Genomic DNA, 1,153,433 nt, shown 5'->3' with positions numbered 1-1,153,433 from the left:
ATCAGAGAATAGGCTGTGAAAGAGAAAAAAGGAAGCAAACACGTTTTAATATTATTTCCCGATTGGCTAATCTATTAGGCGAATGTCAAGACATTGAGGAGTTTGCTAATAGGCAAGACAATACTCCTACGCAGGCATCTGGCATACTCTAGCTGCTGGAAGTACCACTTATTTGTTTGTTTATTTATATTCAAGTAAGTGTAATTTGAATTTCCTCTCCCAATCCCACTAACTCTCCAAGGTTGAGGGAAAGGAAGCTCATGGTGCCCCACTCTTATCTCTTGTTCCCCCTACAGCTTTGGGTCATGGTCTAGTTTATGCTTACTGCCTCAAGCACTTGTGGCTTCTTTCCGTCCCTCACCCAATGAGAGGAGGAAGTTGGATAATAAATATCTCTTGACTTCATCCCTGATGGGACAACTCTGAGGTGAGTGCCATTCAGTTCCTCAGAGTCCCCAGTGACATTGAGCCCCAGTTGCCCACAGCAGTAACATCCCCCACAAGTATAGTTTTATTGCTCTACCCCACAAATCCTCACTAGGTTTCCTGGGATCACCTACCAAATAAAATACTTCTCTGAAAGTCTACTCTTTGGAGAATGCACATGGGGATATTCAATATCACTTAATTGTCTTTTTCCTTTTCTATTCACAGCTCACAGGCTATATAAAAACAGATCAGATTTGGCTAGTGGGACATACTTTGCTGACTTTGAGGCTAGACTTTTAAAAGCAAACTCCTGTTTAGATTTTATTGTGTTGTTGAATTCCTTTTTGATCGGTATTGTTTAAATAAAAATCTCATTAATGTTAGGAATGTGTTGGATTTATCAAGTTCTGATGTATTATCTGATGTATTATCAACAAATAAATCCCTCTGAGGCAGGGATAAGATCCCTTTGCATTTTCCCTGTAGCACCTGTGTGGTAATATACACAAATTAATTTTTGACAGCATCAAAAGCAAAAAGCTTGTTAATTGATATTTACTGTGCTATGTGCTGTGCTGTGAAACTCGCTGAGTAATTTCCTTATTTGAAGAAGAAATGACAAAACCCACAGTAATAAGTTGCCATGACAATTAAATGACATTGTATCTGTGACAGTGCTTTGTTAATTATAATTGTAAAATGTCAGGTGGTATTGTGATCATGGTTTTTAGGTATGAGATAGGGTGGTGGATCTGGAGAGAAGAGAAATTTGGAAACTGGAGAATTAATAGGTTCTATTCTTTAACCTCCCACTGCGTGGCTTTGTGACCTTGGTCTTGACAATTTCTCCATGTGTATAATGGTGATAATGTTCTTGACTTGCCTGTAACATGGGGATTAAATAAGAGAGATAGTTAAATGCTATAAACATGTAAAATTTAACATTCAGGGTCTGTGCTTGAAGGGTATATGTGTTAGTGTCCGTGAAGTCAGGCAGAAATCTCAGATGGCCTCTAATGTTCCCACCCTCTTGCATATGAACCATGGATGAGCTTTTCCTCTTGAATGTGGGCAGGACTGTGAATATGATAAATTTTACTCTCTTAATTACATTTTATTACAAAGTTGAAAGAATGTCACAGATATAATTAAGGTAAGAAACCAATTGACTTTGAGTTAATCAAAAATGGAGATTATCCTGGGTAGGCCTGACCTAATCGAGTGAACCTTGAAAGAGACTGGGCCCTTTCTGAAAGAAGTGGGACAAAACAGAGATTCTGCTGTTGGCCTTTAAAGTAAGCTGCCACGCTGTGAAGAGGACCTATAGATAGGGCCATGTGGCAAGGAACTAGAGGCAGCTTTGAGGAGCTAAGAACTAATGCTGACCAACAGACAACAAGGAAGTAGGGGACCTCAGTCCCACAGCTGCCAGGAACTGAATTCTACAAACCACTAACGCTCAGATTTGTAAGAGATCCTGAGCCATACATGAAAATGCAGCCCCGCTGAGACTTGACTTTAGCCTGGTGAGACTCTGAGCAGAGAATCCAGCCACTCTGCCCAGACTTCCGATCTACAGAACTGTGAGATAATGAATGGGTTTGCAATAAGTTTATGGTGATTTGTTTTGCAGCAATGGGAGACTAAAATAATGTGAACTTACTGTCTAAATGGGGTGATGAAAGAAAGCATAGAGAAGTCAGAATAAAAGATAAAAGAGAGTTTAGAACTAATTGTTACCTGGTTTGGTGTTGGTCATAAATATATATCTGATAAGGAATCAGTATTTTAAATATATAAAGAATTCCTATAATTCAACAATAAAGACAAATAACCCCATTTAAAAATGGGCAAAGTCTCTGAATAATCATTTCTTCAAAAAAGCTATACAAGTTGTCAATCAGCACATGAAAGATGCTTAATACCATTAATATTAAGGAAATGCAAATCAAAACCACAATCAGATACCACGATACACATACAAGAATTGCTATGATAAAAAAGACAGATGATAACAAGAATTGATAAAGATGTGGAGAAATCAGAACCCTCATATTCTGCTAGTGGGAATGTGAAATAATGCATTCACTTTGGGAAACAGTCTGGAAGTTCCTCAGAGGTTAAACGTAGAGTTATCATATGAACAGTAATCCCACTACTAGATATATACTCAAAGGAAATGAAAACACGTTCATACAAAAAACTTGTACAGGAATGTTCACAGTAACATCATTTATAATAGCCCCAACTTGGAAACAACTCAAATCTCCTTCAACTGATAAGTGGATAAATAAAATGTGCTATCTTTCTTTAAAGCTTGGTATGTTGAAAAATATTGAATTTTGCCTCTCTGAAGATATCTAATTAAAATTATTAAACATTTTATTGAAATGAACTCTATTAATCGATCATGAATAATACATTGACAGTACTTTTTTTTTTCAAAAATTTAAAATCATGTCTTCATACACTGTGCAAAACAATGAAGTGACAGGATTTAAATAAATATTCCTGAGGGATTCTATAGAATATGTACTACTGTGAAGTATAATTCTCAGTCAAAATGTAATAAACACAGACATAGACCATCTTTTAAAATGCCATTCATCAAACACTTAAGGTATTCCCAGGACTGTATGCTCTTTGCATTCAAAATGTCATTTAATTCTCACTGCAGCCTTCAGAGGAAGGTGGCAGTATGCCCATTCTACAGATGGGAGACTCAAAGTCAGTAAGGTTAAGTAGCATGCTTAATGTCCACAGCTAATAAATATTAAGAGTTGGGATTTAAACCCTGGTCAATGTGATGTCATACTAATCTCTATAAGTAGAAAATTATGTCTATCTTAGCTGAATGCAGTTTTAACCCATTTCATCTTCGCATTACACTGTTAACTTTGCTGCAAAATTCTTCAGGACTATTTATGTTCAATTTATCTTTCAGTTTCTTATGTCCAATTTATCTTTCAGTTTCCTATTGAGAGAGGAGAGGAGGAATCTGAAAAAATACAAAGGGCCTGTAGAAATGACCAACTCAACCAGTTAAAACTGCTCTCTCCATCATTCTGCCTAGTGCTCTCCAGCTAACATGTTTCCCATAGCTACCTCCCCCACCTCAAGGACTCTCCAACTCACATCTGTTGATTCATAGCTTGCTATCCAACTAATGTTCTTATACCTGTAGCTGTGTGGGAATAATAAGACTGTGTACAACTGCTTGTTATGTTACAGTTAGAGCTCAGTCTTTGGATAGGAGTCTGCAGAGAAGGTGCCGGCATCAATAAGTGCTACTTTCTGCTTATAGCCTCAGTGTCCTATCTTTCCTGTAACAGTATTTATAATTCCAAGGTCACGGGTTCTTCAAGGCAAAATGACCAGTAAATAGATAAGACCAGTGGTCTGGAAATTCCTCCCCATCTTGCAGCCCGCTACCTGACGCTCCCCTTCTCCCTCCTGAGTCATGAAGCACACATAAAACCTCAAAGGAATCACGTGCCCCTTGCATGGACACTGCAAGGGCATACAAGCTGTAAGAAATCTAACCAAGGGGAGATCATACTTTGGGTCTGTTGAATGCCCCACACTCTCTGCCAGCAAATAAATTCTCCTTCCTCTAACAATGTTGTCTGAGTGTCCAAATTCCTCTGTCAGGTGTCGCTTCCTGCAACATCATAGCTACCTCTGTTTCTAAGTGGACCTTTTTATCCTTTTCCCTGGGTGTGTCATTTTCTATCCCCTGTCAGAGTCTTGTCTTAGTTGTCCTTGTATTTATTTACATCAGTTTCTGTTGCTAACTTGGAGAGTTGGCATGAAAAAGCTGGAAGGGACAAATGAGAACATGTTCTGCATCAACCTCTGCTACTCCTCACTCGGCCGTCTTTTCTGTCCTTTCTTTCTATGGGAGGTATGGAGTAGCCTCTCCATAGAGAAAACCCTGCTGATTTAATTTTGTACTCAAAACTCTTCCAGATGATATGCCTCTTAGCTGGTTCCCACTTAGCAACAGGCTTTGTTATTTTGCTATAATTTCTCTTGATCTTCTGCAGGGAATATATATTTTTGCATACTAAGTTACAATATAACTTCTTCCTAATTTGCTTTATACCATAAGCATACATATACTTTCCTATATATTTTTAAAAACATGATTTTGAGATATAATTAATTTTGAGGTACACACATGCAAAAAGCATACAGATCTTAAGTGTTCAATGTTTGTTTACCTATTTAAGCATCTATGTAATGACCACTCAGCTCATTATTGACCAGCAGTTCTCAAATCTTTGGTTGCAAGGTCCCTTTACACTCTTAAATTTTTAAGACATGCAAAGTTTTTGCTAATGTGAATTATATTTGTCCATATTATTATGTTAGAAGTTGAAAGAGAAATTTAAACATATTTATCAATAAATATAACAATAATAAACCCATTGATGTTAACTTTTAATGTATTATTAAAATAGCATATTTTTATTAAAAAACTTATTTTCTAAAAATTATGTTGCATTCTTTCAAATCTCTTTAATGTCTGGCTTCATAGAAACCATCTGATCTTTTTCTTCATTCAGTCTGCTGTGATATATCATTTTAATTGATGTATATGAAGAAACCCTGACTTCCCAAAGAGATGGACTTGAGGCAAGAGACCTTTGAAGACCCTCTGAAAGTCTCTTGAGGCTATGTTGGTTCGCAAAAGGATCCCTGATACACACTTCAAGAATCAGTTCTACAGACATTCTCATTATACCAGAAGATTCCCACAGAGGGAACTATCATTCTGTTACCTTTCTCCAAGATTAGCATTGCTTTTTCTTAATCTTCATGTACATGGAATGATAAGGTAAACATTTTTGTGCATTCCATTGTGCAGATATACCATATTTTATTGATCCACTGTATTGGTGTACATTTGAATTGTTTCAAGATTTTCACTATTATGAACAGAGAACATATTTTTTGGTGAACACCTTCACTCATTTTTCTTGGAGTGGAACTGTTGATAACTGAGCAGGCAGATGTTTAGCTTAACAGAACTTTCTACTTGTTGAATTTTATTTCAGCATATATTACTTAGCATACATTTAAAATTTCCCCTATTAATATCTAATACATGCCTCAATATTTTCTCTTTATAAAATGTTGCTTTAAAAATCAATGTAACTTCTCAATACTATTTTTTTTTATTACTAGACTACTAAATAAAAAACAAACAACTCATTTCCTTTATTTTACGTGATTAGAAAAAGTGATGTGGTAAAGTAATTCCCCACTTCTCTGTCTTCCATTTTTCTGGCAACTTTAGTCTAGGACCCGCAACTCAATCAAAAATATCCCCAAAGAACTAGTGAATATTAGCAGCCAAAGCTGTCACATGATGCAATTTCACTGAATGAGGATCTCAAAGGAAAAAGGTTTAAAAACAAACTTACAAAAAGGAAAAAAAAGGTGGGGGAACTAAAAGAAGAAAGAAGCGTATGTATGTCAAATGATGAAGTTGAAAACATTAGTGGTCCAAGTTAGACGAAGTAAACAACAGACCATCAGAATGTTGCAAAAGAAAAGAGACCTAGACACAGTGAGATACAAGAGACCCAACACGGTGGCTTAGTAGGCTGGGATCATGCAATGAAAGAGGAAACTATGACCCACTCTCATCAGTGATTCCAGGAGGTTTTTTTTTTAAGTGTAGTCTCTGGAGTTCTGAGATGACACTTTAATCATCTTCATATTCTCAAGGCTTGATTGTATCGGTTAGCTATTGGTACATAAAAAACCATCCTAAAAGTTAGTGACTCAAAATAACATCCATTTACTATTTCTCATGAGTTTATAGATTGGCTGAGTGGTTCTACTGGTCTGGAAAAGGTTGTGTGGTCCTAGATGCAAGATAATGCATTAGTTTGTCAGCTAGTAGGATGGCTGAAATGATTCAACTCTTTAAAAAATTTAGGCCATTAATGCAACCCATCTATCATACTGGCATGGCCTAAAACTATAATTAGAGATAATTTTTTAAAATAGTGAATTACTAGTAAAACACTACTTGAAAGTGTAGAAGATAATAGTGGGCTTTCAATAAATACCCAATTAATGAATAAATAAAGTTAGTTCAATGCTGAGGATATGTCCAACATAAGAATTTGTGAGGCAGTCAAGGTATGTAATAATTCATAATATTATAGTGGTGCAGCCTTTAGAGTTTAATATACTGTGTTATGAGCACTACAATCTGACACAAATACCAAGTCTTTACTAAGGAAAAGCAAAAGCAAACGATAGAGTAAAAAGCTATGGGTAAAATTTGAGAAAATTAAAGATATACATTGTTTGAAAAGGGTAAACAATAAGCATTTTGATGAACCACTATAACATTTCCTCATCCAAATTATATGATATCAAAGTTCAGAAATGACCAAGGGTAAAATTCTTCTCCCTCACCCCCATTATGTTTTTGGTATATTCTGATTTACTTAAAGATATTGAGTTATAGTGTGAGTGATTGGGCATACAATATTTGAGAGGTCTCAAAAATTTTCAGGATGAAGCAGCTTAGGGACTGTCCCTTGCCCCAAATTTCCAAGAGAGTAACGTAAGGAGAGAAAAGGAAGAGGCATTGTATCATTTATCAAGATAAGATCAGCCACCTATTTTTTCTTCTTATGCAAAAGAAATGATGCTACTATTTTTAACCACCCCCCTGCTCCTTCCCTTAATATTTTTTCATTATTCTAACCTATGAAGCAGAACACTTTTCATGAAATATTATTAAAGACGATGGCTCATAAAAATTCATCCCAGAGGCACTACCCAGAATTTATTATGACACTAAAGACACAATTATTAAAGTTTGCACTTGGGATTCTGTTAAATGCCAAGCACCAAGGAACAGTTGTAGGAAAGTGTGCTCTTCTGTTAGATTTAGAGAAGTGATGATGAAGGAGAAGCTATAGAGAACTTGGAATGAGGCCTCCGTAAGACAACCCCAATACTAAAATAATTCAGGATATTCCCTCATCATTCTCCATAATCATATTTAATGGTGATGGGCCCTCACTGAGTGCCTGTTGGCCATTGTGATAGTCATACTGTTTTGAAAGGATGCTAACAATAAATATAAAGGAAAATTGTTGTTCTTGAAATTGAGATGACAAATCAACAATAAAGCTTGCTTTAGCCTTTCTTTCAGGTTTTCAAAGACACTGCCTGCCCAAGAGGCCACACAGTCACTTACAAATCATTCTGCTGCACAGAAAATAATTTAAATAGTCATTTGATAGTTATTGACTACCTGTCCTTTGCAAATCAAATGAACACACCCTGAAAAGAAATTAGTCTGGGGTGGTGGAAAAGTCATATGCTTAAATAGCTTTTAAAGTATAAATGGATAAATTCAGAAGGGTAGATAATTTCTGGTTTGGGGGAACAAAGGATCTTTTGGAGGCGGCATTTTTGGAGGTTTCTTTTAAGGATTCAAAGACTATCATTATGTGATGTGCCTAGAAAAGATATGTGCTATGTGTGTGTGAACAGAGAATAGTGATACATTCAGACTGGCTAGGTGAGTGGGCAGGTTGAGGCCAAAACTGAATGCCGATATCTGTAATTTCAATGTTATTCTTTAGGTAGCAGATAGCAATTCAGCATTTACAAGCAGAATGGCAATATAATCAGAACTGTCATTTGAGGAGATAAATCTATGTGTAGAAGGAATTTTAGGAGCAAAGAAATTCAATAGGAAGTTACTTGAAAGTCTGGGTTTAGAGGAATGATAGAAGTTTTAAGAGAGGAGAGGGGAGATTCCAAGACACGGTGGAATTCATAAGTTTTATCAACAGATGAAGTATGGTAGTAAATGAGATGAAGGAGATACAAGATGTCCCCAAGGTTTAGCACCCATTATGAATTGTCGAAATAAGCAGAGGACAGATGGAGGAAGGATCTCTCTTTTTGATTAATTACGTACAATGTGTATGTGGGCCATTAGCTGAACTCTGAAAATCTAAAAGGAAGAATCGATGCTTAGGTGAATTAGAGTCAAGGGTAAAATTACAAATTTGAGAATTATATACAGAGAAGCAGAAATTGATGTCATGTGATTGAAACAGCTAAGGTGAAATGCATATAGAGAAGATTTTTTGAGTAGATGGTAATAGATTTCTTTCCCTTTTTTGAATGGGTTTCCAGGGAGCTCATTGCTAAATTTTAGACCCAGCTGCAGAATTGCCTCTTAGTTTAGGTTTTCTATTATGTTTGTCTTGTGCTCTATGTTCTATCTTTGCAACTTGTCCTCCCCCTGAGGCTTAGGGTTTGATTAGTTTGTATATTTTTGAAATACTATTTCATGGATTTGAAGATGCACATATTTTTTCATATTTTAACATCTCTGAAATTGAGATGTGTCTTATAATCACTAGATGGTGTATTATATTTTAGTTGACAGCATCTTTTCATTCTTTGTGATATATAAGATAATGGTGCATCTTATCATTAATAGGGTCTTAGATGTGATGAAATATGCTACTTCCCGATGGGTTCCCTTACTTGGCAATCTGGTTTCTTTTCCATGAAGCTTTTATTGCCCCCAAAGGAAAAGAACAATCTATTTAGGCAAGGAGTACAGCCCTGTACAGGTATTCCAATCAGTCATAAATGGACAGCTGAATAAATAGTCTTTCTGGGCCGATTACAGGGACAAAGGTGAGAATCGAGACTCAAATACTCTGACTCCCAAACGGAAACAAAAAATCCTGGGAGGAGGAGTAAGGTGTAGTAGAAACCCATATAGGCTTGAGATTCAGTATAAAGCTTCGTGCTTCTTGGGAGCATAGCTCTAGAAAATTGCAAACCTCCTAGAAAAATCCTCATGGAACAACATGGCACTAGTAGCTGACAAATGAACCTCCAGTTTCCACAAAGCTCACAAAGATCCAGAAGTTCCTGTACACCTTAGAAGAATGCTGGAATAAACTGAGCCCAAGGTTGAGCAGAAACCTTAAGGCATTGGGGCGGGGGGCAGAGTGTGTGTGTGGGGGGGCAATGGAAGCGCCTATTTTGCAGGGCTGCAATATATGGCATTTAGGACCATCCAACAGTGGGAAGACCAGAAGATCCTTCCCTCTGCTGGGAGGACACAGGAGCTTCCCCTCACACCCTAATACCACCTGGAGAAAGAAGCAGAAAGACCTCCTAAATGGGGAGGGAACTCTAACAGGGGATTTGACTTCGAAATAATTGAATATGCCTCTAAAATAAAGTGTTTTTAGGTTGGAAGAGCCTGAGTTACTTTAATTGGCAAGACTTTTTTCCTTCATAATAAATTAGAATGCGGGATTTGAGTATAATATGAACTTGTAATAGAAAATAAACATAATTTTGTTTATTTATTTATTTTTGTTCAATTTATTCCTACTACAATGGAATCTTTTAGGGGGTAAATTGTCTAAATTTAAAAGTAATCTGGGGTAAAGAAAAAATTGGCTCTGGACGTACTACTTGAAAATAGAAGTATTTATGGTAGTGCAGGATGAAAAGCTAGAGAACAAATAATCAGAAAAATGGGAAAATTAGGAGTAGCCAGCTCTCAGAAGCAGGGGAAAGAGGCAAGTGATGAATTTAGCCAGGTGCTACACAGAATGGTGAGCTCACCTGAGCGCCGGGAAGAAGACACTGAATTTGACGAGAAGCTATTAGGAATCTTTTAACATGGGCAATCCAAATGTGGTGCTAGTTTAACAGCCATAATTTTTCATGGGATACTAGTGTTGGAAGATATGTAGTTTAACTCTATTGTCTTACAGATAAGGATATATGGAACCAGAGAAATTTCATGGAAGCCAATTCAAATTGTAAATATGAGAAAAAGAAAAACAACTACTTTACATTTGGGAGTCCACCAGAATCAGCCTGTTTTGTGTCATTTGGGGGGAAAATGTATTGGGGGGTACAAATAAGCCCCTCTTTGAAAGTAATGAAGTAATGATCTCTATAATTTATTTAAAAAAAAAAAAAGGCTAAAAGTGTCCTTGGGAGCAAATACTCTGACAGATGTTAACATGTTTTAACTTTTTATTAGAGAAGTTGGAAGTTTCATTATTGGTGGTAACATAATTTTCTCTGCTTTGTTCAGAGGAACACACAGAATCAATTTATACAAGCATATACAATAATTCAGTTGGTGTTTTGTGTCCTAAAATCAGTAATCTGATTAGTTCTAGACTACCAGCTTTCCATGCGTTCCTCTCAGTTTTGGCGGCCTGGCTCAATTCCCAGTGGAATACTTTTTCATGCACTGTCTGTAACACCACTACAGCAGGCTTAAAGACCATGCAGAGTAACACTGTAGCAAATTGTTTTGATATTTAACAGACATAAAAAGGTTATTTCTGATATGAAATTCTGAAAATCTGCATAAATATTTTTGTGTAAAATTAAATTAGTTATGTATTTTTTTGAAACTAGAAGTTGAAGTATCAAGAATGCCCACATATTCATATACACATATATATAGACTTTTTGTTATGCTAAAAGTCTTTATAGTCAAATTATATTCTGTGCCATACATTTATTTAACCGGTATTGATTTGGCATTAGGTTAACTGTATCTGTACGGATTAGTCTTAATTGGTGCTTGTGTATCATGCAAACATAGTTCTAGTATTCCTGTTTACTAATCTTGTTGTGTGGCAATATTTAGGTGATTTTGCTCTATAACAGTGTGAATTAGGAGTATAAATACTTTATACATGGTCACATTTACAAACGTTTGCCAATAACCACTTCACAATCTTGAAGGTCTAATAGTGAATTATATCTGGAATCGGCTGAAGCAATTCCTAGAAAGCAATGTCAGATGTAAACTTTCTGAAATGTGCCTAACAGAGGTCTCCTTTGAGCACTGATGAGTTTTGGCACAAGTACACTGTTCTATTTCTCTATTGTTCTAATAATTTCCACAGCTTTTACAGGAAATTAGCTTCTCATGGCATGGTAGAGACATGGCACTTACTGATGAGGTAACTTAGATGTAGAAAAATTTTGCAAAATTATCTGTCTGGCCGATCATCACTTCTGCTGATGAATTTGTCGATAGAGTTTTTTTTTTTTTTTCTAGTGCATGCACTTGCTATTAAATTGCTAATGCACTATTTTTTGCTGTAGCTCAAACATGTCCTAATGCATCACGAAGCGGAGTTGTTAACACCAAGCTCATTTACTTGTGATGGTATTTTATAGCAAACATGTTTAAGTTGCATCATCAATGGTTAAACTCTGCCTTACTGGAATGGTAATTTTTGTGGATTTGTAGCTACTTTTGGTTGGCCAAGGAAATTCCAATATTCAAAATGTGAAACAAAAGTATGTAAATCTGTGGTTTCGGGTAATATCTTGTCTATACATAAAGGAAACATAAAAGACAATGACTTTCTTCCATGGACTTTGTGTTCAGGAGTTTTGGAGTGAGCTTTTGATGCTATGTGGTTTTGCTGCTTCAGTTTGTGTTTTGGAGTTTCATACTACTGTTGCTGGTCTGCGGTCCATCTCGGCTTCCAATTTCACCATCTGCTGCATCTCCTTCGCCTGTAACATCAGAAACATGGCCTTACATGCTGAAATCCTCTCCTGAAGGCATGTAGCATCCCTAGCCTCCCTTCTCCTGTGTAAATCTGATGCTGTCCTTGCTACTCAATGAATGGTCCATGGTCCAGCAGCATCAGCATTGCCTGAAACCTTGTGAGAAAGGCAGAATCTTAGACTCCACCCCAGACCTACTGAGTCAGATTCCACATTTTAATAAGATCCCCAGGAGATTTTTGTGCACATTGAAGTTGGAGGACTGGTCTACAGAGTGCCAGTAAAACTGCTGAACAGAGGCTGAGCCAGTCACTTGATATTTAGACCATTCCATGTTAAAATGTTCGCTCGAATTTGTTTCTACAGATTGATACATTGCCTTGATTGTGTGTAGATTATTTGATCACTTTTAGAATAAGTGCTGCTTATGCATAATTTATTCACCAAATAACCTGTAAGTTAATTAAAAGTAATTCCTTTGGAACCTAACTGATGAAGACTTTTAGGTGGGAGGATATCACATTGGTTTGGCGGGAGTACCTTGCAAACAGAATGTTCCAGAAATATGTAGGGTTCCTAGAATTCTATTGTCCGAAAATTATTCTTAGGGTGCTCATTTATCTGGGGTAATTAATTTTTACCAGCTACCCCAGGAAGTAAGCCATAGTAAACTCAATCTCATGAATTAAGACTGTTTCTAAGACAACCAGCTGGTATGGGAGGTGGAAAGGAGTCAGATGAGGGCAGGTTCTGGTGACAAATAATTGCTTGGCAATATAGGGAAAAATAATTGTTCATTTCAACTTTTATTTTCCATTTGGATGCTTTTGCCCAACCTAACACATGTATCCTTTGGTGGAAAAATAAAGCACTCCTCTCTTCTTTTAGTGACAAATCACTTTGAAATAAAGGACTTTTAAGAATGGAAACATGGCTAAAGATACAGCTCAGAGGACTCTGAAGTGCTTAATGTTACTATTCATGTCTACTTAGATATTCCAACTAAACAGAAGTCAGTAGGAGGATTTGGTCAATGCTATAGATCATACTCTGAACATATAAATTTCCCAAAGTCCTGTTAGAAAATGAATTTAATCCATGGATCACATGGTGATTTTCTTATTCTTATTATTTTTATGTTGTGGCTTAAAATTTTTTTTTTGATGAGGATGAATATAGTAATACCAAAGAATTATATTTTTCTGCTTACATTTAGGATGAATGGTTCCCTCTACCTAGATTTTTTATGCATGAATTATAATAATACTCTAATAGAGAAATGAAGAAATGAAGAAAAATATACAAACATGAAACTATGACACAAACAGTATTCATAAAGGATGACAGTGAAACATTATCAGCACTGGAAATTAAATATTTTTTATGTTCAGTAGATAGTAATAAAGGATTCCCTAGGCTTCTTCTCTTTTGCATTTAAAGACAATATCAAACACAGTTTAGAAGGAAGCATCATAAGACATTAAAAATTATTCCAAGAGCAAAGTTCTCATATGAGCAGGGTGACCATTTATTTCCATTTTCCAGGGACATTTCTAGTTTATGCTTGTAGCCCTGGCTATTCCAAACAGCACCCCCTTTCATTCTCAAAACTATCTTGGTTCAGACAATAAATTATATGGTCACTTTACTTATGAGGGGTGATTAAGGTCCTTGGTAGACCGATCTAACAGAAAGCATGACAGGAGTCACTGTATAATGACACTGTATAATGTTTCTGCACACAGACCATAACTCTCTGTCATTAAAAACCATCAGTGAAATTTCAATGGGGTGCTTTAAAAATTAATACCAGTCATATTAGTATTTGTGAAAGATCTGACTCTGTGACCCAGTCTTAGCTGTGATTGGTTCAAATGGCAATGATATATCACTGTTCTTGATGCCTGGGTATATCTTCATTAGCATAAATTGAGTTTCCCAGGTCTGCAATTGAAAATGCTGGTAAAATTCCATCAGAAGTAATTCTCTAAAGACTCTGGGCATTTCAGTTTGAACATTACATTAGAAATCCAAGCATGAAATAATCAAGCTTTCAAATTCAAACCCCTGAGATATCAGTTATGATCAGATATAAATCATAAACGGAGACTACCCCGAGAATACTGACATAGTTGAGAAGGAAAGCAACGTCTTGCTTATCAGAGTTTCAGTCCTACCTTGAGTTTGGGACACTGCATGACAGGATTTCAAAAGCTGTTTGTACAAAAATAGTAATGTCAAAATTGAGTCATACATACAAAACAAAGAAAATAAAAATACTGAAGTGAATTTGAGAAATGAATGCAAAACCATATACAGAAAAGCAAAAAGCTAAGAGTAAAACATGTATACAACCATTGGTGACAAACTTCCCCCAAGCTGATCTCAAAAGAAAAAAGAAGAAAACAACCGATGCCTATTAGCCCACATTGTGCCTCCCTTCTGAGGCAGTGAGTGGAGAATCCTCCTTTTAGCAAGATTCCTTACCTCTCTAACTAAATGACTGGATTGATGACAAAAATCAATTCTTAAAACTTGGGTGTGATAGTAATGGAGCTGTTAATGTTTGAAATGGTACATGTTCAAGATGGATGAGATACTGTGTGGTTGATAGGTCTATGGGAAAACTTAAACAGACCTATAGAGTTTTAAATAAATAATTGGCTGACCAAGTAGGCAAGGCCATTAGGTGGCTTAAAAAGGACACATGAGTTAGAATCGTGAATCAGGACTAAAATATATTAAAACTTGAGCTGTTTTTTGCCAGTGCCCTCAACACTGGTCTAGCTAATTAAGTAGACCCACTCACTGCTTTGTTTTGGAGGGCCTGGGAGAATTTAGAGGAGCAGGGTCACAGGAAAGCAGTAAGAAAACTTAAAGGAAGATATTGGAGAATGTTAAATTTAATTTACCATTGGCTTAGAAACAGAAAGGTCTTGGAATTTAACAATGGTTTGGGAGATTATTATAAAAGTTTGGGATTGTCTGGAGACAGGAAATTGTTCTGCCACTGAAATGTTTAAACCATTAGGGAGCTCTCCTACATGGTCCCAGAACTTGTTTATTATGAGGGAAAAAATGGAGTTACTGGTGTATCTTTTGCACTATGCCTATGACAGTGTTGTAATACACTGAGTAACTGTGAATTGCGAGAAAAAAAAATCCTAGAAAGATCTGAGATTGAATTTGTTATGGAATAGATCACATTTGTAAAGCAAAGCTCAACATAGAAATTCAAGTCCAAATTCCGCACCTGCCAGAAGTGTCAAGGTACCTTGAATTTCTTTACATTGAATTTAATTAAATATTCATCAAACCTAGAATCTTCTCATATTCTGTGCTTTCCTAAGTTTCTGTGACTCAAAGTATCAGTTGTGGGTGGTAAACAGTATTTATGACACTCTGCAAGGCATTATATGTATTTTTGGAACAAAAAGCCACTATCTTCCCAATATGATCCAATCAATACAGCTACTATTAATTTAATATTTTAATATAAGAATTCTGGTGTGGTTTGAATTATCCATATATTAGAATAAAAGCACAAAGTGATTTTTAAATTATCTGCTTTGGCTCTGAAACCAAAAACACTAGGTAACTATATTCTCTAGCTCTGAAAAACATCACTATTGTAGTGATGAGTAATTTTTAGCACATTTACATTCTTTAGTCAAACTTGTTGCTAAGCAACACAATAATTTCTAAGTAGTTTCTTAATTTAGTTAACTGAAACATAACTGTGCCTTACCTTCATCGTGCCTTCTTCTAAGGTATCCTTATCCCCACCCAGCCTTGAATCACTAAAGTGGATTCTAATGTTTTGGAAATGGTGCTTTTACCCTTATTCATATTCCCAATTTTTCCCCAAGGAACATTTTCCGAAGAGTGCTTCAAGAGCCAAAACATAAGCTAGGTAATTTGTACCAGAACGTGATGTATCTGTGAGTTGGTCAAATGACTTGAACCCACAAGACAATAAACATTTATTGTCCCTCTTGGGGATCTGTGGACTATTCATGAATAGAAGTACTTAGCTGAGAAGGAAATGTGAAACGTAACTTAGAAGTATGTTGATGAATAAAACTCCTGCCTACTGAAAAGTAAAGAATCTGATACCAGAAGGTGGATTTGTTACCCAATGGCAACACAAAAAAAGATTTTATGTTGTTTTTTCTTTCTCAAAGGTACTTTTTAGCATAATTCCTACTTAAGTGTTCTTCAATGGGAGCCATTTACTCTGAAAAAATGTACAGGAAAGAACAATGTAGTGCAAGGATATATTTCATCCAAATATTTCTAGATGGAAGTAAATTATCCAGAAATAATAACTTCCAAACCAGCTATACTTAAAGAGTGAAATTTGAACTGAGACAGACTGAAATTTAAACTTCTACTGAGGGCCGTTTTGCCACATATACTAGAGGTATTTCCGTCAAATAGAAATGAGACTGCAGAAGACTAATAGGCTATAGCCCATTTGGGGTGGAGCCCATTTATACTATGCTTGAAGTAAACATACATTTATCTTGGTGTTGGCATATGCCCAATGGCCTAACTAAACTGTTGGATTTTAGATTTTTATTTGTGTGTACTTCTCAATTTAGTGTTTTGCTTCGCTGGAAAAAAGCACCAAGAGTATGGTTTGCAGAGTTATGGTGGCTCATACCTTTAGGTCCTACTTGTAAGCCCTAATAAGGTTTTATAACTTCATTTTTAGGTTGAAGTTGAAAATACGTGGTTTCTCTCATTTGCTTTTAAACATAATATTACTTGCCTCTAGGTGGCAAATCGTAAAATTCTAAGTGAAAACAGAGAAATAATTTGTAAACTGTTTTTTCCTCCTCTCAGTAACATCAGTCTTAGAATCCCCATCATCTACTCAAATGATGACTTTTGATTCTTTTTTTCCCCACAGCCACATTCCTCTCCCACTTCTAAAGAGAATACCTTCTTCTCTTGTTGGATGAGATGGTGAAAATACAGCAATAGGCACTAAATTTTTCTAGCTACCTTTTCATGCCACTACTCAGGACACTGGCTTTAGCAGATGAATCATTGCAGGCTGTGTGGTATTTGCCTCTCAAAGGCTGGCTGGCTGCCTATGTCTTTTTATAATTTTTAGGTAAAATACCTGTTCATTCTGTTTCTCTAGGAATTCTAGGTGTTCAAGCTGGACTTTTTTCAATTGATCCATTTCTTTGGACTGTTTCATTGCAAGCTGCAAATAAAAAAAAATGATAAACTTTTGGTTGTAATCTTAAAACTTAAGGTTGAACAATGACAGGTAAGTTTATAATTTAAATTAGGAAGGTAATAATTCAAAAAGAGGGGAAAAAAGTCTAAAACTGGGACAGTTTAGACCCATAATTCTTACTGGGAAGATCTTTCCTGTTAAAATCTTAGAAAATAATAGATTACTTATGCATTTTCTATATTAAATAGTACCAAATAATTACTTTAAAGATTTTAGGGAGCAATTACTTTAGCTTTTACAGAGCAAAGATACTAGAATGTTTAATGTACAGAAAAATCAAACTAAGCAAATTAGACAAAAGCATATCTAAGCATGTTATTATTTACAGTTTTTTAAGGAAGAGTACAAAGAACATTATAAAGTACTTACTCTCTTTCTTTCTTCCAGAAACTTCTTAGTGTTGCTGCTGTTTAACTCCCTAACTCGCCTGAAAGCAATAGGCACAAATAGAGTTGGTATGACATCAAATGGAATTAACATAATGTTCAATAAGAGCTATATTCCATTTATTTATCTTGATGGGATCATCACTTTTCCAAATTTTTATTGTGGAATTTTGAAACATGAAATGAACAGAGAAAAATATTTTTAAAAATCTGTGTCCTCATCACTCAGATTAGTCAATATTAATATTTTGCCATGTTTGTCTCACATTTTTAAAGGAGATAAAGTGTTACGTATATCATTAAAGCCCACTTTGTATTCTTCCTAATTCCATTTCACTCCTCTCCTTCTCCAGACATAATCGTTATTCTGACAAGCTCCCAGGTGATGCTGTTGCTGCTAGTGTACATTGTTTTGTGTGTTTTCTAAATTTACCTATATGGTAACATATTCTGGATTTCTTTCTATAACTTATGATGTAGCCATCTGTTTCAAACTCTTCCATTATTTTCATCTGCTGTATGGATGTTTTCTATTTATGACTAGATTACAATATTTCCATTTTGACATTAATAAAAGTAGGTCATTTCCCAACAATGCTACAATGATCTGGTGCATAGGGTCCTGTGATGCTTGGCATCTGTTGACTAAATAAATGAACATCCAGGCAAATATTTCTCTAGGGTAGATACCTAGACTTGCAGGTGGTAGGGAATGAACAACTTCATCTTTACTCTGAAGCATATGTCCCAGTTTGTACTCCTATCCATAGTGTCTGGGTGCTACCTGTCTCCATACCTTTGCCCACCATTGGTACCATCAGATGTTTACTTTTTTGTTAGTTGGTTGGTTTTGTAAAATGGCATCATGCTGCTGCTTTAACCTGCATTTCTCTGATTACTGGTGAGGTGGAGTGTGTTGCATGACTGAATAGACTTAAAACTTATTGAATTTCTATAGTATACATATTAATTTCTATAAGTTATAGGTCTGTTCCAGTTTTCTCATTTTTTGGTCACTTTTAATATTTGTTTTTCTAGGCAATTGTCCATTCCATCTCGGTTTTCAAACTCATTGGTAGTATTGTTCATAGCAGTCTTGGTTTTTGAAAACATTGGTTGCATCTACAGTTACTTCCCTTTATTCTAACATTACTAATTTGTGCTTTCTCTTTTTTCTTCTTTGTGAGTCTTTATCAGTCTTATTATTTTTTTTTCAAATAATAAGCTTTTGTTTTTTGCTGATACTATTTATTGCCTTTTGTTTTCTATTTCAATACTTTATGCTTTTTTTATTATTATTTCTTCCCATCTGAGATCTTTGGGTTCACGCTGTTTTTCTAATCTTATACCCTCTTTGAGTGTTTAGCTCATTAATTTTCATTTAAAAAATATATACATCTAGGCTATAATTTTCACTCTAAATATCACTTTAGCTACCTTATTTTTTGTGTGTGTTGAGAACATTTAAGATCTACTTTCTTAGTAACTTTCAGGTACATAATATTGTATTAACTATAGCCCGATGCTGTATATTAGATCCTCAGAAATTATTTAACTTATAACTAAAAGTGTTTACCCTTTAACCAATATCTTTCCCACTTACCCCAGCCCTCAGCCTCTGGCAACCACCATTCTACTCTGTTTCTATGAGTTTGAAATTTTTTAAATTATAAGTGAGATCATAGGATATTTGTCTATCTCTGCCTGACTTATTCCACTTAGCATCATGTCCTCAAGGTCCATCCATGTTGTTATAAATGGCAGGATTTCCATATTTTTATGGCTAAATTATATATGTGTGTGTGTGTGTGTGTGTGTGTGTGTGTGTGTGTGTATGTTTATCATTATTTCCTTCAGATATATACCCAGAAGTGGGGTTGCTGGATCATATGGTGGAGGAACCTCCATATTGTTTTCCACTGTGGATGGCTGTATAATTGGCATGCCTACCAACAGTGTACTAGGGTTCTTTTTTCTCCACATCCTTACCAATACTTGTTTATTGATTTTTTTTGATAATAGCCATTTTAACAGATGTAAGGTGATGTCTTATTGTGGTTTTGATTTGAATTTCCTGGATGATTGATTAGTGATGTTGTGCATCTTTTCATGTACCTGTTGGCTATTTTTATATCTTCTTTGGGAAAATGTTTATTCAGATCCTCTGTCCATTTTTTAATTGGATTATTTGTTTTCCTTTTTTGCTACTGAGTTGTATGAGTGCCTTATATATTTTAGATATTAACTTCTTATCTGATATATGGTTTACAAATATTTCCTCCTATTCCATTTTGCTGATTGTTTCTTTTCTTGTAACTTTAGCTATATTCTACACATTGATAAATAGTGCTTCCATTATTATTTAGTTATAAATATTGTGTAATTTCTGTTGATATGTCTTCTTTGACCCAAGAATAGAATTGTTTTTCAGTTTCTATGTTCTTTTTTTAGTTCTCTAATTATAAGATTTTATTTCTCAGTAGTTTACACACTCAGTGATTACACACACATATTGACAATATAAAATGATAACCAGTTGGAATAGGGAAATTGTTTTTCAAAAAACCAGCCATTTGCACATGTTTTAAAATCATCTAGATATAGTTATAATAAAGAAGTATATTAAGTCAAAATTAGAAAATTAAACAAACAGCTTTGCTTATTAGGTTGACAATAACTCAGAATTTATGACAATTTGAGAGCTGGGATTCAAGTGCTATTAATTCTTTTTCTTTGGAAACATGACTATAGGCACACAACCATATTGAGGGTTCGGGTCCAGCTCACTGCAATAAAGCAAGTAACGCAATAAAGCGAGTCATAAGCTTTTTGTTGCTGGAGGGTCTTGGCTTCAATTTGTAAAAAAAAAAAAAAAAAAAAGGCAAAGTCTGTAAAGTGCAATAAAACAAAGCATGCTACATTGATGTTCTAACACAAAAGTACAAAAGCCAGACACCCTTGGCTCATAGACTGATCTGTGATGCAGTTTACATGCCAGAGCTTGGATCAGACTGAACAGGGCTTCTGGATGAGCCCACATCCTTCCCTCAGCCTCTGCCCTGGCCCCATTCTGCTTCCCCTACTCCCCTTCTCTGAAGATACCTTCCACATGTACTCAAATTCCTGTCTTGTTCTCTAGTTAAAAAAAAAAAAAAAAAAAAAAACCTAAGACAAGGACAAACCAGAGAAATGGTGGGAGCTTTTGAGATAATGCCTGTTGTCAAGGACAGTACAAGACAAATCAAGAGAAGATAATGGTCCTCCTACACATTGCTATTCAGAACTGGCCTACCCAGAAGGAGCTTACAGCTGAGCAGGTGAGATGCTTGTAGAATGACCTACTGGAATGTGGGAAGGATATTTTGCCATATATTAAACAATTCTGTTTGTAAATGAGCCATATATATTGAATGCCAATTTATTTTACTAGTGGTAGTGGTATTAAACAATCAGAAGACAGTTGTTCTATTAGTAATAAATCTTCATAGCTGTTATAATAGCAGCATTCTTAGCCGAAACTCACAAAGGTTTTAACATTTCAAATGTAAGTATATGTGTGTATATACACATAAATGTTAAGTCTGTATCTGCAAATTGATGTTATATTCCCTCTGAGAGCATTTTCAGACTTACCTTTCTCGTTCTGCTTTATTCTTGATAGATTTATCTTGGCTGATGGCTTTGCTATTTTCCATAGAAATCTTAGCTTGGTGTGCTCTCATTTCCTTGCTTTCCCTATTTATTAAAAATAAACAAACAGGGAAGGAGATGGGAGTGAGTGTTTAATGGGTACAGAGGTTCAATTAGAGAAGATGAAAAAGTTCTTGAGATGGATAGCAGTGATAGTTGTGCAAGAGTGTGAATGTATTTAATGCTACACACTTAAAGTGTTTAAAATGGTAAGTTTTATGTTATGCGTATTTAACTATAATAGAAAAATAAAACAAAAACCAAAAAAATTTCACATGTGCCCATAAGACTATTAACTTTTTTTTTTCATTATTGAGCTCCCTGAGTTGTTTTGTATCCTGTGAAAAGAATGGAAGAAGCCCTAGTTCATGAGGATGCTTCTCCCTGAGGCCAAGGGGTCACCTAGTGGTAAAGTAACAGTGATGGACCAGAAAGAGGAGACATTATGTTTGTCCATAAAATGCATAAATTTTCTAGCTTCATCCCACATTTTGGGGGTTATATGGCCTGGAAAAGAGAGAGAGAGAGAGAGAGAGAGAGAGACAGAGAGAGAGAGAGAGAGAGGATATTCCAACCCTTACAAGTAACCTTCTTGTTTTCTGACAGTTCATGGGAATGAAGGAAACTAAAATGGTTTTAAATAAGCACGAGAAGTAGGAAAAAGGGATGTTTACAGGTGACTGATCACTGTGTGTGTGAATGCATATGTGCACATGACAAAGACTCATATTTTTAGATTATTTATGTGTACATTAAAGGCATATGATTTAGAATACTAAAATGAATATTACTAGCAAAGGATTATTTTTTGGAACCTATGGTGATCTCCTTGAGGCACTGCCTAAAAACAAGTCATCAAGGAGTCAGGTTACCTAAGAAGTGTTTACACATCAGAAAGCATAGAAAACAACCTAAGAGTCCACTGAAGGATGACTGGATAAAGAAGATGTCACACACACACACACACACACACACACACACACACACACACCACACACAGGAACACTACTCAGCCATAAAAAAGATGAAATATTGCCATTTGCAACAATATGGATAAATCTTGAGTATTATGCTAAGTGAAATGTCAGGTGAAAAAGGACAACTGTATGATTTCACTCACACGTGGAATATAAAACAAAAGGTAACAAACTAACATAACAAACAAAAACAAACATAAATACAGACAACAGAATGGTGGTTACTAGAAGGGAAGGGGGTGTGTGGGGAGGGCAAATTGGGTAAAGGTGGTCAAATACATGGCACTGAAGGGAACTAGATTTCGGATGGAGAGCACACAATAGAGTACACAGATGTCGAATGATAATCTATATGCTATTAACCAATGTTAACCTAAATTAATTTAAAAAAAGAGACAGACAATGCTGTAACAGAATTCTTCAGTTTTGAGACTTTAGGGTCACAGAGGCAGGAATATGTATATAAACTTCTGGGCCCAAAAAAATGGCTCCCAATTTTTTCTATAATTTGTTACTAAATTGACCATTTCTTCATTCATTCAACAAACACATCAATAATCAAATGCTGTTGACAAGTGTTAAAAAGGCAAGATTTTTTAACCTAGAACAATAGCTGTTAAGGTGAAAAGAAACACAACCACAGGGTACTGGAGAAAAAGCGTAAACACTGCTATTATTATGAAAAATGTCCATCATAGATTTATTTTTTAAGGTAATTAGTAAGTAGGTTATGGTCTCTTCAAATGATTTCCTAAGTAATGAAACTATAAGTTTACTGTGTTTTTTTCTTTTAGACAATGCCTAATGTTGTGGGCTATTTTTATCTTTATTCAACTACTAAAAAAGAATACAAAATAGTGCCTTATTCTGTGAAGCATCTTTAAATAAGGGTAGTCACTTAAAATCAGATATTGCAGCAATGGTAAAAAGTAGAGTCATGAACAAATCTTTCTGTGTACTTAATCAAGAGCATTTCTAAGGGACAAAAGAAAAGACAATATTTTTAAAAATTATTTTTATTTTTCAATTACAGTTGACATTCAATATTATGTTATATTAGTTTCAGGTGTACAGCATGGTAGTTAGACATTTATATAATTTACAAAATGATCCCCCTAATTAGTCTAGTACTCACCTGAAACTATACATAGTTATTACAATATTATTGGCTATATTCCCTAAGCTTTACTTCAAATACCCATAACTATTTTCTATTTTCGCCCAGCCTCTCAACACTGCTTCCCGCTCCCCCGAATCTGGCAGTCAGTTTGTTCTCTCCATCTATGATTGTTTCTGTTTTGTTCATCTATTTTGTTCTCTAGATTCCACATATAGGTCAGATCACATGATATCTGTATTTCTTTGCTGGACTTATTTCACTTAGCATAATACCATCCATATTGTTGCAAATAGCAAGATTTCATTCTTTTTTATGGCTAAGTAATATTGCATTGTACCTATGTATCGTCTCTTTTTTAACCAATTGTCATTTGATGGGCACTTAGGTTGCTTCCTTATCTTGTAAATAATGCAGCAATGAATATAGGGGTACATATATCTGTTTGAGTTAGTGTTTTGGATTTCTTTGGATAAACACCCAGAAGTGGAATTGCTAGGTCATAAAGAAGTTTTATTTTTAAGTTTTTGAGGAAACTTCAAACTGTATTCCATAGTGGCTACACTAATTTGCAATCCCCCAACAGCATATGAGAGTTCCCTTTCCTCCACATCTTCACCAACACTTGTTTGTTGATTTATTGATGATGGCTATTCTGACAGGCGTGAGGCGATATCTCATTGTGGTTTTAATTTGCATTTCTATAATGATTAGTGACCTTCAGTACCTTTTCATCTGTCTGTTGGCCATCTGTATGTTCTCTTTGGAGAAAGGCCTACTCAGGTCCTTTGCCCATTTTTTAATTGGATTGTTTGATTTTTTGGTGTTGAGTTGTATAAGTTCTTTTTAAATTTTGGATATTAACCCCTGATCAGATGCATCACTGGTAAATATCTTCTCCCATTTGGTATGCCTGATAAGACTCTTTTTCTTAACTAAGTTAATTAACATCCCTAAATCTTGACCTTATCTATAAATTATGACCAATCTGGTACCACCTATTTCTTAGGGCAGTTATGAGAGTCAAAGGAGCTACTATTTCCTTTGACTACTGCATGTCAGCTGTGTACCTAAAAATGTTTTAAAACAGAAAGGTGTTCCTCAAATGGAAGGTGTTGAAATTTATCTCTGGGCACTCTGTTCTCTTCCATTGAGTCGTGTGTGTGTGTGTGTGTATGTTTTTTCCAGTACCTTGCCATTTTGATTACTACAGCCTTGTAGTATAGTTAGATATCAGGTAGCATGATACTATAAACTTTGTTCTTTCTCAAGATTGCTGTAGGTATTTAAAGTCTTTTGTGGTTCCATATAAATTTTAGGATTATTTGTTTTAGTTCTGTGAAAATGTCATTGGTATTTTGATAGGGCTTGCACTAAATCTATAGATTGCTTTGGGTAGTATGGACATTTTAACATTGTTAATTCTTCCTATCCATGAGCATGGTACATATTTCCATTTATTTATATCTTCTTTGATTTCATTTTTCAATGTCTTATAATTTTCTGAGTATACTGCTTTTACCACCTTGGTTAATTTATTTCTGAGTATTTTAGTTTTTTTGATGTGATTGTAAATTGGATTATTTTCCTAATTTCTCTAATAGTTCATTATTGACGTTTAAAAATGTAACCAATTTCTGAACATTTATTTAGTGTTCCGCTACTTTACTGAATTCATTTATCAGTTTTTTGGTGGAATCTTTAGGGCTCTCTCTATATAGTATCTTGTCATTTGTCAATAATGACAGTTTTACTTCTTTTGCAATTTAGATACCTTTTATTTATTTTTCTTGTTTGACTTCTGTCACTAGGACTTCCAAAACTATTTTGAAAAGATGTGGTGAAAGTGTACATCCGTGTTTTGTTCCTGATCTTAAGGAAAACACGTTTAGTTTTTCACCACTGAGTATGTTAGCCATGAGTTTGTCATATCTGACCTTTATTGTGTTGAGGTATGTTCCTTCTATTCTCACTTTGCTGAAAGTTTTTATAATAAGTGGATGCTGGATTTTGTCAAATGTTTTTTTTCTGCATCTGTTGATATGATCATATGATGTTTATCCTTAATTTTGTTTATGTGGTGTATCATGGTAATTGATTTGTGGACATTAAACCAACCTTGTATTCCAGAAATAAATCTCACTTGATTGTGGTATATGACTTCTTAAATGTACTACTGAATTTGGTATGCTAATATTCTGTTGAGGATTTTTTCATCTATGTTCATCATGGATACTGGCCCATAATTTTCTTTTTTTGTAATGTCGTCTGGTTTTAGAATCAGGGCAATAATGATCTTGTAAAATGAGCTCAAGGGCCTTCCACCCTCTTCAGTTTTCTGGAATAGTTTGAGGAGGATAGGTGTTAATTCTTATTTGAATGTTAGGTAAAATTTACCTGTGAAGCTATCTGGTCCAGGACTTTTGTTTATTGGGAGTTTTTTGATTACTGATTCAATTTCATTAGTAGTAATCAATCTGTTCAGATTTTCGATTTTACTTGAGTCAATCTTGGAAGATTGCATGTTTCTATTCATTTCTTCCAGATTATTCAATTTTTGGCATACAATTGTTCATAGTATTTTCTAATAACCCTTCGTATTCCTGTAGTGTCAGTTGTCATTTTTCTTTCATTTCTGATTTTTATATTTTGGGGTTCTGTCTCTTTTTTCTTGATGATTTATCAATTTTGTTTACTTTACAAAGAATCAGCTCTTGATTTCATTGATCTTTTGTATTTTTTTTGAGACTTTATTTCGGCTCTGATCTTTTTCTATTTCCTTTTGGTGTGAGGTTAGATTGTTTATTTGAGATTTCTCTTATTTCTTGAGGTAGGGCTCTATTGCTAAGAAGTTCCCTTTTAAGACTGCTTTCACAGTGTCCCATAAATTTTGGGTCATTGTGATTTCATTTTCATGGTGTCAAGATATCTTTTGATTTTTTCCTTGATCTCATTGTTAACCTATTCACTGTATAATTGCATGTTATTTAGCCTCCATGTGTTTGTGTGTGTGTGTATGTGTGTGTGTTTTTCTTGTAATTAATTTATGGTTCCATATCATTGTGGTCAGAGAAGAGTCCTGATATGATTTCGATCTTCTTAAATTTATTGAGACTTGTTTTGTGGCCTAACATATCTTCTGTCTTGGAAAATATTCTATGTGAACTTGAAAAGAATGTATATTCTTCTGCTTTTGAGTGAAATACTCTAAAAGTTAAATTACATTCATCTAGTCTAAGGTGTCATTTAAGGCTTCTGTTTCCTTGTTGATTTTTTCTCTGGAAGATGTATCCATTGATGCCCATGGGGTGTTAAAGTTCTCTACTATGACAGTGTTACTGCCATTCTCTTCCTTTGTGTTTGTCAATATTTGATTTATATATTTAGGTGCTCCTATATTGGGTGCCTATATGTTTATAAGGAGTATATCCTCTTGTTAGACTGATCCCTTTATCATTATGAAATGTCTATCTCTGTCTCTTATTATAGGCTTTGCTTTAAAGTCTATTTTGTCTTAAATAAGTACTGCTACATCAGCTCTTTTTTTCCATTTCCATTTGCATTAAATATCTTTTTCCATCCCTTTACTTTCAGTCTTCATGTGTCTTTCAGTCTGAAGTGGGTCTCTTATGGGCAGCATATGTATGAGTCTTATTTTCTTCTCCATTCAGCTACCCTAAGTCTTTTGATTAGAGCATTTACTCTATTTACATTTAAAGTGGTTATTGATAGGTACATAGTTATTACCATTTTATTATTCATATTTATGCTACTCCCCACCCCTTTCTTATTAAAGAAGTCCTTTTAACATTTCTTGTAATACTGGTTTGGTGGTGATGAACGCCTTTGGCTTTTTCTTGTCTGGAAGCTCTTTATCTGTTCTTCGATTTTAAATAATAGACTTGCTGGTAGAGCAGTCTTGGTTGTAGGTCCTTACTTTTCATCACTTTGAATATTTTGTGCCAGTCCCTTCCAGCCTGCAAAGCTGTGTTGAGAAATCAGCTGGAAGTCTTATGAGAGCTCCCTTGTAGGTAACTAACTGTTTTTCCCTTGCTGCTTATAAGATTTTCTCTTTGTCTTTAACCTTTGACATTTTAATTATGATGTGTCTTGGTGTGAGCCTCTTTGGGTTTATCTGGTTTGGGACTCTGTGCTTCCTGAGGTTGTATGTCTATTTACTTCACCAGTTTAGGGAAGTCTTCAGTCATTATTTCTTCAAATAGGTTTTCGGTTCCTTGATCTTTCTCTTCTCTTTCTGGTACCCCTATGATGCAAACGTTGGTATGCCTGATGTTGTCTTAGAGGTCTCTTAAATGATCCTTATTTTTTTGATTCTTTTTTTTTTATTGCTGTTCTGATTGGGTGTTTTCTGTTACCTTTTCTTTTAAATTGCTGATTCGATCCTCTGCTTCAGTTAATCTATTGTTGATTCCTGCTACTGCATTCTTCATTTCAGTTACTGCTGACTAGTTTTGTTTTATATTTTCTATCTCCATTTTTATGTATCCTGTCTCTTCATCAAAGTTCTCACTAACATCACTGAGCACCCCTATAACCAAAGTTTTGAACTCTGCATCTAGTAGATTACTTGTCTCCATTTTGTTTAGTTCTTTTTCTGGAACTTTGTTCTGTTCTTTCATTTGGGACATGTTTGTTTGTCTCCTCATTTTGGTTGCCTCCCTGTATCTGTTTCGGGTAGGGCTGCTATTTCTCTCAGTCTTAAGTAGAGTAGCCTTATGTAGTAGGTGTCCTGTGGGGCCCAGTGGTGCAGTCTCTCTGGTCACCTGAGCTGGGTGCTTCAGGTATGTCCCCTGTATGGGTTGTATGTGTCCTCCTGTTGTAGTTGAGCCCTGGTTGCTGTTTAAATGTCAGTGGTGGGATTGACTCTCAGGTTGGCTGGCTGGAAGGATTGGCCCTGACAATAATATAAGAGCTGTTATGTGGGAGCTGATCCCATGAAGCAGGATTTAACCAGTGGGCTCTGGTGCCTGCTGAGACCATCCTTTGGATGTGCTGCTTGTGGTGCTAATAGGGTGGTGTGCTCTGTTATGGTAGACCTGTTATGCTGGCCTCTGGGTTTGTTGATTCTTGGGCCTCTTGGAAGGGGCTGCCTTGCAGGCCAAGTTCAGCTGCTGCCTGTGACCGGCCTGGGCCTACCTGGTAGGAGCTACAAAGTGATCTTAGGTTGGTTGCTGCCTGTGATAGATCTGAAGACAAGTCAGAGAGACTACACTGTTAACTGAGGTTGGCTGCCACCAGTACCAGACCTGGGGCAGCTCAGCAAAATGTCCAGGGTACCCTAAGGCCTGCTGCCACCTGCTAGCTGTCCATAAGGCTCAGCTGCTGAAAGAGCCTGCAGTGCTGCATGAGTTAGGTGAAGTGGGGTTTCAAGGAGTTGCCATAGTGACGTGAATGGTTATCACCAGGTTAATGCAGAGTCAAATATGGCACCAGAGCTGAACCTAGGGCCACTTAGTAAAATACCCAGAGTACACTGAGGCCAGCCACCAACTACCTAGATCCTGTGGACCCCTGAGAGTTGTCCACAAAAAGACTGTTGCATGGGCTGGGGCTGGTTATCTGCCACTGAATGTGCCTCCTGCAGTGCACAGCCTGGGGCTGGCTGACCATGGTCAAAAATGCCTCCTATGGTTCATGACTTAGGTAGGGCTGGGTCCCAGGGAGTCATCAGGGTGGATAGAGGAGATTTCACTATGCCAATGCAGATTCAGATTTGACCACATGTGGGGAGGACTCAACATATGAAAGATGGCAGTTGTCCACAGGATGCATGGGAGGAGGGCTCAACATAAGGACAATGGGGGCTGTCCCTCTAGCCCGTGTCCTGAAGCCACACAACTCAGTCTCTGTGTGTGTGTTTCTGGTGCCTTCCAAGTTGTCCTCCTTTGGCTGGAGCCCTGGGTGAGTGCCTGGGAGTGGAGGAGTCTGTGCACGGGCCCTTGAAGAGGATGCGTGGGTTTCCATCAGTCTTCCATCTCACTAGGATGGACAGAATCCCCAGTTTTTTTCACAGCCAGATGTTGCGGGGACTCCTTTTCCCAGTACCAGTGCTCCAGGCCGGAGAGCCTGGTATGGAGCTGAAACTCCTCACTCCTCCAGTCAGACCTCTGTGGCCAAGACAGCCCTCCCGATTTTTAACTGTCACATGTGGGGGTGGGAAAAGTTAGTGTCTCTGCCCCTCCTACCAGCTACCATATGGTTTTTTAAGTATCCTTAGCTATAGAGCTTCTGTTGAGCTAGTCTTCAGATGATTCTCCAGGTTGACCGCTCTATAATTGAATTGTAATATTAATGTGGTCATGAGAGGAGGCAAGCACAGTGTTTACCTACCCTACCATCTCGACTGGACCAAGCTAAAAAGGACAAATTCTAGTCCCATTAAACAAAATAGAATACAGTTGACCCTTGGACAACATGGGGGTTAAGGGTACTGACCCCCTGAATAGTTGAAAATCTGTGTATACCTTTTGACTCCCCCAAAACTTAACTATCAATAGCCTACTGTTGACCTGAAGTCTTGCTTATAACATAAACAGTTGATTAACACATATTTTGCATGCTATATGTATTACATACTGTATTCTTCCAATAAAGTAGGCTAGACAAAAGAAAATGTTATTAAGAAAATCATAGAGAAGAGAAAATGCATTTACAGTATTATACGTATTTACTGGAAAAACCCCCACATATAAGTGGACACATGTAGCTCAAACCTATGTTACTTAAGGGTCGGCTGAACTTTAAAATGGATGGGTATAGAACATTAACCTACAGGAAATGTAACATGATATACCTTATTTAGTTGTCTCCAGTGAGAATTGGAAACTATGGCAAAAATACTTCATGCTCTTATGGCTGTATCTATCACTCCAAAATAAGATTGGAAATTTGGGGATGTAACCAGTTAATTTGTGTGGTTAGCATTTTAAAAGTTTTTGTTTGATTTATTTGTATAATGCTTCTATTTTCTACTCTTTTGTGTGTGTATCAATAGACTCTAACTGTGGCATATAGAAGCAAGTAAGCTGCAACAAAGCTGTAATAAAAAGATGTAATCGACAGAAATGCTCTTCTGCCCGGAGAAAAGTCCAGCTCATTATTTCCAGTATTTTAAACGCAATATTCAATTTGATGATGTGGGGAGAGACCAAAATAAACTGATCCTTCTTTGCTGTTTATTGATCAGGCTTGTTTTTCTAAAACTCACAGAAGTCTCAATAATGCAAAGTAGGATCTCTGCTTTTATCCATGGAGTGATCAGACCAGTCACTCTAGGAGCTTCACTGGTTGGTTTTTATCTCCTTCTGTGTCTTCTTTTCCTAAGAGACTCCAGATCATTTCTCAAGGGCTAGTTGTAGCCCTACCATTCTGTGAAACCTCCATGACCATGCCGTAAGTGGCAGAGCTCCTTTGGCATGGTTAACCTTTTTCCTGACACTTTTCCATATATATCATAGGCTACTTGTAATATGACCTAGTTTATTATGTGAGTGTTCATATCTTGACAATACTTGTAAGTTCTTTGATGGCAGAGGCCATTTCTTATAGTTCACCTTGCTCACTTCAATTATATGATACTGTATACATAAAAGCTCAATGTTATATAAGTTGATGTCACTTACTATCTTGGCTCACACACATGTGCAAAATTAGTGTTTCTAAAAAATTAGTATTTCATTTTGGAGATGGCTCTCCTACCTGTCGTGGGACAATTTCAGCTGCTGGGTTTGCTGCTCGTGGGCACTGATCAGGAGCTTTTTCAGCAGCTCGCACTGCTGGCTGAGGTGCAGGTCCCGGATTTCTTGCTCCTCAGCACTGTGAGTGTTGATCATTTCTGACCACTCCTTGGTGTGTTGTGCCACGATCTCTTTGACCTACATAGGAAAAAGGGAATAATGCCGCCTGTAATTCTCATATTTTAGGTATGAACTGAAACATAATATTATTCATGTGTTTTAGACCCTCCCACCAATTTACTTGGTGAATCAGTGGATATTTAGGACTTGCAAAAAAATATTTGCTAATCAATAGGATTGGGGAGTCATGGTTTATTAAAATAAATCAATCACTTTGGCTGTAAATCACTTTGGCTCCAAGAGCTGTTATTTCACTGCCTAACTTGTCCACACTATAGTTGGAGACTTGGGCTTCTTTACCGATTTCATCCGAATTCTCTTCATCACTTCATGCTTTTCCAGATTCATTTCCGCTATGCCACAAGTATGAATAGAGAAGTGGGTTCTCTCATTCCTGGATCAACCCTAATAAGCACTGGGGTAAAATGTCTTCCCTTCCCTGTATCCATGCTCTTTGGAATTTGGTTCTGCAGCTCTTCTCCTTAAGAGCTATCATCTATTTCTCTACCTCCTTGAATTTGGTTGATTTAGTGATTTGCTTTAGCTATGAGACAGTAGCAAATGTGATGCAAGCAGAGGCTTGGAAAGTGTTTGTTCTTTTGCTATATCTGGAACCCTGAGGCTACCCTGTGTCCAAGCCTGGACTAGCCTGCTGGAGGATGAGAGGTCATGTAGAAAAAAGCAACCAGCAGCCAGCTAAACAGCAGATATCTGAGGCTACTGAGTGAGGCTATCAATCCCAGCTCACTGTAGACACCTCAGTGAGTCTAGCCAAAATCAATAGAGGAAACACCCAGTTGAATACAACTCAAATTCCTGACCCACTGAATTATGAGCTAATAAATAGTAATCATCTTAAGCCACTACATTTTGTCATGGCTTATTATGCAGCATATGCTAACTGATACAGTGCCCAGGTTTCAACTTTCCTATTTATGCAAAGCATCTAAAAATCATAGCATATTGCACAGGCGTTAATTCTTAAACATTCTAGTTAAGAAGAGAGAAAAAGAAAAGGGGAACAACTTAAAGACACATGGCTTACTGCTTCTATAGACTTCAAGGCAGAATGGACACAAAATACTGAATGCCAAGGAAAACTTCAGCTTGACTTGGGTGGCTGGTCCATATATTCAGCAGAGTCACTGGACTGGATGACAGAACTACATGTAGACATATGGAGGCTGGCTAGTTTGACAAAGAGCTATAGTTGGGAGGTTTCTTAAAGAGTTTTTTTTTTTTTTTTTTAAAAAACTATTAATGCTGAAAGAATTATTTATGTTCTTGATTGGAAATAAGCATCCGCTTCTCCAAATGCCCACAAACTTAATTGAGGTCTCCCAAACTCATATATTCTTGTGTCTTTGGGGAAATACAAGTAATTAGGCTCTTCTCCTAGAATATCAACTCTTGACTTTTTCTTATCGCAAACTTCTGCAGCAAAGTTAGGATGGAGTATCAAAGAGTTATTTAACCCCTTAGTTGGGTGGTTTTCTGTCATGTTTAGTGTGACTTCTATAGGGAAGCACATTCTGTATTTTATACAGTGTTTCTTTTTAGTGTATTCATTTATTGTGTCCTTGATGTCTCTGAGGCAGACAACACATTATTAGCATATTTCTACATTACTGTTATCATAATTCTATAGACAAAGAAAAAATGTTCCATGAAATGGCTCTTCTCACAGCTAGTGAGTCTGGGGCCTGGAGCCCTCTGCTTCTCAGACTAACTCCAGGCTAATATTATTTCCGATTTATACTACGTACCAGTTTGAAAAAATACAAGGTATCTTCTGCAAAGCTGCTGTAAAAATAGTCATTTTTCTTACCTTAGATTTGTGATCTGATGTCAGTGTCTGAATTTTAATTTCTGTTTCTTTTTTCATCTCAAGACAATTACTTCCCCTGAAAATGAAAAATCGCAAAAACGTGCCAGATATTAGATATCTTCCCATTCCCGTGGGCCTTTGCTACAAAGCTTTCTGATAAAAAACAATTTGTTCATCAGACATAGGATGTCGTGGCTCATTGGACAACATCAGTTTTCCTAGTAATAGATGCATACCTCACAAAATTCTGTATCGTAATTACTCAATTCAACTACTACACAAAGATCTAACAATTATTTCATTGTTAAGGGTCTGTTGTCAGAGTTTCCATTTTGGTTTCTGCTTTTCTTCAAGCTATTTTTCATTTATTCAATAAAATATTATTTGGGATAAAATCTGGAAATTAGGTCCTCAGTCTTGAAGTGAATTTTTAATTCTTCCATTTTGGTTGTAACGCCAGATTTTTGTCTTTGACACATGCCAGTAAGGGAGAAAATAACATTTCTTGGCATCGAAGGGTAATTTGTGCTTCTTATTCTATTGTGAGTAGGACGTATATACTAGGAAATTGCCCAGAAACTATTACTGCTTATTTCAGTGATTATTTTTCCTTTTAGAATATCCATATCATTGCTGAAACCAGAACAAATTCTGAATTTCTATATTTAACACATATGCTGATTTTTATGGACTAAGTCAGAATGCTTCATTGTATTATTTATTGAGTTTCTCTGAAAGCAGCATTATTCTAAAAAATGCTAGGTTTCTCATCAAATCTATTAGTTATCAATGGCTGGCAATGAGTATGTTTCCCCTCTTGTCTGTTATTCAATGAGCTTGCAGCATTATAGAAACATTCCCCTGGCTTAATTCTAGACAAAATCTTTCACAGTAAATGCAATGATAGGTTTTATTCAACAGTCTTATTTGTTGGCATAAGCTAAGAATTCTTAAAATATTAAAAATCAAGATTGCATTGTTTTTCTCAAGTGCTTCAATCTCATTTATTTTCTGGTTATACAAAATGATTCCTATAATTTTGAATTTTCCCAACTTTAGCTTGCCTTTCCATCTCCCCCCATTCACCTTGAAGATATCTGAGTGGAAAATACATAAGAGACAGTTATTCTGCCATTAACAAACAGCTGTAGAACTTGAATAAAACTCCTCTTTTCTACTTCAGTTGAATGAGTTTCTTATTTTCCAGGATAACTTTTAATGAGAAAAACAGAGTTCTTCCTTGGCCTAAGATCTTCCAGGCAGCTGAACTGTGGGAAAAGACAAAACATAAAAAGGCAAAAAGCCCCCGGAAGGAAATAAACAGTATTACCCCTTTTTCTTCATTGCCTTCTCTAGAGTTTTCTCATGAGTCGACTTCTCCTTGTCATATTGTGCCACAATTTTGTCAACTTGTGTGCAATGTAACTTCTGCATGGTACTGTGCTCCTGAACAAGAAGAATTTGCAGTTATGAGCTGCACACTTAACGTGGCTGATAAACTACACCCTATGTGAGGCTGGCATAATTTTCACCAGCTATCCCAGAGTGTTGGTTTAGAAATCAAAGAGTGACTGTCTGAGAACTGGAAGGACTTCCAAGCTCCCACCCAACATAAGAGTCTCTTGTTTCTCCCAAGACGAAAGTCTTTGCCCTCAGCCTAATGAACACACCCACCTCAAATGACAGCCCTGCCCACCACTGGGCAGCATGAAATTACCAAAGTCCTTTCTTCTACACAAATAAAACTCCAGAAAATTTCCACCCATTTATCTTTGTTCTGTCCGAGACACTTAGTCTACTGTTCCTTCCACATACTGGTCCTCAAATACCCAAGTTCAGCTGCCACATTTTCTTTTTCATTTTTTTTTATAAAAATGATTAATTATTAAGGGATAGTTGACATACAATATTATATTAATTTCAGATATAAAACAGTTATTTAACATTTATAGATATTATGATGTGATCACCACCATAAGTCTAGTAACCATCTTTTACCATACAAAGTTATTACGATATTACTGAGTATTTTGGCTGCCATATTTCTCCTCTTTTACGTGCTAAACATAACTATTCATCATGTGACATGGCTTCTAAACACCTGGAACATTTTGGAGGATCTTGAATGTCATCATTACACAATGAGAATTGCCAATGTGGTTGTCACTATTGGCTGATTTCAAATCCCTGTCACTTGATATTTTCACTGGCTTCCTTATCTAGATGCATTCATGAGGATGACAGAGTGTTCATGAGCTCTGGTCTTCAGATTTATAGAGATCTCAACTATTTCCCATCTGCGTCAATCACTGAAATCGGGGCTGCAATGCTTTGAAAGTAAGTATTTCTCCTATAAAAATTCATTCCTCCTGGCAATTTGTTCACCGCCAGTGACTTATCTGAAATCAGATTTCCTTAGGTGCTCAGCTCCCTAAACATCAAGTAAGTCAGTATAATCACTAATATTCATCTCTAAATGAAACTTGATGATATATCCTAGTCTTACTCTTGAGAAACTTAGAGAAATGAAATAGTCCTTAAGACTGGAATGGACAGATGTTCAGGTTATATAACCACTCTCACAGTCATATTTTTTTGCTTTTTTTTTTTTTTAAAGCAAATTACTTTTTAAAAAATAAATAATTTTTAATGACTTTAATAAATTAAAAAATTAATTTCCTTTCTAAGGTAGGGTCGACTTTAAGCAGACTTAATTCATGAATGTCTTTAAAAGATTTCCTAAAATATCAAAAAGGAAGGGATTTTTAACTTTACCAAGACTTCCTTAATTTCCCAGCACTGTTAGTAAATTAACACAAGACTTGATCTACAATTTACTTATACTTATATTCTTCAGAAATTCTTTGGTGCACAAGGTCCCAGCATTCTTGTTCAGTAGATAAATGCCTTTGGGAGTCATAGAGAGAATGGTGCTCGGTGGGAAGGTTCTCAGAACAGGAACTGACAGTGGAAACAGTCAGGGTGGGTGTTCAAAGGAGGTGTTATCTTGCTGTGGATATGGGGTCAGGGAATTATATGTGTCTTGCTTAATTTGTGACTGGAACACCTTGTACATCTAGCCATGTGTATACTGTTCTGTTATAAACACATTTCAGTCAGAGTATCTGCACTCTGGCCTTGGGTTAAATGCATGGGTTTTTCGGTCTCAAATTTTGAGACAAGTCACTTACCTCTCAGTCTGTTCTATAACTGGAATAGTGATACCTACTTTGCAGGGTTGTTATGATTAAAAGTATGTATAAAATGAATTATATTACAAATGCCTGTTATACCTTATTTAAAATAGTGACATACAAACTTATTTACATTATTCAATATCCATGATAATATTCAGAGAGAGATCTGGGATAAGGGACAGCAACCAGAATAATTAAATCAATAAATTTTTCCTCCAAGCTTAATCTACTGCCCCAGGGACTAGATGGACATGACATATCCTTATTTGGATTTTAAGACTCTTGCATTGTCATGGATAAAAAAGCCTTGCTAAATGCCCCACTACTAGTCTACCTTTCAAGATTTAAAAGTCATCTTGCCTGCCTAGCACATCTATTAATTTTCCTGGGCAAAAAAATAAGGGACACTATTTAAGTCTAGATTAAAACATTAGAGGTGCGACATTCCTATGTCTCTTGCAAATAACATTGAGAAGAGGGTAAAGATTGTTTCTTTCAATATTATAGTACATCAGGAAATAGAGAGACTTTGAGGCTTGGAAGTAACCTGACACAGACTATGTCTTAAGGAAATATTCTGGTGAACCAATTTAACCATTTAGATATGAAGAATGAGCTGTTTGTAACATAGAGGTACTCGTGATGGACTCAAGTCTATAAGATAGGCTCTACAAGGGCAGGACAACTCTTCTTTCTTTGGGGCACAAAGTTTGGTAGAAACATATGTCCAATAAATATTTGTTTTATGAGTAAAAAACTAGCATGGTAAAGTAGTAAGAAGCCTTGGATTCCGGTCACAGCTCAGCCAATAATTAGCCAAATGGCCTTGTAAAACATTATATATATATTTCCAGGCCTCAATATTTTTTTTTTTACTAGAAAACTGGACAAGATTTATTTGCCCAACCTAATTTATGGTTTGGTTATGACCTGTAAAGTGATCTAATATATGTAGAAATAATTTGAAAGATTAGAAGCATATTGAATTAAAATGATTACAGTTTATACAATTAACAAGAAAGTTGGTGTTGGAAAACTATCTCTGTGTTTCATTCTGTGCTCAAAACTCTATCCCTGTGTGGTAGGCAATGATTACTGAAGTGTTCTGGAATAATCTGGTTCTCAGACCCCCTTTCTCCTTTAACAAAGGATTGAATTACTGATCATCATGTGACAAGGGTCAAGCCTCATGTGTAAAACAAAAGAGCCAGAAAGTGATCTTTAAGCCCATTTTAACTTAAAAAAAAAAAAAAAAGTCTATCACTGATTTCATTCTTTTGGCCCTTAACTAAGTCATGAGACACTGTACAAGAGATTTACATTTTTCACTCATTTAGGTCAAGAGCACTAAAATTAAAAATGTTAAGAGTCAATCATTTTTTTAGATTTACAGTTTTATTATAGTAACAAATAGTTGTTTAAAGATCAATCTCAATTGAGCCATTTTGGGGGAATAAATTTTTAACTTTGAATAAAATTTGTATATATATATTTTTTTATAGAAGTTAAGCGTAAATTCAACTTCCTTTGGGAAAACTGCTGCAAATTGTTCTTGTGACTGATGTGATTATCAGTGTGAATTATCACGCCACAGATAATGATGAAAAATCTGAGTAACTCAGGTTTGCTCAGAGGTAACTCCGAGATTACCACTAACCTGCCTCTGTGGGTGGCAGCCTTGTAGGTCTGTTATCAAGGTCTCACCATGAATTAGAACTGATGAGTTTAACAGCAGTCTTGGTGTTATCAGCTGAACTGCTTGCATGGAAAAGAGCAAATTTTCCATTAGCAGCTTTACTGGAGTGCCAAATTTTAGTCAGTTTCTCAGTCATTTCCTCGTTTCCTGTGGCTTCTCTAATAGCGATGTTGCAAACTGGTGGCCCAAGGGATGTATAGCCAGTCTACAGATGTAGTTATTGTTGGTAGTTATTTTTTTGTTTGTTTATTTTTACCTACATGGTGTTTCAAGAAAAGATTGAATTACTGGCCAGTACTAAAAGATTAGAAAATTCATAACAGATGTCATCTTCCAAGAATGACGCTGGCTCACAGACTCTCGAAGCACTAATGGTGGTGACTGGGTCTGGCTTGGCTTTTGGACAGGAACGAGTGCTTCCTGTTTTCTACTTCATCTCTCTTCACTTACTTCTTGCTTAGTCCTTACAGGCATCTGAGTTATAGTTCTTCTTCTAACATGCTGCTCAGGGTATTTATCCAATTTTGGGTTTAAAATTTTTTTGCTCTAAGGATCTGACCACATCGGACAATTGAAAAGCATGCCTACTTTTAATGAAAGTAACCCAGTACTGGATTCCAATGAATGATGTGCTACAGTGAGCTCACTGTTACTTAGTTCTGCTTTATCTGTGTCTCATCTAATGAATACTTGACAGTCATTTCCCTAGTTTCCATTTCAAATTGAACGAGTGGTTCTAGCAAGTGGGAGACAATTAGAGGTCTGACTGCCAACTGCCTTCACAGGGTCAAAAGCAACTGACTATTGCATTTTCTAAAAATGGAATGTTAGCTAGAATCTTAATCTCATTTGAGGCTCAAAGAGTCATTACGCCATCTTTTCTCCTCACTATCCTAATAGCAGATCACACAGCTATCTCTATGGCTTCCTTTTGCAAATGGCAGATCCTCATATTCACACCACTATTCCCTCTCTATCCTGGAGCTAATTTTCAGGTTTGGAAATAAGTTCTCTTTTGGACCATACATTTATTTCTTAACCAATGGGATTTAATTGTTGGATTCTCTGCTTCTCTTTTGGTCTGAAAAGTGGCATTATTTACTAAGGCTGATATGTAAGAGCTGAGAGTAATCTACAACAGTGGCCCCCAACCTTTTCGGCACCAGGGACCAGTGCTCCTATGAGGACCTAATGCTTGATGATCTGAGGTGGAGCTGAGGTGGAGCTGAAGCAGTAATGCTAGCGCTGGTAGGGGCTGCAAATACAGATGAAGCTTTGCTTGCTTACCAGCCACTCACGTCACTCACTTTCTGCTGTGTGGCCTGGTTCCTCACAGGCCATGGGCCAGTATTGGTCCATGGCCCAAGAGTTGAGGACCCTTGCCCTATAGTCACTGAATATCTACTAAGTATTGGTGTCTGCTTTTAGCTACCAAGTGCCAAGGTTGAGCCATGGATACTGTAGTTGCGAGGGTTCAACTCAGGCCAACTTCCCTCTCTGGTAGGTTACTTTATAACTCAAGGTTTTAGGATGGCAATTTTTAGTTCCATCTTAGGTGGCTTTAAAACTGTGGTGAAGAGTTTGTAGATACTGTTTCATAGAAAAGCTGGGGGAATTTATTTCCGTAATTGCTTGACAACAAGGCAAAACCTGTTTTTGAAAGAGGCCTGATCTGTATCTTGCAGGCAATTAGTAGGGTTTCCACTAAGGGGCTGAGGGACAGTAAAGAGTGATAAATAATACTTCTCTAAAGAATCAGTTCTTAGTGTGCATAGGAGTGAAACTTATTTAAAATGTTTTCCTAGACCTCTCCTTGGAGATTATATAATTAGGTCTCTGATGGGCATAAGAATATGCATTTTTATGAAGCCTCAAGTTCTTATTTCAAGGATCACATGTTGAAAAGCCAGTCCCAAAAGAAGTCAAGATATTTGTGCCCTAATAGATCTGTGATTGCTTTTAAAAACCTTTTACTAAAACTATCAAAAAGATGGATGGAAAGAAAAACCTAATGTGGGAAAACTCACAGGCAAACAAGTATAGTGTTTAAGAGCTTGAGTTCTGAAGTCAGAGAGAATTTGGATTCAAACCCCAGTTCCAACATTTAAAAACTAGGTGATTTGGTCAAGCTGTGTTTCTTTAAAATGTAAATTATCTCATCCTGTAAATGGCTGGTAGACTGTTTGCAAAAAGGGCCACAATTATTCCCTACTCTGTACCCACCCCGCTTTGTAAAGTGACTTTGTGGCTCCTCCTGTCAAGAGGTTGAGTCCTTGTCCCTTGAATTTGGCTCAGCCTTATGACCTACCTGCTTTGGTCAAGAAAATGAGGTGGAGGTCTTGGTGTCCCATTTCTGAGCCAAGACCTCAAGAAACCTCATATGCCTCCTTGGTCTCTTGGGACCCCTGCCATGTGAACAAGACTGGACTAGCCTGCTGGAAGATTAGTGACCACATAAAACAACGAGGAAGTGGCTCAGCAGAGGCCTTCCTAAGTCAGCCAGCTCCTGCACTCCACATCTGCCCACCACAGTGATAGCAGATACATTAGTGAACCCAGATGACACCAGAAGAATCATCCAGCTGAACCCAGCCCAAACTGCTGATCCACAAAATTGTGAGCATTTTAAATAAATGGTTGTTGTTTTAAGTTGATACATTTGGGGACAGTTTGTTTCCCAGTAAAAACTAACTGATACAAGTTAATACAATTATAGCATTCCTTTACACATAATTGTTACAAGAATACTTAAAAAGTGCTTAAGTAAACCTCAATACAGATTAGCTAGCTTCACCATTTCAAAAGTATTGAGGGACAGAAAAACTAGCATCAGGATAAACAAAATCAAATGGAGAGCAGCACTAACTATGTCCACTGTTAATAGCTTTGCCAAATCCTTCCACTTCCCTCACCAGTTTGTCTTTTTTCAGTTTTAAAGACAAGTTTGTTAGCCGAGTAGGCCTCAGAATACATTAGGCAAGTAAATGTTCATATATATCCTTCATCTTACAAGTTGGTTCAGATAAAACAGTAGAAAATACCACAGAAATACTATAGACTAAAAAATTACAGGAAGGTCTAATTATTGGATAATAATTATTTGCAAAGCCCTCGGACAGTTAAAATAGATGAAAAACACTTTTGTTATAACCAGCATTAACTAGTCATATTATTCCGGGCAAAGGGACTCACCTCTCCGAATTTCACTTTATTCATGTCTAAAATTCGAATAGAATTAATTAAGTTTCAAGGATAATGTAAGGATTTGAGAATATATGTAAAATGTGTAACACAAAAGTGACATTAAATAGATGTTAGCCTTGTTGGTAGTAATTTTATATAAAAAGATTACAGAATTCAGAGTCCATAAATTATGCTGCCAAAGCAAGCTGAATAAAAGTGGGCTCCCTGTGTGTTTAATGTGGGGGAAGGAATTCCTTCAGAAATTTATAATCACACATTGTAACCTGAACTTCTGCAGTACAGGAGGATATAAAAAACAAGTCATGAAATGTATCCGCCTATTTCAGAAATGCTTCTGAAAAGCAAGTCAAAGTCTGCATATTTTACTATGGCAATTTAGCTGTTGCTTGACCTAAGGAATTTTGAAGCCTTCCTCCAAAAAAAATGCACACTCGACTGTTAATAAGTCTACACAAATTTAGGTAGGACTTAGGGAGACTTAAAATCTTCTTTTAGGTTTTGCTTCTATTATAATGTGGGGCTCCCAGAAACTCAAGGTTGTATTCTGCAAAGAAAAGCATCTTGGATTCTTTCAGGCATCTGGGACTTGCTGATCATTAAATAAAATGAGTATTTCATTGACGGCATGATGAAAATGGTAGGAATGAAGTACAATGCTGTCTGAGGTAGGAAGATCTACTAAAGCCACCTCTAAATTGTCTTACAGAAAAAAACTTTTCGTCTGCTATAAACTGAATGTTTGTGTCTGCCCAAATTTTTATGTTGAAGCCCTAATCCTTAACGTGATGGAATTTGGAGATGGAGGGTGATTAGGTCATAAGGGTGGAGCCCTCATGAATGGGATTAGGTTCTCTGCAAACCAGGAAGGGGGCTCTCGGCAGACACTCAATCAGATTCATGCTGCATCTTGATCTTGGACTTCTAGTCTCCAGAACTATGTGAAATTAATGTCTGTTGTTTAAGCCACCGGTCTATGGCAATTTGTTAAAGCAGCTGAAGCCACTTTTCTGACTAAGCAGATATTTCTGTTAACTGACCTGCATCAGTTTGACTCAGAGGTTTAGACAAGGGACTCAGCAGACAATTCTGTTCAGTATTAAGGAGGTCAAGTTCTAAAGAATTGAGGAGCATCTTTCCTTAATAGCTAAGTAACTAATATATTGACATTGTCCAAACTAAATGGAGATTTTCATAACAGTCCATGTATTGCCACTGCATTTTATGCAACAAGGGGAACTTGTTTACTTTTTGAAGCATCTAATATTCTGCACAGAATAATGGAGTTCTAGATTCAGATGATCTGGATTCAAATACCAGCTCTGCTGCTCTCTAACTCTGGCCATTAGTTCAATTGTTCCTTAATCCTTAATTTCCTTACATGGAAATGAATAGAATTTACCTTATAGGGTAGAGAGTATTAAATGAGATAATAAATATAAAGTGCTGAGCAGAGCATCTAGAAAGTACTGAGCATGCAAAAGTTCTAGCTCTCATCATTGTTATTATCAGGCACAGTATATTTCTTGGTCATGCCTCAAGGAAATATTAAATGAAGATGAGGCTGAGAACTTTTAAGTGTCCAAGTAGTCCAAAGGCCATTGAAATGTTTGCCTCAATGACAGACATCCAATTTAAATGGGTGGAAAAAATGCGTTGAATGAAACCCTTGCTATGTGGGTACCAACTCCATTTCTGATAATTGAAGTCATTTAGGTTGCATTCTCTCTTATTTCCTTTTCTCTCTTTTTCTTTTTCCTTTCTATATTCTAGGCTGTCGCCAATGACCAAAAAAATTGAAATCATTACTATAAGTAGCTCGGTTTCCAATAGTCCCATACTTATAAAAATCTGTGGTAAGTTTCCCCTATAGGCAATGAAAAGAATTCCACTGAATGCAATTATTCATGAAATTTAAGAGCAAAGAATCTTTCATGTGACCTCAGTATCAGAAAATCCATTAAGTCCTTAGTTCAATAATACAAGGAATATTACAAGGCCAAGATTAGGCCAAATTTCTCAAAGGAACGCACACTGATAAAGAAATGATAGAATTCCAGGCCATGCTCTTTGTATCTTAATCTCTGGAGTGATTCAGAGGTACACCACTCAAGTCCAGCTCTGCTTTGTTTTGAGGCTTGGGTTAGAATATAAAGAAGTGGGAACACAAGATTAGTTTAAAAGAACTCAGAGGTTCTTTTAAGAAATTAAGTTTCTCTGCCCTTAGTGGAAGGGGAGAGTATTCCGTTTTCTGCCTTCCTCTGTGAGCAGAGACAGAGAGCGGGACAGTGTCTGAGTGCCATGAAGTTTCTCAACCACCTTAGAATTCCTGGGGCCACCTTTTGCTGCTCTCTTCAATTTGCAACTAGCTCTTATAATTTCTCCCAAACACTGTCAAAAGACCTCTTCCTATGAGTAAAAAAACAAACAAACCAAAAAAACCCCAAAAAACAAACAAAAAAACCCCCCACTATTTCGGAAAGAGGCCATGGAGCAGAGTTTATATAATGGGGGAAAGGTGTAGGGGCCCTGGGTGAGAGGTTTAGAGCTTGGCAGAATCTCCTTCCATGCACTGTGTGGCACACTATTTGCCTGTTGCCCAGACAATTTCGGTACCTAGAGGCTAAGATTGTGAGCTTGTCTTCGCTGCTATGGCTATGGGCCCACTTGTTTAGAAAAAGTCATATTATTAAACAATTTTTAAAGGAGTGATGCTTTGTTATGCTTCTGAAATAACTATTAGACGTGCAGATTACAAACCAGTGACAACCAATCCCAAAGGGATGCTGAGTTTCAATTTTATATCTAACCAGTTAAAATGCAGGTACCACTGTCCAGTCAGCTGGTAGCAGTTTCTAAGTGTTTTTGGCTATGAAAAATTCATCAGGCCATAACACAAAATAGTGGCTTTAGGTTTTCATCAGAGAGCTAAAAGGAAAAAAAAAAAAACGAACAGGCAAACAAAACCACTCAAATTATGCACATACACACACAAAAGCACTATACCTTTGCATGCTTCTTCTTTAAAGAATTTAGCTCCTTCTGTTGTTTCTTTAAATGCTTCAAGTAAGCCTGTAGAAGAAATGAAGAGGATCCAAAATATGTTTTTTTTTTGTAGTCACAATCATTACACTTTGTGAAAAATGAAAATATATTGGTTTCGCCAATATGCATAATAAAAGAGTGCCTGGAAAATGACCAAGCAATCTTACCTTCATTTGCTTTAAATCTTCTATCCTCACTTGAGGGATAAGTTCAATACCTTTAACAAATGAATAGATACTGTGTATATTAAAAGTTAAAAAGAACATCTGAAAATAGAAAATTAAGTTTTGAAATCTCATCTCAAAACACTGAAGCAAGCGTTACACGTACTGTTATGATATAAACATCTTAATTTCTTATCACAGAACAGTTAACTGGACACTTAACTAAAACGCTTATTTTCATTGGTTGTATTTCCTACAAGCAGAGCCTGAGACAGGGATTCATGTGCACATAATTTATCGATGGAAGGCTCTTAGGAGAAACCCCTACATAGGCAAGAGAAGGATAAGATAGAAGCAGCGGCTAGGGTGTATTTCCAGCTGAAATGCAACCTCAGTCTGATCCTACGAGTAACTTCTTTAGCATAATAAACGCCCTCCAGAATTGTTCTATCTGAGGTAAGGACACTGGGATTTTGCAACTCCATATTAGTCAGCTGAGGCCTTTAGAGGTTTTACAAAACCTTTCAGGCACTTGCAGGCAGGAGAACTCGGATAGCTGGAGAGCAATTCTCTGTAGAAGGGGGTGCAGCTGTGATATGCAATCAGCCAAGACTCCTAGCAGCTGGAGGATGGGTACGGTCCCTATAAAAGAAATTCAAGTGCAACAGCATCTATTACAGTCACTTTTATCTTTGCTTCACAAGGCATATCATATCTGCCAATTAACTGCCAACTCTATTCCCAACTTCATCATCATCATCAAAGAACAAAACCTTTTTTTTTCATCTTCTTTCTTTTACCAAATTTTAGCATGTAACTAAAATGCTATTGAGCACAGCAATGCCTTTAATATACAGGAAATAATGAAATAATGAGATGCTGTCTCAAGGACCTGGAGTAATATACTATGTCATCCTACTATCTGAGTAGTGGTAGGCCAGGTGTTGTCATGGCAACCATAGTTGTATAAGGATCCCAAAACATTCTGTTTGGCTACCGATTTTTATATTATACAAACAAAATGAATGTGTACTCTGTACTATAATTGATTTTCATTAGAATTCCAAAGGCTAGGTGCGAGATATTCAGGAAAGATAGGCATCAAGTTCTAGGTTCTTGAGCACCTGAAATGTGGCTAATGCAACTGAGAACCTGAAGTTTTCATTCTTAAGTTTAAATAGCCACATGTGGCTAGTGGCTACTAGATTAGATAGTGCAGGTCTCCAGGCTTTCCCAAATTTTGACTAATTGAAGTTTTACTATATAACGTTTTTGTTCTTATCAACAAAACTCATTGAAAATAACTTCTTTTTTCTCAAAGCATAATCTAAGAACAACTAAGTTGAGTTTTCTTAATTTCTTATTCTTAAAATTAAAGAGGAAAATCAAGCAGCACTGGTGTAATTATTGCTGTTTGGTGCATGTCTAAGGAAAAACCATTTAGAACTCCAGGACTCCTCACTTTCATAGATGTTTGCAACAAATGCTGCCAGGCTTCCCCCGTACACCTTGTCCTCTTCACATCGGCTCACCCTAGTTGACTTCCAATCGCCAGAACCTGTACTTCCTTACCTGAGGACTTTGTCTTTCAAAACATGCATTGCGCCACCCTTTGGCCCATCTAGAATCATAAGGGAATTTATCTCTCCCATGGAATTCTCAACAAAAGGCTGACTGAAGTTGGGGTAAACATCCCCCATCTCCTGCAACCCTCCAGACAGATGGCTTTGGGGTGTGTGCCCGATACCAGTCTCCAGGGTTTCCTCAGGGCCATGGAGCTCCAGGTGCTTCAGCATTAACAGGCTTGAAAACACGGATTATTTGGTATCTTCTCTTCTTGTAGCACTTTCCCACCTGTGCCCACTCTACCCCCCTCCCCTCGCCCCCGACCCTAATAAACTGCTTGTACTTGAAACTTTGTCTCTGGGTCTGCTTCAGGGTGACCCAAATTAACACATCTCTCTAGAGAGAAAATGAAAGCTTGCCTTCTCAAATGACATCTCTTCCCATAAAAGCCACTGGAGTAGAATTTATTTCCTAACTTGCCCCCTTGCCCGGCCCCCTGATTCATAGAGAAGAGTGGAAAGAATACCTATAAACCTCCCTCTTGCAATTTTACGCCATTCTACTAGAAGCTACCAGGCAAAAGAACAGGCCCTTCACTTAGACCAGGTTCTGCTGAGCCTGCTACCTCCACAAGATTGTACATTCACCTGCTCCATGAATTTCAGCATCTGGCTCATAGATTTCTTATGCAGGCATTCCCAGTCCTCCAGCACAGTGATTAAATACTCATGAGAAGAATCCATTTCACTACTTTCCTTTTCATTTCTATGATCCCTTCCAGTCTAGAAATCTCCACTCTACCTCATTTCCCAACACCTGTGAACAGTATATTAACGTCGCTTGAAACTATCCCTCCTCCAAGACTTGTTGCTCAGAGGTGCCTCTTCCTGACCACAATTTCCACACCATCAACTTGACTTATTCCTTCACATCCCCCACACATGCCTCTTATGCTCATCTTGTTCCTTGTTCCTTTAACCTTTTCTAGAATATATCTCCCCTCTTGTATCATCTCCATATGAATATTAACCTGGATATTATGATTGATGTGGTAGATTGACTGAAAAAAGGTCCAAATCCTTTACCCTTCCCAGTTTCCATACCCATTGCCAATTAACTTTGGAGTTCCTCTCATCAAGATGTGGAGTCTTTTTCCCCAACTCTTAAACCTGGGTTTGGACATGTGACTTGTTTTCTTGAAAGAAATGCAGTAGAAAGGACTTCGTGCCATTTCTAAGCCTAGGTCTCAACAGGCCCTGCATACTTCCATTCTCCATCTTAGAACCTTGCCATTGCCACATAAACAAGCTCAGGCTAGCCTAATGAAAGATGACAGGCCACATGAGAGAGCCCATTTGTCCAACCAATGTCACCTTGGATCAACCTAAAGTCTATTGAACCCAAATATGTCAGTGAGTACAGCCAAGATCCGCAGTGTTGCCTTTTTAACTCACTGGTACCAACCCAGCCATGACCAGAAAAAACCACCCAGATAACCTCCTGAGCAATAATAAATTCTTAGTTTTTTTAAGTCACTGAGTTTTGGAGTTGCTTGTTACACAGCAATAGCCAACTGATACTATCCCTTATCTCTTAGACTCTCCAATCTCTTTGGTCCCACACCATATACATTATGATAACTTCAGGCCTGGATTTCCCTAAGCACTTCTTTATCAAAATCTATTGCTTATACTCTGAGCACTGCTGAACAAGTAACGAGATCAAGCTACATGGACTTAATTCATACTACCAATCCTCACTTGCCTATGCACTCTGTGGCAGACCTTCTCATTTCCTGTGGATTGTTCTATTTCAGTCAGGGACTATTCCAAAGTTTTTCCATATTCTTATTCTTCAGTTCTGCCTCCATCTTCTTTAGTAGAAGGCCACCTATCTAACCTTTTAGATCTGTGTTACACTGTAAAAATGGCCAAGAATTTTTTCCCCTCTCATGAGGAGGTGGAGTCGGTTTGTCTACCCCCGTGAATATGAATTAACAGTGTGACTTTCTTTGGTCAACAGGACACTAGCAGAAGCTAGAAAACGACTGCTCTTGACACTCTAGAGATTGTTTAGGCTTCTGGATGATGTGACACAACTTACCAACTGACAGACATGAGAGTAAGGACATCCCATATCTAACTTCTCGTTCAATCCACCAGCCAACTACAGATGCATGAGCAAGGCACTGAGATAGCCAAACCAGCTCAGACCAACCAACTCAATGAAACATGACCTCAATAAATGGCAGTTATTTTAAGCCACTAAAACTTGAAGTCATATGTTATGCAACATATTTTAACTGATACACCTTCTGTCAGAGTTCTTCCCTTCCACCCTGAAATTTCTCTCATCCTTCTTATTGGCCCAGACAGAATATCTCTCTTGCCTCCTTATGCAGCAGGATTGCTCCCTTTCTCTTACTTCAGCTCTTCCTCAGAGCCTTGTTTCCATATAACCCCTCTTGCATTTTCCTTCTCTTTCATTGGTTCCAACCAACATGCTACTGTCCTCCATAACAACCATTTTACGTCTTAAATCATCACATTTTTCTTACCTGGTTTCCACCTTCACCATCAAAGCATACCTAATTTAACATTAATTTTGTAGCATTAACTTTTCTTGACTATCTATAATACCTTCCCCAAACTCATTCTTCCTATAACACAGATCCCTTGTTTTTTTCCATTCATTCTACCTTTCCAAGCATTCTCATGTTCATTCATTCCCCTGCACCCCCAACACATCCCGGTCTTTCCTTCCTCATCTTGACATTCCATGTTTCTGCCAAGATGCAGCATCAACAACTTGAATTCAATGATATCTAGGACTGGAATCACCTTACCAAAAACAGATCTGCCTCTTGACTTTTCTCCTTCTCCCTATGGCACCATCCATCTGTGACCTGTCCTTAAAGTCTCTGAATTACCACTGAGCCTTATCCTCCCTAAGGCCTAATAAGTTACCAAATTATTTCTATTTTTTCTTCCTTCCTTCTTTCCCCCTAACTGCTTCCAGCTTAATCCAGGCCCTCCTTGCCACTAGTATTGGTATTTTTGTTAATAGTCATTTACTTCCTAAGAAAAGAGACTGTTAGATATTTACTAGGCATGGCTCCTGGGACACATTGATGAAGGAGATATGGTCTTGCGTGCACTAACCCCTTTCTCTGGTTATTATCACATTACATAAATATAATATAAATATGTGATAAGTGTTATAATAGCAGCATGAACACCATAATTCTTAACTGGCCCTTAGCATCTATCTCCCCCTTTCAATCAGTTCTTCTGCCAAGACTATATTAGTCTTCTTAAAATATTCCTTTGATTGTCACTCCCCATTGCTTTTCCAGGGTGGTCCTAGAACCCTTTCCAGACTGGAAAAATTGAACCATTCATCACTACTGATTGGCTTTTCCCTGATCCATTTTCCTACATGTAGGTTGCTTCCTATATTGCTTCTGCCTAGGCTGCCTTCTCTTGCTTCCTCTGCCTTCTCTTCCTGTTTATGTCAGACCTATGTTTCGAGGTCCAGCTCAGGTGGGGTCTCATTCACAAGTCTTCTATGAGATCCTTGCTGGAAGGGATTCCCTCTTTCCTCCTTCTGAGAGTTCAGCCTTCACTGACCACTGCCTGGGCTGGGTGTTGTGTGGGGTCCTATTCTATCTCGCTCTTCTGACCATGTGAGGTCCCTGAAGCTGTGAAGGCATTATTCATACAACTTAGTACTGTCACTTAGAGAAGGCTCTCAAGTCTCCTGAATAAAAGGCCAAAGTGAAACAGCACATACACCCTCTTTCGCATGGTGTCTATTGAGGAGATGAGTGGAAGCAAGAGCTGTTTGGCTCCTTTAAATGCAGCCTTGTTTGGAACCAGGGATGAGGCACTTCCAAATGCAGACATGTCCCCTTCTAGTACTGGGATCACCTTGTCCTCTGTAAGCTGGTCACACTATACTGTCTTCCAAGCCACTTAACTTACTATAATTATAAATGTCTTTTACTAGTGGGTGTGATACAAGACCTTTAACTAAAAAAAACTTTCCATTTTCCACCATCTTTCTCTCTCTGAGTGGCTAATGGCAATAATGACCAGTGCTGGGATGAAATGCCCAAAACCTGTATCATTACCTTGTTCCATGTTCTTTCCAGGGAACAACAGAAAAACAGCTGCAGGCTAAGTACAATTTGGGCTACTTTTGTGCAATCTCATTTTCTAATTTGTTTCACAAAGCCCAATGCATACTTAGTTTCCTGCTAAATTACTAGGTTGCTTTGGTTTGGGAAATCGTGTAGTTTCTTACCTTAAACTGCAGCACTGTGGGTACTTAAACGTACAAACAATTTGATTGCTTTACATCATGGGCAGTGAATTCACATATAAATGGAAAATATCTATCTATCTATCTATCTATCTATCTATCATCTATCTATCTACATCTATATATCTATATATATCTACACACACACACACACACACACACACACACACACACACTCTGAGTAAAACATCAATAGGAAAAAGAGAAATTCTAATTAAAATAAGAAGAGTGAGCTTAGTAAATGATTCATGGTCAAGAAGGATACTTAAAGTATTTAATTACCAGTATGGGATAGGCACCATCCAATCAGAGTAGATCTCTGGCCACAAAGAATGGAAGTCAACTTTAAATAAAAAGTCGGTACAGTTGTTCCCCTACATACCAGCTGAATGTTAGCACATGGGAAACATAATTCTTTGTGATGACACCTCTTATGCTCTTTTCTTTCATCCACAGGTAACTGGTCTTCAAACGCCCATCTGCTAATTTTACAAATAAATAATCATGGATGCTAAATATCTACCGGTGGGGGGAAATTGTCAATAAGGAAATCTAGAAATGTCTGAACAATCATGATTCTGTTGGTTCTTGAGCCCATTGCCTGTCCAGATAAGTGTCTATGGTAGTAGGTAAGAAAGTGGGGAGGAGTTAGTGAAGTTCCCGGTGTGGAAGTTCTTTCCAAAAAGGACACTGAATTTAAATATTTTCTAAATTATGGCTATTGTACCCAGTATAACTAAGATGCAGGGGCTCTACTAGAAAAAAACATCAATCCTGACTCCCTGTGAAACAGGGAAATTAAGCAGTTTGTCCAAGCCATAAGAAAACACGGATCTTCAGTTTTATGTGGCAATGAAAATTGCAAATTAACAATTCTAAATATATTCATAAAAGACTCTTTACAAAGATTCTAAAATTGCCATAATAGATAAAGAACCCAAAGAACTGTCCTTTACCTTTTTTGGCTTCCATGCCAGACCCCAGGGCGGCTGTGGTGGTTGGTCTGAGCTCTGAGCTGCTCTGTGGGGTCACATTTGCTTTGGCAGTGTTGGCCTTTCCTTTCTTGTCATTCTTAGAAGTGTCACTGGGCACATCGGCTATGTCACTCTGGAACAGAAATGTTAACATTAACCCAAATGAATGCCATCTTGAGTTCGACTCTCTTGCACCTTCTCTATTTTAATAAATCAAGTCTGTATCACTCAACTTCTCCCCTTCGACTCTCTTAACAGATCTTTTCCTGGCAGAAGGACACATTATAAGGTTTCCTCAGGCTTGAGGCAAAGGATGACGCCAAGAAAAGAAGATCCAATTCCTTTACAAGAGGAGTGTACCTTCTCTTTCTAGCTACTGGACAGATTGCTGCTTCCAGTTCAAACTGAGAAGTATGGAAAAGGGAGCTTTAAAAACAAAGAAATGAACAACACGAGTGTGCACTGGAATGGGAAGCTGGACGCAAGACTAGTAAAAATAAAACAATAAAAATAAATGTCAATTTCATTAGTTTATTGAATTGGGTCGGCTGGCGTTTCAGTATATCACAAAAGCTTTCTTTACTTTAAACATTCCTAAAAGCATCATGGATGTTTTTCGTTTTGTTTCTAATGAGGCAAAGGTCCCCAGAATTAAGCCACAGTAATGTACTGGGTTTTTCAGATGGTGGTCACATTGTATTAAGTATGGTACATTCTCATTGACCCTTGCAACTATTTTGTTGAATTAATAAGTTCAATTTCAAAACACTTTATTGAACTTGTTATATTAATTTATTTCTTTGTTTGCTCTAGGAATCACTATTTAACAACTAGACTTCCCTTACTTGGTTGTCTTTAATTGACTACTGCTACTTACGGTTTCAATGCCCATAGCTCTCATTTGGTCTGCCCTCTTTTCTGTAATTGAAAGAAACTTCTTTGGATCTGATAAAGCATCCACAATATCTGGGGAGGAAAAATTCTTTGTTTTATTGAAAACATCCAAGAAAATTCAGCTAATATACTATTCAGAACCCTGGAGCACCATTCTACTATATAAGTTCCTTCTCGTAGGACATAAGACAAGTTCGGAAAGCACTTCTAGTTGCAGAAAACATGAAATAAGTAGGCAAGGATCAAAGGCCAGATGGTTTCTCTTATTTTCTCTTTGATTTTTCCCCAAATAAAGAAGACACTGTGGCAGAGCAAGCCAAGTAAATTGCCTTGGGTTCCTGACTGTTTACTTGTGTGACCTTAAGTATGTTGATTAATATCTCCAGCCTCAGTTTCGTCATCCGAAGATTAGAACTGCTAGCACCCACCCTGCAGGGGTACTTAAAGAATTCAACAAAATGATGAATGTCAAAAGTACCTGAAGCATATTGGATGCCATCAGCACTGAGTCTGATTTTTAGATACAGAAGGCTGATGCATATTTAAAGCCAATTTTGCCCCATGGTAGATAAACTATTTCTCCAGTGTTTTCTCAGCTATAATTTACACTGAAAAATAGTAAAATTCCATCTTTTATATAACATCATTTGAAGAGTTCCAAGTACTTTCAAACAGGATTTCATATAATTTTGCATAATTTACCAATACTATAGAAGAAATCATTGTTCTTATTACCTTAAAACAGTATATAGTTTACAAATTTTAAAAACTGTGTTTATCAGTTTCTGCCTAGCAGAATCACATTCATAATTATATTCAGAAGATAATTTTTTTCAGTCTAAAATTTTTTGCTTTTATAACAGAAAATAATACATGTACATGAAAAACATTCAAATATAAAAAATGAAAAGTAACTACTGTTATCCATTTCTTATATTCTTATATTTTTCGAAACTCTAAGTAGTTTTCTCCACCTATTTTTTTATTGTTTAATTTTACATACTTTGGAAACACTTTCACATCAGCAACATGGATCTACTACATTATTTTTAAGGGATGATTATTTATTCCATTTTCTGAGTGGCTATGATATCTTTAACCAGTTCCTTATTGATAGACTTTCCTATTACTTCTAGTTCTTGCTCTAGAACTCCTTGGTATTTTACACGGTGTTGTAGTGAACATCTATGACTATCTTACAGCAGACCTTTGCATATATCCATAAGATAAATTCCTAGAAGTTAGAACGATGGGTCAAGACATTTGTCCTTTTGGGAATTATTAACAAATTGTCTTTCACAGAAGCAATAGCAATTTATTCTCCTACCAGTGGTCTATAAAAAGGTTTGATTCTAGTTATCACTCAAGTCCCTCAGAATTCTTTGCCTCATAATGGGGAATGTGGACAAATTAGCCCTTAAATCATGCTTAGGAAAAACCATAGAGAATTATTTTTCAGAATAGTCTAAGAATGTACTTACATAATTTAACTCCTTATTATGAAAATTTGTAAACATGCACAAAAGTAAACAAGTTTCTATATACTGATGACGAAGACCCAACAATGATAAAGTCTGTCAACATTTCCTTTATCTATGTTCCTCTTTTTCTCTCTCTCTTCTCTCTGCTGAAATATTCGAAGGCAAATTCTAGACATCGTATTTCATTCTTAATTATTTCTCTGGGCATTTCTAAAAAAGAAGGGCATTTTCTTTCAGAACCAACTGTACCAGTACTATAGCCAACAAAATTGGCAGTAATTCCTTACTATGATAAATAATACATGTTGGTATTTCTCTTTTTACAATTAGCTTGTTTGAATCAAGAAACAAAATCTGTACTATATCTCTAAAACTATTTTAAAATAGTTCCTTCTACTATTTATTTTTTTATAATGCATAGACTTGTTGAAGAGACAGATCAGGAGTCCTGTAAAATGTACCACGTTCTGATTCTCCATGTTTCTTGTTGAATCATTTAATTTTAAGGCTTGACTTTCTCTTTTTGTAAGAATACAGCATAGGAGGTGCTGTGACTTCATACGGGTCACATGGAAGCAGACAAAGCCTGATGGTCCCACTTGGTATGGTGCTACACTCACTAGGTGGGCTCAAGACTTTTAGACTTTTTTTTTTTTGGTCTGTCTTCTAAATCCCTCCTCCTTTCACTTGTCCACACTGTTATGGGACGAAATGAAACTTAAACTGTGGATACTAAACTCTCTCGCCCTTCCCTGGAGACCTATCCGAAAGCCTCCAACTGTCGGCCCACATTCCCACATTGTACCCACTCTGCCTCTGCTTCCAACTGGTACATTTATTTCAGTGAGTGACCCGCAGGGTTGGCTTGTTAGGAAACAAATACTTATTTATCTTTAATGATATACAATCATTTTGGGGACCTGAAGAGAATATATGACATTTCCTTCCAGTAGGGAAAATTAGATAATTTTTTAATCGCTTAAACCCAAATATAAAATCAATAAAGCAAGACATTAAAGAATGAAATGATCCTTGTACTGTATGCTTGAAACTAATCAAATAAATTTAAAAAAATAATGAAATGATCCATAATCATTCCATCCTAACTAAGCTATCATTCTTGTATATTCTTATGTAATTTTTTCTATATGAATACATATTTTTCATGTTTACTTAAAATTATATCACCTGCTTTTAAAATTTATTAGTAGGTTATATTAGGTTATATCTATATAGTTCTGAAAATTATTTTTAGTTAGTGGCTAATGTTCCACTGAGTCTTGTACCTAACTATTCTCTACTGCTAGATAGGTAGATGGCCTTTCAATTTTTCTATAAAAAATGAATTTGCAAGACATATCTTAGTGCTAAAAATGATTTCTTCATTACTTTCTTTTATCAGAAAATTAGCAGTTCAATTACATAATATAGCAAACTATATGCTTAAAGAGCATTCCGAACAAAATTTGTTCCTGATAAGCTTTAAAGTAGTTTTGGAAGAATGATTAATGGAAAAAATCAATATGAAGAAAAAGTAGAATTAAGAGGTTGCAGTGGGTTGAATAGTGCCCTCCAAAACTTATGTCTCTCTGGAAACTCAGGATGTGACCTTATTTATAAACAGGGTCTTTGCCTATGTAATTAATTAAGGACTAAGATGAGACCACATTGGCTTTGGGTAGGCCCTAAATCCAATGACGAGTATCCTTATAAGAGGAGAAGAATACAGAGACAAAGGGAAGAAAGGCCAGGTGATGATGGAACAGATTGGAGGGACATAGCTACAAGCCAAGAACACCAAGGATTGCTGGGAGCCCCCAGATGCTAGAAAGAGGCAAGGAAGGCTTCTTCCCAAAAGCCTCCAGAGGGAGCATGGCCCTGCGGACTCCTTGATTTCAAACTTTTAGCTTCTAGAATTGTCAGTCAGAGACTAAATTTCTGTGTTTTTACATTTCCGATGGTGATTGTGAAATAAAAATTTTGCACATTTTTCATATAAAGTCATGTGCTTGAACACAAAGCAGCCTTTCTTATTGTTAAGGAGGAGGATCCATCAGTCTCTGGAGACTTCCCAAGGTCTTGCCTTGGTTCAATCCTGGGGGAACTTCATTTGAATCCCAAGGGTATTCTTTCTGTTTACTTGGTCTCAATTGTGAGGGTTCATCCTACACAATTCCAACCTGGACTATATGTTCTATATATGATATCATATAATTATAAAATAATATGTAAACTAGGTCACATATTGTTTTGTATTGCATGGACAAGCTGACTGAGATGTTCTAGTCAGCAATCTGCTGTAGGATTCCATAGACGTAGCCTAAATTATACATCAAAATAAGATGTTACAGATTTATCCATTAGTTGGATAAATACCATTACTTCAGTCTATCTTCAATTACCAACTCCCAATTCTAGAATTCTAGAGTATGTCCCCAGTTCCTGAAATTCTGCCTCATATTTGAATTTAAATGAGATGTCGTATTTATAGTTACTTAATTTTTAAAGAAAATACAACAATAGAATTCAATAATAATGCAGTATAATAATGATCCTGATCAAATGGCAACAAAAATATACAAGTATAAATAAGTCTTGTTCAAATTAAATTACATGGTACAAAAAAGATTATGAAAAGACTAAATGCATTGGACAAGGTTTAGGTTAGCAGGTTATCAGATAAAGGTGCTTATTCCTGGCAATTTTGAATAATAAGTTAGATACTTCATTTTTAGGTATAGGACATATAATTTTGCCATGTGACAGCAGGTGCTCATTCTGCAGCTGGAGCCAGATCAATGGAGAGGGCAAACACTGCATACCTGGGACAAGTCCACCAAAATTATTTGGCCAAGGGAAAAAAGGCTCAGGTTAGGGAACGGAGGCCTGTCCTCATATCTTTTAGATAACTTTTCTATTGTAACCCAGTATTTCCTTTGTCCAGAGGCATATGCACATTATTTTTAAATATATATTTTGTATACACATGCACGAATCAGTTTCCATATTTGATATGCAACTATGGAAACTATTTTTTAATAACCACATGTAAAATAACGTACAGCCAGAGAATGAGAGGCTATATCTCAAATATCTCATTCCTTTATATACTTAGTACAACTCTCTTTGAAAATGTTATTTATTTTTTCCTTGCCTCAGTCCATGAAAAAAGGTTTCATAAAGCAGTTAAATAAATCTGGCATATTCTTGGCCAAAGTTCTGCATATTCAAGTAAATATGGCACCTTCCTTTGGTGCCAATCTGACATTTATCAGGGCTTTTCCCCTGATACTGGGGGGCCACTGTGGCCGGCTATATCCCATGTTGATCAGCATTCCACAAGACAAACTGCTGTGGCAGGAATGAATTTTAAATGCTGATAACACTGACTAGTGTGTGAATAAGTCTGTCCAGGGAACAGCCACACTGAACATCTAACAAGCCTCTGACTCTACAGAACCCACGAAGTGAGCTAAAATTTTCTAGATACTTGGAGGCCATGGCACAAGTTCTGGAACAAGCTTGCTTTTGCTTTTTCTCATTTGCTTCTTCCTTCTGGACTTAATGGAAGTTTTGCTTATTTGTATTTTTAAAAATACTACCTGTTTTGGGGGTTAATGCCATTTCCGAAAGGCTCTCCTAGTAAAGACTTTCCATGTATATTCTGCTTCCCACTTCCTCTCTCCTACCCATCCTTCCTCACTTCCATATGGATTTGAAAGCATTAACTCCCAAGAACTGAAAAGAAGTAAAGATTCCTTAGTATAGACTTCTAAGTACACAGAGGTTTTTCAGGAGAGCTCTATTTTTTGTTTGCTCTTTTGTTTAGCCATTTCTTTTCGAAGCATTTTTTAGGGTGTGTCAATGGTGAGCACCAACAATGGTACTTAGGACCTCCTTATCCACCACCAAGTGCTCATTCCTGGCCCAGTTTCCCTCCTATTCCCCACTTTACTGTTTTCTATCTCATCAAGAGAAAAAGGTAGCAGAAAATACATGTTCTTTTACTGGCTGTACAGCAATGCTAATAAAGATCAACAAATCCCACAACTATGAATTTGGATGAGCTCTTTTAGCTTCTACTAAATGATTACGCATTCCCCAAACGGCATTTCCTAGAATGCTAGAAGATACAGTTAAGTGCTCAGGGGAAAAAGGATCCTATGGTAAAACAGGAATGAGAAATGTTCGCGTGGCCCCCTCCCCTCAGGTTCCACAGTACATCTCGAGGAGCTATGCAACAAGGAGCTTGTTTAAATTCACTTAGTCTAGCAATTTCTGATGTATTTCACCACAATCCATTCCAACCCCTTCTCTGGAGTTTTTTTCCTTGGCATGCTTACTAATATTTTCTGTAGTTCATAAGAGGCCATACAAATGGATATCACTGCTATGCGAATTGGTTTTTCATCACATATTGGATAGGGTAAGGTGTTTTGGCATCCATGAAGGCAAGGCCAATACAGAACAACTTTAAATTGTATCAGGAAATCCTGAGCTCGTACCCCAGCAATAGCATCTTAATTATGGAGTTTCTTTCTCTGGAACTGTCTAATGTGAGAAATAGCCAACTAGCCTTGCAAAGGAGTCGGAGAGCAATCCTGTGAACATGCTGGGCAGAGTGAAGAAGAAACACCCCCCACCCCCTGCTGCGATGTATGTTTAATCATAAGGGCGGTGGAAAGAAGAACTGGGCAAGTAAACAAGGGGCCACTTCAGCTTTGCCTACATAAAATAGCTTAGTTGCAGAAGAGCAGACAAAATTTATAGTTATAAAAGCAGGTATGGCTCAAGGAAGAAAGTGCTCAGGAATCACAACTCAAGAGAGACTTTTAAATATAATGCTGATGCTCCATATAATCTGGAAGCATAGCCTCAATTCTCTTATTTGTTCTTCTTTCTTCCAGGCAGTAATAATAAAAGAATTGCAAACAAGAAAACCCATTAAAAGCAACAGTAGATGGTCAAGAAAAGAAACACTGGTACTCATTTAATGGTCATCAGCTTGGAACTGTTTTCCTCACCAGCAGCTCGGGTTAATAGTGATAAAGCCTCTGTAATGGGCAGTGACACTGTCAGCAGCACTCGCACCAACGAATACAGCAGTAAAGACAGCTCCAGTACTCTGAGTCTCACTGGGTTTGACACAGGAAAAGGGACCTTAGCACCCAACCTAGTACTTACATTTTGTGTTTGAGTGTGGGAGTACAAAGGAGGACTGTTGTATTCTATGTTCAGTAGAAAAATAATATTGAAAAAATTAAACTGAAGCTTCTTGATTTCATCTCTCGTCATCCCTCTCCTAAATGTTATCATTTTCTTTCATGTTGAACTTAGTTTCTCATAATTAAAAAGAGCTCGCCTCTGTTCTTCAGCCCAGAGCTATTTTACATCTTGGCCACTTAGGAACAAAACTACAGTAGTTCCCCACTTATCTGTGAGGATACATTCCAAGACCACCAGTGGATGCCTGAAACCTCAGATAGTACCGAACCCTTTATATACTGTTTTTTTTCCCTATACATATCTACGATAAAGTTTAATTTATAAATTAGGCACAGTAATATATTAATAATAAATAATAATAAAAGAATTGTAGCCATACTGTAATAAAAGGTATGTGAATTTGGTCTCTCTCTAAATCTTATTGTACTGGACTCACCTTTTCACTCAAAGGAAGCACTTTATGGCTTCTCTTCGGCATATCTGAATTGCCAGCATTGCTAATCTTGTGGTTTGGGGCCATTATTAAGTAAAACAAGGTTTACTTGAACATCTGAATTGCCAGCATTGCTAATCTTGTGGTTTGGGGCCATTATTAAGTAAAACAAGGTTTACTTGAACACAAGTGCTGTGCTACCACCACAGTCAACCTGGTAACTGAGAGGGCTACTAAGTAACTAATGGGCAGAGAGTGTCTACAGTATGGAGATGCTGGACAAAGGGGTGATTTACATCCCATGAGGGAAGGAGTAAGACGGCTCAAGATTTCATCCTGCTACTCAGACTAGCACATGGTTTAAAATTTATGAATTGTTTACTTCTGGAATTTTCCATTTAACATTTTCAGACCTTGGTTGATTGTGGGTAACTGAAACAGTATGAAGAGTTCAGAAGCTCTGGTAGCCATCTTGGCTCTTATTTCTTTCTGTGTCTTGGGAGTTATTATAGTAATGAGAAGGAGAAGCAGTTGCACTAATTCCTGCTCCTGTCTTTTGACGGGGAAAGGGAGAAAAACGGATCTGGCAGTAGTGGAAGAGGATCAGGGTGGACAACATTGACTTTAGACCTATCTCATGTTATGTGACTACTGGGGTGGCTAGGAGTTCAAAGCTCTAACGAGCACCATATGGCAGAAGGTAGAAATAATTACAGGCAATTGGAAAAGTGCTACGTTGTCTCATCAATAGGGACTCATCTTCATATGGTGATCTCAGAAGAACCCCAATATTGGCATAGAACCCCAATAAATAAGTGAATGTAAATGTCCTGTAAATGTCCAGGCCCTACCTAAGGAAATGTCTCAACTTGGATAAACCTTTTAGGCATATTTTTCTTGTTTTTATAAAATGAAACTACCTGACTTTACTAAGATTTAAAATACATTTAAAAATCACATAGAACAAGGACTTGTTGGTGTTTACAGAAATTATGGTAATAACATTACTAAAGCATTAGAATCTGAAAATGCTTAGTAGGCACCAAATCAAGAGTTGTTTCTTAGGAAAATGAATTGCTATGACAAAATAATTTTTGCAGCAAACTAATGGGTAAAGTTAGGAAGAGGAAACTATGACCAATGGATTTTCTTCAGCTTGTTAAAAATAAATAAATAAAAAATGATGGAGGACTTGCTATGGTTGGACACCATTCTAGGGGTCATCTGATCTTTACTTATAAGGTGGGCACACCGCTGTTATCTCCAGCGTCTGAGGGCAGTAAAATGTAAAATGTTTTGCAAACTCATACAAGGCCTGACAGCTAGTAACTTGGGGGCTCTAGTCAGCACTCTTATGTACATTATATTCATAGAACTTTATCTAGATGTTGAAATGTATTTGAGACCACTTTGGAAATTATGAGAGAGAGATCTATGAGTAAATTAAAACTGGATTTAAATAATTACTTTAGAAAAAGAGGAACAACCCAATCAAAGAAATAAAAAAGGGTACCAGAGAGTCTTTTTCTGGCAAAGGAAGACAAGCGACCAAAAAGCACATAAAATATGCTCAATCTGACTCATAATTGTAAATATGCAAAATGAAATGATGAGATTTCGCTTCTACTACCTTTACTTGAAAAATTTAAGAATCTTTTAGAATCCAGAATTAGCCAGGGTGAGTGAGAAGAGGCTGTCTCATATAATGTGTGGAAATAATATTGATCCAACTTAAAGGGCCAGATAAAGAGATAGTGATATATACCTATATACTGGAACATTATATAACCTTTACAAAAAATTTAAAAACCTCGTGTGCATTGACATGAAATGTTCTCCATACTATATTATGTAAAGAAAGCAAAGCATAGAACAGAGTGTATTATAGATCTCATTTGGTTAAATTAAAACTATATATATACTCATACACATATTTACATAAACTTCATACTTATATACTTATGTTTTATAACCTGTTGTTTTAAGACATTCATGTATCTTTTATTTTAAAATATTATTAAGAATTATCTAGGTAGCAGGATAATAGGTTGCTTTCTTTCTTTTTATTCTTTTCTAAATTCAAAATATATATTTTAAAAATTCTTCTATGTGCTGCCTCCATATTATCTTACTGTTGTAGAAAAATGGGGCAAAATAATTTTTTTGAATTTACAGAAAGTAAAGTTATATAGGCTTACTTAAATTTAAATAATCCAGAAGTAATAAGTACAGTCCTGCCATGGAAGGTTGTCCAATGCAGTTGGCTAACTCCACTAAATGCTTACTCTGACTCTCAAAGAATAACTATCATTAAAGCTGGGTGAGTACTTATAGAAATTTTCTATGTACATTATGAACATGGTTAAGGGTCTCTGAAAATAATGAGATCGTTTTGAAATTCACTTTTTGGCAATATATCACTGTCCTCTTTCTATGTTTAAATGCTGAGATCCGAGTCATTATTTTTAATGGATGCATAGTATTCTACAGAATGGCTATAACTAACATATTTACCTAGACCTTATTGGTGGACTTAGGTTGTATCTAATCTTTCTTATACAAATTATGCTGCATGACATTACAGCACGGGTTTTTAAAAATTCGCTTTTAACAAAATGATTAAAAATATACATAATTCCTAAGTTAAGCATTATGGTGAACTATGAGAGTTGGGACCTAATTAGCTTGGTCAAGAATAAGAGGTCTTACTTTTATAACTGGATCCGAATTTGCAGAGTATTGTGGACCAACCTATTTGCCTAAAAACTGAGAAGATGTGATTTACCAAATTACTCAATGCTCTGGAAATGTACATATTTTCCTTATGGTGCCAAAATTATTCAATAGGAACAGCACACTTCTCTTGCTGAGTAACAATGGTTTCTGAGGATGCATCCTCAGGCAGGAACCAGACCTTTTCAGTTTCATCACTACATATTCTCTATTTCAGCTTCCTCGGAATGCATAAATAAGCCCATGACTTCCTCACCCAGGGGTTAGCATGGGCTGCTTCCCTGTCTGGGGAGAAATCTGGTCTAGATTTTTGCTGTGATGTGTTATTTATCTTTCAAGGCCCAAATACCTACTGAAGTCCCCCTCATCCCCACTCTGGTTAATCACTCCTTAGTTCAATGTTCCAGACACCATGTGGCTTACTACTGTTTGGTCACTTATATAATAGGCTACACTTATTTAGGTATATGTATGTACATACTTATGTATATGTATACACGTATAAGGCTGGGAAATTCTTGAGGGTAAACGTACATGACTTTTTCAACTTGACATCTTTTACCCAGGCCATTCGTAAAGCAAGTGCTATTAACAATCATTGAATATACCTTTTCTTCTGAGAAAAATATTTTAAGTAAATACATTGACAAAATACCATATTTACTAATTAACCTAGTAAATGTTAACAAAACTTATATCTCACATGCTTATAATGTTTTATTTGGCAATCTAAATCTAAAGCTTTAAATATGTACACACTCCTTAATACAACAAATCCACTTTAAAAATTTCATCTCAGGAAACAATCATGAATATTTTCCAAGCTTTACATTTAGGGTTCTTAGATGTACAAAAAATAAAAATAAAAAAGAAAGAAAAAAGAAAAGAAAAAAAAGGAAAAAGAAGACAATGACTTCAACGTTTATTAATAAATTATGTATACATAAAATGGAATCCCATGTAACCAATAATAATATTTCATGACATGGGAAAATATTCTCCATTAAGTTAAAAAAAAAAGATTATCTCCCCGAAGTAATAAGTCCAAATGATCCTGTAAGATCCAATTTAATTAAAAATAAAATAGCGGAGAAAAATGAGATTGGAAGGGACCAACGTAGTAATGAAGTTCTCCATGGGCAATGAATTTATGGGTGACCATTCTTTTATTCTTCATGTTGTCAAAAACTCTCTACAATACATATTTTAGCTACTTTGCCTTTTACAGAATAAAACCTGGTAAACATATTTGTGGTATGAATAACTGAATCCATACTATCTTTCTTTAGCCAAATAAAAATATGATGTTATGTATCAATAACTTTCCTTTTTTCCCCTACAAAATGCTAGAATGTAATGGTGCAGTTTCATTTTGAAATTTTCCTATAGTCAACAAAGAAAATCAGTGCTCTTGGGAAGGGGAACTCAATAGACTTCCTGTCATGCTGATTCAGATCTGAATGTGGAAGTTCACTTAAGCAGATAAAATATAAACACAGTGAACAAATCAAGATGCTGTAAAGATCGGAACTTTGGAAAAGAAAGTTCTCATACTCTCATTTTGTTATCTTCAGGTAAGACCCTTAAGCTGCATAATGTCTGCCTTCAGTTTCTTCACATATAAAAGTGATGACCAGAAAATTCTGAAATGACGGTCTTTGAATGTCAAATCTAGGGTGAAAACATTAACTGCTGAATCGCATCAATGGTAACAGTACAGAGATTTCAAATGCTTCTAATAAAAGTGGCTACAACAATACGGTAGGAAAAAATACTTGCAGGACTATTTTTAAAGAGGTTAATTAGGATCAATACTTATATAATTATTGATGCTGACAATAAGTTACATTACAAATACAGATATTTTTTTCAGCACAGAACTACACGTGTCCACATTCATGCAGAACAACTTCATGTCTCTGGGCTCTATATAAAGTGCTTGACACACAGAAGCTCAAATTATTTTTTTTCTCCTTTTCTATTCAAATGGCTCATGTCCCTGGATTGAATTATAGTTTCATTTGAAAAGTAACTCATGCAGAGGCAAAACTTTTAAGTCTTCCACCATATTCATTTATACAACTATTTATAAGATGTATTAGGTATTACACACTGCCTGCTTTCTAAGCTCAAGTGTGTGGAACATGATTTAATTCATCTACTGATGCCTTGTGAGTATCACATGCTCCTACATACACACTGCAGGCCTCTTGTCTCTTTTCTGATCTACTTACTCTGCCCACAGCACCCCCTCCCAGCCTTTTTTATGACTCTTACATTTACTACTGTAGCTTCTAAAAGGCTTTATTATTATTATTATTTTTTAATAAAAAGAAGAAGGAGGAAGGAAGGAGTCTTTACTTTGAATTTTGTGACTGAAAAAATCCTCATGGCTTTTCGAACTTGCAATTAGGGTTGTTAAAGTTGAGGATTAGTTGCAGAAAATCTTCCCTCCAGAGCAGCATGTATTATTAAAAAGAAATAACAAAATAACCCCCAATTCCCAAAACCAAACTGATGCGCTCCAGTATAGAGATCACATGTATCTTAGCCACATGCACATGTATGCACACATTTTTAAGCCTTGCGACAGCATAAACTGTAATGATGAGCACTTCACACGAATCCTATGAGGAAGGTAGTATCGGATGAGGAAATGAGGGGTTTGAGAGGTTATGGCACTGTCCCAAGGTCACTTGGCCAGCAGTAGAGAGTCAGGATTTGAACTACTGGTTAATTTGATGCAACCTGTTTCCTTATGGTCTCAGAATACCTTTGTATGGTCTCAGAGGATCTTTGTTTTCTGCCTTAGTTGGGAGTAATAAAAAGTTAATATGTTCAAATTTAAGCGAAATCCTATGACTTGATCCAGCTTTTGATTCTTCCCATTGATTACCTTTGTAAAACCAAAGGTGGCTTTCTATGGACTGATGACTGGAATTTTTTTGTGAAATTGAACTCTCTTGGGTATTTGAAAGAAAATCCAGGTATGTGGATAGTTGAGTTAAATTTAAACCTTTTAGTGATACCAGCTGATATCTATGGTTCCACATTATTATGTCTTTTCCTCCTTTTGAATGATAGTATAAATACATCCTTCACAAACATATTTGTTAACAATTGATCAAGAACATAAAACTATAGTATTTTAAAATAAGAAAGAACCTTAAAGAGAATATATCCTTGACTTCCATTTCTTACCATGAAGTCTGAGATTGTTATTTATCCTTGATTTCTTTGAGGCTACAAGGGTTGGAAGCTCTGTCAGGAATAGACTTTCATTTTAACCATTAGTGAAATATTTCATAATCCTATAATTCAGGACCATATATATCTACAGCTATACACACAGATGTGTATGTGTGTATGTATGTGTGTGTATGTTTATATGTGTATGTATGTGTGTATATCTATATATCTATATCTATATCATCTATATCTATATCTATATCTATATCTATATCTATCCATATCTATATCTATATTCTGTTCCCAAATGTTTAACTTACCTCCAAATCCATCAGGCACATATGTTTTAAGAACAATATTGCAGAAAATTGTTGGCAACGATAATGGCTTATTTCCCTCGTTTCGAAGGGAAATGTGTCGATAGCCTGCCTGAAGGCCATCCAGTGGAAGAATCCTCTGGCCAATCAGCTTGTTGTTGTCATCATACACTGCTATTCTCAAGACTGCCAGGTCAGGGAGGATTACCTGCAAACAAACAATGGTCCTTTTCATTGAATTTTGGAATGCAGCTCCCAAGAACCACAACTCAAAAATCTGGATTATACCCACACTGGTCTTACAAGCTCTGTTATGGTGAAAATAGGCCCATGATCAATACTGTACATTCCTAAAGTATACTATATAAGCTACAGTGCCCAAGCCATGGAGAATGCAATTGAATAGGTTTCCTGGAAATCATCTCACTGTAAATATTAGATGGGATGGATATGAACAATTGCTAGTCCAATCCTTGTCTTATTTCCCAAACCTCCCCCACGATGGATAAGCAAAGGAGACCTGAGAAATAAAGTCATCTTCATTAATCTCAGAGACAGTCAGTAATAGTTGGGTCTGGCAACTGGGGCTCTTGACTTGTGATCTGTCTACTACCTGGTGGTAGTACCAGCTTCTGACATCTAGTTCTGCCTGTTTTTAAGAATGTAGAGAGCATCTTTGAAGAAATGTTTTATGTATAAAAGATAATTTACATATAAATTTGGATTCTCTCTTTTCATTACACTCCTCAATTTTTAACATATTTTGGGATATTAGAGTAAGACGGAATAGCTACAAACATAACATATACCCGTAACACCTATTCCCAGACTGAAGACATAGACATAATACCTGAGCTCAGATAGGAGAATCCCTATTCAGATATAAAATAGCAACAGGACAAGAGTAAACCCATTGTTCTTCATCAGGCATGCCTTTACTTTAGTTAACAGCAACCCAGGACATCTTGGCTGACTGGAATACTAAGTGTCTAAAACTAGTTTATGGATTGTTTGCTTATTTATGCCTAGATGTTATAATCTAATTCCAATTTTCAAGATGAAAAGGAGTAAAGCTAAAATTCAGCTAATTTCAGTCACTCTCTTGTTCCTCATGTGGTGAATGGGGTTTATTACCATGTGAGATTATTACAAAGAACAAAAACAATAACCAAAAGAAAGGAAATCAAATTAAAGTGCTAGATATCAATGACAGGAGATTTAATTTCTGAAGAACAGTGAAGGATCCAGAAATGGCATTTGTTTCTGAGGCTGGGATTGTTACATATAAAAACCAAGTCTGATATTTCATCACTCATAAAAACAAACAACTTCTGCAGATAACTTTCTGAATTCTTAGAAATGTGTGTAAGGATCATTCATTACGACAAAGAACACTGAACGAACTGAAACCAGATCTAGTTATAACAAATTAGAAAAACTAGGAAAGAAAAAAAAAATTGCAGCTGTGTGTGTCATTTATACCACACTCTGACAGCAGCAGAGCAGGTAACAATGGAGGGTGTGCATGATAAAGGTACTCACATCACAGGGTGAACCAAAACTTCAAAATGATCTCTTTCATCATTCCTACATTGATCTCCCCTAAACTGGTTTCTGTAAACCAGTTTGTCTGTTCTGAGGTGGATAATCCCTATTTGGTTAAGACAAGAGGCCAATTATCTATGTTGAAAGATGAAGAAATGGAGTAGAAATACCTGGAAAACTTGTCCCCAAAGAAGCAAGAAACCATTTTGGTCAGGTTAAAGGAAAAGCGAGAGAGAAAAACAGACATTCTTGGAGATAGCACTGCCAACGAAGGGATTTTTCAGTGCAGCTCCAACTGACAAAAGGGAAACAATGCGAAAAATGATTACAAGATTAAAAACTGAATCATTAGAGAGAATGACTGTGATTGCTCTTAGGATCAAGTCATAATATTGGAGAAAAAAGTCTGAAATACCAAAACAAACAAAAAAGCAAAAACAGCACATGAAGCACAGAACTTGCAGGTAGCAACAGGTTATCATACTTTCTGGAGGCACAGGACAATACCAAGTGACCCATATGAAGATACTGATTGGCCTTAATTATGTGTGCAACATCCTACCTGCCCCCTTGGCTAAAGGAACAGCGTAAGTTACCAGCTGCTGTTAGGGCAGGGAAGAACTCTCCAGTGTATTCTAAGCAGGCTGCAAACCTGGAGCTTGGCACTGCCACATAAGAAGTGGGCTCTTCCAAGGAGGAGAGGAGAGCAAAGAGAAAGACAGGGACACACAAAACAACAATCATATGACAGCTACAGAATGGAAGAAAAAAATCAAGACATTTTGAGTTGAATAACTGTCCCTGATACCATGTAGTGTCTATGGATTAAGACATGGCTCCCAACTTGGCAGAATGAGTCCGACATATTGAAAATGTCCTACCTTCCGAAATACAAATGATTCTTCATTGTAAACTGGATTGAGCCCATTGTTCATCACCATGCGAGTTCGAAATTCCTTACGTATAGTGTCGGTGGGCAACCCATACATATCCACTTCTACATATGTGCCAATTTTCTTATCTGATAAGAACTGACCTGATATGACCTGTAGCAAGACAGAAATAGAACAAGAGAAGTAAAATCTGTGTAATCATAAGTAGCAAAGAATAATCAGGTAGTAAATTCTCTGTTCATCTTTAGAAATTTTAATTACCTATGGAAATAGAGTTGTCAATCCTTATTAAATTAAAACATTGTTGAGTAACTACTATATGCAAAAATCTATCTAAGCAGAGTTTCTAACTTTGAAAAATGTCTAGAAAGAAGGGGCATGTATACAAATCACATTATACAAAGAAATAGTGCCCAAGCATCTTTATTTCACCTAAGTGCCCACATCTATGAAATGAAGTAATGGGTTCAAATATGCCTTGAGGTCAGTTCAAAGCTCTGAAGTTGTGCCATACTATACTTTAATTGAATTCTTTTAAAAGTCTTGAAGAGACAGATATATGGAAAGAAAAACAATATGAAATTTGCCTGTTATTCGTTATGGATATGGGCACTAGTCAACTATGACAGTGTTATGTATTTGTAAAGACCAGAATTAAATTCTATTTATCCTAAAGCTATGGAGAGGCTATTTTAAATTTATTTTCCAAATGGCAATAGCCATTTGTAAGTTTTTTAATATGATCTAATAGCTAATGATTTGAAACAGTTTTTTGAGGTATAATTGATATACAATAAACTACATATTTAAGACATATAATAAAATCAGTTTTGACATATGAGCACATGTGTGAAACTACTACCACAATTAGGACAACAACAACAAATGTTTGCATCCCAAAGTTTCTTGGCGCCCTTTTGTAATCCCTCACCCCCATTGCTGTCCAGAGGAAACCCGCTAATTTACTTTTTGTCACTATACATTAGTTTGCATTTTATAAAATTTTGTATAAATGATATAGTGGGTTTGTTTCATTAATAAACTTTATTTTTTTTTTTACAGTAGTTTTAGGTTCACAGTAAAACTGAGTAGAAAGTACAGAGTTTGCATAAAACTGTCATACAACCTCTCGCACTACGGTTTATGTCACCAGAGTGGTACATTTGTTGCAATCAATAAGTCTACACTGACACAATATTATCACCTAAAGTCCACAGTTTACATTAGACTTCACTCTTGGTGTTGTAAGTTCTATGGATTTGGACAAATGTAAAATGACACGTATTTACCATTACAGTAACGTACAGAGTAGTTTCACTACCCTAAGATCCTCTGTGCTCTGCCTATTCATCCTTCTCCCCTGAGAACCACTGATCTTTTCACTGTCTCTACTTTTGCCTTTTTCAAGGTGTCATATAGCTGGAATCACACTGTATGTAGCCTTTGCAGATTGGCTTCTTCCATTTAGTGATGTGCATTTGTTTCCTGCATGTGTTTTCATGACTTGATAGCTTATTTCCTTTTAGCACTGAATAACAGTCCCTTGTCGGGATGTACCACAGTTTATCTATTCACCTACTAAAGGACATCGTGGTTGCTTCCAAAGTTTGGCAATTACGGATAAAGCTGCTGCAAACATCTCTGGGTAGGTTTTTGTGTAGATATAAGTTTTCAGTGCATTTGAGTTTTACAAAAAGCCACCAAACTGTCTTCCAGAGTGACTGTACCATTTTGCATTCCCACTAGCAGCAAATGAGAGTTCCTGCTGCTCCACATCCTTTTTCGACCCGGTGTCTTTCACTGAAAGTACCTAACAATTTTATTAGTGAAAAAAATGTATCTCTTAAGAAAAAAGTGGGGAATTTTAAGTCAAAGTTGAGAGCAACATATGGATCTTGCACGTTGACAGTTAACATTTTATTTGTGATTTTTTAGGACTTTTCCAGGATCATCTGTATACATATTCATATTATTCTGTGAAGAGCAGGGGCCTTACCTGCACTGAGCAAGTGGCTGCAATAACACCGTCAACAGGAGTTTCAGAGAAGGGATCAAATGTTCGATCAGGCCGCCTCATGAAATCCGGTTTGAGAAGGTACCTGGTAGGACAAAAGCATAAAAGTTCACTTTATTTGTTGCTTTTACAAAGACTTAAACACTAACACTCCAGGACATTAAATACTTCCTATTCCCCATCTCTAACTTAGGAGCTAGGCTTTTAGGCAGAAGGTCTTAAGGACTGAAAGAATATCCCTGCCCTATTAATAATCTTAAAGAGGAGCAGGGAAGAAATGTTCTCTAGATTCCAGAATCAGTAACATCTAAGACTTCCTGATCTTCTCTTGAGCGTGTTTACGCCATGGACCTCTTGAGATACTTGCTCTTATATGCACAAAGTAAAATGTAAAAAATAACAATGAAAAATCAATTATATGAGCTATAGTTATCAAAATATGGAAAATATGTGATATTCTACTTCTTTCTGTTTTAATTAATGTATTACATTATGAGATCTAATAGAATGTTTGACGACTACCATAACCTTAAAGTACTGATATGCATAAAAATATTTTGAAGGCTCTATAATAGTAATGAGATATAAAAATATCTGATTTATATTAGTGTCAGAGTCACAGGTATCACTAATACTACTATGGCTTGTTGTCAGTGTTAAAAATCAAAGGAAATGTGAAATTTCAGTTAGAGGTAGGTAAATATAAACACGTAATTATTTCTCTACTTTTAGTCAGAGTAATTAGGCAAGAAAATGAAATAAAAGATATCAAGACTGGAAAGAAGTAAAACTTCCTTTTCACAGATGACAAGATCTTGTATATAGAATCTACTGAAGGAAATTACCTAAGGAATGTACTAAAAACTATCAAAACTAGTAAATGAGTTCAGCAAGGTTGCAGGACACAAAATCAATATATATGAATCAATTGTATTTATATATACCAGCAGTAAACAATCTAAAAGTAAAATTTAAAAAATTCCATTTACGATGGAATTTGTAAAGATCCCCAAAGGGATAAAATACTTAAGAATACACAACAAAATAAGTACATATACTTTGAAAACTATAAAACCTTGTTGAAAGAAATTAAAGAAGGTCTAAGTAAATGGAAAGACATCTTGTGTTTATCAAACAGAAGACTTACTATTATTAAGATGGCACTATTTCCCAAATTGATATACAGATCATTAAATCCTTATCAAAATCCCAGCTGGCTTCTTTGTAGAAATTGACAAACTGATCCTAAAATTCATAGTCAACTCAAAGACCAAGAATAGCCAAAGAATCTTGAACAAAAAAACAAAGTTGGACGTCCCATACTTCTCAATTTCAAAACTTCTTACAAAGCAACAGTATGATAGGCAGTGTGGAACTGGCAAAGGGATACACATGTAAATCAATGAGATGGAGTTGGGAGTCCAGAAATAAATTCATGTATCTACAATCAATTGACTTTTGACAAGGATGCCAAGACTATTCGATGGTGGAAAGTAGAGTCTTTTAAATAAATAATACTAGGACAACTGGATAGCATAATGAAAAATAAAATTGGACTTTTCCCCTCACATCATATATAAGAATTAACTCAAACTGAATCAAAGGCCTAAATGTAAGAGCCAAAGCTATAAAACTTTCACAAGGAAATATAGGGATAAATCTTCATGACTTTTGATTTGGCAATGGATTCTTAGCCATAATGCCAAAAGTACCAGAAACAAGAGAAAGAAAAATAAACTTGACTCCATCAGAAAAAGTTTCCACTTTAAAAAACACACTATCAAGACAGTTAAAGACAAGCCACAGAATGAATGTGAGAAAATATTTGTAAATCATGTATGTGATAAGAAGCATGTATCTAAAATATAGAAAGGACAAATAACCCACTTAAAAAATGGTTCAATGACCTGAAGAGACATTCTACAAATAAGATATACTACATGGCCAACAAATACATAGAAAGATGCTTAATATTATTAGTCATCAGAGAAATACAAAAGAAAACCACAATTCGAAACTAATAATAAGAGTAAAAATAAAAACCACGATGAAATGCCACTGAACACATATTAGGATGGCTATAAAAAAAGTCAGGTAATAATCAGGTAATAGTGTTGATAAAGATGTGGAGAAATTGGAACCCTCATATACTGCTGGTGAGAATTTAAAATGATGCAGCCACTTTGGAAAGAAGTCCAACATTTCTTTAACATTTAAACAGAGAGTAATCACATGAACCAGCAATTCCACTCTTAGTATATACCCAAGAAAAATGAAAACTTGTGTGTGAATGTTATGGCAGCATTATTCAGCATTATTCAAAAAATGGTAACAATCCAAAAGTCCATCAACAAATGGATATACAAAGTGCGGTATATCTGCAAAATGGAAAATTATTTAATAACTAAAAGAAACGAAGTACTGATACTGAGAAAACATTATGTTAACTGAAAGGAGCCAGTTGCAAAAGACCACATATTATATGAATGCATTTATATGAAATGTGTGGAACAGGCCAATATATAGAGATAGGGAGTAGATTAGTGGATGCTTAAGTTTGGGGGAGAAGGAAGGGAATATTGGGACATGATAGCTAAAAGGTATGAGTTTCCTTTTTGAGGTGATGAAAATGTTTTGACACTGACCCCAACTATACAGTGTCTGCCATTTATGTCCACTGGATCTCGTCACATAGTCATATCTCAGCCAGATTCCACAACTTTTCTGAAACTTGAGTCAAAAACTTCATATCTCTAAAAAATATCTTTTTTATACACTCGTGTTCATTCTTACTGAGCTGTCACAACAAACCCGGTGTGGTAGGTGTTACTGTCTTCATTTTATCAACCAGAAAATCGAGGTTCACAGCCTAATGCACCTGCCCAGGCCCATGAGGACAGCACGCAGAGGAGCTGGGGCTCAAACCCGGGCTTCAGACTTGAGTCTATGACATTTACCCCAATATCACAACTGCCCGTGGGGTCCCACTGCCTCAGCCTACCACTGAGGGTCCATCCACCAATTTACATGCACAATCTGCTGTTATGAACACTCTGCTTTCAATAATGAAATAGCTTTAAAAAACCTCCAAAGCGTGTATTTGGTTCTTATTTTGAACTACATAATTTTTAATTCATTCCCCCCTCCCAGTTTTATTGAACTACAATTGACATATAATGTTGTATTAAAGTGTACACTTTTTATTTCTTTCAAAATATACAGCAGAGAAAAATGTTGTGTATGCTCCAGCTATGTGTGTGACAGGTGACTTGGGTATTAGGGCTATCACCTGTGTGTGTGACAGAGGACCATGTGGCAGGCAAGGAGAAGAAGGAGTGTGCACTTTGAACTCACGAGTGATGAAAAACTTTATCTCAACTGGCTGTTTTTAGTAATGAAAACTAGATATCCAACAACGAGTCCAAGAACTTCTTGACAAGAGCATGATGGGATGGAATGGTGCTTCACTGGACTAATTTAGAGATCTTCGGGTAGTTATTGGGGGCTATTTACCTGCAGTGCTACATGGGGAAAAAATGGACACACGATTTTTCCATCTCTATAGAATTTTACCTTTATATTTTCATTTAACCTTTCAGCATTTCAGTGGGATTAACAATTCCTATTTCACTGCTTGGTTCACAAATTTCAGAGTGCTATTTAAGTAAACTAGAACAACATTCATAGCAGTGTTTTTTGATAACTGCTATTTATAAGATATGCACAAGAGTTAAGAGAGAACAAAACTTCTTAGATGAATTAAATTCAAGTTGCAACTCGTTTCATTATATATTAAATCAACTTCATTCCTCTATTTGTCCTAGGTAAAGTACACATATATAATGTTCAGGTAACACCAAAATGAACAGGGATCATTATCTATCCTAGCTATAAAATCCTCCACTATTGAATTTAAAGTGAGAACATTAAACTCTAGAGGGTGAATCATAAACTGCTTAACTTGTAGTTAAATTTTTAGAAAATCTGTTAAAACTTGGGTAGATGAAGACTGTATATGTGCAAATATAATCTGTCCAAGAATTTCCTTTGTTTTATCCCATCCCTCTAACCCTGCTTAAATTCAGCAGTCCTAATTAAAAACGACATGGTGTCATTATAGCTGTAGTATGGAGTGCTGGAACACGGTGACAACAGTTTAAATCACATTACTCACCCGCATGATCCATTATACTCAAATTTTCCCTGATTCAATTGCATCGCTAAATCTGTCAAGAGACAAAAATAATTTAGCATCTCGTCTCACTGGACAAAGAAGATCCTGAAGGGGTGATTTCAAACAATGGAAATCAGATACTAATCCTAGGCTTAGGTCCTTTTTAATATCACAAGGTACTTCTGGGTCTGTTTAAGGCACATGACTCTGTCTTCTATGTTGAAATGACCTTGTGTTTAAACATAAAATGTATTTTCCTAAAGATCACGTTAGCATTGCTCTAAAATCTGGATTCAATATATGAGTCATCTGGTTATTCAATTAGTGTTTAGAGTACAGATGTCCAACCTGATATAGTTGAAGAGGATGTACCTTACAACACCAGATTAAGTGTGAATATAAAACTCCATTAAAAAGAAATAAAAGTAAACTAGGTAATAAGCATTATGTAAAAATCAGTGACTTAAAGAGAATTCTTCTAGTGGGGTCTACATTGGCAGGGTATGGCTTATGATTTTTCTCTTGAAGCAGACACAATCTTTACTTTTTTTTTTTATCAGTAAAAGAAATGGGTCAGCTGGTAGACATTTTTCTTCCTTAAAATGTTGTGGTTAAACCTAACATTTCAGAATAAAACATAAACTGACCTACTGAATAAACCTCCTTTGGGATCCTTTAATCCATATAATGGACTAACAACTGAAAATACAACTTGACCCCTTTTGAAGTAAGTAAAATCATCAGTGCCTTTTTATTTTATTTTGTCTCTGCTAGAATATGCTAGTTTCATAAAGCAAGAACTGATGGGGACACTATATATAAATTTCACTCCAACTTCTGGTCACTGAAGAGGCTCTATCAAGGGGTGGGAAATACAGTCAGTGCAAATTCGTGCAAAAAGGATGAAAGTTAAAAAACCTTTTGATCAGTCCAGGGAATTAGGGAACAAGATGGAGGGGTTCTCAAAGCATGGCAGATGGACTAGAAAAGGAAAATGCTCCCAAACTGGAAAACATGGAAGGTACCTTCATATAGCAAAGAACTGAATAAAAAAGCATTGTTTTGTTTTGTCTTATCAGTTTTAAGGACCATGCTGTGAAGTTAACCAAGAAAATGAACACGTTTTATGGCATGTGTCTCATCTGTTTTGTTTTAAGTAAACATCTAGAACCCATTATTTTTCTATCTCTAATCTCAAAATTGTGATCCTAGACTCTTAAGCAAACCTCAAAAACTTATTAAAATTTGTTTAAGAAATTTACAAAAATCTACTCCTCTCTTTCTAGGGAGGTGATCATATAATAGAAACTTGCTTTTGAGTATACTTTGGAAGACCAAGTTATAGATTAGTATCTCTAAGAATATATAACTCCCTACACACCATTTTAGCAGAGTCTACCCCATAATATTCTGCACGTCTATGGGGAGGTGCCACTGTGTCATTGATATCTGCCAAATATTCGCAGTGGGGAGGGTACTTTCCAAAGGAAAAATGAGTCATAGTTACTGTACAGTGACAGCCACATTCTTCTCATTTAATTCTGTTTCTGGAAACAAAGATAAGTTTGATCTAAAAGGAAGAAAAACTAGAAATATTTTGAAACAGAGGAAAATGTTTAGCAGAGTAGTCATGGCATTTACAAAAGAAAATTTAATCTAAGTAAAAAGATACTGTCTTTTATTTATTGCTCTATTTTGAGTTTTAATTTCTCACCATTACATAACTCCAACAACACATTGTTTTGCCATATGTCTGCTTCCTTTAAAAAATGCCCATAGCCAACTGATGGCAATTGTCGGCACCATCCTGTCAAAGCGTTCTCATGGAATTCGAGGTCACTGGACATCAGCTCCTACCTGGGGTTTGATAGTTCAGTGAAACCATCTGGCAGCCAGCGTTCCAGAAAATCTGAGGCATGTAATTACTGGAATCGACTCGGCCTCCCTTGGGGTAAATGCGACTCATTTGCCGTTTGTTATAACTGTGTAACTTATTAAGGATAATGAAAAAACAGTATTTCGGTAGCAATGCATAAACAACAAAGAGCTCAAACAACAAAGATCTAGACCAACAATGATAAACATGTAGACAGCAGAGAGCAAATTTCACATTTATAAATGATACTTCAGAGAAAAACCATAGTTCGCTGTGTGGATTATGAAAACAATCCACTTTTGGGGAGATTTTCACAGCTGTTATGGTCTTTCACACATGTTATTTTATTAGCTCTATAACTACAATTATGCATTAGCCATTCATCTATTTTAGAGCCTCCTGCCAAGCCAATAGTGCACCAGCCACTCATTCCACTTACTCCGAAAGGATACTTCACAAATTCAATCGCGTGTGTCTTCAAGTAGCCTAGACCGACTGACTCATTAAAAGAAGACATGTTATAATGAATATTGCGTTCTGTAGAGAAAAGCAAATATGCACTCAGAAATCCTGCCATTGAGCCCTCACAGAAAGACAAGCAATAAATATAATTTACACCCCGAATCGTGAGGCTTTGCAAGCAGATGTTCTATTATCGTATCAGTAGTTCCCACTTTCATTAACGTCCTGTGGATAGAGACAGCTGACTTAAAAAAAAGTGTGATGAATTAAGTTTGGAGTCATTAAGCAAATTATGTGTACACAATTGCCACACATTGCCGCCCTTGAAATATGTATGTTTTATGATAATGATAATAATGATGACGATGATAATGATGATGATGATGATGGTTTCTTTAGACCAGAAATCATTAGAAAAGTTATAAAATACTTTCTACATTTTTGGAGACCAGCTTTTAATGAAAAGAGGTCTTCTGAAATATATTTAACGCAGGAGGCTACCCTCTTCGTGTGTGTTAACAAATCCAGTCTGTCAGAGCCACCCTGTGGATGATATAGGGAATGACATCACAAATGCCACCCTATGCCAAGGACATGGTCTGCGAAACAAAAATAAGGTGAGTTGAAACAGTCCCCATGCTCAGAAAATGGCAACAAGTTGGATCACAGCTTATCAGCACAATAACAGAAAAGCAGACAAAAAAGGCAATAGCATTTAACCTTTGGTGTTACCTTCAGCCACATGGAAACCTTGAAACTTTACAGGCTGTGCATAGTTGATCATTGTGGACAAATACGGATGGATATTAGTGGTAGCACCTACATATTTATAAGATGCCATCCACGCCTGCTCATCTTCTACAGTAATCAGGCCCTACAAGCACAACAAAGGGAATATGGATGTTGATGATTTCAGCAGGACTCACAGACACATGCTATGGACTTCCTCACTAAAGATAATTCACATACACACAAAATGAAAGTTAAAGACCTTACTCTTCTTCGATTATGCTAAAGAATAATTTTAAAAGTTAATTCTATTGCAGTTCAAAATAATCTAAAAGGAGATAATAAAATGTTAAGCTTATCTTATATTTCTAGGACAGTTTTTAGATTTTCAAATGACTTTAAAATATTCAAGAAACTATACTGAGATTCACAACAATACTATGAAGTATATGTAACAGGTATTATCCTTATTTTCACAAATGGAAGCATAAAGTAAAAAATGGTTACTCTCCAATTTTATTATCCATCAGAATCACCTGGAGGGCTAACTAAAACACGTTATTGGGCCTCACCCTCAGAGGTTCTGAAAAAATGAATCTGGAGTGAGGCTCAAGGATTTGCATTTCTTACTAGCCTCGAATGATAATGATGTAGCTGATCTGGGGACCACAGTTTGCTTAACACTGCTAGAATTTAAACCATACACATAAACAGTTTATGGTATTTAAAAAAACAATGTTATTCTTAAAATCATCTGATAAACCTACTGTTATAGGACACTAATAATTGTCCTACCAGAATTGAAATTGCATTATTTTGCATACAGAGAAAAACAAATCATTTTAGTTGATTTCTTAGTAAATCAGAACAAAACCAACAAAATCGACAACAAAAATAATGCCTTTAAAAGTGAGCAACATTTTGTTGAGAACTCTGAAAAGCTAAATTTCCTGCATTGTTTGTTATACGTGGACAAAGTGCTTAGTTGCATGAATCAATTCATCAGTTTAACAAATGGTCAGACCATTTGTTTGCCTTATTTGATGACACTAAATCACCAAAATGATTTCACCAGTAAAAGCCTGAGATAAATAACAAATATCATAATTTATTGGGGTATTTTAAAATCATTTCTTCAGATGTCCTGATCTGCCAAATAAGGGCAGAGTCATGTCTGATTCTTTTCTTGTGTGCTTAATGATGAGTAACACCAGTACCATGTGTTGAGCACCAGGCTGAATTCCTGTATGCACAACTTCATTATTGTCAGTAATCAAGTATAGTAATGATTAGAGTCCTACCCACTAACCACATGAGAAGACTGAGGCCTTAAGGATTAAACTAACTCAGTCACAGCTACTCAGCTAATAAACAGCAGTGACCAAAGGTCAACCTGTCCTTTGTTGACCCCGATACCTTATGAAATTCTAGTAGAAGAGAATTTTCTCAAATATCTTGAGAGGGGTTTGAGATTGGACTTATTCATAATTATTCCAAACTTAATATTTAGACAGTAAGAAAATAGGGTCTTATTCTAAATAATATAGGAACCCATAGTTATCAAGATAGTATTTTCTGAAACTTTAAAGTGTGGGAATCAAATTACAAGGCAAATTTCTGCCTGTGACTGCCATCAGTCCTACTATTGCAACAAACCATGTATAATTACTAAATAAGACCACTTTGATATCATGAGGAACTTTGAAGGGGATAAAAGGAACTAAAAATGGAACTTTACTTTCCTTACAAAGAAGTCAATATCTTAAAATGTCAAATAAACTCCTAGAATGTGTACAATGTAAAATTAACTAACGATCCCTCAGAATGTCACGGTAGTCAGAAACAAGATTGCCTATTTCTCTACTGTATGCATTCGCTGACCTATTAGGTCATTCATATTTTCAAATTCAGCATGCTGATGATTATGCACTCCCATTCTAGGAATGAAATCTCTAATCACAGCTAAGAAAATGCCTAACTGCATTTTCTAACTTATTTTAAGGAAAATCATCTTATTTATCTACCCTACTTTTGTGATTTTTATCGGGATTTTTTAATCATTTCATTACTGTGATTAATTCCTTCTTTTGAACATTCTTAAAATTAGAAGCATCAAGCATGTAAATATTATGCCCATTAACAGCAAGCCTGACATTCCATGGGGTGTGGGCAAGATACAATAACAACGCTTAGTATAAGATGTTCAGTATTACAAGACCACATACAGTGTTGTCTCATAATGAAAACCAAATGGAAAAGGAATCGTTTTTTACCTTTTTGTTGTTTTCATGTTCGAGGTCATCAGAAGCCTAAATTAGAGAAAGAAAATAATTTGTTTACTTCTCTAAAGGGCAAAATTCCAAATTTACCAGCCATATATACACATATATTTAAATATAAACTTGTTATTCTATTTGTTTGTTAGAATGGGCATTTATTGATGACATAAAGCCAGGAACAAACGCAAGTACTGAAAAGCTCTGACAGCCTAAGTGTCTCACATACCAGAAAAGCTAATTTTAACACTATCTCCCTCCTTCATTGGCAGCTTTCACATATTCAGCTCTTTCCTAATAGAGATTTAATCAGTGATTTGGGGGCTTGGGAAATAATACTGATTTAATCAGTGGCTTAGGGGCTTGGGAAATAATCCATGTGGCTACCTCCCCTAATATGTAAAAAGCAGCAAGCATGAATGGTCACTGCAGCAATTCAAAACTCATATTAGTGGCACTGAATATTAGTGGCATCTAATAGTCTGAAAGTAGTCATAATTCCCTGTATCAGAAAAGGTAGGGTGTGGGTATAATAGCAGTGTTCCTTTGGCTTTGCTCATTGAACACATACTCTCTCATTTTCCTACCAAATGTATCATCTACCTGTATCTCCATCCACTGTCTTCAATAATTATCTTTGCTCCCATCAAAGACCATGTTCGCATCACCACAATCCCTTCCACTCTTACCTTCTCAAGGAATGAATGCACAGGCAGTTATCCGCTCTCTCTTACCAGATTAATCAACTTCTCCCTCCCTGCTGCACCACTTCCAGCGGTATGCAAACACACTCCAGATTAATTCATCCTATAAACAACACTCCCTTAACTCCTCAGGTTCCTTTTAGCCGCCAGTCCATTTCTTGTTCTCCTTTACAGCAAAACTGCTCAAAAACATAGTCTCTACTCATTCACATCTGTTTGGTCCAGTGGCCCCCACCACTCCACTGAAACTTCTCTTTTCAAGTCTTTTTACTGAATCACGCAATAGAACCATTAAAAATCAACCACTTTTCCAGGTGCGAGGGGTGGAGTAAGTGGGAAGATGTTGGTCAAAGGATGTAAACTTTCAGTTATAAGAATAAGTTCTGAGGATCTAAGATACAGCCTGGTGATTATAGTTATCAGAACTGTATTGTGTACATCAAAGGTGCTATAAGAGTAGGTCTTAAATGTTCTTGCCCCCCTCCCCACATACACAAAAGGTAATTATGTGATGGATATGTTAACTAACCTTATCACAGTAATCATTTTGCAATATATATGTATATCAAATCATCACATTGTAACACCTTAAACTTAAACAATATTATGTGTTTATTATATCTCAATAAAGCCGGGTTAAAAAACCCACCACTATGTCTTTCTCTTAACACTGTTCTCTTGGCTCCTTCGGTCTCACTGATTTCCCTCCTACTTCTCTGGCCATACCTTGCTCTTTTTTTTCTGTCCCTGCCTCATGAGTCTACCTTTAATTAGGGCTTGAGCTGGGCCTCCTTTTCTTCATTTTTCCATGAATCATCTCATTTATTGCCATGGTTTCAAATATTATCTTCTGAACTCCCAATTTGTCTCTTTAGCCCAAGTCTCTTCAAGTTTTAGATACTAGAAGATACTATTAGCGATGATGATGGTAATGACAATGATGAAGATGATAATATGGCAGCAACCAATACTTTTATAGGAGTTGCCATGTGCCAGACACCATTCTAAGCTCTTTACATATATTAAACCAATTCACTCTTCATAATGGACCAATTATCATCTTTGTCTTGCAGATGAAGAAACTAAGGCATTGAAAAGTTAAGTAGATTCCTCAGGGTTAGACGGTTAGAAATAAACCCAAAGTCAGAAGTCAATGTTATAAACACTTAGGTGGCACCTCCCCCTGAGTATCTCATGGGCCTCAAGCAGCCTGTCCCATTTGAAACTCTTAAGTTCTTTCTCTTCAGGTCTTCCCCATTATCTACCTGGGTCCTCACACACAAACCTTAAAGAGTCATCTTGCTTCCTCTCTGTCCTTCACTTCCCCACATTTCAATCCATCGGCAAGCTGAATCATTTTTGCTCCCTCAATAGATCTTGAAGCCAGTCAGCCCTCTGTCCCTACTGTCCCTCAGGAGTCTGGCCCAGGGCAAGAGTCTAGCCTATCCACTCTTCCTGCAGCCATTCTTGCTCCCTTCTAAACTAGTCTCTGCATAGTAACCATAGTGATTTTTAAGAACTCCTATGAGGCTACATTGCCCCCTTCTTTAAACATTTCCAATGGTTTCACGTTTCGCTTAAATTAACATTAGAGTTTCTCATAGTGGACTCGCCAATCCTGAATCATCTAGTTCCCATCCGCCTGTCCAATCTCATCCTGTTTCACTCTACCCCTCACTCAGTCTACTCTGGTCACACTGTCTTTGTTGTGACTGCTGTGGTCCCTCTAAGGCAAAGTTGTTTCTCTATTTCTGTGCATGGCTGCTTCCTCTTTACTCATTGGGTTCTGGTTTTCTTATTCCTCCCACCTCGTTATTCTCCACTTTAACACTCATTTTTAGTTTCATAATAGCATTTATAACAGGTTGTTAATTATATAATTGACTGTGTACTGGTTTGTTTTGTTTCCCACTCCCTTCCCATAAACTCCCAGTGGACTATAAGAACAAAAACCAAGTGTGTTTTGACCCTTCTGGGTTATGGCCTGACTATGCCTGGAACACAGTAACTACTTTTCTTGACTGACTGACTGAATGGATGGAAATATTTTCATGCTTCTACATTAGGAGGGAGATGAATGATCAAATTAGTAAGATTGGTTTTCTAATGAGGACTTGCCTGGAATGATTGGAGGTCATTTTACTGATAATTTTAATAGGCTAACCTTTGCCACTGGGAAGCTACTGTCTCCCTATTCACCTACAATAATGCAATAAATGATAATATTTAAAAGAAAACGGCCAAATAGGTAGAGTCACATAGAGCATGATGAATGAGTAATTTAAATTTCCTTCCTAACTTAGTATTGTGTGTGTCTCGAATTCAAACATTAACCTGGTCACCCAATTTAGAAAGGGGATTATAGGCTACTTGATTCTCTTGTGATGATTTCTAAAATTTTATATCTAATGGATGCTGTCTCTTGAGATTCATGAAATAAGGGGGGCACCAAGACTCTGACCTTCTTGACACTATTTGCAACAGCTTCCTTGTGACCCAAGTCATCCACAGAAAGTTCATTTCCAAATTTGTATTCAGGGTGAGCTTCCTCCTCTTGCTCAGCTGCATGAAAGACAAAAGGAAAATCCATGAATCTAGATTACTACTAAGCAGTCAGACCTTTTCCATAATCTTGGGTGAACATATGTACTTTTAAAGGAAAAGACAAGTAGAAGAAAATGGGAACATTGAAATACGCAAACTTTATTTTTTTCACTAAACTCTTCCGTACTCAACGTCAAGGAGCATATCCTGTTATTTATTATTTCTCTTGCATTTAACATGATGTTTGACATACTTGATACTTAATATACATTTCTTAAGTGAATGATTATTTCCATCCCATTATATTAACCCTAAAAATTAAAGCCTGAAACACCTCAGGAATATCTGTGACTCATAAGAGGATATTCTGATTTTCCATGGGATCTAGAGAAATCAAGAAGAAGATACAAGAAAAGGAAAATAAATACATTTGATAATTTTGAACAAGGAGACTAAAATATTCATTTGGATGTTATGGACATACTGACTGGCCTGGAGTGGTTTGATATAAAAAAGAAAGAGCTTGGAAGGATTATATTGCTCTTGTAAACCATCTGTCAAACTTGACTGAGGTGTAAAAGTCTGTGAAGTCATTTTATGGGCTTATACTAGGAGAAAAGCTGGAAGTGAGTGCTAAATAAAGTGGCTGCACAGGAGCATGGCCCAGGCTATGAAAAGAGGCACAGAAGCACTCAGTCCATATGTCCAAGAAAGTGATAAGACCTTTGGTATTCACCCAAGTCTGTTGGTGGAAAAAGGGTCACCCACTGGAGAATGAGCTACATGCTGATGTGAGATCAAGAACTCCCAGGAAAAGATAGTCTAAAAACCAGCCAGAATCAGGAGAAACCCACGAGCCTCAGGACAAGGCCTACACAAATCCACACTGTCACAACACAGGGCACGAAGGAGCCTTATTGCTAAAAAGGTGAAATAATTTCTGAGTATGGACTCGCAAGGGAAGTGAGCAGCCCCATAAAAATTATAATATATTTTTTAAAAGTGCATTTAAAATGTGCAATAAAGAATGCAAGAACAGGATTAAATGAAAACTATTTCACTGATTCTAATATGCATTCCCCCCTCTGCCTCATATTTTACTGTATGTGACATTGCAATGCACCCTTCAATCTATGGTATTAAATTAATTAGAAGCACTTTCCTTTACTGGTTATGGTAAAATAGTGGTCTCTTTCAACTGATGGTATGTTGGATTCAGAATATGAGGTATTGCTATTTGCAAGGAACTATTCCAGGAATGAGATGAAGGTGAGGCAAGAGAGACAGACGCCCTCCTCCTCTGGGACTGATATTCTGATGAGGGGATATCCTGGAGACAGATGATTAACACACACAACAACAACAACAACAACAACAACAACAACAACAACAACGTAGCTCATATAGGCCTTAGGCAGGAAAAAAAGAATTTGAATAGTTGGAATAGATCTTAAAATAATCTATTCCAGTGTGTCCACTTTATAAATGAGAAAACGAATTCCGAGATATGATTTGACTCGGATTCCGAGATATGATTTGACTTAATGAGGGTCACAGAGTAAGAGATGGACCCAGATTTCTCCAGATTCTTAGCACAAAGCTCTTAACATGACACTGGGCTTCCATAAGTTGCAGTCTATAATAAAGATTTTGATACTTCCCACCATCACTATTAAATCTCCATTTCAAATATCTGTAGTCTAACCTGCCCAGCCTCAAGTAAACTACTTGAAGTCAAGGGGTATGTCCCATACAAGAGTTAGAGACTTAATAACTACATTAAATGTATTGTATAAATGAACGTTTTTATCTCTTGTGTGTGCAAGAAGGCAGACACACTCACAACCAGATACAATTCTGGTATTCCCCATTGCTTGTCCCAGGAGCCATGTGTCCTTCTGAATCTGAACCCAGCTAAAGAAGGGGCATATGTCTTCACTCAGTGAGAGCCTTTTCTATTTTCTAGAGCCTCTGGGCAGGCCTGCCCTCATGAATTATGCTTGGTTTCCCCTTGCCTGCTGTGTCAAAGTATTTAAATTAGAGACTCTGGTCATCCATATACAGTAGGATCATGTTGTGATGCCAGGGTAATTACAGCCAACTGACGGACCAGAACTAAAGCTAAGTATTACTGAGGGAACTCAAGACTGTATCAACTATATAAGTCATATCGCGGAAACCTCTATGGCCTTAAAAAGAAATTCCAAGTGGATGATTCTGTCCTCTTGGTTACTTTCCTACATGTCTATTATCTCACATAATTATTTCTGTTAAAAATTAATCAAAATCTAGTGTATTTTAGAATAATATGGGAACCATACAGTTTTTGTCTGTAGGAATAATTAACTTATACATAAAATTTGAGAAAGTACCCTTAAGGATCATAATTGGAATCATACTGACCCTCATTTTATATTAATGTGTATTTTCAGAAAATTTCACATCTTTGACTTTTATCAGTTATATTCTTTCTCCTTTAAAACATTTTTTTTTAGCAACCATTTTGCATATTTGTGCTTTCTTCATATTCCTGTATATTAGAAGGGCAGTATTGTAAAGTATAAAAGGAGTCAAGGCAATTCTAGGATTGAATCTTACCAGCTGTGGGATTTTGTGTGAAATACATGTTATCTCACTAAGCTTCAGTTTTCTCATCTAAAAAATGAGTGTAATAATATCTATTTTATCAGGCTTTATAAAGGTCAGATGAGGCAGTGATATACATTGTTTAATCCACAGTTGATACAACAATGATAGTTATTTTTTTGTTGTTAATTTATTCCATTATTCTGCAGTTGGTTTTATTGGATTATAATATCCAGTAATGCTTTCATGTTTTGGATTACCATCTGTGAAATGTAAGTTAAGGAACTGTGTTTTTACCTATTATTCATCTTTTCAAATTTTAGAAGTATTTTACTTAACTTTTGAAACATCTTCCTTTCAATATTTTATTCTTAAATCTTGTTTAGGTTTATTAATCTCAAAAAAAAAAGTGAAATAATATAATCAGCGTCGTGGCAGACTGTATTTTCCAAAGACAGCTGCGAAAACATCTGCCCTCCCATTTGCTCTTCTGCAATGTGATCTTGTGTCTCACCCCCCTCCTCGAATTTGGGTGGGCCCTAAGTCTGGTTTGATGAATAACATAGAAAGGAAGTGATGATGTCCCACTTCCAGGCATAGCTCTTTAATAGCTTAGCAGCTTCTGCTTCTTGAGACACTGTTCTTGAGATGCTCCATCTTGGCAACCATGCTGTGAGAAGCCCAGACCACGTAGAGAGGCCACATAAGGGTGCTCTGGTCAGTAGGCCCAGCTGAGCTCCTAGCAGATAACTGTCAGCCACGTGAGTGACCCATCTTAGATGACTGGCCTAACTGAACCTTGAGATGACTCCAGCCCCAGATGTCATTTGTCAGCAACTGTATGAGAAACCTAAGGGAGAACCAGCAGTCTGAGCCCAGATGATCCACAGAACTATGAGAGAAAATAATAGCGTTGTTTTAAGCCTTTAAATTTTGGGGTGATTTGTTACATAGTAATAGATAACCATAACAGGCATTGATTGAACAATATCAGATGTCTTTGGCCTCCTAGACCATCCTGCCATCTAAAACCTATGAAAGTAAGTTGTTATGGTTTTTCTCTGAGAGTAGAGTTGAACACATGGTTTGCACATGCAACATAAACCATTATTATGAAGTCTGTTCCCTAGTTAGAAGTCTTTATTAAGGGGTTGTGAATATCATTAGTTAATTCTCACAGCATCTAGGCTTTTAGCTATAATATCGAAGTTTCCTAAAATCTACTTTTGTATTCAGATGTTTATATAACAAATGAAGAGGGTTTCTACAAATATTTCTAAATTATTTAGCCCAAAGCCACTATATAAACCCAAGGCACTGTCTAACCAATAGAAACACAAACCAAGTCCAAATCATTTTGTTAATCAATTGTCATAATACATAATGAACAAATAACTATCTAAAAACCTTCCAAACCTCTCATAAGACCCATTTAAAACCAAACAGGGTTGTGGCTAGATGGCCAACATAAAATAGAAGCTAACAGCAAATATTCAAATACTTTAAGCAAGGCTGCCTTTGTTAAAATTATCTACCTATATAGATAGTTCTAGTGAGCTGGTTATTTAAATGAATTTGAACTTGAAATTTTAATACTGTCTTTGGGTTTCTAGTTAATTTTGTGCGTGCATACAAATCAACCATTTACCTGAGGGTGTCTACTCACGTTCCTTTCCTTTTAACTTGCCTTACTACTCTTGTTATTAACAACACTAAAGTTCGTGTTCTTGTTTGCACAAAGGGATTGCAAAATAGTCTTTTTATTCCAACTCCTGCTTTCTATGGTAAGTGCTTTAAGGAGCCTCTGGCTGTGAATTTCTGCTGAACAGCTGAATGCACAACAGGAACGGAGATGACTAAGCCACTAAAATCTAGAATCCAGGTAAAATGGAAATAATACCATTTGGGAACATACCCAAAATGCCAAAAGATTAAGTTTGGCACATGAATACACATCTATTAAGAACTAAAACATCACGTTATTTAAAAGGGTTCACAGAGACAATTCTTGTTATTCTTATTTTAAAAGTATTTTCGTGACATGTAAATTAGAAAAAAAGAGTGACTCACCATTTTCTACTTCTTCTTCATTATCATCCTCTAAAATGTTAACCGGGGCAGCGGATTCTCCAGCTTCCATCATGCTTTTCAAAGCTTCAAGTTGTTCTGTTATTCAAAACAAACAAGGAGAAGGAGACAGATGTTAGATCACTTATAAAACCTGGTCTTTAAGATTGACACTGAGAAGGAAATGAAAAGGGAGAGAAAATGTATCGTCTAGGCTCCTACTCGCTATGTTCCTACAGTGTCCTGATAACAAAGGCTCATAATTTGAAGAACAATTAAGGTGAAGTGACAGAAAAGAAACCTGCATATCGGAGATGGACAAAACTTAAAGAAAAAATATTTGAAATGTAATGTGTAAACTTGGGTCATTATCCTAATACATAAAAAACACTTATAAGTCAGTAAGATAAAGACAAATGAAATAATTTTAATAATGGAACAAAGAGGCAAATCATAAATAATAATATATATAGAAACTAACTATCAAAGACACACAAATAAAAAATTAAAGTATCATTTTTGTTCTATTATAGGGCAATATGTAAATGATGACCAACAGCCAGCATTAAGAATAGTGCTGGGAAACAGGCTGTCTCATATATTATGGTGAGTGTAGATTGGTACAACTTTTCTGAAAGACGGCATAACAAGATCCACTACAATGTCAAATGTATATATGCCAATCAACTCTAATTGTACCAACGTATTCCAAGGAGAAGTCTGCACAAATATACATAATTAACATTCAGGCACGTTTATCACTGCTGTTTTCATAGCGATAGAAATCCATTACCTTGGGACTGGTCAAATTATACTGTACTCTACAGAATAAATTCTGTATAGTGTACAATTCATGCATTAGAATTAAAGCTAGGATGTAGATTTATATCCTACTGGACATACTTGATCGATTTAAAAATAATAAAAAATTAGTACATTTAATGTGACTCTAGTTTTGTCAAAAATGTATGTATATGTCTAAACATGTGTCTATAGTACCTATATCTATGTGTAAAATATATAATTTAGTGCTATTTTATTTTTTATACTTTTTGTTGTTTTCATTGCCCCATGGTATAGTTGTTTTTATAATAAAATCTATAATTAATATAATATTTTAAATTTAGAATGTTTAAGGAAAAAAACACAATGCAATCATACCAATATATCATACTACTAATTTATTGAAGACATTTTCTGTAAGAAAGTATTTTCATAAAAAATATAGGTAAATATAGGGGAAAACGTCTATATAACATAATTTATCTCTCAACCTCTCTCTCTATGCACACATATACACACATCCACACTCTCACATTTATCTAGAATCCCTAGATATGTACATATCACACGGGAAAACTGCAAAGGGAAACTTTTAAAGACGAGTTTAGAGTGTATGAAATGATAGAATGCTAGTTCCTTCCTTATATCTTAATAAATTTTGAAATGCCTCCTCCATATCTTATTTTTCCTTGGGATCCCTTCAGATTGTTTTATATGAATGTGCTTTTCCTACTGCAGAAATGAACTGATGGAAATGTGGAAACTTTGCTCTGGAAAGTATATGTAACATCGCCACTACACCCTTTCCCCCGCAAATCAGTGGTTCTAAAATATATTTCATTCCAGGTAACAGAATTGTCCAAATACACAGTGTATGTATGCTTTCATCGCAGATGTGTGTATTTGACTTACTTTGTTCAACTTCAGGTTTCAGCCGTTTATTTTTTATAAGTATTTTTCTTTTGAGGTCATTGGGGGATGGCAAGGGCCTGCCTGGTTCAAGCTAGAGAGAAACAGAAAAGACTGAATTAATGACACGTTGTGCTTCTCCATTCTGAGTCTCAGCCCAGAATGAGCAGGAAGCCTGACTTATATAGCCACATCCACTAGATGGCAGTCAGCACAGTTTTATGTTTTCATTCTCCAAACCAAATTAGCCCACCTCATGTAACTTTGCCTTAGACTACTGCGGCAAACTTGACATCCACACAGTCCCCAATGTATGCAGAGTTGCTCCACCTTCCCCAGGGGAGCTGGGTCTGATCTGGGGTGATGTTGGGGGAGGGGGTCTTGTTCAACCTCAGGCTTTGCCCCTTTTAAGTATCTGGTAAAGTACAAAAAATCATTGTGACAGCTGGGGTCAGAATTGGCTTTCCTGACCTCAAGTCAAGAATCTCCCCTGATCTTCCCAAGTATTGGGCTGTTCAATAGGCTGATCTAACCTCAACACTTGGGACTGTGGTTTTGTGGGTTCAATAAGGGAATTAAGAAGGGAGTGGTCCTAATTACTGAAATCTGACCTCTACTGTGGTTTCATTTGTTTAGATTCATGTCCTTTCTTTTATTACCCCGGAGCCATAGAACTGTGCCATATCTAGTCATCCATTCCCATCCCCTCATTCATCCATCTATACATCCTCACTCACCAATCCACTCACTTACCCAACCACCCTACCAGGCATCCATTCATTTTCAGAGCTAAGTTTTATACTTCTTATTACATGCAAGGCACTGTGCATTCCTAGGTGTGTGTTGCCTTAAATAAAACCTTTTGCCAAAATTTTCCTTCTTTTGGGAAGCCTGCTGTAACTGGTCCATTTCCCAGCGACTTCTCTTGAGTCTGGATATCTCCAATAAATATTGGACACATCATAGGTCAACTACTCTTTTAGTTCTGCTTTTACATTATGTCCTGTGTCCACGCCCACCACCACGGCCCCCCAAGACTGAAAGTTCTTTAGTTCGGGAAGCAGCTCTTACTCTCATTTATATTACCTATACTTCCCACAATATCTTTCACATATGTGCACATCACTTCACAAAATATTGAGTGGTCATTTAGCAAAAGCAAGCACCTTAGCCCAATCAAATAAATAGAGGGCCTAGGTTAAAAAAATAATAAAATAATAAAAATAAATAAAAAATCAGGGAGGTTTCTTAGTTTGGGTTTCCTTCGAATCAGTCTCTGAGAAAGGATAAATGCACAAGTAGTTTATTTGGGAGGCTGCCCCAGGAAACTCCAAGAAGAGTAGGAGAGTAATAAAAAGAAGACAGGCAGCCAATCAAGGGTGTGTTATTAGGCAGACTATCACTGTGGGCAAGTGGAAAGCGATCCTGCTGGAGAACCCTGGGGGTCGGTGGCAAATACGTGCTCAGAATTATCCGTCTGGAGGAGTGAGGAAGCATGGGCTGGGGGTGTTCATTCTCTGGCACTCTGGCCTGTCATTCTCATGTGGGCTGAGCAGGCTCCAGCAACCAGAGCTCTCCCCAGAGGAAAAATTGCAGGTGTTGGTAGTCAGCTGAAAGGCAGGCCTCTACACAGGAAACAGGAAGTGCTACACAGACATGGACAGGGTGCCTGCAGCTATGGCTTCAGTAAACTGAAGAGAATCAGGGATGGGTGCAAAGGGTGCACGTTTTTTCAGCTCCCATAGATCACTTCTGAAAAAACCTCATTTTCTACTACGTGACATTCACAGGTAATACAAAGCACTTTCTTTCATGTCAGTCATTGTAATGTTCTACTGCCAACTCATTCTACCATGTCTGGGTCATGATCAGCTGCTTATCAACAGTGCGGCAAAATATTTTACTACTGTGCAGTGTTCTAGTACTTTAATTCCATTAGCTTTCCTGCTAATCATAACATCTGTGACAATGGATCTTAATCACTTGGGGTTATGGATCTTTCTTTAAATGTGATAAACTCTCTGGAATCTTTTCATACAAAAAAGATTGTATGCAATTAGAATGAATTCTGAAGACCCCACGAAGTCTAACTATGGGCCAAGGGTTAAGAATTCTTTGCTCGTTGAAGGAATCAGCAGGTGTAAAAACGAAGCTCAAAAAATGTACATATAACATTGCCCAAATATTTATTATGGAGTTGGGAACTTGAACTTCAGGCTCCTGTGACTTCAATCTGTGATCTTCCCATAACAATAGGCTCCCATGGATGCTAAACCATGGATGCTCATCTGATTAACCTTGCAAACTTTTAAAAAACACCATGCTCAGGCTTGATTTTGGATAACTTAAATCAGAATCTCTAAGTGCATACCTGGCAAAGGTATTTTAACATTTCCCCCAGGTGGTTCTAATATGTAACTGAAGTTGAGAATGACTGCTGAGTCTAAAATCTTGGCCAGGGGACACTTTATAAAATTTCAAGAGACAGATCTCAGAAACTATAAAGACCCCAATACCTTCCAAATTAGACTGAACCAGATGTTTATTTTTTGTCTCTCTCTACACATTCCTCTGAAGCATGATGAAAGCTTTCCATATCGACAAATTTAAATAAACATGAAGATCTTTAGCATTAGTCCTCTAGGACTACTTGACCCCTTAGAAATGAATTTCAAAAATATCCATTCATGTTAGAAATATGGTTAGCTAAAAATACGTACTGGATGTGATTCAAGTGCTTGTTTCAACAGGAGATCCCCAAATAGATCTTCGCAATATTTGGACATCTTGTACTGTTGGTATTTGCTGGAGAGAAAAAACTGGCATTTGTAAATTCAAACATCCATTAACCATCTAAGAATAAGAAACACTCATTCCTATACAATTTAAAACTCTTTACAAAGTACACGATTGTTCTCTTGATGTTAATGTAAGATATACTGTTATAAACCACAAACTTAAACCATTGTCTTTTAAAAAATAAGTAGATTCTGCCCCAAATTAAGATCTGGTAAACAGAATAAAAAAAGTCTTTCAAGTTCATAAAGTCTGATTTCAAATATACTACCAAATCTTCCAACTTAACGGAGCTTTGAGCAAGTGTCCTGTTGGTTAGAGGAGGCACCTCTGAAACACACTAAGATGACTAGGGGATTTATTTATTTATTTATTTTGGAGGTAGGGGGCAGTAGTGGATAAGGGTTCTTCCTTTCTCCCTCCCTTTCTTCGTTTCTTCCTTATCTTTATTTTTTTTTGCATAAGACTATGTGTTGCCTAAGACAAAACACATCATTTCATTATTTAAAAAGATAAAGAGCAGGAGTGAGGAATAGGGATTAGGAAATAATCCTTAGAGACTTGGAGTAGAATGCATCATTATACCTGCAGTGATTTTCAAAGGAGAGAATTACTGGATATTCAGATGTGACAAATGCTGTTTCCTTGATGGCTTGAATAACATCCTTTAAAGATAAAAGAGTGTTAATTAGAGAGAAAAGAAAAAATATACTTAAGGCACCTGAAACCAATCAGAGACTATTAATTTGAGCTTTTCAGAAAGTCAATTCTGGCATTCAGACTTGGAGAACCCTTTTATCTTGATACCTCTACAAGTTGAACCCCCTGTGGATAGACCCAGGTGCAGTTAATGGTTAATGATAATTTTTTTTCAAAGCTATCTTTTACTTCTCCAAACCTATGGACCTATTAACTGACAAGGCAGTTCCCCTACATGGCAGGTTAGCTCCTTGCTCAATAATTTGCCAGGCAGGTTCAGAGTTCACCTTTTTTTGTTGAGCAGGGGGCTTTTGGCACAGCAATTTTCACAGCAGGCCGCTCTTCTACTCCTCCTGCTTGAGGAGAAACGTGTTGGGAAGAACCTAAGGGCTGCTGGAAGCTTCATCGACTTTTCTCTGTATCTGGGAATCAATCAGTCTCGGCCTACATTTCATGAATCTGATAAAGACTCCTGTGACATGTACAATATCCCTTGTTTCCTATTTAGTCTGGTGAGGGTGGGAGACACCAGGGAGGGGATTTTCCTTGGTCGAGCAAAACAGGGAAGCAGTAAAACAGGGGAGTGAGCTGGATGACCCTCTCTGAATTGAGAGCTTGCTCACCTGAATGACCAAGTCACTGAGAGCTTTTGAATGAGCTGAACACGTCCTCTCCATCATGATGTCTCTTAAGAGACAGCTGGCCCAGCTCTCTGCTGAGCTTTAGAAAGCGTGGCTTCAGACCAATGCTTCTATAACCAGGGCATTATATTTGGTAAAAATCCCCAACTTACTGGTTTATAGTTAATCACAGGGAAAGTCCCATCATTCATTTAATCAGTAAAATATAATAGTTATGTAGGGAAATCTATTTTAAATGATAATGTCCTAGGTTAGATAATCTGGGAGTATTTTATTGAACATCTTTAAGGCCAAGGTGGTCCTTTAGTTATTCCTGCTTAAAGATACTTCCCAGGTAAGAATGCCCATGACCTAGATTGTCTACTTGAGCTGACCATGGGTTCTCCTTTGCTCATCTCCAAGCTGAGGGGAAGAGCTTTATTTTCAGCTAAGCTTCCTTATTAGGCTCATTAATTCTCTAAAAAGGACATCAACCCTCCCTGTCAGTCTGTATGGCTGTGCAAATCCATTTCCCACTCAAATATGCTCTTAGTACTTCTCAGGGAACATAATCTTGAATCCATTGCAGCTCAGAACTCACCAACAGCTTGGCTAAGAGAAATGATATGCACAGAGAATTATGGGTATAGAACAAAGGTATCTATGTTTAAAAACATCTCTGGTGACTTTCCAAGGTCGAGCACCACTGCTCCACATGTTGTAATAACTATTCCAAGTTACACCAAACTGACAGAGACCATGTACCTGACATGTTGGCCAACCACAGATTTTCATTTTTGATCCGTCTTTTGGTAGGATATCAGTGGAGCATATTGAGGAACGTTCTAAGAAAGGAACATTCAGATTGTGCATAGAGATCACCAAAAGGCCATCACTGAGATGCTTATTTGTGAAACTGTAGATTCCCTTTTATGAGGATCCCAGAGGAAAAACACTTCTCTCTGGTGTCAGTACTAAGAACAACTGTCCTTCTCTAGACCAACTGCTCTGTCTGCATTTATGAATTCTATGAATCATCATGTTTCTCTCCTTGTCCTGAATTCTACAAAGTTTGAAGCCCAATTTATGGTAATGCCTTGACATTTTACAGAACTACTTGACAAGCATTTATAAAAGCTAATCTCATTATCTTATTTTCTTACTCTTTTAGGCACTTTTTATCATCTATTTTATTTTCTGTATTCTATTTATCTTTTCATGCCACTTTGAAATCCTTCAGGAATTATGCAAAATAAGCAAGCAGAAAAAAATAGATAAGAAAATGAAGGATTTTTTAAAAGTAAGTAGAGCCAGGGAGATCGCATTATATAGCATTGTCAGCATTTGAAAGCAGGAAAAGTAGCATGAAGAAGATATTAAGTACAGAAAATATTTTTCCTTGACTTTCTCCTCAAAACGGGAAGACAGGAATATGAAGGTAAAATGCTTGAGAAAATGAATAATGTGTATTCTTCACATTATCTATTTCCACAAGAATTTGAAAGGGCTATGGCTATATAATTTTAAAACTTACTTTAAAAAGGATATCTGTACACATTGCTTTTCCATGAGTTATTATCGGTTCTTGGTCTTCACCTTTTCCATCCCAACAGTCAAGTTCGACACATCTAGGAAATAGCGAAATTATAATATTGGACCCTTACATTAAATAAAGTGTGTACAAATTAAGCCACCAAAATAAGTTTTCCAATAGAAGTAGAAAACAGAATAAATTAACACGATTATTTCATGGATTATGCAGGCAAAAATCACATTATTCTCTTTATCAGTTTGGTGTCATCAAAAAGAGACTGTCAGAAATTAAAAGAGATTTCGGAGATATAACAGTCAGTGTGATTCTGTATGAAATTCTAATTTTAACAAAGCTACAATCAAGGACAATTTGGGGATAACGGGAAATCTGAACATGGGCTAGGTTTTAGATGATGTTAAAATTAAAAAAATATTTTTAAAATTTTGTTAGGTAGGATGATGTTACTATGTTCTCACTGTCTCAGTGATTTGTACTCAAGTATTCGGGGACAGAAGTAGTGAAATACTTTCTTTTAAAGTATTTCCATACTCAAAAAAAAAAAAAAGGCAGGTTAAAAAATAAAGTATTGGATATTGATAATTAAGAAAAAATCGTAATGTAACTACATGTCTTATTTTTTACTTTCAGCATTTTTTCATATTTTAAACTTCAAATGTTTGCCCGTTTCTGTAAAAGGAAAACAATTTTCAATAATCTTTCTTTTCAGAGAATGAAAATTTAGAACTTTTAACATTAAGTAAGGCTAAGTTTGCAAGTGCCTATGACTAATAGGAAACTTAGCATGACTTCTTAAAATATATATGTGTGTATATATATATTTTGCAAGTTTTGGAGAATACTTCAAATTTACAGTCCAAAATATCTTTTGACCACAGGAGGGCTCTAGACCTTTCTGGAACAGATATTGTCCTTCGTTTCTCAGGGTTAAATGGCCATCATACTACATTTAGGAGGAGGACCAATGTCCTTTTCATTTTGAATATTACTTCCTTTTTGGCAGAGAAAAGTTAAAGGGCATCATATACAAAAAAATAACAGTCATCTTGTGTTTCTGACCTGCACCCGGCCAGGAGAACCTGTCTGTACATTTCCACCGAAGACTTCCCACCAAATTGTCGGCCAGTGAGATAGGTATTGTGGGAAGAGCTGATGAAGTAGTGAGCCAGAGGATGGTCCATTTCTTGGTAAAGTTCTAAACGATCTAGAAAGACGGGGGCATTTTCATCTGACATCAGATATCTGCAAAATCCATCACTTGATATGACGCCTAGGGGAAAAAAAGAATATCTTTGTAGAGTTGTGGCTCTGAAGACACTCATCTTATGTTTTATTCATGAAAGCTGAATCAGCTTAAATAGGAGGAGTAAAAACTTCATCATAGTCTCTTTTCTAAGAACCTTAATTTTTCAGAACTTGAACAAAACAACATAGTTGTACGTGATAAGTAACTTAATGCATTCTACAAAGAGGTCCATAGTGGTGGAACACACAGTTCACTAAGTATAGGACAGCACCAGGAACTGCGGTGACCAGGGGTTAAGGGGATCTCGGTCTAGTTCTGCCTCTGCCACTCACTCCTTCTGCTCCAGGGTCTCAGCTTCCTTTTCTGTCAAATGGGCAGAAACAATGGCAACACGTGCTTCCCTAGACTATTACGAATGACAAATGAGAATATAGACAAGGGGTGCTCTTAAAAATCTGGAATACATACAACTGTAAGGCATTATTGTTCTTCTGGGTTTGGAGATGAATTAGTGACCTCTCTGGATTTAAACAACTTAATTTTCCTATTTTATCTAAAAGGCAAGGGGTATGGGACTGATGAGAAGAGTCTGCAATGGTCATTGAAATGTGGCCCCAAGAGCCACTGTTTATTTCAGCCACACCTTTCTGACACAGGGATGGGGCCCATGATTAACTGCAGGAGAGGCGATCAATATTTCTGCATCTTCTCCTATCCTATCAATCACTGACAGCTTCAGCTTTTTGGTTTTTTTAATCATTTGTAAATTATGAACTGATTTCAAGCTTGTGGAAAAATATAGATGATAGCATAACAAATAAACCATAGACCTACACCACAGCTTTGTCAGATCTTAGTATTTTACCTTATTTGTTCTACATTTTTAAAGGAATACATAATGACAGATGCCTTTGCAGCACCCTGTGTACCCTGCACTCAGTTGCATTCAATTCCATCTTTCTACTCCATTGTAGACAACCACTATCCTAGTTTTTGTACTTAACATTCCTCAAATGGTTTTGTAACATTGCTACATATGCATTTATCCCAATATAGGTAGTTTGACTATTTTAAACTTTATATAGACGAGATTCCACTATTTGCATTCACAACTTGCTATTTTTACCCTATATTTTCTTGGGACTTACCCAGTTAATATAAGTACCTCTTGTTCATTTATTTTTCACTGAATAATGTATAGTAGTATGTACAGCAGTAGTATGTAGTGTGTAGAATATATAGTAGTCTATGTATAAATATACCACAAGTTATTATCCATTATTATGTTGATGGATATTTAGATTATTTCTAATTATAATTAAAAGTACTGTGATAAAAATTAGTGTCTCTATCTCCTTAGGCACATACATTCATTCTAAGAGCAAGTACTTTTTGAGACACTGGGATAGATGCAGTGATAGAAAAAACAGACAAGTCTCATAGTCACGGAACTCATATTACGAGCAAGAGAACAAAGAAATTAACGAATAAATGTTTAATATAATGCCATAAAAGTGCTAGAAGGAAATAGAAAGCAGGAAATGAAAGTGATAAGAATGACCAAGATGCTGTGTTAGACACGTGGCCAAAAAAAGCTGTTCTGAGGTCACATTCATGCTTGGGGAGCAAGCCGCATGCACACCTTGGGGAACCCCATTGCAGGGAGAAGGATCAGCAAGTGCAATGACCCTGATGCAGAAGTGTGCGATGGAGGGGAAAGTAGCTGGAAATGAGTTCGGAGAAGCGGGCCAAGGCTATATCAGTTGGACATTAGTCTTCCTAAGCATTTTGGATTTTATTCTAAGTGTTCTGGGAAGCCTTTGGAGAGTTTTGAAGAGTACAATAATATGATTAGATCTGGTTTTGAAAGGTTTACTCTGGCCACTGTGTGGAGCATAAATTGCAGGGCATTGAGTAGAAAGGAGAAGACTAGCTAGAAGTCAACTGGTATTGTCCAGGGAGAAATGACGTAGGCTCAGGTAGTCTGGTGAAGGTGAAGATAATGAGAAATGATTTATTCAGGATTTATTTTTAGGATAAATCTTGCTGGTTTTGCTGATGGATTAGAGGTGATGTGAAAGAACAAAGGATGATGCCAAGCATTTTGGCTTGAAAAGCTGGGTGAATAATGGTACTGATTTCTAGGCTAGGAAAGGAACAGGTCTGTGGGCAAGGAGAAGCAAAACATGGTGTACATATACATTTGAAATGCCATTTCAACAACCAAATGCAGAGTTCTACTACAGGTCCATAGCTTAAGTTGGAGGTTAGGAGTGAAGAGTTAGTGAGAAAGTCGTGTGTAAAGAAGAAACTTAAAGCCACCAGTCTGGATGAGCTCACCTAAGGAGTGAGTGTAAATGGAGCAGAGATCTGAGGATTGAGCTTGGCCACTCGGATATCCATAGTTGGGAATTATATGAGAAATTCTGTAGGGTACACACCTGGAAGTGGAAAGGATGCGCTGGAGGAGAGGTACATTTTCCACTGTACTATTGCCAAAATAGTCACCAAGGTAGTAGTTTAGACCAATTTATGCCCCCACCAGAAGTTTAAAGGTGGGCCATTTGTACCACATTCTCACTCAAACTTGATAATGACAGAATTTAAAATTTCCATCATCAGTGAAATAGTGAAGCTGTGCTTTTTAGAGGTGTCAGCGGTCACTTCACAGTCATTAGGATTTGGAAGGAGTTTAGAAATAATCGATATAACTCTATCATAACATCTATGGCACTGCCATGGACCTGCCAAGTCATGTCTTTCTTCTTTAACAGATCACAAATGCCCTACTCAGTTTTGAATCCTAGTATCCAGCACAGTGCTTGGCACCCAGTCAGCCCTCTACAAACTTTAAGGAATAAAGGTAGAGAGAGAAATACTAGTTGAATGACTGCATGAACCCTCACCATCTTAGAAGCAGGGAAACTGAGGCCCAGGAATATAGTTTCCTGCTCACGGTCACGCGGTGACAGGGTAGCAGCAAGAATCAAATCAAATAGTGCAAAGCGCTATATTTTCTATTGAGCCACTCCTCCCTTCACTTTAATCCCATGCAAAGTGGAATTATAAATTATGATACTCACAATACTGATATAGAGGTAAGTAAGGAAGCAGTCTGTTAAAAATAGGTATTTGAGGTCCTATCAGAAGGTACAAATGTAAGACTACAACCAAGGGAAAACTCTATTGGACTTGTAAAAAATATCAGGGATGACGCGGTATGGTGGGCCAGGCATGTGTATAAACAGGTTCTATGTGGGTCCAAAGAACGTGTAAACCTTTCCAGCACATTCACTGAGATACAAAATAAATGAAGAAACTCCAGCCATGAGATTCATAGGGACGTAGGACAGACTGAACTTGAATCTAGATCTTCTTTCTCTCTCCACTGAAACATAAGGCCAGAGGACTGAGCTCAGGTGGTTCCTGGCACCCTCAGTCCAGTTATATTGGCATCTTCCTTCCCTTCATTTGCAGGTGTTTCCCGCTGCTATTGGACAGATTTTAAATGTTCTCTCCATGCTTTTCCTTTGTCAAATATTGGAATGAATAACACATTGCTTCCAAAGTTTCATTGAAAGGGGCAAAGGTTCGAAAACCCCAACAATTTGCTAAATTTATTCCCAAGTATTTAATTTCATATCAGTTGCATTTATCTTCCATACCAGAGGTCAAAGGAAGGGTGAGAAGGCTCAAATAATGTACTAAATTTACTGGGCTTGGCAAACTAAAGGAAGAAAAAGAAGGTGTAAATTTTTATAGGAAATTAAGTTCTTTTCAAAGATTGTAAACTTTGGCAAAGATTATATTTGGCATTTTTACATTTTAAATATTATGTAATACTAAAGATCTATGATAAGAAAGTTCAAGGGGGAAATACCATTATGTGTTTAATAAAACAATAAATTCGATATTTTATTTCGAGCAGCACATACATATTTAGTGTAAGGTAAAATTTATGCCAACTTAGAGCGAGGAAAAAAAAGTCAGTTCCATGGCATTTAAAGATACTTTTAACTAAAACCAGAAGGCTTTAAAAGTTGCATACATTCTTGCTTTTTTTTTTTAATAAAGAAAAATTCTCTTTTTTTTCACTTTAATTACCTTTTTTCTTTAAGTCTTCATCAGGCTCATACATCTCAATGATCTGCATTGCCCTTTTAGCATCATAAAATGGGAATAAAATTTCATTCAGGCGAGGATCTCGTTGATGCTATGATGGGAAAATAACTCCATTTAGGTTGACATTTCTTGCCTTTATGGCATTACTCAATCTCTAAAACAAGATATATCTATAATATCATGTTTATAGTACACAGATAGGATTTCACTGTCTTCCTGTCTTTCTCCCTAAAATAAAACTACAAAAAACTCCAAATATGGAAGAACTTGGCTGGTTCCTCTCACTGAGCTAGAAAAGGAGAATACAGAATATACTTTTTTTCCCCTTCGAAAATTGAAGGATATGTAACAGTGTGCATGTCAACTGTATTGTCTTCTAGTTCCCATACCACAGGTAAGATATCTGGCATGTCTATAAAAAGTGAGGTCAAAAATATTTTTAAAAAGGAAAAACAAAAGCAAAAATGAAAAACCCCCCAAAGAATTCAAATAGATAATATATTAAATGCCAAAACAAAAACAATAATAACAATGAAATCCCCTAAGACAGGCAAACATCATTTCATTTCCATTATTTAGATATTCTACATCAATAAAAGATTTCTTGGGCACTCTACAAACTTCACTTTTTGGAGTTAATATTGATCAAAATGAACCAATGGTAATAACGAGGAAAGTTAATCAGCATAAGGATATTTACAAACTATAAACAGTATGGAAATCTGCCTTTTTCTCTAGGAAATTGAACTCAGTTTGCCCTGAGGAAATTCTCTGGGCAGAGAATGCATGAAAGATTAAGGTGCTTAGGGGGGTGGCAACGTCATGCTTTTCCAACCAGCACCAAATGCTCATGGCACTACACGAGGTACCAGGGGCTGCTCTTGCAGTTCTGTCACCCTAACTTCACATCGATGATGAAATAAGTTTAAATTACCAACGACTCAGCTAAATTTGTGTATGTACGTGTGTGTGTGTGTGTGTGTGTGTGTGTGTGTGTGTCCATCTGTCTGTATATATCTTCGGGCAGTGGGTCCATTAAATTTTCTTAGTGTTCACTGTGGCTTAGAGGACCGAACACTGTGACCCTGGTCTTCCATTAAATAAATAGAGCAAACTTCAATGAAATAATGGCAGATAAGCAGATGTGAGCAAAACTGGTCAATAGGTAGGATCTTGGCAACAAACTCTTTACCCAAATATATGCACAGACTTTGGAAAAACACTATTGAAAATGTATTTAAGAAACAGTTGTTAAAAGTTCATATGGATTTCCCTTCCCCATTTATTGTGAAATGATGATTTGAAAAGTGGTTTACATAGAATGAATGCCTTTGGCCAACAGAACATTTGATGTAATTTCCTAAAGCACTTGTGGCCTAGCCTGTTCTGGTCCTCCCACCTCCCCACCAAGTTGAGTGTTAACTCAAAAGGAATCAATATCTTTTTGTCAATTTATCCCAATGAAGCATGCTTCTGTTGTCATCTAAAATTACGGTTCACAACAGCTCACATCCATGCATGTGCTAGAGCAGAAGCTGTTATAATAATAACAGGCCTTGAGACCACAAAAAACAAAAGTTATGGGGTATGCAGAGAAACTGTGAAGTAGGCCATGGAATGCCGGCAAGTGAAGGCATGCTACGCCCTGCTTGTAAAATGGATGCCATCATGCAACTCTAGGACTCGCTATTCGAGGAAATGACAAGCACCACCCGTCTGGTGAGAATGCATTGTTTTAAAAACAAACGAACAAATGAACACAAAACTCTAGGTACATTCCTTCTCCCGTCTGTCTCTAAATACCATGGAAGAAGATGTATGTGGGATAGAAGGTCCGTTTAAGACCTCAATGCAGTGTGTTCATGGTTGGCCACTCTATTTCTCTCCCTTATTAAAATTAAGTCTTTTCATTTAAAGATATACTACTCATTGGTAAGTATTCTGTACTCATGGAGATGATGGGGCAAATCCATATGAATTACAAAGTGAGAGGAAGATAAGAGCCAGCTAAAGGAGAGAGAAGAGATAAAGTCAGGGAAAGGAGGAGAGGGAATCTCAACATTCTTATGTGCTTTTAATATATAAATATGTGTGTACTCTAGTCCACTCCCACAGTGGATGCCAGTGACAGCATCGCCCTCTCCTGGGAGCTTGTTAGAAATGCAGCTTCTCAGGCCCCACCCCAGTCCTTCCAAATCTGATTTTCTGGGCTGGAACCCATGAATCTGTGTTTTAGCAAACCTTCCAGATGATTCTGACATGCTCTGATTTAAGAAGCACTACTCTAACATTTGAAAGGTAGGCCTTTTAACACATTTGCATATCATTAAAAAAAAGCACCTAAGTCCTGCAAGGGTAGAAGAATGCTAAATGGTTAAGATGTCCTCCCAATTAACACCTATCAAAATTTAGTCCCAAGGCATGATATTCACTAGAACATCCTGCCTCGCAGAAGCAATAGCTAAGAAAACCAAGTCCTAAAGTGGATGTATCATAATCCCCTATTCTACATTCATAGCAAATAAATATTAAGAACAGACAATAGGTAATTGCATTTGTTTTTGCATCTGTTGTACCAGATTACATAACCTTTTGCTTTCCCTAAAATTTTCACATTTCAAAACAAAAGGAAATACTGTGCAATCTGGATAATCCAAAGGCAAGGGAGCAAATGGTAAGATTTCCATTAGTCATAAAACTATCATTTTTAAATGAAAAAGCAAAAGAGGAGAAAGATTGTTTCCAGGCAATCTCTGAGTAATAAAATTGCAGAAGTGTTCCACATGGACATAAGCACAGTGGGGCAAATGTCTTGTATCTCTGAGGGACTACAGGTTTTCAGCTGGGAAGAAATTCACCCAGGACAGTCATCCCATGATGTCTAGAGCTTTGTAAAATGAGATTCTAAACAGCTTCCAAAAATAGGTCACAGAACACGCCCAAGTGAATGAGGAGTTAATGGACATGGCTCTATCACTATGTCCTTGCTCTTACTGAGAAAAGGCACCAACTGGTTTCAAGCCAAGCAGCATTTGAGAAACATAGATGTTGACATAAATAATATTTAAAAGAGATATAAAGAAAATAAAGAGATAATTGGCAAGGGTAGGGTTACTTGTGAGACTAAATACCTCCTTCTCTCTCTTTGCCTATGCATTAAAGAATAAAGATACTGTAAACAGAAAGAGATCTTGGGGCCTTATCTTCTTTTGACTGGAAAACAAGTAATAAATAAATAAATTTTAAAAATCAGGTTTAGCCCTAATGTGATGATACCATATGTGTACTGCAGGGGGAAGATTACCAGCAACAAGAAAATCAAGCTAATTCCTTATTATTATGGGTATCTAAGATCTTTCCCTTTTCTTATTTTGATCTTTCTCTCCTGTTCTCCATGCATCTCTCAATTTTGCAGAACCCCAGATGTTATAACCTTTGTAAGAAGTCAGAGGACAAAAGTAAAACTAAAATCAATTCAGCTTCTCATTGAGAACAGGAAAAGAAAAGTGAAACCAACTGATGCCCAGAGATTTTAATTAGTCCTGCCACAGACAGAGAACTGAGTGGAGAGCCGCATCTAAGCATGGGGCAGCTCAGAGTGCCTCCACCAGCTCTCCTAGGCTCCAGTTTGCCATTTTCATAATACAAAGCAAGTTTTCCTCAGACTACTGGATAGGAACTAGACACATAGTTGTGGTAAAATTTTAGATTGGCTAGTGAGTTTCCATGACTAAATTCATTATGCTGCTCTCACATACTTTCCATCTGCACCAATTATTCCAAGGAGGAACCCAGGTAATTCACTGGGACAGTACTTCACTTCATAAAATTTACTGAATCACCTGGGAATCGTTAAATGTAGACTCCAAATCAACAAGTCTGGGTGGGACTCAAGATCCTGTATTTCTAATAAGCTCCCGGAGGATGCCCATGTTGCTGGTCCCACACTTTGGGGAGCAAGGAGATACTGAGAAGCAGAGAGGAACAGGTCTAAAGCTACTGTGAAAAGCTAGTAAGTGTTGATGTCACGGATAGGGAGGAGGTGATACAAACCCCTAAAAGGTGATTACGGCAGTAAATTGCCAATTGCCCTTCCACTTCTCCTTCCAGTTTCCTGGAGTTATACATTACTATATTGAATAGAAAAGTTTATATAAAGAGTAAAGGGATTTACAAGTTGGAAGGTGGTGGGAGGCTACATAGCTTTCATAATATAAATGGCATTTTTCCCCTGTTACCTAGTCTAATTGGTTAATTCTGGTGTGAACTTATCTACTGATTTCGCTCTCTTGATCATTTCTCTGGTCACCTTGCTAAACTCTCTTACTTACTCAAAGAATTTTTCACTTGATATTTTTTAATTTGCAGGGTATACGATCATTGCCTGCCAATAATGAGTAGGGCTTTGTCCTTTCACATTCACGAGACTTATTTTTCCTTGTCTTGTTGCATGACCCAGAGCTTCTAATACAATGTTAAAATCTGGCTTGTTGAGACTATGTGGCCAAGGCATTTTGAAAATGTTTAGGTCTGAGCTTTTGGATTCATAAAGCCTTACATTCCAATGCCTGCTCCTTTCTTGAGTGAACTCTGTCTCTTGTCATTATGAGTTTTGAAGGCGCTCTGTCTAAAGGGTGCCTTTGAATTTGGAGATTGATAGGGCTCAGAAGAGAGGGTGCAAGGAGCTGGCAGAACATTGCTTAAGTTCAACAAAACTTTTTCAGGGAGACATTCAGATTTCTGTCTATTTCTTATGGTTGAGTTCACTAGGATAGAAAAGGAAGAGATCCAGAGCTGACACTTTGATTAAAAACAAAAGCTGTTCACTTTCCTGGACTGTCTTATAGTCTCTATGACCTAAAGACATCACTATAAAATCACACTGATTCTATCAGTCCTGCCCCCAAATCAAAAGTGCTTCCCTACTATTAATGAGAAGCCAAACTGGAGGAAGCATATACAACAAATGAGTGCTACTGGCCACTGTAATAGTGATTGATAAAAGCTTACCAAATGTGAAATATTTTAAGAAAGAATTCGGATGGCAGAGCAAGAAAGTATGGGTGATCGTATCTTTTAAAAGGTAAATATTATGTCTTAGATTTATAAGAATGACAAGAGTGATTACTGGGTAAGCCTACAAATACAATCCATAAAAGGCATGAAATAAGAGCCCATGAACACAGCACCTATCCTCAGACTCCAGAACTGTTTATTTGTGCAGTGAAATGCATATTAAGCTCTCTGTACTGTTTAATAGATGGCCAGGTGTCAGCCTCACCCCAGAGCACACAAGAGGTCTTTTTTTTTAGGAAGTGGCAAATTGATGATGTAGATTTTTCTCCTCTCCACTAAAGTGTCTTCCCTCTTTGGTAGAAAGCAAGATTCCTACCCATCTCACCAAAATTTAAGATGATCCAATGATCTAAAGGGCATGAAGAAGCTGAAGGAAAAAGCACAATAATTTCTTTTAAAGAAGAGGAGGGAGAAGGGGTTAAGGAAACAACAGAAGTCAATTTAACTTCTGAGCAATGGTAGCATAAGAATGTGGATAATATCTGGGTAAAGATTATGAACGTATTATTCACATGACCAAAAACTAGTGGAACAGAAGAACTTAAAATGTTTTCAAGTAAAATAAATATTGTATCATACTGAAAGGCTTATTTAAAAGCAGTGGCATCTGCGCTGGTATGTGGAGTATCTTCCCTTTCCTGCATCAGTGCTTTTCAGCTCAGGTCACCACAGCTCCTACAGTGCGACCCTAGCAATTCGAAGTAACTGAGTCCTGGTGGGAAAAGAAAAGACAAGCCCTTTGGCAAAAATGTGATCTATCTCTACAAACTGGCAAATCACAGTCAGCCTGCTGTCTTTTCTTGAGGCAACGGCTCATGTCTGCATGGTACTGCCTTTTCTAACATTTTCCCTTTATATGGCATAATGGTTCATTTGAAGTGTTTTGAAACAAAAATATATTGTCTATTCCTCACTTAAACTCTTATTATTATTAATGTGTTGGAAAAAAAGTGAATTTTCCTTTCTGGGTTTAGCAAGAACTTCAGTGGGTTTCACTGGAGAGAAAACACCTTTTATTTTCTGCGTGTAAAGAAAAAAGCTCATTTTAGTTGGAATAAAAGTTGCAACCTTTACTTGTTCTAAAATATTTTTTTTTACTGTGTTTAAGAAAAATATTCAACCAGTTTTGGTTGTTAAGTGAATCATGTTCTAAAATTAGTTCTGAGGATGTTATAAAAATAAAAAGTAAAAATTTAATCTGCAATCCAATTGGCCTAATATGTACTATATTTTCACCCTGGAACACCAGTGTTGTGCTTGTTGTAATAATGTTCTATTTGAACCTGCATATTTTTCTTACATGCAATCCATTAAAAGGCAAAAATAAAGCTTTCCAGTCCATGCAAAGGTATGAGAAAAAGTTAGCAATGGAGAATCCAACTATAGTGTGGTAAGTTCAATCCATTCTCTTTCTGTTTAATGAGATCAATAGAAAAAAAAAATAAGTACCTTAAATATCATCTTGTGAAAATATAGACACATATAATTAAATGAATATATTATAAAATTCACACGCACACACAGAACCAGAGCTACACATCACAGCAAGAAACCAACAAAAAAGCAGTGTGCGAAGCCAACGTGTAGGAAGTGCATGAACACACAAGGGTAGCAGCTGATTTTTGCACCTGGTAAAGCCATAATGGAAAGATCAGCAGGTCAGAAGCGAAGCGAATGAGGGCATATGTTGCGGGCATGCAATGAGGACACTGGAGAGGCAAGCCACAGCACACAGACTTTATGGAGTTAATGTATGAAAAAGCTTACTTCATTTAGAAAGCTCACTAATTGGTCTACCGTTAAATAATCAGTTTTGTCTCCATTGCTGAAAAGAAATTTATTAGAAAAAGTAAGTTTTTGTATATGATGCTACAGTAGGTACGATTTACATGTTGACATTTGTTGATAATTCTAAACTTATTTTCTAACCCTGAAGTAGTGGTGCATTCTTAAAATGGCCAGAGACTGTTTGTAAGGGAAAACAAAAAACAATAAACAAAAAAACAAAAAACCCACAACGAAGGAAAGAAAGCACTCCCACTAGCTTACAGAAAATGTCTGCAATTCCTCGTTAGCATTATCGAAAGACATTATTTAAAAAACAACATGTAAGTCATCCATTTGAGATAACTGGAATGAATGAACTTTTCAACAACATAATAACATTCCAAATCGAATCTAGTTAGTTCACATAATGGGTTAATACCTAAAGGAGCAGGTTAAAATTGTAGGTAGTTAGTAAAGCCAATGCAAGGGGGAAAAAAAAAAGTTCCAGGTGCTGCCACTAACTTATGTAAAAGCTTCTCAAAAAATCAGAGCGAACTTTTACACAGATAAACTAAGGGGTGAAAATGTGACCCTGACTAGATATTCCTAAATACTATCAACATACTATAATAAAACATTATGACAAAAAGTTTTAAAACTCTAAAAGGACAAGGATAACATTGATAGGACACTTTCCCATAAATAAAACTTACATTTTTTTAAAAAGATCCTCTATATCTGTCCGAGGACAAATTTTTTGTGTCAGTTCATAGAACTTTTCATAAGTAAATGCTGCAGGCTCAATTTCATCATTCTGTAAAGAATAAAAGTGTGTCATAAATCATGGAACATAATTTCTCCTTGGAGGGGAAGAATCCATAGGATCATGAAGCAAAGAGATGACCATTTGGGGTCCAAGGGCCTCCGTCTGGGATTCTTGCTGACAGAAACCAGAAGGCCAGCCTCCGGCCTCGGCCAGACCACCCATACAAGGCATGTGTAAATGAGTGTTTCTAGTTACCACACAGCCTTGGTTTGTGTGTTCAAATTTCAGCTACAGCTGGGCCTGCTCTAGGAAACATCCCATAGAACAGATATTAAGAAACACTTCCTTCTTCTCTCCTTGAGAGAGAAAAGCAAGTGCCTGCTTAAAGAATACCGAATAAATTAAGCCCAAAGTTTACTTATGCTTATTTTGTGAATTTTCACAAGAACACATGAAGGGGCTCAGGACAACCCTATAAGACTTTACTTTTCATATAAAAATTTATATTTGAAATAGGATTTGTCAGAGCAGCAACAGACTTAAATCATTCTTGGAGTCAATAAATTAATTTCAGTTATTTTAAATCTGAAGGGCCGTAAGCACAAATGGTTTGTGTAGGAGGAAGTGCTCCATAAAATACTGCAAAGCCATCTTGAAGAACTGAATTTATTAGTCAATTATTCATGCTGACATTGTGCTTGGTCAAGGCAATGTTGATAGGCTCCTCTAAAATAAGCTTTCCATAAACTGTGTAAGAGTCATTTCCTTTTCTTAATAAAGTTGACAAAAACATTTTGAAGTTCACTATATGAATTTGAAAACACTGAGGTTAAAATGTCCAGAAAACAAAAGGAAGGAAGGGAGGAAGGAAAGGAGGAAAGAAAGAAACTGAAGAGAAAAGTGACTATATGTGACAATCTAATTCTGAAACTAATTAGATCTATTTAATATTAACAATCTGGCTTTTTACATATGTGAATAAATAAACAAAATAGTTTTAGAAACACATTAGTAAATCAATGAATACCTTTCCACTGGGAAGACCTAACTCCTTGAGTGCTTGAAAGATCACCTTTTCTGTTTTCCCCGATGCAAAGGTTCTAGTAATACTAGAACAGAAAAGAAAGGAAAAAATTAAACTTATTGTTAATTCTGTTTTCTCTGATGAAAAGGTCCACGTAATACTAAGGATGGTGGGGTAGGGGGAGAAAGAAAAGGAGGATAAAATTACTTCTCATTTCTAGGTGTTTTTCACTTCCCAAACTAGCTCCTGCAATGTCCCTGTGGTCACCAGCTGGTTGTGCTGGTGAGGCAACATGATTCCAAGGAAGGCCATCCCCCTGGGTGCTTGTGAATACAAGAGGCACTGGGGGATACATACTGTAGGACAAAAACAATGATAAATTCTGACCCTACCAAATCACTTTCTTGGGAAAAAGGAATGTGGCAGATGGAACAGTAGCTCTGGAAAAAGTTCTCATGTTGACGATTTCTAGGCTTGGGGAAAAGAAGGAGGACCCCTTAGAACTAACTCAGCCCCTGCCTGTGAACGCTCTTACCCTGGTTTCACACTTACTACAGCTGACATGTTTCGTTTATGTGTTTGTTTTTTGAGCTAAGCACCCTGGAGTTACTCTGAAATGTCAGTTGCCTCAAAGACTGGGTTGTTTATTATGAAAGTGATAGGTGCGGGGATGAGGGGAGGCAGGGGAACTATTATCAAGTGTTTCAACGGAATTTTGGCACTCCCCTAAGACATGGTATTTTTGAATAATGGCACCACCTTTTAATTAGTATGGTGTACATTAAGAATAGTAAATGAATACCACCTCAATAAGCATATCTTCTAATGATGATAAAAGTAAGAAAAAGAGACTCCCTATGATCAGTATATTGGTGACCCTCAAAATGAACGCCGTGAGGAAAGGACTGGGTGTCCTGGAATCCACACTTGGCCTTCAACCATCCCTGAGGCATCAAAAGGAGCCTTCGTTCACTCTGATTGGTAATTTGTCACCATAACAACTTAAACTCTAAATCAGAAGTTAAGCCGCCACTTGAAGATAAAGCTTTCTTTCTCCTCTGTGAAGTTTGGCTTTAGAAAGCCTTCCCTGTGAGCATAAGAGAATCTGTAACAGCGCCTCCCCCGGCCCAGCCTCGTCATGCACTTCACCATTCACGTTAAGTGAAAGGCAAACTCCAAATGTAAGCACTGACTGTCAGTTAACCTTCATGGGTAGGAGAAAGTACCACTTCACCTGCAGAGTACAACTTCCCAAAATAGACTGGGAACAACTGACTTTAAGTAAATAAATCCTTACGTATTCATTCAAAGTTTTACTGTTTCATACTCGGCCCAAGAATACTTCAAGAGATACATTTTTAAGAATGCTTGAGACAGTTGTATTCAAATACATGGCAGCCTAGGAATTCTCTTTAAAAATCTAGAGACATATTAGAGTATACATGTTTGGCATTAGTAAAAATGGTTTCTAGTGTAGAGGGTGCTATTTCCACAATTTCCCACTTCTCTGGAGTTCATGGAATTATACATTAAATTGGGTCGAGAAAGCAATTTACCTGACCTTTATAATATAAGGAGAAAGAAGCTATTCAGTGTGTATTTTATTAAAGTGTGTTTTAATAGGGGAGCTATAGGCCCCCAGCAGGATTTGGAATGTCTGCTTCCTGTACTCAGGAGGAAACACTTTGCATAGCAAATCAGGGGTATCTCAACTAACTTGAGCTTCTCTTAGGTTTGAACAAGCATGGCAAAGGAGAGGAAAACTTACTTATGTGGTCATGAAGGTAGCAGGTATAGGGCCTGAGCCTTTCTGGTAAAACAGAACCTGGGTGTTGGGTACGGGGTAGGACAGGGAGGAAGGGAAGAATGTATAAGCATAGAATTTCTGGCTAGAATTTGGTGAAGTGACAAGAAATAGGAAGTAGAACATCTCATGGGAATAGGGAAGTCCAAGCATTTGTGGGGAATAGAGAACTTGAGAGAGAAAATAGGGCATCTAGTGCCAGCACAGAGGGAAATCCATGTAGAAATATACTTGGGGAGGGCAAAGTCTGATCCTAATGATATGGCTGCACAAAAGACAATAAAGGCAAGAAGTGGCGCAACGGCCAGAGGGGTTTATTCTCATGCCCATTTTTCATGAGAGGACTTGGGCTGAGCAACCTCGCCACAGATTTGCCCACCTCATTCTATAAAGGAGACCAAACCCAGGACGGAAAATGAGAGCAAGGAAGTCAAACAGACCATTCCCCTGGTGTGGTGTCTTTATCGCCTTTGCTTCAGGCAGTTTTGGAATCATTCTTGAGCCTTAAAATGGATTTGATCAAGGGTGAGGAGTATGTATCAGAGGCCCAGCAGAATGTCATGTCACTAGGGTCCTGAGAGAAACACCCTTATCACAGGCTGAGGGCATTTTAGACACCATCATGGGGCATTTCATGGAAACACAGACTGTTTATAAAGGACTATGAGTTAGTCAACTCTATATAAAGCCTCATGCCCACAGAGTATAGCTTAGTACTTTATAGCTATGAGATGCACAATGAGTTTTTATTGCATCAAAATAAACCACCTTCCCAAAGGAAATGCCATAGAAGCAAATACCTGTAAGTGGTACCCAGTACTATTAGAGTCCTGGTTACATTTCACGTTCTAGGGTACTTACAGGTGATTTAGCCAGCAAAAATCCTAGAAACTAAGGGAGTCTCATTCTTTGCTCCCCTCAAAGGGTTTACAACCTATCCAATGGTTTTAACACCACTGTCTGAAACAGTTAGAGAGGACTCATGAAGTGAAGCCTCAGCAGAACCAGACCCTCCTTGCAGGCAGCTGAGCCTTCATAACATGGGTGGATAACACAGGAGTGGGCTGCCATGACCATCCCTGAGGTCTCAGCCTTCTTTAACACAACTGACTGCTCCAGACTTCTTCAAGCCATAGCCCCTATTGTCTGGCTACCATTTCCCAACTTGCTAGCCATTGGTTCCAGCTCCAGGTTACAAGGAATTGGAGACGGCAAAAGAAAAGAGTGACATCCAAAGCTTTGGACTAAGAGGGAAGATAAATTGCATGTGAGTTTGTAAGTTTGAGAGAGAAGGCAGAGTGCATAAAATTACATGCATAGAAAGAAAAGAGAAGAGGGAGATAAAGGAAAAGACTTTCTTCATTCATCATTCCTGACACTTCCTGGATATTAAATTTTAGTTAATGTTAAAGAGCAGGAGCCACACTCCCAAGCGATGTAGTGACTATGAAGCCAGATCCCCTTGAGTGTTATGCACAGTATACTAATAGTTTCCGTTTATTAAAAACCCCGGAATGATAGCGATGAAATGATATTTTAAAAGTGTTTACTCTTCATATCCATTAAAACATTCAGAACAATTTCCACCTAGCCCTTGGCAGCTCATCCACCAGATTTAGCTGCCTTTTTTCTGGCATGGTATCAATTCTCCATCAACTCTAACAAACTGCCCCTGAATCACAGATGTCTTGTATCAAACACCTGTTAATACTGGCAGGCACCAATGAGTTCCTGTCCAAGAGAGCTATGGAAGACAACAAAATATCTAGGCTATTTCTACTTTAAAAAAAGGGGGAATAATTTTGTATGTGAACATGCTAGATAAAGATCGTTAGAATCAGAAAAGGCTTCTAACATCCTTTAACAACGGCTTGATTAAGGACAATACATACACATGAAACCAGAACTGCTAGTTACAAGTGCTCTGATTATAATTTATGTGTTTTCTACTTTGTCAATTTCCTGAATCCTGGAAGAAAAAGCAGGAGAGTATGGTATGTAAAAACAGACCCAACTTATATTTCTGTTTACATTGCTATCTGTGTTCTCTAAGTTTGGATTTATTACTTCAATACTAAATTTAAATTAAAAAGTACTATATATCTGGCTATAGCCATAGGATGCTGGGGATATTAAAATAACTGTCTTACTATTGCTCAAGAAAGCAAAGGATTTTCAATAAAATAAGGATCAGTGTAGTCTTTGCCAACAAACATCAGTCAAGGATCCTAATAAGGCTATTTTTAAACTGTAAAGCAGGCAACAAATCAACTTCCTAGTCAGTTATTAAATAAAAAGCAGAGAATCCTACATATAGATTTGTAAAGACCACAAAAAACACATGAGGTCTATAATCCTGTAAGCCCTCAATAAAAGGTTAAATAAAAGAAATACTGCCTAAGGTCTTTTTTATGATTTGTACGCTTTTTCTCATTGATATTTTACTTGTTTCATATGAATCCTTTAGTTCATGATTGTTTTAATACATGAAATCCTAATAAATGATGATTTCTAGGGCAATTCTCTTAAATGTGAAAAGAATAGCGTCGAGTGAATACTAAGATGCTCTCATAGGCATGCAGAACGGAAGCTTCAGAGCAGAACGAAGTGGCTGGCCAGAAAGGGAGGCCTGGAAGAGTCAGAGCCGGCGAGCACGATCAGCAAGCAGCTGCTCAAGTATGTCTACTCAAAAGCTATGCAGGTGACTACACTGTACTTCGCGATTTTGTTATTGTTTGTTGGCTGTCTTCTCTGCCACAGTGGTATCCAGAGAAGAAGTCAACATGAATCTAAGTCTGAAGATTCTTAGAAGAGTGAGTTGGCTCTTGAGGAACCTGTGTTTGATTATGGTTGTGGGCTTAGGTTCATGAATCCAAATGCACTCCAAATGCCTTATGTGGACAGCAGATGCTCTGGGGGCAGTCCAGCTTCTGCCATTTCCATCAAGTGCTTATACAAACACCAACCAAAATGATACCAGAGAGTTTCTGGTAAAGAATACCCATCACTACCATTGTAAGAACTTCCAGCTGTATCCACAAACTATTAACAAACATTAACACCTAAAAAGGAATGGAGACGCAGAAAGGAGGGAAGCTTGCAGACCCCTCAGAGGGTAAATACACCAGCTAAGTATTAAAGGCACATGTGGAGGATGTATCTGGCTCATGTTCTTTCCCTCTTGATTCCACCAAAGTCTTACTGCCTTTTTTTTCCCTTGTCATTGCTACCTTTGGCAGGGTGAGGAACTGACAGCCAGGAAGAGTGCATACTATTATAGAGAGTCCACCTTTTTTTTCCCTTGTCATTGCTACCTTTGGCAGGGTGAGGAACTGACAGCCAGGAAGAGTGCATACTATTATAGAGAGTCCACCTAGAGAGCAAATGGCCAGAAGTCAAAGAAGGAGCCCAGCGCCCTGGGCACCAGAGAGAGGCAAAGCCTAGAATGAGATGCATTGCCCAGGGGCATCGCACTTCCTAGGACACAGTCCACACAATTCCACTATAGGAGCACAATATAAACTTTAATTTTAGCCAAAGGTTGCTTAAGGCAAGTAGGTAAATGACATTTAAACCTTAAAAAAAACCATTTATTTGAAGATTTTTAAAAAATAATGCTACATTTTCAGGTGCTCTTTAAGTTATCAAAGTAGAGTCGACGCTGCCACTGATTCTGAGGAAAAATGTAGCTTCACATCTGTAAATGATTTTTACAAACTAAATATGGCACTCAACGAAGTGATTCAAGCTAAGCTTCCAGAAATTTTTTAGTTAAAGCAGTTAATGAGTACTTGCAGAGGGCTCTCTCTTTGCTCTGGTATCATGAGGGTTGGTTGACACAGGGTGTGGACTTACCTCCTAACTGGAATTTTACCATTTGTGTTGGTCATAAATGCCAATTTCATCCAGCTAGAAAACAATAGTAACAACATTATTTTAATCTTTCTTAGGATAAACAGCTTGCATCCAGATAAGAAATTTAAAAGATCTTTTATTCGAACAAAGAATATTTATTTTGAAAACCAGAAACAATTATATACTGTGAGATGAATTTACAGTTGCCAGATTTAGCAAATAAAAATATAGGACTTTCAGTTAAAATTGAATTTCAAATAAAGAACAAATAGATTTTTTACTATAAGTATTTCCAAATATGCATAAGACAGACTTATACAGAAAAGTTATTTGTTACTTATCTGAAATTCAAATTTAACTGAGAATCCCATATTCTTTCTGGCAACCCCAGGTGATGAGAAAATTGCGTGCTTGCACGGAGCAAAACAAATCGTCAGGACTTACTTGGTGATTGTTGCTCTTTAATAATCTACTAAGGTGGTAAAAAATGCAACTGGCAGTGATGCTAGCCAACCCTTTCGTGAGGACCCATGGGGACCCCCCAACTCCCAGCTCCCCATGCAGTGACACATAGATCAAATGGGCACCTTCTTTAATTTCCAATGCTAAGGGATGTTCACCAACTCAAACCGATGGTCAGCAACTCCTCGTTTTATCCAGGCTTTCAGGGCACATGGAGACCCAAGACACTGGTGCTGGGACCGTTCTTAGCTAATGACTCCCCTTCTCGCTGTTTCTAACAAAAAGATTCTAATGATCTGCAGAACATGAAGACTGGGTAAAGTTTATATCTTAGGTCAGGCTTCCTAGGAGCACAAGTGACTATTAAGGGGATGTTTTCAGACTATTAAGGAGTGAAGGAAGCATACAGGACAGCAAAAACAGTTAAGCAAAGTCATGGGCTCAGCTAGAGCTTTAGACTGATGCCACGGGAAGCTCTGGAGCATGATCTACACCAGATTTGGTGGCAAGAAGGCGGGCCTACATTGTTTCAGCCTACATTGGCCATAGGCTTCCCTCAGAAGGAGGGAGGAGTGTGATCTCGCAGAAACAGTGACTCCCCTTCAGTAGAAAGCAATTCTCTGGGGAAGGGGGCAGGTGAGAGCCCTGGTCAGCTAACCCTCACAGCATCTGGTGGGTGGGTGAATACCAGCTCCACACAGGGGTCTGGGAAGGATAGGAATGGGAGCAGATCAGATCTGCTGTCCAGATATGGATATGAGGGTTACTTAGCTGTCAGCGGGCATTCCAAACATCTTTGAACTCTGGGGACTCTTATCAGGGCCCAAAGTCCTAACATCAAAATACCTGCTGGGTTGCTTTTTAGATTTTTTTCTCTCTACAGCAACTGTAGAGGGAAAGGAGAAGTAGAGTGGCCCAGATGGGAGTCATAGCCTAGAGCCATTACTCTTGAAGGACCTGCTAAAGGAACAGAAAGTATGGAGTGGAAGTGCCCAAAGGACTGACCTCCCTTCCCATTGCCTGGCAGTCCAAGGAATCACACCTTTGGTGCTGGGCCTGATTGAGAGATGTGGGGTCATGACTGCAAGTGCTCGGTGTGGTTCACTTCCGCACCTCACCCCTGCCTGCCAGTGGCCCCGCGATGGTAGGCAGCCCTACTTTTCCATGGACCACTGCTTTTCGAACAGGCTAATTTTGGATTTGGCTACAATTTCTACTTGAGTAGCTTTCATGTCACCTTGAAAGAATAACTACCACATAATACCCCTCTGGATTTGGGATATAGTGAGCCAAGATAAGCCTTTCTGAATTTCAAAAGTACCTTTGGGTCCCCCTGATTGTGTGCTAAGCACTCCTTGGGGTCAGTGCTCCCTCAGAAACCCTAACAGTGGGTGCTGTTGCAAGTGTGTCTTTTGTTCACATTCTGCATTTCTCAGTCTCACCCAACAGAGGCTCCAGCTACAACAGTACTCAACTACGGCCCCAGGCGCACAGAGCAGAATCAGCGGACTCAGTGTGGGGACACAGAAACCAGTGCCCACAACCCAGAGGACACTGGAGGCAGAGCCTGAGGTTCCAGCATCTTCCTGCCATCAACCTTTCTTTTCATATAGTTTTTGGTTTGTGAATTTATCACACCTGCCCTGTCAGGTGACATAAGAGTATAGGTATATATCAGTCAATGTCTTCTTCAAGGTCAGGAACATGGAGGGGAAGGTGAGCAAGATGTTGCCTGGCCATATACTAAGAATCATCTAACAATCTGACCATTTGCTTGCTAACAGCCAAGAACAATGGGTGATGTAAACAAAACTCACTGTTTCTTGAGGCATGTCATTGGACTGACGTTGTTGGCCCTGAAGTTGTGTATGATTGATCTCAGGCCATCTACCCATTGCTGAAAGAGAAAGAAAAAGTATTCTCGGTGAGTAAATCTGCTGGAGCTAAACATAGTTTTTATTAGATAGCTTGTGTCCATTTTTGTAATAATAACATAAACTCTTCTTTTATCCCCTTCCTGCCACACAGCCATCTTCATTTTGCATGCTCATATTTTATTCTTTAATAAACAGCTTTCATTCTTTCCATGAAGATAAATGTGGTATCCATAGTGTCATTAGACTCTGGGCTGTCACAAAGGAATGCTGCCACTGATTGACTTGTTAAGCCTTCTATTTGCAGCTTATTTAAATATAGGCCCCTTTTCAGTCACTGGCAATCTTAATAATTTCTAAGCGACATTATACAAGATAACATAGCTATTCTGACTTTAGACAATGAATGCCTTCGGGTTTCAACAATTTTATTGTGTGATTCTATTTCAATTTCAGAGCTTGTTACATATCTTACCTGTCTGTGTGTTATAGCCTTAAAAAGCCTTATAAAGTAAAACACGCACTGATTGCCAAGGTACCCCAAAGAAACAGTGATGTGCTTACATAATTTCCATCTAAGGACTTGGACCTCAGTTTTAGTTCATAACATCACCACATGAATTTACAAGGGAAAGTGAAGGAAGATTGTACGTGGCAGTAAAGGAATTTGGGTCTCTAAACGGCATTTTACTAGAAAAGGCTGGCCTGTGAATTAAGGCCAACTCTGTCCTTGGGTCCAATAACTGTGCCAATGAATGCCAAAACGGGTTGCTAAAATAAAGAATCCCACTCTTGGCAAAATGTTTTGTACCAAATTAACGTTGAAGATTGAAACAGAACTGGAGCTGCCACACAAGCCAGTACCTTGCTTTCTTAGGTTTATAGTCTGACTGCTGAAGCTCTATGCTGGGAAAGGAAAAGATTTTAGAATAGATAGTCACAGAGATGTACATCCTACCTTCACTCTCCAGTATGGTAGCCACTAGCCACATATGGTTATTTAAATTTGAACCAAATAAAAACAAAATCCAGTGCTTCCATTACACTAGTCCCATTTCAAGTGTTCAAAAACCAACACAAAGCTAGTGCCCACCATATTGGGCTATGTAACAAAAGAACATTTTCATCATCGCAGAAGATTCCGTTGGACAGCACTGCAAATTACTGCTGGGTTTAACGTGGTCAAATGATTTGGGCCCTACAAGGGCCAAAGGTGATGATGGAGTTCTAGAAAAGTGTGTGTAGTTTTAATTTTAATTGTGGCAAAACATATATAACATAAAGCTTATCGATTCAACCATTTTTAAGTGAACAATTCAGTGGCATTACATGATATACACATAGTTGTGCAACCATTAGCATCATCCATCTCCGGGACTCTTTTCATCTTGCAAAACTGAAACTCTATCCCACTGTAGCTATTCAATAACGACTCTCTGTTTTCTTCTCCTCCTAGACCCTGGCAACTGTTCTATTTCCATCCTTATGAATTTGCCTATTCTAGCTAGGTACCTCATGTAAGTAAAATCATATAGTGTCTGTCTTTTTGTGATTGGCTTATTTTGCTTAGCATAAAGTCTCTGAGGTTCATCCATGTAGCATGTGTCAGAACTTCCTTCTTTTAAAGGCTGAATAACATTCCATTGTCCATAAATATCTCATTGGTTTATCCACTTATCTGTTGATAGGCACTTGGGTTCCTTCCACCTGTCAGCCATTGCAAATAATGTTGCTGTGAACATGAGTATACAAATACGTTCCTGCTTCCAATTCTTTTGGACATATACCCAGAAGTGGACTTGCTGGATCACATAGCAATTCTGTTTTTAAGTTTTTGAGGAATCACCATACTGTTTTCCATGGTGGCCATAGTATTTTTTCAATCTCACAACAGTGCACAAGGGTTCCCATTTTTCCGCATCCCTTCCAACACTTATTGTTGTTGTTGTTGTTGTTATTTTTGATAGTAGTTACCCTAATGAAAGTAAACCTATCAGAGTTTTCACTTTTTTCTTTACTCTCCAATCATACCTATGAGCTTTCCGAGGAAGGACTTGGGAGCTATAAAAGGTAAATTCCCTTTCACAACTAGAAAAGGTCATTTTCTGAAGCCTAGCACTGAAAGCTTCAGCAAGCATAATAGTGAGGTCAGGATTCTGAGGGAGGAGGAAGAAATGAAATAGTAGCATTAAAGAAATGCCTCAATTATTTTCATCCTCAGACTTTACTTCCTCTGTCAGGCTAAATACAGGACTCTAACTCCCTGGGGACTATCAAATATCCTGTTACTGGTCTAACAAACCATAAGCCCACACAGTTTCCCAAGAGGAGACAGAAAAAGCACAAGAAATTGGTTTGGCATTAACTGGGAAGCATTTTCTCGACCTGAAGTCTTGGTACTTGTTCCAAAACACAAAACAAAGTCCATGGTTTTCTAGGACGGAAAAGTGGACAATTTTTGAGACTGTTCACTGGCTTTTTCTGATCGTTCTAATTTAGTTGTTTCTAAAAACAGATTATAGAGATGCTGGCTTTGAAGAGGCTTCAACTTCTATCCACTTTTGAAAATACAGTGCTGGTGAAAAATCTTGTTTATTGTGATGGAAAGGTCCCTGAGAATGACCTTTGAGGTCATCACTCCAGTGAGAGAACCTATGTTTTATATAGTAGGAAATGCCACGGGGACTCTCACAAGTCCTAATGCCCCCTGGGAGGGAGATTGCTACTTCATTCTGTTTGTGATGTTGAAAGTGAGGTTACGGGCCTTGCCCAAGGTCACAGAGCTGTGGGCTCAGGGCCGAAAGGCGGTAAGTCTGTCCTTCACATTGGGGATATTTTCACTCAATAGCTGTTCACATGTCTCCCTCCATGATGTGGAAAAGTCCTATTGGACATTTCTTTCTCTCTATGATTTTTCAGGTAATGTACACCTAGCATAATAAGGCCGAAAGATTATAGGAAGTATGTTAATCATTTAGCGTTTTCGCTTTGTTTTGTTTTTAACACAAAATAAATGAAATACCAGCAGGTGTCAGCAGAGCCTGAAAGTTTATTTGGAAAGTTGTGCAAGGAGTGAACTAGATGCATATCAACTTTGAATGTTTCAAGATTAACAGAGGAAAAGAAAATTGACTTAGATATGTTTTTCTGGATGGCTGAAAATAAGCACATATGTGAATTGTCTACATAATGCCCCAAAAGGTACATCTTCAAGCCTTGGGCTGCTTGATCCTAGGATTATTCCCTGACACGTGCAGAGCACATACATTGGCCCGATGATGGCACATTCATAATACTATTCCTACTCACTGGGTGTCTTCCCATGGTCCTTCCCACCCTGAGTGGGTACATGTAACCTGGATGTAGAGGAACCAGCCCACAGGAGCGATTCGGGTCAGATGTCCAAATTAGCAGTTTCTGCACTTCCCTAGTAGGTTGTAATTATTACTGTTCTCTGGTTTTTTAATCCTTTCCAATCTTGTCTAAATTAACTTAAGGCTTATTTCAGCCCTTGCTAGGAGAGGGAAACAAGGTGCTTCAAGGAACTCTTGAGAGCTTGTGCTGGGACCTGTGGGGGTAAAGGAGGGAGGAACAGGAGATGTGGCTGTCTCCTTTGTCCGCAGAAAACTAAGACTGTCACAGAGAAAATTAATCTCTTTCCCAATTAAAAAAAAATGTACAGAGACACAGGTATAACAAAACTAAACCAAAAAAAAAAAAAAAAAAAAGGATATGCATTTACACAGAGCAGATATCTTACTTAAAAATCATTTGTTAGTTTTTTTAAGGTTATGAAAGTAATATTTAGATCTCTTTGTAGAAAAATGTGAATCAAAAAAGCATAAAGCAAAATGTAAACATCACCCCAAATACCATTACAACAAGTTCTCACTTAAGGTCGTGGATAGATTCTGTGACTTTAAGTGAAATGATGCATAATAAAACTTTTACCATAGGCTTATTGATATAAACAAGAGCTAAGTTCCTTTGGCATCTCATCAACTTTAAAACAAAACACAGTGAACAAAATGTCCTGTTATTCAAGGTCTTGCTGTACTGATATTAAGAAATAACCACTGACAACATTTTGTAATTTGTCCTTCTAGCCTTTTTCTATGCATACGGATTTGTCATTTTGAATAACTATTATTATCATTGTTATACTGTCAGCACTACTTCAGACAGAGTTGTTGTTGTTCCTTCAACTCAGTCTTATCTCTAGATTTTGTTCCCAAAGCATTCATTCTTTTTAGTCTTTAAACACATTTTGTCAAAGCAAACAATAACAGAGACCTTGTGACACTCTCCAAGTTTTCTATGTAATTTTCTCCAAAGAAAAGACTCAGTAGTATCCTCCCTAATCTTTTGGTATCTGGCTTTCTGTTTTCTAAGAGGCGGCTACTGGTGGAGGCATCTTAACTAAGTCTGCTCAACGTTAACTAGAGACTTGCTGCTTAAGGGACCAGCAGTATCAGAATCGTCTGGGAATTATTACAATTCAAATTATCAGGCTCCACCTATTAAATCTGTCTCTAGGGCTGGGAAACAGAAATCTGTGTTTAAATGAACGTTCCAAGTTATTCTTTAGCAAACTTGCTTTTAAGAAGCTCTCTTCTAAATCCATGCTACTCAAAGGGGTGGGGAGTATTCCTGGACCAACAGCATCAACATGACCTGGGAGCTGGATAGAAATACAGAATCTCAGGTCTAAACCTAGACCCACTGGATCAAAATGCACATTTAATAACATCTCCAGATGACTCCTGCGCACATTCCGTTTGAGAAGCATGGTCTAGGAGTGGGGTCTCTCCCAACTTGGAGCATCTCCTTCCATTTTCCACCTAGGAAGGTCTAGGTTTGGTTTCCTAAGGGAGGTGAAGGTTTCCTCCAGTGCCTTCAGCTGGAACAGATCTTCTAAGGCCAATGGAAAGAGCGCAGCTCTTGATTTGCTCTTTGTTTTTGTCATATCTCTCCCCGCCTGGGCTGCACAAATCTGCATTCACTAAAATGGAAATTCTGACTTGCATATTTAGGAGACTGAAGTTCAATTGCTTGTTACATGGAAACGAAAGGAGGCAAGATACTGCAAGTTGTGATTTTCACCTTCCCCACGTCTGAGCTGTGAAAATTATCAATGGATGGGGAAATATGTAGAACATGGAACTTTTGTGTACCTATAATTCATAAAGTTTGATCTATGCAAGACCCTTTTTTGTTTGTTTGGTTAAGTAAGTGGGGATGAGGAAAAGTCAGGGCATATTTCAACTGGTTATTCAAAGGGTGCTTAATTGTTCTAACAATTAATTCGTTTTCATCTGTTCAAACTTAAGCCAGGAATTTCTATAATTTGAAATATAGCTTTTGATCCCTTTGTACTGTGAGTTCTGGTAACACTGAAGGGCATTCAAGAAGAAAAATAAGATTTAACTCCATGCACTTGAGGCAAACCATGAAACTTTTCATGGAAGATTTCTATAGTGTCTGATATTGCAGTAAGACAAGATTCTTTATAAAGTGCTTAGAATGTAAAATTGCAACATTTCACAAATCTTCAGATGAGTAATAGTGGAGTAACAACATCTTTACTGTGAACTAGAAACTTAGTTTTAAGAAGACATTTGAGCTTTTGCACTACAGTTTGAGCGTTTGCCACTACATTCAGCAGTGGCTTAGATTCTAAAGTAAAGACACTATTAGTAGAACCCAAAAGGTTTTCTCTTATGGGTCTATATAAGCAAAGTGAATGGAATCATTTCAGTGCAGTTAAGATAAGGCATTAGTTGGCATTAAATTGTCAATATTTAAATTTGATGGCAGGCCAAGGGGAAGACATTTCCAGCTGTCACACTGTTAGAAGAAAACTATGTGGATAGCGCTCAGACACTAGATTAGCAGTTCCCAGAACCTGCCGAACATTAGAATCCCCTATGGGGTTTGTGTGACATTTCAGAAGCCTGGACTCCACCCCTGGAGATTCCCTATAACAATCTGAATTTGGTTGGGCCATCAAGCTACTTCGTAGACACTGCAGATAATTCTAATGTGAATCTACAACTGAACTATAACACATACACTAAATTTGCTTTATCCCAGTATTTTTCAAACTTTACTGTGCATTGGGAGCATTTGGGGATTTAGTTAAAGCACAGATTCAGATAAAGTAGGTCTAGTTTCTGTGTTGAAGATTCTGCATTTTTTTCCTGACTTAAAAAATTTAAGTGGATTCCCAGTCAAGATGGCAGAATAGGTAAATGACTTCTCTTGAGATCATATCTAAATTACAACTAAACTACAAAACCATCACTGAAAATTGTCTAAAGTCTAGTTGAACAGAAGTCCTACAACTGAGGACATGCAGAGGGGGCTACCTTGAGACTGGTAGGAGGGGTAGAGACAGAGAACGAGCTAGTCTCACACATGACCTGGCAGTTGAAAATCAAGAGGGATATCTTGGCTGTGAAGGTTCCCCTGAGAAGCAGGGAAGTGGGGTTGGGAGAGTCCCAACCTGACCCAGGCTCCAGGCGAAGGTTCCAGTGCCAGCAAAAAGTACCCACAAAATTTGGATGTGAAAATCCGTGGAGATTGTGGTGAGTGAGACAGAGGACTGTAGGAGTCCCAGGTGTTCCTCTTAAGTGGCCAGTGCATGAAGTATCCACTTGAGGACTCACTTTGAGCTTCACTGCTGGGGCAGCAGCTCCAAAGGCACCAGGGATACACAGGGAGGAACTGAATTGTCTGGCTTTAGGATAGGCCTGGAGGGACAGCTTTCTCCCAGACACAGGCGCTGACAGAGGGCGTTGTTCCTTTGTTGAGCCTCCACACTCCCAGCATGCAGACATAGGCAGCTTCCATATCTGAGCCTTCATTAACCTGGCTAACATCATTCGCCCTGCTTTGGTGATTCCTTGGGACCCTGTCCCAATCAACTTGTGGGTCCACACACAGGACAAGCCTTTTCCATACAGATGGTCTGTTTTGGCTCATGCTATGGACTTGTCTAAATTCTCTCAAAGGTTCGCAAACCCCAAACAAGCAGCACCTGGCCTCAGTGTGCCCCAGACCTCTTGCTGAGCAGCCCCAAGCCTGGCTCTAGCAGCAGTTGGCCTTGGTTCATGGACTGGCCTCTCCAAGCCCAGCATGTGTCTCATGACAGATGGCCTGGGCAGGGCACAAGCTGCAGTTACAACTTGGCCTGAGACAGCGCTCCTCCCAGAAGGCCCTGGGGTGGCATGCCAGGTGGCCAGCTTTGGACTGAACCAGAGTACAACCCAGGGCCACATCACAAGATACAAGAGCCCCACTAAAGCAAATCCTGCTCTGTAGGGTCAGTCCCTGCACAACAGCTCCTCCACTGTAGTCATGACCAGTCCTTATAAATAATCAACCGAGGGTCAACCTCTCCCATTGATCTGTAAACAGCAATCAAGGCCAAACCTTGACAGGAGGGCACACACAACACACACCAGGGACATACACTGGCTCGGATGACCAGAGAGACTGCACTACCGGGTCCCATAGAACACCTACTGCATAAAGTCCCTCTACTAAGACTGAGAGACATAGCAGCCCTACCTAAAAGAAACAAACACAGGGAAGCAGCCAAAATGAGGAAACAAAGAAACATATCCCAAATAAAAGAAGAGAACAAAGCTCCAGAAAAAGAACTAAACAAAATGGAGACAAGCAATCTACCAGATGCAGAGTTCAAAACACTGGTTATAAGGATGCTCAATGAACTTAGGAAGAGAGTAGATGGATTCAGTGAGAACTTTAACAAAGAGATAGAAAACATAAACATGGAGATTAAAAACATCGAAAAGAACCAATCAGAAATAAAGAATACAATAACAGAAATGAAGAATATTTCAGGAGACATCAACAGTAGATTAGATTAAGTAGAGGATCAAATCAGTGATTGAAAGGATAAGGTAGCAGAAAGCGCCCAATGAGAAGAGCATCCAAAAAAATGAGGATAGTTTAAGGGGCCTCTGGGATAATATCAAGCATACTAACATTTGCATCTTTGAGGTACCAGAACGAGAAGAGAGGGAGCAAGGAATTGAAAACCTGTTTGAAGAAATAATCATGGAAAACTTTCCCAGTCTGGCCAAGGAAATAGACACACAAGCCCAGAAGGTGCAGAGAGTCCTAAACAAGATGAACCCAAAGAGGCCCGCACCAAGACACATCATAATTAAAATACCAAAAGTTAAAGACAAAGAGGGAATCTTAAAAGCAGCAAGAGGAAATCATAATTGAAGAGGGTATGAAGGTTGCCACTCGAGAGCAGACTTGTCTGGTTTTGTTTTTAATCAATGTTATTGAGGTATATAATTTATATATAATAAATTGCCTATGGGCTTTTGAATCAAACTTTTCAAATGATAACTAACCACCCTTAGGATAAGTCCTATCAACTGACACTCTTCGATTTTTGAATTTTCATTCCCCTGTTTTAGATTAAAATTCATACACACACATCTCACTGTATGTGCTAAAGTATTTTAAAGAAAATTGCAAGCATTGTGAAAAGCAACGCAGGGAGCCATAGGAAAGTTGACTGAATAGATGTTTCATAGCCACAGGACATGCAGGAGCTGGGGATGTTGCAGGATCTCAGGATGCAGCAGGAGACGACCCTATGGAAGCTTGTTAGAAGTAACAGCTTCCCATGGTCCTGAGAGAGGTAAGCACAAAATCCAGACGGTCCTGGTCTGGGAGGCCTGGTCTTCTTGGGAAAACACTTATTAGATAATCTAGTATAGTAACAAGGAAAAGGTCCATTTCCCAGAACTAGGGCACATGATCAGAACACCACTTGGGCCACCAAACGTCCAGTGATCAGGCCTCAGCACCAAGACTAGAGCCAATGAAGCAGCAAGAGTAACTGGAGGCTGAGTGCCAGCATTCCTGAAGTCTTGGTCTCCAAGGCATTTGGCCTTGGTCTGAGGCAGAGCCCACAGATTATAAAACCTCTGGGTAGAAGCAGGAGAGTGGAGAAGCTGGTGATTTAGGTAGGACTTGACCAAGAAACAGTGATATTTTGCCTTCGAATGTACTTATCTAGAGCGCTAAATCCATTCTGAAATTAAATAGGAGTAGATCTACCAATGTTTGTATATCACAGACCAATTTCTACAACATGTTAAGAAGAAAACATAAAACAACTTTTCTCTTTCATTTCAAATACCATCTGTCACAGGAGAGGACACTGGCTTTACAAAGGAGAGAGAGAAGAGCAGATAGAATATACTGAGTGTCAGTCTTACAAGATCTCGATAGCAGGTGTTGGAAACTCCCTCATGCCACAACAGAAGGCAAACAGGCAGACAACGACAGCAGTGATGGTAAGAACAAATCGGGCAAGGAAACCTGAAAGTCACCATAACTGCTCCTCCAAGAGAGAAGCATGCAAAGTAATGAGATAGTAAAAAATTTAACAAAGGAGCTAAGCTTGCAATCCTAGACAAATTCAGTCAATAAACCCAGGATGAAAGGTAAAATTAATGAGCCTTTGATAATGACCAATACCATACTATTGAAACTGGTAGCCAACAGCAATGGGGGTTTTGGGGGAGGAAAAAAAGGAAAATCTGTAGAGAAACAACCCAATGGTAATTTTGAATGCCCTTGGAAAGTCAGTAATTCTCATAAAATTTTCAAATCCAAAGGAGGACTGAGAGGAGAATAAAGAGAGAGCAACTAGGGACTTTTTTTTTCTTGATATTGCCTGAATGTGTTCCAGAAAATACAAATTTTTCATCTCCTGTTCTCCATCCACAAAGTTGAAGAAGGTTAAAGAAGGAATGTATTAAACATCATCTGCTTCTTAAATCACCTTCAGAGCACAGCAAATGAATATTTGGGCAGGAAATAAGCGGCCATATATGAGTATGTGGGGCTGTGTTTCAAATATAGATGTGGATGGGCCTGGATAATATGCTTTCCCGGTACAAATTAGTTTAGTCACTCACAGACGGTCAAAACAGTCTGTCAGTTTGGCTGGTTATCTTGACAACACTGGGTAAGTAGCTAGGTCAAAAAGGACCTCTAAATAGTCACAAGAAAAGAGAGGACACTGTGCTGTTCTGGTCGTCGCTCAGAAGCTGGAGTGTCAAATTTCCGTACTAGATGGGATTCTAGTCATTACAATTTTTAAGAGAAAATCCTCACAATGCCTAAGCCTGATTCTGTAGATACCCTGTAACGATGTCCTATTGGACCTATAGAAACTCGTCTCAAATGACCATATCTCATTGCTGATATCTACTCCAATAAGCATACTATTGAAGGGAATCAGGATATGGTACCCCGAAATATGCCACTTTCTCATAGGAATTATTTTGAGCTAAAGCCACCTGAATCCCTGAAATCCCTTATCTGCCTAAAAGTAGAACCTCCTCAAAGAACTCAGTTGTCATAAATCCCCACCTCAGGAGCAATTCTAATCTTTTGTTCTGGAAGATGAAAAGTTGGCATAACATCCAGACAGAAATCATCACAAAACTATCACATCTCCTCTCACTTCCCCTAACGGCCCATTAATCTTTCTTAAAATCATTTGCTCTCCTGTAAGTGATCTTTCGTCCCCTTCTCTTTCCCCTGTTAAGATGCTATGTAAACTCTCAAATCTCACTGTTCCTTTCGATACCATTCACTTCCTTCTGTGATGCCCCATGTATGCAATATAAAAAAATTAATAAATTAAATACAATATTAATAAATGTCTACACATTTTCTCCTGTTAACTTGTCCATTGTCAGTTTACTTTGCAAACCCAGCCAAAAAAAATTATATATACATATATACATTCAGAACATATTCAACCTACGTTTACTTGTGCTGATTTTGGAGAAATAATATTAGACGTTCTTTAGTGCCTCAGAGTTCACAGGGTACTTCCATTCCTACAAACCCCAGAAATCATTCAAGAAGAAAATGAGGTATTTGGTGGGCAAGGGATGAGTGAACGGCTGGTGAGTTAAAAGGTGGTTATGAAGTTGTTTCTTTGGCCGATGCTTGTACTTATAATCCCTGAGGTCACAGCCCTCCTACATGTACCAGCTGACAACACTGACAAGTTAAATTATGCCAAAAGGAACACTATTTCAACATGCAAACAAATGCTACCTGCTGAGGCTCTGTGATAAATATAACCAACTCTTGCCCAGGCAGCATCAACCTATTTATTAGCTCAGGCACATCAAATCTGCATGTAATCCTATAAACTAAATAGAACAGGTACTAAAAAGAATCTAAATTAGTGTGTCTGTTTCATTACCTAACATTCTATCCTTTACAGATAGAATGTACTTTCCTGTGCCAAAAAGAGGGAGGGAAGGGAAAGAAGAAATGTGGCAGCAGGAAAACAGAGACAATAATAAGAATATGTATGAGAAAAATGAATAAATGAACACTTGGATTTCACTGCTTTGATATTGCTGGAAAAATACTGGGCTAAATAACATTACTGGATGACTTTTTCCTGTAAAATAGTCAATCTGAAAGATTTTCATCTGTACCCTTTCAATAGGCCAAAATGAATAAGTAAATAAAAGTTCGAGAAATAGTTGACTAACCAACCCACTTCTTGCTGAGATTGATATGAGAACAGTAACATTTCTGAGAGAGTGCTACCTTAAGCAAATCCAACTAAGTAAGGCTTTCTCATGTTTACTTGACCAGGGAACCTCCCATAAATGTGGACTTTTGAGGAATCCATTCTGTGAACCACCAACTTGAGAGGTGCTGTCCTTCCAAAGTACTACATCTCCCAAAGATAAGAGGATGAAACATTTACCTTAAGAAGTACAGTAAAGCCATACAATGCTACGGGTGGAAGTGGCTGTTCCCCAGCTTGAGAGCTGCAGCATAGGGTGGTGGGAGAATGCAGGATCTGGAGTGGACCTACTTCCTGGGTTCAAAATACCAGCTCAGCCACTTACTGGCTGTGACCTTGGGCTAGTTACTCAGTCCTCTATGAAATGAGAATAATAATCATACCAATTCCATAGAATTGTTGTGAGAATTAAATGACATGATACATGTCAAACATTTTGAACACTGTCCGGTACTCAATATACACTAAAAAACATTTCATTTCTGTTGTTCTTATTATTATAATCATTAGGGGTCTGTAAAGGGCCAGGTAATAAGTATTTCAGGCTTTGGGGGCCACATATGGTTCTGTTGTACAGTTTTATGTTTTGTTTTGTTTTAACAACGCTTTAAAAACAAAAGCCATTCTTTGCTCGTTGGCCTTAAAAAATCAGGTTGAGGGCTGGGTTTGGTCCAGGGGCTACACTTTGCCAGCCTCTGATTATGTTTATTGAATTCTTTGCTCCAGATTATAGTGCTTGGAGGCTACAGAGCCTCAATTCAGGTGAGGTGTCCTATCCATGTCCATTTGCAGCCCCTTTTAAGATTATACCCCTAAAATTAGAAAACATACAAACATGTGTAGGCCCACGTTACACATACATTGTGTTCACAATGCTGGTTTTTGCAAGCAGTAAAAACTGGAGCTTTGTGGTAAATGGAGAAGCAATTTAAAGCTAGTGACATTTTTCTCTCCCAGAGGCCAAGAGGTGAAATCCAAACTTCATATTATGCTTCTGGTACAATTAGAGTAATTCATTTTGCATTCCCTTGGTGGAGTCATTTGATAACACTTGTAATTAGGGCAAACTGAGTTGCTGTGGGCTGGGCCTAGAGCATAGAGTCTCTTCTTGGAAAACCTGTCAAGTTCATGAAACACAACAGTGAGAGAGGCCCCAGCAATGAAAATACGTCCCGGGTGAAGACCATGGCATTCTGAACAGAAGCGCCCAGAAGGCGGGATGGTTTCTAAAGAAGCACGAACCTGTAACACTAAGAAAACTGACCTCAGAGGTTGTGGGGGATTTACAATTACACTGAGCTCCAGAAAAGATTTAAGGACCAAAAAATGTACATGGAAATAAATTTTTAAATGTTAAAATACAACATATTAAACTATAAACAGCATGAATCCAATTGTGTATAAAAGAAAACTGTGTGTGAATTAAAAAGATATTAGGGTAATTGGGAGGTTGGGGGAAGGGCTAGAGGGGAGTCTAATGGGCACAACTGCTTAATGGGCATGTGGTTTCCTTTGGGGGTGCAATGGTTAAAACTAGATAGATGTGGTGGTTGCACAACACTGAGATACAAAATGGCACTGAATTGTTCACTTTAAAATAGTTCATTTTATGTTATATGAATTTCACTTCAATTAAACAAAGACAGAAATGGGGGAATGCTCTCTAGGAGGGGTTTATTTTTTTGTTTACTCTTCTGTACTTTCTACTAAAATGTAGTGGACAAATGAGCTCTGCCATGAGAAATACTCCTTTTGCATTCAGAATACACCAGGAAACAAAAACAGGCGATCCATGCAAATGTTAAAAATGACTTTGCCGGGATGCTCAGTGTTGCTGCAGACCTGGGTGTTAAGTCACAGGCTCCTTTCTCACTCTGTTCCTCCCACTACTGCAAGGAAAGAAACCTCACTGAGGCCACTGACAAAACTCCATGAAAACAACAGCCAAACTTTTCTGGCTCCAGTGTCTAGGATCCTAAACATGCATTTTGACAAGGACTTTTACTTTCAAGTAAGTCTAGTGCTAAGAAAAATGACAGTAAAAATCCACATTTGATTACTTAGGAAAGGAGAGGTTTTCAAAAGAAAACAAACAAAGGTGGCTGTTGTCAGAAAGTCAGGGGGCTAGTGATGCCGAACACAGGGACATGAAGGTCAGGGTTGGCCCCAGAGACAAGCCCAAGGGGCCCCCAAGTACATGTGACTGTCTTTGTACTATACGATCCACAGGAGGTCCTGTGACATACACAATTAATTCCTCGGGGAACATATTTTAAACAAATTCATTGTCCTTCCCCCACGACCCCAAAGTAACCAGGCCCTCAATTTCTGATAACTGTATCATCATACTCCCAGTTAATCAGACTTAAAATCTGGTCTCTATCTGAGCTTCTCCTCTAACATCAACCCAGGAACAAATCCTCCTGATTCCACATTGCAATGTTTCTCAGACATTCCTCCTTGGGTAACTGGTTGAAGCCAAGAACAACTGTTTTTCTTGTATTCATTCTATCTCAGTACCTATCAAACTTTAATGTGCTAAAGAAGTACCTAGGGATCCTGTTCAAGTGCAGATTCCCCCCCACCCACTGGATTTATTGAAATATAATAGACAATTAGTTGTTCGTATTTACACTGTACAATTTAATGATTTTTTTTTCAATTATAGTTGGCAAACAATAATATACCAGTTTCAGTTGTACAGCCTGGTGATCAGAGATCCACATAACTTGCAAAGTGATCACCCCACTAAATCTAGAACCCTTCCCCCTTACATATTTATTACATTCTTGACCACCTTCCTCATGCTATACTCTACATCTCCATGTCTATTCTGTAACTATTCATTTGTACCTCTTAATCCTTTTGTCTTTTTTTAAAAAAGCAGGTCTAGAGTAGCACCTGAGATCCTGCCTTTCTAACAAGCTCCCAGGTGATGCTGCTGGTCCAGACAATACTTTGAGAAGCCGTGCTCTCAGCCATGTTACTACCATTGGTTAATCTTAGAATGTAAAGATCATGGTGCATTCCTCCTACACTGCAAGTAACCTTCTGTTACTTCTCTAGAATCTTTGGGACAGATTCCACAAATATCACAGCTTTGCACTCAAAGCAAGTCACTGTCTTAACCTAAATGGCCAATTTCCCAATAAAAAGTGTTCACGCCAGTCTTCGCACTGGACCCGACAGTACAAGTCCAACATTCCTCTGCTTCTGAATCTCTGCTCGTGTCCTAACTCCCATTTGCACAGCCGTCACTCTTCTGGTGACCTGTGCACTATGGATATCGCCATAACGTGACGAGCAGGCCCTCTCTCTTCTGGGTGCAATGTCCTGCTTCTGTCATGGACATACTTCTCTCTCCTTCCCTCTCCAAACACAGAGCCTCCTACCCTAGTAGTTTGACGACAACTGGCCTCAGGGATGGTGATGTGATTCACATTAAGCTAATCTAGGGACTTCTATGGTATACAAGTATTTTATCAAAGCAATTTACCTGTACTCTCCTTGACATCTAGTACACTTTTCTGCCCCCCCCACCGCTCCCCGAGAAAGATTCCTTAAGTCTTACAGGACAAAGTAACATCAAGAGTTGCTTGGTACAACTCCCTTTTTTTTTTTTTTTTTTTTTTTTTACAAAGGAGGATATAAAAGGCTAAGTAGTAGAATGACTTGTCTGAGTTTAGAATTCATTGAACAATAATTCTTGGACGAATAGCTGAAGAAAGGAAGGAAAAAAAGACAAAATGGGAATCTTCATTTAAAATGTCATTGAGGTAAACGTATTAATATTAGCATTCGTCTTGGCGTAAGTGCATTCATGCTGTATGCGGACTGATGTCTAGAGCTAAGGTTCTAAATGATTCAAAGACGTGTTTGTCATTTGACACACAGCACTTTAAAAAATGAATATATTCGTCAACATTTTAACATTAGGAAATTTCATGTGAAAAATCCAGAGGTCCGGTATCTCATGAAAAAAAAAAAACACCACCAACAGCAATGTAGCAACTGTAGGCCCATGTTCTGACAGTTGTTAAATTGTCTGGAAGTAAGAGGATGCTGCCCCACAACACCCCCGCCGGGTGGTTATGTACATGGGTACGTGCGCTCCAGTTCACTAAAGTCTACATGATTCCCTATCTGTCTTCACCTGGCACTTTTTCATTATTCACATCGTCTCTGTGCCTCCTGTAGGTATCTGAGGTTGCAACTTCTGGTCTAAAGAAATTACAACTTTTAGTGATAAAGAGATAAAAACATAATTTCAGAATTCAGAAAGTGCTACCATGGATGAGACCCTGAAGTACTGGATTTGGGGGCAGATGTCTTGCAAGAGCAAGATGAGAACCAAGGAGCAAGAATGAAACGTGGTTGTGGGAGGCCCAAAGAGACGGTTTTCACGCTACAGATTCACAGCCCTTCCAAGGCAGAGAGTTTGATGGTGCTATATTCAACCTGGCCATAAAACAAATGAATCCTATTATCTTATTTGGCAAGAAAACACCTAGGTGGGCTAAGGCATTTAAAGCTTACAAATACACACCACTCATCTGCTCTGATCACAGCTCTGTCCTTAAGAAACAAGTCCTCACTGACTTGTTTCCCATGAATTCAGAATGCTTTAAGGAAAAACAAAACAAAAAACATGCCAACTTTCGGACTTGGAATCATGAAAAAAAAAAAAAAATCACACACACACACACTATGCCAGACTTGAGCCTCAAAAAACTGTGAGGCAATGTGGTGAAAAACTGGAATCAATTACTATACTGGGGCTTGGGTGATAGATAGGAAACTCAGATTTATAGTTTAGCTACTTTAGCATTCAGCAGGCATTGGCTCAGGAGTCTGGGCAGCAGACAGGGAAGTTAATGTAAGTTTTTGGTGGGTTCTGCCAGAGAAGCAGGATATAAGTGCTTGCTATTGAGCCTTTCCACGGGGCAGTGGTTCTCAAGCTTGAGTGTGCATCAGCATCACCTGCAGGGCTAGTTTAAACCCAGGTTACTGATTAAGTAGGGCTTGGGCAGGACCTCAGAATCTGCGTCTCTAATTTGGTCCCCGGGTACCACTAGAGCGACTGGTCTGGAAACCATGCTTTGGGAACTACTGGCATATATAATACGATTAAAACTACATTTCAGGAAATAGCATTTTAAGAGGGGGTACTTTGAAACAAACATTTCTATGGTCACGGGAACTCTTCTTGATTGTGCTTTTTTGTGTTCTCACTTAGCGAATTCTAATCAGTGGAATAGATAGCTCTAGAGAATTACCTGTATGCTGTAGTCAGTCAATTTGGTAAAAACTTGTTTGGGCTCAAAATCATTGTGATTTTTGGACTAAATCATTTGAATGTTAAGTCAATGGGAGTCAAACTTCACCTAGCATCAGAATCACCTGGGTGAATAAACTGCTAGTTAAAATAATTACTGGGTTCCAGCCCCAGAATTTAAGATTCATTCAAAAGTATCAGTAGAGAGAATTTGCATTTTTAAGAACTTCCTGGAGAGGCCTCTGATCTGATCCCCTACAGTAGCTCCAAGCTCTAGGATGGGTAGAGAAAGGAGTTAAGAGGAGGGATCTCTGTAGGGTGTTAGCAAAGCCAGTAGGAGGATCTGAGGAAATGGGGAACATACTTTTTTTCTCCAACAAAACAAAGAATAAACCCTTTCCCCAAGAGCTGTTGCAGTAAGCCTTCCACTTAACATAATTCAAGTTCAGCAAAAAAGTTGATTTTGACATTCAACCCAATTTACTAAAATAAGATTTTATAACCTGTAATAAACTATCTGACTTTATCTTTCTTGTACACAAAAAGAACACATACCATTTTGTAATTTAATTTCTATAGTAGTTATTCATGCACTTATGTCATGACTTGGTTAAAATCTAATTATGGAGATCACCAAATATTTACAACCCGCATAAAGTATAATGAGTAGTCTGAAAATCATCTAAACTCAATCTAAATCTTTGCATTTTGAACCTCATAATAGCAGCTTATTTTTGTAATCAAAGGGAAATTCAACTTGGTATAAAATAACAGACTTATTTGTGGATATTTTAAATGAGGGTTGCATTTCAAGCTTATGTACAGTGACTCTGTGATTCCAGTTTGATGTGCAGCACCAGCTGTAACTTAATGAAAGACATGTGAACTCTCTTTAGCTCGCCAGAGACCAAAATCCTTACAAGCTAGTTGCATTCTGAGAACAAATACATGAAAGAAACTGAATTGCTTTTCTAACTAAAGAAAGTTGTTATTGTGTTCAGTATTATTTATGTAGTTTATGGTAACAGTGGGCAAAGAGAGGAGCATGATTCAGAAAAAGAAAGCTTTATTACAGCTTAGAAAAAAATTGGAAAAGACCTTCACTTGGCTGCTTTTACTCACAGGTGTTTTAAGCCACATGACATGTGAGGCTCATCAATGATCCACAGGTACACTGTGTTTGAGGAAAAAAATGCCGGCAACTTGTTAGCTATTTCTTTTAATAGAGAGTTTTTAAGGAGAGGAAATGAAAGCTAAATTTTCTAACGGAAGTAGCAGGAATGATTTAGGTAAGCAGAAAATAATGATCTAAATTGGAAACAGGCCAAGACACCAGGGTTAAAACCTCTAGCCTTGTCATGGACGCTTAGCAACAGTCCCATTACATCCTGTAAAGTGACTCTAAAAATAACACCATGGAATCCCAGACCTTTTCTACTATCACTGAACCACATTTTCCAGTCTTCAAGTCCAAAGATCACTTTCCTTGGGGTTAAATCGTAACAAGCAACGTGTACAGCATTAACAGTTATACATATTTACCACCTCGGTTAGAATTTATTGATTCGGTCAACATGAAGATCTCAATAAAACTGGATTTATTGAGTACTCATTAAATGTCGAGTACTGACTGTTCTGGATGTTGGAGATGCCACAGTGAAAAGGACATTGCCTTCATGTAGAATGAGGAAGACAACGAATGAATACATGGGATGTAAACAGTGATCGGTGCCATGAAGAAAAATAAAGCAGGATAAGGAGTTAGGAAGCGCTGAGGGGGGTGGGACAGGGAGTTCGCACGAAGGTGATATCCCAGCAGAGACCTGAGAAGTGCGAGGGAGAAAGCACTGCATGTAACTGGGGAAAGAGTCGGTTCCAGGCAAAAGGGACAGCACACGGAAGTCCCTGAGGCTGAACAGAAATACAAGGAGGAAAGAGAAAGATGAAGACAGAAAGTGGAAGGGAAGGGAGGGTTGCTTCTTGCAGGGCCTTGTAAGACTCGGAGGGTTTTGAGCAGCTGAATGATATGATCTGAATTACAATTTAACAACACCCCTCCAGCTGCTATATTGAGACTACATTAAAAGGTGCAAGACCAAAGACAGAGAAACCAGTTAAGGGAGAGATGATATTGGCCTGGATCACACTGTAGTAATGGTGGTGGTGAGAAGCAGCTAGATTCTAGATATGAGTGTTTGATAATGGACCACGCAACTTGAAATTAGTGAGTAAAGGGTGAAAAGCTTGGATTTGCACTTAAGTTTGCAGTACCATTAGGCATATAGATTGTAGGGGAGAAAGATCTACAGACTTGAGCTCAAATCTTCCAAAAGCATACAGTGGCAAAGCAAGCTTATTATTCTTTAAGCAACAATGGCAGCTGAAGAAAATACAAGATGAGCTACAAAGATGTCTTTTATACTGGTGTCATCTTTTATTGAAAAAAAAAAGCACAATCATATTTTCACAGTCATATGTACTGGAAAATATTTTGTATTTATTTGAAACCTCAACCCTAAGAAACTCAGATTTCATGTAAAATTTTTATCGACTCTTAAAATACCCACTTGAAATAAGGAAAAAAAGTCACAGGACTGCTTTGAGAAGCGGAAGCACGAAGAAGGCGAACTGGCCTGCTTAAAGTAAGGAAAGGTTCCTCCATGTGAAAGCTGGTTCTCCCGGGGAGTACACGGAGTTGAAAGCTGGCCCAATTTGTCTGGATTACATGTTAGACTAAGTGAATTTTTCAGAATGGTCAGATGGTAAGTGTCATAAGAGCTAGGAATTGAGAACAGACTGAAGAATCTCATAGGATAAATACCCCCAAGCAAGTTCTATACTAAAGATTCTCTTAACTTTTTTATATTACCTGTTGGACCAAGGCTTGTCCCATGTTCATAAAACAAGCAAAACACCCTCACATCCAGGGGGCGCTGACCTCACAGTTAATAAGCTATTTTCCAATATTGTCCCCTCTTGCTCTCACCCTGCATGGTTACCCTGAGTTACTTAGCTTTGTTTCTAAACCAGTTTATGTTCGTTGTAATAAAAAAACTACATGAATCAACGAAATATGCTTGTGGAAAGAAAGAGGTGGTTATTTCTCTAGCCGAATATTTTAGAAAGATTTCTTTAAAAGCAAGTTGCTAACACTTTTTTTTTTTTTTCCTTGAATTCTGCGTGAACAAGACAACTAAAGGATTAGGGAAAGATGTCATACAATTGTAGGATTACCTACTCCCACTGCTCCCTGAGTGTCTTTGAAGTCTCAGTTCCACTTTAATGAAACCAAACTGGGTATCTGAGAGAGTGTGTTTTATGGGTGGGGTACAGACAAAGAATATGTTGACCCCAATCAACAGACCCATACTTAATGAGAACACTTTGGCCTTAACATTAAAAGATTGACCAAGAATTGAATCACAATTACATGCTTCAAATCAAGTTGTTTAAGGTACGTATATGTTATTTTAAAAAATGACGACTTGCTTTAATTGACTTTTCTGATAAACCGACCAGGAATACAGCTGGCTCAGAGGGCCATATTCTATGGTGTCATGATTCTAGGCTCGCAGGCTGTACTCACGTTACAGTGGTACCACAAGCTGTGTCACCAACACCATTTCAGGTACACTGGGAGATCTCTACGTTTCTCACTTGACCTGATTTAATTTATGAATTCGCCAACACTTTGACCTGAAGTAATCATATTTGCGTGTTTGTATAAATCCTCTCATTTTGACAGCTTGTGTGTTTCATTACAGATAATAACACATATAGAGGAATGGGAACAAAATGGCAGTGGTGGGAAAAATGTTGTCAATGTTGGAAGTGGTCAGTATTTTGATCTAGATTAATACGGTGCTTTAAGGTTTACATTCAGGAAGTAGGCAAGATTATCCACATACATGTATACTTAGTAAAAAATTTTTTTAAATATCTTCTCCAAGTGTTGATCAACCAACAACAGGACAGGCTCTAATAATATGGAATATCTAATTTGGACAGTGAGATTTATATTTATATATTACATTATTAATGAAATATAAAATTCTAAGTAACAGTTCCCAGAAGCTGAAACATTTCATTTCTTTAATAAGAGGAAGAAGTTTAAATATTGAGTTTGAACTGAAAATCCAGTAAGGCATTAGTTTATAGTCCTTACTCATTTGGCTAGCTAATCTTAAGTTTCAGTGACAATGATAGTAGAAAAAAACTTATCTTCATGTATATATCCCTTGGCTCAAACACATATACACTCATCAGTAGAGGTTTCAGAACCTGGTTCTTAAACTAAATGGACCAAGACTGACAGCAGTCAAACCATGGAAGGCAAAATAGTTATGTGATTTACTGAACTGGGCCATCTTCCTGGGACTGTACTTGCTCAGGGCACAAGTGGGGTGGGTAGCATTACATGGGAAATCAGAAGTCCTGAGTTTCAGGTTGGACTCTGGCCAAGCCTGCTTGTAGTCTTTCTTAGATGAGTTCTTTTAACTCCTTGGCTTCATCTCACCGGAAATTGAGGTGGTAGAAAGCCCTTCCTAATTTCCATTTCCAGCTCTAAAATTCTGTGACCTTGGGATCATAAGAGCTAATGCACATCAAGGTCTTCAATGAGAAAGGCTGTACATGAAGCACTTTCCATGTAATAACTCATATAACCCTCATGGTGATCCTAAGAGCAGATATTCTGGTATAATTCCCACTTTACAGACCAAGAAAATGAGGCACAGAGAAGCAAGTCGTGTGTCTAAGTCACAGAGCTGAGCAGTGGAAGAGTAAGGATTTCAGCCCAGGCAACCTGGTCCCAAAGCTCAGATTCTTAAGCTCATACCTCATCATTCTGTTTCTTGTAATATGACAAATTGACAAAAACCAGGAATCAAGTGTACAGGAGTGTCATTTTTCAAAATTTCAGGTGGCTTAATATCTGCATGTGATTAATAAGCCTTTTTCTTCATGGGTGGTCAGCATGGACTTCTAGGTCTGAATGTCGCAATTGCAAGTTGCAACTAAAAAGACTTCTACAGTACACATGCAGGCTTGAACTACGAGAAGCAGGAACAATGCTCCTTTAGATCAGTAAGTTCAAGAAACCATTCAAACTAGGTGTTGATTTGAGCAAGATAATAAAAGATCTTGAAGGTACTGCAAAATCTATTTTCCCAAAGCTAGGTGACCAGGAACAATACCACAAAACCAGCAAAACCAACAAAGGAAAGAAGCAAAGGCTCTCAGGTAACATGGAGCATCTATTCAAAGGGTTGGTGCTTCTCAGACTTCACTGCACATATGAGTTGCCTTGTTAAAAATGAAGGTTCTGGTCTGGGTGGGCCTGTGACTTTAATGTGTAAGGAGCTCCAAGGTGAAGGCTCTGCTGCTGGAATATGAACCACACTTTAAGTGAGCGTAGAACAATAGTCTTTATCATCTTGGCATCTAGAGAACTCAAATCTGCCACCAGTTAGCTCTGGGTCCAGGGTTAAGTCTTCTAACCTCAGTTTCCTCCACTGGACATTCCCTTCTAGCTCTAAAATTCAATATATCCAATGATAGCTTTTGTCTTTCAACCCTGAAATGAGTTTCTACTTGTAATACTAATAAGCAGAATAAAAATGAAATGCCTCCCATATCCCCTTAACCCAGATCTCTGTAATGGAGAGCAAAGGCTCAGGCCTCTTCACACATATTACAGAAAGATAATAGGAGCTCTGTTCAGAGGTAAAACTACCCTGAAAACAAATGACTTGCAGAAAAATGATTTAAATTTGAGACTTTCTTCTTTTTTGACCAAAATATCTTTGAGACTTGCTTGCCAAGGTAACAGTATACTGTGTATGGTATTAAAAGATGGATTGTACCCAATACTTTAATAACTTATTAGGTACATGAGTATCTCAACCATCTAGACCTGTACTGTCCAACATGGTAGACATTAGCTATATGTAGTTATGAGCACTTAAAATGTAGCTAGTCTGAACTGAAAACACACATCTGATTTTGAAGACGGCATGAACAGAAGGATGTAAAACATGTCACTAATAATTTTATATCAATTTCATGTTAAAACAACAGTTTGAACATAATGGGTTAAATGCAGTATTTTATTGAAATGAACTTCATAGTTCCTTTTTATTTTTTAAATGTAGCTGCCAGATAAATTTAAGTTGTATCTGTTGCCTGTATTTCTGCTAGGCAATGACGATTAGTCCCTTGCTACTTAAACTGTGGTTGTCAGGCCAGCAGCATCCACAACAACAGGGAGCTTGTTGGAAAGAGAGAATTTTGTCCCCACCTTAGATCTATTGAATGAGAATACGCATTTTAACAAAATCCCAGGTGACTTCTGTGCACATTCAAGTTGGAGACGTGCTGGGCTAGTTTTTCCTGCCACACATCGCAGGTTGTTGGTGTACGTGAGTGACATGCTAAAAGGGTATTGTGCTTTGCTGAATTTTCTATACCAACATTCCACCACGGCAATGGAAATATTTTTTTGAAAAATTTTAAATAATTGTACAATTAAAATATATATCAAAATTATATTATACATAAAAAATTGTGGGTACCACATAAACATGTATGATGGGAAAGGAAGGGAGACTGTTTCACTGAGGCTACCTTAGTTACTTCTGGATTCTCAGCCACCATATAAGTGAAACCGATGTTCACCAGATCTGCGCCACTGCAGACACAAACTATCCGCCCTTCCAGATCATTTTCGGATTTTCCAACAGCTTCAAGAGCAGCCAGGATTTTGGGATCCTATATGTAAATAGGAAAAAATATGTTAGGTCACAGAGCATGGAGAAAACATGGTAAAAAGAAATCACATTTGACAAAAAACAAATATACGTGCACACATAAGGAAAGTGTTTTGTTTTCTTTCTATCTAAAAGACCAGATATCTAGCGTTATTCTAAAACTTGTCAAGGTAAAATATATAACACAACACATTGCTTGAAATCATTTGGTCAGAATGGTAGTATAATGTTACCGACTTAGAAAACCAGATGGGAGGGTCTTTCTTTATGAAGGACCTGGAATATGGCAATGGGATGGAAAGGCTCTGTCCACAAAGAATGAAGGGGCCTCTCACCAGAGGACAGTCACTGAGGTGCCATAACAATAAGCATGGCATTGCCACAGTCAAAACCATGGTTACTCAAAAATGAGATTAAGTCCTTCAAATATCCTGGACACAAAGAGTGAGTGTGTTCATCTCTAGAAGACATGGCATCATCATGTGGAATGAAGACCATAAGAGTCTATCCTAATTAGCAAATAAAAAAGTGTCTTTGTCTTCAGAAAGAACTCAGGAGGAAATGCCAACATAGTTATACAGAAATTTTAACTAACACGAAAGAGGATAGCTTTTTTTTAAAAAAGTTTGGAACGTAATCTTGTTTTGAATATCTAAAAATTTGCAGAGCTGTTACCGAAAAGGGAATAAACATTGTGCTAGATTATTCTAGAAAAAAATCTTTTAAATTCCTAGCACCACTCTGCAAACAACTTCTTATTCAAACAAATCAATCACTATGAAGAAGGCTGATTTATGCACTTTGTCATTTTTTTTCGCTCAGAGACAAATCGAGCCTTCAAGGTGAACCAATGTCTGCATGCACAGGTGCACAAATATGGAATTACCTAAGTCATTTAAATTTCCATCCGCCACAAACCAGAAGGGATTCACTGTTTGTGAAAAAAGGGTGGGGGTACTTGCAATTAATGTCTGAGTTAAGGGAACTGATTCTTTGATGCTGGTATCATGTAATTGTCTTTACTTTCAAAGGTTAATAACATTTATAATATGACTAAACATAATGCAAATCACCCAACAGTTATAGATGAGAAGATTTCTAAACCATGTCTGTTCTTAATTCCCAGCTGATGACTGAGGGGCAGTAACAGGTTAAATAGTATTCAGGAGACTATTTCCAATCTAAGTAAAGCTTTGTTTAGAAGAACAGAAAATACCAATCATAGGTACCTTTGGTGTGGCTCCCAACCGAACACTGTTGATGAGGGAGCATTCTAGCACTTGTCCTTCCTGAAAAGAGAGGATATAATACAGCAGTGAGCCAAATTCTGCCAGACCTATGGCAAGACAAGGTACTTAGCAAATGTTTGTGATGATGAAGGCAATGCTGACTAGGGTAAGGTAGAAGAGGGAGTGTAAAACAACAATAATAATTTGTACCAATCAGAAAGAGTCAAGACTCAAAACATTTCATTTCAAATATGTGTGTGCATGTGTGTATATATATATATATATATACATATATATACACATACATATATATGTGTATATATGAATGCAACTCTGAATAATTATTTACAAATGCTGTTACTTTTTTACATATAATGTTAATAATGTATGCATATCATTAAATATATTAGGTGTACATGAAATATCAAGTGGTAATAATGCTAACTTATATATAACTCCAATTCTACTTAAATTTAGCTCAAAGCTTCGGTAAATGTGGACATTGTGCCATGCATTGAGTTAAGTCCTGTGATATAACCAGATGAACATACTCTTACTGCACCTTTGAGATTTCAGCTTGAACAGCTCTTCTGGGAAACCTTTCTAATTCCCAAGATTAAATTGGACCTTCCTATTTTCAGTTCTTGTAACAACCTGACCTTTACTTTCACAGTACTCAATGACTTGTACCTTTTTTAATGCCTGACTTTTCTCCTAGACCAAAATCTATGAAGGCTAAAACAACGTCCTTGATCACCACTGTATTCCCAATACCTGGCACTGAAAGCACATTTCTAAAAATCTTGAATGAATGGATAAGTACAGAGTCCATGCCCTCAAGGGGTACTCGGTCTACTCATTGAGAAATTAAAAGGCTTAATGCAGATAGCAGAAAAGAACAACCTGCTGTTCCTGTGCCATACCTTGCCTTCACTTTTCCAGGTCAGAAAGAAGCCAAATTCATCCACTTTGAAGAGGCAATTGGGTTCAAACACAAAGGATTCCTGTTAAAAAGAAATGTATTCATCAGCATGACTTACGCCATTTTGAATCTCATAAAAATGTAAATACCTTTCAGCCTCTAAACAAGGGAATATGAGAAATCACCTTTTTGTGTCCTGAATCTAATGACCACATTTCTTATTATATTATAGAATGTTTCATTTTGAAAACTTTTGCATTCATATTTGTATTGAAAGACTGATCAATTTTATGCAGCATCTTCCTCCAGAATACCTTTTAGGAACAAAACACACTGATGTCCTAAAGGTCACAGAGAAGAAAGTTTCTCTAAGACTCTGGAAAAAGAGCTCCGGGGAGGAAGAAGGAGTCCCAGGTTCCTGCCCACTGGTTTTTCGCCACACAAGAAGACTCACTGCCCAGATCCAACATAATGTCAATAACTGGGAGATAATTTTTTTGAAGTCGTTGATTTTTTTTTTCATCTACCCAGTTCAGCGTTTAGATATTTGCTCAGAATACTGCTGAGATTTTTGATTTTATATCTGACCTCATTTGGTGTCTACAGGACTGAAGCAACACTTTGAGTTACTCAAAGTACAGTCCTTGTACCAGCAGCATCAACATCACCTGGGAGCTTTACTGAATTGCAGAATCTAGGGCTCCAGTCCAGATGCACTGAGTTTTTTTGGGTTAGGGGCCAGAAATCTGTGTTCCAACAAGTCCTCCAGGTGATTCTGATGCATGCTACAATTTGAGAACCACTGCTGTGGACTTTGGCACTGGAAACTCTGGTGAATACTGCAGAATCAAAACTTGAACCAAGAAGGAATGTTAGCCAAATGCGAGGGTCCCAGAGCAGCTATGTTGTACATGCCAAAGAATTCCTGGTCTTTAGAAAAAAGCACCATTGTGCTTAAGAACACCGGGAAAATTCTATGCCAGTAAGAGAAAAATGGTATGCAGGAAATGAACCCAGATGCTCTCTGCTTTCTGTCTGCGTTACACCAAGACTTGGCACCCATGTGTCAACAAATCCACACGTTCCTCTCACGATCTAAATAACTTATAGTCCTAGGTAATTAAAACACCAGCAATAAAGAACCTGTCTGGCAAGCATGGATCCAAGCAGTGACTTCAAACAAATGAAAAGTACTTCTAAGATTAACATTTTACAGGCAGTTCAGACTTGTCACTTCACCTATTAAAATGTACTTTTCTAAAATCTAGGGAAGCAACAACATTCATCAAGGTAAATCCAATGTCAAAATACTGGGCCACCATAAAGTGACAGAATTTAGAGTCCCAGACGTAATGAGCAAAGCCAGCCTTCCCATTTGTTTGGGTACTTTTCTGACAGATAAGGAATAATCATACGTATTTCAACTCTACCAGGTGTGTGTTAAGCACTGCAGTCATAGCAATGAACAAAATAAAGGAGAGGGTTTGGTATGCTCTTGGTCTTTGGAATCAAAACCCAGTTCTGCCATTTATTTATGATTTACATCCTCAGAAAGATCCTAAATCTCAGAATCCTTGTCTAAAAAATGGAAGTATTTATACCTGCCTTTCAGGCCTATTGCGGGAATTCAATGAAATGGTATATGAGAAATATTTAGCACACAGCTGGGATTCAGCAAGGAGTAGCTACTGTCAATAATGCATAGTTCAATTTTCTACTTGTGGTAGTGAATTACTAACAATATGAAATTGCTAATATGTGATATTTTTTGGCCCACAAAATGGTACTTCCGGATGGTTCAATTTCTTAGAAAAGGCTTGACTTGGAAGTTGAGCCTTTAGATGGGTTCAGATAATGAGTAGAAGTTGTCCAAGTGAAGCAAGATGCCAGACAGAGGAAGCAGCATTTGTAGAGACATGTATTCTTGTCCTGACACTGGATACTTCTGAGGAGTTGGTGTGGTTAGAACATCTCGAGGGAGTGGCGGGAGATGACACTGGGGACATAACCATGGCTAGATCAAAAGGGTGTTGTACGCCACGCAAAAGATATCAATTTTGACCCAAAAAACCATAGGGAGTCTTACATTGTAACTGATTGAGAAATGAGGACTATCAACTAAACTGTGGGAATTAATATATTTTAGAATGCTTCCCAAGCAATATCTTAATGGTAACAAAGAATTCTGGTGCACTATGTTCAAAAGTATATCCTAACATGGTATTTAAAAGAGCAGACCCACACAAAGCAGCTATCATCATTATTACTTATGTGGACCCTACTTAATTCCAAATAAGGATTTGAGATGATTCATGAAATATACATGATACATAAGAATGGTTTTCCAACTATTTTGAGGTGGAACTTTCAGTTCCTTGGCCTCCTTAACTGCAATAATGATTTTTTTCTTCGTTCATCTCTCAGTTACTCAGAGCTTATCATCACCACTTTAAAATTTCGATTCCTAACATGTCATTCTTGGACCCTTTCAACTGATCTCTCTAGCCCCTAGTTCTACAGTCCTCGTTCTCCTATATTTGACTTCTTTTCCACTTCTTATTCATTAACCCTGCCAATCTCTCACTCACCCATCAGATCTCTCTTTTTACATCCATCTTTGTCTAGTTTATTTTCATGGTCTAATATTATAATCACTTTCTCACAGACACCCTCAATGTCCATGTCTAATTTTCTGTTTCCTTGGTCAAAAAAAAAAAAAAAAGTTCATCCTACCCATATTTTACCACTTAACTTGATGAAGAAAATCACAAAACTGGATTGTCTCACTTTAGCTTAAATTAAGATTACAAGCTCCAAATGGATAGTCAACAATGACTTTCCAACATTTAATTCTTTCTTAAAAGGTTCTCTATTCTCTGAAAGGACAATTTCATTGCTTCTTCTCAAACTCCTTTACTCTCAGACAATTACTGCGCTTTACTGAGTAAAGGGAACCCATCAGATGAGACCCTCTCTTCATCCCTCCTAATGGAGCTTGCTTTCTGCCATCAATGTTAATGCCCCCTCTTCTGCTCCAGATTCAATCCTCTTCAGGACAGGATCCTCTTTTGCCTACAGGAGGACTTCAGTCCTTTGTTCATCACCATCCAAGGCGCTTTTTTTTTTTTTTTTTTTTTGGTCTATTAGATCATTCCTATCAGACCACAAATACATGCTAGTTGTTCCCACTTCCTCCTTTATTATCTCAGGTCTCTAATCGCTGTTAGAGCATAATATCTTGAGAAGCCTGTCTATATTTGCTATCTCCACTGCCTCTCTTTCATACCATCTATGACCAATTCCATCTGCGTTCCCATTCCTATCACCTTCTAAAACTTCTCTGGCCAAGTTCACCATGACTCTCATGCAGCCAAATGCAGTGTGCACTTTTTTTTTAAATTTATTTGTTCTCTAAGTTGTTGACTTTTCTTGAAACTCTCCAATCTTGACCTCCTAGTTGTGTTCCATTCCTTTAATCTCTTTCCCTTCTATATCCAACTTCTACATGTTCCCTGGGACTTGTTTCTGGGAGTTCTCATTACTCTGTTCCTATATCTCATTTAACCCGATGGCTATTTTTTTGGTGACACCCAAATTTATAATAGAGCTCACTCCTCTTCGAGTTCCAAATTCAGATATCTAACTTTCTACTTAACATCTCCACTAGGATGTTTCAAAATAAACATATCTGTAACTGAATTCTTTATTCCTTACCCTCTCTCTCTAAGCCTCTCTATCACAAGACTTTCTTAGCTCAATAAATATCACTAGTATCTACCCATTTATTGAAACTAAGAGTCATCCTTGACTTTGCTTCATCCTTCTATTACATTCCCATTACAAGTCTACATCCATAGCATTTTTCAAATATATGCATTTTACTTCATCTTCATCACCACTACCTTGGTGCAAACCATCATCATCTCTCCCCTGGACTGAACTTCTCACTTCTACTCTTTCTTTCTATAGCAGCCAGATTGATTTGTTAAACTTTTAATCAGTTCATTAAAACCATTCAATGAATTCCCATAATATTTAGGATAAAATCCCAACTCCTTGTCATGGCCTAAAAGTCCTATATAATCTGGGTCATAGAGACTTTAACTTGGGCTGTTTTCTGTTCTTTGTTCATTACAACCATCAGAATGCTTCTCCTTGAACTTCTCCAGATCTTTCTAGTCTCGATGCCTTTGTACTTGTAATTAACTCCTGTCCAGAAGTCCCTTCCTACTGCCATTAACATTAGTTGGATCCTCTCCATCCTACAGAGCTCACCTTAATTATCCCTCTTTAAGGGGGCTTTCCTTGACCTGTCCATTAGGTCTCTCATTTTATTCTCTATTACAGTATCCTGATTATTTCCTTGTTTGCATTGAATATAGTCTGCAATTATTTCATTGTTTTATTGATTTATTGCCTGGCTCTCACACCAGAGTATAACCTCCTTTAGGACACAATCCTTGGAATTTTCTTATTTACATCTGTACTAAGCACCCAAAGCACATCAAAGGCACACTAAAACTAAATCCGTGCACTAAGAGGTGACGTGAACAATATATTTTTTTCAAATGAAATCTTTTACAGCAAGCTAATATATAAAATATAAACAAGAAGTTACTCAAGTAGAGGGGGTTGCACCAGGCCCAGAACCCATCAGGGTCAGTCCCTGGAGGGCTGCCAAGGACAGATGTACAAATACGAGAGCAACATGCTGAGGCTGTATGCCTGGAGGAAAAGGCACCCATTTCTAATTCATAAAGCTCATCTTAGAGGTTGAGTGTGACTCTGAGGCATCCCCTGGGAATCCCTCTTGGACCAGGAGTATAGTCTGAATATTACTGCAAAGAAATCATTTTTGAAATAGGTAAGAACTCTGGGCAAGGAGAAGAAAGACAAGGCAAAATAGCAAAATAAGGACAGAGTAAAAGACAGCTTTCAGAAATGCTTGTCAGAAGGCCCTACACAGTGAACAACTGATGTCAGTTTGGCTCCAGGCTTTCTAGCATCAAAAGCAAAAAAGAAAACAATATCGTTTACCAAGTGCCCATACAGTTCATAGATAAAAACATATCGGCTGTTAGGAGGGAACTGCCAGAACAGAAATTCTCTAGTGGGACCTATTAGAAGCTCTGACCAATTCTATATATAAGGTTTCCAACAAAGTCTCCAACAAGCTTGTCAACTGTGACTGGAAGATTCTTGCGCCAAATTTATTTAAACTACCCATGAAAATCAGAAAGCAAATCTGAGGGGTATGTGGCAATCAGCTGAAAGGAACTGAAACACAACCTGCTTAGGTTTCTCTCCAACCCCCATCAGCAAACAGAAGGACCTGACTCTCTGGTGAGTAAAGGCACACAATCTCTATTTTTTCTTTTTTTTTTTTTTTACCTAACAGCAGTTTTAAATATCACATGGATAACTACTGACTAGAACTTGGGCTGTGGTCCCATGACCAGACTGAAGCAATAATATCTTAATACACTTTGTCTGGAAAATTTTCTTCCTGACTTGGCATGTCAGGGGAGAGCATAAAAGAGAGTTGAGCTCTTTATGCTTTGTAAATATGTTTCTTTTCCAGTTAACAAATAGTTTCTCTGGTAAAGAAACAAACTATAACAGAACTTCTTCCGGGGGGGCTCAGAAATTTCAATTCTTAGATGATTCAGTTAAAATTCATCACAGTCACACTTTAGAGCTCAAGAACCAGTTAACTCATCCAGCCCAAATGAACTCTTTTCTTAGGCCAGTGGGACATAGGTGAAGAAAGGGACAGAAACTCCTTTGGGAAACTACCAAAAAGTTCCTGGAATTACTATAGCTAAAAGCTACTTTGTGCCTCAAGGATCCCTGTTCCGAGGGGCTTGGGACAGTCTGGGCTTCCGGAGACACTTTGCTCACTTCATCGAGAATAGAGAGTATATTAAAAGCTGTGTGTCTCAACATTATTTTTACTGTATCTTCTTCACATACCACATGCTACTTCAACATTATTCAATATCATAATGCATCTTTCAAAGATTCAAGTTACTTTCAAAATGACATTAAGAATATTTTACCTTTATTTCAATTTTGAAAGTTATTTGGTTAAATAAAAATTTAATCCTATTTCTTCATATAAAAATGGCAGAGAATTCTGCAAACAAAATATACTGATTGAAGAGGAAGAAAGTATTTGGGAGAGATTTCTAGATAATAGGCAACTGATTTTATTTTAATTTTGATTTGTGATTATTTCAGATCTTTACTCTCCCACCATTACCCACATTGTGAATGACTATATCTTTTTTCCACATCGGCAAATAGGGAATAGTCAAGCATATCAGCTAGGCACAGGGGTTTGGACTAGCTATGACATGCATTAACTCCACTTTATTTAAATGTTATCTGTTCATCGTTCTTTTGTGCTTGTGATTGGATGGGTAAATTAGAATAGAGAGAAGAGTGAAATGAGTGAGAACTTGCACAGTTCACTAGACTCCTGTTTCCTTGTAGTTTACAGTTCCTGGGTTCAAACGCCGGTCTCCTCACTAGGAGAATCTTGCAGTGGTGCTACTTAACCTCACCAAGCTTCATTTTTCCCACAAGTAAAGTGAGAAAACTGATATCATTTTCATGGGGGTATCAAAATTGAGAAAGCCTAAGTATCTGGAACAAAGTAAATACTAAGAAATGGTAGTAGTTGTGACAAAACAGCTACCGTTTAACTAACAGCTATTGTGCAAGGCATTTCACAAATACTATTTCAATTAAATTTCATGGCAACTCTGCAAAATTTTAGACTAGATCACCACTGTCCAATAGATTTTCCCTGACGATGTAACTATTCCAGATAGGCAAAACCCAACATGGAAGCCATGAGAGCCACATGGGACTGATGAAGCATTTGGAATGTGGCTAGTGTACTGATTGGATGGGCTGAATTTTTAATTTTCACTCATTTTTATTTTAATATTTACATGTGGTTAGTCATTACCATTTTGGACAACGGAGTTTTAGAGATAAGAAAAAGAATGTCTGCAGGAGAGTAAATTCTTTAAAGCCATAGTCGGTAAGTAATAGACCTGAGATTCAAACTAATTTTTCTGATTATATCTGTTCTACTCTGTCAACCTTGACCAAACAGGCTGCACTTCATCTACCACCAAGGGATTTTTGGATTGTCGATAAATGAACACTGCCTTGGTAGGCTCCATCTTGTTAGGCTCACCCTTTTCGTTTCCTGGTTTGATAAGAATGAACAGAAAGAGAAAAGAACTTTGTCACTGTTGGAAAGAGACAAGTGGTGTAAGTTTGAGAAAGGCCCATAAGGGTCTTACCAAATATTAATAACATTATAAACCACTACCACCAAAACATATGAGCCTGGGTGTGGCCTTCAGGCTGAGGATGCAGGTGGAGTCTGGAGTAGAGTTAACCAAGAGCCTGTGCTTTCCCTCAGAGCCTGGATGCTCAGAGCCCAAGTGATGCCTTGGGGCTTTTTGTTTCAGTTCTTTATTCCAGAGGAATTGGCTAATCTCTGTATCTAGTAGATTCTTTTGGATTCTGCACATAAACTTTCCTCTCAGAATCACAACTTCTTTTTTTTAAGTTAAAACTGAAGCCCTTGGTGATGACATTCTGCCATCAGAATGATTTATGGACTGCTAGAACAGATGGTCACAGGTCCTTAAGTTGTTTTTACCCTAATGGATATGGGTTCCCCTTGGAAGGATCCAGAACATTCATTCCGCTTGTTAATCTCCCTTCTATTTACAGACCCCATGAGATGACTGACACTGAGCTTCTCAGCTCACATTCCATACAGGAGCAGGAGGGCACCTGGCGATGGCTGTTCCATCACGGACCCTTGTAACGTGCTATTACTTTCTGAAGAAATCCATCAGACAATGGAAGAGCACTGGTGACTTTTGCATTCTTTTTTTTTTTTGGCCTTTGATTCTTTTGACAGATGCACATATTGGATTAAGCTGTTTAATTTTTTTTTTTTTTTTTGACATTGGCTGAAAGAATTTTTATTACTTTTATGTACGGAAAACTTGACAGTGTACTCAGCCCAGTTTGGTGGCCAGTTCTTTTGCCTTTGCATTTTCCAGTTTGGCAATGCGTGCCACTATTTTGGGCCCAGGACTTTACCTCCTCAGTGATGGTGAATCTCATCATATCTGTCATTGTAACTGGTCCAGATAGCTTCTACCATAAGCTGTTTAAATTTAATGTAGACCTTTCTTCCTACATTTAATGCTAAATTAGAATCCAAGAGGGATTCTAGTTCTAATCTCCTGATGAGCAACTCAAAAAGTCTGTGGCACCTAGTAACGGAGAGTACTGCTTCTGTACCACTGGGCCAGCTTGTTACTAGCAAACATGGACAGTACTTACTAAGTGCCAGGCAGTGCTCCAACCACTTTGTACACATTAATTTATTAACCTCCCAATATTCTTTTGCAGGAGGTACTGTAATTATTCCCACTTTACAGAGGAGGCAGCTGAGGAAAGGAAATTAAGTGTCTTACCCAGTAGCCTATAGCTGGGGGGGGGGGGTGAAGCTGGGATTGTTGGCTACAACGAAGCACATACTGTATCTGCTGTGAGGCCTGTGAGTGAGATAGTGACACTGTGCGGGAAGTGGGCCCAGGAACTGCACAGCAGTCACATCTGTTCTCCTTGTCACTGAATGCCAATAACCATCATGAGGGTAAGAAGGATTTGAGAAATGTTCCTGTTCTAATTGCCTCATTTCTTGAGGATTCCCTTAACTGTATTTATTTATTATTGGGTTGTCATGGAGAAGTGTTTTTCACTACTTCATACGTCGTGTCAGAATTTTTTCTCAGCTCCCAGTGCCAAGAAAAACTGGTTTTCCTGATCTGTGGCCTTCCATGCAAACTAATGCACAATGCAAATCCTAAGACTGTTTCTTTTCCCTGCATTGCTTTGACCTTCAAAATCACAAGAAGCAAATCTATGGCTCCTTTCAACTTAATGGGACATTTTTGCTGCCCATAAAGTGCTGCCTGTTAATTTTGCCTCTAATTTGATGTACTTTCCAAGGTTCTTTTCTCCTTTCAGCCTAAGTCCTTGTTCCATTCATTTTATCTAGTGCTACATATTTGTGCATTACAGTTTCCTTTGGGCTGTGGAAGAAACGCATGGAAATAAGTCCAAAAATCATTTTATGAACACCAGAAACTACTGGTCATTTTATATGGGTTTTAGGGTCAGACAGATCTGATCCAGATGTGGCCGGACACTTACGGGCTGATTGGAGCTCCGGTTCTTCATCCCCGAAAGCAGGAACGATGACAGCAACAATAATACTATCACACAGTCTGCCTCTGGGCTTAGAATGCCTGATGCACGATCTGAACCCAGGAAATTATTATCGATTATTAATATAATGATACACTCGTAGTGATTATTACAAACGTTGCTAGTATTGATTATGACTAATCATCCAAGAAACGAGTGCGGTAAAGACCACCATCCCTACCCTACAGATGAGAAAACGGATCCTAAGTGAGGGAGCAAGCTGCCCAAGATGACACAGACAATACGTGGCAGAGTGACACTGACATTGTAGCAGGGAGAATATTTCTGTTACACGGATCCTTACAACAAGCAGCAGTACCACTGTGTGCTTATTTCCTCATATCCAAAACGCAAATCTGGAAGCCTAAGCAGGAGGGAGACCCAGAGTTTACAAATTACTGTTGAGCTCAACTTGCCGAATATTTGGTTTTTGCACAGGCTGTGTGTGTCTTTCTCTGCCTGAGCCAGCCTCAGTCTACACATCTGGCACAGAGGACGAGGCATTAGAACATAATTTGAGCTTCTTCCCCCTGCACAGGTATGTTGGCAAGTAGTGATGTGAGGAGACAAACCCTGCCCTGAACCTCCCTGACACAGCAGATCACACTCTTAGGCGGTGAGAGGGCAGTCAAGTGAGTCACTGGGCTGTTTTACAAGTGCCAGACCCGCCGTCTGTCTCTGGTTCTAACTACCATAGAAACAAAAATGAAAATGTCTTCCCCTCAATCACCAGCCGGGATCATTTAAATTGCTCATTTCAGCAATGACTGTGAGATACAGTGAACGCTTATTGTGGTATCAAGTGGAAGGTTTTAATCCACTCATTTCATTTTATTCTTACTTCAGAAATAAAGAGTATCATCAGCTTTCCAAGTGGCCTGGCTTGGAGTCGATGAGGGCTAAGGAAAAGCAATAAGAAGAAGGCACAACAGCCTTCCTGAGTATTCATTCCATATATTTTTTAAAAAGACTGAAATTTGGCCTGACGGTGCTTATTATTAACAAGGTCTCTCACTGATGTATCCTTGGCTCTGTGAGAATGTGGTCAGCTCAGCTGGGATCTGAACATGGGGGAGGGAGTAGGTACTCAGACGAGCGCCTGAAAGAGACAAATGCTGTGTTTCTCACTGCTTACTTCATGGTCATCAATAGTTATGAACTCATACCTTCTCTTTTACTTCCAGATGAAGATCTTAAATCTTTGGGACTTAATTTTTAAGGTCTGCCAGTTTGAGATGCGAACCTCTTTGTGTGTGTCTCTCTCTGTCCCTCTCTCTCCCGGCAGTGCCTCTGTTGAGGGCATTCTGCGGCCACACCTGGATGCTCGGATTCTGAGAGGCTCTTCTGTTGCAGCGGGACACTGACAGGCTCTCTGATTCTCGCCACAGAACACTTGAAGAAATTACTCCAAAGATATTAAGTAGCTAAACTACCTCTCTCTTAGCTTGCAGGAGAAAGAACAAAATCAATAGAGCATGCCTTTAGGAGTAACTTGAAGTAAATTTCTTGGACAGGAAAATTCATGTTAGTGAAAAAAACAGTTGCCTTAGCAACTAAAACAAGGAAAAACTAAAGAGAAGACTGGCTTTCTCAGAGCCAGGGAGGAAAATAAATGTTTTTGTAATGAATATTTAAAATAAATATTAAAAATATATATGTCGCTTCCTTCCTCTTCCCCTCCAATCACCCCCCCAAAGATTTTCTCCTTGAGTAAACTTTAGTTAGGGTCCTCTGAATGTTCTTCCCTACTGGGCCTTAACTTTTGGACTTCTGTGTCTATCTTTGCAATACCTAATGTTAGCCAGAATCCTCCATCCTCAATACGGATCACCCTGGATATCTGGTTGGGTTCTTCTACCCCCGCCATCTCCCAGGTGATGTCAGATCACCCTGGTCTGCCTTTAGCAAGAATACTGTTAGGCTGGTTTAGCCAAAAGCTCCCCTCACCCCTGATGTTTCCTCTTAGTAATTTTCCATCCACTGACCCCCATCTGCTCCTTGGCCATGAATCCCCCTTTCCTTGTTTTCAGAGTTGAGTTCTACCTCTCTCTCCTTCTGCAAAACCCTACTATAGCAATCTCCTGAATTCAGTCCATCTTATCATTCCTTAACAAGTGTCAAGAATAAACTTTTTTTTTTTAACATCCCTCCCTTCCACCAAAATTCTGAGAACAACAGGAGATAAGCTTTGCTGATGTTTAAAACACAATTACAAGCTGGTAAATCCATCTTTTCAGTAAAGAACTTCTAATAAAAACACAATTAGTTCCAGAATAATAAATTATTCTGAGCAAATGATTAGATATATGGTGATATAGAAGACATATAACTAAAAAGGCAGGTCAAGGAAATAATATTTTAAACTACTGTTGTATGTAGATGACAGACCATGTATTAATGGAGTTAAGGAAAAAACTCTCAAATGACTTCCGTGGGATTCCCCGTTGAATATACGCATTCCCCACTTGAATAATTCAGCTTAAAAGAATGCTTTTCTTTTAACTAGCGGTGTGATATGTCATTGCTTTCCCACTTTTGTCTTCTGAAACAGGTTACATTTAGATCTCAGATACACAGTTCCCATTGGCTCATAAGGCCAATTCTGGCTCTGTCTCTTTTTATTATGTCTAACAAAAGTGCAGAAGTGACAGAAACATGCACATGAGGACCACGCTACCACCCAGAGAATTTGGCAGTGAGTGTAGAGTTGGCTTCAGAAAACTGCAGTCCCAAAGACAGCATGGGACCATCCTCCATGGGAAGGGGGTGGAGTGGTAGGGAGAGTGGTCGTAGAGGGCTGATGCAGCAGTTGGGTCATCTAGGAACAGAGATGGAGATAAGACTTGGAAATGTAAGAGATTCATTAGGGGAAATGCCTGTGAAAGACAAAGGGGAGAGGAAGCAGGAACAGGCAGGGAGAGCCTTCAAACTGTCAGGACTAACATCTATGAAATGAGAGGAGAGTGGAAGGAGAATAGGGTAGGAAGGGTCTCAGACTGCAGCACAGCCCTGAGAACATTTCTGCCAGGCAAACGGGTGCCCCAAAGCATGGACTGCCCACCAGAGGAGTCTCATCTGGGGCAGGGAAGGGCCAGTCCCAGTATCTCTGCCATGTCACTCACTGGCTGAGAAGATGTGGCAGCTAGAGGCTCTCCACTGACCACCCTCTAGTGACAGGTTTCTCTTGAAAGGTTTAGGTGCCACACCTCCATGGGGGCCATAGATGGTATCTCTTGCTAATCCTTCTCCAGATTCCCAAAAAGGACCTCCAGTTCCAGTTCCTTGGCACCTTAAAAATTCCTTAAAAATTAAGAACCATTTAAATAACAATGTATCTGAGTCCCAAATATAAAACTAAGGACTTGCTGGATCATTTTAGGAGCTCATTAAATACCTGTTGAGTGATGAATGAATTCCTTGCTAGAGATATAGCAGTAAATAAAAGCAAAATATCTACTTTCATGGCTTATATTCGGGGTGCTGGGGGATTTTGACAATGAACAGAAAACAAATAATATATCAGGAACTGAAATGTAAAGATACAAATCTAAAAGGGTAAAGGCAATGTGCGTGTGGATACGCGTACACACATTTTTTTTTTAAGATGATCATGAAGGCCACTTGGGTGAAGTGACTTTGAGAAGAATTGTAATGAAGCGAGGAAGAGAATGGATAGTATATGGGGAAAGGAGTCCAGAGAGAGAAATGCAAGGGCCAAGGCCCTCAGGTTGGAGCAAGCCTAATATTTTCAGGGAACATCAATGGGAAAGTGAACTGAAATGTTATGAAGGGGACTTGTAAGGGGAACGCGATGGACTTGGCAATCATTTGAAATGAGGTAGGGAGCCACGGAAGGTTTAAACCAGAAGAGGGGTATACTCAGACATACATTACAAAAACAATCCACCTTACTTATTCCTTATAATGGCCCTGCCAGGTAGGTATGATCACTCCCATTTTTTAGACAAGGAAGCTATGGCTTAGTGCTTAGTGGACTTAAGACTGGCTTATGATCCTATCTCTTGAGTAGCAAAGCCAAAACTGAAACAATTTTTGCTTAACTCAAACCTATGCCCTTAACCAACTATGTATATTTGAAACTCTTCCAGAAAGAGCTCTCTGGAAAAGATTTTACCCTAAATACCACTTAGTACAAAAACTCTTTCTTTATTTATAAACAATATCTAGGCAACTTGGCTTTGGTGAGCAAATACTAGGCTCCTTTTTGCATTTCACCAAAGTGAATTGGATTACCTGCCCTTGGGTACTTGGAAGAAGAAAATTCACAGCAGAAGAGTGGAGGTACCAGCAAGGCTCCTCAGGGTAGTCTTTGGTAGAAAGAGTATGTCATCCTAGATACCTGGGAAGCTTTACTGGCTCAGCCTATACACTTCATTCAATGTTTGGGACAAGGCACCATTTCAGGGTAATTTCTTACTTTTATGACTTTAAGAGCAAGTAGTTTAAAAACTGTGTGTTTCTTATGAACTTATCAGAATTATAATTAAGTGTTAAAAAGACAGGATTCTCTGTTGAGGATATTTTATGTCTATTTCCATTGACTGAAAGAAAATATTATGCTCCTTTCATATTGTACATTTTGCTTAGTTTTTGTTTTTCTCAAAAAAAAAAAAAGAGGATAAAAACATTTCTTGGTTAATACTTTCCTATCCTTAAAGGATTTTCATTGATTATAAAGTAGAGATTACTAGTGTCCTTAGGGACACTTATAGGGCATTATTTGCTCTTACGGGAAAATAGATAAAAAAATAAATAAATTCTTTCCATCCTCATTTCCCTAAGATAATCAAATTAAGAACTCCTGGATGTAACAGAATAATAATTATGGTCTAAAATAGATAAAGCAAGTAGGTGACTTAAAAGAGCTCAATGGATCTTAGGTTCTAGCTTCCATTACTTTAGAAAAACATTTTTTTAATTATATATATATTTTACATCATACATGTTATCCAAAAATTGTTTCTTTGTGTAGAGGAGTAAAAAGTTTTCCTTGACCTTCTTAGGATCCCTGGCTGGGTCTGAAAATTGAACTGACAAACAGATTATCAAAAGAAAAACATACAAATTTATTTAAAATAAGTTTGCTTGACATGAGAACCTTCATAAGGAAATGAAGACCCAAAGTTTAGTGAGACTAAACTATTTTCATGCAAAGATTAATGAAGAATGCAGTCCTGGAGGAATACGATAGGTCAAGGAGTCTGAGGTAAGTGCAGTCAACTGGGGAAAGCTTAGCGAGGACAGTCTGTTTGGCTTCTTCTCGGGGCACCATCCTGAGTCATAACACACATGTCTGTGATTCACGTATGTTCTCTTGATCAATACGTCAGTTCTGGAGACTGGCTCCATCAACTACTACACTTTAGATAGTAGGCAGTGTCTCAATTTAAGCTCCTCTTTCCTCATCTATAGAATGTGGAAAAGGATCTCATTTCATCCTCACAACCACCTGGGGGGTTTAAACGGATAATTGCTGTCAAGTTCTTAGTACTGTGCTTGGTACGTTAAGAGTCAGTACTTTAAAGAGCTCAATAAAATCTATGTTCAACTGCTCTGGAAAAAGAAAAGTCTTTTTTATTGAACAGTTTTTTTTTTTCTTTTTTTCCTCCCGTTATCTGCATTGCCTGTTTGGGAAAGATTACCTGTAAAGAACTTTAAATGGATTTTTGTTTTTTCCTTTCTCAGGAGGTCTAGGCATAGGACCTTGCCCTATGCCTAGTAGTTCTCGGACTTGAGCTGTATTGTCAGGATCACCAGAGGGCTATTAAAATACAGACTGCTGGGCTCCATGTCCAGAGTCTGGTTCAGTGGGTCTGGCGTGGGGCCTGATAAAGTGCTTCTAATGCTGCTGGTTGGGAACCACGTTTTGAGACCATTGAAGGCTAGTCAGTATGAAATCTTTCTGCTTGTTTGTGATGAGCTATGTCAACTCATGCAAGGCGTATAAGCATTTTAAGCCTCGGTTTTGCAATCTGTAAAATGAGGCTAAAATAAAATAATGTTTGTGTAGCAGTTACACAGTACCAACATTTATATAGCACCTGGTAAGTGCTCATAGTGGCAGATATTTCTATAGAAAGCACTAAAAATGACCCAAACAGTAACAACAAAAATATTTCCTATTTTTAGGAAGAGGGAATTCACTCACATGGAGTTTTAAAAAAAGTAATTTTATTGCTCAAGAATGGACTGAAAAATTATTCACTTTAAAATATGCTATATATTACATTTGTATATTGCATACAATATGCTGTATATTGGATTAAATGAGCAATAAAATTACTTCATTCGTTGACACCTGAATGAAGTCTATCAATTCAATGGCTAGACCACATATATTAGCAGAGTGCAATCCCAAAGAGAACACACAAAGAGAATGAAGCCAAGACGTCCTTTGGGCTCTTTCTCCATCAGCCTGGAAATCCACAAGGCTGTATTCTGCCCAGGCCAGCATGCTCCTGCAAACTGTGACTACGGTTTGAAGGAGCTAATAATGAGCATTTTCCTATTTACACTTCAGTTGAAAAGAAGTAATAAAGAACCAGCACTGTCATTTTAGCCACTGAATTTTAACTAAATGCAGTAATGCCCTTTAGCTAGTTCTTATATTTAATTTTATTGACTCATTATTTACACACTTTCTTTTCGTTTCATGTTATATTGTTTTGTTTCCATAAGCTCCTTTGAAATCAAACGTCACCTTAGATTTTCTTCTCTAGTACCCTAGTGGATGCATCTCACGTCTTCCCGTGAATAAGCAGTCCTTTCTGTACCCTGGAATAGCACCGATCTCAAGTATTAGAGTTTTCCATGAGACTGACTCAGACACTATTTCATGGGTGAAATGCTTCTATTACTCCAAGGAATAAAGTTATCTTCAACCCTTGTGAAAAAATAAAGAAAAGCAAACTCAAAGAAACTTCACAGAAAGGGGGAAAAACATAAAAATGAGAAGAATAAGCAAAAACAAACAAAAGTGGAGCATCTTAGAAAAGAAAGACAAGAGTAGTTGGTTATGTAGCAAAAACTGATAAAATTTTAAGAGACAAGGAAAAGAAATGGAGGATGACAAACTTAAAAATATAATAATACATTCATAAGAGAAAATGAACTAAAATTACCTCAAACTGAAAGTACCATCATCTTCATCAAAACTAATTTGTTATTCATTTCTGTGTAACATTATTTGTCTTCTAAGCTAGGTGTGTAGGTGTGTGCAAACTACAGCCCATGGATCAAATCCAATTGGCCCCTGCTTTTGAAAATAAAATTTTATTGGAACACAGCCCATTCATTCATTTACAGATTATCTGTGTTCTATGTCTGCTTTTGTGCTACAAAGACAAAGTTGAGTAGTTGAGAACAAGTATTTAATATCTGGTCTTTTAAAGAAAAGCACATTGATCCCTCTTCTAAGCCTTTTTAACATGAGATGATCAACGACATAAAGAATAACTAAGATAACTGTGGTTGACAGCAAAGAAGGCCACAGTCCTTTATTCCTTCTTGTATCTATGTACTTGCAATGTGACTTGGCAGCTCCTCCCATTAATAAGTGGAGTATGTCCCCACTCTAAGTCTAGGCTGGCCTTACGATTTGGTTTGGCCTAGAGAATGTGGCAGAAACTTAGCTATGCCCAAAAGAGAACAAGTGCCTCCTGCTGGCAAGAGGATGACAGATCAGCCGGGGTGGAGATAAGATGGTCCTGCTAAGGCCATCCAAAATCAGCCCCCGGTTGGCCCAGCAAACATTTGAGTGTGCCCAGCTGAGCCCAGTCCAGAAGGCTAACCACAGAATCCTGGACTACATAAATGGTTGGTATCTTAAATCACTGAAAGAGATCAGATTACATCACCCAAAATATGTCACTTTGGCATATAAATTATTTTGAGCTGAAGGCAATTGAGAATCAACAAATGCAGGAAGATGCCTTCCCAGAGCTTCCCTTAACGGGTTAAAAGCAGAAACTTCTGAGAAGTGAGGATTTCCATAAATCCCCTATCCACGAAGCAGACATAAAGTCAGCGCCAAGATGAGTCTGCATGAACCTTACCAAAATAACCCTTATCTTCCATTAGTTTTCCCATATATTGACTTTCTCCTAATTTACTACCCCTAGAAATCCAAATCCTGTTTTCTTTTGCCTAGTCACTTCTCTGCACTTTATTGCCCTTTGTTAAAATGGTATATCAGCTTTTGAGTCTTTAGGTTTTCACTTCTTTTCTGTGAAGCTCCTAAGTGTGTAAAAATGTTAGTATCAACAAAATTCGTTTGCCTTTTCTCCTGTTAACCTGGCTTTTGCCAGTTTAATTCCCAAGCCCCAGCCATTGACCATAAGAGTGCAGAGAAAAAGTTTTCTCTCCCTACACCATTAAGCTTTGCTGTGGTTTGTTACACAGCAAAAATCAATAAAATCATTGACCAACATTTGATCCTTTTAAACCTCTGTCTCTTCACATTTCTAAATCATGCTCTTTCCTCCCTTTCAGAACTCATCACTTCACTCAAGACTTGATGTCACATCTCCTAGTAGGACTTCAAACCAGGCTCCCTCTTGCCCTCTGTGCCTCCTTGTAACTTAATTTTCCAGTCAGTTAAAATTGAGGTCTGGAAATACCTCCTTAGGGAAACTGTTTCTGATTGTTCCAGTACTTTTAGATTTCTCCATTCTCCAAATCCTTGGCTAACTGTCTGCACAACTTAGCACTCTGCTACATATCTCATTTAACACACGTTTTCATTGCTTGAATCAAGGCACAGCATCTTTTCATCATGGGCAGTGGCTCATTTTTCCTCCATCTCACGCAACTCAGAGGCTGATGATGATGGAGGGTAGGTCAGTAAACTCTGAGATTTGAAATTACTCTTCTAACCTTATCCACAAGTAAAGGAGCAAATGAGAACTAGGGATCTATGAAGCAAAAATCCGGATTATCCTGCACTTCTGTTAATCAACCTCTCACCCTGAATTAAGGCAGAGAATGAAAGGTAGGTGGTGTTAAAAGCCAGTTACTGACAGACACTTTATGAGTCTGATTATTAGTGCTAAGAGTTGACTGATAACAGCTCTTTAATGTTTTCAACAGCGTTCATTAAGGTATTAGCTGAACATTTTACAGAACAGACATGGTCTCAACTGTAGTACAGTCTTCGCTCTGAACAGGTATCTACACACACTGAGCACTTTGTTCATTCCTACTAGGAGCCTTTGGCATAGAAATACCATTTCAAGTGAGAGGGATTGCTCTCTCTGACAGGTGAAAGGACTTTCTCAAGGTCATAACTTGGAAATGTCAGGGTTAAGGCTCAAACCAGAGTCTTTTGTCTTCAAGTCAACTTACTTTCCGGAACTTTCCAAATCACAAAGACCTTTCTTTAAATGCCTCAGGCGTGGATGACAATGAGCTCTAAGCTTTAAGGATTTAAGAGCCTAGATAACATTATCAGCACTGTTGTTTTATAGGCTGGTCTAGAGGGAAGGAACAGGCCTGAGTGTTTTCCCAAAATCCTGGCTGATGCTAGTTTGCAGCTTTGGGTTTCAGTGTTCAAACCAACTGATTAAGTGCCCAAGGACTTGGTCACAGCCTTATTATTGTGTGAAGAAGTTGCATGGCTGTGATGACAAAGGTAACTGAAGGCAGGTGGGTGTAGAATCATACAATCTTTAGGTGAAAAATATACTCTTCAGACTCACCTATCTTAACATCTCTTTTCTAGCACAGAGATGTTAAGAAAATTGCCTATAGAGATATAGCCAATAAGAAGGAACATGACTCAGGCTCACCTTCCTTAAATTCCTGGTGTCTCCAAACACACTCCCCCATCCCCCTACAAACCATTCTTCACACAGCTACCGAAGTAACTGTCTCCAAATGTAAATCAGATCATGTCAGTCCCTGTTGAAAATGGCTTCCCATAACACTGAGAAAGAAAAATCTAAACTCCTCGCCCTGGTTCTACACCACTGAGTCTCATACCTGAATGTGCACTGGAATCCTTTGAAGGGCTTATTAAAACATGTATTGCTGGGCCCATTCCCAGAATTTACGATTCATCTCTGAGATGGCCCAAGAATTTCCATTTCAAATAAGGTTCCAATTGACGCTAATGATGCTGGTTTGGGGACCATACTTTGAGAACTGCTGCTCTACATGACGAGGTGTCTGCCTCCTTCTCAGACTTTTCTTCTCGTCATGCGTCCACACACACCAGGCCCACTCCCATCACGATGCTGACAGTGGCCCTGAGAGCGGAGGTCTGAGAATGGAGGAAAACGTATCCCTTGGTTCATCCTTTTGGATAGTTTAGCATGTTTTTCGCTTCCCTTTTTCCTCAATTATTTTTGACTAAAACTTATGTGATTTTTATTATGTGTAAAATGTTTCTTAGGTACTACAAAAGATATGATATGATAAATACTGTCCATTTCAGGAAGAGACACAACATAAGTGCATCCATCAATGCACTTCTTCTCCTGAGTTCTTTTTGTCTACATAAGAGTCTGCCCAGCTTCTTATACCAGAAATCCTACCTCATTTTACATTCCTTTATTCTCTCTCACCTTCTACATCCACCAGGTTAGAAAATTCTCTAACTCATTTTCTTTTTTAAAAAAATGTATTACAATTATTTATGCCTACTGTACCTGGTCTTCCTAGGTGGTCTCCCATCCAAGTACTCACCAGGCTCAACCCTGCTTAGCTTCCAAGATCAGGTATCAGGCTTGTTCAGGGTGGCCTGGCCATAGACCATGGACTGTGGCTCCACTGGGGAGTGGACCCAGGACCTTCTGGGTATCAAGCAGATGTGCTAACCGCTGCACTATGGAACCATATCCTCTAATTCATTTTCATACTCAACCTCTCACTCTTATTCCCCATGTGTCTGACTGTCTGTCTACTGGATCCTTCAATCCCAGCTTTCCCCTCCCCAGCTATGCACACAATGAGGAAAGTGTAGGGGGCAGAGTGGCAGGGCGTCTGGGGCCACATTCAAACTAAGACCGAATTTGGTATATAATAAAATGATATCAATAAGTTTTTTGTGTTGTTTTAAATGTCCAGTTCAAAGTGGGACTGGAGGTTGAAGAAAGCAGGACTTATTGCAAAGCACCCAAGAACTGACTAGTATTCACCAGGCACATGGAGTAATAGAATAAATATTCGAAATCAAACTCTGTTTAACTCATTTCCCTACTTTTTTTTCCAACTTCCCTAACTCTAAATTTTAAATTATATTATTTTTGGTTTTGTAATTGGCAGCTTTTACACTTTATATAATAGACACAGCCTCTATTTTATGTACCATAAACTATCAATATTACCTCCTACTGAGAATATTAACCCTCTGGTCTGTCTTCTATGGCTCTAACACTCTGTACTTTCCAACATCCATCTTCACCCTTACTTTATATAAAGTCAATAGCTTTTTCATTCTCTTATCAATAATAAATATTTTGCCTACCCTAAGAGGAAAAGTAATTTTCACTGTAAATACAAATAATGTGCTATAATTCTTTGAGCCCAATATTCTGACCCTGTAGGCACAATTCACTTTAAAGCATCCAAAACTTGGGAACAAGATAAAAAGATGGCTACATACCCTTTCCACATTATACAAGAGCACTATCTAGAGACCTACCCAAGAATGACTTATTTCTACAGATGAATGTATCTTTGTTTGACTTACTATTGTTTAGGGCCAAGATTCTTTGAAGTTAACGAGATAAGTTATAGCTGGTTTTTGTTCTATAGTGATGCATATGATTTGTGTCTGGTAGAAAAGACAATCACAGGGGTTAGTTTTATTGCCCTACAGAGCAACAACCAGTCTTGTATCTAATTGACAAAGCTTGTTTTAGCAACCCTTTCCTGACTATATTAAAACTCCCTTCCCCCAATGCTCTTAGAACTAACTTTATCATTCTGTTGTTGTCCTCACTGAGGAATTACAGTCAAAATACTTTCTATGAGGGTTGTGTTTTTAGTTTTTGGGGCATTATATTTGTGAACTCCGCTTCACTGATGAGCCGCCCCGGGTGTGTAGGCTGCTTGGGCTTTTTGGTGCTTCATTGTGTGGCCCACAATTTGATTTCAGAATCGCCTTGGAAAGAGGCCATATTAGGCCTGTGCCACTTGGTCCGAATTTAGGTTAGTCTTGATCCTGCACTTTAATATTTCTCTGGGTTTGATAACTGCCATCATTATTTGTTTTTCTGGTGGCAGTTGTAAGCACCAACTGGTTCCACTTATGTGTATGTAGGGAAGGGTGTTGACAGAGGCCGGTAGGAGGGACTAAAGACCAAGACTTTATCAGAAAAAGGCACTCCATTTGGGCAGCTTGCCTCAGATGTAATAAAGTCCCATGGATAAGAAAAAGGGGTGGCCCATGCTGGGATTTGTGACGTGGGGAGGCCAGTGGTGGCTGCAATGAGCATCCTCTATAAAACATTTAAATCTCTACTCCAGCTGCCACTAAAAAGAAATGACTTGATGAAATTGTAGATTCCGACTAAGTGAACTGGAAACTGTTTCTTTTTGTTGGTAGAGAGGATGATATTTTAAAGTCTGGTTGTAATGTATTTTGAGCTGATTGTCTAGAACTGCACTGTCCAATACGTGAGCCACCAGCTATATGTAGCTCTGTAAGTTTTAATTAAAATTATTTAAATTAAGAATTCAGTTCCTCTGTCCCATGAGCCACATTCCAAGTGCTGAACATCTACATGTGGTAATGAACAGCACACATACAGAGACCACATGCATCACTGCAAAGTTCTGTCAGTGACTGCTTTTCTTTAGAAGGATAGCAGCATTCTTCTCAAGGATAAAGTTCCTTTTAAATATTGTCCATTATAAGGACATACATTGCCTTCAAGGTTATGTAAAAAGGGAAGGAAGGTCTCGGGATAGTCTGGATGGGAGAGTTTGCGTGAAAAGGGAGCTAAACTGCTCAGAATGAGAGGGGATAAGAATTTTCCACTTTTCTCTTTTGGCTTGAGTAGAAGAATTTTGTTTTTGTTTTTGTTTTTAATTTGGAGAACAGACGCATGGAAAAGAAGAAAAGGGTAAATTGGAAAAGGACTCTCAGGGAAAGATTTAAAAAATAAAAAACAGTAATATACACATTGGTGGAAGCGCAGGGAAAGGAGAAGAAAACGGGAGACACCCCTTGGCCAGGCTGACTAATGTAATCCGCTCAGCGCGATCCCTAACGTTTAATCTGAAAGTGTGTCCTGTTGTGTGCTGCAGTCCTCCTCTGCTACCACCAATCTTTAGTAAAAGTCTATTTCACACACCGTCTTTGTTCCTGGGGTTTGATGATACAAATAATCACCAAGAGAGTGTAAGCACCCAGGAATTTCAGGAAAGACCGGGAAGGGCCCTGAGTAGCCTGGGGATGGGATCTTCAGCCCTTTAATGTGGATATGAAAGGAAAGTCAGGAGATGAGCTGAGTTTGAGACATTTGTGTTGCGCATGCTTTAAAAAGCACTGCTCTTTCTCGAATATGCAACAGAAAATCTCTATTTTAAAGATTTAATAACAAGCATTGCTTAGAAACAAAATATATTTTGCTTTTAAGTAACAAAGTTAGATGAAAACAGATTTAGCAGTGACATCGAAATACAATCAGAGGCTAAAAGGCAAGATGTTACATTATGCAGTTTCTGGAATTTTGGGCTACCTCAAAAGAAATCTCTCAGTAATGAAGGAATAATAAAATAATGCTTAAATGCAGTGGTGCTGATTACATTTATTGACAAGATAATATATATTTTTAAAAACAGTGGCTAGTAAACACTTGTTTTTCTGACCTAGCGAGTGCTTACCTACTGCTTAAAATACTTCCCCATCTTCCTTAAACCAATCCATGTAACATAATTTAATGTTTACCTGATTGTGATAGTTGTCATACAGTGCTGAAAGCATTTACGCTCCTTTATAAATGGTCCCTTTGCTATGACGCTTTTGGGATGTTCCAGCTGTATTTTCTCTAATTCCCGTTCCTCCCACTTGCTATCAGCTGTCATTTCTCACTAGTCATGCACAAATTGTAGAAACAAATCTTTTCAGCTTATATTTTGTTGCCTTGAATATTTTAATGGCTACGGCTCCAAAGAGCTGAATCTTTTTTTTTCTTTTCTTTTCTTTTTACACCTAGAGCACCTGGTCTTCCTGGGTGGTCTCCCATCCAAGCATTAATGAGGCTTGACCCTGCTTAGCTTCTGAGATCAGACGAGACCGGGCACATTCAGGGTGGCATGGCCATAGGCAAAAGAGCTAAATCTTACAGGACTGGGAAATAACACGAAAAACTGGCTACAGACCAGCTTGACATACATTTGGCTTTCTGATTTGATACACTGTTATGAAGATAATAAAGTTCAATTTTGGGGAGGAGGGCTTAAAACTCTAGTAAAATGACACTTAAGAAAGTTGAAAACTTAGCTAGACTGTATTTAATATTTGTTCAAGATTTCTGTTCTCCTAGTATATTACCTCATATTTAGAGGAACCGGGAAGAAAAGCAAATGCCTTTTAGAAACACAGGTAATTAGTATTTTCTATGTGTGAATTGTGATGATTAATAACCAAATAAGATCACTGTGAGAAATAAAAATGATTCAATGATGATAGACTTCTAGTTCGACAAATCACATTTCACCAGCTCATAATGGTGAGCAATGACCATCATCTTAGTGACACTGGTACCCAACCTAGACCTGTCTTACCTGAGAGAAAGACTTGGAAATACATCTAAGCCAGTCCTTGACCTTCTTTGCCAAGTTGCGTAAAATGGATAAAAGCAGTCGACTGCAATAAACTTACTTTGTTTTAGGCTTGAACTATACAAAATTATTGGTATTGATCATTTTTAATTTTAAAGAAGAAAATGTCATTAGGATAACCTTATATCGTGAATCTGCTGAAGTCAGATCCCAAGAATTATCAAGACTTCTCATCATTTTGAATTAAGAATTATCAAGTCCTCTCATCATTTTGATGGCCAAGAAAATAAACAAACAACAACAAAACCAGACTGAGTTAGAACAGACTGTATCTAAAGTCCCTTTCCATGCTAGACAACTACAGTAACTTTGGTAGCAGTAGGCATTCTGCTAGTCCCTGAAGAGAGAAAGATAAGTAAAATATCGACCTCAAGAAACTCAGAGTACAATGAGAGACAAAAACATTAAATAAAATGTGAATATGTGCAGTGTAATATGTGCAATGGTAGGTTAATAGTGACACAAAGGAGTTATCAATACTTATTGAATGATTCAAGGAAGATATCAAAGAGGTAGAGATTTCTCATTTGGGTTCTGAAGGATGAGTAAGAGTTCACAAGTCAAATAGGAGGAACAAACGTATGCCAGGAAGAAAGAGCAGCATGCACAAAGCGTGTAATAGAATAGTTGATTGGGGGAATTTTAAATGGATTTTTATGGCTAAAGCAAAGAATGTGTGTAGGGAACTGGTGGGAAATGAGGTTGCAGAAATAGACCTGAGTCAGAATACGGAAGGCCAGGTATTTAATTCTGGCCAGTTTCTTTTATCTTACAATGTGGGGTCATTTTAAATAGAGGAAGAACAGGTTCTGATTTATATTTTCAAAAGATTACTCTATGATCACAACTGTGGAAGAGGAAAAAAAGAAAAACAAATAGAAAAAATTGTTTTAAAAAAACCTGCCAAAAAATTAACCATGGTTGGCTCCAGGGCAGACTCTTATTTTCTGTTTCTTTTTATACAGAATGCAATGAGCTGTCATTTCTGGGAAGCAGTAAAGTTTCTGTCATATAATTAGCTGTCACTTCAATACTTTAATTCAATACAAAGAATAGTGACCACATTGGGGCCCATTCTTCGCCCTTCTCAATTTTGTTTACTTACAAAGGAACTGGGTATAAATCTAGAGAGTATTATGATACCCATTTTGGAAAAAAAACAGTGAACAAATACTGAGTCGATTCAACCCACAGACCTTATGAAAAGGCTGAACCTGTGGGAGGACTACCACAACTAGCCACCACATATATTCAATTAATTTTGAAAGGAACCAACTAACTCTAAATGAAGTCTTAACAAGTTTTACATTTTCCTTTTCCTTAGAGTCAACATAGTTTCATCACACACTCCTCTTTAATTCACCTCAAATCCAAGTAAAATCTAAGAAAAACAAGGTATTTATAATGCTATCGAGGCTTCAACCCACCTACTTAAACCTTCTGAACAGATTGGTGGCCTTGGTCCCTGCTCTATAGAAAGTCTGGAGCCAAGGATACAAACAATAAATGGCAGAAGGAGCATGTAAAACTTAGGTCAAAATGTTCTGTATAAATGAAACGAGCAAATGACTAGCACAAAGTCCAATCACTATTACATTTATAACAAACAGAAAGCTTTACGTAGAAAGCCTGCCAAAAGCACTTTATTAAGCAAAAACTGTTACTACATGAAACCCATCTGTAAAACGAAGATAATAATAGCAACAACCTTATAAAGTTGCTCTGAAGAATTAAACAACACCTATAAAATGCTGCAGAAGGTTGTCTGGCACACAGAGAACACTCAATAATTTATAGTATCATTATCATTATATTTGGCACATGGCAAGTGCTCAATAAATTACAATATCATTATCATTATTATACCTCATAACTTGCCTCTTTCCAACTATTCCAGCTTATAAATCTCAAAGATGTTCTTACTTCTGTCAAAGACTATTTATTCAATACTGTTATTAAAATAAAATAATTATAAGAATGTTTTGAGAGAAAAGATTAATAACACTTCTTTACCTCTTCGTATCTGTCAAAAATTGCTCCTTCTTGCAAAAAGGAAGGAACTTCCTTTTGCCAGTTAAATTCATAAGGTTTGGCCATGATTATATTCAAGACCTAAAAATGAAAAAGAATATTTCATTAGCATACAAAATTTTTTTAAAAAGTAAACATCAAAAGTTAATCACTTTATGTGTTTGCAAAAGCTTTTCTTCATACACATAGAGCAATCCATAAATTGTCTTTCTTCTTCTTCCCTTCATCTGACCTCAATTTCACTTCTCCTTGTCTTTGAACCTGGAGAAACAATATCATTGAGAAATACCAGAAGTGATCATTTGAGAAGCTTCCCCTCCCTTTTCAAGTCATATCAAATAACAATAATATGTATATATATTTATCTGATGGCATCAAATAAAAGAAAGAAACCACACATATAAAGAGAGGCTGGCCGCAAAGAGCGAATGATTCTACGAGCCTACACTAGAAGGCTGAAGGTGAATGCATGGGAGGATTCGACAGGGGGATGGGCTGCAGAATCAAGTAGCTGGAATTTTGTACTGACTTAGGTTCTCTCTTTTGTCCTTTCTCATCCTCCCCTCACTTGGACAACTCAGGAAACAACAGAACGTCTGCTTTGTAGCAAAGACTGAGAGTATGATATTGAAAGAGAGCCCAGGAGTTGTTCATGGTGGCTACCTGCACCTAGGAATAACTGCGTATTCCTTTTATTCACCTTTCTTAGCATCAAGAAAGTTGATGCTTTCAACTTTTGCAACTACATAGAATAGTTGCAAGCAGGGCATTTTACATGAAAAGGTGAGCAACCAACCAAGAATCAGCCAATACTTAAGCAATGCCAAGAACATAGAAGATACACACCAAACACAATAAGTAGAAGAATTTAGACCCAAGGAAACAGAGTTAACAGGACAAACAGAATTTGACTTTGGCTTAAGTATGGCTGGTATCTTCAGAGGGAGGAAAGAATGCATTCTGTTTCCAAAGCATAATTAACTACAGTTTGTGAAGTTAATTTAAAAATATACTGTTGAAATAAAGCTTTTAATATAGTTATAAAACATTTTTAATTAAAAAAATTTAATGCAAATAATTTTAAAGAATTATAAAGAATATAAAAATATGAATTATAAAGAGAACTCAGATAAAGTTGAAATGGAATTCTTACAGAATGCAACATAAAAAGAATAAGAAAGCATAACTGAAAAATTTAGGGATGGAAAAGGATACCCAAGGTTTAACACTCATTGATCTGTATCTGTATCTGTATCTGTATCTGTATCTGTATCTGTATCTGTATCTGTATCTGTATCTGTATCTGTATCTCTATCTCTATCTCTATCTCTATCTCTATCTCTATCGCTAGCTGTATCTCTAGCTGTATCTCTAGCTGTATCTGTATCTCTATCTGTATCTGTATCTCTATCTCTATACCTATACCTACATCTGCATCTACATCTATATCAATCTTTTTTTTTCTTTCCTCCCTCTTTGTACCCCAGCTACCCCATACATATATAACAATCTTAAAATCTAACCATGATTAGGCCATAGAGAGCATCTTAGCATTTTCCAAACGTTAGAAATGACAATGGCCATGCTCACTGACCACGACTTGACCAACTTATAAGTTAATGACAGAAAGTGAATAAAATCTATACACATTAAAATAAACATAAACACATACTTCTAAATAATTCTTGAGTTAAGTCGAATAGTCAAAGCAGCAATTAAAATTCTTAGAAACAAAAGATGGGAGCATTATACATCAAAAACTAGATTTGTAACATGTAGCCGAAAAATAATAAAACAATGATCAGTAAAAGTTTTCTGACAATTCATATATCACATAAAAATCTGGCAAGTGTTGGGGAGAGAGAAATTAGGGAGGGGGAGAAGGAGGATGAGGAAGAAGCATAAACTCATAACGTCAAATGAAAAGTGGGTGTAATTACAAACAGGAAAAGTGAAAACTATAATAATATATAAACTTAACCAAATTTGGAAACCTAAATAAAGTGGATGTTTTTAAAGTTAAAAAAAAAAATTGGCTCAAAAATGAGAATACTTAAACAGACCAGTGACCTATGAAGCTATTGATAAAATAACAAAAGATTAGGCCCATATCATTTTACAAGTGAGTTCTACCAAATCTTCAAGGAAAAGCTAAATCCTGTGTACCTACGTTTTTTCAGGACATAAAAAGAAAATAAAGCTACTACCCAACTCATTTCACAAATCTCATTATCGGATCCTGACAACCACACACCAAAGCAGTTAATAAGAAACAAACCAACTAATACTACAGTTCCTTCTTACTTCCAGAGGAAAAACAATTCTAGGTAAAATACCAACAAATCTATTCCACAGTTATTAAAAAGTATAATTCCAGATGCTTCAACACAGAAAACAATGTGATTCACTACCCACAGAGATCAAGGAGAAAAGTCTCATACATACATATCTTGGCACACTTTAAAAGAGGAGGTAAATCTGAATGAGAAAGGCCTGTAACACAATCTACTAAGTAAAAACAGGAAGCCACAGAATGATATAAAATATGAACAGTGTGATACCATTTCCTCAAATACACAGCTACAGAATATGAACAGTGTAATATCATTTATGTAAATACACATACACACACACACACAAGACAACCTATATCTTTCTCTAGGTATATATATGCATATACAGATGAATTATTTAAAAGTTTGTAAAAAAAAAAAAAACTTCCTAATTTATGATCCTGTTTACTTTTGCGGAGAAAATAAGGACTGGGGTTGAAAATTCTGGTGTCTGTAGTATTATCTCTGTGCTGGACATTTTTATTATAGGAATATATTTTCCATTTAAATGTACTTGTATAAATAAAAGCAAATGCAGATTTTAAAAGGGGGAAAAAAGTTGAAGTCATACAGATAGGCAGATGTATTATTCTTTAGTCCCAAACAACTTAAAGCATATGATGAATATATTAGGTCACATTTCAAAGTATTTTTCTCATACAGCCACTGTTGCTGTTTGAAGAACTACTCCATTATTCATTACTGATCAGCCTCAAAACCGGTGAAAGCATGAAGGGCATTTTAACCAGGCCAGCTGAGGTGGAAAGCAGTCCTCCGTTAATCAGCACCAAGGCTTCCCAAGTAAAGCCAAGAAGAGCCAGGAGAGTGGGAAAAGGGGGACATGCTTTTCCCCAGTCCATCCATGTGTAGCTTGGTCCGTGTCTTTGTATTTCTCATAATGACTGTAACTGGTCTCTTTTCCTATCTCTGTCTCTCTGTTCCTCTCAGTTTGTCTTTCTCTCTGTCTTTCCATGACCATTTCTCAGTGTCTATCTGAGAAACACACACACACACACACACACACCCTTCACTCAAGGCAGCTTAGAAGCAGTCATGAGCATTTAGGCCTTGTATACCATGAAACAGATCTACAGATAAAAACAGACCCACAGACCCCATCCAGCTGTCAGGGATGTGCTGTTCAGTGACTGTAAACAGAATAACCAACTACAGGGACCGAAGTGTTAACGTCAAAGACAGATCAAAAACAATATGTTGGTCATGTCAGCTGACCAGACTGTGGAAAAGAGTAGGCGAAACATCTCTCTTTTGCAGACGTTTATGTGTTCTCACTCCTGCCAACTATCCCTTTAAATATTTCCTTTAGGTTTTATTTTAAAGGGAATAGCAAGCAACAAGAGGCTTCTGATACAAAAATTTCATATCAAAAATGAAAATAAAAAGAAAGCTTATATCAACTTGCATCATCTTTTATTGGTTTAACTCTGGTTCTCCCAGGATCGTTTTGGTGAAAGAACACACAACATAAGTCCTCAGTGCATAATGTTACTCAGATTTCACTACTATCCTTACTACTAAAATATTCATCTCTACCTTGGGTACTAATTTCATCATAATTGTCTCATTAGGTGAAGGACTTTGGTGGGGGGCCAATGGAAAAAGGAGGGTAATTTTGACTTTATCTCTAAAAAGATCTGCAGTGGAGGTAGGAGCTCATTTCATTGCTTCCTTTTTCAGAGTTTTTGGGGTTCTGAACAAGGTAAGAGGCATTTTTACAAAACGATATTGGAGTACACTGAATTTTTCCAATTTTAAACTGGGCAGCTGTTCCTTGCACTGTCTCTGAAATACTTCCCAGGGCCGGGCGTGACGGGCAGCAGCTGCATTATTTTCTATAGATGGTACAACTATGACCTTCAGACTAGAAAATGTTGGTCCAGCCAATCATGTTTAGCAGCAGTTTGATCCAGGTAATTGATTTTAAAATGAGAACAAATGAAGGTACATGTTGCAGTCCAACTGACTCCAGAGAAAGTTAAAGGGAAAGCTACTTTTTAAAATAGGCATGGAGGGGAAATTGGCCACTCGATAATTATATCTTTTTTGCAATCATCTCGAAGCACATCCACAGCAAACTGATAAAAAAAACTACTTTCATAGTCTGGCTTGCCTCCTAAGGCTTCACCTACAAGACACCTCAAGGTTTAATTGCCTCCATCATCTCCTCAAAGAACCCCACCTCATCATATAGTGCCCACAAGAAAGGGCCCTCCTTCCTGAGGAACATGAGAAGGGAAGGAGAATTTACACAAAGAATGAACATATAACCCGGCACATTTCCAGAGTAAACACCTTGGACAGCTACCACAAGAAGGCCAGTGCACTTTTAAATCGTCTTATTGTTTTTAAATTCTTATGTAACTAGAATGGATTAGCTATTGCACTGACTGCAGAGGAAGCACTCCCTGGACTGCAGAGCTTGGCAGGGAGAGGACAAAAGAGGAGGAGAGTCCTAGAAGGCTTTGTTTAACAGCAAGTGGCAAAAAACTTTTTCTTAAGATGACAGGAAACTGAAGGAGTAAGTAGGAGGATGACAAAGGAGATAAGGTAAGCTGCTAGGGAATAAATGAGTAGGACATGCACATCATCCATAAAGAAGGCCTGCCTGCCTTCCTGCCTGCCATCCATCCATCCATCCATCCATCCATCCATCCATCCATCCATCCATCCAACTGGCACGAACCAAGGAAGAACAGTTCTTTGTTTGACGGCCTACTATGTCCTGCATTTTAAGTCTGCTATTTTGTCTTTCTGACTAGACCTACGGGGTGGTCTTCAAGACTTACCAGACCATCTATCCCAGATATGTTGGTTCAATTATGGAGTCAATTCTGCATCCCTAGGCTAGTTGGGTCAAATGTTGGCAAAGAATTTTTTTGTTTCTGGATGTACTACGTCTCATGTTCTGGTAGAGAACAGACCAAGGGAAGTATATGAAATAAGGTTTATTTTGGGTCCTGGGTAAGAAAGGCTGAATAATGGCCCCCAAGAGATACCCACATCTTAATCTCTGAAATCTCTGAGTGTTTGTTATGCATGGCAAAATAAAAGATTTTGGAGATGTGATTAAGTTGAGGTTCTTGAGGTGGGAAGATTATCTTGGATCATCTGAGTGGGCCTTAAATACAATCACAAATGTCCTAATAAAAGAGAGGCAGAGGGACATTTGACACAGATAGGAGAAGAAGAGAATGTGACCACTGAAAAGGAAGAGATTGAAGTGGTGCGACCACAAGTCATGATGGCCATCAGGAGCTGGTAGAGGCAAAGAATGTGTTCTCCCCTCCAGTCTGGAGGAAGCTTGGCCCTGCCAACATCTTGATTTCACAGTGGTCTGAAATTTTTTAGTCTCTAAAACTGAGAGAGGATAGATTTCTGTTGTTTTGGGGCACTACTTTTTGTTAAGTTTTTACAGTAGCCCAAGGAAATGAACACATTGGGCCTACCGAAGTTGGACATCTTCAAAGGCCTAGTGAAGTCACCATATCAATCTGAAAAGGAGCAGGCACAGCTCTGCCTTGAAAGGATGAGCATTCAACATATGTTTGTTCAACTGAATCAAAGAAAGAAAGACAGAGTAGAATGTCATCTAGAAATGAATTCAGAAAACTCCTGTCCTATCTCAACTCCTCTCTGCAGAGTAAAGATATACAACGTATCTTGCCCCAAGTTCCAAATGTTTTAACAATTTTGCCCACCAGCAATAAATACAAACTTTAAATAAACACTGCAGCTTCCCCCAAGCCAACTAAGACATTCTCCACTTTGTTTCTATTTGTAAACAAATGAGTTTGTTTTAAAAAGCATTTGTTTCCACTTAATAACACATAGCTTTCAAGTAAACAAAAATGCACCATGGCTCAGTTCTGAATTTTCTTAAGTGTAACTTTTATCTTTTACCTTCAAATTCATGACCAAAAAGTTCCATAAGGAATTAATCCCTTCCCTACCCAACCATAAAAATCAAATTAAACCAAGTAACCCATGGTCTTAAATGACCCCATGATGAGAACAAGCGAGGTTGCTTTTCAGAATACACGGGGTTGGGACAAAATTTCCACTTATGAAAAAGTCAATTAGTTGACTCTATCAAGCAGATTTCAATGTCTTGCTCTTTATCTTTAAATAAGATATCCTTATATTCTAAAAACAGATGGACAGCTATATCGGATCATTCAGAGTTTTTAAATTAATAGCTTTATATCAAGTAAGAATCTAATTTGACACTGATATAGTGCATCATTAATGGCAATTTTCCCCATTTGCTAAAAATATTTCCATTTTCATCAAGTCATTAAATAGCCTTTTCAAAAAACATATAAAAGGTGCACAATTAAGAAAATGATCATAGGCAATGCTGTGGAAGGTTGGGGGTAAGGGCATTCTTATATAATTTGATGAAACATAATTTTGTAATACATTTATGTAGCTTTGAAATGTCTATACTCTTTGATCTAATTATTTTCCTAGTAGGATTTATCCTAAGTAAATGCATACAAAATCTATGTAGCACAAAGATACTCACTGTTGTGCTATTTATGGGAGAAAAATGTTGTCATTATATGACTATCATTAAGCAATTGGTTAAATATATTTTAGTATTTAAATATCCTATGCCCATTAAAAATCATGCTTTTGATGAATAGTTATTTGCTAAACAAGAGCAAATTTAGAAGAGTTATAAAAAATATTCCAAACTCTTATCAAGCAAATATAAACGTTCTCCACATATTAAGCAAGAAGCCGATTACAAAATTGCATGCAAGTACGATACAAATTTTAATTGTTACATACATATTTCTTAAACACACACTCACACACACACACTCAACAGGAAAATAAGATTAGCAAAATATGTAGCAAAATATAAGCAGTAGTTACATCTCTGTGACAGAATTTTAGGTGATTTTTATTTTCTTTAACACTTTCTGTATTTTAAAATATTCATAGTGATAATTTTTATATTCAGAAAAAAATGTGCTCTGAAATAAAGAGATGGCACTAAAAATTTTGTTTTTCCTGATATAAATCAATTTTTAAATATGTATGTTATCCAGCAGAATTCCGAGAAAAAGCAAACAACAGGGAGAAACTAATAAAGCTGTAAAACGTTTTCCTTTTTAAGATTTAAAATCTTAACTCTACACTGAGAACCTTCACACATACCAGTTATGACTGATACTTAAGGTGTTACTTAATAATACTGACTAAAACTTTAGTGTTAACCCTGAAACCTCTACTATACTTACACTTGGAAATAAAACATATTCTGGCAACCATCTGATTTTTACCTCTATTTCCTCCATCTCAACAGTCATCATAATTAAGAGGCAAATGTAACTTTTAAAAAATTTAATAATTATAAAATAGATGAATGAGAATATTAAAATAAATGGCCTTTATAAATTTATTCGGTGATACTTATGACCATATAGGTAGGATTCATGATATCAGAATTTTACAAAACATATCTAAAAAGACTGTTGATTATGCGGGATATTTAGGATCAGCTTAATTTGACGAGAACGAATAACTGCTAACATATAATTCATTCTTAATGACCAATTTTCAAAGATATTAGAATCTGATGAATATATAGTTTCCCAAGAAAAGAAATGATTTGTTTCAAAAGATCGTTTGGATGTTGGTTGTTTGTCTGCAGCAACTGCTTTGGAGATGACATTTGAGTTCACATGCCAGTTCTCCAGGGTCCTCTTGAACATGTTAGGTGGCTAGAATTATATTAACAGTAGTTGTCTATGACTGGGGTTCTCTGACCTGATAATGCCTTAATACTCACCTCTTCCTTCACTGTTAAGGTTTAAGGAGCAATATTGGTGGACTCCGTGACAGAGGTTGAGGGCAGCACGGGCCTATCTCCGTATGATGTTTCCTCAAGTATCATATTCCTAAATGTGTAATAAGTCCCTGACTTAATAGTATTTTGATCTTTCAGAAATAGAAGATGCATTTGCATATTAATGACTTTCAAGTAGTGAATTAAAGACATGACAACTAAAAAGAAATTGTTTGATCAGTTGCAAGATAAATCAAACTTTAGACAATGAAAATATATAGTGTGTGTGGTAGGAGCCTTGGGAAAGGATATATAATTTAACTGGGTTTTTCTCTGATTTGATGTAACAACAAACCTTAGTAAGTTTTTTTTACATATTATAAAAAATTTGCAAAATAAAAAAATCTTATTTCTTTTATACCTCTGAAATAAAATACCCCTGTTTTTATTGACTAAGGGGATACACCAAATAGCAGAAGGTATTTTATTACTGCTGAGTATTTACTACATAGTTAACCTCAACAGCCCTAAGAAATTCAATAGTTCAGAGAAATAAGACAATGAAGCAAATCTGGAATACTCGTAAACAAAGAAGTGGATTTTTCTCCCTTTCTCAAAAGTAGAGGAATTTGTCACTGTTTTCAAGACCACAGCTAACAGAAGATATGGCGAAGGGTATAGTTTACCATGCACAGAAACGACTTCTCCCTTAGTAGTAGGTGTTAGTTAGCCCTACACAACAACTTCGGGGAGAGTTCACTACCCACAATAAGGGTTCAGATATGGTCTGGCAAACTAGAAAACCAAATGGCAACATGACAGATTAAGCACAGTTTTAGATGTAAGTCATAAACAGATTATGCCAATAACTGTCTCTCTTGCGTCTTGTTTCATGATGTTCTTAATTATGCAGTTAAGATAGAAGCCTGGGGCTTTGTCCTTGGAGAGCTCAGGGGTTCCAGGGTGGGGACTATGAGATGAGAGCTTGGGTTGATCTCTCCTTTAGCCTGACTTTCTTCTTAACTGGAACACCCTTTGAGGTACCGATTGTAAAATCTGGATAGCCAAGGTGGGAACTCAAGTCGGCAGTCCAAGGGAAAGACAGAGAAGATTTAGGCCGCATGGGCTTGCCTTACCCCAGTGGTTGTCAAAGTGTGGGATCCAGACAGCAAACATAATCTGGGAACTTATTAGAAATGCAAAGTCTCAGGCCCCAACCAGACCTTTGAATCAGAAAATCTGAGGTGGGGCTTAGAAATTCATGTAGTATGTAGCTGGGTAGGTGATTTTGTGTCAGCTAAAGTAGTTTGAAAACTGCCTTGGATGGAGTCTTCATTGAAAAGAAAAAGGCAAAAAAAAAAAAAAAGAGAGAGAAAAGGTCTTTCGATCTTCATTTATGTCCCAAGACAGCTCACCAGAGAAAGAGGCCTACTAGGCATCTGAGACTAAATAAAGCTCAGTTAAATAATACAGATAATCCATTTGTCTAGCATTAGCACTTCTCCCATGGAAAATGGAGGATATGGAGATTCTGGGTCCTGGTACTTGCTTTCCAACCAAGAGGAAGAGTAGAGATACTGAGGACCTAAAGTAAATGGGTAATTTCCTCAACCATTTCCTGCAAGCCTCGCCCTGAGGGGTTAAGTCTGAAAAAACCATTTAGGGGTTACAGGTGACTTGAAGAAAGCAAACAAAGAATAACATAACCAAACAGTCAGCACAACATCTATTTAATCAACAATGTAGACACTGCAGTCACTTAACAAAAAACTTTTAGCACCTCTTTTTGAACCAAACTTTAATGGTCCCTGATAACTATAAGCTATGAATGCTAATATTTCTCCTAAGAATTCAGAAAGAAAAGATTGAATAAATATTTGACCAGCAAATTCAGTCTTTAAGGAGCTGCAATGTACAAAAGAGCCATAATTTACAAAAGATCTTTCTAAAACATGCAGGTTGTAGAAGAAGCGTGCCCTAGAATTCACTCAAAAGCAGCTTCATCTCAAAAGATGCTCAAAAAGCATGACTTTTCCATTTACATTCATCTCTCTAGATTCATCGGACTTGACTTGTTGCCCCAAATACACTGATTCTTTTATAATTCTCTTTCCTTCTCATTCCTGAACCTTTTTTTTCTCCTAAACTAGGTTCGTTCAGATTGTGCTGTGGGTGTCAGCAAGAGAAACCGAGTTAGGTACCACTCCTGTATCTTCCTCTTTGTAGGATTCACAATGCTATATCCTGTTTATCTGTTTCTTCACTATAGGAAGAACTCTGGAAAGGCCAGTTTTGTTAATTATTATAGTGTCCACCATACAGTGGGCACTCACTAAACACTAAATGAATGATAGGATGAATGAATAAATACCTTATACTGTGGAGGAGCTCCAACCTAGCCTGAAAACAAGCAAGGCACAAGACAATAAACTCTTCTCTTACCCAAATGTACCATTATTTTTGTGTACCTGCTCTCCTCTCCAGGATCTTGAAATGCTGTTCCCTATCTCTTGTTCTCAACTTATGCCCTGCTGTCCCCTGGCGCCTGGCTCGAACCCAGCCTGTAAAACAAGTTTCTTCACTTGATGCTGCAGCCTGGTTGTGCCTGTGAGTAACTCCTTGGTTGTACATCCTAACTCCAGCTCTGATGTGCAATTCCCTTAGCTCAGACCGCTGATTCTCCATGACAACTGCTGAGATTGGCACCTGGACCCCAGAAGGTGGGGCCACACCTTGAACATATCATTATGGGTGGTTTTCTTATCCATAGAGACCACCTGGGTTGCCCATAAGGTCCTTCTCTCTCTTAGGCCCAGCCTTCTATATACCCTGCCCTGCCTTTGCCCTTGGACTGGCTCTCTCATAATTACTGGGCAAAACATCACCAACGCGAATCACATATGTCAGAAGAGAATGCCTTCTTTAGAGGCCCAATTTTGCCTTAATTATCTGAATATTTCAAAGGAAAGATTTTATTTTATCTTTGCTTGAATAATCTGAGTGTTGCCTTAGGCATGTGCATGGGATAAATCTGAGGATTCCAAGATGTGACTTTACAAACACAGGGAAACTGCTTTGGACTAGAAGCAGGCAGAAATTCAAGGGCTTGAAGAATTTTTTATTCTAAAAACTACTTTCTTATTAAAATAAACATGGGCACAGACAATGGGCTCTTAAATTTAATCAAGATTCCTGATATTTAAACATTCTCCGAGTGATTTTATAAACAGGTCTTTGCTATTATTATACAGGAGTCATAAGATGAGGATAAAGTGTAAGATCATGGATATTGGAACTGAGTCCAGACTATAAAAGGAGAAAATAAAAATATTTTTCCTCATGTTTTGATCTAAGAAGTAACCAAAGTTAACAGCTTTTATACGTTCATACACACAGGGGTATCATGTGAACTGAAAAAAACCTGTGGTCAAAGAGATGTAACTTAAGTAAACTTCAAATCTCACACAAATTCCATTATCTCTTTACTTATATCTTCAAAATTTCTCTACCTCCATTCTTCAAAATCTTAAACTAAGGACAGAGATGGAACTAATAAAATAGAGATAGTGAGAAAAAAATCACATGGAATTTAAGGTTTTAGGAGGTTGATTTTATTTTTTTCTGCTCATTCAAATTCTTTCCAAACTCTCCAAACCTTTCTTTCTCATTGTTATTTTTAATTTATGCAAAAATTTACAATTAAAAGGAAAATAAAGCGAAGTCCTTAACCTCAGATCATTTATGGAAGAAGTGCTATCTTTCCAGGTTTGCTTTTTTCTCCAGATGTGGCATCATATAATTAACCACTATTTCCAAGGAGGCAGAAACATCCTGTGTGCATTGGTTCAGGTAAGTGTGAGTGCACATAAAAACTAGGTGTACATATTAGAATATATTGTCTTTGGCTTTATCTGATAGACCAGCAAGAGACTAAATATTTCATCTCTTTTACCATCATTCTCGTAAGAAATAGCAGGACCAATGTTCACACAATTCGAAATAGGTCTTCCAATGTGATATTAGGAAAAGTGAATTACGGTGATCCAAATTTTATGGTTTCTATAAGTAATTTGGCCACATCTTAAAAAATGGGTCTGATTTTAATTATATATTACATCTTTTCCGCAATTAATGTTAAATTAATATGACCTATACAGCCTGCTGGAATGGAAACAGCAGGGCAATCGGAGATGGATGACCTGAATTCCAGTCCCAGCTCTGTCCCAACTACTAGTGTGACCTTCAGGAAGCCCGTTTAAGCTCTTGGAGCCTTAATTTCCTTGTCTTTAAACATTGGAGGTTGAAACAGTCATTTTTCTGATTCCTTCTAGCTCCGATTAGTTTGATTAAACATTATTTCAGCTCCAAATAAACACAGATGTTATTTAAGAACCGTATATGTCCTTCCTGAAATATATTTTATTTCCTAAAATGAAAGCCACATTCAGTTGGCTTCAAATAAGATTAAAAACAATGCATTACCATTGTGTATTGAAGAGCAACTGACAGGGTAATGACACGGTGACATTTCTAGAACAGCTCTTTAGCATCAAAGCAGACTTTCAAGATGCCAAATGCTTGCCCAATTCTTGTAAGGTCAACAGCCTCCAAATAATTGTTCCTTTCACACAATGTGTGCTTTTACTGGATTATTTTAAAGTCATGTTTGCTTCTATTGCTTTTATAGACACTGAAAAACATCCCTCACTCTAACAAGGCCCAGAGGCAATGGGAAGGATATCGGAGGTCAGAGAAGTCGGATGTGAAGTGATTCCCAAGAGTTCCAGTTGTATTTTATTTTAGTAAATGTCTCCAAATTCTAATTTAAGCCAGATCGGCAGGCTGGGAAAAAAAAAAAGAGAGATTAAAATGGAGCTTCTTTAACTCTGAACCTTTGTTAGACAAGCCCTTGGATCCCTCAAGTGTCAGCACTAAGAAGCCAAGTTACTGAAAATTACTTCAGTCCTTGTGTCTGCAATCAATTAACTTATTTCTTAAGGGGTAAAGTTTGACCTAGAATATTCTAAAATGCTACAAGATTACAGGCAAATTTTAAAGACACCAGAGAGAAGTCAACATCCTGACCTGGAGACTAGGAAGATGACATTCTCATTAGGTAAGAGAAGCTGGACTTCTGCAGTAATGAGAAATAAAAGTGGCTTCTCTCACCACTCAGCAATAAATGCAGATGCTGGGGGCTATTTACTATTGACCTACCAAGCTTCACACAGCTCTGACAATAAGGGCACCCAGAATCTATGCAATGACCTACAATTCAACAAGATTTCACAAATTCTAAGTTAGAAATCACAACTCAACTGCAAAATGTGGAAAGCAGACACTCCCTCACATTATGAGAGAGGCAGAACTTAAACCATATGTGTTTAAACTCTCACTGTCCAACCTTCATTCTCATGATGAAAGTTCCTCATATTCAGTAAAACATTTTGACGATAAGGCCTCTGACCAAAATGAGAGAAAGTTGTCTTTTCCTGGGAGCGTATTTAAGCTGCTTTCCTAAGAGGTAATTAAACCAAAAATAGGACTGCCTCCATAAAAGAGATGTCTATATTGCTTTCGCTATCCAATTTCCCACTTCAAACTCATCTGAGGACAGAGATCCTTTGCTACCTCAGCTTTGAAATCAGAAAATATTTCATATTATGCAAAAGATGAATTAAAGGCTTATTTATTTTTAAATGCTCCTATAAAATAATTTTCATGTTAAAAAGATGACTGTGTCTTTAATTCTTAGCTTTGTTTTTAGAATATTCTAAATGTGATACAATTTTATCAAAACATTGGGATGTAGCCACTTGGTCCGTGACATGAGTTGGCCTACCACGCTATTTTGGAATATTTGTGGTAGGCGTTTTAACAAAACTAATGTGGTGCCTATATTTAACTCTGAGGAATCACAAGTGTGAGTAAGCCATTTTATATATATATATATAAATTTTTATCTGCTCTAATTGAAACCAATCCCCAAGGTAAAATGGGAAAGAAAACAGGATTTGCTTCTGATTATTACATGAATGATGAGTTAAATTGTGTTTTGTGAACAAAACATCTAATGAAGTTTTAAAGAGAGGAAGGCTTGTAATTAAGATATATTTTGGCCATCTATATCACACCCCCCCATAGCCAATTTTCTTTCATAAAAACAAGTTTTGCCCAATATCACTATTTCCTAACTCTCAACTCATTGTAAATGTCTCAAAATATGGACTCTACCTCAAATATTCTGTCCCAAATGTCTTTTTGAGTAGCTGGACCTTCTGGACTTTAAGCTCTATGTCCTTCTCTTATTTTTGATCTTTCTTACCTCTCTAGGATTTAATTCCTACCTTTACCCTATAATTTTCTGATCCTCTTTCCACATGTGTCTGGTGCCCCGCTTTCGTCTTCCATCGTTTATGCTCTCAGTGTTCTTTCTCCTGTGGCAATCCCGTGGTATTGCCATTCTTCTCTCCTCTCCAGATCTCCACTCCTTATCTAAACTGGTGCTTCTTCTAGATCATTGGGTCAAATGATCAAAATCCAAGTAAAAGTGATCAACATGAAGATCGTCATGGAGGTTAAAAAGAGAAAAAACTACAGGACAAAAAAATTGGATTTTTTTTTGTACGAAAACCATCTGAACTTTTGGTGAACTCCAACCATAATGAGCTAATGGTAAAGAGGTAGTTGTTTAAACTTTAACCAACCTAACAAACTTAAACACCTTAATGAAGTCTTGGGGAGGACATGTATCAAAGGATATAACCACCTCAGCAAACTCTTTCAGATCTCACCATTGCTTTAGAGTATTTTGTACACTACTGTGCCATGATTTTAAGAAGCATATCAACAAAATAGAGAGCTGGTGAAGGAAGTCACATTATTTAAGCAACAATTAATAAAAGAAGTTTTCAGGGATTTCAAAGTTACTCTGAGTTCTTCCTGTAACTGATCAGGAAGAGGACAAGAACTGGTGAACTGGGCAGAGTTCCATAGCCCTATTGGTGGACCTGTGACAGAACCATATCCCTGAACTGTCTGTCTAACACCCATGCCATCCTCATTCTGTCTGACCCTTGGCATGTATTGAAAATGACTCACATGGGAGAGGGAGTGATATAGACATTGTGTTCATTCAGAGGAAAAACTATGTACCAAAGATTAGTGGTCTTGGGACTGTAGCTTTTAAATTGACATCAGGAAAGTAATAATTTATTTTACAATGAAAATTGTAGACTTTCAGATTTCAGAGGAATGTTTCCACTCACTTAAGGATTTAGACGTTCCTCTGGTCTTGAAGATTATAAAGAGATTGTTGCTCTGGGTGAGATGATATATTAAATGCCCCTCTAATGTCTTTTCAGAAATTAAATCTGGGTTAGTCCATCTCTAGGAGAGAATCTAACAGTCTCTTTCCAAATTCCTCTGACCCAAAGAGATCTAAACACTCTCGAATTCAAGTATGCAGTGAAATGGTTTTTGATGTTTATTCTGTATAAGACTATTGATTAAAATCAAAGTAGTAAACAGATGCAGAGCGACTGATTGCTTGGGGGAATGGCTGCCCATTTCGCATTGGCAAATAGTCTAGAGCTAATAAAAAACACAACTTTACTCCTTAAACAGAGTTCATCTTGTCTTTGATTTGTGTACTTGAAAGAAACTCTTGAAAGAGGCAAGCCATCAAGGAGACCACAAAAGGCAGTTTAGAAAACAATGATTTACACTGAAGACACTTAAGACCTTCTTCTGCCCTAAATTAGAACCGACAAAATATTATGAAGTCAAAGCTACCGCTTCAGAGTTTGGTCATTTTTGGTCATCTGTATGCTAGTCTCTGTGAAACCAACATTTTCATTTGGGGAAGCTGTAGTTTGCGAAACATTCTTCACTTTAATTTTATAAACTGGATAGGGTATCCTTACTCAACACCTGTCATGAACCACTGTACACTGCTTTGCTGCTTAACAGCTGCTACATGCCACCCCCAAATGGTATTTTTATCTTAAATACCTGAAGCTTATGGGCGAAATTTTCCATCTGAAGTTCTTTTAACAGCATGGAGACTATGAGAATTATCAAGACAACAGGTACCTCAGCAGCAGTTAAATGAAATTGGTATAAAGGGAAAACATTTCTTTGAAAATTCTGTTTGTTCTCTCTTTTAAATTATGAAAATTACTGTTGTTTGGCTTAAGGGAAAGAAAAACATCAGTGATCTGAAGAAATAAGATGTATGGATAAACCATGAAATGCAGATAAATCACACATTCTCTCGTTCAAGAAATTTCTCATCTCTTCTGCAGTTTATATCACAAAGTAATTTTATTAAGGTTTTATGGAAAGGTCACTATTGCATTTCTGTAATATTAAAATCTATCTTAGCATGCAGAAATCCCCCATGAGCCTGAAATATTAGTTCAAGACTAAGTTTATTAAGATTTTGGTGAGACTCAATATTAACTTTCTCCAAACATTACAACCGTTTTCAAATCAGATAAGCAGTGGTATATAAAACTGTGGCTCATAAAAATACAATCAGGAAAATAGCATCATTGCATATTAGGTCTTAGAGATTAACTTTAAATGAACTCTAACATTGTGAGGCAGCTTATCAAAACAGTTCATTCAGTCTTGGGACTTTCATTTCACAAAGGAATCAGACAGAAACATAAGGTCTGTGTAGCATGTATGAAAATAAATTGACATTTTTAAGATAAATTCTAATTCAAGTGCCAGTAATAACTTTAGTTGTCTTCACAATCCCTTCTGTCTTCTAATTCCTTCTTCTATGAGTTGAGTGATGATTAAACAGAAAAATGTCTGGTAGGTCTGTACCTGAGATGGCTGAGTCGGCTATCTTAAGTTTTATAATTCACATATTCCAGGAAAAGTATAAAGTTTATCAATATAATCAGACAGTAGAAACCTGTTATTTGGAATGTGTGAAATTACTGTCACTTTTTTTTTTTAAAAAATAAAATCTTCACTGATAACAAACACGTTGCTCCTTGGTGAATGAAAAGCACTACCTGAAGTTTACAGAGCACCCACAATCTCACCAGATCATTCTTTGACTCATAAACTAGAAATCTGGCAAGTGACTGAAGATGTAGCTTGGCCCACAGTCCTGTGTCCAGCAAGGTGCTGTGGAAGCCTTCCTGGTGTTATGGCCACACAGATCCCAGGGGATGTAAAGTCTATACTTAAATGCTTATGTCTTGTAAAAATTCCCTATACTAGACCTTAGGCTCCCTCTCCCTTATTTAGTTCTCTGCAGATTTTAATAATTAATTGGGATCCTCTCTCTATGAAGTTATGACACATGATGACCTCCTGGGCATGGTTTTAAAGACTTCGACTCCCATTGCATTTTGTGGTTGTGTCTTGACCTAGAGGTTGTACCTCGAGATACAGTCCTAGTTCTTTGCAAAGTGGTATATTATATTACAAAGCTTAAGTGATTGGCTGCAGAACTGGAATTTCCTCTTGGCCTCATGGAATAAAATGCTGGTTCTCAACTATTCTTAGGCAATGAACCCAAAGACTCTTAAGCCTCAGAAATGAATGCGAAGAATGCAAAACTGGAAGCCAAGGAGTCTTCCCTAATTCTATCTCCCAAACTTAAATCAGTCTCTTTTACCATAGCCACGACAATCTCCTCATATGTTAAAAAAGGACTCACCTTGTCAGCAAAACTTCTACAAAATGTAAAGATCTATAGATGAAGACATATGCCTAATGTGTTTATAGGTTAATTATCTTTTTAGCTCACTTGATTATTGATAAGCCCAACTGTAGGCATCTACGTCCAAGAAATATATAGTATATGGAAAACAACAAAACAACAATAAAACAAAACACTAAACTCCAGGCTAATTTCAAATACCCATCAATACACACACCTGCACAGGACATCTCATGATTACATAAGACACATGGACACAGACTAGTGGACGAAAGTGGGAAGAATTAATTTCAATTACTATGAAACCAGAGAGTCCCACGAATTACATTTCAGAGTTTCCTCATCTGAGAATGGACGTGCCTATAATCTATTAGAAGGAGGCTTTCAAGGCGGAAGAGATGGCTGAAGAGCATACTAACCTCAACTAACCTCTAGATGTCCTATGAATCCTATATTTGGAGGACTACATTATGCAAAAGAGGGTAAGGATCAGGCTTTATTTACTGAGGGCCACAGCAAGTAATTCAATTTTTCCTTTGACTGAACAATGCATGCAACAGCCCAATATTAGTCACATGAAACTAATAACTAAGCCATAACCAAATTATCTTTGAAAAAAACCGAATGTGCTCATAACAAGGCTGGCTTGGCTTCATTTAAATAATGCCATTATGGATTGACTATAACTACATTTTTAAAACTCTAAAAATTTCTATACTGTTTGTATTTATTCAAATATGTTACTTTTGTAATACATTAAAAAAAATCATTTTTATCACAGTAATACAGAAAGCTCTTTGCTCTTGATAGTTTCTTCATAGAAAATAAGTTTGTGAAAAAGGAAGTATCTTCATGCAAGTTGCTTTTTCATCCAGAAGTCAATGCTCACCCCTCTGCATCACCCCATATACAGCCACATTACATCGAGGCCATTTTAAGTTAAACAGCTGCTTATTTATTTTTATTTGTAACATACACTTAGGTGGATTTTACCAAAACCACTTAAGCAGAACTATCTAGACACGGTCTAAAACCCATCGTTTTGAGAAACTAAATTATAATAAAAAAAATACGGGACTCATTTTTTTAAAGGATTATATCTAGTAAACCACCAGCAAAAGCTATATAATCTATTTTTTGATTTATTTATCCATTTCTGATAGAAGATATTTCTGCACAGGTCCAAAATCAGTGTATATATTTTCATAAATATTAATGATTTGCTAACTCAGAGTCATTCTTGGAAGTAGATTTTTCACAGGAAGGAACAAGATGAGAAACCTGTTTAAAGTTGGAGTGGAAGAAGAAAGATCGCAGGACAGAGACACACATTTTTCCTCTCTCCCATTTATCTCCCCAAACCCACATAATTCTCAGTGCCTTTGATTTTTTACCCTTTACTTACATGACTCCCCATGTCCCTCAGTCAGTCTACACAACGCACTCTCTCTAAGGCCCTACATTCTCTAGACCTGTACCCCACTCCTCCCATCTCTTCCTTTTCCACGCTCCCTAGACTCCAACCACATGGACTTCCTTCCTGGTCCTCACAGATGCCATTCATCACTCTGCCTCAGAGGCTTTGCATATGCCGTTCCCCGATTTTGGACTGCTCTTCCCTAAATATCTGCATGACTCTGCACCTGCAGATCGCTGTTCACATGTCACCAAATTGAGAGGCTCCTTATTGTCACTCATTACAAAACAGATATCGCCACCATCAATAGGGTCTTTCACCTCACCTGCTCTATTTTTTCTATTCAAAACACAACAATATCTGATATCTAACATTTTATATATTTTGTTTATATTTATTTTCTATATCCCTCCACCAGAATAGCAGCTTTATGTATTTGTTTTCTGCTGTGGCTCTGTCACATAAAACAGGTGTGACACAAAGTTGGTGCTCAATATATCCTTGCGTAGAATGAATGAATGTCTCCTTTTCGCTTTTCTTCAATGAAGGAATTAACAGAGGAATCCATACATGACAGTGGTCTGATGTGTTGGTGACTTGGAGACAGAAAACGATTAAACATTAATATTTACAATATAAAGGGAACAAACTAGGATAAACATAGCCTCCTCTTTCCTCTCCAATGGATTCGCTATTAGTTATTTCACTGTGTTCCTGCTAGTTTAGATACTATACAGAATTCAATAATGAATAAAGCACAAGCTCCACACTAAAAAAAACCCTCAAATCCAGCAGAGTAGAAGACATAGGTAGAAAATTCGACACAAGCATTTTAATATTTTATAGAAATCTAGAGATAGAAGAGATGACTCTTATCCAGGGGAGACCAGGGCAGAAAGCTTTCTAGAGAGAACTTTGGAGCCGGGCCTTAAAGGATAAAGACTCTTATTAGGTGAAATGAGTAAAGGGGACCTCAGGATTAGGAAATGTGACGTGTAATGTCTGAGAGTTGGAAGACTATATGTGATCAGCAGGCAGCAGTCAAGTCACCATTTTGCTTAAGAAAATGTAAACCACTTCATATAAGCCTCCTTCCTATCCATTAAAAGACCGGCCTCCAATCACTGAAAGGATATTCATGGCATCTTTGAATAAGACTAACTCTCAAGTGAGGTATAACTGTCATTTGAGACAAATGTAACACCAAAGCTCACAGAAGGCTTTACTTTTTATCTTCTTTTGTGTCTATCCTTGGTGGGGGGCCATGTGACTAATTCCAGCCAATGGGCTCTGACGGACCTTCTGGGTTTAAATATATACCTATCCTTCTCTAGTCACCTTAGCCCATTTGCAAAAATGGCCACAAAGTCTTCCCCTCCCTTTATCATGCACCTTTGCAATGTGACTCTGCAGCTGCTCCATCAAGTTGTAGAAACTATGTCTCCATATGGATCTTGGATCTGGGTTTGGGCTTATGACTTGTTTTGATGCAAATTAGATGCTTGAAAAGCAGGTAAACATTGGGGCTTTATTTCTTGTTTCTCTTTGGAACCCTGAGACTACCATGTTAAACTGGCTGAGAAAGCCTCCTAGAAGATGAGAGGTCACATGGAGAGAAGCTTCTTTCAACCCAGCCCTCCTGGCTGAAGCCCCAAATATGTGAGTAAGGCCATCCTACTTCCCAGTCTTAATCTAGCCAGCCCAGGCTAGTAAAGCTGCCTAACTAGCACCACAGAATTGTGAGAAATAAGACAGAATTGTTTTTTAAATTCACAGAAATTTGGGGTAGTTCATTTCAGAGACTGACTGATACGTCTGCTAAAAATAAGAATAAAAGAAATAAGAGTTCTCTACATGGCTCCATGAGTAAGTGCACATTCTGATTATGGTATGTAAATGATGGAAAATGATGCTATTAAAGAGAATTAAGGAGATCCAAGGAAGAGTAAAGGGAGTCTAGAAAAAAAAAAAAAAAAAGAGCAATTAGAAACTAGCAAAGCAATCCAGGGTGAATATGGAAGTATAATAAAATTAAAGTCCGCTACCTGTTGACTATTTATAGCTAAGCCTTAAAACTATAATATCACTTTTCTGGATGATACTAATTATTATAAACACAAATCTGTCCATTGGACTGTGAGCAACCTGACATAGAAAGATCTGTTTCTTTCAATTTTCCCCACCTGCATTTCCAAACCCTGTGCCTAGCAGAATGACTGGTATTTTAATATGTGATTAGAGAAATGTTGATGGAGTGAATAACAAGATGAGGAAAGAAATAACTTGATTATTATGCCATGTTATACATAACAAATATAACAAAGTTGTGTTTCTACACTTTATTCCATATCCCTTTTGCTGTTGGGCTTTGCTTTCTCCCAAACTGTTCTTATTTATGACTCCTATTCTGTTCAGAGTAATAAGTAAGACAAAGATTATGTGATAAATAAGAATCGCAAAGGCTCGGGGTGAGGGCATCTGGATTTTATAATAGCATTTTGTAGCAAAACTGTACAATAGCTATTTTAGAACACTTAGGTGAATTTTTCACTTCTGGATGTTTTACTTTCTATTTAATTTAGATAGCTGACATTGTTTGCAAATTTATGTCAAGATAAAGTCATGTAACATTATATAAAATGTTAGACTATGTTTAATGCTTCAATATCTTTTTTTTTTTTTCAGTTAAACTAAATAAGAAGGAACATCAGCCATCTAACAACCATAGACAGGAAGCTAAAATTTAACTAATTCCCTACACTTTTGGAGCAAATTTGGGTAATGAAATATTATGTGATAAACATAAAACATTTTAGAATTCAATTGTGTTTATGTATTTATATAGCTTCACAGTTAAGTTGAATTACTTTGAGAGTGGTCCAGAGAGTTCTCATTCCATCATTTTACACTAATATATCAAATTATTACAAATGTGCTAATATGCCTAGCCTACAGACCTGGCACACAGCAAGAAAAATTCTATCCCAAAATGTTATTTTACATGCATAATGTCACTTGCATAATAATTTACAGATTCTTAATAGTCACATTTTTTAGTGTTTAACTTTATTTCCAATACTGTATTCTAAAATGTTTTCTCACCTTTAATCTGTATAAATACTCTGTGTCACAGGTGCTCTTATTGTGTCTGTTTTGCAGATAGGAAAACAAAGTCCTCGAGCAATTAAATTATTTGTTCAAAGTCACAAAACTATTATATGATGAAGCCAACATCTGAATGATGATGGCCTCATCTCAGTTCACTTAACTTTTAAGAAATGCTGCTTTCTCTCAAAATATTAATAGAATGGCGCTTTTAAAAAGTGAACTTCCTAAGAAAGTTTGAAGCATGACTGAATATGAAAAATTAATTCCAGAGAAACTTTCAAAACAGCATTATGTAAAATGTGGTATGCCTCTTTTTCTTTTCTTTTTTTCTTTTTCATGTCTCATGGAACAGATGTTCCTTTGCCCTGAGCTAACAATCTCCTTCCTGTCTCCTTCCTTCTGAACCATAACACGAGGAGGCCTCCACGTGCTGTTATTAAGGATACACATTCAGCATACAAAACCACATTTCTGATATATCACTGTCTGCTAGGATTTATGGTGGATTTAATAGCTGAATTTACTGAAGCTTGCTCAGCGAGGAACTGTGTCTCTCCCCAATTCAATTAGCTCCTCTTAGAGTGAAATATCATGAAGAAAAGATGAAGCTGAAGATTAAAAGAGCCAGTGAAGAACAGACTAGGCTCACAGTACACATGGAATAAGTCACATATACAGGTATTTGGGAACATTAAAAATCTGAGCAAGGCAGGCATAAATTTTCTTGCCATTTTTCTTCCTAAAGAGAATGCTTTTCCAACTGCTAACTCCAACTACTGGGGGATGAGAAAGCTGCTGAAATTAAGACAGAGACTCCCGCCTCCCCTGTCCTTCCCACCTTCCCTGCCCTTCCATGTTTCAGGTCAGGGGAATGGAACGTACTTGCCCTTTGACAGGTCTTCCTGCCTCTTCTTCCCAACCTGGAAATCCAATGTGAAGCCAATGTTTTGGTCTTTTACTAACAATCCAAATTCCCCAGGGAAATGGGAGGAGTAACCAAATAGCTTTGAGCCTGAAAGTCAACGAATCTCTCTCCTGGGGACCAGAAGGCCAGTGACACACTCAGACCAAACTTCTCAGGGGACATGACCTAAATAGCCAATTAATCTTTACCTCCAGAAAATCCACAGCTTCCTCCTCTAGTTAGAGGGCTAATTTTTGTGTACATGAGTCTCTTGGTTCCTTCTGGCTCCTAGCAACCAAACAAGTCCCCATTTCAGCTTATTACAAGTGTCTTGGCTTTACCATCTGTGAAATACAAAAGGAGCTAGCTGGCCAGCAGCCAGTCTATTTGTGGTGGAAAACATGGAACACCCTACACCTCCAACAATAGGGTGGGGTAAAGTCAACTGTGACGAAGCCACAGGATGGAAAGTAGAAGGCCATTAAATGTTGTGGTTTCAAAGAGTTTTTCATAACATGGGCAAATGCTGATAGTATTATTTTAAATGAAAAGGCAGAATGTAAAACACAGTTTCAGCTATTCCAAAAGATGTACAGAAATAAAATGCAAAAGATTTGAAGGAAAATGTTCAAATGTTAGCCAGTAGTTTCTTTAGGTGAAGGTTTCTTGCTGAGATTTTTCTTTTTATAATTTCAAGTACTTTCTAAAGGTTTAAATGATTATTTCTCACTTGGATTTTAAAAATATACTCTCATCTTCATAAGAGATTATCAAAATGATGACAAGTTCCTGAGAAAGTTGTTTAGGAAGTCAATCGTGTATACTTCTGAAGTATCTTTCATATCTCAAAGCTCAGTTGAATTTTTTGCTAGTCACTCTTCTTGTATTTTCTTACCTATTCTGCCTAAAATGAACCCCCCACTCCACCTAGTTCCCCATCTTACAATCCTGTCTACCTTTTGAAGTCTGGCTCAAATGTCATTTTCCCCTTAAAGTTTTTTCTAAGTCTCTCTTCCCTTGAATCCCACAGCATTTTATAATACCTGTCAAAGACAATTGACCCTTTCCATCCAGCACTATAATTATTTCAAGATCATGTCCAATCCTGAAAGAAGTTTTAGATGCCTGGGAATCTGAATTCATCTTTGTATACCCTGCACAATACCTTACACGTAGGAAGCATTTAATAAATACATAGAGATAAAAGAATACAGATGAAACAGAGGTAAAAAAAAATTAGTAAGTGAATTATTTAATTTTAGATTTAATTTTTTAATATGTCCTTTGAGATTTTCCCAGTGTCTAGCCAGATGTCATACCCCATATTCTGGTGCCCACAGTTTCATAAAGTTATTAGCTATTAAGCTTAATTGAGGCTGTCCAGCATACAACAAATGCATGTTAATTATGTAACCACCAAGGATGAAAATACAATAAAACTTTAAAAAATGTACTAGATGAAGAACTCCATGAGGGCAGGACTTGTGAATGTTTCTCATTTTTATGTCCTCCTGGCACATAAGTTCTCAATACCCATTTATTAAGCAAATGAAAAGAAACAAACGCGTGGGACAGGCATTGCAAATGTGAGGTGACTCACTATAGTCATGGCATGTGTGGACGATGCTCATTTTACATGTTGGCTATCATCTGAAACCCACAATGATTACTATATTAGATGACATGGGAACCCCAGCTCTCATTCTGCTAGTTGTGAGGTCCTATGCAGCTCCCTCGAGCTGTGTGCTGGAGGTAATGACATCTACCCGGTAAGACGTTGGTAGGGTGATATTAGATAACTGCAGACAGATGGCTGAGCACAGCACCCAGCAATGAGTAAAGCATGTCAAGAAAGGCAGCTATAATTGTTATGTGAGAGCCTCTTGGAAAAACTATGGATGGATTAGTAACAAACATCTTTGCTCAAATTTCTCCTAAACTACAATTTTGGAACTTTATAAATAAACATATTTTCTGTGCTTCTCTTAAGTAAAACTATTTGACAACTTAGAATACAGTTTCTGGATGTCCTGTTAAACAATGTTACCCTCATGCATGATACTGTTTTTATAAATTAAATCTTGCCTGGAAATCTTGCCAATGGAACATAAATACCGACACTTTTTCAATTTGACTATAATGAAATACGCAAGTATGAGAATGGCAAACACCTTTCTTGATTTACAGAGCATTTATGTTTATGGGACAAGGTCACTGTCATGTACTAAAGTCTTATAGTTTGCAAGCCACCCCTCCCACCCACCTTGAGTTAACAGAGTTGGGACTGGGAGGTTCTGTACAACTGGATGTCTGCTTGTTCTGATGTAAGCAAAATTTCTGTCCTCAGTGTCCAAATCTCCAAGAAAGCGGGTGGAAATATTTGCTCTGAGTGGCTCATGAGATTTAATTGAATAAAAATAGCATAAAGTTATCTTCTAAGGTAACAAGCATGTTGTGGTGGCCGCATGCAGCCATATATTAGAACAGCTGTACAGTTCTCGATATGTTTACTTTAAGGAAAAATACATACATGGAGTAAAACCATAACGAGAACAAACTTTTTGGAAAACGATTTTATTTTATTGTTTCAAAAAGAAGTGCCTGGCCCAAGTGTCCCTTGAGCTGTGGAGTTGAGGCTCCATTCCTTCTAGATAGGAAGGCTGTCCCCAGTCACACGTCATGGCACTTGAGGGCCCTTTGCCAATTACTCCCTTTCCCTCCTGCTATGCAGTGAATGGTACTCTAAAGCATATGATTATCGTGAGACCCACAAGGGAACTGTTCTTACTACAAGGAAGACCCTCCCTGACACTCAGCAACCATGAAGCATCTAACCAGCAGTCACTCTGTTGTAACTGTAGTGCTCAGTTAACAGCTGATACGCTAATAATTGGCCCACTGTGGGAAATTTGGAATCGAAGGTCAGATAGTGGCTTGAAAGTGTGCGTCTATAATCTGTTTTTGCCTTAACTATAACTGCAGCAGGAAAACTGCATGGGCCGAGATGTCAGTACTCTTGTGCTCTCAGGAAAAGAAACAAAGCTGCTCTTTTTAGAAAATCAAATTATTGTCTACAGATCGAAATAGCAAAGTTCTCTTCTGTTTTGCTCAGGCCTGTTTGACTTATCTATGGAAACAGTGCATGCTTTTTAAAAATTGGGCTGATTCAATATTATGTTGCTAAAACTAGTCCTTTTGAGGTTAAACATGTTTACTCTGCATAAAGGGTAAAATTTCACTCAGTTATATCCTGTGACTAACACAGAGTGAATCCATTTCTCCTCAAGCATGGGAGAAATATGACGGTGACACACTGGACTGGGCTGAGAAGCTGGCTGACAGGCGCCCAGTCCAGGGCTTTTCAGGCTTCACCTTGTATCCAGATCACCTGGGAAGACTGTTAAAATGACCGGGCCTATCCAGCAGATATGGGGTGGTGCCTGAAACTGAACATTTCTAACAAGCTCCCTGGTGATCTCAGTGTCCAAATCTCCAAAAGAGCAAGATGGAAATATTAGCTCTGAGTGGCTTGTGAGATTTAATTGAATAAAAACAGCATAAAGTTACCTTCTAGGGCAACTGCTCCATGGACAGTAGCACAGAATTAATTGGGATCTGAGTCTTAATTTTTAGATTGCTTCTTATTGAAGGTCTAGTCTGTGGCAGTGAGTGAGAGGCAGGAATAATGTGGTATAATGGGAGGACAGAACAGGGTGTAGAAATGAAACAGAGCCAAGCTAGAGTTTCAGCTCTACCATTTATAGCCACATGTCCTTGGGCAACTCCCTGGGTCTTAATTCTTTACTTTGTAAAATGAGACAAATAATCCTTCTTTCATAAAGCATGGGAGAATAAAATACATAAACATGTACACAGAGACTTGATTCTAATAGAGACTCATGACCTATTGGTTCCTGACAGATCAGCATAAGCCATGCATTCCTGCTCTTCCAGGGGCCCATATCTGGCTACATTTACCCGTCTCCCATGCAGTTAGGCAGAGCTGTATGATAGTCCTGGCCTATGAAATGTGAGTGGCAGTGATGTGTTTCATATCTAGGCAGACTCATAAAACCCTCCCACACAGAATCATTCCTTTATGCAACTTGCCCCTTCTATGTAGACATCGTCCCCAGGGAGAACTTGGAAGCTACGTGTTAAAGACAACAGAGCTCTCATCAGCTCAGATCCCTGAATAATGGAAAACCCATGGCAGCCTCACCAACCACTATACCTGTCCAATATTGTTAGATGAGCAAAAAACAAACTTGTACCATATTTGAGCAATTATATATTTGTGGCCTTCTTTATTATAGCAGCGATTCTACCTACAAAATATTGTTCCCATCTTTTTCTGTTCCTCCTTCCTCTTCCTTACCTTCCTACTGTGCTCTCCCCCTGAAATAGCCCCACATATACCCTAAATTAGTGTCTTGGTTAAAAATATAAACTTGGAAATGAGAGATACAAGGTCCAAGTTCATCTCCATCCTTTCCTTGTTTAGCCCTGGACAAGTATGCCTAGATTAATTTCCCGACCTCACTTTCCTCCATGTGGAAGAAATAATCATGTCATGTATATGATGTACCATCCGAATGGAACATTCTTATACCCACTCTTCTTATTCCTCACTCGACTAATTCCTGCCCATCATCCATGATTTAACATTGATGTCCCTGATTCCAGGAAGGCTTTTCTAACCACAGTGCGGGATAAGGGGTCATTTGAGATCCCCTGCTTCTCTCACCTGACCAGTAGCCTCCAGTACATGCGAGTATGGGCTCCCCGGTCAGCCTGCCTGGATTTGAATCCCAGCTACACCTTTTATAGCTGTGTGACCTTCAGCAAGTTACTTAACCTCTCTGTGCCTCAGTTTCCTTATTTTTAAAATGGAGATAATCATGGTGCCTACCTTCAATAGAATTGTTTCGAGGATTAAATGAGTTAATATAGAAATGGCTTAGAGAGAGAGTCTGACATGTAATTATTGCTCAATAAATCTTAGGCGGGAGTAATAATAAAAGCTGCAGTAGAATCAGTTCTGTGCTCCACCTATAGGTCTCCCATCTTTGGCTGCATGCTTTTGCAAAAACCAGTGTATCATTATCTCACCTGCATGGTACTTGACCTGTGCCACACATTCAATACCCTGGTCTTTAATAAATATATCTAAGAATTTAATAAAAGTATCTGAGAATTCTAATCAATCAAAGATTTGCTTCTTCCTGAGGAGTTTTTAGCCTCCTCTAAATTACATGGGTAGATTGTAACTTTGAAGTCTTTTCCACACAAAAAATACATAGATATAGATGTAGATATAAATATAAAGATATGTAGATATAGATATATGGACAGATTAAAGTACCTGTTGAATATCAGAAACTGCTAGGACCCCAGGGACACAAAATTAAATGAGAAAATCATTTTCGTAACCAGAAGCTCATAGGTAAGTCAAATTAACTTCTACCAGTGAACAAGCCGTGAAGGCCTTTTTATTAGACTACAAAGCAAGGTGATTTTGCCTGATATCAGCCAAGACCATGTTTTTATTTTAAGGGTATGCTCACTGTAAAACGGGTCACACCTCCTCACCCTCTGGAGTGGAACACTCTCAAAAACAGTTTGACTCACGACCCCAAGGGCAGAGCTGCTGCAGCTTATTTGCTTTGCACAGAAGAACCGAGCAAGTTTATGACCTGCCACAATGAAATGTACTTAAGAAAGTGCTAAGACAGTGTTGTCCAGGCTTACGTTTTATTTGGGGGGAAGTGGCTGGGGGGGGGGGGGGCTTGACTCTCTAAGTTGGAGACACTGCAGCCCTTTGTAAGCACTTCACAGGTGACAACCATGACAGCATGTAAATCACCAGTAATGCTGCATCTTGCATTTCTCAGAGCAAATCAACATCCTCATTAGCAGAGATTTTTTTTTAATGTCTCCTAAAGTTCCTATAATGTTTAAGTATAAGACCCCGCTCTGATTTAGTTTCATAAAATGATTTTCAAATGATAGAGCAGAACCTCGTTACAACAAAATTCTGTTATTAAGGTTTTTATATATCAGGTCAAAACATGTCCCTCTAAAATTCAATAAGCACTCACTCTAAAAGCCCCAACTAACGTAGGTAGCCTGAACATTAAATGTGACTTCTGATTCCAGGCACAGGTGCTGTAAAGAATTCCACTCTATTTGCATCTGAGCAACCCTTCTTGAAAGAAACAGCATTTCTAATTAGTCATCTCACTGGTCCACAAACATTTTATGCAGGATGTATTATTTCCTTATACCTCACATTGTTCAGAAATGATTGACAGAGGTAACTAATCTTTATAAGCTGGTATCATCTTCATTATATATGCACATAATTATACATACACAAAATAGCACTGACAGAGTCAATGTCTCCTAAATGACATCAAGCTTAAATGCAAATGAAAAGCTAAAACTTAGTCGTTAAAAGCACTGACTTTGTTACTAGGCAGGCCTGGGTTCATGTTCTTGATGAGCTAAGTGAACCTTGGGAAAAATATCTCCTTTCAACCTCAGCTTTCTTATCTGTTAAATGTTGTTAATATACTATCTACCTGATAATGTTGTCAGACACTGAATGTAATGCACAAGATGTCTAGGGTAGAACAAGAGGAAGAAAATTTCTTGGTTTCTTCACCCCTGACTGTTTAACTGAGCCTAAGAAAGTACAGTGATATTAGGGTTCTGCTTTTCAAGTACGATATAAAATGGACAACCAAGAAACTTGAGAAAATGAATACAGAAAAGAGATGGGAAGCAAGTATTCAAACTTAATGAATCCAAAGCTGATTAATTACATCCTACCCCGTAAGCCCTTTAGAAACGTAAAACTGGATGATGTAACCTTTTCTTCTTTCCTTACTTGTTGGCTAGTTGAGCTTTCTCCAACTACAACTGATAAACCTATTTTTATGATGAATCATCAAAATATGCTGAAATCTGTCTAGAAGAAAGGCTGTCTGTGAATAGACCCAAATATGATTCTCCTTCTCGAAATAAAAATTCAGGTGGCCTTCACTGGCCTTTTAGTGCTAATCTGACACCAATCAACAATTCATTTTAAAAGCATTTCATCTTTTTGAAAACTCACTGAGGTGAGATGAATAGGCACTTGCTACACTCTAAGCACTTGGTCTAGATATTAGAATGGAAAAAGTTCCATTTCTTGAGATTTGTTTAATTGTCCTGCTCCCATTCAGGAATCATAATTAGACTATATAACCTGACTAATCGTCAAGAAAGAACACCTATTTTAAAGTCACCCAGGAAAGGGAAGACATTTACCTTCTTCGTTTCCTTATTATAATTAAGAGGCAAAGTGGGACTCATAATATCCACACTATTTAAACAAACATATGGAGATTTTGCAAAAAAGGAAATATGTGATACTCTCAAAATGAAAGTCATGAATGATATATGCATACAATGGAATAATACTTATCAATAAAAAGAAATAGATTACCTATACAAACAAAAACATAGATAAAACTCAAGTGTGTTGTGCTCACGTCAGATTCAGTACACACTGTATGATTCCATTTCTACGCCATTCTGGATAAAGCAAAAGTATTAATGATGGAGAACAGATCAGTGGTTGCCAGGGTTAAGGATAAAGAAATGGCTTGACTACAAGCAGGCAACAGAAATACATTTTTTAAAGGGATGGAAGGAATGGTTCTGTATCCTAATGAAGTCAGTGCTTACATGACTTAATGTATTTGTCAAAACTCATATAGCTTAAACCAAAAACATGAATTTTACTGTCTGTAATTTAAACATAAATTTTAAAAAAGAAAACACACAATTCATTGTTTACCGAGGCCTAATCTTAACACTATTTTAAAGTGTAGACAGGTGATTTCTGTTGAACTAAAAGAGACTTCATTAATAAAATCTCAAGAGAACCTATTTTTCCCCAGCTCTACTGAGGTATAACTGACAAATAAAAAGTGTATGTATTTAAGGTGCACAATATATTTTGATATATGTATACCTTTTGAAATGCTTGCCACAAACACAATAGAGCTAAATAACATATCACCTCACAGTTACGTGTGTGTGTGTGTGTGTGTGCGCGCGTGTGTGTGTGGTGAGAATACTTAAGATCTACTCTTAGCAAATTTTAAGTATGCAACACAGTACCAATAACTGCCCCTGGCAACCAGCATTCTACTCTCTGTTTCTATGAGTTCAATCTTTTTAGATTCCATATATAAGTGAGATCATGCAGTATGTGTCTTTGTATGTCTGGCTTATTTCACTTAGCATAATATCTTCTAGGTTCATCCATGCTGTTGCAGATAACAGGGTTTCCTCTTTTTTTAAAGGCTGTATAATATTCTATTGTGTGTGTGTGTGAGTATAAAACACATTTTCTTTATTCATTCATCTGTCGATGGACAATTAGGACGTTTCTGTACCTTGACTATTGTGAATAATGCTGCAATGAACACAGAAGTGCAGATATCGCTTTGAGATACTGATTTCCTTTCCTTTGGATGTGTACCCAGAAGTGGGATTGCTGAACCACATGGTCCTCCTATTTTTAATTTTTTTTTGAGAAACAAGAGAACCCTTTTAAAACTATAGTTTATACTGTGGATTGTCTCTCTATTCCATTCCACCCTTCTTCGGTTAGGGAGGCCAGAGAAATAAATGCTAAATTTCCAAGACTTCTTTGTAGCTGGATTCCAATGGAACTGGAACTGATTACAAGCACTTAAATATGTGAAGGGCAGTGGTCATCTTCCTGCTGCTGCTGCTCCTGGCAAGTGAGGTTTAAAAGACAAAGGCTTTAGAGGGTATTTTGGCAGTAATAGCAACAGTGGCAGGCCCTGGAACTCACTATTCTTTATTCTCTAACCTTTAAGGCCATTTCATAAGCACTCAATCCCCTGTGTTAAATCGTTTCAGGTTGAAACACCTAGAGGTATTTCTTTCTTTTGCCTCGATCTCTGTTGATATCAAAACCAGTTTATTTATACAATGGCCCCATGTCATAGTGCCCAAAGACGGGCTTATTTGGAAGTTTCAGAAAAGTTCCATTTAAATCCAGCAATCCAAGGTCAAAGTGAGCTACCTTCAGTTTTCTAGATTTTTCAGTGCCGTTCAGTCCTTGCTTACAGTGTTGGAATGATGACATATGTTAGCTTAAGAAATTATCTCTTATAGGTGACAGCTCTAGGCTGATATCACATGGTATTAAACGTAACCAAAGACAGACTCTATTTCTTAGGTATCTCAAACAAAATCTCAGAATTGAGCTTTATAATCCTGGTTGGTCGGATTCAGGTATTCTGTCCATTTGACCCCTAGCAATAGGAGGTCATGGCCCAGGTCATTCCCATCACTAACAAATGAAGATACAACATAAAACCTTTTACCTACTGGCAACTGTTAGCATGTTCTTCATAGACTTTTCTGTTGTTCATTACCTGTGGATTTTAAATGTATCACTCCTTCTCTGTTAATAATTAGCCACATTAGTTACACCTAAAATAAGTGCTGCAGACTTGTTTTAAAAAATTCCCATGAGGCTTGGCAAACATAGCCTGAAGTAGAATTAGGAATAAATTTAATGTTTGGATGCCTGGGGACTGAGCTACCTACATTGTTATACCTCTAGGGAAGATACTTGAGCAAATTCAATATGCGTAACCACCTTGCTTAAATGCTAAAACAAGCACAGCATTTTGGACAAGGTATGTAATGACCAGGTTCAAAGGAAATGCATTAATGAAGTAAAGGGTCATGAATGTGTGGTTGAAAATGCCTTGCACAAAAGGTGCACAGTATATTTTTATGAAGGGAATGAATAAGAGGTACATGTATTTTGGGCTCTATAGGAGTAAAACAGGTTTGTCTGAGATAATTAGATGGTTTGTCTCTGAAGCAAGGGTTGCTCATGGCAATGGATTTTGGTCATCATTGCCCCTTAATATCATTCACCCTTCAGATAAAAATGGCCTGATGTTCATCTTGAAATCTTCCCCTCTCCTGCTCTCAGTTCCTGAGGTTCCAGTGACACTAATTGCAGAAGTGAAGCTTGTAAGCTGGGCTATGCTCTCCCACAACTAGGGATGGAATGCTCTTGCTTCGGGAATGGACAGAATACCGAATCTGATCAATGGGGATTAACAAACTCAATTCTGAGACTTTATTTGAGACTCCTGGGAAGTAGAGTTCTTCTTTCTCCTGCTAGGTTTGATACCACAGGTAATCAGCCTAGAGCTAGCAATGACTAATATGCAAAGCCAGGGAGCTATCCAAACATAGTCGAAGGAACATTAGAGAGACAGAAAGAAACCATGTACAATCAAACTGATAGAGACCCAGGAACAAGCTATGCCTGAAGACCTTTTCAGCTGTGTAATCCAAAAAGTTACCCTTTTCTTGCTTAAAACTCACAAAGTCAACATATAAATTTTATTTGTTCATTTATTTATGTAAAGAGCCTTAACTGAATGAAACATTACCCTTCAGCTTCAAGTGTATATTTATGTGTATATTTTCATATTTCCAGAGCAAAGGTTCTTCAGCTTTCATGAAGTTCTCAAATGAGTTGTAATCCCCCAAAGGTCAAGAACTGCTCTTCTAGAGAAAAGAAATACTTCAAAAATTGACAACAACAACAAAAAAAATTAAAATTACACTTTTTGGCATTCTTATTTTTTCAAATAATAAAAAACCTGACCGATTTCTACTTCTAACTAGAAAAAAGGAAATACGGAATAATAATGGAAGATCGAAGTTTTAAGATTTTTGTTACTCTAGGTATTCTTATTTTTAGAGACACCACCCCAAATCATTTCAAACATACTGAGTGGCACCCAAAGCAAATGCAGTTTATATGTAAGTACATCAGACAGAATTCCTGAAAGTAGAGTGTCTGAAATTTATCTTTTTAGACTTCAAAGTCCAAAACACTAATGGCATGAATTTCTGAATTGCTGCCAAAGATATTCTACCTATTGAACTTCTTGAGAGTGTCTATATTCTAAACAAGCAATCTAGTAATTTCTTCCTAATCAAAAGTTGTCTCTTTAGCTCCAAAAGAACTTAAGCTTTATTTAAAAATTTTACCTAAAGACTTACAAACTTTCTGAGCTGGACCTAAAAACAGAGGTAGGACAGTGATTTGATATATAAGTGACATTTATTGACATCAAGATGGCTATCTAATTAAGAGTGAACTTGCTGATACTTCTGTTTCAGCAATAATTTTAACATCTTCATTGCTTTTCTCTTTCTCTTTTTCATCCCACCAATCACTATGACAATACAGAACAGGGCACATGGCTTCCACATCAGACACAGGCCTATCTCTCCACCCTCGTCCTGGACCTTAATTTCCAGTAGAAATACCCTGAAAAACAGAGCAGTGAGGGCAGGGGAAGCCTCTCACCTGAAACTCAGCCAAAACCATTTACCTGCCAAAGGGAAACTGCCGGGCACCTGTGGAAAAAGCCATCTCAACAATCCTAATCTGTGGCTAGTTCCTAACTCACTCCTCCATCTAATCAGCATTTCTCAAATGTTAAAGTCCTATAATTATTGGGGGGGGGGGGATCACGTGAACTGCCAGCATCTGATTCAATAGGTCTGCTGTAGAGCCTGAGATTCTGAGTTTCTAAGCTCCAAGGTGATGTACATGCTGCAGGCCCATGAACCACACTTTCAATAGCAGGTGCTAGGTATTATCCTTGGTGGAAAAGAAAACACAGCGATGCTGAATGTTCCCTGTCCTATATCTTCTAAGTGATCAGTGGTAGTGAGCAATTCAGGAGAGCCCATCGATTCTTTATTTGATAATTATTATCAGATCCCTATCCACAGGGTATCAATAACACCCATATCTGTGCTGGGACCTTTCCCCTGGTCAGAGCTGATTGGACCAAGAATAGACATGTGCTCAACACTGAGCCAATCAGTTTCTTCTTCTCTTGAGAGTTTGGGATTGGATTTCAGAGCTGCCAGTCATGAGTTCCTTGAATTAGGGGACGCAAACATCTAGGGCAGTCATTATACCTCATGTGCAAAGAGAAATAGGGACTGAGAAAAACAGCACCGGAGGAGCAGGGATAAGCACCTGAAAATCAGGCTGCCTGGATTCTTGAAAGCTTCTAGTTTATATTTTCCAATCTTTCCTTAATTACTCTGAGATTCTTGGAAACAGCCCTGTATCCTTTCGATAAATTATTTTTCTTGAGAGAGAGCCTACACATTCTAATGCCAAGGGAATGTAGTTTTACTTTTGATCAGAGAATATATAACATGTCAGTCAAGAAGTTCTAGGAAACATTCAGGCTCTGTCCCAGCGGTCAGGATCTTAAAGAATAAATACTTCATGCTCATATCCGATAATGGTGGGCAGCTTCCTGGGGTTACCTGTGAATAATCCTATGACCGTCTGCAGGTCACTAAACAGGGGCTATCATTTTCTCATGGAATGTCAGACAGGGTCAACTCTTCAAAGTCCTCTAATAATTAAGACTCTGTTTACTTCAGTCTGCTTCCTTCCATCCCATCTCCCTCAACCTTGCTATCCTTACATTCCAAGTAAAAAGAAATCCTGCCTAGTTGTCCATCTTTCATAACTTATGCAGGTGACTTCCATCTTACCCCATGGGAGACAAGTGGCTGGACCACAGATGGCATCTAGGAGGTGGGAGCTATAATTTTTATAAATTCCTTTCTCCCCTCAATCGCTCCCCTAAATAACAGTATAATCCTCCCAATTTTGCCTTATCACAGTCTTTCTTATTATGATCTTTGCAAATGTCTCTGATCTTCCACTTTTTGAAAAATTTAGTGGTTCTCCTCAAATGGCACCAGATCCTGGATTCTTATCTACCATAAAGACCATTACTTCCCCCACCCACCCCACCCCATTCATTCACTTAACTGTAGAAGATATTCCACACACCTGGCTTTCCCTAGCCACCACCACATTCCATCTTTCATGAACTATATCAGACTTGGCCCAGGTGGAATTCACCTAGATAATGTTCGTTTACACCAAATGAGTCATTAAAGATAAATAACCTGGCAAAGATGAACCTGTAACCTTCTGCCTCCCTGAGACAAAGACAGAATTTAGATTTTGTTTGTGTCCTAAGACTTAAGATTATAGTTCTATGCCACTTTGCATTAATGAAGTTTATGTTTTTTCACCTATGGGTGGGTAAAAAAGTGCACAAAAAGAAAAACCAGTTTGTTTTCACTAAAGATGTGTCCTTTACATGTCTTCCCCAACTATAGGAAATACTTCCATTCACCCAATATTAAGAGCTTAGAAAATCGCTATTGAAAATGACAAGGTAAACATTTTGTTATCTTTTTACTTATGGTATCGATTTTACACTCAAACTGAAGCAGAGGAATAAATATGTTCAATCCCAATCGCAATAAAATACAGCATATTCATTTGCAATTTAAACTCTTAGAATATTTTTAACTCATGCTCTTCAACTCCTAAGTTCTTTGGGGAAAAATACATATACATACTGTATGTCCAAAGTTTTAACACACAGTTTATGAATATGTCTGAAAATACTAGAAATAAATACAATAAAATGTTATTAGTGGTTATGTCTGGATGATAGAATAACAGTAAATATTTCATTTCTTTGTAATTTTATGAATTTTAAATCTTTTCAATATACATGAACATTTATAATTAGAGAAAAAGTAAACATTATATATATAGTCTACATTCCGCAATTGTATTCTCAATTACTATGTATGGATGTGAAAGTTAGACAGTGAAGAAGGCTGATGGGAAAAAAACTGATTCACTTAAAATACAAGGTTGAAGAACAGTTCTACAGATACCCTGGTCCACCAGAAAGATGAACAAATGGGTCCTAGAGCAAATTAAGCCCGAAACATCTCTGAAGGAAAAAAAAAAAATGATAAGACTTCATCTCTCCAACTCTGTGACATCATGAGAGGGCAAGGTTCTTTGGAAAAGACAATCATGCTGGGAAAAATAGAAAGCAGCAAGTAGAGAGAAAGACCAAATATGAGATGGATTAATTGCATAAAAGAATCCAAAGGCATGAGTCTACAGGAACTGAGCAGGGCTGCTGAGGACAGAACATGTGGGCATCACTCATTCATAGGGTAACCAGGTGTCAAAGCAGACTCAAAGGCCCGCATTCACACATTCAGCAAATTAAAAATTTTCATGCATCTCCTTTGTTTTGACTGTCCTGCTGGAAGTACAGTTCACTACATTAATTTGATTTGCTCACATGTTTCTTAAATTATGTGTTAGAAATAAAGCACACTAGACTGAGACTGCTGAATTCTTTCAGAGTGCCTTAGACTGAGAGGATGACGTAAAAGATTTGTAGGTTTGGTTTGGAAGTGATAACGCTTGCCTCTTGGACTAATATATGTGAGGTGGGGGGATAGGGAAAATGATGACTTTAATACTTTTTGTGTAATGTGTTCTTTTTTTTGAAGTTCTAAACAGATTGCTTCCTACCTACTAAGACAATGTGTTCTTTTCTAAGAAAGCTCTGCCTATTAGAACATATTTAAATACTTGTTTCTTCAATTATTTTAATTTGAAAAATACAGAAAATGATCAAAGCTAATTAAATAATACTTTCATAATCATCTTTTTCAGAAAATTTATAAAGCGAAAATATAAAGTCCTCTCCTTCCTCCCTTCCAATTAGACTTCTGAGAGACAATGTTACCAGTTATTGTATATGCCTATGTTCATGTGTATGTATATGTACATCATGTTTATGTGTATGGAAGCATATACATGTATGTGTACATGTACACGATTATAAAATAGGTATATAAAGGTGTATATAAAAATTTTTTTTAAAAAATCAAAATGACAAGTTTTACATTGTTGTCACAGTTTGCATTTTTCAGAATACATAAAACACATATCTCAAAGGGAGCCATTGAATTGAATGGCATACACCTTTTTAAATGTAATATTGCCAAAAAAAAAAAAACCCTACAAGAAGATATCCTTCACTTAAAACCTTCTTTAAAAAGAGCATGATTGTTTTTATTATTATGAAAGTAATAAAAATTAAAATTAAAACAGTCCAGGAGCCTGGGGCGGAAGGTAAAAATGCCTTTGAAGTATATGGTGGGTTGTTTTTTCCCTTAAACTGGGTGGCGATTAAGTGTTTATCATCTTGTTATTCTTTGTGCTTTTCATATGTCTTACAAATACCCTTTGAAACTGCTCAATAGTTAATAAAAATAATTTTCTAAAAGATAAAAAAGTTATAAAACAGAAAGCTTTCCTTTCCCCCTTCCCGCTTAACTTGATCATTTCTGATTTCGGTTCCTCTAGTGTACCTCCATATCCCTAGAACGAAGATTATTAGAAACAGTGAGCCACATATGTAATTTAAATTTTCCTAGTAGTCATGTTAAAAACAATAAAAAGAAAATGATAAAATTAATTTTAGCAATATAATTTAACCAAATATAACCAAAGTATTATCAGTGAGCAATATAAAAATTATTAAGATAGTCTATACTTTTTTATACCAAGTCTTTGAAATCTGGTTGGTATATAGTCTCATAGTGCACCTCAGTTTGAATGAGCCACATTTCAACTGCTAAACAACCACGTGTCCAGTGGCTACTGAATTGCAAAATGAACCTCTACATAATATACTAAACCCCCATTTCTTGATTTATCATCTTAAAAATTATCATTTGGCTTCATAGTAGATAATTCTCTCCATTTTTCCTTCTTTCAATTTCTGCTAGTATTATTTCAATATTTTGTTTTTCAAATGACCTTTAACCTTGTATTTGAACCTCTCTTTCTTAATTCACCAAACTGAGACAGTCTTATCTTCCCTCGTCTGTACAATGAGAAATTAAGTTCCCTCTAGTTCCCTTCCCTTCTCCTCCCCTTCCCGTCTCCTGAACTTTCTCCAGAAAAATATTACCCTTACATCGTCAAAGTTTGACCATTTATACCTTGTTCCGTACTATAACTTTTTTATATACTGATTTTGTAAACTGGAAAATGAGTAACATTCACGATTTTAAAATTACATATTATTTTCTGCAAGAAGTAGTGCATATGAATGCAGAGAAAGCCATAGGACACTGTCACTAAACCTGCGCTGTTCAAAGAACTGTAACGAGGAAAGCTAAGAAGAGGGGCCCTTCTTAAACAGTGTAATTTCACCTGCTCATTGAAAAGATTCAGTTTTATCACACATTCTGGTGCAGAAATTTCATATACTTTTAAGATTCCACAGTTCTTCATCTTTTCTTTCAGTCACTATACTTTTTTTTAAAAGTCATCTATTATACTATAATTTCCAAGAATTCTTTCTTGCTCTTCAACTATTTCTCTTCCACATTAGTCTGTTGTTCTTAACTATCCTGATGATAAAATTTATAATTGTTTTACAGGTTTATCTCTTTGCCGATTTATTTCTGTTTCTTCTGGTTCAGTTGTAGGTTTATTCACATTGATCATTCTCTTTTTAGCTGTTTGTTTTTCCCCTAATATCTGTTGATTCTAGGTTGTTCGATCATGTTAATGTGTGATCCAGAAGCCAAAGAGGAATCAGATCCAAATACTTATCTATTTGTCTTCTCCATTTCTACTCACCAAAACGTGGACTATTTAATTCCTGGTCACTCTGGAATAGATTTGGGTGATCCTTAATCCTGGTGCCTCAAAGAACCATGAACCATTTGGATTTAAAACTGGGTTTTCCTGTTGTAGTTTCAAGAGTATGACAGATGATGATCTAATGAACGTTATTTCGGGGTCAGGTTTTATGTGACATAGAAAGGGTAGTAGTCATAACTTAGTCATAATGACTACATGGAAACAGATACTGGAATTAATTCAGTATTACAGAACTTTGTTGAAGCAAAACTCATTTCACTTACATTTAAGTCTAAACAAATCAATGAATGAATGTATTTGTTTTCATGCTATTCCATTTTAAGATATCCTACCAAAGCAAAAAGATATTTAAAACTGTGTGGGCACCTTCATCCTTTCTGATTATCATGGTCTGTGCTAAAGAACAAGTAAACGACCTGTTTCTGGAAAGAGAATAAATACCACCTTAGAGGGGAGGACAAGAATCGCAAGATACATGGTAAAACTAAAATGGTCTCAGTGTGCCTAATTAAAAGCTTTTCTTTCAAGTTTGTTTCAGAACCACGTTTTTAAAAAAATTACCAGGTAACTATTCTCTCTTAAAGTACTCTCAGTTCACCACTGCCTCACCATGAACTCTTGTTCTAATGTACAATCATTCCCCATTAGAACAAAGACTTGCTCACAAAGCTATGAGTGCAAGTTGCTTTTCATTTGTTTCAACTTCACTCTTTCCTCAAACCTTGCTAACCCACATATTAAGAATCACAGCTGAACAAAGTCCTCCTAAACTAAAATCCTCAGGAAAATATATTTCTGAAGAAGTCAATTCTCAAGTGACTATAGATGCATATTATACAACATTTACATAAAAATTTGAAAAACGTTATTTAATTTTCCAACTCAGACAGAAAACACTGCTAACACTGGGGATACTTAAAAAGATATGCTGCCCAGGGGAGGAGACTGTATAATGTTAAATATCTGTAATAAAATGTAACAGCCACCGAAACAGGACCAGATGCCTCAGCAGATGGTGTAACTTGCCCACCCAACATCCTTTCTCCTGATTTCAGTGGGTGATGAAAATGAACTACAACTAAAATATACTTGCTAAAAATACTTGATTCTTGAGGCTTCCTTATAATTAGAGGTAGACTTGTGACTCTATTTAGTCCAATGAGAAATATGTTGAGATTTGGGGGGTAAGTTTCTGCTTTTCTAATATAGGTACAATCACACCCTGTTCCTTCTTTTCTTTTCTCCTGGGACTATGCATGTGATACCTGGAGATGCCATGCTTATCTTGTAGCAGTGAGCTTCAGGATAAAGGTTTACCAACTAAGGAAGGAGGAGAATAAATATAAAGAGGCTAAATCCTTCAGGAAGCAATTTAGCTCTTGAGCCAGCCCTGGACTACCTATCTCTAAAGTTCTCATTATGTGGGACAAATATGAACCTATGTATTTAAATACTTTCTGGTTCACAGAACTCATTCCTGACCAATGTATTAGTAATACCTGAACTTTAGTTGCCCCTCCTGTCATCCGTATACAATGACTTTAATGCTTGACAAAAATGGAAATGAATTTCTCCTCTATAAAACTTCTTTTAAATCATAGCTACAGGCACATAATCCCTTAAGGAAATCCCTTGAGGGCCGACATGTTTCAAATTCAGAAAAGTACTATGGTATACATATTATACATTATGCAATAGTCTCGACAGATCAAGGCATCACTCTTTCAGTTCAGGGTTGACACTCCATGGCTAATGGGCCAAGTCTAGTCTGCCACCTATTTTTGTAAATAAAATTTTATTGAAACACAGCCATACTTTCATTTACATATTGTCTCAGGCTGCTTTCCTGGTAGCTATAATGAGAGAGTTCAGTAGTTGCCACAAAGACAGCATTCTCCACAAAATCTAAAATATTTACTATCTGGCCCTGTATAGAAAAAGTTTTCTGATTCCTAGCAAATATACCAGTATTTATTCAGTGACACCTATGGCTAGTTACTCTTAAGTGGGACAAATAAAGACTATTTTTAATCTTTTGGTTCAGGCATAATTTTGCCACTAAATTCATGCCAAACTTAAGGAAAAACTAAGTTTTCAAAGCTTTTATGCTTTCAGAATTTTGGAAAAACAAACTGAAGATCTGTAGTAGAGAGGAGAGAGGAGCAGTTTATCAGGTTGATCTAACAAATCATGAATGGTTCAACTCACTGGCTAATCCTTTAATGTCTGAAAGCAAAGAGACTTTGGGTATATATTGCTCTTCTCTGCGTTTGTTTTCAAATTTGTCTAATGGGGCCGAAATATTACCAACTGTGCCTAGGGCCACAGATGATGGTGGGAGTATTTGTGAAAGTGCTATAAACATGACAAGGTACAACACACCCATGCATTATGCATATTACTGGGCAAATTAGATATACTTCATTATGTGTGCAGGTATAAATATGTATTTTAATAGATATTGTGTGCATTTAATTATTTGACTGAATAGAGCGTTTTATTGCAGAAATGCCAAAATTTCTCTGGCCCTCCAAAATGTTAGGTGGTTCCTAATGATGTTTCCTAATTCAAATAATAGGAAGTTAATATTATACTTCTAATATTTTGATGTTCTACATATAATTTGAGTCATATGAGCCATATTTCTCAGGGAGCTTTTCTTAATAGCCACTGGACCAAATTTAACAATAATCCAAATATTTCATGGAGATTTTACTATTTTGATTTTCACTGCAACGTAAGTATTAGAGAGAATTACGCAAATGCAATAGATTTTCAGAAAGACTTTTAATACTTTTATAATCCCATATTACAACTTTTAAGTTTTCTAATTTAAGGCTTTTTAAAATCATAGAATCTATATAGTTAAAATATTGACAATTTTCAAATGTAGTATGAAAGATTGATTTTGTTGGCTCCTTTCTATATTTGTCCAAGTGCTCAGTCTTCACACACTTATTTATACAATTCAGACTAAAAATATTTACACTGATTTCCAGGAACTGAAAGGGTTCTCTTAAAATTCAGTTCTCTTTGAATAGACTAATTTACAATTGTTTTACTTATCACACACGCTGTCTAAATGTTGCACAACCTTAACTTTAGAGAAGTCTTTTTATTGGATTTGACAGCAATTACACTCATCGAGGAAATGTATCCTGTACAGAAGCTCCTCTACCAAGAATTGGTTTAGATTTTAAAAGGCCATTAAGTCTCTTTGTTCTCAACCCCTAGGGACAACAAATGGCATGTCTTAGAGCTGAGCAAACTGAATACGTGTGTTTTAACCTGCCTTTGTTTGCACTATAAGGGCCTCTCAGGAGAAGTTTCCCAGTAGAGAAAACCTATTTCATCAAGTACGTCCTGCTATAGGTCTCTCCTTAAAAGAGAAACTCGGTAGGTCTAATTTGCCACATAGGCATGTAAATGCATACGCCTATGTTCTAGGGTATGGGCATATTTTGGGTCTTCAGGAATCAAAGAAAGGCACATGGGCAGCTTAAAAAGTACACAGATATGGTCATAAAATCAGTTTGAGCCCATTAATTTAGAGCTGCTTTAAATGAGCAGAGTTCATGGCCACCTCATTTGAGCTTATCATCGGGAAAGAGGCAAAACATAATGAGCAAAACAAAGGCAGAATTATGAGCATCTGAAAGAAATTAAGTCTGGAAACATGTAAGATGGCATCTGGGAAGTGTAAAAACTAAGACAAGGCCACTGTCTATGAAACATTGATGCAGAGTCATGAATAACAAGACAACGAAGAAGCGAGATGCCTTTTCACTGGGGCTAGAACAAGGATGAGGAGCTAAAAGAAACCGGAAGTCTTTGATGGCTTTCTGGAGTGGGTTTGAATATGTACACAATTTGGGCTAAAAATATTTATACTTTAATAATGATTTCCAAAACTGATAGGATTCTCTGAAGATTTAGTTCTCTTAGAATAAATAGTTGTTTTATTTATCCCACTGCCTAAATGCTGCCCAGCCTCAATTTATCAGCACAGACTAGAAGCCCTAATCTGTTGGCTACCTAGGAGAATAAGGAAGACAAGCAGTAGTGAAACTGTTGACAGGGAAACAAAGAGAGTTAGTTTGTGATTAAATGAAGAAAGGAGACTAAGAAAGTGTGAGCTAAGCAAGTATAGCAGATTCCAGCCATATCCCTCTCCCTGCTTGAAATATCCACAGAACAGAGAAAAGCAAGTATAGAAATCACTGTTGGTTATTTACTCAAGAACATCTACTACAATACTATTTGGGATGCAATGCATCTGATTTGAGAAAATGAATCAAGAGTAGTCTAGACCCGTGGTTCTCAAACTTGGCTGCATATTAGAATAACCTGGAAAGCCTCACTTAAATATTGATGCCTGGACCCCACCACAGAAAGTCTGATTCCAAGGTTCCAGGGTGGGGTGTAAGCATCTGTATTTTCCAAAGTTCCCACCGTTATTCCAAAATACAGCCAAAGCTGAAAACAGCTTAGATGAGTTTTGTTCCAACTTTAATGTGTATTAAATTAACATACAGATTTTTGATTGACTAGATCTAGAATGGTTCCCTAGATTCAGCAGTTCCAACAAACCCTCAGACAATTCTGTTACTGGTCCCCAGACCATACTTTGAGCAATGAGGGCCTATTCCTGCACCGCCTGACACAACAGCTACCAGCTGAATGCGGCTGTTTAGCACTTGAAATGTGACTGGTGTGACTGAGGAACCAAATTTTTTATTTAATTTAAATTTAAAATCTAAAACTTGATTTGATTATTGCAAAGCAGTTAATTATACATGGAGGAATGTGGGTATGTGAATACTTTTTCAGTTGAGACTTTTATGAGATCAAAATACAATCTTTATATCTGTGTATTTGACATATTGGTATATCTGATGAAGTATATTTGATGAAAATTTAGCATCTGAATTGAAATGTGGTAAAAGCATAAACTATAGACTTGGTTTTAAAAACAGTATGAAATAAAGAATATAAAGAATCTCACTGGCAATTTTTGTGTATTGGTTGCATGTTGAAATGATAATAGTCAAGATATATTAGGCAAAATAAAATATATTAAAATTAATTTTACCTGTTATCTTTTAAAAAAATGTAGCTAACTAGAAAATTTTAAATTATATATGTGGTTAGTATTATATTTCTTTTCAATAGCACTGGTCAAGACCGAAGGCAATTGAGGCTTTCCAGCTACATGTTGTCAGTGATTGGTCTAACAAGTGGGTATGTGACCCAGATCTAGCTGATGAGAATTAAGAGGAAGCTATACGAAACCTTCCAAGAAAGAAATTATCACTTAACAAACAGAGAAAGTAACTAAAAAAAAAAGTCCTTTGCTCCTGCCTCCTTTACCCATCTCTCCTTTTAGCTGCATTTAAAAGCAACTAGGAGAGGACGAAATGCATAGAGCTTTGCACTGCAAATCAAAATAGGACTCTCTTCCTCTGAATTTCTTGTTAGATAAAATAATAAATGTCCTGTGGTTTAAATTAGAGCTTCTTAAATGTTATGGTGCAGATGAATTACCTGGGAATCTTCTTAAAATGCAGGTTCCTTTTCTGCAAATCAAGGGTGAGACCTGAAATTTCTAACAAGCTCCTAGATGATATCTATGTAGCTGATACAAGGATCACACTTTCATTAGCAAGGGCTCAAACCCAAATTACTTAGATACTCTAGTACTTGCTGCTAAAAGCATTCTTAGTGGACACAAGAGGCAAAGTCAACAACAATTCCATTTGCATACTAGCTGGCAGAATAACTATTACTGAATAAATAGGGACACCTTTCCCAAAAGATAATCACTATTATGGCATCAAGAAAGCAGAATGCAAGGGTTCTGTGGTCATATAAGTTTGGAAGATGCTGGGGTAAAAGAAGGTAAGACACATTTCTCTACTATTTGCATGCACAGTCACTACTCTGGGAAGGACATGCTTTAATTTTGTTAATTCCACACTTGATCACAAAATCTTTTCTTTTCACAGAAAATATCTGTGGTGTTACTATGCCATGGAAAAAATTTTGTGAAATGCTCAACTATTTAGATCATGAGTTAATAGAAAAAAATCCAAGGCCTACAAGCCTTGATGCCTAAGGAAATGTAGTTTGTGTGGTACAAATGTATAAAAAGCATGGAATTTGAAGCAAAGTAATCTACATTCCAATTAATCACTATGTAGCACACATTGCACACCAGCTGTGCGATGATGGACAAGCCCCTTACACTCTGTGAGCTGAGCTTCTTACCTAAGAGACAGGAAAATAATGCCTACCTACATCACAGAGTTATGGTAATGTGTGCTCACGTGTTTCAAAATGACACTTCTTGGATGTGAAACAGAATTAAAGTTAAAACTTTATCTATCTATCTATCTATCTATCTATCTATCTATCTATCTATCTACAAATAAATCATGGAGTAGTATGACTCACATGCAATCTAAAGATAATGCCTGGGAGAAAATCTCAGCTTCCTAAACATTGTGGGGAAATCATTCACTCTCCTTTGCTCATAAGTGCACTTACTAGAAAAGCTGTACGTGTCTAGCAGTGCTTTAAAGCCAAAGAGTTCTCAGACTTTTAGGATGGCTTGTGAGTATCATTTCGCAAGTGCAGGCTAGCTACTCTGTGGGTCTCTTTGCAGGGCATCCATCCTACAGGTGGCCACCACTTTCCAGAGTTTGCAGGTTCAGATATGAGAGGTTAGGATGCCCAGAGTTCATAAGGCTTCAAGGTAGTGATTATGTTTAAAAAGCCAAGACTGAAGCCTTTTTAAATGCCAAAATATTAATTTATAGAGAGAAAAATCATAATTCTTATGTGGATTATATCCTTTGACCAGTAAAATTATTTGCTGCTTAGAAACAATGATGCACATGTAGATTCTATTCCCTTTTGGGTAGTACTGATGGTCATCTGTCCATTCTTGTCTGCTTCTTTCTCTATACTTCTGTAGTTGACCTCCTCCCCACTTTTAACTGATATATCTTTGGGTAAAGCTTTATATGGAGTCATTAATTTGCTCAAGAACTATTTATGTGGTTCTTTCAATGTCGCTATATATTAAGAACACAAATATGATGTAGACCTGGTTCTGTCTTGTTTATAGGTTAAAAGACAAAGTAGAAATAAAGTACGTACTTGAAAAATAGTACATTGAGACAATGTGTCATAAAAACCTTATAAAAAGTATATGGATCATTTCTGGTTTAGGAAATGGGGTAGGCAGAATAAGCACTGCCTATAGATGCCCCTTTCTAATGCCCAGGCTCTAAATACATTTTATTAGGAGGCAAAGGAGGATTAAGGTTGAAGATGGCATTAAGGTTGCTAAAATGGCATTAAGATTGATTTTAACATAAAGAGATTAACCTGGATTATCTAGGTGGACCCAATGTAATCACAAAGGTCATTAAAAGGGGAAGAAGGAGGCAAAAGAGTGAGAAACAGAGATGACATGTGAGAAAGACGCCACAGGACTCTGGTGGCATTGAAGATGGGAGGGGGCCACAAGCCTAGGGATGGATACAAGCGACCTCTAGAAGCTGCAAAGGCAAGGAAACAGAGTCTCCCCTAGAGTCTTCAGAAAGGAACACAGCCTTGCCAACACTCTGGTTTTAGCCCAGTGAGACCCATTTCTGACGTCTAACTCCCAGAACTGTAAGATAATAACATGTTTATGTTGTCGTAAGCCGCTAACCTTGTGGTAATTTTCTATAGAGGCAATAAAAACCTAACATAGGGGATCAGAGAAAACTTTGTGAAGGAATCAGCATAGAAGTTGGGCCTTAAGGAATTTGAAGACATAGTTGTGATTCTCAATAAATTAAAAATAAATATGTAGTTCTCAAAGTGTTAACGGAATCACTAGATCACATTTAAATTTTCCATCCAATGAAACGAAACACAAAAACAAATAACACAGACTCTTTATACAGTTTTTACTAAGTTAATCTAACATAAAAGGTCCTTTTATACTCTTAATGATATGTATAAGAGATGCCAAAATTAATCATTATAAAACTATGTACTGCTCTGAAAGCTTCAAGTGATTAGCACATTTTATTCCTAATCTTACAAACTATCCCCTTATCCCACCCATATCAAAAAACTGCTCAAGTTTACATGGTGTATTGAAAGATTTCCAAATTTGGTGTTAGTTTCAACCAAACCAGAAAGCCTCCAAGTCAAGAGGATATAGATGGCTTTGAAGATTAAAAAATGCAAACGTCAATCATATAAAGAACTCCCAGTTACCAAATAAATATAGTTCTACAGGAGTTTTAATGATGGAGAAAGTAGTGCTGTCCTCGAGCAGCTCTAAGCCTCGCAAAAAAAAAGATCTCTACAGCACACAGACAGCTCTACCACAAGGGCATTAAGTGTTGGATTAGAAAACTGACATTTGCAACTAACTGAATATCAGTGAAAGTTGTTAGCCAGAAGTGACTTGAAATAAGGTTTTCTTTAGGAAACTCATCTGGTAGTTTGTACAGTGGGCTGAAGGGAGGTTGAGATCATCAAGGAGATGATTATAATAAGAGATACCGTGGGCCTGATGAAGTAAATTGCCAGGAGAGCAACTGAATGGTGAGTCAGGGAATAAAGCTATGATAGCTCACGTACATGGCTCTGTTCGTAAAAACAGTAGCAGGAAATGTTTAACTAGACTAATTCAATATAATTACCATGGGATTATTTTTGTATTGTATTATGTGTATATTGTAGTGTGCAATTATTTAAAATAGTGTTTTCAACAGCTTTGCAATAACATGGAAAAACGTTTTGTCATCTTAAGTGAAAAAGCACTACGTAAAATTAAATAAGTTATAAATATATGTGGATTATTGACAAAGTGGCTTAAATTCTCTCTCCCTGCATCCACACCTGTATTAGTTTCCTGTGTCTGCCATGACAGATTACCACAAATTGGGTAACTCAAAACGAGAGAAATTTATTCTCACAGTTCTGAAGGTCAGAAGTCCCAAAGCAAGGTGCTGGCACAGCCGCAGTTCCTACAGAGCTCTAGGGGAGACTCCATGTCTTGCCAATTATCGCTTCTGTTGGTTAAGGGATTCCTTGGCTTAAGGCCACATCGGTCCAATCTCTTCCTCTGTTTGCATATCATCTTCTCTTCTGTGGGCCTCAAACTCCTGTAGCCTCTCTCTTATAAGGATGCCTGTGATTGCATTTAGAGCCCATTTGGATGATAATCCAGGATTATCTGTTTCTCTCAAAATCCTTAACTTAATCATATTTTTTTGCTACATAAGGTAACATTCACAAGGATTTGACATGAATTTCTGGGGAAATTTTTCAGCCAATCACAATGCCCTTAGTTTTGTGATTTTATGGCTCCTCCCATCAATAGGTAGAGTCCATTGCCTCACCCCTAAATCTAAACAGACCTTGGGATTTGCTTTGGCCAATAGAATGCAGCAGAAGTGATCCTGTTCCAATTTCTAGCCTAGGTTTCAAGAGACCTTGCCCACTTCCAGTATCTTGTCTGTCTCTAATTGTCAATAACAGGAAATGTTTAGTTAGACTAACAATATAAATTATGTGTTATCTCGCACAAAATCTGAACAGGCCTGGGCCAAGCCTTCTGGACAATGATAGGCATATGGTCCTTGACCAGTTAGCCACCAGCCAATGCATCAGCTGATAACAGACATACGCACAAGCCCAGCTGAGATCAATCAAACCAATCAACTTAGAACTGCCCAGTACCAGCCCCCCAACCAGATTCAAAATGAATAATAAGTACTTAATCTATTAATCCACTGACATAGGCAACCTCTACCACTTAATGTTAGAATTTGAGCACTGCAAGAATGAGTCCATGTTATTTTGCAAATTCAAAAGTAAACATTTAAAGAACAAATTTTAACTTTTCAGCAAAACAACAACAAACTCTAACTCTTCCTAAACACTCCTTATTTTACTGACCAAGTGAATATAGAAGAGTCTCGAATATACTGGCAAAACTATTTTTCTAACAGGGCCATGAGATTTATCATCTGATGTTTCAATCATGTGTTGACTGATAGTATGCCATGTATGTGGTCAGTATTACCTATTTTTTTTCTTCAGGAGTTAATAAAAGAAGATCACCTGAGTTTTACTTCCAAAGTTAAGCTTCTAAAAGTAACTAATCTCAACTTGATCCATAATTCTGATATAAGCTAGTCATCAAATTAAAATTTTTCCATGACTAAATCTTTGTCTTTATTAGCAGAACTAAATTGATTTAGAGTTCAAGTTTCTCAAAAATATTTTGGAAATGTCATGTTCTCTGTGATATTATATGTCATTCTTTTACAACTTTTTAATTGAATTTAATTTGCAGTGGGAAATGAAAGCTAATTCTCTTGGGGTGTTTCTGGAAGATTGGGAAAGTTCATCTGAATAAAGAAAGAGAAATGATTCAGGACTAAGATCCAGTGAGACTGCAGAATACCATACCTGAGAGCTTACACTGACACTTGACATCACTGCTCACAAGGGACAATGCCTCTCCTGTACCTGACAATGAACTAACCTTTCAACACCAGCTTTTGGCTAAAACAATCTCTGAATGCCCAGGATACAGAGAGATTCAAGTCTTTAGTAATGTAAAATAATATTTAAAGAAGGCTAACTATGTTCCAGGCACAGTTCTTATTTTTGCATAAGTAAGCTCAATTAAGCTTCATGACCACCCATGAGATGTTAATTAATAATTAATAGTAATTCCCACTTTACAGAGAGAGCTGAAGCACAAAGTAACTAGCCTAAGGTCACATACCTAGGAAGTGGCATTCCTGGGATTTTAGCCCAAGTAACTTGGTTCGAAAGCATCCTCTTAACTATTGCCTCTACTTCATATCCAAGTTCTGGAAAATGATCCTTCCAGGTAAGCTCGTTTAAAAAACAGAAATTAAAGATTACAAAAATTTTAAAAAGGATGTAAAATTGCAAATTCAAATAATCTTGGAGAAGTCATAAAAGGGTCTTGAGAATTCATTAATCTGTTCCAGCTCCCTGCTGGCAAATGCCTCTCTAAACTGCTCCTTCACAAACACAGTTTGGAGGACTGGCTGCATTACAAGCACAGGAAATCTCCTAATGTATCTGTCAACCACTGAGAATCACAAAATCACTTGGAACCCCTGCTGAAGTCATTTATTGACAAGAAATCTTGCCTCTTCCTAAGAGAAATTTCTTCTGGGTTAATTTGAGCACCCATGAAGAACAGCTCAACGTCATTCCCTTTAAATAAAATCCTTCGAACTCTTAATCCCACCACTGTCTTCTCTGGGTTCACCAAGTCAATTTCTTTAACTTTTCTTTCTAGAATTTCTATCCTGCTAATGATCTTGACTGTTCTTCTTTGAACCCTCTAAGAATTTTTCTATGCCTCTTTTTAGGATTTCCAGATAAAATACAGGACATTCACTTAAATATGATTTTCATATTGACAACAAAGTTTTAGTATGTTTCATGTATAAGTATGTCCTATGTAATATTTGGACATACCTATTACTAAAAAAGACTCGTTGATGATCTGAAATTCAAATAACTGGATATCCTGTATTTTTATGTGCTAAATATTGCTACTCTATCTCTTTTAAATATGACAAAACCACACTCAATTCTCTAATTCAGCCATTTTATTCTTGATCATGAACCAGAATCACCTGGAGGATTGTTAAAACAGAATCCTGGGTCCCACCTCCAGAGGTAGGTCTGGGGTGGGGCTTAAGAATCTGCATTTCTAATTGGTTGCCAGGTGATGCTGAAGCTGCTGGTCTGGGACTATGCTTGGAGAACCAGTACTCTAATTTTCTGATTTAGGTAGACTGTGGAGAAGGAGCACCTCTATGTCTGTAAAAACCCCAGCTAACCTGCATAAACCACAAGCAGAGCATGAGAGTCTCATCTATGCCCATTGAAACATCAAATCTCCTTACCTCAATCCTACCTGGAAATCAGAAAATGCCCAATGCCCAACTTAAGAAGGTCCATCCACAGTTCATATTAAATTAGAATCCCCAAGATGGAAAGAACCTCTTTAAGGCTCAAATGAATTATCCTGAGGGAAGCTTGTTAAGGCATCCATGAGCCAGTCTTCTTTTTCGTTTGTCCCTAGGAGAATTTCGACCTTTCTCCAAGGAGGAGCCTAAAGGGGATTCCATCCCAACTCCCCTTCTTAAAAGCTAATCTCCTCATAATAACTATTTCTATTTTACTCTCTGCCCTTTCTCTAACCTATGAACCCTGGTGAATCTCCCAGACCCACGAGTTTGACCAAATAACTTCCCAGTCCAACGGGCACAATATTTGGTACAAGAGCCTGTGGCAGATTACTTTGATGCCTCCAATTAATAGCCTCTCTGTATCTTTCCCCAAAGTCCTGTAACTTTGAAGTCTCTTCCAATTCTGACTCTGTGGTTGCCCTGGCATGTGTTTTGGCCAACCAAATGAAGCAAAATGACATGTGTCAGTTCTAAGTCTAGACTTCAGAAGCCTTGCATGCTTCTGTTCCTTCTCTTGAAACCTTGCTCAACTGACATGAACAAACACGGGCTAATCTGACAGAGCATGAGGGACCAAATGGAACAGAGCTGAAACACCAAACAAGATCATCCGAGATTGGCTGGCCCCCAACGGATCCATTAGCATGACAAATGCATGAGTAAGCCCAAATGAGCCTAGCAAAAATGCCCAGCTGACCTATAAATTTGTGACCAAAAATAAATGTTTATGGTTATAAGCTGGGGTTCCAGGGCAATAATTCTGCAGCATTTTTGGATAACTGATAAAGTTTCTGACATTCTGATAAAGCCTCTGCTCAATTCTCTGATCCTAATAACTTTGTCATGGCCTTTCCCTACCTGGCTCCTCCTGAGATCTGCTCTTGAGGGGAGGAGCCATCCTCACTTTGGCCCCTCCAGGTTATGCCCTTGGTGCGAAGCCTTCTCACTTCCACTGGAACTCTGGGCATAGTTCTTGAATGCATCTGCTGCTGATTCATCCCACAACTATCCTGAATTGGATGATCATATCAGTGTTGGTTGACACTGATCACAGTTCTTGTATTTTCTACTCTTTAATCTTGTTTTTCATTCTGCTGTTGGCTCATTGGTGTCTCTTAAAGGGTATGTGTGTAAGTGCCATTCCTGTTTTGTCCTGAGATGAATAAAAGAATGACTGACAGACTGATTCACCAATTCCTACCTCTCTCATAAGAAGAAATGCAAAGGAGGAGTGTCCATGGATAAGATAAATAGGGGCCAGGGGAGAGAGACAACAGTATCCTCCTGATCCATAAAATCATTACTAGTACCCAAGAAATCGGAGAAGCCTTCCTTACTCATGTGAGCAGTTCCTTTGCAGTTAATAAAATTAATCCCACTGGAAATTTTTTCCTACTTGTTTTTTATTTACTTCCTATTTTGCTTATGTTTCAAAGAAAACTAAGCCCAACTATTTCTTCCACAGGTATTATCTTTCATTCTATAACCTTAAGAAAAGAAGGAATAAGGAGGAAGGAATGCAACTTATTCAGTGAGCTAGATTAAGAGTTTTGTGACTCAAATAATTCAATTCTTTGCTACCATGCGGAAGTACAGTAACAAAGTTCTGATGTTACCTCAGCCCATCAAAGCAGACAACAAAAGTAAAACCTAAGTGGCTAGGGATGTCGGACTGGACTCATGTGTTTGTCTCCCCTCCCTTTCTTTCTTTTCTCCTCCACAGATTTCCCTGAGCCCCACATGAAGGAATTAAAAAGAGAACTGACCAGTCATTGAAGAGGATAGAAGAGTCAAGAGCAAAAAGATTAGGATGTAGAGACTAAACAGGAGGTAAAACTGTGCTGTGATTAGAGCAGGGGAAGTTGCAGTCCAGAACATGGGGCGAGGGGGTCGCACGTGGCTGAGGCAGAGGACAGGAGGGAGAATCAAGCTTTGACAAGGCACAGAAGATTTTTAAATGGTTACATAAAATGCAAATGTTAAAAGACTAAGGATATAAAGTCATTTACAATGAACTGAGTTACAGAGAGAATGGAAGGGGAAAGAGGGAAATAGTGTGGTGAAGAAAAACACGAGACATATTTAACAATCACTACTATGCATCTATTAAAAATCCAGCTTGTAATGAATATAAAATTACATGGGAAAACTATCATGACATAAAATGTAAAAAAAAAACTGAGGAAATGCGCTAATATTTGACGATGTAAAAGTAAGAGGACTGTTCAGAGAAGAGAGAGTAAAGGAAAGAAAGTTCTAGGGATAAAACACTACCACCCTACACGGAGGGGGAGGCAAGAGAGACTGTCAGATGTTGAATAAGAAACAGAGGTTCAAGAATGCTACGTAAACTAACATAGGCCACTACAGAAGAACTATCCATAGTAATGTAATTATCAGAAAACAAAGGCTGTCATTTATATAAGTTCAATTCATATTCATTAAATAAGTCAAGAACTAACGTCCAAAACTGATCAACCGAGTACTGGAAGATGACATATTTAGGTTATAACCTAAGCAGGATAAGATTTTAAAACACAAATGGTTACAGTGATTACCTCCAAAGAATTAGATGCATGAATGTGCAGAAATTGACCCATTTCAGTATGTCTTTCTTCACTATTTCTTTTTTCACATATGCAAACATTACTGTTAATAAAAATATAACTACAACGTTACACTTTCCCTACTGAATCATTATTAAACATAGATGACCCAGTTGGCAATCCAGAGGCACAGGAGGGCATTTTTTTTTAAAAGATAAATCGTAATGTCCCTCAAACATAATCTGATTATCTTTGAACACCGCCATGTACAGCATGGAAAACTGCACTAAAAGCCTCAGTAATGAGGTACTGCCATCGATTTCCACTTTTCTTTTATGCCTTGGACAAGCAAGGAGGCAGCAACCACCCAGAAACATGGTGTTACCCAGCCACAGCATCATCTGTAGAAAGGACTCAAATGATAAGAACAGACCTGGAAATCAAAGGTGGAGATGTTTCCCAGCGCTCCCGCTCTGTGCTGAAAGACAACTACACCTACATCTGGATGAGGTGGCCCTCTTAGGGCGTCGGTCCACCCCTTCCTCCACAGCATATGTGCGGCAACCCACATCTATACACCCGGCAGTCCCTCAGGCTCTTAGCATAGGACCACTCTGTTAGAAACCAACTTTGCAGGCCATGAACTGACTGCTTGTAGTGAAGTGACAGAAGAAGGCTTAGAACGTTAAAATGATATATGCTGGTGCTACATCTACAGACTTCAAATCCTTCTTGCAACATCCCCGCCCCCACCCTCCTAGAGTCACCATTCTAATCTAGCCATTCTCACACTCTCACCTGGACCAGGCCAGAAGCCTCTTTACTGCTGTGAAAGCTCAGTTCCATTGTTAAACCTTTGGCCCCTGCTTCAAGCCCCCAACCAATCTAATTGGCTCAACCCACAGGCTTCTAAATGACTATACACAGAACACTGCTCCTTTCATGCTATTCTGTTTCTTTCCCAATGAAAAATTTTCTTTGCCTCATCACTGTCCACAGTAGTGTGTCCCCAAGAGTGTCCCAAGCAATACTAATGCCTCCATTAGTTATTATAAAAATATGAAAGGAAAAAAAAAAAAGGAAGAAAGGATTCCATGGAAAAACAATTTGAAAAACACTGCATACTATAACTCCCACTGGGAGATTCACAATCTACACGAGCATGTTTTGGGTTCTGGGAACCCTGTGGTAAAGAAAAGTGTCTAGCTTTGTCTAATACACTTTGTCTATTTCACTTCTGCATAAAATGTAAGTTAACACCACTTAAAATTCCTCATTTGTTGAGCAAACTTTATCCTCATTACTGGTCTGTATTCTCAGGAGCTGTGGTCGCCTATCTAGTGTGAGGCTTCTCAAACAGGAGCATGTATAAGGACCATCAGGATGGCTTGTGAAAACTCAGGCTACTGAGCCTCTTCCCAGAGATTCTGAGGCAGTAAACCAGGTGGGGCCAGAGACTCAGCATCTCTAACAAGCTCCAGGTGATGCTGCTGGCCTCTCAACAGGACCACAAGTAACAGGCTCCCCAAGAAAAAAATCCAAAGTCCTTAGCACAATATTCAGGGTCTTATTTTAATCAGACCCTCTTCTCCCTCCATTTATCCCATAACTTCCCTCTGGTTTTCTTAGGCTGCAGCCCAAAGAACTATCTCTTTTTTCCTATGTCCTCATTATCCTTTCCGGCCTCCCTTATCTCCTTCCGCCAAACCCTCTGTCTTCAAGATAACATGCTTGGCTGGCTTGTCTTTACCTTCTTTACACACTTTAGAACTTTCTATCCTGATCAGTAATTTTTTATTTACATTGCTTAACTTTAACCGTAGTCTAGAGGCTATAGGAAGGCAGGCATATTCTGTGTCTGAGTTATTTTTGTAAGACACTATCTGGAAGAATGTTTTATAAATAGTAAGGGTTCAATAAGCATTTGATGAGTAAATAAATGCATAGCTAGCAATAGCAGCTGGTGTGAATTAGGGGAGATCCTTATTAACTCTAAATTGCAAGGCAGATATGCAAACCCGTTCTGGTTAGTGCACTCTGCTAGATTAAATTCAATACAGTATCACTGAGGGCTTAGAAATTAGACAGCCTTGACTGATATCACAGGTTGTGTAATATATAATGTGAGTAGCTGTATATGGTGGCCCACGTTAGGAATATGAGAAAATGATCTTTAACCATACAATGCTAAGTCTGTGAGATATGTGTGCATGTGCACGCATGCGTGTACATGTGTGTGTACAGACAACAGGCCATTTAAACAAACACATATACGTCCTGACCTGGGAAGTGGTTATATGGGTGTATAAACAGATAAAAAAAATCCTAAACTGTGATTTATGCATTTTCCAGTACGTAAGTTATACACCAGTAGATAAAACACAGTGGACAAATGTGAGAAAAAATGAAGTATATAATACAGAAAGACTATCATTCACTCTGTCTTAAGACCTTAAGACCTATGGGAAAGTGACCCATTATTCCACAATCTGTATTTTTGTGACATAGCAAATGTATCATTAAAGAATTATTTAGGGGAGTTAGTAGCATTAAAAATTATCACATAGCTATCATGATGACATACAAGGGTGACTCGTAACAAGAGCAATCTGTATGTTCTTGGGTAAGTAACACATATTTCAGTTGTTCTTTTCTATGAAAGAAAAGATCTTCTTCTTTTGTTTCTGCCAGACCAAGTTTTATCCAAAATCATATAACCTAAGCCACCTTTGGAGGAAAAAGCATTCAGCCGTTGATGTCATCTGACATTGTTAGTTTCCATAGAAACTCTTGTAGAATGCTCCCGCTTGTCTGGACTAAGTGCCTCTCCCATTAATTCAAAATGAGTCCAGGAAAACCCTGCCTCGGTGTCTGATGTCACCCAGCCCTGCTCTGTTGCAAAAGGACAGAAGAGCACTTAAGTCAGCATCTGTTACCTTTATCAGAAGAGCTGTCTCCATTATGCACTCACAAATGAAAGATTAAACACTGCCTTGTCCAATTAGCTTGGGCTGTACCCTGCACGGATGGCTGTTGTAGAAAAGGTTCCTGAGATTCATATTTGAAAAAAATAAACCAAAACCAAGAGGAGAGGACTGGACACAAGAAAAGGGACCGTGGGTCCTATCAATTCATATTATTACATAATTTCCAGCAGCCTTGAGGGTAATGTCGTTCTTTATGCTGGAAGAGTCTTCTTCTTTACTTTGGGAGGAGAATAAGAGAAAAATTTCAGGCCTTAGAAGAAAGCACAGACGTATAGGTCATTTAAATGTTCTTCATTTTCTCTAGCACACCTGCTCACCATAACCCGGTTCTACTATGCAAACATCGAGACATCAAGAGATAAAATTAACTTATGGAGAAAGAAGTCAAGAGAGAGGTTACCTATAAGCAAGGGACAGTGACTGCAAGGGGTCATAAAGAGGGCTCCTGTGGTGTCGGGTATAACCTGTTCTTTTTCAGGTTACCTGGATGCATTCACTTCATTAAAATCCAATGAGCTATATATACTCTTATGATTTGTGCACTTTAACTGTATGTTAGTTATCCTCTAATAAAGAGATTTTATAAACAAATAACAGACAAACCAAGGCATCCAGGCAATGGAGATATCTGGCCTGGAATAGATAAAGATGATTACAGCCTGCTAAGTTTCCTGCTGAACTAAACTGGAAAGGTAAGTTAATAACAATGTCCAGACCACTAGTGAAAGAGGCCAAAAACAGTGATTGTGGGGTCTAAATTACATTAATTCTTCTTCACTAAAGTGTGTCCATGTGTTGAGCTTGAGCCTTTCTTACCCACTAAGTGACATAAACCAACTGGTGTTTGTAGGAGGCATTTATAGGGTTATTTGCCTCTACATCTAGAAACTTTGCCAGCCGAAGCTGATTGGTCCTGTGTAAACCCCAGGCTCAACGTTAGGCCATTCACTGTCTTTTCAGGGATTTTTGAAAAGAGAATTGGGAAAGTGGTCTTTCTTTCTGGGTGCCTGAGGCTACAAAATGTATAGTTTTCTGGCTGCTTGAAGTCATGTTCCTTCTAATGATAGAAGAAGTCGTATACAGAAATAGGGATAGTAATTGCAGTAAAGGGGTCTTAGCCATTATCATATAATTTTCTGTAAAATATGGATCAATACATTTTAATATGTATGGCTTAAGCAAACATGAGGTCAAGGCTCTTGACTTTTGAACCTCAAATGGTATCTTCTTCATCCACCCGGCTGCAGTCACCCATGCCCATAGACATTTGCTTGACCTTGAAATCACAAGCAAATGTACTCCTTTTAAAAATCACATGCAAGCATCCCTTACCTGCCCAATCATTTGTTACTGCTCTACTATTATAACTCCAAGTTCAATAATTTCCAATTTCATTGACCCTAAAATCCATTGACTCTATCACTCTTGCATTATCCATCATGATCCTTAGGCCTCTTTTCCCTTCTTACCCATCCTAAATTCCATTCATTGTCCATCGTTCCTTACAAACACTCTTTACACCCTTGTTTCACTTTCTCTCCACCATATTCACTGTGCCAATTCTCCAACAGGGTTACGCCTAATTCTCTTTCTACTAACCAACTGTGGTCATGGCATTGGACTAGGCTGGAGAAAAACTCACGGCTAAACTGATCAGTCTTTATGTTAAACTCATGACCACAAATCTCTAATGAACACTCAAAGACTGTCCAAAAATCCTTCTTCAGTATGTTTATTCTTCTACTCTCTAAAATGATTATTTCATATGGTCTCTTCAAACCTGTAGTCTCCTTTCCCCAAGCACTTTTTCAATGATATTTTCTCTAACCCAACTTCTGAAAAGTGTTGACATAAATAGACTTCAGTTCCTCACCTCTCTCTCTCTGATCACAACAATTAGAATTTTCCCCTCTTGTCAAGGTCCTCAGTGACCTCTCTATTGTGAAATTTGATGGTCATCTTTCTGTCCCCATCATCCATCTTAGCAGTTTTGACTCAGCTAACCACTCTTGCCTTCTTGAAACACTGTCTTCTCTTGGTGACAGCAATTCCACATCCTCCTTGTTCTTCTGGATCTCACCAGCCACTTGTCCTCAATCATGACCTATTTTGCTGTGTTTGACCTCTACATGTTGGAGTGACCCAAGGCTCTTCTCTGTGCATTTTCTCTTCCTAGGTGATCTCCTATGGTCCCACATCTTTATATGCCATCTATATTGCCTTTATTCACTTTCCCTAGCTCTCATATATCCAACTGCTCCAGATTCATATATCCAACTTCTTACTTGACATTTACACTTAAATTCTTACTAAGCATATGAAACTTTAAAGTTTAAAGTAGAACACTTGATTTTTTTTAAATCCATGTTTTTCCCTTGGTCTTTCCTATATCAGTAAATTTCTCACCCACTGTTAAATCTGGCACCCTAGGAATCATCTTTAGTACCTCTTTTTACCTCGCTATCCACATCCAAATTATCAGCTGCTGACATGGCTTCTAAAATAGTTCCCAAATCTGCCTACTTCTCTCCATCACCACCTCTGACACTAATCCACCATAGTCTTTTTTTTTCCTGGGTTGATCCAATAACATCTTGACTGGCTTATCTACTTCCAATCTTGTTTCCATCTTCATACCCTCAATTCACTCTCCCTTGCAAAAGTGATTTTCTAAAATATAAATCAGATCATGTCTATCGGTGACTTTCCATTTCTTAAAAAATAGAAGTATCAAAAATAAAAATCTCCTCACTAAGATCTAAAAGAGATAACACCATCTGGCTGCTGCCCACCTCTCTGACTTTATGTAATATTCGCTCTCCACTGGTCGCTGTTATTTGAATACATCAAGTTCATCTTTACCTTTGAACTTTTGCATTTCCTGCTCCATCTTCGAAGTTCTGCAATTAGTTCTTCATATAGCTGGCTTTTTTTTTTTTTTGATCATTTGGTTCTCAGCTCAAATGTCACTTTTACAGTAAGCCCTTCCTAACTATAAATCCAAATGAATCACCTACCTCACTTATCAGTCTCTATCATATGATTTCATTTTATTTCCTATTCTAATACTTATCATTACATGAAATTATCTTGTCCTTTGATTTGTTTACTTCTTTATTATCTATCTTCTTCTACTAGGAAATATTCTTCTATAAGATCAGGGATATGTCTTATTCACTGCTTTCTTCCAAGTGTTAAGAAATATGCCTGGCACACATTAGACACTCAATAAATATTTGCTTAATGAATGAATACATCAGATATAAAGTACAAAAAAATGACCATTTAGAAAACACTAATGAAGAGAGTTCTATAAAGTTTTTTGGGTTAGCATCATTACCATTTAATATTTAAAGCTTAAAAAGATGAAATCTGAAACTAATTTCTGAATTAACAAAATAAAAGAGATACATTTTAGTCACTCCAAGCAGACTATAATTTGACTAAGAAGCAAACCAAAATCTGCTTCCCTTTTAGCATCACCAGCCTTTGACAATATAAATCACTGCCTCTAGCACTCTGGGGCAGAAACGCCATCTGGGAATTAACAAACCTTTTGATGTTAAAAGAAAAAAAGCTGCTCTTGCAAAGTTACATCCAGTATTGAGTCCAAATTAACATATGACAAACATATTCTTCTTTCGCTTTATCTTTTAAAAGAGAGTGAACAGATCAAACAGGATTTTAGCAGCAGATTCTGCCTGACTAGATTAGACGCTTCCAAATAAATGTGAGACTGTTTTACTCTTGTTCATATTTACTTTTGTCCCTTCCAGAACTTATATAGCATACATAAAATATAAACTACTTATTTTACTGTTGTTGTTTTCTTTTAATTCATTTCTTCTGTGTAATATTCCATGGTATTGTTATATCAATATTTACCCATTTTACTTTTTTTCAGGCTAATTCTTTAGTTTATCATCCTGGAAGATATTAATAGTGTCAAAAATTTTTTTCTTTAAAATAATTTTTTTTCAATTCAGTTAGCATACAATATTATATTAGTTTCAGGTGTACAACATAACAGTTAGACATTTATATAACCTATGAAGTGATCACCCCAATAAATCTAGTATGCACTTGACTTCATACACAGTTATTACAATATTGACTATATTCCTTATGCTATACTTTATATCCCCATAACTATTTTTGTGCTGCCAATTTGTACTTCTTAATCCCGTCCTCTTTTTCATACACCCTCCCATCCCCTCTCCCATCTGGCAACCATCAAAATGTTCTCTGTATCTGAGTTTGTTTCTGGTTTGTTTCTTATATTCCTTAGATTCTACATATAAGTGAAATCATATGGCATTTGTCTTTGTCTGACTTAGCTCAACTCAGCACAATATCCTCTAGTCCATTCATGCTGTTGCAGATGGTAAGATTTCATTCATTTTTATGACTGAGTAATACTCCATTGTCTGTATGTACCACCTCTTCCTTATCCATTTATCCACTGATGAACACTCAGGTTGCCTCCATGTTAGGCTATTACAAATAATGTTGCAATAAACATATGGATTCACATGTCCCTTTGAAGTAGTATTTTAGGTTTCCTTGGATAAATATACAGAAGTGAAATTACTGGGTCCTCATCTCTTGTTACAGCCTTTGTTTTAAAGTCTATTTTTATCCTAGCTTTTTGTTTGTTGTTTCCATTTTTGTGAAATATCTTTTCCATCCCTTTACTTCCAGTCTGTGTGTGTCTTTCAATCTCTTGTAGACAGCATATGTAAGGGTTTTCTTGTCTTCTTATCCATTCGGCAACCTTAACTTTTGATTAGAGCATTTAATCCAATTATGTTTTAAGTAATTATAGATAGACATGTAGTTACTGGCATTTTGTTATTCAGATTTTTTAATCTATTTCCCCATTCCCCTTCTCCTTCTTCTTAAAGAAGTCCCTCTAACATTTCTTATAATACTGGTTTGGTGGTGATGAATTGTGAGTTTTTCTTGTCTGGGAGGCTCTTTATCTGTCCTTTGATTCTAAATGATAACTTTACTGAGTAGAGTAATCCATCACTTTGAATATTTCATGCCAATCCCTTCCATCCTGCAAAGTTTCTGTTGAGAAATCATATGACAGTTTTATGCAAGCTCCCTTGTAGTTGACTGTGCATTTCTGTTGCTGCTTTTAAGATTCTCTCTTTCTCTTTAACCTTTGGCATTTTAATTATGATGTGTTTTGGTGTGGGCTCCTTTCAGTTCATCTGGTTTGGGTCTCTGCCCTTCAGGGTCAAGTATGTCTATCCCTTTGCCAGGTTATGAAAGTCTTCAGTCATTATTCCTTCAAACAAGTTTTTAATTCCTTGCTCTCGCGCCTCATTTTGGTACTCTAATGATGCGAATGTTGGTATGCTTGATGTTGTCCCACAGTCCCCTTAAACTATCCTCCTTTTTTTGGCTTCCTTTCCCATGCTGCTGTTCTGATTGAGTGTTTTTCGCTACCTTATCCTTTAAATCGCTGATCTGATCCTCTACTTCATCTTATCTGTTGATTCCAATTTCTTCTTCATTTCAGGTATTGTATTCTTAATTTCTAACTTGTTATTTTCATGTTTTCTATCTCTGTTTCTATGTTTTCTATCTCTCTGTTAAAGTTCTCACTGAGTTCATCTATTCTTCCCCTAAGTTCACTGAGCATCCTTATAACCAGTGTTTTGAACTCTGCATCTGGTAGATTGCTTGTCTTCATTTTGTTTAGTTCTTTTTCTGGAACTTTGTTCTGTTCTTCCACTTGGAACATGGTTTTTGTCTCCCCATTTTGGCTGCCTCCCTATGTTTGTTTCGACGTATTAGGTAGAGCTGCTATGTCTCTTGGTCTTAGTACAGTGGCCTTAGTAGGTGTACTGTGGGGCCCGGTGTCACGGTCTTGTCTAGTCACCTGAACTAGGTGCTCCAAGTGTGTCCCTTGTATGGGTTGTGTGTGCCTTCCTGTTGTAGTTGAGCCTTGTGCTGTTTGTATGTCAGTGGAAGGGACTGACCTTCAGGCTGATTGGTTGCGAGGACAGGCCAAAGACTACAGCAGAGTTGTTGTGCAGGGGCTGACCCTATAAGGCAGGATTCACCTTAGCAGGGCTCTGGTGCCTGCTCAGTCTGCCTTTTGGGTATGTTACCATTGAATGTGGCTCTATGGGGTACTCTGGCTCAGTCCTGTCCTAAGCCATCCAATGGTCTTGCTGACCCTGGGGCCTCTGGGAGGGGCCCTATCATAGGCCAAGTTTAGCTGCAGCCTTTGCCCTGCCTAGGGTCACCTGGCATGAGCCACTAAGCAATGCACAGATGGCTGTCACCCACACTGGGCTTGGAGGTGCCTTGAGAGGCTAAACTGTGAACTGAGGCCTGCTGCCACTAGGGCTGGGCTTGGGGTTGCTCGGCAAGAGATACAGGGCATGCTGAGGCCAGATGCTGCATGTTTGGGTTTTGTGAACCTTTGAGAAATCTTAGCATGAGCCAACACAGACTGTCTGTATGGAAAAACCACTGGAAGAAGCCTGGGTTAATCCAAAAGTTGGATGGGCAGTGTCTCAGGTAATCACTAGGGCAGGGAGAATGGTGTTAGCCAGATTGATGAAGACTCAAATATGGCAAACACCTGCATCTGTTGGATGCGGGGAGAGCCAGCAAAAATTAGTGGCTTCAGATAACACTTCTGTCCAAGAGAACACTGCCCTCTAGTCCTTACACTAAAGCCAAACAATCCAGCTCCTCTTGAAAAATCCCTGGCCCCTTTTGAACAGAACTCAGAGCAAGTTAGTTTGCAAGTAGGTAAGTCCAAGCACAAGACCTTTAAGAGGAGTGCCAGGGATTTCCACAGCCCTCCATCTCACTCAGCCACAAACTCCACCAGTCTTCACAGACAGATTTTGTGGGGACTTCTTTTCATAGCACTGGATCCCCAGGCTGAAAAGCCTGGTGTAGGCCTGGGACCTCTCGCTAACCCAGGAGGATCTCTGCAGCCGAGATAGCCCGATTTTTAACTGTTTCATGTGGCTATAGGTCCTGCCCATTCTGTGTCTCTTCCCCTTCTACCAGTATTGAGGTGGCTTCTTCTGTATGTCCTTAGTAGCAGGACTTTTGTTTAGTTAGACTTCCGGCGATTCTCAACAATGGCTGTTATGTAGTTTAGTTATAATTTTGATATGGTCATGAGAGGAGGCAAGCACAGCATTTTCCTACTTCGCCACCTTGATGGGAAGCCAATATATACCCACTTTTAAGACATTTGTTTTCATCAAAGAATAAGATTTGGTTGACGTGAATATATGACCATGTACCATAAACCTGATCTTTACTCCTTTGCATTGCATCATGCATTGAAAACATCCTATAAACTTTACCCAGCAATAGCTAGCACAGTTCAACTATGTAAGTGAAGTTTCTACACAAAGAACTTCAAAATTTGGATTTTAGTTAAAAAGATGTTGGCTTAAGTCACATGAACCAGGTCTGAATATGATGAGGCTCTAAATGGTTTACTTGCTTGTTCTTGCCCATTGTTCCTAAGAAGGGACAATTTAGAGACAAATAAGCCTAGTCTAACTTCTAAAAAACTTTAATCTTTTCAAACCTATGTCTCCTTTTGATGATCATAAAAGTTTTACATTGCTCTCATGTAATGTCTGTTTTATGAGAAACATGGGAAATTCCCCCACAAATTGCCAGATTTATTGAGGTATATGTTATATATAAAATGCACCCATGTAACTAGCACCACAATCAAGATCAACACAAAAGTTCCTTCAGGTCCTCTTTTTCCCTAAAGACTCTCCATCCTCCACATACCAGCTACAAGCAACTACTGATCTGCTTTCTGTCACTACAGGCTACATTTCCCTGTTCTAGAATATCCTATAAACGAAATAACACAGCATGTACCCTTTCACGTATCCCTTCTTTCACTCAGAATGTTCGCAAGGTCCACCCAAGTTGTGGTTTGTACCAGTAACTTGCTTCTTTTCTACTGCTAAGCAGTACTCTATTGCTTACATAGATCGTCGTGTGTTTATCTATCACCTGTTGGTAGATATTTGGTTGCTTCCAATATTTCTATGAAGACCAAATCTACTATGAACGTTCTTTTACAAGTCTTTGTATGGACAAAAGTTTTCATTCTCTTAGAAGACCTAGGTCTGAAATTGCTGGGGTCATATGGCAAATGTGCCTTTAACTTTATAAGAATCTGCCGAACAGGTCTTCTAGGGAAATGTACTAAAAATAGGATTATTTTTGCTTTTCAAATATAAGAACTTTATATAGAAAATTTCACAATCTATACACCAGGTTCCTTTCTCTGCCCCTAAAGATACTAACATGTTCTTCTCCTGCATGGAAATTCAATGCACTGAAGCCATCCCATGGTGAGGCTAGGGAGCAGTTGCTATCACAGAATCTTTTTTTTATATGAAATATTGAACTAATTAGAGTGAGGGTTCTCTTACTTAAAGTCCCACACAGATATCAAGGATTAATTTGTCTGGTAAGAAGGTAACTCTTTTAAGAGGGTGTATATGAAGCATATTCTCCCATATGAAGGGTTACAGGTGAATTTCCTGAGCATCCTCCCTACATAAAGACCCCCGAGATCCCATTCTGTTACCACTTTCAAAAGGCTTGTCTCCATGAGATAATAGCTGGAGGTTTCTATCAAGATACCTTATTTTCAAAGGCTATATTCAAAGTAAGGAAGGAAACTGAGCTATCACTCAGTGCTCTTCCAACTAGGATTTTGCCCAATGATCTGACTAGACCAAGCCATGCTGGAAAGTAAGACATAAACAGTTGAAATAAATGTTCTGATTAAACTATTCATTCCCATTTAGGAATAATGACCCATCACTCATAAATAAGTATACTCGTAATTCCTTTCCAGATTGTTATTTTCTGATTCATGAGTATAGGCAAAGTCTATTATGAATATAAAATATAATAGGACATACAATTCTATTGTCAAATAATCCTTGTTTCAAAGCCAGAATCTGAAATGGTCTATTTTCCCACTTCTTGAATCTGGGCTGGCCTGTGACTTGCCCTACTAAATAGTGTATAAGAAAATATGGTATAATTCTTATACACCCCGCTTTGTTACTGTCATGTGAACAAGGCCAAACTAGCCTGCTGTAAGTCAAGAGACACCTGGAGGAGAAACGAGCCCTCCCAGCTGAAACCATCCTAGATGAGCCAGCCCTAAGTATACCCAGCAGTTGACCAGAGACACAGAAATGAGCCCAATGGAGATGAATAGGACTTCCCAGCCAAGGCCTTCCCAAATTGCCAAACCCTACACTGTAGGTTAAATAAATGACTGCTGTTTTAAGCCAGTACATTTTTGGGATAGTCAATTATACTGCAAAAGCTAACTGATTCAGCTAGAGAAATAGTTTCTTTCCTATTACAGATATATGAATTCCTCTCCTACAACTTTTCCTATTGCTTGTGGCTCTGACCTTTGATCCATTTTTTGGCCTTGCTTCCTACTTTATCTATGCTCTCTTTTACCTCTCTGCTGCCTGTTATTAGCTGAATTGTGTCTCCCTCAAAATTTACATATTGAAGTCTTACCCCCCACCCCCATACCTCAAAATGTGATTATATATGAAGATAGGGCCTTTAAAGAGGTAATTAAATTAGAATGAGGCTTTTAGAGTGGGCCCAAACCTAACTGGTATTCTTATAAGAAGAGAAAATTTGGACACACAGACAGACACAGGGATGTGTGTGCACAAAAAGACCATGTGAGAAGGTAGTGAGAAAGTGTACATCTGCAAGCCAAGAAGAAAAGCCTTTGGAAAACCATGAGATCATGGATATGTCTTGTTCACTGACTTCTTCTAAGTACTTAGAACAATGCCTGGTACATAGTAGGCCCTAACCATCTGACACCTTGATCTTGGACTTCTAGCCTCCAGAACTGTGAGAAAATAAATTTCTGTTGTGTAAGCCACAGTCTGTGATATTTTGTTGTGGCAACTGTAGCTGACTAATAAACTGCTTGTGTAATAAACTGTATTAAAGATACCAAATAAAGTAAAAAATTAAGCTCAATACTTTTGGGAAAAAATACAAAATAAAACAAGAAGGTAAAACTTCCACCTCTAATACCATCCCAAGAGGGAATACTGTTAACAACTGATATGTCTTCTTGCAGTGTGTGCTTTAGTTCCTGGCCTTCACGACATGCTAACCTCCCTGGAAGGCAATGAGCACATGTAGGGGACGAGTACCCTTTTGCTGATTGTACAGCTTCTTTTGTTTGTAGAATTTCTGAATCTGTTTTAGTGGCTGAAAATGGCATATGGTTACCCTCATAACTGATTTTAAAGCATACATTCAAATAGAGGAGTTCCTTCTTGTACCTGCTTAATGGGCTTTTACTCTTGCTAGTCCTTTTACTCCCACAGGGGAACAAAGTGTCCGAGTGGGTGCATTAGACAGCAGGTCGTAGTGTACACTTCCCCTGCAAATCCTGGCAAAAAGCTACTCTATGGAGCAAACTTTGAGAATCATTCTTTAGTATATTTAATAAAAAAAAAAAAAAAACAATGGCTATCATTAATTTATGAGCACCTGTTTGTATCAGGACCTCTCTAAGAGCATGAGCTCTGTGTTGTTGGCGGTTTGTTTGTTTCATCACATGAGAACTATATCCTCACCACAAGGCTCTGAGCTTCCGCCAAACCCTGAAGACCAAGGTAATCTGACCACAGTCAGAGATGAGTTCTGGCTGGTCCCTGACTCAGGCCTGCTAACATCTGCTGCCCCTCGAGGATCTGCTTCTCTGAGTTCTCTCAGGCAACGGTACCCTACCAGGTGCTCTGCCCAGGGTAGCCTGTACCTCCTGAAGCTCTAGTCCAGCCTTTTCAGTGTACGAAGGTCTCCAGAGCCCCAGTCTATGTGTCCTCCTCAAAACATCTCCCGATCCACTTAGGAATGTAAGGAAAGCCCCTGTCTCACCTGCACAACAAGAAGCCTCTCTCAGAAGGCTGTACAGGCCCAGAAGTCAGCTCCTATACCCCTGGAGGTGGCCCTCGGTCTTCCGACCTAACCAAGTTCTTCCTACCTTGTTTAATCTGTCTAATCCAAGTAGTTCTCCCTGTACTGTTACATTGGCTTTTCGCTCATTGCTGAAGTGTTTAATACAAATACACACATACACACATAAACACACATATGTAGCTGCTTCTAACTCTTCTAATGGTTGTCAGGAGGGAAACACATGTGTTTTTTTCTCACTGTCCTAGTATCTAGAGGTTAAAGCAGTTTTCTCCTCCATCCTCCCGCCCCAGGAGCAATCTTTTAGTTTCTATTAGATGAGGACTTTAAGGGTCATCTGGAAATGCTTAAAGAGCTAAGGATTCACAGACAAGAGTTATTTCCAAAAGGAATATCCCACATTGTCCCCACCACTTTCAGAGAAATGGACCAGAGGTCAAACACAATGGAAACAAACGTGAGTCATCTCAGCAGCTGATCCTGGCAACATCACCGCCTTCCTCCTCGCCCTGTCTCACCACATTCTGGCTTCAGCCTGATTTTGATGCTTATGCCACAGCATTCCTTTACGTAAGAGAGGGTTTTAAAGACTTTGTTTATATAATTGAAGACAATAGCTAATACAATTGGACACATGCAAAAACCAGAGAATGATATCTAGTTATCACAGTAAAAAAGGTTGTACATTTGCTCTTTTCTGAATGGCTCCTTTAGAATTCAAACAAGCAGCTTTCACCCAACAGCCTGTGCACTGGTTTTGCTTTAAATACCGTCAATGCAGTTCCTCAAGGTTCCTAGGGAGCAGCCTTAACGAAGAAAAGCCTTTGGATTCTGTAAGATTCCCCCAAGCAACTATATGACTATTCACTGGTTTGCTGCTGTCTCCTGAGGTGCTGGACAAAAAGAAAATAAAAGCAAAAGGAGGAGCTCTGAATTGCCAAAATAATATTAGAAAAGAAGAACTAAGTTGAAAGACCCATACTTCGCGGTTTTAAAACTTACTACAGAGACACAGTAATCCACACATTGTGGTACTGGCACAAGGACAGACATATAGACCATGGAATAGTATTGAGAGTCAAGAAATAAACTCATACACCATGGCCAAGTGATTGACGAGAATGCCAGGTTCATTTAATGGGCAAAGAACAGTTTCTTTAATAAATGGTGCTGGGACAACTGATTATCCACATGCAAAAGAATGAAGTCAGACTCCTACTTCCCACCATATTCGAAAATTAACTCAAAATGGATCAGAGACATATATATAAGCCCTTAAAACCACAAAAATCTTAGAAGAAAACACACGAGTAAATTTTCATAACCTTGGATTTGGCAATGGATTCTTAAAGATGACAATGAAAGCAAAAACAACAATAACAACAAAATAGGTAAATTCAACTTCATCAAAATTAAACACTTGTGCATCAAAAGACATTATCAAGAAAGTGAAAAGACAACCTACAGAATGGGGGAAAGTATAAGTCATATGTCTGTTAAGGATCAAGTGTCCAGAATATATAAAGAACTTTTACAATTTAACAACAAAAACTCAATCACTTCATTTAAAAATTGGTAAAGGACTTGAACAGACATTTCAGTAAAGAAGGTACACCAATGGCCAATGGCCACATGAAAAGATGCACAACATCATTAGTCACCAGAGAACACAAATCAGAACCACATGTGGTGCTATTTCACGCCCATCAGGATGGTTATAATAAAAAGGAAAAACACATTGGCAAGGATGTGGAGAAACTGGAACTCCTGTACATTGCTCGTGGGAATGAAAAATAGTGCAACTACTGCGGTGCAAAAACAGTTTTGCAATTCCTCAAAAAAAAAAAAAAAAAACCAACTATGAAATTACTATATGGCCCAGCAACTCCATTCCTAGGTATAAACCCGAAACAACTGAAAGGACTCAAATACGTGTATACACATGTTCACAGCAGCACTATTCATGATAGCCAAAAGATGGAAATAGCCTAAATGTCTACTGATAGATGAATGGACATAGAAACTGCGATATATACATACAATGGACATTACTCAGCTATAAAAAGAAATGAAGTATCGAAACATTCTCTAACATGGATGAATCTTAAAAACATTATGCCTAATAAAAGAGGCCAGACAGACACTAAAGGTCACATATCATATGATTCCATCTACATGAAACATAGCTAAATCCATAGAGAAAGCAGACAGTTAGTTATCAGTGTTTGGGGAAAGGGAAGTGGGGAGCAATTGCTTTGTGAGTATGGGGTTTTCTTTGGGGCTGGTGAAAATATTTTGGAACTAGATAGAGCTGGTGGTTATAAAGATTGTGAATGTATGATATGATACTGGATTATTCATTTTAAAGTGGTCAATTTTTGTTATGTAAATTTCAATTCCTTTTTTTTTTTTTTCTTTTAAGCAGAAGGAAGAAGAAAAGACATGTCAAGCAAAGCAGCTGGGTTTTTAAGTAAGACTAGAGCCCCTGGCAATGGCAGAAAAGGGCATGGTGCTGGCAAATGTGGGTGAAGGGGAGAAGCAGATATAGTGTGAACACATATAAGAAGGTGGTTTGATAAAGGGATGGTCTTCCTCACAAAAGAGTAACATCTATGTGCAGTGTAGAATCCTCAGATGCATCGCTTTGTCAAGTCCTACAGGGCAGGACACCATTAGGTAGGAGAAGGTCCTTCAAGTAAGGACAGCGTGGTACCTGGAGCCCCTCAAAGCCAGTTCTTTGCAGATCCCTGATTGCTTTACTTTTATATAGAAGAAAGAGGAAAGTTAACTAGAAATTAGTTCTGAGCCTCATAAACATCCACGGGAAAGGAAAATGGAGAACCTACTGTGAGTATTTACAAGACAGGTCCTATATACGCACCATCTCCTTATAAATATTTCTAAAACCCAATGAACTGGGTGATCCTATACTCATTTTCCAGATGGGAAAACCAAGGCCTCAGGCTTCAGAGCTCACAGGGTTCCTACCACATCATAATACACTGAGCCAAGAGAGAAATCATGAAAGTCACTAGGAGCATCATTCAGTTTTCCAGTAAACTTCTAATTGCTTGAGAGAAGTGGGTTTGACTTCTATTTTTCTATTAGCTCAACAAGGGCTCTTTACCATATCTCCAAAGGGAAATATCCAAAATCTAGACCGTTTTATTTTTATTCAAGGAATATAAAATCACTACTGTTGCATCAGTTTCTTGCTGCTTATTTTTTTATGAGTATTGCCTTCTCCCAGCTACCTGCATGTCCTCCAGCCATATGGGAAGGGTCAGTGGATCATGTCAGCACTTTAACCAACAGAGCCACTAGAGTCCTCCCTCAAACTTCTCTCTTCCTGCTTTTGTGACACTTGATTCCCTACACAGACCACAAAATATGGCTAGGAATGAAGCAGCTGGTATAGGAGGTGGTTATGGCCCAAGGTCATTGGCTGGTTCCTCTCCTGGGAAAGATAATTTTAGTTCTCAGGCCTCAGCAAGCTGCCCTTCCTCATCTGAGGACAGCAAAGACAAGATGCCTGCTCCTCTTTTCAGTCCAGAAAAATAGGTAAGGGCTTTTCAAAGGCAACAATTTCCACTAGCTTTCAAAATTTTGATAAATAAAAAAATAAAATAAACAGAGAACTAAATTGAATTTATTCATGTTTTTCCTCCCTCTTACAAAACAAACCAAGCAAAGCAAACATTTCCATTGCTGGGTGAAAAAAAATCCATATTTCAGATCTGGAAAAGATTCAGGATGCCCAATTCAATCAACATGAAAGAGTATGAAACATGTGAGGAGACAAGAAATTCTTTCTTTGGAATAAGAAGTTCTTGCTGTCACGATCACAAGGGCATGGGAAATGACACACAAAAGCAATTTTAACATCATAATGACTTCAACAGCATACTCACAAGCTACATGTGAAAAGCACAAATAAACTAAGAAATATAAGGGCAATAACTAAAATGTTCTATATTGGACTGTCAGACCTTTTCTAGTTTCCTCAAATCTTTTGGGAAGCAAGTGGGGACAAATAACATCACTAATACAGACTTTTAAAAGTGTGTGTTTTGAACTGAAAAAGGACACAAGCCTTAAACATCTGTTAGAGTAGAAAACATATTTTCTTCTCAAATGTATCGAACTACAATTTTATAGTTATGCTTTTCTTCTCTAACATTTTATTTTAAAAATTAAGTTGAAAGAGTTTTTTTATAGTGAACAACCATATTACCACAACCCAGCTTTCTTGAATAGCTAGTCCTTTATCCATTCCTTTATCCGTTCACAGTAAATAAGTTGCAGAATTCAATACACTTCACTTCTAAACTGTTATGCCTGCATTTGAATCGTTTCCACTTGAAGTTTGTGATTTTGAAAGACGAAGAAGGGAAAGAAAAGTGAAAGCTCACTATGCACCTAGTTTCAATGTCCAAGTTGAAGTAAAGACAAGACTCTGGCAAAGGATGCAATCTTCCTAAAAAAAGCTGGAAGAAAAGGATTTGGTAAAATACTGACTTAGAAACTGTTAAGAAAGTTATCTTTCAAAAACCATGACATTAGCTCCACACCCTTCCTCCCTCCTTCTAATCACCTTGGGAAAAGAAGTCAAGTTGGCCTTGGAGACCAAAAAGGGAAAAAACAAAAAACAAAAACAGAAAGCCACCCTAGAAATAGAAAGATTGCGAGAAAAAAATCCACAGTTGGCTACGGTGGAGAATTCATTCTTTTGAAGGGGACTCCTTATGTGTCAAAGGCATCCGCTTTTGGTAAGAGGAGTAAAGAGTTAGAAAATTCTTCCTTTCCTTTGCTTTTGCTCTTTTCTCTCTCATCTCTCAATTCCTCCACAAACCAAAAAAGAGAGAAGAACATTTGAGGCTGGGGTGTGCCTACCACCTGAGAACGCCTCTGATATTAAAGACTAAGTGAAGATAAAAAACGGATGGAAGGTCAGGGCTAGCCATTCACTGCCTAAGTAGAAGACTTGAGATTTTTTACGGGCTGCCCAGTCTAGCTTACCAGGTAAGGTAAGAAGAGAGAGTCATTGTACCCAAATATGTCCAGGAAAAAATGGTATGTTCATGTTAAAGCATTCTCAGAGCACAGATAAAGTGAGTGAGATGTGTATAGCAGTGGCATTGGAAATGGTGTCTGTGGAGGGTACTTCCAACTTTTTCTTCATACAATGTTACTTTAACACTCCCACCACAGAGAAGTGGGCTTTTAAGTCTCCTCCCTTTGAAACTGGGCAAGCTTGTAACTCACCTGTAACCACATAATGTGACAGAAACAATGCAGCATGACTTCCAAGCACAAGTATAAAGTGATGCTGCTTCTACCTTGTCAGCTGGAATAATCATGGCAGAGCCATATAAGCAATCCAGCTGCCCCGAGGCTGCCATGCTCTGGGGAAGCCCATAGCTGCCCACGAAGAGAGACCACAGGCGGAAACCCTGAGACAATGTTAAGAGAGAGAAACATGTGCCAGCCACCAGCTGCATGCTCTTTCACTCTCAGATGTCATCTGAATGCAACTGCCTGAGAGACTGCAAGCCAAGACTGCACAAGAAAGCCCTTCCCAAACCCCTGACTACTGTTGCTTCAAGTCACTACCTTTGGTAGTGATTTCTTACACAATAATAACTACAACAGACCCCAACATATAACTGGATCATGATGACACTTCATATACTACAAAAAATCCAAGTCTTTGAACCTGGAAACAATCTAGCCACAAACTACCTTTTTTACTGTGTATTTCACACTCCAGCCTCATCTCCCCCAAATTATATACACGCATGCATATATTTTTTTTCTGCTGCCTGAGATGACCTCCTTTCCTCTTTGAAATCATTCTACATTCTACTCTTCATTCAAAACACACTTTCTTCCAAAAAGTGACCCTAGAGTTCTGCACTTCTAAAGGTTATAAGTGAGATCTTAGCTGCCAAACAATAATTTTAATCATAATTCATGCCCACAGGGTATTAAATTCAAAATACAAGCAGTAATGGCTCACCAAGGACAGATCAGCTCACTTTCTTTGGACAATCATGCCACTGTGCCGCCTCATTTCTTTACTGAACAGAGTCATCAAGCTGGAAAATGCAGGAACACTGACGAAACATCTTATCTCAAAGGAAGTAAGCCTCTGACCTGAGTTTTTCTATAACGTTCTGAAGCTAAACTGTCCAACAGAGTGCCACGAGCCAAATGGGGCTTCTGAGCACTTGAAATCTGGTTATTCTGAATTGAGATTTGATGTAAATATAAAATATACACCAGATGAAAAATGTAAAAAAAGTAAAATCTCATTAATAATGTTGAATGTTGAAATGATAATAATTAGGTATGCTAGGCTAAGTATATTATTAAAATTAATTTCAACTGTGATCTTGGACTTCGCAGCCATCAGCTCAGGCTGCTATAAAGACCTATTTCTTTTTACTTTTTAATGAGGCTACAAGAAAATTTTAAATTATACATGCTGTTCACCTGATATCTCTACGGGACCGCACTTTTATGCCATACCGAATTGAAAGTGCCCAAAGAAATATCATATATTTTCCTTAAAAGCTTCTGAAAAGAAAATATTTTCAAAGGCAAAAGGGAAATATTTTTAAAAATAAAATTTAAAAGACTAGTTAAAAGAGATGAAAAAATAATAAAGTTAATGTGTATGCTTTAAAATGTTTCTAGCAAGAATAATTGCCAATCATACAATCGAAGAATATCCTTGCCTCTTTTTCAGGGAACTGAAATCATTACCCATGACGACATTCAAGGAAAGCTTTGAAATTTCAGATTTTATTTCTTTAACTATAATATATGTAGAAATGCTACTCACTGAAAATTATCTAGGTGTCTCTCAAACTGCAATCACTGTAGGACTTAGATATTTGAAGCAGTAGCTCATTATCTTCTCAAGGGAAGAAAATGAATTTATACAGCTTCTGAAAGTGCTTAACTTGCACCAGGAAATGGTCTAAGGAATGAAAATGTGCCTGAAGTGAGAGAAACTATGACTAGTTAAAGCAGACACACCAGGGTCCTATCCACATACCATTGGGTCCCTTTTAAAAGTCCTGTGTGCCTATCTCTCAGCTCTTGAGTAATCTGCTTCTAAAAGATGGTATCTGCTAATTTCTTAAGAGAAACACTTTTCACCAGAGAAACACTGAAGATGCTTCACCTACAGATGCAAAGAAAGAGTCAAGCTCCCAAGTTTACAGTCCCTCTCCCACTAGGTCTCAGACAATGACTATGCAGCAATGGGAGAGACCACTCCCTTGCCTTGAGCAGAAGGAACAGACTCTTCGGAGCAGTTATACTCTAGCTTCCCCCAGGGCATCATGCTAAGTCAGGACTTAGCTCAAATCATCCCCCTCCTTGGTTTCTTCCTTTTCCTTTCCTGCCCAACTCACTAGGAAGCCTCAAAGAAACACTCATGTCGAAATCCTCATCTCAGGTCTGCTTTCTTCTCATGCATGAATGAGCTATAAGAAAACATGAAGCCAGATTGTTGTAGTTATTGTACCATGGATAAGACCTTCTAGATAGAACACATCACTGTTTAAAAAAACTGCACTATCCACAGGTTAGTAAGAAGTATCTTTGTTCCTAAAGATTATCACAGTAGTCCTAGAATGTAGGTCTTAGATCTAGAAAACCGATGCTGATGCTGGCACAACATATATATCTCCAGGTGTGCAAATCAGAATATGTATCTCCAGGTGTGCAAGACACCAAAGTAGAGGTGAAGAGAAAGAGGAGTCAATACTAAGGTTTGTTGAGCTTTGTACCTGACACTAACATTATAGGCTGTGTACATAATATTTAATAAAAACAGTTTAAAATCATTCAGAAAAAAAGAAAGTACTCCAAATATTAGGTAAATTTTTCAAAAGAGTAATACATCTTCCAAACTGAAATACTACAGGAGATAGGGTATCAAGGGTTGTTTTCTTTCTTTTTCACGAAACTTGCAGACAGCATTTGGTTTGACCAGAGTAATAAGTTCCTCTTTACCAAGAGTCATTTCGAAGCTGGAAATATTAGGAGTGAGAGTACTTCATCCCAACACAGTCATTTTATTCTTTATATAAATATTTTCTATTTTAGGAGTTTATCACCTAACACTGATAAAAGCTAAGTTCAATATGACATAAATAACCAAGGTCTAAAATATACCTTACATCATCATAGAAATTAAAAAATATTCTGAATTTCTATTATAGATGTAATAGTCCTAAAAAATTTTTTAGAACAAATGTGTAGTTCACTGTTGGAATCACGAGAAAATAAAGATGTTCAAGAAACAACCAGAAAAGTTCAGGTTCCTGGGTCTAGATGTTTCCAATTTTGACTATGGGGAGATATTGTAAAAGAATCAGATTAGATGAGGAGCAGAAATTTTAAATCATTTCTTCAATTAAAAAAAATAAATTAAATGATAAATAAATAAAACAAAAAACTTAAGAAAGATAAACCTAAAATGAGAAAAAAATTAATTTAATTTTTAAAAGCCTCAAAATATAAGATATCCAACAACTGAATGTTGCCACAGTAGAATGTTTTTACTTTTAGGAGAGGATGGAGAGAAACATAGAAGAATTCTGTTTGAGAGGAGGAGAAGTCTAACACAAAGATGACAATCAACAACCTGGTGACATGCGGGACACCAGGTCCAAACAGGTCCCATTAGCTGTACGGATAGAAAAGAAGCCCAGACAGCTGTCCCAGGACCTGATGCCATACAGAGTTTTTATAAAATCAAATGAACAGCATTCGTACCACTTAATATAGAAAAATATCTTTATGGAACTTAAAATAGTCAACAAACAACTTCTGAGCTCTGGGTGTGTGTGTGTGTGTGTGTGTGTGTGTGTGTGTGTGTGTGTGTGTGTGTATACTCTTGAATCTCAAGTGTTTATTTTCACTAAGCACACAATTCTTAATGGGAATCATGTATAATAGAGCTGATGAAAAATGACCTATTTTTAAGGATAATACAAAGTATAACGCAAAATGGGTAGTCCAGAAAAACATAATTAAAAAGACTAAAAAGTAGATATCGCATCTACACTGATTTAAAGTCTCTAGAGAATTATTCAGCTCCCCTCCCCACAACTCTAGTTTGCCGGCTAAAACATGGTTTATGAATCATCCTTGGGGAGCAGGAAAATATAGTGTATTCGACTAAAAATAGGTAGGAACATTCGATAATAAATCTACTTTCTTGACATTCTCGTGTCATCATTAAATACTGATCGCTAAGAGAAGTGTGATGCCTTCCTACCCTCACGGAAAGGCCAGAAGAAAATCAGCCCCAGGCCCTGTCAGAAAATAATGGAGTGTCTGACATGACATGTATATAGCGAAGAAAATAACACTGATTTTAAATGCCTGGGACTGGAGTTCACCTGTCAGAATGAAGAGTGAAGTTGCTGGTTATCTTTTTCATGTGATCACTATAAAATGACTGCTTGTCCCTTGAAGTAAGAAAAGATACATAATCCAAATTTTGCACTTACAATAGAAATTAGATAATAGCAATTTGATTAAAGGGTTCAACAAGAAAAATCTCTCGTATTTACTAGGATTCCAGCTTTGGCATAAAGCATTGGCAAATTCTAGTTTACAAATAAAAAGAACTGGCTATAAAAAGCTATTTCTTGTTCCAATTTTAGCATTTCTTAAAAAGTTTGTAAAATGGAACTTTAGAGGGGCACTGGAATAATTTATTGACATCATTCCATAGATAGTTCCCACAACATGGAGCATTGATTCTAGCTGGCAATGGGCACAGTTGAGATTTTTCAACTGGGAATCTTTTTCAACAAATTCTGCATAGGACTGAAAACAAGTCATACATTTCTCCTCAGAAAGAACTTCAGAGAACAGTAACAAATAATATCTGATGCTTACTTACTAAATTCAGGCAATACTACCATAGACGGCAAGCAGAAAATCTAGTGAAAGGTGACGCATCCAAGGTGGGTGGGATGGATAAATTCAAATCTAGAAAAGTGCCACGGGATGAATTCTCCACTGAAGTAAGGAAAACATCTGTGAATCAGTTTTGATAGGCATTTCATCAGTGTGAAGGGAGGAATTCATTTTACAGAATGAAAGTTCTAGAAACCCACAACTAGCAAGTCTTTACCATAGTGTGCAGAATACTCACCAGGCAGCTCTGGACCAAGTGCAAGTGATGTTCACGTAGTCAAGCTCACAGCACTGTCCTCTGTGAAGCAAGCAGACACAGACCAGGGGTAAATCAATGTAAAGGACTTTTAGAATTCTCACAGAAACACTCCTTTGGATGTCAAAATCAGAATCTGTCATACTTTTTAAAAATGTATGAACAAGACACATAATAAATTAGTTTCTAAATGGACAACAAAGACATACAGCATCAAATCAGAAATATTATTGCCTACAGGGTTTATAAACCCTCTCTACTAAGCTGCTGATCAACAATACAAGCTTTTAACCTATCAAAATAATTAAGTAGTAATTGAACAACAAGGCTATCTAAAATCTTCTAGAAGAAAATAGAATGGTCTTTTCTGAATAATAATAAAATGTTCTTTGATGAACTGTAATATTACAAAATAGTTTACCCTTTCAAAGAAGAGCAGAGATGAACATAAAAGATGTACAAGGTAACTGCATCTATGGACAAAAGAGTCATTTTTAATGTACATTTTTGCATTGTCTTTGTTAACAAGTTGTTTATATAGATTCTGGATTTGACACTGGATTTTCAGTTTGGTTGAAATACAGATATCAAGATCTTTCCAAAATGGGATGGAGGAGAGAGTTTCAGGGGGTATCAGAAGTATACAGAAGTAAGAGGAAGCCCAATTGCATTTGGGAAGAAAATAGATTGCAAAAAAAACTGGCAATTGAGACATGAGAAAATTATAATTTTGTGAAGGTCATTATGTATAGAGATGTCTAGAATAAGGTCCCAAACAGAATGGTACTTCCACACAGTGCAAGACGATGCCATTAAAAAGAAAGAAAGAACCTGGATTGATATGCACAGATATGAAAAAAAATCTCAGGTCACAGCATCAATTTTTAAAAACTCAAGTAATGTAGTTTTTAAAAACTCAAGTAATGTAGTTTTTAAAAACTCAAGTAATGTAGGCCACATAGTAATGTACATTATGACATTATTATGTTAAAACAAACCTCACTAAGGAACTGGTATTGAAGGGAGTTTAAAAAGGCCTTTGAATTTTAAGCTAACATTTACCATTATGCAATATTTTACCACAAAACCTATTCTTTTTATAATTGAAAATGAAAAAAAGAATCCAATTTATCCCAAACTGTGTGTGTGTGTTTATATCATTCCATTTTAAATATATAGAATTAAAAAGTATCATGTAAACTTACTTTACTGATTCAGTGAATATTTACTAAGACCCAAGCTCTAATTATGGATCACATCATATTTAATCCACATAAAAACCCTAAAATGTATGTACTATGATTTTTCCCATTTTAGAAAAGATTAAACAGAAGTTTGGTGATTTTTCAAGAATCACACAGAGCTGGCATTCAAATCCAGGAACCCTGAGCCATGTTTAGCCTCTGTGGTACAGCCTCCTCCACAGCATTTACCATATTTTCAATATTATATTTATATTTGTAATGAATTATTATTATGAAACTGCAGATTCCATGAAGACAAGGATTATCTGTGTATTAAAGACCATTATGTATATCCCAACACCTATCATAGTGCCTAGCAGATAGTAGGTTTAATAAACCTTTTGTTGAAGAGCTGGGAAGTTAAACTCTCCACTGTTTTATGCCTCTTGGGACTGTGAAACAAGCTGCTTTCCAACAAGGCTCACTGATTAATGACCCTGCCCTACCATGTTCCTCATTTTGAGAAACCACTTGTTGCCCAAGACTTTCTATAACTGAAGACTGATAGACCAGACACATGTCTTCTCTTTTCTTCCCTAGTGCCTACCCAGCATGAAACTGATGTGTTGTTCCATAAAGCTTTCTAATTGTTCATGGCTACAATATTGCAAAATTTGGGAAAGCCAATGGTGAAATACTTAACTATAGAGAAGTGAAGCAGTATAAACAGATTGTCACGAACTGTTCAGCTACAGGCATACGGTAGGCAAACTGTTGTAACTGACTTGGCGTTGTAGTCGTATGTGAGTCTAACAACGTTTTCGTTCTTTCATAACTCTACATGTTGAGGGGTATAAACAGGGTCTTTGGTAAAGATGAGACTGGATGAGTATGGGTGTCTGTGTCTGTGTATTCGATCTCTGTGAATCTCTCTGTGTGTTAACGTGTACCTGGGTGTGCATTTGGTCTTTCAAAAGAGGAAAGATATGTTTCTATGGCATAAAAGGAAACCTAAAAAAATATATAAAATCCCCAAATTCTAAACTCTATCAGTGCTGGTATAAATAAAAGTTGTTTTTCTTTGAACAAGGGTGCCAAGACTATTCAGTGGGGAAAGATAATCTATGCAATAAATAGTTGGACCAACTGGATATCTACATGCAAAGAAATAAAGGCAGATTTCTATCTCAGAATGATCACAGGTCTAAATAAAAGAGCTAAAACTATAAATTCTTAGAAGTATAACAAAAAAGTATAGTTGACTCTTGAGGAACAAAGGGGCATCAATCACCTACACAGTCAAAAATCTGCATATAACTAAAGTCAGCCCTCCACATCTGCAGATTCCCAACTTTGAACAGAAAACACAGTTGACTCTTTACCAATGTGGGTTTGAACTGCACAGGTCCTAAATCCATGTTGTTCAAGGATTATCTATAAATCTTTGTGACCTTAGGTTAGGCAATCATTTCACAGATATGACACCAAAAGCACAAACAATAAAGAAAAATAGATAAACTGGACTTCATCAAATTAACATTTTTGTGCTTCCAAGGTCACCATTAAGAAAGTGAAAATCAACCTACAATTTCTTTGCAAATCATATATTTGATAATAGATTTGTACCCAGACTATGTTAAGAACTGTTACAAACAACAATAAGACAACCCAATTTAAAAATGGGTAAATGACCTGATAGATATTTCTCAAAAAAAGATATGAAGAGATGCCCAACCATCAAAGAAATGCAAGTCAAAACCACATGAGGTACCTCACACCCACCAGGATAACTATAATCAGAAGAAAGATTATAATAAGTGTTAATGAGAATTTGGAGATATCAAAACCCTCATACATCACTTGGGGGAATATGAAATGGTACAGCCACTTTGGAAAGCAGTCTGGCAATTACTCAAATGGTTAAACACAGAATTCCCATATACCCCAGTAATTCTGTTCCTAGGTATGTACCCAAGATAATGAAAACACCTGCCTGTAAAATAAAACAAAAAACAAAAAACCATTATATGTACTTTTTTCATAGCAGCATTATTCATAATAATACAAAAAGTGAAAATAATCCCAATGTCCATCAATTGACAAATGGATAAACATAATGTGGTATATCCCTGAGAGAATATTATTCATTAATAAAAATAATGCAACATGTATACATGTGACAACACAGATGAACTTAAAAAAAAAATCATACTAAAGAAAAGAAGCCAGTCACAACAGACCACATATATATGATCCCATGTATATGACATGTCCAGAATAGGCAAATCCAAAAGGATAGAGAGATTAGTGGCTATGTAAGACTGGAGGATGAGGGAAGACAGGCAGTGGACTACTCATGAGAATGGGATTTCATGTTGGGATGATGAAAATGTTCTGAGATTAGACTGTGGTAGTGGTTACACAACTCTCTGAATAAACTAAAAACCATTAAGTCATGCGTGTTAAGTGGGTGAATTTTATGCTTTGTAAATCATACTTCGTTTTTTCAAAGGTTGCATTTCAGTGAGTTTCCCAGTGAATATTAGTTGGCTTCTTTTGAAAATGATTAAACACTTATTCACACTATTCAAGAAAAAAGCGATTGGTGAATATTTACATTTTTCAAGACTTACAGCTGTAGTTCTTCATGGTTCCTTGTGATGGGAAATACATGCAATTGCATTTTACCCTTACCAAAAAAGACATGCATGAAACTGCCTCCAAACCATAAGAAAGTATCAACATCTTACTGCAAACCACCAAGGACAGATGCCACAGCAATGGGCAGCTTTAGTCAAGAGTGAGGTTTTAATTTCTCAATGGAGAAGAAAAGTCTACAAATATTTGAGGGTGCATTGCCAGCCTTGTTTTTGTGAATCTATATATTGAATACGAAAGGGGTAGCATTTAATGCCCTCCCCAAAATATTCTACATTGAGATTTTGTTTTCAAATAAAGAATAATGGGCAAGACTGAACCCAAACAAAGGTCATTTCACTCATATCTACTACTGAACATGGAAATTACTGTTTTGCAAACAAACAAAATATTAGAGAACAGTTATGTCTGTGAGTTTGTACAATGTAATGAACCTCCTAAAATCTCTGTGGCTTAAATCAGTAACCATTTATTTTGGTTCACATGGTGGTCTCAAGTTTGCAAAAATGGCAGGAACACAGGCCACAATGTACAAGCACTTTTCAAACCTCTGCTGTGTCACATCTGCGAACATGATATTGGGCAAAGCAAGTCACGTGGTCAAGCCAAGATTCAAGGGATGGAGAAACAGTCCCAGCTCTTGATGAGACACTGTACACTGCAAACGTGTGGTTGCAGGGAGGGGAGACGGTGTGGCCACTTTCACAATCTAGCATAGCATCGTTTCCTGCAATGGAACACACTTCCACTGACAGCTCACGGAGAGATATTTTACAGTTTATTACAGTTTATTAATAGTGCCACAGCTTACATGTAAAATACAAGTATTTTACAATGGTACACGGAGAGATAATATATACTACATGTACATTAACACTTAACTTCTATTTATCAAAAATGGTATCATTTTTCTATTGAAGTTATATCATAGTAATTTATAGTGATTTATCATGGTAATGCTATCATATTACCACAGTTATTTACCAATTGTAATTTCTTTTTAAATAAATATATTTAAGTGGAAAGGATGAGTGACAGTTCAGGGAAAAGCCAAATCCAAAAACATGACTTAGGAAGAACCCAAGTTTAAAATCCAGTGGACTATGACAATGCTTCTCAAACTTTAACATGCATACAAATCACCAAGGTATCTGGTTGAAATGCAGGTTTGGTTTGAGACACATCTTAGGTAGATCCTCTCCGAGGACTCTGCATTTCTAACAAGCTCCCAAGTGATGCTGATGGAGTTGGTTCCAAGCACACTCGGAGAGGTAAGCACACGGGTGAAAGTCAAAGGCCTGGCAATCAGATACGGCTGATGGCAATCATTTACCAGCTGTGTGGTCTCAAGCAACTGGCTTCGCCTCTCTGAAACCATCTCCTCACCTCTAAAATACAGGTGATGTTAGAACCCAGCTTAGATGCTGAGAGAGGGTGAAATGAGATAAGAGATGCCAGGCATTCGGGATAGTGCCTGTCATACAGAAGGGCTCAAATTCTGCTTTGTTCCTTCATAGTTAATGACTTCCAAAACAGTCCTCCAATGGAACTGTAGGTTAAAAAGGGTACATGGCTGTGCCAAAAGTATATTGTCTTGGCCCAGATGGTACCATGTCAAAACATTAAATATAGTTGGATCTCAGAAACACATTCCACCAATGCAATCATATTTGACATTTTCACATATGGTATGAATATGTTTATGTCTCCTCAATGTCACTCGGCAAATATTTGAGCATCCACTGTGTACTAAACACTGTTCTCAGCTCTGAGGACATGACACTGAACAAAGCAAACAAAGTTTTGTGCCCTCCCCAAGCTCCCATCCTCCAATTCTCTCAGTCCCCCGAACTGCTCACATATACTCACGCCAGTGAAGAAGAGGCTGCTGTGGGCCTCATCTGGCCACATACATGTTTACATGTCCCTATAGAGATCTTTTAAAGTTTGAGCTGACATTAACATTTTAAAAATGGGAGATTTCACATAAATCTCTGCAACCCCAACTTATCTTGGAAACCTGAAAGGTTTAGCAACACAAACCCAGAGTACCACAGATAAGCCAGCCACAGCTTAGAGGCAGACGTCCCTTCAGAAAAGACCTGGGTTCTCAAGTTCCCCACAACCTCTACCCACCCCCAACCCCCGATCACTTCCACTGGGATAACCCCCTCACCTATGTTTTCTTGCTCCTCCTTCCCAACCACTGAGTTAGTGAGCCCGAAATGAGATGCAGTCACCAACACTTAGAAGCATAGAAAGAAGCAGATTTTACCTTCCTAGTCTATGTATTGTTCCTTTACAATCGCACAATAAATATCCAGCAAGACAGTAATTCAACCATTCATTTTCCCCTTCCTAAGCCTAATTTGAGAAATTGCTCTAAATCTACCCAATAAAGTTATAGTTCCTGTATCTGTCACTTCTTGTGGCTAATCGGCTCTAAAATGTACAACTGGGAGCATTTTATAGAAACTTACTACGAGTCATTTCATGCTTTTTTCTCCCCTCTAAATAATGATGATGGCTTTGCAATTACCCACCTACATTCTTTTGCCTGGTTTCCCTCACATATTGGTTTTCCATGGCTGAATAAAAAACTGACAGAAACTTTCTGACTTAAAATAACACACATCTATTAGCTCAGACAAGTCCACGTTCTCTGTCCAGCATCTTACAAGGCTAAAATCAAGATGTCTGCTAGGCTTCCTTCCTTTCTGGAGGCTCTGAGGAATTACCTGCTTCCAGGCTCAGGCAGGTTATTGGCCAATTTCACTTCCTTCTGTTCACAGGGCTAAGGACCTGTTTCCTTGCTGGCTGGCAGCTGGAGGCCACTCTTAGGTTCTAGATGCCATTCATACTCCTTGTTGCATGCCCCCCCCACAATCATCAAAGCCAATGATGGAGAATCTCCCTTGCATGAAATCCTTCTCTCTCTGAATCTCTTTCTTTGGTCCCTTTTTAGGGGCTTAGCTGATTAGGGCAGGCCCACCGAAGATAAGTTCTCATTCTTAAAGTCAACTGTGCCACGCAACACATCCTAATCATAAGAGTGACATTCTATCATACCCACAGTCTTGGGATTATACCAGGTGTGTACAACAGGGGGCAGGATTCTGGGAGCCATCTCAGAGTTCTGCCCACAACACCTAGTAGTTGCTAGCGTGTATTTGTCATATACATGCATTTTTCTTCCCAGGCTAGGAGCTGGGGCCATGTCACAAGAAAAGCTAACTGTCCAATAGAGAAGATATATGGAAGTTAAAACAAGAATTATTTGTAACAATTTGTAACAATTCTCCCATCCATTATCAATGTTCTTAATTATCTAACTCTAAGAATGCATGTACTCTATCAAATTCCAAATCTATACAAGATGTTTCTCTCCTTTAACTTAAACTGACCCTTAGAAAACTGAATGTCTAGAAAATTGACATTTAGGAGAAAGAGGAAGAGATGAAAAACAAACACTTACCTACTACCTAGAAGGACCCCCAAAAAAGGGTTTTTAAAGACAAGTGTCCAAATAGCACCATGGACTGAAATTTTTTAATTTCATTACATTTTCTATAAGGTGTTAATCAATTTACATGCTTTTTCACTCAATTGTCTTGATTATTTGGAAGTTACATAGAGGCACTATATGCAAAATTACATTAATATTTAAAGAAAAAGGGTAAAGATAATTAAAGGCATGCTTAACACATCCACAAGCACAAGGTGTATCAGTTAATATATGTTTAACAGGAAAAAAATGATAATGTTTAAGAACTCTCCCATCAAACAAATGTTTGGTTAGAGAGCAAAAGAGTCTAACAGGTTTGGAAGAAGCAAAGTAAATAGTAACAATAATAACGATTACTGATTAATGAGAAATTACTATGTCCAGGTACTACTCTCAGTGTTTTATGTATATTAACCCGTTAAATCTCACCAAACTCTACAGGTAAAAATCTTTTACAGATAAGGATGCTGAGGCACAGAGTGGTTATATCACTTATCCAGAGCCACGTGGCAAGTAAGCAAAGGAGCATGCCTTCAAACCTGGATGATCTGGCCCCAGGACCCCTCCTCTAAGGAACTGCATCTGCCTGTACACCCATCTGTGTTTCCGTGCTATGAAATGGGGGCACTTTCTCCACCTATTATACAGCAGCACAAGGTGGTAGCCAAATGCATATGCATTACACTCAAACAGACCTGACTCATGTCCAAAGCCAAGGGGATGAGTGGGGGCTGCAGCCCTGCCAGAAGGTATGTTTCTATAATTTGCATAAAGATACCCTGTGTATCAGCAGCAGCCTTGTCCAAGGAAGCCTATAAAGTCTTAAAAAAATAAATCCAGGCATTCTTCTAACCTCTATGTCTTTACTTAAAAGGAGAGAAAAGAAAAAGGTAATTCTTTCTTTCCTTTTTTTACAACAGCCAAACCCATTATCCTACATTTTGAAATTGAGAGATTATGAAAGGATGGGAACGAAGCAAATGCTAATACTAGAAGCAAACAAGAAAAAACACAGATTCCCTTTCTTATTATAGAGAAGACGGTGAGCCTTTCTCCACATAATAAGAAAGGACAAATCTGTAGTTCAATAACCTCAAACCTTTTCCATCAACTACACCCAATCAAAGTGGGGGCAGTAAGACACCAGGTGCCACCAGCCACCAGCAGCATTGACCCCAAGAAACCCGTGCTTAGCAGTTGTAGTAATGGATCCCTGGAGATTGAGCTGGGGTGGGGAGCACAATGTTACATCTTGGTGTTTGCATTAAAGGTGCATTTGCTTTCAATGACTCATTTCCACAACTAGGATTGGATGAGCCCACGTGTCAGGTGGCATTTACTCAGTGATTTTTCCTGGTACTTGCAAGGCATGACCAAGGGCTGTCACCATGCCAGGGCCCTCTCCATGAGGAGGTAGAGACTAGGACTGTTACTCTGATCTGTCCTCTTTGTGCTCTTCCTTGGTTCCATCTCGCCTCCAGTGTTTCGGTGGTCGCATCACAGAAATTACAGAAATGTGAATTTATTTTATCAGAGAAACCTCCCTTTAAACTAATCTTTTGTGGTGTTGCTTGTTTTGGGTCTTGACTGTCACATATTTTCATTTGTTCGAATTTCTCACGCTGCATACTCTGACTTAAAATTGCCACGTTCTGCAGCCAGAACACTCAAATACGTTTGAGATCAGACATAACCCTCAAGTTCCTCGGCTGCCTGTGGGCATCAGGGATCCCTGAGAACATTCAAGCAGGGTCTTAGTTTCAGAAACCTGGATACTTGCCAACCCAGGTAATTATTCTCTGCCTACCTAATTTCCCCAGGCAATTTTAATTGAAAATGGTATTATCCTGTACCTCAGTTCTAATCTGCTTTGAAGTGTCCCTGTGTCCTGCTTCTTCACTCCATTGTAAGCTACCTGAGCTAGTTTCTTTTAGAAGCTTAAGTTGAAAAAAAAAAAAAAGTTTCTGACTCTCCCAAGGGAGAAAATATCAGATAAATATGAGCCATTTAATTAGTGTCAAACCAGGGTACCGAATACCTTTGGCGGAGGTTGCAAGACACCCCCTCCTTGCTGCCTAACCTTATGAAAAGTTTCTTTTTGTAGAAAGAAACACAAAGGTTTTCATTCTGAAAAACTGACCAAAAAAGTGGGGGAGGGGAATTAGAGGAATACTGAGATGATTTTACCCTCCTGAAATAATTTTAAAGGCTACTGTTTCCTTGTTCATTTCCAAATAACCTGCTTTAAAGTTAAAACAAAATGCGCCATCTTATATAAGAATGCTTGAAAATAAATCAAATGCAACAGAAATCTGTTTGTTAATTGCTTCTAACAAACATGCACTTAAAACAGTGCTGTCCAAAAGAATTATAATAAAAGTCATGAATGTGCGTTACATATGGAATTTTAAACTTTCTAGTAGCATCACTAAAAAAGTAAAAAGAAATAATGGAATAAAAAGGAAAGAACTACTGATAACAAAACAATTTAGACGGATCTTAAGGGAATGTTGCTGAGTGAAAAGAGCTAATATAAAAAAGTTACACACTATATGATTCCATTAATGTGATTCTTAAAATGACAAAAGTATACAGATGGAGAACAAATTAAGGATTCCTAGGATTTAGGGAGGAGAGGAGGGAGGGAAGTGCTGTAGCTGTAGAAGCATGGAAGCGTAGTACAGGGGATACTTGTGATAGAATTCTGTATTTTGATTGTGGTCATAAGAATCTACACAGGTGATTACACTGCACAGAACTAAACACACATACACACATACACACACGAGTGCATGTAAAGCTGGTAAAATCTGAATAAAGTCAGTGGATGTATCAATATCATTTTCATAGTTGTGACATTATACCACAGTTTTGCAAAACGGTACCAGTAGAGAAATCTGGATAAAGTGATCTCTATTATATTTTATAACTGCACGTGAATCTAGAATAATCTTAAAAGTCAAAAAAAATTAATTTTAACATTATATTTAACCTAGTAACACAGGGTTTTTCATATAATCAATGTAGATATAATCAATATAAAATTTTATATCATATTTTATATAATTGTACATATTTTTTCATCCTAAATCTTTGGAATCCAGTGTCTGATTTACACTTACAGCATATTTCAATTTAAACTAGCCACCATTTCAAGTGTTCAAGGGCAATGTGTAGCTGTGGCTCCCAGCACTATGGAACAAAAAATACTTTAAACTAAGACTAATATCCATTTCCCAAACCCCTCTAGTAGCACATTCTCTCTAATATGAAATATCACTCACTGCTTTCTGTAAGTCTCTTACAGAGCACATTCATGATGAAACCCTTAGAGCTTAGACAGTCATTGGAAAATATGATCTGGCTGGGAAAGGAAATTTCATCAGTGGTACCAACCAGAATCGGTTTTGGACCACAGTTACATGAATCACTAATCCCTATTAAGGAGACTACTAGTACCTTCTAAGAAATATTCCTAAGAGGAATTTCAAGAATTATACCATAAAGACTGGATTCAAGGATTAAGATTTTTAACAATTTTGAACCTTTGTAATTTTATTTTCTCTCTCTGGCTTTTCTATTTCCTGGTGGCAGTAAGCAGCAGAATTATTAAAATAAGGCTTATTTGGGGGGCTTGGTCTTCAGAGCCATCGAACTGTAAGACTCAATTTTCTTCTACAGGTAGTCATGGAGGAGAAAGAAACAAGTGATAAATGTATAATGACAGCTTTGGAAAATACATAAAATGAGGCCAAATCTCTTAGGACTCTGAAAAGTAAAGCACGGAGCAGACCTGGTTCTCAGACCAGGTCTGACAAGAAGCCAAGGGCTCAATCTCAAAAGACCAGCACAATCTCCATCCCCCACAGGAAGTGGGAATGAGATGAGAAAACTCTATTCCCAAACAGAGCCTCAGGGAGTATAAAGAGAGAGGGTTTGGGAATGAAAGACACCTGTCTCTGAGAACACAGTCAATTAACCTCTCTTGGACCTAGTTTCCTTGTTTGTAAAGCAGCAAAATTATCTACCTCACTGTTTTGAAGTTAAATAGAATAATGTACAAAAAGCTCCTATCACATTCCTGCAATCCAGAGTGGGTATTCAATTACAGTGCTCTCCCACTCCTTTATTTCTTTATTTGAATAACTATATATAGAGGGAAAATGATCCATGCAAATTAAACTCAGAATAGTAACATCAGAAACTCAAGAGTTATTGCTCTAGAATAATACCAGAGAGAAAAATGTTTCGATTTAACCTGTTGTGATTCACTTCTAATCTGATGGTAAGCTGCTTTCATGATCACTATAGGTTTATAGTACTTTTGGGACAGCTGTATAAAGGCAGATACACCCAAGATGAAGGACCCAAAGTAGTCTAGAGAATGGAAACAGGTTTGGTCTCACTAGAGGCTCATGGCTTCAGGAACATTTACATATTTGCATTCTCCACGAAAATAAAATATATTATCCATTTAGCAAGTGAGAATAGAAAACAAACTAGGGTACAGATTACAAGAACTAATCAATGCCCAAAGTTCTCTTGCTATGAATTATATAATGGTACTTTAACTGGTACTTATGTTCGTTAGATGTTTTTGGCCATAAACAACTGGTCAACCATCTGTTCGATGAGCAAGAAGCACCTGTTCTATATCATGACTGGCTCACTGGGGCCCAATACAGTGGGATACAGTAATAACTTGTTTTTTATTGTTGGAACTTTGCTCTGCAAACTCTTCAAGGCCCAGAACACAGCTGCTGATGCCAGGTCCCTGAGACGGGTACCATTGAATAGAAGGTGTCCAAAGGTACCGCCTGAAGTAAGTTGCATGAGCACAGCCTGCTCTGATTCTGTTTATTGTTCATCTCCATTTTGTTTTATGAAGAAACTAAAACAGCCAATTTATTTACAATTCTAACATAAAGGATAAGTTCCCAGTCTTTGTCAGCACTACCACCACCTGTGCTAGGCTCGTCAGCTGAAAGGGTGCCTCTGAGGATACGAAAGAGCTTCCAGAAGGATATGGGAAGGTTTTCTGTCGACGTCTATCATGCTACAAGTACTACCTGGAGGAGGATGAAATCTCTCTAGGAAACCACAGAGACTTAAGTAAAATGTAATGAGAAACTAAGACTCAGATATGCTCACCTACCTATGACATTCAGGCTTCATCAATGCCTGAACTCAGAGGCACAACTTATTTTAATAACCAATTAAATAACGAATCAATAAAAAATAACTAATTTAAGAAAATTAATTCCCTGTTTTATTATTTTTTTTATTCACAGTTAAATTCACTCTCTTGATGTACAGTTCTGTGAGTTTTGACAAATGCGTACAGTCATGTAACCACCACATGATTAAGTTATAAAACAGTTCCATTACCTCTAAAGCCTTCTCATACTGCTCCTTTGTAGTCAGCCCTTCCTTCCAATCCTGAAACCACTGATCTGTTTTCTGTTCCTGTAGCATTGCCCTAAGTATATGTATCATATGTTACGGAGCCTTTTGAATCTGACTCTGGCTCCTTTTACTTAGCATAATGAATTTTGTTCTCTATCTATATTGTTGTACTCATTAGTAGTACCTTCTTTTTAATTGCTGATTAGTATTTCATTGTATAAATGTACCACAGCTTGTTTTTTCATTTCCCAGTTGAAAGACATCTGGGTTGTTCTGGTTTTTGATTACAGACATTAGTGTATGGATTTTGGTGTGAACATAAGTTGTCATTTCACTTAGGTAAATACCCAGGAGTGGGATTGCTTGGTCACATTAATTTTATGTTTAACACTACAAGAAACTGTCGAACTCTCTTCTAAAGTAGCTGCACCATTCTGCGATCCCACCAGCAATGAATGAGAATCCCAGATGCTCTGCATCTTTACCCACTGGAACTATTAGGTTTTTCTTTTTGGTTTTTTTTTTTTTAATTATTATTTAAGCCATTCATTTTAATGGGTATATGGTGCTGTCTTATTGTGATTTTTAAATTATGAATCTTTAAGATTTATCAGATTTCAGAGTAACACATATTTCTCCTTTTACATATATAGCATTATCTTCCTTTTGGAGATATTTCAACAAATCCAGACAGTTAAGTAAATTCACACAGTTTCAACATGTAGAAGATTGTCTGGTTCTAGAATAAATGTTCCTTCTATAAGTTTGCATGTATATATCTAATACCTACACATCATAATAATACATAAATAATAACAGTCCTATTTAATAGGAAATAACTAGAATACATCATAATTTTTATTAGTGTAAAAATCACAAATCACTGATAATTTAAACATGTACATATACAGTTGCATATATAGTACATACATCTATTTCATTATAAAAGGCAGTTTGTCAAGTTCATTGCTAGTTTAAATTTGATCACAAAGGGAGGAGCATGTAATATTTTATAATAATTATACTCAAACTTATACCAGCTACATTACATAATTACATAAATTAATGATCTGATTACAAATGTTGGCTGCTTCAAGGAAAATCTCCATTTTCAAACAATTTATTGACTCTGCTCTGTTACTGTTACTACTTTAAGAAAACTAAATACATGGTTTAAAATGTTTTACCATGTCTAATTTTTTACCACTCTGTTCTAATATTTACCTATATTTTGCTGTAAAGGATAATTTTATGATTCTTTATCTATTCCCATAGATGGAACAGGAAATTAAATGTCTTCCATGAAAAATAATTTTTTTACTCATTCAAGAAATATTGCATTTTTAGCAAGCTGGAGGGGAGTGGTTTCTATTTTAGATAGGGGCCTCAGGAGGGGTCTCTTTAATGAAGTGATATATGAACAAAGACCTGAGGGAAGTGAAGGAGTAAGCCTTGTGAAGATCTGGAAGAAGAGGATTCCAGGAAAAGAAAACAGCAGGTGCAAAGGCCCTGAGGGAAGCACGTTTTACAAGGTCGAAAAGGTCAATATGGCTGGAGCACAGCAAAGTGAGCAAAGTGAGCAAAGTGAAAAGAAGGGAGCCAGATCATGCAAAGACATTGGCTGAATCTAATTCTCAGGTATATAGGAAGCAATTAGAGAATTTTAAGTAGCAGTTACATAGTCTGACTTCCGTTTTAAAAGAATACTTCACTATTTGGAGAACCAACTGTAGCAGGACAAGGAGTGAAGCAGAGAAACCAATTAACAGGCTACTACAAGAGTCCAGACAAGTGATAACAGTGGCTTGAGTGATGCTGATAACAGCTGCCATGGGAGAAAGTGGTTGGATTCAGTACATACTCAGAATGCAGAGGCAACGGGATTGTCTGATGGACTGCACGCAAAATGTAAGGAAAAGAAATGATGCCAAAGTTGAAAACGAGCATCATAAAGGATAAAGAAATAAAATCACTTAGTCTGGAAAACAATGAATAGCTTCATTTTGACAAGGATCTTTAAGAAACTGAAACACAGTAACTGCACTGACTTAGCTGGCATCTAATTTTGAGAGTCAAGAGTGAAGATAGGAAACTGAGATTGCAATAACTAACTTTGGAAACAGCTGCTGCCATCAGTCACTGAGCGAACGTCACTATGAATTCTGAATAAAGACCAAAAGCAGAATACCGTTCTTTGTCTTCTGCCCTTAATGACTTACATGTAATATATTCCATATCAGTTACTGTAGCTGTTTGACAGGAATTATCCAGATGAATGGGTTGACAGAAGATAAACAAGATGATTGAAATGTAAACAGATGAAGATTAATGCAGTAGACAGCATGAATCAACATGCAAGAAGAGATAAGAATCAAAATAGCAAATTATAATTTTGGAAGTTTCATAAATTATGTCAATTGTCTGAAATAATAAAAATCTGGATGACCTGGGGTTTAGAATACAAATTTTTTTTTCATTTCTCTCGATGCTGTTAAGATGAAAACCAATTGTTTATTATAAAGATAATCTAATGTTTCAAGATTGATGATAATAATTTTTTAAAAATTCAAGATAGTTTTAAAGGACTAGAGAGATCAAAATTGTAAATGGCCCTGAAAAACTTTCCCCAAGATTTCAGTGTCCCTATCATGATATCCATGGGTGAGAGAAGTAGTCAATGTCATGCTAAAGTGTCTCCCAGGACTCCTTCAAAGATGGGGACATTGAAAAAGTCAATTTGGAACCAAGTACTCATCATATTGTCCTTTAGGTTTATTCTCATTATCTAATAAACTGTTTCTACAACTTATAGTATTTAAAAATGCTTATCGAATGAATGAATGAATGAAACTTTCTACCACTGTTACCCCAGGAAAACCTTAGGATGGGGATTAATACATCGGGCAGAGTAGGAAGGTAAACACATCTCTAGTTTTATAGCATTCTTTTCCCAAGGCAGGCCCCATGTACTTCCCTAGTTATAATTCTGGGGGTTTGTAAAGGTGACTTGATATTATAATCCTAAAACCCATAGAATTTAAAAAAAAAAAAAAAAGAGAGAGAGTAGAAACTATTTTGGAATTTCTTAAAAAAGTTAAAGTACTTCAACATTTAGTAAAGGTTATTAATAGAGCCCCACTGGAAACATATGTTCCTACTCTCTCCCTCCATATCACATAAGAGTATAGTGCAACCATACCTAAGCACCCTTGAAATCCTAAAGTCCTCCTGTGAAATTACAGCCCGCATGATATCCTTCTCAATTTCGAGGATTCACCAAAGGTTGAAACAGGATTTAAAAAAAGCCCTCTACTATTTCTATTGATGGCTTTCAAAAAAAGAGAAATAAAATGCTAAATCAAAATTCGGGAACACAGTGATATGATGCTGAAAGAATTCATCGGCCCTTCTTCAATTCCAATTTATGGACACGCCATTGTCTCTATTTGTCATGATTTGAGTGCAGTGTTAATCATTCCCATCTCTGGAGCTGAGATAATCTAAAGACAAATGAGTGACCAAAAATATCCCATTAATATGACTACTCAGCCACATCACAGTATTCATTCTAAGTTGAAAACCATAACTCTATTTAATAGCACAAAGCCCTACATTTATTTGCATCTTATGAGCAGTCATTCAGGAGACTGAAGCAGCTGGCTAAATCATCTTGCCCTTATTTAATTTATCAGTCTCCTCTCACATTAGTTCTGCTGCAGAAATAAGACCGCAGTTCCCTTTTAATAACTAACTCCCTGGCAACTTAGAACCAGAAAGAATAAATTTACACTTTGTCGATTCCCTGTACTTCATGAAGAAAGAGAACGAGTAAAGGTGATGCCATTTAACTGATGCAAATCTATTTTCTCTGCCTTCCATTTTTACAGCAAGATAAATGTTGACTAAAAGTGCACTATGTGATTTTGTCCTTTGCTTCAGTATTCTTCTATTGTGTTTGTTTCTAGAGAGAAAGAATGTGTTTTAGAGACAGACCACCTTAAATAAAACACTGTCTTTAGGTAACAGTTGGTTGCCAAATGCTGACTTAGAACAATGTTAAAAAAAATCAGAATAAAAATGATGTAAAACCTTTGACTATACCTGAAGAGACCTAATGCAGCAGTCCCCAATCTTTTTTGGACCAAGGACCAGTGCTCTTATGAGAATCTAATGCCTGATGATCTGAGGTGGAGCTGAGGTGGTGATGCTAGCGCTGGGGAGCGGCTGCAAATACAGATGAAGCTCTACTTGCTCACCTGCCACTCACCTCCTGCTGTGCACCCCAGTTCCTAATGGACCAGTACCAGTCTTCGGCCCGGACGCTGGGGATCCCTGGCCTAACAGGTTTGCTATGAGAATACAGTTAACTTGGAAGATCAGGGTTCCTGTTGTCGAGAAAGGACAACAGAACTCACTCAGGTCAGAAAGCTCCTCTAAGCAAATATAAGTTTTATTTTGTTTCAGTTTTAGGACAGATGATTCAAACCTCTCCAGGAAATTCCTATGCGGCCCCATTGCAGTCTAGATGAGCGTTGCCTAACAGCAGTAAAATGTGAGCCCTATGCGTAATTTAAAATTTTCTAGTTGCCACATTAGAAAAGTGAAAAACAGGTCAAATTAATTTTAATAATATGTATTCTTTAACACAATGTATCATTTTGACAAATATTCCATATACAAAAATTATTGAGATATTTTACTTTTTTTATAGAAAGTTTTTGAAATCCAGTGTATATTTTACACTTGCAAGGACATCTCAACTTGGACAACAGCAACGGGCAGCAAGTAGCCCCCATAGCAGACACCACAGGTCCTCAGGCAGGTCCTGGAGAGAATCTGCGGATCCGGTACTCAGTGAGTTGTTAGTTGACAATAACAAGCTCTCTGTTACAAAGTCATCAGAAAAAAGATAATTTCTTCTAATTTTATTTTCTTCCAATTATATGAGAGGCTGATATAGTCCTTGGCCTGAAAGCAGCTAGGAATTTTGTAAGTTCTTATAATCATCAGAACTTAAATCTCCTCTAGTTATAACATTCCAGGGTATTTCACCCATTACCTCAATGTGCCAAAAGCTCTGTAAATAAATATTCTGTTTTATTTGTGGAAAATAATAATTTACTGATTGTTCTCTTATTCTGAGTGTCTTGCTTTCTTGCCATCTTGTATTCCCTACCACCTCTGTTCTTTGTTGTTATACGCAATTGATGGAATTCAAGTTTAAATTCAATTCAGAACTCCAGCTCTCATCTTGAAAACTAATCATGACTATTTCTTAAGATAATCTTTCTAAAATAACTCCTCCACTTCTTGAAAACCTACATACCAAATATCTTTTAGATACTCCATGAACATCATCCACCAAAGTAGGCATTATAACCCTCATTAAAGTGATACTGGAAGTTAATAACTTGCTGAAGGTCACAGGAGTAGCTCTGTCTAGCCCTCATCTCTATGGCTTTCTATAATCCTTCTTTGCCTTCATTTAATAACAGTCTATCTCTTTTTATTCATAAATTGCCCACCCCAATGCAAGCATCTTTGCATAGGCTGAATTCTGAACACCAATTTCTAATGTATTCCTCTGGGAACAGAAACTAGCAAGAAAATAAGAACCATCTGTCACTGTTGAGCTTGCAAGAAGCAGAGAAAAACTTTTTTCCATCTAGAGTCCAAGATAAAGAAATTTACTGAGTACCACCCACATTACATAATCCTCCTACCTAGGTGTCCAGTTACATGCCCAACAGTCATTTTCATTGCAAATTAGAGGTCACCCTTGATAATAAGGCCTTCCTCTTCCATTCTTGGGGCGTACTAGTCCCAAAAGTCATTAGTGGAAACTTGTTTCAATTGCTTTTGATTCTGTCTGCACACAGATTTCTCTGTAGGGACCGCTGCTATTCCAAGTTCCTGCTCCCCTTGCCTAGACTGTTGCTAAGGAGAAGAGAGTTCTCTTGTCGTAATTGCTACCTGAAATTCTTCTGTAATCTCTACCAGCCCTTCTCTTAACATGAAGGGTCCTTTATTGTTCAAAAGTATAACCTCTTCTTTTTGTACCCTTGAAAAGGCTCAGCAGCTTCCATTAGTGCCTTCTACTTCAACTGCAAATTCTGTTATTTCAGGAGCCTCCAACCTTTGATGAACTCTTCTTAAATAACTGTGGGTCTGGGCACAGAAGGTGCAGTTCAGACGTTCTCAAACCAGAATGGAAAAACCAAAAACTTCCTTCTTCACCACAACTCTTCATTTTATCTGATTCTTGGAAGAGAGTCAGTCAGTATGAAATGGTTTTCTGCATCAAAAAATTTTCAGGATAACTTACCTCTAAAATCCCCTTTTTCTGAAGCAGCCGACCCCTTCCCCAGGTACAGATTTCCCCACAGTCAAGCAAGATGGGTCCTGGCTCCTTAAGGCGTGCCCATGGATCAGCAGCAACAGCACTATCGGGAAGCTTGTTAGAAATGCAGAGTCTACATTTTAACATGATCCCAGGTAACTGGGATCTACATGATAGTGTGAGAAGCCTGGTTCAAGACACGGCTGAAAGCAATCTGACTTGTGCGTTCATAAATAAACAGGCAGTCGATACCAACTGCAATGGTTCTTATAGTTCTCATTACTCTAAGAAATTGTTGGGGATTCTTTATAAGCTTGTTTTCTCAAACCTAAAACTGGACTAAAAATAAAACAGTTTCCAGAGAAAAGTCAACTTTCTTAATGTGGTCCTAGATTGTGCCATCCCTTCACTTATCGAAGTTCAAGTTTATACTCTGCAACCTGGAACACACACAGAGACGCTAACTACTGAAAGATTTTTGTAAATGAGCTTGAGGATAATGCATGAAATAATTGCCAAGCAAGCAAGCAAACGTGTTCTCATAATTAACAAGCTCTACGAATTTTCCTTTTATGAATGCTGCAAATTCTATTAGGATGACTTATGAGAGAGCCAATTTAATCATATAACTGCATCAATTTGAATTGAAGAAAATGAGAAAATATGTTGACTTTAAAGTTATATGAAGCTATGTTTTACAGAAAAATGTGGCTAATATTTCCAGAGTTCACTCATCAGCATTTTTGTGGTGGAGGTATAGGTGTAAAATGTAAACACTTTAATAATGATGCCTATATGTTGATTAGACAAATTAAGTCATTTTGGAGTCATTTTGTCTAAAGCATTTTATCAAAAACACTTTTCACCTTCTTCCAACAAATAAGTGAGAATCATTTTTTTAATGTGAAAATTTATATTTTACATAAAGCCAGTTATGTCTCCCACTTAAAATCATTTTTTGAAAACACGAATATACCAAGTTAACAATGAATATACATAAAAAGAGTAATGTATGGTTTCCATTACTTTTTTAAAAAGAGCAATTTATGCTTAAGGACACTATTTCCCCACATTAAAGATAATGATTTTGCTTTTGAAATTTTAATATTCTGATTACTGAAGGTCTATTACTGAGAAAACCGAGAATATAGATGAAAAGATGCCACAGTGTTCAAAAAGAGATTGTCAATCACACCAGCATCAAACGACCAAAGTTGCAAGTTTTCACCAATAAAACAAAATTCCCAGAGATCGCAGTATATCTTCATCATTCATCTATTAGATATTCTATATGATTTAAAAATTCTATTTTTCTTGATGGATGCCTCTCATTCTTGAAAGAAAACAAGACACATTCCCCATTCCTTTTTGTTAAAAAAAAAAAAAAAAAAAGGGACAAAGCCCAAATCCCAAATATATTCTGGTTCTATTTTCTCTTTGGCCTCTCAGTGAGTTTCTTGTTGAAAGCCATTGCCTCGGTTTCCAGTAGATGCCATTTTAGCACACTGGGCAAACAACGGGACGGAAGTTGCCTGTTGCTATAGCTGCTGTAAGCAAGTCAACTGACCCCCAGGTCTTCCTTTCTCTCTCCACAAAGAGAGGAAACAGAATGACAATTCCCCAGGGTCTTTCAGATCTACCAAGCTTGTTCAGTGAACCACAGCAAGATGGGTGACCAAAATATAAAGTCCATAGGGGCAGGGATGAAACCTGTAGAATCCCCAGAGCCTGGCATGGCCACTGAAGCCGCCTCTGTTTACAGAACCTCCAGGACCTCCTCTGGTGGCATCTAACGTAACTCTGCTCCACAGCGGCCCATTCGCTCCTTTGCAACCTAAGCAGGAGGACTGCTCTGCCTCCCTCTCAGCCCAAGTGCTCAAGGTGGGGGGTGGGGAGCGGGGTGAGGGTGGTGGAGTGCAAAAGCCATGGCAGTGACTCTGTCCCTGTGGATGCTGCTCCTACATCGGACTTTCATAACTTGCAGTCTCTACAGTCTGTGATGCAGTGAGCCAACTGAGCAACCCTCCCTTGAGAAGAGGATGAGGAATTTGGTTGAATGAATCCTTTTGCTACAAATGAAAAACAACGAAAAAGCTTAGCTGCAATACACTGAAGGATAAAAGTAAGAAAAGCAGCTGAACTGAAAATGCTGCTGTGAAACCGGGAATGCCCATCAGGCGCTCCCACTCGCAGACCATGCAGTACCTGTGTACCAGGCCTGGCGAGCAGGAAGAGCCCGTGGGCCAGAGAAAACACTGAAAAGGCAGCAGTGCTGGAAAAGGGCACAGCAGACAGAGGTGCGAGGCTGCAGCGATGGGAGGAGCTAAGGCTAAATGGTGCTATGAAGGGAGAAGGGGAGGCAAAGACCCACTGCCATGAAAAGGAGCAGAGAAGCCCTCAGAGCCAAGAAAAATCGAAAGCTGTGGACTTAGGAACATGGACCAAGTCTGGACGAGGCTGCTGGGCTGGGTGTATATACTGTTGTCCAAGCAACAGCTCGTCCTCCTTTCAGGAAACTCCAGACCACTTCAGCTATGAATTCCAGTCAATCGGAATCACCCGCCTGCTTCTACTCTCTGCTCTCCACAGTCCGTTCTCTACCCAGAAGGCAGGACTATTCTTTTTAAAACATAAATGTGGTCATGTCACTCCTCTGCTCTGCTCCAATAGTTCTGTGGTGTACTCTGAATTCAACCCAAAGTACTGACCCCAGGCCCTGGGAACTCTGCTTACCTTATTCCCTGTGTCTCTACTCTTCGATTATTCCGCTCCATCCAGTCTAGCCTCCAGGCTCTTCTGCAAACCCCACCATGGGCTCCTGTCTAGGGTTCTTGCACTTGCTGTTCCCGCTACCTTGTTATCCAGGTAACACTCTTATTTCATTCAGCTTTCTGCTCAAATGTCACTTCAGAAGGCCCTTCTCTACCTACCTGTCCAAATGACAGCCTCAACTTCTGTCACTCTTCATCCCCTTGCCCTTAAGCACTCACTCATCTCATACTCCTCCAGGGCTTCCCCTGCAAGTGCCTGTGATCCTTTGCCTAAAAGCCTTCCCTGACCCAAGTGCTGTGTTTATCTTTGCATAGAGGGGCAAGCCACAAATGTCCCCGGGGCAGCCCTCAACCAAAGCCAGATGGGAGTCTGTGGGTAAATAACTGACCTCTGCGTCCTTCTTTGGGACACTTCTAAGGTCTGTTCTGCAGTCTTCCAGATGTCCCAAGCGGAACTGGGCCCTGCTGGCCCTCAGTGGCAACCTCCGTCTTTCATTTCTTTGTCTCGCTTTCCTGTCGCTATTTCCTGGGATCAGCTCCCCCAAAATCGCTCACTCTTATAACTTTGCCATGGGATCTGCTTCAGAGGGAACTCAAATTAAGATACCACCCATCCCTCCTCCTAATATAGTGCCCAAAACACAGTAGGTGCTCAATAAATATTTGCTGAATAAATGAATGAACTGACACAGTTGACTAACCTTGGCAAAGCTGCTGATTAGCAAGTATTTTGTTAAACATACAGATGACTAACCTTTTTTTTTTCGGCTAGAACATGAGACTTTGAAAAGGGCCTGGAACTGATCTACATAGCTTCCTTTTGAGTTACTTATGAGAACTATTCCTCTGCTGATATCCCAGAATGGGTCCTCTACCTAGAAATATATTCCTTCTCTTAAGGCAATGGACATGTGTTCCAATTTTCAAACCTTAACCTGTAGCATGTAAAGAATGAGCATCAGAGTACTATTAAAAGTTGCTTACAAATGCTGTCCAGGTGCAAATCCTTGCACCTCTTTAGCTTCCCCTGGAGGCTCTGAAATCACGAACTGGGGCCAGCTCTCAGGATTAAGACCAGCTGCATAACTTGCAGGATCCATAGCCAAAGGTAAACATGGGGCTCCTTATTATTAAGAATTTCAAGAGGGTGACAGCAGGACATTAAACCAACACAGAGCCCTTCTGAGTTCAGGCCCCTGGATACCTGCACAGGGCACATACCCGTAAAGTTGATGCTGCCAACAACCCATCAAGGACAAACTATCAGAGTCTTCCTAACACTGCTCCCTTGGCATTGATTATTCTCAGAGAAATGAGAAACAGCAGTGTTCAGTTTTATTTTAGGTTAAGCCACCACAAGACTATACGACTCATTAATAGCAAAGAGGCCAGTGGGCAGCTCTTCAGAGCAGTTCGTCTCACATCACCTTCAGACTTCCCAAACACCCCCAGAATCAATCATGGCCCACAGCTCCCCACTGCCTACGCAACGGTTCAAACTGCTGACAACTCCAGGGTTGCAATTACCCTGTTGAGTCCCACAGTTTAAACATACAATTATATAACGGAGAGAGAGAGCGCAACACAAAGTGAGAGCGAGCGAGAGAGAGCGAGCGAGAACCTGCTTTTAGATGACAGGGATACAAAAGGTCTTAGGATCTATTTCAAGAAAATCCATTCAGGGTTCTGCTGGGAGCATAGCTAAAAGGTCAGAAAGGTTTGGCCAAAAAAATGAAGGGTGAACATAATGGCACACCTCAGCTGCAGGGACATGTATATTTGAGGAAACACACAGTTTGAGGTGATGCCAGGACACAGTCACGACCGTAGCAGATCTGTTGAAATACACCTAAGATGGAAAAATGGTTTAACAACACTGTTCTCATGAGACACTTCATATGTTTTAGTGGGAGAAGCAGTCTGTTCATGTGTATGGTAGACCCCCAAGAGGGGACCCACAATGTTTCCAAACAGTGACTGGCCAGGCAAACGGTATGGCTAGTTGGGGCTCAACAGGACACACTTTGAGAAACGGTGACTTAGAACACACTTAAAATCCAATTAACCACAAACCCTATTTCCTGATAAGCCAGATAATTTGTTTTACTATATAGAATCCTAAGGTTTCTGTTTCTTTTAAACCTGCTATAAAATGAAAAAGTAATGACCGTTTTTGTTTAAAATATTAGCAGAATTTCATTTCATGAAAAATTACCCTACAGAATTAACCTCTGTGGGGTATGTGACACTGTACCGTGGGGCCGTCTAGAACCATACAGTATCACTTTAATGTGTAACAAGGGGCAGAGTATTAGTCGTCAGGCATTTCTCGATTAAAATCCTGTTTCTGTTCTGTATGGGTTGTGTGCCTTTGGGCGTTCATGAACTTCCATGTGCTTCAGAGTTTTCTTTATGGTTAAAGGAGAGAATGCCCACCTCTCAGGGGTACTGTGAGTGAGAAATCAGATAATGGTCAATGTTCTCAAATACAAAATGTTCAAACCAAACTCTAGCTGTCCTGCCAGAAACCTGGTCTTGCCTGAAAACTCTGCTCAGGACCACACCTTTGTAAACTTGATTTTAAGACTGTCACAAATTCTGATGGCCCATTATTCAAAATACCCCAAATCTGATCACTCCTCCGCAACCCCAGCCCACTCCAGCCTGGTTCCAGGCGCTCTCCCCTCCCTCCTGGATTTCTGCCCATTTTCTCCCAGGTTTCTCTGCTCCCTCCTGTGTCCCTCTTCAATTTATTCTCAGTCTAGCAGCCAGAGGAGTCTTATCAAAATGAAAAACCACCTTGAATAACAAAATCCTTCCTTTAATCTAAGAGCAGTGTTTCTCAACTGGGTATGACTCTGCATCTCAGAGGACATTTGACAATGTCCGAAGACATTTCCAGTTGTCACAGCTTGCAAGGGGGAGGGGTGGGGGGGTGAGTATGCTATTGGCATCTAGCGGGTGGAATCCAGAAATGCTATTTTACATCCTACAATACGCAAGACAGTCCCCTATAAGGAAGAATTATCCAGTCCAAAATGTCAGCAGTGCCAAGGTGAAGAAACCCTCATTTAAAGGACTGGTGTGGTCTGAACCCTTCTACCTCTGAGCATATCCAATCCCCTTTCCCCACTCTCTCCATACTGAAGAATGGTGTCCTAGCCATTCCTTGCGCACGATGACCCATTCCCACACAGTCACTGTTCTCTCTGCTTGGAATGTGCTTCTTGCAGGTATCCATGGGGATCATTACTTCACCGCCTCCAGGCCTCTGCCAACCTCCTTATTTTAAGCTGCAATTCTCCTCACTCAAGCCTGGTATTCTCCATCCTTTTTTTCTACATAGCACTTATCACCATGTGACACTCATGTTATTTTACTTGCTTTTATTTTTTCTACCTCCTGGAATGTAAACTCCCTGAAGGTGGAGACTTTTGTCTTATTTATGTATCTGGTGCTTATGAGGCACACAATAAATATTTGCTGGAATGAATGAATGAATATATGAATATTACCTTGTAGATATGCCCGAATTGTAGTTTGAGGGTGAAAAGTATGTATTTAGATTGACTGCTAAGATCACATTTATAACTTGTTCTGTATCAAAATAGAGGGTGCTGTAAGAATAATTCCTAAGTGGATTCCATAATACTATTATGACAAATCCATGGAAAGTAGTGAAGAGAGCCGAGACCCCAACCCTTAAAGTGTCACAATTCCTGCATGAGACGGGGTAAACTACTGGATGATGCTGACCGATGGTAACTTTAGTTTTCCAAACTAAAATTCAGTGTGTGTCATTGGAAAAACACAACTATATTTGTGGAAGATAAAGGGACAAAATATTTAAAAATCATGACAGTTCTAGAAATTCCAGACTAAACAATTTTATTTTTAATTTCCAGAGTCCCTCTGATCAGTAACAAGCCATGGTTTTATGAAATACTTACTGAGCCCACACCTAACAATGTATTACACACTGGGTCAGAGAGGACAATAAAAAATACACGTCCTTACATTTAGAGGGTTTACAGTCTGGTGTGGGTGTTAAGATATTTGTGTTGTTGAACCAAACTGAAGCACACTGTGACAACAGAAGGCAGATTGGTTTCAAGGTTAAAAGAGGAACACAGAAAATGAAATTGGGGTCGTCAGCAGGTAAGGGAACAGGAAGGTTTGGAGCAGGAGGTGGCCCTGGTGTTTCTTGGAGAGCAAGCACAGGGAGCTGTGCTTTACAAGGGGCTAGTCTTCCCATTTGGCTAGAACAAAGGTCACCTGCAAGGAAGTGGCAGAAAGCAAGTACAGGAGTCACTGAGGCCACAGCACAGAGGGCTGAGTGCCTGGGACATGCTGACACACAAAGCTCAGAGGCAGAAGTGATGGTTTTATTTCTTTGGGTTTCCCTGTACTTTCCCAGGAGACAGTGTGGCTGGAAGGAACAGAACTGATTTAGATAAGCATGATGTGAAGAAAGCATAAGATAACTAAGTAATTCTAGCTAGATGTAGAAGGAACCTGGCCAAGAGAGAAGACAGCAGGTCTGAAGGAGGCGGGGAGGGGCAGAAGCATCCCATGGGAAGCAGGAGAGGGGCAGCTGCTAAACTGCCTGAGTTTTCCCACACCCAGAAGGGTCACAAATGGTGAGGCAGGAAGGCAAGAAAAGTGAGTTTACTGGACACCATGACCACAGGGACTATTCAAGCTGCTTCATAAAATTACAACACCCAGTATTTGCTTTATTGGGGTTATTTTATCTGGTTTATCAGTTGCTTTCAGAGAAGTGAAATCAAAGATACAAGATTATTCTCCACAGATGTCAGAGTGGCTCTTTCATGAAAAGAGCCTCGCCCCACTCGAAATCCTTTAAAAATCAGATGGAAGTGTCTAGACCGTGTTGGCAGAGGCTAATCTGTCACTAACAGAACAATTAGAATGGGTTACAGCAAATACTTTTTTTTTTTTCAAATTTCTCTTCTGACTGATCTCATTAATGGACATGTAAAATGTGAAATCAGAAAGTATTGCCACATGAAATAGGTTTAAGATTTTCAAACAGAGTTACCTGTGGTCAAGGGACAGTAAGGGTTCACCCATGCCCTTACATGAGCATTCATTTATTGGACAGATATATACTGAGCTCTGACCCTGTGTCAGGCACTATTCGAGGTACTTGGGACACATTAGTAAACAAAACAAAGTCCATCATGACATGTACATTCTAGAGAGGGAAGAGAGAGTAAACACTAAACTCAATAAATAGTTAAAATTATAAAATAAGCCGAAAGCAAGGAAGTGCAATGGATAAAGAAAAAACTAGAGAACAGGTAAGGGTTGATAAGAAGGGAAGGTTTATAGTTAAGCGAAGACTTGAAGGAGGTGAAGGAACTAGCCACGTAGGTAAGTGGGGTAAGTAGGAGCTTCGCTGAGAGAAAACAGCCTAACAAAGACCCTCAGATTAGAGCATGCCTGTGTGTTCAAGAAACGGCCAAGAGGCCAGTCAGTGTAGCTGACAGAGTGAGCTAGAGATGAGGTAATGGAGGTCATAAGAGGTCATATCACACAGGCCTAGGAGGCCACTGTCGAGACTCTGGCTTATACTGGGAGTAAAATGAGGACCCACTAGAGGATTCTGGGCAGGGAGGGACAGTATCTGACTTATACGTAACAGGTCACTAGGGCTGCTGAGTGAGAACAGACTACAGAAGGTCCGAGCCTGGAATGGAACTCCAGGTGAAAGAGAACGTGGCTAAGACCAGGCTGGCAGCGATGGAAGAGGTGAAAAGAAGGTGGGTACATTCTGAGGGCAGAGCAGGCAGAATTTACCAAACACTATGTGTGGGCTGAAAGAAAGGAAGGACTCAAGGATGATTCGAAAAACAAGAATGGATGACAAGCCCTTACTAAATATCAGTATAAATACCCAAAAAAGTCTCTAGAAAAGGTTATTATTCAGTCAAACACTAGGTTTCAATTTAGTACCTGCTATTTAATAGAGGATCCCATTCCAGGAAGTTTATCCACAAAGCAGGAATGTACTCATGGTCAGGAGGTTTCACATCTGCGTGGCTCTGTTCCAACAGAAAAACCAGAGTGGTGTGCAGTAGGGCAAACATCACATAAATTAACACATGTGACTGTCAAGATACTGGGTTTTTTTCCTCCTAATAAAACAGGGCCTAGAGGTATGTGTTACATGTATATAGCGATACATAAAAGTATTTTACAGCTCATAAATCAGTCCACAGTAGCAATGTTTTATTTCTTCACAAGTCAACAAGTTGTATAAAAATGTTGTTTCATTATCATAAAAATCAGGGAGGCTTTTTGAGGCAGGATGCTGGATTACAGCCCTTAAATGGTTTCTTTTGATACTAATTTCTATTTCCAAACACAACAGAAAACCCATGGTAATGTTATCGATCTGAATCATTTTTAGAATTAAAGAAACTATGGATGGTTTCCCAAATACAGCCCATTCAATGACATCATGACACGGTATGCACCACCCCAGGAAAGGTTCACCTAGAACTTTAAAGGAAATGCTTTTTAAGGTGAAGAACATTCTCAAAAAAAAAAAAAGGAGGAAGAAAGAAAAAACAAAACAAAACAAAAAAACCATCACCACCACCACCACCAACAAAAACACTTTGAGCTCATTTTGAGCCAAATAAAGCAACCTACTCCAATGAAAAAGAAAAAAATCAAACTGAAATAAAATAAAGGGTGTTGATCCCTTTTTAATTGCCAAACACCAGTGTGATCCTCTTTGACCAAGGATTGCCTTCAAAAGCATTGCAGAAGAGTCACTGCATGGAATAGGATGACTTCTGCCTTTGATTTCATTCCTTCTTTGAAAGTTCCCGTATTCTAGTACATTCCAATTGCTTTCAATTTTTAAAATTAATTTTCCCTCTTTTAAAGGAAACCTAGGAAAACAAAATCTGTACGTGCAAAATGACAGAGCAGGGAGAGCAGCTGATATTGAAGCAGATTCCTCACTTTATTAATATATTTACGACAGAGTAATAGCTTTGCAGATTAATTTACTTGTATCTAGATAGAAAGACCAAGGATGTATATATATTAGAATGAACCATATGAAATTATTAACATTCAATCATTTGACTAACAAAAACATCAGTTTCCTGTGGTTCAACTAAAGACTTACCAGTAATATATTAGGATGTCCAATATGAAATTAAGACAATGTTTCTCAATAATACACATGAATAAGAAAGTCAGATTCCATTTTCTCTAATTCAATTCATATACAACTTTAAATATCTGTTTATGATAGTTCCAAAAACCATAAAAAGCACTTAAAACATTACTCATCACTCTCTAATTGTAATGAGAAACAGGAGAACTTAAAAACAATGATGAATTAGATTGCACCCATGTTCTTATCTAAGTATTCCTAGCTTGCTGGTCCCTTGAGATACTGCTCCAAAACTTAATTTTAAGTATCTAGCAGATCTTTCTTCTTTCTTACCCATGGTCACAGGCAAGAATTTCTCCTCCTCTGGGGTATTACTGCATTTTCCCAATGCCACATGTTCTACCTTGTTTCAGAGTTGCCTTCCCATCTGGTTTTGGAAGAAACCCCCAGCACAGCACCAACTGAAGAAGGGAAGGAGAAACGTGGACAAGGAGAGCACTTGCCGCCACTGTCTTCTCAAGATGAGCTCCGTGATTCAATCCAGAATCACCCTGTTACACTCAGGGACATCTGAGCCAGGACAGAAACAACAGCACAGCATATTTTCATGGGATGGGTGAGCCCGCAGCTTCTCTTGGCTCTTAGGTTGGAAAGTAGAGCACTCTCAGGAGACCATTCGTGTTGTGACAATATCCTCGGGGGCAGGAGAGGTTGCAAACCATGTTCTCGCTGCAGTTTAACAGACACACACACAGTTTCTTCCTGGTTTTACTGTGGAGCAGAGCAGTTTGACTCCCTGGTCCCTAAAGAAGGATGTGTTGTGTCCTGAATTCCCCATCGAGTGAAAGCTTCAAGTCCCATAAATATGTTCTTCCTTGTAAATAGGGTTTAAAATAAGCAATTATATGTGACTCGATTTGAGTGGGTTTTTTCTCCTGCTGTCTCTTTGGACTTGGTTTTGTTTCTTATTTATCTATTTATTTTTAATTTAATGAGGTCACACTGATTAATAAGATTAAATTTCAGGTGTACATTGTAATTTGATATCTGCACACTCCATTGGGTGCTCACAACCAAAAGTCTAATTCCCTTTGGTCACCATATATTTGACCCCCTTGACCCAGTTTGCCCTCCCCCCACACCCCTTCCACTCTGGTAACCATAGTTCTGTTGTCCACATCTATGAGTTGGTTTTGTTTTTTAAGTTCATTTGTTACTTTTTTGTTTTATATTTTTTACTTTTTCTTCATGCGTACCTCTAAACTGTTCCCCTTGTTGACACCTTGGAGGACAGACAGAGAGCTGAGCTGAGCAAGGCGAAAGAGCTGAGCAAGGAGAGCTCCGGAGGTCAGCCTTACTGCCCACCAGTAGAGCGGCCTGGGTTTTAGTGCCAGGTGATCAGCTGGTTTGATTTGAGGACTGAAAATCCCATGTCCCAGGAGCCTCTCTGTCCCTGACAAACTAGGTCAGTTGGTCACAGACTATGACAGGCCAACCCCATGCCTCTCAATCTCTACCTCTGCCAGAAGTTTCCTGTCACTCATTATTACAGCCAAGCCAGTAAACCGCCCAAGTACACACTCCATAAATACCACAGATGCATCTTCTGTAATAACCCATAGGGTGAAGAGACACAGTCTTGGGTGAGGCTCATCTATGATTGGGCAAATTCCCATTAGCCTTCACTTTTAGACAGAAAAGGAAACACAAGCCTTCCTTAGGTATTTTGGTCAGACCCAGCCAACTAAGGAGTTCCTTTAACTGTGAAAGTCCAGGTGACTTGTCCTTTAATGAGGTGCAATGAAGCAAGGGCTGGCAGCCAGCTCCCAGCACTGACTCCAAAGATGAATGCCTTTTAAAGACAAAGAAAAATCAACTCTTCCACAGGGAGTATGTATTGCTGTAAAACTACTCCAGCTAATGATCAATTCATCTATAGAAAATCTATTTTTTGAACATTTACCCTGGGCCAGCCTATGGGTGAGATGCTATGGAAAAGGAACAACAAACCAAGACCCGCCTACCACTGCTCTCATACCTGGTTTTAGAATCAGGTACTTACTCTGCTCTTTCCTTCCTCAAAATGATTTCAGGAAGTGAGTATGAGATCTGAAAGTAATCCAGTCCTACTAATACTGATCTTAATCTCTATTCTTTAGGAAAAAAGTAAAATTGATGGATGGGCACCCTTTTGGGATACTATCTTCATGTTATACTAAAAAGCTCCATAAAACAATTACGTTCAGTCAAATTCTGTTGTCCTAATGAGACTTTTATGGACTGACTGAATGTTTGCGTCCCTCAAAATTCCTATGTTGAAGCCCCAGGTATAGTATCTGAAAGTGGGACTTCTAGGAGGCAACTACAGGTTAAATTAGGCCATGAGAATGGGACCCTCATGATGGGATTAATGTCCTTCTGAAGAGGACATCAAAAGATTTCTGTCCCTCTCCACGTGCACATACCAAGGAAAGGCCCTGTGAGGACACAGAGAAGATGGCCTTCTGCAAACCAGGACAATAAATCTGCTGGCATCCCGGTCTTGGACATCCCAGCCTCCAGAACTAGGAGATATAAATGTCTGTTGTTTAAGCCACCCAGTCCATGTTATTCTGTTAGAGTAATCTGAAATAACTAAAACAGAGGCCTGGAAGGTATAGGGTAGAAAACTTATAACCAAATAGTTCTCATGGAAACACCTGATTTTTGGGCATCATCAAGACGTACTCTAAGAAATTCCGTGAATGGTGATGGATATAGCAAGAGAAAACAACGCTCATCTCCCTTAGTCTCCTGTGACAGATGTCCCATGACACTGGCAGTCTGTTTACGGAAATTAAATGGATCAATGACAGTGTTCCTTGAAAAGACTAACATCATGAACACAATGTCAGTACAGGAGAACCGCACACAGGGTAAAACAGCAAAGACATGTTGGTGCTCAGTAAAGGCAACCATATGGGCCTCTCTAGTGGCCACGTCTTGATCAGTTACTCAAAATTTGGTCAAGGTCATAATTTCCAAAGAACTTCCCCCAGCAACACAATCAGGCCCTGCAGCCTAACTGCCTCATTCACACTGGACTTACCATCTCCACAACTCTCACCCGAGCATTTGACAAGCCCTGTCTGAATAATTTCAAGAGCATTTGTTCAATTATTGCTCAAGTGCTTAAATAATTTTGTGTAGTTTTCCAGGGTACAAGAGCAACAGCTGATCCAGATAGAATCACATTACAACCTCCCTCTCAATGAGATAACTCTGAGGAAACCTACAGTCTTTTTTTTTTTCCTATAGAACTTCCACTTAGAGACCTTAAAAGGGTAAGAATGGATATGAGCGTGATCTTCAGCCAGAGAATCAGTTAAGAACACTGACTTGCTCCATATAGCCCTCATGACACCACTGACCACATGTTTCCCTGGCATTAGCAAGAAGTGCCTATCTTTGTGCTAAAGGCAGCAGTCATATTAGAAAGTATACTCACTCCTGAGAAGAAAGGGATTTTCAGCTGAAGCGCTACTCATGTTAAGTCAAGTTCAGGCATGAGGTAGCCCAAAGCACTGACTTCAGCCTGCTTTCCTCCCTATAGCAATCCTACAGAATCACATCTAACAAATCCCTCAGCTTGTAGAATTCAAGCAGTAGCACCAAGTTTATAATAGAAAACTTCTCCATCTAGAGTTTGATTCTACTTGTCAGATTTACATCTCTGAACAACGAATGCTAGTGCTCATGAGAAGGATACTTTCGACAATACCATAGACTATTACATATAATAATTCACAATGATGCCAACACAGAGGTTTTTATGATGATAAACATTTAGCCCACAGGATTGCTAGAAAACCCCATGCTTCTGTTCAGAACCTTCAAATTCATTTACCCTGATGTAAAATGAGGGATTTCAGCACAGAAATACCAGCTCACATGTTGAGTTATATCTAATGTCTAGGAACATTACTTTCCTATGCAAGGCACTAGAAGCACAGTCCACACTCATGTTTTATACTAAATGCTACATTGCTATGTTCACCAATCATTCTTGCATGTGCTTCTTATTTTCCTCGTCCTCACAAGAGAAGAGGCCGTATGGGGTGATGACGTGTTTCATTTATTTTGTTTTATCTAAGGCAAATAATTCCAGAACTTTAAAACTAAAGGGAACCTGAAATCATCTTCCAACCCCTAAGGAAGAGGACCCTGAAGTGTAGAGAATTGCAAACAAGCAAGCTTCAAATAAAACACTCCTTCATATCTATTTTATCTCATTCACTAAAGCAAGCACTCACTTAAAGAGATTAAAATGCCCATGACTCTAGACTGAAAAGTGTGGGCACATCTAATTCAAGATCAAGTAAAGAAAAACTCACCTCCTCTCTTAGTGAAAAACCTGGGCAAATCTGCTGTATTAGTTTTCTATTGCTTCTATAGGAAAAACCATGAACCTACTCGCTCAAAACAACACAAATTCATTATGTCAAACATTGTAAAGGTCAGAGGTGCAGCATGGGTCTTACCAGGATAACATCAAGGTGTCCACAGGGCTTTCTGGAGGGTCTAGGGGAAAATCTGTTCCTTAGTCATTCCCAGTTTTTAGAGGCCACTCACATTCCTTGGCTCATTTGTTTCTGATATATGTGCTATTACAGTAGATGAAATAAGGGAGTTTTGATCTCGGTATTTATCTGTTGGGGGTGTATTGTTCCACTTAGAAAGATGCATATACCATTGACTCTTCACACTTAACTCTGTCATGTACTGACCCTCGCTTCTCTACACTCTCTGCTACATCCAAGCTCGAGGCCTCCCCAGAATTCTTCACCCCTTTTCCTTCTTCTAGTAACAGCCTCAAAATTTTTCCAGTTCTTCATCCTGTCATTTTGAGGCCATACATTTTTCAGAGGACTCTCTCCAGCTCCAGTTCTAAGGATGAGTCTGGATTGGCCTAAAACAGTCATGGTTATCTTTGTGCCTTTGCCAGTCATTTTCGACATGAGAAGAACACAAGGTCCTAATGACAGCATAAAGCCACTTAATTAACCAACACGGGAGTCACTTCACCTTGAGCTTTCTTTTTAGGTCACCTAAGTCAAACTGAGTTGAGGGTTTCTATCACTTGCTGCTAAAAACATCCTAGATGGTACATCGGTCATTAAAATGACTGCAAAATTCTACACACTGTTATTATACTTGCTCCCAGTCTCCCATCACCTCCAACCTCCACGTTACACTTGACCCATCTTCTACTTGGAAGCAGAATACCTTTTCGAAGCCTCCAATCTTATCAGGTATTCCTCTATTCAAAATGCTTCAAGGAGATCCCATTACCCTTAATTGTAATTCTCAAAAATCTATTCTTAGATCCCTCTAGAAGAATCTAGAAAAACCAAGTCAATTTTAACTTGATATTTTAATTTTTTTCATCAAACATTAAAAATAGTTGTTAATGATGTTAATTTCTGGCATGTTGTAATGCTAACATTTTAAGTAAAATAGCTGTTATTCACTAGTAAATATATCTACGAGAATCTAAACACCATAGTTACTTGATACCCATAATTATCCATTTAAAAATAAATACCCTCTTCTATAACATTTATGTCTTATCATGCCCTACTTGTATTTACATTTTACTTCCCCTGCAAAATTTTATCCTAATGAGTATATGTTTATTATTCAAAGTATTTTATTGACCTAACTTACATCCCTACACACACCAAAAATACCCATGTAATTTGGAATTTTAAGTTTTAATTTACTTTAAATTTAGCCCCAAGGGTGAAATAATTTCTTCAGAGTTATACAACAATATTTACTAGTAAATGTTGAGAAAAAACACATAAATGTAATAAAATTTTGGTCAATAATTATTAAATGTAAGAAGTAAAACTTTGAAATATCTCTCTTGATAAGATAGATATGGCTTTAAAAAAAATTAACCCATGCATCTATGGATGACTATTTCTCAATACTAAAATAATAAAAGTTTAACATCAACTTTATTCCAATTTTTCATATTTCTATGCATAAGTGTTGATAAATCCTTTTGGCTTAAACAAGTAGATGAATGTAAGACTTTAGCTGTAGTCACATGGCTCAAATCTCTGAACTTTTTTTGAGTTTTAGGCTATCAAAGACAGTGATTCATCATCAAAATTATTTTTAATTACCTACCTATCAACTGATGATTCAAATACATCTTCAGTTTTTGTTTGTTTGTTTGTTTTTACAAGCAAAGTATCCTGTCGTTTAGCACTTAGAATGTTTTCACATCACAGGACAATGTACCAAGTTAAGATTCTGGAAAGATGAGAGGAATGCCTTCCCTCTATGAGAAAGGGGGAAGCTGATGCATTCTCAGGCTGATCAATTTTATGAAATAATACATATACTTAAGTTGAAAGGATGGAAAGTTATTCCTTGAAGAGTCTCTGGGCCCTTGCATGTACCCCACTGGAATATCTTCATTTATGCCCATGGTATACCTAAAGCCATGTTAAAAATGGCTGACCTGTAGGATAAAATCAGAATTTCTTGCACAGAGCATAATGCCTTTCATAATTTGATGCAGGCTCGGGTCCCATTTCCCATCCTTCTCCCTCTCTACCTCACCTCCTACACTAGCTTGAGAAAACAGTATTACATGTACTGGTTCTAAGTTTGCTTTCAAGAGGAAAATGTGTCAGAAAGAGTTCCTTCTTTTACTACACTTTGACCCCTGGCCTGCTGCTATTTTAGACACAAGAGATGAGTCACTGAAATTTATATCGACACCTTGCCCGTGGTTCAGTCCAGTCCTAGGGACTTTGCTTGCTGTATGACAAATTTACAGCAGTAGTTTAACTAGACATAATGAAACATATCCACATTTCTGTGTGTGTGTGTGTGTGTGTGTATGTATGTGTGTGTACACAACACTTACATATGTATGTAATGTTATCAGATATCAACAAAAATTAAGTTTCTCTCTGTCTGACATTACAACATATAAAATAGCCCAGTGGAAATTCAGACATTGCTAGTATGAATGCAAAATAGGCCAACCATCTTGGAAATCATTTGGCAATTTCATAGGCCTATGACCTAGCCATCCCATCTTTAGATATTTACTCAAGATTAACGAAAACATGTCTATACAGAGACTTGTACAGACATGTTCACAGCAACTTTAATAACCTAAAACTGGAAAAAATACATGTCTATCAACAGGTGAATAAACTATGATGTATCCACAAAATTGATCAATATTCAGAAATTTAAAAAAGCTACTTAGACACATAACAACACAGAGGAACCTCAAAAACATTGTGCTGAAACAAAAAATGCTAGACAAAAATAATACATGATTCTTTTATAAGAAATCCTAGAAAATACTAACTGAATCTATAGAGACAGAAAGCAGGCTAGTGGTTGCCTGGGGTCAAAGAGTCATGAGGGATGGATTATAAGGGGGCTCAAACTAGCTTTTGGGGGTAACAGAAATCACGGCTGTGGTAATGGTGACACTGGTACACACTTGTTCTGACACTCACTGAGATGCAAAATGGGCACCATGATACACGTTATTGTATGTAAATTATAGTTTAATAAAGTTAATATATTTTAAGTGACCCAATGGACACTTCACCAGATTCAGAGACAATGTTAGGGATGATCTGATTTGCCATGGATACAGGCTTTTGTGGTAGATATGAAATTTACTTTGAATGACTCTGCAGAGACAGACAGAAGGAAAGAATAGAATTTTTTCTTTCATATGGAGTAAGTTAGTGACTCGTTTTAAAGACTTCAGTGAGTTTAAACATTGGTACTTATGAAAACTACCAATATTTTATGGACGAGAAGTGAGCCTATGTATGATGGAATAAGTTGGTGAGTTCCAGGAATGAGATCTGTGTTTAGTTTGGTACAACACGAGCTTTAAGCCCTGTGGGTAGGCTCTTCAACTAAGAACTATTTCTTCCTGATGCCAATCTACAGATGACTATTTCTGTGATAAAACAAGGTGACTTCAGACAGTTTATTGGAACTGAAAATATTCACAGAACAGTTTACTAGAAGCAACATTCCTGGAGACTGTGGTTACTGAATGCATAAACTGATCTATAAATGAGGCCAACAAGAGTTAACCCCTCTCCCCAGCCCTAGTATGATAATACAATGTACCAATGGTTCTTAAACTTGATCGTGCATCAGAATCTCCTGGAGAGCTTGTTAGAACATAGATTTCTGGGCTGTACCCCAAAAGCTCCTGATCCATTAAGTCTGTAGTGGGGCCTAGTAATCTGCATTTCAAGTGAGTTCCCAAGTGATACTGATTTGCTAGTCTGGGGACCACACTTTAAGAACCACTGATGTATATCCTACTCTTCTGGAACAATGTCCTTAAATAGTTCTGGAACGGCCTCATTCATGAGTTAAGTAAAACAAAGTCTAATTAATTTATTTCACTAGCTACACTATCAGCACTAATAACACTAAGGTCCAAAATTTTTTTCATGAGTCTTGGAAAAGATGGACAAACTGTTCCTGCTTCAGATATTCTGTGTGTGGATGAGGTTTTCTCAATTCTTAGGTTACTAAGTAGCTTCTGTGTATCTAACATTAATTTTGTCACTCCTTTATCAGTAAAAGTGAATGGTATGCTATGTTCTGCTGATAAATGAATGTCACAAGTTCAAAATTTACATAATTTTCTATTGTCAGATGAAAAAAAGATGAAGATAAGTAAATTGTGAGCGAAGGACTAGAGGGTGAAAAGAAGAAATTACACGAAAAAGTAGAAACAAAGAAGAAAAACACAAATCATAATAGCATCGGAAATTCCCCCGGGGAAAAGAACTATGGTTTGACAGATTCATGGTCATGGGACCAAGGAGGGAAGAAATGAGTTGATGAGTAGAAATTTTATTTATAGATAAAAGAAAACCACAACGTAAAAAAGTATTGAAATATAAAAGAATGTCAGGGGAAAACAAATAAGAAGACAAGCAAAGCCAAGAGAGAAGGATGGTTTATTTTTTAAATTACTGAAGTAACATTCAGAAAACAAGATAGACCTATATATATTGATTCATGAAGAGAAGGGGAGAAAAGGATCAATTTTTAAAATATTTCCATCCTTGCTATACACCTGAAACTAATATTATATGTCAACTGTAATTGAAAAATAAATTTAAAAAATTTTTAAATATTCCTACCTTATTTGTTGGATAAATATCCAACTCCAGGTTATTAGATGTCTAGTACAATTGTTCAACACTTCAAAGGTCACAGCCTGAAGGGGTGAGATGTATCACTGGGGAAAGGGGGTAGATTTTGGGTATGGTAGGCAGAATAATACCTCTCCCCCACCCCCAAAGTCCACAGCTGAATCTCTGGAACCTGTGAATATGTTACCTTTCATGGCAAAAAGGACTTTGGAGACATGATTAAATTAAGCATCTTGAGATGGAGAGATGGGTGGGTCCAACATAATCATAAGTGTTTTTATAAAATGGAAGAGGGAGGCAACAGAATCAAAGGAGATATGACAAAGGAAAGAGAGATCAGAGTGATGCAATCATAAGCTACAGAATGTGGGCAGCATCCAGAAGCTGGACAAGGCAAGGAACAGATTCTCCCTTACAGTTCCCAGAAAAGACGCAGCTGTGCAGGTTAGGTTTCTGACTTCCAGAACTGTAAGATAATAAATATGTGTTGTTTTAAGCCACTAAGTTTATGGCAATTTGTTACAACAGCATCAGGAAACTAATACAGCGATGTTGCAGATGCTGGGTTGAACTGGGGAGTACGTGCCTCCGCTAGCCAAGAGAACGTGAGTCCGGGTTTTGCTGGGTCTCCTAATTTGTTAGGAGATACAGAAAATCTGTTTGCATAAAGTTAGCAACTTGTAGCACTGTGCAGAGACTACAAAACTAGCTGTTGCTCTTTATTTTTTTTAATTGGATAGGTCCAATCATGTGACATGGCTACAGACAAAGGATGGATAAACCAACAGAACAGAGTTTCTGGCATAGTGCTCCACTCTGGACTACAGACCACACGAAAGCTTGCAGAGGCAGAGAGTGAATCTGTTATCGGAACTCTTATTTCTGGTCCAAATGCACTGAAAACAACCTGTGGTCCATTTTCTGCTCCCAAATCATTCAGAAGCTGAACTTCAGCGTTAGACTTTTCTTATATTCTAGATTCTCAGTGGAGCCAAGATGCTTTATAGTAATTCTGGAAAATAAAATTATGTTAGAAAAACAATCTGTTCTTTGCAGATGAAAGAACTATTAAAGTGCTCAATGTTAAGGCTATTACTGAAACATGGCCAGATAGATGGTAGTAATATTTAAAAATGAAGGGAAAAAGAAACATAAAACTCTAAATTATTTTGCCTTAAGTAATCCTTCTGTTAATTCTAGCCTTAGGGTAAGTTGATACAAGAGGGGAAAATTAAGTCAATCACATTTGCGGAGACAAGCGGCCTCTCTTAATATTCAATCAGTCACCCCATATTACTTATCGCGTGAAGGCTCTCCAAAGCACTAAACAAAAAAGGTAGGAAATGCAAAAGAAGTGAAAAATGGGGTTCGCACACAGAGTAACTTACCCCATTTCCTGTGTGCCCCGAGAATACCGGCAGGCAGTGCTTGCCGCTATATTGTTTACCCAGAGGAAACTCCAGGATTACAGTTCTAACCTTACCAACAAAGTTTGCTGTGAACTATCTCATCTCTATTATTATTTTCACATCACTCTAACATATCGATAGTCTTTGGAAACAAATGACATCATTCTTTTTGTAGCATTCTGTTTTTAGGAGTTTGATTGCTGAAAATGTCAAATCCTAGAAATTGTAGCGTTCCAATGTGTGATGTTAAATGAATGCTGGCAGTGAATTGCACTTTTTTTTTTTCCTAAACAGAAAAAGGGTTAAAACATCACTGGGAAGACTAAGCTAATATACAAAATAATTAGAGAGTAATTAAGTCTTTTTCTGCACTAAAGAATGAAGCCAAAATGTTTACAAGTCAATGCAATATGTATTCAAGAAAAGGAGAAATGGGCAGAGATTTGACTTACAACTGTGAGGAAAGCTTCAGGATGCTTGGGTTTTAGGCTGAACCCTTCAAAGATAGGCCGGGTGTACATAGAAAAAGGGTTAGATATTCCACTCGACAGAAATTAGCTTGATGACTTCTCTCCTGTCCTAGAATATTATAATTTTAATTGAAGCTGAAAATATAATAAACCTGCATAAACAGTGGCCCTTTGTTATAAAGTGAACTTTTAACAAATGCAAGGGTACTCTGTAAGATGAGAGAAGAAAATTGATATTTCTCTCTATTCCACCGGGGGTTAAAATATAAGAGGAAGAAAGAGTTACCATTTCTCATAATTCTGTTACAGAATTGTACAACTACAGTTTTATGCCTCTGGTGCCTCCGATTACATCAGAAGATGTAATAATATGTAGAGGTCTCATACTATTACAACCCAGTAGAAAGCTGCTTATTTATAGCCTGAATTTATTTTTCTTAAAACATGTTTCTCTGAGCTATTTTATCAAAACTGACTTCAGCAAGTGTTTGCCAAAACTACTCTGTCCTTTCATCTCAGAGAAAAGCAACTATAAATTAAGTAGCTTGGAAAACAAGAAAAGAGTAAATATGCTCATAGGATTTTTTTTTCTAGCCTAAAGGTAGTTAACTATATATTAGCCCTAACAAGATACACCCAGTCTCTGGTTTGACATTTTGAATAGGTTAACTATTGGGTATTTGTTCGGTTTGGTTCTAAGGATCACACACTGTGCTTTTTAAAAAGCGGCTGGGGTACTTCCTTGCATTCCTTTATAAGCAAGAAAATTAATTTTTTATGAAATGATGTACCTTTAAAAACCACTATAAAATTTCCAGTGGTATTCTGGAGAAAGACTGTAAAAGAAGGTTCTGAGCACCTGCTACATAATATCTCTAACTCTGAGTTACATTATATGTTTTTCTCACTGCAAATAGCTGAATAAACCCATTCCTTATAATTCAGTATTCACTAGAAAAGCAAACTACATCTATATGTAAATAACAGTTGAAGGAGCTGTGTGGGTTTTTAGATGAGTCTCACGTTCCTGGAAAGTATGTTAAAGCAACTAGTAAAAACGAGCAAATTTAAAAATGGGAGTTTTATGGCACTTTCAAAGAACTCAATATGAGCACCTGGTAGTCCCTGATCAACTTTATGAGCTCCATTCGTTTGACTGTACCCTTTCTGCTACGCTATTTCCTTGCTAGGTATCTAAAAACTGTCTCTTTGTGACCAAAGGCATAGTCCTACATTTTCACTTCCTAGCTACAGGTCATTCTGACAGCCTGGAGTTTCAAGCAAGCTGCCGACTGGACCGTGGAGGTTTTACGCAGCTTTGCATGTCTGTATCAGGGCAGATCCAAATCAATCTGGTCCTTGGTGAGGGACTCGAGAGTGAAGGTGACACAGACTGCTGCACACAGACATGGAATGTCAGGAATTAAGATTATCACAGGAACAGAGCTTTCTGTTCCTAAAGAAGCAGTATGAACTCTCGATTTCAGGCTAAATTGTGAGCTGAATGCATAAAATCTTCATGGGAAACACCTAGCCTGAAATAGAGATTTTTTTTTTTCTTCTCTCTATGTCCACAGAAACCAGGTGTGTCAGCCCAAAAAAACTTCTTAGAACATAAATTCTCCTTTTATATGATCTTACCATTTTGTAAAATGTTCCAAGAATCAATCAAGTCATTGTCAAATAAAAAGACCAGATAATCTGAGTTACTGTTGTAAAAACTTTAATTTTGTTAGAAATAAGGACGCCATAAGTCAGCCGAAACTAAATAATTAGCTTGTTGGAAAGCATTGTACAATATACGGCTCTAACTGTGAAAGTAACTTGCATGAAGTAAAATTGATCAAAGTGTAGTTTGAAGAAATTAGCTCAACACAGGTCACTTATTTGGGGTCAGCAAGTACACTTTGGAGGAGACACAAAAGAACATAAGCTGGGAAGGGCTGTGAGGGGACTTTCTCAGGTGATGTTCTTTATCTTGCTGGGGACTGATTTACACAGGTGCATCCACTTGTCAAAGCTCAACTTATGTGTACAATTAAGGATGTGAGCATCTCATTGTAAATAAATATATGAAAAAACATCAACTAATACTGAACCCTGCTTAATAACAATATGCATATGTTGAAATAGGCAAACTGATGTATGTGGTTTATTTTAAAATACATCAAAAATAAGGTGGTGAGAAATAAGCAAAGGGATAGGTGGACAGAGAGGTCTGTGATGAAATTAAATGTTAATGGTAGAATATAGGTGGTGAATCTACAGTTGTTCAAGGTAAAACTTTCAAATCCCCATATGTGTCAAATTTTCATTAAGAAGGTTGGAGAAGAAAGTATAATGGGAAAGAAATTACTAAGAGTCCAGCATATCACATCGCTGTCCTACTACCCACTTTCTTCCCTTCAAGAGTTCACACGTTATCTAGGACCCCGGCAGAACAGTTACCTTGAAAAATCAAAGCACAGATCTAACAAGCTGAGACATGAAAGTTTTTTTTTGTTTTGTTTTGTTTTTAATCAACTGCCCGAAACTGGTTGATTACGTTGGAAAACTGTGTTGAGAGAGAAAGAAGTAGCTTCCCACAGACAAAGTTTCTATACTTAAATTCACGGTGAGCTTAAGTGGGGCACCTGCAAGCCAGGCTGGGCAGAAGATGCTTTTAGAACGCTCAGGTACAAGACACAAATCAAATCCAAGACACATAAAAAAAAAAGGCTCCTGATGGTTAGGAAGCGATGGTAGAGGGCTATAGTGGATGAGGCCTCACTGATTGTGGCAAAGCAGAGACTTGCAGAGAGAGACTTGTACCGAGAGGCAAGGCGCAGGGCTGCCAATGATGATGAGTCTCAGAAACGGACAGCTATGGAAACTCAGGGGTTACAATACCACACGTTCCTTCCACAGAAAACAGCAGGTTACACATCACCTGTTACATCGTCTGTGAAGGGTCAATGTCTACAGCCAGTCAGTTCACCTCAATCACATTCTCAGTCAATTGCTTCGCAAACTGATTGCTTGGTATTGACTAGATGATGTCCATTAAGTTAAAAGTAGTTGTCTGAGTAGGTATTTATGGTCCAGCAGCATTGGCAGCACCTGGGAGCTTGCTAAAAATGCAGAATCTCAGGCCTCATCCCACCCCTGCTGTGTTAGAATTTGCTTTTTAACAAGTGATTTATATACACGTGAAAATGTGAGAAGAAGTGAACTGACCTTACAAGTCTGCAGACCAACCCTGAATTGCTTGTCTTCTCAATAGCAGCTTTAATCTCAGACACAGAGGACAGGCAAAGAGGTGAGCAACATTAAGCCTTGGACACCTTGTCTCCTATAAGCTTCTTCCCCTGACAACTGCTTTCTCTTTCCAAAGCTTCAGGCCCAGCCACCTGTGTGACAGACCTGCCTCTAGCCCTGAAGCTCTGGAGAGTCTATCAAAATAAAACACGGTTGAACCTGTTCTGAGCATTTTGGAAAGTTTCATATTTTCCAATGGGTCTAAAAATATTCCGCATACCTTTCGAGAATGAATCACTGCGCATGTAATTGCTCTTTAATGTAAAAACCATATAAAATGTTTTCTCCAACAGGTAACTGTCAAAAGAGTTCTCGAGCCACTGTCCGCCTTTCGAGCGCTGTGAAAGTTCTTCACACTCCATTAAAAATAGCCACAGAACGTTGCATTTTATTCATGTATCCATCTGTCTAAAATAAGTTTATTTTAAATGTTTGTTTACTTCAATCACTATAACAGACTGTTTTATGCTCAAATAGCTGTGACTAGTCATAACTCACACAAAAGTAAAAGATTTACCTTTTCTTTCACAATTACATGTCTTCAAAGATACTAAGATATTCCTAACTGACAAAAAGAAAACAAACATGAAATATTTTTCTACAGCCATCTGAAGCCAATTATTTTGTACTGCCTGCAAGTTTCATAATTCAACATCACGTCTTTGTCTATGAATGTGTAATTACATAAAAAATGATTTTTAAAAATATCATCAAATATACTGACTTTCTAAATTATTAATTTCTACTCTCTTATTTTAGGAAGCAATTTTACATAATTTCTGATTAACTTCCCAAGGCAGGAATTAACATTTCTAAGACAATAAGTACAAAGTATATTTTCATTCTCACTATTTAGGAAATTAATAAAGTTGAACCCCAAAAGTGGCAACCAAAACATAAATATTAAAATATGTCCCATACTTGTATTACTAATTATGGAAAACAAAAAAAAATCAGTTTTTTTGTAATAATTCATGCATGATGGTTTAACACTCTCTGTGTTGAATTACATCATATTTAGGTATTCATAGAAAGTATTTTCTAGAGACTGGTTAATCTTTTTGAATAGACTTTTATTTAAAGTAGTTTTAGATTCACGGCAAAATTGGGTGGATTTTAAGCATATGTCAAATTAAAATCCTGATACACAGGCACACGTACACGTACAAACACACACACAGTCCCCCTGATTTATCTAACCATCCATGAGTGATAGCATGACAATAAAAAAAATTAAGTATTTCCCAAAATGTGCCAGAAATGTAAAATGTTCTGCAAAACAAAGTTCCAGGGTGAAGTTCTAGTATGGTCAAGCTATACTAATGCTGACAGAATCCTATATTGCAGGATTTCTCTCGGCTTTTAAAATGCTCATATTCATCATCGAACTAATAAAAGAAATATTTTATGCATTGTTTCCCAAACTTATTTAACTACAAGACCCTTTATTTGATTTCTCATATTCCCCCGGTCCCCACATATTTGGTTAACTTTTAAAATAAGGAAATGCTAAATGAAACACAAAAAAATACCAATAAATACCTTATTGAAAAATCTATTTGAGTTATAGTTAGGTTTAGAAAAATTTTAGAAACAGGCATTAAAATAAATCTAATTAAAGCCAGAATTAACACAAAACGATAGTGTTTAAAACACTTTGTTGGCTTAATTTTGTCTCGGGTTTCTCATTTAAAAATCTAAAGAAAAAAATCAATACCAAATAAAACAATTTTCAAGAAAAGTTTGAGTGGTCTACGAAATTTAAAGACAGACAAATATTTTCTTTTTTACTGGTGCCCCTTCAGGGACTATGAAAATAAAGTTGTGATAGCCCTGTTAGGAGCTATTAAAAAACAAAAACTAAACTAACCTACGCCCCTTGTAAATCTTTAATTCCACGTGTAAAGCCATTTTTTAGTATGTTCTCTTACCTGAAAAGAAGTAAGTAGGATTTTAAACTTCATCCACTGAGAAACAGACTCTTGAGAGCATGCCTGATGCAGGCTGAGCACTCCAGGGGCAATCACAGTTCTTGGATTAAGCTCACTCTTTCCATAAGGGGAGGAGTGGGGAGACTCAGGATGAACAAACCCACAAAGGCAGGCGACTGTAAGGAGACTGGTCCTTTAGCGCCGAGTCCCACCCCTCAGCTACAAAGTGTCCACAATCAGTGTCCACAGCCACAACTCAATATCCAAATTAGCGGAGACAGAGTCTTTCCAACCATTCTAAGCAAAACCCCAAATATAAGCAAATGCTTTCACAGACATCTTGCCAAAGAGTGAATAAGAGGCACTGTGTATCACAAGAAATGACACTTGATCACAGACGAGTTTATTAACAGGAAGTGTAGAATTTGAAGCCTTCACCTGAACTTGTCCTTAAAACAAATCTTTGTTTTTTTTTTTTTTTTCTATAGTGAAGGTCACAAAAATTTCAAGATAAAAACCTAAACGAAAACAGAACCGATTACCCACAATTCAGAAAATGTAACACAGTAACTTTAAGCTGGTGAGAATCTTTGTCTCAACTTCCCCATCTGGCTGCCACCATTTGCTTATTTTCCTCCTTTCAGGGTTCAAAGAAACAGAATTTTTTAAACTTTTAAGTTACTAGTAGTGTTCATATAAAGAAAAATAAATAAATAAATAAGAACTAACATCTAAAATGAGATCTGGAGATTATCTCCCTTGCACTCATAGCAAAAGGTGGATGGAGACTTTTGTCATATCAATCTATCTCAAGAGGATTTTAATTCCACATCAAATTAAAATCCTAATACACAGACATGCATGCACGCACACACACACAAGTCCCCTGATTTATCTAACCATCCACGAGCGATAGCATGACAATAAACAAATTCAGCACTTCCCAAAATGTGCCAGAGAATGTGAAATGATCTGCAAAATGAAGTTCCAGGATGAAGTTTTAGAATGGTCAAGTTACACTAATGTTGACAGAATCCTATACTGCAGGATTTCTCTGTGTTTAAAATGCTCATATTCATCATTGACCTATTAAAAGAAATATTCTATGCACTGTTTCCCAAACATATTTAACAACCCTTTATTTGACCAGCATCCAGAGGAAACTGTATTTCATGACACAGATCTAGGAAACGCTAACGATTGTAGATTCCACTTGCCAACTTTTAATCAACAAACCTGACATCATGATGAGTTTTCAAAGCGCTTAGAAAAGCCGTTAAATTATTAGGCATCCCATCTATCCCAACATGCACTGACAGTTCTGAAATTACGGCGTGACCAATTTCTAGATTATTCAGTATTATAAAGCTAAATCTGTTTTCCAAATACAAGCATGTGAAATGGAAGCATATATACAGGTATTTAATGACTATACTGTACTCCTCACATTATGCTAAAAAATATAAGGGACAGCATGATGTCTACCTTCAAGAAGCTGAACATTTTATTTTGAACCTCTACAGTTGCTAATAGTTGGCATGTGGCTGTACTGTGGTCACCTATTTGTCCTCAAAAGTTGAATGTCAGACCTCAAAGATTACTGTTCAGCCAATACATCCCACAGAGTGGGCACCTCAGCCAAAATACTGATGCCAAGCCGAAAGTAACAATTAAAAATGCCAAACAATACTAAGTGCACCCATATATGCACATTTCAACCACTTGCACAGGAAGAAACCGTCATGTGCCTCCAGCAAGCCTTGTGTAAAAGCTCACTGACCTCAAAGGCTTCCATTGCCTCAAGTCCTAGAGTCCTGCAACCCCCACACATCCTCAGCAATCCCTGGACAGTCTACTGCTCTCATTTATATGAAGAAGTGGGTTTTTAGGATAGAACCAAGATACGCTGGCAGTTCCCAGCTGTCCCACCGAGAAAATGAAGTCTACATTGAACCCTTATCTACCCCGGCTACCCAAAAGCAAACTACTCCACACAAGTTGTTTTTCCAAATCATGTCCTTTTAAAGATGGAAACCTCTCTGAAATGAGGTATATTCCTTTAATCCTTCTAATATGAAGATAATTAATGTAATTTTAAAATCATATCTTTAGTTGATAAATGATAATTATTCAGTAGAATCTAAAATACCTTATTGAAGAGATAACTATAGTATGTTGAGAAAAATATTTTACTTAAAAAATGATTCAGGAGACATGGGAGAGTATGATGTTGAGCAAGCAAATTAATCTCCATGAGCTTTATTTTCTTCATCTGTAAAACTGTAATAATATCTCTTATGAAATAATGGTAATGTCACAAGGCTGCATGAGACCTAAAAGAGAAAAATACAAACTCCAAAGCTCTGGGCAATGTGAGATACATAATACTAGAGTATCTTGAGGAGATGGTCTTTCAGCCACTACGCACTGAGGGCCTGCCATATGACAAAAACTGGGGAGCTCAACAGAGTCACTGTTTACTGTGAAGAACACGCATCTGTATTTCGTTATCAGAAATGGATGTAGGTTGGGATGTCTCAAAAATTGTGAAAGTAACACAGGTTCATTTCAAAAATTCAGACCACTGAACACATTAAAATTAAGAGTAAAAACTCCACTTTTCATATTAATTACGACTACTGCTGAGGTTTAGTTTACATTTGCCTGTAATCACTTTGTTTTAGATGGCTTATATTTAAAAGACTGCTTCCTTCCAATAAATGAGTTTATCCCATTTACATTACGGTTTAATAACTAGGGGTTCATCTTAATTCTAGTATTTCATTTTGTTAGCCTTCCTAATTTGAGATTTTCTTTTGTTCTGATTTTTTTTTGCAACATAATTTATTTAAATATAAAATGGAAGCCAAACAATTATGGCATAAAGAATGTAATGAAAATGTTATAAACCTCACCACATATATATGGTAAATCCGTGAGGATGGATGTATTAACTACGCTCACTGTATTAATCATTTTCCAATAGATCTGTATTCAAATTATCATGTATACCTTAATCTTACACAATATGTTAATTATATCTTAATGCCAGAAAAGAATATGGGTACAGCAACTACAAAAAAGGAAATGTAATAAATCTTGATAATATGAAAATAATATGCGATAAAACCAAGAGATTAGAGTAGATGGAAGTATGAATGTGTTGTTTTTAAATTTTTATGAGTCTACAGATACTATCTAGAGTTAATAAATCCATAAACATAGGATTCTGTTATATTAGTCACACTTGTAATTTATTACCACAAGAAAGTTAAAAAAACACACACACAATATAAATCTAAATTATAAAAGAGCTCTACTTCTTGGGAGACCCATCTGTGCCTTCCACTTCTCTGTTTCAAGCAAGGGCTTCCTGCCTTGGCCTCACAGAGCCTTCGCCTGATAGGGCTCCAAGAGAAACAAGTTTGATTTTCATTGAATTTGCTCCAAATATCACCAAATTTGGCAGACATCCTTCAGTGTCTGGGCTTCAGCCATTTCCTACTTTTAGTGAAGATTTTTCTCCCACTTTTAGTAATTTGTTTCCTTTCCAGTTTCAGAAAAGAGAACAGACACTTTTACTCAACTACATTTAACGGAAACCCTCGCCTCTCAACTTGCTCTAAGATTATTATTTTCTACATTCTTTAGTTTTTCTGTCTCTCCACTGCCTCTTCCCTTTCCCTTAGTGCTAATAATGGTGCTACAGCCAACGTGCATTGCCTACAGAAGTCAACTGTGTACATCTCTTCCAATCCCCAGTCATGACAGGAATACTTAAACCACAGAAACTGACAATACAAACCAAGTTTCTTCCCCTCGTCCCCCTACGCCTTCTCAGAGCCAGTTATTAAACATTTACCAGCATACCACTGGAAAAACGAGTTTTTTCAAATTGTGTGTAAAGGATCTGAAAATTTTTACCAAGAATGAGAAAAGGCAGATCGAAAATATTTGGGGGGTGGGGGGAGGTGGGATTCCAGACAGTTCCAAAATGCAAAACTTGAATTTGCAATGCGTAGAGTACTATCCTAAATCCTCCTGAATGAAGTAATGTGTAGCTATACCCTGCTGTTCTTCATATGCAAATACTATATACCGTTTTATATCAGGGACCAGAGCATCATAGATTTTGGTACCTACAGGGTTCCTGGAACCAAGGCGCTATAAATATCAAGGGACAACTGTATTTTGTTTTTTTTTTTTAATTAGTTGATACAGATAGCTTTATGTATTTGACAATGCCAGATAAGCAACCTCAACAAGATACACCAGTGTTACTGTAATTAAATACAGCAGCTCCTCCAATAATGTTTCCTTATATTATAATGTTTCCTTATATCATCGTTTCCTTATAACATTGGTAAAACTGGTTTTGCTATGCATCATTTTGCTTAAAGTTGCAGAACCAATTGACAATGTTAAGTGAAGGTTTTACTGCACTATAAGACCAGTGAACACAAATGAAGGTTGTGTTTCCAAAGTAAATGCCATCCTTTTTAATTCCCTTTAATATACTGATATAGTATTCCCCTTCCCATAGCTCTAAATAGTATATTAAATCTATTATTTGATTCTTAATACCTACAAATTTAAGAAAGTTTCAGTATATTTATTTACAATGACATAATAAACTAGGAAACTTTTAGGTTCAGGCCGATCTACCTAATTCCCTTCTCCTTCCTCTCCCCCATATCCTAAAACACATAGCAATCACATTTTTTGCTTCCTTTGCTCCAAAAAGTCTATGGATGAAAGACCAAAACAATTATTTAATAGTGCCCTTGATCCTTCTAACCTTGCTAAGGATCGATTTTAAAGCCAACAACTCAGTATAGTCAGGGAAAAGTCAAGTGATTGTTACAGAGAGCAAAGGACAAATTAGCAGAGGACATTATTTTAAATCACAAGGACATTCTAACAAACACCACCAACTCAGTCTGTACGGATCATTCACCTAGTGAATCATCTAGTGAAACAAAAAGATTTCACACACAAAAAGAGAACATTCTGAAGAAATAAACAACAAAAATTAAATATCATATGAGCTGTACTCACCGATGTTCCTCTCTTTATGCTACCGCTCTCAACATATTATTGTATCCTTATCAGTATTAATGCATTCTATCAATATTATCAGTAAGATTGAATCACATTTTATTATAATTATCAGTACAAAGTGAAAAAAAGTAGTTATCTTTAAAATTAGAAAAGAATCCATAGAATAAAAATGCTTCCTAAGTTCTTTTGTCTAAATATTTATTCTACTCCAAAGGAAAAAAAAAATACCCCATATGATATTATTCAAGAGAGATAACTTCATTTTGTTCTCACCATTTAAAGTCAGTAAAATAAAATTCATTTCACAGAATACCGTTTGTGAATGGGCAATGCTCCATCTATAACTTAGGGGTCCTCGACCCCCAGGCTGCAGACTGGTAGCGGGGCTGCCCTTTAGGAAGGCAGCCACACAGCAGGAGGTGAGAGGCAGTCAAGTGAGTGAGCAAAGCTTCATCTGTATTTGCAGCCGCTCCCCAGTGCTAGCATCACTGCCTCAACTTCACCTCAGAACATCAGGCATTTGATGCTCATATGAGCACCAGTCCCTGGTGCCAAAAAGGTTAGGAACTGCTGCTATAAGTCACTTTCCTATCATCATCAGTCCGACATTGGTAATCGGCATCTACTGATTTGTAAGATAAGCTGGAGAGCATGAGATGATAGTTAAGAGCACAGGCTGCAATCGGACACACCGAATTGAATCAGGGCTTTTTGGTTTTGAACAAGTTATCTAGTCTCCCTAAAGTTCAGTTTTCTCATTTCTAAAATAAGAACAAGAATACCATATTACAGGGTTACTGAGCATTTTTAAATAAGAAAATCTACATAAAACACTTAACATCATCTGGTACATAGTAGGCACTCAATAAACTAGGATAATAACTTATTGTCACTGTAGTATTGCTGCTTTTGCACAATATGCCAACCATGCAGATAGCTCCCTTAGAATCATAGGAGTTAAGACCAAAGCTTCTCAAACTTTGATATGCATGCAAATCACCAAAGGATTTTGTTACAAATGCCGACTGTGATTCAGAAGGTTTGCTGTGGGGCCTGAGCCTCTAGCTCTGATAAGCTCCCACGTGATGCCAATGCTGGGACCACACTTTGAGGAGCAAGGATATGGACCACTTAGATGTTCCCCGCCATCAACACCTACACACACACACACACACACACACACACACGCATAGATAGCTAAAATTCACAACACCGAGTTCACACTCCAACAGTGCTATAAAAATAGATCGCTTCCTTTAAAAATGGTGAAAGCTATGAAGGACTCAGGATAATCGCTAAATATAGAATACAATTATAAGAAAGGCAAGGAACTGCTTAACCTGGGGAAAGAACTTGGGTTTTTGAATCAGATGGGCCTGGGTTCAAACTCTCACCCCATTACATGTACTAGTTATTAATGTGGCTTTGAGTTAATTACAGATATCCTTACGAACTTCAGTTTCCTTATTTGTAAGACAGGGGTAATTGTACCTATCTAAAAATATAAGATATCTCAAATAACAGCTGTCGCAAAAATAATATTTATACTACATGGCCTGACACAGTAGGTGCTAAGAACATGTCGAATGCCTTTCTGTTCCAGACTATACTGTTTTATTACTTGCTAATGTAACTCAGGCTTTCTTTCAGCTTTCACTCTATGTGGGCCTGTCTCCTCTCTAACAAACTATCTGAAAATCTGCCACTACGAAGTCTTTTCCATGCTATTTCAAGCTGCCAGCATTAGTAATTTCCCAAGAGAAAGAACCTTATTTCCTAGTATGTTCTACTAATCCTCAAGACCTAAAGTCTGAAAGAAAACTATCTGTTTTCCACATGGCTTCTCTCTATTTTAAATCCTTGCAGACACAAAAAAAGGAAAGGAACAGAAGTCATTGCCATCTTTTTCTCTGTCTCTAAAAGAACGTGAAACTACCTTTTTCGATCAGGGAAACTGCTATTGTGGGAAACCAGCCACTAATTCCAAGATAACTCTCTATATTCTTTTTTAGTTCCAAAAACTGAAATTGAATTTATTTATTTCTTAAGGAAGTTATAAAGCACATGCATGCGTGGGCACGTGTGTGTGAACACACACTCTTCTGTTGTGGTTTCCTGTCACCAAGTGAAAACGACAAGCCAAGAACATCAATTGCCCAACTTAACTTTGTTGCCTGATTCGACAAGCAATTTACTCAGTACCTGCCAAGTGTATACTGGGGAATAAACAGACGTGGTCCATGCCCTTGAGGATCTAATGATCCCAATGACCTTCACTAATCTTATTCCCAAAATCAGGACACACTTCCAGAGCTAGTTCTGGTTTCCAAAACTTAGTCCAGGGCAGAGTAGGTCAACTCCAGGCTTCATCTGAGTAAGTCACAGCCCAGCTGTTACAGACCAGCCCTGAGAACAATTTACTAATCAAATGAAATGCATCATGGCTCTACCAGATGAAACCTGCAAATAAAAGTAATCCCTATTATGTCACCAAACAGTGGCCAGTCCAGCCTACCATATCGTCCTAGAACGGCATGGTGGGCCCTTGGAGACAGAGATCCCACAGCAGCTTTAGTGTGGACAGATGTTCACATGCCCTTCCGCAAACCGCCTACCTCTTCTCCATAACCATGAGCAATTAAATAGGCCCCAAATCTCCTGGAAGCTTTCTGAAGTTCACTGGCACACTTAACAGCAAACAGTTGTGATATTTCACCAGCCACATAAGCCACATTTATTATCCTGCTGCCTATTTGCAGCTACAATACTTAATGTTAATATTTAATATTTCACTATAACATTAGAAAATAGAAATAGGAATGCTGAGCAAGTTGAAGCTAGTTTCATTCACCATCTTTTGTCAAGTGACCTCTCTCCATTACGAGGCTCACTAGGCAAAGAAAAGGCATTGCAAATAATCATCCTGATTAAGAATTCATATCATGTAAAAATGTAATTAGAATATGTGGAAATTATGTGATCAGATAATCAGTAAAACCTTCAGATGCAGATTAATTTATTGCTCACATTGATGAGTCTCAATCATGTCCATGAATTGCTTTTACAGAGGCTGTGAATTAAAAGGAAGATCCCTCTTCATTAAGTGAAGATACAGTAGGTCTCATTATTTCTGTTAAAGCGGGAGATGAAAAGACACCTTTTATTTTCTCACCGTAATCAAAATATAATAATCCTATACTAAGCATGGAGAGCACATATATAAAGAGAATGTCATCTTGGTAACAAGGGAAGGGACATTATTCCCAGTGATCTCCAACAGGTATATGAAAGAGGCCTAAAGATCTTTCATGTTTCAAACCAGTAGGTACATGTCAAGGATGAAACAGGTGCAATTTAAGACCATTTTCTAAGTAGTGGGGTTTAAAATTCAAGGGTAACCATATCTTCTTCTACAGATAATAACTTGTGGGTAAAAATTACCCACAGCGCTTTCCATAAAGCAATCTGGAAGGGAATTATTCTAGGGTCGAGATGAATAATCTAGGGTTAATGACTCAGACAATAGCTTTACTTGGATTGGCCAAACTAATATAGGCCTGAATTCATTTCACCATTCCTCTGCTTCCCTTTCCCTAAGATAATTCCGAAAAAAGTACATCTTTATATTTTAGGCAAGTGATTCCCAGAGTGTAGGAGCTACTGTCACTGGGAAACTGCAAGATAATTTTAGGTGGTATATAGATTGAGCCTGGAATAATAACTCAGAATGCCCCAGTAGGAACCAATCAATCTCTCTCTCTCTCTCTCTCTCTCTCTCTCTCTCTCTCTCTCTCTCTCTCTCATATGTCCTCTCATGTCTGTCCTTCCCTCCCTCCCTCCCTCCCTTTCTCCTCACCTCTCCACCCCCTGCAACCTACTCATCTCTCTCAAGAAAGAGAAGGGTTTGGAGCAGGCATTGCCATCTACTCAGGATTGAATGACACTATTTGGTTTTCATTTTTTAACTTTTATTGGCTATCTCTACTATTTGTGGCACATGATAATTTTCCATTTAAGATGGTGATTTAAATACATTTATTTGTGGGAAAAAAGTGGAAAACAATAAATAATAGTAGAAGTGGAAAAAAGCATAAGGTGCTATCTGAATGACTGATACCTGGGAAACACTGTAGTGCAGCACTTAAAACAATCTGTGTTTGCATACTAGCTTCAAACTAACCTGTTGTGTGAGCTTAGGCAAGTTACTTAAGATCTCTGTGCCTCAATTTCCCTACTTGTAAAATAGCAGTAATGATAGTATCTACTTCAAAGGGTTACTCTGAGGATAAAGGGGTTATTACAGGTAAAGCACTGAAATGGTACCTGGCATATGGCAAGAATTCCATATAAATTATTACTAGTAAAATTAGTAGTATTCTGTATCTAGGTAAATGATATATTCAAACTTGATCCTCTAGCCTGTGAATTACAAGATAAGATGAAGAGACTTCTTATGGGCTCTTATACAGGTTTAAAACAAACAAACAAACAAAAATTCCTTGTTATTCTTTAAATGAAAAATGCAGCCAATTGATTTTTTTAAACCCATCTGATCCTCTGGAGGCCAGAAAATCAAGTGCCCTGTCTTGAATTCCATTATAGCTTCCTTTCCTCTCACTTATAGATTCTAATATTTCAATTACTAAATACTCAAAGTGAGGCCACCATTCTTACCTATAAGAAAAAATGTATTTACAACTGAGCATGTGGTTGCTCCAACATTTTAACATTCTACCTGATTCATGAAGCATCCCAAGTATTGCTGTGTTCTTAATACTGCTTCAGTAAAAGAATTTTTGTTTAAATGACACGCAATAACTTCTTAAAAATCTGCTTGAATATTGCTATGGTCTAAATGTTTGTGTCCCATTATTCACAAAATCCTAACCCCCAAACATGTTACTAGCAGGTGAGTTTTGGGGGTGGTGGTTAGGTCATGAGGGTAGAGCCCTCATGAATAGGATTAGTGCTCATATAAAAGGGCCCTTCCACCACATGAGGTCACAAGGAGATGTCTGCCACCTGGAAGAGGGCCCTCACCTGATCATGCTGGCGCCCGGATCTCAGACTTCCAGGCTCCAGAACTGTGAGAAATAAATGTGTATTGTTTAAAAGTCACCCAGTCTATAGTATTTTGTCATAGCAGTCCCAACAGATTAAGACAAATATAAGAGCAAATGGCATCACTTATTTATATTTTTCTTCATATAATTATCTCTGCCCTTGGCTTCCAGGGGAATTCCTCCCTTTGTTCATGTAGTTTAGTGTGACTCCCTCGGGTGAATCATAAAACGTAGTGGGAAAGTCACTCCCTATTAACATCATGTGCTTCTTCACCCCATTCCAGTTTAATGGGCATTTTAGACTAAAATGGGGAAGGAAAGAAAACACTGCTCAGTGATACTAGATTAGAGATGCACACGGTTCAGTCCAGCTCTGAGTTACCTCTGTAACTAACACAGCTTCCTGCACAATCAGCTTGATTTGTCCCATCTAATCCCACAAATTATCATCTCCACTAGAACCCAGCTAGACTTAAAAAAAAAAAAAAAAAAAAAAAAACAAGGAAAAGAAAAAGAAAAAAAGACTCTGTAACTAATATGAAGGAAAACGGCTAACAATGAAATTAATGCTGATTGCAAATGTAACCTTCGAGATGCACAGAGCCCAGTAACCCCTCAAAGAACAGATAATGCAATCTGACTGCTTTTGAAAATGTCAAATGTACCTGCAAGAAATAGCTATGTAAATTGCCAGGGCAAGCTCTATACTAAGAGTCCAAAGTTAATTTTAAAAATCTAAGTCATTAATCCCATCCCTCTCAATTCTGTTAAAATCAGACCTTTACTTCAATCACTTTTTAAACAACCAAGTGTTCACACCTGCAGAAACAGTTCTTCAGCCTGACTCTGTGACAGGACCACGGCTCCAGGTTCCTGAGTACACACACCTCAGGTCTGTGTAACTTGGGCATGCTACTTAAAATTTTTATGCCTCATTTGCATCATCTTAGAATGAGATTATAATAGCATCTAACTTCTAGGTTTGTTGAGAACTCTACCCGACACATGGTTAGTGCCACATCATGCCATTGTTAGGTATTATGAGGAAGCGTCATGCATGACCTTGGTATGACTTCTCTAATACACTGAGATAGGTATCACCATATGAGCACTTCATGGATGAGTAGATTGCACTTTTCAGATGTTGTAACATGCCGACATTACAGAGCATATCGGGCAAGACATAGCATCAGATCTGCCCCTTGGCACTACCTGAAACAAATCAAAGATTAAAAACAAAAGCACCCATGTCAAATGACTGAAGGGGCACTGAAGACTTATAAAGGTCTTCTTAACAACTCTCATAATTTTTAAAGTGTTATTAGTCTGACATTCCACAGTACATATGAATAGAACAATTTAACAGACTAAAATATAAGGACGAGAACAATAAACAGTCTCTATGTTTGCTATTGGCTGGCTCAAACCACTCTCTACTTATTTGTGACTTCTTGTCCATATTGTTTTTATTAGTCTTACATGTTTAGGAGGCACTTGACAAAAGCAAGAAAGAGCAAGTGAGCACGACTGAGTTATAGTCTTTTAGAGGTAACATTTATGTCACACGTCTTATTCCCTGGTAGTTTAGCTATAGAGCATACAGGAAATGGAGCACTATTGCTGTCCTAAAGAACAGCAAGTGACCTTGCAAAGCCCACCTACTCAAGGTCTTACCCACAAGTAGTAACCGAGCTTTAGGGATTCCAACATACCGAGGTGGCTAAAGACAACTGATTTAATTTACATCAACATAGCTATGAACATGTTTGATGCACAGGAATTTTGACTGGGCATGTTAGATGGAAAGAGAGAGGGAGTTAAAATACAGAAAGGACTGGGCGTCAACACAAATTAACCTTTTCCTTCTTGGGACACTGTATTAGACTGACCGCAAAAATAGCTCCAATCTCTACTTCTTCAGCTTTCTACATCCTTTGCAATATGACTGCAGCTCTTTTCAACAAAAGATTGAGTTTACGTCCCCAACTTACTCTGGGCTGATTTTGTAATTCTGCGATTTTGCTTTGACAGAGAAATTAAGCTGCATAAATTCTGAGTCTTGGCTTCAAGGGATTTCATGTATTTCTGCACATTCTCTTGGACCATGTGATTACCATGAGAAGCCTGGACTAGGCTGCTGGATGATGAAGAGACCATGTGGAGAAAATCCCAGGGCCCCAGATGATGTCATCCTAGACCAGTCAGCCCCCAGTTACACAGAAGCAAGTGAGCATGTTCAGCCAAGTTCAGCAGAGACACTTCCTCCCAATCTACAGCTGACCACAGATGTGCTCAGCATGACCCCAGCCAGGGCCACAAGAGCCACCCAGCCAAACCTGTTAACTTGTGAACAATAATAAAAGCTTATTGTTTTAAGGTATTGAACTTTGAGGTGGTTTTTATGCAGCAATAGATAGCTGACACACTTTTTCAATTCCTATGCTGAGGATGCGAGGCTTCTCGGACTAATGAGCTCCTTCAGGTAAACACCAAACTTAGGTTCCTTAAAATACTTTCTTGAGGTGTTAATAGGCTTTACAAGGGCAGGGGGTGGGGGGAGAAGGTGATCAAATAAATGTGGGAAATGTTCTAGTTGCTAGACACTATTATCTGGCACAGTACATGGCACATGGTAGTTGATCAATAATTACTGAATGATGTGAAGAAAGTGTGCCATCACTTCTCCCAGTAAAGGTGATAAGACTGAGGCACATTCAGGAGCTCTGTATGTTCTGATGCACATAAACCCACTGACGATTCTGAGGATTATTAGGAGAACACACCAAAAAAAGTCACCTTTTAATGTTAACTCCAACATGTCTAAATTTTAGCCAAGGCATTAGTTTACAATCTTAAACATAGCAAACCTGCTAATTATCATTCAATATCTATTTTCTTCTTATTCATCAGTAAGACAGCCTCAAGTGTGCTTACCTAAAGAATATACTGCTAGGCTCTCTTGCAGCTGGGTATGACCATGTGACCCAGTACTGACCAATGAAATATAAATGGAAGTGTATGGAATTTTCAGAAAGTCTGCAGAAATAGAGGAAGCTGCCTCAACTAAGAGGGCTCCTTTCTTCTAACTCCTTTCTGCTACATGTCTGGACTGTGGGCATGATGGCAGAAACTTAAGTGGCCTCTAAGTGACCTTGAAAATGGAAGCTACATGATTAAGACAGTGGGACAGAATGACAGAAATCTGGGCTCCTGACCATACTGTGAAATCATGGCATGCCTAGCCTTGAATTTCTTTTCCATGAACTTCTATCTTAAGTCACTGTTATTTTTTTTACATTTTTCTGTAATAAACTGTCAAAACTAATCCTGATAACATCAAATAAATAGGGCTTTTCAGAACACACTCTTATGAATCCTTTACCTTATATTCTAGACTTCTCATTAGTACCATAAATCCAATTTTGAAAAAAAAAAATCTACAGAAAAGAAAGTATTACCTTTATTTAGATATATAGAAACAGTGACCTAATTTGCTATTCTCCACACACTTATAAACACCCACCTTGCTTGCGGGGCTTTACTTGATTATAATAATCATTTCCTGATGAAGAACAGAAAGGCGACTATTAGAAAGTGAAACTGCCAAGTGAAGTGCACGTGTGTACTTACGCTCTGCCCCCGCTTCCGCAGCATTCAGGGGAAGAAAACATACCTGGCTTCCCATTTGGACTTTTCCTTGTGGCTCCTCTTTAAACATCCAATTATAAAGAAATTTATTTGTTTAGACTTCTTCCTTGGGGAAATCCAGAAATTAAATTGCTTTGCCAACAAGGCCAGGAAAACAAATCATTTGTGTTGCGGCTGAGCCATAAGGCTCAAATCATAAACACAAGCAGAGCCTGCACAGCTTTGTTCTCACAAAGCCATTCGGGAGAAGATTTTCATGGCAGCAGCTGAAATGTTTCTACCAAAACAACACCTACACTTTGCTAGAGTTATTTTCAGAGGAGAAGGTTTCCCCTACTGCTGTTTAAATCACTAAAATGTGTAGTCAAAAGCAAAAGCTCGCTTAAGCCTGAGGCTGCAGCCCGGCATGAGAACACGGCAGTCACTTCTTGGCTGGAGGACCTCGGGCGGCTCACATAACCTCACTGACCTCAGGTCTTCACCATAAGTTGGAACCTCAGCCCCTCAGAGGTATCCCGAGAACTATCAATAAAATTCATGCTAAGCACCATAGCTATAGAATAAGTATTCAAAACAACGAAAGCTGTATTACTTCTTATCAAATCTGATGCTAAATATTGCAAATAGCTTGGTGAATGATATAAGAATTTATGGGTGAGCCATTTGTAAAGATTAATAGTACGAATGTACTTAATAGTCCATATGTCGAAGCCAGAGAACCTCATTTTACATCAGATCACTTACGTGGCTTCTTCTCCACTCTGTAGGACAGGGTCATGGACAGGAAGTCAGTAAAAACTCTCTAAATAGCTAAAACCAGACATCATAAAGTCTATTTACTGGAACGTCTATATCGAATTCATTAATAATGATAACTTTGTTGTGCATTCACCAGGTACCAGGCACCAAGCGATCCACTTCTCATGGGTTAATTATTTATATTTCACAATTATACACCCGGAGGTGCGTCGTGGACTCTGTGATGCAATAATGAACAGATGCCACTTTGGAGCAGAAGAACTTATTCCCCTGCTCTTGCAAGTGCTGCAGGCAGATTGCAGAAAGCTGCCCGACTCAAGAGCAAGAACCCTTTCCCTAGTCAACATCAGAGAATAAGGGCCCAATCTGTTACCTGTGGGATTACTAAAGCTCCTGTCAAGACTGCATCAAAAAAAAAAAAAAAAAAAGTCTGTATCACAGCTCAACTCCTTCTGCCTAATCCCAAATCTTTCCTTCCCCTTCAACAGGTGTTGATCTTAAGAAACAGCATAGGTTTTGTAATTACATTCATTTATTTTCAGATGAAAAAGGCTCAGAGAAGTTAAGAAACCTGCCCAGAGTCACACAGCCAATAAGCGGTATGATTGGCATTAGGACCCAAGCATTCTGACGCCAGAGCCCAGGGCCCTAAATCACTCTGCACTACTGCTCAGTCAAGTTTGCATTTTTATATCCAATAAAATACACTGGGTAACCTGGCTGTTGTCCTCACACTAGACTGTAAGAAGCAAATAAAAAGGAGAGAAAAGAGCTGCAAGAGAAGGCAACCTCAGTCAACTGTTACTAGACACTCAGAAAACAGAAGCTACTCTAGATCTTTCAACCAAAGGACCGGTTAGAGTGATGGAATGTCTGAGAGGTCACAGAGGGAACAGGGAAGCAGCCCAGGGACTGGCGATCCTGAAAAGCTGCTAGCTTGCATAGCAGGAGGGTTAATGGAAGGGAGTGATGTTATCAGAGAACAAAGACTTGGGCCAACTAGATAATATTAGAACAACAACACTGCTATAAAGAAAGGAGAAACCAGATGAGAGCAGAAGCAATGAAAGAAACACAGCTCTTCCTAGAGATACCGAAAAAAGCAGAGTGAGGCAGGGAGAGGTAGCTTTCTGTCTCTCCCAGGCGCCAAAGGGCAAAGGAGCCTGGGAAAGGTAGTTACCTGTATTGCAGAACAGATCTAAGAACAAGTCTGTGTTTGAGCAGCCCAAAAATACAGCTGACCAACTGACAATGAGGAAGTATAAACACTCGAAAAATAAAATACAAGAATTAATAAAGCATATCTGTGAAGACTTAGTTTAATGGCAAGTGGTCCTATACACTCTAGGAGTCCCTAAGCAAACAAAACAACAGTAATAATGCCTTTCACTTAGATAGCTCTTTACAGGCACAGTACTATGTTACCACACAGTTCAATTGCTAATATCTAAAGGGATGAGGCTGAGAAGTTTCAGTTATTCTGTTTAGTAAATCAGGGAATATATGTTATATTCTAAAAGTATTGCCATCATAAAAAATAGTGAATTTATTTGATAGAGTTTAGTAGAATTCTATGATCAAAATTTTACTTATATAGAAAAAACTATTGCCCACTCCTGTCAACTAAATAAGGTGTCAATGTAGCTTCGATTCTGGAAGACTAGATCTGCCTTCACAATTTTATCTGTTGTTTGACAAAGTAGGTGCTAGAACACAAATTCTTGCTTCCTTCTCAGAAGTCCTCTGCTGACTTCACTGATGTGGCAGAAATTCTTGGGAGTAGGAGGGGGACAGAAGAGAGAAAAACTGAAAACAAAACTGTATTACCAAGAATCTCCTGTCAGTTCTGGTTTTGGCAGCACAGATATTAAAACTGGAACGATACAGAGATTAGCCTGGCCACTGTGCAAGGATGACATACAAACTCAAAGCATTCCATATTTTGCTTTACTTTTCTAATGTTTACAGGTAGGATAACGAAGGCTCTGATAAGCAAAATGACTTATCAACTGAGGCCACTTCTCGCTTCAAACCCCATCCCCAACTTTTCCTCCAAGGAGAAAAAAAAAAAAAAAAACGTTCTCCAGTCACAGTATTCAGCAACCAACTCAATGTTTAATTATCTACTTTACCCTTCCAAAGACATTTAATACATATTTTTTAAGTTATACTATAGTTCCTTCAGAAGGAATGTAATTGTTCACATATAAAGATTATGAATACATTTCAGTTCCTTCAATGCTGCCCACCCCGACAAAGCTTTAACGTAATAAAAACCCAAATGGCTTGAGATAGGATCTGGATTCAAGGCTCAGCTTTGCTTCTAGCTAGCTGTGTAGATTTAGGCTGGACAATTAACCTCTCTGGGCCTCTGTTTCCTCACTTCCAACATGATGCAACTAGAACTAGCTGATGCCCACAGTCCTTTCAGTCCTGAAATGATTCCACAGAAAGATAATAAAAGTCCTGCATAGAATCAGATGAACTTTTTCTCACTTTGACATGGCCCAGACATCTATATTTGAGAGATTCCTTATCAGAATTAAAAGTACAGTCTGTGGCTGTGGCATAAAGTTTGACCTCATTCTTTGCTCTCAGTTGACTGTGATCTCACCCAGCAATTCTCAAGCTGGCTTCTAAGTTATTCTCATTAAAAAGAGAGCCCTGCTCTCTTTCCCTATATCTATATCCTCTGCCATGTAACCTCGTAGTGCCCTCCCACTCTGGAATGAGACTCTGTGACTTTCTTTGGTAAACAAGATGTTAGCAAACATGATACAAGCAAACGCTTGAAGATGGCTTGAAGCTGCACTGTTGGGCTTGCTCTCATTCTTGCTCCTTTGTCATGGCCAGGAGTACATGCTAGGTCCAGCATGCTTGGGGATGAGAGACACACATAACTGAGACAAGTCACCTAGTCCTCATAGCTAAAGCCGTTCTAAATCAGCCAACAGCCAGCTGAGCCCCCAGACATGAAAACAAATCCAGCTAAGATTAGAAGAATCTGCCTGCCCAACTCACAGCTGACCATAGACACCTGAGTGAGATAAGCTAAAATGAGCTAAGCCCCAATCAGGATGAGCTGAAGCCCCCAAACTTGTAAGCTAAATGTGTTTTTGTATTATTGTATTCCAATAATAGTTGTTTGTTATGCAGTATTACTGTGGCACTAGATAACTGATACACATTTATTGGAATAGTTGCCCTCAGCCTGATTATAATGACTATTTCCAGGAAAAAGGTTCCTCAGTGTTGAAACAAGTTTAGGATACGCTGCATGCCTTAAATTTCTCTTAGAAGTTCATAACACGTATTAGTACTTCTACAGCTCTAAGAAGTCCCACAGTAAAGAAATCTACTTATCTTTGTCTAATTCATGTTGCTCCCAGTCTATTTTACCACAGAACCCCAAGCATAATTCACTAACAAATTGTCCTCCAGGCTTAGGTCCCAAGTCTGGGTCGAGTATCTAACTTCTTGCTAGTTAGCTATGCATCTCATTGTCTCTTCCAAGACAGTTACTGAGCCCTTCAAAAACAAACAAAATAAACAAAAACCTTAAATGTATTTTGAAATCATGACAGCTTATTATTTTTTATAACCAAAGTCTAATTAGAAATGAAGGGGAATGTTCCACAAACATCTGATACCTAGACATTGCCTTAGTCTAATTTCAACTTTCTCAGCTACTAAAACCCTAACAAAAACCTAACACCATTTCCTCCTTAATATTCTTCGGAGGCTCACACAATGCCATCTTCTTGTCATGGTTCATAAGCCTTGGATAATCAAGGCCCTGAGTCCTTATCCATTTCCTCAGTTACCACTCTTCCTCCCCTCTGTCTTCCTCCTCCTAGTCTGCTCCCACCCATCAAATGGGCCATGAGCTGGCGCTCTGAGACACTACAGTGTCTGGTTCTATTTCACGTGACCTTTATTTATGTAGCTTTAAGATAATATAATTACATTAATACAGTCTCACATTCATTTGACTCGATGTTAAAATTCTTCAAGAATTGTAGCTTCGAAGCTGGCTGGGTGGAGAGAACCCTAAACTCTGTTTACAGAGTGGCCACAGGGTGGCGCCGTCTTAGCTGCTAAAGGGAAATACCTATCTTGACTTATGGAAGTTCTGAATTTGCAAGGACTTCAGAAACACAACTCTCACATAAAATGTGACCTCTAGAACATGGGATTTCTTGTGCTAAGAACTCCCACTCATCCCTTAACCACAGAGAAGCCCCCAACATACAGAGGTCATCCAGCTAACTTCAATCAATCTGTCATGTGTCAGTTGAGATAGTACTTCTTCCTGTAAACTTTACCTGAAATTCCCAAGAACAGGTTGTGAGACCCTCTCGTGACAAGAATAGGTTGTGAGGTCCTCCACTGTAAATGTGTGTTATTTAGTCTCCTTCATGGGGTAGGGATCCTAGCTTGCTCCATCTTAGATTCAGTGCCTGGTTCACAGCAGATGGTCAATAAATATCAGATGGTTTCTTGTGTGGGTGGGTGGGTTGATGGGTGGAGGGGAAAATGAACAAGCAGGTTGGGCCACTGAATACAGCATGACTGATTTTTGCGGTATATTCTCTCCTTATCCTCTCCCCGCCCAACCTCATGAAAAGACGGTTATAAATATTAGGCAATAGCGGAAGAAAAAACACAAGAAAAAAAAGGACGCTGATCTTCATAACAGCTGGATAAGAGTGATCATTATGAGTTTAGAATTAATGCGGTGAGGGCACTACATTAATTTTTGAGGTAAGGGCACTTTTCAAAAATATAAGACAATGAGGAAAAAAAGTGGGACACAGCAGAGTATCCTTCTTTTACTAATCACAGAAAACGTGCTAGCGATACATTTTTTTTTTTAAGATAAACATTTTAACCAATTTTTGAAAGTGAAGGCCTCACTCCAAGAACTGTGCTATGCAGTGAATGTGACCTCTTCAATGTAGCAAAAATGTAGGAAAGGCTTTCTTTAGAGCTCATGGGGTCAGATTTTCTGCTTCCCAACACAAAACTCACTGGAGAAATATTTTTGTTTCTCATTCATTTTCACCCTGGACACCAAGTTCACTGTCTCCGTTACCCCATGAATTGTCTTCTTTATTGGGGATAGAAATGAATGCAAACACAGATAAGACATTTTAAAACCAAAAAAAGCCTTGTCACCAATGTTTCTTCTCGCATTACTTTTGACCCCAGGCCAAACACCCAATATACCTCTTGCACTTTTAGTTAGGACAAGGAAAATAGTTCTGCCACTGATTTAAACATCCTGCCAACTGACACCGTGCCATAGCCTTAGGGAATGTCACATGGATGATCTTTTGGCTGCATATGTGTACTGCCTTGTTCTCTAGGCTTTAATTTACTTGAACTTTCTTTTGACCCCTTAGACACTATATTTGAAAACAAGGCTGTCCCATAATTTTACAAGCTAGAAAAATCTGTAATGATTTTCTATGGATTGTTTTTACCCTAAAGTTAAGTAAGGACATAATCTGCCACTGATGTTTTCAGGCTCCCTTGTACTATATTTCTCTGTCTCAATTCCCTTAAGCCCCACCTAAACATATAAGTAAGAACCTGGCCATCCAGTCGTGTCATCCACAAACCACATCAATGGCAGTAGAAGCAGAGAATACCAGAGTTGTTCTCCCAAATCTCAACCTGAAAGAAGGGGTAACAGTCCCTATTCCTGGAGAAGGTCTGCCCTTTGGGAGCTTGTTAAACTTCCAAGAATTCATTTTGGCCTTCTACAACCTATTTTTCTGCATGCATTCTTTCAAAAGACATCTGCATCCCCTGGGAAGAGATGAAAGTGATACCAAATAAAACAAAAAGCAAACTTCAGAGGGACTTCTCAAGTAAATGCTCCCAAATAAAGAGTAATTTCTTCCCTTTGTTCTTCCCTTTCTCTCGTTAAGCACCCTGCAAAGTTAAATCTCTTAAGGTTACTGATTCTCTTTATTTATAAAAAGCACCCACCAAGTAACCAAATCAAGATCCCTTTTGCAGAAGGGAGCCCGGGGCAGCGTTTCCCAGAGACCAGGAACCACTGCCACCAGGACTCCCACAGGGCACCCTGTGTCTCTTGCCAATGCAGTTCCTTAATTGGCCATGAATAGTTACAGTCAGCTCCAGCAATTTCTGCCCCCTGTACAGCATAATCTCCTAAAACATCAGCTGAGAGTCGAGGGGCCAAATTTTTAAATAGCATCCAATTAATAATCGTAGTAATAATGAAAGAATTACCAAACTGCTATGTGAATTCTGAAACCCAAAGTGGAAGCTCAGCTAAATGAAGCAAAACTATTCTTCCCCCTGTCACTTTATAAACGTTCCATTTAGTAATGGAAATTTCTGGGACTTGATAATGAAGAATGTGAGCATGTAGTATTTCAGGTTGTATTCACTTATTCGGCATACATTAAGCACCATCTCTGGACATAAAGATGAAAATTACTGACAGCTGATCTCAAGGAAGCCACAATTCCACTCAAAAAAGAAACTTCCCATGGAATTTGTTCATGATCATTCACTCAAGAATGATCACTGAGTATCTGTCATTATTCTAAGTGCCACAGTGAACAATACAGACAGAAATCCCTACTTCCATGGAACTTCCATTCTGGAGGGATATCCTGACAATGCAAAGGTGAATAAATGGTCTGTATACTAGAGGATACTAAAGGCAATAAAGGGAAAAGGCTGAAGTAGGGAAGGGGGCCAGGAGTACAAGTCAGGCGGGTGGCAACGTTAAATAACTAGGAGTGTAAAGGAAGTCCCCAGTTGGCAAAGATTCGAAGGAGTTGAGGGAACACGTCCTACACATAATGGGAGGGAGAGCTTTCCAGGCCAAGGGAGAACATGCAAAGGCCCTGAGGGAGGCGTGCCTAGCGTGTGCGAGGAGCGGCAGCTGGCAAAGGGGCTAGCGTGGAGTGAACAAGGGAGAGTAGGAACAGATGGAGTCAAAATAAAGAGGAAGGGATGATGCCAGGCCCTGAAGGCCCCGTGAGGGCTTCGGCTTATGCTTGGAACGAGGTGGGAAGCCACTGCAGATCAGGGGCAGACCGACATGACCTGACATTTTAAAAGGATCACTAGGGCGACTGTGTTGAGGGCAGACTGTAGGTGGGCTGAGACAGATGCAGGGAGACCAGCTAGAAGGCTGTTGCAGAATCCAGTCTGGTGACTGGACCAGAAGGCAGTGATGCAGAGAATATAAACCAGTTCCATTTGGGATCTGCTTTGAGTATAGAACAAACAGAATTTACTGATGAACTGTTTGTATTTAAAGTAGAGGTCTGGGGTTTTTTTTTCCTACTTAAAATGCCCAGTAAAACTCCAAATTTTTGTTAATTTTGTTAATTGTGGGTCTATTTAATCCAACAGGTTCTGATGATGCGCTAATTTACATCCCCAGCCTTTTTCTTCCAACTGACCCCGAGTTACCTGCCATTGCTTCTAAGATATTTCATTCCTCTGGCCCACTCAACCTGAGCATGACCATCCATCCCCAACCTTGGTAGTGGTGACTATGGAACTAATTTTCCATTCGCCCACGTTCAATATCCCTGTTTCTTATTCCTCCCTCTTCCCCACTATAAATCCAGATGTAAAATCCACCAGTTCTTCCTCTGAACCCCGGTTTGTACACTTCCCTCCCTCTCGGTTTCAGTCACCACCCCCCTGGCGCCAGCCACTACAGCCTCCCAGGCAGTCTCACTGGCTCCAAACTGTCCTTCATCAAAACCACCTTGCCAACTGCCATAAAAATAATGTTCTGAAAGCTCAGGTTTTATGATGTGTCCTCCCCTGCTTTCGAGGATTCAGTCCTTACACTCTGGCCTCCAAGGGTCTCACCTAATGAAATGGCTTGTCACAGCTCTTCACTCTCTAAACTCTCATCCCCACCCCACGGGCATTCACTGCCTCTGGAGTATGAAAGAGCATTCTTGCTTTTCATTCTCTCACTTTTACTGTCACACATGGGGCTTTCCCAGCCTATACTACCCTTTCTCTTTCCCTTCTGTGCAACCTCTCCTAAGTCTACTCATCCGCAGAGACTCAGTGCAAATTCTGGCCCCTCTATAGAAACACTTCTGACTCCTCCAGCCCCTACTGAGATCCTACTATGGCCCTTTTTATCTGACCCTTTCATTAGGACCTCATGTCGCAGGCGCATGCCATATTTTCTGGGTAGGTATAAACTTCAAGGTCATATACCAACTTGCATTCATTTTTATACCCCTCATTGATATATGTATAGAGAGAGTATTCGAAATGCATTTATTGAATTAAGTTATTTCAGGGAGATAAATTAACTAAAACATATTGCTCTCCATCTTAGTCTTAATCTCTGAAAGTGGGGAACTGAAAAATGCTAGAATTCAAAGGACAAAGAACCTCTGAGTAAAACAGTCTCAGTCATTTCTTACTCTATCTTACTGTTTCTCTTCTACAGTTTTGATTCTTCCACTAACTTTGTTTTTAGATAGTGTGCCACAGAACTGAACAGAAAGTTATGGCTGGGGTTATCTTATGAAGATTATGCTGACAAGCACATCATAACCTAAATTGTAATCTAACTGATCTTTGACTTACAGTCTAACAAGATACTGGCTTCGTGGGAGAGTAAACAGGAATGGAATGAGCAGTTCTAGCCCAATAGTTACAAAGTTTGGCTATCAGTAAGACCTCTGGTTAGGGAACTGGGGCCACATCTCAGAAATTACTGCATACTCTCCACCAGTTATGTTCTTAATGATAAGATTTCACTGATTTACAAATCACCATTGTGGGGAGGCTCCCTGGGAAATTATGTCCTCATAGTCCCTAAAATAGGCTACTTTTAAATTCCTTCATAAAGATAAAGATTCCTTCTCCTTAATCCTTATTCTCTCAGGGCAACTACCTCCAATTTTTAATTTATACAAAAACAGTTATTTGCCAGTACCTAACATGCACAGTTATCGCCACCCTGAAGAATACTGACACATTCCTTGGCCTTCTAGGGACTACACTGGGAGGCAGATAACGGTCGAGGAGCCACACGGGTATAAAACTACAAACTATGATTAGTACAATGAAGGAAAGGAAGATGGAACAGGGGATGAGACTTAATTCAAAGGGTCCTATGCTCCCCTGAGGAAGTGATACTTGAGCTAAGATCTGAAGAGTAAGTCATAAGTTAAGTGACAGGTGGTGAGAGAGAAGACAGCCTTCTTGTCACAGGGACATGGAAGGCCAGGACACGGGTAGGAGGAATAGTGATACGATGCAATAACTTAAAAAAAAAAAAAAAAAAAAAAGCAAAGCTGGAGAATGAAAGAGATAAATGGCTAAGAAGTTAGACGGCATGAGGTAGGTCAAGCAGAGCTTTGTAGAAAGTGGAAAGAAATCTCTAGCCTCAGAGAAATGGGCAGGCTCAGAGAGTCCCTACACATAATCTTCAGTATACTGATGTTCTCTACTCACCTGCCCTTGCCTACTCTAACCACAGTTGCTCTGAGATAAGCCCCTCCAAGAAAATCTTCAGTGGCACAAGACTGGGCTCTCTCAACAACAGATGATTGGACAGCAAATAACTAATGGTAGTGACTCTTAGGAGCATTTGAACTTCAAAGCATTAAACGATCCAATTAGGAATGAACGATGAACTAAAAAGTTTCCATCAATAGTGGGGCTGAGGGACATGCTGAGCCACATGCAAAAAAAAAAAAAAAAAAAAAAAAAATGACCGTCCCTGTGACTGCTTTGATAAATAGAATGCCTCGGGAGCCTGGGAGTCGGCATCCGGGATCTCTGAGTGCTGGCCTTGAGGGCACTGGCAATTTCCACCTTTCCACATTTATAATGCTCCCTCTTTTGAACATAGTCCCCATGCTGTGGGAAACCCAAGCCACAAGGAGAAGGGCTAAGGGAAGATATATAAGGTGTTTCAGTTGACATCCCAGATGAACCCCCAACCTATAGCCAGCATCGATTGCCCACCATGGGAATCATCTTGAGAATTCCAGTTCTAGCAAATAGGTGATTGTGAAATTTGGATGCTAACATAATCATTAGTAACTGAAAAGACAACCTACTATATTTCTAAGCGTTCCATCATATCTCCACATTTTAGGTAAAGTAATACAAGTTAATTCTGTAGTGACAAATTTTGTGTAGGTACACACACAAATCTGAGCAAAAATACATATTAATGTAAGATACCAATGGGTCTGTCTCTCTACTTTGAGATGCTTATGAATTAAAAACATACATTACTCCATGAGGTCTAGCAATATGTTAAATGTCCAAAGATTCTTAACGCCATGGTATTTATTTTGTTTTGTCTTATTTCGAGTGATGAATATTAATGACTGGATCACTATTCTATTCCTTGGCCCCAAGTCCAGGCATTCGTCCAAAGGCCACCTGGTGTTTTGGCCAAATAATCTCACTGATTCTCCAACACACCAGGAAATCCCACACCTTCTTTCATATCGTTCCCTCATTCCCTCTCCGGTAAGCTCACTAGCATCCTTCAAGACCCAATTCAGTGTCACTTGCCCTATGAAGCATTATCTGATACTCAAGAACCTCTCTACCTTTTCTTGACAGACTTAACTACACCTTCATTTAGATACACACAATACTCTGTTTATACCTGTAACACTTAAAATATTTATAATTATTTGTTTGAACTTCTATTTTCCCAATGACATTGTGATTTCCTTGAACGCAGTGACAAAAAATTATCCATTATCGACTCCATGGTGTTTAGCAAAGTGCCTGAGTCACAAGAGACCCTCTGTAAATACGTACAGAATGAGTTCTTTCTGTTACTATAGTGCCTTATTCTAAGCAGCCCTAAATGTCTTTCACATCAGCTTTTTAAAAACTCTCAAAATATGGATTATAACCCATTAGAGGGATGAGAAATATAAGGAATTAAGAAGAAAAGATTTACTTATCTAAAATTAGAATACATGAGAGAAATCTCTGAAATTTCTAGATGGACAGATCTATTTTGCCCTTGTGTTTCTCTGAATTACATATTATCCATCTTATAGAATCAAATACATTATAATTGACTGCATACATGATCATGAGGCAGAACTTCTCATTTTTAATCCACTATTCAAACAGAGCTACTCATAGACAAAAAACGATTCCCAATTACAACTGAAGGCACCCCTCCAAAAAGATCTTTTTTTATAAGTACCCCATCTTTTGTTAATGCATCCTACATGCTGAGTGTCCTTAAGGCTCAAGTACAATTTACACTTCATTATCTTATATTTTCAAATGTCTCTAGCTGTTTCATTTCATCCCATTCTGTCTAGAAAGCAAACTCTTCAAAGATGGTGTCTCGGTCAGGGTCCCAGCAGGAAACAGATGGAGCACACTCACATGGCGCCACTGGGAGAGTTTAATGAGGAATTATTTACCAAGTATAGGCAGGATTTAAGGAAGATAAACTGGAAATGTGAAGTGCCCTCAGCCTGAAGAGGCAAGAGGACAGAGTTGGAACCCAGAAAAAGGAGCTGTAGCTATAGGTGAGGGGCTCCCAACAGATTCTGCCACTTCCAGAAAGGTAACAGGGACAATCATCAGCCTAGTGGCAAGAAGAATGCTGGGGTATAAACAGGCTGCCCTCATGGTCGTCCTCCCTCGTCTCCCAATGCCTGAATGCCCAGCCTGCGGGATGAGAGCAGGCTGGATAAAGTGGGGCATAGATCTGGAGGGGCACATGGAATATCCAACACTGTTGGCACTGCATTTGGTACTTGTTTCTCAGACCCCATCCTTGCCATACCATAGCAGTAGACCCACAGATGAAAGAATAAGAGAGAGCCAAGACTGGGGTTTGCTGGAATCGCACTGTTGAGGAGGGCTCCACTTACACCCATTCCTATTTCCTTGTGAGCATGCAGGAGTTGTCCCTCCACGTTCCCTGTGCACTCGGTGCCCACGCACACGGAAGAGAACTGACTCTGGGAACCGAGACTCTTGACTGTGGGCTTTTCAGCACCAAGCACCTAGCAGTAAGGCCTCCAAGAAGCTCGCAAATAGTGACACAGAGTCAGTAAATAAATAGCCCAGCTCCTCATCCTGCCAGTGGACTTCTCTGAAGCATGTTCTTTGTAGTTTCCAAAAGACAGTGCTCCAGCAGAGCCTCAGTGGTCCAAGGTGAGATCTGCTTGTCAGCACACTCCGTACTGGCTGCCATTCCTTCCTTATCTTACTTCCCCACTCCCCAGCTGGTGCTTCCTGGGACCAGCTCCCAAGGTAGCTACTTGCACTCCAGTCCTTGTCTCCAGCCAGCTTTGGGAGAAGTCAGCCTAAGACAATGCATGAGTAACAACCCACACCTCTGAAAACAGACTCACCATAAAGAGCGTGCGTGTGTTCACAGCTGTGTAGTGCAAACCTTGTCTACAGTTTTTACTCTGCACCAAAGTACACATGTACTGAACTTGAAGTTAAAAAATTTTACTTATAGTCTCCAACTTGGCTATAGTCTAACTTCAGCAAATAACAACCTCCGCAGGTTTCAATTTCCTCATGCATCAAATGAACTTAGATAACAGGACCTCCTAGTTTCTCATTCAGCTTTAAAGTTTGCTAAAATTTTTCGGTAGTAAAAGGGACATAAATAGTGCGGACCAATACTTAGAGAGACACAAAACTCCATTTTGGGGGGTATTTTTTAAAACTTAGGTAATTCAGAAAAGCAAAAAGTACTTTTCTATCACCATATAAAAAATAACTTTTGGAAATTAAGAACTTAACCTATCAATCAAATGGCTACTAGATATTATTTTAAATCAAATTTCCTAGATTTGACAGCATACATTTAATCAATTATTTTAAAACTTATAAATCTTATATAAACATCTATTGACTACTTTCTTAGTCTATTATAGGATATACCTACAAAAAATCAAGACTGGGAATTTATCATAAGACACAGAGATCTGGTTTGTAGTTCTGGTTCTGCCAGAACTACGATCTGGGAAAATCATTTCACTTCCTCATTCCCCACACCCAGCAGCACCTCCAAGAGTGGTGGGCCTAGGGCATTCCATAAACAATGATCAACTGTTGAAAGAATGGCCCTGAGCCTCAGTTTCATTGAATGGAAAAAAGTGAGTGAGAGGGTTATACTATCTCTATTATCTTGACAATCTCTTCCTACTGTAACATTTATGCTCTTGAAAATATAATCACCTAACATTCTACAGCTCAGCGTGATTACATTCCTCTCCTGAAAGCTATGGCCTCTGCCAAGAGCAGCCACTCTATGGCAGTGCTTACCTACTCAGTGAAAGAAGCCACTGGATGCCAAACTCCCATAAACTAATTCAAAAAAAAAGAAAATTCAGTGCTAGACATGCAGTGTCATGGAATGAATGAGGCCCATGTTTCTAGCTCTCATATAAACAATAATGGCAAAAATCATACCAATCACCAGTCATAAGCAAGACTTTTGACAGGTGATCAAGACCTCACCTCAATAATATCTGGAAACATAAGCAAACAAAAAGCCTCTGGAAAGTGGATGGGAGGAAGGAGATGATATCATGGAAGGGGGAAGATTATTAAAAGCACATCCATAACAAATGCACCATTTGTACTAAAAACCTGGAAGTAACAAGGAGGAAGAGCTATTTGGGACCATGAGGCTCTTCCTACTTTGTCTCTTATGCACAAAGAATTCAGAGTCTGTGCGTACTGGAAACAGAAAAGGCAAGATGAGAACCAAGAGGAAAGTTCTAATTTTGTATCTTTGTGGGCATACTATCTAAAAAATGGTTTCCTCCCAATTTCCTCCAACATGAGAACGGTCAGCTGCTTCTCTATGATATTTCATCTGAGCTTCAGGGCCAGGAGACGGGAAGAAAGAAAAAAGTGAGGTTACACAATGTCATTTAATAAAAAGTGAAATATTAAATTATCTTATAGCAAGTATAAATTTGAACAAAATTACAAATACTGTTATGTTATTTATACTAAATTTATAAAATTTTTAAGAAATATTCAATTGCCAAGAAGGAAAATATTAAATTACTTTGGACATGTTAACATGAATAGATATAATCTACCTAATTATCTACATCAGTGGTTCTCAAAGTTGGGTGCATAATAGAATTACCAGAGAAACTTTTAGAAATTCCAAAGTCCAGGACATACCAAAAACCAATCACTTCAACATTGCTGGGGATTGGACAACCAACGACAGTATTTTTTGAAGCTGCCAAAATGATGCTGATATGCACACAAGTTTGAGAACTGGTCTACATTATTCTAACTTAATTTTAATGTGGCTTGAAGCAAAAGATAGTGCCTTGAGCCAGTCCTTCACTTCGAAACCCTCCCTGCCCTGGTCCTTACGGGTGGATATCTGGAGCACAGAGCTTTTCGCCCCACTGCTTGCCTGCCTGAGGCTGCCTGTCTACTCTGTCAAGCCCTGGAATTGGATACTAGTGTTATGGGGCTTAAGAGGCAAAGAAGCCTGTAGAAGAACCACCAGGAATTACAGTGACATCAAAACACTGTACATAAAATGATGTACAGGGAGAAATGGTTTCCACAGTGCCTTTGCAGGAATGAGTCACCCACTGGCAAAGAAAACTGGCTGAGTGTGGGCAATGCATAGCTCTCAACATATGCAGCTTCAGCCCCTTTTTCACTGATCTTCTTCAAACTTTCATTTGTTTGTTCAAATATTTACTAGTCATGTGGTTTAGTCCTAGCTTACCTTAAAGTCACAACTCGTAGGGAAAACAGATCTTAGAAGTAACTGCAATTCAGTGCAATTGGAAAACAGAAGTAGGCACAGGCATGGTGATAAAATACACAAGGAACTACTATCTCTCGGGAAAGGATATTCCAGACTGCAGCAACAGCATAAGCAAAAAGCCATAAGGCTAGAAGATATGCAATAGAAGGCTGCTTGGTACTGCATATAGAAAATGCATGAGTGGTGTGAGGTCAGAGGTCATAGGTCAGGAAGGACAGCAATAGCTAAGCATTTGGGCCTTACCCTAGAGCCACGTTTCTCAATAGTGGCACTAATGACATTTTGGGCTAAATAATTCCTTATTATAGGGGTCTGTTTGTGCATTGTAGGATGTTCAGCAGCATCCTTGGCCTCTACTCATTAAATAACAGCAGCATACCGTATCTCCACAACAGTCAACGATGACTCCAGACATTGCCAGATATCCCCCAGGAGCAAAATCATCCCTCGAACAGAACCGCTGCCCTACAGGCAGTGCGTAGCTACTGCAGAGGCAGAAACTATGTCAGAAGTTTGCCTTTTAGAAAAAGCAATCAAATAGCAGTGTAGAGAATGAAAATGTCAGAACATCACAAACTATAAATGTAATACAAGAACCTATATATCTTTGTTCATGCTTTAAACACTTTTAATAAAATATCAGAGAGTCCAGTCTATACTCTCAATTAATACACTGGGCTTTCAAAGAAGAATCAAGTAAAGTGTTTTGTTAACTGTCTTTACAATATGAAAACTTTCCAGCATTGGCCTCTAGGTGATGGGATTCTGGGTGACTGCTCCTGATACTTTTCAGTATCTTCCACAACCTGAACGAATAAGAGATCAATTACTTTTCAAGGTACCTTCCTTCATCTATCTTTTGTGAAAATAATAATGCTGAATGCATGATACCAGGTTGCAAAGCGGAAGCAATGCTCTCACAATCTCTCTCTCTCTCTCTCTCTCTCTCTCTCTCTCTCTCTCTCTCTCTCTCACACACACACACACACACACACACACACACACACACCCTGCCCTTGCTAATTCTGCTTTTAACGGCATTACAGCATTATGAAACGCAGTTTTCTATGAACCAAAACATGCACGAGGTACCTCTGCAGAATGTGTCCTTTTGCACAGAGCGTTTAAAGTAGGTGTGGTTTCAGATATAGTGTAACTAACCACTACAAAACTTAGTTACTTAAACAATCACTTATTACTTCTCACAATTCACTGGGTTGGCTGAGGTTAACTGGGCAGTTCTATTTCACATGGTGTCACTGAGGTCACTCAACCGGTTGCTTTCAGCTGGGCACTTGATTGGGGCTGGAACATTCAAAATGGTTTCTTATCCTTCAGGGTCTCTCTACACGGCTGATCATTTAATAGTCTCAGCTTTTATATAGCACCAAGGTGGGTTTCCAAGGAGGAGCATCCCAAGAGAATAAGCCCGATTGTGCAAGTGCTTATTGAGCCTCTGCTTGCACTGTGCTTGTTAATATCCCATTGACCAAAACAAGTTTCATGGCCACGTCTAGAGCCAATGAAGGAGGAGAACATGGAAGGGCATGAGAGATGGCAGGCAGAGTTCACTGGCACCATCAAGGAAACAACCTGCAGTTGGACTAAGCATCAAGAGATCTGTGAAAGGCCAATGACTACAGATATGAAACAATCCATACCAAATTAAAACTGAAGCTACCACCTTCATGCCTTCCTTGGGCCAGCTCTTCATACAGAAATATAAATAATTCAATCTTATCATTTTGTAAGGAAAAAGACATTTCAGAGAAAAAATCTAATTTTTCCCTATAAGGATAGAGATATCAATAAGGAAAGGGCCTCTTACTGGATACTCACTGGATTATAACTAATTCAAATCTGTCAATTCCCTTCTTCCCAATTTTCTTCTTAGAGGAATGAAACTCCTTTAAAGAACTAAGTACACTCTTAACAAATTGTGCTTTTAGTTTTCATGCACTTAAGTCTAAGAAAAATCACACATCAATTGTCTTCCGTAAAAATTATAACTTGCTTTACTTAAACTAGAAGTTCACATAGAGATTGTTTTAATGCACACTATATTATTATTTTTGTACATGTGAATTATGAAAATGCTTTGTCCACAGAGGAAAGGTATCTCCATTATGACAACCTTCTAGTGGAGCAGTAGACACAATCCCAAAGCAACAGGGAATGTGAAAATACTGGGAATGCATCTGAATGGGTTTGTCTTACATGTGGGTACACTGCTTTCCAACCAACCTACTTCCAGACATGACCAATGAGGATGTCCTAGTTGCAGTCTCATAGATGAAAGATGCCCAAGGTGAACTAAGCCTGGAATGAGCCCCTAAATGAATCTGACATATTTTCTGAAAAGACAGTGAGTCTGAAGGATTAATGTAGTCCACTCAATATTGAGAGATCAGAAGACAACTAATAAAAAAAATTGTTTTAATATGAAATATTTGTAGGCCATTTCAAAGAGTTCTAATCAACTCTTTTCTTTTTCTTTTCTTTCTTTTTTTTTTTTCTTTTTTTGTGGAACTGGTACGAGAACAGCATCTAGAGTTATGTCAGGCTCAGTAAACAGTTGTCAAATGAATAAAATATAACCTAATGGAACAGAGGAAAATGGCCTTGGAGATTCAGGCCTGTGGTTTTCTGTATGTTCTTGGTAAGACTGGAGGAGGACAAAAGATACAGGGAAGACAGGAATCTAACTACTTGCTTTAAACCTGGGCTTTCACAAGAAAAAAAGTTACTTCTATTTTTTTTTAAATCTATTGCTACCGATCTCTCCCAACATCCTTGTTTTAGGAATAAGAAAACAGAGACCCAGAGTAGCAAAACAAATAAACCAAGGTTTAGTATAGTAAAATATGCTGTTGATCCTCATTTTTTGTGGATTCCCATATTTGCAAATTCACCTACATGTCAACGTTTGGAACTGCAAAATCGATAAGGTGGCAGTTCGGAAGTCTGGCAAACAGGTGGCACAGAGAGTCAAAAAACTTGAGCCACTGATGCACACGCTCCCAGCTGAGGATGAACAAGGTTCTGCTCTGCCTTCGCAGTTCAGCTCTTACACTGTAAACAAGTATCCGTTTAAGTCTATTTAGTGCCATGTGTTTCACAATTTCCTGCTTTCTGTTGGCGATTTCACTGTTTAAAACGGCCCCCCATGCACAGGGCTGTCTAGTGCGCCCAAGTACAGGAAGACTGTGATGTGCCTTACGGAAAAAACATGTGTGTCAGGTAAGCTTCTTTCAGGCATGAGTTGTAGTGCTACTGGCATGAATTCAATGTTAATGATACATTAACATCTTATTAAATAAGATGCTTTTTTAAAAAACAGAAACATATATAAAATAAAGCTATATATTGATCAATTGATGAAAATGTGACCACAGGCTCACGTAAACCTAACCCTGTAGGAGTAGTGGCTCAGTATTCACTAATTCATTGTTCATGGAGACCGTATGGTGGTCCCCAATCTTTTTGGTACCAGAGATCAGTGCTCCCATGAGAATTAATGCCTGATGATCTGAGGTGGAGCTGAGGAGGTGATGCTAGCACTGGGGAGTGGCTGCAAATACAGATGAAGCTTCACTTGCTAACCTGCCACTCACTTCCTGCTGTGCAGCCCAGTTCCTAAAAGGCCACAGACAGGTACCAGTCCACAGCCTGGGGGTTGGGGACACCTGTCATAGAACGCAAATACTGTGAATAATGAGATCAATAAACAATTTAGACTCTTGAGTTTGTTTTGAGGGCTTTGAAAAATGGCCAATAGCATTCTTGGACCAGACACCTGTAACCTTACATAAAAGTGCCTCGCATACCCACAGAATATCTTAGTTTTTTTCAAAGCCAATGACATGAGCGTTGCCAGTTATATAGGGATTCTAATACTTTTCATTTATTTGGAAATCTTTTAGTATTGTTACTAAATTTGATAGCCAAAGAATCAGTAAAGGAAACATACTAGAAGTCATCTCGTCCACAAATATAATCAGAGGATCCGCAAACTTGGATGGGAAAAATAATTACATGATTATTTTCACTAACCGCTAACTGAAGTGTGGCTTGTCCTCCAATTATAAATATAAATCCCAAACCACCATAGTATTAATAGCACCTGTGACTTGGTTTTTAATGGAAATTCCAGTTTCATATTGTGTTAGAATTATTGCAGATATTGTATAATATCATTTGTCTGTATTTCAATATAATAATATCCTTTATAGTCCTGTGCATTTCATTTTATGCATTTAAAAAGTTATTTAGGGAAAGGGTCCATAGAGGCTTCAGCAGGTTACCAAAAGGGTCCATAAGAACCCCCAAGCCACTTCTCTCATCCCACTGATAAAGAAACACAACCTACAGAAGGAAAATAGCTTTTGAGGTCCCGCTAGTTAGAAGCAAACCCAGGCCTGAAGCTTCACGATAAAGCTGTACATGGAGGGGAATCACCATGGTGAAGAGCCAGTGTCTCTGGTGCACCTAGGTACCGCTCAGGTATGCTGGCACAGAACAGAGGTGCAGAACCGCATTTGCCTCCTTCACCCACGTCACCCAGCAAGCATCCTATGGCTGGCTGTATACCAATGTAGGGCTCTATATGCTACATAGAGCTGCTTAATTATATAAATCATAAGCATAAAAACAGGGGCACTTCATTCCCCAAAGCTCAATGGATAACTGAGCTCTGAGATTAAATAATGTCAATATAAAGGAAGAGAGAAGCTTGTATCCTGAGGAAAAATGGTGAGGGTTTTACAATGTATGCATGAATCCCTAGCAGCCTCCATAAGATTCAGATCTCATGCCTTGGCGAATCAAGGTTGCCTCACTGCATGTGGAGAGGAATCACCACGGCGAAGAGCCAGTGTCTCTGGTGGGCCTAGGTACCGCTCAGGTATGCTGGCACAGAACAGAAGTGCAGAACTGCATTTGCCTCCATCACTCACATCACGCCCAGCAAGTATCCTATGCACAACAAATTAACTGCTGCATACCAAGCATGCTGAGTTCTTTCCTGCCTTCTAACACAGTTCCCTCTGCTTATAATGGCCCTCCACCCCTACCCTGGCAAATCCCTTCTCATCCGTTAATACCAAGTTACATGTCATCTTCCTCTTTTTTTTTTTACCAGGTAATTATGCTTATCTCAATAGCAAACTATGAGCTTTGTGAAGATGGGCAGAGGAAAGTAACCGAATAGAGGAAAGGAGGTTGAGCATCTAAATGTACAGATAAGTAATGATAATAAGATTAATGTTTACTGAGCATTTAATATGTACCATGAACTAGTCTAAGCAATTTACCTATATTATCTCATTTGATCTTCCAAACAGCTGGTAGATACAATTAGGATCCTAATTTCACAGAGGAGGAAATTGAGGCATAGCAAGGTCAAATAAGTTGCCTGAAGTCACACAGATAGGAAGTGGTAAAGGTGGGATCTAAATGCAGGCACTGCGATCAGTGGCTATGTATGCCTTTGACCACCCACTGCACTGGGGGGAGCCGATTTCATCCTTCATTCAACAGGTAGGAAGTTACAGGTCACAGAGTTTAGGTAATATCTCGTTCGTGCAGACTTGAGGTAAGATTAGAGTTCAGAGGTGAACAGCCAAGAAACTGCCAGACTCTAGGTTTAGTTTAGATTTTAGTTTGGAAGGAAGGAGAGAAGGGAAAAGGGAGGGAGAGTCATTGATGGATCAGTTAGTTGACTGGTTGTGAAATCAAATGATTGGTCGACGAATAGATTAATAGAGCTGATCATTCTCAGTATCTCCAGCACAAAGCAGATCTGGTTCACAGTAGAAAATCGGTTATTACTCCTTGAAAAAAATATCAAGACATGCTATTAACGCCACCCCTGAGTGTCCTCTGATTTACTGTAATTTCACACAATCTGTTAGGTTGCAGCAAGGAAGCCCATAATTGAAGGATTGGCAAGAGGTCTGGGGAGGGTACACTGTCTTCCAGGAAGACAACCCTCAGAGATTCCTTTCAAACATAGAGCTGACTTTATTTTCCCAGTCTAAACAAGCCCTGGTATATTTTGTATATGATGATCTGTGTTAATACAGAGAAGCAAGGACTAAGTTCACTTTGCTTGGGCTTTATGTTAATTTCTTGCTGACCTGATTCACTTCGATTTATCTTTCTAAGCAAAAGATGATTTCTTTCCAAATAGCTGCCACTGTGCAAAGTCAACAAAGGAGATTTCCAACTTCCAACGTGAGATCAGATAAGTTCGCTCCTGACCGAGGGAACTAAACTACCATGTGCAAACGTCATTCATGGGTGTCATGGGAAAACATTTCAAACACAGAAAACATCTGCTGTGATACTTTTTCCACAACTGTAAGGGGGAAATTTTTGCAGTGATACTACCCTCTATTCTCTGTATCTGAAACTGCTTTCTACTTTGAACATCATTCATCTGCTATAAACCGGCTAGACGACACAACAATTAAAGTAATTTATCTTTCATACTCACGAAAGGAAGATATAAACAGACTTTCTGCAGCAGGCACGCATCTTCCTCCCACCAAATCTGCTGCATTGTCATACAGATGGTTAGCCTTGCTGGTCTGTGGGGATGCTAGCAAGCTGCTGTCTTCACAAATGCGCACGTCTTCTGTTTGTAATCGTGAGTCTAGGACTCACTCTCAGTGGTTTTACGGTAGCTGCCTTCAAAAGGGTTGGCATATCAGTCCTGAACCTAGGTACGAAATTAACAACTCCCAAAGATCAATGAAAGTTCACACCTCCCTAGAAGCCAGACTCCCAAAGACACTGCAGTCAAGCTCTGAATGACGCCCTGGCTGCACTTTCATTTTGAGCAGCAGCTCTGGTACAAGCAGCTTAATCATTTTCCAAGCTTGTTGCTAAATACATAATTTTATATTAAAAATATAATACCCAGAGAATGTCAAAAGGAGCCAGAAACAACAAACTAGACAAAACCAAGAAGAACCCTCAGACGCTGAACATGGTAAAAGCAAGAAACAGACACCTACATGTAGAAAACGACTATACATATACAAAACCTACTTGCTCATAAAATTGTGTTTTCTTTTCTTTGGGACCTAGCGCCATGTATAGTTATAAATTAGAAGAATATGTTATTGAGATAGTAAAGTGGTTAAAAGAGAGCTTTGAAAATATACTTTATGTTTAAAATGATACAATAATGAAGTTCAAATGCTGATGTGAACAGGTTCAATTTTTTTCTTGAACATCTGGCTGGTTGGAGTGGGAAGGCAGCTGTGCACACTAAGAACCCACCTCAAATACCCAAATCGCACTTTTGCTGTCCAACGACAGAATCTAAGTGTAAACAGGTATTCACAGAGTGCCTTCTTAATGCTCTTTAGTTTGGGTTCCCTCTGAGGCATACCCTAATGAGACAAGGAAGAAAGTCAATGCAGGGTATAATATCAAGCAAGTTTCACAGTCCATACATGGGCAGAGAATGTGGCCAGAAAAAGCCCTCATTCTGATAAGGAGATACAGATGCAAGTAACTGAAAGTGAGCAAAAAAAAAAAAAAAAGGCAAAAGCCAAAGCAGAGACTTGAAGAGATACTTGCACATCTATGCTCACAGCAGCATTATTCACAATAGTCAAAATGTGGAAGCCAGCCAATGTCACTCGATGGATGAATGGATAGTAATACATACACAGAATGAAATATTATTCAGCCTTAAAAAGGAAGCACATTCTGGCACATGCTACAACATGAATGAACCTTGAGGGCATTAAGCTAAGTGAAATAAGCCAGTCACAACAGGACAAATATCACAAAATTCCATATATGGAACTTAAAAGTAGTCAATTTCATAGAGACAGAAAATAAAATTGTGGTTGCCAGGGGACTAAGGGGAAGGAGGAATGAAAAGTTACTGTTTAATGGGTTTAGAGTTTCAGTTTTAAAACGCAAAAGTTTTGGAGATGAATGATGGAGATGGCTGCACAACGATGTGAATATACTTAACGCCAGTGAACCACATATTAAAAATGGGTAACTGGTAAATTTTATGTGTATTTTACCACAAATATTTTAAAAAGGTAAGTGCCACTGGCAGGGCACCGAAAGGGTTTACTGCAATAACCACCCCCAAAGACCCACCTAAACACCTTCAGAGATCAAATGAAGCAAGATGTACCCAAGGACAACCATCAAAAGAGATATGGAGAAAGGGATTAGTCTAGTTAAAAAATGAATTTATTCACTTCTTTCTAATTATAAGACAAACATATGATCATGAATGAAAACTGAGAATGATACATCGAAGTGAAAAAAAGAAAATCTAAGTCACCTATTATTGCAGGGGTGGCTCTCTCTAGGGTGAGCAGTGTGGAGAACAAAGTGCAGAAAGAACGCATCTGGAAATCGTACAGCTCCCAACGTCAGCTGCCAGCAGGCTTGTGTTGTTGGCAGAGCTGGTCCAATGGCCCCTATTGAGCACACTCTCCCCACACGTAAACAGCAGACTTTGCACTAATGTCTCTGGACACCTTGGTACTCAAGGTATCGTCAATGAACCAAAAGCATCCGCATTCCCTGAGAGCTTTTTAAAAATGCAGAGTCTCGGGCCCCACATGATTTGCTGAAGCAGAATCTGCATCTTAACCCAAATGTTACCACAGTACTCCTATGATTTCTGAAAAGGGTTAGAGCTGCTTCCAAATGAGGTAATCTAGTATCTGGCACTGAGTGGATGCTATGTTAAGTGTGTGCCAATTATGTTAGTATTAGTATTACATATAATGTCACCAGGGGAAAAACCAGCGGAAGGTGACAGCAAATTAGAAATTTTTCTTCCAGAATAATTTTATTTTATTTTGTTGGAATAGAAAAGTCTATCCTAAGGCAAGCTAAAAACAATAAAATGGTTTTTCTCCCAAGACTGAATGCTGCTTTTGTAATACAGTTCGATATTCTTAGACTTTTTTTCAGACCTTAAAAAACAAGCAAATGAAATGACATGTTGAAACTTGCACTGACCCTCTCGCGTTTCCAAGACTGCTTGCTGGTTTGTTGTGCTTAATGTCTTTTTCCTTCTTTTATACCAACTTGTAAGCAACAAACAGGACTCTGTTAGCTTGTGCAATGATGCAATTACAAGTGCATTAGCTCTCTCACACACAAAAAGAATCTGATTTCAGAAACAAAAAAAAAGGAAACAGCACAAAAAATAATATGCTATTACGGTACAGAGTTTTTAAATTTTAGGAACACTACCTACTTTTGCTTGGATTTGAAACTTTTAAAATATGGAGGGAAGAGGGAAGGAGTGTGGGGAAAGGAAATAAATTGAGCTCTGAATTAGCCATAAAACATTTTTAATCAGCACATATCAAAAGCCTTAATACATGATTATTCTTTGATCCAGTAATTCTGCTTCTAGGATCTTACCCTAAAGATGTATAAAAAGGCCCATCTTCACAGCCTTGCTTATAAATAGCAATTTTTTAAAGAAAAAATGTTTTTATGATATCGAACTAGTTCAATAAATCTCATTCATTCATACAAAAGCAGAGTATGCCAATTAGAATGTTTTTTAGAAATATTTAAAGACAGAAAATCGTCATGCTATACATAGTTTTTTAACCTAAAAATGCAAGTTACAGAGGAGTGTGGGCAGTATAACCCCTTACTATGTATACTTTTAAACACACACACACACACACACACACACACACACACACACACACACACTCCAGACCTTCTCTGACCTCTCTCCTGTTCTTAATTTTCTTCACAGTACTCACTATCGTCAGTCATATTAGTGACTCGTTGTTGACTGCCTCTGTGCCCCCACTAGAACAAAGTAAACTTCAGGAAAAGGGGGATTGTTCTGTTCACCTCTGTGTCCCCAATGCCTTACACTGTCCCTGGAAAATAGTAGATAAGCAACAAATATGACCTAAGAAATAAATGAAGGACTGAATACAAGCATGTGTACTTATGTATATAGAAACGGACACAAGAAACTGGAAGGTATTCCCAAAACTATCAATAGTGGTTATGGCTAGATGGTGAAAATATACATGCTTTTATTTTCTTCTTTATGTTGCTCTATAGTTTCTTAATTTTATACCATGAACTTCTTCTTAAAAGAATGAAAGATATAACCCCTTTTCATATACACATGTGGACATATGTGTGTGTATTTTCGCACTTATATTTAGTTATCTGCTAAGAATATCCTTTATTTCCCCAATTGCCAGGTTATACAATGGGAAAAAATGAAACACTATTTGACTCTCTACTTCAGGTGAATAAAATGAAATATGGGACAAGTGTTTAAAAAAACTAACACAATCCATTTTTGCTTCTTACCACACATACTTTTATTAAGTCACATACTTAGCAAATAAAGTCAGGCAGAATAATCCTCAATAAACTGTTCCTTATTTCATGAAAAATAAGTTTTTTTAGTTTATGAAACAGATGTTGTATTTTTCAATTATGGTGGAAAATGACAATTTCATAAGTATCAGAATAGGTGTCTTATTGTTTTACTTCTATTATAACTAAAACTAGCAATTGCTCTAGAAGGCAGTAAAACTGGATCACAGTGTTCTCATTGGTCTGAAAGCAGAATGGGCATCAAGAGACACACCTGGTGACTGGATCAAATCAAGAGCTTCAGAGCCATTCAAGCAGCATCCCTTGAAATAAATTAATGGGGCCAGCTTTAACATTATAAAGCATCTATTCAGGAAGGCTTAAAATGTAACATTTATTAGGTAATCGTCAATGTTTCTATTTTATATTCCTATAAGTAATATAAACCTTCATTAGTAATAAATTTTTAAAAATCCAATTCAGGTATACAAGAAATTGTCAACTACAAAGATATCTGTCAACTAATACGGCAAAACAAAGTCCACATAAAAAGATGATACATGCAAACATAGGTTTCCATGAGAAGCAAAATGTTATATTAATGCTATACTTCAAAAACAGGCTCTTGAATACTTCTTCCTGGGGAAGAGCTAAGGAATTTTGAGAAATGGTCATAACACCAAAACCCGCTTTCATTTTTCAAAACTTGAGACCCCACATTAGCCCACTCTCTGCCTCTTTTCTCTTACCTTTGCTTGCTTCTTAAATATTTCCTTTTACTATCAAGTGTCAAATGACTGTTCTATACAAGACGAGTTTTGTTTGATTTAATCCCGCTGTGATATTTAACTCTGAACAAAGTATGATTTAATTTTATAAATAATTTCTTCTTCTTTATTCTAGACAAGAGGTTGGCAAACTACAGCCTATAGGACAAATCCAGTCTGCCATCCATCTGCGTTCATAGAGCACATGAGCTAAATTGGCTTTTACATATCTAAATGGTTGAAAATATTAAAAGAATATATTTCATGACACATGATAATTATATAAAATTCAAATTTTGGTGTTAATGAATACAGTTTTGTTGGGACACAGCCATGACCATTCATTTAGACACTGTCTATGGCTATTCTGTGCTACAATACTAAATAGTTCCAACAGAGAGTATTGAGCCCACAAAGTCAAAAATACCTTCTGACCTGTGGCAGAAAAAGTGTGCCGACTCCTGCTCCAGTCTATACGATAGCAACACATAACGCAGATTGTAGATTCCTCTGTTATACTGCTTTATGTATATACTATCTGAAAGAAACAGGGTAATTTAGGAAAATCTATATATCATCTGTGTATCATTATCTCTCTACCTTTCCTACCTACCTATCTTTGTAAAAACTTGGATGAAAGTTCCAAAAAAAACACAGTATCCACCCCTTATTCACAGGGGATACGTTCCAAGACCTCCCAGTGAATGCCTGAAACCATGGACAGTAACAAACACTATTTATACTATTTTTTTTCCTATTTACCTACATATATTTGATAAAGTTTAATTTACAAATTAGGCATAGTAATATATTAACAATGGCAATAATAAAACAAGAATTATAACAATATACTGTAATAAAAGTTGTGTGAATGTGTTCTTTCTCACTCTCAAAACGTCTTATTGTACTATACTCATGTTCTCACTTAAAGGAAGCACTTTACCATTTCTCTTTGGCATACCCAAATTGCCAGCATCAATGCTCTTGTACTTTGGAGCCATTGCTAAGTAAAATAAGGGTGACTTGAGCACAAGCACTGTGATACCTCAACGGTCTATCTGATAACCAAGATGGCTACTAAGTGAGTCATGGGCAGGGAGGGTATCCAGCGTGGAGTCACTGGACAAAGCTATGGGTTATATCCCAAGTGGGATGGAGCAGGACAGCGTGAGATTTCATCACACTACTCAAAATGGTGCACAAGTTAAAACTTATGAATTGTTTATTTCTGGAATTTTCCATTTAATATTTTTGTTCTTTGACTGACTGCTGGTAACTGAAACCGTGAAGGCCGACATTGCAGAAAGTGACATCGCGAGTAAGAGGGAACACTGTACTCACCAAACAGCTAATGATGGCTACCTCCAGGGCAGAATGTGAGACTGAAGAGAGAGGGCGGGATTGAATAAAATCTTTACTTCTTATTCACCTATATTGTTTTATTCTAGCAAGCAGGTATTACTTTTGTGTTTAAAAAAGAAATAAAAGAAATAAACAAAATTGAAGAGGAACTCTTCACAAACCAAATATTGATCTTTCAGAAGAAGATAAAATTAAACATATGAATTTCAAAAAAAGATTGGATTTCAAAAGTTTCTTAACAATGTGCTCATGTAGAATCGATACATTCAAAGCAAAGAGCATCTTTAACCGTAAAAAAATATTAAATGTTACCCAGTTAGGTTATATAAATAAAAAAGCTATAAAGTGTTTTTTAAAGTACACTGATTCTGAAAAGGCAAACATTATTTAGAAACTAATAATAAACAGGTAATGCATAATATGCATTGAGACTATAGCTTCATTGAGTCACCTCTAAAGCCCCAAAACATTTAAATATCTCCAATTCCTTCCTACTTTTCACTCCAAAGTAGCGGATGAAACTAATACATTGCATACGTAAGTAAGAAATACTGATCCATAACTTTGGGTTTAAAAAAATTTTTTCCCCAAAAATATCTTGTAAGGAACATAAAATATATGAAGTCATATGCTTGAGTGCACATTTTTACTGTTCTTATTTTTAAATGGACACTAAAATGTTCCAGAGACCAGACAGTACATCCAGACAGGGACATGATACAGTAGAGTCTCATCGAACCACCACATTTATAATTCAAATTCCTGCACATTTATAAATGCTGGCTTTTAAACACAAGCCCAATGGTCCCTTTAACTACATTGAGATGCACAGTAACTGACAGCTGATTGTAACAAGCAGTCTCAAGAGTGAAGTATTATAGCTAACGGTCTCTAAATACTTTATTTAGTCTCCAATCTTGGGCCAACATGAAGGTGAACAAAATTATGCCTTTCCTTAAATGCTTTTGATTTTTAAATGCCTTCATGATATAACATTACTGAATATTAATCTCCCCTTTTCTAATGTCTGAAATACTATGTGTTTAAATCAAGTGTACACATCTTATTTCTCTACGTTTTCTTATGAAATGCACTATAAGATGACGATTTCTAAGTATCCACATTTTGAAGAGTAGAAATTATCTGAAAGCAATGGAGGAAAAAGCACCTATCTAATGATGGAATACTCCCGATATGTTATAATCTTTCATGATTTAAAGGTATACAACTATTAAAATCCACGTTTGAAACAAAATTATGTAGTAAGCAATCATAATCCAATGTTAAGGGAAAAAAGCAGGGTAAAAATTGTATGCTGAAAACAAATTGTATGCCCGATATGGTCCTAATTTTACTAAAATTACAATACATGTTACATGTATATTTATAACATTAAATTATAGTAATTCTATTTTTGTGGATGGTAGATCTTCATTTTTGTTTTCTTGACTTTTCAATCATCTATAACAAGTACCATTTTTATAATTAGAATAAAAATTTTTAATAACGTTCCTTTGTTTCTATTCCCGTTGGTATATATCAAAAAATTACCACAAAAAATTAAACTAAGCAATCATCTACAATTGGAAAAACCAAAGAATGTACTTAATGTTTAATTTTACCTCCAAGTGCAAACATTTGCAAAAAAAAATTTAAATAAAGAATATATTTACTACATAAAAGTCATGAAAAAAACAAAGTGGATAGAAATGCTGTGGGAAATTAATTAAAATTTGAAACTGTAATATTTCACAACTATTATTAAGTTTTAGACCTAACAAACATAAATCCTGTGTCAAGAATAAACCCTAACATAAATAACTGGAAAAATTTGAAATAATTAACATAATTATAAACATGGCTATTCTAAGACTGATTGATGTCCTTTACCCACATTTGTCAGAGCTACCTACGCTGGACAAATTTCATTCAAAACTCTGCATTAAAGTGCTGTTTCCACTGAAGAGGCATCTTCACCTTTCACAGGGACACAAAACAATCTCCCCAAACAATCTCAGAATATTCTAGTAGCACACTTTATAATAATGTGTTCAATTACTGGCCTGCTTATCCTATGAAATTACACACAAGCACTTCCTAACACTTCACCAAATATAAGCTGGTTCAGGCCTTGGGAACGAGCTTCATGAGCGACACTACTGAAGCTAAAGGGAAGAGATACAGCAGCTCAGAGGAAGCTGTTCACGGAAATAATGAAAAACTAGGGCAAAAAACAGAGGGCAGGTGGAGCAACACGTAAGAGGATCCCAGAGCCCTGTGGAGAAGCCGGAGGCCAGGAGAGAAGACTGATCATTGCAGGTGGTGGTTACTAAGCAAAAACAAAAACAAAAACAAAAACAAAAACAAAAACAAAAGAACAAAAAAAACAGCAGAGGGCAGTTAAGAAAAAGAAGGAAGGGGGGAAAACAAAGAGCTGGAAAGTTAAAGAAGTATTTGTCCACTCATTGAGAGAATGTCAAGTGCTTGCTGGACACTGGACAGGAGAGTGGGGGTGGGCGTGGGGAGGCGGGGAGGATTAAAAAAAAAGTGGCTAATGCTACACTGCCTCTCGAAATTGAGGGGCTGGATCTGTAATGATGGGTAAATGAATCCCCACCAAGGAAATATCATTCAGAGCTTCCAGAGAGGCCTAAAGAGCTAGGGGATGACAAGAAAGGCGAGATTATCCTCAGGTGAGGGTCAGGCCAAAGGAGGCGGCATTGGAGCTGAGAGCAGTGACAGTTTCACTCAGGTGAGGCACAGGGCTACTTAGGTGGAGCGTACAGGTGTGAGGGGAATATGCACAGTAACAGAGAAGCTCATTCTGATCAGGGACCATGTGGTTTGGGGAAGGCCGCTAAGGAGAGGAAGAAGGTAGAGGCATGACAGCCTGCAGGAGCCTGACTGCCCAGTTAAGGAATTTTGACTTTATTCCCGGGGCACTGGGGATCTATGGAAGATGTCGGCAGAGGACTGTGAGATAAGACTGTGCCAGGAGAAAATGGGTGAGTGCAGGTGGTTTTGGGAATGAGAAGACAGGAGAATGCAGAGAAAAGAGTTAAGGCAAAGGAAATTCTGCAGGTAAGAATACTGACCTTTAAAAATAGAGCCAAGAGGCTGGAGGTAAGAGGGTTTGGAACTGGAACAGGGGGCAACTAGCAATTACTGGCTATGTGGAGGTAGAGATAGGGAGATGGCAGGAGGCTGACAGAGGGGCAGAGGAGGGAGAGGTTTTCAAAAGGAGCATGCCAAAGGAGTTCATGTGAAAGGGATTTAGAGAAGGTATTCACGGAGGGCCCTGAATCCCTCCTAAATCTTCTTTTTTTAATCTGCGGTGACTGCTCTATGGATCGATAACGGAGCCTGCACACAGTAGGCACTCAGGAAAGCACTGCGCTCTCGCTCACTCCCTTTCCTAATCCACATCAGCCTTCGCATAAGGACAGCATGGAGGGCATCCTTCTTAGGGCAGCACCCACAGCTCTGCTGCTGGGGCAGGATAATTAGCACAGATGCCAGCGGCAGACAGCCTTCCAAAGCAGATTGCTGAGGGAAAGGGGAGCCGCCAGGTCATGTGTCTGACCGGCTGGCATCAACCCACTCTCAACAGTGTCTGCGAACACACCCTGAGCTTCTTAGAGGTACATCATCTGATCTCCCTAATAGGCTGTCATGTGCTGAAAGATTAAGAAAAGAATTCTTACATTGCCTAAGGCAGCAGCGTGCTTTGTGTTTTAAAAATTGGTTCAGTGGCAGAGAAATGTCCGGAAACATTACAGTAAGAGCTATAAAACTTACTACGCTGAGTAAACACTAGCAGATGGATGCCAACAAATCTTTAATTATCTTCGACTCATTATGCAGACATTAACCTTGACAAATTAATAAAGGTGAGCTAATAAACTTGTGGGCTTACATAATTTAAATAGCTTCAAATCACAGAGAATATATATAGAAAGACGTTGATAAAAGCATTTAAGCGGGCTCCTTTTCATCCTTCTTTAATACTACATGGTTAAATAGCTATTAAGTGGCTGGGTTTGGTTTTTTTTTCCTTTCTCTTTTTACTCTGTAAGGGAGACTAGGATAGGTTCCAAGCTATTAAACTATTTGTGATGTACAAGTCATCATCATAATTGGGGGCACACTTTCTTGTGACCTTTTCAAAACTTTCATTTCCCAAATGTGACAGATATGAAGTGCTTTTATAGCACCAATAATGATTTTTTCCTATGGGAACTTGCCAATTATAAGTTGAAAACGAAGGAAAGACCATACTGGATATACATTTAGAATCTCGCTGCACCCCAAATATAACTGAAATACTTAAGAATCATGCTTAGAAGATAGTTCAGGTGAGTTAAGAATCTAACCTAGAGAAATACACACATTAAAATAGTTTTAGGGTAAATTTTTACTCCCCTTAGCACATTACCATAAAATGTGTTCAGTGAAAAGTGACTCGGTGGTCCACAACTGCATCTACAACTAGTAGTATAAATCTAAGGTTTTAAATTGTTAAAGTTTATATTAGGGAAAATGAATGCATAATACACACAGGCGTTTTAAAACACACAAAACCTACAACAGAGCTAGGCATCAAAATCTCATCAACTCACCAGACAAGAGACATCTTGAGGCCTCTTGTCTTATTTTTCTCATGTTCTCAGTGGCCAGTATGTGCTTAGCACATGAAGGCTTAATAAAGGTGACATTTAACTGAAGCCATTCAGACACCACAACAGTGTTGGGGTAAAGGATATGTGTTACTTCCTCACTCTTTAATAATAAATCACCCTTTTGATTTTGCTTGATTGAATCGAACTTGATTTTACTCTTCATTTGACTCAGGTTTTCATGGCTTATATACACAAAAGTTAAGTTCACTCATTTGCTCACCTGTTCATCCATTCAGTGAATATTTATTGATTTCCTCTTGTGTGTCAGGCATTGTTCTAGCTGTCCACTACCCCACATGGTAAACGCCAGCCACACGTGGCTAGTGGGCATGTGACATGTGGCTAGTCCAAAATGACTGTGTAAATTACCCACCAGATTTTCCACATTTAATCCGAAAAAAAATGTAAAATATCTCACCAATAATTTTATATTGATTACATGTAAAAATAACATTTTAGATATATTGGGTTAAAAAAGCATTATTAATATTAATTTAATTTTTCCTTTCTGTTTTTTTAATATACTAATAAAAAATTTGGTGTATGGTGATAACAAAGTCGATTTTTGAGGACCTGACTTTCTAATGGAGAAGCCCATAGTAAAACTAGAAATAAATAATAAGCACTACTACGGAATTTCAGGTAGTGAACATTATGTGAAGAAAATAAAGTAGAATAAGAGAAAAGAGAGTGACCGAAAAGTAATATTTTAGGTAGGGTGGCCATGGAATTCTTCTGGGGGGCGGGGGAGGAGGGGAATATTTGAGAAGGAAACAGTTTTAAGAAGAGGTAGCCACAAAGATCTGCGGGGGGGGGGGGGAGGGGGGCGTTCCAGGCAGAGGAACTACAAGGGCGAAGGCCCAGAGGTGGGAATGAGGTAGCAAGTCTGAACAATGGCAAGGTCACTGGGGCTGGGGCACAGAGGGAACCACAGGATATGAGATTAGAAGGCAGAAAAGGGCCACAGAAATCCTGGTGAGACTTTTAGGCTCTCTGAACCTATAAATTCCACGTAAATTAATGTCAAAATTCCTTTGGGATTTTTCATGGAACTTAATAAACTATTTCTTTAAATTCATTTGATAAATGGAAGAGTCAAGGAGAGCCAAGGTTTGACCTACCAAATACCAAAAGTTACTATGAACCTCTGGTCAGAGCTGAGACTAGGGTGAGTCAAGTGAGGCTCCTAGAGCCTATTAGGGAAAAGTGCAGCTAGAAATTCCGTGTCCTGGGTACCTGCCTGCCTCAACCCAGTCTCAGCACTGTGATAGATGAAGCAAAACTGATGGTGTAGAACTGAGCAGCCTAAATTGTGTGTGTGTATACACACGTATCTCAGACACATACACATATGTATAAAGGACACATACATGAGACAAGAGTATAAAAAATATAAGTAGAAGAGAAAAATAGTACCCTAAAGAGTTACTTCTGGAGAGTGAGAGAAACGGAGTGGAAAAAGGGGAACCGGGTACTAATATACTCCTAGTTTCTAACCTTCTTTAATAAAAGATATGAAGTCATACATAAACACATACACACAAGTGGAGTACAACATCAGAAAAGCTGTTCGAAGTTAAGAATAATACAAAATTGTATATATATATATATTCACATTTTTATATATATTAAAAATTATAAATGTGTGGTCCCTATGGGGGATTGGAAATGCACAAAAACAGTATTGGTTATTATGTTCCAAACTCCTGTTCCAGCTTTTATAAAAGTGATATTTAATATTCAGTAAAGAAAACATAAATCATAAAAAATACTGAATTCAGAGCCTAAAATTATACTTAAAATAAAAATATGTAATTCGGGATAAACTTTATCAATACTTAACAGCAGGCATGTTGTCTGCAAGCACTCACTAGAATTAATGACTCAAACCTGTCCCTTTAATTCAAATAACAAAATAAATTCATGTTAATTACACTAAATTTACATGTCAATTACACTATAAGCAGTTTTTAAAGTTTTCTATTCATAGAACACCACAGTTGGAGACATTCTTTGGGGAGAGTTGTATATGTATTACACCTGGAAATACTCTATTTCTTAAACAAATTCATTCATATTTCAATCTCTAGGAGAACCATTAGCACTGTTGCAGTTTCGATTTATTACTTGAGGATTTTAAAAAATGGATAAAATAAGATTTACTGAAATTTGAAATAGTCTATAGACTCACTCTCAGCAAAGGAACTAGTAGAATAAAATTCGCTACTTAAAATACGGAAGCGAATAGAGAGGAAAATGCAAAAGAAGTCCTTTACCTTTGTTCAAGCAAAATAAGGATACTATCTGTAGAATTAATACTTCTGCATGTATAGAGTAAGGGTAGGGGGAATATTGTGGTCAGTTATTGTGAAAGGTTCACAGTCATGGGGTATATTCATGGCTAAACATTAGAAATTAAAGACTGGGTGCTAGAGTTTACTTTCTTAAGGCAAAGGAACTACGCACAGGCTCTCAAAAGTGAGGTTGGTCAAGGCCATCAGAAGGAAGTGTCCTTTTACAGCAGCATGCTTAGATAGGAAGAAATGTCATTACTCAGGCATCTCAGGAAGCTATGTTAATTCTCCCTGAGTGCCACAACAACAGTTCCAGAAAGATGCCTTTAATTGGAGAAGCAGGCAGTTAAACCAACTGGGAGGATTCCAGGTTGACATCAGCCATAGACCCTGCTCAAGATGTGAACTAGACTAGGTCACCCAGAGCTGTGAAAAATCTCAGTGGGCCACTACTCTAAGCTGCTGCTCCCCTTGATGTACAAACAGGACTTGATATTCTTCCCCACCCCCACCTCTGTTAATCCCACATTAGAGTTATCACTCATTTTCTTGCCGAATAGAAGGGAAAGGGAGGTCTGAGAGTCTGGAACAAGCTTCAGTTTCAGTATTTAAACACCGGCTCATGATGCAGTGAGCTCAGGTGAACCTTCGTTACTATCCCTGATATATTCAATAGTCATACCTCTAAGCCTCTACCTGTGCTTCCTTTTTATTTTCTAACTTCTTCAAATGCTACGCAAATTAAATTAGTCACTGCCTCGCTCGAAAATCAACGATTCAGTTATCCTTCTGTCTCTTCTCTGTTTCTAGCATCTACACTACCCAATGGAACATCTTATTTACTAAGTACAGTCCTATGTCAAGCCCAAATTATCTTTTTAGAAATATGTGTCTCCAATAGGAAGAGTAAGTCCCTCCAGACTGGACATCACATTTTGAGCAAAAGTCACACTGGGCTTGATTCAGGTTCTCTCCTTTCTATCCTGCTTCGTGCTACACAATGCTAGGTACATACACCTGGTTCCATTTGTTTGGCACTTTATTAACGGGGACTAGCATTCCACATTAATGCAATATTGTTACTGTCCCAGGGACATTGAATCGAACATTCTGGATCAAAGAGAAGTTTAATTATATTTGGTATATTAGATTATTTAGCCATGTAGCAACTTGAGTTATTAGGAAACGAACAATATTTAGTATTTTAATAATTTCGGTTATTAGAAAACTAATAATCTACAAAGGTAATTAAAGTATCTCTAGTAAAATGAGATTTTTCCCTCAGTACACCAATCCCCTATTTCCTAACCAAAATAAAGATGTTTATTTGGATGTCCCACCTATAACATATCCAAAAAAATAAAGTTATACGCTTTACATGGAAGACAACAAGCAACCTTAATATGGAGACTACATATCCCGCCTGAGCTCTGCATAATCAGAATGTGAAGTTCCCTTTCCCAATTGCCAGTGAGGTCCCCAAAGAATGTTCTCTTGGGGGACTGCCAGTGTTTTGTGTTGCTATCTGAGGAAGCATTCTGGGAGGTGCTCATGAGCTAAAGCAGAAGAGGATTCCGACTGAAACGCTTCAGGCACCTTAACTTTTATTAAAATTTAAACTATGTAAGCACAGGCCTAAGAAAAAGGAAAACCTGATTACCAAACTTTTTTTTTTCCTTTCATGCCTCTATTATTTTTTCTTCCAAGTATAAGCTGTCAGATGGTAGCTTACATGCTCACATAAATGATGCTCAAGGCACACAGGACCCCCACATCCTGCCCCCCTCCTCCCAGACACTCCCCATTGCATTTCAAACTTTAAAATGTCTCATTTTAGCTGGCATGAGGTTTTTCAGTAGTCATTTCCTCCAGTAAGGCCTGTCTTGGTGGAAAGAGTAAAAGCCTTATATTTATCACATTGAGAAGCTAAATTAAAAAAAAAAAAAAGGAAATTGTTATAATTATAGTGAGAGTTCTTGCATGCAAATTCAGTTTTCTTTGGAGGAAATTTGCATACTTCTCTATAAGGAATCCCCATGCCAAAAGTACACATCATGTTTTTCAGCTTAAGACTTTAAAAGTGATGCACTGGCCCAAAAATTGCACAGGAAAACAGTTTATGAATGTGCTCCAGGTCTTGTCTAGATATGTTATTTATTAAAAAATAAAAAGACTTTACAATGTAATTTATAACATTTATACTGGAGGAACTGAGGGTTATTAGTCAGGCCGAGACACCCAACGGTCAGGCATTTGTTTCAACAGGTGTCCAAAATGTATCTAAACCCTGGTTCAGAAAAAATAAATACAGTTTAAAATACAAATTTCTCCTCAGATTCTTAACACTTTCAACTGGACAATAAAAATGGTCATAGTTGTTGTTAAATGCTATGATGCAAGGATATTTCTGTGGTAAAGGAAATAAAGAATGAGTGAAGGGAACATCCAAAATGAAGACCCATTTTTAATTTGATCTAAATTCAAGGCAAATATGTGTCTGCCCTTAATTGAAGAAAAATATTTTAGATAATCAGCCAAAAAGGAAAGGTGCTAGCATTACTTTCCATTAGTGGGCTTTAAGAAACATTAAATACATACTTATACTTCATAGGGGAAAAAATACTTTGGGAAGGCAATAAACTCTTCTAGATCAAAGCAATCATTTCTGTATGGAAGAAAATCCAATCTATAAGAGTTACTTGAAGCAGGCCATTCTTCTCAAAGAGGCTAGTTTTACAATACTATAAATAAAACATTCTTTAATGAACTGCCCACCAACAGGAGAAAATTAGCCATTTGCATTAAAATCAACCTATTTTTGTAAGGCCTTTCCAAAGCAAACAAGTTAGCAGTGCCTTTGGGGACTCAATCCACAAGCTTCTGCAGCAGTTGTCCAAACAAAAGGTTTGTGGGTAGAAGGCAGAAACAAAACGTGCATAAACATTTCATACCTCAGAACCATTCAAGATGATCACCAAGGTTGAAGTGATCTGTCACTTTATATACGGAACCTTTTGAAAAATGGAACATTTTGAAAAATAACAAAGAAGACAAGCAATTTTGGGGAAAATATTTTTAAAAGTGCAAGATGTTCACAAGGTAAGTGGAAAAAGCAGTTTACAAAAGCATGAGATCTCAATTTCACAAAACAAACAAAAACAAAATGTATCTGTATTGCCATATGCAGGACACTCCTATGCAAGGTTAGAAGGTGCGCTGCCAAAGCAGGTCCGTGATTAATACATCCAGGGTTGTGCTGACACTGCCTCCAGGTAGAGGGGAGTCCTGAGGACATCCAGCCCCCAGGTGGGCATCTGTAGCAAAACTGAATCTAACAGTATTCAGACTGGCATTTACCAAACATATGGAAAGCATTTTTTTTTTTATTAGAACACCTATTAACATTCTCACCAGCTCCCCTTAGAAACAATTTGTTAAATACAAAATGACCGATTACTTAAGGAATAAAGGTAGATCTAGAGAGAATAACACTTAAATACCAACAGCAGTGACCTGTGTATCGTGGAATTTCAGATTATAATAATTTTCCAAATTGTCTACAACGCACACATATTACCTTCATCATTTGAAAAAAAAAAAAGGCAATGTTCTAGGACGACGAGAGTGCCACACTGATTCATTTTCTTTAAATAATTTATCGATGAAAAGTACATTTGGTACTTCAAATGGCAATATACTAATGTGGAGAACAGTATAAAGATCTGGCCATCTGTAGATTGCCACGTGTAGACCAGCTATAAAAAAGATGTGGTCAGCTTAAATACCAGTCTCAGATTTCTGGTGTCCTAGGAAAATAAAGGCAGCAAGGAGTCCGGTCCTGGCAAAAGATGAAGAACCTCTGCCTTTCTAATTTCCTGTTTATTCTTTCAGATGCCAAACATTACTTGCAGCCTTTTCAAGAAATTTTAAATGTGTAGAGATAGTCTAAACACTCTTCAGTCTATTTATTTTCCTCCTGCAAAAGACAATGTAAATAGAGGAGAAATCATAGCTTGAGAGACATTTCTATGTGTCTGAGACAATAATGCCTATATCAATGGAAAGATGTTTAAATCCTATGTTTTATAGATTCAAATTTTACTGAAATAAATGCTAATCAGTGTAATATTCTTTTCAATCAAAAATATATTTTGCACATCTTCAAATGTAAATTTTACTGCAAAATTTCTTTAAAATACAATTCCAAACAAAATAGTTGAAATAGGTGAAAGACTATATGTTAGCCTTGACAGTGCATTCATTTTCTATGCTGGGTTTCAAAATGTTCTACAAATTAACACACCACAAGAAAATAGCTGAATGCTGCTGAGTAAAATATCCATTTATTAATAACAGTAAAGCTTCTAAGCTTCTCTATTGAAATTTGTCCATAAACTTGAATAACAGATGCACAGAGTAAAAAATCTGGAAGACGTGAACCTGCCCCTCCATACCCATCACTCTCAATACTGCCACTTAAACTGCTTCAATGGCCCACTGAAGGTCACACTGCTCGTAGAGAACATAAAGCCAGAGGACAGATTCCAGAAGACTAAGATTCTGGAGCCATAACTGAAAACTCCCTGAGTTACTTAAGACAATGACTGCATCTCAGCCCTGGCAAGAACCAAGAGATAATATTAATGTGAGAATGAACCTATTCCATCTGTGCCTGGCACACAAATCTTTCCCTTCACTGTATTAGGATTGCACCTTAACTTGTTCTGCCTGTTTTCCAACTTTGGCTGACACCAGAAAAAAAACCCTCCTGTTATTTTATCTAAACCCAGCTTTCATAATTTGATAAGCGTTAGAATATGTGTATTGTGTGTACTGTGGGGTGGGGTCAAAATGATTATTAAATCAAGAAGCAGTCATTTCAGCCCACTAAAAATAATAATTTTATCTCCAATACTTATGCATCCAGGCCCCACACAAATTCCCTACAAGTGAAAATGGTGAGATTTTCCTTTCCAAATAGGAAAACAAGGAAAATTACATTTTAAAGTTTTATTTTAATATTTTCATCAATGTTTTCTAGAGAAAGTAACAAAAATGTGATAGGTTTTAATTTTTTTAAATCAAATCAACACTGAGAGAAGAAACAAGAAACTCTGGCACGACCACTCTTTTTTTTAGTAGCCCTATTTTCCAAACATTTATTGTATTAGGCACCAGACACACGAATTGACACCTTTGCCCTGAAGGGGATCTCAGTATATTGGGGATCACTGTATATTGTTTTTAGTGTCAGGAAAGCTATTCATCGACCAAGAACATACACATTTTTCAAGTCTATTCAGGCTAAAACTATTGTTTCAAGCTACTAACATGTTCCCAGAATCATAGAATTATAGTTTCCATTCCTTTCTATATTCTCTTTCTCCCTTTCTCTCTCTCTCTCTCTCTCTCTCTCTCTCTCTCTCTCTCTCTCTCTCTCTCTCTCTCCCCCCTCTCCGCCCCCACCTCCCTTCCTCCTCCCCTCCTCTGCCCTCCCCTCCTCCACTTCACTTTCTCAGTGGGCTTTTCCCCACAGATGTTCCTGCCAAAGTGTCTGGGCAGCTGCACTTGTATCAACCGGCTTTATAATTAATTTAAACTATCTGACAGGACACGGAAAAACCGTCTTTCAGTAATTTTAGTTTCTTTTTTGGCTGCTACCTCCAATTTTAATGTTAGGGTATATCTTTGACATTCCAGACAAAGAAATAAAAAGAAACTGTTCCTTTTAAATCTTAAAATAACAATAATTAGTATCATCATCATCACCATCAACCCCACCACCACCATCATCACCATCATCATCATCATCATCACCATCATCATCATCATCATCATTATCATCTCCATGCTTTGCAATTCATATGTCAATCAGGAATTCAAGCTGGTGCACACCGTTGGTCAGACTTTGGTCTCAGCACCCTGTTAGGTCAAGCCTCAGTCTCTTCCTTGATGGCCCTCTGATTACTCTTCTCTCCTTGTAACACCTGTCAGTTGGTTTCCAAGACACCCGATGCCCTTGGTTTTCCTCCTATTTCATTAGCATTTGCTTATCCCTGATCTCTAATATTGATTCTTTCTAATCTCTCTGCCCTTTAAGGGTGAGAGTCCTTGGGCTCAGTCCTTAGACCTCTTAGCTTTCCATATGTATTCACTTCCTTGGTGGCCTCGCCAAGACTCATAACTCCCACATTTACACATCTTCAGCCCAGACCGCTCCCTGAATTCCAGACCCTCTCCAACAGTTTGCTGGACATCTTAAAATTTGAATGTCTCAATTATTTGTAATGACTATGCACTATCTGACAGTCTGACTCTACAGTGACTAGTTAGCCATCAGTGTACTGAGGATATTTGGGTTCTATCTTTTTGTGTATCGCAAAAAGTGCTAAAATAATCTTACACGACTCTCTGATTCTAGCCTTACAATAAATTCCTAGAAGAGACTAAACATTTAAAATCTTAAAAATACTACCGATATTCCCTTCAAAAAATCTAATCCAAAATGTGCTCCCATTAGCGCAGTAAAGCAGCACTACTCCCCAAGTGGTCCCAGAGTGGTGACAGACTACAGACTGTCACTGGTCCATAGCAAGGTAGGCTCGGACACTGAGAGTAAACACTTAACTCTGAAGGAAATCTGATGGAGCAATTTTGTATCTGATGAACATTTTATAGAAATGTTTGAGATTTTATTTTGTATATTTTTAATTTTTCTGGCCATTTATTTTTACTGTATCTTACAAATATATCAGTCAAAAACAGACTTGGAAAAAATGGTCCTTCACCACAGTTCAAGAAAAACTACATTATAGTACTCACTTCTTCACACCATCACCAATTGCAGAGATTTGTTTTTGTTTTATTTTCATCATTTTGGTTACTGAGATATACCATTGTTGGTTTAATCTGCACTTTTAGATTGTTTTCAGGTTTGCATACCCTTCCAATGTTTGCTGGTCCCATGTTCATTATTTTATGAATTATCTGTTTATATTTTTTCTCCACGATTCTGTGAAGATATTCATTTTGTTAATAAAATTATAAGAAATAACTGTTAAAGCTGTTTGCACATTAGGGATATCAGACCCTTGCTGATCATATGCAAATATTTTCCCAGAATATCATCTTTCTAACAAATTTGATAGTATTCCACTACACTAAAATAATAAAGATTTAAAATGTTGTATATAGTTTCATTTCTTTAATTCTTTCCTTTATAGTTTCTATTTAGAGGTGCCTTTCTCACCACAAGATTGTAAAAATATCCATCTATACATTTCACTCATACATTTATAACTTACCTTATTACATTTATAATTTTTCTCCGCTAGAATTATTTTTGCATGAGCTGTTTATTTTTCCAGATGACTAGGCAGGTGTCCCAACTCCTTTTACTGAATAATTCATCGTTTTCCTTCCCATCTAAAATGCCAACTTTATCATATACTAAATTACCATATATATTTATCTAAAAATAGAATCTCTATATTTTATTATTGATGTATTCTTCTATGAATACCACTACTCAGTCATCACTGACTTATACTTTAATATCTGAGATAGACAAGCACCCAGGATAGATATTTCTTATAATTCTGGAAGGGCTTACAGGTTCATTCTTCCAGATAAACCTCAGAACAATTTTGGCAGTTCCCTAGTTTTGATAGGAACTGTACTATGTTTGTACTTTAACTGAGAAAAACTGATATTTTTGTATTATTGTACTAAATCTTACTTTCTACAAAGAAATTATCTCTCTGCACTTAATTGTAATTTATGTCCCATGACTGAATTTTGTAGCTTTCCTCATTTAGTTCCTACACATGTCTATGTTAAGTCATTCCCAACTTTTGCTCAGTTGTACATTATTTTAATAATATTTAATAATATTTTAATAATATTTTTCTAACATTCACATTGGTAGTTAAGTCATCAATCTAGTTTTACTTATTTATTTTACAGCCATGCGGCAACATCAATCAATAATAATAGTGCTTCTGATAGGTTTTCAGGTGAGTGCATACTCTCTACTCATTCATTTAAAAAGAAAAAAAAGCAAGCACTCAGTACATGTATCTCAAGATATTAATGCAGTTGAAGATCAACACTATATAAAAATATGGACCCCCTCCCTCCAAGGGACATAAAATCTACTAGAGTATATAAAACACATGCATATAGTATTATGTAAGACAGAAATTGGAAGGTCTTTAAAAGAGATACAATTAAGATTTACTGTAAGAGACCATGGGAGGGCATATTATAAAAGATAGCGAGCTGAAGGAAATCTTCATGAGAAGGTAGCACTTATTTTGAGCCCAGAATGTTAGAATATGAAAAGTTCACAGGCACAATATTCTAGGAAGAGGGGGGGAAAAAACAACACGTGACCAAAGGCGAAAGGAGAAAAAGCCCAAAGTTTGGCTGGAGCATGGGGAATGCCGAAGATGGATCAGAGTAAACTGATAAATAAATCATTCTGAAGCCAGATTAATTTGTTTCTTGTTTGGTAGAAAATGGGGAGCTACAGGAGGAACAGAGCTATGCTTAGAAAGATAAATCTGGGGACAGGATAAAAACAGAGCAATTTGCAGGTGAGAACTGAGGGAAAGAATATGATAGTTTTAAAACATGGACCCAAAATTCTTTGAACCCTTCCCACTGAGAGGTGGGGTCTACTATGTTCCCTCCCTTGGGACCTGAACTTTGTGACTGCCTGACTGATATACTTAAGTAGAAGTGACATTGGGCCAATTCCCAGGCTCAGACTTTAAGAAACTAGAAACTTTCATATCCTATCTCTTGGGACACTTGCTCTTGCAACTCAGCCACCATGCTATGAGGAAGCCCTATCAGTCTGTGGAGAGCACACCTGGAGATAAACTGAGGTTCCTAGCCCTTAGCTTCCAACTTGCCGGGCATGTGAGTGAATCGTCTCAGAAGTGAACCCTCTGGCACTCACTCAAACTAACCCAGCTGATGCCACACGAGCAAAGACAAGCCCTCTCTGCTGAACCCTGCCCTAACTGCAAGACCGCGATTCAAGATCGCTGTGGTTTTGAGCACTTAGTGTTGGAGTGGTTTTTGCACAGCAATAGTAACTAGGACGGAAACCAATTTAGAGATTTTCACAATAGGTCAGAACAATAGGGTCAAGACACAATATGAAAAGTAGCTATGAGAATTGGGGAAAAGGATTAGATGCCAGACACATTCTGAAGACACAATCAATAGAAAGATTGCAGCCTAAAATTTAAATTAAAATTTAGTCCCTCTGAATAAGAATTAACTAGGTAGGAAAAGTTATTTACTAGTATTTTAGAATTGCACATTGTGGTAGATCAGAATATCTTAAAGCTACGTTATTCCCTCTCCTTATCCATCCCCTTTGTCCCCACCGAAAAAATGCACTTTCCTGCCACATTGATACGGAGGTTGGCCATGTGACTTGCTTTATCAATGGTATGTGAACTGAAATGATGGTGGGTCAGCTCCACGTAAAGGCCTTAGGACAGAGGTCCCCAACCTTTTTGGCTCCAGGGACTGGTGCTCCTATGAGAATCTAATGCCTGATGATCCTGATGATCTGAGGTGGAGCTGAGGCGGTGATGCTAGCGCTGGGGAGTGGCTGCAAATACAGATAAAGCTTCATTGGTTCGCCCGCAACCTACCTTCTCCTGTGTGACCTAGTTCCTAACAGGCCATGGACCAGTATTGGTCCACGACCCGGGGGTTGGGGACCCTGCTCTATATAATGACACAGAGTACATGCCAATGTGTTAAAATAAAAAAGTACAATGGAAGAGTAAACTTTTAGAAGAGTGGAGACAATAGCGATGAGTTTTTGGGTTTCCTGCAAGAACAAGTCCTAGACTTAAATATTATCGCCTTTAAAATTTAGACGGAAGTGGCAGCCATGTGGCTTCTTTGTGCAAACTTTTTACTTTGTTCATGATAATCTTGCTGAATAGTGCCTATAAATGGTAGAGAATACAGCAGAAGAGATTAAGTCATCTGTCACAGGTTACACAGTGTTAACACTAAAACTGTCTTATATTTTGCTCAAGCTGCTACATAGTGCTTATAAATGCTCTGGTATTATTAAGTTAAAAAAATGGAAGCATATTCAGTCAACAGAAATGAACCATTAATGTAAATAGTTATTTGTGTTTATTGAGTACTTTTCCCCCAAAGGACTCAAAACATTTCAAACATATTAGCATATAGGAAACCCACAAGTACTCAGATATTAACTTTCCATTTTAGAAAAGGAAAGTCTTATTAAGACACAGTAAACTACAAAGCAGAAACATTAAATCTCTGATACCTCATCTTTGGCAAGCAATCATTTACATATCATGCTAAATGCAAAAGGGATGACTTCTCAAACCACTACATTTGAGACTTTTGAATGTGCATCACATATCCTCTTCCTGTTTTAATAGAAGATGATTTCACAGCATCCTTTCCACCTTCATTGTCTGCCCATGACAATCTTGCTGAATAGTGAAACCCTTAAGCCTGGAAAATGTTTTCTAAAAAAACTAACAAAGATGATCTATACATTTATGAAGCAAAAATTAGTCACTGAACTTGGAAACTCAGACACCATAATCTTCATGGTTAAAATGTCTAAATCTACATTTTACAAAACTGGCAAATTATTTCTCCAAAATGATGCATTAAGCTCTTTTCTAACTCTTAGGTCTCTCCGTAAGTAATAGGAAGCAGTAGAGGGAAATACATGCCCTAGAATCTCCAACAGCCTCATCATAACTATGTATAACCCAAGCTACTCTTTGGTGGAGAGGAAAGTTCCAGACAATGAGCAACTGAAAAAAGAAAAATGTCGGCTAATAACTGATAAAAAAAAAAAAAGTATGAGATTTATATGGCTGAATGAGGGTGCATGAGGGTAATGTCAGCTTCTATAACAAATAGATCAAAAAAGTATATAAAGGCTCAACACAAGAGAAGTTTATTTCACACTTGCTCGCGCTCTCTCTCACACTCACATAGTTTATGCTCCTTCTTCCATTGTACAGAGATACTACTGGGAAAGACTGCAATAATGACCATCAAAGATTTCTACTCAGGAACACATAGGTGTTTCTCGTTTAGACCCAGGGTTTTCAATCCTGTCTTCCCATAATCCACTATGCTTCCTGGTCACGTACACCAAACCAGAGGAAGAAAAAAGTACAAGCATGGGGTTTAGAAGGCTTGTCCCAGATTTGACACAGATGGTCACACAGATGCTGTGTGCACCAAAGTAGGGAAGCAGCACACAGGAAGAACAGACAATGTGCTTAAACATAACATAAAACAATATGCCACAGTAACTTGTTCTGGAAAACAAATAAGGCAGGCCGATCGACCTAGCCAATTGGAATCACAAATGTAATTGTTCACAAGCAAAAGTGTTGATTAGAATCTGAGCAGAAGGAGAATTATAAACACCAATCTCTAAAAAAAAAAAAAAAAAAAAAAAGTCATTCCATTACTAAAGCAAAGTGGGATGTCTGTAATTCTAATATATGTATTCTTTCATTAAAGTATAATGAAAGAAGTTCTTTCCATAAAACGATATCAGTATACCTTACTTGTGTTATGACTAACTTAATGAAACACGGATGTCTAGTTCTCCTGCTGTTCTTTAATGAGCCTGCTATTATTACTCCATGCAGAGGAAGATGTCAGTTAGAACAGCTGAAGTTAGTCTGGGCTCCTTTCCTTCGTACTTTTCTTTTGGAGAGCAGACTCTGTTAAACCTACCACTGAACTTGCTAGCCCTGGTCACCACAGCTGGCTCTGTATATGGCCATGAATGCTGCTGCTTGTCCAGAGATGGGTGGAATTCTAAACCACCTTCCCCCTCTCTAAGTCATCACTCAAGAGGCACAGTCCCATGTTTGGCAGATCTTTAGTCCTACACTCCTGCTAGCTGGCAAAGTCAGGACAAACAAAGAAGTAAGATTTTCTGTTGGAAAATTAAAAGCAACAGGGCACTTCCGCCCACCTCGTGTTGCAATGACGGATTCCCCCATATTCAAGAAAAGGATTCAGATGCTGGGCAACCCAAATGGTGACAAATGTCTACTACAGACATGATAAAATGTTAACAACTCAAACTGGCATGCAGACCCCTGTCACTTGCCATGGGATATGGACAGCATGAGAGGGAAGAGAACTGGAAGAACATTATGGAAAAACAATTTTCTTTTCCACATATGCACCAGGGATTCAATCTATAAAATCCCACACGATTCCACAAGGCAACCCAGGCTCTGTCTTCTCCATTCAATGCCAGCAACTCAGAGACAAAGCTAATAAAAGCAGTATGGAATAATCCTAGCAATGGCAGTCATTCCCAGCACTGTCAAAAAGAACTTTCTGTGATAGTGGAAATGTTCTCTGTACTGTCCAATATGTAGCCTCTAGCCACATGTAGCCACTGAGCAATTGAATTGTTCCTAGTGCAAATGATGAACTTAGTTTTTTTTATTTTCTTAATTTAAATTTAGATTTAAATAACCATGCATGGCTACTGGCTATCATATTAGACAGTACAGGTCTAGCATTTCTGATCGCCTTTAACCACCCCAATGCATAAGATAGTGGAATGTTTAAAGTCTTTTTAAAAAAGGTTCCTCCATTGCCCCCAGTAACCCAATATACTGTCAAAAATAAAAATATATATGTGTGTATATTTATGTGTGTATGTACACACACACACACACACACACCCCCTTTAACTGTTTAAGAACATTCTGGCTCTGTTTTGATTGGATAACGAGTTCAATCCTAACCTGACTCACTATGTTCTAGAATAACAATTCTCAACTTTTCTGATTATGAGGACCCATTTTCAATGTCAAAACAAATTATTAACCATTTACAATAGTTGTGTTTTAACTCCTGTTAAGAAACTTACAGCAAAAAAGCTCCTCTTAATTCAGTAACACTTCATATTCATGTATATTTCTTCATAACAGCAGCAGCTATATAGAGTTATCAAATAGTCACATACGTAATAAACATAGATGTTATTTATTTAATATGTGAGCAATCCTTCATATTCTCATGGAAAATAGTACCTCTTACAATATCCCACAACCTCCTGGGCTCTGGGACCCATGCAGGTTCGAAGCCCTCTTCTAAAGACCATGTCCCTAAATGTCCAGCAGATATGTGATGGCATTTGCAGAGCAGTGGGTCTTTGTTCACAAGAGGGGCTTCGGATTGGTGTTATACACAAATGAGAACAACCAACTTTTCTAATGTTTTGAATTCAAATTTTTTCAATGTATGTCTGGTACCAGATGTATAAGATAAATTATTTATGCTGCAGTTAAGCCCACTTACTACTCTAACTTCATAAAAGATCAAGCTCTAACAATCTGGATTTCCTATAAGTCAACATTTATATTACATTCATCAACTCTCTTTCTATCACCATTTTATCCAAAAGTATCCTCACTCTCTGCCTGTGATTAACTCTTGTTTCTCTGTGTCATCTTGGAATCCAAAATCTGAGGAAATAATCTAAGGGAAAAAAATATAGCAACATTTACTTTAAAATTTTGCGGTCATATACTGTAAGTAATCTGCATACAGAGGATTTTGAAGTCTATTTCTAAAGCAAATTAACTGCAATCTCTCTGTCTCTATTTTCAAACACATTCTCGTAGTATTTATGTTCGAATGCTGAGTTTATAGTGGTGTTTCCATTTATCTTAAGTAAGCCAAATATTTCATCTCAGCTTCGACCCCTCTATTTCCAATTCAGAGATTAGAAAGCATGTTTGTTTTTCACACTAGTGATCTAGTAAATGTCATAATTCTCTCTTTTTACTCTCTAGAGGTCAGTGATGTTTTATAGGTAACATAAAGGTAACTAATTTTGGGAACTCTGTCAGAGGGGAGAACTGGGCCATTCTCAGGCTAGAGATAGCCATGAGCTGGACAAGGTCATTGAAAGCTGGAGATAAATAGTCATTTCTTGTGAAACTCACAGAAGAAAGATGCCATCGCCATCACAAATTTGTGATTAAAAAATGGAGAAGGCATGTTTCTACACCATAACTTCTCTGCCCAGAAATAGCCTAAGAGCTAAAATCTAACAATCTGAGAGGAGACCAAAGAGAAATACTGAAGTCAGGTTTAATCATTGTGATCTTGGAACATGATACAATCTCTGAGGAGATCCTGTGATTTGAGGTGACAGCCTCATCAGACCCACCACAGCACTCATATCTAGAGCTTTCCTCATTTCTGCAGGCCCTTCTTTAGACATGCCCCTATCATCAGAATCAAAGTCCCCAGGCACACCATTCAGAACAGGAGAGCCAACAGATGTTGGTCCATATTACAGAGTCTGCATAGATTACAAAAAGTGCCAAAACCCAAGAATGCTCATAATCTTGTTATAGCTAATAAAGTATCAAGCAAATCACAATTAACATTCTGAAAAAGAAGTTTCACAAAAAAAAAAAAAAAAAAAAAAAAAAGCTATGACAACTTTACTGGCCACAGTCAATTTTATACTTCCAAACTCTCAAGACTTCCTAAAATGATGTCCCCACTGAAAAGAAAGAGAACCATATTTCATCAAGATAAGCAGAAATTAATCTATTTCGATATAAAAGTATCTACTTAGAGACATTCACTTATTATACATTATATGCATTGACTGCTGTAGACATCAACTACACACTTAAAATAGTCATTCTTTACAAAGCCTGGCAAATTTAATATTGAATTGAAAAAGCTGAATCTGAGGTTTTAATTCAATTCATAATGGCAGGCATTAGCAGTGTAAAAATTGCTTCTGGGTTAAATAGTCTACGTTGTAATTTACTCAAGATAACAAAATTTTTTAAAAGTCACAAATTATTTTTGAAAAGCACATACGCCTACCTTTTTCAGAAAGATCACATTTCAGGATTCCATATCATAGAGAAACCATCTTTTCCTATGCGAGGGGCGGGGGGAGGAGGGGGAAGAAAGGCCATCCACGAGTAATAGAAAGTAGCAAAGGTGAACTTTAAAGACCTGCTACGATTTCCTGATGTGATGGTTTCATTTACAATATTAAATAATCAGAACCTTCAAGTCAGACTTAAATTATTTCTTTATTTCTATCTAAATGAAATATTTTAAAGATTTTGATTCCAATGATTTGATTTCTAAGAAGCAAATGGATAAAATCAAATGGAAATGGATAAAAATGGGAATCTTTCAAAATTAGAATTAAAATATTCACTTCACATCTATCCCAATGACCTATATTCAAACATTTTAATACCATGACTTAAACATATGAATGAAGAAATAATTGTACACAACTCCACCTTAGCTTCTACTTTCCCAATAGAAAAAGGAGGTGAAGAGGTTGTTAACAGCCTGTGCAGGCAACAGAAGGTAACAGAATTATAAGCTGCTGTCTCCTTCTGTTGATTTTTTTAAATTATCCAAGCTAACACGTCACATTATTTATAGGCTCTATTTGTCTTAGCTAACACTTTTGAATCAAGAAAAATATATAAAGTAAATCAAAATAGGATCCCTCTGCTATTATTTTACCTTTATGATTTTCAACAGTTGACACAGAAACTTGCTAGTCATAAATAAATACTAAATATGACTTTTCTATTCAAAATTACTTGCTGGCATAGATTAAATTATTCTAGTGCTTTAAATTTATAAACAAATAAGTTAAATAAGAAGCCCAAAGAAGCCCAAATAAGGAAGTAAGTGGTTTAGTTTTACACAGCCAATGGAATAACGTCCACAAGAATGTAATCCCTGACTCTGACTCTGATGAGCTAGGTTCCATGTATAATTTCACTTCAAATGGAAATGATGATGTGTAGATTCAGAAACAATGACCAGGATTTCTGACCCAAAAGAGTTCCAAGGATTTGAAATAACTGCCAATGCAAAAATTCAAGAATCGCTAGAAGAATCCCTCACATGCACGCATGTCAAAAGGGGACTCCTAGATTAGCTGGTGCTTACGTCAGTAACCACTTTCTTATCAGACAATAAAAACCCTCTTTAAACTTTAAGAAAAAAGTTCTCCCAGCATCTTCCTGAAATGGGTGTGAATCCTGCACCCACATCCATACCTGCATACAGCTATGGTTGAGTATGACCCTTCTGAGCTGCATTAGCTCCAGAACCTCTTTCCTTCAAAGCAATACCAACTCCCCACACGGACTCCCCAAAGCAAGCCAGTAGCTGAAGTCCAGCTTTTCTTCACTTCATATGTCAGCCAGCATTACTTTGGCTCTCACTGCCAAGACAGTATAATTAGGGTAGGTAACAGCTGCCCATTCTATCTTCTGAAATTACAGTTGCAGGTAAACTCTGCTAACAGAAGAAAGGCATGACAGATTGATGATTGATCAAAGCAAGGGTCAGCATTCACACAATAAGCCAAATCATAATCCAGGGCATAGTAACAAAGGGGATAGAACTCCTTGAAGACTTTCAATTCACAACTGGCTTTTCCGAAAGAATATACCTAGGATTTGTTTCAAGATGATACAGTTGGAATTGCTGATGGGGAAGGGTAACAAATGAAACAGTGGCCATGAGCTCATTGTAGTTTAATAATGGGTACATGAAGGTTTAGTGATGAATACATCAAGGTTCAATGCACTTTTATGTTCTATTTAAAACTTTCCAAAAAGTTACAAGATGGTCATCTAATGAAAATTATGTGTGAAAATATGAGAAAGAGAAATGCATAGATCATAAATATCACAACCTCCCTGTTTCCAAATACACTTCGCCAAAGGAAAAAATGAGAGAAACAACCAAAAAATTTTAAAATTAAATACCACAGTAGGAAAAATTAACAGCTTGTACTTACAGTTTTATAAATGAACAGCCTGTACTTACAGTTTTATAAATGAAGTAATAATGGCCTTAAAGCTTTCTTTCACTATTTCAAAAGCCAAATAAAAAATATGTATTTAATTGCAGTAATGCTTCTTTTTTCATTATTATTATTTCAAGTATCTCTGCTTTGAATTACGTGATATCAACATTGAAACACAGGCTGTCAGAAATTGTTGGTAGTACCTTGGATTAATATAAGTAAGGAAATGAATGACCTATAATTAACATCAATATGATCTATTATTTCATGGGGAAAAAAATCTTTCTAAACAATAGATCTGAGAGGGGACCATTAAAAAAAAAAAAAGATTCTTTATAAATGCAAACTTAGGGACTACAGATAAAAACCATCAGATCTACAACCCACTTAGGCTACCTGAGTGATCTGCTATTGCATTACAGCCAAATAAATGGGCACTTTATAATCATATCACTAATTTGGCTAGAATGTGAAAGAGACTAGAAGGGGTCACATGAGGCAAGAGCTCAGCTTTCACAATAAGCAGAGAAAGTCACACACTAAGTAAAATCATCCTCCACAGCCTCAGAATTTGACTGACTGACCCTGCTAGACATCGTTAATGGAAATCTGACCCTGGACATAAATTTAAAAGCAGGATTTATGTCATGGTTTGGGGAAAGGCCCTGTGTAAATCTGTGCCAAGCCCATTTCAAAATGAACCAGGGGCAAAAACGTACTTAGGTTTCCTCTAAACAGAATACACACAAGACCCAACACAGAATCCTAACATGAAATTTGTTTAAAAAAATTTTTTTAAAGTAGCTCATGATTTTCTATTGTCTTTTTCAAGTTTTTCTGGCCTAAAACAACATTTCCTTTTTAATAACGAAACAATGCCAAATTCTGAAAAGGAAATTTGCCTGACTTAATGGATAAGCACATAAAAGCTGGAGAAAAGACTATTATGGGAAAACCAGAGCAACACTGCCTTACGAGACAGACTTTCAAATTTATTGACGTGATCAAGGGTCAGAGCAGGGAGCGTGTGGGTAATAATTATGAACAAGATGCATGATGGAGGTCAGCTAAACAAAATTCACTTGTTTTCAATTTGAAAATCACAGTTCCAGCTTTACTACATGAGCTAAAAGGAGCGTCTATTAATTTACATTCATTCTCATCCATGAATTTTTATTCATGCAGTCATAATCTGAGGTCTAGTTTTATTAAATTGAAAATGGTATATTATAAGGTATTATGCATTTAATAAATATTTGTCAAACGTACAAATGAAGTGACAACTACTACTCATCAAATCATAAAATCGAAACCTAAGGCTACTAGAAATGACGAAAATAAAATCCTCAGATATGGCAGCCTGAGTGGCAACATGCCAGGTTAAAATGGTTTGTTCCCCAAACTCCCTTGCAGCTAGGGGTAGCCACAGAACGCAGTTTTGACCAATGAGATGCAAGATAGGGGTCTCTGAGACAGTTTACTCTCATCATATGACCATCTCATCTTCCTTTTCTCTTTCCTAGGAAAAGCTGCTTGGAAGTGCAGAGCCTTCACATAACCATGAGAACAAAAGCCAGAAAACAGAGTGAAACACAGGAAGCACCTGGTTCTTTGGTGCCATCCCTGAGATGTGGCATCTACTCTTAAGATTCCTAAGCTTTATTTCATGTTAGGTATGACAAACTTCTTTGAGTTTAAGCTGCTGCTTTCTATAATCCACTAACCACCAAACACCAGATATAATTTATTCTTCCCCTTGTATTCTCGGAAGCTGTTGCTATGTCCACTAACTGTGATTTTCCACGTAACTGTCCAATAACATGACCTCATCAACAGTTTCCACCAGTCAGGAGGATGCCTCACATAAGAGGCCAACCAGCTTAAGGAGGACCAGTCATTGTGAAAACCATCAGAAACAACAGGCCACATCATTCTACCACATCCCTTCTATGGACCACTTCACTCTCGTGTTAGGAATATAAAAGAAAATAATGACAAAAAAGAGAGCAAAGCTATCCCAGTGATTAAGAAATAGAGAATCTTCTAAGTGACGATAGTCTTCTAAAAATCTTTACATCTCAAGAAAGAAAAGGAAATATTTAGAGGTATAGCCAAATTAAACATCAGATATAAAATACATCTAGCAAAAGAAAAGGCTAATGCCACTAAGGGCTGTCCCGGTTCAGATGTCACTACTCTGTGCTTCCACACAGCCTCAGCAATCCACCTTCTGTAGAACCTAAAATTCTACAGTCGTTTCTCTTTTACAAGTTGATCTCTCTTACTGAAACGAACTTCTAGAGCTGAGGAAAGCTGGCATGTAACAGATAATGGCAAATGCTGAATGAATGAATGAATGAATGAGCAAAACAACATACAGATAACTTTTCCAAGAAATTTTACGAAAAGTACACAATCCTCAAAAAAATCTACAAGCATCATTTCTAGAAAAAATCATGAGTTGTATGAACTGTTCAACCGATCCAACGGGACACATTTAATTGCCAAATGTCTGCAGAGAAAAAAGCAAAGACCTACACTTATAAAGTAGCTATTCTAAGTGGACTGACATATCAGGCACTTTATATCCAGCATTTCATTAATCTTTACAACCCCCAGTTAGTCACTAGTGTCCCCCCTTTCAGATGAGGACAAGTTCAGAGGGTGCTAAGGACCTCACCTAGGATCACAGATCTGGAGAAAGGCAAACACAACATTCAAATCCAAAATGTCAGCTCTTGCTTTTCTGCTATACCGTGCTGTTGAGTAAAGACCACTTTGGTCTTTACTCAAATATTGTTTATAAATTGTTCACATACATAAGCTGAGGTAACATTCACTAGAACCTTCACTTTATCACCCCAAATTCATCTGCAGAGTAAGGGTCCAATGTAACATCAAACTCAATTACTATTTGCCCAGAGTAAGGGTCCAATGTAACGTCAAACTCAATTACTATTTGCCCAAAACCAGATGTGTTTTGGCATGACACAGATAGTGACCTTCTCTAGCTCATCTTACAGCGGTAAGATATTACAAAGGTTCTACATGTCTACAGCATGTAAAGAAAAAAAAGCCACCATGTACTTGTATGACTTGGAAATGGTATAAAACCTATGAGTTTATGGCGTCAGTTTCTCTCAGAAATCAATAGCTCCCTCCCTACGGACAGTATGTAAGAGCTCTATAGCTTTCATGTCACATTTACAGACTGTGTGGCACCAAGACCTTGGAAACTTTGGCCGGTGTGTGAGTTTACAAATAAAACCTACTGCTTCCATGCATAAAAGAAACAGATGTCTTAAAGCAGTTTAAAATAGAGTCATCTGAACCAAATAGGAGAAAATATCACTGTAGAAAGAAAATGAAAATGGATGCATTTTGCAATAGATTCCTAACACTTTTCATTGAATAAATAATACCTCTTTGAAGTTGATGAAAACTTTAGTGAAAATATTTATCCAGTAAACATCTTAATGAAATAAACTGTTATGACTCCAAAGAAACCCGATTTAACAACTTCATAAATTCTCATAGAGAAGAAATACTTACCACCCCCGAAACATTTGGTAATTATTTGTATACACTATGTGCACAGTCTATGATGTACATGCATAGATGAATGCTACCTTCAGTGGATTAACCAAAAAATAAGCTTTTTTGCCCTAACAGGCTAACCTTTCCAGCAATTTTAAACAATTCTGAGGATTTTACAGGTCATCATTTCTATCAGGACAGCAATCTAATACTCATTTTTTAAAAACCTAAAAATGTATTTGAAGCCAAACTTATTTGGGGAGAATTACGTGATCAAGTATTTTTCCCTTTTTTCCTCTTTTTATTAGTTATATAAAATTTTCCATACACAATCTTTTTTGGGGGGCGGGGAGATCACGATTTAGTGTAAGGACATTGAGTCTTTTTCAATATAATGGCTAAATTAACTTTAAGATAATTTTTTCTAGCTAACCCATCTCAATACTTTCCCATGATATAGAAAAAGAAAACAGTATTCGCAATTAGATAAACCATAGCATTCATAGCTCTTCTTCTATGATTATTTTTCAATGTGTTCAATCTTCACAAAGATTTTAAGAGACAGGACGAAGAAACAGGACGAAGATACTTTTACAAAGACCATATCTGGTGATATCTGAAATAGAACTTCGTTTAAAATCTATGGCTCAAAACTGCAAGCTTTCAAGCAAATTAGGACTACCCCATGAACACTTATCTTGCTTAAAGCATACCCCTTAAAATAGGCCAAAAACATTTATATTCTTCCATGCATTTGACCCCACAATCAGATAGACACTGCCCCATTTACAAAATGGAATATCGAGGTCCACATTAAATCAACTGCTATATGCAGTTCCAGGGCTAGAACTAAAAACAGACTTTAGGATTAAAATACTTCTTTTCTTATACAATAACTTACTTTATTCTCTTTCTGTATCTTAAAGTAATTCTTAACAACTGACTAAGGCTCAAAAAATTACACAAAAATCTATTCTACAAATAAAGCTTGAGAAGTTATATTTAGCAGACTTCTGATTACATTGGACATGATCTTGGTATAGGTTCCTACATATAAAGTCTAGCCATGAAAGGGAATTCTTCTGAATCTTTAACAGAAAAATAAGTGAGGTGATTAAATATAGATCAAAGGAAGTTCTGCCATGAAAAGACCAATTTGTTATAACTCGTAGGAAAATGTAACAATAAACAAAAAGCAATCTGGTGTTTCTCATTCTGACCTGCAAGGTTTATCTATTTATGATTAAATTAAGAATACTTTAGCTGCCTTCTTCATGTTTTTCAGCTATTCTCCAATATTTTTAGCATGATCGTGTATTATTTTATGTTTTAAATCTTAGACACTACTGAGATGTAACCTCCTTTTTATTCACATAAATCACTATTGTGTAAGAAATGAGACATGTTAATATATTTTGACAATATACTGATAATTACCTCTAGTCGAAATTAAATTTGTAACTTTAAAATGTCTTCTTATTATACTATCAACTATACATTCTAGTACAAAACCATATTAAATGTTTTGGGGTTATTTTCTACTTCAAAATAAACTAGGCAATGAACTGATAAATAATTTTATATTCATTTGTATCTGCTCCAAAACTGGGAAAATTATCTCTTTCTTGTTCCAATTCATTCTCCTTTATCTGTGCTACTTATTCTTTGCCAACTCAAAATATATATGATATGAGTTGACTCCATCACTTTCTCTGACAGCTATATTGAACTATAAATATGTGAATTTATATCTATAAATATATAAACATATACATTACATAAACACTCATATAAACATATACTTACATATAAACATATACATATATGCATATAATACATACACACAATATACATGCATACATATACATATAACATATACAATGTATTTTAAAAATATGTGTGTGTGTATGTAATCTGTACTGTTTAGAGATTTCTACTGGAATTATCTGCCAATCCAATTTCAGATTTTATCTACCTTGGCTAACATGACCAACTAGTGTGACTGAGCTAACAGTAGTTCTGAATTATATATTTTTTTCCATTTAAGCGAACAACTGTTTAACCAAATTAAGTAAAGAATGTTGCACATTAAAAACCTCACTGGTCACCCTTACTTTCCCCAAAAACCAATATCCTGTTATCACCATGAGTTGATTCATTAAACATTTATTTTGTACTTAGTATTTCTCATTACTGTGGAGAGAAATTATAGAATGTGGTAGTTCACAAGTTATAAATGTTGCTGAAAGTATAACATTTATCTGTGCATCTTGCTATTGAGCCAATAATTTCAAAATTCTTTTAAATATAAGTAGAAGGGGAAGCCTCTAATTGTTTCAAATTTTCAGCTAAAGACAGTAGACAGTGAGTTTTCACATGACCTTAGAACTTGCTACACAACGTCAATCAGTCCAGAGGTCACCCCCGCCGCCATCTATGTATAAAAAGAACTTGCATTGTAGAAGACACTTCTTCAAAGAGAATTCTCAGGAGAAAAGAGCGGTTCCCTTTCCTGCCCTCTCTATTAGCTTGAAACGACTGCCTAAAACAACCCCATATACCTTGGGGCTCTCTGTAATGAGGGAGGTTGATATTCTATTCCCTGGCTGGATGCTTGTCTCCTGCAGAATCTCACAGCCTGCTCCACAGGGCGTGTGTGAGGTTGAAGCCCTTGAGCCTAGAGGATGCAGCCTGCAAAAGCACAACAAGGCAACAGATCCTCAGCAAAAGTGGAAATGGGCAATACTTGAGTTTATTGGTGTTAACATGTGAGTTTTCCTATGGATTAAGAGGATACCATGGAACATAGTAGTGTGAGTGATCCTGAGAAGTTTCTACTCAAATGGGCTGCCTGGACAGGGGCTCAGGGACACTCCAGTGATATACCATTGGAGGACAGGAACTGAAGGTCATGAGTGAATCACCCAAGAGTTGCACTGCACACATCCAATAATGGCATGATGTCAATGGGCTAGCTGAAGAATCCACCAGGGTGTGTATGAAAACAGCTGGCCATGAAAACAAACACACCAGCTAATTATAACAGCCTTGGTACCTTTTTTATCACCCTGCCAGTTCTGGAGGAGCCAGAAACACTGGGTAGAAGGAGAAGCAGAAAGGAGAGTTAAACTAGAAATGACCTTTCTCCTTATTGATGATCACCACTAAACCAAGGGGTCAGGCCTGAGGAGGGAAAAGCGGAGAAGCTATAAACAGGACAGGAGAATAGAAGTTTTGATTAACATTGTGCTAGTTTTCCAAATATTTGAAAATTACGCTGTTCCAAAACATTAAAATGACTCAAAAACAATGAGATCTTCAAAAATATCATGCAAAGTGGAAGTGAGAAAAGAATTGAAGGAATTTCTATTTGTATCTTATTAAGTGTAAACAAACTAGTTACACCAATAAGTATCTACACTATAAGAGATTATTTTTCACAAAGTTAAATCAGAAAGAAAATTGAGAAGATATAGAAAATCAAAATGAGAATTTAATATCTCTTAAAACTTTAACTCCAAAAGAGTGTGAGAATAGATATAATAACAATGATAACTTTAAAAGCAGGAATAAACTATATACCCTCCGCAAAGAGGAACGCTTTAAATAGAAACACAAATAGGTTGAAAGAAAGTAAAAAGTTATATTATGCATGCAAACAGTAAGCAAAAGACAGCTGAACTGACTATATTAACATAAGACAAAAAGACCTCAACATAAGGAGTATTACTACAAACAAAAAAGAATACTTCATGATGATAAAAGGGTAAATCTGAAAGAATTCTACAAGCCTAAGCTCTTCGCTTAAGATTTAAAATTTTTTTAAAGACATAATAAGCAAAATGAGACAGATGACTTGCTCAAGGACACTTAGTCAACTAGGAAAATGGCCAGCTACAAGTCACTTCTCCCAATTCCCTTTTCAGAGCCTTTTTTTTTTTGTATAACCAGTGCCCCTAATATGAGCTCATTCAACATGAGAGCAACAAGCGACTTGGTCAAAAACATCAGCTTCCCTAATGAAAGTAGCTGGTGGGATGCCTGACTTTTACTAGGCACCTGAAAAATGTTGGTTTGGTTTCCTTCCCAATACACTGATGCTATTCTTGAGAGAACTTTAGAAAGGTATTCTCTGTGTGGGATTCTCAGCCATAAAATATATGCTTTCAATCTAGGTAAAAGAGTTTCAAATGATCTTTTCTTTTTTTTTCTTTTTTTTTTTTTTTTTGCCATGTTGGTTCGGCCAAATTCTTTGTAAGGTCATATGGTCTTGGTAAATAAAGCAGACAGGATAAATTTTTCAATAATTTAATTCATATCACCTCTTACACTCCAAAGTGAGTCATGCGATGGACACATTTTATAACATCCCTCAAAAAAAAAAAAGTTTAAATATATCATTTTGTTCAAAGGAAGAAACAGACATTCCTCCAGATGTTGTGATTATAATAATCAGAGTCACAGCCTCAGGACAACCTTCAGTTTGGTTAAGGATTCTTCGGAAAATTAACTCTTTCTTGTGGGTAAGTTTGTGCTGTATAAGGACAATCTTGATATAAAATATTCAAGTAATTGGACAATTTTCTGGATTACTTTTTTTATGTTACTGAGGATGCTATAGTGATAGGCATTTATAATCACACTGGGCTTTATGATTTTAGAGTCTAGTCAATTCTCCTAAATGTCAAGGGTAGAGTCAAGGCCAATATATTTTCAACCCAGGAAAGTGGGTGTCAGACAAGGAGATAGATACCCACTGTCCACCTCATAACCACATGAAATTTAAGAGTAAGAGTAATTTTAATTTATTCAATAAACAAGTATAAAGTGCCTGTTATGTGCTAAATATTGTGATAGGTGAATGAAAAAAACAAAATAACCTAAGCCTAATTAAGATTGGATGTGTGTGTGGGTGTGTGTGTGTGTGTGTAGGGGCAAGACACTGAAAGTTAAACAAGTAAACAAAGCATAATGTCATGCTCTAGAAACATCATTCATAAATAAAGAAAATAGAACTAATAAATCATTTATATTACTTTGGTCTAATATTTCATTTCATTTGTTTTGGTTTCTATATCAGTAGGACTGCTTTCGGCTGCATGTAAAAGAACAAACCTTATTCTATTACCTTGCCGGAGCTTCCATAACAAAGTACCATAGACTGGGTGGCTTAAACAACAGAAATGTATTTTCTCGGTTCTGGAAGCTGGAAGTCTGAGATCAAGGCGCCAGCTGAGTTGTATTCTGGAAACTCTCCTTGGCATGAAGACAGCCACCTTCTCATGTCTGATGGCCCTTCCTCTGTAGGCATGCATCCCTGTTTTCTCTCCTGTGTTCTAATATCCTCTTCTTAAAAGAACACCAGTCAGATTGGATTATGTCCCGCCCTAACAGCTTCATTTTAAATTGATTTATCTCTTTAAAGGCCTTATCCTCAAATCCAGTCACATCTGAGGCACTAGGGGTTAGGGTTTTAACATGAATTCTGGAGGGACACGATTCAGTCCATAATACTCATCAGAGTGACTTGATCAAAGAGTCCCTTATTGTTCTCAGTCAACAACGCTGATGAAACCATTCAAGTACATCACCAAGATACTGAGCAACCTCTACTTCCTGTTCTGCCATCCGCAGTGTGTGGCTCTCATGGTCATCAGCGCAAGATGGCAGCTCCAAGTCTAAGCATAGTGTCCAAAGAAAGGAAGAAAATGGGAAGAAAAAGCCTACACAAAGATGTCTGCCTACATGTAACTGGCCAGAACTGTGTCACATGAGCACACCTGGCTGCAGGGCAGGCCAAGTAAATTTTTAAGAGGACACATTGTTACCTTGATCCAAAATCACATCAGAAAGGAAGAGGGGGAACTGTGTCCCATGCACTTTGCTGACCACAGATTAAGCCATACAGATTCATAATAGAGAAGTGGATTCCTCCCAGTTCTCAGTCTTGAAATAAAACTGCTGGTCTGCCATGTTTATAAATTCAAGATGAGAAAATAAAAATTAACATGCAACAGAATGGTTCAGGAGATCTTGTTTCAAGCAGAGCCACTTTCAGGATAGGTATTAAAACCCAGATCATCTTCACTGTTAAATGTCCTCTTTTCTCTCTGGTAGCTGCACAAGAAATCTACATGTTACTTATGACAGATGGGAGAGGAACTTCAACCAGTTACTTTGAAATTCTTTCAAACAGAATGAAAAATGGACAGAATGAGGCCAGACTTAAGACTCTCAGAGGACCTCATAGTCCAAAAATGCTCTAAATAAAAGGAAATATTCACTATCATTTCCAGAGTGTTACTGTGAAATATTTTCTCAGCAGCTACAATAACTAATAAACCTTCTAAATGTCTCCATTCAAATTTGAATAATCTAATAATTAACATACTTAGCCATCACTTTTTCAGCACAAAGTTAAAAGAAATTTGCTGTGTTAAAAGATGCCAATTGTGAAGAAGAAACCTTTTAAATACAACTGACACCCCAAGCTTGGGAAGGGCAGCATAGTTAATGACTGTCAAACCCACTGTTTTCATAAGAATTAAACTGACACCATTAAAAAAATGCTCCATCCTAACTTAGGAACTAAAAGATGCTCTCTTAAAAACAATATTCAGCAGAATATATGCCTTCGATTAATTGTTATCTTGCTTTCTTTTTTGGCACTGATACATTCACAGGTCATTTGGAAAATAAAATGCTACAAGGAAATAAATACAAAGCATTTTATATTAACCAGAGTCCCACTTAATAAAATAATCTGATTAAATAAATGCTTTCTTTCCCCCTAAAGTTCCAGCCAAGTTTGAAATAAGGAAACATCTCTAATTCAGAGTTCTAACACACTGTAAGGAAAATAAGCATAGCTTGATTAAAACTGAACACATAAATAGAAAAAACAGTGTGATACTATGCCCACCAGGAATAAATGGTAAACTAATCTTCAGGAAAATGTCTCCTCTGGTTCTACTATACTAATGAATTACAATATCAGAATTTCTGTTAGCAGAAATAATAAATTTAGAGTTTTCAAATTAACGATTATCTTTCCAAGTAGATCATTGTGCTATTTTCCAGTGACCAGTGTAAATAATCATGGAATACTTTTTCCCTCTATAATAACTTTGCAGATGGCTTCAATTTATTAAACATGGCACCTCTCTTGCTTATTCATCAGATTGCTTTCCTAATTTGCCCAGTCTGCAGAACTGCAATGATGGCATTTTGTTATTCGTTCATTTAAGACACATTGATTTAGTCTCTAATATGCACCAGATTCTTCCCTTCCCCCAAGAGAGTCATACTGTGGCTAAAATTTGCATACCATTCTATACGAGGGCTAACATGGGACACCCAACCTGGAGCTGAAGTCAAGGAAGGCTCTGTAGAGAATATGACAACTGTGCAAGGTCTGTAAAGGCCTACAGAATTCACTCAGTTGAAAAAGGGGGTTGAGTACAAAGTTACCAAAGGCATTGTAGCCACAGACTTTACGTTCTTGAAATTTTAATATAGCTTTGTATAGGAGATGCAAATAAAGGTGTTAAAACTTCATTGTAGAGGTCTAGCCATGGATGGCTTGAATCTGGCAAATTAAGGAAATTGAATTAAGTCTTGAGAGCAATATAAAGTTGTTGAAGCATTTTAGAGGTAACACTATAAGATTTGTTTTGTGCAAATTACTTAAGTTGAGTATGAAGAATGAAAGGGCAAAGACATAAACTTATAAAATAGTTGTTTATTTGTCTACCTCCTCTGCAAACCCCTGAGGCAAGGGTTGCACTCAATCACTTTAACAATACCTACACCTGATACTCACTTAATAGCCTACAAAATACATGAATGACAGAATGAATGAGAAAGAGAGCACAACGGGGAAACTGATTGAAAGGTATTGGATCAAAGCATAAAACACTGAGGACATACACTTCGGCAGTGGCAAGAGGAATGGAGAGAAGTAGAGGAAAATGAAAGATATTGATGGGTAGACTCAACAGATGGTGACTCGTTTCATGAAAATTTAGAACCCAGGATGAGACAGAGGTTTGGAGTAAAGTTGAGGACTTCTGTTTTGGACACATTGATGTGAATGAACCCATAGGACTTCAACATTAAGATCTCCAGCAGACAGGATATAACTGGAGCTTAGACAAGAAGTCAGGGATTTGAGAGTCATTGGTGAATCTGTAAAAATGGTAGTAGCAAATGAGTTATCTCATACAGAAAGAGTCTGTAGAGTGAGAAGAGTTAAGAAAAACGTAGAGACGTCCAAAGAATACCATTTTAATGACTGGGTGGTGGACAAGATGTTTATGAAGCTCTGCCTTTAATGCATGAAAATAGTGTAGAATGGACAAGCAATCCCTCACAATCAGGGTCTTCAGTACTCTGTATGGATAATAGCAAAAACGAGCACAAATATCAGGTTGGACTTCCCCAGTCATCAACTCAGGGAATCTGCACAGCAGTAGTTGCTGATAGCTGGCTAGTATCTTGGATTCTTATACCATAAAAGTTGAGGGTAAGAAGAGATGAACTCTGATATTCCTTGCAGCAGTATGATTTTATGATTCTAATCAAGTTTCATTGCTTGTTCATTCAGGACAAGTACACAAACCAAACAGAGCAGTCTTCACCTTTTCAAACAAGGCCAAGAAAATGAGAGAATAAATGAGCATGAAATCTCAAAGTCTTACTGCCATGCTGAACAAATGGGAAAATACAGCTTGTTCATTCCTACTCAGTGATGCTAATGATTCAGTTAAATTGACTTCTTTGAAGGAAAATTACTGTTAATAACCTTAATTTCTTCCTAGACTTTTCCCCCAGGTACCTGACATTTTAGATAAAATATTTTCATAAAATATTAAAAGCAAAGGAATTACATCTTAGGTATCAAATGCCATGTTGACAGACTTTATGAATCCTTTCTGTCTCTTCTCTCTAGAGCCTACACTTTTGGTTCTTCGATAAATACATAAAGTCTCCCATTCTATGTATTTCCCAAGAAATACAACCAATTCCCAATGAACTAGGTTACTGTAAGACCCACCACAAATCTGACTGATATCAGCCATGTGGGATTATAGAATATTCCCCCCAACTTCTATTTAAATTTAATCATCATAGCTGCAGTTTGCTCTTCTTTGTCCACAATATCAGTCTGTAGGCTTTCCACCCTGCCCTGTCCTCGCACCCATGCACATCTCTGCTTTAGAACAGCAGGTGGGCAGAATCTGCCATTTGCCTCCTCATACCCATTTTCCATCCTTCTTCTCCACTCCTGCCTCCTCTCACTTGCCCTCTGGCTTCTGTCTGGGTTCAACTAATGGAAAGCATCTCCCAAAGTTTAAGGGGCAAGAGGAGAGTGAGGTAGATCTATTTATTCCCCTGCTGTCTTCCAGCAGGGACATTTCAGATTGACTGTGTCACTCTACTCTACAAAAGGGCACAACTCTTGTTTGATAGCCCTTCTTGCCTCCCCATCGTTGCTACATCTTTCTTGAGCGCTCATCCTGGTTGTGCTCCCTACACATGCTTACACCTTCTAAAGGATCCCTTCATTAAGCCCTCCTCAAAAGACTCAATTTACACATGCCATCTAATCCCCAGCAGGGCCTTGAATGATGGAGGGTTAGAGGGACCAGGTGGAGCCCTCCACTGTGGCTTTCAGACATTATCAAAGGAAATTGTTTGTAAACTGCAGAACACTATATAATATCCCCATGAGCAAAACCTAGTATAGGCTTTCTTGAATATGCAAGGTTTCAATGCCAAGAAAATATGACTGAATCCTACCATATTTCTATAATTTGCAGTGTGCTGTAAAAATAAATATGCAGAAGGCACACAATCAAAATCTGAATGTCACTGCCAACCAAACCAGAATTTTTCTTAAAAATGGGTGTCTGGAGAAACAGATGAAAGAAGCAAATCCATCTCTGAAAACAGAAACAATATTTCATTTTCCTGCTATTTATCCATGTCAAGATTTACTAGGGGTACTTTCAAGTCCTTCAGGCATGTTGTGAAATTCTAAAAACTAACTAATAATTCATTGCATGTTATTGAAAACAATTATAGTTATTGAAGTTGTCACTTCTGGAAATAGTTGAAAATCAGTGACCTAGATTTTCTGTATTTTTCCCTGTATCTCTTTTAATGAAAACACAATGTAGTTTATAATTTATATAGCCCTTCGTCTGTATATCATTTCTAAATATTGTGGAACTTAACTTCAGGTATCTATTAAATAATAAAACTCAGTAAGATAGCATTACCTATGAATCTTCTAATCCTCTAAGTAGAAGGAAAATGAGATGCCTAAATAATTAAGCATTTGAAACTCTAAAGCTATAAATACACCTGGACAGGATTTTTAGCAATGAAATTAACATCATTTTCTCAGGTCAATATCAAACTCTCTTGGCTGTGCAGACAAAGCCTCACTTCTCTGCCACATCCCTGATGAGGGGTCTACAGTTTCACAGCTAACCAAATCGATCAGAATACATATTTTCAACTCTGATTCTATAAGGTCTCTCTCTCTACTAAAGAGTTTTTAATAGCCTCTTAACTGGAAAATTCATTTTATTTTATGTTCAAGGAATTTTAAGGACATAAACTATTTCTAAAGTCATTTCCTGGTGTACTGTATATAACTGAAATCTGGCTGAATTAGTAAAACAATGTAATAATGTGGGACATGCTTCAATTAAAGGATACGCTCATAATGTGAGGTTCCACGAGACAGAAATTCCTTGGGGAACTTTCTTAAAGGCAGTTTGGCAGTGCTCTCTCAAAATGTAAGATGTGCACATCCTTTTGACCAAACAGTTTTATTTCTAGGAATTTAGTTACAAGAAGTTCTCATGCATGTGCACAAAGAATCTTTAATATTTCAGTTTGCAACACTGAAGAGGAGAGTGGTTGAATAAAAGATGGTACATCCATACTTTCAAAGTTTATGCAATGTTAGAAAGAAGAAAATAACTAGTATATTGACATGAAAAGGTCTCTATAACATACATTTATGTGCATAAAAGAAAGTCCCAAAAAATGTATACAGTATGATCCAGTTTATGTAATAAGAAAAAGACAGTATATATACTTGTAAATGCATAGAAAAAGAAAAGGAGAGAGGCACCCTAAGCCGTTGCCAATGGTTATATCTGGGTATGGGTGTAGGTGGGAAAGAGTATTTTACATTTTGCTTCTGTATTTCTGCATTATCATTTCAACTGGAACATAGAAATGTATCACCTACATCATTTTAAAAACCAATGAAAACTAAAAATTAATAGAAATTCCAGAGGCAGCTTTGATGATTTTTCCAATGATCGTGCATCAGCAGATGTAAGAGAAACCTATCCAAGCCCCATCTGGATAGGAATTTCACTTTTACTTGATCCAAAAGGACCTCTTGTTTAAGAGCCAAAAGGAAAAATGCAGGCTGTTAAGTAATCGCACATTGAAACACTAACCTGCAGAAACAGATTTGCATTCTATATGTCCAAGACAAATACAGCAACTGCCAAATAGCAGTGAGGACGTTCTGTGGCTGGTTAGAGCTCAAATCAGTGACTTAGGCAAGAGAACCTCCATGTCCCCATTAAAAAAGTCACCCATTTCTCCACACTTAGATGTTCTTAGTTTAAAAGAACACCACGAAACAGCAGCAAAAACCACGGTCTGCCTCGCTCAACTATGTAAATTTGCTAACATCTTAGAAAAATGAGAGAGAGGAAAAACAGGCAGAAATTTAGAATCTGAAATTTACACGCACTAGAAATAAATGGCCATAACAACCTTCGTAAAAAGAAAATAACAGGGGAAAAAAACCACATGAATAAAGAAGACACCATGATTACTTAAAGATGAAACTGACATTTTCTCTTACACAGTGTTTCCAAGCACTCACAGTTGACAAAAGGCTCAAAATGGGAGCTCATGGGCAGAATTTGTTTCATAACTGTGTTTTGTTTAGCCATTCCATGGACTAATGCGTTTATTTTTATTTTAATTTCTAAACATTTTTAAATAAGATCTCACACTTAAAATGCATCTAGATTTCATGCTTCTCTCAAAAATGCAGGGGTGCTGGCAACCCTGAGCCCCACATCTACCTGGCAGAAATCTGTCAGATCTGCTCCTATGGAAGGGCAGAGGTGAGCCCCTGATGGACACGGCCCCCACCACTCGCTAAGGTTTCTGACACCTGGGCGGCCACATGTGTTGCTTACGTGGCCCTCTGCGAATCAAAGTGTGCCACCCCAATTGAAATCATGAGGAATCTCACCAGATAAAAAAGGATGGCCCTCCAGAGAACAATTTATTTCTTAGGCTCCCCCAGAGTAGCACTTGGTAACCCCCTCTCATACTTCTGGCCCAAGCAACTGCAGAAACAAAAGCACCTAGAATTAGATGCAGATACACAGGCTTTATCCTCAACTTCCTATTTCAATTCCATTTCACAGCAGAAATTGCCAGAAGCTTTTCAGTCATCAGCCCAGTCACTTAAAATAATGGTCACAAAACTTTTTATTGTTACAAACCTTTCAGCAGCATGTACTTTTGTGGCAGGTTATACAGTATAGTGGCTATAAACTGGAGTTCTGGTATCAATCTACCTGGGTTTGAACCCCATCTCTAATTTTAACTTTCTAAAGTGAGTAACTTGACCTTTCTCAACCTTGGTTTCTCCAAATGTAAAATGGAGATACTATTAGTAACCATCGAAAAAAGCTGTTGGGAGGATTAAATGACAAAGCGCATTTTAAGTGTTCAGTAGATGTCTGCTGTTTTGTTACTGTTGCTATTACTACCTAAAGAAGAGAAAGTGAGTGAGCCCACTTAAGCTCCATGGGAAAACAAGAGCCACCACGCCCCCCTCTAAATATCATCCCCAAATTATTCTAGTGGATGCCTCTCTCCTCCCAAATCTAAATGGCTTAATATTATGGCCTTTTTAAAAAGCCTGGCTGGGAGACACAGATGCTGTGGGAATAGCATCTGGCTCACTGAGTTATATTTCAAAACCCCACAGTCACAGAATTTTGAGGCAGTTGGGGCTGAATTAACGTTACGCTCCTCTATCCAGCTGCAGTTGCAGGGTTAGGCAAGCCCAGAGGAAGATCTGGCACTTCTCTGTGACCCTAAAAGATGACTGGAACTTTCTGTACTTGCCTGGGAGGGGGTTAGGGTGAAGGGTAGAGCAAGTATCCCTTATTAAAAGTTTTGTAGGAATTAACTCAGACCGCTTTGCATGGATACGTCAATGGCATTTGTCCCTATGTTGGAAGAGAATGAGAGCATGAGCAGTGATACTAGTAGCATTAACAGGAGGAGGACTAACAACAGTTGTAGCAACAGCAGTAGTAACAATACCCAGCACCATTCACAGCACAGTGCCAGGCACATCTGCCCTACTGGGTTATTCTCATTTTACAGATGGGACAACTGAGGCTCAGAGTAGATACCCAGGGTCACACCGGGGAATACATGACACAGTCAGGATCCGAGCTAGGGTCTGGCCTGATTCCAATACCTGAAGGTCTCAGCAACCTAACACTGCTGAAAGCAATCCCATAGTTCAATTCCCCACTTACTCACCCAATCTGCCTCCTGGAGGAAGTGTTTCTGCAGCAGTTGTCCTTTACTTCAAGTGGGTTATGAACCCCCTTTCAATCTAGTGAATGCTATAGATCCTTCTCAGCCTAATTTTTTGGAAGGTAGTTATGCTCACCACTATACCACCAACACTACCTCAGCCTAATTTTTTAAATGCATAAAATCAAGCACAAAAGAAGCCAATTATGTCAGAATATAAAAAAAAAAAAAAATTTTAACTGAACACACACAATAGCATATGTGCTTCTTTTTCACACCATCAAATGCCAACATCAGCAGTAACTCTAAACCTACCCTAATTGCCATTTGAAAGTGAAAATAAAAACGTAATTCGCGTGCAAGCTACATTCACCAGCCCCCCCAAATTCCATCCTTAGGCCATCACAGGGTGGACCTGAGGTAAAGAACTCCAGTTCTGAGGGAGAAAGGGAGATGTCAAGTGTACATCTACTGCTCTGTGATCTCTTCTCTCTGGATGAGCTACTTATAATTAATTACTTCGAGTCCCTTTCTTCCTCCTGTTCTAAGGAAATGGCAACTTCATTCATGTCTGGGAGCCAAAAACGTCCTTTAATTGTTCAGAAGTAAAAGAACGCTTTAAGAAAGGCAATGTATCTTAAGGCGATGGTTTGCCTGGCCCAAGGTGGCCCAGAAGCTAGAGGTGGAATTTCCCAGCTCTGGGCACACCAAAGGATCATGGGAGAAGAGCTCTGAAGGAGACTCTGATCAAGAGGATAAGATAACACTATCTTGAAGTCACATGGTGTGCAACCTTCTTTTTGAAGGTCTTACAGGTAGTAGGCAAGAGAGGTGTTCAGAAAAAAAACCTTCTTCTGATTTATGTCCCTTTCAACTATTTTGATTCCATAAAGAAAAGGAAAGAAAAAGTAGATAGGAGTTCATGCAGAGAGAGAGAGAAAAAAAAAAAAACTCTGCTGGTCATTCATCTTCTTTAACATAAGGATCTCCTAGTCCCAGATTTGGAAGGTAGGGCATCACTACTTTCATCTCCTCTATGAACCTGGGTTCCACCTTCGGCATGTGAAAAGCATTCAAAGGCATGAGCTTCCAGACAGCCTTTTAGTAAGTGGGATTTGGGGGTGGCTGTTGCAAATAAGTAAAATGGGCCTTGAGAAGAAAAGTGACTCTGGTGATTTTTTGAAAGCAGGCTTAATTCCCATAAAAACAATACAAACTTCTCACTCATCTACTCAGTAATGCATTATCACCCAGCTTTACTTCCACTGAGGGTGAAGTAAACCATTTTTATATTTGGTTAGCTAAAGAATCACAGTCTCTGAACGTACAAAACCTCAATAGCATTCTAAGGCATAACTAGATAAATAATATTACACCTTGAGGAAATATTTCTAGTTTAGAAGGGGAGGCTTTATCGAAAGAAAAACTATTAAAGAGAAAAACAAATAGGAATGGAAGAAAGACTTACACAAGGTGATTATATATCTTGAATATTACAGAGAAATAGAAAAATGTGAATTGGCAGCACTGAGAATTCAGCAGTGGCCTCACAAACACAGTTAACATTTGCACACCAACAGCAAAACCGCAGGAAGTCCTTGCTGCCGCCCATCAGCAATGAAAAGCTATACTTCTTTCTCAATAGGTGGGCAAGTCTTTTCGACAGACACTAATAAGGCCTACAAGTTCATATTATGAGGTGAAAAGCAACTATTTTAGAAACTTCAGTCTGGACACGAAATACCAACTGTGATCATTAAAGCGGCTCCATTAGTCCTTGACCTCATTCTGCATATCAAATGCAGAAGTTCTTGGTTTTATAGGACTCACTGTAATAGAGAGTTTATTAAAAACCTGGGTCATCGGTGAAAATAAACATGCCATTTCATCCTTTACCAGTGGCCACAAATGACAATAATTTAGTCACAATCTGCTAAATAATTTTAAGTTTCAAAGACTACTTTTGCTTTCCAAAAAATGTTTGAGTTCACTATTAAGGGCATTTGTGAGGAACACGAGAAATACATAATCTTTCTTTCCCATGACAATATTACCTAATTGTTGCAATCCAAAATGATAAAATTTATTCCCAAGATTTTAAAATTTAAAAAATCAAATAAATTCCACATCTAACCACTAATGTTTTTGTTGTTGTTGTTGTTGTTGTTGTTGTTGTTTTAACGATCCAGAAAAAAGTTCAATTCTGATATTTGAGTTTGCAGGCTATATCTGAAAGTTTGGGGATAAAAATACAGACACAAAATCAAAAAACTAACTTCACTTATAATCACATCCTTTCACAAGGTAGAATACCAATTCGCTCAGTTAAAATAAAATTTAAAAAAAAAAAACAGCATTGAAGCTCAATTTCACCTTGATTTTAACCTAAAGGGAGGGTGGGACAGAGATATTAGGTAAGCACTCAGTCATCATTTCAATTCTTAATAAATCAAACCTCCAAACAGTAGTGGCCTAGGAAAATACCACAATCAACTGGATTGCCAAATATAACTGTTCCATGTCCCAAAATCAGCAGTATATATTAATCTAAAGATGGTAAGATATGCTCTTCAGAAAGACAAAATATCAGTGCTAACAGCACTGGCTAGGTGTCTGCTGGGGATGAAATATTCCAAAGAGGTGATACAGATTTTTAAAAACCCATTTCTCCAAAAGCTTTTTGGTAAGCTTCAATATTTTTCAATATCTCATAACTCAAAAACACACCACCTCAAGATTCCAAGGCATATGAGTAATTTAACATCACTCACATTTTCAGGCACACAAATATAAAACTTAGAAGAGAGAGCATGTTTTAGAGCATAGCTCTTCTGCGTGGGTGCGCATTTATAAAATAAAGGTAACGTCTCGACAGATATAAATGTGTACCAAGTGAAATGTGTAACGAGTGATCAAATAGAGTCTTAGAAATTCTGTTTTGACAGTTACTTGTAGAATAGCATTTTCAGCAGTGATTAACTCAGAGCTGGGTAATGATATCATCAAAGTTAAATCAAAAACTACATTCAGATGGTTGAGCAATAATAGAGCTGGAGGGGAGCGCAATCTGTAATATAATACCAGGTACCTTTAGATATGTTACGCTACATGCAAAGGGTTACTAATTCTGACAGCAAAAGTCTCATGTACATGAAAATGACAAAAAATGTTATTCCATTTAAAAAGTGAATTTTTATGAAAACAGGTGTTTTCCCAAGATGTCAATCATTTATTAAGCTTCTACAGTTCAAAAGGAAAATGTCATAATATATTAAAACACCAGCTGAAAAAATATGTAAGACTGTCATATGAAAAACAAAGCATTCTAGATTACGTAACAGGGATAATGGGAGATTAAACCACAAGCTCCTGCCCAGCTAGATTTTTGTTCTTCTGCATGATTCTGTAACTTTAAGACACTTAAGTTTGAAGAGTACATAATATTAGGTTCTCAGTTCAACCACATATTTTGGAAACTAACTGTCTTGAAAAAATTAAAAAGATAAAGTTAAAATTTTACACACATAATTTTTCTTTTCTTAAGAACACAGTTGCTCAGACATTTAACCTCCTCGTAGACTACTCAGGTAAAGTCACCAGTTGCTTTTCTTGGTCCTATTTACTTTATGGATCTGATTTTTCTTTAAAGGAGAAAAAATTCTAATTTAGATATTATACAACTGTCTATTTGAGTGACATTGCCAACCACAATTATTATACAGCTACCACCACATACTCAAAATTTACAGACCACCATGAATCACATTTATGGTGGAAAATGGCGACCTTCCACGTTTCGGCCAAAACTAAATTTCAAACACCTGCGTTAGAACAATATTTAGAATTCCTAAAAGGGTTTTTAAGAAAACCGAGAGGGTCATCTCTCAAATACACACATATTTATGAAACTATAATGAACATTTGCATTTTTCTCTAAAAACTCTAGTTTTATGACTCTAAAGTGCTTAGACACACTTGGAAATTGGCGAATTCTGTATTTCCATAGTTCTATATAGTATTGCCTACAAAGCCTACAGAAATACTCTACTATATAGACAGGGTCTGATTAGTTAAGGAAAAGGCAACTTCAAAATTCTGAAAATAAGACCATTAGTCTCCAACACTAGAATGATTCTAAGAGGCCCGAAAACTGCCCCCTATCAGTATTGTTTTCAGTGGAAACGGTCAATCATTTATTATTTCCCAGAAGAGGTAATAAGATCCTCTACACGTATACACAATTACATGCGTTGCACAGTGCCAACTATTTCCAACCAAAATAATCATATACACGTCGGGCCGAGCTATTTCTAGCCAGAAGCGGTAACGTCTGGACAGTCTGAGGAAACCCAGTAGGCGATGATTACAGCGGAAGGGGGTGTCAGCGGGGACACCGACCTCCGCACGCACAGGGCGCCCGGCACCCCGCACCTGCACGGGCTCCCCGGCTGGGCATCCGGGTGCGCGCGCGCGCGCGCGTCCCGGACGCATCCGCCGGGAGCAAACAAACCTAGCGGGCCCGAGCGGGAGGGAGCATCCTCGGGTGGGACCCGAAATGCCTTCTCCTACCTGTCACTTTGCCTGGAGCTGCTCCCGGGGATGCAGCCACGACCGCCGCCTGGAGCCCCCGGAGGTGCGCGCGCGTGAGTGCGCGCGTATGTGTGTATGTGAGATCTTGTTGGCGGTGCAGCTCACTTACTGCTCCCGGCGCCACCGCCCCCCTCCCCCCATAAGAGCCGGCCGCCAAGCCCCCTCCCGAGGCGCCCGGCCCCGCCCTCTCGCCTGCCCCCGCCCACCACCCCCTTCTACCCCCGCCTCCCCGCCTTCCCGGCGCACGGTCCTTACCTCTGTGGAGAGCGGGGGTCTCCGAGGGCTTCTCCGAGAAGCCGAGGGCAGCGGCGGCTCGCTCCGCCTGCCTGCCCGCCCGCCGGGCTTGGCGTGTCCCCGGCTACTGACCCCGCCGCCGCTCAGTGGCCCGCCGCTCCCCACTCCCCAGACCCTGAGTCTCCCTCCTCGTTCTCGCCTCCCGGCTTCAGAGCCGGAGCTGTCGCCTCGCAGCCTCAACCTGCCCAGGCTACGGAGCATGCCCAGTGCGGCGCGCCCAAGCTGGGCTGGGGGTGGGCAGGGGCCGGACGGCCGCCTGGCTGCCGCGAGCCGGTGGGGCAGGGAGGGGGCGCCGGGCGGGCGGGGGGTGCAGCCTAGCGGCCCGGGCTGACAACGCGGGGCGGGTGGAGGGCAGCGGTGGGAAAAGGTGGGTGGGGCGTCTGGGGATGCCGCCCCGCTGCGCGCTCCTCTGGGGTCTCTCCTGATGACCTCGGGGACCCAGCTCCGCAGCACGTGCCCCAGACCTGGGATCGGGTGCGCACAGGGTTGGCCGGGCGCGTAACCTTGGGGGTGGTCGGAGTAGCGACATCTCCTTTGGAGACCCGCAGCCCCCGTGGGTCACAGTGTGGGTGGGAATAAAGAGTAGAGGGGTGTCAGGACTGGCGAAAACTGGTGCTTCAAAATAGCTGGCGAGGATGGGAAGGGAATGTTTATTTGTTTATTTTGTTTGACAAACACATAACGCGCTTACTTCAGAACAGTTCTAAACGTTTTTTATTCACGTAATCCTTAAAAGTCTTCTAAAACGAGTACTACTGTTAATCTTTTTTTTTTTTCTTTTCCTCCTCTCGAGGCTTAAACTGAGCCTCGGAGAGAATAAGTGGTTCCAAAAAGTCTTCCCTCAAGTGCAACCTCAGAGACGCAGAGCCCCCAGACTTTGGTCCCTGGGATGCTGAGGCGCTCCTCCAGCCAGTTCCCGGTTTGCCCCTGCCCTCCAGCGGCCCCCAGGTGCCTTTGAGCCACCGTCATGTTCAGACCCTACTGGTGTTCAGCCTAGATAACCCTTTGTTTGGACCCTCCCAATGTGCCCCGCTGGGGGACTCCCTGGAGGGATCCTTCCTCCCCGCGGCACTCCGCCTCCTCCTGCCGGCTGGCGGCCACCAAAACCCGGAGACGTGGCACCTGCGCACTGGGGACTGGGGCCATGCTCGCAGCTGAACTGGGCATGCTCAGCCGCCTGAGCCGGTCGGGCTGGCCAGGAGGAAAGACAGTCTGCCGGCTCTTGGAGTGTGGGGAATGGAGGGGGAGTGTGTGCGCAACCAATAGCCCAGGCTCCGAGGGGGCAAAGGCAATGTTAGATGTAGAAGACTCATTCTCCTGGCACATCTTGGCCTTTTCCAGACAAGACTAAGAAGGGAGTGATCAAAAGTTTACCAACTGGGCGGGCATCTTTCAACTGGAGGAAGCTGAGGGCCGGCTGACAACTCGGCAGCTGAACTGCTAAGCTGCAATTTTATCTGAGCCCAAAACAAGCTCCTAAGCGGCTAAGGCTGTCTGCCTGTAAGGAAGCCAAGAAAAATAGCCTAGACCAAGTTCCCCTGCCATACTGAAAAGGAAAGAAACATCACGGGAAAATGCTGGGTGGCCACTCACACTGTTCTGGGGTCCAAGATGTGATGATGTTGAGCAATGTCAGGGTGTGCCAGCAGCTCTTCTCAAACTATAATGTGCACTCAGATCTTTAGCTTTAAAGTGCAAATTTTGATTCAGCAGATCTGGGGTGGGACCTGAGATTCTGCATTTCTAAGCTCCCATGATGTTGCTGGGCTTCAGATCAGACTTTGAGTAGCAAGAGCTAAGGGTAATATTTTAGGTCTGTTCTCTAATATTCTGTGGTTTAGAAAGGCTGAGCAATTTGCCCCATCTTACTGCCAATAATTAATGTAGCTAGTTTCAAACCCAGTTCTCCAGGACTGCCTGGGTATGTTCCTGTATCCCTCTACCCACCCGCCCCCACACCAAACTTACAGACAGATGAGCTAGAAGCTGGCATCTCTGTGTATTGACTATTTTAACCAGTAAAATTTAATTGAGTATATAGAACACCCAAACATATCAGTCGTCTTCTGCTGTGTAAAAACCACACCAAAACTTTGTGGCCTAAGATAACAATTATTCATTAGTTCACGATTCTGTGAATCAGCAATTTGGAATGGAATCAGCAGAGCAGTTCTGCCTTTTTTCTGCTGGGTCCACTCATGCAGTTGCAGACATGTGGAGCTTGGAGCCTCATCCAGATGACTAGGATGACAGGACGTTCTCTACATACTCAGGTGGTTGTTTTACATGGTGAGGGCAAAACCCAATTTAAAATAGCATTTCATACCTTTTTTGCTAAGATTGTATTGACCCAAGTAAGCCACATAACTGTGTCCAGATTCAAAGCATGGAAAAATAATAAACTTCACTTTTTAATTAGAGGAGATGCAAAATAGAAAGGTGGTTCTTGATCCCCCCCCCCCCATCTACCACATATACCAACTTCCATAAAACTAGGTCGCCTGCCCTAGAACTCAAAGTTCTGAAGACTAAACTTATCTTTAATTTTATGTATGGGTAAACCAAATCATAACACTCTTTTGCTGGTATTGTTAGGCCTTCAATCTAATATGAGTTTATTAGGGAATCTCAACTCAATGGGATATAAGCATTAAATAGTTAATTTTTTCCCAAAATACTAAATTCAATTAGATTCTGATAAAGTTCTGTTTCCCTTCCTTTAATGACATCTTAGACAGTCATTCAGTCAACAAATATTTTTGAGACGTTTTATATGCCAGGCACTATTTGTCGCCCAGGACACTGAGGTAAACAAAAGAGGCAAATCATTTCTCTTATGAAGCTTAGATACTATCAGAGGAGACAATGAATAGCATATGAAAGGTATATGACATTGATTAGTGTTAACAACTGTGGCGAAATGGAAAAGCAGAAGCTTTCCTGAGGTGCAATATTTGAGTGGATTCCTGAATAAAGACAGAGAAGCAAATACGTGGGAAGCAGTGTTTTCAGCAGAGGAAACCAAGAGCTGCAACAAGAATGTACTTGATGTGTTTGTTCAAGGAACAGAATAGAGGTCAGAGTGGCAGAGCAAGGCACATACTGGGTGGAATTGGGATCACAGAGGCGGCAGTGTGACAGACCATGTAAGACCACCCTAAAGAATTCTGAGTTTTAGCGTAAGCATAATATGAATCCATTGGAAAATGATTAGCTGAGCAGGGTGGGGACATGATCTGACTGATGATTCTGAGAGCTAGCATTGAGAATGCCTGTAGGATATACAGATGGCCAACAGACATATGAAAAGATGCTCAACATCACTAATCATCAGAGAAATGCAAATTAAAACCACAATGAGATAGCACCTCACACCTGTCTGAATAGCTATCATCAATAAATCAACAAACAACATGTGTTGGTGAGGATGTGGAGAAAAGGGAACCCTCATACACTGTTGGAGGGATTGTAAATTGGTGCAGCCACTGTGGAAAATAGTAGGGAAGTTCCTCAAAAAAAATGAAAATAGACTTCTATATAACCAAGCAATCCCACTTCTGGATATTTATACAAAGAAATTCAAAAAGATATATTCACCCCTATGCTCATTTTCAGTATTATTTACGATAGCCAAGATATGAGAGCAACCTAAGTGTCCATCAATAGATGGATAAATAAAGAAGGGGCGGTGTATATATACAATGGAATACTACTCAGCCATAAAAAAAAAGAATGAAATCTTACCATTTGCGACAACATAGATGGAGCTATAGAATACTATGCTAAGTGAAATAAGTCAGAGAAAGATAAATACCATATAATTTTTCTTACATGTGGAATCTAAAATACAAAATAAACTAACAAACACAGCAAAAAAAAAACTCATAGATCCAGAGAACAAATTGATGGTTACCAGTTGGGAGGGGGATTGAGAAGATGGGTGAAAGGCGAAAGGGATTAAGAAGTACACATTGGCAATTATAAAAATAGTCACAGGTATCTAAAGTACTGCATAGGGAATATAGTCAATAATACTGTAAGAACTATATATGGTGCCAGATGGGTACTGGACTTATCAGGGTGATCACTTTATAAATTATATAAATGTCGAATTACTATTTTGTACACTTGAAACTAATATAATCTTATATGTCAACTGTAACTGAAAAATAAATTTTAAAATAGAATGCCTAGAAGGGAAAGACTACAAAAATGGGGCTTATTAAAAAGACACAGCAGTCTTTCTACTTCACCATATTTTATAATTTTCAGTATTAAAACTCAGATTATGTTAAATTGTCAACTTCAAGCTCAATTTAAATTCAATCTTCTCCTCATCCCCATTGCAGACTCCAGCTGGATCCCTTTTCCCTGGAAGTGAAAGGCTGGTGGCACAGGATCTGGCCCTTAAACACTTTCTCTCCTGTCCCCTGCCCTTCATGTCCTTGTTCTTCCAGCATGTTGGGCAGAAAGAAGGAAGAAGGAAAAGGACAAATGTCTCTATCCTTAACTTGTGACCGTCATCGTCATCGCTCAGTTCATTATATCTGCACCTCTGGATGAGAGGCTGGTGACACAGCGGCAGGTGTCCCAATGCCTTTGTCGGGTTCTTCTGGACCTCACCACTCCCACCCCCACCCCCAGCTCTGCTCCTTTATTCCAAGTCCACGGTTCTCTATGTAGTGGTCCCGCCCAGAGCATCTTACTGTTGGGGGTCACATGACAGGCAGGCCACCGTTTTGTGTGGCACACCCACAAAAAGTTAAGCTCAGCAGTGTTGTACAATGTCCCATTAAAGCAAAGAGAACATTGCCCATCCCAGACAGGCTAAAGGATTGGTGGGGAAGGAAGTAGGCCAATGGAATTCTTTCTGTCATGAGGAGGATCCCGAGACCCAGTGATGGAGGCTTTCCTTAGACTGCGGACCCCTGATCCCGCTGCGACCTGCCCCCGCCCCCCACCTCCCACCGCCCCAATACCACCACCAACCCTCGTGCTCAGCCACAGGCTCTAGTTATTAATTCCAGGGCAACATCTTGTTATTCAAGTTAACATTCACCATTCACCACAGGAAGGGCTGAAGCAAACTGTCAATGCAACCAGTTCCTTATTTAATTTTTATGTCTTAATTCTTATTGTTGCCTTATAGGAAAGGAGGATAGCAAAAATGAGGACCTTTAGTTTAATAGTCACAACCGTATTGGCAAAAGATCACATTGTATTCTTTTTAGAGAAAGGGCAGTATATCTCTTGTCCTGATTTAAAGTGATACATTAATCACAGCTTCCACCTAGCTCTTTACATGCTGTCTTTTTTAAATGAAAAGATCGTCACTGGCTCATTTGTCCAGTTTGCCTTAATTACAGACATATATCTTTGAAAAGGACCAGCCTGACATGGGCTGTCTCAGCCCCAGGGTATCTCCTCCCTAACCTTGTGTCTTACTCCACTGTGCGCTGAGAAACTAAAACAACTTGTTGGAGACACAGAACTGAAGAAAATGACAACAAAGAAGATTGCCCAAGGTTTGAGTTTATGTAGAACATACTGGCGATAAAAAACAAAAAAAAACAAAAAAACAAAAAAAAACCAACATTAAACTTCTGTTAAATCAATTGTTGGAGTGTAAAATGAGAATAAAAAGAAAAGTAAAACAGAGAAAAGAGATTAATTCTGTTCCAAACGACTTGATTTAGGAATAGAATTTTCTATGTGTGAACCAGGCTTGGGGTATGATTAGACTGCAGAGATTCAACTATGCCGTATAATGATGATAATTGAGGTATAACATATATACCATAAAAGATGGAAATCTTAAGTGAAGAATTTTCACTTAAGTAAACATCTGTGTGACCACCACCCGGATCAAAATATAAAACATTTCCAGCACCCCAAATAATTTCCTTATCTTCCTTCTCAGTCAATACCCACCCTTGCTTCACCGCACACACCACCACCACCACCATAGGTAATCACTATTCTAACACCACAGAATTGCTTTCCTGTTTTTGAACTTTCTATAAATGGAATCATGCAGATGGTTTTTTTTTTTTTTTTTTTTTGCATCTGGCTTCTTTTGCTGTACATTATCTCTCTCAGATTCAGCAATGTTGCAGCTTTTATCATTAGTTTATTCCTTTTTATTATTGTGTAGTATATTATTATATGAATATATCAAATTATATTTATCCAATCAATTGTAATCATACAATTTTGCATAGGATAGGGTGAAATAGTGCACTTGAAGTTCCTTGAAAGCCAGTCCTATGTGCCCATACCACTTCTTGATATATTCCCTATTACCAGATCAATATATTGTTTTAAGTACTCAAGTCAATACTTGTATTACTGTGAGAAATAAAGGTTTTTCTGTGTCATGGTAAAGTGAATTGCTAAATGTCTTATGTAAAAAGCACAACTAAAATTATGACATTTCTGGATAAAAAAATAAAAACTTTTTCGTCAATAAGTCAAAGGACAATTAAGTTATGTTTTCTGATGCGGAAACATTTGTAATCATTTCCTTGGAGTGTGAGGAATAAGTGCTGTTAGATTTAAATGAGAAAGCCTCAAACCTGGATGTCAGCGTGTAACTTACCGGCTATGATTTACAAATGAGTGCACTGTTCCCACTTACTTGATGTTTACGACAAGATTACACAAAATGAAATGAAAGCATATGGAAACTATACACACTACTTAATGAGGCTGCTAAAGTGCTGGCCTGATTGCATGGTTTTATGTTTCTCTCCATTCTTTAAATGTGAACAAATCAGTTTTGTAAATACAAAGATTCGTTCCTACCATCTCTGTTATGCTGTAACAAGATTAGAAAAGTACATTAGCTTATAGTATAAATATCAATTGCACATTCAACAAGACTCAATGTTCTTTTCTATCCTTCACTGACTCCATGTGGTTGGAATCACAACGAATGTACAATTCAGTTAAATTTATTGTTCCTCTATGTCTTAGGAAGCTCAAATTCTTCACCCACACACAAAATTACTTTCTTTGACCTTCCTTTTTCGGTCATTTTTGCCATTGTGATTCATGCTGGTCAAGATAAAAATAATGGATTTTTACAATTGTCCCCTGAGAAGTGACTTATGGGACTGATTATGTGATCCAATCATTCAACTAATTGATGAAAATTTTAAGTTACAGAGAGGCTGTGTGACTTCCTCAGGTTATCTGCCCAGCTGATGACCCCAGCTGGAACCCCAACCTCCATTTCAAAAGCTGTAGGCATATTAGTTTAACAAAATCCAGTTACAGAACAAAGAAGACAAACTAAATTTTGACAGAGCTCTGTAAGGCCTAGGATTCACGTGTTGATCAAAAACTTTTTTATCCTGGTATTTTATAGGTATTTCCTCAAATACATTTCCTTTTCTAGACTTTATAAAATGAGCTGACAAGTGTGCTAGTACTTAATCAGTGTGAAAACTGAGTTTCTGACACCCATGTAAGCTTCAGATACTAGAGAGAGTCCTATCTAGGTCTTAGACAGGGCTACCACCTGTGGTAGGACACACTGTCCAGTGCACAGGGACACCCAGCCAATTCAGCAAGTGGCAGCTGAGATGTGTCCCTTGCTAAGCCTTCTGCCTGGCACTGGACTGTATCTGTCCCAAAGAAAGGGGAACTTCTGATTTGCACAGTCATAGCATAGGCTTGACTCTGTGGAACAGATGTAGCCACCAGACTTTCCTCACAAATATAACACTCTGTTAATCATAGCAGATTTTCAGACAAATAATTAATAGTAAAAGATCTGTGTGATGTTTATACTTCTCCCTCTTCAAAACATAATGTCAATACAACCAGAAATGAGTGCGTCTGTCTTGGCTGGTTCACACAAGGCTTCATTCTACCTCGACTTCATGGCAACAGCAGAGGTGCTAGAGAGAGCAAGTGCCAATGCCCAAGTTCATTTCATACCTCTGCCTGTGTAGTCTCTGCTACATCTCATTGCCTAGCCATGTTAGGTTCAGGGCAGGTGACCTGCCCACGGTGAGAAGGTGTGCCAAGGCAGCAGCGAATAATGAGGCCATCATTGCCTTCTACTATACGTTATCTGACTTCACATTCCTTGAGGGCAAGGATCATTTTTTATTTAACTTCTAAATCCCAGGGCTCAACATGGTGCCTGGAATGTAGTGAGGTAGGAATAAATGTTTGCTGAACAAAAAATGAATGGCCCTACAATCCAAAGAGTGGCTGAAACCAGAGCCAGTGAGTCATTTTTTGACTTCTTCCACAGCCTCACATTACACCTCAAGCAGTCCTAAAGTAGTATTGATTGACTCTGTTTTATAAATAACTCTTAAATCATTCTCCTTTCCATTCAAGACTCAACTTCTTTAAACCCTCCCAGAGGAATTAAACCTCTTATGCTTCCCCCAAAGCACCTGGTACATTTCTATTTTATAGCACTTGCCTCATTGTTTCAGAATTATCTGTTTTTCTGTTTCACTTTAAAGGCGTGTGAAACTCTAGAGGGCAAAATCAGGATTCTAACTCATTTTTTCTTTCAAAAGGAATAACAGTATATACACTCACATGTAATACACACACAAGATACAAAATTCAAAAGGTGAAAAAAGGTATACAGTGAAAAGTAAGGACTTCCTCCCATCCCCAAGCATCAAGTACGAAGAAGTAATCATTATACTCCTGTGCCTTATTTGTCTTTACCATATCAGCTTACATACATATATGGTTTCTTCTTCTTAAACACTATTCTGCTTTTTAAATTGAATCTATTTTGGAAAGGATATTTATATATCCTGTAGATCAGCCTCAGTCTTTTTAACAGCTTATATCATTTTGTTGTACGGATGTGCCATAATTTATTATATCTGTAAGATTAATTACTACACCTTAATATAAGCAATAATGAAGATATATTTCTACTTCTTTCCCACTTCCCTTCCTCACCAAAAATTTAATTGCCAACATTGTTTTTCTTAGTATTTATATTTATAGTTTTAAATATATCTTCACATCTATCACTTGCTTCATTTGGTTTACAGTAATATCTTTGACATCTGGCTGTAAGGGTTATCAGTATACTTATATTTCTTTCCACCTTTTCTCCTCCTTCCTTTCTGAATGTTACTTATTCCTATGTTTTCAGGGTTTGATTAACATTTGATTTCGTTTTAGTCTTACAATTAAATGAATGCACTCATAGTCCATTTGCTCTATTTTCTCTGTTCCTGCATTGGTTTGCTGACATTTGGCCTCTAACAATTTCTTTTTAAAACGATTATGGGATCCACATTCTCTAGTGATTTCATCCCAAGATGTCTGTTCGCCGTATGTTCCAATGATCATTTGACTTCATATAAAATTTTGTGTTTATCTTTTCTTTCCTTGAGGACTTTGTAAGCCTTGCTTCTAGAATCTAATGTTTCTGTAAAGAAGTCTAAGGCCAGTATGATGTTTCCCTCATGAAAGGGGATTAATTTTTATACCTAGAGTCCCAAAGGCTTCTTTATCTTTGAAGTAAAATAATTTTACTAGAACATATTTGCATCAATGGTAATATTTAATGGTGAGAGATAGCATGCCTTTTCAAGTTTTGGATTCAAGATTATATCTGGAACATTTTCTTGGATTACATCTTTAAATATTTTGTGTTCTATTATTTCAGTTCTCTGTTTTAAAGATGAGTTACATATTCATTAGATCACCATGTTTGGTCTTCTATATGTCATTTTCTTTCTACTTCTTAACTGTTTTCTTTTTTATATTTTATTTTGCTCACTTTTCTTAATCCCATCTTCCATGTCTGTTACTCTGTTATTCAGCAAGACCTTTTTTTCTTTGTGCTTCTTATTGTGCCCTTCATTTTGAGATTTCATTTTTCTCTTCCATTCTTTTTTTTTTACCTATGTTAACTTATCTCCTTGTTATGTCTCATGATATCTTCTTTGAGGTCTCTGTGAAATAAGTTTGCATTTCCCTCTTTTCAGCCCATAAAAAGGCATCATCAGGGCTACGCCTGAGGCAAGATCTCTCCATTCTGCTGCTCTGGGAGACTATTTCCTACAAATATGCTCTGTATGTGTGAATCCATCAGCCCTGATTCTCTGGTAATAGATGCAGCCCAGGGAAACTCTCACCATCAGCTGATAATCATCCTTTTCATTATTGTTCAAAACAAAAACACGTGGAAATTATATCTCAATTAAAGAAATACACCTCCCCCTAAGGGTGGGCCATCTGCCTAGGAGAACTGTACCCCGTCTTAGATTTACTGCTATGTGTTTTCTTCTCTCAGCATTTTCCTATATCGCTCTTCGATCTTTAATGAACATGGCAGCTTTTAGTTACATATTGGTTAAGGGTTATGGCATTGCATTTCTTTTCCTCATTTTCTTTTGTTTTAGGGGGATTTGTAAGTGGAAAGGGATACAGTATATTCTTTGCTAGGAAATTTAAAATAGGAAAAGAATAGCAATACTTTTAACCCTCTAACTCATTTTTGGTTTCCAAGGTCTAGTATAGTATGCACTTAATAAATATTTGCTAAAAGAAAAAGAAGAAAGGGAAGATCATTAGTTTTCTATTGTTACTGTAATAAATTACTTATAAACTCTGGTTTAAAACAACATAAATGTATTATCTTATAGTTCTGTAGATAGGAGTCCGAAATGAGTCTCTCTGGGCTAACGTCAAGGAATCAGCAGCCCTGCATTCCCCTCTGGAGGCTCTAGAGGAGAATTCATTCTCTTGCTTACTCCACCTTCTTAGAGTCCAACTACATTCCTGCGTTCATGGCCCCTTTCTCCATCTTCAAAGCCAGCAACAAAGGATCAAGCACTTTTCACAGAACGGCAGGCACTCTGACTTCCTTTTCTTCCTCTCCTTTTCACTTCTAAGAAAATTTGTGATTATATTCAGCCCATTCAGATCATCTAGCTCATCTCCCATACCTTAAAATCCTTAATCTAATCATAACTGCAAAGTCCTTTTGCCATGTAAGGAAACATATTCATAGGTTCTGGGGATTAAGAAGTAGATATCTTGGTAGAGTAAGGGACATTGTTCTGTCTACCACAGAAAGAGAAAGGAGGGAAGGGAAAAATAAGTACTTATGCAAATTTAATTCTATACTGCAATACCGAGATTATATTTGGCATTGATAAGAGCTTCGAATTTTTACAGTGCTCAGCACTTAGCCTATCTGTGAGATAAATAAAAATCACATGCCTCATATAAACAGATGAATATCTTAATTAATCCTGTTTTTAGGAAGAATAAAATATATGATTTAAAACATATAATTTGAAAACTCTTAAAAAAACATTTTCTAAATTTACTGGTTGCCAATGCAGGAAATAATATAAGATGTCAAATATAAAAATAAAATTAAGTATACATATAAAGTAGTGTATATATGGTTTAAATATAAATATGAAATAAAAAATTTAAATATATTGGATTGAAAGCCAGATAAAAACAATAAACCTTGAGAAAAATGAGGAATTATTTCAAATTTATAATGATGAAAAGAAGTGTTTTTACACTTGGCTTTTGAAATCTGAATTTTTCATGGGAAATAAAATGAAATATGGGAAACATTTGATACAGAGAGACTATAAAAAACATTAAGTTAATGCAGGTGACATTCAGAAATTATGCAAATGAAAACATCTAGAATCTAGTTGTAAAATGTATTTAAAGTGATAAACTACTGCGTATAACTTGGATTAACTTTCTGACACCCTAAAGAAATAAATTTGTTATTTTAAAAAAGAGAATGAAGAATAGTTCTGGGAATCGCCATGTAGATTGCTGAAAATGCCAAGGCAAATCATTTCTTTGAAATTGATTACAGCATGTGGAAAACGTTTTTAATTTTTGTTTATTATTTAAAATCTCAATCACTTCTGTGCTGTTTCTTAAGATGACCCTAATTCTCCCAGCCCCAAAAAGCAGATTTAGAAGCTTGGGATAGATAGCATCTATTGCTCACTATTCCTTACATTTTTAAAACCACGCTGTTTTTTTTCCCATGAAGCATGACCCTAGTTTCATCTGCTTAATGGCCTGAATAGCTTTGGGCACATTTTTCTTTCGCCTACTTTAATGTCATTTCCATGAAGGCAAAACAACACGTTTTTAGCAAGCCAGAACTAACTGATTATGGGCATTAAGGCTGGGTTGAGTCAGACTTTGGGCTAAATTTAGAAAAAATAGGAATAAATAGAAGCAGAAATGAGTTAAGCAGAATTAAATGTAGGTAGAGATAAGGAACTCACTAGTATAATAGTGGAGTTTTCCAGGTGTAGTCGTGGTGAATTTAAGTAATAATCACTGAAGCTTCTCCATACTATTTTTAGTATCAGGAAAAATATTAGTTCTTTATTAGATACTCATACTGATGTTGAACAATGTGGGGACTGTACAAAGTATGTCTCAATAAGATTTTATCCTCAAGAGAAAATTTTTCTTACATATAACATTGCTTGCCTTATTTCTCTGCCTGTAATCTACTGCAGAAGATCACAGTGTCTTTTTCTCCGGTTACACAAGTTTGCCTCCAACACGCCACATTGTAAGTTCCATAGGGACCTCAGGCAGGGCAGCCTCCTAGAATTCTTGGCCAACAGAGTGTTTACCTCAACCCCATTCTGTTGACTGTCTTTCTAAGGACTGCCCTCTCTTCTCCCGCCTGCCCTTTCACATTCTTTCTTTTTAGTTTCACGTAGCCAAAGGCTGGGTGGTTCTAGAGATAGGTTCACCAGGGCCTCTTTCTAGCTGGGTGAACTGTACTTCAGTTTGCTAATCTGTAAAAGGGGGATAATGAAATTACCTTACTGATCAGGTTGGTTTAAAAATTAAATGAGATAAAGTACTGTACTAGTCATGGTTTTCCAGAGGAACGGATCCAGTAGGATGAAGATATATATGTATGTATATGTATATATGTGTACACACACATATACACACACACATACATACATACATACATACATACATACACACACTTATAAAAAGAGGTTTATCATATAGAATTGACTAATACGATTATAGAGACTAAGAGGTCCCAAGACCGCAGTAAGCGAGCTGGTGAGCCGGGAGAACCAACGTGCTGTTCTAGTCTGAGTTTAAAGGCCTGAGAACCAGGAGAGCTGATGGCATAAGTTCAAGTACAAAATCTAACATCCTTGAGATCCAAGCCGATGTTTCATTCTGAGTCCAATGTCTCAGCTTATGTAACCAGGCAGTTCTCTCTTACTCTACATTTCAGTTCTATTCAGGTCAGCAATCGACTAGCTGAGGCCCACCCATATTAGGGAGGGCAATCTGCTTTACTCAGTCTACTGATTCAAAGGTTAAGCTCATCCAGAAACATCCTCACAGACATACCCAGAATAATATTTGAACAAATGTCTGGGTATCACATGGCCCATCACAAGTACCTAGTTAGCTCATTACCCTGACACCTAGACAGACAGGAGGGAAAAAAAAGTCATTAGCATCTTCAGTTGTTGAATAGTAAGGATTGTGCCTTTTTCCTTCCTACCTGTGAAAGAAAGGAGAGGTATTCTTGTCCTGAATCAAGCCAAGGAAAGGAAGATACTCTGGGAAAGCCATTCCTAAAGATTTATGTTTGCCCAAGGGAGGGAAAGACTGGCATTTTTCTGGATGTCTGGTTGGGCAATAGCTGGGCCACAAAACTTTAGGCTCATTTTGTGCTATTGCAGCTAAATGGGGCTTGGGGTGGGGGGAGGTCTTTGGAGAGCTTGAGATATAGCCCTAGAGTCTGGGACACTGAATAACCATTACATGTAATGCCTGCTTCTCACTGTGAGATGGATATCAATGATGAGAATTAGGGTGGAGATAGGAAAGTCAGCTAAGAAGACACTGTGGTGTAGCACACTAGTAAGAAAATGGAAACAATCTCTACCATATCTCAGTTCTCTAAGACTCTTAGAGTCCACATAGAAGGGCCTCAGCAATACCCATGATTCTGCATGAAGAAGCACGAAGGATAAAAAGGAAGCAAACCAAATGGTCACGCCAGGCATTGCAATGCCCAACTGAGTGAAATGGCTAAGGACAAAGGGAGACTTGGCTTCTGCAATCCAAGGGGTTCTTAGTGGGGCAGAGGCAGAAGGATGCTAAATATTACCCCAAGAAACAATGCACCATCATCCTAGTGGCGATCACCTGAGTGGGCCGTCAGCAGCATACCTGCCTGGGGAACATCCCACCACCAATAGACAGCCAGATACATTTCTCCTGTTTCCTCATCTTCCTTATAAAATGAAGGATCTGTAACCTAGAAGGAGAGGAAGGAAACATTCCCCCAAAGAAATAAATTAGTTTTCTTCTACTTCAGGATGCTAGTGTGAGAGGAGAAATAAAAGAAGTGACCATGCTGCTTCTCTTACTCAAGCCTCCCAGTGAGGAGCTAAAACCATACTCTTTAAACCAGGTTTAAATTAGATCCAATTTAAAATGGAGCTTTAAATTGGACTAGTCTGAATTCTTTTCAAATAATGTAGTAAAATAAGATATCACTAGTGACAACTAATATCGAGTTCTCTCCTGGGTACACACACACACATACATACACACACACACACAGAGACACCTGCATTTCTCATCCCTCTAGGAGTTATGTAGAATTGTGTTTTAATTCTGGCCAATTGAGTGTGAGCAAAAGTGACAAGTGTCATTTCTAGTCTGAGAAAGTGAAAGTCCTTGGAGATGCCCGGTATTTTCTTTCTCTGCAGGGGCCTCCTGAAAGATGCATATTAAACAGTCATAAGATATAAGTGGATCTCTGAGTCCTCTCTTAGAAGAGAGATAGCTGTAGGGCTGCTGGGCCGGCAGCAGATATTCCATGAGGAAGAAACAAACTTTCAGTGGGGTAACAGGGATTCCTGGTTAATTTGATAATTTACCCTATTCTGACTAATGTAGAAATTGATATTGGAAGTGGGGTGCTACCATAACAAAAATCTAACATATTTGGTAGAGGCTCACCTGTCAAGTGGTGGACAATAAGGTAACATGTATCAGAGTCTGAAAAGATAGGAAATGTAGGCAGGAACAAAATGTTTTTTAAATGGTTGTCAGAGATAGCTTGGGGATATATTAAATTTCTATTACTGCTATAACAAAGTGCTTCAAATTTAGGCTAAAACGACATAAATTTATTATATCAAAATGCTGTTGGTCAAAAGTCCTATGCAAATCTCACGAGGCTATAATCAAGCTGACGGCAGGTGCCATATCTTTCCAGAGGCTCCAGGAGAGAATCTATTTCCTCGCTCAGTTGGGCTGTTGGCAGAATCCAGTTCCTTGCAGTTAGAGGACTGCGGTTTACATTTTCTTGCTGGCTATGAATGAACAGTTAGTTGTTCCTAGTATCTAGAGGTCCCCATTTTCCTTGACTCTTGGTCCCCTTCTTCCACCACCAAAGGCAACAAAGGCAGGTATAGTCCTCATGTTGAATCTTTCTGTCTCCCTCTTTCACTTTTAAGAACCCACGTGATTAGATTGGGGCACCTAGATAACATAGGATAATTTCTCTTTAAGGTCCAGGATTAACAACCTTATTCTATCTGCAACCTTGATTTCTCTGTGCCATATAAAATAACATATTGACAGGTTTCTGTGATTAGGATATGGATTTATTTCAGAGTCATTAGTCTTCCATGTGAACTTAGCAAGCTTGAGCTCCAGGGGTAGAGACTGGAAGATAGAACCTTAGGTGTTGATTGCTATCGGCTGAATTTGGCAAAGCCACTGCAAAAAAAGAGATGAGCTCAGAAAATATTTGCCAACTTGCAAGCAGAAATGAGAGAAAACAGAGGGATCCAAAATTTAGAACCATAATTGTTTGCAAAAGTCCTGTGCTTCCAGAAGTCCTCCAAGAAAGAGATGGGATCTAAGAAGAAGGAGGAGGAGGAGGAGGAGGAGGAGGTGGAGGAGGAGGAGGAGGAGGAGGAGGAGGAGGAGGAGGAGGAGGAGGAGAAGAAGAAGAAGAAGAAGAAGAAGAAGAAGAAGAAGAAGAAGAAGAAGAAGAAGAAGAAGAAGAAGAAGAAGAAGAAAATAAAAAGGTTTTAGGCAACAAAATACCAGATATACTAAACTTCCAATTGATTAAATAACCTTAAGACAAAAAGAAGACTAAGGGTATGGCACCCAATGAAACTTTTCAGTTGGATAAAATGACTCAAAGCAAAGATAAAAGTAGTGGGTTGCCTTCCTACTGAAACCCTATGCCTTCAATAGAGGCCTTATGAAGTTGAAGAGGAGGTATGACACTGACTTAGTTAATTGAAATAGGCTTAGGAATCATAACCAAGAAAGACCTTTTCTGTGGTCATTGGTCACATGGAACTGATTGCAGACAAATAGATCATAAGCCTGCTAGGTTTCCAAGAGAAATGTATTGCCAGGAAAACACGTCTTTATTTCATATATAAAGCAATCTTTGAGCTCCTAAGAAGAGTCTTTTCCCAAACCAATCTCAAGCATGGTTGAAAGGATGATGGACTAGGAAGAAGCTCCAGAGGTCTGAGCCCACAGTCACAGATCCCACGGACAGGATGCTGACCAAAGAACAAAGAACATTTTCCATCCAAGGCAGGGTTGGGTCCAGGGTAAGGGAAGGGAGGAATTTGCTTCAGGCATCAAATTTAGAGGGCTGCCAAAAAATTCAGTAATCAGGATGACTAATATTTTAATAAAATATTTAACAAAATAAAAAGGAACATAAAGGAACCCATGATGAATAAAATATCAAGAATTTTAATTAAGACAGAATTCACTTGTGTGAGACAAGTGAAGCACTCACTCTCAGAATTGTGGGAGCCATATGTTGAGATGATAGAGCCACATTATGGAAGTGAATAGATTCCTGAGTCACCACTTGGACATCTGCTGTCCTGTAGAGCCACCCGAACCTCAACATAATGCATGAGCAAAAGATACACCTTAGATCTGCTAAGCTACTGAGATTTTAAAGTTAGTTCATCACCTGAGCCTAACGAAGCCTATACCAACTAATCAGAAAGTGGCCAGTAAGTTTTAGAATATTTGCAGGATGCCATTAGTAGTAGGCGGAGCAAATCAGCCCAGAACATTTGAAAGTGCAAGTGGGATAAATGGAAATCATTTCATGTTTGTCTTCCTCTTATTTGAGACTATTCGGTCACATGTGCACATTCTTAAGAGACTTGGAGGAAAAGCTTAATAAAAATGAAATGTGTACTCGTTTAGTGTTTTAAGAAATATTAGGAGCTGGAGAAATTAAGTAGAATCTAGAAGAGGCCCTTACCTTGTGAACCCACAAATATAGTAAAATTTCTTTGTGAATAAATCGGACAAGATATTGCCAAACATCAGCCTTTTAATTATTATAAAAGGAAATATCTCTCTTAAAGAATATTAGTTTGAGTAAGGTCATGAAAAGTGTGGCCCAGAATATAATTTCGTGTTGAGCTCATTGAGAAGCAAGCAGAGAACAAATGATTTTCCCAGTTTCTTAACGCTTTTTTATTTTATGGGTAATTATCACTTGGGATTCAATAATTATTAAACTCAGTGTGACATTAACCCCTATTTTCATCACTGAATTTCAATCCATAGGCGTAACTTACTTTATTCAGTGATATAGTTCTTGTTGTATAAAATGCGAATTTTTTACTGTCAGATCATATTTATTTTTTATAACTCTTTCTTTTTCTCTTATTCATCTTCAAGTGGTAGCATCTTTTAAGCTTATAAATTTCTCTGGCCCCTGGTTAATCTTCTAAGAAGTTAAGAATCTAAGTAAAGGTTTGAATATGGTAGGATAGTTCATCTTTAAACATTATGTAGCTGAATCACTGAACAGTTCTGATTTATATTATTATCATTATTATTATTTAGTTTTCATTTATGTATATCCATGAACCTTTTAAGAACCTCCTAGTACTTAGATGACAAGGAATAGAAAAACTGGAGATAGTAACTAAATATCTGGGCAGCTACCCATGCAACTATTCAAAGCAGTCCCTTTTTTAAAAAAGTTATGTCTGAATTCAAAAGGGAAAAAGCTTTAATAAAGGACTGGTTTCTCATTAAAATATTTTTTCCAACAATTTGTATCCTCCAAAGGTCTACAACATAGAAGTTCTCAGGAAAAAAAAGTTACAGTCTCAAAAAATGGACAGGAATAGACAATTTATAGAGGAAATAAGGGGAAAATGTTTGGCCCCATTTGTGGTAATTAAGTAAATATAAAAATTTAAAACAAGATAATATCTTCCACTCATTAAATTGGCATAGATATTCTTAAATGACCATAATTAATACGCATAAAACGGACAATCTCTAACCTGGCCGATGGGAATATAAATGTACCGGAAATATATTTGCAATATTTATATCTTCTATCACTGTAAGTTCACTTATAGTAGGCTCCTTAAATATATAATTAGCTGTGAGGACAATGACTTATATGCTAAAATACTCATTTCAATGAATAATGAGTTTGAAAAATAAAAAGCTGAGATGAACATAAGTGCCCAACAGTGGAAATGTGACTTCATGCATTTAGAGTAACACGACTTTTTTGAAAAGGTTGAGCTTTTGATCTCTCTAGTCTGAATTCACTTCCCAGGTGTAAAACTCAGATAAAACACTTATAAATACCAATGTCTCATGTGGAAAATCAGAATAATAATACCTAAGAATCATGGATATTTTATGGCGAAGGCCTTCTTATGAAATTCTCTTCATTTGTGGCTTTCTTTTATCAGATGTATTACACCACACACACACACACACACACACACACGTACATAAAATTTATTTATTTATTTATACTCTCTCTTTTTTTGAAATTTGTTTTTAATCATAATCCACATAAAACACTATATTAGTTTCAAATGTACACATAATGATTCAACATTTATATACCTTATGAAGTCATCACTGCAATGTCCAATAAACAAGAATGATTATATTGCAGGTACCGAGACATAAATGCGTTTATGAAACTCAGTGCATGTCAATGGAGTTTCTTTATTTGTTTTAAGCTATAGTAAACATAATCACCTCTTGGTTTTTCCATTTTTCAGTCAATTCTTTAAGAATTTTATTGCTAAATTATTCATAATCAATTAGCTTAAAATATCTCACTAAGTTCTTATTTGTCATATTGTCTTACTTGAACAATTCTACAAATTCAGTTCCCCAATTAATATAGAATTTTCATGTTGGCTTAGTTAATAGAACAGATACAATGGGAAAGGTTTTTAAATGATAGGAATATTTAGTGTGTAGCATATTTGGAGGCTTTCATTCGTATAATTGACATGGAGTGTATTATGTTTTTCTTTTTCTATGTAGTATATCTCCACCAAATAGATAAGATATCCTTAGACATAAAAGAATATCATGATAATTCACTTCTTGATTTTACTTTTCTTATGAGTCTATCAGATTAAAATTTTACTTTTATAAATTTTACAAAGGTTTAAATAATATTTTGTAAAGTTCTTATAAAGTTTACTTTAATTTTTCAAAGTAAATAAAAATAAGAAAAACCTCCATATTAAAATTAGGGAGTAAAGATTCATCTCTAGAGAACTTTCAAATTAATTTGGTTCAAGTATGTGAAGTGGGGCAACGTGTATGTATCAGGGGAGCATTTCTTAATTTTATTTATTTTTGGTTAATTTTGTTACCATTTTTATTTTTTTATTTTTCTAGTTCACCCAAATAATTCTCCAGTCATAGGTAGAACACAAGTCTTATAGGTATGTATGAGTAAAATGAGTGAGAAAGGTCTACGTCTCATACTTTTATGAGTTTGAGAGCTAAGAATCAGTCATTTGAGGCTGATCTACTCCCTGCACCAGCAAAACTGAGTTTCTAAAAACGCACACATAGGACTAGCCTCTAAATGGAATGACCAAATAAGACACTGCATTATCACAGGAGAGTGGTCAGTCTCCCTACAGAAGAGTGGTCAGTCTCCTACTCTCTTGAGTTACTTTAGCTACAGCCAATACAATAGCCAGTTTTGTGATCCATTTATATCCATTATTTTGTATGCTCAGTGTCTTCCATATGCTGAATGATTTTCCTCATAAGAATACATTCATATTTACCTTCAGTCCTTTTGATTTCAAAATACTTTATTTTATATTATTCCATCACAGAAATAATCCAGGGAGAGTTAAATCTCTTGCAAAACAAAGCAAAACAAAAAACTTACTCATCAAAGATTTTAAAAACACCTGGAACCATTACCCATGCTAAATGCCCCAGACGAAACTGTGAACTAAAATTACCCTCTGTGTCCTTAACTGTCTTCACAACCATCTTTCTGACCCTCTTACATCTGTATCTGGTATTCATGCTTTCTCTACTTTTCCTCTAACCCCATCAAAGATTGCTTTAAGGGGGGAAAAACTCAATAACCTCATTCATGTTAAGATGTAAATTAGTAATTCCCTGCAAGGCTTTATATTTTAATGTGAACCATACATCCACGTTATCAAAATATAACTTCGGAGATCAGAAAGTTAAACAGAGAAGGTCACTCAAGGAGGCCATAGACATTCTTGAGAGTACATATGTGTCAGATCCTGAGCAATGAAGTACAACAAGGTCCGTGTGGAAACAGCCAGAAGCTGAACACTAGGCAGCACATAATGGATGCTCCTGAGTTATCCAGTGCAAAGTGGAAAGTGAAACATGGCATGAGAAAGTTAAATGGCAGGTGGAAGTCAGCGATCCAACTCCTTTAGGGGTCAGTGTAGGAGAGGTCCAGCAAGACAAAGGCAACGGGGGTCCTCGCAGACAGGAGGGGCATCTGGCAATCGGCAATATGCAGACCCACTGGCAAGAAGACAGCACCACTTTGTTCCACTGGCTCAGTATTTCTTTGGTTATTCAGAGTCTTTTCGCAGTTTTATACAAATTTTAGAATTGTTTGTTCTATTTCTGAGAAAAATTCCATTGGAATTTTGATAGGCATAACATTGAATCTATAGATGGCTTTTGGTAGTAGACATTTTAACAATATTTTTAATTTTTCTGACTGGTGAACACAGGATATCTTCTCATTTGTTGGTGTCTTCTTCAATTACTTTCATTAAGGTTTTATAGTTTTCATAATAAAGACTTTTCACTTCCTTGGTTAAATTTATTTATAAGTATTATTATTTTGATGCTTTTATAAATGGGATGGCTTATTTCTTTTTCAGATGTTTTGTTGTTAGTGTATAGAAATGCAACTGATTCTATGTATTGGTTTTATATCCTGTAATTTTACTGAATTTGTTGATAAGTTACAACAGTTTTTTGATTGAGTCTTTGGGCTTTTCCATATTAAAATTGTTATCATCTGCAAATAATGACAATTTTACTTCCTCCTTTCCAATTTGAATGCCTTTTATTTGTTTACCTAGCTAGGATTTCCAGTACTATATTGAATAAAAGTGATGAGATTAGACACCTTTGTCTTGTTCCCGATCTTAGAGGGAAAGTTTTTGACCTTTCACCTTAAAGTAAGATGTTAGCTGTGGGTTTTTCCTATATGGCCTTCAATATGTTAAGTTGTGTTCCTTCTATACCTAATTTATATGAGTTTTTATTGTAAATCGATGTTGACTTTTATCAAATGCTTTTTCTGCATCTATTGAAATTATCATACAATTTTTATCTTCACGAGCTTGCATGTCCAAATCTCTTCCCAAAGTTTGGGAGTTTTGCAGCTATTATTTTTTTCTAAAAGTTGACAATATGTTACATTAGGAAAGAAGTGAAGCATTTCACCAAGGCTGTACAAGTCAGGCCTCAATTCAAACTTGCTGGAGAGAAGAGGGAGCTCACTGGCTCAGGTCACTGGAAAGGATAAGTCTGGACCATGACTGATGCAGAACTCAAAACAAAGTAGTTAAGGCTCACTTAGTGCTTTGGCACAAATTCTCTGTGTGTTGGGCTTTTACTTGCTCTGAGAATGGGGTGAAAGGGAGCAGTGTTGGAAAGACAACTTCAGGCTTTTCTTAGTTCATGACCTTAGAATTAAGATAGGACTTCTTACACTTATTTTATGTAAACCCCAGGGAAGAACTATGATTGATTCTTCGGTCACATGTCATTAATGTGGACCGATTATTGTGAATGGGGTACTTGACACAGACTGCTTTGGATTGACAAATATCTTTTTCCTTTACTTCCTGGCACATGGCCAAACCTCCTTTCTCAGCCTCCCTTGCAGTTTGACATGGCCACGTGACTGTGTTCTGGATAAAGACATATGGAAGGAAGTGATTCGTATCTTCTAGTTCTTGTCTATGAACATTTCCCACATCCAATCATTCACATACTCTCTCTTCCCCTGTGTACTGGACATGATGCAGGGGAGCAGGCTCTGAGGCCAGCGGGATAATAAAGGCACAAGATGGAAGGAGGCTAGGTCCCTGAATGACTATGTGAAAGGCTGCCTGCTATCCAAAAACATCCATTTTGGCTCTTGTGTAAACAAGAAATAAGTTTATTTGTGGAATGTGGCAGTTTGTGTGTTACGATAGCCAGTGTTTCTTGCCCTAACTAATACAGAGTACTGTGAGGACAACTGCCTTTGTGCTCAGTAGTGAATAGGTGAGCAGACAACCATGGCCTTTACTGCTAGTGTCAATTAGTTACTGGCTCTGATTGGATTCTAACTGATTGTGCTTGAGTCACATATTAATTGCTAATGTCACAGGGATAAATCATCAGATTTAGCTGGGCCTGAGTCATGTACTTTCTCTTATAACCAAAGGCATGAAATTTCATGATTGGTAGTACACTTGGGACCATACAGAATGGGAAATAAATGGATCCCAAAAGGAATATGAGCACTCTGCAATGATATCTTCTAAAGTGAAGTTACAAATGCCAACTGCATGCATATTGACCACAGAAGAAAAGGGTTATCTTCAAAGAGTCTATAATTCTTAACTAAAATTTTTGGTCAGAAAAATCATGATGACTTTCTCAATATCTGAAAATAATTGCTTTAACAAATAGGTTGATTGCTCCTCTTTCAATGTATATAGCATGTACCTCCTATTCCAATCATATACGTTTCAAACTGTCATAATATGGAAGGCCTATTCCTGTAGCTGTAGAGCAATAGTTCTTAGCTTTCTGTGCATCAGGCTCACCTGGAGAGCTTTCAAAAACACAGATTCCTGGGCACCACACTCAAAGTTTTTGATTTGGTAAGTATGGGCAGAGAATTTGTATTTCTAACAGCTTCTAGGTGATGCTGATGCTGCTCATCTGAGGACCAAATTATGAGACCCACAGCTCTAGGGAAAGTGAATGGAAATGTCATAATAGCATATTTGTTTTTTGGCAGCTGCAAATGGATTTTAGCAAAGTATTAGAAGATCATAATTGGCTGAGACAAGAAATGTCTGGTTTCAAAGCAATATCAAAGGAAATGGAAAGAATCCCTGTTATAAGGTTGGCCCCTCACATAGTAATAGATAAAACTGAAAAGGCTTTGATGAAGAAAGTTCTAGGACGACTTCATAATTGAACAAAGTGATCCAACCAATGACAAAGATCAGATAAATAGCATTACTTTCCTCCCACCAGAGCCTATTGTTTCACATGGCCTCAAAGTAGCTGCTCTTAATAAAGAGAAAGACGTGGAGCTAGGACACAAACTAACAAAAAACAGAGTAGAGATCTATGTTTAGGATTAGAACTATGTAATGACGTGAGCGTACTAAATTTTTGAAAGAATTCCATTGCCAAAGAAACTATGAGCCAGGACTGAAAAAGTTTGGATTGTTTGAACTTTAAAACAAACTTCGGTTTGTCCCGTTCACTAGAATGTCAGATAACATGAAAAGAGGAACATTTTTTTTTGCCTGTATTCTTAAACCACTGTACCCAGTGCTTTGCACAAGGCTTCACACAGAATATAAGCTTAATAAATATGTTTTGGGGAAAATTAAGCAAAACAATATAACCCTTGGAAACCTGGAAGTTCCACCAGCTATAATCAGTCTATGAAAGCTATGTATCCCCAAGGAAGGTATATTCTCTGGGCACCTCGGATATGGCCATGGAGGCTTATGGAATAGAAAAAGACTCATCAAGGGCAGATCTGGGGACATGGGGAACGTGGACAAGGAGGTTGCTCCTAGAAAGCAGAATCAGGGTGTATCAAGGAGCTCCACCCACCCTCAGCGTACTCATGGCAGGAGGGTTTATAATGAATGCCTGCTTAGTAGAATCTCATAATTGCTATGTGTGTGTCTGCAGTATTTCCTTCTTTGAATAGGAGGTTTCTTCAGTCTCCGCAGGATTATTATGTCATGTGTGTTGTGGGAGTTTACAGATAATTTGTCTTCTTAAATAATGGGTCATTGGACTATGAGAAGTGGTCCTGGAAATGAGCTGCATGTAGTGATTAGACGGAGCTTTGACTTGCCTCTCTTAGGGAGGGAATATGTCCTTGAATGGGAAGAAAAACAAAGTAAATATTTGAGAACCCAAGAAACGACTATGTGTATATATTGTCCATTTCCTCTTTCTTTCTGAGCTCACAGATGGCCTACATTTCCTAGGTTCCTTTCAAGTTAGGTGTGGCCATATGACTGAAATATAGCTGTCTTAGCTCGGGCTGCTATAACAAAACATCATAGACTGTGTGGCTTATAAACAACAGACATATATTTCTCACAGTTCTGGAGGCTGGAAGTCCAAGAACAATGTCCCAGCATGGTAAGATTCTAATGAGGACTCATTTCCAGGTTACAGACTGCTGACTTCTTTTGTGGCCTCGCATAGTGAAAAGAAGCAAACTAGCTCTCTGGCCTCTTCTGATAAGTGCACCAATCCCATTTGTGAGGGCCCCACCTTCGTGACCCAATTATCTCCCCAAAGCCCCACCTTGAAATATCATTATATTGGTGACACAAACATTCAGTTCACAAAGGTTTTCAGGCCTGGCCCATAAAGATTTCCCATGTGGGATTCTCCATGTTTTTTCTTTGTGCACTATCTGGAAGTTATGTTCAGGGCCACCCTCAAAGCCACCTGTTGGAAATGGCAGAGCCTCTATTAGCATGAGCTCCTCAATGTCTGTATGAATCACCCACCACCTACTGACCATGGATACCTGCATGTGAAAGAGAGATACATTTCTGTAATGTTAAGCCACAGAAATGTAAGATTTATTTCTTATAGCATCTAGCATTGTTGTATTTACACCCTTATTATTTTCCTTCAAAATTTAAAACTTTTGCCATTGTAAAAGCTATCCATCTCTGCCTGGAATAAACAAACATTTAACATTCAAGCTAACAAAATCTACCAGTTACTTCAAGGTCAAGTTCAATTTTTACCTCTTGCCCAAATCTTTTCCTAGTAACTAAGAAAACATAGACTTCTTTCTTTTTACTGTCTTTTATTAGTTTCCTGTGGCTGATGTAACAAATAACCACAAAATCAATGGCCAAAATTTATTCTATCACAGTTCTCAGAGTTCTGGAGGCCAGAAGTCTTAAATAAATGTCACTGGGCTAAAATTAAGGTGTTGGCAGGGCCACTGCCCCTCTCTAAGGGAGAATCCATTTTTTGCCTCTTCCACCTTCTGGTGGCTGCTGCCATTCCTTGGTTTGTGCCGACATCACTCTGATCTTCAAGGCCAGCGCCCTCAAATCTCTCTCAGCTCTGTCTTCTTCTCTGTATTGGGGTACTCTCCCTCCGTCTTCCTCTAATAAAGAGTCTCATGATTACATTGAGGACCTACCTTGATAGTCCAGAATAATCTCTCAATCTCAGAATGCTTAACTTTATCAAAACTGTAAAATATTTTTTACCCATTACACATATTTCTCATAAAATGCAAGTTTGAAGCTAACTTCCTTTAATTCAGAATTTCGTTATATATCACTTTGTATTGATCCCTAAATTGTTTTATATATCCCTATTATAGATGACGCTGATCTTTCAATCATTTATTCATTCAACAATTATTTATTGAACATCTTGCCTATGCCAAACACTATGTTAACATAACAAAGGATTGTAAAGGTAAACGGTTCATCTTATCATTTTAAGAGAGTTTGTAAATTAGTAAGAGATACACATAACTATGTAGACTATGGTAACATGGGGTGGTACCAACAGGGGGTGAGTGAAAGACATAATATGCAACGGGACACGTGAGAAAGACACCTAACACAGAGACACCTACCCGGAGATCTGAAAAAATCACTCTCATAAAGGAGGCAGTGAGTGAAGACAGGACGTGCAAAGGGTGAACAGAATGTGCAAAGGCTCCTGATCCAACCGAAACACAAGGTGAAAGAGCTGGAAGGTCACGTGTAATGAGCTGGAGAGGCAACAGAGGTCCTTATCAACCATTACAAGAATTTGGACTTTATCTAAAAAACAAAGTGCGGGGATGTGGGTCCCGGGCCTGGCTGGTCCCAGGTCTGGCTGTGATCCAGGCTTGGGGCTAGGAATAGGACCCAGATGTAGAATGTTACATTAGTGTAGTAAGTAGGGCGCATGTGCCTAAAATATGTAAACATACTTCAGCTTATCGTGTCATGCATGTGTGGCTGAATGCCACTATTGTATTCTGATATGTGTGGAGCCATTTGGTCCCCTGGAAAGCAGAAGGGGAGCACAAGAAGGGGAGCAGAAGTGCATGCAATACCGCACTTCCCCCAAGAGAACTGCACTAGAAGCAACAGAAATGCGCTCCCCACAATAAAGTTGGTGCCTGCCGTTTCATTCTCACGTTGGTCTTTTGTGCATTCTTCCCACTGGGCATTTCACCATCAAACTTTCCCTTCTCCATCAGCTTGGCGCTAACAGGGGAGTATCTGTGGGATTTTTATGTGAAGATTAAACAATCAGATTAGGGCTTAAAAGACATCGCTGTGACGCGGTTTAAAGGATGGAATGAAGTTAAACCATTGTGGTCTCAGCAAGAGCAATGAGTGGCTGCCAGCAATAACCCAGGAAAGAAATGATGGTGAGGGAGCTTGTGTAAAATGAGATTCAATAACTATTTATCCTCCCCTTCCAGCTTTTCCTGTCTAGACATTCCCTGCCATGTTCAGTGTACTGCTAAGCATAGCATAAGTACTCAACCCATCCTTGTGAAATGGATTATTGTAACTTCAAAATTTGCTAAATTCCAGGATGAATTTAGTTTATTTAACAGGAATTTCATATAGATGCATTAATTCAGTGTATGGATTAACTCAGGATACTATTCAAAGTATACTATTTGCTATAACAAAAAAAAACCACAAACCCTCAAATCTCAGTGTTTTAACCCCACAGAGGTTTATTTCTTAAGGAGAGGACCACCATTCCCTAGGGTCTTGAAGTCCTGGATCCTTTGCATTTGGCTGGTAGATGAGGGAAGCAAGATGATATGGACAATATTGACTTGTTGTTTACTACATTAGCCCAGAAGTGACTTACATCACTGTTCACATATCATTGGTGGGAACTAGCCACATGGCTCCACCTAATTGCAAGGGGACTGAGGAGTGTAGTATGCCAAAGAAGAGGAGAACATGGATATTGGTGAACCCAAGCTGTCTTGACACTCATTAATATCTGAGATGACACTCATTAATATCTATGTTATAGTATAATATTTTATCAAATATTTAATTTTACATGTAATATTTAGTTGAATTTTTAATATTTAATTAACTCATATATTTCTTTTATTTTGAATGTTTCATATTGAACTAGTTGCAATAAAGAGTAGGGAGAAATCCATGTTTTCTGCATATTAATGATTTACATCTCTATAGTTACAGAAGTCACTATAACTACATATAAAAATAATTCTGAATCAAACATTTCTCCTTGCTTGGCATTATCTTCTACTCTCAACCAAGTGATGGATAACATTTAATAATATCGTGTAAATATATACAAAGAATTGCCAAGAGAAATTAAAAATCTCGTAAAAGATGCTAGATTTTATGATATCAATAAATGTGACATTGATGAACTTTTTGAACCACCTACACTCTCCAAATCTAATAAATGAGAAGTTCACAGAATTAAGAAGTGAGGAAGAGAAATGAGAAAAGGATTTTGATTAAATATGTGCTTTCAAGGTGAGGAATTTGAATATCAAATCTTTAGAGGAGCTATTGGGAAAACTGATGAAGCCTTCAATTAAAAAAAAAAAATTAGCCTTTTTGACAACCAACCACAGTAGGGAACAGCTGACCACAGTGGAGAATAAGCAACCACAAGTGTGGAACGACCACCCACAAGTGCTCAAGAAAGGAAGGAGAAGATGATCCCCTGTTAATACACGTGCAGAGATAGTGTTCAGGTATGGAAGACAGCCAAACACATGGAGATGCCTCTGCAAACAGGCATCCTCGGAGCCCCTGAAACATCTATCATCTATTCAAGAAAGTGCAAGAAAGTAACAAGATCAACATATTTGTCTGTTACCAGCAGCTGATGAAGACAGTGAATCAAAATAAAAGACAAAATCAGCTAGAGCAGAACTAAGAGACCCAGGAGAACTCCACCAATACAAATAGTGCACTGTGTATAAAGGGGCCCGGAGACCCACAACTACCTGCAGAATTTCCGGTGGAGCCTGTAGAGAATTGGTCAACCATGTAGAGACCAACCAGTTACACTAATGTTACATCAACAGTGTACATAGATTGCAATGATTAAAATTAAGTCAACAAGATTTGAAGAGAAAAAAAGTTAGCTTTTTTTATGATCATGCTACAAAAGTCAAACGCGACCTCAAGAATGTTGTACCACGCATAATTCTTTGTAACTACATATACACAAAAGTCAGAATTTGATTTATTCACTGGTCTAACACCCAGTACAAAATTACTGTTTTAACTTAAGTTTAAGAAAATATGAAATAAATTTATTTTAATGATATCTCCCCCCCTTTCATTTCTCAAGCTTACTTTAATATCAAGCCCTTTCTTCCCTGTGAAAATGTGGTCACTGTTTTAAAATGGAATTAAAATTTTCAGTACCAAATCTGTTCTAATAGCAAGATTCTCCTGCTGTAGAAAAGCACTGTGTGTGGACTGAATTATCAAGAGATAAAATATCAGCACTATCCAGCAGAACTTCCTGTGATGATGGAAATGTTCTACACCTGGTCTTTCCAACATGGAAGCCACTAGCCCCATGAGACTACTGATGCATGCTGGCTCATTTACTGAGGAGTTGAGGGTGACTTACAGCTAATCTTGGGTTAACTTATCCAACAAATAAATAAGTATACAAATCAATACATAAATGTCCTTGAATGGTATTATGTACTGCAATGGAAGCAACAGAACAGGTTCAGGTGCAGCAGGAATGGAGGCTGATTGGGGGAGAGCAAGGGGCCAGGGCTAGAAGCCAAGGTAGAGATCAAGGCCAATGAGCAAAACAACAGGCCTGTATGTTAACATCTTCCATACAGTGGTTGTTAAGATGAAATGTCGAAATATATATACTGTAAAGTGCTACACAAACTTTAGGTGAGTTTTAATCATTTGCCGTTAACTTAGAGTATGATGTTAAAAGATCCCTCCACCTGAATTTCTTTAGACTCTTACTTTTATCATTCAGTTTGAAATATTTTGTAATATCCACTGTGATTCTTCTTTGACCTATGGGTTATTTATAAGTCTGTTATTTAATTTCCAAATATTTAAAGTTTATCTAGATAGCTTATGTTATTAATCTAATCGCATGATGGCCAGAGAATATATTCTGCAGGGTTTCAATCACTTGAAATTTATAGAATTTTTTTTTAATGTCAGCATTTGGTCTATCTCCGTGAACCTTTTGCTTGCACTTGAAAAGAATGTGCATTTTGCAGTTATTGGGTAAGATGATTATAACTATCAATTAAAACAGTGTAATTGATATAGACTGTTTTGTTTTAGAAAAAATTAAGTGTCCAAACATTTGTGGAATAGAATTTAAGATATATGATAAATTTGTATACAAGACGATTTTATTCCTAAGTACTCATGAACAGTTTTACCGTGAGGACATTCTCAAACTTGGAAAGCTCTCTCACGAGCTCAACACTGCTCACTGCATTTCCCCTTTAAACAGATTTGTTGAGTAGATGAGAATGACTGACAGTTATCGATGCTAGTTTTATACAACTCACTAGGAAGTGTTTATTATCAGAACTTCTGAAGCTTCAGAACACTTTAAGCCTCAGTTTTTCAAGTATTTCCCTGAAGGACTTTCCAATGCTAAAATTACTCATGAGTCTGGAAATGGTTACATTTTGCTCTTCTTTATCATTGAACACAGTCAACTGAATTAGCTAATTCCTCCAAAAGAATGAGAAGCTCAATAGTCTGAGTAGTCCATCTTCAATTCAGCAATGAGCTATTGCTTCCATGTAAACCCAATGTTCAAGGTTCAGTATAAACAGAAATATCAGGAAATGTTTATTTTAAATCAGTTGAATTTTAATGTGATTGGTTCATTTTATTATGATTTTTAGCTGCAATTGACAGAGAAGAACTCTGGCTGATTTGAGCCATAAAAACATATAGGAGTAGTAGTAGGTAGCTCACATAAAGGGAGGAAGAATAGAGAATTGGGACTTGAAAATGGACAAGAAACAACGTGAGTCCAAGTCTGAAAACTGTTCCCTGAAATGGCAGCTGCAGTGGCCTGAGGGAGTGTCTTTGCAGCTCCCCAATGAAAAGTCCTGGGTAGGAACATCTGATTAACCAAGCCTGGTCACACCTCCAACACTCAGCTGCCACATAAGGGAGGGGAAAATATCCATCTGGCTCTTTTCAGCTTCTGCAAAGAAGTTATGCCCTACATTTTACTAAGTGTCATACAGTAGGAAATACCTCCCAAATAGGAAAAGGATTCAGACAACAACAGGAAAAGAGAGCAGTGCCCACTGAATAATCTTTTCTGTCTTTATAATTGAATATATTTACACCATAAGACAAAGAGAGGACTTTTTGTTGTACTTATTTGTTTCATATTTGGATTTGTCAAAAGAAGTAGACAGCACTTCATTTTCATATTTGTTTGTAGATTTGCCTGGAGAATCAGAAGAATTGGGTTTAATACTGGATTTGTTATGAACTAACTATGTGATATTGGTCATCACTATCTCCTGGCACCTCAGTCTGCTCACGTGTAAATGGGAAAAGTGGAGTAGATGAACCCTAAATTATCTATCAAGAGTTAAAATCTCTATCAGCATCATCCAATAGAAATTTCTGTGATGATGGAAACACTCTATACCTGGTCTGTCCAACCCCATGAGACTATAAAGTACTTGAAATGTGGCTGGCATGATTGAAAAACTGAATCTTCAATTCTACTTAATTTTAACTAATTTAAATTTAAATAGCAACGTATGACTTGTGACTACCATATTAGACTGTTTAACTCTAAATTATAGACCCCATAAAAGGAAGGTTACATCTGTCTGATGATTTACTTACTCTTAGGGCCCAGCACAGTGATTGGCCCAGTGTTTGGAAGATTGCAAGATTTCTTTAAATATTTATTGGACCACTAATATGTCAGGTTCTGGGCATCAATACATAAACCCAATGGAAATGAATCACTGTTTTCATGGTTCTTACATTCTACTAGGAAAATACACAGTGAAGATAAGAATACAATTTTTAATATGTTGGGCGATGATAAAAATTAAGGGAAAAAACTAAGTCGTGAGTAGGATAGGAAGTGTGAAGCTGGGGCAGAAGGTTTGTTATTTAACTATGGGGATCAGGCAGTAAGAAGGTGACATTTGAGTAGAGACTTGCTGGGGCAGGGAAGTTAGCCATGCAGCTATCTGGGAGAGAATATTCTAAGCAAATGCCTTAAGGTGAGATCATGCCTGGAATGCTCCAGAAACTGCAAGAAGCCAGCTTGGCTTTCTGTTGGAAGGGAACAAGTGGAGAGACATAAATTAGGAGGTTAAAATAGCATTGTGGAGGCGGGGAGGTGTTTCCTGTAAAACCTGTTGTTTTTCTTTAAAGAGTGATGGGAATTATTGGGGTGGGGGGGATTGAACAGAGGACTGTGACATGATCTGATTTGCTTTTCAAAGGATCATTCTGGCTTCCCAGTTAAGAGTGTTGTGAGCCAAGGGCAGATGTAGAAGGACCATGTAGGGAGATAATCCAACAATTTAGGTAAGAAATAGTGGTGACTTGGACCACAATAACAGTGAAGGGGCTGTGAATGAACAAATTCTGATTTTAGAGGTAAAACCAACAGCATTAGTTAATGGATTGGCCATGGACTGTAAGAAGAGACAAGGCAAAAATGACTGAAATTATTTTGGCTTGGCCACTGAAATAATGGAGTGGCTGTTTATTGAGCTGGGCAGGACCGTGGATGGGGCAGGTTAGAGAGCCAACCAGGAGTTCTATTTGGCATCTGTAAAATCCAAACCTAGAATGAAAAGCAAATGTGCTTTCTCTTCCAGCTCCAGTGATGTAGGAGTCTGTCATTACAACAGAAGGTACTGACTACCCACCTTAGGGGACCCAGAGAAGCGTGATGATCTGGAGCATGGTCCAATGTTCTGTCAATATGTGGAGATCCTCCCCAGCCACATGCCTCCTCCCTGAGCCCTCAGCTGTCCTTGACTGCCCATTTCCCAAAGGGCAAAGCATCCAGTTGTGCTGGCTACTGTTTATTCAGCCTGAAGGAAGCTGTCTAGACAATGCCTTTCACTCCTTGCTAATAGAGTTTTGCTTTTTTTTTTTTTTTACTTAATTTTAAGGTGTTGAATAGATTGATTACATTACGTTTGTTCCCCAAGGTACTTACGTTCCCAGACTAAACAGCAGCACACAATTTTAGCACAAAAGAGACTTGCAAAATGTATATATCCTGAAGACAAAACATTGCCTATTGTTAGGGCATTTGAAAATAAATTTGCCTTTATTTCATATACATTCATTTAAAACTAGAAAGATATGATATAAAAAATTAATGTAATTGGCTTTGAAATAAATAGACACTTGGGTTGAAAAAATAAATCATAGAGTTTCTTTTTTCCCCTTTAGCTCTAGAAAAGATTTTCTAGGTTTTGAAATTTTTCATTTATGAAAATCTGAGAGTCTGGCATTTGCTAGTTTTGGGGGTGGTACCAAGAAAACAAAATGTTTGTCATCTGATAGGACAGAAGTTCTCTCTGATGTTCTAGGACTGCACAAACTTGTAGAATGTGAAGCCAGCAGAAGGTAACCAGATAGGAAACCCCCAAAGAATGGCAGCAGGCCTGGCAACTTTTCTCGGGGGAAGCAGTTGCAGAACAGAGACTGCATTGTTAGACCAAGGAGGTACCCAAGATAGCTTCCTATTTCCCTACCATGGAGTTCTTGGCTGGTGTTTCAGATTTGCTTCTGGGTCCTAAATGTACCCATGTTCCTTCTGTCAACAACAAGGACTCAGACTCCCCTTAGTTTCTCTCACATACCCTCTCTGGATCTCTGGTTGCTTTTAACTTCATTGTCCCTCTCAAATGCCTTGTAGGGAGAGAGGGTTTGCTTATCCAGCCATTGGGGAGGATTCTCCATTGAAGCAATCTGTGGCTACCGGCATATCTGTTCTCTCTCACAGTGAACACTATTGATGCCTGGCTCATATCCCTCTTAATGTTCTGAACACTCATTCCTGTGGTGACAGGTGCTGATAAGGGCTCATAGCTGCACGCTTTTCTGGAGAATTGCCCTCTGCCACTAGAGTCACCTTACCTCGGAAATACTAGAAAAGTTAACTGCCCCACCCTTAAGCGGTCAATGACTAATCGAGGAGCACAAAAGCTTGGTCCCTTTGTCCCAAGGTCAGACAACACTGCAGTGAATTTTATGCTCAAGCACTCTAGCTGATCAGATTAAGGCTACTGTTCTTGGCTCCTTCCTTTCTCTATCCTACAGGTGTCTTTGGAGAGCACTCCCTTGAAATATTACGCGCATAAGCAGCCCTTGGCTCAGACTCTGCTCCTAGGGAGCCAAAGACAATGGATGGTCTCCTGATCCCAGAGTGAGGAGCCTATGCCATGCCTTGGGGTGTGGGTGAAGACCTTGCTCTTTTTGTTTTAGCAAGCAAATTCCTTTGATGTATACAAAAGCCACAGAGTGAGCTGCCAGAACACTGGCAACTGTCGTCCCTCAACAGAGGTTTGCTGGTGTTTGGCATTCACCTGATTGCCATGGACTTGCTTTGAAGCTGAATCTGTGGACAAATGCCTTTTGACTATGACAGCACAAAAGTGCAAAATACACTGCAGAATAAGGCACCAACACACACAATCACAAGGATTTCACAAAAGACAACTTTATGCAAATTTTTTAACCTTTTGAATGCCACTGGCTCCTTTCATGACATCTTATTCTTTAACCAAGTCAAAAGCTGGTCTGGGTAAAGGTCTCCTTGGAAATCACCCTAATGCCTTACTTCTCAGAATGTGGTCCACACACAAGCAGCAGCAGCATCATATGGGGGCTTGTTAGAGATGCAGAATCTTGGACCTCACCTCATATCCCTGAATCAGCATCTGCATTTTAAACAAGACTCTCCAGGAGATTCTTACACACAGAAAAGTTTGAGAACACTTGCTCAAAGATATCCTATTGCTGAGTTTTGCAGAGTTGATAACTGTGCGAAAACTTGAAGGGGACAGTCTGAATCCACAAAAACTATAGCTCAAGATGGAATAATTACTCACTTATATAGAGGTCATTTATCCTCTAACTTGAACCACTGAGAAAAGAACCTAGAACTGGGGTATACAAAGATCTCTGAGAAGCCAAAATAGATGTCACAGAGTTCCTAAACGCAAATTCACTTGCCTTACAGGAAATTTCAGACCCTTTCTTAGTTGACAATTCATTTTAGCTGTATGTTCTAGTTATTTGAGTTTCAAGTTCTCTGGAAATTTGAAAGAGCAATTAAAAAGGGGAAAGTGATTTCCTGGAGCAGTGGTTCTCAAACTGTAATCCTGGGACCAGTAGCATCAGCATGCCCTGGGAACTTATTAGAAATGCAAAGCTCCTGTCTAGCCCTGACCTGCTGGATCAGAAATTCCAGGGGTAGTATCTAGCCTTCTGTAGTTCAACAAGCCCTCCAGATGATTCTGATGCACACTCAAAACTTGCTTTCACTGTCCTGGTGGAAGCAAAGAGTGAAAATGATGCACACACACACGCACACACAAAGAGACAGGAGAAAATAAACAAACATAGGTACTTAATAGGCAGAGAGAGGTCTTAGACTTATTTAGGTTTGATTAAAAGATTGAGGAGGGGTAGATATCAGTAAGGGAGACCAGCATTGGTGAAGCACAGAGTCATGAAACAGTTACATAACTGGGGCATAGATTTTAAAGCATAGTGAGAAGGTGCTAGAAAAATAGTGAGGGGATCATTATAGGCTATATAGGAAGTTTGGCTTTTTTACTTTAAAATAATGTGGAGCCTTTGAATCTCTAGGTAGTAGAGTAAAATAGTTAAAAAAGGAAAAAAGCTTTCTAGTTTAAATGGAGAGAATTCTATTATCTAAAGATTTAATTTATCCAATGATGCTGAATAAATGAGGCACTATTATATTCAGTTGAATCAAGAGTAATGCTCTGTGGATAACTCTGAAGTCCTAGACACAAATTTCTACTGTAATAGGATCTATTAGGACTGGTTATTGGGTATTTGGGACTTTCTATTGAGACAGAAATCTTTTCGGAAAATGAAAATGGTCATATTAACATTTCAGGGTACTTTTCAGTCTTACATAAAGGTATCTCTCTTCAAAAAAACCCTCTTCACTTTTGTTCTAATGATATTTCCACAATGTGCAATTTGGTTTCCCACTTTCCCTTCACACTTTTTTGCTTTTATTATTACTATGATTATTATTTTGCTTTTATTATTATTCATAATAATAAATACTAAATAATAAAATGAAACCACAATGTTAATATTTGTACACACTGCACTGGAATTCAGCCTATGTGATACACTCACAGGTATTGATTTTCTTTCACTTTCTTAAATTTTTCTCGTTTATTTTTAATGAGTTGTGTAGACTGACATATAGTTGGACACCATGTTGCCCTTTGTAGTAAGGAGCTTGGCATAAATAGGAAAACCAGATGTCCAAATGTCCTTTAGAATGGAGAAATTGAGAAATACAATGTATACAATGTATCCATTAACATATGTAAACATATGTAATTCTGTGAGCATAGTCAGTAGCTGCACTGCTTGGTACTTTATGTTTATATTATCAAGAAGTTAAAAAGAAAAACTAGGTGACGTCTTAGTGGTTTTAAGAAGTTAAGGTGTCAAAAGGAATAACGTTATTTTAAGATAGCCTTGTTAATTCGAGATAGACTGCTACCAGGTTAAATGAACATCTACACTGCCATGGGTGGGAGAGGCTGCACTTATACACCTATTGGGGTTTTTGTCTAGTATCTTGATGTTGCTGACCTAATAGAGAGTTTCCAGCTCTAATGACTAGCACAGTGTCAAATGTGTTTTGGTTCTCACTGGTACAGGTCTTTTTGCAACAGAAAAGAAAGGCATGGGTTGCATTTGATGGCCTTTGTGAAAACTTCAAAAAGTATTCTTTAAAAATTCACAAAACGTTCTCTGCAGTATTACTAGAAGTGTGGTCTTTTGCTTATTGCAAACTAGGACACTCGCTTATATAACTGAAACAAATGAGAGACATATTACTGGAATTTTTTGTTTAGTGGTCATATATAACCATTTAGGAATAAGCAAAATTGTACTTTTTAAATGAGGTGACATAGAGATATAATGGATGTTTCTTTCATAATATAAAAAATAAAATTTTATGAGTTATATTGGAGCAGAATATCTTTGTTGGGACACACACACACACACACACACACACACACACTAGATTTTCACGTTATAGGTTGACATGGTGTTAAAATGGTGTTAAAATTCCCATAGATCCTCACTCGCATGTGTTTATGTCTGTGAATAATTAACTCTCAGGCATAAACACATACACACATGCCCAGATCTATTTCATATCTTATAATGCTATATTTTAAAAACAAGGAAGAAAAAAGGAATAGTCATTTTATAATCTTTATTATTTCTATACCCCTCCAAAATGAGAAGATAATAGTTGTTAACTTTATTGAATTCAATTTAAAGTAATAGGCATGTAAATTCAAAATGTTTTTAAAATTTTAACTATTTTTTTCATACTGAAAGAGAAGTGCCAGATTCTCTTTTTCTAGACTCTTGTACTCCTCCCAAACCTACAACCCCTCAACTTCTCTTCTATGAGTCAAAGTCTTGCCTTTCCAAGATCTCTGATTAGAGGTCACTTTTTTCAAGAAATCTTCCCCAATTTCCTTCCATCAGAAAGTCTAAATGAGGAGCCTCTCCTCTGTGCTACCGTGATGTTCCCCATTCTAGCCCTCTGTTTTTAATCCTCAGCTTATCTATTATCCCTGGAAGACTGAGCCCTTTAAGAGTTGTAAGGAAGTCTTATTTACTATGGTGTCCTCTAGACCAGACACAGTTATTAAAGAAGGAGTTTATTGTCAAATGAGTGAATTCTTCCTATATTATTAGGCAGTCTATTTGGATTTTTATATTTGTCATTATTTTCAAAAATTAAAAAAGAATCTACTGAATAATGTCTTGAATGCAGAAGTTTATAATATTTGATTCATTTGTTTCACAGATTTACAATTAAAGTTTTGTTAAGACGCCTATAGTGGATAAGAGAAAAGTTCTGTAACCAGAATGCTGGCGTTCAAACCACAACTCTGTGAGAGCTTGGAAAACTTAAACACCTTGTGTCTTATTGCCTCATCAGTAGGGGGTTGGTCTATGGATTTAATTAATTTATATGTGTGCAGTAATTAGAACAGTCCTTGGGACATATTAAGTGATGTGTTAAGTGGATGTTGTTATGTTTGCTATTATTACTTGTAAAATAGCTCAGTGACTAATAAGACAATTGTATATTTTGACAAACCAGTTCTCTAAATATATACATTTTTTTTTACCCTTTTTATTCTGTATCAGTTGGGATGTAAAGATATAGACTCTGAAATAAATTTTATGATTGTATTTACAGTTCCTAACTTCCGAAGACATTTAAAATAATTTTTTTTTTCTGCAACTGTAAAATCTAAATCTTCCCTTGCAATTAAATTCCCTTTGGACTGAAAAGAATCTCACACTTTGACACAATTTACAGTTCAAACTTGACACAGCTTCCACTGTCATTTTCTTTAGCTGGAGAACTGTTGGCTCTGAAGAAAGAGAAAATTCCACATGTCAGATTCTTAAATGAATATATGCCTCCTCCAAGTCCAGTATTGTGAGAATGCGGCCTGTAATTATTACGCTGGATCAAGCATGAACAGAATATTTTGAACGTAAGTTGTGTCTACTCAATGCATGCTGTCTCTGTGTAAGATATTTTCCTCCACTCTCTTTGGCTTGATGTTCATATAAGGAGATCTGAGATGATTCAAACGTCAAAAATATCCATTTAAAAAATTTCACTATGTATTCTATCCTTAAAAATCTGGAGACCACAACGGCTTTCTCTTTAAATTTTTATTCACTTTTCATATATTACCCATTGACAAGCACACAAAAAAATGTCTCCTCATACAGGAGAACATAAAAACCACTCTTTTATATCCTGTCATAGATGAAATATGAAATATATCCATGTGTACAGTCCATGAAATGATTGCAGGAACAGCCACTTTCTAAAGCATTCATTCTGAGTATCAACATTTATCCAATTGCTTTGGAGAAGACATTGTTTCAATTTGATACACTAAGAAATATGAAAGAGGAAGCAAAATGTTGTTTTTTTTTTTTTTTCCTTCAAAGTCACAGAAAGAATTATGTGGAGAGAAAGGGAGGGGAAAGAAGTCCCCAGGGCTTCCCTTTGTTAAGCCACTTCCTTTGTTCATCTACTTTGTCAGTTTTTAATAGGAGTATTGTTTCTGTCTGTACAAGTGGAACAAAACATCAGCCAAAAAAATAAAAAGCAAACCTTGAACACTGAAAAATATCACTTAAAAATTAATCCCATTTAGAGATATGAAGCTATAACCTTATGAATCTGTGTACAGCTCTAGGGTCAAAACATTGAATGAACAGTCGAGGATTGTACCATTAACATTGCTGCGCTCCTCCCTGCTGCCATGACTATATAAGAAAATTTATGAACAGCACAAAACAGAGGGCTACTTAGAGTCTTAAGTATCACTTGAATAGACAAGGCTTTATAATCTACTTCTACAGGGAGGAATTCTAAAAATTAACGTTCTATGGCTCTGCTTTCGCTAACTTAAATGAAAGAATTTTATAGTGAGTATCCATTTTGTTCCAGAAAAATGAACATTTTAATGTAATCCTCAAGATTTTATGAAGTACAGGAAGAAAATTCACAGCCAGGAGAATGTGACTATGAGAGTGCTGGCTTGGGCAGCAACAATAATATCTAATAAAAAGCATAATAAAAACATGCCATGGAATATTAATTATTACCTTAGGAAAATTTAAGCATCTGCAGACCATTTTATCAAGCATGTATTTTATTTGTGGGCTCTTTTCTCCATGACAATCTCCCTGACTTAGTTCAATGCCTCCTTCATGAACGTAGTTCGTGGCCATTTGGCCCAGTAGTTTGCATTCACTTGGTTATAGATTCCCAGTATAATAATAGCTAACATTTATTATAAACTTCTTTCCAAGTAGTGGACCAAGTTTATGGGAATTATTCAATTATATGCTTATTATTAAAATTTCTTTCAGAATTCCAGTTTTAGGAGAAAACTATTACAGAAGACAAGAAGCTTGCATAAAGTTCCTCACTTAGGAAATAACAGAATAAGTTTTGAAACCAAGTGGACTGTCTCCAAAACCCATAACCTTTAACCACTTGGCTACGTTACTTCACATTCATTACTCTAAATCAATTAACATAGTTATTAAATCAATCTAGTTTCTTTACAACAATTGGGGATTACTCCTAAAGGTAGCTAATCCTAATATCATTTGCCTTATTCAGTACCTAATAAATGCTATGTTCTGAGATGGTGGTATGTGGTTTAAGGGTTATACTTTAAAATTGCCATTCACTGACCTCCTAGTAAGCCAGTGGCTGACATGATTGTCTATAAATTTTTTCTATATCAAACTAACTCAACCTTAGTGTCATAAAACAACAATCATTTATTATCATTATGTCTTTTGGTTCTGAAGGTTGACTGGGTTCAGCAGGGAGGTTCTTGTTTGCAGCTTCTTGTGCAGATGCAGATGCAACCTGAAGTGACTGGGCAATCAGGCTGAGGACATGGCTCGGAGTCATCTTCATAACTTCCTCATTCACATTTCTGGTGCCTGGGCTATAAAGAATTGAACTGCTGTGGGCTGTATTTGGAGAGTCTCTATCTCTCTCTATCTCAGTGGGGTCCCTCCAGTATGGCAGCTTGAAGTAGCCAGACCTGTTAGATGCCACTCAAGGCTTCAAAGGTATGTGACCTGAAAGAGACTTACAGTCATGCAGGATCACTTCTATTATGTGCTATTCATTAAAAAGCAGTCACTGGGGTCAGCTCATCTTTGATAGAGGGGGATTAGTCTCCATCTCGTGACAGAAAGAGTGACAAAGAATTTGCAGACATGTTTTAAAGCCTCCACAGTCATAATCATAAACACTTAGCATTATTACCTTATTTAATGATCAAATTATCAGTGCAAAGTGGATATTATCTTCATAGTACAATGGAAGAATCAGATACTCAGGTAGGAAGTGACAGAACACAGATTCAAACTCTCACTCCCCTGAATCCACAACACAATTCTATTCTCTCATCCACTGCATTCTAGTACCTTAGTTCAAAAGGTATGAGGTTTCTAGCAGAATTAAAGCAGAGCATGTAGGGACAAAAGGCATGATCATTTCAGGAGAACAGAGTAATTCAATAGTGCCAATTATTCATTTACTCAACAAATATGTATTAAATGCCTACTGTGTGCCGGATACTAGGGATACGAGAATATACAAGTAGGATCCAAGCAGAATAAGGATATAAACTTCTGGTTACATGTATCACCGTTAGGGTATTTCCCACAGTCCCTCTTCTCATGGATATTGGTGTCTAGAGGAATTGGCATTTAGCAAACAACCAAGACATAATAATAGTTTACAAATTGTGATAAGTACTCAGAAGGAATTAAAGGGTATGATGAAATTTATTATGGATATTTCCCTTTCCAGGTGATTCTCTGGAATTAACAATCATGTTACCTTCACATGGAAATAATATAGCTCAGGCCACCCTCCCCGCCCCCCCCCAAAAAAATTCTCTATTGTACTAGCAGTAGTAATAGTTCCAAGAATTGTGCCCATTAGAATGCTTCCTGGAATTCATACATACACAGATGAAAAAGAAGTTTTCTTTCTGCTAGGGTTACCATGCTAGGAGAATATGTATATGGGGCAGTAGGTAGCCATATTGAGAGAGCGTACCCGAACAAAGGTAAAGTGATCCTGGCACATGGAAAGGGAGAGAAACCTTGTGCTATGACGGAGAAGAGAGCAGAGGACAGGAGAGGGAAATAAAGAGAGGACTGATAACACCCACTGAGCTTAGTTTGAGTTATGAGCTGCCATTGTATTCTCTAGAGCACTCTGCAATTCTTCTCATGGGCTTGTGCTCCCACCACCTGTTATCCTTTCTGCAAAACCCTCTCAAGCACGCATGAGATTGAGACCATTTATCTGTTTCCCCTGATATAGCATCTGGGATAAACTTGGTGCTCAATGAGTACTTATCCAATGAATAAATGAATGAAGAAAGAAAAAAAGAAAAATGTCCACGTGGAGGAAATTTGCTTTCTTCTATCTAACTACAAGGAAAGAATGTCTCGTTAAGCTGAGAAGTCAAAATATGTTAGTGTTTTCATATTTAAAAAAAATTAATATGAAGGTTCCTCAAAAAATTCAAAATAAAACTGTCACATTGACCCATCAATCTTACTTTTAGTCCATAGTCAAAGGAAATGAAAACAGGATATCAAAGAGCTATTTGAACTCTCAAGTTCATTGCAGCATTATACACAATAGCCAAGACATAGAAACAATCTAAGTGTCCATAAATATATGAATGAATAAAAATGTGGTATGTATAACCATGGAATATTATTCAACAATGAGAAAGAAGAAAATCCTGCCATTTGTGACAACATGGATAAACCTTAAGGACATTATGCTAAGTGAAATAAACCAGACGAAGAAAGACAAATACTGCATGGTATTATTTATTTGTGGAATCCAACCCCCCCCCTCAAATCAAACTTATAGAAACAGACAGTAGAAGAGTGGTTCCAAGGTTTGATGTATAAGGAGAAGTTGGTAAAAGGATATAAACTTTCATCTATAAAATAAATAAGTTCTGAAGATCTAATGTAAAACATGGTAACAATAGTTGATAACATTGCATTGTGTAATTGAAATTTGGATAACAAATGAATTAACAGAATAAATCAAAAGCAAACTTATAGATACAGATAATAGAATGATGTTTACCAGAGGGGAAGGAGGTGAGGGGAGGGCAAAATGGGTAAAAGGGGTCATATATAAGGCAACAGATAGAAACTAAACTTTTGGTGGTGAGTACATAATAGAGTATATAGATGTTGAATTACAATGTTGTACACCAGAAATTCATATGATGTTATTAACCAATGTTATTTCAATAAAAATAAATTGATTAATTTTTTAAAAAATTACTAAGAGAATAGAACTTAAATATTCTCACTCCACTGCCCCCCAAAAATAAATATGTGAGGTAATGGGTGGGTTAATTAACTAGATGGGGGACTCCTTTTACAATGTACATGTATATCAAATCACCAAGCATTTTATTCTACAATTTGTCGGTTATACCTCAATAAAACTGAAAAGAAATATCAATTAAAAAACCATTAGTACTGATTCAAATACTACATTATCAACAGTCATCAATTAATAGAATAAAACATATAGTCATAGAAGAAGCTATAATTTCTCTTCTACATGGACAAGAATACAACTTAGATAATAAAACCAAACATCCCAAGCCCTTAAAATACATGAGTTTCAGAATGAACTTAATTTAAGGAAACTCAATACTGAAAGGTAGAGTAAAAAAGTGATGAGAGTATTAAGAGGTAGTTAAAATATTCATAATTCCTAACTTTTGACAATTATGGGCTTCAAACCTGTAAAAATAATAAAACTTCCTTCAGAATCAAATACCAACTGGAGTCAGTATAATCAGTGAAGAATCAGGAAGCTAGGGCCTCAGGATCAAAACATAACCAGATTGGATGTGTCTTCATGAAACCTCAGAGGTATAATTTAAAAATTACTGGGTTAATTTGCTTTTCTATAGCAAATGGTCCCTGAAAATGATGGTGCAATTTATCACCCAGGCATGAGAATGAAAAGTTCCTGGTGGGTAGCCAGGCCTTGTCTGGTCTCATAAATTCTGGCATTGTGAGATTTCCTTCTTCCCTGGCAAGTCTACAGACACAGTAGATTTCCATGTTATCACCTTTCATTTCCAGTTCTGGCAATCCAAGCTTTTTTTTATTAAAAGGAAATCAAAACACACATAAAAGCCAATAAACATTCTGTAATAGAAACGCGTAAAGAATCCAGACATAGAGGATGTTAGCTTCTGTCGTAAAATATATATATTGCTACCCGATATATTCTAAAGTCTTCTTTTCCACTCAAATCAGAAGATTACTGCCCTCATGATCCTACTCATCCAAACTCCTCCTAAAATCGCCTTCATTCATCCATACTAAAGGATGAAGGATACTGAATAACTAAAGGCATTTCTCTTCAAAAGGGCGTTGCTTAGAGCAAAGCTTCAAGATAGGGCAATGAGTTCTGATGGTGAAATCTCCAGCACCAGTAAAGAGATGGTGCATTTTGATTCCCAGTGGGTTTTTCCAGATACCTCTCTGGCCTTGAGGAAGAATAGGTTTTGCAAATAGGTCCAGATAAGAGTCTCACTAGATATTCATAAAATATTTATCTCTCTTCATTGATTCACTCATCCTTTCATATAATTATTTTTTATTTATTCAGTTAACACTGGGGATTCATTCTTGATTCAATCTTTTCCTGGTCGAATAAATGTGTAATTACTTAATCACTGTATGCCTCAGTTTTCTCTTCTGTAAAGTGGGGATAGTAATTGTGTTTACCTCGCAGGGTTATAGTGAGGGTGAATTAAGTTAATACACATAAAGCTCTCAGACTTGTGCCTGATATCTGGTTATGAATTCATACTAATTATTAACTACAGGCATAGTTCTTTTTTTGTGCTTCATTTTATTGGGCTTCGCAGATGTCGAGTTTTTTATAAATTGGCAGCAAGACACTCCACCAGCAGAAAGATTACGACTTGCTTTATTGTGGTGGTCTGGAACTGAACTTGCAATCTCACCGAGGTGCCTGTACTATGTGGCAATGACTCTGCTAAGCACTAGGCATAAAACAAAAGAAAAAACGTTACTGTTCTCAAATATATTCTAGTCTAGTCAGGAAAGAGTTGCCCTGACAATGACAAAAAGTGCTCTTTAATATGTTAAGGTTAAGATTGGAAGCAAAGAAATCATCAAGGCATTGATTGCAAGTCAGAGAGAAATGCTGCAGGTCTGAATTAAGGCAATGGATAAGAAAGTGAGGGTTTAGTGAAGTAGAGAAGAAGGTGAATGTATAAGCCTTTCAAGAAGTAGAATAATGAGATTAGGAAATCAATTGGATGTAGAAAGTGAAAGAGACAAAGGCCTGGAGGGTGGCCTTATACTACTGCCTTGGGCAACTGAGTAGATGCTGATTGTTCCCCAAGGATGCAAATAAAAAAAGGAAGACAGGAGAGGATTCAATTGTGGACACTTAGTGTCTGAGGTAGAGATGTTACTAAGGAATTGGATATATGGATCTGGAAAGGTTAAGGTTAAAGACTGAGATCTGGGAATTGACTGATAGGCAGGAAAGGAATACATTGAACCAGGTGAAGTGATCTAAGGACATATCCCTCCTTTACTAGGCAGACTGCTGTGTCATTTTAATTAATAGTCATACCGACCCTGTAAGTTAAAGGTATTAGTTAAAACATGGCTTCAGCCATGTAGAACTGAGACCTAAAAATAATAACAATAATAACTGGCTTAAAGGAAACACATATTTATTTTTCTCTCATGTAAGATTCTGAGCTGGAGTAGAGGCTCTGCTGTAGGTATGGTGCTCTGTAATATAAGGAATCCGGGCTCTTCCTCTTTTATTGTTTTTACACCCCTAGACTCACTGCCATTTCTATACCTGGCCAACAGAAAGGGGAGAAGGACAGAACACATCCATTCCCTTAAAACAATGACCAAAGTTGAAAATACCTCTTCCATTTACTGCCCATGTTAAGAGTTTAATCTTTGCCATGGAAGGCTAGTCTTCATTCTGAGTGGTCTTTGTAGTGCTATCTGTAAGAGGAATGTCACAAGCAACATGTCTTTTCATCAGTAGGAAACATTATGCAATTATGCAGGATGTACTATACAGCTATAAAATGAATGAGGAATAGTTCTATAAACGCCTATGGCAGAATCTTTGGGATGAGTAGGAAAAAGCACAATAGAGAAGAGTATGCTACCATTTATCTAAGAAAGGAAAGGCATATACATTTGCTGTTATGAAAATATTAAAAAATGACTGTGTAGTTTTACAACGTAGTATCCGGTAGAGGGAGGAAAGGAATAGGGTAGAAGAGATCAGGATAGAAGCTGATTTGTCTGAATACATTGTGTGCCAATTTCGAATGTTGTAAATACTTTACGTAATTACAAAAAAAATTACAATTAAAAAAACCAATTCCTAAAAATCAAAAGCAAAATAAAACAAATAAATAAATCTGATGATAATTTCATCCTTAGTGGGTTGTACTTCATGGGGAAAAAATTATAATAAAAAATTATTTTCTGTAATCATATATTGATGGTGGTATTGATATTGTTATGCTGAGTCTGTTTAAAGACAGTGGAATAAAGCAATGAATAATTTTGCTGGATATCTTTGAGAAACAGAATTTTCAGATAGAAAGAAAGGGCATAAGAATGTAAATATTGATTAAGACCAAAAAGTCTGTAGTCCTGAATTTGAATTAGAAGTTTCTTTATGAATTTATGATGTATTTTCTCTTAAAAACTAGACACGTGCACACACACATGCACACAAATGTGTTTTGGATCTCTTCACTGAAAAGGTCTAGATTCAAGCTCAGTAACATAAGCAATCACCCCTTATGCCAGAGTGTTATCTCAAAATGCCATCTCTCCAGCAAAGGCACCAAGAATATGGCTGGTTCTGGGTCAAGGGCAGGAAATGTCTATGATGTGCCTGGAACAAGGAAGCTATCAAAGCTGCTTAGGGAATGCAAAAGGTCATAGGAATGAACTTTGAGTGAGTCATTGATCAAAAATGGGAAATTCAGACCATTAATACAGCTAGTAACTATAATGGATTGAAACTCATCAGTTATTTCAAAATCCAGAACCAAATAACAGAATAAAACATCTCTTTGGTCACCTTTGAAAGTTTGAGAATAAATTATTGTTTTGAAAACAAGTTAATATGAACTATATTTCAGGTCACTGAACAGTTGATTAAAGGAAGTTTCTCTTTTTAGATGTATTCTTGCTAACATTTTCTAGTTAACAAAGAAGAAATAATAGAATACTGCCCTTTTGCAATTTCAAAAAATCATATACATATTCATCTAGGCAATGAGCATCAATACCTGCTAAACATAAAAAAAAAACTTCCTAATTGAAGTACACACTACCACTGTGAATGACTCTTTGCAAATACTCTAATCTATTTTTATTTAGCCTTTAGATCTAACTACCAATTCATAGGAAATACAGCAAACAAAGGAAAATGTTAAACAACATCTGGGTGATACAAATCACCAAAATCAAGACTATGGGAAACCAAACAGGACAGAATACCTGGTTTATTCAACTTATATTTCAGGGACAAAAAATTTCAATGAGTAGATTATGTCAGCCAAATACAATATATAAATCTTGTCTGGATCTTGATTTAAACAAAGAAAATTAGAAAGCACTGAGGGAAAGTCAAACACCGGTGGAATATTGGAAGATGTGAACTATTATTTCTTTTTAAGTGTGATGCATTAGAGAAAAGTTTTTTTCTTTTAGACATATATAATGACATATTTATGAATAAAATCACATAATGGATGAGGTTTCTGGGATCAGCTTCAAAATTATATGGTGGAATCAGGATGAGGAATTCAGATGAAACCAGATTTGTCATGAGTTGATAATTGCCAAAACTATGATAGGTACATAGGGGTCGTTATACTAACTCCTATTTTTCAGCGTATGTTTTAATTTTTTCAATATTAAAAAATGTAATCAATTTATGTGGAGGATAGAATAGATGTTGACAAGAAACAAGCAATTTTTACCGCAGCATATATAATGATATATATCAATTTTATAGATGAAGAAAATGTGCGTCTTAGGAAAGAGGAATAGGCGGGATCCTAAGTTGGCAGACTTAGGAAAAGAGGATAAAAGGTGTCAGAGAAGGAGATGAGGGGCCAGTAGGAGGTCAGGAGAGCATGGCACCATAGACTCTGTTAGAGGGAGTCTGGAAAGGAAGGATCTCTGTGCTCATAAAAATTCACTGATTTTTTTTTTTAAAAGAAAATTCATTAATCAAGCATTTATTAAGAACCTGCTGTTAAAGCTCACTGACTAAAGCCCCTCAGGAACACACCTCAGTCGAACAAGGTGAGATTTATTTAGCTTGCTGTATCAAAGAGAATATACCTGAGGAGCTGTGGGGTGTCTCAGAGAGAGGAACACGAAAGGGGATTCTTATGGAATTCAGGTTCATGTTGGGTGATTCTAAGGCAGATGTAAGGAAACAGGATCCAGTTCTGGGTGGATGTTGTCCAAGCTGGGGTATTGGAATAATTTTTCTTTAGGAGGAGGGCAGGTTAAAGAAAAGCTAGTCAGAAGGGGTCCATGGTTAATCATTTGTTGTGGGTGCCAAGTGGCCTTCCCTCTGTCCTGTTTATATGCTGTGAGCATGGTTTACGTTCAGTGAGGAACATCGTGGCCTAGTTGTCAGGAGGGCAATTTTTCACTTAGCACTTCTATGTCGAGCTTTATACTGGGCTTACAAACCTGGGTAGCAAGGCTCTAGCCCCTGAGGGTATCAAAGTCTGCTTGTAGATTCAAGGCCAATCAGATGGGATGTAGGGAGAATGTCTTAGCATCTCACACGTTGAGCAAACTTTATTTTTAATTTCGCTCTTTAAAGAAGAGCACACATATGCATCTAAAATGATAAGGGAGAAATAACAGAGACAAAAAAGTTTCCCAAATGGTGTGAGCAAGCATAAATCTCACAGCTGTAAAGTGGTTTGAAAATAACATAATCAATTACCTAGAAAAGTCCCATGTAGAGAGAATAGATAATCCATTAAATAAAAAATTAAAAGGAGTCTCATTAACAGTTACAGCAATCTTCTAGATTGTTTTTAGAAACTATTAAAAGAAATCCAAGGCGCATTTCTTTAAATCTCTTCACACCATTAACTTTACATAAGGAGCAACAGCACCAAGAAATAAATGATACAACAGGCACCGAGTGCATGATTATTCAAGAAAATCACCACTTAAATGCAAAAACCTTAGACGCTTTTGCATTTCTGTTTCACTATTGGCCACATCAAACAATTCTAGCTGAAAGAATGAAGAAGAAAGTAATTAACTTCCCTTGATATTGTAGGTAAGTAGGTACAGCTGCTGGATGGTTTTATCTTTAATAAGTAGAAACATTTTTCAAATCACTTTTTGTTCTACTTCTTGGTATTTGGAATACTGATTTTGTAATGGAATTTTCGTGCATGGATATGAAACTGATTCTAGAAGCCCCAAGTTCAGAAAAGAGAACCCTTTTTTTCCACTTGTTGCTTCAGTGTGAAAAGCCTGCAGGAGACTCTGCTGCAAGTGGAGGTGGGGCAGCGGGTGGAAGAAGCAAGGTTCTTTCTGAAGAGAAAGAAATTGCTCAGGAGTCCCTGACATGTGAGCCCCGGAGGCAGAGGCAGGAGAGAAAAGTGGAGAAACAGGAGGAGAAATAAAAAGGAGAGATACTGGATGTAAAAGGGCAGGACTGAAATGGACGGAAGAGCAAAAAGCCAGAGAGACAGAGACAGGAAAAATGAACTAACATTGATGGAGTACCTTTATGTGCCAGCCATTGCTATGCACTTCCGACCTGCCGACCCTTTCATTCTCTCAAAACCCCCTAATAATTCAGAGGAAATAGAGACAAAGACTAATTAACTTGCTCATTTAGTACATGGCTAAGGCTTTTGGAGTCAGTCTAGAGCCTGTATTGTGTAAGGGATGGGAGTCATATTTAATTACTTCTCATTAACCACCCAGAATTGCAAACTCATATGCCTAAAAGGAAACTTAATAGGTAACATGAAGGTGTGATTTGGGCTTGAGGTTTGGAACTATGGCCAAATGGAGAATGTTTGCCCCAACTAAAGGCATTCCATTAAAAAAAAAAAATTAAATATGGTGTCAGCTTTGCAAAAGCTTCCTGAGTGCCTGCTAGCAGAACTTTGGTTTAAATACCTGTGGCTAATGCTGCTAATCCTCTGTCTACTTCCTGTCACTCATACTGTGCAATACTCTCCCTCCTGAATGATCTTCCCAGCCCTATTTTCCTCTTTATCCGCTTCTCCTGCTTCTTATCCCCAAAGGTTCATTCTCAATTAAGAAAATTCCTTTATTTCTTTTAATCCATCAAAATGCCCGGGTCAGATAAAATTTTGCTTTATTTTTTTAGCTTTACCAACACACACAGTAGATTTAAATTTATTGCCAAGAAAGACCAATTCATTTAGCATCTGAGTGATGGAAGAAATCTTAGGAATGTTCAAATCTACTACAGTGTTTTTACCTTGAAAAAGAATTAAGAACCAGAGGTGACGTGGTTTCCCCAAGTTTATATGTTTCCCAAGGTCACTCGGCTTTTTACTGTCATAGCCAAATGTTAAAGCTAAGTGTCCTTATTCTTTTCTGCAGAACAGTTTCTTCTATCCTTTAGTCAGGTAACTAAAACAGAGTCCCTGCTTATTTATTCATAACAATTAGGAAATGGAATTCAGGTAGCAAATATATAGGGGGAAGGGACAATATGTCATGTTATATAGAGCTTCGCAGTTTAAAATCATCTCATTTGACTTATCATGACAAGCTTAAGAGATGGGAAGAAAAGATATTATTTCTCCTTTATAGATGAATGAACTGAGACTAAGAAGAGTGTAAGTTATTTTCCTAAAATTATATCCTAGAAAGTTAAGAAATCCAGTCTCTGATCCTTAATTCAATGCCCTTTCCACCATGCTACTCTGTTTCTCTTTTCATAAAGAAATCAGTACTAATGGAAGTTAATGATATTTCATTTGTTTCTTTTACTTCTAATTTGCTATTTTCTAATTTGTTTCAAGAGCATAAAATCTACTCAGTTTATTTAGTGCAGTGTTCACTATCTCTGTCATGGATCCCTGACACCAGGTTAGCTTGCTAGAGGAAGAGAGACAACATGGAAAAGAGCCTGTTTGTATCAGCTGAGGCCATCCTAGACCAGCCTTCAGCCAGCAACCCCCAGATATGTGAGAGAGCCCAGCCATGATCATCAGAGCTGCCTCTTTGGCCTATGACTGCCTACAGAAGCATGAGTGAGCCCAGCCAAGGCTACAAGTATGTATACACAGCTGACCTGAAGACATGTGAGTGATAGTAAGTGCTTATCACTTTAAGATACCGAATTTTGGAATGAGTTGTTATGCAACAGTAGCTAACTGATACATCCTTATTTTAGGGATTAGAGCTACAGTTTTGACATAGACAAACCACCATAGTTTCCACCAACTTCCGAATTGGTTATAAAAGTTAATGCACTTGGAATCTGGCTTGCAAACAAAACTCTAAACTGTTTTATTTATTTTTTTTTAAGTTTCAGGACTACTTGCTTGCCTGACTAACAGATGGTATACTTCCGTGTAAAGTGATAATACGGAGAAATGTTGGCTGCTAGGCCAAGGTGTGTCCATTGACTAAATATCATGAAACATAAAACTTACCTGAATAGCAATAGGTTGTTTTTTTTAAATTTATTTTTGTTTGTTTCTTTGTTTGTTTTTAAAAACACCTAGTAATTTCACAAAAACAACTCTTAATTTCTTACTGGATCATGTGTTTCAAATCTCTTTGTAAGAAATTAAAAAGTTCTGAAGGAATGGGCCAAGAACATAGAGCAGCAAATCTGTTGTTTTCCTAAAACATGCATTCACTATGGGCCCAAAATTGCCCTTAAAGGGGAGAAAATTGGTTCTTGGGGGATGTGAAAAAAATCTTAGATGTCACAATGGCTTGTGGCCCTCCAAAGAGCTGTGGAAAATAAACAGATATACAGTATTTCTGTGGCCTTAGAATTTCATGGGAGGAAGGGAGGTGAGATTAGTGTAAAAAGTCTAAAAATTCTCCTTAGAATAGGCAATAATAAAAAAAACATTGGTAAATACTATTCTAAGCAGAGGTCAGTAACAGATTGTTATGGCCAATAATTTTTTTATCGTATCCTCTCACATTGTTTATTTTTCTCTTAATTTATATCTTTTAATGTTTTTGGTTTTTATTTTCCATTTCACTCAAAATAAAATTCATCTCTTCTCATTTCTGGAGTAACTTCCAGAGTAGAATCATTACTCATATTTTCACCATTGTCCATTATTTACTTTTTCTAAGGTGCCACTAGCAAACTCTCAGGAAAAATATATTCCATCTGCCACATCCTGTTACCATGGACTCCCCAAAGATACAAGTCTCTTACACCTGGCTAGTTTAGCAGCAGGTGTTAGAGAAAATAGCTGATTGGTGTACCTAGACAAGGAAGTAAGAGGGCATTTTCATACTGTGGTCGACTGGAGAGGCAAGGATTCCTACTAGAGTAAAACTCTGGCCTCTCTCCATCATCCTCTTATCCATTCCTCCTCTGGAGCAAATTAAAGACTCAATTAAAGGACGAGTTCAGAAGAAGCTGAGTATGCTCGGCTCAAGTCCAGCCCTGTTTTATCTGCCTGAAAGCAAAGAACATTCATTCTCATCTCTTCCGTAATGTAAGTTTTTCAGGATAATGCCCATATGGAGAAAGCTGGTGTTTCCCCAAGTACCCGTAACTCATATGTAAGTTCAAGTCAAAGAAGCCATATTGGATAGCAGATAGAATATACTTTCTTGAACTAACTTTTTCCAGTCATAATAGTTATATTTTAATATCTATCTGACTGATACCTGCATCTATCAGTGAGTTCCAAAGTTGGGTAGGTAAAAAGATGAGTTAGACATTTTAAATTACCACATGAATTTTCTTTAGAAGAAGTTTTCCTAAAGTTGAGATAACTTGCTCAGGTCTAACCTCTATACACAGTCCTTCAGTTCAACCATAGAATGGCTGAATTCCATGATTTCTACCACCTCTATGGCTGACCTACATCCCATAAAAAGTTAAATATGTGAATCCATGGACTTTATCAGAATTGCCACAAATGAGTCTGTCATGACAATCATCCAGCTAAATACCTTTATAGTGTTCATGATTTGAGAGTCAAGGACTCTTAAAGACAGAATTATTATCAATATTATCTTCTTTTATCTGAAAAACAATTTCTTCACATATTTGTTCAATGAATGTGCCTGTAGCACACATAACAAGCACTCTGCACTTGCTTGCTACTCAGTACTCCTGTAGCAAGGGATGCCCATAAGACACATTTCTAAATTATGAGACATAAACAGGCTTCTGCTGGGCAATTTCTGGAAAGACATTTTCTTTCATGGAAAAAAGTATAAACCAGGCTGGTATTTCCCTTTCCTTTTTTCCTGACTTAGTTGTAGACATGATACCTGGAAGCACAGCAGCCATCTTGCACCCATGAAGACAATAATAATAACGATAAAGACAAAATGTATTCAATCATGAACTAAACATTTTGAAGCAGGAAGAAAGAGCCTGAACTCTTACTGGCAGTTGAAATGATAGGACTCAAAACCACCAAGTGACTACCTCCAGATTCTTTTTAACACTGAGGGGGCTGGGAATAAATCTTTATTTATTAAGGCTCTGTTAGTCATGTCTTTGTCACTTGCAGTCAAATGCTTTAACACTAAATGTGCAACAATGAATAAGACATATTTCCTACTCTAAAGCTGCTTATAGAATCACCTCGATATAGGCGAAAAGCATTATGGTAGAAATAGTAAACAGATCACTAATTTAGTCTAGGGTGGGCTTTGTGGAATAGTTGAATCCAAGATAAAACATGAAAATGAGAAGAGTTAGTTAAGATTAAGGGGGCTAGAGGCCCAGCTGGAAACAATAGCAAAAGGACAATAGAGTTAGATGGAGGGAGGGGAGTAATCCAAATAAGGATGGAGAGATAACTAAGGACAAATGTGAGTCAAATTAAACCTACCTGTACACACACACACACACACACACACACACACACACACACTTAAAAAGTTGTCCTGCTTATTCTATACCAAGTGGCAGAAGAGTATTGGAACGATCATCTGGTGTACACAAGGGATTATGTTCAATTATTATTTGTTTCCTACTGGTCTTTTTGTTAAGAAATGCATCTCCTTACTCATACTAAAAATTTTTTTGTATGATGATTCAATATACAAATCTCATAAACTTTTCTCAAAACCCTGCTGGAATAATCCAGAAACCACGTCTGTGTTACATCTTCTTTCAAGGACTCTATCTCTTTATGCTTTCATGGTACAGTTCTCCTACTACCTCTAATGATGACTGACTCTAGAGAGTTGTGAAAGGTACTAGTAACTAGACATTCTTGCCTGAAAGGAGAAAAGGAAGAAGCTCAGAGTGGCGTGGTGCGCTATGACAAGCAACCCTGAAAGAAGGAAGTCTGGAACTATCTCCACAGCTTGATAATTTTTTAAGGAGTCACCACATCATTGACTACAAGCATTATCTTCTACCTGCCCATGATTGCTTAACCAACCTCCTCATAACTTAGTGACTTAAAATAATCACTATTTATTAAGCTCATAATGTGGAAGGTCAGTTCCTGGTTCAGGTTTGGCTTATCTTGGGCTTGCTCATGCATTTATGTTCAGCAATTGGTTTGGAACTGGCTGTGTTTTTGAAGAACATGGTTGTTACGCTACCGCACTTAGGTGTCTGTGCTGTGTGAGTCTGGGGCTGGGTCCTTGAATCCCCTACGAAAAATTTATGTGGAAGTCTCACACTCGGAGAAGAAAGAGCAGACAAAAAGTAGCAAAGAGAAGCAATTTTATTAAGTAAAGTAAGCGGAGTATACTTGGGAGAAAGTCTAAGCTGGCGGTTCGGCAGTTCGGCAGTTCGATAATAAATCGAGGGCGCTGAGAAATTGGGAGTCTGGGGTTTTTATGGGTCACAGGATTTCTTGGTTCTCCTGTCTCTCCTACCTCAAACGGCGCAATTCCCTGCTCCTCGCTCTGAACCGCCTACTTCTGGCCTGGGCATGCGCAGTGTGTGCCCGTAGGTGGGACGTTATACACCTGTGCTGTGGGGACTTTGAAGGTTAAGTAAATGCTCAGTTAACAAATTTGTTCGGTGCCAGTCAAGTGCCCCCAGAGTGAAGTCATGTAATGATAATCTGCAGTTAACTAACCACGGGGATGTGCGGGGAAGCAAGCGAGGAATGCAGGGGTAGTGCAGTAGGTGAGGTGAGGCGCCACCAGGTACATTGTCCTTTTAGTTTGGATATCTGTTTAACTAAGATATCTGTTGTGTGCACTCTTCTGCTGAGCCGGTCTCGGGACCTCATTAACCCTTCCTTCATTGTCCCTCTCCCACTGGTTCATATCTACCTATCTACCTACCCTGTCAGTTACAGCTGGGCCAATGTGGCCTCTCTCCACATGGTGTCTCAAGTTCCAAAAGCAACAGATGAGTACACTCTAATGTGTAAGCACTTTCCAAGTCAAATTTGCTACCTGTCCCAAGGTCATATTCAAGAGAATGTCATTCCTCCCCTTAATGGGAGACATGACAAAGCCACACTGCAAAGGATATGGATACCCGGAGGGGCATAATTTGTGACCATTTTTGGCGGTCGGCTCACCACAGCTGCACTTAAAATCCACTGGGGATGATGTAGCACACCACCCTAATTACATTTGAGTTTCTGGGGTGGAACTCAGTATTGTTTATTTTTTATTTATTTTTCATTTTTACCCTTTGCCAATGGTCCAAGGCTCTATCTCCAGCTCTGAGATGCCAAGTTATAAGAAGAGAAACTCCCTGAGAAACTTACTTTAAAGTTTGTAAACTTTTCAATAATTCAGGACTTTTTGATATGCAACCACTATTTTGGTCCAGGTTACTCAGCTGGTCAGGTCAGTTAAAATAGTCGAAATTGATTGTTTTTTGTAGATCAGGTTTCTTCAAACTCTAGTGTGCATCGCAATCACCTGGAGGGCTTGCTAAAACTCACTGCTGAACCCCACCCCAAGAGAATTGGAATGAATGGTTTGGGGTAGGGCTAAGACTGATGCTGCAGCTTCTGATTGGAAATGACACTTTGAGAAACCATACATGTAGACACTGCCTCAATTAAATGTATTCTATAACCGGCTTAGTTTCATTGCCCTGTAGAAGGGTTGTGGTTATCGCTGTGAGTTGAAGTGACTTTTGCAGTAATTCTCAAAAATTTTACTCTAGGGCGTTTAGACACAGCCAGAAAGCAAGAAGGGTTCTCTACTGGGAAAAGAGACTGTTCCAATACCCTGAGATTTTTAAAGTACCTGTACAGGACACCCACTTGGCTAACAATCCAGTTCTCTGTCTTCCCTCTCACTTCCTTTGTGATCAGAAAAGATAAGGATTTGGAGTAGCTGCAGAAAAGAAGCCTGAAATCTTTAATACCTGACAATGAAAGTCTGAGAGTTGATAGTGAATTCATTCATCCTGTTAACAATTATCAATCCAAACCCACAAAAGGTCTCAGAGGAGTCCCAGGGGAGTCTATGAACTTGACCCTCTATCAACAGGGAACTAGTAATAATGGAGAAATACTACTTACACTTTCCTAGATAAGAGCGAATGCTTTTTAAGTACAGTATTTGCAGTTCATGCCTTGATCATAAGACACAAAACACTCTGGTTTGTCCTGATAATTCGATGGAAAATGAAGGCACTCTTATCGGTGGTGGCCAGAAAATTATTTATATTCTTTAATATAATCACATTCCTTATAAAATACACATGCCAACTGAGTATTCCCACCTAATTCTAGATACTAGGAATTCAACAGTTTGTTAGATACACAGCCTGCTCTATATGGAAATCTTCCAAGAGGGGAAGAATGGTTTTACGTAACATGTGAGCCATTGCTCGAAATTCTGTTTTTCTGCTTCTAGGATATTAACTAGCTTTGCCTGAGCTCGACACCTCAACTCTAATCCCAGTCCGACTAACACTTAGCCTGGGCCACTAAGGTGGTATGGAACTACCCTTTCTGCCCCTCCACCCTACAATCATATTTTCTCCTTGGGGTTCCTGCTTTTCCTTTTTCCACATGCCTCTGAATCTCCTGTGTTTGTTTCTCTCTGTGGTCAGTTGGGATACACTTTCTCCTTAACTTCTTTTGTGTGACTAAGGCCCTATTACAGAAATGTCTGGGCATCAAATTCGTATGGTTATTTCAGTTTTACCTTATAGCTCTTTTCTTTCATGTGCATATAGGAATGCCCCAGGGACACCAGTTAAATTACACACTCATGCAATAGCAATAGTTATTGTTATTAGAGAACACAATGAATTCTTACTAGTCACCATGCTTTGTGTTGAATTAATGTATGAGTTAGTGATTATTATTCTCATTTTACAGACGAGGAAACTGAGGCACAGAAAGACTTGGAGTTTTTCCAAATTTCCAGTTTACATAACCACTAACCCTAGGCCCACTCCTTTTTCTATTCAGGACCTGTTGAGTATAGGCTATGATCTCAGACTCTCCCTCAATAAGTAACTCTTTCCTGTCAAGATTCACTGTGGATGTCATGGTGGAGTAGTAGTGTGGTTTTAGAAAGTTGCCAACAAGCTCAGTTAGAGGAGGAAATAGTTCTTTAAAGCCAAAATAAATGGAAACCTAAGGAGATGATGACACAAGACGGGAGAACTCCACAGCATACTCCTAACATAAGATGCAGATTTCTGAAATCTCAGAGTCTACACAAGTCAAATAATCAGCTACTGCCCTGATCTCAGGGAGGGTTCCCCTGGGGTCAGAAGTCTACTTTGCTCTTCCACTGGGCATTTTTATATGTTTCTACATTTCTCCTTTGGCCACCCCACTACCTTTTCTGGAAACTCTTTACCAGGTGCAGTAACTGAGACAAAATAACTTTAGCTTATTCCCAAGTATTTAAGGTTAGAGAGAAAGAATGAAAGATTAAGTTCCCAGGTACAGTATCCCTCAGCAAGACCAGGCTTAGCCTAATTTATTTTATTTTTCCATTTCTGCGGCCCTGTCCCCCTGTTCTGCCATTCATCTTTGCATACCGTCTCCCTTTTCCCCTCTTAGTAAGATTCTCAGGTTGTATTTATATGTGTCTTAGCTTCAGTTTCAGTTTAGACAGAATCTAAATTATTTTCTTCATGGTCGCACTGGTTCGCATATATATTAGGAGTGTGGTTAGATGCCAGAATGATAATGAGGGTAGAGCAGAGGGTGAGGGAAATTAGATTGCTTACTCCTACTTTCTGTCATATATAAATATTAGGTCTGAAACCAACAGAAATCCCACTGTGAAATTTTCTTTAAAAAATGTCAGCCCAATAAAATACAGGTCTCCCAGGAATTCAGCCAAAAATTTAATAATATTAACACTATTTATTCCACACACTGGGTAAGTGGCTTTGTGTGGAATGGCCACTTGTAGAAGGAATAAATAAATTCACTGTGGGTGAATAAATGAACAAATATGAGCCACATTAACATGTTATCTCAAGCTGGTCAAATTGGAGATATTTTGAATTTCATAGAAGCCACCTGCATAGAATAAAACATTGAGACTGAGACAATATTTCAAATGGGATTTCTAGTTCAAAATTTTGTGAATTTGTCAAAAAAGAAAGAAAGAAATTCAATAATTTACAAGATCTGACTTTAACACCCTCGTCTTTCTAGGATTTCAAATTCTGTATTTCTTCTATTTGTCCAAAGCAAACTCAGATGTGACCAGTTTACATATTTGATTTTAAAATTTGGCAAATTTTAAAATGCATTCATCTAATAACATTTGTGTATACCTGGAGATTTAGCTCATTTACAGTTATTGCCATTACTTATATATTTGAACTCATTTATTACATTTCACTTTGGCCTTTTAGCCTTTTTAACTGACTACTTTTGAAACTTTTTCTTTTTGTTCTCCTTATTTTGTTTTGAAGTAATTTTCACTTAATTCTCACTTTTTCTTAATTTTCTCTTTACTACAAAAATTAATAGTTTTTTAATATTACTATTTAATCTAGTCATGTTATTCATTTCAGAACGAATATCAATATACTTGCCTACCTCTTGAACAACATAATGCAGTGATTTTAAGATACTTTAAATCTAATCAACCACCCAAGTTATGTGTTTTGTTGTCTAAGATTTAGGGTCTATCTTGAATTTTGTAGTTTTTTATTGTTTACGCAGAATATTTGTTTGGCTTTTGCATATTATTCTATTTCTTTGCTCACGATTTCTTCTTACATCTCAAATCTATTCTCTAGAATCAAGTTTTCTTCTTAAAACACATTCTTTAGAAGATCTTTAGAGAAGACTTGTTATGAGTAAACTTGCTTGCTTTTGTATATGTCTCTGTCTCATGAAATATAGCATGAGCGCATATAATTAATATATGTAGTTTAAAGTATAATACTAAAAGTAACCGCCACCTACTTTAAGCTTTCTCAGTTTCTGTTTGTCTGAAAATGTCTATATTTTAGCCTTGTTCTTTAAAGATATTTTTACTGAGTATGGAATTATAAGTTGACTAGTATCTTTTCTTTGATGGTATCATCATACCTGTTTATCTCTTCCATTATTTTTTGGAAGAAATTGGGTGTCATTCCACATTTTAATCCTTTGTAGGTAATATGTTTATTCTTTCTGGTTCCTTTTAAGATCTTTTCTTTTGTACCTACTAAAATATGTCTAGGTGCTAGAATTTTATTATATTTCGTGAAATTCGATCAATTTTAGAAAATGATAGCCATTATTTCTCAAATATTGCCTCTCCCACATTCATTTGTTTTTTTCCTTCTGAAATTAAGTAGACATGTAAAGACAGAAAGCATGTTGAGACTTATTCTACCATTTACATTTCCTAACCTCTCTTTCATAATTTCCATATTTTGCTCTGTGAATTGCATTTTAGATAATTTTTTCATATCTATCCAATTCTTCAGCTGTGTCTAATTTTCTTTTTAATCCACCTATTTGATTTCTGATTATTTTTCAAATCTGCCTGATAAACATTAATAGTCTCTTGTTCTTTGTCATTATCTCAGTATCCTTTTGAATTTTTAAACAAAGTTAAATAAAATTATTTCCCATTCCATATCTGTTACTGCAAACATGTGGTATTTTGTAGGTCTTGTTCTGGTAACCTCTCATCCTGCTTTGCCCTTTGTCCATCTATTTAAACTGAAGATCTAGGATTCTGCCCCCACCCGCTAAGTTAAAGACCTCTTCACCCACAATGGAAACCTACCTGGTTAACCTTACCAGTTGTAGGGCAAGAAGCCAGAGCAGAGAGAGAATGTGGAAGATCTCCTCAGATAGACCTTGTCTAATGTCCCTGACATGTAGAGACAGAATGTATGGTGCCTGTCATGAATAAGCTTAAGTAAGTTTAAGTAAACAGCAGACAAGAGCACCAGCTGCGCCTGATTTTAACCAGGTGATTAAAGAGAGAAAATATAGATAAAGTTTTTGGAACACAGTAACTTGACCCACTAAACAAATGAACCTAATGAAGGCCACTATATGCCCAACTAGATTAATCAATATTGCTTCTTTGAGGAGAAGTAAATGAGGAGTGGGAGGGTGGGGAAAGTGAAGTATTGGCAGAAGTCGCCTTCTGGATGTGGCCTGTAGAGGACACTTTTTGGTTTTCCACATTATAATCTCTTGGTTCACTTCTGATTTCAGCTGCAGAGGTTGTGGATAGTTTTGTGTAAGTTTCGCCACCTTGCTGACAACACTGCATGTGAAGCAAGTTGTATATCCAGCTCTCTGCCTTGGAGCCTTGGCTGAAGCTTCAGAAAGCTGTTCCACCTACCAGCAAGATGGGAACAGCCAACCCAGAGGGAAGTACAACTGGCTGTGGGAGCTACAGCTGGCTGTGGATTTGGCCGTTTCTTTGGGAAACTCCCTGTGGCTCTGTCTTTGGGTCTTTTCTGCTAAGCTGATGATATTCTCTAAAGACTGTCTCCTACTTTCCTTCCATTTGGTAGTTGAAGTGAGGAGAAGGCAAAATTCTCTATATTGAATATGAGTTTTTAATTGGGGAATTAGCCACAATGATTACAAAAATCAACAGTATTCTCAAAATCCGTCCATGGCTAAAATGAGAACTTACTAAACATTTCCTGGTGGCAGTTAGTGTTAGTCTTTGTGTTTCTGTGTATAACACCAAGACGCAGCCCCCAATTTTGGGCGGCTTAGCTTATCCACTGGAAAAATACAACACATTTATTATGACCATGGTGGAGGGAAGAATAGTTAAAATTAAACCTAGATATATTTGAAAATATCTTAGTAACATTTCTCCAACATCAAAAGTAATTATCAACTATGCTGATATTTTAAAAACATTTATTTTGAAAAAAGTCACATGTTCAGGGAATAGTTTAATGAACTTGCATATACCCTTCACACACACACATATGTATACATATATATACCTGTGTATACGTATTCACATATGCACATACACATACATTTCATAAACTGTTGGAGAATAAATTGCTGACATGCCCACCTTTTTTCCTAAATACTTCTGCACTTATTTACCCAGAGAAGTATATTCTCTTATGTAACCACAGTACAATAATCAAATCAGGAAATTTAACATTGATACAATATTCTTATCCAATATAGAATACATATTCAAAATTTTCCAGTTGTCTCTTCCAAATGTCTTTAACAGCAATATTTTCCCCTACCCAAGATCTATTATAGAATCAGGCATTTTATTTAATTGTAATATCTTTTTAGTCTCCTTTCATCTGGAAAGATCAACATATTTCATCTCTCATGATATTGATATTTTTGAAGAATAGAGGGAAATTTTTTATACAATCTTCTGATATGTTTTTAAAAAGCTTTTAAAATAGTTGATCTGAGAATGGATAGTACTTCAAATTTCTGGACATGGTCAGAGTTTAAATTGTCAGTTCGTGATTTGAATTTTGCAAAACTCCCTCATCCCTTTCCCTTCAAAGTACTCTCTACTATATGTGTATCTAAACAGTTCAATTAGGAGAAAATAAATTAACTTTGGGCTTTGAGGCACTCCCTGATATAATTGGGGTCAATCCTGTGATGCCACAAAGATGTGGTTAGGAGTCGATAGTCTAATGTGAAGCACAGACTACACGGATTTTAACACTTTTGGCAGATGGATTATCTCAATAACCTATCCTAAGAAGCCACACATTGGAAATAAAACTTAAGGTAATATATAAAATTAAAATTGTATCAAGAAAGTGATTATTTTAATACTAAAATAAAAAAAAATCTGCTTGCAGACTTAGAGAATTGGTGATTCTATACAGTTCGCACGAACAATGATATATGGTAACCTACTTTTTATATGATTTCCCTTTAGAACTAAAATCCCAGTTATGATGAAGAAAAAGGATATCACTTATTTAAAAAGTTCCAATATCCGAAGCACAGAAGGTAAGCTACATTTATATATAGCAGTCCAGCTCCCTGAGCTTTGCCATCGGGTATGTTCCAGTTGAACCAAAGCTCCATTGTAATGCCATTGAAGAACAATCTACAGAAGGATTTTCCCTTAAGGATTTTGATTCTCAGAACAAAATGAAAGACAAACGTGAAACCAAAATGGTTAAGGGAGACGAAGAGCTGCCAGTGGTGCTTAATCTCTGGACTCCTACAGGTTAATAAATCGAGAAGCAGGAATTGCTGCAGCTGGGGGGAACAGGTAAGCTATATTTATTCTATGAGCTTTCAAGTGTGGAATTTTCTTATTTGTTCTGTGTTTTGTGAAGTCTAGTATAATGTGATCAGAAAGAATCAGCATCCTGTCCTGTCTTTGAGTAATAAACTCCGAAGTAGTTTTTTAGACGTAGGTGATATTTGAACATTTTAAATATTTCTACCCTACTTCTGAGTCTATTGTACTCTCTTAATTATAATAATTGCGCTATGATTGTGTCTAATTTCAGGACATTTCTGATTTATTTTAAAATTATATTGATTACTCAAAGCTCTGCATTGAGTGCCACAGAACTTGTTCCAATTGCTGGTACTGTCAGCAACTGAATTATCAAAGTGTCTGCCAGATTTAGAGAAATAGAAACTCTCTCAAAAATATGCACAGTATTTCAGATCAAAGGGAAGGAGACTGCTGCTCATAGCCCTTTCTCTGGGAACATTATTATTGATTTTGAACTGGAGCCATAGGAAGATGCCGTATGGATGTTCGTAGAATGTATAATTTAACATGAGCTAGCATCATAAAAATGAAATTACAAAATTTTATTTAGCTTTGGATGTTCTCATTCAAATTTTTTACCTTTTTTTTTTTTTTTTTTTTTGCTATTGACTTGGTTGTCTAATAGGAAGATAACATTGGTGTTTTTGTAGTTTTGATTTAAATAAAAATAGTGAAATCATTCATGACAAGTTAACATTTTCTATGTGTGACACTTACATGTGGAGACAGTACACTCAAGTAAGTGGTCACATAAATGAATAATTCATTTGATTATTTCATTCATGTCCTCCCTTTTATAATTGTAAAGTAATTGTAGAAACTAAAATATGACTTTTTATCTAGAGGATTTAGCACCTTTGAGTGAACTAAAAATATAAGTTATCTATAAAATATTTTTAGTTTGTTTGAATGGAAAGATAAAGACAAGGGAGAAATTGAAATTGCCTTTTTTTCTTGAAAGATTGGGAGATGAAACTCTGAAACATTGAAGAGTGTCAGATACATTGCAAAGACAACATCAATAACAGAAACTCCACAGCCTCCCTTTATTTCCCATTACATGTTCTTCTTGTTTTATTTTTGGAGCCACTTTTCTTCCTGTTTTAGCAGCAGCATATAACTCAGAATAAGCTTTGCCATGAGGTTTGAAGCTGAAGCTTTAGGAAAGAGTTCATGCACTAAAACCCAAAAGACTGCTATCCTGGAAAGGATGTGTGATCCCTGAATTAAGAGTAGGAAGAAGAGTTGGGGGATGGGGAAACATTTAAAAGATGTTTGCAAACCTTTTTAGTTTGAAACCCATTTTGTTAGTTAAAATGCTTTCTTTCTTGCTAATTCTCTTTCTCTTTTCTCATTAACTTCTCCTCTCTTCCCCATGGGCTATATGATACTATACTGAAACCAATTAGTGAGAATACACACACATTCCCCGGTAAAAGACATAGGTCTCTTGGGTACCGCATGGAGACTGTTGTGGCTGGAACACAGTGTGGAATGCTAATGAAAAATACAATTAATGATTCCACCTCAAGACCCTTTATCCTATAGGCCTGGAACTACAGTCCACTGGCCAAATCATGACTTTGCCTTTTCTTCTAAGTAAAAGTTTATTGGAACACGGCCACATTCATTTGCTTATGTATTGTGTGTGGCTGCTTTCAGGGTATAAGGGCAGAGTTGAGTAGTGATGACAGAGGCCATATGGCCTACAAAGCCTAAAATATTTATTATCTGGCTCACTATGGAAAACATTTGTTGACCTCTGCTAAAAGCCCAAACATTATTTCTCAATGGGTGGTCCCAGACAAGCAGATTCAGCATCACCTACAACTCATTAGACTGCAAATTTTCTAGCCCCATCCCAGACTTAAGGAATAAAAGTATCTGGGAGTGGGGTCCACAATCTGTATTTTAGCAAATGCTTTGGGTAATTCAGATGTATACTCAAGTATGAGTTCCCTTGGGCCAGAGTATCTCAACTGGAATTTGCTAATGGGTTGCAGGTGTACCAGAAATGCAGTCATATAGGTCGTGGCTGGCATTCTATAGGATCGTAATCTGGGGCAAGACATAATTTGAATTGTATTTTAGAAGTTCATTTGGTCAGACTTGTGATGATTTTCATACAGAATGAATTTCCTGTCAATCTCAGAGACAATTGTATAATAACAAAAATGAACATTTTGATAGCACTATTTATAGTTTACAAAGCAGTTCAGGGTGATGTCAAAAGCCATTTCCAGCTTAGAAATATTACTTTAGGATGCACAATACCTGGATAGAGAACATGTGTCTATGTGTGTGTGTTTGTGTGTATTTAGTACTTTTTCTTCAAGAAAAATGAATATCTGTAAAGTGGAGTCATTAGAAGAATATAAAAATTTATTTTTTAAAATAGCCATTATGCAACACTTTTGTACCACACTTTAAGCAAACATGTATGAAAATATATAGATAAATTAGCCCAGGGGCCCAAGATATTCAACAAGTCACTTAACTTGAAATAGAAACCTCCTGCTTACAACTAAATAAGTTTCCACCTACAACAATCCATTGCAAAATCATGTTTTCAGAAGATTTCTGATGCTTTCAGGAAGGCATGCCTGCAGGCTGGCCTGTTCATAATTAGCAAGTGCATGCTTGGATATAAACTAGTAAGTAATAAAAAGTGGCCCATGGTCCATCATAAAGACAGTGAATGTTGACTCCTTAGTGGCATGTAGAATAGGGCCAAAACAACATTGGCCTTGGGAATTGGGCCCATAGCTTACTGATGCTGGATCTTCAGATTCCTTTCTTAAAATCTCTGTCCTTGAACTAACTTAGGCCTGTTCCAGGATACCCAGAACTATCTCAGGAGAAGTCAGATCAGTAGGATCCAGGTCCCTATGGATAAATGGCTGTCTAAGGATTTGTGCGGCACTCAAAGTCTTGCCCAATGGATTGCTATTGGTTCAGTTTGGCCTGGGACCATATTTGGGCGGGCATGCTGTGCTAACCCTGTCCTCATCCACCAAATATACATATCCACATCAATGTAGAAGCCCTTAGGCATTTGGACTCCCAAAGTCTATGGGGATGTGAGATACTTTTGTAGGCCCACCACAGGATAAAATATGATCAGGCCTACTTTAAACAATTGCATGATTGGGCCACAATAACAAATGGAGTTTAAACTCCACCCTCAGAGCTCTTTCCACTCCTATGAGGGGCTCTGTGTGCATGCACCTCCTCCCCAGCTGGCATGCCACCTGGACATAGGGATACACTACCAGAGAGTTCTGCTCTACGGATGACAGATGCAGGAAAAGGCCTACGCAGCCCCTGTGCAGATATTTATGGGGTTCTGGGTATACAGGGTGTGATCTATAAGAGAAGATGTGGGCTCTGGGTGGGCTTGGCCTCTTGGCTCAGACTTCTTGCTCTATGGGAAGCAGAACAATTGGAAGAGGCCTAGAGGAGGGTTTCTGAGGCATAGGTCCCAGGACAGGGGCCTAAGATGACCAAGTCTAAGAGTGGCTTTAGGCAAGATTTCTTGATCTTCTTACATTGCCATTTGGGGCCAGATAATCCTGTGCATTGTAGGATGTGTGGCAATATACCCGACCTCTATCTACCAGACAGATACCAGTAGCACCCCAGTTGTAACAACCAACAGTGTCTGGCAGGCTTGGATAAATGTCCCGTGGAATGCAGAATCACCCCTCAATGAGAAATGTTGTTCTACACTGAATTGGTCACATCCTGTGTGGGTCTCCATTGATTGACTCAGAACTGGATCCTCCTTCACTGGGCTTTGGAAATAGGAATGAAATGCAAACTGAAGCAGTTCCTTTATATTATAAACCGCATCATCATTGTGTGAAATGGTAGTTCTAGCCTCGTGAGAGTTTGTTCACAATCACAATGAAAGGTAGAGTCAGAAATCTGTTCTCAAATTTTATCAACCTGATATTAGGGCCAAATTCATCACGTAGGTGGCCACTCTTTCAGAACTAAATATCCAAGAAAAATTGTCATCTTTGGACTGATTTTATCAGATGTATACAATGAAATCTGACTTTAATTCCATTTACTCAGAAGAAAATTTATTTTTATAAATCTAAAGTTGCAAACAGAATGCATATGTTTAGGATAGAACTGTTCCCCAACAAAATATATCAAGAATAATGGCCATTATGTTCAATTACAATTTCAACATGTGGCTAACTTTCAAGGACTAGAGTCCACTTGAAATTATGTTTCTATCATTCCCCCAAATAAAATAATATAAAAATAATTGACAAGGCACTTGCTTATTCCAAACCAAATTTATATTATTAAATTTTGCTGTCTTGTTTTTATTTTTCTCATGTGAACGTGCATATTAAAGAAGAAATTTTGTTTCAATTAGAAAGGAAAATATAAGAAATTACATTGGAGAGTAGTTAACAAATTACAGCCTGTGGGCCAAATCTAGTCAGCTCTCTGCTTTGTAAATAAAGTTTTATTGGAACACGGTATGCTTATGTATTTAGATAGTTTCTCTGGCTGCTTTCATACTACAGTAGCTAACTTGACTAGCTGCAGTTAATGGAAACTCTATGGCCTGCAAAGCTGAAAAATATTTATCTACATTTTACATGAAATACATTTTGATTCCTAATATAGGAGATAAAGGGAAATGGGGCGTCACTTTAGAGGGCTTTCAAATATTTAAATGCATGCTTCCATTACTTCAAGTCTCAGTTTTTTGTTTTGTTTTTTTGTTTTTTGTTTTTTGTTTTTTGTTTTTTTTTTTTTCTGACTGTACACTGTAGCCTTCATTTCATGTTGATGAGGGTTTTGTAGTTATTTTTGAATAATTTTCGGACATGTCATCACGTGAATGATCTGATTTTTGTTTCGGCTACTTAGGCACCAACCAATTGGTTGAGTTGGAGGATGTATTTCTCAATGGATAAACTCTAGATGGTTGTCACAGGGGAATCTTGGTTAAGTTTATCATTGCATTCTGATAAAATCATGTTAAATCCAATGATGTAACAAGAATTTATCAAGCATTGAAATAGACTTTGGAATGAGCAAGTCTCTTTCATTTTTTAAAAAGGTCTCTTGATATTGGTACCTTGATAATATTTTCTAGTTAGTGCCAAGAAATATTTTTAAATGAGTCTTTGGTGTGCTCATGTGAAAGGAGGGCAGGCCCTTATTTTGAAGCCATTTGTCACTAGATGATTGTCCTGTCATTTTATGGCATTTTTATATTCTGATTTTTCCCTTGTGATTCAGAGAAATTCAATGATAGACTTTCATTATGATGTCTCTGTGAGCTTGTGTTTGTCTCAAGGCATCTATAATACTTGGCGAATACTGTGTTTGAGAGAATTGAAGAAATGTAGAAAATACCTAAGAATTTAAAAAAATCTTAGGGTTCCGATCTGCTTGATAACATATATTAGCTAACACATATTATAGTAATGTGGCTTTAGTGTACTTAATATCATATGTAACACAATTAGTATTATAATATATAGCCTAAATTAATATATATGTGTGTAGGGGTGAATAAACTCTGTGTCTTTGTGGGTCTGTGAAGCTGTCGTTATGTCACACAGCCTGTGAAAAGCAATAATCTACAAACAAAATTGATGGCAAGATCTTAAAGCAGGAAACCGCTTGTCAAGATCAGATGTTTGTTGGTGTAACCGAACTTGTTTATACTGACTTTGCTATCTTTGTGCAACTTAGAAAATGCTGATTGTGTAAAACGATGTCATTTTTATTGCTTTTCTAAGACAGAAGCTTCCTCAGACATAGCTTCTTCACCTTGTGTGCATATCCCCTCCCTACCCCCAGCCTAGGAGCTGCCTGTATAGAAGAATTATGTCTTGATTATCTTTTTACTTCCCAGAGGAGTGCCAGTGACAAAGGAATATTTAGCGAATGAAAGAAATAAGAGAAATTTTACTTTTAGGTAGCTTATAAGAAAGAATGCATGAGGAAACAATGGATACTGTTCCATGCCAATTTAACTGACCCAGTTTCTTATACTAAAATGTAGCAGAGGTCATGGAATTTTGTAGCTGGAGAGGAAACTTAGGCCATACAGTCCAGTCATCTCATCTCAGTTGATTGTTGAGAAGCATGAGGCTCAGAGAGGAAAGGAGAAATAAACAGTTATATGGCACCAACTGTATGCTGGATGAGTGTTTTATAAATATCTAATCTTCGCAGTAACCACTTGCATAGTCATTATTCACTATGAAAAATAAAAGCATACTGTGAGAAATCATGGCATGACAGGCTTCAAGAGAAGCTCAAGTCCACAGAACCTGAGCAGAGCTGCTTCTACTGAGCTTCAAAGCCATGCTAATGTCCTTGCACCCTGCCCATAATTACTAGAATTAATATAAAAAATTACCATAATTACTAGAAACTTGCATTGCCTTATATTAACTTAAAACCACATAATATTTAACTAACCATTTACAAGAAATATAGAGATGAATGTTACAAGATATCACAAGGAAACCATCTGCCTTATCCATAATTGGGGAAATCCTATATGACAAATGACTGTTTCTTCAACAAATAAATGGTATTAAAAACATTTTTTTTTAAATGGGCAGGGGACTATTATATGATAAGGAACTTAAGAGAGATAATAACCAAATGCGACCTATGGGACTTTGCTTGGATCCTGATTTTTGAACCAGTTACAAAAAGAAAAAAAAAATTGAGAATATGGGAGGAATTGAGCATGAACTGGTATTAAATGATAATTAAAATTATTGTGAATTGTTTTTGGTGTGAAACTATTGTTTTGGTTATGTGTAAAATACGCTTATGTGTTAGAGACCTATATTTAAGTAATTATGGGCAAAAAGATACAATGTCTGAAATTTACTTTAAAAGGCTCCAAATAAATTCACATATTATTTGCGCAATTAAAAGGTATATTTTTAGTAAAAGCTGTAATACTCAGAGCCATTAACTTGATCTGTCTTTAAGGTCAGATATCAGTTCCATTCTGAAGTCTGAGGCAAGATTAAAATTCCTCTCATATGTCAGCTATAACTCTGTGTTGAAAGTCAAAAATGTGTGCGGACTGAAAAGCTCAGGTGTAACTGAAACACTTCATCCCCTGGATGGCCCACGTTCCCTGCAAACCTTCCAAGGTCACCTGACCTGTTTCCCTCAGAGGCATCTCTTCAAATCAGTACAAGGTCATCTCTATCCTACAGTTCTCAGGGTTAGAGGCGCTAAAGTGAGCAAAACCCAAAGGGCAAAATGACAGCCATGTTTTAGGATTTTTAAAAGGCCTGGGTAAGTCGGGGTTCAGCTGCTTGAGAACTCCCAAAAACCCCAGGGTATTCTCCTCTCATCTCAAGGTGGATAACAAGAAGTGTGCGGCCTACGCCATCATCTGCTTCCTGCACAACCAGCTTGGCACAGTGGGCTCTTGTCCAGTGCCCAGGACCTAAGGTGTCCACGGTTTGAGGGGACTAGAATCTTCTCTGTCAGGATGAAGAAAGGGAATCCCCAATTCCTATACAACCTTTTGATGCTATAAAGGCTTCCCTATCTTTAGTGTGTATACAAAACACCCTATAGGTTTTGTTAAAGTGCAGATTCTAATTCAGCAGGTCTGGGGTGGGCCTGAGATTCTGCATTTCTAATAAGCACCCAGAGGAGGCACTACTGCTGGTCCATGTGCCACACTTTGAGTAGTGGCTGCACGGTCATTTTTAGAAGTGGGATACAATTTTCTCATGTTTGTCTCTTTCTAGGATCAACTCTTTACGATAAGACATTTGTGTAAACTAGTCTGTTAGTCCTAAGAGTGTTGAGAGTGAGTCTAATAAAGATTTAATGTTAAATATGTGGTGATTATTCAAACCAAGTAAATTTTGAACCTTCAGAAAGAATGCAAGGAAGAGATGACTAAAGGTTGGAGACAAACATCTACCGTGCTCTTGGCTTTTTTCCATATATTTTTCTCATTTGAGCCTTAAAAAAGCCATCTGAGGAGAGCATTATTGCCCCCATTTTATGATAATAAAGAACTGAACTGCAAGCTTACAACCATCCAAAGCAAAATGTTGGAAGTCCTGCAGGAAAAATGACCTAGTTTCTTAAAAAAATAAATGGCATGAAAAAAAGGAGGAGGGGCAGGAGCTGTCATAGAAGAAAAGAAACTTGAAAGACATGTCAAAAAAATGCAGTACCAGTATCTTGTTGGGGACCTGATTTCACACACACACAAAAAGCCCAAACCATAAATACACATTTTTCAGACATTTGGTAAAATAGATCATGATGGGTGTTAATTATTAAGGAATTGTTGCTAATTTTGTTAGGTGTGGTAATGTTATTGCAATTATGAGAGATTGTGAAATATGGTGAAATTATAACGTGTCAGGAATTGTTTTAAAATACTCCACTAAAAACAAATTAAAAAGTGGGGGTAGGGGAGAAATAAAAGAAACAATAATTTATCAACAATGATAAATATCATTTTTTAAAACTTTATTATGAAACAATTTAGATTGGTGGAAAAGTTGTGCTGTTTTTAGCACAGAGGTCCTGGATATAATTGCCTACCTTCCCCTAATGAAAACATCTGAATCTATGGTATTATGATCAAAACTAGAAAATTAACAATGATATATAACACTATTAACTGACCTGAATATTTTATTCTAACTTGCTTTTGGGTGTGATGTAAAATTTCTGTAGTAGAAATAAAATTTAAAAACAAAACAAAACAAATTTATACAAACAGAGACCAAAGGGATGGTTACCAGAGGGGAGGGATGAGGGGATGAGTAAAAACGTGAAGGGAAATTTAGTCAATTATACTGTGATAAGTTTGCATGGTGACAGAGGAGTACTAGAATTAGTGGGCTGATCACATTGTATAGTATAAAAATGTCAAATCACTATATTATACCCTGAAACTACCATAACTAATATAATATTGCATACCAAGTATACCTAAATTTAAAAAAACAGTAAGGCATGATAAGGTTATGTAACTTGTTTAAACTAATTCAGTTACTAAATGAGTAGATCTAGAATTAGAACTTATATTAGTTTGAGTAAAAAAATCTGTGACTTTTACATTACAAAAAGTATGACACAAACTAAATGATATTTAATTGTTAAGGTTGTATTCATGGGTGAGTCCTGCAGAGAGTTTTTTTACTGCTGTGAACATAATTAATCAAGTCCCAATTTATGGATATAGTAGGTCAAGGTTGAATTGTCTTGCAGGATGACTTAGTATGCATAAGAAACTAAGACCCACACAAGTTAGTTAAAATAAATATTGAATACATGATGAGAGGTGGGTCATGGAATTCAAAGTCAGAAAAATAGCAGGCTTCTCATGAGAAAAAAAAATTGGGAAAAATAAATATAGACATTCACTTCTCTCTATAAATGTTAGTTTCTCTCTGGAAACACATGAAACAGATAATTTTCTGTTCCGTTCTTTGTGTCTTCTTCATTGTCCTGAATGTCTAATTAATCATTCTTCATTGCATATGGCCATAAAGTAGTAAATGTCTGTCTCATCTTGAGTCTCCTCAACCTTAGAGGGATTATTACCAAGTGATTCTTAACTTCTAGGCTTCTTTATTCAAAACTCTGTCATATAATTTCCCCCATCTTGTGGGCTAGACCATGTCAGTCCAATGAACTATGACCACTAAGGGTTGGGAACATATGATACTCGTAGTAACAGAAACCTACTCCTTCATCTAAGGCTATAGGCTATTAGGTGGGATGAGGGGAGGGCAGGATTAGGCTAAGCTAAGTAGAAGTAGGCTGAGTTATACCTCAGTTCCATAGCATTGACCATTGATAAGTTTTGTCTATTTTTTCTTATTCTGAACTCCTAGGAAAGGTTACAATTGCTGATCTCTGGTTTTTACTGTTGCAGAGGGAAAAAAAATAACCCATTAATAGTAGATTATGTGAGTTAATTGAAAGACCCACGATAGGCATGGTACTAAGTTCTTAGGGTAGGTGAGCACTGTCGTTGCCCTTTGGAAGATCAGAGGCTAGTAGAAAAGACATATGTATAAATTAAAAATGACAATAACGTGATTAATACTGCTATGAAAGTATATACAAGGTTTGTAGGTATAATATAGAGGAAATGATTAGCTATGTCTGGAGAGGGTAAGATAAGAAAATCTTCAGAAGGGAACTTCTGAGCTGGAATTTGAAGGCCAGGTTTGGAGGTGAAACACTTCTAAGATGACTCTCCCTGAAAGGCTGGCCCTCAGTTCACTGACTTGAATCTGTAAGGAGAGCCCAGAGATAACTTCCCTCTATTGGAGCAGAGCGATCAATTATTCAGGTCTCCCCTGTTTCCTGCTGTCTTAGCTGTTAAGGATTAAGTTGTGGGCATTTATATGTGTTCTGCCTTCCTGATTGCTGAGGTATTTGAAATTCACCCCCACTATTACCAGATTAGCCTTTTTCCTGGACTTTTTAAAAGTACAAAATCAGCTACAAGACACTCTTGGAAGGTGTTGTCCAGTTTAGGGCCACTGTGAACGGGTTTTCTGAGCAGGTTCCCCATTTGCAGCGGAGAGACAGGCCACGTGAGTCGAAGAAGACCCACTGATGATTTGATCTCTCTCTTGTTTACATTGTGAAGTTTAAACATGTAGAGTGGAAAGAGCTCTTTCATAATTAGGTGGTTTTATCAGCTATCCTGGTTGCAGAAAAGCATACACAAAAAGAAGAGAGCTGGGTATGGAAAAGGGAAATAAGTGTTGAATTCTAAGAACCAGCGGAGTAGGTGGTGTGAACCTGTCATTGTGTCTCAAAGCAACCATTTTAACCAACAAGTTGTTGAATTTCAGGGTGGAGGGTAAATATAGTTACTTAGCAAGAATGTTGGGTGTACACACACATCTACTGTCCTTATTGTCAATTTGTGTGTAACTAGAAGTCACAGTGTTTAGAGTAACAATACAGGTAAACCGCAGCTGGATTATAGAACAATGTAAAGCCACACCTTTTTTCGTTCTACAGTATGTACAAGTAATGCCAGAAAATTGCTAAACAAATTAAGTCAGAATTTAAAATGGGCATGTCTGTTTACTGTCCTAGGTTCCACTGGCCATCTGGAACATACAATAAAAGGAAATCCATTAGAAGGAAATTTCTAAAACACTCAAACATTGTAACTTGGCTTTGGAAAGCTTAAAAGAAGAGGATAGCAGAACCAGTTCCTACTTGGACTGGAATTTGTTTATTCTATTTGATATCAGAGCCAAAGGCCCCAGTGGTTTTAACTGGCTCTAAGTATTTCTTTGTTTCTGTACATTTGGGCTGGGCCAGTTTCTGCAAATAAGCTTCTGCAGATAGCATAAGATTTTCCTCTCCAGTTTTAAGGACCTTCAAAATATCTGGGAAATCATTTCTGAGATCATGTTGCTCCAAAAAGCTGTCTCTGTTTCATGGGAAGAAAAAACATTATTTAATTTATAACCATTTACAGAGTACCTGCTGTGTGAAGGTACTATTATTGTTGTGTTGTAGAGTGGGTCAGAGGTGTGAGTTGTAAGCATGAGGAGAAATAAAGAGGAAATGAGTAACCTTTATTCTCATAAATGCCTGTGCTTCACTGAGGAGACAAATATATGCCCAAGTCATGCAGAGGACTTCTCCCATGGAAAGGGAGAGAGAAGAGCAAGGTGGGAAACCCAGCAGTTTAACAGAATTACAAGAAGGAACATTAGCATCAGGAATGGTGCATTTTCACACTTCATCTCAGGTCATGGTTGAGCACAGAGAATCTTCCCCAGTCTGAGTGTGCCTCATGTCAGGTGGAGGGTCCAGTCATATATTTCAACCCTTCAGTATGATCAGAAATGGGAGAGCTTTATGACTTTGGATATTGGACCACCCCTTGCTTGTGATGATGAAAGAATGGCCAAGGCATCTGTGCTAGGAAATGGTAGAGCTGGGATTAAAAATCCAGATCTGATTGACTTCAAGTCCCCATAGCTCAGGTCCTCACACAGACGCAAGGAAGCTACCCTTTGACTCAGATTTTTCATTGGCAAAATAAGAGACTTGGAATCTTTAAACTTTTTTTTTTTTAAGCAGTGGAATACATCTTTCAAATAAAATAATACTCAAGCCCAAGAAAGAAAATATCAAAGTAAAACTGCTCTCGTTGAGGTCTGGATGGGAGCCTAAGCCCTGACCCCTTTTACTCTGGAAGAGTCCATTTGTGTTCTATTGCATTATTTAGCAAATACTCCCTCTCCACTACTTGTTCCATGGAGAGTATACTTTACCACCCTATGGATATTGGAGTCGCCTATGTGTCTTGCTTTTGCCAATGGTTCAGAAGTAGACACGACATTCTTCACATTCAAAATGAGCTACCATAATCAAGCTGGCTTGGCATCTTGCACCCTCGGCCTCTGTTGTGAAAAAGTATGCTCCAGGAAGTCAGTGTTCCTTTAGCCTGGAAGGAAAGACAGATGGAGTACGTGTATTTTATGTTCAGTCTGGGTGAGAACCTCCACAGCAAAACCACAGACCCATGAATGAGAAATAAAGGTTTGTTTTTGAAGGCCACTGAGATTTGGGGGATGCTTGTTACACAGCCTAATCATAGCAAAAGCTGACTAATGTGAGATCCCAAAACATAGTCTCAGAATTTGTGTGTCTCAAAACATAGGTCCAATAGGTGGAGAAAAGTAAGACTCTAAAACACTAAACAACAAAAGATAATCACAACACCCCACATTTATTCTATTGATAGTGCCCATTCCAGGTAATTGAGTAGGTTTTTCTGCTTAGATGCCTAGTGTTGCTCTGTTTCCCAGCCTAGTTCTTCAAAGTTTAGTGCAATTTCTAAGCTTTCTTATATCACAAAAAATGAATTATTCTTTTAATGAGTCATAAAGTTACACTTGTTGCTTTTAACCAAAGATCCCTGACACATATGTAACCATTGTTTTGGTCACTGCTGTATCTGTGTCTCTTTCTATATCAGTATTATACATAAAGAAGAATAAGTTGAGAGACAAGAAAGGGTGGTCATATTAACTCATCTAATGGTCAGTTTCACTTCCGCAAAGCTTGAGAAGCTACTACTGGATATGATTGGTGCTCTGCATGTATCTCTATTACCAGAACTTGCACCCTTTCCCAGCTCCTGTGACAGTTCACTGGCGATGGTTCACAGCTGTCTCTTCTCTGGGCCTGATAGGAACAGCCTCACCCCTCCCAGCCCACCCGCTACCTCCAGCAGCCTCTAACGGTGACTGATAGGGAGACAGGAAGCCAGCCCCTTGCCTCTGTGATACTGTTCTGCTCCTAAGCTCCTGTGGGATCAGGCTGAAACTGAACTCCAGCTGATTCCATTTGCTTGCTCAGCTCTCTCCTCTCCTCTGTATCATGACCCTCATAACCCTTCTCTTGAAAACACCTCCTCAGTAAAATCATAGCTTCCTGGATCTATGTTTGAGGCTCTGATTATGGGGAAACAAAACCAAGACACTTTCCTTTCCAAACCTCAACCCCTCCTTTTTTTTCCCCATTAATCCTACTGCTTCTCTGGCCACAGTAATCTTTATAGTGAGTAAGTATTCATTTTATAGTGAAAATTTCAGGGCGAAATAGGGAGGGGGACCCTATAAATCATGCAAATTAATGGATGCCCACTTCATCTTACTGTTTTTTGTTTTTTTTTTAATTTTCAGTTACAGTTGACATACCATATCATATTAGTCTCGGGTGTACACCAAAGTAATTATCTCCTTCATCATTCTGATGGCAGCATTTAAGTGACTGTCACCAAGGAAAAGTGGCTTTTAGAAGAGTACGTACAGAGCTGAAGAAGAGTGGCCATGTTTGCTCTTTTAATGGGCAGTTTCACTTCAGCAAAGCTTGAAATGGTTCAACCCTCAGTGGCTTTCACACTTTGAGGCTGAGGGGCTCGATGCAAGGGGCCGTAATTATTGTGCCTCCGCTGGCTTTAATTTTCTCAAGTATGTTCTACAAGTCAGTCTCTCACTGGCATCTAGCAGACCAGAAAGACATCCCCTACATCTTCGCTGCTATTTCTCAGAAACATTTATTGAGCATCTACCAGGTGTATCGCTGTGCTCAGTACCAAGAGTGTAGACATGAACCCAACCCAGCCTTGCTCTGTGAAAATTGTGGTCTATCGGGTAAAGATATTTTCATTTAACAGTTACAGAATTATTTTTAAAATTACAATGAAATAATGGCTTATGATGAGAAGGACCAGAGACTGTATCATGGGGGCTTTATACTCCTATATGGATCACAATTTACCTGGGTCCATAGCACCCTCACCTCACCTGGAACTCTTACTGTGATAGTCCATACAAACTTTCCAAACCATGGACCCAAAGAAATGAGTACATATAAGTATAGCCTTTTCTAGTTAACATTTTAAAATTGAATGCCATACTTAAAATTTTTATCAATGCATGTCGTTTCAAGTGGCAGTGACTTTGGATCTGCTTTCTGCTTCTGGGTATTTCCTATTCTTTTCATCCTGTGAGCTCTTACACAATCCTTGAGGACATAGTTTGAATAGTACCCACTCTGAGAACCACCTCCAACTTGGCTAGCTGGACACACCACACTTTGTAACATGTAGCCTGGAGATTTTCTTCTTTTTGTGTCTCACCCTGCGAATATACTATGAGCTTCTTCAGGGCAAAGATCAGCCTAGAAAGTAGAATCTCAAATAATAATGAGAATAGAGATTTATTGAGCTCTTACTACAGATCACATATTATTCCAAGAATGTTACACTAATGCATTTAACCTTCTCATTATCCCTATTTTGCAAATGAGGAATGAAACACAGGGAGGTTAAGTAATTTGCCTGAGGTCACACAGGTGTGAGATGGCTAATGCAGGTTTCAAACCAGGCAGAGTGCCTAGTGTGGCTTCCAGGTTCAGCTGTGAATCTTATCAGGGCGCCCTCATCTAGCATCCACAGACCCCCAAGTCCATCGACTGAATTCAGAGGGATCCTTATACAGGAATGAAAAAACATTCCACGTTTTAGTAATTTTTAACTGAACTGTAGCACTTCCTTCAATGCGTAGATAGGCAGCAAACCATAGTAGCATTTGCAGAATCTGTGGCTTTGTCTTTGAGTAGATATGACAGATATTTTCTTATTACATGAAAGTTGTGGCTGCTTTTCAAAATATCATTTATATTCTTGACTATTCAGTAATTATAGTAGTTATTACACCCACCACTATATGTTATTGTTTAAACCATTAATAAAATACAAATCATAATAGTTTAAAAAATATTTTAACTGTCTCAATAAATTGTTTTCTTCTGTAATCTTATGTTTTTTATGCATTTAAAATGTCATTCTGAATGAAGTTTCGATTCATTCATTAAATGAAAATATAGTCACAGAGGACCACATATTGTATGATTTTATTTACAGGAAACAATCAGATTAAGCAAATCCGTAGAGACAGAAAGCAAATTAGTGGTTGCCAGGGTCTGGGAGAGGGGAGAATGAGAGTAACCGCTAATGGATATAGGGTTTCTTTCTGGGGTGATAAAAATGTTCTAAAATTAGATTCTGGTGATGATTGCATGACTCTAAATGTACTAAACACTATTGAATTGTATGTTTAAAGTGCATGAACTTTATGATATGGAAATTACAACTCAATAAAACTATTAAAACAACAACGTTATTCTGAGAAGGGGTTCACGGGCTTCCCCGACTGTTAGTGGGGGCCAAAGGCACAAACACACAATTTAGAATCCCTACGTCTAGCTGTGCTTGATAAGTACACGAAGAGGTTCTGATTTAAATTAGAAAAAGAAAAAGAAACTGTTAACTATTGAGAAACTGAATTTATATCATGAAATATACCAATATGATAGAACTGACAGAGTAGAATGTGAATATCAGAGAAAATTCCCTGGGTCACTTTAAGAGACTAGAGTAACAAACAAAATAAAACAAGGGGCTTAGAGTCCACTTGACCCATTGCTCCTTATTCTGGGGTCTCAAATTTCCTTCTTCATTTTTAATTAAGTTTGCTGCCCCTCAGGAAACTGCAGGGGTAGGAAACAGCAACTTCCTTTCTTTCTCAGCCTACCCCCACCCCACAAAGATGCCTCTCTGTACGTACTCTTCTGCCTCTTCGTGGAATTATCACCTTTGCAGGCAAAGAGTTTGCTTTTGTGGCTTCTCAGTTAGGATAGTCAGTGGTGAGCCCTGTATGGAAAATAGTTTTCTTGGTGACTTTGCTTCAGGCAGCTCCCTCTGGAAAGTCCTCCCTGCCCTCCTCCTCACCCCTTAAAGCCCAGAAGGAGCCTTGCCTCCTTCAGGAAGTCCTCTAAGACTTCTCTGATGACCAAGTCCAGCCTGCCTCTCTTCTCCCAACTCCTCTCTGAGTTCATCGGTGCTCCATGGTTCTGCATCGTAGCAGATGCTGTTGGTGCCCCACCTAAGGTCTGCTGCAGCTTTGGAGGATACCTGCTATACGTGAGGATCGCCTCCAATCTTGGGCACCTGCCACAGTGCCAGCCTGAATGGTTTGCTTGTCTGGAGAAGAGTGCTCAGCATGGCTATGCTCAGCTTGGATGAGCCAGGGATTTATCGATCCCAGGAGCAGTCTGCAACAAATGAAGGGCAGGAGTTAGCGGATAAATATCCTGTTTTCCTCACACTTCAAGGCAATTATTCTGCAGTGTGTTCCCAGAAGGATTGAACCCTATGTGTTCAAAGGGTAACCTGCTCATTAATCCATTCTTTATCACCTTTCCTCTTTCCCTGTCTCACTTTACCACCCCTCACTTGTGTTTGTTGAAATCATCTCCCGAATAAACTACTTGCACCCAGGCTTTTATCTCAGGGTTTGGTTAAAGGAGATCCCAGCTTAGGTGACCATGCATGAGATATGGTTATAAAGGAACATGTATGATAGATAGCAGAGGGATCTGCTGAGTAACAAACCCCACGGCCAAGCAGATTCATTGGGATGCAGGCTCCTTGTTACACTTATTTCTCTAACTCTGCCATTGCTCAAATATTGTTGGAGCTCTTCTTTGTGAACCGCCTTCAGTGCCCACAGAATATCGGATTCAGATCTCCAGAAATGTTCACATCTGCCCATTAAGCAAATTGTTCTAGACTGACAAAAGTTAATTCAGTCCAAGTCTAAAAAAGCAAGGTTGATTCAGGTAGGTGACAGAACTCTCCTCCTATAGATTAAAAATAGCTCCGAGGGAGGAATTCCAGTTGTGTTATCCAATTCACAATAGCCATAAGGTGGAAACAACCCAAAAGTCCCTCAAGTGATGAATGGATAAACATGCAATGGAATATTATTCAGCCTTAAAAAATAGGACTGATACATGCTACAACACAGATGAACTTAGAAAACATTATGTCAAGTGAAAGAGGTCAGACACAAAAGGTCACATATTGTATGATTCTACTTATATGAAACATCCAAATGAAAAACAATACTTAGAGAAATAAAGCAGGTTGGTGGTTGCCAGGGGGTGGGCGGAGGTGAGAATGGAGTAACATTAATGAATATGAGATTTCCTCTTGGGATAATGAAAATGTCTTGGAATGAGATGGTTGTATAATACTGTGAATGTACTAAATCCCACTGAAATATAAACTTTAAAATGGTTGCTGGTTATTTTCTTTTACATAGATTTTAGTTCAATTGAAAAACAAAAGGATGTGCTCAAGTATGAATTACTCAGACGGTACAGTCCTTTTCTTTTTTTCCTGCAGGCAGAGTTGACACTCTAGTTAGCAGTGCAGACCAGCCGTGGTGCTGGGGAGAAGGTCCAGGGCAGGCCCTGAACGCCAGGGCTCCTATGGGCTGTTGAGGTCATGAAGGGGCATAGATGGGGTTCAGCACAGGGGTTGTTTACTGCTCAATGGAAAGTATTTCAAGATCTTGACAACAAGGCAGTCTTCCCGAGGTATATTGGCTGAGCATCTATTCTGCCCACAGACAGACTGTCGGGAGGCTGGCCTCTGTGTAAGCCCGTCCAAGAGCAATTCCACCTCTCAGCCCCATGGTCCAACACGAGGGCATGGCTCCGGCCTGGCAGCGCCTGGGGAGGGGCAGGGCTAGCTCCAGTGGTCTTACTACTTTCTCACCTGACAACCATCAGGGAGGGCCTGATGCCATAAGGACAGACATTCTGGAGCAGGATGTTTATCTCCTTTTTATCCTCATCCCCTCCTTAACAGGCTGGGAAAATTCATATTTTGAAACCTAATGGAAGCACAGGTGGGAGGCTGGGCTGTATAGCCTTGCTATTCAAAGTGCAGTCTGGGACCATCAACTTGGAGTCACCCAGGAGCTTGTCCGAAATGTGGGAACCTTGAACCATTCCAGCCCTGCTGAATCAGGACCCCTGGGTGATTTCTATGCGCATTATAATTTCAGAAGCTCAGCTTTGAAAAACAATCCCTTAGGACCATTTACTATTTTGTCTCAAAAATATAGGCTTATGTCTCCCTCCCTGGCAATTCTCTTATGGCCATGATTGGGAAAGAATGGGTCTTAGGTCTCTTTGGATACTGTCCAGGGTTTTTCTAAACAGAACCAAAAACAGCACATAGAAAACCTACAATTTCTTTAAAGTCTCTTGTTTCATCTTAGAAATTCATGTGAATTTTGCACTGTATTCCATGGTATATCGATGTTGACCTTAACATGAAATTGTTTGCTTTTTGCTTCTAAAATATTCAAATGAAACTAAGGCTTCAGGAACCTACGGCATACTTTTATTCCCCATGGCTTTGCATCTCCCAGCATCTTATACGTGCTGCTGACTAAAAAGCAGATGTAAAATGAGTCAGGAAGCTAGTGATTCAACAGGGACACCACTGGCCATCTCAGGCTCCAATTATTAAGATAAATAAAATAATGCAGAAATACAATTAGAAGAGAAGGCCTTTCTCTGAATTCTTAACTCTGGGTACTGGCCACAGAATAGAAACACAAATTTATGAGCAGTCTTCAACTAAGGCAGAAGGGATTTAGAATAATAATTCTATAAAATATTTCTGGACTCAGTGTTTTTCTTAGGTTGGGTTCTGTAAAATAGAGCTTGAGACAAGAATGGGTGTGTGTGATTTACTGAGGGGCCTCTGAAGACGAGGAGCGAAGGAAGCAGGATGGGACTAGCAGCCGAGCGAAAATGTATGTGTCCTTAGGAAAAGTTTAGGCTTGGCCTGATTCACAAGGAGCTCTGGAGCGTGGATCATACCAGAGTTGTCTTACCTTGAGGCAAGAGTGCTGGCATTTTGTACCCCACCGTCAGATAGTCACTAAAGAGAGGCTGCTTCCAGAGGGAATGGTGCACCTGAGTAATGTGATTCCTATTCACCCCTGGGCAATTCTCTGTTAGCAGAAAACCCTTCTAGCAGCCCGGTAAGGAGATCTGGTGGGCTACAACAGTGCCCGCTATAGCTTTCACCATAGTATCTAATGTTGGCGTTCCCATAATGCCGTTCTTTCATTTAGAGATTGTTTCCTGTTTGATTTAATCCCTTCAGTATCAACTGATGTTGTTTTCTTTTCTAAACTTGCTGACGTGACCACTGTGGACAACCACTGGTTTCTGTTCTTGAAAACAAAATTCCCAAACGATCCTGGTGATTTTCACTCAATGCCTTGCTCATTTGTCATCTCATTCAGGTGAAGTTCCTGAGGTGGTTCCCTTCCTTCCCACTTTTAATTTCCATGAGGTCCTGCCCTGGCCATATCCATCAGTCCAGGGGAGTTTTTTCCTGAACACAGAGTCCCAAGGAAATAACAAAAGGGCAGCCCCGGCCTTATCGTTCTAGCTGATTATTTAAACAGCTGCCAGAGAAGTGCAGCTGCCTTGGCAAGAGTCCACAGTAGGAAGGGAGTGAACCACCTAGTGAGCACAGTCGCTGCAGTTACTGGGCAGGGAGGCACCTTGAGTGTTGAGTGGCCTTTAGACTCGGAGATTACAATGGTCTTGCAATCACTTTGAGTGATTGAATGTTGGGGAAGGTGTCCTACTTTCAGACTGTACAAAATCTGGAAATGGTTTAATTAGTGCATACATTAATCAGGGTTCTTAATTCAAAATTAGCTGGGGGCAGGCACACTGTTTTATTTTTTAACCCTTTTTACTTCTTTCCCATCCCATTTTCCTCTCTGCACCCATTCCGCTCTCCCCCAGCTGAGAATGCAGACACCATAACTGGTTGTCCATTTTCAGTGAGTGGAACCTGAAATAGTCTAAGCAGATCTCAGGAGTTCAGACAAAATTTCTGAGAATTTACAATAAAACTTACTCCCAGTGCAACGACTGCAATGATTTTATTTTTATTTTGTGTTCTAAGTACTCACTCTAAGTGATAAATAGTATATATATTAAGTATGTAGTTGTTCTTTCTGGAAAGAGCAGCTTTGTTTGTTTGTTTGTTTGTTTGTTTGTTTGTTTATATAGTGGGTTCCCGATTCTTTGCTGTATTGATTGCTAACACTTGACCAGTGAGTTCTTTTTTTTTCATAGAGTTTCTCATGAAATCACTGCTTCGGAATATATTTTGGTAAGCTTTGGATTTAGTATTAGTCTGGGTTTTCCATAGAAGCAGAAATAATAGGAGATGATAGGTAGACGAAAGAAAGAAAGAAAGAAAGAAAGAAAGAAAGAAAGAAAGAAAGAAAGGAAGGAAGGAAGGAAGGAAGGAAGGAAGGAAGGAAGGAAGGAAGGAAGGAAGGAAGGAAGGAAGGAAGGAAGGAAGATGATAGTTAGATACCATGTGGAATAGGCTCATACAATAGTATTAGCTGAGAAGTCCAAAATTTGCAGTTGGCAAGCTGTAGACCTAGGAAAGCTGATAGAATAATTCCACTCTGAGTCCTAGAGCCTAAGAACCAGGAAAGTCAATGGTTTCAATGTGATTCCAAGTCTGAAGGCAGTATATGATTTTTTCAGCCTGAAGACAATAAGGCTAAGAGTGAAATAAATCAGATAGAGAAAGACTAATGCCATATAATCTCACTTATATGTGGAATCTAAAAAACAAACAAAAAAAGTGAACAAACAAAACAGGAACAGACTCACAGATATAGAGAACAAACATGGTTGTTAGATGGGAGGGGGTGTGGGAGCTGGGTGAAAGAAGTGAAGGGATTAAGGGGAGAGAATTCTTTCACTCAGTCTTTTATTCTTTTCGGGTCCACCTACCTTGGCCTTTGCTCAGTCTACCAATTCAAATGTTAATCTCATCCAGAAACACCCTCAGAGACAAAAACAGAACCAAATATCTGGGCATATGTGGCCCAGTCAAATGACACATAAAATTAACCATCAGAGATCTATTCCAACTCACTAAGGTTCTAACACCCCAGATTAGATCCCAATCAGCTCTATTTTCTATGAGCATGATAATATACTTCTTGGGGCCACAGTTTGTTCATTTGTGAAATGAAAGTTTGGATAAAATAATCTATGGGATTCTGACTATGAGGTTTAATATTCTTTCATAAAATTCATGAAAATGCACTCATAATCATATTTGATCTTTCTTTGAAATACAAGAATTTGATCTTGCTTTATATCTAGAATTGTGTATATTTATAAGAAAAGGGGTTTGGAATTGTGATGGTGCCAGAGATAGTAAAATAACTAATTTTAATCCAAGCAGAAAACTGTATTCCCAAACTTCTCTTAAAAACTAAGGGTGGCTAAAGAATATAAGTGTAAACTGTTCGGTGGGACTTCTGGGAAAACTATTTTGGAGGATACAAACAGCTAGAACAGACCCTACTTTTCTTTTCTCCCTTCCTCCTGCTCCTTGCCTGGAACAGAGATGTGATATTTGGAGCTCCAGCAGTCATTCTGTACCATGAAGACTTGAGACTGGAAACAATACACTAAGAATGGCAGAGTAGAAAAATAGAAAGAATCCAGGTTTCATCTGACAGAATAGCACCTTCGTACTTGCCTTGAACATTTATCTCTAGACTTCTTTTATATGTTGGAGAAATGAACTTCTACCTTGTTTAAGTCACTGTTATTTTCAGTCTTTAATAGGAGTTGAATTCAATTCTGAACTGATACCAGAGAGAGTCTAGCTTCTGATTTGCTCAAAACAGTATTTCTCAAGCTTTAGCAGGCATCAGAAGGGTTGTTTCAACACGGATTACTGGGTTTCTGATTGAGTAAGCCATGGTGAGGTCAGATAATTTGCACTTCTAACTAGTTTCCAGTGATACTGATGCTACCAGTCCGGGGACCACACTTTGAGAACCACTGTCTCAGGACATCTCCAATTCATTTGGGCAGAGGGAAAGAAACCTTTGTGTCTTGACAAAGCGGTGTCACAACCTAGATTACAGGGGTCAGCACAATGCTGCCTTACCAAATACCTTTAGATTTTACTTCCAAACTCGTGATGAATGGTATCCTGAGATGTTTCATTTAAATGCACAGGAAATATGGGTCCTGAGTTCTTTCTCTAAGTGCTGAGAAGCTAGAGGTGACAAGCTACTCAGCTCTAAGAACGTGGGCAAAGAAACAGTTCTCTAGAAGGCTGTGTGCTTTGCCGTTTTCAATGTGGGGTGTTGCTATTTTTGTCATCTCCCCAAAAATCTCTGTCAGTGTTTAGAACATTCACAGATGCTCTCTTTATTGACATCGAGATCCGGAGGGACATGTTTTTTTCCTAAAGGGAGCTGAAGAAGACAGACAACCAAGTCAATTTAACCCAGTGTTTTGGAAAGTTACCTCAGGATGTGTCCAGTCTGAGGAAATGTCACTTCCCAAGTCCCCTCCGGGCAGCCCTTTGTTTTCCGAAAAGAACAGTGTCTGAGAGGGTTTTCTTCACCAGTCACCAGTGGGAAACTCAGTAACCTGTGCACAGGAGCTGCAGAAATCTGTCAGCACGACTGGTGGGCTGTGGCTGGTGCAGCTCAGCGCAGCCTGTTTCCCTGGGAGTCGCCACAGCACTTTTCAAGGGGATTGTGGCAGCAAAGTCCTGGCTTTCAAGACTGTGGTTTTGTGTTCAGGGTTTAGGGAGAGAGAGAAGTGTCAGTACAGGCAAATTCAAGTCTGAGAATCCTCAGTTCCTCCAGCCCACATGCCCCTTTGCCACCTCTTCAGACCTGTTCCAAGAGCACAGCTTCCTCAGCCCCTGGTAGAACACATCAGCCCCGGTCTGAGCTCTGTGTACTTACCTATTTGCTTCCACTTTTTTTTTTCTTCTCTCTCTCTGGCCACTCGGCATAGACTAGGTGCTGGATAAAAGTTTGTGGACCAAATGGGTGGCAAATGTGCAATGATTCAAAATATGAATCAGCTAAGACAGCCTGGGGAAAGCAACTGGTGGCACCTTTATTTATTTCTTGTCTTTTTTCCATTCCGCCTTTTTCCTCCTTCCTTCATGGGAAACCATGGGAGCTTCAAGTCAGTATTTTATTGAGACATACTTTACATAGAGCGAAAAGGACGAATCTTAACTGTACTGTTTGATAGTGGTCTAAACATTTCCCAGATAAAGAGAAGAACATTTCTATCACCCAGAAGATCCCTTCATGCCCCTTATAGTCACTTGTCCCCGCCTCATAGTCCCAGAGGGAAAATCACTGTTCTGATCTTTATCGCCATAGATGAGATTTCTCAGCTTTTGAACTTCATATAAATATCTGGCTTCTTTCACTCAGCACTGTGTTTTCCAGATTCAGATGGCACCTTACTTAATTTTCTTAAAAATCAAGTTACTTGACCTTGAGCCTCTGTAACATTGGGCTGCCAAACATTTATTGGAATCAGTGTTAGGGTCCTCATGCCCAGCCTCAACTATAAAGTCATAGCAAATCCGGAATAGGGAGGAGGGGAGGTCTCAGGCACAGAAACACTTGGCGAGGTCCCTCCCTTTCTCATGCCACTTTGATTGGCCCATTGAGCTTGCATAGCACTTGAAAAATGAGACCACTGGGCTCCCTGCAATTCCTAGATGAGGGACCTCTCTCTGATGAGGCCCAGAGCCACAGTACCTAGAGAATGCCTCCTAGGTGCCCTTCCAGCACCTCCAGGGTTCCACCCCTCCTCAAGGCTTCACCTTGGATCTTCATAACCGGGGGCCTTAGACCACCACCAGCTGGCCATTCTGGAGGAATCTCCATCATCCTCCCCTCCTTCCCATTCCCCCAACTCAAGGAATCTGCCTCTGTGTCCCTTCTCCTTCCTTTAACAAAAGTCAAGAATGAGATTGCTTTCTTCCAGCAACTTCTTTGTAGCCTGGTCTGGGCCTGAGACAAAGGAACACAAAGTCCATCTCTGAAGGGAACTCCTGGAAGTAGTATTCCAGGATTCTATCTCCCTTGCCCTTTGACTGTTCAGCAACATCTTCAATCTGCAATAAATCATTCACTTTGGTGAATAATTAAAGTCACTCCTTTGCAAGCTATTTTAACTTTTGTTTCTTCTATTTCTAAAATAACTCCTCTGTACCTTCTTCTCTCTGCTCGATCTTCCTACCCAATTCCCTCTCCACACCCAAACACACATACATCTTTATTCCCCTCAGCTGATAACTTACTCCAGATTCCTGTGAGAAAAGGGAAGCAATCGAATTACAACTTCGACAACTTACCATCCACAAATCTGCAAGGTCCTGGCACCTAATCTCTCAGCCTCCCCTCCTGCTACTGAGGAAATTCAGCACCTAAATTCTGTGTCCTCTTCCCTTTCTTAAGGACTTGACTCTTGAAATTACCCTCTCTCTCGTATCACCGATTTCTCCCTCTTTATTGGATAATTCCCTTAAGCACACACAGATTCTCTAGTTTATTTTAGCTTAACAAACAAGTGTCTTGGAACCAATATATTAGTTTCCTAGACCCACTGTAACAAAGTACCACAACTGGGTAGCTTAAAACAACAGAAATTTATTCTTCCGCACCTATGGAGCTTAGAAGTCTGAAATCAAAGTGTTGGCAAGTTCATGCTCCCACCAAGGACTCTAGGAGAGGATCCCTTTTTGCCTCTTCCAACTTCTGTTCGTTGACTTGTGGCAGCATATCTCCAATCTCTGTCTCTGTTTTCATGTGACCTTCTTCCCTTGTGTGTCTGTCTCTGTCTTATCCTCTCTTCTGATGAGGATACCATCATACTGGATTAGAGGCTTATTAAATGTGCAAAAGCATATGTCTAAAAAACAATGTACATGCTTTAATTAAAAAATACTTCATTGCTAAAAAATGCTAACCATCATCTGAGCCTGTTGGAAAAATGGTGCCAATAGACTTGCTTGATGCAGGGCTGTTTGTATGGAAAAGCCATTAGAAGCAGGTTGGGTGGGCCAGCAAGTTCAGTGGGGCAGGGTCTCAGGGAATCACCAGAGCAGGGCAAAGGGTGTTAGGGTGATGGAGAATCAAATATGGTGCCGCCTGCATCTGCAACTTGGGAAGGGTGAGGGTTCAACAAAGGAACAACGGCTTCTGCCGGCACTTCCGTCTGGGAGAAAGCTCCCCCTCCAGCCCTCACCCTGAAGCCAGACAGTTCAGTTCCTCCCTGGCACCTTTCAAGCTGCTGCCCCAATTCTGGAGCTCAGAGCAAGTAAGTCCGGTGAAATCCCATTTGTTTATTTTTGTTTTTGTCGCTTTTGCTTTTGGCGTCAAATTCAAAAAGGTTTAGGTTGATAATCCAAGGATTAGTACTGCGAATTTAAATAAAGTCACCCTGTCACTGAAGCCACATCTTAGCAACACCTTGGTTTTCCTTCACAGAAAGTTGTCCATAAATACATTACCCACCACTTGACCCTGGAGAATTAGTTCTTCATTTAGCATTTTGAACAGTTATTTTCAGTAGCTTCCCAGATTCATCCTGAATAATCAAAAACCACCATTATCTTAGGGTCATGATGAACTCACACAGAATAAAACAATTTAGAAAAATGTTCCTCTCTGAAGTTGAACTCTATAGTTAATACAGTTTCTCCCTGCTTTTTGAAGGTTCAGGTTAGGTCCCTTTGATTTTATAAAAGACCTACATTAGTACCTGTTTTCTCTAACAACAACAAAAATCTGAAGAGGATTTTTTCAAAAATAGCGTTCAGTATTCGTTTGGCAGCGAGCTGCTTATAGAAGCAGCGTGTGACATGAACAGTGAGAGTGGCCCTTGCCAAGGTCCTTCCACAGGAACCACACTCAGCATCTCAGCATCAAACTGCCATAGCTTTGAGCTGTGTCTGTGAGCATCTGTGCTCCATCTCCATTTATTCTGTGAATCATTAGCAAGATGTGCCCTAAGGTAATTGCTTCTTAGCTTGATGCCATTTTGGCTTATGAAAGGTTTCGTGGGAATGCTTACTTGCAGATAGTGAGGGAAACCTCTACTATAAAGATCAGGTGGTCAATCTAGCTGGTGTGCTTATCGATAATATTACTTTTTCTTGCTTTTTACTTATTTACACTTTCTTATGATAAGGGTTAATTGTGGTTAAAAGAAATGAGAATGTTCGAACAAATTAAGAAAATATTTTAAAAGAAGGATATTATGATATAATTTAATTATTAAAACTGTATGAAAAACAAATATATAGTCATAGTCATTGAAACAACAGGTTTTTGCACTATTATCGTTGTTTGAATTTTCTTCTCTTTGAAGCTTTAAAAGAGTTATATTAATAGAAGATTTCAAAAACATATTTATTATAAATGAGAAGACCATCCCTTCACATCATTTATGATGTCTACAGAAATGAGTTAAAGAGCACCTCCTTAAGAACAAGAAGTCTCTTGGTTCCAAATGAGGATCAGTCATTTTAGAGGCTTTCAATGTGTAAAAGATGTTTTAAATGGATGGGGTAGTCAGGGAGGCCAACATGTGCCATACTGTTTTAATTGGTGCTATTGTAGCAATAGTTATGTCTGCCTTGGTGATTCATTTGGGATTGAGGTTGGGTGCCTTCTCAGAGTGAAGTAAATTGACCTATGTCCAGGGCTTAAAGAATAATTTTTCCCAAGAGCCACAGTAAGATGCAGGTAGATTTCCAGGTAGAAGCTGAGAAGAATTTGCCTTAGGAGACACATCAGGAGGCTTGGTGTTTTCCAGACAGAATGAATCTCCACTTACTTCCTCTAATAGATAAGGCAAAAAACAATCAGCTTGTAGAAAATCAATACTAAAAGTAGATGAATGGAGGCATCCAAACACCCAGACACAGCCCTAGCCAAAACAGTAAACTACAGTAAACTGCATCAACAGAATGAAAAGGCAACCTACAGAATGGGAGAAAATATTTGCAAATCTTATATCTGATAAGGGGTTAATAACTAAAATATATTAACAAACTCATACAACTCAATAGCAAAAATACAATCTAATTAAGAGATGGGCTGAGGATCTAAATAAACATTTTTCTAAAGAAGACATACAAATGGCCAATAGATACATGAAAAGATGCTCAACATCACTAATTATCAGGAAATATAAATTAAAACCACAATGAGAGATCACTTCATATCTGTTAGAATGACTATTATCAAAAAGAGAAGAGATAACAAGTGCTAGCAAAGATGCAGAGAAAAAGGAATCCTCACGCACTGTTGGTGGGAATGTGAATTGGTGCAGCCACCATGGAAAACAGTATGGATATTCCTAAAATAATTAAAAATAGAACTACCAAAGGATTCAGCAATTGTACTTCTGTACATTTATCTGAAGAAAACAAAAACACTAATTCGAAAGGATATATGCGCCCCCATATCTATTGCAGCATTGTTTACAAAAGCCAAGATATAGAGACAACCTAAGACCTAAGTGACCATTGACAGATGAATGGACAAAGAAAATGTGGGGTGTGTGTGTGTGTGTGTGTGTGTGTGTGTGTGTGTAATAATGGAATATTATTCAGCTATAAAAAAGAATGGATTCTTACCACTTGTGTCAACATGGATGGACCTTTAAGGCATTATGTTAAATAAGATAAGTCAGATAAAAACAAATACCATATAATCTCACTTGTGTGTGGAATCTTAAAACAACAACAACAGCAAAACAACTAAGCTCATAGATACAGAAAACACATTGGTGGTTGCCAGAGGTGGGGGCTGGGGGAGTTGTCAAAAAGTGCAAACTTCCAGTTACAAAATAAATAAATCATGGGGACATGACGTACAGCATGGAAATTATAGTTAATAGTACTGTATTGTATATTCAAAAGTTGCTAAGAAAGCAAATCTTATAATTTCTCACCATAACAACAAAAAATTCTTTAACTATGTGTGGTGATTATTTTGTAATGTATACAAATATCAAATCATTACATTGTATACCTGAAATTAATATAATGTTATATGTCAATTATACCTCAATAATTTTTTTAATTACTGGTTTTTTTGCTTCATTGTTCACTTCTGAAAAGAGCCATACACAAGGCAGAAAATATTGATAGACTTTGTCCCAGTAGAAGCTTCATCTTTATTTCATCTCTCTAAAGTCATAAGTCATTACCAGCAACAATTCATGTGACTGAATCTTCAATAGAAAACTTGGTCTAATAGCTATGCTGTTCTATGAGACATTTTTTTCAAGTGACATAAAGTAATAAAAAGTTATCACAGAAAATCATTCTGCTCGGTTAATCTTACCTCTTCTAAACTCAGAACAATCTTTATGACAACTTGTTTCTAAACCATGTCAGTAGCCATTAGAAGTGGTCTCAGAGATTTGGAGTTAGCAAAATGTTTTTTTGCAAATGACCTGATGATAAATATTTTTGGTTTTCTAGACCATCTGGTTTCTGTCTCAACTATTCACATCTACCTCTGAAGCCCCAAAACAGCTGTAGATAATATGTAAAGGAGTAGGTAATGTTTTTCTCCAATACAACATTATTTATAAAAACTGGAGCGGCCAATAGGTCTAAGCTATAGTTGCAAATCCTTCTTTCATAATTCTCAAAGCAAATGACCACTTTGGTGGGTTCCTTGCAAAGAGAGAGAATATCAAATCTGGAAAAGATAAAGGTAAAAAAAATGTTGGGGGGCAGGGGGGAAGAAATGAAGCTCCAGAATCAAAACAAATAAACAACAAAACAAACAAAAAATACCACCAAAAGTTATATTGGTTTTACTAGAAAAAGAGTGGTTTTGCAAACTTATTTTTTAAGCCAAAGAGATATACTTTTCTCTCAAATGAACATTTGTAGAAAATATCAGTGTATAAAATAGATTAAATAGAAGTTACTGTGTTTGAAAAAAGGAATGTGACTGTTTATCTTCTCTTTTGCCCTCTCAGCAACCTCCTTATGTATTTCTAGAAAGTTCTCATATCTCTTGAATAGAATTTAAAATACATTGCTCTAGTATAATAGAAAACTCATCTTCCCCCAAATTGGGCTTCAAGATTTAGCAAAGAAAAGTACAGGATGTCCATAGAGAAATTTGCATTTCAGATCCACAACACACATTTTTTCACTACAAGCATGTCATATACAGTATTTGGAACATACATATACTAAAAACTTACTCATTGATCTGAATTTCAAATGTAACTAGGGATCTTGTGTTAAACTGGCACCCCAACCTCTGCTTCTTTACTTAACTTCTCTGTGCTTCAATTTCCTTATCTGTAAAACGGGAGAAATGATAGTACCTACATAATAGGATTTTTTTTTTAAAGAACTTAATATTTGTAAAGCACATAGACAAGACACCACGAAGATTTGCAAAAAGTCATGTGAGACACAACAAGGAAGTGGCAATCTACAGACCAAGGAAAGAGGCCTCAAAAGAAATCACACCTGCTGACACCTCGATCTTGGCTGCTCAGCCTCCAGAACTGTGAAAAAATACATTTCTGTTGTTTAAGCCACCAAATCTATGGGACTTTGTTATGGAAACCCTAGCAAACTAATAGAGTCATCAAGCACATGACTTTAAAAATATATTTCCATTGGCCATTTCAGAAATTGAGATGTTTTAAAAATGTGAGTTAAAATAATGACATTTTAATAAATTGATCTGATAATTCCTTTTTTTAAAATACTCTGAAATATTTCTTATTTTTATACTCTTTAAAGTCTTGCTTTCTTTGACATTTGTAACTCATTTGAAGTTTTTTTTTGGAGCTGTCCTGTATTATAAATTGTTCCAATAGACAAAAGTAAAGTGTCTTGAGAAAGTGAGGTTTTGGCCAAAAGCAATACAATTCTTATCCACAAATTAGTAACATGAGTTTGCATCTCAAAATCCTGTTACTTCAAATTTTCTTTTCTTCTTCTTTTTCCTCTTTTTTTCCCACTGGATTTAATAAACTAGATAAAGAGTAGGTGTTTACTTTTAGTTTTTTGTGGTATTCATTCTTTCATCTAAGCCAGGCAGTTAAATATAAAACTCATCAATATGCAGTGTAAAGTGCCCATGACAGTATCTTGGAACTGACTCTCAATCTTGTTGAATATATTCTTGTGCTTTATTTCCCATCAAGTTAACTTACTAGTAAATCCTTTTTATTGGTGTGCAAACTCTTTGAGGTCTAAATAATCTCCTATGTCCTGCAAAAATATAGATTCACTTTCTTCTCTTAAAAGACACTCATAATATCCAGGATTTGCTTCAAAGTAATGAGGGACTGAGGGGGAATGAAATAAGATTAGTGGTGAGATGACTGTTGTAACTGCATGATAGGCACATTGCAGATTATTGTGACACTGTTTGCTTTGGATATGTTTAAAATTTTCCATATTGCAGTAGATTCTGGAATCTTCACTCTGTTTAAGTAATAGATTTACACACACACGCCCTTTGCTGTTGGTGCAGTGCCTCCCACTCTGCTAGGCATAGTATACATCCCCTCCCCTCAGATGTTGGACTCAGCCAAGGACATTCTTTGGCCAACAGAATGTGAGTAGAGTTGACATGGGATGTCCAAGCAGGGCCATTAAATGTGCTTGCATGGTTTGCCTTGTCCTCCTAAATTCACACCCTCTGCTGTGAGAAGAGTGAGCCCTGTGTAGCTGTCATTCCTGCAATCATGACTCCTGGAAAGAATGTAGAGCAGACCAGAACTTGACTCACAACTTGGGGTCCTGCCCAGCCCCACTCGGCTCAGCCAAAAATGGTCAAGCCACAGCCAACCAGCAGACCTATGATAGTAAAATAAACTTTTGTTGTTTTAAGCCAATGAAGTTTTAGAATTGTTTGTTATACAGCATATTATCAGAGACCTAACTAATATACATAAATATTTTTATGAAGAAAAATTCTGTTAAAAATCTATTCAATGTTAAGAATTGTATGCTATCTTAGTTGGTATAATTAAATTTGATCTGTTATTTAGCTGGTTTCCTATGTAAAGTTTATCAATATTACTATGTAACATAGGAGCTCCAGGCCAGGAACTTATACCTGGGCCTTGGATATTCTGGAAAACAACAACAACAACAACAACAACAACAAAACACCAGGAGGGCCAGCAGAGTGAGACATGACCATTTATATTACTCACAATACAAGGAGGCCTCAGTATTTGGTTGGTTGGAGTTGTAGGAAAAGGCAGCGGGCCAAGAGCAGGCATTGTTTTGTATGCAAGCAGAGGGGAGGGGGATTACCTCATCCTGGGGAATGAGGGTCTTCCCCCGCAGATGAGAGGCAGACGTGCTGCCTAGCTAGTGCTGGGGAGGACTGAATTACTGTGTCCTCAAGTGGAGCAGAGAGATAATGTCCATGGGAACGGCCAAAGGGAGAGTTGGTGCCCATGGGAGCAATGGGAAGTGTCCACAGCCCTGGGAATGCTTTGTTCATTGTCTTTCTTGGGGCTGCTGATCCACCAGTCCTCTTTGTCTCCCATGTGGTGGAGGGGCTATGTTTGAATTTATCCCACACTACATAACAAATTTTATGGCTAGTTACTGATTCTACCACTGACCCCTTGGGTCCTGCCCTAGCCATCGTAATTGAAAGGAGTAATTTAGAACTTTTTTTGTTGTTGCTTTAAAGACCAGAGATACACCCAAGCTCTGTGTAAGGGCAGACAGAATTCAGAGATCTCACCAGAATCCTAGGGCAGGAATCCTAGGGCTTAGGTGATCCTTAGGAAAACAAGAATCGAAATTGGAACCAAGCTGCTGAGGCTCTCAGAGAAAGCTCTCGAACAGAGAAAAAAAAAAAAATAGGTGTTTTAGGTGGGGAGCTGATGGAATAATCAGAAACTGCTCCCACCATAGCTGCAGATGACTCAGTGGTGGGCAGAGGGGCCAAGTGGTTGGGTATACAGCAGCTGTGATATTATTTGATTAGACCCAGAATGGATGTAGCTAAGGAAAACACTCTTGTACTCAGCATTTCAAATGAATTAACATTTAGGCTTTGTATTCTACCACCTGTAAAGTATATCTAAATTGTCCAGGGAAAGGAAAAAAGAACCGAAAGGTCAAAAACCAAAATAACAGCATCCTATCTCTCTTGCCCTCCTCCCCCTCCTAAGCATCCCTCTGCCTTGAAGAAGCAAAGAACCAAAAGGCACATCTCTGCAGGGGGAGGCATGGCTGGGCACCTCTTCCACGCCCAGCCTGCCTCTTCTTCAATAGTGGGAACAACTTCATACTACTTTACAATTAGGTATCTGGATTTTTTTTATATTGTTCTCCCTCAATTTCAAGGAGGGAGAATGACATTTGTGAAGCTGACCTAACTTTTCCTTGAAACAAAGAGCACTCTGGATATGTTACTATTCTCCAAAGCAACAAATCCTTCCAACTGAAAAATACAGTGTAGCCAGAAAAATAAAGTAAAGGGCACAGAGCTGTCTAGATTATTTTGCGAAGGCATGGCAAAAAGGTAGTTTTTATTGCATTTCTTCTACATGTCATGCACTTGGGAAGGATGTAGTAAAAATATTACAAGATGTTTAGTCAATGAAACGGATGCTACTGGGCACCCATCATAATGTTCCTGAGCCTATCTATCTATTGTGGAACATGGGCTGAGTTCTCTCACTGCTCACTGCCTTAGTCTCACAGGTTACAAATCCAAATTCCCAAGAATTGCGTCTCATTGGTCCACTCCATGTTATTAGATGGGGCCATGTGGGCTCTGAAATGCCAATCATTGGGTTACTTTGGATCAGGATGAGTGCCATAAGCTGTGGTCTGCAGGGATAGGGCACTGAGGGAGCTCTTTGAAACTATCAGCAGGGATGTTTCCTGGGAATTTGCACACCACAAGACATATGGAGGAAACTGATTTCCACATGCTCTGCACAGGAATTTTCCAAGAAACTTTCCAATCATAATGTTTACGCAAGCCAGTCAACGAAGTCTGTCTGCAAGGTGGCATGGTCAGCAGAAGGTACAAGTATTAGTCTCCCCAGTGAGACTGCAAACCCGAACGCCTGCTGCCAACTGGTTGTAAGGAAAGCTGCATTCTAAGAGCTTCTGTCAGAGTGCATGGACATCGCCCCAGTGAGGTGTTCTTAAGATCCATTCATTATTTTGGAGTCTAGATTCTGTTTTCAATTTAAAATAATTTACTAAATTATGCAGAATGCGCCCTGGACAAAAGCGTGAAGTTTTTTTGAGGCACTTGGATGGATTCCACTTCTAAATCCTACCCTGGAGGCCCCTCACTGCTCAACCTGTCCTGTTGGGAAAGAAATGACTCTGCAAATAAGCTCACCCTCCACATGTGACTTTTTCTGGGATACCCAAGTCAAATTTCTAAAAGACATTTCCCTCGAAGTAAAGATGGCAGGGCCTCAATTTCCTAATCTGCACAGTGGTTACCAAGAAAAATCCTACCTAGATCAAAAAGCAGTTTTGAGAATTAAGTTAAAGAATGAGAAAACAAACAGAAAAGTCCACAGTGCTATAAAAATATGAGCTCTTATGGGATTTTCTCCCCAGAGGAGTCATTTTGGGAAGGCAAGATTTTTACCCCAAAGTAATAGTGGAAAGAGGGTAGCCCCAACAATTCTTCAGATTGTGCCGTATACCTGAATTTGCCTGTTCCACCTTTACTTGTGGCTGAGTCTGTTCTCCTCATGGCTTAAAAACCCACTAGGATGCTGGTTATCTTAAGTGGAGGCACGTCAACAACGACACAACCATGCCTTGGCCTGCTCTACAACAAAACATGCATATTGACTTCGTTAGAGTCTGGCAAACATTTTTTAAACACACATTCTATGCCAGACATGAATCAGAGCTATCTGGGCTTGAAAGTCAGGAATGGCTCTCAACAATCCTTTTTTTTTTTTTTCCCCTGGTTCAATGTAGGCTCCTACCAAGTCTGTTGGAATAAAGATGAGTCAGATAATGTCTCATCAGACTGTAGGCGAAAGAAGAAGAAATGAAGCAGAATGCAAGCACGGGCCAAAGTGTAGAGGGTGTCCCTCTTCTCTGACACCAGCTGGCACCCCCAGCTACTGACCCCTTAGTGGTGCTCAAAGCATGTAGGGAAGTGCCCACCCAGCTCTTTGTAGGCTCTCTTCTTATATAAGTTTGGGGGCAAATTTAGGTTAGTGCCTCTGACAACTAGAGAAATAAGAATTTCTTTTTTTCTGAGGTTTTGTTAAACCTTTTATAGCCATTGCTTGAACATTCCACAAAAGTTCATCCTCTTAGTAGATGCCCTATTTACAGTGACAGTTATAGCTGAAATGAAAGAAAATTTTTTTTATACTCTTACTTTCAATATTGACGCCTAAGCCACCATGAATTAGAACTAACCTGCCCCAACAAATCTGATTAATAAGAATAGATCAGATGTGCTCTTTGTTATGTGTAGCTATCCTTGGCAAGGATGACCTATGATGGTAGGGAGTTGGGAAAGCCTAAGCCAATTCAGTCTAAGCTGATTCCTGCCTCTCCTTTGCGTCATCAGTTTGAATTCTTTCCCCACTGGACCTCTCACAGCAGACGCTAATAAGTAGTCATATTGGACAGATCTTTCTTTTTACTGTCTTTCATTGTCTCTGCCTATTCTCTTGTCCCATGGCAAAACAGGGCATGCAGAGGAGAGAAGCTGCAGCAAGGGACTTGTATAATTCAGAGACTTCGAGAAGAGCTGATGGAGTTACGTGACTCTATCCTAATTATTTCCCCCTCGGGCTCTAATTACATGTTAGAAACTTTCGGGCTCTCTACAAATTTATCATCTTCAAATTCCCATGGATTATAAAAACCAAAGGGCCTGATCCCGAAGCTTAACATCGTTTCCAGTGCCAGCAGAAGGCTTAAAGGATTAGATCACGAGGAGCCCAGAGAGAATCGTTTCTGTCTTAAGTGAGTAAATAATGGCCTCAAATTTGGCTGGGGATCTTGCTGGAAAATCTCCCCTTTCTCATTATTATCAAAGAACTCACAGCCTTATTATTTCTTACAGTGACACTGTGACCCTTTGGACACAAGGCAAAGGCTCTGAGTGATCAAAATTATTGCTTCACACAAGTATAGCCACTTTACATTAACCTTTTGCAGGGTCCTAAATTTCTTACCCTCTTTTGATGTGTTCACAGTGAATTCGGGAAAAGATGGGTTACCTCCCCTCAATATGTTTTTAATTTGAGGGTCATAGGCATTTTTCATGAAATGGCACAAATTCAAAGCAAAGTTTCAGTTGGATGATGTTAGCTTCTGTTCGTTAAATGCTTATCCAGGGCCAGGCATTGTGTTAGTGCACTCTGGTCAGGGACCCAATGAAAGGCACATGGTATATGCAAAAGGTGTGGATGAAGGGTGTTTAGTGAAGGGACTATTTTGGGAAACCAACAAGGAAGTTGCCTGGCCAGCAGCAGCCTTACCACTGGTTGGGCTGAAGGAAGTGGGGTTTTAGGGCTAGTTAAGAGTTCCAGGGGCGGGCCACCAGACAGGAGAACTTGTCAACTGCTTTGGCCTTCCATGCATTGGCCTTCCATTCTTCTAGATGTGCTTCCTGTTGGTCAAATTCAATCAGAAGCCAGGAGGGAAGGGCTTCCTGGGGCACAAAGATGGGCTAGGCTGATCTCATATTCACTTTATTGTTATCATCATTGTTTTACAGAGAAAACGGAAAGGTTAAATAACCAACCTAGGGTTACCCAAGCAGGGAGTGATTGAACTGGGGTTTGAACCCAGAGACTCTCTTTTTAGAAACTGATCTCTTAGTCACCACACTATCCTGCCATTAGGGTATTCTGAGCATAAAACATTTAAAGAATCCCAGAGTCCCTCTAGATTGTGCTGTTCTGCTTTCATTCTTAGAGGTTATACATTTATCTGCAAGACTAACAGTCCTTCCAATTTATGTCTATTTTATTCAGTACTGTATTTCCTAACACAGAGTACATAGTACTCGGTCAGCATTTTTAAAAATGAACAAATGATTGAATTTATGGAGAACGCCCCATGGGCTGGGTTCTGGGCCGGATGCTACCTTTCTTTAGGATGACTTTCAGTAGCCCGGTTCTATAGATTTGCTTCCAGCAATCATCTTTTCTTCAAGTAGAAGGTCCTCTTCACTACTCTTCCAGCCTGAATTGTAGGAGTTTGGAATTTCAGGACATGCCCGTGAGGTGGTAGAATAAAGGGATTCAAGGGGCACTGAGATTTCTCCTCCCGGTCTCTGTTCATCTCTTCTGCTAACCTTAGGCTACTTCTGCCTCTCAGGGATGGGCCGAGCAGCAACCCTTCCTGTTCCCTCTAGAGAAGAGAGCACATGTGCCTTAGATTTCTATGTTCAGTTTGTTGGTATCTTTGTTTTCTGCCTTGTCCTTTATTTCCGTTTCTCGCCCTCAAACCTGCAGCTGAAAATAGATACTCTCTGGCTTAGGATAGGCCATATCTGGTCTTTATTTCTCCCACTTTTCCAAACTGGGAAAACCCAGCTTATTGAGCACCTGGCCTTCATTAACCGAGACTCACAGATGTTGGTTGTATGGTGGAAGGAAGCCAGCCAGATGTGCATGGGGAGTTTCCAGGCTGACTTACCTGCTGTAAAAGAGAACACTTGAAAACACAAACACTGAATCACTCATTTCCATTGGCATCCTATATTGGAAAAAGAAGAAATCAATAATGAGGTTCTTCCCTTCACCTTGAAATATAAGGAAATATGGCAATTTTTGACACATCTGGATTGTTGATGATTTTCTAAGTAGTCTCAGGAAGGCGAGTACCTTGCCCTTTGTTTTGGAGAAACACTTCAATTTCCAATGTGTATAGTAGAACTGAAAAGTGAGAGAGAGAAAGAGAGAGAGACAGACAGGGAGAGAGAGTGAGGGTGAGTGTGAGCAAGCGTGGGTGGTGTGTGTGTGTGTGTGTGTGTGTGTGTGTGTGTGTGTGTGTTGAGGGGGCAAGTCTTAAATTGTCATTTGGTCCATTTCCCTGTCTCTGGGCCACTCCACATCATCCAAGATTTTTTTTTTTTTAAGAATAAAGTGATTTAAAGGTTTTTTTTGCAACTAGCACGATGAACTGATTTTTTAGAGCCCTTGTCTAAGTAACTTAATTTTTAAAAAATCTAATCATTTTAACTGTAAAAATAATTTTAATATAACTTTTACTTATGGAATTTTCTCATATACACAAAGTCAAATAAATAGTACAATGAACTCCTATATGCTTATTACCCAGATTCGACAATTACCAAGATTTGCCGAACTTGCTGTATTTGTTTTTTTTTTGACCTCTTGGGTTTTTTAAGAAAGTTTTATTGTAGAATTATTCTGAAGCAAATCTCAAATGTGCAATTTCATGCCTACGTACTGCATTTCATGCAGTACAGCGCTGTAAAACTATGACCATTGACTTCCAAAACAATAATGCCAATTAATGGTAATTTAAAAAAAAATAAGAAAAACTATTACATTGTTGAATAACAATTATACACCAGGAACTTTACATATTGCTTCAGGTAGGCCATGCTTGTGATAAAAGTCTAAAGTCCATTAAGACTAGTTTCAAAAGTGGGATTTGTGCATAAATATCTCCCTGAACCAAGGGCAAAAGATAGCCAGGAAAGTTCTTAACATTAGGGGCTTCCACAAGCTGCCGTGTATTTCTTTGACAAATTTTTAGCAAGAGAAAATCTGTCTCCTTCACTGCTGTTTTATCATGAATTCCTGCACATAGCCTACCCCTCCACAGCTATCAGAGGGGTTCAGACATCTGAGGGTATGCATTCAGGAGTTGTTATGTCAATATGGATCTGAAGTTCAATTTTCAATAAGATGTTGCTACAACGTCATCCCCAAGACTAGTTGGACTTGATTGATGCTCAAGTTCCAAAGTTCTGGTTGTATGGGATTGGAGTCTCCCAGCTTTCTGTGTCGTTGTTTTTTCCCTAGTCTCATCCCTTTAATGCTGGAGAATTCCAGATAAAGGGGTCTGCAGCAAATGTTTATCATAAACGGTGAAATACAAGGGACTCTTTATCTCCCCTGTTTCTGTGGCTTTATCCATAAGGTGGTGTGGATGCCTGAGGGATGCAGCTTGGAGATGCAGGTGGAGATGGCTCCATCGGCAGGACTTATGACCTTAGACCTGTACCCATGACCAGAGAACCAGTTTAATGCAGAACAGGTTCATGAAGTTTCCATTCCAACAGGAAAGGACTATTTTTATTTTCTCTGCATAAATATCTTGCTATGTGCTCATTCTACTCAGTTTGCAAATCAATTTCTTCTACTCTTTCTAGTGGTCCAAACAGATGGTTCTAATCCAAGTGCCCTAAATAGACTAGAATTTCTATGTTCTGTTTCAAAAATTTCAAGAGAAAGGATCCAGTTGGCCCAGAACAGACTTTGCATCAAATGTCTATGCTTTGTCCAATCGATTGCGGCCAAAGAAGAAGAGATGAAATGGGCTGTACAGGTTACCCCTGGAGTTGGGGAATCAGTTCTCAGAGAAAGGAGTTTTAAATGAGCAAGCACGCCCAAAAGGTGTCTATTATATCTAATTTAATCACTGCAGCATTCTACAGGAAAGATACATTTATTCTCATTTTACAGAAATGTTAGTTGAAGCTTAGAGAATTATTTTGCCTAAGATGTCATGTCTATTGGATGACTCCAAAGCTATTTCTAAACCTCAGTATATATTATTTTCATTGTAACATTCATTTATTTCTTCGAAAAATGTTTCCTCAATTCCAGACACCTGAGCCGTTTCTTTTTTTATAAGCTTTATTTTATTAAAAAATAGAGAGTGACTATTTCTATGCTTCAATGTAGGGACCACAAAAATTACTTTATTAGATTTCAATGAAAAGCTTAGGAATATGCTCCCATGGAAGGGTCCCTAAGGATGAGAGAAGCCAGATTGTCTATATCAAGGGGTCAGAAAACTTTTTCTGGAAAGGAGTAAGTACATAGTTAAGATTTCAGACATTGTGGGCAGTATGGGCTTTCTTATCACTATTCAGCTCTGTTGTTTTAGCAAGAAATCCCTAAAGCAAGAAAGCTGCATATTACATAGACAATATGTCAGTGAGTAAGCATGGATGTGCTCCAATAAAGCTTTTATATGGACGTTGAAACTTGAATTTCATATAATCTTGATGTCAATAGAAAGTTCTTTTGATTTTCAATAGTTTAAAAATATAAAAACCATTCTTAGCTCATAAACCATACAAAAACAGATTGCAGGCCACATTTGGTCAGTGGGCTGTAGTATACTGACCCCTGATTTACATTATTCTCAATGCAATATTAATTTACTCATTCAATAAACACTGAGAAGACACTAGCTATATATTAGGCATTGTGGAGGGCATTGTGTGTATGTTAGAAACATATTCAGACCTTGCTTTCATGGAACTGACCATTAGTGTGGGAAGACAATAATAATCAAATAATCACACCAAAATCTTAAAAATTACAATAGTCATAAAGGCCATTAAAGAAAAGATAAAGAAACATTGAGTACGTATTACTCATTCTGGGAAAGGGGTTAGTGAATGCGCCTACATATTGAGATAAACTTTCTGGTCTCTTGCATGAGCTCCACAGCTGAAATTTATACTGCTGATTGCCACCCATTGCGTGGTGCCCCTTCGCCCTGGAGTGAGTGTCTAGTGTAGTTGTAAGCAGCCAGCTATACCCATCTTTGCAGCTACGTGGATTTTCATTGGGCTGAACCATCTTGTATTTGTTCCTGCTGTATTTTATCTCAGTTCTAACAAACTGTCTTTTTAATTTGTCCAGGTTCATAGTGAATTCTAGTCTGGTCCCTTGAGCCCTTAGCAACTCCATCTAGTTTCATTTTGCATCCCATTTTAATCCTTATTAATCTTTTGTTCCTTCAGCCAGGCAATTGATAAGATATTCTACATTCAGGATAAAATTTCCTTCCCTCCTGGGTGCATGGTTCTGCTGCAATTTTAAGAACCTAAAGATTGTTTATCCTATTTTCTTTGCTCAGAAGAGCAGCAAATACTTCATTCAGTTGGCACCAGTACAAGGCCAGCTTAAACAAATGGATCAGAATATCCCAGGATACAATGTAAGATGTAAGATATAGTCATCTTCAAAACATCCAGGTACTTGGAGCAGAATATGTTTCAGAAGTAACTGAAATGCATTTAACCTTGGAACTCTTAGAGTCACAGTTGTAAATATTGGATTTGATAGTCAGAAAACGTAAGCTCAACTTTTAGCCTTGCAACTTAACAGTCCTTTGTGGTCCCTTGTGGGTTTCAGTTTCTTCAAATGGACACAGGTAAATAACAATGCTTCTGCTACAGAATTGTTAGTTCAAGATCTACAGAAATCTCTTTTCATTATATGGGAGCATCTTATGGCTTCTTTGATAATAAACCCAGTGGAAGAATTCAATTAGTTGATTTGCACTTCCATGACTACGTGCCACATTCTGGGTGAAGATCCCAGAGAACATCAGTAAAGGGAGGGCAATCAATTAAATTTTCTTTGGTTATTTCACTGGTCACACATGAGGCAGTTTTAAAAAATGGTTGAAAATTCTTTGATATTCCTCTGGACTAGAGGTGTGATCCCCTTCTTTTGAATTTCCGTGTGCTTGTGCCTCTCTTGTAACCAATGGAACACAGCAGAAGCAATGCTGCCTCAGTTCTGAGGCAACATCAGTTCCGCTGGACTCTCGGGAGACTCACTGTGGGAAAGCCAGAAGTTAGGCACCGTGTAAGAAAAGCAGTTACCCTGAGAATACCATGCCGGGGACGTAGATGTCAGAGCTCCAGTTATCAGCTCCAGCTGAGCCCCTCTGACAGCCTGCATCACCTGCTAGCTGTATTGAATAAACGATCTTGGATGTCCAACCCAGTCGAGCCGTCAGATGACTGCACCCCAGCCAACTTCTAATTGCAACTTCATGAGAGACCGGAAAAGATAATTGCCCAGCTGGGCCATTTCCAAATTCCTAACAGACAAAACCAACATAAAAAAAATTGAGACTTTGATGTTTAGAGGGTAATTTATGTTGCAATATTGCCAGCAGTAATAAGTAGAACCTATAGCAATGATAGCAAGTGACTGTTACCATAATCATACCAGAGTGGCTGGTAGGCTTGTTAGTGATGCTTGTGAAACAACGCGGATTCAGAATGCTAGATTTACACACATTGATTGTGACTTAATTGTGTCACTAGAACAGAATCAAATGAGAAGCATAATGGAAGTGATGGGTAGAGGTTCAAGACTTGATTGCCTCCCATTCCCATTGGGGTGTGGGAGAGAAGTGCAGCACTGACTCTTTTGAGCATAAATATCCATGACTGCTTAACACTGTCAGGCAAGGTCTGGTTTTACTTCCGTAAATTATCTATGAAACGCAGTCCACATCTGAATCTTAGCCACCACTTTAAAATGTGTACATTCGCTTAAAATCAAAAACCGAATGAAGTGAGAAAGAAAGGAGTCCAATTATAAACACATCTGTCCCAGCCCCAATTTTGTAAAACTGTTTTAACCCAGCTAACTTTAATTGGCAACATATGACAAAATCCAAGATGGAATTTTTTCAAAAGTATCTGAGGAATAAGGTAATGGTTCATTCATTACCTGGGGTCTCTAAACACTGAGGAATCTCTGCAGGGGTCTTCAAGTATTTTTGTTTGATTTCTGAGTAAACATTTTATTGAATTATAACATATAATGTAGAAAAGTGCACTAAACATGTCTTGATGAACTTCTTACAAGCAGGAAGTACCTGGGGAATGAGAGCCTAGGTCTGAAGACAGGACATTACCAGCTCTACAGGAGCCTCCTTGCACCACCTTCAAAGGGAACCACCATTCCATCTTTTAACACAATAGATTGATTTGACCTGTTTTTAAACATGTATAAGGAAAATCATACATTGTTTTGCTCTCATTTCTTTTACTTTAATATTTTGCTTGTGAAATTCCCACGTGTGACCAGATATAGTTGAGGTTTATTCATTCTGATTGCACTATAGTATTCCACTGTGCAGATATACCGTAATTTATGTATCCGTTCTTCTATTGATGCTCTCGATTTATTTATAATATTTCATTTAGCTTAATGAAGAATTTTAAGTTGTAAGTTGTAGTTGGAATCAGTCCACGGAAGAGCTTGAGCATCTAATGTGGTAGCTTTTCTGGAATACGGGCTCACTATGATCTAATTGTTCATCGCCCACTATGAAGCCACTTTGAATGGCAACCACCGTCTCTGATGAATTTTTTAATGGCCAAAAAAATGCAGAGTTGCCTCTATTTCTACCATTTTTAATGATACTGGGTGAGTTATTTGAAGGTTTTTGGGCCTCAGTATTCATTGGAATACAGTTCTAAAAATGTCTGCAGTTCCTGTGGAAGATAAGTTTATGATAAGAAAACCATTAGGCTAAGGAAATTATTGAGCCCATGGAGTTTAACAGGAACACCAAATCAAATTTTTGAATTACAGTTTGCAGTTTGTAGGCTTGTGAAAGATATGTTCATGTTAGCTTCAGAAGCCATGCCATTAGGCAACTCTCTTTATGTGAAAATATCATGACATTAGGCTCATATTAAAAAATATAATATGTAATTCACACCTGTTTGAAAAAAAGCCAGTTTATTAACACTTCTAACAGCAATGATAACTGCAACAAACAAAGGAGATCTTTTGGTATTAACAAGCATCTGGGGTGTGTTTGGGGTGGGAACAGGCTGTGAGATCTGGCCACAACTTAGACCTCCATCTGACTAGCTGACCTTTGTATGAAACTTAGAGACTTTGCGTTAAACCCAAGAATTCTCTCCATATGATTCTTTGCTTACACCCCTTAACACACACCTTTATGCAGTGCTATTTTAGGGAGGATTATCCCAGTGCCCTCAAATTAATCCAGCATCAACTCTGCATGTTGCCACATTCATTTGTTTAAGAGTTAGTTTTAAAAAAAATTTATTCAACTTTTTGAGGTGACATTGGTTAATAAGATTATATACGTTTTGAGGGTACGATTCTATAATATAGAAAGCAACAAATGAACAAACAAAACAAACAGAAAACTCATTGATAGAGGAGTTAGTTTCTCAAAACCTAGATATTGTTTCTTGCTTGGGTCATTTTGTGATTCATGAGGGTGATTTTATATTAATTGAGGTACTATTATTGCTGTAATAGATAAGCCCCCAAATATCATTTATTTATTGCTCACATAACAGTCTAATGTTGGCATTCTTGGTCAGAGGTTGAGCCTTCCAGGCAACATTCAGGAGCTCAGTTTTCTTCCGTTTTATGTTTCTGCCTCCCTGGAGCCTCAGTGTCCTTTGTATTTTGTTGGCAAATGAGGAGAAAACAGAGAAATTAGAGAAGACGCTTCTGTCTGTAAAGGACGAACATCACTTCCACTCGATGGGTCGGAACTAATCACATGGCCTGCCTAGATGCAAGAGGTTCCGGGAAATGTTGGTTTTTGCTGAGTAGCTGCTTTTCAATTAAGTGCCACATCACAGTAGGGAACACGCATTTGGGTGGAGAGCTAGCATCTCTTCTACAGAAAGCATTGGGTATTATACTTTGCCTTATTTTATAAGAAACGATTATAATAGTAGTTAACACTTGTTGGGTTTCAAGTAAAGAAAGAGCCTAAGGCTTCAAAATAGGTATGCAAAAATATATAATTTTATTTCCTGTACCTTGAAACAATTTGCATTTTGTTCTATCCCTCAGAAGGATCATTTAACTGGGGGATCTCTAAGGTATTTCCTTCCCAAAATTTATGTCAGATTCTAGAATGAATTATCAAGATGTTGGAGATCATGGCAGGAATCTTGTCATCGATTCATTTGTCGATATAGGTCCTCATGTGATGTCCACTATAGCAAAAGTCGTACCCTTTATTTCTCGAGATTTTTATTCTCAGGACATGGAAATTTTACCATGTCTTCCCACAAAAAGAATCTCTAGAAAAGAAGTACTGAGGTAGTAGGGTTTTGCTCCCCTTTGCTCTGAGGTCCCAGATCCCTCTCAAGTACCACTCTACTAATTCTAACCCCAAATGGAGGCCTTTAGCTAGAAACCTTAAGAGAAATTTTCCTTTTGTGTTTCTTTCCAAGATGTTTTGTCTAAACCCAAATCCTTCCTTTATTTCCAGAAGTTTAGACTATTTCTCAAACATACAAGATATACAGTATCACCTTTGCAGTACTATATATCCAGACCTTTGTACTTTTGATCAGTTATGGATTCCTAGCACTTAAAATAGTACTTAGGACATAGTTATTACTCAATAAATATTTGTGGAATGAATTACTTTCAAGACAGAGGTTATAATCTTAATTTCATAAAAGTGAATACTGTAATCTAGAAAGGCTGAGAAACCTGAAAAAGTTTTCACAACTAATAAATGAGAGAGCCAGAATTTTAATCTAGGCAGTCAGTCAATATTCATATTTATTAAAAAGTAAATATGATATATATTCTGCTTTCTCCTAATTCATTTATAGTACATTAGAGAGAGCCCTGGACTTGGAATATGAAAGTTCCATGACTTACTAAATTTATGACTTTTGGCGAACCACTTAATCTCACAATGTCTGTTTCCTTATCTGCAGAGTAGAAATAATGATACACCTCTCAGACGATTGGAAGGTTTAGAGGGTGATGAATTGAGCACCAAGGGAGGTAATTATGTCAGCTATCTGTGGTTGCAACAATCCGCAACAAATGTAACAGATAACCACATGACCACAGAGGCATACAACAATAAATTGCTCACTCATTTGAGTTCAGCTGGGGTTCAGCTGGCAGCTCTGCTGATCTTGACTGGACTCATTTATGTATCTAGGGTCAGGCTGACTGTCAGCTGATCTAGGTGGGCCTTGGCCGGGATGCTTGGCAATTCAGCTCTGTTCCACTTATGTCTCATCCATTAACCTGAAAATGTTGTGGTGATAATAGATGCACAAGAGAGCAATGGAAACACATAAATTCTTTGAAGCCGAGGCTGGAGTAGCACACCATCACTTCCTCTGCATTCTGTTAACTGAAGCAAGTCACGTGGCCTAGCCCATTTAAGGACTGGGGGAATTAACTTTGTCTCTTTAGTAGAAGAACTTGCAAAGCCACATGGCTCATGGATATAGAAAGGGAAAATAATTGGGTCATTTCCACACTCAGTCTTCCACACTAATCAATAAATTTTAGTTCAATCTGATACACATTTGGGCATATTAAAACGTGAAATCCACTTAACAATCCTTCTGGAATTAATTTTATCGATATATTCTAGCCTCTTTCTCTTCTGTCCACAGGGTGAATGTCTAGCTATGCTCTAGAAAGGGGAAAGGTGAATGGACATCTCTCAGTGGAAAACGCTTGTTTTCTAACTGGAGACAATCCTTTACTACCCAAATGTCCAAAACAAATAGATTCTCAGTATCTATCTCACCCTCCATTTTCCCCCAATGAAAGTCACTCTCTTGTCTCTAAATAAGGTTTAAGCATTTCAATATTTAGAGGGACAGGGAAAATTCTATCAGCATAGTGATCTAGGCCAGCTGCCCAGCTCTTCTTGTACTATACGAGGGGCAGTCTCAGGTGTAGTGGGGCCTGCCCTGTGTGTTCTAATGGACTGGATTCACTTCCTGATCTTTCTCTATTATGCTGGCTCTGAAGATAAAGACAGGGTTGGATGATCGCCGAAGTTATGGTATGATGGGGGAAATAGTGAGGCTCTTCTGCTCTGGACTTTTGTTTGTTCTCTCCCAGAATATCTGAAATAAAACATATCACTCATTACAAGGCTAATTTTGTTCTGAAATCCCCATTCGATCTGTCTGTAGTATTTGTAATCCTTCTAGCAATATCACTATGACTTTTTTTTTCTAGTGAATAAATTGCTCTGGCTTTATTTCCTAGAAGAGTATTTGCTTCTACCAGTTCTGGGCTTCATTATGAAGTTTTTCTTACACAAACTTGCTTTTCCTAATAGCCTTTAGGTGGTGAGTGAATGGTCTTGGTTTATAGCATACTCCCCAACCCTCTTTTCATACAGCAGGGCTTCAATTGGTACATCTCCCTGTTTAAAAGTTAACCATATCTTTTTTCTTTACATACTCTACCATTAATTTATAAAAATGTGTCTTTATGTGCATACTTTGTTGATTTAATATATGAGAACTTTTCCATTAAGTTTATGACTAAAACGTTATTTTAAGTCCCAACAAAACATCCCATTGCACATATGAACAGAAATTCATTTGACCAAGCCTTTTCTTTTTTTTTTGAGAACCTACACGTTTTTTGGTTTGTCATGATTATAAACAAAGAAGGAAATGCTGGGTGTCATATTTCCACAACAGGTTCTTACAAATGAGCTATCGTTAATGGCGTTAGACATTTCAACCATGCAGGTGGCAGAGTTGGAAAGCTATTATAACAGACACCTGGTTATTATCCCAGAGCAGAGCTGTGACTCGTCCTAACCACCCTAGGCTCTAATCCTCTACACGGGAGAATCTAGAATCCACATCCACGTGAGGAGAAGGGTAGGAGCTCTCAGCCTACTTCTATTCAGAATTTTCAAAATTTATACCTCATTTGACTCCTATAACAGTGTTGTGAAAAAGGGGAGAAGGTGATGTTATCACCATCTTTGAGGAGGGGTTCCTGAAAATATAAGTGCTTAGTCCAAGTCACACTTCTACAAAGTGGTGGGGTCTGTCCTCGAGCTCAGGCTTTCTGACTCCCAGGCTGGTATTTTCCACTGCAGTATGCTACAGGAACTTATTTGCAATTCAATCATAGTAATAGGTAACTTTTATTGGCATTTTATTATATGCTAGACTGTGTTCTCAGTGTTTTATATGTTAACTCAGTCTTCAAAATAACTATATGCAGGGGATGTTATCATCATCATCATCATCATCATCATCTTCATCATCATCATTAGTATTTTTGTTATCCCCATTTTACTGAGGTGGCAACTGAAAGAGAATAATTTTCCGAGGTCAGTCACATGACTGGTAGTAAAAGAGTTGTAATTTGAACTAAATTAAGAACCCACGCTCTTAACCCCTATGATACATGGGTAAATATTTACTGATATATATAACTTAAGGTAAACACAAAGTCAACCCAAAACCTCACCCGTTGAAATTATTGCCATGTTAAGTCCCAGGAAATTCATCTTCTTCATTTTCTTTTCTTTTTTTTTCATAATTCTCCTGTGAACACACACCCACATGCACACACTTGGCATATTACTCAATCTATCTCCAGATTATAACTCAAAAAATGTTCTTGGCTTCAAAACAAAGTAATCCCTTTTGATAATGCTTCTCTCCCTTATAAATCCTTTCTGTGCTAAATCTTCAGTCTTACTGTCTTCAAACATAAATGATAAATTAATTGCTCATCTGGATCTTATTTCTACTTCTTAAAGATAACATTTATTACTTTCACTTGATTGTAAGAGTAGTACACATTTATCAAAAAAGAAAAAGGGAAAACAGAAAAGAATGAGAAGACACCCATCATCTCTCTGCTACCCAGAGATAAACATTGTTAATATTTTTTTCTATCTTCTTCTACACATCTCTATTCTCCATACAATTAGATCACATCATAGCATTATGCTGTACTAGCTTTTTTCACTTAATGTATTATGAACATGTTCATGTTTTATTAACTATAATGTGACTTCTAACAACTATGTAATATCCTATTGTATTAATTAAAATAGTAACTTAAAACACTTAGATGAGCATCCTCTTATATACATACTTGTCTCATTCTTGATTATATCTTTAGGAATGATCCCTACATGTAGCATTGCTGGGTTTCAAGTTTTTAGGCTGTCATAACAGTTGTCAAACTCTTCTCTGGAAAACATACCATGAGGATTTAAAGGGAATGCCTGAACACTTTTTTTGAGCCTGCCTCTGAAAGGACCACTGCTGCTTTGTACTTTCCTGATCTACATCTGGTTGTTCTAAGCCATGAGGATGACATATGCAGTTTCTGTGGGACTCCACAAGACCCCACAGACAGATAGATTTATCTTTTTCCTCCGAGGTTGTCATTGGCCCCATTTAACAATGAGGAAAGGAGTCCTACCTATTAAGAAATGATTGCTTTCTTACAGGCTCAGGGAGTCAAAACTTCTTTTCTTCCAGCAACCTGGCACAGTGCTCTGGAAGAGGTCAGATAAGGCTCTCTGATTCTATCAGTGCCATACAGCCAGCCTTTGATTTTCCTGAGGATGCATATCTCCCAATTCAGCTTTTCAAGTTCAGAAATACCTATGTAATTAGTTCTTCTTAGAACCTGTATCATAAAAGCTCAGCTAAAATGAAAGCTGGTAGTAAAAATTTCAAGGTACATGAAATTCCAATCTTAAATTGTGTCTACTGAAATTTTCTTTATGCTAGATGCTAAACGCTAAAACATAATGTCTGCCTTTAAGGAGGTCACAGTCTGGAAGAGGAGCCAGATACCTAGACCAATACAGAAAGTAATTGGGAAATATGCAATAAGCAGAATGTTATACAGGATTTTCTCCTCTGTTTTTGAGTGATGGCCAGTAGGAGGTAACTAATACACAGAAACTAAAGTGCTACCAGACATCTTAGGGGGAACAAGACCAGTTTGCTCCTCCAACTATCTCATTGCTCCCCTACTGCCAGCCTATATGAAAAGAGTTAGTGGAATTTGTTGGAGACTTGGGATTGAGTTTTCAGGTAGAAAGTTACTCCCTTCTATAGGATATGGGAGAAGGGGACACTCTCCCTTTCTCCCAGTCAAGTGAGAAGGACTCACAAGACCGGTTACCTAGAAGTATAAAAGTGGAAAATTCTCCAGTAAGCTAGTCCCAAGCACAAGACAGGGAGTGATATCTTCAGGCGTCAGCTCCCAAGAGAAAAAAACATTGCCTCCGGGGGTGCAGATAACAAAACTGTCTATCAGGCTCCGTTTGCTACAAGATTTAGGAGCCCCCAGAAACAATATATCTTTGTATTAGACCCTGATACAACTCCTGCTTTTGTAATCTGCTTGCTTGCTTGATCAAGGCCAACCAGGCAGCTTTATAAGCTGTCTCCTCTGGAGGCTCGGGGCTGCCTCTCTACTGGGGAGAGTTAGTCGCTGGCCAGCTAATAAAGGCTCATAATTAATCTCAATTGGCTCCGTGGGTCTTAGATTTGAATGCACCACAACAGAAGAAAGAAGGATTCACTTTTTGTGCTGGCCTGCTCTGTGCACTTACTCTGCTCGCTAGACCTTTGAGCAGGTTAGAGTAATTGGTGTGAGAGGGAAGGGGGAGCAGAGCAGCATCACCTCCACTTGGGCACAGGGAAGGTTCTTGGGTTTCTGTGTGGATCAGTTGCACAATGAGAGTTTGATGCGAAGCTGGCTTTCTGTTACCACAATCACTAGGGAGGTGGAGAGGTAGCAGCAGCGGAAGGTTGTGAAGTGTACTCTGGGGGAGCTGAAGATGAAGAGATGGAGCAGTGTCTGATGAGGTCCCCTTGGAGCAGAGCGTGCCTTTCCTCCAGGGTGCTGTGCCTTTGGAAACACCTTCACAGGTGCCCCTTCAGGAGGTCAGCATTTGGACCCTGGACATGTTAGGCCCATTTCCCTGTTGTCTGGGCCGTTGACTGTATTCTCAGTCATTCTGAATGACTGAGCAAGAATGACTCATTTGAGCTACATAATTCTAGGACCCGGCCGATGCTGTGGTTGGAGACATGGTCCACTCTACAAATATCCAAATAATAGTAATTTGTTTCCTGGGAAGCGTTTTGCCTGAAGAGCCAGAACTGGTGTCAGGTCATAAATCAGATATCCTTTGCCTCAGGACCAAGGTCTTGCCCAATAGTAGCAATTAGCTCATCTACAAACATCGACTTTTGCTACTTTTAAGGAGCTTCCACCCTTCTAATTGTGCTACTTTACAATTTGTTTCATTTTGCAACCCACCTCAGGCCACTTTGTAAGTGTTGAGGCAAATCTTAGTTGTGTGTGTGTGTCCCAATGTAAGATGTAAGGAGTAACATACTGACCGCGGCCCTTAAATTCTAGACCAAAGGGAATCTGCTGTCCAAATAAACAAATGACAACAGCTGGAAGTAGAAATGTAAACATGACTCTAATCAGTGGATTTGCTAAGCGAGCATAGTTCCTGCTTTTAAGAAATTAGTCACGGTTTACTCTTACATACATGTTTATGTTCTAAGGTCTCACTAGTTAGAAAAAGCCCTAATTTGTGGTGTTTGTTTTTGGCTTTAACCAGAAAATATCACCACCGGAAGCTGGTCAGAGTATCTTAGTAAAAATTTATTTCTATGTTTTTTTTTTTTTTAAATAATCAAACTTAATATATTTGAAAGTACAAGAGCAAGAAAATATTTTCCAAATATCTTATAGGGCCTGGTTTGTTTATTGACTCACTGGGCACCTGTGAGGGGCTGGATGCAGAGTACACAAGAAATTCTGGGTATTGCTGGGTTTTGCCCTCACATAGGCTTTGTTCTTGTTGTCGTCATTGTTATCGTTATTTAATTTCTGGCTTCTTCATCAACCATAACAACTTTGTCTCAATAATTCAGTATCGAATTACTACAAGATGTAGCAGCCTAAAATAGCCACTTAACTTTTGCTTACCATTTTGTGGGGCAGAAATGTGCAAAGGGCTCTCTTGGGCTCTCATGTGGTTGAAGTCAAACATGCGCTGGGCTAGAGTCCTCTGACGTCTTGACTGCAGTGGATGTCCACAGTGGCTCATTTGGCTGACAGTGCTGGCTGTCAGCCAGGAGCTCATCTGGGCTGCTGATGGGAGCACCTTCACATGGGCTTTCCAGCATGGTGATCTCAGGGGAGTTGTGTTTCTGACATGATAATTGGCTTCCCCAGAATAAGGACCCCGAGAGAAGCAACAGAAGCTGCGTGAGCATTATCTGTGAACTTATTCTTTTCTTCCTGCTTTGGAAGCAATGCTACTTCTGCTGTATTCTATTAAATACAAGGAAGTCACCAAAATTGGTTCAGATTCATGTGGAGGGGACATCGAATGCACCTTTGATGGGAAGAATCCTAAAGAGTTGGAGGTCATATTTTAAAACCACTCCAATTGTTATCTGGAAGAGAAGTTTTTTAGATGGTGTCTGCTCTCCCAAAATTTGTATGACCACTCGGGCACCCAAGTGCAGGTAAGGCCACACTTAAACATGAGTGAGATTTAAATCTACACCAAAAAAAACCCTTCTCCACTCTCCTTCTGCCAACAGTTTCTATAAAGCTAACTGAGGAATGGTTTCTCCACACATGCCATTTAATTTCTGGCTTCTTCATAGCTATTTTAGGACAAAAACCTAGGCTGCCCCAACCAGTACTGGCACTAATACCTGTAGCAATTAAAAAGGAGGAAATTTTGTTTTGTTGGAACAAGAGCTTTCTTGTTTGGTTTTGCCAAATTTCCAATACATCACCCCAAATGAGCACAGTTACTCTTTGTCCCAGTGCAGAATTAAGAGTAGAGAACTTAAGGTTATATTAAGAACAGCAGGTGTCACATACATGCGATATAAAAACCACCCCTGAGATACAGTCACTGAGCCATTAATCTCTTTCTATCTTTAACCTTTCTGAGTTTCTTTTTCAATTAAATTGATTGGGGTAACAATTGTTAATAACATTATATAAATTTCAAGTGTACATTATAATTTGATATTTGTATACTCAAATTGTGCTCACCACCCAAAGCCTAGTGTCCTTCTCTCACAATATATTTGACCTCCTTTACTCTCTTTATCCTCATATATATACATATATATGCATACACAGACAAACATATGTATGTATGAGTTTAGAACATTTATGACTGTGCTAAAATACAGGGAGGCAGAGAACTCTTCCAAAACAACAGAAAGAGCAAAAGTACAGAAAATGATATTGGTTAACATTTACTGACTTCCTAGAATGTACCAGAAACCATGCTGTGCCCTTCACGCAGCTTTCTCATTTAGTCCTCACCACAGTTCTGTGAGGAACGTGCTGTCTCTATGTTGAAGGTGAGACATGGAGGGTGTAGCAAATCCTGAGTAATTGAATCAGAATTCTCCTTTCTGCAGAGCGTTTTTCCTGAGTGCTTACTCGAGTATTGTCATGCTCCACAGGATGCCAGGGGCATGTGCCTTAATCCTCGATTGAAGACAAGGGAGCTAAAGATGGGGACCAAGTGGTTCCTAAAGTTAGAGACTGAGCTGAGATTTAGCAGCATATTATGTTAGTCCTAATATCTCATTCTCTCTCCACACACCGTACCAGAAGCACTACCTCACCAAGAAGGTGAACAAATATCACTGGCAACACTACACTACCATCAAACAAGTAAAAACAGGCCACTCCCAAGAGATCTCAAATGTGAGGCATTCATTACTTTGGAGAATTCAAAATGGCCCTGGTCTCTGAAGCTCAAGGACCAATTAAAATGGATTTAATCATCCTGGGCTGGGCTCGCTTCAACCTAGTTTGTTAATTTAAGAGGCTCAAAGATCTTAACATTGTAAATTCACATTTACTTACTTTTGCTTTCTCTCTGTGTACAATGAAGTCAGAGGCTAAGTGGCTGAAGAATGGAGTGACTCCCTGTGGTGTCAAACACATCTTGTAGTCCTTATAAGCAGTTTCCCAGAATGCAATGCTTAACCAGAGGTTGATAAACTACAGGAGCCATGTTCACTTTTTCAGGCGCAATCTATGGTTGTTCCCTTCAAAAAGGCGGAGTTGAATAGTTGCAGTGGAGATCCTATGGCCCACAAAACTGAAAATATTTGCTTTTTTTAGAGAAAGTTTCCTGATCCCTGCTTCAAACTTTCAAATGCCAGTCATCAAAGTTAGGGCAACAGCCACCCCTCTCTTCCTCCAAGGCCCCACGCCCTCCGCCCTCCCTCCGTCCGCCCATGCTAACTGTTGTAACTAGAGGAATTCACACCTTCCTTCTTCAAGTCATCTCAGTACCCAGACTATGCTGGAGGGAATCTGAGGGTGAAGTAGAAGCTGTCTTTGCTGATCTGTTGCAGGGGAAAGGAGATGGTACAGGGTGAATGAATTCTTTGTCACATATTAGCCCCAAGTACCCTAGCAGTAGCAACTCTGATTGTGGCCTACCTCTCAGCAGGGGGCAACTTAGTGCAGGAAGCTCTCAGCCAAGCTGACCTGAAGCTACTTGGGACCCAGGACTGGGGAGATGGGCAAGGATGTGATGCTTACTACCTCTAGTCCAGGATGGATGAACGGTGATGTAGGAACAAAGGTGGGGGTGGGTAGTGTGCGAGTTTCTCCTGTGAAGTTTGGCCCCATTCTTGCTGGCAAAACCATTGAAATTTTGGGTGAAGAATTTGGTCATGTCACCTAAAACCCCACTGCTCAGCTTTTGGGTGAAGTCCGATGTTTCTCAGGCCAATGGCCTTGAACCATTAAATCTGCCCCAGCCCTAAGGATTATAGCTCCCTTCACACTGATACCGGACCGGTTTGTTTTGGGGATCTCAATCATTGCCTCCCCTTTATCTCCTGCCAAGGACATATAGGAATTCTTCTCCATCTCCCAACCCCCCTTTAAAGCTATTCAAAACACAGAACTTTTTAAAAAATCCCCCCTTTTTTTGTGAAAATGATCCCGATAAGGTGTCAACAAACTTCTATTTACATAATTAAAAAAATCATTATGTGTGATTTTTTGCTGATAAAGGAAGATCTGCTTTATGGTGCATTAAAAAATTTTTTTTTCAATTACAGTTGACACATAGTATTATATTGGTTTCAGGTGTACTACATAGGGATTAGACATTTATATACCTTTTGAAATGATCACCCAAAATAGCCTAGTACCCAATTGGCATATGGTGCATTTTTGGGGTCTATACTCAGAGTATCTAGAAACACTTGTACTGGAAAGGAAAAACAACTGAATTGTTATGTCTAATAACTTAAGTTTCTGGTGAAGGCTGTTGCAGCCGCAGAATCAGAAGGTTGCTGAGTAAGCAAGGAAACCAAACAATAGTCAAACTCCAGGATCTGCTATCTTCACCCTTGTTTCATCAGCCCTAGCATAGTGGTTGACATAATAAGTGTTCAATAAAAATTTGTCACGTAAATATATGATCAAGACAATTAGAATTAATGGTCCAAGTGTGAAAGAGCTTGATGTCTGTGTCTCACTCCAGGGAAGTTCCCGTTTGTGGGATGGGCTAAAACCTCCTTGCCTACCACCACATTGATCCCCTGGTGCTAAGGTGAGCACTGCTAAGTTTTGTTTTTATCTGGTTATTCGCCCCCCTGCCCCACCCTTGTGTCTCCAGGGCTGTTACTTTTGTTCTGCATTTCACATCCTTCTTTTTGACATGTTAATAATTTTAATCAAGTCCTTATGCCCTTAAATTAGTCTCTTTATCTCAGGTGTAAGAAGAAATTTCCTCTTCAGAGCTTTGTCTGCTCAGAAGTGCACAGCATAAAATAGAACTCGGGTAGAACCGCTAAGATCTCAAGGGACTTAACGAAATTATACACAAACCCCTGAATTTTTGTGACCACTTCTTTAAAGATTGAATCCGGATTTAGATTCTTAAAGAGGTCAATGACCACAAACCAGTCAAGCTGATAGGATTCTGTTTTTTTTTTTTCTCTATAATATCCAACCCACTGGGTATATTGTGCTGTTTCCTACATATGATTCCTTAAGAATCAGCTGAAATAAGAAACATAGAATTATATGGAACTTTAAAAGTGATTTGTTAGGCATTAATCAAGCACCTACTCTGTGCCCTTCACAGTGCTGTTGATGAAAGAAAAGAATGTCCAGCCTAAGAAAAATTCTTATAAGAGCTTATCTGAATCAAAGTGATGACAATTGCTGGAAAACAAAATTTCAACAGATTAAGAAAATGCTCCAGCTTATTTTATACATTAGAATCAAAGGAGGAGACATAAGGAGGGTTACATGAAATTCATTGGTGGTAGATTAAGGGGGCGGGAGAAAGCAAATAGAAGAAATCTCTGGGATTGGATGAAAAGTAAAACAGAGAGACACTTCTTTTACATTGGTAGGTACAAGATAGTAAAAATTTACAGCACATATTGATGGTACGTGGGCAACAACATAACGATATGATCTCTTATTCCGGTGTAGGTGGTTATGCCTTTGAGTGGTCTAGAAAAAAATATTATTCTGACATTTCAAAGGTATGTTATCTTAGACGTACAAAGACAACAGACGATTTCAAAGGTAAACACTGACCTTTGTCAAGGAAGCTACAGATCGAGGACGTGTCTAACATCCACTACCCACTTTTAGTTAGGAATTTTTGCATTCAGACCATCCTGTGTGGTTATGGTCTGTCTCCGAGTTTGTAAGGCCTGCCATGCTGGCCTCCCTGAGCTTGTCAGGTTTAGTATGTGGCCCCTCTTTTTGTCTACAGTTTAAGAATTTTAATCAGGTTGGGCTGCTATAACAATGTATCATAAACTAGGTGGCTTATAAACAACAGGAATTTATTCCTCACAGTTCTGGAGGCTGGAAGTCTGAGATCAGGAAGCCAGCATGGCTGGTTCCAATCAGGACACATTTTTTGGGCTGCAGACTGCCTACTTCTCATTATATATTAATACGGCTGAAAAAGAGCAAGCTAGCTCTCTGGCCTCTTCTCATAACAGCACTAATGTCATTCACGAGGGCTCCACCCTCATGACTCAATCATCTCCCAAAGGGCTCACCTCCTAACACCATTACATTGGAAATTAGATTTTAATATGTGGATTTTTAGGGGACACAAACATTCAGACCGTAACAACTAGGCAGCGAGGTATGAAGGTTAAAATCTACAAGGAGTTTGCACTCAAGTAGGGAAAAAAGCCAAGTAAATGAATAGATGCTGCCCAGCATATAATTAGAGAGATGTGCATATTGGGTGCAAAAAGGAGAATCTATATTATACTAAATGGTTAAGGAAAGCTTTTTGAGAAGAATAAGCCCTGGGAAAATTTTTTTACAGTTATAAAACATTATTTAGTTTGAGAAATGAGGATCAGGGATGGGAGCTATTTTGGAAGAGAAAATAATATATATTGTGAAATAATACAACATTCTCAATGGGACAGTGGGAGGTAAAGTCATAGAGGTAATTTGAACCTCACTTGCAAAGCTAAGAGTTTAAGCAGACAAAGATATAATAAGACACGTGCTTCAGAAAGCTCATTCTACAAGCACTATTAGATGAATTTTTGGGGGGTGTAGTGGGGCTGAGGTCTTGACCAATGGTGATGTGAGGATAAATGGGAAGGAGGAGGATGGGGACAAATATGATGCTTGGAGATTTTGATGGAAAAGAGAGAATGGATGTGGAAATTAATCTTGTGTGGGCGAAGAAAGTTTTGAGTCCATAGTGAGTCCCAGTTTCTGTGTGGAATAGTTTAGGTAATAAATAAAAATTTCATTTATTTAGATAAATTTGGAAAACTTTTTGAGATTAATTATAAACACATTTAAAGAGGTTGATGAGTCAGTAGATATCCAGATGGACAGATATTTAGTAGACATTTGCACATAGGTCTGGAACCCAGGGGACAAGGCGGATCTAGAAACAGAGTTGGGAATCCTTAACACATGTGATCGTTCAGTTTGTATAAAAGGCCCGATGAAAATTATTGCGTGAGAATAAGAATGAATCAAGTAGAGAGTTCTGAGGGGTGCTGAAATTTAGAAATTGAGGGAAACATGAAAATTCTAGAAAAATAATTTGTGAGGATAGTGAAAAATATCTGAGGGTGGGGGTGGGGGTGGAGCAGGGAACCAAGAAGCCAATGGAAAAAGAGAGTAGTCAGCCATGCCAAACCTTGCAGCAAGGTCAAGAAAGCCAAGGTCAGAAACATCATGGGTTAGGTAACTAATCCACTGGTAGTGTGGATTGTACAGTATTTTTTTTTTTTTTTTTTGGTCTGGTGGGACCAGAAACCATTTGCTTTGTTTTCTGTGGTCTGGCAGGAGCAGAAGCCAGACTGAAGAACATTGGGGCATAAATGGGAGATGAGAAAGCAAAGAGAGCTAAGAAGCAGGGAAGCACAGAACAAGGACTAGTGGATGAAGTTGTGGGATAGAAGTAATCAGTTTTGTTGAAAAAGCTGGAAAGGATTTAAAGGCACTGACTCACGGAGAGAAGTTCATAGGAAAAATAATGGGCAGTGGAATTAACTCTGAGGCAAAAGTTCTAAGGAGAGAGGAAGGACTGGCCCAAAGAAGGAGTGTAAGAATTCACCTTGGCCTTGAAAACATTAAGTTGAGTGAAAGAATCCAGACCCAAATGACCATATATTATGTTGTATGATTCTATTTATACAAAATATTTGGAATAGGCAAATCATAGAGACGAAAATAGATTAGTGGTTATTCGAACTGGTGGGAGGGGACAATGGTAGGTGATATTAATGGCACTGAGTGGTTGCTATATATATATTTTTTGAATTAGTGGTGATGGTTGCACAACTTTGCAAATATACAAAAATCACCAAATTGTATGGTATATGAATTACATCTCAATTTAAAAAAACTTAAAAACTCACACTGATGTTCATAGCAGCATTATTCACAGTGGCCAGGACATGGAAGCAACCAAAGTGTCCTATGATAGATGATTGGCTAAAGAAGCCATGGTACATATATACAATGGAATATTACTCAGCCATAAGAAGAGATGAAATACTGCCATTTGCAACAACATGGATGGACCTTGAAACAATCATACTAAGTGAAATAAGTCAGACAGAAAAGGTTCAAAATCACATGATATCACATATGTAGGATATAAATATAAACCTAAAAGCAACAAATGAACAGGACAAACAGAGACTCATGGACATGGACAATGGACTAGTGTTTACCAGAAGGGATGGAGGAGGGGGGGGAAGGGGAAAATCAAAAAATAAAATATTAAAAAAATATACGTTTATGTAGTATGAAAAAAAAACTGGCAATTAAAAAATAAAATTAAATTTAAAAAAAAACCTTAAAAAGAAAAAAGGAGAGACATTTTAATCTCTGAGGCAGGAACACCAGGAGGAATATGAATGACATGTTACCACTTGGCAGGAGTGGTACCAGCTACACAGTTTAGGGGGACCAGTGCAAAACGAAAATGCAGGGCCCCTTGTTCACAAAATATTAAGAATATCAAGACAATGAAAACAGAGCTTTAAACCAAGCATGGAGCCCTCCGTGACTGCACAGGTTGCACCACCTGTACCGGAGGCAGATCCCACCAGATGGATTTTCTCACGGAAATAGGAAGTGAGAAGAGGTACTAGAGTAGCTAAAATGAGAGAAGGGTGGATATTTGGAATTGTCCTTAAGGAGAATTGAAGAGAGAACTGGCTATGAACTTGAAAGAGAGTTACTGGATAGGGATGAAAGCCCAGAATTGGTCAGAGATCATGAATTTGTAGTAATATGATTGTGATTTTTCACTATTTGATTTCAAAGTACTAGTTATAGGGCTAAAAACAACTAGAATGATAGAAATGAGGTATTTTTTTTTTAAGGCAAATGTTATTGACAATCAAAAGGGCAACCAAATAAAAGTTCATGATTAGACTAATTGGAATTACTAGATCGTTGAGAATGAGTTAGGGAAATTACCATGCATAGAAGGTGCCCATATTATGCCTAAAAGTAGAATGGCCTATGAGTCAAAGTCTAAATGAAGGACAAGTATAAAAAAATGAAGAGAAAGAAAAGAAAGTTGAAAGACTGTGGACTGAGATGGGGTTATTAAAATTTAGGATTTTAGGTGTGGGGTTCTGGATTTTGATAAATCTAGGATCCAATTCTGTTGAGTTAAGGCTGCTTGAAATTGTTACAGACTTGACTCACAGAGAAGCAGGCCTCAAAACATTGTAATATTCAAATCTAATCAGGGCAAGTTATTCTCCTACATGGAAAGAACATCCTCAACCACATACAGCAAATTGGGTGTTGATAGATGTTGCTACATATGGTGTGACAGATGGGGAAACTCAGCAAACATGTTTTTCCCTTGTGACAGAAGTGTTTTCTCTTGATGGCTTTGCTCCTTTATGGGGATAGCTGTGCTTCTCACAGTTCTCACCTCCTCCCCCCTCTATTACAGAGAAAGGATGTGCCAGGCATAGCACTCAGAGGGAATCAAGGAACCTGGCTAGCATACAACTGTCCAAGGAACCACAAAACCATTTCTACTCTAATTTCTTCAAACAAAATTTTCACAAACTATGTACACACCATGGAGTCAATACAGAAGATCTGTGTCCCTTTCCAGTCACAAATCTCCCACAGGGTAATGACTACCCTGATTTCTAACAATGAAAATTAGTTTCTCCTGTTTCATATTTTATACATAAAATGGTGCACTATATACACTTCTGCATTTGTCTTCTTTTGTTCAACCTATTGTTTGGGAGGTCTATCTTTGTTGTTACATTAACTCAAATTCATTCATCCTCATTGCTGTATAAAATAGTTCATTGTATGAATACATTGCGACTTATTTATCCATCTTACTGTTGATGAACATTTGAGTTGTTCCTAGTTTAAGGCTATTATGAATAATGTTTTCTTATAATGTATTTTGTCTAACATATATTTACATTTCTATTGTGTCTATATTTAGAGTTGGAATTATTGGTTTCTAGGGTATGTGTATATATATATATATTCAGTTTTACTCTATGCTTCCAAAAGTTTCCAAAATGGCTGTATTCATTTTCATTCTCACTAGCAGTGTTCGAGACTCTCAATTGCTCCCCACTTTGTCAACATTTAATATTGTTTGTCTTTTTAAAATTTAGTCATTTTTTAGGTGGTGTAGTATCACATTGTATTCTTTTCTATTTGAATTTAACATGCATTTATTAAATAACCTTTTGTGAGCTTATACTGTGCTGGATTCTGAAGAATATTCCTAAGTATTTGTCAGGACTCTATGCTTGCAAGTGAGAGAAACTAAACTGGTATAAGTGACAAAAGAGAGATTCATCATCCCTGTAACTAAGCTGTGAGAAGGATGCTGAAGCCAGGACTTTGAGACCTGACCACTGTCAAGACACTCTTGGTCTTTCAGCTCTGCTTTTCTTTGCACTTTAATTTCATTCTTTACTTGGTGCATGGGCAATAGCAAGACTGGACTTAGTCTAGGAACAAGGAAGAAGAAAATGAGCTCTTTATCATCAGTTCCAATGATAAAACCCTGGAGAAGTATTCTTACTAAAATAGCTGTGTTGTGTGCCCATCTCTCAACTAGTTTTGGAGGTCATTAGCAAGGGAATTGGGAAGGAAGATGGCAGATAAATTACTGTGATTCATACTACCCAGCTGAACCCAGACCAAACTGCTGATTTGCAGAATTGTCTACTCAGCAAAAGATTGTTGCTTTAAGCCACTTAAGTTAAATTAAATTAAATTAAATAGATGATTTTTTATAGAAATCTGGAAAAATTGCTTGAAAAAAATCATACGATATGAAAATACTGGGCCTGCATTTCTGCTTGGCAGCATCTGGGACTTGAGTGGATCTACCTCCCTTAGATAAGAGCTGCAAAATCCAATTTGCTGTAATTCTCAGAACTCCCTATTGTCTTATACCTGGCCTAATTTACTCATTTGCCTGACCTGACTGGTCTCTATCAGGATATTAGTCTGCAACTCTAGATTAAGTAGTAGGAATATTTTGAGGGAACTTGAGGGTGATAGAATGACATGATAAATGAAGTTAAAAAAAATTTGGTGGTAGTGTTTAGGATTGGGAATATGTAGTCAAGAGGCTAAGAGACTGAAGGTTGCTAGAGAAATTTAAGTACCAGGGAATTTAGACGACATTGAAAATATAAAGTATCAGAAGACCTTGCTAACAGAATAGGTAGTCATGATGACAATGGAGAAATTAGTAACATAAGTTATGAAGGTAGAATAAGGTATTTGGTTTATAAGCAAAGTCCAACCATTCTCTTAGGAAATAAAAGCTATTACAGTATAGCCTAAAATTCATAACATCCACTTCTACTGATGAATTAAGTATTTAGAACAGAAAATTTCATTGATCACTCAGGATCACAGGGTCTTCTGTCTCAGTCAACATAGGATGTCAAGTATTTTATTTGTCGCTGTGTAATAAATAATTAGTATCTGAAAATGACCATAAGCATTTTCTTATTATCTTTCATGTTTCTGAGGGTTGACTTGGTTCAACTTGGCAGGACTCATAGGGCTGCTGTCAGACTGTGGCTGGGGCTAGAGTCATCTGAAGGTTTGCTTGGGCATATGTCTGGTGGTTTATGCTGGTTGTTGACCTGGAGCTCACCTGACGTCAGCTGGAACACCTACATGTGGTCTCCTCATGTGACATGAACTTCTAGCAGTATGGCAGCTAGGTTCTAAGAGCAGATATCCCAAGAGACAAAGGCAGAAGTAAATGCCATTTTTATAAACCAGCCTTGGAAGTCTCATAGTGTCACTTCCTCCACACTCTGTTGGTCAAGGCAGTCACAAAATATCTGTCCACATTCAAGGGGATAGGACATAGTTCTGCCACTTGATGGGAGTAATGTTATGGTCACACCATAAGAAGAGCATATAAAATGGGATTTGGTGGCTATCTTTGGAAAATATAATCTGCCATACATCCATAGTAGAAACAATTAAAAAGTCAATATAATTTTTATTTCTTCTTATTTTTGTGTTTCTAAGAATCAATAAGATCATTAATCTGAGTGAAAATTTCTTATCAACATAATTTACATTACAAGATTTGTGATTCTAAACTCAAATGGCTTTTTATCTCAGTAATAAAAAGGCAAACTTAGAATCATAAAATTACTGTAGTATATCAGGCACACTCCTTTAATTTCAGACAAAAATGGGTTAAACACTTTCCAAGGGGATTTTTATTTTTTAGTCATTTTTTTTCCAGAATATATCCATACAAGGAGACTCTACTGTAAAATTTCTTGGTTGTGTGTTCCAGGTTCTTCAAAAAATTCAAGACCTTTAAAAATTTTTACATAGTATCAGTATTAGTATTTTCTTTGTCATAAGATCTCATGGTATTGCTGAAACTTAAGTCTGAATGTAAAATATGCAAACAAATTCTATCACCCCTCATGGACTGAAAAATATGCTTCAAACCAAAATATAGTTTTTCATTCCCTTAAATGTTTCTCTTTCCATTCCAGAAATATCTTAATACTAAATATTCCAAGATCTACTATCTTCAGGACCACAGCAATAATCTAGGCCAATGCTCGTTTAGTGGGAGAATCTTATGTCTAAAGAGAATTTATATTAAAAAAAAATCATCAGACTTAAAATGTGTAAAAATGAACCAGAAAAAGATGCCCATTTTTGTGTCATCTACCCTCTGGATATTAATTTCAACCTGTGTGGGTTTGCCAAGCCACTCAGCTGCCACCCCTTCCTACTCTCCACTCCCTCTGTGTTACCATCAAATTGAGGACTCCACAGAACCTGGTTTGAAAATCACTGGTTGCTTAGAATTCTGAGCAGATTAGCTAGTAGAATTAAGAGGCAGCATTTGAAGTGCTCTCAGCATATTATTACCATTACTGTCATTATCATTATTGTCATCATCTTTAGAAAACATTAAAAAACTAAATGTTCATATGTGCTCTGTTGAAGGTCAAGTATAGAGTTAGCTAAATCATTACTTCCTGCTAAGAAAGACAGGTCAGGCTGACAAGGCATAGAAAACAAAGCACATGTTGAAATAATTTCACACATTCATGGAGTCAATATTTTTTGACCCATTCTATCCAAAGTACTTACTTTTCCCCAGTCAACAGCTCTGAGAGGAGGGGATGGGTTTGAGAATGGCTGGCTTCCCATGTATTTCAAATCCAAGGAGAAAGAGACATCATACTTGGAGGTATTAATAGGAAGTTCTTTGTTAGAAGTTGAACTTCCTTTTCTTAGGTATTGGCTACCACTCCGGGCCTAGTTGATCAGTCCATCACAGGGACCTATAAACTTTTGTTCAGCCATGGTTTTCTAGTCCAAAATCTTGTTAGAATTCAGATTCTGATTCAGTACGTCTGGGGTAGAGACAACAACCTACATTTCTAACAAAATTCCAGATGATGTCCACAGACCAGATTTGGGGATAAACAGTCTAGAGAAACATTGTTATTAGATTTGAACGCATGAATTTACGTCTACCTGGATGAGAAAGGGGATGCTTGAGAACTTCTGACTCATTAACTGGAAGTAATGACAAGTTCTACTTCCCAGTGCTTAGTGGTGGCTAGATAAGGTTATTCATTTGCTATGGATGCTGGTAAAGAATGAAAAGATATTCTTTAATACACCTATGTGTATTATATGCATATATAAAACATATATATGTAATGTACATAATAAATAATATATAGTGTGCACAAAGCACACACACACATACAAATGCACACACACACAAAACATTTTTCATACAGCAAGAATATACTATTTATACTTTCCTGCTATAACGTGGAACAAATTTTACATTGACCTTTGAAAAGAAAGATTATGTCAAGTAACTGCATACGTTAGTTCATTCATTCATTTAATCAATAAGTATTTATCAGCTGTCCATTGTATCTCAGGTACTAGAAGAGAAACAAGAAAATGTCCCTACCCTGGGGAGGGGAATGGTGATTCAGAGTCTAGTATAAAGAGGTAGATTTCTAAGTAATGTGGCAATTTTTGTAACAGGTATCTTTATCCTATATTGAAGGAAGTGATGACTCACTATCAAGCTTGAGAAGACATTTCTGTTTATAAACTCATTACTGAAACTTTCAATAGTGCAGGTGAAAAATGAGAAAAAATTCTTGTCCTGGCAAGCTATAACATTAGCAAATGGCTGTTTTCTTGTTAGAAGAGACTAACAGTGAAAAGTCAGAATTTTTATGATGTTAAATAGCTTAAGTGAATGAAATGCAACCACCAATAACCTACCAGATAGAATCTCTTGTGAAACCAATTTTGTTGTTTTTAAATGGGGTACTTCTTTCTCTTTTCTTGAGGCCCTCTACTCAATATGTGAGTTTGGTCTGTGGTCATTAGCTAAGATTTTTCTCTTCTGGATGGGCAATGGTTTCTATGAAAAGTCTTGAAAGCAATTACAGATTTTATCCACATAAGAGCATTTTTTCCTCTAAGGAGCTTTTGATAGGTTTCGATCTCCCCTAATATTCTCAGACCAATAACCAGAAAGTTTATCAAATTCCCTAGAACTGTGGTCCCACCTATTAGAACCCTTCTTTGTGAGAGTAATAAAAAAATGCACCTCCTCCATGCAGTTGAGTTATGAAGACAACATCCCTTCTGCTGAGCTGCAGCTCCGTGTCATGACTCAGGACTTAATTTTACCCTCCATTACCCTCTCGGCGAGGCCACAAACTTCATAAGCCCATGCAGCAATCCTGAATCTCCTCAATTCAGAAGACCTCCCCTTGGATTGGACACCAAATTGATAAAAGATTTCTATACTCCAGATAGCTTCATGAATGCTCTCAGGGGACCAGACATTTCAGGTACAGTTTAGCTAGTCAGTAAAAGTAGGCAGAGACAAACTGAAGTTCAATTAAGTTTATAACAGCCACTAACATAGCAAACCTATACGCAGGACTGAGGGGTAAAGATCATGTCTCAGAGAGCAGGTACCTGGTTCCTTGAAATTTGTCACTTTTTCCTGAGAGAGGATGATTTCGGGTGGTTCAACTCATCCTCCATCATCTTTTTAACTCTTATCTTGTACTCAGGGTACACATGGGAAAAAATCTCCAACACTAGATGCCTTGCCTATAGGAAATATACCATTTCCCAAAAGCCACTTCAGTGGACTAACTGGCATAGATGAGCCAGGAAGCATTAATATTTTTCTATGGAACAGGACATAAATGAGAAAGTAAATTTGAAAAATGGACTATCTTGGTGATCTGAGTCCTTTCCAATCTTGACTGTCTTTCAGAATTAGCACAGACTGTTCTCCAGATTTCATTTTTGTAGTATCATTTAATCCTGACAATGACACTGGAAAGTAGGAATTTTTGTCGCTATTTGATAGTTGAGGAAATGGTTTATAAAAACAAAGTAACTGTCCAAGTTCAAACAGCTAGTTAAACAATGGGACTGAGATTTGAACCAAGGTCTTTAAGCCTCAGTTCTGTTTTCTTAATCACACAGTGTGGCTTTGAATATAATGCTTGACCAGGAGAGCTGTAGACTCGGTATAAGAGCTGAGGCGTAGAAATTGACCCAAACAAATGTCGCTTGAAAATAAATTTTACCGATGTGTATCCACTGCCTCTCCAACCCCAGGGCATCCTTTGTTTGTCTGCTTAGGTTCCAAGCCTTTTTGTGTGTGTGATTTTTGTAGAAACAGATGGGAAGAATTGGAAAAAAAAACAAAAAACAATTTGCTTAAACAGTTTCTGTGATACGCAGGACTTCAAGGAGCTAGACAGGGAGGACAAGCGTGTGACAATATGCAATAAAATTTACCTCTACCTTTGATACCCCTTCGAGTCTTCTTGGAAGATTTAAATTAATTTACATTTTTATTTTTCTAGATGAAAGACTTGTTTTGGAATATGATCGTGTACCAAGATTGCCCATGAGGGGGCCCAATTGTCTCTGCATTCGATAGCAAATAAGGAATCAGAGAGCCTGGAGATGTCTATCCTATCTGTCAATCTACTGACTGCTATTTACTTTATAAGATTTTCATACACCTAGGTTCCTAGATCTGCTGCAAACATTAGGTTGTGTGTGTGTGTGTGTGTGTGTGTGTGTGTGCGCGCGCGCGCGCGTATGTGTGTATGCATGCTTTCACTTAATCCTGTATTGGCAACAGGCCACTTTGTTCCATGATTTCCTCAGAAAAGAATATTTTCAAGGAGTTTGTGCCTTATTCTCTGGTCCCCTGTGGTTCAAACTTGAGAAATAACCCACCGTGACAATGGTTGACTTTTCTCCTTACAAGGTATCAGACAGCAGAGTAAAAAGCAATATCCATTCCAAAGAACCCCCTTGAAGCACCACCTACTGCAGATTTCTTATATTAAGTCGGCATCTGTTAATGTGTCTGAGAAGTTCGCCTGCACAGGTTACAAATGCAGAACTGGCCCCAGAATCATGTTCTGTGCAGAACAGCCTGTGTGGGAGCAGGGACTCAAGACAAGAAGAAAGAGAGGCAGGGCACAAATGGGATGGAAAACCTTACGGTAACTGTTCTCCAGTCATTACTTGAACATCTTAAATGAAACGTTTCGAATGCCTTCACCAAAGGCATTAGCTGTGTATGGAGCAAAGGCTTATTTTTAATGTTTGACGTAGTCTAAGGAATGCTTTGTTCCTAATTTAGAGCGCTTGTCCTGAGAGGTTCCAAGTCTTCAGCATCTGCTGCCACCTACCACGTGCTTTTCAGCAGGCCAAAGTCCACGTGTGGTGAAGTCCCAGAGCCCTGCAGCTCCACGGGGAGCCAGTAAGGCCTGGGAGAGAGGTTGTTTGGAGGATTATTTTAAAAGGAAACCAGCTTTTAAAAAAGACGTCTTAAATATGAGAGTTAGGACTCTATTTCAGTAAGTATTCACTTCTCTCCCCTTTCTATAGTGGGTAGAGAGTACTTCCTGGCTTTTTTGATTTTGAGGTTGGCCATGTCACTTGCTTTGCCCAATAAAATATTTTCATATATGAGGAGGACAAAAGCCTTGACTGAACTTATGCAGTTCAGCTTGGCTCTTCCGCTCTGGTGATCTGCACTGAAAGGAGCTTCTGCTAGGTCACTGCTGCTCCTAGAAGAGCAAACCTGAATTCAATCCACAGTCCAGCTGACCCACAGCCTAAAGCGGAGACATCCAGCTGAGCCCAGCCTATTGTGACAGTAATGCTTGTCGTTACAAGGTGTTTGGATATTTGTTACATAGCATTGCTGTAGTAGCTGAGTAATACATGGAGTTAATGATTTGCAAGTTTTTTCTGTATGTGGGTGGACATTTACATAAACTGACCTGATGGGGTAAAAAACTCCTTTTACTCAAGGTATTGAAAGGGAGTTTAATTCAGCTTCAATCTGGAATTCTGAGACAAGAGAAAAGAGTGATTTGTGACACGATGTACCCTCTAACAAAGATGACAGCAGCCCCCAAAGTGAGCCTGTGCACAGCCATAATTAACAGACACCTAAGAGTGGCAGTAGGGTATTTAAGTTAATTTTGGCCCATAAGCCTGAAGAGTTCATTGAAATCCTCTGGCCCAAGAGACTACCTTAAAGTTTGTCTAATGGTTTTGAATTTAAGTGGAAAATTTAACTTAGATTTTTTAGATTTTGAACTTCCCTTGAAAAAAATCAGAATGTTGGGAAATATTGAGCTTGCATTTCTTTTTGATAGTAAATGGGAACCGATGTTTGCTCTCTCTGGACTGAGTGTGTGCTTTCCGGTTCCTGAAATCCCTGCCATGATCTATTACTCATTTTCAACTACCTATAGTTTTGTTACCTGCCTTGTTCTTTTAGGCACTGAGATTTGTAACATCTACTGGCTCACAACCCTCTATGCATTTTAATTCTACGAAGGTAAAGTAAGGCCCAAGTCCTTAACTCAAAGTAGATGATCACTAAGATGACCATATGTTAGTTTTGCCTTGGACAGTCCTCATTGATGCTTATTGTCCTGAGGTGATCTATTAATTTTCATGAAAAACAATAGAGTCCTGTATGGCAACCGATATTAGCTTTCAGCTGGCACCTCAGGAGCACTCACACGGCCTCTCCATATGGTCCAGACTTGCTCACAGAGTGGTGGCCTCTGTTAGTTAGACATCTTATATGATGGCTCAGGGTATCCCAGGACACAGGGCAGAAGCTGTGTTACCTTGTCTGACCTGACCTTGGAAGTCATACAGCATCTCATTCTATTGGTCACAATGCTGGCCACATTCAGGGCAGGGGACAACGATGCTACCTAGTGCTGAATGACTGGGTAGTTAGGAGCAAAGAGAAGACTAGAGCCAAGTCTGCTTATTCCACCTAGTGTTTACTGTCCCATACCAAGAAGCCCCATTTGACTCCATTCTCTATCCCAGTTTTTACCTCTCTAATCTGATAATATAAAGCGTGAGCACCTATGTATTCTAAGACAGCTAACTCATGAATGGTCTTCAGGAGGTCTTACAAAATCTTGAATTTATGGACAAAATCTGTGTGTGTGTGTGTGTGTGTGTGTGTGTGTGTGTGTGTGTGAGTCAGAGATCTCTGTTGCATATATAGTTTAATAATTTCTTAAGGGCATTAGATAACTCACAGCATCCTTGAAAGGATCTGAAAATCAGGCTTGGCAGCTACACAGCAAGGGAACAACTTCAAAGTCATACTGAAGACTGCTCCAGGGAACATCCTGCTGCCTCTACTCTTGGACAGAGTCATTGTACCTTATCCAGCTGCCATGGAGCACAGCGTTCCAGAACCCCCATCCACTACCGTTCCCGAAATCTCAGTGTCTTTGCCTCCATCCTCACCAAAATGGATCTGTCCAGTGCCTGCTTCCCAATGTCTCGTTCATTTTTACCTGAATGGTTGATCCTAGGCCCTGTGTCTGTACTACATTTTCAACTTTGAGGAGTAAATTTCTAGCGTCTACTCTGGCATACACAGATTAATAAGGTGGAAAAATCCTCAAGAATAATAACAGTGTTTATAAGATGCCAAGAAGGCAAAAACCACAAAATAGTCCACTATGTGAATGTGCATACATATATGTACTTTTCTAAATCATGGGTTCCTAGCTTTCATCAGATCTTCAAAGAGGTCCTTAATTCCCACATATTAAGAATTACTATCATATGGACTTCTTTTGTGTAAACGCAAAGCTATGTATCTGAGTCCATTTGTATATATGAATCCATTACACGTTACAGAACTGAGAACTGTGAAGTCCAATGATCTCGTCTCTCTACTCCAGTAGTATAATGTACTAGTAAAAACCAGGCAGATTTGGAATAGTAAATTCGTTTCATTGCTTAACCTGTTCTGTGTCTCAATTTGGGATGATGGTAAAGTATAAAAGTTCATTAAAGCCTGGATTAACAAAGACACTTACTTTGACAATTACTTTGAAAATAAGATGGCAAAATCAAAAGAAAACAAAAATTACATAAATATTTAATAAAAATTTTTCTAAAAATAGACTTTCAGGGGTAGCTTAGAGTAAGAACACATTTACCTCGATTTTCTATAATTTCCAATGCTTAATGTATAAGCAAATTCCCAGTAGACTTGATAAATACTCAACTATTTTTAAAAAATCAAATTTTCTCACTGTTTAGGGATGATAGAAATGAAGACTAAACAGTATTTGGGAGGAGTCCACACAATTAGAACTTAAAGGACTCTCAAACTTGACGCACAGGGAGGATAATTCTGCGCAAGATCAGCAAGCTCATAGCAGAGACTGAAATGGAACTGAGAAATTCTTATTCCCAACTTGCTACCCCTCCTTTACAATACTCTCAGGGAGGCTTGTAACAAAGATTTTGTACCAGTCAGTTACTGATGTGTAACAAACCATCCCAAAATTGAGTGGCTCAAAACAAAAAACACGAATGCTTACAAGTTTGCAGACTGGTTGGTTCTGTTGCTTTGGGCCAAGACTCCTGCCTCAATTAAGCTTACTCACGCACTCATGGTCAGCTGCTGGTTGGCTAGGTGGCTTAGTTAATCTTGGTTTGGCCCTATTACATATCTGGTGCTTCAGCTGAGAAAATGAGGTCAACTCTGTTTCATGAGGTCTCTCATCCTCCAGCAGGCTAACACTGGCCTGTTCTCATTGTGAGGGTTTTAAAAAATAGAGATCTAGTTTAGGAATTGGAAAAATGGAGTTATCTCACTCTATTATCCAAAGCCCTTCATAAAGCAAGCCCAGATTCAAGGGTGGAGAATAGAAATCATCTTTGATGGCAGGATCTACAAAGTCACATTACAAAAATATAGAAAGGTTGTGAATTAGTGTCATTTTAAAATCAACCTACCACAGGTTAATTAGTTATCAATCTCTGTTGATTTTTACCCATTTGTTTGGCTCAGTGCTACAATAAGCACTGGGGATACAATCAAGAATACAAATAAATACAGTATTTATTTTTTAGTAAAGATGTCATGTAACCAAAACATCTGTTCCTTTGGCAAATTGGTGACTCAGGATCAGGTTTTATAGTACTGTCTTGAAGCCATTAGTCCTTTAATTTGATACTATATCTATAAAAATCATATAAGAAATTCAGGAGTAATTTCATGTGCATAAATTAAAATTGGCTTTGATGAGAATAATTGACTTCTCAGAGGTCCGGCCAACAGGGAACTGTCAGGCTAGATGAATTTTTACACATCTCAGAGAAAAATTAGAGCTCTTAATGCTAAATTTAGCTTACAAGGATATCATACGTACATTTGACAACTTGAAGGTCTTTAGATTATAGGGAGAGGTTTTGCCATCTCAATCTGACATTTCCCTTTCTAATTGCTATTTCAGCTGAGATATGTGAGTGTTACCAAACAACAAATGAGCTACTCAATTTTTAAATTTTCATTGTCTACTTTTTCAGTTTATTGACAGTAATATGTTCATGTTGTCAGATGCCAGACCTGGTCTAGGGAGCATGAAGGTGTTCTTCAGGAAAATAGTTTTAAAATTTCAAAGTATACTCAATAGAAAGTGTGTAATTTTCCTGCAAAGAACAAGTAAAATACTAGATAAAATAGAAACCAAAATATTTTCTAAAAAGTAATGAAGAGATAATAATAATTATCAGGCCAAAATCTAAGGTAAAGCTAGACTCCAGAGAAGTAAGCAGAACACTGAAGCTGATTTTATCCTGAGAATATCTATCTATGCAAGCAAATTTGAACTTTAATTCTGATGGCCTCACTGGATGATATAGATAAATTAAAGTCTAAGAGTTCATTCAAATTAGAGAATCTAACAGTAAACATTTCCCCTATTAGGTTGGTGTCCCAAAGGGTTCAACATTAAAAAAGGAAAACAAGAAGTAATTCTAACACTATATGTATTATAGAGCAAAAATGAAGTTTCTTTTATTCTTAGCTAGAGGAAAAATAGTTCTGAGAAGTGGTTTCTTTCTACAAACTAGCCTCATAAGAATTTTTATCCTTAAAATGGATCATTATATACATTAATTGTTCAAAAACATTTTTAAAAAGCACTAAAAGTATTTGGGTTGGAATCTCCCCTAGGCAGCATGTAGAAGCAAACACCTGTTCTTTTTGTTAGAAGGCATCTCCATTCCAGGTCTCAGGGAATGCCCATAAATAATTTTTCAAGGAAAATAAGTATTATACAGTAAAAAATAATTAAGCACAACAGAAAATAAGGCAACATAAGCAAGAACCAGAGAAACTGTGAAACTTACAAATATAAAAAACTTATTACACATAAGGGGAAAAAGACAAGTAAAAATAGTCTTCAGAGAACAGACACTATGAATAGTTACCTAGCAGTTTTAAAAGAGTACTAAATAAAACATCTAGAAATAATATATTAAAAGAGCAATAACTGAAATAACAAGCAAACAACTCAAAAGACTGGCTTAACAGCAGATTAGACTCAGCTGTAGAGCAGATCAATGAATTGGAAGAGAAGTCAGAAGAATTTTGAACTATGCTTGTTAGTTGAAAATGGTAGATTTCTCAGAGGTCATTACAAAATCAATGTGCTGAATGGAACAAGAATGAACTTGGGAAGAGCAGGGAGGATATGGGAGGAAATGGAGAGCTGAAATAGCTAATTTTTGCCTCATAGTTATCCAATTTTTCTATGGGTAACGTGAGGTTTAGGCAAGTAGTAAACAATATAAAAAGCATAGAGGATCATTTTATATCATCAGAATTAGGATCCAGCACTGACAAAATGGAATAATCCAATATATTGAACTATAGAGCATCATGGGCCATTGGAATTGAAAAGGCAGAGCATAGAATCAAGCACATTCAGGTGAAAATTTAGGTATGTCCAGGTCTTAAAAGCAGAGAAGGGCAAATTTTGGGACGAAATGAGACATTAATACCAAGTTTTCAAGCAATGAGAACAGAGTGGATGGTCAACATGGGACTCTCTGGGTTGGATACACCCCTAGGCACCATGTAGAAAGAAACACCAATTCTTTTTGTTAGAAGGCATTACTATCTCAGGTCTCAGAGAATGCTCCAAGGGAGCTCTTTCCTTACCACGGTTGGCCAGTCTAACAACCTTTTATCTTGCGCATTATAAAAGTGTGTGGTCATCTTAAAGGACATTTTTGGATAAACTCAGCCTTTTTGGGTACAAAGAATTATCTTCATGAATTCAGAAGCCTTTGGAAAAATGTACATTATTTTTATATAACTCAATTTAGTTTATTTTTTCGAGGATCCCATCCTCTAAAAATTCTCAGGTAACTCTTTTAGTTGCAGCTATATCCAAGAGGGCTTGTGCCTTGTCAAGATATTGCAGAAGGGGTGCTCACTTCATCTTTAATTTAGCTTTCTATGCAGGACCCCACTGAGTCATCTATTGTCCTGCATGGTTTCTGTATTGCTGGTCTATTTAAATTCATTGGTTCTCTCTGCTTTCTCTGATCTATCTTTGGGGATCCTGGAATTTTTTTGTCATTTCCATGCCACTCTAGGATTAGAAATTTCTTGAAGCTGTCTAAGTACAATTTGATAAGGTTGACCATGCTTCCTTCAGAGTTTTATTTCATTGGTGCTTTGCCTAAGAAGACAAAATTCCTCTCTCAGCAACCCCCTAAGACCTATACTCTTAATACATTCTTTATATCTCTTTATTTCATTAAGCTCAGACAAAAGTTACTTTGTTCATGATTTCTCCCAAACATTTGTCCATAACTGGGATTGTCTTCATTTTGCTAGTGTACGGGCTTTTGAAAGATAAAGCCCAGGAGAAGAAGCTCACACATTTCTGGTTTTTCACATTGCTGCTCCCCTCTACTGAGACATGGAACACAGAAAGACTTAGCTTTTGAATAAAGAGAAAATCGGATGGGAAAAATTTGGGGCAGGGGTATACCACATTATTTTATATTTTAAAAATTATCTAGCTGCTTGTGTTTAGAAGCAGTACTGCCCTAGATCCAGCCAAGGAGTCCCTGCTTTGGGCTCCATGCTTTTGAAGGCCCCACTCTGGCCTTTTTCTGGCTGTGCATCACTCATAAAAGGAATTTGCTCAGCCTAAGGCATCTGACAACCTATATATCACAAACTCTTTTTAGGCCATGCTGGACATTCCAGAATTCCCTGCCCCAATCCCCCTAAACCCAAGTCTAGGGCCAGCACATGTCTCTTTTCTGAGTTCACCCTCCTGAGAGTAGATAAAGTTAGAATTATGTTCACTTATAAGTCTGAGAGGCGGACGAAAGGAAGTTTGAAGTTTGAAGCTTAATAAGTAAAGGTCGTTATAATTCCTACTTCATAGGTAGCTTTATAGAAACCTATTTGCCTGACTTTCCCATACATATGTTATATACAGATGGAATGGGGCCTATCTTGATGTGTTTTGGTTTAGAATGTAGCCCTTAGCCTGCTCCAGCGGTCACCTGAGTTCTTCTTCCTGCCACCTAAAAAGTCCTTTGCCTCTCTGAGGATGCTTTCAGGACACAGGAGCATGTTTGGTCAATGGATGGGACAGTCTGGAAGAGCTAAAGAGGTAATGACACAGATGAGACCCTCAACCAATGAAAGATTGGCACTGGTGAATAAATATCCCAGATTTATCAGCCTTAGTGGATCAACTGTAAGGGGTGCTCCACAAATCTTTTTGAGGAAGCACAGGGCAGTGAGTTCAGCTGCTCATAGTACTAACCTGCTCAAAATAACTTTCCTTGGCTTTTTTCATATCCTTGTCTTAGTTAAAGAAAATAGAATAGAGAAAAAAAAATAGAATACATCAATTGAGTATTGAGAGAGATTTGGGGGCAGATATTTTATCTGCAATAATCAAATGCAGGGAGAGAAATCAACAGGGAAAGTATTTTAAGGAGACTTTGTAGTGTTTTGTGAATCAAATCCTACTTGGCATTATTAATAGAAATTTCAGTACAAATTTATTTCGCAAATAAACTACTTGGACTCATAAACCCTCTCTCAGTGTAATATAAACCATATCCTAGTTCAAAAAGTTAGGGTTGTCCTTCCATCTAGGCAAGTAGGAAGTGACTTAAGAAAGCAATTCTTGGAGGATAAAAAGTGCTAAATGTCATTTGATGCTGAAGACTCTGTTTCAGTTTGGTTGTTGTGTATGCATGCATGTGTGTATCATTAACACTGTCTCGATAAAAGACAGTGTTGGGGAAGAGACATGCAATATGATTTATTTTGAAGGACTGGCCTTAAAGGTATTCTAATCTGGGCATGATTATGACCAAGAGACCTGAGTTTTTAACCTTACTGAGCCTGGGGCAGAACCAGTAGTTCTGGAACGTAGTAGATGTATATTAAATATGTGTTCACCGAATTCATTATTTAAAAATATTGACACTGGAGTATTTATAACCTCTCCCAGTATAAGAATAATTATATTTTTTGCCCACTTAGCTTGTGAGCCTTTAGGGGCCTGAATTAAGCAACACTAGAGCATTCAGGAAGGGATAGAATGATTTACATTGGAAAGGTTAAAGGATTACTCAAAAGGTTAACAATGATGAAAGAAAATAGAATAAATCCAGAGATGAAGGTGAGGGGGCGAGAAGGCAAGAGTCTGCACAGGCTGGGAGATTTGGGGGGCAGCTCCTAGACCTGTGATAATCCCATACACATAGAAAGAAATGTGAAAAGCAGTTTTAAAAGACTTTGCAGTACATTTTGAATCAAATCCTATTTCAGCACATTTTCTAGAGATTTCAGTACAAATGATCTCTCCTTTTCACCTATTTTCTAGGTCTTGGACTGGTGTTACTTTGAGTAAAGATTGGAGTTTCTATTAATTTAAATAAATGAATGTACAATCTCAGGTTCTTATGAAGTAGGTATTTCTTTGAAATAAAAAGAGAAATTATGTATTTCATTGATTCTAAAATAAATTCTTACTATTAACTTTTCTGAAATTAAGATGTAACTTTATGTTTGATGAGTCATAGTTTAATTGAAAAGATTTTTTCTTTGTTATTAATACATTTCTTATCGATTCATTAAACTTATAAGTTTGATAACATGTTATGTTATTCTAGCTTTTAAAGGATATGTGGCAAATATTTCCATGGCAATATTTAAACTTTCACTTGTCCTTAATAAATTTCCTTTCATGGGAATTCATTGGATCTCAGTGTGTTCAAGCCACACTTATGAGACTTATTTTGTACCCTATTTTTAGGAGGAAGAGAGAAATCTGGGAAAATAAACAAATATTTGACATTTAGTAAAAAAAAAAAAAAAAGCAAATGACTTTTTGGATTAATATAGAAAATAGCCAGCACCATTTTCCAAACAACCTCCAGCTATTCAGTGGCCTGTGAAGAATGATAATTGAGAGAGCCTTCCTAAGACTGAGCTGTGGGGTAGACAGGCACAAAAGTGACTGGAGGACAAAAGTCAAAAAAGGGGACCTAAATTTTAAAATAAATATCCACCCAATTAAAAAATGAGCAAAAGATTTGAGTAGACATTTCTTCAAAGAAGATATATATGTGGTCAATATACACAACATCATTAGTCAGTAGAGAAATGCAAGTGAAAACCACAGTGATATACTATTCCACATCCACTAGGATGGTTATAATCAAAAAGATGAAAACAAGTGTGGGCAAGGTTGTGGATAAATTGGAAACTTCATATGTTGCTGGGAATGGTGCAGCCACTTTGAAAAATGGTTTAGCAGTTCCTTAGAAAGTTAAACATAGAGTTATCATATGACACAGCAATTCCACCCCTAGGTATGTACCCAAGAGAACTGAAAGCATATTTCTATGCAACAATTTGTACATGAGTGTTTATTGAAGCATTATTCATAATAGTCAAAAAGTGGAAACAACCCACATGTCCATCATGTGATGAATGAATAAATAAAATGTGTATACGATGGCATATTATTTAACCATTATAAGGAATAAAGTACTGACATATGCTACAGCATGGAGAAACTTTGAAAATTTTAAGTTAAGTGGAAGAAGTCAGATGCAAAAGGTCACATGTTGTATAAATCTAATCATATAAATTGCCCAGAATAGGCAAACTCACAGAAACAGAAAATAGATTAATGGTGTCCAGTGGTTGAAGAGAGGATGTAGGGAAAAGAGAAATGGGAAGCAATGGTTAATGAGGATGGGGTTTGTTTCTGGAGGAATGAAAATGTTCTGTAATTAGAGAGTGGTGATTGATGACCAACTCTTGAATGTACTAAATGCGTACTTTAAAAAGGTTGAACTTTATGGTATGTGAATTGTAGTTCAATAAAATTGATATTAAAAAACATATGCAGAATGCTCAAAGAAACAGCTGGACTGTGCGTGGATGCCAGGGGCAAGCATGACTGCTGAGTCCTCTTTTGTGGGCAAAAAGAATACCCCTGGGATTCCCTTAAATTTCTTCACCTATGTTCCAGAACCTAATATTTGGTGATTGGCCTATTTTTATTCCTCACTAGCTGTTTTGTGTTTTGGGGTTGTGCCGTAAGGGCAAAGCAAAGGATGTGGATCCTGTATGATCCAGCCTTACTATTAATTTTTATAAACTCATGGTGTTCTAAACAATACTGAACCTTTGAGTTATTATTTGGATAGCAATTGTTTATTTTTATCTCCTTCAGGACTAATAGTTAGGTGAGCAAATAATAGCATTAATAGCTAGATGAACAGACAAATTCGTTCACTATAAAGGCAATATTTATTGAGTGATTACATTATGGTGGATTTGGGAATTCAATGGTGAATGAGACATGACATCTGGTATTAAAAGTGTCAGTGAGGAATGTATCTAAGAGGACTTTACATTAGAGTTGGCAGTTACTCTATATGTGGAATAAAGTACAAGGTATTTGGTGCAATGATTGCATTAGTGGCAACCATTAGACTACAGTTGTGTCTATATCCTTTTTTCTATAATATTGCATTGTCCTTTAATTCTTTATCAAGGTTGGTCTCATGACTTACTTTCACCAATAGACTGTTGTGGAAGTAATGGTGTGCCAATTCTGAGTTTTGATTTCACGAGGCCTTGAACACTTTTGCTTGTTCTCCGGATCCTGTCTCTGACATGTGAAAACCCATGCTAGCCTGCTGGAGGGTGAGAAATCATATAGAGCAGAGCCAAGTCAGTCCAGCTATTCCAGCCAAGGCCCCAGACATTTGAAAGAGTCCAACCACGATCAGCCACCTGCCAACTCATAGCTGACTGTAGATGTATAAATGAGTGCAGTTGAGATTAGCTCAACAGAGCCATCTGCCTATCTGTAAACTCTCAAGCAACAGAAAATGGTTGTTTATGACATTAAGTGTTGGTGGTGTTTGTTATGCGGCAATAGGTAACTGACAAGATGCAACGGTGGTGTTTGTTATGCGGCAATAGGTAACTGATAAGATGCAATGGGAATACAGGCGAGGAGGAGCTTGGGTGAGTCTAAGGCTTCCTAGAAGAAGTGACATTTATGCTATAGATATGAATAAGAGCTAACTAGGAAAAAAAAGAATCTGAGTGTGTGTGTATGTTTTGGGGAGGGATTCAAGGAAAAGAGAAACAAAAAGGAAGGGTCTAAGTAGTTTAAAGAATACTATTTAAAAGCCTAGGAGGCAAGATTACTCATACGGCTGGAGTATGATGTGAGAGAAGAGGACTAACGCATACAGCTATAGAGTTATGCAGGAACAAATCATGCAAAATAGCAAACATTAAGGGATTTAGATAGTATCCTGAAGACAGTTGAGGTCAATTAAAGACTTTTAATCCCAGTTTTGTTTATGTATGGTCAGTCTAGCTATGGTGTGGGGACCTGGTTACATGGTTTAAAACTGGAGGTACAGAAACCATTTAGAAGAACCTTGGTAGGTAGAAGGGATGGTGGCCTGAACTTGGGCACTAGCAAATAGGAAGTAAACAGACCTGAGGGCTCTCACAGTGTCAGAAGTGGCCCAACTTGGTGATTTCTTGGAAAAGGGTTGAGGGAGAGGGATCTATCAAGGATGATGCCAGTGTGTTGGCTTAAGCAACTGAATGATATTGTTTTATTGTTATTTTTGTTATTGATCTAGAAAACAAAGTAAATTGTTTGAGTGTAACTACAAATTCAGTTTGTTGCACACTGTATATGGCAGACAGTGTTTTCCAAAGATGGTCATGCCTATATATTTATTCCATCCCTCATATTTTCAGTGTGACCCACACTCTTCCCAAGGTGTGGTGGTGACTATGTTTGTTTCCTCTCCTTGAATCTGGAAAGGGGCTTGTGACAGCACCGATGAATGGGGTCCAGCATAAGTGATAGTGTGCAACTTAGAGGCTTAGTCATAAAAATTCTGAGACAGCTCCTACCTGGCTTTCTCTCAGAAGGCTCGCCCTTGGAATCTAGCCATGGTATTGTGAGAAAGCTCCAGCCATGTGCAGAAGACACATGTGGGTGTTCCAGCCAGAGACTAGCTGTCTCTCAGCTGACATGTCATCAACTATCAGATATGTGGGTAAACTAGTCTTCAGAAGATTCCTGTCTCCAGACTTCTAATCTTCCAGCTGAGGCCCCAGACATTGTGGAGTAGAGAACATGTCAGCTCTGTTTTGCCCTGTCTGAATTCTTGACTCACAAAGACGATGAGAGATAAGAGAGACTTCTTATTGCTTTAAGCCACCAGGTTTTGCAGTAATGTGTGATGTAGCAAAATATAGCCAATGCGCTACATTTGATGTGCCTACGGGACATTCTCATAACTCGCACATATATTTCTTTTTTTTCAATCAATGTTACAGGTTCTTTTTTATCTGTTTTATGAGAAAACATAAAGTACTCTGTCAGTTCTTGTCACTTCCACTATTTGTCATAAAATCTTTGACTGTTTTGCCTTCCTTAGCTTTAGTCAAGGAAGGAAGGAAGGGAGGAAGGGAGAAAGGAAGGGAGGATCTATATGGAAGTCATAGGCAAATGCAGTACTACTCTAGGAGAGAGGTGGTGGAATGACAAAATAATGACAACGGTGCCCACTGGCACAAGCATTGCAGCATCTCAAATTCCTGCACAGGCACGGATGTGCAGGAATATAATGTGGACATGTCATGTGATGTAGGGATGTGAAGACTGGCATTATGCTTGCTCCTGCCATCTTACCCATCAAAAGAAGGTTGGCCCTGACACCAAGAAATAACAGCTGGGTTGTGTTAAGAAATTTTTATTGTTTCCTTTGGATTTGTGATGAAAGCACATAAAATTACAAGTGGAAGAAACATCATGCCACAAAATTGCATAGAATTATTACAAAAATGTGAATTATGCATTTTAAATAATTTGAGATAGAAGAACCAAAATATGTACATTTTAAGAGTTTCAAATACTTTGTCCTATTTTTTTCTTCTGAAAAGGCAAAAGTCACAATGTCCAATCCATCACAAACAATATTTATACAGTGCACAAGCACAACATTAAATTCAAAGTAATGCAAGCAATGGCCCTTTCTTTCAGAATTATTTAATGGCTGCTTATCTATTACAGGAGTATTAGTTAATGTATGGTGATACTGAAATGTTAAAATGAAATGTTAAAAACCAAAAACATATGGCATTTCATTAGAACTTTGAAAACCGGTTTACACGGCCAAAACCACGCTATTCTCAGTAGTGTAAAGGTATCAGAGGGGTACAGTCTAATTTAATACACAGCTCTACTCTCTATTATAGGAAAAATCACGGTACAGACTTTCACACATTCAACAAAGAACAAGGCAAATACATAAAGGCACAAAACTGCACATCATATAGACCCCTTTTCTTTATCTTAGTCTATTTCAAGTAGTATTAATATTATTAAATGATATTATCGCTGTAGTAGTTTCAATGATGCAAGATGGACAGTGTTACACACTACCCCACAACTGCAAAAAGTGTCATTGTACAGATATAAAAATATGATTACAGTAAATGGCCAAATACAAACGTATTGTAAAATGACTAGAGTTACTAAGATAATGAAATCCAACTACCAAAACAGTTTTGTGTAAGTCAAGATTATTCAATCTTAGTCTATTTCTGGACTAAAATGTGATATTCTGCAATCATCATCATTGTGTTTGGTTATGAATGCTATCATTAGTTCATTCTTCTGCAATTTTAGACTGTCTGTAATTTTGTTTATAAAAATGCAGCATTCGATTTTGACCATTCTTGCTTCCTTATGATTAATGCCTTTCTTTCAAAGTGCAAAAGTAGAATGATTTACAAAAGATTTCTCTTTCATTTGAAGTTAAGTTTTATTAAGTGTCTAATTCACACTCCAAATGCTTTAGGTCAAAATACTATCATCATCTCCAAAGAGGATGGAATTTTTCTTCCTGTCTCACTGGGTGTTTTTTTTTTTTTTTTTTTTAATTAAACATTCTTTCCTAATGATTGCACTAAGCCTTCATTTTGACTAGGACTTAATTGTGATCCTTAGTTATTGCTTAAAGTTAAATAAAATAATTTCCATAAAAATATTAAATTCTGGAAACATAGTTTTCAGGACACAACTTGTTTTTGCATTTAAAATGTTTCGCTAAGCTACAATCAGACAGGTTTCTTTTAAAGTAAAATAAACTGGGAGCATCTTGCTTTAGGGTTTCAACTTCAACGTTCTTTGTGTTACTCTCTAGACTATATCTTCCTATACATAATTATCTCTTATTTAAGACCTTTCAGTAATGTTTTTGATCAGTTTTCACATGATATAATTTGTTTTTCTTATGCCATCTAACATAGGAACTTAACAAAAATACACAGTTCAGTGAATTAAATGTACATAGTAAATATATAATGAAAGATTTTTTGGTTAGAATAAAATTATTGAAATCTCTCAGACTTTAAATTATGGAAGATACTAATAAATTTCCATATTTTTGTTCTATATATTTTTATATATTCTGATTAAAACAAGCTTAAAATCCAGTTATTGATCCTGCAAAATATATATCAAATTCATATTCTAAGATCTAAATCTACCTCTACTTGCATCAATGACTTCATCAATTGTTTCTTAGAATATCAATATAATTTATCCACAAAATCTAGATGTTTGACCATTTTCTTCTACATCCATTTATCCCTGAATTTGGTTTTAAGTCTTGTGGAAGAGTTTTGGGTCATTGTCAATTAAGAAACACACATCTACACTTGAATGAATATGTGTGTGTGTGTGTGTGTGTGTGTAGTGTATGTGTCTGTATTTATATGGTGAGTGTGTACATATATACATGAAGATAATATATATCATTTATATGTGGGTCTATGTATTTTCTAGATAAATATTCAATCTTTATCTTTATATTAAAATAAATGAACCATAAAAAATGTCAGACAGAAAAATAACTACTGGAACCTGTTTACTCTGATTGAATCTCTGCTCAACATATATCAGCTCAACTATTTTTATCCAACTGAACAGACTCTTTGTAGTTATTTACTTACTTCAGGCCAACAATTAATGAATACTCAGACTTTGAGTACAAATAATCAGCTCATATAGCCCACTGTCTGGAAGTGTGTGGCCAGCTTTCTCATGCAGCCAAATGTACAAGCCATATTGCTAAGTCTGAGAAGGGCAAGAATCAGATCACGTGATTTTTTTTTTTTTCAAGAAAGAAAACCAGCTTATTTGAATCACTATGGTATCTGACAAAACCATGTTGGGAACAAATACACTGATGCCTCTATGATAAATAAATTAGCAGACTGCAAGCCACCAGTGCTTGCAAAGCAAAGGATGACACAATCTAAAATGCACGTTAACTTGAAGATATGGTAGTTGAGGGGCAGGTAGGAAAAAAAATGTTCAAAGTTGGCTGTTCAATAATGTTAAGTAGTGATATGTATTTCTCAAACTATTTCTATTACTTTAAAATACTTTACACCAGAGCTTCAAATAAAAACATGAGCTTGATTTTCTTCAAAGAAGACATAGTTCTTCGTTTAATGGTCCATGGAGCCTGGAAGTTGCCTGCTTTGAATTTACTACCAGAAAGAAAACAAAAATCCCACATACATGCACTCTCTACTAGTAGACCTGCAATAGTTTCCACATCACACATGGAGCCTAAGCATGAGGAAGTTGTCCCTCTGGAACTCTCCTTTTGGTATGGATTGTAGGCTAAGGGATGCTTCTCAGGAAGATGCTCTGGGCAGTGATCTTTGTAATAAGAGAGAATCCAATGGAGCTTGAGAGGCCATGAGTATTCTGAAGGCCTGACAGGAACAATCACAGAGGAGTATCAAATTCTCTTCCTGGATGGTCTCCTTCCAGCTCCTCACTGGAGGGAGGCTTGTGGTTCAGTTTTCCAGGGTCTGAGGTTAAGGAAGAAGGGGCAGAACTGTGATTGCTGTCCTCACTGATCTTCCCTTTCATGGCTTCCTGCACGAACTCCAAAATCTCCAGAGGCAGTCTTTTGAACTTATCTTGGTACTCTTGCTCTAGTTCCACCTGCAGCTAGAAGACATCAAGAGAGGAGGAGGATTTAATGCCATTTAGGTTTCTATGACCACCCATGTAGGAACTTCTTGAAAGATATGAACAAAGATGAGGGAGGAATAATTTAATTTTAATATCAACCACTGATTACCTATAGAGAAGATGTAAAACAGAGTTTAGTTGGTCACATCATTTGTCCATAGCTGAAAGTCAAGTTCAGGTTATGTGTGACAGAATAGGGCTAAAGACCTGCAATGATATAAATAAATACAGATATAATACGCAGGGAGAATATGAGAGAGAGAGAGAGAGAGAGAGAGAGAGAGAGAGAGAGAGAGAGAGAGAGAGAATCCAATGGGTCTTTTGAAAAAGTTATAGAAGTAACGTGATTTGAAGTTCTTAAACGTAGGGGTTAGAAGCTACTGATAGCTGGGAGTGCCTACGTCAGTCCTGAATTGAAGTGGGGAGAACGAAGAAGCTGACAGGAGTGGACCAAGGATCAAGGTGGGGCTTCATGAAGTGTGACTTCACACAGGGGCTGGAAAACCAAATTTCTAAAGAGGAGCTGAACGCATTTTCACAAACCAAACATACTCATATAACCAACCTTAACTTCTATTTTAACTTCTTTTATCACCTCTTAATTTTGTTTTATTCTAATTTTTATTCATTTAGTAAACTGTTTTAGCTAAGCTGTAAACTTTAAATTTATTTATTTAATGTTCTGGAGAATTCTTGGACATTTTTCTTCAAATGCAGACTTGCATGGTGGCCCTACTCCTGAAGCAAGTAAAAGCTGGAGTCCTCAGAGAAGTGGGCTGAGGGTTGGGGCCGCTGGAGGGTGCTGCCTCCTGGAAGCTTTGCAGTGCTGATCTCAATCAAAACCCAGAATTTTAAATAAAATTCTCTTTGCTTATTGGATGCTAAACAAGAAGCATAATCTTAGAAATGGTGTGTGGGACTAAGTACTTTTTTTCTTCTTAGGAGCATTGAGGCAGCTTTTCTTCAGATAAGTCCTTAAAACCTTTAAATAATTTCTTTTTATGCTTCTCAAACTTTATCTTCTAGGATCTTAATTTTTGATTCTGATTCAAGAAATCTGGGTGGGGCCCAAGATCTTGCATTTCTCAGGGCTCACAGGTGATGCCAAAGCTGCTGGTCCACTTTGGACACTCTGATTATCTTCCTGTCCTGGCTGTACTCTGAGCTCCCAATTCTACTTTTTGTCTTGATCCTGGCTTATTTTCTTCCTCTGGAGATTCAATGAAGTTTCTAGTGCTTGCCCTGATCCCTAGACCATCTGGGGTGAAGACAATGCTCAAGGCATCTGCCCCTTGGAGTCTTGACCACATCCCCTCACCCCATTCTAGAAAGTGCCTGCAGCCTGAGAAATCCCCTAGTTCAATTCCTTTGTGCTTTTACTTCTATTCCAGAGAAATTTTGCCAAAGCTTGGTTATTTAATATAGATCCATAATCCCTTATCTGCAATTCTAAAATCCCTAAGTTCTGAAATATAGAAGTTTTTTGTAAATTTTTGGCAAACTCATTGGCATTAACTAATATAAGGTTATTTATAATCCTTATTTATTCTACTTCATATCCATAATATCCATGCATAGTACTGTAGACATTAATTTATATAATTATGAAGGTATTATAATTGTAATACCATGGAATATTGTGCCTATGGGTATATATATCATGTTACCTTTCTAAAATCAGAAAAATTAAAAATTCTGAAAAACAACGGGACCCCGGAGTCTCAGATAATGGATTGTGGATCTATTTGAATGATTTTTCTTTTTAATACATCGAAAGTTTCTGATAAAAATAGCTTGGTTGGCATAAGTATTAAAACTCATCTACTCTCTCAAAATATTAAATGCGGGGTATTAATGAATATGTTGTACTGGCACATGAACACTACTAAGCCAAGAAGGAAACACACAATGAGGGGTATCCATGGGGCCCTGCTGGAGCAAAGGCAACTTTATACACAGCCTTACCCTCATCGTGGGGGCCAGGCGAACCCTTAGAGAATCAAACACAGCAAGACAATGGCCAATTCTTTTCCAGGTGTCTCAACAATTTAGAAGGAGGTAGGGCTTTTACATGGTCACTCTTTGCACCAGTGAACTCTCAGACTGGTGTTTGATAGTTTGCAGTAACTATTATCTGGACCTCACCATCAATTTGCCTCAATTTTAATTCAGCAACACATGCAGTTAAAATGTTTTGTTTCTAAAGAATGTAGGGAAAGGGAGAAAAGCAAAGGGCCCTGGGTTTAGGGAATATCAGATTGCAGTTTTCACTTAGGTTAGACTGGGGCACCTTCAGCTATAGATATATTATACCTGACCTAGAAGTTAATTTCTCTTGGGTCATTGCTGGACAAGATCCCATGGTGCTTGATAATGCTATTTCCTTTTATATATAAATATTATACATATAATATATATATTATATATATATATATTTCTCACTACATATATATAGTGAGAAAATGCCAAATACGTTAACATTTTCTAATAATTTTTAATAATCTAATTTTAATCATTACAATTCTGTACCCAGTTATGATGTGTGTTTTTCCCCAACACAACCGAATGATCCTCTGCATCTCCAGCTGGGTATCATATAACTGAACTCCATTCTGACACTATCTACCTGGAGATAGCATCAGATCCCACACGTTAAAGGTTCAGTCCTATAAGACAGCCCTCTAACCCCCACACCCACTTCAAATGCCAATCGAAAGTCCAGATTGTCACCTGTGTTTTTGACCGACTGGCTATAGTCTGGATGTTCTAAGACCACCTCCCCAACCTGCCCCCCCCCTTTCCCCATGCACACATTGGGCTTGATTAACTTGCTAGAATGGTTTACAGGACTCAGAGAAACACTTCACTTACTAGATCACTGATTTATCATAAAAGGATATAAACCAGGAACGGCCAGATGGAAGAGATGCATAGGACAAGGTATAGGGAAAGGGCATGGAGCTGCCAAGCTCTATTGGGTTTTTAAGGAGGCTCCATTGTGTATCATGATCAATATAATTAACTGGTCATTGAACTCAATCTCCAGCCTCTCACCACTCCCTGGAGGGCCAAGGGCAGAGAATGAAAGTTTCAATCCTCCAATCACATGATTGGTTCCCATAGCAACCAGCCACCATTTTTAGGTGCTTTCCAAAAGTCACTTTATTAATATAAGAAAAGACACTCTGTCTCAGCACTTAGGAAATTCCAAGAGTTTTAGAAACTCTGTGCCTGGAACTTGGACTAAGACCAAATTATTACTTATTATAAATCACAATAACAATATAATAATAAGAATTAATAAAAATTATTAATCACAATAATGACAATAACAATCATTTAATTTTAATAATTATTTTAAATAATTTTAAATAATTGATCCAGTTATGGCTAAATTATAATTTTAGTGGACTCTTCCTTTTATCATACATATTATATATTCTAAACTATTTTAATAAATTAAAATATTTTATTAACTAAATTAATATATATTAAATGTCATATTTCGCTCTTTTAAAAAAGTCATTCATTATTAATGAATTAATTACAAATTGCATGTATTATTAAATTTAAAATCAGAGTTTTCTTTTTATTTATTTTTCCTTCTTATAAATGGAATACTTGCTCATTGTAAGAAAACATGAAAAGTATACAGAGTAAAGTCTGGCTCTGTCCCCAAAAAGCCCATCTATCAGGATTTTATGCCTATTCCAGCCCAAGGGTTGTAAATGTAGGGGGAAAAGGCAAGTCATGAAAATAAGAGAAGCAGATTGTGTATAAGGAAGTAGGAGTGGTGGGGAGGGCATACTCTCTCTGAAGGGGGGTGGGGTGCCTGAAACTCAGCAGTAGCTGATGCCTGACAGATTTTTGTTTTTCAAGAAAAGTGAGGAATCCAAAGTTTCATGTAAGATCTCCTGATTTTTTAAATTGTTAGCAATCAATTCATTCCACACTCATGGGTCCTATTAGGCTTGAAGAGGGCATTTAACTTCTCTCCTAGCAGATTTAAATCTGGCTTAGATCTGAGGACTCAAGAGATCGGGTCTAGCTGTGGAATTTCAATTTGGATCCCTCTTAACTTTCCTTCTCCACAATCCTAAACTTCAGATGGTCCTCCACTGGACACCAGAGCCTGCTCTTGATCATCTCTTTGCTGAGGTTTTGGGCCATCTCATTTAACTGCCACATTCTGGTCCATGTATGCAAATTTGTGTTGAGTGTCTATTCTGTGTGGCTCAAGTTCCATAAGCATGGTAGCTAGACTGCACAAATGACAGCAATTCTTTACCCTTCTTGTAGTCATGGGCTTTACAATTCCTCCAATCAAAGAGTGGAGTGTATTTTTCATCTCCCTGAACCTGGAGAGGCCTTGTGATTTACTTTGTGCAGTAGAATGTGCCAGGGTGATAGATACAGTTGTGAGCCTAGACCCCAGAAGGCTATGTATGCTTCTGCTATTTCTGTTGGAAGCTTACTCAGGCATCATGTAAAGAAGTTCAGGCTAGCCTACTGGAGGAGATACCTGACCCAGTTATATGTCCTCTGTTACCTCAACTATCAGACACGAAAGTGGGGCTGTTACAAGCCAACCAGCCAACTGACCCATGAGCTAAACACAGGCTAGCACAAGGCTACTAAGATCTGCTGAGCCTGGTCCAGACAAGAAGAAATGATTGGTCCAGTTCATAGTCTCATGAGCTTAGTTAAATGCCCATTGTTTTATGCCACTGAGTTCTGTGGTTGTTCTTAAGCAGCATATTGTGGCAGTAACTGACTAATATAGTGGAAGGATTCAAAGGTTTGCCATATATGGTCCGACCTCACAGAGGACTCATAATTTAATTCAGCTGGCCCCATCGTTTCATTGCTGTGGTCTCAAAACGCATTCTTGAGGGAAAATCACATAGGACAAATAGATCTATACGAGAAATTCAATTTTGTAGGCTATTACTTGGAGTTTTTTTAAATCAGCACACACGAACTTGCTTAATCTTAAATTTATAAGATATATTTTTAGAAAATGGACCAAAAAAGGGAAGAACATGGTCGAATTTAATCTCTAATTTTTAAAGCAGATTGTTATATTTATAGTCAGATATTAATAAGTAAAAGCATTGCCAGAGTTTGTTTTATTATAGGCAGAGTTCTCCAATTTGCCTAGGAAGACTCAATTTCTAAATTTCTTAGTTAACTTGATTTTCAAAAGATGTTGCCTACTCATTGTTTCTGTGAATTCTGTTGGATAAGAAGGGAAAGACAATACACTCAAGTTCAAGTGTGTTCAGCTGTGACTGCCTATATATTGTCAAAGATTTTTGCAGTTGGCATGCTATTCTGCTCCTGACATTTTTTCAGCTGTCTTAGAAATAAAGCAGGGATTTGATTTAGTTAAGCAAGGTTTTTAGATGTAAATAAAAGTGAAGGCGAAGAAAGCAAAGTTAATCATGAAAGTTAGTTTACGAACAGGAAAAAAAAACATGTTAGGATAACGTAAGTGGCATATATGTAAAAATAAGGCAGTTTACTGAGTTCGTAAAGAGATATAATCAAAGTCAATTTTCTAAGGAAACAAATTTCTTAGCTAATAATAAGCTACAGTGGGATAACAAAGACAGAACTGCTAAAACTTAAAAAAAAAATGCTATAGAGAATGCACAGATATTTAGGAAGATTTTTCATGATTTGACCTCAGGTCCAACTCGACTCGTTTTGTCCGATGAAGTATATTAAAGACCTTAAAATAAAATAAAAATCAATAAAAATCTTAGGAGAAAATGAAATGAATAATTATATAATCCTGGGGTATAGAGACCTTCTTAAACTAGACAGAAAAACATAATTTACAAAGGAAAATTTTATTTGGTATACTTACCTAAATGAATATAATCTCTTTTGGTGAAAAAATGGGCTAAACCCAAACAATTCATAGGAGAAGAAACACAAATATCCAATATATATATGAGAAGACACTTAGTCTCTTTAATGACCAGGGACATGCAATAGCACAACATCTTTCTAAGGGACATTATATTGGTAAGAAATATATGTATAGTTTTTTAAAAAGATCAATAATGAGAAACTAACATTTTAAAGCATTAGGCAGTAATCTGATAATGTCTATAGGAAGGAAAACACACATGTTCAAAAACAAAACAAAACAACAGTAATAACAACAAAATCTCTGAAAACAACTTTAATTTTAACCTTATGCCAGATGTGCATCATTATCTGTCATTATATTTTTTTGGTGAATCATTTGAAAATAAATTTTAGACATCATGACACTTAACCACATAGATTTTGTACCATATATCACCTAAAAAAAATTTCCTATATCATGTCAATACCTTAATGATTTTAAGAAAATTAATAATAATTTTGTAATATTATCTCACACTCATCCATGTTCAAATTTCCCCACTATTACCCCCCTAAATTTTTCTAGCTTATCTTTTTTGACTGCAATTCAAAGTTCATGTGTTATATTTGGTTGTTGTGCCTTTCTCACGTTTTCCACTTGAATTATTTATTGCTTTTCGTTCTTTTGTGATTTGGGTTTTTTGAAGAATCCTGTTCAGTTTTCTTATAGAATGCCCACATTCTGAATTTGTCTGATGATTTCTTCAGGGAGTCATTTAAACTGGTCCTGGAAACCCCCTGCATTTCTTATGAACTAGAAATTAAACCTGTAGGCTTGATTAGATGGAGCTTAAACATTTGTTGGGGCAAGAATCCTTAATAGGTATTCTTTTATATCTCATATTGCAACACATCAGTGGGTGCATAGTGTCAGATGTCACATTATCAGTGAGTCTAAGTTTGATCGCTTGGCTAAAAGTGGTAAAAACCAGACTCAATTTGGTCAAAACTTTTTGCTTTTACATTTGGCCATTATTCTGTGGGGGTGAAACTCTGGATTCATGTAAATTTCCCTTAGCACCCTTTCATGAAATTGATGATTCTTGTCCATCTCATCGGGAGTAAATGGTAATTTGCTAATTCTTGCTTAATTTAGCTGGTACCCTGTAAGGAAGAGCTTTTCCTTGTCCTGTGGAGGTGAACTAGAGTTCCTCTTCAAAAGGCAGGGTAAGCATTTAATTCTTTTCCTTTAACTACAAATTTTCTGAGTAAGGAGTAGGGGCAATGATTATTTCAAAAGATGGCAAAATAGTTTTCTTTTTCTTTTCTCTTTCTGAAAGTAACTATGGACAACACATTTTAATGTTTATTTATTCCTTTAAACAAAAAATCAGTTACAGCCATTACTCTGAGGTCAAATTATCCTACGTTTGGTCGGCGGAGGCCCTTTCAAGACAGGCTTTTGGGTCCTTTTGACATGCTTCCATTACATTTGGAGCACTTGCTTCTCTAGGTATAACAAGATAACCTCCTGTACTTACCCTGCCTCAGATCTGGAATCAGCCACTTTTCCAAAGAGCCTTTAGTGGTGGAGGTGCTCATAAATTAAGCTCTGGGTGATAACAGTGCTCACTGCTACCAGACTGTCATGCATTTAGGTCATAGTAGTACATATTGATATTTCAAATTTAAATGTCACAGTATAGATTTTTTTTCTTAACTTATTTGATTTTGTATTTGTGAATCTTTTTATTTTGTAATTAATTTAGTATAGTTTGCTTTATGAAAACATCAACATATTTACTTATTTGCTTTACAAGGCAATACGCAGAAATAGTTTCAAAATTATCCATAAAATAACCATGTGAAGCTTAAGAGTTTTTTGAGTTTTTTTTTTCCCACAGAATATATCCCACTAAGGATGCACAATGATATTTATTTGCTAAAATTCACTTTAAATAATTATATTCTTGGTATAGTTGTGTTACCTTTGATATACACATAGGGTCATTTATTTCGGTTTGTTTCTCATTAAACATTTTGTATTATTTCACTTTTCTTTTTTTCTCTGGGTGAATCTTGTATTTTTTAAAATTCAATTCCTCAGTCTTTTAAAAATATATCTGGCCTTTGGGAAACAGAGATGAAAATATGTTACTATAATTATCTTGCTTGAAATATTTTGAAGTTTACTACTAAAGATTAGGGAAAATAATAAAACAAGCAAAATAAAAATAAAGGCTTCAATAAAATTTAGAATTTCTTTAAAATAAAATATAAGGCTTTCACTTAAAGAAATGTAATGCAACCGTGAAATGTAAACCAAAAAATGGCTATGAAAACAGAAACAAATGATTATTTTGCCATGATAAATTAATAGAGTCTACATGCAGTTGTATATGTACTGTGATGATAACTATGAGAATATTTTCTGAGAAAACAATTACTATGACAGAAAATACTAAAATATAAACTGTGTTGGGATAATGAGTATTTCTATTTTTTTATATTTTTCATTTTGATGGTAATGTGAATACTGATAATATAATTATTGGTAATGTAATTATTTTACTTTTAGTATGAAAATAGTATTCTAAAATAAAAATAAAATCTAATATATTTAAAAACATACAAAACAGAAAAATGCAAAATACTGAATGTGGATAGAGTGACCAGGAAAATTCTATGAGGAATTACTACAGATACTATGGTATTTTAACCTTGACATCATCAATTAACTAAGAGGTTATTAAAAACAATGGGAAAAGCATTAAAACGTACATATATAGAAAGGGCAGCTTAGAAATCTTTAAAGCCTCATCTTATTTTTAGAATAATCTCATGAAATTTATTTCAACCAAGAACAGAAATAACAGGATCATATAAAAATTACAGAGTGAGGTCAGTCAGGTTACCAGAGGATTGTTGGAAAATAGCATGTGGGAAAATGGGACTGCATTATATATCCTAACTATTCAAGATTTTGTTTGCTTTCTTCTAAATTTCCTTAGAATAAATTGCAATGGGAGTTTGAGTCACAATGGCCAAGTGGGAAATTCCTTCCTCTATTCCAAACACAGGGAAAGGCTGAATAAGACAGAACATATACATTTATTTAAATTTATAACTGAGTTTTAACATGAGAAAAGGAAATCCCTATGCCACAGGAATAAAAAAAAAAGAAAGCAAAGCGCAAAGGCCCATGGGTGGCAGAGTGGATTCTCCATCTGGGGAGCTGGGTTTTAATGTTCTAAGGTGAGAGGAGAATGGTCTAAGAATTTTGGGTGTTGCGAGTGCCGAAACTGAAGTCCCTGCATAGAGTTAGGTGTATTCACGCTTGAAATAGGGACTAGAAAATCTCAATCTATAATCTTGGGGACAAGGCGAGGAAGCTAGTGATTCATGGGGTCCATTGGAGGAAAAATGTCAGCGACAAGGAATTAGAAACCCAAACCAGCACCATGAATGAGTGCAGTTTCTAAATTCACATTACTCCCCGTGCCTGGGTATACAGTGCCAATAAATCAAAGCGAACACTGTTCAAAAATTGATAAAACCCATGGAGTCCCAGCAGTGGCACAGCAAATTCAGACTGTTTGGATTTTTTACAACCCAAGGCATGAGTGGCCCTTATAGATAAACAATTCCCAAGGAACATGAACTCAAAGTTCAAATTACAAACCACTCAAGTAAAATGCAGCATTTGTTCAACCTTGTAATTCAAGGTTGCCATTGGCAACTGAAATATAAAGAAAATGAATAAAATGGTGATCGATGTATTTCTAGGGCAAATAAAAAGTACTCGAGACCTAAACAGAAATAATTTGGATAGTTCCTGCCAATGTAGAAGAATACAGTTAATTTACAATAGACAAAAATTCCTGATGTTTTCAATCAAGTGCTGGGGTATGGTGCATGGCTTTATTTTTGGCAGATTTTTCCTAAATAAATATATTTGCTTGAAAATGATATTAATTTTTACTTTTTGAACAAATTTCAACTAGACTGATGTAAAGGGCTAGGAAGGCAACAAAAAATTAAACTGTTGCCACAGATTTACACAACTGGAGAATTCACTGAGAGATAGATAAGAGTCTCTCTCCACCCTGGGTGCTTGCATTTTACCAAATGTGACCTTGGGTGGCTTTTTTAACCCCCTTGAAATTGGAATTATTTCATATATAAAATGGGGATAATAATGCCAGTTTCTCTAGGTCGTTAAAAGGTTTAAATGAGATCATGCTTATTAAGTAATTAGCATATTGTGATTGTTTATTAATTTTGTATACCTTTATTCCTAAAGAGAGGAAACGAAAAGAACTTCCAGCTGAAAACATCTGGAACCGTATCTACTAAGTGGGCTTTGTTCTTTCCAATTATATCATTTGGGTCATTATTTGTTAAATGCAACACAATTACGGTACTTGTTAGATCTCTCTTTTTGGGCTATATGCTGGGTCGTTGTTGATTTTGAAGAATTTATCAACAAATATTATCTTGAACACCCTGATTGGTGCAAGGCCCTGTGTTTGGTGCTGTGGAAAATAGAAATCTTAGAATCTTTCTAGGTTAACAAGCAATGTGCTTTTTAAATTTTATTTCATGTCAAAACCCATAAGCATTTTTGACAGAGCCCTTATGTGTAAAATCCTCTATACATCCATTTACTCCATGAAACTACCAGAGGTAGAAATTTGCTCTTAATGCAGCAAAGAACATAGTCAGATTCCTGTGACTTTTTTCCTAGCTATATTCCCATTCCTTCTCTGCTGTCCTTTCCCCAATACATCTCTCTTGAAATGCTGCAATTTCCCAACTTAACCCATAATTTATACCTACTCTGATTCTTAAAATGTATTTCAAAACTCCTTTTATAATCATCTTACAGGCATTTAGAGATTACTGTAGAAAATTTTGAAAGGGACATTAGCAATTAGATTGTCAACCCCTTGAAGAGTTAGTATTAGAAAGAGACTTCAGAAATGATATAGTCAAACCTTTTCCTTTTACTTAGTATAAACCTGTGGCCAAAAGAAGTGACTTCTCAAGGAATAGCCTATTAATAACAAACCTAGGATCAGAACCTAGTTGATTTTCCTCTTCAGTAGATTTACTGAATTAATGGCCCTAATAATTCACCTCTCTCTGTATCCACAGCCATTGCCTTATGACTTTAAGTTCCTCTTGCTGAAAAAATAGTCTATTTCTGTTTTTCTTGAGTAAGAGGTAGTCATGTGAATTACTCTGACCAATAGGATGTTAGTAGACACGGCCCAAGCAGAGGCTTTCAAAAGCACTTATGCATTTTAGCTTTCACTTCTGTTGTTCTGCCATGGTTTTGGGAACATGCTTGGACTAGTCTGGTAGAGGATGAGGCACAGGAACAGAGATGAGCCACCCCAGTCATCCTAGTCACACAGCCCAAATCATCCAAGATCAACCAGCAGCTGGCTGGCACCCAGAAATGTAAGCAAGTCCAGCTGAGATCATTCACCTGACCTGTAACTAATCATAGATGTGTGAACAAGCCCGGCTAAGATGAGCTACACACAGCCCAGGTGGGCCGAACTCTGCACACTGGTGAACTAAATAAATATTTATTATTATATGCCAGTCAAGTTTTATGTTTGTTATGCAGTGTTACTGTAGCACTTCCCCTCTGATTCCTATACTTTCTCTCACAAATGTGTATGAAATTCTGTGGCCTTGACATGGAATAAATTGTTCACCATGTCCCAGGAGCCAGAGTCTTGCTGCCTTATATACATAACTATTCAGTATCTGAAAGCAAATTATACTACAGTGTAAGGCAATAATTATCCCACCTGGTAAGCTACTTTGTCCTAGCTAATGTGTATGTTCCAGGCCTTATATTTTTGTCTCAGTACTTAAGTCCTTTCCCCTTACAGGTGTCTGCTATTAAGACCTAGGAGTTTTCTATTTTTAGTTAGGTGTTTTCCGTAGAAAGCTTCAACTGGGGCCTGTCACAGCTGGGAATAAAAATGACTGTGAATGAGGAAAAACAACTTTTATTTTACCAAAATGATTAATCATAGTCCAGAGACACCTTGTCAAACTGCAAGTTATTATTGTGCTTGAAATATCAAAAGATGGTCTTGATCATCGAAAACCTGCGCTTTGGGCTAAGGAAGCTAAGAGACTCATTTTATAACCTTGAGTAAATACACATCCAGCACATTATTAAACATCATTCTTTAAATAAGGAAATGAACACCTCCCATTCAAGTGGTTTAGTGGAGAATCAAGATCTGACCGCCAAATTCTTATTTTCTAATCGAGGTCTACACAGCCACCATTCTAGACCAATCCCCCACTCTATAAAAACTGTGAAGATCTCAGTAATGCAATATTATTCTACATGTTGAGAGAAGAATAACAAATAACCCTGGTGTATTTTTCTTGCATGTCTAGGATTTCAAAGTTGCCTCAGAAAGTAACTGGGAAGTATCTTTTGCTTAAAAGTGATACTGGGAGGGGTTCTATGGCACAAGGTCTTACTGACATGCTGTCCTCCTTAATAATGGAGTACAGGCTCGTGGAAAACAAGGGCTCTTACCCACTTGCAATTAGCCTGGTCTATTTCTAAGCCTCCATAGGGCCTTTTCTATTTGTGTCTGTCATGCTTGGAAGACACTGGCTTTTCACTAGCTCCTCTATAATTCTTCAGTTTAGGATCTGTTTATTTGGTCAGCTGGCTGTTTTCCTGTTTGCCATTAGGTCCCTTCTAATTTAATCAGATTATTTCTGTAAAGAGTCAGATACTACAAGAAAGGATAAGCAAATGGAAAACCAGAATAAGGAAAAAAAATCCTAGCTTAAGAGAAAAAAAAATGTCTTGGGCTAGAATCCATCTAGTAAATATTGGTAGTAAATTGCAGGGAAATATAAAGCCATAAAAATAATGATGATAATATAATGATGGTAATAATTACAATTTACTGAGTGCTTACTATAGCGGGCACTGTTCTTAGAACTTTTCATATATTAAACAATTTAAGACATGTACATTAATTTCAGAATCTCTAAATTCAAATATCTATGAGGCCCAAGACACAACATAAATCTGTGAATTAGATTTGGTATAAGGAAGTAGAGAAATACCAAGAAATGTAGCCAACTGGAATTGTATTTTATGTTTACAACACTCAAATTAAAAAATGTTAACATGTACCAAGAGTCAAATAAAAGGCTCAATTTAGTCTGCAAGTCAATAGTTTGTGGTTCCTGATTTAGCTGCATTATAAGGAGCAAGGGCATGACAGCAAAAAGTGATTTATGTCTCCTGGAGAGAGGCAAAGAAAGACAACACCAGAAGAACCCCATTCTCTCAGCCACATAAACCCAAAGGAATCAATAAAAAGCCTCAAGTCAATTGAACTAAAAGGTTGTTCAAAGGCTAATTATTTTTAGATAGTGTATTTCTTTTCAATCAAATGGAATGCCACCAGCAGAGAAGAATTGAACTTACATTATGAATTCAATTCCTATACAGAGTCACATTAGAAAGTAATGTCTATAGTGCAGATGGTGCCTGCAACCTCCTCGGAGAAGTCCCAGTGAAACATTCTCCTTGGGAAGTCTCAGGCTGGGATCATTTAGGACTTGTCAGAAGTGGTCTCTGAAGACATTCTCATGGAGATCCCATCCTTGCGCAGGCCTGCATATCAGAGTATTCTCATCTGCACACACTTTTGTCTTAACTTCTTTTAAGACATACTAAGCATTAGTAATTACCCAACTTAAGCTCTAGCAAAATTGCACTTTCTTGACTTAGAGCCTGTGCATTGTATTTGAAAAACAAGAGACAGGCTGTGTCCAATGTCCTGTGATGAACTCAGCCATGCCCCTAGAGAACGTCCTTCTCCTGATCACCTAAAATTAGTTTTGGTTTTTCTTTTTCTTTTTATAAATGTATATTTTGAGGGTGGTTAGCTGTTCTACGATTTTATCATGATAATTGATTTTGATGTTTAGGGTGAGAGGATATCCTAATTATAGAGTCACTCTTTCTAAATATGATGTTTAGTCTTCTGCTTAAATTGCTGTGGTTTCAGGTTGGCCATTTACAACTTGATCTGAGAGGCAAACAGACATGCATTCTATTGGCCTTATGGGGTTTTGAGAAATCTGATTGCCATGCCTGAATTCTCTACTGGAGGTGAAGTTGGAAATTATGATGTAGTTTCTTGGAGAGAGTACACTGAAACAAGGCCAGGTAGACAGGTAAATGAATGAGTGAGACCAGGGAGTAATGGTGGTAATTGCAGAGGGTGTTCCCCATAACAAAGAGCAGCCACTCAGTCTTGCCAACTAGATTGCTGCCACGTTTGTGCCCAAGGTTGCCACACCTTCTGATTTTTCAGAAGCTAGGAATCTGTATCTTCATGTTAAATCTTCTGGTTTGCCAGTGTTGGCACCTACATTAGAAATTTAAAGCACACTGTGCAGGTCAATTTGCTACTGCTGGAATATCTTAGTAATGTATTCTTTGGACTGGTCTTTGGACTTGATAAACACTTAGAAGTCTGCTGAGGCCTCCCTACTTAGGGATTGGACTCCATTTTCTTTGCCACATGGATGGCGACATTACCATATTGTGATGGTGTCCTGAACCTTTGATGAGGTACTCATCATTGGGAAGGAGAAGACACTTTAATGGGAGATAAGCTTTTGACCCTATTCTAGGCAGCTCCCCTGGAAGGTGCTTGCTAAATAATTCAGAATGTCTCCCTAATTTTTCCATTTTTTCATTAATCAAATTGTGGTGTCGTGATTGTGCTAAACCCAAAGGATTTGGAATGGGAAATCTGATAAACCTCATTGCAAGGTGCTTTTATAGAAATGTTTCTTTTTAAGTCTTCTAGGCCAGATAATTCTGTTGATTGATAGTCCCCCCTCCTTTTTTTCAAGAGGTCTGCAGAGATCATTTGGAACAACACAAAGTGGTTACTCTACTGACTTTACCTTTGGGGGTCTAATATGAATGGCAGTTAATTTAGAGTAATTCTAGGTAAAGCAGATTTGAATTCCATTATCCTGGTCTATAATGCAGAAAATGATTAGTTATCCCCCAAATTTATATTCACCCTTTCATGATGTCTGCTGTGCCTCGATGGCAGCTTCCTAGACAAAGACAATGTTTACAAGCCCTCCTCATTATCTTTGCATCCCAGGGTGGCCATTTGACCAGTTCTTGCCAATGAAATGCAAGGCAGTACTTTTCGGAGGCATATGAGGCACCTCAACTGTTTCTTTCTCTTTTTCATCAAGGCCCTAGAATAAGATAGATCCACATTATGAAAAGAACCCGAATTACCATATAGAAGCATGCTGTCCGCCAATCAGAAACAACCACTTTGGACTGTTATATAAAAGAGAAATGGAATTCTATTATACGAAGCCAATGACATTTTGGTGCTTCTTGTTACAGCAATTTGTGTTATACTAATCAACACATTCTCACATATATAATCTGTGTTGCAGGATTTACATTAAATGATGAATATACATGTAGATATCATGAGTGTCTCTCTTATTGATGATTCATCTTTATTAGTCAATTTTTATACCATAAAGATGGCCTCTTGAAGTTGCTTGTGACTTATTTGGTTAGATTTGAAGCAGAATTACAAAATAATCTTAACGATAAATCTTGAGTGCTTTGTAGCTACTTTATAGCCATAAGAAAAAAGAGCTAGTGTTATGAAACCCTGGGGCATTTTTAGTTTCCATCAATCTTTATCTATTTCTCTCCTACAAAGAAAATGCAAAAATAAAAAGAAATTCCTTTTCTTCAATTGTTATAACTGGATAAAGTATATATAGAACCAAGAATATATGGCCATAATAAAGTTATTCTTATAAAGACAGGAATGGGTAACTTTAATTAAGCACTATTGTAAATCAATTTTAAGATATTATTCCTTTTTCTTTTGCTTGAATAACAAGGCAGAGCTAGTCAGCGAAATCTTGCTTTCTGTTTCTACCTGCCCATTAGGCTGCCATCTCCCGGCATACATAACCTTGGGGTTGCTTCCAAAAACTTGTGTGATTTCTTCAAATCAGCCAATCTAAGGGATTAAAAGTCCTTCTGATGCATCATAGGCATCCTTACTTACACAGGGAAAAAGGCCTTTAAGGAGATCTACTAGTGACAGAAAAGTTAACTAGGTTCTACCAAGCCTGTTCTGGTTCTCAGTTGGCTTTGCTAGCCAGAGAGTTATCTTAACCCCAAATCCCGTAATACATCCCGGTACTTACAATACTGAACTGGACAGCAAATGCCACTGGTTCGTGGCTCATTCTCTACATTTACTCACTTTTTTTGCCTTTACTTCCTCAAACATTCATTAATTTATTCATTCATTTATCCAAAATTAATCACGTGCCTAGGTACCTGGCACTGTGACTAATACTAGGCATAGAGACATGAATGAGACACAGCCTTGGTTTGAAGGAGTCCCCAGACCAGTGGGAGAATGTGAAATATAAAACAAAGTGACATGCTGAAATAAATACTGTGATAAAGTTATAAGCAACATACAATAGTAGCACAAAGGAGGGAGTCATCACCTTTTCTTGGTATCAAAGAATAGGAATTACCTAAGATGAAAGCACTGAATCTCATTAAACTCCAGTCCCTTTGCACACTTGTCCAGGTGACTTCCATTTAACTATACCAAGGGCTCATCCATGTCATTTCTTTTACTCTCTGTAGCACATCCAATTATATTCCAAAATAGCTAGAAGGGGAAAAATGTAGAAATTCTGAATTGTTTTTTTAAACAAGACTATTTTGTCTAATTGTATGCTAAGTGGAATAAAACACTGTAAACGTTGAAGATATCTCAATACAGCAGAGATCAGTGACCTGGCAATAACAGAAAACATTATTACATGCATAATTTTCATAATGCTATATAAAATCCCACTCAGAACACCTACTAATCCATTTCCTATCTATGAGTCCTTACCATTAATGATCACCTTTTAACACATGTCAATATATTGAAAAATATGACAGATTTTTCAACTGTTGATAGATTTCAACCTCAAGTTGTCTGACTTTTCAGAGGTGAAAAAACCTTCCTCTGCTTAGCACTTTCCATTATAATTAGACTGCAGATGTATTTCAAGGCCTCTTAACATTTTCTGTATCTGAAGAACATAACATTTTTTGGTAATAATGGTAAAACACAGAAATGATTAGGGCAGGAGCAAGCAGAGTGTGTGCATTTCTTATTAGAAATGCAAGTTTACAGGCCTACACCGAACTTACTGAATCAGAAACTCTGGGGGTGGGGGCTCAGTCACCTGTGTTAGTAAACCCCCTAGGCTAATTCTGATGAATCCAGAACCACTGATTTAGAATTTAAGCTTGGCAGGTGATTCCCATATACATGGATTTTTGAGGACCAGTCATATATTTAGTGATTAAGAGGCTTGCCAGGAAAGTAGTGTCAGATGGAAAATATTTTATAAACCTAAAAACACTTGACTGTTGTCAAGGTACATATATCAGATACTACGTAGTGGGTTCAATGCCATGGAAATTTGAATTACTGAGACTGTAGCATTCTAATCTTGGGGAACTTCTCATTCAGTTCTGAAGCTAACTATAGAAGTGATTGTCACTGCCCAACCTAGAACACTCTGGACTAAACTTTTCAATGCACGCCACCCTAATTTCCAACTGCCTGCTTTCTCTAGTGGAGGGCACAGCTGGCTGGAAGTGCTGCCTAGTGGTTGACATACATATACCCTGGCTCCCTTACTCTTGGGATAGAATAACTCTAAGATGCATATTCTACCAAGTCTTCCAGAGTTCCCTAGTAGGACTGAGCGCAAATATGCCTTGTGTTGGGTGCCTTCCCTTTCCTGCTTCACTTCTCTACTCACTACCAGATTCCTGAGATCACGTCTCAGAAACACTACTTATACTCAGATTCTTGTCTCAGGGTCTGCTTCTGGGAGAACCCAAAATAAGACATTAACTTACTTTAAGTTTATCAGCTGGCACATATTAGGTGTAAAAATTACAGGTGTTTTCTTATAGTTTTTGGATTGATGTACCCTAGTGTCTAATGCATCATATCATTTTACTTGCTTATAAACTACTTGAGCTGAAGAACTATCATAAATCACCTAATGCTAATATTTAGATTGAAAAATATCCATTCATTCCTTTCAGAATCTAACTGGCTTGAAGAGGCCATTGAATTAAATTCAAGCAGCAAACCAAGTAAATTTGAATTTGGATATCTTTTGGTCCCTACTATACAGATCTTAACCTCAGTGGTCATGTATAATGTAACAGAAGTCAAAACAGCTTTGAAATTATTTCCATGGAGAAGAGAAATTGATGTAAAGGCGAAAAGATAGACTGTGGCTGAAATGTGCCCAGCATAATGATGATGCACATTTTTTCTCCGCTTCATCCAGCAGCATGTGAAATGGAGGGATAAATTCAAATGCCAATTGGTTCTGGTGCTTTTGTTACATAACATTTCAAGTGAAAAAAAAAACTGTCAAGAAAAATTATGCTAAACATTGAGATGAATAAATAATGTATGATATAGTGAGCATATTCAAAAGCAGTCTATCCCATCAAAAGAAGACCAAATGTATTCCACAAGAAGAAATGTGTTACTGCATTGGTTTTAACAGCAGAAATATAATGATATCTTTAAGAAACGGCTTTTGCATTAAAATAATAATTGAATAACAGTACTGGAGATGTAATGTATGTTTACAGAAAAAGACTTCTGCTTTAAAATAAATATCTAATATACCTAACCATCAAAATGTATAATTTCAATGTTTTCCTAATAAATCAAAAGTTAATTGACATTTTCCCTCATTAGCCTGCCTTTTGACAAAATGATCTGTCTCAAAGAAGATGACCCATTTCACTAATTAATGAATTATTCTGTGTTTACATCTCAAACAAACAAAGTAAGTGCAGTTCCTGTGCCTTGATCACGTCACTGATATAAATACACAAATTAAACTTGTTTACTTTGTACAATTATGTTTGTACTTCTTACTTAGGAGCCAAATGCAATCAGTATTTTCAAGTAGAAATGCCACGAATCAAGAAAATATAGTCTTTTGGATTAAAATATAATCAGAAAGAAAACTGGTAATTTGGCTCTCTTTCCCTTTCACTCATCCATAAATTTCTATTTACCTTTCTCTACTCCCTTTAAATATTTATTTTTATGTCTAATATTTATTTAATAAATCAGTAACCAGCTTCTTTGGAAAATATATAACAGAATATATCTTTTGTTCACAATATATATAATTGTGAATTCGTCCAGTCAAACATGAACACTGTGATGAAATGGTCTCTTTAAAAAAATTTATTTCCACTGTGAGGTCAAAATAATGAGCTGAGAGTCAAGTAATTTATTGGAATTAGTTTCAAATTAAACTTGAAAACTGATTAATGGTTTTCCTATCAGTATGTGAGCTCTTCCTGTGAGTTCTCTTAAGACCTCAGGAAAATCATATTCAAGAAACAAATGAGAACACACCGATAATCTACTAATTTCTCAAAGAGAATAAGCCTTAAAATGCTTTTAGTGATGTACCCAGCTTGAATCCCAGAGGAGGTGTATGATTACTTCAATTAATCGTGGAATTGACTAATGAATATTTATTGATCACCCACTAATAATGTAAATGATTGACTCTGCAGTAGTCGGCTTCAGGAATCCTGAATAGTATATAGCAGTTGTCTCTTAAGGGTTGGAAACAAACTATAATTGGTGAGCCAAGGCAAAATTACATAATAAAATGAACTATTCATACAAGTTGAATTGCCAAATCAGTAAGTGTTATTGATTTGGGAACTCTGAATCACCGTGGGGAGACTAGCCTTTGAGTTAATCCATGAAACCAAAGCCTTCAATTATCACACATGAAAATAAACTAATTGCCAGTGTCTTAAGCACAATGATTTTCTTCTAGTAGGCCCACAGTAACTATTGTGTAATAGTTGTCAAATAACAATGTTTATTAGTATGAATATTTATTGAGCATTTATTATATTCTAGGTACTAGGTTAAGTGACAGGCATGGATTATCTGCACGGATTATCTCTTTGAATCTTCCTTCACATTATTCTATGAGGTAAATACTAATATCATTTAGTGGCTAAGTAACACAACTAGTCATACAGCTAATAAGTAATGAAGTCAGAATTCATAGTTATTCGTATGCCACAGTTTCCAATTATGTATAATAACCTCCTCTCCTATCAAGCATGAGCAAGAAGCCCACATATTTGTGTTTCCTCAATGACTCACTAGAATAGAAAGCTGGTAGAAACTTTTATAGAGAATAAAAGAAGAACAAAGGCAAAACTGATACATATTATGGTAGAGTGGAGAGTAGAATATTATGTTCCTTTTTTCTTTCCTCTCCTATTCTCACTGTTAGCCAAGTCTTACCACAGTTAAGTAGACACTTATTCAGTTAAATAACCCATAACCTTCAAAAATATTTTACTTGATTTCAATTTAGAGTTTACACTGGAAAAAAAATCAATAAATCTGACTAACAGAATTAGGAACGGCTTCTTCTAAAAATGTCTAGAGAGATAAAAACAAAACAAAACAAACTAGCGTCCTTTAATTAACAGGAGACTGAAGCTAAAAAAACAAAAACAAAAACAAAAACAAAAACCCATGCAAAAGTTTTTCAAAAGATAGCTAAAATGCCATCTCTAGAAGGAAATATTCTCCAACTCTACTGTGCGGACTAAAATCATTTTATAAAGCCTTGTTACACAAAGTGTGGTCCTAGGACCAATAGTAACACCTCAGGCTCATCCCAGACTCACTGAATCAGAATTTTCTTTTTAAACAAGATGTTCAGGTAATTCATATGCACATTGACACTTGAGAAGCATGGGTTTAAAGATATTTGTTAAGATTTTCTTAATGCGGGTATAAAGGGTTAAGTTGAAAAAGTTTAGGTTATGCTATTTTGAAATATTTTCTGTTGGCAGCTGTTATTTATAAAAAAGTTCCAGATTTGGTGCTTCTTTAAGATAAATTAAAGTTATTAAGCCAATCGAGAATGAGCTTACTTTTCCTAAATGCTGGCCTTAGAAGTAGATGAACCAATTAGGAATAGGGAGAGGTGCCTTACCAGATACAGGTTGTGTTATGGGGTTATAGTAATAGAGAGAATGGTGCAGACACAAGTAAAAACAAGTTAATCAATGGAATGGACTAGGTAGCCCAGAAAGTGACCCATGCATGTATGGAACTTCGATATATGAACATGGTGGCATGACAAATCAGTAGAAATGAAGAGGAATTCTTTAATAGATAAAGCTTTAAAAGATGGTTATCTATATAAACAAATAAGAAATTAGATCATTAACACACAGCATGCATAAAGATAAATTCCAGATAGGTTAAAAATTCAAAAGCCAAAACCCAAACTTTGAAATTTTTAGAATATAAATAAATATATTTCAGACCTCGGAGTAGATAGATTGCTTGTAAAAGCCCCGAAAACTCACAATAAACAATAAAACAAAAATTAAATACTTAAATTTAAGAATATGTTAAATAAATGACACCTTCAATAAAGTGAGAATGAAGTTATGAAGTGGGCAAAGATGTTCACCTGACAAAAGTACTTAAGGTAAAAGTCAGATAAAGGATTGCTATAAAGCAATAAGACAAGAAAAATCACCCAATTTAAAAATAAGCAAAAGGTACAAAAAGGCATTTTACTTAAGAAACATACATGGGCAAAACCAAAGTAACAGCAAACAAACAAAATGAAAAGATGATCATTCTTGCCATTGACCAGGGAAAAGTTAATAAAGGCCACAATGTTATATAATTTTATATCGATCTTAATGGAGAATACTGGGAAGTCTGACTTGAATACCAACTGTTGGCAAGTATCCGGATCAACAGGGTCTTTCATACACTGCTGAGGGAAATGCTAAGTGATAGAGTTCCTTTGGAAGACAATTCAGCATTGTCTTTTAAAACTAAAGATTCATATTCCCCATGATATAGCATTTCTGCACTTTGGAATACAGCCAAGAAAAACTCTTGATAGAGTTTGCATACTAGGGGATATATGCAAAAAATGTTTATAGTAGATCTGCTTATAATAACAATCAACTGAAAATTCCTAAAATGTCCTTCAACAGGAGAGCAGATAAATAAACTCCAAGATATTCAGAGAATACATGTTAGAAGTCGAAACAAACAAGAGCTACATCCAATCATATAATTGTATATAGATGATATAATTAGTTTTATTAAAATTTTTGTATTATTTGACATAGAGAAAAGTACATATCAGTGTAGTAGATTGATTTAAACAAAAACCACACTTCTTCACTCCTCACTTGTTACTTTTCTTTTTTTTTTTTGCCAGCGAGATATGGCAAAAGTGACATTGCCCCAGTTCCGAGTGTATTTCTCGGAAGGTCTTCTGTGGTTCCACTCTTGCTCTTTGAACCATGCCACCAGCCTGTGAACCAGACTGGACTTGCCCATTGGCAGATAAGAGGTTATATGGAGAGATCCTGTTATTTTAGCTGAGGCCATCTTAGACCAGCTTAAAGCCAGCTGAACCCCATATGTGAAAGAGGGTCCAGCCAAGATCAGCAGAGTTGCCTCCCTGACTCTCAGCTGACACATGAGTAAGACCAGTCAAGACAAGAAGAATGTCCCAGGAACCTGTGACTAATATTGAATGCTTATTGTTTTAGGCCACTGAGTTTTGGGTGGTATTTGTTATGCAACAATAGCTGATATAATAAATGTGTCATACTCATTTAATTGTCACACAAATCAGGAACGAGAATATTACCAGCACTACAGAAGCCCCCCTCTTACCACTTCCCAGTCACCGGGCACACCGTTTCCCACCCAAAGTAGCTATCCTTTTTAACTTCATACAAATGTAATAACATTATATATACTTTTTTTAGTGTCTGGCTCCTTTCAAGCAGTATTTGTGAAAATAGTATTTAATTGTGTGAATATGTTATACTCTGTTCATTGATGTAACACTTGATGGACATTATGCTAGTTCCAGTTTGGGGCTATTATAAACACTGCGACTATGGATATTCGAGTCTGTGTCTTTCAGTGAATATATGCATACATTTCTGTTGGGTTTAGCAATGTACTTCAAGTGAAAAACATAGGTCCCAAAAGATCATACACAGTATAATACTTTGTTTTGATACTTTTGCATATATTATCATATATCAGTATGAATCTTTTAATTTCACATGATGGTATTTTAAGAAATTAAAAATAGCTAAAACCAAAAAATAAAATATGTCATACAAATAAATATGTATATGATATAGATATACATGTGCACACATATATATATGCATATGTATGCATATATGTATATGTATATTTGTATAATGCATATGTATATCTATACCTATGTAAATATAAAAGTACAAGAATTATACATACAAGATTCAGATTCATGGCTACCTTGGAGGATAGAGGGTGGGGTGAGAGAAGCAGGGGTACCAGAGTGGGGAGAAACTAGTGTTTTAGTTTTTGTGTTGTGTAATTATTTCATGGATATTTATTATATTATAAATAGGTCAATATGGGAAGGGTGTGCCATAAGCCAAGGATTATTATTTATTCAGTTCTATAATTGTCGTCTATTAAATATGTAGAATGACCTAAATAAAGTAGTTGGTTAGAACTAAAGGGTCTTAAAAAGTCATCAATCCATGTGGCAATTTTATATTTGAAAAGACTGAAGACCACAGGGTTTAAGTGACTTGGCCAAAGTTATTCAGATATATCATGATATGAATCCAGTCTGAAAAGGTGCATTTTAAAGGCAGTTATTTTTCACTATGCTTTATACTTGGTATGAATTCTGTTTCCTTACAAATGCCCAGTGCTGATATGGAAGCCATTATAGTCTAGCTTCTCAAAATAAGATTTTTCTGCTTTCCCCCCTCTGAAGAGTATTCTTTTCTTCAGATAAATGTTTTGAACGTTCCTATTAAACCTGCCAGAATGCAGAATGAGGAAATTAGAAAGGTGAGTTGTTTTGTTTTATCCTATTTTGCCAGTAATGCCATTAATTGCAGCACATTTCTTATATTTCTTAGAAGTTGGAGGGAATCCTGGGTTGGGAAGGCTGGCAACTTGAGATAAGTTCTGTTGCAGCTGGGTGAACTTGACCTTTATAGATTTCCCTCTGGACTTGATTTTACATCAAGAGGGGGACTTGGCCACAAAATTACAATGGAAATACTATTATTGTTTTCCCATTTTTTATTGTTCACCCAAGAGCACAATTCAAAATATACTCTGGCCTTCATTTCTCTTATGAGACAATACCCTAGAATTTCTGAGGGTGTTTGTGTGGCAGGTGTGTGTGTGTGTGTGTGTGTGTGTGAGTGTGTGTGTGTGTGTGTGAAGGTGGTTATCGGACCACCGCCACCCCTCATTTCTGAAATGTCTGAATCTTTCTCCTATCTAGTCCCGTGCTTACGATTTCCGGGTCAGTTCTACATTTTGGTCACATTCCCTTAGTAATGAGATGTGTTTTGCTATTTCCACGAAAGACAGAAATTCTAAATTCATTGTGCACACATCATTTAAAATTTCTCCTCTCCCTGTTATGTTATTTAAACTTTTCCTACATATCAATTAGTTTGAAATAATAAGTCTTTAGGCTATCCATTAATTGCTGCACTGTAGACATGATCTGTATTTAAAATTACGCCAGGAAAATTAAGCTGCAGCACAAAGGAGTCTTGGCTAACAGTGAAGGCTTCCTAGCCCTTCAGAGAAGCGTAAGGAGATAATGGGGACAAGGAATACACAGGAGGCCCCTTCCCAAGTTTGTCATTTACCAGTCTGAGATGTGAAAACAGACTGCTTCAGTTGTAGGCTCTTCCTTGCTTTTCAGTTTTCATTTTGAATTCTTACTGTATTTGGTCATGCCGAGGCAGAAGAAAACGGTTGTCAGCCAAATGTCCTTTTCTAGTAGAAATTTATTATAAATAGTCTAAAGGCAACTCAGCTTCATAATGAATTTCCCTACTTCTCCTCCCTCTGCAAAAACAACACATCTAAATCTGTAATCTTGGTTAACTTTGTGGGAGGTGAAAGGGGACGGAAGGAGGGAGAGGGGGAGAGAGAGGAGAGGTGTTGCAGCTGCCAGCCTTACCCGCTAGTGCCTTGATTTTTGTAAACACCCACGGCTTTATTCAAAGAAATATTACTTGCAAAGAAGAAGAGGTAGCAGGACTCCCCGTTGCTTGCTGAGATCCCCTGGGGCTTAAGGGGGGTGTTGCGTTTGTAAGCTTTCCTTCATCCTTAATCAGAGCTCTAGGCTGTCCCGAAAAATGCCCTCTGGTTCTGTCTGACCCCTTCCCACCCTGCTGAGTAGTAATTTCAGCAACCGAGGACTGTGGAAATGATTTTTTAAAACTAAAAAAGAGAAGGGAAAGACTAAAAAAAAGTGAGAGAAAGTGACTTATGGGTGACATCTTTCATGCCCTCTCTACCCAAGGAAGTTTAAGTTTATGGATGTTTATTTTGCCTTCGTGTGCTCTTCCCCTTTTCTCCCTGGCTTCTTGTTTCTGCCTCAACATGATTAATCATTTTGACTTCAGGTCTGGCGAAGCCAAGTATTGTGGAGTCGTTCTTGCCACCTAGTGGTGAAACAGTGCATTAACGTACTAGAAATGCTTTAGGAAAGGTAAAAAGGAGAATTTTCTTTGTAGAATAATAACGCTTTAGCCAGAACCCACACAATCATATAAAATATTTTAGATTGTTGAAAGAGCAAAAAGTATCACATCATGGGTGTCATCGTTTAAGAGATTCACACAGAAGCGAGAGAATCTTTCTAGGGAAGCTTTTTCTTTTCCTTGCTTGTTAATCTGTAAGTATTTACAATTTTCTCTGCAGTACAGTAGTTCCCCCTTATCTGCAGTTACACTTTATGTGGTTCCAGTTACTTTCAGTCAACCGTGGTCCAAAAATATTAGATAGAAAATAGCAGAAATAAGTAATTTTCAGTTTTAAATTGGATGCCCTTCTGAGTAGAATGATGAAATCTCACACGGTCCCACTCTATCCCTCCAGAGGCCATGAATCATCCTTTGTCCAGCCTTTTCACACTGTGCACAGTCCTGTTAGTTACTTAGTAGCCTTCTCAGTTATCAGATCGGTTACGAGAGAGAGAGAGAAAGAGAGGGGGAAAGGGTGAGAGAGAGAGAGAGAGAGAGAGAGAGAGAGAGAGACTACATTCATATAACTTTTATTACAGTATATTGTTATAATTGTTCTATATTATTATGAGTTATTCTTGTTTATCTCTTACTGTGACTAATTTAAAATTAAGCTTTATCATGGATATGAATGCATAGGAAAAAAAAACAGTATGTACTGGGTTTGGTACTATCTTCAGTTTCAAGGCATCCACTGGGGGGCTTGGAATTTATCCCCTGCAGATAAGGGGGGCCACAGTATAGGTGTTCATAGTAGTACTTCTTATCATAGTTAAAAGCTGGAAACAACCTAAGTGCTCATCGATAGTGGAATTGATAAATTATAATGTATTCAAATAATGTGTAACATTGAAATAACTGAACTACGGCTATATACAAGAAATAAATGAAGCTAGGTGCAGAAGACTGCAGACTGTGTGATTCCATTAAAGTAAAATTTCAATACTTCTAGAAAAACTAATGTCTATATTGACTGAAGTTGGAATGGTGGTTACTTCAGGATAGAGGTGGTACTGATGGGAATGGAGCATGAGAGAAGATTCTGGGGTGTTGATAATATTTTGTGTTTTGATGTAGGTGGTAATCGCATAAAAAAAATTTTTGTCAGGCTCTGCCCTTACAACTTGGGCATTTAATTTTTTCTCTCAGGTTTTCATCTATGGACTAATAACCTACTTTATTCCTTATGTGCCCATCATTCCTGTGATGAATGCTTTTTTCTGGATAAGCCACTTTTCAGAAACTTCGATATGTGTGTATGTTTCCATATCTTCTTTAAACTCATGAAGATTAGTTAATTAAACTCAAAATATTAATTAATAACTTGGTAGGAGTTATTAGGGGTATTTCAACCACCAGCTGTGTGAATCTTACCTGACTCCCTGGCCCTAGTCTCCCCTCTAGTCATAGTGACAAACAGAGCTTATTTCCAGGACACTTGGGGCCAGCCAGGGGCTGTGTATGTGATTGTGTTGTTGTACTAAGCGTCCACTGCCTGGAGTATCTAGCACTGGGGAGGAAAGATTACTGATTTGCAGTGTAAGAAAACGATAACCGCCTACGGAGGGGAAAGAATGGAGGAAATCAGAGAGCAAACAATGCCTTTGGAGGTTCCTGGCCACTTCTGAAAAGTTTCAATGTTAGGATATAAAGATGACCCTTCTCACACTTAACCAACCAACCACAGGAAAAGGAAGTGCCCCTTTACTCACAGTTTGCTCTTCGTCTGGAACTGACCCTCTGCTAACATGATTTCTGAGAACATGGGAAAGGCGAGGAGAGCGGATTTCCTAGAACCACCAGCCCATCCTGAGAACACTTTGAACACTAGGATGCGTCCAGCTGGGTCCTGCATGTCTGAGGATCTCCTCCACTACTTGGGCATGGCCCCCGATGTCAGTTCCAGAGCAAGGGAAATGAGGTAATTGAATAAAGTGGGCAGGGCAGCTGCTCTCACTTCTTGGGGGAGAACCCAAGGCTGGCATTAGACTCTCACTTGGTCTAAGTGGGGTTTCCTTAGCTCTGTCCTGCAGGATGGCTTCGTCAATGATGAAGAGGGGCACTCTGTAATGGGCGACTTTCTCAAGTTCTTCAATTAGGATTTAGAAAAGCAATCTTTCTTTTGGGAAACCTAACAAGAATATATTCATCATTGTCAGTAGCCACAATTTAGAAATGACACTTAGTTATCCCATATGTGGCTGACATGACAGAATAGTTAGGAGGAGGGGAAGAAGCACAAAAATAAAGAATAAAGGAAATGGAGAGAGACGCATAGGGGCTTCTGACACATAGCAGCAGCTGTGATGACCACGGCAGACATCACTAATCAATCACTGCAGCCTTTCTGAGCTAGCCTAGACAGTCACGGGATCCTTACCAAAGAAAGTCCCAAACAGCTACCACTGTATGTTGGAATTGCCATGCAAAAAGCAAAGCATGCCATCAGGATAAGGCTCTTGGGGACTGAAGGTTGGGCAGGCACTCAGGGTTATTTTATAACCCTGTATAGATCCCCAAGCAATGGCTATCTCCTAGGCTAGTGTGGCCTGTTGATGCAAGGTTTATATAAACAAATATACATATCATAAATTACAAGGGACCCTGAACAGCAGGAAATTAGCAGTTATTAAATGAAAATATCTATAGGAGGGTAAAGTTATGATGGTGCTATGTGGCTGTAAGGCAACAGCAAGTGATGGTGATTGTGGTTAACGGGGGCTCATATACCCATTTAAAAGGGGAACCCACTCCTCAGATCCAGCTAGTTGCTACCAGGGGGGAACCTTGACCTAATGCACCCAGGTTTTCTAATAATTCTGAAAAAGCCAGGAGACATTATTAAATGAGAAATCTGATTTTTAGAAATTGTAAACCAGTTCAAAAAGAAAGTAAAAGAATAGTAAAGAAAAGCACTATAGCAATGTATGAGTCAACTAAATAGTGTCTGCTGGTTATTTTGGCCTGGTTGCCACTTTGCCATTTCTGGCTTCTGGATTTTGCTTGGAATAGGATTGTCAGAGACAGATTCCTGGAGTAAACTGGGGGATTTTTATTCCTATTTCTTCAGATATTTAGGATGAGAATCACTAAACCACTGCCTTGGGAAGTTAAACCTTTTATCTTTTCCTAACCAAGTAAAGGGAGTCTGGTCTGGTTTCTCTGGAACGTTTGCCTCTGGAAGTTTCTGTGTATCCACCAAGCACTATAGGTACAACCTCAGCCCCTTAAACCGAGAGCACGTTTCCTGGCTGTGTAAGCCCGAGTAGGAAATATGCATGTGGTTATTTCTGAGCATCTTGTTTTGCCCTGAGACTTAGGGTCTGGGCTGGCTGTGACAACATTAGCATTCAGTGTCATTTCCTTTGAACTCAAGGAAAATAAACTAGGCTGGAAGTCACATAGCTCTCAACTGAAATCTGCAGCATATTAACACACTATGTGTTTTAAAGAGGCGGTGTAGGGTAGTGGTTTAAATAATATAAGTTCTAGGGCCAGGTTCCTTGATTCATATCTCAACTCTGCCAGTGAAGAGTTACATGAATTTGGCCAGTGGCTAGTTTCTGTGTATCAGTTTCCTTACATGGCATGAGGATGATGGAGTCTGCTTCATAGACACTATGGGAAATTATAGGAGACGGCTCAGAGCTTGGGTATCTAGAGAGGATTCAATCAAATAAGCTCTCATTTTCTCAAGATCCTGAAGCTAGGACAGAATTTGCTTTCTGGGGGAAATACCCACATAGACTCAGTGCCCACTTGAATGCTTGTCTTCTTTTTTATTTCTAAAATAAAATATTTTTTATTCTTATTTTATTTTTATTGTCATATATGACAGTCTAGCAGAAAGAACTCGCTGAAGCAGAGAGCGCAGCCAGCCTAAATCTCTCCCTAATTTCCTCAAAGCTTGCAGCCATTCTCTCCTGGGATAAGCTGTTTGGAGACTCAAAAATGTTTGGCTTCCAAGCCCCCAAACATGATCCACCTCCAAAAGCATGACATATTTCTGGTTTGATATTCAAGTGTGGCTTCTAGGATCGGAGTAGCATTGAGAACTGTTAGGGAGAAAGAGAAGAAGGAAGTGATTCTTCTTTGCCTCTAATTCTCTGTGGACCATCTGCCCCGGAATCATATGGGGAGCCTGTGTGAATAAGACTCTCAGGTCCCTCTCGGACCTCCTATGAGATCATCTTCAGATCTGGGACCTGTTCCTTGGGCCCACATAGCCCCTTTAGGCTCTCCCTCACACACACACTCCTCTCAGGGCAAGCTCTTCTGGGGACATGGCTTCCCCAATCCTGGGGTACTCAGGTTGGGTGTCATAAGAAATATATAGGGTCTTTGTTTCCGGTTCTTGGCAAGGATCTAAAACTCTTGAAATTTTTGAAGTGATAGTTGTGTTTTTCATTATCCGTAATAAGTCCCTTTCATCATATCTAATGAGGTGACTTACGGGAAGGCCCATGTGGATGGAGCTGATCTCCAGAAAGGTCAAGTGATTTCAGTCCCCTCCACCAATCTCCAGAGAAGGGAGGGTATAGTTGGAGACTGAGTTATAAACACTCTTGAATAACATTCAGAGAACTTCCGAGTTGGAGAATACAACCACTGGCTGGGAGGGTGGCACACTCCAGCCTCAGGGACAGAAGCCCCTGCACTCAGGACCCTTCTGGATCTTGCTCTATGTACCTTCATCCCCTATTTATTTTTATCCTCTAAGTTCTCAATCTTGGCTGCACATTAGAATTACCTGAGAGCTTTTAAAATGCCCAGGCCTCACCCCAAATCAATGACATCAGGATCTTTGGAAGTGGGACCCAGGAATCAGTATTTTGCAAAGTTGCCCAGGTGATTTAAATAGTTAGCCAAGGTTGAGAGCCCTGGCCTAATGAGATTAGGCAGGCAGATGAACAGGTATAACGTTAGTGGGTAAGGAGTCAGTGCGATGGAGGTAGGGCTTATGGTAGAGGGTAAATCATGGTCTTCCTAAAGTGCCAGCCTCTACCCGCCCCCCCCTAGGGTGACTGTTGCCATGCATAGAAAAAGACCCACTCTGGCTAGCAATTCCATTTTCCAAGGAAAGCATCAGATGCTTATATGAAATTTCTCACTTTGTCAATGTTTGTAGCTAATTCCTTACTGTGTAGAGCAATACTATACAAACCAGGTGAACTTGCTACTGCCATGATTTGGTGTTTGGGCTGCTGCCTTGGGCTTCTGAGTTAGAATCTTCCTATTCAGTGTGGTCCATGAACCAGCAGTGTCAGAATCACCTGGGAGCTTGTTATAAAGATGGATTTGTTATCAATCCACCCAGACCTGCTGAATTCGAGCCTGCATTTTAATAGGATCCCCACATGATTTGCATGCACATTAACGTTTGAATATCACTGATTAGCAAGGTGTACCAGTATGGTGCTAGCAAAACCCAAACTGTAGGTGTGATTCCTTTATGTGCACCAGTATTGCTGTTTCATGATGATGGAGATATATACCCCCTGATGTGCGTCTTCAATAATCAGCCCCTCCCTATGGGAGACTTGGCATCACAGTGTACCTACCTCTCTGTTATGTCTCCACTATTAAAACCAATATGCGGGGTTTGTCGGTCATTTTCTCCAATCTTTTTGAAAGGTGAAATAGAAGAGAAGCTCTTTTTTATTTTTTTAAAATTAATATTTAATTGTCCTTCTATCCCTATAAGGTCCATTGAGGCTCTTTGAGAGACTTATTTTAAATATCATGTCCCCTGTGCTCGACATATTCACAGATTTGCTTTCTCTTAGCATCCTTTCCTCCCTCAGCACTGCTGTTATCCTGATTATACTCTTATTATAATTTAACTTAACTGATGAAAAGCAGGCTTTCAAAAAGCCCAGCATAATGGAAAGAGAATTGGCTTGTCTGGAAGTTTAGCAAATTACCGTTTCAAAGTAAATTTCTTTTTAGCTGGGCAACAAATGCAATTAAGTTCATTAAACAAAAATCAGTCTTGCAGGGGGTTTTATCAATTTTATTAATCATTTTAGACTGATAAACCAAACTTTAAGCCATCTGGATTTTCTATATTATTGTCTATTTTCTCTTTTATAATTTCTGTTGTCACTTCAGTATTTGCTTTCTCCTGTTTTCTTCGAATTTAGTATTTTGTCTCCTTTCTAATTTCTTAAGATGGATGTTTAGAGCACTGACTTTCACCCTTTCTTTTCTAATATGTGCATTTAAATCTATGTATTTCCCTCTAAGAACTGTATAAGCTTCATTCTGTATTTTTTAGTATGTTGTATTTTCTATTATTCAGTTCAAAATATGTTCTTATTTTAATTTTGGATTTTTGGATGTGTTAGTTATTTTTCAAATATTTGGCAATTTTCTAGTTGTCTTTCTGATATTGATTTCTTGCCTAAATCCACCATGGGCAAAGGATAAACTTAGCATGATTTAAATAATTTGAGGTTTTGAGCTTTGCTTTATGACCTAGCACATAGTCTATGTTGGTAAATTTTCAATGTGTGCTTAAAAAAATATGTATTGATGGATTTAATGCATTAAATGTGTGAGTAAGATCATGTCGTTAGTAACAGTGAGGGGTATGTTAAACTTTCTGTCTATGATCGTGGATTTGTCTGCATGTGTCTATGATTTTAGTGTGGTTGTTTTAATATCAGATGAAGTAGCTTTAAGTCAGCCCTGTCTAACAGAACTTTTTAAGATAATGTTCTTTGTGCTATCTGGTGAAGCAGCTACTACCCATGAGGCTACTGAGCACTTGAAATGTAACTAGTGCAAGTTTGAAACAGAATTTTAAAATTTAACCGTCTTTAATTAATTTAAATTTAAATAGGCACACATGACTAGTGGCTACTGTGTTAGATAACATTATTTTATGGCAAGAAAAATTAAAGGATGATATTTCATATTGATAAAAGGATCAATTTAATAGTGAAACAACAATGCTAAATATGTATACAAACAATTATTGTACCTTCAAACTATACAAAGCAAAAATTGACAGATCTAATATGCTTAGATATGTTCAAAGAGATAATGCTTACAATATGGGCACCTCCATTATCTTTCCTGCCTCCAAAATATCAGAACTCTCTAGTCATCAAAAGAACTCAGGATATGTTTTCTTGGGAAGAGAAGAACAAACTAGTATCCTAAACTATTAGCCTCCAAGGAGGCATGTACATGTTCAGAGGATAGCTAGACAAACGATCCATTGGAATATGGGAAGCAAGCACTAGAACTTCCACTTACAAGACTTCCAAAGCTAACTTCCATTAGCTTTACCTATATCTATCCTAAAGTGTGACACTGGTGCCGCATTAGTTTTTGTAAGATGGTCTGACTGCCACATGGTGCTAAAAGCCTTCTGAGGAAAGAGGAGGGTCCTACATCTTTGAGGGTTTGACAGTAGTGCTTATACAGTCACTTTCAGCTTCATGCAACATGTTCAGTCAGTTGCATATGGCCAGGTTAAGTGGATCTACAGTCTAGCTACCTATTTTAACTAAACAAATCCTTGCCAAATGGACGAAAGCCCTGCAAAGAAAGGGAGATGAACCAGTATGCAATTCGTAAACAAAAAGAAACTAGAGGAGTTGACATTTCCCCCTTTCCTACATTATGAGGTAAAAAAAAAAAAAAAAAATCAGGTATCACCAGAGAATCAGTTAAAAATAATATTATTAAGAAGATTCTTTGAAATATGGATTTACTTCCTCTACAGCCAGTAACGAACCTTGCCTTAAGCGTATAGCATGTTAATGAGTGCAGAGCCAGCATAATTAGCAGTGTACTTAAAAATTAAGCACAGGTAATGAGGTCAAACCATTATAATTAGTGGAAAGGACTGAATAAAAGGGATATAATGATGCAATAACCACAACAGGATGCACGTCTTCAATTTCAGTCTTCAAATCTATGTCAGGAATATTTCTTCCCCAGCAGTGACAGTCATTAAAACCAAGTATTAAAGAAAAAAAAAAAAACTTTGAAGGGCCAACACTTTGAGTTTCTGAATCAAAGTGTTAAACCAAGAGTTTTAAAAATAATGAAGTCTGTTCAAACACATGTGCTTTCACTTTGAGAAACAATAGATGTTTTGAATCGTTAATAAATAAAATAAAACACTATTTTCATCTTTATCTAATCCTTTTTAATTATTATTGCTTCATTAAATTTTAAAGTAAATTAATATATTAGTCTACTAATACAATGAATGAATGAATGGATGAATGAATGAATGAATGAGTATGCCTAAGGGGTGAGTGACTACTCAGTCTTTAGGGGCATGAAATTAACAAGTCTGGATAACACCACCCTAAACTATTGGCATAATATTTAATATTGTTCCAGCATGAGAGAAAAAGCTATTGGGTTGCCAATGTCAAATTTTCACAAAATTTCCACAGCCTAGGATCTTAACTTTGAAATATAGTCTTACAGAGGTTTTGTATATTTATAGTGTAGAAGTTTTTCAAAATTTCTGTCTAGATAATGCTATGAGGTCATGAATTTTTCACAACTTGGCAAAACACAAAAGGGTAAAATATTCTCCAAGTTCAAATATGCATAGGTTCATCTCAGTAAATTTTGTATGCTTTGTGCTATTTTTCAAACTCAATGTGCAAGTTAACATCAACTAAAGAATATACATTCAGAATTTGAAATGTCTTTTCTTTCATATTTTTGCTTGTTGTTATACTGAAATCATTTCACTGTCAAGTCCATAAATTAAACCTGTTAGGTACTAAATCCACATAATCTCTTTAGTTCAATATGAAATAATATAGAACATTTCAGTAGAAGATTTTGCACTGCCACAAAGCACTTGACGCGATCCAAAATCATACTTCTGAATAAATTGTAAGGCTAGACCGGCAAATGGTCAAACCAGTAGTCATTAGTAAGAAATGATCACAAATAAATAGCTCTGATGATTTATTTGACAAAAAAATTAACAAAAACAAAAACAAAATTGATCCAAATATTAAAAATGCATATTGAACACATCACCATTCACTTTCCATGTAAGCATTTTTACGGATTGTTTTCCTATCCCTGTGCCTGAGTAAGCTGGCCCTGACCATTCTCTCCAGGCTTTCATTATATGGTAAAACGTGGCATTTGCAATGACCAAATTCCATTCTATTTTCCATTGATGGCATCATTTCCTTGTTTTATCCCAATTTTATTACAGTTTGCAACAGTGGCCATGCAAGCCAAGATGCTTTCAAAACGACAAGCATAGGGTATTAATTTTAAGTAGGATAGAGGTTAGACAATGCTAATGTCTTATTTACATTCACTCCATTTTTATTATAAAACAGAGACCACATCAAGTAACTAGCTCTTTGCAAAATCTAAAGAATCAAATTAAAGCTTCTCCAAAAGCATTCAACATCTTTATAAAATGACTCCAAGATGTTACCACAAGTATGAATCACACATTCAAAGACATGAGCTCAGAGTCAGTGGAGAACTTGAATTTGGAAGTGCACAGCCTGGTAACCCCATGTGCATAAATACAACCATCAAAAATCGTGGCCTGAATGGTTTATTTTCTTTATTGGCATTTACCCTGGGATTATAATTTTAATATCAATTAGCACAAGCATAAGAGCAGGGATTATAAATCAGGAATTGCATGTACATGCTTATCAATGCACTTGCTACAGAGCCTCTGCCAGCAAAAGGATTTGTCTTAAGGAAGGATAGAAGTAGGAAGGCAGAAAAAACTCAGGACTCAACTGAACATGGGATTCAGAGAACTGTTGATCTCAATTATCATGATTGTGCTGATTTCCTTTAAATAAAGATTTGATTTGGAAGGAAAAAGGCAAACACATTACCCTTGTGATTCTCGCAAAGGAAAAAGACTGGTCTGTATTTATAAGTCATGATAAAGGGGTCTGCTTGTTAAAATACAGCCATAGCTAAAGGTAATTAAGGTACCATGACAAGGCACGTTGTTTTAGAAACGACTCTATAGTGTGACTTAATAGTCATTACTCACACATTTTAAGGAAACTGCCTTGTAAGGTAACACTGGGCTACTTCTGCATGTAGGCTGCAATCAGAAAATGCTGATGAAAAGTGTTTTATTAAAATTGTTGTGAGATGCTATGCCTGCACATAAAATAAAAGCTAATTTCAAATTTAAAAAGAGGGGCAAGTTATTCAGTACCATAGGTGGCTCGGGTCACATTCTTGAGATTCAGTCTGAAAAGGTTTCTCTCAAATTAAAAAAGAAAATACAATAGAGGATTTCGTATTGAATTTGCTCTTACAGCTTTTGTGAATTTATGGCTTCCAAAAAAAATTAAAAAATAAAAAAGAAAGAAAGAATAAAAGCATACTGGCCAAAGTTTTTAGATAGTTATGAAGTCTGAGAACTATAAAAGAGTGAGTCCATGTTTTTTTGCTTAAGATAATTTGCTCAAGCCAGCCCCTTTGCAGACTTTCCACCTTCCCTTAGGCTTCTTATAATGTCCTTTCTCACTCAACTTACAGTGTTCTTTCCCCTATGAAGCTCCCACAGACCAATCAATCACTTTTTTTTTTTTTGAGCTCTTGTCTAACTAGGGTCAATTCCACACAGCCTAGCACTTATCTCATCTCATCTCATCTCATCATTTCACTTAGTTCTATCACCCTAATGAGATTAAAAGTGAACTAAAAGCAGGGACCATGTCCTTTCATCTTCAGAAGTTCACACTATTTTCGAATTGGCTGATTGAGGTGCAGAGCTGTGCTTGGGTTCATACGGGAGGAGACCCATTAATGCTACTATAAAGTCGGTGAGATCTTAACAGGCCCTTACAGCAGCACTCCAAATGCTGGTGAATTCCCAATGATTCTACGGTGTGAATAGAACACGAGGGAAAATATGTGAAAAAACAACACACAGATTGGCCCCGGATACTTCGGAGTCCACAGCTCAAGCACTATTGTTTAGAAGAGCTAAAAAAAAGTCTAATAAATGAAAAGAAAGTAGGCTTTATAGTCTGCCATAGTCATATTTGATGCCTACTTCTATTTCCTGTGTGTTATGAGACTAGTTGCTTAATTGTTTGGAGCTCAATATTTCTTCATTTATAAGGGAGTGTCACGTATGCGTGTGTGTGTGCACACATGTGTGTGTGTGTGCATGTGTGTGTGTTGGTAATATCTCTTTCTCAGGTTTATTGGGACATGACACATGACACATAATATTACACCTAGATATCATTGAATCCGCCGGATCATCCAATCAGTTGAAGAATAGAGCAAAAGGCTTGACCCTCCTCCAAGTAAGAGAGAAGTCTCCTCCCTAATAGTTTTTAATTGAAGCATCTTCTTGGTTCAACAGCAGGTTTCAGCTTTTGGGCTAGAACTGAGACATCTACTCTGCAGATTTTTGACTTGCTGGCCTCCATAATCACATGAACCAATTCCTTATAATAAATCTTTTTAGGTTCCTATCAGCTCTGTTTTTCTAGAGACCCTCCCTTTTAATATTACCTTCTCAGTAAATTGCCTTCCATGACCATTCTCTTAAGAATAAATTCTACTTCCTACCACTCACTCTTCCTTCAATTTTCTCTGTAGTTTTTGTTTCCACCCAAATGCTATATATTTTATTACTTTATTTTACTTATTGTTTGCCTATGAAAACTTCACGTATGCATAGGTTTTTGTCCATTTTCTTACCCACTGTATCCCCAACACTCAGAACAATACTTGACACATAGTAGATGCTCAAAAAATATTTGTCAAATGAATGAACTTGAGAAGAAAGCAGTTCACTGGTTTAAGAGTTGTGTGTGGTCAAATTTTTACTTTGAGTTCTGTAGATTTCACATATAAAATCTACAAGAAATGTGGTTGTAATGGTTTATTCTATTGTTATAGAGAATATTCAAGAAGGATGTGCAGGAGCATGGAGGGAAAAAAGATTTTTCCTCACCCAGAAAAGCATTAGGGAAGGTACCAAGAAACATAGGGAATATAACCCATTGTCACTGTACGAGTTTCTTGTGGCCATTGTAACAAATTACCATAAATTTGGTGGCTTAATGCAACAGAAATGTATTCTCTCTCAGTTCTGGAGGCCAGAAGTCTGAAATCAAGGTGCTGGCAGGACCACATTCCCTTCAAAGGCTCTTAGGAAGAATTGGTTCCTTCTTCTTCCAGGTTTTGGTGGCTGTCAGCATTCTTTGACTTGGGCCCGCACCACTATAATCTCTGTCTTTGGGGTCACATTGCCTCCTTCTCTTCTGTTTGCATCATATCTCTCATTGCCCTACACTAATAAGGATATATGCCATGCCATAGGACTGAGGGCCCACTTGGAAAATCCAGGATGATCTCATCGCAAACGCCTTAATTTTAATTACCATTTCCAAAGGCCCTTTTTCTAAATAAGGTAATATTCATAGATTCATGGAATTAGAATGTGGACATGTCTTTTTGGGGACCACAATTAAACCTACTACTGTTCTGATAAAGTTTGTTATGATTCCAAATGAAAATTCTTGATTGTGTTGCCCAGCTGCCAACATGGAGTGATTTCTGAGAAATGTGGGCCTTTGTCATCAAATAACTAAACCCTTTTGGGTTTCCTTAAAGACTCAGATTAATCTATGTGGTAAAGTTTTAAATAATTACTTATTATAGTAAAGATCAGGAAGCCATGCACTGAAAGCAAGATCAAACGTTTTCTTTAAACAAGGGAGTCAGTCATCTGTGGGTCAGACTTTCAATTCTAATTCTTTCCTCTTGTTTCTCATATCTTATGATAGGGATTCTTATGATCTGGATCAAGACCTATCATGAGCTTTAATTCATGGAGAAGGAATATACTGCACTTTGCACTCAAGATTATAAAATGTCAGTGGTCATCAAGATCATCTTTTAAGCAATGACACCACAAAAGGACATGCAAAGAGATCTAAGTTCAAAATTTCTGGCTGTTTTTTCTGGTACTAGTCTTTATATTGCATGACTGCATTTTCACCTTCTCTGGACATTAAGGAGACCTGAAACTTTTAAATTAAATTTAATTTGTTTAAAGTATTATTATAAATGTTTTTCAGGACCCAATGTTCCACAATTTATTTAAGTATCCTGTATAACTCTCCATTTCCCTGAGTAAGTACAAACAACTGTTCAATTTAAAATTTAAGATCACCAAATTTTATTATTGCCAGTAATAGTTTCTTTTTCACTATTAGAAATGGAACCACTTACATCTCCATCCTTACCATCCCTAGGTCAATAAAATTATTAAAAGATCAAATACAAATGACAATAATACCTACTAGCTGAATTCTTAAGTCTGAATCGACTTTTAATACCCCTTGAAAATTAAATTTTAACTGAAAAAATGGGGAAGTATTTGTGAAATTTATTTTTAAAAATTTATTTATCAAAAAAATAAAATGCCATTTAAACTTTTTTACTTGAGAGTTTAACTTTCAAGAAAAAGAGGTACATAATAATAAAAGAACTGGTGGGATTTATTCAACATCCTGATATCTAAGGAATGTCCTTAGCGAGGTCATTAGCAGCAGATCTCACTTTTTAATAATGACACGACCATATTGATGACTCTAAGGCACTAAAAGCAAAGGCCAAATATTCAGTTAGAAACAAAATCAGGGAGATTTTAAATAAGTATTGAGAGAAAGAAAGGTCACTGTTTAACTTATGGTTATCATCCTAATGAAAACCTGATGCGACTGTCCATCATGTGGCAGACAGTTGTATGGGACAGTAAGAAGGGGTTCCCTCACTTCCTGTCCAGGTTGCTTCAAACATGAACAGATGTAAAAATACTCTGAAAGCAAAGGAGGCTTCCACCTGTGAAGAACAGCATTGTTGCTACCGGTAACTTCAGTGTTATCCATGTGAAACCTGGGCTAGAATATGTGCCCTGACTAGATATACCCATGTCAGCCTTTGGATAGATTTGGTTACAATTAATACATGGAAACTCACATTCAGTAGGTTCTCATGGGACTCTTAAAAGACAACCATAAAGTTTCATTTAGAAAGGGTACTTGATCTGATACATTAAGGAAAGGGAAGGTAATGGATTAGTGGTTCTAATATATATATTTTTTATTTTACTTAATTATTGGTTGGTGAATATTCTTATTCTACCAAACTTGCACTGGGTGATACCTATGTGTGCTTTCTTTTCAAGGATATAAATGCAGAATATCACCATTTTGGGGGTTATAGGAATAGCCTTCTAATTGGTCTAATTCCCCTTTCCAATTCACTTTCCACATCACAGAAAAATTCTACTAAAACAGAAATTGAACATATCTTCAATGGCTGCTATTGTCCTCTGGATAGAGCTCCAAGCTCTTACTGTTCCTTGCAATGATCTGACTGTTCTGGCCCCATTTTATTCCTCAGTCTCATGTCCATCTATCGTAATGAACTTCTTTCATTTCCTCCTATGGTCCAATTGCATCTGGGCAGCCACACTTGCTGTCCCCTTGGGCTGAACATCCCACAACTCCTAGAGTTCTCACCCCTACTCACACATTTGTCACTGAGTTTGACCTCACATATTCTGAAAATGATGCATGGTGAAGCTAAGACCCTGTTTTATTATTAATGGGCCATTTCTTGGTCTAGTAGTTATAAATCAAAGACCACTGGTAGTATAAATGTTTTAAAAAAGACTTAGGATTATATATGTAGACAACTTGAAGCAAGACAGGTTGGCTTCATTATTTTTTTCTGACAAAACCATCCATCTGGTAGTAGATACTTTATGTGGCAAAAAAAAAAAAAAAAAAAAAAATGTGGTGTGTCCAAAACTTCTGCTGTGTGCTCCAGGGATCTCGATAATAATTTCAAAACTCTTTCAGGAATGCAAATTTTTACTCTGTTTGTTTTTTTTGTTTTTTGTTTTTGTTTTTAGTTTGAAACTAAATGGTTTATATATTCCTAAACAGTTTGTTCTGCTCTCCCGGTATTTATTATTAAATTGACAAATAAATCACATATGTGTCAGTGAGAAATCTAAATGTCAAAATGGCTGATTTTTAACACTCTTTTACTATGGAAGTATCATTCCAATAAGTTCTTCCAGGCATACATCAAAATGGCATGATATACTGATCTGATTAGATTTCCTCAAATTCACCCACGGAACTCTCTGAGAACATCTGTTTGCCTGAGAGTGGAAGGAAAGACAGTATAAAGTAGGTGTAGATGGGAAGGATAAGCACTCATGTTCTTTATAGTGCACCAGGGCATTAACCCAAATTACTTCCTAGCATCCAATGAGTAGAAGTGACACAGGGAGGTCAGTGGACCCACACCACTAGGTGGGGACTTGCATTTGTGCCTGAACATGAGCCATGACCCTAGAAAGAACTGGATCGTGGTTCTTTTGGTCACAGACTTTTCCTGATGATTTATTCCTTTGAAGTCAATTAGGTTTAAGGCTAGTGATGAGGAATTATAGGCATAATTAAAGAGGAAATGTATTTTATGATTATTTTCTTTTCCTCAAATGCGATCTTGTCCATCAACATTGCCAAATGGGTTGGCTGGGTTCCTTAAGGTGCTTCTTCATGGCACTGGTTGATTCATAGATACAGAAGATGCAATCCTAGTCCTGCAGAAATTCTCAATAGCTTAGTCACATTTCTGATGGGGGATGACTTAATGTTATTCTTACATGTATTTAAGCCTTGCCCAATAAAAGATGACATATTCTTATTAGTGAGCCCATTCTCAAGAGATGGGGAGAGATGATAATAATGAGAGCAGACTGATGCTGAGTCGGTTCAGGTATCATTGTAAAATAATTTTCCATTGTCTCAGCCATTTGCCAGAGAGAAGGTTAAGAAGATAATTGTCATTGCTGTCAACAGGGAAAATGAGTTTCTTGTTTCCTGTTGTCAAACACTGAGAACTTTATTTGCCTTTTGACAATAGGGAGGACAAGGGATTATAGAGACAAGTGAGCTTTAGATAGCATCTTTAAAAATTACAAAAAGACACTGAGAAAGCTGAGAGTTTAATGAAGACCTCTAGATTCACATGGAAGGCTACCTCCGATGTTTCTGGAGCATTCTCCCAAGTCTACCATCAAATCATAAAATGCGGGGTATCCTACACCAATCAGGGGATAAGTTCTGGAGACACATTGTCTTCCTCTGACTTCCTTTTCAAAACTACCCAGGACAGTCTCTATTAAAGTAATCTGTGACACTGCTACCTTCCCTTTTTTAGCTCAAAGGTTGGCAAATTTTTCTGTAAAGAGCAAGAGAGTAAATATTTTAGACTCTTCAGGCTACAGGGTTTTATCACAGCTATTCAATTTGACTGTTGCTGTGATACAACAGTCACAAGTAATATATAAAAGAATGATCGTGGCTGTTTTCAATAAAACTTTATTTAGGACACTCAAATTTGGATTTCAAATTATTTTCATGTGCCTTAAAATATTATTCTTTTTTTGATTATTTTTCAATCATTTCAAAATATAAAATCATCCTCAGCTCACGGGCTATGCAAAAATGAAAGCAGCCTGGATTTGATCTCTGTTCTAGCTCAGAGCTATTCAACAGACGTTTCTGTGATGGTGGAAGAGTTGTGTATGGGCAACATTCTCTACTGCAGATGCCAGTTACATGGGACTATTGATATGTGGCTAGTGTGACAAAATAAATTAATTTTTAATTGTATTTAATTTTAATTAGTTTAAACTTGAGTTGCCAATTGTGGCTACTGGTGACCACATTGGATATAATCTTTCATATTAACTTAAAAAAACATTCTTATCTCTCGCCTACATAAAACAAACAAAAATAATCCTTCCACTTGACTCTTAAATTTTATAGTTAGTGCTCCTTCTTGAGAGATTACAGTTGATGTCTTGGTTTTAATTACATAATGAACATGGGCAAACACAGATAGTACATGCAAATACCCAAGGTGCATTTGTGCATAAACACACACAGGAACACATTGCAACTTGTTACTAGAATGTTTTCACTACCAAATTCAGTGAACAATATCATGGGGAAAACCCCACACCTATCAATAAGGATCTTTCCCTCTTATTCAATGTCTACTATGAAACCACGATACTGGCAATGGAAATTATTGCATAAATGAACTTAAACTATTCTGTTAGTTTCCTTAAGTATCTGTTACAAAATTCTCTACTTCCTTTAGGCATAGCTTCCAACAATGAACTTGCAAAGCTGACCCAAGGATATCATCTTCTGAAGCATGCAAAATGATCATTTTTAAGTAAATGACAGTACATGAACCTCAGGTCATCTCCGATCAAATCTCAGCGGGTCTATGGGCAGCACTTCACGCTGAGCTCACATATCAAGGTCAGAGTAACTGGCCAGTAAAGGACAAAAGCATAAAATCATTAATGCTTACATGGTTTTGGCAATAAGCATCATTTAGCACACATATAAACTTCTATTCATTCAAAATTAACCCAATTATAAAATATCTTTAATCTTGATTAAGCTCATTTATGGTGAAACTTCTATAACACTGGCAGAGGAGACCTAGCGTTAACTAAGGAAATTCTAGAATGAGAAATGGTTATTACTGTACATCTTTGGTAAAACAGAACAAAAAATAATAGGGGAGACATGTAGATTAATAATGGGGGGGGGGAGGAAAAGACTTGCCCCTATAATCTTATCACTGTTCTCAAAATAATTCCAGGCCAAGGAGCTACTTGAAAGCTCTTCGAGGCTCCATATGATGCCTTTTCCTTCTTTTGCTATATTCTGTCCCTTGGGAATTTCATTCATGCTCATGAATTCCATATATATATATATATATATATATATATATATATATATATGAAATCATACACGCAGACATATGATTCACAAACTTTTATCTTCAACTAAGACTTCTCTCAATTCCGAATTGGGAGATCATACCATCTACATGACTTCTCTACTTAGATGCTTCAAAGACACCATGCCATGTCTGACACTAACCTCATGGCTCCCTCCCTTCATTCCCAGTTTGGCTGTCTTCTGCAATTCTGTAGGCCAATGATATGTGCTACATCTGCCCAGTAGTACCAACTACAAAGCCAGGTAAGTCTTTGACTCTTCCCTTTCCCTCCACCCTACAGCCAACTCAGCACCATGTCCTACTTCTTATATCCTTCTATGTCTCTCTGTCTCCATTGCTGCAAACTAGGTCCACACCATCAATGTCTCTGGCCTGCACTAATATTATAGCCCGAACTAAATTTTTGCATCCTGATTGTCCTTTCCATTCTCCAATTATTCTCCACTTCGATAAATAGAAAAAAATTTAAAAACCTATATCTAGTCATATAACTACTTCCACCCAGGGTTAAGTCTTGTTAGGATAAAAATTAAAATTGCTAATGTGGCAATGAAGGCTGTATAGGTTTCACTCCTGTCTACATTTCTGGACTCATTTTATATCTCTTCCTTTGTCTCTGTGCCCTATCCATGACACCCTTCCAGTTCCTAAGACCACAGGGCCTTTGCATGTACTAATTTCTCTCTCTAGAAAAGTTTTCATGAATCCTTACACTCCTGCTCACTCCACTGGACCCTACATCATTTACTGAATTAATTCCTACTCAGATTCAGCTCTTAGTTCAAAAATTACTTGCTCCAAGAAGTCCTGCCTGATCTTTCCTCTTCTATATCTACTCCATGTAGACCAGTCAGGGTTTTTCTGTAATAAGTTCTTTTGAGAACCATGTTCCTTTTTTTTTTTTCAGAAAAAGTGTCTCAGTTGGTATTAACACATTATTTATGTGACCATCTGTTTATTGCTTACCTGTCTCACTTCTCTGTAAGCACCACTAGAGCAAGGACCACGTTGACTTTTACAAACCAGGATTTCCCCAGAGCCTGGCGTGGTGCTGACACACTGAATAGGTTCTCTAACTGTTTGAACAGACAAGGAAATACAACAACAAGGATCTAGAGATAGTGTGAGTGCGTGGAGGCACCTGCAGATGAGAAAATATATACTGCCAACTTTCCTTACCAACCCAAGCTACTCCTATGACATTTTTCCTCTACAGCTAGTTTTGACTTATAGGCTCTGTAACCCAACATCATCTAATATGCAGGCTGTTATGGGGTGTGTGTTGTGTGTGGTTTACTGACTTACTCCTTTCTGCCTCCAAATTACCATTCTATTCTTATTATCTCATTTTCCTCACTAATTTTCTATTGATTTTCATCATTCCATTCTGCATGCATTAGTTTAATCTGTGTTTCATCTTCTTAGGAACAAAGCTACCTTTAAATAAATAATATTTATATTTATAATTATAATTATTAATTATAATCTTTATTGAACCACTAGAGCTCTACAGTCAAAGTTGAGAACCATTGTTGGTGGCTATGTGACAATCTAGTAGCCAGTTGAATACACAAGCCTCATTGTCTGAGTATTATTGTTAATTTTTGCCCTGGAGACTACTTGTAGTTTTTATGACATACTCTTCCTCATTCACTCCCTGTAATCCCTGAATTTCCATGAATTTCTGGTCATGTAATAAAGTTAAATAAATAAAAGATAAATAAAATAGAGATAGGGCCAATTCAAACTCTAGCATCCAATGAAAATAGTAGATAGTGAAATCGTATAGTCAGTATTAAACCTGTGCTGTGATGTCTTTGGATTTACCTTGAAAACACTCTTCTGGGAGAGATCCTGGGGTCTGTTTCCCAAGGTCCCCTCACAGAGATATATTTGCATCCGTTTGACATTGATTCATGTAGCCAGATGGCAAAGACAAAGCTGAATCACAACACAGTGGAGTGACCTACTTAACAGGCCCAACAATCTGCAGTTTAATACTGAATAAAAGTATTGAGTCTTTGGGTTAAAAAAAAATGCAGTTTTATTTCCCACTTATTTTACATGCAGCATCAACAGTCTGAATTCTGGATGAATCAGTTCCAACAAGCAAGGATTAAGTTGCTAAACTGATTCCCCAAGGCCAGGAGATAAGACATGTCGTGTGTGTCATTGCCAACCCAGTGGGTGCTGACAAAAGCCATTGAGAACCAGGAGTGCATATTTAGGCACATAAGGAACAAAATGTCACCGGTAAACAATTATGATGGCCTTACAACGTGGTCAGAAGTATCCCAGCGTATTTAGAATGAAGAAGATCCTCAAAGTCCTTATATATTATCTAAGAGAGAAAGTAGAAACTAAATGCATCCCTGTGTAAGAAGCATCCCTGCCCTGAGCCTGTTTGTTCTCTGTTAGAAACAGGGTATCAATCGAAAAGATGTGAACCGACACAGAGCATCTTATAGAAACAAAGATGCAATTAGAGCATGAGCTTCCATATCAAGACATAATTGGTTCAAAACGTCCTTAAACATGTCAAGTCAAATATTTATATTTCAGTATGATATAAAACTTGGTGAAGTATATATTAATTGATAAGGAAGCTAATAAAATACTATATCGGGAGATATTATAAAGACGTCTCTGTTCTCCTCAGTTCACTTCTTAATTTTATTGTAACAGATCAAAGGTGGAAGTATTATTTCATCAATCAGTCTTAGAAGTCAGAAGGGTTTTCCTAATTGGGAGTGATGGGGGAGAGGTAAGGCCATTGTTTCAGAAACAGATCCAGTGACCCACATTTTGCTGTCTTTTAATTTGCTTTCTAATGGAAATTCCAACTTTGGTGCAATGATTGGCATTGTGTCCTAAAGACCTTCTTACCTCTAATATTCACATCCTTTAACCCCCATGCAGTCTTGAGGCGTCACTATAGAATTAGTGAAAAGAAATGCTCAGAATCTCACCACTAGCTTTTTGGCAAACTGTCCTCCAAATTGCTTGGGTCTTGAGTTTAGTCTGACCTTTTTAGGCCCCTGCTCCTAACAACTGCGGGCCAGCCTATTCTCAGTATAAGGTTCCTGGCTACCTTCCTATTCACTCTGAACTTCTGGCATCTAGCGAAATGCCTAACACAGAAAGATACTCAATAAATATTTGTTGAATGAATGAACGGAGTGGCTCTTTGAACTTCACTGTTTCCCAAATTTTAAAAATATGTCTGTCTGTCTATCATCTGTCTATCTATCTATCTATCTATCTATCTATCTATCTATCTATCTATCTATCTATCTAATCTACCTATCTGTCCATCCATCCATCCATCCATCCATCCATCCATCTATCTATCATCTATCTAGGCTAACTTTTATTGTCCAAATATTTAGGGAAAATATATTAATTTATCCCATAAATTTTAATTGAATGTCTACATGTCATGTGCTTGGGGAAATACTAAACAAGGCATGTGGTCCCTGTGCAGAGGTGAGATAGGCAATAAACAAATAACCACATGAATAGGATGCTTTCAGAGTGAAAACCACAAATAAATCAAAGAAAAGTGATAGAGCCTATTCTGTAGTCAGAAGGTCTCAATGTGGAGAGAGAGAAGATTTGAACAGAGAACTAAAGAAAAAAGAGCCAGTCACAGGGACATCTGGAGGAACAGTGGTATAGCAGCAGAAAGAGCAACAGCATAATCCTTCTTGGAGACACAGAGAGCTGATGAAGCTGAAGCATGGTGCACGAGGTGAAGAGTGGCAGGAGGGAGAGGATGCAAGGGCCATGCAGAAGCTTGCTGAGAAGGTAGGCCTTTGCTCTACATCTTCTGATAAGCCAGGAGAGAGTTTAAGCAAGTTTAAGCTAGTGGTTTGATCAGAAAGAGCTTAATTTGCACTATCTATCTATAATTATGATAAATCATTTCAACATAACAAAAAATGTTAAAGATGCTAACATATGAAAATATCCCTTCTGTCAAAATTATAATCAGCACACCAATATATTATGACTACTCTCTTTTTTTCTTTTATAAAAAAACACCTGTTTCTTAAATATCGAGTTGATATAAAAAATATGAAATCTTCATAAGATATAAAGAACACTGAAACAAACACCCATTGACCCGTTTATAAAACACCAGGCTTCAAGTTCTCATTGTATCTTTTCTTGATCCCATATCCTCCCTGATTCTTCAAAGGAAATGGCAGTCTTGATTTTTTTGGTTTATCATAATCCCACTTAAAAAAATAAGAGTTTACTATGCTTGTAACCCTAAACAATATGTTGATCCACTTCGAAGGCTTTTACACTTATAGGCTTGAAATCGGATTATATTTGAATCTATATTCAAAAGGATTGAATAAAAGAATAAAATATGTATTTTCTTGCCACTTGTAAAATTTGCTGAAATTTACCCATGTTGTTGTATGTAGCTGTAAATCATAGTTATTTAGTTGCTGTGCAATATTCTTTTGTAAGTACATATTAAAATGCTTTCATTTACTCTTCAAATATAGTTATTTCCTTTTTTTTTTTTTTGCTAGTATAAAGAATATTGCTATGAACATTCTTCAGACACATATGCAAGATACACATTTGCAAGAATTTCTCTAGCGAGTTTCTACCCTGGCAAGCAATTTCTGGTTCTAGGGAACCCACATCTTTAAATTTGCTGGATAATATCAATTTGTTTCCCAGAGTGTTTGTAATATTTACACTCCCACCAGTAGTTTATAATTGTCCAAGATGCAACTTATTCTTCTCAATCACTTAATATCATCAGACTTAAAAATCTGCCAGTCTGATGATGTACAGTAATATAACATTATGGTTTAAATTTATATTTCTTTATTGCTAATCAAGTTTAGCCTATTTATATGTTATTGACTATTTGCATTACTCCACATAAGAAGCATCTATTTAAGTTATTACACATTTTCCTATTGTCCATCTTTTTCTTAATCTGCAGAAATTTTATACATTTTATAAATACTAATTTTTGCTAAGTTATATGTGTAGCAGTTATTTGTCTTTTCACTTTCTTTAAAGTGTCTCTTGATAAACAGAATATCTTTTAATTTATAACAATTATCCACATTTCCTTTTATGTTTTGTTCTTTTTATGTTGATAAAGAGATGCTTCCCTTTCCCAAATTCACAAAGATACTTTACATTATCTTCTAAAGATTTATAGCTTTATATTTCACATTTAAGTCTTGAGACCACTTGGACTTGATTGTTGTGTATGATGTGAGGTTGGGATCCAATCTCTTCTTGTTCCATATTAATAACTAATAGTCCTGGCAGCAAAAAATCTGAGAAAAGTCATTGATTTCCAGTGACAACTTTATTATGAATCAAGTTTTCACATCTGTATGCATTTGTTTATGGACCATCTATTCATGCCAATGTCCAATTTGCCAATATTCCACCAATATCTTAGCTACTATATTTTCATAGTAATTATTGGTATGTGATATGGTTACTCTTTGTTATACTTCAGGAATGTCTCAGTAATTTCTGGGCATGTGCTTCTCCACATAAATTGTGGAATCAGTTTGTCAAATTATACATACAAATGTTGAAGGTTTGGGGGCATTGCAATTAATCTATAGATCAATTTGGAAGAACTCAATTTTATGATGTTGGCTCTTCTAATTCATTAGCATATTATAATAGACTTTCATTAATTCTTTTCAATAAAATGTTATATAGTTTTCCATAATCTTCAATATATGTCACTAAAGTATTGGGTATAGTATATCTGCTATTGTATTGTAAATTTTAAAGTTATGCTAGCTTCCTATTGCTTATTTATAGAAATGCAACTGATATTTGCATACTGATTTCATATTTAGCAAATTCATAAAATTCTTATTAATTAAAATAACTTAATTGAAAAACACAGAGATTACATTTTGAGAACAATTTTATCACACAGATGTCTAGTCTTGGAAATATAGATTCATATCATTTGAAAATTATATTTTTCTTCACTTGATATCTAAATATTACAACTTTTTAACTTTTTCTTAGCTAAGAGGGAATAATAGTAGACATGTTTGTCTAATGGAAATGTTTTAATTATGAGGTTTTCCTTAGATGTATACACACACAAATAGCAGCCTTCTTTGTTTTTGCCTTTATAATCCATTTGGTATGTGTATAGCTAAAGCAGGTTTCTTTTGTTGTTATTTGCATAGTATATTTTTTCTATTTCTTTCTAAACCCTTATGTTTCAGATATATTAAATGACATATTGGTTAATTTTTAAAAAGCTCACAATCTGATATTCATAAGTAGAACATTTTGAAATGTTTCAATTATTATATTAGTAGATTCATTTTTTCATCTTATTTTGTGTTTTTTCTTTTTTTTTCTTGATTTCTTTTGGATTGCTCTTTCCAGTCTCATATTTTTTCCACTGAAACATATGCAGTTATACGCTCTTTTTATTCTTTTAGTGGCACTAAACATTTCAATATTTTTCCGTCTAGGGTTAATCGATATCTTTACCCTCTTGCTGGACTTAAATACTTAATTACTCTGGACATTTAGCTTTCTCTCTTCTTTTTTCTGCAAACCAGTCCTATTTACCTTCTTCCTTCTAATTATATACTGATTTTCTATGCACAGTTATCTGTTTTTTTGTATTCCTTGACTCTTTCTTCTCTAGTATTTTATGAGAAACCATTTAAATATCACCTCTAGCAATCTGTTCTGCAGAAATATACAAGACTCCTTAAGGATATTTATACATAGTTTATATGAGTTTTATATTTTATGGTTTCCATTATTTTATATTATACAGAATTATATGTATATTGCTGCTACAGAGGAAAACTGTTGACTTTGAAAATTTGAATTATATCCAGTGTCTAATGAAATTCTTTTTAATTATATATGTTTTCAATTGTCTTATAATCAGCTGATTTTTAAAAAACATTCACATAGTTATAGGTCTTATTTCTTTCCTTACGTTGTACTGTAATTCACTAAGATGGAATATGGTTGAGAGAAGAACGTGGTTGGGAGTGCGACTGGGAGAACAAAGTATGAAGGCCGGAGACTGCATTTCTGCCCTGGTTCTACCACCACCTATACAGGGATCTCTCTGGGCCTCTTTTCACATTTGCTAAGTGAAAGAAGGTGTCAACCTGGCTTATTTTAAAACTGTTTGCATTCCTTATTGTCTATGTAATTTTCTAAAATTCTCAATCTTCATTTGCCTGGGTTAGTAATAGCTTTATCCCACCTTAGATGATTTAAATTTAATTTGCCCATGGCCCATCAACACATTTTTGTGTGAACAATGAAAATAGAAAAGCATAGCACTACAGTCTGAACACAAGATGTTGTCAGAAGTCCAGTGGAAAAATCCTCTGTTAAGGAAGGATAAATCTGGGGGAAATGCCATTTCTGGACACTGGAGGTCATGAAAGCAAAGCCTTCTGGGTTATATAACCAACATTTCAATTAGTACGCTTCCTTCTCCCCTTTATTTGTCTATAAATTAATAGCAGCTGAAAACAAAGGAACACAGAGGGAAGAAGACTGGAACAAACAATGCAATAGAGCAGAGATTACATTTACCTGACATCTGCACAACAGAGAAGGGAGGCGTGTGACCTGAAATCAAAGAGGACTGAAGTTTTAAAATAATGGACAATACCTAGATACCTGGTGTGGAGATAGCTATGCAGAAAGACACAGGGATGTGTGCTTGCTTGGGAATTTGTTTGCTGGTATCATGGTAGAAGGATGTGCTTAATAATATTTACATGCGTTTTGCAAAAAATTAATGGATTAACATACTTACGAGATAGGTAATACACATGGTGCAAAATTCAAAGAGGCTATTCAGGGGCACTCATCTCCTCCCAATACTGAGTTATAATACAATTTTACTGACAATACACTATTAAGTACCAACACAGGCTTTCAAAAATAAGTTTACATATATATATATATAAATAAGTTTATATATATATATTTAATGCAAATGTGCATCATAAATGGATGAATGGATGGACAGAGGATGGAGTGCTACTTTTAAATACACTGCCCTCCAGTTTTAAGAGAAAAGATGTTAAAAATAAACAAACCCTATTTCCCATTCTATTCTCTAATAAATGAGTATATAATTCCAAGATTAGAAATCTAGTTGATAAAATGGTTCTCAAATTGCAATCTCTATGTTTCCAACTAAATTAGCTTTAACCTTTAGATGGAATAGTTGCAAAGGCCAGAATCACAGTCAAAACGACAGAGAGCAAGGCACCGACGGCTACCCTAGGTGACTTTAGTTGTTATCTTGGGCCCTTATAAAATCTTACATAATAGCTCCCCCCACTTTTATTTTGCCTGTAAGGCTGTAAAATGAAGGAATTATAAAAATGTAAATGATCATGATAAAACTAACCAACATGCCAAGCAATATATTTCGGTACAAAGTTTAAAGGGAAGTAAAAAAATTTTTTCAAAGCCCCTGGCTGAGCCCCAGTTCTGCTGGTGACATCAGGGCAGAGAGAAGACTCACAGGTCACAGGAGAACCTCTCTTGCCTCTGTACCTTCACAGTGGCATCTGTTCGCCGGTGAATACATCTATAGGCTAAATCCATTAAAATATCACCAGAAAAGTGGTTGTAAAGAGCCAGTCTAATTAATTTGTCTATTAGGAATATTATATTTTAGAGCTGGTCTTAATAGAAGAATATCCTGAGCCTTTACATATAAAACTGATAGTTAAAAAAAAAAAAAAACACCTCTAAATTTCTGGTTATAGCTCAGCAGAATTAAGAATAATTTTTAGCCATAAAACAGCAATGTTTTTCTTCTAAAAAAATGTGAGTTTAAAGGCTTTGACTAAAAATCTTGCTAAAGCTTTTGACAAGAGTTCAGTTTGGTAGAGAAAAATTATTAGAGAAAACAGGAGGAGGCTGGCTCCACCTAGACGAGTGTGCCTTTTGTTCTGTGTGACCCAACCTTCATGAAACTGTTTGTTATTCGCCTCATTACAAACATCTCTCTGTCACAGCAGGTGTTGGGTCAGGAGAGGACGCGGTGTCCAGGAAACCCGCAATCAGGTTAGAAAACTCCCAGGAGACCCATTCCCTTTCAATTGACTCTGAGTGGCTGGCACTGCCAACCTCACCTCTGAGCTGCCTGCCCATTAAATGGTTTTCATTTAAGTCACAGCAGAAACACTTCTCCAAACTACTCTCCCCGGAGGTGTGGGAGCTGCACTTTCAATGACAGAAAGAAAAGATGTCCTAGCCTTTCTAACCATTAAAGGAAATAGAGTTGCTTCAAAATTCCACTTCCTAAGGGATTGGTTTTAAGAGTTTCTTGGGTAAAGTTCAGTCTTTCAAAGACGTCCTTCCCATTTTCAGCTTCCCAAAATGGTGGCTGAGTCTATTACAGAACTCAGTATGTCTTCAAAGTGGGAAGAGAGAAGGTGGCAGGCTCCGATCCACAAGGCTTCCCTCTGTATCCTCACAGGTCTCTGTTTCGAGTCTGCTCTTCTAGATTTCTCTATGGACTAATGGCTACTGGTCGTTTGGGGTGATCGATTGGCAGACATTGCTTAAGTCCATGGTCTGGTCTACTTTACCCAAGAGAGACTCTTTGTCTTGTTCTTAGCACCAGCCCTCCTCAAAACCACTATTTCCCATCTTTGAGGCACACAGGAACTTTCCTGTTCCTTCTAAGACATGAGCCCTGTTTTTCAGATTTTGGCCCGAAAAGTAGAAGTCAGAGAGTTACATACAAATTTTGCCTCATGCTCTATTCTCTTTCCCCTTCTTCCCGCAATCCCTGGAGTTGGAAGGGTTTAGGCTTTCCTCTTCCTCTGTCACAATCTGAACTCTGTTATTGTCGAGTGGATACTAAGACTCTAGCCCCTCATGTGGAAAACAAAGCTAAAAGAATTTGGAGAAATTCTTTCCTCTATTGAAATTTGTTTTGTTTTTTATTTTTTAAGATTTCTGTCTTGCTAGTGAGGATCTTCTTTCTCTGGAGTTGTGACTCGACATAGGGGTGGTAGGGGTAGGCAGGAGGATACTTGGGAAAAGAAAATATTTCAGTTTATTATCTGCAAAATAGTTTCACTGCTGCACAAGGCAGAGTGAATTCTAATTACAGGATGGTAAATGCAGAAGCCACTTGATCTATTGAAGCTTTAGTGTAGCAGCCATGCAGGTTTTGCGTGTTTCTGGATCAGCTCTAAAAAATCACAATGTAAATTATGTGAGCATTATTATTAATGCACTAAATAGCAAGAGAAATCAACCTATCATTTAAACAGTGTCTCGGGAAATCCTTTATTGTTCTTGATAGTTTATTTGGCACACTCACTAAGATATTTTTCTTCCACTGAATATTGATTCATCGCACACAAAAAAACACAACTCTGCCAACTGTTAATAGGTGAAATCTCTTTTTTCCTATTCTTTTATGGAAATCGTTTTTATATAGTAATCTCATGATGAACTAGACTGGACCATAAATTAGAAGTACTCACTAATCTCTTCTCAAATGGATTTCCCCTTATTCTCCAAACCCCGTATTACTATTCCGGATTTCTGCTTCCCTTCAAGTCTGGACTTCCAGAAGGGCATTATTCCTTGACACCTGTTTATCCACTCTTATCTGACTCCCACTCCCACTCTTCCACTGACCCCTCATTATTACTAAAGGTACCAATGACCTCCTGGTTACTAAAGTCAAAGGACACCTTCCTGTACCACTCAGTCACTGTCGACCCTGCAGGTCACTCTCTTCATACTGATGCTTTTTTCCCCCTCTCTTGGCTTCTCTGGCATTCTTGGTTTTCCTATGACCTCATAGGTCATCTTTATTCTGTCTCTTTCAGGCTTTTTCTCCTCTACCAGACCTCTTAAAACTAAGAGTTATCTAGAACTAAGTCCTGACATCCCTTTTCTTTCCCTTTATATGCCACACATTTTGTCGATGATGCTTAAATTCAATCTATATTTATGATTCTCAATTTTCCTTTTTTTTTTTGCATGTAAGCTACACCCAGGGAAAGGGTAAAGGCTTCAAATCACTTAATGTTTTTCTATGGGAAATTTCTTCTATAATCACTCTCATAATAGCCTCATGCAATGTAATAATGATAAAACAAATAAATGAACAGGATTTTAGTTAGAAAGCAAGATATACCGTAGTGTCAATTGGAAGTGAAAGAACTTGGCAAGAAACTGAGTACTGTCCCTTATTTGCTATGCAACCGTAGACAAGTCACGTCAACTTCTTGGGCTTCGAATTTTAAAGGCCATGGTTATGGCTTAATTGTAGTTTTAATAAAAGGTTAAATGTGAATTTTGCCAAATGGTGTTTCATTTTGAATGTCTGAGCACCTCCTTACTTGTTTGGAAGTGGTATATAAGGGTCACATTAAAGAGAAAAATTTCCTACAAAAAATAAAACTTAATTCTGAAAACTATTTACCCCAGCAGCTTTCCATTTTATTTCATTTATTGTCACTTAAAACTTTAGTAGAGAAAAAAGTGGCCTTGTTAAAATAAATGAGGCAAGTGTTAGCTTGGTATTAGCTATGGGTAGTATCAACAGTGGGAGAGAGATTATGTTACAACTGAGAAAATTTTCAGGTAGAAATTGCTGAGTGGGTTAAAAAAAATGTTGTCAATGGTAGATTTCTGTTTTAGAGGATTTTTCTGTTGCCCCCAAAATATTTTATATGCAGGGCATGAGAGTTTACAGGTCAGCAAGGCAGCACTGCACCTTTCTGGTAGGGGAAACATAGGAAAAAAGGTTTTAAAAAGGTAATAAATTATATTTCAGCAGAAAGTTTTGTTTCAACTCTGGTAAGCTGCCAGAGAAACTGCATGAATCCTGGGAAAACCCTATGCCATAACACAGTAAGGTTCGTGCCAGCGGTGTGCTGGAAAATATTTAAAAGTCACTCCCCTGGGGCGGGGGAACCTCATTTATAGTGTTTGCTGATTTTCATAGTGTAAATATTCCCACTATGGCCAATTTCAAGCTACCAAGTGATGATTTGGATGAAGAGTTAAGGAAGCGGTACACAGCAGCACTGCATTATAGTGATCATGCAGACAATAGTTGTAAAGTACCTCAAGAGCCCCGATAATAGTAAAATGTCTAAAATAATCAGGTGGTGGTGAGTTCTGGGTATTTTGTTAATCTTTGTTTTTAATATAATTTCTTTAATTGCCAAGTTAATGTAACTTACTGTTAAATGTGGCTGTTTAACAACTGGCTCACAGAATCCCAGAAAAATTAAAAAATAAGTTCCTGTGAGCTAGTATGACCAGCCCCAACTCCTCATTGGTTTGTGCTCAAAAAATAAAGAAAAATTAATATTAAAATGTGCTTAAGCAATATTTAACTACAGTTGAGTTTTGAGATGTGGACACTTTGCTTTAGTGTTTTTAAAACTTGTTAATTTCTAGACCTCTATGTTATCTATCAACAGATAAATTAAAAGCAGCGATTAAAATTATCAGATGCTAGATCAATAAATGATAGTTTTCTGTAAATTTTTGCAAACTGAGTGTGTGATAGATATCTCCTTCTCTCAGAAAAAAAAAATAGAAAAAGATACTTGCTTATTGAATAACATTTTATGAACTGAACTGTGTCCTCTCAAAAGTCATATGTTGAGGCCCCAACATATGTGACTGCATTTAGAGATGGGGCTTTGAAGGAAGTAATTAAGGTTAAATGAGGTCATACAGGTGGGGCCCATATCTGACTGAACTGGTGTCCTTATAAGGAGAGGAAGATACACCAGAGCTCGCTCTCTCTGGGGAGAAATAAAAGTCAAAGGCTATGTGAGAACTCAGCAAGAAAGCACCCTCTGCAAGCCAAGGAGAGAGGCCTCACAGAAACCAATACTACTGGCACCTTGATCTTGGACTTCAGCCTGCAGAATTGTGAGAAAATAATTTTTTGTTATTTAGGCTACCCTGTCTGAGGTATTTTGTTACAGCAGCCAAGGCAGACTAATACATGTAAATAATGTAATTACATGCAATTCCACAGTAGTAACATGACACTTAGACCTCATGCTTTTTCACGGTGTCATGAGAAATCCCTTCCTGTCTGCTCCTCTGCTTGATAAACTTCTGCTTAATCATATAGGTCAAGGATTACCACCTCTGGGAAGCTCTCCTTGGTTTTTCCAAGTATGTGTTGGCTCTTCTTCCCCTGTAAACAGCTCTATTACAATGCTGATCATAGTATTTTGTCCCAACACAAATCCTTTGTAGAAAAGTAGAATACACATGAGAAATTAAGATTCAGCATGCTATCTACCTGTGCTGCCTATATGTTTGCCACTAGCTACATCTGGCTGTTTACACTTAAGTTTAAATAAAATAAAATAAAATAAAAAATTCAATTCCTCAGTTGCATTAGCCACATTTCAAATACTAAATAACCACTTATATAGGTGGCTGCTGCATTGGATTCTCAGACATGAAACCTTTCCATCACTGCAGGACGTTTTATTAAACAGAGCTGCACTAGACTATAAGCAATTCAAGGTGGAGGGGAGAGAGCACATCTTTTTAAGCAGTTATGTTTTCTAAGCATCTAGCCTAGCGCCTGCTATACAGTAGGAATTTAATAAATATTAGTTGAATTAATAAAAGAAAAAAATTAACACTATTTACTTATTTGTAGTTACTTAAAGCATTCATGATTCCTGAAAAGTACAGAAATAAACACACATGTAAATTTATTCTTATTATTGGCAAGTAAAAAACTAAAAGTGAGCAATTTTCATTTTCCCTGGGATGAGAACACCAACATTCATCATTAAGATATAATTATAGACTTCATCTCTCAGGTGTTAATATAGCAATCTATAGTTGTTAATTCAGAAGCACAATATCGATTCTAATTTATTTTTCTAGGTCATCTCTGCTCTATTGTTCTATTAGTGACCCTATGGACTCATTAAATCTTTCAGCATGATATTTATGCAACCCTATTTAATGAGTCCTTCAACATCTTGAATTCTCTGGATCTCATACCTATTATTTTTGTGGCAAATTTCTGAGTTTAATTAATCTTTTTCTTCATGGACTCAAAGGAGATCACAAAAAGGTCATCCAACTCTGCTTGCAGACAGCCTCTTTGTCACCACATTTAAAGATATTCAAAGAGACACACTTTAGTCATCTATAGTCATCCCTCAGTATTCCCTGGGGATTGGTTCCAGAACCCTTTCCCCTCAAGATACCAAAATCTGTGTGGTGATGCTCAAGTGCCTTATATAAAATGGTGTAGTATTGGCATATAAGCTATGCACATCCTGCCACATACTTTAAATCATCTCTAGATTACCTATTATACCTACTACATTGTAAATGCTATATAAATAGTTGCTATACTATATTGTTTAGCAAATAATGACAAGAAAAAAAGTTGTACATCTTCAATGCAGACACAACCATGATAGGCCTAAGTATATAGGCACGTCAGCAATACTGTTGACTTTTAACACTATTTTTATCTTCACTTGTTTGAATCTGTGGAAGCCAAATGCACAGATACAGAGGGCCAATTATATTTACATATTCTTACTCTCAGAAACTTTTCTTTGTTTCTTGCTGAAATCTTTCATAATTTAGCCTAAAGCTGTTCCCTTCACTCTAATTCTATAGCTAAAGGAGAACAGGATCATCTGTCATATGCTCTGGAGAAACCCTTTCCTGTGCTATGACTGAGATTTCACACAATGTAGAAGGAGATGTTTCTCACTCGATATGTTCTTTTAGATTGCCTAGTAACCTCAGGGGTAAATACTAGGTAAATATTATTTAAATGAATAAATAAAAACCATGAAAATGATTTCTTATCAAATAAAAATAGACCGTGATGCAAAGCCCAATGTGTACCCTAAGTCCTTTCTCGTCTAATTCAGTCCACAACTTTTCAAGCGGGAGAGGTGGGCTTTAGTTAACAAGGATGCTGTTCTAGGGCCAGCAAAAGAGAAGGATTTAAGAAGAGAGAGTAGAGAGAGGAGTTGGAGGGAAGACCTCAAGGGAAGGAAACCCATTTAGTCTTTTGTTTGAACGTGGAGGCTGGAGGGCACTACTACCAAATGAAACAGTGGTATATGGTACGAGTTTTTATCCCTTCTAAACAGTTATAGATCCGCATCCTTCAACAGAGAGGCTAGTAGTCTCTCCATTTTACAGAATAGTATACTGAGGCACAGAAGGAGCATCCTTAGTGCTCGCCTATCCTTGAAATGCGAGATAGTAATATCGCACCCTGACACCAACATTATAAAATCATGGCTTCAGATGTTTGCTGAGAAAGCTGAAGGACACAATACACGGGATCCCTAAGGTTTAGTACTTCTTGTCTGACCTTAGTAAAGTTCATTATCCTTTTTGAACCTTAATTCCCTCAAGTGCACATGGTGAGAATAAGAAGATAATACATGTAATGTGCTTTGAAGGTGCTTGGCAACATATAATAAATAAGTGCTCAACAAATGCTAGTTGTTATTGCTTTTATTATTTGTCAGTGAAAAAAAAAACTTTAATTTCCTTCTATGGCCTTGAATTGCTCTTTATTGTTTTAAAGTGCGTAGAAACTGTGTTTGTTGCTATTTTGTGCTCCCTATTGAAATTGACATAGCCTAGAATAAAGTAGACACTTAATAAATATTTGGCATAAATTTCTAATTTTCCAATACTATACTATCAGTATTTTTAAAAATCGTCATTCTCTTTTACGTAAAAGTTCATGCATACACAAGTGTACAAATATCCTTTTTTGTTTGTTTTAAATTTTGCTCTAAATGACTTGCATTTATTAAAAAATAGATGTTAACAAGGTTAAAAGTATGACTAACATGTTCAGCTTCACTTATCAATCTCTAACTGATAATAAGGAATATATTTATCATCAATGAGGTTTGCATTCACAAAGTTAAAAGAGTGAAATTTCAAATATTTACATGATGAGTATTCTTGGAATCAGTCCTATAGTATAAAAATCATTCTTTTCTGGCAAATATGTGATGGCCTTTTATTCATTAATTTTGTTTTTAACTGCAGTCTATCAATGGAGATGTTGAAGGTGAGGAAGAAATATTTGAGGAAACATTAAACTTGGTACAAAATGTACTTTTTGTATTGCTATGAAAAAAGAATTTTTATTCTTTTTAAAATACAAAATACTGTTTTTTTTTTTCTGTTTTTGCAATGAGGCCTATTTTTCCTTGGAACGTGTAAAATCGGTTTATTTTTATGTTGCCTTTTATATGTGGGAAGCTAAAAGTACCCAAGTAACTATATGATTAAAGATTTTTTTAATGTACAGGTATTGTGGGAATATCTGTCTCTTTTGAAAATAAAAATTTTGCTTAGCAGGAAGCTCGGTTTATATTCCAAAAGTTGTAAAGCAGCCATCACAAGCCCAGTAGAACAAAGGATAAAAATGTAACATTTACATCCCAATTGCATTTGTTTTGAAAAACAAAACCCAAGTTATGTTTTCTGAGCTCCAATGTCATTTAATTCCTCTGAGAGAATTTAATATTCTACCTATGACCGTAAACTTTTCACAATAACTCTCAAAAGTACCAGGACAGTAACAAGTATAACAACAAAACAATCCAATGATGCTTATAATTGGTGATTTAAGAGATAGCTTAAACATTTATAGCCAAATAAAGAAGACATTTTCAAGGTCTCCCTGATGTCTTTCTGGAGAAATCAATATTACTTGCCCTTCCTCTTCCCCAACTTCCCAGTTGAGCTATATTACAAGGTTACTACAGAAACAAGATCGTCACTTTGGGAGGACATGAACAGAATTCATAGCCAAGGTGTCGCTTTGCTCACAAATGACATTTTCTACCTCTCTCTTCCTAACATTGCAGTCAGAAGTAGAAAATAAAAATGATGATATCAAAGGCTCATGATTAAACCAAAAATAAACATATAACAAAACACCATGAAAGCAGCTAAACTCTACTCTTTCAGCTAGGAAGTAGGAATGTACTAGGTCCCTGCTTGTTAAATGTGGTCCATGAAAACGTGGCAGCAAAACTGAAGAAGAAGAAGAAGAAGAAGAAGAAGAAGAAGAAGAAGAAGAAGAAGAAGAAGAAGAAGAAGAAGAAGAAGAAGAAGAAGAAGAAGAAGAAGAAGAAGAAGAAGAAGAAGAAGAAGAAGAAGAAGAGAAGGAGGAGGAGGAGGAGGAGGAGGAGGAGGAGGAGGAGGAGGAGGAGGAGGAGGAGGAGGAGGAGGAGGAGGAGGAGGAAAGGAAGGAAGGAAAGAAGGAAGGAAGGAAGGAAGGAAGGAAGGAAGGAAGGAAGGAAGGAAGGAAGGAAGGAAGAAATGCAGATCTTCAGTTCCATGCAGACCTCCTGAATCAGAATCTGCATTTTCATAGGCTCTCCAGGTAATTCATATACTCATTAAAGTTGAAAAGGCATTGAGCTTGAACATTATTGTGTGTGGCAACTGATGTAGATGAAGAGGAAAAACTTACACCTCATTCTCAGTAAAGATGTTTTCATTAATTCTTCAACGTGTTTCTAAGCTGCACTTCTTCACAGATCAACAAGTGTTTGAAGACAAAAAACATTGTAAGCCTCACTGTAGAACTCTATTCTCAATATATCAGAATAGAAATGTGCTTTCTTTATAATCACTATAATGCCTCTTTTCTCCCTGAAATGCACATCCATTAGAATGGCACAGGTTAATTTTCTTATTAGCAAAAGGAAAACAATAGATTTCATGATGTGCCTCCTCTAGTAAGTTAAAGTTACCTCTACTTTTCAAGCTTCATTTTGCTCCAACCAGCAGCCATTAGCCCAAGCATCCCTATTAGTGAGGTATTTTTAAGACCTCTTGCTTGCAGAGAATCAGGGAATCTTGAGATAAGCCCTTAATTCAAAATACCATGTGGGAATAAAATGACTTTTGTTAGATTTTTAAAAGGAGAAGTATGGTAAATTGAGCGGAGTGGGTCAAGAAGACTCTCTGAAAGTTAATTTAATCCCACTGGATTTTAAGATAAGATTGCGGACAATCAGTGCTGTGAGAAGTAGTAACTTAAAAAAATGTTTCAAAAGAAGAAATAATAGTGTGAGTGTAACAAAGATCAAGGTAAAAAAGGAAGCCAACTTTTCAAATGGAGAAATAAAAAGAAGAAAAGGGAAGAAGACAATGTGAAAGAATGGAATTTGTGTCAAGAAGAAAGAGAACAATGATGAAGAAATAAGTACCAGAGGAAGGAAAATAAAGATGAGGAGTATATTGTGGATGTGGCTGGGAACTAGAGCAGGAAAAAGATGGGGATGTAGAGAAAGAGTGAAGAAAAAAGGAGCAAGTCCATGATGCTTGTAAACTGGATGGCCACATGCCACCATTCTCTCAAAAGCGACCCCTCCCATCCAGTCCTACCTGGCCGGAAGGACGGTGGTCACCACTTGAGAGCTTGAGGGTTGGGGGGAGTAAAGTTGGGGGAAACAGAGGGATCCTCATGGCAAGTTTCCGACAAGAATGAGGAGGAACCGTCCCCCTGTGTGGAAAAAAAGGGAGGCTGTCATTTTTGTGGCATTGAAATTGATTTCTAGGTCACCTGTTGTTTCAAATTATTTGCCTGGGGGCTTTCTTGGAGTGCCTTCTAGAATGAAGATTTAAAATCTCCAACTCTATTTATTCCAATACTTCCTACCACAAATGCAATGAAATTAGCAATTGAATTCTTGGTTCTTCCCTATCCTCTGTAGGAACAGTTGTTAAACATGTTTGGAACTATTTCTTCTGAGAAATTCTCCACAAAATCCTACTACTGTCAAGAAACCTGAGAAAAGATTGTATTGAATTAGTGACAGCATTGAACAATGCAGCCCAATGAGTCTGGACTTAATGGCTGCTTGTACTTTTCCCTCTCAAAGAGAAAGAACTATTTTTTTAATCCATAGAGTTAATTTTGTTAGCCCTCTACATAAGTGACTCATTCAAGAACTATGTATTGAGCTCCTACTATGTGTCAGGCATTGTTATTGGGCACTTAGAACTCATAAGCATCACTGAGCCAAAGAGTCAAAGCCCATGCCTTCATGGCGTGTACATTCTAATGGGAGGAACCAACATTGAATGACACACTTAAGAAAGAAGTAAATGACCTAACAAGATAAGTTAATAAATACTACAAAAAAAAGAAAGTAGAGCAGAGTACAAGGGAGAAGAGATGCCAAAGATGGGAGAGTGGTGCAGGGGGTTCGCAAATTTAAATAACATGGTCATGGAAAGTCTCTTTGAGAAGACAGATTTGAGCAAAGACTTGAAAGACAGGAGGGAGTTGCCCAAGCAGACCATTGGGAGATAAGCATTCTGGACAGAAGAAACAGTCCTTGCAATAGCCCATGATGGAAGGGTCCTGGCTTGTGGGAACCCTGCAAGGAGCCCAGGATGGCCAGAGCAGAGGGTAGGTCAACAAGGAAACAAAGAGGGTATGCACCAAAGTGGGGTCAGATCATGTTGGACCTTGAAAACTTTTATTCTGAGAGAGATGGGATTCATGAAAGGGTCCTGATCGGTCCTTGTTTATGTTCTAAAAGGATGACTCTGGCTGCTGTGTTGAAACAAATTGTGTCAGTACACATGAAAATGGGAAAACCAGTTAGGAGGTGATTTAGAAATCCAGGTAAGAGATGGTAGTGGCTTTGGCTAGGGTAGTTGTACTGCAATTAGCACCTTAACAATTATAAATACGGCTTTATAATATTTTACAAGTCCTAGGGGTTTTTTGGTTCCACCTAAAACAAAGAACCAGTAATAAATTTAAGAATTGCACAGCTCATTGTGTATTTCCCCAAACCTAAGAACTACTTTTTAAATATATATATAATATGTAAGATTCAAAAAAAAAAAAAAGGAAATATAGAAAAACCAAAGCTAGAACACAATATACTTCCTATTACTTAAATGTCACCGAAATATATCAGAGATGTCAGCTACCCTTTTACACACAAATTTCCATATGCTAGCATAATTAGATAGGAAAAATACATTTTAATGCCAAAATGATTAAACACATTAAGCTTTCCTCCAATTGTGTAAAGTCATTTGTGTGTGATGGTCATAGAGGGTATGTAGTGAAGAATCCATCCAAACTAACAAAAATATCATGAATTTTTCTATCACAGATCATTCATTAGCAAAAGTTAAAACCACCTCAATTGATAAGACTCTTTGAAATACCAAAATATTATTTGAGCCTTTGTTTCAGCTGCAAAGACTGCTTTGTTAAAATTGAAGACTATTCTCAGCAAATGGTTATATTAATGCAGAAGACTTGTGTTAATTGATTTTTGTTGACAGAAAATATCTAAGCAAGACTCCAAGTAGATCTGTTAAGTTAATTTGGCCTTAGACATAATACATAGAAAATAGAGAATGTGACTCTTGCGCTTAGAAACAGCTTTTTCCTATTTTGAACTGAAAATTTCTTCAGCATTATTTTTCAGCCTAGTGGTTCTGCATTTGCTTTTTGCAATAGCCTAGTGTCTGGTGTCCACATGCTGCTTCATCAAATATGTCAAAGCATATAAAAAAATTCTTTTTGGGTATTCTACAGGTAAGTGTTTGAGTCTGGTCATCATTCCCCTTAAAATGTTGAAGGCCATAGTAAGCTCAGGAAGTGGTTTTCTGAGATCAATTAAATTTTACATTCTCTGCTTTAAAAAATGTTTAGGGTATGTGTGTTTGACTATTTCATTATCCTAGTCAAAGCAAGACTTTAAAAACCAACTAGAAATATATTAGGAATAAAACATCTATTTAGTATTGGCAAAATTATATAAATGACGCACAATGATAGGCACACAGAATAGAAATATAAGTAAAACCAAAACATTTTGTGGGTCAGCCATGGTTGTGTGGACATTTTTGTTATGATGGGTGGGCAGATGAAAGTCAATGGGATTAAAGTCCATCTCATTCTTTTCCTGATGTTAACCTCAGCTCTTGCTGGGAAGATTGAACCCCACCAACACATACACATGGTACTCTAGCAGGTGGTGAGTATTCTCTTTGGATCCCTACCCCTGTCACCCAATACACCTATCACCATACTCTTACATTTTCTCATCCTTAGGAAACAAAGTAAGGACAAAAAAGGGGAAAAGGGGAAGAATCAATAGCATCCCTGGAAATCTCAGTTTCACTTTTGTTTAAATCTCAAACTCACCTGTCTTACAAAGGCCAGTAGATAATAGAAATCCACAAATCAGCCTGGGGAATATTATGTAGGCCTAAGGGGAAGCCACTTCTCAATTCTAAAGATTTGTTTCCATTTTGACTCACTGTAATCATATAATCTAATTTTAAAGATAAATCAAATGTTTCTTTAAATAAGAACACTTCCAATTTTTCAATAATAGTATGATGGTTTGGAATGTGCCAGCTTGGCTAGACTGAACTACATTTCCCAGAATTCTCTTTCTGTATCTTTCTAGTTAGGATGATTAACAAGGGAGATTCTTTCAAGAATTGGAGGGTTGATGAGGGAGGAGACAGCAATTGTGTAACACACCTCATTATTGCTGATTTGCTGACTTGTCTTGATGACATGAAGCAGCAACTGGGCCTGCAATCATTTTCCCTTCTCCATGAATATTTAGTTGTTCTAACTCATAGGCCAAGAGAGCGCATGTGTATATGTGTGTATGTTCAGCTCTGTTACAAAGAAGCTCAGCTTCTGCAATTTATTTAAACCTCTCATGATCATCCCTTCTAGACTGTCCATCGGCCAGGATCAGCATTAGATGGGGGAACAGCCTTGTGGCGACTGCATATCCAGGCCCCACAATTGAATGAGCCAATGCCCTGATATACAAATGTGTGCTCTCTCTCTCTTTCTCTCTCTCTCTCTCTGTCCCTCTCTCTGTCTCATTCTCTCTCTCTGTCTCTCTGTCTCTCTGTACTCTGTCTCTGTGTGTGTGTGTCTCTCTCTCTCTCTCTGGTTCTGCTTCTCTAGTTGAACTCATCTGATACTAATTTAAACATTTTAGAAACATTATGTGAGAATTTTCTATTTCTGGTAATGGCTGGTTAGGTTATTTGAACCATCTTGCCCTCTGAAAACAAATTTAAAAGCTAGATTTGATATTCAAACTATCTTCTTTAAAAAAAACTTATGAATCACAAAAATTTAAAGAATGATCAGTTCCAGGCTGCAGGGACATTGAACCCACACAGGTAATAAGCAGGGAAGCCACTTTTGTCCTGAGAAGCTTTTGCTAATACTTGAAATTTTGAATTCATTTTTTTGACAACCTCATAGGATAAGGCCAAAACTTAAAGCCCATGGCTTACCCAGAATGAGGAATCTCATAGGAAAGCTCTTCTATAATAACCTAGGCATAGAAATTATAGATTTGAAAATAAAAAGAACTTCTGGAAATAAAATGCAAAAGCAAAAATGAAAAATTCAGTACATAAGTTCAATTGCAATATAAACCAAAAATTAGCATATTAGAAAAAGGACCAGAAAGAAATTGTCCAAAAAGTAGCACAGAGAGACAAAAAGATGGAAAATACAGAAAAGAATTAAGACACAGAGAAGATGGGGTAAGATCATTTTATATGTAAATAATGCGGTGAAAGGAAATTATTGGAAAATGTGATGGAAGCCATTTTACTGACATGATAGCTCACAGTTTTTTCAGAACTGATGAAAGTTATACATGTAGTCCCCTCAAACACATATTTAAGCACATTGTAGAAAAACAACATAAAGTATAAGAAAAAACTCCTAACTGCATGCAAAGGAGGAAAAATACAAGTTATCATCAAAAGGATTATCCTAGATTAACAGTTAACTTTTCAACAAGAAATCAGAGGACAGTGAAATATCTTCAATAATAAAAAAGAACTGCAAACCTAAAATTCTATATCCAGTAAAAGTATCATTACAAAATGAAGGTCAAATAAAGACATTTTCAGCCAAAAAGGAAAACAAAAACCCTAAAGAGTTTACCACCAGGACTGTATAAACGGAACTTCTAAAGGATGTAGAAGACAGTGACCCCAAATAAACAGTCTAAGACACAAGAAAGAATGTGCAGCAAATAAGCTTGTAAATATGTATAAATCTAAATGAACACTGACCATATGACACAGAAGTCTACAGAATGAAAATAAATTTCAACAATAAGTTGAGAGGAGAAAAGTTAAAACTCTTCTAATTTTCTAGTATTGCCTCGAAGGAGACTAAGCATATCTAAGTTTTGCCTTCAAGAAAATAATAAGGAACAACATATTTTTTAAAAAGGCATTTTTTTTTTAATTGAAAAAATGAAAAGGAAATTTCTTACACAAAGAAAAAAACAAACCACTGGATGGGTCGACTGGGACTTGACAATGAGCAAAATGTAGTCAATAGGTAACCAGTCTACATTCTGTGGTCTGGCTTCTATGAGAAGTTCCAATGGGTATTGGCTGGGAGAATCCACATTTTCCCATAAGGTAGCAAAGAATTAGAGATGGCAAAAGAATCATGTAAGAAAGAAGATTTTACTTTGAATGCCCAAGTTAGTCTCTTTCTCCTGGAACTCTGGGAAGGCAGGACTAAAATAGCAGCTTTATGGTTCTGTCTCAGGGCCCAGTGGTCTGTCTGACAAGACTAACTTCACCCAGAGAGATGACTCACTCACGCTGTTACAAAGATGTCAGAGGGGAAATGAGGAAAATCAGGCTATATCTCTCTGGTTGAGGGGGGAAAAAAAAAAAGAGCCACCATGATGAAATGTTCTTTGGCTACAAATTAAAATGCCCTAAAGCTTCCTGGAATTCTCTCTTGCTGATGAGCTAAATTAAAACAGAAAACCTCCATTCTAAGAAGCATCAAAGACAAATTAAGTGTCAGAGAAAAAGTAAATTACACATTTATCGACTGTTTTATGAGGTTACTGAGATGGTTTATTAAAAAGTCCCCTCAAAAGATGATTCTTCTTGTAGTGAGAGCCTGTAGCTGCAAAGTGATCAATATGCATTGGCATATTCACAGCAGATTCAGGGCAACTCCTAATTAATGATGTTTGAACATGTTAAAATAAATCCCTTTGAAATGTTCAGGAAAAAGGCAGAATGCGCTGTTTATAATGAATCAATTCAGAGTCTAGCACCACTATAAAAGGTATGGTTTCTCTGCACTGGCAGTTGGGTTCTTGAATTGTTTCTCACACCTTTTGTACAAACCCTTTGGCAAACCCAGGTATGGAAATCCCAAGGAAACCAATTATGACACTGAAATGAAAGACTGTATCCATCTTAAGAATTCTGCAGCTATGGATTTCACAGAAAGACACACCTTGAACAAAGCTGAAAACAGCATAAACTCAGCGACTGAGTCTAATATTTCACTGCTAAGAAATATGCCGCTGAATATTTCTCCAGAATATGGAACTCTACTGAAAAGGAGCTGAGTATTCTCTTTTAAGAGAATTTGTAACTTAATAAATTTTAGTGGGACTTATGGACAGGAATGCACAATGTAATTTTATATCAAATCGAAGGCCAAAATATTTATTTATTGTATGAATTGCCTCTAGGGATCATCTACTTCCATTTTCCCCACCACCCTTAACAATTACATAAAAAAGGGATAGACTCATTGAATCTCTTTTTTAATGGGGGAAAAAAAATGGACTTCACATGTGAAAAAGTCCATTGGTGCATGTCACAAAGTGGGACATTCTAAAATAAACTTTCACATTGTGGCTGGCCAAATTTGTTGCCCTACCGAATATGTACCAGCGGGACAGAAGTTTTTGGTTAACATAAAAATAAAATGGATTTTTAACCTGGTTTTGATTGAGACACATTGTCCTATGACTGTTCAGTTTCAGGGTGGTAAAAATGTTGGAAACTTGCATTGATCCTTCCAAATCATAAACTCATGGTTGAATAAAAGGTTAAAAAATTACACTTTGAATTAATTTTCATATACATCTTGCTCTAAATCTAGCCAAAACTCTTTGACACAATAGAACTGTTGTTTTTCAGTGATTGGCTTTTAAAATTTCGCTTGTTAAAATTTTTTTATACTTGTTTTTTCACTTTTAAAGGAGTGGTTTGGCTACCAAAGGCTTGGAAAATTATAGAGTGTGGCTGGGGTTCAGAACAACTCAAAATAGTAGGAGAAAATAGGAGTATAAAAAGAGCTTCTTCCCTGTTTAGAAGAAGGTTAGGAACAATTATTATATTAGTTAGAATAAGTGATAAGAATGAAGAGGAAGTAAGTGATTATATTTGACAATATGATGAAAGAAACTGACAAATTGGAAATAATAGGATGCCATGTAGTGTATATTTTTGCTGTAAGCGAAAGAGCCATTATTTGTTTCCAGTTAGAAAACTACTTACCTCACCTGTAAAATACTTGAAGAAGGAACTCTATCCTCCTTGGTAACCCCTGGCAAAATTCAGCATGCTTTCCTCTTCATAAGAAGGTTGCAACTGTCTTTAACATTACCTACTATAGTGTCAACTCAATTTCCTTGCCCAACATTTAGTAATGAAAGAGTTCATAAATTTCTAGGTGTCATGAAATCACTCTGCTTTCTCATTTTTCTGAATGAATAGACTGACTCAATTAACCTCTTTTATAGATACTGTTGGTCAGTTTCATTTCCTCGAGTTGCTCTTCTTTATATTATGTTTCTACTTTTGTCGATTTCCCTTATATCTATGTCAGGGTTCAAAGGGCATTCCAATATTGAATGTGATGAGGGATTATTTCAAAGCTAGTGCTAATCTATTTCTAGTCCATATTCAACTATTACAGGACTGTGGATGAGTGCTATGCTGGTCTTTCATTTGCTTACATTTGCCTACATTTGCTATCCTGTGCTTCGATCTTTCTCCACATGACCTACTTACTGTTTTACTCCACTATCTATTATTGTCCCTCCTTATCATGGTTATTTCTCTTTATTAGTCATTGTGTTCTACAATATTAATAGTCATAATATCTTATTTTATTATTAAAGTTATAGTTCCAAAGTACAATATTTTAAGCCCTGAAGAACACTTCTCAATAAATGCTTTAGTTTGACATGGACCCAAAAATCTTCAAGGACAACCTTCAAATCCAGACACAGTAATATGGTCAGAAGAACAATCTCATGGATAAAAAAGCAAAAGAGAAATTATAGTGGTTGCTATTTACAGTAAAAAAAAAATGAAGGCAATGGAACTACTAAAAATTTATAGAAAAACTTCAGATCTCTTTCCAAGAAGCCAAAAAATATGGAAAATTGCTATAAATACGTAGTAGCATACATTGTTTATTACCTACCCAGTTACTATCTCTGTTTCTTTGATAAAAAAAAAAAAGTTTAGTTTAGGTACCTGGTGACCATGATGAATTGAAAAGAAGCTGGACTCCCTTTACCTTTTTGAGTGAGTCTTAATTACTCTAAGTCAATCATGAAAATTACATTCTCAAGAACATTATTACTTTAGGAATGGGCATATGACAGAATTCTAGCCAATGAGGGGAAGCCTACTGGGGATATTTAGGAAGGTGTTCTTCAATCCTATAAGGAATAACAAGATAAAGACATTTCTTTTTTTGCCTTTGAATAGCTTTATGTAGGATTGTGACTCATGGAGCTATGGAAGCCATCTTGCAGCTACCGGTTTACCACCTGGGGATGAAAGGTAACAAACTGAGATGGCATGGTGGGGATTCTAAAAATACCTGGATTATTGATGAAGTTGTTGAGTCACCAAATTAACCATTCCTTAAGCTGCAATATCTCTGAACTTCCAGTAATGTGGCTTACCAAATTTTATTATTGTTTAAGCCACTTTTAATTGGGCTTTCTAAATAGTTGCTGCTGAATGCATCCTGACTGATAAATTGTCTAATAGTTATTAGTTCTTACAGTGTCTGATTATATCCAATGAAGCAGTTTAAAAAATGTTTCAATACATACAAAAGTTGATTTTAATCATGATGATGACCTGGAGCACTAACATAAAATCTTTATAGGGTTATTTATGCTGTCAGTTATGTAATTTAAACACATTAGTGATTGCATTTTATCAATGAGTAAAGTTGTTAATACTTTTGGACCAAAAGCAAAAACAAAGCAAGATAAAACTGTGGGAATAACAATATTTCCCAAGAGAGGTTTATAGAAATACAAAATCTTGCTAATGCTTAAGCTAAGTATATTATGTCAGTGTTCAGAGTAATGATATATTTCAATTAGACAGCATGAATTGAAATTGTAAGCATTTGAATATATCGCCTGGGACTGATTATTAAGGTGTTTCTTAAATTTCTGTCAAACTTGAAACTTCTGCTTCAAACATTAGACTGTTTTTAAACGATCAATCCAAATGGAAAGTACAGCAAATTCTAAAAATATATTAAAATTTATTACATTTTACTAATTCATAATAAACCTGAGAGGGTGACTAAGAATATTTCAATTATAAATGTATATGAAAAACATAAAAGTTAGCATATCTAAGTAATTACTAACTCTTGGATTTTCATCACTGCTTAAGAATCTATATTACCAAGCCTAAAACTAGAGGAATCACAAATAAATAAATAAATAAATAAATAAATAAATAAATAAATAAATAAATAAATAATAAATAAATATCCTAGCTAATAAACATGAAAGAAGAGCAGAAATAACCACAAAAATGTATTTAGAATCAACCTATAAGAAATTAATCAATAAATGGACTATAATAAAACAAAACTAACACTGTTGAGCTTTGTGGGTTTCAAAAGTACTTTTATGCAATAACAGTACCTTTAAAGTAGATTTTAAAGTGCAGATTATAGGACAGGCAAGTAAAGAGCACATTTTTCACAAACAGAAAAATAGTCCTTGATAAATTAAAATGAATAGAATGTTTTAAAACTGAGATGCTATTTGCCAACTTAAAAGTGTTTGATTTACAGATATTCAGTTCATTTAAATTTAATATTCATGAAACACTGATTTTGTCTAAAAAAATAAGCACAAGTAATTTTAAAGTGGAGCCCCAATAAACTATTATTATAGGAGAAAAAAAACATTTTTTTCCCTGATTTATGAGAATATTTTGTTTGATAAAAACCAGAGTCATATTGATACAGGACATCCTCTGCCGGACAAAGACTGCCATTACAATATTACATCAGATATTTAAAGCTGAAGAGGCTTAGCTAATTCCTCTAATTCTACCTATCTTGTCAAGGGAGAGGGGCCGGGATGCTTTAAAAATACTTATGTCTGAACTACACCCCAGACCAATTAAAACCAAATCTCTAGGCTGATTTCTGTGTATATGCAGTTTTTAAACCTCACCAGTTTGCGACAAAGGCTTACTGAGTATTGCTAATAAAGGTTTTTCACTATCATTGAGAAAGATACATGAGTTTCACATGTGAGAACTGATCTGTGATTGTATGCAAGTTACATGAAATAGGGAGGAGTTATTCAAATGAATGAAAAGAAAAGAAAATTATTGCATATTATTATTCAGTTTAGTTTACCTTGGGCTTTTCGTCCAGGATCTGCTGACGTATCTCCTTGTGTTTCTCTACGAGTTTTTCTTGCCTTTTACTTTGTGCCTCTTCTAACTACAAGAAAGTTACAAAAAAAGTTATCTTCATCCAAACATTCAAGTGAATGTTTTCAGAAAAAAATTGAAAGCTGTTCAAATCTATGGCATACATTTAATTATTTCATACCCTAGTCAAAAACTGCCCTTATAGGTGTAGGAGACTGTTGGTAAGGATTGGAGCTAGCTGATGGGTACACAGGAGTGAGGGTGGGGTGATCAATGGATTATACTATTCTTATTTTTGTGTTAATATTTGAAAATTTCCATATAACAATTAAATTTTTTAAAAAATAAAAAACAAAATGGCCTTTGGAGATTGTCATCTTTCTGTACCATTGATGACAACTAACAGTTCTTTTGGGGAATCGCCCATTAACGTCGTATTTCTGGGCTTCTGACTTTGGAAGTGATTCGGACATGCACTCTTAGTGTTTTTGCCTTCCTTTACATTGGAAGTGGGCAAGGATAGGCGAAGGATTCAGGAAGGAGGAAGGACATTGTCCGCGCACGGGATACACCGACAAAACTCCCTCCCGCCATCCCGCACTACATCCCTCCTTCCTTCCTTCCTTCCTTCCTTCCTTCCTTCCTTCTTCTTTTTTTAATTCGAAGATCTAATTGGCTTTATTTAGTGATTTATGAACCAGGCAGCATCCCACGTAGCAACTAGAAGGGCACTCCCTCATGACGTCTATCTCTAAATGAACCTTTTTATACACAGGTTTGCAATTAAACTTGCAGGAACATTGATTATGGAGTGCCTGCTCTGTGAAGCAGCTCTTCTCAGTGCTGGTAATACATAGGCACAAGAAGGAATGGCATTTCCCTCTAGAGGCACACGGTGCTTGTCAAAGGTCCCCACAGGCTTTGTAAAGGGAAAAGGGTGTAACCGCATTAAAAAGAAATAACAGATAAGAAGAGATAAAATACTGCCATTTGCAACAACATGGATGGATCTTGAGATAATCCTGCTAAGCAAAATAACCCAGACAGAAAAAGTTGAAAACCACATGATATCACTTATATGTAAGATAGAAATCTAAAAGCAACAAACAGAGCTAACGAACAGAGACTCATGGACATGAACAGTAAACCAGTGGTTACCAGAGGGAAGTGGGGAGAGGGCAGGTAGATGGGATGAAAAGGGTCAAAAATGTGGTGATAGAAAGAAATCTAACTATGGGGGGTGAACACTCAATGCAATATATATATGACTTACTGTTGAATTGTACACTTGAAACTTATTGGGTTTCATTAACCAAAGTCATCATAATAAATAAAATTCAATCAATTAAAAAAAAAAAAGAAAGAAACAAGCCCCAAATGGAGTCACTTTTGTTAAGCCCCACCAAACCTAATTGCAGTTTCAGCCTCTCCCAAGAATGGAGTTTTAAACCAATCAGTCTGGAATTTCCACCTTCATCACTAGCAGGTAATCCACCTGATAAAACCCACTGCCTTCCCCTAAGGGAAGGTAACCTTGCCTGTAATAATTACCTCTTTAACTTCCTTGTCCCACCTGTCTGCCTATAAACCTTCCACTTTGTACAGCTCTTCAGAGCAACTTTCTATTTACTAGATAGGATGCTGCCTAGTTCATGAATTGCTGAATAAAGCCAACTGGCCTTTAAATTTACTCTTAATTTTTGTTCTTTAACAACCACGTACCCTCTTGATGTACTGCACCACCTCCTGGATGTACGATCGGATCATCTCCGTCTTTTCCCTAAAAGCAAATGACAAATCAACAGGTATCAACAAATATAAGCATCTCAGAATTCCAAACAAAAGTTTACAGAACTCTCAACATTCTTATTACTGCTGCAAGGAAGGTACAATACACCAGCTCTGGACAAAGGTCAGGTTCCACCCAAAAGCAAACTGTTTTCATTAAATGCTAAAAAGGCCGCCTGACATTAGAACTGAGTATTTCGCTTTGTCCTAAGGGATATTCTTTACTCTGTCTTTATATAAAAGGTCCTTTTTTGAGTTCCACATTGAAAACCTTACAAAGGCGATCTTTTGAAAGGTTAATGATAGGAGAACTTTCACAGATGGGGCTTTATGGTTAAGAAAGATGCAGAATAAAATTAATCCTCAGGTAAAGGTAGGGGGTGAAGGGGTTCTTTCTCCTTACTCTTCCATCTGGCTTTTGTCTTTGGATTTAGCTTCTGTTATCTTCTCCTGCCTCTTCTTATCCATCTTCTTCTTTAATTCCTTCTTCTCTCTGAAGTCAAAATGGAAGCAAAAGGGAAAAAAAGGCAAATCAAAAGTGTGTAGTTGTGTTTAATACATTTATATACACAAGTCCATTGTAATGAGAATGGAGGCTTACTTCTCACAGATTTCTTTAAGCTTCTTTAACTGATTGTTCTGACATTCTTCAGCAACATCCGTCAGTTTTTGAATAAGCTGGAGAGAAAAAATGCCAGTGTGCTGTTTTATATTATCATAAACAAATCACCCCTCCCTTTGCTCCCCTAAACAACAGCATCTATAGTTAGAAAATCTGTCACTGATGTTTAACAATAGTTAGAATTGCCAGACATCTAACATAGGCAATGTGGACATAATTTGAAACCATCATTTTATCTAGGTTTTAATACAAAATTCTTATCTCTTTTTAATTAAACAGGATTCTTTAGATTATTGAGCTGGTTACTGCAACTTGGCTCAGTGCAAAGACAAACATTGTGGACCCAGATTCTGATCCCTACTTTATGACTTATTCAAAGTACAATTTCGGTCAAGGGGCCCACATTTTTGAACCTACATTTTCTTGGTTGTAAATGAGATTACCAATTCCTTTATCTTTTGGAGGTACTGCGAAGCTTAAAATAAAATGAGTATAATACAAATGTGAGTTATAATCAACTGTAAATTATAATTCTTGGTTTCTAGTTATATCATCCATTGTTTAATTGCTTCATGGATGATAGGACTTACCCATCTCAGAAATCGATGTTTGTGTCCTCCTTGTGTGATTGACTTCTAAAAGACATCAGAAATTCTCTTCTGTGCTAGCACTGAACTTTTAGTGGATCACTATGAAAGTAATTATTTTATTTGCTTGCACCTATTTTCTTATCAAACCAAGCTTCAAGAGGGCAACAACGGTATGTTCATATCTTTGGCCCTTCGCGTAATTCCTAGCATTCATTAGGTGATTAATAAATGCTTGTCAATCATGCGAGGGTTATTTTACCCTCTAATCCCTCCTCTTTCTTTATCCCATGTGTAACCTTCTGCCATTACTCAGGCAGCAGTAGCAACTGGACTTGACCCTTCTTACTTGAACCAAACGGACGGTGCGGATGTCTTATGAAAGGCTGCACTGCTATTCCCCAGAGATGGAGACTCAGATATAGCAGTGTGAATTGGTCAGTTTTATGTAAGCTGTAGCTACAACACTGACAAGGCAATATAATTGTAATGTCCGTAAACTTTTATCGATAATTCTTACATGCCAAACACAATTTGAAGAGTTTTAAATGTATTAGTTTATTCAATTCTAAGAGTTGCCTTATCAGGTTGGTGCTATTACCTTCATTTTCCTTATGAAGATGCTGACACATGGGGCTCAAGTCCTTGGCTTAGGGCCACAGTGGTAGTAAGGGACAGGGCTGAGTACAAACCCAGACAAATCAACCTTATGGCCTTCACCACTTTCTCATGTTGCCTTTTCATTATGATTTTAGAAACTGTTTGATAAAAAAAAAACCTTCTTATCTAAGAGAATAAAAGAAGTGGAGGCATAAATTTTCTCACAGGATTACCATAAAGAGTCCACATTAATTTAATATGAACATGAAATCTGATGCATTCATCTGTGAAGTGGATTAAATCTGAACAAATATTAACTGGGGCTTGGGCCAGAAGAAAACCTATTTGATCACTCAAAAGAGATTGCCTGGTCGTGACCATCGCAATTAAAGAAATCATGAAATATTACAGTGCTGTAGTGCCATTTATCAAGCTGTCTAGATGTTAAATTTGGTGTGCGAAGCCTCTGGAAATTTCCTGCAATGCCTCTATTCAGTACCTTTCTTTCCCTAGAGACCTTTATTTCCCTCCATTCACCCCAATGCATTACAGAGAGTTATCCAGGGATCTCCAACCTTGGCAGCAACATTAGAATACTTATGGGCAACTTCTTAAAAACACAGATTCCAGGGCTCATTCCTAGGCCTGTGAACTCCAAATGTCTAGGGGCAGAGCCTGGGAATCAGTATTTTCAAAATCTTGGATGATTTGGATACTTTGAGGGGATCTATACAGACCATTGTTAAATCTTCCAGCAACATTTTTGAATTCAATGGTATCCATATTTCCGTTCCCATGTTATCATCTCTATTATTCATCTGACTCCAGGGATTTTCTTATTTTCTTGATTATGTCAGAACCTGGTCATATTTACTGCTTTTCTTATACCTCTTGCCCTTGTCCCCAGCAATATCCAGTCAACGAAGCCACTGAGCCTGAGATCTCACAGCCCTCTACCCACCCATTTTTATTTTGATTTGGTTTCAGTCCCCACACAACTGCCAGTAGCACACTTCCTCAAGGTTCCACAGGAGTTCCCTGCCTCCTGCATCCCCTGGCCTTCCTCTTTGCCCCTCCCTCAGACCATCTGCACTTGCTCTTTACTCTTCTAAGAACTAGTTCTCGTTTCCCTTGCTCCTAGAACACACATCTTTGTCTAAACTGTTCAATTTAACCACAATCCAACACATATTTATTAAGCACTTACTAAATACCAGGCACCATCATAGAAACTTTGAGCCGATGACTTGGCTTTCTAGATCTTGCCATTCAAAGTGTGGCCCACGGATCAGCAGCATTAGCATTGCCAGGGATCACATTAGAAATGCAAATTCTCAGTTCCTTCCTCAGATCAATTTGAAGTCAAAATCTACAGTTTAAGAAGATGCCCAGGAGATACTTGTGCATGTTATAGCTTGAGAAGCATTGTCTAGACTATTGGCAAAAATGAAGACAATTTAGAAGAAACCTTCCATTATGGACTGAGTGTCTGTGTCCCTCCCCACCCCACCCCAAATTAATATATTGCAATCCTAACTCCCAATGTAATGGTGTTAGGAGGTAGAGTTTTGCAGAGGTGATTAGTTCATGAAGATGGAGCCCTCATGAATGGGATTGGTGCCCTCATAAAAGAGACCCCAGAGAGCTCCCTAGCCCCTTTAACCATATGAAGACACAATAAGAAGACAGTCATCTATGAACCAGGAAGTGAGCTCTCACCAGACATTGAATTTGCAGGTGCCTTAATCTTGGACTTTCAGCCTTCAGAATTGTGAGAAATAATTTTGTTTAAGTCACTCAATCTATGGTAATTTGTTATAGCAGCCCAAACTGACTAAAACATCCTCTCAAATTCCCTCTTTTCTGCCTCAAAAGACCTTTGGAACTTTATCTGCATTCTCTCCATTACTCCAAACTCAGCTTTCTCACTTGTGACCCAGGGATAATGTTCCTGGGGTACATTGTGAAAGCTGAAAGGGAAATCACATGTGCAAGTATTAACAGACCTCATCATAGGTTCTTAGAGAAAGGTTCTCGTCTTTGTTTTCCATCCTGTATTCTCCTACCTGTGGCAGGACCTAATCCACCATTTCGTTTTCTCCTCTCAAACTTTCTACTGCACTGGACACATTCCTTTTGCATAAAAACGCATTGCTCTTTTCCTTATCCTCCCAGAACACTGAACTTTTGCTCTATCCTTGACCTTCCTTTCATTTCCATTCCCCAAACTGCAAGGCTCCATCTTCACATTCTTCAACCCCACCATCTCACTTTTACTCCAACCTCTGGGATTCACCTGATTTTGCTTCAAGATGACAAAAACTTTTTCACTACTAAGCTTATTGGTCATTTCTCAAGGACTTAACTTTTATTCCAGAAATTTAAACATTTTCTTAGTCAAAGCACCTTTAGGATCTCAGTAATTTTTTCATGGCACTCTTAGGCTAAAAAATAATAAAATAAAATAAATAAATAAATAAATAAATAAATAAATAAATAAATAAAATAAAAGTTTCATTTCTTTATTAATAATTAGATCCAAACAACTTAAGAGTAGTACTTTGCAGAGTGCCCAAAAGATGTTGCTCCCTTTCCTTTAAAAAATGTAAAATATTCCACAATTCCCTTGTGAATTCAATATGGTGCCCCAGGGTGCTTTTGCACACAGTTTGGGAATCATGATGTTATCCTCCTGACAGCATTTCAGATTTCAAACACTCTCCTACAAAACTCTCTTTCCTTAATTTAGAGTATCTCCAGCAATCACCACAGTCACTCCTTCTCTATCTCTTTTAGGGATTTCAATTTATTTCAGCATCATCAACTGCCTTTGACCAACTCTACCTGAGGATACTCACAACCATCTCAACATTTCCACAAACAGGTCTAGGGTCATCTTTCACCATAGATAAGTCACTACATTTTCCCACTAAATATCATCATTTTGTTCCCTCTTGGGTACTTTCCCCATCTAATGAGTCATGGAGATTTTTAAATTTTTTCTGTCATTGCATATCCCATGGCTTTGTGTTAACAGTATTCTGGTGCAGATTTTCATTAACTTTTGAATGGACTTGGCAAGCATTCCCTTCCTGCCCTCAGTCTCTCCTTAGCTCTTCTACTCCATTGCCAATATTCTTCCCTTTTATGTGTAGCAAATTCTTAACTGACTCTCTATCAGCAATATGTTATGCTCCAGGTCTAAATTTCCTTTCTCAATTAGCATCCAACATATCCAATAAACCAGTCAGCATTTTACTCTCAGAATTGTCCAGGCACACACCTGCTTCTATACTTTTCTCATGTTATTCTTCTACCTTGATGATATTTCCATTTGAATGGGAGACAGCACTGATATAGAACATTCCCATAATTGCAGAGAGTTCCATTGGACTGTGCTGCTGTAACTGCTTTTGATAAGAGAGTGGAGACCAGCTAAGATCTTCCGTTGTCCATGTCCCTCTCCTTTCTAAACCCGCCTTTGGTGGTTCTCCCCTTGGACAGCCCAGATAACTCCAGGCCTTAGCATCTTAACTGGCTTTTTCTATAAGATAGCACTTATAGACATTTACCTTTGTATGTACATACTTTATTATTCCCCTCCTCAAATTATGCCACTACTACAGTCTCCTAATCATAATCACTTTTGGAACCCCAGGTTTTACTTAAAATTGACACAAAAATATTGTGAATAAAATCTTTTAAGTTTTGAAACTGCATTGCCCATACCTTGGTGATAGCTATGGAGCATCATGCCCAAGTTGTGGACTGTCTTATCTGAAATACTTTCAAAACTGCATAACTTTGGGACTTAAGAAGCTAAGTTTTATTACCTCAGGAATAAATGTCTTATCGTTAAATCCAAGTGTACTTTTCTAAAATGTAGCTTTTGCATGCAACTAATAAAAAATGTTTCTTTAGAATCCCAAAGCATATGTTTTTTAAAAAGGACAGTGTCTCAGTATTTAATAGGACACATATGTAAATGTTCTTCCACTGCGTTCAGTTCCCCTTGGTCTCTCTTACTCTCTTGTATAACAGACCTCTGCCTATAACATTCTGCCCTTTCCAGATATTTTCAAAAGACCATCACTTTCACTGTGATTTTGCCCTTACAACATTTACTGTTTTCATTTAAACGTCCTTGACTTAAGGTCCAAAAAAGAGAATGATTAATATCATATCTTTGTTAATAATATGTCAGTATTATCAGGCTCACGTCAAACTGACAATGAGGTTATATATATAAATCAATACTTTATCTATCTCTTTCCTACCCTTAAAAGAGAGAGTACAGTGTTCACTTATGGTTTTTCTCTACCCAACACTACTTCTCCAGGAAAAGCTTCTGCTTTCTGAGAACTGGCTCTGTGCCCAATGTGGTTCCCATGGGAACTGCTCTATTCTTTATGCCATCCCTTGGCCAAGATAACTGGTCCAGGGAGGCACTGATCCAAGTTGGACCAGTCGTGCCCTGACTTTGGCCACAGGTGACTGGTCTAAGATCGCAAGTTTGGCCAGTCATGTGACCCTAACATGGATTTCCCCAAGATTTTTCCAATTTGCCGCTGGATAAAGAAATATGACTTAGAACAGGTCGGTGCCTATATTTTTTTTGACAAGGCTAAGACTATATGCTGCTTTGGAAATGAATAATTCTAATGGAGAGAGAGAGAGAGAGAGAGAGAGAGAGAGAGAGAGAGAGAGAGAGAGAGAGAGAGAGAGACTGAGTGATTTCTGGTGCCCATCTCTCTGTTTTCCCTTCCTCCAGTTTGGAAAGTTATTTCTTTCTTAGGTGATCCACCCTATATATTTTTGTAGCATATACTCTTATTGTCTAAGTTAGTCCAACATGAGTTTCTGTCACTTGAAACCAAGAGAATTCTGACCAAAGAAATAAAATTAAAAATTTCACTGCCTTGTACCCAAATAACGTGGAGGAACCTCTGCTTTTTGTGCTCAGGGTATCTATTGCATGAAATGTAAAAATATGACCCAGGAGAGGAATTTTCCACACAATAATTAAAATGCTTTTTAATTATTTTAGGGTACACTCACTTTTGGTGTATTTATTAATAGACAGGCTCTACTCAGAGACCCCATCCATAATGTACGTATTAACCACAAAATTCACTAAAGAAAAAAAAGAAGAAAATATTAGTTTAAAATTCCTAGTAAATAAACCAAGAGGATATGTGGTAAACTGAAATGCAGTAAACAATATTTAATTTTAACTTTTAGTATGATTTTTTTTTTCTGGTCCAAAGGAATAGACACATTTCAATAGTTTTGCTTATTTGTTTATCATTCATAGTTAAATGTTCCAAACCTTTTAAGGAGTGAAAAAGGAAAGTCTCAGGGGGATATAATTTCATGCTTGTTCTCAAATTTGTGCTGAATTTCCTTGGTTTAGTCATTTGAGGGTGAAATAATGGTTTCCATGGAAGAGAATAATTCCTAGACTGTAGCTCAAAAGGGATAAAAATTATATGGACAGAAATTGGCATCTTTGGAGTCTCTTCTAAGAAAGATAATTTTAGAAAATCGGCAAAAAGTCAAGTATGGAATAGTCTCACTTCAGAAAACTCATCTTCCTTCCCCTTCCACTAATATCTAGAGAGGGTATCTCCTTCTGTTCTGCTAGTCCAAGCACCCGCTCTGAGTTTTCACTGTAAAATTATTTGTTTTTCTTCTACAAAGAATTAAGTTGTGATGCTTCTAAACTAAGTAATGATCTGTGGACTACGCACATTACGGACAGTTTATAAACAAGGTAGATGTTTATACTGGGATGTATCCTTGTCATTCAAATTGAGAAATATTCATTCATTCATCAACCAATATTTACTGAGTACCTATGCAGTACTACATACTATGCTAGTGTGGATGGTCCAACTGTGAGCTGACCAACAAGCCTTGTCCACATGGAGCTGACATTCTCCACTAGCTCTCTGTTCTTCTTCTTAGACCAAAGGGGCAACTAGCTTGATCATAAAATTAATTTTTAAATTTCTATAGCTAAACAAAATTTATAGCTTCTTATTTGAATATAAATGTTTAGGATCCTTGGAATTTTTTTATGCTGGGCAAAGAAATAAATAAAAGTAGAAATCTGACCAAAACTCCTAGTTGATGTCAATAAATTGGACCAATGAATGCATAACATTTACAATTTTCACTTTTAAATTATACCAAAGTAAATGTCAGCTCTTTAGCTTTCTGGGAATGTAAACAGATCAATGTAACATACTCCCTTGAATGATATTTTGGGGATACTTTTATGAAGCTATCAACTGGAAATATTTTCAAACTCTAAAAAAATCAAGAAATTTGTTAAAGGGAGCTTTTGTTGTTCTATCTAGTTTATCAATCTAGGTGATGACTGGGCTTTGCCATCTCAATTCTCTGGGGATTGTTTCCTCACTAGTAAAATATAATATCTAAATTACCTCTAATGTTCTTTTGGTAAATTATAAAATTATATTATTCCATGGTGTAAGAGTTTTTGGTATTCAATAATGGTTTAAAATACCCTGAAAATAATTTTAAAAGTATGAGTTTATGGCCATGAAATATTCATTTTAATGATAAATGTAATTTTTATGATAAAAGAAGTTTCACTTAAAATGATTCATATATAGCTTTAAGTAAAAATTTATAATAGACCAAAGAATTATCCCTTTGTAATTATAAATGAAGGTGCTTGCAAGAGTTATTGAAAAGCTGATGTTTTATCACAAATGATGCAAGAATGAGTTTCATAATTAAAATAATTAAAATAAAAGCAAATGAGAAAATGTTTGCATTTGACCAAGTCAAATTATATTATTAAATCAGTTGAAGAAAAAACTCAAACCACTAAATTTTAGGATAGGGCTTCATAATTCTAAAAGATGTCAAGGTCATTTAACTTAGAATAAATAAAATAAATAAATATTATTCATCACTCAGGTGTGAGAAAGTAGCAATCATATTCAAACTGGAGTTGTTCAAATAATTTGCAAAGAAGACCTGACTAAAAGAGACATGATTTGTCCTGTGGTTTGTAAATAAAATAGCAATAAATCAAGGGGCTTAATATTTCAACAGATCATTTGGAAACTAGACACAGAAGAGCTGCTCATGAAGATGAATATAACATGTCAGCCACTTTTTTTCTTAAGTAAAATATATCACCATGTCAGCATCCCTCAGTTGCCAGATGGAATGCAATGAGTCCTGTAATTCCAGAGGGCACAAACTAAATTATCAGAATTGTGGATTCTATTTTGGAATTTTCCTTTCAGCAGAATCTCTTCTGTTCCTTAAGCTTTTTAAATTGACACAAGTCAGAACTATTATTTTCTTTGCCTTTGGGGAGGGTTCTATTTATTGACTTTTCAACCCCAGTCTTACCTAAATAGCCAATATTAGCACATAAGAATATATTAAGACTTAAACTGTGCACACACGCAAAAGAAAAACCAAAGCGAAAAGTATATTGCTTTAAACAGAAATCCCTAATTATTATTTTAAAAGGTTTGAGAGTTGGACCATCTCTGTATTCCATAATTTAAGTGAAACTAGCAATATAGCCAGAGGAAAACTTAACAAGCATTCTTGTACATGCTTTTTATTTTAGAAATGAGAATGCAGACACTTAAGAGGTGAACTATTTTAGCTACATACCTGAAAATAGAAGTCATGTCTCTTCACCCTAAATCCTGTGCAAATTGTTCTTTGGTAAAGGATGATGGCTATGTTCTAGGCAGTATGCTAAGTTTCCATTAATTGTTTTACTGAATCTCACATCCAAACTATGAGGGCTGTGTGTAGATTCTCACTGTTCTCTGTGCAATATGACTTGTAACTCCTCTAAGCAAGAAATAGAGTCTATTTCCCTATCTCTGGAATCTGGGCAAGTTTTCTTTGGTTTGGCAAAAAAGGAGGAAGACACAAGACCTCTTAAGAGAATTTGCTCACTTCTACTTCCTCTCAATTGGATACCTTTCCAACTTCTTCATGAACAAGTCCAGGCTAGCCTACTGGATGATGAGAGATGTGTATCAGTCATCTATATTGACCCAGGTGACAATTGGCCGACCTCTAGAAATAGCACCCCTAGGTGACTGGCAGCTGAACCAAAGACATATAAATGAGCCCAGCTAAGAATCATCCAGGCAAATCAAGCTCCAAATGCTATACCTAGAACCACGAGCTAAATAAATAGTCCTTGTTTTTAATTCAGTAAGTCTTAGGGTGTGTGTTATATAACAAAGCTAACTGATGAAGATGGGCATAAAGTAGGCTTAACTTCAAGAACTGTGCTTTTAACCACTCTAAGCCCCTGAAGGCAGGGACCACATTTGGGCTTGGTCCACATGGAGTCCTTCCACCAGTATGAGGACAACAGTAGACCTTCGATAACTTCTGGTGAGTGAACGAATATATAAGCATACTTTATACTCTCTAACTTGCCCAACGTCCTAAAATAATAAATGAAAAGATACAGTATGATTTACATGGGTCCAAAGAACAGGAGTCAGTTCAACAGAAGAATAGGCAATAGATGTGAAAAGGCAGTGTGTGGAAAAAAGGAATACAATGGCCAATACATATATGGAAATATGCTCATAATTAAAGCAATAGAATTGAAGATCAATATCATTTCTAAACACACACACACACACACACACACAGACACACACACACAGAACAACATCAACTCTACTAGGGCTATCTAATGATGATCAGGAAAACTGACAAATAAGAACGCATTTTGACAATTTTTTATTCCTTATTTCACCACTAAATTCTTTTATTTATTTGTTATTTCTTGTTTGCTTGTTTGGTAGAGAATGTAAAGTTTTTGGGAAAGCTAAATCATTTATTTCTGCAGAAAAATGACCCTATGGTAAAGTGAGAATATTGGAGGAAGACAGAGAACTCTACCACAGCTATAGTAGAGATATTTCCTGACACTGCAATTGCTCCTGGCACACATACTTCAGCTGGGCAACCATAGAAGGAAGAAAATTCAAGGTTGGCTCCCAGACAGGCAGCAATAGAAAATAGTGGTGATAGAAATCATCAAAAAGAAGGTGAAGAGCTCCCTCAGGCTGCAGCAGGATGTCAAAAATTGCAATACATATTTATATGTGAACTCAAAAATTCCTAGGCAATTGTACAAAAAAGGTTCAGAGTAAAAACAATGTTTGTGTACACTATCTAATTATCCTTTCTTACAATTCAATGAAGTAAGGATTATCCTTATCTTTATTGGACAAATGAGAAAACTAAAGTTCAGAATGGTCAGGTTGCTACTCAGTGGGGGAGCACTAGGCAGAAATGATGATGTTTCACACAAGACCCACACTCACATCTTGTTAGGCTATCCATTCACAGCTAATCAGTATTCTCTCAGAATTTCACTATGAAACACTGGGATTGGCAAGGAATTGGGGAATGCAAGTGGATAGGTACCAATGTTGGTTCGGGGCCCACGAATTATTACTGGTGGGACAGGCAGGCAGAAGTATAAGAAGAATATGAGCCATTAAAGTCAAGGTGAAGGAAGGGAGAAATGAAAAAGATTAGAACACGTGAGAGACTTAAAATATGAGAAAGAGGGGAAGAGGTAGGAAGTAAAGCAAAGAAAAACAAAACAAGCCTCTGCAAAGGATAAAGAGTACAACAACTGTGAGAGAAAATGAGAAAAATCTTTTATTGAAGCCACTAAGAAGGAGGAAGAAGACAAAATGGAGGAGGGCCAAGCACAGCTGTGACTGAAGAGGGACCCCACAGACAGTGACACAAAATCTTCTCTCACTAGGTGGAGTGAGAGTGTTTAGCCTTGATTGTGATGCTGGGCTGATTATTGTGAGTGATCAAGAACACTCAGAGGGCCCCCCTAAGAATTTTCTTCACTTACCAAAGTCACTTGAACATTCAAACCAAACCCTAATGGTATAGGCAAAACTCAGGGTCAACCTGTGGTGGCTGATGAAAACAGATAAACAAGTTAGAGCCAATTCTCCAATCTTGTAGGTCTCCCCTGGGACCGGGGTCCTTAACTTGGGTCCACAGACTCTCACAATATCTATGGAGAGATTTCAGGAGTGCAGGAACTAGAATGGGGTAGGGGAACTTACACTTTCATTTTCACTCAACTCTATCTGAAAGTACCCATTTTCTTCTATTGTGAATATAGGTGGGAAATCACAGGAGTGATTTCCATAGCACCTGGTTCCTTTGTCATCAATAGATACCCACCTAAATTAATGATCGAGCTGTCAATAGTGGAGAGCACAATGTATTGCCAATTTCAACTAAAATGAATTTTAGGCTTATCCAAAAATACATTTTGAGCAAAGATAATGATCCATAGGCTTTAAAACTATGCTTCTTCAACTTGAATGTGGACCAAGTCACCCAGGACTCCTATTAAAATGCAAATAGTGATTTAGCATGTCTGGGTGGGGCCTGAGACTCTGCACGTCTAACAAGCTTCTAGGTGATTGGGGAACCACACTTGGAGTAACCATGCTACAGAGCTATTTAGATGCAAAGCTTTAAGGATAAAGATCCTTTTGGACAGGTATAAAAAATTCTTTGAAGCTGTAGAGTCTATGTCACTTGGTATGCATTTTTATACCTCCCATGATAATATAAACAATTCCTTCAAAAATATTCTCTTGGTGTTTATCAGTTTACGGAATTTAGGCAATTTGTTCTTACGACTGTGTTTTCATATCAATTTATTGATATCTTTATAATTGCATTTATCACATGGTAATATAACTGTTTATAATACATGCTCCCTAAATGTGTGGTGATAATGTCTTCTTCATCTTTATCTCCAGTGTCAATCAGAATGTTTTGAAAATAATAATTTTTTAATGAACATTTAACAGGGAGTTTATAGATGCCATGGTTTCTCTCTAGATCCTTGGACTGTGGGTGCTGGCATTTGAAATGTATGATCCTTAACCAAAACACATTTGTATTTAATTCCCAAAGCAATTTTGGGAGCTGAAATAATTTCTGTTTAATTTTCCTCATCACCCAAATACTCCTTTTTACCTGGGGCCTACTTGATTTTTAATTACACTTCCATTTGTCTAATTTAGCCTAAAAGGCCTACTCATAATTCAGAACCACACCCAAAGATAGAGCTGACACTTCTGCATGCCTTTCAGTCAAAAGAATTCCTGGCAGAACAATTTCTGGTTATTACAAATAGAGTTGATATAAAGTCTGGTACATAAATTAGTTAAAGGCGTGTAGTATGAATTGTAGATGCCCCCAAATAACCATAAAATAAACTTTGTTTGATTCTAAATGCAAGGTGTTTGGGCCTTAGCCTTCTTAACGAAGGCCCATAGATGCGTATTCAAAGGAGCTGAGGCTTTATTGGAAACCCGAATCCACAGTTTAAAAGCCATTGACCTGTACACTTTAACTGAGTGAATATGTGAAATAAAGCTGTTAAGGGAAAAAAAGAGAAGCACAGTATTCCGGTCATCATAATGAAGGAGTTGGCTGTGTGCTCTCAGTAGATGTAAGGTCATTATGATAACTTTGGCTTGAAATCTGAATTAGTAGAGGTAGCTGCTTAATGGTTATAAAGTAGGGGTTCTAGAGTCAGAGGACCAAGTTCAAATCCCAAACTCACTGCTTTCTAGTTGTGGAACTTTGGGAAAGTCACTAAATTTCTTGGTAAGATTTTTAATTTGCCGAATGGGCTGACAATAGTACCAAACTCCAGTGGATATATAAAGAGGGCTAAATTGGACAATTCTTGTAAATGGCTTAGCGCAGTGTATGGCCCAATGGTGATTGTTCAATAGATGATGCCATTTAAATTTTATATGATGACTATTTTCTGGAGTACTAAGGATGGGGTATTGGAGAATGTCAGATTTTCCAATATCCAAGACAAAGCAGTGGTTGTAACTGGGTCCCAAGTTCTTATATCACATTAAAATTCCCTTTCATTTTCTTGGGTCTGTCAAGATAATCCCTTCCTGATACCAAACCTGCTTAGATTTTATTTCAGTAGTTCACAAGCCAGGTGGCCCATCAAAATTATGTGGAGCTTGTTAAAGATAAATCCTTGAGTCTCAATTTAGGTATGGGGCAGTGAATCTTGAAATGTGGTCCTGGTATCAGCATCACCAGCCTTACAAGAGGCCTGTTGAATTGGAAATTCAGGGTAGGACCCAACAATCTGTTTTAACAAACCCTTTCGGTGATCCTGATGCATACTCAAGTTGACAATATTAATCAAGAGGAATCTGATATTTGATAAGCTCCTGATGTGATTTTGGCCTTCTCATTTGCATATTGTCACCGGGGAATCAGTACTAGAACAAGGCATTACAGTGAATCGCCTAATACACACTCATGGCTAGCATATCAACCAATTTCCAACCTGCAAGCAAAAACAGCCTCAGAATTCTCTTACATGGACAGGTCTTCAGCAAAAAAATTGGACACATCATACAAACACTTCTCAGAACCCATTTCCTCTGGAGACACTACTTTAATTTCTATTAAGTTTACTTATTTGTTCTGTTTTTTGGCACAAGCTGGTTCTCAAGGACATTTATTGATTGTTTCATTTAATTTATCTGTCACCAAATATGCATCACATCTTTCCTAGGTGCTTAGGCATGGACAACAATAGAAAGAACATCGCAATTCATGAGAATACATTTTGGAGGACAAAACTGATCATTAACAGATGATGGCATTTCCTTTCATAGGGAGCCTCAGTAATTGGGTAGATAGCAGTCCATGTTGGCCCTTTAGATACTGACTTTCCTAAATAAAGGAGAGTGGACTGTATAAATTTTTTAGTTCTTGAAAAGCCCAATGATACAAAAAAAAAATTATTTGCAGCATGTTCTTAATTTTTTTAAAGGTAAGTGTTTTCCAATTTCTTGTGAGTTTTCAAAGCCCTCAAAAAACTATTATAACTTGAAAATAAAAACTATAAAACATAACCTCATTAAGGAACAGAGAAGAGCTTGGTAAAGATGCTAAAATAGTGAGGCTTATAAAATATTAATGCAGTGAACACTAAGCAATTTCCAATTTTAAGAAATGATGATTTTGTAGCTTTTAAAAGCCCAAGTAGTGTTTTGATCGTATTTGTGCTTGTAAGGTAAGCACATTTTAAACCATATGCCAAAATATGGATCTAAAAATGTGTCTTACCTCTCTCTATAAACTAGCATCAAAATAAGATTATTGGGTGTGGAAGCAAAAGGAATGTGCTGGCCAGACCTGTGGCTGTCTCCCTTTAAGTTATCCAAGGGAATTAAATGTTTTCTATAGAAAAAAGGGTTCCAGCCATACAAACCTATATTACATACCAGTTTAATATGTTCTCGCTTCTGGTACTTTTCACTATAATACTGTTCTTGTCGAAGATTCAGCAGCTGTTGCTGTTGCTTGTCCTTTAAGTCTATTAACTTTTGAGTCATTTCGGCATCCAGGGCGGCAAGATCTTGCTCAATCGTCGATGAACCGTGGTCAGGGCTGCTGGGTTCCGATCTGCAGAAGCACATTGCTTGACTTAAAAAACATGCAGGTCATAGCAAGATGGGGGGAAGGTGGTTCACTAGAATTCCTCTTAGAGAGGCCTCTGTGTTAGAAAATAAATATTTTGCTAAGCCACTTGAAGCACAGGCTGATACTCTGAAGATAATCCTAACAGTAGAGGGTCCCCAAACACAGAAAATGGAAGAAATCTGTGTTATTCCAGAAGAAGGTAGAGGCAGAAAAGAAAGCCAGGAGCCCTGGGGCTCTGGCAGTGCTGCTGGAGAAACTGATCATCCCCGAAGGGAGAACTGTGCCAATTAAAGATTTTTAAGTCTTTTATCTTTTTATGTACTGCAGGTGGCATGTATAATATAATTCCTAGCTACATTTCTCCTCTGACAGCTTCAGCAGACTCTGCATTGACTGGAATCTGTCGGGGGAGTTGAAGAGGTGCTGTGTTTTGCATCTGGATGATGCGGATTGAAAACAGGATGTGCAGACAACACGTGCTGGCAACCCTCCCAGCCAACATGTTCTATTTAACAGATATTTAGAAGTTTAGGACTAATGTTGAAATAAATCAAAGCAATTCTCACTAATTTCTTATTGTGTTTAAAACATATGGTGTGATTCCTTCCAGTTTTGTATTCTTCGTGTAGGGCACAATAGATAAAAAGACAGTATTGGGAATGGGATACAAAAGCAGGTATGCTCTTTTCATTTACATGAAAACCTCTGAGGAAAAACAAAAACAAACACTAAACCACCTAAGATATCCAGCACATCAGATTATGTTTCTATGTTTTTAACTTGTAGTCAAGTAGGACAGGTAGAAGACGTTTCTTAGAATCAGGTGGCACAAATTCCTGATGCTTTCTATTTGAATTAGGCTAGCATCAATGGTGCCACGTGGAGAGGCAGTTGGTTAAAGCTAGTGTCAGGATCCTACTTTGTCAAATAAGGGATGCAGAATTCCCTCACATGTTTGTATTTGCATTTTTATGTGCAATGCTGTGAAATGAGAATGAACACGTTACCAGGTGCACAGATCCTGACACACGAGAATCACATGGCAACATGGAGGTGGCCCTCTATCTTGGTATGAATACAAGTTTTTTAAATTACCATCAGAATTGAGTGGCATCACTGAGATGACCTCTGCTGAGGTGTGAACATGAAATACATTTATCATCTTTTGTAGCAGGAAGTCAGTATAGTCAGAATGATGAATCACAACGACCACAGCAAAGACAACTCATTGTTGACCACTCAGCATGGGCCAGGCACTCTTTGGCTTTCACAAGAACCCAGTGGTGGGTATGACCATCTCTAGCTGACATCTGAAAAAACTGAGTGTCAATGAAACAATGCCTAAAGACACAGTATAGGGGGGCAGCAGTGCAGCTCACCAAGGGCAGACATATAAGAAAGGGCAAAGTCTATGCTCCTAAGTGCAACGCACAATCACTGTACGCCAGTCTCTGGACAGAAACTATCCTCAAATGATCTGCTCTTCTTATTGTGTGGAAAGCTCAGCTGAGATGATGGATATTTGAATAAAAAACTAATTTGATGAACATGATGTTCATTTATAACTCTGAGGTATTTTCAGAATTTTAAGGTGATCAAAGGGCATGGGATCTCAGTGGTTTTGCCTTGTGAAGAAAAGTTTCTCCTGATGCGTCTTTTGACTAGATGCTTAGAGATTTTTTTTGTTTGATTTTTAAGGGGCAGTATAAAAAAATAACCAAGGGAACAATGTTTCTGTATCTTCTGTATAAACAGAGTTGAAAACATCCCCTGTTGCCTAATGTTGCCTGTTTAAGAGCCATGAGATGAATTCTTTCATAATTTAATACTGGGAAAATGTTTGTCTCTCTTGGAAAAGCAAGCCAGTTTCCTTTAATCAGATAAGGAGAATTGTCTAATCCACATTTCCTCTTCTCAGAAGCTAAGAGCTAAATTCAGTGTTCAAGGACAGAAATTACATTAAATGTTTGGTGCTGTCCAGTAGAAATATAACAACATGAGCCCAAGTATTTGATTTTTTTTCTACACATGTGATTAAAAATTTTTCGTAGTTACCTTAAAAAGTAAAAAGAAATGAGTGAAATTAACTTAATAATATATTTTATATAACCTAATATACCCCAAATGTCATTCAACATTCAAGTAAAATAAAATAAAATCAATGTAAGTCCATATAAAAATACGAGCTATTATTTATTCTTCTCTTTTTTTAGTGAAGTCTCCAAAATCTGGTATGTATTTTGTACTTAGAGCACAATTTAATTTCTATGAACCATTTTCCAAGGGCGTGGTAGCCACATGTGGCTAGTGACTATCACATTGGACAGCAGGTCTGAATAGCTGGTAGCCACTTAGTCTGTGTGTATGTATATGTGTGTTGTTTTTATTTTGTTATTTTCACAAGATTTTTACACACATCTTCTATGATATTCAATATTCTGCTAGAAGTTTGCATGATATTACTTCTAAGTAAATAAATTTGTGAATAAACAAATGACTACATACATATCACTAAAATACAAATTTAGAAGCGTTAGGCCAAGCTTTACTGGAACTGTGTGTGTACTTGTGGGTAAATGTTAATGCCTTTAACTTTCAGCTTCTTCCCTGAAGAAGTGACAAAATTACACCTAGGTAGCTTCTAAAGCTGCTCCAGTTCTGAGAAATGATGATTTAGTTGATTTTTAAAATTCAAGTGCTGGCTTTTGATTGCGCTTTTAAGTTAAGCACATGTTAAATCATGTGTCACAATATAAATATAAAAAAATATACCTTACCTCTTTCTATAACCTGGCATCGAGATAAAATTATTCAGTTAAAAAATGAAAGGAAGGATATAGTACAGCCTGTCTGACTCTTAGCTCACTAACAGTTGCCTTACAGGCTCACATAGTTTTCTGCATTACCATATCAGCTACTTGCAGGTGATAATTGTGGGTCATGTTAATTGCTGTATCCTCCGGGGCATACAGTAGGCACTCGATAAATACTTGTGTAATGAATGTGTGGGAGATACTTCTTCCCAGCAAGTCTGGGTACATGAGACTCCGGGGAACCCCTAGGTTCAAATGCAAGGTTTATCTGTAGAGGGCTTTGTGGGTTTTAGATGGGGCAGCAAAAGATATTTGAGACTTCTCTTTTCTGTAAGACAAGTTGCCTTCTTCAACTAGGTTCTAGGTACATGGAAAAATTTCATGCCCACTAATTTGGCAGCTGTAATATGAGAAGTCAGAGAACTGGTATTGGGCTCTTAGGCTAGAACTCCAGGGTAGGACTTCCTGAATATCTTTTCTAAGAATTTGGTCAAATAAAGAAATTCAGTCCACAGGCAAAACTGAGCAAAAGTAACACAAGAACTACAGAAAATGGAGGGAGTTGGGTGGCTTTCCTTCTTTCAGTGGTATAGATCCAAACTAAGGTACAAAACATTAAAAATCCATGTTAAAGACTCTCTTCCTTCATGTCATAAAACCAACATTACTCATTCAACTTACTTTTTCTTACTATCCTTTTTGGCTGTCTTTTCTAAAGCCGTTCTCCTTCTCAAGTAGTCATTCTGAATTTCATTATATTTTGTAGTGTGTTCTTTGATAAGGTCAGTGGTTTTCTTGTGGTGTCTCTTAACCAGGTCTTTCATTTCTTTGTAGTGCTTCTTTTGAAGTTTCACAAACGATTTCTGTTGCTTTAGCTCTTCAATAGTCTGTGCTTCTACTTCTGCAACAAAAGAGTGTAAGAGCTGACAGACATGGCAGAACCGAAAGTACGGATACAAAGAGGAGCAGCAACCTGCTTGTAGAGCAATATTTGTCTGATCCTAGCCAGCTGGAGCTTAAGAGCAGAGCTTTGACGTCAAACACATCTGGATTCCAGTGTGGCTCCATCACTTGCTAACTTTGTAACTGTGTTACCAAATTTCTCAAAGACCTTTTTTTTTTTTTCACTCATAACGTTTTAAGAAAGTTTGGGCTCCCTACAGAGCCCAAAAGAGGGATTCAGGTGCATGTGATTTACTGGGAAGGGGCTTAAGAGGAGGGGAGTGAGGGCATCAGAAGGGAAGGGAAAGTATCCAAACAAGGATGTGGTCTTGACTGGAGTTTGGCTTCTGCCGGATTCCACAGGGAGCTCTGGAGTGTAAACTGTACCACAGAGTTGGCCTCACACCCTGAGTCAAGAGGGTCAGCACTTGCGTATTTGGCCGAGTCAGTGGGGAGAGGCACGGTGTACTGGGGAGGGAGTTTCCTTTTGGCTGAGGGTAATTTTCAGGAGCAGGGGAAGCTATGAGCTGTTAGCAGCCAACATTCACCACAGAGATGGGTGCACAAGACAATAAAGGGGATCTGAGTAGGGCACTAACAGCATCCACCTTGAGGATCGCAATACTTCCCTACTTTTTAGGATTGTTATGATGAAATAAAAGAATTTCTGCAAAGTACTTAACATAGTTATAGGCAGTGTGCCTATAGATGCTTAACAAATGGTTGCACAGGTTCTACAACACCGTCTCTAAGGGGCACTATTCACAATATAGACATCATAGGTTTGTATACTTATACTTATGTTTTCCAGCATAAAGCAGTCAAGTGAAGGAAAGTCCCTTAATGTGATTTTCCCAAAGACGGTGTCTTACTACCTATTTTATCCAATGCTGAGAAAACATTTATTGGGACATAACTTGAGCTTAAAACATGCTGTATTTTATTGACATATTTCATCAATTCTAGAAAATGCATTTTTAAAATATGTTAACATTTCTGAAATTAAGATGCATCTCGTAGTCAATGGAGTATAATAGCATATCAGTGTTTTTCTTTCTTAGCCATCCATGCATAGAGAGGTGCCTTAATATTGATAGTGTCTTAACTGCAATAAATTATCATCTATTTGGACCTAGATTAAGACATTGTTCGCATGTTTCCATACTTTGATTGGAACTTTCTGCTTCTGGGAACAAAAATATGTTATCATAAATATTTAGAACTGTTGAGAGATTCAGAATTAATGGATGCCATGAATAACAACAGACTTGAATAGAAAATGAGATCTATCATGGATAAATGTTGAAATCAGAATAATAATTTATGTTCCTAAATGCTGAGATCTTTAAGCAATTGAAATATGCTTCCCCTTTTTATAATGTGTCTATTCTCCTGACATTCAATTTCTTTTGATAAACAGGCCAGGGAGAAAATCAGGTACATTTATTTAATGGTTTCCCTCAGGCCCAAAATGGACTCATATGGTTGCATAATAACTTATTATATTAATAATTTATAATCCTAAGGAATCGCTGCATTTTTTTTGGTGACAGATTCAATCCCACTTCTTTAGAAATGGTGTGCAGCTCATCAGCTATGGCAGGTTTAGCAACAGGGTTCAAGATGTTCAACTGATGATTTAAAAACATTCCAGAGAGAATACAATTTTTTAAAAAGTCTGTTGATGAAAGGCTATTCCTTTAATATGCACTTAAGCTAAAGGCAATGTCCATTTATATAAAGAAAAAATCTCATTCATAAGCCATCCAGAGATAATCACTGCTAATATATTGGTACCGACCAACTGCGTTTTGTCTATGCATTAATTTATTTTTAAATAACACTGGGAATCATGCTCTATTTAAATTTCTGTCTCTTGTTTTATGTGTCAACATTATATTGTTCCCTATGAAACTAAATCTTTAAGAACATGTGTTTAAAATATATTCTTCAAGTAATTTTATGCATATTTTATGTATTATTTTTATGAAATATAAATGCATGCATAAAAGTACATACATCATAAATATAAAGCCCTGTGAATTTTCACAAAGCAAGCATGCTTGAATAACATCACTCAGAACAAAGACCCTCTTTTTGCTTCCTTCCCCATGCCAAGTATAATTCAAATCTGCGTTTCAAATAGCATGAATTATTTTTGTCTGTTTTTGAATTTATGTGGATGCAGTCATAAACAATGTGCTGTTTTATTTCTTGCCTCTTCCACATTATGCGTGTGAATTTTACCCATGTTGTATATGATTGTGGTTTATCTCCAGAGTCTCATTTCAGTCTTGACTATACCACAGTTTATCAATCCACCCTACTGTCTATAGACATTGAGTTGTTTACAGTCTGGGGCTCTTACCAACAGTGCTGTTTTGGTGAACATGTGTGTACATTTCTGTTGTGAAAGGGTCAAGTATTATTGTAAATATTTTTCAGATTCTGCTACACGTTGCTAATTATATTAAAGAAAGCTCTTACCAATTTTAGTCCCACTAACTAACCAAATATGAAATATATTATGGAACTAACCAAATACGAAATATGTCCAAACTGTATTACAGTTCTCAAACACTGTATTCTATAGTCACAAATGAATCATATTATGCATTTCTAAACTCCGGTTTATTGTCGTCACTTTGGGAATACTTGCATTCCTGCTCACTGTGTTATGTTTCCAGTATGAAACTATTCTTGGATTCTAAAATAGATATCTTATAAAATTATATTATTTTTACACCAATTGGATCCTATCTGCCAAGTATAGTTATTTCTCTGTGACCATATTGTGTAATGTGGCCTCAACTAGGGCTGTATATTTGTAGATATTTTAGAGAAGAAATATTAATGATGCTATTTTTCAGAGATAAATGGAGATCTCCTTTCCTCCAAATACTTAACACTCTATAATATTCAGCCACCAAATTCCATGGGGAAGGGGTGGAATTTACCTGTTAAAACGCTCTGAATAAGATCTTCTGTCTTGGCAGGCGCCTTTACAGAACCTAAAATAAAAACATAAAATAAATAGCTTGTTTTAACTTTTAAATTTTGTTCTTCCTATAAAATAACAATGTTTGGCCCTTGAGTCTAAATCTTTTTATGAAGAAATTACAAGTTTTGGGAGAAAATTATCATAAAAACTCATAAGAAACGTCTTCATTTTTTTTTTCACTTTGAGTTAAACATAATCAAATGTGACTATATGCTCCATTTATAGAGAGAGGACATTCTTCCACTTTGAATCAAAACTGTCAGCAGATTCAGTTTAGGCAATGCTAGTGCCACCTTTTGGCAAAATCAGAAATGGCAAGTGGTCATTTAAAAATCAATTGCTTAACAGTTGCCACTAATAATTGTTGTAGGCAAGATCCATTGGTGGATGCCAAAATCACTGGGCAAAACTTTAAGAGGCAACAGGATATTTGCATAGTCTAAAGGCATCTTCTCCAAGATACACATTAAGTATAAAGGAGAAAATCATAACCTTCAGTGGAGAAACCTGGCCATTACCACCTTAACCAAGTGATCCAGAATCACCAAAGACGAGACATACCAATATCAGGTACCCCTCATATGTGATGTTCTAGCAAAAAATGTGTAACTTCAATCTAATCATGAGAAAATGTCAATCTAACCCAAATCAAGAGTCATTCTACAAAATAACTAACTGGTACTCCAAAAGTGTCCAGGTCATGAAAGATAAGACAGATAAGACTGTCATTGATTAAGAGAAAATAAGGAGACAACAATTAAATACAGTGTGTGATACTGAGTTGGAACCTGAAACGATAAAGGACATTAGTGGAAAGCAGGTGAAGTTCAAACAAGGCCTGCATTCAGTTCGAGGTATTGTGTTAGTGTTAATTTCCTGGTCTGACAATTGCACCATGATTCTGAGAGATGTTAACACTAGGAAAGAGGAAACCATTTTTGCAATGTATTTGTGTCATTTGAAGTATGGGTCTGTAATTCAAATTATTTCAAAACATTAAGTTAAGAAAACCAAATGCTAAAAGTCTAAATTCTCTTTTCCTCTCAAAAGCACGAGACTACATTTACTTACATATTTAAATGACTGATTTATATTCCAGAAGCCCTCAAAATGTTCATATTTGGTATATAAGACTCTTCGTGTAAAAATATCTCTTCTTGTTTATGATCAAGTCATCTTATGATTACTGATCTCAACAACCTTCTTAAAAGCCTAGGCCCCAGTCACATCTAACACAGATTTAATATGATTTGTTCTTTCCAAAGTCTCTTTATCCTTCATGAAAAATAAACCCTCCCCTCCTAAATAAAATATCTGGATTTCATCATTACTATGCACTGGCATGACAAGAAAGGGAGGAGACATGAAGTCACACTTTCATGGAAGGAAATTCTTTCCCCTTTCACTTTTTAAACCAATTCGACAAAAAGTTATTAAGTACATGTTATTCCTCAGCCCTTCGCAAAGGAAACATCCAACTGAAGCCTAACCCGGGAACTCTACCATCCACAGGGGACTTGCATACGAAAGATAACTGCCTAAAGTAGTCTTAGATTAACTGTCAAAGTTAGCTGCATAGAAATCAAAGGGTTTTCCTGAGAAGTGAGGCATGAGTGTTGCTTTAGTAAGAGCATAGAAGCTAAAAGCAAGACTCTTAGGATCAAAGAGAACTGTGTCCTTCCTAACTTCACTCTTCACTAGCTATGTGGCCTTCAAGAAATACTCTGTCATCGCAAAACTGCAGTCAATTCATCTTCACGATGGAGACAATATTAGAATCTAGCCTCATAGTCAGATTCTATTATACGAGTTAAATGAGATAATCAATATGAAGGGTCCAGCACATGGTAGACACTCAAGGTATTGAAAAGTAAATTGGAGAAAGACAGAAAGGAATTCTTGCAGAGACATAACTGAGTGAGGCAGAACTAAGAATGTGCTTCTAAAGCGTAGCTGTTTAAAAGACCTTCGAAGAACTCTTCACACACCCTGCCAGCAGATGGGTCATAATCCATCCCTAAATAAAGACATGGGAAACCTGGGTGATACTTTGTTGTGGCTTCGTAATTCATCAGCAGAGCCAGATGAGCATTGATGTATCTTTCTTGGCATCCATTCATTCGTTCATTCACTCATTCATTCATGACACATTTCTGCAGTCCTCCTAAGTCCACACACCTTTGCTCATGTGATGCTTTAGCTAAATGAATCATGCTATCTCCTTCAGCAGCATGAATGAACCAGAGGCTCTTAGTCATGTTGTACAGCTGTCTCTCTAGTGTTTACCTGGAGCAGGTTGGCTGTGGAGAGCCTGAGAAGGTGGTTTGGGTGCCAGGGATGTAGTGTGATTCACTCCATTTTCTGCTGGAGTTGTCCTGGCCTCACTCGGAGCCTCTGATGGTGTCTCTCCAGGATCAGCCTAAAATCATAAACAGACCTTTATTTTCCACATTTCTTACTGCTCTCTCATTAACTTCCTAAACTGATAAGGCTACATTTGATAGCATTTTCACAATTCATTTGGAGTCTGAAACATCAAATTTGAAACTGTCTAGAAAACATGGTAAAAGCAGCATGGTGTTCAACCATGACTGCAGTAAGTTAATTGTACAAAAGGCCCCAATTTGCATGCCTTCCAAGGAAGTAGAACCTCCCACATTGACTTTGGACCTGACCATGTGATTGGCTTTGGTCAAATGAGAACATAGCAAACTTGAAGCAAGCAGAGAATTGAAAAGGCACTTGCGAATTTTCCCTCTCTTTCTCAGACTCCTGCTAAAGCAATAGAGGCTGAGAGACCATGTGGTGGAGAGCTGAATCATCGAGGCAAGGATGTCCCAGATCAAGCAGCCCCAGCTGACCACGTGCACAGCAGGACTGCCTGGCTGACCAAATGAATCATGAAAAATAATAGTCGGTGGTGTAAGCCACTAAATTTTGGAGTTGTCTCTTATGCAGCAGTAGCTAATTGATATGGTGGTTACTAGCACAGATTCTGGAGCCAGACTTGCTTGGGTTTGCATTCTGGCCACTATAGTTCAGTTTCCTCCTCTTTATAGATGACTGTATGTATGTACTGGGGATTATAACATCTATATTGTAAAGTTGTTTAGAGCAGGGTTCCCTAGCTCCCAGGCCACGGACTAGTATAGTCCATGGCCTGTTAGGAACTGGGCCGCACAGCAGAAGGTGAGTAGCAGGCCAGCCGCTCCCCAGCACTAGCATCACAGCCTCAGCTCCACCTCAGATTCTCATTGGAGCCCCGGTCCCTGGTGCCAAAAAGGTTGGGGATTGCTGGTTTAGAGGATCAAAGAAGTTAACATTCATAAAGCTCTTAGAATAGTTCCAGGCACAGGTTAAATATGTGTGCTAAATAATTAAATAAAAGCATTGAAGCTTGTACAACACTACCAGTGAATAATAATAATAAATGCATTGAAACGTGTGAAATCTCTACTCTATCCTTTCCAGCGACTAGTCCACTGTGCCCTGTGCAGAGTGAATGTTTAATAAACATTTGTTGAATTAATGTTGATCTTTATAACATGATAGCCACAGTAATTACATGCCATTTCAGCGATACTTTTCAATGCTCTAAATGCTCTGCAATCTTTTTCTTAAAATTGCCTTCCAGGTCCATGGCAGATTTTATTGACACGGAGGCTACACTGATGTTCTACTTTGTAGTACATTAAAAAATGTATATTAGGAAATAGCCAGAAGTCATCTGAAGTCCAACGTCGTGACATTTTGTCATGTAATTACAGATAGCAGATTGTCATACGATAACATTTTTATACAAAATAAGATGAGAGGGAAAATAATGACACTGATTGTCACAAGTAGCTTTCAGTTTGTCCCCCAAAGCATCTTTAAAACATGAGCTCCAAAACCGCTTTGTGTGATGGCAGAACTGAGTTTAATTCCACAAATAATCCCCGCTTATCTGCCATGGCTGCTCAGTGCTGGAGGCAGGAGGTGGAAGCTGTGAGCCCTGCGACCAGCGGCCAGTGGCGGGAAGTCAAGTGGGGGAGGCAGGAACCGGCACCGGTAACCTTGGTGTCCGTAGGAGTCACTATGTAGAACCCTGTTTTTTGAAAAATGGCCACTTTCAATGGGTAAGTTCTTGTGTAGTCATTATTTAGTTACAACCATCAAGAAAATCCTCCCTAGAATCACTATGTCAAGGGGAGAAATTGTATATATATATTTTTTTGTTAAGCAAGAAATTGCCTCCTGCAGGCTTAGGGTCCAAATGGAGTGTATGGAAATGTTTTTTTCTTTGGCTCACTCGCTGTGGCCAAATTTTTAAATCCAGAAGATTTTACATTAAGAAAAATGTATTTCTTGCTTCTCTTGGCAAATCAGATTGGGCAACACAGCATCCATTCCCACTTTGGGCCAGAACGGAGTGGCTTCTGCCCCTTTATGACTGCTTCTCTATACTCATTTAGGTTTGTGGGAGACATTTAAGAAGACTAAAATATCATATACGTTTGGCCACAAACTTCATAAAGGAAGAGCATTTATACTGCACAGGAGGGACTGAAGCAAAGGCAATGCTGGAAAGAGCACTAGGTCATTAGAGATGGCGCCTACCGGGGCTGGTCCTCTGACTTAAGCACAGGACAGCTTCCCAGTCTCCCCTGGGAGTTTTGCCTGTAGGGGTCAAATACAGCTGCCTTGGAAACAGGGAAGAAATGTGCCCTTGTTCTGTGGGCGACTGATCTTCCCAATTTATATCCAGGTTGGTTTCTGGAACCATGTGGGTAATGAACCAGATTCTTTCCAAAGTGACAACTGGCTTAAATCAGCCCTTTGGAGGATAAGAGGAAAATAAAACTTTGATGGAGGAAAGAATGGAGGTGATGGAAAGCCAGCTTCCATAAAGGTAATCACATGGCTTCTTTTCGGCAACTGAAATTAGTGTCTTGAGGGATTAGTTGCTGGAGGTGTGCAAAACGAACCCAGCCAGCTTATTTTTGCCTTGTATTAGTCCCGCAGACATTCCATGTAGCTTGCATGCATTTGGGAAACCAAGCTCCATCATCGACTTGAGTCAAAATGAAGGAAAAATAAATCTCTGCTTATCGAAAATATGTAAGACAAAGCTCCTACATGCCAGACACTGACATAATGTATAAATTCAAATATATATATTTTTAAATCAGATAAATGTTGAGTAAACATACAGGCAAACACATTTAGTTAAACATGAGGAAGAAGAGATCATCAAGGTTTGGTGCTGCATTTTTGAGGTAAGTTTTGAAGAAATGCTGAATCCAGGGGTCATATCCGAAGATGCCCCCAGGGAGGGTGGGCTGCATTGCCCAATCCAAGGGGGTAACATTCAAACCATACATCAATAGGCAGTTCACAAAGATAATAGAAATGATAAAAGAAGGCTACATTTAATGCACACATGAGGCTGTCCATGCCCAAAACTAGAGGGCCAGGTCCAGTAAAGGGGGCAGCTGCCACTCTAAGTGTCCAGAATTAGAGGAAAGCTGGAAAACAAGTTTTTATGAACGTTCCCAATTTTTAATCACTGAGAGGCCAAACAAAGCGCAGCTTCCATCCCTTTGGCGCAGAAGCTGCCCATCTGTACACTCTGCTCAGAGGAGCAGAATTTGCCTGGGATTCTGGGATTGTGTCTGGCTAGCAAAGCACCCACAGCATCGCCGAAGGGAAAGGGGTGTGCTGGAAACTCAGCTGGTCTGCAGCCCACTGCTCCCACCTCCTCACCTCAGTGGCTGAACAAAGGTGGAGGGGGCGGGGGTAAGGAGGACACTGAATGCTGGGACTGAGGAATTTGGGGTTCCTTTGTGTACACTTTGACACTTGTCAGGGTCTTCTTATGATCTTGTGGAAACAAATTTTCTTTATTAGTTAAGCGAGAGTCTATAATGGCAAATACATTAGATTGGCGGTTAAAATATTTTACTAACTAAAGGCAGTAGGTACAAATTTTAACTGACATGTCCCTAATGGAGATTGATAATCAAAGTGGCTGTAGATCACCGGTGTGCTTGACATTGTGACATGCTCCGGCTTTATAGCCACAGTTCAGGGCAGTCAGCACTCTTACCTCCATTCAAAAGCAGATGACTTGGACGCATTGTTAAAGACTTTTTATTTAAAGCCCTGTCACTTGCTAGACGTCACAGGAAGCAGGACCAGTGTTTAAAAATGCGGTATGATCTAAAGCCTGAATTCTTCTGCTGCACTATTTCACTCTGTATTCTATAACAGCAGCTTAAGGAGCCACATAGCAACTTAATTTGTTGCTGAGATACAGAGATGTATAAACATAAACATCATTCTCAAAGAGCTTACTCTGTTGCACTAAAAAGGTATTCACATATAAAAAGTTAACCCACTTAAATAAGATAGTTAAACATAAGAGCTGCAAAACAGAAAAGCACCTATAGTAGTACAATACTCTAATTAAAATTTTGATATCATCCATGAAAGATTGAATAAATCCCACTCTATGAATATAAGAGCTGAAAAGCAAAAACAAATTTCTTCTCCCACTCAAAAGTCAATGCGTTGGAAGTCAATGCTTGTGACTTTATTCTAAATGCTCTTTTATAAGAGTTTGAATAAAATAAGAATGAAATCGTTTCATGTCAAACTAAAAACTATGATAGAAATCAAAGAACTAGAAATGTAAGTTTTGCAATCTAGTGGAGAGGCTCTTATAATCCAATTAAATAAATTTCAAGGAAATAAATTCCAGAAGCTAGTATTTTATTGCAGTAGATTTTGCTTAGCTGATAGAGACAAATGTGCAGAATTAACTACAGCAGAAGTAGGTCCCTGCCCTCTTCTGGCCAAATGAAAGTATTACAACATTTTCTTTTAAAACGTGGAATAGCGGACTTTTTAAAGCCAAAATTTTATTAATATTAATATCCTTCCTATTTCAAAAATAAACACATTTAATTAAAAAAATGAAGGAATGAGTAAATAAATAAACAAACAGAAGCGCCTTTAAAATATATTACAAGTGGTTCAGTAAAGGAATAACTGGGAAGGCCACTTTAACAAGTTTTACAGAAAGAGGAGATTGCATTTGGCATGCTAATTAAAAAGATTTCCATCCTGGGCACTGAAAATATAGATCAAGTGATCAAGCAATAGAGAACTAGAATTTGGGGGATTTAGTTAAGTGGTTAATATGATAAGTAAATGGTTTTCCCTATACCAGACGTGTGACTGAGCTATTGGAAGTGTTGGGTCATGCTGTTCTTGCCTGAGTCATCTAAAAGGTGCAGACACTTCCATGTGGTGGTTAAGGTGGCAGCATCTTGGTTGGAACACTAGCTGGCTTAGAGGCAAGGTCATCAGGTTTTCCAGAATATTCTGGGCGAGACTCATTCATCATGCAGAAATCCAGTCCTCTTGGGACAAATGGGGGCAGTGAGTGTGGCTTTCTCAGAGTAGTCTTTCCCTCAAGAGCACCTATAATTATACCTTAAATTCTACTAGCTGAATGAAATAAGATAATGTATCTGTCCCATATTTCTAAGAAATTCAGATCACTTCTAAAACCTGTATGCTGGTGTATGTATTTTGAAGTGTTTAGAGATGAAATATACTAGTATTTGCAATCTACCTTGAAATGCATCAAAAAGTAAGATGGAGGTCTATGGCCATGCCACCCTGAACAAGCCTGATCCCATCTGATCTCGGAAGCTAAGCAGGGTCGGGACTGGTTAGTACTTGGGTGGGAGACCACCTAGGAAGACCAGGTGGTCTATTTTCTATGCCTGCTAGCATAGAAAATAAAAATAAAAAATAAGGGATTATAAGCTGACAATGTCCTTGTGATCCATGAGGTCAACCAAAGGTTGCCTCACCTAAAAAAAAAAAAAAGTAAGATGGAATAATGAATGGACAGAGGGAAGGATAGATGTATATACATGCAAAAAAGCAAACACACTGACATTTTAACTGTGTATCCAGGAGACTGATATTTAGATGTTCAATGTAGAATTCTTTCAATGTTTGTATATGTTTGAACACTTTCATAATAAAATATGGCAAAACTCCTCTATTTTGAAGTCTATCAGGATGAGTTCGAAGCAAAAGACAGTTGTAAAGACATGAATAAATTCATCTGTTGACTTCAGTTTTTAAAGTTTCTTGATTAACATTTACCAAGTAAAATGATTTTGGCTTTTATTGCAATTAATACCCAGCATGTTCTCCCAGCAGTAACTGAAACATGGATCTTACTGATGCTCCATAGCATGGCCATGTCAAGAACTCATCAGCATTCACAGGGTCTCTTTATTGAAACATTAATGACAGCTGTATGCTAACATGGATGGATATGTCCGTCTCTTTCTCCAGACTGTAGGATCCATGAGAATATCTAATTTTTTTCATAATTACATATACATAGAGCCTAGCATGGTGACTGACACAGAATCATGTTTAAAAAATGTATTGAATAAATGAATGAATAAATCCACATTTTATTTTCTGCTCATGTATAATCAACAGATGTATAGTTAATGACAAAAGTCCTGTAACTAAAGATTCACTAAATGTTATGCCAAAATGAGGAAATTTTTTTTTGAATGAATGAAAAGAATAAAGATGCTGCTGTTTTTGTTGTCTGTAGCTAGAGAATCTGCATTTGACTCATAATTGCAGCAGTTTATTTAGGGAGAGATTACCATTCCTACCAACTTTATTAGAAATATTTTGATACAGTATCCAAAGAAGTCAGCAGAAATGAACTTTTTGTAGTTATACAGAAAACATGGATTCCTCTTTTAAAGAGAATGTAGACCAACTGCCCTTTACATTCATTTTTTGAGAACATATATTTCAAATTAATTAAGACAAATCATGTGGCAGAGACCATTGCCAGTGACTCATAGAGCAGATTCTGGACAATTCCCAGAGAAGAGAGTTTCTCCTGGAGCCCTTCCTGGGTTTTTGTGATTCAGCTGACATTTTAGAGAGGGTAGAATTAGTGGCTTTCATCAAGGGAGAGCCACATACTTGTGAAAAACAGACGCAGTTCTCCAAAGCAACGTGTGGTTCTCGACGTGTGGTCCCTGGACAAACAGCATTAGCGTTACTATAAACTTGTTAGAAATGCAACTCTTGGGTCCACTCCAGACCTACTAAATCGGGAACTCTGAGGGTGGGACCCAGCAATTTGTGTTTCAAGAAGTCATCCAGGTGATTCTGAGACATGCTAAAGTCTGAGAGCCTTGCTACTCAAAATATGGTCCATAGGCTAGAAGCAGCAGCAATAGCACCTGGAAGCTTTTTAGAAATGTAGAATTTTGTGCCCTGTTCCAGACCTGCTAAATCTGAATCTGCAGTGTAACAAGATCCCCAGGTTAGTCGTATGCACATTGAAATTGGAGAAGTTCTGTCTTTGAGAGTCATATTTGTAAAATCCCTATGGTATTGGGCACGGCATGGATGACAGCATTGAAGTTTCTAGATTTATTACTGTTTTAGGCAGATGAAACTGAAGCCCCTCTTTAGAATCCCTTGACATATAAAAAATTGTTATGGCAGAAACTTGTAAAAGTGGGGGAATTGAACCAATCATTAAGTAGTTTCAACTCGAGTGAATGTAGAATCTTCTCTTGATATCCCATTTTAAAAGACCTGAATTTCTCCATGTATTGGCTATTGATATTAGGCAAGTCATTCTACCATTACAAGTAATCATTTCCTTTTTTAAAAATGGGAACTACAGGTTTGTCCTAATTTGGGTCTAGTTTTTTCCAGGGCATTCAGTAAAAGTGGCTTGCAAACTCCAAATCCATATAGAAATGAAAAGGACAGTGTTGTTATATAAAAGCCATCTCCTAAAAGGCAAATTTTCTCTTCTTTATTGGCTACTTCAAACTTTGAGGACTGTGAGAAATTATTGTGTCTATAAATTGGTACTTTGTTAAATTATTATTTGAGGAGAAAGATTTTCATTTAAAGAGATTCCAAAGTGGCCAGTAAACCATCTTTGATTATATCCCCAAGTCCTTGAACCACAGATGAAGTATCAAGCTCTGTCTTGGAAAAAATTAAATGACATCCAAAGCCTCATAGAGTTAAGAACCTTATGAGAGTACCACCTTGGATTTTTGCTGTTGGGGTATTTTACTGGTGAAATTCATACCAGACCATAGCACTTTTTCTTTTCAAATAATCAAATCCCACTGAAACTGTCCATTATGCCATACACTGAATTAGGAAGCAAACTATTTTAGATAAATTTCACTTCACTTACAGGAACACACGAGTCTGACAACTGACAACTTAAAGAGCAAGCCTCTTGGAATAAATAAAATTTTAGTATTATTAAACAACCCTTCCTTTTCAACATCGAAATGATGTAAAGACCACTACCACACCTGCACTTGTGTAATACACATGCCGATGACAGAGGAAACCCTTGAGAACAGAAATTTTGGCCTTAAGAGCTAAGCAAAGTTTGGAGCATTGGTTATAGGCATATCTCATTTTATCGTGTTTTGCTTTATTGTGTTTCATAGGCTTTGTGTTTTGTTTTGTTTTGATTTTACAAACTGAAGGCAAGTCCTCCATCAATAAAAAGATTATGACCTGCGGTAGGCTGGAACCGAACTTGAAATATCTCCAAGGTCTGCCTGTGCTCTGTCTTAGATTATAACTTTCCCCAAGGATGGAAATAAATGCTTGGTGAATGAATGTAACCTTTGTATCTTGGAAGTTTTGATTTGGACGATAGGAATTTTGGCCAACAGCCAGTGTACAGAATAATTAAATAGAACCCACATATATAAACCTAACTTATTTTAGAAAGAGTTCCGATAATATCCAGTGATTTAAAGGGGGGAAATCTTGACATTTGATTCAACAAAAAGTTCAGTTCAAAGGATGTTATTATTTAAGGTAAAGGTCTTATATGCTGTGCTCAGTCATCCAGGTAACCTGCTGTAGAAGACAGAAAGGTGAATGAAGGGCTTGTTAAGAGCTTGTTACTAGAGAATTAGTTTTGTTACTGAGGTGTATGTGTGATGTGGTGTAGTGTAAACCCGTGCTACTCAATGTGTCCTCACCGAACAGCATTATCCCATAGCCCAGGGCTTGTTATAGAGTTTCTGAGCCTCAGGCCCTACCCCAGACCCACTGAGTCAGAATCAGTATTTTATTAAAAATGGGAATAATAATAATAATGAAGACATATGGATTTTTAAGACTTAAATATGTTAATACATTAAAAGGCTTAGAGCAGTGCCAGGTACATAGTAAGTACTCAGTAAATATTTGTTAATTGCATTTATTTTTTCTCCACTCCTTGGTGTGCTAAAACAAGTCATGTTCAAACACTGCATTTAGAAAATGTTATCAAATAATTTTGGAATCAATACATTGGCTAGTAACTTCTTTCCCTTTACAGGCATATTTTGAAAATAGAAAATAAAAAGTGTTACTGATGTCTCATTAGGCATCTCTATGGCCATATTTAAGTATTAGGGCTATAAAACATCTTTTCAAAATTAAGAATTTTTGTTAATGCATAGATATGTGTATATGTGTGTACACACACACACACACACACACACACACACACACACTAGAAGACATGCCAGAAGGACATACACCAAAATTTTTAATAGTATCTGCAAGATCACCGAGAGGCTTTTGTATTTCTTTTTATTGTTTTAAAAAAATTTTATGACCTTTTATTTAGAGAAATAGCTATATATATTATAAAGCCTTTGTTATTACTCATATTAAGCAACTTTCTACACTTCACTAACCCACCACCCTAGTTGACCCCTTTAAAAGAGAAAAAATAAATCCAGAAACTCAACTCTCTATGATTCCTTAACTTCTAATAGATATATGCACATATATATGTAATACGCATATATAATATATATTACATATATCTTTTCACATGGTCTGAAATGGATGTCTATTGTTAAAGGCATGAGGGAGTTTTCAACTTTCCAACTTATTTGGATTGCAAATTACTCTATAAAGATAACTTATTAGACTATTACAAAGCAGGGAATATTTTGCCGTCCAATGAAGTCTTTAATTTTCAAATAGAAATGACCTTTATAACTACCAAGTTAAAAGGATTCTACTAAAAAAGTCTTTGTTGCTAAAATAGTGTCTCCAGTGCCTGCCATGTCCTAGATAGAATTTTCTTCTGAGAAAACCACAGCTACTTATTTTCAGTGGCCTCATTCAAATAAACTTATGTTACTGCAAGACAAGATAAAGGGCACACTGGTGTTCAAAGGTGTGAAATGATTTTTCTTCCTAGAGTTAGGAAAGGGCAAATACTTTTTTCCTTGTTTCAAAAATGAGGTCATTTAAGGGTTTAGACATTTCAAAGGAAAAAAATGTATTTTCTCTGTTAGAGCATATGGAATCTAAGTGAGTCAATGGCTTTAAATTATTTCTAAAACTGAAAATGTCCAAATTTTCTCTAAGTTTAACCAATGTTATATGTTTATTGAAAATCCTTTCTGGTCCTCATTTTTAGAGGAGAAAGAAAAACAAAGTTGGCTTAAAATTCTACATCTGCACTTTTCATTTCTATTAATGTTGTATTCTTCCCAAATAGCTTTTTGAATGTGATGTCTGATGCAAAGATAAGGCTTTGAAAGAATGGCAAAGTCAAGAATTCTGCAGTCTCAAAGGCCCTAGGTCTTCCATTCCTCAGAATGACATTTTTTGCAATCATGAGAGAAATGATCTCACTGAGGCACCATCAGCAAAATTTCCCATTATGAGACTTTTTATCTCAATTGTTGCACTATGGAAGCCAAAATTGCTGGTGTCTTGAAAAGCTCTCTTCAAGTGAGTGCTTACTTTGGAGGACTTGGCCAATGAATGGGTAGAAGTTGGTGATATAAAAAGTATTGTTTCTAAATAGTGACAATACCTGTTTTTTTTTTAAATATATCCTTTGAACTTCCATTTCTTAGAAAATAAAATACATCCCGTTGATTAAAGAGAATCCTATTTTCTCTTTAAAGAAATCAGAAAGATGCTATTAATAGTAATTTATTTATATCAACATAAATTATATTAACTCTGAGTTATATTTTATTAAATATGGTAGTAAGCTAAAGCAGATAGAAGGAAGAGAAAAGTTTCAGAGCTTTTGGTGGATTTCTAAGGAGTCTTCGATTTCATACTCGTGTCTATATGAGCAAAATGGGAAATTCATTGAAATCTCTAGTTTTACTTAATCTTCTCAAAAGCTATTAGAAGAAAAAAGTTCTATTATCACTGAAGAAACACCAGAATTAAAGGTGTGTCTATTGTCAAACATTTAAAATCTAGTTCCCAAACAGAAAAATCAGAAAGGGCACTTGTTTTTGCATTTAATAATACCACAGCTATTTCACATGTCAGGTTCCCTATAAACAGAGTTGGACACAGGGATTCTTAAGTACATAATTTATTGAGAAAATGCTCTTAAGAGAAAACCATAGGGAAGTGAGGAAGGCAGGGTCAGACAGGGGAAGAAGCTAAGCTGAAATGTGCTTTCTGCTGCATCTCATCCTCCTGATCCCATCCAGGGGATCGAGGGGGACTTGGGAGAGCGAATTGCAGCACAGAAGTTGCCCACCCAGAACAAGGGACCTGGGCTGTTCGCCCCCTAATTTTTCAGTCACTGGGCATGGGTCACCCCCTTCCAGGAATACCTGCCAGGCATCTCCAGGCGAAGTGGCTCCTATCACCCCAGAATGTCCTCTAGAGAGGTCTGGAGCTGCAAGCCCTTAGCAGCCCACTCCTGCAGCAGGCCTGCAGAGGAGAGCTGGCCAGGGCATCAACAGCATCTGCTTGGAGCATGTAAAGATACCTCCTTCTGTGGGCCCTGTGCAAGCACCGCTTAGACTAATCCCTCGAAATTCAAGTGTTTTTTGTTTGTTTGTTTTATTGTTTCTTTTTTCCCTCTGTAAATGCCAAGATATTAGAGGCACAAAGAACTCTAGAAATATATTTATGTCTACCATTAGGTATAATTTTCTGGCAGTGTAAAAATGTCTTATAACCTCATTTAATGCATACCACCAAAAAGCGTTATTTATAAAACTTTCCAGTCTCACTTGAAATTTCATCATAGAGGAGGATGTATCTATTGTTCCTACAGAATATGTTGCCTGTAGTGTAAACAAGAACCTGAAAAATTTTACTCTTAGGTTAAATATTTTCCTTTCCTTTCATTTCATTTTCTCTCTTCCTCTTATTTTTTCTCATGTTCTATTAATTCAACATCTAAGATAAAAAATTTCTAAAATTCTGTATAAAAAACAAGGTAATCATAGATTTGTTCAAAAATGTATTTACATGATACTCACTGGAGATCTGTTTAAAATGTGAAGCATTCCAAATATCCAATAATAGGGGATTAGAAATAAATTATGGTACAGCTATATGACAGAAGTCATTAAAAGTCATGTCGGAGAAGAATATTATTAACATGGAAAATATTTGCATTAAGTGAAAATAAAAAAGGTAAAAATACAGATTGTGAATTCTATTCCATTTTACAAAAAAAAAAGTAATAATTGTACATAATAAGACTGGCTATATATGCTTCCCATCTTTATAGTATTCTATCTGTGTGGCTTGGATGTTTGAATTACAGGTAATATCTTTGGGGTTTTCTTTTTTCATTTGTATTTTTTAAATTTTCTATGATAAATCTAGGTTTCTTTTTGAATAAGAAAAAAGGCTATTTACTAAATAATATCAACTTAAATGGACTTGCTATTAGTTATAGTTATCCAAATAATTTTCAAGATTTCACATTTTTTCTCTAAATTTATCCTCAGAATATTCAAATGATATATAGAATAGCTAATTTTTATCACTATTTTTTAATATTAGTGTCACTTCCAATAATAATTAGATTATATTTCACTTTTTTGAAAACCAAAGGATCACCAGTCTACAGAGGATTAATATTTTTAAACTTCACTTCTAATATTTCTAGATACTTCCTTAATGATTCTTTACATTATGACATGTAATTTAGAATAATATGGCAACTATTTTGGGAATATATATTTTAATACATAAATATCCAATGTAATAATAATAGTAAACACTTTATGGCCCATATGGGTATCGTGTTAAGTACTTTATGTATTGTAAGAAATCACAAAACACTTTAAAAATTCTGCACTTTAAATTTAAGACAAAGGAAAATACTAAATGAGTTGATGATCATCTTCTTTTCTAAGTTCCTTAATCACCCTTAATCAATATGAAATCATCTAGAAACTTTCATCTGAAACAGCAAGATATGTGCTGTTTAATGTGGTCACAAAATAAGACACTGCTATTGGCCCCAGAATGCTACAAGAGAATGAAACATGAAAAAATTCAATCAACCATCTAGATGTTTTGCAAGATGGTGCCAAACTCCACCAAAATGTTTTTTCAATGTGCTATTTTATTCTCCTGAGGTGTGATGTTACATAGGCACAGCCAGCAACTAAGTGTGGTAATCATGCTTAATGCCATGCATAAGATTAGAATACCCTCTTACCTCTTTCTTTACTTCTTCTTCATCTTCCAGTGTCAAAGCAGCCAGTTGCTTAGCTCTCTGCTCCATCAGATTTACATATCGAATTGGATTTGACAAAGCTTCGATCACATCTAAATAAGGAAGAGACATTTTAGATCAAAGATCCTAGTGGTATTGATCATCCATCCTCCATCCATCCATTCTTCATCCATCTACTCGACCATCCATTCAACAATTTATCACTTTTCTTCTATTTTTCTATCTATTAATCTAACTTTCCATTCATCCATCCAACATTTTGGAAATGGACAATAGCCAGGACCCTTTGCTAAAACCTCAGTAAGAGAGAAACTGAAGGAGGTCAGCTCTGAGCTTCTTTAGTTTCTTTTTGAGGGTTCCATCCATTTTTCAGCAATGGCCCACACACTTGTTCTACTTGGCCCAAAAGGTGTTTCATAATGGAGACATCTGACATAAAAAACCTGCTTTCCAGACTGTTGAAACAACCCCAAAATTTGGCAATCCAGGTCTCATTAGCACATGCACTATCTAGTTGATGTGGGTGATGGCTGTCGTCTTTGGATGGGCATGTACTCCAATTTGCCATAGTCTTCACCACTCCCTAGTATAGTACATCCAGGCCACTTAACACTATAAACATTTAAATTTACGGTTTCTGGTTGACATCATCATAAGTTAATTCCTCTAAACTTACAGTCTACACATGAAAAGAATCAGAGTTCTAAAACTAGCTCAAGGCAAATTAATTGCACAGACCTAGATAGACTGCTATAGTAACAGGTAGCATGGGTTAGAAAGTGTTGGGCCTATGAAAATAATACTATCTACCAGTGGATAAATATGCTCAATACTTTATTGAGACTTGAACTAAATTAAGTTAAAACTTATTCATAAAGGTTTGAGTAATTTACCTTCTAAACATATATACAAAATAGAGGTGATTCTGAGGCCAGAATTTCTGCCTCTCTTTTCAGAAAAATATGGATGACCTCAGATGGAAATATCCCATTGAATTAGGTTGTTTACCTGCATATGTATCTGGGACATAGTCTTTCACCTCTATGTAGACAAAGACAGCTGGTAGCGTCAGAGGCTGGTTCCTCTCATTCCTCAGACAGATGTAGTGATAGCCTAGAGGGTGACAACAATACTGAGTATCACATATTTTCTTCACAATGTTAGCTATAACACAGGAACATCTATGTGATAGAAGTGTTTTATTTTAGGTGACTTTGGATGACAAACGAGTCACTTCTTTCTCATTTTAACCACATGGTTTTGAGTGATATTATTTTTCTCATCAGACAGGAAAATAATGTTCATTTTGATTTTTTTTCTTTCTAACCATGTTTTTCTCCATTAAAGAGAATTCAAAAACCATATGTCACAGATTGAATTATTAGTCCAAATTCGTCCTCTACACATGATTTCTTGACTTGGGGTTTAGCCACATGCTCTGCTTCGGACAAAGGAATGTTAGTGATGTGGTGCACTCAGAGCCTTAAAATGCACTTGGAAAGTCAGACTTCCTTTTATGCATTCCAGTGGGCTGCCATGAGAAGCCTGTACCATGGGTACCACTGCCCTGTCAGCCTAGGCCCCTGAATGAGCACATGTGGAACAGTCCTAAACCAGCCCACGGCATGAAGCACAGTCACACAGCTGAGCCCAGCCAAACCCTGCCAACCCACAGACCTGTAAACATGAAGATAAACACTTGTTATAAGCCACTGAGTTTTCATATAATTCTTTAATAATCATGTTAAAAAGGGATGATTTTCTTTATAACTATGATTAAAATTTTCTCATCACACTATCCATACCTGGCCGAATTGCTGGTACTGGCAAGATCCGGTGACCAATAAATTTACCTCCTTCTTCATAAACTGCTATCCTCAGACAGGCCAGAGAAGGAAGAACCACCTACAGGGACATTAAAGATACATGTGGTTACAAGAAAAAATTATGTCAGAAAAGAATTAGAAAGGTGTGATTCAAATAGAGCCCCACTTTTCTAAATCCAAGTAGAAAATTTTACTTAGTTAAATGATAAAAAGTTAAGTTGCCATCTGTAATTTAGATTTTCAAAAGGAGAAGTCACCAGACATACAGCTTCCTGTATGTTTTATCTTTTTATCCTAATGAAGAATTTGTTCAATACATAGATCATTTGCTTTTGACATGAACATTCTCAATGTGAAAATGACAAATGTTCTATGTTTAAATAAAAAGAGTTAGTGAGCACTTACTACTGTATTTTAAAAGCAAATTACATGTATACTTTTGAAGCGAAAGCCAAAAATAGACCAACCTTTTTGAAAACAATGGGTTCTTCTTCCCAGACAGGATTTACAGCATTTCCTTGTGATGTCTTGGTCTTAAACGCTTTCCTCCTTGTGTCCACAGGCAAACCAAACATATCTACTTCCACATAAGTCCCAACTTTCTTATCAGAAAGAAACTGACCTGAAATAATCTAGAAAGTAATAAAACACAAACTCTTGATAAATGAATAACAATCATATAAGAAAATGCATTAGGGATGTACAAATGCTGATGGTGAATGTTGAGCCATAATCAAAATGAAATCGATGCAAAGTACAAATATAATGTTTCTTTCAGGTAAAGAATTAATAGAAAAATATTAAAAATTTTGGAGTTAAAAGGTGGCAATTAATAAGACACAGTTTTATGGAAGGAAATAAATGAACAACTACCAAAAGTTTGATGAGATTATGCCTTTTGCATTTAGGAGATATCTATTAATGTTAAAGATTATTTTTTAGTCAACTAAATATAAAGGTTTTTGCAATACTTAAAAATGTTACAAGAGTAAAAGCTCATTAGAAGAACAAAGTTGGAAGTATCATGCTACCTGATACCAAACTATACTACAAGGCTATAGTAATCAAAACAGCATGGTACTACTATAAGAACAGACACGTAGATTAATAGAACAGAATAAAGAACCTAGAAATATGGTCGATTAATCTATGACAAAGGAGTCAAGATTATACATAGGGTAAAGACAGTCTTTTCAATAAATGGTGTTAGGAAAACTGGACAAATATATACAAAAAATGAAATTAGACCACTTTCTTATATCATATACAATAATAAACTCAAAATGAATTAAACACTTAAATGTAGTACTTGAAACCATAAAATCCCTAGAAGAAAACATAGGCAGTAAACTCTTTGATACTGCTTTTAGTAAATTTTTTTTTGTATATATCTCCTTGAACAAAGGAAACAAAGAAAAAATAAACAAATAGGGTTACGTCAAACTAAAAAGTTTTTTACACAGCAGAGAAAACCACCAACAAAATAAAAGACATCCTACTGAATGGGAGAAGATATTTGCCAATGAGATCATCAAATAAGGGGTTAAATCCAAACTTTATAAAGAACTCATGCAACTTACTGCCAAAAAACAAACAAACAAACAAACAAACAAAAAAACCGAACAATCCAATTAAAAAATGGGAGAGGACCTGAATAGATATTCCTCCAAAGAGGACGTACAGATAGCCAACAAACATATAAAAAGATGCCAAACTCATTTCTCCTGAATGTTCTCTTTAGCCCGAATGCATGGGATCTGCAAGCAACAATCTCTCTGTTTAATTTGAAGTTCTACATGAGAACAACTTGTTTGAAACTTCCAAGTTATGTGAGTCACACTGGGAATTCAGATGTACCAAAGATTTTGTGTGCTTATGATGTTTGATCAAAGCAGAAGTCCTTAACTAAATTGAATGATAAGGACCATTAGGTTCTTATCAGTACAAGAGGATGGTGGAATGTCATTTGAGCTCGCAAGTCCATTCTGGTACTATAAAGACTACATCAGAGGATCGAAACAAAGGCACCACTGGATGGATATGAGCCACATCTTGGTTCTAGCTGTAATATAAAAGGCAGATCTCTACTGCATCACACCATTTAGGGGAAAATGACAATTCTAAACCAGTGTCTCCATTCTGGACTCTAGTAACAGTTTAAATTTTTCTGGGACTCAATTGTTTCCCCTCAACGTACTTTCCTATATCTATGTCATTGCTGTATAAGCACTTACACTATCACAGTAGACTTTTCAAGAAAGAATAAATAAGTAAGCCAACATGTGTGAAACAAGATGAATCAGCAAACAAAGACAAAATGTTATTAGTTTGACCAACTATAACAACATGGACAAGGATCCTAAATATAACACTTTATTTGTGTGTGATGCCTAAGAGTTTATCTTAATCAAATGACAGAAATTAAACATCCTTTGCTGAAAACAATTTCCTAAAATAAATATAATCTTGAAGCTCTAATTCTGCCAATTCCACTCTTTAGATATATGGTGTGAAGTAATTTCAAAAGATAGAATTGTGAAACACTCCATTGAAATTTAATTTTTAATCTTTAGTATAAAGTGACATAAATTTTAAAGTAAAAATGGGCTCAATAAACCTAGGATAAATATAAATTAGTGAAACTGTTACAGAGTATTTTTTAATATAGTTTTTTTATGTGCTTTAGTTTTTTATATGCTTTTGGTTTAGGGTCAATTGGAAAATTTCATTTATGTCCAATAAAAAATGTTTTTGGTTCTAAAGATATCTAGTTAACCAGAAAAGAAATAAAACTTTAAAAATGTAAAAATTTAGCTACAACAACTAAGGACTTATAGAATCAAGTAATAAGCTCTTTATAAAAATATCCATTCATGGTATTAAAAATATTTTCCCACAGCCAAAAAAATTATATTTGCTATAACATCAATTTAAAAGACTGAAGAAATCAACTAAAATTAAATTTTGGGGGTTAGATGAATTTTTAATAAAATTATTCTTTTATTTAATATTATTACTATATGTTTTAAATCTCTAAATGCTCTGATAGATTTTCAAATCCGTGCTATGGTAACTTGAGAGCTTTTCTTCAATATTTAATAAATTTATTTATTGATAGAATATTTTTCTCAAATTTTGCTCAGTGTGGATATTTTTCTAGAACTAATGAGAAGGAAAAAAAAAAAGACCAGGAGATTTCTCCAATATAGGTCACTAATTTTCATGGTAAATTTCACTCTGAGATAAAAGATTGGCCATGGTAAATTTCACCATGTCGTTTTACTGATTTGGGTCCAATTTTTATTCTATTAGACAGTGGGGCTTAGTCTTTTTACCTCATGGATGTGGTTTCTGAAAATTTCTAACTCAGATTCAGCCCTTAAAGAAAAAAAAATGTATGAAGTGGAGATTTTTCTAGCAACTACCTTTTTAGTGACTACTGCTTTACATAAAATAAGTAATGTCTAAGGCTTTTATAGGTGACAATTTTATAGTAGGGATGTACGTACCTTAACAGATAAAGTGTTGGCCACTATCCCATCTACAATGCCTTCGGTGAATGGATCAAAATGCTTGTCAGGTCTCCTCATGAACTCTGGCTTTAATCTGTAGCCACTCTTCCCATTGTATTCATACATCCCCATGTTTATCTGCATAGCCAGGTCTGCATATCAGAAACACAACCCTTAATGTGACTATTTAAATTTGGAGCAAGTAGGTAGATTGTATTACAGTCCAATTTGTTCCCCCTTTAAAAAGAAATATTTATTCACTGTAGAAACTTAGGAAACATGGATAAGAAAGAAAAAAGTTGAGCTGTAATCTATAAATCCAGAGATAAACTATTGCCAACAGTTTGGTGTACATTCTGTTTTTCTACTCTAAATATATTTTGAGCATGCAGTATGTTCATTTCATTCAATGTCTGCTTCAATTTTAAGAGCTGTATAAAATTTTTTTGAATAGGTACATTTGAGTAAACGGATTAACACAGGCTCCTCTTTGGACACACTTATAAGTCTCTTCTAAATTTTCACCATTACATACAATGTTTTGATAAGCATGGTTGTGGTAATATCATCAATGATCTTCCTAGGAGTGAAATTTCTGGGTCAAAAGATATGCATGTTAAAAAATCTTTTAAATAAATCTTGCTAAAATGCCCTTTAGAAAGTTTAAATCACTTTAAACCTTTTACTCATGTTTTTGAGGATGGACTTCCCCACACCTCACCAACAGTGGATGCTGTAATTTTCCTTTTATTACAGAAAAAAGTTTCCTTCCTAAAAACTGCATTCCTTTGATTGCTTAACACCAATATCTAATTACATATTGACTCATTTCTAATGAATGAAGATTACTGGTCAAAGTTTTCCTAAGACTCAGTGTATGAAATGAATGTCCACACTAATTGCAATTTCTAGCTTTAAAAAAAAAACATTTTAAAGTAATCAAGAATTTGAGAAGCTGTCATTTATTACAGGTTATCTGAGTCGCAGCTCATTTCTATTGAAGTGAACAATAAAGAGGTGATGGTAGATGTATTTAAAGTTCCATAAAATAAATAACTTTTAGAGCAGAGAAAATAAGTGAAATGTTATTTCTTGTGCTATTAAGCTATTATAATTAGAAAAGCACAGAAAAAAGAAAAAGAAAATGATGGATTTATCATACTGAAAAAATTAAAAAGCCAAAAAATTTTGTTGGCAAATCATATGTTTTAAAAAATAATACAGAAGTAGACTTTATCCCGGGAACACAAGGATAATTATATTAGGAGATCTATGAATATAATTTATCACATTTTCTTACAAAGGAATCATCATCTCAATAGAAGTCAAAGAGACATTTAATAACATTTAACATACATTTCAAATACAGGTTAGATACTTCTTTAATATGTGAATATCTGTCTCAAAGTCACAGCCAGTGATATCACAAGGGTGAAATTTGTATTTGTGTCAACTTGAAGAGAAAGGTGCCCATTCTTAGTATTATTTTATGTCATCCTAGAACACAGTCAGTCCAAAGTCTTAAGAAAATGGAAAAAGTAGATGCGATTAAATTATGATTGTGTATCTGAAAAAACTAATAGAATCTACTGGCAAATACACTATGTTATAAGATGGTCATTTATAAAAAAATTTATTTATAATATATATATACAAATATCAATATCTAGAAACAATGTTAAAAACATAATGTTAAAAAGAGGATCTCATCTAAAGAAAGTAGATTTCTAATAAAGATGAGTAATTTTTCTGAGGGACAATATAACAATTTTTAAAGTGAAGAGAAAAATATTCTGTGATAAAAAAATCTAAAAATGTAAAGATATCAGTTTTCTTCAGATGGAGTTATAAAATTAATGTGATTTAATCAAAATCTCATTTATTTTTCCCATGCGAGAGAAGGAAGCAAGATAATAATTTAACTAAATTCATCTGGAACAGGAATCTTACTGGCAATGGCAAGAAAATAACGAAAACTTAATAGCTTTGAAGAAGAATTTCCACTTTCAATACAATAATAAGTAATATTATATTAAACATTACAATAATAACAGTGTTACTAGTTCCAGGAATGAAGACAAATTTATTGATGGAGAAGAATATAAATTTAAAAAATGGACCCAAGTGAACAATATAAATGTGTATTAAGTTGTAATTCCAGGTCAGTGTAAAAAAAAGGATTGAGACTATATATCAAAATTAAATTTGAATAAGTGAAAATTTAAAATTATAAATTACAAAAAAATCCATGAGAGAAAGAGAAATAAAAATGAATCTGGTTTAGGGTGGGGAGTCTTCAATCATAAAAGTAAGCCAAGACTCCATATACAAAACATTAATCTGATCTTATCTGTTTCACTAAATAAGACAACATGACTTTTATATAAAAAGTGCTGTTAAAGATGAATAGGAAAACTGACAATAGTCATGAATAGGCTAGTCATAAAAGCCAAAATATAAAAATCAAAACGCATTCATAAAAGCCGAAATATAAAAAGCAAAACACATTTATAAAAGCAGAAACATAAAAATAAAAAAACATTTAAAACATTCATCTTCAATAATAATCAAAGAAATGAAATAAAAACATGTGAGATAATATTTTGCCCGAAATCGTACTATTATTGTGTATTGATAATACTTAAGATGTCAAACGAGTGGGAACCCCTCACATAATACATTGTCGATGGAGAAATCTACTGCAACATTTTTGATGGACAAATCGGCATTTTCCACAAAGTTTCTCAGAACATTTACATCTTTTAACAGAGTCACTCTAAGGAACTTTTCCAAAATAACATTAGGAAATAGACTTGACAATTTATATTCAAGTCTGTTCTCAGAGCATTATAGTAAAAAAATTCCCTAATGTTCAGTGATAGGAAATGGGTTTTAGTAACTTGTGAAATGTGCTTAATATACAGATACATAAGTTTCATATGAAGTTTCATATCTGTATATTAAAATAAAAAAGCATGTATGTATACACATAGCTTAAAAATATATTTACAGATTACAAAGCCAAAAGTTAACAGTGTTGAATTTCTGAATGATAGCATTCCTAGCAGTTTTATTCTTTCTTGATACTTTTTTGAACTTCCAAATTTTCTAAAAAAAAAAGTTACTTTAAAAAGTAAAACAATTTTTTTTTTGAAAATAATGCAAAACCAGTAGAAATAAAGACTTGTTTACAAGTATTGAAGACAATTTCTCAATTTTCAAAATTCACTTTTTCTTACATGGATGATTCTTTCATTGAAATTTGCTTATATTTGTTTCAGTCAAGTCTGGCAACTTCTTCTCCTTGGGAATGGTTTGTGCACACTTGAAAGGGTGACTTCATAACAGAATGGAAATGAGCATGAGCTCTGCTACTTACCCATCGTTTGGAAGTTAAGAGCAACCATTTGACAACCCGCATTCCAGAAGAGCTGAGGCATATAATTAGATGAATCCACACGTGTTCCTTTTGGATATATCCTGCTAAGCTGCATTTTGTTATATCTGGACCATCATGTTAAGTAGTGAATACAATTATAAAAATAATTAGCCAATAATATTAACTAAGAGGCCACCTTCCATCTTTCTCCATTTGGCGAGATGAACTAAATATCGATGATCTCATTGGGCTAGTGGGTGAAATATGTAAAAAGCTTGCCGAGCAAACAGAATAAATGTGCTTTTATAATATAAACGTAGCATCACCTTTGAAGAGCCTTGTGGTTGAAAACTAATAAGGTAGCAATAATGGCCGAGTCAAAGTCAACCTGATTTTGGGGAGATTACTAAGAACAGGGTTAGGGACTAAGGACACACATGGGAGCTCAAGAGTGTCAAGTCATGTGAGAAGGATACTGTGTTAGGCAGAAACAGATAATATGAACTGTATGGTTATTTTTCAAATGCTCTCTGCATATAATTATCTTTGGGAATGATAACAAGGTGAATATAGCTCAGAAGATTTTGACCTCATTTTGTATTTTGGTTCCTACTGTCATCAGTTTTCCATCCTGAGAAACTTTTAGTTATTGAACAACAACTATATCTTTTAAACAGGAATGACTGTTCCTATCACCCAGTTGGGCAGAGGTTAGTTAGGGTTCTAAGCCTGGGCTGGGGCATCAGGGCAACTAAAATTGAACCTTAACTCTTGAACTTGCCAGCTGTATAGTCTAGGGAAAATTACTTCACTTTTCTATGCCTCAGTTTCTATATTCTGTATTTCTATAAAATAGATTGAACATTTTCTACATCATAGGACTTTTGTAAGTATTAAATTAAACGTATAACAAAAGCAGTATCACATAGGCAGTTAATGAATACTAATGATTATGATTTTTATATTGTGACTGTGTTTATGGAGTTTACATTTGTTCTCTCTCCTATTAATGAATTTTAAAACAGACTTTTTACTCTAGAACTTGTTTCATGAAATTGAGCTTTTTGGGACATTTAGTATTAATTTTATCAAAAATATTTAAAGACCTGTTTCATTTTATTTTGGTTCATGGATAATAATAAAAAGATTTTGTTGTCAGAAGTATTAACAAAACCTTTATTAGTAATATATACTTATATTCTCATATCAGTGTCCCAACTATTTTTTGATCAAACATCTATTACATGTCCAAGATGTAAGATGTCATCAGGTCACACACGCACACACACACACACACACACCCCTTATACATATCTTATACAAGTACAAAGTACACACATACACACTTTACATATGTTATCCCTAATCTGAACAGCTAGCCATAAAGTTGTATCATTATTTTGTTTTACAGGTGAGAAAATTCAGAAGGGTTGAGCAAATTGTCAAAGCACAGAGAGCTTGATGGTGTGAAAATGATCTTGAAATCTTTTACTCCAAGTCCAGTTCTCTTTTCATAGGCTAAGTAGGCTACCCTACTCGGAGTTGCATATGAAACCTGTAACTATTTATCATGCTCAGGTGATCAGCTTAAGCCATTTCATGCATTCTTCTTCTGCTTATTTAAAATGAAAATTAAATAGCACTTGACTTCAGTTGTGCTAATTCAGTCGACATTCGTCAAATCAAGGATACTCTACAAATTCCACTGGAGACTTCGTCAGTTGCTCGAGTCCTTTGGTTTCCACAAAAGAAGACATTTCAAAACTTCTATTTCTTTCTAAGTTAATAACAACAAAAAAAAAGTGAGAAACAAATTCAATGTTATAAATTATAACATTTAAGAAGTAGGCAAATATTCAGTGAATTTAGGGTGCTTAATTTTCAGTGTAACCTTCATATTTCTTTTTTATTTTCAGTAAACTATTTACCTACAACAAAAATTGAGTCTTGTTAGTTGTTTCTTCTAATATATACTACCTGGGCCAGATATGCTTATGGTTGTACAAGTGAGGGACATGGTGGCATTAGCATGAAGAAATTAATTAATTAGGCCCTTCAGACATCTTTTGTTCTAATTCCAGATTGACTTCCTGGAGCTATTGCTGGGGATTAACAAAAGAGGCCTTGGGTATATTTCCTAGAGGCTGACAACCTCTTTTATACCCACATTGTCACCCGCCTCAGTTGGTATGTACCCTTTGGTTCAAACAACTAATGTGACACTAGAATTATTGTATTTCAGAGCAGAAAAAGCCTTGGAAATTTCCCAGTCTGATGGCCTCATTTTCAGGTTATATAACAGGGTCAGAGAGGTGAATGTCCTAGATGCCTTAATATTCTTGAACACAGAGCAACATCCTGAAAGTGAAATCTAAGCTTCCAATTAAAGTGAGAGAAACAACAAAGTTTTCTTAGTTTGGACAGATTAAGAGTCAAACAGCTCCTCTGTCCTCTTCCGAACAAAAAAATCAAACTGTTATATACAGTATTAAGACAGGTGTCATCCAGAAAGGTTAGATAGCACTCAGTTATTAAAACTGAGTTCCCTTTAGGCCTTTTTCCCTCTTTGATGCCTATGTCCCAATTAAAGCCTCACACTTCTTCCTAATCATTCCCAGACTACTTTCCCTATTTCTTTACATTCCCAAATTTAATAATCTGTAAGGTAAACTCTTACTTCTCTTATTTTTGCCTATCAAAAATCTTTCATATGACTATTTTAGTCATGACTGCTAATTAAAACTAAGTCAATTTAATAGGTGCTTTTAAAAAATATGTGCAATACCATTTTTTAAAAAAGTGATAAAGTAATATCAAACACAAGGATAAAAGCTTGTTTGTAAATCTTTGGCTCACACCCTTGTTACCAGGTTCTGAAGGACTCAAATGCATCAGCTCCTCTAGAAGTTTTTGACTCATGAATTAAGAAAGCTCATTTTACCGTCAATGAAATTTGCAGTAATATAAAAAGGACATTCCAAATTCAACAACCTGTGCTAAGCAGCATCAATAATTGTTAATCTTATGTTGAAATCTTTATATATAAACTGTACTGGAAATTAAATTCTTTATTGTAGAGATCTAGATACCATATGCCACTAAGTTAGGACTCTGGGTAAAATTATACATATGTGTTATGTAGAAGCTTAGACTATGATATATCTGTAAAACTATCCTTTATAAGAGGCTGCTGTGTTGAAGCAAAAATTTAGTTTTTAAGAGAACAGGCTTAGAAGCAGCTAAAAAGTCCCAAGGATTCTCTTAACCTGACAGCATCTTACATTTTATGTAATTTCATAAAAGGGCTCTTTTCTCTAGGTGAGGAAAGATATATGTATTTCTTGTGTCTAATATGGATGTGTAATTGGATAAAAGGAAAACACAAAGTGATACAAAACAAATGATTATTCTCCTAAATATATAAAACAGGCTGGACAAATGAAATGTGGGCGAATTGGTTGATCTGGTTCTATTTCTAGTTATCAGGGCTGACCACTCTCTGGCTGTTTCCTTTCTGGGGGCTGGGTAGATAGTTTATTTCAACAGCATCCCTTATATAGTGGGTGGAGTCCACTGTGCTGCTGAAAAGAAAAATAAATGTGAAACTCTCAATCAGCTATACTCTGATCTAATGTCTTTCTGGTAACCATGTATGGCCCCTAGTCCTAGTAAGTATTTTTGAGAAACATTAAGGAATATTTTCTCATGTAGCTATTAAAATAGGTATGATATGATATGATATGATATATAATATATATACCAGATAGGCAACTCATGCATATGTTAAAGACTTCACAAGCACATAATAGTTTTATGAAGGGTAACATTTTCTCATCTAATTACCATTTGTTTAAAATATACTTTTATATATTACGTTAGAGGTTTTTCTCCAGGAAAACTTACTTTTTGAAGTTTCAAATGACTCAAACTTGACTGGCTGAATATAGTTCACCAGGTTAGACATCTCTTCTGTGGCCATAGCCTCGCTCCCAGCAGTCCCCTGGAAGCATGGATAAAAATAACATTTCCAGAATCAATGTTATATTACTGAGGGTTATTTTCCCAGGGAGTGATCATGTGACCCGTGAGAGCAGAAAATCATCCCTCCTCTTCTGAAGATGATTATCACCAATAGAAAATTCATTACGGGAGGAAGAAAAAGCAAAACCTCACTTTACCCAAGTGTGAGGCTGGATGAGAGAGGTCTGGGGGCAATCCCCAAGTTCTCTGGGATCAGCCGCATCAGCCTCCCCTGGAAGATCCTTAGAAATGAAGCAAATTAGAATCTGCATTTTACTACAGTCATTCAAATGCACAGAAAAGTTTGAAAAGCACTGGCTACAAAAACAACTTGTCTGCCATAGAAGAGACCACAAAGAATGTCTCAAGTTAATAAATGAAGAACTCACTGTACAATAAGAAAATTAGCACGTGGGTAACCACTAAAAGGACTAAATTTATTATTTTTTTTTTTTAAAAAAAGGTTGCCTTGTAGAAATGGTTTGGGGTGGGCAAACAAGTATTCTTTTTCTTTAATATAAACATCCCTTCTTCCCTCCCTTCATGGTTCTCATGTGCCTATTAGGCAAGCAGTAAAGTATAATGTAGGGGTAAATAGCTCAGGTCCTAGAGCCTGATTGCCTAATATGAAGTCCCAAGCATACTACTTAGAAGCTGTGCAATCTTGGGCGAGTTACTTAACTGCTCTGTGCCTTAATGTATTCATCTGTAAAATTAGGATAAAATCAGTTCCTTTAGTATATAGGGTTTTTGTAATTATTGAATGAATTACTTTATGTGAAAAAGCTCAGAGCACTGCTTGGCACATAGTAAAACCTCATGTTACTTTAATTATTATTAGCTATTACATATTATTTTGAAAGAGTTTTTCATAAAGAAAACAAACATTGAAATATTGTTATAGACAGACTTCTATAGATTAATATATTTTCTCCTACTTTTAAATGAGAGAAAATGTGGAAACAAGGTTTCTTTTGAAAGCTCCTGTAACAATATTAAGTTAAACATCAACTGGGAAGTATTCATTAGGAAATGAACCATCCATTTAGTCAGACACTTTTTAAATTATAAAAAATCACTGATAAAAATTTATACACAATTATTCTCAGGCAGAAACTCTTTACCAGGCATTGTAACAATTTTCCTCTCAGTAAGTTGGAATTTAGTAGGAAACATAGTTAAAAATTTAGATTGCACTACAAAAAAATATTTATGAGGAAGAATATCAAGTAAGAACAGTCTATTATTTGTTATTTACCCTTGCTTACTAAATTGTGAAGATACAAGTACTGAGACAGATACTTTCCAACATATTTGAAAACAGATTCAGTTTAAATTTTTTGAGCAGGACTGCTGCTAAAACAAAGTTCTAAAATTTCAATTGCTCTGATTTACTTCTAGATTCTGTGCAATAACATTTTTGAGCCCATGAAGTTACATGGGATGCTTGAGCTTATGTCAATAGGTATCTTTAGCGGTTCCAAAATTGTCATATTTCTGAACATTTCTCCAAACCTCACATCTTCTCTGACCTTGGACCATTTGACGATCGATTTATTTGTCTTAAAAACTGAAGCAGGCAGTTGTATGTCGCGAATTTTGAATTTACCGTCGAGGTACCCCATTTGATGAAAGGTAATCTCGACATCATTGTTCATTCTAGAGAACTTTTCTCAATGCTCTGCTTATTCCTTTAGCGACCTAAGTCTGCATCATTATGTTTACAGGATAGTGAAAAAGTTTTAAGGTGAACTGCGACTTGCCACCACTAGAGGGAAGAAGGTGATCACGGACTGTATCCAGAGGACTGGCAAATTAGCAGAATGCCTCTCTGGCTAGAGGTCAAGCCCTAGACACCTACCTCATCCATTGAAGACTTTTTACAGTCATCATCATCATCGTCATCGTCACTCTCTGTATCAGCTTCCCCTGTCAAATTTTAATAAAAAATCATGAAGTGAACATTTACAGGTTTGAGGCACACATAACATACGCATTACCAAAAATTTCCTTGGAAATTGGCCTTTTATGGTTTGTTTTAAAATTATTCTTTTGGGTATTTAAATTTTATAAATTATAGAGAATTATGCTGACGATTTGAAATGGCCTTTTTTTCCTAAATTTTATTCATGAATACCATTTGAAATTTCCAAATTCCATAAAAAATGCTTAACATCTTATATCTTTATTTTAAAAATATGGCATCATATACAGTTAGTTTTCTATGGTACATGTACCCTTTCTTGATGTATACATTCTCTTTCAGGATCTGTATCACCCTAAAAAAGATAAACTATCACTTTCCCATCTTTCCCTCTTTTTCTCTTCCCTGATTCTTCACTATGATGCTTGGCTAGCACACAGTGATCTTGCGATTACTCTTCCAAGGCCATAGAGGACCTCACAGAAGTCAAGAAAGAGGATGAGCTGGTGCAGGAATGGTGGGGGTATGGTAATACACTTGACTATACAAAAACAGTAAGGTACCAATTATATCCTATTATTTGCCTGCAGGCTTATTTGATGAATATAGTCTTGTCTAAACACTATACATAGAGTATCCTGAAAATTGGTAAAATTCTATTTAAAAGCATAGGACAAAATGAGTGAATTCTTAAAAGCATTCTGCATTATGAAAATCTAGCTTACTCAGACATAATTCAGCTTCACATTTAGCCTACAACAGTTGTTTCAAAGGGTTGTTTTTCCCTCTGAAGGTTTGGTGGATGATTCTGGTAGATTAAATATTTTCACTAGTATGAAGCATTCAATTCTTCTACATCTCTGGGCCTTAATGAGACCTAGTAATAACAGGTATCTAAAAAGATTTTCAATTAAAAAAGGCATAGTTCTACATTGTTTGATTTGAGTACTTCTGAGTTCACACAGTGCAATAGCATGATAAGCCCAGTAGATGGCAACATTGGCTCAACAATGAGGCAATTTGCATTGACAAGTACCTCTCGCAGTCTTCTGAAAGTTAGCTAGCTGTTCTACTCAATCTATATAAATGACACAGTGCCCACGGCACTTGTTTTCCAAGAAGCTTATAAATGTATGCATTTTGCTGATGAAGTTGAATTGATTACTAAATGAGAGCCATGAGCAAAGTATTCATGAAGTATCTTTAAAGGGAAAAGATAACTGGGACTAACAAGGCTTATTATTTATGGCTTGTTCAATTAAAAAGGCACATGCAGCCACTTTATGATGCTGATATTGTTTTAGTTAATAAGGTGAGTCCATTATATTTTATATAGAAAAGATGTCTTATTATATTAGAAATACATTTTTTAAGAGGTTGACACAAAATTTGATATTTTTCTTTTTTTAAAAAAATTATTTATCATTATTTATGTTTACAACACCTGGTCCTCCTAGGTAGTCTCCTATCCAAGTACTAACTAGGCCTGACTCTGCTTAGCTTTCGAGATCAGACATTGGGCTTGTTCAGGGCGGCATGGCCGTAGACCATGGACCATGGCTCCACTGGGAGGTGAACCCAAGACCTTCTGCATGTAGAGCAGATGTGCTAACCGTTACACTATGGAACCACACCCCAAAATTTGTTATAATCATATTTATTGCCCCAAGTTCTTGTGACTATTTTTCATCTTTTAATTCGAGAGGAGTTTCTTTTTGTCAAGTAATAAAAAAAAAAGTTATTTTGCAGAGTCTTCTGCACAATGCTTCATGGGGCACAATAATAAACCAGTCATTTTAAATAATCGGGTCGTTCTTTGGTTCATGTGAGAAAAAAAGAATTTGTCTTCCTTCACTCTATGAGCAGGGACCTTATCGTTGCCTTATAAATCTTTGGAGGGATGTTGGAGGAAGTTTGTTGAACCATAAAAAAAAAATCTTACTTCAAAAAAAGTCTTTATGACAAGTATGCTGGCAAAGGGCTGAATCCTGTAGAGTCACCTACCTGACAAGGGCCATGAGAAGTAAGTTAGCTTTGAAATAAGAACCATTTCATGTTTTTCAAGTTCCTTGAGTTCCCAGTACTGAGAACAACTACAAACCAAATGGTAAATTAGCAGTGCTCTTTATTCAGGGGCCTACCTACATATTAAAATGTCCAAAATTTTCCATTGAAATAAATAAAGATTGTGCAACAGAATATGGGGCTATCTTAGGAAATTTACCGATTACTAACAGATTGCTGCTCTTTCTCTGTATGAAGCAACAATGTTCACCGCTTCTAAAAACTATTATTTGTATCATGGATCCAGTTAATAAGGGAGAGAGCTGGTAGTAGGAATGGCAGATGGTAAAATAAGCTCCCACAGGCAAAGGAAGACATAGTTTATTTGCTAGAATTCAAGGGGTAGAATTGAGCTAGGAAGTAGGTGGCCTATTAATGATATTCATTCCAAAACTTCAAAAAGAACATTCTTACTGAGAACAAAAGTTATTTTTGAAAAAAAAAAGTAAGAATTGTATAATAATGTTTGAAATATACATTCAAGAACTACCAAAAAAAACTTTCAAAGAATTATATAATATCTGTTGATAAGGATTTTAATCTTAACAATAAAAGGAATAGACAATCAAGATAGAAAAATCGAAGAAAAAATAAATTAGCATCTTAGCCAACCTTTTTTCCTGATTGTCATAGAGTTTATATTTTAATTTTGAGGATTACTTTAAAATCTTTTCATTGCTGTATGATGCATATATGAAGTATAGATTCCATACATGTACAGTGCAATAAATTTTCGCCAGCTACACAGGTTTAGTAACTAGCACCCAGATCAAGAAGCAAAATATAACCAGTCTCCAGAAGCCCCCTTAGATTCCCCTTAGTCACTTCTTCACCAAGGGTCGCCATGTCCTGATTTTTAACAGCATAAGTTAGTTCTCTCTGTTTTTGTACTTGATATAAATGGAATCACACAGTAGATACTTTTTCCATATCTGACTTCTTTTTGCTCAACATTATGTTTCTGAGATTCGTCCATATTGTTGTGTGCAGTTGTAGACTTTGTTGCTGCATTCTATTCCATGGTGTGAATGAATGTACCATGATTTATTTCTCTGTTGATGGGCATTTGGTTGGTTTCCAGTTTGTGGCTGTTCTGAATAGTACAGCTTTAAGCAATTCTTGTGCATTTCCCTTGAACATCTATGTACATGTTTATTGGGCATATACTTAGAAATAAATGGAATTCCCTCAGGCATGAGAGGTGCATATGTTCAGCTTTTGTAGATACTGCCAAGCAGTTTTCCATAGTGATTGTTCCAATGTTAGTTAACTTTTCATTGAAGAATTTCCTACATTCAAACTTAAAGTTTCTTCCACTGTCCACCTTCCAACCAGGAGATCTTTGCAGTGTACTTTCCAGATTACTGAAATTCTGACTGAACTTGAAAAATAGACTAAATTACAAATAAGTCAAAGGAAATGGGTGACCACTTAGAATTCTTTTATTATCAACAAAAAATTATTATTTCAAATTAAATCTAAATGGAAAATTAATGATGTTAAGCATCACTGAGTAGCTTTGATGGATATTCAAGTAACTTTACCATTTCACATTTTAAAAGGGTCCTTTAAAATATGGATAAAAGAATTGCCCAGAACTTTTCAGCATCACCAATGAGAACAAACTGGGTGAGCATCTTGTGTCCAGTCCTATAATTAACATCAAGGGATCATTGCCCTTGAGAAGCTTAAAATCGTGAGGTCATTCCAAAGATTATTTGGTTTATGTGGTAGCCAGAATCATAGCCTCCCCAAAATGTCCATGTCCTGTGAGTTTGTCCTATGTCCTGTGACTATATGTCCTGTGAATACACAGCAAGAAGGGCCTTGTAGATGACATTAAGTTAAAGACCCTGAGACGGGGGTGGGGGTGGGGTGGGGGGGGGTGGGTATCCTGGATTATCCGGTTGGGTCCAGTGTAAAGATACAATTTATTAAAGGCAGAGGACCTTTCCTGGCTGTGCTTAGCAGGAAATGAGGGCCAGCGAGATGTGACATTGCTGACTTTGAAGATGAAAGAATGGGGCCATTAGCGAAAAAACAAGGGTGGCCTCTAGAAGTTGGCCAAGGCAAGGAATAGGGTTTCCTAGTGTCTCCAGAAAGGACCGCAGCCAGTGGCCCCCTGGAGTTCAGCCCAGTGAAACTGCATGGGCTGAAGCTGGGGATAAGACATTTGTGTAGTTTTATGCCACTGAGTTTCTAGCAGCAAAAGAAAACCAATGCAGTTTAAAGTTGTGCCCACACAAGAATGTGAAATGTCCTTATGAGCCAATTTCAGAGCAGCAATTCTCAAATCCACACATAATACAGGAACAAGAGCCTGCCAGCTCCTTACCGGCCCCAGGGGACGAGGGCTCAAACACACTGGAGGAGTCGCTGTAAGTGTTGGAGGCTTGTTCTGAGAGCTTCTTTTTGTTACTTCCTTCTGATGATTTGTGAGATTTCTTCTTATTTTTCACCAAAATTTTGTACATTAAATCCATAGGGCTTGGAAGAGGAACTCCAGAGTCCAGCTAACGGGGGAGGGGGAGGGAAGAAAGCAGATTCTTTAAGGACATTCCCACTTCCTTTCAGATTCTCTCTCCAAACCCTGAGGGCAGCTTTGCATACCAAGGGCTTCTAGGTCATTCTCTATCACTGGTACACTAAGTGTGTCCTGCAACGGGGCTGGCCCATAGCCCTTTCTCTCTTTTTTTTTTTTCACATAAAAGGAATATTTTGACTACTGTACTCATTTTCTCACAAAGAAATCCACATGAATAAGATCACAGAAATGCACTAGTATATTTGGTGTGCGAACATGAAGTTTCATGAGTTTTCCAATGGACTATATAAATCCAATCATCTCAATTTAGGACAGATAAGGGGGCCCTGGGCTGGATTTTCAAAGGAGGGAAGCCAAGTAAAGTGGTGTCTGCTAGGAAGTGTTGGGAAAGACAAGCAAGAGCTTCCAGGAAAGTCTGTAGAACGCAATTTAAAAACAGTGCCCCCCTGGCACTAGTAGTTCAGTTGCAATCTCCCTGGCATCAGCAGAAGCGGACCGTGTGGCTTCAGATTTCCTTGCAGCCCTGAGATTCAAGCTACCCTCATTTGCAAGCCCACTTCTAGTATTTCAAGTTTGCACATCTAGTGGGAAAATCAATTTCCTCTGAGGGGGTTATGAGATATTGTATCGGAAAGCACATACGCAAGCCCCAAGCTGGTTTATTTTTTAGAAAGTATAGTGAACTCCCGTAAGTTGTTCCTGTATTCTTTGCTTTCAATGAGTCTGGGGACCGGCATGAAATTATGTAAGATGTGAGGAGTCTGGGAGAAGGGGTCAGAGAGAGAAGAGGCTACTTTAGGATATTTCTGCTGCTTTCTCTCCCCAAACAGGGATGTTTCCATGCTAACAGGATGCCTGAGTTCTATACCAAGAGGCGCATGCAAGGAAGTGAACAGTGGCCAGCAGGGACAGGCCAGATGTCATCGTGCCACTGGCAGTGTCCCATTTAGCTGACCCATTTCTCTCAGAGGGGTGCGATGAGGTGATCGGAGCCCTGTCCTCTCGGACTGTCTCTGTGGGCTGATTGTGATTATGGGAATGCTGCAGTCCTGACTGGGTCGCGTCTAGCAGCGAGGGAGGGAGAAGATTGTGGGCAGAGGAAGACAGTGGAGGCGTGTCTCCCACCCTCGGCAGGGCAAACTGCCGGCATCCTCCTCCTCCTCAAAGGGCTCATTATTAACTGTATCATCTTATCAAGAAAAACAAATGTGGAAAGGATGTAAGGAAGCCTCCTCCTCACTCCAATAATAAATAATATGTGTGCTCCTTCAGGAGCAAACAGCAAGGCTACTTACTGGGTATTTTTCCAATGGCTCCATGAGAAGAGCATCCCCAAAGATCAGTCGACAATACTCTGCCATCTTGGCTTGCTGCTTAGGGCTGAGGGAAAACGAGAAAGAAAGGAAAAAGAGCAAGGAAGATTATTCATGAGGTCGGACAGGAAGGATTACTTTGCATTATTCAGTACAGAAAGAGGGAATGCCCTCATCCTACCCTTCAGAATTCGTTTGTATCATTCTAAATTCCTTGTTTACTACCCTGCCTAATGTGAATGACTACCACGGACAGGTGGATGGCAGAGGCTGTTCCCAAGGCTGACCGGCATAGACACAGATGGAGGGGATGACAGGTCATTTGCCTGTCACTGGATTCCTGAATGTCCCAGAGTTAGAGACTCAGTCCCTTTTGTTTAATTTTCTGATTCTAAGTCAAATGCAAGACACTTGGGGGCAGAACTTGTTCATGACCTCATGTGAATTCTTGGGTGAAATTTGTCCAAACAGCAGAGTGAACTGGGCTGCAAAGGAGCGTTTAAAAGGAGGTGAGGAAGGAAAGAAAGGATGTGGGCAGAGAGGAAGGGAGGGAGTGAAGGGGAGATGAGGGGGTGGATAGAGAAGGGGGTTGTGGAGAGAGAGAGAGAGAAAGAGAGAACGTATCTCAAAATGTAGAAGACAAAGGGCAGACAGGCAGAACCGTGTCCACTTAGGGGTGGGTCCTGGAGGAAAAACAAAAGCAGCCGGCACCTTGCAGGGAAGTGTCTGCAGCTCTTATTGCCTGACAGGGAGGCAGAAGCGGTGCAGCCTGACTGCGCGCCAGCAGGAACCTGGTGTGATGGCAAAAGGCTGCAGCTGCAGCGTCTGCTGCGCTGAGCTCCAGGCTCTCAACTGCTCTCGATCTGTCAGATGAAGAGGATAATAACTGTTCTTGGAAAGGGTCGGAGGATGCTGAGAAGAAGTGAAGGAATGAATGAAAACACCTTTGAAACTTTAAAAGATCGGGCAAACGTAAGATGACTCGTGTCGGCAGGCAGCACCGCCAGCCACACTAGACCCCTCGAGTGTCTGCTAACATAGACACACGGCTGATACGAGGACACATCGCATTCTTCCAATGCTCCCGCTTCCCTTGACCTTTCACAAAGCAATAAAAAAATTTTTTTTCTCGTTCTGTAGAATGTTAAATATCATTATAAAGGTGTTTAATTCCATTGGGTTTTATGGACTGTGATTTTGATCTACGGGCTGCCAAACTCGCCTTCCAATAGCTGTCCCCATGTGCCACAATGTCAGCGCAGCCTAGCAGACCTGGGACTGTCGTGAGAATGAGTGAGTGAAAAGCCTGTCTTCAACAAGTCCAAGCAATTATAAAATGTTATTGTTCTCACTCGCTCTTCCATGACTGTTAAACCTGGATCGTGGACTGTTTTTTTTTCTGGAAGAGGGTTTGCTTTGGGGGTTCAAATCATACTGCAATGGTCTACAGGGAAAAGTACTCTTTATACATCCCTGAAAAAAAACAAGGCATCTATTTTGAGGGTCGATTGAGTTTTCTGGGTTTCAAATATGAGTCCGAGGTCACTGCTTTCCTGGAACAGCAGGGAGAGGCAAAGGAGAGATAAACAGAACTCGCAAGTCCCTTTGTAACAACCTCCCCAGTTCTCAACTTGCCCTTCTAGACCCATATGAGATTTTAGTACATGGCTTATGCAGCCCTAAAATATACTGCAGCATTCCCCAGCAGTATCAGGGAGGCAAAACCTGCCAGTCAGAGAAGTGATCCTGAAAACACTGGGGATGCAAGTTATTAGAAGCTGAAGAGCAAGCAGAGATGTGTTTTTTTGGCATTCTCTGTTCAGACATCTTTGCTCAAAGGATAAGTGGCCTAGAGGCTCAACCAGCCACCTGGCTCTGTGGCTGTAGCTGAAACGAGCCTCCTGTGCTGGGCCCAGATGTTGCAGTTGCGTACAGAAAACTGTCCAAACCCTCCGTTTCACATTCACAGAGTAATGCTGTTAAATGTCACAGAACTTTGCTATTCCAAGTGTGGTCCCCGGATCAGCAGCATCAACAGCACCAGGAGCTGGTTAGAAATGCAGATGCGAGGCCTCAGATGCAGATTCTGAATCAGAATCTCTGGGGAAGTGGGGCCAGAGGTCTGTTTTAACAAACCCTCTAGATGGTTCTGATGCATGCTCAAGTTTGAAAACTGCTGTGATGGATTAAAGTAAGTCAACAGGTGCTGAAGTAGATGACATTTTTCTTGAGCGTTGGAACGTGGGACCCCCAATCTCCTTTTATCAGAGACCTAGAGTGAAAAGAAAGGTTTTGTCCTAACGCCCTGCTTTCCGAATTACTCAGGGAACAATAGATATTCTCACCAGTAGAGGGAGATGGTCCAGGTGTCCCTAAGCAGGTGATAGGCAGAGTCCTCTGTCCTCTGTCAGGCAGTTCCCAAATCAGGCTTGAGAAGGAATTTGCTGGAGGAGAATCTAATTCAATTTCACTTAAGAATCACCTACAGCTGCTAAAGCTACAGGTGGATTAGTTCGCAGTCTCCTGATTCAGAGTTGGAAGTGGAGCCCTGGACTCTGCATTTGTAACAAGCTGGCAGGTAATTCTTATGCAAGTGGTTAGCAGACTGCAGTGTTTAGAGCAGCACTCTAATACTTCATTCAAAACACCAGTCTTAAGAAAATGACAATTGGGAGGCAGAGTCTGGGGTGGGGCCTGACACTCTGCATTTCTAACAAGCATCTCAGTGATGCTAGTCTCTAGATCAACCGAATTTTGTACAGCAAGGATCTATGTCTGACCTAGATTTTTAAAAAACCTGCTTCAAAATCCACTGAGATGGAGAGAACAAGAGGTAACTGTCCAAGAAAAAAGTACAATGCAGTATTTGGTAGTCAGACAGTTCATGTTCTCCACAAACACACATGTCCACCTGACAAGAAACTGAATCAGAGAAGAGAGCAAACTGAATAGAAAAGGTCAGTGGGAAACAAACCAACTGCGATTGTGGATCAGAACTGCAGAAATAAAAGGCATTAAAATTGCAATTAGAGAGCAAAAAAGAAAGGAAGGAAGGAAGGAAAGAAGGAAGGAAGGAAGGAAGGAAGGGAAGGAGGAGAGGAGGACATGGAGCTTTAAATGCGGAAGGAATTACCTTAGTTCACCCCGGCACGTGGAATGACCTACTACTCCCGAAGAAAGAAAAGAGAAGAAGAACTAAAGCAACCGAAAGAAAATGAAATAAATCTTGAGGCCTTTAGGGCATCAACAGGAAAATATTCACAAATACATTTTGAGCTTCAGGCCACAGCAGATACATCTGGACATATTAAAATACCTGCAATGTTTTGGTGAAGTGTAGGCACCTGGCAAAGTGGTCAGTTCTCTGACCAAGGAATGTGCCCCATTTCATGGAATAAGTCCTCCAAGCTTAAGAAAGCAACCTCCTTCTCTATAGATAAAGAATGTACAATTCATGGAGACTGAGAACTTTGTCCAAAATCTCACATTGTCTGTGGCTGAACCATGGCTAAAGGTTACTTCGTTAGATTTCAGTGTAGAATTTATGAGAATGCTAGTTCACAAATTAGATGGAACATCAGAGTTAACTAGGGCTTTTCAAAGTCTTATTTCTAGCAATTTGCATTCAGGAGTGGGGGCAGGTCTCAGGAATCTGCATTTTATGGGATTCTGACATGGCAGGGAGAGAAGGATAAGTTGCCAGCAGCTAGTGGCAGATTCTCATTTGTTGTCCACAAATAGGTGATTTCAAATAGAGAAATACCAGAAAACTCAGTAGATTGCTTTTTTTCCAGTGTGAGTTTGCTTTGGAGGTGTGGCTCAAATGAGCTGGGGCCAGAATTTTGAGACCAGCATTTTGCATCTGCAGTACACAGGAGAATAAAATGGTTCACTAGAAATGGTAAATAGATTTCAGATGTTTTTGATAGGCGTGTTCCTTAGTCACTGTGTTGAGAAGAATTCTGAGGTTATATCTAGGTTTAGTGGGAAAGAGTGTGCTGCAGCTGATGTATGATGCGTGCCACCAGGTTTAGCAATGAGGCGAGGTGGCCCACGTGTCGAGCAAAGGGTTTTCCAGCAAAGGGAAAGCTTATCGGTTTTCTCTGGGTATGTGACAGTCCTCCCAAAAAAGAATTGTGGCTGAGCGATTTTGATACATGGAGCTCAAGGACAACAGAAATGTGAAGCAACTTCTTCCCACAACAGAATTATCTTTGTATTTTATTGCCATGAGATTATCTCAATAGTTTGAGAGAATAAATATCATGGCATCCTGGGAAGGTTGTTTTCCTGTTTTCTTTTGTCGTGTATGAATTATTAATAAACTTTTAATAGCTAAATTTCTCATTTTTAAACGAGAAAGAGTAATATTATGGCGTTATCTGTGTGTATGGGTGTATGTGTGTGTATGCAATGTAAGGCTTCATTTTCATGCCCAGTTTCGGCTCTCTGTAGGACTGGTGTTGAAGACTGCACAAAATGTCCTGTGGTTAAGGGCACAACCACATAAATGTGAACATTTGCAGGCAGTTGCCTGCTGGATGCTCTGTTTGTCTTCATTCAATGTTTTAAAGGCTAGTGAGCATGACTTTTGAAGCCAGTGTAGGGGGATTTGAATCCCAGCTCTGTCACATTTTAACTGCACAGCCTTGGGCAAGTTATTTACCCTCTCTGAGATTCAGTCTCATTATCTGCAAAATAGGGATAATCATAATATTTACTCTTAAGAGCACCTGGGTTTGTTGTGAGGGTTACATGAGTTTATGCTTGGAATACTGCTTGGGACATAATAAATACTAGCTGTTGTCATGCTTATGTCATGCTTGGTTATTGATACTTCTCTGGCTACCTTGTAGGAGAGCTCAATGTAGCAGGTGTAATAATCAAGGACGGATTTGTAAATTTTGTAAATAGCCTTTCATTTTGTCTAATTTATATAGAAACATTTCTTGAAGAAAATGAATGCGTTAGATTTGGAGATATTTCTACAAATAAAAGAAATAATGCATCGACAAGTCTGGGAATTATATATAGTACCTGTAAGAAAGATACTAAATCATTGTTAGAGCTCAAATACAACTGGAAGGGCAGAGATGAAACAATGCTCCAGGAAAGTCACCTGCAAATCAGAGTTGTCACAGCAAATTAGGTACTAAATACATTGACTAAAGAGGTGTTCCCTTTAGTTAGAAGAGAAATAGCAATGAAACAATAAATTCTTTTCTCTTCCATTGACCCTCGGAAATGTGAGAAAGACTATGTGCCAAATGATGACATCATTCATTGAATGTCTATTTCCTAATGAAACAGAATTGTGAGCCAGTAAATGTAATATGAATTTACTGAGAACAAACTAGAAATAGTGACAGTTATAAAACTGGTTACTTCAAAACAAGGTCTCTCTCCACAGATGCATTAACAAATGATCACACTTAACTACTTATAAATTCCTAAAGCTGAAATTTGGTCATGACTAAACTGCTTTTTAAAGATTTAGTAACAGGAATTATTAAATTATGAGAATTAGTGAATTGAAGCATGTGTTGCAAATTAGTTGGACAAAGGAAATTAGTAACCTTGGAAAGACTTTCAATAATAAGGAGGAAAAACGGGACTTGATTAGAACAGGTTCTGTTGGTTTATAGTTGAGGAAACCAGCTTAGGTCATTGCAATGAAAAAGAGGACTATTGCACAAATGCTAGTTTAAGCAATGGAGGTCAATACTACATAGTCTTTAGACATTCATGCCATGGATGAAAATTTTAGTTTCTTGAATTTTAATTCAATATAGATTAAAAATTTTCATTTTTAATTTCTTTAAATTGAATAACTACATGATAAACCAATATCCACATATTTGATATAAACGTGTCTTACTCTGGTCCTTTGTCATGAAATATAAAAAGTTCAGTCAAAATTACCTTTTCTTTGTGTAGTTCAGCAATAAGTGCAGGCTATTTTGAAATAGGAAAATATTTGCCAATACTAACGAACAGGGGAAACCAACGAGAAGAGAATGGAAGGAACATTTTGTGGTGTGAGTTCTTTCTAAGTGCAAAGTGGCAGAAGAGAATTTACAGCTGTCCCTTTACAGGCTCCAATGTGCACAAAACTAGTCATTTTAGTATGGCAGAACTGACCATAAATTTGCATGCAACAGAAGGAGCTGACGAAGGAGCATTAGAGAAGTGGCCCATGACAACAGAGACGTGTGCTATGTAAAATAAGTGTTTCGCCGCACCATAAAAAGAGGAGTCCTTAATTGAAAAATCCTACTACAGCATGAAAATAGATTTTACAAGTCCGGTGGATTACTTTAATGTAAATGAGATTTAAACGAATGAATTCCATCGTATTCAGATGAAAACATGCCACCTAATATACAACATCATTGAAAAACACCATTAACAATGTCATATAATTTTACGTTGGATGAACAATTATTAAACATGCTCTACTTGGGAAAAGGACTCCCTGTTGAATGTCTTATATACTTACGAATCCACGTGATTCTCAAATGAAAGAAGAATCGGAAACGGTGAAGTCTTGAACGCACACTCAGCGATTGCTTCTATCACCTCCTAAAAATGAGAACACATGCAATTTCAATATGCCAGAATTCTCAAGTGTATATTTTTTCTTTGAGGTTACACCCATTATGTGGCTATCTTTCTCATTCATAAAATTGTCTCAAATGGTCTGAAATGGCTGGAAGGGATCATGAAAGCTGCTGGACTATAAATTTTCTGACTCTTAGCAAGGTACTGAAAAGAAAAATGAATTTTGGTGGAGGGGGAGATGCAACTGTGAAGGAAAATAGTTCTTCTATTTGCTAATTATATCTACTTTTTAAAATAATGAAATAAATCTAATTATATCATTAAAATGTTGGACAACAAGAGAAGGCAAACATTTTTGCTCATAAACTCATGCTTTGAACCAAACCACTGTTGGCATTTGGTTATATTACTCCTAGCTTGTTTTTTATGTATTTGTGTAAGTTTTAACTATAGTAAGTACTCTTTGTATTTTTAAACATTTTTATGAGGCTTAATTCACCCATTTAAAGTGTACAATTACATGACTTTTAGTATATTCATAGAGTTGTGCAAAAATCATCCCAACCTAAGTTAAGACATTTTCATGACCCCCAAAAGAAATCATGTACCCATTAGCAGTCACTCCCCGTTCCCCCACTCCCACCCCACACACCTAGGCAACCACTAATCTACTTCTGTCTCCATAGATACATCTATTCCAAACATTTCATGTAAAAGAAACTTATGAATGATATGTGGCCCTTTATGTCTGACATCTTTCATGTAGCATGCTTCCATTCATCAATGCTGTAACATGTATCTGTACTTCATTCCCCAATCTGTATTTTTAAAAAGTGTATGTCATAAGCTTTAATATCTGTATAAAATTCTAGGGAGTAGCAGTATCATAATTGATTTAACCATTACCCAATTGTGAGACATATTTTAAAAGTTATCATTCAAGTAATTGTAGAAAGCACTTCTTCATTTTTTCCTAATATTTGAATTATTCTGGGAATCAATTCTCAGAAGAGGAATTATTGAATTAAAGAATATGAATACTTTTGAAGTCTCCTGTGTGTCTTCAAATTCTTATCTTTGATTGCCTAGAATAATGTATGAAGAACCAGATTTCAGTGCTATTCACCAGTTTTGGGCATTATTTTTTCAAAATGTTTTTCTTATTGAACTGGTATTAAAGTACAATCTCATTATTTTTAATTATATCACTGTCAATACTACTGTGGTTTCACATATTCAAACATTTGTTTTTAGTTGAATTTATTCTTTTCGTATTCTCTTTTCAAGTAGGAATGTCCACTCTCATTCCTTATGTTTGAGCCTTTTCCTCTGTCTTCTCTACCTTTTTTAAACAACGCATAGCTTTCCTTATATCCAACTCAGAAAGCTATTTCTTTGTTCCCAGAGTATAAATAAGGCTTTCTAATTCTGTGCTACATTTGCAAGAAAGATTTGCCTGCATGGAGCAAAAGAACCGCTCTCATCATTTTTTAGAAATGAATTCACAGATTGCCTTTCATACATCATCGGTTTAACTTTTATGATAGTTGATGCCATCAAAAAATGAGTGCACTATAAATAGCAAGCTACACCAGGTTTTAAATTCCTTATTTGATTTTTTTTGAGCACAGGCTTTGGATTCAAACAGACTTGTGTTTCAGTCCTACTTCTTAGCCTTCCAAGCTGTGTGACCTTGGAAAAAATCACTTAATGCCTCTGTGCATTGCTTACTGACCTGTAAAGTGAGGGTGATAAACTTCATTCCACAAGTCTATAGTGAGAATACACCGAGAGAAGTCAAGAACCCAGCTTATGATGGGCATATATTCTCAAATCAACTACAATTTCTTACCTTACTGGTGACTCTCTCCTCACTTACCCTAAAACTTCCCTCTTAGACTCTTACTAATACAAGCAAGAGCTACCATTAAATGAGCATTTATTGTGTTCCAAATGCATATCTTATTTCAGGCTCTAGGCATTACAGAAGAAAAATAATATCGACCATTTCACAGATTATAAAATGGAGGCTCAGAGATATTAACTAATTTGCTAAAGATCACAGAGAGGAGCATCCAGTAAACCCCATGAAAGTTTGTCTGACTCTAGAGTTTATGCTCTGAACCTTTGCAGTAACTTCCATGCAGCGAATGAGCTTAATCACATAAGATCAGAGCCCTTGAATAATTGAGAATAGATATCATAAAGGAAGTGAGTGATAAGTGGACAAAAAGGAAGAGGGAGTAGATTTTGTTTATTTAATAAATTGGCTCTATTGTGTCAGCTAAAGGCAAAACACATTAGAGCAATTCTGGACTTCTCTGTCTCTTACATCTTTTGATTCATCAGCAATCCTGCCCAAAATATATCCAGAATATAACCACGTCTCAGCACCCATACCTCTGTCATCCTAATTAAAAATCTTTGCAATAACTATTGAGGTAGATTTTATCATTATTTTCACATTTCACTACCTCTTTCTCTGAGATTTGTCAATATTAGGCATGCTCATTTGTTGGTTTTACCCAGTGAAATATGTGTGAAAACGGCATGTTCTGCTGCTGCACAGTCTTCAAGAGCCATTATGTGGTTCTGCCATTTCTCTTTCCTCTCTTCCACACACCCAGCGATATCACAGATTGGAACTATTCTCTCCATATGGACTGCAGACAATATCAGTCAGAGCAACAGCTAATGTCAAACCTAAGCGAGAAATAAACCTGTGTGGTTCTAAATCACTGAGATTCTGGAGTTTTTTGTTAGTGCAGCAAAACCTAGCAAAGGCTGACTGATCGAGCCTTTTAACTGCTTTCCTGGATCTTATGTTTGCCTCATATATCATATACCACAGCCAGAGTGATTGCTCCTAAACATGAATCAGATGATTTCACTTCTTTGGAGTAAAAGTTTTTCATTGGCCTTCCATTTCGCAGAGTGAAATACAAATATTCTATCAGATCTGGCACCTGCTATCATCTCCTTTTCCTGTTCACTATTGCTTATCCTGATACAGTTTACCAGCCTTCTCTTGCTTTTCCTTGAATACACTAATTTCATCTCTTTGCTCATCTTTTTCATGTCTATGTTTATCTTTGTTGCTTTAGTCAGGAATACTTTTATCTGAAAGCAAAGCTTACTTCCATAATATGGGGTCTGTGTCTCTGCTCAAACGTCATGTAATCAAAGTCCTTCTCCCACCTTACTGCTGAAAATGGCCTACCTACTTCTCCTACTTCTCCCTTTTCCTGCCCGTAGTGTTGTGCACTTCTGGTCTTATGCACTTAAGACTTATGCTTGCAGTGGAGACTCCAAGCTCATATGCCATATCCTTCTCAGTTCCCACTGGGTCCCTAATTTGCCACACAGTTTGGGCTTCTGGTCTCTTCTTAGAGGTAAAGTAGATGCTAGGGGTTCTGTGTGGAGGGCACCCACAGTCTCTACCACATTAGCCTTACAAATGACTTAATTCAACGCCTGCTCTCACCCTGACTTAATAATGCCTTGCATAAATAATATCGCAACCATTATATTTATAGAGAAGCTGAATTATGACTTCCCAAATTTCAATTATAATATCAGTAGCTAAAATTTATAGAGTACTCACTGCATGCCACGTACTGTTATAAGCAATGTCTGTATATTAAGTAGCATCCTTAAATGCTGGCAACGATCTAGGGGGTTGCTCCATTTTGCTCATAAGAAAGGGGCTCTGACTGGTAAGGGTGCTTCTCCAAGGTTTGCAGCCAGTGAATGAGAGAGCTGGTATTAGAACCCTGGCGTCAGCTCCAGAGCTGCTTTCTTACCCTCTACAGTCTCTTTTCTCTCTTTTCCTCTCATCCTCTCTCACCCCCCTCTCTCCATCTCTACCATAAATTTAGCCACCAGCTTAGGAGAAACCTATTTGAATCTTTAAAACCAAAGAAAACGGTTACCGAATTTCATCTAATAATTTCAGTGGGGAGCACCTGGAAACTCCAGAAGTTCCATTGTAGGACTTTAAAAAAAATACCTTTAGGAGATTTTGCATAGCACCCACAATCCTTCAGGATGAGAAAAATAGTTACAAGTTTTAAGTTTCGTTTTTTCATATTTTGTTCTTTCATTAGTGGACACTGGAATGTGAAAGTACCTTACTGTGCAATTACTCCTTATTAAGCCAAAATCATTTTTCAGAGACTGCTAACACTGGATTCAATAATCTATAAACCATATGGCTCAATTACTAACCTCCAGTGGGAAAAACTGCCCTTGAAATCCTTTATCCTTGACAGACAACAGCAGGGTGTATTTGATATTCATTTTCTGTGAGCATTTATGGAGCAGTTAAACTGCATCCTAAATTATTATTTCTCTCAGAGAATGAAGGTTTATTTTCAGAAATGCTCCATTTAACCACATACTCAAATTTAATATATTTTCACCATATATGTTATCACATTATGCAGCTTTCCATCTTGAACAACTGCTGGTTACAAGGGAGCTACAGGAAGGGAGAAAAAGGAGCCGTTTGGGGATGGGGTGGGCGGGTGGGTATCCACTGTTCAGAGGAAGGAGACCAAGTGGGAGCAGAGATAATGAAGACCGACTGGTGAATTACTATGTCATGGCCACAGAACTGCTAAAGCTTTGAGGCAAATAAAGAGAAGAGCAGCTATATGGGATTAGTAATAAATAAACCCAGAGTGCAAAATAAAAAGCCCTCCAGAAAGAGAGTGAATTAAGCATGTCCTCTTTCTCAGAACATAACCTTTTATTTTGGTCCATACAATAAATAGGAGGTAAATGCCAATAGGAACTTTAGCTTTTGGGGATATATCACACAGAAGCTTTCCAGATTGTATAGACTGAGAGCAGATAAACTATGTGACATAAAAATGACAAACTTTTGCAATTAGTTTACTTTGCTGCTGCAGTACATGCTGTGGAAATAGAATATGGTCTAAATACACCTTGAAGGTCAGGTACAAATATATGGATAGTTAGGAGAATCTTTTCACTGTGCTCCAATATATTATACATGGAATTTCACACATGAAAATAAAGACAAAATTCTTTTATCTGATAAACAGAAACAAGAAAAACTAAAAATGAAAGCTATGCTGTAATTTGTGTATTTGCTCTGGAATGAGAAAATTCATTTAAAAATAAAAAAGACATCTATTGAGCACAAACTATATTCCAGATTCTTTTCAAAGTGCTTGAGAAAGATCAGAGAACAAAATAAAGATCCCTGTATTTTGGAGCTTACATGCTAGTAGAAGTAGCCAGACAATAAAAAACAAACAAACAAACAAACATAATAATTAAGTAAGTTAAGCAGAATAGTAGAAAGTGATAAGTGCTAGTTGAGAAACAGAAAAAGTAAAGAGATTAGGGACTGTATCAGGAGCGTGGGAGTGGGTGTGGTGGCTGGTCATAGTATTAAATAGAGTGGTCCCAGTAAGCCTCATTGAGAAGAAAGTAAGTAAGAGGCAAACCATGCAGATACCTGGGGGAAGAGCATTCCAGGCAGCCTTAACCTGCGACAAGGCTGTGAGCGGGGGTGCCTGCCTACCATTGTCAAGGAACAGCAAGGAGGCCAGCAGGGTTGTAGCTGAGTGAGTGAGAGGAAAAATGATAATTGGGGGAAACTTGTCCCCCCTTTCTCTTCTTATCCTTTCTTACAAAGTCACTGTACACAGTGGTTTCCGGAAAAGCAGACCACATGATGATAATCATGCAGAGCAGGGCTGGGCCTAGGCAATTGAGGTATCTTAATGTGAAATTTAGAGACACCATTATCAGGTGTCAACTCCGTATTTACATGGCACTGAGAATAAGTGCCTCCCTAAATTTTTCAAGCAAGGTGCCTTCCTCGCTTCACCCTAGACCTAATCCTGATGTAGAGAATTCTTGCTCTGTTTATTTGTCCACAAAATAGGTTGGCATTTCTACTCCCCACCCTAATCATTGTCTGCCACCTCCACCATTGCCCACATCTCTGCAAGAATGATCTATCTTGCAAAATGCACATTAGCAAGAAGCATGCCTGGACAAACTGACCAACAGGATAGATGGCTTTCCTGCCCATATCCCCAACTCTGGCAGAGAGAGAGAAGAAGCAATATTCTGGGCTAGATCTAGTCTCTTAGTCTCTAAATTTGTCAGCAAGTATGAAGATGTGGAGCCCAGGAATAGATAATCAATCAGTTTGTGGCTCTGGGATCACAAATGTGATCGAAGAACCACTTGTACTGTTGAGTGCATAGAGAGAGTCACTCTAAGCTAACTTGATGACCAAAGCCAAAAAGCCAATGCTTCACATAAAATAAAATAAATGTGCCTTAGAATATGCTTGGCATTTATACACATCCCCCTCTCCACCCTTCCTCCCATAAATCCCTGCAAAGGAACTCAAAGAGCCTTTAGGATTATAAATTTTTAAGAAAATATTATTGCCCCTCACATGAATTGAGGGGATAGTTGACAGGGGGGTGGGTGGACCCTCCTGGCAGTGGGTCAGAGTACAAGGCCATTAGTCCCTTAGCTCAGTAATGGCTCTATCAGGATGTGCTGTCTCCTACTTCACTAGTGGTATAATAATTAACTGCTTACTCTATGTCAATCATCTCAATCTATTAGCAGATAGATGAACCTGAATTGCACTCACCTCCTACCAGGGTTATTTGTCCTCGACTTTTTCTTAAACAGCCCAACCAGTTTAGGCTTGGTACCTTAGGTATCTAACAAAGGACAATGGCAGGAGCTGGGAGGGTGACAGATTATGGAAATGAAATAAAAACCCATCGATTTTCCATTAAAGAAAATCAAAAGACCTTAAGAGTGCTCAATTTCTAGAGCAGATACAAAGATTCTGATCAGAATTAAGGTCAACCCCATATTAAACTTTGTTGTAAAATTTAATGAAGGGTGCTATTTTTCTCTAATTATTGTATTGTAGCTTAAATTTAAGAAATCATGATAAGTCAAATTCCCTAGACACAACAATACTAAACATGTTTTAAGGTGTTAATGATATTACTTCTGAACATGTTTTCATTGCTGTCAAGCACGGTACCTTTGAACAAGAAATCCACTTACCTCAACTAAAACCTGGATGTCCCTTAAAAATCTTTCTTTTTCACTGTTCCCTCAAGTAATAGCTGTTTATTTTATCATATTGCAAGTGCCCCAGGGCAAAAATGCTGGAGATGGGGAATTATTTGCTATCAATGCTACTTCTGAAATAGTACTTTTCATACTTCTTATTTTCAAAAATAAACAAACAAATATCCAGTCCTTATGAAGCAGCCAAACCCAATTTAACCAATTCCTCACATCTGTCATCTACTGAGCTCTCCTTATTCAGCAAAGACTTTGTTTGCCAAGTGGCTCATTGTTGGCTTCTTCATTCAAAGTTTCGTTACCGCTCTTGGTGATGTCAGCATCTATATTAAGAGGCCAAATATTCTGGCCTCTTAGCACTCAATGGCCCTGTCCCTCTCTACCTTAGCTATCCAAATACTTAGGCTCTGTTTCTTTGGTTGCTTAGGGCACGAGTTAGTGACCCACAGCCAGTTTTCCCCAGAGACCCAGGTAATTCAGGTAATGGGGCTCATACCATGGGACTTGTGCTCTAGAGGTTGCCTTCTGGTCCTTCTATGCTAATTCTCTTCAAAAGAGGTGAGAAACATTAGTCAGCCAAAAAAGCATGTCCCCTAAAGCCCACATATCCCCTTTCTAGAGTACTTTGTAGGGTACCTAGGACTTTAGATTATCCCACTCAAATGCCCCCATGCTCCTGAAGATGGCTCCTTGCAGGGGGTACACGCAGAACTTGGTTATTTGGGGTTGGATATCCATATACATAAATGTGAGGCCCTTTAGGGTATATGATGGAGCCACGGATGGAAAGAGAAGGGATATGACCAAACACCCTCATTCCTGGCTAATAAGAGTGCTTAATGCTTTTATATAAATTACAGCTTTAGTCCTGCTTTTCAGATAGGACTTACTAAGATACCCAATCATAAGATTATTCCTGTTTCCTGACAGCATCTAATCTATAGAAAAATCTTACTTCCTTGAGCCTCCTCTACCATCACCTAATACAGCTCAAATCTCATACGTTCTCTCTAACACACTTTTACTGAGAGACCACAGCTCCCCATGACATGTGTATTCTTTCTTTTCATAAGCCAATAAACCCAACTTTAACTACAGGTGTTTTCCTAGGAGTCTGTGATCTGTAGGTATCAATGTGCCAAATGCTGGCTTAGATTAGTCAATATTCCATTCCATATTTTACTATATAATATTCCATTCTATGAATAGTAATCATTAATATCATTATTATCATCATAAAAACAAACAAGCTAGGGATCCATGCAATATTATAGATGAATCTCCCAAACGTTGTGGACTCAAAAAGCAAGACACAAAATAATGCATACTACAGTATGAATCCATTTATATTAAGTTAAAAGAGGGTGGAACTACATTGTTTAGGGCTATACATAAACTAATACAGCTCTAAAGAAAAGCAAAGGGGTGATCAATGTAATGGTTGGGAAGGTGGTCATCTCTGGGGGTACAGGGATCATTCTGATAGGCATGGGTGCACAGAGTGTTTTTGGGGTGCCAGTAAGTTCCTAAATGGTTAGTTACATGGGTGTACATTTTATATCCATTAGTTAAACTGTGCAGATAAGTTGTATATATTCTTTGTTATGTGTGTTATAATTCTGAATGACTAAGACTGCTAAACAGACAAATAAATCGATATTTCTTTTCATAAGAAAATTTCTTTAGATTTGGTTAGCATGAATCCGTTCACCTGATGCCAATTGTCCAGGGATAAACTGCTAACTTTTAACCTAAATTTTAACTGTGTCATTTCTCTTTGGAATGGCAAAGATGATCAATGGCTTATGGACTTAATTATAACCACTGTGACTTTCTACCTTAGGAGGTGTTACCCTACAGAGTCCAGTCTCCCCAGTTGCCTCTCTTAGCCAATTCATTTACTCTACCTTGAAGGATATTTCGGTGGTCATGGTGAAGCCGTGGGTAATGACTGGCTCCTCCTCTGCGGTCCGTCCTTTCCAGCAGTCCAGCTCCACACAGCGACAACCAGACAGGAGGACTTGTCGATACATCTCCACAGAAGAGTTTCCAGCCAGCTGGCCAGCTGTAAAACACCAACAAAAAGGACCCCAGAATCCCATGAAGCCAGAAAGACACTGGTGGCTTCCTAGAAAAGTTTTTCAACAAAAGCAAACAAAGGGTTTAAGAGTCCGAATAGTTGTTTTCAGCCTTCCTTCTACCTCAACATACCAGGAGGTAGTGGGACAATCACAAATGTAATTGTGACTCCTTAGCAGTGGTTTGGTAGAAGAGCGAACATCAGAAAGAAAGCATTGTAACAATAACAGTAATTCATATTTAGTAACTGCTTACCATGTGCCAATTATAGTTCTTTGAACCTTACTTGTTTTACTACATGTAACCTTCACTAAACTCTCTCTGGTATAACTACTTAAAAAGATACTTATTTTCAGATAGTGAAAATGACATAGATTATTTCATTCACCCAAGTTTCCAAAGCTAGTAAGTGGAGGATCGAGGATTATAACTTCAAAACTCAGTCTTTTAATTCTGACTAACTTTCTATCCGGGAGGACCGTCGACAGGTTATTTTATTATACAAGTCAATCCCTCTGTCATATTTGTCCAAGGCACAAATGCTTAGAAAAGATAAACATTTTCTTTTCAAAAGTGTTCTTTTATAGGAATAAATTTTAAATTTGACAAAAGAAGTGAAAAACTGATAATCTAATAATTATAAAACATTGTGAAAAATTAAAGACGACCTAAATAGGTGAAAAAAATCCCATGTTCATGGAGTGTAAGACTTAATATTTTTAAGATAGTACTACTCCCTAAATTGATGTAAAATTCAATTCCAAGGATTCTAATAACATAATTTTGTGATCAAATGTCTAGACCATTCTGCAATTTGATCTCTGGCCCTGCTCAAATGATTAAGCTGTTTTGCAGTTTGAACTCTGATGACATGGTGACTGCATTCCCTTTATTGTCCATTTCACCACAAAACTTTTTTAACCAATTTATTTTGCAGACTCCAGGGGAAACTGAGGTCTTGGCCCATGCCTTGTGACCATCCCCACCATGTCTCGTGACATCCCCTGCTGACCATGGCTTATGACCCCAACCTTGGCCATAGCTTGTGACTCTACCCACTGACTGTGAGTCAGCAGAAACTGGAGATGACTCGTAGCCCTGACCAATCTTTATCCAGCTTGTATACATAGTGTGACTCTTTGTCCCAACCAATCCCCTTCCAGATGGGCTCTCTGTGGTACTCAGCTCTACCCTCCCCTCTTTGGAATGTACTTTTGGTCTATGCTGAATGCCACGAATCCCTGATTTGCAAAGCATGTACGAATAAAACTCTCTTTTGCCTCCCAGAAGGGTCTTCTGGAATTTCTATTAACAATTCTTATCAAAATACTGGCTGGCTTTTTTTGCACAAATTGACAAGTTGATCCTAAAGTTAATATGAAAATGTAAAAAACCCAGAATAGCCAAAATGGTCTTGAAAAATAAGAACGAAGTTGGAGGACTCACATTTAATTATGAAGCTACAGTAATCAAGACAGTATGGTACCGCCATAATGATAGAAATATGGATGACTAAAATAGAATTGAGAGTCTAGAAATAAACCTCTATGTTCATGGTCAATTGATTTACAACAAGGGTGCCAAGATATGATATTGTAGAAAGAACCATCTTTTCAACAAATGGTGCTGGGACAACTGAATTGCCACATGTAAAATAATGAAGCTGGATCCCCGTCTTACATCATGTATGAAAAACTTAACTCAGACAGCTGAAGTTTCTAAATGTAAGTTAAAAAAATTAAACTATAAAACTTAAAAATATAGATACAGTTTTTTTTTTTTTTAACTATAAAACTCTTAGAGGGAAACATAGGTATGAATATTTGTGACCTGGATTAGGCAACGGTTTTGTAGAAATGACACCAAAAGCACAAGCAATAAAGGAAAAAAATAGATAAACTTCATCAAAATTAAAAACCTTTGTGAACAGAACTAAAATACTCTAGTGAAGTGATGAGAATTGTAATAATCAAGGCACCTGAGAAGTCTGAGGGCAGAAATGAAAGCTAAACTATTTCTGTTTCACTTAAGAAGTGAATGGAAGGCACTAATTTCTTGATCAATTATTTTATGATTAATAATAAATAACTTCCAAGACAAGCCCACCATCAACACACAAATGGAAGTCTTTGCTTTTCCACATTATAGATTTTCTCTGATTTATACTCCATAAGCCTCCATCGTTGTTGTTGTTGTTGTTGTTGTTTTAAATAGTCAGTTAAAAGGTGACATATTGATGAAAACTGTCAAAATGACTGAAATGGACAAGATCTGCCTGGTGGAAACACACACAGGACAAAGAAAACGGGATTAAGTTTACTGGCTTAATTTTACTGTTTTATGCATGACACAATACCCACTATCGGCATAATAAAAGGATCTCATTCTTGAGTTCTATAGAGCCCTAGTAAATGCACTGAAAGGGTGATTAATGATAATCATTTTTCTCTACTTGAAAAATAGGGCATTTTAACACACAAATGTGTTTGCCAAGGAAGAAATGCTGACCAAATAATCTAGCAAGTTCTTGATGCTAGATAATCAATTTGCCATTTATAACTGCCTCAAAGTTTGTTGTAATAAAGGTCTTTTTTTACATAAAGCGAAAGGGGCCATGGGAGTGAAGAGGAAAAGATAGTTATTTACATGTTATTTGTAAATTTAACGGAGGGCTACTTTAGCTAAGGGAAGTGAAGAATTCAAGTAGTTCCCAGTTTAACTCATTAAAAAATGATAGCTCCTTAGAAAATTACACTGCTGTTAAAGAATTGAGTAGATCTTGTATACATACTACCTAGGAAATTGCTTAAGTGTATTTCCGACTATATCCAATACCATTACATAATGTGCAATTTTTGAGTTTATTTCAATAATACTTTGTTGCCTGTTAACTAACTTTAGTAGGGAAGTTTCCATGGATTTATGAGCTAGACAAGGTTTAATGATAGATTGAAGTAGATAAATTCTTAACCCACATTAGTGCTCTATCATGAAAGATTCAAAGAGTTTCTAGAAACATTTATTTGAATGTGCTCACAATGTTTTTTAATGATTCAAAGAACTAATAGAAGAAATTTAGTGTATTTTTAAAATGTTGACTAGTTTACATTTTGAAAAACACAGTAAGGCGTGGGGTTGGGTTTGTGAAATGTGAAGGGATCTGAAAAAAAACCTAAAGAATGGGAGGGTAGAGGGATGTTTGTGAGTGAGTGAGTGAGTGAGTGAGTGTGTGTGTGTGTTGTTTTTATTGTCCAACACCTAAACCCAACAGAGTTCTTCCAAAGTAAACTTGCTGCTCATTCTTATAATGAATAATCTTTACTAGAAATGGAAGTCTCCCAATGAAAGCATATTTTGAGAAAACTCACATATTTCTATAATTGTCCTATTCCTTGGAACACAGTAATATCCCTGTGTGTTTTTCTTCGTTTACGGAAGTTTTTTTTTTTTTTTTGAAATATGTGTATTAATATTTTTCATTATTCTCTCTTCTGCCTAAAGCCTCAAAACTATTATATTTTTCTTTCTTAAAGTTCTAACTCATTATTATATCCCATCCCCTCATTATATTTCCATTTTATTAGATCCAATAAACAATGGCTAGGGGTTGGGATCAACAATATCTCATGAGTCATTCGTCCCATGTTATTTCTGAAACTAGTATTTGGCATCATTTCTGCCTGGCTGTGAACACCCCCTAGAATACATTCCAAGCCTGTGATGGAACTTGGGAGCTGAAGTTCCATTTTAGATTAATTCGTAATACTGCCCCAAGTCATGGATCTGCAACTTGTCACTTGACTGCATTCATTTTGGGCAGCTGGATACATCACCTGAGCTTTGTCTCAGGTTACCCAAGGCATCCATGGATGGAAGACAGCAGAAAATTGAAAATAACAATCCCTCTATAAACACATGCTCCTGCAGAATTTCTCATATTGCAAGGGTAATGACTATATTTATATTTAACATTATTTATTGTTTTCTCTTCAACCTCCAATGTAAGAAGATTCCAGAATGTGATACATTTGTTAATTCAGTGACCTTCTTAAATAAATATTGTCTCCTTCAATAAGTTGAAATGGGGACTATTTCTCCTTGCTTTCAATGCTATATGACCTTCATTTAGGTCACAGTCCCACAGCTACACTTGAGAAAATGGTCCAAAATACAGAGGCTATGTTGTTCACCTTGACTGTTTCTAGGGGCATCAGTTTGATATGATCTCTCTCTTCCATGGTGTCTGCCTGCATCCTCAACGAGACCATGAAACTCTCCTGAATATAGATCCGAAACCAATTGCCATGAAATGGCTTAGGTAAGAAAGTAGGAAAACAACTTTAAGCATATGCTTTACTAATTATAGGAACCTCACCATCAGGGACTGTGCATATTCCCAAACACTTTCTCTGTAGGAGACAAAATACTGGGGGATACAAAACTGTCATGAGATATATTCCTTACCTTCATCATCTAGGTAGGGAGGCAAGTGTAAATAAAGGAGAAGGTTCTTACGTGCCAGGGTAAACTCGCCTCAATGTTATACTTCTGATTGCCTTTTCTTTCTGTTCTTCCTCTTTCTTCTTGCTAACAGAACATTCTATTTAGGTTCTGACATGCTTCAAATTATCCTCCTCAGCACTGGGGTAAATCTTTATTCTTCTCAGCGAGTCAGAGTAGTTCTGTGACCCATGTAAGTGGTTAATGTTGGCATTGCTGTGTGGTTTAACTCTGGTCTATATCTAACAGGGCATAAAAGAAAGTCTACTGGGTACAGCTGAGGAGACCTCACTCTTACAAAGGGTTACAAGACAGGGACTTTCCCTGTGCCATCTGTGGATCTTATTTCATAGAGAGGCAATGCTTAGGGTATACAGTCATCTTGAAATCATTAGGGAGCAAAAAGATGGAAAGCATCTGGGTCTCCAGTGACATCAAAAAATTCCCGATTTAATCAACCCCAAGTACCTTGCTTCTGGAGTTCTTGTGAGAAATAATAAGTTCCTTAATCTTTAAACCATTAAGTAATGGTATGCTATCATGTACAGCCCCCAATATTCTGACTGTTTTAATATATCTTCATGTGAGAGATGAAGATATATTAGGTTTAAAAGAATTAAGCATGTAATCTACTTAGGGACAAATTTAAACATGGTCTGTTTATTTGTTAAGCACATCTTCTTTCCATTCTTCTTGCAATTTTCTTAGGTTCGTGTGTGCTTTAAATCAAGAATAAATTATAAAGGTTGCCTAAGCTAACAGCTAAACGAGTAGGGCAGATGTAAAAGAAAGGAGTAACACTCAGACTGGGTTGACAGTAGATGCCTGACAAGAGTAAAAATATGCCTTGAATCATTTACAGAAGTCTGCAGCCAAGAGCATATATATGAGGAGAGGAGTTGAATAACTATTTGATACATCTGATCAGATAATGTGATGCATAAGAGGAATAACTAAAACTTAAAGTTTTTTTTTTCATTTTAAGCTGAATTAGGATGTTAATTACTTAGTTATACTACTTTGCCTTGCTTGTGTATACAGAGCCATTATCTCTCAGTTTGGAATATGGGAAGATTTGCGAAGAACTGAAAAACTAAAGGTTGAAATGACTGCATACTGTTGTAACCCGAGAGAATTTTGTTTTGAATCAAGAGGGTAGGTTTCTCAAGGAATATAAAAAATTAAAACATAATCACTGTCAATTATAATTGAAAAATAAAAAAAATATTAAGAAAGAAAAAAGCAAACAAAAACAAAAACATAATCACTACTTGATGTACTGCCAAGACTATCCAAATCCTAGAATATGACCATCATAATTAAATATCAACTAATTGTGCACAAGAATTTCTCTAAAGCAAAAGAACAATAATGAGTAGAGAAGTAGACATATAATAATAATAATGCAGTGTTAAATTGATTGGTTTTCATACTGTATATTTAATTTTTAGAGTTCCTTAGTTCCTTTAAATGCTCAAAACATTCCAAATATCAAAATATTCCTTACTTGAATTTAGACTGGCATTTCTCAGGAATATCAGTTCCTAAAATGGCACCAAGAAAATAAATAGGGTGATGATGAGGGGAAGAAGTTGGTCATAACCTTAAAGGGTGTGAGTCTACTGGTCTTTATTCCTGTATTAAACACATAGTAGTACAGTAGGCACCAATCTTTGTTTATGCCTAGCATTTTTTGAACTCCTTTGAAAAAGAAAACTTCCCTTTTTCCACCAAACATCCTTTATACAAAATAATATTTCTACAGAAAAGGTTCCCACTTGTTCTGGAAATGGCCGTAAAGTATAAAATAGAACTCATTTTCTAGGTATTGATTTTAACATTTAACTGGATTCTATTGGGTTATACATACATTGGTTATATTTTTATTTTATAATTTTCTTAATTGGCCTTCAGAAGTTTGAATTTCTATATCATTGATGTTTTAATTTACCCAAAGTCTCTGAGAAATAAGAGTTTTACATTAGATTTATCTATAATTAAAAGAAGGATACTAATATTATATGAACCAAAGCCAAATTTTACCTGTAAGTCAAAAGAGGATTTCAAGCAAAACCTCAACAGCTGTAATAGTATTTTATTATTATTATTTTTTGGCAGGGGAGGAGAGTGCTAATTATATGGAATTCTCAATTCTACTGCAGAAAAAGAAAAGACTTTGGTGCTAGGACAAGGTAATATTGTTAGAATGTGGATTTATATAATGTAAACTTTGGTATAATGATAAATAGAAAGTGAGCAAAATAAATTTTAAAAACCCTAAAGATCAGAACATTATTTAATATAAGTAACATTTTAAAAATTAAATATTGGAAAATATCTGAAATCTAATACTACTAGAAATTAAATAATTGGAGAGAGAATTAGCTGACTAGGTCAGAAATCATGTACATGAATCAGATGGTGGCGATATGAGACCATTGTACAGAAATTTGGAGATAGCTCTTTGAGCTTTTTCCTCATCAAATAAAGAGTGGATCCTTCTCTTTCCTAGTACTGAATGCTACACCTTTTGAAAAATATTGGCCATTCATTTTCTAACACCCTAAACCAAACTGACAAATGAAGCCAAATTCTCTACATTTGTACTTACCAAATTATTCATAGGGAGGGCAAATGACTGATTCTGGAAGAAATTAATTGTACTGAAAATCCTTAGTGAAATGCAGTTAAAAAAGAACCTCAGAGAAAAATTTGGATAGTATTCTGTAGTTCATCTATATTAATATTAAACAATTTTCTTAGAACTATTACTGTGTTGAGGAAAGCAAATGAGTAATTATGTATAATTTGTTAGGTATCAGGATGGATAAAGAAAGCACAGCTATAGAATCAAGAATTTAAATTGGAAAATAAGAGAGGCAATACTTTTGCGAACTTTTGCCTTAACAAGAAAAAAATTACCTTTTATTGTTTTGACTATGGAAAAGGTCTAGAAACAATGTTCCATAGGGCTGCATCCAAATTGCTGTTACTCATACAATTTCTTTCCCACTAAAAGAAATCAGGGCTCACTGGGGAAAAGTCTGATTCCATGCGTTTTGCAGAAAGAAACAAGATGAGCCTGGAAGATTTTTATGAGCCAGATAGCAAAGATATTTTCAAAGATCAATGGGTTATGTCAAAAGGACATAGAAGCCAGGCTAAAAAACATTGCTACCAACTTAAAGCAGAGAAAATTTGACCATCCTAAGAAATATAGTGGCTGAATAAACAAACACAAAATCTGAAAACTATAAGTCCATAATGATACACAGAAAGAGAAAAATTAAAATATTCTAAAATAAGATGAGAATAATAGAATATATATGTCAGGCAGTTTTGTCATTCAGTTGTGTCAGTATTACTGAATTATTTATTATATGACAAATAACAGAAAAATGATTAAATCAATTTGAAGCATTTTAGAACTTAAAAGGATTATTGTTGAAATTACCACATATAGTGACTTCCAGGTAGATGAAGTGGACATATATTTAAGTGTTTTTAAGAGTCTTGTGGTCGTAAGTATATAATAAATGCAAGATTTTATCATGTGCCAAGGTCTTTGAAGTTACAGTTCTTAGGATCCTATCAAGTCAAAGATTTAGACTCCTAACTTGAAGTTTGATAGACCTCCTTAACCTTGAATGAGAAAAAAGATTACATCTTTAATTTTAACCTCCATGTGAAATTTGACATTCTCTTCGGTTATGAATGTAGGTCACAAATCACAGCTGTATTAGCTGCAGTTGTGACTCTCACAAGTAGAAATCACAGATATTATATTCCAATTGTCGCATATATCACAACAGATTATGCATACTAATTTTAATTATGTTAAATAAATTAAAATATTTTATCACAAATTTGTTTTTTAATATTTGATAAAAAATTGGAATATAATTTATTTCCTCTTTAATCCTATGTACTTTATTTTATACATTTAACACTATTAGAAAAGTTCATAGGCTTCACCAGACTGATGAATAGGTCATTGTTACCAAATAAAATTAAGAACACCTAAGGAGGAAAAAAAAAATCCTTTATAAAGGCTCATTAATTTGAGTGGGAGTTGCAAAAGTTTTGAAGTAGGCCTAGCAAACTGAATCCAAGGAAATGAGCTAAGTGGACATTCTCTTCTTTAAGTTAGTAGTTTTAAAACAGGGCTAAAAATATTTTGGCATTCTTCCCATTCAGAGCTTTGGTATATGTGCCTCCCTTTTAATGTAGGTAGGCTTGTGACTGTTATGACAAATAATGAAAGAAGTGACCCTTAAGGACTTCAGAGACTTAAGTGTCAAAAGGCAATTAATTAATCTTCCTCCTTGTTCTTTGGGACACTTGTTCTTGAAGCCGTTAGCTGCCATGTAAGGAGTATACCTATACTGGGGATGCCAAGCTGTGAGGAAACCCAAGCCACATGGTGAGACTTTTAGGCAATTAGGTCAGCAGTCTTAAGTGAGCCTAGCTGTTGTATAGTCCTAGCCCAAGTACCAGACATGTGGTAGAGAAATCTCCAGATGATTCCAGCACCCAAGTTGTTTGTGTTACCCTGAGCCTTCCCCTACCCAGCTGAGGCCCAAGACATGAGGGAGCAGAGACAAGCTATCCCCTTGGTGCCCTGTCTGAATTTCAGACAAACAGACTATAGATCAAAATAAAATGGTGGCCGTTTTATGTCACTGAGTTTTGGAGTGATTTGCTAATGCAGTAAGAGATGAATAGAACACGGTTTAGGATGAGCCAAACACTAATCTAGTTAGTTTTATGGCATGAATCTCTCTTAGTAGATAATGTCAATTGAAACAAAATAGACCATGAGCAGCCCAAAAGCCAATCCAATTTTTCTGAAGAACATGCAAGTTGCAGTTCAAATGACTGTAGATCTCAAACTATAAGACTGCCTAGATGGTCTCAGATCATATGGAATCATCCTGAGATAGCCCATTCTAGCCGTCTGTGTCCAAGAGTCGTTTCCATTCTAAGCTATTTTTTGTGGACTGTGTGATACCAGACTGATACCGGACTTGACGTTAGCGCAGCATGCATTTGATCTAGGATGAGTAGGCCTCTTTAAGGAATTCAGAAGGAAGAACTGCTTAGTGGCCTGTTGGCTGAACCCTGTGAGAGTCTCTTGGACATGCCCATGAATATTCAGTGTCTGGATCTCTTTTGTCATTATTTAGATAGCTTTGCTATTCAACCCTGCAACACAAATCGTACATCGCTGGACAATGAGCAATGAGCATATCAAAACTTTCCCCCTAAGGCATGGTGAGCACTAACAGATACTGAATGAGAACTCAGACTTTGGTTGTGCTATGGATCTTACAGTCTGTCTATCTTATATTCATTTGGATGATGGACTGTGTGACTAAAGAGAGCAACATGAGTTATTTAAAATCTTATTTTTTCCTTTTTATTACATATATTTTCTACAAATTCTTCTCAAGCCTAGTGATTCAAGATTTGCCATACAGAAAGTACCCTAGAAGTGTACTTTGATTATAAAAACATTTTCAGCTTATTAAAATATGTATTTATAAAAAACTAATTCTAAACTATGCTGAGATAATATATATGCATATATGTATGCATATATTTGTTTTTATATTTTTTGATTTGATAATCTACTAAAAACCATGGCAATACTCAATTTAGGATCAAATTAGGAAACATAGTTTTGTTCTTTCCTCCTTTATGATATGTGCAACTGAGTATAAAATTACATAAAATCATTTACAGGTTAATATGTTTATATCTAAAGCCCTGTTCTACCTGGAGCAAATTAGCAATTTGCTTTGTGTAGAAGTTATTAAGGCATTCAGAATTTTTCTGTAGATAAAAGAAGTCCAAAGAACTAAGTAAGATTGTAAATGTCTTGAAGTCCACTGAAGAATGAGTTTGGTTACACAACACTTCCCTGGGCCTGAATATACCAGACATGGATACATTTTAAAAGACTTGAAAAATTAGAGATATGTGTAAAGAAATGATATTGTTGCACAGATAAGGACATGACTGTTTACAGGTGGAGCCTCTGATCATGAGCCCCAGTTCTCAGAGGCATTTCACAAGAAACAAACAAACAAAAATATGCTTTTACTTATGAGTAATAGAAAGTAGAGGTTGGTGAAATTTGGTGAGACTGGCTAAAGTAACTGTCAAAGAACTATTAATTCATACCTGTGAGGTAGGTGTTGTGTGAGGAATTAATGAAATAGTGAGAAAGGGGTTGAGACATATCTTCATTCAAATCCAGTTTCTCAGGTGAAACAACTCCATTTTCTTCTCCACTCAGATAGCGCATAAATCCATCCACTGATATCTGTCCTGGAGGAAATGAAGAGTTATGAAGAGTGTGAATGTATTCTTTTTATGGGTTGTTGATAGCACTTTTTTTTTTTAACTCTGAAAGCTCTGATAACATCCAAGGTAGAAGACGGTAGCCACAATTGTATTTTTAATATGGATAAATAGTAGTCTACGATCATTCAGTTTCACTACAGTTATCTCCAAATACCAGAGATAAAAGTATAGTTGTATGAGCCTCACTGACTTTCAGAGGTTTCTAAATACCTAAACACCAATCTCCTGTTTTTAAATATAAGAATGGTTATCAACTTCATTGATGAACACCAAAAGTTATTAGTGCTTATCTCTGGGTAGTAGAATAAGGGGTGATTTTTCCAAATTTTCTATTACAAAATGGTTTCAACAACAACAAAAAAGTTAAGATGGCTCTCTCTTATGTATTCTATAAAAATTACTATGATAAAGGTAAAGAATTATTTCAATATTTAGCATTAGTCATCTCAGAAAGGTTATCACAAAAGAAAATTGCTAAGTAGAATCTGAGTAAAATGAATTATGAATCATATTTTCTTCCATTTGAAGTAATGTCATTCTAAATAAAAAGTATAAAGATCGTTTTTATCAGCATTCTATTTTTTATTTCTTTATGTTGCATATATCCTTTTATGTTACTTGTATAATCGAAAAAGTTATTTATAAGTGGTTTTCTTATTTAAAATGAAGTGAAAAGTGTTTTCAAAGAATGATCTTTTTTCCTGAAACAGAAAATAAAGATGACCACAAATGAGTCTATCCTAGGAACAAAAAATCGAATGCTGATTAAAAAGATCTTTATATTTCTTATTTAGAATGACCTTACATCAAATGGAAGAAAATATGATTCATACTCTATTTATTTTACTCAGATTCTACTTAGCAATTTTTCTTCTGTGGTAACCTTTCTGAGGTGACTAATGCTAAATATTAAGATAATTTTTAATCTTTATCATAGTAATTTTTATAGAATACATAGAGAGCCATCTTAATTATTTTTTTGTTGAACCAGTTTTATATTAGTATAAAAGTAGTATATGTTCACTGAAGAAAAATTAGGAAATGAAATAAGCAAGAGGAAATATAAAACTTTTTCTAAACGTGCTTAACTCTTCTCTCACAGGTAACTACTATTAAAATCTTTGGTATGTGTGCTTCCAGAGGAGAAATATGTGAAAATGCATTTATAATTACTTTATAAGAATGTAATAATAGATATATTTAGTAACCTCCTTTGTTTTTATTAATGAAAATACATTATTAACTCTCTCTTTGTACAAACTCAATTATTTTTGTAAGATGAATTCCTGGAAATTGAAATGCTGGTTAAAAGACTATGTATATTTTTAAGGCTTTTAGTACACATGACCAATTTGCTTTCTGTTAAATTTCTAGCAATTTACTCTTTCTCCAATCATTTTCCTTCTCTTTACCCCTACACCAAACTCATAGGTAAAAACATGATTTTTAATAATTCTAATTTTTACAAATTTGAGCATTATTTTATTTTTGAATGGTAAGAGGCATATCATCTGTAAGTAGGAAAGCTAGTATTGATTATTTCCCACAGTGTAAATCTTTTTACATTCATTAAATTTCTCAAAATGTCTGAGTACTTTTCCTAATTCTGTAAATATTATAGCTAAGTAAACTTTAATATTTTCCAGGAATAAATAAACAAAAAGAAAGAATTTGGGTTATTGACTCTTGATGAGAAGAGGTGAGTTATATAAAAAGAAAAATCTTCCTAAACAAACTTTTAAATAGGAACAATTATTTATACTATGAACATCTTACAAATCAACTCTAATACATACATTGATACTTGTAATAATGGCAAAAGGAAAAAGTGCTAAGAAGGTCTCTTGAATTAGAAATAAGAAATATGACAAAAAGGGTCTTCATCTTGGTATGTTTGTGTGATCAATTTTTAATAGATGCCTAGTTTATACCTCCAAATAACCATCGCCTAACAAAGTGATCATTCCAATCATGCTGCCATTAATGAGATCACTTTGATTACTGCCTTTGAAGCCTTCTTCAAAAAATTCATTTATGGCAGAATGCATATATCCTTTCAGACTGGTTCTAATTTTTGAAAGTAAATCAAAATCAGCACCACTTAGGGTCAAAGCTATTTCAGCAGATGGCTTTTAAAAATATTTTGGAGTATAAAATTCATTTAGAGGTAAATTTAAAAAATACATAATTTCTTCACAGTCTTCTTTTTTTCCTATGACAAGTCAATTTGTTAGCTTCTTCTCAAACGAGTGTCCATTCCTCCCCCATTTCCTCCTAACTTCCTTCTCCCCTCTCATTACCTTCTGTTCAACAAAGATTTGTTGGACATCTGCTATGTGATAGAAAAACACAACACAGTAAAGCAAAGCCTCTGCCTTCAGAGCCAGTAATTTAATAGAAAATAAGACAATTCACACCTTGAAAACCAGGTGCAAGCTTCTCTAAAGCAGGGTATACATTTATGTCTTTGTCATCCCTGGAATCTGCCACAATGCTTTGTGTGCAGTAGGTGTTAAATCAGCACCTCTTTTTGATAATTAGTTACTCAAAATAGAAAATAAATTGTTTTAAACCTGAAAGATCACCAAGGATAGCATAATTTTGTTAGATATATACATATATTTTTCTTATTAGGTCAAATCATATGAAATTGCTAATACTTAGTATTTTTAACCTATGCAAATGACAACTTCATACAAATCAATCTTTTAACTACAGCTATTCTTCAGAGAACCAGCAGTAAATACAAATTTCTTTAAGGGCCAGCAAAAGAAAATAATGTGACTATTGGAATAATGTGTGCATCATGGAACTGTGGCGTGTGGAAAACTCATGAATGCAAATGATAGCAATAAAATGTTGTGTGACCAAAGGTATCATTTTTATAGTGCCAGATTTGACCCTGAGACAACAGCTTGTGTCTGTTATCTTGAAAAAATAAATATCCTTTGGTTTGATCAGCAACTTTTAAAAGCAATGAAGCAAATATGCCAATATGGCAGAGATGACAAATTAATTTTAAATTTAGTATCAATTCCCATTTATTGCCTCTAGTGCCTTCTAGGTCCTTGTGTTAAAAAAGGTTCTGAACCCTGCTTGTGATTAATTTTGATGTCTGTCATGGGTATAGGACAGAAAAGTGGGGGGTATACAAGAAATATATTTGTTATTCTCAAATAAGCATATTATAATTAAAGTCAAGTTGTAAATCACAACGTGCCAAAGTTTTATTTAACTCATCAATGAGGAAACTAGAAAGATGACAAAGTCATTTCAAAGGAGGTTATGAGAGACTATGTATACATATATGTGTGTAGCAGCAAACAAATAAAAAAACCCAAATTTTAGAAAAATATTGCAAAATTGAGTACAAAGCTGATTAATGTCTTGTAAGTCAATAAAATGTAATCTTTGGGTTATCTTCCCTACCTTTATTATTTCACAAGAATCAAAAATTTTAACATAGATAATTTTTAGCATAGATTCAAATCAGTAAAAAATAAGAGTTCAGAATCAGTGTTTATGAGGATTATTTACAATTAATTATACTAAATAATTTAAAAATCCCCAGTGACAAATTTACCTAACCCAGAATAAAAACAATGAATGAGTTTAGAGTACAGTTCAGAATATGATTGCAGACAATAGGTAAGCAGGCACCGAGAACAACTTTCAACCCTCAAAGCTTTGCTTTCACTAACTAAAGGAACAAATGAGCAAAATTTTGATGGATCAAATGACTAAGCAGAGATGTACCAAAGTCAAGAAAAGCCTGTGAAAATGTAAGGGTAAGAAGTAGCCAGTTTATAATGTCTAAGGTGTCACTTAAAGAGTCTGGAGTCCATTTGCAAAAATGCAGATGTTTTTGGCATAATGGACTAACCCTCCAAATAGATCTGACTAGTAAAGGCTTTGGGACAGAAAGCAGAACATTACAGAATTTTTCTTTGTTGGATATAACCTACAGCTGGAATATTTGCTGCTGCTTATATTAAATGCCTCAGTCCTTTTCCATCAACCTTGCACTGTTTTTTCGAAACTGCTTACATTTTTTTTTTCTGGTCCAGTGAGGAGCATAGAAGAATGAAAACATTAAGAATTAAGATATAAAAGCATTGCTTTTCTAAACAAATTAGTAACAGCAGAAAAAGTCCAGCTTCTATTACTTCCAGCAGTAACTGATCAAAGGCAAATTCCTCAATCATAGGATGAATAAACTATATGGGCTCTTAAGTTTCCTCTAGCTCTAAATTTCTATGAATTCAAGTGTTTTTATATATTAGGGATGATTACTAGCTAAAACAAAATGCCCCATATTAAAATGAGATTATGAAACAACAAACCACAATTTAAAGCAATGCTACAATTTTCAGGAAAAAAAAAAATCAACAAGAAAAGAGTTCAGAAGGATATGGCCAGCTGACAAAAGCTAAGAATAGAGCCCATTACATATTTTCTTAATAAAATATTGGTATGTTTATAACTGAATATGTAGCTCATACAATGGCACCTAAAGATCTTTATAAGGATATATATTGTTTGAACCAGTTAGAGACAAAGTAAGAAAAATATAAATCCCTCAAGGATAGAAAACAAACACAAACAAACAAACAAAAACAAAAAACAAAAACAAAAACAACCCTGCTCCGTGAAGCTTTTCCATTCAAAAGAAGTTCTGGTGTTCAAAAACAAAAACAAAAACAAAAACAAAAACAAAAAAAAATGAGTGATGCAAAAGTGAAAATATCTGACTTTAATGGGGAGAAATAATCTCCAAAGAGACACAAAATGATGGTCCCTGATGACCATTTATATGTCTCCTCATACTTAGCAATATTTTTGCTGCAAAGAAACTCTCAAATGTCACATGGCTTTGCACAAATGGCATGGGCAGCAACTGTACCCCTGCCTCCTTCTGCTTATCTCCATCCCCTAGGGTAGATAATGACTGAAGCTCCACTGGTGGCCTCCTGAACATGTCAGGAAGACAGAAATTTGAAATTCTGCTGTGGCAAAAATGATAGTTCCAAGAATGCTTTAAAACCATGCATTTCCACTGACACTTGAATGGATATCTTTCAAGCTTACAAGTACATTCAAAAAGGCCTTTGAATAATTTACGAGCTATTCTGATGCCTTCTCTAAACCTGAGGTCTCACAAAAAAAAGTCAAGAATGAGGAACATTCTTGATAGAACAGAAGAATGGTCTAAAGAGCTTTGTGGACTAGGTCTCCCATTTTTTCAGGTTCTGAATGCTTTATCTAATGATGTCTAGAAATTAACTTTCAAACAGGAGGACTTTCTGACTTAATCATTCTGTTCTAGGCATCTGAGAAAACATGTTTCAGCTCAAGTATCTCTAGGAAGAACAAGATATCTTGAACTTGCGGGGAAGCTAGGGCACTCCTTTTTTTAGTTATTAATTAACATATTTTTAGTAAGGGCCCAACTCTACATGCTAGTGATTGAGAATAACAAATGATGTGTTCATCAGAGCCTGACCATATACCACATACCACAGAAAATTCCTTCTTGATGCCTGTTGGTGTGCAGTTCAGGTCTCTATTTATTTAGTAGAGTGTCTAACACACATGTAGCTAAATAGCCTGAAGTCAGAGCAACATGCCCAGACAGCAGACAAACATACTAACTTCATGTTGGCCACATAGGAGCCTTATGGCTTCCTAAAAATTTAAATTTCAGGAATCCTTGGAGATAATAAATTCATTTTGGTCCAGTTCTGCTCCAGTTTCTTTCCCCTTTCTGCTGCCCAAGTCTGGCAGGAGATAGAGGAAAATCAGTCAATTTAATTGTTGTTGAAATGAATTTAGATGGCGGGAGTGGTAAAAATCTGAGTGTGGCCAGTGGGTAGAGTGGCCAAGGTGCAGTTAAGATGCCTGCATATGATTTGCTCTTGATGTACAGATACTACTATAGGAGATGACTGGGAAAAAAATAGCATGGTCCATAAGATAGAGTTGTTTTCTAAATTTAGACTTATTTTTATAGCTGCTAGCCAGAATTGCTTCTACTAGGTTGGTTGCTTGAAACAAGCTCCCTCATTTCCCCTTGGGCAGAAGCAAATGCTTCCAAATCTATTAGTTAATGCTTTGGATATTTACTTCTATATCTCAAAATAAATGCTTGTATTACTATTTTTTGACTTCTCACCATGGGAGATAAGGCTATTGCTCTTTCTTTTCTTTATCCCATATACACAGTCTTCCTATCATTTTGAAATAGTTAAATTATAATTTAGTCAGATCAGTAATCAGTACTTACACTATCATGAAGGTGTATTTTATTCAGGGCTGAGTCATATAGTAGACCAATGATTATTTTTCTTTTCATACACAATTTTTATTTTTCCCCGTAGTTAGCATTTGTCTTATTTTGTCATTTGCTTAACTTTTTTGCACATATCTCTAATCCGATTTCCAGATGATCTCCACCAGTTATCTAAACCTTTACACAATATGTTCAAACACAATACGTGTTTTCTGAGTTTCATTTTCTTAAAGGTCTTCCCTGGAGCCTTATGATCTGCTCCATTCTAGATTGGTTAATTTTCATTTGTTTTACTTCTTCATTAAATTTCCTCTCTCTCTTTTTTTGTATATCATGTCTTTCTCTTTCATGGTTAGCTTTTTTTATTTTAATGGAAGTATATTTGCCAGTAGCTTCTTGAGAAGAGGTTCATGAGTATTAAATTTTTTGACGCTTGAATGTCTAAAATTGGCTTCATAATATTTGCATACTCAATTGATAGTTTAGCTGGGTATCATATTCTAAGTGTGGTTGTAAAGAGTTTTAAAGACTTATTAATTTGTCATCCTAAAAACGTGGCCTGTTTTTTTCTTTTTACTTTTTGAAAATTTCTAGCATCTTATTTAGTCCAAATTTCTTGAAATTTCAAATTATGTACTTTGGCATAGGTTTATCTTTATCTCCTATGCTGGGTACTTTTTGAGCCTGTTCAGTCTAAAAGATATCATTCTATTTGGGAAAATTTCCATGAATTATATCTATGATAATTTCCTCTGTTCTCTCTTTCTGGCATATTATTTGGCTAAATTTTAAATTTTTAACATTTTATCTCTGATTTTTATTTTATTTCTTTACTCTCTGAGAGATTTCTTCAATTTTATTTTCAATATGCCTTTAGACTTTTGTTTCTGCTACCTTCTTTTTAATTTCTAAAAGCCACTTTTTTTCCTCTGGCATTTATTTAAAAATACACATTATGTTCTTATTTCTAAGGATGTTAATGATATATGTATATTTAAAAATTTTTTCTTACTGTATAGTCATTGTTTCCCCCCTGATTACTTTTCTCCTGCTTATTTATAATTTTTCAAAAAGTTTTCCTCACACGTCTAGTAATTTTTAATTGTCTGCTCTTATTTCATATTGGTGGATTAAAAAGCTGATTGACTTTTCAATGTATCTTGAAAAGTAAGAGAGTTAATAAGGCATTGTTATAGAGGGATCAATCTTTGTCTCTTTGGAGTAACCCCTAATGTCAGTACTTTTAGGTGTTTCTTCTTGGGTTGATCAGAGTCTTGAGAGAAAATTTAATTACTTGGTGGGAAAGCAATGATCTGGATGCCATCATTCTAAAGCCAAATGAGGGAAGAAGGCTGGAGGTCTTATTACTCAGTATGCTTATGATTACTTTATTTCTTTGCTTTTAAAATGGCAGCAGTGCCTTCCCATGGGCCTGTGTCATTCTCAGACCCTCTGTTTTCTTATCTGTAGGAAGTAAATTCTTAGTTTTCTCCCAGGTGGGAGTTTTGACTATTCCTTAAACAGCTGTTAACCAATCCTGCTAATTTCAGGCCTTATTTCCAAACCCACTTTGGTAAGACCCTAGCATTATCAATTTCTAAGACTTCTAAGGTTCTTATAGAATAACTAAGATTGGATCCTAGCTTTTCACATGAATGATCCATGATCAATTTTCTCAGATCTATTTAGCTGTAAACATAGCTAGCTGCCCAAACCATGTAATTGCCTCTTATGATATTATCTTCGTTCTTGACAGATTATACCTTTAAAAAATATCTCTTTCAATAAAATTTTTGTGTAGTTTCAAGAAAGAGTTTAATTAGATGAATATATTCAGTTCACCATATTTGTCCTGAAGTTCCATGATTTTTCCACTCTACCATAATGCAGAATTTTTGTTGATTATGTTTTAAGTCAGGTTTTACATGTGTTACACATGTTAGTATCTTTAGGTAAAATTAAATCATAAGGAAGGCACTAAAGGTTTTCCATCATGGACCTGCTCTGTCTGGTTAGAGACTTACAATAGGGTTCCTTGGTTTTCTTTTTTCTATTTCTTTTTAATAAAAAGTATGCAGTGACTAACATCTCACTTCAGATGGCACTATATGGATAATTTGTCCATATAATTTTCTTTGCTAAATCTTTTCCCAGATAGAATGTAGTTAGAGTCACAGAGGTATCTTGAGCTCTTAGGTACTTAAAAGGTGGGAAGTTGCTTGAGCCTCTTGGCTTCTCTTGCCAACCCCACAGGCTGCTTGGGTAGAACAGGTATGGTAATTTTTGTAAGGATCTGTTAACACCCTGAGTTTTTAAAGGAGTCATGATTGATTCAAGCCAACCTCTAATTTTATGAGTGCTGGTGAATGCCCTTCATGGTGGTCATGGGATGTGTCCCTCATGACCTCATTCTGTCAGCAAATATATGTCCAGATTTGCAATTCTATTTCCCAACTCTCTTATGTAAAGTTACAATTTGAATTCGAAGCACTGCTGGAGAAATTAAACAATCAAATCTAAAAAAAAATTATAGAGACTTCTGGAACTAAATTCTAAGACAGCTGAAATAAATTGCATATTGTATTCGTATTGTAGTAGTTGGCAGTATTTAACAAATGAGGTATTTCCAGTATTTCCTCCCTTATTATTCTGAAATTCCTCTACTCTTCTCCACTTCAGGCAGCAACATAGACATTCAAAATTTGCCTCTGGGAAAAAAAGGGATGGCAGAGAAGGGAGAACTAAAGGCTATATCTTCTGCTTATTTCTGAAGCCACTTTTCTACCAAGGTTTCCTTGTCCTCAAGTCTAGGGCAAGTCCCAGACAAGTTTGGTGCCCTGAAGAGAGAAGCCTGTGGCTCCTTTCCCTGGAGATGCTCCTAAAAGCTGCAAGACCTGGTGTTCCCTAGTGTCTATAAACGGGAGCAGAATTGTCTAAATAAATAAAGTGCAGGAGCTGGGTCTAAATAAATTAAACTACTTGAGACTTAGAAAGTTCCTTCTTGATTCGCCCATGACTAGCAAGCATGCAGCTGAACCCCTGGTCCTGAAAAGGATGAGCAGTGGCCAAGATCAGAAGGAATAAGGCAATATTGGGGCTATTAGCTTAGAAAGGTAACCAAATATAAGATTCCTCCTCTGATGTCCAGGCACTCGGTAAGGCTCCTAGCACTTAGATACCATCTTGGGTTATTTAAATATAGAAAATAAGGGGGGGGGGAGGGTAAATTACATTTCAAGTACACTGACAGTTTCCTCAAATGCCACCATAACATGAAGCCTTCTCTGACCACCTGATACAAATAGCAACCCTTCCTGTGCCGACACTCTTTTTATATACTACTCAGTATTTCTCCATGACATTTACCACCATCTGTCATTCTACATATTTACTGGTTTGTTAGTCTGGGTCTCCTCCTATAAGACTATAAGTTTCATAAGGATAGAATGTTTTATTCTTGTTTTCCCTTGAATCACATCCTGAGACCAGGATGTGGGTATTAATTTATTTAAAAGGTATTCTCTTGAAAACACTGGTGGGGAGTGGAGAAGGCAGTAAATAATGGCACATTATCAAGCAAATCACCACTGTAGGCAACTGAAATTTTATATCTTTGGGGAACCATTAGGAAATGGATCAGAACAGGTGCTTACAGCTAAGGGAAGAGGAAGCTGGAGTATTTATACACCAAGTCCCATCAGTCATTGGTTGATTAATTGTTTCAGGGGCATTAATTCCCCAGTACTTCTGGCCACTACACTCTTGAGAAGAGGGGGCTCCATGAGTCAAAGAAATCATCCAGCAAAGAGATTCACATATTCAGTGGGAAGTCCAGCCAGCAGACGGGGCTTTTGTATTGCTGATTCATAGAACCCTAACGCATAAGTGCACAATAAATATTAGCTGAAAGAATGACATTGGGTTCCACAAATATTAACATTTATGTATTAATACATATTATGAGTGGTTTTGTGTATCATCTTGGCAAGTAAATCCTTCAAACCAATTTGTATCTTAGAGAACTAAAAATGTAATTCTGAGTTCAACTGTAAATGACACTGCAAAGGAAGAATTAAGACAAAAATATTAAAGAAATGCAATGATAATTTATAGAATGGATCCATGGGGCTTGGTCTGGCTTTGGCTGATGGTCCCTGACAGTCAAAATGTGCACTTAAGAATTATAGGGAGGGTGTGGAGAGCTGAGTCCCAAACAAGAATCCTGGAGAGATTGCAAGTTTTATCTTTACTCCTTCCCTCTGCCTAGCCCCTGGCAGAAGTGCTAATCAAACAGCATTAAATGTATAAAGCCATCAAAATAGACTAGAAAAAGGAGACTAAGATAATTCAGGATAGCAGAAATCAATCCTTAAACAATAGAAGAATTGATTGTACATCATTACATTGCACAGGGCAAGGGAACTGCCCTGTCAATATACTCTCCTCTTAACATCTTTGATCGGCTCCGGTAGAATTACACAAGTAAAAAGTTTATTTGAAATAAATCTATAGGCCCTCACCTTCTACTCACAAAAGTGACTTTCGATAAGGTCACACAAGCCGATGCTTCTTATTGCCTTGAACCTTGTGAACCTGGTGGCGAGTCTTCCGGACCACACATTCTCATAATACTTTACACGAGCTCAGTGATCCAGGGGAGGGAAAGAGTACACCAGGGCATGATCGAACGCTAATCTCTAAATAGAATCTCTAAATAGAATTTATGGCACATTACTAAGGTGCCTTGAAATCATGTTCTTTCCTGCTCAGTATGTGTTTGTCTTACCAGGATGGTTACCTTGGAAATCACCCTATTGTGGCATCAAAGCAACAATGTGGGACTGCTCCTGATATAGTCCTAAAAGCAGGTGTGAGGCGGCAGCAGCAAAATGCTGAAGAAAAAAAGTAATGCTCTGGAGGGTCAAGGAAAAAAAATGTGGCTGGCTGTGTTTACAAACATGGGAGTTTTTCTGCTTTTTGGGGGGAATGAATTCTGACATTAAAGGAAATATGTTGTATCAGTATGAGCAGATAGGAAATGAAGAGAGCCAGTCTTTGAAGAGCTTCATGAATTTAATATATTTCCAGTGTATTATTTAACAAATCTTTATATATTGCTTGCTACATGCAAATATTAACTCATTTCATCCTCATAATAACTATGAAGTGAGTACTGCTTTCATATCTATTGTATAGATGAAAAACCAAAGGCAATTAGCTTGCCCAGCTTGTAAGTAGATAAATTGGGATTTGAACCTAGATAGTTAAGCTTTGTGTTCCATGCCATTTACCACTATGCTATGCTGCCATAGAAGACACTGCATATAATCTAGTACAGGATAAGGTAAATAATAACAACAATAACAACAACAACAATAATAATAAATTATAATAATAGGAGGAGGAGGAGCTACCATTATTCACGCGCTGACTATGTGCCAGGCACAGAAATCCTATGAGAGAGGTACTTTTAAACTCCTATTTTTACTTGAACAAATTTAGACTTAGAGAGGTAAGCCACTTGTCTGAGGTTACAGGGGTACTTAGTGTGAGAGCTGGATCTGGAGCCCATTCCAGGGCAATGGGAAGAGAGATAGCGGTGAGTACAATTGATGATGTTTATCCACATAATTTTCCCAGCACTGGCCTAGATAAGGGACATGGATGATGGAAAGGAGAGGGTCTTGCCACTGTGGCAGTCAATCAGGGCATCCTGGATTAGTTCTAAAAATAGTACTGAATGTGACTAAGGAAGAGCTTTTTTTCCCATGATTTACTTATCTCACTAAAACGTGCTACTTTAATCTTTCCGTTAAAAGAAGCTGGGCTGAGCAGGACAAATGACCCATCTGGCAGAGGCGTGAGGATTAGCTCTTTGATTTGGATTTGTCTATCACGGTTTAAAATTATTTTTCAGACTGGATTTACATTCTAGTCTTTGCAAGTATTTTAAAAGCATTCTCTAGCATTTTTTTTTCCCTCTAACTTCTGAGTCTAACTTTTAGGAAGAAAGATAAAATGCCACAGAAAACTTGTTATGTCAACGTGAAGACAAAAGAAATGCTAAATAGATGATGTAACATTGTTTTTTAGGTTTTGCAAAAAATATGCAGGTTAGCTTAAAGGAATAAAAATAGTCCAACATGAGCAACTAACATCTTCCAAAGCCCAGAAACACAAAGAATTCTCTCCAAATTTTGCCTTGGAAGACAGATGGCCTATAAATCCACAGAGAGTCATCACACAGTTCAGATGGGCAAACTGGACAATGTGTCTGCCAACTTGCATGGCCACCAGATTCATTATGTTGAGCCAAATGCCAATTAGGAAGGGTCTGGCACTCAAATTTTTGGATGTCACTGAGATTAGGTGGTTGAGAATCCATTCATCGTCATTCAATCCCTATTCTTAATGTAATAATAGCAGACATGTTAGAATGCTACTGGTCCAGTAGCTTACTTAATACCTCCTTAAGCCACTTCTATGCACAGCACTGAGAAGCTGAGAAGCCCATGTTTATTCCAGGTGCCGTGACTGTGAGTTCCGCTAGATCAGCTCAGTAAAGTAAGTGCAGATGTCTTTAATATCCCATGGCTCACCAAAATCTATTTGCTTGCTTTCAGAAATAGACTATCAGAGATTTCTTTTTCAATTATCTTTGTTTGGGCACAAGCTTTCCTATTACATTTGCCAACTAACTGTGCTTTTGTAGAGTATATGAACTTTGCTGGTTTCTTGATCTATTTTATCAATTTCTTTTCCAGTCCTGGAGTCAGTATGTTCTATGCCCGTTCTAGTATTTTATCTGAGGTTGAAAAGTGTCATTCATTCTTATTCCATCTTGAAAAACTGTTCTATTACCATAACTATTTTCAAATACAAGTCCAAGATACTGTGTGATAATGTCCACTAAGTGGCTATGCACTCTTCTCAATAGTCTTTGCAGATTAACCCCATTAATCAGCTGTCATGGCTTTCTGTGTCCCTGCAGTTCCCCCTGTATTAACTTGAACTTGTTAAGGTGATTTCGTGTGAAAGTTCTTAACACCTAACTTTGATTTAGCACTTTCCCTTTTTCAAAATATTCTCACATCTGCAATTTATTTCTCCTCACTGTTCTGTTTGGTAGGTAAGACAAAGTTTTATTACTTAACATGACAGATAAACAAACTTTGACCCAGTGAGATTAAACAGTCTTTTTAAGTTGACATGGCTACATAAAAACAGAATCCAGATTAGAACCCTACTCTCTTAAACAGGGGCCTGGAGTCTTTCCACTAGACTCGTGTAAGGACTAATTTATCATTTAGGGTTAGAGGTTCTCAGAGGGTAGGCAAGAAGTTCATTTCATTTTCCTGGCATACTGCCACATTACTCTACCAGAGGAGAACTTTCACAATGGTTTGTGACCATAGCACAAAGGAAGAAAAAATGTTCTAGATCCTTAGCCAGAATGTCAAGTTGCTTGGTCAAGCTGGACATTGGATTTTTAAGGTCAAGGACCATAACTTTTAGTTTGTTTACATCTGTTCAGGTATCTGGCATAAAAGTAGGCCCAGAATATGTGCTCATTAATGCTTTCTAATGAACTACTTAGCACATGTTATCTCTTAGTGCCTTCAGTGCATTGATTCTAACCTGTCCCTCATCCAGACCTCTACTCTGCAGCATACCTGAAGTTCAGCTTGAATGTCACTTTCCTCTTCAAAAGCTTTCATGACATTCTTCCTCATGGAGGATGTTCTGCTACACTGACAGCTCCATGAGAAGAATGGCATCTTTATACTCTCTAGTTCAAGGGTGGACATAGACAGTAAGGCTCAAAAAATGTGTATTGACTAAATGAATGAACGAATGAATGAATGAACGAAGATTAGCATCAAGGTATTTCTTGGCCTTTTCGCCTTACTTCTCCTTATTTTCTTCCTAAACAAACTGATAAAGTTACTTGACCATTTAAAGACTCAGTTTCCTCATTGTAATATGAGGATAATAATATTAATTCAAAGATTTGTTCTGAGGCTTATACAGGATAATTAGCAGGTGAAGAGCCTGAAGCAATTCCTGACAGTACTTAGAAACTCAGTAAATAAAAGATCTCCTTTTTTCCATGCTTCCCTGGCACATAAGGAACACTCTTTACACACTTGCTGAATGAACAAATGGAGGTGTATCGCATTCTATCTTGTATTATAGTTAGTGATGTATATCATCACCTGTCTGAATTATAGTTTCCTTGAGAATGAAGATTTTATCTTGATTTTTGTTTCACTTTTTTGTAGTTCTTTAGGTGGGTAATACATGTTTGTTGATAAATAATATCCATGCAACTGCATCTGGTTTGAGTTAGAATAAAGAGTCCAATGCACATCAGGTATTTTGGAGGATGTCTCCTTCGACATGCTGGTGATTCTTGTTATAGCTGCAGAGCTGGACTAAAAAATTTTTTTCTATACTATTGTGATCATAGTAAATGTTGTTTTGTTGGTAATGACTTTGTAGCAAATGGTATTGGTGCCCCAGGAGATAGGGTTGGGCTGGACTTCCATCTTCATGTCTTTGTCTAATGGCTTACTTTCTGTAGAGTAAGCTGAAAGTGGCTGAGAATGAACACTTCCTAAAAGCACCTGTAAACAGTGACTGTGGCTGTGAAGCTCAAGGATGCGTTCTACACTGGCTTCTGGAGTTTGCCACAGGACTGCGATCCAGTTATGCACACTCGTAATTTGCTTGAACACAACCTTTATTGTCTGCTTTCTCTTCCCCATTCTTATTTCCAAAATTGCCCTACTACTGCTACTTGGGATCACCTCTCTCAGACTCTTTGTACTTGAATTCTTCTCCCAAGGCTGGCTTCTGGGGAAACCCAAACAAAGACAAATAGTGATGTTAATAAGAAGAATTTTTGGCTTATTTTCTATGTGTTAATGTAGAGTGCTAAGTGAGAAGGTTAATTTTGTCAATCATCCTCCATTAAGGTGTTCTATTCAAATAATGCTACCCCTACTCTTTAGATAATTTTGCTTTTGTAACTGGAGTCCTACAGAGTGCAGTGGTTCAGAGCTACAGCAGAGCTCCTAGAATCTCTATAATGAATTAATAAAATTATTGCTCATTCTCAGCTTCCTGACATTCTTTCACTCATTGGCATTGTACATTTTTTAGCTTTTCTTTTAAATACTAGGGTAGACAGTCCACACAACACTGTCTTTCTTGTGGTTGCTGTTTGTTTTCCATGGACTTGATTCTCTCTGCATTTGATCCTTTTCTCTCCTACTGATTTGGCATAAAATCAACTGCTAACAAAATTAGACTCAGGATAATGCAGATGTTGGGGGCCAAATGCTTGTGGCTTTGTGGCCTTTTTCCAGTACAGTACAACCTTCCAAGCTGTTCTTATTAACCAAGCCATATCCTACTCGACCCCTCCTGAGAAGGGTAAAGGTGTGATAGTCAGTGATTATTATTGCTATGTTCTGATGGGAGGTTACATTTAGGGGGAAAATAGCCATTATCTGCTTTGTCCCAAGAGCTCTCACATGAAATGGTAAGGAATCTCAGGAAGGTATGCTCTAATGAGGTAAAGAGATTTTAACAAAATTCAGCAGACTGAGGTGGATTAGACTACCAATGTCACTTCCCCACCTCTTGGGACTAGCATTTGACTTAGTCTGTTACTATTTATATTTTTTCTAATTGGTTGTTTTCTAAACAGAAGCAATTTCAGCTGTGAATGGACATGGTAGTGATTTTGTGGTTACAGCCATGCTCCTGAACGGACGCTGAGGTCACAGAATAAAAGGTTGAAGAAGAAAAAACAGGACTCAGGCTAAGCATTTGTAACTCCTCAGACCAGTTCCTGCTTCTTGAGAAAGGAAGAAATGCAATCAAAGAAGGGAAAGTGAAGGAAGTTACCAAGTCAACTAATGATCAATGGACTCATAATGGCTATCTTGAAAAAAAAAATTCTTTTTTTTCTTTTTAGCCCATCTCTTATACTTGGGACAAGTCTATGAATATATGAAATACAGAGCTAAGAGGAACTTGAAATATACTTACAGATGACAATGTCATTCTTCTGTGACCTTCCACAGAGGCTAGAAAGTCAATAAGTGATTTTAATCAATAAATTACTAGAGTGGCTTTTCGGCAGCTTTCCTAGTAGTAACTTAATTAAGGTATGAAAAAAATGGGCTGTATCATATAGTTTTCATCTGTCCTTGTCTTTTGGGAAGAAAAATCCATCTCTTTTAAGTTGACTTTGTTCATTCATTTCAGTTCTTTTATTTCTTACAGGGAATCTATATTAAAATATTTAAATGGATGCCTTCTTAATTGTGAGGCAGATCTTTAAACCAGTCAATATTTCCTCCAGATGAGTGGTTTTTAAATTGCACATCCTGACTCTCCCAAGGTTTTGGCAGAAGTGCCTGTAGGAACAGGAGAGGGCAGAAGAAACAGGAGTAGGGCAGTGATAATCAGCTACACTCCAGGTTCCCCTCTATTCAATCAACATAGTGCTTTTACAGGCTTATCCTCCATATTGGCCTTTCTTATGAAACATTGTTAGAAGAAACAAACACAAATAAAAGATATTATGTTAAAGACATGTCTGAAAACCAGTGCTATGGATGTCATTGGCTAACCTCTAAATTGCCAGCCTTGCATCTCTTTTCTCAGCATGTCCTGATGGAGGGTCCCAAGCAGAATCTGGAATTGTGGAGAGGACTCCGCATTGGGACTTGGAAGATATGGTCCTAGTCTCAACATTGTCATGTCCTTAGATGCCTCGTCTATGACCTGAGAGTTTGGGCTAAATGGTTAAGTCACTTGTAGACAGCAGATCCCATTATTTGAGGCCACTGGCCAGGGCTTCATGAATGGTAGAAATGAAAGCAGTAATGTGACAGGTTAGAAGGGGTGACTCATGGGCACAACCCCTTTCTATTTTTTTTCTCATCTCAATGCTCAGCTACTCTGGCCTTACCCACCTTTCACTGTTGATTCTGTTAGGCCATTTATAGAAAACTACTTGCCTTAGTTCAGGTTCTTCTAAAAGTAGGCTGTGAGATAAGAATGAGTGCGAGTAGTTTATTTGGAAGGTAATCCCAGTAAATAAAAGTAGAGGAATGGAAAAATGACAAGGGAAAGAAAGTGAGCTAATAACAGGCATGTTATCAAGCAGGTTACAGTTGCCAGCAACTAGGGTTCAATCCTACTGGGGAACTCCATGAGAAAGTGGAGAAAATTCATCGGAACTATCCCAGGGGCAGGAAAGATGAGGCGCTAGTTCCTGGATGAAAACCACTCCTAGGGCTGTGGAGTTCCAGGTATGTTGGCTGAAAGTCCTGGAGAATTGCAGAGGATGCTATTGGCTGTGTTAGAACAATGCGTGTCAATGGATATGAGAAGAGCGCTAGTATCTGCTGGTGTCAATATTATCCCATTTTATAGATGAGGAACCTGAAGCTCCAGTAGGTCAAGTCACTTGCCTGAGGTTTATTAGCTTAACCATAAGACTATGCCAGCCTTTTTCTGTAATTACAGCATGATCACTCTCTCAAGGATGTGCACTAGACAATAATAAAAATAATTGTAATATTTTATAACTTCTACCTAGTAAATACAAGTGGTGTTGGAAGAATGATTTTTAAAAATCCGCTAGAAAATTAAGTGATGAAATTAACAGTAAGATTCCAGTGTAAATCTTTACATCTTAATATATAATTCCATTTTAATAAAAAATATATAAAAGAATGTTTAAGCCAGAAATAAACATTGGTGCACAGATACAACATGCCATACTTTTTCAGGTTTTGTCATCAAATGATTCTAACATAGTCTTAATTGTAGTAAGTGAAATAGGCCATTAGCTGAGAGGTAGCAATGTGCAGGAATGCCTCTGACCAATAGATCTCACTTCGAGATCAATTAATGGTTTGAAATTATCTGGTGTAAATGCCAATTGTCACTTTTCATTAGTTCAGGTGAACAAAGACTTAGTGGGCACAATTTAATCTATGCAATCTTCTTATCTGATCAACTTATATAATTCTCTCAGAGGATTTTTTTAAAGATGAGAAAAATAGGGTATGAGACTGGTCAAATAGGTTAAATGGCTTCCTAAGGTAAGATAAACAGTAATGATGAATTGTTGACTTCTGACCCAGTTTTAATGGGATCTGCTGTTTTTACATGTCTCATGACCATTCTTCTTTCTTCTAAGAAGTGCACCCCATTTGAATTTCAGGGAACCACCTCTCTCCCATTATTGGTCCTTGTGGTTTAGGCAATTGAGTTCTCATTGTCTCTAGGGAGAGTCATGTGACCTAAGTCTCTTCAATTATTACATTCCATCCTCTAGTCTATAGTGAACCTAGTTCAGGAGTGGCCTTGGGTGACTTAAGCTATGCTCTGGTTGCTGGGACTTTTGGTTGAAATATGAGTAAAAAGAATTTCTGCACATTGAGATTGGTAGACCCAGAGTTGTTTGCTGGTGGCTTTCTCGTCACTTCAGGAGAGGTTGCTCAATTACAGCCAGAACCAAGAAAATTATGGAAGATGAAGAAAGACAATTCCTGATGACATTCTTTGAGCCCTTGAATGTGGTTATGACTGAAGTTATTAACACCTTTATTACATGCCAATGGTAAATTCCTTTCTGTGCTTCAGTTTGAGTTAAGCTTCTGTCTTTTTTCAACTGAAGGAGTCCTGACTGATAAAGGTTGCAAGGTTCTCTAGTTTAGTACTGTCTCTAACACACTCTGGGTACTTCTTGCTGCTGACAATAATAATACAATTTAGTTCAATTGTATCAGAACAATATTGAAAATACACTACAGTGATTTCTACTGATGCAATCATTATTAGCTTAGGTCTATTTGAAATGAAAACGCTTGCTAATCCAAACTTTTATTTGCTTTGCTGAAAACCAAATTGCCTTGCTATTATTCAAATACATGAATATTGAGTTCAACTATTATACTATTAACTCAATGAGTACTGATCTAAAAGAGATTATACAGTTTCATTTTTATTATTTAATTGCAACAAGTGGGGAAGCTTTTGCATAGTATACATTATAAAAATTTAACAGGAAGAACTAATATTAAAACAGGAATGTAGCTTCATACATCTGCTAATATTATAATCTATTATATTAACTCAGTTGTTTAACAATACTCATGAACACCTGCTCTTCAAAGGAAAATAAAAATATGAACAAACTGAATTGTTTTCTTTTGGTTTAGCAGTTTATTTGAGCAAAATTTGGCCTTTATTTACAGGCATATCACTTGAATCTAGAAGTCTGCATTTTATTACCAAAAGCATCAATATAACTTTTATTTTTCATGATAATTATACTCACTTCTAAAGAGTTTAAGTGATAAAAAATAACTACTCAGGAGACATTAGTCTTCAAACTCAGGTATTCATAACCCTTTTGTTGGAAAGAATCAGGGGTCATCGTGTACTCCTGTGTCAAGCATATCTAGATCTACAGAGAAAACAACATGGCAAAGAAGATAAATTCACTGACCTGGGGCCACAGCATTTTCCAATATGTCATTTTAAATTGTAAAAATACACCAAACTCCTTTGATAATAGTATCTTCTGGAACAAAATTCAAACACTTTTGTGTGTGTGTGTGTGTGTGTGTGTGTGTGTGTGTAACACAAATACATGAATATTTGTCCCCCTCTGTGTCAGAGAATACACAGAAATCTGTTATTTATTACCAATATGTAACTCTCCAGAAATGGAAATTCCAGCATGGAAATATGGCCAACATTCTAATGACAACAGATCCAAAGAGCATCAAAATCAATCATCTCTTCTGTATTCATTTCACACTTCCATGTATTGTACTTTTAGTCAGCTAACCTATGGTCATCTTTAGCATTTAGGCTTTGGCCACATTGAAAATTTTTCATTTAATTTTAGGCTATCTTTTATATAAAAAAATAAAGTACGTATAAAAACAAAATATTAGCATATGTCAACTTTGTGTGTAATTTGTTTAAAATATAAGTTTCTTCATATCAGAGAGAATATGCATATTTATTAATTATGCATGTTATATATAATGTATGTATCTTATTCTTAGCATTTTACCAAATATATAGACAATATGAAAATGTCTTTCTTAAATAAATAAAATGGAGTTTGTGGTTCAATTTAACTAATGCTTGGGCACGTATAAAGAACTAGTCAAAATTAAAGCATCAGAAGAAATAAATTTTAATGTAATATTTAACTTCCCAACTTGTTTTCTTATATGTTGATTGATCAAAATATACTACCTAGTTGACTGACAGTTAAAAACTGTTTTCTTAAAGAACATCTTGGTATGAGATCTTAGATAAGTCTTTTGACCCGATGGCCTTGGTTTGCTTCTTTGCAAAATGATAATGTATATTTTGAAAGTTTTCTTGCTCATCAGTCATCATACTGAAGTCAAAAAATACTTTCTTAAATTGTACTTTGTTGTATTTAAGAAGACACAAAAGGAGTTCCTGAAAAAATCTTAAAGTCAAACTGCAAAATCAAATTTAAAAAAATTAATCTTTATTTTTGGAAAAGCTTAGTTACTAAATAATTAAGATCTAATCCAACAATTTCTTATTCCTACTAATAAAGATTTCAAAATCGTTATTCCTTTCACTATGAAATAACAATCAGCACAATAAAACAATCTTCTCTAATCTTTGTTCCCATAAACAGGGCCAAAACAGTAAATATAATGACTTGGTGTGAAACATTTCAAGTTTGTTTTCTTACTGCAGTTTTGGGGTTGAGAAGTGAATTCTTTAATTTAAAAAATCACATCACAGTTGACATGGAGGCTTCATGGTCAATCATATTAAGTTCTAAAAAAATAAAGTTGTTATTTTAAATATCTTTGAATTTTGTGTGCCTGTTGTAATTATAGAATTCATAATTGGTTCATCTTTAAGATGGCACTAAACATGCTTGCAAATGCTAAGAGACATAGTCTTAATTTTCATTAGATAAAAATTGGTTTTTCCAGAATTGTAGAGTTTTACAATAACCTATTGTAATTTTTCCCCTTTGTATCTTCTACTTTGTCCAAGTCATCAGAATATGATGTATGGGGGCATCATATGCCAGCTGAAGCATTAGCCATGAGCAGTGTGATATGAAGGGAGGAGAAAAAGGCAAAGTTTAGGTTTTGAAGTATCTCATTGGTTTCATAAAAGCTTTTCCCAGTGTCAAGGGCTAACTGTTTTTAGAAGTCTTGTTGGATTTGTTATAACACTGGTAGTTATTTTGGGTGAGGTTTGGATTTCAGAAAGGAACTGCCAAGCTACTCAGGTGACATCTCCAAGTAGTTGTTCCCTGCTTAATGACAAAGAGAAATCCAGTCTTTATGGCACCTACAGGAAAGGCATCATAGCTAAGATCAGATGGACAGGCCTGGTAATGCTCACATATACTGTTGAGTCACTCTTTTCCTTTGACTGACCTCAGAACAATAAGAATTATAACAACAATGAAGGCAAAGAGCTTGATCAAGAAAATAAAAACTAAACAATTTTACCTAAAAATTCCTAACTAGTAACATGTAGGATAAAAGTAATTATAAGGTTTTACATTTATACTTAATACTTTCGTTTTTCATTTAGAGGACCAGTTCCAGAACAAATACAATGGGTAAAAGATCTTTTAACCTATTTTTATGAAAACCATTCTTATTAATGACTATCAGCTTGCTAGAGCTATTTCTGATACTTATAAATTGCCTGCATATTAACATGCAATTTATTTCTTCTTAATAATTGGTTAATTGTACTTTATTTTCCTCCCTACGGAATATCTAAGAAATTTACAATAACCTCAGTGCTAACACACCAACATTCTCGGTAAAGATATTTTAGTCCAAATGAGATTTCATTTTAGTGGTAAGAAAAAGGCTGAAAAATTCTCTTCAGGGACAATGATGTGACATATAATTTAAGACTTCTGGCAATTAAATCATCATGATCTTATTTTGGAAATTCATTTCTCCCAAATCAAAAACATAAATTTCTTAATAACTTCCAGACAACTTAGTGCTGTCTTTCTAATATCAATTTTTAGACTCATTTTTTTTTCTAAAAACACTATTAGTTTTTCACGTAGAAAGTAAAATTCTTATATATTTCCCTCAGTAGAAAAATTTGTCGATAGTGTAAACTGGAACAATATAAGGCTCCAATAGACTGAATATTCTCTTTGGTTTTAGAGATTTAGAAAAATCTGCGGGTTACTTCTCAGAACAGACCGAAAAGGGCAACTTGTAAGATAATGAATTTCCTGTCTGAGAAAGACACACTTGGTCACTGAATAAATTTAAAACAAATGATTAGACATCAAAAAAAAAAGTGTTACATGCATAAACATACATAACAACAACAAAAATCACACACTAAAGTAAAAAAAAAAAATCTACTTCAGATTGAACTGCCAGTGATTTAAAAAGGAAAGGAAAGCAGGCATACAAAAGTGGGAGACTAACCTAAATAATCTTTGATGCCAATAACTACCCATGGGCGACTCATTCGCAATTAAAAACCAGAGTTTCCTTATGGTGTGGGACAAAGTGGACTGACCTTTTTTGGCGAGGCTATTATTTGGTTCATACTTCTCAATCAATACTTGAACTTGCTCTTGTTTTAAAGGTGGGTAGAGTATTTCATTTAGCCTGGGATCTCGTTGCTTAAGGTTGATAAAATCCATCATCTGATCAACGGTAAGATATGGTTTGCTTTTGGCACCACTAAAAACAATTAAAAAAACAAGAAATTAGAATATTTTCCTCCCAAGTATCATTCATTTATTTGTTTATTAAATGTAATCCTGCCATACCTGGTAAAAGCATTCTATATTGAAATTCCTATCATACCCTAAAAACACTGTTGCTTCACTACAACTGTCACATCTCTAAGGGTTACAAATACCTTTTGTAATCACTGCCACTAAATCCCAATGGCCTTGAGCAATACCAAATGCATGAGAAAATTCACAGGTGGAAAGCACTGCATCTTGTGTATATAGATGCACCAGCCTAAACTGAACACAGAGGTATGGGTTGTCTTTTGATTATGACACTAAACTTCCGGTTTAGCCATCAAATTCCCATATCCTCAGTAATCATTTCAAGATGTATTTATTACTCAACACTAAAAAAAATGTAAACAATTGGTTTAGGTACATTTTTATTTTCAGTAAAGTTACACCAGCAAGAGTTTATAACTCTCCAACATAGTGTGATTCAAACTTTGCATTTTAATCTTGTTGACAGCCCCAAGTCACGCTCAATGGTACAAATATTGCAATGTTCGATAAATTGTTGATGGCAATGAATATCACCAAGTGAGTTTATCCAATGTCATTCACAGCAGTATTGTTTGCCTGTCTTCCATATGAAGAAATATTTATTTTGTTTATCAACTTTGGATTGATTTTCTGTTATCATGTAGGTTATCGCTACTTCACCTCATTTGCCTTGATGTTTTGGTTTGTTTCTTATTTTTTTTTTTTATATTTAATTTCTAACATTAAGGCAAATAGTTTTCAGCTGGGAGGGCTCTTAATAATCCTAACTTCTCTTTTCCTTAATGCAATTCAAAGAGGTAAGATGGCTGGTTTCTAGTTCAGAGTTCTTTATGCAACATGAGTCTACCACCACTAAGCCAAGATGCTTCTCTGTTCTAGCTATAATCTTCAAACCATACAGACTCCCCTGAGCATACTAAAACAGCTACACCTAGCAACCAATCACAGCAAACTTCCACTCATTAAAAGCAGTGGTTGCACCTCAGGGGTGGGGATGCATGATTGTCTCCAAAAATTACAGAGAAGCACTAATACTATACATAGTGTATGAAGAGGTTATTCCTCTCTCTCTATTGCTCAAACTCCTGCCCTAGCCAGTCTAAAAAACTACTGCAAGCCAAAAAAAAAAAAAAAAAAAAAAGGGTTAAAATATGTTTTCTTACAATTCAGAAAAGATGTTATCAATTTCAGGTCGAGGGCAAAGGTTGTTCAGGAAAACTCTGTATACTTCTGGAGTGAAATCATCTTGAGGTATTGAATCATTCTAGGAAATAAGAGAACCAGGTCAGTTAATGGTCTTATTTCTTCCTTATCTTCCTCCCTTCCATTTTCCCTCCCTCTTCCTTCACTTTCTCCCTCTTCTTTCCATTTTTCTTTCTTGTAGGAGGTCAGGGTAAACATTCAGAAGACATTTATGAGGCCAGCTGTGGAGTTCTTTTCTGTTGCTTTTTCATTATCATTTAAGCTTAAGAGTTTTCTTCTTCTAAAGGGATATTAAGGCAATTTCTTAAGTACATTTACTAAAGTAAGTTAGACCTAGTAAAAACAGGATCTGTTCAGCAGATTTTTCTTTTAAGTTTGCTTTTTTTCTTTGGCTTTTATCTTTTTTTTAAATTGTGATAAAATATACATAACAGAAAATTTACCATTTTAACCATTTTTAAGACCAGTGGCACGAAGAGCATTCACATTGTTTATGGGAATGTTTACACATTCATATTTGTTTATGTGCTGTAAAGTGGACTTTTGAATAAATGTTTTTAAAAAGTAAAGACCCTGGCCTTTACTTTTTAAAGGTAGAGTAAGTAGGATAGTGGAGTAGGTAGATGCTCTGCTCGCCTCCTCCTATGACCACCTCAAAATTACAACTAAATTATAGAATGACCATCATTGAGAACTTCCTGAAGTCTGGCCGAATAGAAGTCCTATTACTAAGGATATACAGAAGAAGCCACCTCAAGACCACTAGTAGGGGTGGAGACTCAATGAGCTGGTCCCACACCCATGTATGGTGGTTAAGAATCAGGAGGAATATCTCAGCTGCAGAAGTGCCCCCTGAGGAGGGAGGGGTCCCAACCCCACCAGGCTCCCCAACCCAGGGTTCCAGTGCTGGGAAGAGAAGTATCCATAACATTTGGCTGTCAAAACCAGTGGAAATTGTGGCTAAGACAAAGGGTTGCTGAAGTCCCAGACGTTTTCCTCTTAAAGAGCCCAAATATGAACTTACTCTCTTACAGACCCCAAAACTCTATGCTCTAGCACTAGAGAGCAGCTCAAAAGGCACCAAGGACGTTTGAGGAGGAACTGAATTGTCTGGCTTCAGGGAGAGGACTAGAAGGGCAGCTTTCTTCCACATAGAGTGCTGGCAGAAGCCACTGTAACTTTGCTGAGCTCTCCCCAACCCACCACAATGTAGCTAACACCGTTTATCCTGCCTTGATGTTGCCCTGAGACTATGCCCCACTCAACTTGTAGGCCCACTCAAGCTGCTTCCAGTGGCTTTTCCAAATAGATGACCTGTCTTGGTTCATGCTGTGGACTTTCATAAACTCTCAATGGTTCACAAACCCCACACAAGCAGTATCTGACCTCATAGTGCCCTGTACTGCTTACTAAGCAGCCCCAAACCTGGCACTAGTGGCAGCCAGCCTCAGTTAGCAGCTTATCTCTCCCAGGCACCTCCAAGCCCAGCACAAGTGGCAACCATTAGCAGATCGCATTGTAGCTCATACCAAGTGTCCTTAAATAGGGCACAGGCAGCAGCTGATCTTGGCCTGCACCAGAGCACCAACCAACCACTTCCACAAACAACACACTCAAAGGGCAGACTCAGCAGGCACCAGAGCCCTGCAAAAGCAAATCCTGCTCCATAGAGTCAGATCTTGTACAACAGCTCCTCCACTGTAGTCATGGCCATCCTTTATAACCAATCAGCCTGGGAGTCAGTCCCTCCCACTGACATGCAAACAGCAATGAAGACTCAACTACAGCAGGTGAGCATACGCAACCCAGCACATACAGGGGACATGTCTAAAGCATCCAAGAGAGACTCTGGGCCCCACAGGAAACATACTCTACAATGCTACTTTACTAAGACTGGGAGACATAGCAGACATAGAAACACACACACAGAAACAACCAAAGTGAAGAGACAAAGAAACATGTCCCAAATAAAAGATCAGAGCAAAGCTCCAGAAAAAGAACTAAATAAAATGGAAACAAGTTATCTACCAGATGCAAAGTTAAAAATCTGCTTATAAGAGTGCTCAATGATCTCAGTGAGAATGTCAAGAAATAGGAAACATAAAAATGGAGAGAGAGAAAACATAAAAAGAACAAGCCAAAAACAAAGAATACAATAACTGAAATGAAGAATACTTTAGGAGGAATCAACAGTAAATGAAGCAAAGGACTGAATCAGCAATTTAGAAATAAGTAGCAGAAAACACTCAGCTAGATAAGCAACACGAAAAAAGAATACAAAAAATATATAGATAGTTTAAGAGGCCTTTGGGACAATATCAAACATACTAATATTCACATCATAGGGTTACCAGAATGAGATGAGAGAGAGCAAGGAAATGAAAACCTACTTGAAGAAATGACTGAAAACTTCTCTATCATGGTGAAAGAAATAAACATATAAGTCCAGGAAACACAGAGAATCCCAAACCAGATGAACCCATAGAGGTCATCATAATTAAAATACCACAAGTAAATACATACAAGAGAAAACCTTAAAAGCAGCAAGAGAGAAGCAATTAGTTACCTACGAGGGGGTTCCCATAAGACTATCATCTGATTTTTCAACATAAACTTCGCAGGCTAGAAGGGATTAGCATGATATATTCAAACTGATGAAAAGAAAGGACCTACAACCAAGATTACTCTACCCAGCAAATCTATCATTTAGAATCAAAGGACAGATAAAGAGCTGCCCAGACAAGCAAAAGCTAAAGGAGTTCATCACCACCAAACCAGTATTGCAAGAAATGTTAGAGGGACTTCTTTAAGAAAAACTATAAGAAGAAAAAAAGATCAAAAATATAATAGTAACATGGCAATAACCACATATCTATCAACGGCTCTTTTAGATATAAATGGGTTAAATGCTCCAGTCAAAAGTTAGGTTAGCTAAATGAATAAGAAAATAAGACCCTTAATGTGCTGTCTACAAGAGACTCACTTTAGATCAAAAGACACACACAGACCGAAAGTAAAGGGATGGAAAAATATATTTCTTGAAAATGGAAACAAACAAACAAAAAGCTGGGGTAGCAGTCCTTATATCAGATAAAATAGACTTTAAAACCATGACTATAACAAGAGACCAGGAAGGACCCGGTAATTCCACTTCTGGATATTTATCCAAAGAAATCCAAAACACTACTTAAAAGGGACATGTACATTTATATGTTCATTGTAGCATTATTGACAATAGCCAAGATATGGAGGCAACCTGGATGTCCATCAATGGATGCGTGGATAATGAAGAGGTGGTAAATATATACAATGGAATATTACTTGGTCATAAAAAATGAATGGAATCTTTCCAACTGCAACAACCTGGGTGTTATGCTAAGTGAAATAAGTCAGACACAGAAAGACAAATACCATATGTGGTATCTAAAAAACAAAATCAACAAACAAACAAAACAGAAACAGACTCATAGATACAAAGAATCTTTCGATGGTCGCCAGATAGGAAGGGGCTGAAAGGAGGAGTAAAAAAGAGGAAGCAATTAAGAAGTACAAATAAGTACAAAATAGTTGTGGTGATATAAAGTATAGCACAGGGAATATAGTCAATAATATTGTAATAATTATGTATGGTGTCAGATGGGTCCTAGATTTAGCAGAGTGATCATTTTGTAAATTATATAAATGCCTAATCACTATGTTGTAAAACTGAAACTAATGTAATATTGTATGTCAACTATCATTGGAAAATAAAAAAGATATTTAAAAAAATAAAGGACCTGGAGATAGACATTTTCAAAATGAAAACATAAATTCTAATTTTGTGTCTTTTTTTTCCAAATAATATTTCTTCTAATTTAAATAATCTGATAAGCTGTAAAACAGTTTTCATAAGTAAGACAGTGCTGATCATTATTTCCTCCTGCTCCTATTGTTTGGGAAGCAAGTCACTGATATAAAAAGTCACTTCTATGACTTATTTTTCTTTTCAGTCAGGCTGCCATGGAAACCGGAAGCAAGATTTCAGCCTTTGTTAACAGGAAGGACATTCTTCATGCCGTTTTCCTATTTCAGGTATGTGTTTATATGAGTATTTTTATTTTCAAGCCCTAAAAGCAAAGAAAACACTCTTCTTTTTACCATATTCATAGCTTTTGAAATATACTTTTATAGAAGTTTCTAAAAATTATTGCTTCAAATTGTACACTGCTTGCTAATAGATAAGAAAACTTAGCTCACCACTTGGCAAAGAGGAGAAGTCCCATATTCGTGGAATGAACAAATAAAATAATATTTTCTTTACTAAATCCTTTTATAGAGCAGGAAACAAATATTTTGTGAAATGTAATTTTGAGACAACCAAACACCACATATATAATACACAGCAAGATGCATTACACCATTAAGCTTAATTACCTGGACACCAATTTCGAAATCATGAGCACAGGTGGCCAAATCCAAGAATGGTGGGAAATTCCCATGGATTTTTTTCATCGTTTTGTTTTTTCACTCATAAAATAGGGACAAGTACAACCTGTAAACTGATTTCCAAAATTCTATTTTATTCACAAAATGAAAAAATTCCTTTGCCTAGATGTACATTTTTCAGGGTCACCCTTTCTGTGAGTTAGACATCTATATCTCTTTAAGTAATTTTGTAGGTATCTAGAAATGGTCCTCTCTATCCTACTCTTTGGCTGAAAGACACAGGGAAGAGAAGGATTTTAAAATCAATTGCTCTGTTTGCCAACTCAAGCATCCAACTTTATGGATGTTATGAGCCTCAGCTGTGTTCGCCTGGTCTCCCTACGATTTGGTTACTATTTAGAGCTCACTCCTCTCACCACCTAAACCTCACCCAACACACTCATAAATGTATTTTATCTAAGGATATCAATAATTGTCTTTCTTCTCTTACTGACCCGCTTTTTCTCTCCCTTCTGGTCTTAGTTAAAAATCTCTTCCTCTAGGGGTTTTTCCTTCTGCCCAGACTGGGTTTTGTCTTTCGTTATGTGCCACCATCACACCTATCTTGTCTCATATTTCAACAGTCATTTAACTGTATTTTGCTCCCAGCTGCACAATTCTGTCTTCCTTGCCAGCCTGTACATCTCATAAGCCAGGACCTGTGTTTTGCTTGTTAACTGTTCCATTTCCACTGTGTAATACATAGCAGGTACGCAATAAAATAATTAGGAAATAAATGAGTGTAACTTATGAGAAAAGTGAAAATTGGTACCAAGGACATATGTGCTATATGTTTCCTGTAAAATACCAGATTCAACAAAAGTCATTTACATAAGATTCCAGACACATAATTTCATAGAACAATATGCTTTACTAAAACTCTAATTATTGTTTATTTGCCAGCTGTGAATTAGGACTTCCTATTAAAGGAGACAAATTAATGAGATAATCAGAATAAATATAATTTGTTATCATTACTAGTTGGATGTTTGTACATAGAAAAAGGAAAACATTTCAGTACAGCAGATTTTCTTTGCCTCATTTTCCTATTGCCCAACTTGACTCATGAGGACACCCTGAAGGCTTTGGGGTTAGTGAGTGAAAGTAAAAGAAAAAATATTTTGGAAAAATGAGTTAAAATAAGCATCATTGAAAGCTAATGTGAAGGAGTATAGGGGAGATATTTAGGAAAAAGCTATGGACATTTCCTAATTCCTTACGTTTTAAACAAGGTTGAAATTTACAAAGCTCATTCACATATTTTCTTTTCCTAGATCTCATAATTTGGTGAAATGGATGGAACAGATTCATTTTGTCCTGTATGAGCAGAAGGAAGCCCAAGATCCAATACTCTAAGGGTTATACCCAATGTTTAAATACTCTTTTGTGAAACTTTCCTAACCATACCAGCTAGAGATGACACATTTGTGTGTGTGTGTGTGTGTGTGTGTGTGTGTGTGTGTTCCAAAATCCACCCTTATATACCATTATTATAGCATATGATATATTTTTTATATTACTGATTTTCTACTAGACTGAGTTTTTGAGTGAAGAGACTATCTCATATTTAATTCCTTTGTGTCCCCAGTATGATGCCTGGCATATAACAGACACCTAATCAATGTTTGCTGGACAAACCCAGGAGATGGGACCAGACCTTAGGTCTTCTGTCGTATACTTCAGGACTTTGTCCACCAAATCATGCATCCAACACAAAATAGATTTTCAATGATTGTTTGTTGCTATTGTTATCAAAATTTTGGGGAAGAATTAAGAATATCAGAATAATCTGAATCAGGCTCATTTATTCCAGAAACTACAAAATATTTGCAAACTTTAAAAAACTGGGTTGCTTTAATTCCATGCTTATTTACAAAGAATCTCAAAAGAGAAAATATTAAAAAACAAAACAACAACAAAAAACCTCGATGGAGTACTCATAGCATTTGCATTTCCAGATTCCATAGATTTGAATATGGCATATCCACATGCCAAGATGTGTGAGCAAGTTGGGGAGCACTATGTTTGAATCCAAGTTACTTGATTCCATAACTCACACTGTGATCCAGCAAACTAAATGGTCACGTCAGTTTTTAGATGCAGTTTGTATTTTCTTCTTTCTATATTTCTGATTAAAAAATAATAATAATTCTAAACAAACAGGTACTTAACATTTAAAAAATATTATTTAAATATATATTAATTTTTTTGCAGCAGACTCTAATGGGTAAAGAGTCCACATAGAGATTTTATCTTGACAAAATGATCGATTATTTCTCAGCAAATTCGGGGTTTCAACCTATTCTCAATATTTTTGCTCTAAAACTATAAACCAAAAGTTTAGTTAGCCAGAGTACAAAAAATAATTACAAGTAAGCTACTCACAGTGAACTACTTAATGTGGTTTTAAAATGAAAATTTGATATTAGTGAGTTTAAGAATCACAGCTACAGAAATGATTATATTTCTGATTTATGTTTGGAATGTAAAGCCTAGGAGAATGGCAAATATTACAGTTATCCTGTGAGATATTCTTTTATAAGTTTTATTTGTAGTATTCTTTAGTAAAATTTAAGGTAGTCTTTTAATCCAAAATAATCACCGTTTTCCTCAGCATTATTACATTTATGTTCATAACCACAGTAAAACTTTATTATTTAAAACAAACACATGAATTTATTCCTTATCTTCTTCATTAAAATACAAATATATATATATGCCAATGCTGTGCCAAGACTACGATACAATTCCAAATGTCACTGAGCTGTTTTCAAGTTAATAAGCCTTAAATCAAAGGGAATTTGGTACAAGTAAACTATTTTTAGTGCTCAGAAAGTTTGTGGGTAAAGTGGTAATTTTCTGAATATGCAAAGGTCTTCAAAGGTCTCCCTGGAAAATGTGTTTAGATTATTAATAGAAGGACAGTAATTGCTTTGTCTCTCTTTTTAGATATAGTACTACTTTTTAACAATTAAGGTAACTTGGGCAAGCAACTGTAATCTCTAAAGGAGCACCCTCTAAAGGAATGTGTTATTCCAATGGATCATGTTGGCCAGGATACAAGTTCAAGTGCATTAATTATCCTTAACAATGTGCACAAAGATAATGTTTAAAAAATTGCAACAGCATATCCACTGTGTTTCTGGTAATGTATCTATTTACAGAACACAATTAAATCTAGTTTGAACGACTGCTGGCTATGAAAAGAGGCCCCAGTATGCAGTACCATTTATATAACCTTTTCTTCTGTGTAGTGTTTAAAACACCTCTTGTCAGTATAACCAGAATCTTTTTGTTAATTAGTGGATATTTTCTAGAGCTACCATTCTGCAGATGTGAAATTACAACAAGGATTTAAAATATAGACTGTTTGCGAAAGCATTTCTTTCCCAGCTCTGAAATTGTCTTTGGTTTTCAGACCTTTCAGAGCATTCCATTTCTACAACTCCTCCACGTAAAGCATATTTTACCATGAATCTTTCAAAATTTTATGATAGAGGTTGATTATATTTTTTAAAAATCTCCAGTATGTTTTCAGAAAACCATTATAACATTTAATTTACTGAAGATAAATATTTTTAAAAAATTAAACATAACTCCTGTTATTTAAATCTCATTTTCCTATTAAAATGTCTCCAGCGAACATTGGTCTGAAAGTGTCAACCTATTATAGACATAGTGAATTGTAAAAAAGTCAATTTATATTTATTGACTGAATTCTCAGAATCCAATTGTTTAGAAAATTGCAATTTACAGAGAATTGATTGATGAATTAGACTTTATTTGGTTTCGTTTTTTTTATTCCTTTCTTCCTTTAGCTAGATTTATAATAAGTTAAAACTTTCGATCATTATATTTCATAAGACGTTATCCAAGAAAGGTAAAATCAGGAACAATTGCAGAGGGAAAAAAAACCAACAACTATGTTTATCTTTCTAAATTAAGCTCACTCTTTTTTTTAATGCTTAAATACAGTGGTCTTTTTTTCCAGTTACTCAAACCGGTCCAATTCCTTCCAGCCTCAGGGCATTGTTTTCTTTGTCTGGAGTGAGCTTCCCTTGTTCTTAAAGGCTGCATTAGATTCCTTTTGCTCATAGCATTCCCTCTGATTTGCATGTCAGTCAAGGTGTTTGACTAGCACCCCCAGATTCTGTGGTCCTTGAATTCCGGGACTTCATTTTGTTCACTATCATATTCTTAGTACTTGAGGGCACACAATAAGAATTCGAGAAATATTTGTTGGTTAAACAATAGGATCTTAACTGTTATATCTTTCCTACTCCAAAGCATCTAGTGAAAGAACAATAATAAGCAATTTGGATCATTTTGTTTTGCTTATTAAAATGAAGGCTAAATGTTTTAGGAGGCTTTCCATAGCTCTGTCTTAGTGTTGCCGTATAATCAATTTTTTTCTACCTATAGCAGGAAACAATGGTGGAGGGCACTCTTTTTTTCCCCTGTTACCTACTGAAGTTGTTAATAACCTTTATTTCTCTGAAAAGTATTCGCAACAAGAATTGGCTGGTGAATTTAATAATAGCACTCAATACTTTTGCACAATTGAATCATAAGCTTCAGAATGGCCCCTCACCTTCGTTCAGTGCAACTTGAACGTTGCCAGCGTGTTTCGAGAGGCTCAAAGGTTCTGCCTATAGGATAAGTGTTATTCTTTGAAAAGTGATTACTCGTTGCTTAGATACTCAGATAAAAATAATTTGTAATAGAAAGGAGAATTCAGCATATAGCAAGAGAAAAAGGTTTTGTGCCATAGATTCATTTCTCCCAGAAACAATGATAAATTATTTTGGAGCCAGGTATGTAGAAATAGTTTGAACTAAAGACAAATTCTTTTAAGTGGTTAATATACATCGAGTGCCTTGAATGTGCTGTCCAAAAAAAAAAAAAAAAGCATGTTATATGCTTGACTTCTCATCTATTTTTCCACCATATAAGCAAAAGAAGTGGTTGGTATCCAAACTGTTTTGATCCTCTATCCTTCTCAGAAAGACTTACTAATGAGAAGTTAAAATTTTTGATAATGTTAACATTTTTGGCCAATATTTTTTTATATGAGATGGTTATTGTTTTTTATTTTTTAATTTACAAAGAACAAGAATCTTTCTAGATTAAAGTATTGGGGTAATAAGAGCGAAAGAAAATATAATCACAGTGACCCCTTATATTGCAAATACTAATAAGTAAGTCCCACCGCCTTCTTTATTTAAAAAGATGTTTGGGTACTTTGGGGCAAACTGTATTTTAGTATGATTATTCAAAGCTATCTAGTAGTGCTAATTTTAGATAGGCAACATGCTCACCCTTGAAGATGGAAGACTACACGCCTCTAAAGCAGTTTCGACTCGTTTCCGGTCTGCTGAAAACAAGCGGTATATGCTGTAAAGTGAAAGCACAACACGTGAGAGACGTTTAAAAGGCATGCGGAGCACAGGACTTGTCAATGACGGCAACTGACAATATTCCATGGACTCAAACCTCTTCGTCACTCAGCTTTAAAGAAAAGAGGTCCCCGGTGCTCCATTCAGCTGCATTCATGTTCTGAAAGACCTATACTTTTTACAATCAAAGCATCTAATGTAAAATCAGCATTTTGAGACAATGGACATAGCACTGAATAGCCTCTAATATTAAGCACTAAAACAAATATCCTTGCCAACTCTGTCCCCTTGCTGCTTCTCATTGCTCTAAAGGTGCATGTTGTTAATATGATTGAGAAAACTTATTTAACTTTTTTATAAACAGGAGCCCACTGGTAGCTAGTAAATCAAATGTTAAAACTTTCAGCTGAATATGGTTTAAAGACGTGCTTTCGTTGGTCAGTAATTTGGTTTTAAAAAATATAACGAGTACTGGACATTTTAATATAATAATTTGGATTTATTGGTTCTATTAAAACGTTAGACAATCTAGTGTCTGCAACCCAACAGTCCCACAGGAAATATGATGGAGCCGAATCGTCGTTGTCTCCTTTAGATGGGGTTTCACTCTTCGGAATTTCTTCCTGCTCCTGGCCTGCTTCACCTTTTATGTTCCCTGCCTGGTTTCTGTTGATATTTGAGTTTGTAACGCCTGCTTTAAGGTTAGTGTTATCTCGTTAGAAAGAAATTGGCGTTCACTAGAATAGTTCTTAATCTCAGATAATCTTTTGGGTTATCAGCAAGGTTCTTCCCACCCACTCCAACCCTTTCTTGCTTTAGTGTTTCTTGAAAATGATGCCACAGGAAGGGGAAGCCCAGGAAAAAAATATCTATGAGGAAACGAACATGAACACGGAGTGTGAGGGAGGATGGGATGACCACACATTTCCATACTCCCACTTGGGCCAGTAGAGACACCAAACAGAGTTGGGGCACAATTCAAATCTTTGAAAAAAAGAAAATAAATAATGGGAAATGCTCACGCAGCTTACTTTTTGAGAGGAATGCGCCCTTCTGGAGTGACTTGCAGCTTAAGTTTAGTGTAGCTGTTGGAGAAACAAACAAAAAAAATGTTTAATTTTTAAAAAGCTTTTTATTGAAGAATAAAAATACATCGGGAAAGGGCTCATGAATATGTACAGTTTGCTGAATTTTCACAAACTTCTCTGTAGTCGGCACCCAGATCAAGAAATAGAATGTTATCACTTTAGTAGCATCCCAGAAGCCTCCTTCTAGACTCTATTCCCCCAAAGGAAACTATAAACAATAATCCTGACTTTAAACAACATATATCATTTCTGCCTGTTTTTGTACTGTATATAAATAAAATCACATTCTTTTGTGTCTGGCTTCTTTTAGTCAATATTATGTTTTTGAGATCCATTCATATTTTTGCTTATAGTTGTAGATTAATCATTCTCATCATTGTATAGTATTTTACCGTGTGAATGTAACAACTGTGTTTATCTCTTCAACAGCTTCTAGCCTAAAGTGGATAGAGAGATGGGTGAGTAAACTGGGATTACCACTTTAAGAAACTGCACGTGGTATGGCCCAGCAGTCCCTTATCTAAGTGTACATGCAACAGAAATGCTTACAAATGTTCACCGAAAGACAGGTTCTAGAATGGTTACAGCAGATGATTACATGAGAAACATTTAAGTGAAGATTTCTGAGGTAATGATTCAAACTAAAAAGAATTCATAGGAGAGTAAAAAAGAAATGTGGGTTGGAATCTAAGGTCTGGAATTATGTGGTATGTCTTACAGAAGAAGAGGGAAGAAAGTTATCAAGTAAAAGAGAGGATCATCTAGAAGAGTTTCCACCTGTGGTTTTGATTTCAAGGCTCCCAACCTCCTGGACATCCACAGCTTCCAAAGTGAACACAATGATTCCTTGCTGCTCATCTGGCAGAAATCGTCATTTTCCTTAGTCAAATAATTTTTAGAAAGACTGTTGTAGTTCCAGAGTAATTGAGTAATCCTGCTTTTCTTTCCTTCTCCTTTTAATTCCTCTTTTCTTTATATTGTTTCTCTTTCTCTTCTCTTACTAACACTGCTGTGATTGTAAAGGCAGGAATCAAGATAACAGCCTATTGATTTAAGTAGGCAAGAAGTTATGGTAGCATCTAACAGAGATCTAAGACTCTAGGGAAGTGAGTACCGTATGTTGTTCCTTCTCTTCCTCAGATTAATAATTGATATGAGACAGGCGGATGTAGAAGCAGAGAACTATTTAAAATGAATAATTTTTGGTTCTGAGCACAGATGCCAGGATTTGGGAGTGTCTCCTTATTGTGTGCCAAAGGCACTGACATTCAGGGGAGCTCAGTGTAACACGGATATGCAGCTTGAAGAAAAGAGTGATCCTTCTTGGAAGTCTTCCAGTTTTAAACAGTGGAGGTATCAGTTCTCTAACAAATCCCAAAGGGAAATTTATGTTTATCATTGTGAGAAGCCAATGCAGCACAAACAACAGACTCACAAAGGAGAAAGGAAACTGACTCAGAAGAAGCAACACCCTAAGCAATAAAATTAGAGCTACTTACGCTTTTTCCAGAAATGCATCCCTGGACATGTTTTGAGCCAGCAGGTTTGTTGCCAAACTGAAAACCTCATTTGTCCATTCCTGGAAAATGTAAATCACACTTGCATTAGCTTAAATACTGTATAGTCATTAGACGCATGTTTTAGCTAGGCTACCAGGAAGAAAAATTAGTTCAATTTGTATGCTTAAGGGTTTTTTTCTCTTTCTTTGTAAAAATGACATAATTAACTTCAAATCCCCAAGTGACTATTCCTTTCCTAAGGAAATATTCTTTATACATAAACAATTTTCTTCTGCTTTGTAAAATCTCTGCTGATAGGGAACTGGTATGTTGCCTTTCAATAACCACTTTTTACTAGTTTCCTTGCGTTATAAACAGATAGAGAGTTATACAAAAGCTTAAAATATCATCAAATGTATTTTCAACACAATGTAGGTATAATCTTCCCACTTTATTATGCAAGCCAAAGCAGTTATACCAGGGATCTTTAAATGTTACAGTTCTAGAAGTTTTCTAAACCAGTTGCAGTCACAACACCATACAGTGTACAGTACTCTCCCTCCTCCAACTCTATCAATCCCCCATAACTCATTTTATCTTAATCCCTCCTTCTCACCACCCACCAGTATCTCACTTGGCTTCAAAAAAAAAAAAACAAAAACAAAAAACAAAAAAAAAAAAACAAAAAAAAAACAGAAAAGAGCAAATCTACAAATATGGTTGAAGTTCCATGCAGGATAATAATTTTGAACACACAACATTCTGGTCCAAAAGACCAGAGAGAAGATGATATGAGAACTAAGTAATCTAATTATCTGATATTGTTGACTTGCCTTTCTCTTTAATGAAATCACATTTTTAGTTCAACAGCTTTTCTACCTAGTTTTGTTGTTTCTGTTTGTTGTTGGTCTTTTGTTTCTTTTGTGTTGACTTAAGACACTGATAATACACCCTCATCTAACATTTGAGGTGGGACTGGAGAAATGGGGGCATAGAATGATGAGAGAGAGAAGAAAGCATTCTAAGCCGAGAAAATTGGGAAAAGGGCAGAGGTAAGCACACGTGGCAGGATTTAGAGGGAACGAGGAATAGTTTAATCTTAATTGGAAAAGAGAGTGGAAGTTGCAACGACAAAAAGTGAAATTGAGGCAAGAGTATGGAGAGCATTTAATGTCTATTCGGGTGTCTGGAGACCATTTAGCAAAAGAATGTAATATCACTGAAGGGCTTTTTGTTTAGGGTGCAGGGTGAGAAGACTGTGGGCTAGACTGTGTGTTTGGGAGATCATCTGGCAGCCATGTCAAGGATAAATTTGAGGCTGAGAAACCAAAGAGGAGAACTCAGTCAGAAAGTACTGAGGCTTTGAACCTACGCACTGTTGGTGGAGGACCTGGGAAAGACAGCACAGAATAATTGAATAAAGCGAAATAATCGACCACTAAACCTGATGTACACAGAGAAAAAGATGGAAAGAACTTTCTAACAACTTTAAAATACAATTTCCTCTAATGAGATCATTGTAAACTAAGAATAATAACTATTAGCGCTGATTTTTAAAATACGTTTCTGGTATAATATTTTCTGGGTTTAAGGATCAAGCTTTAGACATTTTTAGCTCCATGGCAACTTCATGCATTGGCAAAAGTATTTATAATTGAGGGCAATGTACCATTTTGTATATTTACTTGAGGCTGATTCCACACTAGAAATAAGTACAGCGAAGGCATTACAAAGATTTAGGGAGGTTTAACTTGTTCTGACCTTTTAGGTTGAAAACTAAGGCCTCTATTATATCCAGTCCAATAGAAATAGAATGTGAACTATACATGTGATTTAAAATTTTCTAGTAGCCACATTTTAAAAAAGTAAAAATAGGTGAAACGAATTTTAATAATACATTTTATTTAATCTAATATTTTAAAAAAATCATTAATCATGTAATCAACATAAAATTACTGAGATACTTCACATTCTTTTTTTGTGTTAAGTGTTTTAAATGAGGTGTGCATTTTACACTTATAGCTCATCTCAGTTTGCTTTGGGAACCTTTCGAGTGCTCAATAGCCACACATGACTGGTGGCTGTGGCTGTCTCATTGATCAGAGCAGGTCTTCTAGATCCTTTGCTCTTTCTATGAATTCTTTATAAAGCCTGCTGTAAGAGAGCACCATCACCACCTTTACTCCACAGCCAGTTAGCTCATTCAGAAAGTAAAGTATAATTTATTTTCATCACAGTCTGAGAATGTGAACATCTAAATTTCCGAGCGTGGCGTTCCTAGAATTCATCAACCTCCTCTAGCTTTTTGAGATATACAAGAGCTATACAAAGATTCAGAGGGGAGAAAGCGGTGACCAAGGGAACTTTGGAAATAACCCAACTCTTGGGTGCTGGTCTCCACCTACATCACATGAGCTAAAATAATATGTGTCTTACTTTGAATCCCCTAGGAGCAGATCCTGAGACAATGATTTATAAGAAATGGGTTTACTACAACGTATTCGTTGTAAAATTATAGGGGAGTAAGCAGGACTGGGAAGGGTGGGGTACCAAGCAAACTCAGGCAGATGGTAACTTTGGTTTAATTCCTTTCTGTGTAGACCATACCCCAAAGTTGGGTTCTCTAATCAGGATCAAGGGACCTGGAGTATGGCGATCCCTATGCCTGTTAGTTTTGGTTAAGTGCTGCTGAAGGGGGTGGAAATCCCCAGGCACTTTCTGCTTTCCTTGATAGCAGGCAAAAAGAGTCCCAGCATCCAGAAGAAGCCACCAACAAAGAGACACCGGTGATACTTGTTGAGTAAAATCCCACCAGGGCGATGTGTATGAAAATGGCAAAAGGATCAGAGGAGATATGGGCAGAGCACTGCTAGATCCTGCTACAGCAGGACAACATATTTCAAGACTTTTGGATACCAGTAGAAGTTACATTATGTAAATAGGAAATGTTCAATCAAAGCCTTGGGAAAATTGTTCTAGAGCAGTGCTTCTCAACTTTCATGTGCATATAAATGACTGGGTGTCTTGTTGAAATGTAGATATGCTGATTCAGGATATCTGAGAAGGGGACAGAGAATTCATATTTTCTAAGCTCACAAGTGAAGTCTGTGCTGGACCATGCCATGGAGTAGCAAAGTTCTAGAGTGGGCTTGCAGCACTGACTGAAAACTTGTTAGAAGTATAGGACTTTAGGCTCCACACCGGACCTTCTGACTCAGAAACTCTTATATTTTTTATGCCTATTAAAGTTTGAGCATACTGCTGGGCCAGCGACAGCATATTGAGTAACGAGGTGTTCTAGGAAGCATTATTCTAATCTTTGTCTTCTCACTTCCCAAGCAACTAAAGAAATTATTTTAGTTATTAGTTTTAGAATAATCAAAAGGCCTTACAGTTATATTAAGAAAACATGGCCGAAGAGATATGGCCAGAGCATCTTAAAGGATTCTCTGCTCATAATGGGATTATGACACGCTTTGCTGCAGGGTAGACAGAGCCGGCCCTGGCAGTATTCTCATCGATCCAGTGCTGGGCTCTAGTTAGTTTGGCATTGGAAGGACAGCTTCTTATTTAATCTGGAGAATTTGTTTTCTACTTTCAGAGACAAAGTTTTGATAATTGTCACTAAGCTTTGTTTGGCACTTGCTATTTAAACCTTGAAGCTTCTTAAGTGATATTTTATGCCTTATGATCAATCTCTTCTCATAATAGGGATAACAGAACTGAACTAGAGAAAATGGATATGAGATCAGCCTCTTTAGAGTTTCAACTGGAGTTTAAGTATGCATGTTTGTGTATTATATCTGCAAGATTATTTCTTCAGTTCCCTAACCCTAGGTTCCAGTGCAGTTAATGAGATGTTAGTCTCTTCACCATTAGAGATACTTTTCCTACCATGTCACAAAGTTAATGTACTTCTGTTTCTAAAGCTATTTAAGTTCCATCATTCTTGACACAGGATTTACATGTTTGCTTAATACTACTAATAATTGTTTCACAATTCTCAATTCTCTCCTAGGTATTGTTTGAGTGTTTACTATACACTGAGCTGAGTTCTTTGCATCTAATAACATAATTAATTCTCACAACAATTCTCTAGGAGGTAGGTACTGTTATTAGCCTCATTTTACAGATGAAGATTTATGTCCTCAAAGCTAATAAAAGTCAAAGTTAGGGATTAGAACACTGGTTTCTTGGGCTCTAAAATGTGTACTCTTAAATACTGTGCTCTTAGTCATTTTGTCCTAGACAATTTTAGGGTTGCTGATGCATATAATTCAACAAGATAAAAAGATAAATCCACTAAATTGTATTTTCAATAAAACACTTAATTTAACGCTTACTATGGTCTAGGCACTATTCTAAATATTTGTAAATAATTAACTCATTTAACCCTATAAGATATATTCTATTATTCCCACCTCCATTTTGCAAATGAGAAAGTTGAGGCACCTATTCAGTAACTGGCATAAGGTGACATGACTTGTTATAGACACACCTGAGATTTGAACCCAGGAAGTTTGCCTCTAGTATCCGAACATCTTGTCATTATGCTACAATGATGAAGTAAGCATGGCAGAGGAAAAATGACAGGGGAGATGATAAGATATACAGAGAGGTGGAGCCAGTCGCAAAATGCAGGTCTGAAGTTTTGAGCTTTAATAGAGGTAGGTCACGAATTCAATTTAAACTTGCTTTAATGTTTTTAAAGAGAGAGATTCAATCATAACATGATTCACAGTTGCCCTGACTCCACATACCCATCATGCAGTAGTTCAACAACTATTTTTAGTTCTGAGAACAGAGAAAAGTTTCTCCATTTGCAATTCACACCTCTTAAGGTTTTGGCCTAACTTATGACTGTAAGAGGTATACAAACAAGCAGGGGATCTTCTGGAAGAAGTATCATTCTTGCAGATGTTTCTGTTTCTCATTGTTCTGGTTCAAATTATTTTAAATATTTTAATGTATTGACTTTACCTTTTTTTTTTAGTATTACACATAAAAACACAGAGAATAGTGTAACTAATACAGATACAAATTAAACAAATGTAGATATTTTGCCATGTTTGGCTTTAATACTTTTTAATATTGTACGTCAATTGTAACTGAAAATAATTTTAAGTTATTAAAAAAAGAACATAGTAAACATCCCCCAAAAGTTAAAAAAAAAGGATATAATTAAGATTAAAAATACCTACCTACAAATAAATGTAAATGAGATAAAGTTATGTACTAAAATACAAAGACCTTTTAGAGTTGAATTAAAAAACAACTATATGTTACAAAGCAAAATAACTTGAAAATGTCGAAAAGAAAAGAATGGACAAAGTTTTACCTATCAAAGAAAACCTAAAGGAAAAATAAGGGGGAAGAGCAAGAATGGGATAAAGAGGAGAATTTTGTAATTATAAGGATATAATGAGTAAATAACTCAATAGATAGATATTCATAGATTATTGATAGAGATAGATAGAACAAATAAAATCAACAAAAACAGGGAGAGAAAAATAGATTACTAACAGAGACAAATAAATGTAACTCTAAAAAAATAAAAATAAAAGAGTATACACACACACACACACACACACACACACATACACACACATACTTAACTTTGCAGTGAAATGTAACTTTGCTTCTCCTTGATCCCATTCTTCTCCCTTTCCCTAGAGGCAAGCTCTTTTTTGAAAGTTAGATATCAGTATCATCTATTTTCTAAGGAAAATGGTATAGGTTAGAGTTCAGCAAACTAAAGTCCAAGGGCTAAATCCACCTTGCTGCCTATTTTTGTAAATAAAACTTTATTGGAATACAGTCATACATGTTCATTTATATATTACCTATGGCTAGTTCCATGCTACAATGGCCGAGTTGAATAGTTACAACAGAAACTCCAAAACCACAAAATATTTACTACATGGCCCTTTACAGAAAAATTTGCTGTTCCCTCATATGGACCTCTTGTATATTTAAAATAGTACATGAATTATATCATGCTGTATGTATCCTTTGGCCAATGGCTATTTGCAACCAACATTATGTCTTTAAAATGTGCCCTTGCGACTGCATGTAGACGTAGTTAACTAATTTTAACTACTATACTATTTTACTATTTATTAATCCATATTTTTATTGATGGACATTTATTGTTTGCAAAAACATACTTCCTGTTGCCTTAGGTCACATCCAAGAGGTTCTCTAGGATGAATATCAAGATGAATTCTTAGAACCCTGCATCTTCCTCAGTAACAAATGCTGCTACTTGCTCATTGAAGTGGCAAGGACAGTCCACGTTCCTTAAGGCAGTGAACTTTTATTTCCCATGATCTCGAAAACACTTGCTATTATCAGACTTTCATTAAATTTTTGCAAAGCTGATGGATGTAATAGGGCCCTTGCAGAGGTCTTAACAGGCATCCCTGGTCTATCAGCATAGTTAAGTATCATTTTATGTATGTTGGGTTGTTCCACTTTTCCTTTTCTGAAAATATCCTGTTCACATTCTTAACCCATTTTATTTTTAGGGTATTTGTGCTCATTGTCTTTAAAAATGGAAGGTTTTTTGTTTGTTTGTTTAAGGTGTGAGCTCAAAAACAGGCCAGTGGTCATTATTAGCCTATTGGTAGAAACAAAGTGCCAAACAGTGGCTGTGTGTTGTAAATGGCACCCGTGACATCATGTCATGCCTGTGACATGACACTATGTATCTGGAGTTACAAAGAAAAGATAGTGAGTAACCTCTGCTCTCAAAACATGTATTCATTCAGAGAGTTCTAAAAGGAATACTGAATCTTTCTGTGTCTCTCTCCCTCTATATAGACATATGTAAATAATTATAATATAATAGATAATTATGTCAATAATTATGTCAATGGTTACCCAAATGAAGTTAAAAGAGTGACAAATGACAATAATCTAAAAGCAAGTTATTTCCAAAGTGCCTGGTTTGGAAGCCTCAATTTGTTGCATTTAATTAATTTTTAACAAGTTCCTAGAACAAAGGATAAATTACAAAGAGCTATTTTAATAAATAATAATTTATAACAATGTATTTTAATATTTGTGAGACATATGAAGGTCCTAACAATTTTAAATAGCTTTCTATTTATTTTTCATTTATTGGCAAACCCTTGTTGCCATCAGTGATAATGGTGTCACTCCCATTACCTCTGCTCAGTAGCAGTTTTGGATCTGAGTGAGAAGGAACCTTGTGTGGCTCATTCAGAGTTGCTTTGTCTGGCTGAGCACATTTCTCTCACCTACTGGAATGCATCAGAATTCATTTTGCCGAGCATTCATCTTAATGGAACAGCAAAGCATTTTTTTCATGGAGAAAAATGGTATATGAGCTCTTAAAGACTTTCATTAAAATCAGAAAAGAGTGAGAAGTCACTGCATTTATGATACTATTTATAGCTCTCGGAATTTTGGTAAAATTTCTGGTACACTTTCTCTGTATTAGGTGGCAGTGAAGGTCTTCTATTTCATAGTCAAAATGTTCTCATCTTTATTTCATAAACAAAGAGAAATGGTTGTAAAACATAATATAATTACCAAAACAAAACAAAAACCAGAAAGCATATTAGGACCCAATATTATTATTGGGACACTAGAAAATCACAAAACTCAAATAGTGTAATATCAAGGAAAGGTGCATAATTATTTTCAGACCCTGAGACTCAAATGTCTTCAGGCTAAAGTTGTCTAAACCACTCTGCTTAAGAAACAGGAGAATTTATTGAGGACACTGGGTTACTTCTTGTAACTGAAGGAAAAATTAAACAAACTGCAGTGTAAGGATTGCACGTATAGTACAAGGTCCTCAGAAACTTGGGGCCTGATTGCCAGAACTTTCTTCATTGCTTTTTCACTGCTCTCTCTTCCTAATGCCATACTTTTCCCACTACTAACACTTATTTCCCATGGCCAGTAACTGCACCAAAAGATGTAACATATGGCACCACCCACCACTGAAGACAGTCTGGCTGATTTCTCATTTCCAGTATGAAAAATCCTGGAAAAGATGTCTGATTGGCATATCTCTAGAATAATCAATTCAGATAAGAACTTAGTAGTGTCCATAAAAACCAGATCACTGAAACTGGGGAAGAAGTAGTGAGCAGAAGAATATATAAAAACCAAATATATCCATCCAAAGGAGTACTGTGGAAAAGCAGAAAAAGAATGGATGTATGTCATTCTATAACTTGTGTGGGATCTCATAGTTCTGTGTCCCAGTCTTTTTATAAAATAGGCAATAAATCCATACTTGTTGATTTGACTGTATGAATGAATGTGCAAATGAAAGAGAATTACATTCATGCTTTACAGTTTATGCCTTTTGAAATTATTTTTCATGCGTTCTCCATTTGCTGCTGTAAGTATTCAATCATCATTCTTGGCTATAGGACTTAGGATAATGGCTTTACATTTCCTATTGTAATTTAAATTATGCTGAACTTTGTTATGTAATCTCTTGGAATACTGTGTACAACATGAGGCTAAAAGGGGGCTCTCCAATTAATAAAGTACAGAAGCTCTAATATCAGGGCTTAGCTCAGTTATATCAGCTACACAGAAACGCTTTATGCTTTATTTTGCTTTGGACTGTATTCTGAAGAACTGTTATCTGACTGTCTTTCCCCAGATAAGTGAAGTACTGCTGTGCTAAATGTTACCAACAGTCTAAGGAAGTGTTCACACACCTGCATGTGCAGTATAGAAAATGTGGATTGTAGAATGTAGAAGAATCCACATTTTGAGCTAATTTTGAAAGGTGTCAGGTCTAGTATATCCCTAACCCTCTTCCAATACCTCTTGACATTCCCTTGCTCAATGGGAAAAGTTTAATGTGGTCAAACAAAGGTAAAATGAATATTAGGAGAATTCTTCAAAAGGAAAAAATAGCCAACCCCCCCCCCCCCCCAAAAAAAAAAGAGCAACAAAAATGCCACAAAGTGAAGGAAATGAGAAAGAGATTTGCTTTGGCTAAGTTTTCACGATGAGAGGTCATCAGCTATATCATTGTGAGTCTCGAGATGTATTTTGAGCATCAGCTGAGGAGATACCCTCCTTCCTCTCCAGCTAGTTTCCTGAGTCACTGCTCATCTGTACATCTGGGAAATGTTAATCAAATGCCCACAAACAAAATCTCTAAAGCTTTGTTTCTATGGTTTTCATGTCAACCCTTCGTACTCTTGAAATGGTTCTTTCCAAAAGCCTCATGTCACTTTTATGAAAACACTTGTTATTATGTCTTCTGAGCCTAGCAGTATCAATGCTAATTATTACTTTGGTTGAATTTGCCCAAGTGCTGTGTACTATAGACAACAAATGTATGTAAGCAGGGGCTGCAATTATAATTGATACCACTGTTTATTTTTTAAAAAGTAGTTCTCTTTGAGGAGATCGGATAAAAAAATTAAAGAAAAAACAGCTAATTTCTTCAGTAAGATGTGCATCAAGCGAAAAGAGAGGAGCAATCACAATTTTTTGGGAGTTAAATGGTTCTGCTTATCTGTTAAAGAAAATCTGCCTGACAAAATTAAAACTACTTTTATTGAAAATCAATTAGTAAATTACACACAGGTACTTCTTCATTAACTCATAACTTAACATATGGAATTCTGCTAAAACATAATTTTCTCATTTGGAAATAAATTGGTTTTAAATTATGTTAATTATGCCCTCCATCTTTATTTTAAAACTGTTTGCAAGCTACATTCTTCCCCTTTATACGAAGAGGTATTTGGTTTTTGGTAAGTGACTTTATCCTATTAGTCCCTCCTCTATTATGAGAACTATTCTTTGCCTTGGCTCCGATTGATTCAACTTTGGTCAATCCTCACAGCTTATGGAGGCTATGGAAGGGTAAATCTTAAACACAATATGTGCTGGTCTTCTAATTTAAAATTAAAATACCGGAATCACTTTTATTTAATGTTTCTTACTGACCCTTCTATTATTGATAGCTTTGCTTGTTTATTTAAAAATATGCTAAATTTCAGAACCCCACTCAGCCACTCTCTAGCTGTGGGACCCACTGCTAAATGCTAGCTAATATCCATTTTATTCTTCTTTCCTAACAGAAGTCTGATGTTATTCAGGCCAGCAATATATCCAACTAAAAAATCTACATTTTCCAACTTCCCCAGCAGCTGGGGTGGCAATGTGACACATGGTAAATTACATGTTAGAAGTCTGCTGGAAGGCTCTAGGAAAATGTGGTTTCCTGATGTGAGGGCTCCTTTCTTTTTGCTGTTTGGAACACAAATGGAAGGGCTGGAGCTGCAGAAGCATCTTAATCTACGAGAAAAAGTCCATGAGAACCATGGGGTCTCAACCTTGTTATCCTTGAACCACAGAATCTATGCCATAAATAACCACCTACTTCCCAGATTCCTGCTGCATGAAAAAAAAAATGCAAACAAACAAAAAATTAAAAAAAAACAAATTAAAAAAAAATTTTAAGATTTTTAAATTTGTTTAAGCTATTATTCGATTTGATTTTCTGTTACTCTAGGCCAAATATAACCCCTCCCTGATAGAATCTCCTGGAGTTTTTCTTAACCTGTCCAAAATTAGTTTGCTTATAAATTAAAGCTAATAAGAGGACTTATTTCATAAAGTTGTTTTGAGAATTAAGTGAGATAATTCATGTTAAATTCTTCAACCAGTGACAGCCACTACAGATTCTTGGTAAATGGTAGCAATCAAAAAAAAATTATTAATCAAAAAACACATATATAATTTTAAAACAATGATGGCTCATGTCACTCTCATCCTAGTTTTGCTTCTTGACGACTATTTTCAACGTTTCTATTTTTCAATTCCTGTGAGTACTTTCATGTTTCTAAATAATGTATTTGTACTGCTTTTTCTTGACTGGTTTTAGAATTTAACTATTGCTATTCAGCTCTGATAGATGAGTCTTTAAACCTGTCATCCCGTTTTCTACTGCCCTTTCTCCTGCCTTCTAATAGAATTGTGTCTCTAGTATTCTTTTTCCCCCAGTCACCTCTACAACCTCAAACACTTACTTAAACCATTTCTTGATCCACTAATTAAAGATAATATATCACTTGGCTTCTCTCTTTGTGAAAGAACATTAATCTGCCCAAACCTTTTACCTCTAATTCTTGTTAGCTTAAATTTACTCTTTAAATTGTCAAAGTTGAAATGTTTTTTTATCTTGTCCAGTATTCATAATCGACTTCCATTATTTGCATATAAATTGATTCAAATGTTCAAAACCAATAAAATAAAATTTTACATGATTACTAAAATCTAAATACAATATTCTGCAGGGCCATATATTAGACTATAGTTATCTTACTTGCTATACTTCCAACACTATGAACCCCATGGCTTTCAAAAGGGGACATTCCTAATGCCAAGATAATACGGATCTTTTCTGGCTGCTCCTCCAGTTGTTGAAAATCTCGCATGCTTTAGCATGGCTTATGTTAGTACAATACATTTCTTATGCATTGATCCCTACCTCAATATTGTGGGGGGAGAAATGTAAGCCTTGTTTTTCCCCATTAATCTAATATCTTCCAGTTTCCTACTTGAATTGCCTGATTCCACTCTTATTCTTGCTGTTTCAACTTCGAGACCTTTCTTTAGCTTTCACTTATTTTCTTGTATTGTGTTTTTCATATTTTCCTCTCCTGTTTTCTCTTTTTCATTGGCTACTGCAATGTCTAGATTTACTGTGCTCGTATCTTTTCTGTTTTATTGTCATCTTTGTGTCCTTTCTACTTTTTGGTTATTTGTTTGCTATCTTTATTGCTGTTGCAGTTGTTTGGCTCCGCATTCTGGGAGATTTCCTTCATCTACTCTTACAGCAGTACGTAGAATTTTGATTTACATTTTCGTTACCTATCTTTCATAGCATCTTGTTCTTATAGAATATACTGAAAAACTCTCTTCGATGATTCATTTTTTAACAATTATTTGTTTCTCGAATTAGCATTGTGTCTTCTATTATCACTTCTCTTTTTGTTCTTCTTGGCCTCTTTCTAATTCAATGTTGTAGTCTTTCTCAATAACCTGTGGATATTTGGGTTTTGGTTCATATTTCAGACTAGGGTGGTAGAAAGGCTGAGAGGGAGCTCTGAGTATGTCAATGGGATTTATTGGCTTGCAGACTTCTCTTTAGAGTAAGCATGTGAGTGCCAGCCACTATGGCATGGTATCCATAAATGCTAGAACAAGAAGAGCTTTACTCTGGATCCATAACTCAAATGCTTTCCACAATAATTCCTTTCAAATAGTTTGCTCAATTCCATAGAACACTAATGCTCACTTGTTTGACCTGAGAAGTAATTGGTTATCAATTATTCTACATGCGGAGCAGAAGGAGGGAGTAAAGGGTCTGATGGTTTTGTCTTTATTCCTTTGATTCCTTGACATTGTCTTCATTCCCAGTACTTATTCCTTGATCTGCTGGGCTGGTAATACTCAAGTCTGGAGGCTCTCTCAATTACTTCCAAGCAAGCCAGTGACTTCCTTGGCTGTAGCTCTCTACGTATTTTAGGTTGCGGTTTTCTCCACTTCATCAGGCACTCACTCTTCTCTCTTCATTTTCTTCTTCTGCAAGCTTATTGAAACATGTCATCTATTGACCTCTCTCATTCTCTTCATCATTGGGTATTTATGTTCCTTTACCTTCATTTTCATAGTATCTCAAGAGAGACAAAAAGTCACGCCTATGCTCATTCTGCTACTTGGGAAAATATTTTTAATTTTATGTCCAAATCCAATTTCTATTTTTTCCTTACTAACTGGCTCTCCATATCAATAAATGCAATTTCAAAAAGCCCTAAGAGCATCCTTAGCAGCCTCTTTCTCTCATGCCATATATCTCATCCATAGCAAATATTTTGCCTTTACAGTAAAAATAGATCCAGAATCAACCATTTCTCGCCATCTCTACCCCAAGCTTTCTGGTCTCTGTGTTTCTGTTTCTAAACCCACTTCTATGGCTTTTCAACAGTGTAGCCAGGGCAATTCTATTAAAATATGTCACAACAAATCAATCTCTTGTTCAAAACAATGCAATAGCTACTTGTCGTTGGGAGTAAATCCAAACTCTTATAGTGGCCATCTATCACTATTTGGGTCACCCATCACCCCTCCCCCAACTTCTCTGACTCATCTCTCCCTTCCAGCCAAAACTGGACGTGATCTGGATGGCACAAGATTTCATCATGCTTCTCAGAATGATGTGTAATTTAAAACTTATAAGTTGTTTATTTCTGAAATTTTCCATTTCATAATTTTAGATCGTGGTCGACTGAGGTTTACTTGACTAACTAAAACCACAGAAAGCAAAACCGTGGATGAAGGGGGACTGCTGTATACTATTTAGCAAAGAGAATAAACAAATTACAACCACATGAAAAATATAGAAGAATATCATGTATATAATTTTGAGTCACAGATGTCAGACCTTAATGATTCCATTTACAGAAAATTTAAAAGCAGGTAAAACTAATCTATAAATTTGGAGGTCAAATAAGGGTGTGTTGGTAAGGTAAACATCTTGTGTGCTAGTGATGCTCTCTTTTTGATGTGTGCTATTTATATGGGTGTGTTCTCTTTTTAAAAATCAATAAGTTATATAGTTAGGATTTGTGCATTTTTCTATGTATATTACATTTTAATCAAAAAATATTAAAAATCTGGCTAAGCTTCTGCTAACTGCATGGCTAAATAAGAAAAATGAATTTGTTTATTTTGTTTTTCCCAATTTATAAATGCTTAAGAGAATTAAATATGTGTAGAATTCAGGACTAAAACCAATGGCATCTGTCAATCCTTGTGCACAGAAGTGAATGCAAAATTTCCTCTGCATTCGGCATCTCAGTCTAACCCACTAGATCCCTAATGTCTCATTTGCTGCATCTTAACATACTGGAGCAACATCTGGGCTGAAATTCACCAAACTGGGCAGTGATTAACAATGTTTCTACTCAGGGAGCTGGTCAGAGTGTCAAACTATGTGGGACTGAATATCAGAGCCTGAATGTCAAATCCTGTTTCTCAGAGTGAGAGGTCATCTCAGTAATATATTGCATTAAATAAGGATTAGGGATAGGGGCTGAGAGGTGGATGGGTGAGGGGATCCAGGGACCCAGCCATGGACCAGAATCCAGGGGGAATACATGCCGAAAATTATTTTAATTTTCTAAAACTAAACAGGGAAAGCTTTGGCTTTGCTGCCTTTGATACTGGTATTTCTCTTTGCTAATCATGAAACATTTCATTCCTTGCTGAGATTCTCTAGATGAAATGGTCTCCTATCAGTTACACAGGATCCCTTAGACTTGAAGGTAAACACTAGCATATGGCAATCCTGTGAACTCCTGTCTTTGCTTCAGAGAAATCTGTTTTCCAACCTACACAGTGCTGTTTAGACTGCATGACTGCAGGAAGCAGTACACACAACTAGACGTCTCTATCTAGTCCCCAGCCTCAAAGAAAAACAGGATATTGGAAACTGGGAGAAGAAAATTATTTTTATCTTCAGATTCCTTGATCAACAACAACAAAAAAACTGTACTGATCTGTTAAATCAAGTTAACTTGCACTACTTTGGGGGGTTGATGTAAAGGGTCTGTCTTTTGTAGTCCATCTTAACCATACTAGTCAGCTCTTTAAAGTAATTCACCAACTAGTGCTGAAAAAGGCTTGAAAATTCAAATGGTCTTTACTCTCAGTTGCTTACTGATTTATGTCTCCTTTGTCACTGATAAAACAGAGGTAACTTTCTCCATTGTATATACCTCTTACCAGCATCTCTCCTAATGCACTCACTTTTTCTCCCCTTATTGATGAAAAACCTTTGCTCCTGTCTGAGCCCAGCCCCTCTATTTGTAAACTAGGACAGAGTCAACAAATTTTTGTTTTATTAAGGACCAGATAGTTAACATTTTAGGCTTTGTGGGACATTTGGTCTATGTAATAACTTCTCACCTCTAGCGAAAGCAGCCATAGATGATATGTAATGGAATGGGTGTCGCTGTGTTCCAATAAAACTTTATTTATAAAAGAAGGTAGTCAGTTGGACTTGGCCTCCAGGATGTAGTTTACTGAGCCTTGCACTAGATCCTACTGCTCTCGCCTATTAAAGCTCTAGCAATTCTTCTGCTCTCCTACATCAGCACGTTGTTTCCCGTCTACAAGTTCATTCCCACCAGCACATTTGTATATTGTTATTTCTCTCATTTTAAAAACCATCTCTTGATCTCACTTCCCCCTTTCAACAGTCTTCTTATTTTTCAGCTGCCCTTTACTTGCCTTTTTAAATTCTTTTGAGAATTAAAAAAATCCTCAAAAGAGTTTACTTTTGTCTTTTTAATTTGTCTATACCAATATTCCCCAGAGCCTATTCCAATATTCCCCAAAGCCTATTCCAGTAGCTTTTTGACCCCACTGCTCCTCTGAGGTTGCTCTAATCAAGGTCACCAATTACCTTTACATTATTAAATCCAATGGTTAATTCTTGGTCTTCATCTTACTTAACCCATGAGCAAAATTAACTCCACTGATTACTCTCTTTTCTTCTCTCACTCAGAGGGCAGATGTGAAACAAACCACTTATTTTCCAGGTATGTTAAGGGGAGATTCCCCCCAAAAGTAGAGAAAGCTGATTCTTAGGGTACAGAGGGGTGGCAAATCATGTTGTATAACAAAAAGTATGATTGTTGTTTAATTAGAAGAGATACCATAGTTTTAGTCCGGTTACAGAGGGAAAAATGGAAAGACATAGTTTTTTTTCCCCAAGTCCATTTTTTTAAAGGAGTCACTTGCCCTAAAAATATATATAAAATATGCAATTTCAAGTGATTTATGTAAGATAGCATTCAAATCTGGAATAATATCTTTATGAAAGTTTAAGTCCTGGTTCTGATTAAAATTTTTAATTGCACTGAGATTTTTCAGAAATCTACAAAATTGTTGCAATTGAGCAATTTACTTCAGATTTTTGTTTTCTTAGAGCACTCAATAAAGAATTAATTTCCTTTTCCCACCCTCATTTTCCCTCTCCTCCTCCTTTAAATTTCCTCACAGATTTCCCTCACAGATCTCCATCTGACCTATGATATGTTTACTTCGGCATCTCTGTGTTTCTCTTATTTTTTATTTATTTATACTATTAAAAAAATTTTTTTCCTAACCCTAACCATAAGTGTTTCCTCTAGAATGCTGGCTTTCAGTATTCTAGAATGTTGTATCCTTAACTCTGGAATTGTGGCTAGCACAGAGAAGGCACACAACAAATGTGCTGAATGAATGAATGAGTCAGAATCTCTTTATAAACAATTTCTTCTGGACACACCTGACTTTCAAAAAAGCTTAGGTTTCTGTCAGGCATTCTACATAATGAGAGAAACTATTTTCTTTGCTCCAGACACTGTACAAAGTACCATGTATATTGGCCTTAAAGAATAAAGGTGTGATGTTATGAAACAATACAATTAGAAAGACGGAAAATACAGTTTCAGAATAAAATAGTGCTTGCAAATCTTAACCTTCTGGCTGAGCTATTTCAGTGGCAGGAAAGTATCCTATAGAATATCACCTTTACAGAAGGCAAAACATATTCCGTAGGTTAATTAATTATACTAGGAACATAAAGTAGCTACTAGAAAAATGACTATAGATACAGTCTTAATGAGAAATATTATATGGCTCAGAAATTAAACCTCTATAGAAAATTAGTGAGTAGGAACCCACAGAGAAGAGAAAATTGAATATGTTTTAAGCAGAACTGCATAAAGATTTAATGCAACATAAGATATGTAGATTAGTTTGTAATATAAATTCTATATTCACTCTTAGTAAGAGCTTCTCTGTCACTTACTGAATGTTTTAAATTGAGAGTTAGTGAATATCATGAATTGGTCATTTTTAAAATTAAATATGGTTGCATTTGGGGAAAGACATTTTTAAAATATTTGCAAATACTTAATATTTGTTTATATATGTCCATCCAACCAACCATCTTACCATATACTGAGAAAAGTATATACAACTCAACAGGTAACGAACAAGATGCCAGAATAAGAACTATTGTAAGGCAAGTGCAATGCTGTCACACAGACAATGTTTCATTGAACTGAAGTCTCTCCAAGTGTAAATTATAATATAGAACAAATAGGTAATTTGATTCTTAAAGAGAGAAAACAGATGAGGTTTGTAACACAGTCTTAGAGAGTAGTTTATAAATACCTCAAAGTATTAAAACTGGTGGGCATTTTATTCATTCCATTATAAGACTTGATGTTATGTAAATGTTGGAATCAACTTCTACCATAATCACCAAAGAATCAGAAGTCAGGTCAGTACATCTGGTGTAGCTCAGAAAACTGTCAGAGTTCTGAGGGTTAAAAATTTATAGATATTAATGTCCCAACAATGAACACTGTTTTGACATGACCCCATAGTTGTGATCCATGATATAAGAAGCTCTACGAGGGCATAATGTCTTCGCACACTTCAAAAAATTCTTGGATTCATATTCTTAAGTCTTGAAGGAAATTGTATGCAGGGTAAGGATCATCGCTAGTATCCTATTAATGTGATAAAGAAAACTCTTCTTTTAATATGTTCATTTCAGTGCTCTTTTAATGGCAATTAGATATTTTTAGAAAAAGCATCAAACTTGAGTGTAAGGTTCTCAGAAGTTCTCAACTTCTTGTTTGATATATCTTTGCTGTATTCTAGTTATTTCTGTATGCATCTGGAAAGGCTCACTACTTTAACAGATCAGATCAGCAACTCCTTAATGGAGAGACTATGTCTAACTCATCCTTCTAGTCCATAGCTGAATAAATATTTTTATAATTATAAATTTTTATTTAAAATTGTATTTTTTTCTTCTTCCTCATATTAATTGAGTAGCTACTATGTGCATGGTCTTGGACTAGGTGCTACGCAGGGTAAAGGTACTGAAGATGTCTGTCCTCAAAGAGAGGGCTAGAAAGGAAATAAGGTTGGCAGTGGCAAGTGATGAGAGAATGAATTGTGATATGATGTTTAGGTAAAATGAAATGTGGTTTTTACCTATATTTTCTTTTGCAAAGTTATATTAAATGCCTTATTCCTAATGAAAAAGTCTCCAAATTCTAAGTACATGTCATTACTTGAAAGTGTTTGAATTACCCTTCTACTTGGCAGCTGAATTATTTTTAGAGGGAATTTTAACACATGTTAAATACGACAAAAACTCAAAGTCTTTCACAGGCATCAGGACAGTATCATAAGGATTTAGACAGTGACAAGCTTCAGATATTTCTATCCACCATACCTTGGCCACTTCTTCTTGGAAAGCCACAAGATTCAAATAGGAAATGTTAACTAAGTCGGCCCCGTACACCACGGTTATCATGCGATGTTCCAGGCGTCCAATATTCCCCACATCCAAAAGTTCACGTAATTTGGGGTCCTAGAAAGAAATGTTGAAAAGAGATAGTTTATAACTAGAGATTCCAACATGGTAGCATAATTTCAAAAGAATTAGAGCTAGAACGCCTTCAAAGAAAAGTTGCCTTTTATTCTTCCTAGAAAATGGTATGAGTTGTTGAAGTTCCTCAGCCCCCAATATGATCCACAGAGAGCTGAAGTAATTTGTCCAAAGGTTCCAGAGAGAGAATTTCTGACTCGTGACTTCTGGCTCTCATGCCATTATGCTAAGTACAATAAGTCAGGCAAAGGAAGACAAATACTATATGATATCACTTATATGGGGAATCTTAAAAAGCCGAACTCATAGAAACAGAGTAGAATGGTGGTTACCAGAAGCTGTTGTGGGGGAAATGGGGAGATGTTGGTCAAAGAGTACAAATTCCCAGATAGAAGATGAATAAGTTCTGGGGATCTAATGTACAACAAGGTGATTATGTTTATTATAGTTAATAATACTGTATCATATAATTGAAAGATGCTAAGAGAGTAGATCTTAAATGTTGTCACCACAAAGAAAAAGTGGAAATTATGTGATGTAATGAAGGTGTTAGCTAATGCTATGGTAACAACTATTTTGCAATATGTAAGTGTATCAAATCAACACATTGTACACCTAAAATGACACAAAGCCATATGTCAATTATATCTCAATAAAGCTGGGGAAAAAAAAGACTTAGGGTTTTCAATCAAGATCTCTTTCTGTCATACTATCATTCTATACCATTTTTATGTGCACAGTTCTCCCTTAATTTCCTCCAATTGTCCATAAATCATGTATTGAAATGCAAAATCACATCCCTTTCCTCAATTCATGGACACATTAATGTGAAAAAGGTGGTTCTTAAAGGAGGTAGAATCAAAACATGACAATGCCAGCATGGACTTTCTCCAACATGTGGTACCTATGTTAAGAAATAGGCTGTTAGTGTGAGCAAAATGGTAGCACATGCCATGAATATTCTAATTTCAATTCTATCATCAGAACATACTGGGATTTGGAGAAAGAAAACTTTTGCTGTCTTTTCAGAGCAAGTTGCATTCTTTGGGACATCCTAAGTGAGGATTCCTTGGAGTTAGAGTCCTGCTGAAAAAAGGAAATTTCCAAACCTTCCGAATTCAAAGTTCGATCTGCAATAGGGCTCAATCAGCTAGGCTGAATTTATTTTCCTTTCATAGGCCAGGACTTGAAGAAAATGAGAGGTTCATGAAGACAATTAGCATCAGATCAATCACTTAGGAAATTTGCAGTCAGCGTCTGAACAATGGATTAACTTAACATTCTTATTTATTTAGCTAAATGCTAGGGCAACAAGGCTGGATTACTTAGGCTGGTTATGCTGATAAAAACCCTTCTGAGGTTTTTACATAGAGCATCCTTATAAAGAAAGAGTTGTCTTTAAAAAAAAAAAAGACAAGAAAGAAAACAAACAAAACCTTTCCAGTTTAGTTTTTTGATTTGGTGCCAGTAATTCTCTCTTAGTTAATAAAAAACTTTCTTCTCATTTTGGCTGCATGAAGAGGAATATTTTCAGGTAAGTTATGAAGAGAGAAAATCCCATTTCAAAGCTGTGTCCAATCTAACTGAAACTTCTAGTTGACTAACAAGTTGAAAACTTATCACATATCGGGCCTCTTAGGAAGATCAAATACTATCACAAAAACTTTCATTTGCATGACCTAGAAAAGGAGAGGAATACAGTAAAAAAAAAAAAAACTTATTAAATAAATAAATAATAATAGCAAAAAGGGATCATTTTGAGCATTCTAGCGTTAACGAAATATTAAAAGAGAATGTTGAAGAAGAATGGACTTTTTGTGAAGGCTAATTAAAGAATGATACCAGCTGCTCTGTGAAATAACTAATTGTATCACAGTGTTTGAACATTGCTGAGGCAAAGTTAGAAAAGAAAATATATTTGATTGGTATTTTAAAAACTTTTTGTATATTTGGAAGAAAAAAATTCTCAGAATTTTTCTGAAACATGTAATTATAAATCATAACTTTTAAATAATTGATTACAGAATCCATCAATATCTTTACTTCTATAACATTTAATGGGAATATTTGGGAATGAATGGCTTCTACACTTTAGACCCTTTCTTTCCTATTATTGAGAGCCATTTGACTCACTTTCTGGTTGTCTTCTCTCCCAAGCATTTTCTGATCAGTCTATATTACTTTGCTGCCTAATTGTCATGTCTATTCAAAACACTTTTGTCTACTTATCAAATAGTTGGTTGATTAAAGAGTGTCATCTCTCAGAAGTACAGGGGCTAGGTGTGGGGCTAAGGGAGTTCACTTGAATTATCCATAAGCTACAGGAACTCAAGGCAAATAGAGAGACTCAGAGGAGGTGGTCAGAATAGAAAATAATTCTGGAAAAGAGTTTCTGGGATTCTTACTGTCCCTAACAATATTGTAGGTACCATCATCAGGAATTTATGAGAAATATGACCAACTCTTTGTGGCATGTCTGTTAAAATTTTCCGATTAATGGTTTATATATATTTTAAAACTATTGAATTGTCTATAATTAAAATTTTTAATGAAGTAGTTAGAGGTGATGTTTGAAATTGGGAGAATAATGCTACCAAGATGATGATGATGATGATGATGATGATGATGATGAAGGATAAATCCGAGGGGTAGGCATTTGAGGATTCATTATAAAAGTCTCTCTACATCTGATATGGTTAATATTTACACAATAAATAATAATAAAAGATTATTGAGCATGAAGTAGAAGAACAGTTTGAGAAATATTTTTTCAATAGAAACCATAATATTTTAAAATTATGTAGTTCTGGAAGTAAACAGAGAAATCCTTTAAAGTATATCATTAGCAAGTTCCTTACTAATGTCCTTTTTTTAGTGACGGATCATACTAATTTTCTCTCCCACCATTAATCATTTTATTTTTCTTTAAAATTATACCTTTTCTTCATCTATTTACTATTTAACAAAACCACATTTGGTTATATTAGAATTCTCTACCTTTAGATATGACTTCACTTTTCTTTTTACCTGTACTTTTAACTTTTCTCATTTTGAACACAACATCCCAAGCTGACCTGGTGACTTCGAACCTTATTTCTCATTATTGAGCACATTGATATCTGAGGGGTCTACTGAAAAAGATATTTGTCCTTTGAAATGACAAAAGTTGTACTTTCAAATGACATTTTCAGCAGAGGAGCTCCTCAGAGACTAGGCAAAGGGGGAGTTATCTAGAAGGATAAACTGTAAAGGCACCAAGATTTTGGAGGACTTTGTGGGAGAAGGAAATTAATGGAAAGAGATGTCTAAAGAGATGGTTACTCTCAGGTTTGAAGATATAAGTGGCTGCACTTAAAAATCAAACGAATAAAAAAAAAATAGTAAGAACGACAAAAATCCACAGACAAGTGGTTTGCATGAAAACCACTTCCTCTAAAAGCCTATTCTACTGAGGGATTTTATATTTGAATATTTCTCATTGATTGAACCTCCTGATCCTTTTCAGAGAAGGATTTTCTTACTCAGGTTACTACCAGATTCAAACACATTTCTTGGTCCCTGCAATTGATATAAATTCCTGGAAACTTTTATAAAGAATATGAGCAATCTGCACAACTATGTAAAAATATTCAAATTCTCTGTTGGCAAACACTAAAGAATATAGCTCAGAAAAAATAAGAGGTGAGGTAAACTTGGAATTTCAATTTTCACTAAGTTGTCACTCAAGGCCTACTTCTCCAGAGAATATTCTAGTTGTCTCCACAGTTGGAATTAACTGGACTACTAAGAATACTGGCAGCTATAATTTAACTGCACTTTCAAAATTAAGTTCTAGATCATCTCTATTTCCACAAGAGTTGCAGAATAGAGATTTTCTGACTAAATAAGCTCGCTTTCTCTTGGTCACCAGGATTTGTGATTAAACTTCATGTCTGTTGCAAAGAAAGTCAAATTGATTAAGTTAATGATTCCCATTTCCAGGTAATAGGCCACTGAAGAAAGTAAAGTCTGCTCTACACTGGAGACACAAGGGCTCCATTACAGGCTGTTATTATAATTATTTCATCAAAATATTATGAATTAATGGAAAGAATAAATGCAAGCTAAGAGATGATTTTTAAAAGAATTAAATGCCAGTTTCAACCTTTATGACTTTTAAGAAAAACTATTTTATTTGTATGCCAGATATCCAAAAAAAAAAAAACAAACAAAAAAAAACCCTCTCAAGATCTCTAGATTTCATTTTTGGTGCAGAAAACATGCCTTACTTAATTTTCATCCCCATAAAATATATCTTTATTGGATTTTAGGCTTGTTGAGCAACTTGTCTTTCAGGTTAATTTTATTCCCAGCACCTAATGCAATATTTTCAATCTGATTTACAGTTATATGGATGTAACTTTAATTCATCATTCATATAAAAGATCAGGTACATCAAAGTCTTTCCAGAGTCAGTACGAATTTGGAAATGTAAGAGATGGATTACTTATTATACTTAAGTGACATTTATATGCTCGAGCTTTGCAGGGATGAAGATACCTCTTCTTTGAAGGCAGGGCAAACTTTTTAAATGCTTTTATTCAAATTTTGTTGTAAAGAAAAGATAAAAACTTATGTCCAGTATGACCAGACACTTGAATTTAATAATTGCCTCTCAAAAAATAAAAAATAGATTAACAAATTCCCTTGGAATCAATACCTATCCTAACACGTTTCAATTTAAAATGTTTCTCTCTTTTTTATTAATGTGATGAGGAATACCATTCTCTTCTTCAGGATGTACCAGTAGCTTGGGCAGATCACACAGTGAGAAAGATTTTTAAAGATAAAACACAATCTACTTTCATTGACTATGAAACTGAAATACGGTGCCATGAACATTCTCCTACATAGAGGGGAGGACTAGGAGGATGCTGTTTATGTTTTTTTTTTTTTTTTCTGTAAATGACAGATTGAGATGAGAGACTTGAATTTTCTTCAGCTACTTCTTTAGATGGAAGGAGTGAATGTGGGAGGACAGACAGATTATGGGCAAATAACAGGGAAAAGAAAGAGCTGGCAGAGTGCTGTCCTTCCTTTCTCGCAGTAGTATTATTGTAAAAAGATCTTTCATATTTGTTTCAGATAGAGTGGTGATGAATTTGTATAGTCAGTCTCCATTATATTCACAGGGAGCCCTAGTGTATAAGTAAAGAAATCTATTGGTGGAGAAGAGAAAAATGCAGTTGACCTGGCTATGCATTTCTAACCAAAATAAAGTGGTCGGAAAATACCAAGCATGAGTTGATTTAACTAAAGCTAATACACCATTCAAATCTAAAGGGGAAAAATGTTTGTTAGAAATGTAAAGACAACCATCCTGAAAAAGATTTCCCTTGACCACAGGCATATCTATGCAGCCAAAAATGTGGTTATCCTTGGAAATGGCTATAGACAAGAGATAAATAAAATTTAAGGAGTGTCTTTAAATAGCATTCTAGTGGTTAATTAAAAATTTAACTGCTTGAGGTTTTCCCGTTCTCCATGAACAAGCTCAGGGTGTGATTTAGTCTGTTTTCAAAAGCTAGACTGAAAGAAGGGATCCTGGAGGCATTCACGTGAGCTGACAGAAGAAGCAGAAAAAGAGGATTGAAATTAAGTGCTCAGATTTCTGGGAACAAGTAAGTTAGTCCCAGGACGTGGAGATATCCACAGGAAAGAAACTTGCAGAGCTACATAAATGCCGTAATGCTGTCTCTTTCGAGAAGCTGCATTATATGAGTATGGCTTCTAGGTGGCGTACACATGCCTGGCTTACATAATATTTGTCTTGATGCACTAGAAGCTGATCTGAGTCCAAGATCTGGGGGCAAGCAGGTTATTTTTCAGGTGATCACAGAAAGCACAAGGTGGAAGCGGGGAAGAGAGACAAGGAGGAAAGGAAGCCAATATACAGTGTGTTAACGAGTGGTTTACCACTTTGGACAACTGAGGCTCAAGCCAACCAGGGCCACTCAAGGATAGTGTAAGGAACACACCTCAGAATTTACCCCAAGGAGCCTGGAAGCTAAAATATTGATCTGTCAACTCCCATCTGTCATTGGTAGAGAGTCTTTCCTGGGACCCCAACTCCCTTGTATTCCCATGACCAGAACACGTTCCCAGGACTATATGGGAACGCTATGCAGGCAACCTTGGCGTGAGGGTGGGGGGCAGTGGACTATGAGTGCATCGAAAATGTCTGTTACAGAGTTGAAGTGACCATCAGAAATAAGAACATTTTCCTGATTATTGATTAACCATGTATTTTATGGGATCCACACTTAAAGAAATTTCACCAGGGTGGCAAAGAGATTTAGATTCCTAATGGTTCAATTCTCTATAAAAATTGTAAATATAACTATAATAAGTGCTTCTAATTAGTAACTCTGTGTCAAGCACCATCCTAGCTGTTTGTTATTTTTCTCCTCCATTTAATCTGCAAACTAACATAGAAATAGCTGTCCACCCCCTCCCCCCCCCCCCCCGGCAATTTGCAAATGAGAGCTCTGAGGTTTGAGGAGGTAATTTGCCCAATTTTATAAAATGGAAGAAAGGGACAATTGACTCCAAGTACATCTGATTGTAAAGTCTAAGCCCTCTCCATGTCATATTGTGTTACACAGCATATCCAATTTGATGGAATTTATATAAAAATAGTGCAAATATTTCAGCAGGCAGCATAAACTTAAATAAATCAGCACCAACTGAAGGCATCTCCTTATTTTAGGCACTTCATTAAAATATAAAGTAATCCAAACGTAAAATAAAAATAGATAAGAAATGTGGTCTAATGGCACCACTTGCCTTCCTAGGAAACAATGGTAGCTAAATGGTCAAGTTTAATCATTTGTGCAATCATCCTTAACTGAAAGTAAAAGTGCATGAAATACATAAGTGTTAAAAAAAAATGGTCAATGGAAAAACTAGTTAGCTTCCTCATTATCATCTAGTTGGTATCTGTCATACTCAAAAATTCTAAAGTATAGATAGCTTGTCACTCAGGCTGTAACTGTCTCTCCAGCCTTCTTTGACACATGCAGCCACCAAACTGCCAGCAAAATTTACATGTGCAGCCATTACCACTCCAGTGCATTAAAATCCACAGGACCCAGGGGTAGTGATGACTGCAAAGCAGGCAATTAGAAATCATTCCTGTTTAAAACCCCCAACAATGAGGGTGAAATGCATTCTACTCCCTTTCAACTTTCAGGCGGTCAGTGCTTCCAGGTAAATTTCAAAAATCCTGCACCTAAGTTTTAGAAGATTAATGAGGCCTGTTTCTTTAAAGAATGCAGATACATTTCCTAAGTTCTCCCTGTTCTGTGAGTCCTTTATTGGTGAGATTTCTACCCCATCACCCTCATTTTGTTGTGGTATCTGCCTCCTTGTATGGCAATTTGATACATTTAGATGGTACTGAAGGGGATTCTGGTACCTCAGAAAATAAGTTAAAATAAAGCATATCAAAAAAGAGGCCCAACAATTCTTTAATAATGACAAACACAAACATTGGTCCCTTTGCAGTTTCTGGAAAATCCATGTGTCTATGCTAAGGGCTTCTGACATTGAGTGGAGACAATAGAAATTGCATCCTTCTTTCTAAGTTTTGGCTCTGCCAGTTAAAAGCAATATGACCTGTCAATGCCTCAGTTTCTTCATCTGTTGGATAAGAATAATAGTCGTATCCTCTTAAAGAGATTATGGGAATAAATGAATAATTATATATTAAGTGCTCAAGGCAGCACATAACGAGTCATAAGTATTTGAAAAGTAAATCAATAGTTTGAAAATGAAAGACAATATGGGAGCATTTACTGAATAAATTAATCTCTTGTAAGTACCAGAACATTCTACTATATACATTTATATACTTACTTGCTTTGTAACTATATATATATAGTTACTTTTGTATTTATTTAGTTACTTGTCAAGCAAGACATATTTCTATATACATTTATGTATATATGGTTCCTGTATATTTGGCTATTTTCTAAACATATACATTTGAATTTTAGATTTTCTTTAATTCATTCTACCATGGGAGCAAAATTTAAGGAGTGCTAAAGGATAAATAATTTCTAGAGCTTTTGTTTCTTGCTCCTGAATTTAACTAGCTTTGAAAATCAAACAACTTGTTTTCTCTGAGCTTTAGTGTAGTTTCCACACAATGTGGATAATAATAATGTCTGCTTACCTTAAAGTATTAGTGTGGTGATCAAAATTAAATCTGCACACTGTACTGTCACATCTACAGAAATAATTCACATATTTTTGTGCTGACTGATATCATTATTTTAAATGACATGAAAAACTGCTATGAAAAAAATTGTTAGCTGTTTATGTTTTTCTTATTGAAATTATAAAGGGTTGTAGGAGTTTAAATGAGAGAAATTTTCCAGTCAATTTGCTCTATATAACTGAAGGTATTTGAAGAAAATGGATGATCTATTTATAAGTATATGAATATAGATTTAAATATGTGTTTACTAAAGACTAGAAATATTTCAAGATTAAATATTATTTGATTTTCAGATTTATCTTCTTGTTCTATTTACATCTCTTTCTTTTCTATTACTCTAGATAAATGAGTTAACTCTATTCTATAATGCATAAAGATCGATAATGTATTATTCCTTTAGAAACACATGAATATAAAGCTCTTTATAATTCAAAGTCTGAGGGTTACTTTTCAAAGAAATAACTAGTGAATCTAAGTAAGCTCTGCCTTAAATATGCTTTTTTTTAATGTGTGTGCTTCCCTGTGAAAATAAGAAAAATGTCTTCTAAAATGCTTTGCTATACATCGATCAAAATAATCCATCGATCAAAATAATCCAACATTATACTGAAGTTGTCATCTTTAAGACCTAAACTTTCAATAAGAAAACTTTATCTTGAGAGTTACATGAATGTGTCTCTTCAATAAGATTAGGTAAGTTAATAATATCTCCATGCCATAACACTATCACTGAAATTGTTAGTACAGTTCTAAACAGGAATGAAAAAGGAACTCAAAAGAATTTGAAGCTATCTTAATTTTACAAAAATTGTACAGAAAACAGTAAATAGTCCCAGGCAGGACATTATTAGCCATTTCTTCACATTTACTTGTCAACCTGCTCTAATTAATTTTTAGGCTATTGTTTTTATCTTTGTTCTCTAATATCATTTACCCTTTTTTCACTTTTCCCCTCTTTCTACTTTTCACAGTCATCTTTTCTCTCCCCTACCAAAGCTTTCCCTAGAACATTTTGTAAATCCTTTAGAACCTGGCAAATCAAACTTTTACATCATCCTAAGAAGACAATGTTCAATGCATGAAATGTTTTAGGATGAATCGTAATGTCTCCCACCCAGTTTGATATCAAGGGAACTCAAATCATCCTCTTATCAGGACTAGCTCAAATTACTTCTTGCATTCTCTAATTGATTCATTAAAATATTTATTTTATGATTAATTTAAAGCAAACAGTCTTAGGTACTCAAGAAATGAACAGTATATAAAGTGGGAGTAAGAGGATACACATGCTTTCATTTTTTTTCTTTAATGATTCCCACTCAATATCTCTTCATGAAATATAATTTAGAAGCTATTGGAAGAATGATTCTCAGTTTTATTTCAATCTAGTGATTTCCTAGCATTGTTGGGTAATTTCAACAATTAAGTACAAAAGAGTAGATTACATTAAATTATGAGTAGGTTGCTTCTCATGGTATGCTGGTATATATTCAAGGCTTTCAAGGAAATAAAATCAGCAAAGACCCAAAGCTCAAGCAAACACCCCCCAACACATACACACATAGTCCCGAATTATAGCATTTACTGATTTTAACTGTATAAATACTTCCACCACAGGCAATTTTCAGCTACTCAAGTGGCATCACTAAATTCGGGAGTGGAAAGAGATAAACAAGAGCATACTATTATGTAGTATTTCCCTATACAGATACAATGGTTTTCTCCTGTTAAAGAGTCTGCTTTTCTAGGGGCATTCTTCTATTGACTGATGCTCCAAAGCCTCCTTTGAGGAAGGGCATTCAGAGATTTCCTGGTATTTGAGGGCACCTGCCTCATGCTCTTTGTTTATCCGGTGAAGGAATGTTTATCAAGCACCTACTGTTTATCTGGTATTGTGCTAATTCATGGAGTTACACTGGTGAACAAAACAGATATTATATACCCAGTGGTGCTTATAATTTGGCGAGGAGAAAAGCATTAAATTAAGCAAAGAGTCTCTAAATAAATGTAACAGAGCTCAGGAAGGGAACCTAAAATAGTTAATGGAACAAAGGAGGGCTTCCCTGAAGAAGTATTAATGAACTGAAATTTGAAAAATGTGGACGAGTCTTAATAAAGCAAAGGAGGAATAGTACAAAACACTTCAGGCAAAAGACTAGCATATTCAAATGCTCTGTGGGAGGACAAAGAGGAGCAAGCATCAGGAAGTTAAAAGTTATTGAAGGAACTTGAGGAAAATGCATCTGTGCAATAGGTAGGCTAGGAACCATGGTCTGTCCTTGTTAAGGAGTTTTAAGCCCTCAAGCAAGGCAGAACCACTAAATGTATTCAAGCAGAGGAAGGACAGGATGTTTTTTGCTAGAATGTGGAAGACATTGGTAGGGAGGCATCGCAGCATTTGAGGTGGGAGAGGCTAGGAGCATGAAACAGGGGCATAGTGATGCAGCCAGATAGATTTAAGATACGTGGAGGAGCTAATATCAGCTTAACCTGATGTTGGATTGGGTGTTGGGGTTGAAGAGATGGAAGTGTCAGTATTAATCCGTTCTGAACAATGAGACAATGGTATAGCCAAAGGAAACAGGGACATCCAGAGAAGAAACAGGTTTGCGGGGAGTAGATAGTTTGATGATTAGTTTGGTTTTTAATATGCTAAGTTTGACATGCCTCTGAGATAATTTCTACTTTGCAATCATAAATCCAATAGCAAAGGTCTTACCTATTAAGGAATAGCTACAGAAAATGAAGGAAATGAAGTTTTATTCTGGAAAGAACTCTAAATACAGCAAAAGCAACCTGCAGAGCAAGATGTCAAGTACATTTGTTACACTTTCTCCTCTTCCATGAATTTCAGGTCATTGTTCTTTAATTCCTCCAATATTTTTTCCCTCTGATTTCCATGTTAAAGTCACTGTATATTTACCAAATGTAGCCAAAGAAAGTGAAATGAAGTACATACATTTAAAGAACACTTCTAAAGGGGCTTAATGGAAGGTGACACATTTTGGATAAATCTCCTCAGAAGACAGATGTTAGCAAAGATTTCTGTGTATTGTGACATTTAGTAGTGGAAGAAGGCACTTAAATTATAAAGGCGCTTTATCAAAAACTGATATCTAAGGCTATTATGTTTATAAGGGTGGTTTTGAACAGTGATTTAGAATGAAAAAAAAGCATTTTCGAAGTGTGATATATTAGATGTTTTTCTACATATAACAAAAGAACTATGAATCACTGTCTTCCTTATGAATTTGATTTCCCCCAATCTAAGTGATTTGCAAAATTCTTAAATATTTTAGTAGCATTTTGAGGGCAAATATAAACCAAAAAACATTTAACCACACAGGATGGAACAGTATACAGCTTTTAAAAGTGATGTTAATGAGGAGTTTTAAAGAGTAAGGTACAATGTTTATGATATACTATTAGCTGTAAAAGCAACACTAAACACTCGTACAAATGGTGTTACTTCCATGCAACTGTGTATACAAAAAGCAGACTGCAAGAAAATAAAATAATATTAGCAGTGCTTATTTCTATATGCTGGGATGATAGGTGATATTTTTTTCAGATGGAAAAAGATTCTGAATATGAAGATGTTGTATGCTCTTTTAAAACAATTCAAGTAACTGAGAAAAGTAAAATTAAATGAAATTAACCTGAAATTCCACTAGCCATAAGTAACCACTAACATGTTAGAGAATATCTTTCTAGACCAGTGTTGTCTAATAGAACTTTTTGTGATGATGGAGCTGTTCCACATCTGTGCTATCCGATATGGCAGCCATTGGTCATAAGTGGCTACTTAATATTCGCGATGTGGTTAGTGCAACTGGGAACTAAATTTTCATTCAAAATTAATTTAAATTTAAATAGCCACAAGAGGCCAGTGGCTAGCAATTGAAGTGTGTAGTTATAAACATTTCTCTACATACACACACAAACACAACACACACACACACACACACAAACTTTATACAAATAGTATCAAACTACACATATTTGTAATTTACCCACTTATCAATATGTTGATGTTTATAAACAAAAGCATATATTGCTCTTTTAATTGATTCTGCAGTATTCTATTATATGGATGTACCATCATTTTTTAAAAATTTTATTTTATATTAGTTTCAAGTATACCGTATTAACATATTTCTCATCACTGAACACGGTTTACTATTACTAACAATGCTGCAATGAACATCCTTGTATATATATGATCATGTACTTTCATGTACTTGACCGATGATCTATTTGGGATAAATCCCTAGCCTTGTCACTGCAGGGTCAAAGGTATTCATATATAACTTCTGAAGCACATTGCCAATGCGCTCTAAAGAACCTTTACTGACAGGTTTTTTCATCTTTGACAGTCTAACAACAACAACAAAAAATTTATTTGTGTTTTAAAAATTACTAGTGATGGTAAGTCTCTCTTCTTCTTCACTGGTATTCACATGTTTTTTTAAATAGTATAAACTGTTTGTTCAGGTCATTATCCCCCTATTCCAGTAGGATATTTCTCTTTTTCTTATTGATTCATGAGAATTTGTATTATTGACCCTTTGCATGGAAAATATGTTGCAATTTTTTCCCCCAAATGTATCATTTGTCTTAATACTTGTCATGATATATTTTTCCCCTACGGAAAATTTAAAAATTTTAATATTGAAATCTACCAATCTTTTAAATCATTTTTTTTCTGATTTATTGTCATGTGTGGAAAAGCTTTCTTTATTTTGACATTACAAAAATATTCAGTTTATGAGAATTTCTCTTCATCCTTTATGTACTTTGCAAAGGTTTAAAAAACCATGCACATTATTGTAATGTGGAGAAAAATAAAGTAATCATGAAAAAAAATAAGAATTAAGTTTTTATTTTTTAAATGGGAATATGTGCTAATAGTTTCTTTTCAGTCCTTACATGAGGATTTACAAATGCTACACTTATGATATTGACTGAAGGTTGCATACTGGCACTGAAGTGGGGCGGCTACCAGCCCATGTTCTGCATTTCCCCTCGTGAGGTTATTACAACACTGAAAGGTATGCTTAATGGGCAAAGATAATGTCCATGAAGTCAGCATCCAAATGTTCATTATTGAACTTATCACCACTCCTAGAAGACCTTGAAATGGCTCTGCAATAGTTATGCTCTAACACCTGAATAAAAATGCCATAATTAATGGTGGTCATTGCTGTCATTTTACATGATTGCTTTTTCAGCTATCTGTGTGGCACACAGCTCTATAATGCATAGGAGAAATTACAAATTCAGAATAGTATTGGACAGTATTAGACACTGCTTGAAGAGCCCTTAAATGTCTTGTTTTTTCTTTAGGAGAAGTAAATACTTCTCTCATGTGTTCTTTCATTTGTAGCTTTTTATTTTTCATTCAACAAACTATGCTTTTATTTCCATTTTCTGTGCAAAGGTTAAATTTATAAATGAAGGCTAGTCTTTGTATTGAGATTCTAATGTACTGTTAGAGAAGAAAAATATATAGATCCTTTGAGAAAAAATGGAATAAGAGCTTTTGGAGCAGAGAAGAAGGCCGCCTCATTGTGTTTGAGAAAGTTAGAAGGAGTGAGCTGTAAAGCTAGTTGATTTTTCAACAGAGAAATCTTGAAGCAACTATACCTCTTACGAGTCTGAAGACACATGGGTAGTGCAAAGGAAATGTTCTCAAAATACCAGTGGAAACACTAGAAGAATTGATCCAAGCTTCATTAAGGTTTTCCTGCCCACTCAGCCAATAAAATTCCATAAATTGTATTTGGCCAATAAAGATTTTTTTGGTCCATGTTATTAGCCCTCCTAGTAATCCTAGTTCTTATGAAGTTGTTTATACAGGTTCTAGAAATGAAAAGCATATGGAAATCATGTTTTCAGGGATTAAGACACTTGCATTTTTCTTTTATTATTAAATAAAGTCTTAATAGAAATTTCTAACATTTTCAGATAGTCAGGGCCGACTAACAACTAAGTAATCTGATGTGAATGAACTGACTATAGTAGAAACCTTTCTTGGTGATCCTTTCGTTAAAGATACTGATATATTTTAAATTTTAACCTTATATAAGAATTTTTTTTACACAAAGGCTTAATCTTATCAAAACTAAAGTATTTCCCTGTATTTCATAACTAAGAATCCAATAGGCTCATCTTGCATACATATTTTCTTAACCGTGAAAACACTAGGGCCTTTATTTTAAAGTAAAAATTTAAATGCACATAGAGCTTGCCTCATATAGGCAATATGGGTGCCAACCTTATCAAACTTCTGTATTCCATCGTTACTATGTATACATTAAAATAAAAATAAACAAAAGTAAAATTTTAGGTCTAAATTTCCTCAGTAATGTGGAACCTGGATTGATTTTCTTAGAAATCTTCAAAAAATTATGGCACATTTCATAGATGCTTATAATTTAGCATTTAAGTTTTTTCTTTAAACTGGCAATTTTCTTAAATTAAAATGTATTTACTTCAAATGAAACTTCTTATCACAATCTAATAATTTTGCACCCAAACCTCATACTATCTAAAAATACAAACTCAAAATAGATCAGAGACCTAAACATAAAAGCTAAAGTTACAAAGATCTTAGAAGAAAAGCAGGTATCACTTTTTGCGATCTTAGGTTAGGCAACGGTGTTTTAGATACCAAGAGCATAAGCAACAAAGGAAAAAATAGATATATTAGACTTCACCAAAACTAAAAATTTTGTGCTTCAGAAAATACTATTAAGAAAGCAAAAAGACAACCAAAAGAATGAGAAAAAATATTTGTAAGTTCTATCTGATAAGGAATTTAAAAGATACACTACTAGTGGAATATAAAATGGTATAGCCACTTTGGAAAACATTTTTTCAGTTTCTTAATATGTTGAACATAGAATTACCATATGATTCAGTAATGTCACTTCTAGGTATATACCCAAGTGAAATGAAAACATGTCCAAACAAAAACTTGTACATGGAAGGTTATAACAGCATCATTCAAAACAGCCAAAAAGTAAAAACAAGTTAAATATCCATGAACGGGTGAATTTATAAATAAAATATGGTATAATCTCCACAATGGGATATTATATGGCACTTAAGAACAATGAAGTACCGTTACATGCTACAACATGGATGAATCTTGGAAACGTTGTAATAAGAAGCCAATCACTAATATGAGTCCATTTACATGAAATGTCTCAGATAGTCAAATTTATTGTGACAAAGGTAGAGTAATGGTTACCAGCCTCTGGGGGGAGGTAAGAAGGAGAATGATTCTTAATGAATATAGGATTTCCTTTTAGATTGATGAAAATATTCTAAAATTATAAAGTGGCCATTGTACGACTATGAATATACTAAAACACACTGAACTATATGATTTGGAGGGGTTAATTTATTGGTGTGTGAATATGGATGTTCGTCCATGCATCCCCTAAAGTATCAGTGTGCCCTGATCACACTGTGAAAGAAGTTACTCTTGTCCCAGATGGAAGACGTGAGGAAATTATGGAATTCAGTGTTTTGGGAGAAAACTTCAAATTATTTTTACTCCTGATTGGTGATTGAGTTTTCTTGGCCTAATGATAGGTGGTGAACTGAAGGGGAAATAAAAGATGCTTAATACAGCAGAGGCTGACCAGGCAGATGCATTGGAGCCAATATTTATAAAATGTACAGCTTTTCAAGGATACATTAACCCTGATGCCATGACTTTTAATTCTTAACTCTCTTTGGGTGAGCCTCACCATTGCCACTTGCAAATGCTGGAGAGTTTCTAAACTTTTAATCTTCTCAATCATATACTCTAAGCCACAAATATAAGTACTTTAACCAGGTCTAGCTTCTTTGGGAATTGTACAGCTACAGTATAAATCTATCTAAAATCAGTAACCTAATCCCCAGTAGCCAACACTGTTTTTGCTCTACTAACCTGCCTACTATGTAAATGAGTGAAAATGAGCAGGAAACAAGTTGGAGGAAAATAACACTCTCAAATCAATAAAGTTTTTGTTATTTTGTCAGGGAATAAAAGAAAGGTATGTAACTTCCCCTGAACTCAAAAGTCCTAGGAATGCTGTGGCCAGTTTTTTCAGGTATACCTAAAATATTAGAGTGTCTATATTTACATGTCTCAAAACATTTTAGGAGCTAATAGTACTAAATTATGCAACCCATCACTATTGCACAATTGATAATTGTTGCAATCATCTATTTATGATAGATAAAAATGGAATCCATTCAAATATCAGAATCTGTGAATAAAATAGAACTATTTTCGGAAACCTAAAAAATTACCTCTAATATTTTTATTTTTTTATCCTCTTTGGTTCATTTATTTATTCAGAAAACATTAGGGTTTCTACATTGTGCATGTCACCATGCCAACTGACTCATATTTATGTTTTTATAAAATACATTTATGAAAACTTTAATGAAAGGCATTAGTGTCTTTTGCAAGAAACCACTCTGTAAATCTAAGTATCATTTTCTAAACATTGGGGAATATTTTTTTATTCGAATATTTAGCAAACGTTACATGGTAATGTAAAGCTATCTAATTTAGGCAAGCATGATAAAGTGTTTTTTGAGCTGAAACAAGCTTGCCCTGTGGGTAAACCCTTTTCTTTTAAGCCAGAGATGATTACCAGATTGTTCTGAGGTCCACTTACTACCTTGAGTAAAGAGAGCAATATTATTTATCAACCATGCAGTAGAGCCCCAAATCTTCACAAAATCCCAAAGTCTATTCTCAAAGAAAGTTTTAATTTGTATGTGATAGTAGGTCATAGCCTAAGTAAAAATGATAGTTTCTGACTTAGGCATATTATTTAAGCTTTGTGCTCTCTCAAGCTATTTTAAACATATATTTAGAGATTTATTTCATTGAAAGATAATATACATGCATTAAAAAACACAGAATGCATGAATTTTAAATGTACAGATTGAAATACATATATTTTAGTCATTTTTATATCTAACTTTTAGAACTTCTCATTCTTCAATCTCTCAAATCTATCCATTTTTTATCATCCTGCATCCATCCATTCATTCATTCAATGTATGTTCAATGTGAACAACACATATAATGTTTACATTATAGAAGAGCAATAAACAACAACAAACAAGAAAATTTCAGAAAGTTGTAAGTCAATGAAGGAAATAAAGTGAGAGAAGATGAAATAGTGAATGGGTAGGAGGTAGGTGTGGTGAGGGAGGGACCTATAAAATATAATTCAGATAACAGAAGGAGGAGCCACACACGAAAGTTTTAAGAAGAAGGTTTTAGGCAGTGCTAATGCCCTGAGGTGGGAATGCATGGACTTGCTCAAGGAACATAAAAATCAGAGAAGACTGGAACACAGGAAGAGACAAGGACCGTGATCTGTGATGAGGTGATGGAGAGGCCAATGCAGGGCTAAATTACTAGGCGATTATAGAGGAGCTTGGGTTTCTATTTGAAACACAGAGGAAAGATCATTAGGTTTAATGCAGGGCAGTGACATGATTTGATTTATAGTTTTGAAATTTCACTTTGTGTGCCATGTGCAAAACTAGAGGTGGGGTGGCTGGACAAATGTGCAATCAATGGAGATAGAGAGGAGTGGGTACATTTTGGATGTGATTTGGACTTGGAAGCAATAAGCCTTGTTGAGGGATGGGATGGGAGGATGGCGGTAGGTGGTGCTGAGGAAAAGGCAGGAATTAAGGAAGACAACCAAGTTTTCACTTTACCAACAGGGAGGGTGGTACTGCCATTTATTGAACTTGAGAATACTGGGAAAGGGATGAATTTAGGATTGGGAACCATTATCTCCTGATTGTTAAAACAGTTTCCTTACTGGTGTCTATCTTCATGCATATTCTCGACAATTCATTCTAGAAATTTTCATTTATAAAAACTGATTCATAAGAAGAGGATATTTTTAACAGATCAAAAGTCAAAGAAAACTGAAATTTTCGAAGTCCTATCTTAAAAATAGATTTCATGGCTCACGAACGCTTGGAAGAAATTCTGTTAATTTATCATGTGAAGATATATTTTACATTTAATAATATAGAAATAATGAGATGTAGAACTTTTTTATTTTATGAAATTATCAATTCTTGCCTTACATGTCTGACAAAGTTAACATCAGCACAAGGAACATAGGCCATCTCATCTATGATTATAAATTTAAACATCCTAAAAAGAATAGCAGCACATTGAGTTGGAGAACATGGGTGGCAGTAGTAACCTGATTCTGATCAAGTGTTTATTCTGTGTCAGGTGCTTTTTAAACATTTTCATATGTTAGCTCTTTGAGGGAGGTACTGTATCTTCATTTTTTCAGAAGAGGAAACTAAGGCACACAGAAGTTAAATAATTTGCTCTATTTTACATACCCAGTCTGATAAACTTATTTTTCAAATTTGTGGAGAAATCATTGTGTTTATAAAATAATTTTTGGCGATTGTAATAAAATATTTTTTTAACTATTTGGAATAATTGATTTTCATCTTTCATCATATCACAGATCATACTGATGTTCAAATTAAGAGTTAAATGTATACAACGAAACCATGACAATAAAACTACAAGTATATTTTTAGATAATATTAAGATAAGAAGACAATACCATGAAAGAAAGTTTTGAACATAAAATAGGTGTTACAACCAAATAAAAAATAATATGACAAACTGGGGAAAATATTTAACAAAGAAACAGATTGATGTTTTTCGTATAAACAAAGATCTTACGAATCAGTATAATGGAAAAATAATTGGTAAAAGCACAAAAATACAGATGCCAGGATGTTAGTCGCTGTGACGTTAACCTTAATGAAAAACGAAAAACAACTGGTTCTTTAATGACATGTTTTTGTTATAAAGTTGATGAGAAGTTGAAGGAATTTAACTCTAGTTTATATCAATTAGCCTATAGTAAAACTGGTTTCATTATACATCATTTCGCTTAAAGTCACGGAACATATTAACCAGGTTAAGTGAGGACTTACTGTATTCAATTAGAGAAAATTAATCAATTAATCAAGTAAATTAAGCCCATAGGTAGGAATAATATGCAGCCCTTAAAACAGTATTGATATTATAGAAAAGCACTCTTTACCGAGGGAAATATGTGTTAAGGGGAAAAATAGGTTTCAAAATGGAATATACTGTGTGTTATTGATTGTAGTCTATGCACGAATGTGCGATCTGTGTTCATACATGCAGACATACACTCACAAGATAAAAATGATGTTATTTCTCAGTTGTAACGATTTGGAGAAATAGTTTTTAAAAATATATATATTGTAAATACTTTCTAATATTATATATTGTAATATATTATGTCTATAATAAGGGGGGGTTATAAAGTTATTTTAAAAAAGAATTGTTATTTTAAGCCTTAATCAATTGTTGTTTTCCACATTTAGTGAATCTTCATAGAATCTTTTTCTTTTTGATGTATTTACTAAAAAAAAATTCCCGGACATAATTTATCATAAATACTTTCAGTAGCTAAGAAATCTTCTGCCAATAAAGCATAATACCCATGACCATTGTTTTGCACAATTCCAGGGGGCACCCTCAGACTACATTATAAATATAAAATTCTATATTATATTCCATAAGAAATAAAACTCTACTTATGGAATATATATGAATGGACTTTCTTAAGTCATACGGCTAAGGGTTGGGATATTATAAGACATTTCCTGATACTTAATTTTAAAAGCTTGGTTTTTATTCTTTCTGCCTCTTTTATAGTCCTCACTTTAACAATGATAGGCAACAAATAATGATTTCCCTTGCTCTGTTTGTAGTTAAAACTATTGTTTGACTCACCAAGAAATTTTAATGAGAAACTTTCCATGACTAGCACTCAAATCACAGTTTAGTAACTGTGTAATTAAAATATATCATATTATCCTATGTGTCTAGAAAAAATAAAAATTAGTATGTACTCAAAATCAAATGTTTAAGGGTTAGAGAATTTTTTAATCTATAGGTTTATCATCTTAGATTGGCATGCCTAAAGCATTTGAATTTCAAAATGCTTTCATTTACATTATATATATATATTTTTTAATTGTGGTAAAATTCACATAACATAACATTAACCATTTTTTTAAAGTGAAGAATTTAGTGTCATTTAGTATGTTCACAGTTCTACAACCACCACCTCCATCTAGTTCCAAAACATTTCAACACCCCAAAATAAAACCTGGTGCCCTAAGCAATTGAAATTGTTCACTTTTGTACAACCAACGTAAATGATCATAAAAATGAAAGCTGCTAATTCTAAATGGTGGAATTATTGGTTAGTGTTAGGTCAAAACAAACATCTACAAAAGTGGTTCTCAAATTTTAATGTATATCGGTGCCACCTGTAGGGCTTGTTAAGCACACATTGCTGAGCCCTACCCAAGAGGTATTGACTCAGCAGGCGGGACCTGAGAATTTGCATTTTTAACAAGTTCCCAGGGGATGCTGATGTTGCTGGTCCGGGGAAACATAGTTTAGTAACCACTGATTTATGAATTGACAGCTGAATTGACAAGATTTGACTCTGTATTTAAGGCCCTGTGCTCTCTGTAGAAAGGGCAAATGCCCATTTGAAGCCAGCTGGTGATAATAAAACCCACCGGCAAGGATTACCCAAAAGGTTGTTTGAACTACATTTCAGAATCCCAGTTCAGGGGAAGTGCAAATGTTAACCTGATTTTGGATTAAAGCCATTTCAAAAACCTTAATCATTGGGTTTAGCTACAGATTTAGAGGAATGCACATAAAAGAAGGGCACTTGATTCACAGTGAGGTAAAGTCAATGAGCAAAAAGAAAGAAAAAAAAAACATTCAGAGCATTTCATTTCTTTAATTGACAAGTGCATTAAGGAGTAAAACGTTGAGTGAAAATCAACTTAATTTTTGCTAGAGCATTTATCCTATTTTTTATAGACGATAGATCTTTCATTCTCTATCATTTCAGAGTCCTTAACATCGTGCAAATGATCCTGCTATACAAACAATATAGTACTTTAACAATGAGTTTTATGTATCTGGGACTTTTTGAAAGCAAGGTGTGCTGAGGACACAAAAACAACAGCAATAACAATGCTGGATACTGCCTAACAGAAGAGCGCCAAGCCTTTGGACCCCTGCTCCACCTCGCAAGCATTTAGAAAAATTCTATTGCTTGGAAGGAACAGGAAAGTTCTCAACTAAGATTTTTAACTGTGCTTTCAGTTTCTCTAACTTTTATGAGCCACAGAAATTAAACTTTTTTTTTTTTAAAGAAAGGCCTACATATTTGACATGACTGCAATTAAAGTAGTTTAACTTGTAGCACGCAGGTTTTATAAATTGTTAAGAACAATAGAGCAAGAAGAGAACAATTAGCATACTTTCAAATCCTTCTTTTATAAACTCACTCTGCTTGCCCCTTTAGTGACGGAAGCTTTTCGGTTAATATTCTTTGACCTTAATGTATTCTTCTATTAGAAGACTGAAAAATTTGATTAGGTTTCAGCTAGAATCTATAATCTCTGGTTAATTGTGGTATATTACATATTTTGTAGATAAAATATGTTTGGACAGAGATAGATAATTCTGTTCATGTTAATTCATCATTGACATTCACCGTTTAATTCAATTTTCAGAAGTCATGATATCTCTGGCATTTCAGTAAGTCCATTTTAATTAATATCTCTACACTTCTTTAAATACTATTTTCCATTTTATATGCCTGCTTTAAATTGAGGCAGTTTAAGGTCTGTCATAAGAGCCCCTCTTCTGGGATTTCCAAAAGTTAACTTTGTCTTTGATTGATTAAAAAAAAAAAAAAAAAAAGGAAAAAAAATCCCCACAGTGTCAATCACTCTTCTTTACATAGAGTATTCTTATGAATATTAGAAAACTATACTTTGTCTCTTGTGATCAGCTTTCAAACTAGCCTCATCAGAGAATTTTAATTCTTATCTGATATAAGCCCTGTGTAAAAATGTGTTAAGCAACATACAATGATATCAGGTATCCTTAAGCCTGGAATGTATACAGTCCTGGGAGATAAAACGGTGGTGGTAGTGGAGGTGGTGGTGTTGGGAAGAGGAAAGGAGAGGGTAAGAGAGATACACAGAACCCTGAAAGAACAGCTATTACACTTCTAGAACAAGCCTAGTCTCAAAGCAAGCGGGGGGTCAGGCCAGTTAATCTTAGGAGGTTTAGATGAATTTTTGTTTCAATTGGCTCTCCATCAATGTCTAAAAGCTTTTTAACGAAGAAGAATCCTTCCACTTTACTCAGGGACAAAGAAAACTTGCTCAGAGGCATTCTAGTGTAGGGATGAACAATCTGGGTGAGTCTGGCTTTGTTAGTTCTAGCCGTGTAAGTGGGGTGGTTATTCAACTTCTCCATTTCCTCATCTGTACAAGGGGTCAGAGAGGCTTATTGCTTAGGGTAGAGATTAGTCTTATGAGTACAAAGGTAGTGTTCAATAAACGTTAGTTTTTAACACTGCTTTTGACAAGACACCCTCTGTGGCCTAACTCTAGTCATGCTCCTCTAAGCCCTCTGGGCCTTGACTGTGGTGTCTTCTTGTCAAGTCTGTCTCACCTAGTTGTAGCAAGGATTTTGCTAAATCAGTTTAGAGAGAACTCCTCACACCTTAATAGCCCATCACCTTCAAGATCTGATCAAATTCCTCATCCTCTACCCTTGGTATCGAATCATCCTGGCCTGCCTTCAGCAAGAATTATTTCAAATCAGTTTAGCCACCATTCCTCCTCACCCCTGATGTTTCTTCCTAGTAATTTTCCATCCACTGGCCCTGATCCTGCTCCTTGGGTATAAATCCTCACTTGTCCTTCCTATATTCAGAATTAAGCCCATTTCTGCACTGAGCTCTCCTTTCCCGTACTGTGATAGTTCCTTAATAAAATTTGTTATCACTTTAATGTCTATTGGCTCTGATTTCTTTAACATTGCTGCTATTATCATTATTATTTTAACATCTGTAATTTATATACATTTTCATGTTGTGCATAACAACTCCGGGAAATGAATTAAAAACCAAGTCAGTTTTCTCTATTGTCTCTTGTTTGGTATGTTTAGGTTAGTTTTAGTCTCATTAAAAGTTTTGTTTATCTCCTAATATTTTGCACAGGTTTATTAATTGCTTACTTAAAAAAAATCTGTTTATATTTTTCACTGAAGAAGTTGATACATATTCTTGAATGAAAAGTCATAGACACATCCTAAAAAAAAATACTGGTGCTAGAATATAGGATATAAAATGCAAGACCCACCTTTAAAATAAATCAAAGATTAAGATTAAAATTCATTCCTATAAAAATGCTTTTAAGAACAAATTTGGGTGAGGAACTCTGTTTTCTAAAAATGAATCAGACACAGGCTCTATGTTTAATGGATATAAGATACAGTTAGTTAAACATTTTATTTCTAAAAGGCTTCATTTATTTGCTGTTCTAATTACAAAATTCATTTAAAGCCCTGAGCTCTTACTGATGTTGTTTGCTAAAAGCTGCTATTATTTTTTTCATTTCCTTAAAGACATATTAAAAGATTCTTGCAAATCACCATACTAAAAGGATACTACAAGGAGTAGAGAGTCAATAGTACTTTCAGAAAGCTTATTAGTTAGCAGGCACCAAGCTGAGACTCAAAGTGCAGTTTGTGGACTAACAGCATTGCATCCCCTAAGATGCAGGTGGGAATGCAGAATCTCAGGCCCACCCCTGACCTACTCAATCAGGATCTGCATTTTAATAAGAACCCCAGTTGACTTGTACCCACATGAATGTTTGAAAAGGCCTGATCTACAGGAATCTCTTTTTTTAACTTTAGTCCATCCCTGGTGTTCCAGTCATACTCCATTTTCTCTCCCTTAATAATGTGGCGAGGAGAACACAACTAAGCCCAAAGGCAAAAATGGTGACAGAAGTTCACCTGATGCAGCTCAAATGTCCTTAGAGATGGCCCTGACCACTCTAGATGCCCAGTGGTGGCCCCTTGCTCACCTATCATGAAACCTGATGTTGCTCAAAAGATGCTTATCAAACATGGGTTGTTTTGGTAGATTTATGTATCAGAGTGTTTGTGCTAGGAGACAAGAGGTAAGGACAAGTGTCCTTTCTCCAAATACATGTTCCAGTTTCTTGACTGGAAAAAGGTGGGGAATTATAAACTTCAGAATCACAATGGTACTGAAAACAAGGAAGTTCATGAAATTGACTGTATTAATTAGGGATACCATAATAAAATACCACACTTGGTGGCTTAAACAACAGAAATATGTTTTCTCACAGTTCTGGAGTTAGGGAGTCCAAATAAAGGTATAAGCAGATTTGGTTTCTCCTGAGGCCTCTCTCCTTAGCTTATAGATGGTTGCCTTCTTGCTGTGTCTCACATGGCCCTTTCTCTGTGCACACACATGCCTGATATCTCTTCCTCTTCTTATAAGGACACAGTCCTATTGGATTAGAGCCCTACGCTTATGACTTCATTTAACCTTAATTACCTCTTTAAAGGCCCAATCTCAAAATACAGTTACATTGGGGGTAGGGCTTCAACATAAAAATTCCTAGGGAAAACAGTTCGATGTATATCATCAGGTATGTAAGTAATAAAACATGAGCCATGCTTCCACACTTAATCTAAAAATAATCAAGTATTAACAAAAAAACAAGGCAATTTATAAGCATCATCTGGTAGAAAGACAGATCACTACTATGGTGACCTATTCCACCATTCCCCAAAATAATTCTGGTAACTATTGCTTTCACTTCCACACACCCCTGGAGGACTCTTCAGATCAGGTACCATACCAGAAGCCATGTTATAAAAATATCTGAACTTCTCTACAATTCCCAGTGCAGAGTCTTGCATGAACATACTCAATAATCACATATTGAATCATGTCTTATATAAGTCTCAATGATTTTTTACTGATAGTTATGGCTGTTCACTCCAATATCAAAGGGACATTTTCAATACAGGATAGCCTGGTACAAATTAATTTCCATTATTATTATTATTATTATAATGGAGGTTAAGGGAAATGAAATGAAATCTTACAATCTCATAATTGGAAGTGGTCTGAGTGGTCACCTCACACAACATCTCTATTTTATAGTAGAGTACTAGAACATCCAGAAATGTTTAATAACTAGTCCATGGCCACCTAACTCAGAAAAACTAGAACCCATGACCCCTTGACTTCATATGTTATTTGTCTCTTGGACCTCATTAATTATGCTACACGAATGCCAGTATGAACAAATGAGCAACTGTATATTAATATACTACTAATTTGAAAGCTGTATAGTCTCACGTAAGAGAGTTATAAGCTCGGTCACAATGGCCGCAAATGCACAACTGAGTTATTTCTTCCCTATGCAACCTTGCAGGCATGAATATAAGTACTCTAGAAAATAGGAAAAAATAGAAAATACAAAATATTCATGATGTCTTCAATAAGGAATGGCTCTGTTCTTATGTCGCTTTCCTGTTTTTCCTTAACTCTTTGGAATTCCGTAGAGCCTTCTTATGGATATGAGCTGGAATATATTCTTGTTGGAATGCCTTTCTTGCTTGGGTCATTATGATATTATTATATAAGGAAGCAAAGAGTCAGACTGCCACACACCCTCCTAAGAGGATCCCTAAAGCAGGCTACATTCAGAACAGTGCTGTACATGATCTGATAATTGTTTTAATCCTTACTAATTAATAATAACCCAACTCATTTAGTATAAGCCCTAGGAGAATTCTCTATTGCTTCTGCTCAAAGCTAAGTAGATCCTACCTCATCCCTCTTTGAGTTCTAAACTGTTTTTATATTTGATAGCTCTGGCATTAGTCCTCTACAATTGCAAAGAAAGCAGATCATTTTTTGTTCTTAAAATTTTGGCACAATTTTACAAACTAAATAACACTTCTGGTAAGTAAAAATACTTTCATCTATTAAAAGATATTTTTAGGCCTGCAAATTTAATAAAAATATCATCATTATATAACTTATAGCAAAAGCTCATCCTCTACCCTTTCACAGGCTCCTAAATTAAGACATACCCACTGATGCTGGGAATCTATAGTTCAAAGATTCCACAGTGCATTTATACGAAGTTCCCAGCTTTTAAAGCTCCAATTTTTAAATTAATATCATAGTCCTGGATTTTGAAATTAAAATTTGTGAACCCAAACACAAAGATGGGGAGTGGTCCAGAGTAGCATTGCATTTACAGACTATGGTATACATCTATGGGAATCTTAAATTGTCCTGAATCTAACTTACATCAAAATGAATTTTATAGAAAATGTGCAAAGTATACCTTCTGAATTTGAAAATTTAATATTCTAAGCTTTCCGTATTTGTTAATGGCCACTATGGCCTATGACACATTGGGATTTATCACTGCGACTATCAGACTTCGCAAGGTCAATAAGGGAGTGAGGCAATTAGCAAGGCTGGTCCATCCACGGCCCAAGATCTGCTTTTAAATGCAAATTTGCTTTTTCTTTACTTACTATGTTGATGAAAAATATGCTACTATCACTAAACAACTTTGCTTCTTTGTGAAAAAAAAAATATACCTGGAAAGAAAACCAAGGTCTAGAACTGGTGAAGTGATCCAGAAAAATGATTCTTGAGAAAGCTTTTGTGATATCGAGGGCATGTCAACTCCATAGGTCATGTTGTCTTTCCAAAAGTCAGATAATAGAGCCGATATAATAAAATGTCTTTGACCCAGTTTAACTGATGTGATTCATCAATGAAGCTTGCTTATTCACTCATGTTTGCGTGCATTCATTCAGCAAGCAGTTATTAAATCTGAGGAACTGAGTTGAGTGCTGGAGTGGACTGGAATCCAGTGTTGAATAAGACATGGTTCTTCTTCTCAAGGAGTTTTTACAAAATGGTAGGAAAGATAAAATGTGAAAATCATAAAGGGGTATTTACAAACTGTCAAATTTGTGTAGAGAGGAAGCACCAAGCTTCATTTTAAAGGAGCTGGAAAGAGTTCATGGAGATAGTGTGCACATTTGAATTTAAAGAGAGTGAAGAATAAAAGGAGAAAGAACAACAATAAAATGAACAGTATTTGGACACTCAGAGTTTGTAAGGAGCAAGAGCCACCTCAAATTTAGGAAACAGTGGAAACAATGAGCTTCTTCAGAAACATATTCACATGGGGACTCAGAGGAGAGGAACTTAGCTGAACTTAGATTTTGGGAATGTAACAATTTAGCTGAGACTTGAGGAAAAAAAAAATTTACCCAGGTCAAAAAAAGGCAAAAACTTGATAGAAGAGGTAATATGATCAAAGGAAGGGAAACATAAACCAGCTTGGTACACCGGGAACTAGAAACCATTTGGTATTAATGGAGTGACATGTGTGTATAGCATCATGCCAAGAGATTGTAGTACTCCATCTTGTCCTGAACAGTTCTGAGAAGAGCTACTCTAAGCGTGAGCCAAAGTGTACATTTATGGGTCAGTAAATTGGAAATTTGACAATGAAATCTGTCCTTGTTATACATTCCTAGCTCATGCGACAGCACAGTAGCACTGGCTTCAGGATGTGCACAGAGAGTCTTACTTCTGGCATGTAAGAGATATCTGAAAGGATCTAGATCCAGGTGCTGGAGTATGCATCTAAATACGTACTTGGAACAGCAGCACTGAGAGCTCTAGAAGCATTTTGCCCACAGAAAGTGAGCAAAAGCCAGAAGAATCACACTGAGAACATGGCCATAACATGGGTAAGAGTACCCAGTCAAGGCAATGGGAGGGCGAGTTCTTCTGAGTGTAAGTAGGAAAAGGCTACTTATTTCTTGGGATCATGGTAGGCTAAAGAGATGCTTGAAATAGGCAACAAGGGGTGCTATGACTAGATTAATCCTGCTGCCATTCAGGGAAACAATTCTTCCACTGAAACATGAAAATCCAGGAAGATCTATGGTGTGAGGTCAGAACTGTGGTTACCTTTTGGTGGAGCGGTAACTGAGGAAGCTTTTTCTGGAGTACTGGAAATGATCTATCTCAATAGGTGTGGTGATTCTGTGTGTGTGTGTTTGTGTGTGTGTGTGTCTACAAGTACATTAAGATGTATAACTAAGATGTACTCACTCTATGAAAGTTATACCTAAATAAAAAGCAAAATTTAAGAAAGAAAAAAATAAATATGAGTTATTCACAAGTCCTGATTCTGACTTCTATCATGGACATGATTTGTAAACATATTTACAGAATTCATACATGGAGCAAGAGACCATACCAGTTGTTTTTACTTCACATTTTGGATATCATCTAATTTTGCCACTCAATTATAATCCGTTTTATATGATCTTTTCTCGGTTTAAAAAACATGAAGTAAAAAAGTTATTTAAAATGATTATTAATAAATTCCAGAAGTCTTCTTCCTGCAGTCAACTTACAAATGCAGAAGGAAACCAATATTGTTTTTCTCTGCTAGAGTGCTTCATTTCATTTCTCTAAGGTCCTTATATTTGTGCCCCGGAAACACTCATTTAAATGCAGGTGTGAGGATGCATAAGCTTCTTAGCAATGACTCAGAGTGCTGACGGACCCCTTTTTTATGATTTTTCCAGACAGAGAGGAATGGTTTAGCATGTTAAGTAGCTACAAATGGTATAATTCAGCCATAAGTGGCTGCTCTACATGATTGCCTAGTCCCAATAAATTTCTCTACCTTAAATGTCATGTTAATACACTGGAATTTTGTTTCTCCTTCTCTCAACTTAGTTAATATAAAGAAGGATCTAAAATTCAAAATGCAAAATTAAAAACTCCCCTTCGAAGCATTTTGAGGTTACTACTAGAGATACAGTAGGAAGTCAGGGAAAATTACATTATGATATTCCAGCAAGCTCAAGAACGGAAAGGGTGCTCTTTGTTTGAAGGAAGTACAAAGATGATTAAAGTTCTCTACACAGTTTGTTAGTTTAGTATGTGAGGTGTACTAGAGGTCATATGTTTATACCATGGAAATTCTCCTGGCCTGGGTATATTAGGTCTCGTCTCCTAGAAACAGAACCTAAATTGGTGACTCTTAAAGCCAGTGATTTATTGAGGGAGGCTTCCGGGGGAATATATGTGGGAAAAAGTGAAGCAAGATGGGGAAGGGGAAACAGGTGAGCAAGGATGTGGTTTCAGCTGAAGACTAGCCTCAGCCGAATCCCAAATAGAGTTCTATAGTATGGACAGTACCACAGTATTCCCAACTTGAGGTAAAGTGTATCAAAGGTAACTCTGGTACCACTCTATGAGGCAATCGCTGGCTACAGATCATTCCTAGGTATAGCATATTATTACCTCCTAGGCATTTCCAGGCAAGGCAGCACCTACCAGCTGAAAACAAGTCTCAGAAAAAAAGAAGTAACTCTGAGTTGTTTTTAGCCAACACACACAGCATCTGGGGTAAAGGGATGGAGTAAGGCACCAACGAATCTACACTGGGCTTGTCTCACAATGCAATGTCTGCCAAACCTTTTCAGCTCGGCTTCTGGCAGTGGTGTGCTGGAATCTGTTTAACAATTTGCTCTGGGGTTAGGAGTGGGGGAGAGGATCTCAACCCCCAGAGAGTGACAGTCCTCCACAGAAGAGCCTGAATAACTTTTTACAAACGCAGGTTGTTCATATTATTTCTTTGCTTAAAATTCAAATTGTTCCCACCCTTGGTGGGGTAAAGCTCCAATTCCTTCATATAACATTTAAAACTCCTCTTGATCATGACCTACACCCTGCTTAGACTAATTTCTCACCACTTTTCCACAGACATCCCCGGTCTGGCCATACGGAAAATGTTTGCAGTTCCTCGTGACATCCTAATTTTGACCTCTCTGCCTTTGCACATAATATTCCCTTTGCCTAAAATGCTACCTATAGCCATGTGTCAAACTCATCCTTGAAGTCTTATCTTGAAGATCTCCTCTTTGAAGTTGTCTGTAACTCATTTCAAAAGAGTTCTATCATTTGTTTTCCTATCATTTATGCTCACTAAACTATGAGCTCCTTGAGAGCATAAATGGCATTTGATTAAACTCTCTCAACACCTATCACAGTGCCTGGAACATAGTAGGTCCTCAATTAATCACTGTTAATGGCATTAAATTGATACCGCTTACTATTTAGCTCATATTGCTTCCCCTGAAAAATGTCATGCATTCAGAGAATATGCCATATTTTTCACACACATTTAGAGTGGGCACTTAGCAGAATAGTAAGATGATCCTGTGTTAATGTCGAACACTGGAAAAAAAATTGTAGAGAGGGAACAGGATAGCAAGAGGTTAATTCTGTAAATATCAGACAGAACTGAGAAATTCTTTTAAAATAGTTTGAGAATGTGGTAGTCATCATATCGTCAGCAGGCCCAAATTACTCCCTGAATTTAGAACAGTAATATATTATTGCTTCAGAAATATAATTTTGAAGTGGGGTATATTAACTATGCCTTTTTATTTTCTGTTTTTCTGATGCTTGGACATATGGGGCCTTGCTGAGGTTAGAGGGACTTCCCCTCCCAGGGCTAGCTAATTCCTTGAATAGTAAACAACTCAAGCTAGAGGTCCATATGTAAACCACCCAATCCAGAACTCAGCACATCTCCCCACTTCCTCTGTTGGACTCTAATGCTCCCCTCTACTGAGCATCCAGGACCGGTCCCTATATACCAGAGGCCGCTGAAATTATTCAAACCAGCCAGTCCTAAGCCGGCTTACCCTGTCTTACCCATTCTTTCCAGTAGAAGCCACACTAAAGGCTCTTGTCGATGTACCCCCTTGCTCCCTCTATCTCCTGACCCTGGTGCTTCCTGCTATGGCCCCCAAAGGCGTGGTGGACCCTTCTTCTTGGGAACTGAATAGACAGCTATCTTTTCAATGACTGTCATCTCTAGCTCTTTTGGCTTCAATGTATTTAAATTATAATAAAATATACATTTTAAAACAGAGGCGAAATGTCTTCTATGGGCCAGGGTATAAGGTTTATTAAATAGCTTGGAGAAATAGACATGTAAGGGTTCTTGTCTCCCATTAAGAAGATGAAAGCATGACATAAGAGGTAGACTGTTTACAAAATAGCTGCCATAATTCTGCTCCTCGTAACGATGCCCTTGCAAGGCTCCTGCCTCATCTCCCCCTCTCCCCCCTCGCCCCCATCACCTATACCTGCCTCTGGATTTAACCAAAGGAAAAATAGTAAGTGTGATGCCAGCAGAGGTTATAAAAGGTTTGCCCACTAGGGCTTACCTTCTCTTGCTGCTGGGAACCCTTCTGCTACCACTTGAACAAGTTATTCTAACTGAGGCCCCAGACATGTGATCAAGGCCATCCCTGGCTGTTAAGCTGGTACTGAGCCACCCCAGACCAGATCTGCCTAGTCAACCCACAAAATAGTGAGACACAATAAACATTTATCGTTCCATTCTGTTTCATGCAGCTGAGGAGGCTGCCTTCCAGAGAGTTACTAAAGACTATTGTCATACTATCGCTTGGTGAGTTTTTATATAATTCTAGAGAACACAAGATACAGCTGGATTCCTCTGCAGTTGCTCAATTATTTGTTATGGTAAAAAATGAAGAGATCATAATTTTAACTTTCTCATAATTTTGTAGGGAAAAGTCCATTGTACTTTAAATTTAATTTGATACCATATCCTTAGAATAAAATCATGAACATATTCAAGGTATCATTATTCATTATCCGTACACTCCTATATAAATGAGTAACAATAAATGATTAATCATATATTTGAATATTGAGAAATCAAGGTGTGTTTGGTATTGTCATATTAATGCCATGTAACAATACTTCAGCAACACGTAATGACTTAAAATAACAAGTAGCTATTTAACTTACACTTCCGTGTATTGTTTGTATGGTTCTGCTGGTCTTGACTAAGCTTGCTCACATGCATGCAGGGAGACGTGCTCCTGGCTGACCTAGGAAGGCCTTGGCTGAGACAACGGTTTTTACTCAGTTCTGTTCCACACGTCTCCTCTTCTGGCAGGTTAATCTGGGCACATCCTTTTCATGGCAGTGTCAAAAGGCAACTCTAAGAACAAGCTCAGTTGCACTGTGAATTTATGTCTCTGTGAATGTTCCATTTGCTAACATCTCATTTGCCAATATGAGTCACACTACTGAGCCCAAAGTCAGAGTAGGAGGCAATAATAAAGTTACCTGTCTAAGGGCATGGTTACCAGAGGGTGGTGGTGGTGAAGAATTGGTGTCAATAATGTAATCAATCTTCTAACAAAGAAAATACCAGCAAATACACCCAAAGGAACATGTGTTCTGAAAACAAACTAGAATCATATCCTATCATTTGTCATAATGTTTGCAAACCAGTTGTATATTAAATTATTTCCATTGAACTAATATTTATTCCTATTATGATGTGATTGCTATAAGAAATTTCCTCAGATCTGTATATGAATATGCATATTATTGATCTACTTATTTGTAATTACATAGGATAGGCTTAAAGAAGAGTTTAAATCATTACTTCAAGTTATATTGGAAAATGATAAAAAGTCTGATTTATTTCTCAGAATTCAGGTTATGGTTGATTTCTTTTTTGATAATTCTGAGTGGTAATGGACAAAGAAGAAAAGAGTAATGACTTTAAAATAACCCAGGAAAATAACTGGGAACAAGGAAGGGCAATTTCTCCTAAGACTTTAACCTAATTTCTATATTCTGCAAAGTCTTTTAAACGGTATTAGATGAAACAATCTTTGCATAGAACTTTCCATATGTACTGTATTTCCTCCTCTTACCAATAACTTCCAATTGTGGCTCTTGTGACCAATCAACGTTTCCTTTGTATTCTATTTCTTATTTAAGAGACATCATTCTTTTATTAATTATTTTTTGGGGTCAACGGGTTTGTTCCTTTCACTCAATGTTCTTCAGCAGATCAAGAACAGCTCAGATCTGATCATTTATAACTTCACACACTGAAACATATCACTTTAATTCCCATCGAAGGAAAGATTTATTATATATAAGTGGCTATCTTATGCCATCTAAAGAAAGTTGGTTCATTCAAGAAAATTACTAATGGCAGATATAATAGGTGATAAGCACTGGAATGATGTCTAGAAAACATATGTGTGCACGCGCATGCGTGCACACACACACGCACACACGCACGCACACACACACATTTGCATTGTCCTTGCCCTACCTAATCTATTAATCAGCGAAGACAAAGAAATGAGTATACCAAAAATAAATTGCAAAAGCTTACAAAGGTTAAAATTATGAGTTAATTGTTAGTAAGTTTTATTAGAATACAGAAATGAAAGAGATCCCTGTGGGCTGAAGGGGTTAGGTTTATTAGTTACTGGAGCAAATTTTTAAGACATGTTCACAAAGGCAGAGGCCCCAGAGCCCACACTGCACAGACCCAGTTATAATGAGAACCTGGTATACATAAAAGCACAAATGGTTTTCACAGGACAACCAAAACAGTAAGCAGTAATGAGCTCCTCGGCATTTTAACTTTGAAAACAAAATCAAATGGAAGATAGTGAAGAGAAAAAAGCTAAAAGTAATTGATAATATATGGATTAGTTAAGAGAAGAGAATTAGTATGGTTTATTGTCCATGCATTTACTTTTAGCCTTTTAGATTTATTCTTAAAAAATCTAAATGCCAGTTTTTATCAGACTCCTTTGATTCTAAGGCTTATAAACTAAACTAGGCCACCATATCGTGAGGGAATTTTTAATGCTTTTTTTTCCTTTGCTGGGTTAAGATTGATAGACAGTCTCAAAGAATATGTGAAGCTATCTTATGACTCAATATGATTGTTCTCAAGACTCTGAAAAATATTTATCTTCGATACATCTACAAACAACACATTATTTGATTGTTTTTGTAATTTCTTAACAGTATTAATTATTGACTTTCCTTTTTTCGCCCCCAGCTCCTGGTTAGAGTTCTCCTTTTCCTTTCCGTGACTTGGCTCTGTAGAATTAAAGTCAGTTCTTCAATACTACTTTCCTACAGTGCACTCTGTTTGTTCCTCATCTTAACTGTAAGTCTCATTCACCACCACATAGATTTTAAAATCTCAGACATTTATAACATATGGATTATTATGTAGTTATTCATTGATGGCTACAACTAAAAAAAAATTAAAACAAAAACAGCAGGAAATACAGCCCACATTTAACTTTAGCTATGTAAAATAAAAAAGAAATCAAATGAATGCTTAAATATACTATTAGGATAGATGAATAATGAATTATTTTCTGATTCTTCATAGATACATATTTCCCTAAATATTTCTAAAATCAACTTTCATGATTTAAGCATATATACAAATAGGCACATATATATACATATGTACACACACACATATATACATATATATGTATATATATATATATACTTATACTAAAAATTAGAAAACAATAAATTTAAATTATTGTCTGGAAATATTATCTGGAAGTATATCACTGTTAAGTGTCATCTTCAAACCTTTTGCTAAAACTGAAAAGAGAGATTCTCAGACTATATTTAGAATTAGTAATGTCCAGTCCAAGAGAGTTCTTTTATTCTCCTTGGTTTTTCATTTATTGCTTTATACTTTGTTCATTCCAGACTGGAAGGATTTCGTCAATAACAACAACAACAAAATGGGCTCTTCAGAATGCCTGGCACAGCATAGCACAGTCTCTGAACTCTTAAATAGCATTCTTTTATTAAGATATGAAATCAAGTAAAGTGCTTCAATAGGACAGGCTAAATTACTGCTTTTAATGAAAATTAGGCAGAAATGGCCCCCAATTATCAAATGTTTTTCAAATATTAATTTGATCACGCATAAAGTACAAAATTAAAGGAGAAATTACATTTCTAAACAATTTTTTAAAAGCATACTGTACCTGGATATATGTAAGTATGTGTGACTTTTAACCAGGGTATTTTTATTGTATTGTACAAATTAGTGTATTATACTTAGGACTTAATATGCAAATGTTTGAAGACTGGGTATTTTCTGTGAGCAGAAGGGTTTCTTTATTCCTTAATTTGATCAATCAGTTTCAAATTGTGACAGATGTACACCTCTAAGCTTGCTATTTGTATAAAATAAAGAGACAGAAACAGGTAGCAAAATCACAATCTCTGGAGGTAAAGTGGATGTTAATTCTTATTGGGCCAAAGGAAAATCAAATCAAGATAATTACAGGTTGGAATTCCACTTAGAAGTTTGATCCAGCCTTACCATGTAAACAAGTCAGATCAACATGAATCGACTCTATTAGTGCCTTTGAGTGAGTAGAGAAATAGGCAAGACTTTCTCCACTTTTGGTGAATCAAACCGTCTAACAAATGGATGACCAAAACCCCAGAAAAGGAGAATTTATCTCCAGATGAAATGCTAACTTGGGATCACTGTTTAATCCTGGTCTAGTTCAAAGGACAAAAAGAATGTTCTGCCCACTTTCCATGACTTTCCTTTGCCAAATTTATATCTGAATCAAGAAAGAAAACATGGGAGTCAGGGACTCTGTCTACCCACAGACATATTTTGTGGGTGCATATACAGCCAGCCTCCTTGGCAAAAGGAGAACTCTTGTTGGGATCCTGGGTATTGTCCAGTATCCTTGTCTGTTGCCGAATCTGGTTCAGGCTAAGTATAAGCTAAACATTTCCATTTTGAAATGCTTCACTTGAATGTCCAAGACAGCTATTTTCTTCTTCTCCGTCTAAATATCTGAACACACGCAATTTGCTGATATTTATCAGATACATATATTAAATCAAAAATACAAGATGTTGATTTCTCTATTGCATCTGTACATCTTTAAGTGAGTCACTTGAAATGCCACTGAGCTTCCATGCCCTCATATGTCAATCTATGCGTTAGACTCGATGGCTGATTTCCAAAGGGCTCATGGGAGGCCCCTATCTGGAGTAGTATCAGAAACAAGTAAGTATTAAAGGAACTTTCTGTAACTACTGTGTCTGCACAACCCAAACCTCTGTTGGTGTGCAGCTGGTGTCCCCCCCCCCCCGCCACCCCCATTTTATTGCACTTGAACCTGACTTCCAACTACCAGCCTCAGGATCTTTTTGGCTGGAATGATTTTTCTGTGGCCAGACCCTGCTTAGTGCCTCACAGGCTGGAAGTGTCACAGATAAATGTCCCTTGAAACAGTCCAATGACTTAAGGAATTGGTGGATAAATACTGCAGCTCCCTTGCATCACAGATGGAAATCCCCTGAGGCTTTATCGAACACTGTCCCCCACTTTCCAGTAGCTATTTCTAGTTACCTACAGTTAACTGGCTTGATAAACATCTTTTGTTGACTACATCCCTCCCATGTCTCACTTCCCCAAACCTCTAATTTCCCCACACTTTTAATTCTATTTGCCAGAAACATCCTTCAAAATAAATATCTTTTATTCAAATCTTTGACTTAAGACATTTCCCACTACTGTTTAGTGGTGAAAAATTATTAAGAATCATAAATATTCATTGTTTTTTCTAATAACTCTAAAATTCTATGATTTTAGGATTCCCTAGTTTTAACCTTAGCATTTTTAACACAGCTCTCTCTGGCTCTTGATTTCTTCTCTTTTGCTATACAAACTGATTGCTGGAAACTTTTGAGAACTAATCTATATGTTTCAAACATGAATCAGACTTTAAAAACAAAGTCGTAGAGGAAGTTCTAAAAAGATCTATGTTTATCTTATTCCTCTTTTGCCAATGAAATGATGCTCATTAACTCCAGACTGCGAGATACAATGCTCACTCACCCTGGAATAACAGGCTTAAAGAGGCATGGAATTCTTGGCCTTTGTTTTGTTTTCACTTGATCATGCCCTGAAAGCCAGGAAGGAAACTATGGCTCTAATCACCCATTGATACTTCTGTCTTGCTCAAAGAGAAACAGCAAACAAATTTAAAAAGCCCTTTATGCCTTTGGGAGTTTAGAGTAAAGCTTGATTAGCAGAGATTAGAGTAAAGCTTGATTAGCAGAGATCAAAGTGAAACTCAAAACGAGAATATGCAGAATTTGGGCTTTTTACAGAGGGGTTGGAAGGATTATTTGGCCAGAGTTTCACACTCATGAATTAGGATGTGAATAATTGTGAACTCTTTTCTCTGTTGATGGGAGTGTAAATTGGTACAACCACTTTGAAAAATAGATGTATATATGAACATTTGTAAAAGTATTGTTTTACAAAATGTTTAGAAATAGTCCAAATATCCAATAATTTAAAACGGATACATACAATTTTCGGTAGGTTCATAGAATGGAATAATGCATAGCATTAAAATGAACTTCAGCTATACATATCAATACCACTCCCTTGCTACCTCACTCTTTGCAACACAGCTTAATTTAAGAATCATAAATATTCACTGTTTTTTCTAATAACTCTAAAATTCTATGATTTTAGGATTCCCTGTTATTTTCCATTGCTGTCTCTTTTCCCATGAATGTTCAGTTGAACAGTTGTCCCTACTACACCAAAGAGATTGCTTCCATAAAGATCACTGACGAACTCCATGTTGCCAAATCTAATGATGACATTTCTGTTCTTATCTTGCTTAGCTGCTCAGCAGTTTTCAATATAAGTGACCATGCTCATCAACCTTTAAGTATTGTTTTCTGATGATTTTTAGGATTTTATGGTCTCTTTTTTTCCTTCTACTTTAATGGACATTTCTTCTCAATATACTTTGCTGGTCCACCACTTTTGCGTTCCTGGAGTGTCTAGGATTCTTTCCTGAGTCATTTTCTCCACACTTCTCTCAGTGTGGTCTCAGCCTGTCTATAGCCTTAAATATTTAACACATAAATTCTAATGACTCCTAAGTCTACATCTTCAAAAATGACCTTTCCCCACAATGTCAGAATCGAATATCTACTTCCTAGATATTTCCGTATGAATGTAGGACCAGCTTGGGTGTGGGGACCTGTGCGAATGCATTTAGAAAGGTTCATGCTTGGTTTAATGTTCTACAGTCACCATCCTGAAATTCTTCATCATTTTATCATTGAACATGTGTTTTGTAACTGAAGTGCAATGGGACAATGAAGAATTTTCATGAGCAAAGGAGATATGTGTAATATGCATGTCCGTTCTTCCTTATTGCCCCAATCATATATGGCATTTGCAATGCCCACAAGCACAGAATTCCTGTGGTTTCACAATGCATGAAAGTTCAGTGAGACTCAAAGTGAGAACAAATGTTTAATCTAGAGGCACTGACAGCCATTAGAAGGTACACTTTCCTTTAGAATCAGAACTTGCTTCAAATTCAGAAAGAAGACAACAGCATTTTAAGAAACATAAATGACCAAGAAGCCCTATCTCATGGGTGTCATTTCACTATATTAGCCAACCGCTACACTGAAGATGATGAAAAAAAATTAGGAAAGATAGGGCAGACAAAATGCATATGCATAGATGAGTTATTAAATATGAATTGTATAATTTTGGCGACTGTATGTTAGTTAAACTCTCTTATATTTGCTTTAAAAAGGGCATTGCACAACATAAAGATGAATGGTAAAATTCATGCTAATAATATAAAATTTTAATTTTTCTTTACTTAGAATAACCTTAAGTAGCAAATAAAAAATCCCACAGCAAATCAAGAGAGAGACCATAGAAGAAAGAAAAAAGGCTTTATATTTTAGTGCCTTTAATAATAGAACTTCTTTCCCTGCTTTTTGAATGAGTAGCCCTAATTTTCGTTTTTGTACTGGGTCTGCAAATATGTAGCTGACCTGCATGAATGACTAATAGACAACTCAAGCTTTAAATTTTCATAAAGTATTTTTAGTTCCCCTGTTCCTTTCCTTTACAGATCTCCTTTCCTAGTCTTTCTCATCTTAGTCACAGCCCATAAATCCACCAGTAGCTCAAGTAAAAAATATATAGATAGCCTTTATGACTCTTTTCTCCATCAGTACAATATATAGCATTACCTCCACAAGTCATTCTGTCCACTTCTCTCCATCTACCATTATCTTTTTTAGTTCAAATCACTACTATTTCTTGCCTGGACTAGAATAGCTGCTTCTTAACAGAATTCCTGTTATCTCTCCACAAGGCATTTTTAAAATAGCCCATAAAGAGATCTTTTAAAGGCAAAGATATTTTCCCTTCCCTACTAAATATATTCCAATGTGTCTCATTGTTTTTTTTTTTTTTTTTTTTTTTTTGTATGAAACTCACATTCCTACCATGGTTTTCAAACTTCTACATGACCTGATATCTATGCACCACTCCAGACTCGTCTTAAGTCACTGTGTTTTTCATACCCCACATCTGCCTCAGAAGGCTTCTTGTGGTTTCTTCAGAATCCCAGGATTGTCTACACCTTTAGGCCTTTTGTACTAATAGGTCTTCTTCTTGGCATGCTCTTTACCTGGATCTTTGCCCGGGTATCTCTTCTTTTCATACAGATCTCAGCTTAAATTTTACTCCTCAAAGAGTTCTTTCTTAACCATCATCCCCCTTCCTCCCCCCAAAAGCCATCTTGTTATTCCAACAGGCATCTTGCTTTAATTCTTTCATGATTTTTCTCATTTATTCATAATTTGTTAATTGCTAGTCTTCCCCCACTGAAATGTCAGCTCCCTGAGATTGGGAACCTCATCTATTTCATTTGTGTCTCCAATGCCTAGAAAAGTATCTGGAACAAGGTAGGTACTTAGTAAATATGTGTTGACTAAAGGAGCAAATGAATAAATTAATCAGCTTGGTAGTTCAGTCATGTTTCTTCTATAGATGGGTGTGTGTATATATATAAAATATTTTATGTACTAATATAAAATATTATATATATAATGTTTATATAACCTTATATATAACCATGTGTGTGTGTGTGTATAAAATCTGTGCATATATGTACCCACGTGTATGAAGATACACATGTATACACATGTATACCATAGCAGACATTGGCACTACTTCCTCAGCCCTCATACTATGCCTTCCTCACTGTATAGCAGCCATGGACTTAAAATGGAACCTACCAACCAACGTGGCAGAAGGGTCCCCTAATTGGCTTAAAGCCAACCTTTTCTACTGGTCATATTTTTGGTTAAGTGATGGGCATATAACCCAGAATGCTGGGATTTTATTCGGTGTGTGAGGAAGAGAAGCCCTTATTCTGACCCTCAGTGTGACCAGGGCAGTATCTAGTTCCAGTTTCTGGCATCGAAGTGACAACCACGAGGAGAGCCTGCTCAAACATGAAGCGGACATTACAGAAGGCAAAGTGAAGAGAAGGAAACCAAGCGGATGCTTAATGACTTGGATGAGCGGCTGGATCAAACCTGAATCCTGACTTCTGGACCTTTCATTTACACAAGGATATAAATTTATTCATTGCTCAAGCTGGTACGAGCTGAATTTTCTGTTACTTGCAAATAAAACATTAAAATTGACACTGAATTAAATTCTAACCACTGTTAACATCTTGGGTGTATTTCCTTCTAGAAATTTTTAACGCTGTTAAAAAGATGGTTGTAACTGAAAAACATATATACTTTTGTGTATTTTTTACTTATTGTTACTGTATAAGCATGCATTTTCATGCTAATTCTTATTCTCACAACTATAATCTTGTTGATTATATAAATATCTATTGATCGCATATACTATAAATTACTTAACCATTTTCCCATTTTTTAGACACATAGGGTATTTTATCACTCTTCTCATGTTTTAATTTTTTTAATACTTATTTCCCAGAAATTTAATTATTAGGTCAAAATGTATGGAAATTGCTTTACCTCCTAGAACTCAATGCCAAATTGCTTTTTAAAAATTATTTTAATGTTTTTAATATCAGTATACTGCCTATATTAGATTTTATCACAATTTTACTTTTACAAAAATTTAACAACTAAATACACCAATAATTTGTTACATGTTATTTTTTAATTTGCACCTCTGTTCACTGAAGGGTTACATAATATCTGATATGTATTTTACCACAAATATTTATTTTTCTGGGAACATTTGTTACTTTGTAGTTGGAATTTATAGTCAGCTTGTTGTGGCAGAGCTGTCAGTGTCCTAGCAATATCTTCTGGGTTCCCATCATTCCTATGTACTCAGACCAATGACTTTCACAGCAAATAATTGAAGTGCTCTGCTTTAGGGCTCTGTTGCTGGTGTATACTCGGCCCAAGCATGGGATTAGCAGGAAGTGGTTGAGTCAAATGCCCATCCTTACACACCAGAAGCGTCCACCAATCAAAGACTGATAGGAGTTGATGTATAAATACCCCAGCTACCTTGCACCTCACGTGGGGTAACATTAAAGCCTGTGTTCTACATTCTTGCCCAGAGCACCCCAGTGAGATTAAGTTACAGTTGTCCACAGTGGCAATTTGCTTGATGACTCACATTTTATTGGCTGCTCTTTATTCCCTGTATCAGTCCCCACTCCTATACTGCTACATGTTGACATCACCTTTTGTACCAAAAACATTACCTCAGGCTCTATCTCTAGAGATTCCAACTTAAGACCCGTCATCTATCTCTAGAGATTCCAACTTAAGACTCGTCATATGAGATTTACTGTAGTGTAATGACTTAGGCTTTAAACAATAGCTACCAAACATTTGAAATCTTCCCTACCCTATCTTTTTTTTTAAAAAAAAAATCAAAATAAAGCAGCTCACTTTCCTTTGGAAGTAAAGTATTTTGTACAATGCACGCCAACCTTTTAAAATTCTTAAATCGCTTTCAAGAGAAAGGAGCAAAAATAAGTAATGACTTGTTAGGATTTTTAAGCTAAAAGGAGTGTTTATTTGTTATATGTGTGGCTTCAAGACTTAGGGTTTTTTTGTGTGTGGATACTTGTTAGAGCTTTTGAAAAGTACAAATTTATTTTCCCCTAGGTTTTAATCATCGTGCTTTAAGGAAATCTTTTGAAATGACGGCAGCATATGTTGCAATAACTAGGCCCTTTCATTAAATTTATCCCTTAAGAAAAGCCCACACAGTAATGGATTTTTGACCTCAGTTCAAACACAACTTTGGCTAGAAAATTCTCAGAGGTAAAATATAAGAGTAATGGGAACTTTTCATATTTTAAAATTTTCCAACAACCAAAACACAATTTATCGAGCATATATTTGGTTTGGGTTGTTTGAAGTTCACTTGGAGTTTAGACGGTTTTTATAGATTGCATGAGCAGCCTGTTTTCCCAGTATATATAACCTCCCTTTTAGGGGCTGATAATTCTTCCTTTAAAAGGAATTCTTTTGCTAAGACAATATCATAGCTATACATGCATGTATTTTCCAAACATTGTATTTTAGAACTTCTAACTTCAGATTTCCAATATGTGTATGAGATGTGAAACTGAACTGATCATAAATTCCCCTTAAAGTATAAACTTACTTCAAAGACACAGCCTTAGCTGCCAAATCACAACTTTTAAATAATATCTTTTAAAACATATTAACAACTTCAAATGGAAATTAGTGGCTTTTGAGCAGAGTAGGAGCTTACACCACCTACTAATAATGATTATTGCTTAACCTATTTAAAATTAAAGTAACATAAAATAATTTATGTATACCAGTGATGTTACAGTTTTATGGGCATCATGATATACATTCAAAATATTTGGAATTTGGAAGGAAGATTTTGCCATTATAATTTAGAGAGACCTTCCACCAAGATCTTGATGTTATTGTAGAATATTCAATTTATAAACATTATGTCCTAGTCAGGTTATCCACAAGGGCAAAATTAAGGGTGTCTGGATAATTTAGGCTAAAAGCTGTTAATGTAATTGAGTGAAAGTATTCAAGAGAGGTAGAGAGATGAAATTAAATTGCCACCTATATCAAGGCCACCATTTCAGCAGTCTTCCTCTTTTACTTTAACTGTAATACTTTGCCCAAACTCCCGGTACTTGCGCCCAGACTTGACCCATCCTCCCTGGAGCTCAAGATTAAGAACACACAAATCAAGAGGCTACCCTGGAAGTCACTAGCACTTTAACTGACTGAAAGCGCTACTCCTCTCTAATGTTTGTGAGACCAGTGTTCAGGTCAATATCGCATAATGGCCCCAAATGCCAAGAGCACTCTCATGGAGAAAAACTAAATGTGGTCTGATCAAGTTATTCAGCTTACCAGTACAGGGCCAGAATGGCAAGTTCTGTTTTTTGTTTTTTTTTTTCCCCTCTCCACCTAGAAATTCTACAGTAATTGCCTATTACATACCAATCTTAGGAGTCCCCTACCCCAAATACGAATGACACTAGTAAAATTGTAGTATCTATATAATCTAGAATATATATATATATATATATTAGAATCAAAAAAAGATTCTTGTATACAGATGCTATATTTCATGAATGTGTGGTTTTTAAAACTCGGAAGTGATTTATGTTCTCAAGGTAGCTCAAGCTAGGTAAGTGAGGTCCAAAAAATCTAAAACAAGATTTATCATCCTTATGTACGTAAGATAAGTATTCATGTATCATAGCCAGTTGTGCACTAAATTTGTGTTATATCACCAGGAACATTCTAAAAAAATTTAATAACATCTATTTATTAAATTCAGTGCTATAATTACCAATAAAGCAAAACAAAACTAAAATATATTTCATGGAATATCCAACTGCTTAAAAGGCATCCAATGGAAATGTTGTTTATTTGATGATATTTAAATAATGATCATCATCTCATTCATGTGACTCCTAAGAAATGTTGCCTCCACATTTCCAAGACAAGTCACGCATCATTTCTCAACCCCATTTGACTTTGAAGGTGCAGAAGTATCTGTTTTCATGTTTATTGGAAACCAGCAACCTTTGGATGAAGTGTGCACTTAGTTCATATGCTGAAAAACTAAGAAAAGTTGGGGCGCTTTGGTTAGCCATTCGCTTGATACATTAAGAGACATTTTTGTATTCAGTGACGTCTCCATCTATTGATAAGGCACAAGCTTCATCTAAAATAAATACAGTTCATAAAGCAGACAGTGGCCTATTGTAAGAGAGTCAACTGTACTGTAAAATTACAAACAGGTAAGGGGCTTAAAACTAATTTTAAATATTAAGAAATAATGATTTAAAAATATCTACATCATATTTTAATTATATAAATGACAGTAAAAATAAGATGAAACTTTTAAACTGTTGAGTTTTTTTTTTAAGACATAAGGATTAATTTTCCTTCTTATAGAACAAGCCCAGAATAGGGATCTAGGGCTGGTGTGATGATGTCAATCACTGGAAACCCAAGCCTCTTGTAAATTTCTGCTCTATCATGCTTAGCAACAACTTCCAAGTGCGATGTTGCTTCATGGTCCAAAATGGTAGTTGGAGCTTCAACATTCGCCTCTGCATTACAGGCATCAGAAGGGAGACAGGGAGGGAAGATAAAAGGCAAGCCCCAACTGTCTATACCTTCTTAAAAAAATCTTCCTTAAAGTTCCACTTCACAACTTCTGCTTATATTACGTTGGTTAGAAATTAGTCACACCACCAAGCCTCGTCTTTTAGCTGATTACATTGCCATCACAAATAAAAACGGGGTATGTTACTGAAGGAAAAGATATTGATGAAGGAAATATACTATATATTTCTATGTTCCCATTCCTACCTAGTTTCCCACCTTCCCAACCCTGTTCTATGTCCCAGGGGACAGACTGCTGTAAAGGGCATCAGTCATCCTTCACCCTCCAGCTCCCTTCTGAGGTTGGACAATGCGACAAACCAACAGGAGACTGAAAGGTGGGAGGAGGAAATTATGGGGCCTTTATTCCTCCTGCCCTGGCTCAGGCCAGATCCCTTGTTGATAGGAACTAAATTACTTTCCAACTTGATTTGTTTTTCTTCTTGATAGGGCTATGCTACTTACTACTCCTCTACATCGCTTTAAGAAAATTAGAATTGCTTCTAATTCTTAAGCAAACTTTTCAATTTCTCGTATGAATGCAAATCTTATTTGCTAAATTCACATAAGGACTATTCCAACTGAGAATTATTTATAAACTGGCTACCTTCCCACTCTGTGATTTAACATAGCATGTATACTCCTTTTTTTTCCTTCCTTCCTTCCTTCCTTCCTTCCTTCCTTCCTTCCTTCCTTCCTTCCTTCCTTCCTTCCTTTCTTTCTTTCTTTCTTTCTTTTTGGCCATCAGTCTCATAGGTCTCTTTGGTTTATACACTATAAGCCACTAAGAAAATACAGTTTCATGGAAGCATGGAAGCATGCTGTTAAAAGCCCACAGATTGGTCAGCAACATGTATCTCATAAAGATAAAAGACCGTTCATTTCATAAAGCCAGATCTCAATTATGTACTTTTCCTAATTTAGAATTTATTCTAGCTAGTAAAAATATGTATCACCCAAAATGTTACCAAAGGTAGGAATCCGATATTAGAAATATTCTAAAAATTACTTCATTTCAGGTATTATTAACATTAAGATTACCCCCTTTTGAAGCCACATTGCTTACTTGCTTAGAATTTCAATTGCTTATATTTAAATTGGGGTTATGCTTATTAAAAATGTTATCCATTTTTTGAAAGAGTAATTTCCAGTCCACAGAGGAGTCAGTGTACTGCTTGGCAAAAAGACTGCACACCATTCTATTAGGTGGGCTGGCTTCAAGCAAACATTATTAGCATGTGGCCAGAGCAAATGAGATTGCTTTGGCACAGTTACTATTTAAATATGCAACAAGAGGGAGAAATATCTCGACGAGCAAGGGACACTTAGCTTGCTTTTTGGCTCTTATTGAGGCAAGCTTCTTCCTGTTCCCAAAGTCCCCAGATACATCTTTGCTTTACCAGGCTACGCATAAAGCGTTGCTTCCTGTAAAGCAGTGGCTCTCAAAGGCGGCCAAACATTTAGGTCGTTGGGCAACTTTTCAATTGCCAGTGCCTGGATTGCACCCCAGCCCAAGTTCATAAGAATTTAGAGTGGGGCCTGGATATTAGAATTTTTAAGGCTGATTCCAATATGTAGCCATGAATGAGAACCACTGCTGTAAAGAGATGAGACTCAAGATATGAGGGTAGGAGTGAGTCTTAATCTCTGCTTCCCACACAGGCAGACTTTCTGTACTTAGCTCTGAAGGAATGTAGCTAAACAGACTAAGAGTGAGCTAAACAAAGACCCATTTTCCACTCTATCTTTCTTCTCCCAAGGGAAGATATGTTAAAAGAAAAAAGGCAAGCGAGCTTAATTAGACTTTGTTCCATCTCATGCCAGGGAAAATTTCTGGTTGCAAGACTATCAAATTGACCTAGCTCTATAATTTCAAGTGATGTGCTGGAGGGATCTAGACTTATTAGTGTATAAACATTGATTGTAGTGAGTGTTTTTAATTATAAAAAAATTGTATTATCTGTAGGTTTGGCTTTCTTTAAAGGATTCCACTCAATTGCATTGATGACCTTGATATTGACTGGAATTTGCATAGAATATCTTTTTGGTCTTTTTCACCTTCAACCTATTTGTATCTTTGGATCTAAAGTGACTCTTTTAGTAGACAACACATAGTCAGGTTCTTTTTAAAATTATATATATAATTTTACATATAAAATTTTATATATAATAGAAATATATATATGTATATTCTGCCAATTTCTATCTTTTAACTGACAAGTTCGATTAAAGTAATCATGGATGAGAAAGAATGAACAAAATGTTTCCTATATGTCTCATATCTTTTTCTGTTCCTCAATTCCTCCATTACTATCTTCTTTTGTGTTTGATTTTGGGGTGTGTCTTTTTAATTCCCCTTTCATTTTTTATCTGTGTATTTTAAAGTTATTTTCTTAGTGGATACCCTTGGAACTACAATTAACATTCTAAATTTACAATAACCTGGTTTGAATTCATACTGAGCTTCAATACTATATAAACATTCTGCTTATATACTTTTCCATCCCTCCTCTTTTATATTTTTACTGTCACAGACTATGTCTTTATATATTGTGTGCCCAATCACATAGGAAAAAGAGGAGTTAAAAACCAAAATTACAATAAAACTGGCTTTTATACTTACTTATATAGTTGCCTTTACAATTGTGGGTTTTGTTGTTGTTGTTTTGTTTTATGGTATGGCTTTAAGTTACTGTCTAGTGTCCTTCAATTTCATTCTGAAGGAGTCTTTTTATTGCAGAGCAGGTCTGTTAGCAATGAGCTCTATCATCTTTCATTTATATGGGAATATCTTAATTTCTTTTTAAAGTTTTGAAGGACAATTTTGCCACATATAGGATTTTTATTAGAAGCATTTTCTTTCGGCATTTAGATATGTCATTCTACTGCTATCTTAACTCCATGTTTTCTGATGAGAAATAAGCTGTTAATCTTACCGAGGATCCCTTGTATGTGATAAACTACTTCTCTTTGCTGCTTTCAAAACATCTGTTTTTGGATTTTAAACAGTTTAATTACAATGTGTCTCAGTGTGCATCTCTTTGCATTTATCCTGCTTGGGATTAATCAAGCTTCTTGAGAACCTTTCAGTTATTATTTCTTTAAATATTCTGCCCTGCTTTCTCTCCCTTCTTTCTGGGACTCTCATTTGTTGGTATGTTTGATGATAGTCCCCCACAGGTTTCTTAGGCTCTGTTCATTTTGATTCTTTTTTTTTTCTACTCAGATTAAATAATTTCAATTGACCTATCAACTTTATAGATTCTTTTTTCTGTCTGCTCAAAGCTCCAGAATTTTCCTTTTTGGGTATCTTTTTATAACTTCTATCTCTTTATTAATATTCTATAGTTATCAAGACATTGTCCTCCTGTTTTTCTTTAGTTCTTTGCTCATGGCTTCCTGTATCTTTTTAAACATATTTAAGAGCTGATTTTAAAGTCTTAGTGTAGTAAATTCAAAGTTTATGTTTCCTCAGGGAGTTTGTTATTTTTTTTTTCCTGTGATGATTAAAACTTTGTTTCTTTGCATGACTCATCATTCTCTGCTGAAACTGGATATTTAAATATCATGATGTGGTAATTCTGGAAATCAGTGTTTGTCGTTGATGCTTGTCATGGGATGGAGGTTTGTTTGTTTAGTAAATTTTATTAACTATTTTTATTGCATAATATTCTTGAACAAAATTTACCATTTTAACTATTTTCAAATGTACGGTTCAGTGACATTAAGTTAACTCAAATCGTTGCACTGTGCTACCAACTTCACCATCCATCTCCAGAACTTTTTCATCTTCCCAAACTGAAAGTCTGAACTCCTTAAAAAATAACTCCTCGTTCTCTTATCCTACCAATTCATGGCAACTGCTCTTCTACTTTCTGTCTCTATGAATTCAACTACTCTAGGTGCTTTATATAAGTGGAATTATACAAATATTTGTCTCTTTGTGTTCAGCTTATATCAATTAGCCCATTGTCTTCAAAGTTTATCCATGCTGTGGCATGTCAGAATTTCCTTTTTTTAAGGCTGAATAATATTCTCTTGTATGCACATACCACATTTTGTTTATTCATTCATTCATTCATCATTGGCACTTGGGTTGCTTTCACCTTTGAGCTGTTATGAATAGTGCTATTATGAACATGAGTGTACAGACATCTGTTCAAGTCCCTGGTTTCAGGTAGATCTTATGTAAATCTATGTTTAACTTTTTCAAGACCCATCATACTGTTTTCTAAAGTACCATTTTACATCCCACCAATAAGGCATATAGGGTTTTCATTTCTCCTTACCATCATCAACACTTGTTATTGTCTGTCTTCTTTTTAATAGTAGCCATCTTAATGGGTATTAAGTTGTATCACATTGTGGTTTTGATTTGTATTTCCCTAATAATTAGTGATGTCGACGCTCTTTTAATGTGCTTTTTTGCCATTTTTATATCTTCTTTGGAGAAATTTCTATTCAAGTTCTTTGGCCATATTTCTAAATAATTTTAAAAGTTAATTGTGTATGGTCTCTGAATATCATTTCCTTTAGCTTGAGAGTAGCTAGTAGTTTGACAGAGATTCCTTTAACTGTCTAGAGCAAAATAAAAACAAAACAAACAAACCAACCAACAAACAAACAGAATCTCTCTTGGATTTGGAGACTGGCTCTGTATGGGCTACTATCAATATTTAGTAAGGCTGTTTACAACTCTGCCTTAACTTTCACTTTCTGTTGGCATGGAGCCTCAAGATAACCTGAAGGTGAAAGTTTAGGGTCTTCTCAAAACTTTTCTAAGCATGCATCTTACCCTTGGCATGCGCATAGCATTTTAGGTTCTTTATTATGTTGGTATATTTTCTAAACTTTTATTTCCCAAAGTAACTCTCTCTCTCTAGCTTTTTCTCCTAGGCTTATGTATGTTTATTGTTTGCCTCAACTTCAATCTTTTGTCCCTGGTAGTAGCAGCTTGTCAATTTATTTGCCTTTCAATGTTTTTGAGAAATGCCCTCTGCATAATTTCTTTGTTGCCCTTAGAGAACTCCAAGTTAGGCACAAGAAAGGCAGGCACCTTGTGTCATTCCTTCAAGGGACCTCAAGACAGATCAAAGCAGGCAAATACAATTCCATGATAACAAGATCCATTATGTTCCTTCTAGAATGAGGCATTGAGAATATGGGCTGCCCATCTTCATTACTGCTACCACACTGAGGAGGGGTATGTGGCAAAGCTAAGTTACAATGCTATAAAGCTCTCTTAAAATGTCTGTCACCTTTTTCTTAATTCAGCATTTATTTGGGTGCTTTCTGATTTCTGATAAAGTTGACTAGAGTTGACAGGTTTTGCTTTTATCATTTTTTTTTCTACAGAGAAATGGATCCTAGACCACCCTGCTCCACCGTTTTTTTTTTAATTTCACCTCATACTCTTAACCTTATATCCTTAACAGGGTTGAATGGGATTCAAAGTGGGGAAGCAAAGGATCATGATGCCAAGCCAGAGCAGTAAGCTTTGAAGTGAACAAGGCAGTTATGACACAACCTGGACACATATTCCCTTTCTCCTTCCCATCCCTCTTACACTCATATAATATAATCCAGAAACACGAGGAAAACATGAACTCACAGATGAAGACCATCCACTACAACCAAGAATGCTGCACCTTGCTCAACATGGAATCTTGGTTTGAGCTTCCAGGGGCAGCTTTTATGATTTAAGCTCCTCTGAAGGCATATTTTCTCCCTCCTGGCTGGTGTTAAGTCTTCTCTGGAAAGGTCATGTATTTGAACTTTCTGTAAATCTGTAGCTTTCTCCCAATTATTATTAAGTATTTCTTTCAATTGTGACATATAAAAAGCAAGTGTAAACATTTTGTTCTAATGATAAAATAGGGCCCAACGTGTATGTCAGGGTAAAATATGGTATATGCTTATATCATAAATATAACAGGAGCTATTTGGGTATCAGAGCTTCATAAAAAGCATCAGAAAATTGCTTGAGTTGGATGGGAATAGACTATAATTTCCATGTCTGCCCCAAATAATCAGTCACTGACAACTCAGACAATTCTTAATGATAAAGACGAAGCAAGTTTTCTCTATTCCATTAAAATAAGCATAGATTTTCAGAAAAAATTTTAAAATGATTTCTAGACCTGACTAAAATTGCATGAAAGAGACAGTGAGTCATATGAATGATTTTTAAATGGAAAGAAATTTAATAAGTGACAATGAATGTCTGTTGATGTACTGGGCAGCCCATCTTTGCATGATCAAGATCTATCTAGTAATAATCAAAACACCTAGATTAATGTCAGGTTTAGAAAATTCTTTCAGCTCTCCTCAACCTAACTCTGTGATCACATGTATCTCTTCTCCCTTGGTTTCATTATTTTGCCTTACCCAGATCCCAAAGAATTCTATCTATTGGTTGATACAAGTAAAGAGAATTGTGGTACATTCCACACAATGAAAATCTGTCTAAAGTATTAAATAGCCTAGTGTTTAGAAAGTACTTGTCAAGCTACTCTGAAAGAAGATTAAATATGTGGGGAAAATATTTGTCAGTGTCACGTGAAAAGATGGCCAATATGAGACCCTAGCAAAAGAAAGAGATAATCACAAGAGACTTTGCCAAAAAAAAAAGTGCTTAACTTTTTTTCAGGCTTGTCATTCGAAGGGGAAAGTTTCAATTTCCTGGAAAGTTTCCTTAAATGGAAGAGTGCATATCCCAGTGATTTCATATGAATGAAATACCTTCAGATAATGGATTTCAATTTAGCTTCTGAGCTAATACAGAAAAACAAAAGATAATATCAATATTGTCAAACAAGAACTCAGAAACTGAATGATAGCTTTTATTAATGTTAACGACACCTTATTGAGGTATCATTTTATATACAGATAATGCAAATTTTAATCTGGCAATTTTATATGACCATATAATCATTGCCCAGACCAAGGTATAAAGCATTTCATCTCTCCATTTTCCTCTCCAATCGATTCCCCTGCTCTCCAGAGTCAACCGTGCCATTTTGGTTTCCACCACTGTAGAGTACTTTGCCTGACTTTGAAGTTAATATTAATGGAATTGTGGAGTATGTTCTCTTTTATGTCTCTTCAACTCTCTTGAAAAACATAATGTCCCATTTTGTGGAATGTATCAGTATTCATTCCTATTTATATCTGAGTAGTATTCTATTATATGATATACTATAATTTGCTTACTTATTCACCAGTTGATGGTCATTTTGGTTGTTTCCAGTTCAGGACTATTATGAATAAAGTTGCTATGAATATTCTTTGTAGGTCATGATGTGAATATATGTTTCATTTCTTTTGGATAAATAACTAGGACTAGAATTGTTGGGTCTAAGGATAGGTAAATATAGAATGAACATTATTAGAAACTTCCAAAATGTTTTTCAAAGTAGTGTCACCATTTTACATCACCACTGCATAAGAGTTCAGGTATTCTACATTGTTGTAAATACTTGGGCTTATTAGTATTTTTTTAATTAGCCATTTTAGTGAGTATACAGCTGTAGAATACCTTTTTTGGGGGAGAGGTTAATAAGGCTCTTATTTCGTCTTTCTGCATTAATTTGCTTGAATTTTTCTTTACTTGATTTTCTGATTTTTAAAATATTTCCACACTCCAAATACTATCAGCAGCTACAAACAAGAATAAAAAAATTTTTTAAATAATAATCTTCACTGTTTGTGTACAAATATCAAAAACAGGCACATAGAAGAAAAGTTGTATGCTTACATATATAAGAATCTGCTTTTTAAAAATAAAGAATCTTCAAGGGCCAAGAAATTTGTGGATCTTAAAACAAGATTTCTGGGCACCATATTATTGCTTTATTTCAAGAAAGTATTCCATCTTGAACTTAGAGTCATGCTGAAATCACTTATTGACACTTTTGAAATTTTTGTCATTTGATTAAAATTTCAATGGCAAATCTTAATAGTGAAAAACTATATCTAAATCTTGCCTTGAAATAGCAGAAACCAAAAGCAACCCTGAAGTAGCCTTTTTCACACTTGTAAGAGTCTGCTTTTCGAATTTTATGATTTCTGTGTTACAAGAAACTATAAAATGCATGCAGACTATAAAATCACCCTGACTCTGATAACTGATTTATCTGTGACTTATTCAATGGCATGTTGAGACAAAACAGATTCTGAAGCGTTAGCCCTACTCCTTAGAAGGCAGTTATGGATGTAAATTGGGCTGTTTTCAGGGGTCATTAAATCTATGAAGGATGTAGCTCAGGACTAACTATCATTTGGATACATCCCCCTTGTCCCTAACCTAAGTTTATCCTAAATTCTGAATATCTCCCAAGCTGATTAATAGGCAATCACCATGAAATAGTGTGAACATGCTTTCTCAGCTATAAAACTTACAACCTGGATGGGGAGCTGGAAATGGAGGACCAGATGTTAAATGTCTGATGCCCAGGGATGGCAATGTGGGTAGTAGCTCTGGCTTCTGGCTCTGGACCTGGAATTTAATCCACCACACATATCTGGCCAAATAGCAAATATCCACTATGAAAGTGTGTGTGTGTGTGTGTGTGTGTGTGTGTGTGTGTGTGTGTGTGAGAGAGAGAGAGAGAGAGAGAGAGAGAGACAGAGAGAGAGAGAGAGAGAGACAGAGACAGAGATACAGAGAGGTTTGGTCTTATATTTATTTCCTTGTGAACATTTTCAATCAAGAAGAAAAGCAAAGGTAGGAATATAATATAATCTCAGGAAGGAGGTATAATCCATTGAACTTTAGTAGGCATTTCATTGTTTGTAATGGCAGTGCAGCTACCACATAGGAAATGCTCTGTTTGTAGGACCAGCTTAAATTGAAATCCTGACACAACTTACCAGTATTTCATCTGATATTGATCTCTCCAGTCTTGCTTCTCTACCTCTTTAATTTAACCACTTCCCTAAAAATCTAGCATGTATCAGCTGGACATCAAGAGCTGAAAGATATCTATGCAGAGAATAGAACTTCAAGGTCTTCTCTATCCCATAATTAAAGAGAGAGCTCGACTTTAAATCAAAGGTGCCAAATTAACCACAAGTAATATTTAAAACATTTAATAGCTCACATAGCAAGTAGACTAATCATCCAGAAAAGTTGGTGCCTATAACATGAGATTAGTCTTGGAAGCTCCCCGTTATGACAAGTTTTAATCATTAATTGCTGAATTATGGAGAGGGACTGGTGACCAGGGCAGTGGTCATTCCCTCCAGAGAGTTCGGGAAAGTAGCTATTTACTAACTGGCAAAAAAAAAAAAATTAAATAATATTTTAATAATTAGTTAGACATAATAGTCTTACTAACCTGGCTTTAAGCATCAAATCTCATTTTAACTATGGCCTTTCATGAATACCAAGGCTCTCCCTCTTAGTTTGGGTCCCCTACTCTCCTCCACGGGAGCAGATCCTTTTACAGAAATCCAAAATAATTCTCTTTTATGGAAAAATCTAAACTCTGCAACAAGGATTCTAGCATAAGTAGTTTATTTGGGAGGTGATCTCAGAAAACACTTGTAGAGGAAAGGAGCAGTGAGAAAGGGAAGAGAATGGAAGGGAGACAGAAAGGCTATGCTGCAGAGCGGTTACTATGGTGAGCAAATTGGGTTTCATTATTCAGGAGTCCTCTTAGGGGATGAGGAGCTGGGTATTTATCCAATAACTCCTGTACATTGTTGTCTGACAGCTGCTTCTGGGAGTGCTCACTTCCCAGCACCTGAATGGACAATCAGTTCACCAGAAAAAGCCATTAGTCAAAAGGGTCCAGGTACAGGAGATGGAAGACAGCAGGTGTGCATAAGATGGTAAGGATCACACCCTCCAAATTAAATACCTGTCATGCTTTGAGAAGAAATGATGACCATTAAAAAGGAAAGTTGAGTATATATTTTGGCTGATGCCAAGGAGAATAAATGCCCATAAACATAAAAATTATTTCTTATAAATTAGAAAAATGTGTGAGGATATTTACCCTCTTCAAACCAATCTATCTGTACTGCTCTGATCTTCCAGTGGGAAGAGATCTTACAGTAGATCACTTCCAATAGAAAGAGAATATTTTTCATATTTTTGATTATAGACAAACTGAAGGTAAAATTCTTATCTTCAGTTATACTAAACTGAAAGACCACAATTTAGCAAGAGAGAAATTTATGAGAGATTTGTGGTAAAATGCAGTTACTAATATTTTATGAAATTACGCTTGATTCAATTATTCTTGTTAATCAGAGGAAAATTATCTCCAGACCTTATTCGATAGAACATCTTAATATCTGTTCTTTTTCCACTCCACTTGTCATTCTCTATTATATAATCTAAATAGCCAAACTGATGTGTATATCTTTTAATCCACTCCCAGTAAAAACTTAATTATTCAGAGACAGAGAGATAGAGAGAAATAGAAATAGAGATGATAGAGACAGAGAGAGAAAGTTAGAGAGAATGAGCCATAAGCTGGGTTCTCCAACCACTTACCTGCAGACAGATGTTCTTTTAATTCATTATGCATGGTGAATTCATGTAAGGTGCACAAGAAATTATAGAAAAAAAAACTTAAAAGGAAAGCACAGGTTTAAAGTTTAAATCTAAGAATATACACAAGGTTCTGTAATGGCCTAGAGAATGAAGGAAGGTTTGGGAAAGAGTATGAGTTAGGGCTTGGTTAAGTAATTAGAATCAAATATTGTACAGTCTCTTGGCTATCTGGACTTTCCAATGGGTCTGAATTCATCCTCTGCTGCTTCATTAGTAATTGGCTATAAAAATGAAAAAACTTATAAGCAAGCACTGGAAACTTGAGCCTAGACCTTCTTCGATTCCATTTTATCTGTTTCCAACATCAGATAATAGTAGCTGAAGGAAGAAGTTCATTTTAAGTGCTTCATTTGCCTCCTCATTCCCTTTTAATTTATTTTGGTCTTGAGGAATTATGTCTTCCTTTCTTCCCTGCTCCACTGAAAAGCATTTGCTGAGAAATGTTAAAATACTTCATTTTCTTGGAATCTAATATTTACCAGTGGTTACTTTTTGATCAACATTCAGAGCTTGGCAAAACACTTCAACTGGTTCTACTAATATTTACTGAGAACCCAACTGTGCCAGTCATTGAATTAGGCGTTGAGCATATAAAGTTAAGGAATACCGGATACGACACTGTTCTCATGGTATTTATAGACTAGTGGTAAAAACTGGATTCAAGTAAATATAAATTTACAAAAGGAAATACGTGCTCTGAAGTACAGAGATTTGTTCCTATTGAATATGTACATATAAATTAGACAGACAGACAGACAGATAGGTGATGGTAGATAGATGGATGGATGGATGGATGGATGGATGGATGGATAGATGATAGATGATACATAGATAGATACATAGATACATAGATACATAGATATATAGATATACAGACAGATAAAAATTTATCCTGGAGGCAGGGTTGTGGTAGAGTGGTTCAGAAGGCTTCTTTGAGACAGTAGCAGTTGTGTTGCGATATGAAGATGGAGGAAAATAATTATGAAGATAAGAGATGGGAGAGAAGAGGCAGTATCAAAGATGAGGTACTCTCCTCCCAGACAAGAATTTACAAATTGTCTGGAGAAGTAAGGTTCTGATAAGGATTTTGGTCTTGACACCCAGAGCAATGAGACGTATTGAAGGGTTTTAAATCTGAAGCTCACTTGATGTACTAGTTAATCTGAAATTATAATTCCAGGATAGTGTGGAGAAAATAATAGAGAGAAGTACAAGTGAATGGTGGGGAGATTAGTTAGGAGGCTACTGCAAAACATCAAGGTAGACTGATTAAATGGGGGGAGATTGAAAAAGAGAAAAATGAATGCATCCAAGACATTCTAGGATGGATTCCAGAAGTGATATTTCAGAACACAGAATGGGCTGAAAATGGGTTGGAAGAAGAAAGTATAAATAATAACTCCTAAGTTCCCAGCTTGCAAAACTGGATGAATAGAGGTGACACCATTAAACCAAAGAGGCTATACTTTTATAATGCATTTGATACATGTCCCCATGCAGGATTAATTCCCTGAGTCCCAATCTTAGGTTTTATAAGAGAAAATGGTCTGGTCCAAATCTATGATTGACAATTAGCTCCTTCCTTTGATAATATCCATATTCAAAAGTGCCATAATTATTTGTTTAAAAAAATAATCCTGGACTAGGTTGTAGGACTTCAGTAAACACAAGAGGAAGCCTTGAGTAGACAGAATGAGCACGGAAAACAAATTAGTCGATGCTTAGTAGCCTGAAGAAACAATAAGCTGGTTTTATTACAAATTTGGGGAAATGAGAAAGTTCTGTGAAGTGACAGCCTGCCGCTTCAGATTCTTCGGAGAAGAATCGAAGTTATTATTCTAGAAATGTATGAACTTGTTTTATCAGTGGGTCATTTTACCAGTAACTGTTAATTAATGCCAGCCCTTGGTTTCCATCTAGGAGATGCAATTATAAATCTTCAGATACATATAGAAAAATATGTTATCTGGAAACAGCAGAGTAGAGATAAGGCAAAGTCATTGCCAGAAAATAGTATTCAGAAAAGCACAGCTGAATTCAAAAGAAGAACTCATTTCTTATGGCATTAAAAACTCTTATTTGTAAAACAGAAATGTAATTTTTGTCAGGAAGGTTTATGATACTAGTCATTTCCTACAAACATACAAGTTGAATAAGAAACAGTCAGAACAGAGCAATGGTAATGTTGTTTATTATAATATCAACAACTGCTTATTTCAGCCACAGATCTGAGATTTGTCGGCTGTGTTCAGAATATACTTATTTTTGTAGTAAGATCTGTTTAGGGAGTGGTTGAGCTTTGAAACATAGGTTGCATTGTTACTTTTCTCCAAGATCTTATGTGTATGATATGAGTTTCCATGCAGAATCAGATCGGCATTTTTGGCAATATAAGAAAATTCTGAATTGTGATGCACTCCCAAAATACAGCCCAGAAACTAATTCGTGAATGTATCCTATGTTAGCAAAATACTATTGAAACATTCATTGGAACGATTCATTGGTATCCAGGAGAAATGATCACTGGACCAGGGGATCATTCCTACCTTCTAATATTTAAAACTTTATGCAGACATATTTGATAGATTTTATATATATTTAGTGCTCTGCAACATGTGAGAGAAGAGAAGAAATTCGTTTTCTCAGTTCCTTTGAATAAAGCAATTGTGTGGATTCCATGTCCAGCTGTCTGCTAGATGTTTTGCAATGGAGCTAGACAAGGACACAATATTTAGATTTCTTCTTGAATGACAATATTGACACCTTAAGTGGGTTATTTTACTTCTTGAACTTCAATCTCTCTATCTGTAAAATTGGTATGATCTTATTCTCACAAAACCATTTTGAAAATTAAATAGGATAATATATGTAAATGTGGCTAGTGTAGGAGAGCACCATTAGTACCATTAAGTCAGTATGTCTTAAAACTCCACTGTCTTTCACCCAATGTGTTCTTCCAAGGTTTTTCATTTTAGCTAGAAATATGACTTTTCTTTGATACTTTCTTCTTTTCCACCTCCCTAATCCAATAGGTTTTAAACTCCAGCCAAATTTTAATACCAATGTTACCTGTATTTATGCTTATATCCCTATCTCTACAAATAATATACTAGTTCAATTTCTTATATATTTCTCCTCTTGACCATTGCATTAGTTTTCTAATTGTCCTCTCTAGCATTCATCTCTTTCAATATGAGTGCATATACAACAGAGCTGCCAAATTTATCTTCCATTGACACACTTTGAGTCGGACCACAGTCCTACTCAGAAACCTCCAGTGGTTTTTCATTTCCAGCCAAGAAAGGCTGGCATATAAAATCTTCCGTGGTCTTGTCCTCAATTCACCTTCTTCGGCCTGGTCTTCCATACCAGCACTCCAAACAAAGTTCTCCCCAGCCAAACTGGCCAGTACCTCATTCCAGAAATGCCTTGTATTTTCCCAATTCCATGACTTGGCTCAATCTTTTCTTCCACCTGAGATGCCTTTCTTGTTCTGAACATATTCCTGTTCATTCCTTAATGCTCACTTCAAACACCACCTCTTTCATGAAGGCTTCCAAGAGGCCGTGTTTATCACCTTTTCTAACCATATTGCACTATTTTTTCTTGTAATATTTTTCATATATGATTTGCATTCAGATTATTTTTAGACAAATATTATCCTTACTACCAGATTGTTATCTCCTTGACAATGACGACTATGTTTCATTCATCATTGTATATCCTTCTATACCTTGCTCAGGGTCAGATGCTGGAAAAAATGTTAATGGATCCACAAATGTAAAAGTCTTTATCAAATTTATTTTGTGACTTTCAGTGTTGTTATATATACCCTCTCTTTACAAAACACATTTTTGCTTTTCACCATTTTGTCTCTTATTAACGAGAAGACTCTACCTAAGGGATACACCCACAGTGTGTGCACTGGACCTGTTTTGGGAATACATCAGCACAGGTATTTTGCATCGAACATCAGCAAAAATTGACTATGCCCTAAAATTGTGTCGGTGTCAGTTATGCCTAAAAATTGGAGTCCTTTCCAGTTTCTTGGTTTCATTGATATGATTACAACTCAAATAAGGAAGTTTTAGCAACCAGATACATGTATATACTGCCTTCTAAGTTTCAAACTATCTTCCTAGCTCTTATATTGCACCTGACACTTAAATAGCGATATGGGAACAAGTGCTCCGATTACTAATCAAAAGAGAAGAAAATTGTCCTCCCAAGAAGGGTAAGTGGCTTGCCTAAGATCATGAAGCTAGGAAGCAAGAGAAGTGGAAGCAGAAATAGAAACTGTCTTCTAGATGCTAGCTATGTGTTTCTTCATTTCAGTATCCCTTTGGATTCTCCACTATTTCATTCTGCCGACTTCCAACTTTTTTGGAGTCCTAGAATTATCTCTCGTAGTATACAGTCTTGTATATGTTATATATTCCTGTTTCTCCCCTGGTATGGAGAGAAGTTTGGTTTCAACTAATGTTTTTCTTTGACATAATTTATTTTATATCCTGGTTATTATGTACCTAGTGTGAGTGTGTGTGTGTTTTAACTTTTTGAGATACTTTGCATATAATATAATGCCTTCATTCTCAGTGGAGCATTAGATGGGTTTGGACAAATGCATACACTGGTGTATTCCCACTATCATCAAGGTATAGAACATTTCTATTACCTTTAAAAGTTCTTTGTTCCCCTTTGTAGCACATCCCCCATTCCGAAGCCACCACTAATTTGCTCTCTGTCTGCCAATCATTTAAAGCTGTGCTCCCTATCACCTGTATCTGAGTCTGATCACACAACACCTCTGCTCAAAGCCCTCTCTGGGCTTCCCCGCCCACTCAGAACAAAAAACCACATCCTTCAAACAGCCCACAGAGCTCTGGGTACTCTGCCTTCACATGTCTCTCTTACCTCATTTCCTACTACTTTTCCTGAACATTTCCTATGTCGCTTCTTTGAAACATTTTCTTGTTGTCTTCTCAACTTGAATATGCATAGGGAATCCCAGAGATATCATTTAAATGGATATTCTGGTTCTGTAGGTCTGAAATTAGGCCTGACATTCTGCATTTCTAACAAACTCCTAGATAATGCTGACACATTTTGACTACTCAGCAGCCAGGGCATCTATCACCAACATACGGGCAGAGACTTGGTTGTTTGTTTACCACTGTATTCTCAGTGCCTTGATAGTGCCTTCCATGTAGCAGCTGCTCAATAAGCAGTCAACAGCCAAATGAATACGTGGCTGACTGAATTTTAAATATAAGGAAATGAGGCATAACTTGCTAAGGAGTTTCTGTTTTGACTGACGCTGCAGCCAAGATTGTGGGGAAACTAACTTTGGGTCTCAGTTTCCTAATCTACACAAAGGACACTGAACATCACCTCTAAGGTCCTTTCTGGTGCAAACGGTGTTATTTTATGAAGTGTGTGAGAAAGAATTTTTCAGCAATTGTTTGAAAAAACAATTTCCTAGAATCTGAAAAACAATTTTTCAACCAAATCGGAAGGAAAAGCAATTTTACAAATGTCACTGAAGCTCTTCTATTTTTTTCTTAAGTGCTGTTCTTTCTCCCTGCTCTCAACAATCTTTAGTCAAGAGCTTCCAGCGTGTTTTCAGAACAGTCGTCTGCTGAGGCTTATAAAAAGGAAAAAACTCAGACCGTATTCATAGCGATGAGGAATCTCAAGCAAACTCACACAATACCCAGCGAGACTTTTGACGATAGTGAGCTGTTAACGTGGAGAATGTTGAGGGGACATACACTGCTTAAAATGATCAAACGTGGCTGCCAGTCTCACCAGCCCGTTGCCAGTCTTCTCACTGACACTGCTTCTGCGTCTCACTTGCTGGGGTTGAAGACTTTTTGCCCTTTCCAATTAGGCAAAGATGGTGGGAGTACCCGGGGCGGGAATAGATTGTTGCATGGCCAATTTCATGTCTATGAAAGAACAGGTCACAGAAAAACAGGAGTCCCGGGACCATTCATTTCTAGGGCTGTTACCCTCTTTACCTGGTCATTCAGAGAGAGGATAGTATTGCAGAGAGAAGAGGAAGCCACTATATGAGTTAAATAAATGAGTTTGCAGGACATCCTGACAGAACATCCTGGGCGCAGTGTTCCTGCTACAGAACATGTTTTTCAGTCTATTCAGAATTCTACCTCCGATTGGGATGAAAATTACTCACAGCTGGGTAATGAAACTGCATCTGTCTGTGTTCTGCAGCTAGCTGAAGCCACTTCATTCCTCTTTATTTGATCTTAACTATACTGCTATTTCAAAATCTCATGCAAATGTAAAGGTAGGAAAGTTTGAAAAAGTTACATCTCAGAACGCTTCATGGTTTCCACATTTGAGACATTGCTTGTTGATTCAATACTAGACTATTAAACCATTATGTGAGGTATGGAGCAAATCAGATATATCATTCCGCCAATACTCAAAAGATAAATATATTCAAAAGATAAGCGAATGTCCTTAACTCTCATCAATCAGTCAATATGTCTCCATTTCATCAATCTTTGTCAGTCAATCATTCAGTCGCCATGGTCGTTTACAGCACTGTTTATAAGACTAGGAGAATTAACAGTGCCAGACATAGACCCCTCTGTGTGTCCAGGAGGATGGAGCTAAGCAACTCTTTGCCATTGACATCTCTCCTTTGCAAGTTATCGCGAAGCTTTTCTCCTACTATGTTACTCCTCTGCTCCATGGCCTTCAAAGGCTCTCTTCTGCCTGTGGAAGAAAGTCTAAACATCTTGGAATGGCATTCAGAGTCTTCCTCAATGTTTATGGGAGGTTAGTGGTTTGCAGTGCTACTAAATGATAAAGCCCAAATACCAACCCAAATGGGGTTGGCTCTAAAGCCTTAATTTCTCATTTTTACTTTATATAGACTCTCACATAATCTATCTAGAAATGCTTAATCCAGAAATGCTTAACCAAGGTAAGATCCCCACTACTTAAAAAGAAAAGACAGTAGAAAATAATTAAGGAGTCTTTCCTTTCTCAACAGTAATGTGAGATCTGTATGCCTTTTCTTTCCATGTGTTTGTAGGTATGACGCACTTGCACTGTGCAGAGCCAGGTGGTTGAAATAATAATAATGTGCCTCATTACATGAACAGTGGGAGAATTATTTTAAAAATAAATAGTAAATCGGGGCTCTAAATCATTGGCTTAGAACAGCTTTGGAAAAAGGTTGTATTTTCAGGAGTCAAAAACAAGTTCTATTATCAATAGATCAATTGTAAGCATAACAATATTACCTTTATTCACTGTCTGTCAACAACAGGGAGAAGGTGGGAATAATTCTAATCATTAGTTATATCTGACACAACCTCCAACATACAATTCATCAATGAGGGTTTGTGATGAGGTGTGCTTCAATGGTGTGGAAACATTTCAAAGAAAAACTAAGACTCGTGGGGTAATTTGAAAGACACGGGAGAGAGGGAGTAGTATGCAGGCTCCAAATGAATTGGAAAGAAGGTTCCTATGAAAGGACCCATACAGCCTGACAGGTTCAAGAGGCAGGCTTTCTGAGATATAATGTGCTTCTCTGATTGTTGGCTGACAAGCTATTTTCTTTCTGTCTGCTAAAATATGCAAGACTGTTTCCATGTTGTGATTTACAACTGGGTTAGGTTTCATCCACCTGTGGGGCCCCTGCAGACTGCTCCTGTGTTACCAGTGAGAGAGCATGTTTTGATAGAAGCTTCACCACCTCAAGAAAGCTGGAGAATGAGAAATCCCTCCCTGCTTTCTAGATGTGGTTATTGACAAAGCAAGAGAATTTCAAGCAATAGCTCATTCAGTAGTTACCAAAGCTCAATAAGGACTTCTATATCTATATAAATGAATTTTCCAATAAACGAAAAAAAAAAAGAGCTGCAAACCTTGTTTTATTGAGTAGAGTATAAACAGGATCATTTAACATTTTCTTGACAAATTGATATCATTCTTATGAAGTTCAATGACTACGTTGTCCTATGTGGGAAATATACTGAATCATTTATTTTTATATCAATCATTAATCGATTACCTTTATTGTCAAGTCACTGGGCTAATACTGGAGCTTCAGGGGAGAATAAGATTGACATAACTTCTAAACTCATGAAAGGCGCTAAGATGTGGAAGACCATTTGGTTAAATCCCAGTCAGTAAAGTTTTTTATGTTCTTATTTCTGTTATTCCCATCAGTGTCTGTGTTTTTCAAATGTTACTAATTTAAAGAACAGAAAAGGAACAAAGACAAATATAATAAAGAGAGAAAGAAAAGGAAAGAAAGAAGGAAAAATGGGGGGAAAAAGGAAGGAAGAAAGAACAATTGTGTGTGTCTACTCTGTGCTAAGTATAATCTTAGGCACTGGGAGTATAACAATATCCCCTGTTGCAAGCAAGACAAGTAAGTCTTTCCCTGTCCTCTGAAGGAGAGATTTCAACTTATTAATCATCTTTAATTCTATATAGTATTAGCATTGCACCTAGAATAACTGCTAAATATGTGTTGATTGGGTGACTGATTTGGTCCTTGAATAAATGAATATAAATGGGCATGTTATAGGCTGGGAAAACGTATTAGACAAGCTCGTTTGAAATGCATCCCAAATCAGAGACAAATAGTTTTAAATTATGTTCCCCAGAGCATTTCTTTACTTTAGTGTCTTCTTGAGTTCGGGTCCTCACACTCTTACAAATGGTTCTGCTTTCCATATAAGTGACCGAAGAAACTGTTCTTTCTTAATCATAAATGGCATTTCCGTTACTTTGATAACCTAAAAATGAGAACTTAAGAGTATAATGAAAATATTTGATGATTTTTTTAGGGAGAGTTGGTTAAGAAGTTGGTTTTAAAAATCAAATGGGTAATTAAAAGTGTAAGATAGTTTTAATTTATTCTTATTTTCTAGTCACTGAATTGAGGCATTGCACTTTGATATCAAGAAATAGGATTGTTTATATCTTTGACAAAATGTCAGATGTAGCATGTAACAGAGAAAGGGGGGACAAAGAGTAAAATAATGCTAAGTGCTGGTTAATTTGTGGTATACGAGCATGCTTCTAATAAGGGATTGAGTCTGACCTGTGTTGTTACCTACAAATGTCTTTTTATTTCACAGCATATACATATATTTTAATTATCTTGACAATCTGCTTATTAATAACAAGTAAAACTGACTGAATCCATGGACTATCAATTCCACAATGCAAATAACAGCTCTGGTCTTTTACTCATATATCTAGAAACAGAATATGAATTTTGTTATCCAGCAAAGAGGAATACTAGTCAACAATTCTGATAAATTTAATGTGGATTCAGGTAGTCTTTAGTGAGTTCTACTTAATTCACTTCCTTAGTTACTCTGTCAAGCACTCCACAGTCATGGAAAGGTAGTTTCATAGCTTGAGAAATCTTTCTTCAGTATAAAGTAGTTTGTATCTTTTTAAAAGAAATTCTAATCCAAATATAGTTACCATCCATTTAAAAAAATACATAAAAATGCTGTTACTAGTAAATATTTGGAAATTTCAAATATCACTGCTCTATTGCAATCAAGTACCATAACAGAAAAATATACTGGAGGGTTTTAGGAAAGTACTTTTTTTAGAACATTCTACTTGGCAAAATACTACTCAAAAGTTTTTTCTTTCTAGAGCTGATTGTCAGATATATTCATTCTTTATCCAGAAGTTCTACATATCATAGATATTGATAGTTCTGGATGCTGTTTTTTGAGAAAGCAGTTTAATTCCACATATAGTCACTCTGCAGGCCCAGGTGAATCTGCAATACTCATCAGTCAGAATTCCTCACACTGTTTTGTTAATAAACACTTGGGGAAAGGGACTGTAAATTTGTGTCAGACTCTTATTTTCTTTTCTAGTAGATTCATTAACTTTTAAAGATTTCCTCATACACGATGAAAGTATAACATAGGCTTAAGAAAAGAATCAATATGACTGGCATGAGAAGAGTAAATTGTGACCAGATGTGGGAGTCATTTACTAGTGATAGGGCCTTACTTTGAGAAAGGAGAAATGGGCATGCTTAGGATTGCTAAATTCAGTGATAGTTCAGAATTCAGACCATCTATATTTATTGAGGAGTAAGAATAGAATTCTGACATCTGTTGAGGTTATTCCCAGTCCTGACTGTTTTTCTAAAGGAATGTCCCTGGACTTAAGAAAGTTTTGAACTTCACATATTCAACTTCACATGAGCAATATGGATATAACTTTATGGTAAGCATTTTAATCACACTCATATTTGCAGAGAAGATGCTTACTCTATATTGTAAACCTTTCCCTACTTTATGGAAATTCCAGAAATCAAATGTCCCTTGCTGTGCTATTGTGTTCAAAGAACAGCCACCCTCAAGCTGTTCCCTCTGTATGTACATGACAGTTCTCCAGGGAGAGAGGGTACCTATTCTTCCACCCTTTACAATCTAGGCTGGCTTGTGACTTGGGTTAAACCATATAATATGGTAAAAGTGATGCTCTCCCAGTTCCGGGTCTAGTTGTTAAAGAGGACTGGTACTTTCTGCTTCTCGCGTCTGGGAGTACTGAGTTGCCATATAGGGAGGCCCAGCTTCTCTGCTGTCAAGGACACTGACATACCAGACACGTGAGTGATGGTCAAATGGAATGTCTAGCCCAATAGAGTCTTCAGATGATTTCGGTTCCAAATACCATTTCACTGCAACTATGTGAGAGGACAAAAATGGGAAATACCCCACAAAGCACAGTCAGCCCCTTAAGTTGTGGAGTGGTTTGCTAAATAGTAAAAGACAACTAAAAAACATGCCCTCTTAGTGAAATTGTTGAACACTTGCATGAATGACAGAGAGCTGTGAGACCAGGATGAACTGCAGAGTCAGAAGTGGCCACGCGAGAAGACCATAGTTTAAACCACAGAAAAACTCATAAGGGGCTTACGATGGTAGTTTTTCTCCACATTTTTCCTTCTTGTAAATCTACAAACTTGCTTTCTCTTGAAAACACTTTCTTTCATCACAAACTAACAGCTTTGAAAAATATTTGGAAACCAGAGAAGAGAAAAACATGCCCCGTGACCCTACCATCCTTACATTATGGCAGTTAGCTATCTGGTAATGTCCCATCAGGCTTTTTTTTTGTTTTTGTTTTTGTTTGATCATGTGTGTTTCATTTCACTTCATTAAAAGCATAATCAACGGTGGATCTAGTTTAGTGATGCCTGAAAGTTACATAACTTAAGGGGGAAAAAAATCTTAGTTTAAGAAAATTTTTAAATGATTTTACTCTAACATTTTATTTTTCCAAGTCTATAACCATGTGAAACACATTGCTACAAATTCTAAGAGGCCCTGCAACGTTAGTTTCACCAGCTCATGTTAAATTACTGTTGATCACAATGTATATATAGAGTCACTTACTGTTATTTTCTCATATCAAAAAAAGTTTGCATCTTTAAGCCTATTTTTTATAATATGAGCTTTAAAGATTGCATATTTTTCTTTTGAGTCAGTGTATTCTAATTGCAGTAATGCAGAGTGCTTGAACCTTGGAACTGCTGACATTTGAGGCTTGGTAATTCTTTGTTGTGGGGACTGTTCTGTGCCTTTCCAAATGTCTCACTCCTAGGGGGTGAAACTGCTCCTCCTCTTGAGAGCTGCTGCCCTGATAAATCTCCTACTCTGGTTAGTTATATAATTTCCTTTTTCATCATTATAATTGAAACATATTTTCATAGGTATGATTTTGTTCAATGTTTAACTTTTTGCCTTAAGTTAAACTCTTAGAAATAGAATTATTATGTTAAAGAGAAAGGCATTGATGTGGCTTTCGATGTATACTCCCAAATTTCCTTCTTCAAAAGGCTTACAGCTATCTGAATTATGGGCAACACATTCTGCTATAGATGTAGATACATATAATATATTATATTAAATATTATAATTTATCAAAACAAAATAGTATATTTAAACTACATAATATATTTAGGGTATTATAATTAAATCCATTTATTTTGTTAACGAATGGAGTCTATCCTCCTATAGAAAATAATTAGCAAAGAAATTCTGAATTGACTCTTTTGTTTTTATGTTAAAATTACAAAAAATTGTATTTTGGAAAAGAATTGATCTATTTCCAATCAATTCACAGAAAAGACTTGAAGATACCATTCTGGTTTGTTGTTTTTCTCACTGTCTGCTTGCTTTAGCCCTTCATAGAGAAAAGTCTGTATTTGAATTGAGAAAGCGAGTGGTACAACTGTTCCAACATAATTGACTTTCGGAATAGAAAAACTGTAGGCTCCTGCTCTGGTTGTTTCACAGATAGGGAAGACAGACTAGGCTTCCCAGCCTGTGTCTACACCTGTCAGGATGAATAATTAACTGCAGCCGGCTTTCCCCCTTGCCATCACCGCAAAAGCCTCATTATTCTTTTCCCACCCAACCCAAAGGTAAATAAAGGTCTCAGTTTTGTTTTAGAAACATAATCTAAAAAATTGCTCTTTGCTCTCTTTGATGCCTGCTGCGAAGATCCCTTCTCTTTGAGGGAAAGCTCTCAACCCTGTCCCTCTTTCCCAGATGGTTGAAAACACTGACTCCTGCTGTTTTACTCCAGTTCCACAATGTATAAATAGTAGGCCAGATTTCTCTCTTGGCAACTCCAACAAGTTTTGCTTTTCATGAGTTCACAAGCTCCTCCTACAGGACTGTCTCCTTTACTCCACTCCTGCTCACTGGGTGATGGTCAAAGATCTAAATCACTACAGGGGCGGGATTGTACCTGCTGGAGGAATTGACATAGTACAAGTAGCCAAAGAGCTTTTTCTATCACACTAGGAATATTCCATGAGAGTTTACATTCACATAGAACATTTCTCAAGGTGATTAAAAAGGAGCATTTCTTCCTTTCATCTATCCGTCTCTCTTCCTTTCCTTCTCCCTTCCTTCCCTCTCTCCCTCCCTCCCTCCTTCCCTCCCTCCTTCCCTCTCTTCCTTCCTTCCTTCCTTCCTTCCTTCCTTCCTTCCTTCTCTCCTTCCTTCCTTCCTTCCTTTCTTCCTTCCTTCCTTCCTTCCTTCCTCTCTCCTTCCCTCCCTCCCTTCCTTCCTTCCTCTTTTACTTTCTTTCCCTCCCTCCCTCCTTGAGTCTTCTTTCTCCCTTTCTTTCTTCCCTCTCACTGTCCGATTTTTTCTTTGGCCTCCAAAATGTTTTTACCAAATTTCATGCAAATGAGAGTGTAACAGGAATTGTCTTTTAATCTTAATCTATTCTTGTCCACACTCTCAAATTCGTGAATGGCTTTTCTATTTCTGTTTAATGTGAGTCTTCAGAATTAGTTCACATATATCTGCCATATTTACTTCCCAGAAATGTCCCGATAAAAGCTGACACACAAATGGAGTGCTTATGGCAGGGAAGTGAAAAACAAAAAAAGGAACAGGAGAACCTCTTTAGCAACTCCCTGGGAAGCTGGAGGAGGTTGGTGTGAAATGCAGGCTGCATGGGCCACAGGTCTGAAAGGGACTGCTTCCCTACCAGCTGCCTAGCAACCAAAATGTGTTCCTGACCTGGCTTTCAAAGGGCAAGATTATGCAGTGCCTGTGTATTTAGTAACTGATAAAACAGCTTTCTTGCTGAAAGATCTGATATTACCAATAGCTCAGAAGAGTTCAATAGATTTCTAGCTTAAATACTTGTTTTGTTATTTAAATAGAAATACTTTCAAAATGCAGGCAAGATAGAATTGGTTTATAAAACATAATAAATAGGCAAATAAAGCACTTTCTAGACTAAGGTAGAAAACAAAATACTAATGTCCCAAAGAATATAATAGGTCTCTCTCCATACCCCAACTTACTTATTACTTGGGCTTTGGATATTAGATCAAGCAGAACCCAGTAGATTGGATTTCAGTATTAAATTCACTATTACCTCTACATTGCTGTATATATTATTTCTCACTTCTAGGTTTTAAATTATAGTCAAATGAAATGAAACTAATAGTTATAAAACAAGATAACTCGCTTTAACAAATCCATGGGTGCTAAAATCTTGGATGAGTAGTAACAATTTTTGATGTAATATTACCACAACATTTTTAAGATATGTATTTTTCAATCTGGACAAATTTGTAAAATCTTGGTAAACTATTTTTTCTATCTCTTTCCCTTCTACCCACAATCTCCTGGGGTGGTTAGGATTAAATTTTTAAAAAATGCATAAGGAGGGAAGATCTAAAGGTGGAAAAAGTGCTAAAATTTTGTGAGAATTGATTTGTATGAGCACCATATAGCCTACTGAATAGATTATAAGGACAAACATGAAACACTGGCTTAATTTACTAGCAGGGAGTGTTTTAGGTATGAGGAATATATTTACATATTAACTTCAACATCGTGTTCTAATTGGAACCATTATCGCTTGCCATTTTTGTTCAGAAAGTAAATTTCTTTAATCTAGTTAGTTTTGATTACAGTCAAAACACCGTAAAACATGCATCAACTATATTCACTCATTTCTCTGGAGACATGAGTAAGTACTGCAAGTATAATTTAGTGTGATGTTTATTTCCATAATATGATGCCTTTTACAGAGTAAAGAGAGTCCTTTTTCACATGGTTTCAATAACCGCTAACAATGTACACTTCTCTCTGTTGAAACTTGTATTTTTACTCATTATTTGCACACTCTTCTTTAGGCAAAAAGACCATGACCCTATCCATCTTTCTAAAGTCTCTGCTTCACTTTTCTGACGTAGGCCCTTCAGCATATGGTCATATCAGGGCCTGGTTTTAATTTTCATTATTGATCGTTGTCTAATTAAGAAGTCTCATCCTTATATGAATAGACTAATTAATGGAATATAATAGAAATCCATAAGTAAGCCAACATTACAATAATTTGGCATATAAAAAGCAACATAACAAATAGGTAGTGAGACAGAAGAACTATCAAGAAAAGATATTGTTATAATTGGGATCTGGGAAAAAAGTTGGATCCCTACCTCGCATTTTTGATGTAAAATAAAACCAGAACAAATCAAATGCTTGATTAAAAAACTGAGACTATTCATATTAATAATAGTCAAATAAGACTTTCATAATCAATGAATTGAAGAGTAAAGACATAGAACAGTTGAAAAGTACAATCTGTAATTTTGATTCAGTGGAGAATAAGAATTTTGTTCAAGCACACATGGGCATTTATAAAACCTGACCACATTTTAAGAATTTAGCTAACATTACAAAATTTCAAAGTACTGATATCATACTGAACATATTCTCTGACTACAATACAATTTAATTTAAATAAAGGATAAAAAATTATAAGAAATAACCTATATTTTTATAAATATAAAAACGTATTTCCAAATAATTTATGATTCAAGTAGAAATAATAATGGAAATAAGGCTGTATTAAGAAATAAATTATAGCACAGATACTATGAATCAAAGTTTGTAAAATGAAGTTAAAAGAATACTTTAAAAGAAATTAAATCGTTTAAATATTTAATTAGAGAATAAGATGGTTTTGAAGTTAGAGAGTGCTGCATCGAATTTAGAGACTGAAAAACTATAACTGACAAATACCCAGATCCAAAATGTATAAGGGAGACTTTACGCATCAGTTAGAAAAAATTACAAACAATCCAATAGAAATAAAAGGAATGAGCAGAATATTTTAAGAATAATTCACAGAAGTGCAACCTAAATAGATATCTGAAAAGATGATCAATTTTTTCAGTATTCAGAACACGCACATTTTAACCATAGTGAAATACGATTTAACACTTGCTTGATTGAAAAGTTTGACCCTAGATATTAGCATAGAGTAACAATAATTCTCACCGACTCCCGATGGTAAGATAAAATAGACTACTTGTTTGGAAAAGTTAATCATTATGTAGCTAGGTTGAAAATATCCATAGCACACAATGCAGACATTTGAGGTTACACTGCAAGAGTTACAGAACTATTAAACCCACATACAGTGAAAGATATTGACAAAATTAACCATAGGAATATTGTTTGAAACAGTAAAAAAATTCATCAGCACAAAAATGTCTATCATTAGAATAAATGAATTGCAGCATGTTCCTACAATGGTACATCATACAAGGGAAAATGAAAAAAACTACTGTTCTGTGCTCCAACATGAACAATCTCAAAAATAGAATATTCTGAGGAAGAAGCATATTACCGAAGGTTTTATACAGTATGGTTCCATTTACATATATTAAAAATAATATGCTACTTAAGAATCTGTACATACATATATAATTTTCCTATTTAGGGATATGTACATACAGAGAGGTGGTAAAAACATAAAGAGGAAAAGGGAATCATTGGTAAAAATTCAGTATAAGTTTACTTCTGTTGGAGTACTTCTGGTAGAGTGCCAGGAATGGGATTGGGGAGGAGCCTGCAGGGAGTGTATAGGGTTCCAGTGACATCCTTTGTTACCACAGAATTGCTCTACAGAGAGCAAGTTGACAATATCTACAAAAACTGCCAAAGTATATACCCTTATATGAAAGACTACTGCAGAAATGACCCCACACATGTATAATAAGTACACAAGGTTATTACAGCAGATCTATTTGTAATAGTAAAATCCTGGAAACATTCTAAATTCTATCAATATGGGATTGGTAGAATAAGTCATAGTTCCTCTATGCAATAGAATGTAATACAAAAGATTGCTGAAGCTCTTTGTGAATTGATACATAAAGACCTTGAATACATTCATAAGTTTAAAAAAAAGGTTTAAAACATTGTGAATTATATATCTATGTTTGTATAAAATTAGGATGAAAAATATATATTTAAATATGTATGTAAGTTCAAAATAACATTTTAAAGTATATACAAAATTAAGATCATTGTTAGAGGGAAAAAACTATAATTTTATACATTTTCTATGCTGAACTATATAAAAATATTACTTCTGGAGAAGGGAACAGGATGGCTGGAAAAGGACGACTGGTTTTATCATTTGTCATTTATTTGTTCCTTTTGAATTTAGGGACTGTGATACAATGTTTATATTAACTATTGATAAAATAAAACAACATTAAAACAATCAATGACACAATCATCCAGTTCTCATTCACTAAGATTTTGTCAAGAGACTGAACCAAAGATCTGTCGATGTCTGGTGGAATGCCACAGAAAGGCACTTCCTTAAAAAATGGAACTTTTCCTTATTTGTAAAAACATATCACAAAAAGTGTCTGGGCTATTTAAAATCCCTACAAATGTTCCTGTGCATATTGGAAGCCATGCGGGACAGCAATGCTGTCCATATCCTCTTGGAGGAGGAGCGATAAAATACATTTAAAATACCATGGAAGAAAATTAAAATTACTTTTTCTCACAGATATATAAAACTGTTAATAATGCCATAAAAAATATGATCATGAAATTACTAAAGATTTTTATAAATTTTATACATTTTTATGAGAATACATTCAAAGTTTATCAACAATTCTTGAGATAGAATGAGGACAAACAAGTAAAAACATTCAGTAAAAAGTAAAAGCATCAAATGTATGAGTTTGAGAAATGATAAATGTCTGATGTTGAAGGGACTGGAAGTGCAAACCACCCACATGTCCACCATGAGAAATCGCGAGGAGGCACTTGTGTAGAACTGTATTTCACTGTTGAGGCATCGTAAGCAGCTTCTCCTTAGGCTTTCTTATCTCATATTTTGTGCTCTTTAGCGTTGTTTAGGCAATACCGTTTCGAGTTCTTTGGGAATTGTCACAACCCCTTAACCTCTTTTTTCTCATTTAGGAGGCTGAGAATTGGATATGTATGATCTAATCTTGGCTGTGTGTGTCCTTGGGCAAGATACATAAACTCTCTGGGCTTTAATTCCATTTTCTATAGGTGCTAATGTCCCTTCCAAGTCTATCATCCTATAATGCCAGAGTGAGTGCCAGAAAGCTTCTGAAATTCCTGCAACCCTCATTAATAACTCGTTTCTACACTGACATAAATTAGAGTAGCATTTCTTTGAATCTTCTCTTACAGGATGCTATCAGCTACAGCGATTGAACAAATAGGATTTTACCTTCTTTTCCATAAGAAGTATGAAAATATATGGCTCCTGGCATTGGTGCATCAGCTCAACAACCTTAAGACTGATATCTTTGCGGTTCTATGGGACAGACCCTCAAAATCATGATGAATGCTACTGATGCTGCCAAATGAGAAAAAGACCATTTCTTTCATCAGGCAATTCCCCACCTTCCTACTCGAGGCAACCACTGCTCTAATATTTATGACCATAGACTAATTTTGTCTTTTCTAGAACCTCAAATAAATGGAATCACACAATTATATAATCTTTTTTTTCTGGCTCTTTTCATTCAACATTTATTATTATTATTATTATTATTATTATTATTATTATTATTATTTTGAGATTAATTCATGTCGTAGTAATCGCTGAGTAGTATTGCATTTTATAAATATACCAGCATTTCTTCATCTATTCCTTATTGATGGATGTTCGTATTTTTTCCAGTTTGGTGCTATTATGAATAAGGCTGCTATGAACATTGTTGTACAAGTCTTTGTGTGAATCCATTGTCTTCATTTGTCATGGATGAAAAACCAAAAGTGAAATTGCTGGATTATATGGCTTATGTATGTTTAGCTTTATAAAACACTGCTAAGGAGTCCTCTAAAATGGCTGCACTATTTTGCATAGTAATTTTGATGACTATATAATTCTGGAATTAATACATCATCAATTATGTAATTTCTCCAGATTATTAAACATTTAATTTATAGTGTTTCAATGATGCTTTTTAAAAAATAGACAGTGCTGAAATGAACCCCTTCATGCAAATAATTTTTATCTTTTACTAGAATATTTCTGTTGTCGGAGTATTTACTTGAAATGGGGGCAGAGTTACTGAATATTGTCATGACTTCTTAATTTCCCAAAAGTCTGTGGTAGTTTATACTTCCTCAATAAATTTGAGAAGTATTACTGTTTTAAAGCTCCTTCTTTATTTTTTTCTTGAGTTTTAATGTGCACGACATTAAGTGTACAATTTGATGAATTTTCACATGTGTAAAATTCCAAAGCTATGGCCTAGATCAAGAAATAGAACCTTTTTGGTACCTTATAAACCCTCCTGCCTTTCCCAGATTATATCACACTTCACAAAAGGACCTACTATTCTGACACTGACCCCATTAAAATGATTGCATTTGTGTTTACACTTCAGATAAACTGAATCATACAGTTTCAACCTCATATGCAAGGTTTAAAAGACAAAATAGAGCTATTGCTCAAGTCCGATCTTAATTTCTGATTTGATGGAAATGAGAAGCAACATTTAATAAAAAAATGGTCACCATTCGCTGAGCTCTGGAATGCACACCAGGTGTCACCTAGAGAATTTACACCTTTAATCTTATTTAATCTTTTCAATAACCAAACAAGAAAGATATAATTATACCCATTTTATGAATAATAAATGAGGCCAAAAGTTGAAATTAACTTGCCCAATCTCACAAGGCGAGAATGTGACTCAGCGAGAGTGCATACTGAGGTCTGTCTGACATCACCCAGCTGTGTCTGACATCACGGCCCATGCTTAACCTATGTCTGGACACTAGTGCTTTAGAGATGCAAATGCTCAGTGGTCAGATAAAATATCTAAACAAGTATCAGAGGATGATTTTACTGGTTCTGCTTTTCTCTATTCTTTAATAAAAGCTAAAGGCAAGCTGCTAGAGATGAGGATCAAAAGTCAACTTGATGACTGGTGCAATTGTCAAGCATGATTTTCTGAATCGACCGTGTTCTTCAGTCATTATTGGCTTTACTAGAAAACTGAAACAATAAGTGCATACTAACATTGCACCCCACAGCTGGCCACATTACTGCTAATCAGGGTCATTTTTTCATTATAATGCAATTATTACCCCCATGACATCAGTGTACAAAATTATGTAGAATATAATGAACGAAATAGCCAATGCTAGAAAAACAGCATGAACTCAAAAAGCACACTGTGAGTAAAGACAACTCTTAAACTGAACATTTTACCATACTAGAGGACAATAATGATGTTCACTGCCCAGGAAAGAACAACGGAAAGGTGAGTCAAAGCCAGGGCTTATATCTGAAGGCAGCTGGAAGCACAGGGCATCATTTCATCCAAATGATTTCCTAATCCCAGCTGGGAAAAAGATATTAATTTGTATAATGAATTGGAAATTACAAGTGGGTTTTTGCATTACAGAAACAAGGTCCAAGTTAAAACCAAATCAAAGAAAGATGTTATAATAAATTTGATAAAAATGCACATATCCAGGAAATTGTCATCATCAAAGAAAACGATGGAGCCAGTACTTAAATACATTTTAAGTCTTTCTAATAACTTCATTCATAGGAATGACCCAACTGGAATTTTTATAAATTCCTTTTTTAAAGTTTATAATATAAAAGAGGTAAAATTGTATGCACATGAATCACAAATTACATCAATGAAGCGTCACAGAGTTAACACACCAAGTAACCTCCACTCACATTACAAGACATATACTGTGTCCCAGGAAGCCACCGCGTGCCCCACCCTTGTTATAACCCCACTCTTTCATCTTAAGAGTAACCATAGTAATGCATGACTGCAAGTAAACATACTGATGCTTTAGGAAAAAAAAAATAATGAAAAAATTGTCATCCAATACTAATTTTCATTTGAGGAGTTGAACAAATGTCATAATAATTTAAAAGCATAGAGTTACTGAAAGAAAAGTTGGATATCCTCTGGTACCCAAGCAGAAAGAAAAGTTAATTTTCCCTCACTTTTTATTGATTTTTTAAAATTTTACTTCATTAATTCAAGTGTTACTAACGGGTAACACAGAGTTGAGTTTTCTTTGAACTTCTTTAACATACAACAGCAACATAACAGACTGTTGGTAAAACATAAAAATTAAGTTAGTTTTTCCAGTGTCTGTATGGAGTGATTTTCCTGAAGTCTGCTTTTCAAGCTCTTCCAGTGCCCAAAGGCATACATAACACAATCAGTTAGAGTTGGAATGAATTCTGTCCCCTTGGTTTAGTTTTTTAGTGTGAAATTAATCAGGCTAATTGAGATTGATTAACTGAACTTGGCCTTATCAAAATTATAATCAAATTAACTAGAATATTACCATGCAAATATTTATGACATTTCAACTCAAAATAAATGCAAACCTTGAAAATGCTTATGAATACATAATACTAATTATAATTGAATTGCATCCTTTTCTGCCAAGATTAAGCTTTTTCCATAATTGATTTGCAGTTGGCTCATTCCCCTCTATCTATATAGGATATTTTATACTGAATTTATGTTCCCTTCTCCACCCACCGGCAGCTTTCTTTCAGACATTGGAAGGCTTTGTAAAAGCAACTGAAAGGATGTAGGTTGCTAATCATTTTCTTTTAAATGTTTCATTCATTCATTCATTCATTCATTTTTCTGAAAGCAAGGGGTTGAATATTTAGCCTCTGCTCTTGCCTCTCCAAATATTCTCAGCAAGCCTGAAAGCCTCCCATGACGGTGCTTTAGAAGCGGGTGCTGCAATGTTCACAGCTCTGGCAGTAAAACGTCACTGTCACCACCTCCCTCTCCAACATCCCACCCCCACTGGGGAAGAATCAAACTATTTTAGGAGAAAAGGGAGACGATATGAATTACTCAGACAATATTTTTAGATGACTTCTGAGCATCGATTAATAAATCTTGGAAAGTGTTATTCACTTTTCATACCATGCACCCCAACTCTGGCTTATACATACTATACTGAAAAAGTTTCACGATTCCAACATTTTGTATTATTTTAGTAGTGTGACACTAGGTTTTACTTCTTAATTGCATCTTCTGCTCCATTTAACTTTACCCAACTGGATTTATAAATATTTAATCAGATCACTGCTGCCTCCTTAAAAAAGGAAAAAGAAACCTTGGCTGATACTCTTGGCCAAACATGACCTTGAAAAGACAAAGACACACAATGTTACTCTCATATTGATTTACATTTAGAAAGGAAAAAAGTGTCATTGCTGATGAGCAAAACTGAGTTATTAAAAAAAAGAAAAACTGATCCAGGCTCAGGTAGCTTGGGGTAACTAAAAATACTCATTATTCCTGTCCCTTCCCAAAAAACCCAGAGAGATTAATTTTTATCATGACTTATTGAATTTCTGAATTACCAAATTCATAAAGTTGAATTTAAATATTTGTTTTTCTTTAAATGTCTTCTTCAATATTAGCTTATAGAGTATTACAGTTGTGACTGGAGTATTTCTACTTTCTACTTTGGAAGTATGAAGGCTTTTAATACATGCCACTGAAATAATTTGGAGACTTGTTTTGTTTTGTTTTTGCTTCTATATTTGTGCTTTGTTGCTGTTGTTGTCATTTTTATTTTTCAACTTTTAACTAAACATTGAAACGTATGTCGGAAGTTTTATTTTGTATTTTAAAATTAATTAAACAGCTTATTAATTAACGATTGTAAAATCTTGAGTATTTACATTGCCTTGCCTTATTCCATATAATACTTGCTCAACATGCTGGCCTCTGGGCAGGAGAAGCCTCAAGCACAGTTTTTAGATCCCTCTGAGCCGCTTCCTCTGTGTATCACTGGGCCTCTCTCAGGCACTCAGAGTCTCCAGGTCTCACCACAAACTCATAATGCACAAGCATCTTCCCTCTCACTCCACACTGATCTGAAAGCCATCTTGACCCCCAGTGGACTCTGGGTAACTTCTGCTCTTCCCTTTTCAGTGAACCTAAAACTGTGGTTTAGTAATTTAAATGATGTCCACTGATAACCATCACAGTAGCCAAACATTTGCTTTGTCTCACACCTTCCTGAGACTTTCAATGAAATACTCATATAGTTCCATTCTGTTTGTGAAAGACTATGGGATTTTCCTGCTTTTTTCTTTTTTCTTTTCTTTTCTTTTTCTTTTTGGCCTTTGGAGGGTGGTATTCATATGCGTATTTTAGAAGGATTAGGACTATTTACAAAGATTCTTCTTGATTCTAATTCTAATGTTCTATGGACATGCTTATCTTTTTTCTGAAACCTCACAAAATCACAAGCTTCCTGGGCATTATCCATCCTTTTCTCCACTTGTCTAGACCAGGGCCTGGCACAGAGCAGGCACTCAAACATGTAAGGTGTCAGTACTTTACAATGGACCATTTTCTTCTGGCAGAGGATGGTGAGAGTTTACAGTATTCTCATCCTGAATTGCTTATTCTATTGAAGACCATGAACCAGCTATGGCAAATATTCCATTTAATAGCTTGGTCTGCACATTTTAGCCAGTTTGACTACAATGCCAGCTTGATTGGGCCATGCTTTAATTTGAGACTTTCTCATTTGAGAAGCAGAAGCATCCTCCTATCATTCTTGCCTAAGTAAATTTGTCTCAAGTAAATATAAGCCTTCATTTAATAGTCTTCGCTTAATTATTCTCTTATGTTTAGAATAATGTATAAGCAAGAATAGTTTTAGCTTTTTTATGGTTTAGAACATTTATTTTATAAACATTCTTTTATTTATTATGATAAAGAATATTTAATTCCTTGTTTTTAAATTACTTGTACTTAAAATGGTAGTGTCTGCTTTCCATGCACAGAGGACTATTTTATCATTGTAAAATCATTTTCTTTATGTTGCCTTTTCCTCATCCTAAGAAAGAGACATTGTATTTTGCTTTGACTGTGTGTATCCAGTAGAAGAGGAAGTATGGAGAATGAGATGGTGGAATAAGAAAAGCTTTGGATTCTATTGGTCCATGCAGAATGAATGGCTTTTGCCCCTCCAGACAGGTCTCTTGGTGTAGCAGCAGGGAATGAGGATGACCGCATAGATAAAATGAGCGTCTTAGGCTGAGCTCCCCAGAAACAGCCTAGTGATAGAAATCCTTATAAAGTGACTTATTGGGGGTGGAGAAAGAGCCAAGAGAAAATGTTGGTTCAGATTCTGAATAGTCTTAGCGTGTTCCCAAGGGGAACTCTGGAGTGTGAACTGCATCTCAGAATCTGTCTACCTGAATGCAAGGGGACTAGGCTTTCAAACCATAGGATCAGATATTCTTTGGTTACATGATTTATAATAGGAGGCACAGGGACAGTAGAGGAATCCTCATCGAGTTGGCAAAAGGTGAATCCAATTGCTCAAGAAAAATCTTCCAGAGGTGTTTGCAAGTTTGAGCTTTAGCACTGGCATCCACAGAAGCTGGGTTATTTAGACAGGATACCAACTATATTTGCTACAATGGAGAACTCCTTGGTTAAAAAAGAAAAGAGATTTATTTTACAATCCTGAACTTTGCTTGGTTTCTGCATGTTTTAAATACAATTTTATCCTTTACTGGAGGTTTTTTGTTTCCTCTTCCTTTTGGTTGTTGTTATTGATGGTACAGGGCTTGAGTCGCCCAGCATCTCTTTATATTCCTAACTCTGCAGCAAGTGACCTTGAATAAATATTTTAATTGCTCTGAGCCCTTGATTCTCCTCCTCACTCCAATTCTTGATTCTTGGCTGTATTCCTGATTCCAGTTCTATGTAAGTACTGTGTTTGATTAATTCTAAGATATACCTTTTCACATTTTAATATCTCAGATATAAAAATGTGATATACCATAATAACTGGCATTTTTTTCCCTTTATTACTGGCTACATAAATAGGGGTGATTTTTATAATCACTGGCATTTTAGATTTGATAAAATATGGCATATTATGCACATACCAGGGTATACAGACCATTTTAGAAAAGTCGTCTTTACTTACATCTGTGTTTTAATGATAAAACACTGACTTTGAGGCGAACTTTTGGAATGCAGCCTGTGCTTCAGTACCAATGTTCTTGAACTAGTACTTCATTGGATGTATTACATTCTTGTATCACAATTTATTAAAAGGATTTACTTTATTAATGTAGAAGATAGTACATTGAAACATGAGCACATAGTAGATCCTCAGTACATTTACTTATTCTCTTCCTTCTCCTTCTTAAGTCTTAAGGTAAATCTGTAGAATTTCATGTATAAATTGGCATTCTACTAATTTGTGAAAATGCGAAGGGCCTACCTAAATTAATAAAAATTTCTGATTGAATTAATAAGAATTATTGAGAAAATGTTTTTTTTTAATTTAAGAAAAAGTAACTGATACAAAGTTATTGAAGCAATGCCTAGGATTTGCCTTTAAGAATACTTTATAATTGGCCTTTTCTTTTTGCATGTGAAAAGTACTTAGGATGAGCTTATCTATAAGAAGGTTAGACATATCTTCTATTGCCTGCAGTTTTAGTTCTACTTTTAATTTGTTTCTGGATAATTTTCTTTGATCCTGTACAGCTAACTTAACACAGTCCTTGCCTAGAGTTATACTTTATCATAATCAGAAACTTTCAAGTTAAGTACAGTTAACTACAGTTCAACACGGGTTTGAACTGTAGGCATCCGCTTATACTCAGATATTTTTTTTTTTAAATAAATATAGAGTCAGTTCTCTGTATCCTCAGGTTTCACATCTGCAGATTCCACAGTTGGGAATCCATGGATGCAGAGTGCTGACTATATGCATTGTTCTGTACCATTTTATTTAAGAAACTTGAACATCCCCAGATTTTGGTACTGCAGGAAGGGGGTGCATCCTAGAACCAATCCCCTGTAGATACCAAGGGATGACTGTAGTAATGTTTTTATATGAATTTTCTATGGTGCTAGAGGTGGGGTGGTGCCTCAAACCCCTACATCGTCCAAGGGTCAACTGTATTAGCTTAGGTTTAGAGAGATGAAGTTGTGCATCTATACAATGTTTACAGATACCATGCTATATACTTAATAATTCAAAATCTTCAAAATGCACAGATTTTGAGTAAAAGAAGCTAGACCCATAAGACTATGTACCAAATGATTTTATTGATATGAAGTTCAAGAATAGACAGAAGTAATTTATGGTCATACAATTTAGACGGTAGTTGCCTTTAGAGGTAGGGGGCGGTTAGCTGGAATAGGCAAGATGAAACTTATGGGGGCCATGTTCTGTATCTTGATCTCAGAGATTTTTAAAAAGAGTTTGCACATATGTAAAAGTTTTTTGAGCTGTACACTCAACATTTGTGTGTTTTACTGAAGGAAAATTATACCTTAATAAAATATTATTAGCAAAAAAATTCATAGGTTACTTGGATCTTGGATTCAACTTTAGAGAGGAAGTTAACATGGGGAAAAAGTTGAGTATAAAAAAATTGGTGAATAATTAGATCAAAGTGTTATAAGTTTACATGATTTATCCAAACTCCAATTGTGTCCCATCACTTAGTACAAACGTTATATATTGATTATGTTTGAAACTGCAATAACAATCCACTATTTTTGCAAATTGGATGATAACCTTAAATTAACCAATGGAATATCCTGAAAATCCTAAAATGAGATCCCAAACTAAACTCCTCCTTCACTAAGTCTTGGAATCAACAAGAACTTTTCAAGAGTGTTGCCTCTGAAATAAAAAGATAAGAAGATCCACCCATAGTTTTTCTTCAGGCAAAGTGCTAATAACCACTACAGGGCCTTTTCTTATCACTCTGTCACCCAAGTGTGACTTTCTATGTAGCTTTTCTCTGTGCCTGCCAGACTTGAAATAACTCAAATTTCATCTTGACTAAAACATAAACTCTAAAGCATTCACAATTTAAAAAGGAAACTATATGTTAAATAGCTGAATCAAGCTGTTTAACGATACAGAGATGTGTGAAGTGGTGCCTTTGGCCAAACCCCATGCTCTTGTGCACATGATGGGTCAAGACATATCCAGCAAGAAATCTGAGAGCTAAACTATCTCCAGAATTTAATTAGTGATGTCCTAATAGTGTTTTAAAATTATTGAGCAAAATGAGAGTAGAGAGAGGTAAAATTTTCATGTTTTCTTTGAAAAAAAGTAAGACAACATAGTAATATTTGTATATCATTTTGGTGGGGTTCTGGGGTTCTATATAGAGTTCTATATTTGGTTCCTAGTGTGTCTTCTGCCTTTATTTGGTCTAGTAAAACTAGACAATTATACAAAATGGAATCAATTATATTAAAATATTCAGATCCCTAGGAGCAACTCCTTTCTCTAAATTTTTAATCATCAGTGGGTGTGCAGAGGTTAATAAAAAAGAAAGGGGGCTTTGTTCTTATTAATGATATTTTATATTTTATATTGTTTTGTATATCGTATCTCTTACTCCCTTTCCCCATTCTGGCTCATCTAGTTTACTTTTACTCTTCTTTCAGATCTCAGATCAAAGTCCTTTCTTCAGACAGGCTTTTTTTTTCCTTTCCTCCCACAGGATTTTCCCTCTTTCATACTAAATGCACTCACATATTGTCTATTTCGCCTTTGTAGTATTTGCCACGGTTGTAACATCTTTCTTAACTCTGCAAACTATAAGCTACTGAGAAGATAAGAATTGTATCGATCTGTGCTCACTTCACAACTTCAGCTCCAGCCGTATTGCTTGGCATGCTTTATCAAACTCTCAATAGGTACTTAGGGATAAATGAATGTAGAAATAAATAAACCATGAATTAATGAAACTTGCCCCCCCCCCCCGGAACTGACAAGGTTCTGACCTTAAATTGTGAGAACATTAACTGCCCCTTTAGCGAATAGAGATGCCATCTCTTGATACCTACTCCCCAGCTTCTCCTCAGTTGAGTTTCTTTCTTTAGTCCTGTCCTGAATCTTGCCTCTGAGAAGATCCTTTGTGATCTTTCAGAAAGTTCTTTATCTATAAACATATAATATTCCTGAAGCTGAGAGAAAGGATATTAAATCAAGCTCAGCATTTCTGATTAGTCAGTGTAAGTTAATAATGTTAAGAAACAATTCCTAAACCCAGAGGCACAAAAGCTAATTTCTAAGCTCACATTACAGTCCAAATAGGTTGAGAAAAGTGTGGTTCTCTTCTCCACAGCCATCCATGAGCACAGATTCCTTCCATTGTGCCCCTCTGCTCTTCCCTAGGTCTTGGAATCTTCTGCATTCGATGAGTAGATGGGCCGGGACTAGAGCTGGGATACTCCACTCCTACTCACATTCTGTTGACCAGAGTTCACTCATATTCTCCTCTAACTATAAGGTAAGTTCAGAAATGCAGCCTATTGTGTACTAAGGGAGAAGGGGAAAAAACATGAATGTCACTGTTAGAACTGTTTCTGTCACACAGACTGAATCCTCTTTGTTCATTTCCTTCCACCCTCAATCAAACTAATATCACTCACAGAAAGGCACAATTTCACTGGTCATCAGGTTCTGACTGATAATCCTGTTGTATCATCATCCTGGCTTTTGTTCCAGTTTGAAATGTAGGCAATACCTCTCGGAGCACCTACTTTCCATGTTCTGGTAAATCCTGCACTGCTCCTGTATCTCAACTAGGCTCTAGGTTCACCACAGAAGCCCCTTCAGGGTCCAGCACCCAAAGGAGGTGTTAGACACAAACAACACTCCTACTCTGTTTCTTGCAGTTCCCCGAGTGGAGCATGATGTCACCACTCTACGCAGAATGCCTAACTCTTCTATCCTCCTGGTGAACTTTTCTGCCAGGTGGTGAAAAGCACTCCCTGTGAGAAGTGGCATGCACATAGAATATAGGACATACCACCTTATATTGAATGTCCTATTCATTTTGTCTGCAAACTTTGTAAGAACTAATAAAGCCTGGCACTGTGCTGTATTCATCTTTAGGGCCATAACAAAGGGCACGTGAAAAATCTTTGGTGAATATTTTTTGACTGAAAAATGCTGGGCCACCTTGACCATGCATGACTCGATTACTACATTTATCTTACCTAAACCTTTAGTTACCAGATGTTTTGGAATTTAAAACCCTTACATGTGAGTAGGAGTATACAGAACCAAAATGGAAAAAAAAAAACACATAAGTGGATATCAGAACCATAATTTCTTACTTTATATAAGAAAACTTGAGGTTCCTAAAAAAAAAAAAAAAAAAAAAAGTAATCCTAATGTTTCCAATTTAGCTTACTCTAGCTTTGGCTATTTCTCGTATTATAAAAATAACTTGCAGGCTTTAGCTATTACTTGTATTTACATGTATAAAAGGAAAACTGCCTCTGGTAGATTATACTGTTCTCTTGGAAGGATCACTCATTCTCCTTCACGTCCATGGGAGGCTGACACCTCTCTACTCCATATAAAATGAGTTAGCCGTCACTTGCTTTGGCTTCATCATGAGCACAGTTTATAGGCATTGAGCTCAAATGTGTGCCTGGATTTGACCAATGTAATGTTAGAAGATGTGCTGCAGCAGAGGCTTGAGTGTGCTCTCATACGCATGGACCAGTGTTAGGAGGAGAGCATGTTTCATAAGGTGCATGAGATACATGTGGAGTACAGCCACCTTACCTAATCCATCCATCTGAGCTGAGTCTGAATAAGCACCCACAACTGACCCAATTGGAGTGATAATAATGGTTTTTGGTTTAAACCACTGTGCTTTGGGGGTATTTGTTATGCATCAATATTCAATGTGTATATTTCTTATATGAACTTTATATTGGGCCTCCCTCAAAGCCATGCTCTATTAGACAGCAAATTTTTTCTGATTGAAGCACTAAACATTGAACTAATCCAGACTGTAGAAAGCAGAGATTAATTAACTACTCTCTGATCTGGTAACACGAGTTTCTAAACAGACCATGTATCAATATGAATAATTCTGTAAATACTGACACAAATTCACAGAGTGCATGTGGTAGGAAGAGAGCTGCAGGAGAAGTAAATGATCAGGGTAAAATTTCTTATAATTGTATAAAAGCTGAATATATTTAGTGTCAAAATTACAAACATACTTTAAAATAATGGTGTATTCATGCTAAGTTATTCGTTTAATAAAACCATTGCTCTAATAAAGCAGATGCTATTACTGAAACAGCTTTTTAATTGAAGGGGCATTATTATAGTCGCTTTAAGACAGAAACAATAAGTGGGTACTGTTAAAAGTCTGGGGCTGTTCCTCCAGGACTGAATACGGCGTAGAGCTTTACCATTTCAAAACTTGTATTATTTTCAAGATAGCAGTACTTTGTGCCTTGACTAACATTTTGTCTTCTATTCTCTTCCCCACCCCTACCCCTGACTTTTACAAGCCAATCATTGTTAATGAGTCTAAATATCATTTAAGCTAAGACCTTGCTACTCAAAGTGTAGTCCAGCAGCCGCAGCAGCCTCGGGAGTTTGCTAGAAATGTCAACTCTCAGGCCCCAACCTAGATTTGCAGAATCAGGATCAGAATGTGATTTTAGCAAGATTCACAGGTAATCCACATGCACATTAAAACACACAAAGCACTGTTGTAAAAGATAGTTCCTTCATATGATTAAGAAGATATATTATAATGAAACATCTCAAATTCTATGAAAATCCCTGGAGTCATTTCTATACAACTAAACTGAAGTTCTATTACTCACAGTGTGGTCTTATGGACCAGCAGCATTAGCATCACCTGGGTACTTGCTAGAAATCCAGGATCTCAGCCCACCCCTGCATTACTGTAGGAGAATGTGTTTTAACAAGCTCCTCAGGTGACCTGCACGAATATTAAAGCTTGAGAAGCACTGCTCTAGAATATCCTTTCTAAACAATTACTTTACATATGAAGCAAAAAATAATAACGTAAGAATATTATTTATGCATCCTATATGGAATATATATCATGAGATGAAATAAAATATATTGCTTTAACTTTTAGCTATGATTTTTGTTTGGGGGCAGAAACAACACTATAAGAGAATAGAAAGGGCTTTTTACTCTATGGGACAGAATATTGTTTAGGGATAGGACTTCTTGCTTTATTATAATATATAATCTTCTTAATGATAAAGTTTAAAATGCTTTTGTTTCTTCAGCTCTGGTAGAGCTTTACCATTTCTTTCGAAAGTATTTTGGCCCTATCCTCACTCAGGAGGTTATAGGGACCACTATCTTATTTCAGAGGATATTTAATGATAGCAACTGGCGGGAAGGAAATAGAATTCTTATAAGACTTTAATAAGAATGTAACTCTAGTTTCAGCATATGTTGTGTATATTGTATATGTCTTCATTTTTAATTGTCCAATGAATTCTAAACACTTGATGCATTTAAATGAAGATAACTTTTTATGCTGTAAGAAAATATAATTTATCTTACAGAAACTTACCATGAAGAGAGTATTCATTCTGCACCCTGGTCTCGCATAATAGATTACTTTTCCTGTGTGTAATGAGTGAGTGTGTATGTGCCATTCATTACTGTATAACACATATACAGCCAGGGGCTCTAATACTGAGTGCATAGCTTAATGAATTTGTTCACAGCTATACCCCTGTGACCTCCTCCTAGATTAAAGAATATGTACACTATCCCTGAAGACTGCCCCTTGTCTCCTCCCCTTGATTAATATTTCCTGTTCTTGTACATCATATACATGGAATAAAACAGTATGTACTTGTTTGTGTCTAGATTTATATATTGAACCCCTCTGTTTAAACATTAAATAACTCCCCCATAAAACCACAAAGTTTTTTTAAAAAGAGAGGATAACTGATATCACATAAGTTCTCCAAAAATCTAAAAATACTTCATTTAAAAAATACTTTGGAGAAGTTTTAGTAGGTTTATATTTACTAAGCTTCAATACATCCCTCAAATCACAGAGAAAAAGGGTATTAAACTACTTAGTAAAAATAAATGTTTTAAACTATCATATGTTTTAAACTATAATAGTTAAAATATATTAAACATATTAAAATAACAAGAATTATAAATATAGCATCTAAGTATAAATCTCAATTTTCAATACTGATATACTGACTTATTTATAACTTATTTACATAGATTTTTTTCCATAAATTCTCACTATCTCAGTGAATCAGAAACGTACTAAGTGATGACGACACACTCAACTTTGTAGATTTCTGATTAAAATTTTATCATCATTTTAATTCCAAAAGAACTGATCATTTAATCCCAAATCTAATAAATATTTTAATCATATAGATTGAACTTTTAGACAGCAAGACTTTTTTTCTTCTTCTATGTACAGTAATTATTGTCCTATCTAAAAATGTTTAGATGAATACATAATAAAAACCCTCTGCTTTAGAAATAGTCCAGTCGAAGTTTAATTAGCCTCAGTAGAACAGTAATTAAAAATAAATTCACTTCTGTGAGAACAGTAAATTTTTAAATTAGTTTAAAAAGGAACATTATTATTCTTAAAAAATAACTCAGACAGTTAATTTTGTTGTGAATATAGAGGGTTAGATTTGGCTAGTAGAAAATTTCTAACATGAAAGTAATGTGTCCCCAGTTGTGAAATTATTTGGTTGACAGAGTAAACAAGCTCCTCATTATATCTGACACCTGATTCACTCTAATATCTAATATTTCAGTACAATGATCTCTGGGTCTCATCCATAGTAGACAAAATGATGAATTTTACATTCCTAGAAAATCTCTTCAGACTCTTTGCCCCTTGTTATCCACAAAGTCAACATTAATCAATTAATCAAGGCATTATGCAGACCTTTACTGTGGGTCATAAATTAAAATCAGTGCCAGGAATGACGGGGAAAAAGTGTTCCATAATGTAGTCCCTCAAAAAAAAAAAAAAAAAGGCAGAAATATAAGCAAAGATGCAAGAAACAAAGCAGAAGCAGTGTTATTTCATGCTTACATTAGTCCTTAAATGGCCTAATGGGGCAATATCAAATCAGTCACTTGAAAAATGATAATTATTACTGAGTCTTCAGAAGGAAGCCTAGATTGAAGTCACCTTAGCAGTTGTAAAACTGCATATATGTATATATCTTTTAAATCGATTTCTCTTATCTTTAATGTCTTTTCTCATGCCAATGTCTTTATTAGATAGAGGGCACTATAGTCTAAATGCTAAAATAGCTTTTGGTTAATTAACTAATATATTTACTCTCTCTTTACTTTCTTTTCATTGTATTTTATAAGCATAAAGAATAATATAGTTCGAACTATAATATTAACTAGCTTTCTTTTAGAATACAAACAAAATGACAAATTTTGACTACCTTTGCTTTCTATCCCAGACTGGAATCTCATTGAAAGATTTTTCATTTGAATTTGTGTTTATTTCCAGAGTATCTGAAAAATACATCCAACAATCTCCCCTGTTTCAATTCAAAATGATGACTTCATTTCCAAGTTGTCTTAGAAGGATTAGTGCTCTCTCATGTGAAATGTGTTTTGGAAGCACTTTGAAGCAAGGTGTCTTTTCTATTGTTTAGCCAGACACAGGCAAGGGACATGTGTGATTTCTCTCTGCAGCAGCACAGCACAAAGACTCAAAACATTACTAGATACCAGTGAAGTTTTAGTACTGAATTGCTATTACTGCGAAAAGGTCAGCCTTTAAGAAAAAATATAATTAAAATACAAAACTGTTTAGGTAGTAATGAATATAAGGGTGCTCCAGAGGGAATTGTCTGTCCCAAGTGCAGGCAACAAGGGAATGCATTATCTAAAAAAAATTATAAGTAAAAGTTGGTGACTTTTTATATCATTCTTTCCTGGAAATTCATAATAATGTCAGTAATAAAATCCCTGCCTCAAAAAATATTTGAACAATTAAATTGCTGGGACACACACACACACACACACACACACACACACACACACACCTCTTTCTATACAATATATTTATATGTAAATATATTTAAATTCTATATACATATAATTTATTTTTATATATTTGTATACTATATTATATGTTAATATTTAAAATTTGTTAATATATACATTTATATATTTATTTGGAATTATATTTATTTCTATATATTTCAATATATTTCTTTAAATTAAATATATGTTTTATATATATTCTTATATATAACTTAAATGAGCACATTTTTATTACTTAATTTTTTAATAACCATTGCATTCTACCTGGAAGTTTATTTGGAGAACTACTTTCAGTTGACTCCTGACATACGACTGACACATACAGATTCAACACTATACATTTTCAGGACAAGAAGCAAGTAAGAGTTTGGTTTAAATTCACTCAATTTGGTCAAAGGCTATGCTTCAGCCTCTGTGGTATTACATACATCACAGCAGATTAGACATAAGCAAGGACTGCACAATGATGGTAAAGATGAAGAAACGGAACCTGAATCATTTCAAGTCTGTTATCTGATATGACTGCTTGGTATTTTATCTGTGTTAAAACTTTAAAACCAGAAAAGTACGAACTTTGAGGTGTTACATATTTGTCAGATAAGCCGAACTTTTAGTTCATATATGAATATATTTGTTGTATTTTGAGTTGCTATTTAAAATGAAATCCACATATTGTTTTACTTATAACACACTCAAAATTATCTGATTACTTGGTAAGGCATCCATTCCAGGCTAGCCCCACTGATAGATGGGATGATTTTCTAAATGAGATTAGGTAGCAAGTACCCAAACATTTGTCATGTCTTTAAATTACGTAAAGAAAATTTTGTTGTGAATTCTATGATTTTCTGAATTAATTCTCTTTCCTACAGTATTTTAAGTTAAACTAATTGATAAACTTTAAAATTATCTTGGACACCACAGCACACAGCTAATGAAAGATGTCGGCATAACTGCAGTCCTCTGTTTTTGAAATGACTTGTTGGTAAAAGAATATAGAAGCTAGAGTAGCAGCTATACGGTAAAGGGTGTTAGTTGCTGCAAGGGTCTAATTTTAATATGCAGACTTCAAAATTACAAATAAAAATAAAGTCCAAAATATTAGCTTTAGAAAGGGAGATACATAAAATTCCAATAGTCAATAAAGAATATTTGATAATAATGTATTTCTTATTCTATTCTTTTTCTATTGTATTTATCAATGCATATTGTTAAAACATTTATTTTCAAATACCACATTCTTAACGTCTTTATAATTGCTGCATTAACTTCTTTTCCCAACTTTCTGACACCAATCTCTCTATTCTATTTCTTGGTAAGAAATATTAAATACCTCCATGTCTATTGCAATGAGGCAACTCTAGCATACCACTTAATTGTAGCAAATTTTCATTGCCCTGCAGTCCAAATCTACTATGGTATCCATGAAATTCTGTTTCTTTGCTTGAATTTTAAGTTGATGGATTCTTGGCCTCTTAATGAATACTTACCTCTGTTATTTCCTTTTTAACTTGACTTTCATATTTGCTTACTACAGATTGTGGCATCTGGGAAATCATCTCCTTAAAACTTTCACTATCCTGAAGGGTTTGTAACTTATTGATTACTCTGATCTTTGGCAACTGTTACTTCCCAGTTTCTTTCTCAGTTACTGCTACTTTCTCAGATCCCAAAAGTCATGAAGTAACTTCCAATTTATTGATATCAATAAATTTCTATCTATTTTATTTATATCAATAAAACATAGTGTGACCAATGTGACCGTATAACATTGTTAAAATCATGATACTTTTTCACTAAGAAATTGGTTTTATTATGTAATTAGATCTATATGATATTGTTATTAAAACTTTTAAAAATAAAATTCCAATAATAATATCCTATTAAAAATGAAAAATCTCAGGCCAATGATAAACTGGACAACAGATTTCATCTGAGATTACATCACATAAAATGCGGTAAAGGGTCATTCTTTTCATAACTTCCTTAGGCTTACAGAAAATATTTTTGAATTAGATGTTGTTAGTTAGATGGACTGATTATTTTTTAACTCTACCTTGATTGGCTGTTCCTCTTATAAGTAACAAGCCAACTCATGGAAATTTATTTTCAATGGGTCATGGTTTTAAATATACACATCTATAATTGTAGCTTCATTTAAACCTATGATTTTTCTTAAGATGTGCTTTGGCTTATTAAAATGTATAATTTTCAAGTTCATTATTTATGAAGCAGTTCTTTGCTAGTTGTTTGACATGTTAAAATGTGAAATTTCCATGTTTAATATAGAGAACATCATAAAAAGGTTGAGACAATTTCATATTGATAAAAAATGAGTTACTTAAGTAAAATCGTCTAGTATCTCAAAGACAATATTGAAGAGAGAAAACAATTTATTATTAGATAAGGATGTTCAGTTGCATTAGGTTAAAGTTTACAAAGCTAAAAATACTAGGTTAGAATTACTGGCCAGATGCTACTAATTTTTCAAAATCAAGTTATTTATTTTTTTAAAGGTAAATGATCTTTTCTACAATTATTGCAAACCAAAAAAGATAACCAAAATTCAAATAACACTGCATTGTCTCCTGTGTTAAATCAAGTTATGAATGACCAGTACCTGAGTAAGAAAAAAAGAAAGAGAAACCAGGGAAATGCACAGGCCCAGTGCAGTGATCTCCATCCAAAATCAGAGTTAAAACTTACTTTCAAAATAGCAAGTTAAATTCTCCAGCTGTGCCAAGAGTTATTCCCTCTAGGAAAATGAAAAACAGTGCTTTCCCAGTTGTCCATTTGACAGATTCCTCCAAAATAATAGCAAGTAATTTGGATGCAATCTAACCCATCTTTAATTAAATTGTTACCCCCATTCACTCCCTTAAAGACCAACTAGTTTCTCCAAACAGATGTGACATAATTACCAGCTACAACAGATTGCTTCTCAACTGAGCCAACTGTATTTTCCCTCCTCTTTCTTTTAGGTGCTAACATTTCCAGTTGCCTTTTGGAGGAGTTAATCTCATTGAGCAATTTGACAATTTCATAAAATTGTCCCTATCTCATCTAGCAAAACAGGATTTATTTTATGGAGAATTTCACTTGACACCATAGTAACAAGGTATTTGTCACTGGAAAGATTTGAGAGACTTTTATATTTATATTAGAAACAAACACCAGACTAGTAGGCTTCATTTCTCTAATTCTTTTTACTCCTTCCCTCTACTAATTGGAGGATATAAATATTTGATTGCTGCTGTATTCACTAATTGCATTAATTCAAAATGTCTCTAGTGGGGTAACTAAAACCAATATTCATTCTCTGTGTTTCCATACTAGTCACAAGAGGTTGACATGAAGCAAGCTACTGCATCTCAAGAGTATTCTCTGCTCAGAGAGGAGACAATAGCTGGAGAAACTGCAATGGCCTGGTTCTTGGAAGCACAGGGAAAAAAGAATCGCCATTGGTTCTCCTTGAGAAAAGGCTTATTTCTTCATCACGGTGAGAACTATCCACTGTTGTCCTTAAGAGAAAAGCTACAAAAAAACACACAACTGCCCGTTTCTCAATGCCACACTGGCAATATTAGACAATTCATTGGTGCTCTGCTTTCAATGTTTTCAAGGAACAAAATATTTTCTAGTAACATATGGGTTAAAACTATATTTTTAGGGTGAGGTAGAAGAAAAGGTAAGAGAAACAGGAGAAGAAAACAGGAAGAAAGAAAGAGGAGAAAGGGTAGAGGCTGAGGCATAGTCCCATGGTTCAGATTTTAATTATGTGAATTTCACGTGGTACCCCAAACACATCTTGTGGTCCAGACTGTAATTAAATTAAAGGAATCTCACTCTTGATTTATATTGCTCAGAAAACATTTGTCAGTCATATTTGCCATTATTTTTGGTATTTCTAGAAACATGGGGGCATTGCATGTTTCTACCTACTTTGAACTTAGGTGTGGCCATGTGGCTTACTTTGGCCAAGGAAATGTCAGCTGTGTCACTTCTAGGAAAATATTCTAAGAATCAGACATGTTTTGTCACTTGCCCTTTCCTTCTGACACAGCAATTGGCAATGCAGCAAATGGTGGCTGCTCCATCACAGGGACCTCAGAGTGAAGATAACAGAGAGCACAACACCTGCCAATTTATAATGGAACTTGAGTACAGTAGTTGCTCCTTATCCACGGTTTCGCTTTCTGTGGTTGAAGTTACTTGCAGTCAACTTTGGTCCAAGAATATTAAATAGGAAATTCCAGAAATAAACAATTCATAAGTTTTAAATTGCATGCTGTTCTGAGTAGCATGATGAAATCTTAATGCTGTCCTGCTCTCTCCTGTCTCAGACATGAATCATCCCTTTGTTCATCGTATCCACACTATATACACTACCCGCCTGTTAGTCACTTAGTAGCTGTCTTGGTTATCAGATCAGTTTTCAGAGTCGAAGAGAGGGCACACATTCACATAGCTTTTATTACAGTACTGTTATAGTTCTATCTTATTATTAGTTATTATTGTTAATCTCTTACTGAGCCTAATTTATAAATTAAACTTTATCATATGTATACATGTATAGGAAAAACATAATCTATATAGGGTATAGTACTATTTGCCATTTCTGGCATCCACCGGGAGTCTTGCATTGTATTCCCAGTGGATAAGAGGAGATACTGTACAATAGAGCTTGACTTGGACATATACTTCTTATATTAAGCTCTTCTGTCAATACGCAATTATAACTATGCCTTTTTGTAAAATCTTTATGCCCCTTGACTCTTCTCTCTAGTCCTACTCTAACTTTAGAGATATTAAAAGCATCATATTGAGTAATGTAGGAAAACTAGAAAGACAAGGGGTAGAAACAGTGACAAAGCTGGCTACATTCTTTTCTTCCCTGAAAGTTTATACGGAAGGTAATTTTCAAATCAGTTGAGTAAATAAAACTCTTACATCTGACTTTCCTTATATTAAATGTTTAAGTTATTTAATATATAAAAGAGAAATACACTTCCATCATTCAAAGTTCAACAATTAAAACCAAAGTATACAACAAACGGTCTCCCACCAAACCCTGGTGCTATGAGCCCAGGTCCTCATCCCCAATTCCTAAGTGGTATTTTTTAAAATATATCCTCATATATGCTTCTGGAAATTTTTAAATGACTATACAACACAAGAGGGGAGGAGGAAAAAAAAATTTTAAATGTCGAAAATAAATAAATAAATAGATAGATAGATAGATGAATAAATAAATAAATAAATAGTTTAAAAATAAAATAAACTATATAAATGTCTACAAAATAAAAGACTATACAATAAATATAAATATATATATATATCTTTTTTTAATGGTAGCATACTATATGTGCTATCATGCTTTTAAATATCTTTTAAAAAGGAAACTATTTGTAAATGTGATAATAATCTAAATTATTGTGATTTATCAGTGAAAGGGAAGAATAAATCAATAACTTGATTAAAAGTTTGTGAGATAAGAAATACAGTAACTTTCTTTTCTCTCCATATTCATTCAATAAATTGTCCATGTTCAGTAAGAAAGAAAAAGAGAAGGGACAAAAGCTAAAATTTTTTCAAGATCGACTCTGTAAAGTTTGGCTCACAAACACTTGTGTAGCAGATAGGAGGGTGTCCTGGAAACCAGTCAGGTTAGAAAGTGGGAAGAGCTGGAGGGAAGAGGCAATGTCAAGGAGACGACGCTGAATTTTGTGTAAGAGAAAAACAGAGGCAACTTGCCAATTCACCCTGGGGGTTGGGGGATGGGAGAAAAGTAGTGTCTCTAAGAAATAGAGGAAGTAGCCTGTCCAAGTAGCTGCCAGCCTTCATTAGAGACCTGAATGTCATTCTAATGAGTTTGGACATGTTATTACTGTTAGAGGTATGTTTGATCAGATTGGCAGGTAGAAAGATTACTTCCTAGTATTCTACTACTACTGGTGGCTTTTGTGTTTCACTATCCAAAGTGCATTCCCCTCTGTAAACTAATTTGATCTTCATATTAACCTTTAAGGTGGGTCTCATTTTGTGATTTTCTAGATAATAGTAAACTCGAGTGCCAAGATTCCACAACACATAGCTGGTCAATTAGAGGATTGCAAACTTTCTTCTCTTTTCAGCCATTCTCAAGGTTGCTGAAGGAATATGATTAACTGGAACAGAGTAGAACTGGAGACTAAATCTGCCCAAGGCTTACGGATTTTCTATGACATGGGGAAAGAAGACAGGAGAATATGAGACACAGCAAAAGAATAAAATTAAACTATTTTTTCAAATTTGTTCTCTTTAGGAATTATCAGCAAACTGGCAACATTATAGTCTGGAATTGGGATTTCATAAAACTATTCTACCAGCAAATAGTCTAAAACTCTGCAAAGAAGTACAAAGAACAAAATATTTTCTCTAAGAGTTGGAGACCAGCACTTGGAAAACTACTCAGAACAATGGAGTTATATTATTAACTAATAAGCAAAACTTGGGAAATGTTTTTATCTATGGGAATGTTCAATGAATAAATGCACTTAAGTATGAAAAAACTTTACTTAATTAAATACAAATCAATGTGCCAGAAAATAAATAAGCATTACATTTTCTCTAAACAAGGACATATGTATATTAATAAGTCTGCAAATAATACAATAAAAGATTTCTAACTATAAACATGTCCATCTTCCTTGTCAATTGAAAGATGTTAGAAAATTATTTTTCAGAAAATGTATGGCTATTAATATCCCATTTAACATATGTAGAAGTACTGACAAGAATAAGAAAAGATTTAAATGTCAGAATAGTTCATGTCCAGTATTTTTCCCTTCTGGAATGCTTTAAGAATATATAATTTTAATAGTTACACTATCTTTAGAGCTTACTCACTATTAATTTTAGTTTTAAGTTTATATAAGAGCATTTTTAATGCAGCGGTCATTATATACATTAAAAATGGAAAACGATCTTAGTAATAAAAAAGATATATAAGTTAAATACATTCAACAAACGAAGTGAAGCCATTACCTATAATTTTATTTCTTTATTTGCTTGATTATTTATATTTTAGAATTAGATTCCTCATACTTTAAAAGAAAGTACTCATCTTAGGAGAAATAAAACAAAGCACAGTCATAATAGAAACAAACAATTCTTAAACAAAGGGACCAATATGTATAGTAAGAAAGATAATTTAAAAGTTTAAAATGTTCAATGTACTTTCTTAGACTCTGCTTCTTCTTTTTTTTTTTTTTTTTTTTTTTTTTTTTTTTTTTTTTAGCTTCTTTATACCTCATGGACTGATTTTATGGATTTTTCCAAAAAGTGACCTTTTCTTAAATTAATAAACTGCTAACAAAAAGTCATTGGAATACTGGATCCAGCTCAACTGTGTCATGTAATCTTTTCTAAATTATTTTGGTAAATTTCTTACATTATGATTTTTGTTAAAAATATCGTTGATAGATTGTTCTTAAAAAGTGGAAAGACTAAGTTGTCCACCTAGTATCTAACAGACTGTAAACTCAGTCTGTTAGATAATATCAGTCAGGGACAATACCAGTCTCATTTATCAATGTATCCCCAGTACCTGAAACAGTGCCTAGCATGTAATAAGCATTTAATATGTATTTGTTGAGTGAATTATGTAAAATACAAGTAAAGTGAAAAACTTTGTGAATCAAATAGAAGACTCCACAAATAATTACCTTTATATGTTTCTATTTTTTATGTTTCTATTTTCTATTTTTAGAATGCAGCAAATGAGCATACCTATTACCTTATTACAAATGCAAGAGAGTTACACCTTTTAAAGTACTTTATACAATAGACTTAAACTATCTCACAAATTCTTAAGGTACTGTAGTTCTTACTAGTTAGGGAGATCATAGTAAAATATTTATTTTTAAAATGAAAATCACATACTGATTCAAAATTAGAAGAACATACATCCTGGCATGAAGGTAGACTTTGACGAGCCATTATCATTCTATCAGCAGAATGAGCTTTACTCTTTCATGGGGTTTCAATCCTGACAAGTGATACAGAAAGATCTGTGGGTAATCTGGTCGATTTCTATGTGGCATATATTCAGAAGAATGAAGCAAAGACTGGAGTGTTTGCTTTCCTGATGACTCCTGCTGCATTTGGAACTCACCATGTAAAAAATCTGGATTCGACTGCCAGAATGTAAGAGACCATGTGAAGAAGACACAAGCCATCTCAGTTGAGAACATTCTTGGCTAGCCTCCAACTGATCTGAAAGCTGAGACCACTCGTATAAGGTGCTCCATCTGAGATCATCTTAGCCTGACCTAGATCAGTAGACTTAGCCAGCTGAGCCCTGCCCAAATCACAAATGCTGAAACATGAGCCTAAACAAAAGATTGTCTTAAGTCACCAAATTTTGGAGTAATTTGTAATGCAGCAAAAGCTAACCTATTGTCCATGGTTTAGTCACTATTACAGCAGCATATGTCCTTTATAATGCATCACTCTCTTTATTGAATGATTCTCCCCTTAAGGAGGGTAGGGGCCTTTGACAACCTTATTTTATCACATATCCCAAGTTCTTAGAAGAGTTCATACTTACTAGTTGCTCAATAGATATTTATAGAGTGAATAAATAAATCTATTTCATAGAATTATTTTTAAGGTTAAATAAAATAAGCTATAAAAATGAATATTTCAATTCTTGGCATTAAGTTTGTTACAAGAATTGATTTTTGTTATTGACTCTATTACCATCCTAAAAGATAGTGACTAAGAAATTTTAAAAAATATATTCAAAGTCATTATCACATAAAAGACAAATGAAGATCTTAAGTACTTATGAAATATATTATGTACTAGACTATCAAATGAATGCAGTAATTAAAAAGAAACACTCCCCAATAAATAAGGCTAAATTTCTCTAGTTAACAAGCTTCTTGTCTGTTTACTATTTATTAACTGATTTTAAAAATTCATGAGTTCAGAGATTTTTCTATATTTTATTTATCCAAAACATTGTTTTTATTTTTTTCAAAAAAAATCTTATTAATCTTTTAAAATCATTCACACAATCATTGTAAATGTCAGTAAGTCAAAATAGTGTTTGGATCTACATAAAATCATCTAAAACTATAATCCAGCACCCAAAATTAATCCATTTTATAGTCATGTGCATGGTTAAATCTTTTATATTTAGTTGGCTTGTAATTGTTGTTAGCAGCTTTCAAAAACTAAAAAAAAAAAAATTTGTTTTGTTTTTCAGAAAATGCCAAAGATAAGATGGGTAATTTGGTTAATTTTCTCCTCAAAACATATTTAATAGTTGCTGGCAGAATTATATTCAAAATATTATCTCTCGAATTACTTTCCAAAATTATTTTGGACAGATGGTATTTCGCTAAATCCTCATATATCATTGTAAAGTTCAGTAACAAATATCAGATGGGTATTTCAAATATTCAACAATGCATCTAATAAATTAAAAAATTATAAACATTTTTCTAGTAGTATATAGGCAGTAGTTATACACAAAATTGATGTAGATTTGGTATTTCCTTTCAAATTTCAGTGTTTTCTTCTACATAAAATGCATAGCTTAAATAAAAATTTTATAATTTTTCCTTCATTTCCAAGCAATTAAATTTGCTAACACATGTAATGTATGATTATTTATCAGATTCCTCAGACACACATATATTCTATATAACATTCACTGTAATAATAATAGTCCTTTGAAATTTTATGTCAAGAGCGCTTCTAATATCTTCTAAGTAGTTCAGACCTAGAACAGAGAGACCCCAAATAGGCTAGTTTTATTTACATAAGTTCCTAACTTCTTCAACTCGGTTCTTCCGTCTGTAAAATGAGGATACTATCTCTTACTTAACCTTCAACATTATTATAAAAGTGAGCACGAAGGCTAATTTTTAAAGTAACAATAAGTATATGAAGTTTTGGTACTGAACAAAAGACTATCTTTTGTGAGATACAGGTTAATTTGATCCATGCATTGACATATGGGCCACCCTACCACAGTCTTTCCCTGATTTTCTAGTTACACCAATGGAAGGTAACATTTAAGAAGGCCCTTAGCCAAATCCATGCCAAAATGTACTCTGGGAAGAAAATCTACCTCCATAAGTGGCTTTACGGTGGTCTGTTGACTTTGCCCATCAGTATTTCCTTAAGAAGCCCAAAAGAAAGAGTGAACTGAGAAAATATCTAGTTATCAATCATTACAAAGTTGGGACACATACAAATTACCCCACACTTTTGGAGAGTAAATTCTCTTTAAATATTATAAGCCTGGGACCTGTCTTCACCACAGTATAGACTATAAGCCTCTTATTCAGTCATTCACATTGAACATTTATTATGTGCCAGGAACAATACTAGGTAATGAAGAGAAAACCGCAAGTGAAAAGGCAATGTCCATGCTCTGTTACAGCTTGCATCCTTCAGATGTAACATTCTGTCAGATGCAGACAGAAACAAGGAAGAAAACCTAATAAATATTGATGATAATATCCTACTGTAATAAATATTCTGAATAAAGCAAACCATGAAAATGTGAGTGGTGTATGGGAAAGGACTCTATTACTTTGAATAGCGTGATCGCAGAAGGCTTTTTGGAAGAAATGACATTCTGCTAAACTGGAAAGATGTGCAAAAATTGCAGAGAGAAAAAAAATAGCATGTACAAAGGTACTGAAGTAGGAAAGGTTTGGATTTTGAGACCAATCCAGATCAGTGACATGATTGGTAAAAAAGGCAGGTAAGGTCAGACCAAGTACAACCAGCTTCATCTTTTATTTTTTCTTTTTTTCCACCCATACTTATTGAAATATAATAATTAGCTGCTTATATTTACATTGTACAGCTCAATGAGTTTTTTTCACTCATAGTTGGCATACAATAATATACCAGTTTCAGAGATCCACGTGACTCACAAAATGATCACCACACTAAATCTAGTACCCCCTTTCCCCTTACATATTTATTACAATATTATTAACCATCTTTCCCATGCTAAACTCTACATCTCCATGTCTATTCTGCAACTATCCATTTGTACCTCTTAATCCCTTTGCCGTTTTCTCCCTAACCCCGCTCCCATCTAGTATCTCCTTAAATATTCTCTGTATCTATGAGTTTATTTCCACTTTTGTTGTGTTGATTTTGTTCTTTAGATTCCACATGTACGTGATATCATGCAATATTTGTCTTTCTCCTTTTGTAGTTATCAGTCCTGCTCCAAATACCAGCAGAACTAACAGTGCAGGGTCTGAAGCCAAAATGTTGAGGTCTACATTTTGACTCTATTACATACTGGCTGTGCAATCTTGGTTTAATACAAGACCTCACTTCCTTAAGTATAAAATAGACATAATAATAGCCTTTACTTCATATGATTGTAATGAGACTAAATGAACTTATGCAAATGAAGGGATTAAAATGGCTACTAGCCATAGTAAATACTCAATAAATGTTGATCTATCGGTTCATTATTATTGTTGGTGTTATTTCCCTCCTGCTCATAGATTCATCTCTCTTCTCCTTTTCCATAAGATCAGGAAAGAAAAAAAGTAGAGTAAGACCAAAAAAAAGGATGGGAAACGAATCTTTGGGGAGAGGTAAGAGAAGGCATGGTATTGGCCATCTCACATTGTGGCTCAATCATTATCATAACCATTTCATCTGCATTTCACAAATCAGAAGACTGAAAGTCAAAAATTAAGTTATCGACTCAGGTTTAAAAAAACGTCCAATAGTAGAGCTAATATGTAATCACAGGTGGTGAAGAAGGAAAGAGGAAGGAAGGAAAGAAGGAAGAAAAGAGGGAGAGAGGGAGGGAGAGAGAAGAAAGGAAAGAAGGAAACAAGGGAGGGAGAAGTAAGTGACTCAAGTGCTTGGAGAGAGGAGAACTGTAGAACTTTCTGAGCAATAAGGAAAAAGTAGAAATTCATACGGAAGACTGACAAGGGGAGCATTTTGACAGATTTAAAGAACACAGAGAATTACCAACTGAGTAAAGACTATTTTCTCCTCTCTTTTAGTTTCTAAAGTACTTTATTCACTCTGGCAGCTGGCTTTTATTTTCTGATTTAAGGGCGAGCTAGCTCCTGAAATGAAAGAAAATGTTCAAGTATATAAAATACATTACTAATTTAAAAATATTGTGATGGATCATTGCATTTTCCCCGCTACAATGCAAGACCTAGCTTGTCTAGAATACATTCTTATGCAATTTGAGTTAATTTCCTAGTAATTATTGTCTTTAGAATTCCTTGAACACATAATAATTTAACCTAAAATACCTTTGAATATCTACAGAAAATTTAGAGAAAAAGAAATAGAAACTTGCAAAATACAGAAGAATAACTATTCCGAAATGCTTTCTTATTGTCTTCAGTTTAACAAATACTCAAGATATTATTATTAATTCATTTTCAGAATCTTCTAAGATAGAAATGTAGACTGTTACAGGCAAGGGAAGAACTATCTAAGGGTCACCCTTTAATTATGCTAAAGCATGCAGCACTCTAAAAACTTTATGAGAAATAAAGTATCACAATCTTCCCATTTACTAGGTTCTGAAAATGATACAGAGATTTAATAAGTTTTCCAAAAATCCAAAGCAAACCAGAGCCTTTCATCTACTATAAATAGCACTATCTTTGGAACCCATCATAAAACCACACCATTAGTTAAAATCTGATACGTAATCACGATCTTGAAATTAGATGAAAATTAAATTCATGCTTCAATTTACACAAGAAAATTTAACCACTGATATACTTAATTTTGTCTTAATTCAAAAACTGTTTTTGAAATAAAGTTTATAAAAAACATCTCTGTTAATTTTGTACCACTTTCTCATCCAAGCAATAGAAATAGTGCCCTTAATGACAGAAACTTTGAGAAATCAATGAAAGGTGGGTATCATATAGGATTGACTAAAAGAGAAAATCAGAGTGCAGGGGTAAATTTTTACAAAGGAGAGAGATCTGCTTATAAGTATTCAAACTTCGAAGGTGGCAGGTATGGGGTACAGTAGGGAATTTTGGCGCCATCATTAGGAGGAACTCAAATCAAAATCATTTCATTGATTCCCTTTTTGGTCAGGAAAAAGATGAGAGATAAAGAGGTGATACCGGGTGAATTTCATTTTATCTGAATTGTTTGACTTCTTTACAATGATAATACTATTATTACTCATGTGCTTATGTAATTGAAAATAATTTGAGACATTAACAGAAAAAATGAATATATATAAAATACACTTTGCATTATAGAAATAAAAATTTTCCAAATTCAAGACTAAGTCAATATATAAAAAAATCTACCTCTGGGAATATTTGTGTTTAGATTTAATCCTATCATACATTCCAAAGTAGATATTCTTAGTTCCTAAGTTACGCCTACATTATCACTTGGGCACAGAGGAAAGGTACCATTTTCCCCATCTTATCACATTGAAGCTATAAGCCACTAAATTATTCTCCAACACATGTATAAGAGGCAATCTGACTCAATCAAAACAAACATTTCCTGCTTCAACTATTTTTGTATTATACAATGTTATTTTTTTAAAGGCAAGAAGAGAAAAAAATATTTAATTATGCCAAACATTTCCATAAAACTTTCTTTGATGCGAACTTAAAAAAGACTTATTTGAACAGTTATCAATGTCACCAGAATTCCATTTGGAAGATGTAGTTAACTATTCAAATTACATAAGAGTGAGTGACTCATACGAAAAGTCAAATAAGTTATTTACATATTAGAAGCCTAAATAATAGAACTTTACGTAAGTCATAGGAAGTGGGCAACACGTTTTCTGCTGCTGCTGTTGTTGTTTTTAAATAGAGAGGAGCTGGTCAGAAAGAATGGTTGGCAAAGCAACCATTCATTAAAAATGAATAGGTTTGCTAGTAAATGATGTGTCCAAGATATATAACAGTATATATAACAGTTTGGAGACAACATATCACCCCTTGAACCAAGATTATGTATTGATCTCAAAATCAATTTAGTTGTTTCTGTTTCTAGTCAAAATAAAGTAATAGGGATAAGATTCACTCTCCTACCTGAAACAACAATAGCCAAGATATACGAAACAAATATTTCAAGACATAGAACATCAAATAATGAATGATAGTGAGATAAATCCTAAGTATAACCTGACTTACCGTCTAGAGAGAGTTGGTAGTCCATAGTACGGGGAAAAAGAACCCAGACAGATCCCAGGGATTCCCTGAGTTGAGGAGATAGAGCTGAGAATTCAGGCAGACTAATGCAAGAATACCAGAAAAGAGAGAGCTGCAGAGAGAAAGAACTCTGAAGATCTGTACAGGGTCTCTACTGAGTTTTTATTTGAAGAATGATATGATTGTGAATGTAAAGAAACTACCCAAGACTCGGATAAGCACAGCCCATGAGGACTAGAGGTAGTGATGGCCAACTCACACAGAGCTAGAATAGTATCTGTTCCCATTAGCCAAACTGGAAAAGGTGATTCAATGAGTAGTGGGTAGAGTAAATAAAAAAAGGTTTTGTCTCAGTAATGGGAAATAATTAACAGTAAGCTGAGCAATGCTGTGGTCCAAAAAAATGTTAGGAATAGGATCCAGAAGGACTAAACAGCTTCTGAGTAATTTAATTGTGTTCAGAATAAAGCCAAAAATACTGAAATAGAAAAGATGCAGCACACAGTCAAGTAAAATTCACAATGTCTGGTACCAATTAAAGTAAGTAGTAGCATGTAATGTAGAGGGAAAAGTCAATCAATTGAAGCTGGCTCAGAACTGATATAAATGTTAGAATTAGTGTATAAGGGCATTAAAATAGTTTTCACAACTATATTACATATTTACTGAGACATACAGGTTATAAAAAGATTCAATCAAACTTTTAGAAGTCAAAATTACAATATGTGAAATGAAAAATCTTCCTACAAATGACACTCCGAGCCCAGATGGCTTCACTGGTCAATTCTACCAAACACTCGAGGAAAAAGTAACCCCCATTACTTATAAACTCATACAGAAAATTGAAAGAAAATTGAATGCTCAAACTCATTTTATGAAGCCAGCTATACTCCAACACCAAAATCAGAAAAATTCATGAGCAAAGAAAACCACATCAATATCCTTCATCAATATAGATACAAATTCGGAAACAAAATTTTAGCAAACTGAATCCAATTATATATGCATAGAATAATACAGTATGACCAAGTGAGGATTTAACTGGGAATGTAAGGGTAGTTTTATCTTTTGAAAATTAATTAATGTAATTCATCATACCAAACTAAAAAGAAAAACCATACATTCCTGACAAACTCTCAGTAAAGGGCATCTATGAAAAGCCTACTTCTAATATCATATTTTAGTAATAAACTAAATATTTTGCCTTTAACATAAGAACAAGACAAATGTATTCAGTCTTACTACTACTATTCAGTACTTCTCTGGAAGTTCTAACCAGTGCAATAAGGCAAAGCAACTAGATGAGAAAGGAAAATGGCATTATATCTTCGTAGAAAATCCAGTGAAATCTATAAAAAGCTATTATAAGAAATAAACAAGTTTAACAAAATTATCAGGTTCATTATCAATATAAAAATCAATTTTATTTCTATATGCTGGAAACAAATAACTAGAAATTAAAAAAAAACGATAGCATAAAAACAGAATATTCAGGAGTTAATCTGAAAAAAAAAAAGATGTGAAAGACTTGTATACTGAAAACTACAAAACATTGCTGAAAACTTAAGGAACTAAATAAATGAAGAAATATACTACGTTCATGGCTCAGATAACTCAGTATTTTTTAAACTGTGAATCTTCTCCAAATTCATCTATATATTCAATGGTCTAAAACAAAATCCCAAATTCTTTGTAGAAATTGACAAAATGAATCTAAAACTTCAAACTCTGACTGAATGACCCGGAAGATTGCCTGGCCAAACCACTCAGTCTCTTAAAAATTTGCTGAGAAATAGAATACATTACTTATCTTATGTTTCATTGTTCAAAGCAAGACATATGTCCCAGACTTACAAGAATAGGGCAGGAAGGATAATCCTTTAGAAGAGAGGGGCTCTATAAGGAAAAATAGATGGGAAGGGGCAGCAAATACTTTGACAATAACAAATTATCCAATCTACCATAGCACTAGAGTCCTCTCTTGCCTGGTTCAAGAAATTATATATAGCGAAATTATATATAGCGTTCTACTTAGATTCCTTCTTTCTCGCCTTCAGGGATTACTGAACATGATGAAGATGATCGGCTGAAACCTCTTTCAAAACAGCACTTCCAAAAGGTGAGAGTTTTTAGAACTATCCTGGTACTATTGGCTGCATCACATCTGTACTCTGGCTGACCTTAAAGCATTAGGACCCTGCCAAGCCCCGTGCTGCGTCCATGGCTTACACCCACTTGATTTCTGGTAGCAGTTACGATTTTCATCACCTGCTTGGCCCAAACCAGAACCTGCTACAACATAAACACTTTGAAAACTCTACTAAATCAAAGATACCTTTTAGACTTTCAGAATTTAGTGGAAGAAGGAGAAAGAAAGAAAAGGTGTGTAGCCAAGTTATATTTTATACAAAATGAGCAGTTACATAAAGATAAGAAGACTTTTCATTTCTTATGAGTGTTTATCTCTCCAGGTCATTAAGCTGAAATATTTTAGTTATATAATTCTCACCTTTAATGAGAAAAAACAATATTCAGCTCCCAGGAAAGCTTTTCTGAAGCTCTCTTTGTACAGCTATTGTTTATTGTGTTCTACCACACTATAAACAAGACTTGTGTACATACATTTACTTAGAGGTTACAGGTCTAAGCTCACCCTTAGGCCCTCTCCAAAATAGACTGTGGTGTCCTCTCTTGGGACTAGGATCCATGCCTCACTGCACTGGGTTCCCAGCCCTGAGCAGAGCCGCGCATACTTTTAAGGTATTCAATCAATGTACGAGGCTAAATTATTTAATGTTATAAACATTGCTTATCAGTATCACATAAAATGAGGTATTTTATTTAGGAAAATGTTTCCTAATCTCCATTTGATTTCTTAAGATGTCACTGTTGAGATTAAATAGGACTATGTTTTTCCATGTTGTATTTTTCATAATATAAGCTATCAATTAAATGTTGATCTCTATGACAACACTGTCCAGGACAGAGTCATTAAATCTGGGAAATTTACATTGAATTCTCTATTTGGAATTTTACTATGATAATAGCAAAAATATAGTTATCAATAAATTTTGATACTGTGTTATCATGAGAAGACGAATATTCTAAAAGATGCCCATTTGTCATTTACAGAACAATTAAGTTTACAATGATTTAGGTGAGTCTACAAATGGTAATCTATTCCTAACGTGAATTAAAGCTTCCTTAGAGAAGTTTCAAATAGTCAAAAAAGTAAGGTAACTTATACTAGCATTTTTAGGTCATTTCAAGCATGAACCTTTGAGATGAGAGGCAGCCCTGGTTGTATTCAGTTGTCTGATGCTTCCATATTATTTATTTTTCTTGGTTGGGTTCCTGAGAGTCAGAGACAGAGATGGAGATTCTCGACCCTATGATTTATTGAGGAGGACTGTCAGGAGAAATCTGTAAGGGAGTGAGTGAAGCAGGATAGGGTAGAGGAAGTGGCTAGGCAAAGTTCTGGAATCTTAATTAAGATCAGCTTAATCCTTGGTGAGGTCTGGAGCAAAAGTCCCTCCTACAAGCAAGAAAGTTGTGCATTTACACCCTCATGTAAGCCAGTTATTGCCTGCGGTGCCAGCCCTAGGTAAGATGTAACATAACCTACCAGTCATCTCAAGGGTGAATCATTGGCAGCCAACATGCATACTGAGTGCACACCCTAGTGAAAGGGATATGGGTGCGGCACCAATGCACCTACTCCTATTAACACCCCACCCTCTGCTCATTACAGTTTAAAATAGTAAGCAATTGTAAACTGTTTACGATAGTAAACACCATCTAAATCTCTAATAAACATCTACACTGAAATATAATGTAACTACTAAAAATAAGACTTTAAATTGTCCGGGTATAAAAAATATCCAGCATATGAAAGTATATGGAAAAAACGCATAAAGATCTCTCTCATAAATACTTATTACTCAATTTGAACAAATATTAACTAAGTGTTAGCTGGTGTCATTCACTAGTGTCACTCCCCCTCTCTAATTATTTTGAAGGAAATCTCAAACATCATATCGACTATATCACAAAATTATTAAAAGATTAAAAAATATTTATGATGAAAGGTTAAATCTTTCATGTTATAATAAGTGAAAACTCAAATTATAAAAATCTACATAAAATATTTTTCCTTATTACTTTTAATGTATATAGAGTCTGCAGAGGAAAAATACTGGTGGGATTATATGAGAATAGTGTTTAAATTTGTCTTTTTCAAATTTTCTACAATGAATATTTATTTCATACTCAGCCCTCAAAAGTTCTAATAAAAATAAATATGTATATAAATTATACAGTAATAAAGCTGATAAAAATAAATGGCTATCTTTAAAATAAAATACCTTCTTCAGGCCAACCTCTGAAGTGAGTTCCGTTACGAATAATTTCATCGAAGCACCTCTGTTACCTAAACAGAACTTGGAGTTCTAAAAAGAACTACAGGAGTTCTTTGAAGAGCTTAAGAACAGATTAGACCTAGAAGTTCTACATGTCTCCTCATCCTCTGGCCACATGATTCAAATCAATTAAGAAAGACGTGGTGCTTTTCCTGATGTATCCCAGTCATGCCAGGGGAAGTGGAGGACAGACGATCCCACGTTACAAAACAATTTTTGCAAAACCTTCTAAACCTGGGTAGTCACCACAGATGATTATTGCAAGGCGAGTGCTAAACTCCCAGTTGAGGCCCAAGACTATCTGGAGTCTGTCTATGTCCTCTGGGAACACTGATACAGGGGTAGCTGGGAAACCTTTACTCTATACTTCTGGAAATCTAACCACATATGGCCAAACCAGTACCCAATGCGGAGGGAAATGTGCATGATCTATTTTGAAAACTCTAAGATTTATTCACAAACATCTCTAACATGTCTTGCAAAAGTATTTTTACGTGAAAGTGAAAAAAAAATGAACAAAGAAAGAATAACCTGAGAATAGCACAGGCTCCATCTTCTGATCCTATCATATTACTAGATAAGACTTTGAACTCTCTCTCTCTCTGGCACGCACACACACATACACTTGCATACACCAAGCATGCACACTCGCATACACCAAGCATGCACACATATGCATACAGTCATGAAAAAGGAAGAAATACTGAGGATAATTTGTGAACGTAAAGGAGTTGAAATATTCACATTTCTTTCAAGATCTTAATCACTGCATAACCAACAAGGTTCCTTTCCACAGTGGAGTGTAAAGGGCTAGAACTTCACGAAATATCAACCCTGATGTCACCTGTATCTGGTCTTGATCATGTCAGAAGTACAAAAATGCTTAGAAGGCACTTTGATAGAGAATGTTAATGAACAGAGTATCTCTCTTCTATACCTACAAGAGTGTTAGCAACTCTTAAGAAGATTTTGGAATAAAGTAATTGAGAAAAAAAATGAAAAATGCATAATATATGGTGATATTTTACCTTTCTGAGTCTCAACATTTTTTTGTGCCAACTTGAAAGTCTAAACTGGAAAAGTAACTGTGATATTTGACAAATTTATACACATGAATACCTCTGAATGGGTTAGAATCACATATATCTGAGATACTCAATAGATTGGAGTTTGCCTTTTCTTTGGTTAAAAGAGGTTAAAATTCTTTTTGATTAGTGGACCAAGACAGCTTAATTAACTTAGCATATTTCATCATGTGGTAGATAAATAATACAGTTAGAATACCAAAGCACAGAATTTGTCACCACTACGAATTGAGTTTCATTCATTTATCTACTAGATATTGAGCCCTTATTAAATGCCAGGCATTGGTTTAGGTTCTGGAGATACCACAGGAAAGAAAATAAAAATCCTGCTTTTATAAAGGGTACGTTACAGTGGTTTGTTCAAAATAGGTTAGAATATATTTAATTTCATAATAAAATTTCTTTCTTCCTACATTTAGAAACTCTAAATAATGGGTATATATACACAATTAGGTTGCTTTTCTTTTATTCATTCCTATGAAGAGGTTCCACTTTTATCATTCATCAAGAGTCCTTCTAAACATGCTGCTTTGATAAACTTCAGGGCTAAGAAGCCTATAATTTCTTTAGTATTTCAAATAGGTCTTTGATAGGATTGTAATAAACACAGAATCTGATTGCCTTTTGAGTACTCATGGCACTGGGTTTTATAAGCCAATTAGATGTGATCCCAATCTGTTACCACCTGCCTGGGAGAGAATTGTACAGCTATCAAGAACATATTAGTTTATGCTGTTAAAGTGAATAATAAATTAGTTTACTTGCTTATTACAAAGTAACTGTTGGAGAAGTAGGTGATATAAAAGGTTTGGGTAATACAGAGAAGCCGGTTAGAGAAAATAGATTTGTTATAGATATTTGCAATAATTCAAGCTTAAACAGTCAAGATGTTACTGTATTTGGCACCTATTCCACAGAGTTAGTTTATACTGACACTTTTTAAATCAAGTTGTATGTTCTCATTTAAAAAGCCAGCTGAATTTCAAAATAGTACGATGTCATTTATTTCTAAATGTCCACTTATAACAGCCACTTTTAAGAAATAAATACTAGTACACGAAACTTCTTATAAAATTATACAACTAATTGCATTTCCAGTGGAAACAATGACCGTTTGGGTTTTACCCACATAAATAGTCTGCTCCAGTGCTTCCTATCTAGTTTTTAATCTCAAAATGACACAGTGAGCCCCTGCCAGTTACAAAACAATTATTATTCAACATAAAATAAAGCAACCATACACCATACAAGTCACCTAAAGTTAAAGACAGGAGAGGTATAAAAGCGTTAAGTTAGGCACTTAATTGGGAATTCAAGTGTTCTAAATTAAGTTGTTAATGAAAGAACCGAAATATCAACAACAAAAATCAAAACAAAAATCTCCCTATTATAGATAACTAATTTGATAAAAGATTAAAGTGTGACAAAAGTGGACTAATTTTCAATGAGCTAAAATGCAATACCATTAGAGAAAACCGCCTCTAGTAGAACCCTTTGCTGAGTTAAAAGTATCTTGCAAGTTTACAACAATAGGTGATAAATTCAAGCCTGTGAAAACTCTGAGGTTTAAGGTGTGATTAGGGAACCCGGTAGCATATAAAGCAAGTGCCAGAGACAATGGCATTCTTACTGGGCTAAAAATGTTTTAGATACTTTGTTTTTCATACAAAATGCTCCAGAAATTTTTATGCTTACACTGAAATTAATTTTTCCAACTCCACCTAGTTTATTTTTCCACTTTACACTTACAATATAAACATTGAGCATATTGACATTTGCATTCAATTCAGTAAAGTTTATTTTCTATATTTTCTTTCCTCATAACAATATAACATTATTGGGGCTATAACAACAAAAAATTTCCTAAAATAGCTGCTTTAACAAAATTTCCATTTCTTAACACAATATTGAAACATTATTTTATGTCATTAAAAATTTTTTCCATCATAAATTCAAATAGAAATAAATTTCTAACAAATTAATATAGGACTAATTATCTAGCCAATCCTATATTATATACATTTACAAAAAACTTTTAAACAAACTTTTCTAAGACTAATTTCAAAAGTATTTCTAAATGATCGCACATATTCTAAGGTTTATGACATAGAAGCAATATTTTGTATTGTTATAAAACTTTTCAATTCTTGCTCTTGATTTGGTTAGTCAGAAAAAAAGTATTGCTACAGTCGTGAAGTCAAACCAAGATTTCCCAAGGCTGAATTTGTTTACTATCCTCATTTGGGTTAGAGACAGTCACAAATTCCTTGATAAGCTTTCCTTTAGAAGAGGGGTTTATCGCTTCCTCTAGATTCTGGGCCGGCTTTATGAGAGCTTTGACCAATAGAATGCAGCAGAAGTCATGACCCCAGGGCCTAGCAGATTGACAGCTTCCTCTTCCACTATCTCAGAAGACTCTGATCCATAAGAAGTCCAGACTGCCCCAAGGCGGCCATGTGGGAGACTCCAGGAGAGGTCTGAGACAACAGAGAAGCAGAGAAATGCCTTCCCAGTCCCTGGCTCAGTAAGGAACAGACATTGTGGAGCTAAGACAAGCTTTCACCATGGCCATGATGAATAGTAATGAAAAGGTTGTTTTAAGTCTTTAAGTGTCAGAGTAGTTGTTATGTATACCAGATAGCCGGATCCCTCCATCCTGGTTTCACTTCTTCCCTCAGATATCTCATATGCACTTCCTGGGTCTCACTGTATCCTTCCAAGATCTAAGGAAGATTTAAATAACATCTTTGTAGGTTCTATGTTTAAGAATAGAAACCAGACATCTATATTTTTAATACTTTCTATATGTGCACACTAACTCTGAAGAATTGTTGGGATTAAATTAAACAAGGAGACCCCCAGACTGAGGTGGCTGTAATACCTTAGATGCCTACCATAAACAAACCGAAAAACTAAGGCCTGTAATGCCTCAACGTTAAGAAATCAAAACCTCAGGACAACAAATCACAAATAGTCAACCAGGCTTTCCCAAATAAATCAATCACTTTACATAACAGACAAATAAGTTCCTTGCTTTGCTGTCTCATCTTTATAAAAGTGTTTCTTCTAGCTTTTGTCAGTGGGGTACACCTAACCACTTCCAGATTGGTGCTACTCTCTTCTAATAGATTTAAGCTCAAATAAACTCTTAAAACTTAATATGACTCAGTCTATCTTTCAACACTGGTATAGCAGAATGAGGTTCTACTGTGCTCATTCAGGCTCAGGTTCACCAGAAGAGGCCCTCTGGCTCTGACCTTCTGTGCCCCACTCTGGCTAACACGGTTTCTCAGAACTTGTCTTGAAAGTGTCTGGAACAATAAAGTTTGTTTATGCCCATAATGGACTACCATGTGACTAATAAATCAGGAAACACAAGAGCAAAAGGATTTTTTTTAAAAAATTAAATACTTTATTGAAATGCTTTTGTTGTTATTGTTGTTTTCTTATTCTAAAAAAACAAACAAACAAACAAACAAAAAAACCCAATAAGGAGAAAAGAGATTTATGGAGGATTGACTGAAAAGTATGCAATTATCTACTCTTTTAATCTATGTTCTGTTTAGATGAATCCTAATAGTAAGATCCAGAGGTGGACCATTTATGTTTGTCTCTTATACAAAGTTTTATTTGACAATTATACCTTTTACTTTTTTCTTGTAATAAAAAAATACCTTAACAGCTGGAAGGCTTGTGTTTCCAAGTTTGCTATAAGAGTATATGGAGTCTTGCTCATTGCATCAGAATCTGCTGAATGGGGTTATGTAATACAAGTCTGATTTAATTAAATGCTGGCTTTCAAAGTTTTCTTCCCTGTGAATCACCGGTGAGCATCCTCCTCTTTAATCCCTCTTACTTTATTCTTATCTCCAGAAAGCTTAGGGCTACATAACAGAATCATATGAACATTTATTCACTTAAAACTATAGAGAGTCTTCTTTACTGGGTACCGTTATCAAAACTGAGGGATGCAACAGTGAGCAAGCTCAACAAGACCCTTTGCTTTCCTGGAGTTAGTATTTGAATTGGGGAGGAGGGATACAAGACATCAACACCGAAGTGAACAAGAAACTACTTATTTTGATAATTGCTTAGCAGAATATAAAGCAAAGGGAGGTGGCAAAGGTGACTGGAAAGCTAATTTAGACAAGGTGGTCAGTGAGAACATCCCTGAGAAAGTGACGTCCCAAAAGAGCCACACACGACAAGAAAAGAAAAACTATCAAAATATTTGGGAAAGTGGTCCAAGACTGGGGAAGAGCGTGTGCAAAGGCCCTTAACATATTAGCCAGCTTGGCTGTTAGGTCTGTGCATTTGCCTCTTGTTTTCCTTGCTCTTGGTTTCTTAATTTATTTCCATTGTTTTGGTTTCAATTGTCTTTGATCCTTTATGGAATAAAGCATGTTTTAATAAGATACTATTCTTTGTAGTGCTATAGCATTCTGCAACATTGTTTACTTAGGTCATTTTAAATTACATATGTGGCTAGCATTATACTTCTATCAAACAGTATTGTTCTAACCTGAACTCAAATCAGTGCCCCAAAGTTGCTTATACTTTTATGGTATTAATGCAATACATTTAACTAGAAGAACCTTAAAGAATAACTATTTGTTCAAGTATTTATGATTTGAGTCAGAGAAGGGCTAATCAGGTGAGTCACTTGGCTGATATTTAGGAGGATGTTCTTGAACAATAAATCACTCTAAAAAATGTGTTCCATACTTTGACTTTTGAGGACCAACTTTATATCACTAATAAAAAAATAATGGAAGGTGGTATGTTAGCATGTGGCACATGATTAAAGAAATAATGAAACTATATGTGCATGCATAACACATATGTGACTGCCACATAAGGGAGTACAAAAGATGAAACAGTGGGAAAATCTGGAACAAGGATAATCAAGAACTTGTATGTGAAAGATGGAGGCTCCCTTAGTTTCAAAGCCCTGCTCTAATGCTAGGTACTTGGCACCCATTAGCCATAATGCTAACTGAGGTAGAATTATTATTCTCACAGTAAGGCTGAAGAGCCTAAGGCTCAAAGCTAGCTAAATGCCAAGGGTCACACATTTTGGAAGAGTTAGATCAGTAAACTCAACAGAGTTTTTAGAGGGTCTTCTATGAATAAGAAGATTATTTGTTAGGAGGACAAACTAGAAGACTCAGGTTTGGTCACAAGGAACTTACAATAGAACGGGGAGAGAATAAATATGTTTTTATTTATTGAATTTAGTGTTAATTAGATTTAAAAAAAAAGGTGAAGTAGAGAATTATGCTCTCAAATAATGCTGGCCTGGTTAACCAACTAAGGCTGTATTCAGCTTGTCTCATTTCTTATTGTTTCCATAGATGAATAGAGTGATGTTAAAGGTTTCAGATAAATTGGAAGAAGATATCTTCCATATTTTTTTCCCACCACCATTTTCCCGCCCGCCCTCCCACCCCCAAATTCCCTCAATTCAGCAGAGGAACTTCATTAAATGTGGTAAAAAAGAAAGCAGGGCTGCTGCCCAGTTTACATCTGCCAAATATTTCTTTCCATTAATAATAGCCTCACATTCTATGACTTTATGTTTTGAGCATAAGGTTTCAAAACTCACTTTATTATACATAGCCCCACTTGGCAAGCAGTCCGCATTTATATTTTTTTTCAGTATATAAAATTGAGTCCTTTGTAATTAAATTGCTTTTTATTTTTCTAAGCAAAAATGAGAACTGCAAGCATTTTCAAAAAAGGAACACATTTTCCTGTAGCTAAGATTGAATGGGATTGACTGGACAGTTAAATAATTTTGAAAATATTGGTGTTATTACTTCAATAAGGGGGATATAATAGGATGTTGTACAAATATATTTTTAAAGAAATGTCCTTTTTATTCACTGCTATAGGTTAATTGGTATGCTACCTTGTGAATATGGATGGAAGACACAAATTTCATCCTGGACTTACAGAATCACAATTTTAAAATAATTGTCTTCAAGGACAAAATAAATCGAGCTGTTGAAAAGCACAGATTTTATTAAACTATGAATACACGACATACTAAAATAATTCTTAAAGCTATGGATGTTCACAAAGATTCATATTGGTATTGTGTTTTTTTATTTAAGCCTGAAAGTTATCCTATTTATTTTTTATTTTTTATAGGAGAGAGATATTTAAGTAGACACCACCTCCAACTTGATAAAAAGCAAAGAATTATTATTCACAAAGCATTAACTTTCGGTTCCTTCCATTATCTGTAAATTTCAGTTTAAAGAGACAATTCAAATTATTTATTTGTTTAGTGCCTACTACATGATGTTCAATGTGATATTTTCAAAGTGAAGGATGGAGAAGGCATACACAATCTAGTGGAGAAAAGACAGTTAGTGTATAAAAATAGTTCCTTCCAAAATGGTGGTTAAGGACTATTATATATGTTAGTCTATGATTAGTTTTGAGAAAATTAAAACTAAAATTAAACTAAAATGAATTAAATAAAATATACATCAAAGGAAAGACAAATATGAAATGTTTATTAAGCATTCAGTTTGGTAAAACTAAATACAACCACAACTAGTAGCAACTGGGCTTCCTCATGCAGTACCTCGTAAGTACAGGAGAAATAACACGTGATAACAATCCACAAAGAAAAGATAAAATGGATATTGAGTGTTATATTCTTCGAGGAAAAAAACACTTTCAAAATAAAATGTGTATCAGAAGTCATCCAAAAATTCACAATAACTAGTATTTTCAAATTAGTGTCATTTAACTTGTTAGCAATTATATCAAGACACCTCAAGATACTTTGAAAGCAGTATCTGTGGACATTTTAGTTGTCTGTTGAGTGATAACAAAGTACAAAAACTTATTACTGAAGGTTAATACACTACGATTTAATTTTTAAACTAACAAATGCATAAAATTTGTCTATCTGCAATACTAAACTTTCAGTTTCAGCTTCCCAAACAGAGATGCACTGTTCTTACTTTTATTAAAGCCAACTTCAACACCCAGTCTTTATCTTGGTTCTCAAACTTTGTACTACTCTAGTCTTCAGCAGGCTCCCTGGAGTTATATGGTCAGAATTGGGAGGATTTAATAGGCGACCAACCCTCCCATGGCAGTACTCAGTAGATATGGAACTCTCTCTTTGTGATACAGGTCATATCTAAAATCTGTAATCAGTTCATACCAAACTACCTAAAACTTGCAGTCATATCCCAGAGCACTTATTCAAGGACAAATACCCTTTACTCACAGATCTCCTTTGGAAGAACTACTCCCCACTCCCCACAACAGTTTCAGGACTGACCTTTTGTCTTCCCAGTGCTTCAAGTTTGTTTCCTATTGCTTTTTTCATCCCTTGACCTGCCAAATGCCAAACAAATTTGTGCTGGTGTTTTCTTGTTCATTTTGTATTGATGGATATGGGCTAAATCACATCCCTGATTTTATCCCCTGCCCAGTCTGGGTCAGATACTCCGGCTTGGCACCCCCATTCAGGCTCCAAATCAGGCTTATAAATTCTTAAGGTAGCACTTGACCCTATTAGCCTGGGAAGCCATGTCCTAATGCTGTACCTTTGTATCACTGAACTACTTTGAAGTACTACTTGGAGATCCCAGAGATGAGGCAGACTACTGGCCTAGACAATTCCAACTCTATTTCTTGGCTATTATCCCACTACTCAGAAAACCTCTAGAAACTCATGTCTTAGATATTTCACTACCATCATATGCTAGGGCTCAGCTTAGAGGATGCTTGTCCCTATCATATGCTAAGGCTCAGCATAAAGGATGCTTGCCCCCAGAAATTTCAAAACTAAGACATGAAAGCACAGAATGCACCTTGTGGCTACAGACTGGTGTCTGCAGGACCTGTACTATTGTTGGGCCTATTATTGTTTACTCCAGCCACGTTCAACCATAACAAAAACAGGGAGAAAAAGAAGAATCATGAACACATAACACTATATAGATGCTAGAGATATAAAAGTGAATCATATATGGCGATGTTTAAAGAAGTAAGATTTGTATGTTGTATAATGTTTTCTGTTAGTAGAAGCAGAGATAGAGCATACAACCATATTCCTCCTACAACTTTCCAGTGTCTGTTAATATCAAAGCTTATATAGCAGAGAAATTACATCATGTAAGCTAGTGTTTTACAAGTTCTGTGAGGTTCAGAAATATTGTATCTTCTAAACTACATTTTAACACTATCTAATTGTTGAGAACACACTGTATTTATCTATAATCTAAATAAAAATGTTGCATACAAATGTAAAATTTGATGGCGTATATCTATTCTATAATGATGTAATTTGTTTTCGATTACCATTCTAACACAGATAAAGTAAAGTAAATAAACAAGCAGAGTTGGTAATAAAAAGTAAAGATATTAAACATGTGAATTTTTTGTACATATCATTCTGTACTATTTTGAATACAGTACTTCTTAAAAACACATTAAAATTATTACCCCCAAATAGAAAATACTTATCTAGATTGAAGTTACAAATACTGTTTCTCACATTGTAAAGTTATGACAACAAAAATTCCAAATGGCATTTATCTAAAGAATTAGTCATAACTGGCAGACTGCAAAATCGGCTCTATAAACCACACAGTGAAATTTTTACAAGTATAATAGAATGAAATTCATGAAACATCAGTACATAACATCCAAGCAATTTTGAGCACTTTTAATTTATGGATAGAACCTGTTCCAATTAACACTTTGCAGCTTTTAGATCATTGCTATCAGGAAAGCTTTTTTTCAGAATTAATATTTCATAAAACCTTTATGCTTTACATTTTGAAGTTAGCAAAAATTACCAGGAAACACCATTATCCATACCCTTGAGGAAAAAATAATTAAAATTATAATTATTTAAAATGCTTATTTTCAGAATGAACTACCTTCCATAATAAGAATTAGAAAAACTGACACAATTTCCCCAACATACATGAAATTTTATGCCCCAAAATTAAAAACATAAACTATAAAATAGCAATGTATGTTTAAGAGCAAGCTTTCATATTATTTGTTCCCTGTCATCTTTGTGTCATTCAATGATTTTGCTTTTGTTCAAGCTGTTGTCTCTAATGGAACTTTCACATTTATATCTACTCAAGTTCCATTGGCTCTGTGATGCCTCACCTCAAACTGACATTCCCCTCTTTTTAAATCATCATCATTATTATCATTATTATTAATATTTTGCTTAGACTATCTATGCCCCACTGTTAAGGCTTTACTTTGTTTTTTCACTACTTCATAACTTAATAACACAGTATTTTGAAATTGTGAGTTAAACACATGTATCTTCAACAAGTTTCAAGCAACTAATGCTTTACTTTTGTCACCGTTATCTTTAGCAGGAGGGTGGGCACAAAGTAGTTCCTAATAAATACTTGATTGTTTGTTCCTTTGCTTGAGTTTTAACTCAGTGGTAAAGTAGTAAGAATATTAGCACAGCTGTCTCAATGGTCAAGAAATTTCAGACTTAAGTTTTCGATTCAGTTGCTTTCTAATAAACTTTTACTTAATAGATTTCGAGCTGGAATTAAGTAATGAGACTGGGAAAAAGTTGAAGAAAATCCATGATAAAGAGGGGCTAAAAACTGATGGAACTGCTAATATAAAGCACTAGTTACATGGAATTGGATACATATTCTATTCCTTCGCGCTGTTATTTTAGACCATTCCATATGCTTCAGGGTCAGTCAATGTACCAGGCTTTGGATGGGCCCATTACATATGTCTCTTTTTGGTTCTAATATCAGGCAGAAGCCTAAACTACTAGACAGGAAAGGAGGTGCTTAATACCTTACAATTACATGGCTGTGACAACTATCCAGGTTTGTCTCACTGTTAGGAGTGTTTCTTGGAATTGAACACACATTGAAATTGCTTGGGGATAGCTTTAAAATGTAGATTCCAATTCAGTAGATCTGAATGGGGCTGAAGAGTCTATATGTCTAATAAGGTTGCAGGTACTGCTGATACTGCTGGTTTAGAGGTAACTCATTACTCATTACCCATGCCCAAATATACTGATTTAGTTGATCTGGGGTGGTCCCTGAACATCTAGGCTCTTACTAGAATAGATGTGATCTAAAATAGAGGTTGATTTCAGAAAAACCGATAGACCATCATCTTACTGACAAAAAATCCTTATTATGTAGCTGATTCTTGAATAGTCCTTCACAGTAAGAAAATAATGTGATTGTGGGATTTTTGATCATCAGCCTACGTAATGAGGCAAATGTCTTCTTTCTACCATTTCATGCTATTTTTCAGTATATAACTCTCTTACCACTTTGAATAACACACACACACACACACACACACACACACACAATGCCAATTCAATTCAAGGTAAGATTAAACATTCTAAGTAAGGCCTTTCTACTCAAAGTGGTCCAAGGATCTGCTTTATTAGCCTCACCTACGAGCTTCTAAAAATTGCAAAATTTCAGTACACCCCTGTCCCTGACCCACTGAATTGAAATTTATATTTTTAATAAGATTCTAAGATGATTTGTGTGCTCATTAAAATTCCAGAGGCGTGCTCTAATGAAGAAATTCTCTTGCATGTTTTCAAAAGATTCATATTGAAACATTTGATAAAAGGGATTGTTTTAATATAGCAGACAAAGCACTTAAGAAAATTAATGTTAGCATCGAGCAAGAAGGAATAATATGAAGGAATGTATGATTGGATTCTTTTTGCTTTGTTTAAGCAAGGTAAAACTGAGGTTACATCAAATAGCAAAATGTTCATTCCTCAAAGTGATCAACAGTTCTGCTGTGTGAGGTGAGGGCATGTGTCTTCAGATGAGCTGTGCTGGATCAGGCTGATGGCACTTGAACAAGGAATAAATGATTGGTTTGTAATTTCTTTAGGAATGAAGTACAGAATCCATTGTAATGCTTTTATTTCTTCCCTTTTATCCCTTCTACTATCATTCTATACTTTCTTCAAATCCTTTAAACTGCCCAGCAAACACTATGCAAAAGTAATCAATCATAAGGATGGGGCCCAATATACAGCTTCAGGTTGGTGTCAGAAACAACTGTAACAACCTAAATTCAAAGTGTGGCCCATAGAGCAGCATCATTTTACATCACCTGGGAGCTTGTTAGAAATGCAGTATCTTAGGCCTCACCCCAGACTTATGAATCAGAATCTTCAGTTTAACAAGATCATCAAGAGCTTCGTATGCATCTTAAAATTAGAGAAGCAGTGGCATATTACACCGTATTAGACATTGTCCCTATAGAGGTTTGGCGAAGCAGCCATGTGCATGAATGTTAAGTCACATAATTATTAATATAAGGTACCACAGGTTGGATAAAGACCTGCTAATAAAAAAAGACCACATATTCTTCCCCAGTTATAGCAATATTAATTAATTCTGTTATCAGATTCGCTTGCACTTGATTATGCTGTTGTTTTTATATACTACATACCAACATCGCTTCTGAACCCAATATTAATTATATCTTTTTAGATGCAATATATTCATCCAATTAGTCAATGTAGATAGAAATACTTTACCTGTGATGATTCTCTCAAAAAAAATTTTAAAAATTGTGCAGGTATCTGAACTTTATTTTTGTTTTTTCAAATAAGACGCAGAGTAGAAAAACTCACATTTGAGTTTCAGCTTTGTTACCATCTGCGTGGCTTTGAGTATACGTTAAACTCTTCCATGCCTCAGTTTTCTTGTTTGTAAATTTGGAATAGTCATGACACACTTTGTGATTTTGTGCATCCCTTTTGTTCTTCATTATATCTTCAGTAGCACAGAGTAAGCCCCACACAAAAAAATTTATTTTTAACAAAATGGTTTTTGAACAAATAACAAAACCTTCCTGGTACATCACAGGTACTGAATAATATTAGTTTCTCTATCTAAATAATTTAACATTTTCCAAGTAGGATCTTTTGATTCTAAATATACCATTCCATTTAAAATTCATATACTCAATGATATACCCTTGCTAAATACTGTAAATATATATGGATATATGTGTGTATACACACACATACATGCACACATACAGTTTTCATTTTTAACAGCTATATATTATTACTAGATATCTGGAGGGTTTTGTTTGTTTGTTTTAGCCAGTGTTTGTATTTGGTAAATTTTAGGTGAAAGTAATATTGTAACTAAGGGATGCAGGGAGAGAATGGTGGTCTGGCCTTGTGGAGAAGAGTATTTTATCACTGAAATTGTTTAAGCATTATAGTAATAAAAAGTAGACCAACTTGGGTCACACTTATAATCATCGTAAAATTCTTAACGGATGGTACACAAATGCATTGCCCGAACCTAGGATCTGCCAACCTTCATCCATCACGCAAGGCTCAGAAATAGCAAACCACAGTCCCCAACCCAAATGCAGAGCCCAGAGACTACAAAGTGTCTTCTGTCCTGGTGCCCAAGCATGAAAGAGAAGCCTCAAGTAGGGTGATTTAATGGTTCTACAAACAACTCCTCATGATGGTCCAGAGTAGTGCCCTGAAGGTTTGCTCACAGCCGGAACTCCCTGACTATATTCCCTATAACTCACTCACTTTGTGCTGATCTTTACACTTGTCAGGCGTGCTCCTAACCCAGGGCCTTTGCCCCTGCTGTTCTCTTCACCTAAAATCCTCTTTTCCCAAATTGCTACATGATTTTCTTCCTCACTTCGTTCATGTCTCTGTTCAAATATCACATCCTCAGACCATGACATGTCACGACCCCATTGCTCTCTAGCACTTCACCCAGCTTTATCTTTCTTCATGGCGCTTAGCTCTACCTGACATTAAATTATATTTGCTTATTATCTATAAGAAGAATAATTTTATTTTATTCATGACTATATCTCCAACACCTAGTTCACTGACAGGCACATAGCAGGTGATCAATATTTGCTAAATAAATAAAAACCAACTCCAAGCCCTGTACCTCTTTACCATTTGGCAGTGGGAATGAGTTGAAGGCCATAATGATATTCCTGCCTAGTCTGCAGTACATAATGAGGCGAGAGACCAAAGACAGTCAAAACCATAAAAGACAATTCCTTAATTCAACAAGTTCTCTCAGAAGCATGTGTGGTGTTCTGAGCACATAATCACTTCCTATTTTGAAAAGTAACTTGCCATATTTCCATTTAAGAAGAAAGTTACTACATCGTACAAATGATACCCAAGTTCTATACCAGGTTTATGTACTTCTGCTGGTACCAAAAACCAGGCTGCTGAGTGCCCAGCCTCCCCAAGAATCTGCTTTGGGAATAATGACATCATGCCTTAACTCATCTGAATCACATTTTCACCCACTGAGCAGTTCAGACAAAACCAATTACTTGATGTCATTTTCTGTTTTGAAAAGGAGACAGGGTGCTCGAATGAATATTTACTTCTCGTTAGTGTACTAGAAGTATGGCAAGCAGCTCCATCTTCATGCTAATGATACCTGTTGAAATGAAAACTAACAAGGCCAAGCTGTCAAAATTTATTTTCTAGCTATGTGTGATGCTTAGCTACTCAGTCTGACATCACAGGAAAATTCAGGAGATATAAATGAGCTAGTTATTTGTTTTACAGATCCTTGGCTCAATAAAATCTGCCTTCCAGGAATACCAAAAACATTTTTGAATTAATTTTAAGAGAACTTATTAAGGAAATTACTTAAAATGCTGGTCTATTAATTATTAGGCTGGGATTTAAATGTATAATTAATGTGCATGTGTAATTTTGTTTCCTTTGGAGATAACTAACTCCATTTCATTACTCAGATTAATTCCACCATCATAAGCGTAATAAAAGCAAATATCCAGATGTATGTGGCAGAGATAGATGCATGTTCAGACAACCCATTTCCCCTTTTAGACCTATGGTTGGATTACACGTCACAGTGGTAAGATGTAGGCATATGACTGGCTTGTAGCAAGTGGAGTAAGAGGTATAGTGTATGTTCACAAAAACCTTATATCGGTGATTCTCCATGACCTTTGCTCTATCTCCTTCTGGCTTGATGCAGCTTAGCAGGGTAAACAGGAAGTCTCCATTTGAAGACGATGGGCCTACAATGTTGAAAGATCCTGGGTTTGTGAGTCATGGCTTGAAGGGGAGTAGTCTACCATAAAGAGCACTTGTCAACAACGAAACAAGCTTCTATACAGTGTTAATCTATTGAGATTAGGGGTTTATCTTTTTTGGCATTTAGCACCAGAGATGACCATGCCCTTCCATTCCTCTCTTATTTCATGTTATTATAATTGAGTATTTTGACCCATCATTTTTCAATGCTCCAAAATACATAAGTGATCACTATTAGATATGGATGATGAAGAGAATTTTTCTATTTCAGAGATAGTCATTCTATACAGTGATGGTATACCTGGGATCAGACTGAGTTTAACCATGTCAGTTTAGCTGGTTGAGAGGGCTTTAACTATTACATTAGGGGTTATTTTAACATCATAATCCATCTTCTACTAAACAATAAAACTCAGTAACCACTAAACCCAATCACTGGTACCATAGGTAAAATAATAAAAATAATAATAATAATAATAATAATAATAATAATAGTAGTAGTAGTAGTAGTTAAAATAAAACAGGTAAAATGAAATAAAATAGCAATCATGAAAAAAAAAGGACCATTCTTTGGAGTTACATGTACTGGCTTAATTTGGTCCAAATAAATTCCACAAAGCTTTGCAAACAGTAATATCTTTACAATCAAGTTATCTATCTTTAATTTGCTTTGAAACAAAAGTTCAACTACTTTGACAAAAAAAAAAAGAGCTAAATTTCTTAACTTATTGCTAGTATCATAAGGAGAAAAAAATTTTAATGATCACTTTTGCTTTTATCATGAACATGAAATTGTTTTAAAATATTTTATATTTCCAACTGAAACAATGGAAACTGGCAAAGGCAGTGAGAGAGCCAGGAACAACTGAACTCTAAATTCCTATTTCTAGAAATAGCTCCATTGCTTACAAATTTATGAGAAAACATCAGGTTCACCAAAATATTACATAAATGAGAGGTTCCCAGAATTAAATTGCTGCATTGAGGAAGTTAGTATTCTAATAGAGATAGAGAAACTTACCCAGCTAGAACACAGCCCATAAATGGAGGGCTGTTCAAAGCTTGCACCTTGAAGAGTAGCATGTATTAAATTTAGAGCTCTTTGAAATATATAACAAAGCAAGCCTACAAAATCCAATTCACCTAGCAGGGAGTCCATTGTGAACTCTAGAGAAAAATAAAGATGCCAGCTATCTGTCTCAAACTATCGGTCTCAAATCTTCAGAGGTTTTTAATTCTTTCTGCTTAATTAATGTTAATTTTCATTTAGTAAAATGTCAGGCTCCTTCCAATATTAATTCTGACTTGGTAAGAGGCGATTTATCAATTGCTGTTCCTCTCTCCAGCCTTCATTCTTGTCCTACTGTCACAATCAGAGCTTTTTATGGCAATACTCTTTCATTTAAGGAAATTAATGTTTTAAAGCAATGCTTCTCAGAAGAAGATTATTGAGGAAAGACAAAGGGTTCCATATTCAGGCCAGGCCCCCTCCTGAGCACTTATAATGTTCATATACACATTAAAGGCTCAAGGAAGCCCTTTAGTTAGGACGCTGGCATTCCACTTATTGAGTCTGAGGTTCTCCAGACTCAGATAGCAGCAGAACCTCTTTTGGTATAACACCTATTAATGTCAATGAAACAATTTAAGAAATGCTGATATTAAATATGGCACAGAAGGTATGAAGTAATTGCTATATTAAAACTAGCATGTAAGTTGCATATGACATCTTTGTAACTAGTGATGGAATATAGGACACACTACCACAAAATATTACACTTCCGCATACTGAATATTTTAAACTGAGGGAGTTTGAGAAAAATGCAGAAATAGGAAGGTCACTCTGACCTTCCCCTTGCCCTTCTCCCCTGAAACAGGTCATAAAACCCTCATGCAAAATGTGTGTTCTGTATACCTGAAAAAAAAAAGAGCATCCTTTTTCCCTGAAGACAAAGAAATGCCCAAAAGATTCCAAACAAACGGGCCTTGTAAAATTTTCCCCAGTTTATTACACTTACCTTGCACTCCTTGATCTATCATATTCCTCCATGACTGTCCACTATTTATCAAAGTTAGCATAAAAATACTCAGGTTTAACTATTTCTTCGAGTCTTCATTTTCATATGAAGGCTCTTGGGTCATGTAAAATTTATGTGAAGTAAATCTGTATGTTTTTCTCCTGTTAATCTGTCAATGTCAGTTTAATTTTCTGATCTAGCTCGGGACCCTTAGAGTGTCGAGAAAATGTTTTTCCACCCCTACACTAGTAAACCAAATATTCATCTGTGCATAACTGGTGAAACTTAGTTATCAAGTTTGCATTCTTTCTCTCCTCCTCCTTTTTTTATTGCAGTCATTTCAGTAATTACTCACTTTTAACCAACAGCAAATTGGTTAATTTTGTTAATAAAACAAAAAAGAGTAAAACAAACAAACCTGCAAAATATGTAACTCGATTCTTATAACTTAATAATAAAAAGACAAAAAAAAACATTTCTTCAAAAGAAATATACAAATGGCTGCTTAACATATGTAAAGATGTTCAGCATCACTAGGATTAGGTAAAGACAAATCAAATCCAGAATGACACCACTTTATACCCACTAGAAAAGCTATAAACAAAAAGTCAAATAGAGACCAGTGTTTGTGAGGATGTAGAGAAACTGGAATTTTCATATACTGCTGGTAGGAATGTAAAATGGCTCAAGTCTTTAGGAAAACAGTCTGGAGCTTCCTTAAAGTTTAAACATAGTGTTACCATATGACTCAGGAATTCCACTCCTGGGTATATATCCAAGAGAAATGGAATGGGAGAGAGGCAATTTAGAAATGACAGCTGTAAAAATGCTTGAGATCTTAATAACTCAGTCCTCAAATTTAGGGAGTTAAAAATCCTGAATGGGATACTTAAAAGAAACCCGGACCTGGAGACATTCTAGTGAAATTGCAGAAGACCAAAGACAACATTAAAATACTAAAAGCAGAGAGAGGAAAAGATGACTTCAAAAGAATAACAATTGGCCTGACAGCTGACTTGTCAACAGCAACAGTGGGCACCAAGCTGTGGGATACTTTTGTCAATGTGCCAAGAAGGAACAAGTGCCAATCTGGAACTAAAACCCAGTGAATCTAACTTTCATTATAAAATAAAAGAAAGCCATTTTTATCCCCCCCCCAAAAAAAAACCAAAAAAACTGGGAAATGTTTAACAATAGATCCTCACTAGAGGAATTCCTATAGAATACACTCTAGGTGGAAGGAAAGTAATCCTAAATGCACAGTCAAAAATGAACCAAGAAGCTAGCAAGTGAGTGAATTTAAATAAGCACTCATGATTTTAAAGGTATTTACTTTGCGTGTTTAAAAAAAAAGACAAAATAAAATACTGGACAACAATACCTGAAGCCAAATGCTTAACATATTTTTATCACTTAATAGAAGTATACCATTTCAATTAAATAAAAATTAAGTATACATGTTAACATTTCTGGGGTAACCAACAGAATAGAAAAGAAACAGTACAATATATAATTTCAAACAAGTTCATCAGGGAAAAGAGAAAAAAAAATAAATCTAGCAAAACTGAGATAAATATAGAGCAGTGAAAAATGAATAACTGTAGCTAATTGCGTCAACATAAATTTCGAGTAGTGTTAGTCAAATTTCATAAGATTCCATTTATATTCAGTATGATTCTTTTTTTAAAGGATTCTAAAACATGTAAAGTTGAACAATATATTTTTAGAACTCTTTAGTATGTAGTACAAGCATAAAGAGAAAGGTGAGGAAAATAAGCGAAAAATTCAGAACAGTAGTTACTTTGGTATGGAGGAAAAGGAGAGGGTCAGGGAGGGATACACAGAGGTTTTCTAAGGTAGGGCAAGTGGTGACAGTTACACACATGCTTATTTATTGTATTCTTTGTACCTTTTATGCATATTTTAAATACAATACACAATTAAACATATGTACACACATACACACAACAAATATGCTTCTGTGCCAGGTCAGATAGCTCCTGGAGGAAAGCATTCATCTACAGAGACCTACTTTAAGGAGACAAATGAGTACGATCTGGGAAAACAAACAAACGAACAAGCAAACAAACATCAGGATAGTGAGGTGCCCAAAAATCAGATTGCATAAGAAATCATTGAACAAACTGGAGTTTTTCTCTAGAGCATAGAGATGTTAAAAGGGCTTCAAATATTTGAGTGCCTTTTACATGGCAAACTAGTTAGATGGATCCAAGGGAAAAATTACTACCAATCCATGGAAATTTAGGGAAACAGATTCAGGTTCATTAAAAGGAAGACATTTTGGCCTCTTTCTCAGGCACAGTCCAAAGATAAAATTTGGCAACTTAGAAGGGAGTGAAGTCTTAGCACATTTAAGTTTCTTATGAGGATTCTAGTGTTAGAGAACTTTTGAAAAAGCTATAATCCTCAGATATTATAAAAACTCCCATCTGGGTCACTTTATACTTTATGGTCTCTTGCTTTAGGGAGACTGAGTTTTCGGAGGCCCTCCAGAAGAACTATGTTCTGGTCATTTTTTATATCAACATGATCATTATGTACACCATATTTCTACATTAGCTTCCAATTCTCTGGTTTCTTTTTCAGTTGTAAAACTAATAATTATGAGTGTTTGGCTCAAAAAACAGGAAACCCGACTAACAGTCCATATAGGGTTTTCTTACATAACAAGACTTCTGCAAGAATGGTGGGCTGCCATGGCTGTTAGGGTTCTGTGCTCTTTATGTCTTTGTTCTCTGATGCTTTTATGCTCTGGATTTTGTCTCTATGTTCACAAGATGGTTGCTACACCTCCAATTCTTATTTGTTCAAGGTTGGAACAACACAGAAAGATATTCTCACAACTCTTTGCCTTTTTATTCATGAAAGAAAGTTTTCCCTAGTAGTTGTCTGCTTACTGACCAGTTGGAGTTCACCTGGCCTATATCATGCCTTAGAGGTAATTAGGAAAATCAAGTGTTTTGCATTTAAGCCACACTGTGGAAGGAGGTAGGGGAGAGTCAGTCTAACCTCTGATCTATTTTCCTACTGTAGAAACTCAGAACTAACACAGCATTGATTCAGTCTCAAGAGATTGTTAACATATCATGTTGGCTTTTGTGTTTATCCAGATTGGTTGATTTACTTTAAAATGTAATCTAGAATAGAAGGGAAATGTCTATAAAAGATATTGATAAATACGAATAAAAATTGAATTCACTGTAATATGAAGTTTTAAACAAAACATTTAAATTATTTAGTAAGGTCTATGGAGCACGTTTAAGAATATATCAAAGTAAACAGCTGCATTATAAGCTAGAAACACTTTTACTAAGAAACATAAAATCAATCAGTCCTCTTTCGAAAATGCCTTGCTTTGTCTTAATCAATCATTCTTAAATCATTCTGGTGAAGCTCTCAGTTCAACTCATTTAAAATCATAATTGCACATAGGTCATTGAATGGCTACTCCATGCCATTACCAGTATCAAGAAGACAATCAATATTTTCGGAACTCAATGCAAAAGCAGATAATAAAAGAGCTTAAAAGTTTATTCAGTTCCGGAGACAACTCAGTGAGTTTATTCATAATATAAAGTGTTTAGAATAATGCTTTGCACTCTTGCTAAATATTAGCTCTTGTGATTTTCGTTATGTTCATGAAGCAGGAAATACTTATGATATATATACACACATATAGATAGATATGTATATATCTATTTATATATATAAAACAAAAAAGGCTAACCCAAACCAAATATGCTAAAAAACAAAAACAAAAACAAAATATGCTCCTTATTTGTTTTATCACTATAAACAAGAGTGAAATTAGGTACTTCGTAATTGGAAAGTTGGAATGGCGTATTTTTAAGATAAGATGGATTTATACAATTCCAATCACACTTAACAAAACATTTATAACACAGTTTTATGAGGGAATTAAATCAAACAACACAAAATCCCAGACCAAAAATATGATGTTTATTTTATTTTATTACATAAAATAAAATATAATGCGATGAAATAAAAGAAACTTGCTAAAACTTTCCTCCTTGACCATCAGAACTATTTTCTCCATATGTGGAAAGATGCAAAACTGCACATGGTTTTGTGTTATTACTTAGCTTCCTAATTGAAATGCAATTATGTCTACATAAGGCATATTTCTGGATTGTTTTCCCCAAAATATAAATATTTAGGGGAGAGAAAGAACACATGCTAATATAATAACAAAATCTAGCATTTGAAAGGCAAATACCACTTGAAAAAGTGATTTGGCAAATATTTCATATTAACAACTTAGCAAACCTGTGCTGTAGGTATTATCATAATCATGACTGCAATTTTGAGATGAGGAAATTGATGCTTAGAGGGATTAAGTGACTTGTCAGAAATTATCCTGTAATTGGTAGAGGCAGAACTACCTACCTACCATGTCTTGTAGCTTTAAAGTCAAATCTTTTAATTATATGACAGTTCTACGAATCTGCTCCCAAACTGTAGATTAGATCTCTTAATAGAAATGTCATTTACTATGCACATATAATATTCTTAGCTCTGTGCAAGATTCTAGAAGTTCAGATATAAGTAAGAAAAAGCCCTCGACCTTGAGATCACCCTTCCTGAGACTGAGGAAAGCCAACAAACTATAAAAAACATATCAAGTTCTCAGGCATAGTTAAATGTGGTAGGTAGCTATTTAAATTTAAGTTAATTAAAATTCGGTAAAGTTCAATTTCAGTTCCTTATTTACACTAGCCACATTTCAAGTGCTCTGTACCTATATGTGGCAAGTGGCCACTGCTTTGGAAAATGCAGATATGGAACTTTTCATCATCAAAGAAAGCACTGCTAGAGAGCCTTGCTATTCAAAGTATGTTTTGAGCACTTGAAAGCTAGTTAGAAATGAAGACTCTCAGGCCCCAACATAGACCTATTAAGTCAACAGGACTCCCCACTGCACAACCCATATGCACATTAAAATCTTAAATGAGCTGCTTTAGAGACAAGCTTCAAGAGCTTTCCCTAAATGCCCACGATCAAGTATAATATGTGGGCTGGTGGTTGGGTGAGGTCAACAGTGAGGAACATTTAGCAGAATATAGAGAAGTTTATATTCAGAATAAGCACTAAAAGGCCAATGATAAAATTAATGGTTATCAAATATGGATGACCTATATGCCACAGAGACATTGCATATGTTAAAATAAATACTTTGGACAGAGACTTCTGAACAGCGATTAGTGCTGATAATGCATTCTCCTTCTGTCTTTGTAAATGTTTAGGAAGAGGGAATGTTTCCAGGGAACCTTGAACAGGCAGAAACATCAGAGTTCACAACTCTGAGTGGGGTACACTTAAGGTAAATGCACCGAATGTTAGCAAGCACACGGTCATGTATCCAAAAATGATATTCTAAGACATGACTTCCCAGATCTTAGGTAAATGCCAGGAAAACAGTCCTAGAGTCTCTTTTGATTGATACTAAATGATGTCAATATGTAACTTAGTCAAGAAGTCTAGAAAAATGTTATGAATTACTAAAAAAGGATTTAAAAAAGTAACAGAACACAGAACTCACCCTGTTAATATCTCCAACACTGTCTTATTCCAGTCTTGACTGTAATAGAATCATTTCTACCAATCTTCAATTAATTAATAAAAAACAGCAAGTTCTCAGATCTACATAAATAAGTCTTCTAACCACAGAGACAAATTGGTTCAGGAAGACAAAACATTAGTTCATAATTTCTGAGCTAAGTATTGCCACTGAAATTGGCATAATATGAGCACATATTCAGCTGTAATATATTAATATTCATCATTTTTAAAAAAGATATTACACAGTAACTTGATTATGCCTCTTTCACTAATTCTGGGAAATCGTATTGGTTAACATATCATCATTCATCACCCCCAGGTAATTTCTAGAAACCCTGATGGTTGTGCCATGTAAAGTGGTAATTTGTGAAATGACCTTGTATACAGTGGGGAAATAAAAAATGTTGTGGCCTTCATGACTCATCATGGCATGCAACGGTTTCAATGATCTGAGGTCATTTGAGGTTCCTGGAACAATCCCATTAGATAATTGACATGGTCATATTTTCCATGAGCATCATAATAGCCAATTAAAAAATGTTAGTTCAAACAACATCACATGACTCTTTTATATTAAGTATATTTAATTACTCTCTATTAATATTTAAAATTCTATACTATGTGAGGGCATGAATTAATACTCTTAAACCAAGTTCGTACATAAAACTCAAGTGACTATTTCTGGTAACAATAAAAAGCAGTGGCAACACATTGTAGTCTAGAGTTTCAAGGATAAAGTTGTAAAAGGCCCAACTATACAGGAATTAAGCATTCAACATCAATGATCTATTATTTAATGACCCTCTAGGAACTTTATTAATCTCTATCCAAAGGATACAGTTGAAAGAAAACTAATGATTTCCATGCAGATGCACATTTAGACCCAATACAATTATTATGCAAATGCCTAAAGACAGAATTAACTTGCTTAGCCAAAACTTTCCCTGAGAGATGAAATAGATTTCAGTGATTTAGCTGCATAAGTGTTTTTAGTTACATCGTAGCCCATGGTTTTTCAATAAAGATGGATACGAATAAATACCATCATCACCTCCTCCCCTACAAACCAATCACATTCTTCAAAAACTTTGCTAGAATCCAGCTTTTAAATTGTCTAGTGGCATCAATGTAGCCTTTATGTAAGAGCATGACAAGAAATTCACATTGCATTCTCCACTGACTTTTAATTCTATTGAAATAGAATGAACATTTTATAGAGCAGACACCATGTTATTAGAATATTTGGTAGAGTGTCAAGCTCTGTATAAGCGTTATTTCATTCATCTGCGTGATCTTCTTCCTAGGATGGCTGGCATCTTATTATTAATGCAAGTGGGAAAAGTTAGCTGTAAAGGTCAACTCTCTTACCTGAAAAGAAAGAGCTTACATAAGAGTCTAAAATTACAACTCGAAATGTTTTTCGCTCCAGGCATGTAATGTAAATAAGGTAAGCAGGCCAAATTGGATATGCAACAGGAATGGACTATGGAAAATGAGAGAACATATGCTCCCAAGTTTCTGTTTTATCTAAGGATGTTGGTATAGCATAGTGTTTAGAGTAAAGGCTTGGGAAATTTCTTGGGGCCAGGAAATTTTCTTTCTCTTGAAATCAGTACATCTAGACCAGTGTGGAAGCTCCCTTTTCCATACATTAAGAAAGAGACATATAATTTCTTGAGAGATAAAGAAGCTGGGACATTAGAATTTATCATTAAGGTGTAAGAGGAGGGAAGGAACACTTAGTAAGTTGAATTGTTTATTTACTCATTCAACAAATATTGATTGGCCATGAGAGACTGAATATACAAACAGACAATGGCCAGACTATCTACGATAACAGAACTCTAACCACAACCTCTGTGATCACCAGCCAGAAGCCAAACCAAAATCTCTCCAGGAGCCAGACCAGGAAGCAAAACCATAACTTCTGCAGCAATTGGCTTAAAACAGTCATGGTTTGGTCAATGATTTCTACATTCCTTAATTTGCTTCCCAACCCCCTTCAACTCAGGAACAACAAGAGAAAGTCAGATATGCTTCCCCAAGCAACCATGTCAGATGTCCATTTCTAGTTAGCCTGATTCCAGCATCCCCATGCCAACACCCACCAATTGCAGCACGCCTGAGACTTCCCTTCGCTCTACTGTAAAGGTTTCCTACTCCTCTGCCTGCCTTTGAGTTTCTGCCAAATGCAAATGATGGTGGCTGACTTCCTTGCAAGCTCTAAATAAACAGCCTCTGTTTTTTTCTCATTTGTATGGTCTTCATTTATTTCCACCAGCAGCACATATTAACCACATAAAGTGATCAAGCAAAGGCATGAAGAGTTTTGCATAGGTTGGCATGCCAAGGGTTGTACCAGTGGCTGAATATGCTTGGAGAGTAGGGTGTAGTGGGTAATGTGTGTGTGTGTGTGTGTGTGTGTGTGTGTGTGCGCACGCGTGTGTCTGTGTGCGCGCACTTGATACCTTTGAACAAAGAGGTCAGGAAGATCATGAAGGACATTAAATGACAAATTTGCAAATCTATAAGTTTATTCTCTAGTTTCAGGTAACAGTGGGAACATTTAACAGGGAACTAATAGGTTTAACTTGGATTTTGAAATGCTACTCTAGCAACAAGATGGAAGATGAAAGGATGGTAGGCAATCTGTGAGGTGAGTGTACTTAGGAATTCATCTCTGTAGTCCAGATGAAAGATGCCAAAGACCTAAACACTGGCAGCGGAAACAGAAAAGAGGACATAAGAGAGATGATATTTATGTTAAGGACACACAACTGTCACAATGTGAGGAGATGACAAGAGAAGAAGTGGGAATTATTTCAGGTTTCTGGGTGGCATGTTAAAGGAGAACAGGTGAGGTAGAAAATCACAATTAACAACAGCTGGTAAGCAGTGGGGTGGGACGCAAGGTCAAGAGGACACCTGGAAAGCTGTTGTTATTCCCATTGAACATGCCATGTCCCTAGGCAGACATAGACATTAAATAATAGTAGACAGTGCTCCTCACCTGAACTGTCCCTGTGCTTGAACTCTCTTAGTACATTTTCAAAGAAGCATGATCACATTAGGAGGCCATTTTGCAGGTGGAGATTATGTGCACAAAGAGCAATAGGTTAAAATATCAACTACTTCTACAGAGTACAGGGAGGATAATTTTCGATAAAATGCACCTTAGGTAAACAAGATAAAGGAATTTTTTCCCTTATATATATGTTACATCTTTTCTTTTATATTAATACTTTTCCTAGTGTAACTTGTATGCTCATTAAAACCAGCAAGTTACCCCTTAAAAGGTAAACTTGCTCCTTGATTGCAACTATTAAGAATGGGAGTAGGGGCAGGTAAAATATCAACCATGTAATTTGTGGGGGAAAAAAATGCCACCGAACAAACTAACAATTTTTTCACTTCTCAGAGAGAATTATTAAAATTATCACCCTAAACCTTTTGTTCACAATTCACAGCAAAGACAGGAATCTCCTTAACACTATTGAATAGAAGCACATCAACTACTTTTTATCATGCATACATCATTTCACCTAAAAAAAAAAAACTTTTTAAAGGGCAGATAATTCCACAAGGCACTATATAAAGACAAATCCTAAAAAATGTTTTGTTTTAGGGTTTCGTTTTGTACCTCACATGCCAAAAGAGAACAGTTGTATGGTGAGACATAGAACAAACCTTTATTACTTAAAAAATAAGTCATAACATGCTAAGTTTTATGAGATAAATTCATAATATGTTCTTCCTGGCTACTCTTAAACCAAATCTTTGATTCTTTCTGCTTCAATCTTGTAAGCAAGATCAAAGCCACTGATTAAACCATGCCACATATTCCTATAATTTACTGTGTGTTTTTGATTTTCATGTAAAAAGCTTTGATTTTGCTGTACAAATCATTCTGATTACTGTCCCTGCTTGATTACGGCCCTTACACGCAGATGGGTATTAATAGTCCACACAAAAACGAGAGCCTACGATGGAAGCAAGGAATCTGCCTAAGTCTCCATTTGTGTGATAGCTGTGAGTGGTTGCAAAAGGACAAAGTTGGGCTGCAGCTACTTCCCTTGTCACTTTTCCCCAACCACATGCCCACTCACAGAACCACAGAACTAAGAATTACAGGTCTTAGACAAGTTGAACAACAGTGAAGTAAGAAGTAGACACAGTGGGCTTAAAAATAGAATAATAATACTTGTAATAATAATTAGTAAGTGGTAGGCAAGATACTAGTCATCGTATATGCCTTACCTCATTTGATTATATGGTCAATGATCTAATTGATATTTCCACAAAGCTGCTTAGAAGGCATGTTAATAGAATTCTTGATTTCCGTTCCAAGGCTTCATTTATTCATTCATTTATTCATTCACGTATTGGACAGTATTTACTGATCACCTGTTAGGTGCCGAACAGTGTTACAGGCACAATGAACTGAAAAGCAGTGAACAAAACAGATAAAAATACATGCTTTCATGAGGTGTACATTCTAGAAAAAAAAAATGGTAAGTAAAATATACAATATGTTAGAAGAGGATGAATGCTATTGAGAAAAGTAAAGCATGAAATGGAAATGGAGAGTACCATTTTAAGTTGGCTGATCAGGGAAGGCCTGGATGCAAAGGTGACAACTGAGCCAAGGCATGCAGGAGAGGAGTGAAGCCATGCTGGAGTTGGAAGAATTGTGTTACAGACATGAGAACAACAATTTCTACACAATCACTATCACTCACCCAGTTGCTCGGACTAGTAACCAGTGAGTCATCCTGACTTATTTCTTCCCACTGCACATCCAATCCATCCCCAAATTCTGTCAGCTTTATTTCATAAATTTATCCCAACCACTTCATACTATCTCTAGGCTAGCCTCACACTCCAGTTCACCTAATTGCTCTCCCCAAGACCAAGCCTTCTTCTGACCCAGGGTCAATTCTTCCAGCCAAATTACTCTTTTGAAGACATATGTCATATCTTTTCACTTCTTGAAACATATCTTCCAAAGATATCCATCATCTTTGGCATAAAACCCTGTCTTCTCGTCATGGCAAAGGTGTCCTGGATCCTGACTACTTCTCTACCTAATTTCCCGGCACTGTCTCCCATCGCTTACTCTGTGGCATACCAAGGTCATTTCAGCCTCAGAGGCTGCATTAGTCTGCTCAGACTGCCATAACAAAATACCACAGGTTGGGTGTCTTAAACAACAGAGCCTTATTTCCTCACAGTTCTGCAGGCTGGAAGTCTAAGATCAAGGACCATCAGGGTTGGTTTCTGGTGACATTTCTCTTCCTGGCTTGTAGATGGTGCCTTTTCACTGTGTCCTCGCATGGCCTTTCCTTTGTGCATGTGGCAGAGAGGGAAAGGGAGATTTCTGGTATCCCTTCTTATAAGGACACCTGACCATCAGATTAGAGACCCAATCTTATGACATCATTTAATATTAATTACCTCTTTAAAGGCTCTGTCTCCAAATACAGCCACATTGGAGGGTAAGGCTTCAACAACTGAATTGGGGGTGGTCGTGGCACAATTCAGCCCATCACAGAGGCTTTGTACTTGCTGTTCTCTTGTCCTAAAATGCTCTTCTTCTAGATTTCTGCATGGTTTGCTCCTTCACTTCATGTGGGTTCGAGGCCTTTGCTGACCGCCCTTTGCAATATTGCTAGCTTCACTCTGTTTCTTTCTCTCTCCCTCTACCTTTTGCTAACATATTTCAGCTTCCAATTCCCTTTCAATTCCATGATATTGTTTAGTTAATTGCTGTTTCCTGTCTGAATCCCAGGAGGGACTCTGGGAACTCTGTTCTCTACTGTATCCCCAGACCGTAGGACAGAAATCTTTAAATAACAAATGTTCAATCTATATTCTTTGAGTGAAAATTCTCAGAGCTATTCTACCGAGGAGGTACTATTAGCTGCATCATACAGGTGTGAAAACTGAGGCTCAGAAAACTTAAGTTATTTGCCTTGGCTCCCTCAGTCAGAACCAGGATTTAAATCCAAGTCTGTTTACCTCCAAAGTGAACATGTTTCATACATTATCACCTCTGTTCTTCACAATGGCCCTGTAACATGGCTACAGGAGCTATTGTAACTGCTCAGCTTCTATGAGAACCCACAGGACACTGTGCTGGAATACTGAGACTCAAGAGCTGGAGTCTTCCTGCCCAAGCATTGGAGCTGAAGGGGGGTTACAGAGAAAAGCACCCTTGCTATCCTAAAAATAGAATAACTATTCCATGTTGGGTTATCATACTCACAAAGGGGTAGATAAGGAAAATAAATCAGGATGTAATGTTAAGCAGGGTTTGAGGTGAGCAGATTTATACCGAGGTTAGAAATGAACAGAGAAAAATTCTCATAACTGGGATTCTAGTGTCTATGACAGCTGGTGTATTTCAGGGACATTTAATGAGGCAAGCAAAATCAGGATTGTTAACCACAGATCATCATTATGCCAACAAACTTTCCATCTCAGACATTCTATTCACAGGCTCTCCCTAAGTCTTACAGTCACTTTACTCATGCTGTACCTACCAGGATGTTTTCCTCTAATGCATTCATCTGATACAATTCTATTGCTCCTTCAAAATTCAAATCAAATATTTTTTCCCCAGCTTTTCATGACCCAGTTCTCCTTGGACAGAAAAAAAATGCTTCTTTTTCAAGTCTCACTGAGCAATATTAATCAAACTTCCCCTTATAGAAGCTAGCTCTACTCTAGTACACAAACCATTATTTGTTTCGGCTCACTCTTTTTTCTATGATATTCCTCAAAGACACTACATAAATGTGATTCATCTTGTATCTCCAGCACATCAGCATATGCTCAGCACTTTGAAGGAACACAATAAATGTTTGGACATCGAACTTCTAATTTCAATGGAAAGTCCTGATGCTTACCCAAGACAATTAACTAATGGCAGAGTTAGAATGTAAATCTAATTCTTCCTCCTAATCTCAATGTCTTTCCAGTAGACTACGTTGCATCTCTTTAAGTAACTTTAGTATATGTTCTCACATGGCTAGCAAACTCCCAGGAGTGCTCTGCTCACCTTTCTCCTGGGTTTGGCAAAAAGGCTAAGAGGTAAAGAAAAAATTAAGACAGAAAAGGAAAGAAGTAATCTCTCTCTACCAGAAAGTATTTATTGCCAAAAGAGGCATCAGAACAGAGAGTTGAAAATTAAAATAGAATGTCATTTTGCAAATTGAGAACCATCTGAAGTACAATTGTTTAATGAATATTACCATTTAAAAAATACTCATGATGGAAATTGTTTCAAATTTTCCTAGTAGATCTCTTATTATATTTAGTAGCAATTTAAAAAATAGGACAGAATTCTAGGACTAGGTTCCAGGGAAACTTGCAGTGGTAATCAAAACTAAAATAATTCCCTCAAATACCTATGTTACAGATTTTTAGATGAGAGAAGGAAATAAGGAAGAAAGGAAAGAAAAAGGAAAGGGAAGGAAAGGGAAAGGAAAGGAAGGGAAGAGAAGGAAGGAGGGAGGGAGGCAGAGAAAGGAGGGGAGGAGAAGGAAAGAGAAGCAAATAAAAGGGAGGGAGTGTTAAGGGAGGAGGGGGAAGGGGGAGAAAGAAAGGGAAAATTGCTTATAGAAAGTAATTTTAACATGCTGTTTTAAAGAAAGCAAGCTGACGGGGTCCACATGATAAGTTAGAAATAAATAAGTCCTTTTAAAATTTCTATACAAATACAAATTTTCAAATTTTTTCTTTGAACCAATTCTTTTATTTCTTATCACAAGGATAGAGTGAATTTTTAATAGAAAAATAACCAAGACATGGACATAAATAGGTATAGCTGAATATAGAATTGATGAATGAATGTCATTCATCGATTGGTATTCGAAATGTTTCAAAAATGAAAAAATATGTTATCACTGATGAAAAATAAGCATACAATTTCTATATTATTGTAAAGATTTAGCATTCATCTGACTGCTGGTATGGTTCTTCAGTGTGGCAGCAGTGAGAATCTGATCTTGTCATCTGCTGCCTATCTCCCACTGGCACAATAAAAATTGTCTAAATGTTTTCATCAAGTACAAGCCAACTCTTTACAACTTAGCAGCAAAGTGGTGAGGTCTAGTGTAGAGACATCTATTAGTTGGTATTTGAACTAACTCTACAGTCCTGTCACAAAAGTTTTGTTAACTGTTCAAGGTAGCATTAGTTCCAGGAACAAGGTCTTATTTTTAGCCCAATTTTATTTTTTTGGTCATATGTCATAAATGGAGGATAGTAGAATGACTCAAATAAAATCCTCCAGCTAGGTTGATTGTTGGGACACAGTATGGAATCTCTGGTAGATGTCCCACTAAAAATAGGGTCCTTAAGAAGGAATCTTGTTTTCTCTAAGGCTAAGGAAATGGCATATATTCAAGGACTCTGCTTGAGGGATGAAGCAAAGCCACCAGATTTTTCAGGAGCAGACACGGAAGAAGGAAGAGATAAGAAGAAAACAGTAGTACATTGGTAGAATTCTGACAAGAGTTACTGATAAAGGATACAAAAATGAAGTTGTCACTACTTTGCATCGAGTGAAGGCTCAGTCATGCTGGGGACACTCTGCAAGTCTATCAGTCTAGAATCGCACTGTTCTCACATGTAAAACCCCACCTAAAAATGATCCCAACTAATAGATGCTTCTACCAGTCTATTAATTTCAGAAATTGAGAGAAGAGATGGAAAGAAAAATGTAGTGATGGCTTTTTCACTACATTTAATAAAACTCTTCCTCAAAATCGATGTAGCTGTTTTAATCCATTTGAGCTAAATATTAGGTTTGAAGTAGATAGAAAGAGATTTGGCGTGAAATTTTTCAAAAGAAATGAGAAGACAATCATTTTATCTATAATCTCTGACTCATCTAAGACCACAAAGGAAATTAATAGCAGAAACTTCCGGGAGTGGGCTGAGAGGAAGCCTAGGAAAAATGATCTTGAAATATTCATGCTAAAGCATTAGGCTTCTTGAAGACTTCAAAGGAGTCATGGTAATGTGTGATGGAGATTCTTTTTTTTTTTTTGAATAATTGAATTCCAAAGAGAAACTTCAATATATTATCATTAACTTCCATGATATATTTAGCGATTTGATGCCACAGAAATAGTCCTCAATAAAATTAGGTTTTCTAATAGATAATCCCATGGAGCGATGAACATTTTAGTCCATTAGCAGGATTATATCTATGATAAATATAGTAGCTACATTTGTAGGGAGTGTCTTAGTTTGGCCTTCTCCCAAACAGCACCTTAGAGGAAGAGTAAATACTAGAAAGCTTATTTGGGAGGTGATCCCAGACACAGAAAAGAGAAATGTGGACAATGAGATACGGAAGAAAAAGTTATTGATGAAGGATACAGGAATAAGGTTGTTATTGTTTTGCATTGAGGACTCAGACATGCTGGGGCACTCTGTAGAACTGTGGTTCAGAACTGTTCTCTTGGGGGACAGAGAGGCTGTGTTTACTGAGAAACCACCCCCTATCATCCCATTGGTTGAAGGCTGTCCCTCAAGTATGTTAATTTCCTTATATTCTGTTGCACCTGCCACTGAGAGATCTTCTAATTTCTCTCTAACATACACCTGAAGTGAGGTGCTGGCACTATATAAAAGACTGCCTATGATAGTTGCTCTGAAATCCGGTAGGCCAAGGAGATGAACTTTGTGGTGAATTACTAGTGTCTGATGTAGAGGAGCAGAATTATAGAGTAGCTAAAACGGTGTTTATTTAGCGTCAGCTTCATGACTTCAGATTATCTACAATCCTCAGTTTCCTCATCCATAAAATAGTGATAACAATGGAATCCTTAATGCCTACAAAATGCCTGATAGAGGACCTGGTATGTAATAAGCATTTGATAAAAATAAATTGTTTTCAGTTTCCTAAATACATTCATCTAAATATATATATTTTTTATCACCAGAAATGCTCACCAAACCAAAGAAATATTCGATTTCAGTCTTTTCACAGAATTTTTACTGAAGAATTTTCCATTCACCTTTTCACTGTAGCTGGCTTTGAAATAGCCAATTGATGAAAATTGATGAAATTTGAAATAGCCAACTGTCACCTTCACTGGTAGTTACCGTGCTCATGAAATCATAAAACCTCAGGACTAGAAGGGAACTCCAGGTTCAACCCATTCAACAGCCTGCGCCATGCCTTTCAGCAGATGAAATTTTGTCTCTTACCTAGAAGCTACTTGTTGAACTTGAGGCTGATTTGTGTTAGATTCATTTCTCTACTTCGATGTCATTACTACTCCCCAAAACAGCTCAAATGCAGACAGGGGAGAAAAGCACAATTCAAAAAGCTAAAACATCCCTCCAAAAAGTAGTTAGTAGAAAGGATGCCTATTTTTCAAAAATGAATTATCCTGAGATATTACTTTGACATTTTCTCCAGACTCACTCAGAAATGGTAGGCATTGCTATTTCCATCCCACTATGAGCCATGATGTTGAAACAAGTTTTTATAAGACAGTGTCTTCACAGTCTTGAGCACACTATTTGTCTTCAGTGGCACCATAGCACAGCAATGACTCTGCTGCCTTAAGCTTCTTCCACTGTCTTCTAAACATGATGCATCTACAGATTTACTCAGTGGTATATCAGCCACTTTTCTACACCAAAAATAAGGCATGTGCTGAGTATCTTTGAAAAGCTATAATTATCACTTCCTAGTGGGACAAATAGAAATAAGAACAGACTAGTGTGCTTGCAAGGTTTTCAGAGCTTGCTCAATTAGGGTAAAAATACGTGGTGGGGCCAAGAAGGAAATCAAACACTGACACTGACTCTGGAGTTTCTTCCCCTGATCATCTGATCAATACATTTTTCACTCTGGTCAAAAAAAAAAAAAAAAAAAAGAATACTTTTACAATGATTTGGTCCAGTTCATAAGCTCCTACTCCCAAAAACGGTTTCTTGAAGAAGTCTGTAAGGCAACACAAAAGCCATTGTGTGCCACTCAAAGAGTCTCTGGCAGGCAAAACCATCTGAACAGGAAAATTCAGGTGGGACTGTCAACACAGGATTGGGACAACATGTCTCAGGGCTACTGCCAAAATGCTGATTTGAAAGAGAGCAACATGGATATAAACAAAGGCTGTAGCCATTTTCCTGATATTCTGTCCAACACACACGGAGTCCAAAATTGTAGAGTCGCAAAGGGAAATTAAAGGTCATTTGTTTCACCTTTTTCTTCTGTCCTGCCCTCCTCCACTCTAGCCCTTATTGCAGGAATTCCTGCTAAAATTATATTCTACATAATGATTATCCAGGTTTTGTTGACAAATGATTCAAAAAGACATTGCTCATCAGCCTGTTTCCTTGTTGGATAGATTAAGAAACTAAAAAAAGTATCTCTGATGTTGGGCCAAATTGTATTTCCCTGTAATTTCCCCTGAGTGTCTCCTTCTGACTCCCTAGGGCAATTCTCTTTCTTACTGAACAGTCTTTCACATTTCTAAAGAAGCATACCCTACTCCTCAGCACATCTTCTGTTCCACAGACTCAGTTGTCCCTAGTTTCCTGGACTGTTACTCATGCAATGTGGTTTCCAGACAACTCACAACCTAGTAATTATTAGCTGTATTTTAGGTATTATGTGTAGAGTATTTGGAATATAGTGGGTGCCTGTTTATGTATATTCTCTTAGTGGTAACTTCCAAAGTCAGGATCCCTCCTAGAGATGAGGAATGCAAGGTATGAAGCTGGTAAGTGAAAGAGATGATAGTAAAACCCAGGCCTCTAAAATCCAGCACTCAAAGCTCTGTGCTTAGAACCCTTTGCCAAATAGTTCTCCTGGTTGTTTACCTATTCATGGCAGTGCCCTAAACCAGAAGCACGTCTCCAGATGTAGTCTGACTAGTATAGAGAATAGTTGATCACTGATTTCTTTTAATGATGCCTAGACTGTAATGAATATTTCAAAACAACCAAATCATAATGTTGCCTCACATTGAATTTATGATCAAAGCAAATCACTCAGTGTATGTACATTCTTACATGCATACTTGTGATTTGTGTGCAATGTTAATAAAAACACCAATTCTATATGTCCAGGATTCCAGATCCTCGTGACCTCTTTGAATCTTCCTGCTATTATTCAATGAGTTAATGATATCTCTAAATTGTGTCTCAAATAAAATTTGAAAGCAACATCTTCCATGATGACTTCATTGAATTTTTAAATAACTGATCAAGAGAGGAATATATAACACTGAGATATAATCCATCATAAACACCCATTCACTGCGGATGACTGTATAGAGATACTAATTTGCTTCACTAAACAATGTACTCATGTTCACTTCTAATGCTTGCCTTTTTCTTTCTTAAGTGTTTCCAAACCTAGGACTTAAAAATCCTATAGCAGTCAAGATTTCAAAGGAAATTTTTTTTGGAATCAGATAAAGGAAGTAAAGACACTTTAGTGAAGGAAGATCTTAGAATCGTAGGCAGGTTTGAAGAACCAACAAGTGAAATTGGTGAGCCCGGGATTAGTTGTTTCTGGGAGCTATTATTACCCATGGGCCTGAAGAGGTGGGATGGAGTGGGAGGTAGGGGTATGGTGAAAACAGAATTACTGTAACTGGTGAGAGCTGGAGCTGTAAAAGAGGGGGCTGCCTGTCCGAAGCTGGAGATATTCAACCACTGTTAGAAATATGGTGCTGAAGTGGAGGGGAATAGGAGAAAAACATCCCGCATCTCTCACCCTGCCCTCCAATAGCCCGACCATGCCTCCCATTGACTGTCCGTGAGAGTCTCCAAGGACAAGGAGCAGATAAGAGAATGATAGAGACTAGATGGGGTAGGGAGCCTTGGAGGATGGCAGCAAATCTAGAAAAATAAGCATATATCCCTACTCCAGTTTGGCTATGATCAATAAGCTTCCCTGCCTATTTCCTTTCTACCTTGGTAAAAAAAAAATAATTAATTAATTAATTGATATTGAATGGTATACTCTTCCATTGCCATATAAAGATCAGGGTGTCATCCTACCAAGATAGAAGATTTGAGCTTTTCCCAATCAGCCAATAAATTCACTTTTGAGAAAAATATAGTTCAAGTCCAGGACCCAGAGTCAAATATCATTTCAGTAAACTTCACAATATACTTTTGTAATCAAAATGTCAAATGTGACTTTTCTGCTCTCCAGAAAACTGGGCTTTGCTGAGTTTTTCTGAGTTGTACTCATGTTCAGGAGAATAAAGGTAACTCAGTAGCTATTTTGTAATTAAATAGTATTATCTCAGCATGCTTGTTTTCATGTTTGGCTGTTTATCAGGTTCTATAGAATGGTTCTTTAATCTCCTGGGTTTAATAAATAAGACAAAAAATAATTAAATAGTATTGTGAATCTTGATAATTTATGTTAAGAGAGATCCATCTGAATTACTTGCAAAATAAGATAATTTTGGTGTGAGGTTTTCACTAAACTTTTAATGTAGATATTCATTGAACTGTTTTATATTTTTTAAAAAATCGGGAAAATTATGTAAAATATGAAGAGGTAAAAATTAAGTACTTAAAACACATACAGATTTTTCTTGAAAATTCTCAAAATAAAAATAAACAACTACAGAGTCATTAAACCATATCCTGTACCCATATGTACACATACAAGTGAAATGATTCTCTTATTTTATTTCTACAAGTATTCTGGATTCGCTCATATTCAGTCTTTCCACTTTTATCTGAAATCAGAACTAAAACAAAGTGTATTTCTTGAAAATCAACTCCTTGTCTTCTCCCTCCATTTATCTTAATACAATGCTTCTTTATATTAATTATATAACAGTTCTAAGGTAAGGTGTCTTTTTTGTTGTCGCTCAGTTAATCCTCCTGAATTGATATTTAAAGTGGTTTAAGGAAATATTCCAGGACAAAGAGTTTCATGGTTGAACAAGCCAGGCTTGATGGTTATCCATCCTAAAGACAATTTCAAGAATATTCTTTCTTCTCCCTCACCCACATCTCCCCATAGGAATTCTTGTCTGTTGAAAGCATGAATAATTTAGAAATATCTTGTGTTGTGATCAGTCATTGCTCGTGTTTCATATTTGCCTGACTCATTATTAAGCAAATAGTGTTTCATTCAGTCCCCAGTGTTCATGCAAAACCATCCGTATTTAGATAAATATCAAGTCATTCAGCAAACCTCCAGAATAATATTTATTATTTCCTATTGACGTGAGTTAGAACTACAATGATAAAATTTTTATTTTGTGATCAGATTTCTTACAACTAGTCTATTTCGAGGTGTCAAATTCTTGGCTGGAAAATGCATTCAAAGCAATTCTCTATTGTAACAAATCACTCTACCTTTCAAAAATCCCCATCACATTCAGGAAGACTTTGGCTGATGGTCTTTATCAGGCTCCTCTATACATATACTATCATGTCCTATAAGTTGGAAGATTGATACTTTCACATAGGATTCAACTATAACTGCAATTCTTGATTTATTTTTTATTAAAGAGAATCACATGGGTAAATTCTCACTCAAATTCTGTAAAGTTAACCATAGATGTTTAATGCCTATGAAAAAATGACGATAGTGCTTTAATTGGAATGTTACCAATTAGAAACAATGGTTTAACTTTAATTGTACACAAGAATAGTAGTTGGAACATTGTCAAAAAACGTAGCTATTTATTTGCAGGGATGTAACTAGATTTCTTGTGATGATACCCTTTGAAAAAGATTATTGCATGAGAGCAGTAAACTCTCTTGAATTTGTTTTGTCTCAAGTCCTCTACTGTAAAATAAGTGAGGCTGGGTTAATTTCTTAGCTGCATTCTAGCTGTAATATACGAACTTCCTGGATATTCATGGAAACATAAGTAAGCCTTGAAGAGAGAAGTATTTTACTGGTTAAAAGGTGTGTGATGGATTAACATGTAACAATCGATTCCTGCAGAAAGTCCAGGAACTATAGGGAATCACGGGGGACCCCTTTGGCTGAATTTCCCTTCTACTTTTAATGTTCCAATTATAACTGTTAAGAAGTTTTCTTAGACAATAAAAATCTGACTTTAAAAAGTTCAAAGGTCTTTGAGAAATGAAAATGAAACACTAAAAAGAATATATCCTCATTTCCCATCACCTGTATCCATATTAGCTATGGGCTTCATAAATGTTTAAATCTTTTTTTGTCATCAGAATATTGGCAACCTTAAAATGATTTTTCAACCTTATGAGATATGTTTTCCAGCCACTGATGGATTACTGGCTTTCAAGCTGCAACATATTTCTTTCTAAACATAGCTATTTTAAATCATACCATTCCGTGGTGACCTTGGTGTGATAAGCTTACATTTCAAATGTGCTCATGAAAAAACCTCTGAATATAAGAAATTCTATTATTTGGGATTCTTGTCGTTTCTTTAATTCAACATTCTTTGGAACTAAGAATCTTTAAATGAGTCACTGCTGTACACTTAACAAGGTAATATATATGCACCCACATGTAAATCTGCAAATTTCTAAAATATTGTAAATTAAAATGAAATAGAAAGTGAGAGTCATAATAGTTTCAAAAAGTGGCAAGAAATGATTGTCGAAAAAGGTTTTTAAATTTAAAAATTAAGAACTTTTGTACATGGTAAGAGGAGTTTTTTATGCCTGCCAAAAAGGCCAATAATCTGGGGAGGGGGGGAGGGGATGAAAAAGAAATCTAACCAGTCAAAAAAAAAAGGAAAAAAAATTAATCAAAAGGCAGAAAATACCATAGAAGAAGCATAATATCGGAAAAGATCCAAGTTTTATTAATAGATCTGCTATCCACATAGCATCCAAATATCCAAGTATCATCTATCTAAATATCTAAATGTCACAAATCTAAATATCCAAATGCCACATGACTTTAAAGAGTTTTAAATACCCGTTTGGGATGTGGTCTGACGTGTATGAGCCATGTAAATCTTTTTAAAAATTGATGAAAATTCTAGGTTCTCTGGTTAAGTGTCAGTATTTCTGTAGCTTAGTTTTTCTTATGAAATAGTAACAGTTAATACTCTTTGTATATATGGATTTCAGGGAAAAATATAAGCTGTCATTTTTGGAAGGCTTTAAAAGAAGAGGCTTCTATTTCAGGAATTGTTTGAAAAAGGCCAATAAAAGAATTCTCAGTCATAAAACTTCAGTGTGCTAATGCCCATTAGATTCCTCAAAGGTCGAGGTCTTTACTACAGCTACTTCAGCCACTGACCCTGAAGCCTAGGATGGAAAAGGTAGAGGGAATCAGCAGTTTGCTCTCTGTTGACTTAAACTATTTGCTCACTCTTGCCAAAATATTTACTGAATGTCCACTCTATAAAAGCACTGGGGTTACAAAGGTATATTAAGGGAATCTTATAGCATAGAAGGCTCTCAAGAGATATTTAAAAATAACTGTAGAGAAGATGGTTTTCTGAGAGCATGTTCCTGAACCTCTTTTCTTCCAATTCACTTTCTGGAGTAAAGCCAACAACCAAACAGCAAATAGTCAGTGCCCAGGGTGCATAGCAAGGCCAGCTGGGCTCCAAATCGTCAAGGAAGAACATCGCGCATGGCTTCCTTCATCATGGGATCCTATGAGAGAGCCAGTGGCCAGACAATAAGGAGATATTCTCCTTGTAGTTTGGAGTGAGGTCCAAGGGGCTTGGGCAGTGTTGAGAAGGGGGTCAATGAGTGAGGGTCAATGAGTGAGAAGTCGCAGAGAAACATGACATCCAGCAGCTCCAGAGCATCTGGCCAAGGGCTGTGGTCATTCAATTCTTGAAACACTCTAGACTTGGTGGCTAAGAAACGTGAGGCTGGCATCCAGAGAGGCCTGAGAACCTTGTTTTCTTATTGATTTTTTGATTTTTAAGAGTTCTCTGTGTGTTAGGAATGACATTAGATTTAATTTCTTTTTTATCAACCTGTTTTCTTCCAAACTACAACTTCTTTTTTTACCTTTTTCTACTGTCTATTTCCCATCAGACATTTAACCAGGGTAAGCAGAAAATCTGTCTGTTTTCCTTTATTATTTCTGGGTTTCATATCATATCTGGAAATGTCTTCTCCCACTCTACAGTTATAAAAAAATTATTTTCCATACATTATAGTAATTTTGGGTTTTCCTCAGTGTTTTAGATATTTACTCTATCTGGAATTTATTTGTTTATATGATATGAGATAAGGTACCAAAATTATTTATGTTACATAAGGATATCCATTGCTTTAACATCCTTACAGAAGACACTACTTCCAGTTAACTAGAAATGGCACTTTATATCTGATACTTAATTACTAAAACTAAATATATGTGAAATTATGTATAAACATTTAAAAATAAATATATAAAACATAAAAATAAAAATAAGATCTATAACATGAAGATATAAAATATATAAAATAAAATAATTATATAAATATAGAAAATAAGTATAGGAAATCAAATGTATTTATAAATACTTAATATGCATTAAATATACTCATGCATGTTTACTTATGTTTATATATTCATGTATATTTTTAAATACATAAAATGTATAAAATATACTTGCATATATTCGTTTGTTATCATGTATTTACAATAAAAAATGTTATATGCCATGCAATCATGGGCTGTGGTTACACAGTAAGGTTCCAGTACAATTTGTACAGATTTTTGCAGAACTTTTATTTGCCTAATTGTGTGCGTGAGAGGCTGAGTGGTATATTGGAAAGAGTGTGCACTTTGTAGTTCTGAGAGTGTCGGTTTGATTATGCTTTCCACTAAGCAGACTCTGCTTTAGGTAATCCCAGTTTCATTATCCATGATGTAGGGAAACTATCTTCCCTTCCTCTGCAGTTTCAGGGCAGGACAGTGTAATGGATAGGGATACTGGTTAAAGACATTGGCCCTGGAGCTAGGCAGATCACTGTCGTCTTGCTCTTTTGAGCTGTGACTAGTGAATTATATAACCTCTATTGGGAAAATTATAGAACTTCTCTAGACCTCAGTGTTCATTTCTGTTTATAACATTACTAATTATTTCTAGTTCATAGTATTGTTGAAAATCTCAGTATAGTGTCTGGCATATTGATGATTAGCTCAGTATATTAGTTCTAATATTAGTTATAATATTTTAATATGTGTAAAATGTCTAGAATGATAATTTATTAAAGAAATATTAATTGAGCAACTAATCTGTTCCAGGCACTGTCTTTGGAGTAGGAATAAAGCAGTAGATAAGACAGAAGGAAATTTCCATCTTCCTTATCTTACATGTTTATATATATAGTAGGTTATTATTATTATTATTTTATAATTGTGTCTCTGCTATATGCTAACACCATCAAGATAGAAACCAATTCTTATTTATCTGTGAAATCTTGGTGTCTAGTGTTTTGGACACATATAGGCACTCAATAAAGTTTTATATGATTGAAAAAAATAAAATATAACATGATAGAGACCATGCTTTCAAAAATGTTTAAATTCCAGAAGGAAGTACAGACACTAATTGGAATGAAAACATGAGTCGAACAATTGTCAATGAACTTCCTGCCTCATTCCAAAACGTGGTAGGCACAAACATACCTATTGTGCTTTTTTAGCTTAAGAATAGAAAATCAAATTCATAAGAATGGGAAAGAAATAAACATGTTAGTCACAGAAACTAACAGTCACTGACTGAAAATCATCTTGCAATTTTCCAGTAATAAAGGCAAAAACAAATATATGATGGGTTGACTAATTAGTGTTTTTCAAAAAAAAAAAAAGTATGTCATTCTTTCAGAGAAACAGCTTAACCCCTGGTGCTACCCACAACTATTCTAGATGCCATACTGTTAGAACTAAACACTTTCAGCATCCACATACAAACAGACTTCATCCATACCAACTCCCAACCACCATTTGCTGAACACTCACTTGAAGCCAGCTTCCCTTTTATGTTTTTTACATAATTTCTCATTTAATCCTGTGAGGCAGTTGCTTTTATTACTTCCATTTACAGCTCAGAAATTGAGGCACAGGTAGTTAGAGAACTTGCTAAATGTCACGCAGATGGAATATGACACCAGCAATTTCACTCCACAGCCTGCGCTTAACCTTGCATTTCATAGGTCCCTCTTTACAGGAGATTTTCAAAAAGCATGGCAAAAATGACTTTGATGTTGCAAGTCAAAATAATTATTTTCTCTCCAAACTTAAAACCTTCAGCACTTCATTAAAAATTTCCCAGAGATTTTTCTGGGATTCATTCTTGGTCTACAGTTATTAGAAAGTTAAATTACCAGATGTTTACAATTACACTCCTGAGGTTCCCTCGTGATCAACTAACATGTGCAAAAAAAAAAAAAGACAGGATGCTGCAAGGAATTCGTTTCCTGATGTAACTCTTCTCCCTAAAGCTAATTGTATTAATAAACCTTCCTGGATCTAATCAGAAGTTTGGTTAATCTCAGCTGATTGTGTTCATGATACTAAATCCGTTCACTCTAGGAAACTGGTTCTAGTCAGGACTGGTGAACGGACCCTGCGTGTGAAGGAGAAACCTAAAGACAGCAAAGCCAGAGAGGGTCACGCCATCCCATCCCCACGGGCACCACTGGGAGAAATCATCCAGGCGTGGTAGGTTGAGTGCTAAATTTAACTCAGGACAGGAAATGTTTTCCATGCCAGCTGGATTTCTTCACCTCTGAGTTGTGAATTTAGATGGATGAGCGATAACTCTCCTTATTTTTCCGGCAACTAGGCTCAATTGGTCAAAAAGTCAATGTTGGCAACTTCAAATGCCATGGCTAGGTTCCTGTCTCTCGATCACATGGGAATGAATTTCTTAGAAAAGTAACAAACATCAAATTGAAAGAAAATAGGGTTAAAAAAAAATCTGCCACAAACCATAGCACATAATCAGTGAAGCAGTGAAAATCAGTTCTGAATTTTAGCATCTGCTATGGACTGAATTGTGTCTCCTGCCCCAAATTCATGTGTTGAGGTTTTAACTCCCAACGTGACTGTATTTTAAGATAGGGCCTCTAACGAGGTAATTAAAATCAAATGTGGTCAAAAAGGTGGGGTCCTAATATGATAGAATTAGTGATCTTTTAAGAAAGAACACCAGAGTTCTGTCTCTGTCCCTCTCTCTCTCCTTTGGCACACAAAGAAGAGGTCATATATATATATATACACAGGAAGATGGCAGTTGTCTACAAGCCAAGAGAAGAGGCCTCAGAATGAATGACACCTACCTGGCAATGACCTTGTTCTTAGAATTTCCAACCTCCAGAACTGTGAGAAATAAATTTCTATTGTTTAAGCCGCTCCATCTTTGGTATTTTGTTATGGCAGCTCAAGCAGACTAATACAGAATACTAGCCCTTTCAACTCAAATTTTTGAATTAAATTTCAGCTAATATTTTGTTCTTTCTAAGACCCTGACACAAAAACTCAGACTCCAAAGTAATCGTTGTTGACACTCCTAAATTATCTGGAGAACTTTACATCAATGTGTACTATGTACCTACACAAACAGAAACCCAGAGATGTGGGCAATTAGAATGAATGCTCAAGCTCCCCAACCCTGTACATACCAAATACAGGTCTACAAACCCATAATTTAGAAATCTCTAAACCTTGAAAACCACAAATCTGGCCACGAGTTTTCAGCCAACTCATTTGTTGGCAAAACTTATCAAGAAATAATTTATAGTATTTAAAAATCACATGTGGAGTGAAGATTCAAATATTTGCTGCATTTTATTGAAAATAATTCTTCTTCTCCTTCCTCTCCCTCTCCCTCTGCTTCACTACTGTTTCTGTTATTTTTCAAAAAGCAAAAGGGTGATGATCGCATTCAGGTAACCATACTGCTAGTACAACTTGGCTGTTCAGATCACAACCACAATCTAGGCCTTTTATCTACCAGGTGACAATGAAAATGCCTCTTGATGTTAATTTTTAAAATTTTGTTAATTCACATAGAGAACTTCAGCATTTGAAATAGTGCTTGAAGCTGAGTAGTTTTTTGGTTGCTTTTCTTTTCCAGCTCATTTGGAGCTCAGAATTAATTGAAGAAGATAGCAATATCATTTTATTAATTTAAAATATATTAATAGATATTAAATCAATATATAATTATACAGTAATGCATAATATATAACAGTAATGTAATATAAACTCTTAGGATAAAGATTTTTTTTTAATTTGCATTCTCCAATTGCAGCCTCTCCCCTGTCCCACAGCCTTTGCTGATCACCTGATCTTCTGTTGTCTGACCTTGAGCTCTGACAAAGTCTCATATTTCTACCATGAGTTATTTCATTTAGTTACTAAAGAGTAAAAGAAATTTAAAAAAATCAAACAAACTGTTCCTGCTCTGGAAATCAAAATCAAATGAGTAGGTACTTGTAGCAGCCATGCTGGTGGCCCCGACACACACCTAAAATGTCCAAGACTGGCAGGAAAGTGTGGTCAGTTCTCTCCTACCTGAAGTATGATCCCAGGGCAGAAGGAGATAAGCTACAAGCAAGAGACCCCCACACAGGCAGCATTTGCGTGGACACTGGGCACTTCCTCTTATCTTTCTGGGCATAATATTCATTTCCCAGAGGCTTTAAAAAGCCCTTCTCTTTCAGGAAGCACCAATGGTACCCAAAATCACTCACTAATTCACTATCCACAACATATTCCCTATTAACTTCTATGGAATAGAATTGAAACATTATCTTCCCTTTATTCTAATGTTTCTGAGAAGTATTTGATGAAGACGTCAAACAAAATTCTAAATTAAAGTCACAGAAGCACTTAACTTCTGATACCATAATTGTTTTCCATCATTTCACAAAGACAGTTTGGACTACCTGAGTCTACATCACTGGCTTCCTGAGATTTCTGAACTCATTAAAACAACAAGGTGCTTTCTTAACTTGATCTGTCACACTTTCTTCTTCATTATACTTGGTGTACCTTTATATTTAATAGTGGTTTCATGGGATGGAGAATACAAACCAGGGGTGAATATTTCTGCCCATTCTATTGACACTTTTCTATTATCTAAATATAGGCATAAAACCCCTTACGATTGTCCTCATATTTGTGTTTTGAGGCTCAGGTCTTAGAAGCATTACCTGAGGAGATCAACTGTCCGGGTGCACCCCTGGTTTTATCCTCTATCTTCAGTTTTATTCAAATGCAGTGTTTTAACTGTCTCCCTCACCAAACAGCTCCATGTGCAGCCCTAACCACCATTCAAGCATTATCTGAATCCTATAGTTTCCAACTCAGCTAAGACCAATTGTGATTAGAGAATCAAAACCCAAGGTTTAAATCTTCACATCCTCAAAAGTCAGGTTTCCTTTTAGACTTTTCTGGTTGGTAGAGAAAACTGGACTTTCATCTTCTGTAAGTCTAAACTACAAATCTGGGTATGTCCAGATTCCTATTTTCCATTATTTTAAAATCATCTTGTTACAATAATCTTCTACTTTGTGGCACTTTCTCATCTTCATCTAGTTCATTTTTCTCCTCTGTGTTCTGAATATCTTAATCTATATGAGGGTCTGGAGCTTAGACTTCAAAAGAAAGGCTTAAACTTAAATTCCATTTTGCTCATTAATTTTCTATTCTGAACTACAAATTTGTGTGTGCGTGTACACATATGCATGCACTTGCACATGTAAGAAAATAAACAAAAGTAGTTAGCTTGTTTGGTTTTCTATGAATGAAGTGAAAATCAAATTATAATGAATATCCTATTTTCACAAATACCCCTCAAGAAATAGAACTTTTCTTCCCTTAGGATTATGATTTATTTTAGGCCTTGTCCAGAAACTACTGAGAGTTAAAGTACCATGTTGCTCATGGCCTTGGCCCCCAGTGAAGAATGATTACTGTGCTATGTTTCATTTTTTGCCAATTATCCTTCCATGTTTCAGGGGGAAAAAAATAACGTTGTCAGCAACTCCCTGGCTTTTCCAGTCAGAAATGAAGCAGTACTTCCTGTGGTCCTTTCAACACCACATAAAAGCAGGGTCTGCTGATGATAGTGCCAAAGAAGTGTCACCATAAAGCTCAAAGTGCAACAGGGGTGAGCTTAAGTAGGTTTCCCCACTGCCTGCTGTAAGATACCAAAAAAATTAGAAGAAAGTTTTAAGAACAGCACAGAAGTGCTCTCTCATGAAGAAAGCCTCAAGAACTTCTTTTTTGCCCCTAAAATCAAATGCAGTGTAGGCATAACTTGCCAGCTCTCTGCAAAGGAAAAGGGAAAATCCAGAAATTAAGGCCTTGACTATAGTGGACACTGATGCTGACAGTATATAATACAAGTTTCTTTTATACTCATTGCCTAGGGCTTATTTATATCCACCCATTTCAGAGACAAAAGATAAGGAATTATTTTTTAAGAGCGAGAATGAGATTTCTTTAAAAAGAATTAAAAAAGGAAAAAAGAGCAAGACAAAAAGGAGATTCATTTCCAGAAGACAAATGTATTTTCCTCTAGACCTTTGCTACTCAGAGTGTGGTCCATGGCATCTCCTGGGACCTTGTTAGAGATACAGAATTTCAGGCTCCACCCAGACCTGTAGACTTAGAAAAGGCCTTTTAAAAGATTCCCCAGGGGATCTGAATACACTCTGTAGTGTGAGAAGCGCTATCCTAGATGACTTGATTGGGTCTCTCTGAGCACACGGTTAAGGCAGAACTGATCTGCCAAATGCTAGGCTATCTTTGCTCATTTCAGACTATGTAAATAAAGTTGGAGAAGGCAGAAAGCATCCTCGAGGGCTAATGTTAGAAAAAATTTATAAGAGCAGGTCCTGGGAGATTGTAGAAAGAAAGGGATACTCATTTGGTCTTATATCAAATATTCCCCACTAAAAAGTTTGCTAATGTTAAAATGAGCCTCTCCATATTAAAAGAGTGCAGCGTGGTGGATATCAGAGAGTCTCAACAAAATAATAATTACTGAATGTGTTACTGAACAAGTATTCTGTCATGTTTTGAATGTAAATGTGTGTTATCTGTGCCTCTTAGAAGTAAACACTTGAATTCCTGTCCTTTGAATCTTCACCACAACATATTTTGCAGTGCTGAAAACTCTCCTCTCCTGGGCAGCTTATAACTCATGGTACTCAAAGAGAATCCATTGTTCAGTAGTATATTTTTGTGCCTTTTTTGTTCGGTGGTGGTGGTGGTGGGCGGGTGGCAATAGGCTGCAAGGTCAATAAGAAAATTTTGAGATATAAGGAGTGGGCCCAACTTCTGGACTGTGTGGGTGACCCCTCTGTCCTTCCAGCTGTCGGGCGCAGTGAAACACTAAGCCTTTCTTCCCGGGGCTCAAGCTCCTGGGCATGTGTTCTACAGTTTCAAATTCAATTCACTCAACTTAATTATATATTAATTGTGTTTGTTAAATGCAAAGTATCCTGGGAAGCTTCTGAGAGATACACAGATTAACACGATTAGGTCCGTACCTCAAAGAATGTGAAGCCAGGTACAGGGGTTAATGGAAATACGGCATTTGCCAAATTTCAAGGTCAAAACTTTTCTGTTGTTAACTTGGCTTTACTCCCAATCGTAATATAAATTACTTAATCTTACTCGATATACTATCCTAAAGGGAAAAAAAATGCAAATCTTGCATAATTAGATGGTATAATAAATGTCTTAGCTAAGCTTTTAAGTATTCTTAAAAACAAAAGTTTTTTTCCCCCCCCCCTATGGAGACAAATAAAATCTTAGTCTAAATATTGATATATTCACCTTCTTCAGATGCTGGGATATGCTATAACTATTCATTCTCAGGGCTTTGCACTGGCAGTTCTATCTACCTGGAAATGCTCAGGCCTTGGTTTTTCCAATTACTGGCTCTTTCTCATTATTCAAGAAACTTCTTGATCTTATCAAACCAGACACCTCTGCCTCAGTAAGCTGTTTACTTATCACTAAGTGCACATGATAGGTGCACAAAAATTTATTCAGTATTTAAGAAAATGAGATTATAACTCGATTCGCTTCTTTAAGAATTGATTTTCTTTAAACTTTATTCAGTCATTCAATATTTCTTGATTATTTACTATGTCAGGCACTGCTCTAGTATGAGGTGGGGATTACAGCAACAAAAAATAGAACAGTTCCTATGTCTTGGGGCTCATGAAGTAGGTATCAGGGTAACTGACAAGAAACATGCAATGAAAATCCACAATAAGGTCATTTTTAATAGTGATAAGTGTTGTTAAGGAAATAAAACTGGCCAAAATGATAGTAATGGTGTTAATATCTAATAAATAAATATATTGTATTTGCTATGTGCTAGGACTATTCTAAGTTCTTTAGAAATATTAGAACATTCAGTCTTCAAAACATCTCCACAAAGAAAACATTTTTATCATTCCCATTTTATAGATAAGGGAACTATAAAAGGTCAAGTCACATGCCCTGGATTGCAGAGGACAATAGTCAGATTTGAATCTAGACAGTCTATATCCAGCACCTATGCTATAATCACCTGCATGGCTTCTTTGGAGAGCTAGTATCACTATTGGTCTGCTTATGAGGTCAATATTAACCAGCCATTGTACATAGCTATGCCCAAAAATAAAATAGTCCCCATATACCAGGTGAAGGGCATTTCCAAATGCACATTTTCATCAAAGTATCCGTGACAGCTCACATCGCTGCATCGAAGATCAACTATACTCAAATTTCATTAGACAAAATATTTTCCTTTTTTATTGAGGTATAATTAATGTATTGTAAAATATATAAATCTTAAGCAAACTGAATCTGACAAGTGCATATGCCCATGTAACCTCGCTCAGGATAAAGACCATTTTCATCATCCCAGAAGTTCCCTTCTGCCCCTTCTCCATCAATTGTGTACATATCAGTTGCTGCCAGTAGAGATACTTCTATGGATGTTTTGCATACGAGCAGTATTTTGACTTCTCATAAATGTTTCACCTGTTAGAACAAACCAATAATCATATTTGAAAGCTATAATATCAATTGCAATTTTCAAAAACAAGCTGCAATTCTGTACTTCCTTGCCCTTTTTGTGTATATGCAAATCTTCTTGAAGTGTTAGTCATGCTCTGATGTCTGTTAAATACATCTAGTTCCATAAACTCCACCTGCTGACACTATGTCTTGGAAAAGGTACAAGTTCGTTTGTCTGCTGTTTGTAATCTAGAGCAGTGGTCCCCAACATTTTTGGCACCAGGGACTAGTGTTCCTGTGAGAACCTAATGCTTGATGATCTGGGGTGGAACTGAGGTGGTGATATCAGCACTGGGGAGCAGCTGCAAATAGAGATGAAGCTTCGCTTGCTGGCCTGCTGCTCACATCCTGTTGTGTGGCCCGGTTCCTAACAGGCCATGGACTAGTACCAGTCCATGGCCCGGGGTTTGGGTTCCTCTGATCTAATACTCACAAGCTATTAAGCAAATGGAGCAGGTCGTAAAGGCTCACTCAAGCCTCCAAATACATGTCCCATCATCATAGAAACTAGAGAAGAGGCACATGCAGACACTACTTGAGTTCAATGACTTCCCTGCAGTTTCCAAATGGTTTAAATTCTAATTATGAGATACTTTCTAGGCAGGCTCCTAAATTCATGGAAGTGACAGTGGTAAATTAGAAAGAATACTAGACCTATGCTTCTCAAACTTGATCTTGCCTATGAACCATCTAAGGATCTTGTTAAAAATGCAGATTCTGATTCAATGGGTCTGGCACTAGGCCTGGACTCTGCATTTACAATAAGCCCTGGGTAATGCTGATGCTACCAGTCCAGAGACCACAATATTAGGAACAACTGCAAATTTAGATTAAATAAAAATATGCCAGTGTGCAAAGGGTTTAAGGCATAAAAGGAATCTCTAGTCAAATAAGTTTGGGAGTTACTTGTTTAAACTTAAAATGGTTTCTTTAATACAGGCCTTATCAGAACCTTTAACATATTAATGTGAATTGTCACTCTCCAGAGAGCAATATGGTATAATATGTTTCCCAAGTTAATCAGATCATGAAACACTATTTTGCAAAACACCATTTTGCAATGGATCCAGTGCCCATCCAATGGGGCGAGAGGACCTTGGACATCCTTCCTGAACCTCAATGTCTAGTATTTCCAAGGGAGTTCCCTCAAGCATTTGTCTTGAAAAACAAACAAATAAAACAAAACAAAAATCAAAAAGCTTCCCACTGTTTTGTACTCCTCGTTTTTGCTTCTGTCCTGAAATAACAGGTTCCATGAACTTTATAGTAAGAAGGCCAAGTTTTTACATTATTAATTATTTATTGCCTATGAGCAAAGAGAAGTGGGTACATATAAAACTGTGTAAAACATAAACTATACAAGCAAATTCATTACATCAGTAACTTTCACAAATAATGATAAGGTTATAGGATTTTTTTTTTCTAATTGTAACAGTGTTGTTCATTAGTCTCACCAGCTTAACTGGGAAAGCTGAGTCTTGTGTCTTATTTCTCTAAGTTACATCCTTCCCTCAGTATGTTTCTTGCTAGGGACATGATATTTGACAGCTCTGAGTTTTTAAATTTCTTCTTCAGATTGTCAAATTCTACCAGTGTATTTAAAATAAAAACAAGCTGTATAAATATGAACTGCCAGTAAGTAAAAAAAAAAAATCTGAATGACAACAGCTAATTTTTCTAATTTGGATCTTTCTGTTACTCTCGCAGATACACTTGGGATTTTTGAAGTACAGTCTTACATCACGTAATGACAGTCTTCATTTAGCTACTTAAACATTGATCTAATGTACAGGGCTGAAGCTTCTAAAATTGTATTTACTGAAAAAGACAACATTTAAAAAGATGTCACAATAGCTATTCGGTAGAACCCTGTCACTTTTAAATTTAGTATTTATGGCTTCAAATAATCCCAAACAAACCTGGGGGTTCACAGAATATTTAAAAATGACAAATTTGGGTCGTGTCCTCTGCAAGGATCATAGGCAGGCACAGGTTGCTTAGAGCAGTGAATGGTTAGCTGGCCACCCAGCATCTGCGTCTCAGCCCTGCTTGGTTGTTCTCATTTAGCTAATTCAGGAAATTCTCTCATACTCGTTACGATCCACGGAGCAGATACTATTGCCTATACTTTACAGGTAAGGAAATTAAAGGCGTTTTTTTCTTATGAAAGCATATATTTTTAAATGCCTTGGAAGTATCCTCAGAGCTGTTAAGAATCAGCTCCATTAATCAGAATTACTGCTGTGATCTTATTTAATAATGGAACTTTGACAGGTTCATTTCTAATATGGAAATCCATTTATAATAATTTCAGATATAAACTGCTGCTCATATAGATATTTAAAGTCTACAAATCAAGGACAATGATAGACCTACCACAGTGTTATAATTAATATAGTTACCTTAAAAGTTCTAAGCATTATGAGAAAATTATACACATAAATACCTGAGTTACAAATAAAGCATACTTTTGAAGAAATGGTCCCATTTCCTACTATTGCCTCCATGTAAAATTATCCTAATAGTCACTAATATTTTTGGATGCTTTGTATTGTTGAGCACTACCCCAGAACTGTGACTAAAGTCACATTTCTGAAAATATAAACTGATTCAGTAAAAAGACCTTTCCCATGACAAGTGCAGAAGCCATACAGCACTGTATGAAGTTCAAAATAAGCGTCATATGCTTAATTTTATACACCAAAGACATGTTAACTTTGATCTTTTAAAGATTAAGTTTAAAATGCTTCCAAAACTCAGACATCTTATAAACAACCATTACTTACTAAAATCAATGTCGATGTTTTAACTTAATATCTTTAATTTCCCACATGATCACAGATGCTTCTATAATCATTAGCTGCAATAATCTTGTGAAAATCACATTAATGAGTTTCGATGGAAACATACAGGAAGTATTTTATACCAACTGATTTTAAAAATGGTTCTCTTGGGACTCTGATAAATCTGTGTTCCACCTCCTCTCCCACCACACTGTATAACCAGGGGGTTCCAGTGGCACTGGAGAAAGGGTATCATTTCATCCAGAAAGGCCAGTCTCTCTCCAGGATGCTGGGTTAGGATAAACAAAGCCATTGGCGTGTTTGAGCCAACCCATGCATCTAGAGTACTTAATAACTGTATGAAAGTTAGACTATAATTAGATACGACATTCAAGGACAAAGTAGTTATCATTTTTCTAAAAATGTAAAGATTCTGATTTTTTCATTATAACAAACTTTTGCAAAACTCAAAGATCAACTTTGAAAAAAATAAAGAAAAAGAGAGAACAAAGCTTTTAGAAAGTGCTCCATTAGATAAGAAACTGCCATTCATTACTCACTGCAGATTTCAATAAAACAAGAATTTACACATAACGGTGTGTTCATTTCTGACAACTTTTTAAAGCAGGTGAGCAAAAGGCCATAATCTCTGTGTTCTGAAGATATTCAAACACAGATGTATGATATGTAATGATTGACGCTTTGAGGTGGCCTGATGGTTGAGGATGAGATGACAGGCACTAATGCAGCTAGGACACGATCAGGAAGGCAGAGTTACTCAGAGTGACATGGAAGCAGGGTTTATTAGTGATTCCATTTACAAAATTGTGGGAGCTGGCGAAGAAATCTATGAAAGACTGGTGCCATTGTGTCATCTACTGGCGGAACACAAGTGACTGTAGGTCAGGGCTAGCAGTTGAAAAAGAAAGTTGGACATGATTGTGGAGAGAGTGCGAGCAAACTGGAAACGAAGGCTGACCCTCACCAACCTCAGCAATTTAGCTGACCTGCAGAAGTCACTGGCAGTTGTCACCAGGGAACTGATCATAAGCCTCAGCCTTTGACCTGACAGAAGAGATCCAGTTGGAGCTCAAGAACTGCAGGTTGCTGTCTATTCCCACCAGGTGAGTGCAGATCAATGATACAGTGTGTGTAATGCTTGTGAGCAATCTCATTTTCCTAGAAATGGGTCTGTAGGCCCATCTCAGTTTGCATCAGGACATGCTGCTAGACTGAAATATTGTTCATGAATAAAAATAGGCTTTTAGTAGTTGACAAACTGGATTTTCTCTCATGAGACTTTCTGCTTAGACATTCTGTCTTCTTACAAAGTATATGGGACTCCACCGAAAATGAGAATTAAATAAAACAATGAAAGAATCTAATTAGACTGTATATAATTATATGGGTACTTATATTAAAATTTATTGCATTGAATTGTAAACATTTGTCTCTCTGTAGGGTGAGTTCTTTTCAAGGAGAGAACATGTCATGTTCAATGCTGTAGTTTCAGTACAAGGCACACAACAAAAGCAAATAAATATACAAATTCATTAATGAATAAACACAGAATATCATTTTCGTATGGTACAGAAAAGAAAACAAACTATTTTGGCAATAAGATCTTATAACCATGATCAATTCTGCTTTACAAAAAATAAATATTAAAAATAAAGATAAAAAGAGAGAGAGAGAGAGACTGAGAAAGTGTGAGCACAAATCTAGTCTATTCAGCAGAAGAGACACCAAGGATTATGCTGCTAAAGTCCTGTGCCTGGCCCTCATTTTTCTTCCTGGCATTTCCAACTGTATCTCCTCTTATCTGCCAAACAGTCTTCTTCAGTCAGACTATCCACACTTGGCCCCCTCAAACCAGCACAATCATGCTCACCTCTATTTACATTATTTCCTTGAAGTCTCTATACTCATCTTTAATCTTTTAAGACTTGGTTCAGATGCTTCCATCACCAAAAGAGCCCTTCTTGACCATGCTAAATCACAGCATTGTGTCTCCTCGGCTCTTTCTCTCACATGTGTTCTCTCCAATATTCACAGAATCTCCTTCTAGGCCTACCCATGAGACTGTATGTAAAATGTGCTCCCTTATAAGCTTATTTTACCGGGGGATATATCTTACCTCCCAAGGGGAAAATAAGTTGTTTAAGGTAAGCAAACATCTTTGCATCGTGCACAGTGAGGCTATGTGTCTCCTGACTTAGATTTCCTAATAGAGCTTTTAGAATTTTGTTTTATGTAAAAAAGTCAATTTGATAATATGTAACTATGACTTAATGTAATATAATATTTTTACAACTAAAAGACTTTTCTTATAAATACTTGGCCTTGCTTTCTCTTCACCCAGAACTTATTGTACTGCGTACTTATATAAGTTATTTGAAATCATTTTTTTGAAATAAACATAAATAAATCAGAAAATCTACTTTGTCAAACCATGCATTCTCATTCTCTTGGTTCTAAAAATGTCTTTCAAATATTCATAATACCTTGAATTTAGGAATAGCTAAACACACATGGGCCAAATGGAGTTTCAAACAAATATATGTGTTGTGGAGATTCATTAGCCTAGAGGTTATTTTTAGTGTTCTCTCAAGGAATTGGGAGAGGGAAAGGGCAAGTTTCAATAAAACAAAGATATAGATATTGGTGAGGAAGGGTGCAAAGAATATTGACATTAGAACAGGAAATTATCTCTCTGATTTTAACGTCCAAAGCTTTCACTGTACTCTGTGGCCTAAAGCAATTTAACAATAGGAGACATAGGTCAGATTCAAGCGTTCTGGTTCTTAGTTCTCATTCTCCAACAGCCCTTGATATTTTTCTGCAGTATAGTATTCTATTATATAAGCAATTTCTATCAAGCTGCAGAATATCCTGCCGGTGCCCCACACCATATCCATTATGTTAGAAAGTCACCTGAAGCATAGGTGGACAGTTGCCATACATGCTGACATCTTTCCCTAACACATCCTAGTCTCTCAAATGGCCCCTAAGAGGACTGAGCCCCGGCTGTCCATATCTGTGACTCCCTCAGCAATACACCCTTTATTGACCTTCTCCTTGTTCCTGCTTCACTCTCCTCACTCCACACAATGCGGTCCTTGGGATCGCTGCCAAATAGACTTCTTATAACTATGTTTTTGTCTCAGAGTCAGATTTTGAGGGAATCCAAAGTAAGACATATGGTAAGGGGCCAAATGCAATGAATTGTTTTATCGACATAATTTTTCAATTATAACTCTTATATTTCCTTGCTTTAAAATTTGTTAACAATAATTTTTTAATCCCCATCCCAAGACTGAATGCAATAATCTCTTTATAACCTTTCATTCCTCTTCACTGCAAAGAAATAAAGCACATACCCAAATTTAACTAGAGATGCTCAATAAATCTCAGACAGCACCTGCCATGTAAGGACTCTGTGTTTCTTTCACAAATGGATGAATCAATGGCTCAGTCAATGGGGTATGTTTTGTCCACATTTGGAAAGATTTAGAGTAAGCAGTTCAAGCAGTATTACAACTCATTCCTACTGCATCAGATACTATTCTGTGCATAAAATGAATATGTTGCTTATGTTTGTTAGCCCAAGATGAAAATAGAAAATTTCCAGCTTTTCTGAATAAGTGATTAATTAGCAAGTGGAAATCACTCTAGGGCAGTGCCTCTCAAACTTTCTACCATTTGCCTGGGGGTGTTGTTGAAATGCATACTCTGAGTCAGTTGGTCTGGGTGGGAGCCAAGATTCTGAATTTCTAATAAGTTCCCAAATGATGCTTATGCTGCTGGTGCTGGGACCACACTTTGACGGGTAAAGCTGTGAACCTCCACTGTCCCCTTCTGCGGCTAATATGCAGATGTGGCTATTTAAATTTAAAATTACACAGAATAAAAATTTCGGTTTCCTCAGTTTCAATTCACACTAGTCACGCTTCAAGTGTTCAACAGCCACATGTGGTTAGTGGTTTCCATATTGGACAGGACAGATATAGAACATCTCCATCAGAGTGAAAATGTTTATTGGATAGAATTGCTTTAAATATTGGAGAAATATTCTCAAATATTTCACTTTCCTTTAATTTCTCACTCATTTAATCTTTCCTTTCTACTTTTCCCACTCCCCTTTCATACCTCACACTATGTTTGTGGAGTTTCTTCTTCTCTCACACTTTCATAAGGATGCTGGAATGAGGGTGAGCTCTTAGGCATCTTACAAATACATTTCTTCTAAAAGAGTTGGGTGAAACTCCACTGGCCCTTCATAACTATTCTTACTTCTAGTCTGTATTTTGTAGATCTGGTGAATAATAAATATTCAGTCAGAAAGTTTGGGGCAAATAAACTAAATTTGATAAAGCTTAAATATTGTCTTAGAATACTAACTACGGCAATAACCTTTCTCAAATTTATTAACCAAAATGAAAATATGTACAGAAATCAATCATCTCTTAGTGTCAAGATTGAGAAAACAGGGCGCTTCTAATAAAAAATAGATTTATGTTATTTTTTGGTCCTGATAACATTCTCCTAACCTATCTTTTTATTTTAAAATGATACTTTTTATTGACTTACACAGGAATTTATCTTTCTAATAGCTAAAAATGCTTCAGAAATATACTCGTTTGTTTCCCAGTGAATCTGTTAGAGTCTCAGGAAGTCAGGATTGGCTATTTGATAACAATCTTTCTGGGAAAAAATAGATATATCTGATGTTCAAATGTAGCATGAATTGCTTGATTATAATTAAATGCAATTCAGTTTAGAAAACTATAGTTGATGACAGAATACACTGTAGGCAACGCTTCCATGGAAGGCACTAGAGATGGCACCATGTCAATCATTCTGGCTCTTGAGTTTTAAAATCTAACGTGAGATGGTGAAAGTTGCAAAAATTAAAAAATTCAGGATGTGTAAAAACATTTCTGATACTGCAAGTAGAGAAGGGCCTAGAATTGAGCTGTCCGATGGGTTTCCTTTTCCTTCACAGTCAAACAGCAGTGATGGGAGCCTTCTGATGTCAGTTCTTTTTGTATTTAGCTAGAGTACTTTAAAAGGATCTCAGAAAAATAACAATTAGCGAGTGATATAACTCCAAGGTCTGTAACAAATTCAGCAGAATACTCAGCCTATTTCAAATGTTCGATAAACCTTCCGAACATTATCAAGACTGTTAGTGGAAGCAGAGCCTCATATTTTAAAACACCTTTACTTATTTACAGTGACAACTTGAAAAAAAGAAATACCCAGATTTCTCAGTGTTCTATTTTCATGATGTTAAAAATTTTAACAATTGTTAAATTGCTTACAATCAAGTTTTAACAATTAAAATAAACCTGGGAGACCCTCTATTTAATGAGGGTTTATTGCAGCAGTACATCCTATCTTTGTCCATGAAAGTAAACCAAATAATACTTGATGATTTTAAACAACAGCAGAGTAAGGCAAGAAACAAATAGATGATTTTATTAGTTACCAAGTTGAAACAGTATAACATTAAAATAAAATTTGTATCAATTATTAGAAATCAAATTCACAAATACATAAAAAGTGAAACATTTCTAGAAAATTTTAAGAGTTACCTATGAAAACTATAAAATGAACTTTAATGTTTGTATAATTATCTACAAAATTTGATGCAAGTCTTTAGCAAACTAAATATTGAAGCTGGAATTTCTTAATTTGATCTAATACACTGGGTAAATTACCTTTTAAAATGTATATTAATTTTTTTAAGTCACAGATAATCACTGTTAAAAATTTTAGAACTATCAAAATCCAGAAATAAAAGAAGAAAAAAATCCTTCATTACGCCAAAACTCAAATCAGGCACCGTAAACATGCTTATGTTCCCTCCAAGTTGTTTTTCATTACAAAGTACGTATAAATATGGATGTACTCTATTTTGAAAAATTAAGGTCAAACTGACAAGTTAAATGGAAAACTAGATAGACAGACATGGACAATAGCTATAATCTTTATAATCTTTGTGTGTCAGGTGCTGTGCCCGCCCTTCATGCGAGTTACCTCATGAATCTTCATGATAACCATGTAATGCAGGCAGTAGTGTTATCTCTGCTTTACAGATGAGGAAGCACAAGGCATTAAATAATGGGCCTGCATTCTCTATTATACTATAAAATCCTATAAGGCAAGACCTGGCTATATATTCATCTCTGACATCCCATTTTTCTTACTGCAGAATTTGATCGCACTTTAGATAGCCAATTAATATAAATTGTTGAAATAAAAGTCAGTTAGAAGAGGAAAACAGTGTGTTTTCTTGTGTGGAAGATGAAATTTTCAGTCTCAGTTCTTCACTTCCTCACTAATGGGACCTCACAGTGGGTTCCAGTAGGCCGAGTGTATATTCCTATTCCACTGACTTTGAGTGTGTCCCTGTGACTGATTTCCACCAATCGAATGTGGTGTAGGGGTGTACCAGACATGACTTAAGGCCTTAGGAAGCAGAAAAGATTTTGCTCATCTTTTTTTCGACTTTATGGCATTGCCACAGAAGAACAGCCTCAGGTGGGTGCTGCTTCAAGGAGATTATAAAGACCAGAAAGGAAATCTAAATCCAATTTTAGATGTGAGCCAAATTCAGCCATCACCCAGCATAGCACGGCAAAACATAGTTAACCATATTTCCCTGAACAAGAAAATAAATATGTGTTTTGTAAACTACTGAGTTTGAGTGGTTTTTAATGTGCCATTGCAGGAATATATATACCTTGCAGGACTAATATACCTTGTAATATATTAATTACCTTAGTTATTACTAGGGTAAATTGACCCATGGTTTCCTTATTAAGTTTGTAAAATTTTTAATGAGAAAATCGACTTTTTACCTATAACATGGTCATGAAGGAAAGTGCCTGTTTGTCAGATAACAAATCTACATGCTCTTTTGTTGAAAGCATCTTCTGTATAGACTCAGATAGTCTAACTACAGAAATGGTAAACAGGATATCTGAATCTGTACCCCACACAATCTTTGCAACGGGTCTTGAAAACAGCAACACAATAAAAGTCTTCATTTTTTTATATGGTGAATAAAGAGTAAAAGGATGACTTTATGAAGAACTGGCAAAAGCTAGGCTGTACTTCTTAGAGACAGACCTCTAAATGTTTTCATTTGTGGTTTAGACTAGATCTATCCAATAAAACTATAATGTGAGTCTTTTAAATTTTTTGGTGGCCACATTTTTTTAAAAGGTAAAAAAAAAGGCAAAATTAATTTTAATAATATATTTTATTTTAACCAACTTATCCAAAATGTTACTTCAACACATTATTAATATAAGAAGCTACTAATGAAATACAATATAATCTTTTTTTCATACCATCTTCAAAATTCATTGTGTATTTTATACTTACTGTACATCCAATTTGGACTAGATACATTTCAAATATGGCTAGTGGTTACCACACTGGATGGTAGAGTTATTTAGATGATATTACAAACTGTCTATTTTAATGTATTCATGCCCTGTGGCTAAAGTAACAAATCATCACATGCTTGGTGACTTAAAACAAGAAGTTTTTTCTCTCATAGTTCTGGAGGCTAAAAGTTCAAAAGAAAGATGTCAGCAGGATTACGCTTCCCCGGAAGGCTTTAGGAGACATTCTATCCCTTGCCTCTTCCAGGTTCTGGTGGTTCCAAGTATTCTCTGGATTGTGGCTGCCTCACTCTAATCTCTGTTCCATTGTCACTTTGCCGCCTCCTCTTATGTCTATATCAAATCTCCCCTTTGTGTCTCTTACAAGGATGCTTGTCATTAAATTTAGGACCCTCCTGGATGAATCAGAATGATCTTTTCATTTCGATGTACTTAATGACAACTGTAAAGACCTTTTTTCCCCAAATAAATAACATTCACAGTTTCTGGGAATTAGGACATGGACAAATCATTTGGGGGGGGGGGTGGTACTGTTCCACTGACTATAACAAAAAATAATAAGTGAACTATCAAAATAAAATCAGACTGTGCATGGGTCAGTGTCAGGAGTGTGGTTAATGAATCAAGACATAACTTATACTGTGTACATCAAACTCATTAAATTAAGTAAATAATTGAATTAGATAAATAATAATAAAAGTATAAATAGTCTACTATGTGATACTATAACACATCTGCCAGAAGGGCTGAAATTAAAAAAACAAAAATTACCAATTTTTTTCCAAAAGAGACTACAAGACTCCTCTTACACTATTAGTAGTAGTATAATGGGCAACCACTTTGGGAAAATGTTTGGTCCTACTGAGAACACCCAGACTTGTGACTCAAGAATTCCACCCTTTCACCAAGAGACATGTAGTAGAATTGTGAAAGCAACAGTATATATCAGAGCACCAAACCAGAAACTATACAAATGACCACTAACTATATAATAAATAAATAAATCCATTCACACAGAATATTCTACACAGCAAAGAAAATGAACAATCTACAATTACACTTGGCAATATGAGTGAATCTCATAAACAAAGTTGAGTGAAAAAAATCAGACACAAAAAAAGTATACAAACTATAAATTTATTAATATGAGATTATAATTTTTATTATTGAAAGTGTATGAGATCAGATTCAATGGGTGGGCCCCACTCCCCATCCTCCGTCCTCCCTATCCCATTTCTCTTTTTCTTTCTTTTTTAGTTCATATCACTCTCTTAATTGGCTTTATTCATTTGTTCACTTATCTCTTGTCTTTCTTGCCAACCACCACACTTAACAGAACATAAATTCTGCATTAGAAGCATCCTTGTCTGTCATCGAGGATGTCAAGTTAAGCTTAAGAATAAATATTTGTAGACCTCTCTAATTGCTAATGTAAGTTTATCTGGAATGGGGATGTAAGTCTTTCCTATAAAAAGCTTGCAGCATAGCAAATCCCAGTTATGGTCTTTAATTTTGTCAGGATCCTACTCGCGAAAAGTGTGTGATGAGCAGCTGCATGCCATCTTAGGAAAGTCCTTTTCCTACAAGTTAAAACCCCATCAGTACGCACTGCCTCAACCCCAGTTCTGACTTCATGTTCATTGGGTTCCTGTATCTTGGGTAATTTAGTTGGGACCACACAGTGAATGGATGTGAGTACGACCTCTCGCCATCAATCTATAATCCACAAAAATGCTATGTTTCTGAAAATTTTAAATTTCATAGTTCAACATTATATAAAATACTGAAAATTAAATTTATTTGATAAAAATCAATTGAATTTTAGATTCTAGAGCTCTTATTCACACAGAATATGGAAGATTAACATTAGCAATGAAATTGCATGGTTATTAGCAATAGAAAAGTAATTACTGCTATTACTAAATATACATGGCTCTCAAGTGTCCTGAACAGGTGTGTGGCATGGACAAAGAGGCTGATTAGTGTGAGATGAAGTAATTTGTCTCAGTTGCCACACTATGTAGTAGTGTAGCTAGAAATAAACCCTAACACTGTTGATTTTTTTTACAGTGTGCTTTCAGCTACTTAGATAAAAATGTTAATAGGCTTAAAAGTGTAAAGCTTTCCAAAATTAAGAATCATTGTACTCAGCATGTGTTGCAATCTACTACCTACAGATTTACACTACAGACACTTTCAAACCAAACACCATAATATATCCAAGCAACTTCTTTAAATTATAAGAAAATTTAGCAAGGGAAGTCTAATATTTATGTAATCTTTTCTTAAAAATAAATTTTCTTCACAATATATACAAATATCAAATCATTATGCTGTGTATCTGAAACTAATGTTATGTTAATTATAACTCAATAAAAATAAAATAATTTTAAATACATGTCCAATTTTTAATATTTTTACAACTAGAGTAGATTTATGTCAATAGAGTTACAAAAAAAGTTGCAAAAATAGTAGAGAATTCTCCTACACCTACATCTAGTTTCCTTGATTGTTGCTACTTTACAGTAGTATGATATATTTGTTACAACTAAAGAATCAATATTGATACATTATTTTGAATATCCATACTTTACTAATATCTCCTAAGGTTTTATCTAATGTCCTTTTCCTGTCCAGGATCCCATCTAAGATACTACATCATATTTAGTTTTCAGGTTTCCTTAGGGTGCTCTATACTTTAAGTGTTCCTAAGATTTTCCTTGTTTTCAATGACCTTGACAGTTTAGAGAAATACTGTCTAGGCAATTTTTAAAATATCCCTTAACTCAGTTTTGTTTGATGTTTTTCTCATGACGAGACTGGAAGTAGTTTGGGGAAGGAAGACCACAAGCTCAAGTGCCATCTTCATGGAAAGGCCGGATTCCATTAACATGACTTAATACTGATATGCCGACCTACTTGAGGTAGTGATTGTCAGGTTTCTTCACTGTAAAGTTACTCTTTCTCCCCCTTTTCATTCTGTTCTCTTTGGAAGGCAGTCACTATGAGAAGTCCACACTTAAAATCCGGAGTTCTCTTCCACCTCACCGAGGGAGCATGGATGCTAAAGCCCAGTGCAATAGAAAATCTGCATATAACTATTGACTTAACTAATAGCCTGCTATTGAATGGAAGCCTTACCTGTGACATAAACACTTGATTAACATATATTCCAAATATGTATTATATACTGCATTCTTACAATAAAGTAAGCTAGAACAAAAAATGTTATTAAGAAAATCATAAGGGAGAGAACATGTTTATTGAAGAACATCCAAGTGTAAGTGGACCCCGGCAGTCAGACCCGTGTTGCTCAAGGGTAACTGTACTTCCTCCTCACTTTCTGAAACTACAAGATGGTCTGGGCTTATCTTGTAGATTCCCTGCCACAGCCCTAAAAACAGCCATTTCTCCAAAGAGCCCTCATTCCTTTTATTCGAGACTAGTTTTAGAAATCAAGATCTGGGCATCAGATGTTCTTATTTCTTCTGGGGTTTGCCTCTAGGTTCTGTTAGTGAACAGCTTGAGAATATATGTGTGTATGTACACATATCTATAATTATTCCTCTATTAATCCATCTATCTGTATATACATTAAGCTAAACATAGGTTCACTGATGCCTCATTCTAGTATCACGTGATGCATTCTAGCTTTCACCCCTTGGTTACCTGTAACAATTAAAATATCAGGAGGCTCTGGATTGAAAGTTAAGAAAACGACTTTCTCAGAACTATCAGAAGCTTAGAAGTAGAATCCTGATTCTTCACTTAGTTACCAGTCTAATTTTTCTCACTCTGAAAGATCACATCATTTATCCTGTTCCTATCATATAATACCATATCCCAACAATTCAACAAAATATCCCTAATAAATGTATTTAAAAAGTAAGAAACAGTCCAGCCAAGTGAATCTCTCACATAGAACTGCAATGTGGGACTTCACCGTGATGTTTGTACAAGTAGAGAACAGAATTTAAGTAGCCTTACTCTTTGCATTTTATCCATTTTCTCATGCTTCTTCAGTCAGTTTTCTTTCTGAAAAGGCTGTCTGCGTGACAGGCTCTTGTGCAGAAATGACCTTTTGCTGCACCGGAATACTGGAAAGCAAACGTCAAACCATCTGACTCAGAAAAATAAATAAGCCTGGTCTCCATTAACAAGGAGATAAAACATACTGCCTCATTTGCCTTTTGTTTGCTTCTCAAGACACAAAACTCATCCTGAAATTATTGTGTTGAAAACAATATAGGGCAATTTTCTCCTGAATGCATGGTCCCTCATATTTGTTCAAGGTTAGGATTTCACATTGACACCAGTAAGTTGAATGAATTAATATTTTCATTTACAAGCATTTGAGTTTATTAAAGAGAGAAGCAGCTTTTACCACCATGGTCCTCATGGATTTAAAATTGCACATTTAGGAAATTCGGTTTCTGAGGTTATTCATCCATATCTTTTTCTTCTCAACCCAAAGAAATAGAGCAAGTGAGAATAAATAAGGTGAATTTGTGACAACGTGGACAGAGAAAGACAAATACTGTATGATCTCATTTATATGTGAAACCCAAAATAACCACCACCCCCCCCAAAAAAAACCAAAAACCAAAAAACAAAAAACTGAGCTCATAGATACAGAGGTTAGATTGATGATGGTCAGAGGCAAGAGAGTAGAGGAGTGGGTAAAATAGGTGAAAGGAGCAAAAAACTACAACCTTTTAGTTATAAAATAAATAGGTCATGAGGATGTAATATGCAGCATGGTGACCATAGTTAATAATCCTGGACTGCATATTGAAAATGGCTAAGAGAGTAGGTCTTAACAGTTCTCATCACAAGAAAAAGAATTCTATAACTATGCATGGTGACAGATGTTAGACATTGTGACCATTTTGCAACATATAAAAATATCAAATATTTGTATATATACAAAAATACAAATAACAATATATACAAATATTTTGTGCACCTAAAACTAATACAATATTGTATGTCAATCATACCTCATTTAAAAAAGAATAAATAAGGTGAATCTGTAACTCATGCTACAAAGTGTAGGTATGTCAACTTCAGCCTCTGAATCTTCCATTACGCTTTACAGACAAGTTTTGGTAAATGTTAACAAGCAGTTATCAAAAAAAAAAAAAAAAAAAAAGCCTTGATTTACTAAGGTTTGCCAATTTAATCACATTTGCCAGTTTCAGTGATGCAAATACTCTTGTGGCCAATTTCAAGCTACTAACATGATGTCACTGAGCACAGATTTGGGCAGAGATATGCAGTAGTGCATCATTACATAGCATTTCTATCGTTTAGATAAATAAGTTGTAAATAATTTTGAGAGTGTAGATAACAATAAAAATAGCCAGAAAGTGTTAGGTTTTAGTAATACTACCTTTTCCCCATGTAATATATTTACTTTTAAATTTATATAATTTAATAGCTGTGTTTAATAACTGGCTCTGTAAACAGTAAAAGCCAACTCAAAAATATTAACACCTACAGAAAAGGTTTTTGGCTATTGGATTGTTCAGGTTTCAGCTGGCTTTGATTTTGGAGGAAACAATCATCTGGGAAAGACAGTGGGGGTAGATTGATTGCAAAAAAGGCCAAAATTCTCCACTTTCCCTGTATCCACACCATTTTGCAATGTGACTTTGCAGTTCCTTGTATTAAGAGATAGTCTATGTCTCCATCCTTAAATCTCAGCTGAGCTTGTGACTTGCTTTTCGCTTAATAATGTGTCATAACTGATGGGATGCCTGTTTGGAGTCTAGACCTCAAAAGGCCTGTGTGCTTACAGGCTTTCTCCTACTCTTCTGCTTTCACGTTGAGAATACTCCCAGGCTAGCTTGCTCTTGTACCCTTGGCACCACCATGAGAACATGCCCAGGCTACACTGACTTTGAGGGAGTGGTATGGAAAGACACACAAAGAAAGGCAGAGGTCAGCCCAGATTAGACTACAGCCAGGTGACTCCGTAAAATATGAGAGAGCCTAGCCTAAATCAGCAGAGCTGCCCCACAGTTGACCACAGACATAGAAGCGAACCCAGCCTAAGAAGAAACACACATGTCACCTGCAGACTCATGAGCAATAACACATTTATTGTTTTATGCCTCAGAATTTTGGGAACTTTGAGAGTAAGACTGATTTCTTCCTACTGTTTTGAGAACTAAGCAAAAAAAAAAAAAAAATACAAAAAACAAAAAGAGATTGCCATTTGAACATTTGCTGGAAGCAAGTAGAGGACTTCTGAAAATAGCAGAGGAAATCGGGCTGGCAGATAGGAATTAGGGGTTGAGAAAGAGATACTGTTTTGATGTGTTGTTTGTTATCATGGACTAGTTTAGGCTGTCGTGAGTAATAAAGATCTCTTTGTCACTGTCATCAATGCAGGTCCAGTTAACTCAAAGATGCCATCATAAAAATTAATACATACAAATAGCAGAAGAAATCACACATTTAGCTTTATTATTTTAGAATGAATAAGCATTCCAAATTAAAAACTCATGAAGAAAACAATTAATAAATTTGACCACAAAAAACTGTGGAAAACAAAAATCCCACGAAGTCAAATTAGTGTACAAAGCTCAAGATAACACATGACAGACCCTCTCGATATAGCAAAATATCTTATAAAGTGATAAGAAAAAGTACAACAATCCTTGGAAAATGGGCAAAGGATATGTTTAGGAATACAAATACATTGCATGGGAGAAAAGTTTCCTCTCCACTCACAACTGAAGTAATATAAACTTAAATAATAAAGAACTAACAATTTTTCACCTATCACATTTACAAAAATCAAAAAAGTTTAATGAAAAACCATATTGGTAAGAGTGTGAAAAAATAGATAATTTTTGAATGCTATTGGTGAAACTGTAAATTGATATAAACTTTGTAGAGCAATTTGATTATATATATATATATATATCATAATTTAAAATGCACATGCATTTGGATGCAGGAATTTCAATTGTGGGAAATTCAAATATACCAATATTATGCCCAAAGATATATTTAAGAAATGTGTATTGAGCCACTTTTTGGAGCAGCCAAAAAAACTGAAACAATAAAATACCTTTTAAGAGGTGATTCAATAAATAAATTTGGATGTATCTATAAAACAAAATATAGCCTCCAAAAAAAAAAAAGATGAAGCAGATATATGTGTACTAATATCATATATAATTGCTGAGACACATTATTAAGTTTTAATAGCGTGTGATGGATAGTATGCTATCACTTATGCAAAATTTTAAAATATTTTTAAATAGGCTAGTGTATGCATAATTTCTTGGGAAATAAGAACAGAAAACAGCTATGAATTGTTGCCTCTGGGAAGGGAACAGAAGAAATGAGGATGCGAGGATACAGTTTTTAATGATAACCTTTAGCACTGTTAGAATTTCTTTTTTAGTAGATACATGAATTAACTTTTTCAAAAAATCAAAACAATTTACATTAAACCATACCTATTCGACTGCTACTCAAATGTCTAGTATCATTTGAATTTTCATGTCCCAAAGGTCATAAATGACCAGACTAGTTATGTTCCTGGTAATCACTGTCAAGAAAATATCTGGCTCTAAGAGGAATACAGAAAGGTTGCAGACAGTTGCTACTCCTGACATTGATTTAAAAGAAAACTTACTCAACTTGGAACATCATTCTAACATTTAGGAAGTGAAACTGACAGCTCTCACCTTCCTTAAATAAAAGTACAATCAGAAAATGTGACATTTTCACCCACATAATAATATAGGTAAGGTACTTCCATATGCCACCACAAGCAGTCAAGAATGTAAGAAAACTTCTTACATTATGCAAGATTCCCATCCCATAAAACTAATAGACTTAAAAAGCACAGGGCAGATGCAGCATTAATGTGCTCCCACGTGTTTTACAACTATTTAAAGGGCCTGTCAACATGAATAATGCACAGGAGCTATTTTTACATAAAATGTGCTCAGAAATTACAGAATGAACAATTTGATGGCATAGATTTCTAAAAGCCGAATTTATAAGACAGACAGAATAACCACAAATGTTCTTTTCTTATATTTATTTCCTAGACCTTGTGGTTAAATTTATAGGATAATGTCCACTGCTAACTAAAAATGATTTTGTTTTTTATTTTCTAGAGATTTAAAAAAATGAAATTAAAAAATATATATATTTTTAAATTAGAAGATGACATGCTGTAGCTATGTATAATATCTGAGAAAAACAAAAATCGCCTTAGGGAAAAATATTTTTTCCATGGAACTATAAAGAGGAAAAGAGAGAATAGTATTGAGAGCAAAATTTAGTAGATATATTGGGTTGATCAAAAATTTTAACTTCCTAATTATTTTATTCTAGAATAAGAATCCACTTTTTCCTTACACAACTTGAATTTAAAGTATTCCAGTATGCATTAATAGCCAGACCGAACAATGAAACAATAAGTAGGCCCAAAATAGACCCAGGTATATATGGAAAGATTACATGTGAAAAAGATGGTATCTCAACTCACTAAGACAAAAGTTGGATTTTCAAATAAATAGTGCAAAAGATCGGCTTTTCAAATAAATGGTGCTGGGACAACTGGACAGTGAGCTAATAAAACATACAATTGGATTTTTAAATAAATGACATTGGAAAACCTAGATATCAGATCGGGACAAAAAAATGGACTTAAAAATTAAGTATAATGACAAAAGATATCAAGTTAGGAAAAGATAAAATTAGATCCATACTTCACAACATAACAGCATAAAAAGCTCCTAGATGATCTAATATTTAAATGTAAAAACATTAAACCATACTGGAAAAAAACTATGGGTAAATTTCTATATAAATTAGATATGGGAAAGACTTTCTGTGATTCAAAGTCCAAAAGGAATTTTTAAAAATATTAATAAGTTGACTACATAGAAATACAAATGAAAACTTACATGGCAAATTCAAAAGGCAAAAGACAAATGGAGATGACATTTTTGCAGCTTTGTGATAAAGAGCTAACTTAAGAGCTCTAAAAAAAATTAAGGAGAAAAACAGGCCAAATACCAAATAGAAAAGTATAAAAATATGTTTAAAAAAACTTCATAGAAATATTTATATATATGTATTTATGTATATGTGTATGTGTGTATATATATATACACGCAAAGCTCTTATACATACGAAAAGATGCTTAATTTCTTTTCTGGTAAGAACGATGCATGTTAAAACTATATTATCCCATTTCTTAACAAATTGACCAAAAAAAAAAAAAAGACCCCAAAAACTTGACAATATAACTTGTAGTAAGACTGGAGGTGAGAGGGCAAAGATCATCTTATACATTTCCAGAGGGAACAGAAAATGACAAAAACAAAATAAAACATAGCAAAAAACCTATGAAGATGAAGTTAGCAAAATAAACAATCCTCAGAATTTAGTCTGAAACTAGATCTCTGTACATGTAAGGCAGGCATACATAAAGTTTTTTTTGTTTTGTTTTGTTTCGTTTTGTTAGTTGTGGCCTCATACACACAGCAAAATAGTGGAAACAACCCAAATGCTCATCCATGGGAGACTGGCTGAATAACGGACAGTATACCACGCAGTCGAGTAAAATGCCACTGTATAAAAAGAATGAAAAAGATCCCCAGCACTGATATGGAATGGTTTCAAGGTTACATTAAGTGAAAAAGGCAAGCTGTAAAATTGTATAGATGGAATACTGAATTTTATGTAACAAAGATACGGATGTTTTATATATTTTGAAAAACTGGCATCTCAGATTACTGAGAAAAGATGAGCTTTTTATTAAATGATATGAGGAAACTGGCTAGCTCTGTGTTTTTCCTTATGTTTACAAGTAGAAACATGGGAAGGAAAAACTAGAAAGTGGGTAGGAATGGGGTGAAAGGAATATGGATGAGAGTGAGCCTTCTCTGAGTATTCATATATGTGAATATATACCACAAAATATTTACATGTTTAAAACATAAATTTAATTAAATATTAGTACTCTCTAAAATCAAATGTAACTGTAAGTAAATGAATCTAATTGTATAATAAATTAGTATAACTCTTCAGAAAATAATTAATTTTAATAAATTTGGAACCTATATTCTTAGCGAGAAATGTTCTAAGAAATAAAGAGAACTGCAAAGAAATGTTGAATTTTCTCTAGTAGATTTGTTATTAGTGGCACTAGTGTTTTTATTCAGAAATTATTTTTTGTAGGCTGTAAAAAAAAGTAAAAATGTTAATGCAGTAAGGAATCAGAATTAGTATGAGAAAAAAGAAATACATACATGAAAAGAGAGAAAGGAAGAATAAAGGACAGCATACCACTCAGTGGAGTAAAATGTTGCTGTATAAAAGAATAAAAAAAGAATCCCCAGCACTGATATGGAATGGTTTTGAGGTTACATTAGGTGAAAAAGGCAAACTGCAAAATCATGTAGATGAAATACTGAATTTTGTGTAACAAAGGTAGGTATGTTTTATATATCTTGAAAAACTGGCAAAATGATTAGTTTCCATTTTTCAAAAAATTTTTTTCTTTAAATTTCAAAAATTTTTATTGTGGTAAAATATAACTAACCTGACTTAACATTTAACCATTCTTTTAAGTACAATTGGTATACAATATTATATTAGTTATGTTAGTTTCAGATGTATAAAATAGTGATTCGACATTTTGATACCATACAATGTGATCACCCCACTAATTCTAGTACTCATCTGTCAGCATACAAATTTATCACAGTATTATTCACTATGTTCCCCTTCACCTCTACCCCGTATTCCCCTACCCCTCTCCCCTCTGTCAGCCATCCCTTTGGTCACCGTTTCTATGAGTTTACTTTTGTTTTATTTAATTTTATTGTTTGTTTTGTTTTAGGTTTCATATAAGAAAGTTTTTTGTAGTAGTTTCAGTTGCTGACAAAATTAAAGACAGATACCCTTTGCACTGCTCTCTCATCTTGTTCTTAAACTATTTTTTATGCAAACTCCCATTTTCGGTAACAGCCTTTATTCAGGACTGGCCTCTAAAAGAATTGGCTTTCTCTTCTCAGTCATACAACCAAAAGGATTTATTTAGAGCCAAGGAAGCACAATTCTTGTATTCCAATGGAGTGCTGGAATTAATAGCGTATGGAATTTTTGCCACATGTAACTAATGTCAATTAATGCCATTAAAACAGTGTGTTTTGTTAGGATTAAAAGAAATATTTTGAATGGACTTGGATTCACCATAGCCTGAATTTCTGCCTTTGAGTTAACAAGGTCATGCCTTATTAATTGCAGCAAAGATGCCACCAACAGAGTCAGATGACACTCCTGAACTTCCTGCTCCCCACTGCCTCTGTAACTATGTGGTTTTGATTATATGATTCATCATCTAACATCTTGTTGCCAGAAAAACTAGCTCAACTTGCAAATGCAAGGCATGGTTCAGCTCAACATATTAATTTTCTTTAACAACTTCATAGTTTCTTAATTCATAATCTTAAATTGGGCATAAATGTTGGTAAATTAAAAGTAGAACATTTAAGGATGTGATTAGATGATTTTCACGTTACTTGGAACTTTAAGAATTTACTTAAAGAATTTAGAATAATGTAGCAAAGTTAAGTATTGGGGGGACATAGTTACAGAACTGAGAATCGAAATATGACGTTTTCTATTTTACACACTAGAATAATAATTTACTATTTTTAATGAAACATAAGAACTCTAGCCACACTTCCATGGTATTTCAAATGCTCTATAGTGTCCTTTAAATAAATTATTTGATTTAAGAACAATCAAGTGGAACCATAAAAATTTGAGCAGCTAGCCGTAAAATTGAATATTGAGTCTAGTTTTCTATTACACAATTTATTCATTAACATACTTTCCAAAAGTTCTATCAACCACTGAAACATATGAAATATCTCACTCAATTATGTTTTTATTTTAAGTATTATAAGAGCTATTATTTTTCAAAAATACGCATTGATAATTTATCTGAAAACAATATGGATTTTTAAAATGTGTAAACCTATCTTAAGGAAAGGGAAAATTCTTAGATATTGGGGGTGAAATAGGCAGAGAAATGGCAGCTCAAACTTTGACTTAATAGAGATTATTTCTAAATGCAAATGTAGAGAATTCACAATTCCAGGTAGTCATTTATTGAAAGAGAGGCGTTCTAATCCTGCAAATCTTATCAGACAGAGAGGGTAATAGCAGGAAACTCTGAGAATGAGGTAGGAAGGAAAGAAACACAAACTCCTGTAACTAGCACAACGAAGCAAAGGATTACAGTGCAGAGGTAAAATGGATATGTGAAAATATCCTAAATTTCAGGTACCAATGTCACCTGCACTTTGTTTAAATTTTGTCTGTTTTTTTTATTCCCATGAGCAAGCTCTTAAAAAAAAAAAAAAAACAGTCAAGATATCATTACAAATGAAAACTCTGCCAGAGAGTAAAACACCTACATAATATAGAAAGCAAATATAAATATCAAAAGGAAAAAAATTGAGACTATAGATGCTGCAGCAAAGAGTCTAATTTGTCAAATAATGACCCTGACTTCAAGTCTGTTAAACATCTGCACTAATGATCTTTAGTTTTAGGGGATAACAATAACTACTACATATAAACTGCAAATTGTAAACCATACCTTATGGTCTTTAATCCTCCCAACAACCTTGAGAAACTGTATTATGAACTTAATTTTGTAGATGAGGAAATCAAGTTATGGGAAGTGGCTATGGTCATGCAGAAAACGCTAGGTGGGCCTCCACTGCAGGGCATTACATTTAAATTTCTCTCTCTCTCTCTCTCTCTCTCTCTCTCTCTCTCTCTCTCTCTCTCACACACACACACACACACACACACACACACACACACACACCCCTCAGTAAGAGAACCAGGAAGAAGCTATTTGTTTTACAAATTATTGCTCCCCAAGTAACTTCTACTCACTTTTAATTTAACTTCAGTTCAAGCTCTATCTTGATTTCAGATTTTTTCAGAAATCCAAATGTATCAATTTTACACAAGTTATAAGATATAAAGCCAAGGAAATAGATCTCCAGAAAGAATTATCAGTAGATCTGGAATTTCATCCTTATGGTACTCCATGCATTAAGCTGGCCTAGATGCCAAACCCCATTCCAGTTATTGTGGAAATTATAAAATTCTTGTGTTTTGAATGACATATTGGCAATGCTGATGGCTTTCTCTCATAAGCTCAGGTCTAAATTTAATAATAATAATAATAATAATAATAATAATAATAAGAAGAAGAAGAAGAAGAAGAAGAAGAAGAAGAAGAAGAAGGACTAATAGTAATAGTTAAAGATTAAAAATAATCAATGATATAATACAAGATAAAATTCAACTGTATATTATCAAGAAATTTTTAACTAGGAAAGATTGTTTGGGTTTAGATCATCCAAGAACTTGGTTTTTAAACATCTTTAATTAGGTATCTGCATTATTGTGGAAATAAGTCTCACTCTTAAACTGGCATTCCAGTCTCAGAATAGATTGTGACTAATTTCATAAGCAAAGACTACAGAAACATTTAACAAAGTGAATTCAGCAGAGCATTAATCCTCTGTGGTGTGCTTGATTAAAAGCCCATCATCAAGAAAGAATGGAAAAAAGCCCCAATCAACATCCAACACATCAAAAGCTCTTAGAAGTCCTGTAATAAAGAACCCCAGCATCTTCCAAACTTGCTTAGACAACATTTTTATCTCATAGCACCAGTTCACATTCCAAGGAATTCACTTAGAGAATACTAAGTTAATTGTTTTTAAATAGTATTCTCTGTCCCTGAGAGAAAATAAAGTGATCCTTCACAGGGTTATACCCATTTATGGCCAATATTAATCAGCAAATTCTTCCAGCTTCACTGGCCTTACCTGAAATCAGTAATTTTTGTATACAGATTAAAATGTCAAGAAACATCTGGTTGATTAAGTACCAAAAATCAGAGAGAAGATGTCTTGATGTGTGAGGCTGAAAAGTGAATTTCCTTACTTGTTAGATCCAATAACCCTTTTCCACAATTAAACATCAGTGATATTCTGCTTAACTAGTTTGGTTATTTCATCTCTTAGAAATCTCCATGGACATATTTTTAGAAAAATTTATTTCTCCATTAACAAAGACCTGTCAAGTAGCAAACATTTTACTATAGTATTTTGACTTTTAATTGCTACTTTCTACATAAGATCGATATTATTTCTTTGAGTATTTGAAATTTCACATTTAAATACCCAAGAATGTTAGCTATGTTTACATTAAAGAATGAAAAAAGCTATGGTGATAATACTCTTTTATCCCTCAAAATATCTACAGTTTGTCAGGTATCACATCCAAAGTCTACAATATAGAACTTTGTGTTTTTATGGTAAATGGAAGGAATTTAGGAATTTTTAGCTATTTTGCATTCGAAGGAGATAAAAATGAATTTCTAATAATAAAAGTTTATACTCTTAAATTCTTTCCACTCTACCAAATTAATATTACTAAATCGCACATTATAACTGGCAAACCTATTTCAGGTACATACATTATTTAATTCTCATAATACATGGTAGACATAAATATTACCCTTCAGTCCCAAGACTTTTTCTCCTATTACATCATGTATTAAATCACATTGTAGTTTTTCTGCTGTTCTTTTTCTGCTATTTGTCATATGATATGCCAAATTCCTTTAGAACCTAATCACCAAAAAGAAGACAGCTCAAGTAATACATATGCTTAATTACCAGACTCACTGAGTTCTAAGAAGAATAAATGAAAAAGAACCTAAAGCAGGCAAGGAATTAAATAGAAATAAGTGAGCTCCCAAAGTATATCCAAAATTATGATTTGTGTTTTGTTGCCAACCATAATGCAAAGCACTAAACAATCCTACCCAGCAGGTATTATCATTCCCACAGAGAAACTCTGAAACCATTTTGTGATCTCTCAGTTAATACATGCATTGGAAATTGATTTGGGTCTCTTTCATTCCAAAACTTGTTCTTTCATTTCAAAATAGTGCTTCAGATTTTGCTTCAACAACCACATGGTGCAAAAAAAGATGTCCACCTGTTCTTAAATAAAGATGAATTGCTCTAAAATTATTTTGATTGTAGGAAAAATCTACCTAAGTGCAAATCTGGGCAGTTTTCTAAATAAGAACTGGAAATCTTAGTACAATAAATTGCTGTGATGGTCCTGTGAGGGCAGGGGTTTGGCTGCAAAGATAAATATGCTTCGAGTTCAGTTTTCTACAGTTAACATATAAAACATAGATTTTTATAGTTAGATTTAAATACCAGAGCTACATACATTTTATTATCGAGTCCTTATAGAAACCAGATTAAAAACAAAATAAAACAAAACAAAACATGGAGAATATTTCCCTAATACAGATGGGGAAACAACTTGCTGAGTTATGTAGCTAGCTATCTGGCTTTGAGGCTTAGCCCTCTGACCAAAAGCTTGTGTATTAATGACTATACTCTATTAGGCATCTATAATGCATAAAGATACATTGGGTGCTCTGGAGTATAAAACATAAATATGAATGCGTTGATAATAAGAAAACAATGTATTCTGTAATAAAGGTACTCTGAAAAAACAATAATGTCTATTTCTGAAATGATTTCCACTACAAATTTCTATCTACTCTGACAATCATATTGAGTATAAAGAAAAAAAATGTGTTCATCTATATTACTCAATTGTGAAATAATCCTACAATGCTACTCCTTATAAAGAAGTAAATCATAAAGTTGGCTTTCTAATGTAATGAGGACATATAATTATGGTTCAATTGTGTCCCCCCAAATTCATATATAGAAGATTTAATCCTCAGAACTTCAGAATATGACTGTTTTGGGGAATAAGGTCTTTAAAGAGGTAATTAATTTAAAATGAGGTCATTAGGGTAGGCCCTGATCCAATATGATGCCCTGATAAGAGGAAATCAGGACACTGATAGATACAGAGGGACCAGGTGAAGACAAAGGGAGAAGACAGTTATCTATAATCCAAGGAGAGAAGCCTCAGAAGAATCCTGCTGATACCTTGATCTCATACTTCCAGCCTCCATTTAAGCTAGCATTCTCTTTACTTAAAATAATAGTTCTCAAACTTGGCTGATAACAGGCATCTCTGGGGAGCTTTAAAGAAATATTGGTGCTTGAATCCTCACCAGACATTTTGATTTCATTGATCCGGGTGTGGTCTAGACATCAAGATTTCAAAAGCTTCCCAAGTGCTTCTCTACATTGTATAGAACCCAAGATTGAAAACCCAGGCTTAGAGAGCAATTCATGGTGTGGACATGATTTAAAAATTAATATTAGATATATCCACAAGGTGGCGTATTATTGCGTTTCAAAGAATTAAAATTGAGAAATATTTTCAAAACTCAATTGTGTGCCAGGGCATGTAGAACAAATTGGATTTAGATTGAAGTTATATCAGATAGAAGCACTAATAAACAAGTCACAACATTCTAAAAAGACCTAAGGTTTAGTTAACTGGTATTACCAATCCGGTCTTAAACAAGGAGTCTACTCTGGCTAAAAATGAGAATGCATCAGCTGCCATGTCTTTCACCTACTATCACCCTTTGGAAGAACTGTGGCCTCCGCCTTCTCTCTCTACAACCATTCAGGGACCTTTTGAACTCTTTGGCCAGTAGGATACTAAGACAGATGCTTACTATTGTAAAAAATGTAGAATCTTCATTCAGCCACACACATGGTCAGTGCATTGTATTTTACAGATGGGCTCACATATACACTAAGCAATATGGGCACTGCTCAAATGCTCAAATTTAATTGTCGATAAGAGATACACCAATCACTTCTCAAATTTGGGAATTTATACAAGCATCCCAGAAAAGACTTAGCCTATCTGTGATTGCTTTAAAAAAAGAAATAAAAAGCTTTTAACCATTAGAGAAGATATTCTATACATTAATGGTAGCTTTAAAAATCTTCTCTTGTTCACTACTGAATGGCCATGAAGGCTAGAGGCAGGTAGATAAGGCAGAAGAGTTTTAAAGGCAAATATCTACACAAAAGAGTTTTAAAGGCAAATATCTACCAAGAGAACCATTCCATAACCCCCTCTGAATCCTGATATTTCTGCTACCACATCTCTGACTAGTTATATAAAGATTTTTGTTTCCAAGGAAACCACTGACATCTATGGAATTTAATGAACATAAAAAAGGAACTATGCCATACAATTTACATCTGGAGATTAATGTGAATAGCTAGCTGTCAAAACCATCACACACACACATAATTCTGTGAATTTTTAACCCTATTTTTCTCTACTTTGTAAAGATGTAAATAAACACATATTTATGGAAACAAAATGACCAGGAAAAAAAAAAAAGCCCAAAAGGCAACTATTGCACCAAGTCAGGTAAATTAAGAAATACTTGGAAGCAAGAATATGGGCCAAAGGTAGGTTTCTTTAGCAATTGATTGAAAAAAAAAAAAAAAAAAAACAGAAAGCTTTATTTTGCTTTTTAAAGGGTTTTCTTCATCTTTCCTAAACCTCAAATATCTACCTACATCAAATTTTATGACTGTGTTTCACCCCATGGTGAAATCTGCACAAAATCAGGAAAATACTTTTTGATCAGAAAAGGGGCACAATAAATAAAATAATTTCAACTCCAGGCCACATGGATGACTTGTTGAAACCACTGTTGTATAACTTCCAGATAACAGTTCATTGTGTGATTTACATATTGGCATCCAGATTCTATGAGAAGCTATTTGAGATTTGACAATGCTAAAATAAACAGCCTATTTTGAATATTAATAAGAAATGCTGATAATATAGAGGAAATTTTAAAGCACATATAAAATGGTATCTTCAGTTAAGTTACAAAAAATAAAATAAAATAAATAAAATAAAATAAAAATAAAATAAAATAAAATAAAATAAAATAAAATAAAATAAAATAACACCTAGAAGGAGATTCCACCTTTTTACCCAAATGACTATTCTCTCCCTCATGAAATACTTTTTAAGGTGCTCATAATATTCTTCCTTCTGCTTCTTCTCCCTCCTCATTGGTTGCTCATTCTCACTTCCTTCCTTCTTTCTTAATTGTGGTAAAGTACACACACCATAAAATTTACCATTTTAATGATTGTCAAATGTACAATTTGGTGGCATTAAGTAAATTTACATTGTTTTGCAACCATCACCACCATTCATCTCCAGGACTTTTTCATCTTCTCAGACCAAAATTCTGTATCCATTAAACAATAACTTCCCAGTTTCCCTTACCCAGCCCAAGGAAACTGTCGATTTACTTTCTGTCTCTATAAATTTACTACTCTAGGTATCTCATAAGTGACATATAATATTTGACATTTTGTATCTGATTTATTTCAGTTAGCATATTATTTTCAAGGTTTATCCACGTTGAAGCCTATATCAAAATTTCATTCCTTTTTCAAGGCTGAATAACATTCTATTGTTTGTATACAGTATATTTTGTATATCTATTCATCTATTGATGGACGTTTGGATTGTTTCTACCTTTCAGCTGTTGTGAGTAATGTCACTCTGAATATTGATGTACTACAAGTATCTCTTCGAGGTCTCTGCTTTCAATTCTTTTGGGTATATTCCATTCTCAGTCTCTTTTACTGGTTCCTCCTCACCTTCTCAAAGTCTACATGGATGTCCCAGGGTTTAACCATCAGACCTCTTTCTTTTACACCTACACATTCCCTAGGTGATCTCACTTGACTTTGGGCTTTAAATAATCAAAGTTTTAACTTAATGGCCAACATTTCTCCTGAACACCAAATTTGTATATCCAAATATGACATCATCAGGTACAAGTCTAGTAGACATCTCAAACTTTAAATACCAAACTGAATTTTTCTTTTTTAATTGTGCTTCTTCCTTCTCATCTCAGGATATAGCAACACAATTTCCCACTTTCCCAGGTTGAAACACTGACAGTTGTTCTTGATTCCTTTCTTTTTCTCATGTCTAACATCTAATGCGTTAACAAACCCTATGGTTCTACCTTCAAAACATACTCAAATTCTGAAATATTTTTCTACACTTCTTGATCATCATCGACACTGCCCAGAGTATTTGTAACAGCCATTCAGTTGGTCTTCCTTCCATTTCCTTTCTCCTCTGTGGTCTACCCTTAACGCTGGGGCCAATGACGCTTTAAAACTAAAGTCAGATCTTGTCACTTCCCTGCTCAGAAATTTCAGATGCTCATTTCCCTCAGAGGAAAAGCCAATGTCATTAGCGTGGCCTATGAAGCCCCGAATCGTGCAGCCCCTGGTTACCTGACTTCATCCTTTTCTTGAACTCCATTGTAGCCACATTAGCCTCCTTGCTATTTCTCAAATATGTCAGGCATGTTCCTACCTCAGGGCCTTTGTTCTTGCTGTGCCCTCTGCCCAGAATGCTCCTCCCTCCTTTAATTCAGATTTCTGTTTATATGACCTCATCTTATCAAGAGAACTTACTTCACTATAGCTCCGAAAACCTGCAAGCCTCTTCACCACCCTTGGTCAATGGTCTCTGTACTGCTTTATTCCTCTCAGTGGGACTTATTTGTTATTGCTTTCTCCCACTCAGAGGGGTACTGGAGCTCACTGGAGCTCACTGGAGCTCACTCGAAGGGCTAGAGGCTGTGGTATACATTGCTTTCCAACTCCATTCAATGACGTCATGTTGTGGCTTGAAACCTAAAAGGCTGATAATATTTACCCAAAGGAAATGAGGAAATGCAACAAATCAGGGATTTAATTTCTTTTCTTCTTCTTCTTCTTCTTCTTCTTCTTCTTCTTCTTCTTCTTCTTGTTTTTTGTTTTTTGTTTTTTTGAAAAGCCAGTTTACCAGCACCACCAGTTCTCCACTCCTAAACAGAATGTTATATGAGAGCAGTGTTGTTGGTTTTTGTTTGTTTGTTGCTATTTTCCCAGTGCCTAGACCTGTGCCTGACCAAAAATAAAAAAAATACAAAAATAAAAAGGCACTCAGTGACTATTTGTAAAATCAATAAAGGATGAAATTTAAAAGCCATCATTTTCATACTGGGCTTAGGAAAAAAACTAATCAATTTTTAAAATTTAATTTTTCTCTAACCTACCTTATGTGATTCCAGTGATACTATATACTGCCTAGAATTTAACTGTGACCTGGATATTTACAAGCAATCTGCAAATTAACATCACACATCTGAATTAAATTGTCCTTTACCAATAGAATGAATGAATGGTCAGCTAAGCACATGAAAAAGTGTCCTTTGCACAAAACACAGTTTGAAAATAAAACTATAGAAATATCTTTCAGTGATATTGCTGCATGCATTATCAAGAGTTGAATGTTGGCAGCACAGAGTTTCATGTACTAAAACCTGGGAGAGCCTCTAGCAATGGAATCGCTCCCTCTGGGCCCAAAGCAATCCTGGAACTGTTTCCAAGAAGCCATGAGCAAAGTTTGACATGTCTTTCTTTCTTCCCTCCTTTCCTTTTTGTTTGTTTGTTTATTGCTATAGCACCTTACCTTGGTTAGAATGTGACCTGACTTTTTTTTTTTTAAGTTCACCTAATTTCTATGACCAAGGTAAGAAGTTTTGAGTTATATAAATCAGCTGGACATCAAATTTATAATCTGTAAAATGGAGCGCCTTGGCTTAACTAACTTCTAATTTTCGTTGGAATCAAGGGTTCACAAAACTTTATACACCTGAAGCCGTGTGCCCCCACTTACCCAATTTCAAAGAAGGAAGTAGAGGCACAGACAAAGAAAAACTTCCTTAAGCTAGTTTATGGCAGAGCTGGCACTGAACCCATATGTTGCCTTTTCTAGTCCCGTCTACTTTTCACTATACCTAAGGATGAAATACTTCCTAAGAATCTTGAGAATAAGGAAATTATTCTTTTTAGTAGCATCTCTGAAACCTTTCTGACATAGCCCGTAGTAAAAAATACTCTTTATGTTGTGACCCAGAACTCAAACTTGCTCTGTATAACACACTGATATTTTTCATTCTCATTAGGTCTGTTTCATTTTAGTAATTCTGCACAGGAGCCACTAAATTGATCTGTGGGGGTCAGGAATCACTAGTAGATCAGAGACCACAGTGATAAACACTCTTTATAAAAGCAAAGATCCTTTCGAAATGAAGATCTAGAGGATACATGTCTATAGCACAGAAAGATGAAAATACCAAAGCACCTTGCCCTTACATGTGCTTCAAAACCCAAGAGGGAGGATGGGAGAGACAGCAAGAAAGGAAACATAAATACATTTTAGATTTCAAAGGATACGATTTTTTTTTCACTTCTAGCTTTTACATTGAATAAAAATCTCCCAGTTTCTCTCTCTTTTTTTTTTTTTTTTAATTTGAGAAATTTAAAAACTGGTCATTTGAACAAAGGCTGTACACCAAAACGCATATCTGGAATTGTACATATTATGTTGAGAGTTGGCATTCAAAATTCATTAACAGAGTAACACATAAAAACTTTTCCATTTCTTACAAATGCCATTTCAAATCACAGCGGGCAAAGAAAACAGTTCATCTTCAACTAGATTGTGAATTTTCATGTAATGAGATGCGGTGAAACACAAAAATAACATGACTACACAGATAAATATTTGAGGGGTGGCTGGGTATTTTGATAAATAATATCTGCTCCACGAATGCTCTTCCTTTATGGTCTATAAACCCCCACAGAAAGTCTTCCACTCAATCCATCTTCATGTTACATCGCCTTTCTGTCCTAACTTTTCAAGCTTTTCTCATTCCATACTGATATTTTTACATTTTTCAATCTCCTACTCTTAGTCCTGCTGTTTCATTCCAGTGGACTCAATGGTCTTCTCTTATTTAGAAGTTCTCCTCTTCCCTGTCATGGGTCCTTCTACAAGGTAATTATAAGGAAATCATTCTGGAATACTGGAGAGGCACCTGCCATACGGAAGTACTCTGGGATCTGCCAGGGATGGCATGCAGAGGATGGACCCCGGAGGTCCTGAGGAAAGAAGGGGATCCCTTCCAGCACCTTGGAAGCCAGACTGCTGAGAGAAAGAGGCTCCTATTCCTTGGTGACATTTTTCGAACAGCTGAATGAGACTTTACCTGAACTAGGTACTTCCATTGAAATTTTCAATACATTCCAATCATTTTTAATAAATTATATTTTTATTTACCCAGTTAAACTAGGGTTTTCTTTTTATAACTTAAAAAATGTTTAAACTGATATGATTATCAACTTCTTTCTCGCCTATTAATCCACGAGGCCCCTTTCAGCCAAGCCCCTTGTCTAATCTCTCTTTTCAAACAATTTCTAAATTAATGAACAAAATGAAAACCAACTTCCTGCAAATCTGACAGGAAATTTTTCATAATTATGAATACAAAAATAACGATGATGATACCAACAATAGTGGTTAATATTTAGTGAGGGCTTATTATATAACAGTGATAAGTTAAAGCAGCGGTGCTCAAATTTTGCTGCAAATTTACTTTTCAAAAGGTAAATGTAGCATGTCCATGCCACACCTGTAGCAATTAGGTTCTTGTGGCACCAGAATTTCTGGGAGTAGCAAACAGACATCAGCATTTTTTAAAGGTCTTCAGGTGATTCCATAAGCAGTTAAATTTGAGAACTCTGCTAAAGATTTGCTAATGAATTATTTTATTAATTCCTATAGCAATGATGTGATGTACTTATTCATCACCATTATTAATGTTATTATTATTTAGTGGTAGTAGTAGTGGTAGTAGTAGTAGTAGCATCACCACTTAGCCAATGAGGAAGAAATCTGAGTCTCAAAAGTTCACACACATAATATGCTACAGAACCCAGTTTTGAAAATATTAAATTAAATTGAGGTTCTTGAACACCAGCAAGGAATAGAAGGGGGAAAAAGCCAAGAACATGGATAATCCACAGAGAAAGCAATCTCTGATTAAAAAAAAAAAAAGTAAAAGCCAGAATATTCTGAGTATATAAGTCTGTCCTCAAGAGAAGCATTTTAAGATCTAATAGTGGTTTATCAGCTGAGCACAGTACAGTCCCCAGTTCTGTTCATTTATCACCATTCCATAGACATTTATCAAACCACATCCATAAATGAAACACTTAACTGATCAGCAGGCTGTGTATTGCAATCATAAAGAAGATCAAGCCTGAAAAAAACTCTCCATGTACAGAGAAAATGACTGACTCACAATGCCTGGGAATAAGGGGAGGTCTGGTACAGTGTAGGTAAACGTCTTTAACAAATATTGATAATGAAATTTCAAGTTAGGATGACAAACTTGGCATTAAAAGGCAAACTTTAGTACTATGTTATCAATATACTTCTTGAAACATGAAACTTGGCTCAAATATTGTTGAGAGAAGAAGAAAATATTCTTTCCTACACCAAAAACTGTGAACAATTTTGATTCCTCAACAAAGCATTAATAATAATAAGCCTGATAAGAAATTGAAAAACCAATCTATTAAAATTCCATTATATTAAGAGATTAATGTAAATAATAGACTGCTTTCACATGAAACACCTATAATAACCGTCTTGCAAATAATTTTGATTTTTCTTTCTTTTTCTTTTCAACATTATCTTGTATATCATTTTAACACCTTCAGCATCAAAAGCAGTATTTGGGTGTTTGCTTTACTGCTGAATTTGCCCAACAATGACTGCACTGTTATGTATCTGAAGAATAATAATTCCGGATGACTTTTTTTCTTCCTGCATCTCCACAGCAACCAATAATCTTTGACATCAAGAAAGTATTATGACTCTTAAAGAATAAAACAAAAGTTGCAGGCAGAGACTCAAAAGAAAATCACTAGTTTTATATCAATTACGAAAAGAGGAAAGAGCTCCTGCATGGCACCTATACTTCCCTATTTGCTAATATTCTCTGCTAGAAGGAAGTATTTAAAGTACTAAATTTTAAAACAATAGAAAGTGATTTCCCACATCCTGCTACTATATACCACCGATAATCTAAGTTAAAAAATATATGCACGTCCCTTATTAAACATTTTAAAACAATCTTCAAAAAACAAGCTGCAAACACTGCTTTGAATATTTCTTCAGTACATTTTTCAAACCAAAGCAAATTGACATTCCACACAACTGATCTCAAAGTTTCCCAGTCTTCACTAGTAACATGTATAAAAACAAGTCTTATACCATTTTGGCTTCATGGATGGAACAATTTCAATTGCAAAGCATTTGAGGGATAAGGTCTTGTTTATCACATCCGAAAGGTTAATACATTTATGCTTATGAGACTCAATGATTTTGCAAAGAATTTCAAGCATATTTTAATGATTTAGAATTATCCAATAACTTTAGCATTGTTGTTGTTGTTGTTGTTGTTGTTGTTGTTTCCAAACAAAAATAAAATCAGAGGGCAAAATGCAAGCCTCTATATCCAACTGCCTATATATTTATTTGTTCATTGTTTCAATCTTTTAACAAAAATGGAAGTGTTCAAGTCATACTGGCTTCTGGAAGGACTGGCTGTTTTATTGTGTTTTACAACACCTACAACAGAGAAATTTTAATTGGGGGCAATTAATTGATACCATGTCACAGCTAAATAATCAAGGCAGCATCTGGTGCAGGCACAATGCTCTGCTTCCTACCTTGGGAGCTCTGGCATGTTTCCCACATCTGGCATCCTTGACAAGGCTGAGATCTAATAGCTCCGTCTCCTGGAAGGCAAACGCATAAAATTGTTAAGCATCTACATAGATCTCTCTTCTCTGTTTTAAATTGTTGACATCACTTTTAAAAATAATATTATCTTAAGACCTGCCTGAAGATGTCTCTGCAGTTGGGACACTTTTCCTCTTACATCATTGATTAATTGAATTGGAATTAAAAAAAAAAAAAAGCAGACTGCTAACTTCTCAGTTTAATCTACATTCTAACACATTTCATAAGTAGTATGATATGTGTGGTTTGGGTTCCCAGTCTATCCTACAAGTCATTCTTAAGTCATGATAAAGCAGGCCTTCCTGCTCACCTGTTGAAAATAATCCTGAGAATCAGCAAGGTTATGTGAATGAGGGTGGGAGATTAGGGAGAAAGGGTGGAAGGTATTGCTCCTATCAGCTCACAGAATGCCCAGCTCACTTAGCCAAGGTAAAGAGAAGGATCTACCTTCCCTACTCACCCTCTACCCAAGCCTTTTGCACACATACCTTATACTCTGATCTTTTCATTTATTTCTAATGCAGTTTTGAACAACTGTAATATGCAAGTTACTTCAGAGTAGAAGACATATAAAACACAATCACTTCTCTGGATGGATTTGCCATCAAATAGGAGACTAAGAAATGTATATGTGTAAGACTAGGGAGTGTTAATGCTCAACTTAAAGTTAATTTCTATGGGGATCAACAGAGAAAAGAGAGTTTTTCCCCTAGGGGCTCAGAGAAAAGTCCACGGAGAAATTACTGAGTATGGAGAAAAGAAGTAGAGAGGGAGGGGTCTCATCCCCAGTTGGAGGGCACGATATAAGCAAATATTCAGAAAAAAAAAAAAGGGACCAGAGGTTTGGGTAGAACCTCGAGGTATTAGTGACCATTAGTTGTTTAGAGAAGGAGAACATTGCAAGAGAAGGGGGTAGGGAGGAAAAGAGTAAGGAGGCACCCAGGAGTAAGAAATAGCACAAGAAAAGGCATCATAGCAGTTCAAAAGGGGAGTTTCATGGGCGGCATTCAGTATTCCATTACTGGGGCACAGAACATACAAAGAGAGATATGGGTGAAAGGATGGAAACCCTGAAAGTCAGGCTTAGGACACTGAGCCATCACACACGTCACTGAGTGAACTCTATCACCAGCCAGATGGGACTGTGGGAGAATGAACAAAGTCATCTTAAAGTGACTGTGATTTCTAGACAATGTGCTAATGAATAAAAGCATCTACTCTCCTTCTCCCAGCAAGAGACATTGCATCATAATTCAGCCACTCATAGACCCTCTGGACAAGAATGGCTATCTATAACTTCTCATAGGCCCCAATGTCCCAAAATACTGGCAGCTTGGGATCCCAGACAACTTCAAAAACTGCCACCAATTTCAAATGTTTGGTGCAAAATGGTCTGATTATTTTACTGTGCCTAAGGTTGATCTCATAATTGCAGTACAATAATGGTCAAATAGGATGTGATGTCCCTCCACTGGGATGCAAACCCACACGGCAAGTCCGACAGAACCTCTTGGTGGGCTGAAGGAAAGACAGGAAACAGTGCCTTCACTTCATTTGCTCACCATGGCCTTGTAAGTTAGCTTTTCCCCATTTTACCAGATTCTTTAACCCATTCTCTTTTGTATGTGACTGTGTGGAAATCCTCCCAAACCCTAAAGTGTGACAGGCAGCAACCTAGCAAGGACCTTGCAAGACAGAGTAACTGGTACCACACTTTCTACAATACTGAAGGTCACCAATGAGAAAAGACTATCAATCGCAGGACTCAATACTTCACCTAGGCAAATGCATAATAAAGCCCTTAGATATGAGAAGGTGGAGCATCTGGCCCCGGTTTCTATACCTCCACATCAATGACAACCAAAAAAATTGTCGGAAGAGGAGAAACAGGAGGAGAATCAAGCTTGAAAAAGCTTAATCTAGAAGATCATGACCAAATGGAAACTTGAGACAGAAGAGAACAAATGAAGGCACGGTGTGAGGAGAAAGAAAGATGACTGCCCTCAGGCGCCCTCCGGACACCCTGAGCAATTTCCCAGCTGAAGTGAGTCAGCACTTCTCCCCTTCCGTAACCACGTGCCGGGGGACGCATGCGCGAGCTTCTGGCAGTGAGCCGCTACTGTTAACCTGTGTATAAATGGCGCATCTACCCTGCAAGTCTGGATGTGACCTTGCTGGAATAAAGAGCTGTGTCACCGTTGACTACGGCTCCCTGCATTTTCTTCCAATTGCCAGAGCCTCGTATCCCTTACCTCCGTACTCCCAATCTGCAGCAGCACACAGGGATGTTAGAAAGAAAGATGAGTCATAATATGGTGGTAGAATTGAGAAAAAGAAGGAGAGAAGCCATAAACAACTCTAGGATTTCCATGTTCCTCACTGAGACTCAGAAGTTTGGGCAAAATAATAGTGCATTATGGAGATGCTGGTTTGAGAGGTTTGTCCAAGTAGAAATGCCACTTATTAGTTCACTTGAGCATTATTTATCAAATGCTGCGATGTGTCAGGTATGGGTTAGTTGCTGAGAAATGACACCAAAAAACACAAAGGTCAAATACCTGTTCTGAGGAGTACATGCACCAAACTAATTATTATACTCTGACAGGAGACATCTCAAAGTGCACTGCAGACATGGGCTACAGTGGGCTCTGGCATCTTTTCAGCCAATCCATAAGAATTAGAAGGAGTTTGCCAGCCTTATAATTCTGTGTGTTTGTGGGTGGGAAGTGTCCAGGGAGAGGAAACAGCACGTGCAAATGCACAGAAGCAGGAATTGTGTGCAGAAAACTACAAGTCACTCAGTATACACAGCAGAGATAATGAAGAGTTAACACAATCACTCCGGGACTTAGCAGTTGTTTCTTGCCTATCCTCTTTATGATTATTCATAAAACACTGACATTTATGTTTGATGCACTTTTCATATATATTGCAAGATGTTTTACATATATGTAAAATAAATATCACACAGAAACAATACACTTACCTAATTTTATAGCAACATTTTCTATTCAAGGAAATTCCTCCCAGTTGAACAAATAATAGACTTAAGCTTTATTTGTTTGTTTATACACATAAAGCCCAAATTGAGTTCACGTAGAACTAGATCTTAGCAGGCATCATTATATAGACTTTTATATTACAGATAATGAACGCTGTTTTCTACTTTCAGCTCAAGAGGAAATGTTCATTCCCCAAGTCACAGAGGGGTAGTTAATGCCAGCTGCCCTGGGGATTCATTTCAATACCAGAGCGACTAAGAAACTCTCACCAGCGTGTAAAATTGTGTGTGCAGGAAAACTACCGCAGGGCACTCTCAGTGTGGGTAATGTGGCATGGGAAAGACCCAGGTGGAAAATCTGTCCACGGATGCGTTCGGCTAGAAAGCGATGATTAAATAGAGTTTCCCACTTCCATTATCATGCAATAGCCACCCCGCTTGGATTTAACTAGATCCTATTCTCTCCCCCACTAAAAAGAAAATGAGGAACCTAATGCACACGACCACAACAATGTTACTTGTGTCATTAAAACTTTTTTCTAGGTTAATTTTCTTGTGCCGATAGTTTTAACAGCCCACTCTCATTATTAGAAAGCAGTGAAACAGTCCCTTTCTCAATCCATTTAAGAGTTGCTGTTTTCCAGCTTTGAGAGAGGGAGGTCATGATTTTTAAGGGAAAACCTGGGTCTAGTTAAAGGTCCTAAAAGTAACCAGTCACATATTTGGTCAAGAATTATACTATGCTGAGCATCAATTTTTATCATCTATAAAATGAGAATCTCAGGTGATTCTGATGCTGCTGGTCCATGAATCACACTTTGACAAATGCTAATATATACTCATTCACAGGGTTGTTATTATAAGACTTTTTGAGTGAATATGACTAATAAAACTATACATTATTTGCACACGTGTTGTATAAAAATCTATATCTGTCATTTCTTTACACAGAGAACTGTCAAATAAAAATATTATACCTACTGAATACAAAAATATGCCTAATGGTAAATAATATAAACTCAAATTTCATTTAATTGAAGAAAAACTATTGAATGATAAATGCCATCAACCCCTATTCTAACAAGTGACCTGAGTATAAAATTTTACCCTACACAAGTAAATGTCTCTAAATATTCAAAAATTTAAGCAACTATTGAAATCATTTTATGTTTGCTGAAAATGCCATATAACTTTTGTGTTTTACTTCATAACATCTTTAGAAAAGTGTAAGAAGGAAATTTCTGGTTCTCTCTCACCTCTCAGCTCATCTAACAATGGGAAGGGTACTTGGGTCCCCCAAAGGCCTGTAGGCTATGTGGAGCACTAAAGGAACAATGAACTAATAGACTCCCTTTATTTTCAAGGCATGCAATGGCCCCCTGAGGAGATCACACCCCTAGGATCCTCAAAACATCAACTGAAGTGTGGATGAATGTGACTTCTCCCTTTGTCAGTATGGATAAAAGTGAATTAACAGTAATCAAGAATTTATTTGTGATATTTTGAATGAGTGATGAGAGACCCGAGATAAGCAAACTATGGAAAGTCTGAATTGTCTCTGATGTTTACTATTCAGCAGAAAGATTTCAATCCATCAACCACAAACACACTGTGAGGTAGATGAGCCATGAAATGCACTGCAAACTCAGGAAGGAACACAATTTAAAACTCAAGTCTTTTCCAGAATACCAATTTCTGTGCTTTGTCACTAAATTCCATTAGTCACCCAGTATAATAATGTGCTTCAAGTTCACACAATATATAATCAGAGCAGCAATTACAGTCATAAACATTTCACAGGGAAGATATTAATGGCTGAGTATGTATGGGGGGTGATTATGTATATCTCCACATGTGGTATATTCATTAAATTGTTCAACCTCCATTACCAAAAGCATTAGACATTAATATGTTTTATTGACTGCCAAACCTCCCTAAAATATCCAATGTTGGAAGAAAAAAAGAGACAGAATTCTTTAAATGAACGGTTTTAATTTAAAGACAAGCAGATGAAATAGACTCAACTTTCTGTTCTTTACCTTTATTCCACTTCTGAGGGAGTGAAAAATCTGTGTGGTATAATTTTCCAAAAAAAAAAAAATTTAAAGAAAGAAAAAAATCCCTGCCCTTTCTCTCACCTGGACTCTTGTTTCCTTTGTTCTTTTGCCTTAATTTTTGTCTTTTCCCCATAGTCTGCAATGGAGCCTCAGTGTAGAAAAAACCAGTGGACATGAGATGCACCACAGGTCATTAATATCAACCACAGAAGATGAAACTGAAAGGTGACACAGCTGGAGTTCTTTGTTTAAACAAATCTAGGCTAAAATAATACCAATTTTATAGAACAAAGAGGCAGAACACTTCAGTTGTCCCTTGGAATCGTCACTTGGAATCTATGCCTTATTAAGCAAGTTACAATAGATGTCTGCGCCTTGTATAATCATCTGTCAAACAGAGATGCAGATACCAGCAACAACCTCCTCACTGGGCTGCTGTTAAATCACCTGAGATATTAAACTAAGACCCCCACTTAGCAAGCGGGCATAACTGCACACAGATCAACACTCAGGCATGCGATACTTTCCATTCCAAGTAGGATGGGAAAGATCCTAGTAGAAAGTCCAAACATGGATAGGTAAATAATCTAACCAATTGAATATGGCAGAGGTGAGGGGCTAGCACTGCCATGATTATGTTACCTTATATGGCAAATGTGAAAAAGAATTTCACATTTAAAGTACCCTATTAGAAGACTTAAATTTAACCACAAGAATGATGAGCCTTTCGAAAAGAGGATCTAAAAGTCAGAGACTTGGAGCAGCAGAGATGCTAGCCTGCTGGCTGTTTTGTGTATTGCCTATGAAAAGGGCTAAGGCCCCTAGTCCCAAAATGACAGAGAACTGGATACGGCAACGAACCGAATAAGCTTGGAAGATGAACTCCAGATCGAGGTGAGAAAGCAGCCTTGAAGATATCTTTAATGCAGTCTTGTGAGATCCTAAGCAAGTGAGACTTTGATCCATTCAAACTGTGAGATAACAAATGTTCCTTGTTTTAAGTCACTAAATTTGTGGTAACTTGTTATGCAATAATAGATAACTAAACACTACTCCCATTGTCTCTAAGTGCTAATGCATTTAATTAAGAATTAAGAAAGAACGTAAGTGAATTTACATATTTTGGCACTCTGACCCAGCATAAAAATGACTGCAATGCTGTCATCTTTTTTGAACATGTCCAACATGAAACAATTGTTTTAATTAAATCATAGACTTTTGGAGCTGGAAGATATATCAGATGAGGAAACAGTCTCAGAGAAAATATATTAATTGTCCAAGATGATTGAGTACAAAATAGAAAAAGAATTCATTTACCCCAGATGTATTTTTTCCCTAAAAAATTATTTTTCAGTATTGATAAAATAGTAAGAGTATTAACTGAGTAATATAAATGGAAAAAAGAACACATGTCTTTGTTCATGTAAAAGAAGAGCTATAATAAATAGAATGTAACACTAGTTTTAAAAGGCTGTGTCTCCACAAGCAATGTAAAGAACTCTGGTGAAGATCTAGTTAATTTTTTCTTTGTAGATATACTGAAAGATAGTTCATCCTTTGTTTATGCAATATCCAAATTTCCTCCTTATTACTTCCTTCAACAGCTCCTTGAGAAAATTTTATATATTGATCTAAGAATAAAGTTGCTTAAAGTGAAAGTTAATGCAGCTAAGCATAAAATTATAGCCATAGCACCAAAGCTTTAGTAAGACATAAAAATTAGTTAAACGATTGTAATAACATTTACATTTATAATCAGATGCATCTATGACTTGGCGGGGCGGGAGGGGGGGGGGAGGTGCCGGGGCACCACCCACGCTTCCGAGGTTCTGGAGCGTATCCTATCCAGAAATATCTTCTTCTGTTTTTCAAAAATGAGGAATTAAAACAGGTGGAATTTGAAATGATACTAACTTATTTTATTTAAACCTTATTTAGTTGATATAAAGAACTAAGGAAAATCTATGCATAGTCTAGAGAAGAATAATATCTAGAATACGTTGAATGTTTATGATAAATACGTTTTCTTAGTCTTTATTTATTAACAGTCATCTCTTGGAGGGATTTACCACATTTCTATGGACAAATAATTATATTGCATTTTTTAAGGATTCAGAGTTGTTGTTTTTTAATCGTAAGTATGATGATAAAGATTCCACTGTCACCGTTTTCTCCGATGTCTGTACTCAGCAAAAGTCCTCATTTCGGGCTAATCAGATTAACTAGAAATAGTATCCATCATTTGGCAAATAGCTTCCTAAATGCTAAAAAGTATCTTTGTGAATATTTTGGGTGAGCACAGAACCCAATCTCCATAAAAGTTTCTTGAAGAGGAAGATGAAAATGATATAGACTAATCAGGCAAACAATGTGTTTCCACTTGAAAAGACCAGATGATTTAAACTTAGCCAAGTTTTCCCTTTAAATTATCTAAAATATTATCTCTGGTCTATAGCGATTTTACAATGGCTGAACAGCCAGCCAAGCTTTTATATTTAGTAGTCCAAACTGCTTCTAGCCCCTTAATCTTATGCTTAATGTGATATTTGAGCATACCATTTATCTGCTTATATAACTTAAATTCTTTCATTTCTCTAGATAAGTAGTTTCAAAGTGTGGTCCCTGGACTAATAGCATCAGCATCAACATCATATGAAAAATGCAAATTCTCAGGTCCTACTCTAGACCTACTGACTCAGAACCTCTGGGGTGGGGCTCAGTGATCTATTTTAATTAAGTCTTGAGTGACTCAGATGCAATCTGTAGTTTGAGAACCTATGTCTTAGATATTAAGTGGAAACAACTGCCCATGCAGAGCATTAAATCAGGGGCTAGAATTTGTTGTAGGACTTTCTATAGCACATTAGACAAGATGCCTAGATCCATTTAAGGAATAATTGCATCAGAGCCCTAAAAGCAATGAGAAAACTAATGATGAGACAGAGCAAAGTCCTCTTCAGACTACTGTTTGTCAGTAGCATAAATATCTCTATAGACTGAAGCAGCAATTTCCATGTGGAGACCTAGGGGACAGACAAAGTCAAAAAGAGGTTCTGAAGATTCTTGTCCTGTTTCCAAATGATTCAACCCTGTGCATAACACATCTGGGCTGCCAACTGATGCATTTTGTTTTTGTTAAATCACACAATCATGATATATCTGATGACTTCCAAAGTTCCTGAGATTTAGAAAAATAGTGTTTATCTTTGCCTTCTTTAATGGCCACTTTGTAATATTCACTCATATAGTCTCATGTTTTTCCTTCAGCTATTTACTCTAACATACATCACAATTTTTTCTACCCAAAGGTTTGGCATTTTATTCTGCCAAGCCACTCCCTATGTTCTGGCAACTACAGGACTTTTTTTTTTTTTTTTAAGACTAGATTTTTACTGTTTCGTCAAGGACATTCTAAGGCTTTTTGGATTTTTAAACTTGTGATTCATGGAAATGATACACAGTCTTAAACAACTAATAGATCAAAGGAGAAATCAAAAGAAAAATTAGAAAATATCTTGAGACAAACAAAAACGAAATAACATACCATAACTTACAAGATGCAGTGAAAGCAGCAACCACCAGATTTTGATGATCTTTTAATCTTACATGAAATCGTGAATATGCAAGAAGTTAATCTGTCTTCCAAAATAAGATATTTTAATTTAACTAGTATGAAATAATGCTTTTTTTTATTTTCAAAGATTTGCTTTATAATATCATTTTTGGTTTTCTGGCAAGATAATAAGAACCGAATGTACTTTTTCCAATGCTAATTTGTAGGAATAAGGACTAGCTATGCCTATAGGGAATATGGTACTTAATGAATTTTCCTGAGAACATTCACTGAGTCGATCAACAAATCATCTCCAATGTCCTGCCTCTATGCTATAAATTCACCAGAAGTAAACTCATTTTCATTCAACTGTTGACCAATCTTGACACAAAGTGCAAGTACACAAAATGAGGCTATGTCAAGAACCATAAATGATTGAAAACATTCACTAAAGCCTGGACCATTTTCCAGTTACTCAGGAAATTTCCATAAAGCTTCTGTAGGAAACCCTACTGATGCCCACCTGAATCCCTTGTGGGCCCCCTTTACTGTCTAGGCACCTATCCACCAGTGTCTGCTTTCTCCCCTCTTAATAACAGATACCTTGACTTTTAACTACCTTTGGCCTCCTGGAGCCACTTCACCAAGATGTACAGAAAGCAGGAAGTGCCTAAGAGGCTATTTCCCTGAAGAGCTCAGAGTTCATGACTAATGGAAGCAGGAGCAGTAACCTCACCTTGGGACAGAACAGACTCTGAAGTTGAGGCTGGAACTTCACCTGAAAGCTCACCCTTGGTTGGCTTCTTCCCCTTCACTGTCCTGTTTCTTCTACTCTCATACTGTTGTCTCCTGGAAGCCCTTCTTTAATAACTCCCTTGCGTACAACCACTTATATTTGGGTCTGTTTATGGAACATGATTCAAGATAACTACAATTTGTAAATAATCAACTTAGAAAATGTTAAACTTCAAAATACTCTGAATCACACACATACTATGTTTAAAAATCACATTTTCATATTTATTTATGTTGGCTTTTTATGTAGTTCTGTATATTTTTGGAATTCTCTTAAAATTTTCTTTGAAAACATTTTTAATTGCTATAACATATCCAATAAATGAAGATTCTTTGAGGCTGTAGGTTCTCAATCACTATACACTGTATTTTATCTTGTATCATCCTTAATCAAGCGTTAAAATATTTTGACCATTTCCTGGGGAACAGTATATATGTGAGTATATATCATTTAATCTTATTGGCAAAAAGTTTTCTCAAAAGCTTTGTTACATAATCTAAGAGACAGTGCCTGATTTTAATGGAGGAATATTTCTTACTTAAAAAAAAAATTAGTTAAAAAAAATAAGCTTACTTAATTCCCAAATCAGAGTTCATTTTTGTCATGTCCAGAAATATGTTAAAAATAAATATGTTCATATCAATTGTATTTTAGGTCTCTTTCTTTTTGGTGAAGATTTATTCCATTTTCAACCACCTAGTCCAGCTTCCCTTCTTAAAAAAAAAAAAATACACACACACACATTCTTAAGGGAACACATAAACTCCTCTAAGGATGAATAAGAAGAATTTATTTCATAGTTTCATCAAAACTTTATTAAAAATGAATAAAAATGATTTTTAAAAAGCTTTTCTATAATTACATCACTTTTCTAGGCATTACCACAAACATTATTAATTTAGTATTACCACCTCCCTGTGAATGGAGACGGAGTCAGTGAAAAACCATCATAGTCAAAGGCAGTAGAATGAGGACAGATCTGAAAGACAATGAATAAGGAGACTGAAATTGAAGAGTTACAGTTCTTAAGGGGAGAACCCTCTACTAGGAGGGAAAAGAAAAGACATGGTAATCATTACAGGATCAAACGAATATTTATTGCAAGGACAAAGTTCAAGAATAAGTCAAGTTTCTACATAAAAGTTACCACCAGAAATCTTGAGATAACTCAGAGATGATACCAATTTAAAAGAGAGAGATGAAATTGGTACTTAAATTTTATAGGAGTACAAGTTCGGTAGCTAATGTGGAAAAGAGGTAATTTTTGACCTTTCTGTAAGTTCATTAAAAATTAAAATGTTTTAAAGAGATGGTGCAGGATTTTAAGTTATCAGAGTAAGATGTGGACAGAAGTGAGCAGTGGGTTTCTTGTTCAGAGGAAGCTTGAGTAAATCATCTTATTGGAATTGTTTAGCTTGGAGGAGAAAAGAAAAACAATAGATCAATATTCCTATATTTATCACCTTTGCACTCCATAACAATAAGAAAGGAAATTATACTGTATAAAAACTTTTTACAAGGCTTTCAGTTTACTCGAATTACAGCTTTAGAACAGTACCTCGAAACAACACAAAGGACAACTAAGAGAAGACAAAGTCCAACACAGACTTATCTTGACCTTCAGGAAAAAGTCCCTGAGAAATTCTTGTATTTACTACCTTCATTAAAATGTTTACCAAGTGGCAACACAGTGCGGTTTATTTCTATAAATTGGTGAGGAGTGTCGAATCTTTCAAAAAGTCAAGGATGGGAAATTGGATGAGAAAAATAAGAAGAGACAGAGTTAAGGAAGGAATGTGAGTACAGTGAAAGAGAGACCAAAGTATAAGTTGAATAAAATCATATCCTGAAAACAAAGTACATGAATGAAGTAGGTTCTTGAAAAAGGCAAAAAATTAAAGCAAAAACGTTTAAGAGATTTTTTTTCCTATTTGTAGTCTATACTTTTCTGTTACACATCTGGAAAGAAAGATAGGAAGGTAGAAATGAAAGGAAGGAGGAAGGAGGCAAGTGTGTAAGAGAATGAACCATGGGGTGTGCCATCTCTGGTAGCTCTGCAAGATTACAAGTAAAACAGATATGACGCATGCTGGCCATTCTTGGACAGAGTCAGGGCAGGAAGGAGAAACACAAGACAGTGTAAATCGGGAAGGAGGGAACAAAGTAGCAGGGTTGCAGAGCCACCTCCCTTCCTTCTTCCATGGAGCTGCTGCTGGATAATGATGACAGTTGTGGTAACATGGTCCCTGAAAACACACATTGAGGCTGCTGTAAATAAAGCACCTGACCGTGGGTTTCTGCACATACTTGGGCATGAACTTCACCTTCTCAGGGTAGAAGATCACTCTGAAAACACAGAGAAGCCACAAAATGGTGCCATGAAAGACAACCAAAAAAATCAGCCCTTGGATGACTTTTCTGAAATACTAAATCAGGTGATGAAACAAGAAGCAATAGAGAGTGGAATTATTCTCAGATAAAACTGTCATTGGCAGAATGCAGGGCAGAATTTCTTTGCATACTCTCCTACCTTCAGATCAAGACATTCGGATTTTTAGTGCCTCCTTTGTAATACAGTAGAGAAAATGTAACAATTGTATCAGAATTCTTCATTGAGGGCAAAATAGTCATAAGAAACGGTCATTAGCGTCCTTAGCTTCTTGAATATTATCTTCCTGGTGTGTGAGACAGTTGCTTGTTTTAAATGAGTTCCTCAGAGAATCATATTTTTGATCATCATTGTTGACCTTTCAAAGTGAGTCCTATACACCTATGCCAGGCAGGCCTCATACATTCAAAAGGGGACCCACTGTAACTTTTGTTCTTTCATTTCGAAGTTTTTCATGTTATGATAAATTACTTTATTCTCTAGAGCCTAGAACAACTGGATTTCATAATCTTTTATGAAGCCTAAATTTTAACCAAGGTCACCATCCCTGGGTATATAATTTTTCTAAGTAAATATCTCATGAATCCTTAACACAGGCATTGAACACCCAAAGGACAGATCATGTTTTTATTATTGCACAATATATTTCTTCTTGCTTAGATGAAAGTAAACCGTAAAAATAAATCTTCCTCAGAATTGCTTCCCCTGTATTATTAAGAAAGTAAATACCCAAGACAAAATTCTTAATTCTGCACAGCTCAGGCCTTAGACTCATGTTTAGTGAAAATATCCTACCTCGATTGTCTGTAAAGTTTTTGTGATTTTCTTATTGTTTTCCTTAATGTCTGAGCAACTTATTCCCAGCATACCTTTGGCCTAATCACTCCTATTACTCGAATAACTCATCTGTCTCCTTTTAGGCTCCATCGTAAAAACCTATCGTGCTTCACCTAGGTTATCTGGGTTTTTAATTTTAAGTCAAATGAATCACATTTGCTTTATGTGGGTCAGTCAAAATTAAGTACAGAAGTCTCCATGTATGAAGATTGGTATTATTCAGCCTTATGATTATGAAATTAAATTAACTTGAGTCTTAAGCACTTTAAGTCTTTTGGCATTATTATTGTTGTTGTTGTTGTTATTGTTGTTATTATTATTATTAGTGTAAAAGCTGGGACACATCAAATAGTACAATCTTCGAAAAACTGCATAGAATTAATAACATTTATCTTTGCTTCTTTTGGTATTATTTGATAGAATGATCACTGGTTCTCAAGGTATGGTCCCTGGACCAGCAGTATCACCATCACCTGGGAACTTGTTCAAATAACAAATTTCTGGGCCCCAGACAGGATTTACTAAACTGGGAACTCTGGAGATGGGATCCAGGAATCTGTGTTATAACAAACCCTCCAGGTGATTCTTATATATTCTCAAGTTTGAGAACCACTGGAAGGAACACATATAAGTTGGCAATAAATAACATGAACATTTGTTCTTAAGAATTCCCTTACTTATAAACTTTCTAGTTCTTAATAGTTCCTTTATAGATGCTCACATTTTTGTTAAAACTCACAGAAAAAGTATGCCTTCTTATTTAAGGAAAATACTTGATATTTATGATGTTCAAGTGCTATTTTTAGACACAGTATGTAACTTAGCAATTGAGATGTTGTGGGGGTGTAAGGGGAGAGAGAGAGAATATCAGGGCAGATACAAAGAGATAAATTTCAGACACGATGGCATCTCACTTTATATCATATCCACCTCACAAGTTCATTTTGAAGGTTAAGAAGAAAATACAGCATGAAGAGTTTCTTTGATATATAAAAGATCAGATACTGCTGAGACTGTAAACTAGTGACTTTCTTAATATTATTTTAATAATATACAAGCATTCCTGAGAGCTTTTAAAAACATACCCTGATGGAATTATTACTAAATCCTTTTAAATGAGTAGAAATCTAAAGGGTTAACTGTTATTGTTACACTCTGATTATTGTATTATAATAGCACCACGCTTCTCTCTCTATGCAGCTGAGTGGGTTTGTGCACATCAGCATTAGCAGGTCATGCAGACCTCAAGGCGGAGGTTGCTAACTCTCCACCAAAATTTGCACCTTGCCTTAGACAGTGTAGAGAGTTACAGAAAAATCATCACCTAATCATGAGCCACATTTCACAGGACCTATTTCATTTATGGAGGGTCATATGACTAGTTCTCACAATAGAATGTGAAGGGAAAAGATGAGCGTCATTTCCAAGACTTTTTCTTTCCCATTCTTCCTTTTTTACAGTAGTCAAGGAGACCCTAAGAGACATCAAACTACTAGATGGACAGAGCTTAGGTCTCTGAATCACCAGGTGGAAGAAAGCCATCTTCAGACCAGAAGAACTCTCACTACAACTTTCTAAATGCCCTAACTTTCCAATATCCACTAGCAATGCTGCCAGCAATAACCAAAGTGTTCTGCCATGCTTTCCTCCCTTCCAGACACAATTACTACACTGCAATCATTCACTCATGTCTTTGACTACAGAACTACAAGTTGAAATGTAAACAGTAAGGGTTCTTCAGAGAAAAACTGCAGATACCAATTGCACAATCTTCCTGAAAATGCCACCAGTAGAGCTGTGCGGTCTATCACGGCCACTTATGCATCTATCAGGACCAGCTGAAAGAAATGAGCATTAGAAAAAGATCCTTTAACCGGAACTTTGATTGCAAATATGTCATATTAAGATAACAACATAAAATTCATTAATTTTCTTGACAGTATCCCATTTCCCCTTTTGTCATCTAATTTTTCCTTCTAATCTTCAAAACTAAGTTCTCTGCTCCAACTCCCAGTCCTTTCCAGCTGTTTCCTCAGAATTGCTGAAGATTTTATTACCTATGCTAATCTTTTGCTCCTTGCATCACTGGTTCTATTGAATTGAACTGCTTTACAATGGAATGTTTTGTGTGTATTTATGCATGCGTAAGTGCATATATGTGTGTGTGTGCACATTTTTAATAATTCATTTTCAAGAAAGTTGCACAAAGGCCAAAAATTTCATTTCATACTTCTTTGCAATCCATATACAATTGATTATATTTGATTGACTGATATCCATTTTCAAGGAAAGACATTGTCCTAGTTTTAGCATGATCTGAGCAGGTAATAAAAATTTCCAAATGTTAATTAAATATATTTTAATCCTACTTAAAATCATAGTAAGTGTGCATCAGTTAAGTTTACTATCAATCAGAAGTTTGTCTTTTTTTTTTTTTTAAAGGCCAAAGTACAGTAGTTTAGACAGGCTAGGGGATTATTTCTCTCTGGCCTAAAATAAAGCTTGAGGTGGGAATTCACGCTTGGTATGGTTGTGCCACAAGGTTGTTTGGGTTCCAGCTTTTTCTATCCCACAGTTTCTCATTCCTCAGCATGTCATATCAATCCCACAGTAGAGACGGCTGCTCGAACACAATTCATATTGGCAACATTTTTTGCCTGCAGCAAAGGCAAAAGGTTGAAGATTCACATATTCTTCCCCCTAAGAAAATATTCCAGAAGTTTCAAAGGCTTCTGTTTACTTTTCTTCACCAGAATTTAGTCTCACAGGCACACCTAGATACCGGGGATGCTGGGAAGGGTAAGAAGAGAATGAACATTAGGTCAGTTGCTAGCTGGCTTTCTCTGTCTAGAGGAAGAACATTTCTTTCTGCCTATCTATGTATCAGCACAACTTGTATGTTCAGTTATAACCAAACAAACATTTGCTGAAAGAAAACAGAGTCACTGCATGAAAAATTTCCTCTCTCTTTGGGATGACCCTATGACCTGCTCCAGAATATATTCTCTCTCAGTCATGACTGCAAAACCTCTTCTTCAACAGAAACTTGCAATGTGCCTACAACCACATCTCCCTTTAAAATACTCCTAATCTTTTCCTCCTGTGGAATTCTTTACCATTTTATTACCTGGTTTCTTAAGGAGCCAGACCCTTTTTGTCTTCTCACTACTTGAAACTAAAACAAACTTGAGGTTTCATAGATATCTCTTCATAGAATTAAATCAAAATTTAACTTTAAAAAATGTATCACCCTTAGCTTTTGTCTTCACTTTAAGATCTAAGTCCACCCAGTGTAATGGTAACATTGGAAGTAGCTCTAAAAGAAACAGTAGGTACAACATGTTGATGAACTACTCCATGTATACTTTTTGACCATTCCAACTCTGCTAAAATAGCTTTAGTCTCAGCTTAACAGCAAATAAACTAATTACCCCTGTCTATTACATAGCCAGTGTGATCTAACTAATAGAAATTCCCATGAAAACAAATCCAAGAAATGAAAAAGTAAAGCACACATGAAGTATACCTTACACACATCACCTAGCTCTAACTAGATTCTCCCGTCATTCCCTCTTCTGCCTTCTGGTTTCAGTCTTGCTCATCACAACTCATATCCATGGGTTCTCATGGTTTCTTTACTAGTTTGCAAGCATAATTACAATAAGGCATCAACCCATTTAAAGGTCCCTAACAGAGTTCTGGTCAAGATGATGGAGTGAGTAAATGCTGTGCTTGCCTCCTCTCATGACCAAATCAAAATTACAACTAAACTACAGAATAGTTATCTGTGAGAAGCACCTGAAGTCTAGGTGAACAGCAGTCCTATAACTAAGAATATACAGAAGTCACATTGAAACTGGTAGGAGGGACAGAGATATGGAAGAGGCTAGTCCCACACCCACCTGTGGTGGTTAAAAATTGGAAGAGATATCTCAGCTGCAGAGGTCCTTTCTGAGGAGAGGGCTCCCAGCCCCACACTAGGCTCACCAGCCAAGGGATCCAAGTGCTGGGAAAAGAGGTTCCCATAACTTCTGGCTGTGAAAACCAGTGGAGATTGTGGCTGAGTGAGATGATGGGTAGCTGGAGTCCCAGTCATTTCTCTTGAAGGACCCGCACAAGTACTTCCTGATGGACTCACACTCTGAGCTCTAGGCTGGGGCAGCAGCTCTAAAGGGGCCCAAGACAGATGAGGAGGAACTTAATTGTCTGGTTTCAGGGTGAGGGCTAGAGGGGCAGCTTTCTCCCAGACAGAAATTCTGGCAGAAGCCATTGGTCCTTAATTGAGTGAGTCATCTTGCAACCCAGTATGCAAATGCAGGTGGCTAACATATCTTAGTCTACATCAACCTAGCTAACACGCTTAGCCCTCTGTCCTGGTGATTCTCTGAGACTCCACTCCACCCAAATTGCAGGCCCACCCACGTTGCTTCTAGTGGCTTTTCCATACAAACATTCTGTCTTGGCTCATGCTGCATACTTTCCTAAAATCTCTCAAAGGTTCACAAACCCCAAACAAGCAGCATCTAGCCTTGGCATACCCCGTACCTCTTGCTAAGCAGCCCCAAGCCTGGCACTAATGGCAGTCAGCCTTCGTTCACAGCTTAGCCTCTCTCAGGCACCTCCAAACCCAGCACAAGTGGCAACCACTTGCAAATCACTTTGTAACACACCAACTGGCCCTGGGCAAGGCATAGACAGCTAACCTTGGCCTGTATCAAAGCCCCTCCTAAGAGGCCCCAGAATCAATACACCTGGTGGCCAGCTTCAGACCACACCAGAGCATCACCCAAACACCTCCAAATAGACACACACAAAGGGCAGACTGGGCAGGCACCAGAGCCCTGTTAAGGTGAATATTACCCATTAGGGTCAGCCCTTTCGCAACAGCTCCTCCACTGTAGTCACAGCCAATCCTCACTAAGGGTCATTCCCTTCTGCTGACATGCAAACAGCAACCAAGACTCAACTACAAGAGGGCACACACAACCCGCACAAGGAACACACCTTGAGTACCCAACTCAGGTGACCAGGGAGACTGTGTCACTGGGTCCCACAGAATGCCTAGTATAGAAAGCCACTCTACTAAGACCAGGAGACACAGTAGATCTACCTAATTCATAGAAACAAACACAAAGAAGCAACCAAGGTGAAAAGAGAAAGAGACATATCCCAAATGAAAGATCAGAACAAAACTACAGAAAAAGAACAAAACAAAATGAAGATGAGCAAGCTATCAGATGCAGAATTCAAAATCCTGGTTATAAGAATGCTCAATGTTTTCAGTGACAACTTCAACAAAAAGATAGGAAACATAAAAATAGAGATAGAAAATATAAAAAGAACCAGGCACATACGAAGAATACAATAACCAAAATGAAGTATACATCAGAGGTAATCAAAAGTAGATTAGAGGAAGCAGAAGGTTGAATCAGTGAAGATAAGGCAGTAAAAAACACTCAATTTGAATAGCAAAAAACAAAAAATTTTTTTCAAAAAACTGAGGATAGTTTAAGGAGCCTCTGGAGATTCACATCATAGGGGTACCAGAAAGAAAAGAGAGAGCAAGGAATTGAATACTTATTTGAAAAAATAAGAACAGAAACCTTCCCTAACCTGAGGAAAGAAATAGACATACAACCCCAGGAGACACAGAGAGTCCCAAACGAGATGAACCCAAAAAGGCCCACATCAAGACACATCATCATTCGAATGTCAAAGGTTAAATACAAAGAGAGAATCTTAAAAGCAGCAAGGAAAAAAAAACCTTGGTACCTACAATGGAGCTCCCATAAGACTGTCACTCGATTTCTCAACAGAAACTTTGTAGGCTAGAGGGACTGGCATGAAATATTCAGAGTAATGAAAAGCAGGGACCTACAACTAAGATTACACTACCCATTAAGGCTGTCACTTAGAATCGAAGGACAGATAAAGAGTTTCCCAGACATGAAAAAGCTAGAGGAGTTTATCATCACCAAACCAGGATTACAAGAAATCTGAAAGGGTCTTCTTTAACAAGAGGAAGAAAATAAAAAAAGATAAAAAAATGTGAATAATAAAATGGCAATAACTACATATCTTTCAATAATTACTTTAAATGTAAATGGATTAAATGCTCCAACCAAAAGACATAGGGTGGCTGAATGGATAAGAAAAGAAGACATTTACATATGCTACTTACAAGAGACTCGATTTGGATTGAAATACACACACAGACTGAAAGTAAAGGGATGGAAAAAGATATTTTATAAAAATGGAAATGAAAAATAAACCTGGGGTAGTAATGCTTACACCAGACAAAATAAACTTTAAAACAAAAGTTATAATAAAAGACAAAGAAGGACCCAGTAATCCTACTTTGGGTATTCATCTGAAGAAATCCAAAACACTACTTCAAAAGAACATATGTATCTATATGTTCACTGCAGCATTATTTACAGTGGCCAAGATATGGAAGCAACCTGGGTGTCCATCAATGGATGAAAAGATAACAAAGAAGTGGGACATACATACGATAAAATATTGCTAAACCATAAAAAAAAATGAAATCTTGCCATCTGCAACAATATGGATGTTGTACTTAATGGAGTGAGTCAGACAGAGAAAGACAAATATCATATGATTTCACTTACATGTGGAATCTAGAGAATAGAAAAAATGAACAAACAAAACATAAACTAGCACATAGGTAGAGAGTATTTTGACTGATGTAGGATTGGCAGAAGTTAAGGGAAGACTAAAAGGAGGAGGGGATTAAAAAGTATAAATTGGCAGTTACAAAACAATCGTAGAGATGTAGCGTAGGGAATATAGTCAATAATATTGTAATAACTATGTGTGGTATCAGATGAGTACTGAATTTATTGGGATGATCACTTTGTAACTTACATAAATGTCTAATCACTGTGTTGTACACTTGAAACTAAAATAATGTTATATGTCAATTGTAATTGAAAAATTAAAAAAATACTTCAAAAAAAAGTATTGAAACAAATTTTAAGATGTATCAAGACCATGAACTATATGCCTTTTTACCTCCATACACCCTAGAACATTAATTTAACAAAAGTGCTTGCTCTAACATCCTCGTCTTTTATTTCATAAATAGCAAAGTTCAGAGGTAAAACATGTTTGTTTTTCTTGATTAGCATATTCTTAATCCTTTTCTGCTTATAGCTTTACACAGGAACCCTTCTGGAGATGTTTTGCTGGTTAACATCAAAGTTAAGGCTATCCAGAAGCATGGACTATTTCCATCGTTTCTATATTTAGCACTTGGTTTTGTTGACAATCATCTCTCTTCCACCTCACGAACACTTTAAAATTCGTTTTTCTCTGGTAGTTCTGTATTTTGCATCTATCTGTCTAGTTGAGCTAGCTTTCTACTGAGTTGTGCATTTTTTTTTCTCCAGTTCTCTTCCAGATGTTTCTTGTATTTCCTATTTGATTTCTTTCTGGAGTTAAAGAAAATTGCCTTTTGGAACTGAATAAGTCTAGGGACACAATTCCTACTGCTGTTCCTTTTGTTGGGAGAAGGAACACACCTGGTTGCCTTCTCCAGGTAATTGTCAAGTACAATTTGAGTTCCTGGGACAGAGAAATACTTTTCACCCCAGAAGACAGTGGATTTATTTACTGGCTCAATTAAAAGTGAACATTAGTTTTATTTTAAAGCAAGTCAAAAGTCCTGGGACAAAATTTTGCTTGTCATTGCCTTGATTAATGTAACAACATAATATAAGATTAAGGAGATATATGTTTAATAGCTCAAATAATAACTAATGAATATTTTGGGAAAAGATGCAATGTAGACTGTGTAAACTAAAAAGAAGAGAATGTTAGGAAACATTATAAATTAAATCTTTATTACACCAAAGGCCCTGCTCTGATGCACATTTCTTACATTTAATTCCCATCAGTGAGCAAAGAACAAGGTCAAAATAACATTCTTAAAATGTCGAATCATAGTTATTAATTATTAAAGCCTGAAAATAAGATTGGCTTAATTATCTATATCATCTGTAGGCCTTCTGTTGCAGATAAATATAAATGATTGAGTTGTATAGGCAGACAAAAACCAAGGCCGGAAGGGTGAAATTTATTAGCAGGAAAAGGTTAAAATTAGGCCCATGATTTGGGAGTTACATTTTGAATAGTTTTACTGTCTCCATCTTTATAATGTCAGGCAATGATATTCAAAAAGTTATTTTTTTTAAAAAAAAAGTGTAATAGAACACTATTGGGACACTACTAAACCTCCTATAAAATTTTGTATCCTGCCATGATCTAAAGCCAAATATGAATATCCTTGGTCTCCCAGATTTAAACAAGGACTTTTCTTAACTTCAGTGGACTCTTCAAAGCAGAAACCTGTCCCTCTCTTCTACCATTTTAGTTGAGGAAGACTTCATTGGCAAAGTTTGGCTAGAATTGGCAGGAATGGAAACGGCAATATCATGAAAAGAATACAGTCTTTCTTTCACAGAATACCTCTTCTCTCCTTTGTAACTTGAAAAAGTTTTAGTTAGGAACTGGCTTTTGCTCATATCACTTTTAGAGTCTCAATAAACCAACCATTCTCCATATAGAGCAATTTTCCTGTCCATTGATCCCCTATTCGGTCCTGGGCATTTGACAAAGACGGAGACATTCTGGTTGTCACTCTAGTGGGGTGCTACTGGCATCTAGTGGGTAAGGACAGGGTGCTGCTGAACATCCTCCAGTGTCCAGAACAGCACCTGTAACAGCTGGGGAACAGGTGCACTGACACCGAAGGGGTCTGGTCAGGTGACTAATACATCTGCTTCTCAAAGCTTTCGATTTTACAGGCCTGAAGAAGGAAGCTGTTGCTCATTAATACGTTCATAATTAAAAACAAGCTGTTTTTAAACATCAGGCCTGATGAATTTTTAGTTCCCTTTTAGATGTAGAGACATTCCACAGTATTCACCGAAAACATCAAAGTTCTAAACTCACGGTTTGACCTCTGACATAAACAATACATAATGTCAATCAAGGTACCAATCAGTGAAAACACAAAAGAAAATAAAGAATGAAAGAAACTCAAATTTCAAGCTGCAATCCATTTCAAATCCTCCAAATGCATCTGTGAAAACCCATAAAATGCCCCAGAGCAAACAAGCCAGCTCTTTTCTTTTTCCGACTAGGAATAGTGAAGAGCAAAAGAAGAGCTGACTCTGACAGTTTTAAAGCTTCTTTACTTTTCAAAAACTCTAAAAATATGAAGAGTATTTATACAGAGCACCAAGTACACTAAAAAATAAATGTCAGTGTGCTTAGAGTAGTCTTCTGCTTTTATTGCCTTAGGTCTTACAAATAGAAAGCAGAGATCATTAAGGGACAAAAATTCCTTTCCTCATGCCAAATCTGTATCAACTATGCCCACATTCACCAACCTTTATATCCTTCTCCCTCAAATTTTGAATGTTCAAACATTTGCCTGCAGCAAATACCTCCTTCCTCCCTCGCACAAACATTCCTCTGAAACCAGACAAAAGGAAAACTGAGAAGAGTTAGAGACAATTGCCTTTTAGGGACACACCACCTGATTTTCATCAGGCTTAACAAGATTCACTTAAAGATCTGGGTAGGCCTGCATGTGTGGGCTTAACACACATGAGAGGGACCAGGAGGGGCAATGCTGCAGAGGACATTTGGGGAAGAGGAAGCCAAGAGAGGAAATATTACAGAGGACATTATTCAAGCCTTGAAAATAAGACTGGCTTAATTACCTACATCATGTGTACGCTCACATTGTGTCTTTTCCCAAAGTAATCATTAGTTATTATTTGGAGTGAGAACCAGGAGAAGAGACACTGCAGAGGACCTTTTGGGAAGAGAGAACTAAATATGCAGATAGAGAGGTGTAAGGGTGTATGACGTCTTTGAGAATGGCTGGAGTAGAGGTGCCACAATGCCAGGAGCTGAAGCTGGAAAGGCAGACTGAGGCCACGAAGGGCTCAAATGCTATCAGAACTAGAAGAACTTGGGTGTACAATGAAAAAGAGTAAAGGAGGTGAATTTAAATCAATAAAGCCAGAGCATCATGCATGAGGAAATCAAATTTTGGCTCAGACACTATAAATAAAGTGACTGTTCCCACCCAAGAGAGAGGAATAAAATGTTCCCTTCAGTACTTGTACGCCAAAAAAAAAAAAAAAAAAAAAAAAAAATGCTAGACCCAGGACAGGGTGCCCAGTTGGCACAAACTAGGAGACCAAACAAACCCACAAAATCCATCTCTCGGGTTGGTTAGTAAAGCTGGAAGCCAGCGTCTGGCACTGCATTTGGAGGCAAGTCAAACTTCTTTATGGACTGCACTTGGAGTATTTACAGATTCAAAGAAAAAGAATTAGGACCAGGATCCCTACAACAACAACAACAACATCAGCAAGAACAAATAACCCTTGCATGCAGCAGTCTGGAAAAGAAATGGCATGAGTCTCACAGAAGGGAATTAGCAACACTATAGCAGAGCAAAGAAAGTTCAGGTCAGAAGTAAATGGAGCAGTTCCTCTTGCTGACACTGGCCGGTTTCTCTAGACATTGGACGCAGAGTTGACGGCAGAATTCTGTTGTCTAGTGCAATGAGTTTGTAGCTGGTATCATGTCTTAGTTATGGATTACTAAAAAGTCTGTAGTCACCATTCTATAGTGTATATTCATTCTGAACAAATGCTTTTGTTGTCTGTCTAAGTTTCTGAAGGAAAGAAAAGCTTAAAATTCTGATAAATAACACAGAGATGTACACTAGGAGGATTCTATCTCCTAGTTGCCATTAGATAAATAGAGAGGTCTCTGACAAAATTCTGTCCTAGGGATGCTTATTTCTAACTGTTACAGCATACCAAAGACTCTAGAAATGTATTAAGTGGCCCATTGGGAAACATTAGCAGTTTTATAAACAAGATGAGAAAGTGTACAAAATTATCATTTTTAGAATTTTAAGGATAATTCTAGTGGTAGGGAAATAACAAAGTAGAGGGAGCAGAGAGGCAAGTCAGGGCTCCTACAATAATCTAGCACAGTGGTTCTCAAAGTGTGGGTCCCAATCCAGCAGCACCATCACCTGAGAACTTGTTAGAAATGGACATTCCTGAGCCTCATCTGAGACCTACTGGACCAGAATGTCTTGCAGTGGGGCCTAAAAATCTGTGTTTTGACAAGCCCCGGAGGGGATTTTGAGGCTGACTCTGCTTCGAGAACTGCTGACTGCTCTTGCTGTGCAAAGTGTGATCTGGCCCCTTCCTGGAAGCTGATTAGAGATGCAGACTCTCAGCCCCCACCCCAGACCTGCTAGTTAGAATCTGGACCATGGGCCTGGTACATTAGAGTCTGAAAAGCTGGACTAGGAGATGAAAAATAAAATCTTAAAAGTGGGAGTTGCTGTGGACGTGCAGAGGTTCAGACTGGAGGAACACGTGGGGAGATTAGTGAATGGCTGGGACACTTCATCTGCATTCTCGTTGTGTAAAACCACCCCTCAGATACCACATGGACTGGATTTATTGGCCCGTTGGGATTTGAGGGTTCCAAGGGTCTATGGTAACTGATGAATAAAGACTTTTCATTCTGTGGTGCTTCACATCAGCCTCTGTAATTGTCCTCTTCCCCCAAATGCATGTTTGCATTTGAGCGAAGAGGTTATAAATGAAGTCATTAATATAACACTTCCAATGAGTTTGTGGTGTCTTTTTTGGGAAGCAGCAGGCGAGAGACGACGGTGCCATGGGAGCCAGCTAAGACACAGAGAAGAATTTGCTGGGAACAGGTGAGACCCAGTTCAAGGTTTCTAGGCAGGCTGGCTGTGGCTCAGGCCTATGCAGGCTTGCCAGCAACAAATCAACAGTTTATAGGAGCACTAGCAGGCTGGGAGAGTGTACTATGGAGTCCTGTAAAGAAGGCAAAATTGAGCCTGGGAGACAGAATCAAACAGGTGGAAAACACCTGCTCTCTCTAGCCTCAAAATGCATTCCACCCTCCTTTCCCTTGCCAATTATCCTTGAAGGCCTTGGCTTTAATGATTAAGTGGAAAGGCAAAGGAAAGAAAATATAGACCGGCTCATCTTCTTCCTTATTTGGGAATGAGTTCCAGTTCATCCCAGATTATTGATTCATTAACAAGTAAACTAACATGTCTTGTATTTATAAACTACAAGTTTTAGTTTTAGAAATGTATATTCTTACTCGAAGACTTTCAAAATACTTATAATACACTTTATTATTTAGTAAACGTTTGCCACACACAAGGCAAAATGAGATGAATAATTCATTGTGTATAATCTATTTCTTCTTGTGTCGTCACATGGCCAAACCTTAAAATTCTCAGCGCTCCAGAGAAAACACAAAATGTTAGTTCTCTCCAGTTGGTGTCACTGAAGATATTCTGTCCCACCAAATCTCTGAATGTACCCTTGGAAAGCATGAGGAAACAGTGTAATTCAGTGGTTTTCACCTCAGTGATCTTTATCGAAGATCCCGGAGTCAGAATGGTCAGATCTGAATCCTCGCTTTGATACCTACAGCTTTGGAGCCAAGTGCAAATTATTGAACTTCACTATATCTCAGTTTCCATGTATGTAAAATGAAGATAATAGTTCCTACTTCATGAGATTATCATGAATATTAAATGAGCAAAGATGTCAGCTATCATTTTTGTCAAATGTACATTTAGATAGTTACAAATTGCCCCATGAAATGTTAACATGTATATCAATAAATGAGAAAGTCAGGCATAGAAAAGTGCTGTTATTGTTTGCTTGTTTTGTTTCATTTTTTAAAGTAGAAAGTACGGTGAAGGAGTAAAGAAAGGAGATTTGTTTAGGACAGTCCAGGACAGGAAGGCCTCTGCAAGCAGGTTAAATCCATGAGGAAAAAATGACATCACCATGATAATCTGGCAAAAGAGAACTCAAGAGCAAAAACCAATAAGCATGGTGCTCCAGGAACTACAAGAAGAGAAAATTTTAAGGAAAAAGTAACCCATTGGCTATCTCAAGTGACACTAAGGGACAAACTGATGACAAGATGTTGCACATTGGTATCTGTGACAGCTTTTTTCAGTGATGTGTTAAGGTGGAAATGGGAGAGAAGCAAGTAAATACTCTGAGAAAAGACCACTCTCTAAGAGAGTTTTGCTGTGAAGGGGAGCAGCAAAATCTGAGACTGTGTAGTTGATAGGGTTTCAAGGTGGTGAAAATAAAGTGCTAACCAGAGAGAGGATAAACTGGGTAAAGGCATAAAGAAGAAAAGTATTGGGAGGCGTGCTGGGGAAGGGATCATGTGAGACAGGACAAGAAGGGCGGTCCATATGCAGGCGTATGAGACCCAAGCAAAATGCTGGAGCAAGAGGCACCAGAGGATAAGTGCGAGGTGCCAGATTAGTTCATGGGCATCCTGCCTGAGCACTGCAAGTTAAAGAGTAGAGGAAAGTGAACAGCTATTGGATGATATCGCTTAGAATAAAAACAGTGGCCTTTCTGTTCCCAGGACTTGCTAAGTCCTCTCTGATGAGAATAGGAAAGGTGCCCTAGACATCCATAAGATCATAGGAACATCTGGAACTGAGAACAGTGTTCAGGTGCTTGGCATGTACGAACAACTCATTTTCGAAGGGGAGATAGTCTTTATGACTCGAAACCAGAGTTTAACAATATATTAAAATCCTTGAACATGTACCATGGAGATCTATATTTAGCATATAATCCTTAAAACTTAATCTTTATCTGGGGAAATATGGAATAGGAAATCCAAAGGGCCCCAGAACAACCCGGCAGGAACTTTAAAGTCTGCAGTAGAAATGATTCCCATGTTATCTTAACTATTTCTTGGAGTGACAATTTGTGGCTGAGACTTTGAAAGGAAAGGGACCTGGACATGAATTCCTAAGGCAGTTCCAAGAAAAGTCTTTAACCAGAATTATCAATTAAGGATACCCAGGGGACTGGAGAGACTATGTAAGAAGTACAGCAGGAGGAACCGTGCTAGGAATAGAACAGTCAGCATTTACTGAGCATATGTTGCATGGACCAGACCCTAGGCAGAACCCTTTTTTAGGCATTAACAGTTGTACTAACTTTTTAAATCACAGAATTCTTATCCCCTTTTACAGACAAGGAAACAGAAGACATTAGGTAACTTGCCCAAAGGTACTCCTACACCTGTTATTGAGAGACTTCATGACAACAAAGCTTCGGTGATCAGAGAAGCTACCAAGTTAATCACCAAAAACAAAAGGACGGAGATTTTGTGAATCTGGATGAATGTAGTGTGGGTGTGGAAAGAGAACAAGCAGAGATGAGGTCAAGGTACAAGTGGGCTGAAAGCCCGTCCTGGAATTAATTCTGTAACACAGCCAATCTACCAATGGTGTAACTCTTAATGGAAGGTTGGCAGGCATCGCTGGGCTGAGGGAGGGATGTGAGAGCAAATGAGCTTGTCCTGCTGGCAGGGGGAGGATGAATTACCTCTCCAGTGCACTGACTATAATTGTATTGCCTCCCAGCCCCAGACTAACACTCTTTCCTACTGCATCCAATTCAGCGATAAGATTGAGAAACAGCCCACATAAGGAGCAGGTGGCAGCTAATCACTGAGATCAGGATTATCCTTGTTCTCTCATACAGACCTGGTGAGAGTATAAAGTGACAAAGACACTTTGGAAAACTGGAAGTTTCTAATAAAGTGAAATAGAAAACCACCTTATGACTCAATGACTCTAATCCTAGGTGATTACCCAAGGGAAATAAAAACTTATGTCCACAAAAAGGCTTGCTCAAGGCTGTTCATGGCTGTGTGCTTCATTAACAGCTCAAAACTAGAAAACAAACAAAAACAAATATTCATCAACTGGAGAATGGACAAATAAATTGTAGTAAACTCACACAAAGGAATAGTACACAATAATAAACAGGAGCAACACAACGTGCAGCAACATGGCTAAATCTCAAAAACATCATGTTGAGTGAAAGAAGCCAGACACACAAAAACATGCTGAGTGATTCCTTTTAGATAAAGGGCAAGAACAGGTAAAACTAATTAAGCTGGGTGATAGGATCATAGTTGTCTCTGGTTATTCATGTGTGTGCAGGGGTAGCAGGAAGGGGTATCACCTGGAAGAGGACAAAAGAGACTTTTTAGGACGATGATAATATTCTACCTTGATAATATTCTATCTTGATCGATGCTACAGTTACACAGGTGTATACATTTGTCAAAGTTCATTCAGGGTTATATCTGAGATTTGTGCATTTTATTGTATTTAAATTACATATCAAAGAAAAACTACTAGTGTTTAACTTAAAAAATTTTAAAAACATCCCTTGTTCTGATAACTTGGCAAAGTAAACTTGATCATTGATGACTTTTAAGTTTATCATCTTGTCCCAACTTTGCTAATTAGGCTCCTGACCATCATCAGACATCACAAAATGCAGAGAATCAACAAAACAGAGAAACTGCTTCAGAGCTGCACTTTCTATTCAACAATTATTCCAGTGCTAGGCTACATTATTGCTTTCTCCATGCAAGAGGGTATTAACAAAAAACAAACAAATGAAAAAAAGCATACATGCATTAACCTTAACAAAATGATTGTAATGCTAGAGTCCTGTGGCCAGAATATACTCCCATAGAGAAGCAGGACAGTACTTGAACATTCCTTATGATGTGCCAAGCTCCATAATTAACAGGTCTCTTATTGTTAAAATCCTGCCTTTTATATTTTTTGAATCATTTAAATGTATTATCTATTGTTAAAACTTAACAATTGTATTTGAAAATAGAAACTAACAACTCTTGCTAATTCTTAGAACTGTGCATCACTCCAGTAAGACCATCATTGCCCCCACATCACTGACATACTGGTGTCTCTAGCTCCTTGGTTATCAAAATCTTGGTCACAGTCACTTTATCGGGCATTGGCTGCCCTTATTTCACTGCTCACCTTCTTCTCAACTCCTAGTAATGGCCACGATGTATCAAAATGGGCAGATCTACTCCCCCCAAAAAAATTTTGTGTCTTGAGATGCCAGAAACTCACTCTTGTTCATGTAATTATTCTTTTTTTCATATTGCTTATAGAAAAAAATATCTTTAAGAGCAAATACTAAGTCTTAAGTATAGTTTACTTACTAAGAAAATATGCCTCTTTGGACAAGAAATTACATATCTGAATTAACTTTCCTCTTAAGGATGATAATGAACTTCACGCACTAGGCATAATTTTGCAAAAAAAAAAAAAAATTTAAATTACTCAAACCAATATTGAAACTCAAGTATACCTTAGTTTGAGCAAATGTCATAAAATTATACTTATGAGCTTAAAAAGTCTCAAATGCATCTTGCAAATGATATTTTATGTTTTATTTCATGAAATTGGTTATTCCAATAGGTTCCACATGTCAAAGACAATTCCACAGATAAGTTAGAACTTACAAAATGCAACATGAATGCCCTCAAAGGCTAAGATATGTATATTATAAGACTAAATATAACACTAAGTCAACACAAAAGAGAAAAAAGGGTACTCTAATGGTAACACCAAAAACCCACATTTTTATATAAGTTTAAGTTACTATCTTATTTCACATTATCCAAATACGCCAATGTGCTTATAGGAGTTGAGACTGCCAACTCGGGAGCAAGACTGACTGGGTTAAAATACCAATTCTGCCACTTATTAGCTGGGTGACCTTAGGCAAATTACTTAATTGTTCTGTACCTCATTTTCTTTTTCTATAAAATGGGATATCAATAATGACTATTTCATAGATCTTTATTTTAGATGAAATCATGTAGTGTATATAATACCCACAAAGCAGTGCTTAGCATGTAAGTTGTGCTTAATTGCTCTTAACGATTGTTATTCATTATAATTTTTATTCTGGTTCCTTTTGTTAGAATTACTAAGAACATCATTTTAATATAATGCCTCTGTTACTGTGGCACTAAGTCAGACACACAGAAATGATCCTAAAATTTATAGATACACATTTTTCTAAACAAACATATACAGAACCAATAGACATTAAGGACTATGTTTGCTTTGAATGTTAAAATAGAAAAGGTTATAATCACAGTTATCGCCATAGTGTTGTAGACTGTAGTAGAGGGAAAAAAAGAAAAAGAAAAAAGGAAATAACTGTAATGGTGAAACAGTAAATGAAACACCTATATATAATCAACAGTCTTTTCCATTGATGTTTATGTAATCAAGATAAAATAAAACCTTTAAAATATATGGAAACTTAAAAGTATTTTATCCCAATCCAAGATAGGCAAACATTCTAAGCACCTCTAGCAATACTCAGATAGACCCTTGCTTCTCAAAGTGCATCACCTGGGAGGTGATTAAAAATGCAGAATCTCATACCCCACCTCAAACCTACTAAATCAGAATCTATATTTTAACAAGATATCCAGTGGGGTTGCATGCATATTAAATTTGGAGACAAGCTGGCCCACACTATTTCTAATTATCTGTACTCATGGCAAGCTCACTACTCATGAGGCAGCTGTTCCAATATTAGATTTTCCCAATTCTTCACATGTCTGTATTACATGGAGTTTAAATTTTGCTTTCCAGTTTAAGAAAAATATATACACCATTATCCTATTTTTTTAAGTATGCAGGATATAAATTATGTATATATGTATGCATGTATATAGGTTTAGGTTTACATAGAAGAATTCTGAAAGGAAAACGCCCAATTCTTGACACTAGTAAGCAAGTTTTAAACATGTTGTTTGGATTTCTTACTGTGACTACTTTTCATTTACCCTTTAGTCTTAGGTCTGTCAGCTGGAGAACTCAAGATCAGTTTTACTAAGTTTTCCTTAGAACGCTGAAATAGTTTCCTGCCTCTCCTTGGACTTCTCGTCAAAAGAGAAGTCTCCAAACATTCTCACTGGCCCTGCTGTTCTTCCACCCTTACCTCAACGTCTGATCCCTCCATGTTATCAATGGGTCTCTTAGAAACAATACCAGAATCCAGTTCTCCCTGACAAGCACTATTACAAGCAATCGGTTGATCTCCAGGAGTGCTTTCTTCTTGAAATGACAAGACTTCTTCATTTTAAGACATCTTTTTAAAAGTCATTAGTGTTTGAATTTCTTTAAAAGAAATTAGTTCTCAAGTCATATAAATTATTATAATGCTTTTTTTCTGTGATGATCCAAATGTATTAGAGATGCTAGGAAGATCTTAATGGCATTAATTGCACAGAATTCAATATTTATTTCCGAAGCAAAAGATAATAACTATCATGTGTATAGTGCTTGAAGGAAGGCAATGCAGGGGCACCAAGCAATTCCCAAGACAGGAGGAGAACAAGCATTATTAGGAAAAGATCTTCTCATGTGCATACAGAGACACTTAAGTGCAGCCAAGAGAGACAGTTGTGAACTGGAATTAAGTTCTACAGATAAGGTGACAATTGATATAATAACTCAAAAAAAACAACAACAACAACAAGACTTTAATGAGAACTATTAGGGGGTGAGGGTTACATAAGGATAGGTAGAACTTGGTGTTAAAAATTATCATTTTTTATGGTTCATTGCCATGGCAACCTAGAACAGAGTTCTCCACAAGTCACCCTGTGACAAGTCTGTCTCTTGGCATAGCCTGATCAGCACAAGATCTCAAGTGGTCATCTCTAGCACCAAGGGGCCTTCAAACACCGTATATTTTTCCTTTGTATATGTGCCATCCCCCCACATATATGTTATAATTTAGAAACAATGGTATAAAAGACATTCTTCTTCTGTCAACTTCCAGGGCTATTTTGAAAACATATATCAAAGCAGTGGAACAAAGAAAACATTCTCCAGACAACAGGACAAAGGAAAAGACGTTTATAGTGCAAGCACTGATGGGTAGACCACCATTCATTAAGGCTCAGCATTGCATTAATCTGCGCTGATGCCATTCGGTACATAAATAGCTATGGGTACAGGAAAGTTGATGAAGCCTTTGTAATTTAATGTCTGAACTTTGAGTCATTGCAAAGAGCACCTGAGAATGTTCTGCAAAGGCAGGTTCTGCAATGGCCTATCAACCTTGATACAAGGTCATAAGCAACCACGCATGGAAGAGCATGATGAGGAGGTAAGTGTGGGACACATGACTAGCTTAGAATGTGAAAGAGTAAAAAAATGAAAAAAGACCACATGAAACTAGAATGATCACAGAAAAAAAGAACTTGGACCTGTATCAGGACAGTTACATTTCCCTAAGTCACTGCTGGCAGGGGGTTTACCAATTCCTTGTCATGAAGGGACCAGACCTCTATGAGTTAGTGATGAATGTTAACTTTAATGTTTTTTTCAAAACCAGTTATTTATTCAACCAATAAAAAAATAAAATACAAACATATGGATCAGTACATTATGCTACTCAGTAAATTATTTCTGATTTATTCTACTATATGGTTTCATATCTTGTTAAGTTATTTTTGTCACATTTATGAAGTCTTTGGAAGGAAAATAAATTTATATTGAGTGCTGTCTATATGTCAGAGATTATAACAAATGCTTTAATATATAGCATTCAATTTAATTCTTAGAAACTTACAAGGTAGATGGTTATTATTCTCATTTATGGACAAAGGAAGTAAAGCTTAGGGAGGTTTATTGACTTGCCCGAGACCACATAACTGTTAACAGAAAGATCTATCTCTAAAGCCAAAGTATTCTACTGCACCATATGCTTATTCTACTGCAACATACTACCTAAGAACCAAAACAGTCTTGATGTCAAGAGCATGTGTACTGAGGGGTGTACCTGGTAAACAGGACCCTAATAGAGTAGGGGCTGGACAGTATCTCTACCAGTTCAAGTGAGCTACATGTCACAAGAGCACTGTCACTGTGTTCACATCTATGGCTCCAAATGTAGGGTTTCTCAATCAGCACTATTGACATTTGGGGCCAGATGATTCTTTTGTTGTAAAGGATCTGTCATGTGCATTCTAGGATGTTGAGCAGTTTCCCTGGCCTCTACCCACTAGATGCCAGTAGTATGCTCCCTCAAATTGTAACAGCCAAAAATATCTCCTGACATTGACAAATGCCCCCAGCAGGTTGGGGATGGAAAAATGTTCCCATATGAGAATTGTTCTGAGGCCATGAAATAAACATTTTCTTTATTGCAGAGTAACATAAGGCATTGCTAAATTTAAGACTTGCTCAGCAATTTAAGACTTGCTCAGAAGGCTGAACAATAATAGAATCTTCAGTCTTTACTGTAGACCTAAACAGAATCAACAGCATCTTTGCACGGTGCCTTAATTCATTACAAGATTATTTCTTACTTATGTTACAATCTAGTGTAGGTGTTGCTGTCGAATGCCTTTCCTCTGGGTGATCATTCAGGAACTCAGGTTTTTTATGTCTTTAGCATTACCATCTGCAACTCATGAGTGGAATTCCCTCCATTTAGACAGTGGGTGGGAAAAAGATGAGGAAGACACATCTGCTCTGTAACCACATCAGCCTGGAAGTGACACACATCACTTCTCATATTTTATTGGTAAGAAACAGTCATACAGTTCTTCACCAGGGAGACTTTTTCCAGCAATAACCCTACACATGGAAGAGATGTATATATTTTTAGTTGTTTTCTAGCCATCTGTGCAATAGCTCTCTATCTTTCAAAGCAACTGCATAAATATTGCAGCCTAATGAGAACCCTATGAGTTAAACAAATATGATTCTCATCATGTTACTTTCCTATTTTATGCATGGTGAAACTCGGATACAAACAGTTCCTCTGACTTGGGGTTGATATCCTAGAGCTAGAACCCAAGATTCTGAGTTGAGAGTTCCTACCTTAGAAGGCAGGTGACACATATTCAGCAGAGTAGGGAGTGCTCCTAGCTAAAGAGAAAGGCAATTTTATAGTCACTGTCTCTGGAATCTGACTGGGTCAAGTCTTAGTTTTGCCACTGAGTGATAGTGTGACATTACACAAGAAATTTAGTCTCTCAGAGCCTCCATTTTCCCATCTGGAGATAACCAAAGTTACTCTTCTATAGGACAGTGATAAAGTTTAAATGAAATGATACATGGAAAGTACTTAAAACAATGTTCAATACATTTCGGTTACTCATTATGCCACAAGAGATAATTAACACATGATCTACAAATTTACAACATTTTCTGTCTAATATACATCACACTTAAGTTCTATCTATTTTTGTGTCTATTTAGGTTGTCCCATGTTACCTTGTATACTAAGCACAAATACACCCTCGTCGACTTCAGCAAATTTGCTCAATTCTACAGCAGAAACTGGAAAGAAAAAGCATCCGAGAAAGCGAGTGTCAATGAATCAGCATAAATCCACCCCCACCACTGGAAAGCAGCACAGAGTGCAAGCCCCACTGACAGCAAGTCGGTAGAATCATGTTCATTTAAATACCAAGGGCAGCAAGGAGCATTATGAAAGATGGAAACAAGGTCAAATGTTTTTTGTGTTCTTCTGCCAGTTCTGTGGCCAGAAACTCTAGGTCCAAGAATAGAAACCCAGCACCCAGCCTCACCTTCCAGTTCATAGTTTTGAATCATCTTGTTTTCTAGATGAGGAGATAAAGGCCCAGCAAGGCCGGTGGTTAAATAGGAGATATGAGTCCCAAACCCATGTTTGTTCATTCTTGGGCCAATTATTTTATCTGTGCTGCTTTCATACATGTGTTTACACTACATAATTCTACAGAGTTAAGTGAGTTTTAAGCCACATGAAACGAACACAAAAGTCTAAAGAGTATCTTTCTGGAAGCTGCCAATTTTTCCCATACACAAACACCTCTTCAACTGTAAAAGACAGTCCTCCCAAACTGAAGTATGTCCCACCTTCTGTGAGCACTTGGGCTTATTAATGGAAGAAAGAGAGAGTTGTGGGGGATGGGGGGGTGAGGTGGGGAGAGGAGAGAGTAAAAACGAAAGAGAGAAAAAGAAAGGAAGGGAGGAGAGAAGGAGGAAAAGAAGGGAGAGGGGTAGGAAGAAAGGAAGGAAAAGATAGAAAGAAAACTAAAATGACCACTTTACTTCAACAACAAACTCTTTGTTTAGGATCAAAACATTCTGAAGCCCATCTTTCAGTTTGGTGTACAATAACTGAAGATACCATGGTTCAGTGGATGCGAACAGCACACCTCAGTAATTTCTGTCAAAAAAATGGGACATGAAAAACTATTCACGTCACTGCAGCACAGACATGTCCCCAACAACAAAACCTTGTGAAAGAAATCAGCCTGCCAAGAGAAGAGGCTTTGCCTTCAGCAGATTAGTTTTTTAAAAAAAATCTCAAAATGTCAGCTTTGGGTAACACGCATCTGCTGATTTCAATATGAAAAAAAAGGATTCACATGAATTTCGTCTCATTCTTTCAGGGTATAAATGTTGCCTTGAGAAGATGATGGTGGGCATAATAGTCCAAAAGCAAATCTCTGTCTCAAAAACATTCCCGGTAGAAGACTAAAAATAGGTTCTCAACTTCATCTCCTAATTTCAGTTGTGCAAGATTTAACATAATCTTGAGGTCAAGCAAAAGCCCACTGAATAATTTTGAACTTTGTTTGTTTTATTGACTGAGTTGGCAGCCTAAATGTCTTTAGAAATGTATGTGCCTGTGAGTCTGCATATATATGTGCATGTGTGGGAATGAAAGTTTTGCTAGGTGACTGTTTTGACCTACAAAATGGTTATTTCATAGGTTCGACCTCATATATTTAAGAAGTGCTTAATATACATTAAATATGCAATGTATACTAAAAACTTTATGCCCTGGGAGAAGATGACATTATACTTTTTACTTCTTTCCTTCACACTTCATTCTATTTTACATCCATTCTTTATGATATAGCAAAGGACCCAGATACTTTTATCATAGATCCAGATAATATTCCTTCAACTCAAGTAGTAACAAATAACCATCAAAATGCCCAGATATGGTCTTTCAGAATCTGTTACATGCCAATGAGTTCATTCTCAAAATAGACTTGTGGAACACTCTACTAACTTTGCAGGAAACTGAATACTATAAAGAAAATAGAAATCCTGAACCATTTTCTCCTATAGAAACAAGAAAGATTCATACAGTGATATATGTTCATCAGAATTACAGAACCAAAAGCTGGCCGCTGGATCTGAGATATGAGTGCTGGTCTGATGCAAGCAATCCAATGAAAAGAGAATAGATATGCAATCCAGTAACCTAGAATCACATGGGAGAGCCTTCTAATTAACACCCTATTAATGCAGCATGGTTCTGCTATGACTTTGAAACGCAGCTTCCTGAGCATTTACATGCAACATTTTGAAGAACCGTGTCCTTGATACAATAGTTAAGCATACAGGCTCTGAAATCAGACTGCCTGGATTCAAATCTTCGATTTAGAGTTACAGGTGTGAGACTTGATGCAAGTTACTTAACCTCTCTATACTTTGGCTGCCCATCGAAAAAGAAAATGAGAGTAATATGGAGGGCAGCCCGTGTAGTTGCTGTAATAATTGAGTTAATACATTGTCAAGAGCTAAGAACAAGGCTCAGCACATGATAAGCAAAAATAAATAATAGCTATTATTATCGGGTCAATATCATTGTTTCCTTTCATTCTAATGTTGTCTCTTATATATGTATTTTTTTTTTAGCAAGAGTGGTTTTTCCCAAGAAAAGAACTATTCCTGAATACCTGCTTCTCACCCACCTATTCTTCTCCTTTCAATTGCAAAATATGTCAGCATTTTATGACAAGAGGGAAAACTGAAACACAGCTCCTTCACAAACATTTAAGTAATGTTAATTTTTACTGCACATTTCTGCTCTATAGAGGATTTCATGAAATTCGTAAGGCAGAGTCCTCATGAAGTTGTACTGTGGAGAGCCAGACTAGAGTTAAAGATCTAACTCAAATTCAGAACATGCTGGGGCATAGCTCTGAGCATTGCACAGATGGACTCTGAAGCAAACTCTATATGGGATCCATAGCCCAAACCACATGATCATTTTAATAAGGGTAGAATGCTGAACAGTCTCATTGTAAATCTTGTTTTGGGCTCCACTAGCAGAGGAAGGTGTCACTACCATCAGTGGCATTATCACTGGACACGTGATAGTTTGGTAGATTCAGAAAGGAATCTGATCACCAATATTTCTGGCAGCTGGAGGAAGGAAACGTTCCAGTTTTCTGCACGCAAGTGTGAAAAGGAAACAATGTCTGTAAACGTGGTGGATAAAAACAAGTCTTAATTTAGGCTGATAGGACAAGACGCTGCCTGTACTCAAAGACCTGGATGTTCATGTTAAGAGACTTTCAATCGTTTCCAAACACATCTGGTAGAAAAGCAAGTAGATATTTTAGAAGTCTTCTTTGAAAGAGGCTGGCTTTAACAGGGACACATGTAAAATCACTTCACCAAATTTCTTTTATAGAATACTGGAAAAGAATACAGGAGTACAGATTAAATTTTGTTACTTAAAATGTCCCAAAGCTAACCAGCTGAGTAACAGTAATAAGTTAGGATCACCACTTGAATCTTGCTTTCTGATTTGACACCAGATTATGAAAAAATTGGGCCTGTTCAATGTTAACGGCTTCTCCTTGATTTTGCACCCAGCACTGTGTCTTATGCATATCTGGTTTGTCGATTGACTAGATGTCCACGGCGAGTTGACCATAGCATAATAATATACTTGTGGGTCATTTTCCTTTCACAGCAATTCCTCCACCCCAGGGAGTTTTCTAGGAACCCAAGAAATTTCTAAGATATTTTATTTGGAGGTATCTATTGCAGAGCATATCAAAACAGTACCAACTTTAATATGCTCAAAGCAGTATAATGAATAAGTAGCAAGATACTGTTTTATATGCATATATACTTATTTAATTCATAAAATCGTATAGTGATATGTAAAATGTATATTTATAAGTCCTCCAAGAATAAAGTGATAACAAATAAAACATACCAATAGAAATTATGCAGAACTAATATTAAAATGGAGTAGTTAGTACCACCATCAGGCAAAGCAAAAAACCATTAGTCATAGGCTTAAAAATTAAGATTAGAAAAATCAACACAGTGACAAAAGAAGCTGGCTACAGATACCAGCAACTCTTGCATCTGCCCCTTCTTTCCACTTTGAACTCTCTGCAGAAGCAGCAGAATTCAAATTTAAGCTGTGACAAGTTTAGCAAGAGATATGAGAGAAAAAAAGATTTCGTGAACAATATAAGAAAAATTACCCCATTCATGTTTCGTGTGTGTGTGCACACGTGTGTGTGCACATGTGTATTACACCCAGAAAAGCCTATGAAAAATAACTGGGGACCTAAGTGAACCATCAGTTTATTTAAAAATTTGAATAAAAATTGTGCATAAAGTAAAATTAGGAAGACCCTGATGTCCACTGAACTGAACTATAATAAAGAAGACTTCTATGGCAGAAACCGCTAACTGTTCTCCAATATTTGTGCTACCTTTCTTCCTTTTGGTAAGAGCAAACTCTAAGTGTTGGTTGGACTCTTGGTCACTAAGCTAGAGACTACATTTCCCATCTTCCCTTGCAGCTAAGCATGGTTATCTGACTCAGTTCTGGCTAAGAAGACGTGAGCATTAATGATGCATTAACATTCTGCATCATGTGTTTAAAAGGAAACTGTTTGACTTCCACCTTCTCCTTTTCCACAGCTGAAATGAGGACATGGTGCTGTGACTCATATTCGGCCATATGAATTCTCTAGCAAATAGGGAAACTGAGATACCTGGACAGCCACATGGAGCACGTCACCTTACGTTGCCCACTGGTTTAGACCTTAGCATGAAAACAAATAAATAAACCTTCAATCTTGTTTAGATCTTTTGTTTGGGCCCTGTGAAAGTAGTCATGCCAATATTCTGGCAAATATCAGCATCTGTTTCAGTGTTACGTTTCTGTCTTGATAATGAGGTATACTTTTGATAAACTTCTGGAAGGCCATAGGAGTAAAATAAAAATAACATACCACCTGGATCTGATTTAAAAAAAAAAAAAAAACATATACATATTTTAAAGGAAAAGACAATGGGGGTTACTTGGACAGAAAATACAATTAGTAATAGGCACTGTGTGGCTTCAAAATTTCATGGGTTAATAGTTAAACGAGTTACCAGCAAAACTTTGAAGAAGTAGATAACCTTCACAAAGAACAATTTTGAGTCATCAGAAAGAAATGTATTTTTTAAGACAGGTTAAATCATAAGCCAAGGGAAATCATGGCCTTTCATTCCTAGAAAGCTTTAAAACAATTGAAAATTTCCTACGCTGGCATTCAGCATCATGCAAACCTTCCAGCTCCAAAACATTATACTCGGGGCATGGGTGAACACTTAAAAGCTAGACAAATGAGCAACAATACAAAACTAAAAACACATAAATTACTTTGTATTAAAAATCTATTCCGTAAAGGTCAATATATCACTCCATAATTTCCCAGAGAATTAATACTTAATATGAAGGATTGGAAGAAAATAGGTTAGGAATTTTTCTGAAGTTAGAACTCATGTAAACGCATCAGCAGATATTTACACTTCCAAGTAGGAACACTTAACAGAGAGCAAAATATTTACTTAGGCAATCTGAAAGGGTAAATATCTTCTAAAAGAATAAAATTTTAACTACTTTTAACTAGGTTAGGAAAGTGGGTAGAAGCACTTGTAGTTTCACACAGATTTTCAAAATATTCTAAAATATCTTGTTCCCTGGAAACAACAGCTTTTCCAATGGGCTATGCCCTTTCCAATTCAGGTCAAGAGCACTGTCCTCTGTGGAGCTTCCAAATCCCCCTGGGGTAAGTCAAGCCTTTCATCTTCTGTGCTTTCCAGCACTTCCTAAACACTGCAATACCACTTAATCCTGTAATGACTTGTTTGCCCACCCTACTTCCCACTTAACTAGGAATTCCTTGAGGACAGTTGTAGATAGAGCCTCACATATATGTTCAAGAGCATGGACTCTAAAGACAGGCAGGGTTCAAATCCTAGTTCAATCAAATCATATGAATGTGATTACTTCACTTTCCTGAGGCTTATTTCTAAAATAGGTGAAATTGTTAAATAGGCAACTCTGAGAATTAAATGAGTTAATACACAATAAATTTCTCAGAGCACTGCCTGGCACATAGAAATTGTCATATAATGTTTTATCAAGTCAGGTCCTGACTCTGTAGGTGCCTGATAAAAAGTTATTTTAATAGAAAGGTGGATTAACACTATAACAGGCCGACTTCACGGATGATATGAATCTTATAAGCAAGTTTTGCTTATTAAAATATTTAAAACGTTTCTAGTGAAAGTATAACTTCATGAACCACTGGGATGGTCATAATCCAACAAAATTATCTCATAGGCTCATCAAAGAAGATTCCAGAATAATGTCTAAAATGCAACAATCTTAGCTCCGAATGGTAGTCATTCCTTTGACGACCTGGAATTTGAAATCTAAAGTACTGCCTTTTGGAATATGCATTAATTTACCTAACCAAGAAAAGTGACACATTTTAAATCATTTATTTATTATAGAGAATGTCTGAAATGTCCCCTCTTTTCAATCTCACCTGCTAACCCCCATGACTTCCACTCTTTGTATAGTTGGTGTCTTCTAATTGCCTATAGTATGATTGTTACAAGAAGAAAATTTCCATTTCAATACAGTTTCACAGGTAAAGTACCTGAAAATCTGCTTGCATCTTTACTGTGTCAGCATCTAATATTATCGAAAACTTTAAAATTTAATTGTTTGAAAATTATTTACAAGTGCTTCCCAACTGGAAGGTCCATACGAGTACCTGGTAATTCATAAAGTCCTTGTCTGAGGGCTGTCCCATGGTTATAAACATTCTATGGCACATCCAGCTGTTATACACTCTAGCAGAGCAGTCTTCAGAGTTTCAAGAAAGAATTAAAGGAGTATATTCACACACACACACACACACACACACACACACACACACACGCACACACACAGACAGCTGGAAATGGGCTGAGAACAGTGAAAAGTTTGAGTGTTATGGCTGGGGTACCAACAACTGACACTATACCTAGCTAATCCAATGTGCATTTATAACATTGACATTAAAAAAAATAAACTTAATTTTTTTTAGTTCTTCTTAATTAAAAACTTAATTCTTCATAGGAGGAACATCCTAACAAATAAATAAAACCTGTGTCCAAACAATGAGAAAGTGATTCTGGAAATAGGTTGGGATGCTGATATTTACATGTTTATGAAATCAAAATAACACTGAAGGTCAATGAGAAAATGCCTCTTAGCATTGATTACACTTTTAGAGAGAGAAAGAGAGAGAAGGAGGGAGGGAAAAAGGGAGGGAGGGAGGGAGGGAGGAAGGGGGAGAGAGAATGTTCATATTCTTTCAATACTTTTACCTCAAAATAGTTCAGGAAGTCTCGGGTCCCCAGATAAAAAACCTGCCAGTGTCAGGCTTTGCCCAATGATACTGCATAAAGTCTAGTTCATTCAACAAACATTTGTACATTATTTATGATACACAAATTTATGCATATATAGTACAAAAAAAAATATCAACCAGGTAATTACTGCCTGAGGTGATCAACCCCTTTAGTATTCTTTCTATACAAAGTTAGTTGCTTATAGTCTCCTTTGGATTGTTTATGGTTGTGGGAGAGTGTCAGGAACTCTTCCTTGACACTTCTGCAGAACATCAAAACTAAATGCATGTCTTCCAGTAATATTTCACAATGCAACTTCTGCAATGGTGGGTGAATAATCCTTGACGATGAACTTTTGCACACACACACACATGCACACACTTTATTTAGGGACTGCGAGCCCTTGAAAGACTTAGGACTAAGTTTTATTTATAATTTTAAAACCCCCTAAACCTAGCTGTATTAACCACAGCAGCCTAGCACAGTGTTCTGCTCATAGCAGTTAATGTAGATATCAAATTTAGTGCGAAAAGCAATAGTACATGTTTTTCTTGATTTAAAAGTTATCATCTTACTTCTGAATCTCCAGTTCCTTCACTTAACCCTTACCTTCTTTAGATAAACATGTTTAAAAGGACAGCTGGCTAGCACATAAAAACTAGCAAAAGTATTATCATTTTGATGTATTAAGTAAGCCTCTTTTTTTTTTTTTTTCCAGCAATGACTGAGCATGGTAGCAGTCTAGATGCAGTGGGCTTATAAATATTGACAAGGCCCTGAAAGAATAAAATAATAAAGGGACAATCTGTCTATCAAGAAGTAGAGTCTACGCCCCTTCCTTGAATATGGGCTGCCTTAGTGACTTGTTTCTAACTTACAGAAGCATAGGTCATAAAGGGAAGTACAGTCATTGCCTGCTTCTCTCTCTTGAGACAATGCCTCTTTGGAGTCTTGAGAAACCAAGTGAGAAGCCCAGCTATCCTGAATCCATTTTACTGGAGAGACCACATGGAAAGAGCAGAAAGAGACCGAGACTGAAGCCCAGGAGCCTCAGCTGTATCAGACTCCAGCTGGTCACGTCTCCCAGGCAGACGAGAGGTATGTGAGTACATAAGGAACCCTTTGGGATAACTCTAGCCCCAAGCACCCTCTGAATGAGAATTCGTGTGAGAATCCAAGTGTTCACTACGGAGCTGGACTTAGTGGAACCCCAGAACCGAAATGGATTATAATAACAAATGATTGTCGCTCTTTTACACCACTAAGATTTGCACAGCATGTTTCACAGCAATTGAGAAATGGAACATTATGTACTTTGTAAATACATTTTCCTACAGACCTTATATACAATGTGAAGTATTCATGACTATATTTTAGGAAGGATATTTAATATATTAGAAAGAAAAGACCGGTCAAATTCTACAAGTGTGTGTGTGTGTGTGTGTGTGTGTGTGTGTGTGTGTAACAAAGTTCATTCTGGCATCAAATCCCTCTTGGGACTGTGTTTCCCAAGCAATCAGTGAACTGGATTGAATAAAACCACTTTCACTCTGTGGGATGGAAATCTGACTGCAGCGGGCAGCCTTTTTGAAAAGCTTCACCTCTCTAACAAACACGAGCTGTTCCTTTCAATTCCAACACAATGTGAGGTGTATTTTTTTATGTCAGTTCTGCCAAACCTTGACATGCAGTACAGCCCCAAACAAGTCAACGCATGTCTGGTCAGTAATATCGACTTCCTTTCCACTGACAGATCAAATAGGCTGCCCACTCAAGCAAGTGAAGGAGAATGCTGAGGAAGCTTTTCCAAATTTACGCCTCCATCTGCCATTTTTATTTCAAAACTTTGGAAGTAAATTTTTGTGCTCTTCTATTTTCTGAAAAATGTCTTGTGTTGATTTGGATAAGTGTTTTTCTACTTCATGTCTGATGATCTAAGGCTCTTTAAAAACTAATTGAAGAAATGCATGTAGACTATCTCCTATCTTTCTATTGTTTTTATAAACGTCTTCTATCTTGGAATGTAATGTTTTTTTTTTTTTCTTAAGGTCATCATCCAAAGAATTACTAAGATTCCGCTGTTGCATTCTATCTACCTACTTTCTTATTTTATACATTATTTCTTAGCTGGTGGTAGTCCTTAAAAATTTTTCCAAAGAATGTTGCCTTATAGAATGGGGCTATATAACCTTGGAATACAGGGGAATAAAAAGAATGATGGAGAAAGGTTGGCAGAGGAAAGAAAAGGACAGAAAGAAAGATTTAATTAAAAAATTAAGATAGTTTCAGTAATCAAATTTTGGAATATATGGTAGATGTTTTTGGTACGGTCCACACAGAAACACAACCTGAGATCAGGGCTGGAGTGCAAGGAGTTTATCTGGGAAAAAATGACCTCAGGAAGCAGTGACAGGTGAGTGGGGAGACAAAGCAGGGAGGTGAAGGAAGCCAGAAGAAGGTATACTAATAAACAGATAACTGATGCCAGCACTGAGTCTCAGCCCTACTAGGGGGAAAGACTTCAAATCTGTCCTAACTGAAAGCTAAGAGACTTGGGTTTTTTTTTTTTCTAACAAATGCCATCTGTAACTGGTGGAGCACTGCTTCCCAAGGCTTTAATTCCCTAACACGTCCAGCCTGCCCAGCACGGGGCTGAGAACATTCCAGAGGCCATAGATATCTCTTAGAAAGTCACAAGTACTTCTGACAAGAAGCTCGCAGTACAGACTGCATGCCGAGAGAGTATGGAAGGGCACTGACGTGTTTGCCACAGTGACCAAAGTACTCTGACACACCGTCTCAGAGTAGAGCAGATATAGATGGTGATGGCCTTCAGCTGGGGATTTTTACTTATTTGGAAACATCTTGGTGGCTTGGTACAAAGTTTTAGACCGTGTTTTATTATCAAAGCCAGTCTAAATTTGTTGTTGATCCTGTACCAATGGAGTTTTTTATAGGAGGCTTTTGAGAACTACAGAGTACTGATAAAATATTTAAAGGACTGTTTGCCTTCTTTGGCTTGTTATCAGAAGCCTACTGTTCCCATCCCAGGACACATATCACCCCTCCAGTTTCTTCAAAGTCTCTCCTAACCTCCAGGGCAGCAAGAATGTTTATTTTAAAAGTTGATTTTCATTAACATATACCAAACACATAGGCAGCAGAACATGGAAGTTTATATAAGGAAACAGGGGATTGAAAAACAAATTTATGAAGTGCTTGGAGGATGGCAATAAGGGGTTTTATGAATAGCAATTAGGAGCGGCCAAAGGGCTGACTGGTTTAAAATCTGTTTTGAATCAGAATTTTTCTCACATGTATTTACATTTTGCTATAAAAAGGAACAAGTCCATACCCATACAAATAAAAAACACCGAGGAGAATACTTTTGCAAGTTGTCATTATTGTGTATCATCTTTTTTTGAGCACTATGAAATTAGCTTACTACCTAAATAATTTAGTTTAATTATGTGAGCTAACAGAGAAGGGTAGACTGATGGGTGAATAAGCCAAAACTTGAGGATGATAGAAAAATATTGCAATCCTTTGTGTTTGCTTTCTTTTCTTTTTTCTTTTCTTTACATTCTTTTCTTCCTCGCTCTTTACCTCTCTCTCTCTTCCTTTCTTTTTCTATATTTTCATTTCCTTTCCTTTCTTCCCTTCCTTCTTCCTTTCCTTATTTCATTCATTCTTTCTCTCTTTCTTTAAAATGGTGGTTACCAGAGGCTAGGGGGTAGGAACAAAGGGAGATATTGATCAAAGGGTACACATTTTCAGTTATAAGTTGAATAAGTTATAGAATAAGTTCAGCATGGTGACCAATGTTAATAATAATGGATTGTATATTTGAAATTTGCTAGAGTAGATTTCGAATGTTTTCATCATTAGAAAAAGTGTAACTATGTGAGATGATGGATTTATTAATATGGTAACCACTTCACGATGTATATGTACATCAAAACATTATGTGTACACCATAAATATATTTAATTTTTATCGGCTAATCATATCTTAATAAAGCTGGGGAAAAAACTACTTTCCATTAAAATTGTTTTGTATTCCTTGATTAAATGTAAATGGATGCCAAATGAAAGTTTTATTAGTTATGTACTGAGTGAACGTCAGGACAAAGCCAGAGTTGGATGAAAAATGCCCATGGAATGATATGCAAGTCATGGTTTGGTTTCCCTGAGAGTTGGCTTAAAGGAAGGCAGCCAGAATAATGCGAGTGACCACATATGGAAGTCCTAACTGAAGCAGCAGCTGCAGATTGATGCTTTAGGGCTCAGAGCCTGGAATGATCCCGCCTGAGGGCAAATCTCACCATTGTTATTTATTAGTTGTGTAACTTGGAGCAAGACAATGTCTATGAACCTGAATTTCCTCAACTATAAAATAGGGATGTTCATAATGCCTAATACATAGCTCCTAAAAAAAAAAAAAAAAAAAAGCATGTTAATAGAAGAGAACTTCTAGAATAGAGCCTGGCATTTGGCAAACAGTAACTATTAACTGCTGTTACACTGACTCCCAGATGTTTTGTGTTCATTCTCACAATACTCATCATATGTATGTGTGTCTAGGTTTCTCTGAAAGATCCTAATATAAAAACATACTTACTTTATAAATTATCTCACAATAACGACAGATAGAAAAAAACATTTATTCATGCAACATATACTTTCCGAAAAGTTGCTAAATCCTGGGGTATACAGGTAACCAAAATATCAAAATATCTTATCACATACCTCACCCTTGTTTCTGAAAACCTGGTGCTAACACTTTCAAGGAGGCCACCAGGGCACGGCATAGTGACACTACACACGTGGTTCACTAAATCCCTTGGTTACAAGTGACTAGAATCTTTATTTCTCCAGAGTAATGCACCATCCATGGGATCATAATAAGAAAAAGAAAAGTGTGAACTCTTCTTCCTCATCCAGGTGAGGTCTGAGGAAGTTCCTCAAAGTTGGCTTGTGGATAGCTGTGGTAGATTCATAAATGACCCCAATTCATCACCCCCTCTGCACTCATACACTTTGCTATCCAGAAGTGGAGTCTCTTCCCACCAGTTCTTGAATCTGTCGGGCTTTGCAATTTCACTCGGCCACCAGATTGCACCAGAAGTGATAGCATGTCATAGGGAGCCTAGAGCCGTATTCCACGCTCTCTCTTAGAGCCCTGCCCAAGCATCATATGAACAAACTGGGGCTAGCCTGTTAGGTGATGAGAGAGACACATGGCCCAGTCACCCCTACCATTGCAGTCAGCTGACGAAAATCAGAAGACTTGCCCAGCAGATACTGATCATCTCCAACCCACAGATACATGAGCTCAATAAATACTTATTGTGTAAAGTCACTGAGTTTTGAGGGTAATTTGTTATGAAGCATTATTTGGCAATAGATAACTGATACAATAATGAAGGTAAGATTCCAACACCAGGTGTTGTAACTCTAAGACCTATGCTGTTGAAGCTATAAAAAAAGCAGTCATTATATAATTAAAACATATGTGTATCTATATAATATATATTTAAGTTATAAATACATGTTGAGTAGATGTACATATAATAAGCTCAACAGAGGCTACTTCAAGTGAAAGGGATTAGCTGTGGAAAGGAGTGGTAAAAATATATCACCTTGGCCAAACAAAAAAAATAGTGATAATTTTATAAAAACAAGGGAGCACCTCTCTCATTTTAATATTTAATAAATTATAACTCATTATTTTGAAGGATTTTACTCTTTGACTCACACTATTTAGAAATCAGACAACAAAAATGTACACTAAAAAAAGTACCTTATTGGTTCACTGAAAACATCTATTTTCCCAACGTTCTAAAATCTGCTTTTCAAGGAATATATATTGTCATGCAAACTCAAAAACTACACATACAAGAAAATACAGTGTCCTTTGATAAAGAAATAATAATAAAAGATAGTTAATGACAATCATTCAACAAACCTTCACTGTGCCTCTACTATGTGAAAAGAACTGTGCTAAACTTTGGGAACTCAGGGATGAATAAAACAACTTCTATCTTTTCCTGGTTTTTCTGTGTATCAGAATACAAATAACTACTTTAAAAAAAAAAAGAATGAGCAGTTTCTATAAAATTACATTTAGCTTAGTATATCATGTTTTGAAATGAAAAGTTCAGAAGACCAAAAACTTTGCACTTGACAAATCAAAATGGTCTTAATTCAGGTGCCTATATTCATTAAAAGTTTTTCCCCCCAGAAAATCAAACTAGGAGTTAATAATAAACTTGAAGTACTGTCAGGACAGGAAAAATATATAAATACATATCTCTGATTAAAGGGGTTTTTTTAATCCTGGAGGTCATATAAATTGTATAAAAATTTACAATTTTTTTTTTTGATTAAAGATGTATGAATAGTAGGGTGTCTTGCAAAGATAAGGCTTTGAAGAAATAATGTCTGTTTATAAGTCCCATTTTATTTTTGAATCCCAAGCTTAGTGTGGGTGTCTACATTCCAATATATAAGCTGAGATACTAGATTTTTTAAAAAGAACAAAATAAATAACTCAATTTACTCTCAATAGAAGAAAAATAATGCCACTAGTGATCAAGAGGAAATAAGAAGGAGTAATGAGAGTTTCAAATAAACTGAAAGTGGGCAGATGAATTGGTTATTTAATAAATGCCTTTCAAACTATGAAATTTTATTGTTTCCAGGTGAACACTACCATTTTACTCTTTATTTCTACTTTTACTATAATAAATAGTAAAAGTAGGAATGAGAGAGATTGCAGATCCTCTCACACTGAACAGCTTTAATGATAATCTGCTTGGCTCTTAAGCTCATCTTTACCTATCAAATTTGGTCACAATTAGGGCATAGGAATGCCTTAGGATTTGCATTTTCCTTTCATGATACTAAAGATTTGCAAGTTTCCCAACTTCACATATTTGCATGGGTTTTGAGAGGTTAAAAAGTGCTCATTCAACAAATACTTAGAGAGTACTCACTTGTGCCAAGGACTCCAGTACGTGATGGGCGATAGCAAGTGTGATAACAATGAGGCAGCCCCTGTCGTCATGCAGCTCGCAATCTATGCGAGTGAATATTCCTTTAAGAAATAATTACCCAGATGAGGTTTTGATTAGAGAATGCCTACTTGCAATGACTCGCAGAAAGTCTTACTCTAGTCTAGGAGGCCCAGGGAGGTTTCCCCAAGGACTTGCCAAGTGAGCTGAGATCTCAAAGGTGCAAAGATCACAAAGCAAGAGGAAGATAAGGAGAAACAGCATGTGCCAAGTTCCTAATTCAGAGAGGACATTAATGAATATGAGGAACTGGGAGGAAATCTTTGTGAAGGGAGCAGGATGGCATGGGGGACAATGACAGAAGACTGAAAACCTGGGGGGGAACCAGAGGCAGGTTCTTCTAAGCCAGTGTGAACCCCAGATCAGCACAGCAACATCACCTAGGAAAGTGTTAGAGATGCGACTCATCAGGCTCCACCCCTCCAGAAAGGGCCCAGGAACCTACATTTTAATAACCTCTCCAGGAGAATCTGATGCACCCTCAAGTTTCAGAACTTTGGGGTTTTTTAAGCACCTCTGTATAGACTAGTTCCTCAAAACTCTTATAGAGTTTATCCATTTCTTCTCATTTCCATTCCTTCATGTCATTCAGCCTTTATCCCCACCCACCTACATTATAGTCACAGCCTCCTAACTGGTCTCCCTGCCTCTATTTGTCTTTTTACACTTTCATTTACTTGTTCATTTAGGATTTATTGACACCTATATGCTTGTAAGACAAAAATCTTTGTCCTTATGAGGTTTACATTCCAGTTTATGGATGTGTGGGCAAAGGGACGGGTAGACAGAAAGAAAGGAAAAATCATAATGAAAGCAAATTATATAGGATATAAGGTGATATATGCTGTGAGGGAATAAAAAGAAAGTGTTCGCATCTCCAACAAGGACTGGAGATCTGTACTAATTGAGCTTCCTTCAATCCTTCCCTGACACTCCCCAGTCCCTGCAAAAAAAATAAATAAATAAAACCTTTATATAATTGGGACAAGAAACTCAACTACCCCAGATCTAAGAGTGAATTGGTAGCTCCCACCCCCGGTATTTCTGCCTTCCAAACCTTAATCTCTGTCTATGTCACTGCGATTGTAGCTTTGGTTCCCTGGACACCAGACACTGAGATAGCCATTATTGTACCAGCATTTATTGGCGAATGCTTATTAGATCGACATTTACAGAAGGAAAGAAAAGAGAGGAAAGGGAAAGAAAAAGGAAGAAAAAGAAAAAGGAAGGAAGGGAAGGAAAGGGGGTAGTTGGAAGCAGAAGGAGAAGTTAGGCTGTGATACAGTTGCTACATAAATCTCAGCCTACTCCACTGGAGCTCTGAACCGAGACGGCCCTACAGAGTTATCCTGAATTGGGGTGAGGGGACTGGGTCTTAGATACTAGAATCAACACTTACTGGATATGTATGGCAGAAAGGGGGCATGGCTATTGGCAAGATAATTCTCTCAGTTCCCAGAGAGAGGACTGTCATTAAGGGATTGTGAACCTGTACCTGACACCTTACCAGGACTGGTTACTTCACCAATTGGGTGGTAAGGGGGAGATATAGGTAAGAACACACCCCCAAAAAATCCCCTTCAGCTTTCTTAGAACCTTCTAGAGTATTTCACGATAACATCTTCCTCCAGAATCCCCAGCAATGTTGATCTGTGGCCCAAGCGCTTTGTAGAGTTAGCATCAAAACCATAAGTGAGTCTTTGCATGGAGGAAATCAGCCCTGCCAGACGTCAATATCAAACATGTACAAGTGCTTATTTAAAGAGAGTAAAACTGCCAAGATTATAATTGCTTGTAACTGGAAGTAGGCAAAGAAATTGATGTCGCTGAAGAGTGTTCAGCTCCCTGAGAGCTGACAAATTTAGTGAAGATTGCATATCATTAGAAAAATTGGAGTGAATTTTCAGTCAGTATGGTCAGCTTTCTCTGAAGTCCATGAGTGGTCATGGTTAACACGGTAAATATTTAATTCCATCACTTACAATTGCCCTTTGCCCCCAGAATTTACTTCGGCAGCTTTGAGAGCTTAGACAAACACACGGGGCTCTTTTTTCTTGCCTCATGTTCATTTTGGCTTAGCTGACTGCCTTGGGACAGAATCACAGAAAGTATGTAAGCAAGACTGGTAGACACAAGAAACTTAATGAGGGTAAGATGACAAAAGTATAGACTTAGAGCTGGAACGGATGTTAAGGATGAAAAAGTCGACCCTATGCTCCTTTTTTTTGTATATGAGAATATTAATACCTGAAACCCAGAGAGAAAGGTTAAGTAGTATTTCTCAAAGTCACACAGCCACATCTCCAGGTCTGAAAGCCAGTTCTCTTCCTGTTGTGGCACATGGTCACTAGAAACGTGTGGTGACTCTATAATGTGCCAACTTAACTGGGCTGAACAAAATTTCAGGTTCCCTTCCTGTGTGTTTCTGATTATGGTGGACATGAAAGATGTTTTGTAGGAAATTTTGAAGGAGGAAGTAAAGCAGCTGTCATGCTATTCATCACTCTCAGAAGGTCGCTCACTGCTTTGAAGTCTATGCCCATTGTCATTTTATTTTATGCCTTCCTTATTGGGTATGAAATTGCCTCACTTTTTCCTCCTGCTCTCTCATGTTCTCCACCTCTTTGGTCGGTCATGTGTTCAGCTCCCTGAGGAAGTTTCTCCTGCACAACACCTGCTTTATCAAGGTCAAAGGAAGAGAGAAATAACACAAGTCAAGTCTGTTTTAGGAATCCAACTGAGGCTCATGAGTTCCAGCTTGTCCTTGCTCTCCCTCACTTTATGTCCATCTTTCCTTCCCTGCAGGCTTCAAGCTCCAGCTTCAGATGTGAAAATAACAGGCTTACAGAAACTGTTTTATAATTCCCACAGTTGGGTAAAGTTAAATCCTTATTAGTGGTTCTCCACCCTGAATTGATCGAATTGGACTGAAACTAGGTACTGATAGAATCACTGCTCAAACTGGTTCCTAGTATCTTGGGCATGGTCTACCCTACTATTCAACCCAAGTCACTAACCTTCCACTTTTTTCATCAACTACCACTAGCTAAGATTTCCAAATTCTGGAGTTATATTTTATTTTCATTTTAAAAGTATGTTTTACTTATTCATAATTTTTACTACTTCTTAATAATAAAATATAGCTAGTATTTATTGAATGCTTCTTATAGACCAAGAATAACCCTAAGCATTTTGTGTCATATGGTGCTATTTTTTAGCATATGGGGATTCATGCAAACAAAGGTTACATCGTTTTCCCAAAAGCACAGAGTTAGAAATCAGCAGAACCAGAATTTAAAGTCATGTTGGTTGACTGATTCCTAGCACTATACTGATTCTTATGAAGAGATTTTTCTTGAATGCATGGTTTCTCACATGTCCTATAATATTTTGGCATTGTCATAACTTCTCTTCAGTGAACATCATTGCTATTTTCCTCCAGAGTTTAGAAGATGTAATGCCACTCAAAGAAGAATTAAGAATGGTTTGGTGCAACAACGTAGATGAACCTAGAGGGTATTATGCTAAGTGAAATAAGCCAGAGAAAGACAAATACCATATGATCTCTCTTCTATGTGGAGTCTAAAGAACAAAGCAAACAAACAAAGAAAACAGAAACAGAATCATAGATACAGAGAATAAACTAGTTACCAGATGGGAGGGGAGTTGGGGGCTGAGTGAAGGGATTAAGAAGTACAAATGATTGTTACAAAATAGTCACAGGGATGTAAAGTACAGCATAGGGAATATAGTCAATAATATTTTAATAACTAACTATAGTGCCAGGGGGTACTATACTAGCCAAGGAGATCACTTCATAAATTATATAATTGTCTAATCACTATGCTGTTCACCTAAAACTAATATAAAATAATATTAAATGTCAACCATAATTGAAAATTTATTTAAAGTTTACAACACTAAAATAAATAAAGTGCAATTTATTAAAATTAAGAACTATTTTTACATCAAAAGACACCATTAAGAAAATGAAAAGACAAGCCACATACTAGGAGAAAGTATTTGTAATCAAATATCTAGTAAAGGAATTGTATTCACAATAGCTAATGAACTCTTTCAACTCGATAAAAAGAAGCAACACAATTTTTAAAATCAGTAAAAGACTTGAATAGACATTTTATGAAGAAGATAAATAAATGGTTTGTAAGCATATGAAAATGCTCAATGTTATTAATAGGGAAATGAAAATTAAAACAAGATAATATACATATGAAAAAAGAATTGTTTGTTATCAAATATAAATGGCTTCTCCCCTTCTTACATCCATGGCAGACATTACAAATCTATAATGGTGCTCACTCCAGCTCTTCTTAGTTATGGCTGCAGAGTTCTTCTCAATAAATAACTCTAAGGCAGCTATTACTAACTGAAGATGATCCCCAAGATGCTGACTTGGTTGTAGAGACAAGGGGACATTAGCATAGAACTTGGAAAACAAGCCAGTAGTCAATTAGCATACTTATTAAGCCATTACTATGTAATAAGCCCACTTGGAGGATACAAATAATTCTAAAACATGGTCTCTGACTTTAAGAAACTTATACTATACTGGAGTAACAAGACGCATTATATTATATACACATTAAAATAATTATCAATATATGGTAGCATATAAGTGTTGAATAATGATACAGGCATTAGGTATCCAGAAAAGTGTGAATCAGAGCTGGGTTTTGGAAAATATTTAGAATTTGGATTGATAAAGGAAAAAGACACACAAAAAAAATACTCCAAGGAAAAATAATGAGTGCAAAATTTCTGAAGACAAATGATAAAGATCAAAATGCTTAGGGGCGAAGGTCTGGAAAGGAGAAGACAGAGAAAATATGAAGTAATAATTGGAGCTTTAGGGTTCTAACTACTGAGTTTCACCTTTTATTTTAAAAAAAAAATTACTCTCCTACAGCGACCCCAGGTTTGGCTACCCTTCAGCCAATAGGATCATAGTAAATGTGAGTATATTCAGGCTAGGCAGCTGGAGAATGAGAGAAAGAGAGGCTGGGTTGTCCCCATTGTCCCGAATAATATCTTCTTGACCACTAGGCACATGAGTGAGCCCAGTCTCAATGAGAACCACCAGGTGAGCCTAGTCTCTACTGGTGGACTATGGACTTCTGAGCTAATTAAACTAATGTAATGTGAGATTTGTTACACAGCACTATTTTGCAAATAGATAATTGATAGTTTTTTATTGCTTCCTCTTATTTGAACAAACAAACAAACAAAAAACTCCTGGTGTTTTCTTCTGAGTAACCCTCCAGGGCACCAAAATTTCATTCTAAAGAAAAGAAATGGTTTCCTCTTCCTTTCACATTGCATTAAAACATAAAGATACAGAAATATCATTTTCGATGCAACCAAATAAACAAAGTAAATACTTATACTTTTTCTGTGACTCTATAATACCAATTATTTTGAAAAGAACAGTCGCTTTGCAACAAATAGTGGCACTTTCAAACACAGGAGAGCCCAACAAAAGTTGAAGCCATTACTCCCACCCCATTCCACTCCCATTTCCCCTCCCCCAGAGAGAAGCATGGAGGCCCTTAGCTGCCGGGAGCTACAAAGTCTCTGGCTTAGTCTAATGACTCCAGGGTAAGATTTATATTTCACCTATCTGTGTTCCTCCTGTTGAAAGTTCTACAGATGGAATGAGTATAAATTATGCCCTTTCAGATGGGGTTAAGAAGCAAGAGGAATAAATGTTTAAAAGGTGCTTTTCCTGTTTTTTTTTCCCCCCTCCCATATTAATATGTAGGAGTATAATTACTCTTGGTTCTGTTTCATACAAAAAGAGTTACACTCCCCAAGCACAATATGCAGTTGGTCTCAGAGCAGGAACAACATGAAAAAAGCCAATACCTAATTACATGTACCCAAATACCCACATGAAAGTTCATCAGAAAGGCAGTCATTGATCCTGTCTTAATGTGGGCACCTTGGCTCCTTTGATGTTCTGCTGAGGATCTTCGCCATTTTCATGGGGAAGACAAACAGGAAGACCAGTATTTGAGGACAGTCTTTGGCCTAACCCCACAGGGAGCTCTGGAGCATGAATCACACCATGGAGTTGTGGCTACTTGTGGCAACAGGGCAGTCTGGGGACAGGGCAGAAGAATGTGTGTGTGTGTGTGTGTGTGTGTGTGTGTGTGTGTGTGTGTGTGTGTGTGTTGAAGCGGTGGATTTGTAACCTTTCTGACTAGACAGTTTCCATTATCCAAGGGTAATTCCCTGAGCAGGGAGGCAGTTATGAGCCTTAGAAACCATTCCTCACAGCAGCTGGGATCTAGAAGCACAATTAGGTGAAGGGAATCTCTGTGGACTGTCTACCATGTCTCCCACAGCTCGCTATGTCATATTCACAGCAGCATAAACTCAGGTTGAGTAGGAAAAGGAGAGAGGAAGCATCAATAGAGAAATCTACAAAGCGAGTGGAGACAAAGGACTCATTCTCCTCTTGTAGATATGTTACTTAAGTTTACTACACTGCTCACATTCTAAGACCACATTTGTACATGTGTGTTTCTGCCAATTGTGTAATATGGACCAATCATAACTTTAGGGCAGAAATTCAGCACTGTCTTTCACAAGATTAAACTACCTAGGCTCTATCTCCTCAGCTTCCTAGCCAAGTTCAGGTGGCTACTTAGTAAAGTCAAATTTTTGATTGATAAAGGCAAAGATCACTCCAAAGTTATAGTAGCCAAGACTTTCTGAATCATCAGACATGCCAATATCTGAGAACTGATGCATTTACCAGAGATAAACACTAAGCTTGCCCTAAGAAACAGGATTATGAAATGTCACTATATTGATGGCACAATCACAGATGCCTTTCCTCTCATTTCTAAAAAGGAAAATGGATCAAAATTAATTCCAAATGATCCACTTTTCAACTCAGTCAAATCATTGCTGACCACACAAAAATCAAGGCAGTGCTTTCTGGAAGCTGACACCTTTCCACAAGGATCTAGAGATTCAGGCAAATATCTAAAGTAATAGAATGACATATCTACACATAATTTTCAAATACTGTTGATTGAACTGCCACTAATCATACCGCTTTTTCTCTAGTTTTTCTAAATATTCATCAAAATAGCCCTAAATTTTGCAATGGAGAACTTTTTTTTTTAATTCTTCAGAAGTAAAACTTATATAGAGTAAAATGCACAAATCTTAAGTTTACATTCATGAGTTTTGAATGCACACACATGTAACACAAATTCCATCAAGATATGGAGCATTTTCATCACCCCAATCCTTGCCCCCACTCTCTAGAGGCAACCATTATTCCTTTTTTCTTGTTCATCATAGATTAATTTTCCTTGTTCTAGAAATTCATCTAAATGGAATCAAATAATACATACTCTTTCATAAAAGGTTTCTTTCACTCAGCATCATGTTTTTGAGATTCATCCATATGATTTTATCAGTCCTTCATTTCTTTGTGTAGCTAAGTAGTATTCAATGGGGAAATTTCAGAACCAAACATGTTCTAGCTTTTGTTCTGGTGTTTAAAGCTGATTAAAAATGCTGATTTAGATATTTTGAAATTTTTCTATAAAACATGATGTCTTTTAAGAAAATATTTGTAAGTGAATAGGGCAAAATTTTTCCACTTGAGAGACCCACAGCAACAAAAACAAAGTCTTCAAATCTCAACTCCCAGAAATCCATTCATGCTCCACAATAAAACCACCCAAAAAAAGTGTTTAAATTATTTGCAAACTGCTTTAAAAAATATTTTTAAAAAAAGAAAGAAAAGAAAAAGAAAAAAAAAGAAAGAAAGAAGAAATAAGAAAAAAAAAAAACACTACAGATCTGAGAGTAGACATTTTATCTTTAAGACTCAGTGCTGGCCTAAGAAAACTAATCAACCATGTTGTCAGTTCTGAGGCACAGCAGCAGCAATATAACCTGAAGGATAATTCCCTGGATGCTTTATTTCTGGCAAAATCTCTTAATTGGCTAGCATGCTAATCCCTTTCTTAGAAGAACACTTAGCACTGGAAATGTGTGAGGCAAACACAAAAAATACAAGTCCTGGTGTGGTATGCAAATTAGCACCATGGAAACTTGCATGGCTTTGCTGAGCTCAGGGCAATCCACAGGGAGCAGATGAGCTAAGAATCAAAGCCTGATGAAAGTGCTGTCAATAGGATTATGGACCCAGAATGCTTCTTACTCTAAGGTCTCCCTTGAATTCTGAACTAGGAGACTTAAATTTGACACATCAATGGACTAGATCATTAAGGAGCCTTTATTTCTCATTGGTAGACCCAACTAAAAAAACTCTTAGCCACTTAGAATACAGTCAAAGTGTGACATTACTTTAGTTACTATTTCCAGTTAGAAGGAATATATTTGCAGATTTCTTCAAAATGTTATATTTTCTTATTTGAACAATACAATAAATTCTTTTCCATGTGAGCCATTATCTGGGCATAGGAATTCTCTTGTCCTTGGTTCTATTTCCATGGCTCTTGCTTTATAGTTAGGACTTGGGCATTCTTCTGAGGACAGAGAGAATTTCTCTCTTAACATCTCATGGAGGGATATTTCCAAAGGACTAATCAAAGTGTTCTTAGAAAAACCATACCTCCTTGTTCACAGAAGTCCTTATCTTATCCCAAGTGCCACCCCAAGTCCACTTAGAGATATAGATAGCCATGGGCAACTTACTGTTGTATAAAACCAGAGATTTAATGAGATATTTTGGCTAGAAGTTCCCATCCCATGTATAAGAGAGAAGTTAAATGAAACCAGTTGTCCAGCCCACAGAGACTATAGTAGAGATTTCAAAGGCCAAAAGTTGAGGGAGAATCTAAGAAACCATGCAGCCAGGAGAACTATCCCATGTAACAACCATATGTGACAATGGTTTATTTACAACATGGCATTCACTGAATTCAAGGGGTCCATGAACCTGGATGGCAAAAATGCCTTTATATTTACTAGCCTCTTTCTAACTAACCATTTTCTTTAAATATATAGTTAACAAACCACATTAAAGTTGCTAATATTATTTTGCCACCAAGAAAAAAATGAAATGTTTTCCTATTTCATTACAGATGTGGCAGATGCCCATCACATATGCTCATTGTCACCTCAAAATTACTGTGGTTATTCCACTATTAGACCCACTGCTGGAACTTGCTATTAATGCATTAATAAAGAGGTGCACTTGCTGAACGACATATGTTTTCTAAAAATATGCTGATAACTGTATTTTGAAATAAGTAGTTTCTTTTGTATGTATATAATTAAGAACTTTATTCAATCATGCAGTAATAAAAACAATGACTGATATGCATAGTGACGGTAAAAATATTATCAAGAGGGAAAGAAGCTACACACAAAGAGTAGGTACAGTATAGTTCTACTATATAAAGTTCAAATTATCTATGGTGATAGAAACCAACAGTGGTTGCCTCTAGGGTAAGGAGGATTGTTTAGGGAAAGAATGAGGAAATTTTCTCATTTTTTAGGATGATAGAAATGTTTCCATTTTGGTCTGGGTGATGGTAACTATGTATACACTTGTCACAGTTAAGCTGTACATAAGATTTGATCACTTTACTGTATGTGAATTTACCTCACTAAAGTACTGAAAACAAAAATTATTATTCTAAGGACTCCACAGGCTTCACCAGACAAAGGGGTTAATAACTCTAAAGAGGCTGAGAACGCTGGCCTCCTAACAGTACCTTGGAGCTGCAGGAAAGCCAAACCAGCACCAAATTGACACTTGAGTTGCCCTATCATCCATAATCAGCCCAGCACTCATAAATTGTCCAGTTTTAAGTGACCACATCTCTGCTCTGAAAATCTCTCCAGCCCTCCCTCATAATCAATTAACCTATTCCATGTGGATAGCCCCCAGATACTCATAGAGCCCTAAGATACTGATAGAACCACTGTGCCTTCGACTCCGCTGGATGGATGGGAGAAATGCCTGGACACCTTGAAGGTCATAGTGGCTTGAGAGAAAAGTCTCCTACCAGCTAAGGCAAGATCACATCCCACATTGAGCCAGGACAGTAGTGGAGCCCCCAACCCAAAATGGCCTTTCCCACCTCTGACAACTGGCAAGGAGCATATGTTATTTGTGCATCATCAAAAGGTGTCCTCACTCTGTTTTTTTCAAAATCAAGTACCAGTCAGGCTCATTCTATAAGTTCACCGATACCATAATTTATTGGTGAGAAATCAGATTGCACCACCTTAAAAACAAATCAGTTACATGATGTGAGCCTAGGTGATACCCATTAATTAAAAAGACAGCTGGATTTTCCTGCCAAAGAATCAGACAGCCCTTGCACCCACATTGCTCTAGTTCCATGGACAAATTCCTATGCTGCTTGGGGAATACAGAAAAACCAGGGGCGTCTGCTGGCTTCAGACTACAGCATGTCCTTGTCCTGTCTTCTGGCCTATGACGTGTGATTGTATTTCACAAAAATGGCTCAGGAGAAAGACTGGACTAGGAGCTGAGAGCCAAGTGTCCAAGAAGGACATTGTCACTAGTGGGACCTGTGACCCTGGTCCAGCCACTCTCCCTTCCCCATCACAGGTTTTTCTTCTCCAAAAATAAAGGGGTAAGAATATACTGAGCATCCCAATCCTAACAGCTGATGATCCCATGAACCATATTACTTATTTTAACAATGTTTTTTCCCAATAATACTCGGTTCTAGCTCTACCTTTTTTTTTTTTTAATTTCTGTTTGGATTTTAATTTTAAATCAAATTTGAGGCTATTTTTAATAAGCAAAAGAACCTATGAGATTTCCTATCTGGGATTTAAAATGAATAGCACTATAAAGGCAAAAGAGGTACAATGCTGATATTGGCAGGCTTTATTATTGTTATTATATTTTTATCAAACTTAATTAAGAGTTATGAACAAAAGTACTGATGGGTACTGATTAAGCTCACAGACACTGCCTGGATTCAAGTTACCCCCTCTTCCATTTAGTAGCTACACAATCTTGGTCAAGTTACTCGACTTCACTAAGTGTTTTAGTTTTCTCATCTGTAAAATGGGAAAATTCATAGTGCTCCACTCATATAGGCATTATGTGAATTAGGTTAACATTTGCAAATTGTATAGATTATCTGACAGAGCGTAAGTGCTGTATACTTATTTATTGAATAATTAATAAGAGCAAGTGGCCTGCTTAGAAAGAACTTGGGTATGGTCTTCTTATTTAGTATGGTTTTTTAATTGTTGGCTATGAAAACTGTCCCCTTATTGAAAGGTCTCGTGCATAGCTTTATGCTTCTTCAACCCAAATAAAAATTTTCTGCATTAACCACTTTGATGTTTAAAGTTCCCTGTAATACAGACAATAAATAGCTCTGCTGTATAATTTGTAGAAAAGAGACCGCCATGAGTCAAGTACACGTGTCTTTAACTAACAGCATAATTAACGATTAACAGGGCAGGGTGGAGAAACTGCTATTCAAAAAAAAAAAAAAATCAAAAAACAAAACAAAAAAAACCTTGAAAATCTCATTAACATTAAAATGCTGTCTAAGGCTAAAGGGGAACCAGTCAGGTCTTGGGTGGACTCTTCCAATGGATAATCAATGAATTGATAAATTCCTCAACTAGCTTTACCTTTGCAGATTCATTCTGTAACTCATTTCAACATGACACCAGAGAGAAAAGTAAGACAATTTTTGCTTCATTTTTATGCGTCCAATTAAAGTAGACTCCAAAGATTAAGAACCTTTTAATTGGCCGCTCAGTGTGTGAGTGAATGAGCCTGCAGGCACATTCACCCATACCTACCAGCACCCACCCCCACCCTGAGGCCTCCAGGCTTGCTGCCTCTACAATAAACAGTATTTTTAGCCACTGAAATGTGGATGCTTTTGTTAATTCTATTCAGAGACCATGTAGGATGCCTACTAAATGTCCCTCTTTACATCATCCCTCACCAGACTTGACAGTTGGAAACACTTAGTTCTGCTATGCTTCCATTGTATTTCTGAAGTCAATTGAATGATTTAAATCCGAGATAAGTATTTGCAAATGAGCTGAAGAAAAAAAGATGTGTCTGAAAACTCCAAACTGCCTTGTTAAGAATGCCCTTATTTCTTGGAGATTCGGTTAACGTTTGTGAATTTCAGCAGCAGTTGTACCCTGATGGTAACGTTTCACAATAAAATGTTTAAAGATTCTCATTTTCTAAATCAAGTATTAAAAAAAAATTCCCATAAAAAAATTAAAAGAAAATTGTATAAGGGGAGAGCTCTTCATTTTCTTTTCAACAAAACCACAACTCAATATTAAAACAATAGTAATAATATTTTACTGAGCATCTATCATGTGTCAGCATTAGTCTGTTCACTGATAATATGACATTATCACACTCAGTCTCAAAAATTATTAGCCTCACTTTTAGACAAAACCATCGAGGACTGCAAACATTAAGGGATTTGCCCAAAGTGAGAAGCTTAGCTACAAGTCAACCCAAAACGTGAGAGAATTTGACCAAAAACTAACAAGTTTCTTTCTTATACTTGGCATATGTAGAAGATTCCACAGTTTGACATGACCAGTGAACTGCAAGTAGTATTTCTGGTCCACTCCTTCTAAGTGTCTCCAGGAATCCAGCTGGGGCCTCCCAGTCATAATGAATTCATAATTAAGATGGAGAGGAAAGACGTGGAGAAAGCCGAGAGAAAACATGTTTGAAACGTTGAGCCTTTTTTGTTGCCACCCTTATAGCCCCTCCTTTTCCAGCAAATCACTTATTTCCTGCAGCCAGTCTCCGCAAACTGCAACCCAATGAAGCCATTTATTCTACAGTGAGAATTGTCCACCAGATTCACATCCTTTGAGAGTGTTTAAACTTCAGAAGAGGAATGCATTAATCTCGACACATCCTTAAACATCCCTTTGGTGGTAGACTTAAAAGAACAACCCCTCTTTATGCTCTTGGAGCTCATTCAGGGTAGTATCCTGCCCACTCTCTGCTTCTGCCCCCTAATCGTTACGGTGCCACATGCATGGACCCAATTTATTTCAGCAGCCCACAAATCAAGCTTCTTCCTCTCAGATTCTCTCTTCTGCATGCAGCTCTATAAAAATCAAAGCTAACCACTGCACTGGCACAGAAATGAGGGTGTCAGTACATAATTCTAATAGCTGCTAAAGGCTGAATCTCTATCGCAGTGGATGTCATGCGAGTGCCTCAGAACTGAGGAAGAGATAAATAGCAAGGCTTGTGAGGGTTCAGGGAACTAACTTTCTGGTGATTTTGCCTCTGAATGCCTGAAGTCAAATCAGAAACCAGAACTCACCTCACCCCTTCTCTCATACCACTAGAGGGCTCTAGTCCGAGATAGCAGGGCTCTGCTTTGTAGGAAGCTGGCTTGTCATTCATCCACCACAGGTGGATGGCGCCTTTACTGGTTATGGATCTCAAAGAGTGTTGGTAAAATGGAAACTCCACAATTTTGATTCACAATGATAAAATGGTAAAATCCTGATTCTTCTGCTTTCTGTTATCTTTAACCACTTCGAGCCCATTTCTTACCAATACTGGGCTGATAATGTTTACTGAATGTTAAGATGTTTAATCAGGACAATGCATCTAAAGTTACTAGCACATATCCAGTAGAGCATAAATGCTAGAAATGCCAATTTCACACTGGAAATTGGAACTGGTTCCTATCTTCTGAACAGCTATGGTTGAAACAGATGAATAAGGAAATGAGAAGCATTAAAATGTCATGGTTAGGAGTGCGAATTATGAATTCAAATCCAGGTGGGCAAGTTACTTAACCTTTCTATGCTTCATTTTTCCTTATTTGTAAAATGAGATGACCCTAATAACCAATTCATACTGTTGCTACGAGCACTTAGAACATTGTCTGGCCCACTGTAAGCACTCTATAAGTACTAATTTTGATTATAATAATAATTATTATCATTTGCATAAGACCAAATGAACACACACACACACACACACACACACACACACACACACATGCTCAATGAAGCATATTTGAAAGACTCAGGGATGTTTGTCCATAGAAGAAGCTACACAAAAGGAGTGTAAGTCCTACCTTCCCTTTTTATTAAAAGAGCAATCAAGCACAAAAACATTTTTGATTCACTGTCTTTGGCCCTCAGGGATAAATCAAACTCAATGGATCATAGCTGCAAGGATTTATGTTGGCTCAATTTGAAGAAAAAATGGAAATTGGCTGAGCTGCTCAGAGATGAAACCTCTGGAGACAGGTAGGATCTGGTCACAGGAATTCAAGCAACACCTGGACACGCCTTTGGAAGAAGTGGTACATACAACCATCGAATATGTGATGGGAATGGCTGGCCTGTACTAACACTCCTAAGACCAAGATTTAATGATAATCTGAGACATAATGGGGCTAGGTAAATAGATGCTCCATAAATGTTACAGCTATTAGTGTTATGAAGTCTGAATAATGTCTTTGAGTCCATTGGATTTGGTCCCCATTTTCTATCGAGCTCAAACTTACTGCTTTATGCTTGCCATTCACTCCTTTATAGTCAGACAGCTAGTATGGGAGCTTGCTTACTCCTCAGTCTAATTTTTTAAGAAAACAGCAAGAAAGGTTATTCATTTGAGATGAGAACCTGGCCTTAGGTGCACTGTTCCATTTTAATCCATGGTTTATTGGCAATCGCTTATCTCCTGCTGGAAATTAATTAAGGCTTGTATTCAACAGGAGTTGATATTTGCTTTGAATCCTATACCCTATTGTAGAAATTTTGAAATGACACAAACATGTCTCCAATTTGGGGCTCGATGGGGCACATCTGAAGAGCCCCCTGTTGCTCTCAGCTATTCTTTTCTGAACAATGTGCTATAAATGTTCTAGGTAACAATGCCCAGAGTGTATTTCAGCCACCTGGAAGTTCCTGCTGATTTTGCCAGGAAAAAAAATTCTACCTAGGACTGGACATAAAAGACAAATTTGAAGAGAAAAAAATCATATTTTCACTGTTTGGAGATTTAAAAATTACCCACTTCAGATGGTGCTTCCTAGTCTTTTTATGAAAGAAGTAATGAAATCATGTATAAGGGCAGTAAAAAGTTAATGATTTATTACCCAAGAATTTGCCCTGATTCTCCCTGATACCCATTTTAAAATCTATATTTATCTTTGTGGCATTCTTTTAGCTTCCATCTGCTCAGGAGGGTAAGGATAGTTCTTCTGGCAATGCCAAGAACTAGCAGTTCCCCTCGCCAGAAAGGCAAATGGGCCCCAGAGACAAAACAACTGAGGAGATAAAACCATGACCTTTGCTCTGAAACCCCAGATCTATATAAAGAGTAATGTAACAAAGAGGGAATAGAAAACCTTTCTGCCCAAATGCTTTTCTCATGTTTTCATGAGCTGTTCTTGCGAGCAGACCTATCTTGGAGACACACATAGGACATTAAGATGAAATAAGTCCTGGGTTTATATGAAAGTCTATTCCTCACCTCTATTTGTTCTCCTAGGAGAGACCACCGACTCTCTTCAAGTACACCAAGCTTTGTAATAGATTCCCTACCTCACAACCTAGCACTACAACTAATGTAATTTGTCATAATCTGTCTGTATACCTTTAAAATCTTAATTATACTAAGACTGGCTCCCACAATCTTTAAGCCTCCATCCAATGTCCAGCTACTGTATTAATGATACAATATGATATTTGATAAATGAAATTGTTCTTTGGAGAAGAAAAACGACTCTAGTTTTTACTCAAAAAAGAAGACAAATAATTTGTCATCTGACATACTTTGTATATGAATAAAGAGCATTGTTAAAAAATAAAAGTTAAAAAGTTAGAAATTGAGGGTGGATTAGTGCATCAAACTAGCAACTTCTTTCAGCAGCAGTGATTAGAATTCTCTTTAATTGAAAGAGAAAAAAGCTATTTACATTCTGAACACACAATGAGAAAATGCGATGCATTGCTATTAAACTTCTAATTGAAAGCCAAAGTTTTAAATAGCTAAAGCACAACACTGACTCTTGACATTAGGTAAAGTATAATTAAAAAGCTAATTTTTACTCAATCAAGCCTATTTAATTCGACTCATAGCCAATTTAAATTTGCCACATATCTGGGCCATATTATCAAGTTGCCAGGGTCTTGAATAGCTGTCATGACATCTGCAGATGCTCTCATGAAAGAGGATAGCTCCCCAAATGAGAGAGGTGACATGCATTCCTCTAAAAGAAATTAGTTTAGTTTAAGAACCTTCATTATTTTTCTTAACAAGTGAACATCTATGCCAAAGCACCAAGTAAAATGTTGCACAGAATACCAAGGGTTTAAGTCTGCTATCAGTGGCCACTGCATCAAGACAAAGAAGAAAAATCCACCAATAATGAACACACATCTGAAAACGATAAGTGCTTACATGTACCAACTTCTTATTGGGTGCTTGACCCTCAATGTTCGAAGTATGTCAAGGTTACTGACGCATTTAATCTTCCCAACAATCCTAAGAAGCAGTTGCTAATATTAACTCCATTTGATGTATGAGACAATTGGGGCAAAAAAAGGTTAAGTGATTTGGCCAAGGTCATGCAGCCAGCAAAAGAATTGATCCAAGCAAACTGCTGCCAAAGCCACCTTCTTGATCACCAAATCCCAGCTCCTGGGGATGACAGAAATACTGCTGATGTCCTGGAATATTGCCATGCAGTCTCAAAGTACAGCTCCAATTACACCCTTTGAATAAATCCTTCAAAACAAATTTACTGAGTCGAAGTGCATGCACATTTTAAATTTCGATAATACCTAGTGCCTACATGTTGAGTAGACTCTGGACTGGCAAAAAAGGTGGGAGAGGGACTTCCAGATGGTGAAAACGGCATGAGCAGCAGGACAATAAGGATCATGATCCAGCAGCAGGAGCTTCGTTTGTCTAGTGTGTGGAGGATGGGACAGGACGCATCATGGCAGGTCTTGGTACGACAGTGGCTGAGGACTCCCTTACCAGCATTTTGGCTGCCTTTTTTCTCAAAGGATTTAGATTCCTTTTGAATCCATGCAGTTGTACTGAACTGTACTAATGAAGCTTACATTCATTATTTGGTAGGGGGAAAAAAGAATATATTATGGATCCTTCAGTGCTTCCTAGTTCTCAATGAATTATCCTGAAAACCTTTACGATAGACATCAAATGACTTGATTATTAAATTGTGAGGTACCAAACAGCATTGTGAAAGGGGTCTTTTTTTACTGCAGAAAAGTTTTACTAACAATAATGCTGCCCTTGGGATGGAAGATGATACTGACTAATGTATCTTTTGCATTACCTAATGTTACATTCCAAGAAGGAGAGTTGAATTTCCAAATTGGGGCAGTGTTTTCTCAGCTCCTTTGACTGGTCCCTGTAATTCCAGAGAGGTGTTTAACAAGCAATAATAGGCATGGAAGTCTTCTCTGAATATAATGTAGTACCGATGCCTGCTCCCAACTCTGGCCCGGAGAAGAGAGTACATCACAGCCACAGCCTTGGGAACTGGAGCATCTCTCAAAAGGCTCATGATATCAGGAGCCTTGTGGTGTGGATGGGCCAATTCACTGACCTGAAGTCCTTATCTCTATCTGCAGATGTAAACATCACCCTGGCCTGGGACACCTTGAGACTTCTACTGCTGGTTGTTTCCTGTTATACATACCACGTTTATCTAGAACTCATAATGAGCCAGGCATTACGCTAGGCTCTGTGAATTAATAAACAAAAGAGAGCTTCTGTCTCTCCATTCTCACAGGGATAACATATTTGGGTAACAAATAGGTATTAAAAAATAACCACTTCCAAACAAATGGCTATGAAGTAGTAGAAAAGGCGCTATGAGAAAATGTAATGGGGGAGGTGAGACTGATTTGTGGGGAAAGGCCTCTCTGACCTAGCATGGTTGATGGATTGCTTTAATGGCCCCAATATCTCATCCTCCCTTGATTCATGCCCCTCACCATAGAATCTGCAGACCTCCACTCAGGATGCAAAGTATTAATACCCTGCCTCTTGATCCCAAGTGGCGAAATGTGATTTGCTTCAGCCAACAGGATGTTAGGATATGTGAAACACCAGAGCATTGTAAAAACACTTGGTGCCTCTACTTCCATTCCCAAGTCTCTGCATCCACCATGAGAATATTTTCTGGCCAGCCTGCTGGAGAATGAGAGGTGGAACAGAACCGGGTCATCCCAGTCTTCCCAGCTGAAGCTGTCCTAGATCAGCCAACAGATTGCTGAGCACCAAACATGCAAGTGAGCTCAGCCGAGAACCCCACACCCTAAATTTGTGAACAACAAATGCCTACTGTTGTATGCCAATGAGGTTTTATGGCTGTTACAAAGCATTACTGTGGCAAAAGATAACTGATACTTAAGGTGACATTAAAGCTGAGTCCTGAAGAAGAAAAATCCAAGGAAAGCCAGGAAAGCCCTTGAGCTATAAGAGAAAGTGAAAATAAAGAGAAGTGAATGGTTTCTAGATGTACATTGAATATAAAATCAACAGGACATTGTGGTAGATGGCGAGAGATGATGGTCTAAGAGGTACCGAAGGGGGACCCCTAGGTATCCAGTTTGGGCAACTAAGAAGATCGCTATGGAATTTATTATAAAGGAAAGATGGAGGAGGAACGGTTTGAGGAATGTATGAAACAAAGAGTTCAGTTGCAGATGAGGAATCAGGGTGCATTAAACATATGAGTCTTGATGTCAGCCAGCCAGCCTCAAAATCAAAAGGTGTTTGTGGAGTAATGATGATATAAATTTGGAAGTGGACTACAGATAAATTCCCATCTATAAAATTGAATGGCATGACCTTAAGCAAGAATATTGACTGAGAACAAAATTGGGTCTGAGCCTAAAAATTGTGTGTATGTGTGTGTGTTGATTTGTATGGTGAGGCACATGCTAAAATGAGGTTTTATTGTGATTTCATCAGAAACAAAAACAAACCAAAAAATACTAAGGCATACTTATTGGGTTGCTTGGGTCCTTAGTCTTTGTGTGTTGGTCAGGGTAATGGGTAGAATAATCCAAGAAAGGAAGAACAGTTTAAAGAAAAGGAGTCAAAGTTGATATCCATCAGACAGACATGGACACACTCTTGAAAGGAGAGAAGTCTAGAAAACAGTAGTGGTGGGTGGTGTTCCATGAAGCATGGTACAACGGCTGCTGTAATGAGTGGAAGTTTGCCTGAAGAGGATTTTAAGAAGTTTTATAGTTTCTTTTTTGTTACTCCTTCAGTTAAAAAAAAAAAAAAAAAAAAAAAAACAAAAAAAAAAACAAGATTCTCTCTCCCTCTTTCTCTCTCTAATGAAATATGTTTATAGTTAGAGTGGCACTTTCGATATCTTTTTCTATTAGCATAACATATGCCCTGTGCATCTGTTTGGTTGTTTTGAATGCTCCACTGCATCTAAATTCCCGTGTGTTGTGTAATAACAGCAGAGCTTTGAGTATAAAAAGTGATGAATAAACACTTCTAAAGTTAAAGAATAGATAGTTTGTACACGCAATTATTTATTTTTATGAGCAAAAAACCACACATACAAACAACAAACAAAAGCAAAACAAGATTCAAATACTCAAGAATAAAAAATCATGACTTCACACTAGCTCATTCTGTGTGAGGGGGAAAAAAGCTCGGCTTCCACACTTCTGAACACAACTCTTTGTTCAGTCAGTGAATAAACCTTTTCAGTACATTTACTTTAGAGTATATCAGTTTAAAGTAAATATTAGAAATAGGGTCAAGGTAATATTTCTTACAATAATGAATAGTTTGAGTAACAGAAATACACAATGTGTTGGTTTTTTCTCTCAGGACCTATGAGTCACAAGAGCTCTGGAAAGGAGCATGTAAACTTTATCAATGACTCTTCTGGGTTTTGAGCTTTATGATCTTGATTCAAATTCTTGCTTCATCTTATTGGAGAGAACAGGCATTTGGTGGGACAGTGATTTAAAATAGCAAATGAAAAGCATGTGGGTCTGCAAAATCATGCCGGGAAGCTTCTGGTAACAAAACTGAAGACAATGCTACTAAGCTGGTAGGACAGAAAATGAACGATGAGGTTTAGGATTGAAAGTGGCCCTTCTGGGGTGCTGCTCATATAATACTGGCAGAGTGCACTGAAATTAATAGCTCTTGACTGAAGAGGCTGCCAGGAACCTTCCTGAAAAATGTCTTGCTTTTATTTCTAACAGCTGTGTCTATACCTCACCTTTTAAAATCCTTCACAATGGTTGTGAATTAATGATACCAACATTCTCAGAATCCTAAGAAAGCTTTCTTTTGCCAATCAATAGCATTCATTCTCAGCCATCCCTCAGTGGTTATAATTATTATTAGTTGGCATTAAATTGCCCTTTCCCATTTTCTCCCATTCCCCTTTGGAATTTTCATCAATAAACAATTAAAGAGAACACATTATTTAGTGGCTTTTTCCTATACTTCTTTGGTACTGACTATTTCGGACATCAATGTACTCAGCTAATCTCTAGATATTAAACATTATTACCACAAGCATGACTAATTATCTTTTCTGAGTTTAAATTTATCTTTCCTGCAGATAAGTGAACAGGCTGATGGTTTTCATAGGGGGGAAAAAACCTCAAGCGATATATAGTTCCATACAAGGGCCATCTAATCCTTGATTATATATGTAGATAGATAGATAGATAAACTATATGTACATATTGATATATATTTATGTGTATAAACTCATGTTATCCAATTCCTCTCAAAACAAGGGAAAGTCTTATACACTATACACTAATATAACATAGGCATTATATGAGTAGAAATCATTTTATGTTAAAAGATGAACTTTTCAACTCTCTCTCCTTCCATATAGATGGTTACACTCAAACACATAATTGCTTCCTCACATATAAATAAGGTCTGGATGAAGCTATAACATGTGCAAAGCTATAATATTATGCATTTTTATAACCTTTCCCTGTACCTGCCCTATGCTTTATGGAGAATCCCCAATTACTCCAGAAATCTTTCACTGAGCCATGACTGGCTGGTGGAAGAATAGAAAGAGTGAAAGCTGGACACACCTTGGCTGATTTAACAAAACATCCAGTGGAAGAAACAAAACAAGAAGACATAATTTAGAAGAAAACGACTATGCAATGTTCCCTCCCTTTCTTCCCTTGGTTTTCTCATATAATCTTTCCTCCTAAACTCAAGACAACTGTTTATAACTACAAAGTTAATGGAGAAAGGAACCTACAAGAAGTTTTCTAGGCCAATAAAATTGTGTTATTACTTCAGCTGGACAAGATGTAGAGAACTCCCAGTTCTTGCCGAGTACACATTTGTTCCTATTCCCCACTGTTATGACTCTATGAAGGTTTAAGGGGGTCAGAACACAGATGGAAATGAGGACGATGATAATCCATATGATTCCCTGAACAACGCTGATGGAAATACACTCTACACACACACACACACTATTTATGATACAACATTGCACTAAATAAACTTGTAGGTTTCTCATGTGAAGCTATAGCAAGTTACTGACAGAATACCAGGTATTCGTTTTTAAAATGTGGTATTGTTCTGACAGCTGGCCTTAACCTGAAAATAACTATAGTAACTACCTTAGCATAGGTATCAATTCCCTGTATTACTCGGTTGAGGCAAACTCACTCAATAAACTTAGTCAAAATGGCTCATTTTTCTTTCTGCTATGAAAGTTTATTCATTGTCTTATTAACTTGAACATCATATTAAACCAAATATAAAGACATTCTTCCTTGTTTTGTGTGTATGTGGGTAAAATGAAATTCTCAGAATAGTTACCTAAAAGCCAATAAATGAAAAATAACTGAGGATTTTATTTATTTTTCAACTTATAGCCAAATGATAGCTATTATCAAAAACATAATTGAAAAATCAGTGGAATCAGTAGATTTATTTACTTATATTAATTATTTTTGGTCAGCAAACATATATTTGCTGCATAATACATCTTAGAAATTCTTCTTTTTAAAGGCAGGATATAAACATAACTAAAATCAGGTCTTTTCCCCAGGTCTCATAATTATCAGGATGCATGCAGATAAACTCACATTTGCAATACAATCTAAAAAATACAAAAATGACTGAATATTGAGGTAAACGCTTAACAAGGAAACTTTCCTTCTATTATATATGAATGCCATTTTTATTATAAATATAATTGTACACAATACATTGAATATACATTTGTGCATATTCTAAATCACTATGATAAAATAAATATCCATTTATGCACCTCTCCAATTTAAAACTTGAAAATTTACCAATATCATTGCACCGACCTATGTTCCAGTACAGAAATCATGTTTATTATTTATTCTCCAATTGACGGTCATTTAGATTTCTCCTTCCCACCTTTTCCCACCACCCCCACTCCTCAGCTCCCATATGAACATGCACTACTATACATTTTCTTGTAGAGTTATTTTGGTGTACCAGTACTAGATTTCTGGTACAGCAGCGGTCCTCAATCTTTTGGGCACCAGGGGCCAGTGCTCCTTTGAGAATCTAATACCCGATAATCTGAAGTAGAGCTGAGGCAGCGATGCTAGTGCTGGGGAATGGCTGCAAATACAGAATATGTTTCGCTTGCTCACCTGCTGCTCACCTCCTGACTGGTACTGGTCTGCATCCCAGGGGTTGGAGACCCTTGTGGTAGAGTATATCTCTAAAAGTAGATTTACTAAATTATAGGGAATATAATGTTCAATTACACAAAATAGTGGGAAATTGTTTTCCAAATAGCAGTACCAATTTACTCTCCCAATCAGCAGACTACAAGCACTCTTACCAATTCACACTATTCTTAATCCTTAGTATACGGTCTGACTTTTTAATTTATTTACAATCTATTGAGTATCAACATTTACGATCTATTGAGTATCAATATTTCATTGTAATGTTTGCATTTCCCTGATTAATATGAAGGTTAAAGTGTGTATGGATATTAATCTGAGCAGAGATAAAGGGTGGAAGAAAAACCACATGTCACTGCGAGCAGGCAGGAATAAGATGTTGTTTTTGGTAAACTGGGGTACCTTGTCATTGCCCTGCATTGTGATAGGTTCAAAAAAAGTTTTTTCTAAATATATAATTTAGGCCATCCTCTAAAGAAGCTTACAACTTCACTAAGAAAATGACTTCTGCATTAAAAAACAGTTTGGAATGAAACACATTCTTATTGTCCTCAGTACACAGTGGGTGCTCTATAAATCTCTCTTGAATAAAGAATTGCACAAGATGTCCCGAGATAAGCAATTCAAAATATCTTCCAGTCATCTCGTGTCCCAGAATGAACACAATCTTTTCCACCTCAAACCTACTCCTCTTCTAGTAAACCCCTACTCTGCAGTGGCATCTGTGCCCACCCACATTCTTAGAATGGAAAACCAAATCATCCTTGACTCTGCTATAATTTTCATGCCTTCATTCATTAACAACAGGGTCCTGCCAATTTTACTCACTGAATGTTTCTCTAGTTCAATCATTCTCAAAGTGTGATCCATAAATCTCTGGGTTTCTCTGAGACCCTTTCAGAGTTTTCCCAAAGCCAAAGTGGTTTCATAATGATGCTAAGTGTTTGTTCTTTTTTTTTCATTATGTTGACATTTACATTTTGTACACAAGTAATGGTGGAAAGAACTGCAGGTACCTTCACACAAATCAAAATAACAACATCCAAGGTCTAGTGTACCAAAAGGCATCGTATTCTTCATCCTTACACACTCACCATTAAAAAATATACTTAAGAATGTCTTTCTTAAAGTGATGAGAAATACAATTTTATTAAACCTTGACTCTTAAAAGCATGTTTTTCAAAAAAAAATATTCTGTGTGGCAAGTACATATAGTATTATTTCTGCAGTTTACTAAAGCATTTAAGGGATTATTTGAGTTTTGAACTAAAGTAGTCATTCTTCCCATGTAACATCATTTTTACTTGAAAAATGACTGACAGGCAAACTGGTTATTCAGAGTTTTGTACATGGCAAACATTTCAAAATGAATGAAGTGTGACTGTCACTTCAAGGTAAATAACTGACAGTACTTGTTGCCAATGATAAAATTTAGGCTTCCAAGCAAAATTTAGAATTTTATAAAACTTGTCCACCATCATGAGCTGGATAGTTTCTCAATATTTAGACTTTTCTGATGAGAACAGTGGTTGCATTAACAGATGTGACCACATATGAAATCGGTTCATGCTATCTTGATGTCTTTGGAACTAGATTATCAACCAAAAATGACATTTGAATGTGAAAAATTCTTTCCTACTGTGGGTTTTTTTATCATCAAATATTTATTGAGCATCTACTCTATGTTAGGTTCTGGGATAGGGTAGTGATAAAACAAAAATTCCAGACATTGCCTTAAGAGTTTTGCATATATAATTAACTTAATGCTCAAAATAATGTTATAAGAAAAGTAGTATTGATAACCTCATTTTGCAGTTGAGGAAATTGAGCCATAGTCATGTTGAGTAACTTGATTAGGTTACAAGCTTGTAAGTAATGGAAGCGAGCCTGTATTGAGTCCATTCACCATGGCTGTATGGTGTAAGATAACGTGATACACTTGAAACTCATCACATATGCTTTAAGTTAGCCTCTGACTCTAAAACAATAAGAATATCTGACAATCAGAGTATCCTTACTCAGTGCCAGGCACCCTTCAAAGAGCAGTATGGGAATAAATCCTCACAAATTCCTGTAAATTTGGTACAGATTATGTACTCTCTTTACAGATGAGGAAACCAATGTTCAAATACTTTATGTGATTTATCAATGTCAGATACCTAAGAAGAGTCTGGGAGTCAAACTCAGGCATTCTGCATCTTGAAATCCCTTCCTTAACCATTACTTCATCGCAAAGCACAACTGTGCTCGAGTTCACATTCTCAAGGTAACAAATAAACCAATTACCAGGCATTAAGATTAGAGAAGCTTGATGTGAAAATAGAAAAGGAACAACTTTGCATGCAAGCAAAACTTTTTAATGCATTCACCCAATCCCCACTAAGCCCTAGGAATTTGATGGCTATCTTAAAAGTTGCTGGTTTGAAAGCCCAAACTTCTGTCTAGACTTTCTTTTTGTTCCTTTCCTGAGTCAAGCTCTGTTGTTCCAGAATCCTTAGAATTACCATAGAGGTTTGTACACATAAAATCACGTCGAAGTACTTTGAGGTGTTTGGAAGCATTTTCAGAAGTAATTTTGACTCTGTGGCCTTTTTTCCCTTATTTGCTAAGTTTATAACCTATCCATCACTGTAACAAAACCAGGGCAACAGTTTTCTTTTAATAATCCAGAGAGAACACAGATAAACCCTCTAACATGTATGGAATAAAATTCCTAAAGCCACCTGGGGTGGGGGTAGGGAGAAGAAGAAGGATTTAACTAGAAGTCAAAATTAATTAATATATACATTTCATCAGTCTTAATATTTTCATGTGAATATTGCCATAACTTCCCAGTGCTTCAATTGCTATATCTATAAAAGGAAAATAAAACAATACCTACCTCACAGAGAAGTTATGAAGACTAAATGAGGTTAATTTGCCAAGTGCTTAGGATATTGTCTGGCATATGGTGAGCACTATGATTTGTTAATTAAAATAAAATGGAAATGGAAATGTGTTGTTGAGTTACATAATGAAGTACACAAACATAGATGTACATTTCCAAATGTCAAAGAATAAATCAGAGGTAGGTCTTGAAACCATTCTCCTGTGTCTAAAAAGTCACATTACTACTAAGGAAGTGGTTGAGGAGTGCGGGTTAATAACTACTTGCTCCTGGGCCCGTAGGAGTGGCTTCACAGTTGGGACAACAGAAGCACAAGAGAAAAAAGCCTTTCTTAAACCTTGAGTCTGGGTCAGTGGCCACACTGTTTTTTGTTTTGTTTCCTTTCTTCTAACTAGGATGAAGACAACAGGTAAGCTAAGAGCAGCTGGGCTGGGTTGGTGACAAGACACCCTGCGTGGTGCCAGTCAGAAGACCTAAGTAATGACACCATAGAAGGAACAGATCCTGGGAAGGAGCTAAATTTCATCTTCATTGGGCTGGAATGCACTTCATTATTCTTCCTACCCCTCTGACAGTGCTAAACACATATGTTGCATTTTCAAGATTAATTTTTAAACCCGTTAAAAGTTATTGCAACACAGAGGCTTCTATTCAATTTTCAGTTTTACTAAACATTCTTTTTAACTCTTATTTTTCAAAATGCTATTGAGGGTTCACTCAAAGCCATGTCATCATGATGGTCATTCCAAATGAAATGATGAACAAAATACAAAAGCCCTTTATAGTCCAAATAATCACAGCAATAGTTTTATTCTTCTAAATTGGACACAGTATTATATTGTAAAATGACAGAGTGATAACTGCCTCAGTTAGATGTCTCCAAGTCACTGGTATAGGTAGTCCAGATTATGGCTTCCATGCAAGGTTAGGCTCAAGAGGCTGGAAACTGGGAGAAAGTTGCTGGTGCACAAAAAAAGATCAAAGCAACATAATTTACATATGGACATTGCGTTGCAATATCCACATATAAATTCAAGCAGTGCTATAGGTGCTCTGCTTGAATCCCCTTGGCCTTGACCATCCCCACATATGCCAACCCTACAGCTCAAAGACAAGTGCTCCCACCTCTTTGACTGAGAGTTTTCTCTGGCTGCTATTGCCAATGCCCCGAATTTTGGGGGTTTAATGACCTTCCGCCCACCAGTGAATGATGAGAGTGGTAAATAAATACCCCAGTCACTTTGTTATTTGGTTGGAAATACTATGAAGTGCAAGATTTACACGTCTCCCAGAGAACCCCAGAGAAGTTGTAACTAGTGTATAATGCACCATTAGTGTTATTGACTCTTCTTTCCCTGACTCACTTCCTATTCCTTACAAGGTTTCCTGGCACCACCTTCTAAGTAACGGCTTGCACAGACATCCTTGTCTCAGAGTCTTCTCCTGGGAGAATTCAAACTTAGAGTAATCCAGGGTACTTTGTTGAGATTTGAAGTCAATTTTCCTTCCTATCAGGACCTCAACAGCAAAATCAATTTCTATTTACCTACCAAATAAAAGCCAAGTCTCAATTTTTCATAAACTGTGATAAAGCTGCCTTCTAACAGCTTTTAGGAAGCCTACTACATCATTTTGGGGTACACAGGAAAAATTAATTAGACCCAAGTAAGCCGAGAAATCAATTACAATGAATCAGGTTATAAATCTCTAAGTCACCTATTATTTTACATGTTAAAATACCACAAAAGACAAATCAAATGATCTTTGAAAAATTATAACTGTTGTCATTTGCTTCTATTAGGCACTTGTGCTCACTCGTTCATTACTTTTAAGCACTTGGAAAACACTGTCACAACACAGAAGCCTAATGGTTGGAAGTCAGGGAGCCTGGAAGAGAAACCGATGGAAGAACAGTTTTTCTGAGAACTAGAGCACACATGCTCAATGACTCTCTGAGTGTCCTGGGATAATGTCAAGGCTTTATTCATCCTGAGATCAACCACAGTGATGCACTGTTTTGTTTACTAGTCAACCCCTTTTATAAATTTGCCTTTCAGCAGAGAGCTTCCTTTACAGATTTAAGATGACATATGTGGTAGATAGGCTACCTGGGTTCAAAACCTGGTTCCAACTCTAACCAGAGGTGTAATCTTAAGTAAATTACTTAACCTCTCGCTGCTTCACTTTCCTCATCTGTAAAATGCAAATAATAATAGAATCTGAATCACAGAGCTGTTTTGAGGATAAAAGAGTTAACCCCTTGCTACTTACTATGTGGTCTAGAGACCAGTATATCAGCATTCCTGGTAGGGAGCTACCTGGATAGATATGCAGTTCCTGAGGTTCCAGAGTCCTGAGAACCAGATCCACTGAACCAGAGTTTTCATTTTAACAAGATCCACAGGGGATCTGTATGTACATTAAAGCTTGAGAAGAACTGACTTAACACTGTCAAGCACTTAAAGCGAAGCTTAACAGGCTGAAAGTATCCCGTCCATTTTATCTATTGTTATCTCAGCTGATGAGACACTTCCCCAGAAAAGTCTTTAGTGATCTCCAAAGATTAAGTACTTCTAAATACCATTCTTTCATGGCTCAAGCCATAGTCATACTTTTATGTATAATTTTGTAGTTAATTGATTCATGTCTTTTCAAGGACTTACATGGTGTCACAGATCTGATTTTCTAGAAGCAGATCCTTGAGGGGAAGGTACATAAGTACATGACTTATTATCATAGCGATCAAAGGAGAAACAAAGAGTGAAAAAGGGAAAACCAAACAGGATAGGGAAAAGAAAGAGGCCAAGTAAGTTACTATCTCAGGCAGATCCCTGGTCTCGGCCTGGTCCTAAGGGAACTCTGGAGCATAAATCAGACCAGTGTTTCTGGCCTTTAGGAATGGGAGCTGAACATTGATAATGATGCCCCAGTCAATCACTGGCTGAGGACAACCCCACAGGAAACTTCCAGACACTCTTGTACCTTGGCAGAGTAGCCCAAGGACCGTCTTATGAAGAAAAAAGCAGATGTTAGGATTAAAGCATGGAGACGCCAGGAATGTTGATGTATAGGACCCAGAAGCCAGGATCAGAGAGGATGTGGACAATGTACTGAGAGTTTTCACTACAGTTGGGCACTACACAGCTGTCTGAAGGTCCCAAATGAGCCTCTTTGCCATCCTACTTCACCCCACCCCTACTCGTTCACTCGTGCTTTTAACAAATTATGTCCCGAGTATTTACTATGTGCCAGGCACTGTTTTAGAAGCTGTTGACACAGTATAAATGAGATATGGGCTTTATGAAATACAGTAGAGAAGAGACATATAACAAGCAGTAAACATTTAAATGTATCAGATATTTCCAGCTAGTGATAAGCACTATGACTTTATAAAACAGAGTAATAGGGAGAGTAATAGAGAGTAATAGAGAGAACGACTGCTAGGGGCAGAGAGGCGAAGGTAAGTGGGAGTCGCTGGAATGCTATGCCTCCACTCCAGGGGGCAGGGAATGCTGCTGGTAACCAATGATGTGCTTGTGTACCTGTGGCACTATTGATACTCCAGAGCTTCCTGTGGGACCAGGCTCAGGTGAGACCTCTGCCACTCTATCTTTGCTTAACTCTAGTGCTACTCTGTTCCAATTCCTTCCCTTTCTTTCTTCTGAGAGTATTACCTCAAAAAATCACTTGCACAAGAACCCCCATCTCTGGTTCTACTTCTATGGAACCTGACATATGATAGCAACTTTACTAACCAGAATTTTCTTTCCCTGACAGCATCCCAGGGCTACAGTACCAGCTCTAGAAGAGCAGCCACTTCTCGTTTCCATGTAGCTTCCAGGTCCCTTCAGGAGAGGAACTGAAGCAGAATAGCAAAACACCCCATTTCCATTTGCTCTGGCCTCCTGATGAAAATGCAAGAGTGAGGACAGATCAGAAACACAGACTTCAAGATCTGCCAAGGATTCCCTATGTCCTGGAACCTAGCCTGAGTGACACATGACTGACAGTTATATTTTGAATAAAGAAATCTTCTAGTTTATAGTATACTTAATAAGCTGCTGCCAACTACAAGTATTAAAATGACCGAATCCAACACACACCTTCATCTCTCAATGAAAACATCTAAAACCTTTCTTAATGGTGACATCACTAAAAGCTACCTAAACCCTCAATGCTTAAGCTTTACTGGTTATAAACAGATTTTCAGCTGTCTACTGTACCTTGGTTTCTGAGGCAGTAATCTAACAAAGATCTTAGTCGTATGTAAATGCCATAAATTCCTTGAGCAGTTACTAGTTTATGTAGGTGATGTTGAAGTAATGAGCAAGCCAAGAGGGTCCATGCTGATTCACTGTACATCCATCAGGAGGATGCTATGATTCTGTTGGCTTAATTATTACACCTTGTAGAGATGAATGCAGGGAACACGCTTGCCTTGTCGGCAGCCTCCCAGGGGACCAGTACTGAGTAATTGCTTTCCATCCCTGTAGGAATCATCGACATGGAACCACAGGCACCATCTGGCTCTCTGTCCCTCCCTCATATGCCCAGCAAGGCTCCTGGGGACAGAATGAAGTATTTTGGGTGGTAGTTCTCATCAATAAACTGGTGACATCCTGTCTCCTTCTTGATTCTAATCACAAATTTTAAATTATTAAATATATCTGACACCTGAAACACTATTAAATATATATAAGTTTATAGATTTATGTTCATATGTTATATCAAATATTATATCATATATTACACATAACATATAATAATACATCATATATTATATACAGACGTACATGAGTATACATTTATATTAACTATATATATTTAATATTGAGGTGCGATCCCTCTATAGGGTGAAGAAAGCCACACATGAGCAGGTAAAAACATTTTTAAATTGCACTTTAAAAATTGGCTGGTAATTTCTGAAAAAAAAAAAAACACATTTATTTGAATCTGATCTATCACAAAAATTTTAAAAAATTCTTATTGGATTAAAAAAGGTAAGTTTTAAAATAAAGAGACAAATAATATGGCTCTGAGTATCAGCTTTATGAATGACTCGAGTGTTTTTTTAATACATAAAACAAATGGAATAAGAATAAAATTACACACTAATAACTTTAACAGTACAAGACTTTTCAACTTCTACAGGCCAAAACCATCATAAATTAATAGTTACAAAAAAAAAGGAAACTAGAGAGTTCATTACAAATATAATAGATAAAATGATAATGGCCTTATTATAAAGAGAGCCTCTCCTCAATATCAAGAGCTCTGGCAAATGAATCTCTGGGGTTTCATTGAAGGAAACCTTAGAAATACTCTTGAGCTCTAACATAAAGCACTCAATAGCTATTTGTTCAATAATTAACAATTAAGTAACAATTAATTGACAAAAGGGGAAATGAGTAAAGAGCACATGCATATAATTCACGTGGAAGAAAATGTACAGAATTCATACCTTGGGTGCTATGGGGGCACTGTATGACCCCTGCCCTCCAGCTCCTGAGAGCATTGGAAGCTCATAGTTACCCCTTTCAAAAACTGCCTTTATCCAAATGGGAGCCACCTCACCTGGGAATTATAGGTCTATTCTGGGGCCAACCTAAGCAAATCACTGACTCTCATGGGTGAGAGTAGATCAAATTAATGATAGAAAGTATAAAAATAATATATAATACTTCCAGGGACTAGGAGGAAATCTTAAAATAACTTTTGCCAGAGTACCAAATAATATAAAAACATTTCATTATCATTATATACTATGGGGATCAGAGCAGTATAGCTAGTCTGAGCTAATGCATTAATATAAACTTGGCACTTACATATAAGATAGCAGTCTAAGAAAACATACCTTACCACCTTATGCTGTGCCTCTCAGATCCATTCTAAAATGATGAAGGGCTTATAACATGTAAGGAGAAGTACCGCAGCCATGACACAATACCAACAATATTTAACATGAAACATCTGCTACCTATTAACAAGAAGGGAAATTCTATGAAGGGAAACACCAAGGGCTTCCTTGGCCAACTCCATCTTGAGAAATACAGTATGACTGGATGCAATCCTTGCAGGCTCCTAGGAACTTCTCCTTCACAGTTGGTAGGTATAGGTAAGGAGGCCATGGAGTAGCCTGCTCCATTGGATAGGCTCCAGTTTTATGGAGCACCTCCTGAAGCAAACTTTTACTCTTCTTCCTGACTTAGAGTGTAGTTCAGTAATGTAGTTGGTAGATAAGGTAGATAAGGCCAGGCTGAAAATAAAGTTAAATACAGAAAACAACCATGTCCTTCGATACTTATGTCACTGAAATAGTAATATAAATATATTAATATAACATCCAGAGAAGGAGCCCCCAAAAAAGGTTTTTTTTAAATACAGAAACATGAAAGGATTCAAGAATCGAACTACCATTATTTCATAGTTATGGGCAAATGTCAAGTCTACATCATATATGACTCTTTGTTCAGGATGAATAAATATTAAAATGAATTAAAAAGTTTTAAAAGATAGAGCCCTAAAGATACTTATATAAATGTATGGAAAACCAAAACAAGGAAGAAGAGGAGTATATATTCAGGGAAGTGTTTACTAGAGCAAACATAAATGAAGCATCTGCTTAATAGGATCAATAAAACTCCTTGGAAAAGAATTATAAAAACGAGAAGATGAGGCTAGAAAAAGGGATAAAACATGAACTAAAACACAGGCAGAAACAAAACAAGAGCAGAACAGGCTAAGAAGATAATGTCAAGAAAGAAAAATAACTCAGTAAAGTTAAAATCTTTACTAGAAATAGGGCATGGGATTGTCAGAGCAGAAAAATCAGATCACCGGTGCACAAAAAAACCTTTTAAATACTCCCAAAATGAAGAGGAAAAAAAGATATAAAAAATAAGAAAAAAAGATAACTCATATAAAAAGTAAATCCAAATACTGCAAACTGTCCCAGAGGTTGAGGCCAGACAGACCCAGGAGAAATACAAATTAAGGACACAGTGGATAAAAACATCTCCAAATCTGTTTAACATTGTCCTGAAATCCCAGGAAAAATTATGCAACAATCTGTTACAAAGAAACAAAAACCAGGCTACCCTCACCTTTCCTATTATATGTCAGAAAATAAAGAAAGAAGGTCTACAGAGTTTTGAAGGAAAATGGCTGTAAGGAAGGATTCTATACAATCATTCAAGGATTCTATACAATCATTCAATAGAAGAATATTTTAATATGCTTGAGCATATCATGTATAATAATTAGTATGAAATGTTTCTCAAAATTATTACTAAAATATATATTCTAGTCGATCAAGATACAAGAGTCCTGATTAAAAGAAGAAAAACTAGCAATAAGCATTAAGTACAGTAAAATGTGGTAATAAATCTAATTGTTCATTCTTTCAATCTTTCATCAAATGAATATTTATTGATTGCTTAATATATCCGGATAAAATGGTTATAAATATAGTAACTGAACAAACATCCAAGAATATGAATACTTATTGGAAAAGAAGACTAACTCCAAACTGGGAAAATATTTGAATATATTTAAAGACAAATTTTAATATCCTGAGCATAGAAAGAGCTTTCATAAATTAATAAGTAGGAAAAGAGATAAAGGTCATATAAAGGAAATTTAAACTAGACGCACAAATTAACCAAGAAAAATTTTAAAGGTTCGGTGTTGTTCTCTATCAAGGAAACCTAAATTTAAAAAATTAGGACCAATTTTGAACTATCTAATTTGGTAATCATGTTAAAATTTACACTATTTAGCAATGGAAAAGGATTGATGAAATGGGTACTCTTAGACATAAACTATAAGAATATAACTTTGTACCACTATTCTGAAATGATTAATAACCTTAAAATATTCACTTGTATCTCTAAGTTAAGGATCTTAGAGAGCCACAAAAATATTTATAAACATTGATGTCTTTAAAAAACAAATCTTAATATTTAAAAGTATGAATTAAGTTAAATACATTATAATACCTCTATATAGTATATAATACTGTGCAGTCAGACCCATCTTGGAGCCATATAGTCAAAAAACAAAACAAAACAAAGTTACAACCCTTTTAATTCTTTTTTCCCTAATTTTTCTTGTTTATTTTTTAAACAAGTGGATTTGAGGCAATAAAATCCTTTTACATCCTGCCTTCATATTTCTGCTGTAATTTTCTCTGCTGGATAAAGATTATTTCATTATTGACCAAAAATCTGAAAAAAGAGTTGACTTAAAATAGCTTCCTTCTGAAGATCTAGAAGAACAGAGAACCTGGTTATATTCCTTCATTGCCTCTAAATGCAAATTTAAGGTATCAGATCACTTAAAAGTGAATAATGAAAGAACTGTATTTTACTCAACATGACAAGCTAAAAGTGTGGGTATATATAACCTTGTCCCCCAATGAGGCAATAAAAGTCAAGACTACTATTATAAGGGGAGAAAGCACATTCACGCACTTTAGATTGCTTTTGTTTCATCTTTGTGTTTGTTATCTTTTTATTAAAAACTAAAACCAACAGGAAGTAGAACACTAATGCTTGACATATAGCTGATCCTCACAGTAGGTGATGTTCATGCTGCTGGAGAAACTTCACTAGCTAGAAATAGTATATCCTAAGATGATGTCACTATGACCTGTATTACATAAAACCAGTGTATATAGTAGTTAGAAGGTATGAATGTGAAATGATTATTTGAACATTATAATGTTGTTATATATATATACTTATTTGTAAATGTTTTTAAATTAAAAAAGAAACAATATTCCAGGTCAGATTGTCCTATGATAGTTTACCCAAAGTTTTCCGTTTAATGGAAATAATAAGTAGCCACAAAATATACTAGGAATCTACAAAAATAAAATGAAAAATCAAGCATTCCTAAACTTCTGAATTAATAGGTAAACAGTATTTAAACACCCTGTTGTTGTGGTAGGTATAACTTCTAAGACTAGAGTTTTAAAAGATAAAAAGAAGGTAGACTGCTAAACGGAAACATATTTGTTGAATGATAAACATCAGTTATTATTTGTGTAGCCATGAAGAGGTACACCTGAACAAGGAACACAGACTTAGAAGTAGCTGCCTAACGGGCCAAGAGTAACAGGTGATAGAGTCTACATGGAAGCTTAATCTTCTTCCGCACCAATGCCTCCCAATCTTCTGTGGAGAAATGGCTTTATTCTGAAATTTAATGCATGATCCAAACAAGGAAGTGAATTTGGCTGCAAGTCCCCTCTCCTGGGGGGAACTGGTACCCTGATTGAGGCCTTGGCCAAGGAGTTTTCAATCTGAAAAGGAAACAAATAAATCCATCTTCCTTCATATATATTTTTTAAATTTGTAATAATTAAATGCCTAATGTTTAGTGACCTTGGTCAAAAAGCAGGGTTTCAAAGTGGAACTTAATACAGAATGCTGGATTTTGAAGTTAAATCAAGTTTTATACTTATATTTAAGATATTTTTTTTTTATGTGCACAAAACAAGTTTTCACATTTTCTGGAAAGTAATACAGGTTGAATATATAAAATCAACACTTTCTGCAGTTATCAAACCAGGACATTTGATAACTTACTGGTATAGCATTTCAAATTTTAAGAATTAAATATAGTAACCTCAAAGCTAAGCAATCAAATACAAATAGTATAAAATTAAGAGAATCATGTCCACTAACATCCTCACCACATAACCGCTTTTATTATTTTTAAAACATTTATCGTGAAAGATAACATGCAAAAAAAAATTTAAAATGTACAGATAAACAAATTATTATGAAGTAGATACCTAGATAAAGAACTAGAATGCTGACAGCACTTCAGAACACCCCTCATTTGCCCTTGTGATCCTAACCTCTTCTCTCTAAAGATAACCACCAACCTGTTTTCTATGGTAATTTCTTCAGTGTTTTTTTTTTTACTTTAATCATTCATTTTCATCCCTAGACTCTATAATTTAGTTTTGCCTATTTTGTCATTTATATAAATGAACTTACATACATTTAATTTTATGCATTATTTTGTATATAGCTTTCTTCAGTCAACGTTATGTTTAAGAGATTAATCTTGTTGATGTAATTGTAGTGTTTCTTTTCATCACTGTATAACATTCTTTTCCATAAATATATTACAACTTGTTTGTTATTATGGTAAAATGTACATAACATCAAATTTGCCGTTTTAACCATCGTAAGAGTACAATTCAGTGGATTAAGTACATTCACAATGCTGTAACTGTTATCACTATTTCCGGAACTTTTTCATCTTCCCAAACAAAAACTCCGTACTCATTAAATAATAATTCCCCATTCTCCTTTCCTCCTGGGCCCTGGTAATCTCTATTCTACTTTTTGTCTCTACAAATTTACCCTTTCTAGGTAATTCATGAAAGAGGAATCATACAATATTTGTCCTTTTGTGACTGAACAAATATTTTCAAGGTTCATTCATGTCATAGCACATAGCAGAACTTCATTCCTTTTTAAGGCTGAATAATATGCCACATGTGGTATATTATGGATATACCGTAAAATTTTGCTTATTGTTCATCTGTGGATGAACACTTGGGTTGTTTCCACCTTTGGCTACTGCAAATAATATTGCTGTAAACAATGGCATACAGGTATCTGTTAGAGTCTCTGCCTTGAATTAATTTCCATATATACCTAGGAATGGAATTGAGGGATCATAGGGTAATTCTGTTTAATGTTTGGAGGAAGCTCTGCAACATTTTCCAGAATCTGCATCATTTTACATTCCTACCAGCAATGAATGAAGGTTCCAATTTCTTCACACACTCACCTACACTTGTTATTTTCTGTGTTTTTGTTTTTATTTTTTTAATAGGAGCCATGTTTATTTTACTGTTGCTGAGATTTGCATTGTTTCTAGTCTGGGGCTATTGCAAATAACTCTGATAAGTGCATTGTTGTGCCTCTTTTCCAAACATATGAGAATACATTTCCATTAACTATATATCTCATAGGTATATAGTTATACCTATGCACATGCTCATAGGACATGTGCATGTTTAACTTTGGAAAACGTCAAATAGTTTTTCAAAGTGTTTACACCGATTTACACCCACCAGCACGTATCCAAGTTCCTGATGCACTTGCTGTTGTAAGGATTTTTAATTTGGGCCATCTGGTAGATGTAGAGTGAAAGCTCCCCTTGGCTTGAATTTTCATTATTATTAATGAGGTTGAACACTTTTTCATACATTTATTGGCTATTTGATATCCTCTTTTATGAACAGCCTATTCAATAATGAACAGTCTGTTCAATAATCTTGTCCATTTTTTCCCCCCAGTGCACCATCTGTCGTTTTCTTACAGTTTTAGGAGTTGGATATATGACCTGGCAAGCTCTTTATCAGTTACGTGTATTACAAAGACCTAATTTATTGCTTATGTGTGCTTTCAGAGTTGTTCTATTAAATACCCATACAGGCTAATTCCAATATTTATTTTTGGTTTTGTTTCATTGTTCACACAGAAGATAATACATATCACATACATTTTTCTGCACCTTGCTCTTTTCCATTACCACAGTATTTTGAAGCTTTTCCCTATCAGAACAAGGAGTGCTTTCTCACACTTTTGTATAGCTGTAAAGTATTTCACTGTGATCAAACCGCTGTTTATTACACCAGTCCCTTATTGACCAAGGGACCCTCTTATTTGACCCCAATTTACAAATAATGCTACAATGAATATTCTTGTACATATAGAATTTTGCAAGTATACCTGCAGGGAAAATTACAAGAGGTGAAATTCCTGAGATAAAGGGTAGACCTTTGATAGATATGCCAAAAGCCTTTAGGGATTATTCCCACCCATCCACCAACTCCCAGCAATATCAGTGCCTATTTCTCCACAAACCAGGAGTATTGTCTCTTTGCATATTTTACCAATCTATTATGTGTATTTAGTTGTAGTTTTAAATTGCATTTTTTAAAATTATGAGTTGGGAGCTTCTGTTTCATATGTTTAAAGGACTTTTATACCCATGTTTCTTTTGAGTGTTATGGCTTGAGTATAAAAATAACTCCATGTATAATTTTTATATGTTCGAAGGAAATAAAACTCTTGGAGAAATGAAACATAATGAATGGTGAGCTACACAGGAGTGAGATTGAGAATGAAATCTAAGTTATAACAATCCAAATCCTCAGTTCCATTGACTTTTCTCATAGAGGGTCTATGGATGTGATTTTCTTATTGCCTTAGGCCTGATGACACAGGCTGAGAAGATTATTGCTAGGGACTGTTATAAAGGGTACACTGGAGGTTTGTCCCATCGAAGTCTATCAACTTCACTTACATTATGTTTTAACCAATAAAAGTGACATATTCTAGACAAAAGTTCAAATGGAAAACTAATAGTTATATAAAATCTCATTTAAGGCATAAATGGCCTCAAAGAGAATGTTTGATAAGAACAACACCAAGTGAAGAAATTCCCACTGGATCATATAACAACAGTTGAGATTGCCACTGCAGATAATACACCAAGTGATTTCTATATATGTGCTCATCTAATCCTCACAATGCAAGATGAGGCAGGTTTCTCAAACAATGCTTTACATACAAACTTCAATACAGCAGGAAAATCAAATTATACATTATTATTCACACATGTGAACAGAACGTACACTCAGAAAAAAATTCTCAATATCATTCAATTAATAGTATTTGAAACTAAAACACTGAAAGCTAGCCCTTCATCTGGAAATGTTAATCTGATGTAATTCTACCTTTCAAATCAGTAAGAATTCCTGCAGAAAATCATTTTGCATAGAAAAAAAATCTTCAAATTTTAAGCATATTTTATTTTAGCTATTGTTTTTCTGTTTGTAGTTTTGCTTTCCAAACATTAAAGATAATGCGGTTTTAAAACAATCTTGTAGTGTGTCTTATCTGAATTTTCCCCTCTTTAGTTTTGTAAATCTCCTTAGAACAAGGAAAAATAAATTTTAAAAAATAAGAATTTCTAAATAACAAGAAAGTCAGTGAGGTGTGAATCTTCTTCCTTACTCAGCTTTTAAATGGTTACAACGACAAACAAACAAAAGAAAACTTGGGAAAATATGGGACCCTAGACACTGGCAAGAATGAAGAGGAAAAATTAAAAGCCATTATGGTCAGTTAAATATCCTTCTCATAAGCTCATGACTCACATAAGAGGTTCACCTCCTTTTAAGAGCTTCCCCACAAGGACAGCAACACCATCTTCAAGGGCCAAAGAGGGACTATCAAGGCTTAGGTCAAAATCCTGTACTAATTGTCAGGTGAAGATAGAGTATGAAAACTGCCCCACAGAATACCCTTAAAAAGAAGCAAAAAATAGTTAAACACAAAATAAAACAAAAACAAAAAAATGAGCAATGACATTTGACCCAATGCAATAATTCTGACAGCTAAGAAAATAACAGAAATTTCTGGGGCAGAACTGCCAGGAGTCACTGTTTGACTCCAAACACTGATACCACCCCAAACCAATGGTTGAGTCCAAATTTCCTGAACATTCTCATCCATAACCACATACCAAGAGAGAAACAAGTTGAATAGGTGCCCTTATAGTTTCTTTTGTCTGAGAAATAGCAGAAATGCCTCCAAGTAAAGAAAAATGGGAGAGAGTAATTCTCTTTGAAGGAGTGAATCTATTCAGTGTTTTAGAATAAATTGAGAAAGCTAAATAAAGTCTGAGGATATCTCTTCATGGGAATGGGAGGGAATGCCTCCCCCTCACACACAGACACACACACACAAACAGACTGATATAAACCCAGTAAACCTGGTACAGGACATTTAACAACATGTTGGAAAATAGACACTAGTATTCTAAAATAGAATGTACATGGCACCTTTACGCACTCCATCCTCCCTTCTAAACAGAAACAGAAAGAACTCAAAAGGTTCAGCTCTCAAACCAGAGCCTAGGAAGGGGAAACACTCTGGTCCCAGCTAAAGGGAGAAAGTCAAGAAGTCACCAATACTTTACTAGGAAAACAGAATGTTTGAAAAGGGCTATTCAAGCAAGATGAACAAAAAGGCAAAGCAACTATGTAAAATATCCCGGTCTAGAAGATAATAAAGAAAAGAATTTTTAAAGCATCCAGGCATAAAAAGCAAATAACCCATTACGGGAGAAAAAATCAGGTTCTTCTGAGACTTCTATACAGCAACATGTGCTCGAAGACCAGGGAGAAATGGCTACAAATGTGACCCAAGAATGTTACATTGAACTAAATAAAGTATTATTCATTTTTAAGGCAAAAGAGTGGTATTGGCAACCATGGAACACCTTATGAAATACACATATCTATGACCTCTTCCTAAGAATATTTTTTTTAAATAGACTCTGATGATGAAACAGCCAATTTAGAAAGGAAGCAAGATATTTTAGGAATGCAAATCCATAGTAAATAGATGGAGAATGTTGATTGCATTGAAATATAGTGCTAATATTAATCAAATATGGAAATTATGGTTATAGGACAATTTGAATGTTTCAAGCATGCACAATATAAAACTAATAACACAAGAAACCAAAGTGGAGATATGGAGGCAGGTGGACAGGGAAAAACATAGTAGGTGGTGAATGTTCTTGCACTTTATAGAGTGACAATGAATACAAAATGGAAATTTTAAAATAGTATCTACAGAATAATCCTACTTCTATAAAGATATTTCTTAATCCTTCCATCTACATTTATATTTGCATAAATACTTTGAAGCATATTTGCAATGACATTAACCCAATGTTAATGATAGCTATTTCTGAGTGGTAGGATTTCAGGTGATTTTTTTTAAATGTTTGTTTTTTTCTATTTTATTATCTGGCATACAAAGATACACACATACACACATACATATATATGTGTATATTAACAAAAACAATGTGACGCCTTAAACAAAGGACTGAAAACAAATATGGAAAGCTGCTAAGACTGGTAATATTTCATTTAAAATAAGCCCTTATACTGAAAGCCCAATCAGTTTCTCCTGTCCTCACTCATTGCATCTAGTAATATCCATATGATGATTTTTCTCCTGTACTTCCATTTCTTTTACTTTCAACAGTGTTTATATATGGAGATTATATTTATATCTTCTATGTTGTCACCTCTATGAACTATTGTTATCTGAACATTATAGATCAGGAAACAGCTTTACCCAAGTTCACCTTAGCCAGAAGAAGTGAGATCAGAACTCAGAGCTGCCTCATGCCAGTGCTCATAGTATTTATACTATCCCATATTAGGAACAAATTATTTTCTTACACTATTTTTAAAAGATAAACCATGTTAAAAAAGTAACACCTCTGAAGTACACGGGGAATCAAATTCTTAAAATAAAGGCAAATTGTTACTACTCTAAAACCCAGTATTTTGAAGAAGTTTCGAAAAATGCCTATCTACGAGGAGCACAACGGGAGGCAGTTCTTCACCGCAGTTCAGCCAATCAAGAGGTCGCCTGCTTATACACATTCTCAGGATGGATGCTTTGAAGCAATGAAGTGGTAGCATTTCACTAATTTAACCTGCAAATGTTACCACCAAATTGGTGATTTACTTTCCATCGTAAAAATTTAGAAGCAAATTACTGTTGTCAAATGACATATGTGTAAAATATAGTCTCTGTCTTACAGAAATGAGTTTAAAAAGCAATTCGCGCTCACCAATTTCAATTTCTGAGACATTTAGAATGAAGTCCATCAGAGCCAAAAGTCAGTAGTTGTTGGTTAATATTAATAAATAAAAAGCCATGTCATAAAATGAGAGAGAAATACTATAAAATGATTGAATTGGCCATCGGATGTCTTTGGATTTAGTTATTTGCCAGCCTCTCTTGTTAAAATTTAATTCATCCAATATTAATAGTGGTAATTTTAAAAGGGTGAAATTTGAAGCAATTTTGCTCATCTGTTTGACAATCTTTGTTTTGCATTTATTGCTATCTCTTTAACTGGGAACAGCCTATGCTTCAGGAATTGTTGTTACATGTTTATCTTCACTGCTTAACTCTTATTTGTTCTCCTTTGAGTTTCAAAATTCTATCACTGAGTGAATAATTCCATTTAAAACAGGGAAGTCACACCTGCATCTTCCCTTTATCAAATGTTTGGCATTCAGAGGTAACATAAATGCAAATGGAAGAAGAGTAGCAAGGTATTGATTACAATGTTGGCAGTTTCAGCAATTACTTAATTTAGCAGGAACTTTAATATTTTTTATTTCTTTAATTAAAAGTTATCACCCCAAATTCTAAACAAGCAAAAGGCACTAATCTTCTGGGGTCTCATAGAACTGGTATGAGGACATTTCCCTAGCTGGTTCATCACTGTCAACAAACACCAACATTGGAGAAAATAGTAGAAAACAATCTTAGAAATTGGTTCAGAGTTTAATTATCCAATTTAGGTGTAGTCAAGTACAGTCAGAAAGATATACTTCATCAGGAAATACTGTTTTTTTCAGATTCAACAGCAGAAATAGAAACAACTTATACATATGATGGTTGGAATGATTCTGCTGTATTGACTGCCCTACCATAACCATTGATTACCATAATAAGCCAGCCCCTATTATCATCTTTCTTTTTCTTACTCTCTTTTGTACCTTCCCATAACACTGTTGAACTAACAAAAAAAATATTGCATTATCTATAACAGTGATAATATTACATTAACCCAATCTTCTGACTGACATATCTCAAGGCACAAAAGACATGCTCTCTATACACCTAATAACTCTACTTAACAATACTGAAAACAATCTATCCAAATTATATATTCTTAGTTAGTGGTTCTTGACCTTTCCTTGGACTTGGCTCTTAAAGGCGAAGCACTGCCTGTTTCCCAGATCAATGAGTTCTTATTTTTGCCCTAAAGACTGGCTGACTTGATCGGGGTCTTTAAAGAATAAAATTGTAGGTCATTAGGCACCTGAGTGATACTATGCATGATACTAAAAAAAAGTTAGGAAGGATGATACCAATGTACATATCATACTGTTCTTTAGTCATTATTCCTTAGAAATCTTTCCCTGCCCACCTCCTTCCTCTTTCTTCAGAGCCATGTAGGTGGAATATGCCACTTGATAAATGCAGTCTAATTATATAACTTCTGCTTTTACAAGATGTGATACCAGGGTTACCTTATTTTGTCTCTGTTATATAATTGGTTTGTAGGATGCTTAAGCCCATACGCCTACATAAATATTAATTTTATTTCTGTCTCGTTTGATTCCAAGATGTTCAAGCTCTAATTTTACACCTTATTTTACAGCAAAATGGTAAGACATTTATATAATTTATAAAGTGATCCTAATTTTACACTGTTAAGGACAACTTTATCCTTGAATACAAGACCCTCTGCCTTGCCTCTTTTCTCTATTAATCAAACAATTTCTGAGTCAAACTCTTTTAGCTATTATATGTTATACTTCTTGAATAATCTTAGGCAGAAAATTCTCTACATTAGAGCAAAAGAGAGGCGGAAAATAATAACAATGTAGGGAACAAAGAATAACCATAAATTTAAAGTAATATAAATTGTTTTCACTAAAATGAATTTAATCTGATTTTAAGGTTTCCATTAATTTTAGATCATGGACTTTTATTTCTATCAAAGGTAAAAAAAATGAAACAATGGGCTTCTGTGATTACACTGGGGAGGGGTGTACACAAAAGCTTCATGAAAGCTCAGATAGAGTATTCGAATTGCCAGCAGTTTCAATCATATAACCTACCACTGAATGTTAATGTTAATCTTATAAAATCAATGACAACAAAAAAGGTGAGACTAGATTAAACCCCAGCAAGAAAAATGAGAAGAGGCTAGAATATAATCATTCTCATCTCACATTTCTTCAAGGGAAAACCAAAAGCTTCAAAAGGAATAATGTCTACCACTTTCAGAGAAACTTATAATTTTTTTCTTTTTTAAATAGCAAATAAAACACAATGGTATGACAATTAACACATGGCCCTGGTTAAAGAATGTTCAGTATTCAAATCTCGAGTTTAGATACAATGCATTCTACTGTGTGGCACGGGGGTTGGTATCTGCTGTGGATAATTTCTTCCATATTTGTGTAGGTTTGTTTTGCTATATCAGCAGAAGGGGTACAAGATGGGATTGAGGTCATTTATATAATAGCAACTTTATAATTTTTAAATGCTGTTATATGACTGAGGCATTTAATCAAAAGACAGATCACCTATTCCAAACATTATTGAAAGAAATAAACAAGAATCTTCAACCAGTTTTCACTTTCAAAAAGTAGGAGAACAAAAACTGGATTTTAATCACAAACCTCAAGATTAGTACACACCAGAGGGCAAATGTCAAGGAAACAAGAATTCAGGGATCTCATTTTAAAAATTCTCAGCACTAGATTTTCTTTGCAAAGTTCCACCCTATTTTTCCCCTCAGATTAATCAATCTCTTGTTTGATCAATGAAGCAATCTATCTAAACACATTTTTTTTTTAATAAAATGAAGGTGCAGTAACATATGTGAACATCTGTGTCCAAAGTTCTCCAAACATTGGCCAGTATCAACAAACTCGAAGATTTTCATTTCCCTTTATTACACACCCACCATTACATCATAATCAGTGTCAAGCTTCATTGGAGTCAGCATGGTCACATTTTCCCCTTCCCTTGAATTTTTCAAATTCCTGAACGAAATATTTTTAACACATACACGCAAAATATTCTTTAAGGAAGAAAATTTCAGCAAGTAGATGAATGGAAAAACAAAAAAGTGAAGAAAGTCAATGCAATGTGATTACAAGAATGACTGCAAGAGGGGATTGTTTGTGCACACTGGCTTTCTGAGCATAAGTGTGTGAATCTGGTTGTCGGTGCTTTGTAAAATCCCCAGTAGCATATGATTTTCATTAAGAAGAAATGATTGTTTTGGTGGAGATTGTTTAGTAATCATTCTGGCCACAACTCTAAAGACTATTATTTTCAATTTAAACTTGGACTAGCCCGAAAAACAGGTAAATTTTACCATTGCTGTGGCACCCCCCCAAAGTGTCATTTTTGACTTGACTCTACAATTTGCCAATTATGATATCCAAGAATTGCTTTGATTCAATAGCATTAAATGAAATTAGATGAGTTTCTTTTTTTATAAAATTATATTTCACAAAGAAAGAATATTTAAATCATTATTTATCCTTCAAAACTTACTAATTTTGAAACTTTATTTTGCCTAAAGTAGCATGTAGAAAAGGAAGTCAAAATATAATGTTAAAATGAAATGAATATTCTTTTCTTACCAAGCTAATGTGATAAAAGCCAAAAACCTGTCTTCATATCCCCTAGATAGTGATATAAAACTTATGTTTCAATTGTGACTAATAATTAAAAATACTAAGCAATAAAATCCACTTTAAAAAAACAGAAAATAGAAAATCAATTTATGCCACTACTGTTTTACTGGCCTCCTACAAGTAAAAACATTTCTGTGTTCTCTGAACAAAGCCCTTTGACCTACATTATTGCATTTAACTTAATTCTCAATATAATCTCTCACAACAGGAAGTATAATTTCCATTTTGTATATGAGGATATTAAGACTTAAGTTAAATGATCTTCCAAAGTTCTCAGGACCAGCAACAGAGCCAAGCCTGAGCATTCCTACTTCCTCCTGCTGCTATTTGGTTGAGAATACAAGTGGGATAGCTTGAGAAAAAAACAGAACTAGCCTGCTGGAGGATGAGTTACTATGTGGAGCAGAACCTAGTCCTCTCAGATAAGACCCCAGGCATCTGAGAGCCCAGCCAGTTCACTGACATCACCTATGTAGCCCACAGCTGACCGCAAACACATGAATGAGCCCTGCTGGGTGACACATGTTCAGATCAGCAGAACCACTACAACCATATTGTGAGAAACAATAAGTGGTCACTGTTTTAAGCCATGAAGTTTTGGGGTGGCTAGTTACACATTATTATGGCAAGAGTCAACTGACACACAAAGCATCGCCATTGGCATTGGCTAACTGAGAAAAATCTGAAGGCTCAAAAGCACATTAACAAAGCATTTGATAAATAAAATAAGGGACTCAAGAATTTAGACATTCTTACTTAGACTCTATGTAAATATACAGGTCAATATGGTTATTTTTACAATAAAAAAGTAATTCTCCACCTTACTCCAATGATTTATTTCTACCATGACACTTGTATAATTTCCTAATGGTAATTGTGGGAAAAAAATTAAAATAGTAACACAATGGTTCAAAAAATCAGTAAACACCATATTTACTGTCTTGGCATATGCTTTTAATGTTAAGTAACTGCTGCTAGTAAAAAGATTATGATTTATTTTTTAAATAGTGTGATTACTTAGCAAACATGATTAGAAATACAGTTCTCCATTTTAGAAATGACTGAAGTGTGTACAGAGCAGAATCAAAAGCAAGGTTAAGTACAAGACAACAATAAGATATAAACTTGTGATATTCCTAGCTACCCATACTAATAGGTGCCCCAAAAACATTTTTGAAAGCTAAGTGAAGGAATGAAAATGTTTGTGAAAGTTCTGGCTTCTACATCCTATCAAAGTTCCCTTCTAGCTGAAAATGTGTAATGACTTCAACTTAGACATTACCAGTGATATTATTTGGATATCAAATAGCTCCCCCACCCATTGGCATGTGTCAAATGGTACTTCATCATTCTGTGGTAAAATGAAATGGTTCTGCATCAGAAAATCTCAACAGTAACTACCCTAGTTCTACCATGTACCATATTTAGGATCAAGTGTTTTATATGCATTTGCTCATTTAATCCTCAAATTGCTATTTCCATTTTATGGATGAGAATATTGACTGTGCAAAATCACGCAGCTAATGACCAGTGAAATCGATGTAGCTAGAATTGAACCCAAATACTCCTATCACCAAAGCCTATGTTCTTAAACATTTAGAATTATGTACAATGCCAGACAAATGACAAGTTCTTCTCAACATGGCCAGGTCCTAAACTTATGAGAAATTTCCTCTCTGAGATAAGGGCTGAAGAATCTGAGTCCATCTCTCAAGACTTCCTCGTAAATCGTTCATTGCCCCCATCCCAAAATGCATCCCCAAACTTACATGTTAGAGACTTGGCATAACTGCTACATTTCCCAAAAGCAGTAGGAAGAAAACAATAAAGAATGCATCTTTACAATGAAACTTCATAGCCCCTTGCTAAGATGAAAACACCCTTTGATGCCAATAAATATTTGACCTTCTATTTCACATTAATAAAGATTCCTAATCAAACATGAGGAAAAAAAACATATAGTTGTGTATTTTAGATAGATGATTGATGAGAGAGACAGACAGACAGACAGACAGACAGACAATTGAATTCTCAACTTCTGGGTTTCATAGCATAGACATTCAAATTTCTACTGAACTGAATTGAGTAAACCGATGTTGCATATTTGAGGAAATAACCTCAGCATTTGAAACCAAAGATTATTTAATACCACAACTTGAAATATTAGACCAACTGAAAATTTTGTTGATGATATGATGCTCAGATTCCTTATTAATGAAGTAATTTTGATGTCTCAGTTAACTACTCCAGCATTTGGTCTAAGCTCCTGATTAATAGTTATTGAATATTTACTATGTGTCAGACACATTTTCAGGTGTTGTAGACATTAACTAATTTGTCCCATTTACTGATGAGTGAATTGATGCTTAGAAAGAGTAACTTTCTCAAAGTCACCCAGAAAGTCAGTTTAAAACAATGACTCTATTACTTTTATACTGCATTAGAACCACATATTTGGGGAAATGTTAGAAATTCAAAAAATGAAATGGCATTTAGGCATTTAAAAAGGTTAGTCATGTTAAGAGTTTTCCAATGACCAAAGGCAATTCTAAACATGATTCTTTTCTGCTTAATCCCATGCTCTAAACTGTGTCTTCCTGTTTCTCTCTCCTCATTGGAATTTTCACAAAACAAGGACTTCATGGATTATACATTCTTCATTCTTCCTTTCCTCTAGATATCTTGGTATTTCTTGTGTAAAAAAGGGAAGAAAAAAGATACAGTTGCTTTCAAGAAGAAAACAACTAGGAGTGTCCTGTCAGTGACTATAGTTAATAACCAAGCATTGCATACTTGCAAATTCCTAGAGTAGATTGTATGCATTCTCACCACACAAACACACATACACACACAGAATTCACAACATGAGGTGATTGATGTGTTAATAATCTTGATTTCGGTAATCATTCCACAAGGTATATGTAAATCAAATCATCATGGTATATACTTTAGATATAAACAACTATATTCGTCAATTATACCTCAATAAAGTTGAGGGGGCAAACAAGTTTCCTATCATGAGATGTCTGTGGGGCTGCCAAGATGACCAACCTAGAGACTGGTGTGTCTGATATTCTATCTCACGGGAAGTAATCTCAATATTAATTAGAATATTCATACTCTCTGCATAAGAATGGGCAAGTTTTCTATTTTCATTTGTCAGGATTCAGCATTTTAGTATATTTTTTTCCTTTTAATTATTCAAGGGTAACAAGTAACAAATAGGCAAGACTCATGAAATATAATCATCAAACCCTTTTTCCCACTATCTCCTTAAATGGATTGGGTAGGTTGGTTATTCTCAGGGTCCTAGATAAAAACTTAAGCAGGCTCCATGAATTTTCTGGTTACACTCTCTCAGTTTCCACAGTCAGTAATTCATGGAAAAGCCACATTGGTTTTATGTTAGGGCTTCTCTTCATAAGGCTCAAGGCCAATGACAATGCTGGACTCCCAGAAGGAGAAAATGGGTAAGGCTGACTTAAGTTCTCTTTCCCTAAATAGCTTAATTAGATATTAGATCTTTCCTGTCTTGTTAACATGGGTTCTGGAACTTAGAGAAACTCAGTGAAGAGCTAAAGGGAGGCAGGGAAGATCTAACCTGATTGCTGTAGTAGTAAACTGAAATTACACATCTGTAAGCTTGGCAGTTGTTGAAAATGCACTCTCTGTCTCTGTCTCATTTTCCTTTTCTCTCTCATGTTTTTGTGGATTCTTCAGAGACCCCTATCTTAGATCAGATGCTCCAGATGCAAAGTCTGAGGCAGGGATTCAAATGATTTTTGAGGAAGAGCTCTTGGAAGAAACTTCTAAGGGACTGAGAGAAGCAGGACGAGACAGAAGAAGGATGGCAAAGATTTTGTTTTGGTGGAACTTCAGTCTCCACCTGATCCTATGGAGAATCAAGACTGCATTTCAACACTGATGGTCTTAGGCCTTGAGGTGAGAGGGCTGAGCTTTTAAACCTCTGCAATTTTCAGTCACTGGCCAAGGACAGCCTCCAGATTGGTGAGAGGCATAAACTACCAGGCATCACTGGGCATGGAAGCTCTTGTCAGGCAGAAGCAGTCCTCTGGATAATGGAGGCAGCTGTGAGTTTCTAGCATCCAATAACCATGGCGATTTGAGAAGTAATGCACTTCCTCAAGTAAAGAAGAGGTAGACAGAGCACCAAGAGCACCTGCTAACCCCACTCCCTGGAACAGAGCCCTTTTGTCTGCAGCTCTTGAGATGGGCACAATGCATTTTCATGTAACTCATTTTTTATTCCTTTTCATCACTAAGCATAGATAATCCTAGCTTTTCTCTGCTAGGCTGTGCTCACCCCTCCTGGCGACCCCTTAGAAATGATATACGGAGACCCCTAAAGATGGGAATCAGAAAACATCACCAGCTCTCCCCCTAAAAGTCCTCCATTAAGCTCTACTCTTCACTTTCTCAGCCTCTCCAAGCCTCTCAGCTGTGCTTGGTGATCTTCATAAAGAAATGCAGTGGTCATTGCCTTCATGCCTTGGCCAAAACTGGCACAAGAAGAGTCTTATTTTAACAGCTTAATAGATTAATTTAGAATAATTTTCTACACAACATGCTGTTTTTGAGCAATGTAGTATCTTGAAGTTACATGATTATGTGGTACATCCTAAAATTACTAGATTCGACTTCAGAAAAATCAATGTAATGATTTTGTGCCAAACTAGGTACCATTTCATGCTCTGTAAAATGCCAAGGTACTTAAAACAGTTTATTAGACAAAAACTTACGATTTGGAAAAAAGCAATATAAATTAACTTAACTGTGAAAAATTGACTGGCAAATCTTAGATTCAAACAAAAACAGAGCAGTGTTGATTGCTGGGAATATAGTTTGATAACTATTGATGTGCCTGATTACACTAGTAACACCTTTGGACTAAGATTTCCGTACCACGACTCCCACACACACAATGTACTTCTTTCACCATCTTATTTGACATTTTCCAAAAACAGTAAAAAAATAATAAAGCAACTATACTGGTAATAACCAAAAACTAGAAACATGTCTCTCGACGGAGGAATGAATAAACAAACTGTTTATCCACACAGTGAAATATTACTCAGTAATAAAAAGAAATGAACTACTGACAAATGCAACAATACCAATGAATCTCAAATATATTATGCTGCATGAAAGAAGCCAGACTAAAAAGGCTACTGATTATTTAGATGATTCTATTTATATGAGATTTTGGATAAGGCAAAATTTTAGGGAAGGAAAACAAATCCGTGGTTGCCAGGGACTTGGAAGAAAGAATTGATTACAAAAGTGTACATGGAATTTAGGGGATGAAAGAACTCTTCAGTATCTAGATTGTGGTAATCGTTACAAGACTATACATTTGTTAAAATTTATAGAACTATAGACTTACAAAGGTAAATTTCACTCTATGTAAATTATACCTAAGTTTTAAAAAAATTATGCCTGCTTAGCAATAGACCTATTGTTACATAAGCCAAAAACATAATTAACATATTTATTGATAACTTTAAAATTTTCTACCCATTTTTAACTTGCAAGCATTGGAATATTGAATTCTAAGAGAAATTTCAAAATATTTTCTCCTCAAAAAATTAATTTTAATCAATGATAAATTCATCATAATTAATTAATCCCAATCCATGCAGATCAGATTGGTAGAGTATTTATTGAAAAAATATTTAACATAGCCCTCCAAAAAATTAATCCCAATTAAATATCTGTTTCCATTGGTCCCACTGACTTTTACAAGAAAGTTGCTCAGACACTGCATGTGTTGGACCTGTTCTAATGACCCAGGATCTGATAAAAGCCAAACTAAGCCCAATTTCCTGATTTCTCTATAGACATGCTGTTATGGGAAGTTTTTGCACACTCTCTATTTCTAGGACTAATGCAAGGCCTAGCACTTGGCAGGAAAAGGTTGAGGTCAAGACTCATTTCTTCAATGAGTCAATGAAATTCAGATATCACACTTTTTCCTAACGCTTCCAAAGCAAATGTAAATCCATGGCAGGAAAAGGAATGGAACCAAGTCAGTAGTAAAGATTTTGTTGTTGACATAGCCTGTTCTCCAGGCAAGTTCCAGCATCAATCAATGTTTTTCATGGGATCCACGGATCTATGAAGAAAATTAAAGCCATTTCGTTTACTTTGTGGCAGAGTTCAGTCAATATTAAGGTTAGCATGAAAGGATCATTTTCAGAGGACTTAAACCACCCAATATAGATTACAATGCTTAAATACTGCAGGAGTGAAGAATGTACCACTTTTCTAAGGTATAATATATTCTACATAAAAAGCATGCTTTACTTAATATTGGGAAGTTTCTTTATAACAATTTAATATATTTAATAGTATAATGTTTCATAATGTAATTTGTATGCATAATATAGAGTCTGAGTACAAACGAGTAAATTTAGATAATTCAATACACTTTTGTTAACAGCTAAAAGCATGTACCTTAGTTCAGGAAACTGTATACATGATTTTTTTTTAAGATGAAAGTTATGAACATTCTGAATGACCTTCAAACCTGATATTCCCTTTACAGGTGACATCACCATGTGTACATCTGCATGTGTGGTGGGATGCAATCGTCCAATCCTTCCAGCTACGTGGGAGACAATGATTTTGTTGTTTGTCTCTCCATCTCACAGGCCCTTTGCACAGGTGCACAACAGATGAATTCAAACCAGCCTGGAATGGACCAGTGAAATAAGAACTGACCGTAAGCATTGATAATGAGAGTTAACACTTAGTGGTGTTTCCATGCATGATCACTGTCCTGTATATTCCACACATACTGTCTTATTAAATCCTTGCAACAACTTATAAAGTATGTACCATTATCATCCCCCTACTACTGGGAGGTGTAAAAAGGTTAAGTAATGTGGGATGCACAGGTAACACATGATGGAGTTTAAATTCAGACCCAAATAGTCTGTCTTTGGAGTCAGTCATCTTAACTACTTCATAATATTATCTTGCTATTTATATTAGACTACAACATTCACTGTCAAGATAAGTATACACAAATGCATATTTTTCTCAATTTTTCCTTATGTAAGTATTACCATATGAGGAGATTTAGCGCTATCCTTTTAAATTTTCTTTCTAATTTGGTCAAAATGAAACAAATGATTATGTAAAAATCACTCAAGTACCTGGTTATTTCTAGACTTAGTTGATGAAACTATTCTCAACAGATTATATTCATTTTATCTGCAAGTTTTAAATGACATGTTAGTCTTTCTGGTCCAAGTTTTGGGCTAAATATAGCAATTATATTCTACAGGTGAAGGTCACTTTGGGGAATGCTTCATCTAAAAACTAGGACTTTTAGAGACATATATGGAAAGAAAATAAATGTAATAAGATCTCTTTAAATTTTAGGCTCAATATACAAAATCTGGTTTGAATTACATGTCTGTTTAACCACACCCTTTTAGGGAAGCATTTATTCATAAGTCATGCTTCATAGTACTTTCAGAGCAAACACAATCCTTCTGTTACCAATATTAGAGTTTTAAAAGCATAATATTTATTACAATCGAACTGAGAGAAAAATTGACCAGTTTAAGTAAATGTTAATGTTCTACTTATTAATGCATGGATTAGGTTAATCTCCACATTAATCTTTTTACTAGTAGCTCAGACAGAAGCAAGAAATAGGGTCTTTACAGACATTTTTCTGAAGGATTCCTTTATATTGCTTCAAAGAAAAGTATAAGGAAGAAGAGAGCAACTGTCAGGTTGATTGTATTGAAAGTCCCAATTAATGGCTTCCTTGTATCTTTGTCCTTTGCCCTGTGGCTCCTTTACCATTTCTCCTATCATGAGGTAAAGTCTATTTCCCTACTCCTTAAATCTGGCTGAACCATGACTTGCTTTAGCCAGCATAATCCAGACATGACACTGTGACAATTCCAATTTAGGTCTCGAAATACCATTCTCTCTCTTTCTCTTTCTCTCCCCCTCCTTATCTCTCCTTTCCTCCCTCCTTCTTTCTCTGTCACACAGAGTTCCTTTTCTTCCCTCTGAACAGGCTAGTCTGTTGAGGATGAGATAACTTGGATAGGAGAGAGCTAAAGTATCCTGACAAAAGCCAACCAACCCTTAGAACCAGAGCAGCTTAGCAGACTCATGGTTGTCCATACACACAAGAAGTCAACCAATACCAGGAGAACAATCCAGGAGAGCCCACCTTAAATTATTGACCCACAAAATCGGTACTAAATAAATGGTTCCTGCTTAAGTCACCCCATTTGGGATGGTTTGTTATGCAGCAATAGCCAACTGATACAATCTCTGTTATGGGAAATACATGTAAAAATAATTCAAATAATGCTTTAAAATCTGTATCAGCCTTTTAAAAATCAACTTTTTATGAAATATCTATAGCTCACAGAAGAAACTACATTGTCACTCAACATAAAGTGTAATTATATAATCTTAATTTCTTTTCCTTGATATATTATACATTCCTAATTTTTAATAAATGTGTTGAATCGAACTGGATATCTGGCTGTCTTTAATAACTCAATGTTTTATGAGAAGAATATTAATAGAAAATCCTTTAAGCTCTGCCTGGATTCATGAATATTAAGTATATGATGTATAGAGTCCTTAACATTTTTTATCACAATTTAAATTTAATATACTAATTACTAAGTGTTAGGACAACAATAATGTTCTTAAATTTTTAAACAAGGATTAGGGCAATGGCATTCATTGCTGTTGAATTTGTCTTGTTTTATTTTTGAGTAGTGATTCACAATAAGAACATTTCATATTTCCATCCAGTGTTTGTGTAAATGTGTGTGTGTGTGTGTGTGTATACCTGAAAATCTTCTCAAAGCAATATTTATTCTTACTATTTAGTATTTTCCAGGATATTCTGTTCCATTCTATTCTAGTGTTCATTTTTTTTTAATGCTAGTCTCAACTAATAAACTGATTTCACAACCTACTCATGGGTCAAGACCTCTAGTTTGGAAAAAAATGGCTTAGAAGTTAGTTTTCATCTGCTATGAATCACAGTCATTGGAAAAATGTTTTGATGATAAAGTACTTGCCTAAGGGTTGAGCTGTTCTTTGCTCACAGTTAAGACTTTTTCTCCATTCTGAGTTGCCACAGGTAGCTTTTCCAATATAGCAATGACAACGATTAAGAACTGCCCAGTGCTTTTGAGATTACAAAACATTTTTTATACATATTGCCTCAAACCTCCATTGGGTTAATTGGCAAAGGCAACACAATATTGTGCAATTAAGTTCAGTTCTAGGTAGATCTATCATTTTATTATTCAAGTTAAAGTGAACCTTCAGCAAGTAAAATACAACACACCATTTTCCCACATCCTGGTATTTTAGTTAGTTTTGAATGTGTGATGTCCATGGATATTCTATAAAAGATATACAACATTTGAACCAAGAAGTTCCTCTTAGCCACATAAAATAAATCAACGATGTTAGACTACAATTTTCAAATTGCTTAAAATTTACTACTTTGAACCACAGTCAAAAGAAGTTACAAAACCAAAGATCTGTAGACAGAAAACAACTATATAAGCTTGTATATAAGTGGAGACTTTTTTTCTTGTTAACTATCCCTCAGAAAAGAGGGGCCTGATTTATAGTCAAGGTCTAACAAGACTCTAATGTTACTAGTGTTTTCTTGATTACGTTGTTTTAAACAACAAAACAATGTTTGGGGAAGATATCTTGCCTTAAATTATCTCAATTAATTCTAGTTTAGATGCTTTTAGGGGTTTAGCGAGAAAGAACTAGTATAATAGAAAGTAAAAAAAAATTAACACAGATTTAGGAATTACTTCTAGGTAGGCATAACCTCATAACTGTAAATACTGTATATAATTCAAAGGTTTCTTCTCAGGACCACTTTAAAATCAGTACAATAAGTGGTTTCACAAATTGCCTCTAATATATGCAGGATTTTTTAAAAAAGAAATTATCCTCATTCATGCAAATGAAATTTATGACTTGGTTTAAAATTTCCAAAGGTTATATCATATAATGTTTCTAAACTTGCAGCATCTCAAACAATATATGTAAAAACAGATAAGATTTGTTCTGGAAAACTCTATTAGATGACTCTAAAAGATGCTCCAGGAGTAATAAAGGCAATATGCCCATAAGTCATGTGAAGATTTTTTTGGAGAAAAATGTTTCCATGAAATGAGTAGGAGCACTATTTATTAAAAAATATTGCTTAATATATGACTTAAAAATATACATAGACACACTTGTCCATCAACTCAATACTCATCCCTCCTTCTTCGAGAATAAAATCCTAATTTCATTTAGATCGGTAACACATTCAGCATTTAATCATGCTTTTTCTAAACTGGTGATGTGCAACCTTGATGGTGAATTACAGCCACCTGGAGATAATTAGGGCCATTTGACATAGGTATAAGGGTAGATCAGTTGATCAGAAGAAAATCCATGAACAGACCCACATATATAAAGTCACTTAAATGGGACTGTCCCAGATAAGCCTGGACATGTGACCACCTAAATATAAGCAAGGCAAAACAAACTATAATGCTACTTACCACAGATTCTGTTTTATCCCAAACCTATCAAATCAATACTAATCTTAGCCTTGAGAGGAAGACATGGTACAGATAAAAGTTGTTCCCTACATGCTTTTCTCTATCAAATATTAAGTGGACTGGCCAGTGAAACTCTACACTCACTGCTCTATACTGCATAGATAAATGAAGAACAGTGGGAGGTTTATTCAAATGAGGATTCAGTTTGCCTTCATGGGCTAATGAGGTATTATTAAAAGCAATCTTAGGAACAAGGTGGTCCAGCTATATTGCTTATGCATGAAACAGCTATTTAATAAAATCGAAATTTCTTCAAAATGAAGCTCACATTTATTTTAATGTTATATGATATCACTGGATTTGAATTAGCCACTACCAATTTATAGAACCTGCTTTTCATCCCTTTCCCCTCCATCCCAATGTTCTGCCAGCTTAATAGAAAGAGGGTGCCATATAAGATTTTCTTGGTGATAGCTCCAAAACAGGAGTCACCAAAACTTAGATATAGTTTTCCCAAGTGAAGCCAGCAGTTTCATGCTATCTGGGAGACCTAAATAATAGTCCATTACAAACAGGAAGAGCAGCACTCCCATTGGACACTGACACCAGCAGCTTCCTGATGCCTAGAAATGCCTCTTGGAAATCAGCCTGGCCAAGTACAGCATCTTCGTGCTTATTTAGGCAGCCGTATCTGGAGATCCCAAAATCCCCCTCAGTGTTTCATTCTTTCCTTTCCAGCCAATAATGGATATAGCACTTTAATCTTGCTCTCTCATCACCCATATTTTCTTACTACCTACCCTTCCAGTTTTGAATACCTGGAACTCTGGTTGAGCCCTCAATTAACATCATCCATGCCCTTTAGAAGCTTGCTAAGGGCAATTGTCAATGTTGACCCACCAATGAGAAAATACTCATACCTAGATCCCTAAGTCTAGGGCAAAAAATATCTTTCATTCACTTAATTCCAATCATTTTTACTGTAGCAAAGGAAAAAAATGATCTCAATTTTTATAACCATAAAATCTACTATAACTCTGAAAATTCGGGGAAAAGAAGATTTGGGCTTGGGTCTCACTTATAAGTATGTAACCTGTGTTGATGGAAAATCCTCTTTCCTGTACCCTTAACCATAACAGATGACTCCTTGCAACTGGCAGGCAGGTAAGATATGAACTACTTTGAAGGGCTCTTTATGATCTGACCTCTATCTAACCATGCCTTTCAGCTGCAGCTACTCCTTGCCTTACATTTCACTATTCAATAACACAGAGTCACTGGTAGATTCTGGGAGCTCTTGCAGACCTTTATGCTTTTGGCTATGCTGTTTCCCCTGCCTTGAATGCCTCTCCATGCTTTTATCCACCTGCCCAATTCTTCTCAATGCTCCAAGGTTACCTTACCTACTCTCCTGGGCAGATATGTAGTCTTCCTGCATGAGGATTTCACTTGGCCTAAGCTTTCATCAGAGTACATACTCGATGTCTACTACATTGTTCTTGTTTCTGGCTCTTCTAAATTCTGTAAATAAAGGGAACTGTGTCTTGTGTCTTTCCAGCTCTGAATCTCCAGCAGCTAGCAAAGTCCCTGGCATATTGTTAGGGATCAAGTAAATATTTGTGGACCAATGGCCTCAAAGTAAAGTGAGTTGCATCAGTTCTCTTGTCCCCCTGACCAGCTGGCAGTATCCCTGGTATACTGTTGGGCACAATAAATATTTATTGACTGACAAACTGAAAGGAAGATTAAAGATAGTTCGAAAACGGTTTAAAATGAAACTTCTATAAAAATGTATTATTGGTAGTTTGTCCTGCTTTGATTAGACTGTATATTATGGGATTTTTTTTTTAAAAAAAGGCTAAAAAAACCATTTAGAGATAGCAAAAGATATGATGAAGAGTATCTAATTACCAACTACCTTCAGATGCAAATGACTCAAAGTATAAGTTCACAAAAGCCAACAGATCAAACAACAAAGTAAAATAAATAAGATATTGTAACATGGAAGATTAGGTACTTAGAGTGGCGATCTATGCTACATGATTAGCACATGATTTTCTCTTTAATCGCCTAATGAAAAATTGCAAAGTATTACATGGGGAACACTAAAGGATTAAGACAGTCTTTGACACACACCTTGAAAACATTCTCTAAGCCTTCAGTGCACATCTCAGCATCAGATTTTCATAGATACGAGGTGATGCCCATCAGATATGGACTGCTAGGCCTAAGCTTAAATTCCAGTTTGCAACAACTCCCTGTGTGGGATTTTCCAGCCGTGTCAGAAAAAAATATACTCACTCTCGGATAATTTTACATTAAATGTATTAAGCCAAAAACTAAAGTGGCTTGGCCCTGCCTTAATACTTTGCACCTAAAACAACTTCAGTAAATCTCTGGCAAAGATTTAAGCCTCAATTCCTCAGGCTTCTAATCCACTGTCCTTATAGTAATAAATTTCAAATGGGTAACACTAGAAGCATGAATAATTAGGAAGGACATAGTTAAATGCTCAAACAGGCACATCAGAGAGATGGCACAGACTGCATTCTGTCAATAATCACACACACACAAAAAAATTGAAGTTTAATGTCTTCTGGTTATGGGACTCCATGGAGTTATGTACACGGAAAGGCTGTTTCATCTTTGCTGCTTTAAACTAACATATATGAAAACATGGTTTCAATAGAGGCTCAGATTTCAGATTATATGTGACTTAAAATGAGCTCTCTATTTACGATACTTTCTGTCAGTTAAAATAGGTTAGAGGATGCCACATCATTTCAGTAGCCTTGATAATTAATTTTGAAACTCTGCTACCATTACCCATGTATGATTCTGGTTCCAGTCCTCATGTAGCTACAGGCAAAGTTTTCTTTCTAACTGCTTCCAATGATGTACAATTCCTTAACCCAGACAAGAATGTAATAAGGATGAGAAGCCATAAATTCAAGATAAAGTGTTTTATTAGCTTACCTCCAAAATATTCAAAATTTCTTATCAGTAATTTCTAATTTCCCATGAGACCCCCAAATGAGGAACATTAGAAATAATTACATCTTACAGTACTTTATTTTTTCACAATTATAAGTACCTTTTTTAGTATGTCAATAACTATGAATGACTTTTTGGAAATTTGCTATTTCTAATAACTACTTCCAGTTTAAATCGAACCCTCAAACTTTTTCCATTATTACATTTCCTTAACTAAAAGACTATAATTGAAGATTTAGGCAACCAGAATATTTCATTTTGACATTGACAAATATCCTTGAATCTCTTAGTATGGCATTTCCTAAAAAGGAATTTCAAAATTCCTTCTGGATTCTGAAAATTTCCTAAAACTTTTTTGCTTTTTTCCCCTAATTTGCTTATTCCTAAAAGCTCTTGTTAAAACAAAAAGACTGTACCCTCTGAGAAGTAAATCTCTCAGTTTAACAATTCTTCTAGGAGGAATAGTCCTATATGACCCAAAAATTAATCACCAGATGATTCCTTTTTCAAGGGATTTAGTAAAGCTGATTCTTGAACACCGCCCTCCTTCATCGCAGTGCTCTAATCAAATACCCATAGCCACATTCAAATCATGTCCAACAGATTAACGGGAGAATGAAGCTTGACACAGATTTCTTGGGTGTTTGATATCCACAGACAGATTTGTTTCTGTTGGTTGCTATTTCTTTAGTACCTGCTCAGAAAAACCATGTGTGACTTTCACCTAAGTGGAAGCCTTCCCATTGCCACCAGAAAGCCATAATTTAACAAGAAATCTGTTTACCTGGTACCTATAAACTCTGAGAGGGTGGAGCGGACATTGCTGTTGCCCACCCAGATCTGTCACCTCCATTTCTTTTGTAGGTTCTGTGTACCCACCCCCCAACTCTACATGCTTTGTTCCAAACTGCTTGCACACACAGCCTTCTTTGGGGGTTTTCAATGGATCACTGGAGCTGCCCTATCAGTATGGAGAGCTAGAGTTCTTGGGAAGTTAGAACCCACAAGGATGGCCCATAGCCAGTAACAGACTGGTGCAGGAGTGTAAAAGGAAAACTCCCTTGCCTCAAGGTAGGATATATGCTGAAGTGTACTTATGCTCCAGAGCACCCCATGGGATCATGCTGAGGCTGGGACTTCCCCTGTAATGAAACCTTTATTTGGCTTCTTCTCCATTCCTGACCTGCTCCCACCATTACTTTGCCCTTCTGTCCTAGGATCTTTCCCTAATAAACACAACCCACATCTCAGGGTCTGCTTCTTGGGAAGCCAAACTAACACAGAGAGCTGGTATAAGAACTGCTCAGTCACAAAGAGGAAACGGAGTAAAAAAGGAAGAATGCCAATATTTACAGAGCATTTACTCTTTCCAGACCCTCTTTTAAGCACTTTACATGTATTATCTCAATGGATCTTACCCAAAAGGAATGCATGCATCATCTGCATACTTTAAAGAAAATTCTAAAGCTAAGGTAGAGAAACATATGGAAGTCAGCACAGCGATCCTCTGTCCTGTTGCCACCACTTCTGACCTAAAAAGAATGTTCCTATTCTGCTCTTTGTTTTTGAAAATAATAAATATAAAGACATACAGATGGCCAACAGGTACACAAAAAGATGCTCAACATGACTAATCATGAGGGGAATGCAAATCAAAGCCACAACAAGATACTACCTCACACTTGTTAGAATGGCTATTATCAAAAATACAAGAAATAAGTATTGGCGAGAATGTAGAGAAAAGGAACCCTTGCGCTGTTGGTGGGAATGTAAACTGTTACAACAACTATGGAAAACAGCAAAGAGGTTTCTCAAAAATTTAAAAATAGAACTACTGTATGAATCAGCAATTCCACTTCTGGGTATTTATCCAAAGAAAATAAAAACACCAACTAAAAAAAAAAAGATATGCACCTCCTATGTTCATTGCCGCATTATTAACAATAGCCAAGATATGAAAGCAATCTAGGTGTCCTTAGATGAATGAATGGATAAAGAAACTGTGGTATATATTACAGAATATTACTCAGCAATAAAAAAGAACAAAATCTTGCCATTTGCAACAACATGGGTGGACTTCGTGTATATTATGCTGAGTAAAATAAGACAGCGATAGACAAATACCATATGATCTCACTTATAGGTAGAATCTAGAAAGAAAGAAAGAAAGAAAGAAAGAAAGAAAGAAAGAAAGAAAGAAAGAAAGAAAGAAAGAAAGAAAGAAAGAAAGAAAGAAAGAAAGAAAGAACGGAGGGAGGGAGGGAGGGAGGGAGGGAGGGAGGGAGGGAGGGAAGGAAACAAAAACTCATAGATACCAAGAATAGATTAGATTGGTGGTTGCAAGAAACAAAGGGTGGGGGATCCAAATGGGTGAAGGAGGTAAAAAGGTATAAATTTCCAGTTATAAAATAAATAAGTCATATGCAACATGTAATATGCAACATAGTGAAGAGAGTGAATAGCACTGTATTGCAAAATTTAAAGTTGCTAAAAGAGTAGACCTTAAAAATTCTCATAATAGAAAAATAATTGTGACTATGTATCATGATTATTTCACAATCTATACAAATTTCAAAACATTATGTTGTACATCAGAAACTAATGTAGTATTATACGGCAATTATACATCGAAAAGAATAATAATGTGCCAGCCTAATGTGTGTGTGTGTGTGTGTGTGTGTGTGTGTGTGTAACCTCACTGCTGTGCAATAAGACTTGGCAGCAATAACAGGTTGAATGTGTGTGGGAGGAGTGTGTGTGTATATGTGTGAGGTAAATAGCCTAAGGTCATACATCATATAAAGTGGTGGCACTGGAATATGAATACTAATCTGGCCAATTCCTGAATCAAAGCTTCTATATACTGTGCCATATAACTAAAAACAAAACAAATTTTAAAAAGGAACATTAACTAAACAAACATTTCGACATAGTTTGCTAAGATTCCTTATGCAAAAACACCATCATTTCTCCATAGGTACGCCTCCTAGAAGAAATGTCAGCTTGAAAGGATGAGTTAACAAATAATTTTAAGCCTTAAAAAGAAAAAAGATATGGCTCCTAGCAAAACCTGGAACAACCCGAAAATCAAATTAGACAATGTACATGGCCAAGGGTCAAGAAATAAGAAACGCTTGCCTCTCAGCCTATGAACCCTACTTAAAACTGATATTTCTCTGAGCCTCAGTATACTCATCCGCTAAATGTGTGTCCTTCTCTAGCAAGATCAGGCATACTAAAGGTGTAGGAAGGGTACCCGTCTTAGAAAAAAATATGACATGTTCCTTGGGGAATTTACAACTTACACACATTACAAGCCATCTGAGTAAGAGAGTTCATTTTTGATACATTGATTATGTGGCCAAATAGTCCTGTTCCTTTGAAAAGCCACAATATAGTGTCATGTCTGCTGGCTGCCTGAATAATAGAAATTAAAGTCATTCGAGACTGAGGAACTTAAAGAACATTAGTATGGCTCTAAATTGTGGAGAGGTTTGATTCAGCTTAGCCATTCAGAGCAACTGAGCCACTATGTCAGGAAGAAATGCACTCCACCACACACAAAAAAACAACCATTTGCAAGCTAAAGAATAAAAATATAGGAAGGATTCTCAGCAGGAAACATACACACACACACACATTGTATACAGTACTAAATAAGGATTCAGTGCCTAGGCTCTATGGGATGAAAGTAGTAACAACTCTTTTCTTTTCTTACCATCCATGCTGAATGAGAGCAATTATTCATCACCATACATCTTTGCATCTCTGTCATGTGACTTGGCAGTAATTCCCATCACGTGGTTGAATCTAGGTCAGCTTTGTGACTTGCTTTGACTCAAAGAATGTATTAGAAGCCATGGTGTGTCAGTTCTAAGGACAGGCCTCAAGAATTTTTGCATGTTTTCATTCTTCCTCTTGAAACCATACCACTACTATTTCCATAAGCCTGACAAAGTCTGCAGGGAGATGAGAGCCTCATGGTCCATTATTATCGTAGTTTATAGTCAGGAAATCTCCAAAGCAGTGCTACCTAGCTGACTAAGCAGTTAACCACAGATGTTTGAGTGGGCCCAGATAAAACCAGAAGAAGCACCCAGCTGAGCCCAGACCAGATTGCTGACTCATGGAATTTTGACTTAAATACATAGTTGTTTTAAGCCACTATATTTGAGATGGTTTCTTACACAGAAATAGATATCTGGTATATATCTCTTCTTTTGTTTTTAAATTATAATAGTGTGTAAAATTGACAATGTAATTACATCACTTTCTTGAGAACCATTCTTTTTATGTTACTTATGATACTCATGTACAAAATGTACAGTGAGTATCATATTTGAGAGGCAATGTTGCATGGTATATAAAATCCCAGGCTCTCAAGTGGAGCAGGAAGGATTTGAATCTGTGATCTCTCACTGACCTTGTGTAAGCTACCCCAAATTTTCTTATCTGGAAAAAGGGAAAATAATAACACATAGTCCCTCATTCTGTTATTGCGAAAATTAAATGAATACACTAAAAGCTCTCAGAACAGTGCTTCACATGCAGCAAACACGAAACACAAGTAAGCGGTGATGGTTAACAATGGCAAAGCTCTTCCCATCATATCAAACATGTGTACTCCTACATGCCATCCTTTTGGTTCTTTTGGTTCTTATAGCACCCCTGTAATGTGTGTGGGTGGGTATCGATTTATGTTCCTTTGACGTGGGCTCAGACAATTTAAATGGCATAACCCTTGTTGCTGTTTATGAGTCCAAAACTCTCTCACTGATGTAAAGACATTGCCCAGCCAAAACCACAAACAAAGGTTTGGTTGAGTAAATTATGGCATTTCCACCCCATGGACTATTAGGCCACCATAACATTCCACTGGACTTGAAGTGATTTTCATGCAGTTTTATTGGGAGGATTAAACCAACATGCAGGAAAGTGTGTAGCAGAGATAATGAAACCTAAACTTATCTCTAAATGCATGTGTGGGAGTGTATACACGTATTTATCTACCCACACACATATCTATCATCTATCTATCTATTTATTTATCTATCTATATCTTATATATATATACACATATATGTGTGTGTGTGTGTGTGTATATGTGTGTATATATATATATATCTATATATATATAATTCTGCCTTATTGTGTGAGCTTCAAGAAAATTATGTAAGACATAGAGCAGTTTGTGACAATAAGAGGAGAAGTGAAACAGGGAGAAGAAAAAGGGAGAGTATCCCCCACAAAGATAAAAGCATACTAAAAACTCTACAAGCATGCATATAATCCTATTTGCAGGACTGGTTGCATGGATGTATAGATATAAAATTTTTTAAAGTAAAAATTGCTTAAAATTGAAATTTTTTTCTTTTTCAACACATCTGATAAGGTCTGATATATAATATAAAAACATTATTATTTGTTCTACAGGCCAAAAACGATAGTATCTCTCCTAAGCCACACCATTTTACTATTTTCACAGTAGAACTAATTTACTTATTTGCAATAAATACAGGAAAGTTAAAGCACCTTTGTATTTGTGCCAATATTTAACTTGCATCCATCTCTTCCTCAGTCTGGCCCAGGATCAACTTTTTGCACTAAAATTAGCCTCCCCTTTCTCTGTGGAACTAGAAATAAGAAAATAATTCACTGTGAATCATTTTGAGGCATACAACATTATTTCATACATTTATTGAGATATAATATGTGCATGGTTAAGTAATCTAAGTACACAGTTGGATGAATGTTTTAGTACGTATTCAGCCATGGAACCATCATCCAAATTGAAATCTAGAACATTTCCATATCACTCCAAAATTCTCAGGTGCCACTTTCCCTAGGAAGAAAGTGGATTACTATTCTGATCTCTATCACCACAGATTAATTTTACCTTTTCTTAATTTCATACAAAAGAAATCACATTTACCTTTGTACCTGGCTTCTTTTATTCAGTATGACATTCATGAAATTTCATCCCTCTTGTGGCATGTATTAATAGTTCATTCTAACAATGGGTTTATCCATCCTGATAAACAGTTGAGTTGTTTGCAGTTTGGGGCTATTACAAATAAAAATATTAGTAACACTCTTATAACAATTTTCTGAAAAAAACAAATATGTGCATTTCTCTTAGGCTTATACAACAGACACATGTATTGCTTTCATAAATACTAATAAACAGTCTCCAAAGTGGTTGTAACATATTTACACTCCCATCAGCAGTGTTTGAAAGTTCCAGTTATCTACATCTATGCAAAATTTGCTATTGTTGGTCTTATCAATTTTTGTCATTCTAGTGGGCATCCAACTTATCTTTACACTAATTTAAAGTACATTTCATTATATAAATTGGCTGTATTAATTTTTACCATAAAAATTCTTTAATACAAAAAAGTATAAATCTGATCTTAATTAGTAAAAGAACCAGTTCTTTTAATTCTTCAAATATTAGAGAACTAATGCATGTGTCACTTTAATTTTGAGACAATGCATAAAATGGTGAGAAAATTAAAATTAGACTATACAAATACACTATTAACAGTACATTACTTTTTGAGTACTAAATCACGTTTGTTTTCAATTCTAAGAGAACAGTTTAAAACAATTATCATTAGCCTTTAGTATTTGATCTTATTACAAGTTTTTGGGAGGAAAGCATTCTTGGTTTCTGATTGCACAGCCAAGTTACAAAGCATTCCTGTGTGCAATGCCCAGTCTTCATGAATAAAATGGAGTGGTTTTTAGAAATTAAAGTGATTGTAAATCAGATCTGGAGTTAAATAAAGTAACCACTACAAAGCATATGGCTTGTCTCCTTAAAGGTTCTATTTATATTCACTGGATGACAACCATTAGGCAGTACATAGTTCCTTTAGCTGGAATTATAGAGGCCTAAAAATATATTTCCTGGCTTCCACCAGGAACTGGCAGAGTCTTAAAAAGGAATCATGGCTTGGCTAAAACACAGCCATTCTTTCAGATCAATGTTGCCTTCCTCAGAGAATGGCTAGGTCCCATTAGTACAAGAGAAAGAATATTTATCCTTGTGTTTGAATATGTAACCTTTTTCCATTTGTATCTGTGGTCTAAGGCACACTTTGGGAATCATGGCCATCAGACTAGCACAGGCTTTAAAGCAGGTCCCATCATCAGTCTTATTCACATTAAACACTGGACTTGTTTCTAATGGGAAGGGCATTATTATCACTGTGTTTCAGCAGAATTTTAGGTCATGAGATTTTTCAGGTATTTCATTCTTAAATCACCATCTCATGACCTGACCTATCCCCTAGGAAGTTCGGTGAAATTCTATCACAAATAAGAGACAGTATTCCCACAACAATGCAAAGTTGGATGGAAGGTTATTGGCCATTAATTTTCCACATTTCTCAAAGCCTATCTCCCATCTCATCTCCTTAAACTTCAAATTAACATGGCTTCACATCTTACCCAATTCACTTTGCACACTCCACTTTAACTGCCAGTATTTATATACCACACTTAAATTTGAGACAGTCTCCAAAACAGATGCATTATTTCTCCTCCAAATATTGGGTTCCTTCTTTTCTTTTCTTTTTTTTTTCTTTTCTTTTTTTTACCTCCCAAAGACACACAACCTTTCCCTTATTCTTGGAGCTGGAAGGTACTTTTTCTTTATAACCAGTCAAGAAATCCTACTTGTCCATTTTTCAAAGTATCTCTTGTCTCCTCCCCAATCATTATTCCTTTCCCATATCACTGTCTTGTTATTATGCCCTCATCTCTTAGGTTACCTCTGAGCCTCAGTCTATCCACCATTTTAAATTTCTCTGCACCATATCCCTTCATCTTTCAAACCTTTCCCTCTCAAGTAGAGAATCAAATTTATATGTTTCCACTGGCCTTCAAGACAGTCCATAGTAAGTCTAACCATATTGACCTCCACTTCTCTTGCCCCTTGTGGTTCAAATACCAATCATCTTATTCTTAGAGAAGCTTTCTGTGCCACACTATCAAAGGCTCTGTTCCCAGGCAAAGGTGAGCACTCTAAGCCATTTTCCTCATCACAGCTAATAAGGCTAGAGATGGATATCTGGCCCGTGGAATCTGGCATTAAGGTTCAGGGATGCTAGTGCATCTCTGCTGTAGCAGGTGGCTACACACTGACCAAATCAAGATAAAAATGTATGGAACAGGAATATTAAGAGATGTGGGGAAGAGACAGTAAGTTCTTTAGAGAGACAGAGGGAATCATCTTAGCTCCTGGCTCCTAATTTCTGGCTGCTGTTCTTCATGAGAGCCCAGTGACTTTCTTGCCAAAGCCCCTTTTCCTCCAAAATTATACTCCCCAAAGCCATCTGGACAGGGCTCTGTTCCTTGCATATAAATATGAGTAAACTGCATTTTAGCACCATGGCTGTCATCATCTATATGTCTTTGTACAGATTTCTCCACCACCTTAAACACTACCTCCTCTCCCTCTTTATCTAACCCTTGGTCACTTTTTTGGATTTAGCTCAAACTTCACTTCTTCCAAGAGATTTGCTCTGCTCCGACTTTCACTGACTTCTGCCAAGGTGGGAGCCAAGATGGCAGAAAGAAGGAGGGAAGGCTTGGGAACCTCTGTACTTACTGGTCGTATAATCCTCCCCTTTCTCAGCCTCCATTTCCTCATGTAGAAATGGAGTAAAATAAAACTTACCACATGAACTTCTTGGGAGCCTACATTAGATCATATACATAAAAATGTCTAGCCAAGTTCCTTGACTCTACTCAGTTGAATATTTTATTGCATTTCTTATATTTTTTGATTCATACAGAACTTTGCTTCAAAGACATATCAGTTATCCAGAAATATGTATGATGTCGGCCCAACTATCTCGAGATACAGGAGAGTTCAAGTGATGTGTTTTTCTAGGTCAAAAGGTGAAGAGAACCCAAATGAGGATAACTGAATTCCTAGCCTAGACACCAGACATTTATGACAAATTTGACCCTAGGATATGGAGTCAAATGGAGAGTAAGCCCAAACTCCATTAAAATATGTTTTTTCTAGAAAGTAAAGTCTCAATTTTTCGATTATATTACTTGTATTTCTGTTTCATCGACTTGCTCTGCATATTTTCTTATCTTCAGAAATACGTCAAGAAATAAAGATGAGTCTGTTGATAAGTTTATGAAAAATGAAGTTTCTAAACCAGGAGGATTTCAATTATATTAAGAAATACCCCAACCATGAAAATTTTAGCAGATGGAAGATTACAGCATCACACAACCCAGAAAAAAATAAAACATACAAGTTAAGAATCTTGTGTTTATAATCATTCCCCATAACCCCTAAATTGATCACTATAATTCTGTTATTCTTCAACTCATTGATTTAAATGACCTATTAGAATTGATTTTTGCAAAGTTGGTAAAGAATAGGAAAAATATAAAGCAAATTTTTAAGGAGATTGGTTTAATATATATTATTTTCTTCTTTTATAAATTTGAAGGAAATTTGGTGTAAGCATTAGAAATCTATCAGAGAGACAGGGCATCTGATTTCTATTCCTTAGATTTTTATGCTATTTGGTAAACAATAGAATCTCTGTACCTCAATTTCTTCGCTCCTAAAATAAAGTGATTTCTGGTGGGAGAGAAAATTAGTATGATCCTTTTGGAGAGTAATTTGGCAATGTCTATTAAAGTGTAAAATGCATATCCCTTCTGGTCCAGCATTTCCCTTCTCCATGTATCCCAGAGAAAGCCAGCACAAAGAAGCATGTACATTCCAGCATTACTTGTAATGGGGAAAATTTGGAAACTAGCCAAATGTCCATCCAAATGGAATGACATGAAACAAACTATGCGGTAGTCATATGATGAAAGATTACATCAGATAAAAATTGTAAAGTAGTTCTATGCAAAGACATCTAAGACATATCATTAAATATAAAAAGCAAATTACATAAAACATGGTGTGATTTATAAAACATTCACTGAAAAATATTGCATATTTTCTGCAGATATGTATATTTGCATATCATTGTTCATGAAAAGTTTGGAAGGTTGCACAGCAAATTAACAACATAGTTAACCCACGTGATTATTTGGAAGATTGAAAAGTGTTGAAGGGGACATTAACCTCATTTGTATTATTTTCAGTTTTTACACAAATATATTGATATGTTACAATTATAATTATAATTATTTTTTTAATTCAAGTCATATTCTAGATAATCATTAAGTATTTTCCCTATTCTATGTTATTGAGAAAGTATGAATGATTTATTATTAGTAAATCTTAACTTATGTCTACTATCTTAACATATCTAAACTTAACTAATATCCCTTAGTCTACTATTTTGTAAAACCAGATATGATTTACAAGCAAATCATTGAGAATTACTTATAATCTCAAAAGGAAGAAAAAAATGTGAAATAGCTTTATAGATTTGTAGAAATCCAAATCCTTAAAGCCATGAGCAGGATAATTATCGGTCTCCAAATCAGCATCAACAAAGAACTCGTTTTATAGTATATTAGTGGCTCCGACACTGTGGCTTTTTCGAACTGAAAGAGCTAAAAGTATATTTGTTGTCGTTGCCAATTCTAACACAAAATTCTAAAGCAGAGAATACAATGCTATTCTTTGCGTTTAATTAAAAGAATCTACTAAAAGGCACATCTTTCTAAAGTGTTAACAAACAAACTCAGTATCTCATTCAATATTCTTTTCTCAAGAGTTATCACAGAATATGCCTAGTTCAACATTATCTTTTTTTTTTTTTTTTTAATTAGAAAGAGAAGCACAATCACAGAAAACACTGAAGCACTATTTGGTAAAATTAATACAATTTACCAGAGACAAGACTGTATACTGTATTTGCAATTTATCTCCTATTTATTCATGCCCATTATTGATCTATTTGCAAAAATACCTAAGTTGCCCCCCTATTACTTATATCTGATGGTGACTTTATTATGAAAGTATATAACTAGTACTGCCTTGCATAAGATGGCTTAAAATTATTTCTATATCTACCATATGAAAGTTAATGAGAAAAATATCATGGAAGGGCTCTAAAAAATCTCATGCAAGAGTTTGTTGATGACTTTGAGCCTCTTCCGTTATTTTACATTCCAACCTGATTTTAAGTTGGATTCAATGACTTAACCACATTTCTCTTCTGGAAGGAGTTATTTCCTTGTTCACTTCAGTCTCTCAATCTACCTCTAAGAAATGGGCTATCTTTCTGTCTTCTAGGGCCGATCCCAACCTTGTATATCCAATCCCATTCTGCTTTCCTTAGTACTCTCTCTATTTAATTTTTCATCCCTCTTCCCTGATTCCTTTTCCTCTACAAAGAAATATGCTCAGGTTTCTTAAAATAGAAACAGAAGTCCTTTGATGATACAATACTCCAAACCTGGTCTTCCATTCTTCCTCAGGTGCTGGCTTCCACTTCCAGGCATCTGGATGTCTTCTCCTTCCCCTCTACTCAGTGGACTCCACCATATTTACCCTTTTTAAAAAATACTTTTAGGCCCAGTGGCCTTTCTCAGTTCCCAATGCCTTAGATCTATCTAAAACATTTGACCCAACATTCCCTGAAATTTTGTCCCATATCATTCTTTCTCTTTTAACCAGTTCACTGACTCCTGCTTCCACCTTTTCCCCTTTTACATATCAATGTGAGTTCTTGTACATATTCTGTCTCGTTTGTCACATTACACATATAAATGCATCCCTGCACTTCCTCTGTCTCGCTGTGCTGAAGAGCTTACCTACTACGGGCAATCTTTCATGGAGAAGAGGTGGAGGGGCATTGTTCTTAATGTAGTTTACATGAGTGATTTGCCCTGGGGCATAACTCCTGGAATAGAAAGAGAAGCACTTTCCCTAGAGTTGGAGTTGTACCACGAGGGAACTTAACTTGCCTGGAATTCATGACTTCATAGTAGTTCAGCTGTCATTTTTGGCAACAGACTCCCACATCAGAATTATTGCCACTGATACATCTGATTCATATTCCCAAATACCGGCTGGATATTTCCACTTGGGTAACTTACCAGCTCCTCAAATCATCTTACCTAAAATCAGAGTCTTACCTTGCCCATTCCCACCAACATTCTCCAGGCCACCTTCTCTTCTAATAACCTTCCTGAGAGTACACATCATGACTTATTCATCCCTCTAATTCTTACAGGGGCCACCCTGAGTGTATAACTTATATGAAAGACATTTTGTTGAGTCTTTAGAACACTAATTTTCTTTTTTGAGAATAATTTTAAATCCTTAGAGAAGAGGTAAATAATTGAATTCAAATCTGCCCATCTTTCAAAGGTCATCTTTAACTTGTATATTCTAAATCTTTCCTCAGTACATTACGCAAGCTTTTTACAAATTAACAGGATTCATTATAAAAGTTGGCACTTCATTGGTTTTGCAAAGAAAACATTCTTTGAATAGGTATAACTGTTGAAACTGGGATCCAATTTATGTAAATAGTTAGCTAATTAATCCCATGGTTGGTGCCTAGTTATGCTGTGGGTTCTATTTGTGTCTACATCAGAGTTAATGAAAAACCTAGATTATCCAATTAAGTAGTAATGGAGAAACCAGTGAATAGAGATTTCTCTTTTAACTCAGAATTAATAAATAGTTCTAATCATCCAATTTCTGATTTCTGTTTCTAAAAAACAAAATACATCCCCTATAAAATAAAATATAACATGATTTTATTGTGATAAATTATGAAAAGTTATGTATGGCTACTGTAGAAAAAGCTGCAAAATTGAGGCAAGTACAAATAAGTAAATTAAAATCATTCATAATTCCACCACCCAGAGAAAAATCGTTGTTATTTTGGTGCTTATCTGTACAGCTTCCAGGCATTTTCTCTTCTTAAAAAAAAAAAAAATAAGGTATTTTTGTTCATTTTCCCTTGCAGTCTTCAAATTTTTCTTGACAGTAGATCATAAACATTTTTATGTTTTAGTTTGACAATTATTTAACTGTTTTCCTATTGTTTTAATATTTACAGTTTATGTTTCAATTTGCTATGCTATTAGCAGTACCATAATAAACTCCTTTGTAATTTCTGCCCATAATTTCTTTAGAAAGTGCATTAAAAGTAAAACTGTTAAATCAAAGGACTTGAAGACTTTCACACTTTTTATAAATATGCCAAAAGCTACCCAGAAAAACTGAACCAATTTAAATTCTCTCCAAAATAGCCTAGGGTGGTATTTACCCTCACTACTGACACTCTATCTCTTAGTTTTAGAAAAAGGGCAACTTTATGAGTGAAAATAATTGTTTTTTAATTTGTTTTCTTTGGTTACTAGTAAGTTAATAATTTTCTTATATTTATATTTCTTTTCTTTCGTTTTCATTGTTGTTAATTGACTATTCACATTCCATTTTTCTGTTTTTCTTACATTCTAGGTACAGAATAGGGATTTAAAACTTCTAGATGTCGTCTAGTTTGCTTTGTCCTGTTTTGCCTTTGTATTTTGTCTTGTAATTTGTGGATTGTCTTATGTGGAAGTACTTTTTAATAATGCTGTCAAGTTTACTTTTAACTTTCCTTTCATAGATTTTATCTCTTATCTAATAATCCACTCCTATCCAATGAATTTAGTACTTTTATTATGTGTTTGTTTTCTTTTTATAGTAGTTAGATATATTTAAGAACTTTTTATTTTGTTTTACTGATATGTTTCTTTTCATGTCAATAAAATGCTGTATTGGTTGTCTTATAGTATGTTTCTCAGGTACTTTCACGTTTATTTCATTTTATCGAATAGTGTTTACTAATACAAATGACAATGAAACCCTTGGCTCCTTCTCAATTAATGGAAATGCCTCAGAATATTACTATCCTGTATGATGTTGGCTCTCAGTTTGAGACACTATCTTACTATTCTTAATTTGTAAAATCTTTAAAAAAATTTTTAGGAATATATATTGAATTTTATCACATGTCTTTTTGTCACTTCACCAAATGAGGTTTTCCTCTGTTGAGGTAGTGATTATATTGAATAAGTTTTCTAATATTAAACTAATCTTACATTTCAGAATCAACTTCTATTTTATTATGTTGCATTTATATTATATTGCTTGATTTGCTCTACAGATATCTTCAATTTTATTCACCCAATAGAATAATTCTGTAGCATGGTTTAAAAATGGAATACATTATATGAACTAATAGAAAATGCTGCATATATTTTCATTTTTTCAAAACTCCCCATATATTTCTTTATAGTTAGAACAAACGATAGTATTTTAGATAATGTTTTCTAAGAAAATTATGTAGACAGCATATATTCAGAAATGTCTAAAAACAACCCTTTAACCCAAAAAGAAGTTATACAAATTGGGCTGGGCAAAATGGCACTCCTTTGGTACCTTTTAGGGGAAATGACTTTTTAAAATAATTACCTCGGAAATCACTATGTCCAACATATTTACTATGTCTGTCATTCTGAGCCCTCCAAATACAAATTCTAAGAAAGGGGAAAATAAATTCTAACCATGTCATAAAGAAAAGGGGTTAATCCAGTCAGCATTATGTCCTGGATGATATTTCACATTGTGGTAAATAGAAACAGACACTCGCTCATATTGTTTCTTGAGACACTGTAATCAGCCAAGAGGTCTATTTTTAGTAAAATGCTGTTTTTAATTTAGTAATCCACTACTCCAAACAATTTATCAATTGTTGCCAGATCCACAAAGTCAAAGCAAAGAAAACTGAGGCCAAAAAAAATCTGAATTTTCAAACAAAAAATTTCATGTTCACTAGATCCTCCCATGACAATGAATGCGGTATGTCATTGAATAGGAGTAGCATTTGGAAGTATTATATCCGGCTGTAAGAACAGTATTTAATAGGATGTGGAAATTTTACAGTTGACCTTTAACGCAGTTGAGAAGGAAGAAGTTCAAAATGGGTAAAGTGTTACATTCCATTAGCGGCTGGAAATTGCAGGCAAGAATAAGCAAGGCAAACCCATGGCAAGATTTCAAATTCATAAATATGGCTAAAACAGTAACAACCAATTTCTACAATTGTACACTACACATTTCTGGAACACTCCTGCCTGCTTTTTTTTTTTTTTTTTTTTTTTTAATCCTCTGGCTACTTCTCTCTTGCTCCTCAAAATGTAGCACTGGGTAAAATCACTTTGAAAAACTGTTTTGTGGTATCTATTAAAACTGGACATATGCACATTCTGTATGTAACCAGTGGCAAGCTCCTACAAGCTCATGAGTTGATTCTCCACTCAGCATTCAAGCACATGACTGCTTATAACTCAGCAATTTCACTCTGAGGTACACGCCCAACAGACACGCTTTCATATGAGCAACACAAACATGCACTAGAAAATCCACAGCAATCCACTAACAACAGAATAAAACTGGAAACTATCCTAACGCCCATAAGGGTACCATGAATAAATGAATGCTGGAATATTCACACAATGGAATATGATAAAGCTCTGAGAATTTTAATTCCATGTGACAATATGAAGGAATCTTACAAACACCATACTGAGTGAAAGAACACAGATAAAAAAAAAAAAAGAGAGAGAGTACATGTTGTATGTTTCCATTGATATAAAGTACAAAATGGGCACAGCTCATCTATGCTGTTGAAGTCAGATTTCCTTTGCAGGGAGGAACAGCAGCATCTGGAAGGGAGTGGGACTGGGGGAGGAGCATAAATTTGGAGGGGTGTGAGAGCCTCTAGGATGCTAGAACTATCCTGTTTCTCGAACTGGGTCTCAGAGTTACATGGGTATGTCCAGGTTGTGAAAATTCACTGAGCCGCATACTCAGGAACTATGTATTCTTCTAACTACATTTTATATTTCAATAAAAAATTTAAAAAATGAAACAACAAAGCTCAGCCAGGCATCAACATCTAAAACAGGTTTCCCATACCTCGGATATCTGTCTACCTAACCAAATAGTGTGAGATTTTAAATAGACATGTAAACTATACAATGCCTGGGATGGTTCCTGGTATAAAATACACCCTTACAAAAAAAGTATTTATTCTTATCATCATTCTCTGACTCACCCATTATCTGTGTGACCGTATCACTTTGTATATTCATTCCCTACTGTATTATAATCATGTTTTTTGTTTAATTTCTGTTCTCACCAGATGACCAGCAGCTTGAAGCAAATGACAACATCTTAATTGTATCCACAGGGGCTAGAACAGAGTTGGTACTTGATAAATATTTGATAGGATTGAATAAAAATTTGTAACAAAGCTCTGCGACTCTGTGACTAGCAGGGTCCCAGGTGACTCAGCGGTAGTCCGCTCAGTCCACCTAAACGACCATGAGATTGAGTTACAAAGGAAGCTAAAAGCAGCTGCTGGAGGCCAAGAGTGTGCTAGGGCTGAGGCAGGCATCTTTGGAGTGGGAGAGGGAGCTTACCTTTTGTAGTGATGAAATGTATAAACATTTCCTCAAGACAGTGATTTTATTTCCTTTGGATCTTGAAGCAATACCTGCTCTCCCATGTTCACTGCAACATTCTCCACAATAACCAAGATAAGGAAACAACTTAAATGTCCATTGGATGATGAATAAAGGAAATGTGCTTTACATGCATGCGCGCGCACACACACACACACACACACACACACACACACACAGTTTATTCGGGTTTTTTTTTTTTTTTTAAGAAAAAAATCCTGCCATTTGCAACGATGTAAATGAAACTGAAGGAGATTATGATAAGTGAAACAAGTCAGACACAGAAAGACAAATATTGCATGATCTCACTTATATGTAGAATCTAAAAAAAAAAAAAATCAAACAAACAAAAACAACCAAACTCATAAAAACAGGAGAGTAAAATAGTGGTTGCTAGAGGCTGGAAAGTAGGAGAAAGTAAAGATTAAAAAAAAGGAAGTAGAATTGTGGTTTCCAGGGGCTGGGTGGAAGGAGTCTTGGGGAGTTACTGTTTAACGGGTACAGTACAGAGTTTCAGTTCTGCAAGATGAAAAGAGTTCTGGAGATGGATGATATGATGGTTGCACACCAATGTGAATGTACTTAATATCACTGAACTTAAGGTAAAGACAGTAAATTTTATGTTATGTGCACTTTACCAAACATACATTAGTGTATACACATTTCCATTTGGAGCCTAGATCATAGCGTTGTGGCAGTGTCACAATGCTTTGGGAGGGTATCAGAAAACACCTGCTAGGATCAAATGTGAGTCAAGCTCTAGGAAGGCAGTGGCAAAGTGCTGAATTGAGAGAGGGGAAAGGACTTAACCATCCATCTTATTGTCAGTCCAAAACAAGAGAATTGCAACGCCTTGACAATTAGAGCTTTGCACAGACACATGGGAAACCTCTGGGTAACATAAAGGACAAACATTATGAGGTCCAGATTTTCAGAATGTGAAGACTGGGAATCAGTCTTCTGAGTGGATTCTAGAAAAAAAGAGCAAAGCAGAAAAGCAGCCCCCAAAGCTGCTACAGACCTGGCATATAACTTCTGCATCCTTTATACTTGGCTGAAGGAGTACTGTAGTGCTGAGCTGGGTCACCATCCCATAACACTGCTCTAGTGCCAGGGAACTTCCTGGTGGGCAGCAGAGCAGCAGGCTACAAAGCTTATGGCTTTCAGATTATGAGTTTCATAATCCTATGACTCCCTGTATTTCATTGGCTGTAAATGACAGAGCCCCAAACTGTATGGTCTTTCATGATGCAAATAATATAAGGACCTAACAAAAGTGTCCACGTGTTTATAAAATGAGGAGACTGGAATGCATAATTTTTTAGGTTTCCTACAAATTCTAAAATCTTGTGCTGACAGTTGAAAAGCTGATAGATTTGGCAACTCTGGCTCATAGTCAAAATAAGAAAACTGAGCATTACCGGAAGTCTGTCACCTCTGATTCACTCACAACCCCAGTTTTCAGTTTAGGGGGTTGATGATTTTGTAGGTCATCCAACTAAACCAACTGACCATAGGAGACATATCTGACCAGTGATTTTCCTTTCTGTGGGGTGCTCTCTCCTGGTCATTGGGTTCACTCGGCAAATCAAATTAGACATCAGAACATACTGATTACTGTGCAAAAAAGTAAAATGAAAGAAAGGAAGGAAAAGAATAAGGAAGCAAGTAAAAAGACATCTGATAACAGATTTTTCAGACTTTTATTCAACATTTGTGCCAACACAGTACAAATTATTTGCAGAAACTGTTTGTAGTACTGTGGAATCGAAGTGTCTCATAGACTTTTGAGAGACTCGCCTTATGAAATATACAGGTCTGAGGTACTGTTTCTCAACCATTGGTGATATTGTCATTTGATAATAACTGGGGATATTTTTGGTGGTCACAACTAGGAGTTTACTGGCATTCAGTGGGTATAAGTCAGAAATGTTGCTAAATATCCGATAATGTATAGGACAGCTACCTACTTTCGCAACAAAGAATTTCCTGGCCCAAAATGTCAAGAGTGCTGAGATTGAAAAATGCTGATCTAAAGGGAGAAAATAAATTAATAATAACAAAGAGCATAATGTGTGTGTGTGTGTGTGTGTGTGTGTGTGTGTGTGTGCATGCATGCATGTAGGGGTGGGGTAGAAATGGTTTCTAGAAAAGCTTTTTGGAGTAGCTGATACGTGAGATGAATTTTGACAGAGATTAGATGAAGAATACCAGGAGATAAGTAGGGAAGAGAGAAGGGAATAAATTGTGTTCAAGATAAAGGAACAGCAGATGTGAAGGCATACAGGAATTAAATTACAGGATCTTCCCTGTTACAGAGAAGGGTCATCCTGAGGCCACATGGGATTTGAAGTTTGAGAAGGAGGCAAGGACTAGATGACAGCGAACTCTAGATGTTAAACTAGAGCCTAGATCAGCACTGTCCAAAGTTTTTCAATGAAGAAAATATTCTATATCTGCACTGCCCAATATAGTAGCCACTAACCACAAGTGACTATTAAGTACTTAATATGTGACTAGTGGGACTGAGGAAATAATTTTCTATTTTATTTATTTTTAATTAATTTAAATTTAAATAGCCGCATGGAGCTAGTACTTACCATTTTGAACAGAATTGGTCTAGAAAGTTATGGAGAGAGTTGAGGGATGACTCATCAGATTTTGGTTTTTCATAGCCCTGGAAACACTCTACAGTAGGGCTTCTAAATTTAAAGTACACACGGATCATCTGGGAAACTTACTAAAATATAGATTCCGTTTCAATAGGTTTGAGCCCAAGATTGTATGTTTCTAACAAGTTCCCATGTAAAACTAGTGCTCTTGGTCCAGGAACCACACTTTGAGTAGTAAGAATATACAGCAGCATTGTCGAACGACTTTCCACAATGCTAGAAATGTTCTATATCTGCAATGACAGTGCAGTGGCCACTAGCCATAAGAGGCTATTGAGCACATAAAATGTGACTAATGCAACTGATGAAGTAAATTTTTAACGAATTTGATTAATTTCAGTTAATTTAAATTTAAATTTAAAAAGCCACATGGCCTAGTGGCTATAGTATTGGACTATGTATATTTATAGTGCCACCTACAGTATAAGTAAGTTGTTTTACCAGCCCACAAGGAAGTAAGTACAGAAAGAAAGAAAAAAATATTTAAAAACTTTCATAACAAGTTGAGAGGGCAATTTCAGGTCTATTTAATGTAATCTTTTTTAAATGGACTCATTTTTGCATGTCTGTTTTTTCTTCATTTTTCTAATAATTCATTTATATTTTGCTTTATAAATATATTGGTCTATGATGGATTGAGGGAAAAAATGATTTTCTGCACTGAGCATTTGTGAAGCACTGCCTAGAGGAAAAATGTGGATATAAGGCTGCAAATAGAAGGTATGACATACTAGAAGGCCATTCCAGCAACCCAGGTGGACAGTGGGGACAGAGAAGTATTAAAGGAACATAATGCACAAGATCTGGAAACTGAGTTAATGTGTATGGGTAGGGATAGTGGTTACTCGTATCAGTAATCAATGCTGGTCATTAAACTCAACATCCTCTTGCTGAGGCAGAAATATGGGCCAATTGGGATTCCCCTGTTCTTCTATTTTTCATATTTTTTTAAGTCTCCAACAGTTTGTCATTAGATTAACACTTCACTCATAAGGGATGTAGCAGACTTATTAGTTCAAAATATTAGAAAACATTTAAGTAGAATTATCACTTTCACGTATCTTTGTCATACACCATTAGACATACTTTTAGATAAGATTTGGAGTCACTCTAGCCTTATCCGTCTATTGATGTCATCCTTTTGAGTGGGTTCTTCCAGGAATTTTGTTAATCCCAAATATGTTATTTTAGTTTTTTGTGAGTATTAAAGCCAAAGTGACTATATCTGGCTCTCATTCTTAAATCTTTAGAGCATGCTTTATTTGAGTCTTATAGTTACTACTTTTACTGCACAGCTTGCAGCTTTCTTTGACTTGACTCCTAAACCCTATATAATAAAATAATGTTCTTAAACTGTGGCTATATTGACCTTAAACTAAAAAGCAATTTGAAATTGTGTGTATTGGAGAGGGGGGAAGGCAGAATTAGGGATTTGCTGTTAGATAACTAAAATGTATTCACTAAGAATAGAAGCTAAGGTAGGTATCCAAAACTATACTCTCACAGAATTTAGTTTACTTATTGTTTTGTTTTTCTTTCGGAATGATCTGGAGGCTTCCTCACATAGGACATTATATTGTCTAGACCTGCACTTCCCAATATGGCAGCCAGTAGTCTTCAGATGTGGCTGGTTCAAGCTGAGATATGTTATGAGCATAAAATGTATATACTAGAAATCAAAAAATCTACAACAACAACAAAAAAAGAATGTAAACTACCTCAATAATTTTTATATTGATTACATGTTGAAATGATAATATTTTGATATATTGGGTTAAATTAAAAATATTTTTTAATAAGTTGTGCTTTTTTCACATTGTGGCAACTAGAATATTTAGCATTACCTATATAAATTGAAGGAAGGAACTGAATCAATCCTGGAACTGAAAAGCATCGAGTTTTGCAATAAGCCATAAAGAAAGAAGTAGGAGGTTAGATGTAAAGGAGACAGGGAGGAAAGAGCTCAAAGAGTCCTGGTAATTCTCTCAGGGAAAAGCCAGAAGACATGGGAAAAGTGCTCAACTATGATTCAAGGATTCTAAAACTGTTGTTACTGGTCCCTAACTTCTCTGCATGTGTGTAGTCTAAGCTCAGCCATCACCATGACAGTGTGCTCAGTATAACCCAGGCACAATACAATGGCAAAGGGAAAGGAGGTGACTAGGCCTAAGGCTGGCCTCACAGAGTATAGCACACTATGGAAAATGAAGAGAAAGCAGTAAGGAGTATACAAGTTCCAAGGAAAGCTATAGGATAATTGGACAGAAGAAGGTCTGAAGTTGGGGCAAGGAGTCCATAGTAAGAGGTGAGCTTGTGACAAAAGACAGTGGTGAAGGTCATCAACAGGGAATATCGGTATGACCTCCAAAAGACAGAATTCTCAGTGACCTCAAAAGATGTGGCTTGACATCAAAAAATATCAGAGCCCACAGTCAACCAGTGACCATTGAAAGGATAAGATGCCCCTCCCCGTGCTCCCAAGCACCATCTTGTCATGGAAGGAACAAAAAGTAAAACTCTTACACAAGTGACAGGTAAGGAAGCAGAAACTTAAGATCAATAGTCACCTGAAGCTTTAAAATGGAAAAGACTGAGAGATATTTCATTAAAAACATCAAATGTGTGGGGGTTTGTTGTTGTTTTGTTGTTGTTGTTGTTGTTTTCAAGTTAGAAGCTTGAAAGTATAAGAGAAAAGAAAAATCATTTGAACAAACACCTGATTGTGTCAGTATTACTGTTATCGTCTTAAAGTCACTCTCTCTAGCCCCACTGGCAAAAGTGAGAATTTGAGGGCGAGAACACTGGCTATATATCTCCTTTCAAGGAACACTCTCAGGTCTCAGTGGTGAATTTCTTCAGACAAGTGGAGCTAAGACAGCCCATCAGGCTTGTCACTTTGCAGGCAAATCAAAGGAGTAAAATAGCAAAAAGATAGATCAGGCTAAAAGTTCATCTCCAAAGAGCAAAAAGGGATTTGAAGTACACCAAGACACAAGATGTCAGGAAATTTAAAGATTATGTCAATTTTTAGGATTCTAAGGTATTTTAAACCCCAACAACAGATCTAATTTGAAAACATGCAAAATTTTTCTCTTCGTGTGTATCATAAAGAACCATACTCCCACTCAAATATTCAGCAGGTAAAAATAGAACACAGTTGCTAATCTTACAACTGGGCATTTAAAAGGTTTGCACATACTTTATTCAGACCCTCTTGTGAACAAGCCAACTGGAGAAAAAATCACTTCTGAGACAATGGGGAAATGTTGATTCCTAGACAGGATTTTAAAACTATGGAATTACTGTTAATTTTTTAGTTATGACAAAAAGAATTCTTTTCTTGTCAAGATACATACTGAAATATTTACGGGTAAAATAATAGGATGTTCGGGGAAAATCATCCAATGCTTTCGGGGCAACAGGAAACTAGGTGGGTATTTTCATGAAAGAAAGTACTGATGAATCAACATGGTTTTAAATGGATGGAAAATACATTAGGGTTCTTTGTACTTCCTCTTCATTTGTGTATGTTTGAAATTTTCCATCATAAATGTTTTTTCAAATGAATATCACAAACAAGATACTGAGCTGAAGAAGCCAGACATAAGAAAGTACATACGCACTATAGGATTCCATGTATAAAGTTAAAAAAAAGAAAACAAGCAAAACCCATCAAATATATGAGAAATTGGGAGAGTGGTTACCCTTGGTGAGGACAGAAAATGAATGGAGGGAGCACATGGGTATTCTGGGAAGTGCTGGGAATGTCCTTTTTCTTGATGTGGACAATGGTTGCAAGAGTTTGTTCATTTTGAGAAAATTACTTTGAATTGTACACTTATTATGTTTTATAACGCCATAAAAAGTTTTTTTAAGTTGATATATTGAGTAATGGTTACTATTAAATTCATTAATTTATACATTTATGGCTTATGCATTATATGTGTGGTGCATAGTGAATAATAAAAAGATTTTAAAACATAGTCTCAAATGTCTGATTCCAGCAACACCATTATGAAAACGACATAGCCTAGAAATTATTAGTCATAAACAAAACGCTTTCATTTTCTGGTCTTGTCTATTCCTAATAATTGCATTTATAAAGACACAATGGGTGCTGGTTGACTCTCTAACCCCCTAACCCACCTTAAAAGATATATACAATCATTTCTAATTTATAGTAGAGGAGTTTGTGGCTCAACGAGTTAAGTGACTTGCCCAAAGCCACAGAGTTAATCAACCAACATTCAAACCCACATCTACCTGGCTCAGAAGCCCATGTGACTATTTTCATTTCACCATGATAATTTCCAAAACAAGCATCCAACAAATGTGCAAATTATGTTGCATGTTTATTCTACATTAAGCAGGCTGTTTGTTTAAATTTTGGTTTCTGCTTTTAACCAAAATAACTCAAAATGAAAACAATTTGAGATTGTAAGCAACGGTTCACTTTAAAAAATTCAATTAACCTCACCTGTGCCAAATCTCATTCTAATTCACCTACTGATTCTATTCCTCTCATGCTTTCTAGAGCTTAATTGCCTCACTTTAGGAGTGATGCTAATTCTCCCACCTGAATTTAAGATATATTTCATTCTGAAGAGAGTTCTTTAAATCAGGCTAGGAAAAGTCATTTTCAAACTATTAACACAATATGCTTCCTTGAAGAAGAGGTTTAATTTACATGCATGTGTTTGAACTGAGTCACTGTTAAAAATGTATGATCTCTCTGAATTCTACAAGTATTTGGCTGGATGTTTATATACCCAGAATATATTCCTTTCCCATGGAATTTAACCAAGACTTTATGCCCTGGGAAATGAGGAGACCTGGACTTAATTCAACAAAAGCAAATGTGCACAGTAAAACAAGTTTAATGCTCAGCTGCAGAATTTTGAAAGTTGATTACAATCAATAGTAAGCAATCTTTCTTCTATTTTATTAAGAAAAAGAATAAAAGAAAGATTTAAAGGTCAGTGTTGGGTCTCTACCAAGCCTTCAGGCTTGACTATTCAATTTGAGCTCCTCCAAATGGCTGACTTCCAGGGTATTTGCCAATGTGATGGTAAGAATGAGTCTTTAAGTCTTGCTTAGGACAGAGAGGTCTTACAGCCTGTTCTAAATAGAGCTGCAAGACAATGTAAATGTTCAAAGAAGGCTTGGGTTTGGGCAATTTATTTGAAGAACAAATTCCCTAAAAGGATAAGAATTCTCAGAACTGCACTATGGTTTCTATAGTACAAATGCAACCAAGTCTTTATATGAAACCTAAATAAGAAAGCTTATTATGCTGGAAAAGAGAATTTTACTTAAAAGAGGCACTGCTCAGGGCTACAGTGAGGTCAGAATATTTACCTATCATTGGAAGCTTGATTATTGTAATTGGACAAAGCTGTTTAATTTGGAATAGTCAACAAACATATATATATAATCGCTCATGAGTAAAATGGTGTTTTAGCTAATCAAACACAATAGCTATGGTGGATTTACATATAGTCCTGATCACACATACTTATTGGATACTTGAACAGTATTTTATTAAACAAATAATCCATACAAAATGAAAATAGTGAAAGGATTGGGTTTCTTTCACAGAGAATGCTAATGTAACCAAGACTGAAAGCCAATTATTTGTAACTGCTTATAATATTGAGATGTATGTTAAATAAAGTGATTAAAAATAATGTAAAGTGGGGCAATAAGAAAAGTCTAACATACAAGTAACTGGAGTCCCAGAAAAAGAGAAGAAAGACTGGAAAAGAAGATATTTAAATAATAATGAACAAATTTTTACAAATTTGGTGAAAGATATAAGTTTACTGATTGAAGAAGCTCAGCAAAATCCAAATAGAATAAATATAAAGAAAAATATGCCTAGACTCACCTTGTTCAAATGCTAAAAACCAAAATACAAATAAAAACAAAATATAAAAAATCTTCAGAACTAGTAGAGTAAAACAAGATATTACCAATAGACAAATGATGACTTGAATAAAGGCTATGGGAACAAGAAGTGGACAAACATCTTTTAAGTATTGAAAAAAAACCAAATATGTCACTGTAGAATTCTATACCCAGAAAAAATATTCAAGAATGAAGGTAAGGAGCTTCCGGTCAAAATGAGAGAGTAGGTAAAAGCTGTGCTTGCCTCCTCTCACATGTACATCAAAATTATAACTAAATTGCAAAACAACCATCATTGGGAGTCACCTGAAGTCTAGCTGAACAGAAATCCTACAACTGAGTACACACAGAAGAGGCTATCTTAAGACTGGTAGGAGTGGGGGAAACATGAAACGGGCTGGTCCCACACCCATGTGTGGCAGTTGAGAATCTGCAGAAATATCTTGGTTGCAGAGGTCCCCCTGGAAAGGCGAGGGGTTCAGGCTCCACACCAGGATCCCCAGCCCAAGGTTCCAGTGCTAGGAAGAGAAGTTATCACAACTTGTGGCTGTGAAAACCAGCAGAGATTGTGGCTAAGCAAGACAGAGAGTGGAGGGAGTCACAGACTTTATTCTTAAGAAGCCCACATGAGGACTTACTTGGTAATGGATTTACTCACTCTGAGCTCCAGCACAGGGGCTCAAAAGATGCCAAGAATACAGGGAGGAACCGAGCTGTCTAGTTTCCGGGCAAGGGCTGGAGGGGCAGCTTTCTCCCACGCGGAAGTGCTGGCGGAGGGCATTGTTTCTTTGTCAAGCCTTCCTTCACCAGGCTTGCAGACCCAGATGGGTACCACGTCTGAGTCTGCCAACATAGCTAACACTGGTAGCCCCGCCCTGGCGATTCCCTGAGGCTCTGCCCCTCCCAACCTGTGGGCCACCTAGGCCAGGTACAGTGAATTTTCCATACAAACGACCTATTTTGGCTCACACTGCAGACTTTCCTAAAATCTCTTAACATCTAAACAAGCAGCATCTGGTCTCAGTGTGCCCCATACTGCTTGCTGAGCAGCCCCACGCCTAGCACTAGCGGCAGCTGGCCTCAGTTTGAGGCCTGGCCTCTCAAGGCACTTTCAAGCCCAGCTTGGGTGGCAGCCATCTGCGAATTGCCTGGTGGCTCATGCCAGGTAGCCCCAGGCAAGGCACAGACTGCAGATGAACATGGCCTGTGGCAGGACCCCTACCAGGAGGCCCTGGCCTACATGCCCAGTGGCCACCTTCGGTCCAAAGGGCAGACAGTGCAGACACCACAGCCCTGCTAAAGCGAATACTGCTTTATCGGGTCAGCCCCTGCACAACAGCTCCTCCACTGGTCATGACCACTCACCACAACCAATCAGCCCAAGGGTCAGTCCCTCCGTTCCACTGACAAGCAAATAGCAACAAAGGCTTAACTACAAAAGGAGAGCACACACAACCTGAAATAGGACCCAGTTATCCCACTTCTGGGTATTTATCTGAAGAAATCAAAAACACTACTTTGAAGGAACATATGAATCCATGTGTTCATTGCAGTATTATTCACAGTTGCCAAGATATTGAGGCATCCTGGGTTTCCATCAATGGATGAATGGATAAAGAAGAGGTAGGCTGTGTTAGTGTGTGTGTGTGTGTGTGTGTAACAGAATATTACTCAGCCATAAAAAAAAATGAAATCTTGCCATCTGCAACTAGAGGGTATTGTGCTGAATGGAGTACATCAGAGAGAGAAAGACAAATGTCATATATGGAATCTAGAGAACAGGATAAACAAAAAAGAAACAGAGAACATTTTGATGGTTGTCAGATTGGGGGTGAGGGAAAGGTTAAGGGGGGAAAGGATTAAGAGATACAAATTTGTAGTTACAAAATAGTTACAAAAATAGAGTATAGCATGAGGAATACAGTCAGTACTATTGTGATAACTATGAATGGTGCCAAATGGGTACTGGATTTATAAGGGTGATCACTTCCTAAGTTATATAAATGTCTAATCACTGTTCTACATCTGAAACTAATATAGTATTCAATGTCGACTATAATTGAAAAAACAAAATATTTTTTTAAAAGAATGAAGGTAAAATAGACATTTTCAAAGCATAAAAATAAGATAACTTTTCTCCAGCAGAACTTTACCACAGGAAATTCTTCAGGCTGAAGGGAAATGATACAAGATAGAATCTTGAACTTCGGAAATAAATAAAAAGCACTATAAGCGGTAAATATATGGGTAAAGAATTTTTAATATGGTTTTCCTCTTAATTTCCGTAAAATACATAATAACTATTAAGGAAAAATTATAATACTGTCTTGTAGGGTTTCACATGCCAACTATGGAATCAAGAATAAGGAAAATGGGCCTATGTGGATGATTCTGTATGACGTGGTACAGTAGTAATTCTGTTTTGATAATACACTTTTCATAATAAACTGTTTGGAAAATAATGGTAAGCTTAGCCTAAATTTCCAGATATTTGATCTTTTTTGCTTCAATTTATTTTAACAAAATATGAAAGCAGATGTTTGGGGAGTATAGTTAAATATACAGGCTTACGCAATATGAAATTTTCAGGTCTCTTTTAATATTGAAACTGTGAATTTTAACTTTGACCTTGAATTTCTCTGACAGTTTCTCATAATACCTATTTTTTTTAATGCATTTGGATTGCTATTTAAGATTTTAAATCAGATGAGGAACCATTCATTAATCAGGGACAAGAGAACCCAACCTGAGCTTACAGAGGGCAGTGACAATGTGTGAAGATGATCTGACCTACTCATCTCTCAATCAAATTCACTGACAAGCAACCAACCTGGAACCTTCCCATGACAACTGGCATTTAAAACCATGCTTTTATTTTGAAACATAATCCAAGTTTACAAAAAAAAAAAAAAAAAACCTGCAAGGCTCAAGGACTTTTTCAAACTTCTCAGAACTTTCCATTTCGGCTTCTCATTAAAGTGGCAAAAGTTTGTAGTTATTTAAAAAAAATATATGAAAAGATTCGTACAATTGGAAGTCACCCAAGTGAAGTTAATTGACCAGTTCTAGTTATCCTCATTATGATGAAGGGGAATTCAGATGCTTTAGGGAGGAAGTGATCAAGAATCCTATATCAAAATGGTAAATGTCATTCTTTTTAATGTTCTTCACTTACAGGCTGGTAAAGTAGAACTATCTGGAATTGAACTATAATTTCTCCAATTGCCTAGTCTTTATAGTCTATAGTAATAACCAGTAACTTTTAGAAGTATTATTCTAAGTTACATGCACATATATATTCCAAGCTACATGGATTACCCCATTTACTCTTCAAAACAATGAATAGGATACAAGATATTATTATGGGGAATTTCTCTCTGGGAAGTGGAGTGTGACCGAGCTCCCAGGATGTTGCCAATAGAACTCGGATCCCACCTATGTCTATCTCAAAAGCCCATGTTTTTACATCTTATGTTACTTGCTTCTCTTTCCATAAAGAAGGTCTGGCCAATAGTAATGATACCAGGACACCAGGCAAACTTTTAGAAGCATCATTTCACCTCTGATCTTGTTCCTTTCTTCACAAGAGGAGAAAATAATAACCCTTTGTGTTAGTTTCTTAGGTATGTGGTAATAAAGTACTACACCCTGGATGGCTTTAAACAACAGAAGTTCATTCTCTTACAGTTCTGGAAGCTAGTGGTCCAAACTCAAAGTGTCAGCAGGGCCATATTGCTTTGAAAGCCCTAAGGAAGAATCGTTCTTTGGCCCTTCTTAGCTTCTGGTGGTCTCTAGCAATTCTTGATATTCTTGGTTTGTAGCTGTATCATGCCAATCTTTGCCTACATCTTCACATGACCTTCTTCTCTGTGTTTCTCTGCATGGGAAGGTTCCATTCTTCAAATCCAGTCATTGGATTTAGGGCCCATCCTAATCCAGTATGACCTGATCGTAACTGATTACATCTGTAAAAACCAGATTTCTAAATAAGGCTACATTCTGAGGTTCCAGGCAGACATAAATTTTGAATAGGACACTATTCATGCCAGGACACCCTCGTGAATACACCATTCATCTCTGAATAAACCCAAATCCGATTCTATACTTTTTGTGGGAACTATTAAAGCTTGCATTTGGTTTGAGCTTTGTGATTTTCAAAGAGTTTTATTTTAACTTCATTCTTTTGATCTTAAAAACAATGTTATACATCATCTGGTCAAGAATTATTAACCTCAGTTTTTCAATGATGAAACCAAGATTTTAAGTCACTTATGCAAGTTCAAAACTCAGTTTTGTGACAAATCTGGAAGTGGAACCTAGAATGCATGACTTTTAACTTAGTTTATTTTCCCAAACCCAACATCCTCCACACAAGTGTTTGTTCATTCATCAAAGATATACTGTGTTCTTATTCTATGCCTGGCATTCTTTTAGTTACCAGGGGCACAAAGATGTTCAAAATTAACACCCTATCTGCAAATAGTTTGCAACCCAGAAGAAAAATATCACTTGCAAAATGCTCACGTTGTTTAAGTTATCCATATATACTTATTAGAAATAACAATGTACCCAACTTGTGCAAGAGTAAATTTTTAACGTATACCTTAATTCAAATTCTTATCTATCCCTCTAACAATGTCACTCTAATGTGCAGAGGAGAGGGTCAAGGAATAAATACTCTCGTGTTAGCAACTGAGCTTAACTCCAGAAGCATGTGAGTATGTGAATGAGTTTGGTCATAAATTTGATTTTAGTTTACATATGGTGACTGCTCTCCACCAGAAAGACATTAACTTCTACCTTGTTTATAAAGGTTTAAAGAGAATCATCAATATCTTACATAAATCAACAGAGTTTGGCAAGCTAATAATAACGTGACAATTTGTGCCCATTTAACAAGTACCTTCCTCATGGACAGCTGCCACTGCCCAACCTCCAACAAGCGCCCAGGCTCTATACCTCCAACTGACACTTATCTCAGGACATTTGGTTGTTCTAATGGTTCCCACCCATATCTGTCCCAACTCTGCCACTAACAAATATTTGTATTAAAATAAAATACATTAATAACATAACCTATCCATCCACTGATGTCTTAAAACCAACATAATGTACTAATTGTGATATAAGGAAATAAAAGTAATTTACTCTAAAAGCAGATTCATTTCTGTATATCAGAGCCAAAGCTTCACTAAAAGACATGGGAAGTCCTTGGACTTTTGTACAAATAAGGAGAACCACAGCGAGTGTCATTGCATGGGGACTCATATGCTGCGATTGGTGTTGCATTAGTGACATTCTGAAATGGTGAATAGTTTTTGGTAATGTTCTGAACAAAACAAAATACAATCATGAACAAAACAAAATACAATCATTGTTCGATTCACAAAGCAATTTGCAGCCTGGTAAATTCAGTGTATAATAAAAATCTGAAACACTTAACTCTTGCAATTATACATAAGATGGAGTTATATGGAGCTTCAGATTTTTAACCTGTTTTTCAACTGCTAAGAAATTTGAAACTTATGCAGGACGTGCTACCCTCTCCTACCACATTCCCCAAACAATGGAACAACCAAACCCCTTACAAAATTCTAAAACGTACAGCAGTCCTCCTTTATCCACAGGGGATATGGTCCAAAACCCCCCAGTAGATGCCGGAAACCACAGACAGTACCTAACCTTACATATACTATGTTTCTTCCTATACATACATACCTATGATAAAGTTTCATTTACAAATTAGGTACAGTAAGAGGTTAACAATAATAACTAACAGAATAATTATAACAACATAATAATAACTATAATAAAATTTATGTGAATATAGTCTCTCTAGAAATATCTAATTGCACTGTACTCACCATTTCACTAAAAAGAGGCAGTTCACTTTACAGCTTCTCTTTGACATAACTGAATTGCCAACATCACTACTCTTGTACTTTGGGGCCATTAGTAAGTAAAATAAAAGTTACTTGAACACAAGCACTGTGATACCACGACACTCGATTTGATAACTAAGTTGGCTACTAAGTGACTAATGGTCAGGTTATGTACGGCATGGATATGCTGGACAAAGGAATGATTCACATTCTAGGCAGGACAGAATGGGACTCGTGAGATTTTATCATACTACTCAGAATGACATGCAATTTAAAATGGATGAATTATTTATTTCTGGAATTTTCCATTTAATATTTTCAGGCCACGGCTGACCACAGGTAACTAAAAATGCAGAAAGCAAAACCTTAAACAAGGTGGGGGGGATTATCGTATTCTATGGAGTAATACTATCTATCCCCTTTGAGACTCACTAGTTCTCTATTATATTCTGGATTTTGTCTAACTGCCTATTTTTATTTATTAATACTTATTTTGTGTTTGCTACATACCAAGATATTTTATAATATTAACTCATTAAATTTTCAAAACAACTCCATGAAATAGGCATTATTATTATTATTCCCAGTTTACACAAGAGGAAACAGACTAAAAACTTGCCCAAGACCATAAAGGTAAAAGTTGGGACTTGAACCCAGGCAGTATGGCTATAGAATCAACACTCTACCCTGTACAATGCCTTTCACTTTTAATGTACATAGAGATGTCTATCCTTAACGTTCTCCCAGAAAATGTAGATGATGCTCATCTCTGCATTAGACTTAAAATAGCAAAGTACCACACTACATTCTCCACTGATGGAAACAAGGACCACACCTACCATACGAAGCCTTGGGTATACAATGAAGAGCAATCTAAATATTGTTAAATAGATGGATGAATACATGTGAATTAAAAATTCACTTCGACAGTCAGCCCAACCCTTTCAAACTCTCCTCAGGAACTTCAGCTCTATGCATTATACTACCAGCCGATTTTTGCATAGCTCCACCCATTTCTCCATCTGAAAATGTCTCTGTACTGTTCTCTTTCTATCTGCCCTCTTTCCATCCTCAGGGGGAGATTGCATGCTCCATCTTCTATCATTTTTCTTTCTTCTTCATCAATCCCTTTGTCTCCTCTGAGCATTCTTCATGGTCAACAAATCAATCCCCTTAGCTTTTTCTTCAACCCTATCATCTCCTAACACTCCTATCCTGTCTCTTTGCCTCCATCTGCTGTGGAGACCCTATCCTGACACTAAATCCAGACTCCTCATATGTTTAGGTGTCTTTATTAGGAATTAAATAACACACTTTGGCTTCTGTGTCAAGGTTCCAGCTGCTTTTTAGAAATATATGTGGATAAGGGATGTGTTCTAGGAATGACTGGGAATAATGTCATCTTCAGTAAAGTGTATTTAAAACAAGAGTTGGCAGAGGTACACCGAGGCTTCACTTTAGCCATTCACCCTCACCTACACTGAAATTATATAGGGAAAAAGAGTGAATTTAAGTACCTCAGTAAAGAGTCATGTAGAGGACACATTTGAGAGACTGTCTCCAGGGAGGCAGGAGGACAGGGGGCTCTATTACTAATTGTGTCATGTCAGGGAAACAGGTTGATATTACCATTTTTTAAATTTCTGTTGTTGTTTTTCAGACTTTCGAATGTTCCAAAATATTCTCTAAGTACTTAGGTTTCTATGTAGCCATCATAAATGATAAATACTTTTTGCATCACATATAGTGAGGAAAATAGTTTGAATTTATCACTCTTATGCTCTCTCATTTTTTGGTTGTTCTGTAATTTATGTTTAAATATAAGTATTTGTGAGGCACTTTCTTTGACCCCTTTCAGGGCAAGGATCTTCTACTTCCCAGAACACTACCTTGAGCTGGGTAGACACCATGAATCTTAATCAGATTTCTACTTCTTCTTAAAAAAAAACCACTTTCCATCTTTACTCAGGATTATATTTTCAAACTCAAATTTATCTCTAAATTCTTTTTCTGTTTTAGAAGTCTTACTCAAACTGTGGTGACCAAAACAGAACACTACAAACTCTGCTTTGGCTTTTTGGAAGGGAACTTAGTGATTCTAGCTGTAGACCAAGATTCCTGTTTGTTTCAAGTTTCAGGAGTAAATCCTACAGCCTAGAACTCAATCTGAGATCCACAATGCCTTTAGATCTGTATTTGTTCTCTGTATTTTCTCTAACTTCAAATTTCACATTGCTCAATAGCTTTGCTACATTCATTTTGTGTCTAGAAGTCCATATACAAAGTACGGTGGGAGCTTTTAATTCCATTATAAAGGCTCCCTAAGTAAAAAACATGCAGTTTACATAAAACTTTGCCAAGAACTCCCAAATATGGCAGCTCTTCAACTGTGAGAGCCTTCCAGTTTTTCTGAACTTATGTCCCCATGTCCCATAATCATGTAAAATGTCAAAAGGATCTTAAAATATCAGCTAATTTTAACAAACTCCTCAAAATCATATAAATAGATTTTTTTTAAATAAAAAGTATTTTAAAAAGTAAAAAAAGCTCAATACTAGATTATTGAATGGTTAAGGGATCATCAAATTAACTCTGCATAAAATAGGTATCTCCCATATTCATGGTGTGTGTACTGTTACCTTCTGTGAATTAAATATATTAATATACACATACACATATGTGTAAGTGTATACATACATATATAATTTTAAATATAGTAGGTTATCTAATATTTTTTTGCCTCATTTTACTTTTAAAAGATCGTTAGGCCGTCTTCCAGTGTTGATCATTTTGTGCAAGTTTTGGATCTGAGCCCAGAGTACTTGGTCTATATAACCAAAACAATATCATGGTCACAGAGTGTCCAATGAATTCAAATTTGTCAAAGAGACCAAAAGTTCTTAATGTTCACAACCCAGCCTTAGCCTCAAACTGGGCTTTTGATGAAGAATTCCAAACAGATCACATAATCTAGGGCTATAGTGCTGGACAGGGCAGGGAGTGAACTGTAAGCCATATGAAGGGGAAAAACTGGCTTTCACTACTTTATGAAAACAGGCTATGGCTCCTAATCGGCTATAATTCAAAGCTATCCTATGTCCTGCTGTGCAATTTGACTTTGTCTTATCTCTAATCCCACAACAAATAACAAAGTTGCTCCCCAAACAAAGTAGCTTCAAAGTCATCCAGAAATTGGTTTACCTTCCCCTGCCCCTCCCCTTTAGCTATTTAAGTTTTCAGGGGTTTATGGCCTTTCGAGATTAACAAATTGATTCAGAAAGGTAAGAAGAGGATACATCCAAGTGGATGCCTGTGGGTTGTCTTTTATTTATAGTGTGGTGGTAGGTGGGAGGAGAAAGGGCTGATGGAAGCTTTCAGGAGGCCAAGTGATCAGAAAATCACATGGTAAACACACAGCTTCTGCATTAGGCCCAGCTACATAAATCAATCTCAGTCCTGAAGAAGCTGGTGTAGGGTTGGGAAGGAACAAAGACCTTTTCAACCCGTAGTACACAAAGGGATTAGATGGTGGAAGACATATTTTAGCAATAACAGAACTATTTTCAAGTTAGTTTATTTTTTGCTATAGTCTTAGCAGCTCCAAAGATACAATCTTCAAGCAAGAGAATGTAAACAGTCTCCCAAATAATTTAGGAGTAGGGTCTGGGCCCTTTATGTATCTGAAAGGAAAAAGAGAAAGTTAAATAACACATTATCCACAATCCCAAACCCTGTGTAATTGCTTAATGGGTAACTCAAAGGCCACATCAGAGGATATTATCATATGAAAAAGAAATGAGGCCACATTAGTCCTTGAAGGGAAAGACTTTACTCCTAAATGGAGGGAAAGCACAGCTATAAAAATGTAGCACTAGGCATATTTCAGTAGCTTTTTAATGAATGAAGCTACTTTTATCCACACATATTCGACCCATTTCTACTAAGTCATTATTTGTACATCATCCCCAAAGCTGAAACATTACACTAAAACTGCTCTTTAATACAGATCCTTCTGTATTCACAGGTCTCTTTTCTCAGTTGGGAAATGCACATGCATTCCTGCCATTGTCTATGTAAGATCTTTGTCCCTGACCCCCTGGATTCTAAGCTCCATGAAAGCAACTGCGGAAGATAATGCTTTTGTTCACTACTATAACCTCAGCCTTTGTACAATCCTGGCCCAATAAATTCTTGGGTAAATACACTTTTTATCACCATCCAGCTTTGGGACAATACAGTCATTTGTTACCAGTGGGGAAGCATGGTGTACAACCCAAAGGAAACCTGGAGAAGTTTTAATGGGTGGAGGAAGGAACCCAAGAAGGGAGAGAAACCTTGTTTTCCAATTTCCAAATTTGCAAATAAATAAAAAAAAAATCCATAATGTCCATTTTTGGTATAGCTTTTATCATACAAAGGTAAAATTTAAATTTTCACATACATTGATGAAGCATTTTCATGTAAGAACTCAAAAATATATACAAGAATATTCTTTGGAAGTTTCTTTATATGGGGTGTAAATGAAACTTGAAAGTACTCCAAATCTCCTTTAACAGGTAAATAAATAATAGCATACCCATTCAAGGACATATTACCCAGCTGTCAGCAAACAGTGAACAGTGCCTTTAGCCAAGGTGCAGAGATATTTTGCCTTTTGTGTAATATTTATCTATACAGTTGGTGTTTTCTATTTTATATCACATTAATAGTCCTACAACACAATACCAATTAAAATTATTATCCCATGAGGTCCTAAAATACAGAGATTAGAATAAAAATAATCACCATGATTCATCCATTTCATTTTACAAATCAGAACAAAGAGACACAGAGGTTTATTTGGCAGAGGTCACAGAGCGGAAAGAAAATTCCACCATCGGACTCACTCCAGTGCTCTTTCTGCCAGCCATATTTCCTTGATGCATATTTTATTTCAAATAAAATGTACATAAATGTTTAGATATTCTTTTTGAACCAAAAATTCAGATTCTGAACTTTGTAAATTGACTTCTCATTTATTTATGATCAATACATTTTTATGTTCTTGAAACAGAGGAAAATAAAATTCAGGCTTTTCCAGATTCACCAATTACTTAGTGTCCCTATGACCATTCTTCAATGTGCTGATATACAAATTTTAGAAAAGAGGCATATCTACCAGCAGAACTAAAATAAAAACATAAATATGGTTCAGTAAATACAGATCGTGTATCTCTGTATACTAGAAAAAAGATTGCTGACATAAGAGCAAAACTGCTGAAAAAAATTCAAATATCAATAAATACTCAAAGTAATGACATTCATGTTTCAGCTGTATGCAGTTGCTAATAAAAGAAATTAAGAAATCTTATAATATGAAAAGGATATTAATAGCTTAATGAAGATTGACCTAGAAAGCAGGTTTTAATTTTAACTCAGGATAGAATTATAGATAATGAACTTCTTTGAATAGTTTATTTTAGGAAAATTGATACGCGGAGATATTTCAATCTTTTTCGATCATAAGTCATAGAAGAATTGCAATAGATTTCAACAGATATTGGAATAAATATCTTCCACTCAAAATACAAAATTAAGAAAAACTTAAAGAATTTCAGCAACCAAAACCAAAATGGGTAATGTTTTCCCATTTTACTTCATCATTAAGACCCATAATTTTCATCTTTTTATTTATTAAAAACTTCTATAGACCAATTCACACCCCTTACAATTTTATTTAAATATAATTATGAGTAGAGAATCTAAAAGTTCAAATTCAGTAAAATTTGTTAATGTTCATCACTAGCATTTTTCTCATATTAACCAATTAACTCTTCCACTTAAATAATCTAGACCACTGTTGCTCAGACGAAGATATAATGGAATATCAACATTTTCCCAGAGAAATAGAGACCCGCAGCATTTTAAGGGAGATTCCAACAAGTTTTCAACTTCCCTAAATCTGATTAGCCTGAGAAGATACCCCTAGTAATGCTGGCCACTCTGTCTCACCCACCTGTTCACTGGCACCTTTCTCACTCTTTACGAAGCAAAGCCACACCCTTCATCTAATCAGAATCTTACTAGAAGCATTATCCCAGGGAGTAAAATCCTTTGGGGCATTATGGGTTTCCCCTGTGTCCATCATACATATGTTCTGAGTTCAGATATATCGTAGAGTAAGGAGGTGGGAGGGCCAACAGTTTTCGTTTAACATGCTTCTTCCATCTCCTACTCTTCAGAATGAATGCATCCATCCTGAGGGGGAGGTCCCATGAGAACAAATGGAAACGTTGTTGGAAAACATCTTGAGAGCAGCAGAGTGTTACTTCACAAAGGCAAAAACACATGACAAAGCTTTGTGTCTCTTCAGAATTCAGAAAGAAAGGAAGATCATGGCATTGCTTATTGAAAGTATTGGATGATTTTCAAATTCTAAAGTCATAATTCCTGTTGGGAGAGAACCCAAACATCTGTATTCAAAGTATGTGAAATAAAAGGTATTGTTCTTGCTTCATCTCCTGACCTTCCCAGGCCAGAATCTATCATTGAGATCAGTTTGATGTGCTGCTATACAGAGTATTTTCTTCTAAGTAAAAACAGCATTTTATTCTAGTCTATACCATATGTATATTTATTCTATATAATATGTATTAACATGTTTATTTTAATTAAAAAAATGGAATCAATCTTTTTTCTGACAATGAGGTTTGGGTTTCCCAGTTCGTTTATATATATGATGAACATTTCAAATAAATTGAATGAGTTAAAACTATAACTCTAAGGTTGAAATAGACATAAAATTATGATAAAAAGTTTTCTCAAAAGAAAATATTACATGGTCAAAGTCTACTGAAATTACAAATATTCTGATATTCTGAAATCTTTCTAAGTTATACATGCAGAAAGACTAACTGGTAGAGAGAATGATTTCTTGATGCCTTTCCAAGAAGTTGAGAAAGTAGAAGATTTTCAATACTGATAAACAAATCATTTTACAAGTCAGGTTATTCCCAATTCTTCAGATTTAAGAAAATTGAAGAAAAGTCTAATTAAGTTGTCAGCTAATAGATTAATAAAATGACTTTTGTCGATATATTGGTGATGGTATTTTTTGGTATATTACTTAGGAGTGCAAAGACTTGAGGTGCATTGCTACCAAAAAATATTTCTATTATCAACCATTTATTTATCTGAGCATATTTCTCAGCATGTACATTAATACAGGAATAATATTGATAGTGAAGTTTATTTCACATTAGTAATTATAATTTTCACCCTTTTAAAAGATAGCCTGTTCACCTCATTAAGAGATATATTTCTGAGCTTTTATTTTTATATTAAAAATTATTATAATATATAAAGTATATTATATTTATTAAGAAATAGTTGTTTAGTCCACTGTATCTACTAATAATTGAAATATGCATCCAGAATAATGTTTTTAATATTTAAAGATTTATGATCACAGAATTTTTTAAACTCACATATAAAAACATACACACATACATGTATACTTTTGTTGCAGAAAAATATGATAAAATAATTAGTACGAGAATTTCAATCACAAATATATCATTTTAAATTAAAATTCTATGGGAGGGTGGTATAGAATTTCAATTTAAAGCAAAACAACCATAAATCTCTTTTTAAAAGAGAACTTATTTTTATGTTTTCTAATTGGATAATGTTAGCATGAAATAGCTGTGGTGTTTGGATTCCATCAAATACATTAGGATGACCAAATAATTTTTCTTAATGTTCATATTTATAGTATAGCCAGAATTTACATCTTTTGTGGCTATCTAAACTTCACATGAAAAAATAATGTACACATTAAGATAAACATTTGTGAAGAAATACAAAAATTTTCAAAATTATATCCAAGGGTAAAATAGCTAAAACATTTGATCACCTTAGATCTAAAAGATCAGGCTACCAGAGAATTTAAGTCTCTACTACCCATGATGTGTGTGTGTGACCCTCAGAGAAGTAGGTCAAAGTTAAGAAACCATGAAATACCATTAGCTATGGACTTCCTTTCCTATGGAATTGCCTGTGTCAGTTTGACTGTGTATTTCTGGCCCACATAAATGAATTAGAAGCTCCCAGGGGGAAAGGATCAATTTTTGTCCTTTAATAGAACTCTCAAATGTATGATATGGAATTCAATTGCTTATTTAATAAATGATTACATTTGGGAGAGACATCTGTTTTATTATAAACTGCTCTTTTGGTGGGAGTATAAACCAATGGAGTATTTAGCAGTACATTTTACAATTCCAGATCCACACAGTTTCTGATCCAAGTCTACTTTTTAAGAACCTATGCTTGCAGCAATATCTTCACAGGAGCACAAAGATGTATATAGAAGAATGCCCATCACTGTTTTCATAGGACTAAAAGAGAAACACTCTCAATGCCTTCAATATAAAGATCTCTAAAACAAATGATGGTATATTCAAACCATGGAATTATTAAAAGACATAAAACTGTAACAATAAGATAGAGCTATATATACAGACACAGAAAGAAGGGCTTGATTTATGGTTAAAAAAGGAAAATGTGCAAGATGCACAGAGCGATCCTATCTTCTATAAATAAACAAAAATTATACATCTGGACAAACACAGATACTCAATCTATTTATTTAGGGTTATGTGTGGTAATTAAGCATTTTGCCTTAGAGTACAAACTCGGGGTCAAATCCAAACTCAGCCTTTGGCCTGCTGTATGAGCTTACACAAATTGCTTTTGATTTCTCCCTGTCTCATTTCCTCCTCTATAAAATAGAGGCTAATAACAGCACCTATGTTATAAAGGGTTGTAAAATTAAATGGCAAATGAGTATAAAAGCACTGAAATAGAGGCAGGGCTGGGATAAACACGCATGAATGTTTGACACACACACATACACACATATGCATACATGTAAATACATAAATATTTTACTTAGAATAAAAAGCTATTTTCACTTAGAAGAAAATACTCTGTATAGCAGCACATCAGACTGATCTCAGTGATGGCTTCTGGCCTGGGAAGGTCGGGAAATGAAGCAAGAACAATACCTTTTATTTCACATACTTTGAATACAGATGTTTGGGTTCTCTTCCAACAGGAATTATGACTTTAGAATTTGAAAATCATCAAATGCTTTCAATAAGCAAGTACTACTTTTGTAATTTAAAAAAAAATGACAATAACATGTTTTTAAGTTCAGAGAAATAAAACAATATAACATACCACAGTAAAATTACCATAAGATTACACATTCCTTTTCTTTCCCTAAACAACACTTTACATATACCCATTGTTTTAAGACAATAACTAACTCCTCTGAGAACAAATGCTACATTTGCCAAGAAAATATATTTCCTACTTTCACTTACAATTGAAAAGTCATTTGGTTGCTGAACTGAAAAACTGCATACTGGTTTGTTCCTGTAAACCATTCATTTTATTCTACAACTGTTGACAAACTTCGGGGTTAAACACATTGTATAACCTCGGTACGTACTTCAAAAAACAAAACGAAAGTCCCTTTCTTTCTGCCCTCAAGTTTAATTAAAATAGCAATCAGCGTTCCTGTGGTCAGGGCGGCTGCCCCTCAACGACCATCTGTACAGTCCATACAACCAGCTTTTCTTTAATGTTATCTCTACCGCTATTAATCATCTTCTCCAAAGATAACTGCCAGCAAAGCATTTTTAGAAACAAACACATTAATTCAGTCTTCACTACCTGATCATAATCTTCACTGAAAAGCCAGGGCAAAAACTGAGCAAGATTTTTAATATCATTCAGGTCCAAAATCTCCTCCATTCTCTATTTTACTCAACTAATTGATCTGTGATTTTGGTTAAACAAATTTGATTCATCCACAAAATGCTTATTTTGCACACTAGTTTATCTGGAAGAGTATTCTCATTTTTTTATTATTTTCAATAATCTCATGAAATAAAAGAAAAACAGTACTTTAGGCCTTGTTTCTGATTTGATTTGACAATTTCCTCATATTCGATATCTATACATGTGCATCAAAAATTTCACCTAAATTCCTTGGGAGAGGGCCATTTTCATATTCCTCGAACACTCCACATGACATATATAAAACAAATGTAATATGATAATAAGCATAAAAGTCTACATTTTATTAAGACCTCTGTGTGTTTAGTTAGATAATGCCTGTTAAGCCATTTAATTAACTTAAAAAATGCACTAAATAAACAAAATACAGGGTAATATTTGTTTCCCAGTAGCAATGTCCTAATAGTGGAATAAATCAAGCATGCCTACAGTTTACTAATATATAGAAAAATGACCACCTCCTCCCTTCCCTTTTCATTGCTAGCTTTTATCAAAGGCTGTGTCCATATCTCCTTTTAAAAAGCAGCCAGCTTTTCAGATGCTTTATTTTAACTGAATCGTAGAGTGAAAAGGAATTTCCAAAGTAACACTTCATCCAATTACATGATTTTGCCTTCTGATCCCACATTCCAAAAAAATGTTTAAGTGTATGGAAAAAAAATCACTGAAAACTTAGCAGAAGACCTATAATTACTCAGATGGAGGGGGGCAGAAGAGAGGAGGAGAAGAGAGGAGATCGAAGGACTGAGTCCTGGAGGGGGAGGGGCATTGCGGGGACTGGGGAGGAAGGGAGGGAGAGAGAGAGAGAAATGCCAAAGAGAAAGCAGTTACCTATCATTTGGTTCAAATACTTGTCTACTCCTTGGGATCCTGACAATGGGAAACAAACATCCAGATATCCTGAAAATGCCTCCCAGTGCAATCAACCCTAACAAAAAGTCAACTCCTTTCCCAACTTCCTCCTTCCATCAGCATCCAAATGGCCCTCAAGCATGTAAGAAGAGTAGGACTCAATGTTTGCACTTGGAAGTATTTATCTACAATTGAAAAGTTGTTGTCTTATAGGTAAAGAAGGAAAGTAGTTATTGAAGAAAGGAACTCAGTATTAAAGAGAAAAAAAATGTGACACTGTCAAAGAAAGTACTGCTCTTGAGAAGCAATAAACATGGAATGAAAGTACTGAAGAGCATCCTTTCGGGCATTCCCTTAATGATTTTTAATTGCCCGTTCAGGGCCAGACACTGTAGTGGGCACTGAGCCATCGATAAGGGTAAAATAGCTCAAATTCATCTATCTTCTCAGTGATGCAATGACTCATTAATAGTGTAGGATTTATGGTGCCATTTTCTTTTTCTTTTTAAGGAGGATGGAGCCATGAGATGCCATGCATTACCCTCATAATACAAACTTTAAAATATATGGGAGTTCATTGCAATTTATTCATTGTGTATTTCTTAGGGTTAACTTAAAATTAATCTTCCATTTTCTTCTGTTTAGGACTATGTATTCAACATAATTAGAGCTTTGCATGGTGGATTTAATTTCTTGTTTTCTATACTTTTCTTAACATTTTATAAATATCATTATAACAACAGAAGGGAATTTTAAAGAAAAAAATAAATTATCCTTAATACCACCACCATAATGCAACAGCTGGCTTCCAGTCTTTTGCTTAAACTAACATATGTTACATATATATTATCAGAATGAAAGCGTGATTTTTTACTGCTTGTATTTTTCCCTATTTTAAATCTAAATATTTCCTTATTTCTTATTTTAAACATGATTTATTTTTTTGCAACTTTTTATCACTAGATTCTAATATTTTTAGTCTTAAAAATACTATAGTGATATATTTTTTGCAAGTATTTACTTTTTTTAGAAATAATTTCTTGGGATACACTTATATGATTCAGCATAGCAAATCTGATAAGTCTTAATACCATTCTTAAGAATAAAATAATTAAAAACACAGTGGATTAGCCAAAACACAGTACAAGTATTATTAATTTGTATTTCACATTATTTTAAACAGAAGCAAAATTTAGATAAAGCTCCAAAATTGAACTTTTATAATTTTACCAGATTACTATATTTTATGAGAGACTGTCATTATTTCCAAGTCAGACTGAGCACATTTCCTTTAAAAAAATAACAATGATGATAACACCTTCATACTCCATTATTAAATTTCCCATCATTCCTGTCTCAATTTATTGAATAGTACAGTTCTGAAACTAAGCAAATTTAATGGAGGGACAGTGTGTAAATCAGATATCTTATTCAAATATTGGCAATATATATATTAATGATTAAAATAGGAAGATAACAAGATAATGGCAGAAGGGTCAAAAACATTGGAAGAATCATCAACTAAAAAAAAAAGTGCCCACTGTGCTAACATCTATACAAGTCATGGGTTAGGGAAAGAACATGCACAAATGTGTTCTTTTCATATTCTCTTATGTGAGCAAAGATCAAAGGCGGATTTGCAAAAATACTTATTGTAGGGTGACATTAATTGATTCTTGAACTTGCTCACCCTTATATCTAACAAACAAACCAATTTTTAAAACCATGATATTGTATAATAGAAAAATTTTAGTAGAAACATGAACGATGTTTTGTGCATACATTGAAAGTGACCTATCTATATATTATTAATTTAATTTTCATGTTTTCATCATGGATAATTTTCAATATAGACAAAAGTAAACAGAATAGTATAATGAACAGCCAGAGCCATAAACTATTCTCAAAAACCATCCACCCATAGCCCATCTGCCCCATCCACAGTCCATCCCCTTCCCCAACTCCTCTATTCTAATTAAATCTCAAATATATCATAATTGTATCTATAAATAACTCAAAAGTCATCTTTAAAGGTGTGGATTCTTTTAACATAACAAAAACACATTAAAAATTAGCACTACAATAATTCTTAAATATCATCAAATACTCAAGGTTCAAATTGTCTCATAAATATCATAATTCTTTTTTGAATCACAATTTACATAAGATCTATACATTGTAATTAGTTAAAATAACTGGTAAGTATTTTAAACTATAGTTTCCCCTTGTGTCTTATATTTTTCTTGCAGTTTATTTGTTGACTACAACAGGTTGGTTGTGCTGAAGACTTTACTGTTTCCTATAGCACATATTGCTCCCATTGTATCCACCATGAACTAGTCACATGTTTCTCTTCTCAGTATTTCCAAAAATCAGTAGTTAGACCTTGAGGCTTCATTTATGTTAGGTTTGATTTGTTCTTTTTTTAAAAGACTTGTTTTTAAAAGATTTGTTTTTAAAAGACTACTTCGCAGGTAGTGTATCAATAAGACTTTCAATTATATGATGTAATACGTGCATGCTAATAAAGTTAGAAGCCGAAAAAGAACCTGATAAGGGAGTCAGACAAGAAAAAACTCACTTTGCTCTATTTCCGCAAGTGTAAGAACACCGATTATCTTCTACAGTTATACTATATTTCATAGCAATATTATTAAATTGACTATTTTACATAATTTGATTTTTTTTACTTTGTCTTTCCTGATTATTTTGATCAATGGATTTTACAAGGAATTTAAGGCAACTTCAAGATGGATACTCAATTTAAATTCAAAACATATTTCTAGGATAACAATTTATTAGACAGCAAAAGCAGAGGAAGTTTAACTGAATTCTATATTATACATACATTATCATATGTTACATATACATTATCAGAGTGGAAGCATAATTTTTTATGGCAAAAGAAGAGGAAGGTTAATTGAGTTCAAGGTCAGAAAAGTAGAAGCAACCAGTGCTGTCAAATACGTGACCAAAAAAAAATGGAAGGGAACCCTATCTTTTAAGACAGAAAACCACAAGTGTAACACATTGTATGCGCTTTATAAATATTTGTTGAGTGAAAAATGACAACAGACAGGATGAATGCTCAATAAACAGCTCTGTCTCCTGTGAGGAATAATAGGATGAATGATTAAGATTGATCACACCTCAAAAATTAGTAATTCCAAACTCTTCATTTGTGGTTCAAGGAATGAAGAGCCCCTAATCCTCCTCCAGGTCTTCTGTTACTTACTCAATTGTGTTTCACCTCATCACATCCAAGTTCTCTCTTTCCACAGTTTATCTGCCTCCTAACCCATTTCAGGCTTCCCTTTTTAGGGAGCAAAAAGCAAACTTCCATTTTGTTTGTCTTAGGTTTGTTTCACCTCAGAAACAGACCCTGATTCAAAGATTTGATTGCAGGTAGGTTATCCCCAGGCAGCCTCAGAGAGCCTTCAGAAGGGAGTTGAGAAGTGACACAGGGATGAGAGGAGAGGCAAAGAGTGTTCTTATGAACAAGTTATTCGCTGTGGGAAACTGGGGCTGAATCCTGCATGGGAATTCTTGAAGACTGTGTGAAACTTGCTTCAGGGTTGTACCAATGGAAGAGCAAAGAAGTTAGTGAATCTTAAACATTCTCCTCTATGATCTTATTGTTCTGAAATTTTCAAAAATTTTCAAAATATTCTCCAACTTTTCTCCCATATCTCACTGACTTTTCTTCAGCCCGAGGCTAGCTCCTTCTCATCATTATCCTTAAAAATTTCTATTGATCAGAAACCTGGCTTTTCTGCTTCTCTCTCTCTGGAAAAGCTCATCCTCTCCTTTGTCTACAACCATGACCCACGACCCGGTAATACATACTTTTCACTCTTTTCCAAGCTCCAAACTCATTTTCCCTGCTGTATACTGACATCTCCATCTGAATTGTTAGGCAGGCTCCTGAATTCAGTAGGTTCTAAACCAAATGCACTGACTTTTTCTTTTTCTCATCATACTGATAAAAAAAAAAAAAATTCAAAAATAAAACGAAACAATTTCTTCTTAATTCTCTATTCCACTTATGACATCACCTATCTGGTTACTCAAAATAGACCCCTCTATATCATTTTTGCTTCTTTCTCTTCCTTATTCTCCATGTTAAATTTGTCATCAATTCTCTCTCTCTCTCTTGCATCTCTCAACACTCCTATTATTACCAGTATTCAGTCTCTGAACTGTATTCACAACTCCGTAGTGATCTTTACGCTCTCTAGGTTGCAAATGATCCTCCAAATGCCAGATTAATCTATTTTAAAAAAATGGGTAAGCCCATCCAGTCCAACCTTTCCTGCTCTATAATCACCATTCACTGCTCACATATATACCCTATATTATTTGTCATTCCCCAAAGAAGCAAAGTACAGCTTCAGTGATTTGCCCCACCCTTGTACCTGAAATACACCTTCCTTCAAGGCCTAGACCAAATTATACTTTCTTTCTGTGTCCTTCCTCATCCCTGCTTCCAAATCCACCCCCAAGCTTCTGATAAATAGATCCCTTCCCTGTACTTCTTAACACATTATTCACAATACTGAAATATCGATCATCTTATTATCTGATGTGATTGTTGTAGACAATTTCCCACTCTCTATTATGAGTTTTCATTTCTGTGTAGGAAACCCCAAAACACAATGCATTGTTCTGGCACACAATGTACTCTCAATATATGTCACTGAATTAAACAGACAAGCAATCTCACATGTGTGATATCGGAATGATCTAGTCCAAGAAATACTTGAATGTCTTCTGCATTCTAATGTCTGCATATTTAATGTCATTAAGTAACCAAAGACAGACAGACAACACTGTAGAAATAGACTATGTAGTAAGTATGAGCATACGCACGTGAGCCAATACATACAATGGCTGAAGTTCCAAATAGTATAATATCGACATTAACAAGAGTAAAAATTCAAGTAAGCAAATGCCAAAAAGAAAAAAACAACATCCCAAAATATACCTGCCTAAATATACTGGGTGAGGAATAAAATTAATATTAAGATTAAGTATGTTGGAAACTTTCATTCTAACATATGTATTAAATACGGGCAAGAATAAAGAAGGACCTAAAAAACTCACAAAGACAAACACTTTACATGTCTTCATTTCTGCCCAAAGAGAGTTGTATTCTTCATGTCTGTTCTAGTTTTTTTAAAAAGTTATCATTTTCCTTTAAGTTTATTCAGCATTATCTAAACTTATGTTTTGCAAATTTGAAAGAGAAAATTTTGCTGCAGAAATACAAAATATCATTTTTTTTTCAAGCTATTCACCTTGCTTCTGTATGCTTGGAAATTCCAATTGCTTGCTAAAATAAATCCTTTGCTCTAGCCTAGTAATAGTCTATATGATTTGGAAAGATTCTCAAAGTAAATTTCCTTCTCCAGTTATATATTCAGACAAAGGCTTACTTCTTCATTAAATATGGAATCATATTATTGAATTAGGTAGAGATCTGGATTTATTTAAAGCTTGAAACCGATAGCAACTCTCCTGGGCATCCCAGCTGGTACCATAAAGAATATATTTTGAGGTTCTGCTAAAAACAGCTTTGGATTTTTTCTCTGATTTTAAAATAAAAATTACATAACCCCATCTTGGTCATACATATGGAGAAGAAAACCCTAAGTTATATATTTAAGATTTAAAAGCTAACAGAATAAAAAACACTACCTAAAATTCAAGAAAAAGAGAGGTGACTATTTTTATAATGTTGACAGGGAAGTCTCTTCTTAATAAGCATAACATACAAGACTGGGAAGACCAGAAGAATAACAAATAAGAAAATTTCTCCAAATTATTTTATGAAGCTATATTACTTTAATGTTTAAAAAGAAAAATAGTAAAAAGAATAATTCTAAGTCTGTCTCATTTGTGAATATAGAAGCAAATAAAATATTAACAAGCAGATTTGAGCAATGAGCAAATAGGGATCATCCTAACATATGACAAAAGCTCATTTCAATACATGCAGAGAAGTCATTTGACGAAACTTAACACCAAATTCTTCTGAAATGCTTAGTGAACCTGACATGGAAGGGAACCTCTGTAAGAAGTTGTCAATGAATATTTTTTTAAAAAAAAAAAATCTAAAGCAGACATCATGCTTAATAGGAAAACATGAGAAGCTTTCCCTCTAACATCAGGGAAAATACACAGATCCAGACAGCTCTACCTTTACTCAGTCCTGTTCCAGAGGCCCTGGATGATTCAAGATGACAAGAAAAAACTCAAGTGGTAAAAAGGTTTGAAAAGAAAAATGTGATTATTTGTAGATTAAATGCTTATTACTTTTCTACATAGAAAATCCAAGAGAATCTTCAAAAATAAATGATTAGAATGAAAAACACAGTTGGTCAAGATTAATGGTTACTACATCAATAGTCTAAGATCTAATAGCATCCCTATACACTAGATTAACAAATTTGAAAAGATAACAAACAAAATTATTTCATTTTCTGTAACAGTAAAATAATAGAACTTAGAAATAAACACAATATGAGGTCCAAGACCTTTATAAAGAAAATTGCATTAATAAATTTTGATTTTGTTGAGACTATAAGCTTTCTATAATAATATAGATCTCGTTAAGTTCCTACCTTATACCAAACCAAAAAAAAAAAAAAGCAATTTCATGTGTACAAAAGCTCTAAGTGTTAAAAATAAAAATTTAAGAGTTTTGGCAGAAAGTATTAGAGACTATCTTTATGGTATGAGTTGGAATGGATTTCTTAAGTATGTTTCAAAAAATTCATAACCCAGGAAGAAAAAGACTGATAAAACTGACCTCATTATTATGGTCATATAATCATACTTCTATACGTCAAAAGATAGCATAAACAAAATTAAAAGAAAGACCTCCAAGTGGGAAAAGATATTTGCGATGCAAATGATTTGACAAAGAATTAGTATCCAGAGTAAAGATCTTTGTAATCAATAATAAAATGGAGTAGTAAGAGCACGAACTCTAAAGCTCATTGCCTGACTTTGAATTCCAATTTCTGTGTTCAGTAGCTATGTGAGTTTAGTCAATTTATTCAGCCTCTCTGTGCCTGAGTATGCTCATTTTCAGAATGGAGATAATAACAGGACCTGCCTTAAATAATTTTTATGAGGATCGAATAACCTAATATGTGTAAAGCCTTAGAGCAGTACCTGTCACAGGAACCACAAGCACTTGTTTCATTATTATGTATTAAATATGACTCACAGGTACAAATATTTCCATTATGTTATTTGTCTTTAATTATTTCACAAGTAATTTTTAAATAATTATAAAAGTAAAAAGTTAAAAACCAGAGAATTATTTGCGATATAACTGATAAATCATTAATATGCTTAATATATAAAAACAATAAGACACACAACCTAACTGAAAAATGAATTACCAAAAAATGATGAACTAAAACAAGGAATAACATATGCGAGGTGCTTTCAACTTTATTCTCTGTAAGACTTCTTTACAAAGATCAAAAACAACAAGGAATGACTATTAATCTCCAACTCCAAAGTTTTGGCACAAAGTAGATGATCAATAAATATCTTCAGAATGATGAATACAGAAATGAATGAAAAAAGAAAATATTTCTTATAAAGATCATATCACTGCTTTCTGAGTAAATTATTGTGCTATGACGAACAGAAGGAATCTACCTTGAATCATATAAACACATTATTGGTATATCTTCCTTCAAAAAATCATTTTCTTTTTGCATAGTTCCTTCTTTACTTTCCTAAAAAATTTTATACTTAACAGTATGTGCCAAAGCCCATCTCCATAATGTAAAATAATTATGCAAAAATGTTTTAGACTATTTTTTATTAAAGCAGAGAAATGGCTGCTAAATCAATTATGCTAATTAGAATCAGTATAAGGGGCCCCACAGAAGTAATCCCAGCTCTAAAAGAGATTAGACATTATGAAAGACCAGTGGAATTTGTTTGCTTATTCAGTCTACTAAGAATGTTCTTTACTGGGGTTATTCCATAACTTTTCAGTGGGCAAAAGTTGGTTTATATAGATGATACTGAGTGACCACTGATAAAATTTCCTTCCCTTTCTAATATGAAAAAAATGTGAGTCTTCTAGCAATGAGATATACCTTTTGCTATCGAATCTGTTCACTTAGTATATATAGTTTAGTAAAGTCACATTAATATGTATCTTAACTGAAAATACATCAGCCCTTCCCACTACCAGTTCAGCAAATATTCTATGAATCTAAAAAATAAATTTCATCTATGTCTCTATGTCTTTTTCTTTATTACTCATCATACTTTTTTGCCTGATTTATAGATATGTCAATAACACAGACATGTACCTTTTCGAAAAATTGATGTATTTCTACATCCTTAAATCCATGATTGAGAATCTGAACATTTATTTTGACATGCCAAGTGTGGTGATTTTAACTGCATATTAAATATTAAAAATTCAGCTGTAAATCTACATTAAAAAGAAAATTGACATGAAGCACTTATGGAAATGTTTTCAACATTAGCACTTTAGACTGCAAAACACAGAGACAGTTAATAGTCTTATTTCATGATTCTCTGCAAAAATTTATCACAAGCCATATTATATCAACCCAAAGCGCGACTAGATTTGAAATAAGGGCAGAGGTTTAGAATGCCCTAGCAAAATTCACAAAAGAAAAGATCTTTTAAAAAACATAGTTCTCCTACATTGGGGTAGATATTGGATTAGATTCAAAGTATAATTGACAACATAAAAATCAAAATTATAGTGGTAGACACAAGAGAGGGTCTGTTTTCATTTGTTTTTGCATAAGAGAAACAAAGAAGCAGCCTGTATGTCGGTTCCACAGTGTCATCAGAGACTTTTGTTTCTATCTCTCAGCTCTGCTACTTTAGCACACAGTTTCTAGTATCAAAGTCATTTCATTATCCAAGGTATCTACTGGGCTCTAAGACATCAAATCCATATTCAGGAAGAAGGCAAGATCCTCATGGATAAATAGATCCATGTAAAAAGTATGAAGATGTCTAGCGCACTTCTCATTATACCTCACTGGTCTCAGAGCCACACCAAGCTGCAAGGGAATCTGGGAAAATATTATCTTAAGCCTATAGGACAATGTTTTGGTTTAAAATCAAAACAATTAGGAGAATAGATGGTAGGGTAAAAAATTAACAGTCTCTGCCCTTCCTATAAGAATGCAACAGTTCCCTTTTTAATTTTTTTTTCATTAACTAGTACATGAACACAGTTCAAAATTTTTTAAGTATAAAAAGATTTACACAGTAAAGACTTTCACATCCACCCCTGTATCCATCTGCCAGTTACCACCCACCATACAACACTTTTATTCACTTTTTATATCTTTTAGTTTCTCTACGCAGATACATGCAAATGAGAGTATTCTTATCTTCCTTCTTGGAGCTATTTCCAAACCAACAACATAGAACATGTCTTCATTCTTCTTCTTTTTTTATTTTTCTTTTAGAGCTGCATAGTATTCTATGGCTGGATCTACCAGGGTTTATTTGATCCCCATTTTCAAATATTTGTTTGGGTTTCAATCTTTTTCTGTAACAAACAATGCAAGTAAGTTCTTCTGCACTGTACATAAGTGAATCTATAAATATATACACACACATATATATATGTACATACATATATACACACACACACACACACACACACACACACACACACACACGCTGGACTGCCAGGGCAAAGGGCATATTTGCAATTTTGACAGATAGTGCTAAGTTGTTCTCTAGCGGGTGTTGCGATGATTTACACTCCCACCAGCAACACATGAGTGTGCCTGTTTTCCCAAAGCCTTTCTTACAAAATGTGTCAAAGTCAACAGTCCTCTGTATTCTGGATGTTCTGTCAGCCTCTTATTGTATCCTATTACATAAGTGTTATAAATTCTACATGCAAAGGCAAATATATCTGGCATGGACTTCTCTATGGTAAAATGTGAATGAGCAAATGTTTTAGTAGAGTTATGGATGTCAATGATGTGAGTGCAGTCCTGCCTCCATACTTGGCTCAGGGCTGATGCACGTCCTGTCTCTATAACTAACTTGACAGTTCAGTTAATGTAGCACTCATTTTTTAAACTCCCAATACCATCCAGGGGGCTTAGATGTTTTAAGAATACCTAGGCGGTATAGCTAAAGGAGGGCTCTCCTCCTGCACATCTAACCCATTCACACAGGAAGGCAATTCTACTGGCTCCACCTGCCCTTCATGTAGTTCTTTAGTATTCATCTTAACCCCACCACTTAGCAGTATACAGTTCAGCCATATATTTTGTGAATTAGCTTCTAAGGCAAAAGAACTCCACCTGGCTTAATGCCATTTCTTAAAATATAAACTGTAAAAGTGAACATGAAATAGCCAGAGGGAACAGATCATCCTAAAGGGCAGGCATCTCCCTAAAGCCTTCATGAAATAGGATTTAACCTTCTTAATTGTTGCTCCAATAGCGATACATTAGAAAGTCTCAATAAATTGATAACATTTTTTAAAAGTCCAACATCCAAATACTGTGCCTTGTTTGTATACTTACAGAATTACACTGACTCTCCTATAATGTGTGTGTTAAATTAACAGTTCTCTTTATTTCAGATGAATTTTTATCAGCCTTTTTGTATCTCAATTATATTTGTACTAAATTATACTTAATATTAAAATCCAATACGATGGTGATCAAGTTCAAGGATGCCAGGAATGAAGTTCATCTAAATATTCAGCTCTCAAGAGGTGCAGTTATGGGTGAATATTAAGGCTGAAGTCAACCTTCTTTGCATCTTTAATTCAAAAACATTTAAAAATGCAATGTGAAAATTGGCCTTGAGTAGGTGCCAATAATCATCTCATTGGTAAGACAATGGAGAGTAAAAAGAAACCTTCAAAGTGACTAAAATATACAAAGGAGTTATTGAATGAGTGACCCTCATCTAATTTTACCTTTTGGATCACCTAGCAACTTTAAAACTGAAATTTAGCCTAATATGCAACCATTAAAAAATTAAGTCAGCTTTATTTTACAGTAAAATAGCATAACAATCTGCTCCAGTGTAATCAATGTGATGGTATTTTGGACTTAAGAGTCATTACTTTTGTTTTCTTGTTTCTCTATGCATAATATGATTTATCAAAAAAATGAAACCCACAATTAGGTAATAGCATATATCATCATTAAATTTCCCGATTTTGATAATACGCTGAATTATTTAGAGGTTAAGGGGTATCATGTCTGCAACTTATCCCAAAATGGTTCAGGAAAATAAAAATTTATGTGGATCGATAGCTTGGTAGATAGAATGATGAAACAGTGAAAAAAATTATAATCAGTTAATATGCGAGAAGAATATACAGCTGTTCCTTGTTTTAGCCTTGCAAATTTTCTGTAAGTTTGAAATATATCAAGATAAGAAGTTACCCGAAAAATAGTCACAAAGTATTCAGCTCAAAATCTTTATGCATATATACACTCTTATCTAATGAGGTGGTTTTTATCATAACTCAGATTGATTTTGCCTCTCCGAATTCCTATTACATCTGTTGATCAGCTTTTCCTTGCCAGAACATAATAATTATGAACTTGATTAGTTTACTATGTACTGGCTGGCTACAAATAACAAATCAGCCAGCTTGTCTACCAGACCTGGCTCACTCACTTAGAAAAGGACATTAAATATTTGAAACTGTGGAGTGACCTTCAATGAACTGCACCAGTAACAAAACCAGGGCATTTAGAGGAATACATGAACATCTCCAGGCCTCTAGTTATTTATTAAATGGTTCCCTGGTGACCCATGAGAGTTAATGCTTGCTCTTAAACACCCAACTTACACCAGTGAGTGACTTTGGAACTGAGAATAGAAGGCAATTGGAGCATTATGTACTTAACAGGTTGACTGCCTATAAACATAGCAGCCAGCCAACCCAGAGGCCTGACTATCAAGCTAATTGTCTGAAATCTTCGCTTTGTTGTGCCATCATAAACATGGAGCTGTATGCCGGTATAGAGCTCACTAACTACAAAATATAACTTGTCCATGACAGGGAAGGTTAAGGCATTTCAAATCACAGTATTGGTACTTAGGAACAAATAGTTTAAAAAGGAAGTTGCAAAAATGAACAATTTCACATCATCAAGCAAAAATAATGCTATATTTTTGAACAGTATATACAAAAAGAAATATAAAGAAAGTATTTACTTGAGACTTTCAGGTGGTACATACACTCTGACCTGTTTAATGACTGACCAGGTTTCACAAAAAGGGGATTAGGAATATATGCTGTGAACAAAATAGGAAATGTACACCATACTTCAATAATACACTGATATTGGTGTCACCTGCCATTTACAATTTCAGGTTTAAAAAAAAACTTATATAAGAATTCAGACTTTAGTGCTTGGTATGGAATCTATGTTTCCCATATATCAATATTCAAGAAAAAGAAAATCAGTGAAGGCCATACGTTCATTATAAATTCAGGACACATTAGAAACATGAGATCTAGCTTTCACATTACAACCTTTTCTTGAATATTCTGTAAAATTATGTTTTCTTCTCTTCCACACTTGTGCAATTTTTTTTCCTAGCAAAACCTTCCTTTAAAGCATTGAAAATGGTTACATATTGAGGTTTCTAAGGCAATCTGAGGATGACAAATATCAAAGAGGTGGGAAGTTGTCAGTTCTTGAATCTTTCCAAGTTGAAGCACATAAATTTGTTGAATGAATTTCACCACGAATATTACAACTATAGAAAATTTGAGAGACTGACAATTAAAGACATCATATCCATGTTTCTCAAGAAGCTATAGATGATAATGTACTGCAGTTCTGACAAATTTAACAATTCGATAGAAAATTCTAGTACATCCAACCACAAGTTCATTGTGTTTCCTATGACTAGATGAAAGTATACCTGCTAACATTTCCGATGAAGTAAAGGACCTATTTTCCTTTGTAATATTTTTTCTTCTTAGAAATTACAAATGGAACTATCTCATTTCTACATATACAATAAAAGTCTTCCTAACACTAATAAAAGAAAACTTATATCATGTTCATTCAGGCAACATTACATTTAAATATTATGACTATTCATCTCTTGGGACACCTTATTTTAATTTCTAAATGATTTCTTTTACAGAATACTCCTACTCTAAAACACTTAAAGTGTTTTAATTACCAATTGAATCAGAACAGCACCAATTACAAACTAATGGTAGCAGTCAACTACACAATACTTTAAGAGTTATAAATTCACCTTCTGGGAATCTATGTCCTGATACAGTCAATGTTTATGTGTCAATGTCTAACAATTCAGCTCACATATATGACCCTAGCATAATAAAGCCTAGTTTTGAAAAGCCAAAAAAAAAAAAATCACACTATACTTAGCTCTTTGGATCAGGTATTACAAACGTGAATAAAAATGGACAATTCCCAAGAAGCTGCCAAAAGAACTGTGAACATTGTTCATAAGTTTGTGGCTACTCTTATCAGAGGATTATCATGTAATAATGATATAAATTTTCTTTTGTCTAGAAATCAGTGTCCTTTTAGATTTCAAATTTAATTTTAACAAGAAAATATATCTCCCCAAGTATAGCATGAAAAGCACATACACACAACAGAATCCAGGCTCTTTTTTATATTTGTTTTCTTTTTATAGAAAGCAATTGTGTAATTATATTAAATTGCATTATTGTTCCCAGGACTTCACCCCTCTCTGCATCTACTTCCTTTTGTAGTTCCTTCCATTAGATCCTTTGATGTTGGGCTTAGCCATGTAATTTGCTTTGGTCAAAGGAATGGAAGTGGACATGTTATAGGCAGACTTCAAATGTACTTGTGTGGTTAGTTGTACTTTCTAGCATTTTCTGTCATTACCATGAAAAGAACCTCTATAGAATGGCTGTAAGCTCTTAAGCCTGGGCCCCACAATAAACAAACACATGTAAGAAACTCCAGAGCCTAATCCACAGCCGGAGCCTGGAGCAGACCACGTCTAGCACCTAGCTGGAAGTCAAGCTTAGCTGAGCCAAGCTGGACCAGCCAACTCACACACAAGAGAGCTCAAAATGATTAATCATTTCTATATGCCACAGAAATTCTACAACTGCTTGTTATACAAATAACTGATTGATACAGTAATTATATAAGGCCTTATCATTTCTAGTATATATGTACATAACTGTATATATGCATATAAGTGTATATCAAGACACACGCACATACATTAGAAGTGCTAAAGTAGAGGTAGAAAAATTGCCAGTACTGAGCCAGCATCCATCACCGCAGATTTTGACCATTTCTACAATTACAAGCGCTGAAGAACTGCAGAAAAGGAGAGATCAGCAATGAGAATTCTAGGAAGAAGTGAGACGCTTGCCTATTACCACCATTAAGAAATGGATCATGAACTTAAAGTGACGGGCCCCATACATTCCACTCCATTCACGCAGCAATTTGGAAAATGGAAAACTCATGAATATTCCTTTTAAATTAGCTACCATATCTAGTATATATGTATATAACTGTATATATCACAGTCTTAGTTCACCACATCACCTTACTTCCCCTCTTCAAGTTAAACACTTTGGAGTCATCTGTAACTCTTCTTCCCCCATCACTTCAAATATCCAATAAGACACCATGTCCTTTGCTTGTTTCTAAAATTCTAGATTATTGTCCCTCCTCCCATTTTTATTGTGACATCCCTAATTTGGTCTGGTCCACAGATTCCTCTTCATAATTAAATAATTTAATTTAATTAACTTAATTTGATTCATGTTTTTGCCACTTATCACAGTCAGAGGGCTCCCCTAGCCTCTCCCAGCTCCCTCACTCACCCAGGTGTTTTTCTTAATAAAATCCTATCTCAGCATCTGCTTCACAGAGAATCTGGCCTACCACAGGTACATAGAGGTAACTGGGTGACTTTCCTCCCCTTATTGCTTCCATTAGATTGTTTTAGCTTCATGAAGGCAAATCTAGAGAAGTTCGTAAGACATGTACCTTCTGCACAAAGCAGAAGTTTATCTACAATGCTCATATCACAGTCAATGTAGAATAAAGCTATTAAGTAGCCTCCCTATTAAAGAACACTCACACAATTCAAAACCTAAACAATGTAGTAGAGTTAAAAAAAAAAATTGACATATGTTTCATACCCAATTCAAACCAATACAAAACTTCAGATTATTCTTATATTTCATTCACACATTCATGGAGAATATATGAATAATTTTGAAAAGAAAATTTTGAATTAAATCTCTCAAAAGCTAAAATTCCTCCCTGAATATATGCCATAACAGAAAGTTAAAGATAAAGCTAATATCCAGAAATAATATAACGTTAAAAGATAATCTAAAAATAAATCCAAATTTCTGAGTAAGATTAAAGAATATAAGCCACTTTTAGTGAACTGCTCTACCTTAAAAAGAAATTACCAAAACTATAATCAAAACAAAACAAAACAAAACAAAACAAAAACATACAGGGTAAAAAAAAAAAAAAAAATCTTTGGAGAATATGACACAATCCCATTCCAAAAGAAAGTGGAATGATGCTTACAGAGTTCTGAGGTAGAAATAAATGTGACCAAAGGATTGTAAAGGTTTTTGAGGGGAAGATTGACCAACAAAATTATGGTAGACAGTTATTCTCATTCATGGAGCAATTTAGGGCATAAAACACTCATGAATCTCCTTTTTAAATTAGCTAGATGATAAAATCCAGCTAACCAAAAAGTGAATCAAATTGAAGAACTCATGAATGGAGAGCCCAAGACAAAGAACTGCTGTTGAAAATTAAATCCATTTAATTAGTGTTTTAATTATCTTTTTGCGATAAATAATGGTCACTGATTAATAAATCAAAATATTTTAAAGAGCAAGAATGACCAGCTTACCAGTGCCCCCTCCTGTCCTGTTCCTCCCACACCAGGTAAACACTTTCATTAATGTCATATATATCTGTTTATATGCAAATACAAACAAGTTTATTTTTATTGATTCCCTTTATTATATACTTTCTAGAAATAAACATTTTATTATAAGTATATCTTAGAGCTGTTTCTACACCAATCTAAAGAGCTCTTCTTTCACCCTCCCCTTTTTTCCTCTTGTTCCTTCTTAGCTGCCAAATATTTCATTATATTAATGTTCTATAATTTATTCAACCCCTATTGATGGACAATTAGCTTGTTTTAAGATAAGCTTTTAAAAGCAACTCTGAGATTAATAAAACTGTACATTTGTACATGTGCAGATATACACGGAAAGATAAACAGCTAGAAGAGAAGTTAATGAGTCAAAAGATAAATGTATTTATAGTTCTGGTAGATATTACTACATTACCCTTCATAAGAGTGGCACTCAATTGCACTTTCCCCAGCAATGAATGATAAGGTCTATTTCCCCATAGCCTCAACATTAGGAAATGTCATCAGACTTTTAGGTTGTTGAAAATCTGATAGGTAAGAAATAAAAATTAAATGTGGTTAAAATTTGCATTTCTACTATTATGAATGAGTTTGTTTCCTTTTTCATATCTCAGCACTTTTTGCATTTCCCATTTTAACTGGATTGCTGATTTTCTGACAGAATTCATTTTAAACAAATTCAAGAATTATTACCACAGAGTATCATGGCATGACAGAAGCCTTAAAATTATAGAAACAATATTACAACTAATACATTCAGGGCCTGAGAGAGTAAAGCGAAAGTGAAAAAGAAGCACACGTAATCTACTTTCTTCATCTTTTACAGTAAAAATTACATATGATTAAAGGGCAAATTTCAGTTACATAAGTAATGACTCAAACTTCAAATCCTTTATAATCACTTTTTTTCCTTTAGAAACAACTTATCTTGTAGTGAAACTGTTATCTGGAGCGCAGCCGTGTAGATTATATTCAGCCTCTTTTTATGCTTAATATCAAGGAAAATTCAATATAAAATGTAAATTAAATTAAATTAGTATGCATCAGTGTTCAGCTAGTCTAAAAGCATTCCTATTTATGCATTATTTTTCTATATGTACGGATGCATAGGCCAACATCTGAAATTACATTCTCTGAAAGTTAACAGTGTGTGTTTCTGAGTAAAGGTATCTGGAGAAATTTTTATTTTATTTTATTCATTTATAATTTTTTATTGCTTCAAATGTTATAATGATTATCATTATTACAAAAAAAGGCTACAAAACTAGTCAGAATTGTCAGGATGATATATGCAAAAAATGCAAAATGCAATTTACAGTCAAACCAAGAAAACCATTTTCTTTTCTTGGAAAAATAAGGATAAAAAGTAACATTTTTGGTTATTCTAATAATAAACTAGTTAAAGATATCAAGAGTCAACTTTTATCTCTACAGCAGCAAATAAAACATCTCTGAATGTTGATGAGATTTAATTTGGAAAATTCTGTCCTATATTTCAAAATCATACATGAATCTGTGGGCTGTAAAACAAAAAGGTGCAAATGTATTTAAATAGAACCAATTAATAATTCATTATCCCTTTGCACGTGCCATTACCTGATGAGAGCGCACAATTTTTACTTCAAGGGTGAGTGGGGTTTACACCCTAATGTGCCTGGAGACTGACAGTCATATTTGATATTCTAAAGCAAAACACTGCCTTGAATAAGTCAAGCTTGTTTTGTTTTATTGTATTTCAAGATCTCTTCTATAAGCCATACTTATAAAAACTAAGATGTTTTCTTCTTTACCTAATTTCAGATTTTATATCAAAACATGCCTGGATTAATTTAACATTGACATGGCATTCAAATACTATCTTTATAATTGTATCCTGGATATTTTGTCTATAATGTTAGAAGATTCTAAATCTTATTTAAAACTTTTATTTTATTAGGCAATCACACTATTTAGTTTATCATGTGGGTCTTGGTATACTTTTGTGAGCTGTGGTTCCACTGACAGTTAATATTCAGAGCCTTGCTATGTTATTTTGGTCTGTTTGGTTGATGATACTGCTGGGGCTCCCACAGGTCCTGAGGAGGCAGAAAGGGTCTTTTTCAGTTAAAGTCCCCATTATCTCTGGGGCAGGGAAGTCTCAGGCCTGTGGTGACGAACTGATTTCCCAGGCCAACTGCTTGCTGGAATGGAATCCCTCTTACTAGTGACATACAGCTGTTTCAGGGCCTCTAGGTAGGGCCTCAGGCCTATGGGGACAAAAGGTTTTTCCAGGCTCCTTGTTGTGGTGGGATCCCTTTCATTGGTGCCACCCAGCTATCCCCATGTTGGATCTCTTGGTGGAGAGAAAAGTTTCAGGCCTGGTAGGAGGAAAAGCACTTTTTCTGACCACTTGTTATCAGCTGAGATCCCAAGCGATCCTCTTGCAAGCTGTACTTGGCATTCCCGGTGACACTGGAAGGACTCCTGTTAGATCTGTGGAAGCAAGGAGCACCCTGGGCCACCTTCTGTCTCTAGGTCAGGGTCATGAAGTGCCATCCTGGGTCACCTTCTTTGGTTAATTGTAGGGAACATAAGATGCCTGGCCACAGTGCTGTTCTTATAGTCCTGATGTTATAAACCAGTTTGCCTTTCTCTTAGCACCTTTCAGAGTTCTCCATTGGTTGCCTTTTCCATTATTTCTAAGATTTATGGCAGTACTTAGTGAAGAAGAGTGGAGAGAAATAAATCTACACCATCTTGTCAGGACTGTAAGTCTGAGTGATCCTTTTTTGACATACAGGTTCACTCACATCATACTTATTTTCAAAATCTTACAACAGCTTCAGATTTCATTCACAGAAAAGGCGATGTCTTTAAAACAGTCTAAAAACCCAATACAATCTGCCCTGGCCTTACAGTGACATCTCTGACCTGTCTCCTATCACTGCCCCAGTCCCCATTTACTCTGATTCAGCCACATGGCCCCTTTTCTGTTTGTTTATCAAACAATCCCAGAAGTCATGCACTTGCACACTAATTCTTTTGCCTGGAATATTCTTTCTCCAAATAGCCACATGGCTTATCCCCAGCTCCTTTTAAATCTCTGCTGAAAAATCAGGTTTTCAGAGTTGTCTTCCTTGAGTACCTACGCAGTCACGACCACCCCTTCCCTTAGCGCTTCCCATCATTCTTATCACTCTCAATAGCATGCCATTTGACTTACTATGCACTTAGGCTGCTATGTATTATTTGTAAGGTATGTCTAAAAAATTACTGGTACTTAGTAGGTGTTCATTAAACTTGCTGAATAAAAGAATAAATAATAGCATATACATTCATATATGTAGACTCAAATATCACTTGCTGTGGTTTAGAATGATTACAACAAACTGCTTTGTGGGAAAAAACACACCTGAAAAGAAACTGCAGGAGAACATACAAGAGGCAATAGCAGGTGGAATAGTTCCCAGACAAGTGAACATTCAGAGGCAATTTATTCCTACCAACCAAACCGCCATAAATCTAAACTGATTAAAGAAGCCCCACCCTGTAGGTTCACCTGGCTTGTGTAGACCTTATATTGACAAAGTGGTTCTTGCCATAGATGAATTTCTGGTACTATAAGAGAATTAGTACAGCTTCTCATTCATTCATTCATTCATTTATTCATTTATTATTACTTATGCCTACAGCACCTGATCTTCCTAGGTGGTCTCTCATCCAAGCACTAACCAGGCCCAACCCTGCTTAGCTTCTGAGATCAGACATGGGGCTTGTTCAGGGTGGCATGGCCGTAGACCATGGACCATGGCTCCACTGGGGCGCGAGCCCAGGACCCTTTGCATGTAAGGCAAAGGTGCTAACCGCTACACTATGGAACCACATCCCAGCTTCTCATTTTGAAAGACAAGTAGTTATTCTCCAGACAGCCCATATATACAAGTTTCTGAAAAAAGACTACAGTGAAAAATAATAATAAATGCTTATGTTGTGCCTACAACATGATAAGCACTGCTTTAAACATATTCTATTAATTCATGTAATCTTCACAACCACCTTTCGGGGAAGTACTGTTATTATCTTCTTTTTATATATGTGAAAACTGGGGTACAGAGAGGTTAAGCCACTTGCCCAAGGTCACACAACTCACAGGTAATAGAACTTAGGTTCAAACACAGCCAGATGGGTTTCTGAGTCTATACTTTTAACTTACACCTTTTATTGCAAAAGATGTGACTTAAATGAGTTCCTCTTTCACATAGCCAAAAAAGAACACAACTCATGAGCAAATAAAATGGTAAATATTAACAAAATTTAATGATGACTTTATTTTCCCAAAACTTCAATTTGAAGCTGACCTCTTAAGCAAAAGTTATATACTCAATTAAATGCATATAATTAAATATGAGAAGCCTGTATAGATTCTTTAAAGTACCATATTCTCGCCAGTGACTTATGAAATGTTATACCATATACTAATGCATTAGAATAAAATTATATCCATTAGCAATGGAGAAAGTTAGCTCGTGTTTGCCAATGTCAGGTTCTATACTGTCATCATTACTGTCATCATTAGAAGACCAATTTAGCAAAAGTAACATTTGCTATTTCTGAATGACTATATTGCTGAACTATGTGAAAGTACCCATGTTTGACCGATTTGACCTACAATTACGGAAATTTCAAATGGCTCAATCTAATAGATTCAAGGCTCATTTTTTTATTATTCTTCTTAGAATCAGTCATTCCTATTCATGATTTTTTATGCTTCTATAAAGTCAGAGATTAAAGGTCATTTTGATTCTATGTACAAAGCATACTCTTTTAATATAATATGCTTCTTCCAGGTCAGAAAGTAGAAACCAAGATAATTCCCATTGCACAACCTATTTCCTACTGATGTATTGATTTATTTTACTAAGAAGTTCTAAGCAATTACACTTTCTTTTCCACCCACACCTTGCAAGACTAAAAATTTAAACATAATTTAAAATATATCTGTAAATGGCATTATTTCCTCTTTCAATTTTTCCACTTAAATTTGAATAAAACTGTGATTTACTCCAAAGTTATACTTTCAAATGCTTCCTCCTTCTTCCCTCTATTTTTAAATAGAATTTATTACATGTGTTCTGTAAATATCCAAGTGTAGCTACTTTAGGCTTTGAGATCCTCTGTGAAGAAAAGAATTATATGCCATTTTCCCCAGAATTAGTAAGATGTTCTATTTGTTTTTAAGGAAGTTAGAAAAATTTATTATTTGGAGCAGGCCTCCCTAGCTAGAGTCCTCAGATACAACAGGGAAGAGCACATCGTGGCTCTCAAAAAGGATGAATGGGTTCATAAGGATTCCAGGGAACCTAGAAGGAACATTAATTGACAGTGACCAGTCAAGAGACTAAATCAGTGTCCCTCTAACTGATTGCCTCAGGTCATCTCGATTGAGACCTTAATGCCATTTGTTTAATATAAAAAGTCTCTGAAAATGCCAGAGACACAAAGAGAAATCATATGTGGCTCCTGTTTTCAAAAGGGTAGAAAACTTAATTTCATTTTGCAGGGCCCATCTGGCAAGCAGGCCATCAGGCTTGTCTAGAAACTTCATTTAGATAACAACCTGTCTTCACCCCATCAGCCTTCTGTTCCTAAGTTCTACTGACACAGGTCACATGCCACAAGTTCCCTCTGAGATCAGACATTTGGATCTGCATCGCAGAGCTCTGGGAGTCTAGTGGGTATGCTAATCGTTGATAGTCTCCTATACTCACTTCGGAGTACATCTGCAACCTGAGACAATGGCACTCCTTGGGGACCCCAACTTTTCAATCAGATTGGGTGCAAAAAGACTTAAAATGTGAACCAGAAGTACCTGAACACCTGTCATAGTTCAAATTCAAACACACACACTATATATACATATATTCAGTTTACTAAAATTTCCATTAAAAATAGCTAGCAGGTGTGGAGCATACACTCTGTGTGCCGTGTTACATGCTTTAGATACATAATTTCATTTAATCCTTATAAGGTTCCTATGAAGTAGATGTGCTATTCCCATTTTGCAGAAGAGTAAACTAAAGCTCAGCATGGTGAAATGCTTTCCTCAGACATTCATACAGGGCTTGAGGCACATTTTGAACCCAAGGAGTTAGTATTCAAAGTTCATAATCGTACACAGGGTATCTTACAAAAGAACAATTATAGAGGTTTTTAACTAATTCTATTAAGCACAAATAGATGGCAATAAACTGAGTATTTTAACCTCAGTGGCTCCCCACCCAATATACATTCACCAGATAATGGCCTTCCTTCCCTTTCACTGCATGTTCTGTTGCTTTGGTCAGACATAAATATGCTGAGGCCTGCATCTTCCCAGAGCACACTCAGCTTGAAAAAAGATAAGCTCAGAGTAAGAACTGATCCTTTCTCATGCTTCATTGACAAAATCTACCAAACTCTTTTCACTCTCAAACTCATGTGTTTCTCATCCCAGGAAAAAAATATGTGTGTGTGTGTGTGTGTGTGTGCGCGCGCGCGCGCAAACACACACACACAAACACATACATATATTCGGTTTACTAAAATTGTGGCCCCAGCCAAGTGAAAAGATATGAAGTGATTTGACTTCTCTACAATGGAAAAATTCCCCATGATCATTTTCCAACAGTGAAGAATTCTGAGGTTGACAATGTTCTTACAGAATTTGAATTAGTTCCATGTTCTCAACACAAGAATACTTTCAAAAAATGGGAAAAGGCTATATCTAGCACAGAAAAATCACTCAAAAGTCACTTAGGAAGAGAAAAAGAAAAAAAATAGCACAAAAAAGTGAGAGATTGATAACAGCAAACTCAGAGCCTTGGAGATTATTTAAGAGTTCCTTCTCTTGTTGCAGTTACCCCTATTCAGCTACATTCTTGAAAATACTTTCTGGTTTTAAGAGCTGTTGCTCGGAGGGTGATGCCTGGGTGCATCCTGGGTTGGAATGTGGCTCTACTTCGCCACCCCATTCTCTTCAAACATCAGTTAAAGACTCCAAAGTCTAGAGTATAGAGGGAGACCCTTACCTCACAGCAGTATAGAGTGCTAATGCTGGTATATGCAATTAGTGCAATTGCCTGGCTAGGGTATTCAGCACTGCCTGGATAATTCAGGAAGATGAGGAAGCCATTGGTCAGTTCTGCCCCCGATACACTTTACTACTACAAAGAGGGTCGACAATTTGAGGAAATAATTCTTTTTCTGTATTTGATTGCAAAAACAGTAACAAATCACTCTCTATGGGTATCAAGCCTCTTTGTAATGTGACTTTGCAGACTTTGTTATCAAGAGTTAGAATCTATTTCTCTACCCTATGAGTGATTTAATTTGGCATATAAAATGTAGCAAAAGTGCCAATATGGCAATTTTGATTCTAGGGACTTGTGACTTGCATTCTCTCCCAGAACTCTGCCAATCCACCACAAGAACAAACTGAACTTTGTCTGCTGAACGATGAGGGATCCCATGGGCCAGATCCAAGTCAGCTCAGCCATGCTACCTGCAACCTCAGACATGAGAGGCCAGCCATGATCAGCAGAGCCACATGTCCATTCCACAGCTAACTGCAGATGCCAGAGGAACCCAGCTGAACCAAAAAAATGATCCATTTGAGCCCACACCAAACTTTCAACCCATATGGGAGTGAACAAAACAAATAGCCGTTGTTTTAAGGCACTAAGTTTTGGGTTGATTTGCTATACAGCAAAAGCTGCTGACTAATATATTTATTCTATAAATAATTACAACCAATAATTAAGGGGAAATTATAAAGGGAATATCCCGCTCAACAGACAACATAAAATTTAATAAGGGATTATCAAACATTAGTTTTTCTCTTGTAAAATAGATTTTTTTCAATATGTTCAACTATATCACCATATAATCTAAATCACTAGTATTAAACACTTTTCTTTCTTTTTCTTTTTTTTTTTTTTTCTTTTGAAAAAGGCAATGTGGTACAGTGGAAGGAACATTGGTTTGTAACTAAGAAATGATTTTTTTTATCTTAGGCTCTTTTACCAGTTAGCTATGCAACTGTGGCAGATCCCATCCCCTGACCCTCAATTCTAAAAGAGAAAAATGAAAGAACTGGATATGATAAATTTTAAGCTCTGATCCAAATCTAAAATAAAGGATTGTCTGAAACATTAGCATTTTTATCACTACATTTCTATGATGGAATCAAAAGCATTGCATTTATCCCTCAAATTAATAGTCACCTTTGATGTGCCAAGCACTGCCCCAAGTCATAAAGATATACTGCCCCACGTTCTAAAGATAAGATATAGTAGAGAAGAGGATAGACATGCCCAAAGTTTGAAATCAGACATAGTAGGAGTATTTATAGCACGGAAATCGGCAAGTCCTATAAACCGTTTTTCCTTCCAGGAGTGCTGGTTGTGAAACATTCACCAGGACAGCACTGGATTCTTCCCTCACTGGGTCAACACTCTAACAGGGGAGTGCTGCATTACACGACCATGCACAAAATAGCTGATTCCACCTCTGAGAAGGCTAGCAAAGCAGAGAAGGAGGTAACATACAGGGAAAGAATGCACATTCCAAGCAGAGGGAAAGTACTGTGAAGACTTCAAGCAAAAAAGGAATAATGCCACATCTGAGGATATGGAAGAAGGCTGGTGTGGCTAGTGTGTCTGGAGCACAAAAGCCTGAAGGGAAGACAGAGGAGGGGTGAGGGATGACTTCTGGACAGTGCAACTCTGTGAAGAATGGTGCCATAAACAGGGCAGTGGAACCAGGTCAGGGGTGAAGGGAGGAAGAGAATGATGCCAATCTTAGAAATACTTAGTTTCAGGCATCTCAGGGATATGGAGTGGTGACGTAAAACTGGGAGCCACTATGGTCAGATGTGAGGCAGTTGGAAATTTAAATAAGGAGAAGGTGTTAATGAATAATAGTAGAAAAATTCACTGGATTTGGATCCTGAAAGACCTCACTTTCCACCACTTCGTAGCCTGTAACCTTAGACAAGTGACAGTTTTGCTAAGTCTCGGTTCATTTGACCAGCACTGATTGAGCAATTACTTTACACTAGCAGTGACCCAGAAATGCCGAGCGTCAGATAAAGTTCTTGAATTCAAAGACTTCATCATCCATTGGGCAGTAAAATGAATCAGACAAAATCAACACAGTATTAGAAGTGCTAAGGTGAAGGATGGCATAAGGTATCCTAGGGGCACAGAAGAAGGGGTTCCATCATAGACTGCCAAGATTACAGACAGCTTTCCAGAAAAATAAACTTAGCTATAGCCTCAGCTTCCCCAATGCAAAATGGGGAAAACAAATTGATTGATTAATTGATAAAGTAGTTTACATAAGGAACCTCTGCATACAACACAATATTTTATCAATCTGTTCAACTTTCCTTCCCTAGAAATCCCTCTGATATGACTAGTAAGCTAATATACAAAGTTGCCACAAATTTCCATTTTCTGGACAAATTTTCACTTTTCCTCATGTTTTTCAAGACATATTCCTCCCTAACAATGGCTAGAAGCCCTTAAAACTATCCTTGATAGCTAAAATTCAACTTAGAAACATACATAAAGCAACTAACAATAATGTCTTACATAGGGAATTGTAGCCACTGCATATACAAAGATTGCACAAATTCTACCCCTTCTTTTGTTTCTCTTTCATGTTTATGAGCCATATACAGCCAGATCCTAGATATCTGAGTCCATGCCTACCTATAAAAATAAACGTCCAACGTACCAGTTAGCAATTTTGATTGCAAAGGGACAACACCCATCTTCAACAGGCTCAGATAACAAAGGGGACTGATTAGCCTGATGGAACCGAAGTGGCCTGATCTGGCATCTTAAAATGCTGTCACCAAGAATTCTGTTCACACTGGTTTGTCTTCTGCAGGGTTAGCTTACCCTTTAGGCTTTTGAAGTGGTATCTGAACTAATCCAACAACTTACTTCATGGGGAAAAAAATAACAAACCCAAGTCCAAGTCCATATAGCATCCTTGTAGCTCATGATTCAACCAAAGAGAGAAAGTTTCTTTGCCCATAAGTTCAGGAAACTTCCCTCGCTTTGCATTGCCTCTGAATAGACCATTCCTGATCTCATCTCTATGCAGTGACATCCAACAAAACTTCTTGCAGCGATGCAATGGAAATGTCCTTTAATTATATCTATTCGCAGGTGGCTATTGAGCGCTTGAAATGTGGTTAGTGTGGCTGTGGAAATGAATTTTTTATTTTTTTAAATTTTATTTTCATTAATTAAAATTTAAAAGTAAAAAGTGACATGTGTCTAGAGGCTACAGTATTGAACAGTGTGGCTCTATAGCGAGGGAAGGGTTGGTCGCCCTGTTTGGCTAAAGTAGTCAGTGCTCACTGCCACGAGCTGGGGATGAAGTTAATCCCATTCATGTCACAAAGAACAGTCATTCTACCTGGTGTCCCGGGAGCCCACCATTTTTATTTCCCATAGATTAATGGTCCAATTCCACTTGACACCCTTTACCAAGGAGTCATATTTATAAATCTTACTTAGCACAGTGTCACATGAAAGTCACTATGGAATAATAGCCTTTTAAAGCTGAGGTCAACTTCAGAGCTTGCACACTTCAGATGCATATTTTGCAGAGAGAAAAATGGGCTTGGAGCAGCAATTGCTTTGCTACGGCTTTTATGACCAAGGCCTGGACATGCTGACCTTCAGCCATTTTTCCACTGTAAAATTCGGTCTTTATGCCGCCGCATCCCAGTAGGCCCGCTGTGACAAAATTGACTTCATTTCACATGAAGCTTCATAATCATTAGCTTATTGAAGCTTCCAGAAATGGATGTTACCATAGAGGCCCAGTATTTTACACTCAAAAGTCTAAATGAGCCAAAGAGGTAATGTAAATGGGGTAGGCTTGCCTGGTGGGGATTGTGGCCGATATCATATGGCCAAATGTGACCATAAAGGTATGTCACAATTCATGACCCCTATAAAAGACAGAATTGAAAACCAAAAATTCTAAAGGGAGAAACATGAATTTTACCATTCTCAAATGTATTATGGAGGTGTGATTAAATCACAAGCTTCCTTTTATACCATACATGATCTGGCTCTCTCTGGTTTCCCAGGTGGGTTTATGTGTCAATAAAGGAAGGATTACCACAAATTAATAAGAAATGATATGATGTTATAATTTAACAAGATGATATCTGCTCTTGTATCCATAACACAAATTTAAGATATAAAATAAAATAATTATATAAAATAATTTTTAAAACCATATTTGCTTATTCAAGAGTGCAGCACATTTAATTAAATATGAAATTCAAACAGCACCTTGGTCTAATAGAGGATCTAGAAAAACATAGACATAAAGGTTAATAAATAAGGCTTGCATGCTGATGACATGTTCACCAAGGATAAAACAAATAGTTAATACCTGGAATATTCAGGGAACAGAAAATTAAATAAATTTTCGTTACTAACTACACAAAAATATCTATTTTGATTTGATCTTAGGTATTGAGAATCTTTCTAAAATTGCTAGCAATTTCCTGTCTTCCTAAGTACAGTAAAGGGAATACTAGTCAAATAATCACAGCCAAATAATTCAGAATCTTATAGGGCCTCTGGGTGCTCAAGCTGAGTATCACTTCTGATAGAAATTAGGCCACAAACAGGAAAGGCAGAGTAAGCACATCCTCTTAGGAAGTTTACTGAGTTAATTTGTGATGTCAGTTTGCTTTCTATCAGTGTTCACCTTGGCTGCCTATTAGAATCAAATGAGGAGCTTTCAAAACAAAAACAAAAACAAAAAACAGGTATAATGTCCTGACCATACCACAGAGCAATTAAATCAGATTCTTTGGGGATAGGGCCCAGGCAGCAGCATTTTTTGAAGCTCCCCAGGTGATTTTAATGTGCAGCCCAAGCTGAGAATCACTTCATATTGGTTGCCTCTTCCTTACAAATGTAATATGCCTATTGATGTTTCTTTTCAAACAAATATAAGGGGGGAAGAAATCTCACAAGGAAACCTAATTTTACATATTAAACAGGTTCTTTAAAAAGCAAAAAGTTAAGAGCTGAGACACATAGCCAAACTGCCTGGGTTCCACTCCTGCCTCTGCTATTAATCACCTGGATGACCAGGGGTCACTACTTAACATCTGTGTGCATGCCCTGTCTTCACAGGCTTGTGGAAATGACTGAGTGTGTATATGTGGATGTGAATGTGTGTGTACGTATGTATTTGAACAGTGCCTGACATGCAGAAAAAGACACCATATGTGTGTTTGCTAATGTTGGTGATAACAATGATGATAATAACAATAATTTGAAAGTATTATTTATGTTATGTGAACAGCAACTTCCTAAATAAACTAGTTGTTCAAAGTTTGTGTTTTTGACTTTTTAAATTATTTAAACAAAATAACAATAAAATATAAAAATTGGAAAATGATAATTATATTTTTATCTTAGATTATTTTTATTGTGATAAATGTTTAAATGATTCACTGTCCGTCTAATTTTTTTTGTTTATGAAAGTTTTATTCTTTGTGTTTGTTTTTAATTTAAAAAAAATTTCAATTACAGTTGGCATACAATGTTTTATTAGTTTCAGGTATATAACATAGTGATCAGATTTTTAGATAACTTACAAAGTGACCCCCCAACAAGTCTAGTACCAATCCAACATCATACATAGCTATTACAATAATATTGACTATTTTCCCTATGCTGTACTTTACATCCTCGTGACTGTTTTTCTAGCTGGCAATGTTATAGCTGGAGAAAAGAAGCTTGTCTTGCTGATTAAATATAGAAAGACCTTGACAAAGGCTCCATGAGTAGGGTCAAACAATCTTGGATTGGCAAGAAAGCGAACTAGAGAACAACCAAAAATGCTCACTCTATCTACAACATCTGTAATTTTAACAAAGGAGCATGATGTTGTGTCACTACCTAGTATCTGGGAATTCTGTTCACAACAAAGCAAATGGATTTTCCATATAATAGGAAATAAAATTATGAATATACAAAATGTATTTCCTGCACAGATTTCTCCAGTACAGTGTCTCAAACTAATTTTAGTATCAAAAGGTACGCATATCCCACAATAATAGCTTCATAGCACATAAAGCATTCAATGTAATTTCTCCCACAAGACAACTAAATATAAGCAACTCAAAATCTGAGGCATAACTTCGTAATTAAATTACATTAGGAGTAATAAATTTTGAATTAAAGCCAGAGTATTATACATTTCTAAACTCTGCTTACAATGTGTTCAAATTAGTATTGCTGTTGTTCTTCACATGATCAGGTAGGTGCTCTGATGGTGACATGAAAATCATACTAATGCACTAGAAGCTTAAAAATGATTTCAAAGAAACTGTAGTGATACCATTTCATTATACCCTGCCTAATTTCAAAATACATTTCAAGGAATTATACTTCAATTAGGAATTCTAGTAAAAAACCATGAACCCCGACCTCCAAGAACTTGTAAAAGAATCTATCCTAATAATATTTCTTGTTATGTTGCATCTACATAGCCAACACAATCAGAATATTTAGTTATCCTGCATGAGTTGGAATTCATTGAGGCAAAAACTTTGGGGCTTACGCCAGTGAAAAGAAGGTAGTGTTGAGAATAAAAGAAACTTAATCTGGAAGTGGATTTGATGAGAAATTTGTTTCTCAGCAATTCGACAAGCTACTGACTACTTAAATTATGCTTTAAAAAAAAACACACACACTAAAAGTTTAATCTCTAAGGATCTGGTACACATGAAAGAGAAGCAGCTGCTTGATTCCAATATAGCTGTGATAATCCTAAAGTGATTATCTTAGTTTTCAAAAAAAGACACAGACAACCATGGTGGAGTCTAATTCTTCTTATGAATAATATCATTTTCTCCTACCTAAGACTGTTAAATCACCTTAAAACTTATTTCATACGATGCTTCAAATTCCCGAGGGTCTAAAAGATTTTCACCTATGATAAAGTATTTAATAGCAAGTTATCCAATAGGAAAAGTCTTCTAAACAATAAATCCCTTCTTTTGCCTTACATGGCTCTGTTCCCAAAACATTATGAAATACATAAACATCTTGTTTGCCCAAACAGACCTAAGCTTCAATGCTTTAGATCAAAAGACCATAGTCTAAACAGAAAATGAGTCGCTATTATTTTGAAAAAGAAATAAAATAGATTTTAAAATACATGTAAACAGATGTTCAGTTAGCTTTCAGCACAGCACATTTGTGGTCCCTAACAATTAGTTAGGGACTAATTGTTTAGTCAGAGACTAATTGTTTATTATATACCAATAATAAAAGCTACCACAATGGAACTTGAGGGCATTATGCCAGACAGAGAAAGACAAATACTGCCTGGTATCATGGAATCTTATGTAAAAAAAAAAAAAAAAAAAAAAAAAAACCTACTTATAAAAACAGGGAGTAGAAAAATAGATAAGTGGTTGCCAGAAACTTGAGCTGTGGTTTGGGGGTAGAATAGGAAAAGTTTTGGTAAAAGGGCACAAACTTTCAACTGTAAGATGATTAAGGCCTGAGAATCTAGTCTATAACATAGTGACTATAGTTTATAACACTGTACTGTATAATTGAAATTTGCTAAGAAAGTAGAATTTAAATGTTCTCACTGAAAAAAAAATAAGATAAATATGTGAGATGATAGATGTTTTAATTACCTAGATGGAGAATCCTTTCACAATGTATACATATAGAAAATCATCATGTTGTACACTTTAAATATCTTACAGTTTTGTCAATTACATCTCAAGAAAAATGGATTTTAAAAAAATAATAAAATAAAAATTAATTTTTTAAAAGCTACCACGAAAGACTGAGAGTTTACAAATCGACAGGCATGGTGCTAGACACTTCATGTATCACATTTAGCAACAACTCTAAAAAGTAATACCTCATCTTAGAGATGATGAAACAGAGGCTTAGATTGCTGATGAGATCCTCCAGAAGTAATTCATTTAATATGAGGTAGAGCCAGAACTCAAACCCACATCTGACTTCAAACGTGGTTTTCTTAACCACCATCCTGCCTCCCAAATTAGGGCTGCCCTCGGTGAAAACAAAGTGTTAGCCTAGTAGGTCCCAGTGCCTCTTACTAAGGAAACCTTTTAATACCCTCAATAGGGGCGGTGGGCATGGGGGGGGGGTCATCTATATTAAGTTCTTAAACATTAAGCACCCGTGTTAAGTAGTTCCTAGACACAAATTCTAGTAAAACTCGTATATTTTAAAGGTGGTTACAGGATATATCAGAAGTAGGAAATCAAGACAGGAAGGGAAGGAAACCCAGAAGAGGTGTGTTTTCAAGCCAGTTACCACTGTGGATAAATGGGCTTAATTCCACTGGAGAGAGCTGGGAAAAGACATAAAGCACGTATCTTTCAGTTATCCCACTCAAGAGACGGGGGAGCTGTGGTATTTCCCCATCAAACCTTGGGTTTGGTTGGGTGCTAATCCCTAGGAACTACTGGGCATCAGCATGAGTGGCAAAGTGATGAGCTCTAGGGGCCAGAAAAAGCAAAGGAATGAGTGCAAGTGCTGGCCACCAGGTTCCAACTTGTGGCCTCTCAAGTAGAAAGGACTTCAGTCTGCTCTAGCTATTAATTTCTTCAATAATAGTGAAGAAAATTAAGGGAGGGGGAAAGACTTAGTCCATAGGTGTTGCTATTTAGTTGGCAATGATTGGTATACTGTTCCAGGCCAAGCAATGATCGCAGTCCTCTAAAAGCCAATCTTGCACGCATTTTGCTTTTTTTCAGTTATTGTTTCAGGCTTTGGGAAAAGATACCAAATATAAAGAGTCCATGTTCTTAATTTATAACCCCATCATTGCACTCAATCAGCTGTTGAGCCCTACTTCATACACAAGGAAGGTCAATATTGATGTTTCTGGGATATGCCAGGGAAGCATGTCCAAAAGAGGAGGCTCCATTGCTAAACAATGTTTAATGAAATGGGTGGTGCCCAGTGGTTCTTTATGGAGGCCAGACTATTTTTTAAATAAGATATTCCTAGATTTTCTTTGTATGGTGCATTTTTCAAAACATCTTTGAACTCTGGACTCTTATGCTGAAAAATGTCATTGTGGCTTATGTAAATATTTCATTTTTAAACTATGCCTTTGAACTCTGTAAAAAAAAAAAAATGAAGGTTACCTAAGAAAAGGCTGTCTATCGTTGCTATTAATAGAAACTTAATCATCACTTTGTACAAGGATCCTAAATGGTGCCTCATGTAAAATCACAGGCCAGAACAAGATGGCAGATGGAACAGATGGTAGAGACCATCCCTCCTGTCCTGAGTTCGTAGAAATGACTGAATATGCAGGTATAAATTTAGGTCTACAACCTAAGATCCTGGGTAAAAAAAGAAAAGAAAAAAAAAAAAGAGGATTGCACTTGTTGAATTAGAAAGCATGAAAGGCAGAAAATAAATATGATTAAAATGAAGTAGGAAATGACATGAAAGCCCACAGGCATTAAAACACAGGAACGGGTCTATGGGCAATCAAAGCAGGTGGGGGAGGTGTCAGCATTAGGAGAAAAACGGGAGCATTAACTGAGGTCAACCTGCCATCTCAGGTCCACCTCCCATGCCCGCCATACCCCAAGCTAGAAGAAAGCCATATGAGAGGGTGCTATCACTCCAACCAGAAAGAATAAGGAGCCAGCAACACACATGACTACCCATTTAGAGAAATCAAATTTAGAGCCCCACCTCACACGAGTCCTCAAAAAACATTACGTGATTGCAATGGTCTGAATGTCTGTCTCTGAGGCCAGCCTTGCCCCACCCCACCACCGGGCCAAATTCATATGTTAAAAACCTAATGCCCGAGAATGGTATTAGGAGGTGGGGCCTATGGGAGGCAATTAGGTCCTAGGGCAGAGTACTCATCAATGGGATTGGTGCCTCTATAAAAGAGTTCCCAGAGAGATTCTTAGCCCCTTACTCCATGTGAGGATGCAAGGAGGAGTCTGGAAGCTGGAAGAAGGCCCCCCACTTGATCCTGCTGGCACCTGATCTTGGAAATCCAGTCTCCAGAACTCTTAGACATAAATATATCTGTTGTTGTTTCTAAGCTATGCAATCTGTGATATTTTGTTATAGCAGCCCGAATGCACCAAGCAATATTAATAATAAATTAATAATAGTGATGGCAATAAGGATGATGAATAAGAAAGGTCTTAAATAAAGCAAAAAAAAAAAAAAGTTGAAATGTGGATACATCAAAGTTGAAAACGTCAAGTCATCTTTTGTCATGCATAAGTTAAAAGTTAAGAAATTCAAAGACAAGCCACAGACAGGAAGAAAGTATTTGCAACATCTATTACAGCTAAGGAGTAACATCTAGAATACACAGAACTCTCAACACAAGGCAAGGGCTATAAATAGGTAATGCATGTAAGAGAAAATAGAAATAGTCCATAAATGCATGAAAATATACAGAGTGTACTAGCAAATCAAACAATAGTAAATTACAACAAAGAAATAACATGCCTGCATCAGACTGGCAAAAAATTAAAATGTTTCTTAATAGTGTTGGTGGGACTTGAGGAAACAGTTCCTCTCACACAAGATTGGCAGGATTATAAAATGACACAACTATTAAATAAAATTTAGGATATATATAGCCTTCAATCAGCTCCTGTACTTCAGAGACTTTACCTCAGGGAAACCCTGACCCATATACCCAGAGAGAGATACACAAGACTGTGTATTACTCTATGTTATAGAATTGTTAACTGTTGCCCAAAATGAGAAAAAGACAAACACCAACAGGCCATCAATGAAAAATTTCTAATGTTAAAAAAAACTTAGTAATCCATTCCATGGGATATGAGAGAGCAATTTTAAAAAATGAGGTAAATACACATGTACTTATATCAATAGTTCTCTAAGACATCTGTAAAGTGAAAAGCAAGTTTGTGGAACAGTAAAAATATTGTGATGTTATTTAAGATACAAATGTATGTAAACAAAACAAAATGAACTATTTTCATAATTAATACATACATGACTTCATTAAAAAGAAATCTTAAAAGATACTATGGAGTTGTTACCAGTGGCTGATTCTGGAGAGAGGACTAAGACTGGGGTCAACGGTGAGAAGGGGTTAAGGACATGTATACTGCTTTACTCTCTTACACAAAGAACAATTTTTAACTGTATAATTGAAAGTAAATAAAATGTGTAACAAAAGAGAAAGGAGTAGGAGTCTTTCAATTAAAATGTGTATTTTTCTTCCCATTCCTTTCTAATTTAATTATGTGTTCCTCTCCCCTTCTCCAAGCTCCTGTTTTAGGGATACAAGGAAGAGTTTACTGAACTATGCTGAACTTCCTAGATCTGAACTAGTAGTGACTAGTTTTATTTTTACACCAACCTTGGTGCAGAAAGGGCATCGAGTTGCAAGGCAAAGGTCTACTTCATTTCAGATTCTCTAGCAGGATAGCTTTTTATTAGCTCTTTAACATTGATCCCTTTTTTCTTCTTTAGCTTTCCTTCCAAAATTGTGATGCAGATTTTTCTTGTCACTCACAGGCTTTTCATAGCTAACACTTCCTGTGTTGGTTTCTGGTCCCCATATGGCATAGCTCCAAAGAAAAGTCATAGCCTCATGCAGGCAGCCTCTTAAAGACTCAGGCTGCACAGTAGCCCCTTCTCCCCCATGATTACAAATAAACTGATCTTCTTCACATAATACACACTGACATAAGAAAAAATGCCATATTTAAAAGTCATGTTCAGAAACTCATTTTTGCTAATTACAGTCAATAAGATTTACAGAGCCAACAGTAAAGAGGAAAGAATGATGAAAATAAGTACAGAGCTTGTACAAAGTGTGAACATTTATCCCATAAAATGATATGAATATTTACCTGCTTTCACCAATCCCAAATATTTTTTCACTGTTTCACCAAAGTACATTTTGCTACCTAAAAATTACTTGCTAACTCTGGTTTTTAATTCCTAAATCTATCATCTGAGCTGTTCTGTCTTCTTTGCCATCTATCATTTCTATGGAAACAAATCAAAGGAAAGGTTAGGGAAGGAAGTATATTATTGTCTATAAAGAGTGAAATCGGTGACTTGAAATGGGTGGCTCTGGTCCATGGTATATAGCCATGGAAGAAGAAAGGACATGGGTAAGATAATGTGTAAAATGTTAGGATTTTCCTCCAGTGCTACGAAAAGAAAGATATAACAATATTCTTTGCAAAGACCTTCTTAAAGTCACTCAGTTTGCCTCTGAGCAGATGAGGCATTTGGTGTTTACTAATCAAAACATTTGGGCGCAGACTTCACGGACAAAGGAGAAATATGCTGAGGAGAAGTTAGTAGGGAGAAGAGAGGCATATTACAATAAATACCAATGCAAGCTTCCAAACCAATGGAGAACACAGTGTGTAAAATCGAGGGATGAACTTAAAAGTATCATATATTTTCCTCTGAGATATCACCTTTATAATACAGGGGATAGATTCTTATCAGGAAGAGTCATTGACAGCAAAAAATATTTGTAAAAAAGTGGACCTCTAAGTAGTAACAGCATGATCACACTGGCACCTTCAAATGATCTTAAACAACAACATGAACTGAAAGCTTGGCATGCCACCATAATGTGCGAGTACCGTCTATTTCTTTTAGCATCCATTTACTCTAATATATCACTTACAGGAGTCCATCTCCTAGAAGTGGATGCATCACTCCTCCTGGTCCCAGGACTGGGCTTAAAGCCAGAAGAAAATGACAACCTTGGAAGCATGGAAAGTTTATTTTTTTCTTAAATCCTCTCATCTTTTGGATACTGATATATGATCACTGACTAAAAAATAAACCTCCAAGCTCTGATATATAGCTAATGAATGACTTAGGTCTTTAAAAAGTGAAAAATAAAATTTACCATTTCTTGGCTAGAACTGTTAAGATTAATATCCATGAAAAGAAAAGTAATAAAGAGATAAAAGAAATTGCTACCACATTATTTGTATCAATTGGTCATAAACAGCATTAAAATCAAGAGAAAATGGTTAATATTGAAAAATTGGAAGAAATTTTCCTACATTTAAAATAAGCATGAGTCAAAATACTGGGTTCGCAGAATAGAGAGGCATCAAAGAGACTTCAGTCCTAAACCCTTTCTCTTTCTTAAACAAAAAAAATATTTATGATTGGTCTTAGAGGGGAGCTTAACTGAGTTGCCATGAATTATTTAAAAACCCCAAAATACCTTCTGTTGCTTTTACAGAAGCTTGATTTACCAGTCAAAAAATCAAATTGACAGTTTAGTCTCTCATACAAATATTCAAACTTTTAAAACACTCTAGGCATTATAAATACATCTTTCACGAATATAGCTTCGACAGTTCTAAAAATAGCCTTTCAGAGGAAAAAACCCTTTCAAGCCATTGTTTTATACATAACAGCAGGAAACCAAACAGAATGTCAAAGCCAAAGTGATTAACACACCCAGTAATAAGCACGAACATTAAGTAGGAAATCTTGCTTGAATACATTTTTTGATATTAGCTTGGGGTCTATGGTTTAGCCCCACATCTGTGGCCAGAGGTAATTCCAGGTAATTCCAGAGAGTAACTCTTAGGCCAGGAGACTAAAATTTACCTTTTGCACGAGGTGTAAACAGGCCCCTTGGGACTGACCCTGGGACCCAGATAATACTTTCCAGCACCCTAAAAGCCTCTCTCAATCTCCACTCCTATTCTTGACATATTGGACTAGTTCTATATCACTACTCACAGGTGAAATCCAGGTTGCCCAGAAAACAAAAGATGAGACTGATAAACTCCAGGAACTTTGGACATAGGGACCTAACGTGGGGATGTGAAAGGCTAACCGTGCCTTACAATTTGGTGCCAGGTATTTTATTGGTTTTGATATGTAGTTAGCACTTCCAATAAAGCCTCTCTCATCTCTCCAAATATTAGAACTTAGAGGGACAAAATATCCTGTATTCTGCATCCTCATAGGTTCAAGTACAGAACTGTGCCATTGTCTCTTGAAATAATAACCACTTTCTATGAATATTCTGGTCTAATTGCCCATTAAACCCAAATAAATCTTACAATCTGCAGATATTCTACTTTTTAATAATTCAATATGTAATCATCTCAATTGGTTTCATAATAGATGAGATCTTAAATTCATAATATGGTAGACAGAAAGCTAATGTGGAAAGAAATTCCTGAAAAACTGAAGGTGTAGGCTAAAGGAATGTCATTCTTGATTTTCTAATGTGAACAAATGATCAAGTCCAAATTCCTGCTGAGGCTGGGGGAATTTTTAATAATAAATCCTTAGAACGCTTAATAAGGAAGAGAAAGAGAAAGCAAAAGTTACAGTTATTAGAGTCAAAAGTGTTTTCTCATCATTTTCTTCATTCTTTACAGGTAGAGTTGAGGGGAGTACTTAAATCAGTAATACTAGTTAATTTTCTTCTAAAAGAAATATAATTCACATTCCCATGTTCTTCTGAAAAAATACCAATTGTTCTAGGATTTAACACATCTAATATTTCAGACTAGCATCTTTGGAAAAGCCTAACATTTGACCTTAGATATACTTTTCAAGTAGAATCTTTAAATAAGTTACAAATAAGTTACTTATGTAAATAGGATAAATGCCTTGCAGATAAGCAAACAACTGGAAAATGTAAAAAAGACAAATATTGCTTCTTACCTTGTTTTGATCTGTCCAGTAAAAGAAAAATCCCTGAGGGTCAGACCTCAAAATAATTGGAGTAACAATAGCAGAGTCCTAGAAATGTAAGAAAAAAAATATGTATGTCAATATATATCACTGTAGAAAGTCCTACCCAGGAGTTACTTAACAAGTAATAATTAACAGTTTCTCTAAGATCATCAATTATTAATAAAAATATTTTTTAAAATTAAACATAGTATCCTTAATGTCATAGGATTATTAATTATATAACTGAAGTATTGAAGTATTTTATTAATAATCAGAATATCTGGACATTAAGTGTAAAGGAAAAGTTCAGTGGTGTACATATTTATTAAGACCTGTTTTTTGTTTGTGTTTCATTTTTTACTTTTTTTAACTTTTATTTATTTATTTTTTATGGTGATATTGGTTAATGAAATTCAATAAATTTCATCTGTACACTTGAACAGTAAGGCATTTATATATTTACATTGTGCGTTCACCTCACATAGTTAGATTTCTTTCTGTCACCACATATTTGACCCCCTTCACCTCGTCTACCTCCTCCCTGTCCCCTCCTCTGGTAACCACTAGTCTATTGTCCATGTCCGTGAGTCTCTGTTTGTTTGTCCTGTTCATTTGTTGCTTTTCGGTTTATATCCCACATATAACTGATATCATGTGATTTTCAGCCTTTTTTCTGTCTGGGTTATTTCACTTAGCATGATTATCTCGAGGTCTATCCATGTTGTTGCAAATGGCAGTATTTCATCTCTTCTTATAGAACAAGTTTTTTAAAGTCATTGGCATGTTTTCTATTGCAAAGCTATATCTAGTTCTCCAAATAATTTTAACACTAAATATCATTACATATTTTATATGATTAAAATACATTAAAATCCATGCTTGAGATAATTTTTTAAATTATAGTTGTTCTATAAAATTATTTTTAATTGTGCCAAAGAGAGTAAACATAAATTTGGGTATTGCTGTTTCCAAGGTAACAATATGTAAGGTTATCTACATATTTGGAAGGATATACACAAAATTGTTACAAATTTAAATTTTACACAATAAAATGAAACATCATAGACAAATAGTCTTCTGAGTTTAAAGCATGCATATTACAAAGGAAAACTGTATGCACTGTAATTATAATATTAAACATTTCTAAAATCTGTGTTCTTTCCTTTTGGCAATTTTTAGAAAGGCATACCATCTGCACAAGAAAACATCGGCTATAGATTTTTATACTGAAATACTTAGGCCTTTACAGGAATTGCATTTTTTAAAAAATACATAAATTACCAGTTTGTTTCAACTTTTGCAAACATGTAACTATGGTATCTATCTGATCAAAAGAACTTGCAATGAAAATAAGAACATGAAGAGATAATCTGGGAATTTGGGATTCTTTTCCTGGTGAGTAGAGCAGATTGATGGTTTTGGTCTACACTGTAAGTTTTATTGCAAGAGCCTGGCTATGGTGGCTGTCCCCTGAGGTTCAAATTCTAACCTGTCCCCTCCCAGTGCCTCATTTTACACAACCACAATTGAAAAAAAAATGAGATAATACCTATCTCAGAGAGTTTTCATGAGAACTAAATAGGATAATTTGGGAAAAGCACATGGACCACATCTTGGCACATAAAAAAATATATTATTATTATAGTGGATTATATTTAAAAATGAGTTTATTAAAATATTAAAGTTTATCATGGCATTCCTTTTTCATTATAGTACATATGTGACATAAACTTTACCATTTTTAAGTATAAAATTCAGTGGCATAAACTACATTCGCTTTTTTGTGCAACCATCGCTACCATCCATCTCCAGAATTTTTTCCATCTTCTCAAACTGCAACTCCACACTCATTAAACACTAATTCTCCATTCCTACCTCCTACAAGTGCCTGGCAATCGCCATTCTACTTTATGTCCCTATAAATCTGACTACACTTGATACTTCATATAAGTAGAATCATACAATGTTTGTCCTTTTGTGTCTGGTTTATTTCACTTGGCATAATGTGCTCAAGATTCATCCATGTCACAGCATGTGTCAGAATTTACCTCCTTTTAAGAATCGAATAATATTCTACTGTAGGTATATATCGTATTTTATTTATCCATTGATCCTCAATAGATATTTGGGTTATTTCCACCTTTTGGCTATTGTGAATAATGCTGCTGTGAACATGGGTCTATGAAGATAAGTTCGAGTCCCTGCTTTTAATTCTTTTCAGTATATACCCAGAAGTGGAATAGTTGGACCAAAGGATAGTTCTATATTTAATTTTTTGAGGAATCACCATTCTGTTTTATCCTGATGTTCCTAAGATTTATTCTTCACATGCGGTTTGAAAATGTCTTTTACAGGGATTGTGCTGTTACAAAGAACTTCATCTGGAATTTTTAAATTTCAAAATTACTTTTAAATTTTAAAAAAGACATTTGGAAACCAATTTGACATTATAATAAAAGAAAAATTTTAAATTATTCTAAGCTTCTCCTATGAGATTACATGCAGGGAAGTTCAGAGCAATATTTCCAGTAAGTCATAGCGATATTTTCCCTTCTGTTTCATCGCCTACTCTTCTAGATTTGGCAAAATACCAGTTTCCAACAGGCTACACACAGCACACATCCCCACTTCTAGGTGAATTTGGAATTAACCTGTACATGTAACTTATTCTCAGGTCACTTTTCTTATTAGAGTCTCTGACAAGAGCATCTGACAAGATTCTTCTCAAAATCTTGGTACTATTCACTGCAAAGATTCCAGACAATCAGACATGTAAAGTTAGCAAAATAAAACTGCTCAAATTTCTATTTTGGAACACTGTGCTACCTCATTGTTTCAGCTATTGCTATTTCTAGGTTATTACCTCTCCTCCTTCTAAATTAAATCTCCTTTGTTCAATATTTTCTTGACCCCACTCTTCCAGCCACAGTTCCTCTGTTAAATGATCATTTATCTCGGCTCCTGGCCTGCTTCCTTCATAATCACCTCTGACATTCCAAGATCAGCTGGAATTTGGCATGCTTGCCATGCAAGGCAGGATTTGACCCAGAAATACACGAATATCCATTTTCAATTCCACCTGCTTTTTTCCCACCTCCCACATAGCTGCAAGTTTCTATATTCTCCCCATACAAAAGTAGCCACTCAACCCAGATCTCAAATATTTTTAATTGTCAGAACATATGCTCTAATTTGAAGTTTGAAATACACGGTCATCCTTCATTTCCAAGGCAACTACAGATGGACTGTGACTCTTGCAGCATTTTACTGTGAAATGATGAAGATAATTTCTAGATGCTCATTTTTTATTCTTTATCTCTCTATCACCACCTATGTGTATTCCATAATATGGTGGTTTTAAAACTTTCGGGCCCATCAGATTTTACCAGGAGGGTTTCTTAAAACACAGATTGTTAGGCCCCTTCCCTGGAGTTTCTCATAAATGTATCTGTCTTTTAACAGGTCTGGGATGGAGCTTGAGAATCTGCATTTTGAATAAGCACTCAGTGCTGCTGCTGCTGCTGCTGCTGCTGCTGCTGCGGCCGTTGATCCAAGAGGCCACACTTTGAGATCCACTGGCATAGGCTTACAATGAGTGAGGCTTGGATCACCTGGTGAGCTTAAAATGTAGGCAAACCTGTATCTTGTAAGTACATTACCGTTAAGAATTTAACTTTAATTGGCTTATCGAAAGATATAAGGTATCTTTTCCAATAAATATCCACCTTGAAAAAGAGAACGCTAATAAATGTATCTGTCTTAAATTACTAATTGTGGATGATATATAGTAAATTTCCATTTACTCCTCTTTATTTGACAGAAACCACTTTACTCTCATCCTTTTCTCATCAAGTGTGAAGACTAAGGATATCAAAGGTTTTGTAATTTGATGTTTTGTAATTTATATGAATCACCCAAAAAATCTTTAGGCCAAATAAAGGACAGACAAGGAACAAAGTAAAAGATCGCCATGAAATCTAAACATCCAAAAGAATGCAAAACATTTCAGCAAGAAAAAGAGTCACTTGAATCAACATTAACATTGCAAAATCCTATAACTCTTTATTATAATGGTTTTCTCATCGATATGCCGACATAAATCAATCAGATGTCCTAATATAATATTATATGACAATTACATCTCAATAAAATAGATGAACTATGAAAATAAGTAAAATCACTTAAATAAAAGAAAAATTACATATCCTCAAGAAAATGGAAGAAAATGATAAAGGCACTAGCAGTCTAAACTCCTTTCCAATACCAGAATATTCTTTACAAAAATCCTTGAGAGCATAAGTATGAGTACACCTCGAACATTCGTTCTGAGCCAGTCGTCTGCAATGTGAACTTTAAATGGAGTTTTGCATTTAATATTTATAATAATTTAAGAGGAAGGCACTATTATTATCCCCATTTTACAGATAAATAGGCTAAGGCTTAGGCTAAATAACTTGCCCAAGGAAACGCAGTTAAGCTGCTAAGGGAAGCACTGCTCTTTGTCAGTACTGCTCAACTTTTTTTCATTATTGTTCTGCTAAAGAGCTTTTTTAAATATTTATTTTCCTAATCATCCTTCATGAAATTTAAATATCACAGATATTCTGAATATCTATTTATATGTCGTATGTATATCTATGCTTTCTAGAAAACACAAGTAAAGAGTAAGAAGACTTTTTGTTCCTCAAGAACCACTCCCATTTCTTTGGAGGTCATCCGAGAACACATGCTCTGTACCTGTGCTGTCCAAAAGAGCTCACTAGCCACAAGTAACTATGTGAGCGCTCGAAACACAGCTAGTTTGACAGGTGTGCTATAAAATTTCAAGGAGATAATAAAAACAAGAATGTAAAGAAGCTCATTAATAATTTTTATATTGATTATATTTTGAAATCAATGTATTAGATTAAATAAACTACATTGTTGTAATTAATTCCACCTGTTTCTTTTTACTCGTTTTAATGTGGCTACTAGAAAACTACATTTCTTTTGTGACTCACACTATACTTCTACTGGGCAGTGCAGCTCTAAACCTTTATATGGAGAAATAAGGTTAGTTGTTAACGTAGACATCTTTTTCACAAAGCAAACAGGTAATTCCAGTTAGCATATTTGCGGATTCCCATATATGCAGCTACCATCTAGTTTTAACCTCTAAGTAGTGCAAAATAAACCTAATTGATTCTCTAAGTGTCAATTCTTCAACTATCTGAATAGAGCCATTATATTGCCACCCTCTACGATACACTTTACCAGGCTGAGGTAGGTTATGGGCTGAATTATGTCCATCCAACAATGACAAAAAAATTTATATGTTGAAGTCTAACCCCAGTACCTCAAATGTAAGCTTAGTTGGGGACAGTCTTTACAGAAGTGATTAACTTAAAAGGAGGTCATAAGGGTGGGCCCTAATCCAATATGACTGGTATCTTATAAAAAGTAGAAATTTGGACACAGATACATACAGAGGGAAGATGATGTGACTGCACAAGTTGGCCATCTACAAGCCTAGGGCAGCAGCCCAGAACAGATTCTTCCTTCAGGGCTCTCAGAAAGAACTAACTCTGTCAACACCTTGATCTCAGACTTCTAGCCTCCAAAACTGTGAAAAAATAAATTGCTGGTGTTTAAGATACTCAGGCTGTGGACTTTATTATGGCAACTCTAGTAAAGCTAAAACCCTAAACTTAAAGACTAATGTCAAGTATGAGTCCACAAACTGCACATTCCTTAGTACCACTGTCAGAAAGTCTATCGGCCAAGGTTAACTGCAATCCTGATTCCACAGTGATTTATGTTCTTATGCTATTACAAGAGAGTACACAAGATGTATACTTTTAAACTAATATTACAGGGTAAACAAGGAAAAATAACAAGTGATGTTCCCTGGGATTACCCAATACCTGCATCAGGAAGCAGTAAAACCAAATATGGCAAAGATATAAATAGGGGAAAAACAGCTATGTAAGGGAAAAAGAGTCTACGGGTCACAGAAAATCAGATGTGATGCCCAGCAAACATCGGCAATGCAGCCCTGACTATGAAAAACAAATAAAAGTAATCTTGGATACTAGCGTGTTAGATTAGGATCAGTAAAGCAAAACTTCTATGTGCATCATCAGCAACATGAGAATTTTCTTTCAGGGGTGTGTCTAAGTCAGAAACCTCCACCAAAAAAAAGAAAGCAGAGGAGCTAAGAAGGCCCAGAATAGGGTGCCAAAATAATAAAGAGAAGCCACCTTTAAGATGTTTGCCTTTTACGGACAAGTATAAAAGTCCATTTAAGCACAATGTAAGGAAAAGTTGGAAGCTTGTTTCTTCAAATACCATACAGGTTACTTCAGATACTGTAAAAAGATTCATGTACCTCTATTCAGACATGCACTAGGCTTTCAAACAAAAACCCAGATCCCCAACTATCCAAGGTACTCACTGCTCATTGGAGACATCAGATGAGTAAACCAATCATTTCAGAAAGATATAGCTCTGGTAGGTGTAAAGTGACATCTCATGTGGTTTTAATTTGCATTTTCCTGGTGACTAATGACTAATGATGCTGAACATCATCTTTTCACGTAAGTACTGGCCTTGTGTGGGGGTGGAGTGGGTGGAGGGAGGTGTGCATGCACACATGTAGTAACCCAATACCAGTGGTTTAAATTTTAATCAGTAGTTCTGAACCTGGGGCAATTTTTTACCCCCAGGAAAATTTTGGCAATGTCCAGAGACAATTCTGTTTTTCACACTGGGGTGTTGCTACTGGCATCTAGTGGATAGAGACCAGGGATGCTGTTAAATTGAACATCCTACAATGTACAAGCCAGACCCCCACAACAAAGAATTATCTGGCTCCAAATATCAATAGTGCCAAGACAGAGAAAGAGCTTTAATGTCCTCCCATTGACTTTATGATAAGATTTTGCAGTGGCCTAAGCAGTGTATACACAGGCCCTTGCCATCCTGCCAGCGTTGTCTGAGCCACCAAGCTTTCCACTTGCTTATTCTGTTTTGTCCTTCAAAGTCCCAAATGCTCTTTCCCTCCCAGGATGCTGAACAGCTTTTCACATACTTCCTGGCCATGTGGGGTGTGTGTGTGTGTGTCCAAGTACATTAAACTAGGAGTGGGGGAGAGAGGAAGTCAATAATTGTCCCAGTGACTCCCATTTCCTCTGTACAGAAAGAATAAAGTGGAACTTTTCTTATAAATAATATTTTTATACTATAAGTCTTTTATTTGGTATTTTTCTCATTTTGTCAATAAAGCTAATACATAATTTTCTCTTTGTGAATCATTATCATGATAAAGAGAATGTTTTCACAATGATTAGTTGTTTGTTCTGTCACTCCCAATACCTCTGAATTTCTTTAAAGGTAAGTTTCATTGCAATATCTGGGTACATGTGTGAACATCTTTTTCAGAAAACAAAAGCCACCGGTAACATTCAGGTTATGAGATGCAAATACATTAAGTGTAATAATTTTCAATCAATATTGAATAACAACTGAGTACACACTCTATCTCAAGCCACATTTTGACCTTATAGGAAATCAGGGCTGTGACAGCAGTCAGCTTTGTACTGACAATAAATATTTTGCTTCTTGAACTCACATGGAGAAACCCTAGCTAAGACCACAGAGCCCCTCGGACTGCGGGAGATTTCAGATGGAATGAAAGGGTGTAGAGTAGGGTTTTCCAACCAAGACCACATCCAATGTGTTGTGAAGGGCTCTTGAAAGCATGAGTGCTCTCCAGGTCTGCCTTAAGACCGCACCCTCCCTTATGTGAACCTGCTGTGAGCCAGGCACACCCCTAGATGTTCCTTTCATTTCACAAACATTCTCTGAGTAACTAACTACTGAGTGTCAGCCCTATGTTCTGCCTTAGGGAAAGAAGATAAATAATATTAAAGCTATAGTCCTCCAGGAGCCCTGGTCCAGTTGTAACACAGACAAGGCACGTCCACCTCTCTGTATGCACCTTCCTGCACTGGATCTAGACCTGGATTCTCAATGAACACTATGTTGAATTTCAAGCCATTTCAGGTCTAGCTTGGGGACAGATGACATCTCCTACACCCCCTTCCTGCTTACCATATCCTTAATCTTCCAAGATCAAAGATTTATACAAGAAGACAGACTTAATGGGAATCCAACGAAAGACAACATTTGCAAGTATGTAGGGAAGAGAAAAAGATGGAGAAATACATGTAATGAGTCTCTGGATACAAGTGTTACTTATTGGGCAATGAAAAAAAAAATGATCTTTGTTTTAACACCGTTCCCGAATACCTTTCTATGCACATGTGTGACACTAATTGACGTGGAACATTTGTGGACTGCAGTGCATACTGGCCTTTGTGTCTCAAAGTATCATGAAGTTTACTATGTTCTCACATCCTGCACAGTGTAGACAAAAATGGACTTCATAAAAATAGCTGTTTTTGAAGACACTAGACAAAAAAGATGAATTTGAAGGGATTTAAGCTTCATTTGTATGAATCCTAAAATTAGGGATATGCTTTGGAAGTGTCAACGAATTTCTTTCAACTTGTAATCATTTAGATTCTATTAAAAGTCTTTTGTTACCAAAAGGATTCTGTTTGGGGATGCCACGGTAGACTGGAAAGGGCTCTGAATTTAACCAGAAGACTTAGTTTTAAGTTGACTCGGGCTCTAGCCAGTTGTGTATTCTTGGGCAAATCATGACTCACTAGCCTCTGTTTGTTCCTACGTAAAATGGGAATAACAATACTTGCTTGTTTCCTACCACTCAGGTGGTCTTGATGACCATATGGGGGTAAATGTAAACAAATAATAGTGCTTTACAAATATAAATGTCCATTATACTTTAAAATATCACTCTCATTTTTGAATTCCAGAGATAACGTTATAGCAAAACTCTATTTTACTCAAAAGTAATATTGAAGGAGAAAATTACATAGGCTGTCCAGATGGTTCTTGCACATTAAGGCTTAAAGTCATAAAATCTTAGAACCGTAAAAGGCCATATCAAGTAGGGGTTACTGAAGTAAACAAAAACCTCTCTGGAAATTGTGAACATAAAGACATTTAATTACAGGTAATTAAGCACATGACAAAATCTCTAGAAAGACTGAAGAAGTGGTCCTCAGGTTGAGTTTTAATAAATGAGCCCAGAACACCACAGCATTGACCATTGAGAAGAGCTATTGCCTCCACCACACTCAGAGAGGTGAGGAATCAAGAAGGCACCCCTGGAATTGAAAACATGCCAGCTTAGTTGAAGACAAACTAAGTAATCTGAGAACAAGGAGTGACCACTATTGCCATTGTCTCTTTATACCCATGGATAATTACAGAAGACAACATTTCTTTCTTCAATATCTCGCATATCTGTAGAAACAATCCAAAGAATGCAGAAAAGTGACCTCTTTCACATTCTGCCCTCCAAATGTCATACGAGTGCATCTTATACTGTTAAAACTTAATTTGCAGCCAATATTAAATGCCTGAAGGGAGTCTCATAAATGTAGCTTTAGATTTCCAGACTCTGTGTTATAAAAAGCCCTAATAAGAGGATGTGGAAATGGATGCTAAGTGAGACTCAACCATATCTAAGGCAGCATACCTGAGAAAGCATCATAGTTAGTCCTTCGGTTTTTTTTAAAACCTACTAGAGCACTTGCTGACTTGCTCGGTAGTCTTCCATCTCCTTTTTGAGCTCATGTGATCTCTTCTATAAAATGAATCAAATTAACATTCCCTTACCTAATTCATAAACAAGTTCCGAAGAAAATTTTATTTTTAACAGAAAAATAATCTCTCAGTTTCCTAGGTATCAATGTTATATGTTGACATTCACAATGGCTAGTTCAGGTAAAGGGTGTTTCTTTGCTAACTAATCCATTTTCACTGAACATCCTCATAAAGCTTCAATGCAATAAAAAGAAACTAAACATTAAACAAATATTTTTAACTAAAAGAGCCCTTGAAATGAGAAACAGATGTAGGATGCTTTTAATTCTGTTACAATACTAAATATTTTTTCTCATTTTATGTTTCCCCATTTACAATAGTTTATTTTCTTGATAAATGTATAGATTTAGTTGACATCGATTAATACATATACTTATGCCTATTTCCAGAATACTAATTTTTTAATTCCGAAAATTGAAATCAACATGAAGAAAATAATAAAATCAAATAGCAGACCTTAAAAAGAGATTAGAGAGGACTCAAAGAGACAATTAAATACTTTTACAGAAATTAATGGCATCCTTAGGATCTTATGTGTAACTAATCTCACAAATATGTACGTCTCCTCTGCATTCCTTTCCTTACTGATATATAGGGACACGTGGCTCTGATTGGGGGATCAGACATGGCATAGATGGGGAAAGGGAGCATTATGAAATCTGTCTGAGCAGATGGAATTTATGACATGATTTGAAAAGGCTGCATGAACTTAGTATTAGCTCAGGCAACAGGAAAACAAATATCTTCAGTTACCAAAGATTTGTTATTTAGGAGAGACCCGCAGCATTAGTTGACAAGCCACAATCAAGGAGTCTGCTAGACTCCTTGTTCATGATAACATGAAACAATCTTGATAAACAAACATTTAACTACAGGTTACCAAGTTCAACATAAAAAAGCAACATGTTCTTGTCCCATTTAAATGTCATTGCAGGTAAACATAATTTAAAGCTCTTTATTGATAGACTAAACTTTCAAGGGAAGTATTAGAGATATGCTAATAGCCAGAGCAAATTATTCTAATGTACCATAGGTGGAAACTTCAAAGTTAAGCAAGCTAAAAGAGAAAATCTGTGAGAGAAAAATATATTCCAGAAACAGTACTCTACTAGTTTGCTTTGCTATACCAATAACAGCCTATAGCCATTACGTTTTCTTACTAAATTCCTAGAGTCTTGTTTTAACTCTTTCTTCCTCTGGGGCATTCATTATACTGGCTTCACTTCCCAGACTTCACTTTAAGAGAGATAAGGACCAAATCAAGTATCATCTAAATAGAAGATAAGTCACTTTTGTTGTTATTGTTCAAGAAGGTAAGTTCAGCAATAATAAAATTGCTTTAGGCAAAAGAGGGTTTGTTTTGTTTTGCTTTCACTGACCATTTTTTAAAATAGCTTACTAGATCAAAAACGGGAAACTAACCTACGGAGTTATAAATTAGGATAACCGTCACCCTTGGAGGGTGAGTGCAGGGACTGGAAGGGAGCAGTCAGGGACTTGAGAGCCTGGCAATGCTTTTTCTTGATCTGGTGCTGCTTCCCTGGGAGGGCTCATTTTGTGAAAACTGACTCAGCTGGACACAAGATTTGTGTGTTTAACTGTATGCATGTTACACTCTGATAAAAAAGCTTAAAAGGCTTTTATTGACTCATTTTGGAAAAGTAATATTCTCACATTTAGGTTACAGTAATTACTGTCAACAAGAAATTCACAAAAGTGCTTTAGAAATGAAAAATGGACATATTTGGGTGGAATTTTAGAGGGCACCTGCCAGCCTTCCAGTCTGAAATCCACCTCTCACTCTGTAGAGGCCCCATCTGGAACCACCACCTACCAACCAGAGCTGTTTCTTCCCTATTTCCAGTAACTTTTCCAAAATGAATGCTGCTGAATGCCCACCTCATAAACCCTCTCCCTCTTCTCCCTCATTAATTTTGTCGTCATTCTCTTGTCATCATTTTGGAAAATGTAACTGCAGCTTCTATATAATGTAAAAGTTCTAACTAAGCTTTAATGTAGATGTTGGAAAATTCCCAATGTACTAGCATGTTTTTATTATTATTACCTATTTTAGCCGTGGGGCTTTTTGGGGGGCGGGGGGAGTGGTGGAGAGAGGGAGGAGGGAGTTACTTATTTTAAATCCACAGAACATTAATACAAATCTAAACCTCTGAGCTTCCTTAGCCTTCTCCTCAAACAACCAAGCCAGCCTAGCAATTATGAATTTTGAATGTTAGATTATATTTGCAAGACAGGATGTATGATATAAGATTTTTTATAAATATATACACATATGTTCTTGCTAAATTACAAGAGTTTTATTTAACTGTTTCCTCCTTCCATGAGTCATACCTGTGATCCTAGTGCAGATTATATGTATGTATATATACACACACACATATATATTTATATGTAAATATATATTTTTTAAGGAATTTAAATAGAAGCAAAATTTTGGGATGTTTTACAAACTGACTTGCTTTGATGTTAGATTCTTTTTCTCTGAATCACCTGAACTTTTTAAAAGAGAATAAAAAAATGAATTTTTTTCTTTTCCAATTATAAAATATGAAAATCAAAGCACTTACAGGGAACAGAAGGAAGGTATGGATCTTCCCATTCATAGAATAAAAGAATCATCTAACACATACTGACCACTTTGATTAAATTCATGGCCTTCTAACTACTGGGGAGATAATAACTTTTAAAAGTATGTTTTATTGAGGGTTTCCTGTGTGTCAGGCATTACACAAAGCAATGCCTATGCCTTCACTCACTTAACGGTAACAGCTGTTCCATGCAGCAGGAAATGCTATAATACTCACATTACAGATGAGGAAACCGAGGTTCAAATGCATTAAGTAACTTACTCACAGTTGAGATCTGAATTTGGAAAGTGAGAGTGGAGAAAAAAAAGGAACAAACAGATGAGAAGACTTCATAACCCAGAGGTGGTGGAACAAAGGTACAGGGTCCCCAGATGCTAAACAGAGCAAATCGGGTTGGGAGGTCTCCTACATGGTTTTTGTCCTTCCTCTTTCCCTCCATCTTGTCCAATACAAAGCAAGGCCAAACACCAAAAACAAGCTCCCTAACTGAGATAAAGTAACCTCTTCTACGGTCCATCTTACCAGAAATCTCCCATAATGGCCATAGTCCTTTACAGCCCCCTCCCACCAGCACAGCCTGACAATAAACAAATGCAAAATAAAAGGAAGGATAAAGTGACATCCTTTGATATCACTGGTGAAACAGGTAGCCACAGTAGGTAAGTCCAGCTAGCCAAGTTCTGGAGGACAAGGTTTGGCCTGGTGTTCAGGCTGTATACATCATTACTAATTGTTCAAACATTTATGGACTTCCATATGCCTCCACAGATCCTGGGGAACCCCAGACCTCTCCATGATCAAGCAAAAGAAAGGTTGATGCCTGGCCCTGGTGCAACAGGGTATCTCCAGGACCCACTCCTGCTCCATGATCTACCAGCTGTCTGTCGTGATGGGTAGTATCTATGTCAAAGATTTTGAGTACCACCCTTAGAGCATCCACAGTGTCACCATCACATTGCTACGAAAGGTAGCCAGCAAACAGATTATGCAGGGCACGGCAACCCCTGGGTGACATCTTCAATCCTATATGGTGTTCAGGACAATTACAGTGCCTTAACCACTCAAGGAATAAGAGAGAGTCTTTCACAATTCTAAACAGCTCCACACTCATTTTCAAATGTACCCTTATGCTTTTAATGGGTTACTGAGAATATTTTATGAGTTTTCCAAGCCTTCCTCTTATAGACCAGAGGGCAGGGTTCTATATTTTTAAATGAGATCAGATATTTAAGAAAATTTTAAGTTATTTCCAGCATTTACTTTTCCTCTGGACAAGCAGATGCCAATGCACCCCTAGGGCAGATGGCAGCAGGTATTTTCCAAAGTCAGGGTCAAAAGGCCTCCCCTGCTCAAAGGCAGGAAGTCAGACTAGACAGCCTCTTAAGATTCTTCTCTCTCTTTTCTCTCCCACTGGAAGCAGGTGAAATGCTGACAATTTTTCATTGCATATAAGAAATTCAAAAGAAATAAATAAACGTGAGTTAAGCCATCCTGTGCATCAGAGACAGGATTGTCAGGGATTATGTCATTGAGGTCTTTCTACCTCTTAGGTAAAAACTGAGTGAATTTCTCAAAATGCAAACAGAGAGATAAAATTAAATCCCAAACCAGTGAAAATTTATGCAAGCCAACCAGATTATGCTATCTATCAATCACACTTTACAAGTTCTTTCACAAACCTTATCTCAGTGGTTTCAAACTATGGTTCCCCAAATCAGCAGCATCAGACTCACTCAAGACCTTGTGAAAAAATCAGATTCTCAGGGCTCACCTACGACCTTCTAAATCAGGAAATGAGGGTGAGCCCCAATGATCTCTTAACAAGCCCTCCGGGTCTGATGCTCACTCAAGTGTGAGAAGTGCTGCTTTATCCTGTTGGCTACTCTGGACTACTAGATGAAATAGGTAGGAAATGTAGCTTTCTCAATCTTGCACAAGAGGCAGCAAAGATTCAGAAAGGTTAACTGATTAACCTAAAGTCACACAGCTGACCAGCAAAAGAACCGGTAGGTAAACCCAGGCCTCTGAACTCAAGATCTAGTTTTCTTTTGTCTTCCACACACTGTCTCACTAAGATGCAATATAATTAGCCATATCATCTAAACTGGCTTGATTCTGTAAGGAAGAGTAGAGGGCTGACACCTGGGGAGGATATAGGCAGCCTAAGAAAGTTCCGATCCCTCTTAGTCCACAGATGACCATGGAAAGCCAAGAGAGTCAAGAAACTTGTAGGATGGTTCATTTTATTCCAGATAATGTGACTCCTGGGTGAAGTTTGGGATCTCCCTTATAAAAGATCAGAGATTCTACTGCTCAGAGGAAGTACTTCTCACTTTATTCAGGTGGTGTTTCACTAGTAGCCTCTCTATTACTCTCATTGCACCACTTATCATCTCTGTAATCAGTGGTGTTCTTGATAATCCTCTGCCTCCTCCACCTAGCATGTAAGTTCTGTACCAGATGGGATTCTGTCTATTTTCCTCACCACCCCAGGATTCAGTCAGGGCCTGGCACTGGAAGATATGGAAGAAATATATCTGACAAATGCAAATAATAAAAATCATCTACTTGTATGTGTTAAAATGTGTTTCCACAGAAGACCTTCATTTTCAAAGTGACACTAGATATTTTTCTCCAAACAAGACATTCTGGAGAATTATTTAAAATTCAGTGAAAAATTTTCACCGTGAATAAATCCTGAGCTTATGCTGGAATATCCATTTTTATTCTTCGAAGTCTCTTTCTCTCTTCCTTATGCCCTTTTATTCTCTTTCTCAGTAAATCCATCATCACATTAGCTCTCTATTCCAGGATCTCAAGATGGGCTAGACTGCTTTACTTGTTGAATTGAATTGCATTTTATTTTTTCATTTTCCCTTGACACAAACAAAGCATTTAATCTGTGTCTGAACTTATTGTTTAGATTCTATTCCATTTACAAAAACATCCAGTCATTAGACTGAAACAGAAAAAAAAACTGTGAAGCCCACAGTAAAAGGATGCATGTTTACGTACTAGCATACAGCATTTAATAATTGGCATGAGCTTTCAAGGAAGCTGTGGCTCATACTCCAAGTTTCATTTGCACTTCCAAGTGCACAAAATATACACACAGACCCACTCAGCTAAGTAATTGGATTCACTACCTGGAATATTTAAATTGTTTTCAGACACTGGAAAATGGCTTAAGAAGATTAAAGAAAAATACCCTGGAGGATAATGGGCTATAATTTACTAGGTGGAAAATCTTTTCAGCAAGAAGTATGCCTCATTCTCCAATAATTCCTTCTGTTCAAGATGTCTTAGTTATTTGGACCTAAATTTCCTTAGATTCTGGCAGCTCGGGTTTATTCCAGTGGGTTGTTCTTGTCAAACTTTTTGAATGATTCTCAGAATCATTGATACAGTAATATCCTACATCTGAAGATTCCTGTGTTTTTAGCAAGATTAATTTAAATGTTTGAAGGCATTTCGGGGTGGGGCTTAGAGGGAATCACCTGAAGACCTAGGGTCCAGGGCTCATGTGAAACACTGGAAATCGGTGGCTGGGCTAAGCTCTGCCCCATCGAGCAAGAAAAGATGTGGTAAATTGTGGGAGAATGTCTTAACAAATGTATTTCAGGCTGAAGACTCCAGGCAGTTCACTTCTCAAAAACTAGCTCTCCCCCTTCGCCTGCAAGTCCACTGAGTCCTCCTCGACCCCTTACAGCCTCTCCTGCTGCTCTCTAGCCCTCCTCAGGTGTGTCCTCCGCAGCCCTTCCCAGGGCCCCTCACTCCAGGGCCAGGAGCTGAAGTTTAGCATCGACGACCACCTGTCGGCTGGACAGTGGTGTCTTCTGCCGCGTTGGCTCCCATGAAAATGCTAAGATGGACAGCAGTCACAACAGTTTCGGACCTCGCAGCTATTCCTTATGGAAAGAGGACAAGGAGGTAGGTAATACGGGTGAGTCCGCTGGCAGAGAGGGGCGCGCTTGTTCACACCCCAGCGCTCTGCAGCTGGTTCCAACTTCACACGCCCCACTTTCCAAACTCTCCGGACCCGCCATAAGGAAAAGCCTGCCCCACTGCTCTATTGGCTCAAAAGATTGAAGACCCTCAGGGGGCGCTTGCCAGATCCAGCAAGGATGCCAGTTCCTAAGCCCCGAGAACACAGGAGCGCTCAAAGCCCCTGTTCTTTGCCGCCAGCCCACCCCGCCTCGGCAGCCGCCAACCTGTGCCCCCGAGGCCGCCCCTGCCGGGTCGCCGTGCGCCCATTGCATAACGCGCCCCTCGCCCCACCCCCACGCCCCCGCCCAACTGGCGTGTTCAGCGCCCCCGCCAGCGCCCCTAGCCCGGCCCCCCAATACTTACATCATCCCACTTGACGAATTTGGTGCCCTTCTTTAGGCTGTCGGACACACACACAGGCTTGAGTTGCAAAGCATGCACTCCGGGCTGAGCCCCGGCCATCTGGGCTCATCGGGGCTCCAGGCGGCCCGGGCGAGCGCGGCAGGGACGGGGCGCGGGGCACGGCTCCTTTCTCTGCTCGGGAGACGCTGGACTCTGCTCCTCCGCCGGCCTCCCCTGGACTCCTGGCCTCCACACCTCCTCTGGCGCTTCTCAGTAGGCAGGGCACGCGGGGGCCAGGCGCCCGGCCATGCCCGGGGCGGGACGCGGGGTCGGGTGCCCGCGGTGGCTGCGGAGCCTCAGAGGGCGAGGAGAAGCCGAGGGCAGGCAAGCCTGCTAGCCGCCGCTGGATACTGTTCCTCAGCCGCCGCCGCCTCCAAGCGCACCATTCAGCACATCCTCTATACACAGAGGGAGAGAGCGAGTGACACACGCTCAGCAGCCCCCCTCCCCGCCCTGCTCCTTCCCCTCCTCCCTCCTCCTTCCGCCCCCCCTTCCTCGCCACCAGCTCGCGCTCGGTCCCTCCTTCCCCCGGCGGCTTCCAGCCTAACTTTGCGCGCTGGGTCAGGCGCGGGGAAGCGGGGCCGCAGCGGCACCTCCCGGCTCCTGGGCCCCATTACAGCCAATGCCTGCACCTCCCTCACGCCCTCTGAGCATGCCCCGTGCCCGGGTTGCGGGGGTGCCGGGGGTGTCCGGGAGCTCTACATTCCCTGAGGTTTTCTGGGGAACTTGAGCGGAGCCAGGGAGTGTCTTTGGATCCAAATTGGGTAGAGAAGGGAGCCTTCGGGAGGGATCAGAGAGGCAACCCATAGCTTTCCCCTCTAGCTGGAGCTCTCCAGCGCAGGCCACAAACCAGCTTTTTGAAAAGACAATTATTATTTATTAGTAGAGAAGAGAGCAATTGAGAGGCTTGGAGTGAGAGCTCTTTGAGGAAACCTCGCCGCGCCTGAGAGTTTGCAAGTGCGCTGGTCTTAAAGCCCAGGCATGCGGTTAAGTTGTGCTTCTGAGATAGAAAGCCTGTCCTCAGAGAAGCAACGGTTTTATTTCCCAGGGTAACAGAAGGCCCCATCTGGGTAGGTGGGTGGTGTGTGTGTGTGTGTGTGTGTGTGTGTGTGTGAGAGAGAGAGAGAGCGAGAGCGAGAGCGAGAGAGAGAGAGAGAGAGAGAGAGAGAGAGAGAGAGAGAGAGAGAAAAGAGGTGTTTTACAGATAGAAACTTGTTCATTTAGAAGCATAGGTCTAAGAATGTTCTTTTGAACTCATTCAACAAACACTTCTCATTTCCTTTTTAAAAAGAAAAAGACACCACAATCAGAATAGATAAAATTTAAAAGACTGATAATACCATTGTTTGAGAAGATTTGGAGTAACTGGAACACTCATCTGTTGCTAAAGAAAGTATAAAATGGTAAAGTCACTTCGGAGAACAGTTTCTCATAAAATTAAACATTTACTTATCATAAAACCCAGAACTTCCACTCCTAGGTATTTGCCCAATAAAAATGAAAACATATGTCTACACAGACTTCTGCAGCAATGTTCATAGCTTTCTTCATAATAGCCAACACTGGAAAACAAATATCAAATCAACAGGTGAATGAATTAATGTGGTATGTCCAAACAAGAGAATAATATTCAGCAATAAAAAAGAATGACAGTGATGAATCATACAGGCTTTCAGCCTAGAGAAAGAACTGGACACAATAGACTACATACTGCAAGATTCCACTAGAAGAATTCTAGAATAGGCAAATTAGTCTATGTTGACAGAAAGCAGGTCAGTGGTTGTCTGTGGCCAGGAGCGGGCAGGAATTGACAGGAAAGGGGCACCAGGGAATTATTTGGGGTGACTGAAATATTCTATATATACACATTTGTCAAAAGTCATAGAACTGTACACCTAAATGAGGACATTTTATTGGAAGCAAATTATATCTCAATATAGTCAATATTAAAAAGAAGGAACATAATATGAGCAAAGAAAGGACGAGAAAAACATTCCTTTCTTATAAGTATTTGTTCCCTCTGTCTTCCAAAGCCTAATATTTATAAACTCAGTCAAAATATTAGCAAAACTCCAATGGGGAAATTGGCAACTAAATATGTTGACATATGTAAAAATATGTACTGATCACCAGCTATATGCTAGGCATTGTGATGATCACCATAGATAACCTAGTGAACACAACCCCTGGCTTCAGCTCTTTTCGGGGCCTTGCTTTGTTCTTGGAAGCCACTTGCTACAAAAAAATTTCTTAAAGGACTGATTTGTTTCATCCTGATCACATGTCCCTAAAGTAAAATCTGAGTATACTGTCCACAGACCTAACCAGCAGCCTTGGCTTGCTAGTTACCTCGCAGAAGACACTAGTCACGTTCTCACATTGCTTTTCTTTAGAGCACTGCAAGAAAACTCTACTTCCAAGGTTCCCGGCCTTCTCAATCATCATTACCGCTGATCCTACCAGAGGTGTTCTTTTCTCTTTCTTTTTCTGTCTTTTCTTTCCCTCGCAATCTTTCAGTAATCTACTGAAAGATTATTAGTCAAATAGGTTTTACTCACCAGAGTTGCTTAGTAAGGCAAAAGAGAAAAGAGATGTGCTGTCTAGAAGAGGAATTTGAATGATAGAAATAAGCTAAGTGAGAAAAAAGATTGAGCCTCTTTGTGGGGGCTTTTGGCATCATTGTTTTCTGTTCCTTTCCCTCCTCTGTATCCACACATTTTTCCACATGGCCTTGTAGTTTTCAACTGGACACTCCATGTATTTCTCTACCTCACTGATGTTGAACAATGTGACTTACTCTGGCCAATGGGATGTTAGAATATGTGATATGAGCAAAGGCTTGAAATATGTTTGTAGGGTTAGGCTTGTCTTCTTCGGTGTCTTGTCATTGCCATGAGATAAACATACCTCAGGGAGCTATACAGGGCAGATTGAGGCCCAGTCTTATAGGCAAGTCCAAAAGAACCCATCTTAGATCTCCCAGAACCTGTCCTAGATCTGCCAGAATCCAGCCATCCCGCAGAGTTACGGGTATGAAAATAAATGCTCATCGTTGAATGACACTGAGCTCGCCGGGGGTGAGGGGAGGGCATTTCTAACGTACCATTATTGTGGCAATAGCTGGTTGAGTCATACATTTAGTGTTCTTGATCCTTCCCAGCTGTTCCTGTGAATGTGAATGTAAGAAGGAGACTAAAGCTGTAGAATTCTGCACTTTGTTTGTTTTTTAACACAAACATGGGGCTACGGAAGCTTTTTTTTTTTTTTTTTTTTTTTGCCAGTGAAAGAATGCAGTTTGATCCAGGAAGGCTGTAGGATAAACCCCTTCATTATGAAAGATGAAGCTTGCACCAGCTTGGTTCAACTTTCTTGTTTTATATCACTTGTGGATAATAAGGATACACAATAAATAATTTTAAAGTGTGGGAATTTTTACCATGCAAAGGGACCTGTAAGAACATCCAAAATTGTGTGAGCCAGGCCTGTGATCTGTCAAGTTCAGTGCTCTGTTCTGTTTTTAAAACAATAGAAAGATCTGTTTTTTTGTGTGCATGAGAGCACAGAATTGCCCTCCTGAATATCAGCCTCAGGAAGTTGACAAAGCTAACCTTTAATGAGTATTCACTAAGCCAGAGCACTAAGCTAAGCACTTCCCAGACATTCAGTAGCATAACCTTTACTATTCAACATCAACTTCCCATCCTCTTTTTCTTCTAAGCAAACCCCGATTTGGTTCAGGTGGCAATATGCACAGTTCAGGGAATGAACTATGATTAGTCTATTGGTCTAAACCAGTTATAGAATCTCATTTTAGGAGGTGATTAAGGGAACCACATCTGCCCAATAAACTGAGGGAGATAGGTCTTCAGGGAAGCATCTCTCCCTCTCTTCTCTCTCTCTCCTCTCTCTCCTCTCTTCTCTCTCCTCTCTCTCATTCTCTGTATATTGCTGTGTAAAAAGGATAGCCAAGTAGAAACATGGAAAGGGCCTTGGTCCTTCATGAGATGGTTATCCTTCTGAACTATCTCTAGACTTCCTGATAAATGAAGTAATAAATGACTTTATTGCTTAAACCTTATGTTACTCTCCACTGACTAGTGAACAATATTATTATCCCCTATTTTACTAAATATAAAACTGACATGGTAAGATGAATTAACCTGCTCAAGGTTACACAGCTTGAAACTGGTATTGAGACCTAGGAACTCTGACTTTAAAACTTGTCTCCTATCCACAATGCTAGTCACTTATACAACTCACAACTCAGATCTGAATAGTTTCTCCCAACTTCTAACCACAATATAATATAAATATTCCCAATTCCCCTAAAATACTGAATGCGGTATGGGGCCTAGTCTCTTATCAGTTCATTATTCACTTCACCACAGTGGGAAGGAAGGGTGTTTTGATTTGAACAGACATACTTTCTAATAGCCAGTTCTACCAATTACTGGCTATGTGACTTTGGGAAAGTCTCTTACCCATTGTGAAATACAATAGCCTATGTGTTAATACATAAATAATAATGATGATGAAAGCTTATTATGTGACAGGTACTGTTCTAAGGGTTTGATACTTTTAATGCATTAATCTTTACATTAACCTCACGAACTGGATTACTATAATTATCTCCATTTTACTGTGGAGGAAACTGAGTCAGGGAAGTGTTAAATGCTTGTCCAAGATTTTCCAGCTGGTAAGTAGAAGACCCAGAATTTAAACCCAGGCAGTTTCATCACCACACTAGACTATTTTGAAGAATTTATTGTAAAAATCAAATGAAATCATGTATGTAAGTCTCTGTCATATAGTGCTAATTGGTAGTGGTTAATGCATATAATTATTCTAAAATTGTACTATATTGCCTTTATGTGCCCTTAAGATAACTTTTTAAAATATTTTTCAATTACAGTTGGCATATGATATTACATAATTTTCAGGTGTACAACATATTGATTAGATATTTATTTAACTTACGAAGTGATCATCCTACTAAATCTAGAAACTACCTGACATAATACATCTTTATTACAATATTATTGACTATATTCCCTATGCTATACTTTACATTCCTGTGACTATTTTGTAACTACCAATTTGTACTTCTTAATCCCTCCCCAGTCCCCTCCCATCTGGCTACCATCAAATTGTTCTCTTTATCTATGAGTTTGGTTCTGTTTTGTTTATTCATTTATTTTGTTCTTTACAGTCCACATGTAAGTGAAATCATATGGCATTTGTCTGTCTGATTTACTCTACTCAGCTTAGTATCCTCTAAGTCCATCCATGTTGTTGCAGATGGCAAGATTTCATTCTTTTTTATGGCAGAGTAATATTCCACTGAAGATAGTACAACCTCTTCTTTATCCATTTGTTCATTAATGGACATCCAGGTTGCCCTCCATATCTGGGAGAAAGCTGCCCCTCCAGCTCTTGCTCTGAAGCTAGACTACTCAGTTCCTCCCCATATGTCCTGGTGCCTTTCAAGCTGCTTCCCCAGCACTGGAGCTCAGAGTAAATGAGTCCACAAGTAAGTCTGTGTGCAGGTCCTTTAAAAGAAATACTGTGGACTCCTATAGCCCTCTATCTCTCTTAGCCACAATTTCCACTGGTTTTCACAGCCAGAAGTTGTGGGGACTTCTCTTCCTGGCACTGAAACCCTGGGCTGTGGAGCCTGGTATGGTACTGGGACCCCTCTATTCTCCAGGGGAACTTCCACAATCAAAATAGCCCTCCTAATTTTTAATTGCCACACATGGTGTGAGACCAGCTCAATTTGTGTCTCTGTCCCTCCTCGATTTAGGTTCTTCTGTATGTCCTTAATTGAAGGACTTATGTTCAGTTAGACTTCAGGTAATTCTCAATGGTGGTTGTTCAGTAATTTAGTTGTAGTTTTGACGTGGTGATGTGAAGCGAGCACAGTATTTGCCTATTCTGCCTTCCTAACTGGAAGTCTAGAATAACTTTTTATATGCAGCACTTAAAGATAACATTTAATTCTGTAGTCTCTGAGTTAGTCAACTTCTTTGTCTGCATTGATTCTATAAACTTTAGTCATATGCATTTTCATATCTAACCTTCTAGCATTCAAAAGCTCTTTTCCATTATGAATAAATGAGTTCTAATTGCATCTAAGCATCAGGTTTCCTCTAATTCTATCTTTCTTGAAATAACAGAAAGATATGGAGAAAAACCACCCAAACCAGCTTTATAAAAACTATATCTTAGTTACATCAAATAGTCTTTGGCACATCAAACCCTCCATGTGTGCTGCTCCATACTCATTCTCTGCCTGGCTGTCTGGAAGGAAGATGATCCCCATGGTGACCTTGGAGACCACTCACTGAAGAAGACAGAGCCTCTGTTAGCCTGAGTTTCTGAATGACTACAGGGTGAAGGTAACCCTGATCACCTGTTCACTTCCTTAGTACAGTTATATGAACAAGAAATATACTTTTAGGATATTTAAGCTAAGAAATAAATGTCATTAACATCATTATTATCAGCATTACATTTCATACCAATATATGAAATAAGTTGCTACATTTCAGAAGGTAAATAAGAACATGAGTCATGATGAAATTGACACATTCTGGCTCAGTGAGATATGTTATCTGGTAAAACACTGATGTAGGCAGATTCAAAAGAAGACAACTTAATCACCAGCACATGTAAAAGAGCTATACTCTTTTTCCCCTGGAGGCGCTTATTTGAACTCTTTCTAAATAGCACAATGCATTTTCTCTAAATTCTAACACACAAAAGAAAAAAGCTTCAGATTGCTTTAGTTATGTTACAAAAATGGTAGGGTTTTTTCTTCTTGAAAAACAAGAAAAATGACTTGATATTCATTTAAGCTCTATTTTAGCCTTCATTTGAAGCAAACGCTTTCATTGAAATCTGACTGATCACCTAAAACACCATTTTGAAAAAAAGAATTTGAAAGCCCAAATCCAAAAATACTTAGGGACAGACATTCGCAGCAGAACTCAGATTTCATAGCAAATACAGATATTGGAAAGTGAAGGTCATGGAAACAGCACCTCAGGACCAATCAGCAGCATGAAGAAAGAGCTCTTCACCACACCCTGTTTCCCTCTGCCATCTCTGGACCCTCCAACATAGATATTAAGAGGTATAAGTGTCAAGATATAATCTTTATGAGTCAATTTATCTTTCAAACATATACCTTCTTTATTCTATAAAAATAAATGTCTCACTTAAAATATAACCACCAAGCTTTGTGTCTCTAGTGATATATCAACAGAATTTAAAGAAAATTTCTTTCTATTTTAGAACTTTTGAACACTATGAATAGATTCATTTTAAAAAAAAAAAAAATCTTCTATTAACTGGTTTCAGGTAACAATCCTCTTCCTCAACTTCCAGAGCTTGTACAAGACTTTGACTTTGTAAAAGAACAAAGAACATGACTTTGTTTCAGATCAGGACTTCTTTTTTCAGGTTTTCTCTCATTTCACTTTAGTTGTTCCATGTTAGGGATCTAAGAGCAAACTCTTTGGTTATAACAATTCATATTATTATTTAAAATATACAAAGACAATGGGGGAAAGCTACTTTTCAAGGAAACTCTGCTAGAGAGTTTCTAGTTGTCTACCCAGTATCCATTCTCCTGGAGTCCATTAGCAGTAGGATTCTGTGGTTCAAAACCTCAGGAGTTCCCAGGGGGAAAATTCAGAACTGGCCCCCTTACACAGAGGGCAGGAAAAGAACAAAGAAGGAGCAGAGCACTCCAGATTGTTATTTGGCAGTTTTAATAAGCAGAGGACCTTATGTATGAGGCTTATCTTGGTAGCCTCAAGACAAGTAGATCTCCACATCTGCCCGCCATAATCTTAAAAGTTTATATATTAATGGGGTTCAGTCATGTAGCCAGTCCAGATGGTCTCAACAACTCACTGCTGTCTCAAGTCTCCATCCTTGAAAATGTCTCCCATTGTGGAAATAGTAGATGGAACATATATACATCCCAGAAACAGGAGAGGGGATGGGGATCCTCCAATTGTCCAGGTCCAGCTTATGGGGCAAACCAGTGCTAACATCCTCTCAATAACTTCCTTCAACAGACTCCTATTTAATTTGGGAAAGCAATATGTTTTGTTCACCTTACCTCCTTCCACCTTCTTGTTCCCTCGAATGCTCACCTAATGGCTAAAGTTCCTTTCATGAGGTGACCTTGAGAATAGAAACCAGGAGCTAGGCTTGTAGAGCAGAAAGATGGAAGTCATTGAGTTTCCCAACAATCACATTACTCCAGGTCATTTGCATTTTAAATGAAAAAAAAAACCTGTTCCTGTCTTATTTAAACCCCTATAATTTGAGAGGTTTCAACCTATGCAGCCTCAACTACCCTTAACCGATATAGAAGCTAACACCAAATACTCAGGTGATTTCTAGAGCTATTAGTTTGTTCCATATATGTTCCCTAAGGGCTTTCCGTGCTCTGTGCCAGCAGGTTAGGAAAAAGGTCTTTTGTTTTTTCTGTGTAATTTCCCTGAAGAAATTGCTGATTCTCAGTTGTCCCACCAATTCAAAATCAGTATAAAAACACTGGGAAAGAATTATACTCCAAGTATTTGTGAGGGTAAGTAATGAAGAAGCTAGCACTGTGATGCGTTTTAATAAAAATAAGTCCCAATGCTACTGTAGCAGCTTAGAAATAGATGTTGTCATGTGTATCAGTCTATGATGATTTACAGAGACTGTGAAGTTTTGCTTTTTCTTATTTGAATATCATCTTTAACATTAATGCTGACATTATAATATGCTAGAGAATTGATAGAACAAGTGTTTGGACAATATCACTCTTTATCTAACTAAATAGCATGACTCAAAGGAAAGAAATATATTTCAGTGTCCTTCAGATTTTAAAGACCAGAATAAATAAACAATCCCATATCATTGTTGCCCCAGCTTTGTAATGACAAACTGAGTCATACAGATAAATGATGTTGAGCTGCGATTTTGCATTCGCAAAAAGAGTACATACCAGGTTAGCACTTTAAGGCAGATCAAAACTTGAATCAATATATATAATTTGTATATATCTATTTGTCGTGTGTGTATGTGTGTGTGTGTGTGTGTGTGTGTATAGTACATACAGATACTTTATAAATATATATGCATTTTCCTACTATATATTACCTCCATTGGTATACATATCAAATGTCAGATTCCCATATACAAATACGTACAAAGAGGAGAGAAGAACTAAACCAAGCAAAAGATGGTAATGATTACATTACAAATTTAAAAAAATAATAATAACTTGGAAAATGGTTTACTTAAAATTATAGAAAAAAATTTCAAATTATCAATATGAATATGCAAAACACACCCCCTTTGCCTGACCACAGTGAGAACAATTAAAATGCCTTAAAAACTAGTAGTCACTTTTGTTTTGGGGGGCGATTTAAAAAAGAAAAATTAAGTTGCAAATAAAGACAATTGAGAGGTTCTTCACCCACTCACCCCACCACTCCAACAAATTATATTCTGTTATTTGAGCTATGTTGTCTCTGCATCTTCCAAAGGATGAAACAATTAAAATTCACAATGTTCCTATATTCTAATTCTAATCTTACCACATGAAGATAATAATGCTATCTCCTGTTACCTATTCACATTTATTTATTAGAGAGAATATAATCTTTAGTTATGTGGCAGAGATGGACAGACATTTTAATTAAAAGTAAGAGAGTAAATAGTTTAAGCTTTGTAGGCCATATAGTCTCTATCACAGTTACTCAATTCCACCATCGTAGACTGAAAACAGCCATAGACAGTATGTAAATGAAGTCTGTGTTGCGTTTCAATAAAACTTTATCTACAAAAACAGGTGGCAGACCAGATTTGGCCTGTCAGTTGCAGTTTGCAAACCCAAGTTTTCTATAAGAAGAAATAAGTTCAATATTTGTTAACCGTTTCCTTAAAATACTTAAGCATGAATTGCCTCGTAAGTATATCATTTCTTTATTTCTCTGTGGCATGGAAAGCATAGCTTAATTCATTTTACTTGTTACTGTAAACAAGTAAGCCCACATAATACAGCAGATCTAAGGCAGGATATGTTTTATATATGAAGACAGACAACGGCCTGAAGTAGTTTAATATGAGTGAATATAAAATTATGGCCTGAAATAATCCCATAGCAACAAAAATAGCCTGGCGAGAGCAAAAGCCACAATAAAGAAAAGTCTAAGGAAATCCCCTTGCAAAATACATGTTCTCTGTGAAGTACTATTGGATATATCTGATTTATAACTATTCAAATTAATCTTTCTTGCAAATATGTGAGAAATGCAGTTATTAAAATAATATTTTTCATTAGCATTATTTGTATAAGTGAAATATAAAATTGTACCAAACATATATAAATAATCGACTAGCTCTCTTTAAATATGGCTAAGATATGGTCTCTGGGGTTTCTCTTCAATTCCATACTTATCCAAAAATAGCATAGTCACTCAAGAGATGTTAATTGAGTTCCTACTGTGTGGTAGGCAGTCTGTGGGACTCTATAATTAGTTGTTTTTCTTCTATGCCAACATACAAAACCTAATAATCTAGTAAATAAGCAGCTTATGTATGGTATCATTTAGCACCTTACTACTCAGTGAGTGATTCACAAACCAGCAGCATCAGCATCACTTAAAAGCTTGTTAAAGATACAGGTTCTTGAGCCCCACCTCAGATCTACTGTATCAGAGTTGAGCACTTGAATTTAGGCAAAAAAAATCCCTGTTGATTCCACACTCCATGGGTAACATACCAATCAACTAATTAGTTACTCATGTTAGGTTATATTCGGTGGTGGAAAAGTAAGATTGAAGCACATAAGAAAGCTAACATACTGCTTAAATTTCTATACTCAGAGAATTCATGTATCTGAATGCCTTCCCTCTTTTTCATCCCTGAATGTTGAGAGAATTGATTTTTGTGTTCATAGTACAATTGTCAAAGCTACTTGGGAAAAGAGCTCTACATGATTCTAAGTTGCTAATATTTGATATTCGAATTTTTAAATATCGAGATTATCTATTTACATAACTGTCTCCTTTATATGTATTCAATTTTTAACGCCTCATTTAGTTAAAGACTTAATAAATTTTGCTGAAACTAGATATTATCTTGTTCCATTTTGGAAGCATATATTTTTTAATAATAAAATATATCCTATATTTATAAAATATATTCTATATTTATATATTTTTATACTGTAGCTGATCGCTTCTAGGCTACAAAACTTTACAGCATGATACTATACAAAACACCACAAGATTAGATCAACACAAGATAAAATGATTTAATCAAGATATGTTATAAATATGAGATGTATGAGTCTGCTGCTGACATAACAGAATATTGTTTAACAGCAAAATTTTTTATAGGTAGAAAGAAAATACTCCAAAATAATGACTAAAAGTATGGTAAATACATAAAGCAGCACTATAGTCATCTATTATCATTATCAAACATTATAAACTGTACATAATCGGATGTGCTTTACTTTTATATGGCCGGCAGTACAGTAGGTTTATTTACACCAACATCATTACAAACATCTGAGTAATGCATTGCCCTATGACATTATAACAGCTACCATGTCACTAAGAGATAGGAATTTTACATCTCCATCATAATCTTTTGGGACCATGTATGTGGTCCTTCATTGACCAAAAGCTTTGTTATGTAACACATGGCTGTACTTGTTTTTTTTATTCTAAAGGAAGGGCAGAGAGAAAAGTTTGGTCACTGCATTCTTGTTGACTAGCCTTAGCTGTAAAGTTGCTTAAGAGATTTGGGTTCTCAAGCACGTGAGACTAAATTGGCAGAGAAAAGTTAGACAAAGAACTAAGACCTCACAAGGGGAAAGACTGTGTTTCACATCTAGAAAATTGTTGTTTAATAATAGTAATGATGTCAGGGTGTGTGTGTGTGTGTGTGTGTGTGTGTGTGTGTGTGTTCATGTTTTAAAAGCTCTCACAAACCTGTTTGTTTTGAAAAATATTTACCTTCATTTTTCAAAACATAAAAACCAAGGAGAGAAATGTCATAGATACCTTTTTTAATATTTAGATTTTATTTTCATCAGATTATACAGTTTTTAAGTGCCAAATAAATCTGTAAAGCTTCTTTTAAGTAGAATCGGCCCCACCAAATTTCCCTATCTTCACTATAAGTACTTTCAATTATTTTACCTGATTTTTTTGACATTTAGTCCCCTATCATTAAATAATCTGTTTATATTACTAATTAATGATTCACTCTGTTCACTATCTGTTGACTTCTCAATATGGGAGATGAGTAATTGGCTTTTTTTGCATTATTCCTTCATCTTTTCCTTGCCCTCATTATCCCAAAATGTATGTAGATTTACCTTAATTTTAGTTAATCTATATTTCATGTTTATATTATTACTATATAAACCTGTATGTATATTAATAACAATTATATATACATTATATCTCTGTGTATATGTGTGTATATATATGCTATTTATAGCTGAGTCATGCAACTGTCATAATTATTTTTTATTTCCTGCACAATGTTTTGTTCCATATACCTTTCTTTATCATTTGATGATCTGTTTTGAATTTAAACTAATTCAAGGCAAATATAGCCTCAGCTATTGAAATCTCCTTGTGATATGTGCAAACACATTGAATTCTCTCACTCCCTTTCCCTAAAGAAGTCTTCCCTGGGACTTTTAACCCTCTCCAATCTGAATTCTCTCTCCTCCAGATCTCTGTCCCATTGTCTTCTGGAGCTTTCCCTTCAGCATCAAGCTGAGAATACCCTCTGCCTCACTACTGTGGTTAGGACTTCCAATTCTTCTTCGTATTTGATTAACCCTCTTGTTTTCAAGGATTTTGTCTTTATGTGGCTTTTCGAGTAAATGTACAAGGGAGATAAATTATTTGAGAGCTGACATGTATGAAAATGCTTTTATACTGCCCCCTCACACTTAATTGATGTTTTGGCTGAATAGAAAAACTCGAGTTTAGAAGTCATTTTCTCTCAGAATTTGGAAGGCTTTCTTTTATTGCCTTTTAGCTTCCAGCATTGCTTTTGAAAAAATCTGATTCTCTTTCTTCCATCTGAAAAAAATAATTTTTATATATGGAAATTTGTTGGACCCGTCTTTGTCCCCAGTGTTCTGATTTTACGTAAATTTTGAACTTCATTCACTGTGCTGGGCATTCATTAGGCTATTTTAATTTAGAAAACCATGCCTTATAATTCTTGGAAATGTTCTAGAATTATTTCATTGATTACTTCCTCTCCTTAATTTTCTCTTTTTGGGGGGAACATCTGCTGTTTGGGATATTGGACTTTGTAGATTGTTCCTCTGATGTTCTTACCTTTTCTTTCCTATCTTCCCATCTTCATCCTTTTGTTCTACTTTCCGTGGCATTTTCTAACTTTACTTTTCAACTCTTCTCTTTCACTTTTCCTCTCTGTTATTATGTTTTTAATTTTGAAGAGCCATTTTTCATTCTTTGAAAGATCATTTTTATAGCATCCTGGTCTCATTTCCAATTATCTCCATAACATTAATTTACTTTGTTTATTTTTAAAATCTTCTTCTAGTGGCCAGTCTTTGTTCCAACCTGGTTGCTTTCACCTGCTTCTTTTGTCTCCAGTTTTCATACGAAGACACTTCCCACAAATAGCTGGTGATCTCTAATGGGGAAAAAATTAAGAAAAAAAAGTTGATTGAAAGCTCTAACCGTATGAACAGAGTGTGGCTCATATTGTAGGGTAATCAGACTGGATAACTTCAATATCAATACTTTTAGTCTTTTCTCTTATATTGGCCAGATTTCCCAGCAAAGATTCTTCCTTGTGTTGAGATATGGGCGTATTTTAAAGTAGTTGGACTTTTATCATTATTCATGGAATGCTTACTAAATGATTACCTTAAGCACAGTACCTTCTATATCATTATAATAATCACATGAGATGAGGAACATTATTAACCACGACTTAAAGATGAGGAAATAAGACTTATGGAGGTGAACTCTTCCCTTACCAATGTCATCATTAGTAATGTAAGAACCAGGATTTTAATCCAAAACTCAGCTTTATCCAACATAGGCTTTCAAATGATTATTATTTTAAAATATTAGAAATATCCCACTTAAGTATATACATGAATTCAGTCAACAAGAGGTTACAATAGATAATCAGTTAATATTGGGTAAATAAAAGCAAAAATGGAACTTTGAAACTAAAGGCTAACACAAGATTTTTATTCCTGCATATGGTATGTAGTTTGGAATAATCTTTTGGGTTCAAAAGTAATAAACAAGCTAAAGAGAATGAGAACTTGAGAGAAACAAGTTTCTAATTAGAACTTTGGACAATGAACTATTGGACTAACTAGTTAACTAGTTTTCCCAGAGAACTGCCACTACATACGTACTATATATATAGTATGTGTGTGTGTGTGTGTGTGTGTGTGTGTGTGTGTGTGTGTGTGTGTGTGTATATATATATACTGGCATTTTAAAGCCCAACTAGAACTAGTAAAACATTGAAAATTGCAGAGTAATGTAAAAAATCTTTAAACGCCTTACTGCTGTTTCATAACTTCTAACTTCTCTTAGATGTGAGCATGGCCAGGCAGTTGCCTCTGCTGTATTCTGAAATATCGAAAATAATCAATGGGACTATAGTCACTGTTTTCTTAATTATCTAATTTTACATGCTGTGCAGTGATTTCACTGTGTTTATCTGGTTTTACTGTCCCAATAGTATCTTTTAATTCTATTTTCTCCATATTTAATATTTATACAAACAAAAATTTGTTATTAACAAAGGCCAAGGAAAAAATGTTATGATCATTCACCTAGATTCCCCTTTGAAGCTCCGTATTTAAATGAAGAAATAGTCTACAGTTACAGAAGCAAAAAATTATAAATACCCCCCCATGCCACATACACACTTTTTAGTAATTAGAGATACAAGTAAATATGCTATATAACCACCCTTTGTATTAAGGCCCATATTTCCAAATATGATTAAGTAAAGATACTTCCCCCCTCTAAAAATGCAAGCAAGTTGGTGCATGTTTTCAGATAATGACATATATTTATTCTGTAAATTAAAGCCAGCATGTAGGATAAATAGCAGCTTAAGAATTATCGTGGTATAGGAGTGGCTGAGAAGGGTGTCATACCGCTAGTTACTGCACCTGATTTGATTGCTCAAGTAGCACAAATAGGATGTTTCAGGTTTTAGAAAATGTATATCAGCCAAACTTATACATTCATAAAAATAGTTGGCGTGTCTTATAGAACCCTCTAAGTACAAATTTGGCTTGCCCTTTGCAGGCTACTTGTTGTAGTGGCATGCTGGTATAGCAATGTCCAAGTTTTTAAAGCTTTCAGATATTTATAAGCTCTTGGCTATGTTTTATAAGAAAATTCAAATAGAGTAGTGTGGTAGACAGAATGCAAAAACGACCCCAATTCTCTACCTCTCCCTGTATCCATACTCTTTGCAATGTGACTTTGCATCTTCTCCCATCCAACAATGGAAACTTTGCCTATTCCTCAAACCTGGGCCAGTGTTGTGACTTGGTTTGCCCAGGACAATAGAGCAGAAGTGACAATATGCCAACTTTGAGCCTAAGTATCAACCATGTCTAGCTATCATGAGAATAAATCTTGGCTTTCCTGCTAGAGGGATGTGAGAAACCAAGGAGAAAAAGTTTAGTCATTCCAGCAAAACCCATCCTAGATCGGCTTAGAGCCAGCCCACTCCCAAAAATGTGATGAAACCCAGAAAATGTCAACAGAGTTGCCTCCCAAACTACAGCTGACTACAGACATATGAGTGTGTCCCGCCATTATCAGAAGACCTGTCCAGCTGTTTCACATACTTATAAACAGTCATAGATGTCTGCTCTATTAAACCAATGGGCTTTGAGGTAATTTATAACACAACATTGTATCAGCAATAGATAAATGATATGAGCATGGATATCCCTACTTACTAAACCAAAATCTTACTAAATTTACAGAAGACTCTTCTTTTAAATCAGTTCTTTAGTGTTCTTTCTCTGACAATCCAGGGTTTCCTCCACTTAACCAGTCATTCAGGTCATGACTTTCATATTTTCTTTACAGGAATTCTAACAAATTCCATTTCCCCAATTTCCGACTCTAATATTAGTCAAGAGTAACAAAACACTTTGTGTAACTTAAAAATAAACTGACGTTATCAAATGTTATGACTCATCATCTACACTAAACTAAGGAGTAGTTAGATTTTTTTTAAGTCTTTATTCTTTTAGTTCCAGAGAAAATTCAGGAAGTAAATATTCTTATTTTTTCCATTTCTCCCACAGGAAATCTGAATCTTAAAATCAGTAACTGACTTTTCCATTTTTATGCAGCTTCTTATGAAAGACTGAAATTAAAGCACCTTTCCTCTAGTTTAATTAAGACATGATATTTCTTGAGTCTCATGAATTATTCTGGAGAAAACAAAAGACAATGTAAACCCTTTCAAATATTTAATATTAATGTCTGATAATGATATGTTATTTGTTTATAATATCTTATAATTAGGTAGCACTTCAAAGACTTCAAAACCCTGAGGGTGTAGGAAGAGAAGTTAAATGTCTCTTTCCATAGATGAAAATATCAAAGTTTAGAGAGGTTAATGAGTTCACCAGAATCATACAGTGATGGAACTGAATGTGGTTCATCCTGGATATAAGACACCCATACTAGAAGCCCGAGTTTGAAAGATTTATTCGGTTCACTTTCTAAATATTATGTGCATACAAGTTGCACACCAATACAGCTGAGATCATCATGGCCCAAGAAGAAAAGCCATGCCAAGTAAGTTAAAGGGGAAACTTCTGCTGTTTTAGCTAAAGTGAGCAGTGTTGAGACTCGAAGTTAGTACTGCCTCAGACACACTATACAGAAGACTCTATTCATGAAGAATAGACCAAATTGATTCATTGGCTTCTGTTGTGTGTGTTGCGTAGAGTTCATAGTCAGACCAATCTGAATCAGTATTTTGTTCTCTAAAAAAGGAGGGGTAATGCACTGTCACATTCAATTAATGAGGATTATCTTTTGATATTAACAATATGGATAGATTGAGCCAGTACTTACTGCGCAAATAGGGTGTCAGTTGTCGCCTAGAAGATATGAGAAACAAATTACAGCCTGCAACCCTCTGAAACCCAGAACTGTAGCCACAACTGACAGCTAGCTGCACACAGTGTAAGTGGTGCGTTATATCATGGACCCCGTCTGCGTATGCTTCTTGACAAGAACAAGTTACTCTTTCAAAAGTTGGCAGCACACCAGCTCCTTCCAAGTACATTACCTCAGTCTCCAGTCAAGCATACGCTAAGTACACAAGCGACTTTTCACTTCTATCACATAAAGCTTGGGGTGGTAAACTCTCCATGTTAAATGTCTTCTGTTGACTCCCCAGATCCACCCTCCATTCTTCTCCATCTTGTTCTCCATTCTGACCCCTAGAATACTAATCTGGATGGATTTATCACAGAAGTATTATGCTCTTTGTCTTCCGGCCGGCTTCAGCAGCAGGGCACACCAAGATGGCATAGGAGGAAAGATGGAGGGTAAAGTCAGAGTATTAATTCTCCTGGCTTCCTGCCTTCTGGATCTGTGTAAGTTAGCTGGTCCCATCTACTGAGGACCTCAGTTCCAATCAAGTTGCCCTTATAGCTTTCTCCATGGGTTCTGGGAACCACTTCTTACTTCTTCAGATCTAGAAAAGGTAGCAACAGTCCTGCACTATCCTTTGTTTTCCTCCTTCACTTTTATAATAGTCCCTTTAAAAACCTTCCTCAATTACCCAGTGTGAGTGTGTCATCCACTCTTTATTGAACCCCAACACATACTTTGTTGGGCTGAATCTCATTTAAAAAAACATGTGATGTGTTGATTGTATTTTAATGAACAGTCTACATGCTGCACTGAAAAGCAAAAGAACCTAGTTTTCATCCCAGCAATATGTGACTTAGCTTTGTGACCACAAGCAGTTAAAATCTATTTCAATTTTTTTTTTTTTGATCATCTGATATATGGCAGGCATTGGCTAGAACCTGGGAATACAAAAATCAAGAATACAAGATACTATGCTCATGTAGCTCATAATTCTAATAGATGAGATAGATACATAAACAAAGATCTCTAATACAATATGTTAAAAGCTATATGATGGTTTATATAGATGTTATATATACCTGCAGTAACCTTCAATTTTCTTATTTGATAAATGAGCACATTATCTGTCCTGCTGATTTATAAGATGAGAAAATAAGCTGTTAGATGATGTATGTGAAATATTTTGAAATAATTAAGAATATTCAGGAGTAAAGTTATCATTAGTGGGAGTATTACTATCATGTTGTTATTATGTTATTACTCCTTACCCTTTAAAATAAATAAATTATAGTGTTTGTTCCTCTATGGCATTATCAGCAACTTAGGTTTTACTTCTCTCCTAGAAACTCTTTGCCTAGTAGGAGTTTAAAGAAATAAGAATAAATATCTTGAACATCTAATTTTATTAATTCAATCTCATATTCAGCAAGCAGTATTTGTGATAGACTATAAAAATTAACTCACAATATCAGTGGAATTCTGTTGATTCCACTGAGCCATAAATAACTCTGCCCAGTTAGGAATTTGAAGATACTGCTTCAACTAGTTTAAAAACAATCAATAAAACAGTTTACTGGTTGTACTCAGATAGCAATCCCCAAATATAAATGATCTTCTATATTTTTATCTAACCTTCTAACTGAAAGTATCTGGTTAAAAAAATAAGAATCGATGTTTTTCTTAAAATGAGCAGAGATTATATCTGATACACAATTTTTGTCTCTCCCTTCCTACAACAATAAAAGTCTCTTTTTTGTTTTAGGAAACTTTATGTAGTTTAGTGAGGCTGCTCATTTTTACATCTTTCCATCTTTGGAACACAAGC

General features: G+C 36.7%; 2 protein-coding genes, 1 non-coding gene and 1 pseudogene across 9 annotated transcripts; 2 read left to right on the top strand and 2 right to left on the bottom strand.

Annotated features, from left to right (window-relative positions):
* Nucleotides 1-10,128: 10,128 nt before the first annotated feature.
* PLCB4 (phospholipase C beta 4) lies at nucleotides 10,129-380,773 on the bottom strand. Of its 6 annotated transcripts, none has more exons than XM_016126462.2 (39): nucleotides 380,498-380,773; nucleotides 247,459-247,518; nucleotides 168,743-168,841; nucleotides 142,608-142,688; nucleotides 141,685-141,744; nucleotides 140,313-140,456; nucleotides 116,737-116,816; nucleotides 114,458-114,511; nucleotides 108,802-108,883; nucleotides 107,722-107,822; nucleotides 107,009-107,066; nucleotides 100,148-100,256; nucleotides 95,857-96,067; nucleotides 94,780-94,873; nucleotides 92,512-92,591; nucleotides 91,851-91,935; nucleotides 89,134-89,224; nucleotides 87,442-87,537; nucleotides 82,703-82,803; nucleotides 79,535-79,570; nucleotides 77,265-77,406; nucleotides 76,523-76,607; nucleotides 76,052-76,176; nucleotides 74,195-74,246; nucleotides 70,003-70,105; nucleotides 67,995-68,159; nucleotides 65,572-65,776; nucleotides 52,173-52,261; nucleotides 51,278-51,428; nucleotides 44,436-44,485; nucleotides 44,230-44,295; nucleotides 34,460-34,575; nucleotides 33,130-33,205; nucleotides 31,144-31,319; nucleotides 21,274-21,375; nucleotides 17,624-17,681; nucleotides 17,132-17,218; nucleotides 14,178-14,214; nucleotides 10,129-12,006 (listed from the first exon to the last, which is right to left on the bottom strand). In XM_016126462.2, the coding sequence occupies exons 3-39, from the start codon at nucleotides 168,824-168,826 to the stop codon at nucleotides 11,918-11,920; spliced, it is 3,621 nt and encodes a 1,206-aa protein (XP_015981948.1). In that variant the 5' UTR covers nucleotides 168,827-168,841; nucleotides 247,459-247,518; nucleotides 380,498-380,773; the 3' UTR covers nucleotides 10,129-11,917. The 6 variants fall into 6 exon arrangements, with proteins under 6 accessions (XP_015981948.1, XP_015973825.1, XP_015989869.1 ...); XM_016118339.2 differs by lacking the exon at nucleotides 380,498-380,773 and adding an exon at nucleotides 380,222-380,373; XM_016134383.2 differs by lacking the exon at nucleotides 380,498-380,773 and adding an exon at nucleotides 292,822-301,670.
* On the top strand, nucleotides 309,196-309,297 carry LOC118610159. Its single transcript, XR_004953814.1, has one exon. It is a non-coding gene; the product is annotated as a U6 spliceosomal RNA (small nuclear RNA).
* Nucleotides 380,774-522,845: 142,072 nt separating the features above from the next.
* PLCB1 (phospholipase C beta 1) lies at nucleotides 522,846-1,134,883 on the bottom strand. 2 transcript variants are annotated; one of them, XM_016137712.2, is made up of 33 exons: nucleotides 1,134,384-1,134,883; nucleotides 1,117,678-1,117,755; nucleotides 931,509-931,577; nucleotides 740,030-740,167; nucleotides 721,708-721,787; nucleotides 720,152-720,205; nucleotides 719,043-719,118; nucleotides 709,221-709,321; nucleotides 707,832-707,998; nucleotides 684,746-684,892; nucleotides 673,888-674,045; nucleotides 664,815-664,897; nucleotides 658,298-658,382; nucleotides 656,793-656,970; nucleotides 652,331-652,398; nucleotides 650,353-650,449; nucleotides 648,142-648,226; nucleotides 646,450-646,574; nucleotides 643,068-643,222; nucleotides 640,026-640,190; nucleotides 639,538-639,637; nucleotides 638,741-638,845; nucleotides 637,715-637,824; nucleotides 624,457-624,589; nucleotides 622,127-622,180; nucleotides 618,909-619,128; nucleotides 615,216-615,396; nucleotides 600,650-600,726; nucleotides 600,452-600,541; nucleotides 599,983-600,040; nucleotides 598,244-598,330; nucleotides 588,130-588,247; nucleotides 522,846-526,142 (listed from the first exon to the last, which is right to left on the bottom strand). In XM_016137712.2, the coding sequence occupies exons 1-32, from the start codon at nucleotides 1,134,480-1,134,482 to the stop codon at nucleotides 588,149-588,151; spliced, it is 3,522 nt and encodes a 1,173-aa protein (XP_015993198.2). In that variant the 5' UTR covers nucleotides 1,134,483-1,134,883; the 3' UTR covers nucleotides 522,846-526,142; nucleotides 588,130-588,148. The 2 variants fall into 2 exon arrangements, with proteins under 2 accessions (XP_015993198.2, XP_015992520.2); XM_016137034.2 differs by lacking the exon at nucleotides 588,130-588,247.
* On the top strand, nucleotides 629,821-629,939 carry LOC118610389 (annotated as a pseudogene).
* Nucleotides 1,134,884-1,153,433: the final 18,550 nt, after the last annotated feature.

This window comes from Rousettus aegyptiacus, unplaced genomic scaffold (genome assembly GCF_014176215.1).
Source record: "Rousettus aegyptiacus isolate mRouAeg1 unplaced genomic scaffold, mRouAeg1.p scaffold_m13_p_12, whole genome shotgun sequence".
NCBI lineage: Eukaryota > Metazoa > Chordata > Mammalia > Chiroptera > Pteropodidae > Rousettus > Rousettus aegyptiacus.
This window is presented reverse-complemented; position numbering and strand designations above follow the sequence as displayed.

Excerpts from the sequence above, each read along its gene's own strand:
- PLCB4 (XM_016126462.2), bottom strand. The coding sequence starts at position 168,826 with ATGGCCAAACCTTATGAATTTAACTGGCAAAAGGAAGTTCCTTCCTTT. Across the intron at positions 91,936-92,511 it reads TCCTTTGAAAATCACTGCAG|CAAATACCAACAGTACAAGA; the intron begins GTATAATGATGC and ends TTTTCTCTCCAG. Across the intron at positions 44,486-51,277 it reads TGGCATGGAAGCCAAAAAAG|GTATTGAACTTATCCCTCAA; the intron begins GTAAAGGACAGT and ends CATTTGTTAAAG.
- PLCB1 (XM_016137034.2), bottom strand. The coding sequence starts at position 1,134,482 with ATGGCCGGGGCTCAGCCCGGAGTGCATGCTTTGCAACTCAAGCCTGTG. Across the intron at positions 721,788-740,029 it reads TCCAAGAAGAAGTGGCCAAG|GAATGGACAAATGAGGTTTT; the intron begins GTATGGTGGATA and ends TACATTTTCCAG. Across the intron at positions 598,331-599,982 it reads TGGTGCAGTACATCAAGAGG|TTAGAAGAGGCACAAAGTAA; the intron begins GTACGTGGTTGT and ends ACTTTCTTGTAG.